Source organism: Manacus candei, unplaced genomic scaffold (genome assembly GCF_025592945.1).
Source record: "Manacus candei isolate 608988 ecotype Guabito, Panama unplaced genomic scaffold, ASM2559294v1 h1tg000047l, whole genome shotgun sequence".
Taxonomy (NCBI): Eukaryota; Metazoa; Chordata; class Aves; order Passeriformes; family Pipridae; genus Manacus; species Manacus candei.
Window position 1 is genome coordinate 7,566,640 of NW_026138095.1, and position 1,141,626 is coordinate 8,708,265.

The 1,141,626-nt window shown below is 48.9% G+C and overlaps 23 protein-coding genes, 3 long non-coding RNA genes and 2 other non-coding genes across 78 annotated transcripts in view; 13 read left to right on the forward strand and 15 right to left on the reverse strand.

Moving 5' to 3' along the window:
* The first annotated feature begins 6,975 nt into the window (after nucleotides 1-6,975).
* Nucleotides 6,976-12,637, forward strand: AANAT (aralkylamine N-acetyltransferase). Its single transcript, XM_051797890.1, has 4 exons — nucleotides 6,976-7,065; nucleotides 10,331-10,637; nucleotides 11,331-11,485; nucleotides 11,824-12,637. The coding sequence occupies exons 2-4, from the start codon at nucleotides 10,481-10,483 to the stop codon at nucleotides 12,127-12,129; spliced, it is 618 nt and encodes a 205-aa protein (XP_051653850.1). The 5' UTR covers nucleotides 6,976-7,065; nucleotides 10,331-10,480; the 3' UTR covers nucleotides 12,130-12,637.
* A 583-nt stretch (nucleotides 12,638-13,220) lies between these two features.
* Nucleotides 13,221-32,649, reverse strand: RHBDF2 (rhomboid 5 homolog 2). Its single transcript, XM_051797865.1, has 19 exons — nucleotides 32,550-32,649; nucleotides 23,055-23,172; nucleotides 21,693-21,842; nucleotides 21,481-21,587; nucleotides 20,992-21,184; nucleotides 20,705-20,917; nucleotides 20,008-20,136; nucleotides 19,530-19,663; nucleotides 19,103-19,315; nucleotides 18,830-18,941; nucleotides 18,423-18,497; nucleotides 17,899-18,060; nucleotides 17,644-17,744; nucleotides 17,113-17,176; nucleotides 16,893-16,987; nucleotides 16,588-16,663; nucleotides 16,023-16,123; nucleotides 15,644-15,797; nucleotides 13,221-15,023 (listed from the first exon to the last, which is right to left on the reverse strand). Exons 3-19 carry the CDS (start codon nucleotides 21,816-21,818, stop codon nucleotides 14,604-14,606), a joined length of 2,475 nt encoding a protein of 824 aa, XP_051653825.1. The 5' UTR covers nucleotides 21,819-21,842; nucleotides 23,055-23,172; nucleotides 32,550-32,649; the 3' UTR covers nucleotides 13,221-14,603.
* A 5,492-nt stretch (nucleotides 32,650-38,141) lies between these two features.
* CYGB (cytoglobin) lies at nucleotides 38,142-57,697 on the reverse strand. Of its 2 annotated transcripts, XM_051797891.1 has the most exons (4): nucleotides 57,107-57,697; nucleotides 47,179-47,410; nucleotides 46,516-46,644; nucleotides 38,142-38,589 (listed from the first exon to the last, which is right to left on the reverse strand). In XM_051797891.1, the coding sequence occupies exons 1-4, from the start codon at nucleotides 57,247-57,249 to the stop codon at nucleotides 38,527-38,529; spliced, it is 567 nt and encodes a 188-aa protein (XP_051653851.1). In that variant the 5' UTR covers nucleotides 57,250-57,697; the 3' UTR covers nucleotides 38,142-38,526. The 2 variants fall into 2 exon arrangements, with proteins under 2 accessions (XP_051653851.1, XP_051653852.1); XM_051797892.1 differs by lacking the exon at nucleotides 38,142-38,589 and having other exon boundaries at nucleotides 41,695-46,644; nucleotides 57,107-57,696.
* Nucleotides 57,698-83,105: 25,408 nt separating this feature from the next.
* On the forward strand, nucleotides 83,106-92,243 carry LOC127475772 (uncharacterized). Of its 7 annotated transcripts, XR_007906323.1 has the most exons (6): nucleotides 83,134-83,296; nucleotides 86,820-89,012; nucleotides 89,621-89,709; nucleotides 90,745-90,831; nucleotides 91,873-91,993; nucleotides 92,160-92,243. It is a non-coding gene; the product is annotated as an uncharacterized LOC127475772 (long non-coding RNA). The 7 variants fall into 7 exon arrangements; XR_007906325.1 differs by lacking the exons at nucleotides 83,134-83,296; nucleotides 86,820-89,012 and adding an exon at nucleotides 83,106-83,127; XR_007906324.1 differs by lacking the exon at nucleotides 86,820-89,012 and having other exon boundaries at nucleotides 83,152-83,296.
* LOC127475903 (small nucleolar RNA R38) lies at nucleotides 89,475-89,551 on the forward strand. Its single transcript, XR_007906376.1, has one exon. It is a non-coding gene; the product is annotated as a small nucleolar RNA R38 (small nucleolar RNA).
* A 1,167-nt stretch (nucleotides 92,244-93,410) lies between the features above and the next one.
* ST6GALNAC2 (ST6 N-acetylgalactosaminide alpha-2,6-sialyltransferase 2) lies at nucleotides 93,411-103,987 on the reverse strand. 2 transcript variants are annotated; one of them, XM_051797871.1, is made up of 10 exons: nucleotides 103,605-103,987; nucleotides 98,108-98,188; nucleotides 97,930-97,987; nucleotides 97,156-97,330; nucleotides 96,245-96,410; nucleotides 96,021-96,159; nucleotides 95,751-95,854; nucleotides 95,514-95,597; nucleotides 94,841-94,940; nucleotides 93,425-94,649 (listed from the first exon to the last, which is right to left on the reverse strand). In XM_051797871.1, exons 1-10 carry the CDS (start codon nucleotides 103,727-103,729, stop codon nucleotides 94,482-94,484), a joined length of 1,200 nt encoding a protein of 399 aa, XP_051653831.1. In that variant the 5' UTR covers nucleotides 103,730-103,987; the 3' UTR covers nucleotides 93,425-94,481. The 2 variants fall into 2 exon arrangements, with proteins under 2 accessions (XP_051653830.1, XP_051653831.1); XM_051797870.1 differs by lacking the exon at nucleotides 103,605-103,987 and having other exon boundaries at nucleotides 93,411-94,649; nucleotides 98,108-98,698.
* A 7,661-nt stretch (nucleotides 103,988-111,648) lies between these two features.
* On the reverse strand, nucleotides 111,649-122,598 carry ST6GALNAC1 (ST6 N-acetylgalactosaminide alpha-2,6-sialyltransferase 1). Of its 2 annotated transcripts, none has more exons than XM_051797866.1 (9): nucleotides 122,217-122,598; nucleotides 117,480-118,116; nucleotides 116,521-116,689; nucleotides 116,171-116,342; nucleotides 115,653-115,791; nucleotides 115,154-115,257; nucleotides 114,505-114,594; nucleotides 113,200-113,299; nucleotides 111,649-112,831 (listed from the first exon to the last, which is right to left on the reverse strand). In XM_051797866.1, exons 1-9 carry the CDS (start codon nucleotides 122,336-122,338, stop codon nucleotides 112,640-112,642), a joined length of 1,725 nt encoding a protein of 574 aa, XP_051653826.1. In that variant the 5' UTR covers nucleotides 122,339-122,598; the 3' UTR covers nucleotides 111,649-112,639. The 2 variants fall into 2 exon arrangements, with proteins under 2 accessions (XP_051653826.1, XP_051653827.1); XM_051797867.1 differs by having other exon boundaries at nucleotides 111,649-112,810; nucleotides 122,217-122,596.
* A 6,637-nt stretch (nucleotides 122,599-129,235) lies between these two features.
* LOC127475773 (uncharacterized) lies at nucleotides 129,236-136,293 on the reverse strand. 2 transcript variants are annotated; one of them, XR_007906330.1, is made up of 3 exons: nucleotides 136,253-136,293; nucleotides 133,061-136,076; nucleotides 129,236-129,336 (listed from the first exon to the last, which is right to left on the reverse strand). It is a non-coding gene; the product is annotated as an uncharacterized LOC127475773 (long non-coding RNA). The 2 variants fall into 2 exon arrangements; XR_007906331.1 differs by having other exon boundaries at nucleotides 136,229-136,293.
* A 1,544-nt stretch (nucleotides 136,294-137,837) lies between these two features.
* MXRA7 (matrix remodeling associated 7) lies at nucleotides 137,838-168,015 on the reverse strand. Of its 6 annotated transcripts, none has more exons than XM_051797883.1 (7): nucleotides 167,428-168,014; nucleotides 160,175-160,270; nucleotides 157,839-157,899; nucleotides 153,860-153,959; nucleotides 151,935-151,985; nucleotides 151,710-151,790; nucleotides 143,046-144,783 (listed from the first exon to the last, which is right to left on the reverse strand). In XM_051797883.1, the coding sequence occupies exons 1-6, from the start codon at nucleotides 167,929-167,931 to the stop codon at nucleotides 151,757-151,759; spliced, it is 846 nt and encodes a 281-aa protein (XP_051653843.1). In that variant the 5' UTR covers nucleotides 167,932-168,014; the 3' UTR covers nucleotides 143,046-144,783; nucleotides 151,710-151,756. The 6 variants fall into 6 exon arrangements, 5 of the variants coding, with proteins under 5 accessions (XP_051653842.1, XP_051653843.1, XP_051653845.1 ...); XR_007906316.1 differs by having other exon boundaries at nucleotides 144,767-144,783; nucleotides 151,935-151,972; XM_051797885.1 differs by lacking the exon at nucleotides 151,935-151,985.
* Nucleotides 168,016-174,227: 6,212 nt separating this feature from the next.
* Nucleotides 174,228-188,566, reverse strand: JMJD6 (jumonji domain containing 6, arginine demethylase and lysine hydroxylase). Its single transcript, XM_051797872.1, has 7 exons — nucleotides 188,311-188,566; nucleotides 187,171-187,559; nucleotides 184,026-184,312; nucleotides 182,563-182,698; nucleotides 182,307-182,445; nucleotides 181,533-181,660; nucleotides 174,228-179,939 (listed from the first exon to the last, which is right to left on the reverse strand). The coding sequence occupies exons 1-7, from the start codon at nucleotides 188,437-188,439 to the stop codon at nucleotides 179,903-179,905; spliced, it is 1,245 nt and encodes a 414-aa protein (XP_051653832.1). The 5' UTR covers nucleotides 188,440-188,566; the 3' UTR covers nucleotides 174,228-179,902.
* Nucleotides 188,567-188,895: 329 nt separating this feature from the next.
* METTL23 (methyltransferase like 23) lies at nucleotides 188,896-190,685 on the forward strand. Its single transcript, XM_051797886.1, has 5 exons — nucleotides 188,896-189,109; nucleotides 189,211-189,315; nucleotides 189,390-189,627; nucleotides 189,956-190,040; nucleotides 190,363-190,685. The coding sequence occupies exons 1-5, from the start codon at nucleotides 189,032-189,034 to the stop codon at nucleotides 190,562-190,564; spliced, it is 708 nt and encodes a 235-aa protein (XP_051653846.1). The 5' UTR covers nucleotides 188,896-189,031; the 3' UTR covers nucleotides 190,565-190,685.
* Nucleotides 190,686-191,459: 774 nt separating this feature from the next.
* SRSF2 (serine and arginine rich splicing factor 2) lies at nucleotides 191,460-195,308 on the reverse strand. Of its 7 annotated transcripts, XR_007906321.1 has the most exons (6): nucleotides 195,062-195,308; nucleotides 194,492-194,900; nucleotides 193,648-193,958; nucleotides 193,189-193,292; nucleotides 192,416-192,525; nucleotides 191,460-191,894 (listed from the first exon to the last, which is right to left on the reverse strand). XR_007906321.1 is itself a non-coding variant. In XM_051797889.1 (4 exons), the coding sequence occupies exons 2-3, from the start codon at nucleotides 194,851-194,853 to the stop codon at nucleotides 193,655-193,657; spliced, it is 666 nt and encodes a 221-aa protein (XP_051653849.1). In that variant the 5' UTR covers nucleotides 194,854-194,900; nucleotides 195,062-195,308; the 3' UTR covers nucleotides 191,460-193,292; nucleotides 193,648-193,654. The 7 variants fall into 7 exon arrangements, 2 of the variants coding, with proteins under 2 accessions (XP_051653849.1, XP_051653847.1); XR_007906319.1 differs by having other exon boundaries at nucleotides 191,460-192,525; XR_007906318.1 differs by lacking the exon at nucleotides 193,189-193,292 and having other exon boundaries at nucleotides 195,062-195,301.
* Nucleotides 195,309-197,798: 2,490 nt separating this feature from the next.
* MFSD11 (major facilitator superfamily domain containing 11) lies at nucleotides 197,799-215,544 on the forward strand. Of its 2 annotated transcripts, none has more exons than XM_051797534.1 (14): nucleotides 197,799-198,030; nucleotides 198,258-198,429; nucleotides 199,941-199,996; nucleotides 201,046-201,153; nucleotides 201,566-201,645; nucleotides 201,740-201,836; nucleotides 202,766-202,824; nucleotides 205,065-205,206; nucleotides 206,026-206,066; nucleotides 207,155-207,220; nucleotides 209,027-209,152; nucleotides 210,108-210,282; nucleotides 211,243-211,378; nucleotides 211,882-215,544. In XM_051797534.1, exons 2-14 carry the CDS (start codon nucleotides 198,334-198,336, stop codon nucleotides 212,047-212,049), a joined length of 1,350 nt encoding a protein of 449 aa, XP_051653494.1. In that variant the 5' UTR covers nucleotides 197,799-198,030; nucleotides 198,258-198,333; the 3' UTR covers nucleotides 212,050-215,544. The 2 variants fall into 2 exon arrangements, with proteins under 2 accessions (XP_051653494.1, XP_051653495.1); XM_051797535.1 differs by having other exon boundaries at nucleotides 197,830-197,875.
* A 22,881-nt stretch (nucleotides 215,545-238,425) lies between these two features.
* On the forward strand, nucleotides 238,426-300,746 carry MGAT5B (alpha-1,6-mannosylglycoprotein 6-beta-N-acetylglucosaminyltransferase B). Of its 2 annotated transcripts, none has more exons than XM_051797488.1 (17): nucleotides 238,426-238,742; nucleotides 245,074-245,186; nucleotides 259,852-259,996; nucleotides 271,295-271,407; nucleotides 272,375-272,448; nucleotides 273,903-274,073; nucleotides 274,903-275,067; nucleotides 275,726-275,895; nucleotides 284,964-285,095; nucleotides 285,985-286,118; nucleotides 286,821-286,957; nucleotides 289,187-289,342; nucleotides 289,983-290,129; nucleotides 291,645-291,761; nucleotides 298,205-298,279; nucleotides 298,724-298,998; nucleotides 300,123-300,746. In XM_051797488.1, the coding sequence occupies exons 1-17, from the start codon at nucleotides 238,675-238,677 to the stop codon at nucleotides 300,319-300,321; spliced, it is 2,391 nt and encodes a 796-aa protein (XP_051653448.1). In that variant the 5' UTR covers nucleotides 238,426-238,674; the 3' UTR covers nucleotides 300,322-300,746. The 2 variants fall into 2 exon arrangements, with proteins under 2 accessions (XP_051653448.1, XP_051653449.1); XM_051797489.1 differs by having other exon boundaries at nucleotides 286,821-286,951.
* Nucleotides 300,747-347,928: 47,182 nt separating this feature from the next.
* On the forward strand, nucleotides 347,929-350,298 carry LOC127475610 (uncharacterized). 2 transcript variants are annotated; one of them, XR_007906249.1, is made up of 3 exons: nucleotides 347,929-347,967; nucleotides 348,897-348,997; nucleotides 349,858-350,298. It is a non-coding gene; the product is annotated as an uncharacterized LOC127475610 (long non-coding RNA). The 2 variants fall into 2 exon arrangements; XR_007906248.1 differs by lacking the exon at nucleotides 347,929-347,967 and having other exon boundaries at nucleotides 348,678-348,997.
* LOC127475905 (small Cajal body-specific RNA 16) lies at nucleotides 349,048-349,226 on the forward strand. The gene has a single exon (XR_007906378.1). It is a non-coding gene; the product is annotated as a small Cajal body-specific RNA 16 (non-coding RNA).
* Nucleotides 350,299-361,891: 11,593 nt separating the features above from the next.
* SEC14L1 (SEC14 like lipid binding 1) lies at nucleotides 361,892-403,256 on the forward strand. Of its 4 annotated transcripts, none has more exons than XM_051797503.1 (16): nucleotides 361,892-362,047; nucleotides 364,155-364,245; nucleotides 385,408-385,557; nucleotides 385,650-385,781; nucleotides 387,832-387,960; nucleotides 388,217-388,451; nucleotides 389,179-389,288; nucleotides 390,031-390,220; nucleotides 393,293-393,381; nucleotides 394,180-394,250; nucleotides 395,808-395,979; nucleotides 396,297-396,431; nucleotides 398,156-398,290; nucleotides 398,781-399,032; nucleotides 399,961-400,139; nucleotides 400,664-403,256. In XM_051797503.1, the coding sequence occupies exons 2-16, from the start codon at nucleotides 364,183-364,185 to the stop codon at nucleotides 400,767-400,769; spliced, it is 2,148 nt and encodes a 715-aa protein (XP_051653463.1). In that variant the 5' UTR covers nucleotides 361,892-362,047; nucleotides 364,155-364,182; the 3' UTR covers nucleotides 400,770-403,256. The 4 variants fall into 4 exon arrangements, with proteins under 4 accessions (XP_051653463.1, XP_051653464.1, XP_051653466.1 ...); XM_051797504.1 differs by lacking the exon at nucleotides 361,892-362,047 and adding an exon at nucleotides 362,103-362,241; XM_051797506.1 differs by lacking the exon at nucleotides 361,892-362,047 and adding an exon at nucleotides 362,272-362,696.
* Nucleotides 389,385-902,099, reverse strand: SEPTIN9 (septin 9). Of its 6 annotated transcripts, XM_051797521.1 has the most exons (12): nucleotides 901,721-902,099; nucleotides 877,622-877,678; nucleotides 822,212-822,871; nucleotides 785,219-785,410; nucleotides 781,113-781,241; nucleotides 780,640-780,721; nucleotides 779,766-779,903; nucleotides 773,716-773,833; nucleotides 771,248-771,343; nucleotides 770,307-770,403; nucleotides 768,717-768,768; nucleotides 765,744-767,919 (listed from the first exon to the last, which is right to left on the reverse strand). In XM_051797521.1, the coding sequence occupies exons 1-12, from the start codon at nucleotides 901,740-901,742 to the stop codon at nucleotides 767,784-767,786; spliced, it is 1,779 nt and encodes a 592-aa protein (XP_051653481.1). In that variant the 5' UTR covers nucleotides 901,743-902,099; the 3' UTR covers nucleotides 765,744-767,783. The 6 variants fall into 6 exon arrangements, with proteins under 6 accessions (XP_051653480.1, XP_051653481.1, XP_051653484.1 ...); XM_051797520.1 differs by lacking the exons at nucleotides 765,744-767,919; nucleotides 877,622-877,678; nucleotides 901,721-902,099 and adding exons at nucleotides 389,385-389,706; nucleotides 863,911-864,007 and having other exon boundaries at nucleotides 768,716-768,768; XM_051797524.1 differs by lacking the exon at nucleotides 877,622-877,678.
* Nucleotides 420,188-421,250, forward strand: LOC127475597 (GTP-binding protein Rhes-like). Its single transcript, XM_051797566.1, has one exon. The coding sequence runs from the start codon at nucleotides 420,610-420,612 to the stop codon at nucleotides 421,234-421,236; it is 627 nt and encodes a 208-aa protein (XP_051653526.1). The 5' UTR covers nucleotides 420,188-420,609; the 3' UTR covers nucleotides 421,237-421,250.
* Nucleotides 432,331-531,578, reverse strand: TNRC6C (trinucleotide repeat containing adaptor 6C). Of its 14 annotated transcripts, none has more exons than XM_051797459.1 (24): nucleotides 530,853-531,576; nucleotides 511,535-511,634; nucleotides 510,923-510,944; nucleotides 488,283-488,609; nucleotides 468,140-470,731; nucleotides 460,775-460,984; nucleotides 459,402-459,568; nucleotides 458,643-458,747; nucleotides 458,119-458,199; nucleotides 457,439-457,496; nucleotides 457,082-457,227; nucleotides 451,744-451,917; nucleotides 450,348-450,494; nucleotides 449,821-449,943; nucleotides 448,576-448,659; nucleotides 448,051-448,282; nucleotides 446,198-446,365; nucleotides 444,869-445,060; nucleotides 444,584-444,727; nucleotides 441,681-441,797; nucleotides 439,154-439,348; nucleotides 437,745-437,815; nucleotides 436,878-437,017; nucleotides 432,331-435,546 (listed from the first exon to the last, which is right to left on the reverse strand). In XM_051797459.1, exons 2-24 carry the CDS (start codon nucleotides 511,595-511,597, stop codon nucleotides 435,186-435,188), a joined length of 5,919 nt encoding a protein of 1,972 aa, XP_051653419.1. In that variant the 5' UTR covers nucleotides 511,598-511,634; nucleotides 530,853-531,576; the 3' UTR covers nucleotides 432,331-435,185. The 14 variants fall into 14 exon arrangements, with proteins under 14 accessions (XP_051653419.1, XP_051653420.1, XP_051653421.1 ...); XM_051797460.1 differs by having other exon boundaries at nucleotides 460,775-460,981; nucleotides 530,853-531,575; XM_051797461.1 differs by having other exon boundaries at nucleotides 451,744-451,893; nucleotides 530,853-531,575.
* LOC127475583 (uncharacterized) lies at nucleotides 858,256-863,949 on the forward strand. Its single transcript, XM_051797546.1, has 2 exons — nucleotides 858,256-863,122; nucleotides 863,710-863,949. Exons 1-2 carry the CDS (start codon nucleotides 862,140-862,142, stop codon nucleotides 863,762-863,764), a joined length of 1,038 nt encoding a protein of 345 aa, XP_051653506.1. The 5' UTR covers nucleotides 858,256-862,139; the 3' UTR covers nucleotides 863,765-863,949.
* Nucleotides 902,100-929,585: 27,486 nt separating the features above from the next.
* On the reverse strand, nucleotides 929,586-950,253 carry CD7 (CD7 molecule). 4 transcript variants are annotated; one of them, XM_051797555.1, is made up of 11 exons: nucleotides 949,831-950,253; nucleotides 945,951-946,059; nucleotides 943,209-943,372; nucleotides 942,226-942,525; nucleotides 941,020-941,187; nucleotides 940,268-940,372; nucleotides 937,612-939,455; nucleotides 935,426-935,764; nucleotides 933,563-933,913; nucleotides 932,157-932,278; nucleotides 929,586-931,143 (listed from the first exon to the last, which is right to left on the reverse strand). In XM_051797555.1, exons 7-11 carry the CDS (start codon nucleotides 937,682-937,684, stop codon nucleotides 931,027-931,029), a joined length of 1,002 nt encoding a protein of 333 aa, XP_051653515.1. In that variant the 5' UTR covers nucleotides 937,685-939,455; nucleotides 940,268-940,372; nucleotides 941,020-941,187; nucleotides 942,226-942,525; nucleotides 943,209-943,372; nucleotides 945,951-946,059; nucleotides 949,831-950,253; the 3' UTR covers nucleotides 929,586-931,026. The 4 variants fall into 4 exon arrangements, with proteins under 4 accessions (XP_051653515.1, XP_051653514.1, XP_051653513.1 ...); XM_051797554.1 differs by lacking the exon at nucleotides 945,951-946,059 and having other exon boundaries at nucleotides 949,831-950,252; XM_051797553.1 differs by lacking the exon at nucleotides 949,831-950,253 and having other exon boundaries at nucleotides 945,951-947,034.
* A 9,954-nt stretch (nucleotides 950,254-960,207) lies between these two features.
* LOC127475557 (uncharacterized) lies at nucleotides 960,208-979,441 on the reverse strand. Its single transcript, XM_051797497.1, has 20 exons — nucleotides 979,361-979,441; nucleotides 967,379-967,509; nucleotides 966,823-966,902; nucleotides 966,505-966,630; nucleotides 966,280-966,359; nucleotides 966,042-966,162; nucleotides 965,636-965,725; nucleotides 965,136-965,240; nucleotides 964,755-964,920; nucleotides 964,195-964,289; nucleotides 963,591-963,740; nucleotides 963,256-963,410; nucleotides 962,762-962,897; nucleotides 962,543-962,677; nucleotides 962,160-962,336; nucleotides 961,739-961,894; nucleotides 961,199-961,300; nucleotides 960,824-960,926; nucleotides 960,494-960,553; nucleotides 960,208-960,407 (listed from the first exon to the last, which is right to left on the reverse strand). The coding sequence occupies exons 2-20, from the start codon at nucleotides 967,506-967,508 to the stop codon at nucleotides 960,271-960,273; spliced, it is 2,304 nt and encodes a 767-aa protein (XP_051653457.1). The 5' UTR covers nucleotide 967,509; nucleotides 979,361-979,441; the 3' UTR covers nucleotides 960,208-960,270.
* On the reverse strand, nucleotides 968,326-1,116,353 carry LOC127475593 (uncharacterized). Its single transcript, XM_051797563.1, has 6 exons — nucleotides 1,116,297-1,116,353; nucleotides 1,108,087-1,108,270; nucleotides 980,175-980,295; nucleotides 979,778-979,867; nucleotides 979,468-979,624; nucleotides 968,326-969,500 (listed from the first exon to the last, which is right to left on the reverse strand). The coding sequence occupies exons 2-6, from the start codon at nucleotides 1,108,179-1,108,181 to the stop codon at nucleotides 969,142-969,144; spliced, it is 822 nt and encodes a 273-aa protein (XP_051653523.1). The 5' UTR covers nucleotides 1,108,182-1,108,270; nucleotides 1,116,297-1,116,353; the 3' UTR covers nucleotides 968,326-969,141.
* Nucleotides 969,727-977,711, reverse strand: LOC127475556 (uncharacterized). Its single transcript, XM_051797496.1, has 19 exons — nucleotides 977,295-977,711; nucleotides 976,739-976,818; nucleotides 976,421-976,546; nucleotides 976,196-976,275; nucleotides 975,958-976,078; nucleotides 975,553-975,642; nucleotides 975,053-975,157; nucleotides 974,672-974,837; nucleotides 974,103-974,197; nucleotides 973,500-973,649; nucleotides 973,165-973,319; nucleotides 972,671-972,806; nucleotides 972,452-972,586; nucleotides 972,069-972,245; nucleotides 971,658-971,813; nucleotides 971,117-971,218; nucleotides 970,742-970,844; nucleotides 970,416-970,475; nucleotides 969,727-970,329 (listed from the first exon to the last, which is right to left on the reverse strand). The coding sequence occupies exons 1-19, from the start codon at nucleotides 977,422-977,424 to the stop codon at nucleotides 970,193-970,195; spliced, it is 2,304 nt and encodes a 767-aa protein (XP_051653456.1). The 5' UTR covers nucleotides 977,425-977,711; the 3' UTR covers nucleotides 969,727-970,192.
* LOC127475578 (urotensin-2 receptor-like) lies at nucleotides 1,007,767-1,012,176 on the forward strand. Of its 3 annotated transcripts, none has more exons than XM_051797539.1 (2): nucleotides 1,007,767-1,008,367; nucleotides 1,010,439-1,012,176. In XM_051797539.1, the coding sequence occupies exon 2, from the start codon at nucleotides 1,010,581-1,010,583 to the stop codon at nucleotides 1,011,727-1,011,729; it is 1,149 nt and encodes a 382-aa protein (XP_051653499.1). In that variant the 5' UTR covers nucleotides 1,007,767-1,008,367; nucleotides 1,010,439-1,010,580; the 3' UTR covers nucleotides 1,011,730-1,012,176. The 3 variants fall into 3 exon arrangements, with proteins under 3 accessions (XP_051653499.1, XP_051653500.1, XP_051653501.1); XM_051797540.1 differs by having other exon boundaries at nucleotides 1,008,153-1,008,367; nucleotides 1,010,444-1,012,176; XM_051797541.1 differs by lacking the exon at nucleotides 1,007,767-1,008,367 and adding an exon at nucleotides 1,008,376-1,009,484.
* Nucleotides 1,115,353-1,138,960, forward strand: LOC127475580 (urotensin-2 receptor-like). The gene is made up of 2 exons (XM_051797542.1): nucleotides 1,115,353-1,116,503; nucleotides 1,138,839-1,138,960. Exon 1 carries the CDS (start codon nucleotides 1,115,358-1,115,360, stop codon nucleotides 1,116,450-1,116,452), a length of 1,095 nt encoding a protein of 364 aa, XP_051653502.1. The 5' UTR covers nucleotides 1,115,353-1,115,357; the 3' UTR covers nucleotides 1,116,453-1,116,503; nucleotides 1,138,839-1,138,960.
* OGFOD3 (2-oxoglutarate and iron dependent oxygenase domain containing 3) overlaps nucleotides 1,137,129-1,141,626 on the reverse strand; it is a 35,194-nt gene continuing 30,696 nt past the window's right edge. The window contains exon 9 of the mRNA XM_051797552.1: nucleotides 1,137,129-1,139,020. Coding sequence (XP_051653512.1) covers nucleotides 1,138,884-1,139,020 — 137 coding nt within the window. The 3' untranslated portion in view covers nucleotides 1,137,129-1,138,883. The remainder of the gene's footprint in view (nucleotides 1,139,021-1,141,626) is intronic.

Here is a 1,141,626-nt window from a genome sequence, read left to right on the forward strand (position 1 = left end):
CGACCATCGACCCCAGGGGTGGGGGGCTGAGCTGTATCACCGACCCCAGGGATGAGGGAGCTGGGGGGGTGCTGTGCTATATCACCGGCCCCAGCGATGGGGGGCTGCGCTGCATCACCGACCATCATCCCCAGGGATGGGGGGGGGCTCCACTGTATCGTCCTCTGATCCCCAGGGATGGGGGGGCTGCATGATCCCCAGGGATGGGGGGGCTGCATCATCCCCAGGGGTGGGGGGGCTGCATCATCCTGTGATCCTGCATCGTCCTGGGATCCTGGGATCCCAAGGGATAGGGGAGCTCTGCTGCATCGTGCCCTGATCCCCAAGGATGGGGAGGCTGCACTGTATCATCCCTAGTGATGGGGGGGATCTGCTCTGCATCGTTCCCAGGGATAGGGGGGCTGTGCTGCATCACCCCACAGACCCCAGTGATGGGGGAGCCTCTGCACTGCATCATCCCCTGATCCCTGGGGATTGGAGGGCTGAACTGCATCAACCCCTGGCCCCAATGATGGGGGGGGGCTGCACTGTATCATTTCCCACTCCCCAATGATGGGGGGCTGCACAGCTTTATCCATCTCCCTAAGCACAGATGGGGGCCCATCCTGGCACTGGGCACTGCTCTTTGCTGGGAGCTGCTCTCCAGCTGACATCAAAGCCTGGTCTTGCTTTTTATGGCTCCTAGAAGCCCTCATTAGGGTGTGCAAATGAGCTGAATATTTGGCTTCACTGACTCTAAAGGTTTTTCTGACTTGTCTGCAAAGATTTTGTAAATAGAAAAGTTTTTTGAGCAGGTCCTGCTGCTCTAACAAGTGAATAACTAAAGGAATCTGAAGTAGCCTTCACTGCCTGTCCTCTATCCCAACATGTCCTGCTTCTTTGCTCTCTAGATCTCCCTGCTGGTGCAGTGCTGGCTGGAGTATCAAGGAAATGCCTGAAATCCTCAGCCTGACTTGTGCTGTTGCAGGAAAACTCACAGGAACAGCAGAGCAGTTATTTCCCTCTTGCCTTCTCCCTCCCTCCAAAGCCAGACTGCTCTGCCCCAGCTGGATCAACCCCTTCCACAGTCTCTCCTTTATCCAGCCAGGATAAAGGTCTGCCCATGCTCACCTCTGAAATTCTGGAACCCTCTCCTCAGGCCTGCTGGGATTTTCCAACCTTGCAAATGGCCCTAAACTCCTGGGAAGCAGCTGGGAAGAGGCTGGGGAAGAGGTTGTGTGTTGGTGTGGGATGCACTGGGAGCTCTGCCCGGCTCCTTGGCTGTCTGGAGCTGTGGGTGGCAGGGCAGCAGGATGCCCCAAGTGAGGTGAACTACAGACTATCCCTGTCCTGCCTCCAAATCAGGGAGCTGCAGGCAGTGAGGCACTCCAGCACCTGCCTTCCCACAGGCCAGCCCGACCACACCAGCATTTAGTCACTCCCTACACCATCACTTTAACCAGAAGGGCAGTGTGTTCATGGGATTCCTTGCTGGAGCATTTCTCGGCTTCAACCCCAGGGATAAGGAACAGAATAGAGCTAAAAGGGACCATTGGGTAGGAAAATAGTGGCATACCCTTGGGAAAAGGCAGTTTAAATATCCATTCAGTGCTTTTACAGCACTTTCCAGGGATGTGCTTCTGGGAACACAGACCTGTGTCCACAAGCCCTGACCTCTGTGAAGTGGACAGGGTGGAGGGTTGAAAGGCAGCACTCAGCACTTGCTGAGCACATAAGTGCCTCTGGCACAGGATTTCACCCTCTGACCATTGCTGTGCCGTAGGGGAGAGTGTGGAACATCTCCCCAGGGCCGTGGAACTGTGGACAAGGTATCCAGGCCACCTGGAGCTGTGGATAAGATACCAACCCCTCTCCCCCTGTAGCCAGGGAGAATTGTGCGTTTGTGGGAGCAGAATCAGGCCTTTGGAGGGGGGAGACGGTGCCCTTTGGCTCCATTTGAACTGGCACCATGTTCTTCTCGAGGTTTCAGAGCAGAGCTTTCTCCAGCACGGTGATGCTCCTCGTCGTCTCCTTAATGTACATTGCAACGGCCGCTAATAAAATATAGATACACGTAATGGGCACGACCGTGTGTGGAAATGGAAACTGTCCCTCTGCAGGGCAATTACGTGCTGCAGAGCAGTGCTGGGGGTTCAGGTAGCCACAAACAGCCACGCAAACAATCACATTATACAACTGGCTGGGCTCACGGCAGGGGGGTTATAACAGGGACAAGTCAGGGCTGTTTGCTCGTTAGCGGGAGTTGTGCCGGGTGTGTTTCTGCGCTGTGATCCCAGCTGGAGCTCTGATGTGCTTCCCTCGGGAAGTGGCACTGAAGGAGGACTCGGTGCTTCTTCAGGGAACAACAGCCCAGGGCCTGGGCTGCCACAGCACTGATGGGCTTTGGGTTTTGCAGTCCCCGGGTGTCAAAAAGAGCATCTCTCGCTCGACGTGCTGGGGGACCTCTGCAAGTCCCACCCAGCAAAACACTCAGGATGCCTGTGAAGTGACACATATCAAGCAGACCCATGCCCAGTTTAGGGACAATTCTTGCTATTTAGTCCGTCTTGGAAAGTGATGGCCTTCACTCTGCAGGAGAACATCCTCCCTGGAAGCAAAATGCCCGTGTGATCTAACCACCTTATGGCAGTTAGGTTAGATCACCAGTGTCTCCCTGTTGAGATACTGGTGCCCAGAGGGTGTCAGGATGCCAGGAGGGTGCCAGAATACCCAGAGGGTGCCAAGATGCCCAGCAGGTGCTGGGATGCCCATAGAATGCTGGGATACCCTGGATACCTATTATCTCCCTGTAGAGATACTGGTGAAAGGCAAGCCCTGTCCTTCCTCCTTGGGACCCCTCTGGCACTGGATGCATCTCTCACAGGGCATCTCGGCACAGGCCTTTCAGGCCTTAAGGGGCAGATGTTGGGATGCCAGCAGAGTACCTAGATGCCCGCAGGGTGCTGGGTTGCCTGCCAGGTACTGGAGATACCCACAGGATAGCAGGATGCGTGGCAGTTGGGTCGCCAGCAGGGTACCAGGATGTCTGCTGGGTGTCTGGGTACTGGATGCAGGGTACCTGGATGTCTGCCAGGTTCTGGGGTGCCCACAGGGTACTGGAATGGCCACTGGGTTGCCGTACTGTCCACCGGGGATTCCCGGAGGGTGCCAGGATGCCCCGAGGGTACCGGGATGCCCTCCCTGTGCCGGTCGCGGGCTGTGGCGGGGCTCTGGTGCCACCTCGTGGGCTGTCGCCTCCCGACGGCTCCGCTGTGGCGGGGGGAGCGGGCGGCACCGGCCCGTGGGTCCCCGGGGGCAGCAGCTCCGCTCGGAGCCCCGGGGCTGCAGCCGGGCTCTGTCCGCCGGGCTGGGGGGCTCCGAGCTCAGGGGCAGGTGAGCCCTCAACCCTCCTTTGCTCTGCTCCACAACCCCTCCTTGGCCAACCCTCCCAATATTTTCCTCTTTTGCTGCTTCCCTGATGCACAGGGTCCCTGTCCATTCCCTGCTGGGAAGAGCTGGTGCCTTCGGGAAAGGCAATTCAGTGCAAAGCTCGCTGCTAGGGTCACAGGGAATGCCTCCAGACCCTCCCACAGGGATAGCTGGGAGTTTATTACCATCAGGCAGACAAACAGCTCAGCAGGAATCCCTGAGTCCTGATCACATCAGGGAAAAGAAATACTAGCAAATGATGCAGCATATGGCAATCCTTCATCCTGTGTTAGTGAGCCCAGTAAACCTCCGGGGGCTGGGTGGGCAGGGAATGCTGCTCCCCTGGGAGAAGGGACACTGTTGGTGCCCAGTGCCCCATTTGAGGCCAGGCTGGATGAGGCTTGGAGCAACCTTGTCTAGTGGAAGGTGTCCCTGCCCATGGTAATAGGGTTGGAACAAGATGTTCTTGAAGGTTCCTTCCAACACAAGCCACTCTGTGATTCCATGATTCTATGATCCTGCATGGGATTACCCAGCCCTTCCCTCCTTGCTCGTGCTGCCCTGACCAAACACCGCTGGCTCTCCCCACAAATGGCTCAGAGCAGTGTCACCTTGTACATGTACAGCTCGATGTGACCATGATCCTCCTCTGCTCCCTCCTCTCATCCTCTTCACTGAAACCAAGACCTTACAAATCCCCTCAAGGGGCCGGTCCAGGCTCAGCCTTGCTCTCCAGGGTTTTTCTTCCCCGTAGGTGGCATCTGGTCTCCAGTCATCTCCAGGGCTCCCAGCAGCAGTGTGCCAGGGCTGGACCTGCACCAAGGGCAGGAGAGCTCCTGTGAGAAGCAGGAAAAACAATAATCACCAGGCTGCCTCTTCCTAAAGTCAGAACTGGATCTAAACTGCTTGGAGGTCTGGGACTGGAGGGTAGGGGCTCTCTGCAAAGCCCCTTCCCACCTGCCCAGCCCTCTCCTCCCAGAGTGGCTCCTGCAGCCCCTGGTGAACCCCATCCTCCTTCCTCCCAGAGAGTGTGACATGAGTGGCCCTGACCTAGTTATAAACCCCAGCCCTGCAGAGAGGAGGAGAGGAGGTTAATTGCCACCAGTGCTCTGCTCCAGGGAGGGGATGAAAGATATCCTGGCTGGGTCCTTGGCCCTGGCTCCTGCCTTTGGCTGAGATTGCCATGGCTGAGCAGACATGGTGAAACTGTCCCTCAAACTTGTTTGTTCTCTTTCCTCAAAGGCCTATGGAGAGGAGGAACAAGATACACCAGCCCTGAGAAGGCAGGTGTTTAAGTACTGCAGGTCTAAGCCAAAGTCTACAGCCTGTTTCTCCTGAATCCAAATAAGCTGTGAAGTAGCATCCTTTCATCCCTTCATCCCTTCCCCAGCTCCCCGTGACTGACTGAAGGGAACCAGCCCTGCACCCTCACAGAAGGGCATCAGCTGCACTGATGGGCCAAAAGGAATATGCCAGAGGAAAAGCACGTATAACATGTATTTGCATGTTATGTATATAATATATATATATATATATATATATTAACATTTCAGAGCACAGAGCACAAACAGCTCCTCTAGGGCCTATTTAGAGCCTGGGGCTGGGGGCTGGCCACCCTCCAGAGGAGCCTTGTATTGCTATTTTGGAAGAGCAGCACCTTCCAGGTTCCTAAGCCACATGGGATGTCCTGCTCCAGCAGAGGCTGGAGGCACGCTGGCTTCTCAGGACCTGCTGGTGAACTAAAACCACTCTTGACAGCATGAGAGGGAGCACTGGGGGATAAAAGCAGCAGGTAGGCAGCCTGGCAAGTGCTGAGGATACCGACTATGTCCAAAGAACCACATCCTGCTGGGAAGTTACAGCAACGACGAGCACCAGCACAAGTGATGGAAAGGCAGGAGACAAGGGAGAGTGAATTCAGAGCCCACAGCTGACCTTACAGTGATGCCAAACTGCAGAGCCCTGCTGCCACCGCTGCTGGGTCATTGCCAGGAGAAAAGCGTCACCCTCTTGGAAATGTAGGTCCCCATGGCTAAGCCAGGGGAAGGTGTTAAACAGGGATGTAAACAGTGTCCAGCATGGGAATTATGTAGTTATGTGAGTCTGGAAGAGAGACCTCTCTGATGGCGTCACACAGGGGAGGATCCTGATGCCATCTGTATCCCCTGAGACGGCAGACACTGCCCCTGAAAGCCAGGGCTGCAGCCGCCAAAAGCAGCTTAATCCCGCTGAGCGCCGGGATAATGGGGCACGGCCGGGATGGAGGCAGAGCGCGGCACAGCTGAGGAGCCTCCGAGCTGCCTGTGCGTGGCTTCATTGCCAGGCCCTGGCGGAGGGGGGGGCGAGTCGTGATTCATCTGCCTCCCACACGTCGCCCCTCGCTGCAAATCCTCCCCGGAGATAATTGCTGTCTTCCTGAGTGGGTACTCCAACAGAGGGACCAGCCCGGCTGCGGGGCCGCAGTGACAGCTCGGGGCTCTTTGAAGATGCTGAGAGAGCTGCTAAATATGTAAATCTCGGCACACTGCTGTGGCGCTCATTTAATGGAGTTGTTGACCCTCCGCAGCTGCGTGGGAGCAGGAAGAGGCAGACCCAACTAAAACTGTGGAATGCAGCATCCCTGCTTGACTATTCCAGCCACGGGCCAGCCCTCTGCTCTACCAGGCTCTTTTAATGGCTGAGAGCTGCTCTGAAATGCCATTTCTGAAGAGCAGAGAGCTGCTGGGTCATATTTCTGTTTTGATTCCATGAAAACAACTTAAAAGAGAGAGATAAGGGCATAGCCCCAGGTCACTTTGCCCATGGCTGGAAACTAAAGCAGGTCCTGAGCTGATCTGGGAATGTCCCCAGTGGAGCAAAGCCAGCTCTGCTTCCTGCTCCAGGCTTCTTTCAGGGCTGCATCTGGTTCACGATGATAACGATGGTTCCAACATTATGCTCACGCCTGGGATAATCCCCCTTTTATTACATGTGTCCTGATGGGGACAAACACTGCCTGTTCTGCCTGTCCAGTTTATTATGTAACAGCTCCCAGGGACTGAGGGTTGCATGGGAGGGAGATGCTTGGTTTTTGGAGTAAGCTCCTTGGGGAAGAAACCTTATATCTGACTCCACCATTCCACAAGGAGCCAGCTGATTCCCCTGAGAAACTCCCCAACACTCAAGCCCAAGCACTGATCACACCTGGCACAACCAGCAGCCTCCCCATCCTCCCCACAAAGAAAGCTCATCCATTCTGGGAGCCTTTAGCTTCCTACTGGCTGCCAGTGCTGTTGGAGAAGTCTGGATCAGGCACAGGACACTGTTCTTCTTTCCTGGCTAAGTCCCCTGCTCTCCCTGCAGAGCAGATCAATCAGCTAAATGCTTTATCCCTCTGCAGCCAGTCACGCCAGGGGGGGAAAAAAAAAGCCTAATGGGATCCTTGTGCTGGCCTGTCACCTTAAAGCCTCTCACCTCTCCCTGTCTTTCATCGGAGTTATAAACTCCTTAGGATGTCATCACGTGCTCCATAAATAACAAATATATATAAGCAGGGGATGCAGGGGATGCAGCAGCCAGAGGAGGGGAGGCAAAACCCCAGATCCTCCTCTTCTGCCAGCAGTGAGACAGCACCACCAGAGCCAGGCGGGCAGAGGAGCAGCGTGGGGTCCCTGTCGGGTAAGCACCCCCATTTCTGTCACATCCCTGGTGGCACTGACAGCCTTGGGGACAGCTGCTGGTCCCCTGGCCACTGTCACTTGCCTCTGTATCCCAGGATGGGGGGAATTGCCCTAGAGAGGAGGGAGGTTGCTGCATGGAGCTTAGCTTGCTGAGAGTGATTTTGGTGTAGGGAAGGGTGTGACTCTCATCCCAGCCCATGTCCCATCTCTACACTTCCAACACGTGCTACCAAAACTCAGCTGTAGGGACTCTTCTCACTGAAACCCTCTGTGTTTTGGGATGTGGGAAGAACTCAAGCTCTTTTGCACAGAATATTTGACTTCAGGACTAGGTGAATAACTCCTTACTATCAACTAACTTAGAAAATCCAGCTTCAAACCCAGGCAGACATTCATAACTTAATAAAAGGATGCTGTCAGGGGGGCACTGTGGACTTGCCTGTTAATTTACACGTGAGCATCTCTCTGGACCACGCAGATGGCCTGAGCTCTGGTGCAAAAAAACAAGGGTTGGGGGAGGAATTTACAGAGCAAGATCTTGGTTTGCTGCTATGACACACAAATGTGGGCTTATCTCAGGCAGGACTGGCAAGAAGTTACAGCACAAAATTCAGCCTGGGGTATAAGTGACTTGAACAAATACAGGAGGCTGTGTTGGAGCACTGGAACGCAGATGTCTTGAGCCAGGGAGAGAAATTTTCCTCATCACTCTGGCTCTCACTCTGTGGCTTGGGATGAGTTTCCTTCACTCTGCAGGTTGGATGCTCCCAGGTGTCCCAGCAGTGCTGGTGCTCCCATGGCAGTGCAGGGCCTGGGGTTGTCTCTGGGGATGGGGAGCATGGCTGGTTCCTCTGTGCTCTGCAGGTTCTGTGTACCCCCCTTCCCCAGAGGACCTTTGCACCTGCAGGGAGCTGAGAAGCAGAGCAAGAAATTAATTTCCAAGAAGCCAAACACAGTTATATCAGCCCTCTAGCTGTATAACCTGAGTTGCCAGGAATAAAGTGCCAGAGGGGAAAAAAATACAAGAAAAACAAGCTGAGGAGCAGCCTTTCCCCTTCACCAACTACTGCTCCAGGCTGTTGCTGGTTGGGGTCTCAGGAAATTTCTAAAATTAGCTGGAGGGATCTGATTGCCCCTTCCCAGTTATCTCTAAAGGGAATGGAGCAGCCACTTACACAAGAAGTCTTGAACCTCTCAGCTCTGTGCATGTCCCTGTAGAGACTTTCCATGATTCAGTTGTTCCCTTCATATGCTCTGGGATAAAGTCTTGCTCTTAGACAGTGAGCACTGAATGGTGTCTATTGGAGAGCAAACATCCTTGAGGAATCTGATCCAGTGGATGGTGTCCCTTCTTATTGCAGGGGGGGTTAACTAAATGACCTTTAAGGGTCCCTTCCAACACAAGCCGTTCTATGATTCCATAATCCAGCTCCATAATTCCCATGGCAGCTGAAATGCCAGCCCTGCCTGAGGCCATACTCAACTGACCTCTCTGCCCTGCCATCCCTGCACAGCCATCCCAGGCCTGATCCAGCAGCATCCCCAGAACTTGCCTCAGGCACTCAGCACCACCCAGGATCAAACCACCGTTGCATTTTCTAGGTCCCCCGAGCCTATTCTCTTGCCTGCTCTGGGATTTATCCATGTAGATGAGCCCCTAATCCAATTAGCAGGATGAGGAGTTCCAGAAGATTTGATAATAAACTCTACAAACACTACAACCCCCCCCCCCCCAGTACCCTACTCTCCCCTCCAGCTCACCCCTTTTACTTGCTTCCTGCAAGAGTATGAATCACTCATTTCCAGCACCAGTTCAGTCAGCCCTTATTTACTAAAATGAGCACTGGGAATGCTAAATAATTCTCATGCCAAGGAAACCCCCTTTCCCTAATGGATCTGATCCCCTAGATACACATCCACTGCCAAAACAGCAATTCACTGAAAATAAATCCCAACACCACGCTGTCTCACCGCAGACTGGATAAGACTGGCATTTCAAGCACCCAGCCCTCGGCACTTCAGGATGGAAAATTCCCAGCTTGCGCCAGTTCTGCCCTGCGCAATGTTTGTGCTGGTAATGCTTCTGTTTCCATAAATCCTATTAGCTGGAGGCAAGCCTATAATTAGCAGGGAAAGCCGGCACCTCTGAAACAATAATCAAAAATGACCTGGCTTTGCTCTGGCTTTGCTGCAAATTACTTGAATATTGGGCTGAGCAGGGGTGGATGGATGGATGGACGGGTCTGGGAGACATTCCCACTATTTCTGCCAGTGGAATGCATATGCTTAGTAAAGTTATTCACTCAGTTTTTGGTTCTCTCTGAGTTTACTAACTTGGTTCACTCACATGTGAAAGCAGAGGCAGACTGAAGCTCCAGACTGTGATCCAGGTTGAGGGATTTGTCTGTGCCGTGCAGGATGGGTGCTGCTGGATGAACTTGGGTGCTGGTGACCCTCTGGGGGTAACCCAGTGGTCTGGGGTCCTGTGTCACCGGTGGAGTGTCCTAGCATGGGCTGTGTCTGATGGGATCATGCTACCCAAAGCCTGGGGCAGGGGGGGAAGCCTGGGGGCACCTCACCAGGGGGACACCCGAGGCTCACAGCCTCAGGCACCCACTTGGTCCTGCCACGGACCCATATCTGTGAGTGTGGATCTGACCTGAGAGCCCAACAGAGGTTAAGCTGTGTCACTTATCTGCTGAGTGAGCTGGAGGAGGGCGTAGATCCTGTCAGGTCATGCTGTCTCGAGGAGGTGGCTCTGGGTGCCTCACGTGTGTCCATGCCAGGGCACCTCAGTGCACACTCAGTGGCCTGGCCCTGACCTCTTGTTCAGGCACAGCTGTGCTGCTACACAAACACGAGAGCATCATAGGGAGCTTATTTTTTGGAGCCTCTTAGCTTCCTGCAGCCCCATCCCACTCTGCCTGTCCCCAGGGCAGCAGCTGAACTTGCCCCAGGACCCTCCTATCTGATGCTGCCATGGACTGGGAGATGCTGGGCAGGATGCTCAGCTCCACACCTGCTCCAGCTCTAACAGTCCTAGCCCCTCTCCCTGCTCTATCCCACCATCTGGATCACGGGGCTTTTGTCCCCCTGGTCCCTGGGGTTTGCTCAGCCCACAGCCGGTGCCAGCCTCCCATTCCCCAGCTCACAGCGAGGCCAGGCAGGGTCACTGTGGGCGTGTATTTGCTGTATACACACACAAATACACATATGTGTAGGAAAAGCGGGACAAGCAGCCCAACCCTGTCTGTGATCCACAGGTATTTCTGGCATCTGAGAGTGCTGGAGGAGCTTGGCTGGAATAAAGGGCGCCCGTGCCGCTGGGTTTGGGAGCCGGCAGAGGCTGCCCCGAGCAGAGCAGCGGGAAGCAAGGCAGCAGCAGGAGGAAGAGGAGGAGGAGGAGGAGGAGGATGCCGGCGCTCAGCGCGTTGCCTTTCCTGAAGCCCGTTCACCTGAGGTCGCCCAGCAGGTCGCCCGGGGGCCAGCGCCGGCACACGCTGCCAGCCAGCGAGTTCCGCTGCCTCAGCCCCGAGGACGCCGTGAGCGTGTTCGAGATCGAGCGGGAAGGTAACGGGGTGCCCGCGGGAGCTCCGTCCGCTGGACACGACCCATCCCTTTCCTTCACCAGTCCCTCGTGGGAGGGATACAGCAGCCGTGACTTGTGGCCAGGCCACCACGGGCTCCCTAATGAGGTGGGGGAGCTTTGGGGGTGGGGATGGTAGGAGGTGATGCCCCGGGCTCAGTAGGACCAGGTGAGTGCAGAGCAGCTCTCCCAAAACAGTCCTGTAAGAGCCAGAGGGCAGGATAGGGGAGGGGGAAGTGGGAGGAAGGATATCGTGTTCTGTCTCCTATTGCATAGGGGCACTTTGAGATGCACTCCTTGCAACCTTCCCTCTGCCCCAGGCACTCCAGCTTCCCTCACCCAGACTCACCTGGCCCATTTCTCCCTCCTCTCCAAGGCCAAGGGCAGCTGGAGAGGTGCCAGGAGGGAGGGTTCAACTCAGCACTCACTGCTCTAGCTCTGGAATTAGCAGTGAGAGCAGAGAGCTGGTCACTGGGCTGTGGAGGCTGCCTCTGGAGGAGTTGCTCCCTGGAACCATCCATGTCCCCTAAAACTCCTTTAAACCTAGCAAACAGCAGGACACACGTCATCTCTCTCCATTACATCCTGCTTTCCCTCCCCTACAATGGTGTTGGGAGGTTTTCTGAGTCTGGGTGTCCTTGGTCCCCCTCACTGAGCTCACCATTGTCCCCCTCCAGCCTTTATATCCGTCTCTGGGGACTGTCCCCTCCACCTGGACGAGATCCGCCACTTTCTGAACCTGTGCCCGGAGCTGTCCCTCGGCTGGTTTGAGGAGGGGCGGCTCGTGGCATTCATCATTGGCTCCCTCTGGGATCAGGAGAGGCTCAGCCAGGTAAGACCCTGTTCTTCCCACCTTGTGCACTGGTAGAGGCACTGCCAGAGCTTGGGGATCAAGAGAAGCTCCCCGGTGTCCCGAGGCTACTCACCAAGTCTTCTCCCAGAACTAACTGCTACAGGGCTGCTCTGGTGAAAATGAACCTTCTCATTAATTAACTTGAACAACGCTGTTAAAAAAATCCGCCAAGTAATTCCCCTCAACATTCCTTTTAAAATTAAAAGGAGGGAGGCGAAGTGGGATGGCACAGGGACCCTTCTCCCTTTGGGGTCACGGGGGTGGGGAACCAGCCTGAAGCAGGATGGTCCCACTAACCCATGCCTCCCCCCTGGCAGGCAGCGCTGACCCTGCACAAGGCGCAGGGCACGGCCGTGCACATCCACGTGCTGGCCGTGCACCGCACCTTCCGGCAGCAGGGCAAGGGCTCCATCCTGATGTGGCGGTACCTGCAGTACCTGCGCTGCCTGCCCTTCGCCCGCCGGGCCCTGCTCATGTGCGAGGATTTCCTCGTGCCCTTCTACCAGAAGTGCGGGTTCGAGGCGCTGGGTCCCTGCGAGGTGACGGTGGGGGACCTGGCCTTCATCGAGATGCAGCACTCGGTGCGGGGACACGCCTTCGTGCGCAGGAACAGCGGCTGCTGAGCCCCCTCCGCTCCGTCCCGGCCTGGGAGAGAGGCTGGGGTGGGATAAGAGGCTGCAATCCCTCTCCATCCCCACCACATCCATCTTCCCCGGCTGGCCCTGGCTACAGCTACTCCCTCTGCCGCATCTGCCTTCCAGCCACATCAGCCCGGCCCCATCACATCCCTGCAGGGCTGGGCACAGGAATTCCTGTGCCTGATCCTGCTGGAAGCAGCTCTCTGGGCTCTGCTGGCGAGCCTGGGTGGGCTGCTGGGCCACGAACTCCGTGGAATGGAAAGGCTTTGCCCTGGTTTGCTGACACACCCAGCAGAGCCCCTATATCCATGTGCTCCCAGCCCTGCACCCCCTCCCACCACCACAAGTGGAGCACACCCTGTCCAAGCTCTTCCTGAGCAGCCCCCAGACCAGGCAGCTGCCCCCTCCGATCACAGACATATTTCCAGACCCCTTGGAGCACACCCCCAGACCAGGCAAGGGTCCTCACAGTCACCCCACCCCCCCAGACATCTTTCCAGACCTCTTGGAACAGCTGCATCTTGAGGAGCCTCCCCAGGGAGCCAGTCCAAACCATTCAGTCCTCCTTGTCCCAGACCCACAACTGGTCCAGGAGAAGCCTTCTGCAAACACCTCAGGCTGTTGGGAAGCAGCAAATAAAGATGTGGCAGTGTGATTTTCTATACAGCCCCTGTGTGTTCCTGTCCTTCTCTGACAATCACCCCGCCACGAGGCCGGAGGGGGGGCACCAGCTGACCCAAGGGGAGCTATCCAGCATCCTTTGGGGCACTTCAGCCTCAAGGGAGAAGGGGCAAATCCAGCCTCGGGTCATTCAGTAAAGAGTGAGATACAGGCAGGGGTGGGTCTGCCCATGGGCAGGGTCAGGAGGGTCCATGGATGCGGGTGTTTGACTTCTCCTTCTGCTCAAGACCCTCCAAATCCTGTCCCGTCCCAGGGAGGGGTTTGAGGAGCACACCAGGGCACAAGCCCCAAGCAGTGCCCACTCATCCTTCCTCCTTGCCACACCAACCATCACCAAAACACCCAGAGCCACCCAAAAGTGCCACATCCCCAGGCTCGAGAAGGGAGAAGAAGCCTTGTGTGTCTCATTAAATACAGGTAGAAATTTATTAAGGGGGGGGGAAAACCCACAGCTTTTAGAAAAAGTATCAAAAAGAGACAAATGAGGTGAAGTGTCTGTCTTTGGCTGGAGCAGCAACTGGAGGGACTGAGTAGGGCTGAAAACTGGCCCCGGGCGGAGGGAGGGATGCAGATGCCGCAGGCTCCTGGGATCACCTGGCCAGTGGTTGTGGAAAGGGAGCCAAGCTCCCAGCCCTTCAATACTCATCCCAGGACATCCTAACTGGGGGATTTCCACCTGCCCCCATTTAAAAGCACTGAGGCCTCCAGCACCAAAGCAACATATAACAGGGGAGACATCCTGGCACCAACCTGGGTCCAAACCAGCCCAGAGGGGTCACCTGGACCCCAGGAAGGACCTGCCTTCGTGCCATGGCTGATGGGAAGGCAGAGGAGATGCTGGCAGAGCAGCTCAGGGCTGGAGGCAGGAAAGGGGGAAGGCAACTGCCCCATCCTGCACTTCTCCATCTGACCAGCACTGTTTCAGGAAGGGAGAGTTACCTGGGTCTCTAGGCTTTGAAGAAGGGAAAAGAGTAACAGCAGGGACTCAAGGCAGAAGGTGGAAGCACCAACAGCTTCTTGAGAGGTCTGTGGGCTTCAGGAGCAGCCACACAACCCCCCCAGGGTGTTTTTCTCTGTGCCTGCCTACTTCACCATGGCACTACAAACATGGTCTGTGCCACTTCTCCCCTTCCAAAAAGGGAATTTCACTGAAATAAGGGGAAGATAAGGCCCCCTGTCTCAAGTCCTGCCTCCTCCATCCAGTGAGGAGTCAGGTGGGGAGGCACAAGCCTCCTTCAGGACCTCAGGGGGAACAAGACTGAAAAAATACCTTTGAAGCTCAGCTCTGAACATCTCAGAGCAATGACAGAGACTCCAGGGAGCCTGAAGTGGAGAAACCCTGGGCCTAAAGAGCTGTGGATAAAAGGAAGTGCCCCTGCAAAAAGGGGGTCGTGTTCACAGTATGAGCTGCAGCGCCCAGAGGCACCGAGCCGGGACAGGGCCCAGGCAGGCAGGGAGACCTCAGCAGCTTCACCCCTGGGCTGAGAGTCCAACCTGGCTGTGGATACACCAAAATTCCACATCCTTTGGCCCTTTCCCCATGCAGGAGTTGGTCCCCAAACCAGTTATGGCTTTTCAGCACCAGGAGGCAGCCCAAAGGGGTGCAAGGCAGGGCTGGCTCAGGCCTGCTCCCCGCTGCATCCCCAGCACTGAGCAGGACCCCAAACCCACCATCCCTGAGGATGAAGCTGTGCCCAGGGCCTGCCCCATCCTGGAGCAGCTGCTGCCGTCTCCCCCATGGAAAGCATCCTCTCCCAGCCCTGTCCCCGCTGGCAGGGTCAGTGCAGGACCTGCTCCAGCTCGTACTTCTCGCAGAACTTGCTGGTGAAGGGCAGGCAGGTGAGATACTCCACCCAGCGCCAGTTCACCGGGTAGGCATAGAGCCAGACCACCAGCGAGGCAAAGAGCCCCACGAAGACCAGCAGGGACACGATGATCATGGCCCTCTTGCGGTACTTGTCCATCGTGCCGAAGGTGATGTAGGGCAGGAAGGCGAAGGAGAGCAGGAGGCCACTGAGGAAGCCGAAGAGGTGGGCGATGTTGTCGATCCAGGGCAAGAGGCCGCAGATGAAGAGGAAGAGGACGATGCCAGAGAGGTTGAGGAAGGCTTTCCAGGGTTTCTCCAGCACTTGCCAGCTCTGGAAGAGCTCCACGAAGAGGCAGGCCAGGAGGCCGAACTGGGACCCGGCAGGGCCCACCTGCAGGGATGGGGGGAGTCATGGCAGACCCTGCACATGTCACCCTAGACACATCCCCATGTCCCCAGGGATCATCTCCTCCCCTTGCAAAAGTCATTTGGCTTCTGCATCCCTGTGCAGGCTCCTGTGTGGGGCTCAGGGGTGGGAGCCCTGGCACGAGAGGGAGAGGAAGGGAGCACATCAGGGCCGTTTTGGCAGAGCTGATATTTTCTGTGACTCAGCAGCCAGGAAGCATCACCTCCTCCCAGACCACAGCACCCCCCCAGCCCCATCCTGACGCACCCCCGGGAGGATTAGGGTGCTTGGCGTGATCTCATTTAAAGCCTGAGAGGGTTTGGCTGGCAGCAGATTAGCCATCTGCCTGCCCAGGGCCCCGGCACACACAGGGACACGTGGCGACGTGTGGCACACACGGCATGTGCGAACACCACACGTGGGGCAGAGGCACCGTCTCCCCCTGCCACCAGAGTGCCAGCCTCTCACCCTCCCTGCAGCAAAACCTGCCAGCGGATGAGAGCCCTGTGCTCCAACCCTCTCCCCAAATCCCTGCCAGGACAGGGATGGGGAAGGATGTCCTTTAGTCCCCAGGGAGCTGGGGACAGAGCCCCCCCAGGCCTCACCTCCGCCCTGTAGGGCAGGAAGATGGCACTGGCCAGATTTCCTGTGATGCCACTGAGGATGAAAATGATGGAGATGCGATGCCAGCCCGCCAGCTTCTCCAGGTCCCGCAGCACTGTCATCTGGAAGGTCACCGACACCAGGCAGTGGAGGATTCTGAGGGAGAGATCCTGTGTTAGAGGCCCCTGCCCAGCCCTCCCACCCACTGCCCCAGGGCACAAGACACCTTACAAAGCACCCTCCACAGATAGCACATGTCACCACGGTGTGGGAGTGCCCTTCCCTCTTCTCTCCCACCCCACCAGGGGTCCCAGACCATCCCAATGGACACTCCCATCCCCATTTCCCCCACCCCTGTGGGTGCAGGGGGCTGTGGCTCACCCGGCGTGCAGGAACAGGGACAGCCACAGGCGGTAGAACTGGTCAGGAACCTCTGGGTTGAGGAAGGGCAGGAGCCCACAGACCTCATCCAGGCAGTGCACCTGCAAAGGGAGAGGGTTGGGGTGGTGGTGAGGGGTCGGCTCCGACCCCAGAGCCACAGGGAGCAAAGGATGGATCACAGGGATGTGCAGCCAGTGATGCCATGTGCCAGCTGTGGGGGGACCCTGGGTGGTGTGGGGCACCCGCATTGCCCACATGCTGGAAAAGGAGCAGCTGAGCATCCCCAGTGCCCCAGGAGATGCTGAAGGGCTGTTTTCTTGCCCAGGATGTGCCTTTCCCAAGGACACCAGTGCTGCCCAGGTGAGGCTGGCTCAAGCCCTACATTTCCTCCTGCACCACACCAGCAGGAGCCCGACCAATAGCCAGGGCAAGCCCCTGTACTTTGCATCCCTCCTGCTCACACCCATCCCAACCGTGTCCCATTCCTGACAGGATACTCTGGCAGCAGCATGGCTGCTGGCATCGCATCCCACATCCACGGCCGTGCCTCCCTGGCCCTGCTCACCTGCGAGCAGAGCGTTGCCTCCTCGTGGAAGTAGCCGTGCATGAACTCGCAGTACTCCCGCGTCGTGATCTCGCAGCTGGCAGAGGGCAGGCAGGGGGCTCGCTCGGGGCAGGGCACACTCCCTGCTCCCCTGAGCATCCCCCTCTGCTCCCAGCAGCTGGTCCTGCTGCCTTCATGCTTCCCACCCCGCAAGGCTCCATAATCTCCCTCCCCACCCTGCCACAGTTCTGGACACTGATGGGACAACAAGAGGCAGGAGGGCAGAGGAGGGAGCCAGGCCGGGTGCCCCCATCGCTGTGACCCACCTGCCCTTGGTGCCGATGCAGCAGGGCCTGCCCTTGATCTCACAGTCCAGGTGGGCAAAGCCTGTGTGGTTGGTTTTGGTCTCGTAGGTGCAGATCTAGAAGCAGGAGGGGAAGGAGCCTTGGTCAGAGTCCAGCCTCAGGCTCTGCCTGCAGCCCCCTGCCTGCTCATTGCCTGCTGCCACCATGGAGTCACCAGCTCACGGTGGCACTGGGCTCTTACCGGCCACTTGGTGATGTCATCTGGCCACACGTGGGGTGGGTTGGATGCTGGCTCCTCGCACGTCCTGGTGGAAGCAGGTGGGTGAGTCAGGTGAGTTCCCCCAAGACATCCCTCCCTGCGGACTAGTAATGCCCTCAGACACACACACGCAGCCCTGGGACCTGCCCCTTTCCCTGGCTCGGGATGGATCCTGCCCTCCAAGGGGTGTCCTACAACAACCCACAGCAGCTCCTTCTGCAGGTGAACCCCACAGCACTCACCCCCACTGACGCCCTGCCCAGCATCACCCATCCCAGCAGAACAGGGACCAGCCAACACAACAGTGTCACCCATTGCTGCCTGCATCTAGGACAGACCCCACCCCAGTTTCCCTACTGATTCCTTCTTCCTTCTCACTCTCCTACAGTAAGAGCCCCTTGGACAAGAGGATTCAAGGCATCCAAACTGGAAAGGCAGCCCTGGGCAGCCCCTCTGCCATGTCCTGCACACAGCCAGGTGATTGTGCCACTTCCGCCCAGCTGTCACTTCTACCTGGGGTCCTGGTGACACACAGCTCCTGATGTCCTCTTCTCCCCCGAGCCCATGGCCGGTGCGTTGCTGCCCGGCCACTTGATGAACGTCGCCAGTGTCTCCTGTGGGAAGGATGGAGAGACTGAGGATGTGACAGGGAATGCACACTCTGACCCCACATGTACCGTGCCCCGGTGCTGTGCAGGGCAGAGATGTTTTCCCCCTTTTCCCCAGGGATCTCCAGCAGTTCCCACTGCCCCCGGCAGCGGCACGCACCGAACAGTCCTGCGGCAGGGTCTGGATGCAGCCCGAGTTGTCGTTCTGGACGCAGCAGCCGGAGCCGCGCTCCCGGTCCCGCTCGCGCTGGATGAGCCGCTCCACCTGCCCATCCTTCCGGATGCAGGGGGAGAACTTGGCTCCTAGGTGGATCAGGTCAATCTGGGAAGGAGATGCCGGTCTAGCGGATGCTCTGTCTGCACACCTCCCTTCCCTCCAGCTGCCCCCGGGGAGAGCTCAGCAGGGGCAGGGGGTCTCCACAGGCAGTAGACACAGGTCTCTGTTACCCCAATGGGGGGAAGGCAGGAGGGAAGGGGATGGGGTCTCTTCCGACCATCTCACTGTGATGCTGCAGGTCCCAGAGGGATGGGGACACTGAGGGACCAGAGCAGCAGGCTGGAATGACGTGGTCAAGCTCTCCCCCCCAGGGAGAGGAGCACCTCAGAGAATCCCCTCAGCTCAGGGCAAGAGGAGCAGAGGGCAGAGCCTGGAACCAAGGGGTAAGGGTCTGGCAGCGTCCTTACCGAGCTGGGCCCAATCCAGAAGTTTTCCTGCTGAATGTACTTGACACTCTCATAGACCCCCTTGTTCCTCAGTACCTGCCAAGAGAGGCCAGGATCAGCTCCCAGTGGGGAAACAGGAGGTATGGGGGTGCATCCCCCTCTCCCTCCACTCCTGAGAGGCTGAGCAGCCTCCTTCATCCAAGGGGAAGGGCTGCTGGGTCCCACCAGCAAGGTTGGAGGGAGAACAGCTCTGCTCCCACCACACATGCTGCTGCAACATGCTGCTGCTCATCCTCCTGCCCTGGCTATTTCCTGGAGCCTGTCAAACAGCAGGAGCCCCCCAGGATGCTCCCGCCTCTTGCAGGGAACGTGACACCCTGGGACACTGGTGGTCACAGTCCCCCCAGGAAGATGGCTCTTAAGCTTACCAAGTCTGTTGTCACGTGCTGGGCGAAGCCGATGGGGGCGATGCCGTAGGTGCCAATGACCAGCAAGGTGATGAGGATGTGCACAAAGGTGATCCAGTATGTGAAATACGGCCTGCAGGGGACAGGACCCAACATCTGAGCAGCTCAAGGACGGCTGGGCAAAGCGACACTGCAGCCCCCCAAGCCCTGGTCCCCATGCATTGAGGGGGACACACATCTGGGTTACAGCCAGGGTGTCCCGTGTCCATCCCCGTGCCCTCAGCTCCCCCTCACCGGTGGCTGTCGGTGATCTCCAGCTGTGACTGCACCATGCTGCTCAGGCTGCGGCGGTACGTCCTGTTCAGCCACTTGCCCACCACCCCCAGCCCGTAGTAGCGTTTCTTGCGGTCGAAGGCAAAGTGTTTCACCTTGGAGGCGATGCGCCTGCCTCGCCGGGGGGCCGCGCCCGCGCCGCCGGACACCGAGGCGAGCCGGGCACCCTCCCGCCTGCGGAGAGAGGAGAAACCCACCACAGCTGCCAAAAGGGACCAGCTGAGAAATACCCCGTGGCCGCAGGGATACCCTGGGATAACGGCTGGGAGCACCTCCTGGCTTCACCCTCCTAGGAGCACACTGAAGTGCCCGGTGCCCTGTGGCAGGGATGGCTGGGGACATTGGCCTGCCTGCAGCAGGGCAGCGCCTGCTGAGAGCTGGTACTCACGAGGTGGGCTGCTCCACCTCGGGGGACACCCTGGCATCCTCCCCCACATGGTGCATGCGTAAGTAGGTGGCTGATAGAGGTGGTGACTCGAAGACATCATCGGGCATGGAGTACGTCTCGTCGTGCATGTCCATCTGGAAGGAGAAGGGATATGTGTTCTTGGATGTGTGCCATGGGTCAGAAGCCTCCCCCTGACTGAGCATCCCCCAGGTCAGGGGGAGGGGGTGATCCCCACTGACATCTCATTAACTGCACATCACAGGGCGTGAAATGTTCCCGTGATGGTGACAGCACTCCCTGGCACCCCCAAGGAGCATCGCCAAGACTGGGGCACAGCAGCCACCAATGCCCCTGCTCATGGGGCAGGGTGAAGCATTGACACAGGGGTCCTTGTGAGAGCCCTGCTCCACATCCAGCCCCTGTTCAGGGGCACTGGGACAGCCCCCCACCCCGGTGGCCGGCATGGAACATCGCTTGCCTTACTGAAGAAGGATGAGTCCAGGGTATCAGCAGCATCCACCATGTCCTCATCCATGAAGCTGGGGTACACAAAGCTCCTCTTGTTGCTCCTCCGCTTGGGAGCCAGTGGCTCCAGGACAGAGCGTCCCTTTGGCAGGGGAAGCAAATGAGGGTAAGAAGCCAGAAGGCCTTCAGGTTTTGCAGCACCAAGGGGGTTTCTTGTAGCTTCCCTCCCCAAAGCCAAGGGGCAAGGATTAAATCCCAGTCAGCCACCATATTCTCCTGTGTGGGAAGGGCTAGCAGCAGGAGCTGGCAGCAGGTGCTGCCTTTCGCTTGTCAGAGCCAGCATTGGGCTATGGCCATGTTAGTCAGCATGACAAGTGACCTCTGAATCTGTCTTGTCTCAGTCCCACAACCCTGACCCCAAGGCTTGCCCAGGGCTCATCAGGAGCAAGAAGGCTGCTGGAGAAGCTTCCTGGCTCCTCAGCAGTGGAACGCAGAAGCTGCTTTTTTCTAAGATTGTCCAATTTTCACCAAAGCTCTTTTTAAGTGGAGCTCAGGTTAAAAACCACCAATCTCGCCTCTCAAACCCACCCTGGAGAGACAGCGGTGTCCACGTAAAGCCAACAGCCAGGAAGCAAAGGTGACGGGCAAGGGACAGAGCTGAAACCTGGTTCAGGAAGAAGATGATGCCCCGCCAGGCTCCCAAAACTCACACGGAGAAGGGCTGCAGCTGCCTTGAAGCTCATGTGGGCGACAGACTCCCTCTTCCTGCGGGGCAGGCGGGCGTGGCCGGAGCGGATGCTGTTGAAGGACGCCAAGGAGACAACGCCGGGGGTGAGCGGGGGCAGGACGTGGTGGGGCGTGTGGGGACGGTCGGTCTCGTCGGGGTGGCGGAAGGGACGGCCCCTGGCCAGAGGGTCCACGATCTGCAGGAGGGAAGAGGTGTCAGCGCTGGGAGAGCAAGGCTTGGGAGCAGGACCCCCCCTCTCCCGAGCTCTACCTTGGGCATCTTGGCAGGCTTGGGCGACTCAGTGCCTTGGAAGGAGGGCACCTCCTGGCTGGGCAGCTCCATGTCGCGATAGGCAGGCTTCAGCTTGCCATACCTCATGCTGCAGTGCAGCAGGCTCTTGCGTTGCCACTGCTGGCGCTTCCCCTCCCAGTCGCTGCTGACACCAAACCATTCCGCTGTGCCCCTGCACACAAGGTGGGCACACCTGTCACACAGTTGGTCCCCTCACTCCAACACCACCCTTCCACCCGGGCATCCCCTCTAGCAGGTGGTCTGGGTTGGGGTGTCTCAGCCCAGCCTGCAGCAGGGCAGTTTTGACCTGGCAGGGAGATGAAGGGAAGTGGGGGGAAGTCCTTCTCACATTCCCTTCTGAGACACGACTCTCCATTCCCATCCCAAGCCCTCTGCCAGTACCCACAACAACCTGACAGGGGCCCCTCCAAGTGACCCAGCCACTGCTGGAGCCCACCCTGCCCTCACTTGCGGATGCTCTGGGACAGGGAAGTCTGCCGGCGGAATCCGTGCTGGCGTTCCAGGCGCGGCTCCTGCAGGCTCTTGCTCTTTCGGTAGATGGGGACCTTGGAGGGCTGGAAGGCAGAGCAGGGTGTTAGGGACAGGGGGGCAGGGGGGGGTCCCCCAGGGACAGCAGCCCCTCAAACTCAGCATGGGACAGATGCAGCTCCATCACTCACCTCCCTGGGGGCACCATCCTCCTCCGCCTCCCGGGGCGGGATGACGATGGAGAGGTTGGGGGGCTTCTTGCTCTGCAGGCGGCTGCTGCTGGAGCGGCTGCCCCCGTTCTTGTCACCGGCTGACATCTCGGGCCGGCGGCGGTCGGCAGGCTGGGAGGGTGCAGGGAGGCAGTGAGAGGGGAAGAAATACCTCCCCAGGAGCTCATGTGGGGGTAAAAGCTGGGTCCCACTGGGAGTTGGAGCCTCACCAGTGGGATGTCACCAGACTCAGCCCCCTGTGCCACTGGCTGTGCTGGTGAGACCTTGCCACCGTCAGTCCAGCTGCTGCATCCCCAAAACCCAGGGGACAGACAACGCCTGAAAATACTCAATCCACATCCCCAGACGCACCACAGCTCCCACATGGACCCACCACGTGTTCGGGTGCCCCATGGGAGGGGAGATGCAGGACATTCCCCTCTGGCATGTGCACACACATGCCAGGCTGGGAGACTGAATCCTCCCTGGCACCACGTGCAAGGAGGGGGAAGCTTAACAGCCAAGAGGTGGTTAATTCCTCAAGCAATCCCCTCCCAAGGGTCCCTGCAGTTGGCTCTATCAGGCAGGACTTTGCAGGAAAAGTAATTCCATTCAAGCACAAGAGAGCGAGTCCCAGATCCTATTAGGGGCTATGGGGGTAATCAAAGGGAGGCACAGCCCCCTTTGATCTCTTCCTGTCCCCCCTGACCATGTGCCAGTGCACAGGGGACTCACACAGGTCTCAGAAGCATCCCTTGTCCCCACGGGACAGCCATGGCCACGGGGATGGTGTCCCCTGCTGTGCTTGCCCAGTGCCACTGGCTGCCAAATGCCAGCTCAATCCACAAACCTGGCTCCTCTACCTGATCCAAACAATCAGCCTCCCATGGCTCCACTCTCCTTAGGAAATGTCACTTGAGCAACCAGCTGAGTGACTGGGATCCCACCAGCCCCCTCTGCAACTGGATCCCATCGGCAGCCCGTTCCCAAAGCAAGAGTCAGGCACAGGGACACGTTTGCAGCTCCCCCAGCACTTGGACTCCTGAACACAACCCTCCCCTTTAAACTCCACCACAAGCAAAGCCTGGCTTTAGGAATGTGGGGTGCCCATGGGATCAGGTCCATGAGGATGTGGAAGTCCAGAACCAGCTCCCTGGGGATGGAGAAGCCTGGAGCTGGCGGCACCACTGGGAATTGCTGCCCTCCTGGGCCAGGTGGTGGCCTGCTGTCCCTGCGTTAAAAAGGGTGCTGGGCTCCTTCTCCAGCACCAAAGCTGGGAGCAACCAACTCCCAAATTTCCCCTGGGGACTCAGCCAGGGCTGGTTCCCGCCAGGGTTTCCTTACCTCATAAGAGGGATCCTGTGCAGTGTGTCTTGATGGCAAACGCCCACGGCAGCCTTGCTCTTCCTTCACCCTTCACGCACGGGAGCCCCAGGACACGGCTGAATTCCTCCCCCCTCGCCTGTGGGGAGAGAGGCTGCGATGAAAAGCCATGCATGGGAAAGCAGGAGAGGGCTGCAGGAGCATCCTGGGAGAGGGAGAGCTGAGCTCAGTGCTCCCTGGACCCTGGGGACAGGGCTGCAGGTGGCTGGACACCACGGACACGGATCAGCCTCTGGCACAGAGTGGCAGGAAGATGAAAAGCCCCCATTTACAGCAATGCTCTGTGGTAGGGAACAGCATTGGGCAGGCAGGGAGCTTTCCCCTGCCGCTGCCACACAAAGCTCTTGGGAAGCAAGACACCCAGGAAGAGCGGGCATGAAACACAAGTGCCGTGCTCACTGTTTCATAGCTGCTGAACTGGGAGAACGCCAGCCCCAGCAAACAAAACTTTCCGTCCTGCTGGTGAGCTGGAGACACTGTTTGTTTTCCTCCCAGGGCAGCCAGCAATGAGTCTGGGATGCCAGCTGCTCTGGAGAGCTGGGAATGGGAACACGCTGCCGTCAGAGCAATCCTTGGGACACCCTTATCCTCCTCCAGCTCCGGGGAATGGCTCTCAGTGGTGAGAGCCAGCAGAGCCAGAAGCACTGAAACCAGAGCCAGATTCTTACACAGCCCCACTCTTACACCCCTATCCCAAAACCCCACCCCAAATTGCCCCCATCACACCCCAGACAGCCCTTGGCCAGGCTTCCCAGCAGAGCAGGTTTGTAGCACGTTTAACATCCTGGTCTTGCTCCCCAGCAGCTCCCCAGGCAGGGGGGGTGCAGGGGCAGTCCTGGCCTGCCCCGAGGTGACGCAGCTCCCCGGGAGCTGGCACAGCCCGGCGGGCACCTGCCGTCCGGTCACGCGGCGCGGCTGGAGCGGCTTTCACGGCTCGGGGCATTAGGGCAACATTTGGCACTGGGCAAGAGGGGGGAGGAGGGCAGCAGCCCACGAGGGCTCAAGTCTCCTTTTCCACATGAGCTGCGGGCAGCAGCCACCCCCCCCCCAAGCACAGGCTCTGAGCCACAAGAAGTCTCACCCTGTGCCAGGCAGAGAAATCCCTCGGGGATGGTGGTGGGCAGGTGTTTTCCAGCTCCCCACGTGTTTGGTGCTGGCACCCAACCCTCCAGAGCTGGCATGCTCAGCAGGAGAACAGGCCAGCCAGTGCCTCCATCCAGAGCCAGCCTGCCATAAGCTTGTCTGTCTGGATCCCTATGGTCCTGGGCCCCTGTCACCCTCCCAGCCCCAGGATGGAGGGCTATGCCACCAGGAACACGGCTCCCTGCCTGGCAGACCTGGCAGCAGCAGTGCCACTGAAGGGCACAGCCTGGCTGTGAGTCCCCAGGGAGCCTCAGTCCAGTCCCTGGGTGCTCGGGGTGGACGTGGTGGCTCTGTCCTAGGGACAGAAAAGGGAAGTGAGAGGTGACGTGCTGAGCTGACACGGGGGGATGGCTGAGCAAACACCCTAACGCAGGGACAAGGCGGGTGACAGCAGTGGGGGGTGACAGACATGGGACCCAGCACCCACCAACATGTCCTGAGCTTGGTAGGAGCTGTGCTTTGTGCTAGAAGAAGGGTCCTGGGGCAGCACGATGCCACTTCAGGCTGGAAAAGATATCCATGCCCTGGGGATGCTGCCATTACCCACAGGAAGTGATAAATGGGCAGGGGGTTGAGGGGGGTCACCTAGTCTGGTCAATAAGAAGAAATCCCCCACCATCACCACCTTCCCTCCCAGAGCTCTTGCCCACTGAAGCTCACCAAAGCCTGACATCCAGCCACGATGCACAGAGCCCGTGCTCCAGCAGCAGCAGGGGGTGAAGCCCTCATGCCCCCTCAAGAGGGCAGGTGTGTTGGGGTCACTGGGGAGCAACTGGGATGAGGTTTTAGTCTTCAACCAGGCAAGGCACAAGGAAGGTGACCAGGACTGGCTCCCAGCCCCGGGGTGAATCACAGCAAATGCTGACCCAAGGAAGCACACCCAAGGAAGAAAGTGATGGAAAACATGATGTGGCTCGTACAAGGCGTCACCACAGGACACACTGGGATGGTCTGAGCAACACAAAGGGACCATGAGCAAGGCCAGGTGAGCAGAACTGGGACATTCAAGCACAACTGTTGTATGAGACACTGGAGACAACTCTGCAGAGCAGCTCTGGTCAGAGGGGGGTGTATGCAGCACAGGGTTCATAGATGCTTGGAGAAGGATTAGGGTCTCTCTCCCTGAGCCTGTTGGTGTGGGGGGAAGCAAGATTACCGGTGCTGGAATAACAGTGCATCAGGCTGGTGCAATTAAGCTCGAGGAGAAAGCAGCTCTGAGCCACCCAAGGGTGCAGGGACAGGAGTGGGACCCCCACAAGCACCCATCACACCCATCACTCAGAGCACGAGGAGCCCTTGCTCTTCCCTCTCCATCTCCACAGGGGAGTGAGAAAGGGGTCAGCAATACCACAAAGCCCCCAAACGCCCCCACAACCTGCACTGCCACTCACACCCAAGAGTCCATCAGGCAGAGCTGCTGCTGCTGCCCATAAATGATTCACAAGCACGTTAAAGACCTCTCTCAAGGCTGGAGCTGCGTTAAAAGGTGCTCCTACAGTTATTAAGAGCTCTGGATAGGAAACTCGATTGGTGTAATTGCTCTGAGCATTGAGCCCCTGTGGGCTGCCCAGAACCTTCCCCCATCCTGCTCCCTTTTGAAGAGCTTTGGACCATTTTCCAGTCTCAAGTTTCAGATCTGGAGAGAAGCAGCCCAGCATAAACAGCTCTTGAAATGAAAAAATATTACTGGGGGAAGTAAAAAGGAAAAATATTCCATCTTCTCCCCACGTGTTCCAGCCCTGTTGCAATGGACTCAGTCAGCAAAACACACAGGGTTTCACTCTGAGTCTCCAGAGAGGCCCTCTGTGCTTCAGGGGGTATTTTAAGCTGCCTTTTCCCTCATCCCTGAGCCACATGGTCAGCATGGACACCCACAGGGGCTTAAGTCCCCATCTCTGTGATGGCTGGGGCGGGAAGATGGGGAGTACAGGTGCCCAGTGGGTGCTGGGATCCCTTCCAGCCCCTGAGGTGTGCAGGCAGCCAGCACACACCTCGCCCACGCTGCCATCAGAACATCCTCTCCCATTATTCTGCGTCGGGCAGGACATTGGGCAACGGCAGCCGGTTTGCTGAGCCCGGGCGGGCTGGGAGCACGGCACGCCCCGGGAGGAAGGAAAGCGGCCGGGGAGATAGAGCGCGGCAGCGGGGGGGCTGTGCTGGACCCGCTGATAAGGGCAGAGCCCTGCCCGCGGGCAGGGGAGCGGGGCCGGGGCAGCTCAGCTGCTCTCACCATCGCACACGGCAGCCATCCCCCGGGCTGCCCTGCCGGGAGGGCTGGAGGGCTGGGAGGGCTGCAGTGCTGGGAGGGCTGGAGGGCTGGGAGTGCTGCAGTGCCGGGAGTGCGGTCCCGGACTCTCTGGCAGACCCGGGTGACGCCATCGTACTGGCATGGAGAGGGAAGGATTTGCCTGTGAAGTCTGGAAAGAGCCATGTGGAGGATTTCCCACGTCCTGGCCACAGCCCGTGTCCCACCCTCGTTAATTTTTACCAGTGCAACGACCCCCACCCACCCCAGCAGAGCGAGTGCCGGCACCCAAAGGCTTCCCAGCCCACAGCCCCGGTGAGCTGGGGTCCCTCTGTGCCACTGGCCACCCACCCCACACCTCCCCACTCCCATTCCCACCGTGACACACACCCTCACAGCAGAACAACCCAAAACAGGCGGCCCTGCACAAACCCACCCTCTGCTTCCCGCGGTGCAGACGCGCTGTTGGGGTGGTGGATGCTGCTGGAGGGGCCTTGGCTGCGCAGGGGGACCCTCAGCCTGCTGGTCCTTTCTTCAGGCAGGAGCCCAAGCCAAGTGAGGAACGAGCACGTGGAGGCTTTGAGTCACCCCAACGGCTTCGGGAAGAGCAAAGGGCGAAAGTCTCCACCAGCAGCGAGGGAAGCGCGGTGGCTCCACCAGGGAACGTGCAGAGGGGTCGGCTGCTCCTCAGCAGCACTGTGGGCAGGGGCACAGCACCCTCCAGACCCAAGGAAAGCTCTTTTCCAGGATCTGCAAAGATCAACCCTACCAGGATTGATTTAACTTGGTTTTATCTAAGAACTGATTAATTACTCAGAACTACTCTGATTCCTCATTAGCTTGGCTTAAGCACAGAGTGCACAGACGTGATGGTGCAAGTGCTTGAGGCCTGGCTGCACCTTCTGGAAGGGGCTGAGGGGTCACAGGTTGGTATTTACCCAGGGGAAGGGGTGCCTACAGGCCTCTGCCTGCCACCCCCACACTGCAGGTCATTACTGAGTTCATTTTCACTTCCCTTCTTAAAGCAAAATTCTTGGTGTGAAAGGACAATGGGGATGGGGGGGACGTTTCTCCCTCTGGTTCCACTGCAAAACACTAATTTTGTCAGCAGCTCTTGGTGCCAGGGCTCAGCCTGGGCTTGCAGACTTCTCCAGTCCCCCACTCCTATCTTGGAGCACACTGAGCCACACAAAGCAGCACTGGACTGACAAAAACTCCCCTTACTTGCAGTGTCCCCTCGCTGGGAGCTCTGAGCATCCCCATGCCATGTGGGATGCAACAGTGGGAGGTGGTGCTTAGCCCTGCACAGGAATTCAGCTCATCCCAGGGACAAGATGATCCCTGGGCTGGCAGCAGGACGAGCCCCCTTGGCTGCAGCTCCCTATCTCTGGGAACAGACTCCTTATCTCAACACAGCCATTTCAAGGCTCGTACAATGTGCTGCTCGCCCTGCCTGCCCCCATGCAAAGGGGGAGCCCTGGGTGGACACCTGCAGCTTCCTTCATTCCCCTTCCACAGCCAGCAGTTCCCTTGCCTCCCCCCTTCCCCGACAACCCCTCCCGCCCATCACTCCCTCCTCCCAACCACCAGCAGCCGAACGTGGGTGGGTCACTCCTCAGCTTCCTTCCTTTCACTCCTGATTACCACCAGGCCAGAAGCACCCAGGTCTCCACCCTGCAACAGAGAGCCCAGCTGGGAACAGCTCATCCCCATCCCACACGGTGCAAGCCTGGCACGGGGAATCCTACACTCACCAGTACCTATGGAATGTGATGCCCTCCCCACTGCAGCATCACCATGGACCTGTGCCAGCAACGCACTTTGCAGCTTCTCGGCTGCCAAGAGCTGGTGATGGGGTCTCCCCCACCATCCTCATGCTCCTCCTGCCTGCCATCCCATCCCATCCCATCCCTGGGATGGTACACCCACAGGGAAGCCACACAGTTTCAGTGCAGGGGCTGGAAACGCTGATTTTTAAGGAGCCACCCCCGTGTCCTCCCCAGGAGCACTTGGGACTGGGTGCCACCGAGTGCATGAGCTCACTTCACCCTGGTTATGGCATCACCTTTGGAAAAACCTTATGCCAGCAGCACAGTGCTGGCCCCAGCAAGACTTCCCTGCTTATGCCACGGAGGAGCTGAGGGACGGGCAGGACGCACCAACGCTGAGTGTCAGGGATTCACCCGGTGAGCACACCGTGCAGCCTTCGGGCTCACACGTAGCGGGAGGTCACTCCCAGCCCTGCCCTGGCGTTCCTGTAGGCCGGCAAATTACAGGGATAACTCTGTCAAACCCTCAGCACAAGCTGCAGCATGACACTCAGGGAGTGAAGCCATCCCCATGGCATGGGAGGGGGCACACTGGGCATCTCAGAGGCACCAGCCACATCTCCCCTACCCTGAACGGGTCCATGAGACCAGAGGAATACATCAGGAATTATTATTTTTAAGCAATAAAGAAATGAAACACAAGCTGACAGAGACTGCTAGAAGGAGGGCCCCCATTGTCCTGGGAGCTGCAGGAGCCCAAAAAGGAGGCTGTGGATGGGAGGGATGGTCCTGTGGGATGGCTGGGTGTGTGAGCATCCCACTGAGGAGTGACCACACACCACCCATCCGAGTGGGTCTCTGCAGGGCTGGACATGCAGCACAGAGACCATGTGCCCTCCACACTGGTGGATTTCTTCCTCCCATCCAATGGTAGCAGCCTGGGAAAGGCCAAGGAGCATCCCTGGGTACTGCCCTGCTCCCTCCCTGCCCGTGTCCCACTGCAGCCTCCAGCACCACATCGAGTGAGTCGGTTTGCTCCCACACTCTCCCCTCTTGGGGTATGGCCACAGCATCAACCCTGCTCTGGTGGCTGCACACCCCCCCCCCCCAGAGGTGACAAGCAGCGGTTTCACAGGACACCTTTGTGCTTTATGACTCATTTGTGGCATTTCAGAAGTGGGGAAACTGAGGCACCACAACACAGTAAGACTCCCCTGCCTTCCCACCCCCCCGCTGCACCACAGGCACGTAGCTGGTCCCTTCTCCATCAAAGTCCACACAGCTCCCCCAGATTTCAGTTCCTGGAGGACAAGGGTGGAGGGGGAAGCCCTCACATGGAAACCCCATACTCAATTTCCATAAATGGTGCAGGCTGCTCCCCTGCCATCCCAGAGCAGTTATTTGGGGGTTGCCCCTGCTCCATGCTCAGCTAACAAGACCAGCACCCCATGATACTAGCCCTCGGGGTGCAAGTCCCCAGGGATGAGGGGGACACAGGGATCCTGTGTGGTGGGCAAGCAGAGGGCAGGGTTGGTTTGGGGCCACCCAGCACATGGCCATTCCCAAGGCACTCTCCCTCAGTTCATTCTCCACCCTAAATGCCTCATTAAGAGAGCAACCACCAAACAACTGCCTTTTTGTTGCCTTTTTTTTCCTTAAGAAATGGGGATTAAGTGAGAAAAAGGGGTACCAGTGCCAAGGGTTTATTCCATACCCGCCAGCACACAAACAGCTTTCCATGCTCACTTAGAGGCCAGGAAATGACCATAAAACTCAAAGCACCACATGCTCCCAAATGACCACAACTCCTGGATCCTTGTAATTAAAAGGGACCATGCCCACTGGAGGCTTGTCACATTACCAGTCACCTCACAGCCCAGCAGGACAGTGGAAACCAGAAGTCATTAGATAAAAAGTTCCTCAAGAGGAGGAGAGTTCATGATCCCATCACTTGTGGGCTCATAGAGATTTAAGTAATTAATTTTCAGCCTTCACCAGTTGACTCCTTCGGTACCAAGCCCACACTCACTCCTCAGCCTCAGGTCCCTGCAGGGCTCCCAGTGCCCATGGGAAATGTGGAAATGCCTCAGGAGCCCTGTGTCAGCCTGGGCAGCTCTGCAACCCCCCCAGCCATCTGGTTCTCATCACCTGTCCCCTGCTTTCTTTGGCAATAAGCAATCTTCTGACTCTCGGCTCATCCCAGGGGCTGTTTTCAGGTCGAGAACAACCTAAGGGAAGGAATAAGGATGTGCTTGGGGGATCCCTCAGCTTCACTGCAAGACTTGAACAGGAGCAGTATCCAGGAACAAAACACAGACCCAGAGGACAGCCACGTGCTTGTCTTTCAGCCCAGCCCAGCCAAACACAGCCCAATTTCCCAGGTCCCACAGCACATCCCAAGGAATGCAGCCCACCCAAGAGAGACAATGCAGCCGGCCCCTTCCCCATTGGATTCACGCCCCTGTGCTTTGCATCCCCAGCCCCCTGAGCTGCTCTCCCAGCATCCACAGGCATCTATTGTTCCTGCTGCTGGCATCCCTGCTCCAGCAACACACGCAGAGCGCTCACACATGCCCCTGAGAGCAACACCAGGCTCAGCTCCATCTTAAACCAGGGCTCTGTTTCGGTGTCAAACACCACTGTGGTTTACCCTTTCTCACTTGCAGCACCTCCAGGTGCACCAGTGCAGCTGCAGCAGTGCCAGAGAAGCCCCCACCGGGGGAAGCAGTAGCTGGTCACCTCTTTCCAGCAAACAGGAGCAGGGCAGGCAGAAGCCGCCCTCCAAATGAGCAAGCAGCAAAAGGTGTCTATCACTCCATTAAATGCAAAGGAGCTGGGAGAGGCAGAGCCCTGGTGCAGCAGCTGGGAGTCCAGGGAGCCACGTGTGAAGCCAGTGGTGACTGGGGCAGAGGCAAAGGCAGCTTTGGTTTGCCCCAGACACAGCTGCAACTGAACCTTTCAGTTCGTTTTGGAGGTGGGACAATTCCAAGCTGGTTATTTCCCACCTGGGAAAAGGGAAGGAGCCAAAGGATGCTCCTTCAGAGGGCAGGAAGGAGGGAGCCAAGTGGGCAGCATCTCCCTGCTCAGGACGTCCACAGGACTGTGGTGGGGTGCATTTCCCAACCCTCCAGCTGGGCTGGAGGCTGAGAGTCCAGCACAGTGGACATACTTGTTCCACATACTCAGCGATATGATGAGAGTGACCATGCAGGGATTGGGAATGTGCAGGCAGGAGAAGGTCCCAGCTCCCCGTGGTGAGAGGGATGACGCCACACCGGGGAAGAAGGCGGACACTTCCTCTTGCCACAGGGACCCAGCAGTGGCCATGTAGCCTCTCAGGTCCCTTTCCCCCTGTGGAACATGGGCATGGGGAGCTGAGTGAGAGCTGCAGAGTCCCAGACCACGGTGGGCAAGCCTGGAAGAATGGCCTCTGCCCCATCCTGATGGCCTGGCAGCAAGGCAGGGCAGGATGGGGTAGCGCTCAGCCTCACCCCTCTGTCCCAAACCTGGAGGGCCAACAGCAAAAATCCAACTGGCTAAAACATCCGCACACAGCATCCCTCTGCTCCCGGCGGGATACACCTATGGATGGAGGATAACCACGTCCTTCTGCTCTGGCAGGGTTTTGTCTGCCTGCGAAGGGCTGGTGGCAGCACTCGCCACTCCAGGCAGCACGTGCGAGTCTTTAACCAAACCTCGAACCAGCTACAACAACAAAGCCCCGCCGGCACCGGAGGATGCTCGGGGGGAAGGGACCCGGCCCCCTCCCCTGCCCACCTGCCCTCGCCCGCGGCGTCGAGGCTGCTCGCCCGGGGAGGGGGAAAACCAGCAAACACAAACAAAACCACACGCCCGCCTGGTTATCGGGCCATCGGCGCCAGAAAGTAGGTTAGGGCTTTCCTCCCTTGCTTTGGCCGGGGATTGGGCAGGGTTTTTCCCCCCGGCTGGGTCACTCCGCCGGGACACGCACCCACTTCCCCCCGCGATGAAGAGGAGGAGGAAGAGCCCGGCCCCCGCCATCCGTCCGGAGGCAGCGGGCAGGGAGCGGGGCACGGCCGCAGCCCGGGCAGGGGGACCCCCGGCCGCGGCGAAGGGCCGGCGGTGGGCCGGGGCAGCGCCCACCCTGCACTGCCGGGGGCCGGGGCCGGGGCCGCGCCGGGCCGGGCGGGACGCGCGGGGCGGAGGAGGAAGCTGTCGGGACGCGGCGGTCACAAAGCGGCAACAACCGAAACGAGGCACCGGGACCCCCCGCCCCGCCCTGCCCTGCCCTGCCCTGCTCCGCTCCTCGGCCTCACTCACCTCGGCCCGGTGCCGGTGCTGAGCCCGGTCCCGATCCCAATCCCGGCCCCGGTCCCGCCGCCGCCTCCACCTGGGCCGGGCGGGGCTGGGGGCGGGCCCGTGGGCGGGGCCGGGGCGGGTCACGGGGCGGGGTCTCGGCCCCACGCGTGGGGCTCCCGTGGGCGCTCCGACCCGCCCGCCCCTCACCGGCCCCATCCCAGCGGGGTCCGCCACGGGGGGCTCAGCCCCTGCCGCCTCCCCCGGGCCCCTGCCCCGCGGAACCGGGCACGTGGAGCTGGGCACCGCCACCGCGGGACCGGCGCTGCCAGGGCCGGGCGCAGCTGGGACCGGGCGCTATCAGGACTGGCCACTGTTAGGATCAGGCTCTGTTAGGACCGGTCGCTATCGGGACTGCGCACTATCAGGACCGGCCACTATAAGGACTGATCACCAGTAGGACCACTCACAATCAGGACCGGCCAGTATTAGGATTGGTCAGTATTAGGGCTGGTCACCATTAGGACCGGTTACCATTAGGACCAATCACAATCAGAACCAGTCAGTATTAGGGCTGGTCACAATCAGGACCGGTCAATATTAGGATTGGTCAGTATTAGGGCTGGTCACCATTAGGACCGGTTACCATTAGGACCAGTCACAATCAGAACCGGTCAGTATTAGGGCTGGTCACCATCAGGACTGGCCACTATTAGGACCAGTCAACATCAAGACTGGTCAATATCAGGACCATTCAGTATTAAGACCAGTCAGTAATAGGATCAGTCACCATTAGGACTGGTCAGTATTAGGACCGGTTACCATTAGAACCAGTCAGTGTTAGGACTGGTCACCATTAGGACTGGTCACTCTTAGGATTGGTCACCATTCGGACCCACAGGCACGGCCCCCTGGCCCCAGTTCCAAGCACTGGGCACCCCGGGGTGCCGGGCAGCGTGGCGGGCACGGTGCAGGCTGGCACAGCCCCGAGGGCTCCGCAGGCCCAGGCACATCCCGGTGGCCAGGCCAGGTGCTGGTGACGCAGGCGGGGCTGGGGCAGTGGGCAGCGGCCACAGGGCCAGTCCTGTCGGCTTTTACAGTGACTCATCCAGGGGCTGGCAGAGCTGAGCCCCCCAGAGGCTGCCACTGCTCCACCACCACCATCGGCGTTGGGTCGCTCTTCTTCCACAACAGCCTCACATTCAGCTTCCTCCCATCCCGGGAGGAGGTTGGGTGCCAGCAGGATGCGGGGGGGAGGCTGAGGAGAGGCCTTTGCAGTTCCAAGGTATTGCTGAGTTCTCTATTCAGGACAATATGCCATGGATTTTGCCACACAATAAACTCCTGATTCACAAGTTGCAGCAGGTCTCAGGTGAGCACTGACTGAGTTTACAACCACGACCAGGAATTTTATGCCTCGCTATCCAAAATTGCAATTTTCCTTTATATTTCTCTGACCCGCAAACCCACTGTGCTAAAAGTGTCCTCAGGTCCAGCTTGGAATCTCTGATGCCTAGTAGGGCATTGAGGTTGTGCTCCCAGCACCACTCCACCTTCCACTTCCATGGCTCAGCAAATCTGCTCCCGGTTCCTGGCAGAAAAAAGGGTGGGGAAAGCTTTTGGTTCCTGCCAGTTCCTTTGAAGTTGTGATTTGAAGCGGGTGGAGAAAGGGAGAGCCCGGTAGGTGCCAGGATGGGTGTCTGGGCATGGACACCCCAACATGGGCTGTGCCACGGGGTGGGTGAGTGCTCCCCATCCGTGACTCAGGGGTGAGGGAAGGGTGAGGTGGCGGTGGCAAGTGGGGACCTGTGCCAAGATGCCAGGCATGGACTTCTCCCTGTGTTTGGGAAGGGACAGAACAACCTTTGGGTGAGACAAACAAAGGCTGACAAAAAACCATCACTGCCGTGGCCCTGCCTGCATCCTGCTCCAAGGCTGGTGTCCTGCGGGATGTGTCTTTCCAAGGAGGCAAAGCCCACAGAGGGAAAGAGAGGAGGGTGTCTGCCACCTGTGCCAGCCCTACCAAGCATTGGGCAATAAGGAAGCAAAAGAAATGGCTGAAAAAACCCCAAGGGAGCAACGACAGGGTGTTGCGTCACTGCTGGGGAGATGCTCAGCAGAGCCCTTCCCTCTGTGGAGCAAACCACCCACAGCCTGGCCAGGAATGTTCTGGCTGGCCTGCCTCCAAAGGAAAGCAGGGAGGGGACACAGTGCTGTGCACCCTGGTGTTGGGAGACCATCCTGTGCAGGATGGTGGGAGCCCCGGTATTGATGTGCCAGGCCCAGGGCTGGGACATCTCAGCAAGAGAGTTTCCTCCTCCTTATGCCGTGAAACCCCCCAGGGTGGGATCTGTCCCCAGCAGCCTGGGGCCAGGCAAGGTCCTGCTGCTCACTGCCCACCCAAGGCTCAAGGCAGGGGGCTGCTGCCAGGGCAGGTCCTGTCCTTGGGTATGGGGGCACATTGCAGGAGATCTGAGCAACATCAGGCTTCACCAGAAACCACAGCTGAGAAGGTTTCAGGGGATTTTAAAGAGGATTTTCAGGGGCCAGCTCAGCCCTGCTCCCCTCAGCCTTGGTATCCTGTAGCAGCAGATGAGCCTTACAGTCCCTTCCAATCCAAACCATTCCATGATTCTGTGATAATGCAGGGATGTCGAAGGAAGGCATTTGCTCCCATGGCAGCTGCAGTTTTTCCTGCCAAAGATGCTGGTATACAAACCTGGATGCCAGTGGGGCTGTGACATGTGACAACCCAGTTGTCCTGCTTTGGGAGAGCTGGCAGAGCCGGGAGGCTGCTCCCTGGGGAAAAGGAGCCCTGCATCCCATGAGTTTGACCTTCCCTCTCACCAGGCACCTCCAGCCCCGGCTGGGGGACACAGGTGAACAGTGTTATGGGATGTGCTGGATCTGGGTGTAACTGGGAAATGGCCTTTTGGGTGGGCCCCTGCCTGTGGAGGGGCTCCAGGAGCCTGGCATCAGCTCCAGTGACACAGGGGGACAAAAGATCCTGGTTTTCACAACCTCGGAGTTCTGGTGCTGTGAAAACCCCACACTGCCATCCCAAGGCTGCAGTCCAAAGTTTCCTTGTTTTTCCAACCGCTTCCTAGAATGTCCAGGTTCTCCAGGATTTTTCCTCATTGTTGGCTCTTTACGAGCCCCACATCCAGGTGTGAAATCCCCCCAGTTGCTCCCACACACAGACAGATGGGTTTGGTTTGTGTCCCCACATCCCCTCATCCCCTGGTCTCTCAGGACACAACCTGGGGGAAAAGTGGAGTGGACGCATCTTGCCCCAGCCCTCACCACCGGTTTGGCCCCCGCCGTGTCCCACTCTCACACTGTCTTACCTCCCCCAGGGTTACAAAATGCCCGTCCCCGCTGCCACCATCCCCCAGGCCCGCTAGGAGCCAGCAGAGCCCCTGGCAGGCTGTGCCAGCGCCGGGTGCTGCAGCTGGATCCTGCTGTGCTGCCGTTCCCGGTGTGAACGGCAGAGGCCAGGCCGTGGCCGCGCTCCGAGCGGGCTGGAAGCTGTTCCAGCAGCAGCAGAGTATGCTCAGCCTCTGCCATGGCTCAGCACTCCCTTCTCTTTCACCTCCATCCCACCAGTGTCTGCTGCCCCATCCCCGCTGGTGTCACAGCTGTCACCCCCACCCAGCCCCCGGGGGACACGGGACACCCTGGGACCATCTGGTTCTTGGTGCTTCACGCGAAGACGGGAGAATTTTTTCCTGTCATGCAAACTGGGAACTCAGGTCTGGTTCTGTGAGGGCAGAGCACGCGGAAAAGCCCCTCCAAGCCTTTCCCACTGGCATCACAGTGTTGGCAGCAACGGTGCCACCCAGCTGTGTGGCAGATGGAGCTTGTCATGTCATTCTCCCCTGCCTGTCCCTGCTACTCCTCTGCCCCAGCCATCGAGGGGCTGGGAGGTGGGGACCAGCATCCATCACCCACCAGTACGGTGCTCTGCAGCTGCCCTGAGCTTGGTCACCTTTGCAGACACAGGGATGCTCCTGCTCATCCCCGAGTCCACAGCCTGGGGAGCTGGGGGACCCCGATACCTGTCCTCAAAGGCACTGTCATCCTCAGAGCCTGACTGAGCCCCTCTCAGCACACAGACCCCTCCAGACACAGATATTAATGGGAAAATTTGTATTTTTACCCCTTTCAAGCACTGTTTCCTCCTGCTCTCCCACCCTCCCTCCCTCCTCAGCCAGCCTGCAGTGGGAAAGCATTAAGGAATAAAACAATATCAAATGTAATCAAAGGCAGGCTGGTGGGAGTTTGTCTTCTGAAGTTTCCTCTTCTTTTATTGCTTTCTCAAAGAATAAGCATTTGGGAGGACTCTAGAGTGATTTAGTGGAGCAGGAAAGGGCAGGAGGCTGAGAGCTGCCTCCTCCCTTTGATGGTCCAGCCTTGGGGATTTTCTGTCCGGTCAGATGATAAGGCTGGGAAGAGCTTGACTTGATGGGGACCTGCTTCACCCCCCAGCACTGGGGCTGGGGTCAGCAGGAGCTGCTGGGACAGGGCTGGGGCAGAGGATGCTGCTGTGGAGGGGAGGACGGACCGAAGTGGGCGAATTCACAGCAATTCAGAGGAAATGGTGACCTTTGAGAAGCAGTGTTCCTTGCCCACTGCTATTTATCCAGTATTCCCAGTGGCTCCTTCTGCCGAGCCTGACCCTGTGCTGGGCTCAGCAGATCCATGCCTGGCTGAGCAGATGCTGCAGTGTGGTGTTTACCAGCATTCAGCTTTACAGAGGTTCCCTGCCTGCCACCAGTGCCGAGCCAAGCTGTATCCAGCAGCTGGTCTGGTGTGCGAAACAGAGCTCCATCAGCCCTGGTCTCTCTTGGCTGGGGAAGAGCTGGGGCCAAGGATGCTTCAGCACCTCTCAATGCAGCATCCCAGGGCAGGTGGGGGCTTGGTGGAGAGCAAGGCTGGACTGCCAAAACAGGCGCTTCCCCAGCACACCATCACCAGCACCCACCTCTCTGCTGGTCCCATCTCTCCATAGGCACCCCAGTGCCTGCAGGCACAACACCTCTGCAGACACGCCAACCCTTCAGGCAGCCCTCTCTGTCATCACCCCAAACCCTCTGCCAGCCTCTGGTCCCAAAGTGAACCGTGACATGGGTGGGTTTTCACAGAGTGGGGGACAACCACTGTCTCACTGACCCCCTACCCAGCCATCATCATCAGGATTATTTTTAAATCAGGTTCCCAAAGCTGACAGTACCATTTCCAGGACCTGCTTCCTGCCTTTTGCACTCTCTCATCACCTCCAGAGCCAGTGCAGATGTCACTCAGTGCTCTGGCAGGCACAGGCCATGAGATGTAGGTAGATATAAAATAGATTATTAAATCCTGAGTAAAACCATAATCTGCTGTTAGTGATGCACAGCTCTTGGCAGAGAGATGGGCTTTCCTAAGTTTAAAATAAACCAATTTACCTTCCCATGCACTGCTGGGCTTTTTGTCCAGCCAATCCTCTACCAAGAAATCAATAAAAATAAGTGAAAGTATTTGTGGTTATTTACTGAAATACCTAAAGAAAGTAAATGAAAACCACCCTATTGCTTAGAAAAGTACCCTCAAACCAAATCCCTCTGCTATATAAACATAAACCAAAGCAATGTGGCAGAGCCTGATGATTATTTTATTTTAGGAGCTGTTTGAAACATCAGCCTTGAAAAAACAGCATCTGCGGGGCAGTTTTCTAAAGCCTTCCCTTAATGCAAATATACTTGTCAATTAATGAAAAGGGTGTTGTAATAAACAGCAGTAGATGTCCCACCTTTTTTGGGCTGGGAGTCCTCCCAGCAGCAAAGTCCTCGGGTGATCTCACGGTGTTTAGTGCAAATACGGGAATATTCAATGGGAATGTGCTTTTTGGTGGTTTGCTCCCCAAGGAGAGGGCAGTGGGGGGCTGGGAGTGTCCCCCCAGGCCAGTGCAAGCGGAGAGCAGAGGGGGTTCCTCTCCCTGCATGGTGCCGGCTGTCGGGGCTCAGGTGTCCGGGAGCACCTCGGTGCCTTCGGCGCTGCTTCCTCCACCAGCGCCCGAGGGATCCTGCAAAACCAGAGGGTGGTTGGGCTGGGCCGGGGGCTGCGGGCCATGGGCCCCACCAGCCGCAGTGTCCCTGTCACCGTGGGGCACGCGGGGCAAGCGTGGTTTGCCAGTCATCCCCCCTCCCTCGGGTCCCAGCCTTCCGCTCCAGGAGTCCTCCTCCTCCTCCTCCTGTTCCTCTCCCCCACCCTCCCTCTGCCCCCGGCTTTGCTCTTTCTCCCAAGAGTGCCTGGGAGAAGAGAAACCTGGCTGTAAATTAACCGGGAGGATTTTTCAGTCTGAGATGTGCACTTCTCCCCCTCCCGCTCCCCCCTCCCGCAGCGCTGTTATTTCATCTCTCGGCTGCCAAACTCCCGGGAATTAATCCCGGCCGGCGCTGACAGCGTTTACATTCGGCGCTGCTCAGATAAACCATATCAGCCGGCGCAGATGAAGAGGAGCCGGGCGCGGAAGGAAGGGCTGGCTCCTGCTCAGTGTCAGCCCCACCAGGCTGGGAGAATATTTTCCTGCCTTTTTTTTCCTTCTCCCTTTCCCTCTTCTCTCCTCTGAGCAAGGAGCCACCAAAACCACCGCACTGGTGAGGGTGGCCATGGGAGGGGGTGTGTGTGTGTCATACAGAGAAGCCTGGAGCTCCTGGCTCTTATCTTGGTGCAGATAAAGGAGAGGAAAAAGGGACATGTCCTTCAAGCTGGTGGGAGCCTGCAAGCTCTGTCTCTTGAGACTTCTCACCCTGTGCCACCCAGCACACACAGGAGCACTCCTCACCACCAGCTCCTGTGGGACGGGGTTTAATAGGTTTTAAAATAGATATATTAATAACTGTAGTGCAGTTTTTGTATGTGCTCTTTTTTAATCCCCCCTTGCAGTCGTATTTCTGCCTGTCCCTCACAGTGACCTCCTGGCTCTCCCCTCTGCTGTCATGGGGGGCCAGCAGGACATGGACACAGGGTGCAGATGTGCCACCTCTGATCCCACATTGGCACCAGGCTGGTAGAGCCATCGTTCCTCCAGCTTGTGGCAGGCACTGGGCAGGGAGCACTGGACCCTGTGGCCAGTGGTGTGGGGTGCAGGGTCTATCCCGGGGCTGGAGTATGAGAGACAGGCTGGGAGCACATCCCTTGCTATGCCTTCCCTATCAAATTCCTCTCTCCCTCCATCTCCCAGCCCATAAAACATCACTGGGCCCACAAAGGTGATTTCTCAGAGCTGGACCTCCACCAGCTCCCTTGGGCAAGGGATCCCTCCCTCCAGGCTAGGACGCTTGTTAACAAGGTTGTTTTAGCACTCCACGGGCACAGGGCAGCCAGAGGGTGTGAGCCCATCACCCTGGTGCCTGGGCCAATTTTCCAGAGGGCTGTGAGCCTCAGCCTGCCACCCTGCCTCCTTTTCCACCAGCACTTGCAGAGCACTGGCATGGCCACAGGGTCCAGGTCACGGCATGATCGTCACAGCCACCCTGACGTGATGGGATCTGGGGGTAAATATTAGTACGAAGCAAAGGGCTGTGTACATATTTTTTCCCTGCAAGGTAATGCTGAAATTCCCGGCTCCTTTTCAACAAGCTGTTGGAAAAACCAGCCCCGTGTCAGCGCCCTCCAGGCCACTGCTGGTCCTGGCTAGTCTCAGCTCAGCATGCAAAGGTCTAAGAGCTTCAGGTCCCCACTGCAGCCTCCCCACTCTGGAGCAGGCCAGTCCTTTTGCCCGTGGTTTCCAGGCCGATGTTTCCCATCTGGAGCACAGCAGCATGCAGGCTTTGCTGACTGTTTTCTTCCGCTTGGAAGTGTATACAGGATGTGGCAGAGACTCCAAGGATGGCTTATTAATCACATGAACAACACCAAGTGGTTTTTCCCCCCCCACAAAAAGAAGGCACAGCGGGAGAAGACAGATTGAACCAGGCAGTTATTCCTCTCCCCATGTGGGTTGGCCTCTGGTTTCCTCCTCCATGGCCATGGTTGGTGAAGCTGTAGGGAAAGAAATAGGTTCCCCTTGCATGGACACCCCAGTTGCTGTAGCATGAGGACCCCAGCTCAAGTGCCTGCCCATGCAAAATCTACTCCACCACATGCAGGGCTGGAGAGCATCCCCATTGCCCTCAGCCCAACAGGAGACAAGTCACCATCAGGCTCCCCATGACCCTGGGCAGCCTCCAAGACACCAATCTCTGCTCTCCTCCCTCTCAGAACTCAACGATTCCCCCCTCAGTCTCAGTCCTAAACTGGGATTACTCCCCTTAAAATTGCTTGTGGCCAGGTGCTGGTGCTTTCTGCCACCCTGGTGGGGTGGGCTTTCCCTTCCCTGAAAGCCTGTTCTGTTCTTGGAGTAAAGAGGAGCACGATAAACAGGATTGCTTGAATTTCTTTTCCAAGCCTTGTGTTCCAGGGAAATTAGGCTTATGGGATCATAGCACGCGTCTGTCTGTCTGTCCATCCATCCGTCCTCTGCCAACAACTTTGGAAAGGTTGGCCAGTGTCAACTGAATTTGACAGAGGTCTCATATACGTCATGGGCCTGTTTTGCAAACGAGGGAGCTGCAAAGACCCATGGGGGGAAACCACAACGTGACCCAACCGTGCTGGGATCCATCCCACTGCAACGCGATCCAACCACAGCGAGAGGCACCGGAGGAGCCACAAGGGACAGAGACATGGAAAATGGGGCTCCTGCTACTCAGGGAGCTGTTTGTTATTTTTACAGGCTGAGAACTATCTCATAGCCCTCAGTGGTTGTGGTCATTGCATCTCGTGGCCATCAGCGCACATTTTGGCCTGGCTGGGCTGGCAAAGGCACAGGAGCAGCTCCTGATCCAGGGAGAGACCCTGGAGGTTTGCACAACGTACCTGGAAGCCAAGTGAAGAGCCCAGAGGAGGAGCAGACCTTCCCCTTCTCACCTGCGCTGGTAAGATGCCTCCAGCCATCTCCCCCACCCTCGCTGCAGAGGACAGGGAAGGACACATCCCCTCCCTTTGCTGCTGCTTTCCAGCCACAAAGCTCCCTCACCATTCCCTCAGAGTTAGCAGGAACCCCCAGACCCGTCTGGCCAAGGGGCAGCCCCCCGACAACCCCCTCACCTTGCAGCCACCCCACCAGAAAGAAACCAAGCAGAGCTGGAGGGGGTTTGATTGATTTATCCACTGAAGATACAAGTTTCAGTTTAATAACACCATTTTGTCCGGTTACAAACATACTAAAAACCTACAAAAAGAAAAACAAGTTACACCCATCGTACACGGAACGGCCAAGTATAAAACCAGCACGGAAGCGCCGAGAAACACGAACAGGAACAGTATCTGCAGCAGGAACAGGAAAGACACGGAGTTACATCAGACCACGCCAGCTCATGTCTGTGGGTCACGCTGGGACTGGTTCAGACATACTAACAATTAGAGACAACTTCAGCTATGGAAAATAATTAGCGCCGCAGCCTGTCGGAGAGGTCAGACCCAAGTGGGTAGTTTTATCCCTCCCTTTCCCTAAGTTGGTCCAAGGTTAGCACATGGGTTTCCCTCCCATCCATCTGTCTGGTTTCACTGGTGCTGGGCCCAAGCAGCCCTCGCACCGACATCTCTGCACCAGGGCAGCTTCCCCACGGCAAGGGGCAGGGAAGGCTGAGCTCTGGCACCAGAGTCCAGCCAGACAAAATCTGGTCCCCACTGAAGTCACTGGGCACCCCCCACAGAGTGGGGAGACACTGGGATCCCCTTTACTGGGACAAAGTGGAGCGAAGTGGCAGGGATGCAAGAGGACTCCCGTGGGAGAGCCCGTGGCTCAGCTGCCTCAGGGATTTGTCTCACCACAAGAGAAGATGAGGGTGGTGGCACAAGGTCCCTAAGGGTTGTGGTGTTGCTGGGGTGTCTCTTCAGCTGTTCAGGTGCCTGTGGAGCTAAACCTGCCATGAATGTTGGCCACGGGGAGGGAGTGGATAGGGTGGACAGGATCTATGCCCCATTCCAACCCAACACTTCCTATTCCCTCCAGCGCTCAACTCCCTCTGACCAAACATTGAACTTGGGGTGGGGTGACAAAAGTTGGTTGATACGAGTGGGTGCCCCCAAAGAGAGCTAGGACAAGGTGCTTGGGGGGGAAAACCTGCCCCAGGGACACCAAATCTCCCCTCACTCAGCATCCATCTGCCTCTGGCAGGGGGCACAAAGGTTTTCCCATCCCAATCACAGGTCCAAGCCCAGCCCTGATGACAATGCCAATGCCAATGTGCTGGCTGAGCCAGGGGTTGGACAGGGCTGGGGGGACACAGGGATCCTCCCCAGGGCAGGAGAGAGAGCAGCATGTGCTGGCATCATGCCCTGAGCCCCAACTTCTTACCTGTGAATTTTGGGGGAAGGATTTTGCAAGTTGGTCCCTACCTGCCACCACCAAGGAGAGCAAAGCTGAACCTGAAGTGCCCTGAGCTCAGCCTAAGAGTGCCAGGAGGTGAAACATCAAGCCCCAGAGAGTAAGACCTGAAGGAAAGGAGGGATAAGGGGGTCCCCAGTCAGCTCTGGAGGGTTCAGGGATGGGGGGTGGATGGGGCTGGCAGTAACAGGGAACGACTGTGCCTGTGTGTGTGTGTGTGCTGGAGAGCCACGCACAGAGCCAGGACCCAGCCTCCCTTTCTGCTCTTCCACTCGGCATTTATCAGCCCTGTCACTCTGGAATGTTTTGGTTTTTTTTTTTCCTTTTTCTGTTCATTTTCATCTCTCCCCAGATGAGAATTTTCCCCGGTTTAAGCAATACCTCCTCTGCTGCGGGCGGCAAAGAGGGGGCGTTCGCTTTATCTCCATCTCCTCCCCCCCGGAGCTTTGCCCTGGCTGCCCTCCTGCTTCATGTTACTTCCTACGAAACTGGTAAAAATAAACATGTTTTTGTTTGCATCTATTGGACTGGCCTGCAATTTGGCTGATGGGGGGAGGGCGCTCCTCGAGGGACAGCAGCTGCACACATCTGGATTTGCTTTAGGAAAACGTTCCTGGAAAAAAACCTCAAGCCCAGCACACACACGCGTGGGCACACGAGGCCGTGGGTCAGTACTTTTTCTGGAGATGTAAAAAAAGAAAGGAGAAACCAAGTGGGAGGACCTCCCTGCTGCTCCCCCAAAACCAAGGCACTCGGGTGGGTCAGGTACAAACGTGGGGACTTTCCAGCCACCCCAAAGTGGCTTCCCTGTGGACTGGGAGCCCAGTTTTGGTCGTGGGAAGGGAAGGGCTTGCACTGCAAAAATAAAATTCCCACCTGGACGATATTAACCTTGAAGGTTAATGTGCAAATTTTGTCTGAAGATGAAACATCCCTCTACAGAAACACCCCTGGCCCAGCATCCGCAGAGCACAGGGAGTACATGAACTCATCAAAAACATGTGCTGCTGGCCTCAAGGTTTTGGCAGGAACCAGGGAAGCTGTGCTCGTGAGAGTCCTCTGATGTGCACACACACAAATATAATCTAACAGTCTTGTCCAAGCAATTGCTCTCCAGTCCTGCACTGGAGCAAAGTCAATGCTGAACAGGCTTTTCCCATCCATTCCCGACTTGGGCAGCAGCAGCTGCTTGAAGGATGCCTTCACTGACATGAGGGATGAGCAGTGGCTTTGACACTCTGATGGGAGCCAGAGGCAGCAGCTGCTGGCACCTTCACCAGTGCAGGCTGGCGGGCTGAATTTTGGGGGTGTTGGCTCTAAATGACAGCCCCCTCACGAGCAAAGGCAGCATCACCTGTCACCCTGTGCCTTCCTTTTTCAACCCCCTTGACCTCACACCCTGCCATGCCATGGACTGCTGCACCCTGAGCCATTACTTCCACCCAATGGACACCCAGGATGTGCCATCACTCCAGGTGCCATTGCTCCATGAGTTTTACTGTGGGATGTAGGAAGGAAAGAACTGCAAGGCCAGATTGGCTGTAATGACATTATCAAAGCCCTGGAGCTATTCTGGGACTAACTCTGCTCCTGTGGCTCTGCAGGAAGGCAAGGGAACACTGGGGAATGCAGCCAAGAGGTTTAGAGCCTTCTCCAAATCTACTTTGCCCAGAGCTGGGGCACTGGGTGACGGCACAAACTCCTGGCTGCATCCAACAGAGCCCTCCAAGGAGGGGCACATTCACCCAGACACACCTGCCCTGCTGCTCTGAGCAGCAGTCCTGGGGTTGCTCCCCAGCCATGGGCAGTGCTGACACCTTGGCACGATGGAAAGGGCAGGGCTGGGGTCCGTGTCCCCACGGCAGGGGGATGTCCCCAGGGTGGCCACGGGGATCCCAGTAGGAACCATGGGCTCTCTGCCTATCCAGCTGGCATCCAGGAGAGGAGCTGGTCTCTCTCAGGAAGCTGCCAGCTCTCCAGGACAAGTAGTGGAGTGGGGCCAGAGGAAATCTTGGAAGGGAACCCCCTTCCACTTCAACAGATAACATTGTCCTTAGTGCTAGAGCTCTAAAAATAAGAGACCTTTAGGTCTGGATGACAAGGATTCCAAAGCTTCCCAGCACATCTGACACATCCTCAACCCTTTGCCAATCAGTTCCCAGAAATCCTATAAATCCAACCACTCGTGGGCAGGAGGCAACGGGGCTGCTCCTCCTCCCTTTTCCTGTAACTGCAGGGGAAACTGAGGCACAAACCAAGCAGACTCACCCGGGGGCCCAGCAGGAGTTGGTGTTGGAGGCAGGATGAGTGCTGCGAGCCCTGCAACCACTTTTTGGGGGGTGAGGGAGAAGCCTTTGTCAGGCACAGACAGGAGCACTGCCGTCCCCAGGCAGGGGACACAGCTCCTGCATGGGCTGAGTTCTAACAGGCACTTTATTTGAAGGAACCCAGTTTCACCACGAGGGCAGGAATATGTAAATATACAACAAGTTATTTATTAATTTTAACAGAGAAGGGACCTTTCTTCACACCTAGAAATCCCTCCTGCTGTGTCCACACCATCTTTCCCCTCCTGGTCACAGCCCAAACCCCCCTTCTCACCGTGCAGGGCAGAGCTGGACAGACAGACCTACACACACCAGCTCCCAGGGCAATGGCACGACATGTGCCACCCAAGCTCATCCTCAGGGAGCTGAAGGGCAGTGGGTGGACTCACCAGCTCCCTACATATGACACAGGGATCCCACCTACACACCATGCTCCGAGCCACGAGGGGAGGCAGCCCAAAGGCATCCCCCTCCTTCCCCACTCTCTCACGCTGCAGGAGCACATCTCTCCCTCCCCCTCACTCCCTCCAGCCCCAGGAGGGTTTGCAGCAGCCAGCCAAGGAGAGGGACTGTGGGTGATGGGAGAGGTGACAGCTGCAGCCAGCCCAGAGTGCAGGGTGACTGCAGCCAGCCCAGAGTGCAGGGCGATGGGCACCGAGAGCGCTGTGGGCACAGCTGTCAGCTCTGCCACCCTGCCAGGGGACACACAAAGTGCAAAGCAAAGCGTTTTCGGTGCCAGCTGGGCAGCTGGACGTCTCCATAAGCACTGTGCCCCCCAAAGCCGGGCCTAACCCAGGGGCTTTGCATGGAAAATGAGGGTTGTGTTGTTCATCATCGAACGGGGCGGCAGCGCTTGTGCACGGGACTTTGAGATGGCGCAAGTGAGGTGCAGGATTTGGGAGGTGGTGGTGGACAGGCCAGGACAGTAAGATGGAGCCAACAACCAGTGCTCTCCCCTCACCCTCTGCATCCCCTTCCAGCGTCCCCTGCAACTGCTTCACCCCGACCCACCCACACCCTTCGTGGTTCTATAGGTTTTTTTGGCTTATTTCTTTTGTTTTTAAACCCCATGGAGATCAAATTGTGACTTGGCAGCTGACAGAGCTGGCCCTACCAGGCTCCCCAGACTGAGCAAAGATCTTGAGAAGAGACCAGAGTGAAGTCCTGGGGTGAGTGAAGCCCTCCCTGCCCCTCGCCTGGCCCCGCTGGCCGCTCACAGGGTGGCAGTGGGGTACTGAGCCCAGCCCACCTCCTTGTACGCCGCCGTCACGTGGGTGTAGATGAGGGTCTTCATCTTGGTCCAGGCACCGTGAGCCTCTGGGGTGAAGTCGTTGGGATATTCCTCAGCAATGACCTCCAGCAGGACACCAGTGAGTTTCTGGAAGGAGGAGGACAGCAAGGAGTTAATAACTCTGTAGGGAGAAGCTAACAGCACATTTTGCTTTTTCCTAGGGAAAGCCATTGAATCCTCCTGCTGATTTCTGGGAATGAGACCTTCTGTGGGACAGACGGATGTCCTGAAGGTCTGTTGACACTCTTGGGAACAGACAGGGCAGGTAACCAGAGACCAAGGCATGGTGGGGTGCCCCAGTTTGGGCACCTCAGATTACTTAGTCCTGACTATAATGCTTGATTTCTAAAAGAAGGGACATACAGCCACGAACACGCTGGTAGGGCTGCAAGCAGGACACAGGTAGGCAGGATTCCCTGGGCAGGGGAAGGTATTGGATGCTCCAGAGACTGTGTGTGGGAAGGGTGGTCTGCATGGGACAGTGTCACAGGAGCAACCCCCACATCCAGCCAAGCTCCTCTGGGCAAGAACAGGCAGCACCAGCTCCCCACAGCTCCCTCTCTCCCACCCTCTTCCTAATTTCTAAAGCACCCCAAAGATTACTTTGGTCCAACCCTTTACCTTAAAGTAGATGGGCTCCACTTTGTGCTTGAGGGCATGGGCTTTGCCCACCAGGGCCAGGACGGAGGAGACCTTTTCGGAGTCATTGAGGTTCTCCACCACAGTGTTGATGGCCCCCATGACCCGCCGGGCGTGCTTACGCAGCTGCAAGCTCCTCTCCATCTCCAGGGGGTCCTCCATGTGCTTGAACTGGCTGAAGTACTGCTTGGCCGAGGGGAAGTTCACAAAAAACCTTCAAGAAAGAATCGACATGAAACACCATCAGGAGGGCAGGAGCAGGCTGAGGGGTTAAAGCAAAGCACGGAGCGGTGGAGCCACCTCCTGCATCTGACACAGCCAGGGCTGGTTTTCCTGCTGAATTCCCCAGAATTCAGCTGCCTGAAAACCAGCAGGTTGGTGCCTTTCTCCCAAACCTTCCCCATCTGCTACATGGGCATCACAGCTGGGTATTCATCTACAAAGCAGAGGCAAGACTGAGTTCTTGATGCCCAGAGATTCCACCCAGGTGCCAGATGCTGTATTCATGCCCACATACATCAAAACATGCCTCAGAGAGCTGCAGATGAGCATGAAAACCTCTCTTTATCTCAGCCAGCCTCTCCCTGCCCCCCTTCCTCAGTCTCACAGCAGCTTCGTGGCCCCATGGGCTTTATTCCTGTATTGCCACCCCAAACAGTTTCCCCCTACTCAGGTTATCCTCAGCTTTCACAGATCAGTCTCCTGCTGCATCTCAGCCCTGAGCTCACATCTTGCTTATCTGTGCCAGGAGACATTTCCCCCAGCACAAGGACACCCCAAACCAGCCCCTCTGAGGGGGACTGGGGACTCTCTTTTCTACAAGATTAAATCAACCCCACCCAAATGCAGCTGAAAGAAGTTAAGGTGTGGTTGCAGCTGATGTGCTCCCCTGGAAGGTGGAGGGCTGGAGGCTGAAAGGGACAAGGTGACAGGGTGCAGGGATGCCAACACCACCCATGCCAGCAGTGCAGCTGGTCGCTCTCGACAGCTGGGGCTGACACTTGAGTCACATTAACCACCCCCTTCCACCCAATTTATGCAAAAGAAAACCACGTCAGTGTTTGCTTCCTGCTTTCACCCAGCTCTCTCCCTCCTACTGGGCTCTCCCTGCCTCCTGGACCAGAGGAGGATGCTCAGAAAGTGGCAGAGGGCTCCCAAGCTGTCCCCCATCATGCCTGGGTCCAGACAGACTCCCTCTCTAGCCCCCTTCCTAAGCACCATCCCAAACCATGTGAACCTGAACCCATCCCACTGCTTTTTCCAACCATCACTACTTCCCTCCAGAACCAGGTGGGATCCTCTTCCCCACTCACCACTCCATGAATAATCGCAATATTGAGTACCAGGCTCCTTACCACTCTGCTATCCTCCTTTTTCCCCCCCTCCCTTCCTTCCCCCGCTCCCTTGGCTTGTGAAAGCTTGGGGGCATTGCCAAGGAAGCAGAGTGAAGCAGTGCCTGGAGTGCACCACCGCTTCTGTTGCTTCCCAAGGCATCTGGGATTCATCAGATGGCCCAAAATAGGTATTGGAGGTGTGAAGAGTGTGTGGTGGAAAGGAGGGGGGGAGGAAGGAAGGTGGAAGGAAGGGGGAGACAAGGTGTTGCTTTTAAAACTCAGAAGGGACCCATGACAAAACTCCCCTTGTTTTTGTGCAGCCTCCTGCCCCTAGCAAAGCTCCTCCTGACACATCTGGTCCCTGCTGGGAGAAATCATTCCCAGGCCTGGCTGTCTCCAGCTCCTGTCACCACAGAGATGCTCAGCCAGGCTCTTTCAGCAGAAAGGGAACAGCAAGGGGGGGACTGACCCCTGCATTACCAGGAATCTCAGCATGTCCCTGCCAAGAGAAGAACCAAAGGAGCCACTGGGATCATCACCTCCACCTCTCCCCACTTTTGGCCAGATACGCCAGAGGCAAAGATTGATTAAACCCCCAAAAGTCCCCAACCTGGGTGAGACCAGGCCAGTGAAGGATGCAAATATTTGGTTTCCAACCTTTCCCCACTTCACAGACCTCAAAGTGATGCCCCCATGGGAGCTGAGCCCAGCAGCTTTCCCAAGGGACCTGCCATCAGGAAGGCACTGGTGCTGGAGGACATAAAACCAGCAAACCCTCAGCTCATGTGCTCCATCCTGGGTCTGCTGGCTGTCTTTGGTGGAGAACTGAAACAGAGGAGCCCAAGCCACCTTTCCTTCAAGTTGAAAAGCAAATCCATGGCCGGCCAGACCTGCAGCCACCTCTCCTTGGAGAGGAGCAGGCGCCTGAGGCAAGAACCTCTGGCCTCGGGCAAATGTTTGAGCTGTCGAAGCACGAAGAAGAGGGAGGGAGGCTCAGTCAGGGTTAGTTGTTAATAAACAGAGAAGATTAATTTAACACAAAGGTTAAATATAACTAGAGGAAAGGAAGGGGAAAAAAAAGTAAGAAATAAAATAACTCAAACAATGGCGAGTTAGAAGAGGTGTCAGTTGGGGTTTTTCCATCTACAGAACATTTTGAGAGTTCAAACATCGCAGGCTCTGCAATTTTGTTGGATCATTATGCATGTGTGTGTGTGGTTTGGGCTCTTTTTCTTCATCAGAGTCATTAAAAAGATGATATTTACCATTGCATATCACACAAAATGATGATTGATAGGAACCAGATGCCTGCATACCGATCTCATTAAATTTCTTTTTAAGCGATTCCATTCTGCACCCGCTAATTTGTACTCTGTGAGCTACATCTGGACCCAGTGGACAGGATGTCAGGATTGCTTTTCCTCTCTCTTTTGCCCTTTTAACAACTTTAAGGACACAATCATTCCCAGTAGCAGAGCCAAAGGAAATAATTAAGGTGCAAACCCACTGCAGTTACTGGAAACCTGTTTTCTGTTAGGGAGGAGATGCCACTTCTCCTCCCATCTCCCCCATCTTCCTCCCTCTCCCCAGACCATGAAGAGCAAACCCTGCATGGAGGAAATCTCCAAGCCCAGCCATCTCTTTCCCTCCCCAGCTAGACAGAGGATACACGGGTGCTATTCACTCAGTCCCCCCAAGCACCTACACCCTTAATGCTTCACTTACCCTGTTTGTAAACTGAGAGGGGAAAATGCTACTGAGCCCTCAGAGCTGCTGAGAGGCTTCAGCTGAACCCCCAGCCAGCACTTGGAGACTGTTTTTTTTCTAGATTTCCATAGAATCATTTAGGTTGGAAGAGGCCTTTAAGATCACCGAGCCCAACTCTCAACCCAGCACTGCCGAGCCCACCACCAAAACACGTCCCCAGGTGCCACAGCCACATATCTTTTAAATCCCTCCAGGGTTGGTGACTCAACCTATCGATGCTTTCATGTTTTCTCTCGCCTCGTCCCTCTACGTGGGAGAAGCTCTAAGGCAGCCTGGAGCCTCTCCCCGTCCCTTTTCAAACCTCTCCCTCTGCTCGGGTGCCTACAAAGCAGCTGATAATGGGTAGGCAGGTGGTGTGTGATGCTGCTATTTATTATGCCGAGGGCTGTCTCACCGCTTCGCCTGCACGTTCCCCCTGCTCCTCCCAGCCACCTGTAGTCTATCATCCATCTTCAGGCTGGGGCAAGGGTGCTCCCAGCGTTTGCAGCTCCCAGCCTCAGGTGAGAAAGGTCTCAGACGTGTCAGTGCCCCAGCCCAGCAAGACAGAAAAAGGGGAAGCATATAGGAGTGAGAAGGGGGTGGTGCCTGCTTGCTCCTGTGTCCTCTCTCTGAAAGCTCATAGACAGGTGGAGGTGGTGGTGGGCAACGTCTCCAGCTCTGGCACAGGAGGGCTGGAGGGAAAAGGGCCAAGCCCCCCATCCACACACTGATGCTAAATTCAACTTCTTCTGCAGCTGAGGGAGAAGAGCTGTAGCTGGCCTTCCTCCAGGTGAAGCCCACATCCCGCTGCACAGCCTTGGGAGCAGAATCCAGCACAACACTGAGCTGTGCTCAGAGGCTGTAATGCCCCCCTGCCCAAGGGCAGAGGGACCAGGACACCCCAGGGAGGCTGGGAGTGGACCCAGCAGCAAAGATGTCATCAAATACATTTGGACATGAGCTATCAACCCCCAGGGGCATGTCCTGCTCACTTGTGTGCACAACTCACACCTCCAAGTCCTCATGGCTGCTGTCTTCCCCTACCACTTATGTAGATTCAGCCCAAAGCTTCTTGGCTGCATGGACAAACCTTTAGGGCAGGGGTAAGGACAGCTTTCATCAGTAAATGAATTAATAGCTCCAAAGTGGCTTTCCCACACACCTCTGCCTTCCTACTTCCCTTGCAATCCCTGTTGCTCAGTGCTTTCATGCACAGCATCCTCCTCAGCCCCTCTACATTTGTGTCCCTGTCCCTCTCCACTGCTAAACCATTGTCCCTGCCCACTGGATGCAAGCAACACACCAGGATGGAACACATCAGGCTCCTCTACCCCACCACCAGCACCTCCCCCTGCACCCAGCATCCTTCCTACAGCCCTACGAGGCCCAGCAGGGTCTATGGGTGTCAGGAAACGATGTGAAAACAAGATTCTTGCCTCCCAGGCAAACACACAGTGAGGATGGAGCTTTCTGGAGCTGGGCTGCAAGTCCCTGACCCCCAGGGACTGCAGAGGGGTTTGGAGCTGGAAGAAACCCCCTGGCCGGGTAGAGAGGGGAGTGACAAAAACTCACAAGGATGTGGTTTGTGTGCTGGGCCCCGCCATCCGTCCAGCAAAACCGGGAACCTGTGTTTTGCCGGTGTCCACCACCACACGTCTACAGTCCGACGCTCCCACGGGGATTTCCAGCAGGCCCGGCTCAGCGCTCGCCCCCGGCGCCGTGCTCTAGCGGGATCGCCAGCCAGCCGGCACTCCGCGTTCCCCAGCCGCGCTCAGCGCCTGCCAGCCTGCCGAGGGCTGTCCTGACATTTCCCTGCCTTTAATGAGCCCTGAAACTCCGCAGGCGGGCGCTCGCCCAGCCGCGTCCGGGTGCAGCCCCGCTCCGCTGCTGCTGCAGCCTCATTACCGGAGCGGGCTGGCAGAGCCGAGACTTGGCCCTCGCCGCCTGCTCCGGAGGAGGGATTGTCAGGGCTGGTACCAACGCATCCAGCATGTCCTTAGCCACAGACAGGGAAACCTGTCCGGGGAAACCGCTCGTCCCCCGTGCCTTTGCTTCCCTTGGACAGGGACGTCCTCGCAGCTCTCGGCGGGTCAGGTGGGATCTTTCTACCCCCGTGTGGTTCACAAGCAATGCAAGGGCAGCCCTGGGACAGGGGACATGGGAAAGGCTCTTCTTGGGTCACCCTGAGAGCTGCTGACAGCCTTCAGGCTGTGTCTGGGGCAGGATGTGCCATAGGGATCTCCCCAAGGTGAGGCAGGTGAAAGGGCTGCGATCAGAGAGATGACACAGTCATAGGAAAAGGGGCTGTTTCAAGACTGACCTTATTAAACCCACACTCACCCCTTCAGCACTCATGGAAAGGCTGTTGGGTTGGGAAATGTTCCTCGTGCATGTCCTTGTCAGCAGAGCAGTGTCCTGCTGCTTTGTGGCTCTCCCTGTCTCTGGAAAAACATCTCCCCAGCTTGACCACAATGACTTGCGAGCATGGGACAAGCCATGGGACAGGGACATTGCTGCTGGTCCTTTCACTGGGCCCTTTTCAAAGCGAGATATTGCATCTCTCTGAGCTGCTCTGCTCTGAAATGTGCCCTTCAACAGCCAGGAATGGAGCCCTATAGACGCCTCCACAAAACACATGTTGGCTTTGGGGGAGCTGCAAAATCATTTCTTTAAATGCCATTTTTGCGTGGATTCAACCCATATTTTTTAGATTCAGCTAAAAAAAAAAAAAAAGTTTTCTGCATTGCCAGACCCATTACTCAGACTTTTTCCTATTTTAACCTAAAACTTCCAATAATGTCTGGCATCCAAGGACTGCTTTCATATTTCAAAGCTCTTTGCAAACTGTCTGAATCCAGGTGTGTTTGCTCAGGCTAAGCAGACCCAGACTGTCGAAATCCGGGGGCCTGATCCTGCACTGACAAACCTTTTGCTTTCCCTCCTGTACCTCCTGAGGGGGAAAGAGCACGTCAGAAGTGATGGAGAAGGTAACAACGTTGGAAATTCAGAAAGCTGATGGGTCTGGAGTGGAAATGCAGGGAACAGTGACAGAGAAGCCCTGTGGAGGTGGCACAGCCTGTGGTGGCTGTGGCAGGTTGCGTCGCCTGCTCTTGGTGCAGCGTTAACATTTGGTACAGATTTTCCTGGGATCTAATAGAAACTATTCCTGGGTTTTATCCCCCGATGGGATCCATAAAGTTTTGTGGTCCCACATCTGTGACCGTGGTACGTGTGTGTGGGTGTGGGAGCGAGTGTGCGTGTGCTGGTCAGGACAGGCTGCGGTTTTAGCCCTGGAGTCCTGGGCTTAGTCAGGGTCTGCAAAGGACTGAGGGTGCCAATCCCTCACTGATGCTCCCCCACGGGTGCTCCCAGCCTCTGTGTGCCACGGAGGGCTGAGCCACCTGGGTGTGTGCATCCCCCAGCCCAGTCTCAGAATGTGGGGTTACTGGCAATCAATCATTGGGAGGGAAAAGGGCGACCTTGGGGGGTGATGGCCACGTGCTGGGGGGGCTCCTGCACTGCACAGCGAGGGCTAATGCAGGTGCCAGAGGGGCTGAGGGCTGCCCTGCTCCCCTGGCACACTTGGGCTCCCCACTGTGAGCTCTGGAGCGAGGGGGGTTCAAGAAGGACTGATTCCTAAATTACAGATGGGGAAACTGAGGTACAGCAACGAGCCTGGGGACATGGGGAGGCTATGGGCGAGCTGCAGCCAAGGGCTCCCATCTGTGCCAGCCAGCATGCCCACTTGGGAGTGACCCAGCGAGTACACATGGCCCTGGATGAGCAGCTCCAGGCTCCAGCTGCAGCTCCAGAGCCAGCTCCAGCTCCAGCAAGGGTTAAGGCAGCTGTGAGAAGAAGCTGCAGAGGCCCCTGAGCTCCCAGGGAGGAAGATGAGCGAGGCAAGGAGACTGTGCTTCCTCCGGCTGGAGGCTCCCCGCTGAGGAAATTGTCAATTAGCGACATAGTTTTAACCACAGAGCGCAGATTCCCAGGATCCGGTGGCTGCTCAGCCGTATTCCCCATTATTTGTGTTTGTGTCCCCCAGGACCCCAGAGCCCTGTGAGATCAGGGACCCACCATGCTGGGGGCAGGACCCCAGGGGTTTGCTGTGGCTTCAAGCACTAACAGCAGCCACGGGGGATGGGAACACGATGCCCAGCTCTGAGCCTCAGTTTCCTCATTGGCAAAGCATGGAAGGGCTGGGGGTGGAGGGGTGGGATGCTGGTCGAGGCAGAGGGAGCTGGGCTGGGTTTCTGCAGGATGCCAGCACTGCAGCCCTGCTTTTTGCAGGGGCATTGCTGCCTCCCTGCCTCCACTCTTGGGGCACAGGATCAGACCCCAGATTAATGTCAACTTTTTATGTCCAGAAAAGTAATTCCTTGCCCTAAGCAGCTCTGAAGGGATGGAGAGGGGATGGAGCAGGAAAGCATGGAGAGACCCTCTGCCACCAGATAGAGTCAATTCCCTGGTCACAACACCAAGAACAGGAGTGCTGATAGATTTACATGCTTTCACTGCTCTGCACGTGGGGGTTGCACCAAATGGGGCACCACAGCCGTGCATCCCCCTCCCCTCTCCCTGACCACACCTGTGCACATCCCTTTCTGCCTCAGTTTCCCCAGCAAGGTGGGGAGGAACCCCGGCCCAGCACTGGTGAAGCAGGGAGGCTGACTGGGCAGCGCTCAGCCCCCAGCACGTCGTGTGGGTGCCCACCCAAAGTCTGCCGGCCAGGTCACCTCCCACCAACCCCCACCAGTGTCTGCCCACTGCCCCCTCCCCAGCCCCGACCTCTGGAGCTGCTGAATCATGTCTTGGGAAGTGGCTGCCGCTGCCCGTGCTCCCGGCGGCCTCCACGCATGACCCACTTCTCCCGGCAGCTGATGCCATCTGGGAAAGGCAGCCGGGAGAGCAGCAGCAGCCGCCGGTGCTCCAGCCCTGGCCAGGGCTGCCCTGCTTTTGCCCGGCACGTGCTTCCCCAGGCAGCTCAGGTGGAGCCTGTCGGAGCTCACGGGGGGAGTGGAGCTCAGGGCAGCAGCACGAAACCCTCGTTGGGGACAGGGTGTGTGACCAGGGGGACAGCTCAGCCACAGTGCACAGGGATGCAGGCAGGTGTGCTGCTCCAACCAGTGCTGCTGGAGAGGACGGCACCGCTTCCAAATTACATCACTGTCCCCGGGGACATGCACTGAAAGTCCAGACCTCACTTACAGCATCCAAGGGAAGCTCTGGCTGAGGGAGCAGGTGGCAGGTTTAGCTGGGATGTGCCAGGGCACGTGCCATGACTAAGGATGTAAAGGCTCCCAAGGAGCTGGGGTTCACCCTAGGAGGCAGCTCTGTCCTGCCCTGTTGTCACAGCAGGGGAAAACCTTCACCTCAGTGCCACAACTATGCCCGGAATAAAAGACCAACCAACTGGACAAAAAACTTCTACTGGGAAAGTTTGAGTCAGGGCCAGAGCTTGGCCACATGGTCCCTGCTGCCACAACTCCATGCCTCTCATGCCCAATGTCATTTTGGAATCTGCAAAGGGGTCTTGGTAGGAAAATCCCATTGCATTGCTGGTAGCAAGCCTGAAGGGAAATCAACTCTGCTTACCAGCATGACCAGGTAGGTTCCACTCCCTGCAGACCGTAGGGGCTTGGGGCATTAGCTCACAGGCTATTGGAAAACTTTGGAATGATTATCAGTAAACAGCAAATCCATCCAAGGAATTCTCCAAGCACCCAGAGTCCCCTACTGCAGAAGTGAAATGGGAAGGACACAACCCAGTCTCCCATTTCCAAATAGGGGTGCCTGGTGTTGGGTCAAGGTGGGAGCCTGACCAAGGACATCCCAGCATTACTGGTCCCTGGGATGAATGGTGGGAGCTTTGGCTCTCTGGACAGTATCTTTGCTGTTTAGCAAGAGGTCAATGTAGGCATCTTGTCTGCCCCTCTCCTCATCCTGCCTATCCTCTTTTCCCCTCTTAAATAAGGGAAACAGCCTGCTGGTGCTGCACCCCACTGACACCACAAAGTCACAGAGTCCATGTGACCCTGTGGGATTCCTGCTTGATGCTTTCCTGGGGTACCAGGACATGGTTGCACCTGCAGACAACACAGGAACCCCCACCTGCCTCTGCTCCCCACCTCAAGAGCATCTCCCTTGTTCTGGTTTCAGGTACAGACCTGAGACTCGGAGCTGCCCGTCTGTGCTGCACAGCCCCACGCCATCGAGCGATGCTCTGCACCCCGATCCCGAGACTGCAGGGTCCCTGTCCCCCCACAGCCCCCATCTCCTGCCTGTGCCCCCCACGCCCCCCTTCCACGGCCAACTTCAGTGCCCTCCTTCCCGCCGACGCTGCCGCCGGAGGGACAGATGGTGCCCTCGGAGACACACCTGCTTGGGTTTTATCTTGGCTCCCAACTTGCATTATTTCACCCGCCAGCCTGCTCCGTACCCGTGCCATCCGCACGCAGCTCACTGGGGGGGTGTAAAAACCCAGACCCCCAACCCACCCAAACCCGGCGCTGAGCTCCCCCCGCCTCCGCCGCCCCCCCAGCCCTGTCCACAGGGTAAGGTGACCTTTGCATGGAAGCAGCTTCCCCCAAAGTCCCCGGCAAGGCTGCCCCCTCTCCCCCCGCCGCCGCCACCCAGCTCAAAGGTGTGGGAATCCGAGGAGCGCTGTGAAACCCTCCCTGCTCTCCCAGGCAGTGAATACACCCAGCCAGCTCCCCACTCACTGTCATTCATCTCTGCTCAGTTCTATATATTGTTCTGCCTCTTCCTCAGCTATAAAGAGATTTAGTTGGATTTGCTGCTTCCTTTTTTTCGGTTTGTTTTTTAAATACCTGATGAGTATGGAGACCCCAACGTCCTCGCAGTTTGCATATACTCTGCTCCATATCTCTTGAATAACCTTTTTTTCTGCGTCTGAGATCTCTTCACTTCTTTCCCATCTCTCAATCTCCATTTCTCCCTGGACTTTCTCCATGAAAAACAGCCGGCAGGATCCTCCGGGAAGCCAGGAGGAGATAAAGAGAGATGTGTGTGAGCGGGTATATCCTGCGAGAGGAGACAAGGTGTTTGCTCGGCGGCCGTGCGGGTGCTGGCGGCTCTGCGATGTGTGGATGTGTGTGAGTGTGTGTGTGTGTGTGTGTGAGAGAGAGCTCGGCTGCCTGTCGGCGTGTTTATATGTGTAATTTAAAAAATATCCCGGAGGTATGATGCGTGCAGTCAGACCTCAGATCTCCCAGTGCTGTCCATGGCTGTAGTTAAGCTTCAGCTCGCCTCGGATGTGTGTGGCTGACTGATGAGGAACTGCCTAAAAGTAAAATATTCAAAGGCATTGCAAGACCAGCCTCTTCACCAATGTGTGAACGTGAGCTCACTTTCTCCCTCTCTCCTCCTCTCTCCCACTCCTCCCTCCTTCTCTTTTTTTTTTTTTTTCTCCACAGGGAGGGATGAGAGCGATGTTCTGGGCAACATCAGGACGGTGCTGGCGGGGGGAGGTAGGGCTGGAAGTTTTTTTTCCAGCCCTTTGTAAACAGCTCAGAGGAAATTCAGAATCCAAAGTGCTGAGTTAAAGTTAGCCCAACCTCTGGCTGCTCCAAGTTCTGCCTCGGTTCTCCTCTTTGCCCTCTCTGATTTTGAAGGAGGTGATGTTTGGAAGGACAGACCCACACTCCCCTCTGATTCTTGGGGCGAGAGGGGAACACAAGGCACTCCCACTGTGAGCATCTCTTTGCCCCCCAAAAGAGATTGTGGTCGGTCCCATAGGGACTTTTTCAATGCCGAGAATTTGCTCTCCCTTTTCGTGGCAGGACCCAACTGAAAGGGATCTGGAGTTAAGACACTTGTGAAATGAAGGTATTACTGTCATTCTGCGATTGCACTGCTCCTGGCAGTGCCTTGTCAGGGAACACCTCCACTCCAGGCTTCCCGCCGCCTTCGTGGGTGTGCTTTTGGGCTGGTTTTTACCCAAATGCCATCTCCAGCTCCTTGGCAATCCGGCATATTAAACCCGCAGCACAGTCCATTTGCACAGCGAGCAGGAAAATCCTACGGAGGCTTGTAATAACCGGCAGTCCCCCAGAGGGGGATCAGAGACAAGGGAAGCAGCGGGTGAGCGCAGCCGCCTCCCGCACCCGCTGCGCACCCTCGCAGGGCAGACAGGCAGACGGACGGACAGACGGGCTGCGGGTGTGCTCTGACACCCGAGCAGGCAGGCTGGGGGGTGGCTGAGCCCCTTGGGGATCTGGAGCTTTGTTCTTGCAGATCTGTCGAGGCTTTTTGCCTTGTATTTCTCCTCCAAACCATCCCCGGCCACCTCCCCGTTAGCAGCCGCCAGACTGGCGGTGTCAGCAAATTCGCTCTTGCAGAGCTAATGAGAGCTGGTGGAGAACACGCCGCCCGCAGATCCCCCACTGTGGATCCCCCCATGAATATGTGCTGGGACAGACCAGGAGCCCCAGGCACCCGTGAATCCCTCGGCTCAAGTACAAAGCTCAGCTGGGAGCTGCCAAAACCACCGGTGTGACAGCACAGCAGTGTGGCCAATCTGACCTGGCCAGAGGTCGGGAATTTTTTAATAACACCATCATCAGCTGCTGAATCATCAGATTTTCAACAAGTTTTTGGATTTGTCTTCTGCCCATTGGCCACTGGGATTAGTGTCCATGAGCCTCTGCTCAAACAGTAACTGCAGTGTCCCCAGGTGGTCACCATGCAGCAGAGAAACCCCTCTGGTCCAAGGATGGCATGGCCAAGCTTATTGCCTGCCCTTGAAGTGCAGGGGAAGAAGTGCTTTAGACTTACCTTAAACACAGAGAGACCCAGCTTAAAACCAGAGCAAAACAGCAATGCAGGGCAAGCACTTACAAAAAGGGGAAACGACCAAATTCTGACCAATATGAACAGTGGGGCAATAATCTAAGTGGAGCACTGCTTCTCACTGTGTGTTTAAAGAAAAGGACTCTTTGAAGCTTTTGTACCTGGTGTCCTCATCCACACTGGCACCTGGTTCCATGGTGAGCCTGGGCACAGTGGGTGCATTGCTTTGCTCCCTGGCACCAGGAGTTGAAGGGTCTCTGCTCAAGAGTCTCCATTTAGAAATATTAAAATATTAGAAAAATTAGAAAAGTAAGTGAGAAGTCCCCTAGCCTCTTCCAGATTTCTGCCTCCCTCTCTGGGGTCATCACTTCTGGCCCTGGCAGGAGCCCAGCCCTGTTCCCATGTGCCATCCTGCTCTGCAAAGAGGAGAGGGAGAGTAAAGTGGTGGTGATGCTCTGCTGCCTCAAAATCCCAAACGATCCCAGCAGCCCTTCACTTCTGTGTCTTGTCCCAGACGTGGGACATAAATCAGGGGAGGAGTGCAGGCACACTCTGTCACGTGCCTGCTGCCCGTTTCCATGGTTTCCCGCGAGTGTTGCTCTCAAGGGCTTGGGGTTAGGAGGTGACTTTATCCAGAAGGAGAAAGATGCTGCCTTGATACCACTGCAGCCTGCTGTCCCAGAAGGGATCTCAGCACAGTGTCTGCTGCCAAGGCAGGGAAGTCTGGGGCCATGGGGTTCAGGGTGGGGGACAGAGAACCTGGTGCCCATGGCCAGCAGGGAGGCTGGGTCAGCCTGGGTGCTCCGTATTGAAGAAATCGCTCCATCTCTCTCAGGTCCCAATTCATTTCAACACCCTGATCCCTCTTGCCTCACCAGTTGAGCATTGCAGCCCTCCTGCTTTCCACCTCCAACTCATATGGACCTGTCCCCACGATAAGGTGACACTGTGGTGCCCTGTCCCTCCTGAGCCTGAGTGCGTCTCCCAGAGCTTCTGCACAACAGGGAGAGATCAAAGCCATCCTCCACCCTGGCTGCAGAGGGTGGGGATGGATTTCCAGGCCCTCCAAGCCTCTGCTTGTGGTGTATCATGTTCCTGCGGGGTCTGTACCTGCCTGCCCACGGCTTCTCCCACTCCCCCTGTGCCCTCCCACATTGCCTCTCCTCCTCCCGTGTGCTGGGTGCAATGAGAAATGTACTTGGCTCCCGATCCTCGAGTGGGAGGTGAAGGCAAAAAATCCCAAGACTTCAGCTCCACAGCGTGTGGGATGTGGATGATGGCAGATCCCCACCCTTGACTCCTCCACTGTCTCTGAGGTGAAGGCAAACACCTGAAATCCAGACCCTCGGGGCTGAGCCCACCTTCTCTCATGCCTGGGTTCAGCCTCAAGATTTGGTTCCTGGAGAAAAGTGGGTGACTTCTTGTGTCCCCTGCAATGTCAGCTCCCTGGGACCTTTGGACACTCACCATTAGTTGGGGTGGCCCTGGGAAGACACCCTGTGAACTCCCTCAGGGAGCGCTTTGGGAAAGAACTGCAGGAGCTGCCCCAAGCCCTTATTGCAGGGATTCAGCAAGGATCCCTTCTCCAGGCCAGAACAGGAGCAGTTCTGGGATTTTAAGTGAAATAAGGCTGAAGGCAAGAGTGTGGTACATGCCACGTTGGGTGTTGCACCGTCATCCTCCTCCCAGAGGCACTCTGTGCTGCTTTGATATCTGACGTGGTGACATTGGACTTGTCACCCTGAACTTTGCTGAAGCAAAGCCCCTGTTTGCCAGCCTGGCTCACCCAGCAATGCCCTCAGCGTGCCATGCCTCTCTCTCCCTCTTCCTAATCCAGCCCTGCTGCCGACTGCAAAGTCCTGGCCTGAAAAGGAATAACAAGACCTTAGGAAACAGCTTTGCAGTGTTGCTACCCAGGGAGGGAAGGATTTAGCCTAAAGCCTGTACAAATACTCTGTGCTTATTGCAGGTTTCCTTCCCCCAGCTCCTCTGATCCCATGAGACCTGTGTGCAATCCTAATGCTCCAGCGCTGTGCTGGCAGTGCCGGTGGTCTGCGAGCCACTGTGGGATCAGGCTGGAGCACAACATACCCCCCTAACCAGGGGGTTAAAAGGGGCTACAGCCAGCAGGACCCCCCAGGTCCAGCTGGGGTTGCATTGCTGTCTGAATCTCCATCCCATGGTGAGCCCACATGGGATCCCAGTTTAATCAGGCAGTCTTTGCCCACGTTGCTGGAACGCTTGGTCACCAGTTTACTTGTAAAGATCGGCGGTGTCGAGAAATTGGGATTCCCCCAGTTCTATGTCCTCAACTCAGCTGGGAAGAGCTGAGACAGGGAAGTGATGATGTAGGGAGCTGCTGTCCCCTCCCAGCCCCAGGCAGCCCTGGGAAGTGATACCCAAGCTGCTGGTGCAGGGCAAAGCTGGGAGCAGACATTCCTCTGCTGATGGAATCCAGACTGCAGGCAGCACTGCCAGAGCTGTGGGGAATATACTTAAACCAAACCAGCCCAGACTGTCCTTCTAACATGGAAATAGGGTTTGTCTGCTCTGGGGTCCAAGTCCAACAATGCAACTTATGCAGAGACCGAGGTGTCACTGATGGAAACCCCCCAGTGGGTCCCTGCCCTGAGCCCAGCCCCCAGCTCCCAGAGGAGACCTCAACCCCTGCAGCCACTCTGACCTGCAGCTCACCACCCCCACATGTTGGAGGAGGATGGTGTGGGATGCTGGGGATGCTGGCCTGGGGACTGGCACAGCAGCAGCACTGGGGTGATGCCTGGAAAGGGAGCATGGGATGGAGACTCTTGGCAGCAGCAGACAGAGGAGAGGTAGTGGGTGCAATGGGGACAGCAAAACCTCCCCATGACCGTAATCCTTATGTCAGCTTTCCACCTCCTTCCCCAAAAAATCCCTACCAACCCACACAATCTAAAAATCCCCAAGGATTACAACATCCAGGGGAATAGGAAGCAGAGGAGCCTTGGGAGTGGGGCTGAATGCTGCTCGGTGCTCATAGGCAGGGCAGGGCATGGAGAGAAGCTGCCAAGGCAGTTCTGGAGAACACTTCAAACCCAGACCAACCTGTTCCTCGTCTGGGAATGTTGCAAAAACCCACAGTCCCGCACTGGGATTTGAGGAAACTGAAACCTTGTGATGCAACTGGGAGAGATGGAGCAAGAGACACTCAGGAAGCGGATGACAGATCCAGCACCACAGGGCTTCATGGACAAGGCATCAGCCAGCTGCTAAACTTCCTCAGACCCTGAACAGCCTCTAGTGTCACCACCTTCCCCTTCACCCCCTGTGCCCAGCTCTCCCCGCAGGAGTGTGGCCCCTGTCAGAGCCAGACCCTTCAGTGGTAACTGAGGATGACAGGGAAACAAGTTGACACTTCCAAACAGATTCTCTTTGCTGTTCTTTTCCTTCCTGAAGCTGATCTGAGCTTGGCAGGGATTGCTCAGGAAAGCCAGTAAGGTAATATATTCATGTCATCTCACATTTGGTGCCAGGACATGAAGTAAACACCATCAGGGACCTCGCTCTGATTCAAAGACAAGCCCTGATTCTTATTCCGGTCACATTATCCATGGTCCTTGTACAGCTTCATTGATTCATATCTTAAAAAGAAAAGCCTTCAAAATCCATTAAGTCTGCCCTGCCATTCCAGCCCTGCTCTCAAGGGCCAGGGCAAGAAGCATTAACTAATCTGCTCACATTACCTTGCCTTTGAACTGAGCACCTCTCGGCATCAATCAAGGGTGTTTGGAAGCGATACGCTGCCACACGGGGTGAGTTTTGGCTGCCAAGGTCACCAATTACCTCAGTGCCAAAGTCATTCAATTCCAGAAGATGTGTTTTGCATTGCAAAGGTCACCCAAGTGAGTGGAGGCATCAGCACTTAGGCACTGCCCCCTGCACCGGGTTCCCTTCTGCACCCAGGGTTCACGTGCCCACAGAGGGATGGTGGGGCAACCCAGGTGCCCTGTTTGGTTATGGAGGCTGTATGGATATAACAAGTCTCCAAAGCAGCAAGCTCATGGCCTCAGGCAGCACCTGGGATGCAAGAATGGGGACTCTGCTGGTGACAACTTGGCTGGGTCTCGGCAAGGGGAGAAGGGTTTACAAGCAGGATGTCCTCCCAGGGATTACGAAAGCCAGGCTGCCTATTGCCAGGGAAAAGAAGGTCCTTCCAGCCTCTTGGGCTTCAGCTCAGCCAGAAGCCGCTGTTTATTTGGCTTTGATGAGTTCACAGCATACCGAAACATGCTCCTGGGGGCCCAGTGTGCTCCAGAGAGGCTGGACAGGACATTGGGCTCGGCCACCCCACGCGCTCCCCGGTGCCTTGCATAAGGCAGCTCCGCACCCTCCCTCCGGCCTGACTTACACTCAGGAAGAAATTATTCACTCTTGCCTCCATCTGGCTGCAGGACACGCTTGGGATGTTTCTTCCACTACTCTCACAAAGGCTTCCCATCCTGCCGGTGCCAGTAACAAGGCCAGATCCGTCCCCTTTGCTCCCGGCTGACCCCCGAGTTCAGGAACAGAGACTGGATGGCCTTAGAGGAATTTGGTTTTACTTGACATTTCAAGTGCTGCTTGAGACTGTTGTTTTCAGGGCTTGGAGTACTTTGGGAGGACACGTCCACCAGGAGGGGATTAACCACAGCTGTCCCAGGCCCCTGCCATGGCTGGACTTGGGAGGGGGAATCTTTGGCCCTGGATGGATGGGGATGGAAAACCAGGCTTCCTGGAAAGCTCCATTTTGATTTCCTTCAGACCCAACCACTCACTGAACCTGGACCCATGTAGGTGGCTTGGATTCAGTTCTGGTTTCAAAACCCAGAGGGTTGTTTCAAAAACAGGGGGAAGCTGTTTTCCATCTGAGTGCTCAGCCTGGGGCTTTTCTCAGCTGTCCTGCTGCAGCCAACATCCATCCCATGTCACAGCCCCGAGGCCAAAATGGAGCAGGGGCATTGGGAGAAGCTGCAGGGTTGTGTGCACAGCCCCAAAGGGAGGCACGTCCCAACTTTGGTGAGCACCAGAGTTAGACCCCTGCGTGTCTCCACAGCTCAGAGCCCACTGCCCAGTGTCCACGTGGGGCAGGCAGTGCTGGGGGTGTAGGCAGAGAGCATTTACCAGAGGAACCTCATGGAAAAACCTCACCTGGGGACAAAACCCTACATGTGCCCAGGAAGCCACTGCCTGCAGCTCCCTGCTTTGCTCCAGGGCTCTTCTCCAGGTCAGGGCCATGACCACCATTAAGCTTTATATGTATGAGTGTCCACAGGTTTGCATGTGCACACAGGGCTGTCTACCCTCACCCTGTCTCTTCCAGAGGTGTTTTCCCAGTTGTCCTCTTTAACCTAAACCCACAAAGTCACTCCAGAAGACGTGTTCTGCATTGCAAAGTCTGTGCGAAGGCATTTCACTGCCTGTGGAAGTGATAGTGAAGGGAAAGGCTTCCCTGGCAAGACAATGGAATGGGCACGGAGATCTGGAGGAGACTGTAGGGCCAGTGCCATTCTGTGGAGAAAGGTGTGTGTGCTGCTGAGTGATGGGAGAGTGGGGAGGAGGAGGCAAACCCAGCCCGGGCGAGGGAAGGATGCAGACAAGGTCTTGGGATCAGCTGGCTGAGACATGTCCACAGGGAATTACAGGCAGGTCTGAGCCTGTCAGATTACTGGAGCCAGGAAGGGGGGAGCGGGTTGAGGCAGGTCTGGCAGGCAGAGGGATAGAGGAGCTGGAGGAAAAGAGAGGAACAGGGGGAAGGTGGGCAAAGCGGGGAGGGAGGCACATGGGAAAGGGGTGAGCAGAGGGGGGCACCCAGCCCTGGTGGTGTGGGGCTGGTGGGGGCAGGAAGACAGACTGGGGGTGCCATAGGGTGGGATGGGGTGGGAACGGGCTTGGTCCATGACACGTCACCCCCAGCACCCACCTGGCCAAGGTGTGGGGCCAGGACCAGCCAGGGCAGCTGCACATGCCAAAACCAATTAAGTGCTCAGTGGGTCACAGACCAACTGCTGGGGTCCCTCCCGTCCGAGGTCAGGGGAGAGCGTCCTCATTTGCTGCCTCTTAATTACATCTGATCCTGCCTTAAATCCTCCTAAAACCTTCCCTGAGAGCTTTCAGGTGGCTGCTGGGGAAAGGTGCCCACGAGCCAGGGGTGACAGGCCATCCAGGCACGGGTGGCAGCCCTGGGCTGAGCGGTGGCTCCGGGAGGGATGTGAGGGGCTGTTGGCACTGCGTGGTGATGGAGGAAGCGCCATGTGCACCACAATCCTGGTCCTCGGTCCACTGCTCCTGTTGCTGCGGCGCCGCTTCTGCAACAAAGTCGAACCGTAAGTCCTCTCCCGTCCCTTTCCTGTCCCCTCGGGGCCCTGGGGGTGGGGATGGGAGGGTGAGGGGTGGCCTTGGGGTGGAGGGTCTCTAAACTCAGCCAATGATCTATTCTTGGAAGTATTTGGGTTCCTTCTGGTTTCAGTTCTCTGGGTGACACCAGGAGACATTCCCTCGAGCTGGGCAGAGGGGAGCCCTCTGTGATGTGCTGTCACCTCCTCTCCAGTGCACCAGTGAAAGCAAGGAGGAAATGCAAGATTGGTCCTCCTGCCTTTCTGGTGCAAAGGGCCAGGGCTGAACTCTTGGGATGCTTTTACATTCACCAATCAAGGTGCATTTCCCAAATGGAGCAGTCCAGTCCCTGCCATCCATCCTGGCAAGCAGCCTGGATGCCTGTGTGTGCTCATGCCTCAGCCTGGGAGGAGACTGAGCAGTAATCTCAGCTGTGGGGACATCACCAGGCTACCAGTGACACTCAGCAGCACTCAGCTGGTGTAAAACAGCCCCAGGGAGATCCTGCTCCATCCTCGGGGTGTCAGGAGGTCGGACGAGTGTCTGGGTACGTAGGATGCTTGAGAGCATCGGCTGAACGTTGGCTCTCGGCAGTCAGCAGCCACCACCCCGCAGCCACGGCCCTGTTGCGCTGTGCTCCGTGTTCACACACACGCTCACACTCCTCCTGGCTCTGAGGCAATGGCAGGGAGCAGATGGGAAGGGACTTGCTGCAGTCCCACACCGAGGCAATGACAAAGCTGCGACAGGAGGGCAGGGTCACCTCCTGCTCGGTGCCTCCCCGCTGCGCCACGGGCACGGTGCCGGCGGCTGCGGCTTCCACTACCTGCAGCTCCCCCGTGCCTTTTGGGAGGGAGTTTTGTTCCCGTTCGGCTCTCGCTTGGCTTCAGCTCGGTGGCAGCAGGGCCGTGCTCTCGGCGAGGCCGGGCATCGCCCTCGCTTGCTGTGCAGCCGCCTGCTCCAACACCAGGCTCAGCCCCGGGGAGGTTTCCGCTGGAGACGCACAAATCTATTTACCGCTGGAGACTGGAGACATCTGAAAGTGTGGAGGTCAAATTGGCACTTAATGAGCCAATTAAGTCAGGGCAGGGAGAAACAAGACTCAAAGCAGGGAAGGCATCTCCTGGCCTGCATGCCCCCAGCCCTCCCCGTGCTACCTGCAGCACAGCACCGGAGGAATTCAACATTCATTAAGTGCCTGAGCAGATGTGGGGGGCTGTCTCTGGGCAGGGGGTATTAGGGTGGTTGGTAAGGCTGGCAGCCGGCAGGTCCTTCCCTTTGGAAGCTGCAGGACAATTGGGCAGCGCTGCCCACACATGGGGCAGGTACATAGCTGGGGGGACAGGTCACCTGGAGCAATGGCATGAAGGCACAGTGTGCAGACAGTGCAGTACCCTGGTCCTGGAAGGCATATCCAACTGCAGCACAAGCCCTGCCCATGGGAGCAGTGTGAGAGGGCAGCTTGTAAGCAGCAGGCAGTGGGAAAGCACAAATCCGTGCAGGAGGAGACAGGAAGGAGCCTGGAGCTGAAAAAACTGAGGTTGGGAGGGACACTGGTGCTGCCCTTCCTGCTCATGGCAGGATCATCACTCCTTCCACCACGTCTAAACTGGGGCCCTGCAGCCTGGTCAGTCCTAGCACCCATCTGGTTTCACCATGACCACCATCATCATCATCATCAATGCACGGCCAGCAAGACAGCAACACAGCCCACAGAGAAGCCACATGCCTCTGGATTAGTTCTTTCGGTGATTAATTGCTCTCACCATTAACTACCAGTGCCTATTAAGAGATTTTCTACTTGCTCTATTTTGGACATTCATCTACTTGCCTTGCTCTGTGCTGGCATCAATCAGAGCCATTCCAGTCTATACCAGGAGAAATTCTGTCTCCAGCCTTTCATATCCTGGAAAAAAGAAGTAGCAAAAGCAAGAGAAAAGTCCCCCAGGGACTGGGGAGAAGTGGTACAGGAGACCAAGGCAGAGTGGACCAAGGCTTCAGATGGAGATGATGGAGGGCAGGCAGCATTCTTAGGACTGGGAACAGACCTGTGGCACCAGAGCCCCAGTGCAGTTTTGATCCAATTGAGTTTTGGTGAGCTAGAGGACCAGGCTCAGTCTGGTCAGGCACTGGGACCCCACACAGTAACAAAGACCAGGATTTTCCATGTGTGCACTGCTGTGGATGACAGCTGAATTAAAGACATCCCTGACAAAACAGCACACAATGAAGAAAAAGTCAGGAGCCTGCATGTTCCACGGGATAAACCTGGCTCGGTGCAGGATCAACCCTCTGTCTGTGACGTCCCCGTGCGCGAAGCAGGGCGTGCGTCCTGGGCAAAGGACACAAATGAACAACACAGGCAAGATCAGATTATGTGAAATCCTCTGCTCACTTGACCTCCTTCACGTCCCTGTCTTCTATTTATATACCTTGGGGCTGCCAGGGATGGTGCAGGTTGTCCTTGGCCCACACTCACAGGGCTGGGGGGCTCGGCCAGGGGTCTGTGGGGTTAAGGTTGGCCCCTGGAGCTGGCTGCCATCATCTCCAGTGGAGAGGTTTGAAGAGTTTCCTCCTACCACCCCGGCCATGGGTTCTGTTATCCCCCACCTCGCTGGAGTTGAAAAGCAAACTGGAACACTACCCTGGACTAACATCCCATCAAGGGACAGGAAGGTCAAGAGGGACTCCTTGGGCTCTGGTGCTTGGATTACCTCAACGAGCAGTGATTTATCCTTTGTTGTATGTGATATTTAATGAGGAGGTCCTGGCCAGGGGCCAGGGCTGGTTATGGATGTCTGTTCTGTTTGCCTTTCTCATGTTCCTCCCCTCCTGTCCCTTCCTGGCTGGAGCTGCTCCTGGTTTTGGGGAGGTAGAAATGATGCTGGCATGGAACCCAGGGCTGGGGTTTGGTACCAATCCAGGCTGGAGGATGCAGGGCACTAAGCACCCAAGGGAGTACAGGAACACTCAAAGGAGCACAGGAGCACCCACAGGAGCCTACTGGGAAGGGTCACATCTGTGAGGGGAGATGTGCTCCACGAAGAGCTCTTGGAGATGGATCAGGCTTGGTGGGGCAGTGCTGGACCATGGCAAAGCAAAGGAGGCTCTTTGGAGAAGTGAAACATGTATTTGCCTTGCTGCTGTTTTCTTAGCCCATCCCAACAGGCTGGACATGAATTCCCCATGCCCCAGAGGGGTTATTTTCCTAGGACTGGGAGTCAGGGCCATGGAGAGAGGAAGCATTTAGTGCCTGTGGCGATCTCTCCCCCCATGAGAACACCTTTGTCACACCCCACACACGGTGCTGCCGGGCAAGAACAGACCCTCTGCACCCCAGGCTGGAGAAAACAGAGCCAGCAGTTTGGCATCATCTAGATTAACCTTCCAGCTTATTTCCCTCTGGAAAGCAGGACGTGACCTCCTCATTTCCAGCGCCCAGGCAGGGCTGGCAGCCGGCAGCGGTGGCACGCGGCTCTGCATCTCCAGGCTGGAGCAATCGGCGCGCAGCAGGCGGGCACAGACAAGTGTCAGCTGAATTTCTGTGAGACTTTAAATACATTAGCAAGGCCACAAACACCGCTCCGAAGTGCTGCAGGCACAGCCGAGCCGATAAATAACCCCCAAACCCACCGGCAGGAAAACACCCCTCCTCTTTCCGTGGGAGACGAGGCTCGGCATCGCCTTCCCCCCTCACGTCTGCACAGCAGCGGAGCAGATCTGCTCCCTCCCTTGCTGTGTTCAATCCAGTACCAGAAGGGTCAATTCTGTGCCACTTCTGCGGAGTCATTATCCTGTCGGTTATATAAATGTCTGGGCATGCACAAAAGGCAGTGCTGATACAGTGGCTCCGACACCAACTCTCTCCAACACCTGCTTTTCAGCTGGGGAGAGAGCTGAGCGCAAGAACATCTCGAGAGCTGTCACACAGAAGGCTGCTGTCTTTCAAGCTGAATGGAGGTCTAAATAGCTCTCACTTCTCCTTTAGAATCTCATTTCTAAATGCAATTAATACTGGCATATGCATAATGAGAGACTGACGAGTGAATACAGACTCCAGCAATAAAGAAGCCAGCCCCAAGTGCTATGTAAATATTACAAATCCTCTCTAGGAGCTGACCCGGGGAAGACAAGCTTTCTGATGATTAAACCCAAGTGACAATGCGACTGGATTCCTACATCTGTCACAATACTACCTGCTGATACATAATGAGCTACGCTAAAAGAACTCGTTCTTGCTGCTCTTCAGTGCAGATAAAATGTCTATTTGTAGAATGTAATTAATCTCTTCTTCAAAATCAGGAACCTTAGTGTCCTTGGTAACAACATGCCAGTGACTCAGAGAGCATCTCTGGTTTTTCCTCTGATTTTGGAGTGAGGTATTGAAAGTGACCCCAAATTCTAGCACTGCAAAGGAGCTGTGCTTCACAAGTGGAAAAGCCAGCTGGGTATCTGGAGGTGGGGATGGGTTTTACCCACCTCTCTGGGCTCTGCAGGGCTCCTTTGGCAGCCCAAGGAGGTCCCTGGACTTGTTTCAGTCACATTACCTACGATGAGACACGCTCTGTCCCAAGACCTGGTCCCCAACCCACAGAGCACAAATTCCCTTTTATCATGGGGTGTAACCAGGCAGAGCAAGGCCAAAATTACGGGATGAAGCTGCTCCCCCTTTTGCCTGGTTTCCCCAGCAGTAAGTGCTGTGTGATTGCTCTCTGTGTGTGCCCGTGCACACACGTGTGTCTGCTCCCCCAGATGGCTTTCAAGCCTGCTGGCTTATTTCAGCCAAGTTTGGCAGGGGATGGAAGTTCAAAGACATCCAGTCCCCACCAGGTAGTGAAGATGCAAAGCCATGCCCCCCAGCATGGCAGTGGGATGCAGGGAAGCGCTGCTGGCAGAGCCCCTGGTCCCTTTGAGAGTTTGCTTGGGCATCATCTGCTCCTCCAGCCACCCCACTCTGGGCTGGCTGAGATTCGTGCTGGAAAGGCAAAATCACTCCAAAGCACCAGGGACCATATCTGCTTTCTATGAATTTCAGTGGGAAGCAACCACTGCTGGATGTTGCTCACTGACCCAGTTCCAAAGCCCAGGGGAAGGATGGGCCGTGATACAGGGACAGCTGGTTGGAGAGAATGATGGAGAACTTTCATGATTTATTTATTTCCTAGCAGAAAAAAAAAAAAAAAAAAAGAAAAGAAAAGAAAAGAAAAAAAACATTGTTGGAGAAAATTAGCACATTCCAGGCTAAACTGTGCTGCAGAAATTCCTTGTGGGACTTGAGCTGAGGAACCTGGTCCCCCTGCAAGGGACATTTACCCTGCTGCTGCACACTGCTTTGGAGAGCTGTGGGGACATGGGGAAAGGGGGGGTTTGCTGTTACAGACTTATCACTTTCCTTTTGAAAGGGGCTGCAATTGGCACTGCTGCCCACAGCTCATCCCATCTCCTCTGTCCCCAGGCACTCCGAGGGAGAGGAAGAGACCAGGACTGAGGCCAAATCTGACTCAAACACCACGTGACACTACTTGGGAGTAAAAGCCAGGTGGGATGTAGCAGTTATCTGGGATGATGCATATTTGGGGAAACTATGGAAAGGAAGTGCTAGCTTGGGGTAAAAAGCCTGGTCACATTTTAATGATGTTTTTCTCTTGTTTCACCCAGGATTTCTAGGTCTTCCTGCCTACTGGTGAGCCTGTGAAGTCTCAAGAAAAGTGTCTTGCTCTAGGGAAAGGAAAGTAGAGCCTGGAACTGCCAGATTGGAAGGAAAAACCCCATTTTTCCAATTACTTTCAATAGGAGCTCAGTTCCCAGGTGAGGGCACATCCAGCTCTTTCTCTGTGGCCTCCCACCCACTGTCTGGATGCCAGGAGCATCTTGTAGGGACAGAAAAGGCAGCAGAGCCAGTGGTAATCCATCTGGGATGGGGTGCAGGTTTCCCAGAGAAGCTGTGGATGCTCTTCCAAGCCAAACAATTCTGTAGTTCTGTGTTGAATTTGTGTCTGACGTGGCTTTGTGTCCTGTTTGTTGACCCCAAGGAGTGAGGGCTGGCCCTGGGGTGTCCATCTGTGGCTCCAGAAAAGGTAGAGCAACTCACAGGCCTTGGCCCTGGGAGGGAACCTTTGGTGTCGAGGGTGAGGGGGCACATGTGTGGGTTTCTGGGGGCAAATTGAGGCCAGGGCTCATTCCTAATCCCCCTGGGGGTGCTGAATGCCCGGAGCAGCTCAGGGACTCGCCTTGCCCTGCCTCTCCTTTGGCAGATCCCCCCAGTCTTCTAGCCTTGTCTGTCCCAGCTCTGAGCATACAACTAATGATGATTCCTTCTCCTCCTGCAGCTCCCCCATGCCCTGCAGGCAGCACCCAGCCCATCCCAGCCTTGGCACACACCGAAACCCTCCGCAGACCAACCCAGGACACTGAACACTGACGAACCCACATCACCCAGCTGCCCTCCCACGGCTCAGGGAGAGCCAGGCTCTGGCTTAAACACTGGTGCAGGAAGGAACTTTGCCTGTCTAAGGCTGAGCCCTGGGTTGGGTTGTGTCCAGCAGCCCCAGCCCTAGCACAGCCCACGGGCACGGGGTGATCGGGGGCCCTGCCCCGCAGCTTTCCCATCGCTATAAAAACATTAATAAAAGATCAGTTTGCAGACACAGCTTGCTATAGATGACAGCATTAGAGGCGCATCTGTTTCTCCTAAGCACCAGTCTCATGCTGGGTTTATCTGGTCCATTTGTGGCAGGGAAAAGTTGCTTTCGGCGTTGGGAGATGTCTCGTGTCTGGGAGAAGTGGGGGGAGGGTGGGGGTGAGATATATTTTTGGCTCTATTTAGCCACAAAAATCTGGTATTAGAATAAAGAAAAATATTCCTGTTTTCTGTTTGCTGCCAAACTGAGGCAGAGGATTTCTTGTGCAAGCCTTCATCTGTTTCAGGACTCGGTGTCCTGTTGGAAAAATAAATGCTCTGATGGGAAAAGTCTATCTGATCAGTCATTGGGAATGGTGGGCTCACAAACATCAGCTTCAACTAACTGCAAAAGCAGTTCCCGAAGCTTTTGCCAGTAGATATTAGACAGAAGGAGATAGGTCTTGTTGTTTGTTTTTTTTTAATGAGTGGAGTAGTTACAAACTGAATCCTTTCTGTGGGCACAATTGTGCTGGCCTCACCAGCAGGGTTGGCGTGAATTTTCACTGGTAAATACACCCTGTTTGCACCCAAAACAGGCTGTTTGCTCCTTCTGAGAGCCAACCACTGCAGACAGCCACAGCAGGACACAGCATTGGAGGAAGGAGAGTGGCTGAGCAGTGATGGTGGGGAAGAAGCCTTGGATGCAGCTCCTCTCCAGGATGCTCCTGGCTGATGGCAGCACCTTCTCCCCATCCTGGGGCTGTAGGGTCACCTCCCTGCCATGGAGGTAAGGCCATAGATATCAACAAGAGCTCCCAGCAGCTTGATTCTCCACAGTGAGAATTTCACAAAAGTCTGTAGAGTTTTCCCTGTAGTTTTTTTCTCTGTTAAGTCTTTTAATTAAGCCTTTTAATTAAGCCTTTTCAACTTCAGCTCACGTTAAATAATTTTTTTCTTCTTTTTGGCAAAAGAAATATTACGATTGAGAAGAATAGAACTGCTTTTACCTGGAGCTGCCTTCATTTTATAGGAGATTAAAACCAAGATACAGAGTCAATAATGCCAGGGAGGGAGGTCGGGGGATGAATACAATACTGTGCTGAAGGCAGTGCAGAAGAGATTGGGAGCTGAAAAGACAAAAGCTTGCCAGGATTGAGCCTCAAAAGCAGAATCAGCTCTTCAGATGATACAAATCACCTGGATTCCCCTGACATGCTGGTATTGCTGTAGCATGGCTTTTAGGTATTGATTTCAGGGAAAATAAAGGTCAAGGGCTTAGCTGCAGAGGAGGCATCAGGGTGGAGGCTGTTCAGCTCTGGGTGGGCAGAGAGGAGCAACAAGGAGGATCTGCAAGGTCAGAAACAGGATGGAGAAGAGCCCCAAGAAATATGAGTGTATGCTGGAGCTATGAGAGCCCCAAAGATTAGGAGCAGAGCCTCGCTGAGGGGAGGCCACTGGAGCCCTAATCTGCAGGGTTAGCCCTGGCACAGTCATCCCGGGCTTAGGGAAGTCCAGATTTTAGTCTGGACCTTCCATCAATAACTCTGACCTTTCCCCCCATTTGGACAAGCACACAAAAACTCCCAGAAAGTACAAGGGGGCCAGATGGAAACGGTGCCTGCAAATGTCACGGTGCTGCCGGGAACAGGGTCAGTGCACTGCAAACCTGGGTGTGCAAACATCGCTTGCTAAATCAACTGCAGCACGGGGCTGCTGTAGATCTGGGGGATAAAGGTTTCCTGAGCCGTGGAAAGGCCAGCTCTCCGCCTGGGGACCTCCAGGAGGGTGGATTTCATGAGAAATGTTCTTTATTTACTCAGTCAGCCGCAGCCAGCAGCTGAGCTCAGAGCGGGCGAGCCTGCCTGTAGCCAGTGGCTGCGCAAGGCTTGCTGGCCATGACGAGGTGTTTGTGGTCTGCATGGAGATTTGGGATGGTCCCGGAAGGCCCCGGATGGGTGGGAGTGGGAATTTGCTTAACCTCGTTCGTTGTGTTCTCTCTGCCGGCCAAAACCACTCTCCATTTCACAAGAAACACAGAAGGGGTCGTGGCAGCCTCCACGGGGCAGGCAGGGTGTCACCAGCACTTCTCCGAAGGATGCTGAAGGTCTCCTGCAGGTCAGGAGGCTGATGGGCACGGTCACACCACTGTGGTCACATTGTTGTTATCCCACTGAGGAGATGCCGTTTGTTTGAGGAGGAAGGAAGGATTGTGACATCTCTGCTCTTCTTTCCATCTCTGCCCCCGCTAAAATACAGTGTAGGAAAAACAAAAAGGGAAATGAAAGGCGAGTGGGCTTCCCTCAGCTGGAGGGGTGGAGGTGGAGTGGGACCCACAGTCCCACACAGCCCTGGAGGAGGGGGCGAGGCTGGGGGGCTGGGCCCGGCTCCCCGGGGTTTATCTGACTGTCTGTTTTCGTCATTGAGAAGGGAAATGGACCACACAGCAGCAGAAAGTCCTGGAAATCTGCGAGGGAGACCGTTCCCAGCACCCTTCCCTCTGCCCTCGCCCCTGTATACAGTTGGCTGTGGAGGATGCATGGCTGTGTATTGCTCCAACTCAGTGAGATAATGCCTCGGAGTTCGATTCCTTCACAATTAAATTCCTAATCACAGCCAGCCAGTGCACTTTTCCAGCTCTGGCCCTCCTGTCTCAGTTGCACACGTGGCCTCTCTGACAGACCAAGTGGACCAGGGCTGGGGTCACCTCATCGTGACTGGCCTGGCTGCTCCATCCCCTTCACATCAGACCCTGCTGTCTCTCCTCTGCTCCCACTTCTGAAGCATCCTAAAAGCTGTGTGTGGCCTACAACTTTTCCTTTTCTCAAAGAAAGAAAAAAAAAATCCACCAAAAAACTAGAGTAGAAGCAAGGAGAGGAAATTGCTTCAAGTTTCTTAACTATCTCATGGAACAAAAATGCTTCATAAGGCTGTTCAGGGAAAGAGAGGGTCAAATGTCCCTCATTAACACTGATTTACTGAGAAGGCTGGGAAGTGGAAGAGGGAGACAGTCCAGCTGCCTGTCTCAGTGCACAAGGAGCCTGGTCTGGAATCCAGGCTGGGAGGTGAGGGCTGGACCCCCAACAGGAGACCGGGGTGGTGGGATTAGCAGCAGAAGGCACAGAGGGGTGCAGGCTGCTGGGCACCCGTGCTGGGCTGTCAGCATCCCTGAGCAGACCTGACCCTCACTAGCATGGCAGAGAGGCAGGGCAGAGCTCCCTCAGCTCGTGTAGCAGTTTGGAAATTTGGTGGCTTTCTGAAGAAAAAAGCAGAATTTGAGTCCATTCAACCCAATTAAAACTCCAGAGGAAGTGCAGAGAGGCAGGATGTAATTACCCGTGCTGGAATCCCAGTTCGGAACAGGAGGCAGAGCTCTCCGGATCAAATTAATCCCTGGTGTAACTCTGCCGAAGTTACACCGGGGCTATAATTGGCCTGAAACATTTTAACTATCTCATTTAATGTTATTCATGCTCTGCTGGAGATGAGAATGTTTATCCTAAATGAGAGACTCTAATGCTCTGTAGCAATAATAGAGTGTGAGGCTTATGCGGCTTCTCATTTACAAGGATGCTGGGGAGGCCAGATTGTCACAGAAGATGCAGCAGATCTGGATTCCCCAAATCTTTAACCATTTCCATGGCTCCAGTGGTGGCTGCTTGTCCCATTGTCCTTCCTCCAGTGTGCTCACCCTCCCCACGCCCAGGCTACTTTTCCATCTCTTGGAGATGATAGGAGCTTTTATTCCAGACCCAGCCAGAGGCAGGAGTAGGGGGAGATGTAAAGTGGTACAAGAGGGAATGGAAAGCACTGAGAGAGGCCCTCTACGATTAAAGCTTCTACAAATCAGCACAAATGAGATTTTCCAGTAACAGACTTGCCTCCCAGTGATGCTAAAAGACAGGATTTTCATCAATGAAGGCTGGCTCCCTGAGTAATTCCAGGGAAGCTGCCCCCAGGTTGCTGAGGAAGGAGCAGGGTCAGTGCTGCAGGTAGCTCAGCAAGCACAAGGAGCACCCACAGTCCCTGCTGCCAGCTGGACACCCCACGGACAGTGTTTCCAGCTGCCAGCCCTGGGTTATCCACCAGGCTCAGAGGATGATCCCAGGATCATTTGAACTCCCACGCCAGAGGAGATCTGAGCACGTTCCCCGCAGTGATGGGCAGCAAGGCACTGTCACCCTCCAGGAGGAACATCCCCCAGGAAGCAGGACCTGTCTTGTTCCCCTTCCCATGGCAGTGCCATTGGCCAGCCCAAGCACACATCCTGACACTTGGAAAGCAGAGCCTGCAGGTTACATTCCTCCCTGCCCCAGCTGTACTCTGGCTGGTGACACCCTGACAGGGATGGCATTGAGCCCCACACCTCCCCTGCACAGCCTGCATCCCCCCTGAGCCAGCCCTGGCAGGTACTGCTCGCTGTGGGCTCTGCATTGCCAGCACCAGGCGTTTGGAGGATTGTAGTTATCTGCCTCTAAATCACACTTCCAATCCCCAGGCTGTTTTTAAGCCAGACCCCTGGTCTTTCCCTCTGCTCTCCTGCCAGCAGAAACCGCAGGAATGGCAGATTTGTTTGTTCCAAAGCAATTTTTAATGCCCTGTAGCTTAGTAAAGGCTCAAGCATTACAATTCATTCCGTCTCTCTCTGCTCCACAGAGGATATTAGATCCTTCTCTTGATACTTCCTCACTCTTTGTAGATGTTACCCTAGTTTTAATTTTCAGGGCTTCCAGACTGCTTTTAACAATGCTGAGCTTTCAAGTTGCTTCCTTCAAACTTTCTCCAGCCATGCTTTCCCAGAGCATAAATAGCTTTGATTATTCCCAGATGTTTCTGGTTTTTTAACCCCAGAACAGTGTTGTGTAATGGCTTGGAAAGAAGACTGGCAGCAGGCATCCTGGGTTCTCTTTCCTGGTTCACCAAATCACTTCCCGAGCAGAACATCTATGGGATTTAGCTTAAAAAGAGGAATACTATTAGCAGCAGGTTATTTAGCTGTAGAGAACACGACTGGAGGTGGCTGAAATCCTCTTGCTGATAAAGATTACCCTCTGAAGGCATGGCTCATTTTCTTCACTCAGTTTCTCCTCATCCTCTGTGCTGAGACTTCCAAGCAGGATGACACATTGAGCAACAAACCCGCAGGGATGGCTTTGAGCAGGCACCCCTGAGGCTGCCAGGCAGCACTTGATGGAAAAGACATTGCTCACCTCCACGCCAAGCTAGACTCAAGCTGTGGTCATCCCTACCCACCAGCCACCCAGCCAACAGCAGTCCTGCTGGGGCCAAATTTTCCTTGGCCCAGGAGGATGTGTGCACATATCCTGACAGGCCAAAGTGTGGGGAGTGAGGAGTCTTACACAACTGCCTGACCTCCTAAAAAACCTCTACGGCCTTCCTGACTCCGGCAACCCTGCCACTCCCATATTTCAGCCATTGCATTGCTAAATACTCACAAAAAACATCCCCATTCCCACCAGAAGAGAGCCAGGGTGTATCCGATCTGGCAGGAGACCCGATTCTTTTCAACCATCCATAAATCTTCCCAGGATCACCCCAAACTCCCCATATTTCTTAGTGCCTCCACCCACCCTGCTGGATCCTTCCACTTCCCTTTCTCAGCCCAGTGCTCAGCTCTGCAAAGCCCAGGGTTACTGGGGCGGATGTGAATGCATCCCAGAGTGTCTGCCTCCCATGTGGGGAGGACCACACCTAGGCAGGGCAAGGAACAACAAAGAAGGAGGAAAACAAGATGGGAAAAGAAATAAAAGCATCAAGAGAGAATAGTTTTTCAGCAGAGGCACATCCCCATGACAGTGGTGTGGCACCCAGCCTCGCCAGCTTGTACCAGCTGCAGCTGGGAAAGCAGGTGAGATAATCCAGCAGCATTCAGCCCTTGCACAGCCAATCTGACCTGCTGAAGGAGGACCCTGTCCCAAGGAAAACATCCATGCCTCTGCATGGGACACAGGGGACACAGAGTGTCCCAAACACCCAGCTCCAGCACAGCTGGGCACAGTGTGGTGCTGAGCAGATGTGCCTTAGGCCAGCTCTGTGTGAGCTGGTTTGACCAGGGGTGCTCAGGAGAGCAGGGAGGAGGGAGGGGGAGGAGAATCAGCAAGACAAGCTGTGAGTGAAGAGTGTCAGTGCTTGGAAAGCGCAACCAATTTGCTTTTAGTACAGTTCATGCCTCTCCAACAGTGCCTAGAATAACAAATTCCTTCCACCCTCCAAGCCTGAATGCTGGAGGAAGCTGCTGAGAAACTTAATTGATTAGCTGGATGCGTGCACAGAAAAAAATTGCTCAGCATCAAGGAAATCACTGTCTTGACAGTTAATGCAGACACTGGTGGGAGATTAGATAGACCAGCTGCAGCTTTTTATCACACAGCCCCTTCTTTTAGTCTGGGAACAAGGCAAGGTCTGTTTTGATGGGGCGACCCATTTTGCAGCAGCATCGAGGGGCTGGAGCATTGGGGCTGTGCCCACTCTGTGCTCACCCAGGGCACACCCCGCTGGGCAGGGATGGCCCCATCCTCAATCCTGGCACCTTCAGCCAGTGGAGGGCAAGGAGACAAGTTTTGGGTTCCTGCATGTCTCACCCCCACCCTCCAGCCCCAGAGGTTCCTATCAGCCCTGGCAGTCCCTGAGCAGGAGGAAGAGATGCCCTGAGAGCAACTTCAGCATCCAGGGTGCAGTGGACAGAGCTGAGCACATCGGAGATGAGTTTCCAGATGCTTCACAGCATCCTCCCAAAGAAAGCTGTGTCCAGCTTCCCTAGTCCCTGCAGAGCATCTCCCCCCCTCCCAGCCCCTGCCTGGGCTTTCTGCTTTGCTCTCAGCATCTCCAGCTCTGCCCTGCCTGCCACAAGGTCACCACCTGCGACTCTGTCACCGCGCAGGACTGTTTTCCCCATTTGGCACAAGAAAACAGGAAGCCAAGGCCTGCAGGGGCTGTGAACCTGCCTGTCATGTTCTCTGACAGTATCAAAACCTTTTGCTGCTTGTGTTTTTCCCAAACTGTCACTGCTCGTCACACCCCTTGTTTAATCCTCTGATCCCGAAAGCTTTCCTGAGCCTTGTGCAAAACAAGCGGAAAGAGAGCGGTCTGTTCTCCAAAGGGATCAGACACCACCTCAAAAGCAACTAGACTGACAGTGTCAGAGCTCTCCAGAGCAGGCACAGGCAGAGCCAAGTGTGCATGTCTGTGCTCTGTGGCTGCCAGAGGTGGGAGGAAGCAGCCTGCCAACCCCCAGCTTCTGCCTCTCCCTCAAACTGCTCACCTCCTGCTTTTGGCTCAGGGAAGGATGAAAGGGAAATGAAAGGGCTCGGCCCTTCTGTTTGCTCTACGGATCAGAAGTGTTCTCCTGTCCCCCATTTCCCCTATTGCTGCAATTTGCTATTTGACCTGAGCAGCCCAGAGGAGTTTTAGTCAGAGTGCATTCCTAGCACAGCATCAGTTTTCTAGAGCAAAACGGAAACAGCTGCCAAAAAACAAATCTTCCCCTGATGCCTGGCACTTCTCATGGGTGGAACAAAACTTCTTGAAACCCCGGGGGGAAAACCACCAGAGCTCAGCTGCAGCAAACCCCATCCCACTCCAGCCTGTCCCCTCCAGGGATTTTGCAACATGAGAGGGCTCAGACAGAGACTAATGAACATCATGATTGCATCCATACGGCACTGCTTTGAGAGCTTTGAGTGAAAGAAGAGGTAAAGAGAGATCTGATCTTTAGCTGAAGGCAGTGCTGTGGGGAAGAGTGGACTCTGGCTGAACCCTCCAGCGTCCAAGTCCAGCTGTGCCCAGTGTCCTCCTACCTGCCCAGGCCTGTTGTGCCTATTGTAACTGAGGAGGGTAGAGGCAGGTAGATGGTGCTGGTACAGAACACATTAAGTTCACACATGGCTTGCTGTGAAAGAGCTTCTGAGGCTTGTCAGGGCTAAGTGAGGTTTGTTTCCAAGCACTGTGAGAAAGCCTGGTGCTATCAGAGTCAGGCTGGTGAGGAGATGTGTACACAGGGCTGAGCTGGCTCTCGGATTTCAGGTGGTGTGTGTGTCCATGGGATTGCTGCATGCTTGAATAGCAGAGCTGACAGATGTACGTAGCCCCTCTCCTCGTGAAGGTAAACATCTCCTCTGGGTATTAACCAAACGTGGGACTGAGCCTGCAATAGTCTCCCTGCCACGCTCATCAGCTTCTTCACAGATTGCTGTGGTTTGGTAGGGTTTGCATGGCAGGCTGCTTGGGAACAGGGAGATGCTCAGACAGCCAAAATGGAACTGGGAAAAGAGTTTCTGGAGGCTTGGGACTAGCTGAGACATGCAAACAGCATCAGAGCACATGGCTTCTTGGCCTCTCCTGCTGAAGGAGCAACACTTGCTCTGTATTCGCTCACGTCTTGAATGTGATAGATGGAATCAGGTCAGAAATATTGGTAACCCAGTTTCTTGGAGGGCTTATGCCAGCTGACACCTGGTTCTTGATGGTAACCAGATTCCACCCTCAGTCATGGTGCAGAAGGCAGCCTCCAGACAATATCAAGGCAATATGCTTTTTCTTGTTCACCCTGATTGAGACTGAGGTTTATCTTGAAAGCATCCACTGCAGTTCGTGCTCAGCAGTCTCAGTCTCACAGCAATGGGCCTGATGGAGGTTCAGCTTCACCTTCCCCATGATCACTTTAGCAGGATATGCAGGAACAGGCTCAGTCAGCAGCAGTACCAGCCATAACTCACACCATCTCAGTGGTTCACTCAAGTCAGGGCACTGTTCCTCCAACCGTGAGGGTTTTCAGGCATGAAGCATGTAGAGTTCACAGCTAGGACAGATGCAGCACCGATGTGCTAAAGCCTAAGGCAGTGACACCAGGTTAACCCCAGTTAAGATGCATTTAGGTTTTCTGTGAAGGTAACATGAAGTTCACATTGTGACACGCATCACCTCCTCGCTCACCGAGGTCCCGGGAGAGTGCCAGGAATGCTGCAGAGGGGCTGGAGCTACCGACTGCAGGCAAGTCATGACAGTGCTTTAGCTGGGAAGTTGGAGATGGCAGAAAAGCCTGATCCTTGAAAAAACAAGAGCTCCTTTGTGATGCAGCCTTTCAGGCCGGGTTTACACAGCAAGCTGGTCCCAGCAAGCCCAGCCTGCAGCTTCTCTTTCTGTTTTTCGGCCAGCTCAGGCCGTTCTGCTACAACCACACAAGCAAAGTCCATTGTCACAAACACCATCTGCTGAAGAGGAGGAAGGTTTCACACTGTGTCAGTCTCTTTTATCTCAGTGTAGGTTCTGCATAGGATCTGGCTGAAGTTAGAAAAGCAGAGGAGACCCCAGCAACAGCTTTTGCTGGTGCTGTCTGTGGGCAGTTATTGATTTGAGTAGAACAGGACTCCAGAGAGGCAGGACAGCACACAAGCAGCTGGTCCCTCACATCACTCTTCAGGCTTTGGTTGAAAATAGTATCAGAGTTTTCCCCCTCCCTCCCTCCAAACTACACAGAGCCCCAGGCAACAGGAGCAGCCCTGCTCAAGAGCTAACCCTTCCCTGGTTGGGCAGGAGCAGAGCAGGCAGGACTGGGCAGAAATTAGCCCTGACTGGGAACTGGGGAACGGGTGAGACCCCTGGCAAGTTGGTGGGGAGTACAATCCTCTGGTCCCCAGGGACCTGGTTCTCACGTGTTCCTCGTGGATGATCCCTCATTTTCCCAGCCCAAAGTCTCCCTTATGCTGAGCAGGATGCCCCCCCTCACCCATGAGAGCCCAAACAATTGCTGGTTCTCCTCCAGGACTGATGCTCCAGGGTTTGGGATCTGGGACACGGAGCATTAGATCTGGATGGAGGCTGGAGAGCAGCCACCAATCTCCAGCAGCCTGCAATGCCCAGGGCTTCAGATCAGTTCCCTCTCAGCCTGGAGCCAAACCAGGATACAGCTCCAGCTCTTCAACAGCAAAAAGCTGAATTAGTTGAAGTCATGCTGCCAGCTGTGTATTTGAACAGGAATTACATAGGGTTTCTGCTGTGGTAATGCAGCAGGTGCTGGCAGTTGTACTGAGACAGATGAGGAAGGAAAGGCAGCAAGCTGAGAACCGGGAGAGGTGCTCAGGGAAGAGAGGGGCTCCTGATTCCTGCCTTGCTCACGTGTAGGAAAGGTACCCCAGCAGTCAGCCAGCCCACAGAATCTTCCTCCTTTGAGCTCCCTGGCTCCTGCTGAGCTTTGACCATCATGAGACTTAGGTCTGGGAAAGAAAAACATCATTGGGAGCGAGCACTCAGAGCCACTGACTCCTGGCATAGGTGCCCTGGCCATGAACTGGGATGCTACAGCACAAGGCACTGGCCAAACACAGACACCAAGGGTGGTGCCTGTGCCAAAGTGCAGCCTCTTGGAGGAAGATGTTTGGGAAGTGCTTATGAATCTGGAGCCTCCCAAAGCATGCTAGGAGCTAGATCCTCTGGATGAATGAAACCCTGCCAAAAAACAAGATCTGTTTCTGCAAAGCTGAAACAGCAAACTTGTTTGTCTTTCCTCCTTCCCCTCCCAACCACGTTGTTTTAAACATTTACAGAGACCTTTATACTGTTTAAATAATGACTGGGGAGGAAGGGGGTTTGCTTCCAGTTTTTTTGCCAGCTGCTCCAAGTCAGCAGCGCTTCACATGCAACTTCGTGGCAAACCAGGTGCTGTGGTTTGTTGCAGTACCACCCACGCTGTCCTGGTCCCCCCTGCCTCACCTTGCCTGCCCACTTCATCCTCAGTCGTGCCCCCTCCAGCTGCTGGGGGAGGGGGTTACCCTGAGACCTGCTGTCTCAGGGAGCAGTTCCCTCCCCTCTGCAGTGTGTGGGCAAGTGGAACCCCTGGTTTGGTACATAAAGGAGTGCACGTCCAGCTCTCACCACACAGCCCCCCAAGCCCCCAGCAGCACTCCCCAGGTCGCAGAGCTCGCTCGCTGGTGCACACGGCGTGGTTTTCTCCCCCTGGCACCGGGAGGGAGGGGAGCTGGAGGAGGATGCCGGAGCAGCTGAGTTCTCCCATCCCTGAGCACAAGCGCTACGGAGGATTAGCCATCTCCCGCGGTGCGTGTTCTCCCGCCCACCTCCCTCGGCAGCGAGGAGATGACAGCTGAGGGAAGAGATGAGAGCACTCGAGACGTGCAGGGGGGAGATGGCTGGAGACAGACCGACCTTTCTGCAGCAGCAGCGCAGCAGGACGTGTGTTGGTAGTTCGATCAGAAGGGAAAGGCACGTGAGTCTTTCCCCTGCAGGCAGGTCTCCAGGAATCTGGGGGGTTTGCGCTGGGCTTGATTGAGTTTTATTTGCAACCTGTGGGGAAAAGAGAGTGAGGAAGGCTGTCAAGGAAAGCTGGAGGCTTTCTGCAGGATGTTTGGACTGAGGGAAAGGACAGAGAAGTGAGTACGAGCCATGCTGTGGAAGCAGGATGTGGGATAGAGAAAATGTTTATACAGTCAAGCACAGGGTAATCCATGGGAGGCTTTAGAGACCATAAAAGCCATCTGCAAGTGGATAGATCACATTCTAGAGGAAAACAGTGGTTTAAAACAACACTATGCTCACTCTTTGATCTGTTCTGAAGACATCACACCTGTGAGCCTGAAGAGAAGGGGAGGATAAGTAGAACCATAAGTTCTGCCTGCACAGTGAGAGAGTGGGGAGGAATTCTCCATTTATGGTCTCTTCCTGTACAAGAACTTGGGGCCACCAAGCAAAACAAGCAGGAGCCAGACACCGAACAAACGAAAGAAAGGAAGCTGGTCCCTCTCTTCTCCACAGGAGGGAATGACTGTTACAGGTTCAAAAGGGGACTGGGCAAGTTCATGGAAAAGAAAGTTACTGAAATCTCCATTCCAGAGAAAACCCATTAGCAGAGTGAGTGAAATGACCTCTGGCTCTCAAGTGTCACACCCCTCAAATGGTTGGTGGCAGGGAAGTTTCTGGGAGATGTACCATATGTAATAATGCTGCTCCTTCATTCCCTAGGCATTCATTTTGGACATCTCTTGGAAAAAATTACATTAGTCTTGGTGGCCCTTGATCTGATGCCCTGCAGCAGGGCTCCTTCAAGCAGATGTCACTGGGAGACTGTCCTCAACAAAGATAGCAGAAGGAATAACCAGTGGCCTTTAACCAGCTGCCCTCTGTCACTTTGTGAGGCCTCAGTTTACCACTTCAGATTTGGTCAAATTAGGCACTTGGCCTGCTTTCCCTCCACAAGGGCAAGAAAAATGCCCTGAAAGGTCCTGAAATAACGTGACCTTCCATCATTTAAACATGTTCTTTCTCATTAAGCAACGAAAGCAGCAGAGATGCTGTTCTCAAAAGCACCTCGAAACAATTATCCCCTTCCTCTGGAATAAACGATGGGAAGCAAGGGGTGAGCTGGAGATATGGCATTTGCAGTTCTCCATTTTCCATCTGCAGGAGGAGGAAATGTTGATTTGCATTGTGCTCCCGACACAACTGCTTGACCTCAGTGCAGTTTATGCTAATTACTTGCAAGAATATGCTTGTTTGCTCCGTGCCTGCCCAGCATATTTCTTGTATCTGAGCCTGATAGATGAAATATTGCTTACAAGACAGTGCAGGCTGGGTTGGCTGAACCAAGTGCTGGGTGGCCAAGTAATCCAAGCAAACAGAAACACTGTTTGTGATAAAAGAGGACCTGAGAAGTTTCTCATTAATATTGCCCAGATATTTTTATACCAGCTCACTCCCTTTCTGCTTACCATGCTGTAATCTCTCAGGCTGACACAGAAAATAGAGAGGATCCATCTCTTTGCCCAAAGCAAGGACAACTCTCCTTTCTGTGCTCATCTAACTTGGCCTAAAAGGAAATCTTTTTCCTGTCTCACTAGCTTTGCAGTGTTAAGGTTTTCCTTTTAGTTTTGAGGGCATTTTTGTAGCTGTACACACCTTCTATCTCCAGGTATGCTCTGAGGGTATATATTTTAGTTAAACATTCTCGTCCATGAAGAAACTGGATTCCTGCTGCTACTATTGCACCAGTGCATCTGTCTGGCCCCAGGATTTATCTGTGCACTCCCTGCCGCTGGAACATTTTGTGGTGGGCTCTCTGTTCCAATGGGCTCCTTCAAGGAACGGAGCTGGGAAAGCATTCTGGCTCACTCACACAAAGATGGTCACTTTGCCCAGCTGGGACACAGACCTGAAGGTGTCAAGTCATTGATCAACTTGACTCCATTCCCAACATGGTCTCCTCAAGCTGCTTCCTGTGTTGCAGTTGAAGACAGTAGCCTAGGACTGCTTTTTGTTGCACTGTACCCAAAATTCAGTTGAGAAAAAGGGGCAGAAGCAGGAGCAAGAGTTGAGTGGCTGAAGCTGCCATTTCTTTTGCATTACTGGGAGAAGGGGCAATCTTTTCTCTGCCTGCAGAATCCATGTCTTAGCCCTGCCTGTAGATCCTACCATGCTCCCAGAAAAGCCATCCCTTCGTTGCACAGATATTCTGTAAGGAAAAAGCTCTTTATTATTCAGTGCACAGGCTTTCAGATAGGCCCCAGTTACAGCAGAGCATTCCTGAGTCTGCTAAATTTCTACATAAGCATGCAAGACATGCTGAGGAGGAATGGGTTTAGGTTTAAACGTGTATTTAACATTAAATGAAGGCTTAAGAGCTTTGCTGCCGGGAGCAGGGAAGGATGTTTTGTTTGCAGTGTGCCTTGTCCTGTGTGGGAAGATGTTGCTTGTCTGCTGCTGAGGCTCCAAAGAGCCTGTCTGCCATTTCTTGGGACTGATTTGAAGCAGCAGACACCAGGATCTGAGACCTCGTGGCTGGCTTTTCTTAACAGTGCAGATCTTTTCTCTCAGAAGTCTGGTACCTGAAATACCAGCAAGGAATCTCCAGCCTTAGCCCAAGGGACTGTTCTTTGTGCACTGCTGTGCACCCACCATTTCTAACAGAGACAAACATCAGTGCAGCTGCCCCCTGCACCAGCCAGATGCAGTTGGTAATGGGGGAACTGGCTTTGTAATGGGATCAAATACCCTGTCTGCTTCCCCCCAGCCATGTGTCAAAGATAACCACAGCAGGGCACCCCTGAAAGCACAGATGGGTGGGACCTGGACAGGCAGAGGGGGAGATCAAGAGGAAATCAAACTGGTGTCAGTAAGCATGAAGAGTTTCTAAACCCTTGAGGGATTTACAGGCAACTAAGAAGGGAAATGGGTGGAAAACTGAAAGAAGATCTTGTCCTTCAATTCGAGCATGGGATCAAAGCCCAGCTGAAGTTGGAGCAGTTCTGTCATTGATTTCCATTTTTCTTTCCGTCCTTCCTTCCCCTATCATGTATTCTGCCCATTCTCCTATTATCTACTCTAGGGGTAACCAAACACCTCAGAGCAAAGCCCAGACTTCTTTAGAGAGGGTAATGCTGTAGCTTTGAAGGACAGATACTGAAGCACCTTGAGAAATCAGAAAGATGGGGCTTAACGTCTCATATGATTTGCTGGAGGAAGCAATGCCCCCCTCATCCTCTGTGGGGAAGTTGAGAGCAGCCCCCAAAAGCTCACATGTAGATCTCCATGCCCTTTTCACAGCTTTCCTTGCTTGCTCAACCTTTCAAAGACTGGAATAACAAAATCCCATAACTGATGGAGATTGGCCACAGGAAATCTATCTAAATTATGTCCAAATTGCCCTTGGGAGCAGCATTGCAGCTGCCTGAGGAAGGAGAATATGTTCAAACAGAACTGTCCAGACCAGACTAAACTTCCTTCACATCTCTAGGGAGGTTCACAGACCCTCAGAAGAACCACCATGGCCCACTGACCTCGGGGAGGCTCTGCCTTGTCCTGCAGCTCCCGCTGGTGAAGATTCCATGCCGGAGATCTGTGGGACATGATCGCCCTCTAAAGGGAAAAGCTGAGAAAACGTGATTAATTCCCACACGGGCGAAGCTGCAGAGAATTAGAAGAGCATTGGCATGGGCAAGGCAATGACGGTCTCTCTTCATCCAGAGTCTTTGTTCCGACTCCAACATATCCTTGGAAACATTATCCGTGCGCTACAGCCATGAATAATTGCAGCCAATCAACTCCTCACTTAGCTCATGCCGTTCTCCTGAGCTTTTAATTGTTGAGTCCATTAGTTACTTGGTACCTGGCAGAGCTTATCCATTTATAGGCACACACAGACTGTGGGCTGAGCAGCTTTCACCCGAAAATCAAGACGGTGGCAAATCCCTCAGCGCATCCAAGTCTACGTCTTCTCTCCCGGGATCTGAACTCTGCACAAGGGGGGATTTTAGTTGTTTTGTTTTTAAAAACTTACGTCCCTTGGGGACTTAAATGGCTAATTCTAGTTGTGATGGGTCATATTTGCTTATTTGGGAAGCTAAAAGCAGCCAGGCAGATTGCCAGCCCCATCTTCACAGAGCAAAGGCCGCTGCAACAAGGGCTGTGTTAATTATTGCTGTTCTCTATCATCATCTGCCTTCCTACCAGGCCAAACACTCGTGCCACAGGCTCCTGTGGGGCAGGAAGGCACGGAATCTCTTTTGTCCTCAAGCCAGAGCATAGGACTCACCAAAAGCTGCTTCCCCCAGGTCCTGCCCATCCGACCAGGGCAGCCTGTGAGGCTTTCTGCAGCTATCAGAGGGCACAGAGGGCTGGGGAACACCTCACAGTCAGCTGCTTAATTTGGAAGCAGCTTATTTTTAGCACCACCTTGGTATCTGTTTACAGCCTTCTTGGACCACTTAAAAAAAAAAGTTCCTTTTGCAGCCCGTTGACTTTTTAAGAGAGATTTAAGAAACAACATGGGCCATTCTGGAGAGTAAAGGACTTGTGAGTTGGGTTAAATCTGTGCTCTGGAATAAATTAAAAAAAAAAAAAAAATCAGGTTCTAAAATAGAAGCAAGGCCAGGAGGATCCAGGCACTAAAAATAAACTTGAAGTCACGCTGTCTTTTCCTGGGAACTCATTTGCCTTGCCTGGAGAAGGGGCTCCCAGAGCAGGCAGCAGCATGGAACCATCTCTGTGAGGGTGGGGAGGTCCTGCCACAGGTTGTCCAGAGAAGCTGTGGCTGCCCCATTCCTGGAAGTGTCCAAGGCCAGGTCGGATGGAGATTGGAGCAACCTGGGCTAGTGGAAGGTGTCCCTGCCCGTGGCAGGGGCGATGGATCTTTGAGGTCCCTTCTAACCCAAACCACTCTCTGATTCTGTGATCTCCCTGCTGTCAGAGGGGATCCAGGAGCAGAGAGACAACCCCTCAGCTCTCAGACATTTCAGAGGTGACTCTGGGCTTGTCACCTGTACTCAGATTTTGCTGCTTTCAGACTCCAGTTTGACTGCTTTCCATTCCCAATCACTGGAGCTTTTCTCCACAAGGGTGGATGTACCTCTGTGGCAAGAAAGTGATATTGGCAGTTCTTATTTTTCCTCCCCTTGGTTCTGTTCACACTGTGTTATTGTTCATATCTAATGTAAATAGGATCATATATAGTTTCACATGGAAGTTATAATTTCATTTATAGTTTCATATGTAAGCCAGACAGGATCCTGTGGATTTCATGACAGGTTTTCACAGAGAAGGACAATCATAGAACATCCTGGAAGCGTCGCTTATTCAAAGCACGGCACATACGTTTAGTAACTAATCTCTGACTAATCCCCGATCTCTGGCTAATTAGCCCCTTCCTCCACGAGCTAATGCTTGTTCAGCCTTTTGAAGCATTTAGCGTGCTAAGCACAATCACGCACATCTCCTTAGCGTGCCGGGGACGTGAAGAATTAATAAATAATTAATAAATGCCGTTAAGGAGCGGGATGGGGGGAGTCAATGGATCTCGGGGGAGCGGGACTACATTTCCCATCAGCCCTCGCGCCCCGAGAGGGGGAGCTGGACTACACCTCCCATGAGCCCCCGCGCGCGGCCCCGCCCTCCCCGCGGCGCACGGGAACAGCATGGCGGCACAGCTGTGTGCGGTGAGCGGGACCGGCCGCCATCCGGCGCCATCCGCGGGCACGGCGGCCCCGAAGGGCGCGGGGACGGCGGGAGGGTGTGCGGGGGACTCCCGTGCACCACCGGGACCGCTTGTAGGGCTGCTGCGAGGCCTTGATGGCTGCGGGGGGGGTGCGTAATGGTGCCCCCCACCCCGGGCGTGGTGGATGGAGGGAGCAAGGCCGGGCGCGCTGCGGGATCCTCAGCTCGCGGGGTTTGGCTCCGCTTGTACCGGCTCTTCCCCACAGCGCCTGTGGGAGGGTATTTTATAGCCAGCGGGTGTAGCTCAGCCTGAGCGCTGGCGCCGGGGGTGTCCGAGCTCCCCGGAGCGGTGGGTCAGGGCGGCCACGCGTGCCCGCGGGCGTCGGTGCTGCCCCGGCCGAGGAGCCACGAGGGCAAGAACAGGCCCGAGGTTTTGAGGCCCCGCGGTTTGTCTGTTCTGGGAGCTGAGCTAGTGATGATAAAGGTTATCCCTGTCTGAAACTGATCTTTTCCTCTGTGGAAGTATCACTCTGAGGCTCGGCGTTAAAGACGCAAAGGTAAAGGAATGGTTTGCTACATGAACTAACTCTGTCCTGTTCCTCCCTTTCAGAGCCTGGCACGATGTCAGGAAAGGATTAAAACACTCATCTGGCTGGGGACCTGATTTATCTACTGGACTGACAGCACAGCTGCACAATGGTGAGAAACATCAGCATTTCTCTTGCCATAGTCTTAATTTTCTACTCCTTTTGCGAGACTACGGAAATAAGACTCATTTTTCAGTGTCAGATGATATCCTTGTGTCTCTGGGGCTCCTGGGAGGGGATATCAAAGCCCAGTGGCTTGATTAATGTAATTAAGCCAGTCGAGGCTGTAGCTTTGTTGCAGCTGCCACTCGAGTGTGCTGCCCTTTGCTGCCATGGAGCATAAGCTGAAAGGCAGCACGGAATGAATGGGAATTTTACTGGTGTTGGTGCCCAGCAGAGCACCTGCTTGTCATCGTGATCAAAGATGAGCCAGAGCAGAAGGGATTAGAGGTAGGAGGGATTGGATGTCAGCCCATTATGGAGACACTTGACACAGCTCATCTCATAACTGTGTCTGTCACAGAAATAGACAGCAGTGAAAGAATAATTGCTCTGTTTGCCTTCCTGGAGGTGCCCTGGGAGAGTTTCAGGCTTGCATCAGGTTGCTGGGGGCGGGGATGTGCCCCAAAGGGTCATCCTAGAAAGGACACAATCTGAAGAATCCTTCCCCTGAGGGGATGTGTCTGTCTTAGGTCTGGTGAATGCATTTCTCAGGGTAAACTCACAGATTACATGCTGGATGGATGGATTATTCTTGTGTGCAAGGAGGGGGTTGGATTAAGATGTTTGTGGAGGAGGATGTCAGCTTGAAACAGCTTAAAAGGGTCCAAACTACCAATGTCTGAGAGCTGGTGGTTTTCTTTTCCTAAGCAGGGATTTAAATAACATCCACCTCCCAGACTTTCTTGTCTGCAAGTGAGACAGCCTACTGGCAATCATGCTCCTCTGTGTCTGAGGGACAGGATTCTGCTGTGCTGAGTTTGTGAGGCAAAAATTACTGTCTCTGAGTGGAGAATTTCTGTCTCTAATTCTTGCTCAGTGACCCAGGGCTGGGTTTTTTTTCGGAAGGGGTGGAAAGGAAATGAGTGGAGGACAGACTTTATTTAAAGTACTTTTGTTGACAGTTCTCACTGTAACTTGTATTTAGGAGGAAATGGTCCTGCAGAGTCCTGGGGCTGCTGTTGCCCAAACACAGCTTTGGCAAGAGGGCAGCTGCTAAGCTGGGCTTAAGCTGGTAAGAGAATTTTTCAGTATTGTGTGTTGCTTGTTTTAAATTCATTAATTATATGCCAGATGTGTAGGCAGCATGACTCATGTGCTGATCAGAGTACCTAATCTTTGGAGGCTTTACCAGGAGCAGTACCAGGAAGAGCACTGGCCATCAGCACGGTGGCACCTGGGTGTCTGTGCTGTGCGTGGCTCTGTGGGACTTGAGGGGGTCGTGTAGCCAAGGGCAAGGAGAGAAGCTGAGCCTGTGATGTGCTGTTATCCCTGTCTGACACTGCTGTGAGGAAAAAACTCCACTGAGGCTCATGTGCTTCTTCCCTTGGTGGGGTCTCCTTGCAAAGACTCCACGGACACAAGTGGCACTGGTGGGGCACTGTGCCCTGTCCTCCCACCCTGTGACAAGTGGCACCAGCACAAGTGCTGTCCCAGACCCAGCTCCCCACAGCCCAGGCATGGCTCTGGAGCTGAGCATGAGCTGCTGTTGTCATAGCACAGTTTAGAGCTGCAAAGAGCTTTTAAGTTCCTTTTAAGCAAACAGTGGCAGGTTGAAGGGCAAATAATAGATGCATTTTTTATCTTTGCTTGATGTACAGTCATTGAATACACAGGCTGTAACAGCACTTTGTCTCCAGGCAGCTGACAGCTGCATTCTGCTAAATGGTTTTACGCTTTATTTAACAGAATTCCTTTGCTGCAGAAGGTCAATAACAATTTCCGACGGGCTGAGCCGGCAAAGTTGATGACAGGGATTGTCTTAAGAAATCAAGGTTGATGTGTGAAAGGGGAGGGAAGGAATGGCCCCACAAACCACCAGTCACACTGGGTGCTCTGGCAATACAGCTGTGTTCCAAGCAGGATCAGCCACTGGGAAAAGCATGTGGGGCTTTTGGTTTCCAAGGAGTAAGGGGGGAAAAGGTGAAGAGGCAGCCTTATGATAAATGGGAAGATTAAAAGCTACTCAGTGCTTTGAGATTAGAGGGGCAGGAATTGTTTCAGAGCAGACTTCTTTAAGGAAACATTTACAGCCTTGCTCTGTGGTGTCTTCCAGCTCTAGAAGCAACAGAATAAAGATTGTTTTGGACTGAGTGTCACAGATGGCCACTGATAAGTGACTTGTGTAACCACAGGCTCCTCCTCGCTGCTCAGGGGTTGCTGCAACCACACCATAGGTAAGTTACCACTAAAGCCAAAGAGGATTTGGGTGCTGGTGCCTTTGGCTTGGGTGGGAGCAAGTTGTTCTCTCCTGAGATGTGTACTCTAGATTAAATAGTGCAAATCAGGAACTTCACAGCTGATGGTTGCTTTGTTTTGACACTGTCTTTTTTTTCCTGCTAGGATCTGACCTACAGGTGGCTGGATGAAAAAGTGATTCCCTGGTTTCTTCTGTTCCAGAATAAAATAAATTTAAATTATGGGAAACCTTGTGAGTGGAAGTTGGTTTTTGTTTAGTTATTTTTGTAAAGGTTGGACCCAATGCTCTTAAGAGGTCTTTTCCAACCTTAGCGATTCTGTGATTCTAGTTGGACAGAAATGGTTTTGTGCAGGTAGAAAGGATTTTAGATTGAAACATTTCCTGAAATTCAAGCAGTTGTGAGCTTACCCTTCCTAGCAAACCTGATACCCAAAGACTTCAGTGTGTGCACATGCTCAAAGTTGAAGAAAAGCAATTCCTGGGGACAAAATTACTTATGGCTAAGCCAGGTCTGGTGACAGAAACGGTTCTTGTGGTCTGCTTGGGAGCTCAGAGATAAGGGGGTGAGAGGCAGTAGTAGAATCATTAGGTTCATCTGATGGTAAGTCCTTAAAACTCCAGTGTTAGGCTCCACCCTGGGCTGGGAAACCTCCCTTTTTTGAGAAGGAAGATCCATGGTGTGGTTCTGATGTGCACAAACAGCTCTGCCCATGAGCTGGATGATTCCAGGCAGGATGCTGTCCTGGGACAGCACTTCCCTCTAAAAACCCTGCTCTTCCTGCCCTGTGTCTCAAGGTGCTGCTGATGTCACCTGAGGTTTGGCCAGAGCTGGTCTGAGGAGGTTTTGGAGCGTCTTGGGCAGGTGATGTGAGGATCAGGCTCATTCTTGTCATGAAAGAGGTTTTTGCTGAGTGCTTGGGAACACAAAACAGGCCTAACAGGCTGCTGTGGTACCAGTGTGAGGTGGCTCTGATGGGAACAAAGGTTAATTTGAGACGTGGGAACACAAGGTGGGCCCCAAGCTAGAGATTACATCTGAAGCAGGCTTGGAGCCTAACCTTCTGTAGCTGAACCAGCTGGAAACAGCCTGCGTGGGAGCTTGAGGGGGTTTGGAGGTTCCCTGGCTCATGGCCAGGGTATCTTTTGCCATCTCTGTACAGCAACCTCATACAGCAAATAGCATTCCAAGTGGAAAAGGGCCATGCTCTGAGCTACCAGGGCCTCCCTGCCAGCCCAGATCTTCGTGATTAAACCTGCCCCCATCCCCATCAGCCTCGGGGGCTGTTCCCCAGTCAAGGGTTCACTCTACTACCTGCTACTGCTCTGCTGCAGGAGGGAGGGAGGGTCTCACCCCCACCCACTTCATCAAAACAACAGAAACAGGCATTAAAGAAAACAACCATTCAACATTTATGTGATTACACAAAGTGGGGAAGTGTCTTGGGTTACAGTGCTCTGTATCCACCCTCCAGCTGGAGGAGTGTCCCCCGTGGGTCTCCCTGAGCAGAGCTGGTTCAGGACCTTCACCTCCCTGGGGCTTTAGGGAGGAAATTAAAGAGTGATGATCACTTTTGACTCACCTGGCATGGGACTGCCTCTCAAAGGGCACCACAGCCCTGGGTCCCTGTGCAAGAAAGGCCCAACAAACTCAGTGCCACACGTGTGGCTTCAGTCCAGTGTCACCTCCGGGCTGCTCAGGGGCCGGACACATTCCTGGTGTCCCAGCTGAGCTGAGCTGCTGTGACCCTACTCTTAGCTGATGGCTTTTAAAACCCTTCCTTGTCTGAAAACACCAGACCTAGAGAAGGGGTCAGTGACGGGGCACGCTGTGTGTCTGTCACAGGAGAGGGCAGCCACACCCCCTGTCTGTGCCACTGATCACAGAGACAAACAGATCCTTCTGGAAGGCAGCACACACCAACAGAGCTGGCTGCAGCTGGGGCTTTCTGCAGTCTAGGAGAGGTGCTCTCCAAACACACCACCACCTCATCAGCTGGACGATCTGGTCTCTAGTCCACAGATTCATCCTGCCCATTGTGCCACCACGGTGATGAGCACTTGAGCTGGAGCACGATGGCAAGGTGTTTTCCAGCAACTCCAGCATCCTCTTCCAGCACCATCCTGCCCCTCCTGGGCTCCACAGGGGCCACTGCTGCCCCGCAGCCATGTTCATGGGGCTGGCAGGTCACAGCCACGTGCTGTGGTGCTTCTTGATGCCCCAAAGGCCATGTTCAATCACACTGAGCCTTGAAACATTTCAGGAGATCCCTGAGGAAAGGCAACATTTCTCTACCAGCTTCAGCTTCCCCCTTACCCTCACACCACTGCCAGCTGCAGTGTGGCAGGTCTGCTCCACGGGCTGGCCAACCAGCTGGGGAGAGCCCTCGGGAGAGAGAAGGTGGCCCTCGGGAAAGAGAAGAGCCACAGGAGTCCTTGGACTTGCCCCTGTGGGCAACCTCCCGGCCTCACCGCTGGTAGAGGGTGATGATCCCGGCCCGGTGCAGGCTCCTCCACAGTGCTGCCTCCAGCATCATGTCATGGTTGGCATAAAACACCAGAGGTTTCTTCTCCACCTCGTAATAATGGTCTGAGAACTGCTCGTAGTTGGCAGTGATGAACCCGTAGGCACTGACCTGTGGGGAGGGACAGACAAAGGATAGGGTCAGAGCTCTACTTCAGGTGGTCCATTCACCACCACCACCCTTCCAGAGGGCATGTAGGACAGCCACCAGGACAGGCTGGTCCCCACCAGGAGCCCCACAGCAGCCAAAAGGGGGGGAAATCCCCTTGTCTCCAGCAGGAAGGTGATCCCGTGGCCTCTTACCTGGTCGCAGGTGTGGAGCGCGGTGAGGAGCATGAGGGCACCCGTGCTGGGCATGTAGAGGGAGCTGTACTGGGTGTTCAGGATCTCTGATCGCAGGAACCTGGCAGTGGACATGGCAGAGGTGGGGGGTCACAGCTGGCATGGCACCACAGCCCCCAGACCTGCACCCATCCAGCCCCCACCACGCACTGGGTGATGCCAGGCTCAGGTAAGGCAGGAGCACCGAGTGAAACACAGGACTGGGGTGGATTCTCTGGTGACTGCTACTAAGGCTGAGCTCATTTGCTGCAGGTTGGTAAAAGGCACCTCTCTGCTGTTTGGAATCACCCCAACCCAGATGCCTGCTTTCGTGAGAGGCAGGAAAAAACACTCCTGTTGGACCCTACCTCTGCTCCTGTTAGACTGGGACAAAATGTAATTTATTTTGGGGAATGGGAGCCAGGTGAGCACAGAGAGGTGTAGGAGGGGATGTGAGCTGTGCTGCAGTGAGCAGGAGCGGCAGGGCAGAGGTGCCTCAGCCTTGTCTGCAAACAGCAGGGCAGAGGTGGCTCCATTGTCTGGGGAGGACTGGGAACACACTTTGATGCTGAGCAGCCACTGGTCCATACTGGACAGAGCTCTGCTCCAGCCTGGAGCAGAGCTGAACAGCAGCCACCATCCTCATCATCCTCACCTTGCTGTCAGGTACTGCAAGAAATCAGGATGCAGCAACTTGAACTTCTCTGCAGATGCCTCCGGTCCAAAATACTTCTGTGGCCTGCAGCAGGGCAAGGAGAAGGGCAAAACTGTGTCACAGGAGTCCTGGAGCTACTTGGGGTTTGTCCCAGCAGGGACAGATATTGGGGTGAGGGCAGGCAAGTCATGCCTGCATCATTGGAGGTGCTGGGGGGCCTTTTGGGGGGCTACTCACTCATCCCCCTTGTCCGAGCCCTCGGCCACTGGGCTGCCCTGGATGGCCGATCTCAGCATGACGTAGTCCCGCACATCCGAGGGGATGAAGATGTACTTCAGGTCCTGCAGTGGGGGCACAGATGTGGCACTTGGAGGGGCTTAACAGGGCAGTGCCCATGCAGGCTGGCAAGGGCTGAGGGCTCCCGAGACAGGGAGAAGGTTTGGCGGGCAAGCCCAGCCTCAAGGGACAATTCGGGACCACGTGCCCAGCAAGCCCTCAGGGTGTCACCTTGGCCTGGGGGATCCGGGTGAAGCCGTACTCCTCGTAGGCGATGAGGGAGTTCTTCATGGTGTTCACCGTGAAGCCGTAGAAGGAGACCTTGGTGCCCACGTCCTCCTCGAAGCCTTTGATGACGGCGCCGTTGATCCTGCGGGAAAAGCGCAGGACACGTGTCCAGGGCTGGACCCTCCCCAGCACCCACAGCCCCAACCCTGCCCGGGACCCGCGCGCACCTGAAGACCAGGTCGTGTGCGTCGATGGCCTGGCCCTGCCGCGAGCCGTTGAGGATTCCACCGTTTCCCACCACGGCACAGCGGACACAGCCCCCGGGGAGGGCGGCCCTGTCGAAGAGGTGCCTGTTGGCGGAGGCGTTGAGGAGCCGGAGGGTGCTGCCCACCACTGGAATGGAGCAGGACGGGAGCGGTCAGTGAGGAAAAGGTGTGTCAGCCCACGTGAGCACAGAGCACATGCAGGAGCAGCACACTAAACTCACACCATCCCTGTGCAGGAGAGGGGCCTAAAGGTGGGATATGGGGACCCCCGGGCTCTCCCAGGCTTTGTGTCACCCTTTCCCAGCTCCCCTCGCCATGGTTCTAACCCTGCTCCAAACAGCAGCACTCAAGGCCGTGCAAGGCACAGGGTCACATCCAGACATCTCCAGCCCCAGCCTTGCTGATGCTGCTGCCTGTGCTGGCCATATCCTCTCCTCACAATATCTCTTTGCAATGGCCACCAGTTCACTCCCCCCTGCTGTCCCCAGCACTTCCCAGCCCAGGGACTGAAGCTGGTGGCTGACAGGGAGAGCAGAGCGTGGGTTTGGGGTGGGAAGGGAAACAATCTCCATCCACAACAATGGAGCGGGTTGTCCAAGCTCCTCCGGCCCCAGTTAATAATCATGCACACACTGGAGCTTTTATTCAGGGAAAATGTCACAAGATGCAGCAAGAGGCCTTTGCAAAGCCATGCCCTCCACCCCGTGCCCCAGTAGGTGGAGTGGGGAGAGATCAAGGTCCCTGGCTCCTTCTGCCTTCTCTGCCTGTCTCATGTCACCAGTCCCTTCTGCTGGGTCCCCGAGCCCCTTGAGCTGCCTCACATCCCCAAATCACCCCATCAGCTGTGGCCCCCATCCCAGCTGGGTCTGTACCTGCAAGGGACAAGCCTTGCCAGCCGTAGGGGACGTGTCGTGTCCTCAGCCTGTTCCAGGTCGCTGGGGTGAAGTGCTGGTCCCACATCAGCACAGGGGTGTCGAAGCGGAAGATCTCCCCAAACTTGGGGTCTGCCTTGGCTCTGGCCATCACTGAGTGCAGGCAGGTGCTGGGCTGGGAGAGAGGAGGACCCAGCTCAGCCTCCAGCCTGGGTCTGCCACCCCTCAGCAGGCACCAAGGAGAGGACAAACCCAGGGACAGAAACGCTCCTTGTCCATCACATGTTCTGCTGGGTCACCCAGGCAGGGCACTGCCCCGTGCCTTGGTTTGCTGCTGCAAAACACCCTGTGGCACCCAGCTCAGTGGGGCTGGGGGCAGCAGAGGTTACAGGGTCAGTTGAGGGTGTGAAAGATTCAGCACCTTCAGGTGTGGGTACCCCATTGAAGGGCTCTGCTGTATGAGAACAGTCCCAGCACCCAAGAATGGTCCCCCCAGAGCCTGGGTCCATCCTCATGAGTCTCCAGCCTGGTCTGGTGGACCGGGAGTCACAGGGTTGGAGGGAGTGGGTGATGCTAGCTCCAACTTTCACATTAGGGAATGGCAGTAGGGAGGCCTGGGGAGACCCATTTGTGTGGATGGAAAAGGTTGCTCTCCCCTGCAAACCCCTTCCAGAGGATGCTGCTCCTCCTTCAGCTTCCCCACACAGCCCTTCTACCGACAAAACCCAGCACAGAGGGACACCACAGACATAACTGTGCAGTGCTAATGATTACCTGCTGCCTGCTGGGCTCGGGCTCCTCCAGCTCCGCAGAAGGCTTGAAGGAATTCCCACTGGAGTGGGGGAAATATATGGCAGAGTTAAAAATCCATCACTTGGGCACTGGGGCACCCCACAGTGGGCATGGGGCTCCCAGCTCACGCCAGGATTGCTGGACACCTTTCCCTCCTTACCTCTCCGAGCTGCCTCCAGGGGCCCATCTGCGGTGTGGGGTCCCCGACGGGGCCAGGACCAGCGGCTCCGGCTGCAGCAGGCTGGGACGAGACAGTGGGGGCTCAGCTGAGGAGGTGACACTGAGCACCCCAACACCCCCACACCTGTGACAGCCATAGGGCAGGACCATGTCCCCTCCACTTGTCTCCCCTCCACCACTGCCTGCGCCCACCCATCCCTGTCTGTGTGTCCCTCTGCAAGGGGAAAACCACGGACGTGCAAAATACGGGGCTTTTGCAAAAAGCAGCTGCTGTCTCCTCATGGGTCCCACCTCCAGGAGCCCCACACACCAAAAATCACACCCAGCCCAGCCTGCAGCCTTGGGGGAATCCTGCTGAGACCACCCTGTCTCTTCCCACCGTCTCATCATTCCCGAGTCCAAGTTAGACAAGGCTGGGGAAAGCTGGACAGGCCAGCAGGACACTTTTAGTTGTTACACTTGGAGAAGCAATCAGCAGCCAGGGTCTGCAGGCTCTTGGGGTATATGGGACCTCATCTGCCATGGGGGCAGCTGGAGCACGCCCTCATCCTTCATTTAGCACTGGGAGACAAAGGCCAGGGCAGCCCACCCCGAGCAATCCGGGATACCCTGAGCCCCAAGGGGCCAGGAAGAGCTGACCCAGCCCCCCAGGGGGAACTGGGGCTGGGGGCAGCCTGGCAAGCAGGAGGTGGGAGCCCACCGGAGGGGAACAGGCTCCCATTCATCCCCGCACAGAAAGGCCCTTCAGAGCCCCCCGGCGCTGCCGCCAGCCCAGCCAGCAGGTGCTCAGCCCAGAAGGGAGGTATTGTGGAGGAGACAAGGGCCCCTTGTTATGGGATCTGTGCCTGGGAGCCCGGGGACAGGTAGAGGCAGGTGGGGAGCGGAGCTCTGCCTCCCCCCCGGCCCCCGCCGGCGCGACACTGCTGGGCAGGGCAGGCATTGGGTTTCTGTCCCTGCCACGGCCCCTGTCAACACCAACAGTGCCCACAGCCCTGCCCAGGAGTGGATCCAGACCTGTTTGCCACCCAAACCCTGCTCTGAGCCACCCTGGGGGTACAGCATGACATGGGGGTCTGGCACTGGGGGCTGGAGCATCTCCCCAGGTGAGGATGGGGAGGCAGTGCCCAGCAGGGTTTAGTCCAAGCTCCTTCCTTGCACCATCCCAGCATGGCCAGCTCCAGGCAGGGGATGCTGACGGGGAAGGTGTCTCTCTGTGCAGAAAGCTGAGCCCTGCCAGCAGGGCAGGGCAGCTTTTTAGATCAAGCCAGGGCATCTTGCCTTGGTGTCCCATGGAAAAGCAGGTCCTCAGCAGGAGCAGAGCCCTGTAAAGCCCCCACCACTCGAAACACAATGCTACAGCCCAGGGGTCAGCAGAGTGTGACCCCCACCTCTCCTTGCAGACAACCAGCTCATTCCTGAGGCTCATCCTGGGATCACCTGAGCTGACAGAGGAGGGAAGGAAAATCCCCAAGAGGGGTCCATCAAGGTGAGACTGAGCCATCCCAGGGAGATGCTGGAGCTGCAGCTTTCTGCAGAGCCTTTCTGGGGTATCCCTGCAAGGATCCAACTAACCCCAGTCTGACCAACCTTGCCTGTTCCCTTGGCTTGCAAAGGGGAGCACAGGGTCTGTGCACAGGAAGGTCAAAAACTGTACCAGACCTGGTGGTTACACTGAAGGCTGCTCTTTCATTCCAGGTACCAACAGCACACCCATCACAGCAAAGCTCACCCACACAAGTGTCTCACAGGAGCTACCAGGAGATCCCTGGATGCCAAGTCAGCTCAGCCAGGGCAAAGTGCCCTGGGATCCAGGGAGCTCACCCCAGCCCTGCCTGCTGCCTCCATCTCATGATGCAGGCAATCCCCAGCCCAGGTGCCTCACCAGCTGGAGCTTATCAACACTACCACCACCCAACCAACAGACCAACAGAAACCTCTCTGCTCCAAACCCAGAACAGGTTTGCACTGAACTCCCTGCATGCAAAGCCCCTGGGTTGGCCACACACTCGTTTCCTGGCTGCAGAAGTGCAGCTCCCCAGCAAATCCCAAAGTTGTTACCCTCACTCACACATCCAGGCTTGAGCTGCAGCCAAACAGCCTCTCCCAACCCCACCACCTCCCTATCCCTTCCTATCATGCTCACGAGGCTCAGCTGCACATCTCTGCCCACCCAGACCCTCCCCAGCTCTCCAAGTTCTCCCACTCTTGTTTCTTGGTACAGACAGACCCCTCCGTGGCTCACCCCAGTGCCTGCAGGACAAGGCAAAGCCCCGGACACTGGCAATGGGAGGGTGCTGTGCTACTTTCTGGGGTTCCAAGGATGCTGTGGGAGCTCTGAGGGGCTCAGTCCACATGTACCCAGGTGGGCACAGCCAGCCTGACAGGTTGGCTCCTGATGATGTTCCATGGAAGCTGGGACCCACCTCCACTCATGGCCAGAAACAGTGGGTGGCACTTGCTCCTCATTTCTTGCAGGACTTGTGCTGAACTGATAAACCAGTGCCAGCACCTCCCTGCACTCACATCCTAGCTGTGGGTGCTGGAGCCAGCTTCCCAGGAAAGCCACTGCCCAAACCCTGCCAGGAAGGGCGTGGGGCAGCTGGTCCCCCACCAGAAAGCAGATCAGTGGCATGAAGGGGAGCCAAGCGCTTTGACGTCACCCGCCAGGATGTGGTGAAGCACCTCGTGATGCTTGGTTGACTCAGAAGATGACAACGCTCCCCAGGACCAACAGATGCACAATGGGGCTCTGGGAAGGAGTGGCTCTGGCTGCCCCAGCACTGGCAGTGGCAGCAGAGCCAGCCAGGCTGGGTGCACTCCCTCACCATCTGACTATTCACAAACGTGACATTTTTGGTCCAAGGCCATCCTTCAATTCCGGAAGATAACACTGTGTGCGAGTGTTGTGAGCACACACACTGGCCTTATCTTCAGAAAACACTCCCAGGGCCCCACGTTTGAGGGAGCCAAAGTAACAACAAGAACCTGCTCTTGGAGGCATTTGCTCCATCCTGCTGTGAAGGGCTGAGCTCCAGGAAGCATCTTTCCCTGGTGTAGAGCTGGAGAAGCACAGAAAGGCTGGGCAGAGCTCAGTGCTCTTCCTGTTAGCCCTAACAATAAAGCCACAGGCAGAGCTGGCAGCTCACCAGTGAGGTTTGGGAGAGATGGACAGGCAGGGATTGTGAGTGGGATAGGGCTGTGCCCAGCCAAATCCTGGAGGCTCCAGGGATTCAGCTCCCTTCATCCTTGTGTGGCTGGCTCTGGGGGGACGAGGGCATTTCACCCATCTCCATAGGACCTCAGAGCTGCCACCAGCTCTGGGCTGAGCTGGAAGAGGACTTGGCACTGCTGTGGGTATCTGGTCCTGGGGTGATCTGGTGCTGGCAGCAACCACCATCCATCAGGGGATCAGCTTCCCTCTACCCCTCTTTGTCCTGTCCATCTGCATGGGGGCACTGCTCACACAAACCTCCCCACAAAATGTGGTCACCTGCACCCACACGTGAGCACCCTGACCCTCCCGTGCTGGCAGGCAGAGCGGGAGGTGAGTGCTCTGTGGTGGCACCTCAGCCTGTGGAACGCTGGCCATCCCGGTTCCACCTCCGGACTCGGCCCCACATCCGTTGGCAGAGCTGATTCCTCCAGTGCACAGTTCAGCCTGGACGAGCAGCAGTCATAGGGCATCATGTTTATAAACACAGGGAATCGGAGCCAACAGGACCCACTCATTTGGGTTTAGCTTTAGAGGTTGGATTGAAGCCAAGAGGAGAGTCCAGGAGAGATTTAGAGAGCAGGTCAGCTCTGTGTTACCTCACCCTGGGCTCCTCTCTGGGGCTGGATGAGCTGACCCTTGGTCCCATCAGTCATGGGGCTGGAGCCCAGGCTGGCTTTGCTGGGGAGGTGACCTGGAGCAGGTCCAGGCAGGGTTAGGAAGTGGCAGACTGACATGTGGTGGGGAGAACCCACTCCTGTCTTCCATCTCATGGCTTTCCTCCACACCCTGGTTTGGGGTTGAGCCATGGTTCCTGTGCCAAGGCACAGCTTGGTTTCCATTCCTAGCTCCAGAGTGGTGTCTGGGCACGTTCTGCTGCCCTCATGGGCCTCAGTTTCCCCTCTCATGGACATCAAGCTCTTTGTGGGGAGCTGCCCTGCACCCCGGCTGTGACATGCCCCCAGCACTGTGTGGTTCCAGCTGACACTGCACAGCCAAGGGTGGACACAGCCAACCTCTGCCCAAACTGCTGGGGATACTCCTGCTCCACAAGCCCAGCAGGGGAGGGAATCTCTGCCTTGGGCAAGATGGGATCGGGCAAAGAGAGCCCCCAGCTACCAGCTGGGGAAGAGGCAGCATCTGGACCCCAGGGCAGCCCATCCAGCTCCATCCCCAGCAACTCCCAGAGCAAATCTGTCTGCCCTCAGCTCACCCTGTGCAGGACCAGCTCCAGTCCTCACAGCAACCCCCATTCCCGGGCAGCACCCGGGCAGCTGGGCTCTGTCACACCGAGGGCACCCAAGAGCACCCAGGAGGAGGTGAGGGACACCCACAGCGCTCTCCTGGCACATCACCCGGTGCTGCGGGGCAGAGGGCGGCTGGTCCCGCAGCCCAAGCGCTGTGCAGGCTCCCTCACCCCCTGCCCACTCACCCACGCTCCCCGGGGCTCCCTGGGGAACCCCAGCACTCCATCCCTCGGCACCGCGGAGGCTCAGGAAGGGGCTCGGGGAGGTTGGAGGACGCAGGGAATGCAGACGAAGAGGGATTGCAAACTGCTGGAGTTTGGGAAACGCTGCAACCCTGAGAGTTTGCGAGCCGTGAGGCGCAGTCCGGGGATCCAGGGGGGCAGCCCGGGGGATCCGAAAGGGTTGGGGGGCAGCCGTGCCCTGCCCCTGCTATGGGGGGGTGGGTCCAGTGCAGCTCCATGGGGGCCAAACCTCCCCCAGGACAATCAGCTCGGATCTTCCATGAGCCCAGCGGGGACACGCGGGGCTCGCAGCGGGTTTCACAGAATCACAGAACCACAGAATATGCTGAGTTGGGAGGGACCCACAGGGATCACCGGGTCCAGCTCCCAGCCCTGCACCTGGGTTTGGTGGGCAGCTGAAGGGGGTGTGATCCTGCCCGGGGTGCGCAGGACCCTCAGCAGCCCCTGGACCCAGCAATGGTTTCTTTGCACTGTGATGGGCTGCACCCACGTGGGGACCCCTGCAGACCCCCACGGCCCCGGGGTCCCCCTCTGGGCACCCCTGGGCTCGGCTGGCGGCCGTGGGCAGGAGCCGGTGCTCGGGATTCCTCGGAGCGGGGCAGAGCCTGCCGCGAGCACATTTTCCAAAACACCCAACGACCGGGGGGCACAGCTGGAAGAACCCGCCCTAAGGGCTCACTCGGGCACCCCAATTCCCCATCCCAGAGCATGGCACCTCTTGCTGAATTTACACATCCCTGCCTCCCACCCCCCTCCCCATTCCCCGTCCCCCCGTACCTGGCTATGATCCTCTGGCTGGTGGGCGACTCCACCGTAGTGTAGTAGTGAGTGTAGAGGAGCAGAGAGGATGTTAAACCTGCCAGGAGCAAAAGGCAGAGCCTTTTCCAGTGTGGGGACCCCATCCCGAGCACTTCGACCGCTGGAGTCGCGCAGGCGAGCGGCAGCGTGGGAGCCGTCCCAGGCACAAAACTTCCCAGCCCCTCTCCTCTCCCCTCCCCTCCTCTCCTCTCCCAGCCCGGTGGGCGCGGACACCGCTATGTCCTGGCTCCGTCCTGCCCTGGGTGCCCAGCTGCACCTCGGAGCAGGCTGGGATATTCCTCCGGAGCGGTGGGAGGAAGGGTGTGAGCCGGAGGGAGGAGGCACCAGGCTGACTGGTTCAGACTTGCTGAGCAAAAAAAGCACTTTTGAGCTGCTTTTTCTCCGCGCTGGGGGATTAAACATTCACCCAGACCAGCAGGGAAATGCGATTTTTTTTTTTTTTGCCTCTTTTTCATGCCACCCACCCACAGCTCCCAAACACGGTTCTCCTTTCTGTAACTTTCCTGTGCGACTGAAAACACGTGCGTTCACCGCCGGCTGCTTCCCAAGCGGCAGCACCCACACCCCACGGTGCCACCCCCGAGCGAGTCCGCGGGTTATTTTATGCTTATCAGAAGCTCCAGGCTCTGAAGTCAAGCCGGGCTCCCACCCTGGGACGCACCCGCGCCCGGCCGCTCGCTGGTTAATCCGCCACGAGGGAGAAAATGTGGGGGGAAAGGGGAAAAGGGGGGAGAGTTCTGGGGTGCTGCCCCCGGCCCCGCTCGGGCTGAACGCATCGCTCACCCACACTGTGTGTTTGCAGCAAACAAAACCGTTCGGAGCTCTGTGGCAAGTTCGACAAAGAGTTTGGGCTGAGGGAAAGGCGAAACGTGTTTGGAGGGATTGGGAGGAAATTTGCATTAATTATTTTGGCGTTTACGGGAAGGACGTGCTTCAGTTTCTTTTTTGAAAGAATATTTCGATGGTTTTTATAGTTAAACTCTGAAAGAACCAGCCCTGAGAACTCAAGGATATGCATACCAAATGTTTGTTGCAGCGGGGGGGAAGGGACTCAGCAGGAAAACAAGCGTTTTCCATTGAACTGCAGGGATTTGGGGGGGGTTTGGGTTTTTAGGAAGTAACCAGACTCGGGGAACAGCAGGATGGGGAGTCCCATTGTGTCCGCGGCTCCCTGAGCACCCACATGTTGCTCCAGGTCGTCACACACCTCCAGCCTCTCCACAAATACCTGTTTTCATTATTCAGCCCCAAAACCCAGGACTAAACCCCATCCCTGCTCCTGAGTCCCACTGCACACCCCCAGGCTGGTGTACTCACAGCTGCATTTTCCCCGACACCCCTTTATCCCCCCAGATCCAACCACCCCCCACTCCCATTCCTGCCTGCCCAGACACGTTTCCAATGATGCTGCTTGTTCAAAGGAAGAATAAACACAAGAATAATTTTAATAAGAGCTTGTTTCAGTCTCCACTTGCTTCCATTATTGCAGGTCTCCCCATTGCCAGCCTTGGTCCTCTGGGAATTTTGGCTGTGTGGGAATGCACCGTGCTGACATCCATGAAGTGCCCAGCGTGCATCAATGGCAATGCAGGGGGCAGGTCTGTGCCCACAGCTGGCAGTGGTGGCACTGGGAGAGTGGGCACTGGACCTGGGACACCACAAGGGGATGGTGGCCAGGCTACTTTAAGGAAAACTTGCAGGGATCCATCCCTGCTGTCATGCAGGGACCGGGGGAGCCATGGCAGGAAGGTTGGCTGGGCACAGGGTGTCTTGGGGAAGGAGAGAGCAGGTAGGAAGCTGAAAGGACAGAACAGACCATCACCACTTGGACACACAGGGATGAAATCGAGCCTGAAGCTCAGCTGGAGCTAAAACTCCAAAAAGATGGGCGGGAAGAGGGGTTTACACGTGCCCTGGTAGCAAAGGGCAGCTCAGAGACATGGGGTGCACCAGTGGAAGGACTGGATGCGTTTTGCCTCTATCACTAAAGGTTGCTCCCAGCCCTCGGGAGTACTGGCATCATCTAGAGGACTCAGGCCAGCAGAGTGGGGTCAGGAGTCTGGGATCCTGCTCAGAGGTCCCCCCACCTGGAATCTGTCCTCACCTGGTGTGACTCAGGGTCTGCCTTGTTCACTCTCACCCACTGGATTCGCTCCCTGCGAGCTGGAGCTGTGGCTCACGTGCTCTTGACTCTGGCCCTTCATTAACTCCAGCTAATTATTACCAACTGCTCTCATAAGTCACAGGGGACATAGCAATTCCTGGCTGGAGATGGATGACCAATGGCCCAGAGGAAGTGACCTGCGGAAAGTCAGGAATTTGCCGTTCGGAAACATTTATGGCCCATTCATGTAAAATGCTGGTGGAGTGGCAGCTTCAAGGGCTGCAGGAACTGGTTTCTTCACATCGCTCCCATCCCTCTGTTTCCATGATATATGGGTTTCTACTGTTGGTTTTATTTTCAGCGGGGTGAAAATGAGATGCACAGTTCTTCATCTGCTCTACTTGTTTTGTGCTACAATGCATTTTGGACTATGCCCCAAAATTAAGTGGTGCTTAATTTAGAAGTTAAATAAGTGTGAAAAAACCTTTTAGGATGATAGTTGCCAAATAAAGATTAGGAAAAGAACATAAAAGAAATCACAATGAAAACCAGCAAGTATCATTTTTAGCCTGGGTTTTTTATTCCAGTGATTACTTCTTGGAAACAGAACCCAATCCCTCCACATGGCTTGAGAGTGTGAGAGGAGAATAAACACATTTTGCACCAGCTGGCTGTCGGCCACAGCTTGGTGGAGAAAAGTCTTGTGGTCTTTGCCACGGTGAACTGTCCAGCTGGGAGAAAGAGATCTCCAAAAAATCTCCTGGAGGATTTACATATCCAAATTTGCTCAGCGCGGGTCAGAGGTGCACTTAAGAAGGTGCCAAAAATCTGCTCATAAAACACGTCCCTGAAAATTCGAAGTCTGGACGCCGGGAGCAGGTTGCTGTGTCAGCCCTGCTGGAGAACGTGGGGCCATATGGCTGCCTGAGGAGGCACGGCCATCACATCATGAAAAATTCATCAGCAGATGTCCCGGGAGGCTGACGCAGGGGCCCCTTCCCGGCGGGGCGGGGAGGGCAGCGGGAGCACCTCGGCCAGACCTCCCCTCGCCAGGCTCCCTGCCTGGAGCACACAGGGTCACACACAGCACTGAGAACACACTGTGGATGCTCCCTGACACTCTCCCTGCTTGGATTCGTTGGTGCTACTGCAACCAAAGTCAGGAGGCGAGCGGGGAAGTGGCCACAGGGAGGATGCCTGGATGTGGGGTTGAGGGCAGGGCGGTGGCAGCGCTGGGCTGTGGGACCAGAGATGCTCAGGGCTGTGCTCAGCATCACCCCACGGCACCTGCAGCTCCAAGCAACAGGCTCTGCCCTTCTGCCCTGTGCACAACCCCACGCTGTGGGTGGGGAAAGGGGCTGGGGGTGCAGCTGTGCAGCCGAACTGAGCTGGGGTGCCCTTGTTCAGAGAAGGGCAACAAAGCTGGAGAAGGGGCTGGAGCACAAGTCTTGTGAGGAGCAGCTGAGGGAGCTGGGGTTGTTTAGCCTGGAGAAGAGGAGGCTCAGGGGGGTCCTTATCACTCCCTACAATTCCCTGAAAAGAGGTTGTAGCCAGGTGGGGGTCGGGCTCTGCTCCCAGGCAACAAGCAGCAGGATGAGAGGACATAACCTCAAGCTGTGCCAGGGGAGGTTTAGGTTGGACATGAGGAGGAATTTCTTCACATAAAGTCTGATTAGACATTGGAATGGGCTGCCCAGCGAGGTGGTGGAGGCACCGTCCCTGGAGGTGTTTTGAGAGAGACTAGTTGACATGGTATTGTCAGGTCACAGGTTGAACTCAATGATCTCAGATGCTGATCTTTGTGCCAGTGTGGCAGGATGTGGCCCATCAGGGAAACACAACCTTTAGTCCCCTCCTGCTCCTCCCCTTGTGGGGATGAGCCCTGGGCTGAGGTGCCAGGTCAGGACCTGGCAAGTGGTGGCAGGACTTGGCTTAGGTTGGCTCACGTTGGCTCCTCTTGGCGCTGCTGGGCCCAGCCCAGCTCTTATCACAGTGTCTGTGCATGGCAGAGCCCTTGGCCAGCCCTGGACCGCTGACCAGGGCCGAGATAAGCCAAACACACAGTTCAAAGGCCATCCCCTCTCTGCTGGCATGAGGCGACCTGTGAGGCTCTGGGCTATGCCCTGGAGGGGTGCAGAGCTGGAAAATTAGGGTGACAATGCAAACTGCTGCCTTCCCCCTTGCCAGCTCTGGACGAGGCAGAGCAGATGTGGTCTGATCCTGCCCTGTTCTTAGCAGGGCAATCAGTCCCCAAGGGCTTCCTAAAGCCATGTGGCCATGGGGACAGGCCAGGCTCCAACCCTAGAGCACACAGCTGGGGAGAGGGGACACCATATCTGAGTGTGGATGGGCACCAGCCCCTTATCCACCCACTTGTGTGGTCCCATCTGACACTGAATGGCTGCCATGGGAGGAATGGAGGGGGCGTTGGGATGTCCCCAGAGTGTTTTTCCAGGATTTACCACCCCAAGGGCTGGGTCAGCCCAAGCTGGGAAAGCCCTGCAGCACCCAAGCTCAGTCTGGTAGAGGAGCCTGGACTACCACAGCCCCTTGGCATGGGAAGCAGGGGCTGCTGTACCCCCCGGAGCTGTTTACCTGCAGGGCCCTGCCCCAGCACCTGGAGGGCTGACTGGCAGGTCAGCTGGTGCTTTTTGCACAACAAAGCCATGGGCTGCTCCTTTATCTTGTTCTCCCTCCCCTATTATCAATAGTTTTTCTGGTCCAACTGGATTTACCTGCTACCACATCCCCAAGAAAGGGAGAAGGTCCACACAGCGGGAGGTGAGGAGGGTGAACCCCCCACCCCTGCACACCCAAGGCCTGCCCCAAACCTCTCTGCAGTTGGGGAACATAAATAGCATCTGATAAGACACCAGCACAAGGCCTTTTGTGCTGACCTGGAGCAGGCACATGCCTCTGCTACACTCCCACAGCATCCAATCAACCACAGCAGCTCCAGAGTAATGAATCTGGAGGGAGCATCTGCTCCATGCCAGGAAGCTCTGGGTGCTCTGTGCCTCAGTTGCTTGCCTGGGAAGAGGAGAGACAGGAGTGATAGTCTGGATCATGGCACGAGGTTGCCTTGGAGCTGTGTGTGGCACACACAGTGGCTCCCTCTAGCACTTGCTTGGGTTTGGTCTTGGCTGCCAGCACTGGCAGGTACCTCAGACCCCAAGGTTTGTGTCTGTGAACACGCAGCAGGACGTGGTGGTGCCTGCTCCTGCTAGACAGGTGAGCAGTCACACTGGAAGAAGGAAGAGGTGGAAAGGAAGCAAAAGATTCGAAGCCCTGCCAGGAAGGTGACAGTGTGAGAGCTCCTGGGTGACAAGTGGCTTTGGTTCCTGCAACCTGGCAGGGAATATTTAGAGGCTGTGAACTCCTGGAGAACGCCAGGAGGAGTCAGGCACGGCTCTAATAACAACTCACGGTACTCACCAACAGCTTCTGAAAAAAGCAGGGCTGACACAAGAGCAGCTTCTGGACATGCTGAGACACAGTTGTGTATTCATTACCCAAATCAAACGTCTCTGTTTAAATCCTGCAGCCCCCGGAGCTCCTGGCTGTCAGCGGGGAATCCCCTGCTGGTCGCTGGCACTGGGTGAGGAGTCGCTGTGTCTGAGCACCCCGGGGGATGTCAGACCCAATCCCGCCGTCTGTCCCTCTGCCCGCGCTGCCTTCAGCTCCGTGTCGTGTTGCAGGAGCCGAGGCCACACCTTTACACACCTTGTGAGTGGCACTCACAGGTACCAAATCTCTGCTCCATGTCACCCTACATACCCCAGGGAGCCCCCGGGCCACAAATCCCGCGGGCAGGCGGGTGTTACAAAGCAGAGGACACTGGGGGACACTGGCGTGGTGCAGCGCGGGCAGCTGCAGGGCCGTGCATGGCACTAGGACACGATGCCAGACCTGGATGTACCAGCCTCGGCACCGTGCCGGCAGGTCCCTGAACAGCAGCTGCCACCTGGTGGCACAGGGACAATCCTGCTGCCCTGCCAGCCACAAGGGTGGGGACACTTGGGGTGGCCCTGCGCCCGGGCACTGGCTCCGTTGAGCTGCACTGAGCAGGCTGGGGCTACTCCGGCACAGTCCTGATTTTCCCCTGGGACACTCACCCAGCTGGGATCTCACCCAAGCCCCAGATCCTGGCTCTTGCCAAGGGTGCTCCAGCTGTATCTGCCCTGCACAGGTTTTGCTCCATTAGTTTGTGCCAGGACAGAAGCTGGCTGGGAAATGCCACCTCTGAGCCCCCTCAGCTTCCTGTGGCTGCTCTGGATCTGATGCCACAAGATCAAGTGGCTCTGGTGAGGCACAGCTGGACTTGTGCTGCAGGGCATGTGTCCTGGTGTGTGCCACACCTCAACCAGCCCACAGTGGGACAGGAGGTCTTGTTGCCAGGGGGGACAGGGGCAGAGCAAGGAGGTGAAGGGGACCACCAGGTCAGAGCGGCTTTCCTGGGATCAGAGATGATGTGACTTTGAGCTTGCTGGGAAACTCCAGAGCACAGCAAAGACCCTTCTCCAGCCAAAGTTATCCCTGATAACATCAAACTGTGATGACTGTGTTGAGAGGAAGGCCCGGAGGGAACAGATTCTGCTGGTGGGGAAAGCCTCCCGGGAAGTTTCCTTCCCTTGACTCTGGGAAGCCTCAGCACTGGGGAAAAGTGTGGGCTGGGGGCTGCCAGCCCATCCCCAAAGCCTCCTCACCCACGGGGGGATCCTTGTTCAGTGGGACTCAGCCCCATCCTGCTTCCCAGAGGAGAGGGAAACAAAAGAGGAGGAGGGGGAAGGGAAGGGTCTAAGAGAAACTTCTTCCAACTTGTCGGGAAGAGAAAAGCCCTATTCAGGCAGGAAGAATACCCGTGTGGAGCCGGTCACTAAGCAACCCGCAGCAATGTGGTAGGGCCTGAGGGACAGGCAAGGAACAAAAGTGTCTCACTGCCCACCCAGAGCCCCGGCAGGGAGAGCCTGCAGGGCCTGGGGACAGGGGACACGAGAGGTGCACAGCCTCCACGAGGGTCCAGAGCTCCTGGTGCAGGGGTTCCTCCTTGGTCAGCTCTGCAGGGTGACCAGCCTCCATCAGGCTTCCCCTTTGCTGCTCAGGAAGGATTTGAGGTCTGCTCCTGTGGCTCCCCATGGGCCTGGTGTTCACACAGGGCTACATCATTCCCAGCAGAGGCACAGTGCATTTTGGATAGCTCCCTGCTCCCACGGACACTGTGAGTGTTTGTGGGCAGAGCAGCTCAACGCAGGCTACACCCTCTCCCAGAGAAGCTGAATTCTGCATTTAGATTCAAAATGTGGGGGGCTGTCCTTTGCAAACAAGCTCAATGAGACATGATCAACTGCCTCTCGGCAGCACAAGGGAAAAGGGACAAAGGAAATCAAGCCTGACAAACCCTGCTGACAATCCCAGCTGAAATTCTTCCCTTGGGCTCCAGGGAGTCCCTGGAGACGCTGCTTCCCCATCTGAAATGCTGCAGAAATGGGAAAACACTCACAGACAGAGCAGGTCCAGAGACCAGCCAGTGTGCAGCTGGTTAACTCCAGGGAGATGCCCTGGACACTGGAAGTGGCTTTTTGTCTGCATAGTGTCACAGGGGGGAACATCCAGCCCTTCACACATTTGCCTTGAGCATCTGATACACTTGGAGAGGACAAACCTTCCTCAGAGAGGTGTTTGGCCAGCGCTGATCCCTGTCCTGCGACAGCCAGATGAACAAGTGGGGGATGCTCAGGTGTGTCCACACAAACTGCAGAGGTTCTAGAGATGGAGGTGATCTCAATAACCTTCAGCCCTGCCCTTCCCTGCCTTCGTTATCTGCTATGTCTCAGCCTTTAAAGCATCAGCTCTGGATGAACTAAATAACCACAACCCACAGGGCTACAGTGAGAGATCAGCTTGGCCAAAGTAGTGCCATTTATTTTATGTACAAAACCCCTTTGAGAAGGCCAACATGCTGCATGTGTCCTGCACACAGCACTGTGGGGGACAGGCACTCCAGCCAGCAGCAAGGAAGGGTAGCATCCATCCCTGGGCTTGGAGAGCTCCCACCTCCCCTGGCAGGAGGACAGACACAGTGCTCCGGGCACAGCTGGGAGCCAAGCATGACAAAGTCCAGCTAAGCAAGGACTTGGTACACCAGGACCATGCAAAAAAATTCACATTTTGTGCAGCCATGGGATCCCTGGAGCAAGAGGCACCAGGTACTGCATGTCTGCTGCACCATGGAGAGCAGTTACCTGCCCCTGAGCTGATGGCAGTGCTCCTTTGGAAGTGTCACAAGGCCACACTGGGAAGCAGAAGTGAGACTCATTCTCTCTTGAGTTAGTCACCTGGAAGTGTCCAGTCCATCCTTTTTATCTGCAGGGAGCAGAGTGAGAGCAGCACCTCCAGAATTAAAGTCAACCTGAGACAGGGCCTGTGTGTGCATCTCCATCCACTGGCTCCTGAGGGAGCTTGTTTAGACAATACCCAACTCCACAGTGGGCATCACTAATGGAGAGGATCCACCAGAACAGAAGGAGCTCCAGCCTGAGGAACACCTCCTTGCAAAGAGAGAAAACTTGGATTAAATAAAGGACACATATGCTGTCCAGATCCATCCTGGATTCTGTTCACCCAATACCTGTGCCTACAAAAACCAGCAGGAGTCTTGCAGCACAACCACAAGGATTTTGTTGGCACTCTGCATTTTCTTGTTCTTCTCTGGGTCTGCAGCATTCACACATTTGTGCAAGCATTGTGAAAGAATAGAGGTGCTGAGGGAGGGAAATGTCTGTGGGGATGAAATGTGCCTGGCAGCCCAGAACTAACCTTGGCTCTGGTGCTCCTCTTCTGTTCACAGTGAGGTGCTGAGATTTCCCAAGCAATGGCCCTTGCCTCACAATCAGGATCTCTGGTAAAGCTTTATGATATTCTCATTGTGAAGCTTTTTCCACACCTCCTTCTCCAGTTTGAAGTCATGGTTAGTGTAGAAAATCAGCCGCTTCCAGTCCTTGTCGTAGTAGTGATCCGAGTACTTCTCGTGCCCCTCTGTGATGTAGCCATAGGCACTCACCTGGGAAAGATGGAGAGCTCCCTGGGCAAGGGTACCAAGGGTGGAGGGAGCTAATTGAAACACAGGACACAGTTCCCAAACAGGGAAGGAGCACAGGACAGAGATGCCAGCTGGGGCTCCTCTGGTGACCCCGCATGGGGGCCCAGAAGGACCAGATTATGAGCACTGGCTCCTGCTGGCTCCTCTCACTGCCTCCCTGGGAGCTCACATGCTCTGGGTCACAGCAGGCCTCACAACCTCTATGTGAGCTATTTTAGGGCTGTTTCTCTTGTCTTCAATCTGCTCCTCCACAGCCCACATACTCTCAAGGCAGACAGTAGGCAGGGTTGTAGCCACCCCTGGTCTCCCCTGCCAGACAGTGCTGGGTGCAAGAATCACAGGGCCCTTACCTGGTCACAGAGGTGGAGGGCAGTCAGCAGCAGGAAGGCCCCTGTTGTGGGTCTGTACAGCCTCCAGTAGGGCTTTTCCAGATTTTTAGATTTTAAAAACCTGCAGCAGGAGAAAAGCAAGCACAGAGTGGTTGCTGGGTGTGGTGGTTCAAGCAGGGCACACCTTTCCCTCTGTAGCCTCTGTCACATCTTCCTTCCTTGCAGCAGGCTGTGGCCATATGAGGCCTTTCAGAGAAGCCATGGGTATGCCCAGAACTCCATCATCTGCACTGCAACCTAAGCACAGCTCTGCCCCAGCTGTATGGAAGTGGTAGTGGGGATTGAGGCAGTGGGGATAAAGAGGGGATGGATTAAAGGATCTAGTAGGTTAAAGCCCACTACTCTTAGGTCTGTCCTTTGCCTTGCATTGCTGAAGTGGCTTTGAAGCTCTGTGCTATACCCTACTCCCCATCTACATCTAAGAGTGAAACGAGACATAGGGAAGGTGCAGAGGAGGGTCACGAAACCTGCCAGGAGCTGCATAACCTGTGTTATGACAGGAGTTGTTCGGAAAGCAGGAGTCCACACCAGGAAAAAATAGCATTGAGTCCTCATGGCCTTGGAAAGGACCCAAATCAGAGGGGAGACGTCAGAACGAGCAGGGAGTGCTGGCCATCTGGCTCTCAGGGAAGGCAGAATGCAGCTCTCAAGGAGACTGAAGGGTAAAGGCAGCCAAAGCAGGCACAACAGGAGCTCCTGTTCCTACATCTCAGTCACGTGTGGCCCACAATGGGCAGATCTCAGTGACAGCAGGCTTGTGGACAGGATTGGAGAGGCACAGAAGAGCAGCCAGACCAGGCAATTTGGGTTCTGAAGAAGAGCCTATTATGGTGTTTGAGGGGACAAACAACCTCAGGGGTCTAGAAGGAATCTCTGGAGAGAAGGTCTGTTACAGAGCCTTTCTCCAAGGTTCTTGGCAATGGGGAATATGAAAGGTTGGTCCTGAACTAGATCAACTATTTTGGCACTTCAACAACACTCTTCCCACATTTAAAGTTGCCATTTGCCCAGGATCTCTTTTGGCTGCAGAAAGCCAAACTGTCTCCAGCTCACAAATTCTGGATGACTACCCACCACTAACATCCCACTGCAGCACCACAGAGAATTTCAGCTGAGTGCACACTGCTGAAGTTTAACCCCAGGCTGCTGGTGTGGCTGATCTGCAGTTACAAGGGAGCAGAGAGCTGGGAGGAGAGCCCAGAGACAGACAGAGATGGTGCCAGCCAGAAAAAACAAGCCCATTAGAGCACATAACCCCCAGCTCACCTGTTTTTCATGTATCTGAGGAAATCAGGGTGAACCACCAGGTATCTGTCCATTGTGAAATCTTTGTCAAATTTCTGCCGGGGCTTCTCCCTAAAGACAGGAATGGGGAGACTCAGGATGAGATCCTACAAAGGATCAGCACTTGGTGGTAAGAAAAGAACCACAAGCATTGTGAAATTATTCTGCAGCATTTCCCAGATTATGACAAAGCCTCCATAGCCTGTGTGCATTGCAGAGGAAGAGATCAGGGAGGAGAGGCAACAACAGGAGACAGGAATACCAAAAAGCACATGTTTGTATAGGCAAGAACTGGTGAAACCAGGCTTTCATCCATGAGCAGGACACCATGTACAAACACCAAACCAGACAGCAGCACGTGCTCATCCCAGAAGGCCACAAAACTTTCTCCAAGCTCTGGCCACACACCACTGCAATCAGCTACCTCTGGGAAGGAGGTGTATTGGATACAGCAGTGCTCAGAGCTGTGATGGAAATGAGATATTTCTCCAAACAGATATGCCAGGGGAGGGAGGCTTTAGCCTGGCTTTACCCTGGCCTGCCCCTCCTCAGGGCTGAGCACTGTGTAGAGGAAAAGGGCAAAACAGAGAGCTCCTCACTGCAGGCTGTAGAGGGGGCTAGTTTGTTTTACCCGCTGAGGTTCAAGAATCCTTTCCTGATGTTCTTGTTGAACAGAAGAGCCTCCAGCCACTCATAGTCTCTAGCACCCTCCAGGAAGTGAATGTATTTGACATGCTAAGAAAACAAATGAGCATTAATGAACAGCACTTTAAAACAACATTAAAGCAGACATATTCTTTAAAAACAAAATGCAAGCAGACATCTAGGCTCACTGAGTTTCTTGGGCACACATCTTCAGTCTGCAGCTTTCAACTAGCCCACAGAAGCAGAATGGAGATAACCTCTGATGTGCAACTACTTCTACATGCCAAAAGGCTGGGGTGGGACTGACACAGCTTGCCACTGTAAATACTCCCAGCCAAGGCAGTGCAGGTTCCCTCACTGAGGGAAATGCTGAAGTGCTGGCTCAGCCCCTTCACTCCTCACACATGGCAAGAACAGAACTGAAGGCCACAGACAAACAGCATCCCATCAAAGCTGTGCATTCATACAGCATGGACCTGACTTACTTTCTCCCGGGGGATGTTGCTGAACCCTCTGTGCCCCAAGATCTGAAGAGAGGAAACCAGGGAGTAGGCTGTGAATCCATAAAAGGAGGTTTTTGTTCCCACATCTTTTTCGTAACCTTTGATTACAGCCCCGCTCACCCTGAGCAAGGAAATGAGAGGAGCAGAGTTAGGTGACTGCTGCAAACCCTCATGTCCATGTTCCTAACAGGAAAAGGTAGTGTTAGTCTGGAGGAAGGGAGGACTAGGCCTGTTCTGAGCGGCACCCTGATGGGCAGGAGAGCCCCTGCTCTGCAGATGGCTCTTTGTGGCCCAGTTGTGAACACAGGCTGTGGGTGTTCAGGAACTTCGCCATTACTTTTTGACTTTTTGTCTCCTCCCACCATGAGTCATTTTGGCACTGGGGAATCAGTGCAATAGTAGAAGAGGTGAAGTGATGCAGCCACGATTGCCTGCTAGCCCAGCAAGTAGCTGTTAGGTTAAGGTAGCTGTGCATCTTCTGAGGAGGAAGCCTGCCTTACCGGAAGATATAGTCATGGGAGTCAATCTCCTGGCCCATCCCAGAGTTATTCAGTATTCCTCCATTCCCCACGACAGCACAGCTGATGCATGTTGGAACGCTGCTGTTACGGTTGGCCAGGAGCAGCTGCTGGTGGGGATTCGGGGGCAGCAGGGACATGACCTCCTTCACCACTGTGAAGCAAACATGGTGGAGAGTTATCAAGAGCCTTTGGGATGGACACAGTGAAATCACCACAGTTTCCACCAGGAGGTCCACCTAGCCTTTGACAGGGGGATGCTGCAAAGCTCTGGCATCATGTTCCTGTTGGGAGTCTGATGGTCCCATCCTGACAAGCCCTGAGGGACTCACGTGAATAATTCAGGTCCATGAAGCCATATGGGGGTATAAAATGCTCCAGGCGGTTCCATTCACTGTCATTGAAGTGTCTCTTGTCTGTGAAGATCGTGATGTTGGGCAGGAAGAGATCTCGCAGCCAGTCAGACTTGGCAGCTCTGGCCCTCACTGATTCAGAGCAGGTCTTGAAAAACAAAAAGAAAACAATAAGGACTGATGAGCAGAGATCAACCTGACTGAGTGCCAGTGCTTGTGTGCCTGTGTGTGACAGGGTCAGAGAGAAACACAGAAACTCCAGTGCAGCATCCCCATCACCGTGAACATGAAGCACAATTTCAGCACCACATCCATAACTACCTGGCAGGAAGTCGCCTACCACGGAGCCAGAATGACTCCAAGTCTCCAAGACTTTCCTCTTCAGAATAAGAGGCCTGTGATGCTTAAATGTTTTACTGGCTTTGGGCCTCATTAACTGATGCAAATTAATATCTGTAATAGGTCTAACCTGAACTTAGCAAATAAGGCTATAAGCAGTAATAATATGCTACAATAAGCAGTGTCCATTGGCAACCCACCTCACAAGGTCCTCAGGAAGCACCTTGGAACATGGGGGATTAGATCACCATTACCACTCCCTTTAAAGGTACCAAAAAAGGTACAACTTGTTCAATGTCATGAATTAATCACTGTGAAATGCACTGCTGGACAGGGAATCCAGTACAGGCTGACCTCCAAATGAACCTATGGAAACACATGAATTGCAGTAAGTTCCCATACTAAAGCACAACAGAGGACTGGCCAGGCTGAGTCATACAGGAGGTGTTCCTGTCTGGGTCCCACCAGCATCTGCAGTGAGCTGACCTACCAGCTCAAAAATCATCCTCAGCTGCAATGGGCACACATGCCCAGGGGACAGCAGACAAGGAGGTCAGTGGGGAGGCCTTCTTGGTGAACATTCACACCATCACACCTACCGATGCTGGAGAGGAGTTATCCAGCAGGTACTTGTCCTCGAAATCCCAGTGTGGCTCAGATGTGTAGTTAGCAGCGCTCAGTTTTGTCTTTTTTGTCACTGCAGCAGCCTGAGGAACAGGTCTTACAGTTTTCACTGATGCAGGAGGCTCTTTGGGTTTTGATTGGTCTTTGGATGTGTTGTTTTCACGAGCTCCCTTTACCCCAGAGGATGGTTTCACTGTTGCCTTCTCCTTGGCTTCCTGTGCCCTGGGAAGGGGTTTCACTGCCATCTTTTCCTTGGCTTCTTCCATCCCTGGAGTTGGTCTCACTGTTGTTTTCTCCTTGTTTCTCTGCACCACAGGGACTGTTTTCACTGTTGTCTTCTTGATTCCCTCCAACTGAGGTGGTGGTTTCACAACCATGTTCTCCTTGGCTTCCTTAACCCCAGTAAGCGGTTCCATCATTTTCTTCTCCTCCTCCTTTCCTTTCCACCTTGGTGTCTTCTCCACCACATCTTTTTTGAGCTTTGTGATGTCTCTCCCCAAAGTCACCTCTAAAAACCTCCTGGAGTTCCCATTATCAGAACACTTTAAACCCCGTTGCTCTTGGTTGTCCACTTGTTGCGTGTCTGGGGCACGTTGAAAAATGTTCAATTTCCTGAATGCAATCAAGGAAAAAGCAGACACATCACACACACTTTCCACTTAACACCGAACACCCTCCAGCCCATTTTTAGTGCTCTTGACTCTGAGCCTCTCTCTGTGCTTTAGAGCAATTTCATTTTGATCTTTGCCAAAGTGTTATTCAACTTCCTACGCCATTCTGGCCTGAATTCTGCTTATCTCCCCACTAAGCAAATCCCAGAGGTACACACTCCTCTTCTCAGCACTTGGCTCATGAAACATTCACACTGGCAGTCACTAGCAACCAGTACAGCACAGCTTTGCCCTGCACTGGGCAGGACCCCTGGCAAAGTCCCCAGAGCACTGTTGTTTTGGAGATCCTGAGCTCAGGACATGGCACACACCACGAAGGCAGCCATCTGGCTCTTTCCTCTGCCAGCAGAGCTCTGTGCTTCAGCAACAGAGCAGGAAGATCTTCCAGAACTCAGGAAGGGAAGTCTAAGAAGAAGTGAAACTCCCTCCTTTACCCTACATCATTTCTTGAGCATTTGGGCATTCTCTGCCACAAGGCACTACTTCCTCTCCTCCTCCTCACTCAGCTAATGCAATGGCATCACACAGCACTCGCCAGGTACACGTGTCTTAGGGCAGACACCCTGAACCATTAAAATGTAAAATCTCTACATTTTTAGCACTTGCCTGTAATATTGCAGCTGCCCTGTTGCCTGGTTCAGAGGCACAGGCAGGTACAAGGTTATCACAGGAGGACACATCTGCCAACAGCAGAAGAGCCACCTGCAACAAGACTGGGCTGAAACCCAGCAGAAAAACCAGGGCAGAAGTGGTGGGGTTTTGTCCCAAACATTCCTTCTTATCTGCACATGGCTGGAGGGTGGAACAGGAAAAAGGAAAGTGAAAAATTCCTGCAGCTGAGCTTTTATGTACAGCAAAGCTTTTTAGGATAAACCATCGTGGTTGTGGCAGTCTGATTTCACACTCATGTTCAGCCTTTGCTTCCAAGGTAATAAATGGGAAAAAAGCACTTCTTCAGATAACAGGCTGTAGATAACAGTTCAGTTGCTGCTGGAATTTGATGGATGCCACAACACTCTGATAGTGTTCAGGAAATTATTAGGTAAAAAGGCTTTTAACAGATGTTTTGTATCAGATAAATACAGGAACCTTTGCAATGAGAAAAGAGAGAGTTTGTAAAACATGGCCTGTCAGCTCCACTTCTCTCATAATCATTAGCCAGTTACAATCAAGAGTGTAGAATGTGCTTTTGTAGGGGGTTGACCCTGGATGGATGACAGGTACTCACTACAGCTGTTCTCTCACAGGTACTCACTACAGCTGTTCTCTCACTTCCCTCTGCAATTGGACAGAGGAGAGGAAAGAAAAGCAAAGGATTCATGAGTTAAGAGCTGGGAGAGGCACTTACTGATCACCATCACAGGCAACACAGACTCAAAATGGGGATATTAATTGGATTTATTACTAACAGGGTTAGAGCAAAAGAGCAGGAAGTAAAATAATCTTAAAAACACCTTCTCCCCGCCCCTCCTTCCTTCCATGTTCTCCCTCCTCCCCCCCAGAGGTGCAGAGGGACAGAAATGGGGCTCACGGTGAGTTGTTCCTGCCACTGCTCAGGGAGAGGAGTTGGAGTCCTGCCCCTGCTCCTGTGGGGTCCCTCCCACGGGAGAACAGTCCCTGATGGACCTCCGGTGTGAGTCCATCCCTCAGTTCTTCCCAACCTGCTGTCCCGTGGGTCACTCCTCCATGGGGTGCAGTGCTTCATGAATGAGCTGTACCAACGTGGGTCCCCCACAGGGGCCACGAGTCCTACACAGGAAAAACCTGCTCCAGCCTGGGTTTCCCTTTCCATGGGCTGCAGGTCCCTGCCAGGACCCTGCTCCATCCTGGGCCTGCCACGGGGTCACAGCATCCTTCCTTCATCGACCTGCTCCAGCGTGGGCTCCTCCATGGGCTGCAGGGGGGTCTCTGCACCCCAATGGGCTGTAGGGGCACAGCTGCCCCACCATGGGCTGCACCACGGGCTGCAGGAGCTGCCTGGAGCACCTCCTGCCCCTCTTGCACTGACCTTGGTGTCTACATTGTTATTCACATGTTTTCACCCGGCTCTTCCCTGGCTGGAATTTTTTCTGTGCAGCAACCTTCTGTTCTTAAATAGGTTATCCCAGAGGCGTTACTATCATTCCTAATTGGCTTGGCCTTGCCCAGCGGCAGGAAACCCACCCTGGAGCCAGCTGGCATTGGCTCCACCAGACAGGGGAAGCTTCCAGCAGCTTCTAACAGAAAGCCACCCCTGTAGCCCCACTGCTACTAAAACCCAGCCACAGAAACCCACTACAGCTTTCTATCCTTGCGTTGCTGTTCACTGCCCAGTAAGAGGAAAGATTTTATATGTACACTCTAAGTAAAGAGGTATTGGGTGAGGTAGCTCAGGCAGATCTTAAATCCCTTGATGAATGTCTGTTGTATTTTTAAGATGACGTTTAAAACTTTGAAATTAAAGGCCAGAAAACAAGTCAAACAGGGCGGTACGACAAATGAAACAGGGCAGTATGACAAACCATTCCCCACTCCATTTCTCCATGTGCTGTCTCACGAGGCCGATTCCACCCCAGCTCTATTACATTTGCCCACATGGCCAGACACTCGTGCCTACACAGGACCCTGCTCTCCTGCCCAGCATTTTAAATTCAGACAAATTGTCAAAGCAGTTCATCCAATTTCAGGCTCCAGAGTCCAGCTGGCAAACAACTGTAGAAGCTCAATGACACTTACTGTCATTTCCTCTCCTTTTACAAAGCCCAAGGACAAATAGAGGATAAAGCCACGAAAATGTTGCTTTGTGTATTTTATGTTACATATAAAGGTACAGAAATAGAACTGCCACACAGATAACCACAGGCAGCTCATACCTTGTTGTGTTTTATTTCAGTTGCAAAAATGGAGTAAATTCTTTTCAGGCATTTCCATTACCTGAAACTGTGGCAGAATTAAACAGCTTCAAGCAGCTGGGCATGGAGAGCCAGTTCTTGTCCCAGCTCTGCCACTGATGGGCTCTGGGATTGAGGACAACTCACTTCACTTCTCTACACCTCCTCCTTCTCTCCTTTTTCCCCCACTGCCTCCCTGGTGCAGATTCCAACCTCTACAAATTGATGGCTGCCCTCAAGGTGTGGTCTCAAGTTGCTAGAGCTGAGCTAAGCTCAAGTCACCTCCAGAAGAGATGCAGATGTTCCCAGCCTCACTCTTCCTGCCTGCCCCCACAGCATCAGCCCTGGGACATCCAGCTGAGAACAAACTCCATCAAGCTGAGCCAGATGAGCTCACTGGGAGAGCTAGGACCAGATGAGGGTGGTGGGGAGGCTGGGGAGTGGTGCTTCCTGTACACAGCACACTGCACCACAGAATCACAGAATCAACTAGATTGGAAAAGACCTCTGAGATCATCAAGTCCAACCTAAACCAACACATCCATGAGCCATGCTCCTTCTAGGAAAGGCTCAAGTGTCTGCAGGGCTAATACAAGGAACAGTGCTTCCTGCCAATGATGCTGCAGACACTTCACTGCAGTCTACACTGCAATTCCCTCCACATCCCTTCTTGTAGGATTTGCTTGACTATTTATTTAAAATATATATATATATGGATCACGTCTGCATGACACTGGTCTCCCAGTACGCAGCATATTTGTGTTAGGAATCAGCTGCTGGACTCGCTAGAAATTGGAAGGCATCCAACCCAATTCCCTGTCCAGCAATACAATCTAGATTAGGGCTGAATAAAGTCATTCGGGGAGCCACTGCAAAAGCAAATACTGTGCAGTGCTAAAGTGTGAAAGCAGGTAGTATTAGTAAAGTAAAGGGTGCTTTAAACAGCTACACAAGCAAACCTGAGAAACTAGGGAGCCAGCAGAAGTAGGTTTTTGATCTGTGGATCTTCCAACACTGTGCTCTGCCTGAATGTGGTCTGCTAAAGTAAAGTGGTCACCTAACTCAGATCAGCAGTGCAAGTTTTAGGGTGAAAAAGAGAGAGGCAGAGAAAGTCAGCGAGCACAAGTACTCTGCCCAGACAGTGCATATCAGGAGGAAGCAGGTCTCCTACCTGAAAATCCTTGTCTTCTCCAAGGAGCTGAAACTGGCAATGAACATGCAAAAGTATGTTACAACAATGAGGCAAATCACGGGTTTGGCAATTTTAAATATCCTTATCCTGGAAAACCGCATGGTGAGATGCCCGGGAGCGTCAGAGGCTCTGCTGCCACTGCCCAGAGGTGCTCACCAGGCACTGCTTTATCAAGGTGTGTTCAATGACTGGGCTGGTCTTCTCCCTGGATTTGCCTACAGGAGCGTGCACACCCTGTCTCACGAGATTCCCAGCCATGTTGCACATAGATTCAATTTCTCAGGCCAGATATCAGCTTTTTACTATTCCTGTGTATCACCATAAAACCATAAAAGGGTTTGGCGAAATAAACACTTGAAGAAAAGTACAAAGAACAGTGTTTACAGAGCCACTGTGCTGTCTGGTCTTTTATGTGGATCTGAATCATGGGTCATCTACCGTCATCCCCTGTGTCTCCTAGAACGTTTCCATCAACAATCCTAAACATCCACTGATCAGATTATGTGACTAATACATCTGTTCTAGAACAAGCAGCAATCACAGATATTGAGGCCATGTTGCTGAGAACACAGCTGTGATGGGCAGGGCACGTCTCCAGGATGAAGGACCAACCACCCCCTCCCTAAGATCCTGTTTTATGGTGAACTTGCCACCGGCTGCCTCGAGAGAGGAGCCCCAAAAAGAAGATACAAGGACTCCCTGAAACAACAGCTCAGCCTTGGCCATATTGATCACCATAACTGGTCTACTCTGGCCTCCAACTGGGAGGTCTGCAGACACACCATCTATAACGCTGCTGATGCCTTTGAGAACGCAGCAGGATCACCCCTGAGGAGAAAAGACAACACAGAAAGAATCGTGTCTTGCAGAATTTACCACCTAAAAGGACTCTTTCTGCTGTGCTTTTTGCAACCAGACGTGTCTATCTCGTATTGGCCTTTTTAGCCACCAGCGTGCTTGTAACAAATGTGGGTAGAGCCCTTCCCAAATCTTTTAACAAATAGTGGGAAAAGACCTTTTACTGCAAACAGTGGAAGTTTCCTCTGTTTTCCTTAATGAGATTGGTCTGGTAAGAAGGAAACCCTTCATCTCTGATCTGGCAGAAGCACCACTGGGAACAAGTGTGAATTATGGAAGTAGCCATCGTTACAATCAAAGAAGCTTTCATACCACTACTTGCCCAAGATTTTAGATATAACCATGAACATATATTCTTCATGCAGTAATTGCTTGCAGCTCCAATCCAGAAGCCATCCCTGCCCCCCAAAAGCTGATGGATAGGTACCCATCCATTTTACCTTGTGATTGCTTTGAAATAAATCAGAGTAAGAGTCATTGCAAATCCAGAACAGAGAAGTTTGTGTTATGAAAATCCCTGGTCTGTGTGGAATCAATTTGGGCAATCCAGAGTACATCACCCCAGCAGCAGAGGGAAAGATCTACAGAGATGAACGCCACAGCCAGAAAAATGCTTATCTTTATCAGGTAGTTTTACAGCAAGGGGCTGTTTTTAATTTCTAAATTGTTAAATATTAGCCCTGACTGTTCACAGGGAGGTGGCCTTAGTGCTCCTTATGCATAGGCTGCTTTTGCACAGCTCTTATAAAAAAGTCAAGCTCGGATATAAAAAAAGCTTTTGTTGATGGTATCAACAAAATCTCAGAAGCATGATACTGAATACACAGAGAACAGAAGGTGCCTGTTTTATGTCACAGGAAAACCAGTCAACAGGTTTCACAGCTACCTTGTACCCCTCCACACAGCACAGCAAAGAGCTGCAAGGACTCCTGTACAAAGCTCAGCAGTAGCTGACTTCCTTTATTGTCCGTACTTGCTGACAAGTTACTCTCTTTGGATTTATGTGCAAAGGATTGGTTATCAGAGGGCCTAGGAGAGAAAAAATGAAACAATAACATTGCTTTGAAAAGCCTTTGAAGAAATACAAGGGAGGTTGTTAGCTCAAGGCACAGCCCTGGCTCCATCTACCACAAAGCATTTCACTGTTGCTCAAACTGAGCCCAGGATTGAAGGAGAGATGTGTTGAACAACTACAGGCACTGAGAAAGGGCTCAGCCAAGGTATTGCCATATTCCTGGGCACTGCTCATGAGCTCCAGGAACTTTCTACAGAGGTGGGCTGCAAGGTGCAGCAGGCAAGTAGCAATTCTGTACCCACAAAATCTCCAACAGGACATTCTTACAGGAATAAGTATCAGTCCTGCACTCATATGCAGCACAAACAGCACTGGCTTCATTTTAGCCTTCCTCTCTCAAGTCCTATGCACCTTCAGGTATTCAGCTTGGAAGAAGCTGCTTGTGTGCAGCTACAAAACTTTTTCTGTTAATAGGATCTCAAGGAGAAATTCTGGAAGCAGCAAACACTTCCCTTCAACCTTCTCCATGTACCATTACTGCAAAACCAAGAGCCACAAGGGATAGCAAGACTCCTACAACCAGAAACAGATGGATTTCTTTGCTTTTAAGGAACTGCTCTGGTGATTGTGGAGAATATCCCTGTAGCACTCTGTGTTCAGGAAAGCTTGTGCTTGGGGGAATATCCAAATCTCTGGCAAGCACATTAGCCAAAAGCAGGCTTGCTATGCAAAACACACAGCTTTCCACCTTCTTGGTGTAAGAAAAGAAAACCTAAAAACCCCTCTCAGAGTACTGACTTCTACTTCCTTGGAGTATCATTTCATCATCCTCCACCTCCACTGCTGAAATCTGTCACAAGTGAGGCAGCCAGGCTGGTTAGCTCAAACATGAGGTCAGATTGGGAAATGGGGTTATACTGGAACTCTCCAGGGTGACCTGGTGAAAAGTGAGGCCAAGAACAAAGCTGGTCCCTTATAAAGCTCCATAAGTAAGATGCTTGGGGTACACAGGGCTCCCAGCCCACAGACAGGAAGATAATAAGCAAAGACTGCCCCTAACACAGGGACTGGCCTCTCAAGGGCCACAGGCTATGCCAGCCTCCTTTTCCAAACACATTTCTCTGGCATTTCTACCTGCAATCCCAGGAGATGCTACTTCTCTCATGGTGTAGAGACTCCAAACCCAGCACTGCTGCTCCATGTTCAGTTGCCCAGTTACCAACATCAGTGAGCACAACAGAAGCTCTTCTATTCTTCAGTGCTGTAAAAACAAGATGACTTTGTTTTAAAGCAAACTGCACCTGGGATCAGCAAGTGAAGGTGGTTATCTGTCAGCCCTTTTTTATCTCCAACAGTCCATTTAATTGCACATCCACTTAAGTACATCCTTGTTACATCCTGGAAATATAAAAGGCAGATTTGCCTGGTTTGGATTTTTTTTTTTTTGTTCATAAACAAACTTCATTGCTATTAGATCTTAAACTGTGTGTGTTGTGGGTGTCAGCTGCCATTTGAACTGTGCCATAAATTTATCTGTGGGCATGTTTTCCAGAGGGCTGTGTGGCAAATCTTGTTGACTTGCCTGTGCCCTGTGTGCTTTCCATTTTCCCATGTCTCTGGGTTATGGAACAGAACATCACGAGATGTATTTTAAGAACAGAGCTGTTCTACAAATTGATCCAGCCTTTGCTGCAGGGTAAACTTGTCTTTCAGTGATGGCTACACCATACCATAACCAGTACTTGACTGGAAGCCAGTGGAATAAAGAGCTGCTAAAGAAGCTTGGGGGTGTTTGGACCCGTTCACACTATTACTTGATAGAAGAACTGAGTGAGTTGTAAGTGGGAGAGAAAAAGAATGACATTGCCTTCAGCATGTGACTGCTCAATGGTCATGCCTGTGGGCTAGCAAAGGCTTAGCTTGGCAAGCTTAGTTTCTTGTTCTCCTCTCCCTGTTCAGCAGTCATCTCCAGAAGCCAAAGCTTTCAGGCTGGGAATCTGGGGAGGAAGAAATTACAAGAGCAAACTCTGCACAACTATTTGTCTTGCTTTCACCAAATAAAACCCAAGCTTCCCTTATTTCCACATTCACTTGTCGTTTTCCAGCTAGTCCTTTCCCTTCTGCACCAAACTTTCCCTCAAAAACACTGAACAGGCACTCAGAGACAACAGCATTTGTCGAGGCAAAGCCCCCATATCTTCCACTGTGGCACTTTCAAGAATACCCACAGTTTTGTCATGGAGCAAAGCCCCAGAAAACTGTGCCAGGAGCAGGGGAATGGCTTAGAGAGCCAACTTGCCTGTGTTCTCCAAGGGCTAAAATGCCCCAGGAGGGAAAGAGACAATGGATTTGACGGTGGAACACTTGAAAGCAGCTCCTCAGTGTCCACACAGCAAAGCAAAACTTGTTGGGTTTTCATTAGTGCTGATTTGTGGGCTTGGCATCCAGCCCCACCCAGTAATGCCCTTGTAAAAAACCTGCTTTGAATCTGTGTTGTGACAGCAGATGACATGGGTCCAACTTAGAATATTTCTCCCTCTCCCACACAGTAATGGGACCACGGGCAGGCTCCTCCAGCCAGCTCCTACACACCATGGAATGTCCTTGCCTGGAGCAATCACTGGGAGATGGAGTGTAAGTGCTCTTAATTTGACCATCTTACAGCCTCTGGTTGCTGGAACTTGTTTTAGTTCTTTCTGTAAACACAGTGAGGACTCAGCTTTTGAGCTGTTCCCCATGGCCACAGCTCTGGGTGATAATTAACCTCCCTGTACAGAGTGGAGCAGACCAACTCTGTCACCTCACAGCCTTTCTACTTCTTGAGCTCTTCGTCATTCACCTCACCCTGCTTAAGCTGCAACCCTGAAATGCTCTGGTCTCAGCATTCCTTCCTCACACACACAACACTGAGAAGACTAATGAGCCACCTCGTTTGAGAGAATTTAAAAAGCCACAGAAAAATACGCTCCCAGCAACAATGGCTGGAAACGTCAGCTGGAGTTACACAGGCTGGAAAGAACCAGGGGTCCTTTATCCAAATGCCTCCCTCAGCAGCCTTTTGTCTGTGCCATCCCAGCAGGAAGCTTAGCACAGCACCCCAGAGCTGACAGACAGACAGACAAACCGACACCACTTCAGGGCTGAGAAGGGTTGTGAAGTTTTTCCTCTCACCCCCTTTAAAATCTATTTGATGGAAAGGAAGAAAACATTCTGTTTCCTGACCAGGAATCTCTCAGACCTGGTCCCCCAAGGAGCAGGGCAGCACTGCAGATGGGTGAGGAGGTAATTTATTAGACTCATGGCTAGTTGCCCTCCCATAAGAAAAGCAGCCTCTACAGCTCCTCTCCCTGACAGCTGGCAGGAGTAGGAGCATTCCAGCACTCTCCTCTGCTGCAGAGAAAGAAACACAAAATCACAGAGCCCAAATTCCTCTCCATACCCCCCCGCAAAAAATGCAGGCATGTTATCTCAGCACGTCACATCTGGCAGCAAAATTCAGTCCTTGCACAGATATAAATTACATCTGTATGTGGGTCTACTACTTTCAGAGCCATAAGTGAAATATTTCTTGGTAAAGGTCTTTCCCATTTTCTTCGCACTGATTTAACATCAGAAACCATCCCTCTTGGCATCTCTGGCAGGACAAATGTACCATTTGGCATCCTTTGGGGTGAAAAGTGCTACAAGGAATGCAAGATGTAAGCCTGCTTCTTGAGTGGTATAAATCATCCTGTCCCTGTCTTACACTTGGAAAACGTGGCCTCACAGTGCCTTTCTCTCTGTTCCTGACAGGAGCATCGGAGAAGCACAGTCACATTTTTAGCTGCAAGAGTAGGACAGTCACAGGGTTCTGTGAGGAGCAAGATGGATTTACTACTGGAAATCTGATGCTTCTCTTCCCTTCTCTCTCTTTTGTCTATTGTCTTCTATGTATCAGTTCTTCTGCTTTATTTAGACATATAGAGGGTGCTACTTATCTCCATCCTCCTCCCATTAACTTGACAGAGACGTTTGCCAGCCACAGAGAGAAGGTAATTCTTTGTCACATCAGCTGCACAACACCCATCAACCTCGTACAGGGAAATCCCCAGGCAAAGCAACTGCTGGGCAGGAGAGCTGCACTGTGCCTTTGCACTGGAAATAGAGAGCCTTGTGCTCAGGAAGGGCGTTACATTCTCTCCTGATTCCCTGGAAACTGCTTGGCATCTCTTCAGTCTGGGTTTGTCTCACAGGCCTTGGATTTCCAGGATGCACAGTCTCAGCCAGAGCCAAGAGGATCAGCCAGCCTGTTCCTAATAGTTCTGCATGATGACACTCGTCATCTCCTCCCAGAGCTGCACTTCCTAAAGATGTGCCATGGAGAAGTCAGGCAGGACATACACCCAGCGTGTTTGTTGCTAACTCTGCAGCTTGTACCTCACGCTTTGTGTCCCCACCTTTAGTTATCAAATGACAGTGATCAGGCCTACAACAGAAACAGTCTAAGCTGTGCTGTTTACATACAATGTCAAATTCGAGGGGTGTCCAGCCCTTGTGTTAATCTCTGTTATTCTGCTATTGCAGCTCTCTCTGTAGTGGGCATTTGGCACTGAGACACTATCCGTTCATTTAGAATGAATTACACTGCAGGGCCACAGCAACAGAGGCTGGAAAAGTCACCCTGCAAGGTCACCTCGTGCAGTTCCAAGCTTCAGTGGTATCTGAACAAACCCTGTGACTGCAAGCAGGTGTTAGTTGGGTCCTGTCTACCTTTCAGTGCCTTTAATGTTTCCCTCCCTCTCTCTAAGCAATCTACACCACTGCATCACAGTTCACTGACCCCCATTTGCTTCACTCCACCTTGCAGCTTGCTCAATGTCCAAATTCATATTTACCCCTTAATATTGTAACCATAAGTAAACACAAGCTCAGACAACTAAAATAACACATTAAATGCACAAAACAATCAAGAGCAAGAGGACACATTGCTCTTTATTAAAATAAGAACTGTGGAAAGTTATTCTTCTGATTGTTTAATATCAGAATAATGTGTGCTATTCTGTGAAACCATATGGTAAAGGGTTCTCAGAATCCAAGAGAAATAAGAAGCCCTTTTGTAATTTACCCTAAAGCACTTGCAAATTACCTTACTGTGGGTCCTTCAGGGGATGCTGACAGGCAGTCCTGGCTGACAGGAGTATGAGGAGCCCTGCTACAGCATCGCACACTTTTCCAGACAGAAGGCCTCTGAAATAAACAGAAAGGAGACAATGCAGCAAAAGGCAGTTAATCACATCAGAATTTAACCAGGATGGTGCCAGCAGTCCTGCTTTTGCCCAGAACTCCAAGGATATCTTTTTGCTTTCAGCTTTATCTCTCTTTGCTTTCAGCTTTATCTACACACTGGTGGCTCCACCACAACATCCTCAGAGCCCTGATGGCTGAAGCCACCACACTCCAGCAACTCACAAGTCAAAGGTGGGCTATTTGTTTTGCCACTGCCAAAGTACTTCACTGTTGGTCAGGAGGTAGATCAATTAAAACCATTTTGATATCTCAAGTACCCCACGAACACATTAAAATAACTACACTTTTTCATGGATGGAAGTTCATATGTTCCCTAAAATACAATTTGACTTGAGAATTAGCTTTTTCTCCTATCTACAAAATGTGCATTGTCTCAAGATAAATAGGTGGCATTTTATTTGTGTAATTTTATGTGGTTTGCTGTCTAATTCATCCAGGAAAAACATTTCCTGCCTTGTCACATGGTTGATTAATCTTTAGGTTTTCTGTTATCCTGTAAAACATTTTATTGTCGAGGGATTGCAGCTAAATTGCAAGTCAGCTTCTCGAGGCCACTCCTTGAGGTGTAAAACACTGTATTCAGCCAGCCTCACGCTTCTCTTAATATCAGCATTTGACAAGGTCTGGCCTTAAAACTTCAAGTAAACCAGAGGCCTGCAATTCCATTTATGCGTAAATAATCAGTGCATGCTTCACTAAAAAGGACTGGGTGGTCACCAACACTACCAGGGTTTTCCTGCAGGCCAAACTGAGACGCATTCATGCCTGCAAGCACCAGTTTTATTAACCTGGTTTGACTCAAAGCAGTGTCCTGGCGATCGAATTTTGTTTCAACACTGCAACTGGCAAGTGGAATTCAAGCATGGAGAAGAGATGAGTAGAGCTGTCAAACAACAGACCACCCTTGCACCATCCCTTCCTCTGTGCACCTAAAGACAACTGTCAGCTAAGTGACCTGAGAAGCACCCAGCCAGCTCTTTCTCCAAAACTAGGTCCACATGGCTCTTTTTGTTGTAGTTTGTGCTCACAAAGAAGGGAAAAAAAAAACTCCTGTCCTCTGGTAGATTTGTTTAGAGGAGGAAAGGTTTGTACAAGGGGGTCTTGGATAACACTACGTGTTGTTAACCCCTAGGTTGTCAGGACAGAACCCTGCCATTACCATCACAACATGCTCTCCTCCCTTAGGACAACGTGGTGAATCAGTCCTGGGCTCCCAGATCCCACCCAACCCCAAGGGTCTGCACTCCTGTGCCCCCACAGACTGAGCCAGTCACTACAAGTGCAGAGGGCAGGATAAAACCCACCATATTTTCATACCATTAGCAAGAGAGCTTCTGCCTCATCTTTTGTTGCAGAAAGGTGAGCAGGGACATCAACCCCATCACCACAGGCTTGTCAGTATAAATACTACCAAACTGCCACACACAGTGCAGATCACTGATGGGTGCAGTATATCCATGTACAAACAAGGATAATCCACCCTTTAGTAAGAAACCATTTGCCACAAAAGGCCATAGGAGGAGCTGACTGTCTGGCAAAGACAGACCTTTGTCATGAAGGAGCCTGGGAACGGATGAGCCAAGACAGCAGTTCTGCTGGACACCAGGATAAAGGTACTGGATGCAGGTCCATCATCTTCTCTGCCTGTGCACTCAAACATTTTAAGAACAGGCTGCTCCAGTGTGTGTCCCCTACAGGGTCGCAGATCCTACCAGGAAACCTGTTCCAGTGTGGGCTCCTCTCTCCACAGGTCTGCAGGACCCTGCCAGGACCCTGCTCCAGCATGGGCTTCCCATGGATCACAGCCTCCTTCGGGCATCTGCCTGCTCCAGTGGGGATCTCCTCCACGGGCTGCAAGTGGATCTCTGCACTCCCACTGCCCTCCATGGGCTGCAGGGGCACAGCTGCCTCACCATGGTCTTCACCACAGGCTGCAAGGGAATTTCCACTCCAGTGCCTGGAGCACCTCTTCCCTTTCTACTCCACTCACCTTGGTATCTGCAGACCTGTTCCTCTCACACTGTCACTCCTCTCTTCTCTGCCTGCAATTACACCGGTGCAATAACTTTTTTCCTTCTTAAACATGTTATCCCAGAGTTGTCACTGCCATCACTGACTAGTTCAGCCGTGGCCAGTGGTGTGTCTGTCCTGGAGCTGGCTGGCCTTGGCTCTGCCAGACATGGGGGAAGCTTCCAGCATCTTCTCACAGAAGTTACCCCTGTAGAACCCACCCCCCCGCTACCAAAACCTGGCCACATAAACTCAATACAACCCATAAGGATCATCAAGTCCAACTCCTGGCCCTGCACAGGAACTACTTCAAAAATCCCACCATGTGCCTGGAATCTTTGTCCAAATGCTGCTTGAACTCTGGCAGGGTTGGGATCGTGACCACTTCCCTGAGGAGCCTGTTTCCCACCTCAGCTGTGCTGACAGCAGTTTCTAAAAAGCAAGGCAAAGGAGGTGTGTAGGACAGAGTGCAATTTCCTCAGGACATTTTAGGGAACCACCTCATCAACCCACTCACAGCACTGCCAATTTAACAGTGTGACTGTAGGGCTGTTGAATCTGTTGTGGTCTACACACAAAATGAGGCCCAATGCTCTTGGTTGTTCATGGGCAGCTTGAAAATAGCTGGAAGATAAACTTCCCCCCTAAAACCAAGTTTTCATTATGCCTCTGCTCCTATCTCAAGGTCACTGGGTTCACACACAGTGGTACTCCCCTTCTTCACTAAGGTCATCCAGCTCTATCCTGCCACAAGGACAGAGGATGAGACACAGGAATCCTTCACTGCAGGACAAAAACACAGCCCACAGAGGAGAAAGAACTGGCAAACCCAACCTAAAATTTTCGTGTGGTGCTGCCTGAAATAGAAGTCTTCTTGCTCATGCCAAAAGTCAAACTTCACCACTACAAAGTCGATTTAAGCGTGTGAGTGTGAAAACTTCAGCACAGTCTGAACAGAGAAAAGCTGAGGTTTCTATTTTCTCCATCCAGTTTCTGCTGGTCTTTCTACTGCTGCTGTGCAGGTAACACCCTGTGTAACTCATCCACCGGCTTCACAGCACGGTGGAAAAACAAACAGAACAAAGCGTGGAAGTGGAACAGACAATATCTATTCAGACCCATCAGAACTGAAGTGCATAAGCACATAGACAGATCTTTTAACAAAAAGCCAAAACAAACAGAAAGTTCAGAAATCAACAGGTGTGAGTCTCCCTCCCAGCCATTCTGACCATATCTTGGAAGTATCCAGAATCTGTAACTCTTCCCTTTTGTAAAAGACATAGCTCTAACTTTTAGTAAAGTGCCAGATGCTGGGACAAGCCTAAGCAGTCATTCCAGCTCTTTGCAAATCTGTTTCCCCAGGCAGTCTGGTTTATCCACCCAGTCACTTCACAAAGTCCCTCTTCACTCCAAAGGTCACAGTCATCTCCTTTGCCTCCTGGGCTATACTGTTTCTCCTCCAAAGTTAAACAGCTGGGTTTTTCAATGGTCCTTGCTGACATGAAAGGACACATTCCACATAAACAGTGACAGCTAAAGGGAATTCAGGGTGACAGGAGGGATTAAAAAGATCCTGTGCCTCGACTGGGACCTGAGTCCAAACAGGTTACAATAAGATAAGAAATTAAGGCATGAATCTGATGCTGCTACTCACCTGAAGTCAGAACTTGCTTCACATATGAAGCACTGGCATCCTCAGAGAGGATATCTCACTATACAGTGCTCTGAGCTGAACCAGCGATGTCACACAGGGGGGTTCTACCTGTACCCCACACACTAGCAGTGCTTGTCAGAAGCAGCCACTGCCAGCAGACTGCAGCTTTCTCCTCTGCTACCAGAATTTGGGGTATCTGGAAACGGAAAGAAGATGACACCAGTCCTCTGATGCTGGAAGGCACTACAGAGTCAAAGCGTCACCTTTCAGAAGAGTTACTGAACCAATAAGACCATCTTCACTTACTACAAACTAACCACTTCCAACACTCCTTTCCCACCCTCCCATTCCCTCAAAACCAGCATCCTGAGTTAATTTCTGCTTCCATCAATTATCAGTAGCAAAATTAGAACAAACTGAGTCATAGGCAGTGTTATAAACTGATTTCAGAATTTTACTTACAGCACGCAGGGTACTGGTTTCCTCCCTGACAAAAAGGCTATAACAGTGTTGACAATGAAAACAAATGACAGAGGCAACGATCCAAGACATCATCTCCTTTGTAAGGATTGCAGTTATATCTTTATGAGTTATAAAACAAGTCAATAAAATTCAAGACCATTAGAACAATGTCACACACATTACAGCAGGAAATACCTCCATCGAGCCAACAAATACTCATCCCACAGCTGAAAAAGAGCTCAGCTGTTGGGGGCTGGGGGATCAAGGGAAGTTTTAAGAAATGTTAAAAAAAAAAGTCCTGGTCCTGATCAGGAGGATTTGCTCAGAAAAATCTGAGTCATTAGCTAAGTTTAGCCAGTCTCAGGAATGCTGGAGAACAGGTGGATCACAACATACAGGATTCGTGAGAGATTTGAGAAGGAGAAAAGGACAGCACATCCTTAATCCTCCCTAAAGCAAACAGCACCCGAAATGTTCCCTCGGAGGTTTGCGGGCCCTCTCTGCTGTTAGTACAAAACAACAGCACCCTCCAGAGGAAAAACAGTGCTCGCTCTGCCTCTCCCACACCTCACCTTTTACGAACATGCAGTGTATGAGCTTTTTTCCAGCTGTGAGCGCTGTAGGCCTGTGTTTAGGTTAGCCTTGGGTAAGAAAACACGAGCCATTTTAAAAGAGTAGCAACAAAGAGCTCCAAAAAGAACCCTGCTTTCTACCGCCAGGCAGCACTCTCTCTCTCCAGAGTGTCAGTGTTCCTTGCACCAGGGCTGCAATCTCTTTACAGTTACAGAGAAGGAAAAATCGACCCCACTGGAGGTGACTCACCACACCTCACCTTTTGGATTTTACCTCGGGGAACAACTGGTTGAACTCACTGGTGGGGCAATGAGTCCCACATGACCCACACAGAGGAGGCTCCCAGCCCCCCCTGCCACGCTTGGCCCAGTCACACTGCCAGTTTTGGAGATGTGTTTGAGACTGCTTGTGATTCCCCAGAACGATGTCAGTTGGCTCTTTCATCTCTTTCTACAGCAGCACCCCCAACAACTTGGTTCAACACCTGAAAAATGTCTCAATCCCCACAGTAGGTTTGGCACCAGCCTCTGGTGGAAAACAAAATCAATTATCCGCTTTCTCTGAGACAAATTAACAGGAAACAAACTATGCAATATCTCATCTTAATTAGTGTGTTGTTCCCGGAGCAATTTAGCAGTTGACAAATGCAAACAGTACACACACCATTCCCAAAAGCTGAGCAGACCGTGACTCACTCGTTACAGCACAAACCTCAGTGACTGCATTCCAAACCTACTTTGGGAATTAAGAAAGTATTTCAGACAGGAGAATTTCCCCTTTAGGGGAAAAAAAAAAAAGTATCTCTCACAGCTATTCCAGAGGTGCTGGCTGGGATCCAGTAACTGGATACATTTGAACAGTAGCTCTATTCAAAGTTTAAAAAAACCCCAAACAAACCACAGGGACTTCCATGTTTTGCTCTGTTCCTGTCCCAGCACAAAGCCAGTTTCAAATCCACGGCACTGGTACTCCATCACCATCTATCTTTAGGAATTCTTACCATCCAGTGCTCCTTCCATAACTCATAATCTGAGCTGCTTCACTTGACATTTAGAAAAGGCTCACAAGAAGGATGACATTCCTGAGCTTTAGTCACATTATGAAAAAAGAACATAAAAAAAAAACCCAACTACCACTCAGTTGCCACAGCCAGAAGGTAGAAGACACCACTGTATATTTTCCAATACATCTGAGGTTATGTTGGTCAGAGAAATGCAAGTAGAAAAGGCTTCAGTAACAAGGGGTTTTTTTTTTATACAGTCCTTATGTTATATCAAAATGTGATTCACCAATAAAAATGGCAGCAAAGGTGAAGCTGCTTTCTTAAAACAGGAGCTGCTTGTGCCCCTCACTCACTACCCAAATTCCCTATAGGCACTAGATACCACAAGTTTCAGAACTAGTTATTTCACCACCTAGAGAAAATTATATTCTCTAAAATGGGTTGTTATCTATATGATTTTTAAACTTTGTTCCCACCATTCTTAGGGGAATAAATCCTGACTATTATAAATTAATTCCCTGCCTGGAAACAGTGACTAAGAGACATGAGGGACTGCAGAGCTGAGGCAGGAATGAGTGAGATGCTTTTCAGTGTTATAACTCCAAAGGTGATCTGGAAACTCCTGCTTGTTCTCCTCTCGAGGGTATTAAGTGAGGACTTTTGCCTTTGATTCATTCTGAGAAATACCCCCGAGGAATTTATTAAAAAATATTTGACATAGTTTGCAAAAAATCCCAGAACTCCCCCTGCACAGCACAGGAGGCAACATAAGATGGAAAATAAACTTGTAGGTGCAAAAAGATTTAATAAAGAACAGTACATAGATTTAATAAAGAACTTAAACCATCAGTGCACAGGCAGGTGGAGGTGGATGTTTGTCTTCCTGTCGAGTTGTCTGTCCCTGGGATGAGTTTTCCCACCTTTTGTAAACATAACTGATGTCGTCAGAACTTCTGATAACCTCCAGGACAAAGGATGCTGGATTGAAGGATTTACCTAAATAAAGGAAGATTATTATCACCCGAGTAAAACAAGCACTGGGCAAGATTACATCACCCAAATAAATATGCACTAGGTCGGTGGGGAATATACGTTAGATAGGTGGGGTTTTTTTATAAGGTGAATTTTACTGTATAGAAGAGGTAACTTTTTACCCTTTTTTGTGTTTCCTTCGTGGAAACCTCCACCTCGCACCTCGTGAAGAATAAACAGAATAAACAATGTACCCTTCAAGTCGAATTATCAATCCCCAGACTGATTTTTTTTCACCTTTTGTAAACAAAACTGAAGTTGCCAGATAACTTTTGGTAACTTCTACAACAGAAGCTGCTGAATGAAGAAAAGAGCTTTGTGTTTCAGGCAAGATCACATCACCCAAGCAAATATGTATTAGGCAGGCGGGCTCGTGTGAACTTTACTGCATAAAAGAGGTGAGTTTTCACCCCTTGGGCTGCCTGATTTGTGGAGGCGCAATGAGCGGGATGAACAGTGCGTCCTTTCCCAAACTAGGATGTGTGTCTGTGTTTAGCGAGCTCCTAAATTCGGGTGCCTCACAGAGCCCTCACAGAGCCCACACGAAGGCCCCCGAGCCGCCGCCATCGCTGTGAGGGCGGGAGCGGCCCCGCCCCCGACATGGCGGGTCAGGGAGGGCGGGCGGGGACAGCCCGGCCCTGCCGCACGGGGGCCCGGCGGGGACATGTGTGTGCTGTGGCGATCGTCCCTGCCTGCCGTGGCAACGGGGACTCCCCCAGTGCCACCATCCCCTCATGAGGACACACTCCAATGCCGCCGTCCCCTCGTGGGGACCCCCTCAGTGCCGCCGTCCCCTCGTGGGGACCCCTCAGTGCTGCCATCTCTTTATGAGGACCCTCCAGTGCTGCCGTCCCCTCATGGGGACCCTCCAGTGCCTCCATCCCCTCATGGCATCCCCCAGTAACATTATTCCCTCATGGGACCCCCCTAGTGCCACCGACCCCTCATGGGACCCTCAGTGCCACTGCTCCCTTGTAGGGACTCCCCAGTGCCACCAATCCCTCCTGGGGACCCCCCAGTGCCTCCATCCCCTCATGGGATCCCCCAGTGCCACCTTTCCCTTGTAGGGACTCCCCAGTGCCACCAACCCCTCATAGGGACTCCCCAGTGCCACCATCCCCTCGTGGAGACACCCCCAGTGCCTCCATCCCCTCATGGGATGCCCCAGTGCCACCATTCATTTTTGGGGACCCCCCAGTGCAGCCATCCCCTCATGGGACCCCCCAGTAACACTGTTCCCTCATGGGGACTCCCCAGTGCTACTGTCTCCTCATGGGACCCCCAGTGCTGCCATCCCCCCAGTGCTGCCATCCCCCCAGTGCCACTCTTGCCTTATGGAGACCCCTGAGTGCCTCCATCCCCTTGTGGAGACCCCCCAGTGCCACCCTCCCCTCATGGAGGGAGGGTGGAACTGGACGGTCTCTAAGGTCCCTCCAACCCAAACCATCTGTAATTCTATGACTCTGCGATTGCTGAAAGGACAATACCCACAAGGGGAAGATTCTGCTGCAGCAGCTGGTGAAATTTCCTGTATAAAGGGGAGACCCTGCCAGAGCAACTGGTGACATTTCCTGTATAAATATCGATGAGCCCAGCGGGTAAAGGAGCTCAGAAGCTGCCCAACCAAGTACCCCGGGATGTACCCCATGGCTGCAGGTCCCTCCGGGCAGCACCTCCCCACCGCCCTCACAGACTCACACGGACGTGTCCAGCAGGCTCCTCTTTATTACAGCCTTGACAATGCACATAGAGAAAATGTACCATACAAACCCCATGGGCTTCACATCTAGAAACCCTTTTGTTTCATGTCTTATGCAGAGGTTTTTTTTATTTCTCTTAATGTCTTTCTTAAATTCAAGCTAGTAAATAACAGAGCTTCACCACTGTCCTGTCATCAACAGCATCTAAACATTTTGGTGACACTGCTCAGAACTGCTATGGGCAGGACAGGCTGAATTCCAGCCTTGAATTCTGCCTTAAGCAGCGTTATCACTGCTGGTATAATGTGAAACTGAGGAGTTTGAGGAATTGTGTTTTTTTTAATCCCCAGAAATGTTCCTATTCAGAGAAGACACAAACATAACATAATCAATACAAAAATATTTTGGAAATAAACTGTAAAGTCTACAAGACAGAGACTGAAAATCAACTAAACCTTAACTCTCCTTTGGTTGCTTTCACAAAGAGCTTTGGAAAAGATCCTACTTTCAGTTTTGAACCAGGGAAAAGTCCCATATAAAAACGTTCTACATTTCTCCCTTTGCACAGCTTGACAAAGGAAATGATGTCCTAGGGACACAGCAAGCCAGCATGATGTTTCATATCATGGGACTGCTTTTCCCACTTAATTCATTCATGTTGGATAAGAAGAGGTAATTTTCAGACATTAAATTTAGATTAAGTCATGACTGGTAGGAAAACCATTTGATCTCATTATAAATAGGCCTTGACCTAAGTGAAACAATTAGAGGATAAAATAATTCTTAAAAGTCTAATAGTCTGTTTTTATAGAATATGCTGTAGTGGGAGATAGTGAACAGATAATGAGATATTAGGTTTCTCAGACTCAAAAGGATTACACAAAATAAAGCAAACCTAATCTTTTAAGAGATCATTCCCTAAAACTGGGTCAAAAAATGTTGCCTTCCTTTGTCAGCAGTTATTAAAACTGAGAAAATCCTTCCTGATAAGAAAGTATTTAACAGGATTTCATAGGAGAGATAAGTACACCAGAAAACATTTAGCTATAATTAGGAATGCTCACTGATTTACTCTATTCAAACCACCAAGTGCTGGTCAAGACTTGAAAATACTTGATAAATTCACAGAGATTTTCTAAGTATGTAGTTTCCCACACAATTTTATGTTAGAAGAGCAGTATCTGAGGTGGACACAATCATCCTTTATTAAAGTCAGCCACCTCTGTGTGCTCCTTTTACCAGTGCCAGGAGGAGAAGAGGTGTTTGTGTTTCCAGGCTGAAGTTTGCTTCTGCTTCCTCGGGCGTGAAGATGAGCTCAAGGAGGTCAGATGGAACCGGCTTGGATTTGTTTCAAAAAGCCAGCGTGAAGGAGGATGAAAGGTTCCTTCCCAGGAGATGAGAACGGCAACACACCCCTAATCAGAGCACTAATGCCTTGCCTTTGGCTATTTGCTTTCTAACTGGAGGATTGGAAGCCTCTCTGCCAAGAGAGTTTGTGCAGTTTCCATCTTTGGAGGTTTTTCAAGACCCAACAGGATAAACCCCTGAGTAACTCGCCTTGGTCTCATAACTGATGTTGCTTTGAGCAGGAGGCTGGACTACAGACCTCCTTAGAACCCTTCCAACCTCAGGTATTCTGTGGTTCGACTGTTTTCATCCATTATACCTCTAACATCTTTGGCTTTCTTCAGATATCAAACTGATATCTGAAACTAGGCTTGAAAGTTCATTTGCATAAAGCATGGCCAGAAAAACGTTGTTTAACTGCTTTATATGACTGCTTTAAAGAGTTTAACTGCTTTATATGACTGAGACATGTGACCCAGCCAGAAAAAGGTAAGAAATCTCTGTACGAGATGAAAATAATGTGAGAGCTCTTTAAAAAAAAAAAAAAAAAGAGAGATAAAAAAGGTGAGGAATTACAAGTCCTTTGAAATACATATCACCAGCCTGTATGTGTTTGCAAAACAAACTGGAACTGCAAAATAACTAACGAGACACGTTTAAAGCACTACAGCCTCTAGCATCCTGCATAATAAGGGCCAAAATAGCTTTTGGGCACATCCTCCCCTGGCTTGCAAGGTTATATATCGTACAGTCTAAGCTGCTCCTTCATGTCTCCTTCAGACATCTCTCCAAACGTGTCACTTTTTTCCTTCATCAGTGTGAAGATGGCAGCCAGCTGCTCTCTCTGAACCCTGTCAAGAAGAAAAGGAGAAGTAGGAGTAGCCGGTCCCCAGAAGGCACTTGGAGCAAGAACACCATGGTCAAATGAAACACAGAGCCAAATGCAGGTCACTGTACAAACCTTACTGGCTGCAGGAAATCTGCCCATGTGAGATAAGACAGAGAGAGCCTCTGGTTCTCCTTCCTCCCCTTTCCCATCTGCCCCATCATCCTGCACGTCTCTCTGCACTTCTTTCAATATGGAGATAAACCAGGCTGCTTTAACATCAGCTTTGGAGTTCCTTAAGGCTTATCTATGCTCACAGTTTCAAGATAACTTGAAACTCTGTTTCTCAAGATAACTTGACATGTGGAATTTCATAAGACCAGCATGTCCCAATTTAGCAGACTCCACAATGAACCTGGATTAAGATTCAACAGCAGTGTCCTTTTATTCTGTAATGAGAGTATGTAGATACAGAGTAATTCAGGAATAGCTATTAAATTCGAAATGCATATCCCACCTTAAAACTAGAGACCAGACTACCTCTCAGTGTGGACATGACTTTAATCAGCCAGTGGAAAATAAGATCACAGATAGGAATTTGCTTGGATTCGAGTTTGTCTGCCAGTGGTAAATGGTGAGATGGACCCAGGCAGCCAGTCCAGCAATGAGGTGACCCCAGTGTGGGCAGAGGCTGACCAGTGGACCACCCAGATTTCCTTAGTAGATGATTAACACCTGTTTCCCCATAGCAGAGAATATCTTGATTTTTCCCTACCCTGAAGCAGTTAAGCATTTTACACAAAGATTGATATCTGTGACAGGGCTTTATTTGTGGAAGCTTTATAGGAGGGCTTATACTGGTCATACACCTACTTGTCATCATTCAGGGATATAGGAGGGTGGGCAGCACAGGAGTGTCATTTGCTCACAAGTAGCTCATGAACTGATGTAACTGTCTACAAAATCCTCTTTTGGGTTAAAATGATTGTGCACATGGCTCCAGGCAGGGCTGGCTGTGGACTGGTACGTTCCCACTGCTGGACTCCTACCTGACTGAGGTCACATTGCTGTATTGCCCAACACATCTTGTACCCGACTCTCCTGTGTGAGATTAAAAGAACTAATGAGGTTGTGATGCTTTACAGCTGTAACAAGGGAGAAGCTTTCTATTACATTCTGTTACTTCAAGGCTTATTTTGCCTCTGCATGAGCGTGGGGCCAGAATTCAGTGACAGCTTAGAGCACAGATCTGCCACAATCCCAGCTCCTCCTGCTTGTTTAGCATCTTTAGACCTCCCGTGGGCTAGAAAGACAAAATCTGGCATTTGCTTCCACGTGGTCATCCTTTCAAGAGTCCTCCTTCCTGCCACAGCCAGCTTCCCACATCGGACTTTAAACCGTTTAATTAATCCATTTAAATACACGCCACTAGATAACCTGGGGTAGTCTTCCTGCAAGGCCAGTGTGGAGAAGCTATCAGCTGTTCCACTCACAGGAGAGGTAGTAATAACTATTGACAGGCAAACCCAGGACACACAGTCTTTACTTGGAAGGAAGGACAGCATCAACCCACGAGCAGCAACCAGCCCATGAACAAGATCAGTGGAAGGAGACAGGAGTGAGTAGAGGAACCTTTTTCATGTGCTGAACTCCTGCTCTGTGTTTTTCCCTCTCCTGGGCTAAGCCCCAGCAGAAGCAGAAACAACAGCCTGTCCTCTCAGCGCTGCTGAAGCAAACAGGGCAGGAAAAAAGCAGATCCTGGCTAAATCAAGCTTGTTTGCCAATTCTGTTGCAATTAAAATGCAATGGTCCTGAGGCCAAACATATCCCGATAATGATGTGGGATCTTTCAGTTATGAAAGCCTGGATTTGTCTGTCTCTTTTGTAATGTTTTGTGCTCACATGAAGAGCCGCCCTTTCCAGACGAGAGGAAGGGAAGCAGGGTCGTTAGTGATCAATATTTTATTTTAGATCACCGCTGGGCACCAGAGGGCACGTTGCCAGTCTGGTGTGGAGAAATTCGATACCCAGCCTGGCCTCCTGTGTCTGCAATGCGTGCCAGCTGGGAATGCTCCACGCAGGTCTGCATCCCCCACTCGTTATTTCACAGACATTAACACTGCTGAAAGCTCCCCAAAGGCCTGTTTCCTTGTCTCCAAAATCAGGATCACAGACGGTATTCGCTCTACTCTTTTTAAGCACAACATCAATGCATTTTGGCTCTCCCCTCTATCACGACTGTGCATTTGAAAAACAGAAAAAAGAGCCGTTACTGCTGTTACTCTGTGCTACATAACCTACAACAAAGGGACAGCAAAACAAAGATAAAGAGAGAAAAGAGCCTGGGAAGGAAGAGTAAGGCATCACAAACATGAAACTGTGTTCAAAGAGGAGCTTCTCCTGTCAAAGGCGACCTTGCAAAACAACTTTGTAGTGCTCCGGGTTGGTTTTGTTTGGGTTTTTTTAATGAGTTCAGATCAAACCTACCCCGTTCACAAGTAAAATCATCCTCTCTTCCCACAAGTGCTGCCCTTAGAACTACTTGGATTCGGGAAGTCAAACAGGATTTTACTTATTGCTGACAAAACAGATTAATTAAGGATTTTCAAAGTAGCCTAATTCTTCTTGATAGGCAATTGAATTTGCATACTTAGCTCCCCTGGGCTCTTTTTAGACATTTCAGTCCAAGTCTTTTGCAAGTAACTGGGGAGGTATGTTAGAGAACCCCATTTCAAGAACTGCTTGGCACCCACATCCACAGCAGCTGAAATCCTGGGCAGAGCTCGGCACTGGGAATTGCTTTGCAGACAAACAAGACCAGAATCCTGCTGCAACAGTGTTGCTCCAGCAGAAATGAGGTAATATCCCTGATTTTCCCCCTGATCTGACTCTATTGTTAAGGAAGCCAGTGGAATCATTTATGTGGTAAAAGGCATAGGGGGGCAGAGCATACCTGTAATCTAAAATCCAGATTTTCAACACAAATCTCTTGAGAAAGAAGTTACAAGCTGCTGGAGGCAGGGAGAACAAGCACAAACCAAATAAACTATTCAAAGGTTTATTGGACCAAACAAAGGCAATTTTTACAGATTCAAGCCACTAGAATTACAGTCCTTTGTATAAGAGCCACCATCAGATACAAAATGAACAAACAAAACAAACAAAAGTAAAAAATACCCAGACAGCCATTTGAGTTGAAGAAATAGGTTGGCTTGCTGCCACTAGCAAAAAATCTGGACTCAGCTATAGACTTTGCTGGATGTACATATTGCCATGTAACTGAAACACAACGTATATAAGGCATTCTTTGCATAGTTGGGTGCTCGGGACACAGTCAGCCAGCCAGCACCGAGGGGAGACAGCGGCTGTACCAGCGGGATGTTGAAGCAGAGGGTCCAGATGTGCCTAAATTCATATGCAAACCACTGAACACGCTTGCAGTTGTCGGCTGGGAAGGGGCAGCCCAGCCTCTTCTAAAGCTGAAGCCTCCTGCTGTTCTTTAAATGAGCCCTTTTACTGAGAGTCTGCCAACCCCGGGCGCTGGAAAGGACAACTGTGTACAAGGTTTCAAGTATTGTCTGCATAGGAATTAAAAAGGGAGGGAAAAAAAAAAAGCAGCCTGTTGGGTTTCTGATATGTTTGCAGCATTAGCCAAGAGGCTGTAGTGAAAGAGGAGCTTTGAAGGACACATCCCCACCCAGCCTGGTGTTTCTACAACACCACTAGAGGACTCAGACCCTCTTCTGTCTCTCACAAACTAGCTGGGTTTGATTTAAAACCTTCCATGTCTGAAGCAGGAATATGTGCCCAGCCAAAATAATCTGCTGTATGTGACAGTGCCAGGGGGCAATGCAGAACTCTGGCTCCCATGGACAAGCCACAGGGCTACCAAGAGAAGAGGGCACTGGAACAGCAGGCAGGCAGAGGAACGGGGAATGTGCCTCTCCCAGGACCCCCACTGTCTGATCCTGAGCCAGAGGAAACCCCTGATGCCACAGCTACCTCCTTGGGCCTCTCCTCTTGGGAACTGGAATAGGGAAAAGTGAGGATCCAGATATTTACAGCAGCCAAAGTGTGGTCTCCTAAACCTCTGCCACAAACAGAACAGCTAAACTATCAATCTTCAGCACTTCCCGAGTCTCCTGAACACCTACAGAATCAGGTCTCTGCTAAAATAACTACAGAAGCAAGATTTGAGTCAGTCCAGTCTGCCATACCTCATGTGGACCCCCCTTTGTCCCTCCACCCCTCAGAATAAAGCAGCTTTGTACAACATTTGAAATCACAGGGAGTTCCCACCCCCCAGAAATAAAGAGGAGTTTGGCCCCAGGACAAAACAACTTGAGAGTCTGGTACAAGATCCAGGCTGGTCTGGGAGAAGAGCTATGGTTTGTCCACCCCAGGAAAGGAACAACACAGATTTCATGGCCTAATACGTGGTAAGGAACACAATAGACTCGCTGCATATTTAGTGTTCACTTCGGGTTCTGTTTGGGGGAGAGGGAGGAAGGTTCATCCCAGCCCCCCAGACACAACTCAAGTCACTGCTTGGGCCCAGCCCCAGTCCATGGAGCCACACAACAGGATCTCCTCAAACTTGACACCATGGGAGTTTTTGAAGAACTCAACTTCAGACCAAGAGGGGATCCCAAGTTTTGAGGGTTTATGGATTTCTCTTATGGGCGTGTTTGGTTGGTTTTGGTATTTCTCTCAAGCCTTTAAGGATGCCAAGGGATGCCTTTAGGAGGAGGCTAGGGACAACTTCATATAGTCTTCAGGTCTGCAAAGAGAAACAGGGAGAGAAATCATTTCAGTCATTTCACCCCTCAGCTTGGTTCATTATTATTCACATAAACGAGCAGGTGGAACACTCAGTGTGTGTGTGTGTGTGTTGGGGGGAAGGCAAGGCAACTTCCCCCCTCAGGGCAGAACAAGGCACTGTTTGCAAACATCATGCTTCTAAGAAGGATTTTGCTTCAAAGTCACCTGCAGCAGGATAGTCGAAACCCAATCAGAAGTGTAAATCCTCTTGTTCTGGGACCAATCTAAGTTACAGCCCTTCTGACCTACTAATGAGAGCTGGAGAAGCCCAACTAATTGGAAGCTTTCATTAGCTGCCTCACCATCCTGTGCAGAGCCTCCCTGGGCTGCTGGCACCCTTGTCCAGCCCAGATTCCTCTTCCCACCTGCAGCCATACGAGCCAGGAACGAGTACTAGTTTCTCAAGGCAGTGTCGACCCTTCTCAATCTTCCCACGGATGTGTCTGTTCAAGGGAAGGAGGTAAAAACCCCAGACTCTCTGCAGGTCACAAGGCTTCCTTTTGTTGGGAAGCTCTCCCAGTATCCCAGGGAAGGAGGGTGAGATGATTAGATGTGTTTTATGTAGGGGGACATCCAGGCACTCCCTCAAGGTCTTGCAGCATGTTGTTGACAGAGCCAGGGCTAGAAAATGTGGTCTCAGCTTGAACCTTTCACTCTGCCCTTACTGCCCCAGTGTCTCTCATGGATCAATGCTCCACAACAGGGAACACCCAACAGAAGGCTGGGCAGCTGCCCACGGACAGAGACCTGCACTGAGGTGGAGGGAAGCTACAACACACATTACCTGGGCACTTACAAACACACACAGATGCACTCCAGCCTAATTCCTCCTGAATTCAATCGGGTTCATTGTCCATGACACCTGAACCTCATTTAAAAGTCGCCCACTCCTGCCATCCAGGAAGTAACAGCCTCATTTCTTCCTCTCTCCTTCTGCAAACCCTTCCCTTCTCCAGCAGCCTCGCCAGCACAGCCGGTGACCCGGATCCCGGGCGGGAGATGCCGGGTGAAGCATCACGCGGGACCGCGGTTACTCGAGCGACGCTGGGGAGGCTCAGTGGCCAGACCATTAGGACAAAGCAAGGAAATTCTCCGGGGTGGATAATCGCTCCGCAGGATCCGCGGTGCCGAGGACCGGATCATCCCGCTCAAGTCACGCGAGCATAATCAGATTTCACGTGTGAGGGCATAAGCTCGTTGCCACGGGGGCCCAGGAGGGGAGGGCCCCTCCAGCCCACCGCAGCTGGAGCAGGGAGGGATGGAGGATGTCAGAGCGTCTCAGTGGTAACCCCTCACAGGAATACTCACCTCCAGGACAGGGCCAGGCTGGCAGCTGGGGTGAGAAGACCTCAAAACAAGCATGGCCTTAATGGAGGATGTCCATCAGAGCCATAAATTCCCACCTGCACAACAGGGATACCCCTTTCTGCTCCTGGAGAAAGCTGTGAGGGGGATTAGACTAAAGAGCACAAGGCAGCCCCTCACTGGGACATTGGGGCCATATAACACCCCAGACTGAGAAGCTCTGGCATTGCTGCCACAGAACCTGAAAGTCTTAATTAACTTGGGATGGAGGCTCAGAGATTTGAGCCACTGCTTATCCTTGGCTCTTCTCTCCTTTCCGTTCTCCTTGGATCAGCATGCTTTCCCCCAGCAGCACATCAATCAAACCAGGTTAGGGTCTTCTTTTGCCAGAAGCTGTATCCTTTCTTCAGATATAGATTATCCAAATATCTGCTCTGGCCCAAGCTCAGGCCCAAGTCGCTGAATCATATGATCTGTCAGCTGGACATGGTTCTATGTAAGGAACAGCTGAAGAACAAGGAGCCCAGACAAAAGCAGGTCCTGGAATATGAGGGTGGCTCAGGGACTGAAGATCTCAAAGACCATACTTTTCCTGAAGCATGGAAACTGCAAGTCCTTCTGGTGGCATCAGAAGCATTCCCCACACTCCATCTCAGCCATGGAATTGGCACAGGGGTTCTTGCTTTTGAGAGCAGACCTCACTGACAAACTGGCATTCCCACATGCATTTATCTCTTGTGTGCAAACCTCTGCAGCAGATCAGGAAATCCTGTAGCCAATCCGTAACCTATAGCTTTCTAAAGGAGTCCTGAGTCACTCTGAGAAGATTCCATAGCATCTTGCTGTAACCACCTCTGGCATGTGCCCTTTTTAGAAGTTTCACTTAGAAAGCTGATTTTCAGAAGAATGGAGCATTCCCAACTCCTTTCCTTGGCTTAGCTTGTCAGGACCATCAGCTGTCTGAAATCCTGGCAATCTGGCTTCAGACTCTTCACACTCCAAACAAACTAGGACCGACCCTTGAGGATCAAGATCAAGTGAAGAAAGGCCCTGAGTGCTGGGCAGACCTGGCAATGGATGGTCAAGCTCTCCCCAGGCAGTTCTCTCCCATCTCACTGCTGGAGTTGGTCCCATCATCCCTGTCCCTGTTTCTTTACCATGGGGACAGCTACCATCTCATTTCTGGTAGTGACCATAACCCACTCTTCTCTAGGATGAAGATATCACAGGAAGAATAAGAGGAATGACATATTAAATCTAAGCTTTCTTGGTGGTCCCATAAGCAGAGACCAGTTCCTTCAGCCAATCAGTAAAACACAAAGAGAGGATTTAAATGCTGAACAGGGAGACAGTGCTTAGACAAGAGAAGAGCAGGAGAGTGAAAACTACCAAAAGGAGCTTCTATCAACACAAATCTGATATTCCTCCAGTGGGACAGAGAAGTTGAAAGGTGCATTTGACATTGGACAATACCTCAGGAACACCAGTGGGGGCTGCCAGAGCTGGTATGACCAGGGAGCACAAGTCACACAGCCATTAGGACAGGGGCTGTTGAGGAGTCAGTGGGGTCAGGGGCTGTGTCACCCCCCAAGCAGACCTTGCCCACCACCGTTTCAAGGCAGAAGCCTCCCACATTTCCCAGCCACAGCAGCAACAGCCAAGAAGGCCAGAGCACAGCCAGGAAGGTGGCTCAGGCTTCTGACCAGCTCAGCCAAGAGGCCATGACCATCTCCACAAATCGTGTGCCCATTCCCTTGCAACACTCCTGACCCCCCAGCCAACACCAGAGCAGTGGGAAAAGCCACGGATGGGCCAGCCTGCATTTTCCTCTGGTGTTTGTAATCCAGCTTGCTGCCTACCAGTTTGCTCCCAGCCTGGTGTGATATCCCGATTCCCCATAGCCCTCAGTCTCTCCTGGCTGCAGAGGAGCTGCAGGGGAGGCAGAGCCAGGCTCCCAGTGAATTAGCAGGCAGAGAACAGCCAGCTGCCCATGCTGCATGGGGTTAAGCAGAAGCAGATGAAGAAAAGTTGTGAGCGCTGGGTGAGGGAGACACAGAGAAGCAGCCACAAGCTACAACAATTCAGGACCTGAGCCAGAAGAAAACACCCAGGAGCTCCAGCAGAGTTGCTGTCTGAACTGAAATCTCATGCCAAGGCAGGGTCAGAGACTCTCACGCTGCAAAGCCTATGGGGGAGTTTGCAAAGGTTTCCTCTCTGGGACGGGAGGAGAAGAAGGGGAAGGGGCTTCCTGGCCTCCCTTTCCCTGGCTTTCCAAGGGAGGCATCCTGAGTTCCTCAGTTTTTAAAGCTGCTGGGGATTCATGACTCAGTCATGACTATAAATACGGCCAGAGCTCCAGTCCATTGACATCTCATAGGTCAGAGGACATTTTCCCTTGGGATATGGTGTAGGCAGAGAACAGCACCAGGCCACCAGCAGACTCCCTCCTCGTACAAGTGGAGCTTGGGACCTATGGAGGGAGTGTCAGAGCAGGGGGACCTCAGCAGGAATCCCCAAACACACAGTGCCCTTTCCTACAAGAGGCAGGTGGAAGGGAAAACCTCATGCACTGGGTGTTTTGTGGCTGAAAGCAGCCTTGCCTGTGGTGTGGCCATCCCCACGGCTGGTGGCTGCATGAAGCAGTGGCCAGCCTGACCTGCAGAGTCCCGCAGCCCTGGGCTCTGCAGTCCCTTGCTGCTCCCTTCCCCTTGCTGCTGCTCCTCTTCCCTCAGCCCGGGACGACTATCGTGCTGCAGAAGATGAGAAGCAAACAAATAATAAAACCCCAATAAAAGCCCAAACTTACCAGCTTCCCTCATCCATAAGAAGCACCATGCTGGACAGGACAGGACAGGACAACAAAGCCACTGGGTAGGGGGAAGGTTAGCAAAAGAGAAGGAAGGAGATAGAGGCCCAGATTTCATGCCATACAGAGAGGGGAGCAAGCAAGTGAGCCAGGGTTATGTGATGGCAATGCAGGGGGTGGACAGGGACAGATGCCAACAGACAGCTCTCCCCAAATGCAACCTCCTCCAGCCCTGTCCACCCACTTATTTTTGGAGGGCCAGTAGTGGAGATGTTTGAAATAGGTCGAAGTCTGTCAACACAGTCATTAAACCCCTGCAGCTGTTTCCTGCCCTTGTGAGCTCCAGTTGTCATCACCAGCATTGTCTCATTCAAAAATGAACTTCAGCACAGTTGTATCTCAAGTCACAGCTGCATCCCCACTTTGATCCAGGATGCCTGGCAGAGCAGGGAATGGTCTCTCCTCCACTCCCTAGAGCCAGGGTCTGCCCAGGGCACCCTGCCTTGCTGAAACTCCAGGATCCAAGCGCAGTTTTATTCAGTGCCTTGTAACCAAGAGGCACTCTGAAACCACCTGAGGAGGAGACAGGTGCTAAGCTACCACCAAGAAAAGGGATGAGAGTGAGATTTACAGCCATCCAATTCCCCTTGCATGAATCCAAACTTGCAGTAGAACCCTAGGCTTAAACCCAGTCTGTATTAAAGCAGTGTCACCTCAACCCATCCACGGCTGGCCAGGAAGTGAGAAGGGAGGACTGAGAGGCAGGAGGAGAGTTTGCTCCTAGAATGGGTCACCTGGCTGTGGGAACTGAGCCCATTAGCCAGGGAAACTGGGCAGCCATCCCTACCTTCTCCTTGGTCTTACAGAGGCTGACTGTGGTCTGGGGGAATCCCCTGCTCCATCCATGAGTGCCCTGCCAACAGCAGAGCGTGTCTGAGCAGTTTGGTGCCGTTCACTCAGACCCTGTTCAAGGGGTCTGTAACGGTGCCCTAGCCAAGGCCCCATGGGGCAACTTCTGGCTCTTCACTCCCACCTCTCCCTCAATCCCCGAAACTAGACAGAGGACAGAGAGGTGAGACCTTTCCACAGCCTGTCAGTTGGGATCTGCTCTCCTTGCTCCAGCCAACACACCTAGTCAATACTGACAAGGACAGAGCACAGATGGCTCAAACCCTCGGCATCACCGAGGCCAGCCAGGGCTTGGCTGGGACCTGCTCTGCCTCATGGAAAGAGTGAACTGAAAGCAGAGACCCAAGGGGATGGTTTCTCCTCATTGTTTTCTCTTTTACTATGAGTGGAGCCTTGTTGCAGCTGTCAATGCTCAGCAGAGCCCTGACCATACTCATTTCTAACTAAAAAAAAAACCCACTAACCTCTTTCAACCTTAAGGGAGGTTTCAAGAGCAGCTGGCAGTGACCATTCCAATCTATCCATGAGGCCCAGGCCCTGGCAGTGACCATTCCAATCTATTCATGAGGCCCAGGCCCTGAAGGCACACTGGAGAGCCTTTCCTCTTGCTCCCTCACCCACACGAGGTGCCCAGCCAGGACAGCAATACCCAACAGCCAGCACTTGGGGGCTGTGTCTCCCACCTACAACCTCAGCCCTGCCTGAGCAGGGGCAGCTGCACCACCACAACTCATATCTCCTGAACTAGAGCTTTGCACCATGGCAGCTACAGGATGGCCAAAAGCCTCAGGTGCAGAAGAGAAGGATTAGGGAAATACACTGTGCTGCCTTGACCAAGGGCTGCATCCTTCCCCTGCACTCTTCCCCTTCCTGCCCAGACTGTTTTTCTCCCCCAGGGGAGCAAAGGCTACGTGCTTCTGTTCTAGAAGTACTGGTGACCCACCAGGTGTGATCAAGCACAGTCACTACCCCAGCAGATGTATTTGCCAACTGGATTTACTATTCTCCTCCCTCACTGAGCACTCCCTTTATTTTTTAAGACCAGAAGCAGGAAATTGCATCACTCGGTAAAGGTCACATTCCTTCCCCTTTTAGTCCAGATTTAGCACCAGTTTGAAACCACAAGACTCAAGTGAATACCAGGGAGGACAACCACAACTTCTGCAGGGATGCAGGTTAGAACAGAAGTGGGTTTTTTGGTTAAATAGCCAAATCTATTGCGTGTCCATCCTCTCCTGTCTGAATCCTATAGCTCCTCCCAGAACAGAAAAGGAATACTTTCAATGGCATCTCCAAAAACAAAGAATCCCAAAATTCAGACTTGTGGTCTACTGATCAACACAAGTAGCCTCAAGGGAATCTGGGGGTACCACTTGCATTTTTGGAATGTTGCTTACAAGATGCTTCACGTGGGAACCTGTTGGTCCGTGGGAAAACTGGAGGAGTGGCAGGGCTAAAAGCAAACATTAAATCTTCAACTTTGGTAACACACCTTAGGACTTAACTGCCCACTCAGCAGCCCAAATTTTCTAAATCAGTAAAAAGAATTGTTTGTGGGATATCCAACTTCAGGCATCCAAGATGGAAGAGGTGATCATCCCAATGTGAGAGCCCTCATTTCCCCTGGAGTGCTCATGGAAAGTGAGATGGAAGCAGAGAGGAGCAGGCTCATTAATCTGTTATGAGGAGGGAAGGGGAGGGACATGGGGAGGGAGGTGGGACAGGCAACCAACTGCAGCTCAGGAACAAACCCTCCCCTGGAAAATAAGACCCAAAACAAAGCAAAAAAAAAAAAAATTGCAAACCAACACATGAGCAGATGTTACCAGTGGTACCACTACTTCTAAGTAGCAGCATTTCCTTACCAAAAAGATTTGCAAGAATGTTTGTGGCCGAGGACCTAAGGTACTTGCTACAGAGATGTGAGATCAGAGGTCAGCTCAATCCTGCAACATAAAGGCGGCAAACCTGGGTCACAGCAGGTCAGCAGCACAGTCGGGGTGCATGGAATGGGGGATAGGGATGGAAGGACAAGGAGAAGGATGCAGGACAAGGCTGAGCCACTGCGCTCAGCTCGCCCAGGAGCTTACCTGGCAGCAGCCCTGCCCCCTTGCACCGCCTGCGAGGCCTGCAATGAAAAGCTGCTGATGCCGCAGTGAAGATTTGAGGGGGGGAAAAGTAAGCCAGCAACAAAGCAAGACAAAAAAAAAATTCACACAGCTGCCTTAAAGAAATGAACAACACAAATATGGAAGAGAAGAAAACAAAGGAGCAGTAGGAAAAACACATCTGCCAATGGCCCTCGGTGTGGAAGGCTGTCGAGAGCCTCCAAGGGACCCGAAGCCCAGGCACTGTCCATCAGTTCTAGGTGCACTGTCCTGCCCTGGGAATGCTCCAAACAGACATGACCAGCGATGCCTGGGAGATGCTGTGTGCCCAGGACAGGTCCATCACCCCCTGGAGCCTGTTCCACAGTCCTGAGTACAAAACCCCCATCCCACTGCTGTCCATGGGCAATGTCCTCTCAGTGTCCCCAGGGGACAGCAGGGCCATTTGTTGCCACAGAGGAACCAGCCCAAGGACCTGCAGGTCTTCTGGCCCTGAAACCTGAGCAGCCATTGCTCAGCTGCTTTGGATGGAGCTGCTGGTGCAAAGAGTTTGAATTTGCCAGCTGCAGGTATGCTTTTCCATTGGTGTTTAGCAGGATCCTGAAAAGCAATTCCCACTGAGCCCCATGGGTATCTCTGACCTTCACTCAGTTCATTCCACCACCTCCCTCCCAGGTGAAAAATACAGTGACACTAACAGCCCTGCTCAGTGTTTTACAGGGTGAGGGCTTCAGGCACAACAAAGATATAACAAAAGAAAGAAAACAGACTTTTTTTCCTGATGTCAACAACACAGAATCATTTCTGCTGCTGGCCCCAGAGCAGGGCAGCTCTCTGGATTTACTCTGCCTACCACAATACCCTGCTCACACCACAGAGATAAACCTCAGCCAGCCCAGCTGCTGGCATCACAGAGATGATTCCCGAGGGCCTCGAGGCAAGGCAGGACATGCCTAAGCCAGGGGAGAGGTGTGATCCCTCATCTTTGCCTTCTCCACTGCTCTCAAGTTTCCTCTTGGTTTTTACACCAGGCCAGCTGTGGTGGTAGACCACGATATGACAGGCAAGGGGTGACAAATGCCCCTAAGTCATTCTGGGAGGTGCACACCACTGGGAGGAGAACTGAGTCCAACAGCCCTTGTTGAGCCACCACTGGGAAATCAGTTCCTTGGAGTTCACCCAAGAGGGAAGGGCTGTGAGCTGCAGACATCTGTAAGGGAGCAGCCTGCCACAGAGCCCTCAGCTGTGGGGTTATTCCCTTGTATAGGCTGGGAAATCTTGAGCCAGAAAGCTTGATTTCTGTAACAGGACAGGTTCTTCCTTTCTTCATACAGGGCTCAGGAGGACACTTCAGGAAAAAGTCTGACATGGGCAATCCTCCATCTCTACTGGGCCCACTACATGGCAAATCCTCACCACTTAGAGCTGAGGAGGCAGCCCTGGGTAGGGACACTTCCAGTATCAGCCCCATCTCAGGGAGCTCTAAAGCCTCACACTCACTGTCTGCTCCAGTATTTCTGAGCTGTGCCCATGTCCTTGGTTTGGAGAACACCCACAGGGCATAGGGAGGGGAAGTAGCTACAGATCAGGTCCTCAACAGATATATATCAACACAGTACTAACGGGATCAGGAGAACTACAGCAGTTGCACCAGCTGGAAAATTTGGTCTAAGCATCCAGAGAAGCTTGAACAGGTCCACAGTGTCTCCATCTCCTAAATCAGTGTGACTTCATTTGTTCTCTTGTCTTCCTGGGTGGGAGAGGTCTGGAACACTGGTGCTCTGAGACACTGAGCCTAAGACTACCAGGGCAGTATGGGGGGAGAGAGGTCTGAGCACACCCAGCTTGCTCCAAGGGCACGTCATTCTGGTGGGCTTGGGCAAGAAGAAAAAGGAAACTCAACTTACCTTTGTTCTTCCTCGAGTTCCTCTTTGGACATCATTGACTTGTACTGGTTTCCCCTCAGCTTTCCAGGACTGTATTTGAAAGAGAACGTCCCATCTGCAGCTGGAGGGGGGAGACAAAAAAGAGCAAGAGAGGTCTGTGAACCAGAGACCTCCCCAGAGCACAACCAACAGCGGTGGGGCTGTTCCCTCGAGATGCTCTCTGACCTCTGCTCCTGCAGCCCAAAGGCTGTGGCCACCCCAACACACTTCCTGAGTCGGCTCCAGTCTCCAGAAAGCCTGAGCAGAGCCAGGGAAGCAGTGTGGATTGCAGAGGAGAGCCAAGGTGCTGCTGGCCAGAGGATGGCAGGAGTCCCGGCTGCAGCCAGCACTGGCAACACTGAGGGCTGCTGCGAGCAAGCAGCCTGCTTGGAAGCAGATCCAAGTAAATCCTAAAGCACAGGAACCATATGCTATTGTTCTCCCTGGATTCAAAGCCTTGCAAGCCCATCTTGGCTTATCAAGACATGCTAATCCTGCCCTGATTAACTCCCGGCATTTTCCACTTCTCCTCTCCAGACTTGCATTCCTCCTCCCTCCCTCCCTCTCCTGTCCAGGGGCCCTTTCCCATGCTTGGGGCTCACGAATGGTGCCACGAAGAGCTGTCCCAGGCCACGTAGCCCAGCAGCTCCCTGCAGCCCTCGACAAAGCTTGTGAAGAAAGGAGATGCTGTATGGCAAATCCCAGGGCTGCAAACAGCACTGAGCCAGGGCAGCCCCAGGAGCACCAACACAGCTGGATCCAAGTCCCTCTGTCACCAGTCAAAAGACCTGAAGAGAAAACTACGGTTTCCTTCTCCAGGCCTGGTTGCTCTCCCACCCAGCTCGCCAGCCCCAACCCTGTGCTAATTAGAGCACCAAAGCTCACAGACTCTGAGCCAAAGCCGATCCTTTTCCAATCGGATTTTGCTCGAGCACTATTTGCTTTTAAAAACCTCTCCCCTGCTTTATCTTCCTACAGATGGGAGGAAGCAACAGGAGGGGAGGTCAATCCAAAAGGCGGCCCAGGAGCAGCGGCTGCTTTGGGTAGTCGCCTTTTCCAGTTATCCGTGGGCTGCTTATCTGGGAGCCTTTATCTCTCAAGGACTGCAGGACTCAGCTGCTTCACATCAAGCCATCCAGCATTGCTGTTTCCACATCCACCCAGAAGCATCTGCTGCTTCCCCCAACCCTCAGAGCCCTGGGGTGCACAAAAGGAAGATGTTATTGCATTATCTGCATTATGGCCCCTCAAAACTGCACATTATGCACAAACCAGATTTCGAGGATGATACATCCCAGTACCAGCAGGACTCCAAAAGTGGTGAAAGTCCCCTGATTTCTGTGGCAGGAGAGAAAGCTCTGACTTGTATATAACCCATGGACCCATCCTCTGCTCCCAGTCACTTAGGAAGCCCCTTCCAATCCTCTCTACTGCTATCATGGGCACCACATTCATGAAAGTTTTTCCTCCTCCACTTGCCCAAATGAAAAGTACCTCACAGCCCCTCTCCTCCCTTCCTCACCCAGAAGGATTCAGCATCAGCAGCTTCCCTTCTATTTTCCAATAAACACTGCCCTTAAGGATTTTTCTCCCTGTGTCTGAGATCAGCTGCTTGATTTAGGCATTTCTCCAACCCCAAGCTCGTGCACACATTCAGCTGCTGCCAGACCCAGGGGACTGCCATGTAAAAGGCAAGTCAGAGCCTCATTTCATAGATGAGGAAACCAGAGATCTCAGAAATGAGCAGTACTAACATCCACATTTCCTCACTTCTTTACAGCTCCATTTTCCTGGTCTTGGGGAGCTTCCCTGGGAAGTCCTGGTGGGTTACTGCTCAGGTACTGATCTGGAGTGTTTCTCTAATCCCAAAATGCCATCAGAGCTCTTGGGGGAACAACAGGCAAACCCTTTCCCTACCATCACCACAAATGTCCCAACACAGGCAGCCCAATGCTCTGGTGCCTGAGCCCCAAACATTCAGCTTGGCCATATCCCACTTCCCTCTGTGGGAAAACCCTCCCCATGGGCAGACAAACAAACCTGGCCAGCTGGAAACAAGCAGTAATGCTGCAGCTTATCAGCCCTCTGGATGGCCACAAAAGTGCATGGAAACAAAATTCAGCTGGCTGCTGCTTTGGGAGATATTAGGAGAAAGAAAAAAAAAAAAAAGAGGGTGTAACATCCTGTTCCTTACCCTGGTGCAGAGCAGGAGCTGTTTTGTTACCTTTGTATAGCTCGCCTGATTTCAAGGACAATTCAGATCGTTTCCCTCACATGGTATTCTGCCAAGTAAACTGAGATTTGGGGTTTTGCCTGGCCCCAAAAGGGCAGTTTAGTTGCCACCTCACCAGAAAATAATAAGGGAAGTGGGAGGCAGAGAAACTCCCCTTCTCCCTGCCCACACGGTGTGGTTAAGAAGGAGCCAGTTTGTGGCTTTGGAAACCTCTGGCTGTTTTCTGAGTTCAGGAACTTTCTATGCAGATCGAAAACAAACTTCAGGAAACACTCAGAATAAGGAGAGGCTGGGTTTTCATGTAGGCAGTGAAAACACTGCAGAAATAGGAGGTGACCTACTTACTCAGAGCATCTGTGAGTTCATATTAAAGAAAACATTTGTCTTTCATCTCTCTGCCCTCGCGTTGCCAGCGCTGTGACCCTGAGCTGGCAGGGTGAGAGCAGCCCCAAGAGTGCACCTCTCCCCCTGAACATGCTTGCTCTGTGTTCCACATGTGCTCCCTGCCAGCTCCCTGCCCCAAGTGGGGGGAAGGCTGCTCCAGTGGCTTTTGTCACCACGGCAGCATCCCAGGCTGGTCACAGGCTGCCTGCACGATCCCCACGCACCCAAGGGGAATCTCTGGCTCACCAGGCAGCAGCTCAGAGGCTTGAGCAGGGCCAAGCGACACGCTGGAGACAGTGAAGGAAGGAGTGAGGCTGATCCCAGCAAAGCCAGGGCAGTGCCAGTATTCCCAGCTGCATCCCTCTTGCCTCCACATCCAGCCCAGCCATCGCTTTGCCCAGTCCCGTTATAAAACACTTCAGAAATGGTGTGAATAATTCAGGAGGGGAGTTGGTTCCTGTCTGCAGGAGATGCTTGGGGAGGATACTGGGTTAGCCTGGACTCACAGCTAGGGACTGTCATCTCCTGATCCCAAGCCACAGCCACTTCAAGATCGTGCCCAGCAGTGCCAGAGCAGCCCTGAAACAGAGATGAACCCAGGGAGGCACAGCCCAGCAGAACAGCATTACTGAGCATCCATTTGGCAGGATAAATCCATCATTCCTCAAATCAGATCTCCTGCAGCCCTGTGTGGTAACCAGTGCTGCAAGGAAGCCTAACAGGGTGGAATAAGTGTATGTTGAGAACCCTGTCTCCAAAAGCGCTTCCCCCACCTTGCAGGAATGGCACCAGGATTAAAATTTGATTCTCTGTGGCATTAGGCATAATCCTCCCAAGCCAGGGGATTGCCACATAGCACCTTAAAACGGCCAAGCAGAAAGTGGGGCAGGGAAGGGGGAACACACCAAGCTCTCCTGCTGCCCCAGTTGGCCCCAACCAGGACTCCTGGGGACATCCCAGCACCTCCAGGGCTGCTCAGGAGAGCAAGAGTCCCCTTCAGACACACATTCTTGCTTGGGCACCATCTGTTTCATTTCCTTAGGAGTGCAGCAGTTGTCACCCCACTTAGTCAATTAATCATTTTCCAATCAACTAATTGGCTAATCAGTTAAACGTGGCTCTGACTAAAGCCCCTGGAGATTGTCCTGGATGGGAGCAAGGAGCTTTTGGGGCAGCTGCCTCACAAAGCTACCCCATGGCCAACAGCCCAAGAGCATTCCAGGAAGCAAACAGGGGTAGGAATTTCTTCTCCATTTCCTGGAGGAAGGAGACCATCTCCAAGCACTCAGGGCTTCAGACCTGTCCATACCCTCCCTGCAGGGTGCTGGCTTGCTTGGCACTCACCATCCTCATCCTCCGGCTCTCTCACCACCAGCTTCTCGTTTTCTGAGTCCACCTCTTCCTCCTGGAGGAGTTAAAAACAGAGCAGCCATGAGGAGAAGGTGCTGTGCTAAATAACTGTGCTTGCTTAAGGCACCAGAGCCCTCAGGGCTGGGAAGCAGAGCCCGGAGCGAGGGCTGGACACCCTTTTCCTGCTTCTTCCATGGAACAGGCCAAAAGGATGCTCACTAATGAGTGAGGTTTGTTAGTCTGCTTTCCTCTCACTAATCAGTCAGGGGGATCTGGCCCACCCAAAGGCTGCAGACTGCAAGTGCCTCCTCATAATTGAGGGGATATTAAGGTTTTCAGGAAGAACCTGCTAATCCCGGTGTCCCCAGGCACAGCCTTGTGCCTGAGCACCCTCCCAGGATGCACCCACTGTGCTCCCCACCCTGTCCAGGGACATGCAGGGGACTGAGCCACGGGGACTTCTGTGTGCCCCCAGGCCAGGCTTGCACAGACTGTCCCAGAGCTAGGAAGGGTCCCCAGCCAAAGCCACCTTGCAGCCACAGGCCAAGCAGCTGCTGCAAAGCACAGGAGCACTCGCCAGTCGGGACCAGTGGTCAAACCAGTGCTGGGGGTTTGTGCTGGGACCCCTCCAGGAGCCCTTCCAGCCTCACCTGGCAGGAACCCCCACAGACACCACAGGCTCCTGCCCATGGACCCCCAGCCTCTCGCTCCTCCAAGAGGTGCCCACACACACACACTGTGGTGGCAGCAGATCTCTGATCTCTGGAGCACAGAGAGGAGCAACAACAGCAGGTTTTGGGGTTTTTTTTTTAAACTCAAAGCAATTTTGGAAGTTTTGGGGTTGTCTCCTACAAGCTACTACAAGCTTTATCAAGCCCAGATTCATTTCCCTTGCAGAAAGGCATGCAAACTGCAAGCAGGGAGGGAGAGGAGCATTCCAGCTCTGGAGATAAGTCAAGGACACATGGCAGAGCCCCTGCATGTGTGAGTTCCTCCTGCAGAGCGCAGTGCCCCTGGCTCTAAACCCCTGTGAGCTGAGCCCAGAGTCACTAGCACTCTGGGGCACATGTCCTCCTGCATCCTCCCAGTGCATCCCATGGGCTGGCATGCAAAGGGCAAAGCACATGGGAGAGAGGGGACGGAGCATGGAGGGAGGCTGTTGAGCCACCACGTTATCAAGGGGCACATGGGAAAATTTGGGGTGAAGGAGACCCAAGGGAAACATGATCTAAGAAGGACCATGCACAGAGTCAAGAACTGGCTTTGGATGAGCTGCTGGAGCGTGGCCCCAGCCCAGAACTAGGTTAGTTTGTCATCGGGGAGGAATGTGCATTATTCACAGCCATTTGGCTTCTTCTTGCCACTCTGTTCCCCAGAAGGAGATGCCACCAAGACCCCCGCCCACTGCAGCCACTGCTATTTTGGGCCACACTTCCAAACATGGGCACTTCCCACTGGACACAGGGACTCTCCCCGAGGATGGCTGGGGAGGCACCCAAAGGAGCAGCCTCAGAGAGGGTGAAAGGAAGGAATGCTCAGCCCTGGTGACTCAGCCACAAGCCCAGGGCAGCAGTTCCCCAGCACATCCTTGTCTCCCTGTGAGCCAGGACACCCCCAGGGAGACCCTCCACAACCTGACACAAGAAGGGAGATTTTAGCCTGTTCCTTGCCTGGGCATTAGGAGCTGAGCATTTCTGAGCATTTAACAATGGAAGCAAGCAGGAAATTGGGTGCCAAAGCTCCAAGGAAGGAAAAAATACCTCTGCTCCAACACAGAGAAAGAAACATTTGATGGGAGCAGAGGGAGCAGCCAGGGAAGCCAGGCTGGCAGGGGACAGCAATGTGCCTTGGCTGTCTGGGAAGCCCCTGCTCGTGGCAGCCAGGAGCTCCCTACAGCACAACATTTTTCTGCTTGGATGGCTCAGAGGCAGGTGCCAGCACTTCCCTTCCCCCATGCCATGGCTCCAGCCTCAACATCCCTGTCCCCATGTCTTGCCAGGGCTGTTCATTCCTGCAGCCATTGCTGCCCCCCTGCCAGAGTCCCCCCAGCTGTCTCAGTGTGGCCCCACTTGCTGCTCCCCCCCGAGCAAGGCACTGCTCCCTCCACCTCTGAGAAACACATCTGCCCCTGGAGCACTTTTTCTCCCTGGTTTAAACAGGCAAAGCCATTAAAAGCCCACCCAACCTCCCTTGGGGGAGCACAGCAGGCAAGTTTAGCCCCCCTCTCCCCATGGCCACTGCTACCCTGGGACAATGTCCCACCCCTGCAGGGACACTGGCTCATTGTTTGCTGTGCCACCCTCCCCAGGCTGGATCTCCATCCCACGCACCTCTGCATGGCTGGGAAGTGTTGCATGGCCACACACATCCTCTGCTTGTCCTGTGTGCCCGAGGCTGGATCCAGGTGAGGCACCCAATGGTGGTATCTGGAAAAAGGCAAAAGGCTTGAGCACAAACACCCCTGAGCCCTCCTCGTGCTCAACCAACCAGCCCCAGCAGCATCAGCACACAGGGACAAGTCTCTGGATGCAGCCAGTAGACCATCTTGCCCCCATGCCCGAGCCTGTGCTGCCTCTGATCCATGTGCCAAGCCATGGCATGGCTGCTGGAGTGAGGAAGGAACACCAGGGATCTCCAGTGCCCCGCCCTGGAGCCAGGAGTTGGAGCTCATGAGCTGCTCTCTGTGGCAGCCCCAGCCTGCGGGACTGGGACCAGTTCAAGGAGCCATCAGTGAGGGGGAGCAGCTCTGCCAGTGCCAGGCTCAGCTGCCCGTGTGTCCTGGCATGGCTGGAGGCACCTTCCTGGGATGGTGATGCAGCAGATCAGGACTAGCAGGAGGGGAGAGGAGAAGAACAACACAGCGTGCTCAGATCATTAATGCTTTCAGGGCCTGCTCTGCCAGCTGCCTTCTCCATAATACCCCCTGGAAACCTTCCCATCCTCCTGCAATCCAGAGATGGGGCTTCCCAGCCCTCTCAGCCCCCCATCGGCTCTGGATGGCTTCGACCCCCATGCAAAGCCTGCCTTCCTCTGCCCAAACACTCCTCAGCTGAGCCTTTCCCTGCTGTGCCAGGAGGGCAGCTGTGGAGGAGGATCTGCGTGGGCAGGGAGCAGGGACATCGTGTTCATTGGCCTTGCACTGAAATCCCAGCACTGGGCTGGGAGCAGCCCCTGGGCTGGCTGGAGAGACGTTCTGCGGGGACAAAGCCCCACCTCGAGCCTGGCTGTGCCCACAGCCCCTGCTAGCCGGGGAGGAGGAGAGAACCCTCCCTGCCTGGAGCATCCCAGCACCTCCAGGGAGCCTGCCCCGAATTTCAGAGCTCCTCAGCCCTGCTGTGGCCCATGGGTGCTGCTGTCCCAGCTCCCTCACAGCCATGGGCAAGAGCAGCCAAGTCGGGGATTGCTGTGTCCCAGCCATGGAATACTCTGGGAGGGGGGGCAGCATCCAAAAAAGGAGGGGGAAGGCGTTAGGACAACACTGGGAGACTTGACAACCAAAGAGGACACCATGGCACTGCAGGCACTGCTCTTCTATAGAAGGCACAGCCCAGGGGGAATGCAGGAAGACCATTTCGAGTGGTGGGGAGTGAGGGAAGAGTGGATCAGGGCCAAATGGCAGCAGGAGCTGCTGGAGGAGACAGGACCTGAGTGCTCCAGCCAACAGCCCACAAGCCAACCTCTCTCCGCGGTGCACACCGACCACGAAAACCTCCCCGCGGAAAAAAAAAAAAAGGCGAGAAGCAGCTCTGCAGGGAGCCCGCGCCCGTCATTATCCGGGAGCATCTGGAGGAGGCTTGACACGGGCCGCCCGGTCCAGCTGCTGCGGCAAACAAAGATCTCATTGCCGCCGGCACCGGCGAGGGGACGCGATCGGCGGCAGCTGCCCGGCCCCGGGGCTGGGAACGCTCCCCGCCTGCTCCCAGGATGGACCCAGCCCGCTCCACAGCACATCCCGTGCCCGCTCGCTCTGAGTCACACCTCTGCACGGCTTGCCAGGGGCTCTGAAAAGCCCGGGGTTAAAATCCAGCAAGTCATCTACCTTAAATAACAAGGCAGCGATCCATCTCCCTCGGCCTTTGGCAGCTCTTGGCTGCAGAGCTGAAGCGTTTGTCGGATCATCACGAACGTGCTTTTGCCCTTTAGCTCATGGCCACGAGCGAGAGCTGAGTCTGTCAGAGGGGGCTTTGGACAAAAGCAGAGTGAGGACAAAACCTTCAGGGACATTCTGGACACAGACAGCACCAACCAGGACTACCTGAGTCTGCCAGGGAAAGATGGCTCAGATAGAGGAGCTTGGCATCAAGTCCCCAAAATCCCCCCTCATGGCTCTGCCACCACCAACCCCTCTCCCAGCCCCACAGGAGATGGAAGCCAAGCTCCCCATCACAGCATCATCTGGTTTTCAGCTCATTTCTGGCCATTTCCTCCCCACTTCCTCCATCCCTGGTGCAAACACCTCTGAGCAACACACTTCCTTCTCAGAAAACACATGAGGAGGCCACAGGGCTGGTGTGTCCCTCTCCCTTTCCTTAGTCAAAGGGAGAGCCCTGGCACCTATATGCAGGTCAGGGACCACAAAGTGCCCTGCTCCAGCTTCAGGAAAAGGGAAGATCCCAGACTCCAAAGCAAGAGAAAATTATCTTGGATTAAACTCCCGGGCCCTGTGTGTTGCCATTTATGGCTGCACTTTCTGCTCCAAGCCTGATGCAAGACATTGCAAGAGAGAAAGAAAGCAGACAGGAGAGAGCCAGCCAGAAAGAGAGAAGCCAGGAGAAAAGGGGAAGAAAGAAGCCTTTAAAAAAAGACTAAATAATAATGTTGGGCAGAGTTTAGCAAAGCAAAGCAGCTGCTGTGTCGGCAGCTCCCCTTCAGCCCACCACTGGGGCTCTTCATCCTCCCGCCAGCCAGAGAAGCAGCTGCTACAGAACAAGAGCAGTTTTCCAGCCCCTGGCAATGGTCCTGCCAGCTCCAGGGTGCCTGGCAGGGATGTGCCTCACATGCAGATGGCGCTTTGCAGGTCTGACCCCCCCCCCAAAGTGTGGGAGCATCTGCTCCTGCCAGTTCCCCTATCACGGTTACAGGCAAGGACAAGCCACGGAGTGGACAGAGCATTGCCAAAGCTCCAGGACCACCCAGCCCTCAGAGAGGGGTCAGGCAGTGCCAGATCTGATGGGAAAAACACTGGCATGTCCCATGGTGGGGTAAGGAGTTCCAGCTCAGCAGCACCCTCCCCTGCAGGCACCATCACATCCCGGTGTGGCTCCCCCGGGATCACACCCAGATGGCTCATCCACTGCTCTCCCCTCTTTGCTCTGGCCTCTGGCCAGCAATCACCACACACTGGGACATCCCTTGCTGCCCAGATCAGCCAGATGGCATCCTTGAGAGCAGGGGCAGGAAAACCCAGCCCTCACTTGGAAAGCCGACCTGGCAGCTGTTCACATGGATGGGCACTTCAGAAGGCAAAGAGTCCTTGTGGCCTCTGCTCCAGGAGTACAGAGGCTGACTCCAGGCTGACTCCCAGGCCTGTACCCAGCCCAGCAGGAACTGGGCAGCAGCCAGACCTTCTGGACCCTTGTAGGGGACACAACATAGAGCCCCAATGCCCCCATGCCCCACAGCATGTCCCAGCACCAGGCCTGTGCTCCAGCCCATGGCAGGACACGTGCACAGGCTCCCCAGGGGTGACACATGTCCTGTCTTGCTTCCCAATTTCCAGCCACTGCAAGAGATGATGCATTTGTCATCAGCACAAACTGCTCTGGGTGAGAGCTGAGCACATCTGAGCAATCAGGGTCTGGCTGGGGAGCCCCAAATTCCCTGGCAGGGGCCTGTGCCACTGCTAGGGCTGTGACAAAGGGTAGCACATTGCCACATCCCTTCCCAGCACACTGTGGGATGATGGAGCTCCTGCCCCAGCCCACTGGCAGTGCAGACACAGCCTACACAGCTGCCAATTAAAGCCAGACTTAATTAGACACCCTCTCCCCTCCGGCACAGGGAAGGCAGGAAGGAGGCATTAGAGGGGGAGATGCTGATTTTTTAAATGTAAAGAGGGTTCCTGCTGAGAGCTGGGTGGTTTGTGCTGCCTGGTGTGCCCAGAGGGCACTGGGAGCCCCCAGGATGGCACAGATTGGGAAGGTGGGGAGCACAGGGGAAAGGTGCCAGGAACTTGGCAGAAGAGACAGATGACACAGCCTTTGTGCCTTTGCTATCTGGGTGACAGCCCTGCAGCTGCCCTGCTCAGGCAGGGTTTGCATGTCCCCTCTCTCCTACTGTCACCCACTTGACCCTGCTCTGTTTGAAGCCCCCAGCTGCAGTTAACCCTTGGCAAACCAGCCAGGCTGCCGTGCCCAGCAGAGCCTGGCACTGCCTGCTCACCCTCCTCAGCTCCAGAACATTCTGGCCAGGATGGCATTCCAGAGGTGGCTCTGGAACACCACTGAACCCCCTGCCTTGTCCCTGCCACCTGCCATTTCCAGGACAGAAGTACTCATTAGAGAATTAAAGTTTCTGACTGTTTCTCACAAGGACCACGCTCTGCAGCTCCAGCGATGCTGCTGTTCCCACCCAACAGCTTTTCATTAGGGGATTGCTTTGACAGCACTGCCTCATCCGTTAACAAGCTGGGGATGGGGATGAGAACAGACAATGACAGACTAATTAACTTTATTTCAGTGATGGGAGCCAGCAGAGACAAGGGGAACCACTATCAGCAGTTAATGGAAACAAGGACTCCTTTCCCTGCTCTGCCACTGCTTCACTTTGTAGCCCTGGGCACGATGCTGAAATGGTCTGGTCACTACAGAGGGGCAGGGAAGCTTCAACCCACACTGATTTCACCAGCCTTGCAGGAGATGGGAGCAGGAGGGAGGCTGTGCCACACAGCTGCCCCAGCAGATACCAGTTTGCACTGGCAGGGAGAAGGGAAGGAGGGATGCAGAGGGATGCACGGCTCCAGCCAGTCATTAGAACACACCAAGGCTGCTCTCCCTGAGCAGGTTCATCCATCAGCATTTCAGTTGAGTGCTTAATGGCTGCGGTGAATCCAAACCAGCCTGGCACAGTACGTGCTGAGCAAACAGGAGGGAGAGAAAACAAGGAATGAAATTAAGGAAAGAAAATAAGGAAAGAAAGCTCTCCAAGTGCCGAGTGCAGCCCTCTGCTTGCTGATGTACTGAAGAGCCCTGAGCCTGCAGCAGCCCCCAGCCAACCTCAGCACAAGGTCTGGGAGCCTCATCTGCTGAGTCACATCAGGGGACCGCAGCCCTCAGCCAGCCAAGATGGGTTGGACAGGGCACAATTCCATCAGCAGCCGCATGCAAAGCACTCACAGCTCTGCCCAGGGCCAGTCCCACCCCTGCCTGTAATACCTGCTGGGCTTGGGCCTGGGTAGTGCTGGAGGAAGAGGATGAAGCAACTTTGAGGGAGCAAAAGCAGGAAACCCGGGGACACTCTGCAGAGCTGTGGATGGTCTCCTCCACTCTGCCCACGGGATCGGCCCCTGGATCAGCAGCTGGGCACACACGTGGGTGCTGCCTGCTGGAACCCACGTACTCCCTCCACTGTGCCACCCATCCCCGTGGGACAGCCAGCCTGGCCCAGCCTGCACCCAGCAGTCCTGGCAGCTGTGGGATCATGTGCAGGCCAGAGCTCCCAAACACTTACTCAGCAGTGAGAACCATCCCTCCCCCTTCCCACTGCTCCCTACCACCACCCAGACTGCGCACGTCTGCTCCCTGTCCTTCCCAAAGGGATGCTGCTCAGGTCCAGGGTGACTTGTCCTGCTTTGCTCCTACAGTGAGGTAATCATTTCCCAGGAGGAAAGCTCTCAGGGCTATTCCAGGACCCTCCTCAGCTCCAGTGCTCCCTTTGCTGTAAGAGGGGCTGAGGGCAGTGAGGAGACCCCCAATCCCCCAGAGCCCAGCCAGGCTTCTGGAGGACACAAGACTCCCTGTGCCTTGAGTAAGAACTCACTTCCAGCTGCACTAAACCCTGTTACTGCAGCTGTGCTGAGCGGGGATAAAGGAGCTGAGCCCCTCTCTGAAGGCAACAATCTTTGCTGCAGTCCCTGTTTGAAGCAATCGGGGACTGAAGGGCAGCCAGAGGGGAGGAAAACATTCCCAAGGCTTGAGCTAGTGAGGCAGCAGAGGAACTCGTGAGCTCTGGCAGCACTGGATACAGCCATCCATCCCAATGGGGGCTGCACTGAGCACAGAGCAGCCCAAGCTGGTGGCCAGCTTTGGTGCCGAGCTGGCCCAGCCAGGATCCAGCCAGCTAACGGTGGCTGAGGAGCTCTCCAGAGATCCTGGTACTCAAAGGCACCAATAAATCACACGACAGAGAACCAGATGTGCCTTCCAGGACACCAGGATGAGGGAGGGGGCTGCTCGAGAACAGTAGCCATGGCCAAGGGGTGCCAGGAAGGGGAGAGGGAGAGCTCCAAGGCACAGAAACTGCCAGGGGAGAAGAGGAGGAGCACAGGGAGGAAGAGCCAGGTCCCAGCCCCAGGAGCAGGTCAGGGCTCACTCCTGGGTGCTGCAGAACATCACAGTACAGAGCAAGAGGGAGGCTGCCCCCGGGACCTGCCCAAGGCCATCCAGTGAGTCAGTGGAGATGCTTTCCAAGGCTGTCTGCACACTGCCCAGCAGCCTGGATACAGTTGCTGAGGATTACAAATGCTGCTAATAATAGCCAGGAGGCTCCTGGGCCCCAGGCCTGAGCTCCCTGGCTGAAACACGCTGCTGCCACATGGATAAGGCATCTCTCCTGGATTCCTGGGCCACCCCACTACTCAGTTCCCCCCACTGGGGCAAGGGGCCACGGGGGAGGAAGCCACCAAGGCAGGGAGTTCAGGCACCTTGAGGTGTCACCGAGTCCCATCCAAGCTGGGCAAGAGCAGAACAAGATCTTTCCACAGACACTGGGTTGCCCTTTTATTTTTAAACAAGATCCGGTGCTGGAACAGGATTTACCATGCATTTATAGGCATCACTGCCCCCACCAGCCCCCCTAGTTCAGCCAGGGGTCAGACCTTGGGGCCAGCATCCTGCTGGGGCTTGGAGGGAGTGGGGCGGTCCCTTCCCTGGGGCAGGCAAGGACAGCCAGCCAGGGACAGCGTAAGGAAGCCGGCGCTGGCACGGGGACAGTTCCCTGTTACCCACAGAAAGGGGATAGAGACAGGAAGAATAAACACACGCACATTCCCCAGCACCTGGATAAGCCCCTGGGGGAAGGAAAAGACACTCAGGGGTTAGATGTGCAGACAGCAGACGCTCACACTCTCTTCCCTTAAATCTTCACTATCTGGATTATTTTTAGGAGCATTCCTTGGAGGGCGGGAGTGGGAAGGAGCCAGAAACCTCCTCCCCAAACCTCTGCCGTCCCCGGGGACAACTGTCTCGTCCCCACCCGAAGACAAAAACTCGGGTTTTGCCGGGACCTTTCCTGTTCTAGGGAAAAACCCCTCCCGTGTTGCTCCGGAGGTACGGGGAAGGGACACCGCCGGGGGTGGTGGGGAGGGGATGGAGGGGACACTGGCTGCGGGGACCACGGGGGAGGGTCCGCGGGGAGCCGGCCTTACCTTGCTCTCCGCATCCTCTCGGCGGCCGGGCTGCCGGGGCTCTGGAGGCGGCTGATGGGGCTCTGGGGGTGCCTGCCTGGGCTCTGGGGGAGCCTGCCTGGGCTCTGGGGGAGCCTGCCGGGGCTCTGGGGGAGCCTGCCGGGGCTCTGCCGGCGGCTGCCGGGGGATGCTCTCGGCCGCCACGGGGCTGGGCTCGGCCGTGGGGCCCGGCTCCGCCGCCGCCTCCCGCTGCTGGGCGACCGCCTCCTTCCCCTCCTCGCCCGCCCCGACCTCCTCCACCGGCACTCGGCTCCCCTCGTCCTCCGGCCCCTCTCCCGGTCCCGCTCCCGCCGCTTCGCCCCCGGGTCCGTCCTCCCGGGCGGGCTCCGCCGCGGGCTCCCGGGGCCGCTCCGCCGCCCGCTCGCCGCCGCCTCCCCGCAGCCTCACGAAGACGGAGGCGAGGACGATGGCCAGGACGGTGAAGAGCAGCGGGACGGCCAGGTACAAGTCCACGGCCAGGTCCATCCTGCCCTGCCGCCGGAGCCCGCCCGACCCGACTGCGCGGCCGCGGGGGGTGCGCGGGCAGCGCTGGGCCGGCGGCGGGGCTGGGCCGGCTCTCGGACGGCTTTGCCCGGCGTCATCCGCCCGGCCCTGCCCACCGCCCCGGCCCCCCCGGCCCTCCCGGCCCGGGCACCCACCTCCCGCACCGAGCCGCCGGCCAGAGACATCCCCGCCCGCCGGGGATGCGCCACCCACATCCACCCGCACCCAGGGGTGCGATTTGGGAAGGGGGGGACCGGCAGAGGAAGGCTCGAGGGGCAAGCTCGGCTCTGCCTGATGCGAGTGTCCAGCTTGGGACACGGGGATCTTTCATTAAACACTGCCCTACATTCACAAAATCATTCCCAGACCGGTCGTCAGGCTCTTGTATGGTGAAATCCTAGAATGATTTGGGTTGGAAAAGACCTCTGAGATCACCGTGTCCAGCCATTAACCCAGCACTGCCACGTTCACCACTAAACCATGTCCCCAAGTGCCACACCTTTTTGAACACTGCCAGGGATGGTGACTCCACCACTGCCCTGGGCAGCCTGTTCCAATGCCTGACTCCCTTTCAGTGAAGAATTTGTTCCTAATATCCAATCTAAACCTCCCCTGGCACAACCTGAAGACGTTTCTTCTTGTCCTGCCGCTTATTAACGGGTCCCCTTCATAACCATTGACTGGGAAGGTGTCTGTCTCCCGAGATGCTCCCTGTGGGCAGGCAGGCACCCACAGCTTGGTGAGCTCTGACAGGCTGGGGTGTCAGCTGGCCTCCGGGCACTGTTTAATGGTCATTTGCACCTTGTTAGCCCTTGGCTGGGTAGTGGAGGTGCTGGCAGGGCCAGGAAGGCTGTCCTGACTCCCCTGGGTGAGGAGCATCTGGCAGCACATCCATGCCAAGCTTTAGAGCATCGCACCACCTTCCCCAGGAGCTGCAATGGTATCAGTGGTTCAGCTGTGCCATAAACTGCTGTAACACCCACCAGGTAAGTGGGTGCTGAGAGCAGCTGGGCTGCCAGAGCCTCCCCCCCAGTACCTTGCTGTTGGGGGATCTGGAAAACAGGAGGCTCAAAATTCGGGATGTGCCCAAAACCTACCACAGGCTGGCAAGGAGACTGGCCAAGGGGTTGTCAGGTCCTTCCAGACTCTACCACCAAGGATTTCCTGCCTCTTGAGACTGCTGGGAGGATTAGCCAACCTTTTACAAAGCAGGCTGAAATTAGAAGGCCTAAGCTATTCCTGCCAGGGTAAAACCAGCACGGAGCTTTCTCCCAGCTGCATGCAAGGAGAGCAGACATGGGAATTCGCCCCCAAAGCTTCCTCCAGGGAAAAAACTTTGAAGATATCGCCAGAAGTGAAGCGGAGTTTTTTATTGACTGGCTATAGACAAAACACAAACAAAGATGGGATTAAATCCCCGGGGTGGGAGGAAGGAAGTGAAGCCATGATCCTCCCTGTGTTTGTCTTTATTGGTAATCCTATCAGGCAGGCAATCGTTTGCGTATGGATAATTATATTCTTAGTAACAACCAGCCACGGTACTTATCTCCCCTTGTCCCACAGAGCTTTGCATTTCCTGGGTCCTGATCACCAGAGCTGCTCCAGAGCTCGGCCAAAACACCCAGAGACTGGCAGCGTCACGGCACTGTTTGGTTCAGCAGGGTTTTTGATGTATATTAAATCCCTTCTCCCTGCTTGTCCAAATCCCAGCAGCCATGAAGGCACCATCCCAAGTCCAGCGCATCACTTGCTTTAGGAGGCTTCCCCTGAGCCCTGGAAATTGCTCATGGCTAGAGATTGGAACCAGGGTGGGGAAACTCCAAGGGGCAGGTCCTTGCTCCTGTGTTCATGAGGACAGTTTTGAGCACAAAGAGAGATTTTGAGCGAGACTGACAGAAACTGGCCACTGTGAGCTGCTGGTAGGGTGACTTGGGAGGTGTTTTGGCCTTACACACTGATGCACAGATTTCCAGCTGTCACAGTGCCCTCGATTACTGTGTCAACATCCAGGACACCTCCTGCTCTTTCTCCCTGGCAGTACAAATTTTCCATGGCTCTTGGTTGGAAGTCTGTTGGAGGGTGTTTGCCCGCTCAGGAATGCAGCAGCATGTGGCTTGCATTAACCCAGCATGGAGCACAGAGCACAGAGCACTTCATCAAGCACCCTCCCAAGCAGGATTTATCACTGCCTTAAAATAAGAGCTGTTACATCTTCTCCTGAGGTCGGGATCCCTGACAGGGGAATCAGCAGGAGCCTCAGAAATGCTCGTTAGTGGCTTCTGGACCTGCAGCGAAGGAGTTGCTGGAACCTGCTGCACTCACAGGAGCTGTGAGAACTGCAGGGTTTGGATGTATCTGAAAAACAACACTCCTGGTCTTGAGAGCAGCAAGGACACATCTGCCAGAACAGCTGCTCTGACAGAGCCAACCTCATGCAGTAACGAGGTGACAGGATCAGCAACATCCAGACCTGGAGTGAGAGCTTGACTGTCTTGCAGAATGTGACCTGACAGGGATGATCCCCCGGGCAGAAACTGGGCTCAGCAGATCCCGTGTGATGTCGACTTGGCTGCTCCACGGCTCTCCAGAGGGAACTGGGTGGAGTAAACTTGGCCTGGTCTGTGGCCAAGGCTCCCAGTGGGAGGCACAGAGGTATCCGTAGGGTTCCCCTATCAACTTACAAGGCACGATTAATGCCTCCCGCACGCTCCCGGACAGGAGGGGATGGATTCACATTCCAGGTCAGCCAGGCAGGCTCCCAGCCAGGGATCTCTGCCCTGGTCCTGCCCGCCGGCTCTGGAAGAGACCAGCAGGGAGTCTGCTGGCAAAGGGGGGCTCGGGCAGGGCGATCCCTTGGACACAGCACTCCCACCCCATCCCTATCCCCGTTCCAGGGTCGGGCTGAACCCGGAGCGGGGCAGCAGCATGAGCACGCTGCCCTCTCTTGGGAGGAGAACCGCCCTGCAGCGCCCGCCGGGCCGGGGACGGTCCCTGAGAGCTCCGGCCGGGCAGAGAATGGCTGGGAATGGTCCCCGAGAGCCCCGACCCCGCACAGAAGCGGCTTTCACAGGGCCCAGCTCCGGGCCACAGCCGTGGGAGCCAAGGGCTGGGAGCAGCTGAAGAGCTTTACCAACAAAGGGGGATTCAGAAGAGCTGCGGTGACAACTGCTCCGGGAAACATCCCCGGCCAGCGCTGCGCTGCAAATCCGCCTGCGAGAGGGGCTGAGCTGCGCTGGCTCCCAGGCACCGCTCCCGGGATCCGGGGATAACGTGCGGAGCAGCCGGGAGAGCCTCCCGAGGCACGGCAAAGACCTGAGTTACCACACTACACGTTCTCGGTCTCCGGCAGCCTGTGAGCTGCACAGGCACGCCTTGTTCCGAGGTGCTCTGCATCCCTCCCACCCAAAACAAGGAAGTCACCGGGCTCCAGTACCTCTCTCTCCACCCCAGCTGTAACCCAAGCATATCTCTATGTGATCCTGTGCAGTGGGGTGGACAGATACATGTTGGTTTCCAGTGTGGAAAGACACGATTCTGTGTTCTCCCAAGATCCTCCAAGAACCCATTTCCCCCTCACATAAAGCTTGAGCACAGACCAGTCTCATAACTGGTCCAAAACTCAGATTATTTCCACAAGCCCCAGTCATGCTCCCAGTCACTGATACCACTTTTTCCTTGCCAAGAACACAGCCCTCTCAGTGCTGATGCCAGAAATGAGATGCCATCCCAGGAAATGCCCCTGTACTCACTGTTCTGCAGCTGACACAGGCTCGGAGATCACTCACCCACCTGCCTGGCTGCTCCTTTGCCTTTTGACATCCGGCTGTGCTGGCTCTGGAGCTGCAGAGGTGCTCAGGTTCAGTCCTGGAGTGGCACAGCTCAGCTCACCAGGAGCTTCAAGCCAGCACAGAGGTGGGAATAGCTCCCACCAAATGGAATGATCCTACCCAAGAGCTCTCCTGCGAGTTCTTGTTTCTAGACTTTCCCCCTCAGCTTCTGTCACTACCCCCTCTTCTAGGTCACCCAGTACAGCTCTTCCATCATGTTAACACTCATTTTCCAGCCTAATCCCTGAACCAGGGCAGGGTCCAAGTTGTTGTTGTTGAGGGTCTTCAAAGTTTTGAACCAGCTGTACAACTGGCCTTGCCCCTGACAGCAGGTTGATACAAACCAATACTCCTGACAGTGAACCAAAGGCTCCTGGATACTGGCAGCCATTCCAGCCCCAGCTGCAGCGGAACAGCTGAGAGATGACACAGCCTTGGGTCTAAACAAGGCAGTGCTGCATCAGAAAAGCAATTCCAAAATTCTCCTCCAGCCCTGGTACGCCTTTCCCTGTCAGCACAGCTGGGACACAGCGGGACATGGCAGGACCAGCTGCTGCTGTTCCAGCTGCCCTAACCCTCCTCCTCCTCCTCCTCCTCCTCCTCCTCCTCCTCCTCCGGGCAGGATGCACAGATTTGCTGCAGTGGCAGCCCCCAGCTCCTTCTGTTCAACCAGAGCACTCACAGATAGAGGCATCACACAGGTGGGAGCCACCGGGTCTCAGACCAGGAGGGACATGGAATGATTATTTCCCTCTGAACAGATTCCCAATCAGCTCTACCTGCCTTGATTCACACTGCTCCAGAACCAGAGGGGGTGCAGCACCACAGAGGAGCCTTTGTGTGCCTTTAAGAAAAAAAACATGCTGCAAATGTTAGTTCGACCCCAGCCTTAAACATGCAGCTGCTTAGTGCTGTGCCTGACACTCCAGTAGGAACACAGCCCTGTCTGTGACTTGCTCTCCAACTGCCACAGAAGAAAAAGCAAGAGTTATTTACTTGTTCATCAAACTTGAGGAAAGGAGCAAGAACACTGGCAAGGTGCAGCATCAACAATCCAACCCTGCACTGTCGGCTCCCCAGCAGTAACTAAAATATCAGTATGTTGTCCTCCTTGTTGAAATGAGGTTGCAACTGCCACAATAAGAAAGATGTGCAGATAAATCAAGAGGAATAAAAATAATTTTTGCAAGGCCTGATTGCAAGGCCAACAGAGGCACTGAAGGAGGTACCAGCAGCACCTGCAAATTAGGAAGAACAACAGGATTATCTTGAAGCACCCAAAATTGCCTCTCTCAGGACTGGAAAGCAGGAGAGATCGGTTATAAAAGCATTTTGCAGGGGAGGTGAGCAGGGCATGCGGAGAGAGCTGTGAAGGGAGAAAAAACCCTGGTTTTATAGGTGACAGTAAACAAGAAGAATGTTTCCAGCAGTGTTTGGGAAGGGGAGGAGAGAGGTTTATGTTATGCGGAAATGAGCGAACTGCCTGTCTGCTGCCACAAAGCCATTTACTCTTTGAGGTGTTTCATTCTACAATGTATTGCTATAAATATTTCAAAAGCCTCCAGGCTGCTGTCCCACACTCTGTTCCAGCTGATTTACCTACAGTTACCAGCTTCAACAGATCTCACTGACAAAATATATACAAGATTTTCCACTTTCCCAGTCCTTGTTCCACCTCACAGCCAGGTTTGTTGAGGCAGCTTTGGCACACAAGGAGCACTCTCAGAGGCAGCTCTGCCCCCAACCCCCAGGGATGGGGAGGGAGTAGGTCAGCTCTGCTTGGAGTCCAGCCCTTCCAGAGCCTCTCTGCACTGTGTGGCTTATCTAGAATCATAGAATCATGGAATGGTTTGGGTTGGAAAAGACCTTGAAAACCATCTCATTCCAACCCCCCTGACATGGGCAGGGGCACCTTCCACTATCCCAGGTTGCTCAGAGCCCCATCCAACCTGTTTTTGAACACTTCCAGGGATGGGGCAGCCACAGCTTCTCTGGGCAATGTGCAGCAGGGCATCACCACCCTCACAGTCATGAATTTCATCCTAATATCTAATCTAAACCTACTCTCTTTGTTTGAAGCCATTCTCCCTCATCCTGTCACTCCAGGCCCTCGTAAATAGCTTCTCTCCGTCTTTCTCATAGCTCCCTTCAGGTACTGGAAGTCTGCATTTAGGTCACCCTGAAGCTTCTCTTCTCCAGGCTGAACAATCCCAATTCTCTCACCCTTTCCTCATGGAAGTGCTCCATCCCTCTTATCAACTTGGTGGCCCTCCAAAATCAACACACAACACCTGGAACATGAATCTCCCTCTCGCCACTGTGAGGTGGCACCAGAAATACAACACAAAAGCATCTTGTTATACAGACCTGGGAGGGCAGGGCAGGGGCAAAGAGCAGGTGGTACAGTCTGGTAACTTCCATGATATGAAAAGAAGTGACCAGTTGACAGGATAATGCAAAATAACTGATTTTATTTAAAATAAAAAGCAAAACCACAATCATCCGAACAAGACAAGTATCCCAGCTCTGCTGGATGGGTGATAAAAGCAGCTAAAGGGCAGTGGCAGGGCTTGGAGCTGACAGTGGGACTGTCACATGAATGGGTAACACTTTCCTCCCCCCCCCTTTGCAAGGGGGATGCCAAAAACCTCCTGGTACAATGAGCCCACACAGGCATTTCAGACTGGATTCAGCCAACAGTCTTGCTTCCCACCCCACGATGGCTGGGGATTCAGGGAGGAGAAGGGTCGGGGTCAATTATGAAAGAGGTTGCTGTCTTTCTTCTAAGCACTTGGAGAGGTTTAATGTAACTGAGAAGACAAACTGGAGCCAGTACACATGAGCTGGAAAGGGGAGGAAGGTCTGCCAGCGCTTCCTCAGCGTCACCTGCTCCCACAGCACTTGTGCAGGGAACAGGTGCTGGGACTGGAGCCTCTTGTTCACATCTGCGGGTCTGACCGAGCGTGTGTTTGTTTCCTCCTGAACTGTCACAGCCTGTGTCGGTCACCAGACCCAACAGCATGGTCAGAGCTCCCACATCCCTCCACCCTTCCCAGAGCAGGCAGGACAAAGGTCACAGTCCAAACCCAGCCCAAGGCTCCCAGCCCATCCCCAGGGGACAGGGCAGCCTCCTGAGGCCCAGGGCACTGAGGCAGAGCTGCTCTGGGGCTCAAGGAAATGAGGGGCCCACGGGGTCTGGGTGCTGGACCAGCTGCATCCAGGGGCTCTACAGGATACAAAAGCACAGGGTTTGGAACAACAGACATGGATGCCCCAAGAAGCACAAGCCTGGAGAAGTGAGAGCACAAACCCCACTGTCCCCAGTCAGCCTCCCACAAGCACGGAGCTAGGCACAAAGGGAGAACAGTTTTTAGCTTTGTTCCTCACTTATCCAGCCTGGAATGAGGGCCTGGGAAGCACCAGCTCACCCCCTTCCTGTAAGGCCAGCGAGGCTGACTCCCTGATGAGAGAGAATTTAATCTAGTCCTATTTAAAAACAAATCCTGCTCTAGCAGGACCTGCTGTTTAGAGCAGGCCATGAAACAGCAACAGTTCAACCCTGGTGAAAACAAAAAGCCTTGTTCTGTTACAGTTTATGTGCCACCAGCAATTCTGGAAGGGCCACCACAGAACACCACGTGGCCAGGAGAGCTGAACAACATCCCCAATGTTTTCCACTGTAAAGAGCTACCACGAGGCTCAGAAGTCTCAGGTTGCTCGGGATGAATGGAACACTTTTTGTGGGTGGATGACTTCAAAGCATCTCACACAGTAATTACAGTTCAGCCTCACAACACCCCTGTGAGGTAGGGATTTTCCTCACTGCTCAAAGGCAGAATCTCACCAACTTGGCCGAGACAAAAGCCGTAAGTGGAAGAACTGGAGATCCCAGAGTCCTGATTCCCAGGTAGCCTGAACAAATACTGTTTCACGGCAGGAAGCGCCCTGTGGAGCACTCAGGAGAGTGTTGCTGGTATCACAATGTCCTGCAGTCCATTGCAAATGCTGCTTTTCTGTGAGGGGTGTCAGACCAACACAGGCTTCATCTGAAACTGTGTTATTTCACACCATGGAAGAGTTCACAGGCGTGGAAGAATGCTCTGCACTCTGATCTTCCCACTGTGCTTCCAGAGGCAGACGTGTGGCTTTCCCAGCACAGGGCTCAGGTGTTCACACACATGTAAGATTTTAAGACTGCAGAACTGAATCACACATGCCAAATGCAACTGCATCTCACTGAGGTGCTGCCCAGCCACCACAGCGGGCAGGGGACAGCTCTCCAAGGACTCCCCTTGCTGTGGCAGAGCTGATCCTTGTGAGCCTTTGCTTCTCCAGGCCCCACATTCTTCCAAAAAGGCAGCAGCTGCAGCCTGCTCTGAGAAGACACACAAAGATTGTGCAGGCTCCCAGGCTGTTTTGCCCTGGCCAGAAACACCAGTAGTTTGAGAAATTGTTTTTTTTTTTTTAAATAAAGTAATTTTGTGGAACAATGTGCACAGTGCACAGAGCGGTGCTCGCTTATGCCTGGTCATCACAAAAAATTTGGGAATCTGGACAGCTCAAGTGTACCAAAAAAACTTCCCTCTCACCATTTCCCTGCCACCACACTGCTCCTACACAAACTGACTGGCACAGAAGAGTCAAAAACAGAGATCCTGACAAACATATTTAGGATTCCCTTATACAACAGGATATGGCCAGGTCTCCAAGAAGGGAGTGAGTGTTTAAATAGGAAAAGACAAGGCTAAAAAAGATCAGAAAACCCAGACAAGCATTGCTCCAAGTTCCATCAGACCCAACATGTGTAAGAAAGTCACAGCTGAGGCTGCCAATCTGCTCTTTAATCAGTGCCTGGGCATTATTACATGTTTACAACACACACGGCACTTCTGCTGTCAAGTTTCCTCTCCCAGTAAAGTGAGATCCTATAACCACCTCCTAGGGCTCAGGAGAGCACCCCTGGAAGAGCACCCAACTCAGACAGCTTCTGCCTGTGCTGTTCAGATTTCCTTGCAGCACACCTTGAGCCAGACAGACATGCCTGCTAAAAAACCAAAACCAGCAGCTCCAACAGATCCCTTGGGGACGAGAGCTTCACCAGGCATAATACAAATGCACCTACACAGACTGAAGCAACACACTGCATTTTCAAAAAGCATAGAACAACAATACATCCCCCTCCCAGTCCTTTAAAATTGGCACTGCAAGTTTCAGAAACATCTGAACCCACAACCTCAAAGAAAAGCCATTTAGGGATGTGAACTGCCCATGGCCCCAGAACTGCTGGGTATTTAAAGCCCAGCAACTGCTGTGATCATGTAAGTAAGAGTCAGACTTTGCCAGCAGTTGCCTTGTGCTAAATATTACACCTGCACACGAAGGATGGTAATTACTGGCAAATGCTGACTTTTCCCCCAGTTTTTGTTGTGCAAGAAACTCCAGGATTCTCCTGCTCTGAGTTTCCTGTCACGAGGTGCTAGTGCAGCTTTGTTACCTGTCATCATAACAGACACAGAGCAAAAGTGAATGGCCAGGTGCTGGTTAAGGTGTTGCACCTCAGGTGTGTGCATGGAGCACGCAGATTAAGACCACAAAAGATGCTTCAGGTTGGTGGTCACCTCCGCTGAAGATGCTTCAGTGCTGGAAGCATTCACACCACCCTCCATTCCTTGGCTGAACAGGGATCTGCTCTTGGAAGTAACATGAAAAAGGAAGGTGTGTGCCCAGTGGAAGCAAGGTCAGGTGACACAGGAAGAACAGAGATGCTGCTTGTCATTGTAGGGAGAAAATTTGTGTGGCCAAAGCTCAACGGGGTTTGAGGCTGCTGGAAATGTGGGGGGCAATAAAAAGTTTTTTCAAATACATTAATGGCAAAAGGCAATGGAGAAATAATATCAGCCCTTCCAGGATGGGGGTGGTCCCCTCCCAAATAGGGACATGGACAAGACAGAGGTGTTTAACACTTTCTTTGCCTCTGTCTTCAACACAGATGACGGACCAAGGGGGTCTCAGTGCCCTGAGCTGGAGGACCATGACTGTGAGAATGATCAACTCCCAGCTGATCCTGAAACTGTGTGGGATCTGCTGCTCCATCTGGATCCCTACAAATCTATGGGGCCTGATGGGATTCCTCAAGGAACTGCTGATGTCATCACAAAACCTTTCTCGATGATTTTTGAGCAGCCTTTGGAATATGGAGAGGTCTCAGCTGACTGGAAGCTGGTGAATGTTGTCCCAGAAACTACAGGCCTGTCAGTCTCACTTCAGTGCCTGGTAAAGTTATGGAGAAGATTATTCTGGGAGGTATTGAAAAACACCTGAAAGACAACACAGTCATTGGTCACAGCCAGCAGGGCTTCAGGAGAGGAAAGTCCTGTTTGTTGAACCTGATTTCCTTGTACGACAGGGTAACCCACCTAGCTGATCAAGGGAAGCATGTAGATGGAATCTTTTTGGACTTCAGCAAAGCTTTTGAGACCGTCTCTGCCAGGATCCTTCTGGACAAACTGTCCAGCCCACAGCTGGATAACTGTGTTACAGGATGGGTGAGCAATTGGCTCACTGGTTGGGCACAGAGGGGGACAGTGACTGGGGTGACATCAGGCTGGCATCAGTCACTACTGGGGTTCCACAGGGCTCCATTCTCAGCCCAGTGTTCTTCAGCATCTTCATTAATGACCTGGACACAGGACTCAAAAGAATACTGAGCAAGTTTGCTGATGACACCAGACTTTGACAAATTGGAGGGCTGGGCAATCACCAACCGAGTGAAGTCCAGCAAGGGGAAGTGTTGGATTCTGCACCTGGGACAGGGTAAACAACCCTGGCTGTGTGTATAGACTGGGGAATGAGAGGCTGGAAAGCAGTGCTGGGAAACAGCCCTGGGGGTCCTGGTGAGTGGCCAGTTGGCCATGAGTCAGCAGTGCCCTGGCAGCCAGGAGGGCCAATGCCCCCTGTCCTGGGGGCATCAGGCCCAGCATCACTGGCTGGGCCAGGGAGGGGATTGTTCTGCTTTGCTCTGCCCTGGGGCGGCCTCACCTGCAACATTGGGGCAGTTTGGGGAACACAACAGAAAAAAGATGTTAAGCTGTTAGAGAGCATCCAAAGGAGGGCCATGAGGATGGTGAAGGGACTGGAGGAGAAGCCTTATGAGAAGCAGCTGAGGTCACTTGGTTTGTTCAGCCTGGGGGAGACTGAGCGGAGACCTCACTGGGGTCTTCAACATCCTCTCGAGGGGCAGCAGAGAGGCAGGCACTGATCTCTTCACTCTTGTGACCAGTGACAGGATTCGAGGAAATGGCTGGAGCTGAGTCAGGGGAGGTTTAGGTTGGATATCACAACCAGGTTTTTCACCCAGAGGGTGGTTGAGCACTGGAACAGGCTCCCCAGGGAAGTGGTCACAGAACCAAGCCTGTCTGTGTTCAAGAAGCGTTTGGACAATGCTCTCAGGCACATGGTGTGACACTTGGGGTGTCCTGTGCTGGGCCAGGAGTTGGACTCGATGATCCTGATGGGTCCCTTCCAACTCAGCATATTCTGTGATTTTATGTGACCCAAAGTCGGAAGCACCAGCCCCGACAGCAACGTTCTCCTGCAGCAGGATAAGATCCAAAGACCCATTTTCCACAGCTCAGTTCTTGCAGAAGCTAATTTCTTTCTCCTTCTTCCCGAAATTCCGGTGCAAGATCCGCCGGACGTTCCCATTAGGCCAACAGGGCTGGTGTTCCTTTCCTCAAGTGTACAGGACAACATGTAAACATATGACAGTGTCAAAGCAAGGCAGGCTTTTATTTACCTGCTGGTTTTAAAAACAGTTCTTTAAAAACTGACCGTTGTCTTCCTTGCCAGTTGCGTGACCCATTAAACACTCGGCGTGTCCTTGCCCACAGCTGGGTTATAGTGCACTCACCCGGGGCGCAGGGGGGACAAAGCATTGCACAAGGACGTGGTGGGGCATTCCCCTACAAGCTACTCAGGAGCCAACCTTGGACAGCACATAACGAAGACAAGATGTCTGGATCGAGGAAGAGTGACAAAAACGTAAGGACTGTGAGAAACAGAAGCAGGAGGGGGTAGAACAGAGCTGGCTGGCTGCTAACGGAGCTTCGATCGGGTGGTGTTATCGCTCAGGGGTAGCTGCGGCCTCCGCAAGATTCCCTAATCCTGTCAAAAGAAGGTACAACTGCCTTTGAGCATTCCCCTCATATCAGGGCACGAGATCGCAGCATGCAGATTAATTTCAGGCTTATTTCTTTCTCCAGAACTGTGCAAGCAGGGTAAGGTTTCATGTTTGGAAGCGTTTCTATCAACTAATCCATCACACAGCTGGAACAGAACGCCCACCCACCCTCGCAATCAACACGCAGGAGGAAGAACAGTGAAACCCAGGAAGCAAATGTTCTAGACAAGGTGCTAATTTTTAATATTTAAGGTATTCAGTTTAAAATTTGAACTGCAAACAATTTAAAAATGCACAGGGTTTTCAGAAGAACAGATCTGCGTTTTTACAGGTTTTTTTCTAAACCAGGGTCTGCAGTAAGGTTTGTTCTCTCCTGCTGCTTGTTCCCTGCCTGGAGTCACACTGGCTGCTGAAATGGGATTTGACAATGTCGTAACAAACAAATTGTGAAAACCTCCAGGGCAAAACAAGCAGTCAGTACAGTTCTCCCCAACGTTTAATGATGCTCTGTACTTGTAATTCAATTGTATTCAGTTACGAGCAACTCCTGAAAACAAGAGAGCAGTACAGGAGCACACAGGACTTCAGGCAGGACCCTACACTGGGAATTCAGGCATAATGCTGGGAATATGGAATTCCTCAGGTAAATTACTGCTGCACACCACCTTTAGCAGGCCACACAGTAAGTCACCACAGCACTTGCATCCATGCCAAACCTGCAGCATCCAACAGCTCAGGAACTAGCCAGCACCCTACTGCAGGCAGGCAGCCAGTCCAGCAACCAAGCCGCAAGGAATTTGCTTAAGAATTTTGGCAAGCCTCTGCTACATGAGAAAAATGCTTCATTCAGCAGAGAATGTCTAAGTTCTTCCCTGCAGCATACCCCCAGATTCCCAGTGTCCCACTGTTTTCAACCTGGCAAGTCCAGAGAACTGCCTTCTTCAGCAACTTTACCCAAAGCATACCTATTCTTGGTTCTGCAATATTAATGTTCCCTCCTTCCAGACTGACTGAAACTTGCTTGTCATTTATTTATTAATTTGAAATATAAACACAGACATTTGGAATTTTGGATGAGTTTTGCCTTTAACACATAAAACAGTGGATCAAATTGAAATAATCAAGGCAACAATAAGAAAAACCGTACAACTACTTGAAGGTTTTCTGTTTGAACAAGGCAGGGAAATCTGACTCCTGCCTGACCATTCCTCATCTTTAACTGTTCACTATTCATTTGTGCTCTCTGAAGAGCACAGTTAAAACATTCCACCTCTCAGACCACTAAGCAAAAATAAAATCAAATCCTTACCTCTATTAAAACAGACAACTAGGAAAAGAAATAAACTGTTTATTAAATAAAACCCCTAGTTTTAAAAAATATCAAGAATATTAGTTTTCCATTTGAAGCAATTAAAATAACTCATGGAGGGAAGATAATACCACTGGCCAACTGCTTTATGTCCTGTAAGGAATCCCTTGCTCTCCGTCCCTCTGTCCTGAGGAATCACCTATCTGAAGTCTGCCAGCTCTGCCTCTGTCTTGTGCTTGTTTAAAAACAACAGATGCCATCTGGTCACCTGGAGGAGCTGCGCTCTTTGCTCACACAGTCGTCCTGGGAGGTTGTGTCCCCGTTCCCCATCATGCTGCACGTCCTCCGCTTTTTCCTCCGGTGCATCATCCCCTCTGTCTCGGAGCCAGAGTCACACTGAAGAGTGGAAAGATGAAACCAGAATTCAGAATTTGTGCTGTGGAATTCACCGTCAGAGCTGCCTCAGCAACCCCGAATAATCCACGTTCAAAGAAGGTGCTATTTGAGGTTAAACACGTGAAACAAATTTCAAATTAAGTGCTTAAAAAAATCGGGATCAGGAACGTTCTTAGATTTCATCACTGACTAAAGCTGACTGGGGCAAGACAATGTGAATGTGTTCCTTTTGGATCCTTGAAGGATCTCATCTTCCAAGAGCAGACTCAGAGGCTCCTGATAGATTTAGGTGCCTAGAAGAATCCCCTGTCATAACTGATCTGTTTTGGATCTTGTTCCTCCTCCCCATTTTTAGAACATTCATTTTGCAGCCATTTTACAAAGCATGGCTTAGCTAAATGAGTGACAGATTCATATATAATGCAGACACAGATCAAACAAACCAAATCCATTTAGCAACACAGAGAGACTTCAGCAAACAGAACCTGCTAAGACCACAGGCTCCTCCACAGTGTAGATTTGTTTAGGTGCTTTCCATTAATTTCTTCCATAAGACAGGAAAATTAGGATCAGGACACATGATCAGGTATGGAAAAAGCAATATAATTTCAGACTATGGATCACTTATTGCAGTAAAAAGCATTACCTCTGAATCAGAGTCTGAGGAGCTGGAACTTGAGGAACTGGAAGAATCACTCGAACTGTCGGAAGCAATACCAGTAGATTCCTGCAGGTCAACTGAATCAGCCAAGGCTGCCAAGTCAGGATGTTCCTGCTTTAGGATCCTAAACACAGTTGAAATTTCAGGGTTAGCCTTTGAACTGTAACACTGTGTGTAAATGGGTATTTTTAGGTTTTGTTTCAAATAGAGAACATGAAAAGAAAGCCACCAAACCTCTCACCTGTACCATTTCCGTGACAGTTTGGGTCTCCCTCTCACCGTCTTGTGCCACACCACGGGGAAGTTGGTACAGCTGGCAAAGTTTTGTGTGATGGCAATAGTCGTGTCAAGGTTGAGAACAACATGCCACCAGCCACCTAAAACACAACACCAATGACCACTGCTGGCTACATGGCAGAGAGCAAGTTCAAGAAACAGCCAAGAACACTTTTCCCATAGTGCAGGTAGAAACTGGACATTACTTCCCCCTACCCAGGCAAGTTTGCCACCACGTTACCTTTCCTCAGGCTAATTTCAGCTCTCACTCCAGTGCTTGACAGGTTTTGTTACAGAAGGCTGCTCCACACTCTGACCAAATTACCCAGCTCACAAAAAGATCTGACTTGACAGCAATACACTGGCTACTGATGGTTTATTTAACAGCAGGAGCCATTGTAACCCAGACAGCACAGAGGCCCTTTCTGTCCAGCTGGAGAGCACTTTCCACGCTGGTTTTGTAAGGTTCTTATGACTACAGACTAACCTTTCATTTAAAAATAGACGCAAAATCGTTTCCCCACACTGGATAAAAATAGACAGTGAAGTTCTTACAACCCACTTATAGTCTCATAAAAGACTAAGGGAACAGTTTAATGGAACCCGACAGCTACAAACTCTTAACAGAAGGTACACTGAGGAGTCACTAATAAGTGCCAAGACAATCACAAGGCACTCTTCACACGTGAAGTCAGCTGTATGTTAGAGACAAGCAATGTGGACAGAAGCTAAGGGCTGTTCTGCACTAAAATGAAGCAAGATTCAGAGCTTAGAATTTGGCACTGAGCTCACGTGTTCATCCACCACCACCTCCCCTCCCAGTTACAATGGGCACAGAGTGGGCAGCCACTCAAAGAGAAGGGCATCCTTAGGAGAGCTTTCTTTAGCTTTTGATTTCAAATGCAAGATGAAACATAACCACAGAGAGGCAGGTGGAAGGTGTCAAGTGCCTTTAAGTAGTTCATTTCCCACAGCTAAGAAAAATTCATATGCAGTCAAACTAACCAGGCTACAAAATTCAGTCATGAATTTGCTACAGTGTATGTGAACTCAAACATTTTTGTCTAACAGTTATTGGTACTCAAATACTTCTTATTTTATGCCCAGACAGTTTCCTGTTACTGCAATTTAGTACAGGATCACATTTCTGTGATGCTGCCACTCAAGTCCCACTTGTTTTGTCATCTGTACCACATGCAATCCCATGCCACAGGCCATACACATTTTGGGACATTCCAAAAATAACTGGATAGCCTCAAAACAAGCATTGCACTATGTATCCCTTTTGAAAGAGCTCAGGAGAGTTTATTTGTAAGAGATGGGCTGTATAAAAAAGCTGAAATACTCTCTTCACCTCTGTAACACATGAATACATTAAAAATACGCTTTTCTCTCCCAGATTTCCCTGCTGGAGAGATTTGTACACACCTGGCACAAAGACTGTCTCGCCTGGTTTCTGTAAGACTTCCAGGGGTTTGAATTCGGGGGGCCAGGTGGGAAGCTGTGTCCGAGGGTAGATGACGTTGAACCAAGTGATTGCCTCGTCCTGCTGGTTCCCTCCCTCTTCTCGAGTCACTTTGATGAGCTCTCTGGGAGTGCTGGTTGGGAACAGGCACCAACGCTTATGTCCCTGGACTAAGGCATTCCACGCACTGGTTCCCAAGGGATCGATGTGAATTCCTGTTCCAGATCGAGGTGGGCCCATCACAAACCATCTGCATGGGAATAAAGAAAGTCCTTTAGTCACAGAGCAAGCAAGTAGCTCCCTTCCTTCACGTTAGACAGTTAGAAATCAAAATAGTTACAATTCTTTCATTTACGTTCCTGATTTTGTTAGATTCACACTACAGCAAAAAGATACAACGGGAGTTTAACCTAAAAACCAACACGAATGACTGCAGGATAAGAAAGCAAAGATAAGTTTTTATATTTCATAGCTGCATTTTGGTTTAAACATTTCTTCAGTACAACATATAGTGATTTCAAGGGTAATGAATGCTGTTAGGTCACAACAGCCTGTGTTAGGATCTAGGCAGGGGGATTCTCCTACAGTTTTCTAAAATTTGCTGCTCAAGCAGATCCAGAACTGCAGAACAATGAGGAACAAACAGAAGGCAACACAAGGAACAGAACAAGTTACGCAACCCTGGCCTCTTTCTGTGCCTTCTGGTCACAACAGGCTTTTCATTCCAGCATTTGACTACATGGAGTTTGTTCCCCAGCGACCGTTCAGGATTTGTGGTGGATATTCCCATTTCCCACTTTTAAGGTTTATTTCTCCAAAAGAGGACTTTATCTACTCTATCTGTTCAACTGCAGCAGCACCTTCAGCTGCTCATTTCCCCTTAACGGAGCAGTAAGATCTACTCTAGAAAAAGCAGCGTGAGGTGACTTAACACCAGGCATCAAGAGATAAAAATGGCAATAAATGCTTGATTGGTAGCAGAGAGTATAGAAATTAGAGCAACAGCAGGATCCCTCCATGGTGTGGCTGACAGGCAGGTGATGCCCAGCAACGGGAGTGCAGAGGTTCAGAAAATATTGGAAATCAGCAAGTTCTCCATCTGCCCTTTCCAGTGCAGGTGTAAATCAAGCTGGTCGTCAAGGATCATTTGCCAGCACCAATTGTAGGACTGTAGGTTTGATTATCAAGCTGCTTTCTTCCTTCTTCACAAAGGAGCTGTAAACAAGCAGGTGTTTGTAATTTCTATTGTCAGCTCACTCTTCAGATTCATATTAGCCTTGGAAAGCTGGTTAAACCACAAGCAGAACAGTCAAGGCTTTCACTAAGAAGACAGAAAACATTAAACTCACGGAGATCTGACTGGCACAGACAGATGCACTGCTCAATACCATTTTCCTGACAATAACCTGAATCTACACATGCAGGTTTTAAAACCCTTATTTAGCAACACTGTCATTTACCAGCATCTTCCTACAGGCAATTAACTTACAATGAACAAAGCCCAATTTGCCACAAGACATCAAATTTACAGTTAAAAACTTCTTGTCTCCTAAATTCAATCTGAAAGCAAACCCCAACCCCTCTCCCCAAACTAAAAGAGCTGCTTCAGCCAATGGCTTCCAAAAATTACTGTCTTTATTTTAGAGAGGAACAACACCAATAAAAATGCTCTGAACAGCACCAATTCTTACTTTAAGGTCTACACACTATCACACACCTCTCAATTCAGAGGCCAACCTGTACAGGTCATATCCTCATCATATGATTTGTACCATTTCCTGTCAGATTTTCAATTATGCTCTGAAAGTTCTGGGCACTCTTCATCCATTTCTGTACCCAGATGAACCCTCTGATTCCAGAAGGCATCAGTGTGCTCTCTTGTGCACCACTCATCTCTCAAAAAAACACTAACAGCCTGAAACAAACCCACATTTTCCTGAACAAAGTACAAGAAATGTGAATACCAAGATCACAAAGAGGCTCAGCATGTGCATGTAGGTGGGGAGGGTGTGGGGGAGAGAGACACCAATATAAATGAATCACAACCAGATTATCTTGTTTACCTGTAACTTGGATAAATGATTCTCAGTCCTGTAAGTGTATTCAGCTTCTACTACAGATACTGTGCTTTTGTGTTCAATCACAGTAGTACGTTCTTAGAAGAGCTTTATAAAAAGCACCTGCTACAACACTGTAAAAACGCCCACTTCAGTGATCTTAAATGGAATTAAGCTCCTGCTTCACTCCTGCAAAAGCACAACTGGACTACAGACACGTGAGAGAGTGCAGAGGGAAGTACATTATTCATGACTTGTTCTGTTTTATTTAAATAAACCACATCAGAGCCTCGTGTCACTCAGAGGGCAAAAGGCATTGTCTGACAATTATAATGTTGCTGTAAAGACTTTAATTACTTAGGAGGGTTCAACTCACGCTCATACTGCTATAAAGTGTTGCATCAACATAGAGAGAAATGGCTTTTATATCTAACAGTGAAAATACAAGGTCGTTGCATTTGAATCCATGAATGAAGAGTTGTTTCAATCCTTTTCCAATCTGAAGAAAAAATAGAGTTGAAAAGACTACATGGATGTAAAATATTGTTCTCTCTCAAAATCATCTGAAGGAAAGCTAAGAACTAGTCCTACACTAGATCCTAATCTAGTTTAAGATCTTTACCTTAAAAGGACTGACTCGTAATTAAACAAAATTCCACACTGTACATAAGCCACTGGTGCAAAACCCAGGAGCCAGTCCTGAGGTACTTAAAATTTGAGAGCCAGAAGGCACACAGAGCAAGAAACCAATCTTCATATCTTTCAGTAACTATGTAGATTTTAAAAAATCTAAGAAGTGATGTAAACTGACTTAACAAAAAGGGTAAAAAAAAGGAAAAAACACCATAAACTTGTAGCAGCTCTGGTGGGAGAACAAGAATTTGTTACACACAAATCTTCTCTTCCTCTTGATTACAGATGTACACTCTTATTTTAAGAGACAAATTAAAGCTGTACTTTTTTTTAATTAATGTGAGACAATCACAGCTATTCAGGAATAGCCAAGGAGGTGAGAAATAGCCCTTTTTGTCTTGCTGCTCCTGCACTGTACCTGTAGGGTGGCCGCCGTTTCTCCCCTGCATACTGAAAGAGGTCATCCGTGAAGAATTTGGGTACTTTATAATCCTCCAGGAGTTTCCTGCGCTTGGGGTGCTCCCCATAACTGCTGTCAAAGATGTACAGGGGGCTGTCATCACGTGTGGTTTCCATGTACTCTATGTAGTACTTCATCTTCATCTTCACAGAGTAACCGTCATTGTCCTCCCCACACTTGAACTTCTGGTTCCTGTATTTGCGTTTCAGCCGCTCCAGCGTCCACTTCTCCTGGGCAGACCAGCCCACCTGGGCGTTCAGCAACACCACGGGCTTGTAAGGCTTTTCATAGCGCTCAACGAACTCCTCCACCGTCAGCTGAAGCGCATCTGCCCTCTCCACGTTATCCTGTGAGACCGGGGAGGGAAGCAGAACAGACATCAGGACAGGCTGACGTCCTAGGACCGCGCTTCCCAGTGGGGGAGTTTCACACACCGCGAGGGGACGGAGCTGCCTACGTGTTATTTTAAGCTCCCCGAGGCTGCAGCCCTGTTCCTCCTGGCCCGCTCCCCGCACACACCAGTGTCACGGGCAGCCCGAAGCCTTTGGCACTGCTCCCCATCGAGGCCACGCTGCCCTTTCGGCTGACACGTCCACTGCCGCATTCCACCCCCTGAGGACACAAGGGAGGACTCCAGGGAATTATATGGGTGCCCATCCCACCCCGGCGGGCCCGCACCTCCCCGCACCCCTCGCCACGTGGAGGGAGGAAAAAACCGTGGGTGCTGCTTGTCCTCCCCCTCCCGGACCCCCCCTCACAGCGGAGAGCCCCGCCAGCTCTGGGGCAACCTCGGCCTCGGGAAAGGGCCCCTTCCCTTCAGACTCCCCCTTCAGGCAACTCCAATCCTTTCATCCCCCCTTCCGCACCCTTCCCCTCTGACCCTCATTCTTCTCAGGCCACCCAGTCCCCCCTCAAGAGGGTCATTTCCCCTTCCCGTTCCCTTAGGACCTCCTTATTCCCCTCAGGACTCCCTCCAATTCCCTCACTCGTGTCCCCCCCAAGTCTCTTAGGCGCCCTCCGTTCCCTTCAGAACTCCTCCAGTCGTACCCCCCTCCCTATTCTCCCCCATCCCATTCCCACCGTTCTCTCCCCTCAGACCTTGCAGGCGGCGGGGCTCAGGGGGAAGGTCTCGCAGTAGTTGTGGCGGGTCCAGTCCAGCGAGTCCTTCAGCTCCGGGCGGGCACTGCGCTTCGCCTCGCGGATCCGCTTCTTGCTCTTGTGGTTCATGACGGCGGCGGCGGTGCTGGGGGCCGTCACCGCCCGCCGTCACCTTCCCCGGATCCCGATCCCGGTGCCGGCCCCGTTCCGGCCGCACCTTCCAGAAATTTCACCCGGTGCCGCCGCTGTGACCGCGGCCCCGCCCCTGCCGCGCTCCCATTGGCTGGTTGTGCCGCGGTTTCCGCCACGCCCCGACGCTGATTGGCCGGGGCCGGGGAAGCGGCGCCCCCGCGCCGCCATGTTGAGGAAGGGCAGCGCGGAGGGAGCGCGGGCGCCCTTGGCAGCCCCGGGGATCCCCCGCCGCCGCTGCTCCCCGTCCCGCGGCGGGCCCGCGCTCCGCCCTTCCTGCTCTGCTGACAGCGGCGGGCCGGCCGCGCATCACCCGGCTTCTTCCGCTCTCCTGGCCCCGACCCGCGGAGGCGCCCGCAGCGCCCCGGTGGGGCGGCGGTGCGGACGGGCGCGGCCTGGTGTGCCAGCGGTGCCCGGGGCAGGCGCCGCCATCGTCACCCGCAGCGGCGCTCCGCGTGACGTCACGGCGAAAGGAGGCGCCGATTGGCCGGCGCAGCCCGGCGCCCTCACGTGTCCGCCCGCCATTGGTTCCATGGCGGAGCCGCGGCGGCGCGCACGGCGGTACCGCTTCGAGGAGGGTCCGGCGGCGCTGGCCGTGCGTGTGCCCGAGGTACCGGGGACAGCCGGGGCACGCCGGGAATGCCGGGCATCCCCGGGAATAGCGGGGGTACCTGGGAACACCGGCCCAGCGCCCCGCCCCGTGTGTTGCAGGTGCTGGACTCGCAGTACGGGCTGTACGCGTGGCCCAGCGCCGTGGTCCTGGCGCAGTACGTGTGGGCGCAGCGGCGGAGCCTGCCCGGCAGGCGAGTGCTGGAGGTACGGCCCTGCCCGCACCCCGACACCTCGCGGGTGCCCGCGGGCCCGACCCCACGGACACGCTGTGGTTGCAGATCGGAGCCGGTGTGAGCCTGCCGGGCGTGGTGGCCGCCCGGTGCGGCGCGCAGGTGACCCTGTCGGACAGCGAGGAGCTGCCCTGCTGCCTGCAGAGCTGCCGCCGCAGCTGCCTCAGCAACCGCCTGCCACACGTGCCCGTCGTCGGGCTCACCTGGGGCCGCGTGTCGCCAGAGCTGCTCGCTCTTGCTCCTGTAGACATTATTTTAGGCTCAGATGTCTTTTTTGACCCCAAAGGTATGTTAATGCTCTCTCAGGTATCTTTGGGTTGTGACAAGTGGCGAGGAGATGGTGGCCAAGTAATGCTGGGAACACTGTGGAGGGATCAGGTGACACTGTGCTACTGACCTTGTTATTCTAGTTCTGAACTGTCAGAAATACAACTGAGGGGAAATAGAAAATGGAGTAATAACTAAGTGCTTCAGACCCTCTATCTCAGTTCTCCCATACAGATGTAATCTGCTTGCTTAAATTTTTAATTCCCATTTCATAGAACTGGACAGATTTCTCTGTACCTGAAATCCAGAGACTAACCCAGACTGCTTTATCTCCCCAAACTGCACAGACTTTGAAGATATTTTAACTACAATTTACTTCTTGCTGGAGAAGAATCCACATGCTCAGTTCTGGACTACTTATCAAGTCCGAAGGTAAAATCTTTTCCATATTTAGGACTCAAACCTTAATTCCTGTCTCAGCTTTTGACAAGTGTTAACTTCTCAGAGGCACCACTGCTCTGACTCAGAAAAGCTCCTTACTGTGCATGAGGCTGCTATTAGCCCAGTAAATCCTGGGGGTAGCAGGCAAAAGCAGCCAAACCTCCAAGTAATCCAAGAACCCTCAATTTGCTGTTGCCTAGAAAACTCTTACAAACCCATCTGTGCTGTACTGAAGTTTGGTGACAGCCTGTTAGTTATTGCAGCAGTTGTAACCTTGGGTTACATTTTCACGTGCTGTATATCCTCCCCTCAGTGCTGACTGGTCTATCGAGGCTCTGCTCTGCAAGTGGAACCTGAGGAGCATCCACGTTCCCCTACACTCCTTTGGTGCAGACAAGGAGCACTTGGCCAGCTCGTCTCTCCCAGGAAGGCACACAATTGAAATGATGATCATCTCACTGGCACAGTCAGAGGGCACTTCAGTTTATTCCACTTTAGGTTCCAGTACAAGGTGATACTCAGCTGTTCTGATCTGCAGAAAACAGTCCTGTTTACAGCAAACCTTGTGTGTATTTCTGGGAAGCAGTTAATTCTTAAAACATGCATTGTAAAAATAAAGCTGTTTGGTTTTTTCCAGCTATGGCTTATGAGAAATTTGTGCTCCTCCCCAAAGCCCATGAAATAGTTCAGAGACTCAATTCCATTGTGTCAAGCCACTACACAAAAACCTGGAAATCCATGAGATCCACCCTAAATCCACAACTTCAGCAATGGAAAGGTAACTGCACTCTTTCAAATTAAAGACCAGCCCCATAAGATCAGTTTTCCAGGACTGGGAATCCTGGAATCCACATACAAAAGCCAGCCCCTTTGTAAATGAGTGTGTGTAGACTGTGCTAACCTGGAACATACAAACTCCCCAGTTTGTAGAAAAGTACTTTTAATCCTCCACAAAAGCCATACTGCCAGCGTTCAGATGTTTCCATTCCCATTTAACATACATGCATAAAATTAACAAGGCATTACAATAACCCTTGACACAGGATGGTTGAAGTTACAATTCATTTGGTACCAAATCAAGAAAAATCATCACTGTAAGATCAGCCCCCATCAAGCAGCAGCCTGGGCAAGCACACAGCAATGCAATTAGTACTGCTCAGTGTGGACCTTCCCCAACACCCCAGGACCTGGCTGGGTCAGTGTTCACAGCCTGGTGTGCAACACTTGCCACACAACATCGGGTTAGTCACAATACTAATTTGAGTTTGCCCACAGTAATTTAAAAGCAACCCCGGTGGATAAAATTTATAAGCAGTAGAATGCATTCAGTTACTATATAGAAGTTAAACATAGACAGTATAATTGCAGAAATCTTTTCAAGCTAAAAATAAGCTGACCCAAGACATTAAGTTGAGAAAAGTTAACACAGAAAAATGTTTAATATTAACTACAGAGACAGTGGGTATAGTACAGAATATCTTAAGCAAAAGATACACCAATCAGTACTTACAAAGGAATGAACCATTTCTGTTCTTAACATTACATATCTCATATGTAAGTTCATATATGTAGGTTGGTACGTTTTACCATTCTGGAAATAATAAGGTGTGTATATCATCAGCTAGATGTGCTCACTGTATGCTCCATATTTTTTACGCAAGGCCCGGGTGACTGGAAGTGCAGTTGTCAGGCATTTTAATTAACTGGACAGCCATTTGTTTCTGCACGACAAGGCATCGTTACACAGGAGCAATCAGGAGACAACAGGAAACAGCCAAGCACTCTGCACTGCAACACGCCACCTTAACAGCTAACCAGCATTACTCAACTGCTACACAACTGCGCCTAGTGCACAAAAATACATAAGAGAAGAGATTAGAATTGAGTCTGATAAAACAATCCTTGCAAATATCAACTGTCACCTGAAAAGATTTCTACCAATTTTGAATTTGAAGATACTATTCTAATGCAAAGTTGTTTTTTTCTTTAAAAAAAAAAAAAAAGCATTTACAGTTAAGTTTCAAATTAAAGTTCTGTAGAATTTTATTTAAGGAATGAAAACAAAACTGAGAATACTTTCTGACAGTTAGCTACTCAGCATATAATGGCTGCATGATTCCTCAGTATGAAACTGGAGGCAGCAAGTTACCATCAGTTTTAATTTCCAATAGAAGTCAGCACTATATAAACAAAAATGAAGTTTTACCTCAAATATCCAAGCCAATAATGAAATCGGTAGTCGTTCACTTCACTAAATTACAAGAAATTTGAATAACAGCAACAAAATGGCACATAAAAATGTAAAATCTGCCACTTGAGGCGCAACTTAAACAAGTAAAAAGTTAGACAAAATGTTACAAAATAACCTTTTCAACAGCTGGTTGCTCGGCCCGGGTCTCTCCAATGGGCTGAAGACTCAAGCGATCTTTTCCCCCCAAAGGCGTCCTTTATGTGGGTTCTCATTTAGCTGAAGCATCTAGGTTTGAAGAAAAGAAAGTTCAGCCAGGTTTCTACCTTGTCTGTTTTGGGTGTGGATGACTTCAGGGATACTTCTAGTTGTGTTTCAACTGGCTTTGCCTAAGTTAATTTTTAAGTTTTAGGAATTTCCACAGTGTTCCACCTCCCCCCCCTTGTGTCGCTTTACTTCAGAGGCCAAATGTAAGGTTCTGTCAGAGTATTTAGTTACAAAGGAGAACAAGCACCAGGCTGTAGATCAAGCCACCATTAACTTCAATTCAGCCTGTTCAACAATCGATTATTAAAAGCTATATAAAAGTTAACAAAGCTAATACTTCTTCATAAAGACTTAACTGAACTCTTAAGTAGCATTCAAAACAGAAAACGTGACTAGTTTTGCTACAATTATCTAACTCCAGAGCTAGCTTAGGCCCTTTCCTTTTAAAAAACAGGACCAAACAGTTTGAAGGGTTAAAGACACACTATCCTTTCCCCACCCAGTGTATCCTTAGATGCCTCTTCCAAGATGTCGACCTGAGGAAAAACTAGTTTCCGTGGTTTTCTCGTTGCCAAGGAATTTGCCCCTTTTCTAGGACACTTATTACCTCCAGTCAGTACAACGGCCACTGAACCGATCTTCCGTTCTAAAAGGATAGTGTATCTTTAACAGTGTAAGACAAACCTGCTCCAACACACGCCCACAGAAACTGGTCCCTGGAGGATCAGCCAAATCAGTTAAAATCTGCAATACTGGCCAATATTCTTTTAGCAAACAGGAGACCGCAGCTTTAAAGGGGAAAATGCAGATGTTGGATAAATACAGTAAGAAATAGTCATTTGCATCATAGGTTGCGTCTCATACAATATTTTAATAAAACCAAGGCATTAATCTCGCAATAAAACATTTCCTCTGTAGAAAAAAAAAAAATATTTCCGTAGAAAACCCTTCAGTAATAACTTCCCTAAACCAATAACCAAAAAGCACTGCTCAGGAAAAAAAAAACCAAAACCAACAACTAACAGTGTGCCCCGTTAGGATTCACTTGGTTCAGGCTATTAATGCTCTAAGAACTACCCAACACCCCACCTAAGTGCTCTAATAAAGTAACATGCAACATGTGCTGATCCCGAGGTACATTACCATGTTCCTAGGAGGATACAGCTCCTTCTTCTTCCGGAGACTTGGGAGGGCTCTTAGATCTGGATCTAGAGTTGGATTCCCTCTTTGAAGCAGGGGGAGGGCTTCTAGATCTGGACCGGGATCTTGACCTGGACCGGGATCTGGAGACAGATGAGGACTTTGACTTGGATCTCCTGGCAGACCTGGACTTGGAGGTGGAACGAGACCGAGAGCGTGTACGAGACCGGGATTTGGATCGGCTGTAACGGGACCGACTGCGGGATCTAGAGCGGCTCCTGCTTCTAGATCGGCTGCGACGGCGTCTTCTAGGGCTAAAACATACCAGGAAGGGGAAGGAAAAAGAAAAAAAAAAAGACGCGTTAAAAGTTGCTCACGGGCAGCGCAGAATCCAGTGAGTGCCGCGGGACAGGGAGGGCGGGACAGGACGCACGTGGGCAAGAAAACGAGCATTACGAGGGCGCCATTGTTCAGAGCGAGTGGCCGGGGGCTAAATTTACTACAGGGCAAAAACCTTCCACTCCGAGGGGACCATATGTGCCTTCACTACTAAGCCCCTACTGCCCCCGCCCAACCCCGCCGCGAAACTCACTGGGAAAAGGCTAAAGAATCACAGAACCGGTCAGGTTGGCAGGGACCGCAGAGGGTCATCTGGTCTACACTCCCTGCTTAAGGAGGGTCATCCCGGAGCACATGATTATGTCGTGTACTCAGCTGCTCGAGTATCCCCAGTGCGGGAGACTCCACCACCTCTCTAGGCAACCAACACACAACCACGCGGCCCCCGCTACGCCCGCTAGGACCTAAGCCACGTCCCCCCATCTACTGCCGTAAGTTCGCTGCTCACCTGCGGCTGCGGCGGCCGTACCCGCTGCTGCTGTACCGGCGGGGCGGCGGCCCGCGGCGGCTGTGGTGCGAGTCGGGCGGGCGGCCGTACCGGGCCATCTGCACGCGGAGCTCCCGCCCGTCCAGCACCGCCCCGTCCATCGCGTCCATCGCGTCCTCCGCGTCCCGCTTGTCGTGGAAGCGCACGAAGGCGAAGCCGCGGCTCTCCTTGGTGTAGCGGTCCCGCGGGATGTAGACGTCGCCCACCCGGCCGTACTTCTCGAAGACCCTCCGCAGGGTGTCCGGCGAGGTGCGGTAGGTCAGGTTGTCCACCTTGAGGGACGTCATGCCCTCCACGTCGGGCGGCGGGCGGCCGTAACTCATGGCGGGCTGGAGCCCCTGAGGGGCGGCGGCGGCCGACGAGAATAAACCTGAGGGCGATGTGAGGGGTCAGCAGCCAGCGCGGCCCTGAGGGCGACGCGCCTCACGCCGCGGGGCGAGCGCCGAGGCGGCGGCGCGGCAGAGCCCAGAAACGAGGAGAACTACAGCGCATAGGGAAAAGCCCGCGGGGCCCGCAGGGAGCAGCACCAACCTCAGGGTCCGAGGGGCGGCCCGAGGCCGGAGCGAAGCGCCAGGAGCGGCCGCCCCGTCCCGTCCGCCGCGGCGAGGAAATGAGGGGGAACCGCCCGCGCGCGCGGCTTAACGCCACAAAATGGCCGGCGGGACCCCGGAAGGGAAACGCGGAACCGCCCCGCCCGCGACACCGCCGCCCCGACCCCGGAGCCCTTTTTATCCCTTTTCCCCGAGGTGGTCCCGCGGGGAGCGCAGGGAATCCGCCCCTAAATTAATAATTCGCCCCTGCGTTGGAAAGCGGCCCTGAAAACGGCGCCGCTGTGACCCGGAAGAGCTCCGGGGAGGCGGGGAGTTATTTTTTTTTGAACAATGTGTGTTGAAAACCGTAAGAAAAACAATAATAAAAAGAAAAGGAAATGAGAGCAGGGCTGTGCGCGTGTGGTGAGGGGGCAGAGGGGTGGGAAACCGCCGCAGCGGGGAAAAAAAAAAGCGATGGTGAAGGGAGTCGGTTGTGGCGCGGGCGGGAGGGGACGGTTTAAAATGGCGGACGGGGAGAGCTGTGAGGGCAGAGTTATGAGGGGCGGCGGCGGGTCGGGGCTCGGCTTCATGAGAGGAGTCGGTTCAGGGCGCTTGTCCGGCGCTCTGTGAGGGCAGTTCTCCTGGGACAGCTGCTGTGGGAGCTCCGTGCCCTGTCTGCTCCCGCTCCGCTGTGCTCCGGTGGCCGCCGTGAGGGACCAGGCGGCCCGGTGCGGGCTCTCCGCGGGCTCTTCTTCACCTCCTGCCGGCAGCGGTGCCCCGTGAAGCCTCCTCGGTCCCTCCAGCTCTGGATGTGCCTCGATGGATACGCAGCTTATCGGTGCATGTGGGAGCTGAGCGAGGAAACATTAAAATCCTCCGTACCCCAGCCTGCTCTGCAAACTCGTGCTGTGGCAGCATGCGCCGGAATTGGAGCAAAGGAGAAATCTTGCACACCCCTTGTGTAAGGATGACAAGCAGGTTCCCTCAGTTTTGCCCGGGGAATTCTGTGAAAGCTGTTCCCCTGCCTCAAAAGTTGTTGCTATGTCACTTAAAGCACTGAATAAAATGCCCAAACCCCATGTATGAACTGCAATACCTAGTTCTCATCGCACAACAGTGTTAAAAGTTTCTAGCCATCTGTTTCATGATACTATGTTAAAAAAAGAGTAAAGAAACAAGACCGTTTCCTTCTGATTTGTTCAGTCACAGTATTTGATATGAGAAAGCAATTTCAGTATTAGAATTTAAAGTCTTAGTCTTACTGTAACTGTGTTTAATCTTATTTTGCACTGAAGAAGTATAAAAGTAAGCAGTGACGTCAATGCAAAACCAGAAACAGCTGTTTGTTTCCTGCTAAATGACTTAAGAAATCAAATAAACTAGTTTTAGTTTCGCATTTTGTATTGCTTCACGCTTGTTCCCTTTTTTTCCCGCAGAGACTTCTGCTTAAAAACCCTTTTTCAAATTAGAAATTTGAAGTTTACCTTTACAGTAATTGTCTTATAATGACAGCGGAAGTTTCCTGCGTCCCTTTCTCTCGGTTCTTGTACTGCCTGGGCACTGCTGAGCCATGGACAGCTCGTTGTCCACCAGGACCCCCCACTCCATCTCCACAGAGCTGCTTTTCCAGCTGGTCAGCCCTGGCCTGTGCTGGAGTCTGGGGTTATTCCTTCCCAGGTGCAGGACCCTGCACTTGCCTTTGTTGAACTTCAGACAGTTCTTCTCTGCCCACCTATCCCACCTGTCAGGGTGTCCCCTTTCAAATTTTCAAGTTTAAAGCTCTGCCAATGAGCCCTGCTAACTCCTGGGCTAAGATCCCTTTTCCCCTTTGAGGCCTCTGTTTGTTTAAACTTTTTACTGCAGACAGCAGAGGTAAAATGTCATTTGCTTCAATCAATTCTGCATTTCCCTCCCCTGTCTTTTTGGCCAGCACTAAAGTGTAGCTGATTTAGCTGAACACTCCAATCCTGACCTGGGGGCCCCACAGAATGGACAGAAGATGTTAAGAGGAAAAAGCAACCATTCGGTTGGTCTGATCCTCTGCCAGTTCAGCTGATGTGCTAACAGAGATCGTCACAACCTAAAGATCAATTGATCTTAAATGTATTGTTTAGAAATACTGTGAAGTAAAAGATTAAGGGTGTCACTTCCATCCCCGCAATTGTTCAAGGCCAGGTTGGATGGGGCTTGGAACAACCTGGTCTAGTGGAAGGTGTTCCTGCCCCATGGCAGGGGGATGGAACAAGATGGGCTTTAAGGTCCCTTGCAACCCAAACCAGTCTGTGATTCCAGGATTCCATAATTCTATGTAATTGCTAAACCCAAAAGCTTTTCCTTGAGACAAAGCAGGGAAAGATTATGAAGACTCCTGAGTAACTGAGACAAGGAAAGGCAGAAGCAACAGCACCAAGTATGTGTGTTGGTGGCACTGAACTCCGTAGTTTCTCCAAGGTGGGATTCATTTGCCCTTTGGAAATGACTTTGTGTGTTTGAGTTCAGCTAAATAAAGTTTTCTTCGACAACTTTCTAAGCCCTTTTTTTTTTTCTTTTTAACCTTGCCAGATCTCATTTAGTGGATAGAGATCACAATTCTTAAAAACGTAGCACAAATGTTTTTATTTTAAGAACCGGGAGGTTTTCACCATTTTAAGTAGGGGAAAAAAAAAAAAAGTGTTTTCATAAAACTGCATTTCCCATAGTGCACAAGGGCTCTCAGGGCCGGGTCAGCTGATCGAGAGGGTGAAATGTGCTTTATTTCCTGTCCGGTGCATGGAAATGACTCGTGTGTGCCAATGGCTCATCTTCCCTTCGTCAGGTGATTGAAGGGCCGTGGACCAGATTCTGATTTCAACAATGGCAAGAAGCTGAGTTGATTGACCTGCTCGATATTGGGAAAACCGCTTCGTGTGTGGGAAGATGATGTCATGAAATAACACGCTGCAGGCAGCTCTGTTAACTTAATGGGAACAGGTAGAGGGAATCTTGGTCTTTACATTTTGTACTAGACCTTTCTGGTTTTTTTATTTCCAAGTTACCAATTTTGCAGTACATTATTTAAGTTACTAGATTTCTTAATTAATTGAAGGTTATTTTCTAGCAGCTAAGAAGTAGTCCCAAGTAATCATAATTTTCAAACATTTTTTTAATTCTTTTTGCCTTTTTTTTTGTTGTTTTTTTGTTGGTTTTTTTTTTAACAGAGGTTAAGAGGAAACTTTTAAAAGAAAAAAAAAGTTTTTCCAGACTGAAGCTGAGGACTTGGTGAGAAAACACAAAATGTCTTCTGAAGGAAAAAAACTTTTCAACATCATCATTTTGGGAGTCTCGTTTATGTTTATATTCACTGCTTTCCAGACATGTGGAAATATTGCGGTAGGTGTGAATTTCTAAATGTGCTGCGTTTCTCTTACAGTTATTTATCCTGTCTTGTCTTTTGTCTACTGTAATCTTGTTTTACTTGTGATTTTCTAATGTGGGAGATACTTTGGCATTTTGTCTTCCTTTGGTTTAGTATTAAGTAGATTAACTTGGTTAACCAAATAATTAAGCAGCTTTTTTCTTTAAGACAGCATAGCTACACATATAACTGTGCCAGAGTGCTTGGAAAACAGAAAATTAATCTTATCAAATGTTTGAACTTTTAACATAGTGTCTGCTTTGACACTTGCAATATTGAACAGTTGAATTACATTGAATCTTCCATAGTCTATATTCCATATTCTGTATAGTCCCTTTCAAGATATTTGCCTAAGTTATTATTAACCGCACAATTATCAACTGTTTTTTCCTAATCTAACATATTTTTCTGTTCTGACAAATTTGATATTGAGGGGGAGTATGGGGATAACACCTGACAAATAGTCAGACTTGCACAATTGCTAAACTGCCAAGTCACCTTCTAGCTGAAGAAGTCATTTACTGTTTTAGTATCCTGTATCTTTGTCTGCAGAAGCAAAATTGAGCATAACATAATCCAAATTTACTGTTACTACTTAAATTTTTAGACTCCTGCTACTAAGAGACATAGATAGCCCTTTAACTTCCTGAGTGTTGACATTGCTTTCAGTTCTGTGCCTGAAGGCAGTTAGATTTCAACATCCTTCTTGAGCCTCCAGGTCTTACAGCTCTTTTCTTTCGTGGAAGGAGAATCCTTTCTGGGTTCAGACACATAAATGTCCTTCACTACAATATAAATAGCTACTTAGGATGGTTTTGGTAAGTCATAGTGCAGTGTGATACTGTGTGTGAGCACATAAGTACAGCCCAGTGATCTTAGGAGTTCTGTGATGAATTCAGCACCTCACTGAATTGGACTTTGTGATCATGCAATCATGTAGTTTATTGTCATAAAAGTCTTTAGAAGTTACTTTCAACCAGATCTGCCTGCCAGTCCGGCTAATTACATGGTCTCATGATCACTAAAGCTGATTCAAGGGGAAAAAAAAAAAGGAACAGAGAAATAACGTGAAGACAGAAAGAATGGAAACTCTGACTGGTTAGGTCAACATAAGAGTATTTTGAAACTTCTCCTTTTCCCCTCCACTTGTTAAATTAAGATAGTCATACATATGACTATCATACCTAAGAGAGGTCTTTAGTGAAACAGCAGTTCTGTGAAGTATTTTAAGGTCTCTGAAATAACAATTTAATAGTAAAGTACTAATTACTGCTTCACACAGAGATGTTTCCCTGCCAAATATCTCCTGCATCTTTGTTGTGGAGGTGGTGTGAGTTGTAGCTAACATTTTAAATTCTTTTAAGTACTTTGTAGAGTCTATTAATGATTAAGTCTGACGTTTGTTACTGACTTCAAACTGATGCAAGTGTTCTCAAACTACAAGACAGATTCTGACATATTACAGCGTATGGTTTTCTCCTCACAGCAAACTGTTATCACAAATTTAAACAACACGGACTTCCATGGCAGTGGCTACACAAGGTAATTTACACAGATTGTAAATTATTACTTATTACTTTGCTCCTTGCAGGGTGAAGCTGGTTACAGTTTCATCCAGTAGAGATACACTCTCAAGAGATCGAAGTGTTCTGCTGACTTCGCAATTTATTGACATACTTAAAGCACTTTAAATAAAACAGGCTTCTCACAGCCCCTGCTCTGAATTATTTCTAGCTGAACTACATATCTGGTTTGCATGTTTTCTTTGTAGAGAGAAAAACCACCATCATCTCATTCTCGGCATTTTGTCTTAGGAGACGAAGAAGCTGGAAGTTTAAAAATAAAAAAACCTGCTAACTCAGGCCTTGGTTGTTTGCCCTTGTACACCTCTGTGTGTTTGTGTAGAACAGGTGGTGTGGATCAGCTCCCAGGGAACACTGCAATGTAAATGTGGAAGGAGCAGTCAGAGAGACAGAAGCAAAGCCACAAAAAGCCATTCTCTTTGTTGCACTGGCACAGCCAAACTTACCAAGCGTGATCAGGAGCCTCTTGTATGCCAAATTAATTCTGTCATGTAGAAAAACCTGATTGCTGCTTTGAAGGGTTTGCTGTCTTAGTTTAAACTGAAAATACAACTGGCACAAAATACATCTATAGCATTTCTGTGATGTATTTGGCAGAAAATGAAAACCTCACTCCTGGACAAGTGAGGCTCTGGAACATTCTCCTCTAGAAGTACAGGGTAGAAAATACAGTAGCTGTTGTGAAGGCAGTTTGACAAATGCATGTTTTAAATTACCAGACATGCTTGCCTGCAATAGTTTGGGACTCTATTCAGCAATCCAGGAAACACTGTGCACTCCTGTATTCCCATATGGAGTATGGTGGGTGAAGGGAACAGAAGAAAGGGAGGAAATGTTTGGCCATGGAAGTTTTATGGAGTTACTTGAGTTGTGTATGTGCTTAACTGGATATTTTGAAATCCACTGATCACTCTTAAATCAGTTGCAGTGATTTAATGCAGTTGCAGTGATTAATTTAAATACTTTATATTTTAAGTGCTTAATCATCTTTGTTGTTTATTTATGCAGCATGTCCATTATTTATGGAGTATTATCTGCATCAAATCTTATATCACCTTCAGTGGTTGCAATAGTAGGACCTCAATTCTGCATGGTTATTAGTGGCATATTTTATAGGTAAGTATTAATTTTGAATTTTTAGCTGCTTCCTTTGAAATATTTAATTTTTTTCTCACACCTAGTGCTACTGTGCCATACATGAAATTGTACTGGCTAAGAAAAGCATCTCACAGAGATACTGTAGATCTGTAACTGCAGAGTACTTCAGCCTACTGGAAACAGCACATTTTTTTCCACAGCACTTCCAGACTTTGCAGACTGTGGAGTTCAGGTTGTGGTCTCAGATTAATGACTACATAAAAAAACCTCCACGTGCTTAGTAGGGTAAGATTTTTCACATACAACCTAACCTGTTTTCCAGTGTCTCTTAGGAGAGAGTGGTTGATTTAGAAGCAGATCAGTGTCTGATTGTTAAAGTGCACTGTCCACTTTAAGTCTGTATTCAATAAACTGATTTGTTCTATTCTAGCCTATACATTGCAGTCTTTATCCAACCTACTACATGGGCTTTCTACACTGCTTCTGTTTTTATTGGCATTGCAGCTGCTGGTAAGCACTGTTCTTATTCTGCTATGTTTTATGATATTTGAATATACCTCTAAAATATTTTTATTTCCTGAGCAATATATTCTGTCTATTCCAGTCCTCTGGACAGCACAGGGAAATTGCTTGACTGTAAATTCTGATGAAAACACCATTGGAAGGAACAGTGGAGTGTTTTGGGCACTTCTACAGTCCAGGTAAGGTTTATTTATTAATCTTATTTTTTTTTTGGTTGTGTACACATTCTACTTTTTACCTCTTTTTGTAAGTGGGAGACTGCATCCAAAAATACTCCAGTGGTACCTTGCAGTCAGTGAACTGAGCACTTCTATTGCTATTGTGCATTACAGAGCAGTGAATGAAAGCTGGATATTGGAAGTCTCTGCTCTTGAGGTGCTGAAAAGATCCCTTTCTGTTAGGAGAGCATTTGACATCTGTAACAGCAGTCCTGTTGATTGGGGAGAGCTGTGTTAATTTGTGTCAGCTGTGTTAATTTGGTCCTGAGCAGCCTCACCTGGCACCTCCACCACACCCTTCCCATGGGCTCAGGAGCCCTATTTAAACTCAGCCTTGGGGTTTGGGCTCTTCGGGAGCTGGGATGGACAAGTGGGGGGTCTTCAGCTCAGTTGTACTCAAGCCTATGCCTTGGTGAGACTAAAGAGGATTGGTTTGAAACAGATAAAATGCTTCTTTGTGCAATGGGTGATTACACTTCTGGAGCTGGCTGCCACAGGAGGGTGTAGAGTTGGGTGGTGTCAGCAAGATCAAAAAGGAATCAAGCAAATTCGTGGGAGACAGGTCCACAAGTGGTTCCTGAAGAGGGATCCCTTTTACCCACCCCACTGTGATACAGCAGTTTTGGAAATTGGGAAGCAACAAGGGAAATGGATTGCAGGAATGCTTAAGCTGGTGAGCCTGCACTAGATGGCATTGCTAATGCTGCTGTGGGCACAGAATCCTGGATTATAAAACACCAGCCTGAACCAGTGGCATGCTGGTTCTGTTCCTTAAGTTTTCTCTTCCAGAGTTAACATATTGGTATGTTATCAGAGTAGCAATTTCCACAAACCCAACCTTAATCTTACTACAAAAAAATGCACCTCTTGGTTGTTCTTTTTGTTCACAGCTTGTTTTTTGGAAACCTCTATATATACTTTGCCTGGCAAGGAAAAACTCACATATCAGGTGAGTACTGCTTGTTGATGTGGGAAGCCATCCTTCAAAATATGGTAGCATGAATAAACAGATGAAATGATGATCTAGAAAGTGGCACAAAGCTTGTACAATAGCAGACATTTCTTTCCCTCAGTTTATTGCTAGATAGTCTCTTTTTGGAGTATGATTTTGATTCAGTGTTTCTGGGCACTCACAGCCCTTGTACGATGTATGTTGTTTTCCTGCCTGAAATGCACTTTGAGTACCTTCTTTTAGGGTATTGTGTATGGAATTCTTCAGAAGGCAAGTTGAGGATAAGATTTTTGCACAATAGCCACTCTGGGATTTTCCCTGTGCAGGCACACTTAGGCCAAAACACACCTATTTGGGAAGAAAGCTATTCTGGCTGTATGTTTAATATTATACATGCTATCCCATTCTAAAGGAAGTTCCTTGTGTAGGGTGTCCTTCTAAATCATATATTGGAGATTGATTAACCTATGAAATAAAGGCAAACCATCCCAGTTTGCTTCATTGTGCTGGCACAAAGCAGTGAGGGAAGACAGAGGCTGAGAATGGGCTGCTGCTGTCTAAACTGGCAGCATTGCTGGCAGAGGGAATAAAGAACTCTTCCTTACTTGGCATAGTTTATGAAGACTAACTTCCTAATGGGATTGTAATTAATACTCTAGTTTTTCCATTTGTTATTGTGCTAGACTGGTAAAGAGCAATAATTGGGGAACAGAGGTCTTAAGTAATACTGTTAAGAAGCTGGACAGTGGTTGAGACTCAGTGTTTTTAAAGTGAAGATTTCTGACAACTGTTTAAACCAGGCAGGGTATGTGTGGGTATTCACTAAGAAAATTGCAGTGGTGAAAATAGAGCAAAGGCTAAGATTTTAATTACCAAAGATGAGCACTTTTAGGAAAACAGTGTTCTGTAAACAAGGAACTTTGATTGTCCTGTTCTATAATGACTGAGAATTTTCCTTATTGTAGTCCTAAAGTAAAATATCTACTAGAATGGTCAATTCTTTTAACCTTTAACAGATGAGGATGCTTCTGCTCTAGTCAATCATCAAAATGTTGGCTTTAAAATTATGTTTATTAGGCTTCAGAAATACTGCCCTGTTGAGATGAACAGTCCACTTCTTTCTTATGTTAGATCCATCTTTTCAAGTTCCCCTGAAAAGTAGCACAGTAGCGCAGCAAAGGTTAATTTTACAGGTCATCTTCTGCATTCCTTCACCTTTAGGACAAAGGTTTAACTGTTATTGAAAGTATTGGAAACACTTTGAACCTGGAGGCTCTGAAATTCTGTGCATTTTTCATTCCATTGCTCTTGCTAACCACAGAATAGGGCAATTAACTACAAAGCAGTTCTGCTGTTACATTTTCCTCCATCTTTAAATGTCTAGAGATTCCTCTTTATTGAAAAAATTGATATCAAAAGTTTTAATAGCATTTAAAAATCAATTCTTCCTTTTACTACCTATATACAAATACTACAGACTGTTCAAGGTGTGAAGCACTTCCTCTTTTTGATCTGTAATCACACACAAGTTATTTTTTGATCAATTTTGCATTTGCCACTAAGCTAAAGGGGAAATAAATACAAGCACAGGCAATATCTTCAGAGCCATATAGTGGTTAAATCACAAGTATTTGCTGTTTCTTGGATTTTTCCCCCTGCTTAATATTGGTAAATGGGAGTAACTTCTGTATTAAATGTGCCTGTGCCAAACAAGTTGGCTGGTGCAGCAGAGCTGGTGCACAGGGCAGCACTTGCCTCCCTGCAGCTGCTGTGGCAGTTGCTGAGGTTTTGGTGGCTTTAAGGCCTTTGTAGTTTCAAAGCCCACCAGTTTATGATATCACGGGGCTGCTATTTCTGATGCTGGTAAAGAGCTTTTTTTGAGAGATCTGAAGGGCTTTAGGTTGTTTATGTCCACTCTGAATGATGTAAGTCTTCAAAGATGTGCTTTCTTCTGCTAATAATTGATGCACTTCCTTTAATTGGCTCCTGCCTGGTCGTAGCCTTTGCGTGGCAGAAAATGAGGGACACTTTAATATGCTGATGCTTTATTAGCATCATAAAACTGAGACAGCAGTTTGCCAGCAGCTGGGTACCTTTTGCTGCCCGTTGAAGGTGAGTTAGAAAATGGCTGTGTTTTAAACACTGTAGTATGTCTGTGTTAGTTGTTTGAAGGTAGCTGAATTGGTTTGATTTGCTTTCTGCACATCTGGTTACGACTCCTGTTTGTTTCCCCACAGAGAGCGATCGCAGAACTGTCTTCATTGCTCTGACTGTTATCAGTCTTGTGGGCACAGTTCTGTTCTTTCTGATTAGGAAACAAGAGGACACAAAAGCTCCAGGGGATGAAGATTCTACTAATGAAATCCTGGGGGAGAGCTCGTAAGTGCTTACGGCAATAACATGTTGTCACAGCTCCTTGTCTGTGCTCCTGCTCTGCAGTGGGACACTGTGCAATGACTTCCCCCTCTGTGCTGGAGACATGAATGTTATCAACAACCTGTAGAATGTACAGATTTATTAGAAAAGTGTCTGTTCTTTAACAAGTCAGAATTATTTTTCTTTAGATGGCATATTCTCAAGGGTGGAGTGCAGTACTGCACGTTAAGTTTCTCCTTTAATAAGTAAGTGCCTTGGGAAAGATACCTTTCACTTCTCAACTGATTATTATTAAACATTTATCTGCCTTTCATAGTTTGTCTTGCCCTCATCAGCCCATTTTAAAGTCTGGAATAAACAGAAATTACTCCTTTTTTTATGGGTTCTTTGACAAACTGGAACATGTTTTTCCTGTCTTCTCTAAATATATACATACCACCCTAATAAATACATTAAAAATGACAAGTACGCAGACAGATCCTGTGGAGTTTTGCCTGAGGCATCAGCTTAAATATTTTGCTTTATTTAAAGAACAAGGCAAAAGTTAGAAAAACATCAGTAAGCATGCCCATGGAAAAAAATGTTGGAAGCTAAAAATGCTCAGAAGGAAGATTCTGTTAAGCAGGCATTCAGTAGTGCAGAAAGCAAATAAATTTTGTGGTTAGTAGTTTAGATCTCAGACACTTTTAAGGATATATTGGTGTATTCCAGTGCTGGGCTAGAAAATGTACAGAAGGTTTAAAAAAATGAAGGTGCCTTCCAGCATAGAAGTACTGTGTGGTTATTCTTTCTCCATTTTGACCAAGTCATTTGTTTACCCAGGTCTGCACAAAACAAAATGATGAGAGCAGTGGCTGCCTTCAGTAAGTACATTTCCACATAAAATACTGGCATCTACTTCCCAGCTGTCCATGGTTATGCTGATAATGTGGTCATGGACAAATCACTTGGAACAAAAATTTGTGAACAGGTAACGTTTTGAGAGTGGATCTCAGTTATTCTTCTTTGAATATGGACTTTCAGGGATGGTCTGCTTGGAAAAAGGACTTCCAGATGGCAGTGGGTTCCAGCCCAGGGATGACAGGTCACACAGGGACACAGGACTGAGTTCTGAGCCTGACAGAAATTCAGATGTCTCTGTGAGCATCTTGGGAATTTGAACCTATCCAAAATGGAGCTTGGAAGTGGAAAAGCTTGGGAACCACTGAACTAATGTGGGGAAATTAGTGTGGATGTGGGGTTGGTGTGAACTGGCTCCCTGCACTTCAGCAAAGCCTCTTTTCAGGTGACCATGTGACAAACAAAGCAAAAAAAGTGAGGTGACTTCACATCAATCATGTACTGGTATAGTCCAGGAAAGATCTGAAGTATTCCTTTGATGTAGTTTCAGATCCAAACTGCTTTTCAACAGCTTCCTTCTATAGACAAACACAAAAAGAACAGATCACCACAGGGAAAGCCACTGTGTGAAAGATTAAAAAATAAAAACCAACAAACATAACAAGATAAAAAGTTACAGGTTGTTTTATTTTGTCACAGATTGATACCAGTTAACGATTTAGAACTAGAGCATCTGTAGTTTCCTTTGAAGTTTGATGTGTTCTGCCTGTGACTGTTAAGTTTGTTTGGAGAATGTGGGGACGTTCACTGAGGATTTATTTCAGGAGACAATTGCTGTGAGCTGGGAGAGAATACAGAAATACAATGAGCAGAAAATTGCCTGTTAATTGGAAACTGTATCTTCTCTTTAATGTTTCCCCAACTGCATTTCTTACAAAAATGACTTTTGGATGACACATTTCTTCTAGATGGCGTGTCAGAGTTGGTTTATAATGTACAGTTTATATAATTTTAACCTATCTTTGTTTTAAGCAAAGAGCAAAAGAAAGTGTAGATTATCTTAGTAGTATTATCAGAAGTTAATCTAATTTCCATTATTGTTTCTTTACAGAGAAATCTATTACACTGAGCTTCACCAAAGAGATGATGCTTCTCAGTGTCACAACAGCCTACACAGGTATGAAGCCATCAGTGTGTCATGGTTGGAATTTTAGGGAAAATTTACATAGCTGGCTTTTATGTGATTTGATATTACACTACCAGTAGTTCATAGATTGTTTAATACAATTGTATTAAAATAATGTTTGTACATCACACCTTCATTAAGATGTGGGAGATTGCTGATGGCCTTCATTTTAGTCTTGGTTTTATTGGGAACATGCTTAGCCATTTTCAGCCATTTTTGTAATTAGTATTTGGTGTGGCAAGGGTCTTCCTTCTTTTTAGTAACTTTTAGTTAAACTTGGTCTGCTGTTATTAGACCAAGGTATGAGTTGTAAATGAAAAATGAAGTTATTTTTGCCATAAACTAAAGCAATTCTTCTGCAAAAATGCCATCAAATGTTCAAAAATGTTTCTGAGATCCTTGAATAGATTTTTGTGGTGTTTCTGGCTCCTTATTTGGCTTCAGGTATGGTTTTGTTCACGATCAAATTAAGTTTTTGGAGGAATAAATGTGTTTTCAGAACCTCATCTCTGAGTCACCATTATGAAAAATTGTCAGATCTTGTAGGTAAAAACAAAAACTTAGATGTGAACAAACCAAACAGTGCCCAAACATCTGCTGAAGTTTCCAGTCAGCTCCTGGAGGAGAAATAGCAACAGCAGCTCTGGAGTTGGGTCGCTCCAACCACTAATCTGAGTTACAAGTTACTTCACACAGTTGTGTTAAACCAGATTAACCCACTGGAATTCCTCTTGGGTGTTTAGTGCAGTGGGAGTGTGGAGCAGGATGACAAAGGAAGGGAGTCAGTCAGGTTTTCCTGGACTATTCTGCAATTCAATTCTACAGGTGGCATAAAAATAAATCACTCCAGATTGGGAAAAAATGGCTGCTGCCATCTGGTGGCTCAATATTGCCACTTTTTGTAGCAAAATACAAAATCCCATAAGGCCAGCAAAGGCTTTTATTCCAGAACTGATGGTTGGGTTCAGGCTGCTTCAAGCCCACCCGAATTTTGAAGCCGTGCAGTTCATCTGCTGCGTTGGGTGGCCTGGAAATGCAGACCAGGAGGTGCTGGGCCATCATTTTGCTGTAGCAAAAGGCAAAGGAGATAAATGAGAAACAGTTTTATTTTGAGCTGTTTTGCTCTGTTTAGGCAGAACACTTTGCATTGTTTTAAATACATTTCTTTTATTAAGGAGCTGGTATTTTTATACTGATGGTTGCTTATAGTTGTGTTAGTTGGACTCTGCTGTGTCACCCTCCCTCACATTAATGGCAATAGAAAGAAGAAAGGATTTTAAACAAATAGCAGTAGTTCTTTCTCAGTTTAAATTCATTATGTATGTGTAGAAAAGTCAATTTTAAGAATCTTAGCATCTTGTTAGTTTTTAGGGATGCAGGGTCTTTCTTAGGAATGTCAACTTGGGGGGAAAAAATCTTATACTGAAATTGTGCTTTATCTCTTCAGTTACCTGAAGTGTTATTTCACATGGCACTTCTCATTTGGATGAAATTCCAAAGTTCTTGAAAAGTAGAAATATAAACTGTTTATAGGGATTGTGTCAACAGCACTGGCTACTGAACCTGAATGACACCAATTAGTGCAACTGTTTTTTCTAATGTGGTTTTTGTAAACTGGCATTGGAGAATATAATAATCACATAGTTTAAAATTTCCTGTTTGCTTCTATTACACAGACTTCATTTGAGTTTATTATTTGAAAGATACCTGAGGGGGAAAAGAGCCTTTAGACATAAAGAATATTTTCATGACTTTCGTAATAGTTCATCTGTCAATTCTGTTTTGTTTCCTTCACAGGTTTGGAATTAACATTCTTTTCTGGAGTGTATGGAACATGCATTGGTGCTGTGAATAGATTTGGCAGTGAACAGAAAAGCCTAATTGGTCTCTCTGGTATTTTTATCGGTGTTGGAGAAATCTTGGGTGAGTCTAAATTTGCCACCTTTTGACAAAAAAAAAGGATTAGAGTGATGTAATTGTTCAAAATGGGTTTTTTGTATTTAACTGAATAGTGTATTTCAAGCTTCCAGCAATGATTATGTGAACAAAAAATGAAATAGGAGAAATGTAATTGGCAATGTGGTTCCTTATTGCACTGTGAATTATACCTTGCACTGTGTAAAGTGGGTGTAGACCAGCATGTGAAATACTGCTGCCTATGAATCCTAACATTCTGCATTCTGTTTGGATTGGTGTGGAGAAATACACAAGACTCAAAATGCAAGGAACAATAGGCTGCAGTGTTATTAGGGAGCTGACACCATTTTGCTATTTAAATGTTGTTTTTAAATAGTATTATGTTTACATTTTTATTACTTGAGCGATGTAGTAACTTCTAATTTTTTTAATGAATTGCTGCACTAAGGATTTCTTTGTTTTAAAAAAATGAACTTGTGTTAAATAAGATGTGATATTTAAATAAAATTGGATACAGGGAAGGTTCATCAAGTAAAGATTTCTCTTTTTTTCTGTAAATTCAAGAACTATGGTGTTTAACAAAAAACCCACTGCCTGTTCATCAGCAGCTTAGGTCCACAGAGTTGCAGGCTTTTGCAATTAGGAGCTGAGCACAAGGTTGTCCATTTTCACTTAGTACTGTTGCAGTACTGGAGTAAAGTACTTGTTAAAAGGTGAAGTGTTCTCATCAGCAACCATCTGATAAATCTCCTGCCCCCATTTCTCAGACACCTGTAACAACCCTGAGCTCATCTCATGTGGCAAACAGGGCTGGGAGATCCTTGGGGCCGTTTTCATGTTTGATCTTTCAGTTATCCAGTATGGGCATGTTTATAATTCCAGCTGTGAGTATTTAAAGTTTCGCTCTGTTCTTTAAATCTCCAGTTCTGATTCAGTTATCCAATCTTTTCTGCTCCTGCAGGTGGAGGAATCTTTGGTTTGCTGAGCAAGAACAGTCGCTTTGGCAGGAACCCAGTGGTGATGCTGGGCATCCTTGTCCACTTCATAGCCTTTTATTTAATTTTTTTCAACACGCCAAATGATGCCCCTATTGCTCCCATGGAAGGAACAGATCAAGTTGCTTATATGATTCCAAGGTATGTGAGCTTTCTCCTTTGGCTGGTTGTATATAAACAGCTTGTTTCTCCACAGAAAATCCCTTGAAGTTGTTTTTCCGTGTAGTGACTAACTCCACAGGAAAAGCTTTCAGGAAATTGGCTTTTATTAAAGATAGGCATTCTACCAGTCTGCACCAAATTTAGGAACTTAAATAGCATAAGAATAAAAAGCCTGAGGATGACTGGCAGCAGTTCTGTCACTTGACAGCTGATGTTTGAGGTGTAGCACAATAGTGAGACCAGCAACTATTGTGGTAGGTGTTAAGAAGTCAGTCTATCTTGGGCTCAGTTCTTCTACATCAGGGAGCTCCAGCCTTGCACTGTTGCACCCATTTCCAAAGTCTTTCAATGCTTATTACCAAATTCTTATTGAACTAACTGAAGCCATGCTATGCCTGTCTCTTATAATAATTGGGGAAGAATATGGGGAACTTTATTATCTCAGCTGTCTTTTGGGGGTTATTCTTGCCAATTTGTGTGAAAATACGTTTTCAGTTTGTGCAGACCCAGTGACTAACTTGGAATTCTAAGCATTTGTGCCTGTGCAGATGACTGGTCTTAACTGGGGTATTTTTCTGCAAAATGAATTGGTATTTCTCTAATATTCCTGCAGCTCAAGAATTCACCACGTGTCTCAGCTTTTAATCACTGCTCTGTGGGGTTTGTGGCTCCAAGCACCAAAATCAGTTCTTTTCCTGATTCTCATTCAGGGTGAATTGACTTTAGGTAACAGTAACAGAAGTCTTAGCATTCCAGAAAGTAAAAGCTGATGAAACTATTCTTTTTGCCAAGCCAGGCATTCCCAGTTCTTTTCCGGTGAAATTAAAAGTTTGATACCTTTCCATTCTCAAGTTCCAAATACATCTGCCAAAAATAGTTTATAGATGTGTGAGCTGTTTGAACAAATGGCTTTTAAACTGGATTCACTTTCTCCTTCAGCAAAGAGGTGGCCATGCTCTGCAGCTTCCTGCTGGGGCTGGGGGACAGCTGCTTCAACACCCAGCTCCTCAGTATTTTAGGATTCCTGTATTCAGAAGACAGTGCTCCTGCCTTTGCCATCTTTAAGTTTGTTCAGGTAATAATTAACAAGCTTTCGAAATGTTTTGAACTGTTGGGATGTTACTGAAATTCTGAGTTGGCCTTTTTAACGAGCTGAGAAAAATGATGTTTCTGCAAATTATTTCATCCTGAATTTTGGTGTAAAGTAGTTTGTGATGCTGGAAACAGTTTCCTGGACTGTGATCTTAAAGCTTTGGCTATGTTGTTTCTAGACAAACTGGTTTGAAATACCAGAGAGCTGCACTTGCAATGCTCCAAGCACTTTTGAGTTTGGTGTTCACTTTCTACAGTGAACACTGTTTAAATAACAAGTGAAAACTAAATCTGTTGTGTATCACATCAAGACATATGTTGAGGTATAATGAAGCCTTAAGATTGCCTATCTCCTACAGCAGGCTTCTACTGAGAGCTGCATATTAAACTCCTGTCAGTTTGATAATCCTCATGTAGTAACATCAGCCTGGAAATCTCCACTGATAATCTTTTTTACTTGGTGTTTTTTTTTTTTTTTCCTCCCAGTCCATCTGTGCTGCAGTTGCCTATTTCTACAGCAACTACTTCCTTCTGCAGTGGCAGCTCCTGATCATGGTGATGGTGGGATTCTTTGGAACAATTACCTTCTTCGCAGTGGAGTGGGAAGCAGCAGCAGCCCTGGCTGCCCGTGGCTCAGACTACAGCAGCATTTGATCCTGATAACCAGGGCTGGTCTGACTTAAGGAACAGCACAGGCATGTTTTTTGGGAAGTGATGTGAAAAGGTGGAAAAGGTCAAGCTGCTGCAGAAGTTGAGATGGAGGAAGCTGCTGCTAAATCACCATCAGTCCAACTGGATGTGAAACAGGAGGGGAAAAAATGCCAAATTTGAAAGGCTTTTTTTTTTTCTTGCTTTACTCAACCAAGCATGGTGTAAATGTTCTTAAAAACCTGATATTAGCATTGGAAGGAGATGTATAGATCTGTGTATTGAACCATTCTGCTCTGAGATGTACCTTTCAGAATGTAATTGCCTTATTTCACTCTACCATGCACTACTGGATTAGTTTTGTTTTTTGCCCCCTAAATTATTTTTCCTATACACTAGTTCTGCAGACACATGAGTTCTGGTATTGAATGAGTGATGTTTTTATAAGGTAGATTATATCACAGATTGTCTGCACAACTGAGAAATCAATTTGGCATTGACTTTTTCAACAATTAGATATGCTCAAGTATTTCCATGGGAAATGTTGCCTTTTTTTGTATCACTCAGCTTCTTGTTTCCCAACAATTTGTTTATTAATCTCTTTCATGTGCCTAAGTTTTCAGTTCAGTTTTCAGTTCAGCTTTTTGTTTGTTTGTTTTTTCTTTTGTTTCATGCTTTTTCGTTTTTGTTTGGTTTTTTTTTTTTTTTGTAAGAAAATGAATCAGGTTATAGTGTGACATGAAAGATTTTTACAAGAATTTAAAGATATTACCTTTAGCCATCTTAAGGATGGGATCCCAAGGCCTGTGAATTATTGATAATTGAAAACAGCCTTGTGGCTCAGTATCTCAGAATTGAACTGTGTTGGGAAAGGTGCTGAAACTTCCTCAGGGCTGTGCAATATGAAGGACCACAATCCATGGCTTCCCTCACAGACTCCCAAACAGTTCTTTTGAGTTCAGTGGAGTTTTTATCATAAAATGATGAAAATCTGTGATGGGAGCATTGTCTGAGGTAACTTCAAAAAGTACAAATAGACTCAGAATGTGAATGGTCAGAATAATCTTGCAGTGTTTATTCTACTGCATAGGCTGAAAACACCTGAAATGCTTGTCCTAAGTTGCTTTATTCAGTGTATTTTGGGAAGATTGTACTGTAATCTTACTCCACCAAATATGAAAACAAGGTTACTAGCATAGTAACTAAATTTTAATCCAAATATATGTTTATAGTTAATAAAACAGGCAGTGAATGCAGCTCACCTTGACTTTGTCTGCATGGCTCTGTAGTACTTGCAGTGATGTTTCTGTCTGGTGGGCAATAAGATGCACCTGAGAGCAGGGATGGAACACTGAGAAGGTGTTTTTTAGACACTCCATGTAGCTATTTTTAGAAAAGTACCACTCACCAACCTTTTTTTATGCACAGTCAGGATGTTAATGTCTTTAAAGACAAGTTAAAGTTGACTCATTATGTGTCAGTAGCTCCCCTGTGTCATAACTAGGTAGGTGTACCCAAGGTTAAACTTGGTGAGGGAGAGTGGCATCTCCTGTGACATTTGCTGTCACTTTTGCTCTCAAAGAGCAGTGACACAACTCCTGTGAAGCACAGAGTTGTGAAGCACAGCAAAACAGCCCGGGGGCATCATTTTACAGGGCTACACAAAGGGATTTTTAAATTCACTGCAGGTTTTTTGCTGTGAGATCAGTAAGGTGTTAATGGGAGGACGAGAGGGCACCTGAACATCCAGCAAGCAAAAGAAATCTTTGAGGACAGGCAGGAGAGAAAGCCTTTGTGTGTTCCTGGGAGATTTAATGAATGATGTAAAAGAGAATGAGACAGGGCACACATTGGAGCGAGGGGTTGCTGAAGCCATTCCAATTTGTCAGGCAAACTGAAAAGGCATTCAGGATTGAATCAATATCTGATTAATGTGACCAGCAGCACGGTGAAGCCTCTCTCTCACCCACTCCTGTTATCCTGTAACTTGAAGAGTACTATTTTTAATATACTGAGCACTATAAAGGTATAGATGATAGGATGCTGCCAGTGATTAAAACTCTCTTGTTGCTACATGTTTATATTTTCTCCAAAGTACCAAACAGGATAAATAGGGTCTTTTTCAGATAGGGAATTACTGACTTTTTTTTTTTCCCCTCCAAATGCTTTCTGGGACCTGTTTTTTCCTTGTATATCAACGAGAGCAGAAAGACTTGAAAGTTCACAAGGGGCAGTTTTGTCTTACAGTGTATTTGGGGAAAAAATGATTCTTGGGTCTTGTGGTGATGAGTAATTAAATGCTTTTAAAATAATGTCATTTAATTGTAAGTAGGTTATGGCTCTCATGAGGTTGCTTTTTGAATTGATTCCTTTTAATTATGAACTTCTGTGATGCTCATTTGCCATATAAATTATATGGACTATTTTATTAGAAATTAAAAAATTGCTAAGTTATTGTGGTTTCAAAAACCATTTTGAAGTTAACTTAAAGGGATAGTAATGAACTAGGAATGTGGGGTTTTAGTACCTTTGTGAATCTGATGCTTTACTTTTTTTTCCCTGTTCCTTTTCTCCTTTCTGGCCTGACTCAGTGTCAGGCAATGTTGGAAGGCTGCTCAGAACTATTTATTGGGTCATTAAAGGGAAGTATTGTTTTGTGATAAGTTTTACAAGAAATCATGAAATTCTTAAAACTGTATCATGGATAACTGTTCTTTTTTACTATTAACTTTATTGCTTTTGACATTTGATCTGAAGAGACAGGTTTCAGTTACTCAAGCTGCTGCTGATGTGACTGCTTTTCACTTATTCATGTTTCTTTGGTTTGTCAAGAGGTGAAAAATCCTCTCATATACACAGTTGTTAGTTGGGTTGAAATCTTTGGTGCAGCAATATAAAGAAAAGGAATGCTGACATCCATTTATGATTCCATCTCTGAATCTGCTTATCAGCATTTACCAACCATGAGGCTGCACCCCCTTCATTTCACCTCAGTGGCCTTTTAATGTTAATCTGAATTGGGAGCTTACTGTTAAATTAAGTGGAATTTGAAAATAGTTTTTTTTCTGTATCTGTGGTATTGTGGGTTTGTTTTATATTAGTGATTTTATCTTTTTAAGCAAAATGACACATTTGTTTGGGTTTACTGAAAAGACCTCTTTCCTCCCCCCCTCCCCATTCTTTTGGGTTGTTACTAAGGTTTAATATCTTGACATGTCACAGCCACAAGTTTTACAAACAAATGCTAAAGAGGAAATGAAAACTGATATTCTTGACATGGAGTGCCAAAGAAGCTGCTAAAAAATTAGTCTTTCATGAATGTCATATAAACATATCTATATTTTTCTTTTGCCAGTTGAGTTTCATTTGTGATACATGAATGTATTGAGAAAGAATTTCTACAACCGTAGACCTTCTGTGTGTTAATTTCATTATGCACAATCAATGTTGTCAAGTTGAGATAAGGAAGAGAATGATTTATAAAATGTCATTTATAAATAATTCTAGTCTGTAATTTTTGTGCAGATTGTGCTAAACTCAACAGGGATATAAAAAAAACCCCAAACCTACAGAACAACCAAAACCCTCCCAAAACCCCTAAGCTTTACCAAGGTCCCTGTCTTAGCAGAAACCCTCCTGTGGTACAGTTATTAAAAACTTTTAAAAAAGCCTTCTGTGGGTAAGTTTGTAGAATTTTTGTGACCATTTTAAAGTATACTGGAGGGAGAACCTCCTGGTGGTGTTTGGTGTAACTTTTTATGAAAAATGAAGTGTAGAAACCCATAAGTCAGTTAACCAGACAGATAAAGTCCCACTAGACTTTTTTTAATTCCACAGGTTTGCTTCAGGTGGGGAATAATGTGGTTCCCTGGAGTCCAATCTAAGTGACAGAGGTGCCCTGGCAGCTGGCTCCTGAGGAGTAGGGGTGTATAAAGAGAACCCCAAGGTTTGTGTTTTAGGACAAAGATTAATTGTTTGCTGTTAGTGTAAACAGGAAACATGATGTTCCACATGGTGCTGGGAGACACAGTATCCAACTTGGACTCAATTCGTGCAAGTGTGTTAGTTAAGTGCAATTTGTGTTAGTTAAGACAGGACTTTACAATCACAACCATTAATTTTTCTAGGAAAACGTGTTCTCAGGGACTTTGTCCACAGCACTGTTCTCCTTGGAAGTCTTCCAGCCCCACTAATGCAAACTGAGTGGCAGCAGCAGTTGGTACCATGTTCTCCTTGATCCCTGGCTAACGTGCAGGTAGAAATATTAAAAGATGGGAAAATTTAGATGGAGCTGAAATTGGGAAGTTTGCTGCTTAACAAGGTCCTTGCCCTTCTGGATATGACCAGGCTGGTTCAGAAGTGAGGTTGAGACTCCTGTAGTTTTCATGGATGAATTCAGAAAGGTGCCTTGATAAGTTTGACTCCAGAGGTTGTACCACAGAGAAGCACTAATGGGAGAGGGGGGAAAATATCCTTGAAGTGCAGTAGAGAGCAAATCTGGCAGTGAGAATTAGTCTCAGTGGGCACATGAAGAGGGTGCTTTGCTCAATTGAGTTTGGGCAGTGGCTCAATTTCTATTTAGTTCATAGTGTCTCTGTTAAGTTGGTTATTTCAGCTGGTGAGTGTGTTCCCCCAAGCCCTCTTTTTGTTTACATTTTGACACTGGCCAGAACTCCAAATGATTGAAACTTTTTTACCTTAATAAAAGGTGTCTTTGGGTTCGAATTGGTGGTAATGGTGAGCGGGCTCACACAGTGATTATCCCTAATGAAAACGCTGTTTTCAACCGATTGTACTGACTTTCTTTTCATGGTCACAGCCATGCAAATAAAAGTGAATTACAGACATTGTTTTTGTTAATAGGCTTGTTAAGCTGTCGGAATTGCTCCTGTCAGTGTTTTAAACGGTTATGCCAGAGGCTTTGGAAAAGAGAGACAGAGTCTGAACTGATGGCTCTTGTTAGTGCTTTATAAGGGCCTGCTTAGGAAAAGGGAAATGTTCGGTTTAGTGCTAAGTAGCCCTTAGGAACCGCTTAATTCTAGTCGTGGTGTAGACTAATTAAGTGTCTCAGGGAAATCAGGGTGGCTGCTTCAGCCTGTTTCCTTTCTCTGTTTGAAAGCCCATCTTAAGAAAACTTATTCTGCTGTTGAGAGGAGAATGTTTCTAATCTTAGTTTGGGATTTTTGGGGGGTTTCTTTTCCACTATCCTTTCCCATGATTTCAGTTATTTTTTTTTTTTCTTAACTCAAGAGTTTTTTGTCTGAAAGGCTCCACAATATGAATCAAAGCCGTGGAGTGCTTGGGTCCTGTTTGTCTAAAATTAAATGCAGATGTGGAGGGCCATTGTCCAGGCAGACACTGCGAGGCTAAAAGTCAGGATTGAGTCCAGGCTTTATCCTGTGATTGAAGGGCATGGAGGGAGCAGCAGGGAACAGCTTTGCTGCCTCTCCTTTGTCTGGATAATACATGAAAGAATGCGATTGCAGAGGTGAGAATGCTGAGGGAAGGTAACAAGGAGGCCAGTACAGACTAATTCTTCCTGCCGCACTTTTTCCCTCGAGATTCGGTAATTTGCAGATTTGTCAAATTCCACTGTGGTTCTGCTGGTGTGATCTTTGGATGGCCTTGGCATTCTGATTTCTGAGAGAAAGAATCTGTATTCAACACCTGACTGTACAGTCCTTTATGTGAACAAATAGAAAAGAACCTTGCAGGTTAACTTTTGCTGCACGCAGCCCTTTAAATCTTGGATAAAAGGACATTTAGGAGTTTGCACTTCAAAGTTAATCATGAAGGGGGAAAAAATAGAAGGTTTATGCCTTAAGTAAAAAAAAAAAAATTAGTCATTCTGTCATATGAAAGGGAAATTGCTATTTAAGGTCACTTAGTGAAATTAGCTTCAATTAAGCATCTTTAGTAAATGTAGTGGTGACTGCTTATTGTCAGAGCCACTCATCTTGTAATGCCTGACCTGCAGAGTTTGTGATTATTAATCTGTGTAAAAAACGCAGAACACCTAAAAGTCAACAGCCAATTACACAGATAATAACCTGTTTAAAAGAGCTTCACCACCATACATCATTATTTGTTTTGTGCTCACAAAAGTGTAACTGTGGCAGAGAGCATTTGCTTCACAGCTCCAGAGCTGAGTGATGGGGCTAAGGCAGTATTTCCTCTGCAGCAGGATCTGTGCTGAGCTCCTCTGCCACGGCACTGAGTGTTGGGTGCTGAAGGCAGGGGCAGTGGAAAGAAAGAATCAGAAGCTCCTGGGGTGTCTTTGCCCTGTTCCCACAGCGTGACTGATGGAGGGAAGCACAGGTGGAGGACAGCAGTGAGTGCTCAGCCTTTTCCCTTGCTGAGATTTCTATAAATGCTCACCTAAAACTTGCAGGCCAAACTTCTAAAATTGCCTTTCTTTCCCACTGTATGTATTTCTGTAAAATAGGAAGTAAAATATCCCACCTATATAGGGGATTAAATGATCACTGTCATGTATTCCCGGGCTCAGCTTGACACAGGGCAAACCCAACACTGCTTCCCTTTTGGTGTGTTCTCTGTGTGCAGGTGACCCAGCCATGGAAATATCTCCCCTTCCTCCCCTCAGGGCTGGGATTCAACAGCCACTTGTGCTGTAATTGGAAGTTCTGGCGAAAATAGGGCATGAGTGAGCCTGAAAAATGAGTGTTCCAGCGTTCACATTCATCTGCTGCCCTTACCTCATTGCAGAGTGAAATAGAGCAGCAATCACAGGCACATCTCAATGACATTTATGAATAATTATAATCATTATACTTTGTAAGAGCTTAATTCTGTGAAGCCTCAGATGTGTTGGTAAGACATGAAGTGCTGCCCTTCTGCAGAGGGTGGCAGAGGACAGGGCTCAGTGTGGGACAGCACTTTGCCCAGGCTCTGTGCTTTTATGCCAGTGCTGCTGTGATTTGACACACACATTAAAAAAAAAAAAAAAAAAGACTGTAGGGGAAGAAAAAGGGCATTATGCACACTGGCTTTCATTTCATGCAGACAGCAATTGGATTTAGAGTTTGCTAGCGGGTAAAAAAAAAATATTTATGTTGTTCTGCAGCAAACAAACCACCAATTGCAGGGACTGGGAGGGAAGGAGGGTTTGAAATGCTGCTTCATGTTGAAGATTTCATGCTTCTGGGATAAAACACCTTTGTGCTGGGGGAGATCCTGGCATGTTGTGTAATGCTGTTACTAAAGGTCCTTGTTTGGGTGCTGTGACCTTGCTGGGGATGGCACTGCTTTGCCTTGCAGGGTTGTCAGTTCTGCTGCTCCTGGACGTTGAGCAGCTCAGTCTGCCTTGATAACCAGTGAGTCTGCTATGGATGGAGCTCCAGGCTCAGGGGTGCATTCCTGGGACTCTCACAAGGCCATGGACAACCAGACCTTGATTTTTACTCACCATGAGCATTTTCCTTTCAGCAGGCAGGAGAAGTATTGTTTGGCTTTCATGACTGGGCTGTGGAAAGGGTTCCCAGGGCATAAACTCTTCTGCTTGGGCAGCTTTAGACACCCTGCCCTAAACTCTGGGGAACAAATATATATTATACGGGTCTCACTTTGCTTTCCAACACCAGCTCATCCCCACTGTGGGTCTGAATTCCCTGCAGGATCAAAGCCAAAGATTTCAGCCTGTGAGGGAGCCAAAGGCTGTAGCAACATGTGGCCAGGTGGGAAGCAGAGGTGAGTGATTAAATATACAGAAGGAAAACAAGGGATTATTTTTCATATTCAAGCAACTGGGAGTTTCAATATGATGATGTGTTGATAGGCAGCAAGGGATCAGCAAAGCTCAGGTTCTGCTTGTCTGTGAAGATGAACCTGTGAGCCAGCCTTGTGCAGAGCACAGAAAGAGCTCTCTGTGTCTCTTCACTGGCTTTTGAACTCACAGCATGTCGTGGCGTGGTTTGGTTTTGCTCTGTGTGAACATGTGTCACTTCATTTTAAGGGGAATGAAAGGTCACGTTGCTCCATTAAAAATTAAACTTCTTTTCAGATGGTGATGAAGCCTTAAGGTGGCAGGTGCTTAGGCTGGGGAATAGAGGAGTGTGAATACCCTGGTTAGTTCTAAACGGCTGAAAGTGCAGTTTTGTGGTCAATATATTCCTGAGGGGAAATATTTAGCAAGAATGATAATGTTCCTGAGTCACTGACCAAAACCCTCAAGTGTACTTGTTTTGTTTCTGGTGGAATTAAAGGCTTAGGATATCGATAATACTTAGATGTGGAAACTGGTCAATATTTTCTACTGGGAAGTACTGCTGTAGAATATTTGATTTGTTTTTCCCTCTATTAATATATTCTTCCTCTCCAAAAAAACTTCGTGCAGGAGATAAATATTGCAAAACAGGAGAATTTCGAAGCGGAAAGCCTAAGGCAACAGGCAGCCTCAGTGGAGGAGCTGAGATTAGCTGCTGGTTGCTCCCAGCTAATCCAGTTTGCAAATCCCCGGCCGGCACTGCTTTCCTGAGGGAGCCGCTTGCAGCTGTAAACAGCCCCGGGCTCTCCAACCCAAACCCTCTCCCCATCCAGGCTCTGGCTGTCCTTGATGTGGCTGCAGAGGGTGCTCTCTGCTCGCCTGGCGCCTGTTCCGTCCTCTCCTGCTCTCCACGGAGCCTCCCCAAAGTGCCCTTTGGATCTTGTTCCCACCACCAGCAAACTGGCTTTCAATTAAATCCAGCTCAGGTCAGCTTTTGACAAGCAGCCTCCCTTGTAACTCGAGGAGGTCACCAGCCAGCAGATTCTTGAAACGCATCTTAAAAAGACAAAGGCTTGGGCTGGGAGCCAAGACCATTTTCTTTCTTTCTTTTTCTTTCTCTGCCTTCCTTCTCTGTAGCAAGTCCTTTGGCAGAGCTGTGGCTCGGCTGGGAGGTCATGCAGACCAAGAGCATAATGTTAATTAGGTGTTGTACCTGCAGCACTTCCAGCTTGTAAAACCCTGATAGAGACCCAGTTGTCATAATTAATGACCACAGAAATAGCAGAAGGGCTCTCAGACCTTGTGCTGGTGGATTTGAGCCAATTTCTAAGTACTAGAAACCAGGAAGAGATCTGAGTGAGGGCAGGTTGTCCTGTGTGTTTGCAAAGGGTGTCTTGCATCCACCTGAAGCTGCCAGAACATGATGCTTTGTGGTTCAGGAGTTGGGAGTTTGGGAGCATAGAGCTGCTCCCAAATAAGTGCTGCTCTGATGGTGCTTCTGCAGTTACCCCCATGTCAATAATTATAACTGTTCTTCATTAAGGAGTTGTTTGACGTGCTGCAGCACAGATGGAAGATCTTTTTAGCTTATAATTGAGTCCTCTGTAGCATCTTTTGTACAGAGCAAAAGGAAAGGAGTGAAGTGATGATGTTGTTTGCTTTGAGGCACTGAATGTGAGCAGCCCTGTTGCCCTGCTGTCACAGGACATAAAGCAGGCATTGCTGATGGGGTGGGACAGGTCCCCTGTGATGAGCAAACCAGCAAGTGTAGCTGCATCAGCACCCAGGTGTAAAGGTAAATCCTGGCTCCATCTGAGAGTTAGCAGGAGCCACTGTCCCTGCTTGGATGGCTGCAGGGTCAGCTCCAGTGGGAAATCAAGAGAGGAAGTGGGAGAAGTGTGGGGCTGACCTCTCCACTGGGAAGGGCTGGATTTTGGAGCAAATGCTTGTAGCTGTGGAGGAGGGAGTCTTGGAAGGGGGAAGTGTAAGAAGAACACAGGAAAGGAGGGGGAGATGATGTGGTGCTGATGGGAAATTCACAGCCAGCTGGTGGACAGGATGCTGGTCTGGTCGGGCATTTGAGGGTGAGGCTCATCCTGGGAAATTCCTCTGCTCTTTGTGCTGTGGCAGCTTCATCCTGTTGGTTCAGGAAGGTAAGAGCCTCCAAGTATTATCCTCTGAGGATATTGTGTGGAATGGGAGGCACCCTGTGATGGTTTTGCAGTTAAGGGAATCATCAGAAGCCTGGCTGGGGAGGGTGTTGCGTGTGACCTCCATAGCCCCTTCACCCTCCAGTGTGATGGCACAGCCAGCCTTGGAGCAAAGGGGTTACAGGGTCTGTGCTGGGCTTGGCTGCAGGAGGTGAGATCCCACCCACCTGCCCTGTTTTGGGGATGTGTCACAGCTGGGAGGTGGGAATTAATCCTGTCCCTGTGGCTGCTGGCTGACCACGGACACGGCACCTCTGGGATCTCCTGACCTCTTTTGCAAAGCACTTGCAGCTGAGTGGGTGGGAACAAGCAGCTGCAAAGAGCCCGAGGGGAGTGGAGAAGCCTCTTCTCTCTGGCTACAGTGGGCAATAAAGTCCTGAGTGTGGCAGCATCTCCTCCCCAAGGCATCATATTCCACCCACCAGGCAGGACCTGTAGCTGGGGCAGCCCTGGCTGGGGTTTAGCTGAGCACTCAGCACTCATGTCATCCCTGCTGGGCTGGCTTGTAGCAGTTCATTCCTCTGTTGGGCACATCCAGCTCCTGACCTGCATTTGGTTCCCTCTTATGTGGAGGAGAGACAATTCCAGCCTCTGTAATTAATGGCTCTGTTCTTCCAGGGTCTTGGGTGAAGCATAGACACAGGAAATTGGACAGGCTAAGTGGTGCCTGTGCTTGAATTCTGGCTGCAAAGGCAGAGCTCAGCCAGCTGAGATGAATTGTGGCTGAGTTGCTGAATTCATTTTTCATCTTTGGGTCTGAAGGCAGACACAAGAATAGCTCCTGTACAGCCTGGGCTGTAATTTAGCACAGCCCTCTGGCCGTGGCCTCATTTGTTGCAAATATCCCACGTGCTGATGGAGAGCCAAGGCTTGTTGGGCTGTATCCCTGGGGATTATCTGTGCTGGGGTGTTGCAATGGCATTCAGGGACCAGACAGTCTGACACCACTCCCGAGGCTGACAGGGTTACGAGATAAGGGGTTAATTCTCATGGAGCAATCAGGCTGCTAAAAGGCAGCACAACTGCTCTGATCTGGCACTTGTTAATCCCACAGCTCACCCTGGACAGTGGTTCTGAGGTGCTGTCAGGCTCCCAGGCACAGTGATGGTGTGCACTGCATCCATCTTTTCAGAAAAAGGCAATTTATTTCACTTGTAGTGAAGCATAAGATGAACCATGCAGCAGGGAGACTCCTGTTCCTCTACCCCTGTGCTCACTTAGCTCCCTGCTTTCCTCTCTCTCCTTTACTTTCCCTGCTTCTTGTCTGCCTCTCCCTTTGCTGCATCTCATTTCTCCTCACTCCCCCCTTCCCCTGTAGCTCCTGCTTGGCAGGGAGCTGTGCTCACCTCTGTCTCCAGGGTTCAGCAGTGTCATCTCAGGCCACGTCCATGTGTGATATGGGTCAGGCAGTCTAGTGAGCTGAGCTTTGGATTTCTAATCCTGGCTCCTTTGCTGGCCTTAGACAGGTGCCTTAGGGCAGGTCTTGGCTTCCTCACCTACTGGATGGGATTGTTGCTAAAACAGCCCACATCTGGGGCAGCATGAAGTGTTCTTGGTGGATCAGGTCCAGGGGGAAGCAGGTGAAAATGAATTACTCAGACTTGCTGGCCAGCAACACGTCGCTTCAGTTCGCTCTTCCCTGGGCTGGGAGCCATCCCTGCAGGAACAGCCCTGCTTTGGGCTGTATATGGGCACACTGGGGGCCAGGTAGGGCTTCCAGATATGACACCTGGCTTCAGGAAGCCCAAATAAGCTGCCTTGCACCCAGGAGGGCAGTGTGTGTCTATGTCCCCTCTGCCTGAAGGACAACTGGGAGCAGGTGGTGCTGCTGGAAGCACTCAGTTCTTTTTGGAGGCTGTCAGGTAAGCTCCTTGCACTCATCTCTTCTGCAGAAGCTGAGCCAAGAGACTGGCCTGCCAGTCAGATCCAGCTCTCCAGTACTTCCCTGTGGGTGTTTAAACCAACCTTTCACCTTACCAGGACATGTTTGGAGGAGCTGCCTGTTCCCCAGCCTTGGGAAGAGCTGGGGGCTGTGCCTTGTTGTAAGAGCAGCCAAGAGGAGTTTGGCCCTGGGGAAAGGCTGTGGTGGTGCTGGGGACACACCACCTCTACCCACAGGTTCTCCTGACGTGGGTGCCTTGCTATTAAGGGGCTTACATTTACTGTTGTTGGCAAATAAGGACATTTTGGAAGTTGGATGGGCAAGGAGTGCAGCAGCTTCCCATTGCATTGGTGAAACTGCCAGCTGTGAGGGAAGGAGCAGATCTGCTGGAGTTCCCTGAGGAGAGGAGGAAGGATGCTGAGTGCTTTCAGACAAGGTGGGTTTAAACCTGTGCACATGTGAGAGGGAAAGTGCATTTTTCAAGAGTCACTTTTCCTGGCATTGCAGTTCATCTTGTTAATAAATCTCTTGTAACACCTCCCTGCAGAGCCCCTCAAGGAACTGGCTAAGCAGGAGAAAGTGGAGATCCACGAAAAGCCTCCTAATCCATTATCAGCAAATGCAATCAGACTCTCCATCTGCTATCACAGGCCCCTGCAGCCTCACAACTGGGAGCCACAGCCTCCCACTGCCTCCTGCACAGATGCTTGGTCACCACGTGCCTTCACTGCCTCTCTCTGGATTCAGCCTGGTGTCATCTCAGATTAGTGGGTTTGTGTTCAGAGTCTGTGTCTGCTCTCGAGAAGAGCCAGGTAAAGCTGACAGGATGAAGCAAGCACACACACCCTGGCTGAAAAGCAAGCACTGAGTGGTTTACAGAGCCACGTTAAATTGAGTGCTGTGTGCTCTGGTATGGAAATAAGAGCCCTGTCTTGGCCAGGATTGCTCTGGAGAGTGTCTGCAGGTGGAGGAGAGAGAGAGAAGCTCTTGTGATGAGTATTTATTAATGACATGAGTGGGAGTGCTTGGTTTCCCTCCCCCTCCCTCTGTGTGAATCATGGAATCACAGAATGGTTTGGTTTGGAAAGGACCTTAAAGATCATCTCGTTCCAACCCCCTGCCATGGGCAGGGACACCTTCCACTAGGCCAGGCTGTTCAGGGCCCCATCCAGCCTTGCCTTGAACATGTTGACCTCAGACCTGTTCAGAGCTGGAACACTGTCAGTGTCTGGGAGCCCTGGGGTGTGTGGCTCCAGCATGTCAGGTCTGCAGATGATCCCTAAGGGGACAGTCCTGCCTTGGAAGAACTCACAGCCTAACTGAGGACCCTAATTCGCAGGGAGGGCACCAAGATGTGGCCTGACTTCTTGGTGGCACCTGAGCATGGAGCTGAGATTTGCAGGCAGGGCTGTGGTATGGTCCTACAGGACCACCTTTTCCTACTCTCCTGCTCCTCAGATCGGTCATCAAAGAATCCCAGAGTGCCTGGGGGTGGAAGGGACCTCTGGATGTCATCTGGTCCAACCCCCTGCTCAAGCAGGACCACCAGGCTGACCAGGTCTATTCCAGTTGGCTTTTGGATATCTCCAAGGATGAAAACCCACCGCCTCCCTCCTCCTCAGGGGATGAGCCCACTCCATGAACAGCACAGCAGGCCTGCTCAGAGGGCTGACCCCCCTTTGTGCCCCAGCTGGTGACCCTCATTTGCCTTGGTGGCAGTGCTGGAGCAGCAGTGGGATGGTGGGATGGAGACCTGTCAGCAAAGCACCGGGTGTGCAGCCACGTGCCCACCTTCCAGTCTGTTCCAACCCTGTTGTGTTCTCCCCACCAGCCACATGTTAACGTTTGGGGACCCACTAGCAGTTCCTACTTTTCTTCTTTTTTTCCCTGTTTCCCTTGAAATACTCATTATCCAGGATAAAAATCTGTCCCAGGTAATTTCAGGATTCAACTGCACAAAAAGGAGAAAAAGAGCCAAAGTAACAGCAGGTAAAGAATGGTTTAATTTAGTAACTAATTTTCTATAAAGTAATTATTTCTTTAAAAACCCAGGATTTGCTCAAGGTATCCCAATTACTTTTTTCATTATGACTACAGAATGAAGTGCTCATTTAATTAGTAAACATTTGGCATGCCTTTAAATACGTTTTTAATTACATTAAGGGGACACTGTCAAGGTGTCTTTCATCAATTTTAATAGACCTGGATTTCTTTTTTTCCCCCCTCACAGTCAGATGCAACTCTTTGGGTTTGATTGGCTGCTCTAGACAAAAACTGGAGAAGCCATTTCCATGGAAAAGATTAAAAAGAGAGGCTCATTTGTAGGTTTGGAGCTGAGCTGTGGTCTCCCTGCCTCCTGTTTCTCAACTTGCTGGCAGCAGGGCTTGTAGCCTCCTTTGCAGCTCTCCTGCCCCGAGGGTGACCCTGTGCTACAAACCCAGTGCCAAACCAGCAGCTTTTGCCCCAGGAATCCCCCTGTGTTGCTCCCAAGCCCTCCCTGGTGCAGCAGATTCCTGTCCTACAGCCTTACAGCTCGCAGCTGCTCCCAGGAGTAGCTCTCCTAATAAATCACTAGTGCTCTAACTGAGCCTGATGCAAACTCCTGGAGGAAATTCGGTTCTGGATGAGTCCCCAGGTGCCTCCTTGCCTTCATATCCACAGCATGCTCCTTCCCTGGGCTGTGGGATGTTGCTGGCAGAGGCCAAACTTGATTAACCTGCCAGTGATGGGGTGCTGCTCGTCCCCTGCCCAGCGAGCTGGACACCCCCGTGGGGTCAGTAGATGATGAATGAGGCTCAGAGCAGCAGCCCAAGCGTGGCAGAGGCTGTTTGTCTGTGTCCCCCCCTTTCTGCCTCACAGGGGCTGGAGTTTCTGGTCCCTTTTTAGGGAGGATTCTCTAATTGAAATGGATGGATGTTGCTGCAGGCAGAGGCAGCCAGGCTTGAGCAAAAGCTTCCCTGGGTGTCCCCAAAGGGAAAGAAAACAGCAAAACCCAGAGTGTGGTGGTGTGTGACACAGGGGCCAGTCCTTTCTGCCCCCTCTGAGCCGTGTCTCTGCTCTGCTCCCCAAACCTTTTACAGGCTGAACAAGCAGACTGAGGCGCCTCCTGTTTAATTTCTGCTTGTGTTTCAGACATCCTCGCTCTGCTCTGAGGAGAGGGAACTGCAGGGAATGAAAATATCCAGTGTCTTATCTTTAATATCGTTGACTTTCTGCTCTGCTGGGAGCTGGCAGGCTTCCCTGTGGCCACATCCTCCTCCAGTATGCTCTGAGCATCTCTTCTAGGTTTCCTCCAATTTTTCCCGTACTCCCATCTTTTCTCCTCCACTCTATCCACCACCTGCCCCTTCCTCCTTCTGCTCTGCTGGCTCCCCACAGGCCTTTGCCTTTCCTGCAGTGACCATCACCCCTTCCCTCTGTGGCTTTGAGTCAAGGCACTGAGTCTTCCTGACCCTAAAACAGATAGAGATGTGGAGCAAGGGGGAGGTGTGTGGGTGGCTCGTGTCCCTCCACAGCCTTGGGGAACACCAGGAAGGAAGGATCCTGCCTGGCACACCTTGAGCTGTGCAGCAGAGGAGCCATGGTCTTTCATCCAACCCCCCTTGCTGGAAGGAATTCCTGCACAGCTTGTCCACCCACCTTCCCTAAAGGGAAGCAATGTCCCTTCCTGCATCCCACCTCTGCTCCAGTTTCCAGGGAGACAGCCACTGGGAAAGCAGTGGAAGTGCTGGAGCTGGCAGGAATGCACAGCCCACCACCAGCTAGTGGGTACCTCAAGCATCCTCTCTGCCCCAGCCTGTATCCCACCCATCAGGGGACAGAGGGACCCCTGGGACCAGCTCCTGCATTCCTGTGGGATAACTTTCTGCACAGAGGGAATGGTGCTGTGGGAGCTGAGCCTGTCCCAGGTCCCTCCCTGGGGCCATTGACCCTCTTTGCTTTGTGAGATCAAGGCTGGGGAGTGCTGTGAGGTGGTGGGTGCAGGAGCAGGGTCATGGTGGGAGTCAGTGTCCCCTGGAGGTACTGGGGGATGGATGCTGGGATGGAGGAGCACAAACCAGCCTTGGGAACATTGCTGCCCTGATGCAGGTCCGTGCCCTGTCCCCAGGGCCATGGAGAGCTGAGGTCCCCCAGGTGTAACTTGCCCTCCAGCTTCCCCCACCCACCACCGATGGAGATTTCTGGAAGGGAGTGAGTTGTGAATAACCACGATCGCAGCTTTGCAAGACTTCCATAAAATATGAATGCACGAGAGCATCTGCATAAATTATTCAAGATAATCAGCACGGGGGATATTTCCCCGGCAATTTCGTGCGGGCTCCTGGAGCTTGATTGTCCCACCCGCGGGGTGTGTGCAACCCCCCCGCAGCAGAAAGGGAAGGTCCTGAGCACCCCAGGTCTCCCAGCTCCTCCCCTCGCTCTCCTCAGATTGCCCATTGCTCTCCCTCCTGCCTCGATGTGCTTTCCCCCAGCTCCCAGCGCTATTAACACCTCTAATTAGAGCTGCTTATTGATGTACTGCTGTTTATCTAAGTGCAGCTGATCAAGGCAGGGAAGCCTCCGAGCCCGAGTGAAATCGCACCTCCCTGCAGCCTGCACGCCCAGCACGGCGCTTCCCGGGTCTGAGGGAACAAGGAGAAAAGCATCCAGACAGGAAAAAACCGTGCAGAACAAGCGTGTGCTGCCTGCCTGGTCTCTGTGCGAGAGACTCCAGGTACTGGCATTTTCCTCTCTGGTCCTCACTGAGCGTGCTGTGTGTACAGCACCCCTCGGGAGAAGGGTGTCCCTTGTGTCCTGTGGCCAGTGTTGCCCTATCAGGAATGCCTTGTGTCAGGAAAACCCCGTTGGAGCAGTGGGCGATCCAAGGAGAAGACGTTTTCTTCTTCCGAAACACCCTCCCAGTGGGGTCACCCAGAGAGTGGACCCAGCATCTGTGGAGGGAGGGATGAGTGGGTGGGTGGGTTTTTGCTTGCTGCAGGACACCCATGAGCACAGGGAGAGTGTGGGTTTGAGCACTGGGGCAGGATCCAAACCCCTGAAATCAGCTTGACACAAGGTTTTACCCCCAAAACTGGGGGTGCTGGGGGCCATGATCCTGCTCTCTCCTCCCAGTGCAGGTCCTTGGAGGGGCCTGTGTGTTTGAATTCCGTAATGCCACCCCCTCTTTGAAAGCAATTCCTGGTGCCAAGGCAGTGCTCCAAGGATGTTGCTGCTACTGGTGTAAGGAGAAAAAGGAAGGATTAACAGAGCACTGTGAAAACACATGCTTGGACTCTGCCTCCTGCCAGCAGCTGGGCAAGAGGCTGTGCAGTGACCTTTGTGTGCTGAGGTGGCTGTCCTGATCTCTTCACCTTGTTCTGAACCCAGCATCTCCTCCTGGACCACAAGAACTGACAGAAGGGTGACACTTGGCTGCAGGACCAAGCACCTGGGGGCTGAAGGAGTCAGGATGTTGGCTCTGCCTAAGCCCCCTGGCACCTCTAACCATCAGAGGTCCCATCCCAGGGATGAGATAGAGAGGGTGATGTGCTCCAGAAGTGTTTCCCTTCCCCCGTGCCATTGGGTTTTATTAATTCCTCACTTGGTGAAGTCTCTATTAATAATGGCTCTAGGATATGGCTGGGAAGCTGGGTAATGAGATTCTCTACCTGCTGTTCCTGGGCTGCTGTGATTGTGTTTGGAGGACAAAATTCTAGGTGGATTAATTAAAATGGAAAACAAAAGGAAAGAAAAAAAAGAGAGTTGTTTGAATTATTTACTAGTTTCCAGGAGACAAAGCAGTAATTGCAAGTGTCTTATTGCAGGTGTTTGGAGGGGGGATGCTCCCTCCTCCAGGCAAGGAGCAAAGTCTGGTTATTTACTGGTGTTGGAAGAGATTTATCAATCCTCAGGAAGGCCAAGTGCAGCTCTGATTGCTCCTCAGTTTGCTAATTCTGATTTTCTCCACTTTGGAAATTCAGAAGAGAAGGGCTCCAAGACAGCTTTGATGTGGGTAAATGTGGGAACAAGCTCTGCCAGCAGCGTGCTCTTCCCTCCTGAGTAAGGAAATATAGAGGTAAAAATGTAAACCCTCCTGCCCCGAGGAACTGCCTGTTCTTGTTTGACTTTCCATCCCTGCCAGGGCCCCTCTGGATCACGCAAATGCCTTGTGGTGTCACTTTTTGGATGCCTGTCATTCCAGGGGGATGCTGAGCCTGAGGCAAGGGCAGGACTGGGACAAGTGCCCTCTGAGGCTGGCTGAGGTCTCCTCCCTAATGGACACATCTGTGTCCCTAATCCATGGCTGGATCTGACCCCAGGGAAACCCACCGTGTGCTGTGTCACAGCTGTCCCACCTACTGGGACCCCGTGTTCCAGCCATGCTCTGGGAAGAAGGGTTGGTATAAAATCAGCTGTTAAAAATCCTGTCTTCCTTCACAGACCCTCTTAGCTGATGGATCAGCAGCATTTTAGGGAATTGCTCCGTGCTTTTACTGTTCTTTTACTCAAGTGCTTCTACCCTTGATTGCCTCCGTCTGTCTCCTTTCATCCAAGGGCCTCGGGAGTCACCTAATTGATTTCAAAGGGAACAGGACTTACTTAAAATTGAGTTTTGCATTCCTCTCTTTCTCTGTGACAGAGCACCTGGTGGCTCCATCCTCAGCTCCTGCAGCAGTTCACCTTCACTGGCTTGTCTGTGGGAGAAGAACAATAGAAAAAAAAAGAAAAATGAAGGAAAAAGGTACAAAAAAATTCTGTTCAGCATTATAGGGTGTGATCAATATTCCTTTGTCTCCATACTCAAATCCTATTCAGATCCTGCTGAGGAGAAACAAGCAGAGCTGTCTCATTGGAGATGAGAAATTAATCTCCAAAACAAGTAAAGATTTAGGGCAGCGTAATTGCTTTAAGGTTTGCTACTTAAGACTATTCAGACTTTAAATTTTTAACCCAAGGACCTCAGTCCTTGGCAATGGAGATGATGCGAGATGAGGAGCAGAGACACCTTGTCATCCTGGGGAGAGCCCCTGGTGACACGGTGTGCCCTGGGATGGGGACCCTCAGGGTCCCTCATGGCCCAGTGGTGGTGGGGGACGTGAGAGGGCTGGATGCTGCCTGTCCCCAGGGGCATCAGCAGTGAGTGGAGCAGGTGAAGAAGGGTGGGGTGGGACGAGTAGGTGCTCTCCAGGAGATGGGGACCGGCCCTAATGTCAGCAAAGCACCTTTGCAAAACCCCTTCCCCTTCCCTGCTGGATGGAGGGCAGAATTAAATCCCAATCTTTTCCACTGTTGTGGTTTTACAGTGTTTATATGGGAAGGGAGCACATTAGCGGTGAGGTAGATCATTATGTGCTTATATTATCAGCAGTAAAGCAAAGTTGCTTTGAATTCCTAATTCCACCATTGTCTGACACATTTCTTTGTGAGTTTCCTATTCATCTGTACTTTTTTTCCCTGGGTCTCCACTAATAGAAATTGCTTTGTTGTTAAACTCAATTTCACTCTTGACTGGATTGAAATATGCTTATTTCCCTTCTAAAATAATAATAATAAAAATCTAAAATTATTTCCACTCATTGTATGTGAAAAGCAAACATTTTTCTTCATCTGGCCTCTCAGGTCTGAATGTCTGAGGGTTTCAGAGGTTTATTTTTTAACAATCTAATTGCATGATCTCAACCCGTAGCTGGGAGGGTTTCCATTTGTTGTTTCATGAATTTGCATAAGTCAGGACAATATAGGATTTCCTGGGTGATTTTTGAAGTCTTTTGACGGAGGTGGGGCTGCAAAATGAGCCCACAGAGCCCTGGCTGCCAGCTGGTCTGTGCCACCTCTCAGTTATAACGAGGTGGGCTCTATACCCTCCCTGGCTCCTTCCCTGGGGACAGCCAAGGTGAGAGGAATGGGAGCTGCCATGGGGCATCCCAGCGTTGCATTCCCTCAGCCAAGGCAGAGCTGGTGGAGAGCTGGAGCTTTGCTAGCCAAGGACCAAGAGAAGGAGCTGGATGGGTTTGTGGAGCGTGAGATGAAGATGTGTGGCTCCCATCGTGTGCTTGTGTGTCAGCAGGAGAAGGGCTTTGCCTGGGGTACGCCAGAGTTTGGGGGGAGCTGAGACAGCTTCTCTCCCCTCTGATGGGATGCAAGGGATGGGGTGGGGGACACACAGACCCTCAGCTCCCCGTGGGCTGTGGCTGCTGGGCTCAGGGACACCCTGCACGTGGGGCTGAGGCAGCAAACTCCTTACAGACCCCACCAGGAAGGGCTGTGAGTGCCATGCAACAGAGGCGACTCTCCTGCAGTAATTAAAAGGCTGGAGAGTTCTCACTCTTCTGACCCCTGACATGATTTTCTTTAATTACAGCTGAAGCTTGACATGTCTTCTCCCTCTTAATTTGGCTAATGGTGGTGCAAGCCTTCCTCCAGCATCCCACTGCTGACTGTGGTGACTCCCAGCTCTGGTGCTTCCCAGACATGTTGCAGGGGGTATAAATGCCAGGCTCCCTTTGGGATGCTGATAGGAGCCCTGTGCCCCGTGTGCATGTGGGAGCCTGTCAGGGGGGTTATAACCTCTCCCTTCTTCCCAGCCCTGTGGTCCAGCACTTTTCATCTTGAGCTCAAACACGTCTCCACACCATGCACGGTGATGCCACCAGGTCAGTGAGCTTGTTCAGCTGAGGGACACAGGGGATATAAAATCCATCCAGTGGGGTGGATGGGGGAGCACCGGGACACTCTCGGTCTGGGGAGGCAGTTGCAGGAGCTCAGAATAACGTGGTAACAAGCCTGGAAGGCTCCTCCAGCCGGATTTTCTTGCCCTTTCGATGCTAATTCAATGGCTGAGCAACGGAGTGTCCTCCTGGGACTGCGCCAGGCTGGGAACTGCTGCTCAGCTGAGTGTGACAGCGAGGCAGAGAGGGAGGTAAACCTGAACTGGCAGCTCTGAGAAGTCTGCCCGGCAAAGGGACAGATCCAGCCCTCGGGGCTGACTCCTTCCCTGATTTTTTTCCCCGCTGCCCTTCCCTGTGGGGGCTCGCTGGGGGGTTTGCCTCAAATAACCTCACCCAGAGGGAGAAAGGATGCTCTCTTCCCTTCAGGAGGAACGGCTCAGCATCTCCCACCCTGCCCTTTACCCCGGGCTTGGTCCCTTCTTTGTTCCCTGTTCCCTGCCTGGACTGAGCTGGGCAGAGCTGCCCACGGAGGGAGCTGTTATCCCCGAGGGGGTCAGGAGTTCCCCCCCTTAATGCACTGCAGCAATACAAATGCATCTCCGTTCTCTGCTGCACAGATCTTCCTCTCTCTTTAATTTTTAATTGCTGCTCTTGTTTCCTCTGAGCATCTCCCTTTGCAGCAGGGCAGCCAGGAGCCCTTTCTGACTGATAGAGCTGGTTCAGGCTCTCCTTTCACCTTTTGTGTTTTCTTCTTGGTGAAGCCAGGGTGGTCAGTGGGTTTAATTAACACGGTAAGAAAAATGCATCAGTTTCTTTAACCAAGAAGAGAAAGGGAAATTCAGCTTCCTTGCTGCTCTCACATCGTCCCACTGGGAGCTGAGGAGTATTTTCCTTTGCTCTAAGTAAATTAGCAGCTAATGGAAGCGAAGGATTCACAGTGCTGACAGGCTTGCAAGGGCAAGAGCTTCCCAAATTCCCCATGAGAGGCTGTGCTGACATGGCCCTGTGCTGATGGGAGCTGTAGAGTCCCATGTTTGACACCTGACCTGGCTGTGCACCTCCAGCAGGTACCTGAGCACTGGAACTGTGTGTCCTGTGCTGTGCTGCCAGCACCATGGGCTGCAGCATCTGTGGTGACCTGAGGGCTGGAACACTCCTCCTGCTCCCCAAGTGCCACGGACAATCCGGTGAGCTCCGAGAATCCAGCCTGGCTTCTGAGGGCTGCAACGAGCCTCTAACCCTGTATCCAGGGGATGCTGCTGGCTCTGACCTTCAGGCAGTGCAGAGGTGCTGTACATCACCACTGCCCCCCCAGCTGCTGTCCCAGGGAAGGAGGGGGTAGAGATCAGTTCTGCTTGGGGTTACCTTGCACCCTGCTGACACCTCAGCTATGCAGACAGCCCTGGGGACTAGGGAATAGCCCCAGGGACCAGAAAACAGCCCCAGGGACCAGAGGAGTGCCCTGGGGATCCTCACAGTGGGTAAAACACTCCTCAGTGTAGTGCCAAGTGCCCTTTCACCACTGCCTTTTAGCATCTTCTGGAGGCTGCCGTCGCAGGGACTCCGAGCCCATGGATGAGTCTTCACTACCTGCTGGTTCAGTGCCCTGGCAGCAGCAAGGCCATTTGTCTGCTTGCTGCTGGAGATGCCCCATCAGCCACAGTCCCTCCTGGTTTCTCTTGGTCCCTTTCTGCAGTCTTGGAGAGCTCCTGATTATCCCGTGCATGGGGGTGCAAAGGTGGCTTCAGGACACTGCCACCCCTCCCTGCCCTTTGCTCGGTGCTCTCTCCAAACCCCAACCTATGAGCAAATTTAGGGCTGTTTTTGCTGCCCCTGGGAACAGGCAGAAAGCAGGGGTGGAGCAGGGCTGCCTGTACCAGCCCTCCAGTGCCTGTGGGAGCCCCCAGCACAGCCAAAAGTGGTTGGTGATGCTCAGCAGTGAGGGAGGTCTGTACCAGGCTTGGAGCTTTTCTGCCTCGTTGCTACAGAGATGGGCAGAGGCGTGAATGCAGTAATTGAGGGTGAGCCAGTGACGGAGAGAACTTGCTCTGTATCAATAAAGAGCTCCTTGTCCCCAGCAGTGTCGCTCGAGGGGCACGGAGAAGTTGTGGTGACTAAGTGATCTTATGCCCAGAGCATTTGGGCATTGCAGCTCCTGCAATCAAATTATATCTCTTACCTCAAGGGCAAGATTGTGTGCGAGGAGAACTTAAGGAAGTGGCTTGTCGTAGCACATTACAGTTGGTGGTTTGCTGTGATTCTTCCCCTCCAGGATCATTATTTTTCCATGAAGACCAAGTACCTTGAGGCTTGAGAGGAGGCTCCAAGAAGAAACTTGGACAGATCCATCCCCCAGGCTTTGGAAAGCACTGAAGAAGTGCTCCCCAGCTGGACTCCCAGGCTGGAGTGGGGAGTCTCTGGAGGGTCCCAGGATGACTTTGGAGCCCTGGCACATGGGCATCACTCACCAAAAGCCAACATAAATCCTGTCAGTGTGGTTTGTCTGGAGGTGCCCACAGCTGAGCAGCGATGAGTGTCTGTCTGTGCCCTTTGCAGGACTATGATATTTTAAGCTTTATTTCTGATGGGTTACAGCCCACCCTGCATTCATAACCTCTTTTCTCCAGCTGTGGTGATCTAAACCTTTGTGTTCTGCCCAGCAATGTCTCCTTGGGGAGCTCTGGGACTCATGGTAACACGGCTACTCAAGATCAGTTGAAAATTTCCCCAGGTCTTCTGCTGGGCCAGTGGTGCAGGGTGAGTCCTGGCTGCCAGCAGTGCTCTGGTGTCAGAGCTGGAACTCTTGCCTGCCCCAGTTACAGGCAGTGCTGGAGCCCGTACTGGAGATGCTCCAGGTCTACCTCTGGCTGGGCAGGGGCTCTAACTGGTGGAACACTGGTTTCTTTTGTACCAGCTGGCTGCTGAGCTGGTTCTCTCCATTCCCTGCTGCTGCTGAATTTGGAATAACAAACATGTGTGTGTGTAGTGTGTGTGTGTGTGTGTTGTGTTTGTGTGCGTAGTATAACTTCAGCATATTGATTTTTGGGGCCATTGCTTCTCAGTTGCTGAAGAAGATAATTCACTGCTTTATTACCATCCTTGGATTTTAGATTTATCCCTCTAAACAGACAGTGAGCTGGTAGTTAATTAAGCTTTTGTTTCAAGCAGCAGCACAGGGAAAGGACTGTCTGCTGCAGCACTTCTCCTCAGGGACAAGGGCCCTGAGGGTGCAGTAAATGCCACATTCCCATCCATGGGTGAGGAATCCTGCATGGGTGATTCTGGCAGGAGTCAGGAGCAGCAGAGGTAACTCTGCCTGGCTCCCTGGCCAGCATTGCAAGTGCCATTGCTCCCTGCTGGCCCCAGCACCCTGCCAGGATGTGCCTGGAGATTGCCAACAGCATATTTCTGTATTTTACTTTTTTTTTGGTTATGTTACTTTATTTGATATTGTTTCCTGGCTGATGCTGCAGGAGGCACCTGGAGGAAGCCAAGGTAGCTGACATGCTTTCTGCTGCCCAAGAAACAGCCCTCAGGGGGCCGTTTCCAGCCCAGGATCAGCCCTGGAGGGAGGAATGGGGAGACACCATTTCCTCCATGGTCCCTTCTCCCCCTCAACATCACTCGCCCCTAAATCTTAAAAAAATCTGTGTGTAGTACTTGCCACAGCCCAGCCTTTTCCTGCAATTGGCCTTGGGGAAGAGATGCTGGTTGGCACGATCCAGAACCTGTGGGATGCACAGAATGCCCTTGGCATTATCCTTAAGGAGGTGAGTGGGGGGATCTCACCCCACACAATTCATCCCACGCTGGAACTCTGGTAGCCCCCTGCTCTGCATTCCCTGGGATGGGATGATATTTTTTCCTCTCAGCCTCTTGGGAAGGTGCAGCTGGCTCCTGGTACACTGGAGGAAGCGATTTGGCTGCTCCATTGACCACTCCATGCAGTGTGTTTATGTGCATTTGGAAGGTTTCCAGCCCCATTGAGCTGAGCTGATCTCAGAATGAAGGGCTCTGCCTCCTGCTGCCAGCTGGAGCTGGGCTCTTGAGGGCAGCAAGTAAGGAAACACCAGGTTTTAGGTGATTTACAGCTCAGATGGGGACTAGCAGTGTCCTGTCAGAGCAGCAGGAGCTGGAAAGCAGGGGAGCAATCAGAAGCAAGGAGATCAGAGGTGGCAGGATCCCCACAGCCCTTCATCAGCCTGCTGCTCCTCTTCTTGCCCAATGACCAGGTGAAGAAAACCAGGTGGTTTTTGCAGAGAAGGCCAGATGCTCCCAACTGCACCTAAAATGGCAAGGACTGAACACACCAGCTGGATCTGTCCATGCAGTGGTTGCATCCATTAGGTCCACACAGGATGGGCTTCAGAGAAGGGTGTCCTTGCTAAGAGGTTGGGCTGCCCATACTGAAGCTCAGGGAGAGCTGACCCGAGGGTTTGGATTTGGCTGGCTGCTGTTCCTGATCAACATTTCCTGCCAGTCCTCAGCCTGTCTGCCTCAGCCCACTGTTATCCTGCTCAGACCCAGTGTGGCAATGTGGGGGAACACAGAAATCCTTCTGTATTTATGAAGCCCTAAAGAATACAGTTTTGCTTCTCACTTCTGCTTGAAAAAAAATTCGCTGTTTCATGAGGAGAAAGTGCTGTTTTGTGGTACATTTCCAGCTGTGGCTGATGATGTTGAAGCATATGCTCCCCAGAGCCCTGATGACCAAAGCCTCCCCTGGTTTCCATCAGGGAGAAGGAAGCAGTGTGAGTGTCTGGGATCCCTATGGAAATCAGAGCACGAAGGCAGCATTTCCCCTTCATCAGCCTCATGGGAAAACACTAGGATTGTGGACAAGCAAAGGAACCCATGGTTAGTTTACATGAAGGGGATTGTTGGAGACGGGAGGGTGTTGAAATTGCTCAGCACTTGGGGGGTAGATTGCTGAGCCATTCCAGGCAGGTGGAGCTGGAGAGGAATGTTTCTTGCCCTGGGAAGAACGGATGGAGAAGTGCTGGGAAAGACCACGGGAGGAGAGTGTCTGCAATAGGGAAGGCAAAGGGGCAGCTTTCCCTCAGTGTCAGCCTGTGCTTTGTGGTGGTGGGCAGAGAGGGACAGCCAGCCATGGGGTCAGCATGGCATGAGGGGGCCCTGTTGGCACCACAGCCCCCCCAGACCACAGCCTTCCCCCTGGTCCTGTCCTGGAGTGTGGCCAGATGAGCACACCAGGAGCCGTGTCCTCCTCCCAGCTTTCTGCAATCCTGTGCTCCCCCCAGGGTGCTGCATCCCCTCCCTCACCCCTGGTGAGGGGGACGTCTCTATAAGCTCTGGGCACATTCGGCTCCTTTAAGTCCCAAGCTTTGGGAGGCTTTTTGTGCCTGTCACCTTTCACGGGAGAGCTGGGAACACCTCTGCTGAGCTCAGCAGCTGCTCCTCCCGCCTCAGCTCTCACGGCCCCTTTGTCTTTCCCAAGGACACCACCCTGGTCCTTTTGGCAGCAACCAGGAGTGTCTGGGGACTTTGGGATGCCACATCATGGACTGTGATTGTTGCCCCCCGGAAAGAAAAAGAGGGTGATGGGGCTGCAAAGCCGCAGGGTGATGCTGTCAGAGCCAGAGTCCAGAACCCCCATTCCTAAGAAAAGAGGTTTGCCCCGCTCCTAAAGCCTACAAAAGCAAACAGGACCCGCGGGAGTGGCATTTCTGGGTTGACTCCCCTACCCCATTTTGCCAAAAAGGGCCATCCCCACCTCCCGAGGTCCCCACGCCGGGGGTCACCCGCACCGGGATGCGGCCGAAAACCGGCCATCCTCCCCCCAGAACGCCATCCCCTCTCCTCGGGGGGCTGCCGCACCCCCTCCCCGGGCACCCCCCGGCCCGGGCACCCCCTCCGCGGGGCCGGGTTGCCGCTAGATGGCACGCGGCGCCCGGCGGAGGCTCCGCGGGGCGGTGCGGGGCGGTGCGGGGCGGAGCGGAGCCGCTGCGCGGGGCTGCGCGGAGCGGAGCGGCCCGGCCATGGGCTCGGCCGGCCCCGGGCAGGGGCAGGGGTAGGGCGGGCGGGGAGGTGCCCCCCACCCGCACCCCGCCATGCGCCCCCGCGGAGCCCCGCGCTCCGCCCGCTGAGCCCCTCGGAGCGTGTCGGGGGGGTGCGGGGGCCGCCCTCCGCTCCCCGCAACTTTGAACGATGATCACAGTCAACGCGGATGGGAAGATAATGGTCAGAAGATGCCTCGTCACCTTGAGACCCTTTAGGTAAAGTTGGTGTGTTTCCTCCTCTCCCTTGCTCCCGCCTCGCCCGGCTCCTGCGGCTGGGAAGCGGGTGGCGGATCGTGGGGGGCTGCGGCTGGACGGGGGGTGTTTGTGTGGGTTGGGCGCAGAGGAGGATGTCAGGGATCCGGGCGGGTTTGCCTGCGGGTCAACCTGCGGGTCCTGCAGCTCTGGCAGGCTGGCGGCCCCCGGTTCACCCCTCCCGCCGGTGTCTTTGGGGTTATCACCGGGCTGTTCGCCGCTGCCTTCTTTGATACCGTCCTCAGAGGTGTTGGCGCTCGGGGGTTTTGGTTCCTCTGGTTTAAACCTGCTGGTGCCGACGAGGATTTTAAAACCCACCCTGAACAGGCAGCGATATCCAGGTCGATATCCAAACCTGAAACCCTCCGGCTCCAGCACACCCGTTACCGACCCATTGCTTTTCTCCCCTTGGTGTAACTCCTCGTGTTTGCCGTCATGCATTCGCTTCCGCTCTCCAGTCCTTGCTCTCCAGCTTTCTTGCTTCACTGTAGATGCTCTTGGGTTACTCCCAGGCTGGAGACACATGGGAGACGCTGGTAGTTGCTGGGTTTTTCTATGGAGAGAGGCACCAAAAACCCACAGAGGGGCTGGTGCCGTGGGACGAAGCTCAAGGTGGGGTCAGCCCAGCCCAGCGGTTGCCCGCGCTCCCCGCTGTGTTTGAAGGTCTGGGATCACTGGAGGGATCTGGTCGCTGCCTTTTTCCTTAGCCCAGGCTACCGCCCGGAGCTTCAGGGAGGACAGGCTGTGCCTCTCTTTTGCGCTCTGGAGGTGCTGACTGCCTGTCCCCGGGAGCTGCCTGGCTCTGCAGTGCTTGCCCGGAGGGATTCCTGCTGCTGGATCCCGCAGCAGTGCCCTGGGACTGGGGAACTTGGCCAAGGGGATGTCAGAAAGTGGTGGCAGAGGCGTGAGGGTCCCCACAGCTCAGGTTTGCTCTGAGTGTGGAGTGGGGAACGATTGTGAGAGAGATGGGAAGGACACACATGCCCGGGGCTCTTCACTTGGCTATTTGCTTTCCTAACTGGGTTTGAAGTCCATAATGAAGAAGTGACTGGCCTAAGCATCCCTGTCCCCTGTCCCCTGGACATCACCCCTGGAGCAGGGGAACCCATCTTCAGCAGAGACCTGGAATCACGATGGGGGAGCACAGGGAGCGTGTCACAAGGTGATCAGAAGGTCCCACTGGAGATGAGGATGTGTGTGATGAGAGTTCTGTGGTGGCTGGAGGGTCCCTGGTGTCTGTAGCAGTGTGGAGGACCTGCACCATCCTGTCTGTGTGACCTGGGCTGGCTTCTACTCTCAAACCATTACAGACCAGTATCAGTTCCATGGGAACCAGCAGAGTTGCCTTTGTTAAAAATCAGGCTTTCTCTCTGTAAGAGGAGAAATTCTCAGGACCATCTCTTTGCTGTCCCACAATGTCCAGGACCTCTGCACCTCCTCCATGCTGCTGTCATGCTGAGTGTGACACTCCCCCCCCCATGCCACAGTCCTGTGTCACCTTGCTCCCAGCCCAGCATGGGCAAGTGTTGGCACTACCCCGCTCCAGCAGTAAACTGGCACAAATCAGCACCCCCTGCCCTAAAATCAGCACCCACGTTCTCAGCTGGTGTGGATCACCTACAGGAGTGGGAGTAGATTGTGACAATCAGGATGTAAATCGGTTCCTTGTTGCTGGCTGGGCAAAGCCTGGCTGCTCCAGGGAATCCCGGGGTGCGATCCCCTGCCTGGTGTAGACTCCTGGCAGCCCTGCTGTCGTCAAACAGCGAACAGGAAACCTGATCCTTTGCACCAAAACATTTCATTAACCACCCTCCAGACACGCTTAGCAAAGCAGTGCAAAGCCCTGAGCTGCGAGAGCTCCTGCAGCAGAGGGGAAGGGAAGGGAGGGCACATCTCTCCGTGCGTGTTTCGTGGTGCCACATTTAGTCACGAATTCACTGTGGAGCCCTGGTCCAGCTCGCCCAGCTCTTGGTTTTGTAGAACTTGGGGAGTTCAGGCAAGTTTGCCAGCTGGAAACCAAAGCTGGGCTTTCCATGTGATATAACATTGATCAGTGAGAGAGTTCACTCTGGTCCCCTTTGTGGAAGACGATGCCCATGGCTGAGCATCAGTTCAGCAGTGCTGTGATGCTGCTGGGCTCTGAGCAAAAACAGGTTTGCAGGAGAAGGATCATCTTTTATTAACTTGACTGCTGCTGCTTGTAGGAATGGTGGCTCAGCCTCTGGGCTTAAGAGACTTGGGTGTTGAAAACTTGTTTAATAAAAGATGTTACCTGTTCTCCGTAGCCCTTGTTTTCCCCTGTGCATCTGTGTAATATTCTTCCTGTGGGTCCCAGCAGGGTGATGCAGCACTGTGGACACAGTCCCAGTGTCACAGCCCCATCCTACTGGGTGCTGCTGGCCTTCCTCCCCCCACTGCCTCCCAACTCAGCGCTCAGACCCTCCTGGTCACGTCCAGCTTTCAGTTCCATGGGCCAGAATCTGCCACGACTGGGCATCACTTCCAATTTTCACTAAAGGCTCAGGGAATTTGGCTTCCTTCTCTTTTGGCACCAAGCCAGAGCCCAGAACTGTGAACATTTCAGTTTGGGGAGGATGTGGAGAGGGACTTGGCACCAGAACTGTGCTGGGAGATGAATTAAACGTGACGTGGGATGACAGGCAAAGCCAGCATGCAGGATAGATGTTACTGTTCACTGGAGCTCCATAGTCTTCAGGGAGTCAGACTTGATTTTGGGGCAGAGGACCCAGTGCCTTTGGACAATTTGGAATATCTAGGGACTGGTATGTTTTACCTGCTTCATGGTATTTTTCTGCATATAGAGACTGCTCAGATAAGGCTCGGCCAAGCATCTTTAATCATCTGGAGAAGATCAACAGAAGTAAAAGAGATGGAGTCCTCAGGCTGAGAGTCCACATCTGCACCCTCCATGCTCCCTGGAGCACTGCTGCTGGGCTCAATCCACTTCTCTCCCAAACACAGCAATTCCAGTTAGGCTCTTATCCCTCTTTTTTTTTTTTTTCTAGGGAGAAAGCATCTTGCATCTCCCCTACTCTCTGTGTAATCCAGTCAAAATGAAAAAGGTTTTGTTTCCTAGTGAGCTAATAGAGCACCTTTATACCTTTTCCCTCCCTTCCCCTTTTTGTTTTCTCCCTCTTTTGCTTCCCTTCCCCTCTTTCTTTTTGCTTGGTGTTTAACCATCACTCCTTGCCAGAGTATAATTACGAAGATTAAAAAGCGTAAACAAGGTCTTGCATAATGATGAAGATGTTGTCAGTAGGAGGGGTGAGAGCAAAGAACAAGATCAGATCAGAGCACTTAGTCAGGTGATGCTGTGTTAAAATGTCCCTTGGGGGAGGGGGCAGCTGGCAGCAGGAGGGGGCCTTGGGTGGGTTTTGTGCCACGATGTGCTCCCAGGGAGGACCCTCGGTCGCAGGGCATTGCTGGGCTTTGACCTCCTTCAGCTTGTTTCTTCTCCACTGTGCTGTTGTCCTGTCCTGCCAGGGAAGTGCCATGGCAGACAGTGGCCCCCCTCTGCTTCTCTAAGGACAAATTCAGCCCTCCAAAGCCAAGCTGGGTGCTGCAAACCCCTCCACTGTGTTCCTGAGAGCCTTTTCCAGACCCAGCACTGTGCTGTGTGGCTGGGAACAGGGTGTGATAATGGGAATGCACTAATGTCCCCAGATCACCCCCTCTCCAAGCTATTTATGGGACACCACGTTGCTTTGCAGCATCAGGGATGCTCTGCTGCCTCCACAATCACCTCCGTGCTGGAGCTGGACCACGGCTCTCTGGAAATCCTGCTCTGAGGTCTGCTTTGGGATCAGGGCTGAGGTCCATGGGCATCTCTGTGTGCAGGTGCTGCAGCTCAATGGTTTATCAGCATCTGCTGGGGAGGGGATGGCTGTGCTCCACTAGTTACTGCTTGTAGGGCACTCCAGCCATGCCTGTAGCCAGGCCTTTAGGGATGGGAGTCCGGATTAGCAGAGACTTACATAGCTTTTTTAAACTGCTTTCCACCCTTCCAGGGCAGGCTCATTCTGAAGTGAAAGGGACCTGAGCTGCTTCACTCCTGGAGTGCCTGCACAGGGGTGTCAGGCAGTTTTAGTGATGCCCTTGAGCATCCCCTCTCCCAGGTGGGTCAGATCTCCCGGCCTGGCTGTCAGGGAGTGTTTGTGTTGGTGCTGAGTGTGCTGCTGTCAGAGCTTGTTAATGCTGACGAGCCCAGGGTGTTGCTTTTCCTCCTGATTAGGTGAGAAGGGGGTGGGGAGCTGCACAGTGCTGCTCCCCCAGAGCCATGGCCAGGTGCCCCTTATCTGCTGGGGATGGGGCAGGGCTGGTCCATGGGAGCAGGGGGATGGACCAGGGTCAGGTGCCTGTCTGCTGTGAGCAAGGCTGATCCTCCTCAGAGCAGGCAGAGGAAACCCTTTGTTCTTGCACTGCAACTTGCAACTGTGTGTATTGTCTGTTCAACAGCAGCGTGGGAGCTGGTGGGATGGAGGTAGGGAGCTCCTGGGGTCCTGCGGGGGTGCCATGTCCTGCCCAGGAGTCTTTCCAGGCAAGGAAAGCCTGGCAATGCTGTGCTGGGACAGTAGGGAGCTGCCCTGGGAGCTCCTCCAGTAGATCTCCCTGAGGAATCCCAGTCCTTCTTGAGCTGCTTGACCCTGTACTTCAGCTCTTCACAACATCTCCTGTCACTAACAAGGGCTTTGAAGGAGGTCACTTTATTTGCCAGCCCTTTTCAGCGGCAGATAATTGCCATGCTGGTGTGTTGTAGCTCAGAGTTGGTGGCTGGTTCCTAATCCTCTGCCTTTTAACTATGTAGTAATGCTTAGATGGGGGGGTCCTTTGCAAGCTGTTCTCTGGAAAAGCCTGGTTTGGGTGTTGAGTGGCTGTGCTGTGGGTCTGTGTGCACAGCTCCCGAGCCCTGTGGATAATCCTGTGAGCTTGTAAAGGAGAGTTGCTGGTTCCTGCCCTCCATGGTTTGCTTCCCTCTGGCTCAGGGATGCTGGGAGGAAGCAATGTCAAGTGACCACCCCTAAGGTCTTCCTCAGCTCCCTGTTTCACATGTGATTTATTTATCAGACGACAAACCTGTTTTTTCACAAGGCTGCCTGGCAGATATCTTTTTTCCTTCACCTTCTTAAAATTTTCCCTGGGTTTGCTGGGATCCCTGGTACACCATGGCTCTGGAAGCTGTTGTACGTGGCACTTGGCAGTGGCTCTGCCAGGGCTTTTCCTGTGTGTCCATTGGAGGATCCTGCACCTCCACGGAGTCTCGGAGATGACGGCAGCACCTCTGAGCACTGGAAGGAGGCCAGGCATCCATCCCTTGGCACAGTGTGCTCTGCTTTATGCTCCCTGGTGCACAATAACCCTCCTGCTGGCACAGAACTCTTGCCATCAGCCTTTTCACTCCCCGAAAAGTGACGTGCAGGGTGACATCCTGACTGGTGTGTCCCTGTGGGAGCTGCTTTCCTGGCAGCCTGGATGAACAAAGCAGTGATGGGATGGTCCCAGGCCATGAACAAAGCAGTGATGGGATGGTCCCAGGCCATGTGTGTGCTGCCAGTGCAGGTCCCTCCTCATCTCCCTGCTGCCAGTGCAGGTCCCTCCTCATCTGCCCGTGCTGCACAGGCTGTGCCAGACACAATGGCAAATGCCGGTGGCCTAGTTACAGGGGAACAAAAGATCTTACTTAAAAAAAAAAGGGTTTGGTTTTTTTTTTTTTTTTAGATCCTGTGGGAGGAAGGGAAGGTATAAGGCCTTTCTTTACTCTGGACTCTCCCAGGAGGAACATGGGTATTGTTCATTGTGGTGGTTCCTGCGGTCGAGGTTCTTGGGCTGGATCTAGTGGAGCATCTTGGTCTGGCAGTCGTGGTCTGGCTCAGCTTTCCCACTGAAGATGCAAGTCCTCCAGTCCCCCTTCAGGGCCTGCCTGTCAGAGCAGGCTGCAGGGATTTCAGAGGGTGTTCTCAGGCAGAACCTGCCTGCTCAGTGCCAGGGTTTTGGCAGAAGCCCCCTGGGGCTCTTGTGAAGCACGGGTGGGTCTGGCCATGGTTGGGGTGAGGTGCTGGTGTGCTCTCGTGGGACTGGGGCTGCAGAGATGCTCCTTGCCTGTGCTGAGTGGAGTGACCCATGGGGATGGAGCAGTTGGGAAGTTGGGATGGTCCCAAAGACCCCAAAACAAAGCGGCTCCTGCAGAGGGGTTACCCCAGGTGCGGAGGGTGGTGGAGCTGGCCCAGGAGTGAGCTGGTTCCTCATCACACCTCCAGCTCTACTTTCTCTCCCACAGGATTTTCGTGCTGGGCATTGGATTTTTTACCCTGTGCTTCCTGATGACTTCTCTGGGAGGGCAGTTCTCTGCCAAACGCCTGGGGGACTCGCCCTTCACCATCCGGACCGAAGGTGAGTGCAGCTCCACGTCCATCCTGTCCCATGGGATGCTCCATGTGCTCCGTGTCTCTAACTGGCTAAGGCAAGTCCTGCTTTGTTAGAAAGCTCAAAATTTCAGTGTAAAACCAATTTTTTCCCTTTATTCTGTGGATTTGGCAAGCAAAGTATTGCTTCCAGATAAATTGCTGCACATTTGGCTGTTGCTGTGTTTCTTATTGGGGGAGGTATGGCTCATTCATGGTCTCACACACTGTTTTTGAACACAAAGCATCCTCTCTCCTGTCTCTGGAGGAAGGATGCCAGATTGGAGGAGAGTTGTATTCTTTGTCCTCAGGACTTGGCAGGTGCAACCTGAGAGGTTTTTTTCTAGCTCTTTAACACTGGGTTCAGCCTTTCCTGTGACACTGATACATAGGGACTGGCTGTCCCACAGGGTGATGTAGCTGTGCCCAGCAGGGCAAACAGCTACATGGGGTGAGCAACCCCCAGAGCAGAGCGGGACCAAGGCCTCAGGACATGCACAAGGCAGGAGCTGTCTAATGTCAGTACAGACCCCTCTCTGTCACCTGTGAAAGGTGGCTGTTGGGGGAGGCTCTGGTGGCTGGAAAAGCCAACTATCACACCCATGGAAAAAGTCAGGAAGGATGATGTGCACTGGGCAGCCTTACTGGTGCACTGGGAAATGGGGAGTCAGAGCCCACGGGAAACTGGGGAAGCTCCATCCTTGGGGACTCTGAGAACACTTCTGGCTGACGGGAGGCTGTGGGCAGGTCTGACCCCCTCTGTTTGGAGCAGGAGGTCAGGGAAGCGACCCCAGAGGTCCCTCCTGGCTGGGGGAGTGCGGAGATCACGTGGATGAGGGTGGGAATGCACGTCGAAGTCAGGGGGATGGGAACAGAAGTGGATATGCTGCTTATTAGTGCTGTGAAGTCTCAAAAGGTCTTTTTGAATAACAAACTGGCATTTAATTAACACGTGTTGTGGATCCCAAGGAAACCCAAGAAATATTCCTGGTGGTTACTGCTGCTGTTAGATGCACAGTGCTGGGCTGAGGGTGAGCTCAGAGCAGGAGGTTAATTTTGCTGGGCTGATCAGCCCTTGGTGTGGGGAGATCAGGCTGATATTCTCACAAACATGGACAGGTTCAGGGCTGATGGCTTTGGAGGAGTTCTGGGTGTGTGGCCTCATGTTTGCCATGCCCAGGCTTAAGTATCTTTTGGGACTGGGCTCCTGGTGGGGAAGGAGCCTGATCCCTGCTGCTGTTCCCTGCTCCACCTGGACTCATCGAAGCACAGGGTTTATGGGCCCTTCTGAGCATTATTCATTAACTGCTGGATGTTGCAGGGAAGCTGGCAGCATCCTCTCCCAGGCACTCTGAGGTGGGCTGCTCTACCAGCAGAGCTGGTGTCTTTAGCAGGGTAGGCTTTTGGCTAGTGAGTGTCAGGTCCTGTGGTCCTTCCTGGGGCTGATCCCAGCTTTTGTGGCTGTTTGTGCTGCTTGTTGTTTCCACATGTCCTGCCAAGCTCAGCATTGATGCTGTGCAGGGGAAGCTGACCCTGTGCTTCAGTGCCTGCAGGGCTGGGGTGGCTGCACAGTATCAGGAGGTGTCAAAAAATCACTTGCTTAAAAATTGTTTGCATCCAAGAGATCCTTTGTGTTGTGGGTAAATGCTAAAGCTCACGGTCCAGTTTAGGCTGGGGCTGTTCCTGTTTCTCCCTGGGTGTCCTGACCAGCCCAACCCTGAACCTCAGATATTGCAATCCAAGGGGAAACATGAAAATACCCCCGCCCTGCCAAGGGCTTTCTTGGCTTCTCAGCTGTGCGAGCAGCCAGTCATAACCAAAATAAAGATAGATGTGAGGCAGGAGCATGAAAAGGAGAAATGGATAATGTCACAGTCCAAAAGTTAATCCCATTTAAAATTTGATTTTTGTATGTGAATCCCTTTCTTGGCAGTTGTCTCCAAAAGCCAAGTTTCTCGGTGTGTGCCAGAAATCATTCCTCAGATGGATTCTCTGCTTGGTGATTCGATGCAGCAGAGGCTTTGCATCTTGACAATAAATAAAAAAAAACCTTCTGAAATGCAAGTTATTTTATCCTAATCCGCTGCTGTCAAGTAAACACAGACAAAGGTTCCTTTGTTTTGAAATGGCCACCCAGAGAATTTGTTCTGCAAACAAAGATGTAGATAAAAAAGAGAACAGATAGGTCTGTAAATTTTGAACGTGGGAGATGTTTCGGGAAGGGCTCTAGACTCACGAGATTGAGTTGTTTGTGCCCTCTTCTCTCCTGCTCTTTAGAATTTAAGATGTTCGGTGTTTCTTTTTTTTTCCCAAGCATCTTTCTTGGGGTTGTTTTACTACCAGAGTTAAGGGGCAGGGGGCTGATCCTGAAAAAGTACCAGAATCTGCAGTCCTGGTGCTGACAGTGCAGCCAGGAGGGATTTGGCAGTGGTCCCCCAGGCTGGATTTGGTAGGGATACACATCCTGGTGGTGGAGTTTGCTGCTGCAGGGGATTAGCAGAGGAAAACAGGTTATTAAGTGTTAAAACACCATTAGATGTGGCTGGAAGAGTGCCTGGAACGGCTGTAGCTTGTTCAAAAAATCAAAAGCCTCTGGATTCCTCTTGCTGTTGGTTCCTGTGTGGTTGGGTATGAGGTGCTGGAGGGATTTGCTGCAGACCCAGGGGATGTGTAGGATGGGTCCTGATATCCCGGATCGGCTGGAGTTGAGCTCTGCCCTCCTGCTGGGCTTCTGATTCTTGCCAGAGGGGTCTGGTTTGATTTCAGCTGACCTTGGTGGTGCTTTGGTACAAGGGCTTTGAGTGGTTCATATAGATGGAGGTGTTTGGGGTCTGTGAGAACTGCAGCAGCAGTTCTCATGCTGAGGTCCTTGAATCCCGATGCCTTTGGGGAGTGGTGGTTTGCTGAGCGACTGGAGTTGTGTGTTTACTGTCTTTCTAACCTGTTTTCAAGTGTTTCCTGCTTCTCAGCTCGAGAACTCAGCACCTGGCCTTTTCCACCCCAAAACAAGCTTCCCAGCAGCATCTCCAGCTGTTTTCCTGTCGGTGACCACAGCTGGGCTCCTGCACTGTGTTTCCTCAACTGCCTTGGAAAAGGGATCAGTGGGGATGGGATGAAGGAAGGACAGGGGTGGTGGAGAGCTGATTTTAGAGCATAAACTGGAAAATACAAGACAGCAGGGGTGAAGCACATCCTCTGCAAGGCTGTTGCACCTTTTCCTGGGTTGCCAAGATGTCTTTTGGGGTTTGTTCTCCTCGGGGCTGCAGGATATGGACCCTGATGGGATAATAAACAGCTTGTGGACTGGGACAGGGGGTTTCCCAGTGCTACACCACTGGGACTTTCTGCAGCAGGGCAAAGGTAACTTGACCTGGAGTCTGTCTGGGGGTGGCCAGTGCAGCAGAGAACAACTGCTGAGAACATCTGCTGCAAAAACCTCTGAGACTTGATCATTCGTATTCCTTTTTTAGGGAATAAAAAAAAGGCATCTGGGAAAGTTGTGGAGAAAGCCTACTAGGGAAGCCCCCCTTACTGGCTTGGGGTATCTTGTCCTGCATGCAGACCGTGGAGGAAACTGAGCACTGCGGCTTCCTTGGGGTGTCAGAGTGGCTCTGGTTTGCCATGTTGGGCTATCAAGGGAGGTCCAGAGACAGCAGCCAAGGCATGTTGTGCTGGAAATGGTGTTTAACATCACCTGGCAGAAGTCCTGCCCTGTTCTCCCCAAACCCAGCTCCCCTCCTGTATTCCAGCTGCTGGAGTGCTCTGCCTCTCCTGCAGCTGATGCTTGCTCCAGTTCCTGGAATCTCACCTGCCTGAAGCGATTTCTTCCATCAGGGAGTGCAGAAGAGGTGAGAGGGAGATGGTTCAGGGCTGTGCAGCACAGCTGAGTGCTTTGTTGTTTGTGCCTTTTGTTTCTCTCCAGAGCAGGGATGTTGGTGGAGGGGTGGGAACTGTGCTGCAGAAGATAATGTTGGAAGTTGCTCAGGGTTTTGTAGGGCATCATCACTTTTTCAGAGCTGTAGGACTGTGAAGCAACAGGATCTTGTGTTATTTCAATCCCTTGAATTGCTCCCTGTGGAGCAAAGCAAAGAGGCCAAATAGAAACACAAGAACCTACATGATCTCCTCAGAGGGGTCCTTTGCTCCTGCTCCTGTCTCTGCTGCTTTTCCTTGTACTCCAGCAGCATCCCAACTGGGTTAGCATGCCCAGGTAACGTTGCCATTTGTTCTCACAGGAGATGCAGAAAGGTCAAGCTTGCATTTGCCAGTGCTTGGAGTGAGCTTGAAAAACTCCCTGTCCTCCCTCACAGTCAGCTGTGCTGGGAGAGGAGGAAGAGGAGGAGGAGGAGGTCTGTGTCCATGATCCTGACCTGCTGTGTATCCTCTCATCATGAGGGATGACAGCAGAGGAGGGGACAGCTTGGTTGGGCTCTGTCCTGGCTGCAGTGAGATGCTGCTCGGCCTGAAGGAGGTTTAAAGCAAAACACAGATGTGTTCACCCTCCCATCCCAGTTCCCTCTCTCTTGGGAGAGATAATTTCAGGACCCATTTGCAAACTCGGGTCACTGCCATCTGTGACAGATCCCAGTCTGCTTCTCTCCAGAGCACGTATTTCTTCTGACAGGAGCTTGAGTGGGGCAAAATACCCAAAAGTTGCTTTGTGGCTTTGAGAATCCCTTTTCTTACCTGACCTGGCTGGAGAGAGCACCCGGGAGCGAGGGCTCCGACTGCTCCTTCCTCGAGACATGGTGCACAGATGTGTAATTCCAGGGATGCTCCTGTTCCCTTTGCTTTCAAAAAACCATGTGAGTTATAAATTTATCTTGCTACCTTTAATGCACAGCGAAGGTGACAGGAGAACCAGTTGTGAAGACTCCTGTGAGCCAGTGACAGTGACGGGGGGCGCAGGCAGAGGAGGGAGGGAGCTGGGCAGACTCTGCTCAGCAAATCCGGTGCTAATTATTCCCAGTTTCTCCCTGAGTGAGTTATAACCCTCTCCCGGGCTGCTTGTGTCGTGTTTTGACGTTGTCTGCTGATCAGCCCTGGGTAACTGCAGCGGCTTGTGAGCAGCTTGTCAGGATCAGTGGAAGCTGGAGCGTGTCTCGCCGGATGGCGCTGGATGCTGGTCCAGGCAGGGGGATGAGGCTTCTCTCAGGATCTGAATCCAGAATTTGCTTGTGCAAAACTCTCTCTGAAGGCAGCAGGGGTTTTCCCTCTCTGATCACCTCTTCCTGCAGTGCCTGTGGGGCTGTTATCCAGGTCCCTGTGGAGAGGGTGTGGGTCAGTGGGTGTGTGGCACCTCCTTGGCACCAACTGGGACATTCAGGTCTTGCATGTCCCCAGTGCTTTATTTTTTCCTGCTGTATCCAGAGCTGGATTAGAGTCTCCTGTGGGTGCCAGCCAGGGGGAACCCATGGGGAGGAGTGTGCTGGGCAGCTCTTCAGTGCCTGGGGCTCATTTCCAGCCTTGCTGCATCCATCCCTTCCAAAGCCGCTCCAAGCTGCCTTGGAGGCTGGAGCAGCCAGCTGATGCTATGACAAGTTGGCTGGTTGGTGCAAGTGGAGTGGTTGGTTCTGGGAGGATCTCCTTGGTGAGAAGCTGTGCTGGGGGCTGATGGGCTTTTGATTTTTCCTGGGGAAGTGGGGGTAACTCTGGCAGCTCCCGCTGCTCGGGACTGTTCTCCCCCTTCCTTATTGTCCAAGTACTGCTGGGGAGAAGGGGGTTAATGGAGAACCCAGATGCAGGGTGAGGGCTTTCTGCCTCAGGCATTGCCTTTTGCCAGCTCCTGCTGGATGCTTGGTTGCTCCAAGAGCCCTTTTAAGTGGGTAACACAGCACCCGTGAGTGCCATTGGCTCCACTGTGTTGGGGTTGCACCCCCATGGCCAACACCAGGATGTCCTTAACCTGCAATTTTTTGGGAGCAGACCATTGTTTTGTTTGGGTGGAGAAAGTGGGGGTTGATAAAAAGTATGTGTCCTCTCCTGCTTGTGCCCCCCATCAGAACGTGCACTGTGCTCCCATCCCCTGCCCACACTTGGAAAGGGACTTACAGGTGGAAGTGCAGAACTTTACTGCTCTTATTAAATTGCTGTTGCAGGCAGGGGAATGAGTGCTGTTAAAATAAGGAAAGTAAAGGCATCTACAGGGTTCCACATCACACTGGGGGTTACTGCCCACTTCTGTGGGAATATGCTGGGGGAGGAAAGTGCATATTGAGGGGGGTAAAAAGAAGTGTCAGGGCTCCTGTTTCAGTGGTTAAGACTGAATCCACTCTGTGAACATTTCTCTTACTGAAGAAGTGGCTATTTGGTAGAATTGCTGCTCAGAATTTGATGCCTGCAGGCTTAAAGAGAAGAAAAAAATTATGCCACCAAACCTATGGGAAGATGGGAGTGTAAATTCCTGAGTCTGGGGGAGCAGAGGTGAAGACGTCGGTGCAGGGATGTGCACTGACCCCTTCCCTGCTGTCCCCACACTGGAGGAGGCAGGAACAGCATCCTGCTGCCCTGGCACTCTGTTATCTCCGTAAGCAACGACTCCCAGGGAATGATTAAATCAATTAATTGATTTTCTATAGCTCATAAGGAAGTCAAATGGCATTTTCATCAATGCATGATGAGCCAACACCCCACCATGGCCAGGAGGAATGTTAATGGCTCTTTATGCTTTTATTACCCCTTTTCACTCCTAAATCAAAATTCATCTGGAGCCTGGGAGGCAGCAGGTACTTCAGAAAATAAAACTAGCACAGTGGGAACCATAGCAGCCTCTGTAAAAGCTGGGTTTTCCCATTGATTTATTTGTTTCTCTGGCTTAAATGGGAGTCCAGGGCCTGGTTCAGTTCGAGCAGAGATTAGCTGAGGCTCATCCTGCAGGGTCTGCTTGGGGCTGCTGCCCCACTCTGCTGCTGCCAGAAGGATCCAGCCACTGGGCTCTGTGGAGGTTGATGGGTTTGGAGGAAGGGGATGATTTATTAGCCCCTGGAAGCAGGGTGGCAGGATGCCCAGCACTGGATGGCCCAGGATGGCCAATATTTTTGGCTGAAGGAGAAATGGTAATCATTTTGGAAATGTTAAATGAGTGAGTTCTGCTGTTTCTGAAGCAGAAGGTTTTTGGGACAGCTGTAAATGTGGCTGTGGGCTCGAGTGCTGGATGTGCAGAGCTGGAGGAGCGATGCTGGTGCTGAACTTCCTGAAACCTTCCTCTGGCTGCTTTTGGGGTGTGCAAATGCTGGTTCAAATCCTTCCTTTCAAGCAATTCTTGAGGCACTGGCTCCTGATAGTACAGTTTTCTCTGGATCAGCAATGAGGGCTGTTAGGAGGAGAACCAGTTGAGTTAGTGCTGATGCCCTTGTAGAGAAGCCTCTCTCATAAAGACCAACAACCCAAATGAAAGTTGGTCCCTGTCCTGTGGGACCCAGTGTGTGCTGCTCCTCACCTGGAATTGGGGGTCCCAGCTGCAAAACCGGGGTCTGGTTTTGCCTCTGGTGTGCCAACAGCATCCAGTGTGGGGTCCAGCTGTGCCCAGGAGCTCCTGTGTCCCCTGGGATCTGCTCCAGCAGCTGCCCTTGATCCATCCCTGTTCTGGAGCCCTTGTGTTTTAGGAAGCAATTTAAAATCGATGTTAATCTTGTAATTTGGAAGCCTCTCCTGCAGTGTGAGGTGTTTGAAGCGCTGCAGAAAAGCTTAAAATGCAATTTAAAATAGTGCTGGCTGGCAATAGAGAAGAAACTAAAAATTCCCTGCTGCTACTTTTTAAAAAGAGAAAGTTAGGGGGGGATGAAAAGGGAGAAAAAAATGGGCTAAAAAAACCCCCAACCATTAAATAAAAGCTGAACTGCAGCTTGTGCTGGGGTTGTGTGTATTCATCTCCTCTTCCTCAACTCCTCTAACCCATCTCCTGGGGCTGCTGGGGAGAGGAGGAAATGGTCCTGTGGACTGTCCCCATGTCCCAGAGGGAACACCAGGTCTACTGATGTGTGTGGGGAGGTAAGAAGTAGTAAAAGCTGGGGGAAACAGCCCTGTGCTCTCCTTTGCAGCAATGAAACACTCCTGGGTGGGAGTGTAAGTGTCTGTTTGTATTGCTCAGCTTTGTGCCTTTTCTTATTTGTATGGAAATAGGGAGAGAAAGTGTTTGGGTGGAGATAGAGCTGCAGGCTTCTCCTGCGGGTGTTTCCTTTCAGATGTGGGAACAATGGGAGCTAGTTGGGGTAGAGAAGCATCAGGAACCCCTTTTGCAGGCTCAGCTTGGGGTCCCACAACTGAAGGGCTGCCCCGATGGAGGAACAAGACCCCAGACCCAGCAGGGTTGGTACAGGAACACTGGGCTGGCACCCCTCTCCACACTCTGTGCAGGCTTGAAGAAGGCTGGTAGGACCTTGGATGGAGGCTGAGGTGTGTTCAGGACCTCTCTGTGGTTTCCTCTAACCAACCTCCTCCACGAGACCTTGTGGGGTATCGTCCTCCTGGGCAGCATCCATAGCAGTTTTATGGCAGATGTGGGTGGATTTGCTGGTGGCAGTAACTGGCTGGGAGCCCCCTGAGGGGTACAACCACGCAGTGGGACCTTGCCCATCCCTGGAGCAGCTTCCCCTAAGGGATGGAAATGGAAAGTGGCCATCACTGCCAGCCTGAGCCTGGCCTTGGGCTTTTGTGCTTCCAGTTAGTGCTGGGTCTCTGGGCTGTGATTGTAATGGATTATGTGTCAGGGTTAGCCCTTGGCTAGTTGGCTGTTTGGTCTTTTAATCTGCTTGAATTGAAATCAATAGTGAAAGTAAATAGGGGAACGTGAGAGGGGCAGAGAATTGAAAGGCTGGGGCTTTGCTCCCTGGGAATGTGCTGGGGTGGGTGCCCTCATGGGAGGATGGGCTGGGAACAGCCCTGGGTGCCACCACCTGAGGAGCTGGGCAGTGAGGTCTGGGCCTGGCTGCACCACGTTGGGGGATCCTCCAGTTTCTTCTCCAATAAATCCTGCAAGATAACATTGTCCTTTTGAGGGGTTTAAGTAACCTGGAGTTGTTCTTTAAAGGAGGAAACCAGAGCCAAGCAAACGATGCTTTAGATGGAAATTATTTCAGCCGCTATTTTCAATGGATGTGAGTAACATCTGACCACCTCTGAGCAAATTCCCTTCTTGGACCAGAGCATTTGGAGATGGCCAGGCAGGGATATGCCTGATTGTCTGAGAAGGGAGGGAACCAGCAGCAAACCAGCCATGATATGGACAGTGGGGATACAGCGTGGAATTGCATTTTAAATGTCAGGGAGATGCTTTGGGTGCTGTTCACATGTGTCTGTGAAGATGTGGGTCAAGGCTGTGCCTTGATCTCCCTGCAGTACATTGGTGATGGTTAAGGGAGGCTTTTTCTGTCCTTGAAATGGCTTGGATTTGGGTGGAAATGTTGTTCTTTCCCATCTTCTCAGTGTGAATGCTGAGCATTGTGAGCCTCCCTGGAGCAGGATGGGGCTGAGTGACCCAGGGACAGGGAGCTGCCAACAAGGTCCAGCAGCTCTGCAGGGTGAGGAGGTGTGAATCAGTCCAAGTGGCTAAAGGGAACATGCCCCCAAAGTGCCATTTTTGTTCTCCTGAGGGGTTTTAACTCCTTTTGAAAACCTCAGCCCAAGCATCCAAGAGCCCCACACAGGTGTGACAGGGTGACATCCTACACTCTCCATCCCTGCTTGTGGAGATAGCTTCCCAGTGTGAGCAGTGGGGGGATGGTGTGGGGAGGTTGCTCAGGATCCCAAATCACACTGTCTCAGACAGGAAACTCCTTCCCATTTGTTCCTTCCTCTGTAGCACAACCTGGACTTTGCCAGCGTCGCTTCACATCATCCCCACTGGTCCCAGCCCTGCACTGGGCTGTCCAGCGGGGAGTCCCTGTGCCAGAGATGCTCCATGAAATGGTGCTTTCTCAGCTGCTCCCTGTTCCTGCAGTCACAGAATCACTGTGTGATTCTGTAAGTTGGAAGGGACCCACAAGGGTCATTGAATCCTTGAGGCATCTGGCACTGAACTTCACCCTCGCATTCAGGTCGGCACATGCAGCAAAACTCCCCCGCACACTCACCCTGGCTCCCGTTCCTGGAGGTTCCAGTGGCAGGGGGGTAACGCTTGCCCACGGCTGTGTTCACTCCAAGAAGGTATTTTAAAGAGAAGTGCATCATTAGTGAATTCCCTTGGGTTTCAACCCATCCAAATTTGAGCATATTGGCTGTTGACTATTCTGCTGGTTTCACAAAGATAGTATTCGTTTTTCCAGGAGACATCACCCTTAGGGGATGCTTCCCTTTTTTCCCCTGATTTCATCCAATTACTTAGCTGTATGCTCTTCTGAAGCACCATAAATAATTCTCCTCCCTCTGCTGTGTTTACCAGCATGTCTCATGAAATCCGGTAAGATATGATTGATTGCAATCATTATTTCCTAGTGCTGCTATGAAAACCTCTGTCAGTTCAGTGATTGCCTTGAAAGCGTGGCTGCCACTCAGAAAACTGTCAAAACCCTGTCACACTTTAGCAAACTCCAATTAATCTGTCGATCGGGTTTACTTGTATTTTCTTTCCCATCACTGCTGATTATCAAGGGAAATCAGAATATTTTTTCCTTAGTAATTAGCAGCTTGGTTGAAGGAAGTGGTTTGCAGGACTATTTTTCTGGGGTTTCATGCTGTTGAGTCAGGTTTGGGTTTGTCCTGGCTGCCTGCAGTGCTGTTTGTAACTCTCTTTTGGGCATCTTCATCACTGGCTTCAGGGAGAAGCTGGGGGTCCTGGCTGGGCTTGCTTCCATCCTCTGAATCCCCATCGATGGCTCAGGCAGCTGAGCAGCCCTTTGGCAGATGTCTGGCTCTCTGCTTCAGGTTAACAAATTAATCCTGGCTCTTGCATTTTTAAAAGGGTCGCTTCAGCACTTTTCCTCCTTTCTTTAGCTTTTAATGAGACACACTTTCCAAGAGATGTAATAATCATTGCCAAAAATGTCAGGTCGTTGTTAGCCTCCTTAAGCTGCTGGAACAACAACAACAACAACAAAAACCAGGAACAGAAAGGGAGAGGTGTTGATGAGGAAAAGGTTCGACTTCATCTCTGAGTGCCGGGGGAGGGCTGGGGGAGCTGTGCCCTGTCACAGCTCTGCTGTTCTGGCAGGGTGCCCTGAAAGATAACGCAGGGAAGGCTGGGAATTTTTTTTTTTTTTAATTACTATTTTTACTTAGTATTCGTGTTTTTTTTTATTTATTGGAGAAGGAATATCTCGTCTCAGTGTTGACAGCAAAGCTCAGAGCTTTGCTGTTGAGAAGCATCCTGGAATCGCTCGAAACCAGCTGGGAAACTGGAGGGTGGCAGTGACATGAGGGGAGATCTCAGGGAAATCTCAGGGAAGGCAGTGGGAGCGCTGGGGGGGCCAGGCTGGTGGCGGGGGCTCAGCTGTGGGGCTGGAGCTTGTGGCTCCACTTGCTGCTGGCTTCTCTGGGATCCGAGGGGAAATGGTTTTCTTCCCCAGTGGGAATATCCTCGTTCCTCATTAGTGATTTGGGAACAGAAGTGTGTTCTTAGCTGTGCTTCTGTGGTGAGGACTCGGAGCAGGCATCCTTGCCTGGATTGCCTGGAGTGTGGCCTGAGCAGAAGGAAATCTCCATCCTCTGGTGATCCCTAAGGAGCTTAGTCTGGGCAGTGGGGACTTGGCACTGAGCACCCTGGGGTGCCTGGCACAAACATCAGTTCACTGCTGCCTGCTAGAAACATGAGCTCTGTGCCTCAGTTTCCCTGTCCCCCTGCCCAGGCCAGCACTGGGCTCCCTTGGTGGGGCTGGAGAGGCTCCTGGGACCCATCCCAAACCCCTCAGGACCCCCCAGGTCTCTTCCTGCAGGGGCCAGCTCTGCCCAGGCTTTTAGAGCAGCCCTTTAAAATTCAAATGAGCTGCACCACTAAACAAGCCTCTGTAATTCACCAAATGCAGCCTGGCTACTGATTGGGGCGACAGCTCAGTGTGAGCTGCAAGAGCAGCTCTTGGTCATCTCCGTTGCCTTCCCAGGCATGATCCTTGTGTCCTCCAGCAAACCATCACAGCCTGACCCCCCCAAACAAGCTGGGATCCAAATCCTTGTGCCAGGGGTACTGCTCTGTCCATGGAAACCCAATGTTGTGGTTTCAACCTTTCTGGCCAGCTGTAGGGGCTTTGTCAGGTCCCTTTCCTGACCTCCAGCTTCACCCACTGGCACAGGAGAATCCAAGAAGGATGAGCAATCTCCGTCCCACTCAAAAACTGAGTTCAGGGTCTCAGCTCTGGCCTGCTGGCCATGCTGGCATGTCAGAGCAGGAGCAAATTCCGAGTGGAAATCCCCATTTGGGGGGTGGTCAGTCCTGGGGTGGGCAGAGGGTGCTGAACAGAGCCTGGCTGTGGGAGGGATGTCACTGGAGTAGGTTCAGTCTGTGGGCAAATAAGTAATGTGTATTTTCTGACCTGAGCCCATCTTGGAGCTTTTCTGTTTTCCTTGGCTGTGCCTTTGCCTGATTTGCTCAGCTGTGTTTGGGGTGGCTTCTGTCAAAATGGAGCTCCGAGGTCTCCAAGTTTCCACATTTTCCCCCCCATAGCATCTTTTAATTGCCAGTTCATTACTGCTGCTGCTCTTCAGTGGGACAGGCTGTGACTTGTATCTCACCCAGGGGACGAGGAGACCTTCCTGGTGGGATATGGACCAAGGTGGCTCCTGTATTCCCAGACCCACCCAGGGAGGTCTGGGCACCCACCAGTTCAAGTAGAAGCCACAGGACTGCAGGGATGTTTGGGGAAGAGCCCAGTTTCCGTCTCCATGAATGGTTGAGGTGTTTTTTTTGTTTGGTTTGTTTTTGTTTTTTTTTCTTTTTTGAGGAATTGCTTTTGCTCTCAATGTTTCTTCCATTTTGTTAGATAGCGTCAGGAAAAATAATGTGTTGCTGATAATCTCAGCCAAGCGTGGGAGACAGCCCTAGGTGAGGTCTGGCTGGCCCGGTGGCAGCTTCTTGGAGGGGTTAAGGGTTGGCTCCTAACCCTGTGTTCACGTGCCGTGCTCGGACAGCGGCACAGCCGCGGTGATCCGACGCTTTCCCGGCGCCTGCCGGGGTGAGAACTGGGGTGTGTGGGTGCTGGAGCCCCCAGTTAGCTGCAGTGCCAGTGCAGCCTTCTTCCATCAGAGCTGGAAACCAACCCCTGCCTCCAGCACCACAGCATCTGGAGCTGGAGTCAGTGGGTGAATTACTGGGGGAGTGGGGATGGAGCCAGGGCTGTGGCTCTGCAGCAGCTCCATCCCAAAACAGCCATACACCGCTCTTGTCCCAAACCCAAACCATCCAGGCCTTGCGTTCAAGCCTTTGTGCTATTTGGCGTGCTCAGCAGCTTGAGTCAGCTCCTGTGGTGAGGAGAAAACCGTGCCAGGGCACACAGTGCCACTGGGATGCCCATCCCACCACCTGAGCTGGATGCAGGGGGCTGTGCCAGGGTGGGGCATCCCGGGGATGTGCCAGGCACAGCCACGCTCTGGCTTTGCAAGGCTGGTTGTGCCTCTGTTTGGGGATGCAGGAGGTGTTCCCAAGTGCCAGTAGTCACCCGATAGCCACCCAGGGTGTCCGGCAGGCGCTCGCCTTCCCCGCGCTGCCCGCCCGGCTCCTGCTGCTCCCTAAATTAAATATGTGCTGCCTCTTGAAAAGCACATGTGAGTGGCAAAGTGGAGATAAGCTAAACGGGAGAGGTTCAGGGGATTATGCACTGATTAAGTTATTACCAACGTGAAATGAGCCGCTCTGAGATGAAACAGGAGCTTTATTTTCTGTTCCCTGGCTCCAGGCTCAGGCTGCCTGTCACTAGATGGCAAAATCAAACTGGGAGCCAGGGGCTCCTGTGTATCCCCAGTGCTTTCAATGCAGCAGCAGGTCAGTGCAGTACAAACCCATAGGACCCAGAGTGTGAAATAGGGCTGGGAATTGGGGGCCTGCCCTGCTGGGGGGGGGGGGTTTGCTGAGATGCAGCATTTGAGACAGAGCTATTTCCAGTGCTGGACCACCCACCCCACAGCACATTTGGGTAGGAAATAAATTCTTCTCTGTAACAGGAAAATCCGGTGCTGCTGCGAGGATGTGTTGGGGGACGACCACCTATTTGCTCAGTTTGCCATGTTTTTCCTTAAGCATCCCCTGCAGGCTGCTGTCAAAGGCAGGATGCTGGGCTGGGTGGGTCTTGGAGAGTGAAAAATAGAAGTGAAAAATTAAGGGCTGTTTGGTTAATGCTTGGGAATAAAGTTAGTTTCTCATAACCCCTTGGGACAGGCTGGATAATTGAGTTCATACCTGGAGAGGCAGGTGAGGAGGCTGGATCCAGGGCTGGTATAACTGCTGGCTCTCAGGAGCTGGAGCAGCCCAGCTGGATTTGGGCACAGAGAGGGATTCACCTGCTTGGGCAGGATGATGGACTTGTGGGTCTGTTGGCAGAGCTGGGGGGGGGGATACTGGGGACAGCAGAGCACTGGTGTGGTTCATACACCACCGAGCCCACCTGTGGGGCTGGAGAGCACAAGACCACGGGCAGCTCTGGGGCTGAAGCTGTGGGGAGGGGGATTTTCTGGGTGGGACACAGCAGAGCTCAGTTGTCACCATGTCTCACTTGCTCTTTGTGTGCCTGCAGTGATGGGCACGCTGGAGTCCCGGGGGGTGCTGCGGAGGATGAGCGACATGCTGGAGATGCTGATGAAGAGGATGGACATCCTGGCCAGGCTGGAGAACAGCACTGACTTCCACAAAGGGGATGAAGCACGATTCCCTCTGGACAGGTCAGTTGGCTGATGCCCCGTGCAGACCCTGTGGAGCAAAACACCCCGGTGTGCTGAGCTGTTGTGTGGGGAGGGTGGAGCCCGCCAGGACAAGGGGCTTGGACAGATCTTGTGTAGTCTTGTTGTTTGCCACTTCTGGAACCCTTTTCCTTTGGGATTTCTGAATTTACTGTGAATTTTTTTGAGGTTTCTAGAAGCATCTGTCCTGACTGCTGGTGTTGCAGTGTGGGAGGGTGCTATGCTGTGGTGGAGCTGAAGGTGGGACTCGCTGAGGGCTGGAGCAGCAGCTGGTACATGGGCTGTGTTCCCTCTGTCATTAAATCCGGAGCGAGCTCGGGACACTTTCTTTGTGCCCATACTCCTCAGGCAGCTGTGGAACTGATTGTTACTTGAAATCCAGGGCTGAGATGTTTAGCTTTGGAGTTGAGCTAGGCTTAAAATGTGCAAAAGGGCATATAATGGTGCTCTGGCTCCCCGTGATGCACATCTCGGCCGGTAGCTTGAGAGATGTGCATCAGACCTTCCCGTCGTGACATGCTGGTTTGCTAAAGAGTCACTTCCCTGTGCTTTGGGAGCCTTTAAACATTTATTGATACTAATTTGAGTGTCATGCCGAGACCTGCAAAGATGGTGACTGGAAGGGCGGTGGAGCAGAAATGAAAAAGCTGAGGTGGGCAGCACTGGGGACAAACTGCAGTGTGGAAAAGATGCCAGCGTGGGTTTTGTTCAGGTGGAGTCACGGGCGGCACATGAGAGGTGGATGGCAGGGGTGTGACATGCCGTGGTCACTGCTGCCCCCTGTTACGTGCCACCAGTGCAGGAGCTGTGGTGCATCCCGATGGCTCCCACCTGGCATTCCCACCTCCACCTCCTGCTGTCTCTGTGCTCCGCAGTCCGCGGGGCTTCCTGTGCCTCCCTTTCCCCATCACCATTTCCCTTCCTCTCCCTCGCTTTCCTAACGAGTCTCTTTTGCGCCTGTAGTGGAAAATAGAGTAAGTGAGCCTGTAATTAGGGGCTGAGCTCTGCCATGCTGCCTGCACACCTGAGTTAGAGCTGCACAGGCAGCCGTGCAGCGCCTGGTCTTGCCTTTTATGTAGCGTCATTTCAGCCACTGAAAAAAACATGATTTACCTTGGTAATGGCAGGCGCTGGGGATTTTGTCGTTACGAGTCTGGCTGGTACCCAAGTGTACAAAATCACCAGTAATCCTGGACAGGAACAACCAGGGCTATTGCAGCCAGCCACTGCGAGGTGCCTGCTCACATTTAATGTTTTTCTTGGCCGATCTTGTGTTAAAAGAAGCAGTAACTTCAGGTGGTGGTAATTTCTGTACGTCAGCAGCCAAAAGATAAACTTGAAAGCGTTTCTGTGGACTGGCAACAGTTGGTGGCAACGGGGATTTGGTGTTTCAGATCTGCCATGTGGCTGGTGACTCCAAGGCCATCACTTGGGGAGACTAGAGAGGGTGGGAGCTTATGGACCCACATCAAAACAGCCTCGAGTTTTGTGTGTGTGCTCAGATGGGCCTGAGTGGTTGAGATTAACACGTCTTAGTTTTCAGGAATAAAAAATCAGAGATCGGTTTATCACCTTTTGCTCTTTATAAATCACCTTTTGCTTTTTATAAATCAGTTGAATTCAAGTCCCTTCACTTGATCCTGCATCTGAACAGATCTGTCACCTCTCCTTTTTCTCCTGTGGCCTCTGAGGATCAGATTCTGGGGTCATGGGGCAGAGCATCTCCAGGTGAAGCAACAACTGAGGTGGGGTTTCTTGTGGGTGGGTTCTTGCTGTGACAGTCTGTAAAGCACTGGCAGCATTTGCAAACACTTGTGAAGCCTTTCCCAAGCACTTCCCTCCTTCCCTGCAGCCCTGGGTTGGTCTGTGCTCGGAGGAGGTGTGTTGGAAGTGTTGCAGCTTTGCTGGGTTTGAGCGGTTCCATCTCTGCTGCTGCTCGTGCTCCCTCAGCCTTAGTGTCCTTTCTTAGCTTGTCCCAGTCCCTGCTACCCTTTGCAGGGTACATGAGGCAGCTGAAAGGGTGTAGAGCCAATACACCCTGTCTGCCACCCTGCTCTGAGCAGAGCCTGGCTCCATGCTGACCCTGCTGGATGCTCTCCAGAGCTGAGTGGAGCATCCCAGGGGGAATCAAATAGCATCTGGTGCGAAACCTGGGCTGAGACCCTGTGGAATGGTGATGCTGAGGTCCCTGTTCCTTTGGGGGTAACCTGGAAACCCCCTGTGCTGAGGAGGAATGGGCACCTCCAACCACCCTGGGCACCAGCAGTGCCTCCTGGGCCCAGACCAGCCCCGCGGGGGTGCCCGGGTGCTGTTCCTCATTAGGACCCCGGGATTCCACCCAGGGTTTCTCTCCCTCCCTCCCTCCCTCTCTCTGTCTCTTTGATCACCAGTGACCGACTTGAAGCTGTCAGCAAAAGATAATACAATTAAAGGGTGCTAATTTCAAAGGGATTTTAGTCTTCAAAGCGCCTCTGGTGTGCGCGGGGGCCGCCTTGGTGTCCTTCCCGCTCAGCAAAGCCGCGAGCGGGGGCTTCGTGGTTCCACTTGCCCAAAAGTGGATTAATTCTTGTTTTTACAAAGCGCTCTCCTGCTTAGTGCTGGATCTCCAGCAAAATCAGAAGGGCTTGGTTTTGCAGAGCCCCGGCTGAGAGGAAGGAGGTGAAGGCTTTGGTGGGCTTTGTGGAGTAGTCTGTGAGTGCTGTACCACTCCAGTGGGGGGCTGGGGTGGCTTTACCCCCTGGAAAGTGCAAGGAGGAATTTAAATATACAGGGTGGAATTAATGACCTGCCTTGGAAAGCCTGCCAGCTGCCAGGGCAGGCAGCTTCATGTGGCTGAACGTCTCTCCAAGAGCTTTTTTGCTCCGTGGGGGCTGTCTGATTGAATACCACACAGGTGCCCGCCAGCCTCTTGAAATGCTTCAGATAAAACTCTTGGAAAACCCCAAATGTCCAACATCCTCCTTAGAAGAGCTGCCCTGGGGTTTTGTGGGATGTCACGCTGGGATAAGGACATGGGCTGCACTTGTGAACCCCAGGTGTTGGCTGGATCCCTTCTCCAGCCCTGCCTGTGCTTCCTGCTGCCTGCACCCTGCCTTCACCCTGCCCGTGTTGGGAAGGGAAGCGATGGATTCCCTAACGAGGGTGAGCAGCCTGCCAGTCAGCTGCAGAAAAATCAATACTGCTGTTAATTGAATACAACAGTTGTAAATCATCAGAGGGGAAGGAAATTAGGAGTACTTATGGAAGCCTCCTGGAGAGCTGTTTACTGGGCAGGGGAGATATTAGTTTGCAGTGGAAGTGTTGATCTCTCGATGGAAGGTGCTTGGGAAGGGAGGAAGGTGAGCAGGGGGTCTGAACTGGCTGAGCCAAGCTGGAACCATAACCTGACAGTTTTGGGGCTCAGAGAAGCCCTTTTCCAAGAGTTAGGCTGTGCCTGCCCACCTCATCCCACAAGGATATGGCAGAGGGAGAGGCTGAGATCTGCAGTGTTGCCATCCCTGGTCATCCCTCTTCCCCATGTACTGGTTAGCCTGCAAAGGGTGTTATTTGCTAACGACTGATTAATCTTCAAGCTTAATTACTGCCAAGGCTCAGTTAATTTCCACACACTTTAAGTATTTGTTCTTGTAATCATTACATGACTCCATATTCCCCCAGTAATTAAAAGTCTTGCAATATGACACTAAATGGATGATGTTCCTGCATCCTGCCAGCCTGGCTCTATTAATTCCTGAATTGTTGCCATTGGTAAGCTGGCTGGAGTGAAATCACTGCCAAATGCCATGATCCCTGCCTACCCAGGTGAGCCTGGAGTGGTCTGAGACCCCTCTGTGCATCTTCTCCCCATCTTCTCAGCACACTGTGGGGCTCAATGAGGGCATTGGCAAGGGGAGATGGTGCTGCAGGGTGTGAAAGCTGTTTGGAGCAGCCCATGGGGAAAGTAAGACCTGTCCTGTGATGAAAGTCCAACTTTGCTGGGTGTTTGTTCTGCTGAGCAGAGCTTAGCTATAGGGGCAGCATCAGGGGTGCATCAAGAGATAGGAACTATCCTCCCTGGCCCTTGCTTTCCTCAGGTTCCACAACCTATTTCATCCTGGCAGAGGCTGTTTCTTTCCAGCTCCTGAGGGAGACTCCAGCCTGGTCCTGGATGGTTTCAGTGTTAGCTTGGAGGGGGGTGGGAACAGCTCAAGGGGTCGCTGCGGGTCTGGGGTACCCATCAGGGTCAGGAGAGGACATACATGGGGAAATTCATGCCTGGGCAGCTGAGATAAATTGCTTTTCTCTCTAAGGCAGAGTGGAGAGGTGGCTGTGTGCCATTAGCATGGGAATCAGGGTTCATCCATGTGCTCCCACCTTTCCCGAGGGGCTGTGGCCTCATGGAAAAGCCCCACAGCCAGAGGGTGATGGGCATCACCAGCACAGTGAGGGAATAGGTGCCCAGGTCACTCACACCCTTCCTGCTCCCAGGCTTGTACCCCCACCAGCACTTCCAGCTCGATTTGCTGATCCTAATTCTGTGATAGGCTTTGCTTGTTGTGCCTTTTCCATGCCAAAGCATTGACACATCAGGGGCTGCTTTATCACAGGGCTTGCAAATGAGGCTTCTTGATGCATTAACACCTGGAGGCAAAGAGCAGTTGGTTGTGTTGTCTCAGGTGGCTTGTACAGGGACAGCCCTGGGCCCCAGTCTCATCAGGACAGTGCTGAGGGACTGGTGATGTGGGGTGGGGAGGAGTGTGGCACCAGTGTGCCTTTTCCCGGGCTCTATGTGCTTTACCCTACAAGGAAAACCAGATCCCGTTAACCCTCCACCAGGTGTCCCTGATTTCAGAGCAGCTGGGAGCAAGCAGCCCTCTCCAGAGGGATGGGCTTGGGGTTGTCCCAGCTAGGGGGCATGGACAGGATGGAGAGGGGTGTCTGGGGAGGCTGCAGTGCTGACAGTGGAAACACAGCCTGCCAAAATAACCCTGCTAAAATTAAACAGAGCGTGACCATGAAGCAGCTGGCGAAGGAGATGTGAGGCTGAGGGCTGTGTCTTGCCCAGGGGATCTCCTGCCCCAGGGATAGTGATCAAAACTGGTGGGTTTGGTCTAACTTTCGGGCAGATCTCTTTTAGTCAAGGCTGTGAGACTGGCAATGCCTTCCCAGCTCACTGGAGGTAGTTTCTCACAGCCTACATCAGGCTACTCAGGCCTGTAGATAAATACGTCTGATTTATGTCCCAACAAAGTGACAATCCCGTAACCCTCCTTTTCATGATCCCTTGTATTCCCATCAATAAACCCACTGCTGTCCAGGCATGTGGCTCAGTTTGGTTTTGCTCTGGGAGTCAGGAGGAAAACGAAGATTTGGGCTTGTGGCTTCAGCTTTGTGTTCTGCTTGGGAAGGATCTGTGATCACTTTGTGACATTCATAAAATATTTTAGCTAATTATGTTGGTTATACTTTGCTGGCAATTTCTCCCTGTGTTGGTGAGCTACAGGGTTTGCTTGGAAAGTTGGATTTCATCTTTTTTTTTTCATGGAATTTATTGCCAGCTCGCTAAAATGTCAGTGTCCTCCCCTGGGGTGTGCAGCTGTGGGCTTTGGGTTAGCTCTGGTCTGCTTCTATATGGAAGTATTTGTGTGAGAAACATCACCCACCACAATCAACTGAAATGAAAATAAATGGAAGTACTTCAGTGAGTTAAACGCTCTGGTATTTATTAAGTGATTTATTATGGAACTTGGTGTTGGAGCAGTTCAGGCAGGGCTCTGCCTATGCATCATCTGGTATTTGCTTTAAATGAGTTTCCAAGGAACTCTCCCATCCCAAATCACATTCTCTGGGATATTTTCCCTGTGAGCACAAACATGGCCAGAGCGAACTCAGGTCCTTTTTCAGGTGTTTGTAGAGGGGAAATTGAGCTGTTTAACTCAACCTTGAGCTGGAAAACGTTGCATTATACAGAGACCCCAGAAATTACACTGGAAGCAAACTCTGTTCTCTGACTTTTTACAGATATTTTAATTTCACTTTTAATTTTTCATCCAGTTGACTGGCTGGAGCTGCCTGTGAAGACTAAACCCAGTTCTCAGTGATACAGACATGTGGCTCTTGGGGAGGTTGCAAAGCCAGGGTCTGCATCCCTGTCCTCGTTTGATGTCAGGAAAGGCACTGAGGATCTGAGCAACCTGGCAGAGCCCACCCCAGTGAGGGGGGAAAACAGTGAGTCCTGTGCCTCAGCCCCACCACTTTTCTTCCCCTAATGTTACCATAAATTTCTACCAGGCTGATGGCAACCATGGCTTTGGGCTTTTGCTCTGCTCCCTGGGGGTCTGAGCCTTTCCCAAGTGGAGTAGGGAAAGCAGGTGCTGCCCTCCCCACGTGGACCACCAGCTCAAACCAAGGCAGGGCTGTTTATCCAAGCTTAGGGAAATAGCTTCAGCACTGGAGTGATGAGGATTAAAACCAGGATTACGAGTCCAAAAGACACAGACCACGCAGCAGAGCCTCCTGAGCAGGGCACCTGCCCAGCCACTGCTGCCTCTCTCACCCCACCCTTCCTTGGGTCCTTGGTGTCAGGGGACTGTGACCCAAATTTTCAGGCATCAGCCACCCAGTAACCCCCGTGTCTGTGTCCTGCTCTCTCCCACGTGGGCAGCCCTGGCCCCTGGACTTTTGGATGCAAACCACCTCAGAGAAGATGTGGAGATGTACACAAGGGCATGGATCTGCCCAAAAAGTTTTACTTCCTGCATTGATGAGATTTACTTGGATTCTCTTAGTTCAGGGGAACAAAGCTCTTAATTTCTCCATCTTCTTGGAGATTTAAATCACTTTTTTTTAGTTATCCAGCACTTGTGTGAGGCCTTTTCCCCACATCCCTGTGACCTTTCCTTGGCTTGTCCCCCACAGGCTGTTGGATGAGTCTGAGCTCATCCCATCTGCATGGATGAATGGATGGGCAGAGGAGCCTGAGCCCTCAGGGCTGGAGATGCCCTTGGGGTTCATTTTTCTGGGAGGTATCCCAGCTGTTTTAATGAGCAATGCCTGAAAAGCTAAAGGAACCAGGAAGATGGGAAAGGCCCTTTTTCCACAGCTGGGAGGGGTTTTCCATCAGTGCTGCCTCTGAGATTTCAGCTCTCTGTCCTGGACAGTGGGGTTGGATATCAGTGGGTGATTTGTGTCCTCAGAGCAGGGAAGCAGTGAGAACTCAGCACCAGCCCTGGGCACCCTCCCCTGCCACTTTCTGCTCTGCTTTGGGTCTCTGGGCAAAAAACTTTAACACATTTAGGGAGGCAAATGGCAGTGCAGGCCTTGTAATGAGCAAGTTGAAATCCTTTGGTAAACTGCTCTGTGTGAATGGTGAATTTGTCGATGTATTATCTTCAGAACATCTGCTTTTCTCCATCTGTATTGGTCTTCCCAAAGCCGTGGTTTTCACCAGTTAATAGCAAGAAATATCGGATGAGCAAGCAAATATGTTTAGGGCTTGTATTATGAAGACAACACACAAATAGAAAGAGATTCATCTTTTCATAATGCCACTTTTATAAAAGGCAATAAAAATACAGTGGCTTGTAAGGGGATAAACAGGCTCAATCCGAGCTGGTGCTGTGGGGTTGGGGACAAGAGACAAAGTGAAGGCAACCAAATTAATGCATAAAAAAGTGGAGGAAAACTCAACCTCCGGCTATATTATATGGCAAATGATCTGCCAGTGGGGAAAGATACATCTTAATAGCAGTTTTTGAAACGAGATGAATACTGTATACAGAGCATTATAAGGCGCAGTGTGATCTGAATCTTAATCAACACGGGGAAATATAAATCCGAAAATAATAAAGACGAAATCAATATTGATGGTTAGGAGTAAAAGTGCTGTATTTGCTGTGGTAAATGGTTTTAAGGTCCCAGGTTAAAAATTGTTCTAGAAAAGCCGTGGTAATTTAGTGTAGTTTCAGCAGCTGGCACGGCGCCAGCGCGTTTCGGTGGCATTTAAAGTGTCGCTGTGGAAAAATTTAAAGAGCGGGAGAGGGGGAAAAAAGCAAAAAAATCTGCTCCCTGGGCAGTGGTGGTGCTGGAAGTGAGGAGTTCTTTCCGCTGGCCATTGTTGGATGGAACCACCTGCTGGGATATTCCCCCTCTGCTTAGCTATGACTGAACAGAACAAACCACTTTTCTTGTCCTTTCCAGTGTCTCCAGTTACTAAGAACAAGGCATCACATTCCTAAGAGGCACAGGAAAACTTTTTTATGTTTGAGATTTTGCTTTAAATGTCTCGTTTCCTTGTCCTTGTGACAGATCCCTGTGCTCATGGGTGATGTAACTTATGCTTAACCTGCTTGTCACCTCCTTACTACGTTACACGAAATTTGTTGCTTGAGTGATGGCCTTGTTACCCAGCAGGTACAAACACGAGGCCTGTCAGTGCTCCTGATGTGGGAGCTCTTCACCCCAACCATGAAATCCCTCGCTCAAAGTCACGGGGATTTGGAGAAAGCAAGTTTGGCAAGTAAGGGTGATGAGCGTGCAAGTGCTGGGAGATTTTGAAGAGACATTTTCTGCCTTCTGCCTTTTTCCATCTTCTTTATTTACGTGCCAGGAGCCATGGTGGACTTTTTTAGAGTCACTGTGCAGTAACCCTCCGTGTTTTTTGGGGAAAGCCCTGCAGAGCCCATGCAAAGCAACCGTCTTGTCTGGGAGAACTGGAGGTGCCAACTGTGATGCTCAGACATACATTTTACATCTAAGGGCTCTGAGGTGAAACCTTTGTTTTTGGGCAGCAGCTGTAGCTTTACAAGAGCTGGGCAAGCTGTCATAGCTGCTGGGCCAGAACTATCACCCGGTGGAAACCAGCACCAGAGCTGTCTGGCTGTGAGGCTGGGCCTGGAAGAAAGCCTTTTATTTAGGATAATGATCCTGATTTTTGTTTGAGCGTGTTTGTGGGTGCTGGAGGTCATCAGAGAGGAGGTAAGGACCGAGGTTGCTGTTGACTTTTGAGATTCACCTAATTACTTGGGTGTTGGGGAGCAGGTTTGGACACAAGTTAGAATTGGGATAGCTTCTGGGAAGAGGCAGAAGCTGAATTGTGGGCTAATCTGGGTGCTCTGAAGTGTGGGAGCAGCGCTGCTGTGCCCGTGGTCATACCCTCTTGTTACCATGAGTGTTGGAGAAACCTGGGGAGCATCTTCTTCACCAAGCCAACACCCCTCTCCTGTTGGAAGCAGGAGTTTGGGCTCACTGGCTCTAAATTCACTGCATCCATACAACATTTGCTCCTAAATTGCCCCCCCCCAGCTGTTTACCGAGTGCCTTTGCATCACTTGCAGGGTCTGACAGCAGCTTGCTGGTGGGAAAAGGGTTGCAGAAATGGGGGTTTGCAAGCTTTCAGGCCTGCCTGAACCACACTGCCCTCAGAGCCGGATAATTTTGTCTCCTCAGAGCCGTGCTGACAAGCACAGCTTATCACAGGTTATTTTTGTGCCCATATTTTCCCAGGGCCTCAGGAGCAACCTCCCTGCTGCAGTGGTTACAGCGGGATACCTGGGGTTTATTCTCTGCAAAGGTTGGAAGTGACTCGGGGGCAATGGTGTCCTCTGCATTTAATTATTATTTCTTAAAAGCCCAGGATGGGTGGCTCCCAGTGGAGTTGTGCAGCCTGAATATTGATGGTCGTAAACCATGCCAGAAGGAAAAATGTGGGCTGCTCACTGCTGGCAAATGGACTTTAAATCAACAACCGAAGCAGTGTCGGTTCATAAAACCAGGATTTTTTTAGCCTTGAGGACAGAGGTACTTTAAATCCCAGCCTTCGGGTTCACTGATCTGCTGGAGAACAAACATAAAACTCCACCACGGAGGACCTGACATCAGCACATATTTTTTTGTGCCACAAGCATTCAAGGTAGCCCTTTTGGTTTTTGCTCACTGCATATGACATTTCCTTGTATTATAATGATCTCGGCGGCAGCAGGAGGGAAAACTTATGACCCAAATGCTGCAGGAGGGGAAATTATTTACTGTGATAACCACGCTTGTCGAGACGTGGTGGCTGTTTGTGATGGAAGTGGCAGGAGAGCTCACTCCTTGTCAAGCCTGGCAGAACACCACTGCTGATGGATTGAGTTCTCTTTGCCCTTTTACATGTTGCACCAGGTTTTAATTGACACCCAGCCTCTTTACAGAGCTCTGTCAGTTCAGTCTACACAGTGTGTTATGTAGATGAGTTTAATGGGGCTGTTTACCCAGGACAGTATTGACTGCCAGGTTTAATTCCATAGAGGCACGTGCAGCTGTTCAGACTGGTGGAATCTGGTCACAAGCCTTGGTGGGAAGGTGTCTGTGGGCTTTGCTTGGGCTGTGATCCCCAGCTCAGCCCCAGCTCCTGCAGTGCTGCCCTGGCACCCTGTCCCTGCCCTTGCCATTGCTCCTTGATGGGCTCCTGGAAATCCACTCACCTGAATCATGGAATCATTAAGGTTGGAAAAGACCTCTAATACTATCAAGTTCAACCATTAATCCGGCGCTACCAAGCTCACTGTTAAACTATGTCCCTAAGAATGTCTGCATGTTTTTGGGACACTTGCATGGATGGTGATTCCACCACTTCCCTCGGCAGCCTGTTCCAATGCCTGACCATGCTTTAAGTGAAGAGATTTTTCCTGATATCCATTCTAAACCTCCCCTGGTGCAACTTGAGGCTGCTTCCTCCTGTCCTAGTTCTTGTTACATGGGAGAAAAAACTGACTCCCACCTTTGGTGGATGGGCTGACTCAGGACATCCATGTGTCCCCTGCGTTTTTGCATCAGTCTGCTCCAGGCCCACGAGCTTCCTCAGCCCTCCTCGGTTTTACCTTCTCTTCTCTGTACTTTCACTCTTTTCCTCCTTTCTTTTTTTCCCAGCACGGCTTCCTACGTGCTCTGCAAAGCCAATAATCTCAGCAGAGGGTTTTCAAACACAGCGCATCCGAAATAGGAAAAACAATTATTTTTTTTTTCCCCCAGCCTGTTTAATGTTTCCCCACATAAAATGCACGGGCACATCCGTGTTTATCAGCACGCTGTGAAGAACGGCACAGTTTATATATAAATGCTGATTTGCATACATTTTAAATCAAACCTCTTGGAAGGCAGAGTGACTTCTTCTTCGCCTGTTATACGCTGGACCAGCAGTTCCCATGTTGCATCCTGGAACTGAGTTCAACCTGCTGGCGGCTTCCCAGGGCTTGAATTTTGCTCTGAGTGTCACCACCGTGAGACCTTAAGTTTTCAGGGTCAGTTTGGTTTCCTCCCCAGGTTCCAGCCAGCAGCGGGGTTGATGGAGAGGATCCAGGCTATAGCTCAGAACGTCTCGGACATCGCAATAAAAGTCGATCAGATTCTCCGGAACAGCCTCCTCAACGGGAAAGGTGAGTGTCCCTGGGGCTCCCCGTGCTCCAAACCTCTTATGTGTTTTGCTGCTGCAACAGGAAGATCCAGCCAAGCCTACTATGAAAAATTTGGTAAAAGTGCCAGGAATGGATGCGGATATCTGAGTTTACCTTCCTTGGGAAACTCGTGCCTGCAGGGGAGAGGAGCGGTGACAAATCTGAATGGCTGTCAGGTAGAAATGCCAGGGAATTAAATGCAAAATTAAAGGTGAGGAGCGGTGCCAGCACAAACACCTGGGCAGAAAAATGTGGTGGTTTGGATCCAAACTCCCGGGGACTGATGGGATTCTGCACCAGAAGAGATGTTCCCATCCCACTCTGGCACTGCTGGGAGGGCAGCTGGGTTATCCAGATGTTTCTCCACGTGGCTGCATGGTTCCTGGGCTTTAGGTGGAAGATCTTTCCATTGCCTCTTCCACCTCAAGCTTTTTCAGCTATGGGCAAAGGAGGGGCTTGTAGGAGGGGTGGCGGCTTTTATTAACCCAACCACAGAGGGAGGAAAGATCCTATTACCTTTTTAGGCACTTTATACCTTTTTCTAGAGCTGACTCTGGGATCTGAGTCTTCTTTCAGCAGCTCAGCAGGACAATTTTTGTTGCAAGTTTACAGCATAAAGGCTGTTGAATGCATCCTTAGATCCTGCTCACAGGATAGGTGGGACTTGGGGTCTGGACCAGGCTGAGGGCAACAGGGAGGTGCTGTAAATGGACCTGCTGAGATTTAGGAAAGGGGAACACTCTCTCAGCATGGAAGCAGGGTGGATTTCCTCTGTTTCCTCCCTGTATCTTGGTGTCCTGCTCCACTCAGTGGGATGGGACTGGCAGCTGGGTGCTGATTACCATGCTTGGGGGCTGCCAGACCCATCCCCTCCCCTCCCCTCACAGCATTTCTGTCTGCCTCACTGGCACATCCTGGCTCTCCCCATGCCCAGTTTTTCTCTCTGCAGTGATGGAAGGCAGGAGGGACCAGTGTGAGGTGCCCAGGGACCCCAAGTACCCTGACTGTGCTGGGAAGGTGGAGGTGAGTCGGGGATCTGTGTCTGGGAGAGGGTCTTGACCTGCAATGGAAACTGCTGGGAGGGGCACAAAGCAACAGCCCCTGGGGTTAAACTGGGAAGGACAGTGGGAAGGGGTTAGGGTTTCTAGAATAAAACTGGTTACTTTAATGTGGGAAAGGTGCAGGAGGAGGAGCAGAGCCAAAGATGTGGAAAGCAAAGCAGGGCTTTGGTATAAAGGAGAAGACACAAGGAAGGTGTCCAATCTTCTCTGGGAGCCTTTGATAGAGAAATGTAACTCTTTCTCCCCCCAAAATAAAGCTTGTTCCTTTAGTTTGAGTCATGCAAACCACTGAGGTCACAGTACCCAGAGGTGTTCAGGCAGCAGCAGAATCAGCTCTGTGAGACCACCTCTACCTGCAGCCCTCCCTGCCTGGAGTTTCTGTGTTTAAGGCCAGAAGCACAGTGAGGAGGAAGCACTGTCACATTGTCTCTAAATACCTGGAATGTTCCCTGGTGTCTGGGGAATAACCTCAGCACTGCACAGAGCAGCATCTCGTTCAGGTGGCCAGGACCTCCATCTCAAGTAGGATGTCCTGCCTGACCCAACCTGCTCTTTACAACCTGAATGCAGCCTGGCATTTGGCCCAGACCATGATGGCTTTGTCAGAGAGCATATTTACATGAACTAATTAAAAGCATCTCCCTTTTCCCTCCCCTTCCCAACCTCCTGCTTCAAGCTCAGCCTTCTGCAGGGCTGAGTCTCGCTGAAAAGATGTTGAAGGGTATATGAAAATGACATGGGAGGGGACTGTATTTTTCTCTTCCCCTGGTGCTAGGCATCCTCTCCTTCCACAATTTCAGTAAATTCAGAATGTAATGTAGTTGTGGAAGGCTGTAATCCCATCTCCTCTCCTGATGATTGCTGTGCTTTACATATTGGGCGCAGCGACCTGTCTGAGTAGATTTGTTTTTGTAGTTGAATTAGGAAAGGGCTGGCAAGAGCTGTTGTGGGAGATGATAAATCGCTGCTCTGGTCTCTGGTTCTTCTCCTCCATGTGAAATCATCCTTGGGGACTGCAGCAGATCTGTCTCTATGCCCCGCTGTGCCCAGGGCAATGAAATCAGCAGCTCCCTTTGCTCCTCAGCCAAGCTAGCAGGAAGAAATCCCTGTGGTATATCATTTCTTGGGGATTAATGGCTGTGCCCCCAGGGAAGGCGTGTGTTGGTGCTGGAATCAGTGCTAGAAATCCACGGAGCCCCCAGCAAACCTTTCTGGCTGTTCCTCTGCCCTGTGTGCCTTGGAGGCACCGGGGGGGGGGAGTCAACACTGACACTGAGACACGGGTGCGGGGTTTGCAGCCCTTTGTCCACCCTCTGCCCTTCATTTCCATCTCCCAGGTAAAGGGGATGGAGAACAGAGGTTTCCCACAGCAGGGGCAGCTGGCAGGGCCCCATGTGTTTCTTTGCTCCCTTGCAGTGGATGAGGGCCAGGTGGACCTCTGACCCCTGCTATGCGTTTTTTGGCGTGGACGGCACCGAGTGCTCGTTCCTCATCTACCTCAGCGAGGTCGAGTGGTTCTGCCCTCCCCTGCCCTGGAGAAACCAGACGGCGGCTGCGCCTTCGCCCCCACCGCGGCCCCCGGTGCAGGTAAGGTGGGGACAGCCTGTGTTCTGCCACTCTGGGAGGGTCTGGGGGGAGACATCAGCTGGAAATAGATGTTCCCAGAGCAGCAGTGTTAGCAGGGCTGTGATGCCTCTTGTGGGTTTTCACAGGAGCACAGGATGGTTTGGGTTGGATGGGACCTTTAAAGGTCATCTAGTCCAACCCCCTGCCATGGGCAGGGACACTTTCCACTAGGCCAGGTTGCTCCAAGCCCTGTCCAACTTGGCCTTGAATGTTTCCAGGGATGGCACATCTACCACCTCTCTGGGAAACTCGTGCCAGTGTTTTATCACCTTCATTGTAAAAAATTTCTTCCTTAAATCTAGTCTGAATTGACCCTCATTTAGTTTAAAGCCACCACCCCTTGTCCTGTCACAATAGGCAGGCCCTGCTAAAAAGTCTGTCCCCATCTTTCTTATAAGCCCCCTTTAAGTATTGAAAAGGCTCAAGAAAGTCTTCCTGGACCCTTCTCTTCTCCAGGCTGAACAACTCCAACTCTCTCAGCTTGTCCTCACAGCAGAGATGCTTCATCCCTCTGATCATTTTTGTGTCCTCTACACCCACCCCAACATGTCCATGTCTTTACTGAGGAATCTGGGATATTATGAGATGCTCTGGGTGCAATGAGACCTTTGGGTTTTCCTGCATGAAGCGGAGGAGCTGTGGTGGCTCTGGGGAGTGCTGTCCATGCAGGAAGGACCCACAGCACCTGAGCTGCGATGGACGAACCTCCCTCAGCCCCTGGGGCAGCCCGGGGGCTCCTCTCGTGGCCGCTTTCCCTACACTCACAGTGCAGAGCATGTTCCTTTCCTAGGCAGCTTTCCGGAGCGACCTGGCTCACCTCCTGGAGCTGATTGGCACGGGCAAGGAGTCCCTGAGCTTCATGAAGAAGAGGATCCGGCACTTGGCCCAGCAGTGGCTGCGGGCGGCCCGGCGCCTCGAGCAGAAGCTGAAGGGGCGGCAAAGGGACCAGAAACACGTACGAGCAAATTGCACGGCGGGGGCTCGTGGTGTGGAGATGGGAAAGCTGGGCCCTTGGGAGCACAGAGAAGTGGAGGCAGCTGGGCTGTGAATGAGCTGGAAGGAAAATTCATTTATGGAAGCACGTAGGCCTGTGGGGTCGGTCTGTTGCCCGTGGATGTGGCTCCACGTGAATTCGGGATGTGGCAGGACTGGTGTTGCTGAACAAGGGGGTGGATTTTGGAGTTGGGTCCTGGTGGATGGGAGAAAATGTCCAGCTGGCAGCCAGCCATCAGCAGGGGGCAGGAGTCTGGCACGTCTCCTCTGAGGACATGCTGAGGTTGCTGGCCCTGCCGTTGGTGTATTTGTGGTGCCCTTCCCTTCCGTCCCTGTGTGCTGGGAGATCTCCCTCTGCTCTGTGGTTCAGACTGTGATGTAATCAGGAATGTGAGCGTGGTCCCAGGACACAGAGCACTAGACAAGGGGAGCTGGCAAACTCTGACCATTTGGTCTTTGCTAATTGGACACACTTCACTTGCCTTCATCCCTCTCTGATTTCCCTGCATAATTACAGTGTGCGAAGGACCCGGAGGGACTCAGGGACCATAAGTTGTTTTGGACTGGAAAACCCAAATTGGCCCTTTCCCTGGGGCTGACCCCTCTCCTTGTCTCTCCAGATCTTGATCCATATTGGCTTCCTGACGGAGGAGTCGGGGGATGTTTTCAGCCCACGGGTGCTGAAGGGGGGCCCGCTGGGCGAGATGGTGCAGTGGGCTGACATCCTGGCTGCCCTCTTCCTCCTGGGACACAGCCTGAGAGTCACAGTCTCCCTGAAGGAGCTGCAGAGGTGGGTGCTGGGTTCTGTGGGTGCTTGGGCCCCCCCTAAGAGGGTCTGCCCCCTGCATGTGTGTGGGTTGCATCGAGGTCTGATGTGAAAGCACAAGGTCAGAACAGGTTGCATGTGGCTTTTCCCTGACCTGCATCTCGGGCCAGGCTGGTGCTGTACTGGTGCAGGCGTTGGGTGGGTGCAGATCACCAGCATCATGGAATAGATTTCATCCTTTCTGCATCCCAAGAAAGTGGGAAGGACTGGTGTGAAGTGATGCTTTGCATGGGACTGCTGTGGGCATGCCTCGGGCAGGCACTGTGGTCCTGGCACTGGATCTGAGTGGAATGATCCCCTGCTGCCAGCATGCAGCATCCTGTGTGCTGCCTTCCTGGCATCCTGTCCCCTGACACCTGCCTGGAGCTGGGCATGGGAAAGGCTCCCTCTGGCCCATCATTCCCCAGGGATGCTCTCTGTGGGGCTGGTGGCCCTGTGGCTGCAGGATGCAGGTGTCCTGCAGTCGCTGGCTCTTCCCACTGTACATAACTGCACTCAACCCCCATGGCTTTGCTGGTGTTGTTTGAGCAGTGACTGCTCTCTTCCTTCCTTCCTTTCTTTCTTTCTTTTTTTCCCTCCCTCCCTTCCTGCTCTGCCACAAGGCATGCAGCTGGTGTGGCTGCCAAATAGAACCTGCATCCCTTGCAGGTGGGTGGCAGCGCCCGGGGAGTCTCTCCTCAGGAGCTGCTGGGGGTGGTTTGGAGACCTGCAGGGGAATTTGCTGCTTCTGGAGGCACTTCCCACAGATGGATGGGCTTTTTGTGATGTGGGATATGGGGACCGATATTAGATGGAAAAAGTAAGAGGGCGAAGCCAACCACATGCCACGTTCCTCTCTGCTGATGCAGTTTTGTTATTACCAGGCTGACACTGCTGCCTCTTGTAGCCTCACAAGGTTTCCTTGCCATCCTGAGTGGAGGGCAAGTGCCAGGGAAAATACAAATTAGATGGGTTATAAATCAAAAAGAGCCTGAAGCTGCCTCAGGGACTGGCCAGGCTCTGGGACACGCTAAGCCAGCATCGGCCACGTAATGAGCCGTGCTGAAAAGGGAGTGAAAAAACCCAACAATCCTGGAGAAAAAAACAGCACAAAAAAAACCCCCAACCCAGCCCCTGTGGCATTCAGAATTAATGAACGGAATTAGCTCCTGACTAATTAACTCAAAAAATAATCCTGGTCCTAATGCAAGAGGCAGCAGCTCCTCAAAGAGGCGTGCACGTGTCACAGCGATCCGCGAGGTGTGCTGAGCTCAGCTGATGTGCTAAATAACACCCGTGCACTCAGGGATGAAAGAAGTGAGTGGCTGGGAGGGTTCTGTTGTTGTTGTGTGGTTCTTGCTTGTGTTTTTTAATGAAGAGCCTTATGGTTTTTGTTGAAGGAGGGGAAGGAGCTGGTGAGTCTTACGGGGGATTTTGCAGTGTCCGTTTCCCTCCGTGAGTGCCTGGAGAGCTGCGTTGCTGCCTGTAGTATTTTGCCTTTCTCAGAAGCGTGGGAGCTTCAACGTCAGTTGGCAGTGATGAGATCTCTTCTGACGTGGATTTGGATGTGTCCCCTGGGATGCCTGGGAACGGCAGCTCTATCTCTTCCCCTTTGTAGCTGAGATGGGAAGTGAGTGAGCTGGGCTGGGACTGCACACTTTGTCCTCTGTGTCCCAGTGATAGATGCTGTCCCCACCTCCCCAAGAGCGTGTCCTGTGCCTGGCTTTGATGACATTTTAAATGCTGGACACTCATGTCAAGTGCCCACTTTCATATTGATGGGGCTGGGGCCAGTGGAGGCAGGATCTGGGGCTGTAGCCAGGTCCCCTCTGTCCCAGACTGGGCCCAGCACTCACTGGGACCCTCCTGCAGCCCACCAAGAGATGGGTTAATATGGGTGTCAGAAGGGGGGCAGAGGTTCTGCCCAAGGGGGGACTGAGTGGTGCCAGCAATCCTGCTCAGTGCCTGCAGATCTCTCAGCAATGTCCCTGCTCTCGGGCTGGTGGCTCTAAGGAGTGTTGGGAAAAGCTTTTGCCTGACCAGGAGCAAGTGGGAGGCTTAGCAGAACAAGTGTAATTAATCCTGAGTCATGCTAATAGTTAATCTTGGGCTCTTTGTTAAAGCCTGGAGGGGACTTTACCTGTAGCCACAGCTTTTGGCAGGGGTTATTTGATGCTCAAGTGGCTGGAGTTTTGCCTTGCTGTGGACTGGGGCTGAATTTGTCCTCTCCCATCCCAAGTGTCTCTTGCTGAGCTTGTAGCAGCACAGGCACCAGTGTTGGGATGGGTTCAGGGATATTTTGCTCCAGAAATGTGCAGTGTTGAATCCACTTTCTGTGTATTTTTTCTTTGGCAACTCCTGCTCCTTTCATGCCTGGGAGCTGTAGCTGCTCTGGCCCAGCACAGCCTTTGCTGGCACTCATAAATTATTCAGCATGGATTAACCTCTCTGCTGGTTTGTTTTTTCGTCTGTTCAAATTTCGGAGCTGATTTTTCTGTGAGTATTGATCATTGGCAAGGGATCACTGGAAGGTTTTGCCTGCATACACTTCAGTGGTTATCTGAGAGCTGTTCATTATTAGCATCTGTATTGATTGCAATGCAGCAGTGCCTGGAGGGGGTGGTCAGGATTGGGTCTGGAATGCTCGGGATTGGGAAAACCAGGAGGAAAAATAAGGCCCTGGTCAAAAAAGGTGGTGATGGAGGACTGGGGATGAAAACAGGCTGTGAGTGTGACTGGGCCTTAAGATCTGTGAATTCTGCTGCTATGTCCTACCAGGGGCTAATTTTTCTCCTGTAGTTGAACTAAGTTCAGGTATTTGTCTTCTTTTGCATTTCTCAGTGAATTTATTAGATGCTTCTGATGCGTCTTGAGAGGCAAGGGGTGAAACACAGGCTTATCTGGTCCCTTCCAACCCAAACCACTCTGTGACTCCACGTGCAGCTCCCTGGGAGGAAGGCAAACTGTTGAGCTGGAACAGGGAGCCAGGAGCTGTTTTCCATCTGAGATTTGTGCTGGGTTGGGAGCCAGCAGCATTTTGAGCCCTGTCTTGAAGCAGGGCGGGAAGAAACATCCAAATTCTGAATGCAGACACTTTATTCTTGCTGAAGACACCTTGTCTTGTGTTGGTAGCTCAGAAGTGCTTTCAGGGAGGTGAGAATCCAGGCCGGTGTTCGTGTGTGCTGCTTGGTAGGGGAGGAGTGGGAAGTGCCTGAAAGCCCTGAGCTGGGTTGATAATGAGGCAGCTCATGAGTAGATGTTGGAAAATTACAAGCAGCACTTTGGAGCAATGGCTGTGCTGGCACAAAAGCTGCAATAAGCCAAGGCTTTTCCTCTGGAGCACCCGTGCCATGGGGTCAGGCATGAAGGATGTGCTCAGCCTTTGCCCCCAGGAGAGGGGGCACTACGGGCAGTGCTGGGACCTCCAGCTCCTACCCCCATCCTCAGGTCATGGCAATGGACATCTTGGCATCTCCAGCTGCTTTTGCAGGGCTAAAGGAGAGGCTTGGGCAGACAGGGCTGTGGTACTGCTGGAACCACAGGAGTGCTGATCTCAGTGACACTGAAAGGTGCTTTTTGCAATGGTCCCCTTGAAATTAACTGCTCATAAGGCAGGACAGAAAGTCGAAGAAAATGGGATTTGATGCCTCGTGGGGTCAGGGCTTTACAAAGTGTTCCTGGAGCTTAATTGCTCCTGTCTCTAGTTCTGAACTCCTAATACCTTCCCTGGCAAGACACTTGGTTTTCAGCACGTGCTTGTATCCTGTGCTGGCAGCCTTTTCCCTGCCCAGCAGTAGCTGTGGCTTGGGTGACAAGCCACACACCCTCCCTGTGCTGGGGTGGTGTGTATGGGCTGCATTAGGACTGGCACCATGGTGGTACAAGGCTCAGCTCCTGCTGCCACCACTCCACCTGGCACACAGTTAGAGCTCCCATTTTCCTGTGCTCTCCACGCTCACCGAGGTGTGTTCACGCTGCGGAAAGAGCCATTCAGATGGAAACCCGATGTCCAGACAAATACATTTCTAATTATTTCCTGGCAGATAAAAGCCATCTTTCTGTCTTGCATCTGTTCACATGAAAACCTGCGCCGTGCCCGGGCTCCTGGCCTCACCTCCCCTCGCCAGCTGGCAAACACAGTCCTGCCGTTGTGTGGGAGAGACAGGAATTGCTTGTGAAGACAGCCAGAAGTGACCAGTTGCATGTGATCCTGATGGAACTGCATGGCATGACTGTGGGATTCATCAGCTCTGCACCAGTGGGCAGGAACCTTCAGCCTTTAGTGGAGCATCAGGTGCTCCTGGTACTTGAGAGCGAGTGTTTCTGGAAGCTGATGGGGCTACTGGGTTGTTCTTTTTCTGGCCAGGCATTGATGTTCTTGCTGGGACATGGCTGTATAAGGGCTGTTGTGGGCTTTGGAAAGGCTGGATTTTTGGTTACAGGGCTCAGGAGGAGCTGAAATGATGCTCATGATTGTGGGTACTCGACAGCTGCAACCCCTTGCAAAGACAGAGATGATGAAGACTGAACTGAGAGGTTACACGGGCGCTGGACACAACACTGTGTGTGTTTGAGCTTCCTTGGCTTCTCCAGTCTGTAATTTAATCAGGACATGTTTCCAGCAGATATATCTGGTGGGCTGGAAGGGACCTTGAAGCTCATCTTGCTCCACCCTCCTGCCATGGACAGGGACACCTTCCTCTAGACCAGGTTGCCCCCAGCCCAATCCAACCTGTCCTTGACACTTCCAGGGATGAGGCAGCCACAGCTTCTCTGGGAAACTTGTGCCAGTGCCTCACCACCCTCACAGGGAAGAATTTCTTCCTTTTTTTTAGCTCTGGAGCAGCTGGGACAGCAGGAGACAGCCTGTCTGTCACAGGGTCTGCCCAGGCACCACGAGCACCTGTGTTCAGTTTCTGCTGCTCTCTGAAGAAGCCCAAGTATTTATTTCTCCTTTCCTAGGAAGTTACTTCATTATTTGCTGAATCTCTGACCAGAAAAAAAAAAGTTTGCTCTGGCACCCTCTTGTGCATCTCCAGGCCTTGGAAATAAAGCAATGGATTGCTGAACTTCCCCCCTGGGGTGGGTAGGGCTGTGTCATACAAGATCAATGATGGGCTAGAGAAACAGTCCAGACACACCTTGCAAAAGTGAAACCATTGCAGGTGCCTTAAAAATCATGCTGAAATTGCTTGAAAAATCCTTGCTTCTGGCAAGTGTTTATTCTAGCAGGGGGAAGAGCTGGGAGCAGAGGGCAGGCAGTAGGATGTTCATCTTGTGGGCTTAGGTTTGCGCTTTAAATTGGTTGTGATGGGATTGTCACAGACCCCCATGAACTGCACGGGCTCAGCTCTGGCACCTTTCACCCCTGGATAACAGCCCTGTGCTTGCTGGGCTCTTGCAGACATGGAGAAGGTGAGTGAGCAGCGAGGACAGGAGTTCTCCTCCATTCCCCCCTCTGTCTTGCTGATGGCAGCAGATGTGGGCAGAGGAGATGCAATTAAATATAATACAGGATATTGGCCCAGGCTGCCAGGAGATGCCCATGAGATCCATTTAGTGCTGGACTTTGCAGCACCAGGAGTGATAAAGCGTGAAAGAAACGTTGGGTTAATTTGAAAATAGGTCAATGGGATGTAAAGATAACCCCGCAGTCATCTGATTTCTGAGCGCCCGCACCGCGCCCGGGGAGGGAACGGTCCCCTGGTTTGATTAAAGTACCTATAAGAGGAAAATAGCAGGACAAGAAGCTGCTGTAGATTTATTCTGGAGTAGGCACAGCTGGTGGAGGCAGCTGGCGGAGAGGCGAGCTCGGCTCTTGCATCCACTGGATTGAAGCAGCTTCGGCTGCGCCCTCCCAAAGAGGAGCGATGTCCTAATCCGAGATGTCGGGATGGGACTGGATCACCATCTGGGGCTCTGGAGGTGCTGAGCCCAGGCATGAGCTGGTCAGCACCCTTGGCTGCTCTGGGAGGGGAGGTTTCTCCAGGAGCTGGGATCAAGTGACTTCCAAAAACAGGTCTCTGGGCTGCGCCGGCTGAGGAAGCGGCATTTGCGCTCATCAATTTTATTTGCGTAATTTCAAGCGCCATTAATAGTACATGGCATGAGGAAAAATCAGGGAAATTGCACTCCAACCATGAGTGAAATTGGGTTTAGTAGAAAATTAGTTGACTTAACTGGCAAATGATGAAAGCTTGAATAAAAAATGTTTAAATAAGGAGGAAGGAGAAAAAAAAAATCCCCCCCCTGCTGCCATCTCAGAGGTGCAGCCTGGATTTGCATGACTGGAATATTAAAATCAGTGGTTATAAAGTGTTCGGGGAGGATAAGGGGCATAAATGGAGAGATGCTCTGCTCAAAGACACTGGTCCTGCTTTTAGAGCTATTCCTGCCACGCAGTCAAGGCACTGGGAGTATAGATGGATGTGGCAAGTCCCGAGCACCTGGAGATGGGATGTGTGGCAGATTGCAGTGAGGAAAGGAGCTGGGGGAGCCAGACTTGCTCCACCTAATTGGTGGAAAGTTTTTTGGAGGCTTCAGAATTAATTATGCTAATTGCTGTCTCCCACAGCCCCTCATGAAGCTTGGTTAGGGCTTTCTTAAATTAGAGATTATTTTGTAATGCAGTGGCTCGTGTGACACGTACCAGCTGGAGGATGGGGTGTGCTGCAAGGAAAATGTAATGGTTTGGGGATTTTCACTTAAATACAAGATTTAGAGATTGGCTGAGTTGCTTCACCACAGTTGCCATGTTGGTGTAAATCACTGTTTGGCTGATGACTGAGGAAAAAGCAGCATGTGTGTGAGCAAATCTGATGTTTAGAATTGCATCTCTGTAAAACCTTGGGGTTTTTTACTGGCTTAAAAATTCCCCTTCAGCCTCCCCAGGAGGGTGTCTCCTCGTTGCCCTATTTATCGTAGCGAGGTGGCTGTGGGAGGTGAGAGCCTTTCTATTCCTGCCATCTTCCCAATCGGTCCTGTCGTGTAAAATTGTGCATAAAAGTGACAAAACTGTGACCTGTTCCCCCCGCGGCCGCCCCGGCTGGGCTGCCCTGAGCTCATGCTGATATTCCTTGTGACAAGAGCAATGAAGCAGCTGCAAAAGCAGCTCTCTGCCTTAAATTGGAATGCTGGGTTTTTCCTGGCTTCGTTATTCCACATTTACACACTTTCTGGGTGTCACGGTCAGAAGTTTGGGATGACCCTTCACCGATCTGAGGTTGGGATGGGGCTGGAAGAAGGATGTTGGTGCTCAGCGCTCAAGGGCTTGCAAGCCATGTAGAATCATGGAATAGTTTGAATTGGAAGGGGCTTTTTAAAGGTCTTCTGGTCCAATCTTCTGCAATGAATAGGGGCATCTTCCACTAGATCAGGTTCAGAAGAAGAGAGAGATACAGCCAGGAGCAGACCAAGAGCCCTTCATTAGTATCTCTTCTGGCCAACCCACTTCTGGCTCCCTGTGACGCCTTCTGATATTGGTGAAGAGTATGAGAGACTGGAGAGCAAATGCTTGTGATAACTGTATGCCTTGGCTGTTCCCCAGGTGGAAGAGCCATTGATTTCCTCTGGAAGCAGCCATGGGCTTGATAGATTAAATGCTGAAGGACTAGGGAAGGGATGAGGACTTTATGGAAGTGCTCATCAGAGGATGGACCCTTGGGCTGTGGGTTCATTTGAGCTTCAGCTGAGCAAGAAATAAAACCCAGGTAGGACTGGAAAGAGGATTCTCATGTTCAGAAGGGAAAATGCAGCGAAAGTACAAGAAACAGTAACAGAGCTCACGTAAGAGGGAAAGATTCAAAGCCTGGGAGTTTAAGACCTGGCCAGAACTTTTATTCCTAAAAGAAGTAAAAATACTTACAGGCACGGTTGGGATAAATTCCCATCTCCAAATAGGTGCTAGGAGTAAATGAAGAGCCCAGAAGAAAACAAAGACAGACGTCTTGGCAGGCAGGAGTGAAGGGTGAGATTTCACAGTGTCTGAGCTCAGACTTGCAAAATAAAACAGGAATTCCTCAGCCCTGCTGGAAGGACTGAGAACGAAATGGGACAACTGCGTGGTGAGAGTGAGACAGCCTGGGTGGACCAGACCAGCTCAGCGGTTTGGTTTTCCATGAGGGTGTTGCTGTTGCTTTTTGGGTGTTTGTGGGGTTATGAGGGTGAGGAATTATTATCTTTAGGAGGAAAAAAATTATAGAGCTTTAAAACTGAGGAGCGAAGCATTTGTATTTCTGAACAAACTGGCACTTGGAAATCACAAGTACATGTAACTAGGATTTTTGAGAAACCTGCTGAAGCTGGAAGGTGTCACGGGTTTTTTTCTGAGAAGGAGGAAATGTGGTCCAGACAAGCAGATGGGCTGCCAGTCTGACATCAGTGGTAGACTTAGAGGAACAGCTTTGGAGAGAGGGATTCATTGGTTCAGAGAGGTAATTGAAAATGGAAGGAGACACACCACAGGTTTACCAGCCTTGTATCTTGCTGGATTAATCACATCTCACCCTGGCAGCGAGGTAACTGATGGTCTTGATAAAGAGATTGCAGTCGAGTTTATCTGGGTTTTCATCCACTGGAGGAGGGAAGAGGGGCTGAGTATGGCTGTTGTAAGGAACTGTTAGGGAATTTTAGGCTAAAGTGGGAGCCTCGCAGGCAGAGAGGAGAGGAAAGATGTGGTTTTACAAGTCTGTCACTGATGTGATTGCAATGAAACCAAATGAAATCTGGTGTCTTCAACAAGAGACATTCAAGGGAGTGTGTGTGGTGACTGAGATGGTGGTGAGCCCTGTCTGGGATTGCTGTGCAGAAGCCTCACAGTCCATGTGGGAGGAGAAGGAACTCAGCTGGAGCAGGTGCAAAGATGGAGAGGGACCAGGACTCCCCAGATCTTTGGCCCAGGAAATAAAAACTGGGGAGAGGAGAACCATCTGCATCCCCCTCCATCAAAGAGGGAGCTGGTTGGTGGCTCCTGTTCAATGCCTGGCAGGGAAATGAGTGTTTGTGTTTCAGGGCTTTCATGGTGCTGGGCCCTGATCCCTCCTGCTTCTCCCCAGTCACTTAGGGGTGCCTCCAGGACGGGGAAACTGCCCCTTGACCAGTCCTTTACCTTTCGACCTGATTTACACCGACTACCATGGGCTCCAACAGATGAAGCAGCACATGGGGCTCTCCTTTAAGAAATACAGGTAAGCAAAGCCTCTGCCTGCTCTTATTCTCCATTTCATTAATTAGCAAGCACAGACTGATGGTAGTGACCTCGAGGGATAGCCCTCCCCATCCAAGGAGCCAGACCCTTTGATTTTACCTTTGATTTTTGCCTGGCTGGTGCCTTGCTGTGTCCCCTGCTGCCGTGGCACGAGGCATTCTGCTCACTCTGGATGGAGCCTCACGTGTTCAATATAAAACCTCGTTAAAAGAGACTGAACTGGGAAGAGACCAGCTCCTGCATGTGCCTGGGGGGTGTGTGTGCTTCCAGTTCCATGCCTGCAGCCAGGGGTGGGCACACCTCGGAGGGAAGTGTAAGCCTTGTGGATTTGTAAGGAGCCCTGTCCATGGCTCCTTCAGCATCAAGACAAATGTCATCATCCCCTGGTACATCACCAGCCAGGAAAATATGCGATTTAATTTAGTGCTGATAGTCCTGCTATTTATTATGGTTTTTTCCCATCTCTTCCACTATCCTACACAATTTTATTAGAGAGAAAAATGACAAGCTGCGTTATTGCTTTTATTATAAATGCATTTGCTCTCACATTCAGCTTGTTTTGCTCTCCCCTTGCTTGTTGTTCCCCTTCTCTCCTCAGTCTTGTGCTGGTAGTGCCTGCCTCAGCATTCCCAGGATATTGGGAAAAGCATTAATAAGTCTTCAGGAGATTCATCGTTCTCACAACTGCCGGGGAGTGGAGAGTCCTGCCAGGCGAAATTGCTCCTTGCAGGAAGGAGCAGTGGGCTGGGGAGGGCTCTTCGTGATGCCCTGGGGTGCAGACAAGGGACGAGCTGCCTGGGGACACCAGGTGTCCCTGGAAGCTGGGACTCTCTCACGGTGAGGTCCTGGGGTCCTGTTTGCTCTCCCAGGTGCCGCGTCCGGGTCATCGACACCTTTGGGACGGAGCCGGCCTACAACCACGAGGAGTACGCGACGCTGCGCGGCTACCGCACCAACTGGGGCTACTGGAACCTCCAGCCCACCCAGTTCATGACCATGTTCCGTGAGTGGGGCACAGGGGCACGGCGGGGTGGTTTGGGGGTCTCACAGGTACCACAGAGGCAGGTCTGACCTCCTCCAGCAGGTGATGCACGGGCAGTGTCGTCCCCCCCTGGCTCTGCTCCTGCTTCCTCCTGTCTGCAAGGAGCTCCCAAGTCTGCTTGGCCACCTCTTGGGCTACAGAAATGATTCGAGGAGAGAGACCAGGCTCCTTCCACCATGATGGGTTGCTGGCTCCAGCACAGTCAGGGCACAGCCAGCAGCTTCCAGCTCCAGGGAAGGGAAGCGTGAGGTGGTTTTGGTTGCAAAGCCTGGTTTGATTTCAGCTGGGATGCTAAAGGTGAGAGGCAGCTCAGTGATCTAGATTTGCCTGCGGCATAGTCAGGAGATGTGCTTGTCTGAAAGGAGTCCAGTGACCCATTGGCTGCTGGATGAATCAAGTGTTGCTTTTTCCTGGCTGGATAAAGCCCCTTTGGCAGCCTTAAAAATGCCTCACTTTGTAAAGAGCCACTTGAGTGGCTTCTAAAGCCTGGATTTCATGAGCTGCTTGGATGGGAATTCATGCCATTTTTCCTCCAAGCTCCAGCAAGGCTCTGGAGCTGGGCTCATCCCAGTCCCTGTGCTGCAGTGTGGCTGCATCCTCAACCCCGGGAGGTGCCAAAAAGCATCTGTCCAGCCACGTGTCTTCTCCCCTTGGTGCCCACAGCTCACACCCCTGACAACTCCTTCATGGGCTTCGTGTCAGAGGAGCTCAACCAGACAGAGAAGCAGCTCATCAAGTCCAACAAAGTGAGCAGCATGGCAGTGGTGTACGGGAAGGAGGCCAGCATCTGGAAGGTGGGTGTCCTTGGGATGGTGGGGAGAGCCCAGGCAGGCAGGGGTAGCTGCAGGCACAGCTCAGAGGCAGCAACAGCAGCAGCCTCTGGCTTTTCTCAGTGTGTTTGTAGAGGACCATCCTTGTCCCGTTCCTACAGGAGTGATGTGACACATCCAATGCCTCTGAGCAAACAGGGAGAGGCTGGTGAGACGCCATTCCCTGCTCTCTGCTCTGGGTGATGCTTGCTCCCAGCAGGCTGCTGAGGCTGAGGATTTCAAATCAATGATTTTATGTAATTAATTACAATGATTGCCGTTAATTAATTGCAATGATTGCTGTGCTGTGATGGGGATGGTTTGTCTCTGCTTTCAAGCACCCCATGAAAAGGGATTGTGCTCCCTCCGTCTGCCTGTGCCTGTAACACCTGGGGGAGAGGGTGGGTGACTGTATGGGGACAGCACCCACAACAACCCCCAAAACATCCCCCCTGCATCTCCTGCAGGGGCTGTGTGTGCTCCCCCCTGTCTTACCCAGAGCTAGCAAGCTTCTTTTCCTTCCAAGGCTTTAAAAAGGAGCTAATTCTCACTGTCTCTTGATTTATTTCTGTTTTTCCCCTTCATGCACTGCCTGGGGCTGCTGCAGTTGCAGGTACTGTACCTCACCAGCTGCTGCTGGGCTTTACCTCTGCGTGTCTTCTCGGGAGAGAAAAGGTTTTGCCGGAGTCGACTTTGCCTTGACGTGGGCTTGGTCCTCTGGAGCTGCCAGGACTGATGGGGGTTGATGCAGTGGGGGCTGTATCTCCTCCCTTTCCCCATCTTTCCTGATCAGCAGCCGCTAATTAGCAGGGATGCCTGCGGTGGGCCAGGATCCAGCCACACCGTCTCCTCTTCGCTGTCTCCCTAAAAGACCTGCTGAAACCCACTAAATCTCATTTTAGGGAAACTGTAATATCTTATCTTATTTTTCTACCATTCCCCCGCATTTTCCTATCCAGAAGTCGCATTTGAGCTCAGTTAGGTTAATTTAGGAAGGCACTAAAGAGAGTTAAAACCTCAGAATGGACATTTCCCTCCACCCTGGGTGCTACAAGCATTTGCTCCTTTTAGTCAGAATTCACAAACAACATCAGTTTCCACAAAACTGCATATTTGGAGTCATTTATTACTGTGTGAAGGAGCTGAGGCTGGTCCTTGCTGGTGGCTGTTCCTTGGGGCCAGGCTGCCTTTGCTTTGCTTCACATCTTGTGCCGCCCCATGGAAAAAAATAAGGGGTTGGAGGGGTTTTTCCTTAGTTTGAGTGATTTTGTGGTCTAGGAAGGCAAAGAACACCTCCATCTTCTGGAGTCATTTACCAGCCTTGGACCAAACGCTGTCTTCCAGAGCAGGATGTTTTTGACATTTAGAAACATTTCATTAAACTGCCTTTCCTATATTTCTCATTTCCTACCCCTCTGAACTTCTCGCCTCCGGCTTGCAATAGGAGCTGAAGTTTTAATAAGGTGAGAAAGGCTTGGTTTTAGCCTTGGAGAAGTCCAGGGATACATGGCTGAGGGCAGAAATATGGCGTTCAGGGAGGATTTAAGGCAACATACCCAGTTTTCCCCAATTCCCCATTTATAACTCCTTATTCCCTCCCGGTCTCTGCTCTTTCGGGGCCCATTGCAGCACTGGAACAAGCTGAAAATGCAGTGTCCAAAGGCTGGTCCCTCTGTGGTTTTTTTCAACCAGAAAAAGTTCTGCAATAGAGAAATTGCTAAAAGGAAAGGTTGCTTTGCAGAGCAAAAGCAGGAAAGCCTCCAAAAGAAGAGAATTGATGACCCCCTTCATTTTCCAGGTAGTGAAACAGGATTAAACCTGAGCAAGAAAATCCTGGGGACTTGTTACTTGGAATAAGAGGCTATTAGCAAGGTCTGGTCGTTGCAAAGTTTCCTCTGAATCTGCTGAAGTCTTTAATTCAGCAGCTCCAGAGTGGAAGTTGCCCCTGGAGGCGGCAGGGAAGGCAGGAGCTCGAGGTGTCGATGGTCAGGGTGATGGATCCTGCAGTCGTCCTGGCTCTCTGGGAGCTTAGGGGGGGCCAGCATGTGTTTACAAGGAATGAAGAGGGCAGGGTGTGGATTTTGCACTGCTGTGGGTTTACCTGAAGCATCACAGGTGCTCTGGAACAGCAGTGTGAGAGCTAAATCTCCCCCCACAACTCTGGTGGAATAGGTCAGGCCCATCTTCTGGTGCAGTTCACAGCTCTGCCTTCCTCCCCAGGGCAAGGAGAAGTTCCTGGCCATTCTCAACAAGTACATGGAGATCCATGGCACCGTTTATTACGAGACACAGCGGCCGCCCGAGGTCCCGGCGTTTGTGAAGAACCACGGGCTGCTCCCACAGCACGAGTTCCAGCAGCTGCTGAGGAAGGCCAAGGTGGGGGAGAGTCATCCCAGGACCCTGTCCCTCCTTACCTGCCTTCCAGCCTTGTAGCTGGGCTAATTAGCTGTGAGCCTCTCAGCCAGGATAATTAGCCAGGAACCGAGCAGAACACATCCTTCCAGATCAAGATGTGTCTGATGAGTTTCTCCTTGCAGACTTGTCCGCAGGCGGAGCACAAAGTTTCCCCATTAATTCATTTATTGCTAAATGGGGTGTTGGGTTTTTTTTTCCCCCCACCATATAGCTGTGATAAAAATAAACGGGATTCTCAGAGGGAACGTGTGGGTGCAGGCTCATCCCGGTCGCCTTCAGCTGGTGCCTGGGGGAAATATTCTTGGTTCACCAGCCCAAGCAGCTTTGGCAAAGGAATATTGCTCCATACAGAGGCAGTGTGGTGGTTGTGACCTCCATGGGGGAACTTGCAGCTCCTGGACACCCCCATGCCCCGTGTACAGCTAAGCTGTAGAGCAGGGGGAGTTTTAAGCACATCTGAGCTGTGGGATGTTGAACTCCCTTAGAGGCTTGCTGTGCCAGGAGCAGGGCAGCAGAGAGGGATGCTGGTGGGTTATTTGGGAGACTTCCCTGTGAGGCTGGCCACATCCGCTCACCAGCACGTGGTTTTTCTCCCTTGCAGCTCTTCATTGGCTTTGGGTTCCCCTACGAGGGTCCTGCCCCGCTGGAGGCCATCGCCAACGGCTGCGTTTTCCTGCAGGCGCGGTTCAACCCCCCGCACAGCTCCCTCAACCACGAGTTCTTCCGCGGGAAGCCGACGTCCAGAGAGGCAAGTGTGGCAGCAGGAGAGTGGATGGGATGGGATGGATGGATGGATGGAGCCAGCCTGGGGAAGAGCAGTTGCTAAACTGAGATTTTTCTTTTTTTTTGGGTTTTTTTTGATGAGATTTCCTCCACACGCACACGTGGATACCTGCAGGTTGGGTCCCCTCTCCTGTCGCCACATCATCTCCATCTAGAGCTCTTGGATGCAAGGGGCTGTGCTCTGGGTTTGGGGTTTCCAAGGAGAAGGTGGCGCAGGAGCCTTCTGCAGACCACAAACCCCAGTTCCTTCCCCACCAGCCCAGATCCACACACCCCCCACACACTGCTCCCAAACCAGGGTGATGCTCCCCTGTTCATCCCTTTGTCCACGTGGAGGGACAGCAAGACCTCCATGTTTTTGCAGGGGTATGAAATCCCTCCCAGGCTTGCTCGTCCCTGGGAATTCAATCTAAGTAGAGCAGGAACTCTTTAAAAGTTAAAGGCTTGAGAAAATTGCCTCTTTTATTATTAATAAAGTGGATAAAGCAGTGCGGTGCTCAGGGAGCAAGCTGGGGGACCAGGCAGCTCAGCCCTGCCACAGCCCTGCTTGGCAGCACCATCATGGGGTGGGGGGCACTGGGCTGTCCTGGCCCCCCACGTCTGCCCTGTGAACCCCCTGAATTAGCTGCTGGTGTTATCACCCATCCCAGTGGGTGCTGTGGTTGTGCTTCAGCCTGGAGCTGGGATGGCAGGCGGGGGTGAGGGCTGTGAAATGCCTCAGGGTGTTTGTGTGCCAGAGGGGAAGGAGGAGATCAGTCTGTTGGGAATGAAATGAGAAAGGACAGAAAGCTGGAGAATAAAACACAGAGCATGCCCTGCTCTCCTCCTCCAGCTGCCAGGGGTTCAGGCCCCTCTGCCATATTTCGTGGTGCCCCCAAAATACCTCCTCTGATCAGCAACTTCTCTCTTCCCTTCCCAGAGGAGATCAGGGCACTGGCTTCCTCGCAGCCATGTGGGGCTGAAACAAAAGAGGTAGATCCCCAAAAGCGCCTGGGTGGCTGGCTGTGGGGTACCAGTGTGAGGGCTGCCTGTGGCATCAGGGCAATGCAGTTTCCAGCACTGCTTTCTCCCAGTGCCAGACTTTCCCAGCCTTCAGTGGCAATGGATTTTCTCTCTGCCTTGTTTCTGGAGCTGGCAAACCTGGGAGACATGGTGCCTTCACACACCTTTCCTGCTTTGGTCTGGTTTTGCCATCCAGACCCACAAATGGCTCAGGTCTTAAATTGTGCTTGTATTATGGAGATATTCAGGGCTGTGGAGGGATTTCAGTGTTGTTGGGAATTTTAGCACATCAGCCTGAGGACAGGGGGCAGCTAGGTTCAGAGGAAACCTTTTTCCAGCACCTCCCTGTGTACAAGGAATTAAAACTCGTTGTGTCCATGCCTGAGCCTGCTGCTCCTCTGCCATCACGGCTGTGAATGGGACTGAGCAGCTGTTCCAGGAGGGATTGCAAAATCCTGCTGACACTGCTGTGTTTTAGGTGTCCTCCCAACACCCATACGCTGAAGACTTCATTGGGAAGCCACATGTGTGGACTGTTGACTACAATAACTCTGAGGAGTTTGAAGCTGCTGTCAAGACCATCATGAGGACCCAGGTACGGCTCAGGGTGGGTGTTGGGGTGATCTCCCTGCTGCTGGGTTTGGACAGCAGCAGCAGTTGCTGCTGCCTGGCTCTCCCTCTCAGGCATTAATTGCTTTTCCTTCCTTGCTTCTCCTTTGGAATTATTTGCACGTGCAAGGCAGAAATCCTCCTCTCCTGCAGCCCCGGGGGGACACGTGCTCCCACTTTGCTTTGGTAGTGAGTATTGTAGGCAATTCCCTGGGGCAGAGCTGTGCCTTTGAGGGATCCTCTGGGCAGAGCTGGAGCAAGGGGAAGCTGAAATAAGGCAGATGAGGTTTGGGAGCAGGAGGCTGAGATTGCTGGAGATGTGCAGCAGTGCTGGGATCTGGCGTGATTCAAAGAAAAACCCAGAAAGCATCTCCCTGCAAGCATCCAGAGATCTGCAGACCCCTGTGCCTGCCAGTCCCCCATTTCACTGTTGATCATTAGTGTTCAGATGGAGCAAATCAGTAGGAATAACTTCATGAGTTGCCTCTGTGAAGGATGAAGGGATGTAGGGAAGGGGGGGACATGAGGACCCTCGGGGAAGGCAGCACTCCCGCTGCGCCCGCTCTGGAAACGCTCCCTCATGAATATTTACCTCCTGCCCTGTGGCAGGAGCCTTTCAAGTTGTCCAAATTATTAAAGTCAATTTTCCTGCAGGGGAGAAAAGTGCTGATAGCCATTTTGCTTGCAATTTGCTTCGCCTGGGATGAGCCCTCCCCTTGTGAGGACATAATGTGCTGTGAAACCAGGGCTCTGCGTGGGGCTGTGGGGGCTCAGGATTCACAGTGCCGGGTGGGCTGTGGAGGGGACAGGGGTGATGCTGGTCAGAGAGGTGACACCCAAGCTTTTCCCTGCGTTAGAGGCTGCAGAAGTCGGTGTCTGTGACAGTTTGGGGGCTACATTCAGCTGCTGTGGCCATGCCATCAGCCTGGGTCTCTCACCTCGTCGCAGGCGGTCGCCGCAGCTCTTCACCTCGCGCTCGTTTTCTCTGTGGATTTGCAAAGACAGAACAAACCTAACTTAGGAAAAACAGTTGTTGTTTTGCGCATTCATCCCCGTATCTCGATTAGAATTAAATTAAAAATAATTACATCCCTGCTGCTGTGCTGCTGGGCCAGCTGTCAGCGCTTGACCCTCCACCATCTGGGCTGGAGACGGCCCCGAAGCAAAGGCAGCGCTGTGGGCGGGCGGCCGAGAGCTGTTTTGGGGAGAGGGAAGGAGATTTTCAACCTTTCCAGAAAAGAAGAAAGAGAATAGTGAAGCCTGGTGCTGCCATGCTATTAAAATAATTAAAGAATGATTGGAGAATTAAGGAGACTGGGGGGAAAAGGGCTGTGCTGGCTCCTGAGCAGCTGCGCCGCGATGTCGACTGGATGTGCGCCAGGTCATTTAGGTGCCTAATGATAATGTCTGGTTAAAAATAAAGGAAGTAGGAAGGATTTTAGGGAAGGATTTGGTGGTGTGATGGGAAGAGCTGGTGTGGGGACCCACTGGGTCCATCACCTGGCACTTGCCAGAACGTGCCATGCCCATCCCTCTTTAGCCCAAGACAAGCTCCTGTCTCAGCTCTTCTCCCCATTCCCACTCTGGGACCAAGGACCCCCACCTCTCAGTCCCTTCCCACAAAGCATCCCAGATCCTGGAATTACCATCAACAGCTGAAAGTTGAAGTCCTAAATTTACCTCAAATGAATAAATCCAGTTGCTGACATCCCCCTTGCACTGTGACACACAGTCACTCTGGAGGGGAGTGATTCCTTCCCTCCAAGAAATTAATCCCACAACTCACCTCTTTGGGGTTTTTAAAGACGTTGTATAAATCCTCCCAAAGCAGAGCAGGGAGTGAGTGTGAATAACTTACAGGAACCTCTTCCCCCCCCTTCCTTTTTATCTCTTAAATAGAAAGGTCTGCTTTATTAGAGATGCTGTCAAGGCAATTAAGCCTAAAAATTGACCTACCTTATGGGTTTAAAAGCCTTATTATGGGCTTTGGCTCCAGGAATCCCTGGGTATCTTGTTTTTAAAATACTGTTTGTTACAGCAGGAATTGAAAACAAGGGCATTAGCAGGAGGAACAGCAGAAAGCTGGTGGCTGGACAGTTTAGTGTTGTTGTTTTTCCAACCAGGTACTGGAACTTGGAGAAATTATTTTACTGATTCCTTATTCCCCCCTCCCCCGAAGGTTTTGTTCCTCTGGGGTTTTGTTATTGGAATATCTAACAAATTTGTCTGTGTTTCCGAATAACCACCATCAATTTATTTTTTTTTCTGTCAAAACATTTCATTTCAAAATTACTGGAATGAAATACTATGGTTTTGTTTCCCATCTGCCTGCCTTTGTTTGGAAATACCCTGCCAATTTATTGAAAGGAATGCTCGTATCCAAAATGATGCATTTCCCTTTGCTTCACCAACTCAGACAGATTGAACCTGAAACACAACATTTTTTCCCCTCCTTGACGGGTGGAAACATTGGAAACTGAAAACTGACCTGAAATTGATTTTATTTAGTATTTTTTTTGTTGTTGCATGACTGAAAAATCACTTATCCCACAGCTGTGGTTTTGCATCTTCCAGGCCAAAACTCAGCAAAACATTTTTGGGGGTTATGGGATGTTGTGGGAAGCTGTGAGATGCTCTGCCATCAGCTTTTCCTGGTGGCACTCGTGCTGGGTGCTGGGAACCAGAGTGCCAGGGACTGGGAACCAGGATGCTGAGTGCTGGGAACCACTTTGGGAGCTGATTTCATGAACCTGGTGGTAATTCTGATACAGCCAAGCTGACAGCAAGCTCCTGGTTTGGTTCTGGGGGGGATTTGCTGATGCTCAGCAATATTTTAGTGTTACCTGAGGCTGCCTCAGGCTGCCTGTGGCTCTGCAGCCAGGTCACTGCTGGCAGGGCTGTACAGCACCCCACTTTATACTGCTGACACCCAGGGCTGCAGCTCGGGGTGGAATGTGCCATCCCACAGCTCCAGCCCTGCCCCAGCTCCTTCCAGGCTGACAGAGCTTCCTGTGGTGTGTTTGTGCAAACAGAGCAGTTGGGATGCAGCTGGAATCCTTCACCAACCTAGTTTTGCCTGAAAAAAACTTCTTCCTTCTGGAGAGGGAGCTGAATCACAGCTCGGACGTGGCTTGGGTTTGCAATATGTGGTTTTTTCCCCCCAGAAAAGCCCTTGTGTGCCCCTCTCTTGTCCTTTTGGAGGTGGCACCTGCTCAGGGTCACCCTGCAACTGCTGGGGAAGGCTTTTGGCAAGCTGTGCCTCTGCCTTTCATCCCACTTGGAGCAGTTCTGGGTTTCCCTGGCGGCTTGCATCCCTGACCTATTTATAAGGAAAACTGAAACCGTGGAAGCACCAAACCCCTCTGTGTCAGAGATCAAATCCTGGCACAGTGACACGGGGCAAAGAGACAAGTTGTGTCCCCCTGGGAAAGGTGATGCTGGGAGGTTTTCCCAGTGATGGATCATGGCCATTATCCAGGGGTTACAGGCTGGAGAAGGAGAGAGGTTTGCAAGCACCACCATTTTCTGGGCCTTCAGCTTTTTCCATTGTCAAAAACAGTCCTCGCACAAGCAATTTAATAGACCCAATATTCTGGTGTAGTGAAGGGAGAAGGCTTCATTATATTAAAGTCAAACATACAGGACTATAATGGAAAATTATACATTTCAGACTATGCCTGAAAGAGCGGTGCATTAAACATCACAGTGAAAATAGCTGGTTAAAATGTTCCAGCCTGCTGTTACGTGCCAGCAGAGAATTGCATTATTTTTCTACTTATTTGTCTGATGACGTTTGGATTTTTTTTCCCCCCTTTCCCTTTTGAGTGAGGGAGACTTACTGCTCTCTTCCTGCTGGGAACTAGAAAACCAGGGCTCTCGTGGTGGTATCCCCATGGGACACCAGTAACTCCCTGTTTGGCTCATGGAGAGTGCTGGGGCTGGAAAGTTCTGGCTCTGTGTTCCTCACCTGGGGGAAAGGGTGGCAAAGTCCATCTTCACCAACCCCTCCACCCTCTCCCGTGGCGTCCTGTGCATCGTTCTGCCAGGCAGTGGTCTCCACCTCAGAATCCCTCTCTTCCCAGGGCTCTGGGGACATCCTGAGCTCGCAACACAGGGAATACCATTAAGGATGTGGCTGTCAAGAGGAGGCCAAGCCCGTCAGATTTTAATTAAACAATTATCTTCTCAAAATTGGCATTTTCTATCAGCCCTGGATGCACGAGCTGAATCCTAATGAGACCAGGAGAGGGGAGTAGGGGGGAGTGAGAGGCTTTGGGGGACCCCCTGAGGGGGAGAGAAGCTGGAGGAGCAGGGGCTGCAGAGGGCTCTGCCCACAGCCTCCTGATGCCCTTGTACCCCACAGGGCCATGGGAGTCTGTGGGCAGATGGGATTGCACGTGGAGCATCACCTCTGCAGGCGCAAGGAGGTTTTCTGCCTCCATCCTGCAGTCATGTTCTGCATCCCACTGGGTACCACAGTGGAGTTTTGGGGGAATTAGGCTGATTTTTGGAGTTCTGTCTACTCTATGCCTGGCAAAACGGAGTCCTGGGAAAAGCCCCCCGGTATTGCAGCCATGAAGGCAGTGCTGAGATGAGACTGAGCACTGGTGATGCTGAGCAAGGGGTGGTTTGTCTCTCCCAAATTGGTGCCAGGCAGCATCGAGCCCCCAGCCTGGTTCTGTGCAACTGAGATGGGCGGTTCTGCTTTGGTTGTTTCTTTTTTTTTGAGGACTCTGCCCCAGTTAACTGAGAGCCCATCAGGAATTCAGAGGCAGGATTGGTGCCTGTCACTGTGTCAGCTCTGATTAGCATGCACATCTGTAATTAGGCAGAGCAGCTGTGATTTCCAGCATGGCTGAGATCTCAGGTGGGATATTTATGGCAGGGAGATGCTTAGAGGGTTCTCAGCAGACTGAGCCTTTGAGCTTGGGTTTGACAGGTACTTCAAAAGGAAATAGCTATTTTGGAGGTGCAGAGCTCAGAAAATAGAAGCAGCAGTGTTTTCTGGATTAATTATCTTTGGGGTGGTTTTGCTTATAATCCTTTTGCATGAATCCTTTTGCAGAGATAGCAGAGGAAAGGGGGTCACAGGACCAGCTCCTTCCATGCCCCAACATCCTTCTGCTCATGTAACACCTCTGGGAAAATAAGGGAGCGTGGCAAAATACATCTTCCCAGGGCAGAAAGTTTCTTAAAAATTAATTTGTTCCAGAGGGAAGTGGGGCATCAGTGACAAACAGCCCTTGTGGAAATGCTCTTCCCATGGGGAAAATCACTCTGGACCTTGGGACAATGGACACGTACCAGCCCTGCTGAGGGCAGCGAGCACGGCTGCCTGCTCCTGCCTGCTCCTACCTGCTCCTGCCTGCTCCCCCTGGAGCCTGTGCCACTGCAGTGCCAGGGACATGCTCGTTTGGGGGATGAGAAGGGTGTTTGCCATGCCAGGATCCAAGGGTGACTCTCAGGACAGGGAGATGTCGGGAGGTGCGTGCGGGCAGAGTCTCCCGAAGACCAGCAGTGTTTCGTAACCCACACTAAAAATACTCCGTGGTTTAAGCACTGGTGACTCTGTAAATAGCATTTATCAACGTGGAGGTGCAGCAACAGCACTGACATCCATGTGGGCATCAATGTTTGCTCCATCCCAGTGTGCAGCCTGCTGCTGCCTCCCTGCCCCATCCCAGCCCATGCCAGCAGGGACTGGCAGAGATGTGGCTTCCACCCCATCACAGCCACTGGTGCTGGGCAGCAAACCCTCAGCAGCGTGGCACTGGGAAAAGAGAGATGTTTTTCCAGGTATTGTTCACAGCCAGTCCCAGCCCTGGGCTTTTCCCTGGCCAGTTTTGTGGGTTGGAGTGCCAGGGCAGTGAAGCCTGGGCTTTTCTCTCTGAGCAGGCCAAGCCGTATTGAGGTCAGAGGAACAGGGGATGCTAAACCAGACCTGAGGCATCACTGGGATCACTGTTGCTCTGGATTAACTTGGCATCTTGACCAGTCCTGCCTACTCCCCAGTATTTTAGAATTCCTCCCCCCTTGCCCCCAGTGCTGAGTGTTTCTTGGGCTGAAACAGTTCATACTTAAGTTCAACGTGACCTATAGCATGGAACCTGATTTGATTTGATATGATTTTGTAACTTACCTAAAGTGGAGAAAAGGGAGACTAAAATGGAACAGAGGGATTTCACTTTCACCGCTACACAGGCTGAACCCAAAGTACTCCTTCTCCCTCTTTCTCTAGCGCTTTGTGGCTTGTGAGGTTTTTCCAGCCCTAGGATTCTTCCCTGCTTGCTTTGGTGGACAGACATGAGCCGTGGGCTTCAGTGGGTGGGAGAGCCATGCCCAGAGCACTGCTATGCTGGGCCACTGGGCTCAGGGGAAGGGCAAGGCTGTCCCTGCTTGCTGCCTGTGTTCTGCTCTTCCCCTTCACAGGTGGACCCTTACCTGCCTTACGAGTACACCTGCGAGGGGATGCTGGAGCGGATCCACGCCTACATTCAGCACCAGGTTGGGGGAGGATCCCTGTCCTTTGCTGGGGAACCATCTCTGTTCTCCTGGCCAACCTTCCCTCTTCTCCCTGGGGAACATCCCTGCCCTCCCATGGACATTGTGCAGCCAGTGCCCTAATTGCAGAAAGCACCCAGGAGATGGGGCTGGCGGAGGTTTGCTGTGAACCAAAGATGCTGGGGGTTGGTGGAGGATCCCTGGGGGTGCTAGGGCTGGGTCAAGGCCTTTCTGCTGCAGAGAATAAGGCAGCACTGGGAGAAGAGGTGACCAATGTGTTTATCCCCCACAGCAGGAGATGCCATCTATGCACGCAGGTGACCTCAACCTGATGAGCAAACTCATCATCCCAAGTGTCCTCCTGTCCTGCCAGCAGGCTCCCTTCCCCTTCCTTAACATCTCTCCCTGTCCCTCAGCTCGCTGACCCGTTGTCTTCTCTCCCACTAGGATTTCTGCACCACGTCATCTCCTCCTCTGCCTCCCAAGACCAAGAGTCCTGCTATGCAAAGCCCTCCGAGCCCGCTGGTGCTGTCCCCCAACGCCACTCACCTGGTGTGGTCGCCCAGGGCCAGCCGGGACCCCCAGGCCTGGCCCCCCGTGGGCTCCCTGCAGGTGTGGGTGTCAGAGCCCCGGCACACGTGCACCGAGACGTGCCGGCGGCACGGGCTGGTCTGCGAGCCCACCTTCTTCAGGTTCCTCAACAAGGAGGAGGTGTTTCTCCAGTGAGTTGTGACCTTCTCAGTGAATTTGGGGAAGGGGCCAACAGCCAGACAATGTTCCCTTTGCTCCCTCCCATTTTCCTCATGTGCCCCCTGATGAAATCCCTGCCTTTGTGCCCAAGGCAGTGCAGGCAGGGAATTGCCTGTCCAGCTTCATGCAGTGACAGCCTTTCCAGGCACGGTTCCGCCTCTCTCCCACCCTGTTCCTCTCCCCCTCCTCTGTGCTCTCTGCCGTGCTCTGTGCCTTTCTCTCATTTTTAATGTGTCTCTCTGTAAAACTGCATTTTGAACACACAGCAGTAAAGTTTTAATAGAGTATAAATCTGCCACCAGGCTCCGTGCTGCTCTGTGGGCAATTAAAATGCGAGCCTTGCCCGTGCTGTCACACTGGTCAGGCAGGCACTGTGTGTCCCACTGACAGTTTGATATGATAAATTAGAGCTGGGGCTTGGGTTTCACTCTCTCCCCTCCTTGTCCTCCTCCAGAACTTAAAATGAGCTGGCTCAGGGACTGATCAGTTGAGAGGGGTTGGTGGGAGGGCGATGCCAGTGCTGCTGCTCCATCTGCATCTGGGAGGGGGGGGGGATGTTGAGGTCTGCACTGGGAATTTTTGCTGCTCCTCGGGGCATTTGCTGATGCCCAGCCCAGTTTTCTGGCTAATCCCAGCTAGCAGGGCACATGTGGGCATCCACTGAGCTCATGTCCATTCCAGGGAATGTTAGCTGCTGTAGGAGGTGTCCATGGAGAGTGGACTGACCTGCTGGTCAGCGAGGGGCTATAAAAGAATTGTAGAATATCCCGAGTTGGAGGGGACCCACAAAGATCAGTGAGTCCAACTCCTAAGATTTCTGTGGGTTTTTATGGGTGATCCTGAGCCACCCATTGCCCATGCAAGGGTTGGGGTGATGTCTGGGCTGCAGGGTTGAGCCGCAGGGTTCATTCCCTTCCTGTGTGGTGTGTTGGGCTGGTGACAAGCACTCAGTTTAGCCAAGGGGTGCCAAGCATAGATCAGCAAAGATCTGCCCCCACGCTTCACCAAGGAACCTCCCTGGGAGGGACAAAACCCCTTCAGTGAACCCCCAGGCAGGCTCCTCACTGAACTGACCCTCCTTTGTCCTCGCTCCCAGGCTCAGCATCACCTGCGACAGCACCGAGTACGAGATGAACCATCTGTACCCCGCGGTGGCCGAGAACGTCCACGAGTGCTACCTCCAGAAGGAGCCTCTGCTCTTCAGCTGCGCCGGCTACAACACCAAGTACCGGCGCCTCTGCCCCTGCCGTGACTTCCAGCAAGGACAAGTGGCTCTGTGCAGGGACTGTTTGTGATGGGGGGTGTCCCCTCCGCGTTTGTGACGCGCGACGTGCACCGAGTGGCTTTTTCTCAAAGCTCTGCAGCGGCCGAGGAGGTGGGACAGGTCCCTCCCGGGGCTCTCTGACTCTGGGCGTTGTTTCATCCACCAGCCAACTGTGAATGACCATGTCCTGAACTTTGGTTTCATTTTTCTTCCCGAGGAGCATCGTCCGACCGCATCCGAACCCACCTGGACCTGGTGGCGCTGGGATGGAGTGGTAGGGAGAGAGAGGGGCTGGAGACACCCTTCCCTTCCCTCTGGCAATGGGACAAGCCACCAGCAGACTGCAGTTTCAGGGTTTTCATCCTCTTCAAGCATCCTGAGTTGTTTTATTTATTGATTTTTTTTTTTTAACCCTCCCCCTGACAAGTGGTAAATTAAAGGGGAAGCAACACCCAGCCCTTCTGTGGGAGTTCTTGGGCAGAGGTGTGTTGGGGGGGCACAGGGGGGCTGCTGGTGCCTGCCATGGATGTGGAGCTGGGGAAGGACAAAGCCCGAGGAGAGCAGCTGGGTTGGATGGACATGGTGCCCTCAGGAGGAACCAGGAGGGACTGGGTGGCTCCCAGGCTTTCCCTGGGGAGTGAGGGGTGGGATGGGCTCCTGGGAAGGATGCTGATTGCTGGGGTGGTGTTCCCAGCAGGGCAGAGGTGCCTAAAGTGAGTCCCCCAGCCCCTCAGGCTGCTCTTCACCCATGCACAGAGCTGTACATCCCTCCAGGGATGACTGGAGGTGGTGGAGGGGGCATAGGGGCTGCTCGGGGTTTGAATGAGCAGGCAGGGAGGAGGATGTGCTGCAGCAGCCAAAAGGAATTACCAGTGGGCAGCAGCCAAGGGGAGAGGGAGCAGCTCAGCAGCTGCAAAAGCAACATCATGACTGTGTGCTCCAGATGTTGCCACCACAGGAAACTCCAAGTGATCATCTTCCATGAGTTGTCTTCACTTCTTCAGCTTTCCTTACTGCCATTCCTCTCACTTTGGGGGAGATTTCCCTGCTGCCAACGTTTCCCCTCCCAGCACATCCTCTGCCTGGGGTTGGCACTGGCTGGGGTGACCTGGTTTGTTTTTGTAGGGTTGCTCAACAGAGCAGGGTGTTGCTGTTAAGGTTGGTGCTCAGCCCTCCTGTTTTGTTCCATGGTGAGACTTCTGCATCCTGTAAAACATGTGGCACGAAAGTTATGGGCTGGAAACTCCCTCCCAGCCCTTCCCTGCATGGGAGAGCTCCTGGCCCAGCTGGGGAGGGAGGCTGATGGGGTGGCATCATGTTCTGGCACTGTCACTGCAGGGTCCCAGGCCCTGGCAGGCTTGTCCCCCATGGCTTGTGGTGGCTGATGGAGAGCAGTGGCACAGATGAGTGCACAAGGTCTTCCCCTGTGATCCAGATGCTCTCTGGAGCTGGGCCAGGCAGCCCTGGCACCTCCAGCATGTCCTCTGCGTGGCAGGTTTTGGGAGAAAGTCCCATTCCTTCAGCTGTGCTACAGCATCAGGCAGAGCCCCACTCCCCTCACCATCTCCCTGCTCTGTCCCCGGGAAGGGTGACACCACAGAGTGCTCGTGTCCTCTGGGCATCCCGACATCTGAGCCTGCAAGCCTGGCCCAAATCCTGTGCTGGGTGAGGCAGGAGGTGGAGACACTGCCATTATCCCAGAGCAGTTTATCATCCTCAGCTCCAAACTGCGTGGGCAGCCTCCATCCTGCCTGTGACGCCAGCCAGGGGGAAGGATTGATTAAGTAATTTCTGTGTCTTGCAGCCAGCGTGTGTCTAAATAAAAGCAGAACAAACCTCTCTTAGCAGAGCTGAGCAACAGCACCTTTCTAGGCACCTTTCATCTCAGCCTCAAAGCATCCCTGGCACAGAGTCCTGCAGCACCCACCCCTCCTGCTGCGAGTGCTGGGTGGGCAGGAGCCAGCCTGGGGGGCTTTGCCAGCAGGAGCCACCAACAATTTGCCTCCCAGGGTTGTAAAGGCCAATAAAACCTGGTTTTATAGGGGATCTGAGCAAGTTTTAGAGACCAAGAGGCTCGGGATGCCTCTGGAGGCAGCGCCTGCTACACTTGAGCTCCCCTGGCAGATTTTTCCACCGTTTCTGCTCAGCTGCCTTTAAAATAGCCTTCACCTTTTGGCAGCCCAGCACTGCCTCCCACTGCAGAGAGTCCCAATTATCCCCTGGCAGGAGCATTTTTCTCCAAGCTGAAATAAAAGGCGGCTGGTTCACCTTCACTGCTGCCGTGGGGAATAATGATCTGTCTGGAACCTTGTTGGATCTCAAGTCAGCCTGTAAATTTGGGTGATGGGGCTCAGTAAAGCTTTGGGATTGAGTGTCATGTCTCTGCCCCATCAGTGGGCACCCAGTCCTGGGCACCTTTTCCTGGGGAAAAGCCTCTCTTGTTGGTCTGTCAGTGATGGCTCATGGATTCTGGATGTCACAGGGACTGGAGTGTGGGTGCTGGGGGCAGCCCCTCCTGCCTCATCCCACGTGGACCCCCAGCTGGGAGCAGGGGGATGCCTTGGTCCCTAAAATCCCCTGTAGGGGCAAGGTGGAGGCTGGGCTGTTTTGGGAATGCCAGTGCTGGGTGATAACATCAGCTTTGGGTGCAGAATTGCCACCAAAATGTTACACGGGGGTAGGTGTGTCAGGGCTGTGGGGCATTATTGGGTAATTATTGTTGTAAAAGAGAAGGGACTTTGTCACTTGGAAATACTTCTCTCTGCCTGTTTCTGGCCCTGGCTGTGCCTGAGCAATCACTGGAGCATCCCACTGCCTTCCCAAGCTCTTGCCCAGCAGGTCTCCAGCACTTGCCCTGGTCTCTGTGGCCAGGACACATTTCCATTTGGAAGGGAGGCCTGAGGATACAAACATTAAATTCACAATTTATTAAGTAGGAGCATGAAAGAAACTTAAGGGGAAGCAGAGTAACTGCCATTTGAAAGCAATTCTAATTCCCACAGCTAATTGCAAGGAATAAATCCCCAGCTGGGAGGGGAGGGAAAAGAGGGAAACAGTGTCAAAGCTACAAATAAACCCAAACAATTAAAAATCAAATGAGGAGCTGTCAGCTGCACCCTCCAGTGCTGGTGGATGGGACAGTTTGTTGAACAGCCAGTGTGTGGGGAGCCCCTGGGGTCTCCTTGGGGTGTGGGTTGGACCTTTTGATGGCATCTCTGGTGGCATCCAGGCAGCAGAGCCCTCTAAAGATTTGCAGGGGTTTTTTTCCTAACCTGTTTTCTGGCAGCTGTGAAACCAGGACAAGCGTGTCAAAAGAATGATATTGTTCTGGAAATCCATTTTCCTTACCTAGAAATGGAGCCAGGGGCAATTTTTGTTTCTGAGCCTCGCTCTTCTTAGTAATTCCACTCAGAACTTTCTTTCTGGAGTTGGTTGGGTTTTTTTTTTCCCTCCTGTTTTTTAGTGTTGATGGCATCAAAACCTTCCCTTGCCAGTGGAGCAGGGGAGTCTGGTGGGAGGGCGGGTGTCCCCTCCCAGCATCCTGCTGCCAGTTGAGCACCTCTCCCTGCACCGGCATCCTCCCCTGTGGAGCCAGCCCGGAGCAGCAATCTGGGCTGTAAATCGCAGCCGGGGGAGGTAATAGCGCTGCTCGGCTCTTATCTGGGGCTTTATTAGGAAATCGTTAAAGTGGCTTTTCCCTCCTGATCCTCTGCTTATCAGCAGCCGGGTGAAATGGCGAATCGCATCCCCGGTGTGGACAGTCCAGGCAGGAGAAACCCATTTATTTCCCCTAACGGGTTTATCGGTAGATCAAGGAGCTGCTGAAGATGTAAGCACCGGCGGTTATTTCCCCAGGTGATGGATCTAGCTGCCACACAGCCTCCCGGAGCCAAAGCCTGCTGCCTGACAGGAAAGTCTGATGGACCCGTGCTCAGGACTGCTGGCTCATGTGTTTCAAGGTCTTGCTTAATTGAGTCCTGTCTCCCTGGTGTCACACTTTTTTCCTTTTTTTTTTTTTTAATATTATTTTTTCCCCCTTTAGAAAGACTTCCCAAAATAAACTAATGCATTTAATCTCCTGTCCCTTTCCCTCATCTCTTCCTCCCTTTGGCGAAGCCAGAATTGAAAAATCTATCCTCAGACTTATTGAGTGAAAAGAGCAGTAAAATCTTTTGCCTTTTTTTCTTTCTTTTTCTTTTCACTTCTTTTTTTTTTTGTTTGATTGTTTGTTTTGTCTGATAGCAGAGACTTGAATTGGGGGTGAAACTGCCTTTCAGAGCTGTGGGGCTGAGCATTCCCTTTTTTATCAGTGGTGCCCAGTTACACTCATTGTGGCTCGTTAGTGGAAAACCATTAAAACTCCGGATCGATATTTTCTCGGGAGAGATAAGGCCCATTCAATGTTATACCTCGGGCAGGCAGGGAAATACCAACGAGCCATCCACAAACCCCAGCAGAACTGCTGAGGGTGCAGCTTCTCCCACCAGTGCCTGGAGCAGGGGGACAGGATGGGACATCCCCCAGGCCAGGGATTGTGGAAGCTGAACCAGGACCCAGCCCTCAGCATCCAGGTCTTCTGGAAAGGGGGGAGAAATTAAAGCTTGGGAGGATGGGGAGAGGGCACAGTGTTCTGGGGGGATTAGGTGCCTCTGTGGGGCGTGGCCTCTACCCAGGACCCCTCGGCACAGGTGCCACTTGCAAAGGACCTCAGGAGGGCAAAAATAGATGAATAAAGTGCCCATTCCCAACACCTGGGTGCTGGCTACGGAATGCTGGAGGAAAGGGGCTGGTGGGGTGTTCAGCCCACCTCCTCACCATCTCTCACAGGGCTCCTACCACTTCTCCCCCTCTGGAACTCGGATCCCTGTAGAGAGACCAGTTAGAAGCAGGACAGAGGTTTGATTTCAGTGTTAGAATGAGCTGCCAGAGGTATCAGCTTTTCCTCTAAATATAAACCAGAAAACAGGAAATAATGATCTGTCCTAATTTAGTTCCTTTCATCTAAGGATTCAAAGCATCTCACAGCATCACTAAGAAACAAGGGAAGGCTTCGCAACCTGCATGGAAATGCAGCCACTTCAGAGGTTTGTGTGCAGCTTTTTGCTGAAGGTTGCGTTGCAACCCCTCACTCACCAGCCCCAATTCCTTCCCAAAGTCCCCCAATTTCCTGTCACTGAGACCAGGACCTGGGAAGTCAGCCTGGGAATGGGTGATGTTCTTGCAGCCTGACACCGTGCACAGCTGGCTCAGCGCCGCCGAGCGTGGAGGAGTGTTTATTTAATCAATTAATTGAATTAATTAATTTTCAGGAGAGTGTTGAGAAAAATAATAGGAAGTGCCAGCAGCTCTGCCAGCTGCCTGGCTGTGCAGCAGTGGGAGCAGGGGTATGTATGATCCATACACGTGGCTCAGGGGAACACAGCGAACCTGGCCATGCAGTGCTGAGGCAAATGTGAATCAGAGAATCATGGAATGGTTTGGGTTGGAAGGGATCTTTAAAGCTCATCTAGTCATGGGCAGGGATACCTTCCACTAGACCAGGTTGCTCCAAGCCCTGTCCAACCTGGCCTTGAATGTTTCCAGGGATGGGGCAGCCACAGCTGCTCTCCATCACCAGCCCCTTGGTGCATCAGCTCCAGTGCAGCTGCAAGGAAGATGTTCTTTGGCTGTCCCCAGGCTCTTGCAACATTTCTGTTCCTCTTGCAAAGACTCATTCAGGTTTGGCCATGAGGTCTAAGCCCCCTTGGTTCCTGTCCCCACACTTTGCCATCTCTGCATCTGGGTCAAACCAGGAGTGGTGACTGGGTGCTGAAGTGGAGCCCAGCTGGCTGTCACTGGCACTGGCAGTGCCATTGCAATCTGTGTCATCACACAGCAGTGACAGTTATCTGCCCTTCCAGCTGTGCCCAGGTGTGGCCAGGCAGGAACTGGGCTTGGGAGCAAGAAGTTCATAAAAGAAATGTGGGAGGCAACGGATTTCCACACTTGATTAACTCAACAAATTAATCCCAATTAGAAGCTGTAATTGGGATTATAATGGTTAATCATCTTTCCCTCCAAGCCATAACTGCACTATCTGTCTTAACTGTGTTATAGAAGGGGAGGACGTGGAGTGACGTGTCCCTGACACTGGAGCTGCCACCCGGACACAGCCTGGGGGGGATTGGAGTGGGTCTGGTCCCCCAGCATGCTGCTCCCCAGGATGGGGGACAGGTGAGGGGACACCACTCTGTGACCCAGTGACCCCCTGTGCCTGGGCTGCATCATCACCACTTTTCCAAGAACACTGTGAATTCGGCTGCTTGTGCTCCTGTTTGAGGGGTCTCCTACCAGAAAACTGAACTGCAGGGAAATTTCGTGGACTTCTCCACTGCTGTTTTATGCTAAAAAGAGCATGACTGAAAACATCTATTTGTTCTTCTTTTCCTGAGCGCATTAACTAAGCAGCATCCTCCTGTGACAGGTTGGTGTCAGCAGGAATGTGGAGCAGTTCTTTCCTCCTGCTCCACTCTTGATCACATTTGTTGTCCTACTGGTGCCACTGGGCTCTGAACCCCATGGGTTCCAGTGGCAGTTTAGGACTCTGTCCAGCCCTGGCTCCAAATTGTCCCTGCTTCCTCTCCTGCTCCCTAAAGCCCACCCAGCAAAGCCCCAACACCTCTTTCCTGCACCCCTCTTCAGCTCCTGGAAGCTTCCATCCGGGCTGTTACCTTGGGGAATTTGCTTCTGGAGCCATGGGATGAGAATCATGCCCAGAAGCTGTGACACACACCCCCCCTCGTCCCAGGCACTGGGAAAGGTGCTGTCAGTGCAATTTGGCTGTGGGTCCTTTCCTGCCCTACTGGCCAGGGGGCTGAAAGATGAACTCTTGGACAGGCTTTGCCCCAAGAGCTGGCTCCCAGCATGGCCCCAGAGGAAATACTGGATTCCCAGTGTCCAGGATGCATCAAAGCAGTCGGGCAAAGCTCTATTAAACACCCCAGAGAGGACAAACTCCCTGGCAAAATCACTACTGCCAATATTTAGCAGCGCAGAAAATACGGGATTATGCTTCTTACATTTGGCTCAGCGTTATCCAAAGCCACAGAGCAGTTGTGCTCCGCAGATCCCGGGGTCATCTTCCATGAAAGCCTGTTCTGCTGCAGAGGGAGGGCCATGCTGTTGGCATCCTCCTCCTCCGGCCGCCCCGGCACAGCCGGTGCCTTCACACCTGCCCACCTCCCGCTTCTCCACCTCCCACCAGGGGCCCCATGGGCTTTGTGGCTGCTATTTCCGTTGGGTGTTTTTGTTGTGAGCGTTGTCGAACACGAGAAATAAAAAATCCCCAGGCCCCCGGTGGTATTTTTAGTCCCGTATCGGTGACGAGCTCAGAACCGTCAGCAGGACGGTAAATTAAAATAAATCTGCATCTGCCCTGCGTCGTTTTTTTTTTACAAAGCTTGTCTCCCTCTGCTACCAGGGGGGTGGTTTTACAGCCCTCGGTTTGGGAGAGCGCCAAGTACCTGCCAGGCAGCCCCAGTACAGCAGTGGGAAACTGGCAGGGGTGGGGTGAGGGGGGGCAGAGGGAAGAAAGTGGGATTGTGGTTGAGTTTGCAGAGAGCTGGTGCCTCATCTGGCTGCTCACCCACGGGTGCTGTGCTGTCTGTGCAGGGGGAGCGAGCTGCACTGGTTGTACTGGTTTGCTTGGCAGAACTGATTGGGGAAATTGGGCAAGCTGCTGGGACTGGGGGGATGCCCTCAAACAGGGGGGAGCTGCTGTGGAACCCCTGAGCAGCACCCCACCACCCCGGATGGGGAGGGAGAAGACTTATTGCCATGGAGACTGATGAGAGAGTTGGAAACTGGCTGCCATAGAAACCACTTTGGGAGTCTATGGGGGCATCCCACCAGGCTGGTACCCGGGTTGTGGGGTTGGTGATCCATGTGGCATGGGATGGCTGGGACAGTTGGATGTTCCAGAGCAGGGTTGAGCCCCACTGCATCCCCCAAATGGGCTATCAGGGGCCAAACTGGAGTAACACATCCCCAAACCGAGCAGCCCAAGCTGGAGTAGTGTGGGCAGGTGGGGGAAGAGCCGATGGATGTTTCTGGCTCTCGGCCACACAACCTGCCAACACTCAGGGCTGTGAATTGAGCAGAAACACGAACACTAAAGCAGCTGAGGGTGGAATTGTAGCACGAGACACATTTCCCGAGAGAAGTTATACAGAGGCAGACAGGGAAAAGCAGGAGTGGGATGAGGGGCCAGCAGGAGCAGCAGGAGGGATGGGGGATGCTCTTGGCTTGGCAGCAGTGAGGTGATGTGAACAGCACTGATCAGTTCTTCCTCCCCACCCAGTAAAGCATCTTCTGTTTGGGTTTTGTGTTTGTTTTGCTTCCTAAATCACAACTTTGGGAAAACAGGAGAGGCCTCATCACCTCTGGGCTGAGCCTCTCCTTTGCAAGAGGGAGGTGTCCTCAGTGGGGACCGAGGTGGCTTTTGTCACCCTTCCCATGGGCCATGTTCACTGTGCCTCACAGCAGTTTTAAACACCCCAGGATGCTTCTGGCCCTTCCACCTTTGGCACGGGCCTGACTAGCATACATGGGCTGGCAGGGTCTGAGGGTCACCTGCCCAACACCCACAGCACAGAAGCAGCAGCTCTGTGTCCCCTCCACACCTTTCCCCCACATTCAGCAGCATCTCCCCACCAGCAGCTGGCAGAGGGATCCTCCATGTGCAGGTGATGAGCACCTCGAACGAGCTGGTAATTCTCCAACCGCCCACCTGCCTATTTTATGAGCACAAAACCACTCACTGACATTTCCAGTCATTATTTTCTGCTCTGAAGCTGCCAGAGCTGCTGAAGCCAGGTCAGATGTGACACTGGCTGTGTCCCCTTGCTCCAGGGAAGGAAAAGCTGCCCCAAAGTAGGACATCCTCCCACCTCAGACATGGTCTGCTGGGCCAGAGAATGCTCTGGCTGTGAATTCCAACACTGACCACCTCCACCTGTGATGGGATCAATTCATGGCAAAGGGATGGGAGCACCTGAGACCTGGGAGAGAAGATGAAGGTTCCTCACAGCTGTGGTCTTAAAAGCATTTTCTGCCCTTGTTCCCTATTCCCAGCAGTCTGGACACAGTAGCCTGGGGCCAACCTGGTCTCTGGTGAGCCCACCCCATGGAGCAGAGAGGGTGGGAGCACTTGAAGCCTACGAAGGGTTGTCAGAGGTTGGATTTGGGCTGTGCTGCTGCAGGGGGGGGGTGTCTGGGATGTCCTGGAGCTTGGCTGCAGGAGGAGGGACTGTTGGGGGTCCTGAGGCTCCTCAGTGAGTTGATATCCCCACCCCTGTGCCCTGTGGGGAGGGGTGGGGTGGTGTTGGCAGTAACATGGGTGATGGTGTGGGGGCTCTCAGGGGTCTCCTGGGTCTCAGGAGCCAGGCTGAGCTGGGCAGGGCTTGTGGCCAGGACCCAAAGGTTTGGGGGGTAGTTCCTTCTGTAGATTGAAGAGCTGTGCCCCCCCAAGTGCTGGGCTGGTGCCCAAGAGCTCAGTTTCCCCTTGCTGGGGCTGAACTCAGCTCTCATGCTAACTGCAACCTCAGGATGCCCTTTAATTTTTAATGCTTCAATAAAACAGTAATTACAAACACTGGAATTGGTGTTTTTTAAGCAGAAAGTATTAACTTCATGGGGTTTAATTATTCAACAGAAATTAATGGAAGTGGGGCTGGATCCTGCTGGCTGTCTTGGCTTTTCCTAGCAGGGCTGGTACCCATCTGCTTTGCAGGGAGGAGGGCTGGGGGTAGGATGAAGCCCATCAACTGGTGCCTCAGGGCTATCCAGGGATGACTGGGTGCTTTAGAAGCCAGGGCAGAGGTGTGTGTGTGTGTGGGACCAACAAACTGGGCTGGGTCAGGGAGAGGAGAGGTCTGGGGGGCAGAAGGACTGCCTGCCTAAATGGCTTTTTCTCTGATCCCTGCAGATTTCCAGCCTGAACACTGTAGGATCCCAGCTGTGGAACAGCTCTCTGGGAGGTCAGTGACTGCTGGGGTCTGAGTGATGCCACTGGAGTCTGTGCATTAACCACAGTGGGGAAGCTGAGACAGGAGGTGACTCAGGAAGTGGTGTGACCCTGTGGTTGCCCCCTTGTGCCCCCCACCCAGCACCTGTACCCATCCCCTGGCTGGGAGGGAACTCCAGAGCTCCAAGTCTGTGTTTTCTGCAGTTCTCTGCAGCCTGAATTGTGTTCCCTGGGAAGGTTTCAGGCTTTTAATTACTCTGCTCAGGCACAGTGTAGTTCTGAAGCACCTTTGCTGGGGAATGGTCTGCTGAGACCCAGGGAGCTCCCAGGGCTGCTTAAATAGAGCAAAACTGTTGGTGTTTTGGAAAAGCTTGTGGATTTGGGCTGGCTGATGTTGGACCCCCTCTCTGCACAGGGTAGCAGTGGGGCTGGGAAAACCTTGATGGAGGAGAGCAAGGGATGGGGAAACAGGGGGATAAAATACTCCTTGCGAGGAGGGAATTGAGGCTCAGTGGACTGTCATGCTGAGATGGAACCTGTTGGGGTTCTCCAGTTCCTTGCACCCACATATGAGACCTAAGTTCTTTTCCCACATCCACAAATCCCCTTCTCCTCATAGGCACCAGCCTGTCCCCTCATCCTGTCCCGAGCAGCATATCTGTATGGTGATGGACTTCAGGGGCTGGCATCAGATGAGGTCTCAGGGAACCATGTTTGCTAGAAAAGCAGGTCATTCTTGTTAATATTAGTAGTCAACTGTCATAGCTTCATCAGTAAATAAACCTGTGGGATGGTAAGAAAACAGTGAGAGTGAGGGCTCCTGGCGAGATGGAAGTGAAATGGCTGTTTGTCAGGGCTGGGGGAATGAGCTGAAGGGAGTGGAGGAGGTGAGGGCTGGTGGGGGGAGTAAGGTGGGGATGATGGCTCTGCTGATGAGGTACTGGGGGTGGGGAAGGAACGTGGAGTCATTTGCAAGGGAAATGAAATTATCATCTGCTGTCCTCGCACCGCGGAGCCTGATGAGCTGTGCGGGGAGGGGGCCGGGGTGGGTGGCCCTGGGAGTCCCTGGTGTGGGAGCAGGTCCTGTACCCCTGTAGCCCTCGAGGGGTCTGGGGTGATCTGCTGCCCATGGGATGGGCTTCTTATCTCCTTTGCCACCGCTCTCCTCACTGGAGTCTCATCTTGCTCCGTTCAGGCTGTATTTGGGGAAGGTCACAGCAGGGAAGGTTGGTCAGTGACTCCTGGAATAGGAGTGGTGGGAGAAGGGGAGGAGATGATGCTGAACAAGATGAGATTTCTACTGAAGCAGGTGAATCCTGGTGTGGTGATGCCCAGGGCACTTGTGCTGTGATGTTGCTGTCACACAGACTCATGTCCCCAAATGGGTCTCCCCTGCATGTGCTGGTAATGTGGGGGACTTTAGCCTATGGGGGGGCAGCAGGAACATCCCTTGGGGCACAGAGCAGTGCCCCCAGCCTGTGCTAAGGGCAGGGTATAACCAGCTTCAGCCCTGTGCTGGGGGTGCCCCTCTTCTGTAATGCAAATGTTTTCTCATTCCCATCCCATAAATAGGGCATCAGTGGTTCATGGATAGGAACACAACTCCCCGGTCTCTGTTTCTCAGGGTGATGTCTGCTGGACTGGGAATAGAAGGGAATTTGGCTTAAAGGGGCATTGGTGAGGGAAGGGGTGATTTAACTGCCTCAGTTAATAAGTTGTGGCAGGGCTGGTCTGGGTGAGAGACCCGCCGGCTCCACAGAGAGAGTTCACAGCTCTGTCACCAATCATCTGGGGCGTTTTATTTAGGTCTAACTTTGATTTAACTCCAGTAGATTATAAAGGCAAAAAGTCATTCCAAGGCACTTTACTCAGAGGGGAAAAAAAAAAAGGCCAAAACAGAGTAGTTTGATGTTGTCAAAATGATTTTCCACTCCTTCAAAATAATCTCACAAAACTAACGCAGATTTTACAAGGCACTGAGGCTTTCAAAGAGCTGCCTGTCGGTGCAGGAGATGGGTCTGTAAAATATATATTATTTTTTTCCCCTTAGTAGTTTCACAGAACCTGTGCCTTGCCTCGTTCCTGTGGGATCTGTATGGGCGCGATGCTTTGTGGGAAAACAGGATCCAGCCTCACAGCTCATCCCAGAGCTGTAAAGCTGCTGTGATGCTCCCAGGAATGAAGTGAGATACTCTGAGGAGAGGCTGCAGCGTGTCCTCATGTGCATGAGGAATGGAAACCCCCAGGTCTGACAGCAGCACCCCGTCCCAGCCACCTTGCAGAACAGCCTGTCCTTTGTTTTTTGGGAAGCTCAGGGTGACGTGGGGTGCGGGTGGAAGAGAGTAGAGGGTGAAAAATCATTGGTGATCTTGTGCCCTGGAGCTGCCTGGAGTGGCAGGGAGAGCTGTAAGCTTTAATTTAAGAGAGGATTGTTAGCAGGGTGATGGAGAGGCCAGTGCCAGGGTAATTGCTGCTTCCTTGTTTATTTAGTTAATTAGTTGGGTCCTAGAGAAGAAGGAAAAGGCAACCCTGTGCTGTGTTTCCAGAGAACAAGCAGGGCTGGCTGGCACTGTGCTCCCAGCTGATGGACCTGTGCTGGCCACTTGCTTGGCTCACCACAGTTGTCTCTGTTTTCAAGAGCTAATGATGATTGTGAATTAATCTGGCTGCTCATCCCAGAGTCCTACAGCTGCACAGGCTGGATGGAGGTGGGGAGAGCTATGGGAGCAATTCCTACAGCTCCCAGCTAAACAGCCCAGCTTGAACAGGAGACATGAAGTCTGTAGGTGCATGGGAAAAAAGTACAGCTGTAGGAACATGTTAAAGAAGGGTGGTGATGGCTTTGGGTGCACCCCAGCCTGCCAGGGCTCTGTGTGTTGCTCGTCCACCTTGGCCATGCCCTGCTCATGAGAATCTGAGTTTCTTGGCAGGAGATGGAGCCCAGGAGCACCAAGGGGACTTCTGACAAGAGCATGGAGTGGCAGGACAAGAGGTGATGGCTTCACACTAACAGAGCACAGGGTTAGATGGAATATTAGGAACGAATTCTCAGTGAGGATGGTGAGCCACTGGCACAGGTTGCTCAGAGAAGCTGTGGCTGCCTCATCCCTGGAAGTGTTCAAGGCCGGGCTGGATGGGGCTTGGAGCAACCTGGGATAGTGAAGGGTGTCCCTGCCCATGGCAGGGAACAAGACGATCTCTAAGGTCCCTTCCAACCCAAACCATTCTGTGATTCTATGATATGATTCTGCCTTTAGCAAATGAAGATGCATGGATGTTTCCAAAGGAGGCTGCTGTAGGCAGGTGCAAAGTGGGCAGTTACCTTCCAAAAATGGGGAGGTGAGGAGAGAGAAAGGGAAAAATAAGGCAGATGAAAGCAGGGACTTTGCTGAAAGTGCCTTCTATTTATGATCGCACAAGGTCAACAATAATCCCCACAGCTACGAGCACATAAAAATTGATTCTTTCCTGAAGAGATTGATGGATTCGTGGTCAAGGCATATTCCCTGATCTTGCTGCCTTTGACATGGCTGGCTGGAATTTATGGAAACAGTGTTGTTCCTCTGTGGAGGACTAAATAGCTTCTCAAAAAGCGACCGCTTTCATTTCAGACCTGAGGTCCTGGGAAGTTGCTGTAAATAAGGGAAATGCTTCCTCCAGCTGCTGGGCTGTATTTCCAGAGGTGAGGAGCTGCCTGCTGTGGGTCAAGACTCTTCATCCTGCCCCAAAACTTGGTGTGAGGTGAGCAGGGTGATGCTCACCCCACAGTATACACACCTCTGCTCCTGCACAAGATGTCCCCTCATCACCTCGGAGAGGTGAGGTTTATGGAGGTCATGTCCCACCCAAGCCCAGTGCAGGGGTGTGAGAGCAGACCCCGTGAGGATAAAGGCTCTTTCAGTTTGTCACAATGGCAGAGAAGAAGGGACAAGCATTTCTAAAGCCTCCTGCTCCTTCCCCAACAGTTCCCAAACAAGCTCATCTCACCACTCAGATGTCAGGTGGAAATCTCCTTCGCTTTTTCATTTTAAAAATACCCAGCTTCAAAGCCTCAGTGTTTGAAACCACTTTGTTTTCCACAAGTGGCAGGAAGCTCCCAAACAAAGCCCATTTATTTTTCACGGCTTCATTCCCTCAGCTATTAAATCCTGGGCACTACTGAATTCCTGAGGAGTTTGCTGGGGCCTGTGCACACACAGCACACACAGCTGTAACATCCCTGTGAGTAGTTTGTGTTCTGCACCTCTTGTGTGGTGAACAAGCAGCTTTAGGTGTGCTCAGAAGGCGTTTCTGTGAGTCCTCCTGCACAACTTCATTGTGTTGAGTGCATTACATAAACTGCTGCCACACAAAGGGATCCAGGCACTGGAGAAGCAGCAGGTTTGGGAGGTCAGGCAGGGATGGGCTGGTGGGGATGTGCAAGGGGAATCAATGCCAGGCTTTTTAACAACCACGTGTGTATTGAACAAAGCTTTTTAAAAGCTTTTCAGGCAGCAGTGGGCACACCCTGTGTAATGTGATGGGGTTTGTCATGCCCAAAATAGGGATACGTGGAAGTGCTGGCTGCCATGCTCAGAGAGTGCTTGGTGTGTGGGTGGGGGTTCTCCAAACTGAGGTGTGAGGTTGGATTGTGGCTCCTGGCTCAGGCCACACAGCCCGTGGTCCTGCACTGCCTCCCCTGCTGAGGGCTCTGCCATGGCCATGGAGGCAGGAGGGTCCCAGTGGGATTCCTTCCTCTCTGGTGTCCACCCTGCCTCCGGACACCCCCTTGTGTGGCTGAAGAGAGATGTATCCCACTGCTCTGCCACCACAGGCAGCAAATAGGGTCAGCTGGAAAGGAGCAGAGGAGCTCACGACCAGGAGAGGTGAAAATGAAGCAGCCCGAGCACGGGCAGGAAAGTTGTGTTCAGAAGTGTTGCTGGGGAATGTCCTGTTGCTTTGTGTCGCTGACAGTGCTGGAGCAGTGCCACTCACCTGCCAGCTCAGGGTGGGATCCCTGGCTCTGTGCATCTGGAGCTCCATGTGCTGGGTGGGAGCAGTCTCCGTGATGTCCCCCAAGCTGCCCTGGAGCAAGGGTCCCTCCCTGTGCCCAAGGACCCTGCAAACACGTTTTCAGGTGGAGGGAAAGACAGGCAGTTGTCTTGATCCCCTCCTTGACCCAAATTTCAGCCTCTTTGGAGCACTGCTGAGCTTCCTCTGCGAGGGCTGTGCAGACACTTGCTCTCCACTCGCACGCAAACACTTGCTTGGAGGCTGTTGCCTTTTTGCAAGCTTTCCCAGCTGGAACACGCTGCTGTGGGGTTTGTTGTTGCTTCCTCCTTGCAGTGGTGCTGAGCAGTCCCTGTAGAACATCCCTCACAGAGGGATCACCTCCTCCACACAGCCGGCTGCCCGTTGGCTTCGTGCTCTTGGGACCCGCTGGGAGGGTGGGAAGCACAAACCAGGATCACAAAGCAGCACTGAGAGGGAAATGCCAGGGAGCCCTGGCCAGCCTTGGGCATTAAAATGCCATGGTTTTTCATCCCCTGGTATCCCCCCGCAGCGCCTCAGCTCATAACAAACCCTTCTGCTGCTGAGCAGCAATCCCACACAAATCCTTCGGTATAAAGCTGCTTCCCAGAGGGGTTTTAATAAACATTGGATGAAGTCTGGTGATGTCTGCTCTAGTTCCCTGTGCAGACCAGCACCAAAGAACCCTGTATTTTCACCTGCCCTCAGGGAGCAGCTCTGGCAGTGGTGAGCAGAGGTCCCCAGCGTGGTTCTGTGCCCCCTGCCAGGCTGACAAACCAGCACGTGCTCCCAATTTAACCTCATCCTCCTTCCTACAGGCGAGTAAACAGGAAAGCTGCTTTCCTCTTCACCTCCAGCCCCGGCTCCCTGGGCTCCTGCTGCCAGATGGCAGCGAGCAAAGGCTTCTCTGCCCGTCCCTCCTGCCGGCGTGTCACGGCCGCGCCGCCCCGACGAGGAGAAGCTGCTTCCCAACCATCTCCCCAGTGCTTTGCACCATCTGCAGCAGGAGCCCACGGGGCTCCAGGCACTGCCTGAACGAGCAGCATCCTTCCCAAGTGTAAAACTGGAAGCAAGGGGAGCTGGATCAGAGGCGACGGCTGCGTTTGAACTTTGCTGCCTTCCCTGCGTGCAGCCAGGGTGGATCTCCACAGTATCTCTTCTTTTCTCCATCTCCCTTTGCTTTTTTCCAGTGTCTTTTGGCGGGTGTTAAAAGCAGCCTGGCCTTGGAAGGCACGCTGCATGTAGCTTTTATAGGTGGCTGTAAGTTACCTGCTGGAGGAGCCCCAACATGGATGTTTGCTGCCTGCAAATGCTCTTTTGCTCATTTTTTTTTTTTTGTGGCTGTTGCAGCTCCACGGTGTTTTGATCGACCAGGGAAAGCTCAGCCTTGGCCAAAGAGCAGCCACGAGCCCTTCTGGGGAAGGGAAGGGGGCACAGGGGGGTCCTGCTCATCCCCTTCCCCTCAGGGCTGAGCCCCACAACCATTCCCAGCTCTGGGAATGCTCGTGTGCACTGTCACCCTGAGCCACATCAGGCTGGGAACACCCAGGCTGGGGGAATCTGTATCCCCCTTGGCTTATTTCCAGAAGGAAATAATCCAATTTCCCCCCTGTTTTTTTTCTATTTGCTTTAGTTTTGAACAGTTTTTTTTTCCAACTGGGAAATGGGGGAAAGCATCCTGCTGTGTGAGTGGCCAACTAATGGACTGCAGAGTAGGGAATGCTCAGGAAATACGCTGTATAATGTGTGACAACTCAGGGCTTCCATTTCTGGAGCTCAGCTCTTGGTCTGTGAGCAGCAATGGGACCAGTCCCTGTGCTGCAGAGAGGATGGGGGGCTCTTCCCTGCTGTTCTCCCAGTTTTAAATGAAAGCTGGGATGCTACAGGAGGCAGTGATGGTGCCCATGGCTCTGTGCAAAGTGCTGGTTAGGCAGCTCCCACAGGATCCCCAGCTTGAGGGCTGGGACACATCACAGGAAGAAAAACAAAATCGTGCCTGTGTCAAAAGCAAGAGCTGAATCTGCTCCCCTGATTTCCCAGGTGGGATCCCTGCCAGTGTTTAAAAAGGATAAATGAGACGACCTGGATAATTACAGGCTTGTCAGCTCCACTTCGATCCCGGGCAAACTGATGGAGTGGCTGATGTGGGGATTGATTAATAAAGAATTAGAAGAGAACAACACCAGTAAATGAAAGGGAAGGCACGAGTGTCTATCAACAGGTTAAAGGCAGGAAGTTTTGCAGAAGAAGATTTTGGGGGCAAAGCTGGCTGTTTTGGAAAAAAAACAGAGCTGAAACCAGAGTGACCAGCCCAGCAGGGCACAGGATTTTGTGCCACCCAGCTGGATGTCACCGTGGGGGACTAGTTTCCTGTGCCTGTTGTCCCTGTCCCACCCCAGCTTCAAGCTGTGCCCCTCTGGACAAACAAAGTCCCATCCAGCATCCCATTGGAGTCACATTCTCCTGGCCATGCATGGACCAAGCACAGAGCTGCTGTGAGGTAACCAGAGGACAGAAAACACCAGGATAACGTGTTCCTGCCCTGCTCATTCCAGCACTGCGTATCCCCCCACCTTCTTTTGGCCTCCTTGCTGCCAGGAAGGGATGTCAGCATCCGTGCAGGATCCATCCCAGTGCTGGCTGCAGTGCTTGCCTCCTTTTCCAGTTGCCATAGCAACAGACAAAGGCCTCTAAAGCATCGCAGTGGGGTGCGTGTCTAGGTCATGCTGGGGAGCAGGCAACCATTTTATAGTGATAATAAATTCAGGGAATTGGGAATTTGGCCGAAGTAGCACGCAAGGAAAGGACTTGAAAAGGCAGAATGGAGATAAATGAATGAAAATAATTTTATGACAAATGGCCATACGCTGTGCCTGACCTAACTGAAATCCTTCTCCGGAGTTCAGGCAAAAGGGTCCGGGAACACAGATTGTAAGGAGTTATTTGTCCCCGAAGCCTGGAGACAGAAAGGCAAAGGCAGCACCTGAAAGTGCTTAGGGACTATTGGATTTCAAAAAAACCTTCATTATCTTCAGTCCCTGCGCTGTCTGGCTGTGAATTACTGCTGGCCAAAGATTTGCCATCTCCCCATTTGCATGACAGGAACCGGAGAGGCACCAAATCATCGGAGAGGAGAGCTGGCCAAGCAGAGCCAGCCCTCTGTAGGTCACTGAGCATCTGCTGGCAATGTCTGCACGGGGCATGGAGCTGGATGGCTCAGTGGAACTCTACAGATCCCTGAAGGTCTCCCAAAGCAGCACAGGGCTGGGGGGTCTGAGAGGTCCCCCGGGATCTTGGGGAGCTCCTGGGTCAGCTGGTGTTGGCAGAAGGTTGATTTCTGGAGCTCTCACCCACGTGTTCATACTTGGCTGATCCTCCTGTGCATTGTGGGGTGGAGATGCTCTCCTGCTCCAACCCGAGATGCTGCTTGGGTTCTCCCCACCACCCTGGCACACTTCCTCCATTTCCTGCCAGACCCATGTGCTATGCAGCATCTTTCTTGCTTGTTTTCCCCTGCCTGGTGAAGCAAAAGCAAACTCTTTGCCAAGTTGCTCTTTGCTAACAGAGCCCATCCCCTCGGTGCTCACACCAGCTTTAACACATCCAGCTCCTACAGCAAGAGTGTGGCAGCAGGAAACGTGGGCAGTTGGTGTGGGAGATGGTGGCAGGTCACTGACTAGAGCTGGCACTCAGGACAGCAGTGTCCTTGCACACTCCAGTGAGGATGAGGGGGCTGAAAAATGGGAGGAATCAGGTGTATTAGGCAATCTCTGTGTTTTCCCAGCCCTCAGAGCACTAAGGAGGGAGGCTGCTGGGTGATGCAGCCCTCTGTTCTCCCCCAGCCCCGCACTGCTGGCATGGCACAGCAAGCTCCATGAAGCCCAAGCAGGCATCCCCCTCCTCAAACCCTTCTCCATCCTTCCCCTAATTGAGATTTGAAATGCATTTTATCTCACCGTGTCCTCTTGGCTTCAAGAAGCAGAATTTCTCATGCTGATTTAATCACCTTGTTATGTCAAACAAGTTCAAGTTATTATGAGGATGGCTAATAGGTGCCAATTTATACCTCCTGGCAGCACAAGGTCTGTGCTTTGCCTTAGCACTTCTTTTTTGGCAAGACAAAGAAAGATTTGAGCTTGTGCTTCGTACTGCAAACAAGGTTCAGCTGGGACCTGGGATATTTGGTGCTGGTGTTTTTGCTTTCAGCTGCTGCCCAGTTTGGTTTAGTGAGGCAATGGTAAGAGCTGGGAAATTACTGAGCTGGGATGTGGCCAGAGCTCAAGCCAGGCAGGCACCAAAATCTGCAGCAGCTCTTCCCTGCTGCCACCTCCTCAAGCAGGGAAGCAGCTGTGGGGTGGGGGCTGCTCCCTCCTGGGACTGAGCCCTTTCCAAGGCTCTCACCACTCCCAGAAAACAGATTTCCACTTGTGTGTTCCAGTGGAAGGGATTAGACTTTCCCTGTCCTTCTGTAGTCCCATCCACAGCCCTGGCTACAGGGCACCTTTCCCTGTGCTGGCTTGAGGCATCTCCTCTCTTTTCTGGGGGCAGGAGGATGATGGGGAGAAGGGTTGGAAAAGACCTCTAAGATCATTGAGTCCAACTGTTAACCCAGCAGATGCTCAGCTCCTGGAGCCAACATGGCTGTTGGCATGTGGGTGCTTCTCCCAGGGGAGGCAGCAGCATATTTAGCATCTCTTTCTCTGGGAGGGCTCAGAGGGAGCCCTGGGTGACAAGCTCACTCTGCCAATGCTCTTCTTGGGTGGAGCAATTGATGCCAAGACACAAGGATGGGTAAGATATGTGTAGGAGAGCTGGAGGGACCCCAGCTTCTGAAGCAGATGTGACCAGGGAGGCCCAGCCCTGGGGTCTCACCGCTGGCTGATGGTTGTAGATGCCCCTCTGAAGCCTCCTGCCTCTTCCAAGCAGATGGTGGTAGCTATTCCCAACCAAGCCAAAACATAGGGCATCTCACGCTGCTCACACTCAAGCCCTTTCCTTGGAATGGGATTAGGGAAGGGGAATGTTTGCTCTATTTAAGGTTATGCTTTGTTCCAGAAAGCTTCTCCAACTGCACAGAGTGCCTGACACTATTTTGAGGTCCCTTTCCTTCCCTGCCATCCCCAGAGGCTCCTTGCTGAGCACTGGAATAGAAAAAATACAGATTATTGCTACATCTTACTGAGCTTCTCTCTTTCATACGAAAGAAAGATGCTCTGGCTTGCTCAGGAGTGGGGGTGTGCTTTGGAAGAGAGTCAAAGCCAGACATGCCAGGAAGGAATTGGATTTTTTTCCTCAGTGTCTTCCCAGGATGCTGCCATAGCCAGTGGGAAGGTGTCCCACCATGTCCCTGCGTGCCCTCTGGGCTGCCCCAGCTCCTGCTAAAATCCCAAAGCCTCTCTTCAGACATCTCTCCATCTGCTCCCAAAGGACGACGCGACCCCAAGAGCAGCGGGAAGGACCATGGGAGCCTGGCATGGAGGAGTGTGGAGCCCTCGCTGCTCCACAGTAGTGGGGAACCCACAGGTGGTGAGTTCCTATGAAACTTGCATGTCCTATCCATAAAAAACTTGGGAAGGGGCGGATTTGCTGGCTGCAGGGAGTCAGGACCCCATGTCTCCACTCTGTGGCTCTGCATCATCCATGGTTTCCTGAATGTTGTGGGTTGTGCATCAAAATGGAGCATCAACCATCACCCTGCTTCTTTCCCAGTACCCCTGACTCTCCTCAAATCCCAGTTTTCTTTCTTTGATGTGTACAGCCAGGAACAACTGTGGGATAAGTGTCTTTCCAAGCATGTGGCATTGGATGGAGCCAGGACTGGGAAGGATTGAATGACCCTGGGCAGCTCTTGGCACTTGTAATTTAGGGTTTTTAATCCATGGGAACTCAGCACCATCCTGAGAGCCACAGGATGGGTAAGACCTGGCAGGTCCCCTATCACTGTCCCACCATGTCCCACCACCTCCCACTGCATCCCTTGGAGTGCCAGAGCTGCCTCCCACCCTTCCCTGACCCTTCCCAAGGGAGGGAAGGAGTTTAAAGCTGAAGACTTCAGAGACGATTTATTTCAGCCACTTATTTCAATGATAATTTAAATTAGCAGAGCAGAAAGCTTGGTTTGAATGATCCACTTTAATCTTGTTTCTCATTTGTAGGTTTTATTTACCTTGCTAACTTGATTCTTCTTTGTTGGTAACCTGCAACCTGCAGGTTTTATTCTTCTACAACTCTTCTATTTTGCTAAACAGAAGAAAACACTTTATGTGTGTGAGGTTACTTAGGCAATTATGTAGCTTAATGCACATTTATAGCAATTCTTTGTGTTTGCATTTTATTATGTTATAATATAGGGAATGATGCATTTCTTTTTTATGAGATGATTATTAATTTTGGACTCACAATGTGTGCCATGGTCTATTTGGATGGAAATTGGTTTTCAATTTAAGATGCCCAAAAACAACATCAAAAATGGGTTTTATTAGTTAAATAGAACTATTTAAAATGTGCTAGCTACAGATGAAAAAATTAGCTTATCTGAGCATGCATTTAAAACTGATTTCCTAAAGAGATAAGCACTATCTGCTAGGAGGGAGCTGAGTGCTTTGGTCCCAGTTTTCATATTCTTAATGGGTTTAAAATTAATATATTACTTTAGTTTTATTCACAGGCAGGAAAGGGCAAATGAGCTTTTCCATTTTTCCTCATCCCAAGTTCCTTGGGTTTGCAATGACTAAATTAGTGGGAAATGTTGATGCAGGAGGTATTTATTTTGCAGAGAGGCTTTTATTTTGCCTGCAGTTTCGGAGGGTGATAATGCTGGTTGGTGGTGAATCCATGCCTTGATCCACTAAAACTTCAGTGGTTTTAGAGCTTCTTTATAGAGCTGACAGCAACCATGTGCTGCTTCGTGTTTTTATACAAGCTACTAAAATTACTGTAGGTTACATCTCAACAATAAACTTGATTTTTAATAAAAAAGTGTACTTAAGGTAAAGAGAAACTGCTCTAAAACTAGAAACACTCCAAAAATAAAGGTGGAAACCCAACGTGGCAGAGCAGGCAGGGAGCACTTCAGCCCCTAATCTTTCCAGACACAGAAATTATTACTATTATTTGCCTTGCCACAGCACAGAGTCCAGTCCATAACTTCTCTTTCTCCTTCCCAGGAAGGGGAATTTTTCCCCATTTGCAGGTCAGAGCCGACAGTAATTGCCCACCACTGCCTGGCTGGGGTTTTCACTTTAACAATCCCACACAAAATAAATGGCCTCGTGTTGTTATCAGCAGTTTTCTGCACACCAGGTCTGGTGGGTTATATTATCTCATAGAAAAGAATTCAGTGTGTTGAACACAAAGAGAGGCAGGGCCACCTTAATAAAGATAATGGATTATTTGAATCATGCTAATAAAAATCCCCCCTGTGTGGGTGAAATCTCTCCTTTTTGGAGAGGCTGGAGCTGTTTTCAGGGCACATCCTGTAGCTTTGCCCCTAAAGACAGCGATGCTGGAAGGAAGCTCCCAGGGCTGTGGCTCCTTCTGGCCCCCTGGGTGTGGGGGAATTATTTGGCATTTCCAGGGATGTGACTCCTGTGAACTCAGGGGTGCCAGAGGACCAGCCCCCGTCCCCATCACAACCTGGGGATGTTTTGGGACCTCCTTGTGGGTCTGGCTGCAGATGCACCATCTGCCTCCATCCCTGGGCATCGCTCCCACTGCAAAAAAATTTAATAATGAAAAAAAAGGCAGAAGAAGGAAAACAGGAAAACAAGGCACTTCAGTGCTCTCAGTTCTGCGGCGACTGGCAGCAGTTTAATGTGTATATATCACTAGTGCTGTTTTATGAGCTTCAGTCCTACTGGCATAATTTTTTTAAAATCCCTTTTCCAGTGTAATTGCTGTTTGTTTTGTCATTTCTCAGTGGACAATTACAGTTCAAAAACAAGAGTGCCTTTGAAGATTGCAGGCGGCGTGCGCGGGCTTCATTAACACACTATTAATACTCCATCGAAGCACACTTGAACTCCACCTGCCTGGGGCCTGGGACACGAAAATCTGGCTTTGCAAAGCGATGATTATTTGATCTATTTAAAATACTCCCAGTATTACTCTGGTCTCCTGGATACATCTCAACGTCAGCAGTTGGGGAGGCTGAAATATCTCCCGCAGGTTTGTTCCGTTACTCGATCATTCAGAAAAACTCACTGCAAAGGATAAGCCTTATTTATTTCTTTTTCTGCAGAAGAGAAAGGGAGAGGCAAAACCCGACTCGGGCTTGACACAGGATGGGGTGCTTTACCTGTGCCAATATTGGGATTAAAGTAATAGGAAGAATAGAAAGAGATTTTGGTTCAAACAAGCATTTCTCCAGCCAAAAGCAGCTGGGGTCACCCCACTGAGCCTGTCAGACAATGCCTTTAGGAGTGTATTGGAAGACTTTCCAAGCCCTGAAGCTGCAGTGATGTCAAGAGTGGGAAGATTTGTTAAAAAAAAACCAAAACAAACATGGAGAGAAAATAAGAAAGTTTCCTGGCTAGCTCAGTTTTAAATTCTTACTGTAAGGGAACGTTTGCCCTGGCAAATCGGGTTAATTGCTCATTAGGAATGTTCTTCCTTAATTAATATTATTTCTTGTTCATGAATAAGCCTGTTTGCTGGGAACTGGTGCTCAGGGCTGTTGCCAGATCCATGCCCTGCCCCTGATGCAGCTCCCAGCAGGGCTAGGGGAGCATCCACCACACCGAGCTCTGGCCTCAACTGGGAGCTCGGAGCTCGACAATCAATTGGCGAAAAGATGCAAATGTGGCTCTGGACTTGTGTCCCAGGACAAAGAGCTTTTCCCAAAGGGAAGGAAGGGCTTTTCTTGCTGCTGTGCAAATAGGGTAAATGTCCCTGGAACAGGAAGGTGTCTGCTCGAGGCTGTTGGAGCAGTGGTGGAGGGACCAAGCCCTGCAGTGGGAGCGGGGTAGTGATGGGCTGTGTTCCTGGGAGATGCTGGGCTGGGATGGTCTGGCTGTGCCAGACCTCCAGGAGAGCTTGGGCATAATGGAGTGGTTCAGTGCACGTGTAGGTACAAGATTCTGGCCACTTTTCTGCGATTTCCAACACGCTCCTATTGCAAAGTGCAACCCTGGAGCCCCAGCACTGCCCTCCTTCACCGCTCAGCATCGCTGGGCAGCGCGAGGAGGTTGCAGTGGGTGATAAAGAGGCTGGATGGAAAAGGAGAAGGGAAAAGGGAGCTGCTTGAAACAGCTGCCATTAAGCCATTCTTTAAAACCTAAAAAAACTTCCTCCAGTCAACCTGACGAGGCTTAAGAGACTGTGTCTAGCAGGGAGGCGAGCAGCCCTGGAATTACGGCGCAGTAATTGCTTGGTACTTACAGTCCAGGTCTAGAAGATCTCCAAGTAATAACTCATTGGAAGGATATTGAGCTCGCATCACAAAGAGGAAATATGGTCTCCAAACAGGCAGCTAATGGCATGCAATTTATCCTGTGGCAAATCACCCACGTTCATTACTCTCTGCAGCACAGCCAGAAAGGGAAATACAAAATTAGCTGAAGGAGAGAGAGAAGGAGGGAAGGACACATTTCCTTCCAGCATTTCTGCAAGGTGGCTCCTGAAATCTGTGCAGCAGCTATTTGCACCCAGGGCTGCTGCCAACACAACCCAGCCAGGAAAAATCACTTTATGTGCATCTTCCTCCCTGGAGACAAGAAAAATATTTTCCGCTATATTTTCACACTATTCAGAGTTCTTGTTGAGAAAAGCCTTAGCATTCATCAAGGAAAACCTAGGACTGGTGGAAGTTGTATTGTTCTTGCTCATCTTTGCCAGTGCCACAGCTCCAGGGGTGAACAAAGACCAGATACTCTTTTATGCCCTTCCAGCTCCTGAGTGTCACCATGCTGAGGCTGGGAATGCCTTACAGCTTCCTCTGCTTTATAGTTTCCTTCCTCCCTGCTTCTTTTGCTCTTTTCCAGGTATTTCTGGTTGAGGAAATGTCTTGCTGGCTGCCCCTGGCTTTTCCTGAGGGATGAGTAATGTTTTCCAACCAGTGATGTGGGTGCCTGGCAGGGGGACTGGCCAGTAGGAGATGCAGGGTGAGCCCAGGCAAGGAACACCCCAACTGAGCACCCCCAGAAAATCTCTCTATCCATCATCCTTGGGAGAAGAGACCAACTCCCACCTGGCTACAACCTCCTTTCAGGTAGTTGGAGAGAGCTTTGAGATTAAATGTAGCAAAACTCACTGGCTGGTGCCAAAAAATCCTCCTTTGTGCCACCAGCTGTTGTTGAAACTCCTGAAGGACTGACCCCTGCCCAACACTTGCAGAGGATCCATCCCCCAGCAGCAGCCCCCGGGCACTGCTGAGCATTGTCAGGTTGCACACACTGAAAGAAAAAAAGTGCTAATTTTAGTTTCCTTGCAAAGCAGAGCAAGTGCTTTCACCAATTAATTACCCTTCATCTTAGAGTTACACAGGAAGATTGGGGAAAAAAACTATAGAGCTTCTTAACACCTAATTTGCCTTCTCTAGGTGATCAGAGGGACAAAGTGAGTTGGGGTATGTTTGACTGAGGCTGCTGTGAATTTTGCCTCCTGTTTTCTGATGGCTAGGAGGAAGTTATAAAACTCTGACATAACCTTGATTTCTTGGGAGGGGATGCTTTGTTTCAAAAAGAACCTTTTCCTTCCCACATGACTGTGAGAATGATCTAGAAACAATGTGAAATCTTATTTCCAGTTAGTCATAGACAAAACACATCCAAGTCATCATTTCATGCTTGGAAATTTGTCACTTTAATGTGACTGGAGATCCCGATGCAGTTCTGAGCTGTCGCCAACCGGTGCCAGGGCCAAACCACTGCTGGGACTTTCCTGCTGCAGTGGCTCAGCCCTCTATTCCATCTAACTGTGTGCCTGGAAAAGAAATCAACAGCTCAGAGCACAGAGGGGAGACACCTTTTTCTTCCCTTGCTTGCCCACCATCTATTTTGGAAGGTGCTCTGCTCCTCTCCAGTGAGGTGGCTCAGCAGCACTGCTGCTATTTTCTGCTTCTCATCCTGTTTTCTCAGATTCCCAAACAACTGCCATTGCCTTCCCCTTGGACTGGTGCATTTTGGTGATGGATAGATGTCCTTGGAGTCCAGAGATGGGAATTAATTTGAGATGCATTTCGGTGATGGACAGATACATTTTGGTGATGGACAGATGTCCTCAGAGTCTAGAGATGGGAATTAATTTAAGATGCACTTTGGTGATGGACAGATACATTTTGGTAATGGACAGATGTCCTCAGAGTCCAGAATTAATAAATTAGGGTAAATTTGGGGGCAATTTCAACAGTCTGTTCCTGGAGACCTTCCTAGCAAGGCTGGCTGCTGGCAGGAGTCCTGCCTGGCTCAAGCCACCACCAGCTGTGGGTGTGAAGCACGAGCCACGTTGCCCCAAAGGCTTCACCACCCCACAGCAGAGACCTTCAAATTTCATTCCAATTCAAAGATTCCTGCGACAACTTTTAATTCTCTAGGGATCAGCAAGGGGTGATGTCTCAGCCTTGGTGGGGGGGCAGTGGGACAGCCCAGCCCCTGGGGACTGCCAGGGAAGGCAGAAGGATGCTGGTACCTGTGGTGGCTGTGTCTCCCCATCCCAGGAGAGCCAGGCTGGATTCACAACGGGAGCAGTAATTTGCAGAGTGTGTGCCAAGCCAGGAACATTAAGGATAAATCACTCATAACTGGGAAGACGATAATAACAGAAGCCTCTGGGGAAATCTGTACCGCTGAACAGCAGCTTTTATTAGTTTTTTCTTTTTCACTTGAAGTCACTTAACGAACCCTCATGTTGAAATCTTCAGAAAGGCTCACCTTAGGGGGTATCGGGAAATATTGATAAATAGTGCTTGGCACTTCTGAGGCTCTCAGAGAGTGGCACTGACATTGTCAGAGCAGATGGACTGGATGCCTCCGTGTTCTCCCACCCTCCATGGCTCTTCCTACCTGCCAGGTGCAGGCATGGTCCAGCAAGAGGTCAGCATCCCCCAGCCCAGCACTCACACCCCTTGCTGGAGCCTGATCCTCAGGGAAGGGGCTGTTAGCTCAGCAGGAAGATGCATTTAATCCCAAACTTTCCCAAGTAGCTATATATTAGCTGTAAAACAGCTTCCACACTTTATTTGCTGGTAATTTACAGCCCACACTGTGAGACAGTGTAATATTTGCAAGCAATTAAACAGAGGATGACTCAACAACAGCCACCTCGGGTCAGATTTTCGAGTGTTCATCGTTCATAATTAAGAAGGGATTTGGGAAGCAGTGGCTGCTGCCCCACTTCCCAGCACTGCTCTGTCCCTGGCAGCTCCTGCCAGCAGGCCTTGGGGGCTCTGGGCAGATTTGCTGATGGAGGGAGAGAAGGTATTTATTAAAGATGGGAGAAATGGTCCCAAGGAGCTCTAAGCAAAGATACCTGACAGTCAGAACAAGGGAGGTTTTTGGATGGGGTCTGGGGTGGTCCCAGCCAAGCCTTGCTGGCTGCAGCCCCTCGCCTAGTGCACGAGGGGGACTAATGCAGAGGGAGGATTCCGTGACATCCCTCAGGCTGCTGCCCTATTCCAGCAGCCTGGCACCTCCAACCCTTCCACTCCGTGCCTCCCATCCCAGACTCCCCAGCCAGCTCGGCTGCAGGCGGTGCAGAAAAGCAAGGAGGATTTCTTAAGCTTGGCTAAACCCCCAGCAGAGACCGTGTGTGCAGACTCCTGGATTTTCCAAGCCTTTCATGGGTGAAATCGGGATGCTCCGGCACGAGGCAGGACCGGGAGCTGGCTCTGCCCTCCTACCAGCTGGGGCTCTGCTGCCAGAGCTCATCACTGTCTGCTCTTCCCAGGAGATACAAAGAGGAAGTGTTTGACTTGGCTTTCACATCTCTGAGCAGAGATCCTCGCTGTGCTTTGGGCGTGTGACGTGTCACTGCCGGCGCTGTGACAGCAGGGCCGGGGGGTACGAGCTGGGAAACTGAGGCACAGCACTGGAGGGGTACCTTGGCTGAGCCAGCAGGGCCAGTGGCTGTGCCAGCAGCATTCCTGGATGTCACCAGGCTGGGGACAGCCCAAACCTCCCAGCACAAGGCAGTTTGCCTGTTGGGTTTCCTGCTGGCTGGGTGGGGTGACCCTGGACTGCTCTCCTCTCCCACCCAAGGGATATTGCACCTTCCCCTCCTTTTCACCACGTCCCCCTGACTCTTTGTTCCTTCAAATAGCTCCATTTGCTCCTCTGCTGCTCATTCTCTGTGTTAACCTTGCTCCAGAAAATGACTCTATTTACCATCTGCTTTTTCTCATCACCTCTGGCAGCGGCCAAGCAACACCCTGGGAAGAGATGGGGGGCTGGAAAGGGAAGAAATGGGAGGGCACTGATATGGAAGTGGCAGCCCAGGGGGGCACCTGGCCTACAGGGAAGGGTCTCTGGGCAGATAAGGGTTAATGGCCCTTCCTGACTCTGAGGGAAAGGGAGAAAGGTGGTTGGCATCTCCTTTCTTTTTTTAGGGAGAGAGAGGCCAAAGTCAGGTGGTGCATGTGGGCAGTGCAGGGCTGAGGGCAGCCCCAGCTGGGCAAGGCTTGCTGCCCCATGGATTTCCTCCTTTGGCCCATGGCTTTTCCACCTGCCCCAAGTTTCAGAGGAGTTTTGATGCTGCTGAAGGCATCCTGGTGCCTTCAATCCAGAGCTACTTCTGACCCCAGAGCTCTGAGGCTGTGGCACAGGTCTGTCTCTGGAAAAAGATTGGAGAGTCAGGGGTTACATCCACTTCTTGTCTCAGGTGGGAGCTGCCTTCCCTCTTCTTGGCAGCTGAAATTGCCCTCTAGTGTGTGCTGGCTCCAAGCCAGGCTGCCAGGGGCTAAAACTGGAGCTGGGTTGGGAGCAGGGATGGGATGGTGAGAGCAGCCACCTCATCTCTGCCACAGGATGGGCAGGGGGACTTGAATCCAGCAGGACCCTGGAACTGGCTGTAGCTGGTGGAGAAAGGAGGGGCAGCCTTTGGAAATGGGGTTAATAACTAAAGAAACAGCCTTGTTGAATCTTTGGAAGGGGGAAATCTTTTCTCACTCTCCAGGGACAGCTAGCAGGGGTGGGATCCTCATCCCTTGGCTGGCAGGGGCCTGGGTACCCCAAGGAACAAGATCCCCTGGACCTGGTGGGCAGACAGCAGTGCTGGGTGAGACAAGGCTCCTGCTCATGACTCAGGTACACAGGAGAAAGCAAATATGGACAGAAGTAAACCTACCCTGCTCTGCCTCGTGGCCCCTGCTGTAAATAAACAGCATTTCACAGCCAGGGATAAAATGCTGGAATAAATCACAACAGCCACGAGAGCAGGTACAGCTCCCTGGCCACAGTGGGTGGGCAGGGACATCATTGCTGGCAGGGCTCAGCTGATTTGTCACCCCTCGAGGTGACCTTGTGCCCTTCCCCTCCTGGGCATCCCTGCTTTCCAGACAGCCCCTGCTCCTTGGCACCTTGCCCAGCAACTTCCAATGATTAAAGGAAACCTCAGTGCTGGTCTATATAAGAGATGCTGATTTAACAGTTTTGCCATAAACCATTGTTCATTGTCTGGGTTTCACTGGATAACCTGGGCCCTGTTGAAGAAGTGCTATTTCTTCAGCAGTCAGCTGTATTTTAATAAGTTACATTACTGGTAAAACACCCCCAGAGAAAATCCAAGCATTGTTCTATTCATCAGCCACGGCAAGTTCAGAGTAAAAATATTCCAAGGTGAGGTAATGTGCTGTGACACTGTGCAAGTTAATTTATAAAAGAATTAACTGCGTTTAGAAGAGAGGATGAAACTCCATTCTCCAGCCAGCCAGGATTGGAGTGGCCCTAAAATGAAATGTACTGGTAGAAATAACAATTCTTCCTTAAAAGATGGGTTGTTTTGGGGGTGGGTTTTTTGTTGTTGTTGGGGGGCTTTTTTGTTGTTTTATTTGGTTTGGTTTGGTGGGTTTTTTTGGTTTTTTGTTTGTTTGTTTTTAAAGTTCAGGTGCTAAAAGTGCAATGAGTAGAACCAGAATTTAGGTGGAAGGGCAGTTCCTTGGGCTGGTCAAGCCAGGGAGCTTTTGGTTTTGGGTAATTCCCATCAGCTGGAGCACTGCTACACGTCTGGCTGGTAATTAATTAATGTTAATGAGAGCTCTGGGATGGTAGAGGACACCAAAGGCTTTCCTGGGCTATGGCTTCTCTGCAGAGCTGCCCCAGGAGCTCAGCAGCACCAGGTCTCTGGAGCTTCAGACCTCTCCCAGCCACAGTTCACAGGTATTTGGCCACCACGGGCATCCTGTGTGCTGTGAGGTTCCCAGTGGGGAGGGGGCAGAAGCACTGCTGTGTGTCCTCTGCCAGCAAAGGGTGCTGCAAGCTGGGGGTGCCAGCTGTAAAAGGCCTGGCATGCAGTTATCCTGAGATTTCCATGCTGGTTTCTGTGGCTGTGCTTCCCTGGGTGCCTTCAGGACGTGGGATCTCTTATGGGAAAGTCCTGGCACCTCCCTGGGCTCCTCTCCCCTCCCCAGTGCAGGTCCTGCTCAGTGCAGCCAGAGGTCTGGACACATCCCATGGTGAATCCGTGATGCCTGGGTGGGGACACACAAGTGATGCTCCCCCTGGCCTGGGTCTGGCTGCAGGGATGCCCTGGGTCTGGCTGCAGGGATGCCCTGGGTCTGGCTGCAGGGATGCCCTGGTCCTGCACACCTGAGCTCCCCCTGGCAATGACTGATGGAGCCAGGGATGACCCTCCAGAGCTTTTATTCCAGTGAATGTTTGCAAATTAGTCCCCCTTATCTGGCAGCTTTTGCCTCTGCTTTGCAAAAGCAGTGAGGACTCTCTATTCTGGAGCTATTTTTCAACATAATGATTTATAATAGATGAAGAAAATGAAACTGCTGGAGGAAGAGAGGCCCAGGCTGGGCGCTCGGATGGCCTAATGAAGTCCCATCCAAGTTCCCATTTGTTGTCAGCTATTAATTCTCCCTCTGATTCAGTCCCCAAATTACTTTCCCTAGAACTGAATCTAAATATGAAAATCAATTAAGAAGGGAACAAGTAGCTACATCTGGGAGAGGAGGCAAATATAATGACAAATCACCTGGTTCCTTTCGAGCATGCAAATTAACATTTAGAGTGTATTTTGAGGAAGGGGAGCTGGGAAATGCTGCTTCACAGAAACTGCTAGATCAATTTTCCGAGCCCGAGTGCTAGAGATTCTTCAAAGTTACTGAGGGCTCTGTCTTGGGATAAAAATATAAAAAAGACAAGAAATCAATGCTGATAATTAATTTAGCAGAATCTATTCGTTCTTTCTCCTTCCAGTCAATGCAAAGAGAAAATCATACAGGAGCTGAATTTTACATTTCCACAGAGATTGTGCTGGGACAAAATGAATAAACGCTCATAAATTAGTTCAAAAGCTCTGCAACATTGTTGGAGTGGGGCTTTTTAATTAACTGGAGGAATTTGTCATCACTTTCCCCCCTGCCCTTGTGAGGGAGAGCGACTGCCATCCAACGTGCTTGGGCAGCCCAGCCCTCCCGAGGTGATGCAGCTACAGACCAGAATGTGGAAGAGCTTTAAGCTGGAAAACATCAGTTCCCCAGCCTCTTTTTTAAGGGAGTGTTTTTTGTTTTAGGTCACCTGGTGCTCAGTTTGATGTGCAGCCAATGCATTGCAAAGTCCAGCCTCCACACTGGGAGCTCGTGTCCCAACCAGGATCCTTCATGTGTCCTGCAAACAGGAGCTGATTGGGAGTTTGTGGGATTAATCTCCTGGGAACAGACTTCTTAGTAGGGCTTGTTGTGACAGGATAAGGGAGGATGTTTTTAAATTAAGAGGGTCGATTCAGACTAGATAGAAAAATATTTTATTAAGAGGATGATGATGAGGCTTTGGCATGGGTTCCCTCAGAGAGGTGGTAGATGCCTCATCCCTGGAAACACTCAAGGCCAGGTTGGATGGGGCTGTGAGCAACCTAGTTCAGAGGAACATGTCCCTGCCCATGGCTGGGGGGTTGGACTAGAGGAACTTTGAGGTCTCTTCCAGCCCAAACCATTCTGTGATTCTATAGATACCTTGAGGTTTTGTAGGGTTCCTAAATAGTTTAGGGGGGTTGCAGGGTTAGTAAACAGTTTAGAGGGATTGCAGGGTTTCCCCCAGGTGCTGGGCTGGGATCCTGGAGCAGGGGTGAGGGGCAGAGCAGCAGCACACCCTTTGCTCCGTCTATCACAGCCAGAGAGGAGCTGGCTCTTAATTATTCAAAACTCATCTTCCCTCCCATTAGCAACAAATAGGAAGAGGATGGATTTTGGTAATGAATCCCCAGTAGAGTACTTCAGTTTAAAGCAAAACGTGTCCAGTTAAATGTATCCTGCGGAAATGGATTTGATTGCTCTAATCCTCCAACTTCAGTTTGGTGGGAGCTGTGGCATATTGCCAGACAGAAGGGCTGTGCAAAAATGTGAAAGATGGAAAATAAGAGGGGGGAAATGGTCCTGGGCAGGTTTTGCCTTTGTTCTCAGCTTCACCAGTGATGGGCAGGCTGTGGGATGAGGGGATTTGGGGACACACGGCTGCAGCATCTGCTGGGGTCTGCCTGGCTCCCTCCTCCTGCCAAGCAGGGTTTGCCTGCAGAGCTGCCTGTGCTCTGGGAAAGGGAAAGGTCTGGTTTGATTTTTCAAACCTGTTTAGTGTGCTGTGGCCCAAACCATGCCTGGCTGAGAGGAGGGACGTGTTGGTGCAATGCCGACGTGGACGAGCCCAAGGTGCTCGTGGAAAAGGGGCTGTGTAAAAACCAGGACTGGTGAGAGGGGTTTGCTGCTGGTTTTGTGGGCATTTGGCCCTTGCTCCATCCGCAAATTGTTCATGAACTGATTGATTTCCATGAAAATATCCTATATTTCTTGATTAATGTATGTGAGACTCAGCCAAGGGTGGGGGGGTTGCTGTCTTGGGGGGGTTTGTGGCCCATCCCAGGCAGCAACTTCCCCAGGAACCCCAAGAGCTGGAATGGGGACCTATACCTCTAATAAATCCAGGTTTTGCCCAATGTCCAGGGACAGAAACATGGGATTTTTCTCATGTACATACAAAACTTGTTGTTTTCATAACAGTTTGTGTATGAGCTGGGGGGGAAAAAAAATCAACCCTGCTGTGCCAGGCAGCTGAATCTGCTCAGTATTGGGAAGGAGAAAACGTGCACCTGGTGCTTTAGAGTAAGGGATGGCTTCTGGGACAGGAAGGGCAGCCGAGGAAAGGTTCATTTATTATCCTTGTCATGGCTTTTATCAGCAAAGCTCTATTATAGGCATTTTTCTCTTTCTTCTTGCTCATTGTCTTTCCTTAGGAGTGGCCAGGCTGTTCCTCATTACCTGGTCGGGTAATGAGGGTGCAGGGTGCAAACCCTGCTAGTCAGAGCTGGAGGATGGGCTCTGGGGCATGTCCCAACCCTCATCCCAGAACAAACCCCATCCCCAGTTCGGCAGGAGCCAAATGAGCCTCCCAGGACTGGTCCAGGTGCCCTCTGGTCCCGATTCACTCGGTGCAAACCCACACGAGCTCCAGGGCTGTGTTTGGCAGCAGAGTTGAGCTGTTATTTTCCCTCCCTCTCTCATTAACAAATAAATCTCTCGGTGGAGGAGGTTTGTGTGATGGATATTGGCCATGATCCGAGTAGGGCAGGTGATCATGTTCAATTACTTCATTACGAGGCTCATCCCGGTGACGCTGGGCCCGGCAGGTTGGAGCTCCAGCAGGATCAGATGCTGCTTCCTCTGGTGGAGTGGCTGGTCCAGCCCTGTCCCCCATCCTCAGGGCTTCTGAGCAGCATCTGTCCTTGTCACAGGCCTGGACCACACGGCAGCTGCTTGAAATGAAGGAATTTCTGTTTTCTTTGTCTTAAAAATACATAAATGATCTATTGGAACAGAGGATGATCAAGTGTTAAGCTTTTTATTGGATGGTTGGGTTGCTGTGTCTGTGTTTGGAGGTTTTGTGAGTTCCTGCCCCCAGTTTGATTAGCATCAAACCCCAGCACGTTTGTCGTGGGGAAGGAGAACATCAACTGACATTTTTAGGCCAGGGCCAAATTCATCACTTGTCAGGCAGCTCTGCAGCAGTGTCTGTGCATTCGCAGGGGAAGATGGAAGGGATGCTCCCAGCCCAGGTCCAGCAGGGAAACAAACCAGTCCCACACCACCTACTGTGTTCCCTGTCCCGTCTGCCACTGTCCCTTGGTCTGCTTTGTGTTCCAGCACATCTGGCCCAAGCCCAGCTGCTTTTTGGGCTGTCTGTCCTGCCTTCTGCTTGGGTTTAACTCGGCAAATGGAGCTCCAGGCTGGAATGCTGTGACCACTTCTATGTGTGTCTGTAGGGAGGGGGTTGTCCTGCATCTTACCCAGAAATTCCCCTTTCTCCCACTATAAATAGTGTGTGAGTGTGTGTGTGTATAGATATGTATAGACATATAGACAGATTTGCAAGTTGATATCCAATCATGCAGCGCTGGGTTAACACCTGGTCTCAATGATCTTCAAGATCTTTTCCAACCTTGATGATTCTGTGCTTCCATGATTACATATATATATATTCATGTAAATAAAATAGGCAGATTTGCAAGTTGATATGCAATCATACAATGCTGGGTTAATGGTTGCACTCGATGACCTTAAAGGTCTATTCCAACCTAAAGGATTCTGTTCTTCCATGCGCTGTGAGAAGGAGAAGTGTGATTTTTGCAGCTGGGGAAACTGAGGCACGAGCTACCTGGCTTGTACCTGGAGCCAGTGGGTGAAAAAATTAATGTTCCTCACATTTATTCAGTTATCCCAGTGAAGGAAAGGCCTCCCCTGGAGTTCAGCTCTGCACAGCAAACTGCACACAGGTGGGCACAGAGCATCACTTTATTTCCCAGGTACGCTGCTTTGTCCAATATTATATGAAAAATGAGATCTGAATTGGAATCTTGTGGGGGTAAAAGGTACCAGTGTGCATTGGGATTAGGGTTTTAGTTTCGTTGGTTTTGCTTCTCCCTTTATTTCCACGAGGAGTGACAGCAATAGCATCTTGGCTGCAAAGGCAGAGCTTGCTTGGAGAAAATCCAGGCTGGTTTGACACTCTGTTGCCCTGAATGACAAGAATAAAATTAAAAAGGGAAAAAAAAAAAAAAAAAAAAAAAAAAAGGAAAAAAATGGAAGGGAAGAAATTCCAGCAGCCACTGCTCCTGCTCTGGCATTGCTAATCCAATAGCTGAAGGTTTATTTGTACTGACTAAGCTGGAGTGAGCAACTTAATTCCCTTTTAATTCTCCTCAGAAGGCTTCAAAAAGCCTAATAGCTGTTTTCCCACATGCTGTTAACTCCGAGGCAGCCCCCGGCCTTCCCAGGCTCCGTGGATTTTGTGGTGGTGGCTGGATTTTTGTCAGCCCTTCCCAATAACGGGTGGGATTGGAGCCTGGAGCAGGACTGATGGAGGTGCTGAAGATGGAGGTGTTATTTCCTGGTGCTTTATGCATTATTCAGGCAGTGACAGCAGGGCTGCCCCGACGGCTCTGGCAGGGGTGGCCTGGCTCTGTGCCATGGGGTCACCCTGAAATTTGTCAGCCAGGGCTTGGCCAAATGTGTCTTTTAGAACCTCCCCTGGCCCCTGTGGCTCCAAAAGTGTCTCGGGGGGTTAATGCACTGCAAATCCCACTTAGGATTTACAGTGTTTCTGTGAGCATCTCCAGGCCTGCTGTGGATGTGGCAAAGCTGCTCAGTGCTGGTTTTCCCTGGCAGACTGAGCCCTGCACCAACACCTCCCATCCCTGCACATGCTGCCTAAAATCTTGGGAAATATGGCAGAGCATCCCCCCTCCCTCTGCCCTGAGCTGCATTAGGTTATTCCAGACCAGCAAACCAGCCTCCATCCGACCCCCGTGGGTGCAAGGCAACCCTTACCTGTAAGAACACCTTCACCAAATAGACCATTGAAAAATAAATATCAAACCAAAAAATTAAAATCAAACCGAACCCAAAGAAAAAAAAAATAACCCTCCAAAACCTGAAATCTTTTAATCAGTGTGGACTTTCAAGGACATTTCTGGATATAGGCCCTGCAGAGAAGAGGCTGCTCCTTTGTAGCCTCCTGAGTCCTGTAAGATATTTGGAAGGACAGAAATGGAATTGGAAATTGCACTTTCTGTGTTTGAGGGATGGGGTGTGTAGCAGCTGAGTGTCAGGACTGGGAACAGCGAGGACAGAGGGAGACCCCACATATGCACTGAGGAAGGTTGGCAGGAGAATGGGAGTTTTACCCTCCTGTAGTATTTCATACCTGTGAACCTCCAGCCCACAACTAGAGACAGTTGAGATTTTGATGCAAAGCACTTTTTTTTTTTTACTAGAAAATGGTAATTTCAGGTGATATTTGCTGGGTTGGTCTTGATGGATTTTGCTGGAGGGAATTATTTCAAACTCTGCCTGAGTCCTCCACTGGTGTTGGGAAACTGCATCTTGTCAGGAGGTTGCAGCTGATGTGTCATAATTCAATGAGCACAAAATCAAATTGCTCTGCTTGGTAACATCCTTATTCCTCATTTTCCATGAAAATGAGACATATTTGTTATGTGTCAGTGCTGTAAGTGAGCCCAGCTTGCTGGAGAGGGGAGCTGGTCCCATGTGGACAGTGCAGTTGGGGGGCAGCAGGAAAGCTCCTGGTCTGGATCTCTGGAGAGGGAGGATATGGATTCAGCTCAGAGGAGCCAGGTCAGGGGCTGCCCTCTGCCCTGAGAGCATCCCGTTCTGGCTTGGTGCTGTGATGTGGCTCATCTCCAGTGAGGAAGCCAAAACAATCCTTCGTGCAAAGGGCAAAATCTGTTGCAACAGGAAAGCAAAGGAACTGTCAAGTCTTGGCTGCTTTTGGGAGGATGTCAAACAGTTGAGGTGGGAAGGAGTGGATGCTTTTAGGGGGATGTTAAACAGCTGATGCATTATTGCTGGTGACAGAGTTTTGGGGACAGTGTAGAGCCCAGGCTTGGGGGACAGCTGATCCCACAGCTCCCTCCATGCCAGCCTGCAGGATGGTCCTTGGAAAAGCTGCCTCCTGCCCCTCCTTGCACACCAGCAAGGTGTTTGTAGCACATCCTTCAAAGAAGCTGCCCTATTTCTTTCCCTTGCTCTTTTCACATGCTGTTTATCACCTAAAGAGGAGCAGTTCCCTGCTGGATGGAGGATGCTGCCTGCTTAGGGCCAGGAATGGGGAATTGGCACTCCTGAACCCTTGGTCACAAGGTTCAAAGGTCTCTCCTGCACCTCCCGAGGAGCCAGTGGTGAAGGGGAGACCTCTGAACCAATGCCTGGCGGTGGCAGGTCACACTAAGTGTCTCCAAACCTCGCAGAAAGGGGTACCGTGGGGTGCCCACATCCAAGTATCCTTCTTTTCTTTCCCAGCTCTGCTGCCGGGATCAGCCCTTCCCAAGCAAAGCCCCAGCTCCAGTCTTCACTGACATCTAGTGGCAGTGCTGACGCTTAGAGCTGGCAGGGGTTGCTTCTTGAAGCCAAAATGAGCCTTCTTGCAGGTTCCCATCCTGGGTGGGATCCCACTTCCCTGGGAAAAGCACACACCGTGTAAGGGACCTTGGAAACAGCGTCCCTGCCACCACTTTGGCTCTGCAGGTGAGGACACTGAGGTGGGAAGGGGGTGAGTGGCTTTGACCCTTATAGCTGCCTTATTCAGTCCTCTTATCTTAAGATTAGGGGAAAAGGATGGGGGGAGGATCCTCATCCTCCCTTGTGCTAAGGGGAAAAGGAGTGATGTGCTTGCTAATCTGAGGCACTCAGCAGGAGCCATAAATACTCCAGGGTGAAAAGGCTGTTTATGTATAAGGTCCAGGGTTAAAAGACTTGCTCCAGGGGTTTTTAAATATAACAGCAAACCTTTGCTGGCTGCAGGTTACCCGATCTGTCACCCTTCTCCACACTGCTCAGCAGCAGGGAGCACGGCTGCCCTCCTGAGCAAGGGAGGGTTTGGAACATGCTGCTGGAGGCATCAGTCATGAGGGCTTCTCACATCTTTCCCACCTTAAGGAATGGAAAGATTTGGCAGGATGGGTCAGCTTTGATCTGCTCAAATTGAGTTAGAAACTGTAAAATGGGGGAGGGTGGGAAGAAGTAGCAGGAGAGGCACCTGTGAAGAGTTGAGGGTGCTGAGGCAAAGGGGCTGGGATGTGCCCAGCTCCACAGATTCCCCTCAGTGGAGGTGGGTGACACCCCACCAGGTCTTGTAACTCCACCAAGGACAATGGATGGTGTTGCTCTGCACCCACAAACCCAGTTTGTAAAACCTCAGCTGGTGCAGCCACCCAGTGCCACCCACCCTCAGAACTCCCACGGGTGGAGGGGCTGGAGCTGGCCCTTGCTGCCTGGACTAATTTATCTTCTCCGCCAAAAAAAATGACAATCGATTAACTTTGTTGCCATGCAAACACAGTTTTATGGGCTTCTTATAATCTACACTGTTCTGGATTTCCCTCCCAAAGTGCCACAGAGCTCAGCAAAGCCTCCACACTGCTGGGAATCGCTTATACAGGAACACATTATTTGATAAGAATCTCCCTGGGTTTTTTTTCTTCCCCCTGAACATCCTTATCACTGCCCTGGTGTTGTGTGTGCAGGCAGGAAAGCGGCTCCTTCCCATTCATCTGCTGGAGATTGGGTCGATTCACTGCCCTCTGAGGACCATCAGAGCACAATGGTCCAGCCATCCCTTTTCTGCAGAACCAGAGAGAAAATCAGCAGCTCAAAAGCCCCATTCCCAGCTCCACAGAGGGGGGAGCAGAGCAAGGGCAGCCTGACCCAGCTCCAAGGGGGAAAGTGGAGCTCCTGAAGAGCTGGACCCTTCTTCAGGCCCAGGCCCCTGATCTACACGTGGTACCTAATTTTAATCGGATTTGTTGATTTTCAAGTAAATTAACTCCTGGGCAGATTTTGAAGCCAAGAGGCTCTGCTAAAAAATTTCTGCACCAAGAGGAAAAGGTTTACCAAGGAGGCAGGAGCCAACAGCAGCTGGCAGGCGTGGATCCCCACTGCTCAGCACAGCCAGAGCCTGGCATCGTGCAGCCCAAGGTGTTCAAGGCTCGGAGCTAAATGCTTTTTTAATGGGATAACATAGCCATGATATTTATTTGAGGATCATGTTTTGCATGCAGGATGGGGTTTTTTCCACTATTACTCTTTTTTTTTTTTTTCCCTTACCACCAGGAAGAGGAAAATAAAAGCCTGTAATCTCCAGCTGGCAGACACTGAGGAGATAAGCTTCAGGTGCCTCCTGACGCTCACCGAGGAGTTTTGTTCTCCCACCTTATCTCCACCTCCAGGTCACATCATCCTGGGGCTCAGCACAGTTCCTGGGGGGAGTGCAGAGCGCTGCTGTCCCATCCCTGCTCCGGACAGGGTGTCTGAGGGTGGGCTGTGATCCCAAACCATGCAGACAGCAGCGTGTTTCTCAATGATAACCCTTCTCCCAGCTGGTGCAGCTCAGCCGCCACACGCAGACCCTGCTCCTGGACCACAAACCCATCCTGGCACAAGCATCCCTGGAAGGCCTTGATAATCAGGAAGAAACCAATTTTCCCCACCTCCTCAGGTATTGTAGCTTCCAGTGCTAATTATTGTGTGTTTTAATTCATCCATAACTGATACGATCTTCAAAGCTTAAACGTCTTGCTCTAACGCTTCCAAATTTTTATTCTTTTTTTCCTTTGAACTCCTGCAAAGGAGCCTCTGGGACCCTGCAGCTCTTGCTTTATGTTTGCTTTTAATCAGCTTGCTTTCCTTCCCAGAAACAAAGACAAATAATGCTGCCACGGTTTCTCCTTGGAAATTTCTTCACATTGACAAGAAGAGGGGGGGAAAGCATGACTTGTTAACAGCTGAATTTCCTGATGTCTTTCCTCCTTTTTGCCTGGTTTGCTGCCAGACAAACGACTCTCTTAATTTAGTTGAGAAGTTGAAGGGCACCCATATAATTCAGGAGTGGTCCAGCCAGCTGCAGGCCTGGGGAACCACGGTGAGCAAGTGTGATGGGGTGTCACATCCCACCTGACACTGTGGCATCACCAGGCCAGGGAATCTGGTCCTTGTGGCAGAACACCACACCAGGAGCATGGCAAGAGTGGCACTGGTCCTGTGTGATGAAACCTGGGTCACTGGGGCAGTGAAATAACTCTGGAAGGTGGCAGGAGGTTGGTTTGTGCTGCTCCAACACAGAGATGACAATGTGGGTTGAGGTGGTTCTTGGAGAGGGGGGAAGCATTTGTAGTGGCCATGGGTGCCATTCCTTTTTATTCCTTTATTCCTTCAAACTCCTGCAAGGGAGTGTCTCAGACCCCACAGCTCTCGCTTTATGTTTGCTTTTAATCAGCTTGCTTTCCTTCCCCAAAACAAAGACAAATAATGCTTCCATGGTTTACCCTTGGAAATTTCTCCACATTGAGAAGAAGAGAGAGGGAAAGCAGCATCTCAGGAAATGCTGAGTTTCCTGGGCATTATTCCAGAAGATGGATTTGTTGGCCAAAAGCTCAAGTCCTGCCCCTGTAGAGGACCCTGACATGAGGACTGTGCTGTGCAGATGCAGACACAGGGAGATGTTGGAGGTGGCTGTCCTGGCAGTGGTGACAGGGCTCAGAAACCACAGCACAGCCCCTGTGCCTGTACAGGATGGCCAGGACACAACCCATGCCAGGAGGTCATTTGCAGGGCCCCTTCTCTCTCTCCTTCCAAAGAAGCCAAGTAGAACATTTTGGGTCATTTTTCTGCTTTTCTCATACTTGCTCCCTGCTGGAGCTGATTTATCCCTGCAGCTTGCAGAGCTACATCCAAGAGGGACATGTTTTGCCTTCGTAGTACATGAGATTGCTATAAATTATTGTCTGCTTTGTGTCAGCCAGAGCCTGACACGGCCCATAAAACCTTCTGGCCGTGTTACTGCACTTGAACCTGGCACCAGGCTGCTGCTGGTGAGCTGGCCCAGACCCAAAGGAAGGGGTTGCCAGCTTCAAGGATGTATTGTTCTCCACAGTGACACCCCCAGCCTTGTTCCTGAAGTCACACATGGACTTTATGAGTCCATGGAGCCCTCAGAAGAAAGAGCTCTGCCCTTGCTGTCACTTGTGTCTCTGGATAGCCACTGCTTGCTCCAGGTTTACAGGGGAAGGTGCAGAGGATGGTGCCAGGCTCTTTGCAGTGGTGTCCAACAACACGACAAGGAGAAATGGCCATAAACTAAAACACAAGTTCCACCTCAACACGAGGAAGAACTTTCCATGGAGGTGGCAGAGCACTGGAACAGCTGCCCAGGGGATGGTGTGGAGTCTCCCTATCTAGAGACATTCCAAAGCCACCTGGACACTTTCCTGTGTCACCTGCTTGGGGTGACCCTGCCTTGGCAGGGGGTGGGGGGGTCTGGATGATCTCCAGAGGTCCCTTCCAACCCTGACTACTCTGGGATTCTGATTCTGCACCATGGCCACCCCTCCCCTGAGAACAGGTGGGCAAAGCACCTCACAGCATGTGTTAGTGAGATTTGCAGATGGAGTAATAATAATAATAATAGTAGTAGTGGTCATAATAACACTAATAGTAGTAGTAATATCATATTCCTTAAGCATAGAACCAGTGAGGTTAAAACTCAGCATTCTCAAGGCAAGATTGCTGCATGTTCACAATATTATCTGTAAGTGATATGCATGGGAGGGCAGTGGGAAGCAAAGGGGGCCTCGTGAGAGCCACAAAAGCTGGACTTTTAATTTAAAACTACCTTTTCCTGTTTGAGTGTCTCTCCTGACAGTCCATTTTTTATTTCCCCTATGCAGCAGTGATCAGCAGGTAGCAAGGGAGAAAGGAAACCGATGGTCTCTGCCTGATTTCAGTGCTGTAAATTACAGATATATATGGAACAAAAGAGTGCTGCGATATTAATTTCTGTGGTTGAAAATCACAGACCCTCTACTTTAATTTACTGCTAAATAATAAATGACTTTGTGAGATACTCGGCAAAGATAAAGATGCCTCGGTAAATCAAACAGCTCATAAGCACTTATGGATCAGTCTGTCTTGTATGTGTACTTAAGTGGTTTATATTGTTCTCAGAAAGCAGAAATAAGCAGGCGTTTAACTGATGCTATCTGCCAAAATAAAGGATGAACTCGTGAATCAAATGGCTTCCTGCAAATCCTCATTTGCATTTGCAGAATAGAATGAAAAGTGGTGCTTTAGGGATCCTGAAACGTTTAGAATACAAGCTTAAAATGTGTCCCGCAGGGGGCCGTCATGGAGAGCAGCAGGTAGGTTTGTATAGGGTTTGTATAAGGTTTGTATAGGGTTTATCCACAGCTCAGCAGGAGGAGGAACGGAGTGTATGGATAAGCCTGGAAGATGACAGGTCTCTCCTCATCCTGCCTCTGCAAAAACACCCCGAGAGCATCCATTATCATGGCACTTCACGATAAATTGTGCAAAGGTGAGACAAGGATGACACTGGGAACCCGGATCTGCCATGGAGAGCCAGACCCCTGGCTGGTCCTGCCTCAGTTTCCCTCTTGGCATGCCCAAGAGGGAAACTGCCTTCCCAGGCTGCCATACAGGTCTGTCTCCTGGCTCTACATGTGATTTTTCTCTCCTCCCTAGGTCCTCTTGTGCTGGACAGCAGTAAAAAAGCCACTAATTCCATCTGCAGGGAAGTCAGGAGCTCTTGGGTGGCCGTAAGTAAGGTGGGTGTTGGGCTCTGGGAGCACAGCTCCGGTTCCAGGAAGGTGACTTCCTCAGCGTGCCAGGCTCCAGCTATTTGCAAAGGCAAGTTAGAGTCCAAAGGACGCAATTAGAGTCTGAAGTGAAAATAAGATATGGATGTGGCCGATTTTGACATTTATAGCACATGTTTGTTATGCAAATTGGCCAGACTCTATAGGAATGCAACAGAAGGAGATTGCAAAGGGCACCAACTCATCCGAGGCACCGCTGCTGGAAGCGTCTCTTGCATGACTGTGGCCGTGTTAAACAGTTTGTCGGGGTGGTGGGGAGGCAGCCAGGGGCACAGGGGCTCTGTGAGTGGTGGCAGTGCCTGGCTGGGGATGGGGGACATTTAGGGATGTGGGTTTGACAGAGTAAGAGGGTGTCAGAGCAAGCAGACATCAGTGTTGGCCCCCAGGGTGCAAATACAGAGGCATTTCCTTGGGATAATTTCAGCAGCCAGAGCTCCTGGCCTCACTTTCAAGGGTACAGGGAGCTCCTGTGTGGAAAAACAAGTGCTTTGGGGTATTTCAGAGTGTGGCTGCCTGAGCACAGAATACAAGGGACTGCCACAGTCCTTTAAGGGTTGACATCTGTCTCTGCACTGCCCAGCCTTCCTCCTGCTTACACATGGCTTCGCTCTTAAAGATGCTTATTTACCCCCAAAGTGCAGGCACACTAAACTGGGCAGTTTGGGGAGGACTCTCCAACCCACTTTGGGATGTGTTTTTGCTCTGTGGAGAGGTCTGAGGATGCTGTTGTGCAGCACAGAGGAGCTCAGGGCTGGGCACAGTTAGTCTGTGCCTCAGAAGGCAGTCCAGCTCCATGACACAGTGCCTGCTGCTGTCTGCTGGAGAGGACAAACAACACCTGGTACAGCTGGAATGAGGGAAGCACAGCCCTACGGAACTGGGTCTGGCAGAAATTCTGCCACAGCGAGTTATTCTTCCAAAAAAAGCCCCCGGTAGGTGGGAGGCAGCAGAGTGGATGTGCTGCAATCAGCAGATGTCTGGCCACCACAGTGCTCCTCTGCAGGCCACTGGCTCTCAGATTTATCATCTTCGGAGTGGAGGACACCAGCCCAGCTGGCTCCATCTGAATCATGCACACCAACTGCCCAGCTGGCAGGCTGATAGGACAGAAACCTCCAGCTGGGGACAGTGATGAGTGCCTGAGAGAGAAAACATCTTTCCCCAGCACAGCTGGATTTGGTCGAGGATATTTCTCTACAAGCAAGTGGGTTTGAATAACAATCCATTAGATACACAAACCTCTGCAACCTCTGCTGACAGCGGGGGATTGGGGGCAGAGGAGACGCTGATGGGAGTAATTCTAGATACAACTGAGCTCTGTGGAGTAAGAAATTTTCACTTTGTTTTTTTAGGCTAAGCCAGAGATCCCTGAGCTTTCAGCTCAGACACTCCACGGCACCGCGGCGGGAGGGACGTGTGCTCTGCCAGTGCCTTGGGCTCAGGTGTGCAGGTGACATGACCAGCCATGGCACTCTCCACCACACGTGGGACATTTGCATTTTGATCTCTGGTGGATGTGTTTTCCAAGTGTGACATGGGCCGGGGTAGTATCACTCAGTCCTCCAAGGCAGCAGGAACTGGAGTACATCGATGGTCCCATTCTCTACAAGAAGGACAATGAAGTGCTGGAGTGTGTCCAGAGAAGGGCAACAGAGCTGGGGAAGGGTCTGGAGCACATGTCTGATGAGGAGCAGCTGAGGGCCCATCAGGACTCACAGCGCCGTGTCCTGCCACGTTCCACCCCACAGCAGCGACTCCAAACACGGGTGGATCCAACCCCAGCACGACCAGGCTCCCAGAGCCACAAGCTATTGAGTTCTGCTAATGCTGTTGAAAGATGGGGCAGCTCCAATTTGCCCAGAGCTGCTTGGTCGTAACGTGGCACGGCGGGGACGGGCTGTTCCCGAAACCACTTGTGACAGTGAAAGCATTTTGCCGGAGCGCAGCGAGAGAAAAACAAATTACTGTGGTATAAACGAGAAAATCCATCATCGGCGGGAAGAGGAGAAGAATTGGTTTAAGGATCCACGTAGGAGACTGTGACAGTAATCACACAACAGCCCTTTAAATGTCAAGGGGGGCGAGCATGGTTTAATAGCAACCGAAACGCTGCCGAGCCGGGCGACGTGTAACAAAGCAGACGGATGGATAGATCCACCTATTATCTGCTCCCTGGAGAAAGAGAAGAGGGAGATAATTCAGGTCTGTGCTTGATCTACTGTGTAAATCTCAGAGAGGTAATGTTTTCTTTCATCAAAAAGGGAAAAAAAAAAAAAAAAGGAACGTTGTTTGTTTTCTCAGCGCTGTCCCTGCCGTCAGCCAGACAGCCCGGGCTCAGCTGTACAAAGGAGATACACAACGTTTACAGCTGGCCACAGCCTGGGCAGTGCTGCACCCACGAGGAATGAAATCCTGGGGGTGTGTGGCAGCCAGTCAGGCAGTTTGTGGGCCTGTGGCTTGGTTCAGCAGTGCTGTGACAAAGAGGAGACAGAAGACAGCGTGCGAGGGGGCCAGGGCAAAGGGAGCAGCAGGCTGGACCGTCTGCAGCATCGGCATGAAATGCTTTTGCCTTCCCAAGTGAAATTCAGGGAAGGGTGTGAAATGCTTTTGCTCTGCACACACGTGCCCCTGTGCTGCTCCAAGGGAATCGGTGGCTCTCCCTGTCCACAGTGGGGTGTCTGGGTGCTTCTTCCACCTCCCTGCCAGCCTGGTGATAGATAATGTTTTGAGGGTCTCAGAGCCCCTCTAATTCAGTTGGAAAAGCCCATCTCTTTTGTGAGAGTGTCAGCACAGCCTGGCTGGCTCATCTAGCCCTTCAAGGAGCCTCAGGTGACCACAGCACGTTTGGCTCCAGGGTCCAGCCTCAGGCTGCAGGGCTCTTCCCCCGTGCTCTGGGCACCTCCTGGCACCATTAAAAGATCCGCTGCAGTCATGGTTGGATGTGGTGATCTTGGAGGTCTTTTCCAAACTGGACGATTCTATGAATCTGAAAGGAAAAAGAACACTGAGCAGTACTGCTTCCAGTGGGAAACCAGCAACACGTGAAAACCTGGGCTGTGCTGGCAGAGAAAATATCCCTCAGATTGTGAGCACTGGTCAGGGGGCAGCAGGGAAGGGCTTCGTGCTCTCAAAAGCACAAGAGCAGGTTTTGCAAAGCCAGCTCCTCAGATCTGAGCCTATTTGTGTTTTCATTCATCTCTTTGCATCACAATTCTTTGTGCAAAACGGGGATCGTGACCTCTGCTTTCACAGGGACTGGAAAGATGTTACTTAGTATTTGTAGAACATTCCAGCTGTGTATTTACAATCACCAGAAGAAAAATCACAAGGAAATGGAATAGTTTAGTATTCAGAGCAGGCTCTGAGCAGTGCAGGCACCGATTCCTGGGGAACCAGAGCATTGAATTACCTGCTCAGCTGGCACAGTGTGGGGCTGGGCTGGTGGGACAAACCTTGTCCCTGTGTCATTCCATCCCCTTCTTCGGATGTGCCAGCACTGAGAGGCCACACTAAGGTTTAATGGGCCACCCGAAAATGAGTGTTTGCTTGTGCTGTGGTGCTTGGCTTCACCAGCTGCTCCTCCCATCCAGGTTTTGCATGATTTAGACCTGTATGTATATTTTATAAAAGGTCTGCTAAAATGTCTTATTGCAGAAATAAACCAAGCTCTGGCTCATTTTTAATGAGCGATCAGGGAGCAAGTTATTGTTGGAGAGGTTTTCTTCTGCCGGGCTGTTTATACTGAAATGTCTTGGAGGTAAATTTTTGATTAAATTTCATGAGTGAGGTACCTGTATTAGTGCTGAAAGCCTTTTGCTTAGCCAGGAGTGGGGTTGTCAGAGCCACGGAAAGAGCAGCACAACTCAACATAAACAGGCGGGCTTGAAAACCATCAATAGAAAATTAGATCTAAAATACTGATTTACTGTGTATTGACTCCCCTGCAGCTTCAGCTCCAGCAAGAGCATCCTCTGAACCTTCTGTGTGCAGAGATTTTGCCTACTGGGGACATATAATCACAGAATTATGGAACGATTTGGGTTGGGAGTTTACCCTGCCATGGGCAGAGACACCTTCCACTATCCCAGGTTGCTCCAAGCCCCATCCAACCTGGCCTTGGACACTTCCAGGGATGGGGCAGCCACAGCTTCTCAGGGCAACGTGTGCCAGGACCTCACCACCCTCACTGTTAAAAGGTTCTTCCTTATATCTAGTCTGAATCTCTCCTCTTTTAGCTTAAAACTCTTCAATTTTGTCCTGTCACCGCCTGCCTCTGTAAAGAGTCACTCTCCATCTTTTTACAATTCGCCTTTAGGCACTGGAAGATGCTCTGAGGTCTCGCTGGACCCTTCTCCAGGCTGAACACCCGCAGTTCTACCAGAGCAGAGGGGCTGCATCCCTCGGAGCATCTGCAAGGCTGCATCCCTCGGAGCATCTGCAAGGCTGCATCCCTCGGAGCATCTGCAAGGCTGCATCCCTTGGAGCATCTGCAAGGCTGCATCCCTTGGAGCATCTCCGTGCCCTCCTCTGGACCAGCAGCTCCAAAACCAAACGGAGCGACACAGGGCTCTGTTCTCTGCCTCCCCCGAGCCGCTCCCGGCAGTGCTCCCCGCGTTCCCTGCCTGCCCCAGCCCCGGGCTCGTTCCCGGCCGTTCCCGGGGGATCGCCAGCGGATCCCGGCCCCCGGCCCGGCTGCAGTGCCGGCTCCCGCCGCGCGGGGGCGCTGTCTCTGGCGGGCCGCGCCCCCCGCGCCGCTCTGGCCCGCGGGCCCCTCTCGGTGGGTTTCCGGGCCGGGTTTCCGGGCCGCGCTTCCGGCCGCGTGGCGGGCGGGGGGTACAAGGGGGTGTGGGATGTGGGAGGCCGGGGGCGGGATATGGGGACGGGGGGGACCCAGGGGGGTATGAGGGCGCTGGGGGACGGTGGAGGGGCTGGCGGAGGAAGAGTATGGCGGAGGAAGAGTATGGCGGGCTGGAGCGCTGGGAGGGTGCCGGGAGGACAGTGAAGGGCTGGGGGCAGTGTAGGGTTCTGGAGGGCAGGCTGGGGGGGAGGAAGGGTTGGCGGGCTTGGGGACGGTGTGGGGGGCTGGAGCGCTAAGGGGGTGTGAGGGGGCTTGAGATGCTGTGGGAGGAGGGCGTGAAATAATGAGGGGCAGGATATGGGGCTGGGGGAGGCAGGTATTGGGGGGCTGGAGCGCTACGGGAGTGCAGGGGGAGCTTGGGATGCGGTGATGGGGTAGTGAAGGCCTGGGGGCCAGGGTATGGGGTGCAGGAGGGCCTTCAATGGGGGATTGGGAGAGGCAGGGTTTGGAGACTGGAACACTGGAGGGGTGCGGGGGGGCTTGGGATGCAGTGTCGGGGGGTGGTGAGGTACTGGGGGCCAGGATATGGGGCTGGGGGAGGCAGGTATTGGGGGCTGGAATGCTGGGGGGGATGCAGGGGTGCGGTGCTTGGGATTCAGTGGGGAGGTGGTGAGGTACTGGGGGGCAGCATATGGGGTTCTGGGGGAAGCTGCAGTGTAGAGGGGTCAGTAGGAGGGCTGGGGTTCTGTGCAAGGACAGCCCTGGGCTGTGGTTCCTCCCTGGGGGAGGTGTCGGAGCCCACAGCAGGGTGTGGGTGTGGGGCAGGAGCACAGAGTGAGGGGGCTTGAGGTGGTGGGGGTGAGCTGTGCAGTGGGGAGGGGGCTGCAGGGTGTTCTCCAGGACCAACAGCCAGACTGGACTGTTGTTTTTTCCTGAGAATTTCACAGAAGTTTTTCTGTCACAGGATTTCCTGCCGGGGCCTCCGAGAAGCCACAGCCCCTGATGGTGACATGGGCGGGTGTGTTGGCACTTGGTGCTGCCATTCCTGAGGGGAGGGAGGGCCAGGTGAGTCGGGTGAGCCCCGTGTGTCCCTCCTGGGCAGGGGCAGGGGGTCTGTGGGCTGGGGAAGGGCTGCTGGGTGGTGGGGCCAGCAGGCCCAGCCTCGTCCCAGCCAGTCTGACCCGTGCCCGAGATCAGCTCCCAGGTGGGCTCCGTGCTGGGGCTCACCTGTGCAGTAACAGGTGTGAGCATTCATGAAGCATTTTGATGGTCATGTATGATACTGCATACAACATCTGCACCCCCTTATCCAGGGAAACACAGGATTTAGATTCTTTAGTGGATGCTGAGTCTTGTTTCGAAAATCACGTAGCAAAATCAAACTGATACTCTCTCAGGTGTGGAAAACAGAACTTGGGTGTGTTTGTCCAGACTTTTTTTTTTTTTTCACCTGATTTATCACTAGATAGTATTTGAGTTCCAAAACTTTGTTCCCCACTCAGTAGGAAATAGTGATAAGGTGGTTTCTGTACTTGAGCAAATGGAAGGCTTTGTTGAAGTTGTGTACTTTGCTCTCTTGTTACTTGTTTGGTTTCTCTCCTGCAGTTGGGGGGATTCAGCTGGGGTCAGCTCAGGGGAAGGGGAGAGGAGAAGGCCTGTGCTGGGAACCTGGCACCAGAGTGATCATTGCTTTGGCAAAAATTCCTTGCCAAAAATAAAACGTGCTTTTCCTGCTTCTTGTTGCTGTCAGATGGGTGATCTGGCTCTGGTGAGCTGTTGGGAAGTGTTCATGGTAGAGATGCTACTGGGAAGGATTTTGTGGAGAGCTGAGGGTGGGATAATGCTTCAGTTAACACTGATCCAGAGGAGATGGGTCTGTGTAGGACAAAGGTCTCTGGCTGAACATCCTGGTTGTTTCTTTTCAGGTGGCTGGACCAGGAGATGGTTCTGCAGGATGGTGAGAGCTGCCCTTGTAGTTTAATTTTACCTGTATGGTCTTTTAGGAGGAATGGTTTGGATTGGAAGGGACCTGAAAGATCATGTAGTTCCAACCCCCCTTCTGTGGGCAGGGACACCTTCCACTATTCCAGGTTGCTCCAAGCCCTGTCCAACCTGGCCTTGGGCACTTCCAGAGATGGGGCAGCCACAGTTGCTCTGGGCAACCTGTGCCAGGGCCTCTCCACCCTCTCAGTAAAGATTTTTTTCCTAACATTCAATCTTACCCTGCCCTCTGTCAGTTTGAAGCCATTCCTGTTGTCCTGTCACTCCAGGCTCTTGTAAAAAGTCCCTCTCCAGCTTTCCTGTAGTTACAGAAAGCAGATTTACCTAACTAGACAGTAAACATAAATAAAATCCATTTCTCAAAACTGACTTTCTTCCTTTCTTCATATTTAATATTGTCTACTGTGCATGAACGAAGTAGAAGGATGCTTAACATGCTGCAGGTGTGTGTGCAGGCAGGCACAGAGCTGCTGCTGCACTGACACCTGTAGTCACACTCTGGAGGAGTGCAGTGCCTCAGTCCTGCTCTGGGGAGCTGTAGGGGGAATTGGATCCTGCATTGAATTCGGGAGTGCTGCAGGATTTGGGAGCATCTCCGTGTGCCAAGCTCCCACCTCCACTAGAGGGTGTGGAGCTCCGCAGAATCCTTGGCTTTCACTGCAACTGGAAAAGCAGGAGACTTTTTTTCCTTTAATGGGATGCACAGACAGGAGGCCGTGGTGGGATTACATCCCTGCTCTGTGCCTCAGCAGCAGCCCATGCTGCTGGTGCATTATACAATTCCCAGCTGGGCTCTCTGGGTGCTCTGTGGGACAAGGCCAGCCCTGGACAGCCAGGAATTGCTCGTAGGCAGTGTCTGTGAGCAGGGGGAGGCAGGTCAGCCGTGGGTTTGATCAGTTAGTGCCCACCTCCAGCGTGGGTACCTGGGAGAGGCTGCTCAGAGGGATAACTTGCACATGCCAAGTTCCCTTTCCTTCCACCTGGGGACAGGTCCTAGCTCTGGGGCAGGGAGGCCACCGGGACCACCAGTGCCCTGAGCCTGCCTGTGAGATTCTCCATCCAAGGGGGTTGTTGCCAACGGGGTGATCTGGCTGAATGGGCACTGGTGTGAATTAACCCGAGGTCAAAGCTGAGCCATTTGGAGAGGGCAGTGCCAGCAGGGGAGGAAAGCAGGGCTTGTGGAGCTGTGCAGGGATGGTGTTTTCTCTGCACACTGGTCCCTGCTCATCCCTCTCCATGCCTGGTTTTTGCTGTGCCTGACAGTGTCCTGCAAGGCAGAGCAGGAAGAAAAGCCCCCCGGGGCCGTGGTGGGTGGTGCAGCAGTGGTGCTCAGCACTTGCATCCTGGTGTGCTCATCCACGGCCAAGAGTGACTGTGGGAGGTAGGTCAGGGACTGACCGTGTCCTCCGGTGCCAGATCCTGGTACAAAGCCAGCTGTGGAGCCCCAGCCAGGGTCATAACCCAGCCAAGCAAATCCTCCATCAGCTGAGCATGAAATGGATATTTATGTGTGCAGCTCAAAAATAACAAGGAAGGAGGCAGAGGTGTTTGCATGGGCACTTGTGTTTTACCTGAACTGCAGGCAGGCCAAATCCCAAGCACTGGGGCCAGGCTGGGATCCAGTCAGACCCTGTGGAAAGGGAGCAGGTTCCCTGTGGGCAGGGCAGATGCCTGGGCTGCAGCAGGCAGCTGCCAAAGTAGGGCAAGTTGGTGAGCAATGGGGAAGAAAACCTCTTTATCCTTCAGAGCACGTCCCAGCGAGTGCCTTGCTGTGGCTGTGGCCTCTCCCCTCCCTCTAAGCCCTCAGCCCCTGTAACCACGAGGCCACAGTGCTCCTTTACTGGGTCAGTCCTTGAAAGCTGGCCAGGAACCAGCCCCACGCTGGGAGCCCAGCCCTGCTGCGAGGCTGCCTTCTGCTCTCCCCTCTCTGCTCCTGGTTTATGCTGAGGCTGGAAGAGCTGAGAGGTCTGTGCCTGGCTGGACCTTGAGCTGGGGCAGGAATTGGTTCACAGTGTCAGTGTGTTATGCAAAGGGTTGAACTTTGCATTGTCAGAAGAGGAGATGTCTGTACTTTAGCTCTGATCTGTGCAGGAATTGTGAGTGTGCAGAATTGGGGCTGTGGCCACTTCTGCAGGGTAAACAGCCAGAGAACTGCCTGGTTTCCACCTTTCCTCTCCCTCCATCACCTGCTGAGGTGGCTCTGACAGCTCTCTTAGAGTGTGACATCTGGGAATAGTGCTGGCAACCAGCAGTCCAGCCCAGATCCTTCCAGTCAGCATCACTCAGCTTTAGTGAAGGTTCACCTCTGCTAAGAGGCTGCTTTTATCTGCTCCCTCGGGAGCTGTTTTTAGGTCTGGCTGTAGCACTGCTCTTCCTTCAGCAGCAGATAAATTCCTGTGGTCTCTGCTGAAGGGAGAGCACAGGCTGCAGGAAGGTCACATCTGCTGTCTCACTGCCCTGACCCTGGGGAAGGACAAGGCTGAGCTGGGCACAGCCTGAGTGTCCCCTGGGCTCTCAGCTCCCACCAGAGCCAGGATTGCTTGGCAGTTCCTGTCAATCACTGTGATGACGAAGGGAGGGGGCAATCAAAGAAACCTTAAGAATATATATATTTTTAAGCCATAGCTAAGAAATCTGCCATGGCTTCAAGTTGAACCTTTCAGCCAGAGGTGAGCAGGCTTAATTTGACAGCTATTTCTTAAATATTTTAAAAGCTGCCTGGAATAAACTGAATGCTTCCGAGTAGTGACCTAAATTCCACTTGCTGTAAATTTCATTAGAAAGTGGATTTGTGTGCCTGCCAGGCCGCTTTGCAGCTTCATTGATCTGCCCAAACCATGTGCTGTGCAAGTGCCTTCCTCAGCAGATTTTTAAAGAACTCACTGCTGCATGCTGCTAGCCCGGAATGTGGCTTGTTTTCTTCCTTTTTTCTCCCCTCTTCCTCTTTTTTTTTTTTTTCCTTCCTGGTGCAAATGCATCATCTGTTTACTAATCACGTTGCATCATTAGCTGCACGGAGTCATCCCACCGGCTGTGTGGGCACAGATATAGCAGCTGGCAAGGAAAATGTCACTCTCTTCAGCTCGCTTGATGTGCTTTGCTCTCAGATCCCCATCCCACGCTGTGGAGGCCAAAGACTTTTGCAACCCTGGGGGCTGCCTGCAGCTCTCTGCTCTCCAGCAACGTCACCTGTGGTTCTGACACCCCCTCGAAGAAGCCTCCCTTCCCTTCTGCTGTCCCCAAAGCGCTGTCTATCCCTGTGCAACCACGGCTTTGGATCTTGTGGAGAGGTGTGATGGTAGCACAGATGGCAGAGACTGAGACTTACTAGGGAAAAAATGCCTGGAGAGATGTGGGAACGCCAGACCTGTGGATGCAGGAGCAACATGTATCTCCCCAAGCCTGAGCAGGGTCACTCAGGTGATGTCAAGTTCCCTTCCTGTAGCATGTTTGCAGCCCACCTGCCCGGGGTTAAAGGTAGTGTGGGAGGGCTCCATGTAGCACCCTGGGGACACAGGGACTGTGCAAACCTACAGCTGCTCCCGTGCTGTCAGACACAGAGCAATTGTCTGGGTGGGATGAGGAGAAAGCAATGTGTCTGTAGTCCTGTAGCTGGGTACTCAGCCCTGCTGGACCCATTGGGAAACCTGGGCTGTCCCTGTGCCCCTGGCACTTCTGCCACTTGTTCTGCGTGGAGCTGGTGCTCCTGTGGGGACCTCCAGCCTGGGGACAGGCCACGTATCAGCATGAAACCCATGCTTTTGAAGCCCCTGTCCTGCATCCTTATGAGGAGGGGGCTCTGTTGGGCTGAGTTTTGGCAAGATATTGGCAAAGCAGATTCCAAGGAACAGCAGCCTTTCTGCTGCCTCCCCTTCCCCTTCGGCTGCCAGCACAGGTGATGCCTAGTGCTGGGACCCTGGCTGTCCTCTGTGCTGGGAGAGGTGCTGCTCCACCTCTGGCCTAGGACTGTGATTTATTTTGGCAAGTTAAGCTGAACAAAGAGGCCACAGCCCAGAGCAGCAGAGTGGGCTGTCTTGGGGACAGGGCCTTGCTGGCTGCCAGAACGAGACTGGAGCTAAATTAATTTCCCATAAATCTGAAATGCTCTGCTGGTTTCCCAGCCTCTCAGCATCTCTGCTGGAGTTGCCTGTTATTTATTTCCCTGAGGTCTGAGGAGATGTACAATAAGTTTTGCCAAGGTGATGAGCCGGGTCCGTTTCCTTCCTGCTGCCAAAACTCTAAGCTTTTCCTTACTCCGGCCCCTGATGGGAGGTTTCTCTCCTGGCACTAAGTGGCTTCACCTGTCCCCAAGCCTTGTCTGTCTCAGTTGCAGGAAAGACAGGGAGGAAGGAGAGCTGGAGGCAGGAGGTCTCCTGGCTCTCCCCTGGTTTGGTTTTGGGCAGTGTGGGTGGTTCAGCCACTTCGAGGGGAGGCTCTGCAAGCTCACCTTGGCAGGTGAGCAGAGGCACTGGGGACTATGCCAGCCTGGACATGACTGGGTGCTGGGATGGCACTGGGAGCTTTCCCTGCCCAGCATGGGGAGGCTGGAGCAAGTGCAGCTCCACTTCTCAGTGCCAAGGAAAGGGCTGGTCAGGGTGTAGCTGCCAGGGAAGCCGGATTTAAATATTGGGAGCATCACCAAAGCAGCTATTTCTCTCTGCAACCCATGATGGGGTTAAGTGAAAAATGAAATTTCTCTCTATCTCCTTCCTTGTGCTTTCTCATCTCCGCCAACGGAGTGAAGATGGGAGAGGATTTTTTTCCTATATTTAGCTTTGGAGAAATTGCTATAACTAATCGGCTTTAGGATTCTGGGTTCTCTCTTTTATTTTATCTTTTCCTGTCGCTAAGACCTTGTCATGTGGCTGTGGGCTGCGGCTCGCTGGCTGTCTCTGTTTGCTGGGCTTTCATGGAGTCAATTAATAACCCATAAAAATAACACCTCCAGCTGTTCCACTTGCAGCTGCTGGGCTGGAGTCTAATTACGGGGCCTTGGATCCCAAATCCTGCTTTGCATGTAAAAGTGCCAGTGAATAGGAAGAGGCAGAGGAGATGGCAGTGCAAAAAAAGAATGAGGTTTGGGGTCTATTTTTAGCCTTTTCAAGCCAAATGTAAAAAGACCCTTAGGCTGCTTGTGTCCTGCTGAATCTGATCACATGCACAATATTGTTCCCATGGCACAGCACAGCAGCCAGGGTGGGTTGGGGCTTATTTTTGGCAGTTAGCTTGCCTACATTTAAGCCTCCTTCTGGGTTAGTTTGAGCAGTGCCGTGCTGTGGTTTACATCCACGTACTAATGGCTTTTTTGCAATCACCTCTGGTTCTCTTTGTGTTGCTGGATGTGGCCACAGCAGTGATGGGAAGGCACACAGCTGTTCACTCAGTGCATCTCACAGTGGTGGTAAAGGGGTGCCCAGGCTCCCTCAAAAAGTCCTTTCCTACTGATTGAGATATAAAATTCATTTAGCTGGGGCTCTGGTGGATAGGCAATGGTCTCTCTCTCATGTCATTCTGTCTATTGTGCACCCTCCTCTGCTTCCTGAGCTGGATGTGATCTCTGGGTGAACCTGCTGGTTTCTGGAGCCTGGGGTCTTGCTGCTGATGGGCAGGTGCTGCCTTGACCCTCCCCACTGCCATATTCACCTGCCTCTTGCCTCCTCCTGGATGCTCAAGATTCCTCCCCTTTCTTGCTCCCCACAGAAGTGGCTCAGGCGCACAGGGGGTCTTGGGGAGGGGGCACAAACAAAGCACTGGGCTTGTCTCCAGTCTCTGTCCAGGCAGTTGTTCTGGGGCATATTGGCCCTTTCCATCACTGGGCTCTTGTTTAATTCAGACTCAGCCTGGCTGTGACCAAAAGCAAATCAAACAGCTGTTCATTAGCTAATGTCAAATACTTAGTGGTCACACATTAGTCTGTAGCCACCAGCTGGAAACCACAACTGCAAATAGGCTTCCTGTGCTGGAGACCATCCCCCTGGTCAAACCAAGTTATTTTGAGACTGATATTGGAACCTGCCCTCAGAAAAAACTCCGACACCTCCCACTTGCACTGGGGTTGCAGAACCAGTGCTTGACTCAAAAGGCAACTCCGCCTCTTTCCTGTCTGCTCAGGCTCCCCCTGACAGCTACCAGAGCCAGGAGGTGTTAAACATCTCACCTCTCATCCCTAGGGAGATGGAGCCAAACTCCCAGGTTGTGTCCCTTCAGTGGAGCTCTGCTACCAGTTCACTTACCCAGGGACAGAGCATGCTATCAATCTGTTCAGCCTTGCCTAGCAAAGAGATTGCAAACGTGGCTTTCCGTCACGCGGTACATTAGCCAAATTAATTCCAGGACAGACAGCCAGTGGTGCTCGAGGCCGAGACAGATTAATGCTGCAGCCGTGTCAAAATCAGCAGAGCTGCTGCCTGCAACGTGCCAGCTCCCTGGGCACAGCCAGCCTTCTGCTCAGCCATGCCCTCTGCCTCACACCTCTCCGGAGCGCTGAACCCGCTGGAACCAGTGACACAGACAATTCAATCGGAAGGAACATCTGTCTCTGAGCTGCGCTCCCATTCAGGCCGCCGCCGCCGCCGCGAGTGGGTGACATTTTTCATGCGTCTTGCTGGCTTTCTTTAATCCCCCAAACACAGGCTCGCCTGTGGAGGCACAAGGAATGTTCCTCCCCCATGAGAAGGGAAAAGAAATTAGCCAGCAGATTGAGCGTGTACAGCAAATAATGAGATTGCCTTGGATACAGGGCCGGAATTCATGCAAAGAATGATGCTGATCAGAGAAGATAAGCAGCGTTTTTAGGGGCTGCAAACAGCATCATGAAACTCGTGTTTCTCAAGTTCTAAAACATGCTTGGATGAAAGCTGCCAGCACAGGCCTGATCCACAGACAGTGTGATTTCAAAAATAAACCCTGAAATAGCTATACTGGTAGTAATTTTGGTGTGCAAGTGCCTCATAATGCCTCATTTTCCTCCAGGCACAGGAATAAGCTGAACAGATACAGGCACTGTGATGCTGGCGGAGCAGCAGCCACAAAGGAGGCTTGTCCTGATGGAGCCCCACTGAAGGGTGCTGTGTTTGCCCACAGGGTGCAGAGCCAGCACTGGTGGAGTCAGTGTGTCCTTTAAAAAGAGCTGGATTTGTGCAATACTTTTAATAATAAGTAGTTATTTCTTATTATTCCTCTCGTATTAAAAAAAAAAAATAGTAATTATCAACATGTTAGAGGCAAACAGGGACAAAGTCTCTACCTGGAGAGTGACCCAACAGCTTGACTCAGTGCTTGTTGAAGTAGCTGAGAGTATTTGTACTGTCAGACTCATTAAAAGGAGGGATGGTAAACAGCCTTTGCTTTTATTTTTATAGGAAATTTACTCCTCGTTGCATTTGCTGAGCCTCTTGGCTGAGACTGCTGTTTTTCTAAGGATTGACTGATCAGATCCTGGCAGTCCTTTAAGTCACTTGAAGGGACGACTGGAAACGGGCTCTTCCCTATGAGGTAGGTACCAGGAAGCTCCCAGGCAGTGGCACATAGACACAGGGCTGTGTCCAAAGGCAATTAGAAAAGCTGGGCGTTCCCAACAGGCCAATGAACCCTTCCTTGCTCACAACTCCAGCTCCCTGTATTATGAGCTTGGCATCTTCAACAACGATAAAATTCCCCAGCAAATAAGTTATCATCCAAGTGTTTTTCCCTTTAGACTGGAAAAAAGGTCACGGAGGGAGAGGGGAATTCCATTTGGTATTTTGCCCCTCCAGTGTCTGAGGGATAAAATAATCATGTGGAAGCCCCATGGGGTGTCTCCCCCTCCTCGTGCTCCCCTGAGAAGACGGTGCCATCAGCCTTTTAGGTGTTACAAATATCCAGCACGGGATTGGAATGTGTGTTGGAATATCTGCTCCAGCTCCTCATGCTTTAATTATTTCTGTACGAGCAGCCCCCCCTGCACCACCTGCTCACTTTTGTTTTGGCACCGCACGGCTCGTGAGCAGGGACACTGAACTCCAGGCAGGGAGCCTTGGATGGTTACAGGCTTTGCAGGGAGGGCGTGTGGCTAAGGGCTGGGATGTGTGCCACACGCTCATCCTGATTCATCTATTTCATGAATCAGGACTTGGGGCCTATTTGCTACCGTCTGTCTGCGTAACCTTTGCTATGTCAACGGTGCCTGTGCTCTGATGTCAGCTGCTGGACTCCGAGCGCTGGCAGCTGGTGTCCCTGGCCAGCTCCCAGCCTACAATTCAATTTTCCTACCAGTCACTTGAGAAGAGAGGAAAAAACATGTTTTCTGGCTGTTTGTGGCATCAAAACATAAAGGGCTTCAGTTTACAAGGTCATTTAAGGCTTTTCTACAGCGGGACACATGGGAAAGTACAGATAAATCGAGCAGTGGTATAAAGTTAATAGATCTTCACTTATGGGGCACTGAACTACAGCAAACTAAGGCTGGTTTAATTCTGAATAAAAATCTCAGCACAAGAGTTTAACACCTTCTAGGTATCGTACATTAACATCCCCTCTCTGAACAGAGGCCAGCCTGGAGATATTTTCACCCTTTTCCCAATCTTGCGAATAGTGGAAAATTACCACAGAGCTAAAAGGCAGGAGTGTTTGGGAATAAGGGAACCACCCATGAAGAGAAGAGCTCTGGTCTCCTTTCTTATACTGACTTGCTGCATGACTTTTTCTACAGCATTTTGTGAGCCTCAATATTTATACCTGCATATTGGGATTATTAGTGTCTTCCCTGCCATTACAAAGGCCTTTAAGATCTTCAGAGGAATTTCTCCTCCTGTGTATCGTTTTCCCAGTATGGGCTGTCCAGAGAGCATTCAAAAATATGTAAAGCTGTCACAGATGAGCACAGTCAGGTCTGTGTCTAGAGGGCTGAACTTGGGTGTCACAGTCAGTTTTAAGAGTAAAGGAGTGAAGGAATTCACACCTCCTCACATCCCGCACCACCAGGTTCTGTCTCCCTAGACTGACAAGGGAAAGAAAAAATGGTGACACCTGGTGAAGTACCCGTGATGCATTAAATAATAACTCTGTGTAAACCAGAATCAATGTCCCCAGGGCACAGCTCTGTCCCATTAGCTGTTTGTCAGTCATCATGCTTATTTTAGCTGGGAATGGTATAATTTGGGACCTTTTTCATGGTTTTAAAGGTTCAGGAAGGAGGTATTTATTTCAGTGTAGCCAGTGGTACATAAAAAATTCCGCCAACTCAGATGGGATTGATTTGTTAGGGAATGGCTCTTGAAGCCTTCAGTTTGCCTGAGCTCAAACTCTCACCCCTTTTCCACATATTTTAATAAACATACGGCATAGCAGCAAGATCTTGAATGAACACGTTCTCTCTTGTCAACAAGTGCTGACATTCTCTTTTCTTTACTACAACAGCTCTGAAGATCAGACCTGCTGGACAGTATGAAGGCAGATTTGCTTCACTTTTCTTCACTCCCTGGGACGCAAACAAAAGAAACCAGAGCAAGTTCCTGCCTGCTGAAATTCCAGGGGCTTGAACTACATTCCAGCACAACCGAGAGGCATTTTGAATCTTTTCTTGGTATATGTCAGCCCTGCACTGCTCCCAGGCAACTGCACTTTAAGTTAGATATTATTAATTTTAAAGGTTTGACTACCAATAGTTCTCATTAATTTCCATGGCAACATTGCCTGAAACAAGATAACAATTGCTTTGGGTTGTATAACCAAAGTTCCTAACGTGAAGGAATGCAAACCAGGAAAAGTGCTCAGATGGAGGGAACTGACTGACCTTGCATAACCTCCCTAGGGCCAAACTTCCCTTCCTATCTAGCAATCTGCATTCCTAGTTTGCTGAAAATATTGAACAGTTTGCACTTTCAGTCTGTGTCCTCCGGGCTTCAGTCTCCCGCATGCCTCACAGCTTTCCTGAAACATTTCACCCACACGTTTATTCTTTATATTCCTGCTAACGACGCATGGCTAGAGCTTTCATATGAGATGTAGCAGGGATATAAATGATAATAGAAAATTTTAAAACCATATTACTTTCCTTTTCTTTGTCTGTCTTGCTAAGATTATTGTTTCTGCAGAAAACAGCTGAGACACTTACCATGATTGATTTAGACATTAAATTGTGGACTTATGTGCTTTTACTCTATCAATAAACACCAAATATCTTTAAAAGTCCAAATAAAGCTTTTCTGGTTACATGGCCATTTGGTTAAGGAGAATAGTGGCAGTCAGTAAGAACTAAAACGTTTCCCAGAATCTAAAGAGAGAAGTGTTATGAACAAAGAGGAATCTGAGTGGGCGTAAATTCCTCGCCCTGCTATGCCAGTAGGATTATATCTCAGGCTTTCAGAGCAGGAAAAGGATGTTATAGGCATAATGGCAGGGAATATCAATCAGATAACTACAGCTAATTACAGCATTACTAGATTAACTAGTTAAGTTCAGCTACATGAAGGCAACTGGCCAAGTGCCACAACAGAAACAGGATTCAGAGGAACAATTTCTCAACACATTAAACAAGTTTTTGTAAGGACTAGTTTCAGATCAGGCAATAGACTGTGCTTGGCTAACTTTAATAGACACAAGGTTTGTGTAAGAACAGTAGCTGAAACCCTTGTTAATAGTAATTAAAAATTCAGCTTTCCTAAAGAAAGAATTGCACCTAAAGGCCAGGATAATGACTCTGAATTTTAGTAGATTTATTTTCAGAGGGAGTGAGCCATTAATAAAAGATGTTTTGGGTAAACAAAACACATTGATACTGCTGTTGAAGGGAGCAGAGGCACGGGCCCCTAACTTTGAAGTCCTTATTTTAACACAGTTTATGATACTCTGGTACTGTACAAAACATTACTATGTGTACCACGTCCTGCTCCCTGTGTCCTCCTGCACTCAGGGGGTGTGTGTGGCTGTGTGTGTGAGGAGGTGTGAGAGGTCCTCTGTTGAGACCCCACCTGCAGAGCTGCCTCCAGCTCTGGGGTCCCAGCACGGGAAGGACATGGAGGTGTTGGAGCGAGTCCTGAGGAGGCACCAAGATGATCAGAGGGATGGAGCAGCTTTGCTGTGAGGAAAAGCTGGGAGAGTTGGGATTGTTCAGCCTAGAGGAGAGAAGGCTTCGGGGTGACCTAATCGCAGCCTTCTAGTATAGGATCATAGAATCACAGAATACGCTGAGTTGGAAGGGACCCATCAGGATCATCGAGTCCATCTCCTGGCCCCACACAGGACACCCCAACAACCCCACCATGTGCCTGAGAGCATTGTCCAAAAGCTTCTTGAACTGAGACAGGCTTGGTGCTGTGACTAGTGCCCTGGGGACCCTGTTCCAGCGCTCAACGACCGTCTAGGTGAGAAACCTGTTCCTGATATCCAACCTAAACCTCCCCTGACAGCTTCACGCTGTACCTGAAGGGAGCCCACAAGAAACATGGAAGGAGACTATTTACCAGGGCACGTAGTGACAGGACAAGGGGGAATGGCTTCACACTGACAGAGAGCAGGGTTAGATTGGATATTGGGAAGCTTTTCCCAGTGAGGGTGCTGAGCCAGGCTGGGAGGGCTGGGGGTGTTCAGCCTGGGGAAGGGAAGGCTCCGCGGAGACCTCAGAGCCTCTCCCAGCGCCTAAAGGCGTCTCGTAAAAAGACGGAGAGCGACTTTTTACAAGGGCAGATAGCGACAGGGCAAAACGGAACTGTGTTAAGCCGAAAGAGGAGAGATTTAGGTTATTTGCGAGGAAGAAATTTTTAACAATGAGCGTGGTGAGGCAGTGGCTGGGCGATCCCTGGAAGCGCTCAAGGCCAGGCTGGAGGGGGCATGGAGCAACCCGGTTTAGCGGAAGGCGTCCCTGCCCGTGGCAGGGGGTGGAACAGGGTGAGTTTTAAACCCCTTTCACCGCCAGACCACCATACGATTCCAGGGCCGGCTGTGCCCTCACGCTCTCGGCCAGCGCCGCGCATGCGCGCCGCCGCTCCCGCCCCAGCCCCCCCGCCTCCCGGCAGCGCGCAGGCGCGCGGGCCGCCCCCGCCCGGCACCGCGAACGACGGGCGGCGGATCCCGCGCCCCCCCCGGCGCTCCCGCCCCGGCGGCATGAGGGGACAGCGCGGCCGGACCGAGCGAGCGGTAAGCGCGGCGCGGAGCCTGCCCAGCGCGCACCCTGCCCTGCCCTGCCCTGCCCTGCCCTCAGCCCCGCCGCCGCCGCCGTGCCCCCGCGGCAAGTTTCCCATTGTCCGCCCCGCTGCCTGCCGGCTCCTCTCAGCGCTGCCCGCGGCGAGCCCCCGGGAGCGGCCGGCGCTGCCCGTGGCGGGCGGCGGGTGGTGGGTGGTGGTCGCGGTGGGGATGCTGATGGTGGTGATGATGGTGGTGGTGGTGGTGGGGCGGGGGGTCGCGGTCCTCGGGCGGGTCACGGCGGCGCCGCCGCGGCCGCTGCGCTCCCGGGCCCTGGACGGATCCCCCCGGGACAGCGCGGGGATGTCACAGGTGTCCCCCCATCCCGTCCTGTCCCCTCCCGGAGTGTCCTGGATCCCGCAGGGGCTGTCACAGGTGCTCCCCCCCCCCCCCAGTCCCTTCTTGTCCCCTCTCGGGGTGTCCCGCATCCCGCGGGGCATGTCACTGGTGTCCCCCCTCATCCTTTCCTGTCTCCTCCCGGCGTGTCCCGCATCCGCCGCATCCCTCGGGGACGACGCGAGGCTGTCACAGGTGTCCCTCTCATCCCTTCCTGTCCCTTCCCAGGCTGTTCCGCATTCTCCGGGGCACCGCGGGGCTGTCACAGGTCTGTCCCCCCCCTCCCTTCCCATCCCCTCGCTGCGTGTCCCGCATCCCTCCTATCCCCCTGGAGCAGCGCGGGGCGGTCACAGATGTCCCTCCATCCCTTCCCGGGGTGTTCCGCATGCCCCGGGACACCGCGGGGCTGTCACAGGTGTCCCCCCATCGCTTCCCGGCGTGTCCCGCATCCCTCCGGAGCCGCGCGGGGCTGTCACAGAGGTCCCCTCCATCCCGTCCCGGAGTGTCCCGTATCCCCCCGGGACACCGCGGCTCTGTCAGAGGTGTCCCCCCATCCCTTCGCGGGGTGTCCCGGCTGCGCCGCGGCGGGAGGAAACGCGGAGTTTCTTTGTTGTGTAACTCTTTTTTTTGTACGAGGATTAACAGAGGGCTCGCGGCTGTTTGTGCTGATTCAGGTGGGGTTTTTTTTGTAAAACGCAGGGCAGTCATGGGTAAATTGCGCTCTGGAATGGGATGTCGGAGAACTTTCCCGCGGCTCCGGGGGTTGTTTGTTGGCTCCTGCCGTGTCCGAGGAGCCGCCGAGCCCCGCTCCGGGGCCGGTGTCGCTCCCGCGGCGCTGCAGGAACGTGAGAGCGCGTTAAGGACAGAAAAGTAAAACGAACTCACTCTAACAAACCCATTTCTCTCCAAAATGACGCTGGCTCGCAGCCCGCGGCTCATCTGCGGGTGCTGCTGCCAGGATTTTTCAATAAACGTAATTGCAGTCGAGAGAGTTCGGGTCAAGCCGGGGAAAGCACACACGAAGCCTTTGGAATAACTCCTCACTGTGTTGCCAGTGACATTTTTTCTGGCCGTATAGTGGAATTTTTGCAGTTTCGTCCAATTTGGTTTTTTTCCCCAGCTCTCTCTTAAGTTTCTCTCCCGGAAGTTTTAATTAATTGTGTTTGGCGATTATGAAGGAGTGCTTTGTATCGCTGTGCTGTAGTGATCCGGTTTTTTCTCTCTTTCTGAAAACAAGAATTTTTACCATTTATTTCTTAACCTCTTTTTGTGTTTTCTGTACTTACTTATTTATTTTTTTTTTAAAACCCAGTCCCAGTTCGGCATGAGCTCTGAGCAGGGCAGCCCACATGCAGTGCTGGGAGACTGGGAAATGCTTCTGTGCCTGTCGCTGGGATGTGTCAGTGTTTGGTTCTCAGCAGCACAGGAAGTCTCACCATCCTGACAAAAGAGTCATAAACCACGTTAAAGATTCGTTACTAAAAGTGGCCTGAAAATGTGCTAATTTTATGTCGTGCTTGGAAGAAATGATAAGTCATTTCTGACAAATATATATATATAGAGAGAGCTTTTCAAGGCCCCCTTGGGTCTTAAAAAAAGTCGTCAAGGAATTGTGAAGGGTTTCCTGTGGAATTGCTCGCGGGGTACCACGCACGGAGTAATTGTCTGAGGAAATTGAAAATGGCTTCCTACGTTTGACAGATGGTTTTAAAAATTTCTTTTTCAGGTTTGAGTTGGCCTCACTAACTGCAGCGATGGTGCAGAAGTACCAGTCCCCCGTACGGGTGTATAAACACCCTTTTGAGTTAATTATGGCTGTGAGTATTAATTTTTGCTGTAATTTTCTTCTTGACAGTCCCTTCTGTTGCTGAGTACTTACTCAGCTCCATTTTGTAGACAGAACATACAAAGCAGGAGCAATATGCCAAATATGAGATGTATGTGTTTTGATGGCTGCTTCTCTGCCCAGAGTGTTTTTTTTTTTAGGTAACGTTCTCTGATTTTCCTGAATTTTAGATATAACTTACAAATGAAATTTGGAGATGATAATTTACAGATGTATTTGAAAGTTAGAGCAAAAGTAGGCTCGAGGTATGCTGCCCAGTTGAGTACTGGGAGCAAACTCTTCTAGAATGGGAGAAAGTGTCATGTACATTGATTAAAAGATTGTTGTGGTTGTGTCTTCATCAGGGTAGAGTTTACAGGGCTCAAGAGCACAAAGAAAGCCATGAAAGCAAGGATAAGCCTGAGTGAAAAAAGAGAAAGGACACTGGTGATACTTTCAGGGAAGGAAAGAAAAAAGCTTCTAGGGAGGTCAGAGAGAGATGAACAAAAAGCCTTTTGGGTGCATAGTTGCTAATTTGTGTGATAATGTTACACTAGTGATTTTAAAAAAAAAAAAAGAAATCCTAATTAGGTTCCTTCTTCTTTCTCCCTCTCCCTTTCTCCCTCCCTCTTTTTTAAAAAAAAAAAAAAAACAAAACCCAGAAAGGAAGTAGGTATTTGACATTTTAAAGTCTGTTCAGCTGTGGGGCTCTCATTAGTTACAAAGAGCAGTTAAGGAACTTGTCCCTGATAAAAACAGTTAAAACTAATCCTAACCTAAATAATAATTGTTTTATTTCACTTGCTGAAAATACTACGTCTGATGGCCTCAGAGGAGAGTTTTAAAAGTGCTCCTAGTGTAAATATTTGGATAGATCACATGGTTTGGAGTGCAGAGTTCCTTGCAGAAGTGATCCTTTGCAGTCTCAGGGCACGAAAAAAAGGATTAGGTCACTCTACAGGGAATACTTCCATTTCTTTTTATCTTATTCCTAAAGCTGCCTCCAGTATTACACATGTAGGTCTTGCTCTTGCAAACACTTCAAGGCAGAGAGTGGTTATTTTCCTGAGCACAGAAGAATCAGACTGTGATGTGTTTAAGGTCTTTTAGGACCTTATTACACTGACAGCTGGGCTTCAGGTGGTTTCTAATTTAAATTTGATGGTGTATGTAACTTCAGCCTTCAGTGGAGTTCTACTGGCTCTGATATCAATCAGCCAAAATGAGTTTCTTGGACGAAATTCTCTGGCTGTTTGCTGGACTGATAAATCTTCACCTCCCTGTCGAATTGAAGGCAAAAAATTCTTCCCTTGAGTTATTTCTTCAAAGATATTTTAAGTCAAAGTGCTGATATCAGGATTTTTCCCAACTCTTTATTGGGTGTAATTAGAAACACTTCTGACTATTAATATGAACTGTGAGTTCTCAAGCTGTTCTGTGTCTTGGAGGTAATATTTGAAAAATAATCTTTACCAAATATTAGGTCTTCCTTACTTTAAGGCTTTTCTTTGGAGAGAAAGAGGCTGTGCTGCATATGCAGTTAGGATAAGACAGTAGTTGAAAAATTAAAAGTGAACTAAGAGGAGAAGAATGTTTATAAAAAGAAACAGCTGAACAAGATCCTTTCTGGGACTGGATGAGCGATAACACACATGATTTATTTAGTCTGTGTCAGGGCAGTGAGTTATCACTTGAACTCGTTCAGAATGTGAGCACTGGATGAACATCCTCCTCCTGCCATGTCGCTTCTGATTCTTAAAACTTGTAAAATTCCTGGAGGTGATCCATCAAAACTGTCCATGCATTTTGTGAAGGGTGTGGAGGAGTTGCCTCCATGAGCCAAATTCTGTAAGGAGTATAAACAGTATATGTTAGCTTGATGCTTTGTTACTGTTTTGTTACTGTCTTCCCTCGGTGGAATAGTGATTGCATGAGTTGATGAAGTATTTCTGGAAGGAATATTCGTGTCAAATTTTGTGCTCACTAAAGTGGAAGCACTACGTTGCATATTCTCAACAAAGAAGTGCTATAATGTTGTTTTAACAGTGCCACCAGCTCTTCTGAAAGGAGGTGCGTGGCCTGGCATATACCAAACTTGAATTTAAAGCACCCAACAATGACTTAACATATTTTATTTGATTCTTCTCTTCCCCTCTCTTTTATTTGCACCCAGCCTTTGAGAGAAGAACGTGTCCTCAAAGAGAGGTTTAAACCCACACACCAGAGATACTCACCTGTCACCAGTAAAAAGCCCTTTGGAGAAACCTTTGTTTGGTGAATGTGGCAGCAGGGTTTTGTGTGCTGAGTTATCTAACAAAAATCACTGTTTCTAGCCTGGCTCTTGTTGCGTGGGATCTCATCTTCATCTTAAGGTGCTGAGTACTTTTAAAAATGTTGTTTGGCAAATTGTCCTCCTTTTCCTGGGTTTTCTGTGGAACTGAAGGAGTAATTCACTCTGTAGAGTGGTAATGAAGTTCACCAGTGTCAGTGAAGTGATGTGAACTTCACTGTAAAGATTTCCTGGAGGATACGTGTTCCAGTTACAAAGTGGAACTCATTAAGTGAAACTTAATATTTAACCTTCAGATAGAGAAATCAGCATTAAATTCTTCTTTTCTGCCAGCAACCAAATGAATGCCACTTGCAGAGTGGGTCATTTAGACTACAAAATTCCTATTTGCCCACTTTTCCTTTCCTGGGTTTTCAAGAGGTACTTGAGGGAGAATGGAGCACAATCAGCATTCCATTCATGCAGCTCTAGTGTGTTTTGAGAGAACTTTGTTCTCTCTGTGAAGTGTGAGTGCAGCTCTATATTGAGACAAAAAACTGAATTTAATTCCACTTTGATCTAAGCCAAGATTGACAAGACAAGTGCTTTGCAGACAATTATGACATAAAGACTTTTAAAATAGACACAGTTAAAATTCTTTTCCTAACTCCAATTGATGTTGAAAATAAGTTCCTCTGTTAATGCTCCTCCACTGAAATCCAAAGCTCATCTGTTGAACCCTAATATAGCTCTATGGCAATGTCCTTCAAGGCACAACTCCTTCTCTCCCAGGTCTGGGAGGGTATTGGGGAGGTTCTGTGGTTGGTAGAGGTCAGGAGATCCATTGCTGAAAGCTTCTTGCCTGCTTCATCATTAAGGGCCAGCTGTGTAAAATCTAGTATGAGCTACTTCCCGTGGAGATTTCCTTTTACTGGCAAATTGTGTGGTTCCAGATAACATCTAAGATGCAAATCTTGTAAGGAAACTGTGTTCTGAACTTGAAAAGACTGAAGAATCACAGGCCAGAAATTACCGTGTTTTAGTCTGCCACACCTAACACAGGCACGATGATTTCACCAAACATTTTCCAGAGCTGACCTGATGATTTTTGGCTGTTCTGTGGCGTATCTGCCATAATTAACTTCTTGAAATCTCTGTGTGTTAGTGTGCATCTATATATTTTTAAAAAGCACCCAGGGCCAACAGCTTGCACAGCTGTTCATCAGACTGAATAGAATCTCGCCTGGCTTTTCCTCCTGTTCCTGCTGGAGTTTACGTAATGCTGGAAGCAGCTGAAATGTGGAAAAATGGCTGTTTACTTAGACTCACTTGTCAAGTTACCAAGGTTAAATATACTGGAGAAAAACTGAGAAGCTGCTTTTATAAAACTTCTAAAGATTACAGATTCAATTTTTTTATATTAGCTTAAAGAGATTTAAATTTAAAGTAATAATACAGGGACTTTGCTGAGTAAGTAGTTCTTAATATTAAAAGGCAGTTAAGAACTTGAATCTTCCTTACCACACGAGGCTAAAATTAACTTCGGAGATTCGCAGCTCATTTTCAGTCTGACATACTTTAGATAATTCCCCTTGAGTTTAATTTCCAAAGTAAATTTAAATAATGAATAATCAGCTGCAATGGCATTCCAAGGGTGGAATGCAAATGGAAAATAAATAAGATTTTGGAAAAAACACACATTGAATCGAACCATTGACCAGAGGGATTTTTTTTTTTTTTTCAGTTTCTGGAAGCTCTGTGAAAAATTTATTGCTCTTCAGCCCATTTAGAAAAAGACCTATATACAGCCACAAATTACTTAGTTTCAGAAATAAATGTGAATAAAAAAATCCATCTCAACATTTTTCCTTTGTTCTGATGGAATATCTAAAGTATCTCAAGCATGAATCTTTCCTACTAAGTATAATGTGTAGTGCCTTTCATTATATTATCATTTTAATGGTTCAGATTTGCTGCTTTTGGACAGCAGGCTGCCTAGCTTTCTTTGTTTTTATAGATCTGAAAAAGCAGTTTTTAAGGTCTAGCTCATGAATTAAAGTATCCCTAAATTACAGGTGAGTAGTAAGATTGTAGATGGGATAAAGACACTTCAGCAATAAAGTAGATTAGAAAAAAAATTATCTATTTTTACAGATTGACAAATCAAAGTATAATCCCTTGATCTAGATTGTAATGAGCTTCCTGATCAGGCAGTACATTATATTGTCATTATAAAAGTTATTACTTTAAAAAGTAATTTAACCCCCCCCAAACTGCATCAAGTGCCACACCTGCACACAGATCCTTGCAATTTTTATTCCCTCCAGTCTCATTTTCTTTTTCCTGGAAAAAATGCATTCCCCACACATCATGTGAAGAGGGGCTGAGAGGCTGGTGAGGAAACGGAAGCTCTTCTCCAAGTGCTTTTGAAAGCACAAAGTAGGCTTTAAATGTACTATATATCCTATATATATCCTCTAAAGAATATATAGGATTTGTCTTGGGTGCTTAAACCCCAGGGAAGGGAACAGCCTGAGCGTCCAGTCCCAAAACTGCTCGGCTGTTTTCCCTTCTGTTCTAGAACTCCCAGGCTCTCGTCCACTCTGCTTCCTGCCTTTGTTGAAAACTCGGGTTTATTTGCTATTGGAAATGTGTTGGTAAAACTGCAGTGGAGCAGAGCCTCGTGTGGAATTTCTGGTTTTATATGAAGTGCCTGCAGTTTCGCTGCTGGTTTGCGTCGTTGGTGCTCTCCCGTGTCAGCACACACTGTAAAGAACAAATGACTCTTTGGCCACTTGTTTGGGTCGAGCTGTGGGTAACAAACAAATGTGAGAGTTCACTTGAGCACTGGGGAAAAATATTGACTTAGCAGCCTGCTAACTGTGCCCTTCTCGTGTTATTTCATGGCTTGCTTAGATATTTCCATGGCTGACTGTTTCCTGTTTTGGGTTTTTTTGTTTGTTTTTTCTCTCTGGGCAAACACATGACCTGACTGTGGCTGACAGCTGCAGTTCTCTTGTTCCCCAAACCCTTTTAGTCAGTTTTTTACAAGTCTTTTACACTTTAAAAGCTAAACCACCACTACTGTCACACTCTGAAAGGTGTCAGTAGAAGAGAAATGTGTATCAAAACACTTCTTGTTGCTTTGTTCTGAAAGCACTCCAAGCTTTTTACCCTTTGCAGGTGTTTTAGCTCTGGTGTGAAGTGCTGCTGCTCAGCCAGGTGATGTTTCCTTTGAGTTAAAACTCTTAAACAGGTGGGAGTGTGGCAGGAAAGAAGTGGTTTCACATTTTGGAGGGTCCTGGATGCTCATGGTACTACATCTGATCTGAAAAAGGTGTAACTTCATGCCCACGGTCTAACACGTGGTTAGCCTTTAAGAAGCATGTATAAAAGCCTTCAAAACCCTGTGGGAAAGAGAGATGGTTATTTTTTCAGTGTTAATTAAAAAAACCATATTCAGTGAGAAGCCAGGGGTGGCCTAGAGCTCAGAATGAGGTGTTTCCATATGGCATGGCCAGCTATGTGCACCTCCAGCGGGGACAGTCTGTGCTGCCTGTTCTGTGGAGCTCTTACACAGAGGAATATCTCCACTGCTGTGCTTTTAGGAAACAAGCACTTCACGAAAAAGGGAGTGGAAGGAGATCCTGAGGGACTGGAGGCCGCCCCTGAGCACTTCCCATAGACCACCTTCAGTCAGAATCCAGAGTTTGGAATGCAGAATTGAGGGAGTGTTCATTGTAACCAGGATTACTCTTGCTTTGCACACAGTTTGGATTCAGCGTGTTTCTGGGGGGAAGGCTGGCGGGGTAATCTTTAAACTGTTGCATTCTGAATGTAGAATGAATCTTCTGAGAATATGCAAGGAAATCTGTTAATTAGCTCAAGTTGAAATTAATTACAGGTTAGTCTTAAATGATCTATTTTCTTTTCTCCCAAGTGAATTCGTCTTCCAGTTTTTCGTGTAGTTTAAAATTAGCCTGTATGTATTCTAAATTGAGAACTAGGCTGTTAAGCTGAGTTATTAACTTTTTATCTCGTTTTTGTGATATAGTTAAGACAGGTCGGGTTAGCAGCTCATGTAAAATGTTAAGTTAGGCCTGTTACAGGTAATTTAATAATTTGGCCTTCTCACAGTCAATCTGCAGCTGGTTTCAGTCAGTGGTGGTTGAGGTCAGAGCCATGCCAAGGACCCACACTGGTGGAAGATCTGGTGGCAAGGTGGTGGGAATCTTGTGTTGGAAGAACCATCTGGCATTATCTGGGTTCCACCTCAGCGTGGGGCAGCACTGCCAAAAGACTTACAAGCAAGCAGTGAGCCATCAAAATTTCCCTGGAGTTCTTGGCTTTCCTCTGCATTGCTTTTGCCCGAGTAATGCTGATTTCAGCCCGCTCCACAGAGGTTTTCAGCCTGTGGTTCACGGGCTCTCTGTTCTAAGGGTCAGAGAAACATCACCAAGTATGTGGTTTCCCATTATAGCTCAGCTGGTGTTCCAGGTTGCTGCTCTTGCTTTTTTGCAAAGGCAGGTTCATCAGTTAGGGAGACAGGCTGGTCAGAAGCTGTCCTGGAGGAAAGGAAGATAAATAAACCTTGCTGGCCCCATTGCTGAGCACCCCTGTGGGAGCAGGTGCTCATCCCCCCTGTGCTGTGGGTGAGCTTATGGCAGCTGGCCCCAAGAAAGAGCGAGTCAGCAGGGCATTTGTCAGGACACGTTGGGCTGTGGGAGCCCTTGATTCCATGGGGAAATAATTAGGGATCTGCAGTCTGAAAAATGCAGAAGTGGGGCTGCTCTAACGGTAAGTGAAGGGGCCATTAGAAACCTGATTCAGCAGCCTTCAGGTATTATTTAGCAGTGCAAAGTACTTGCAAATTGTGCTTAATGGCTCGGAGTTGTGGGTTCTGAGAGTTCCTTTGGCATGGAGGGGCATCTGTCCTCACCTTAGAAAAATGAAAATTAAAAATTTATATTTTGTAAATTCTAACAGGGCCACGTGCGAGCAGACTGGCTGTTTTGCTTTGTATTCACGTATAAAACTTCATATTTGAGCATTCTCTATCTTGGATTCCTCTTGGGTTTTACTTTATGATAATTAGGTTTGAGTTCTATATATCAGCAAATTTGAAAATAAAAATATCACAGGGCTGTTGGAACCTGCCAGGTTTAACTCTGGTGACCACAGAGGGATTGTGGGAGGGAAGCTACCCTTTTGTATTAAAAATGAATTTTTATTTACACTGTTTTAATTCTTAATTATATATGTATGTGCTCTCTTAAAGTAGCATTTCAAGGCTTTGTCATGGTCAGATTTGTGAAGCTAAATATCAAAATCCATAGGGTTATGGATTACATGTGGGATAATTACAGCAGTTTTCATTCTGACATTATTTATATTCTCAAAACTTGACTGTAGATGCCTTTGGAAATATATGCAGATCAATTTGTGTAGCAGTTGAAAGCTACATTGCAAACCTCAACATTTCAGCCTCTCTGATAACTTTCTGCCTCGCCTACTGCTGCTGTAATATTGGATCATATCACTTTGGTAATAATAGATCTCATTCTGTGAAAATGAATATTTCCCTGCTGATGGTCAGGATGGTGACGTGCCATTCCTAGTTGTTTGTGCCACAGCAGAAGGGAATGGTTTCCTGAGGAGAGCACTTCCTTTCTGGAGTGCTTTGTGTCTCTCCATTCAGTGTAAAATGGGAATGCCAGGGACACTCAGTCCAGCTCAGGAACATCAGTCAGCAGAACCTCTTCCAGAGGATGTGTTTTTCCTGGCTGTTTCATTCAGTGTGTAAATTATACTACATGATTTGCAAAACTGTCTGTGCTGTGCAATTCATTGGCTTGTAGATAAATTCTTCATTACTGAATTCACGGCTCTCTGAAATTACTTATTTCTATTGAAGTGTTTCATGGTCTGTGTGGTGCAGCCACTGATGTTGTAATGAACAGGATTTAAAGCAATTTCTCTTGAACTTGTTTGTTCCTTGTTGGCTAAACCTATTCATGCTTTTGTTTGCCTTTCTTTGCTGTAAAGGAGGGTAAGGAACAAAGAATTGATTGTCTCTAATCTATGATTTTAATAGCATTTTAGAAAAGAATTAAACAACTCTAGACTGTTCTTTTTCAACTGACTTATGTTTGAAGGGAGGTGATATCTTTGTATTTTGTTGGGAAGCAGATCCAGGGGTGCAGAAGCTGTACAACCTTACCCTGCCAGTGGTATTACCTGGTTATTGAGACCTGAGAGATGTATTTGGTTATGGGGAAGGGGGTTGTGTTTGTCTCTTAACAGGGACCACAGAACTGAATTGCCCCATAAGACCTCTCTCACTGGAGTGCTGTGTTTCTGGCAGAGGCTAAGGGCAGTATCTGCCTCTAGGGGAGAGGATAAGAGTGAGATAAACATATGGTAACACTCTCTTAGGATACTCTCATCCTCCAGCAATGTGTCTTGACAGCCCTTCTGGTCCCGAGTGTGCCGTTGTCTGTAATAACACTGCATGTGCTGGATTTCTTGTGCCTCCCAATTCCTTTCTGGAACCAAGTGAGCTCTGTCATGTCACCCTGACACCCTGTGCTTCATGACATGCTCTGTCAAGTGATAGATCCCTTCTCTAGAGCCTGGCTCTGGCTCAGCCTCCCTCCTCCTTCTCGTGTTGGAAGAGGCAGTAAAACCAAACTCGGTTCTCTGTGCTGCCTGCCCTGGTAGGTATGTCAGTTTTTAAATACTCATTTTCGTGGTGTTGAGTCTGTTCAGTAGTTTATGATGTCATGTAAGGAACCCCTGCTTTGTACTGTTGATCTTCCACCATCAGTTTTTAACCTTTCTGAGGATCTCTGATACATCAGACATGGATATAAGGTAAAGAAATTTTTTTTGTTCCACTTCACTTCCCAGCTTAAGAGCTAAATAGCCTGTGGGCTCCAAACCCTATCATGCTGCATTTTGATGGCATTCCATTGACATTAGTGAATGGTCAAGTTTTAATTGGTGTACTTAAAAAAAATTTAATTGGTTTGCTTAATAGAGTATGGCTGCTTTCTGTCTGGAAGGTAATATCTTGCTGGTCCAAAAGCCAAACTGAGACCTTTACATTAATTGAGCCGTGCTGTTTATCTTGAATTATGTCCTTCTGGCAAAGCTCAATGTACTGATTATGGTCTTGGAAGAGTGAAATCACCAGTGCAGGGCTTAGAGGCCAACTGCCTCTGGGCCAAATGAAAACCTGGTGGGTGAAGTCTGAGGCAATGAAGTCAAACCTGTTTCACTGAACCGTCATGGGGAGGGGGGGATCTGACTGGAGATCAGGAGACTTTGTTTTTTGTGGTAGTACAAGTCTTTACAGACACTGGTTTAATGAGGAATTCTGAGCCCATACTGTAGCAGTGCTGTAGTCATCCTTTCCTCCTCCACTCCTAAATTAAATTTTGTCTGCACAGTAATAATTTTATTTAAAATAGCCTAACATATTCCAGATGTTAAACATGTTTTAACAGACCTTCTTATTGAAAGTGTCTCTGATTCTAAGACCAAACAAGTGACGAATACTAATTATAGGGCTCATAAAAGTGAGACTTGAGCGTGGTACAATAGAGCAGTAGGGAATATTTGACTGTTCTAAAAATAGATCCTCAGTGGACACAGTGGGATTGCAGCTGAATTTTAAAGTAAAACTTTGGTTCCTCTTCAGAGGAACCAGACATGCAATTTTGTTAACTGGAAAAGGAAAGGGGAAGCCAAGTTCCAAATTCTGCTTTCACTGTGACAGCACCCTGTGCCTTTGAGATGCCTGTTGGCAGCACAGAACTTAGCTGTGATTGTTCAACTGCTGTAAGACAAGTAATGGTTATTTACAATAAGTGGGGAGACAAGCTTTATGGTTTACAGTCGTTTTTATGTGTGCCTCTTAAAAAATTTAAAGAAAGATATGTCCCTGTGTTATGTAAAGGTTTGTGTATTGCCAGCGTTGCAGGGAAATAGGAAGTGCTTGGGAATAGCTCACATTCCCCAGTAATCACATGTCAGTCTCCAGGCATTTAAGCTTTCACTGGCCTGTGGCCAGCCTGTGCTGTGATGCTCTTTTGGAGGTCAGCCTCTTCTCCATAGTACTTTAACCTTGAGCCAAAACAGTCGTGTCCTGTGCAATTGGGGTCAGAAGCCAAGTTTCCTATCATAGGAACTCCTGAAGTTGACTCTTAATTGCAGGGCACGTTCTGTCAAACACAGTGTTGTGCTGGGAGCTGTGTGGCTTCTGGGCCAGGCTGATTTCCATCTGTCCTGCTTGGGACACGGGCAAGGCAGACTTTTTTTTTTTCTCTTTTCTGAACATGGAGTGGTTTTGCAAATGCATTTAATATAAACAAGCTACAGTGAAATTGCAGGTCCATCTGATACTGCTGTTGCCCCCACTGGGTCAGGTACGGTCTGTGTATACTGAAGGGCAGCTTGGAGCAGCAGGGCTGCAAAGTCTGTCCTTGATATTCCACCTTCAGCCTAGACCAGAGCAATGTAAGTTGCTTTCTTTCTAACCAGCAATTTGATCTTGGTCTCAGTCATAAGCCAGCCTAACCTGAGTGATCAGGCTTTCCCAGCTTACTCCAAAGGAAAGGAAGATTAAAATTATTTTATTTGCATTTATTATTTATTTGCATTGGTTGGGGTTTCTGTCCTTAATCTTTTGGGGTTTTTTGAGGAAGGAGTAGTACTTGCCCAACTTCTCTATTCCAGCTTCTCATTTTAGAGATTTGTGTCTCAGGATTGTGCAAAGCCTGCAATTGAAGTTAGGCTTGCTCACTCTTTAGTGGAGTGGCACTGTGCTTTGGGCTCTTTTGGGCTGTCTGGGCTTCCCAAAGGGAGGAAGAGAATTAATGATTCTCTGTGAGTGCCTGGGAGGCAAAGCAGGTTTAACTCCAAAACTCCTACACAAGCTGTCCACTTTCTCCTCATACCCCGCCCTGGTCATTAATGTGTTGTCTGAGGATGGACATTCAGGCTCCCAGACAAGAATTGTGTCAAGTGTGACACAGTTCCACCTGTGCAGGTTTATTTAGGCAAACCACAGGTGACTCAGATCTGTTTTAAAGAAACCACTCTTCAAATTAAAGTCCCGTTGAGGCATGCCTGTGGTTATTGAAGATCCTCCTTTTACAGATAAAACATGTCTTCAGGTCAGCTCCTTTATCCCCAAACTGTTCTGCCTGCTGAGCCGGTGCATCTTTTACCACCAGAAATCTGAAAGAAGCTGCATTAAATCAGTGAAGATGTAGTTTTTATGTGGAAGAACATGGCATCTCTGCGTGTAGCAAAGTGGTTCTCAGATGGTTAAGAGCCAGTTCCCTTCCTGTTTCATTGCATGCAACATAAGCCCCTGTAATTTTGACGGTAAAGCTTCTCTGTGACCACTTTTCTGACATAAAAAACTCCCAGATGTTGAATAGGAAGGGTACACTGAGGGGGGTAAAGTACTGATCTGTGTAGAAAGAGCCTGTGTGGGTGGCTTGACTGGTCCCATCCCTCCTGAGAGCTGAGGTTTCTGTCTGGCTGTTTTTTCCTGGTGCAGGAAGGAGGCCCTTGGCTCGCTCGGGTGGGTTGGTGGCCGCACTTACGTAACTCGACAGCCAATTACCAGTAAAATTCCACTTACCTAGAAGATTGCTTCATAGCCTGTTTTGGATCTCCTGCTTTATTTATAAGGCCTAAATTATTTTAATGAAATATTAAAGTATTAGAGTAACTTTATTCATGCTTGAAAACACTGGATACCAAGGCTGAGATTCACCAGCTCTGGAGCCAATACATTTATGCTCCAATATAGATGCAGTTTGCTGCAGACCTTGCAGTCCCCCAATAACACTTTCCTCCTGCTTTTTGGTGGACTGGGCAGTGCTGGGTTAATGGTTGGACTGAATGGCCTTAATAGTACTTTGCAGCCTGAGTGAGTCAGTGATTCTGTGCCCGAGTTCATTACACCTCAGAGGGACTCAGGGCCCAGGTGACCAGAACTGGCCTGCAGGGTAGCTTTTAGGGCTGTTTAAAACACCAGGTTATGCATTTGATCTGGATTTGGAACTTTCTTAGAGCCAATAGTGATCAACACTGTAACCATGGAAATGCTGCCTGAGCTACAGAGATGGACAGAAATGCCAGTATTTGTGTGTTAGTGTGGTTACATTCACTTGGAAGTGCTTTGTAGCAGTTCAACACATGAAAGGTCCCGTTGTCAGAAATCCAGGCTGGTGTGTGATGTGCCGTGTAAAACAGCACTTTAACTGGGAGCTATCAAACACACGGTTTCCTTTATAATACCATTTCATGATGTTTGTGATTGTCCATGTGTATAAACTATTGTTATGCCCCAAATTTAACAGGAAGTTATTCCTTTTACACTGCAGAAGACTTGGAAGAGATTAAATAGGTGTGAAGTAGCCTGGACTGTGTCTGCAGAGCTGTGTGGAGATAAAGCTCTGTTATGTGTAACAGGGCTTTGCTCCTTGTCAGAAGCCACAGGGAGTCTGTTCTGAAGGGTTGTTTTTGCTTCCCCATGTACATCCCTCACGTGCTTTGGATGAGTAGTGGTAAGTGCTGTCTGGAGCCAGAGGCCAACAAAAAATTCTCTAAATTTTAATGGTCTCAGCTGGAGTAACTTACTGAAGCTAAAGCACAAGAGTAACTTCTCTACCGTTTCCTGACTCCATAGAGATTTTCAGTTCACTGAATCAAAGCCCTTCATGTAAGATTACGAAGTAGTTATTCAATTTGGGTTTAGTCTTTGTGCTGGGTTATTTTGTAGTGGTTGTGAGGAACGTCCTCATTGTTCTCAGGCACTTTGTTTCAGGAATTTGCAGAATGGATGTGGAGATGGGAGGTTTTCTTGCTGTGTTTCTAGGATTTGAGCAGCAAATTGCTGTGCCTGCTTGGTATGACAGGCCTGTTAACCTATTTGGTAGAACAAATAGGTATTGTTTATTCAGTGGTGAGTCCATAAGATGATTTTAACAGGTAGAGTCTATTTGAAATGTGCAAGAAACTTAACTGGATATTTACTTAACTGGAAAGTACTGTGGGCTTCTAATACAGCTAAATGTAAAAATGAGCAGAATAGTCTTACCCTCTTCTTCATATGAAGTGTTAAGATCTGAAGCTTTATATAGTTAAACCAGGGGGGAATTTGAATGTATTGGAATAAATCTCTTCCTCTTTCTGTGTGGACTTTTGCAAGGTTGTAGTGGGTCATTTGTAGCAGTGTAGGGTCTGAAATCCTTTCCAGTGAAACCTGATTAAATCAAGAGAACCCCTTTAAACAAGTGTAAGCATCAAAAGAAGACAAGGAGGGGCAGGGATTATGCTCTTCTGTGCACCTGATAAAACCTTTTCTTCCATGCAGGACTCCTGAGTGACAGAGGAGCCATCAGGGGCAGGAATTTAATGGCTTTGGTTAATGCCAGGGAAAAAATGGTTTCTTGTCCACCTCTGCTTATAGATGGTTTCATTTTCTTGAGCTCCTGGTTTCCTGGAGAATTTCTCAGGAATTTTCATTTCCTTTCCACAGAAGGAGAGGCAAGTTGAGGAAGCTCAATTTACTGGCTGTTAAGCCCCTTAAGGCTCTCAGATGCTTTTCTCGAGGCAAGGATACTGTGAAGAGCAAGTCATTGTAGCACTTCATGCTCCAGCAAGGCCCAGTGAAGCCCTGGTGGTGTTAATGGAATGGTTTCTCTGGTGACCTTCAGTGTTTGTAGGTGTCTGGGCTGCTCAGAGCACAGGTTATTTAACAGCTGTGAGTGTTCCAAGCACAGGGAATGCTTGGAGACTGTGCAGGATCCATTAATGTCTGTAAGGCCAGGACTGATTCAGTGACAGTCTCTCCTGAGTCAGTTGAGCCATGGATTTTCTGATTATGAGAGACTGGGCAGTAAATTTGAGCACTCCTTCAGTGCAGTACCATAAATACAGCGTTTTAGGAATCTGAATGTCATGCTGCAGTACGTTTTTGAAGCATTGACAACTTTTCTTTCCAGATACTCTACTTGAAGGCTCTGATCACTGCACTGGAGAACAGCTGAGGTCATTTCTCCAGCTTGCTTTGCTTACTGTTGGAGAAATTAATTAGCCTTCAGTTAGAATTCATGAACAGCACCTGTGCAGAGTAGATTCTTGTTAGCACTTGTCTCGTAATTTGTATAATAAAGTGTTTTTGTGTAGTCTCTTGGGAAAAAAAAAACAACAACAAAAAATAGAACTTCAGGGACTAAAAAACTAATTGTAATTACAGTTCAAGGATTTGATGCATAATTATATAAAACTTTCATAGCCCCCTTTTTGAAAATTTTAGACCAACTCCATTGTTTATGAACTTTAAGGAGTGAATGTATTCCTGCAAAGTAGAAGCATTTGTGCCATTTTGGGCAATTACTGGGGAATGCTTTGCTTTGGAAGACTGTATGTGAACAGTGCTGTAAACTGACACTCTAAATGCACTAATGATCATTTAATTAGAAAGTCCAAGGTCAGTAGCACTTTCTACACTTGTGTAGTCAACAGGAAATTTTAGCTTCTAAAATAAAGCAGAACGTTTGTCTTACTGATAGTGGCTTGTCCTATTGATTTTTTAATTTTTTTTCAGTGTGACTTACAGAAGGGTTATTTATTTTATCTTGGATACACTTAATAGTCACCATTAATACTTAAATGGCCAAATATCATCTCATACCACGGAACAACAGAGGGTGAAGACAATATATCCTGTTCCTGAGTGACTTGTACCACTGTGGGGCAAAATGCTTTGCCTTAATTTTTATGATCCTTGAAGTAGCTCTCTTTCAGGTGAAGGATTATAATTTTTAATTTGGAGGGCTTCCACACAAGGTATTTCCTGATGTACTTTCTGATTGCTTAATCCAGTTCAGTGATAAGTTGTTATGCAAACATTTTGTTTGTTGATCTTGCTGTGACAGCCAGCAGGTTCATCATTGGTGAGCCTTGCTGGAAAACCTTTGGAGGAGTGTATTGTGTTCTAGTTCTAATTTGAACACTTTTAAACACTTTTTAAAGGTAGAAATTGCAATAGAAGGCTTAAACTTCCCCCCCCTTTTTAAAGTAAGGCATTGTGTTCTCTACATGGTCGAGAAAAGTAGTAGGGAAGGAAGGTCTCTTGCAGGTAAGGTCCACTTCTGCACACACCAATTGTGCAGTGGGTTATCATCCCAGTACTCTGTAAGTCTGACTAGTGATACCTTGATGGCATAAACTGGGCCAGAATTTACAGAGAAATCAAAAATAAGGATGGTTAAACTGCCTCTCATTTGTCTAGGGCCAGAAACGGTGCATATAGGAAATTTTTGTGTTTCAGGTGATACACAACCATTCACTGACAGGTCTGACCCTGCATGTCTCGTGCTGGTGGGTTGTCTGTAGTCCCCACAAACCTCATCTGTAACTAAAGCATTCTTGGCCTTTTCCAGAGAGAGAGTTCTAGAACTGAGTGGCTGCTGAGCAGCCCTTGTTTCCCAGTGATAGGAGAATAACTTCTCTCTTTGTAAATGAGAACGTTTAATGAAGTGAAAACGCAGTGGAGAGAAAAACCATTTAAGCCTCCTTTGAGCAAGGGCTGCTGTGGAGCTGCAGTGCTGGGAAAAGGTCACTGCAAAAAGCAAAGTGTAACTGTGCTGCTGGGACTGGCTGGGTACCATGAACGTGTCCTTGGAAGGCTGTTCCTCCTCCCAGAACTGGCTTCAGAGGAGGGTTTCTTTCCAGAGAGCTGACTCCCTCTATATTCAACATGTTTGTTCTTTCCCAAGCTGCAGTCTGGTTCACGTTCCTGTTGCTGGTGCCTGGGAGTGTTACCTTACCAAAAAAACCCCCTATTTCTAGAGCTTTTTGAGGTATATCCGCTCTAACCATCTGTTTTCTTCCACACCCCCCCCTCGAGCTGATCACTGCCGTGTGAGCTCACATCCCTCAGACACTGGCAGCGAGATCACACTGCTTTGTGCAAGCATAATGATTTTTAAATGGATGGATGGATTATAAGGAGAGAGGTAGGGAGCTCTGAACAGCACTGTTTGGGGCATGAGGAGGTGTCTGCTGGTCCGTGAGAGTTAATCCAGAATTGTTCCCTTCCAAATGCAGCTGCCAAGAATCTGAAACCTCTTGGTTGCCCTCCCATGAACCAGTGCTTTTCCTATTGATCTGCAGTGCTCTAATGCAGGGGGAGGAAGGGATGTAGTGGAGGAATGCAGGAATGATCAAGCTGCTGGAATGCAGCCTGTCGGGCCAGGGCAGCATCCTGCTGGAGCGACCCTTCTTGTTTCTTGTGTGTTTATGAATAATTCAGGAGTCCCACGTACTGGAAGTGTATAGGATTAGTGCCCACACGTAGGCAGGTGCTGCAGGCAGGAATTAAAGTTGGGATGTGGCACACATCGAGTGCTGCAGACTAGACTGGATTGCCAGGATGAATCTGCTCGTGGGTTCTCTTGAGGTGCCCTTGGAGAATGTTGTGCTGCTCTTGGAAGGTCACTGTTCCAGCCAGTTTGATCAGAAAACATGAAAAAAAAAGAAATAAAGCATCTTAAGAGCTTGATTCATGCAATTAAGGTGTATAAAGCACTCAATATGCTTCATTTTTCAAATGGTGACTGAAATTCCTGCTTATTCACTGCTTATTTTCAGTTACAATTTCTCTTTGGAGGATTCAGCTACTAGAACAGCAGAGCATCAGATTGCTTGCAAGATTTCTTTTTTTTTTCTTCTTTTCAGTACAGAAGGTAGTTTTGAGTCATCTAATGGAAATATCAAACAGTCCCTATCCCTGAAGGCAGGAGACTGGGAATATATTAATCTGGCCAGAGCAGCTGAGTAATTTATTTGCATAAATGACTGACTTTTCCCACTGAAGGGCTGAACACATGCCTGTTATCAAGGTATTTTATTAGCCCTGGGCATGGTTTGAGAAGCAAAAAGCCAGAAGTCTTTGGTCCTCAGCAAGAGTGGTTTGGGGTCATACCTAGATGCTGTTTTAAAGGTGATATGTTGAAAGGAACTTGTTATTCCTGATAGTAGAATTCCAAAATCTGAGGGCAGCAGCAGCAGCAAGTACAATTCCCTTGGCTATGAAAAACAACTGCAGTGGGTTTAAAATAGTCTGACTTCTGAAATGCTTTCATGTCTTTAAACACAGCTGAAATACTAGCAAGGATAAAAGTGGAATAAATCCTGTTATTTCGACTCTCCTCCGAGCATGAGTTGCTAAGGGAAGCAGTTGGAAAGAAGCTTTATTACAGTGCTGTTTTGGTTGAAATTATGCCTGTCAGTGCTCTTGCTGTTAACGTGCATTAAGAAAGTTAAATTTGCAGTTCAAGCTGCTTCACCAGACTGTGTTTTTCTTGATGCAGCTTCGAATATATCAGAGTATGCAAATGTTCCAGAGGCTGGTGGGACGCTGTAAAAAGTACATTATTGGGGAACTGCAGAATTGCAGGCTTAAAATCATCTTTTAACAGATCTGCACCCAGGTGTCTCTCTCTCAGCCAAAGAGGTGTTGCAGCTTCTCATGTCAAGCCCAGCAGCAGCTGTGGAGGTTTTGAGGGTGAACACATCTGGGCTTTTTACTTGTGCTCCACAGCAGAATCTGCACACACCATGTGTGTCACATGTGACAGGAGAAAATGGTCCTTGCAACACCATTCTTGGGTGCATTGAGTCCTACAGCAACAGCTTTTCATTCTTGCATGGAGTCCTTCAGGGTCTGCTGCAGCTTCTTTGCTTTTGAGGAACTAATTGTGTTTGGGATCCTGAGACAAAGGTGTGGACTATCTAATGATTTTATTTGTAAAGAGAGACCCGGTTTAACCACAACTCTATCATACAGAGAATTTGCAGCATTTTACAAGATACTGTGCTTTATCAGACTGCTGGAGGAACATTGGATAACGCAGTTCAGTTATTTCCTGTCTGCAAAGCTGCATTTGAGGCAAAACTTCTGGTTCAAAACACTTCAGCAACACAGGAAAATCCCTTCAGTTCTGTTAGAAAATAAAAGCAGTGTTTGATCTTCCTTTAATCTTCTCGTGCTCTTTTAATAGCCACAGTCTTGACCATGCATGTGCTGCCCTGACTCACGTGTCTCTTGCTGTGTTGTACCCCAAATTACAGGTTTTTTTTCCTGGGCTGTGCTGGTCCATGGTGAAGGAGGATCTATCAGTGTCCTGTAGTCTTTAGCAGCGTTTCCCTGCCCTCTCAGCACTGTCTGACACATGTGGAAGACACAACTATGCTCGAATCAGATGGAATATTTTGATGTGGCCGTGGTTCACTCTAATCACTTTTTATTCAAACCATGAATTATTCTGAGAAATGATGCATTACAAGAACATATTGCCAATGGTACATAAAAAAAAAAACAAACCACAGGACTAATTTAAGAGCTCAATAAAATTGACTGTGAACAGCTTTCAATACTCTGTGTGCATGTTCTTTAGGGAGGAAGAATCCTGTGTCGCTGTTAATCTCTTTGGAACCTTCAAGTAGTTTGCTGTAAGCAGTTCAGCTTGCCAGCTTTTGGCAGATAATTATTTTGTTCTCTTCCAAATTGAACACATTCAGTTCAGTCTTCCCATTCAGAACAACAAATTCTTCTTGGGCATTTCTTTGTTCACAGTTCAGTAAACGCTCAGGAGCAGGTAATGTTCTGATTTGCAAGCGTTCACAGGGCAAATGGGAAGTGTTTTGAGAACTAAGGTGGGAAAAACATCAATATGTGCAATGAAGGAGACTTGCAAAAGGGCTTGGCATAGAGGAGGCTGTTCAGATGGAGAAAATTCACTGTCATCTTAATGTAAAAAATACTTTGAAAATAGTGAGAAAAATGTTAAATATGTACTGCCCCTGCTCTCCTGTCTATAAAAAATGGTTATAACATGAGGTCCTCAAATAAAACAAAATAAAAGTATTAAATGAAGCAGTCTGAAAACGAGAAATACTTCTCAGTTTTGTTTCTTCTGGAAATCTTTTCTTTTTCTGACTTAGGACAACATTTAACTGCAGTTGTTGCAGTGAAAATAGGGGTTAATTTAGGAAGAATGCTGAGACTTGTTCAGTGAGAGGGCTGAGGTACTAAAATGTACAGCCTTCTGTCCAGAACAAGAGCCTTATAAAAGAAATAAGAAATTTCTTTGCCATACTAATAGGACCAAAGAAGGAAGAAACTTCTTATACCATGTTAATAGGAGCCATCCTCCCTTTGTGCTGGAGCTGTGAAAGACTTTTCCCCCCACTGCTGGCTCTTGTGTTCCAACACTAATGCTCTGTTACTTCTATTGTGCAGCCATCCCAGAGCCCAGAAATTATTGCTGTTCTTCCTTTAAACAAAACCAGCTGTGCACAGATGAACTCCTGAAGAAGGGACCGTGTGTCCCCCTGCCCTGGTTGTGCTTCTGGGGCCTTACAGAGGAGCTTTATGAACTCGGGACGGTCATGCTGCAAAAATGGATTAAAAATATGCACGAGGGAAAAAAGCCGGCACTGTTTTAGTGCCTTGCCCCGCTGTCACCATAGTAACACTGCCTTCAAACTGGGGTTGAACACTGGTAATAAACTGAAGTATTTTAATTGTTCTAAAGGGAGAATTAAGAGACCTTTTCTCCTCCAGGCCCACCATTGCATACTTTGTGCAGCTGCTGCTTATTTTGTTCCACACCCTCTCCCTGTTGGTGCTGCAGCCCAGCTGTATTCAGAGCAGTTAAAATCATCTATAAGGACAGGGTGGATATTTTAGCTCTCTTAAAGAGTTGTTTTGTGATGTTCTCTGAGGTTTACTTTATTTAATCTTTCTTCTGCATTGGGACACCTTGCAAAATCCTTTTCACCAAAGCCAGTGAGGTTCTGATAACAGCAAAACTGAAGTAATTGGGGATGTGGAAAGCAGGCTAAAGAATTAGTTACTTAAGAAAAAAAAAGGCAAAGAGAAGCAGAACTGTTGTAGTGACTATGAAAGAAAAGGAAAAAAATAACAGTTGTGTTGTTTTATATAGCCACAGTGGTTCTAAAACTAAAATTCAACGAGTTTATTAATGGGGATATCACCCATTTTCCTCTTACCTGTTTTACTGATCCCAGATTCTTTACTATCCTGTCTGAGTGTTTCTGCTTTAATGCCATCTTCTCTCTGTGTGTCAAGTATTTAGGAGATAACTTATTCAAATGACTTCATTCTTTCACCAGAATCAAAGCTGTTGCTAGCTCTGCATTATTGCAAAAACTTTACATTTTCAGGAGTGTGAAAGGGCCTCATTGTATTGCAAAGACTGACTGACTGTTGTTGGACAAAGCTGTGAGCTGATAAACTGCAGTGAAATCATTATGAACACTCTGCACAGGGAGCTCGAGAGCTCTGTTAGCTTAAGAAATAGCATTTGAAATGTTTTTATGAGACCTTTGGGAGCTGTAAGAAAATCCCTCTGGACAGCTTGGTGAAACACCGGTAATTAGCATGTGGGGGGTTTTTTTAATCCTACACATAATTGTTTTGTCCTGTGGTATTTTAGAACTAGAGGGTCTTATTTTCCTGTTACTGCTGACAAGAGGGTTGTCGCTGCACAAAACGAACAACTGCCTTTTTCAGAGGGAGGGGAGAAATGAGATATTCTGTGCGTTTTAAAAATCGTTTTACTGGAAAGGAGTGTATTAATAAATGCATTGCTTGGAATACACTGTGACTCTCAGCTGGAATGTGGACTCAGTGAAGCTCAGCCCCTTCCACGGACGCTCTGAAGGACATTGAGCCTCCAACTGCTGGTGACATCAGCGAAGGAATTCTGCGTGCGCCCTCGGGGATGAATTGTGATGGTCGTTTGCTTTCTTCTCTTTCCATCTGTGTAGGCATATGAAAGAAGGTTTCCTACGTGTCCTCTGATCCCTATGTTTGTAGCCAGTGACACTGTAAATGAGTACAAGAGTGAGGATGAAGCCATCCATGTGATCGAGCGGCGCTGTAAGCTGGACATCGACGCACCGCGGCTCCTGAAAAAGGTGATGAGCTTTTCAGTACCCATTTTATACTTCTGGATGGATCCTTTCACATGCATGTTGTATCTTAACACAGTTTACCTTCTCTTCCTCAGATTGCAGGAGTGGATTATGTCTACTTTGTCCAGAAGAACTCTTTGAACAGACGAGAGAGGACTTTGCATATAGAAGCCTACAATGAAACCTTCTCTAATAGAGTCATCATTAACGAGCACTGCTCTTACACAGTGAGTAACAGGCTCTTGGTGGTGCCACAGATGGAGCTAGATTAGATTTCAGGACTCACACAAACAGAAGTTGGGTTGTTCTTGGCTTTTGCCTTGCAAGAAAAAATAACCAGCACACTGCCATGAGTGATAATTGTTGTCAGAGTTAAATGTGACACACTTGCTCGAAGAACTGAGACACGTTTGGCACCCTCTTGCTTGAGCATCTTCTCAGAGAGCAGAACACAACACAATTTGCTGTGTTTGACAGCTCTGTTTAGGCAAATCTGTGGTCTGTAACAGCAGTGTGGGACTTGGTGAGGCTGATGACACCCTGACAGAACTGTCAAAGCAAAGTTCAGCAGAGCTTGTTTGCCTTCTGCTCAGCTCAGGCAGAAGTTCATCGAGTCAGTTATGTTTTAACCTATTTTTTTTGTTGTTCTTGGTCTTTAGTGCAGATGTTTTCTGATCCAGAGGAGTCTGGTGGCATGCCTGCTGCTCTGCTCTGGTCATGGTTTATTTCTGAATGGCTTAGCCTATGCCCATAGGCACTTAAAGCACAGGCTATAGCAATAGAACTTCAAATTGCTGTTAAAGGTCAGATCAAAGCTAACAAATGTAACTAATTTATCTCTATTGTAGCATTCCTTTTATGTACAGGTCATAACACTTTCTGTTGTGTACAGACCTGTGGTTAAAAGATAACTGGATGTCAAACCCACTTGACGCTATTATCTGATTTTTTTTTATTTTTATTTCTGCCATTATTTCCAAGGCAAGTTTAAAAACACTTTTCCCCTGCAGTTTTGCTGTGACAGCTCTGTTTAAACAGGGGAAATGCTGTACAGAAAAGTGCATGTGGTAAATATGTACAAAACACAACATTTCTTGCCCTGGATTTACTCAATTAAGGAATTACTTAGGTAAATACAAAACCAGATTTTTAATGGAAGAATAAATTGTTTCTAAAAGTTCATTCTTATTAAAGGTAATTGATAATTGAATTTACGAAAATACAGGAAGATTCTTACATGATGTTATTATTATTTGTACTTAGTTAGTCTGTACAGGCTATTCTTGTACCTCCTGTTCCCTAAAGCAGAAGAAGCAAAAGAAGGGAAGGTTTTTTTTTCTGTAGTTGTCTCCTTATAAAGTGTTGATAGTGTTCCAAGTCAATTTTAGCATGTTTTGAGGGGGAAGGGAACCCTAAGGCATCAGGACAGTTGCATGCTCAGAAATCCAGCATTTGTGTAAGGATGAGTTCAGAGCCCAGCCCTGAAATGGCTTAAACAAGTCTGTTTTAGCTGAAGAGAGTTTAGAAAATAAAAATATCAGCATCAATCATAGAATTTAGGTTGGAAAAAACCTTTAAGATCAAGTCCAACTCTAAGTACCAACATATCCATTTCAGGATGATCTCAGCAAACCAAGAGATGAGCTGAGAGGAGAGGTGGGAGTGCTCTAGGACAGAGTATTCAGCTACATGAGAAGTGTACACTTCTTTCTGTGGCCTCATCACGGGAGAAAAAAACCTAAAATAGTTTTCATTCTACGAAATACTGAGGTACCTCGTAGGTCAACGAGCAGCAGTGCATTGCAGGGTGTCTGCTGGGGACAGCAGTGCCTGGAGGTGCTCCCACTGCACTTGCTGCAGGGCTCAGCCTGGCTGAGCTGGCCCTGGGCTGTCAGTCACAGCAGGGAGTTCACTGGGGAGGCTTTTACCCTCTTGCACAGATAACACTGCAGTCCCAGCCCTTATCTAGAATGAGACAGGGTGTAAAATATGCCAGTCCTCTGGCTCTTGGCTGCTGCACTAGTGTTTCTCCACCCTCCTCTTTTGTGTTCATTAAAAAAAAAAAAAGAGCCATGGCACCCTAGGAGGGCTCCTCAGATTTTTGTCCTTCAGTGTTGCCTCTTCCCAGTAGTGTTTTGCAAGGGAAGGAAGACACTGCAGGTTCCTCTTGAATGTTATTTGACTGTGTGAACCTGTAAAACAAGAAACATTTCAAATAGTGTGAAGAGAAAAAAACCCTAAATGGGTAACTGAGCTGTATGATCTTTTAACTTGCAGGTCCATCCTGACAATGAAGACTGGACCTGTTTTGAACAGTCAGCAAGTCTGGATATCAAATCTTTTTTTGGTTTTGAAAGCACAGTGGAAAAGATTGCCATGAAGCAATACACCAGCAATATTAAAAAGGTGAGCCTGCAGTTGGGAAGGAGGTGCCTGGCTCCAAGTTACCAAAAGACAATGAGGCTGCTGCTAAGTAACAGGCTGCTCTGCTCAGAAAGCTGGGCTGCTTCCTCTTTAGCCTGGGGCAGTGTGTCTGTGTAGGGCTGTGTTTCAAGTGGAATCTTTACAGAGATCTGGCCACTTTATAGGTGTTCAGCCCAACCCTTTCTGTGTCTTAGGTGAGTGGTTTTTTAGTAGCTGAAGTAAATTTTCTTTTTTGAAGGGAAAAGAAATAATAGAATACTACCTGAAGCAGCTGGAGGAAGAAGGAATAACTTTTGTTCCTCGCTGGACTCCTCCTGTCACATGTAAATCAGAGAGCAGCACATCCCACACAAGGAGACCAGTCTCACCTGCTATTAATATACCAGAGTCTGCCACAAAGGAGGGCTTGAACAACAAGGAGATCCTCAACACCTCCAGCAGCCCCTCGGAGCCCACTGCAGGAACACCAGATGGTATGGTGGTCTGAGGTGTTTGACTGGGGTTCTTGGTACTGTAGAGCCTCTCAGCACTGTGCAGCTTCTTGTGGGCAGCTGGAAAAACTCCATGTTGGCTCTTTGTTTGGTGACATGTAATGTTAAAGTGCAGGCTTGCCAAGCAGTGACATGTGGGATAGCTCAGGGAGCTGTTACAGGCTGATCTAGTAAATGGAGATCAGGTACGAGCAGAAAAACTCTTCACTGCTCATTAGGTTGCAAATGAACAGCCTGCTCCTTGCCCTGAAATTCAGGGATGGGTATAAGTGTAGGAATAATGGGTAGGAAACAGCTGAAGCTTCCCTGGACACGGTCTTCTGCTGTGTCTGCCTTCCCCCTGTTAATAAGGGAATTTGGGAAAATTCTTGCACTGAGAGATCAAAGCTTCACTGAGTAATTCCTATAAACAGCAATCCCTGTGGTGCTCTGGATTGATGAGTCTGAATAGACTGGCAAAATGCTTTTGAAAATGTCTCCTTTTGCTCCTTTCCTTAGCTTGCAGAAGGAGAATTTATCTTCTTGATTAAGATGACTGTGTGTGTTGCCTTGCTCATCCTTGCATTGATTCGAAGAACCTTTATTCAATTCTGACTGCGCAGAACGCAGCAGCCGCTTCTGTGCCTGAGAGAGCAGCACAGCAGATCACTTGGTGCTTTGCCTGGGTCAGCCCAGGGCCACTCTAATCCCCTGCACCATCTCTCTTTAGACAAACTAGACGCAGACTACATCAAGAGGTACCTGGGGGACCTGACCCCGATGCAGGAGAGCTGCCTCATCCGGCTGAGGCAGTGGCTGCAGGAGACGCACAAAGGCAAAGTAAGTGACTGGTGAGCTCTCGTGGCTCAGAGCGTGTGATGTACAAAGTGGGCCTGATGAAACAACCTGCCACCCCCCCAGTGCCTGACTGTGCCTGTTAAGTGGCCCTCCATGATCAAAAACTAAATTAAAGCAGTGACTGCAGAAGGAGTTTGTTGTGACTGTCCAGCTGACTTTGCTGGCTGAGGGGCTTGAATAATCAGCGTGAAACCTCTCAGAATGTCAGTTAAACTGTCACAGGGCAATATCAGCAGTTTTTTAAGTCTTCCTGGTTTCTACAATAACCTTATTTTTGTATTTGTTTGCTTTGGCCAAACATCACAGTCTCAAATACTGAAAGGGAAGCAGTGGGGCCAGTTAAATCACTGATAGCAGCAAGGCTGGGTTTTTTCCAGTAGCTTGTGATTTGCATGTGTGTCTCAGCTTCCTCTTACTTGACAATGAAATACAGTCTGTGTTCTGTCCTGATTTATTTAAATTGGACTGACTTGGTATGGTCACACAGGTGGAAATGATTACATTAGAGTTCATGAAATTTTTATCTCCTTTATGAAGGTACCTGCAGTCCCTGACAGGGCTCATGACTGTTTCAAACAAAGGCTGATTTCCTTGAGTACCTTCCAGTGCTACACACCCTCCTCCTGCTCTGATGCAGGGCTGCACGTTTTTCAGCTTCTATTGTTTGTTTTTCTGTTCTTGTTTCAAACCTTGAGTACAAAACTGGGTTTGGTTTTGTGGACAGATCCCAAAGGATGAGCACATTTTGAGATTCCTGCGTGCCCGGGACTTCAACATCGATAAAGCAAGAGAGATCCTTTGCCAGTCTCTGACGTGGCGTAAGCAGCACCAGGTGGACTATATTCTGGACACCTGGAACCCTCCACAAGTACTCCAGGATTACTATGCAGGAGGCTGGCATCACCATGACAAAGGTATGGATATTGCACAGCCTCTCTGTGTTCTGAATCAAAGGTGACAGTTGTCCCTCTGGTTAGCTAGAGGGGACTGGGAAGATGGTTAGAACTTCTCAGTTGTTCTGTAATAGACACTTAAATTCATAGAATCACAGAAGGGTTTAGGTTGGAAGGGACCTTAAAATAATCTTGTTCCATCCCTCTGCCATGTGCAGGGGCAACTTCACTAGACCAGAGATTGCTCAGAGCCCTGTCCAACATCCCTGGCCTTGAACACTTCCAGGGATGGGACATCCACAGCTTCTCTGGGCAACCTGTTGCAGGGACGTTGCCAGCTCCCAGGAGCTGCTGGAGGCAGACTCCAAGATCATAGGCTTTCTGACTAATACCCACATGTTTAAGTCTGCTTTGCCAGGAGCTTAAAAAAAGCGATTAATTGTGCTTCTGTAGCACTCTGAGATGCTTAAAAGGGTGTTAGGCAAATGCTGAGTGTGCTCTTTCAGTGATTAAAAGATGTTTGCAAATAAGTACATCTTTGTAATCAATTTATTTCTGATGTTGTTTAAGTCTGCTGATGGCATAAATGATTATTTATTTGGCATTACAGTCAGCTTAATGATGAGAAGTGGAATGTTGCAAAAACATCAAATAGAGCAGGTTTATTTAAGAAGAGAAGGAGCTTTGGCTGAATTCCCTTTGCATGGTGAGCCACGGCCAGATCTTTGCAGCACAGAGGACTGTGCCTGACACACTCCCTGTCCCTCTGCTTTATCATGTGCACTGATCTGGTTGCTAATACATACATAGGAATGAAACATGCTGGAATTTGTGGCTTGAGGCAAGCTGGGCTCTTCAGATAAGGAAATGATCTCTCGCTGTGAGCAGATCTGTGTTCTGATTGAGTCTTTTCCCACTAGGCACCATTGTTTCTGCTTGGCTCTTCCTGTTACAGGCAGTGTATGACACAGGACAGGATGCTGCCAGCTGTAGTGGCCAGGAGACAGGGAGGATGCAGCAGAAGTTTAATCAGAGCCTGGCTCTTCCCTGCTGCTTTGGGTTTGACAGACCTCAGACTGAGAAACTGGAAAATGAGAATGTGCTTGTAAAGATTGTAGGGGAAAAAACCCCTGTGAATAAGTCCTCCCTTTCACCCAGTTCCTTGTCCTTACTTTGCAAAGACTCCCTCTGTCAATAGCACATAAACTGGGTCCTGCCAGTGAGCAGGAAGGTACAGAATGCATCAAAAGGTTGTTTAATGTTCTTCTGAGAAGTTCTTCAGTCTTGTGGTGAACTTCATGCCCCCTCCCTTCCCCTCCAGTGCCTTTGATCTCTCCTGCAGCATGCCCACAAGAAGAGCGTGGCTTTGTCAATAATGGAAACACAGTTTCAGAACTGAGCAATTCTCTGTAATTTAAAATTTTACAGTGGTAGGTTCTTTTTTTAAACCCCCTTTTCTAGTGTTGCTCCTTTTCTCCTACATATACTAAATGTGCCAAACTTAAGCTGGCTGAGTGCTTATGGCTTTCAGTGCTAAAGCAAAAGCAGAGTGATTGTGAAGCATGTTGTCTGGAATGAGCTATCAGAGCTGAAGAAAAAAACGTTATTATTTTGGCTTGCAATTAGCACAGTTTTCTGTACATCTGAGTGGCTTTTATTTTGACAGGAATGCTTCAATCTAATGTCTTTTTAAAATCACAGAGCTCTAATGGAGTATAAAATGCACAGTAATAATACAGCACTGTCAGCTGAGACTCTCCTTCATGTGTCATTTGGGTGGACCAGGGTTACTAAGCTGTTAGTTTGGGTTTGGATGTGCATGTCTATCCATGAGGGAGGGAGGGAGGGAGACCTGCTATGAAGCTTAATAGCAGTTTTTGTTTAGTGTTTCCAAAGTGAAACAGTCCATTCCAAGATAAGTGTGTGCTGATGTTAAAATAACATTTTCTTTTAATCCACCTGATAAAACACAAAATACTGTGAACTTGCATGGGGGTGCTGTCTTTGCCAAATTAATAACTTGCCTTGACTCTGCAGTTTTGGTTGGTTGTTGGTTTTTTTTTTTTAATAGTGTATCTCTACAGTTTCTTTCCTTGTGTCCCAGAAGACTTGATGATAATTTGATACCCCTCTTGCAGGCTGTTGCACAGACAACAGGACTTAAGGGAGACTTTCATGTAGAAAGCTTTCTTTTTTTCTTCTTTCTGTGTTCTAGCATATTCACTTTTATAAGTTGCTGATTATTTAGCCTGTGTGTTAGAACAGATGAAGCAAAGCTTAAAAAGTGCATCACAGGTTTGAGAGGAGGCTGGGACCTGTTTTGGACAACTGGCTCCTGTTAGGAAGTGCCAGAAATGCAAGCTTCGATTCTCAAATTCAGCTAACACAGTTATTTAGCTCAATGCCTTAGCATCCTGCCAGTGCCAGGCTGCCCAAGTGTGCAGCCAGATGACTGTGGAAAGGCAGGACTCTAGTGCAGAGGGTCCAGCTGAGCTGATCTCAGGAGCAGAGTCTGTTCTCACCAGGCTTAACCTGCATAAGCCAGGCTGTGTGCCAGTTCCGCAGGGTGACAGAGCTCGGAGTGTGGCTCCAGCAAACACTGCAGAAGGCAAAGCTCTGGGTTAACACTTCCTTTCATTAATTCCCAGTATTGCAGCATGTGTGATAGAGGCCTTACAGCCTCCACTGCAGCTCTGCAGTTACAGGAAACACTTGAGTTCATTAGGGTGTCCTGGAAGCTAATAATAGTCCTGTGTCATTAATTGTGTGTACCAAGATCTTGTGTAGACCGAGGTACTTGAAGTCCTTTAAGGTCAAGGAGCTGTTTTTGCATCAGGATGTCTTTGCAAACTTTTGCATCAGAAAACCTTTAACCTCCCAATTCGAGTTTGCAGCTCATTTACAGATAATCTGTTGGTGAAGCTGCACAGGGTCCAGGTTCTGTTGCCGCCTGCTCCAGGTTATTCCTCTTCCAGAGGAGTTTTAACTGATTGTGGTTTGTTTCTGTTTGAAGTTTTAGCCTAAAACTAGCTCACTCAAACTGTCTCTTGCTGTGAGGTGAGGGTCACTGTGGTGGTTTGTCTCTCTGTGCAGACGGTCGCCCGCTGTACGTGCTGAGGTTGGGACAGATGGACACCAAAGGTTTAGTGCGAGCTCTGGGGGAAGAGGCCCTGCTTCGATACGTGAGTATTTCTGGAGCCTGCTACTTGTTAACAGGGTGATATTTTCATTTAGAAGTTTCCTCTGCCGGAGCATTCATCGCTCTGGGTATTTTGATGTACTCTCCAGCCGTCTGTTTTTGGTTTGAATACATCTGAAAGCTCCTGGTAGCTGTTCCTTCTGCCTTCTTTCCAACTGCAAACTGAAAGGCGTAGTCTTGGCAGCTCCTGGAGTTACTGGTTGGCGTTTTCACGGATTCTTCCGCACTCGTGCAGGGCTTCAAGCACAGCTCTGCGTTTGCACAGAAGAGAAAACGCCACAAATTTTGTCAAGCCTGTACTCCAAGGAGAAGAATAATTTTAAGAAAAAGTGCTTGCTTGTAGTTCTGCCTTTTCTAAAGGCATCGCTCAGACTCTGCTGTTGTGGGTCGGCTCAGTTTCCAGGCAGAAAGCTGGCAGAATTCCAGGCTTGCACTAACTTTTTTTGACTCCTAATAATGACAGTCACAGCCATAGCAACTGTGTTAGAAGCAGGGACTGGATTTTCATGTTTCTCTTCCAGTGACATTTCCAGGCAGACAGTAAATTTTGTTTGCCCTAGTTCTGTTTCAGGGTTTACTTTCTGTGATTTCAAAAGGGGCTTTAATTTCTGAGTAACTAGGGGTAATCATAGAGATTCCTAGTTTGTTCTTTGTGGTAAAAAAAAAGTTTATGCTGGTTTGATCTTGTAGTTTTAATTAGTCTTTGGATATAAACATATTTTTCTTTATCCTGCCTACTGACTTTGAGACTCTTCTCTAAACCACACACTTTCTTGTACAGGTTCTTTCAATAAATGAAGAAGGACTGAGGCGATGTGAGGAGAATACAAAAGTATTTGGCAGGCCAATAAGGTAAAATAACAAGTGGATCTGCTCTTTGGGAGTTACCTGCTTTCATGGTGTGCCTGTGGGGATTGCTGGGCAGTGGAACAAGCGGAGGGTGGGCTGTGTCTCATGTGCAGGTACAAGCACAGGTACAGTTAAGTGAAGCCTCCCCAGTGAGTGACAGAGGGAATGTGCCTGGGGCAGCCTGAGGGAAGCACACCTGCCCCAGCAGCCTCAGTCTCATACTCCTGATGGTTCTACTTGAGGCTGCTGTGCTTCTCTCTTCTGCTATTGGATCTCTGCAAAGCAGTGCAGCCTAACTCCCATTTCTGTTTTGGAGAGGATTTTATAGACAGGCATTGGTACAGGCTATCAAAAAGTCAGGCCATGATAATACCATGGATTTCACGTGTTGCTTTCATGTCACTTCTTCATCCATGGTCTGTACCAAGGCTCGTTGCACTCAGTTCTTGTTTGCACTCTCCATTTTTCATAAGTGGCTTCTCAGCTCTCGATCCAAGGTGAGGTCATGAGGCTCCTGTGAAGCCTGGGGTCTAGTTTTCCAGGTACTGGCACGACTTCAGGTGAAATTCAGTCACAGACTTGGTTTTGCTGTCCCATCCTTCAGTCATTGTAGGGTCACTTATGAAATTGTTAACTGAAAAGTGGATTTATGGGTGTGGAACGAATGCAGGACCATCCCTGAAAAGATCTCACGTTTCTTGGCCTCTCTTCAATTTCTACCTCCTTCCCTTAATCTGTAAGGTCCAGGGATGTGTGGTATGTCTGCTTATCTTTTCCCTGGTACAGAACTTGCTGTCCTGGCTGTCAGTGGGAGGTCACGTCCCAGGAATAGGTTTCATGTGTGTAACTGAAATTGTGCTGCCTGCTGGATGTTCATTTGTAGCCATAATCCTAAAGGGCTGCATATTAAACATTTAAAGTGAAACAAAGAAGGGTTTGGTGTTTCATAGAAACCTTATGCATAATGTAATGGCTGCTGGCTGGTGCAGCACAGCTGTAAATCTTGAATTCCTGCCCAGGGCGAGACCTGAACTTGGAAAGTAACTGAAACATGTGCTCATGCTCAGTATTAGTATTAAGAACATACTTCTCCCTGTAGAAGAAACTTCCCTCCCTGAGATCTGACAACAGAATTAGCTTTGACATGTATTGGCACTGTTACTGCAGCATTGTTAGCAGGAAATCTGCCCTGTGAATGTCAAATTGCCTCGTGGCAGCAGCATGGCCACTTAATTGATCTCCCAGTAAAAGCACTGGTTCAATGTTTGGGCTGGCTGTTGACAGGATTTTTTTTTTTTACTTGATATGAACCTTTACCTTGTGTCTGAAATATCTGTGGGGGAATCTGCATGATTTGCAAAGTGATCATTGCATGCTCTTAAGGCAGACCTTAAACTGGAGTGTCTGCAGGTGCCACAAAGCAAGGAGGTGAAACAGGAGAAACCAAAACGTGCAGTGGGCTCCACACATCTCAGTGTGTTGGGCACTTGCATAAGAAAGGAGAATTTTGATGCTATTGAGATTTTTCTATTTTTTTTTTCTTGTCTTTCTCAAATTCAGCTCCTGGACATGTCTAGTAGATCTGGAAGGCTTGAACATGAGGCATTTATGGAGACCTGGTGTCAAGGCCTTGCTGAGAATCATTGAGGTGGTTGAAGCCAATTATCCTGAGACTTTGGGTCGTCTTCTTATCCTAAGAGCACCTCGAGTATTCCCAGTTCTCTGGACACTGGTATGTTTGTAATTCAAGGTATTACTCAGCTGTCTCAGTACACTGCTACACTTGTTGTTTGTAAAAGCACTTTACAGATCAGGTTTTATGAGCAGGAAATGTTGCCATTTGGAAACATGTCTTTTTCAGGATTCCTGCAGTGGATTAAAAAACACCACCTCAGAACTTGCTCACGTAGTGGGTTATTTGGCTTCTTTGTAGTGTGAACTTTGTGTAAAACCAGGATGGTAACACTCAGTGTGATCAAACTGACTCCTTCAGAATTGACTTGAGAAAAATGGGAGAGCCTGATCTATTCTGTTTTTCTTTGTTTGCAGGTTAGTCCATTCATTGATGACAACACTAGAAAGAAATTCCTTATTTATGCTGGAAATGACTACCAGGGTCCTGGGGGACTGTTGGATTACATCGATAAAGAAATTATCCCTGATTTCCTTGGTGGAGAGTGCATGGTATGAATATAAACTGCATATACAGCAGCTTATCTGTGGGGTTTTTTTATATTTTTCCACTCCTCTAAGCAAAGAAGCCTCTAAGCACAGAGGGATTCCTAGTGTGGTTTGGAGATGGGGGCTGTGATGTAGGACTCCAGGCTTAGTGGTGTTTTGTGGATCCACTTCAAAAAGAGAAGTACAGTGCTTCTCTACAGTGAGTATCAAATAGCTTATCAAAATAGCCAAGCACAGTTCAAAGCCAGAGTCTGTTACCTGACAGGTTCAAGCAGACAAGGTTACACAGCTCTGAGCAAGAGCTGTCACCATCAGCTGATCAAAAGAACCTGTGTGACCTAAAAGAGCTGATACCAAAAGGAACCGAAGGAAACGTGAGGCACATCTGCTAACAGGGCTCAACAAACATCCCTGTCTCTTCACACAGTGGTGTGCATTGACCCCCAGCAAAGCAGAAAAATCATTTTACTGCAAGATGCTGTAATTTCTAAGTCCCTTGTCACATGCCTTAATAGCTGTTTCCTGCCCAGACTCTGGGTATCAGTTGAATCTGGTGTTGTAACATCTCGATGATACTGTCAGGTCTGTTTTCCCTTTAATGTTTTTGACAACACAGGCTCACTGGTGGATTATTTTTTTCTGGAACCTCCATCATAGTAACACTTAAGTTATTTTTTTTACCTGAACTCAGCTGTGTTAAAATAGAATCTCAGGCTTGTGTTTTAAGCCCCTGTACACTCTCTAGATTAATTTCTGTACCGTTCTTGAAAATACATCTATGTCTGTTCTAATACAGTCTCAGATGATAATGAAGTACACTTAGATGTGTTGGGGTAGAGCACGTGTTTATCTTCAGTGGGCTGCTTTTTGCTGCAGCAGTAGCTCTCAGTGTTATCTAATTTGGAGCTGGAAGCTGGCAAAATCCACTGCTTAAGTAAGCAAAAATGAATGTTACCAGAAAGCAAATTGCTACAATACTTCCTGCCAGTTACAGGCAGTGGCAGAATCTCTCTGTTCTTCTTTGCTTCTGGGTAGTTGAACAAAAGTGACTTTCCTGAGAACCTTTCAGTTCTCTGTTGTAATTCAGTTACCAAACACTTCCACTGCCCCAGACACTTCTGTGGAACCTTCTCCTGATCAAAGAGTTGTCTGACTCCATTGCTAGAGGCTTCTTAAAAAAGAAGGTTGCTTAGGGAAGTTGTGTAATCACTTCCAGTACTGGGCTGTCAGACAGTTGTAACTTCAAAACTGTTACCTTCCTGGCTACAATGTCCTTTCACCTGCTCAGAAACTCACTGTATCTCCCAGTATCCATCCTTAAATTTAGCTACCCCGGTTCTTTCAGGTCTCTGTAGGCTCTGTTTTTCCAGACTGAGTCACCACTGCCACTTTCCTCAGGGTTCTGAAGTGGCTCACATCTTCCTTCAGTGTAAGGTGGTCTGAGTGATAACTGCAGCATTGGCACAGCCCTTTTCCGTGGTGCTGGCTGTTGTGTTTGTACAAGAGCTGTTCCTCTGGTGTCCTGTTCTGCAAACACCTAAGCCAGGTCATTGTGAAAGAATTTATGTATGTATAATGTACAAGCTGTAAAATTACTTTCCCACTGTTTGCATCTCATTCTTCAGACCATTGCTGAGTGTGAGGTTTTGTTTCTGAAACGGGAGGCAGGGAGCGTGACAGGGAGGGAATGGTCACAGGAGATAATTTTTATGGCTGTTTGTTTTTAGTGTGAAGTCCCAGAGGGTGGGCTGGTTCCCAAGTCCCTCTACCGGACAGCAGAAGAGTTGGAAAACGAAGACATAAAGCTTTGGACTGAAACAATCTACCAGTCTGCAAGTGTCTTCAAAGGAGCTCCACATGAGGTACGGCTGCAGCCTGACCTTTGCTTTCATCTCAGCTGCTGCTCTGGACTCTGTCTGGTGGACTGAGGGTGGTTTAGAGCTCACTTATTTAGTTGCTGTGCTTCCACCTTGCTCTTCTATAGTTGTACTGCATAATGATGCTTTAGTTGCTGAAGTTTGTGACCATTCCTGGCGTCATCTTGTTGCCGTTTTGAGAATATCACCAGTTTTCATTCTATTCAGAGCCCTTTTCTTCTAAGCAAAGCAAACAATATTCTCAGAACCTGCTTGAGAGCTTCTTAAAGTCATGTGTTATAATAAAGACACCCCAGCAGGAGGGAATTTGTATCTGAATGCCTCTTTTCAACTATTAAAAAGCCTTGACTTTTTAACAGTGGAAACTAAACCCCGCAACAAAAAGCTCTGTCCTTTGTTCTTTTTTTTTTTTCTGGTAGGAGTTTACCTTTATTGAGCAAATAGCTGTTGTCTAATATGACTTTTCCTGTCCCAGGTTCTCATTCAGATCGTGGATGCCTCATCTGTGATCACGTGGGATTTTGACGTGTGCAAGGGCGACATCGTTTTTAACATCTTCCATTCCAAAAGGGCCCCACAGCCCCCCAAGAAGGACTCTCTGGGAGCCCACAGCATTACATCTCCTGGTGGGAACAACGTCCAGTTGATAGACAAAGTCTGGCAGTTGGGGCGTGACTACAGCATGGTGGAGTCTCCCCTGATCTGCAAGGAAGGGGAGAGTGTGCAGGTGAGGCACCAGATCCTCGTGTGGGAGCAGATGGAGCCCAGCTCCAAAACTGCCTCTTCCCATTCACAGTGGCTGATGACAGAGTGGTGATTCAGTCCCGGGCTGTCTGCTCGCTTTTTGGCCAACATTTCAGCTCATGTTCCAGGCTGGATGCTGCAGGGAGCAGGGACTGGATTTATGTGGGATCTGCTGGGAGGGGAGGTTGCATCAGTCCAACAGTGACTGAGGTTGATCAGGAAGGAACATAGAGAAGCCACCTAGAATGAAGTGCACATCCAGAAAGCAGCAAAACACGCTTTGTGCTATAATTCTGACTATTATTTTCTGAGACAAACAGTCTGTATCTGAAGAATATCATAGTGCCTTCCCTCAGTAGTGAGGGAAGTCTGGAAATTAAGGCTGAACTTCTGTGTGATTGTCTCTCTTAACAGCCACTGTAAGGCTGTGGCCAAAGTTCCTGAAACTTTTTTTATGCCATTTTCAACCTGTCTTTTAATTAACAAGTTTGATATTCTGTGCAGTGTATTTACAGTCACACTCTGCCACTGCTTTTCCTTTTGACTTGAAACAGGAGTCGGGCAGGTTGTGAAAAAGGAGCTCCTTAAGTCACCTGGTTGGAGGTGTTAAACTGGAAATATGGGCAGTGACCTCTTGCACTGCACTCTCCATGAGGCAGGAGCCTTGAGTGCCCTTTTCACTGTCTCGAAGGACAGCTGTTAATGAAAACAAATGGAAAAAGTGGACATTGTTTTAAACCAGAACTTTGTCCTTTCAGTAACCCCTGGACACTCTCAAAAAGCCAGAGGAGCTGTTTGTTGGTGTTCTGTCCCGACTTTGATGAACACGTTCTGTGGGAAGTCAATTTTCAAATTTTTCAAATCTTTATTAACAAAGTTAATGTTTAATTTTTTGCTGTGTCTCTTTCCAGGGCTCCCACGTGACCAGGTGGCCTGGTTTCTATATTCTGCAGTGGAAGTTCCACAACATGCCTGCCTGTGCTACAACCAACCTGCCTCGTGTGGATGATGTATTGGCATCTCTACAGGTGTCCTCTCACAAATGTAAAGTGATGTACTATACAGAAGTGATAGGATCTGAAGATTTCAGGTATGTCCGGCCAGGGTCAACCAGCATCAAACCTTTTTGATACTTAGATGATCAAGCCAGTGTCAAGTTCACTTAAATATAAGTAAATTGTGAGGGCCTTAAAAAAAGGAATCAACCAGTATCGGCACTGAGGGCAACTAATGTATAAAAAGGGGTTAATTAGTTATCTTGTGGTAATCATCACTGGCCACTTCACTCTGCTTTGAAAGCCCTGGGTGAGTTGTTGGGCTTGGCAGGTAGAAATGGGTACAGTTCAGAATGGAATTGAGTCAGTTCTGTTGCCTACCCGTTGATAAACTTGACTGAAAATATTTCCCAGTCTCTTTGAACAGCATCTGGTTTTTGTAAGGCTTGCAGTGTCCTCATTATTTTATGTGTCGAGGCAGAAAAGCTTTTGAGTATCTTGCACCAAAACTCTTACTTGCTTTTTATTTAATGTGCAAATAAATACAATATAGATACAGAGCAGAAATCAAAATCTTTGCATGTTCTGAGGCTTAAAACTGCTTTCTTTTTGATTGCAGGGGATCTATGACCAGCCTTGAATCAAGCCACAGTGGATTCTCCCAGCTCAGTGCTGCCACCACCTCCTCTAGCCAGTCCCATTCCAGCTCCATGATTTCCAGGTAGTGCCACAACAGCTGAAAAGCAAATGGATGTGATGGCTGGACCCTCGCCCGTGGCAGCTGACTGCAATACAGCATATTCAACTGGCAATTGTGCAAAAAAACCCCCACCCCACAAAAGCCTTTTATAGATAGTAAAGTAGCTGTTTGAATTTTACACTTAGTGGGTTTGGTCTTTGTTAGATCCAACAGCTTGTCTCTTTAACTTTAACCCTTTTTCCTAACTCAGCCATAAATATTTTTGCAAGTGTGCTTGCACAAATCCTAACTCTGAACACAAGGGCTCTTATTGAAAAGGAAAAACAACCAGTGCATCAGTTAAGAATATTTTTTTTTAACTGTGTAGATGTTTAAAAGCAAAAAAAAAAAAAAAAGAGAAAAACCCTACCAAAAATGCTCCGTAGTGCATTAGAGATCAACTGCAATTCTCCTGTCAGGACATTCCTTGCCATCCTGAGAAATCCCCTGTGATCTTCCAGTGCTGCAAACTGTTCTCCCATTGCCACCATTGATGTCCAGGACAAAGAACAGCAGTTGCTGGATACTTGACTTTGTGAGTCCATTTTTTTCAAAGCGTGCCCACAGAGCTGTGGCCAGGCTGTAAACACTAAATATACCTTTTGTATGAGCACATTTTTTTGGGGAAATCTGAGCTCTGGGTCTTGATGGGTTAAAAGCAATTCATTCTTTTCCTTGGATTTGTGCTTGAAGCACTGCAGAGAGAGAGGCAGAGAGCAGGCTCTCCCTCACTGTGCCACGCTGGGCTGATCCAGAGCTGCTCTGAGGATTTGTTCCCAGCTCTGTGCTGGAGCTTCACTCTGCTTCCTTAGTGCATTCCAAGTGAGTTGATTTTACTGAGATTCTGTTCTTACCAGGAATTTATGCAGAGCTTTAGCTGGCTGCCTGAATCACTCTGAAGGAGGTATGGCTTAACATCCTTCCTGTTCACTTCTCACTCCCTCGGGCCTCCTGTCCTTCCCTGTCAGAAACAGAACACTTCACTTCTGAGCAGCACAAGCTTTAGTGTGGGCAGGGAGCACAGGGCTCTTCCCTCTGGGGGACACAGGAGAAGATCTCTAAGCATTTTCTGGATTGTTTTCACTATTGCCACTGCCACTGTGGGTTTTGTCCCTGTCTGCCCAGGCCCGGGTTGAACTCTTGTTAAAGTCCATTCAGGTGTTCTTGCACCTTGAGCCCTCTCTCCACGCACAGTGAAAGGCTCCAAAGGCTGAAGTGCTGAGCAAAGGGCTGTCAGACAACTACAAACCACAACTGGCAGTGGAGCAGAGAAGATTTAGGTCTGAAATGCAGCAGGATTTGCACAGTTAGACACTGCTTGGTCTTTCCTCACCCTCTTAGAGCTAAATTGTCCATCCAGGCACAAGGAGCTTCTGTGCTGCAGTCCCTGCTAGGAAGGCTCTGTCCTGGGGAGCAGCACTGCTGGGGGTAGGTGGTAGAGGAGCTTGCACTTAGAAAGCAGAACTCACTCGAGGTCCTGGACCCCCTACCTGAGGAAAGCTGGTTCTGAACTCAGAATATTTTAAGTTTTTTATGCCTGCAGAGCTCCTGAGAGGCAGGTTACTGACCTCTGACAGCACCTGTCCTGCCAGGCCAGTTCTGGCTGTGGGATGTGGCAGAGCTGAAAGTATTTTAGTAACAGATTTAGAGGTGCTGAGCGACCAGTCTCCTTAAACTGAACCAAACTGGTTTATTTTGGCGGGTTTTAAGGACTTATAAATTGAAGATGGAGGTTGGACTGTTACTTAGGCTGCCAAAGTGGGCAGCTGTGTGAGACAGGCCACTGCTTTGGTGTGAAGCAGCTCCCACCCAGTGTCTGCAGAACAGCCATTCCACTGCCACTTACCAGGCTGTAAGGGCTGAAGGTGGTCCCCTTTCTCTCTCTCTCTCTGTCTCTCTCTCTCTCTCTCTCAGATGGCGATTTTGCTGACAACTGTAAAGAATCTGCTTCATTCAACACTCCACATCTGTCCAGAGGTGTCTGGCTTTGTAGACCTTTTTGAGTTGCAGTCCCTTTTCAAGTCTGAAGATCTGTGTTTTGTTTTTCACTTGAGCTGGCTCAAAAGTGGCACTTTGGGTTTTTCCTGCTGTTGATCTTAACACATCTTTTAGAGCTCAAAGCACATGACAGCACAAACAGCTGGGAAGATAAAATAATAGTTAATCTTCCTCTAAGCAAAGTGCTGTGGCAATATGACTTGATCACTGCAGTCTGACTAATTAATTTCCCCTACACTGGTCTTTCTTTATGTGATATTACTGCTCTTCTTCCTTCTCTCAGCCAGTAACTCTTCTGTTGGCACTTTTCCTGTTATCAGTGTCCTTCTGCACTTCACTATCTCTCCTCATGAACTGCATATCAAATTCTGTAAATGTTTTGTATACATAATACCTCATTCTTGGTAATAAAATACAGATAGTCTTTAAAAGATTTTTTTATCGTTATCAATAAATGTGAACTGTTTGGAAAAAAGGGGTCAATCTCTTTATTTCATTTCTCTACTGCAAAGCTTCCAGGTTATTTTATGTGCTGAATTCAGGTCTGCAAGATCTGCTCTGGGGCAGTGCTGTTGTGGGGGATGCAGGAGACTCTTCAGCTCTGCCACTGGGGAGAAGTTCAGGCAAAGCAGTTTGTTTTGGAGAGTAGAAACCTGAGCTGCACAAGGTACAGGAAATGTGGGTGAGAACTGGGTGTTCTCAGTGCAGGCACAGCTACCCAAGCCATGAATCTGCCTCATTTTCTCTCATTCAAGAATAATGCTGCTCTCATTCAAGAATAATGCTCAAGAATAGAGCCGCCCATGCAGGGGTTTGATCCTCTCCATTTCCAGGGGTGAGTGAGCCTTAGGACACCTGACACCTTGGGCAGGAGACTGAGACAATCACATTTGGGAAATTAGGATTTTTAATTAGCAGAAGTAGACTAAGCTTTAGCTATTTTTAAAACAGGAGCCAATAAATGTCAGGCTGTGGTTTTTCTAACCCCTGGAGTCAGAGCAGCGGCTGAAACATGTTTATGGGCGGTCTTCAAAATTTTACCCAAGCTGTGAAGTTTCTAAAATAAGAATCTTTTAAACTATGGTCTGTGGAGGTCTGTCAGCAAGACCAGATGGCTGCCTGACCTACTTTAAGTTTTAACATGTGGCCAGTATTTTTATGCCAGCACATAATTATACTGGACCAGCTTTCTGCTGTGCTGGACCTTACTGAGTGCAACAGCCCTTGACAAGGAGTCCTACAAGGAGGTGGCTTTGCTGCTCAGCTGGGCTGTGCCCTGGGAGATGGGGGGAGCTGCCTTGCCTGGCCAGTGCTCCTCTGAAATGGGAATGAAATAAAACTGAGCCTCTGACCTTACTTGAGCTGGGAAGGTGACAATGGTGTGGGCCAGGGCTGCTCTGCTGTGCAGCTCCCCTGGGAGAGGTGTTAAATCTGGTCGAAATGTATTTTGGGCTTTGGTGTTTGTTTTTTGCTTGCTAGTTGGTTTTTTGTTTGGTTGAGGTTTTTTTGTTTTGTTTGTTTGGTTTTGGGGTTTTGTTGTTGTTGTTTGTTTTTTTTTAAGACAAAGCAAAATTCCTGGCAGAAATGTCATCTGTTTTTTTCCACCTGCCTCCCCTGCCAGCCCTCCCTGCTCCCTGCAAAGCCAAGGGCTCCCTGTTGTCCAGGTGTAAGACCCTGTTGTCCTTCCACTTTCAAACCCAGCTTGCCAATGCACCCATAAATTCTCAGCCATCCAAGGTGAAGGGTCCTGAACTGCCATTTCCAAGTCTCCCCATGCATCCCTCCTGGCAGAGCAGGAGCTGGTGGTGGCTCACTGTCCAGTGGCACTGCCCAAACAGCAGCACGTGCAGGAGCAGCCAGGACTGTTTTCTCTTCCACTGCCTTGCAGGGTTGGCTAATTCTGTACGTGGTGTAGGCAGGCAAGTTAAAATGATGCTGGAAAAAAGGCTCCTGTCATTGCAGGCAGTGCAGGATGCACGTGGAGCCCTTGCCTGTGCCACGAGTACCCAGGGTGTGCTGGCACCATCCTACATCAGGGGAAGGTGCAAGGCCAGCACAGCACCCTGGAAAGCTGCTTCCCAGGGCAGGGGCTGCTTAAATCCACCAGGAGAGACAAATCCTCAGCCTGAAGCCCTAGGTTTTGTTTGTCTTGCCAGTCATCATCACCCAGCACAATTCAGGCTCTAAAAAAAATTCACCTTTTTTTTTCTGAAGGGGAGGAAAGCACTTATTTTATTTTGCAAACTCATGCTGGTGTGAGGAGTTTGGACGCTGGGGAATAATGTCAGAATTTTGCAGCTTGTTGTTTCTCTTTTATTCCCTCCCCTGTGGACGTTGCTGAATCCATCCCACTTCATGCCATCAGCCTTGGTGCCCTGGGGGGCACGTGGCAGCTGCCAAGGGGAGCAGGGGAGGGACTCTGGTTTTGGGGCTTGAGCCAGGTCTGGTTTAGCCAGACCCAGCCTCATGCCCAGAGTGGGCTACAGAAACAGGGGTAAGAGGGGTAGAGATGGGCCTCCCCCAACCTTTCTCCTGGCCTAATAAACCCACAAATAGATAGATCTCGGGCTTTTCTGGTGCTGATGGAGTCTTCCCTTGTGCCGTGGGGTGACCTGAATGGGGCAGCTCCCCCTGGCATGGGCAGCCTGAGGGGAGTCCTGGCTCCCAACACCCCACAAGTATTGTGGGATGCTGCTGTACCCCAGCACTGCCCCACACCTGAGGGCTTTGAATTGTTTGAAAACAAAAGGGAGAATGAAGGAAGAGGAGAAGGGGAAAGAGGAGGAGAAGGGGAAAGAGGAGGAGAAGAAAGAGGGAAAGAAGAAAAGAAAAAAGGAGTTAATGATACACTTCATCCTGTCACTACCCAGCACCAAAAAAGCTGCAGGGCAGCCCCAGCCACTAGCTTTGCCTCCCACCCCATGGTTTACACACACCCACGTCCTAAAGGGATGTTGTGCAGGAAACGTCCAGCCGGTGGTTGAAGAGCAAGTGCAGGGGGGCTCTGTGTGACCCCCCAGTCTGGGCTGTGCTGGGAAGATCCGCAGCCTGGCTGGGGGTCTCTCGGTTGCCGGACCCCAAACCCTGCCCTGTGTGGAGTCCAGGGCTCGCCCTGCCATCACCCCCCAGCCCAGTGTTCCCCCGTGACCCCTTGGACCACCCATGGGGGTCACCAGACCCCCACGGCTGCCGGCCCAGGGGTGAGCAGGGCGATGCTGAGCCCGTGTAGGGGGGACCCAGCCCTGCAGGCAGCCCCTTGTACCCCCGAACACCCCTCTGTCACCTCTGTCACCTCTGTCACTGGGGGGCACCGGCGGGGGAGTCAGGCACAAACCCACCCCACCAAACCCGGGCTGTAGAACCAACGGACCGGGGGCACAGGGCTGGGGGAGACCCCTGGATTGGGGGGTCCGGGGCCGTGCTGGTGCCCGGGGACGGGGCAGGGACACGGGTGGCGGCGGCACCGCCGGTCCCCGCACAAACCCCACTAGATGGTGCCAGCGGCCCGCGCTCGGCCCGGGCTGGGACACTGCTCCTGCTGCCAGGGAAGGGGACACTGACCCCACTGTGCCCGTCCCCACTGCTCCCACTGCTCCCACTGCTCCTGCTGCCAGGGAAGGGGCACACTGACCCCACTGTGCCCGTCCCCACTGCTCCCACTGCCAGGGAAGGGGGTACACTGACCCCACTGTGCCCGTCCCCACTGCTCCTGCTGCCAGGGAAGGGGGTACACTGACCCCACTGTGCCCGTCCCCACTGCTCCCACTGCCAGGGAAGGGGGTACACTGACCCCACTGTGCCCGTCCCCACTGCTCCTGCTGCCAGGGAAGGGGGCACACTGACCCCACTGTGCCCGTCCCCACTGCTCCCACTGTTCCCACTGCTCCTATTCTCCCACTGCCAGGGGCTCGCCACTGGTCCATACTGGGAGCCGCCAACAGGGCAGGGGAGCCCCGTGTGGCCCCCCAGAAGGGAGCAGCCACCTCTCCAGCTCCCAGACCCATGGGGCAGCCGGGCTGGGTCACCCCCGGGTCCCCCCAGACCCTCACCCTGAGCCCCATCCAAGAGGATGCTCCCCCCATCCTCCAGGCATCATCCTGCCTCTTGGATTGCTCTCCCACTACGGAGAATTTTCCTAAACAGTCACCATCCCCCAGGAGTCCTGAGAAAGTTAATCAACACCGGAGACGACCCTTGAGGAGCTGCTGGGAGAAACCCTGCAGAAGTGAAAAAATATTCTGCTTACTTCTTGGCCCTGGTAAGAATCAGCCCATGAGCTGCAATGGGCTGTATCCGAACACTGAAGTTTAATTATGAGCAGGATTCCACCAGGGAAAGGGAGGTGGAGAGAGGAACAGCCTGGTGAAAAAGATGGGAACTGAAAATGCAAGTTCTCCCAAAAAAAGAGCCTTGAAGGGATGGCAAACCAAACTGTTTCTCACGTATTTTTGCCTTTGCATAGTTCTTTATAATATTATAACATGGTACCTCTTCTTGGAGGTGCTGAAATAGCAGCAAAGTGGCTGGAGGACCCTCAGGTCCAAAACGTGTGTGCCAGAGCAGGGAGGGCAGGACTTGCCCCTCTCCCCATGGCTGGCACTGGCACTGCCAGGTCATGGCAGGGGTTTTTCCAGCCCTGGGGAGTGATGGGCAGTACATCCCTCCTTAAAGCTTCTGCCATTCCCTCCAGCCTGGAGAGGCCAAACAGCTCCAGCCACATCCCCAGTGGAATCCCAGAGCCCACCTGCTGTGGTGTGCAGGACATGGGCTGCTGCAAATACAGCCTGTTCATGGATTGCTCCTGCTCCAGGGGATTTCCCTGAAATTCCTCATGAGTTGGTGATGGATATTTTGTAACAGCTCCCAGAAACCTTCTCCCATCACAGCTTGTGCCAGCAGAGCACCACAAGTCTGGTTCACACCCCGGCTGTGTGTGCAACCTCTGCCAGGCTGCACCTGCACTCCCAAAACTCCTTGCCCAGGGGTGAGGGCTGCCCAGGGACACACCAGGCTGTGGCAATGCCATCTGGCCACCATCATCAGCCCAAGCCTATGTGCCCACCCTGGGCTCAGCACCCCTGTATGGGGCTGAGGGGTGGGTGGCCCTGCAGGACCCCAGCACCCATCGACACCCAGAGCAGAGCCAAGCACAGCAGCCAGAAGGTTTTTCTTGCTGGACATGGGGCACTTCAGGGGTGAAATACCCGAGGCAGCTCTGGCCCCACAGAGGGGCCAGTTGCAGCTGGGGGCCTCTGCAGGGCAACCTCCTCCACACAGTTTTCCCTAAAAACTCTATTTCCTGAGCAAGGGACGGGCCTGTCTCCCCACTGCCCATTCCATCAACCCCTCTGCAGCAGCCTTGTCTGCATCCCTCCCCCAAGAGCAGCCAGGACACACTTGCATGATGACACTGATGCTCTGAGCCAGCCCTGGGCAGCCACAGACCCGGGTGTTTGTTCATCCTTCACAAGAATTAAACAGGAAAAGAAGCAGGAAAGCATGATGTGAGCTCTCCCCAGGGAGGGCTGGAGCTGCCCAGCACTGGCAGGGACATCACCCAGGGCAAGGTCGCTGGGCCCTTGCAGTCCACCCAGCAACTCTGCTCTGCTCACCCCAACAGAGCTGCAGCACCCAGGGCCCTGCAGGACCCTCAGTATCCGAGGGCTGAGGCTGCCTGAGCAATTCTCTTTGAAGATATTTGATGCTCTGCTGCTGCAGAGAGGAGGGAACCTGCTCTCCATCTGCCTCTCCGACCCTCCTGGGCCCTGGATGCTGCTGGGGGGAACTGCAAAGGACTGACAAGGAGGAACGGCAAAGCCCATCCCGTGGGACAAGGAGAGCTCTCTGGACCTAAGGAGCAGCTTTTCCCACCTGGAATGAGGCAGGATCTTGGCAAGGGGTGGCTGGTGCTGCTGCCCAGGACTCAGTGGGATGTTGGGGCTGGAGCTCCAACCCCCAGACACAGCCCAAGTGGTGGCCCCGTGGCTGGCACTCAGTGAGAACAGAGAACACAGACCCATCCCATGCTGAGACCAGTGGAGCACTGGTGTGAAGGCAGATACACCAGACTGGCCCAGTCACCCCTCCTGGCACTGTGCTGATTGTCCTGCAGGATGTCCCACAGTGGGACACTCAGCAGTCACATCTCCAGGTCCTTCCCCTGGGGGACACGGAGCAGTGACATCAATCTGTGCAAACAGATATCCAAAACCCCACTGAACCACAGCCCCACCCCATATGGGACACACCGCTGCTGGGAGCCATGGAGGGGGATCCCAGAGCACACCACTGGATCCCAGAGGACGTGATACCAGCAATGCTGGGTCTTTGCCTCCTGAAACAGAAGAACAAATGTGTTCAGGCTCAAAGGCTGCGATGCTGTTCCATGTTTGTTTTGCTTTGCCCTTTGAGGTGCCCTGGCTGGGGGCAGGGAGGCACCTGTGGGTGTGAGTTAGAGCTGTGGATCTGAAATAACATCCCTGGGAATGGTGCTGGATCACTCCTGGAGGAGCAGGGCTCTGCCCTGGGGTCCAGGGGCTGACATGGGATGGGGACCAGCTGCTGGGACTTGCACAGAGCCTGGCACAGGACCTGGTGTGGAACTGCTGGAGAAGGAGGGTGAGTGTTAATTAGTGAAGGGCTGGGAGACAGGGCATGAATCAGATCAGTGGATAACACAGAGCACCAGGTTTTTGGAAAGCTGCTGTCTCTCTGTGTCATGTTGGGGAGCTGGTGGTGCCTGCAGCTGCCCCAGAGCTCTCGGTGGAGAACAGCCAGGAGACACCATCATCTGCTCCTCCAGCCCAGTGTCACCAATCCATCCCCAGGGATGGACCCCTTGTCTAAGAAACCAGTCCAAGGAGCCCACTGGGGATGAAGAGAAAGGCTGTGGGGACCTGGAGTGACGTCTGGCACACACATACCAACCTCCCCAGGAGAATGTGAAGACCCTGGGGATGGAGCAGGCAGGGCCTCAGAGCTCTGAGTCAGGCCACAGACGTCACAAGTTGATGGCCCCTGCAGTGCTGGCAGCCCCTGAGAGCCCCCACAGCAAGCCAGAGATGCTGCTGAGTCAGTGCTCACTGGGAGAGGCTGGGGGACAGCCTCTGGCAGGGACCTGGAGAGCTCAGACACGGCCAGGGAAAGCAGAGCAAGGAGCAGAGCTACCACCTTCATCCCACGAGTTTCAGGGTCCTGGTTCAGGGAGGGCAAAGTCATAAATTTCAGCTGTCTGTGGTTTGCAGCTCCATAGAAAGTGCTACCAAAAGAAAGTGTTTTCAGCCCAGCAGAGGGACACCAGAGCTGACCCAGTGCCAAACTGCAGCAGGGGTGCTTGTGGGGCGAGTTTAACCCTCCTGACAGTGAGAGTGCTTTTCCTGCAGCCCCTCTCTGCAAGGTTTCTTAATGCCTTTAAAGTGCAGGGTCCCAGGGGCTTGGGCAGCCCTGTCAGCCTCAGAGCAGCATCCCTCCCTGGGCAGAACACCCCTCTCCAGCCCTGCATCCCACACTGCCTTCCCTGTGCTGGGAGGGGAGAAGGTGAGTTTACAAAGTGCCTATATCTGCCCCACATATAAGAATACATATATGGGGGGGGGGGGAAATGGGGGCTTTAAACAAGCCAGGATGGTGCAGGCAGCAGCGAGATGTGGCTGGAAGCTTGCAGGAGGAGATCCCTGCATCCCACCCTCAGCAGGGAGCCTTGTCCTGCCTCTGCTCAGCACTGGCACCAACACTCTCACGTGTGCAAATCACCCCCCCCTCATTCACAGGTGAGCACAGCCCTGAAAGACCCTTTTATCCGAGTCCACCTGAAGTCAGGATCAGATGCCAGCCCTTGAGATGCGTCTCACCACGCATCTGTGCCCCTCCCCAACACCAGGGCACACATCCTGTGCCATCTGGAGCGTGACACGGTGGCAGCAAATCCAATTTATGAGCCAGAGGATTGCCAAACACATCTGGCTTTGTCAGGTCACCCCGCACCGCTGGCGCTCGTCATATGGATCCAGGACAAACCCCCGCCTTTGTTTGCTCCTGTTTGGGCATCAGGAGCGTCCTGGGCACTGCAGGATGGCAGCTCGGGAGCGTTAGCTCACCGTAGGGTGAGTTTGTCTTCATGCTAAACCCTTCCTGGAGATGTCAGCTGCCAGAACGTGTCATTTCTGCTCCACGGCGCTGCCTTGGCGCTTCATGGATGTGACAGAGTGACAAGCAGCAGCACCCTTGAAGGAAGGGCTCGGTCTGGATGGCTCTTCTCTGACTAACAAGTGTGAGCCGGGCTGGGCTGAGCCAGTCACTCAGGGTGACCACTCTGCGGGGGCCAGGGGTGTCCGTGGTGGTGGGGACACGTCGTGAGCTGTGCTGGAACAGCCTCGGTCACTGGGAGGTGCTCCCGAATCCCAAAGCAAGGCTGGGGCTGTCCCAGCTCCGTGTCAGAGCGGGGATGCTGCCTGCCCGCCCCCGGGCTCCGGTGAGTCACAGCACATCGCCCTGGGAAATGGGGCGGCACTGGAGGGAACTGGGTTGCTGCTGTCTGTGCAGTGGGCAGGCTGGAATGGCAGAGTCAGCTCTGGGAAAGCAAACCGGGGGGGTTTCTGCCTGTTGTTAGTGCACTCATGAGGGTCCTTCTCCCCATCCATACCAGGAAAATCCTTCACCAGTGTGAGCCCGCAGAAACCGACAGCCACTGCCACAGCCCCTCTTCGTAGAATCACGGGATGGTTTGAGCTGGAAGGGAGCTTAAACCTCACCTTGTTCCAACCCCCTGCCATGGGCAAGGAAGCTTCCACTAGGCCAGGTTGCTCAGAGGGACCAGGTTACTCAGAGGTTACTCCTGCCATTCGCCTCTCTGATCCTCTCTGAGCCAGAGCAGGTTTCCCAGTGGTGCCGGTGCTGAGTGGGGATCAGAGCAGGGGACCAGTGCAGTGCTGCTCCAGCAGCCCAGCCCTGCTGTCCCCAGAAGGCTGAGGCAGTGGGGATGCTGGGAGGCACTGGGGAGTGTCAATGGGGGGCAGGGGGAATGTTGGGGAGCAATGGGGTCTGACCCCAGCTGGCAGCCCTTGGGGACATCTGCTGCAATCCAGGGGACAGCTGGCCATTTGCAGCTTTGCACTTCTATTTCCACCTTCAGAGAAGCTGCTCTGTGAGCCAGGAATGCAGCAGTGCTTTGCCCTCCTTGCCTCAGTTCATCTCATAAAAACAAATCTCACCTCTGTCCCCTTTGCAGCAGCTCCTGCAGAGGGTTTAGCAGCCAGAGGGATGGAGGCAAGGAGCTGGAGGCGTGGGCTGAAGGCTGGGACATTTCCCTTCCCACATGCCTGCTGTGAGACCAGGAGGAACTTGGCCAGGGTCAGCACAAGGAGCCACATCCATCAGCTCCGGGTAAATACAGACGATTGTTTGGAGAGCTGCTGGAAAGGAGAGGAGGGAAGCACATGAGCACCCACACAGGTCACTGCACAAGGAAAATGGAGGCAGTGGGAGGGCCTGGCTGACCCACAGGGCGAGCACAGCCCTGTCTGGGAGACGTGAGGATGTGCTCAGGTCCTGGTGTCAGATCAACATCCCCTCCCCTCCTGATGCCACTGGAGCCACACTGGCCTTGACAGAAATGAGACCCGAATTTGAGCATAAAGCAGCTACATGGGTTATCTTATCACTGCCAGCTCCTCTCTGCTTCACACTAATGCCAGAGGAGGCTGACGGAAGTGCACATCATTCCCCATCTTCAGAGCCATGGAAGAGCCACAAAGCACTGCTCAGGCACTTGGGAAGAGCTCTGATGCCAGGAGACACCACAGCTCAGAGCCCTGCAAGGAGGGGAGCCCTGAGCCCCCCATTCTCCCACAAAGCCCCCAGGTCTGCAATGTCCCCTGCCCTCCAGTCCCCTCTGACAAATGTGATTTTTGGTCATCTTTTAGTCCCAGAGCATCACCTCACACCAACCTGGTCAGTGGCCCATGGTAGGGGGCTGGGACAAGATGATCTCTTAAGCCCCTTCCAGCCCAAACCATTCTATGATTCCATGATTCCACGATCCCTCCTCCTGGCTCAGTTGGCAGCCTGCCCTGCTGGGGATAGTCCCCAGTGTCCCTGCTCACAGAACATGCTCTTGCCTGCTTACCCACCCTGAGAGGGGACTTTCCTCGTTTGCAGCTGGTTTACAGGTGCCTTGAGTGTTCTGCAAACCAGAGACATGGCACTGCTCATCCTTCAGGGCAGGGAGGGCCCCATGACAGCAGCCAGGGAAGGTGCCTCCTCATGGCTCGCCAACACCACTTTGATTCCTTCCAAGCAAAAATTTGGGGAAACCAGGAGAGCTGAAGGGCTGTGCTGGGGACACCAAGAGAGCTCAAGGGCCAGAAGCTGGGAGACAGCACAGAGCTGGGCACACGGGGGCTCAGCAGGAGGGTGCCCCTGGGCACAGCCAGGGCTGGCTGCTGCTGATAGTCCCCGACAGGAAATATGTCCCGAGCAGGAGATGCCCTGACAGGCGTCGGCTGCGCCGGAGCCCCCGGCAGAGTCTGAGGAGCCGAGACAGCGACTGTGCTGTCAGGAGCTCTTATGGTGACAGTGCCTTTGGAGAGGGGGTGGTGGGGCATGGGGACAGTGCTTCCTCCTCTGAAACCAAGAGGGGCAGGGGGAGAGGTTTTGGGGGCAAGCCAGACCAAAATGCTGAGACTCAGCAGCTGAAGGCTGCAGCCAAGGAGCTGCCAGCCCGGGTCAGCTGTCCCCCAGGGCAGGAGACATGCAGCCCACACTGTGGGACCTGGCACATTCAGAGGGAACATCGGGCTCCCTTGGAAAATGAATGAAAAGCTCATTTTTTTTGACCTTGCTTTTGGCTAGACCCGTCCTTTGCTCCTGCCCTGAAAAAGAAGGAGCATTTTGACCATGGACATGTCTACAGCAATAATCAGCTCAGATCCAGGACAACGCTGAGGTCACTTCTGCCCCAAGATGTGAAGGTTAATTTGGTTATTTAAGGATAAGGAGTCACTGGGGAAAGGGTAGGGGACCGTGGCATGAAAGCCCAAGGAGTCAAGGCCATGCAGAGAGTGGGGAAGGGCTCCTCATGGGCAGTGACAGGTGGCCCCAGGCAGGCAGAGCACTGGGGGATGTTTACAACATGACATTTTCATGCACTCTGGAAAGAAAAAAAAAAACCACCCCAGTTGGTTTTCAGGGCAAGAGCGTCACGTCTGCCTGCCTTTGCACTGGGCATGGCACAGAGCACTGCTCCCAGCAGGACACGGGTCAGGGGAGCCTTGGCTGCCAGCTCTGCTCCGGGCAGGAGCTCAGCCTGGCTGCTGGGAGCAGAGATGTGATGATGGCTGCAGTGTCCCCTGGCAGCCTCAGTGACAGCCTGGGAGAGAGGAGCCATGGCTGAGCCCAGGCTGGGTGGGTGAAGACCCCCTTCTGTGGTCCTGTGTCCCCATTCTGGGGTCTTGGGCATCTCCTGCCAGCACCAGACCCTGCTGCACCAGACCCTGTGCTAACACTGCGGATCCACTGAAGATCCCATCTCCTTCTGACACTGTCATGAGAAGCCACATATCCACTCCCAGCCCCACAAACCCCTTCAGGCATCCCTCGAGGGTGCCAGGCTCTCTCTGAATTTAGAGTAGCTCTTCACATTTAAATTTCCTGGACAACGGCAGGGCTCTATGCTGTACTTCAGAGGTGTTCTTACCTAATTTGACATTTTTCTCCTGGAAATCCCTTGCCTGTGCCTTCTAGGACGTGTATCACTCATGCAGAGATGCACTGCCAGGTGCACCCCTGCAGTCCTGCCCTGGTTAATGCCACTACACTTTGTACCACCAGGACCACTGCAGCCTGCTGCAGAGGGGCTGGGCTGGAGCCCTGCTCCCCCATTGCACCTCAGGGCTGCAGGACACACATCTGAGACCTCAGCATCACACATTTCATCTCCTGATGACCCGAGAGCTCTGCTGTGTCACCCTGTGTCACCCAAGGAAACGCCGTGTCGGTGGCCCAAAGAGACACAAGCTCTTTGCTCCAGCCAATAATCCCAGCCAGGGCAAGATAAGAGATATTACAGAAACTCCTCTGAGCCTGAGAACAGCTGCACTAAATCCCTTTAGTCCTCAGCAAGACATTTGTTTACGAGCAGGCTGGGTTCTGTTACCCGAGGGTGTCTGGTACAGGCTGTCCGTGGCTCCCTGCCCACCCCCCGCAGCACCAGCACGGGTCCCTCAGCCCCCTCGGCCCCCTCAGCCTGTGGCAGGAAATGGGGCTGGGGCCAAGGTGGGTTTTGAGACCCCAGATGACCTCTTTGACCTGGAAGAGGTGGGTTGTGTGGAGCAGGGATGAGGTGGGGAGTGCCTGTGCCAGAGTCGGCTTCCAGTGCCCCTGTGCCTAAACTGGGTGCCACAGCCGTGACCCCAGGGCTGAGCTTCCTTGCTGATGGCAGCACAGGTGACACTGGTTTCCATGAGCCTGGCTGTGACTTGGATCAGCAGGACATGCCATGAGGATGCCCTCGGTTCCCCTGAAGTGACTGGTGATGCCAGCAGGGATCTCCTCCCATACCTCCTTCACTGGCACTGGAGGATCCCAAATCCAGCACCACTCTCCTCCTCTCTCCCCACTGACACCCAGCCCTCACCAACTCCTGCCTCTACCCCCATCTGGCACTGGGGGTCACCAGGCAGCAGGGCAGGAGCCGGGGTGGGTGTGACCCTCTCCAGGGCCTGTCACCTCCATATGGCCCCCAAACAGGGCTGAGCCACAGGCTGTCCCCCCTCGGAGTGGCACGTTCCCCATGGTGGCCCCACCAGCTCCGGGAACAGGATCCATATGGTGACAGGCTGTTCCAGACAGGCACAGAGCCCCACGGATGGCTGATCCATCTATGCATCCGGGAGGGCTGCAGCTCCCCTCTAAAGTGGGGGCGGAAGCCACAGCGGTTCAGGTTTCTCCTCTCACCTGTCGCTAAATCAAAGGCCATTTGGATTTAATCTCTGAGAGAGGCAGGTTTAACCCTCTCTGGTGCAGCTGGGTGTCCCCACGCCGGGGTGAGGACCTGCCTCCCTGACCCTGGTACAGGCAGCAGGGGCAGACAGGCAGCTCACTGCCAGCCCTCTCTTCCCCTCTCTTGCTTTCGACTGGTCTCCCACCCAGGGCTCATTCCGGGTGGGAGAAGCAATGAGTCACACCCCCCACTGCCTGTGGTGATGGACAGCAGCTGGGGACACACCAGGCAGTGCAGATGCTGTCACTGGGGTTCCTCATTACTGCCCATTTCCTTCTCACCACCTCAGCTGGAACACAGAAAACCCTGCTGGAAATGCACCTGCTCTGACGTCCACCATGAATTTATCCATGGGCAGAAACAGGAGGCAGGGGCACAAGCAGGTGGCATGGGGTGGGAGCATCCTGCAGGCACAGGCTGCCCTCACTGCCACTGTGTCCTGCTATGGGGTGCAAAGGCACAGGGTGCTGGGGCAGCAGGCACCCCATTGCAGGAGTCAGTGCTGTATCAGCTCCAACAGCTTCCAGAAGCTGGCCCAGAGTCATGGGAATGTGTCACCCTGCTGCAAACTGCTCACCACCACATTTATAATGATGCTTCACTGCCTGTGAGCAATGGGCAAGGCCCAGGGCTCCCATTTACCCCGTGTGTGACCCGTGGTGCTGATCTGGGGCACCGTGTCCAGGGCTGGAGCAGTGCCCAGCACCAGCTGCTCCTGCACTGTGCCTGGGAATGCTGGAGCCACCGCTCCCTCTGACCTGTGACAGCCGAGCACTGAGATCTGAGCTCCCCAAAACCACGTCCAGACACAGCACAGGCTGTTCCTGCAGTGTGCAAATCATCTTGCTCACATCTTGGAGCTGCAGCAGAGCCGTGCCTGGCAGTGGAGCTGGGCAGCACTCGGGCAGTGGAAAGGGTCTGTTGTGCTTTTTTGGCTTCCCCCTCACACGGTCACTGTCAGACACCAAACATAAGCTCGAGAGTGAAATACAAATGTACGTTTTCAAAAGATGCTGCGAATCTTGTCAGGACACTGAGGCCTTTTTTGGCAGAACTCTACTCACACCCCTCCATCAGAGGAGCTCTGTGGGCTGGTTCAGGGACAGAAGAGGCTCCAGAGTGTCCCACATTCCTGCTTGCAATCAGCAGTGTGAGGGGAGCAGAGCCCAGGGTTTCTCCTGTATTAAGTGCTGTTGGCTTTGTCCAGGAGCAGGGGTCCAGCCCCCTCCTCTGCCCTTGCCCCCATGTCTCCCTGGTCCCTTCATCTGCAGGTTCCCCCCAGTTCTCCCCTGCCAGCACATGGTGGGAAGCAGCAGCTCACATGCCATTTTCCATCATTCTGACCCAAACTGCCCTCTCCTGATGGCCAAGGGCTGCCCAACCTGCCGGGGCTTTGCTCAGGCAGGGACTGGCTGGTGTTCCAAGCTTGGCTTATGGCTGTGCCTTAGCCTTGACACTGACTGGGACCCTGGGGACCATCCCACACCTTCCCCCAGGGTGTCCCAGTGCTCCGTGGCTGTTGGCCCTGCACAGGGTTGGCTTTGGGGAAGGATGAGCACCCTGACACACCCTTTGCTCCACATGTGCCTGTGAATGCTGGATGTTCACAGGCCGAGACTCCACCTGCCCCAAACCCACCCCTGGCTCACTTGTGCTCCCTCCCAGCTCCTGCCCATCACTGCTGATTCCTCTCATCCTTTCTCCCAGTGCCTGCCCTCCTCCCTGCCCTGCTCAGGGCTCTTTTCCCTCCCTGCTGCCTCCCTCCCTCCCTCATTCCCTCCCTCCCTGGGGCGTCATGGTCCTCTCTCCCAAGGGCACAGAGCTGGCAGAGGTTTTGCCCCCGATATGCTCCAGTCCCCACGGGTGCAGCGTGTGCCCTCAGCAGCAGGATCCAACAGTGCACCTGGATTACGAAATCCCACAGGGATCCTGCTCCCTCCTGCAGCACTGCAAAAGCCACGAGCCACCTCAGCTCCACTGGCCATCCCAATGGGTCCCACTGCTCATCTCACAGGATGCAGAGTTCTTCTGCAGGACTCATCCACAGCTGTCCCCATCTCCAAGTGCCCATAAAGGCTCTGTGAGTCTTTCCCTGGGGGAAACACAGACTTGGAATAATTATTTTTTTTTATAATACCTGACCCAAACTGGTCAGCCTTGAAAAATACAGCATTTAGGGACATCACTGTGGGCACAAAGGGCTGCAGTGGAAAACAAGTTGCTGTGTTCATCCTTCCCTGTCTCTTCCCTTCCCTGCACGCAGTCCCCCCCACCCTTTGCTTTCTCTGCTGTCAGGGGCCATAAGCTCATGAGGAACGAGCTATCCATGCAAAAGGCCTTTGGAAATATTCATTGCTCATCTCCTAACAAGATTATCCTGAAATCCTCCACTGCTCTGAGGGAGATTTAAAACCTTTCAGGCTCTCGGTAACCATAGCAGCACAGATGTGAGAACTGAAGGGAGACAAGTGATGTGAAAAATCATTGGGGATGCAGAGACTGGCTCTGTGTGACTGTGTGTGACTGCAGTGCCACATCTCTTTGTCTCACACAGCCTGGGCTGGCCCTTTGTCCTGCCCACACCACACAGGACACTTCCACTCTTTGCAGAAATGACCCAGACCAAGGACAGTGCTCGTGACATGACCCAGTCTTGGCTCCCACAGCACCAGGGTCACCTTCCCAGCCAGAGTCTGGAGTTTGGGAAACCCTCCATGGATGGCATTGCTGCTTGGCATTTGCCAGCGTGTCCATCAGCTCATGGCTCCTTCACTGTGGGGTGCTGGTGGAGGGTTTAGAGCCAGGATGGGGTGTTTGGAGCCTGGGGTGCCCAAATCCCTCCTGCCACGGGGGTCCAGCATCATTTCTGCACCTGTGAGAGAGACCCTGGGTGTTGTGAGGTTGGACAGATCCATGTTTTGAGGCCCTTTGGAATGAAATGCTGGGAAAAGGAGCAGCAGCAAGGGCATCACAAAGTCCCCCAGCACATCCTGAGAGCATGTGGAGTTTTGCTATAGCAGCTGGGAGGAACCACAGGAAAACCCTTTCATCTCCTCCCTCGAAAACCCCTGTCACTACGTCTATCTAAGCACAAAGAAGCATTGACCAAATTCTTTTCTATTAAAAAAAAAAATCAAAAAAGGTTTTGGCTTTAAACAGCTTCCAAAAGCTGGGGTAAGATTACTTGTCCTGCCCTGCTTCCTCAGCACGTTTGGGTCATTTCCACTGATGCCAACGGCACAACCAGGCAACAAAGTGTGATCCCTCCTTCGTTCATGTGCTTACACCCAGCACCTCTGCTCATCCACCCCTTCTCCTGGTCTTCAGCCTGCTGAGGTCCTACAGCTGTGCCATCACATCTTCTGCATCCTCAGCTCCTTCTCACAGCTCAGCCCTTGGCATCACCTTTGGGCTCTCCCCATGGCTCAGGAAATCTTACCAGAAAGAGCTTCATGTTGGGAAGCAAAGGAGCATCACCAGATGACACCACGGGGTACTGGAGACCAACCCTTTGCCAGTCTTATTAGGGACCAACCTTTCCCTTCTCCAAGGGCAGGCTGAGAACAGGATAGGACTCTGCTCACCTTGATACAATCTTGTCTCTCCTAATAGTAAGACCAGCTAAGAAAAGCTGAACATGGCTGAAATGTAACAATAATTTGAGGATTAAGAGGGAGGAATAATTCTTGTGAAAAAGGCTTTTGAAATCAACAAATTTCAGCCAGATCAATAAATCATAACCAATACATTCAGCCAGAACTAAATGCTGGAACTGGGACTTGGATATGGAAAGGAGACCAGCTGCATTAAAGTTTTAAGAAACCAGACACCCCCAAATTTATGATAAAAGCTTATTTTAACTTTTGAGCGAGCTCCCTTTGTATTTGCACTTTGCATAAATCAGCTTCTGAAACAACTCAAGCACGGAATGGAAGGTGGCTGCTGAGGAAACACACCCAGGTGGGGCAGCCTGCACCTCTAAAGCAACCCCACTGCTGAGTCAGGGCCAGCATCCCTCCCCACGTCTGCCGGCACCTGCTCCTGGAGACCGTGGTGCATCGTTTTCAGGGAGGTTTTATTTTCCCCTCTGGTTAAATATTTCATAAAAACCGGGGGATAACTGACAGCTGAGTGTGGAGGTTATGACGGACGGGAGAGCTTATTTTTCCCCCTCAAGTCAAATATTTCATTGCTTCACTGAAGGCTTGGGCACATTTGCAGCAACGCCGTCTGCAAACGAGTCCCCAGCCCCAGGTAAGCGCAATAAACGCTGTGGGTGCCGCTGTCCAGCCCCTGACATGCCTGGCCTTGAGCCACCCAATGGGTAGGGATCAGCCACTGATTGTCCCCGCTGCCAGCAAGCCCAGGAATGCCACGGAGCACCCGTTAATCTCCAGGCAGGACAGCAGTGCTGGACGGCTGCGGTGCTGCAGCTCCTGGTGCTCCCGGCAGCGGCGGTGGTGCAGCGCAGCGCGCTCAGCTCCAGGGCTGCAGTGGCTTTCCAGGGCTGAACTCCGCGGATTGGCCCGGAGCACCCCGCTCTCCTCCCTCCCTGCCCTCCCTCCTCCAGCACCCACAACCCACTGGAGATTGGACAGCTTGGTGCCACATGGCAGAGAGGAACCAGGATAAAAAAAAAATTGAGCCGGACTTGTGGATTGTAGAGCGTGCGGGGAGAAGTTTGCGGAGCGGTGACACCAGGCTCCTCTGGCTGCACTGAGTCGCTGCAGGGGAGGACGGACAGACGGAGGGACACCGGGGCTGCAGCCACCCAGGGACACCTGTGGGGTGAGTGCCAGCTGCGGAGCATCCTGTCCCCTCTGCGCCAGCCATGTCCCTGGCGGTGAAGGAGAAGAACCACGTCCGGTTGGTCTTCTTGGGAGCTGCCGGCGTGGGCAAGACATCCCTCATCCGCCGCTTCCTGATGGACACCTTCGAGCCCAAGCACCGGCGCACGGTGGAGGAGCTGCACAGCAAGGAGTACGAGGTGTGCGGGGCCACGGTCAAGGTGGAAATCCTGGACACCAGCGGCAGCTACTCCTTCCCGGCCATGAGGAAGCTCTCGATCCAGAACAGCGACGCCTTCGCCCTGGTCTACGCCGTGGATGACGCCGAGTCCTTCGAGAGCGTGAAGAGCCTGCGGGAGGAGATCCTGGAGGTGAGGGAGGACAAGTTCCCCCCCATCGTGGTGGTCGGCAACAAGGCGGAGAGCGGCGGCGAGCGGCAGGTGCCGGTGGAGGACGCCCTGTCGCTGGTGGAGCTGGACTGGAACAGCCGCTTCGTGGAGACGTCGGCCAAGGACAACGAGAACGTCCTGGAGGTGTTCAGGGAGCTGCTGCAGCAAGCCAACCTGCCCAGCCGGCTCAGCCCTGCGCTCTGCAAGAGGAGGGAGACCCTGCCCAAGGAGCAGGCGCTCAGGCCGCCCATGAACAAGACCAACAGCTGCTCCGTGTGCTGAGCCGGCCGCCCCGGGGCCGGGAGGAAGGCGCCGGCAGCAGCGGCACCGGCTGGAAACTCAGGTGGGCTGGGTGGGGAGAGGCACTGCCTCGGCCAAAACTAACCCTGCTGCCTCCCACCCCTTCCTCCCTCTTCCCCACCCAGCCCACCGGGAGCGGAGAGGGTTGGAGGTGATGAGGAGGGAGCTGGAAGGGATGCTGGTTGCCAGGACAGTGCGGGGAGAGGGTGAATTCCCAAAAAAGGCAGGAGGCTTACCTGGGAAACGGCCATCAGCAGCCAGAGTGCTGGGTGGGAGCAGACAGGCACAGACAGCGGGGCTCTGGCCATGGGATTGGAAGGCAGATCTGGGGACCTGCAGCTGCATCACCCCCACCGGTGCCGCTCTCCCGGGGAGCCCTCAGGCCCTGGGTCACCTCAGCCCAAGCACTCACACCTCCAAGCTCCCGGCACGGCCACGGCAACCACGGCAGATCCAGTGTCCAAAGTAGTTCTGAGTTTGTACCTGGCGTAGAGCATGAGATAGGGCAGTCTGTGCATCAGTTTGATTTTCTCTATTCTCTTTTTGTTTGTTTGTTTTTTAAGCATTCCCAATAAACACGTTGTTGCGAAGTGGAGCTGGAAATTGTCTCGGTTTCTTTCTCCTGTCTTTCAAGTGCTGCAGTGCCAGATATCAGTTTTATGCCCTTATCACTCATTTTGCTTTCCCTCCTCCATGCTCCATCCCTATCTGGAGTGTCCTGGCACTGGAGGAGCCTCCCCAGCTCTCCAGCCTCCCCCGGCAGTGTCAGGACATTGTATTATGATTTTGCTGCTAATTGAACCACACTTCAATTTTTCACCAAGCAGGAGAAACTAACAATAGAACACCTTCTCACCTCTGGGTACAGAAAACAACCAGCCATTAAAGGACAGCTGATCCACTGGAATAAAAACACAAACACGTTAAAAGGAGATAATAAATGGTGCAGGGGAAGGCACAGAAGGGCCCTGTTTGCTGTGCTTGAGTGTGTGCTGCACCGATTTACTCTCCCCTCACACGGCCCATCCTTGCTGTAACGAGCACTTAACCTGCCCAGCAGCCACACACACACCAGTTTTCATAAATATTAAAACTCAGTGGATTAAAGAGTCAACCCCCCTAGTCCAGACCCAAGGGAGATGGGCAGTTTGGGGTGCCCAGCTCTCAGAAGCCCAGCCCTACAGGACGGTGTGCCCCTGCTTAGTTGGGCAGGCACCCAATGCTCCCAGGGGAGAAGGTGCCAGCAGGGAAAGCCCAGCCTTTCCACGGGCATCACTTGCTGGGGCACCCTGTTACCACATCCCCCTTGGCACTGCTGCGATGACAGTGACCTCCAGGCAGCCAAAATCCTTCTCCTGCAGTCTGGAGTCTGATGTGGGATGAGGCTGGGAGGCAGGCAGTGGTGGGAGACAGGTAGCAGAGGGGACAGGCAGGTGGCTGCTGGGGCTTCAGGTTGCCCTCACCTCTCTCTGTCTCTCTGCCACATACTTTGTGCTGCCACCGCCACGCTCTGTGAGGGTGTGTGGCCATCCCTGGTCCAGCACCCTGGGGACACACAGAGCTGCTCAGGATAGAGCCCCTTCCTGGGGAAAACAGGGCTCCTGCCTGCAGGGAATGGAATATAAAGGCAGTTCACTTTGGGCAGCTGACCCAATGTGGTGCCCACAGCAGGGATGGGTGGGAAGGATGCAGCCACAGGGATGCTGCACTGTAGTGGTACCCACCAGCCAGGACACCTGGCATGGCTGGACAGGGACAGGGCTGTCCTGCCAGCCCTGACCACACTCAGCCCTGGCCAGGGATGCCTTGGACTAACTCTCTCACTAACGAGCTGGCCCTGCAGGAGTCCCACACTTTCCAGAGAGGGTTTGTGTTTGGATGGGGTTATGCAGAATCAGGAGGACCAGGCCCTTTGTTTTACAGTATTATGCTAAAAGAAGAAGAAAACCTCTTTGCATTGTAAAATGAGGACACTGGGATGAGCAAAGCTGGCTGCCAGCCCCCTCCCCTGCAGATCCATGATATGGACTGGAAAGAGCTCCTGACATCTGGGGGGCCCAGCAGCCTCCCCAGGCTCAGGCTGGCAGAGCTTCCATAGGGACAGGCTCCCCTCTGTCCCACTGCTGCCTTCCCTGGGCAGACCAGTAACCCCGGGGGGCTCCAGGACCCCCCACTCCCAGCCAGTCCGGACCCACGACCTGACCGAGATGCTGCAGCTGCAACGGATGCAGAAACCAAGATGCTGGAGGTGCAGAAGATGCTGGAGCTGCAGAAGGAGGTGGAAGAGGTGCAGAGGGAGGTGCAGGAGGTGCAGAGGGAAACGCTGGAGGTGCAGGAGCTTCCGACGCAGATGCTGGACCCTCTCCACGGGCCCAACTCCTGCCCCCGCAGTTCTGGGCTCCAGCAAAGAGCGGAGCCATTGGAGGAGCTCTCCAGCAGCACTTGCCCCTCGCCCAATGCCCGCCAGCCTTGTAGAGCCCCCTCCCGCCGGCTCCCGGCCCTGCCAGCCGCGGGGTCCCCTCCCAGGGCCGCCCCCAGCCCCGCTCCCCCCGGCCAAGCAGGGCAGGGGCTCGGGATCCGTGGGGATGCAGGACAGGGATGCAGTCGGGGTGCAGGGCAGCGCTCCACAGCCCTTCAGCCCCCACCTGCAGAGCCCCTCCCTGGGCACTGCAGGTTTGGGATTGTTTTGCATCACTCCCATGAAATGCTGTGGCAAGGACAGCTTTGCCAGGGTTGCAGACAATCACCTCGCTGGGACTTTGGGATCAGCCAGCTCTGGCTGTGCAGGGACACGGAATGGAGCTGGGGTTGGCAAGCGTTTGCCATGCAGGGGCTCTGGCAGGACGAGAGCCTTTAAATGCCTTCTCCCCACGGCTCTGTGCAGGAGGCAGGGCAGGGGAGGGCAGGCGGGAGCCTCAGCCCTGCCAGAGAGGCAGCGGTGCTGTGCTGCAGGGAGGCTGTGGAACAGCTGCAACATCGAAATGCACCCAAAGCAATGCCTGGTGCCTGTCCCAGAGAGTGATCTGTGCCAGGCACAGCCTTGCTGGAGCCCTGTCCCAGTCTCCACCCGTGCCTACCACTGTGCTGGGGCTCCAGCAGCGCTTCCCTCCCCCAGAGCAGGGCAAGAGGTGACCCCAATGCAAGTGTGCCAAGCTGGGTTAAAAATAGGCAGGTCTGATGCCTCATGGCCTGAGATGGGGTGTGTGCAAGCTGTGTTCAGCCTCTGCTGAAGCAGCAAAATGCAGGTGAGGGTGGTCCCGGGGTGTCTGCTTCGCACAGGGGTGGTAAAGCCTCGCTGAGGGCTGGAGCCAGCGTGTCTGGCGGGTGTGCCTCTGTACAATGGGGGGTGGTGAAGGGCTAAACACCTGCAGCTCATTTTCTTCCAACAAATGGCAACAGCTGAAATGGCTTTTCCTCCCCAGACAGCAGTCACAGGTACAGAACACGGCGCAGCTGCAGCCCCGTCCGGGGATGTGGCAGACGGAGCCTGCACACACAGCTTGGCTACAGCTGTCCCTGCAAACATCACCCAGGCACACACCTAATGAGATGAGCAAAATTTGCCCTTCCTTCTGCTTCCCTTGCCAGGAGGAGAGGGCAGCTGGGGCAGGTGCTTTGTGCTGGGGCTTCAGGGGAAGAGCAGGATCCATTCGAACACCCGTCCAGGTTTGCCCCAGCTCAGCTCTGCCCTGAAGCACTTGGTTGTCCAGAGGAGCTGACTGTATCCCCGGGTTCCTACAGCCCCTGTGGGTCAGGGGAGCAGCAGATGACAGTCCTCTGTCCTCCTGAGCAGCTGCTCAAAGCCTCCAGCACACAGGAGACCCAGAGTGTGGAGGGGAGAGTGCCCATGATGGTGGCCCAGGGCAGTCAGGGCTGCTGGGGGCTGAGGGCTGTTGTCTCCATTGGCTGATGCAATATCTGAGGCACAGGATCCAGGGAAAACCATCCCTCAGTCTCCAGGCACGACATGGCTGTCCCCACTGTGGCATCCCAGGCAGCAGCAGTGGTTGCTCTTCTGATCCCATTTCTGGGGCTGAAGGGGTTTCCTCACCTGGCCCTCTCGGCTGTGGTTTAGGGTGGAGTTGGTTTTCCATAGGGGGGCTTCCCCTGGCACCGGGAAGGGAGATGTTCTGCAGGGCATGAGAGTGGGACAAGGACACAGGGCCCTGCCCCTGTGGGGTCACTGTGGGCCAGTTGCTCTCCCTGCACTGGGCTGCTCTGGAAATCCCAGCCCCTCCGAAGCAGTGAGGGCTGTGCCAGGACACACAGGGCTCTCCAGAGGTCTCTGATGCTGTTTTTCCACAAAAAAACCATCACAGTGAACTTGCAGAACCAAGGGCTGCTTTTTCCATTCTCAAAACACCAGAAAGATCTGGAACAACATCTCATTCTAACTTCTTTCCCTTCCCCCAGCTGGACCCATTTCACTCCAGACTCGCCTCCAGCGCAGACAAGAGCCCTGTCCCCACGCTCACCCGTGTCACCCCCCCCCGGGAGAGAGAGAGAGAGAGCTCCGTGTGATCCCTCCCGTTCTGTTCCACATCATGTAGCACATCCCATCAAACCGCCGCGAGACGCTCCCGCTTAATTTGTGTACACAAACAATCAGGGGGAAGGGAGCTGCCGCCGCACCAGTGACAGCCGCGGGGAGGGCGCAGCTGCCGCCCGGGATGTGCCTAATTGGCATCGGCTGCCGCAGTTTGCTCAGCCCTGATTGATGCGCGGCCCTGGCACGGGCACTCGCGCCAAGGGCACCCGACGAGAGAGCAAAACACTTTAAACCGAAGAAGCGGCACTTACTCGTCGAGGGGGATAATTAAGGGTATTTGTGTTTAGGGCCTTTTTGGCGAAGCACCGGGGAAACGAGGCGGGCTAAGTGCTTCTGGGAAGAGCAAACCTGCGGCCCCCGCATCACATGAGCCCCATTAGGGCTCTCCCAGGGGGTTGGCGTTCAGGGAATCGTGGAAGTGTTTAGGCTGGAAAAGACCTGGGAGGTCACCGGGTTCCCCCTGCCAGGGCAGCGCCCTCCCGGCGTTCAGTGCTTTTCAGTGCAGGAAAGGAGGCTGGAGCCAGGTGGGGTTTGGTCTCCTCTCCCAGGTAACAAGCGACAGGACAAGAGGAAACGGCCCCAAGTCGTGCCGGGGAGGTTTAGGATGGATATTGGCTAAAATTTCTTCTCCCAAAGGGTCGCCAAGCCCCGGCACAGCTGCCCAGGGCAGTGGTGGAGTCGCCATCACTGGAAGGATTTAAAAGCTGTGTAGATGTGGCACCTGGGGACATGGGTTAGTGGTGGGCTCGGCAGTGCTGGGTTGACAGTTGGATTCAATGATTTTAGAGGTTTCTCCCAACCTTAATGATTCCATGACAGCCCATGCACCGGCCCCAGGAGCGGGGGCTCCCGGCTCGCCTCGCTCACCTACAGTTCACTCTCCGTTCGCGATGGATCCGCGCAGTGCGGCCCCACAGCACCCCCCGCGCTGCCGTTTGCACCCCTATGGCAGAGCAGCACCCAGAAATCCTCCGGGACACAAACCCTGGCTGGAATCGCTTCCAAGAAGGGAAGTTTTTAAAGGATCCTTTTTAAAGGGGCTCGGAGCGGCTCCCCGGCACCACCGTGTGGAGACACGGGGAATTGCAGCCGCGGGCACGGGCAGGGCTGAGCCCCGGGGAGGCGCTGACCGCTGACCCTGTGACCACTGACCCTGTGACCACTGACCCTGTGACCACTGACCACTGACCCTGTGACCACTGACCACTGACCCTGTGACCACTGACCCTGTGACCGCTGACCACTGACCCTGTGACCACCGACCCTATGACCACTGACCCTGTGACCACTGACCGCTGACCCTGTGACCACTGACCCTGTGACCACTGACCGCTGACCCTGTGACCACTGACCTTGTGACCACTGACCCTGTGACCACTGACCCTGTGACCGCTGACCCTGTGACCACTGACCACTGACCCTGTGACCACTGACCCTGTGACCACTGACCACCAACCCTGTGACCGCTGACCACTGACCCTGTGACCACTGACCTTGTGACCACTGACAACCGACCCTGTGACCGCTGACCCCTGTGACCACCAACCCCTGTGACCACTGACCCCTGTGACCATTGACCCCTCTGACCACCGACCCCTGTGACCACCAGCCCCTGTGACCACCAGCCCACCCTGCAGCAAGCTCAGTTCATTCCCTGGACAGAGCAGGTTGCAGGAGCTCAGGGATCCACAGGCTGCAGGACTCTCAGCGTTTGCAAAGAGGATTTACAGTCCTTTGCCTTTCAGTTGACAGCTCAATGCACAGAGAGCAGCGAACTGAGCTTGGCCTGTTACAAAGGCCTTTCCTCCTAGCCTTGTTGAAGGTCCAGGTAAAAGGAGACTTCAATCAATTCCCTCCAGACTCGCTTCAGAAATTTCCCTTTCTCATCTAAAGACAGTGCCCAGAGTGGGCTCCAATGTCCTGGAACACCTGGAGTCTATAAAACAGATTAAAAAAAAAAAAAATCAGTGTTTGAACTATAAGGGGATAAAGATCACTGTCTCTACTGGGAGATGTCTGTACTAGAGGATGACTCAATCCCTCACCTATGTATTGGGTCATGTTATGTTTGGATACTCCCCTCTTCCTTCTGCCCCCCTATTTAGGGACAGAAGCAAAAATTCCTTACATTGTCTTAAATTTCATCTTTTGAGGGTTTAGTGTTTCGTGCTTAACCTCCACTAAATAACAAACAAATACTGTCCTGCTGCAGAAAAAGTTTTAAGCTTTATTATGCATCAATCCCAGTTTTAATCTTTAATGGTCTGTGATTAAAAACAGCACCAAGGGGTGTCTGAGGCCCCTTCCTGGGCTGGAATTGCTGGTTCTGAGTGCCCAATTTCATGTCTTGTGTTTCAGAAAAGTCCCAGGATAAGGTATTTTTCAAAGGAAGATACTGGGGAAATCTTGAAACTGCTCCCACCTGTGCTCCCTGCCAGGTGATTGTGTGACCCACAATTCACAAACCAAGAGGCAGCAAAAGCTTAAAAAGCAGTTCAGGGTGACAGCAACAGAACATGCAGTAACTGCTGGTGAGAAAGAAATAAAGGATATTAGACCAACCCAGTTAGTTGGACACAGCTTTAGGACCACCCCCCTCCGTGCTTAATTTTGCATAGTGATGCTACAGAAAAATCCACATCCATCACTGAGCCAGAGCCAGTGGGGAAAAACATTTGTTGATTTTTTTTTTTGGTTGGTTTTGTTTTGGTTTTGTTTGTTTGTTTGTTTTTAAATTTGAGCCATTTTTAGCTATTTCAGAAATCCCCTGCGAATCAGAGATCCCTGTACACTTCCAGCCCTGTCCCTGGGCTCTCCACCCTCCTCACACCAGCCACACCCCACCTTGGATGCTGCAGGTCTCCCCATCCTGGTAATTTATTGGAAACTGTTCAGCTATAAAAGAATCACAAGGTAATCAGAGTTCTCTGCAATCTTCCTATGAGCTCTTCCTTCTGAATTCATGATTCTCCCAGAAAAGAGAGGCTGCTTAGCTGTGGGGACTAATGCCTGTCCCCTCCTATGTCTTTCAGATATTTTGTGCTCGTGCTCAAATATCCCACTGGGATTATAGTTCTAATTAGGCAACTTACAGACTTCACACAGGCAGAAGCTGCCATTCCTCACCTGCAGAATAATCATCTCCTCTGCCTTTATCAGAAGTTTCCTGTCATCTGTAGGGAGGGAAGAGATGGGAAAGAGACAGACAAGCGACAGGAAAAGGCAGAAAAAGTGGATCCCTCTTGAAATCAGATAAAATAATGAAAAGATGTGTTTTTTTCTGCTCGTGTGAGATACAGACAGTAAAACATACTTCCTGAATACTGCAGCCAAAACAAGGAGACCTACTGCAAAAATGGAAAGAGAATCTGCTCCTTTCCACCACCATCAGTAACATAGAGAGATCTGCAGCCTGCTTGAATACATGTTTTTGGTATAAATTAAGAAATCCAGAAAAATTATGAAGTGGGCAAAGGATCCAGGAGACAGAACAACAGAAAAATTACAGAGTAATCTGCCACAGTTTTGAATATTATCACAACCATTCCCTGAACAAAATGAACATTTAAAACAATAAATATTAACTCAGGACAGAGGCACTGATGGGGACACCCACACACTTCTCCCCAGGAGTGAGCACCTCACAGGTAGGTCAAGGCAAACCACTTTTACCAATAGCCATATTTATTGAAAGCAAAGCAATCTTCCAGCTTTTTGTGTTTTATAACATTGTTTTAATAACCCTGAAATCATGACTTGCACTGGGACCACGTTTTCATCAAGAGAAAATTTACAAGCAACTCGTTTCCAATGCATGGGACAGTAAAAACCAAACACCAGGGGCACACACACAGAGGACAAAGTGTCATAGTCACGTCTAATGAAACACCTTCATCAGAGAGAAGGAAACAGTGGGAGCATGAGGGGTTAAAATGGTCATCTGATGGTCAGCTGGACTGTCTCTGCAGAGGCTGGACTGGTGCTGGAGGATGGAGTCTGGCAACTTGCAGCAATAGTTAACCTGAGCGATTGGTGTATCCGCTGGAGGAAGACACCTAGACCCCACTAGAACATGGGCACGTTAGTCCGTCCTCCCTCAGGAAAGCTACAGTGTGGATGAGTGTTGGAGGCGCCTCTCCCGAATTCCAAGAGCACATTTCTGGAAGAGACCCCTCGGGAAGGAGGGGGATGTGAGAGGACAGAAGCCGGGCTGCTCCCGCGGCCGTTAAGGTTTCACGGGCACGTCGCCGCCTCGGGAGCGGCACAAGGACCTGGGTGAGACAGTCCAGGAGACCTGCAGGGAGCTGACACGTCCTGGGCATCTCCTTCTGATCCTGCCAAGTGAGCCACAGACACCTGCAGACATTTGGGGAGCTGCCGTTTCCCTCGGGGCGCTGCGGAAGGCGGCAGACACCGGGCATCCGTGCAGTTCACACCAAGAGTTCCTTTGAGCTCCACATCCCATTTTTCAAGAACTCCCCTTCCCTGAAACTGGCTCTGCAGGACTTGAGATTGTACATTCAGCATCAATACAGTGAGACAGGGGCACAGCTGGCACCGGGCAGCGGGGACTCAGCAGCAGTTCGTGGACAGCATCAGAGGATCCGTCACCACGGCAGCCTTGGATCTGCTTGGATCTGCTCCACACTGTAGCTGCCCACAACCCAAATCCTAAAGGGTTTTCCAATTCCATTTCCAGACTCTTCCAACTCCAATAATTCTTAACATATACAGATATCCATATACAATTATTTTTTTTTTTTAATTAAAAAGCTCCTTCACATACACAATCATATATTGAATTAGCAAGAACAATAATATATTTCTGGAGCAGAAAAAGCGAAAACATCTGCTCTGCCAGTGCCACCCACAAACTAGACAAGGAACTAAGAAGAAGTTTGACAGTTTCAGATCACTTAGGAAACAGAAATTCTCTTGGCCTTAAGACAGGGAGCCATGCAGTGAAGGTGCCATGGAGGGTACAGCAAATGCAATATACAGAAAAACCACAAATTGTTAAAAATGTTTTCTTGTAAAGGTTCTGGAGCCACAGGGTGAATCCTGATCATCAGGAGCTTTCTTTACAATTTGAGAAATACTGAATAGCACTGAAGCAGAATGACACTGAAAATAAAGAGCTATGCCAACAGTAAATGATTTGATTTTGGTTAAAAGCTGTATTCCCTTTAATATACCAGGGGGATGCTAAATATTAAGAGAGCATTTGATTTACAAAAAGCCATCACTGCCAACCCCATGGAAGACTGAAACATCCAACTTCATAAGGGACTTTGATGTCTTGTCAACAAAACCTAAAGACACCAGAACCAAAAAGTTTTCCTTGCCAAGCTAAAAATGCCCAACAAAATGCAAACCAAACAAAGAACCAAGGAAGGAAAAGAGAAGGAAACTCTCTTCCAAGAGTTACATTAGAAACGACTGGAAGAGTTAAAAAATAGGGAGGTGAGAAGGAGAACAGTAAAAAAGAGCTGTTCAACTTTGGGGCCAGATCAATAAAATTGGCAGAACAGGCTGCACACAGGGTTTTTTATCTGTTTCAATAACAGAAGTTACCCCCAAAGCTAAATTTGGGTATTTTAAACTCTATCATACCCACCAGCAAACTGCAACTCTGAAGTTGCTGGGGACCCCCCTGCCCCACGGGTCTTCCTTACGGAATTATGGTTTATGGACAATCCCAGTGACAGCACAGGTGGTTGTTCAGCACTGGGAACCATTTTCTTATTAATCCAGCTGTGCCTGATAGTTCTTTCCTTCTCAAATGGACTGGGGGAATGAGTTTCACCAATACAAACTCGCACCCACCGAGACCCAGGGCCAGCCCTGCTGTACAGCACATTCAGCACCAGCTGCCCCAGTGCCACCAAGGGTCAGGAACTGGTTTGGTGGAGGTGGGAGGAGAACATACACTCAAGTTCAGATGAGGGAGGTGGAGCAAGGTTGGGATCTCCCCAGGAATCCTGGTCCCTTCATCTCCTGTGCCTCAGGTTGGCATGGGTGGGGTAGCGGGATCGTGGAGTGGTTACCCACTGCAAACACCTTCCTCAAGTCAAACCCTGAAAGGCCAAACATGAAAACATTTTGGTGTTCCTACCCTATTGCTCAGCTCAAAAATTTTACTGGCAATTTAAGAGACATCCAGGTCCAGAAACTGGGAGGCTCTGGAATGATGGAGCAGGAGAGTCATCTCCAGCCTCGCGGCCTTCGCAGGGCTGACGGGTCACCTACGTTACTGAAGGCATGGAAAAATGATAAAAACAGAATTTTAACATAAAAATGGTCACTGCTGGTTCTGCAGTGCTTTTGGATGTGATGTGCAAAGCGTTCATGGAACAAGCTCATGAGTGTGTCACCAACAAGCAGAGGGAGCGACCACAGGAGGGGTTTTCCTGGCTTAAAAGTCATCCTCGTTCAAAGTGAAAGAGTTAAACTTCTTCATGAAATACCTTTACAGATTTAACAATAGATATACTTTTAGTATCCCCTGCATAAAAGAAAAATACACATTATTTCAACAGCCAAGAAAAAACTGCAATTTATTAAGTTTCAAAGAATCTTCGTACTCTTGAAAGCAACTTTCGGTGCATGTTCTTTAACAATCACATTCTATGAGGAGAATAAACATTAAAAGCCACAATTGTTGGTTTTCTTTTTAATCTCAGAGTTACAGACATCTTTAATTCAAAAGGAAAAGGCAAAAAAAAAAAGAAAAAAAAAGAAAAAAAAAAAGCCCCAAAACAAAACCCACCCACCCCCCTAACCCGCCAACAGAAATTTTCATTCCCAATTTGAAAATATCAGGAGTTTTTCTACAACTCAATGCTAAACTTCAGCATGGAAAATTGTATGTAAACACGCACATACACACATACATATTTTATATAAGTGTGTGTGTGTATATATATATAAAATATATATGTAACAGGCGTGTAATGGCAATGAGATGCAATTACTCTGAGGAAAGGTTATTCAGCTAAATACACTACTAAAACTTGAGGAAAAAAAAAACAAGTCTTGAACCCAGTTTGTGCATAGTTCATGATCCTCTATAAAACCAGCTTTTGTTAATTTGCAATCTTGCAGGACCCTTTAAATCTGATAAAACCATTAAAAAGCTAATCTTCCAAAAAAAAAAAAAAATGTAATGCACAAGTTTCCTGATCCAAGCAGGCAGGGAGCACAATGTTCATATAATTTTTAAAACATACTTGAAGTGTATGTTATTCCATTGTCTTTCTTCCTTTCAAAACAATCAAAAACATTGATCTTTTTTTTTTAAACATAAAGCGATTTTTTAATATATAAAGCACTCTTCAAACATCTATTTCTTTTGAGTCCATTATTTGGTAAATATGTAACTGCTACACATTAGATTAGGTATTTTCTTCTTTCTTACTGTCTTTTTTTTTATTTTATTTTGTTTTTTAATAATATCTTCAGTGCTAGGAGTTGGGTTTTTAAAAATACATGAAATGGTGTGGAGTTGCTCCTCGGGAAACCCGGCTTTCCTGAGACATCTTCCACCATGTGCAAGATAGTGATCACAAAGTTTTCGCCACTTTGACGAAGAGGAGGAAAACAACAACAAAAAATAGTACACAGCAATGGCCAAAGAAAAGGATAATACAACAACACTGTTCAATCCCAGAGCTCTGAAGTAGCATATCTTCATTCTGAAAATAGTTTTCTTTACGATGGAAGTCTTTTTTTTTTCCTTTTTTTTTTGTGTTTTTTTTTTTTTTTTTTGTAATTCCTTTTTTTATTTTAAAGTTTGAAGGAGAGAAAAAAAAGGTCTGTAAACAGGTGGGAGCCAAAACTCCTGGCTCCTCCAAAAGCAGTCAAAACTTATGTCCAAGTGCTTGTTTCTGTTCCTGCTTGCAAGGGAACTATCAACTCTTTACAATTATCTATGGCCACAGTTCAACAAGAGTATTTTTTTTTTTTAAACTTTATATCCCGAATGGAAAAATGGTGCAATACTCCGGTAATAATTTTCTTGCATTAGTCCACAATAAAAAGCCGCTAAAGGTAGATATACATATTATTCTCCAGAGATACACACTGTAATTTTTAAAATGCAATAAGAGTCCTTGAGTAAACATTTACACGTGAATTGTCGCCGGCCCCTTCTATCAGTTTCTTTCCTTTTTTTTTTTTCTTTCTTTTTTTTTTTCCTTTTTTTTGTCCTTTTTTTTTTTTTTTTTTTACCATTACAGGATTAGCTACAAGAAGGGCTGCGGACACTCAGTGCAAAGTTAGAAGCTAATAACAATTAAAACATTTGACCAATGAGCAAATAAAAAGCATATACTGAATCAAAAGGAAAAAACTTCACACGTTGAGTTAAACCACACGTGGGCACACACACTCACACACACACACACAGGCACACTCACATCTGTCCCAACAAAAACATAGAGTCTGAACTTTTAAAAAAAAAAATTCTTAGAGCCTGTTTTTTGTGTACTGATGCTGACCTGGAAGTGTAATAATTCAACTCAGAAAGTGTTCACATTTTGTTATTGGCCTGCTGGATTCAAGTATTTGCATGTTGATATGGTTTGTTGCCTTTTTTTTTTTAATTTTTTTTTTGTTTCTTTGTTGATTTTTTTTTTTGCTTTTTTTTTTTAATATATTTTTGGGATTAAAAAAAATGACATGAAAAAGTAATGAAACAAGGGCAATGTGCATAGGCAGATCCATGGGAGTAGTGGACACAGAGATACCCCAACCCTGCCCTCCCTCCCCCCCACTCAACCTGTACAGTCCATAGTTCCCAACTTGGATTCGTCACTTTTCTGTACCAATGGTAAATATCACACTTCACCCTTTCTGATTATTGGGTCCGCCTCTGTAATGTGCATAATAGTCACAGGCTCATTTAAATAGGCTTTCATTTCCCCTTCCCACCCCCCCTAAGTTGATAAAATAACCCTTTCCAGCCCAAATTCTGAAAAGTGCCCTTCATGATAGACCTATCCTAAGCAGCTTTTATACTTGGTTTTGAAAAAAAAAAAAAAAAATCACCATACAAACATAAAAAGACAACATAAAACAAAAAAGCCATGAAAAAAAAAAAAACCAAAACAAAACAATAAAACCTGTCATTAGCATGTGACACTGACCAAAAGGAGCCCATACTGTTTCAGGAACAGTTCACAAGGACTTCTGCAGTTTCGGATTCGATATTGGACAGAGGTACTAAGGAGGGCTGCCAGTCTCATGGGTTAAAGCTGGATTCTTCATCGAGCCCGGGACTGGAAAGGGTTACAATTTTTTTTTTATTTTTTTTTTTTTAAATTTTTTTTTTTTCCTTTAGTGCTGATGATTGTTATTTCCATTTTGTTTTCTCTCCCGTTTCCTAGATGGACTCCCCGCTGAGAAGATCCCCCGGGAGGAGAGTATTCAGAGGCGTGGGGCTCCCGATGACTCTGCCGTCGTCGGCGCTGGGGGGGCCCCAAAGGCTGCTGGAGTACTGGGGGACCCCCCCCCACAGCAGGTCGCTGCTGCCCTTGCCCCCCAGGCAGGGGGGGTTCCAGTGGCCGGTGTCGGGGCGCACCAGCCCGTGGGAGCTGCCGGAGGAGCCCAGGCGGGTCTGGGTGGATCCAGTGTTGGACTGCCAGCTGGAGGTGGGCGGCAGCGCCTGGCCCTGCGCCAGGAAACGGTTCACTTCTTCCTCACCAGCAAACTCGGCCAGGATGGTAGTGTTTCCCAGGACACACCTGAGGGCACAGACAAAAAAGGCGGAACGATGTGAGGCGAGGGGTGCAAAGGGCACTGCTGGGAATACCCGAGGTGGATGTCCTGTGAGGAAAGGCTGGGAGAATTGGGGTTGTTCAGCCTGGAGAAGAGAAGGCTTTGGGGTGACCTGATTGCTGCCTTCCAGTACCTGAAGTAGCTACAAGAAACGTGGAGAGAGACTATTTACAAGGGCCTGGAGTGACAGGAAAAGGGGAATGGTTTTTTCTATCTCACAGATTAGATATTAGGGAAAAATTCTGCCCTGTGAGGGATAAAGCACTGGCACAGGTTGCCCAGAGAAGCTGTGGCTGCCCCATCCCTGGAAGTGACCACAGCCAGCTTGGATGGGGCTTGGAGCAACCTGGTCTAGTGGAAGGTGTCCCTGTCCATGGCAGGGGGTGGAATAAGATGGTCTTTAAGGTTCCTTCCAACCCAGGCAATTCTGTGATTCTGTGACACAGGTCCATCTAACTCCAAGCTGAAATTGAGGTGTAGATTTATACCACACCCACTCATTTTGACCAATCCCCGCCTCTTGGACAAAGCCTTCTCTGTCCTGTTTTCTATCCACCTTTCTGCATCAACAGGCAAACACCCAAAGCCATATGTGTGGAGATCACCTCCTTCAACTGGGACTCTCTTTAGGTATTAGGATAAAAGCCCACAGCCAACTGCTGCTTCTGCTACCTCAATACTTTCATTATACTCATGCTATAACCTCTTCATAAAGAAAACTGCTTTCCAACACTAAGCACCCAAGTATTCTCCTGAAACATCAGTCTCTGCATTCTTCATCCTCCCTGATTCACTGATTTCATCCCTCAGATTCTCCCCTCCCACTTTTATGCCAATTAATCCCATGGGTTTAAAAACTCCTAAACCCCACATTTTGTTGTCACACACTTCTCTCATAACTCCTTTAAAAAAGGTGACCACCATGAACACATTCTTAATTTATCATTGTTATGTCCTTTCTGTTGCTCTCCAAAGCTAAAACCTTGTTTGTCCCTCCCTCCGAGCTTCTTTTGGAATCCTTATCACATCTTACAAACTCTTTGCAGCCTTACCGGTGACAAATCCTAACTGAAAACATTATTAATGGTGAATAAAGTTTTGTAATGACCTCTTACTCAGCAGTACATGAGTATCTATCCCCCAGCTAATTTTTCTCTATCTCATTCAGGTAATTTTAAAAATCAGATTAAAGTAACTAGTGATCTGAGTTCTGACTCCTGGCAAATAAATGCCTAAGAAATTAGTTTCTGAGATAAATGTGACTTAATAACCAAAGAAAAAGAGAGCAGAAACATACATGTGCAGAGACTTTTGGGCCTTGGCTGCTTCCTCCTTGGAACTGTATCGGACCACAGCATTCCCTTGTGTCAGGTTCAAGTGGAATGTTATGAGAGGGCCGTGTTGCAAACACAGTGTCCGCAGTGTGGAACCATCAATCTGGGGAGAGAAGGGGGCAAAGGTGGTCTGTGCTGCTGTGATGTTACTTAAAATGCTTGTTAAGCAAGTTTTAAAAGCTAAAGAGTGAGTACAAGTGAAAGGAAAAAAAAAGAAGAATTTAATTACAGACTTAGCACTCTCTGCACTGAGGGAGACATCCTGTCTTTTCTTAAGACCTCCCTATAGTCCAGTGCACAAAATTTCCCAGTTTAGGTCATATAAATTATATTTATCATTGAAAGTCCATAGAAGTTGAGAAAGAAGTCAAAGGAAAAACACATTGTTCATAAACATAACTTAATTTTCCCCAAGATCAGTTTGGATGTTTGCATTCAAGGCTCTGTGGTTTATATTCTTCCTTCTCAATGACACTGTGTGAAGGACAAGTAGAGGATTTAACAGACTTGTGAGAACCACCAAAAAAACCCACAGGAAAAGCAGATTTTACATTTCTGTGCCTGCTTTAAAGCACCATTCACCTCCAAACTTACACATACACAAATGGTGCCCACCGAATGACTAATTACAGCCTTAAAAGTTTATACTCGATTTGACAGCACTTTGAAAACCTAATAAATTCCCTGAAGAAGACACCTGTAATAAATGCAGACTAATTATTCTTCCTTCAAATAATTCAAATAACCAAGGTTGCTAAAATGTTGTTCTTATAATCCCTTAAATGTACCAGCTCTTTTTCCCTAACCAGTTAAGCACAATTCCAAGTTACCTGGGGGGTGAGGTTCCGAAGAACCAGCCAGCTGCTTGTTCTCCCTGAGCTGTCAGTGCTCCATGCAGAACCTGCAAGAAAATTCCACAAAAAAAAAATAAAAAAGCACTGATCATGGTCTGGAGAGCATATTACAAGCAAATTTATCTGGAATCACAACACCCTAGCAAGCCTTTCTGCTACTGAAAACAAATCCTATGGCTATTTCCTCACACCTTGATTTACTGTCTCCTCTGGAATGAAAGGTTGCTGAAGGAAAACCTGCTCTTTTTACATTTAAAAGGTCTGTGGCTTTTTCCACACTCCCAGAGTAACTATCAGGAAACTGGCAGATGCAGGTATGACACTGCAGCAAACTGCATCTCCAGGATACATTAGAATTAATCTGGAAGGCACATTTTAAAAGCAATTCTGATGTCCAAGCTCAGGCTGCTGCCTGCTAATAAAGATTTTATAGCACTGCAGCACTCTGCTATCTTGCCAATGACAGATTAATGTATATGACTTATTCAAAACAGGTATTTCTGCACTGACAATGTCCTGATTGAAGATACAAGGACATAACCAACAAAACCTGCTCTTCCAACCTCAGCCTGGTGTTTTACAGCTTGGAGTTTTGCTTTAAGAAACTGTCCAAGCTTGGTATTTATGAGTGGCATTTGAGAAACCACAGTGGATCCTGTGGTCACACATGTGACCACACTCAGGTTGAAGAGAATCTGGGCAGCAGCAACATCTGCCCCTACAGGTGGGGCTCTGGTGAAGGAAACAGATCCAAAATTAATACCAAAAAATAGAGAAAAACATTTACTTCTCAGCTTAGTGAAAGTAGATTAATAAAATAGTCAGCTTTATCAAATAGGTGTAATACTTGCATATATATCTATATTTATACAGATATCTATATAGAGAGCCAAATATACATATATACATATATATATATACAGCCATGGTTTCTCATATTTGCATTTAAGCAAAACAACATCTAAAAAAAGAGTCTGTGTGAAAAAAATTAAGGCATTCCCTGCAATGCCATTAGGTCCTAAATGCTTCACATCCATGCTCCAAATATGTATCCCATATTAAATTCCCTGAGCTGATATTGAAGCCTTGCAGGGAGTTCTAGATCATACCATAAAATTAGGAAGGCATTTTTAGAAAATAAGGAAATGGGGAAAAAATCCCAGTTGGAGAGAAAATAATTTGGCAATTCCTGTATAGAATTACTCATTTAATGAGTAATTACATGAAAGACAGCAGCTTCATTCACAACTTAGCCAAAGTGAAATAAATAGACATGAGATTAATCCCCAAAACAGACACAACTCTGCTGGCATTGAACCTCCAGATTCTGGAGCCCAATACAGAGAATAAAAGCAGATGTAGTAAAGCAGAGAAGCTGTGGGTACCAGAGGAGTAAGAGCTGGTCCAGCCCAGGGGACTGGCTCCCCACGTGGATGATGGCTTGGTGTTGGTTAAGCCTGGAGGGGGTCTCGTCGGAGCCGTAGTGTTTCTGGGTACCTTCCAGAGTTCGTGGGACAGAGAGGCTTGGGTGTGAGAGATCGGGCCAGAGGACCACGTGGACTTGATGTCTGACAGTTTACCTGCAGCAGGAAAAAAATATATTTGTGTATTCTTAATTTTAAACCCAGTAGGAAGGGTATCATTGCTATGTTCCTCCAGCTTTTCAGGAGGAAAACAACAACAACCTTCTGTACCATCCAGTGCTATCAATCCTATATCCTTTGAACCTACCAGTGTTTACATTTTCAAACAATTTCGTATTTAATGAACCTCACACTACCTGCTACACACACAGTTCCCTCTTTAAAATCTCCTACTTCTTCTCTTTCTTTTTAAAGATGATACATGAAAAAAAGGCCAAAAAATGGACTTAGCTATTTAAAATGTAATTGCACCAAAATTATAATGAAACACTTCAAGATTGTCTCTCTCAAAGGTTTAATAGGACTTAAACTTTTTTTTTAACAACTCATTTTATCTAACAAAGAAACCAGTATATCCATATGTTCTCCTGACATATTATTAAAATTCTAAAGATCAAAGACCAATAAAAACTTTATTTCTTAATATTCAAAGTAACTAATACTCTTCTTTCCAAGTATCTTTGAGGAAAATGAAGTCTGCAGAAGTTCAAATCATACCACAACCTGTCACTGTAACTTTTTGCTGTTCAGTTTGTTATTTCTCTAATCAGTTTTTAAACTCTGACTACTGTTCCTGCCAAATCAGAGTTCAATAAAAACCCACAAAACCAACAATAGCAAATACAGTTTAGCATTTAGAGATGCAGACAAAATTGATTTAAAATACAGGTACCAAAATAAACCTCTTTATTCACCTTTAGACTTACACCTCCCTGCCTTTGCTCCTTGTACCAACACATGTTGTGCAATTAGAGCCCAATTTCCTTGTCACAGCACAGTCCTGGTGTCACCAACACTGGCAGCACGTGTGGGACTGGAATGGACTGAAAGGGACACATCCTGCATCTTCTGCCACAGCAAATGATGTTGTGACTATGCTGCCTTAATGCTTTAAAGCTGATTGCAGAGAGTAAGAAAATACTTGGTCTGACAAAGTCTAAGATGCAAAAATCTTGTGAGTTTTTACAAGACTAGATTTGAACTGGCAGATTTAAGTTTATACTGGATCAGTGCTTTGCATCAAGGCAGCCAATGAGGGTTTTTTTTATCAGTCCTAAAGCCAAATTTACCTGTTGCCAAGTCACAGCCTCAGTTATATACACACACACTCTCCCCAGATTGCCTCCATTTATCTAAATCATTTAACTCAATGATTTTATATTGAATCATAACAATTCAAGTGAAAGGGCAACCACCCTCCCATCTTCTCGCAAACTGTAGCAACAAAACCAATTTGACAATGATGATGAGGACATGAATGAGTGTAAAATGGTGTGAGGGAAGGGGGCAAGTCTGAGTTGGAGAACTCAGAGTAGCCCATCCTGTGACGTGGCACACGACACATGCACATCACCACAGACCAGATGTTGCTATGTCACTACTTCTCATGGGGGTAACACAAACAGTAGATGACACTGCAAAAATATAAGAAGCAAATAAAGCAGAAATGCATGGCAGATAAAGAAAAGCAAGCCATTCCTTTCTTTTCCTTTCACTGGAGGAAAAACGTTCCAAACAACCCCTTTTCGTTTCGCATTCTGCAGTATGACCTGGAGGCTGCACCTTCCTTCATCCAGAGAAGTGTTTTCAGTGGTTAGATGTGAAAATGCTAATCCAATCCATACAACAGCCCCAACACATTTTTATAATGGGACAAACTGGATATTTAGGTAGATAGTTTGCAAGCAAAGTTGCCATGTTTTGCAGAGATACACTCCAGAATTCAGAGCTCATTAAAAAGAACGGGGCAGTTATTTAGTCCACTTACAAGCTCAGTCATACAGGGCAGCATCAGGCTTTGGCTTGGCTATTAAAAGACATTTAAGAGCCCCAAGAAACCCAACCCCTCCAGAGACATGCAAAGTTAAGTCCTGGAGGTACTACTAAAGCTTTTCCTGAGCTGAAGATGTTTCACTTTTAAGAGTGAGTTTAGTAACAAAATTTTCACATCAGCTCTTACTGAAAGTGTCTAGCAGGGGTGTTCCTGCTGAGGTCCTAGACAACATTCCTCCTCAGAGATCTTGATGCCAATACAGAGTGACAGCACATGGCACCAAATGGAATAACCACATTTTTCCTGAGCACAATTCCAGGCACACCCTCCAGCACTCCCCGCTGAAGGGCTGCCGGGAGAGCTGCCCACCGAGCCCAGCACTGAGAACACGCTTCTGTCTCTGGCAGCAGGTGCTGTAACCACTGGGAAAGCACCTCCTAGGGCCTTTTGCTGAGAATGCAGAAGGATGTGGAAGTAGAAAGGCCAGTTCCGTACCTGCAATGCTAGGTGCAGATGCAATGCTGCTGAAAGAGCTACTGTAGCCGGAGGCACTAAGCGGCCAGGCACTCGATGAAGGCAGCGTGGCATTCTGAGATGATGTTGGGGATGACCCTGCAGAACCAGCAGAGAAGCAACTAAGAAAGATGGGCATAATGATGTTTGGTGTGACATAAGCAAATCTGTTATGTGCAAATACAAACCATGCAAAGGCATTTCTCCTTAATCAGCCTGGTCTCTGAAGGCTAGGGATGAAATGTTATCGAAGGTGTGTTACAGTGAAGCAGAAGTCTTTGGTAGAAAAGAGAAGAAAGCTGGCACAGTAGCAGTTGGAGTACTGCCTGTGAGGGAGGCAAATTCTGCGTTTCCTTTAAGATATGTGACTCAAAAAAATTAGTGTTAAACTGTTTAGTCTCAAGGAACAGGCCTCATTTATCAAGGTCCTCTGCCAGCTGACTTAGGTAATGGCAACTGTAGATGAGCAGAGATGCATATGATAAACTAACCTCTTACCATGGGTGATCTGTCCTAAATTACTCAAGGTAAGTACTTTCCCTACATCCTAATGCCCACAAACATCTTTAAATTTTTGCAGACTTTCAGTAAAGTAAGGATATATTTTAGCAATCTCTTCTTCAACTGATAACATAAATGAAATAGCCTGAAACTACCTCAGTAAATCATTTACAATCTGAGGAGCTATCTAAGAATACATTTCCTTGCTGGCAGCAAATGAAAGAAACTGAACATAAAATAAAAAAAATCTTCATTACAAAGACCAGAAGAGCTGGAAGTATTCTCTCCAGCCACCAACAAAATCAAATGTGTATCCTGGGTGACTTATCATTCCTGTCACACGTAGATGGACTGTGATACTGAAACATCTTTAACTGACTAATAAAAATAGGTGAGTTCTTTAGAAAAGAGCACTGTACTGAGGGAGAAGGGAGGAAGTAAAAGGACAAACTCATCCCTCACAGCTCAATAAAAAACAAAGGCTGTCTGTTCAACTGGAACAGCAACCCACCAAACTTCACCTTCACCACACTCCTTGCACTCCCTAGGACACCAATACAGACATCAAGTTTGAAGCAAAATAACTCTGTATCAGGCCTTCTCTGGAAATAATCTATTCCCTAGGCAGGAGTGATGGAATTATAGCAGATTCAAAAGCCTACAGAGCTGACACTGGTCCTGTTTCCTTGTGGCTATGTCTCTCAGCTCACAGTAGCTGACCCTGCAAAGCTTCATTAGCAAACAGGGCAAAGCAAAAACCAACCCAAAAGCTTGGGTTTTGCCTGTTTCCAAGGGCACACCACAGCCTAACCCTCTAAATGGGGATCAGCTCTGTCAATACAATCTGTGTGCTTTAGGCTGCAGTGTTCAAAGACAGGCTCTTCCCATGAAAGCCACAGTCTCATATGGATGGGCACTGACAGCAACAAGCAATTTTACCAAAGAGCAAACCCCCTATACGGGTTTATATGAGCACAAAGAAACAGATTCTGAACTATATTTTTATTAAGATTATATGGTCAAATGAAAAAGCTAATGAGGAAAGGAAGCACAGGTGGACCCCAACAGTCCCTGCTCTGCAGAAGGCTTGAGTTCCTTAGGGCCTCTTTACTTCTGCAAAGACCATCTCTGCTGACCCTCTCCAAGAAGCAAATTATTTCTTCTACCACCAGATTATACACTAGCAGAGCCAGTGTTCCTTCTCTAAAACAGGAAGGCCTGTATTAGGTATCCTCTGACTTACAGGTACAGCTCTGTAGGTGTAGGCTTTTGGCCTGAAGAGAGTATTTCTTGGGTGAACCCTATTTGAGCTGTCACTGAATTACATCTTTGTACTTCTTGTAACTTCAAACTCTGCCTGCCCCTTGAAACACACTTGGGTCATTGAAAGTTAATTCAACATTATTCATGCACAAAAATACTCTGTCCTTCAGCATAAATAAAGATTGCTTCCTGGCAAGAGAGCACTCAAATGGCTGGAGGCAATGAAACCCCTGCCTCCTTTCCCTCATGTTTCACATCCCTCGCTGAATTAACAAGCCCAGAGCTGGACACTCATTTCAAGGATAGTTCTGATTTACAATCTGTGCTGATACCACAGATGTAACTATTAGAACAAAATCCACATTTTTAATCCTGACAGATCCTTCTGGACAACCTGATTGTGCTATTTCTGTGCCTATTACAGTGCTCTAATAGAGTGTAGATGACTTGGCTATTTCAGCACCCTGATCACAATTAAACCAAGCCACCTTTCCTTTTGATCCACTTCCAGTACATCTAGCTAACAAGTCCCAATGCTTGATTGTTTTATAGAATTCTCTTTTTATTCTGAAGTAAGCACTGCCAAGACAAAAGGAATGGAAATGACACTGGGAAATAGCAGTTTACTAGTCAATTCCCCTAATTTTTTCTTTTCTTTTATGGTTTTGGGGATAAAACAGCTCTAATTTATTTTGCTGATTGATCTTCTAACAAAGCTACAATTAATTAGTGTGCCAGAAGCCTGCTGCCTCAGCAACAACTGTGGAACTTTTGTACTGTGTCTTCTTAGCATTTCACAGTGTAAGTAGGAGGGTGGGCAGTGTGGAGAGCAAAATCTCATTCAAAACCAAGTGTTACAGGTTAGGAAAAACTTCCAGTGACCACAGAAGTTTAAATTACATCTCAAACAGAAAAATATTTACGTTCCCATGGAAAACAAGAAACTTCTTAATCCCATATTTAAAACAAGTATTTCTGGATATTCAGTGAAAGTTCTGAGCAGAAGCATTATTAGATTAGGAGTACATGCAAAAATATGCTGCATCTGTAACAAATGAGGTCAACATTTTTTGAGAGAAGAAGAAAGAATGTACAGATGTGAGAGTAACTTGTGTGTTTACCTCCACTCTTGAGGAGATAGCGATTAACATCCTGTATCGTGGTGTTTATGGTAGGCCCAGTTGGAACACTTCCAGGAGTAACATCGGGGTCATTTTCAGGATCAATATTCTGCAGTCCTTTCCATGGCACTCCTGGATGAAACTCTGTTCCAAATACAACAGAAAAGAGGAGGGTGTAAGGTCACAATTCTGTGCATTCCCCGTGCATCAGAAGGATGCAATAAATCAATCTAACAGTACATTTTAAGGACATCAGTTCAACACCAAGGCTTTGTGTTTTCTTACCTGGTGGCCAGTTTATGCTGGAGCCATTGGAAATCTTATCACTATCGGATTTGGCACGTGACCAGCTGTGAGGAACAGCTACGGGTGGGCTGGCAGGAGACTCACTGTTCTGAATCAGATCATACCGGCCATAGGAGTCATCAATGGAGGACTTTCCTGGAGGACCAATACTTAAACCTCCAGGTATAGCACCTGCAAGGAATGACATGGAAAGGTTTCTCTTAGGAGCAGGACTAATTTGGGGTATGGAGTTTCATCAGTCCCTATATTTTGTTATTTTCTTTTTTTTTTTAATTATTTTTGGTATTACAAAGGTAAAAAGAAAACTAAAACACAAGCACAGTAAGTCAGGCTTAAGAGCCTCTGAAGCCTTACTAGGGACTACAGCTGTGAGATGAGTTGCTGGTACAATCTAGACTCAAGTTAAAGAAATTTGCACTAAATTCCTGCCAAAAAGACACTTCAGTAATTCAAATCATTACACTGATGGTAAATAGGAACTTGCTGTGACAGCATACTGAGGAATAGCAGTGTAGGCAACCCCTTATCTCATCCTTCCCAAGGCATTCATTGCTGATGGGATGGATGACTTGAAATTGTTCTCGTGTTCCTACAAACTATCAAACAACAATTTGGCATAAGCAGTGCAGCTACTTTCACAATAAAAAACTTGTCATAGAAGGAATAATTCATGCTGCTCATAACAAAACCCAGGATACATTAAAGTTAACAGAGCCCCATGTTCCAACAGAATAAACTTAGGACAGGAAATAAAGGAATGACTGACTCAGGATACTGGAGGTGTCAGGGATTAAAGGTGTGCAAACAGATTAGCAATCACTTCGGGAAAAATAAGAAGTCTGTGCTCCTAATTCCAGGGTGGGTGGAATCCAAAGGCAATCCATCATGCCTTTGTACAGTACTGGCTGGGAAAGGTTGATGATATTGGAAAAATTGTGGGAGAAAGCCCATGTAAAGTTTTTTAGGACTGAAGGTATACAGGTCTGGAATAAGGGGGAGGTTGTGGGACTTGTTTTGCCGACACTAAAGGGTTGTTTTATTTGAACTCCATGTTCTCAACAACAAAATTCAACAAATGAAAAAACCATTTCTACACTGCATGTAGGAAGTGAGAGCTGCAGGCACTTCAGTGCACTGCTGAATGTGACTGCAGAAATCATCTGTAAAATCTCATGAGCTCACAAGGCATTTGGTACCAACCATTTACGAGCACTTACACAAGAAAGTAACATGAGAAAAGTTATTACAATTACACCGTGGCTCAAATCCCAAAAAACCAGACTGCCACAGGGATTACAGGGGACATACCGTGCTTGCTGGAGTTCTGGTCAAGAGAAGAAGCAGCACTAGACAGATTATCCATTGAGTTGGGGTGTGTCCACTGAGGAAGGCGAGACTGGGACTGAGAAGTGTCCTTCACTGACAAACCACCAGTAATGTCCATGTTATTTACATTCATGTTCGGGTTCAGTCCAGCTGAGGGGAAAGAGGTCATTAGATAGCCATCATATAATTAAAAGAGGTGTTTAAAAACCCAGCTACAGGAATTACTGAACACCCATGTGTGTATTTGTGTCACTTACAACCTGCTGTCAAGAACTTTTGATTTTATGAGAACACCAAAACATCTCCCCTGAATTCAGAAAATGTTAAAACTTTGCTGAAAAAGGGAGGGAAAAAAAGGTGTAGGGATAATATATTAAAGCTGTGTTTCTACTTACAGTCTCCTCACTTGTCTCAGGAAAGGCATTCCAGAAGAATGCACTGGAATGTTATGTTTAAACCAGTGAAGAGTTTGCAGCATTCCATGGCTACGCCAAAATATTCCCAATGTCTCCCCAGCACACCCTCATGATGTCTGCCACCTCATTTTGCTAACAACATTTTAAAAATCCCAAACAAAGCAACCAATTAAAGGCCAAACAGTGGTTGTTCATCAGAGTGGGTATTTTACTAGTTGGGCTTGTATTTTGTACACACAGAACAGACTCCCTCAGACTGTTATTTAGGGAATAATTTTGACATGCTCCTGTGACACGAATCTGGGTCTTTTTTGATATATAATCCTGAATGTTAGCAGATCACAGGAAGCTGAGAAATCATAAGAACCTCTTAGACTTAGGCCTTTAATTCACAAATTCTTTTGCCTTCTGATGCTCCCTGCCATAACAGCTCACCACAGCAGTCAGAATTACCTTCTTAACTGCTGCATGGCAGATAAAGCTTGGCAATTCTATTGTACCCAGCATAAAGAGAGTCACAAAGAGATTAAATTAATTCCTTTATGTCATAAAGGAAGTCTGTAGCATACATCAAACAATCACACAGGTCTGAAAGGTTGCTCTGTTCTGCCTGTCTCCAGGCCCAATCGATTATTTTGACATCAATCATATTTGACAGATCTATGTCTAATCTACCAGAGAATGGCTGCTGAAGAAGATTTTAGGAACTTCCCAGATAATTCATTCCAATACTCTACTTTGCTTAAAGCAACCAAGTGATCCTTAATGTTTAGCTAGTTCTCCTTTTAGGCAACAAAAGTTTATTACCTCTTGCATTAGCCACATGCAAGAAAACTTATTCACAGCTCTTTTACATTTTTGAAGATTCTTGCATGTCTCTTAAATCCTCTTTAGACTATAGTGAGCAGAGGATTTCATTTTTTCCTTAGCAGTTGTGTTTTTGAAACATCTAATCACCTCCCCTACACTCTGATCCATTTATTTCTTGGAATACACTGACGAAAACTGATGCCTTACCAGTGCTGATTACAGTGGAAAGATGACTTTCCACGACTTTCCCAGATGATATTCGTGTTTATCAATATGACATTTGTGTATTTTACAACATGATGCTGTTAATTTACACTTAGTTCATAAACAGCAACATAAGTGAATAGTTGATCAGGCAAATTTTGTCTTCTGGTTATTTGTAGGCAGAACACAGGTAGCAAATACAGCTACCACAAACTTTAAACACAGCCAAAACACAGGCATGTAGTGCCACGATTTTGTTTTGGCATTTCAGTGTTATTTAATAAACATATATATTTATGTATTTATGTTTGTTACACTGTGGAGCAAAATATTTAGATGCTGAGTTAAGGAAATAAGACTCCCTCTGTGTTTTCCAAGTGGACCTGCTGCAGGGAGGACACTCACCAAGAGGGTAAGGAGCAAAGGTGTTCGGTGAAGACTGTTGCTCTTTGGTCTGCAGGTCAGGTAGGCCGGGAGCCTGGGGATGGGGTGAAAAGCTATCCATGGCTGATTTGCCTGCAGAGGGGTGCAAAGATAGATGTGGAGGGGGAGGCTGCTGCTTCATAAGCAGGGCCTGGGCCAGCTGGCGCTGGTGCTGCTGGATCTGCTGCTGCATGTTATTGATTGTACGTGCAACCTGCAGGAGAGAGAATCAATAAATGCTCAATGGAACAAAAAGACACCAGACTTCTTTCTCTGCAGTGAAATAACACAATGGATCTCTTTACAAATAAGAATTGACTGTATTAAGGGGTGAAGAGCTTTCCTCCAATAACGCTGTGAAACAGCTTTAACACTCAGCACCCTTTGCTGTCACGCACTGCATTCCTGTTTTAAGGATGCTTTAGCTGCTTTGCTATAATGTCATTTGGTCTTTTTAAGCTATTGAAACCAAAGTAATACAGAGATTGGGCTGGCAGGCAAACATACTTGCTGCTCCTGTTGTCTCATGGGTCCGGAAACATTACGCTGAGCCTGTAACATCTGCTGCTGGATTTGTAAACGTTGGTACGCCTGCAGAGACAAGGGAGAGGTCAGAGCCCCAACACACACAACAGGCTGAACATGCTTGCTAGAGCTGCTCTGGTACATCATGAAATAGAAAAGACAAACACTGGAGTTCTCTGAAAACAGTCAATGAAGCAAAAGTAACAACCTTGTCACAAATGTATTTTATAATTTATTTATTTTAGTCCAGTGTTCATTTTTGTGGTTTGTTTTTTTTTTTCCCCAGTTCTGACAACACTGTAGTTAAATCGCTTTTGCTGCTTTATTCCTGAAAAAAATCCACTATTTTAAAATGGTTAGCTTGGCAGCAAACTGACATGCAAGGTGTTTCTCTGAAACACATGAATTCAAAATCCAAAGGAAATTCCGTACAGATATTTTTCAAGCAGCTGGGTACTGTTAAATTATTATGACAATAACGCTGTGCTCCTCAAAACCTAACGAGAAATGAATAGTATCAAACACTGTTACTAACAGAACAGTTCCTCTAGCACATTGACAGCAGCAACTAAGCTAGTTTGTCATCCTCAATTCTATGTTTAACCCTGGCAAATACTGACTTTGCAGTATCTCTTTTTAAAATAATCTTAAAATCCAATTCAACATTTTCATATGCACACACACATATATATATATACAAAATTTTCACACAACAGCAAAAGAACATGTTTGCAAAAAATAAGTAGTTCTTATCATATGGTATTTTTAATATATCATTAATTAAAGGAAATTTGCCCTACACTTTATGTTTTAATGAGGCAAATGAAGGAAGTTCTGCAGGTAACTCAGGTGACCAGCACTGCCAAGATTTCTCTGGTTCTGTTGTGACACACCCCTCAGCTGGTCAGTCAGTGGTCTATATTGACATGTAACACACACATCAGTGCTGTTTTAGAATACACTGTTACTCACAGCAGTAGGAAGACAACCGACTTTTAGTTCCACTGATCAGTTGTAAAGGATAATTATTCCACAAATGACTATTTATAAAGCCTGAGGCAAAAAATATGATTCTGTTTCTTTGAAAAGAAACTCTGCCAAAGAAATCAGGATCTGATTGTTTTGAAGATCTGTCACGTCATTTAAAAATTTAGATAGCAGTTCCCCATTTTATCTTCATGCCTTCAATTCTGATTTAGAGCTTATCTGCCATGTCTTTTAACTTACCAGCTGCAGCTGATAGAGCTGGTTCAACATCGTCATATGCTGAGGATTATTAATTGGCGAGGTTAACTGTGCAGGGCTGAGACCAATGTTTTTTGCTGCAAACTGCAAAAGCTGTGCTTGAACCTAAGGAAGAGCAGTGTATTAAACATTGTATGTTCGCTTTTAACAGTGACAACTGTGTGAGCCATTCATAAGAGCCACAAAACTTCAGCTGGAATATATTACTGTTACCTGAAATGGTACTGTGAACTATCCAAAAATTAGCAAGGTTATCTTAATAACCACACTCAAAAGTTCATTTACAGAAAAAGAGATGAGAACAAACTGCTTAGAAACACCCACTGTTTGCAAAAAGGAACTCAATGATGTGCCCTCACAAGTAATGTACATAATGTGAGACCATCTCAGCCATGCAACATGTAAATAGATAACAGGGACACAGCCAGGCAGCAGTGGCTGCAAACCTCAGGAGAGGAGAGCATGGAAGAGTTCTAGGCAAAGGGAAAACTTATGAGTGGAAATCTAACCTGAGGGGATAGAAACTGAGGCACTTGAGCACGAAGACTAGGCTGGGATGAATTAAGAGGTTGCACTGGCGGTTGCTGCGGCTGTTGCATGGTCCTGGCTTGTGCTGCTCCGCTATTGCCAAACATACCCAGATTGCCACTCGGTATCTGCAGCAGGACAAGAATGGCACTGGCATGTAAAGACATCACTCAACACATAACCTGGATGTTACTTGTCTGTGCAGTCTCTATTCTCAGTGGTTATGACAGGCACGAATAAAGAAAGCAGCACGTACAGACTGTGTTGACAACCGGGTTTAGAATCGGGCACGGCAAGGATTGCCACGTACCCAACATCCCAAACCCCCAAAACTTTGTACAGATGCCTGAACAAAAGGCAGCTGAAGTTGAACATGGCTTTTATAAAGATGCATAGCCCTGGAGGGTCAAGAGATGAACAATGCAAAGTACCTGCCCAAAATGTTTGTATCTGTGCAGCAAGGGAGAATGGAGGCATTAAACTCACAGCAACCCCAACCTCAAGTTAGGTAAGCAGTTTTTGTACTTGATCATTTTACAAAGCTCCTGAAAATGGACATGCTGTTAGTGCAGGCTCTCTTTCAGAAAGATGTGCTTAATGGGCTGGAAGTACTGGACAAGCATTGCCTTTAAAAAACTAACTTTAAAAGAATATACATAAGAAGAGCCACCCTAGAATGACAGACAGCATTTTTCTGTGTTGTTTTTACTTTTGCTAGAACTTCAATTTGATGGCAAAAATAACCTTTTCATAATCAACAGCCTTTACAGCCTCTCAGTCTTATGGTGTTTATCAGTATTCCAACCCATCTCCTTTCCTTTTCTTTCCCTTTCAGCATGTTCTACCCAAGGGCCAAAACACCCCCTTGCCTCAATGCTCCATCTGACCTGGGTGCTGGAAGTCCAGCTTCTTTCTTGCCACCTGCAAAACTATGAGCTGCCTTGATACTTAAAGCAGGAACAAAAAAGCCCCCCTCACTTCTCCCCGTCTCATCACTGAATAATTAAGCCTGCCAGGAAAAATGAACTAGAGCAATGTCTCTGCCTCTGAGTGTGACAATTTGCAATGCCTCAAAAAAAGGGATTTCCATCCATCAAAGCAGAGCCACGCCAGGGTCCAGGGATATAAATTCACAACACTACAGATTCTTCTTAATAGAAGTGTGTCATTAACAGGCTAATTACAACTGAGCGGTTGTTTTATGTCCTGTAAGGTGAAACGTTTACACAGCAGGTAGTTCCTCCACTGATATTTCACGTGAACAAAGATGTTGCACTTTCAGTTTAAACCCGTTTTCCCTGGGGAAGTGACGGACGGGCTCTAGCAGCTAATCCAAGAGAGCTGAAATTCACCTTGGATCTCCCCTGACAGCCTTACCTGTCTAGAAGAATTCAAGTTTTGCATGCCCAGCCCTGAGGCAATCCCGCCCAGGGTCTGATTAGGGAGTGCACTGTTTGAAAGGGGGAGCTTCAGGCTTGGTGAAGGCAAAAATGGTGAAGTAGTGGGCTCTTCCACTAGGCCGCCATCCTGATTGGAGAAAGAAAGGGTGAGCTGTGTGCGGTGCCAGGAGCCGACAGCGCACAAAACAGTGTCCCATGGAGACAGAAAAGGGCATGGATGAATAAAAATATATATATAAAAAAAAAGGTATGAATAACAGGGAATGAGAAGCATGGAGTGAAGGGAGAAGAAAGAGAGAAACAGCATTAAGGTACTGTTTTTCTTAACTCGGTTGCTCTTAATCCCCAAATGCACAATCACCCTCACCCACCTCTCCAGAGGAAAGGAGGGATTCTAGCAGCCGACTGCAGAGCTATCATGTGGCCATTGCCTTCTCCCCACTTGGATTATCTCCTCTTTTCTCCACCAGATTGAAAGGTGCAAAGGGAAGAGAGCCAGCACATTTCAGGGAAGTCCTCTGTCTGTTTGGAAGACTCTCAGCAGCGGAGTGCAGACATCAGACATACCGCTTTAGCCAACCCAAAACTTGGGAGAGGCCAGATCAGCTTATTTAACATCAGTCTGGATTTGGTTCCACATCATAGCTCTGCTCTTAAAAAAGCATTTTTGCACTAATCCCCTTTCCTAACTGAGACACATGAGCCTCTTTTAATATTCACATAGCGCTGAGTTATTAATACCCACTATGAAACATTACCCTGCACCCAATGAACACAAACCACTTAAACCCAATAATGACAATATCGTCTGTGCAGCCTTCCTGAACATCCCCAGGAGGAGGCAGGTTTTAGCAAGGCAGGAGGAGCCCCCTCTGAGAACTGGGCTGCAAGGAACCAAGGCTGAGCGTGGCTATGATGCACAGGAGGCAGCCCCCATGGGGGGCAAACAGCAAGGCAGAAAATAAAATAAATTACAGAATCCCCAATCAAACAGGTAGATATCTCACTCGTATTACAGTGGGGCACCGAGTTCTATCTCAAACTGTGCTTTGATGTCTGGGGAGCCTGCGGCAAGCATGATCAAATAACACTGTGTACAAAGTAGGGCTCCGAAAAAACAGGCAGAGGGAAAAATCTCTAATTTGCAATGCGCTGGACTGGGGTTTTTCAGGGGATGTGTTCATTGCAAGGAAAGGCTTTCTGAACAGGTGAGGAGCCTGGTTATTTCAACCTATAAATTCAATGCCCCAGAGGACTGTGAGGTATTGATAAACCTCCTTTGTTCAAAAAGCAGCCCCGTCTGCGAACCAGATACCCAAATAAATGACCTAATGCAGCAAGCATGCTCAGTGAATTTTATGTTCTAAGTTAATGCTGAAAAATGCATTTTCAACAGCTCTCCTTTGATGCAAAGGAAAAGTTTCTTTACTATGAGGCAAAGTGACACTTGACATGTTATCTGACTATCCTGAGGGGGACACTGACATTTTCTAATGATATCCCCAAGGCCTTTCAGCTTGAGATATTTTACATTCTACTGGACATCAGTCACACTCCACAAACAACTGCAGCTTGCATGACAGTAACAGGTTCAAGGATTTCTCTTCAGATCACAGACATATGTTTACAATTCTACCCTTCCCCCTTTAAAGTGAAAATAATTTCAAGCTTGGTGTGTGCTCTCTCCTTTAGATGCCATTGTTTCCTATGTGAACAGACCTACTGACCATGAAAGAGAAATGCAATCCCTCCCTGCCCCCCAAATTTATTCAAGTCTTGTCTCACTGACGTTATTTTTTCTCAGTTTTGAAACAGGCAGTGCCAGGGATGGTGGAGGAGAAGCCACACTGGAGACTCAGGCATTTAATTTCTAGACCAGGCAGACTCCTTCACAAGGGTGTTCCTTTTGCAGCAAATGGCTTTTGTTCAAGTTTATGACACTCTGTTCACATTCATTTGGTTCTCTTTTATTTAAATTGCTGCACAAATCTGTGCTCTGTAACTGAACTGAAATCAATTCATTTAACATAAAGTATTTTAGTTGGTCAACTTAAAATCATTCCCAACCCAGACCAGGGGACACCTTTACTGCTCACAGTGGTTTGTAATCCATTATTTTTCAGGCTCCTTTACATAATATTTGTTTCCTGAAGAGCAATCTTTTCTACCTAACTTTTCCTCTTCAGCGATTTACTTACAAAATTAATGTTACATTTCTCCCTCAGGCTAATCAATTAAGCAAATCCTCCACATTGGAATCATCACATTATGCTCAACACAGCACTGCTTTTAACTTTTTTGGAGGGACTTGACACACCTGTAAAATCCTACTGCAGGGTTTGCTACTACAGCAATCCAACACAAAACACCACACTGGTGCTTTTTAGGACTTTGGAAAGTCTCTCAAAATACTCTCAAGTACCAAATGTGTCAGAATGGAAGTGGTGTTACTCTAAGGTTTTTTCAGCCCTTTGAGATATAGATTATTTAGCAGACACTTTGACAGTCACCTCCCAACAACTGCCACTTCATGAATCAAAATGCCCCAAACAGAGAGCAAGGCTCATGAATTTTGTCAGAGGTCTTTATGCTAAGTCAGTAACAGAAATAGGGGGTAGAAAATACACACTGACTTCTTAAAAAAAAAAAAAAAGTTTAAAAAAACCCCTTTTCTAAAAGAGGAAGGTAAAGTAATAAAATCTCATCTCAAAATAGGTTCTCTTCAAATCAGACAGGAGTAAGGTAGAGCCAAAAGAAACTTGGAGGAAATGCAATACTCAAAAGAAATACTCATTATACAGGGGAAGATGAAAGTGGTTTCAAAGTCTGCAAGTTCAAAAAAGGAACAGCCATCAAATCATAGGAAGCAGAGATGAAGGAAAGAAGAATTTTAAGTCAAGCTTAAAATTCTGGCAATTATTATCTAATTGCCAGGCCTTAAAAAGCGTTTCTGCATAATAACAAAATATCCTGTTTATTGCCCCAATGACAAAAAACAGTCACAGTCACCAGAGATTACTGGGATCAGAATGTGAAGGATGAGGTTGGAAAAAACCAACAAATATGATGTTTCAATTAGAAACAAGAAAAATGTCTAGTCATAAGACTTTTACAGTTAAGAGGCATCAAGACTTGTAGACCTGGATCTCTCAGTAGTAGAAAGGAAGAGCTCATCAATGAATAAGACAGTAGAGAAAAGGAGACTTCATTTGTAAGGTGAGAATTTCAGAGTCTCCTGTGTGCTCAAGAATCTGGGAGAAAGTTTGGAAGCAGCATCAGGGCAAAGTATAAGATAATGTGGTTGAGGTCATGCATCAGGGCTGCATCTTTATTTCTTCCAAGCCACTGGATTTTCTCCCTTCTCATGTTATGCTCCTACAGGTCAAGATAACACCCTGAGAAATAAAACAATTAACAAAGCACCAAGTGCCAAAGATTGACTCAGTGTGACACGAAATAAAGAGCACCTGCAGCAAGCACTGAGGAACAAGAGAAAGCAAACATTCAAAGGTGATGGTGAGTTGTACAGATCACTACTGATTCAGGGAGAAGAGGGAGTTCAGAGGGTCCAGAAGCAAATGTCAGGGGTGGAAATTCTCCCTCCTCAAATGCATAAGGTTAAAAAAAAGTTAAGTGCTGGCTTTACCTGTCAGAGAAAAGGTAGGGAAAAAATGATGGAGTCTCAATGCAGGTGAGCTGAGAGAATCAGTGAGAGTGTGGTAGCAATGAGCACACAAACCCAACCTAAAACTTCATGAAGAGGAACCTTGCAGAACTCACTGAAGACTCTGCAGAGCCAATAAAAGGATAATGACTTGCTAAGGCAGTAAGTAAAACAGGGAAAGTTGGCTGGAATGCTCTGTCCAGCTGTGCTGAGAGCTTGTTCCTCACAAGGATGATCTGAGCAGGAAAGGAAACAGCTCCAGACTCATGCTCTGGAATACTACCACAAAGGGCAGAAAGCCTTTGGGGAAGAGGAGTTGCTCTATTAGCATGAGCTGCAGAACTAGAAAGAATTTCTTTGGAGAAAAAAAATCTGTTCTTCAAGTAGGAACTATATTTATTTAATTCACTTAACAAGTTGCTCAACACTGTGATAGCTAACAAATACAGTGTGGGATTATTTCCTTTTGTTATAGCAAAGTCACTGTGACAGATTATGCCTAGACTGATAGATTTTACTTGCTGTATGAATATTAATGATTTTAGTACTCCCTTCTCAATAGTTGTGTTTAACATATGTTTCCATAATTATGCATCATGCTGCACATAATGCACCTCTCTCTCTGGCAATAATTTTACTGCTGAAGATATTGTTATCCAAGAAAAGGGAAGGTTAACTGGCATGCATGCATGCATCTCTTGGCCTTCAATTAACATATTCATTTAAGTTTGCCATAGCTAAGAATGAACTTTATATGACTAGGTATCATTTCTGCCTCACATCCTGTACACAGCTTATGCAAAATGAATTGGTTTCAGCACAGTTTGTGAAAAGCACCAATTTATGTGTTCAGAATCTACCACCACCCATCTGTATGAACCTCTGGATAACCTGTGACACACAGACCTGGCATGTGAGATTGTTCTTTCCTTATCAATAATTTTCAGGGGAGTTCTGGGGTGATTTAGTGGGACTTTGCATCAGATTGTAAACCTCATTTTGTACTGAACATCTGGCAGCACTTTTCTCCATATTCTTTTCTTTAGTCACTTTGAATTTTGGACACCACAAACTTGTGGAGCCTTCTCTATAGTCATTAAATGGTGCTGTGAAATATGTCATATGTGACCAGAGAAAGGGAAGCTCATTGGAGAAGCTATTTCTGACTGTGCGTGTCTGCTCTGAGACTTAACAAAAATACCTCAGCTTCTCTTTCCTATTTAGGTACTGAACTTTCACTGAAATCTATAAGAAGCTCAAAACTGAAAGAGGAATTAGGAGCCTAATTTGTGAAGATTTTGGCCTTAGTCCTGCCTGATTGTTAATATGGGCAAGGGTAAGGGTCACTGACTGTCTGGACCCTCACAGAGTGAAAGGATTTCTGTGCTTCGTTTCTTTGGTGTTTTCCACTTCTAGTTTCATTGTATTACTGATTCCTTGATAAGTTTTCAAGTGTAAAACCGGTGATGACCATTGTTTATTTCTACGTGGGAGTCAAATCCCTGGTCCTTCACGCAAGGACCGAATTATTCCCCGTGAGATTAAATAAAGACCAGAAAAGGAATAAAGCCATATCCATCACACTTCTCTCTATGCCTTCTACACAGTGCACACCTGGACTTGTGTATGACATTCCTATTTCTGAGCTCACCTTGTCAAGGAAGGTGGGGCGGTCCATGGAAGACTCTTTGGAGATTGGTGGTGGGCGGCAGCCAAGGGGTTTGGTGACCATTCCATTATAGTCGGTCACTCCCATTCCACGCTTGTCCATTTCCACCTTCTTTTCCAGCAGAGCACCTGCACAGAAAAGGAAATTATATTGGAAAAGGTGACACAGAGACAGTATAAAGTTGCCAACAGTAGTTCTGAGAAGTACATCTTGCTTGCAAAGGCAAAAGCAAGAAAATAAATATTAGCCAATTGATCTGGATGTAATGAAACTCTCGGAATCATGAAAGGTTCCTCTGTTGCTTTAAAGACAAAAAAAATTACTTACACAGATACTTACTCATGGCCTGATCGAGATTCATACTGTTGCTCTTCAAGGCCTCTTCCGCTGGCTCTCTCTGTCAAAAAATATGAATTATGTTAAGAAAAAAGGTAATTGCACTCATAGGATTTCTAAGCAACCTGAGAAAACAGATAAATCTCTTAAACACTGGATCTAATATTTACTCTGCAGCCTAAATAATGTCTGTGTGTATTTTTTTTTCTCCTTTGGGCGATTCTCACAACTCAGTTGTTTCAGTTTGCCAAGTACCAGCTCTACGACGTCAAACCACACTGCTCTGTTTAAACTCTTCCCTTTTCCTACAGACAACTTAAATATCACAATGATTTTTCTCTTAAAAAAAAAAAAATCCAGCTATACTCTCATTTTACCTGTTTAATAAGAAAAGGGGAACAGGAGTGGAATTATTACTGCAGTTCAAAGCAATAACTGTTGTCATAAAACTCTGAACATCAAAATATTATAAATGCCATCACACAAAGTGTATCCTCCAGTTGATTTCAGAGCACTTCACTAGTTTACAGCAGATTTCTGAAGTCAAAGTGCAGGTAACAGAGCTGCTTCCTGACCTGAAGAAGAGACTGAAGGTCTTTTTGTACCTACAGTCTGAAACAAATCAAGCCAGAACTATAAACTACCAGGGCTAAGTCAGAGGTGTCTGTCTGAGCACTACTCACAGGGAAGCCCATGTCTGTGAGCTGTTTTATCAGACGGTTCATGATCCAGGCCTCATCCTGCTTGCTAGATGTCTTCATGCCCTTAGTAAATAAATGGGACACTGCATTAATGGGCTGGTTTCCACCTTCAAACTAGTGAGATGTACATAGAAGAAATGGTAAGTGTTTTTTATTAATAACACATGCTACTGAAAGATGTATTAGTACATTAATTCAGAAAGTATTGAAGAACCCTCCGAGCAACGCGACTACGATTCTCTTCCCCCAAAAGTGTAACAAATTTTATCTCAGCTGAATAAAGTTCAGTGTACTATTTAATATTTGATTTGTCGACCACTGAATTAAAACCACCTTCGAATTTACATATTTCATTTTAATCCTTGGCAGAAAAACGTAATGAAATAAAGCCGAAATAGTACAACACTTCCTGAAAAACATTCCCAAAAACAAGTTTGCGACCTTGAAGTTAAGAATGTTACTCAGTGTATTTTCTTAAAAACAAACAAGAGCGTCTAGATAAACACCTTTAAAAGATCTCTGTGCAGCTTTTCTATCACAAAATCCTTAAGAAGTCTCTTCCTTTCAGTTCTCCAGAAAGTACCAAGGGACAAGCGCGGATTTGTTTTGGGCTGCGGACAGTACAAGAAACAACCATACTTGATCAAATCACCGGCCTAACTGTTGGCTAATGGAACAACAAACAAAGTGGCTAAATGCATTCCCAATTCCTTTAAGTTACAGCCTGGCCTTGTCCTGAAATAAAGATTGTGCAATGGGAAACTTCCTCACACAATTTTCTACGTTCTCGGTTGAGTGCAGCATTAATACAAGTTCGCTTTGTTCTCACACACACACACACCCCAACAGTTATCTGCTGGTTCCTCACAAACAGAAAACAGTTGGTTTTGTTAAACAAATCCATCACAAACTACTGCTTTCCCACCACCATGGGAAGTGACTGAAAGCCCCCTTAACACCTTTTTTTCTTTCTGTTAATACATTTTCATTTTAGAATACATGGAAGCTTAGAAAACTTAAAAAAACAAAGGCAACAGCAACAAAACTCCCAAAGCATCTGACATGCTTAAATTCAAAGATCTCCCATTTCCCCCTGGAAACAAGGTAGGCTGTACTTGAACCACTGTAGTGGCAAGCTGTGCTTGGGTTCAGGTGTCAGAGATCTAATTTCAGGTGTAATGCAACAGCAAACTTGTGACAACTTATTCTACAAATGTTAATACTAAATCCACTCTTCCTAGAGAGTGTCTTTATTTTTGTTTTACCTTTTGAAGTCCTTTCTTCGGGGCATTCCCCCAGGAATTACAGGAGGAGCTGCTCTCTTGTGAAGCAGTATTATTCCACATATCTCCTTCTTCATCTTCCCACTGACTAGTACTGAGATTCACTTCATCCCCACCACTGCCCCAGCCTTCTTGCATAGATTTTGAAGCTGGAGGGAAAGAGGGAGAAGAAAAATTCTTAATTTTGCAGAAATATCCTTTTGTGCCATATTCATTGTGCTAACAGGAGTATTTCCAAGAGACACAGAGGTTTATCAAATAGTTTAACTGGCATTAAATGATAAGGACACCTTCTCTGAAGCTAGCAAAAAAGAAAAGTTCTCTAAATACTTAGAGAAGAAAAAAAATCCAGCAACCACAAGTCCTGCTTTCCCCCAGAACAAGCAAGATCTGTGGTCATGGCCACTCCAGTCTCCTAGGAACAGGGAACCAAACTATGACCACACACTTGTTAAGTACTATTTTGCTTTCAACGAATCTCACCATTTTAGCTGCCACATTCTTCCAACGAACAAACCCAAATTTCGAGGTCATTAACGGTCAGAAACTCACTCCCATCTCGGAAGAATGGAGTCTGAAAGGAGCTGCAGGGAACCTCATCACCTATTCAGTGATGAGGTTGTGTCCCTGCAGTCCATTTTATTCTGTTTACTCTGTTTAAAGCTGGGATTACTCATCTTAAGACCTCTCGCTTCTCCTTTTATGTGTTCTGAGCCTTCTATCTCTCCCTCAATAGGGTATTTTGCAGGAGTGAACTTCAGGCAACTCCCACAGCCAAAACAGAAGCCAAAAGCAATCACTGTAGCCTTCAGGGCATTCAGAGATAAAGGATTTTTATCAAATAACATGAGTTAGGAATCATGAAGCAGGAAGTAGTTCGGGATGTTCCCGAACCTGTGAACAATTGTAACAGCTGAAGAAAATACCCACTCCCTCAAGGATGACCCAACAGTGAGGTTATGACCCAACAGTGAGGTTATAACTAGCTGCTCTCAGGTGTTGCTTTTCTTACCAGAATCAGTCCTACTTTGGCTGAACTCTGCTGCTTCTCATCCCAATTACACTTCTTTAGGCATCTAGTCATGTTCTTCTGCATCTCTACCATACTGCTTTCCAAGTACACAAAATTACTCTCCTTTAAATTTACTGGACTGATGCACTATATTCATATTTTTGGATTAATTTAGTACCTGGAGTATCGACAGTTAGAGGCAGCTTTGAGAACGAAATTGAGACAGCCTCTGATTTCAGCACACAGAAAACCAGAAGCTCTGTTTAAAAACTGCTGGCAGAAACAAACCCACTTTCCCCGTCCTCTCCCCCAACCTCTGAGTGTGTGACACCCACGTGTGTACCTGGTTTGCACAGTGCTGGGGCAGCAGCTGGAGTGTTTGTTCTTCCATATGTCCCTGCTGGCTCGGCAGGATTCTCTCCCCACCCGGTCCCACTGCTGGGGGGTTTCCCCCACGCCGAAGTGCCATTATCAACTGCAGCAGAAGGGGACGAGGGCTCTCCCCAAGAAGCTTCGGTCTTTGTGTGGACAGCAGGCATCTCTCCCCAGCCTGCTGGAGCAAGGGAAGGAGAACACTGATGAGAGGAAAAACTCCTTTTGTCACTCATTTCAAAGGTGGACATTTCACTAAAGAGTTTTTCTGCAAAGGACGTGAACCAGTAAGCACACGCAGTGATTCTAATTAAATGTATTAAAAAAAAAAAATCCCTTAGATGCGATCCCAAAAGTCTTTTTCTTAATTGAATACTAACACCAGGTGGCCAGGGCAGAAAGTGGGTTTTTTCCACAGCCAGGAGCAGCCAGGTGAGCAGCACACCTGATCCCAAGGAGCAGCTGCTTCAAACGTGACTTCTCAGAGCGGCTTAAACAGGGCTCAGGGAGCACAGGCAGCAGGGCCAGAGTCCAGGAGACCCAACCCGAGCCAGGCCTTGATTCACTAAAAGATTTAAACCTATTTTAATTCCTTTTAACTATTTACAAATTATAAAATCTCTTTTCTTGTGCCCTGTGAGATGCTATTTGTTTGTTATTCCGGCTCATGGTTGACTGTGCTCCCTACATACCCCTTCAACACTGAGCCTCTACATTGTAATAAATATAATTTTTTAGGGGAACTAGACAAGACTGCAATCAGGATCCACAGTCAAGCCATGAGGAACAGCAGGTAGAAGTCACTGTTTTCCTAAAGAGTATTGCATTAACTCACTGAAAGACGTAAGCTACTGTGCAGAAACAGCCTTAGTCTGGCTTGGCTTGAATGTAATGAGCTTACATCCATATGACACCATTTCAGCCCTGAAGTTGAATGTGGCAGGAACAGCCATGCAGCTTCTGAGGCCTACAGAGCAACCCTGACCAACACAGCAAAAGGGTAAATTGAATTTACAACTATCATTACCAGAGCTTTTTCTGAAGAGAGAACTTGGATCACAGATGGAGTTCGAGGTACTTTCTAAATATATACAAAAGAGATGCATAACAAGCAAGAAACCAAGAACAGATACCTGATATTAACCTATTTTTCCACAATTATAAAAAATTGCATCCCATTACACGACAACTGAGGTCTCAACAAGTATTACAGAATTCAGTCTGCTTAAAACTTCCCCTGGTAATTAGGCTGCTAATTCAGGAACTTGTTCTCTTTTAACTGGAGACAAATATTATTAAGACAGGTATTTTATAACTGAAGAACTAAATGCCTACTTTGCCTCGGCAGTATTCCTTTTTTGCTCCCCAGTGCTCTATAAAAATATTCTGGAAAGGTTTCAGAGAGCAGGAACATTTTCTCCACAAACTGACACTCAGAATAGATAGACAATGGCAAGGAAATCACCACAAAAGAACTATATCTAAGAATACCTCAAAATAATTTGAACTAACCATTTCACTAAGCAACAAGTCTTTGCAGAACTCACTGATTTCCACAGAATTTCTGTTACCAGAAACTGGAGCAACATTCACTGCCAATAACAACTCAAATGTTGGCCAGCAGAGAAAAAAAAATTCCTTTCAAATAGATGTGCTCAGATCTGTCCATGGCTCCAGTGTTCCCATATTAGATATTTATTTTAGGTTCTATTCCTTGAAGCCACTGCAGCTCTCTCAGACACTGATCAAAGTGCAGATGGCACAAAACCATGGTGACATGTTCAGGAACAAACAGCTTAATAAAACTCCTTCACTACCAGCAAGATTCACTCTGTTTTAAAGCATACTCCTGAAACAACCCAAAATGTCACTGTTTCATTAAAGTGATTTCTATTTGAAGCAAAAAAACACTGTGGTTTAGGCTCTATCAATGTTATTTTAAGGTGTGTAAAGAAGATAAACTGGCAGATCCACAGATGTATCTAAATGAACCTCTGCTTAACACGACAGCTTCCCTGGTGCTGCACCTGAAATACTCATTTCAAGGTTTCTGCTTGTATCTTCAAGCCAACTTTATTTGAGGCAAGTTTTATTTGAATTTCTGCCTCACTACTCAGGAGGCAACTGGAAGACAACTGCGTGTATTTAATCATATTGGCAGCTGAAAAAGATTAACTGCAGGCAAATGAAATAGAAACAAAACATCTCTACAGCACCAACCAGACTACAAGCAGAGACAGTGCAGAATACTAATATTTCCTTGAGTTCATGCAAACTATACTGGAAAGTCTACCTAATTCATTTATGAAATCAACCTTAAAACACAATTCATATATTAAAAAGCCAAAGTGTGCTACATTATAGAATAAAAGCCTCAAAAGAACCGTTCCTGCTGTTGCTTTTTACTATAAATTCAACAACATCGATTAAAGGCCACAGGTCTGTAACATCCAAGTTATTTTAAGTGCTTTTGAATTCACTGAGCAGTAAATAATACAGGATTACAAATAATGGAGGAACCAGCCTTTACTAAATGAGGGTAATGCAAATACATAAAAGCAAACTAAACAAACCAACAAAAAGGTTTCAAAACTATCTTACCAGATCAAATTAAGTGGAGGAAATTAGTAAATAAAACGTGAAGGCTGCTGGAGAAACCACCTGTGCACTGCAAGAATGAACCTGTATGTAATTCTGAACTGCAAACCTGTTTCCTCTCTGTGTAAGTACCTGCTGTCCCAACGTTACTATCTCTGTGCTACCTTTTTATGACTCCATATGATTCTGTTTTAGAAACTCTGAAGGTGAATGTAGTTACATTTTTGAATGAATGATGCAAAACCCTACGTGGCCTCAAAACCTGAACCTGGCTAACATTTTCCAACAATTCTGCTTGGAGAAAACTTAATAACTTCTTTATGAAAATAATATGCTTTAGGCTTTCTCAAGGAAAAGCTCCTTAAAACCACCCCAGATCTGCACGAGTGTTGTTTTGCAACAGAATGAGCTCCATTAAAGGCTTCTTTGGCAAGAAAGTGAGGTTTTAGTACTGAAGTTTTTAAACACTGTTAGAATTGCAAGAAACAAAAAGATCACAGTGAGTAATAAACATGGACACATTGGCAGAGCTTTGTTTTATAGAAATAAAAACATAATTAACATTGGGCCACAGCCAACAGGAAATCCTCAAGGGAAAGTGAAATGTTAACTAAGCTGTGGCAGGATGCAGTTGTTTTCCCTCAAAATAACCCTATAGCCATTTGGATGGCAGAAATTGTTTTCCTTGAAGTTGTTGGTCCGTGATAAAGAGCAGATACATGACTACAACACAGGCAAACCAAAATATTAGGACCTTATGTAGATAAAAAAAGAAGAAATCAGGTAGAAAAGAGATTGTTTACTAATTAGACACTAGTTGTTAATAGAAGAAATTAAGCTATAAGGTGTGCATGTACAACGGAGGGGTTCATATATATAAAAATAAACATATATATTTAAGAGCCACTTATAACCCTTAACTTTTCAAATCTTCATTTTCTTGAAGGGATTCCAGTTCATGCAGTGGAACTCCACGATTTCTTGTACCTCTCAGCATTCAGGAAGCTTTAATTTGGGTTTCAGCAGTGAGATCACTCTTGTGTGAAAATCAAGGGCAAGGTCTCTCATCATCACCTGGCTGCTCCCCAAAAACCTGGCTGTTCATGGGCTGAGCTCCCACAACAGGGTTTTAGGTTTTCATGAGCATCCTAACTGAGCCCAAAGCTGAGCTGGTTTCAAATGCATTCTGATGGAAGTTCAAAGTAAGGAAAACACATCCCTTGCACCCTGCATTTCACATCAATCACAGGCAATGGCTGTCAGTTACCACTGAGACAGTGGCACATGATTACAAAAGGAACAGAGATGTCTGGAGCTTTCAGATCGTAGGCCTGGGTAAGATTTTTAAAACTTAACCTTATTGCTGTCTAGGAATCACAAAGACCTTAATTTTTGACCTAACCCCCCCACAGGGAAGCCTATGTCATCTTTTGCTTTTTCTTTCCTCAGCTGGAGGACGGGTGGTTGGAACCCTGCCAGGCTCTCACAGCCTAATGGGAACAGGAAAGCATCAAGCCCACTCCTCAGCACTTGGAGGAAGGATCTGGTGCTGTTTGGGATCCAAAAATCTCTTTTAATCATTCCTGTTTGAAAAACCTCTTCTCGCTTCTTATTTCCCTTGTATCAAAGCCACACAAAATAAAAGTGCTGGGAAGAATTATGCAAAAGTAATTTAGATTAAAATCAAATCTAACTCAAACCCACCAGCTTCCTGCTCATCTTCCTAAGTAACTCACTGGAGGTTTGGGACTAAGCTCCTAGAACCAGAAAGGACTACATCTATCACATCATCTATCCCCTTCCCCCTCTTTTTATTTCTTCTTTTCTAATAGAAGAAGAAACTCCTTAGAGCATTCTGCATTTTCATCAAGTGTGTACCAACATCTGCTTCCCATCAATAGCTTTTAAGTTCTGTGTTCAAAGAATCTGGAGAACTTCTGGGGATGGGTGACAACTTGAATAACAAGACTGTAACTTGGCCTCTACTTCTAAACTAAAAAAGCATAAACTTCAACCCTAAAAGGGACTGCTAATCCTTTGTGAACCCCTAACTAGTGCTGTACAGCAAAATTAAAATCCACTTTCTTGCTTTCAGGATGTATGACTGTGACATCTTACAGCTGCACCACCTTCCCTACTTACAGAGGAACAGAATCCATGATTCCTTATTCACTCTACTCCCTGAATGTGACTGGCAAAGCACTTCATGACCCATGCAGATGAGAAAATGCCCATGGTAACTACACAGTCCAAGTGTTGCAAGATTTTAGACAAGCACTTAACTGTGCCCTATGGCACAGCCTCTCATGGCACGATCATGTTTTGCACAGAAATACTGTCCATGGAAAAAAACTGTTGCTGGATGAAATTTGGTTGTGCATTACTGAAGTCTATTTGTTACAGGATTCCTGTCTGCCTTACTGCAGAGGCTGGAAAAGCAAAGCCAAGTGGAGAGGGAACTGGAGTAGGAAAAACTATGGTTAAACAGCACGACTCCAGGCTGCAGGTCCCCGTCTGTGTGGGAGGGAAGACACTCACTACTTGCTTCCCATCTTTTAGCTGTCCCAGATGGGAGATGATTTGTAGATGTTTTAAGTCTGTGTAATTTCCACACAGACCAAGAGGATATTGCTCTGCAGCTGCCCTGCCACTGGGGAAACTGGGCCCCCTGCACTCCGGATGGGAAGTTAATGGGATCACTTGAAACTGCAGTTTTTGCTCTCTGAGTAAGATAAGCACAAGGCTGGTCCTTCTTGGGCACAGCCACCAGTAAACATGGGCAGAACACCTCGAGGCTCAGGGGACTGCTCCTCGCTTCCATTTGCAGATTAGACAATAATCCTTCAAAATATTCCCTTATTTGGCCTTTATACCTGTACCTCTGTATACAGTTCTAAGTATATGGAACAAAAATACACAACAAAAGGCCTAATTTATTCCTGGAGCAGCTTGACCTCAATTTTAATATCAGAACTGTATTTTGAATTGTTCTCACTACTGCTTATTTAATACTTCCTTGCATGCTGACTTCAGTGTATTCTGAGAGCTGGCTTTGCTTATCTTAAAACATTAAAAAAATATATTTTTCTTAGAATCTTTCCAATTCACATTTTACAAGATGCCCAACACTGTACCTTTAACCTGGTCATGAGGCAACTTGAGCAGGAGGTTACAGATTCATAAGCAGTTCTCCAAGTGTATAAACATATTGCTTCAATGAAACCCCTCCTTTGCTACTGTCCATTCTCCAGAGGAATCACTGCAGATTAACACCAAATTTTAAACTCCCTTTTCAAAATCTGAAAGACTCAGAACTGTAAGATTTCCTCTGCAAAGTGTTAAGATTATTTAATAGCATTAACAATGCATTGCTGTGTATGAACTGTTTTACATGCACCAAGGTAATCCTACAAAAATCACCCTAATGAAAAACAAAATCTCACTTAAACCAATCAAAATTCACCTCCATGACAGCTCCACTACAATTCAGAAATCTGAATTCTTGTTCCATGGGTAAAGTTTTAAATATGGATGAAATAAGTTTAAAGAAAATTAATTATCAATCATGTATGTTGAACTGACCAAGTACAAAGCTATTTAAAGATTTCTCCTTCGGGAGTACATATTATTTTATTAAATTTTTTATTAAAATAACATGTGTTCCAATAACATGTGCCTCAACTGTTGAAATATTTGACCAGAGTGGGGAACACAAGACTATTTTTACACAGTCATTAGAGTAAATTTGAATTATTTCACAACATCAAAGAGAAAACTGTTGGAAATGAGAGAACAAATCCCACTTGGAAAAAAACGTGGTAAAAAAGAGAGTACTTAGTCGTGACCAAGATGGAACAAAAACCTGGAAACAAAAATCAGATGAAGAATTTGTAACAGCACTGCAAGATTAGATTAGTCTTGGAGAGGTCTGTGGTCATGATACAGATCAGGGCTGCTGGTGTTAACTTTTATTTAAATACCTCCTTCTTAAGCATTTTTCTCATTTTTACGCATTTTAATTCCTTGCTGATTGTCCACAAGAGTACCTGTCTTTGATTAGAAAAATTCCTAGATGTCTAAAAACTTTTCTTTGGAGCACAGCCGAAGCTAGAATAACCTTTCCCAGCCACCCTGAATATTAACATGTTTAGCCAATCCTGTTTTACGAGAATCACACAAAATCCAGGGTACTGCCCATGCCCTGAGGTAGGGAGAAGAACCATTCCTTCATAACAGACAACAGAGAAACAGCAAAAACCTGAATTCATGCAACTGTTAACAAACATGTGTTGCCAAGAGATATGGTTTGCAGCAAAGAAACAGGTGCAGACTATCTAAACATGAACAGAGTCCATCCAACAGGAACAGGAGACAAATAAGAGAAGAAAGGTTTGCCAAAAGACGCCAAATTAAAAGTAATTGGGGAAGAGATGCCAAAATAAATATGGGTCCACCATCCAAGAACCTTCCAGGTTATTGACCAGGCACTGTTTCAAGCCTTTCTTACATTCACTTGGACTATGGAAATTTGTGTTGGGCCCTGTAAGTTCTGTCCTCAAGATGAGACGTTAAAACAGCCTCAGAGTAAAGAAATAAACATATTCTACGACATAAATACAGGATTTCTACCTTTGACGCGCCAACCTCGCACTGACAGGACAGACAGCATTCAGTTAAGTGGCACTGGTATAAAGTACTTGGTAAAACTATAAAATCACTTATAAAACTATTTTCATACCTGGGCCAAGCAGCGGGGACCGGTTCGGCTGGGCACTTGGCTGGTGCGATGGCTGAGGTTCAACCATGTTGGTGTTGATAATGGTGCTAGTGGTGGTGGTGTTGGTTGTGGTACTGCTCTGAATTATAGGATTATTTCTATCCCACATGTTTACAGTCTTGTTGTTGTTGTAATTTGGGTCGCCCCAAGCTGAGGTACCGTCATCGATTTCCATCTTGCGGCGAATGGACGGTGGCGATGGCTCTTCCCAGCCAGTTGCCTCACAGTTCTCTTTTTGTTTGGCTGGCACTGGCCCACCAACCCACCCTGACCCCGTCTGTTTTACAGAAGCAGCTCCTCCCCAGTTACTCACATTGTTGTCCTGGGGTTTATTAGCCCAATTTTGTTGGGGGCCTGGCTTTAAAGATTCCCCCCAACTTGTACCTGTATTAGCCTTGCTGTTTGTGCCATTTCCCCACCCACTGGTCCCAGACCTCGCGGAATCATTCCAGCCAGACCCCGATCTATTGTCAGAATCCCATCCAGATCCATTCTTCTTCCCATCACCCAAGTGTCCAGGAACAGATGATGAATCTGTCCAGTCTCCACCTCCTGAAGTCCAGCTTGGATTTGATTTCTGACCATCTCCCCAGTTTTGAGATTTGGGTTTCTGAGGTTCACCCCAGGTAGGTGATTTGTCCTCCTGATTTGCGGTCCCACTCCAAGCGTGGCCGCTTTTGGCAGCAGCAGCATTATTAACAGTAGTAGAGCTTGCTGACTCTCCCCACCCCCCCGGGCCATTTGGTGCTTTGTTGTTATTGTCTCCCCAACCTGTGTTTGTTGGAACAGCTGCCGGTGGAGAGTTGACCCACCCAGATACTGAAGAGGTATTTGTACTGTTCATGATGGACCCATCGTTCTTCCCCCCTGAGTTTGAAGATTGAGTAGCTGCACAACCCCAGGCCTCTGTTCCATTGTCATTCTTCCGTTCAGACCTTGGGGACTCTTCAAATTCCCAGGCAGTGTTTTGCTTTACAGGGGTCTGTCCCCACCCCGTATTGGACAGGACCCTGGGGTCAAGGTCATTTCTTGGCAACTGAACTTGCCCTTGGTCTATCATCCCTTTGTCTCTCCTCCTGCCCTCTCCAGCCCCCTCCCTCCCAGTACTGCCTTCATTTTGACTCCCACCGCTGTCGTTGCTTCCTTCACTAGCCGTGGTGCCAGATGCTGCAGCTTTGGCCCAAGAGTTCATTTGTTCATTGCCCTGCTGCATGGCAGGGTTCGGACTGGTAACACTAGAGCTATCCCACCCTGTTGATCCTTTCCCATTGATGTCGCTATTGGAATGCTGGTTTGGGGGCTTGCCCCACTCCCCGTTGACACCGTTGCTGGTGTTACGGTTGGGGTGGCCCCAAGCTCCAGAATGCACACCACCAACACCGCTGCTGCCACCGCCCCTGCCCCACGCCAGGACCCCGGGACCGGACGGAGGCCCCGAATCCCACGCGTTCGCTCCGTTTCCTTCCTTCTGCACAGCACTGCTGGATCCATTTTGTTTAGCACTTAATGCTGAGTTCACAGTGTCTCCATTCCCCTGACTGAACCCAGAATTGCTGTTTCCTGTGGCAGGATTACCTGGGGACATCCCCCACACTGAACTGCCCATTCCTTCACCACTGCCCCCGCTGACTTGAGAAACCGATGTTCCGTTAGCACCAGGAAGGCCTTGCAGGTGGGGCGGGATGATGGCCCCCATGCCAACAGCCATCCCCCAGTTCGGCAGTCCGTTTGTCTGCATTGCATTGATAGGGTTTGGTGAAGAGTTCATGGGGTTAGTGTTATTTGGTCCATCAGTGTTAAGGTTCTGAGGTTGTACGCTGAAAGACACATTCTGAGAAGTGGACGTTTGTGGTTCTGTGCTCTCTTGCGGCAGCAAGTTTCCCCAGGCACCCAAGGTGCCTGTTGGGTTCCCATTCTGGTTGCCCATATTCTGACCTATGGCACTGACTGGACTGCAAATACTGGAAGGGTTGCCTGCTCCCACAGTTCCTTCATGTCCAAGTACAGGCCAGGCAGCTGGATTGGCATTAGGGTTAAGGTTAAGATTAATGCCAGCATTCGAGTTGGAAGCACCCCAGCAGTTCTGACTTCTACCGTCTCCCATCATGTTGTCCATCTTTCCATCCCCACCACTGGCAGAGCAGTGAGCTAGGCCAGAGCTGGAGCCCGCAGCCACCCCCCACACCCTGGCCGAGCTGCCGTTGCCGTTTGCTCCACCAGCTCCAAGGGCACTCTGGTTAGAAGTGCTTTGGACGAGTGCTCCGTTGGCGCCATTATTGCCATTAGTTTTCTTTGTATGTCCAGTGAAGTTGCCTTGGGCACTCCCTGTAGCCATGCTACTGTTCTCTGAGCCACAGTTGGAGGCAGAGTCAGTGTCTGTAGTACATTCTGAGGCAGACTCAGTCTCAGCTCCGGTTATGGAAGGCCACGCTTCCTTGTCAGTCCTGTCTATTATCACTTTATCCCAGCTGCAGTTGCCTTCACTCCTGAAAGCGGGCTGCTGTCCCCAGTGGGAATTCTCATAATGGTCTCCCAATCCACTGTGGCTGAGATCTGAAAGGATCCAAGGTTAAAAATGAGTCCAGTGTTCAAGCCCTGCAAAACCCCTCTATTAAGTACTGTCTTACATCACTAGTTACAACACTACATTCTGCTGAAATCTAGAGAACATTCTCTAACACAATGCAGCGATTTTCCCCACCACAATAGAGCATGATGCTCATATTAATTTGTTTCTCTTTTCAATCTGGAAAAACTCTCAATTAAAATAATGAAACAATCCCATTTTAGAACAGAGGAAGTGTTTCATAGCCCTCAGTGTACCAGTAAAAATAATAAGCAGGCAAGAAAATAAGGCGAGCAAATACACTAATCCATGTGAAGAATCTAAAAAGCAAATCTGGAAAAAACACAGACAAGTATCTAGCAGACTCTTGCCATTTATTTTGACTCAATTCTCGTTCTTTAGGGAAACACAAAGAAAAAGTATCCGATAAAAAAAATGTAAAAATGTCTGCCTGCCATGAGCTATTATTACATACACGCACTCCCATATCACATTTAACATACTACATTCATACTGCATTTAGGTTTTCCACCCTTCCTTTAAATAAAGAACAAATATAGACAAGGACCTTTATTGTTAGGTGCCAATTATTTTATATTTTATACCACTATTTTACATTTCAGCAGAGAACTTGGGCATCTCTAAATAAGAGACAGTTTTGTCAAGAAACTTACCTCTCAAAGGTTTTACATGTGGTTTAAACATTCCTTTGCACTTGTACACATAGTCCTATTTCTCCCCAACCCAGTGAAAAGCGATGCTGTGCTGGACAGATATCCCAAAAAGCCTTTTCAGCACTGTCACATCCTCACAGATGCTAATTCAAAAAATTAAACAAAAGCTTTTGAGTATCTACTTGCTCGCTAGGGTATGAAGCTAAACTGGGAGGCACAACACATCTCATGCTAAGACCTCAAGCTTTGGTCAAGTTTTTGCATTTACTTTCCATCCCCATTGCCCTCTACAAGATTATTCCTCTTAGTTTCTTTTGATGGGAATTTGATAGCAAGTAATTCAACCTGATCCAAGGGATCCATACTGGAGACAATCTCCAGAGGAGTTCCTCTCAACTGGTTGCATATACCAATGTACCAGTTGTTTTTACTTGCTGTAAATCTGCCAAAACCTGACTTTCATTCTTCGTTATTTGAATTAAATTCATATTTTTGGTGGGGAAGATGGACATTATAAATCTCCCAAACAAGCTTTTACCAGCAGATACCTAATATGTATTAAATCACAAACATTTTGGTGTCATCAGCTCTTCCAATTAAAGGTGTTCTGATACTGCAAAAAATTTTTCCAAGTTTAGAAAAAGTTCTCTCTCTGTTTGACAAAGTCTTATTCACACATTTCACCTGTAGCTTTTCAAGAGAGGGGGGGTGATAATTTGGTAGTCTTATGAAGAATCAGCAGGATGAAGAAATAACACGCTAAACCAAGTCATGTTGCTGCTTTTTTTTTAAAATTTAAATAAATTGAAGCAAAAGAAAGTATTTTAGAGAAAGGAAGGGAAAACAGTCTTAGCTCTTTGCCCTTCTACTCATGATGCCAGGAAAAGCCTAACATTTCACAGAAAGAGTTAAATAATCATAGAATATAGAATGGTTTGGGTTTGAAGGGACCTTAAAGATCATCTCGTTCTAACCCCCTGCCATGGGCAGGGACACCTTCCACTAGCCCAGGTTGCTCCAAGCCCTGTCCTATCTAGCCTTGGACACTTCCAGGGATGAGGCAGCCACAGCTTCTCTGGGCAACCTGTGCCAGGGCCTCACCACCCTCACAGGGTGATTAACCTCTTCCATAATAATCAACAAGCGTATGACAAATCCAAAAGAGAATGTGAAAGGAGCCACTTGGATTTACCTCCATTCCCTCCCCGACATGCAATGGCTGGAAAGCAAGGAAGCATGGTGGTATTCCTGGATACAGCCAACTGGTTACAGCACAGAGCTAAGGGAGCAGGTTGAACACTTACCTGATAATCTAGATTTGCTACACAGGTGTTAAATGAAGACCAGAATCCCAGATAAGACATGGAAGAGGAAGGCAGTCTGTGAAATGACTTAAAAAGGGTCAGCAGGGTCAGAGAAATGAGCCGAGGAACGCTCTCAGCAGAGCAGGAATGAACAAAGGGAAAAAAGCAGTGGCAGGCCAGGCCAGAAGATAAGAAGTTGAGCCAACCAAGGAATCAGATAAGAGGAGTTATGGGAGATTTTTTTCAACCCTGTGGGTGGTGCGATTCAACACTGCGTTTGAGACATGACGGGGGATTTAAAAGTGGCTTGAAATACATTGTTCCAACAAAAGGTCTTGTAAAAGCCAAAACCTGAGCTCCACATGCTGGTGCTGGGAGAAGGACGGCGCTGCCCGAGGAGAGCTGTGCAGGGCAGGCCTGGGAGGGAGGATCAAGAGCACCAAGCAAGACGTCTCCATGCTCACAAAAATGGCACCACGACCGAGAAGACAAGATAAAAGTGAGTTGCTGCTTTAATAGTTTCCTTTCTCCTCTCCCTCAAAGATGGTGGTTAAAGCAATGCTCGAGTTTGAGAGCGCTAAGGAGACTGAAAATAAAGGGAAGAGGTGGGATGGAAGAGGAAGATGAACAAAACAGCTTAGAAAGATGGCTGAGAGTTGGGAGCAAAATAATTCATTAAATAAGAGACCAGATTTTGAGGAGTCGTATGAGAAACAAGATGAAAAGAAAACTATGAGGGGGGAGAACTATAAAAAGCAAGAGATGTCCATATTAAGAGTAGGAAATGGCCAAGCACACCTACTCCAGACAGCATCCCACCAAGAAAAGCAGCACTCAAACCCCTGGGCTTCCCAAGGGTTTGCTAATCCATAGTTACTCCCTTTCCTGTACCATCAACGTTGCTCTTCCTGAGGTTCAGATTTATGCCCTCACCAATAACCACGGACTAATCTGAAAGTGGTGACTTTGACAGGGATTACAATAATTCCGTGCAGGGGACATGAAATCAGCAATCCCTCTATGGAGCAGCAGGTACCTGTGCTGGGCCTTCCCTGCTCCAGGGGCAGTGGGATCACTCTGGTACTTTCCACAAGTCACTGATTCACAAAATAGAGCAAAAACGTGCAATAGACTCACAGTGTCCAAATATTTACTGGAGCAACTGGTTTTAACACCAAAGGCTGCTGCTATAAAGCTTGTCAGAAACAGGACAGATGAAGAGAATGAAAAAAAATATTCACAAAATAAACAGAAAGCTGCAAAAACTGTGACTTTGCTGCCAGACAAACAGAAGAGTTTGAGCACAGATCCTGAAGAGAGCAGTTTTTATATTCTTGTCTCTAGAAGCAGATAGCCAAAAGACGCTTTTCCATTTTCTTTACACTGAAAGGAATTCGCTCCTGTGAATCAAACAACTGGTAGCACAGTCCTGCTTAATACAGAAGGACTTTAAACATTTGGGAAAAACAATGAAAGCAAAATAATTTATATGATTAAATCTAGAGATCCTTTTTTGCTTGCTTGGAGTTTTCATTTTTTAACACAAATATTTCCTTTCAACTTTCTAGGAAACCAACTCTTCATAGAAATTCCCAACATTTTCTTTCATTTTTTAAGTTGTTAAAACTGAAACGGGAAACCCATTTTGAAAATTTTTAAGAATCAGTTCCTCTTTATTTATGCAAAGATCTGGAATAAAAGCACTGAGCCCACCAGAAGCATTTCTATCCCTCCTCTGTGAGCTGAGCAAAGATTGTAAACAAGGCACAAGGAACAGGAACCACAGGTATTCTGTGTTAGCAAATCCCAGTGCAGGTACACCACAAAGTGAAACTGATTTTTAAATTCATACTTTGTGTTTTAAAAAAGTATTTATGTATCTTCTATATAATACAGTTTCCTTGATTAACAACATTGTTTCAGCAATCAGGAAGGAAATATTAATTTGAGGATAACGGGTCGAATTTGTTTTTAACAAGCATATAAATTCTGTACAGCAACAATCATAGATGTGACCTGAAAAACGTACAGCTTTGATCACTATTACCAATAAGCATGAGGGGGTTGTTTTGGGTTGGTTTTCTTTAAATAATATCCTTAATGGGGTGAGAAGAGTTTGCTGGTGTTATCACATACTTAGCCCACATACCTGACCAACTTCAATTTAGTAGTTATTAAAACAGAAAACGTTTTTGGCTGTGTTTGATAACAAATAATTAGTTGCAAAATCAGTTTAGTGTTTACAAGATTACAAATGCCAAATATGAGTGAAATAGGAGAAGCTGTTGCATGCATTTCTTAGAAAAGCAAAATACTTTGCCTGCACAAACAATTCACCTAAAACTTCCATCCTCCCCTGAAAATGTCGTTTAGAATAATATTTCTTTCAATTTTTCATTCAGCTGAATTAGAAGTAACTGTATCTTTGTAACTTCCACCACAGTAATTAGTTCAAATGCTGCACAGTAAAACCCTGCATCCCTGACCAGAACACAACATTCAGTTGATTTTGGAACCAAAGCAGGGGGAGGGTGTTAAATGGCAAAGCCCAGGATGAACTTTTAATGGAATATTATTAATACGTTTTGCTCACCCAATTTTAAATCAGAACTAACAGTGGCTCCCTCTCTTATTACTAGTTTTATTTTTCAGCCCATGTTAGTCACATAACAACAACCAGACCCATTGGCTCGCCCTGTGCTGCCCAAAGGACAGATGACAGACAATGTTCCCTGCTCTGACATGCAGAACAGAATAAAATCCCAAAGGCCAGTGATAGTCCCACTGGGGATTTTCCTTGGCACACAAAGGTTAGTGATTCTGAGTAGGCAGATGAGGAAAAAAGGGCAAATTACCTTCTCCCCCCAAAAAGGAATAGTTTTCAATTCAACATGAGCAAATCTTTAAAAGACTGTAACTCAGTTTTTTAAATCTAAATTAAATAGGAATCACTGGGAACATTTTAAGTGCTAAACGAAACGTAGCCTAATTTCATAAAGAAAATATGACATAAGCATCTATTCTGAAGTACAAAATATAATAAAGTAGAAAACCTGGGCATTGTAGTGCTAATATTTCAGGTTAGCTGCTGCATCCAGCTGTAGGCACAGAGAGAGATTTGAAAACTGGCATCTCTGTGAAGCCCCTACAAAGCTCACTCACAACAAGTCTCATGGATCGAGGAAGCTGAAATCTTGCACAGCGTACATAACGTGGCAAGACAGAAGAGAGATGGAGGCATTGAATAAAGCAGCTTTATTTATTTTAAAACTAAACCATAGCTAAGCCCACACGGGGGAAGCCTGTTATCCCCCTTTTCATTTTCTGCACTACGACATTCAAACGTAGCTGCTTTCCTCTGGTGCTGAAAAGCTTTCAAATGCATTAAGAAAACAAGCAAAAATAAACAGCATTTCCCGTTATTAGTAGAGATTCCACTAAATGCTACCTCTCCAGCACAAAAGCAGCAGTAGAAAACACCAAAATCATTGCATTTTTCTGCTCAGTGCAACATATCTTTACAAGCAGTTTGCTGCGAAGACGCCATTTTATCAAACCTGAAACGCAGCCAAAAGCTCAGGACGCTGTGCTGCTGCTCTCTCGCTGAAATGTTATGTAATAAATTGATTTAACAGAAGCAGATGCTATTTTCTCAGGGTTAGGGTTACTTTCCCTCTTTTTTTGGCTCTAAAAAGGGCTGATGGGTAATAAAATACCTGAAGGAAGGAGCCGCCCAACCATCCTAGGAGACGCTACATTGTGTGCAGAGCTGTTCCTACTCCTGCCTCTACGTTCTCCAGGGCTCCCGGCTTCAATATGTCGGCTGTGTACAGTGTAAGCCTCATCCTGTAGAGCTGCCAAGAAAATCTCTCTGTGCAAGCGTGCGCCCAGACAACCTGCGAGCTCGGCTGGGCCTCGGCTGCACTGGCTATGGAAATGCCCTTTCCACGCACAGCCCTCCTCCCCCTTCCCCTCGCTCCGCTCCTGAGCTCTAGGTGAAGGTATCAACAGAGCAGGATTTTTAAGCTTTGATTATCTAATTGCAGCTGACACTAAACCGATCTTCCTTCCTCTTTAAATTCTTTCAACTGTCACAAAACATTTTCACTTCAGGACCCAGCTACAATTAGCGCCCGTAGCTGCTTCTCTGACGCTTTTGAAAGTCAGCCAAGACAAGACGCGGGTGCTGCCGAACGCCTGCCCCAGCTCCTTCCCGGAGTCCTCCTCCTGCCCCAGCTCCTTCCCGGAGTCCTCCTCCTGCCCCAGCTCCTGTCTAGAGTCCTCCTCCTGCCTGGAGTCCTCCTCCTGTCCAGCTCCTGCCTTCTGCCCCAGGTCTTGCCTGGCATGCTCCTCCCTGCCCCAATGGCAGCTCCTGCCTCCTGCCCATCATCTTCCTCCCTGTCCCAGCCACATCCCCCTGCCTCCTTCCCATTGCCCTCCTCCCTTCTCCAGCTCCTGCCTCCTTGCCCAGTGTCCTCCTCCCTGCCCCAATGGCAGCTCCTTCCTCCTACCCACCATCCTCCTCCCTGCCCCAGCTCCTGCCCGCCGCCCTCCTCCCTGCCCCAGCAGCAGCTCCCAAGTCCCAGATGTACACTGGATCGCTGCCAAGCCCTTAATGACTTCCCTGCCTCTATCTAAACCAGCTCTAAGTGGCAAACACGAGCGCATTAATCAGCGGCGTGGTTGTTTATAGAGGCAGGGAAGGGAAGAGCCGCCCGAACAATGCGGCAGGAGCCGGGCGCTGGCTGCGCCTGCACAGCCGGGACCAACCATCTTGGAACACCCGCAGTGGGAGCCCCGGAGCTCTTCAAGGCACAGGAACACAAGCAGGGCGAGCACAAAGGGGGTCAGCCTAATGCTTTTAAGGGACTAAGGATCATCACAAATTCTCAGCTGGAGAACAAATTCATGGAGAACTTGTATTGGTGCATACACACGAATTGCAAAGGCTGATTTACGCAAACTTCCAGTATGTCCAAAACACTCCTTTTATGATTATTCCCCTTCCTACCTGCCCCAAATACACATCGATGGTGCAGTGAGTAGAGCACGTTTTAAATTTGCTGTTTCAGTTCGTGTCAGGTGCCCATCGGAGCGGTTTGGCCCCTCTGTGCTGGATCTCACAGCCCATGGCTCTTTAAGGGTTTGGTTGCGTTCTCAGGGTCGCTGCCACTTCACCAGCAAAGCACAATCACTGCTGCTATTCTTGGCTCGAGAACTGCTCCACTGAAGTACTCCTGAAAATAGTTGGGTTTCCTTCTGAAGACATTTTATTCTCTGTTTCTTTGCAATAGTCTCTGAATACTGGTCGGGTTCAACCTCATTTGAGAAACAACAGATGAATGAAAACCAAATCTGTTTGGCTTTGTTTCTATTCAGAAAACTATTTCAAATGCATTCAGGAACTAAGCTGGAGAGTCAATTCTGCAGTAACTTTTTTAAGCGAAACTACTGTTGTGGTTCATTACAGTCCTTTGACACCAGCTATACACACTGAAATTTCCATTAGTTAAAATATGTCAAAACTGGATGAGAACATCGGATACACTCCCATGTTCCTTGTATTCTTCTTATTAATAATACAAACTTCCTGCAATCAACTTCGATTTATGGAGGTAGGTATTTGTCACGGGCACCTATTGAAGTGGACTGTTTTTACCAGTCACGAGTACACAGAAAGGCAATGAAGAACCCCAGGAAAGGTCAGAGCCTACTAAAAAGTTTGGGAGCAAAATGAAGCACAGCTTCCACTCCAACCGTGCTGGCAGAGCACGGCTGTTCCCTTCTATGTGTCCCATCTTGGAGCAACTCTGATGGGGCTCATGCCTGATAAATTTGAAATTCATAAGTACTGATGCCTGCAGACTAAAAAGAGGGGATTTCAGAGGTGATGCAGCCCACTCACCTGGTCTAAGGAATTATTCCTGAGACATACTAGGTGACACTAGCCAACTCACCACAGAAGGCCTCCAGCAATGGAGTCTGCACATTCCCAAGTGCTCTATCTCACTTCTCAAGACAGTTTTCATACCAGCATGTTTTTCCTAATGTCTACCCTTAATCTTCCTTGTTGAAATTTAAGCCTATTATTTCTTATCTGATCCATCACAGACGTACAGAACATATCATTTTCTTCCTTGCAGCAGTCATTTAGGTATCTCTGCATTTATAATTCCAGTCTTCCTTTGGCTCAGGAGCTCCAATTCCTTTATGCTTTGCAAGGTTTTTTTTTCCAAGATCTCTACTCATTCCTGTTGCATTCCTCTGCTTCTTCCAGCTGGTTCACATCCTTCTAAAGGCGCAGTACCCCAAACTGGACTCAATATTCAGAGGCCTTATCCCATGTGCCCCATGGGAAGCACTGTCCATATCCCTCAGTGGTGTCTGTCCTCTTTTCAACAGTGTGACAGTCTAGTTTACCCTGTGACCAGATCCATTTCTGCAGCATGATACTCACATACCTGTATTTGGGTACAGAGCTGTTCTGGCCCAAAAAAAGAGCCTTTTTATTTTCTTTATTTCTTATCCAATTACACAACTGTGTCACCACTGTTCCATACTGTTTGTCCTCCTGTGGCCTTGGGCTCTTCTCCAGCTGGAATCAATCAAAAATTTAATGCAGGCTGTTGTTTACAGCTGAAAGCCTGACTCAAATATCAGAGAGTACAAATTTGCACTCTTGCTCAAAATGTTCTCATTCTGACAGTAAGGACCAACAGCTACTCCCTGTCTACACCTTCCTGAGCAGCTGTGACACTTACAACAGCTTCATCTTATACTTCCCACTTATTTACACCACCACACATCCAGCACAACGAAGTCTTCTGAGCCACTATCAGAGGCTGCACCAAGTTGGCTTCCAGGACATTTTGCACTGCTGACAGGGAAGAACCCTCCCTGGGCACAACCTGCTCTCCACAGACCCATGTTGACTCTGCAAAGTCTCTCTTGCAAAGTTCCAAATGCACAGAAAAAACGCTTTGAGTACTTTTCTAGGATCACTCTAGCAATTACTCTGACTGATCTTTCAGTTCCTCATTTCTCACCTTTAAACATCGGTTGTTTTATTTTCTGTTTTCTAGTTCTCATACTCTGAAAGTGATCACATTGCTCCAACCCATCCTCTATATAGTCTACTATGAATGTTGTTATTTCCAGATAACTGGAAACTTTATTTATTTAAGTACTCTTAACTTGCTTGAGCCTTAGTTCTAAGTCAACCACTAGTTTACAGATGAAGGGAAAAGGCATTTAAAAAATTCTAGTGGTTCTCTCTGCTGAACATCGACCAGTTTCAGTGGCCTTCCCTTTACTGAACTGACTTGTGAAATTGTTACATTTTTTCATTAATTCTTTGGTTTTTTCCTAACAGCTACAAATTTGGAGTTTTGTTTGTTTCTTGTACTATCAGACCTGTTTCCTGAGCTGTACAAATTCAGCTTTCCAATAATTTCCACATGACTTTACACCCTTTCTGCTCTTCCCAAGGGTCAAACTCTCTTATTATTCCCTGGTCAATTATTATTCCCTAGAAAGGTGGTTGCTTTCTGCCTTTTCCTTCTCCACTGTCAGAGGTCCATCCTGTTACTTCATCTCTTCACATGCTTCATCAGAAAACTGCCACCTGCACATTGGAACACCTTTGCCAGGCTCTGTCCTGGCCTTTCTTTCCTCACAGACACTTGGGCAGTTCCTGTCCCTGGATATCGCTGCAGCCCACAGTGAAGCTGGAGGAGGGATGCAGCTCTGGACCTTCTAAACCAAAAGCAGCCACCTTTGAGTCATCAGGCTTTTGCACAGCCCCACTCTTTGAAAGTGAGGACAGCAAAAACTACAAAGGCACCTCCTCAGTTAGTTATCCTTTCACCCATTTCTATTTTTCCTTCTCCCGGTGAAAAATTCTAATCACTGTCAAAGAGATTTGAAGCAGCAGATTTATTTTGCACGCTCTGCTGCCTGATGTCAGATAACACACACAATACAGAAAAATTCATTCCAGAGATTAGTTTACTGATGAGTTTTTACCATTATTTTTCATTCATAATGCCCGTATTTGGGCTACACAGAGCTTGCCTCTTCTCTATATTCAAGGCATTATATAGAATCTTTGAAAACTTAGATGGGAGACAAAACCCTCCACAAGCTGAGAATAACATTCCACAACTTTCCCATCACTGCATTTCAGGAAATGTTCATCACTCGGGAGCATATCCAGACAGATCCCATCTCCATGTTAATTTCTACATTTACGTCCTTGTATGATGTTTTCATTTCCTTTTGTCTAAATATATACCTGGCTCTAGTGACCTTTGGGAACACTGCCTGATTTCCAGGGACACAAACCAGACAACAAGCACTACCAAAAGCTAAACAAAGCTAAACACCATGAGAAGACAGAAACATAATCACCTCTTACACCTGAACATCCCTTTACAGCACTAAGTATTGGCAAAAAAAAAATCTCCCCATGTTTTTAAACAAATCCCACCAGTAGGAAAACTTTCACACAGCCACTCAGCAGAAATGGGTGTGTAGTGAAGAGCTGTAGAGGGACCTGCTCTGCAAATCGTGGCCAACACCTCGACAAGTGGTGTAAGAACTGCAAGCTGTGAGGAGCTTCAGTGCAGAATGGCATGGTGTGTGTGCTTCACACAGCCACCTTCCAGGGAAACAGCATAAACAGCCAATTCCTGTGTTTCCAAACAAACATCACCATGCTTGTTCATCCGACACCAACAGCCATGGGGCACAATGAGGCACATCAGGTATTATGGAGAACACTTTTCTTTTAAAGTGTATTTTCTATAGAAAGTGTGAAATTATATACATAGAAAGTGTGCAAACAAGATGAATAAATATTATCTAATCCCTGATTTCTACTTTACAGTGTTTTGTGTTTTAACTGTTTAACACATGAAAAGCTCTGCTTATGGGAGATCCAGAATAAATCAATTTCTATATTTTCTGGTTTTAATTGTGTAACTTTCCAACTAAAGGCAAAAAGACAGTATTGTTTTGCCAACAGAGAGATGCTGCTAATGGAATTACAGAATATGGGCTCAAAGAGATGAAGTTCAGCAAATCATTTCCATAAAGGGTGTTCTCACGTGCTTTGTTTGTTAAGGCTCAGCCTGTTTGCAATGCCTCCAGGAGATCAAGCTAAATCTTATTTCAGACTTTTGAAATTAAACTTTATTAATGTATTTCAGAACTGCTCTTGCATGAACATGCCTTACCTACAGCCATCACAAATCACAGTAGGCAGAACTGTTCAAGCTGAATTGTTCAAAATTGAGTTTAGCAGGAAGGTCCTACGACTTTGCTGGATCTGATGAAACAACTGTATGCCAAAGCTTATCAGTGTTTTCCAACTATATTGACTGGGTTTAGAAGAAATGATATTTCACCCTAAAACCTTTCTCCAATTTTGACTTTACAACCATATAAAATTACCCTATCAGAAGGAATTCTGAAGCAACCCACAGTTAAAGGACTGGAGGTCTGGAATGAGTATTGCCAGACATGAATTTAACAGTAAGCAGGACTTTTTAATCTTGCTTCCTAAAAAAGTTATCAAAACCAGAATTAATACAAACATATTATAGGAGTTATCCTGATACACAACTCCACAAAGCAACTTCCAGCCCACAACAACCACTCATGTGCACATATCATGCCATGAGCAGGAATATGCAAACTTCAGCTAAAGAAATCTTCAAACATGAAATAAAACTTCCAGCTCCACAGAAAAGAAGAATAAAGCTCAGCAAAGAATCTGGCCTCAGCACACAAGAGGAAAATAAATATCTGTAACTGCTGTCCAATTCTCACTTCCCAGAAAGCAACAGACAGAACAAATTAAAAGCCTAACTCTTGAGTTTCCACAATGCTGATGTTTTCTCCTTCCAATTACTACAGGAATTACTTGTTCTCGTTTCTTTTTAGACTTTGAAAACTTATGATATGGATCTGCTCCACAAAACACTCTAGTTGCCAATAAAAAGAGGGACAGAAGTTCCTTCCCAATTCCTGCAGGACATGGTACATTGGTTTTGAGTTGATGGATGGTGGTTCCACATCACTGAATTGCAGGAAAATCAAAGGCATCTTGGAGAAGAACTGATGACTTCTTTTGATCTCTGTTCTTACCATTATCAAACACACAGTGGTTGCCTGGAGACTTTTATACAAACTTCTTGATTTGTAAAGAAACAAAGAAGTCTGTATTTACTTGTTGTTTTTAATCTCCCATGGAAGCTTTCAGAAATTACCTTTTTAATTCTTTTAGATCACGTGGCAAAAGATCCATTCCATTGATTCAACTAATGCTTCACAATAAGGGGAGGTAACTATTCACCATGTTTTTTGGAGTTAGTGACAAAGTGGGAACAGAAAAAAAGCCCCATTTTTAACAATAACAAACCTGACTAGATACTAGAATGCTGCTCATAAATTAGAGATACAGCTTCCCTTCGGTGTAATCCTGAAAAGGATTACAGAGGGGGAATGTCAAGAACAAGCTTTGTAGCTCAAGGCAGAAGCTCCAGACAAGTAAGTATTCTACTCTAAAGTACTCAGAAAACAGTTTCACAATATTTAACAATGAGTAGAAGACTGTTTTCAAGGGATAAGATTTCTAAAATGTTCCATGCAATTTAAAATGCTTTAATTTCTTCGTTTAACAGTTTATCTAGTTAATGTTTTAGGCATTACCTTAAGAGAGAAACAAAAAATCCTTACTCTCACCCACTTCACTGATATTTCCAGGTGATAAACCCGACAGAGAATATATTAGTGGCCATCAATTCCCACTTGCCTTACACTGGCAGAACATCCTTTTTAATTCACGACATTGCAGTTAAGTTCTGATCAGTGTTTTGGATAGTAGATAACAGAGACTGTGCTGATAATAAAGAGATAAAACAGTGTGATTTTTAGAGTGAAGAGGCTGGCAATGCCTCTCTAACAGCCTTCCTTGTATCCAGGTAGATATAAATAGGGCCTGGAAGGAACGTGTTGCACAATTACAAATTAACTATTAGGGGATATGAGCCTACAAAAAGAAATGCTACAGACAGGAATTTACATCAAGCATCTTCTGGATCCTGGCTCTTTGATTTACACCAGCTCATCCACAGAAAGAAGTTATTTTTGTTCATGATGAGTATAAAGAAGCCTCACATGGAGCCTTGCTTGGGCAGAATCCAGCTCAGGCCTAAGGGGCTCTGGTCAGGCAATCAGGGCACCAGAGAGGGAGGGAGCCCTGGGCATGGATTCTTTACTGACTGCCTTTAGCCTTTGAGATGTCTAATAATGGTCAGGAATAATGTCCACTCTCCCACAACACAGGTGCTCTTCAGGCAGACAAAGTCTTGTTTAGATGTGGATCAGGTACCAACACTGAGTCTTCTGGACAAGTCAAATTTATCTTGTTCCTTCCCTTCACTTCCCCCAGAGAACCTTTACCTGAAAAGTCTCTTTAGTAAATGAAATACCCAGGGAACCAGAAACAGACATTTAAAGGAAAACAGTTCCTACTGATGCTAAGAGGAAGAAGGCAAAAATCTTCCTACTGATAAAGCATTGCTCAGTTGGAATCCTCCTGTTTAAAATTTATTTTCATATTCACAAAAATGTGATTAGTTTAAATTAAATTTCATGGAAAATTCATGAAAATTCACTTAAATGCTGGATGTTTACAGCATATAGAATCCCCAGATTTTTTCTAATGCTAACAATCACTCAGATCCTAACAGCTGAGAAGAAAAGGCTTTGGCCTTCCCTCCATACTCTTCCTACTTCTTTTCTCTTTATGCTCATCAAGGTGAAGACAAAGCCCATATGAGAGATTGGGTGAGACTGTTGATATATGTATCTCATGGCTACAGAGGTCTCTCAGGAGTGAGATACTTGTCTCCCAGCCTCCCAAAGAAGCCAGGCACACAGCTGTCATCACTATAAACTGAGCTGGACATTTATTTTTTCCTCCCGTAGCCATCTGCAGTCAGTAAATGAACTGATGCTCCACCTGCTGGAAAGAACTACACGAGTTCCAGAATTCAGAGAGTTCTTCCTATGGGGAAGATGCAATCCTTTAAGACTCAAAAAAACCACCTCTTCAGTCAGCAGACAAAAAATTAGCCAAGGATTTAGCTTGTCTAAGGTTCTATTCCCTGAACTAAGAACTTTGTGCGGATCTTCTGATGCCTCTGAAAGCTTCTGCCTTTACAGAATAAACAACCACCAGAACACTGTGACTCTGTGCACAAATTGCTTTAAATTAAAACTGCAGGTTTAGATTAGAGGTCAGAAAGAAATTCTTCCCTGTGGGGGATAAAGCACTGGCACACGTTTCCCAGAGGAGCTGTGGCTGCCCCATCCCTGGAAGTGTTCAAGGTCAGGTTATCCAGGGCTTGGAGCAACCTGGGATAGAGGAAAGTATCCCTGCCCACAGCAGGGAGTGGAACAAGATGAGCTTTAAGATCCCTTCCAACCCAAACCATTCTGTCATTCTGTGATTATAAGTAACACTTTTGCTAAGAGTCTGATCTTGGTTAATTTGTTTGGTGCAATATGGAATATAATATGAAGCTGAAAAGGTGCTGCACTCCTCTTCCTCTCATTTGTACTAGCTTTTACTGCACTCTGAATTTTTCCAATGGTAACAGAAAAGTAGCAAAAGAATAAAAAAAACAAACTAATTCAACAGTGCAAAACATCTGCTGAAGGTTGCCAGGCTGACTAACTACCTACCTACAGCAGGTTAAAATAGGAATCAGGAAAAGAAGTCTAAAGCCTCAAGGTAGAAATGCATCTGGCAAGATCAAAGTCAGACAGCTCGTACCACACTCTTACAAGTGAAGTTCCTTTATGAATTATGTTATGATTTACAGTGGACTTTGTTTCATGATTTACAGTGTGTTTCTTTAAACTCAAACACAGATGCTTCAGATATATTTATAATGATGCTTGGAAGAAATCTCACTCTGACCCTCAGGCAGCCTGAGCCACTTGAGTTGGTCAGTCTGTCTCTGCCACATAAATAATGACCAGAGGGACAGCTCTGATCTCTGCTCTCTGTGACCAGGGACAGGACCCAAGGGAATGGCTGGAGCTGTGTCAGGGCAGGGGTAGGTTGGATCTCAGGAAAAGGTTCTTCCCCCAGAGGGTGGTTGGGCACTGACCAGGCTCCCCAGGGCAGTGGGCACAGCACCAAGGCTGCCAGAGCTCCAGGAGTGTTTGGACAACGCTCTCGGGGACATGGGGTGTCCCATGCAGGGCCAAGAGTTGGACTCGATAATCCCTGTGGGTCTGTTCCAACCCAGGATATGCTATGATTCTAAAGTTCTGAAAATAAAATAATAAACATATACAACACAGAACATTAATCTGACAGTTAACAAACATCTCCAAATGCAAAAGAAGCCAAAAATGTCAGAACCATCCCTGCTGAACCAGGATTTGCAAGGAAGATGAGGATGCTGCTCTAACTGGTGGGAACTGATTGCTTTCCATTCCACTAAAGCCAAATACTTGAGAATGCAGAAGTAGAACCTCCTCCCTCCCTAAAACAGGAACATTTTGAGTAAATAAACAATTGTTTTATTTTGTCTATTCAGTTTTGTGTTCCTGGGGAGAAGCTGAATAATATTTTCAAATCCATCTTGATAACCACAGAAGCTGTAATTTCTGAGAGATTATTTTCTTATCTAACTAAAACTTCTAAGGACACCACCAAAGAATTTGCTCTGTTGGAGTTCAGCTCAGCAGCAAAAATAGTGAAAGATTCAGTAATGCCCAAAGGGAAAAACTGCAGACAGTTCAGATCTGAAGTATGTGATGTTTGACAGCATTTAATGAGTGATAATGAGCAACACTTCCGATCATACAGAAATCACTAATATTCAAGATATCAAAAAACTCCTTATGACTTAGTCCAGATAACTTTTTTAAGCCCAAATAACTATATCAGAACACTCCCTGCCTTCCCTAACACCACACACACACAGCAGTGATGGAAAAGGGGATGTGCACCATTTACTGACTGAGTTCATCTCCACTGGAAAACTTACATGATCTCTAGCACAGAAGGGCAAGTAAGAAGAGAGTTCCTTATTTTCTCATTCATTAGCAGCTTCAGGAAAATAAAGGCAGCTAAGAGACTTACTCCTCCATATCCTGTTTCCAATAGCCAAAGGAAGGTTGGTGTGCCTGATACTCCACCTGCAAAGCTGCCTCCAGCTCTGGGCCTCCAAATTAACAAGGATGTGGAGCTGCTGTGGTTCCCAGAGAAGCTGTGGCTGCCCCATCCCTGGAAGTGTCCAAAGACGGGGCTTGGAGCAACCTGGTCTAGTGGAAGGTGTCCCTGCCCATGGCAGGAGGTTGAAATTGGAAGTTCCCAAAGGTCCCTCCCAACCTAAACCATTCTGTGATTCTCTGATCTGCAAAGGACAGAATGAAGTGGTAGAAAGGCCAAAGACACTCAACTGCTTTTCCCAAAGTATTATTTTCCTAATGTGAAAATAACAACTGAGAGCATAAGTAAGTAAATAAAGGTATAAAAGCAACATAACAGGACATAAGCAAAGTTCCTATTCCTTATTTACAAATATGCAAAACGCTCTTTAAAGAGCATTTTAAAACCGTCAAAATTACAGATGAAAACTTGGAAACACCTGAATTAACAATGCTTCTGTAAGAATGACCACTAAATAAATATTTAGATAAATATTTTGATTCATATCAGAGAAAGAGGGGAGGAGGGAAAAACAAACAAACTGAAGAAAGACCCCACAGCTCTGAGCACCTGAATAAGCAAGAAAACCTTTTAGAAGTGGATGCTAGAAATTACGTACCCCATAATAAGATGAGTAGCAGCACAAGCTTTGCTTTAAAATCTGTGGTTTAAGACAATCCTTAACATTCCTCATCTTTTTTATGCCACCTGTGCCAGAGCTGGGTTTGGAGTGATGCCTTAAGCCCCTAATGGTTTTTTATATTTTTCTAATATTTGTAAGACTTGTAAGTTTTATGAGTAGATTTTAAGAGCAGCATCCCTCCCTCCTTTGTCCCTTGTCCCTTATCCCTTTCCCTCTAGCACCCTTGTTTACACATTCCTTAACCCTCTTACCCCATTCTATGCTCCCTATATCAATCCTACTCCCGAATCCAATAGAAATGTTTAGCCTTTTGTCAAGGCAAGGCCTAGATTGTTGGCAGAACAGCATATCAGGGCCTAAACCACAGAACATGGTCAAAAACTGGGTAACTATGTACCCTTTGTGCTCTGATGGTGATGAAGGTGGGATGAACAGGGGGTCCCAAAATGCACCCCAGACCCATTTTAAGGGGGTGGACCCGGGGTGGACCAGAGTAAAGGCCACAGGGTGGACACATCTGGGATTGGATGGATGGTATCATAAAATGTAACATCTCAGGCACGGCCGTCGCGCGTCCTGTAACATCTTAACCTTGGCAAAATAAACCCTCTCTTATCTCACCCCTAATTAACTCCGGAGATTTTTTCCAGCACCAAAACTCCACGGCAACAGGAGCCTTACCTGGTTGGGTCTTACTGGGATGCTGCTGTCCCCCCGCTCCCTGCTGCGGAGGAGGACTGGCCCCCGCTGGCGCCGCGCCTGGCGCGGGGCTGGTGCCGCTCAGGGTCCCGGCGGGCAGTGGCTGCCCCCGCTTTAGGAGCTGCTTCTGTTCTTGCTGGCGGAAGCGTGGAGGCACCTCTCGAGGCAGGTATCGGGACGCAGCCGGCTGCTGCCCATTCGCAGACGCGCGCTTGCCATTGCTGCTGTTGGTAATAGTGCTGGTGGAAGTACTGGTACCGGTACCGGCAGGTTGGGGCTGGCTTAAACTGGTCTTAATAGGTTCTGGCACTGCATTTTTTTAAAAACAAACAAACAAACAAACAATTAATTGTTTTAGTATCAGAGAGGTTGGGGGTTGTGGGGGTTTCTTTTACTGTGAATGAGCAAATGGATAATATTTCTTAGTCCCGCAGTTGGCGAAACGTGTTTTCTGCTTAAGCAAAACGTGGCCCAGGACAGGATTTGAACCTTTTATTCCTTACTGCAGCACATCCTCCCTCCTGTTTTAAACCACACAGAGGACAAGAGAGAGCTGGGACAATTCAGGATTGAACAGGAGGGTCAGTTAAGTTGTTTTTTCAGTTCAGCAGTTTTGCAGGTTTGGATGCAAGCTTGCCAATATTAACATCAAACCCCGTGGCCTACAGCCACGAAAACAAACATTTTCAGGTTTCTAATGAGCTCCCCAAAAACAAATGAAAATATCTGATATACCGGTTTATTCAACACTCACAGAAACTTTAATTTTCTTGTGGTCTTTATACAAACCTTCACATCAAGCACTTCAGGACACCCCAGGTGTACATCTGATATGCCCCACACTGACCCTGCCTGCAATAAACCAGCCAGGCCACCCTGGAAAACTGATCAACTTCCACAGCAGCAGCAGTGAGCAGGCACCAGGGGAATGCTGAGGGTGGTCAAAGCAAGCAGGGACTTGGCCAAGCAAAAATATGCCAAGTTTGACAGAACCATCAACATTCTGCTTCTGCAAATTGTTTATTTTGGAAGCCTAAACAATTTCACCTATGCTTATGTCTGCGACAAAAGAGGAACTCTGAATATAAAAAAAAAATTTAAAGCACCAGTAATACCTGAAGAGCAGAGAATAAACCTTCATTGCCTTTTCAAAACATATCACCAGCTTTGGAAACAGTTTATCCATACTCTGACAATGAAAAAAGTAGTTTAAAAGTGTCATGGAATGCAGAATAATTATTTTCAAATATCAAATTTGCATATTCAACATGTACGTGAAAACTGTCCTGTTTCCACAATATAAATAAATCTGTTGTCCACATGACAGAAAATATTTTTTAATTTTAATGGGTGCTTTTTAACTCCTCCTCCTACTGCTACTACTGTTACAGCAGTGTAAGCATTTACCTACTAAAGCCATCAATTATCACAAAGATGCAAACATTTAGAAACACAGAGACCTGAAATACTCGGTGGTTCTGCAAAGGATGAAGCTGCAACTCCTTTACCACAAGGTTCATCAAGAGCATTCCAGATGCAGCTGATGGACCAAAAATAATGCACCATTCCAGCAAGGAAGGTTCTCCAAGCCTGCTGACAGACCAGGCACACAAACCCTTGTGCCAAGAGATGAGAAGGAATGCCAGGGAAGAGGAGGGAAAGGACTAGAGAATGGAAACCACTGACTGGCACGATGCCAGCGGAGTCGGGATTTGTCTGGCCCTGAGATTTCATAAGGAATAACAATTAATTGGAAACATATTTCAGAGAGCAAGGCAGGCTGCTTTTTAAAAAGCATTATACTCTCCGTACTGTGTATATATAAATCACATCTGATACTTCCAAATAGGTGTGCATATAGAGATATATATAAAACCCATCACTAATGCAAGTCATAGAATACACATTTTCCACTTTAATGTAAATTCACAAAGCTGTTTGATCAAAAAGGTGTGGCCAGAGAAACCCAATTTCAGCGTTAGAGACAATGTTTCCCTCTATATATCTGAATCCCATATGAGAGAAAAGAACAAAGAAAATCAAAATATCACTGTATCTTGGAATAAAAATATTTCTGCGTATATGTTAGTTTTTCTCTCATCAATAGAGAAAAGCATATTTTATTTTGTACATCAAAAATCTTTTTAAAAGAGTAGTTAAATGAAAGCTCTTGCAAGAATAGTGTGTCTACAAATCATGGCAGCTGGCAAATAATCATTTAATTACACCACTGACAGGGAATAAAGCAAAAAGAGTGAACAACATCACAGTAATGGGCTTGAGCTCCAAATTCCACCTTCATACCGGGCTAGAATTTAGACTTCAAATACAGCAATAACATTTGGGGAATATATGTTACAAAGACAATATTACTGTATTCTGTAGTCACCTCAGCAATGTTTAAACAGCAATTTTCAGTTGATATGCACTGTGAGAAATACCAACTGTTAAAGTGTCTGCCCTGCATGTCTCATGTGCTATTTGCTCCAACAACACCTTTTTAAACCCTTTGGCCACTCTCCTTCCCAAAAGGCTACACTCCAAGACGAGGGCTGTCCCTTGCAGAACACACAGTGCACAAAGACACATTTCAGCTCACTGCAGGGTACAAAAGCAGAGCAGAGGGAGCCTCTCCCAGGCAGTGCCTCAGTCAGCAGAGCTGCCCCAGCACTGATGCTCCGTGAGCTCTGCGTTTAATCAGCCCCAAGGGCCGACCTGCCAATCCATGGAGAGCCCCTTCCAGCCCCGGAGGAGCAGCCTGTCCACCCTTTCACCTGAAAGTAATCCACTGTCACAGCTAATGGCATGTGGGCAGCTGTTGGGAATCCAGGAATTAACACGGAGCTTTTACAGCTAAATTTGCCTGAATGCTAAAACTGTTGTTTAAAATGTATGGGGGAATGGATTTGATACTGAGTGATTTCAGGGCTGAAGCAAAAACATTTAAGCAGAAAGCCTCTTGCAAAAATACAATTAAAGGCATAAATAAAAGCCTTGAGATTGCTCGCTCCTAAGATGTTTGTGATGGGTATCTGCTTACTCTCCATTCCGAGCTGAACATACACTAAACAATGAGCTTGCCTGTAATAATTATCAGTACTTAATGGTATCTAAACTTCTTAATCCAATTTCACCCAAACAAATCCAATAATTACTCCATATGCTTTTTGATGATTACAATCTCGGGAATCCCAACTGCATAAAAAAAAGTGTTACGAGCAATTGTAGGTGGATTTTATTAATATAATGAATAGGATCAGTCTAACAGATTTCAATTACAACAATAGCTTTTAAGTACATTTCTATGACATAAGGAAAGAACATGCATAAATGAAAGAAACCGGTTAAGCCACATAATACTGATTTATGGCAGCTTTTTCCTTTCATTCACCTCATTAACATTTCTCTATATTTCAGAATCCCCCACTCCAGCCCTATAAAACTTGCATTTCCAAAGCCTTCGAGTACCAGACATTCCAGAAGAGAAACAGTTAAACCCAGAAATGCATTCTTGGCTGCTACTGTGACAGGATTTATTTACAGCTTCTATTAAACACAGCAGCTCCATTACAAAGTGCTGGATGTGAGGAGAATTTTTGATTATACAATGCCAATGCCTCACTGCGTTAAACATATCATGCCAGTGTATTATTTTTTTTTTCCTTCAGCAATTCGTTCAGGTCATTGTTTGATGGGTTTATGAATTCATTACAGGAAACAGATGGATCCCATAATTCAGAGCTATTCTCCCAGCCAATCATATGGGCAATTTTTTTCCTCATCTTGCTCCCCCCTCCAAATCAACCTTAATGAAGCCACTTCCCTCCATGGCCAATTCCCTGCACATACACACTGCAGAGACAACGGCTGCTGCTTGAAGCACCCTCCAAACACTAAAGGCTTTCCAAATAAAGCTGAACAGGAGCACACTCACACAGACACCCCCTCGGAGCTCACACCGAGCGCCAGGAACTTACCCAAGTCGGGCGAAGGCAGCCACGAAATACAGGATTATAGTGGCCCAAAATAGACATCCTCATTAGCAAGAAATCCGTTTTTATTTGCTGACAAAAGTCTCTTTCGGAAAAAAAATTGTTGCCCCCCCCACTCCAACCTACTTTCAAAGGCTGAATTTTCATTTAACAAATTACCTCCTTTGTCTCCTAAGCGCTGGGATTTGTTATCCACAGTGACATCTACTGGTAACAGCAAAGGTGCTCAGAAACTATTGCATAAAAGCTGACTTTAATGTTTTTGTACAAAAATTGGTAATTTTCTGTCTGGATCATCCCTTCCCCCAAGCTCACAAACTTCTCCTGAAAAACACCTGCAGAAAATTTACAGTCTAAAGCCAAGAGAAACCCAAAAACTCGTTTTCCACAGTACTCAGAATGGCTTTTATAATGTAACCAGAAGCTGCTGTTCGACATCAAAGCCCACTTTCAGGGATAAAAGTAAAAATACATTTGTTACTGTGGCTTTAGAACTTTATCACGTTTATTTAAAGAAATTACTCAGTTTTATTGGATAAATGATATTGTCAGGAATTGGTACGCTCAGAACAAATGAAGTCTTTACCTGGTTTACCTTCATTTCCCCCTTACTTTGACCTCCCAAATGACCACAGTGCATCTTCTCCTGCCTCCTCTTCCACAGGTTTCCTCTCCACTTCCTTCTCTTGACTTTTGCAACGTTTCCTTCCTCCTTCCTTAGCCTTTCATCATCACAGTTCTAAAACCTCTTCTATAACCCACCTCTCCTGATAGCCTTCTCACTTCTACCAAGTTGGACCTTCTACACAGAACTTGAATTTGATTTTGCCAGGAAATTTGAAGTCAGACTAGAAATTAACAGGAAGCTGCGAAGTTCACTGAAAACCTCTAAATGACTTATTAGGATTTCTCAGCTACCTTCAACAAGAGGTTTTACCTTCTTAAGTACTGGCTTTATGCAAAGGTCTGAAATAGGCACTGAGGACTTCATCCACCACCCATCTCTGTTTTCACTCCAGAGCCATATATCCACAAATCCAGCTGACCCTGACTCCTACCCTGACACTCATTTGTTCCTCCCTCCCCCCAGACCCTGTCATCTGCTTCAGTTCAAACAAGTTCTGCCTCTTTTCTCACATTTCCCACCCGTGTCCCACCACTGAAAGCTCTCTCTCTATAACTTAACTGTGTCATGGTTTCTGAAATGACATTTGTACTTGATATTGTCATAAGCAAATTGGGGAAATGTGAGCAAAATGTAAAATTGGTTGAAATGTTCCCTGGGAGAATCAATGGTTTGCTGTCAAAACAGCAGTGTGTTTCAGAACAGATTCCATGGGGACTGGAGCCGAGCCTACACTATTCAATATTTTTGTTAACAAGTGGATGAGGAACTGGAGGATATCCTTATTAAACCTGCAAATGACACCAAGAGGGGGCAAAGAAGATGGGGGTGGTCAGATCACTGTGTGATGGGATCAGAACTGAGCAATGATGAGCTGGAGAAGTGATGTGACAAAACACTGCAATTGAATAAGAGAAGTCACATTATTAGGCACGAAGAATTAAATGCAGAACAGCAAACTCACCCCACAGCAGTTCTGCAGAAAAAGAAGCAATGCTTTAGCAGATCACAATGGAATAAATGGAATAAATACCCAGCTCTGAGGCTCAGAGTAACCCATCTACTTCACTACAGCACTGTCTGTACCCATCTCTCTTCAAGGAAGAGCTGGACTACCTGGAAAGAGTACAAAGGACACAGGAATCTGGAAATGGGAACTACCACAGCAGACAGAGACAAGGAAGATGTTCAGTCTAGAAGACACTGGGTACACAAAGCAAGAAAAAAAGAGAAGAAAAAAAAACACAAAGGAAAAGGAGGAAATATTTTGCTCCATCCCACAGTGAATAAGACAGGACTTGCTGGGTTTAAACAGCAGTCAGGGAGGCTTAGATTTACATTTCTAACAATAAGGATGATTAGGGATTATCTGCAGACATGATACAGGTTTGGTGATCTTGTCTCAGGGCAAGAGGATGGAGTAGATGACCTCTCAAGAACCTTAAGAGCATCATTTTCTACCACCATACATGTCAAATGGAGCTCCAAATCCATCTTACTCAGTTCTCCTTCCCTCAGCCATGACAAAGAGATCATTTTTCTCCCAGGTTGATAGTCCCAGCACTCCCTCCAGCTTCAGTTGGTTTTTAAATAAGTTTCAGATGTGGTCTTTCTTCACCAGCCCCACTTGTCTGGACCTTCCCCATGTCGTTCTTGATTAATGTCAAGTTGGAATTGTATCAATCCTGAGTGACATTTTATCTCTTCACCACAATAGTGACTCCTCTGTGTAAGCCCAGCACAGCCCACCCTGCAGCAGAACTTCTGAGCAGCAAAGAGTATGAACCCAACTCTATTGACACAACTCTGTATTCACAAATTCAACTTTTCTCTTAAGAGGTGGAGAAGCTCCTAATAAAAACACAGATTCTTGCATGCTTCAGAGCTCAGACACGAGATTTTGTTTCCCTTTCTGGAACAGCATCTACATTTTTTTCTTTCAAATCTGTCAGCGGAGAGGGTGACAAATACCTCTTTTGAGAGAAAGACACAAAACCTGTTTTGGGTGACTCAACACGTATTTTTAAAAGTTTTCTTCAATCCCATTCTACATTATTCAGGTTGGTTTCACATGCACCAGTCTTGTGACGAATATTTACACTTTTAACAGCTTTAATATTTTCCTCGCTGCTTTCCTCCATGTTAGCACTGATTATAATTTTAATTTCAAATTCACAATTAATTAGCTGTGCCATTAAAAATGGTACAGCTAATTAGGTTGATAGGTTGTCATCAACAATAGATTGATAATCCAAAGCAAATATGATGCTCTTCCACTGCAAGCCAAGCTCTCTCATGTTTATTGAAGGCTCTGAGTGCACACACATGGGGTTTGCCGTCATCTAATTGATGAACAGGAATTGGATCATATACATCAGGCCTCAAACTCGGCAGTCCAAGCTAGGAATCAGGATTCTGGGTAATGAACAGTTAGATTAGCATAGCTGCATTCCTTCAGGACGTGAACTGATAACAGATGGTAACTTTCAAGACTTAACAATTCATCTGTTTTCTTTCAAGCGACAGTTCTCCAACGTGAAGGGATGTGAAGGCGCCTCTATGAATTCATGTAACTCGAATACCAGCATTAATCATGTACATCTCTCCACACACAGGCTCGTCCAAACACTCACCCCTTGTAAAGCAACAAATAAAGAAATGAATACATCCAGCTAAAAGCTGCTCCCTAAACTACATCTGCCCTGAAGCCTCTGACATCTCAGCACAGGCGTATTTCCTTTAACATGTCATCACACATTTAACTTTGAACTCCAGACTCCCTGTAAACTCAATTCCCACCCCCAGAGCATGACAATACATTAGAAAGCCACCTTGTCTATTATAAAAGGAAAATAATGAAGCTATTAGAAGTTTTTAATCACTCGTATTAATAACATTAAGAAACAACAGCACTAAGAACTGTCTAAAAAGGACGGGAGGGAGATAAGAGTCACTGCTGAGACAAATTAGCTTGTGCAGGAAATTACTACTGTAAAATTTAAGTGAGAGGGCAGCTCTGAATGAAGACAGGGATTCTCAGCAAGCACTTAGAAACATCTGCAGAGTCTTTTCAGGTTTCTGATATAAGACTTTCCAATAAAGAGTGTTCGGGCCTCTTCAGAGAGAGAGAATTCACATCTTGTATTCCCTCCCAGAGTATTTAGAAATATCTGAACTCCTCTAATTTTACAGAGACCCACTATGGGAAAAATATTAAGTTCTATCCCACCAACAGGACATGAGAACCCCACAAACACAATGCCAACAATTCAGTCACACAGTAAAGGATCACAGCATTTACATGTCAAGAGCCAGTCAGGGGCATGTGTTCCCTCCTTCACCTCTGCTCTCACCCTCCAAACCCTTCCTGGGTGTTGCTCCAGGCAATGAACCCCATCAGTATCTACACAATAAAGGAGTCAGAGAAGACAGGAAACAGTTTAAAGTTAAATTACCCAAAACCAACACTATCATCACCACAAGTACTAGTGGGAAAATTCAAGCATATAATAACAGATTAAATAACTTCATACAGAGTCACAGAAGTAGTCTGGGAAGAACCAGGAACTGAATCCTTCAATTTTAAGCTGACTGTGTGCATTTAATCTCATTAGATAATGTTTTACACACAGTTTTCATATGAAAAAGAATTTTTTTAAAAAAAAAATTACAAATGGTGCAGCCACCACAGTGGATATGTTCCTTTTTCTTCCTTCCACAGATCAGTTCCAGGCATGGACTGAACAGTAAATATTCTTTACAACAGAAACCCAGTCACTAAACCATTCACACCAACAGATAAATACAAAAATTCACAGTACATTCATAAGTAATTGAAAATTGGGATAATCTCAGTGTCCACTGGTTTACTGTATACAAGAGCCTGAAATTTCCTTCAAACCTTCAACACTGATGGATCTATAGGTACAGCCCCACTCTTCAGCTGGGGCTCGAGGAGAGTTAATCACAGTGTAAATACTTCCACTTTCATAAACATACATGGTTGGGTAGTGTAAAGAGATCCCCCATATATCCACCATTTCCATCCTGGATTGTTTCTAAAGAAATCTATTCAGCAGCACACCGATTGTATCACACTTGGAATATGTGCTGTACCCATGGTCTCTGCACCCAAGGCAGATGCTCCCGGAGTTTCAGGGTCTCCCAGGGTACAGTCAGCACTGGCATCCCACCCAGGATAACTGGGAATACCAAGCACTCATACTGCCTTGGGTACAAACTCTTCTTCCACTTTGACATTTGAGCCAGAAAAAAGATAAGGACTCTGGTTGGTTTGTTGTTTTTTTTTTTGAATGCCTGGAAATTGCCACTGTGTGTTTATGGATCAATGTCTTAACGTGTGGCCAGAGGGATCAATGTGTCCAGGACACATGTGACCTACTGGGTGTGCAGGCAGCTGGCACGTGTGCCCAAGATCAATGCCCCGGGAAAGCCTCAGGCCCAGAGAGTGGATACACACCACTGCACCACGCTGGGTCCAGCAGCCTGGACACATCACAGTCGCTATACACACACACATTTCCCTTCTGGAAAGCAGAAATACAGCTTCTCCAGGCATTGTGTTTATGTTCTGGGGTGGATGCAGGGCGAGCAGGCTGTTATTTAACTCCTCTCAGACGTGCCTATGAAAGCGCGGTGCCGACCGCTCACAGACGACGAGTCTGCTGGTGGGACATGAAGTGTAATGTTTCCTGACACTGGCTGTGCTGCTGGAATCATGGCACTGGGCACACATGTCACACTGACTGCAGCCCTGTGTAAACACAAAGCCTCGGCTCTCCTGTCGTGTACATTTATGGTACCAAACGAACGTTTTAGGTGGAATCTCAAAATAGTAATGATTTTGTGGGCAACCACTGAAAGGCCTCTGTAGTTTTGGCATAACCCTTCCAGTTTTCACAATGCATCTCAAAAGAAGACTTAATATGTTTATACTACAGCTCTAAAGACAGTGATCTCAGCAATCATTTTAAATCAGTCAACATGAAAAGCTGAAGCAGAGCAAACACAGTGCCCAGCACGGACCAGCTTCCCCACTCCTGGGCAGTGTGGATATATTCCAAGATTCAGGGAGCATCACCCCAAGAAACCATGCACAGAGCCAACTCCATGAAAGCTAAACCTGAAATATTTTGGCCTTAGATGTCAAAGTCTGAATCCTTATTGGGATAACTAAAGATCATTTGTATTTCACAAAATTATTCTGAGAATCGATGCTTTGAGCAAGACAGGTTCTTAAAAAGATGTAAAAAACCAGAGGGACATCGTTACCAATTTAGGAGGCTGTACAAAAAAAAAAAAAATTCACAGATTTTCAATCATAAAAACCTCTTTGGGGTTCTACATCTTACTTTGGATGCAGTTCCCACTACTGCAAAGACAAGCAGTCCCATGGAAATGTCATTCTTCTGCTTCAGAAATGAGTAGCTGTGAAAAACCTGAAGCTCAAAATGAAGAACAATCCCTTACTCGGGTAAACCCAATTAAATTAAAGTTGTGCTCTAGAGATAAAAAAAAAAAATCAAAAAAACAAGTTTTTAAGTCTGCATAAATATCTGGGGGGGAGTTGGTGGAAGAAAATACACTGAACTTAAAAATTCTATTTCAATTCTTTTAATACTTGCTCTTGAATCTAAGCATGACATGTTATATGCAATAGTGTTTTTCTGAATGAGCTTCTCAGTGATGGTCTATTTATTGGAAGGTTTTTCTTTTGAACTAAGAGTTTGTCTACCTGACAGCCAAACCTGCAGAATCTGAAGCAAAGCCTTCATTTCAGATTCAACACCGAATCTGAAGCAAACTCTTCATTAATTCAGCTGAAGCTGAACAGATTTTTTTTGTGTCTCCAGTGCCATCGTGCATTAATGCCACATACAAAAAACAGGATTTAAGTTATTCAGAAACGAAGAAAACAGTCCTAGCAGTTTAGAGAGCTTCTGATTCTTCAGGAATATTTCCTTAATGGAACCAAACTAAAATTCAACGGGGTTTTAGCAATCGTTTCACTGCAGCTGAGATGGAGCCAAGAAAGACCAAACACCAAACCGAGTTTGGTTTGTTTTGCCCACTCTGACCCCACCCTTTGGTGAGCGGGGCAGAGCTGCACAGGGCTGGCACTGCCTGGCCATTCCCGAGGAAGCTCTTCCCAGGATTCCAACACCTGACCGTGTTTCCAGCCCGGTGTCAGGTGGGGTTGTTGTCGCAGTGACAGCTCTGGTGATCGGGCTGTCACCATAGCAACTTTCACCAAGAACTCACAATGCACCCAAACGAACTCCGAGCTAAATTAACTTATTGCATGTCACCAGTGAGAAATGACTGTTCAGAGGTAATTTTCTGTACTAATATGTAATAGAGTTAACTCTCTAAATTGAATTAAATTAATTAAATGCCACTCCCAGTAAATCAGATTCTATTACATGAATGTTAAAAGAAATTAAAGATGTTTTAATAAAGATTACTAATAATAACTTAATATTATTACTTCATTTTAATTCAAAAATTCTGCTCAGTTTATTTTAGACACATGTCTTCCCCTCACTAGGAAGGAATACCTAATTACTTCAAATGCATTACACACAGTTACTTCATAGAAATGTGCTTAGACTGAGCTAATAGAAGTAACACCAGCATTTTAAGGAGAAATACAGCTTGGCTTAATATGTGTCACCCTAAAATTCTTTCTCTGCAAATACTTTGGGTAAATTCCCACATCTTCAATGACTGTGTCCAGCTTACAAAGAGTTTTATTTCTGTTTTTTGCAGAAAGAAAGGAAAATGTTTTACAGTAAGTCCAACTGCAAACAAAGAGGAAAACACCATGTCTGTCTAGGCAGGGTACGAAAATAAGAGCTCTTTAATGGCTTTACAGATCTACTAAAAAAAACATTAGTAAGTTTGATTTTTTTAAAGTAGTTGGAGTAGGATAGCCAGGGGAGGCAAATCCAAGATGCTCCCAGTTCCTCACATAAATAAAAAGTTATTGTATTAATGTGATAGTGTTAATGCTGTCCCCGACCCTGACTTTAACTTGTATTACAGACTCATCAAGACACTTCAGGTAGAAACGGGCCCTATCTAACATTAACCACTTTTCAGAAATACAACCCACATTACTTTTTTAGTTTTCAGAAAGAAACTCCGTTAGTGCTGAGGAGGGAGCTGGTGACAGCAGAGGGAGCACATGGCACTGTCACATCTGCCACTGGCCACAGTGACGTCAGTTCTGGGAACACCCAGAGGAAAGGCAGCACTTCCATTAAAATAATACAGTAAATAAGGATTAAAACATCTCAAGCAAATGTGAAAAGCAAGGGTGCATTAACACAGCAACAACCCCGGGGGTGGAACAAGCTGAGCTTCAACATCCCGACTACATCCCAGGTATCAGTAAAACGGGATTATGGATTTAAGTGTTCATTGTTGCTGTGCATCTAAGTTATTATCCAGAGATTTTAAGTTAGAATTAGGGCTTTTTTAGGGTCTTAGTAGACACAATAAGGCACCAAATCATGAAGTGATCTTTTCTGGGAAGGAAGAGCATAACAACTGAGAAGGCTGAAGATGACCTCCTATTTCAGTTCCCACAGTGACCACTGGACAAGACTAGAAATAACTATACAACAAACAAAGAAATAATAATTATTACTCTTGGAAGCTGGCAGCAAAATATGGAAGTTATAGCAAGACAGGAATTATGATGAAGCCTATTAGAAACGTGGCACTGAACACATTATTTTTAATATCAAGTTCCTTCCATAGAACACCAGGTTGGAAGGGATCTCAGTGATCATCTGGTCCAACCTTTTTTCTTCCTGTTTCTCTCTGGAGACTTTTTCCTTTTGAGAAGAAAGTCACTCCTCGGATGCCTGATGTTCACAGGTACACCTGAAAAGACCTGACAATGAGGCAGCACAGGACAGCCTGTCACCTCCAGCACTGCAGGAAGTGCTCTCATGGTTTGCCAACCAGGCATAAACAACTGCAGTGGAAACTGTTGGGAAACTAAAGCAAGTAAAACAGTTAAATGTATACTTCAAAGAACAACCTGCACAGGGAAAAATGTTAGTGAGCAAAGAGGAGAAACAGGGAGAGTGTGAAGAAGAAACTCTGTATTATTAAATCTACATCCTCACAGAATTAGAGAAGTTATCTAAAACTTGGGAGTTCCTTAAAGCAAGTCCAGTTCAGGGATAGGTAACTGAAGGAGAATAAGCAGCACTGCTACGGAACAGCCCAGATTACAGAGCTGTGCAATGGGGTGAGCTTGACAGGCACAGAAAACAACCTTTGGTTTTACTTGTGAAAAGCAGCAGATTATCCTTACACAGTTAACTCAACAGTATTTAATAATCCTTCAATTAGCATGCTAGTTTTGGCTGGGACAGAGTTAATTTTTGGCTGGGATAGAGTTAATTTTTTTCACAGTAGCTGGCATGGGGCTGTGGTTTGGGTTTGTGCTGGAAGCAGGGCTGATAACCCAGGTGTTTTCACTATTGCTGAGCAGGGCTCACAGACAGCCAAGGCCTTTCCTGCTCCTCACCCCACAGCGACAGGGAGGAGAAGGGGGGGCACAAGGAGCTGAAGGGGACACAGCCAGGACAGCTGACCCCAGCTGACCTGAGGGATATTCCAGACCAGATGGCATTGTGCTCAGCATATAAAGCTGGGGAAGAAGAAGACACAGGGGGACATTTGCAGCAGTGGTGTTTGTTTTCCCAAGTCACTGCTACGTGTGATGGAGCCCTGCTGTCCTGGGGATGGCTGAACACCTGCCTGCCATGGCAAGCGGGGAATGAATTCCTTGTTTTGCTTTGCCTGTGTGTGTGTGTGACTTTTGCTCTACTTAAACTGTCTTTATTTCAACCCACGGGTTTTCTCACTTTTACTCTTCCAGTTCTCTCCACATCCCGCTGGGGGAGGGTGAGCAAGCGGCTGCTTGGGGCTGAGCTGCTGCTGGGGTTAAACCACAACATACAGATACTGCACTTAAAAAATAACTCTGGACCAACTGGAAGGCCTTCCAAAGAAGAGAAACATAAGTTATTATGGTTTGGAAAACAGCTTGAAAACACTAGCACAAGGAAAATCTGAATGGGCTGTTAAGTGAAAAACACAAAAAGGTCCCTGCAGAGGAGGGGAAATCTGCCCTCCACACATTGGGCAAAGCAGCCAAGAAAGAAGGGGCTGAAGTTACAGGAAAAACTGTTCAGGCCTGTACAAAGATGACTTTCCAATAATAATCAATACATCTTTCAAGAACTTTTGCTGGGCCTGTCAGAATGGGGAGAGGGCTAAGATAATCCCTTCCTGCTCATCTAAAGGGATATATATAGTCCTGTGATAATAAGACCTCGATGTGGCATTTGAATTTTAAACAGACTTGAGGAATTGTCAGTTCTGCAGCTTAGTAACTCATGTGCTTTAGAGCAGAAGTTCATGAGAGCCTGTCTGGCCTTGGAAAGGTGAAAAGTCTGGCTCCACAGACTGCTGAAAAAAAGACAGCAACAGCAGCCAAATCAGGAATGATGCCAGAAACATTCAGGGCATCCTGAAAACAGGAGGACGGATCTCCAGGAGACAGAGAACACAGAGAACCACTTCTGTTAACATGGGAAGAGGCAACTGAGAGCCTGAATCTGGCCTCAAGTTCAGCTGTTCCCCTTGGGCAAACAGTAAGAACAGTTGACACGCTCAGGGCAGCTGAGGAGCGTCTGAAGTATTAAATGTGGTGTTAAATGCAGTCCCACAAGACAGCTTAGCACGAGCCACTGCTGCCATCCCACGGCGCCAGGGCAGGATGCCTAAAGGGAAAATCACCTCCTCTCGTGGTGATCTTGGACCTACAATCAATCCCATGAGCAAACCACCTCTCTGGATGCTGATGCACACTGTACTGCCTGAGCCAGGTCAGGAATTACCTGAAGGATCACATGCACAGCACACACCTGACCAGGAGTGTGAGAGCTGCTTAAACACACTTTTTAAGTAGTCCTGTAGGATTTGTAAAGTATGGGCTACAATCTACAAGAACTTGAGAAAAACATTAAAATTATCTAGCAAAACACAGGGAAGTCTGGGTTCTCAGAGTAGAGGAATGTAACACCAGAATACAAGGTCCCTCAGGCCAAAGGCTTCACACACAGTGTAAAAGAATCAAACTCATGTTTTTGTTCCCTTTGTTTTCCCAAGATAACCCTCTTCAGTATTTGTACAGTAACTACCCCCCAAGAGCATGTATTAGAGTTACAGTTCAAAGCTGATTTCATCCTTCTCAAGGAAGGGATCGAGAAACGTTAGAAACCCAGCACATATCTCAAAACAATCATTACCAAAGTGAGCTAATACATTCCCTGATGAACCCCTCCTCCAGCTCACAGTTCGCAGATCTTATCAATATTATATTTATATGCATTACAAGCCTCCTCCACATAGCAAGATGATAATCTAATAATGGAAAGTGGTCAGCACACTGCAGATAAATCAAAGCTCATAGGTCATTTTTCCATGGGAAACTGTGAGCTGCCTTCTCCAGGAAAACTTAAAGTGAGCCAGGCCTCAAGGCAGACAAGAAAGTACCTTCATGGACGTACTTCTTTAAAAGAAGAGAAAAAGTGAACGACAGACTTCAGTTTAGAAAGCAAAGGGAGGAGCACACTGATAAACACATGAGCTGTGTTATAAAGCCACTCCCAAGAAAACAAATCTCAGACTTTTTTGGGTGGGTAAGAAAGTGAAGAGATGTGGGGTGGGTGTCTGTTGTGATCAGTAGATACAGAAGTGGAATGTTAAAATGGAAAAATACATCTGGTCTCTAGTGCTGGGGCATATAGGCTCTGATGGACAGTAAGTGTCAGACAACACTCTATTTACAACTGGAAAACAGTTATAAGCAGACTGACAGAAGAACAGAATATATGCCAATGCCTGAGCTGCTGTGATGTCAGAAGTGCAACAGTTTGATGTTTCACAAACACACTGCACTGGGGAATGCCCAGCACTGCAAAAGCAGCACAGCACTGGGGATGAAAGAGCCCACTGTGGGCAGATAAATAACCATAACCCAGCGTGCAGTCTGACCCTAACCACCACTGCTAGCATTGTGTAGCTGTGCTAGAATTTAAATTCTAGAATATCCAGTTGTCAACAATTGTATTGGCAGTTTTGTTGTTCAGAAAGCAAACCAGGGATTTACCTGGGAATGCTTCCCACCAAAGGGCACCCTGACAATTAGGTCTAGATGAGAAAAGCCAAACTGGTGTTACCTAATCTGTGCTTACTCTCTCTTCACAGAGTATTCGTGTAGAGATAATATCCCAGACTTGAAATGTATCTGACAATGGACAATGTAAAGGGAAATCTGATGAAAGCATGTTAGTCCTACTGCCCAGGTTATCAACCCTTACAACATTTAGAGCATTTGAAAAATGCTTTTAATTAACTGTGTCTAGTGTTGGAAAGCTCTCATTTTCATCTAGTTTTAAAACTAACTATATACAGGTCAGGCTGCTGCCATCCTCAATCTGATAAGCCCAGATCATTTCCTAATTGAGGAAACTGAGAAAAGGTAAAGCGTGTGGAAGACCAGAGCAATATTCTGCCTGTATTTATATTATAAGAACATCCCTACATTTGCATGATGGCAAACTACCACAGACCATCTCTAAGGAAAATAAAAGCTTGTATTCCCTGATGAGGAATGTGCAAAGCTCACAAGGCAACCACTGACCAGGACTGGACCAGCAGAAAGGAAGCAGCAACAACTCCAGGAAAAGACTGTGAAGCACCTCTTTGGGGGCAGGTGTCCTGTAAATCCAGCTCAGGACAGGAACACATTAGGAAGAATGTATCTCTTGGGTTCTCCTTATTTTCAAACAACCCTGGAGAATTTTGTGTTTGCTTGTTTTTCTTTTTTTCCTAAAAACCTGAACTAATTACTTTGGTGCCTCGTTGTCTGAAGAAAGGATTTATTTGAAAGCTAAAGAGTCTAAAGCTCCACAGGAGCTACAGAAGACTTAAACCTTCAGAGCTGCCAGTACTTGGTTACAGGGCTCTGGGTGTCCAGCCCTGACAAACCCCTCTCCTGCAAAAAGACACCAATTCTCAAAGCAGATCTCTAGCTGGACACCTTTGAAGACCAACATGGACAGTGCTACAACCCCAAATATAGTTTACCACAGGTTATCCACACACTTACTCACTACCTTAATTTTTTTCCTTTACTTCATACTGGCAATGCTGAAGATACCACATAATGCTGCTTACACTTGTGAGAGCAAAAACCCTATTAAATACCACTGAAGTACTGCCACCACGAGAACTCAATGGCTTGTCACAGCCATCCCAACTGAAAAAGATAAGCAGGAAACCAAAGTTTTTTCCTGTACTAGTTAACTCCAAGCCTCCCAGCTCATCCTTCTTGCTTTGTCTCCCTGACTATGCAAATTGCTCCTCCTGTCTGCTCTAATCTTTTGCATTTTCTACTCCCTTTCACCCAGTATTATGGCAGGGACTCACAAATTACCTCCATACTCAGTTCTTTGCAGGCTATAAAACGGTAATTACTCCTCTATCAGAGAAGTTGATATCTCAGTCGGTTTTATGAACAAACTCATGTTTGTTTAAAGATACTTATAATAGCAAAACATCACCATGATAACGTTTATCAAAAAGAAAACATTTTTGTGTTATTAAGCCTTAATGTATGGCCACAGGTTATCATTAAGTTATCAAGTGACTGCATATTAAGATCTAATTGAAGAACTTACTGCAGTGCTCCCCCTCCTTCTGCAATGATGATTTATGGCACATTTTGTCACTACAATGTGCAGCAGTTCAGTACAAACACAGCACTTAACTAACAAGATGGCAGAGGCAGATATTCAAGCATAAGCTATAAATACTCAAATGAGTCAGAGGTTGTAAATCTGTTGAAAATCATACCTGATTTGTAGGCTGGAACACATTTTCTAATCTTATGGAAAAAGCCTCTGCTGGTTCCTACAATAATACGACACAAACCAGAAAAACTCAAGACTTTACTTTTTAAAAAAGACTAATTGTGTTACACACGTAATTCCACCTAAAATACCAACGAAATTCTCTAAAAAGTTTCATTTTCCCCTATTTTCTATGGAACTACCATTAAACATCAGTCACATCTACCACAGCCAGAAAGAACACATTATCAGTGTACACAAACTGCATTTCTGTATGAGGAGAATGGAGGTTACAGGAAGGTGATTCACATCCAAATGAGCCCAACAGAGAACATTCAAACAGCCCATTTGGGGAGGGTAAGTAAAGAATCAATTTAAAACTATGCAACCATCTACATGGCTAATTTGGAAATGGAAATGCCTGCCTTTTAAGACAGGTATGCCACTATTCCTGTCATTTAAATAGAAATGCCAGAGCAGGGGATGTTATTTCAGATATATTCACCCATTCTTTTTTCCCTTTAACTCCCCTTTATAATACAGTTGACCATGGTGCTCCAGGTAAAATATACAGCAATGCTTGTGGGATAAAAAATGCTATGCAAATTTCAAAGCTAACCTGAAGAAAGTATGCCAACATTTGCAACATCACAGTGGTCTACCAAGCAACCACATAGTGCTAAGTGCTTTCTGTTCTTTTAAGTCCCTCAAAATAAAACATATTAAAGCCTAAACCTTGCTGAAATAACCTCCCAGTCTGCAGGCAACCTTCCTGATTAAAATCATGACACACGGCCCAGACAGCCTGGGAGGGGGAAAACTCCAGAACAGACCATGGGTGGAAAGGAACAATGCTCAAGATTCACTGTACCCCTTTAACAGAGGGTGGGCAGTGCTGGATGAGCTGCTGAATCCCAGGATTACTGCAGCTACTCCAGCTTCTGCAATCCTGCTTCACAAGCAGTGAGCTGAAGTTCCCATTTTCCCCTTGGAAAGCCCACACCTCTCTTCCTGGTCCCATGCCATGAACATGCCAAAGACTGACCTCCAAGGATCATGAAGGTCCAAGAGGCAGACTGGCCACCTCTGCTTTTACAGAAATATTGTCCAGATTAAGATTTCCAATCAAATATTGGTTTCCTACTTTAAACTAAAAGTGGTATAGACTCAACTCTCTGTTTGCAGATTCAACACTTACCTTCACCAGAGGTGATGCTGGAGACCTGGGTGGATACTTTGCCTTTCAATTACCATGGTGGATGTTTGAGTAACAACCCACTTAAACTATTTTATATCAGCACTTCAACTTTGCTTTAGACAAAGTGTATTCAGCTGGGGTGTGAGTAAAGCAGCCAAGGAACTGATCACCTGTGTGCCAACTACACCTGCAGCAGGATGGCTGGAAGAGAAGCAGGCAGCAAAACACACTGACCTCATACTATTTATCATGAGCACAGCTCCCCTAAAGTCCCCTATAGTTATTAAATAACAGCCATTTCCCATACTAGTGACTATTTACCATACAGAACAGAACTCTTATTGGTACTTACAGCTGAATGTTTTCATTACAAAAGCCTTTATACACCAAGTTTCTTTATCAAGTGCATATAAACTGGCATGAGTTTACACATGTAAAATAAACACTAATAGCCAGTGCTCAATAGTCCTGTTCTCAAAAAATTACCATAAAAGAACAGTAACTGGATGTGCAATAAAAACCTGCTCATTTCACCTCATCTAATTCTGCAGCGCTCCTCTTCAGCTGAACAGGAAGACTACTTTCATTTGTTCTCAAGTAATTGAGAAACATTTCAGCTACTTATCAGCTCTTCAATCTTTCTTCCTTTCACACATTCCCTAGAATTGTTGCCAACGGGGTATTTATAAAAGATTCAGCCTCACAAAAATACTTTGGCAAACAACATTGCAGGAAAAAAAAAATAGAAAATGAAGGAGTTGTTATGTAGAGAAGATTTAAAGGGTTGGATCGTTGTTTAAACAGCAAAAAATAATGTGTTTAAATAGATGCAAGAGCTGTGTGAGGGAGCACTTCCTACCCCTGGACCAGTAACTCCAGCAGCAGCCACATACCTTTCCTCTGTGGGTGGAAATGTGTGTTTATCTTGGAAGGGGTTTGTGCTCCACATCACAAATGGAAACATTCAGCTCGGGCTGAGGCCTCAGGGCAATACTGAACTGACAACACACCACACACACACCCCCACAGGAAACCTCCTTCCTCCTTACTAGTTTCTCTTTCCTGAGGCCTCACCAGAGACTGAACATGCAACAGCCCCATCTCAGCTTACAGAGATCAGAGTGTACAAAGCAAACGAGCTCATTATTAGATGGGACACATCTCCACGTCTGCCTTTGTGCTGGACAAATAAATGCAAACCTTACTATTACTTGCTATTAATTATTAATCTTACTACTAATTAAGAAGAATTAAAAAGCACCTTGATAAGAGCACAGGCTTCCAGCACATCCCCAAAGGGTAAACCCTCCCTTGCTATCAACTCCCAAGCTCAGCCCTTCCAATCCACTTCAACAAAGTGTCTTTTCCTTCACAAACACTGCTGAGAGGGAACAAGGAACAATATAAACACACTGTCTCCAGTCAGCCGAAAAACAAACTGAAAAACCCTTCAATATCCCACTTCCAGTTGTGTGGTTTATTTTCTCCAACTGGTGCAAGCATTTCTCACTGCTATGGCAACCCAGTTGCAGAAGTGAATGACACATGCATAAAATGAAGCAATTTTCTTTTAAGTTACCACAAGCAGCTACATTAAGTCATATTTATATCTCACCCACCAAAATCTACACTTTGCAAAATGTTCAGTTTCAGCCCAGTTTTAATCTCTGATTTAATACATCCTGCCCACTGCCATGTGATACCTGATGCAGTCCACTCAGTGTTACTGTGTCATCCTGTCTTTACAACTAATTTAATTACTGTGTCCCAGATAGGAAATAAATTAATTAAATTCAATGATAATCCCTGTGGTTGCCTTTTAGTTGTAGCAGCATTTGTCACTCAACCTTGAAAATGTATCCAAATAAAATAGTTGGTGCAGCACTGCAATAAAGTTTACGGTCAACTTTGAATATCTGAGGAAAAAAGGTTCAGTCAACTTTTTCCTCTCTTTAATTTTGTATTAATATTTTCCGTATTTTAGGAAATTCCTGCTACCTATCGTAAACTTGTGCACATCCCTCCTACAGACAAATGTAAGAACTGTACCATGAAGTGGAAAAGCATTCCCACAGAGCAACCTTAAAAGAAATGAGTAGTTGCCAGACAAAGGAAATTCAAAGAAGGGTCACTTAAAGGACTGTAAATAACCCCTGGCCATTGCCCTGAGGATGAACAGGAGGTTTTGTTTCTCTGCAGGACAGATCAACTCCTTCCAAGGACGCTGAACTACAAAAAGGTGCATCACTGCTTCTGACAGATGAAGCAATAAATGCCAAAACTACTTAATCTCTAAGATAACTACCTTTATTCACTGCTGTCTTCTTCCCAATTCATATTTTATAGCAGGAGCACAGGATGATTAAATACGAGGAGAGAGCACCAAAAATACTTGAAAGAAACAAACTCCCAAGCACACCTGAAAAACTGGAGTTATTATCTAAAAACTTAAACTTGGCAGTTTCGAGCAATTAAAAGCAAAGCTGTCACAACAAGAGACAGAAATAGTAACATCCCACAGAGGCAAAGCAGAAGGCACTGAGTCTCACTAGTAACAGAAATGAAGAGCCACTGCATTAGCACGTGAAAATGGAAGCAGTTACTCTGACAGCAAAAACATCTGCCACTGAATTGTGATATTAAAAAGTCATTATAATCCATTATAGAACAGAGAAATCTTTTCGCACAGAAATGAGCTGATACAGGGAACAAAACATGCAATACTGCAGAAACAGAAACATTATATTTAGCTAGAAATCGCTCTCATGCATCTTAATTCCAAAGGTTTTTCATGTGCCTAAGACTTGGTGGGATTTAGCTACTTTTGCTGCCTTCTGGAAGCAAAATCCACTGTTATAAACTGCATGAGATCTCACAGGGCAGATGCAACAGAATTCAAACTTCCTGAATTCACACTTTCTACACAGGAACAACTTGGAAAGAAAAGGACAGAGTTTCAATAAATTACTTGTTACAGTGTCTTCATCACGTAGTCAGGTCTTTATTTTTCTGAATTCAGTATTACTGAGGCAATACTTAATTTCTGCTGTATAAATACATGAAAAGTGTTTGAAACATAAGTTGTTTAGTCAATCCCTTATGTTAGGCTTGGCTCTTCTCTAATTCCCAGTCTTTGGGAATCTGGGAAGCTCCACTTGCCTGTCACCTAATTACCCAGCAATAAATAACAGTGCATATTAACTGGTTCAGAACTGTTCCACAGCCTGAGTTTTGTGTGCTGCCAAAAGGACAGACCAGACAAAAAGATTTCTCCCAGGGCACCTGGGAGCTCAGTGCCCACAAAGGGGGATCCAGTCCTTACCTCTGCTGCTCCTGGGACTGTGCTGCAAACCAGCCCCAGTCTCTGCCCAAGCAGAAAACCCACCCAAGAAAGAAAAATGGGCAGTGGTGCCAGTGGGGGGGAATAGTTTTTAGTAAGTTCAATGAACTGAGTTTGCCCACTAAATTGAGTTGAATTGTGCATGCAGAGGCAGAGTGGCCATTAGTTGCCTTTGAAACAGATAAATAACTAACAACTAAATGGAGAACTACATCTGTCCTGAGACCAGAGAAAAAAAGAGGACAAATGCTGTGTCACATTTCACAGAAAATTAATCCATATATTCTTGTCAAAAAGCTGCTATAGGATACACAGCAATATAAGCAAAAGCTGAGAAACCCAACATATAGTCAGATCCTCCAACAAAACTTTAGGAACAGAACTATCCTAGTAAGATATACTCTCCCCAATAAACAGACAGAAAGAATGAAAAGCAGAAGCACTCCTTTTTTAAACAAGCTCATAAAAATATCAAACAGTTCACAAAGAATAAACATGAATTTACCTTTGGTTTTTTGTTCAGCAGCCTGAAAGAAGAAAAGAACAAAACAAATCAACTATTTGTCAATACTCAAAATTATACCTAATAATTATAGGGCTGCAGGCCTAACTTTGTGCAGGAAGTCCTGACACAAATCAGGCATTAGTTCCAGTTAAGAACTGGAGAATGTTAATTCAACTCCACGAATTAGAAATGTAAGAATGGCTACCTCTGTCTGATTGATGCCAAAAGCAGATGCCAAAGAGACAGTATAAAGTATGGCAAGGGGTATGGCAGTGACCCCATCTACCCATCTAGTGTTCTCTCTCTTGAGAAACAGAGGCTTTCTGAACCAAACATTATGTCTGTGAACTTTTTAACACTCAGCAGAAGTAACTTCTGTGAACTTGTCCACCATCCCTTGAATCCACACACACACTATTGGCTTAGACACAAAACCTGTGAAGTTTTTATCTGTTTGGAACCTACCCACTTTTTTTATGATGCCTAATTTTTATACTGGAAAAGACAGTGATCGATTCCTTTTTAAAATCAAAACAAACAGTGTAATCCATTGACACCTGCAGGTTACTCTTTGGAGTAAAGGGCTCATTTACAACAGGAACACCAACAAACCTTTTTCTGAGCACCTTCCTTCTTTTTCTTTTCTTCCTGCTTTTTCTTTTTCTTTTCTTCCATCAAATGTTCCTCTTCTTGTGTTTCTTGTTCTTTCTCCCTGATAAGAACAAAGGTTGGGAAGAGATTTACAATAAGACCAAGTTTATCTAGAAAGGTGAACAATCCACACTTTTATTGCCAACTTTCTACATCTCATGTCTAATAAAGGCTGCTTCTAATGCTGCAATAAAAGTACTAAAAAAAAAGCTGTTCCAAAATTGAAACTAACAACAAATAAACCAGTAGGCGATGAAAATTCAGAAAGGATAGACTGTATTTGGAACCTCTTTCCACAATCATTCACAAGTACTACTTAATATTAAGCATATTCTAGGAAAAGAAACTTTAAAACTGAAAAAAAAGGAATAACCCTAGGTAATTAGTGCAAGTTTTGCTGGCTTTCAACAGCTGTGATTCACAATATACTTTAAAGATCATGAATGAGTACATTATTTTTGAATTACTTTTCTTTTTTTGATCAAACATGTGCTGTATTAATTTCTCATACACATCAATTTTGTTCTCTAGACTTGTACACTAAGATCCGGAAGAAATCCAATCATCATATTTTGTGTTCATCCTATAAATTCTAGCTGAATCATTTGCATTAATACAAAATAGGACTGTTCCAGTAGCATCTTGATTAAAATTTAACCTGAATTGTCCCAAATCGAGAAGAAAACCTATTTGAAAGCTTCTTATCTCTGCTATGTCCATCACTGTAATAAATGGTTATAGCAGTGACCCTCCCTAACATCCTTCCCAATAAATACCAATGCAAATAATTCATTTACTTCTCTATAACTATTTTATCATCCTTGACAGCTCTTCAGGTCCTGATCATTCATCAGCCTTACAGATCTTCTGAGAAGGCTGATTCTGATGGGTTGAAGCCATTACTATCACTATTATTAGATTCAGTGTCTTCCAATTACTCCCCAAGACCACTTCTAGCCTAATTCACTACTGCTTTACATTTAACTTGCCAAAGCCTACAGCCCCCCCTTTTTTTTGTTTAGATTTTTTTCTGTCGTTGTTAAAAAAGGTTTTTTTAGTTGCAAAGCTCTCTGCTTAATTGTTTAATCACAACAGGTCTGTGTGTGTCTCAGCCCTTTGGCTGAAGGACATTTCACACATCGTGTTTTCAAACATTCCCCCTGAAACATTTTGAATTTAACTGTTTCTTTCATTTCCCTTTTAACAAATTTGCCTATTCCTACATAGTTTGGCTTTTTATAAAAAAGGAACATTGTAATAAATTTGAGATTTCAGCTGCTGAAGGGTGTTTGCCTGAAAATACTGACTTTGGCCACTGAAGATGCTTTAATGCTTACACAGATCCTGCATGGAGCTCCAGACTAAATCAAAGCAGATTCCCCCCCTTTCCTTGTGTTACCCAAACCAGTAAACACTACACTCAGCATTCCACAGGTCTAAACTTAGGTGATAGTGCCCTTTTAGACACTTCACAGCACCCAAATTATGTGCAGAAGTGAGATATATGGGCAAGACCCAGGGCCTGGAATAGCAGCTGGAGGTCAGGCACACCTGGGAGTGCCTGGTGCACCACTGGAGGGGTCAGGACATCTGAAATGGCATTAGATATCTGTACTTCAAATACTGAATCACTTCCTGTCATGGCCAAAATTTCATCACCTGCATGACTGCTCAGCTTTATTCCAGTTCCAAAGGGCCACCCCTTTCAGAGCTCACACTGTAAATCAAGGTTTGAGAAACGTTTGCTCCCAGGAGTTGCAGGTGGGCGTTTGCAACACATGTTAAATTGCACTTAAGAAAAAGGTACTTAAAACTGTACTTTTAAATGGCTTCTTCTAGGGCTCTGCAGAAAGTGATAACTTACATTGCCAAAAGAAACTGAGTTGAAACCATAATAAGAGCCTTTATTCCTCTAAGCTCTGGAGGAGAACTGAAGTCCCCAGGATCTCAGGAACTACAAAGAAACAACATCCAGTCCCTTCATTTTCAGGGCTCCCTACCCAAGTCACACCAGACTCTACAAAGCCTGTGTTCCAGTGAACTCTCCCAAACTGTCAGACTATTGCCAGGGGAAGTTCAAGCCTTTTTTTGGTTGTTTTTTTTTTTTTAAAGCAGGTGAATGAGACAAGTCAGTGCAAAATGAGAAACTTTTTGGCTTCCTCTTGTTAGTACTTAAGAAAACCCACGGCATTACAGCAATTCCACAACACCACAATTACACTTCAAACCCCTTCAATACTCAGGGTAGTATTTAAAAACAAAACCAAAAAAGCCCCCACAAAAACAAACCACCACCACTTTGCTTTATATGCAGAGTCTTCTTTAAGCTACAAAAGTATTCATTTTCTTGTTAGGCCTCTTTTTTTAATATCAAGTTCCTTCCATAGAACACCAGGTTGGAAGGGATCTCAGTGATCACCTGGTCCGACCTTTCTTGGCCAAAGCACCTTGTCCAGCCAAACCTCAAGTGTCCAACACTGGGGATCAACTTTCATCACTGCCAAAGTCTCAATCCTCATGCTGGACTCCGCTATGAACTTTGGTTTCCAGGTAATACAAATCAAAGAAGAGCAAACGTTTTGCTCCCTTAAAAATATGAGACATTTTATAATCATATTATCACATCAATTACAACATCTGAGGTAGAAGGGCCACTCTGCCCCAAAACCTGGGTTTTGGTTGTGGGGTTTTTTCACTCCTGATATTAAAATAGCCTCAGATTAGCTCAGAAAATGATATACTATAATTTTTAATGGAGTTCAATTTTCAAAACTGATTTACATAATGACACTTCTGAACACATGTGCTTTAAATATGCTTAAAATAGAAATGAAGCTCCAAGCGGCCCCTCAGATGGCAACTCTTGCTGTCACTAGTCAGAAATTAGTCATCTAAGAGCAAAACAAAAGGAAAACAATAAAAACATTGCTATATAAAGTTCGATTACGTTGTCAGAGGCACGTGTTGCAGCTTTACTTCCTGAGAGACAGTTTAATCTTTATTACAGGAAATACTCTAAAACATTTATGAACACAAAGCTCGTGTTTTAAACCAGGAGTGTCTCAGAATATCCTTGTAGGAGTTTGCCTTTTTAATATATATGGATTGGATGTATCAGAAGCGTGGGGGATTTTCATGAGCAAAGGGGTTTACCACAGAATCAAGTGTTGTTTTCACAGGTTGCAAACAGCTTATTAAATCCAAGCCTAAACCAAGGTTATCTTTAAAGTGCATGTGCTTAAGAGCTCTCAGAACAGGAAAATGAGAGGAACTGCAGGTCATGGTGAGAACAACCTGAGGACTGTGGCTCTGGTCTTTCAGTGCCTGTTGCAGAAAGGCTTATTAATCCCCTTTAAAAAAATAACAACTCTCAGATGATTTATTTCTTAGATTAAGTAAGAACTTGAGTTTTCTAGTTGGTATCAGGCATTGGATTGCTTCCACAGCTGGTACTTTGAATTAGAGCTAACGTGACATTCTGACAGCATTTTGCAGTACACCTGTAGGGAATATTGTGTTCTTAAACAAACTCCAAGTAGAGTGTATTTGTATTATTACCCATACAGTGTTTTGGAGTTCAAAAGTTCCTGCAGTAATTGAGGACAAAACAGAGACCTGTCTCTCCTGTTCCATGTGACACTGCTCCAAACCCCAACAGCCTAATGAATTTTGTTGTATCTGTAAGATGCTGAAGGTTTATTTAACAACACAGGAAAGCTACCTCTTCAGCACAGAATTATTAATCTTGGTCTACAGATGCCTTTGTCTGGTTTAAACCCCATATCTTAATTCCAGAATACCTTTTGTACCTTAAATTCATATTCTGCTGGAATAACCTCTCTTGACAGTTGTGAAACTTGCTATTACTGACAGAAATCCTACAAACTGCTCAAGTAGTATTCTCATTTTGACTTCCCTCACCATAAAACAGGCCCTCCTGCATTCCTGTGCAGGTGTTTTTCCCAGCAGTGAGGATGGGAGAAAAAAGAAATGAAAAAAAAAAAGAAAATCTTTAAAGTAGAATTGTAAGGAACTCGCAAATAATCACCCAAAGGCAGTTACCAGTGGAGGCTTTTTGGAAGGAATTAATAGATGCATGCAAGAGGGTCTGGACAGCACAGACAAGAAACACAAAGTAATCACAAGTTCTCAAAATCTGGTATCACACATTTTCAAATAGAGATGAAGAAAATTAGTATTTAGAAAGTTCTTCAGGATCTGATTCCAAATGGTAAGAAAGAAGTGGCTGAGATAACAAAGGGAGAAAACAGCTTGAAGAGTGGTGATGAAAAGGGGTGTAAAATTGGGGAAAAAAAAGAGCAGCAAACTCTGGAAAGGCAGGTTTCAATTCATTCAGGGCAACTGAAAAATACTGTCCCACAGGATGAGGCAGGTGTTGTTTCTTGGAAATCACCAAGAATCTAAACAATGCAGATCTCCACATGTGTAGGAGGAATACTACATAAAGCAAGAAGTCACAACAGCAGCAGCAGTCCTTGTTTTCATGACTTCTAGAAGGGATAAACTAAAACTCCACATTTTCCTATTGCTGGTTTTGTCTCATCTTTACACAGCCTAGCTCTGTGACCTTTCTAGAGTAAATACTGGTGAAGGCAAGGAGCTGGTGTGACGTTGAAGTGCCAGCTTTGTTCCCCTGATATCAGGCTCAGTCATTAATCAAGGAGAGTCAAGCTGGTCCCTAATTACAAGCTCTCCAATCACCTCAAAAAGAAAGCAGCATGCAAAACTAGGTCAAATAAATAAGAAGGAATATGAAAAAAAACCCCAGCACAAACACATGGGGGACAAATTGAGGATGGCCAACAAAATATTAGCACCGTGCATATAAAAAGCAACAATAAATCAACCTTAAAGCGCTTCATTAATAAGCAAGAAGAAATATTAGTTTTGATTCTCAGTGGGAAAGGGGGACTAGTGACAGATGACCCTACGAGGGCTGAAGTGACAGTACTTTTCTTTCTGCTTTAGCCCTCTCTAAAGAGGTCAGCTGGGAACAGATGGCCAACAACCGCCTGCGCTGGTGCTGAGCCCCCAGATGACAGCACTCCTCTTCTCCCAGGGATTTCGTGGGGCTCTTCCCTGAGGAGGGAGGCTTTGCTCCAGGGGCAGCAAAGCACCAACAGCCAAGTTGCTCCTGCCCCCAGCATCTCCACCACCACCACTGCCATGTTCCATTCTGGCTCCCTCCCCAAAAAGGACTGGCGAACACGGCTCCAAGCAAGAAGCTCAAGATGTATTTAAGTTCCTTCTCCTAAAATTTGGGAAGAAGGAATGATCTGGCTTCTCTGGAAAACTTCATGAACTAGCAGGGAAGAAAAGGAGATGGAGCTAAACATTTTGCTACCACTCCAAATAGGAAATCAGACCAGCAAAAATAAGAACAGCTTAAAAAGTCCCGAGAGAAACGAGATGTTCCTCCACTGGCTGGGCCTGCTGTCATTTACCACAGGACCAACTGTGTCTAAGTCATTTAAGCATGAGCAGAAGGTGGGTAACACTGTGGAAGAGCAGCAAATGACAAAGACTGCATATAATTTACAGGGGAAGAGAGAAAAACATCATCAAGAATTTTGGCCGGGGGGGGGGGGGAGTGATTTTTTTCCTGTGGCACAGTCACAGGTATTTTTGAAAAGGATGAAAGGGAGGCAACAAAACTAATTTACTGACTTTTCAACCAATGTGCAAAGTTTTGTTAATAAGAACATGGTTCCTTTATAATTTAATAGTTTTAAGAACAAGGTACATAAACTTACAATAAAACACCCACAAACCCCCTCCAACGAGGCAGGGAATCAATGGATTTTTGTTGCAGTATGACACATGGCCAGCAGCAAAATTTTTACTAACCACTTTGCTGCTGGAAAAATGTGTGCACTTACTTAGTTTCCAGAATATGTCAAGCCATGGGGTTGCCAAACAATTAAGGAGGGACAGTATGGAGAACAACATGATAAACCCAAGATGCAGAAAAAAAGCAGAGTAATTCAGTGAGGAAAAGTGCAGGGTACCATGTTTGGTAGGAATAATCTTAAATAAATAAAGCATAGGGAACAACTGGCTGAACACCAGTTTTGGGGAGGAAAAAAGCAGGTGTTAGAGCGGATCTCACTGCAAAGGCAAAGCAACAATGTCACAGATGGTCAGAAATTCATCAGCTGCTGTGCTGTGTCCAGTTTGGGTCTATCTTCAGCAACAGAAATACAGGTCAGCTGGAGAGTCAATAAAATAGCACCAAGGATCAGAGATCAAAAAAGCACAGGCTCTTGGAAAAAACTTCAGACTTGGATTCAATTAATCTAAAGAGATGGCAACCCCGTTATTCAAGTAGGTGTTAAAGACAGAGGTAGAGGAGCACAGAGTAAAATCTTTCTACTTTAGCTGTGGTAAGTAGCACCGACTTTAAATTGCAACAAAGAAGATTTGGATTAGGCATAAGGAAAAATCCTCCTCACCAAAGCATTTAAAAAACCCCAACATTATAAGAGATACCAAATCTTTATAAATATACAGTTGGAGGAGAAAAGAGGAAAACCACAAAAAGAAAGGTTTATTTTTATGAAGTAACACTGATACAAGGCCACACCGTGTCCTGGACACAAAGACAATCAGTCTGGAAACTGGAGGCCTCTACCCATTCACAAAGTAAAATCCTACAATATCCCTTCAAGGGAATTAATGGGGGAAAGCCCTCAGTCACACCACTGTGGAGAAGACAAGTCTGTGGAGGAGTTATATGTACAGGTGTGATCACAGAGCTTGAAACTAAACCCTGTAATTTCAAGGTCTGGGTGCAAAATTATTTCCTATGGGGAGTCCTAAATGAAGTTTGAGAAGGGTTTTTGTTTGACCTCAATTTATGATTTAGTAATCCCACATTTTGGGGCCTCTCACTGTCAAATTATGTCCCTGCCCTACACTTGTCCCTCCTTAATACATGATTTGCTTTAACAGGGGATTCCTTCCTCTGAAACATCAGAATATCACCCACTGCCAACAGCTGTGGGCCTGGGACTTTGATGCCCCCAGTTTCTTGTCAACTTATCTCGAAGAATGTAACATAAAACTTATCTCCTAAACAAGGACAGCAGCCTGATTCCTATAGTCACTCAGAAATTCCACCAAATTAGGAATTTGTGCAGGAGCAGAGTGCAGATGCCATTCAAAAAACACTCAATAAACACAGCATCAGTTGAGAACGTGGTGTGAAAAGCAACATATTCAATTAAAGTATCTTACTAAAACTACAGGCAGGTTTTAGGTTGCCCGAAAGACTGAATTAATAAATCCTGCTCTTACAGCCTGTAAAATACAAATTCCACGACCAGAAGAAAAAAGAGCACCTGTGTTCCACACCCTGTCTCCAGGCTGCATCTCCAGCAGCAGCACATGGAGTTCCTAATATGCCATTTTGGATTGCTGGGCGAAGAGCAGTAAAATCCTGGCAGGACTCCGAGCAGAGGAGAGTGCCAGGTACTGTTTGCCTGCAGGACCTGGGCTCCTCCTGGAAGTTCACCCACTGTTAACTTATTGTGACCCTACTTTATGTACGTGTAGGGTAAACAACCACTGCAGTAGATTAGATTAGAACAAAAATAAAGCAGACTAGGCAGTTATTATCATGCAATTCAAGGCACACTGACCTGGCCGTGTTTCAGCTTCTACTGGTTGACTACCAGTCACTAGAGGTGGGGGGAAATCCCAGAGTAGAAACACAGTCTTTATAAACTAAGGATGCAGATGAACTATGAGTCAGGAGTTTGAAGAGTCCATGTTTAAGCACTTGCCCAAGTCCCAGTGAATGTTTGTTGGGTTTGGAGGTTTTGTTTTTCACCTACAGGCTTCCTTTTGTTTCCATTTAACACTCCAATTTCTCCTGGACTGTAGCAGAGAGGGACAGTGTATTACTGAGAGTACTGGAGTACAAATGGGAATGTTTAAGATGAAGTATGTTACATCTTCATGACTAAGTACTGCAGACCACAGGAGTGGATCTGCAGAGCAAAACTATTGGTGCAGAGGATTTCACTGCCACACTGCCCCTGTTTCAGGTGGAGACCAGCTCCAGTCTGCTCCCATGTACACCACCCTCACCTGCAGCAGGAAAGCATTAACTGCACCCTCGGAACTCATCGTCCAATGCCATTACACTTAAAAGGAATCTAATAGCTGCAGTCCAAGACACATGATGCCAATCAAACATGGAACTCCCCTCCAAACCAACAGGCTCGTGTAGATGATCCTACAGGGTGCAAAGCTGCCCTCACACAGGTACATCCCCTCTCCTGGGAAGGTGTTGCTCCACAGTGCAGGACTATTAGTGCCCATGCAACCTCCACTCTGGGGCAACTTAAGGAGTTAGTAGGTAAATGTGGGCATGGGCTAAAACACTCTTCACCAAACCTCACCCTCATATACATGTCAGACATGAACCACATCAGAATTTGCTCCCTCAGCCTGCTGACAATACCCCAGCAGACTTCAAGTATCCCACTGTGTGCACCACTCAGGCTATGCAAGATCCAAGAGAAAAAAACCCCACACCCCCAGAAAAAGCTACCATTTAATTCACCACTCAAAGCAGGCAACAAACAACACAAAACATGCTATGAAAAACAACTCTCCTCCCCCAGCAAACACGGACCAATTGGAAAATTAAGCTACACACTGTGAAGAGTGCAGATAACCAGATTTACTTTCCTAGTGCTGCCTCCCTCTCTGGCCTGATGATAGTTACCAGCAGTTGATCTGGCATCTGCTCCAGGGCTCGTCCCCAATCTTCCTGGGACATAATGCACAAAGGAAAACAGCTTTGGAATCCAGCAGCTCAGCAAGAGCACAGCATTTGTCTCTCCAGATACTGTTTGCTATTTTGGTTTCTGCAAATACTTCAGTAGATGAGAGCCCTGTGCCAACAGAGGCAAACCCACACTGACCGACTGCCCAACTGAGTTATCTCCCATTAACTGACCCAGAAGCAACCTATGGACAAGTTTGTGTCCCAAATTATTTGGATGAGCTTGAAGGAGATGTCAGAGGAGCACTGCTTCCTGAGGCAGCTGCACGGGGATATTGCAATGTAGGAGGCTGGGAAATAGGAACAGGAACAGCAGCTCCACAGGATGCTTTGCCAGGCAGCACAGCCACTGGGCTCTGAGAGCTGACCACTCCCAGGGCCAGAGGCTGGTGGAGCATCCCCTGTCCCATCCCCTGTCCAGCAGTAACGGGCTCAGGAGGGACAACATGTGCTGCAGGTAGGCAGGGCAGGAGCACCAAACCTTCCCAGCCCTCCAGAAAACACAGCTACACCTCCACAATTCTTCATTAAAAAAATGGCAAGTCTGCACAACTAAAATCATGCACTCTTTTGCCTGTAAGGATTTAGCACCCCTAGTTCTCCTTTCCCCCTTCCATAGTGATATGTGATACATACATATTTCTGAGCCCAATCACTTTGGTAGCAGCAGGAGGTGAAAGCACAGTGCCAGAGCTAAAGATGAGGTTGGTGCTCTCACACAAGTGGGGGCTGGACAACACAACCCAGAGCATCAAAAAGCAGGAAACAGAATTTACATTGATGACAGGTATGTTTATGGTGCTACTCTTGTGCTTGTTCTGGGAATAAGGTGGTGCCAACACACCTTCAGCTAAAGGCACCCAACCACAGTCACACACATCCACTGTGTGTCCACATTCATGAGTGGCTCCAGTGTCATTAAACAGGTCCAGGAAGATGAGGTCTGGAAGCAATACCTCTCCTTTAGGCAGAATTCCTGCCACAGGCACAGCAGAAAAATGCATTGACACTTCCCTGATTCCTACCCACAGGCAGGGAAGCTGTACCAGGGAAGACTAAGAATAACACCAGCACACACCAGCACCACAGTGAGGGGCAGCAGGTACCAGACACACACGTGTCACTCGACTTATACACTGACCTGCCCATCTGAGATGACCTCCTGAGTCCCCTCCAGCCCCAGTTTACCACGATATTGAAGTCATTTCATCAATGTGTGGCAGAAGCCTGCAGAAACCAGTCTCTAGGAAGGCTGCATCCCATACAGGGAATGGGCCTCTGCTATCCCACCACTGAGATCTCCAAGTGTCACCTCAGAAAGCACAAGTGGTGGGAGGGGCAGGACCTGCAGTCCTGGATGGGGGAATCAAAGGACAGCAGCCTCACAGGGAAGGTGTCTCAAGATACAGAATTAGAAAAAAATGAGGCCATGCTGTAGAGCCCAGAATGGAGCACTGCACAGTGCAGCACAGTGAAAGTGGTGAGTGGCATAATCCAGGTGAAGAACAAGATAGATGCTCTCTCTCCACACCACAACCATCCTGCCTTGGGAAGCTGGAGTTCCACTACATGGACGTGTGTCACCTCATTGTACCTGCTCCCACTAAGACATATTGGGTGAATGCACAGCTCCTGACACAACAAGGAAAAATAGGATGAAAAAGGGAAAACTGATGTTAACAGAACTCCCTGGTCTTAGAAACCAAAAGGGAAATACATTTAAAGCAAATATGAAGGTGCAAATCTTAAGATTTTATAAAACATTCTTTTAAAACTTTTATACACAAACCCATAATTTCCTTCTTCTGCATTTTTAAATTTGCTGAGTGAGCTCATTGAGCATTCAAGCTGTTGTCTTCAAGTTTTCCAAATACCATTCTATTTAAAGGCACTGTGAATAGGGAATTCAATTTATCAAATGAATGAAAGAAGAATTCTTAGCAGGAACCCTGGTGAGCTAATCAAGAGTCACAATAAAATGTCAGGGGTCCTGGAATTCTCTGCAGGAGGTTAACACCAAATTTGATCCGAGTCAAGGAAGACAAAACACACTATAGACTAATAAACTGTACTAAAAGTCGTGCACTGCAAATACGTGAAAGTTTAAACACAAATGAAGAAAATCTACTTGTTTGTGCACTTTTTACACATTTGGTGTTTAACCACAAAAAAAAAAAATCAATGCACTGCTCACCATGATCATTTCATTCAACTTAAAGACAACACATTCTGAAGCTATTCAATACATTTTGAAGCTATTTAGTTTTTGTTTCACTGTCTCTTCAGCTGCAATGCTGTTTTGAAAATTACTAAAGCAACATAACTCAAGAGATAAGAAACCCTTACATTACACTGTACCTATCCTTGGGCTGGAAACTGTGTCCACAAAATTCAGAAAAAGATTTATCATCCAAAGTTAAGCAAACAGCATGATCCAAGGCAGCACCTTTCCCCCCACAAATCTATCAGAGCTTAAAAGAGTAGCTCTGCAGTGCTGAAAAGGTAACCCTTAAAACTTGATGAACTCGATGGAAATAAACTTCTCTGTTCCTCTACTTGGCTTTCAATAGTAAAAGCATAAATTAGAATATCAGATCCACCATCAGAATGGGCCCTCATCCATTTTTCAACTTAGCAAATGAATAGCAGCTCCACAGGGGAGGAGAGACAGGGTCAGGGAAGAGATGGGGAAAGGAAATAGCCGTAAATGATCTTCCAGGACAGGAAAACTAGTTGCAGTAAATACCACTTTGGAAATCAATTTATGGTCAATTACGATCTTAGTAATAACTATTTTATGCCTTCATTTAGTGCATGAAACGCCCAGGGGAGCAAATATTCTCAGAAATATATCCAGTATGTCTCCAAGTATGTTATCTGATCAGGAGATGCAGACAGAATTCCAGAAAGAGCAGCTCTTGCTCGTCTAGATGCTGATGGAGGGACTGGGGATGGGGGGAAGATGGAATCATGGTTTCAGTGCAGTTGACTATCAGAGAGTTCCAATATCACCCAGATAAAACAGACTATATCTATCAGTCTGGGTTATTTGCTTCAAAAGCAATGGGGTTTGTTATCACTGCAGTACTTCCCCCAGAAATCTGTGAAGAACATTTCATTTTCACAAACGTAAGAAAAAAAATTAAAGTCGAGGGTCTTTTTTCAAGCAAATCATTACATAAACATCCCTCCACTAACCCAACTATTGCTTTATTCAATTACTACATGTAAGTGGGGTACCAGAGTATAAAGAATGACATCTCTAGATAATGTACTGCTGGTGTGTAATGATACTTAATTGGACCATCCTCTTCTAAAGTGAGGGACTTCTGTGAGTTTGATTAGAAGAACAGAAATAGTAAAAATTACACATTCACCAAGCTCCAGTAAGTCCCATATAATAAATCTTTCTCCTCTGTATTTATACAGAGACTCTGTTCCTCAGCAGCAGCAATTCTATTATTGTGACAGACCAAATTTGAGTTCCACACCCAGATCAGACAGTTATATTTTATTGTGATCATACTAGAACACATTAAATAGCATTTACTTTGCTACCACCATGCTCTCCTCCTTCCTTATCAGAAGATGCTGCATCTTCCACATTAATTTATTTTCAAAAGGCTGAAGATAAACATACACCTCATTATAGTTCACATCAGCAAAGAGAAAACAAATAATTTCACAGGCAGGAAGATGGAGAGGTACGTTATGAGCAGATGTGATCAGCACTCTTATGCCTACAGGTTATTTTTAACTAACTGCAGTTTTTTTCAGCATCACAGAACAGGAAGGAGGTACAGAACTGGGCACTTAGAGCATTCCAGCCGTGACCCCATAAGGAGATAAGGATGATTAGATTTGCAGAGATGGAGTATCTTTTGTAAGAGACACACTTTCAAGTGTAGCATCCATTTCAAGGCTGACATCGTGGAGAAAATTCAGACAACTCAAACACTAGAAGCAATTCTCCTGTGTTAAGTAAGCTTGTGCACTTGTTAAATGCAGTTGATTAAAAATATTGAGAGAAGAAGAAAATTGAAATGTACAGACAGACAGTAGAGGGATAACAAGGAATCCTGCTCCAGACTGGCTTTGGTAATACACTTGTGTAAAGAGTCCTACTTGATTTACACACATCCCATTAGGCTATGCCTGCAAGTGCTACTACAGTTTTTAACTTCACATTTCATATACAATATCATCCTCAAGACTACTGTGAACATACACTGAGTTCAAGCAAAAAAACCACATACAACCTCAAAGACCACCTTCCTTGGTCTGCCAGTGACCTTGCAGGAACACAGGAAAATGGCAGTCACACATTATGCATCTGTACTGCTGATTTTTTTTTTCCTTGGCATTCTCCCTGAACTGCCTTTTTTTTTTTCCTAGAATGGTTTGTGTTAAAGCACTGGGCTGATGCTCTTTTGTTTACCAGTAACCAGCTACTGTTTAAAAACAAGGCTCTCCATTGTCAGCACCAATGAATGACGGGAGCATCAGCCATCAAAACACTTTGGAATTCTGAAGAGCTAAAAGACCTGAGAGTCCAGGGCTAGAGCAGCACTGAAATTGGAGTGACACAACACAGATATCTGGCTGAGCCTAAAATAGACTTGGCAGAAGTCATCCTGGACTAACAATCGATCTGTGAACATACTGACCACCCAGAATGTATCCAAGCCACTGCCAGTGCTCCCTTATCCCTCAACCAAAACAAAAACCTCTCCCATTTCCCACCGGGAAGTCTCGGAAATGTAGTATGAGAGACAAAACTGTAAACTTCATGCAGACAGAACACAGTAAAGGAAAAAAGGAGTAGGAAAGAAAACAGCACAGCTAAAAAAAAAAAACCAGCTAATGCCAATCTAGGGGATTCCTCTTGGCCAAGACCATAACAAAGGCAGCATCCACTATCCCTTTGGAAAGTCATAGGAAAACATGCACAGACCTCATGAACAAGAAGCTGGGGAGAGGCAGGCGGGGGGGGGGCGAGGAAGAATGGATCTGCCTCTGGAAAACACCCATGGGCAGCCACTGAACACTTCACAGCCCAGGGTGGCTGTTTTCCTTGGGTGGAAGGGGGGTGGGTGTTATCTTTTCCTAAATGAGCCTATAGCTGGTAGCTGCATGATAACTATTTTGAGACATATAAACATATTTTTCTCTGGGGTTTAATTACCACAAAGGATGCCAACCGATTTGACAAGTCAATTTTTCTCTCAAATAAAAAAATACCCAAAAACCCCAACCTCATTCTCTAGCAATTCAGAGCTTAAAAGCAGCCCAAACATCCAAGGGATAAATATTAGCTATTTTTTAATATAAACCAATAAGCAATTGTTAACATTTCTCATAATTGAGCTTATAAACATAGAATTTCCTGACTGCAATCTAAGTAAATGTATATCTACCTTACAATTTTTTTTAAATGGCTGTACATTTCAAACCCCAGAAAAAGCAGGCTGCAGATAGCTGTTTATTACAAATGACTTCCACCTCCTCCACAGCCCTCAAAGGCAAACTATAAAGCTGTGTGCAAAGCCAGACAATCTGGGCACCCAGCCATAAACCATCACTGCTGCAGCACAGATAACTGTTCTCGCTCTCAGCCATCCTTGGCTGCAAACCCACGGGGAAGAGCTCCAGAAAGCAAGAGCTCGGTACCGTCAGGGCTTCGAATATTTTATGAGCTTGAATTACAACTACGTTCAAGACCTCAGTGCCGAAAAATTACAGTGCTGATTCACACCCAGGGCTGAGACCAAAACTCACTCAGGCTTGCTTGGTACCCTGAGCCATGAGATGTAAGAACAGCCCGTTATTTTCCAGCTGTCTTCAAGTGACAGAAGCCTTTTCACTGGGATGAAGAGGGAGATATGTTACACTTTAAAAAAAAGACAAAGGAATCAGATGCATGTTTTCAAGTACTGCTGTGTTTTCTTCCAGCGATACCATCTTTGATACAACCTCAAGGAGCACTGTGGCTATTCTGTGCAAGCACAGGCAGTTTTGTTATGATCAAATTCAGATATTTTTATCCTGTGCGGGAGATTTTAAAACATATTAGTGACAGGAAGCTGCACAAATAAAGTTTCAGAAAACACAGTTGTAACTGTGTGAGTGAAGCCACAGTGAAGTTAACCACGATTAAGTAATTTTAGAAGTTAACTATCATTAAGAAATGATAAAATAACTGTAAGTACGTCTACTTTGGGAATTTAAGAGGTACAACTAAGCCATGCTTTTGGCAGACAGTTTTCAAAAATAGCACAGATTCCTAAAGGAAGATCAAATAATACTTTGATTCCTCTGCTTTCATACATTAAGAATAACCATCTTTCATTTCACCAATAGCATTTGCCAGTGAAGAGACTGCACAGAGCACATAGATCATTTAGTAATGCAATTTACTGTCACTCCTAGATCATCTCCCCATTCAATAAAGTATACTTCTCCTCTAAACACTATTTGCCCTGGCTGATATCTTCATAATACAGCTGAAAACCTCAAGCCATTATCACTAGAAGGCATCAGCTGATCCTAAATTGGCTAGACTGCAGCGTCACAGGCATTTAAGAGGTTTCCTTATCATTCATCTTTAATACTGAGGGATCGACACACTCCTACCTGCAGCTTCCAGGCCAAAGGGAAACCTTCTAATGGTATTACCATTATCTTGTAATCTCAATTTTAAACAATTAAAACAATAGCACTTTTGTGTTGCAGGTCTCTACTGTGACCAAAGATGATACATTTTCCATCAGTTCTCATGTTCAAAGTCTTCCATAAAGCACTGATTAATTTTTTTTTTTAAAAGCAGCAATATGCACCCTGCATTTAAGCTGCTGAACCTTCAAAGAGAAGCAGCAGTGTAACAAGGCACTGAGATTTAAGTCATCACCAGAGACTATTTGCTTTACTTAAGGAAGGTTTGGCCATTTCATTCTAAATCTGCACTTCTGGTGTAGTCAATACGCTCTGGCAATTCTTTCCAAATGAAAGCCTCTTTTTACTGAAGCAAGGGATGGCTCCACCCCTGACCTCCTCCTTCAGCTTGTTTTGGAAAGGGGCCAGATGACAGCATTTGGAAAAGCGCATGTTTATCTCGGCGAGGCCAGCTGCTAAGTTAACATATTACCCGTTCCCACATACACTGCTCTTGGTTAAGTCTTCACAGCTAAAACTGAAAGTAAACGCTGCCCTTGGGCTTTTAATAACCTGAACACGAAAGAGAAAAGGAGTCTCCACGGCATGGAGCACCTGAACGGGCTGGAGAAGTGTAGGTTAGTTTGAATTAACAGCAGGCAGTTAATCTGTAAATAAATTTCATGGTCTTTCTGAATGAAAAACAGAAGGTTTTATTACTAGACTAATTTAAAGGTAAGCTTCCTATAAGGTTGCCACTCAGCAACAGTTTGCTCCAAGACACAAGGTGATTATAAGCCCCTGGTTGACAAAACCTTGATCTTGTTTTATAGTTACTCCAGCTCGGCAAGGTATGGAACGTGGGGGCTTTGAGAACTTCAACAAAGAATCTTCAGGTTAAAAGTAGTATGTTATTTCTCATATTAAGGGAATTTTGTTTATAATTTTCAAAGTCTTAAAAAGCTCATTGAAAGGAAAAAGTATAGAATTACCCTCCTTCCCTTAAACATCAGTGAAAGATCACAATTCACCAAAATGCAGAGCTTGTTATTTTAACAGGAAAGACAAACCCTGGAATAACAAAAAAAGAAATTAAGCCAGACAGGTGGGGTTTTCATGGATCCCAGCAAGGTCCATCAGGCTTTGCAATGGCAGGGAAGGCAAACCTCATCCACTCACAGGGGGTCAGATTTCGGGAGATGCCAGGTCTGAAGGTGAACCTCCAGGTCCCCAAGTGGTTCTTCAGCCAAGGGCAGTGTCCCAGAGCAAATTCCACTATCCTCTGTACCAGCCTGGAAACGGCACGGCCCAAGGCTGCCCACAGGGACATTCCCGGGCACTGGGAATGATGCCCTGCACCACTGACAGCCGAGTTACAAAATAATCCCAGCGCTGTAAAACACATGTACGAGCACACACAAACCACTCGTATGTAACACACTGCTCGGGTCCAGTCAGCTCTTAGCCTGATGGATACAGATCCCTAAATTTGTCAACATGGCAATCCACCCAGAGAACAACAAAAATATTTCCTGAATATATCCTACAGCAATCCAGACGAGCCCCCACTAAAAAGGTTTGCCTGCCTTGTTTCTTTCATTACTATAAACAAAACCTTTAGACACAACTACAAAATATTGCCTAAAATAACACGCATCCCCTCTTGCCCTGGAGCAAGTCCTGGCTCCAGCACAGTTTTCCCGATGCCAGCACCTGCTCTCCAGGGGCTGGACTGAAATGAACCTTCCTCATCTCCCCAGCTCCGTGCCAGGCGGATCCCTTTAAGTCAGAAAGGATCCGTTCTCCTTTGAAGATAAGGACAAAGCGACGCAAGGCATTATTACAGTACTGCTGGTGCCCTTCAGCACTCATTTTCCCTAAAAAAAAGTTCAAAACAATCTGATTTACTACAGCTTTCTTCACAGACTGAGTCACGGGCTCGGAAGCAGCAAAGGTGACCCAACACCCGAGGATAACACAGCTTCTGTATCTCACCCAAAAAGCAACAATCTCACCCAAAAAGCAGCATCAGTGTTACCAATGACAGACCGAGCCTGCCACAGGCTGGAGCAGTTTTCTCACTGGCGTACGCAGGGCTGGCACTGCTGCTTTCATGTTCTGGAAAGGATTCCAGAAGCCAGAGCAGGAACGCCAGTGCATCCGGGGGCTGGGTCCTCAGCACACCATTTTGAGCTCACAGATAACACACTGGAGCGGCCAGACCGATATCCCAGGGATTTCTGAATTTGAGGAACCGCGATGGTGGAAAGCTGTGTGATGTGCTTTAAGCACAGGTTGCACCCGCTGCAAATCACCTACTATTTCCTTGGAAAACACAGGGGGAAGCAAGTGAGAATCTGCGTGTAGCTTCCCACCACTTTCTTGAAAATTATTATTAAAAAAATGTAATATCCGAGAGGAAACCGCGTTTAAATTCTCAGCCGTAGGTGAAGGCGAAAAAAACCCACCCACCGCATGGGATTAGGGCAGGATTTGGAAGCCATGCCTTCCTCCCCCAGTGCATCCAGCAGCAGTGCAGACGTTCTCCTGCTCCTCCACTCTGGCATTGTCCTCAGGTCCACGGCACCACCGACACCCACCTGATTTAAAGCTCTGCACCATCGACCAGCCCACTAACAGCGGGATTTATTGGAATTTTAATTACCTTAACCGGCCTAATGTCCAAAGCAAATTTCTGTATATAAATTAGCATAATTCGCCAGATACATCCATATGCAAACGAGAGGGAAAATATGCAACAGACACGGGAATGACGTACCGAAGATTATTTCTAAATTTAAACTGGCTGTTAGAATAATTGAATAAATCTCTTCTCGCACTTACACTGGAGTTGTAGCAGAAAATAAACTACCCACAAAGACCAGCAGCATTACATTTAATGAAAAAACAGGGAGAAAAAACCCAACTGAGTTCAATAAATCCCATAATTGAACCTTCAACTAATTACATATTAAGAAGATTAACCTTTGACACAAACTTGTGATACAAACAAAGAAGCCTCAAACAATTAATAAACTTCCAGTGTTTCAAGATTTCTCAGGTTAACAACTGAGCCCTCCCCGTTTTCCTCCCATTCTGCGTCGCAGTTAAAGGAATAAACTCTGTTTCATATTCTCTCTGCCCCTGGACATTTCAGGTTTAGAGGAACCTCTCTCTCTGAATACTCAGGAGAAAATTACTGCGGACCCCCACAGCCTCATTCCTTGGGGGGAAAGAGGAAAAAAAAACCCTTAATCCAGATATTCTAACTTTTAAGAGAAAGCTGCTACGAAGGACAAAGCTGGAGCTCATCTGCTCGCCCACAGAGCAAGCACTGCTGGCCATGCCCTCAATTTTCCAGCCCTGGGATCATTTCCAACACGCTCTGCGATGATTTTCACACGTGTAAGTTCTAAACCAAGAGCACACACGGTCATGCCTTGCAGCAGAACCTGCTATCGGGTCGTGTCTGAGTGGCACAACATGCTTACAAATGGTATTTCAAATCGCTGTTTGGTGAAAAACAGCGACTGCAACAGGGAAAAGGGACAGAGAATGGGATACAGAATTAATTCTAGCATTATTTAAAAAATCCGCAAGTAGTTCACAGGAAAAAAAAAAAAACGTAAAAAAACAAATGCATTTTGAAGTGTTTCCGGGTGGTATTTGCTTCACTGACTAATAAGCGGTTTACAAAAATATAATAATCTGGTTTAGACTTGTGAGAAAAGGAGGAATGCAGTAGTTTAGCAGGTCTCTTCCCTGCTAACTTCTACCATGCCCGGATTCAGAGAGGCTCTTACCCCTTCTTACCTTTTAGTCTTTTCTTTATGGGGCTCTTTGGCAGCTTTCGATTCAGTCTTGCTGTAAGGAAACAAGTGAGTATTTTGTCTACCGTGTAGGGGTCTTTCTGACGTGTTCCTTTCTTTTTTTTAATGCTTCTTTTTTAAATTTTTTTATAAGTGTACCCGTAATTTCACGAATCTGAATACGAAAAAAATCTCACACGGCCAAAAAAAACTTAAGTTTTTTTTGTTGTTGTCGTTTGTTTACCCCCCTCAGAAAAAAAAAGTCTGCCACACAGGAGATGAAAAAAAAAAACAAAACACCAACAGATCAACAGGAAAACACTATCCAAGTAGAAAAGCAAAGAGCTTCAGTGTTATCCAGCCCAGAGGAGAAGTGCAGCAAAAGCAGGTCCAATTCCAAAACAAGCTTTTGACTTCCAGTGAAGCAAAAATAAAAACCAAAAAAAAAAATATATATAACCAAGACCAAGAAACCAAGACAAAATACACGTTCAAGTCCCCAGCTAAATTTTTGCACGAGTGTGTCTTAAATACAAGTTTGCTTTTAAGTGTTGCAGCAAAACCCACGAAAAGCCAGGATTTGGAGTTAATCGGGATGAGTTCTCGTGTTGTGTGTGCCTTGATGGGTTCTCAGTCCACATGGAGGAGCATCTGAGGGCTTTTTCAAAAAGTGCAAATCAAAAATGAGAAACCGGGATCCAGCGGAAAAAAAAAAAAAAAAAAAAGAGAGAGAGAGAGAGAGTTTTTAAGATGGATCCCCCCTTCAAAATAAAAGAGGGAGAGGAGGGGGAGAGAGAAAAATTAAAACACCACGGCGGAGCCACCGGGGGGGACGCGGAGTCTCACATGGGGCTGCGGGCGGGAGGAGGATCCCGCCGGGAGCTCCGGGGGGGCGGAGGATCCAGCGCTGTCTCTGCCAGGGGAGGAGGGTCCGCGGCTCCGCAGGGACCCCGCGGGCGATCCGGGCCGGGAGGAGGATCCGGCGGCCGCTCCCGCAGGAAGGAGCGAGCGCGGGGAGGGGGATCCGGGGAGGAGGATCCAGCAAAAAAGTCTTTCGCGGAGGGAGGAGGGAGCGGGGGAAACCCGACAGTCTGTGCTCGCAGCGGGATCCGCGGGCGGGCGCGGGGCGGGGGATCCCGCGGCTCTCTCCGTGTCCTCCGCAGGGATCCGGCGGGGATCCGGGTGGGCGGCGGGAGCAGCTGGGACCCGGGGGGGGGTCGGCGGGGAGGCGGCGGCGCGTCCCCGGGGAGCCGCAGCAGCGCCTCGGGCAGGGTCGGTCGGTCCGCCGGGCCGTTGGGGGCGGGGGGCGCAGCGCCTCTTCGCCGTCTCCTCCCGCGCTCGCTCTCGCCTCCGTCCGCTCGCAGGGCAAGGCGGTGCCGGGGAGGGGGGCTGTAGGGGTGCTCAGTGCTGGCGGGCCGGTCCCCCGCTCCTCCGCGCCGCCGCCGCCGCCGCCGCCGGTGCCGGTGCCGCCCTGGGGAGCAGAGGAGCCGCTGCCGCCGCTGCCGCCGCCGCCGCGGCCATTTTGTCGCTGACTGACAGAGCCCCGCCAGGCAGCGCGAGACCGCGGGGCGGCTCCGCGCGCGCGCCCCCTCCCGCGCTGCCCGCGAACAGGAAGTGCCGCGCTCACCGCCCCCCCCCCCCCCCAGCCCGGCCGCGCGGGCCACGTGACGCGGAGGGGAGCGGGGGAGGCCCCGCCCTTCCCCGACATGCAAATGAGCGCGGCGGCCGCAGCCAAACAGCGGCGAGGCCACGCCCACTGCCCCGCGCGCGCGCCCTCCCGCCACTGCCCCGCGCGCGCGCGCCCGCAGGAGGAGGGGGGGGGGGGAAGGGGGAGAAGGGGGGAAGCCGTGACACCCCCCCCAAAAAAGGGGTGTGGAGGGGCTTCAGCCCCCACCCCGTGCCAGTGGGTGTCGGTGCATTCGGAGCGTTCGCACACACGCAGCCCCACCCACCGTGAACCCCCGCGGGAGAGGGGAGGGGGGGGACGGCAGAGCTGTGACCCCTCCGAAAGGGTTTAGAGGGGCTTCGCCCCCCACCCTCCCAAAGGCTTGTAGAGGGGTTTTGCCCTCCCACCCGTGCGAATGGGTGTCGGTGCATTCACACCCACAGACAGACACGCACCCCGTGAACCCCCGCGGAGGAGGAGAAACGGGAGAGATGTGCCCCCCACCCCCGAAAGAGATGCAGAGTGACTTCACACACACACCCCCGAAAGGGTTATAGAGGGGCTTCACCCCCGCCCCGTGCGAATGGGTATCGGTGCATTCGATGCATTCACACCCCACCCCGCGGGAGGGGGGAAACAGGAGATCTGTGCCAGCCCCGAAAGGGTTGTAGAGGGGCTGTGCCCCCCTCAAAGGAGTGCAGAGGGGCTGTGCCCCCACCGCGAAAGGATTGTAGAGGGGCTAATGCCCCCCAAAGGGGTGTAGAGGGGCTTCGCCCCCCCCCCGTGCACATGGGTGGCGGTGCATCCCCCGCGAACGCCGTCGGGGCGTTCACCCGTCCCTCCTAAACACCCGTGGGGCGAGGGGGGACGGGAGAGCTGTGTCCCCCCGCCAGAGGCGGCCACAGGGGCTTCAAACATACACACGAACCCCGTGCGAACGACCGTCGGTGCATTCACATGCCCTCTCACACACCCCACACCCCCGCAAATCTCTGGGGTGGAGGGGGACGGGAGATCTGTGCCCCCCCCCCGAAGGGGACAGACGGGCTTCACCCGCAGACCCCCGTGCAGACGGCATTTGGTGCTTTTCTGCTTTTCACCCTCCCTCGAAAAGCCCCACCGGGGTTAGGGGGGGCAAAACAGCTTGTGCCCCCCACCCTCAAAGGGGTGCAGGGAGGCTTCACACGCACCCTGCAAACAGCCACGGGTGCGTTCACCCCTCTCCTTGCACACCCCACACTGGAGCTCCATTCCGTGGGGATGGGAAGGGGCTGCCCCGGGGGGGAGGAGAGGGGAAACGGGGGGGGGGTGAAACGTGGTCCTGCTGCACCCCGAGGTGCCAACAGCCCCCTCTCGCCCTTTCCAGCATCCCTTGCCTTAAACACACATCCCTCTGGCTCTACCTGTACCCTGGCATGTCCATGGCTGTGCGTGTGCCAGCAGATACACCGAGGTGTGGGTGTGCACCTGGGCTACACTCTGGGCGTATCTACAGATACCTCAGCCCTCCACGATGCCCCCCTGCACGGCTCTGCTGGGCTGTTGGCCCTCGCAGGGGATCCCCATCCTACCCAGGTGCCTCCAAAAATAATTCCAGTATTTCAAATGAAGCCCTGGCTAAGCAAACCGGGGGAACCCCCCCGGGGAATTGTGCACCTCGGAGAGGGGAGATGGAAATGTCAGGTTTCAGAGTGGTTGGTTTGCCTCCCGCAATAACCACGTTAACTGTTTGTTTGAGGAGAGAATCAGGATTTGGTCTCAAAATAACACGGGGAAGAGTGGAATGCAAAAATGAGTCATTTTTGCTAAAAATTGTTGTGTCTGGGTCTTTCAGCAGATCCTTTCTGGTTCTCTCTCCTCTCCTGCTTCCTCTCCCCCTTCTGCAGCAAACGTTTTGGGAACTGCAGGGAAATCCAGAGCCTGGATCTTTATTTGCTCAGGCCGTTCCACTTAAATCTGGATTGAACGTGGGTTACAGAGCAGGGCTGTTACTGCTGGCAGCGGGATCGCACCCACCGCAGGGTGTAGGGAGTAAGAGAAGTACAGCCCCAGCACGATTCCTGTTGGGATTTGTGATGCCAGCCCCAAAGCCACCCTGTGCCAGCCCCTGGGCAAGCGGCACCAGGAGCCCGGAGCCCCTTGACCACTGGAGGGAGCCCATATTGTGCCAGAATGCAACAGAAATACTACGGGGAAGACAAAAAATACTAAAATATGAAATATCAAATCATTGCAGTCAGAACAATGTGTCTTCTCCAGGTCAGACCGTGATCTATAGCCATGCAAAATGTTATAAAAATCAGATTTAAATGTCCCATTGTACTTCATTGGCACAAAGAAAGGAAAAATTATTAAGAAAAAGGAGCTTTTTTTTTTCCCCCACCACGTTTTGAATATCAGTCTGACACCTTTCAACAGGAGTGAATTCATGCACCACGATGGTGGCAGACCTGGCTTGGAGGGAAAATGCCCTTGTGCCATCCCAAGAGCTGGCACAGCTCCAGCTCGGTCTCCTTGCTTAAATGTAGGTCAGCACCCATGGACTCCTTCCCACACCTACCCTGGAGCCACAGCAGCTCCCACAGTGCTGCTTTCAAAAGAGATTTTTGCTCTCCTGATAAACCAACCACCCCAAAGAAGCAGAGCAGGAGAAGCCACATGTCCTGCATAGGGGACAAGCATCCTCATCCTCACCACGTACATAAAGAGGCTGCCCTGCACCAAAAACTCTGCTTGGCAATCAAGCAGAGGAATGTTCCTGGTCCCTTAAATTATGTGTTGTGAACGTGGAAATATTTGTAATTCAAAACACGCTTTTAACACACAAATATTTCTGGCTCCGCAGAGTGATGCCAAGTTGCTGGAGACCCTGAAATGTCAAAATGGAATAAAACTGAAAGTGATTTGTGTACTAATCTGTTTTCTTGGCCTTGGCAAAATTACCATCAAAAAGCATGATGTAACGGCAGCCACACAGACATGGGGATCTGTGTTTGATACCTGTGTTCTAAAATACCATCCTTAACAGGTAAAAATGTGTTCTAGTAAACCTTATGCTGTCTTACCTGAGTTGTTTTACCAGTAAATACAGGGCTTTATCCAATGGGAGTTTTATTTCCCCCCCCTTGTTTTGTTCTCCCGCTGAGGTTTTGCCCTCCCACTCCCCTTGGGAGCTCACAGAGATCCTGGAAGCTCGCACAGATCCTGGGTGCATTTGCACCCCCAGCACCACGGGCTGAGGCTTTGTAGGAGCTGGTGACTGCTGTCACCACGTACACTTGTCCTCAGTAGCCCCCTTGGCCTGAGCTGACAGGACCCTGGTGGGGCACGGGCTTCTCCTTGAGCTGTGCTTCCCAGCCACTGCTGCCTTTGAACCTTCTCCTTCCCCCCAGCACTCAGGTAGTCTTTTCTTGTCACACATGAGTAAGAGCAGATGTGAGCTGGTGTGAAGGGGAGGAAAAGGGACATAGGATGCCAGCAGTTCAGCGCTCACAGAGCAGGAGGAATTCCTGTGCTTGCACTGCTGCCTTGTAAACTTCCAATTTCCCAGTCTGCCTGTGTCTTGGGGGAAGGGCTGTGACCAAAATGTTCACAGGGTGCTGGGCATGCTGAATGGATGGGTATGAGCACAAAGAGGCAGGCACTCACACAGATACAGCCTTTTCTGTGCCGGGAGTGAGTGACAAAGCTAGGCTAAGTAGAGCTCTTCACACATTGAGGGCTGTGTTGGGGTGGCTCAACCACAGCAAGGCAAAATATTCCTCCACTGTAGACTTGACACCTCTTGCTTATTTTCCTGTCATCCAACCGAGTACAGAAGTGGGTCAAAATAGTCACCAAGCACCTCTTACCAAGCGATAATGAGCACACACAAAGCTGATCTCAAAGCCTTGAGGAGAATCCACTCCCTGACGCTGAACAGGATTTCCCAGAGCCCACACAAGGTGAAGCTACACCTCCAAGGCCCTCCCTTGTCTGAGCTGATTCTCAGAGGCAGAGTGGGCAGGATCACACTGGGAAGCCAGGATCAAGGATAGCAAGGGCTTTTCCAAGGAAGTTATGGATGTATGAGATGTTTGCATGGAGTTCATTCCCTCTGAAGGATGCAAACATCCTTTCTGGCCACCCTACCAATGAACTGTGTCTTTAGGGTGAACACTTAAATAGAATCGTGGAATCACAGAATCATAGAATTTTTAAGTTTGGAAAAGACCACTAAGATCTTTGAGTCCAACCATTAATGAACTGTACTTAACTTACACATCATTTTTTAATGGAAAAACTTGCTTTAATAACTTACGTTTCCCTCCCCGCACTTTCATCCTACTTGCTGGGACCATACCCTGCTGTGAGACACCCACACTGGGGTGGTTGTACCCAGCTATGAAGTGCCCTTTCTGTGGCACTGACTCAAAGCAGAAAAGGCTCCTGAAAACCTGGTACCCCGGGTTCCTCCTGATCTCTGGCACAGACATTTCACATCAGCAAAACCACCATGACGAGCATCATCACAGGAGGCTGACAGCTCACCTCTCACCCCCAGGTTGGATGAGCTGGTTCCCCTTTTTTGTGTAACAACCAAACACTTCAAACACTTGCCCAGAAAACACAACATCTGGATTCAATTCAGTTCCCAACCTGAGAGTCTCTAACCTGTATTTCCCACGAGAGAGATGTAGCACGATGCTAAACAGTGATCTGGGAAGGGGGAAAACAAGGTATTTTTTATTCCTGCTCTCCAAGCAGAGCTATTGTACAAACAAGAACACAAGTGTCCTGAGGCCAAAAAGCAAGCAAGAAGCACATGACTCCCTATCCCACTTGCCACAGCACACAGCAGTGGTGATAACATGTTCTGCTTATTATCAATAGCTGTTTAACAATAAATACATAATCTGCCCTGAACAGAGTGGGCAGAGCCCAGGACTTGCTTACCCTATAGCTTACTTTGGGGGAGAGGAAACAATGGTTTAAAGGCTGTAACCTGTAAATGCCCACTTTGAGTTGAGTCCATAGGCTGGAGAAGTGTGCAGAGATGCAAATTTCCTGCTGTGCTTCTGGGAGTAAAAAGTATTGCCATTTATCAGTTTCTCTTCCTCTGTTTTCCACCTGAACGGTCATCATTTATTGGTAGGAGGGGGCTGGAACAAGCAGAGGGAAGATACAGACTGTTCCAGTGGCACAGACAGTGCTCATCATCTGGGCACAGTTGCAGATGTTGGAGAAAACCCACTGCTGAGTGTGCAAACCCCCAGGGAAATACTGGAGTTGTCACCTCTGGCACTGGCAAGCTCACAGGGGCACCAAGCCAAGTGTCCATAATAAGAATACTGCAGCAGAAAGGGAAAAATCCCTGATTGCCCAACATTTCAATGAGCTGGGAGGAAGGTGCCAGCACTTCTTTGCTGAAAACACCTTTCAGAAAAGGTTTTTCTGAGTCTCCCTCAGCTTGTTGATTTTTGCCTTCACCCCTCGCAAAACCTCAGGCATGTATGGGAAGCACTGGAGCTGTTTTCGTGATGTGCTCAGAACTCAAGATGGTTTTGGTTTTCCTGTTTGCAAGCCTCTTATCCCAATGGAATAAAGCAGAATTGGAGGCAGGCCACAAAAAGGTTAATTTGCTGTGTATACCAGTTTGACCTTTTTTTTTGACGTGGACAGCTCAAACAGCTGCACCCAAGAAACGCCCAAGGCAGGAAAATTCTTCTGAAACAAGTGGCAGGGAGGAGAATACCTTCTAGCACCCCACCAGCTTTCAGAGCAGCAGTGCAAGAACTTGCAAACACTTGAGTAAAAAAATAAACCCCAGTCCTCAGGCCAGGCACTGCTCCCACACCACCTCCACAGTGCCCGTGGCAACCCAATACCATCTCCTTAGGACAAACAACAGCCTTTGGTGGGGTTTTGCAGCAGGGCTTTATAATATATGTCAGACATCTAATGCTGGGAGCTCTTCAGGGCAAAGGAGGCAGAATGGCAAATGCTTACAGTTACAGCCAGCAACTTCAATGTTCAAGGTAAAAATCAGTTATTATGGGTGAGACGAAAACAAGATTCTTGGGCAGTTTTCATGAGACCAGGTGGTGGATTCAATGGTAAAAGAGTTTTTCCCAATGTCCTGGCTAATCATCATGGGAATAATTTGAGCTCTCTAAAAACCTCCCATATTTTCAGAGAGCCATAACATCCATTTCTTTCTTTCTTTGATTATGCTGGGGATCGTGGCTGCTGCCTTCCATCTCCTTGGTGGCTGACAGCTTTCTGAAGGGGATTGATGCCAATATAACATACATTTATTGCCTGCCTTGGGATCTTTGGGTGAAAAGCTCTGATGTGATGACTGCTATTCTTCACAGACCTACCAGGTATCAACACTTCGTGTTGGATTGTACCTAGGGCAGCTTCTGTATTCCTGACAGAGCTGATATGACTTATCCCTGGGGTGAGGAGGTGGGAGAGAAAGAATTGCTTGTGACAGATACTAGTCATGTAGCTTAATGAAGTTTTGCAAGGTGTTCAGAGACAGCAGGATGGGGTCAAATCAGGGAAGGTCATGCCTCTGGAAGCTGCAATCCTGAGTCAAGATCTGGCTGCTCCCCAGAGCCTGTCACTCTGCTCCCAACCCGGCTGGTGGAGCCGCTCGGATTGCAAAGAATTTATTGACACCCACCCACCATCCCTAAAGTTTTATGGCAATATAGATCTATTAGAAACCCATTTTGCAGAGGTATTAAAATAATGAAGGTGAGAATAAAGAGAGCAGCATGCTCCTTGGAAAACCCACTGATCATAATATACTGCTTTAAAGAAAGTTATCGTGCAGTCCTCTTAAAGGAACTTACCAATTAGTCATTGTATCAGACATGGGAGAATTGTTCCCTGAAGAGGATTTTAAGAGGAAAGCCATTGACCAAGTGATGAATTTATCACTAGGGGTTGCATGGCTCCATGGATTAAGATGAGATAGCACAGAGTCCTTGGAGAGCAGACTGGTGGCCCCGGAGAGTTTTGGGAAGTCAGAGGCATCGGTGCAGGTTGAAATGACCAGGCTGCTCCCAGGCAGGGTGACAGCAGGTCAGGGAGGAGACATGACACCAGTGGGGTGGATCAGAGCTCCTGCAAGTCCAGTGAGCTCAGGGCACCATGCAGACAGTCCCACAGCTGCCTGTACCTGGGGTGGTGTTGGCTTGGGATTTCCACCTCATGCTCTCCTTTCCCCATGGCTTTCCAGGCCACCATAATGTTCTGTGTGAAAGGAAAGTGCTACGGATTTTCTGATACAGATGCCCCACTGAAAACAGGGACATCAGAGCTGATGTCAAACAGGCTTTGTCAGGGTCTGAGTAGGGAGATTTGTCCATCCTTGCAGCCGAGCTGTGGAATGCCCTGGGGCAAGCCAGCTGACAGCAAAAGTACAAAAATCTGTCATCCACTGAGGCCAGTGGGAAGTGTAAAGCTACACTTTTATACCCTGCAAGTGCTCTTGTTTTCTGCTCTGCTCACACTCCCTTGGCTACCCAGCACACATGTTGAATGGATCAATGTGCCAATAGTCTCCCCCCATCCCAGATAAAATCCTCCTTCCGTGTTGGCTACGAGGATTAATTTTTTTCTCATGTGGTTTTTCGTCATTTCTCCTGCAGGCACTGGGAGAATACAGGATTTTCCCACAGGAACCTGCTGTGTCCGTGCTGGTCCTCTCCTGCTGAAGGGGCCAAGTGATCTGGCCCCTGGAGGATGTTCCTTTCCCCTCTGCAATGTGCTGGAGGGTGCACAGGTATGCCTGTCCTACTTGGCTCAGATAACTGAACTTGGGCAGAGGAAGGAGCCACTGGAAAATGCCTTTTCTCTGTGGACAATCATCATGTGGTAAAGACACATCTAGACAGGATAAGCACACATGAGACCGTTTCCATCTGAGCAGTCTGGGGAAGGCAGCACAAAAGAAAGAGGGGTTTAATAGGAGAAGGTTGTGAACGTTGTCTGGACTTGGGAGAAATCACAGTATTTCCATGAAATTGGAATAAACTTGCAAAACGCCTTGTTTTGATCCCAATCATCCCTGGAGGTATTTAAAAGCTGTGTAGCTGTGGTGCTGGGGGACATGGTCTAGAGGTGGTTTTGGCAGTGGTGTGTTAATGGTCGGACCTGATGATCTTAAAGGTCTTTTCCAAACTAAATAATTCTATGATCCTATAAATCTCAATGCAAAGGTGTTTTGTGAGCCCAAAGCTGCCCTTCTCTATTGCTGCATGGCTGAAAGGGGCTCCTGGGGTGACCATGGCAGTCACCCCCTGCCCACACCTCACTTGGCTCAGCTGAGAAGCTCAGCAAAGCCCTGACAAATTGCCAGGGTCTCCTGAGATAAATAATCGCAAACAAAAATATTTGTGTTTACTGTGGGGATTTGTCTGTGCATAATTATGCATTAGTCATTACGAGGACTACAGGAGAGTTTTACACATGTAAATATGTTCAGTTAATTAGACAGGACTGCTTTTGGTTTGTTTCTTCTCTGCAGTCTGATCCTGAAGTCATCAAACACTCCTGGATCACGAGTCGAGTCGGGTTGAACAAGATACGTGAGGAAAACAGCTCTTTCCCTCCTCGTGATGCAGCTCTGGGTATCAATATATATTCCTTTAAAACACTTCTTGTAGCTTTTCTGTTACAGCCTCAAGGTACTTCACACAATGCAGCACAACCTTCACACTGTTCTCTCATGTACGTGTTTCAAGGGGAGATCAGATGGATTTCTCAGGCAATACAATGTAAGACATTATTTTCTTCTGAAACATTTTTAAGTGCAGCAGCTTTTAGTAATCTTCTAGCATCTTCTCCTATGTATGACAAAGTCTATTAGTGTCATTTGCATGAGAAGTACACAATAAATCATTCATGCACAGTTTAGTACAGGTTAAGTGTAACAGCCTAACTGTGATTTTCTATAAGAAAATCAGAGCAGCTCATCAGCTGGTGTAAATCAGCAATGCTCCATCAAAGCCACTGAGTCACACCAAATAATCACTTGGCACAGGGGAAAGATTCAGGCAAAAAAGCAGCAGGGAAGAGCACGATTCCTGCTACACTGGAAGGACTTCCTTTTGAGTGCTTCTCCCCTAAAAACCTTTCCAAAGAAAATCCACGGGCTGTGGGGCCAGCACAGCCTGGCTGGTCCAAGGCTCTGCTGTGTTTCGCTGCTGGCCCTGGACTCTGCTGTGGGCAGGCTCCTGGAGGGTGGGGAGTGTTCTGGAGAGCCAGCCCAGAGCAGGGCCAGGGAGCTCTGTGGGAAACCTTGGGCTTGCCCCAACCCTGAGACTGGGAGAAGGATCAAATTCCCTGAGAACCTGCAGCTGTCATTTAGGCAAAAGCCTTAAACAGCAGCGAAACTCATTCCCAACTTCTCTATTGTGTGAGGGTTGAACTAGATGAGGTTTAAGGTCCCTTCCAACCCAAACCATCCTGTGATTCTCTGATTTAAGACAGTCTGTAGTCTATTTATCCATCTCCATTTCACAGGTTGGTTGTTCTCCATGTTTGGACCACCAACCCCATTTGTAATAGGAGGAGGTGTTTCCTGCCCCTGGTGCAGCACAGCAAAACCCTCTTGGGAGATGCCCCTCTTCAGTTGGCACCCAGCCCGGTCCCTTTTCTCTGGAAGGGAAAGGGAATTCCTTTGCAGTGATGTGGAATTTGTCACCGGCTCTGGAAAAGGGCCATGTGGGCACGAGGGGAGCTTAGAGGAGCGAAGGAGTCCCTGGAGGGGGGAGGTTAAGGCCTTGCACTGGAAAAAAATCCTTCACCAGCACTGGTAACTTATTGCCTGGCTGCGGGCACAGGCACTGAGCAGTTCAGCTTTGCCGACGCAGGAGGTGAACACAAGCACGGGTTTGCTCCAAGATGAAGACCTTTCTCCTCCCCTCCTCCTGTTTTTCCTCTCTGTTTTTCGGTCTGGTTCTCGTTCTCACTGCGGCGGCCTGTGGGACAGAGGCTCATTGTTCCCAGTGCTCAGGAAACACGCCGCAGGACTGATCTTATTAGAGCTGGGGCCGTGCCCGGGCCAGCCGGGGAGGAGCCGCCGGCACATCCTCCTGGGGGGCACAGCACGGCGGGCACGTCCTGGGGGAAACGGTGTGGAAGCAGAGGCAGAGGCAGCCCTTGTCACCTCCACTGCCCTGGGTCATGGTGGGCACTCAGGCTTAATTTTTGGCTGCAGTTTCAGGGCTTTGCTTGTGCTCAAGTGCCTTTGAATCGAGCACTGGGTAGCTCAAGTTGAACAGAAAAAAATAAAGGTGAAAACGCAGAATGCTGAGTCCAGGACCTCAGGGGCTCTGCCAGGAGTGGCAGTGCTGTGATGGCAAGGGATAAGCATAAACAGCTCACTGATTTTGAACCTCATTTGCCAAAAAAAAATCATGCTCATGCAGTCATGCTGCCTCTTCCTTCCCACTGTCCCCCTCTCGTTCTGGAACACAACATTTACTGTGCTCGACAGAGAAGTGATGAAGATGTTTAGATCCTACAAATTTTGATGCAGGGGGTAAAAAAGACTAGAGCAGGGTCTCCACAAAGTACAGAGTGACTCCCTGACTGTGCTCCTGGTTGGACTGACAGCCAGCCAGGCTGATGGAAATGCATCTTCTGAATGCTCAGGTATCAAAAGAAAGTTCAACAATCCCAGACTGCTTATTTGTTACTTATAAAGAACATAATTTTGAAGGCACAGGCTAAATAAGAATTAATTGTGTTAAAAATTCAGGTTAACGAACGCTGTAAGAAGTTGTCTTAAGGGAAATAAAAGGGAACAAAAAAAAAAGTCTCGGGCACTAATGATTAGAGCAAAACCCTGATGTTAGGAGGACTTTGTCTCAGCGGAAGCAAGTTACTCATCTCTTCCAGAAGATACATGCATGCATTGCAAAATGTTTATTTTGTACTCTCTGAAGTGGTTAATCTACATGCAAAGCAATGAAAAGGTGCCTTATTAGGCTAATTGCTAATAAAAAAAAAAAAAGAAAGAAAGAAAAAAAAAAAAACCCACCAGAACTACTGTGAGCAAATATTTAAAAACAGATGCAGAAGGCTGTGAAAACAAACACAATCTCGTTTCTCCATGAAGTTTTCCCACCAGAAATCAGGCAGTTCAAAGAGACGTCCGGTTAATGCGGTACCTCCAGGCTCCCGGCGCTGGAGCTGTTCATTAGCCGCTTCGTAATTCTGTGATGCAGAACTGGATTAATGGAAAGGTGACTGGGAAGCCACCGAGGGACCTGCTAATGATACTGCTTCGTCCTCAGAGAAGTCCTCTCTAGCCTTGCCCACGTGTTGGCAAAACACACACCATCAGGATACAATGCCACATTATCACAAGAAAACACTTTGGAGAGGGGAAGAAGATGTCACCGCCCGGGTGGTGCTGGGAGCTGGCGAAACCCAAGATGGAAAAATAATTGCATGCATGTTTTTTAATACAACAGGATTCCCCCAAGCTCATTAAAGCAGATGGAAGTTTTAAGACCTGTATTACTTTAAAAATTAATTTACAGCTGTGGGGCTTGGTGGCCCAGAGAACATTAAAATGATAAATCCGGAAAGGTGAAGTGAGCAGAAAGGAGGATTACTTTGGTCACACAACATGGCCCCGTGCAGCTGGGAAGGGGAGATGGTACCGTTTTGTTGCTGCCTGGTGGTTACCTCTGCTGTGCCATTTCTGGGCTTAACCCAGATTTTAAAATGTTGTAACAAACCATTAAATTTTCCTTCCAAATGATGTGTAATCCAGAAGCAGTCTTGGTGCCTCTCTGCCTCATTAGATACTGGCTGATGTGGCGAGGGAGGTGATATGACCCAGCATCTGCGCTCTGGGCTGCAGGAGAGCCCTGTCCAGGATGGACATCCACACCAGTTCATGGCACTGGCTCGTGACACCAGCTCATTCCACCTTGCAGGGCCCTGCCGTGCTCCCCCCTGCTCCAGCCGGATGGCCCCAGCAATGCCCTAATTCCCGTGCCTGTCTGAAACCACTGCAGCGTGGCGGCGTGCCCGGGGGCTGGACGGGGGGGCAGGCACTTGTACAACTCCCAGTGTGCTGAGTCAGTGCCAGGCAGGGAATCCTTCACCCTGCACAACCATCACCCTCAGCTGGGACGTCCCTGCCTGCGGGAAGGGTCACGGATGGAGTGGTGGGACAAAGCAAAGGCAGCTCCTCCGAGCCCCGTGGAGATGGACCATCATTTTGCTGTCTGATTCCAAGTACGGGGTGAGTTAGGTACTGCAGAACAAAGGCTGGAGGCAGGTTGTGTTCAGCTCACACCAGCTACCTCGGGTTGCCGGGAAGAAAGGAGCCCTTTGTTTGGGAACGGCAGCTACTCCCACCAAGCCACGCACGGGGCTCTGCGCGTGCAAACCCCCGCGTTACGTACAGCACTGGTTTGGCACAAAATGGTACCTGTTCCCCCCCTCCATGTAACCTGTTCCCTCGCTCCGTGCTTCCCCCTTACCCTCACGGGTGTGTGCAGGGCACAGCGAGCACTTCCCAGTTCTCCAAAGCTTTGAGTGTGTGGCCAGGGGTGAAATCACATCCCAGGAATGCGCCGCTTTGCACAGCCCTGCAGAGCCCACCTCTGTGTGCCAAACACACCTGGTGTGACCTGAGGTGCTGCCTGCCCCGCCTGCACTACAGCCACCAAAATATGGCTCACAGCCAGCCCACACCAACACAGATCTGGATCTCCAATGCCAGGCTCGGTGCTGGCCCTGGGAATCACAGCCACAGATGTGGCTGGGCTCATGTGCATCCCCATCTCCAGCATCACCTTGCTGCTGTACCAGGGATTTCCTATGTAAAGGCGGTTTCCCCCTGCAGAGAGTGTTACTGGGATCACATGCACTCTGACACCCAAAGCCACAACAGACCCCGTTATCTGGGGGGCAAGGGGCAGCCCTCGCTCAGACCCTCTTCCCGCAGCCTCTCTGCTGCTGCGTTTATTATAACATGCTCCTCGTTTCCTCCTCTCACCCAACAAATTAACTTTAACAGTAAATTAACTTTATTCTGTCGCTGGTCAGCCTGTGAAGTGGGAGAGGGGTGGATTTTCCCCCCGGCCGTTCCGGGAGGCCCCGCGCCTGGCCAGCAGCGCCGTGACTCACAGGCTTTCAGGCTGCCTATTGAAGGGCCCGGAGCCCGAACAAAGCCCCCATTCACTCCCGGGCTCTGCTGGGTTTTTCTTTGAGCCCTCACTGCTTTATTTTTATTCTTTCCCAAACATTGTTGGCTAATTTCATTGACAAAATTCATAACTTGGGGTTGGAGAGCTCGCTCTATTCAGCTGCGAGCGCTGGGGGGTTTTGTTTTTCTTTTCAGTGCTGCCCATCTTGCCTCATTCTCTGCATCGTCCTGAAGCCAGTTTCCAGCCTGTGCTGTGCTAAGGGATGGAGCAAAGGGTCACAGCCCTGCACACAGAGTTTAGGTGCTCCTCAGTTTTTGGATGGAGAAGAAAAAGCACCACGATAAGATCAGAACCCGAAGCAAGAGAGCGATGCTGGGGTCAGCACAGATAGGACTGAAATCCTGCACTACAGACCTGAGTGACCTCTTGAAATACACAGAAGACATTTAAAAATACAAGCCTGTTTAACTTTTATATCTGCAATACTCTGCATCGAGTCCAGTTAATTGCAGCTCTTTAAAAACATCTGCATTTCATAAAGGACTAACTTTTCTTCCCCTCAGGCTGCCCCTCCTGAGACATCCCTCTCCAGGCTGCTGGGTTACACAGTAATTACAACCCACAAGTACCTGACATCACCACCAAGTGCAGTGCATTATGGTTTCAAAAACAAGAGAAACAATATTGCTCAAGATGGGCCTGAGCCAAAATCCCAGCTCCAAACACCATCATTTTTTCTGGTGGAGTTGAGAGCCAAAGCCCTGCAGGGCAGCCAGGGCCCCTGTGGAAGTGTCACAGGCACAGAATGCAGGAGTCACTTTGTGCTTTGGTAGCACAGAGGACATTTCTCCTCCCTGCTGACCTGGAGGGGTTTAAATACGTGCAAGCAGAGAGCAGCGATGCCGTGCCATGAGAAAAGAGCTCACACAAAAACTGTGCTGGAGGTTAGAACCAGCATTAGCCAGAGCCAGCCTCTGCCCCAGAAACAGCTCTGACCTTCTGTGTCCCAGGGGAGACCTCCAGCCCCACTGCCACCTCTGCCCCAGAGCCACAGTCCCCTTGTCCTGTCCAGCCTAAGGCACACGAGGGACCCGGTGCCAGAATTTGCTAGACCATCATTTTGGGAAGGGATGCAGGCTGGACCCAAAGCAACTCCAGTGGTGAGAGCAGGCAGCACCCTGGGGAACCTGCCTGGGCTGTCAGCACCAGCCCTGCACCAGCACAGGCAAATGCCTAAGGGAAGCTGGTCTGGGGAAGGCACTAATGTCAGTGCAAAATGCTGTGGCTTTGTTGCCTCCCTTCCCCCTGGAATGAGGTGGGATCTGCCTGGAAAGAACATCTAACAACATGTTGTATAGATACATACAAACATACACACATAATATACACACATCATTTGGTTTATGGCCACCAAAGTGCACTCAGCTGGTACCTAAAGCAAAGTCCTTAATGGTGTTTTATGCAGTAAATCCCTTTTCTCCTCCTCTCCAGCAGCAGAGGCTGGCTCTAGGGTGAGAGCAGGGCTGGAGTATCAGCCCCCTGACCTGTGGGAATACCACCCATGACCCACAGCCTTCCTGCTTTGCTAAGCTCTAGAGGCCAGGTCTCTTTTCTTGTTCATTTATTGGCTTGTTTCCCTGCAGAGAGGCAGTGGTTAGAGGAGAAAGAGTGTGTTTTTCGGTCCACAGAGCAAGCAATTTACTTTTTGAGGTTGTTTGCCAAAACCACATTCCTGCTTCAGCTTCCAGTCCAAGCAGAGGGGAGGCTGAGATCAGAAAGGAGAGTTGTGGGCTGATTTTGCTCAGTCGCTTGTGCTCTCTTTGCCTTGTGTGAGAGCTGAGCTCACTCAAGGCTTGAGGCATCCTCTGCACCTTCACATCTGAACAACAAGCAGGAAAAGCAAAAACCACAGGATTTCCTCTGCAGTCAGCAATACCCAATAAATTCACAGCAAGAGCAAGCCTTTAAAAGAAAAAAATAAAAATAAAAATCCCCCAAACCAAACATTTTTATCCTTTCCTGGTCTAATTGGGGAATAAACTTAACATCTAATTTTAAGGATGAAGTGAAAAGGAAAGGGATAAAAGCAAGTCTAGCCGAGCTCTGCACCCAGCCGTGATCACAGGCAGCAGGCTGGGTCTGCATCTCCTGAGGAACCAGTAGCTCTGTCAGGCTCCAAGTCAGTGGGGCTGTGACAGGAGTCAGGCCCTTTGCTCTCCAGCACAGCTGGTGGGAGCTGGGTGCCTGTCACCACCAGAACCTCCAAAGCTTGGAAAATGATGTGCAGCCCCATCTGGGAACTGCTGTGTGCTGGGAAGGGCTGGAGCGGGGTGAGCACTGGGGGTGTGGGGCTGAGCTCCATCTCCCTTACCCTGGGTGCAGCTCCACTCAGCTTAATGGGGTGATTCCTGGGTGATAACTCATGCACTGTCCCTTGAACCCAAAGTAACCCTAATAGTGCCTTGGATGGCCATCAGATGATTTTGCATGTGTGAAAGGATGCTCTGATAATGCAGAGAGATATGTGCTGCTGCCTTGCAACCCTAGGGAGCCAGGCTGGGGCTGGGAAGCCTGGCTGGGGGTGGGAAGCCTGGTTGGAAATGTAGGGCCTGACCCCTCTTCCCTTTCTCCACACTCTGGCTGCCTCCACCCTCCTGCTGGCTCAGGGCCATCTCTCTGTCTGGGTGTGCACAGTCGATGATGCTGGAGTGCCCCTCACTATGACTGCTTAGCATGGCCAAAAAGGCTGAAAGCTGGACTATTACACACTCAGCTTTCCCTCAGCACTCTCACTTCTTCCCAAAGCCCCACCAGTTTCTGAGCATCACAAAGTTCTCCCAGCCAAAGCAGACTGGGAAATGCCTGGTGCCCATAAGAGGGACCGTGGGATCAGGGGGATGCTCCTGGGGTGCCTTGGACTTGCTGCAGCTGGACAGGTCACCTGGGGCTCTCCGGGGGCTGTGTGGGTGCCCTGCCCTGTTTCCCAGGTCCTGTGGGTTTGGTGCCAGTGACACAATCCCCAGGGAGAAGTGACACAACCCCAGAGTGTGGGGACCTTGCTGACAGCCAACCTCCCCTTGCAGCTCCCCCTCAGCTTTGCACTCCTCCCAAAGGCAGGCTGCAATTCTTCAAATGGGAGTGATGCCTTAAGGAAAGATGAGAAGTCTGGGCTTTCTTATCTTTAAAGAGCAGTTTGCAAAAAAAAAAAAAAAAAAAAAACAACCACAAAATCTACTTTTGAAACCTGCTTCTGCTTTCCTCACTTTCGCTTCCACAAATCCTCCCAAACACACACCTCTGCCACCTCCAGAGCAGCCTGGCCATGGACCTGAGCACCCCGGGGTGATGGTCACCCTTTTGTATTCAGGTGTTATACCACATGAAGAACAGTTAAATGTATATTGGTGCTGCTCCTAGAAAGGTTTTCCATGTACATGATAGCTCTGGGTCCTGCAGGGAGGTGGTGCAAAGCTCCATGGGATGAGCAGGGGCCTGGCACCCTGGTGCATCCTCTGAAAGAGCTGGTGGCCCCTTTTCACCAGCAGTGCTGGGAATTATTAATAAATTAAGTCTCTTGACTAATTTTTTTCTCTCCCTATTGCCCTTCTCACTTCTATAGTTCTTACATGCTGTGTGTTTGGTTTGGTGTCAGGACCCCAAGACACAAACCTCTCCTCCTACACAGGGTGCACAGACACCCACGGGTTGCACCAGCTGTTGTCCAGCCAGGAGCATCCCAGAAAAGCCTGGTGATGCAGGGGGAAAGCCATGGTGCTCCTCACACCCTCTCAGAAAGACAAAATGCCATCCTTCTCCTGGGCACTAAACCACCATCATCTCACGCTCCCCACTTAACACACAGTTTCCCAGTGCCCAGCTGGGGGTTCCCCCTCGTTTCCACAGTGACACGGGGACAGGGGGCACAGCTCAGTTTGGCAGGCTGGCGTGTCTTTAGGGCAAATACATCCTTCAGTGGGAAGAAAAAGGATTTGCCTGAAAAGGATTTGTCTTTCTACAAGCAGAAAAGAGATATTTATAAAAAAAACAGGCTTATAATATACCAGAATACCTTCCTCCCTCACCAAAGGTCAAACTTAGATCCAATTTCAGTCAGGAGGGAGACGTCTGTCAGACAAGCACTAATCACTATTTAGTATTCATATTCACCTATTAGAAGCTCCATGCTGTAAACATGTCTATGAATTAACAAGGCATCTGGCCTCTCTTATACAATATGAGCAGCTTGGATCATAAAGTGTCTGCAGAAAATAAAAAGTGCCTTCCATCTGTCTCTCCCAAATATCACTGCTATCACCAAAGCAAACAGACCGGCTCTTCCAAAGCACCGCCGTCCCCCTCCCCCAGAACGTGTTAGTCAAACAAAAACAAGCATTTCACGGAGAGCACTTGACAGATCTGAAACGACTCGGAGGAGCCAGGCGCAAATTAAGAACTGGGGGGAAATTAGCTGAAAGATAACTGGGAAAAAAAAAAAGCTTCCTAATAACAAAGTCTCTTCTTAGCCCTCTGAGTAATTATCCACAGCGCTGGCGCTGCCAACGCTGGGGAAGGTCAGTGCTACCCAGTGGAGGATCCACGGACACGCCAGGACCTGTGCCAGGGCAGAGCCACTGTGGGAATTGCTGTCCCCAGGTTTTACACCTTGGCAGCTTGCAGTGGAGAAGGATATGGCATGATCGTGGTGCCCCTTGGAAGGGCCAGAGACCCACCTCAGTCCTGTTGGGTGGAAAAAGCAAACCCTGGGTGAAGGCCACGTGCCTGACTGCCAGGGGACAGCTCAGCTCCAGTGATGCCACCACAGCAGACTGACTGGAAGTCCTATCCCAGCTCCATGGGCTGTGTGTTCCTTCCAAATCAGAGCAATTAGTCTCATCACTCTGCTGTCTATGTGGAACACATGAGAGATAAAGGTGGATAATTTGTGCCTGTTCCCAATCCACGGGGAGATGGGACAATTCCAGAGGAGCTGTGTCAGTGCAGGACATCCAAGCAGGCTGCTGCCACAAACATGGAATTGGAGCTGCCCTGATGGCTGTGGGAGAGAAGGGCTGGAGCAGCCCCTGTGATGGTCCTGGCTGGGTTAGTGAGGGCCAGGAGGACCAGCCAGAGGCACCAGTGTCACAGCTGGGGCAGGAAACCTTCCATCCCCATAATATCCAGCCACTCTCTTTGTCTTCATGTTCCCCACTGCCTTTCCTCCTCTGGTTTCCAAGTCCACTCCAGATTTCAGCTCTGGTGCTTCCCAAGTAAACCCAGCTGCTGGCAAATGGGGTGGCTTTCTGCTGTCTTGGCTCCTGCCAAGGACTGGATGGGCCTCAGTGTGAAGGCAGGACCTGGAGCAGGGAGATCATCACTTGTGGGGACAGCTGCTCACCCAAGAGGCTCCTGGGTCCCCAGGACAGCACTCATGCCCTGGTTAAAGCTGGTGGCCTTAAACCAACTCAGGCTCCTCTGTCTCAAGGGAAGGGAGGGTCTGCTCTAAACCCTGGCTTTGTTTTCCGAAGATAAATTTAAACCAAGGGGAAGGAAGAATGAGGTTCATAAATCAGGCAGGCCTGAAAATGAGGCATGAAAAATGAATGAATGGAGCACGTGTGTGAGCACTGCTGCCTCGACCTGCTCCACTGGCACAGCCCACCCGTGGCTGGGATCCCCCAGCCCAGCCCTCCCTGTGGCCCCCAGCTCACCACCACTGCTCCAGGCAGACCTGTGGGCTCTCTGGAACTGTTGCCTCTTCCCCAGTTCCCATCCACACAGAAAACACCCCACTTGGCTTTAAGCTTGAGCTGACAGGGGTATGATGGGCTGGGTGGGCTCCAATCTGTGTGCTCAGCAATGCCAGGCTCTGCCTCGCTCCTCTTCCCATTCCAGGCTTCATGTTTTTAAACTCTTTGGATTGCACGAGATGTTTAAGCATAAATAGAGGGGAGCAGAGGGAAGTCATGGCTTTCTGGAAGCAGTTCTCACGTCCCCCACACACGTGGATGACAGAAAGAAGAAAACTAGGAGGTTTCCAGACCTCCCAGCTGCAGACATCTGATGAGTTGGCTGTATCCAGTGAGCCTCTCTCAGCTCCCTCCCTGGCCAAATAGCTGTTCCTAGAATAGTGATGCAGAGCAGTCTGTCTCCTCCAAATCATCCCCTGGGAGAGCATCTCTCTGGGAAAGGGGCTTGCTGATGAACTCAGGCATTGGGAAGGGATCTGCACCTCTGCCATAAGGCTTTGGTGCACTGGGCCCACAATGTGCACACCTAATTTGGGTCAAAACCCTCACAGTTTGCAGGTCCAGGTGCACTGGGGGTTGTGTGCACAAATACTTGCACTTTGCAAGGCAAAAATGCCCCAGCCCAGCCCAACCCAACCCAACGTGGCTGCAGCTGCTGTGCTGGGACGTGACAAAGCAGGTTCTCAAAATACCCACCTGTGTCATTTGCCAGGCAAATAATTATTCAAAGAAACAACTGAACCCAGGGCTTGGGAAGAAATGGTGGGAGAGTGGCCATTGGATGAGGCAGCCCAGAGTAGCTGGTAAGGAGTTGGAGGAGGTGGGAAGGAGGGAGAAAGAGGAATAAAGATGGGGAAATTTGGTTTTGGCTTCCTGTAGGATGACCTTAAGTGATCCCATCTGGGGAACCAGGTGACTGGAGAAAGGTCTCACTGAGCATCACCATGCAGAACATCACCAGAATCCTTCATTGCATCCTTCCACCGGGGAAAAAGCTTCTGAAATATAAGTGTTGTCCTTGCCGTGGGGGTTTACCTGCCTCTGTTATACCACATTAACCACTTGCACTGCTGCCAAAATCTGACACAGAAGATTCCCAGCCAGCTCCAGGGCCAGGACAACAGCTATCCAGTCCCACAGGACCCCAGGACAGGAGCAGCTGCTTTTCACAGCTCCAGGACCCGAGGCTGCCCTCAGCCACACTGCTGCCTGACCCCAGTCCCAGGCCACCAAAATCAATAGGGAATTTGTCACTGGGCCCAGCAGGGACAGGATCAGGCTCTGCATGCACAAGGAAACCCTTCGAGCATGAAAGCTAATTTAAGGGGAGCTCATCTCCTTGTGTTCAGAGACATGGAGCAAGGAAAAAGCATGACAGATTTTGATGCATTTTAACTGAATTATTGTCCACTGAGGATTGAGCCAAGACCACAAACATTATTTCACTTTCTAGCAAGGCTGCAGTGATGAATATGGGTTTCAAAGGAGAAAAGCTGGGTGGTTCTTATTTCTAATCTTGAGCCATTCCTCCTCCTCTGAAGGCTAAACACCTCAGTACATGGGTGCTCAAACAAAGACTCCCATTCCTTTGCAAGGCATATGGCTCTGCAGGTAAATGCAACAAAGCTTAAACCACACATATCAAAATGCAACAGAATTTCACACTCAGGCTCTGTTAAAAATATTCTGTTTAATTGATTTTTTAAAAAAATCTATTATGCTGCTCTAGGCACGGCTATTGATCTGCAGTGTTGGAGAAGTAATGAAGAAGCCTTCAAATCAATAAGGCCAAAGTATATCTCAAACTGTATCTGCTCCACCAGCACAACAGGGATGTGGCCAGTGAAATTCCCTCGTCGGGGCCGGGAGTGTGAACAAGCCTGTTCTGATGACTGCGGAGATTTATTTCTATTGGCATAAACATAACTAATGAAACCTCGACGACTCTTCACTTCCGTGAAAGCTGATAATATATCGTGGTGCTCACAATGAAATGAGCAAGAACACATTTGCAAAGGAGGAGGGAAAAAAAAAAAACAAACCACCAACTCCCTCAACCGTGAGCTGTATTTTCTTCTTGGTGCCCTTGATTCTCCTCCACCCCCTTCCCCCAGCCTGGGTAATATTTCTTCTTGGAGCTCTCGTATGGTTTTTAACAAGGCTTTTGTAAGTCTCCAAGGCTGGAGTTTTAGGTTTTCTTTTATCCCTGGCTGTCAGGATGGAGTAGGTAGGCAGCTAAAATCACAGGCTGATAATATTGTTTGGGGCTAACAGCCTTATCTTATCTTGTTCGTATTATTCATATTACCTTAGATAAGCCACCTGGGGCCGAACACAAGCAAGATCCAGGGAAGTGACCTCATTACAGTTCAGGTGCCTATTTACTGTAATAAGAACAGCTGGACTAACACAGCCACACTTTGAACTTGGCTGGCACTTTCCATCTGAGGCTTTGACTCCATCCCTTTCACACTTCACAGCACAGAGGAATGGAGGAGCTGGAGTTAATCAGCACCGCCACTTTTCCTCCAAAAGGCCTGGGATTACAGTGGGTTTTGCCCACTGGACATGGAAGGGTTTTGGAAGGGTGAGCACCGAGCTGAACCCCCAGGCTGCATCCCCAGAGATGGGGTTGTTTTGCTAAAGATCCCCTGTTGATGGTGAAGAGCTGCTCAAAATGCAATCAGCACTTCATTTCCCAACCATAGCTCATGTTGGAGAGATCTGTCAGTTCTGCATTTCTAACCCAAACAGCCAAAGCCAATGATCCAGCACAGCTTTGGCCCTGCACAAGGATTTGCTCCTGTCCAGCTCCGGCACTGAGAAATTCAGGCAGGTTTGCATCAGCAGAGCTGTGTCCAGGTGAGAGATCCCACTGCCCAAATTACCCAGGAGCCAGTGGGTGGGACTGGCAGTGGTGGCACCTCTGGGGGCAGCCCCAGCAGCACTCACTGCTCGGTGCCACACTGGTTCCAGTTGAGGACCGTGACAGTCACTGAGCACTTCAGTTGGTTTCAACCGGCAAATTAATCTAATTTTTTTTTCTTCTTTTTAAAAAGGAATCTCCGAAGTTTAAAAATATGGTAATGCAATTAGTGGCTTTGGCAGGCTAATGAAGCCACTTTAAACCCTTGCAAAAATACCATTAAAAGAGAATGCTTAAGAGCCTCTTCAAACTTCCCAAAATGAGAAGTACGTTCATATTCAGAAGATGCCAATCTAGTCTCCTTTCTCCGAGGTTCAAGATTAATTAGGGACTTGTTTAGTGCATGAATGAGGAAACAAATGAACTCTTGGATCACAGAGCACTGGAACCAATTTTTTTAATCATTTTTTTTCTTTACAATTACATTCCTATCAAGAAAGTCTTCATTAGACTTTCTGTCACGGGGCTGCATCATGTCAGGTAACTATTACAAGTGCTTGGCTTTCACCCAAAGACTGAACAATATGAGTTTTCTGAGAAATAAATATATGTGATGTATATTTAGCGCTGTATTTTCTCATTAAAGTGTTATTGCATTTTCCTAATAAATACATAAAACCTTTCCTCCAAGACTCCCTCAAAACAAATTATTTAGAAAAGACCAACAGTATCTTCCCTTTTCCAAAATCAACCTGGGTATTTAGAGATTGCCTTTAAGAAATACATTAATGCCTGATATAAGAGGCACCATAAACAGAGGGAGACAACTAAGATAAGGAATAACAGTTGGGAAGAGAAAAAATATGTTTGAGACTAATTGTTAAAAGAATGGGGTTTGCATATTTAGTGAAGAGAAAGTTAAAAATAAACTGGTCTTTTTTTTTTTTTTCAATGAGTTACAACCTGGCCTGAAGATTGGAGGGACTGGTTTGCCTAATCCCACCTGAAAAGCGATGCAGACTTGCATCAAAACTGTGCCAAAATTCAGGCCTTTTCTGCTCCAGCCCTGCTTCTGCTCACAGTGAAGGTCAGCTGAGAGAACTCACTCTTCATTGCACCCTTACCCACACACGAGGTTTGTTTTGATGTTGAAAATGTCTCCAGGAAGAAAATAAAGCACTAAAATAGATTAATTTGCAGCAAGGTGCTGCTGTAGTCATGCGAAGAAAGGGAACCAAAACTCCAGCCAGGCTGAGTTGCAAAGACACAGACACACACAGTGGTGAGAGCAAATGCCAAAGACACTGTTTTTCCGCTGCTGGTTATAAGCTTTTACTTATTGAAAAGTTTAATTGCAGTTAGGTGAGCTGCACCCAAAATGCAGGTTGCAAAATCCGTGGTGTCAGGAGCTCTCTGGGAATGAGAGGTGGCCTTGGCTCAAAGAGCATCATGCCCACATATGGCTCTCATTTTCCTTCTACAGGTGATGAGGAGGACGAAGATCCCCCCATCGCCCAAAGCTCGTGCCTCAGGCTGGGTAAGGAGCGGGTAATAAGTACCATGACTGGCAGATCTACTTAGTGCTTTCCATTAGTACCCATTTATCATTATCCAGACCTCTACCAGGGTGCACAGATAATGTTTTCCTAAGTGGAAAGGCAAGGGTATAATTTTCATAGCTGATTTGTTCATTTCTACCTCGCTTCTGTCCTTGGAGCAATTGCAGACCGGATCTGCACTTCCCAGGACACCCTGCTATGGGCATTTATAAATGAAGGAGCACATCACCTCTTGACCAGCCTCCCTAACCTCATTTCTGCCCGACAGCCTAATAAAGTCCATGCAATAGATACTCCTGATGGAGGGGTCAGGCTGCAACACGGATTGCACTCATTACTTCCTAACACAAGCAAAATTTGAAGATATATAGGGAGGAGGGGATTTTGCTCAAAGGCCATAAGCACCTGCAGTCTCTTTTCAGAGTAACCATGGGCAAGCACAGATTTTTTTTTTCCTCTTACAGAGTCCACAACACATCCCTAAAAATACAGCAGCAGGTGAATCCATGGGCACCTGAACAGTGGAGAAGGTGCCCCTTTACACAAGTTCTACCACCACCAAACCTCCAGCTCGTACCCTTTGCTGCAGGAAACCCTGAGCTGGCTGAAAGACCAGAAGTCTTTGTTTCAAAATCTCTGCTTACACTATTGCTACATTAATCCAAGTGATTGGATGGGTCCAGTTGCTCGTCTGTTACATTGGATGAACAGGTCCTGGGTCCTGTAGTGCCTGACTGTGCTGTGTTGTCTCCAGTTGGGCACTTCAGTCACTGATAGGACAGTTAATGGTAATAATTTATAGCTCTGTAATCTGTAGTCCCAGGATGCCAATAATGTGGGAATACAAACCTCTGAATGCTCTGATAAGAATGCAGAATAACATCCTGCTTGCCTGAATGTTGCCTTTGCAGAGTCCTTGGCACCTCAGTGAGGCCTGAAGCAGCTGTGGGATTCCAGAGATCTCACAGACTTCTGTGTGTTTGGGGGGTTTTCATATTCCTTTTCCCAACCTTCCTAGTGCTAGTGATGCTCTTTTTATGTAAGGAGAAAGTGCTTTTGTCAGACTCCCATCTTTCCCTGCCACATGCTATACGCTTACCCAGGGAAGTGGTGGAGTCACAATCCCTGGAAGGATTAAAAAGATGTATAGATGTGGCACAGGGGGACATGGGCTAGTGGTGGCCTTGGCAGTGCTGGGTTAATGGTTGGGCTTGATGATACGAAAGATCCTTTCCAACCTAAATGATTCTATGATTATCTCTGGAGATCCACATCCCAATGGCTCTTAAGTCACTAGAGGAACTAATTTATTGGACTTAAACCGATTGCTGGGGGTTGGACTGTCTCCACAGTAAAACTGGCAGGTTGCAGCCTCTGCCCAGGAAATCCCAGGTATCAGGATCTATTATTTTCCAGAACTGACTATTAGAGGCTGTATGAGGAAATCTGCCACCCTTAGCCAATGTTATTAGGCTGTAATGAAGACCATAGATTCAGATTTGCATGTCTTACCTGCCGGGTAGTTGCTCTATAGGTCTCTGTGTTAAGGTAGAGACCAGGTTCTGCATTTCTACTTGTGTTCCAACATGTCTTAACAGAGGGCAGAGAGGGGGAAATTCACCCCAAAATGCCAGTGTGCCCAATATCTCCTCAGAAAGGACATTGCAGCTTTCACCTTTCACATGAGTGCGCTGAGTCTGGTACTAGCAAGGGATGCTGGTGCTAGAACAGAGACATTTAATTGGAAGGACAGCCAAAGTTTTCAAAGGAAGAGAAGAAAAAGGTGCAGGATGTTGATGGAACAGTTATGGGATAATAAAGGACTCTGCCAGCTGCCAGTGAGATGTGCAGAGCCCTTGCACAGGTCTCAGCAAGCCGCGCTCCAGCAGCCGCTCGGTCACGGATCGCTTATTTGCATCAAAATAAAGAAATACTGGATTGAAAGAAAAGAAGGGGCATGCAAATCTGCCATTCTTCTTGTCCCATTATAACCCTGGGAGCCTTGAATCAAATTCTGTGCAACTCTGGAGATGTTTCGCTTTCTTACGAGCCCAAGTTTTGCGTCTCAGATCCCTCCTTGTCATAAAATATCTGTTTGCATTAAGTAACTGTTTACCTTGTTCCAGCAATAACATTGTAAATCGAAAAAGGATTTAAGAAAAGCTGATATTCCCAGTGAGGCTGTGTTATTGCAGGAGTCTGGAGATCAGTCTAACTCTAAAGACCAGGCAAAGGTGGGGTTTTTTCCAGTGCAGATGCATTTTCCTCAGTGCTTTGTGACCACAGCTTTATTCTGAGCTGCCTGGATGGGCAAAGTCGGCGCACGCCCCGAGCGAGCCTCGCCAGAATGAAAGGCTGCATTGTCAAAAACAAGACCCAGTGAAGAGGAACTTTGCATTGAAGGTGTCAAACATCAATCACCAAAGGGCATGTGCCCAGAATAACCCTGAAGGAGACATCTCTGTTTTGTGCACAGCACCTATTGTCAGTCTCCTGGAGCCTTCCAGTGCGGCTTTTTCTTGAGCAAAACCTGGGCTGCCTGACTTTGTCCTTAAAATCTTGGCTCCTGCCTGCTTCAGTGGGAAAATTGCCTATCTACTGCCACGTTTTGCTGGGTCTCACAGTGTTTGATCACACCGGGTATTGGCAGAGCTGCTGCAGGTCTGAGCAATGTCAGAGTTTCAACCCTGAGCAGCGGCCAGAGAACTGCAAGTCCTGGAAGTGGAGCGTGGAAGGAGAATTTGCAAACTGCTCTGTGGCTTTTACTCTTTGCAGTTCAGGAATACAGAGGAACATCTACAACTGGACTCTAAATAACCAGGTTAAGTACCCTCTGCAAATAGACAAAACCTGCTGCCCTGATCCCTGCTGCTCTCATAGCTTTTTAATAGCTTCTGCAATAAAAAACAGTGAGTCCCAAAGGAGAGCTCTCCGTTTACTCAGAAAGATGTTGCTAAATTCCTATACACAACATATTCCACTGCTGGAATACGTGCCTCTTCCCTAGCAGCTCTCCTTCCTGCCAGCCAGGTAAAGGCAAGGCATAGAATTATCTGTATAATCTGATTTGGAAGGTTAACTTCCCTGGATCATAAATAAGCAGGGATTTATGACCGTAAAGGTGCGCTACCTAAGGCTTCAAGAGAAAAGCAGCACACACACATCTCCCTTCTCCCCGACTTCTAAAAAAGGGAAAGAAGGATGCCGAGATCCAGAAAATTACCGTGGCGTAATGGAAGATCCTCAGATAGACTTGGTTTAATTATACAGTTCTATCATTTCCTGAGCGCTCCCCATCCCATTAGGAAATTACAGCAGTAACTCAGTTAATAGATTTGCACTGTGCAAACAGCCACCAGGGCTGCAGGCTCCTGGCTCCCTGCTCCTGGCTCCCAGCTCCTGGCTCCCTGCTCCCAAATCCTGGCTCCCAGCATGGCGTGTGCACAGCAACTCCTGAGCACACGGCTGGTGGGGACTGAGGGTCCTCTCCTGCCACAGAGAGGGGGTTTTCTTGCTCAAAGGAACACCCAGTGTCCCTCTTTGGAGATGCAAAGAAAACCCCATGGCTCATACTGGAGGGAGCCCTGTGATCTGGGGAACACCCTGGGGCTGCAGGGTCCACAGGGCGGGTCAGAGCTGGGCACAAGATTTGTTGTACAATGACAGGAGATAAAGGCTATTAAAGCAAAATGTCAGTCACCCAGAGGAAAAAAAAAATAATTTTTTGCATTTTTTTTTCTGATGAAGGCACAGACGTGCCCGGTTGGAGTGCAGGGACAGAGGCCGTGCCTCTGCTCCAGTGCACACCCTGTGAGGCACAATAGCAGAAGAACTACAGAGGGAAGGAAGGCGTTAAATCAGGCACCAAATCTCTTCAAACACCACGTTTTCTGTTCAGCCTTTCAGCATTTCACTCATCTTTGGCAGTGGAGGTGACCTGGTCATTTTTCCCTTTTTACTCCTCACCACCACTTTCCATGGCATTTTCATGAATTAACGCAGCGGTGTGGTTTTGTGCTTTACAGATGGGGGGGAAAAAAGAAAACCCTTTCCCTATTTAAATAGAGACATGTGGCAGCTGACATTTCTTGAAAACACTTTGACTCATATTAAGCTTTGTAAGTCCTTTTATTATCTTTAAAGACTAGTTAAAGGCATGTCTACGGTAGCAGGCAAAATGGAGGTGGAGGGGCACGGAGATGTTTCTGGCTCCAGGCTCCATCCCCAGCCAGCTCCAGAGCTACTACTGGGACACCCATCACCTGCTCCTGCCTGGAGCAAAGAGGGCTTGTGGGTACAGCAGTTGAAAAAATGACAAGTCTTATTGTCCCCTTTCTGTTGAGCTATGACAAAGGGGACTGGGGAGGGAAGCAAGACCAGGAAAGTGAGGGTGGAGGCAGAGGCAGTTCTCTGTGCAGAGGATTTCTGTTTGCTTGCTGCCTTTTAGGCTGCTCTTCCCTCCAACTCCAAGCTGCCAGCTGTGATCCCAAGTGGCACAGGCACCCACTCACTGCATAGCCAAGGTGATGCCCACAGGGCACCTTCCCTCAGTGGGTTCCTGCTTCCCAGCACTGCTGAGAGGTGCTGGGGGTGCTCTGCTCCCTGTTGCTGCCTCTCCAGACCTGTCCCTGGTCACAGCAGCTGGTGTTGAGGCCCCTGGATCCGACCCCAGTTTAATTCCCAAGTTCTGAGCAGCATTGCAAGGCTCATCCTGGATGCACTAATGGATCCAGCACCCCTGTTGCCCACCAAAACATCCCCTGTGCTGAAAAACATCTGTAACTTCCCTAAACGTTCACTGGACTCCAAAAAGCCACTAAATACATTATTATGAGAGACATACAATACGAGGAGTATAAAACCGCTTCCAAAGGTGGTGACAACACTGGTGCCCAAGCAGGGGTTGGGTGGGCTCAGCCCTGCCCAGAGGGTGAAGGTCTGTGTCCCCCCAGCCTCCCCACAGTCACACAGGCAGTGCTGTGCTGCCAGAAGATGAACCTTGGCACAGCCTCATGTCAACCACTCACACTCACCCTCTGAAGCCAAGCAGGATGTGGGACAGCAGCTCTGCTCTGCCTCTGCCCACACTGGGCAGCACTGCCCAGTTCCCTCCACTGGACCTCTCCTGACCTCCACCATTGTTTTATTATGTTTATTAAGGTTGCCCAGAGAAGATGTGGATGCTCCATTCCTTGAGGTGTTCAAGACCAGGCTGGATGGGACTTGAAGCAACACTGTCTAGTGGAAGGTGTCCCTGCCCATGGCAGGGGGCTGAACGAGATGATCTTGAAGGTCTCTTCCAACCCAAATCATTCTGGGATTTCTATGATTCAATTCCAAAACCCTGAAACCCCATTTCACATCTAACCCTTACAGATGTGCTCCCCAGGGCAAGGCTACAGTGAACCCAGGGGACCCACTGGCCCAAGAAAAGGGATGTTCAAAAGGTTGCAGGTTAAATAAGAGGAGAAGTCTGAGGAACACACATCAAGCAAAGGGGAAGCAACGAGGGGAAGGGGATGACAGAAGTGCTGCTGGGATGGGCAGGAAAGAGCTGCTCAGCTCAGCTCTGATGGATGTGTTTCATAGAAAGGAGAGAGCAGCAGTGCCAAAGTGTGGGTGGTGCCTCATTGCACCTACTCATGTAATGAAAATATCACTGCTAAGCCACACACATCCACATTGCACTAACCTGACCACAAGTGAAGGAAATAAGGCATTTTTGCATATTATTGTTTTATAAAAAAAAATTAAATAATAATTTTAAAAATTAGGTTTCTGTCACCCTGCATCTGTTCTCCCTCCCTCCTTCTGTGCCAGACTCCTGCTGCTCTCATGGGCAATCCTCCTGCCTGGCAGGGTACAGAAATCTGTAAACTGTAGCCCTGAGGCCACAAATAAGGTTTGGTGGGGATGGTGGGAGGTCCCAGGCTGGGGGTGTCATGGTGGGAGCCAGAAGCAGGATGGCAGCCCTGTGGGCAGTGGTCAGGTCTGCCCCTATGGCTGAGAGGACAGTGCATGTAAGGGACTTCCCAAACAGAGCTGGGTGGAGTCCAGCTGTAACAAGACCCAGTGATACAACCCCCAAAATGCTGCCCAAGGGCTTTCCCTGGGATGAAGGGTCCCTTCCTGGGGGTGGTGGGTGGAAGGTGCTGCTGTCCCACCTCCAGCACCCACAGCAGAGCAGCTCCAGCCTCATCTAATCCCCACACCCAAAGGCTTTACCCTAAAGTTCTGGCTTTACCCTTCCCTTCCACACAGCAAACCTTCATGTGCACTTCAAGTCAGGCTTTGGTCCAGGGAGGTGGCTGCAGACCCCCCCTGACCCCACACCCCCTCCTCTGGAGGCGAACGACGCTGCTCAGGCTGAGGAAAACCTTTACCACGGGGCTCTTCCAATCAAAGCTCCCCATAACCAGCCCCATGGGTTTTGCAATGGCGTGGCAGCCCCAGAGCCAGTGCCAGCTAAAATCTCTTTTGTCAGACGCTGACCTAGTTTATGGGCAGGATGTTCGAGGCGACCCCAGCTCCTCGCACGCCCTGCGCGGTTCCGAGCGCACTGCTGGCATCAACGGCGGCACAAAATGATGAAAGGACACAGATTTCAGCACGAGTTTTCCAAGGGGAACCAATTAAAAATAAAAGAATCAGCAAAACTGTTCAAAGCGTCGTGAAAAATGACTGGGCAATGTCCTTTTAAGAAAAGATCTCACCTTCCTCGTGCGCTGGATCCTCGGGCAGCCTACCCAGCCTGTTTAAATGGGCATCAGAGAGACGTACAATTAAAATTTAGCTTGGGCCAGGCTGCTACTAAACTGAGTGGCACCAGGGCTGCCACAGCAGGGAGGAAATGTGGCAGGGCTGGCTGGTGATGTCCATCCCTGCTGTGGATACCACGGAGCTCCTTTCTCCCAGGGGAATTCCCCAGCAAGCAGTGAGTGCCTGGGGAAAAAAGTCTGAGCCTCAGCATCTCCTCCCCGCTTAAAGTGCATGAGGGTTAGTGCAGATCTAGGCCCAGCAAACAGGGTTTATTCCAGCATGGGTTTTGTCTCTGTCTGGGTATGGCTTTGGAGGTCCTGCCTGCCCTCCCTCCAGCTCTGCTCTACTGGAGCAGTTATTAATTGGTACACGTGCACAACCTATAATTGTTATGTCTCTGCAGTGTTAAACATACACAGAGCATCCACCACAGAGAGGTAAGTCAAGATCAAGTTAAAGTTGTTCAGGAGGTTTCCCAAATAGAACATTTGTGCACAGCACTGGCACCCTGTCTTGGGGAAGAGGCTCCTCTTTGTCCCAGAACATGCTCTGCCCCCTCAGCTCTAGCTGAGGGTGTCTCAAATCTGGGGCTGGAGGGTCAACCCCATCTATAGCTTGGGAAAGATGAGGTGGGATTTACCCAAGCAAGGACAGACATTTTTCCATAGCTTCTCCATGGAGGGCCAAGCCAACCTCCCCACTGGACTAATGACGCAGCCAGAGCTCCGCAGAGACAGACCTGGACACAGCTACTGAGTTGTCCCCCCAGTGCCAGCTACCAGGGTGGCTCATTGGCAGTGTGGCATCATCCTCAGTACCCCCTGGTACTCTAGTCAGCTGTGACTGTCACCCAGAGCACACCAGCAGCGTGTCCCAAAGCCACTGGGAAGCAGTCAGGGCTCCTCGTCCCCCCAGCACTGCGGGATGTGCTGTGAGCCAGGCTTCACCCCCTCCCTGTAATTAGCCACTTCTGTGATCACTAAATTCACCACCAGGACATGCCTCTGGGGGTTTTTTTTGTGGCAAACCCCTTCTAATCCCCATCTGGCTCAGGCCAGGAGGTTGGGATTTCAGGAATGGTTTTTAAATTGCTGTGGAGCCGCCTGTGCCCCATCAGAGCTCCTGCAGGTCTGTGCCCAGCCTGCGGTGCCGTGCCCTGGGCAGCGGCTTCGGGTCCCAGCTGGAGCTCAGGGGAGCCCAGCCTGAAGAGACTAAAGCAAATATCTGCAGGGAAATGGCAATTATAACCTCTCCCAGCAGCAGCTCTTTCCTGAGAGGTCCTGACTGCCAGCAGTGCCCTGCCTTTGGCTTTGTGGAGGCTGTGGGCATGTCCTGCCCGCCTTCCGAGGAACGATCAGCCTCCAAAGCTGCAGGAACCTGTGGCTTAGGAGCTGTGCCAGGCAGCAGCCATAAAAAAGGCCAGAGAGGAAAATTAGAGCTTGTCTTTTATGTCCTTCTAAGGAATTTGCCATAGGCAAAGGGCTTAAGAAATTATTTTATGTGGCTGCTTTGGTTAAAAATTAAAAGCAGTTCAGCTTTTTATTATTTATTTATTGTTATTATTGTTATGTTATTATTTTATACTATATATTATTTTTTATTTTATTTTATATGGAATTGGAAGAGGGGCACCTATCCTGTGCCAACCCTGGGGACTGTGGTCTGCACCTGCCTTTGGGGACCACCGTTCACCTATCCAGGTCTGTGAGGTCCTCGTGGACAAGCATGATGGGATGTACTGTCATGAAGGGGAGCTCGTGACATCCCTTCCTGCTGGAAAAGTTGGTATTCAGCAGCTTCCAGGGCATGGATTTATACCTCAGGATTTATACCTTATACAAGGATATAAAACCTTATAAACGGATTTATACCTCAACCTCAAGACACCACCAGGATGCAGGAGCCTGGTGGGCTGGGCTGTGGGACAAAGCCATGGAGACACGGCTGCTTAAGAGCCTGTGGGAAGCTCAAGCAGAGTGTGAACCCCCCCAGGCCTCCCCCTTGCTCCACCACGAATGTCTCCTGCAGTGGGGGAGCTGCCAAGCCTCAGGGGGAGGGGGTTATGCAGCCTGTTGCTTCGAGGTGAACACCAAAAGTCAAAGGCTTTTGTCATAAATCTCAGTTTTCAGTCAGTTCAGTGAAGCTGACAGCTCCTGACGGTTCCTGCTCTTGGTTTCTGCCTTAGGGGGTGGGATTTGTTTTGAAATTTGGAGCAAAAATAGCACAACAGCTCTCGAGAAGGCACATGGTGAAGAAGAGGTCATTTTAACAACACAAAAATACTTCCAGCCATTTAAAACCAAATGTTTCTTGCATGCTTGTGGCTTGGAAGAGCAACAGGCAGCTGCACGGGCACCTCTGCACAGCACATGCAGTACAGACCATTCCCCCCCCTCATCTGTGTAAAATCAGATCTGACAAATCTAAAGCAAGAGAAAATCAAGACATGACTATGAAGGACAATATCAGGCCAAGCCTGTTAAATTATCTCCCCCCTTTCTGTCATGTCTCATTTGCTACTGAGCTGTCAGCTCCCACCCCCATCAGCCAGCTTCCATCACCCTCCCATTACATTTTCCATCTCCTGGTTTCTCTCTGAGCCAAACCAGAGGGACTCTCCTTAAATGCCTGCAGAGTCACCCTGTCTCTTCTCTTTTAATTTCCTTACATTTTCCTTGCTCAGGACACCTCCAAAGATGTGGTCCAGGTTGCTTCCCACACCTTCCCAAGCCGCACGATGCTGCTGTGTCAGGGGAGGAGAGACAATCCCCCTTTCTCCTGCCCTGGCCATACCCACACTGCTCCCCAAATGCTAATTGCAGCAGCCCTCTAGATTCATCTCTGCCACCCCCTCCCAGGCTGAGGACACCAGCAATGCCATCTCACACCTCCCCAGGCATTAATCAAAGGGCACAGGAAGGTTTTGATTTATGGTGTGTCCCGGCCTCCAGCAGTGAATACCAGCACACACCGGGGAGCTGCAGGAGAGCCAGGGCTGGGGAGGGCAGTGAGGGGATGCTCACTGTGCCACTTCTTCCTCACCTTCCTCCTCTGCTGATGCTCTGCACCCCAGGGCCTGGTCCAGACCCTGTGCTGGTTCCCTCACTCCCCTTTCTCCTCCTCCTACAGCACAAAACCAGACCTGGTGGCAGCTGTGGAGGAGCAGGGATGTGGGGAGGAAAGAAATGACAGGAGGAAAAATAACCCAAACCACCCTCTGGTTACACAGGAGTGGGGATGGCTCTTCCATGGGGGACCTCCCCCACTGCACCTCAGCAGGGAAAATGAAATAAAAGCCTTGTACAGCTCAGCTTTAATTTGCCCTGAGCACGATCACATCTACACATCCTCTGCACCCTCCTGCCCCTCTTCCCGCGGTCCCATCCAGTCCCGACTGAGCCTCAAGGTCGGCATCTCTCCGGATTTCCTACGTGCAGGGACAGGCAATTCTCAGCAAAGCAAAACCCTGGGGGGGTTTTTACACCCTGCGGCTTCAAATCAGCAAGAGCTGCAGCCTGTTCGAAATGTAAATGTGCTGGAAAACAAGCTTCAGGTGGGTTTCAGAAGCAAAACCCCTGCATACGATAGCGATCACGTTGCTTAATGTTAATTTCTTATCTCACCTCTCCAAAGTCCTTTGCAAGGATTTTATCCTGTTAGAGGAAATCCATCCCCCTGATTTTCCCAGGCTTATAGAAAAGCAAAGAAAAGTATTGATCCTAATGAGATAACACTGACAAGAAAATGGCAAGAGCCAGTTCTGTCTATTTAAAACTAACTCTATTTTTGACTGGTGGGAAAAATACATGATTATCAATTATCCATGCAGATGGGATATGTCCAGCCTAGATATCCAATCTCCTTTTCATGGTAGCCTTCAAATCCAGCTACCTTTGCATTTTTTTTGTGTGTTTTTCTCAGTGTGTTTTGTCCTTTAAAAAATTAAAATACAAAAAAAAAACCCCTCCCAAACTGAAAATGGTCTCCTGCACAAAGCAAATCCCAGAACCACCAGCGGTTTCATATTAAAAGAACATTTGGTGGCATTTTAATCTCTGAAGGTAATGTAGATATTTGTCATTTCTGATCTCCCCTTTCTGCAACTGTCCACAGATGACGAGATCCGTGAAATTGCTACTGCCAGGGAGTGAAATGAGAATTAACCTCGTGCCCATCAGCTGCCTCAGCACCACCCTTTCCACGCCAGCCTTGACCAGGGCCATCAGAGAGGTGGCTCTTGGGGCTGCTCTGCCACTCACCCCGTGCTGTCTGACACACCACGGCCCCATCTTTCTGGATAATAAACTCCCCCGTGTTAACAGATTGCTTTAAATCCAACACTTTCTTTCCCATTCTCATTTGCTTTGCCTTTCATGCTGCTTTCTCATGTATAAAAGGGGAACTGGGGGGGAAAAAAAAGGGAAGAAAAGACACATGAACACCTGAAAATGCTTTTCATATACCTGCTGCTGCTACCACTCGGTGCTGAATCTGAATAGAAGCGAATGGGAGGGAGATGGGGAAGGATGAATAACATTTCATGCCCTGTAGTCAAACATAATTTCAGGCAGGAGACGAGCAGGGACTGGTACGGTGGCTCATCCCGGCAGAGAGCTAATGTGCACTTCAGAGCCCGCTCTTTGAAGGCTGGGGTCTAATTTCCAGCCTGCAATTACTGCACTGGAAATAATTCCTCAGAAAATGGGGTCACTTTTTGGGGGTGGGGTAGGGTTAGATAAAGGGGAGGGTCAGAGTCCTGGTGGGGGGGAGATCCTCTGGGCTTGGGGGTTGGTAGATGTGGCAGCGTGGGCAGCCCAGGGCTGGCAGGCACTGCTGCTGATCTCTTGAGGAAGGACAGGTTTCAAGTGACTTAGGAGCTGGGACACGGCACTTCTGAGTCCTCCTTTTCCTGCTGTCAGCTGGAGCATCTGCCTCTGCTCAGTGCCAGTGACTGCTGGGGATTGTCCTTGGTGTCCTACAGCCAAGACTTTCACATAGGCCTGTGTTTCAGACTCAGAACTTGTGGCCTGATTTTCCAAACCTCCCAAAAGCCCATGTTTCTCCTTCCATCAGAGGTGTTGGCCAGGAGCTCAGTGGTTAGAGACTACATGGACAGTGTCTGATTTTCAGCAGCACTGCAAGGACAGAAGTGTTGCTGTTACACACAGAGCTGCTCTGCTCGAGTTTCAACAAGGCAATGCTCTTGCTTGGAGGCTTTGCCTTTGCTTCTCCCAGCTTGGAGCTCCAGTCCCATAAAACAATATTCATTATGGGCCAGATTTGCCAAAAATAAAACCACAGCATGGTGAGTGCTTTTGACAGCTGAGCCTCTTTTTGTGGTATCTGACAGAACTGGTGCTCTCTGGGCAGGGGCAGACGTGGGAAGGCTCTGCCTTTTTGCCTTCCCCATGATAAGTCTGCCAAAAGCAGAATAAAGCAAAATGACAAAGGACATATGGTGTCCCTCAGCAGGGCTGGGGACCCTGCTGGTTGCCCAGCTCAGATTTAAGCCCAAATAAGTGTCTCCAGATGGGATTTGCTGCAATTCTGCTCTGACCCAAACTGACCACACTCTACAGCTCAGACTTGCAAAGGTTTTAGAGCACCTAAACATGCAAACAGGCACCTGGCAAAGATTTTCAAAAGCAGCTAAGAAGATTAGATGTCCAAGTCCCATTGGGCTCTGAGAATTAGGCATGTAACCTGCTTAGGCGCTTTTGGAAATTCTTTCTGGGATTTAATTGTTTGGGTTGAAACTTTCAGCAGCGAGTGTGTGCCCCTCCAACTGTCCCACCACCACCTCCAGCCTCTGCAGCCCAGCTGGTTTTGGGGGGGAGAATGGGGAGAATTATGTTGGTAGGAAATTTTTTGACAATTTTTCATGCTTTGCAGGAGACTCTTGAAATTCAGAGCATGGTGGCCAAGGCCTTACATCAGCCACGTGCTTTTCACTGTCCTGATGGGAAGCTGCACAAAGGTGAGGCAGGAGGCAGGGCTGCCCTACCTGGGTGCTAGAGAATGCCTTGATGCAGAGATAGGGAAAGAGCCAGGGAGGAGAGGACTGAGACTGGCAGGGTGGATGGGGAAAAGGAGGAAGGGGAGGTAGGTCAGGGAAGGGAGGAATCAGCCTGAGGTGCCCAAGGGGCAGGAACTGGGATGGGAGAGGAGATGCAGCACATGGGACGAGCTGGGGAGGTGACACATTCCAACCAGGCTGATGGGGTCAAGCTGGAAAGGGTCAAGAGAGCAGGGAAGTGGCACTGTAGCTTATGCCCATTAAATCCTGTAAGCCTTCCTCGGCCTGGAAGGGAGCCCAGGGTTCCTGACCAGAGCCAGAGCTCACTGCCAGCAGGGCTGTGCAGCAAAGCCCCAGAGCAGCCCCCAGCACTGCTCCTCGTGAGCCTGTGCCACCCCTGGTGTCACCTCTTCATCCCAGTTTCCCACCTCTGCCACCCATGGGAACCCAAAGGACGGGAGACATGACAGCCCAGACAATTCTGAATTATAAAGCACTGCAAAACCCAAAAGGTCCTTATGAATAAGCAACCTGCAAAACAAATTGCTCTCCTCTCTCTGCCTAATGCTTCAGCAGCTGCCAGCAGGCAGGGTGTGTGTGCCAGGAGCTGGGGCACCAGTTCAGGTCTGGGCTGAGTCCCTGTTAATTCAGAGACTCAACTCCATGCTTAGGACAAGGCTCTTGGCCCCTCTCTGCCTGTCAGAAGGATAAATACCTCTTCCCACACGAGAGATGTGCTGCAAATTAGATAGGCTGGAAGGTGTGCAGACAGCACAGCAGGTACATAAGAACAACAATACCTCCAGTGCTTTATCACAATCAGATAAGGTCGTCGGAGCCAGGACAGGAGAGGGCAGTTGCAGAGCCTGTGTGCAGCTCCCAGAGGTCTGGGATGGTGTGCAGGTTGTAACTGGTGGTCCCAAAACAGAAGTGCCTGAGCTTTGGCCAGCATGAACCTGCAGCAGGGACTCTCCTGGAGTGTGTTGCTCCAACCTAAGAATGGCTAAAATGGGTTGAGTTTTATAGTTGAAACTTTGGAGCGTTGTGGGCAGTGAGGAATTTGGTTCAACCTGGGGATAATGCCTTGGCTTCATCTCCCTGTTCCAATTTTCTTCAGGAGACTGCAAATAACAAACATGGGTGGGCTCAGCTGAGCCTGCACAACAGGCAGGTGATGATGTGTCTCCACAGGGTGTGAACAATGGGCAGGTGATGCTGCACCTCCCTCAGAAGTGCACAACAGGCAGGTGATGGTGTAGCTCCATCAGGACAACACCTTTGCAAGCACTGCAATGTTGGTGGGGAAGGGGAGCACATATGGGAGCCACCCTGCACATCTATTTGCCTACAGAAGGCCCTGGGGAGAAGGAACACCACTCTCCTGGCTTTTTTATATCCCTGCTTTTCTTTGGGCCTCTGGTCAGGGTTCACCCTCAGCTCTCCTTGCCCTCCAGTCCAGCCCAAACAAACCCACCACTTTCCTCCTGCCTTTCTGCAGAGCCTCACTTGAACTGTCATACTCAGAGTGAATTTATCCGTCTCCACTCTGAGAGCTGCTTACAGTTCATTAAATATATTAAAGGTGTTAATGACTTTTTAAAAAAGACCCAAACTGTCTGATGTTTTTCCAGCTCATTTCCTGCTGCTATCTCCCCAAATCCGGTGGGCAGTAATGACATGTCTGAGGCAGAAAATGGGATTATGATGAACAGAGTGAACAGTGCTGATATGTGGACAACATTAAACATTTCCAGATTCTTTGCTTTACCTTTCCTTTCTGCAAGTATCTGTATAAGCACATCCTCCTTGCACTGAGCTGAGCTGTGGCCTCCTGAAGTAAGCCAGAGGAGAGATGGGTAAATCTTTATGCAAACAGTAATTTTGCCAGGAAATCACTGTTTATCTGACCAAAAGCAACATGTTGGATAAAGCCACATTTTTTCCCCCTCTGTAAAATGCTGCTGGGGTGGTCATGGCTTGTCCTTCCACAGACAGATACTGCAAACACAATACAAGAGAAAGGGACCATCCAGAACTGCATCTTCTGGATCTGGAATGTTTTGTATTTTAATAAGCAAAAGCAAGGAGTGGTGGAAGAAAAGGCAAAGTCCTGGCTCTATTTGGCCAGGGAAAAGTCAAGAGATTGGGTGATTCATTTAAAGTTCCCCAGCAAAATGAGGGATTCGACCTAAATCTTCCAAGTTGTTGGAATTAAATTTCAAGCTGTGTAACTTTTGCTCCAAAGACACTTCAGAAAAAAAATTGGTACTTTCCAGAGGGGGAAAATAGTACTGCCCACCTTCATTTAGTGAGCCTGTATTTTAGTGTATTTTGCAAAGCCTGGAAGGAAGCACCTTCCTGACAATTATGGCACTGAGAGAAGAAGAGGATTTTTCTGGAGTTGTGTTTTTCCCTGTGAAATGTGTGTCTGGATGAGGGAGAAAATTATAGAAAACAGCTGGGAGTTTAGCAGAAAAATGTATTGTCTATGGTGAGCATATGATTATCAAAGGTTCATAACTCAGACAAATCAAACCCAATTTCTTTCAGAACAGTGAGAAGCACTTCTCAACAGTAGCTCTTCCCAGGCCAGATTTCATCTTTTGGAAATGACATCCTGCGAGTACTTCTCATATAACAATAATAAAAAAAAGGTTTCTTATACTATCTTGCCTGCTGCAGCCAACCAAACTGCCCTTGCCCAAAATTCCAATTATTCAGCTTTGTAGAGACACCCAAACCTGCAGAACTTCAGCTTGCCCAAGAGATGAATGCGTGGAAAAATTATGTGGAAATTCAGACACGGGGCTTGGGGGGAGCCACATTCCCTGTCTGGCCATTCCCAGCTCCCTTCAGGCTCCTGCACTTGTTCCAGCTCATGGTTATGACTTTCAGCTCTTTAGAGAGACAATCATTAAAACCAACATATCATGTGTTTGGCACTGGGCATGTTTGAATTGTGACCCGTTTGCCTTCCAGGGACCAGCACAACAAACAGCAGCAAATGGAGAAACTGGGTAATAAAGAGAGAACTGGTGGTGCTGCAGTGTGGGACAGTGGGGATCCAACTGCACTGTCCACCTTCTCCAGGGTGAGGAAAAGGGCTAGGAAAATTGGCACAGAGGCTCTTCCCTGGGGCCAGTCTTCCCCACCACTGCAGTCCCATGCTGCCCAGGTTATTTTCCCTGCCCACTCCATATCCTTTAGCTTTACTGGAGTTTAGAGGGACACCAAGGAAGACCAGGCTCAGCCCTGAGCCAGCCTAGGACCGATGGCCAGCCCTGGGCAGGAGGAGCAGCAGCTTCACCCCATATTTAGTGGTGACTGCCAAGTAATTTCAAAGCTCAAGAATCACAGGCATGGACCTAAAACTGCACCAGAGCTGGTGAAAACACCGCCTTGATTCCCAGCAAGGAGAAACCACCAGATTTCCCATTGCTCCAGCAGCCAAAGTTCTTTTCAATACATTGACCACACGTGTGCACTGGGAAGGGTGCACTGTGCAACGTGCCCTGAACATCATCCTGTGCTCCCACAAGGACCACAGAGGGAAATAAAGGCTGGGAGAGCTCGGCTGAGCCATCCAAGGGTAGGAGCACAAGTGATGCTGCTGCTCCCCAGGCTGGTACGTGCTGCACCCTCCACTGGCATGTCAGACCCCATCCTGCAGTGAGAACCAGGCTGGTCTCAGCCCTTAACACGTTTGTTCAGCCAAGCCATTCCTGGGAGAAAAATTAAACAAATACTCCAAGGTTTGCTACATCAGGCAAATAAATGACGTGCTGAAATTAAACAAAAATAAGAGATGTTTCTCCCTGCTTTCTTCATCTTCCCCTCTTCCCCTCCCCACGAATCCAACCAAGATTACAGATTTAAAAAGCACTTTCTCTTAAATGTGGGAGGAAGATTGCCTGAGCTCTCATGCGTTCACTGCTATATTGTATTGTTGCTGCTTTTAACATGTTTCGCTCGGTTAAATAGTAACTGATGACAGCTACACACTTAAATCCTTTGGTGTTTTTATCACGGATTTTATATATATCTCTTATAAAGAACAGCACACTGCAAGGCCTCTTACCATATCAAAAACAACAAAAAAGCACCCTATTTTTGTGTAAGGTATCAAAGCAATAACGCGTGCCCGTGCAGCAGAGCCAGCCTATCAGACGTTTATCGGGTTTTATTGGCCTTGGGCAACTCTGCACATGACGGTCTTTAGAGTGACATGGAATTTATTAAACTTTTCCACAGCCTGACAGTCTTCTCCCAGCTCGTCCCCACCCCCAAGCTCTTTTCTTTTGAAAAAATGATTTCTGCCAATCTTGTGCTTTTAACATTTTTTTCTTCTCTCTTTTTTTTTCCCCCCTCCTTTCTCTCTCTCTCCCTCTTTTTTTTTTTTTTTTTTTTAATCGCTGCTTTCTGGAGTATGACTCCTCAAGCATCTGTTTAAAGAACACCATTAAGGTCCCACTGTAACAACGACAACAACAAGAAAAAAAAACCACAGAGAGAGAAGCAGAGCAGCAGCCGCGCAGCCCATTACTGCCTGGTTCAGCCTTATTGCACTACATTACTCGATATGACAAGCTCTGCATACATATCACACACACACCAAGGGTTTTTTTCCTTTTCCTGGATAGCCTAATTTAGGCTTTGTGTGGTGCCCTGTAATAAATTTCATCTTTCAGACAATAGCCCGTCGCCTTCAGCTGCCTGTCCCTTCTTAGCCCAGCGCCAGTAAAGCATCGCCTTCACTTGCCACTTCCCATCAGGGGAGTGGATCCTCCTGGTGATGCCAGCCCGTGCTGACAGGGTTAAGGTGCTGTCGGGGTTTCCATCAGGCTGCAGTGCCCTCCCTCTTTTCCCTGTCACCCCAAATTCCTGTCTTTTCAGCTCTTTGCATATTGGCTGCAAACATCTCCAGCAGCCCGAGCCTCTGGCTGTGTGTGTGTGTCACACATGTGCAGCGGGCAGTAGTGTCTGCACACACCAGTTCCACTTTATGTGTATGTTTACAAGCTTATTTGTTCCCATCTCCCTTCCTGGAGCAGGAAGGGAGAACACCCAAAATTTGGCTGCAGGCTGGAAACAACCTCAGATGGTTTGCAGGCTCTGCTCAGCTGGTGGGTTGGTGCTTCTGCTCTCCTGCTCTTTCCTATTCTGCTTCTGACCCACTACTTGGCTCCTACCTTGAGCTGCATCCACCTCTGGGGCCCCCAACATAAGGAGGACATGGAGCTGCTGGAGCAAGTCCAGAGGAGGCTGCAGAGATACTCCAAGGGCTGGAGCACCTCTGCTATGGAGACAGGCTGGGAGAGCTGAAGCTCTTCAGCCTGTAGAAAAGAAGGCTCCAGGGAGACCTTAGAGCCCCTTCTGGTGCCTAAAGGGGTTCCAAGAGAGCTGGAGAGGGACTTTGAACAAGGGCCTGGAGTGACAGGACAAGGGGGGATTCCTTTAAATTGAAAACACTGCTTACCTCCTCTTAAATCTCACACTCAGTCTCTGGCATTATCATCATCTCCCCGTGTTAGTTATTACCCCTTATGACCAGCAATATGCTAACTGCAGCACAGCTCTCTGTAGGTCCTGCCCTAATCAGATGGCAATCTAATTTCTAAATATTGTCATTAGAAATAAGTACATTCCCTTAGCAGAGTGCACTGCACACACTACCCTTGCACCTCACATCTCCAGCTGCCGGGAAAGGAACCCCGCTCAGGGCTGTGTCTGGATGCTGACATCTTCCCTAAAAGAGGTTTCCCCACCCTGCCTCTCTCAAGGGAGTTCCTTAGCACTGCCTGTGCAACCAACCCAGTTGATGGCAGGGAGAGAGCAGGGTACAAGGTGGTGTTTCCACTGAAAAACACTGAGAAAACAGTTTGCTCATCCAGGAGGCTGCAAGAGTCACAGCCTGAGCTCAGGCTTGATGCTCAGACACCAGGACCAGGCTGCTTCCACTACTTGTCATAGGAATTCACTATGGACAGTTTCTCTGCAATTTGCCATCAGGCCCCAAGCTCAGGGAGCCCTGGGGACACAGGTCAGCATGGCAGGTACTGCACCCTGTCAGCTCAGTGTGCTCATGATACCTGTCACTGATTTTCCTTACTGGCCCCTGGATGAGGACTGTTGCTGGCCCTAAGCCCCAGGATGACTGGGGATGTGGGTATGGGAGACTGATGCTACCTGGGGAAAACAGCAGAAATTATACCAACATCCTTTTTCGTGTAACAGCCCTGCTGGTTTCCAAGGGCAGATTCTGCCTCCCCCCACTCCAGACATACAGAAGTATCTACATCTGTGCTCATCAGCACAGCTGCCTTTAGGAAAATGAGCACTTTTAAAGCACAATCCATCTGACCTATTTTCTGACATGCACCTTAGCATGAACTGAACTGTGCACTAGCACTGCCTGGCAGCTGCACAGGAAGTCTGGATGGAAAGCTCAGCTCAAGATCTGGGTGTCATTACCTGGGAATACATCTCAGTTCCTACACAGAAGCCACTGCCAAAATTTTATTTACTACATTCATGCTCTTCCACTAAAACCCAGCTGTCTCACCTTGCAACCCCTCACTCGCCTGCTTCTCATGAGAGATGAAGGTGATGCTTAAGGACAAAGCACACCTTGAGGGTGGCTGGCCAAGATGAAAAAGAGAGAGCTGAGAGAGAAAATAGATGATGGTGTGCAAGCCTAGAGCCACAGAGGTGTTCACCTCATATGATGTCATCCCTGTGCTGGTGTTGCAAGTCCAGAACACGAATCTAAAAAGAAACATGGCCCTTTAGCTCACCTAAAGCAGTAATTCCCAAATAAATGCTCCAGATATGAAGACCACAGCCCCCTTTGATTCAAAAAGCAAATGCATAAGTGACAGCAAGTGACAACCCAGAGCTGCAGAATCTGCATGAAACCATAAAGCAGAAGATGCTCCTGAGAGCTCATCTTCCTGCAGAAGGAAACATACAGCGCTCAACTGGGTAGCTGAGCAAAAAGAGAAATCCATAAAGTAGCATCATTAGGATGTAAATAAGTCCAAGGAGCCAGCACATCGCTGTCTAGCAGCAGTTTCAAATGAAGATCTCACATTTTTCACTAAGCTACAAGCCAAAAGTGATAAGATAGAAAATACACCCCCCGCCTCCCGTATTTGTGCCATTTCCATGGATTCCTGAGTTTGACAGTTGCAAGCAGAGAAACAACCCTTCCTGGCAGGAAAGTGAGCGCTGCTCCCTGGCAGGCCATAATGACACTTTGCAGTGGCCATGTCACATGGATGCTTTCCTGCCCGGGCCAGTCCCTGTCTATGCAGTGCCGTGATTTTTCTCACAGTGTCACATTTCCATGATTAAAATAGGCACTAATGGAACAACCACACTTTTAGTACAGCAGGTTTATGTCTGAAATGCTTTAATCGAACGGAAAGGAGCTGAGGATGCTTCTGGGTGAGATCTGTGGGTGCTTTGGGCGCTCTGGGGGCCCTGAGATTGGGAGCACAGCCTTGCAGAGCCCCTACGTGCCCCCTCCAGCACTGCAGAGCCACATCTGATCACAGAGAAGATCCTGTGCCTGTACATTCTGACTGAATGCCTGTGTTATCCCCAGACCAGTGTTTGCTGGAGGATGGGATCTTCCCACCAAGCCCCAGGCCCACCTCTCTGTCCTGGTGGGGTGTGAGCAGACACATCGTTCAAGCACAGGGACAACACCTGTCAGTCTGGACAGGCACCAAGTGGAGAGGGCGCAGAGCCTGCAAGGAAGGGCAGGTTTGCCTGGAGAAGGATTGTTCAAGGCCTCTTCCTTTACTGAGGGGTTTCAAATGAGGTTTGCAAATGGCACATACAGGAGCAGCTGAAGGGGCTGGTTCTACCTGCACTGGGTAGTTCTGTTTTGGAGCTCTTCGCCCAAAGATGCTGCACGTGCTGAGACACTGAACCATTTTAGAGGAGATGGGATGTTTAATGAAACCTGAACCCATGGATCGAGGTGGATCAAGGAGAAGGGAATTAACAGCTACACTGCAGTCACCTGGCACTGGCAATGAGTGGGAATGAGCTGGATTTGACTCACCAATGGATCCTAAGGAAGTGAAGGATCCCCACTAGATCCTCCAGGAAGTCTCAGCCCAAATCACAGATGAGATCTACCCCAGCTTTCCCCACCTCCTGCCTGCAGTCATACCCCATGGAGGTGGGAGATCCTTGCCCCTGTTGACCCTCCTGCAATGTGCCAGCCTCCTGCCAGAAGTCAGAGTATCAGAGACTGAACTGCCTTGATATTTAACAGATCTCTCTCCACTATGCATTTCTGTTATTAAATAAAGAAATAAACCAGCATCGCTTTGCCCTGGAGAAGCTTTCAATAAGATGGATAAATATATATAATTAGCCAAGGAGAGAGCAAACTCCAGTGAATACAATACACCCTGTGAGACAACCCTCCATTAAAAGCCTCCTTGTTTAAACTTCAATATTTTAGCAATAGTGACAAAGAAACATAGAGAAAAGCACTTATTTTTCACTTTTTATTTAATCCCGTCGAAGGGGTTGATCAGATAATTCCCTGCCAATTTCTCATGCCTTGGATATCCCATCCCCTCTCTAAAAATTCGGGTTTCTGCCAGTTTTCCTTTCTAAGCTAGAGCCTAAAAATCTCTAACACATATTTCCTCCTTGTGCAATCTGCAAGGTGTCTCCTAGACCTTCTTGTTTTACTGGGCTGTCCTGGAGGATGCACAGTAGAGGAGGCCATGGGGCTGCATCCCTAAGGCACAGCACCCTACCAAGAGCTGTGGCACAGGATCAGTGACATTAACACAGGGGAGCACAAGGCTGTCAGGAGGGACCTGGCCAACTACCTGCCCTGGCTGACAGCCCATATGATGCTCTCAGGCACATGGGGTGACTCTTGGGGATGGTGAGGGTTGGACTCAATGATCCTTGTGGGTCCCTTTCAACTCAATATATTCTGTCATTCTGTGTGAGAGAGAGAGATAGATATACATTTATGTACCCATTTTGCTGATCTGCTTTTCCAGCTTGGCCAGCTGCCACCAAAACAGCCCTGTTAAGCAGAGCAGGGGGGAAAAAAAATCCCCACTCAAGGAGCCATCGTGGTGCTGTGCTGAGCCTCGGCGGCACAGCAGCACGCCCGGGAAGGAGCCGCTCGACACACTCCCTATAAACCCTCTGTTCTCCGACCTAGAAAACGGGAAGAGCCCACTGCAAAAGGGAAACCAAGGGGTGAGAGCGGGAGGGGGGTTTGGCTTTTTGCATTGTTTCCTTCGGAGACGAGATCTGGACTGACTGCAAACATCCGTGCGCTGCGCTCCCGGGGGAACGCGACGCTGAGCTGATTCCTCCTGCCCTGGTAAACAGAGCTGCTGATGCAACCTCCAGCTCCCTGTGCTGCAGAGGCCCCAGCCAAGGCTGTGTCATTACCAGCAGCAGCCCCGTTTTCAGAGCTGTTGCACTGAGCAGATCCAGAATATTTCCCCAGGGAAGAGGCAGTCATTCATTTCCACTGTCTGCTAATTTAAAAATGTGAATCTCCGTTCAATTCTGCGTGCCAGAACTCAGCCCTCGACATTTAGACCAGTGTGAAATTTAAATACAGATGATAGCAGTGTTCTCAGGGCACAGTGAGGGGATCAGTTGGTGGAAATGATGCTGCAAAGCCCAAGGTAAAAGAAGGGGATTGGAAATGTATTCGCTCAGTCCAAATAAAACGTGGTATCTGTGGGCCAAGCTCGAGATCCAAATCAGATATAAAGAACGTGGACCCTTCCAGAGAAAAAGGAGGAAGAAAATCAGGGATTCAAAGGTCCAAGGACTCTAGGTTTAAAAAATGTGTGGGTTTTTTGAGTCTAACAGAACAGTCCTGCCACTTTTTTAGAGGACAGGCCACAGGTAAGGCTCATGTCTGTGAAGTCTCAACACACACAGCCCTAATCAACCCCTTCTTGCCCAGTTCTGGATCTGCTGTACACAGAGAAAAAGGCAATTTCTGACATTTTAAGATCTCTATATAATCTCTAAGTGGATTAAAATGACCCTAATGAAACAGAAGGATAAAGCCAAATACTCAGTATTTGTCCAAATCCAAATATTGGATCAACTACAGTCCAGAATCAGTGCCCATCCTCTTTTATCTTAGTCTTTATTGAGTTAAAAGTGAACCAAATATGGCATAAAACACTAAGCCCTTATTAGCTGGATTTCTGGTTTAATTTAGTTTACATTCTGAAGGATTTTCATGAAGTTGCACTGAAAATACTGCCATTTCCACCATGGTTTATCATTGTTATACTACCTCACAATTACCTGTCATTACAATCAAATTTATATCAGGACAAGAAAATGATTCCTCAGAAATTAAACAGCACTCCCTGGTGGGATAATTCCTTCTCCTGAACTTTCCAATAATGAAAACTGTAAGTAAATTTGCTGTAATTCAGACCACAAAAGACCTCCACTGTTAAACCAAATCCTTACGTTTTTGCTAGGACAATGACTTGACGTTCAGCAGAAAATTCCCAAAGGCACCTAAAGCTGTAAGTGGGTTCCTAGACAGGGTTACAACATCCCTAAGGAAGTCAGGCTCAAACATCAGACAGCTGAGGTATTTCTGCAAATTCCTCCAAAGCTTATGGAATTAATGGCCTTTTGCAACTTTAGGCAAATAAATACCTCTGAAAACCTGCCTGTGCATGTCGTCAGCTGTAACTGGAGTCCCAGGTGTGGGGTTTTCCTGGACACACCTCCAGGGCTGGCTCTCAAGTGTAGATGGATGCATGGACAGCCTGGCCTGAGGCTCATGGTCAGCTGGGTGCCCAGCACTCTCAGGTCACACTTGGTCAAATAAGACACAGCCAGTGAGACCCAGAAAGTTTCAGTGGGGAACTCCCCTCATGGCATTACTAGCAGCTTATGACCTCTGTAATTTCCCCCTGCTGAAATGAATGTAATCCATGATTCTCTAATGGCCATTTTCCTGCAGGGATTTTGCAGTGGACTGAACACTGGATAAACACCTAAATGGTGTTTACCTTCAGAGAGAGATTCATGTCACGAGCTTTAAAAGTTACATGCTTGATTTCAACCTGGACTCGAAACCTTCCTTTAAAACCAAGAGAAACAAGAATTCCTCTGGAGTAATGGCTTTGATTTATCTCTGACTGGGATGAATTGCCCTGTTCCTACCAGTGACTAAAGGTAGGCTACAGAACCAGCTCACCTTAATGCCAAGTTGCTAAGTCAAGGCAGATGGATGCAGACTAAGGAGTCAAAATGCAGCCTGGAATGAGTCTACAAAGAGTGGTTTTAGCACAGACAGCTCCTGGACAAAGAACCTGTCTGGCCCTCCACTTAGGAGCCTACATTTTTTGTTCTTTGGGTGTACCAAAGGTGCTCTACTGAGCTATTCTACCTTGAAAACCTGAGTCCCAGAGGTCTGAGAGGTTTTAGCTATCTTAACATGTGGGTTTATGAGATGTTATTTATCAGATACTTGAACATGCAGCTGTGGGAATACAGCCTCTCTGGCCAGACACTCTGCTGGCCAGCCAGATCCCTGCCTCATCCCTTCCCTGGCTTCACCTGGCACAGGGGCAGATCACTGGGGGACATGAGGTCATGCACAAAATGCAGAGACAGGCAGTCCTCCTGTGGGATTGAACTGCTGCTGCCCAAATGCCTCTGTGTCTGCATGAGGTGGGGATGAAGAATGGGTGAACTGACCTCCAGAAAGGCAGAGGAAACTATTTTCAACTCTGAGCATCAGGGTATTTCCAAGGACAGAAGGTCCCACCCAGCTCAGAGCACTGGGTTGACTTGGGCTCTGTGCTTATTTTCGAGGAGCACTGAAAGAGGTTCCCTTTGGCAGCCTCTCCTGCCAGCCCCAGGTTTGGGGGTTCTCCCCCTTGGTTCAGACCCTGACACTGTTGTGGTTGCCAAGGCTTTGTCACACCTGCTTTGCAGCACCATGATGTAGATGTGCATACACACAACCATGGCCCCACATGTCCACCTATCTCCATCAGTCCTCCCCTCCCTACACCTCTGCTTCCCTCACTGCCACTGCAGGCAGCTGCAAGATGAACCCAGTTGTGGCCCCAGAAGACTTTTAGGAAGAAAGGTCAAGGACTACCCAGAGTTTCACAATTTTTTCCTCCAGAACAGAACTACTTGCACTGAAAACAAAGCTCCTCTGCATGGGAACCAATTTGGGGGAGTCCAGACCTAGAGCAAACCAGAAACTGAGACTCACTGCAAAACCCACCACTTCTGCTTCAGATGCTCAGCACACATCCCTGCCCTGGCTTTCTCTGACAGAAACACAGAACAAACAACATATTGAAAACAATTGAAAGAAAAGAAAACCAAACCCTAACCCCTGCCAAAACAAGACACTCTATCACACACACTTCTTCCCCTAGAGAGATGACGGACCAAAAAAAACCTGTGTGAGAACTGCTGGTCACACTGCTCAGGGTGTTGCAGGAAGAGGCTCTGATGGCCTGTGCTGAATGATCCTGCAGCTTCTGTGCTGAGCCAACACATCAGGATCTTGTCCATCTCTGTACTTGTGTGCAGGGACACTGCTTATACATCCATCCATAGCACAGCCTATTTATGGCACATCATCCAGACACTCTGGTGTCACGAGTTGGATCCCCCCTCACAGAGGGACAGGGTGCCCAGGGAGGGATATGATCTCTCAGCATCCCAGTGACTCCTTTGGGCTCCACCTGCACGCTGGGGCAGGAGCAGACCCTTATCTGACAGGGCAGAATTAGAGCAAACCTCACAATCCCCAGCACAGCAAAGAAGGTCACACCAAGCGTTTTGGGTCAGGCCAATTTACACCTCAGCCTTTGAACCTTCCGCAGCAGCTGGGTGGGGCAGGAGTGTGGGTGTGTGGCTGTGTCACACCAGCAGCCCCAGGGCAGCCCCAAAGCACGGGGAGAGCTGTCAGGGAAAAGAGGAGATCAGATAACCACAGCAAGGGCTCCACCAGCCCCATAATCCACCTGCCTTTCATCCCTCATTGGCAGCGTGCAGTTGCCTGCCACTGCACTGGCACAAAGCCTCCATCCCGAGCCTCCTTCCCTCCTCATCCTCAAGCAGGACCATCTCAGCAGGTTTCACAGCCACAGAGTGGTGGGCACCCAAGTTCTGAGTGGCTTCACATGTGTTGGAGATGCACCACCACAGGGGACCTGTACAGCACCTGTACCCCCGTCCTGCTGTGCCCCCACTGCCACCAACTGAGCACCTCCTCCAGCCCCACCAAGCCCTTGCAGCATCAGTGCACCCTAAATAACACCAACACCACCAATAAGGTTGCCCCAGTGAGGTGGACATGTCTTGGGGAGGGGGGATGCCTCTGTGACCCCCCACCCTAATGTGGCTACAGCTCTGGAGTGCCAGGGAAACACCAAAAACCCCACCGGGAGAGATGGTCCAAGGAGTCTGTATCCTTTGTGGTCTTATCTCCTCTTCAGTTATGGAGCTGAGATGCCCTGGGTACCCAGGTCCTCTTCCAGGCCTCCCTGGGTGCTGTTAACCCCCCTGCCCACCCCAGGGCTGCAGCCAAGTCCTGGCAGCCACCAGCATGGGAAATGTATGTCCTGTGGACAACGTTCAACTCCCTGCTGCTCGGTCCCATCAGGTGCTCCCTGGTTTCTGTCTCACAAGAGAGGGTGACTACCAGCCCCTGATTTACCTTCTCTATGCCTTTTACTACCTCTGTTTTTATGTGCATGGATCATATCCCCTCATATTTATCTCATCTTCAAAATAAATATTCCCCTTCATCCTTCAGTCTCTGCTCATCTGCAAGTCTTTCAGTGTCTCCAATAATTTTTGTTACCTATCTCTTGACCCCTTCTGTTCCTGCTGTATCTTTTTGAGATGGATTGACTGGAATTGAACACGCTGTTCCAGGCAGGACCACAGCAATGATTTATGTGTTGGCATTATAATACTCTCAGCAATATTTTTAATCCCGTTCTCCCTCAAATTTTCTTTGCTTGTCTGGTGGTGTCTGTACACAGAGAGCAGAGATTTGCACATAGGTGTGGAGAATAGAGATTTGCACATGATGTCTTTGTTGATGCTGCTCTCCTCTTCCCAAACATTTACTAATTTAGACCTCATCACATTCCCAGTGCTCCTTCCCACCTGCAGCACATTTTACATTCATCTCCTCTGCTCACCAGCACACTGCCCTGCCCTCCAGCTTCATTACAGAAAACCCTTGTGAGATTTTCCACCTCCTTTCTTGACCAAGCCAAAGATTCCTCAGGCACTTGCAAGTTTTGCTGTTCTTCTGTTCACCTTTTTTCCCCCACCTCATGAACAAATATATTATGTAGCACTGTGTCCCATTCACATCCCCTTGACATCCTGCTGGTATAACTTCAGCAAAATTCTTTTTCCTGTTGGCTTTCAGATGATTTCTCCTCCCAGCAGCAGCAGCCCCTTCTCCCAGTGTTCCCTGGGCCTTCAGCCCAGCTTGCACAAAGGACATTGATATTTCCCCTGGAGAGCCCACAAAGTGGAGGCTGGAAGGTTTTCCTTCCTCCCAGGGATAAAAGATTTGAGACAGAACAAAGACAAAGCATGGGAAAGAGGATGGGAAACACTAACCTGGGACCCTGGACTTGTGTTCCAGCTTCCCTGGAGAACACTACCACAGCAATAAAGCACAGGGGAAAGGATCACAACCATCTGGGGCTAAATAAATCCATTCTCCAAGGAAAGTCCTTCAATGCAACCACCTATCACATCTCTGAGTCCAGGCACGGGCAGCAGATGCATGTCCACACCACAGCCCGTTATCCTGCCAGCAAAGGGGTCCCTGTTCCTGCTGGGCAAAGCTGGGAGCAGAACTGGCTGCTGGAGACACATCTCCACGCCAAGCTCTCTGCATTTTTCCAAGAATTGAAAATGTGTTTCCCCCCTCACCAGACATGTTTCTATTCAAATCAGCATCAGCCATTCTGCAAGATATTTGCCTTCCTGCATTTATTTTCCAATAACAAAGCTGTCCTCAGCTCTTTAGAGCTGGTATTTTTATTTTATTTAGTTAATATTTTTAAACATTACTACTGCTATAATAAATGTTAACTATTTGTGCAGAGCTCTCAGTGCCTTGGCAGGGGCCTTTATATGTGCAAAATAACAGCAAATCATACTAAATAATAATAATAAATTATTATGGTTGATTACAAGGGAATGTGCTACATTTTTATAAGCTCTAGACCACCTACAGCTCACAAAATATAATGGGAAACATTAAGCCTTTAACTGGTTTTATACATTCCCTTCCCCCGCTTCCACTCCCCATGTTCTGTAATAGATTTACAAACAGTGTAAGGGGTGTGTGGGGGGGAAATCTTCCCTTATAAGAATAGCATCAAAATTCTCCTCAGCTTTCCAGCTGCTGAGTGTTTCTGAAGCCTTCAGTGAAATGCAATTAGTATCTTTTACCGCCTGCCTTCTGGGGATACTGACATTATTATCTTATTGCAGTTTCACCTTGACATGCAGATCACAAGGCAGCGAGCTGGATTCTGTCTGGAGACGCCTTGAATTGTGGCATTGCCCCAGCTGGCTCAGCGAGTTGAGAGAAGAGAAGGAGGAAAAAAGGAGAGAAGAGCCATTTTCTAATCCTGTGGATCTCAGCTTTTTTTTTTTTTTTTAAAAAAAAGCACAAATAAATACAGGAAATGGGAGCCGTGGGGGGAAAAGTGTGTCCCCCCTTAGCTCCAAGGAGGACAGGGGTGGCCAAGGGGGGATCTGTTCTGTGCCAGCCTGGAGCTGCCAGAGCAGGTCTGGGCTTCCAGCAGGACCCGCTCCCCTCCCCTCCATCTCCCAGCAGGTTTCAATTCCATATGGACACAATCCCAGATCTCTGTATTTCGCTGCACAAGGGAAAAGAAAAAAAGAAGAAAAAGAGAGGAGGAAACCCCCCATCATCAGAATGACTTTACATCTTCTCAGAAATGATCAGAGGGGCACATGTGCCCCTCTGTGTCTGCACAGGTAAGTTTGGCCCTGTGCAATGCTGAGCCATCCGATGGGAAAGCTGCAGCCACACAAATCTCTCCTCTGAGGCTTTTTGTGGTTGGCAAAACGCAACATTAACCTTCAGACTGTACTGCCTGAAAGAACAAGCTTTCCTCTTTTTCCTAGGCAGCATTTCTCCAGCCCCCAGAGCAGCTTCAGGGAAGCCCTGAGCCTGTGTCTCCCCATCCCTACAGCATCTGGGGTGGGGAGTGGCAGCTTGAAACCTGCCTTGGAGACAGTGAGATGGGTGAAATGGGGGGCATTTTGGAGCCCACTGCCATGTGCACGGGCTCATCTTAAGCAACACAAAACCTGGAGCCAAAGCATTCCAGTGACTTCCAGTATTCTTGAATTAAACCAATCACCGTGCTGTTAATTCCACTGAAGACTGATGTATCCATTATCACAGCTGGGAAGCAATATTTAGCTGGGATGCACAAAATGGATGGAAGGAACCTGGGTGGTTTCACCTCCCACAGGTCTGATGTGATGTGATGACCCTCGTGTTTGTCAGAGGAGCCACAGCTGGAGACACAGTTCAGGTGCAAGACCTACACTGGAGCTGCAGAAACTGTGTTGTTACAAATGGAATCAGCAGAAAATCCAACCTGTCCTCTGCCTTTCTTCAGCCCATTCTTCTCTCTTATTACTCTTAATTAATACTAATTCTCTGCATTCAACTCTAATGGCCTCATACCCCTGAGAAACCATTATGTGATAATGTTCATGTATTCAGATCTCTCTACCCTGAAGAGGGATGAGACCAGGCCTGGAAGGATTCCCACCCAGGGACATCCCTCCAGAATTGCCTTTCTCATCTGTGAGTTCTGGTCTTTTTAATTCCAGTGGGAAGCTTTTAATTCCCGTGCTCCATCCCTCTAATCATCCTGGTGGCCCCTCCTCTGGACTTGCAGGGAGGGTTGGAACTAGCTGGTCTCTTAAGGTCCCTCCCAACCCAAACCATTCTGTGATTCTATAAAATGGGAAAAGCACCATTTCCTGGTACTTGGTTACTTCCAGTTCCCTTCCCACCAAAACCCACCATACCCAGAGAGGTGGAAAAACAGGACAGACAAACACTCAGAACCTTTCCAACCTCCCACTGCCCCACCTGCTGATGTTAGATTGGCACTGCAAAACCCAGCCCACTGGTGTGTCTGCTCAATGCAGCAGCATCACATCCATTTCAAAATTACACCTCTTCTTCAGGATAGATCATTAAAAACCAAACCTCAAGTCATATAAATCTCAACTGAACCAAAATGGAACTCCCTGTCACTGCCAAAGTCCACAGTGCCTCTCTGGAGAGGACCTGAGAGAACCCAGGTACCAGGCAGGATATTTGGTGTCCTAATGCACTGTTTCAGAAACACTTTCAAGACCAGGTTTGTAAGCACCCAAGCATCACCCCAGCTCCCTTTTCTTATCTCATGATGGTTGCTGCCAAATAATCACGATAGCCCAATCTATAACACTCTCATTTTTCCATACAAGTGGGTCTGGGACTGTAAAAGAAGTGCCATGCAGGGAAATCTCACTGTCTCTTGGAATGTTTGTTGGTTTTTTTCGTTTAAAAATATTTGGAAAGAAAGGACAGTCAAATGAAGAAACAAATACTAAATAAACCTCCTTGTTTCTCTGATGCTAGACTGGCACGGGCAGCTTGTACGAATTAGTGATTCCAGAGAGCAACTGGCTAATTTCCAAGGGAATAGGGAGAGAAGGAAGAGAGGAACAGCAGTAATTTATAGCTTAGCCTGTTTGTATTTTCTCTTTACAGCTCTCATCTGGATTGCAGAATGCAAATTATTTATTGTATTTCATTGGCAAACCCTTTCATTGCTCTGGTATGTGAAATTCCTGGTACCTTCCAAAATCCCAGTTTTGCAGCTAAGGGGCTGCACCCCTCATGGTCTTGCTTCAAAAGGTGAGTGCCCCTCCAAAACCAGAGTGGGCACCTTCATCTTTACACCACCACAGCACAGACCCCATCTCTCAAAGGCACCATCACACAGATCTCCTGAACTATTGTTTTCCCCTCTTGTTGTGATCATCATGTGAATGCAACACGAATGTAAAAGGACACAGCTGGTAGTTGAGACTGTTACTTTCAAGATTCCAGAAGAGGATCAAATGAAGGAGAAAATTAAATTAAAAAAGCAGCACTTAATTATGTAGGCTGCTTTTGTACTGGCTCCTTCCTCTATGTAGCAGTTTCCACCTGAAAATCTTTAAGTGCTTTAGAGCTGATAATTAAATCTCGGAACTACTGCAGAGAAGGATGCAAGGGAAAGCATATGCAGTTCACTTGATCTTGTCTGTTTGATTATATATTAACTTTGCATCTCTCCAGACCTCTGCTCTGCCAGGACACTCCTTGCAAGCTAACTTAAGGTCTGTGCAAATGCTTATGATGATGTTCCTCAGTGGTGGAGTCTGCTAAAAGGGGGGCTTGGACACTGGATGAGGTGGGAGCAGGGATGTGTGGATGGTCGTCCTGGACACCCAGCCCCATGTGCTGGGGCTGGGGAAAGTGTCTTGGGGCAACCACAGTGCCAGGGATCTCCCTTCTATGGGCATCCCACCTGCACCAGCAGAAAAGTGCTACTCCTCCAGCATTTACTGTGTTCCATGGAGACTGAACCTTTGTGGTTGCAAAACCTGTCAGGGCAATTTCAGCTTGGAAAATCATATCACCTCCCTTACTCCATTTGGGGTGTTGGAAACCAGCAGCTGGATCAGAGTACCAAAATGGGGACCACCAAGAGCCAAGTTCACCCCCCATCAAAGCAATTCATGTGGGATGATCCTCAGAAATGCCCATAATCACATAGACACAGGACTTGGTAACACCCCTGTTCCAGCACACAAGCTGCTCACACCTGAGCCTCTCACCTTTGAGCTGAGCACCTCATGGGGCCAAACACTTCACATCAGGGAGGACTCCTCTATCAGGGCGGATCTCACCCCTGTCAGCAGCCCTGGAGCTGGGATCCACCCTGCCAGGACAGCCCTTTTGGCATAACAGCAGCACCCAGGCTCTGTGTCATCACCCCATTGCTTCAGAACAGACTGGCTGGGTGGCATCAGAGAAGCTGCTGAAGAGCAGCTTCAGCATAATGTGGTTTAAGATGTTATTTTCGGAGAGCAATGAAAGCACAGGGCGATGCTCATCTGGCAATCAGAGGCATTAGCAGGAGTTCTGGCAGTGGATCCCAGAGATGACGAAAATGAAAACGTCCTTGAAAGCATAATCAGAAATTTGGTTGGCACAGGTGCTGTTGCAACACCCAGACAGCTGTGAAAGAGGGGGATCTTCTGGGAAAGTGCAGTTTCATGGCATGAGAAAGGCCAGCTCATGTTTTCAGCCTCCTGATGTGAAATCATGATTGTCTCTCCTGGGTTGCTGCTCATGCAGGAGCCTCTTGGGAGGCTGAGACAGAGAGGACACCAAGGTACCTGCCTCTCCTGCTGCCTTGGGTCAGGTGGTGCTCTGCAGCTCCCTGAGAGCTGGGGAATCAGCAGGGCTGGTGCCTGAGCTCACAGAGGACATGGCACAAAGTGGAGAGGAGGGAGAAAGACACCAGCAAGTGACCCACTGCACAGTGTGGGTGTGATAACACCCTGGCTGCAGGATCCCTGCCCACGATTCAGCAGCTGAAAGGATGCACTGCACTAGCCCCAGTATTCTCTAACAGCAAGGAAATACTTCAGGAGTCAACAGATACTTGACATTTTTAATGGCCCAGGAAGGTTCTGTGGTTTTACATTTTGTTTTGGATACCAAAGGCCTGATTTTTTTTTTCCTATTTATTCCAAGTAAAGCAGGAGTAACCCAGCAGGATCAGCTGAGCTGGTCAGGAAGGTGCTTCTCTGTGCCATAAAAGTGCTCATACTGAGGCAAAAGCCAACGTTGCAATTTTGTGTGTAAAACAAAATGTAAAAAACCAAAATATAAAACTAGAGGGGAGAGAAAAGAGCAATTAGTATTGCAAATGAGAGTCTCTGTAAGCTTTTTAAACATGACTGTAATATATTTAAAATCTGATCGTAGAGAAAAAAAATCTGGAGTGGGCTAAGAATGTCAGAACAGATGTTGTTCCTCCTCCCTTCAGAGAAAAGTTTTGCCAACCGTTTTGACATAAATTTTGCTGAGCTCAGTGTAATTCTGTAAAAAAACTCCAGGTGGATTGAAACAACCTTTTTCCCTGGAAGCTGTTCCAACAGCTGAGCTCCCTGAAGGAGCCCTGGCCAGGGACATAGCCCAGGAGCACTGGGGATGTGGGGCAGAGGGACAGCAGCTTCTCTGCTCAGAGCACCTGGGGCAGTCCTTATAGGACTACAGGAACATTTTTCCCAGATCTACCCTGACAACTTTAAGTTTGGGGGTTTTCAGTTGTTTTTTTGTTTGGTTGGGGGTTTTTTTTCCCCTGCCCTCAAACACAATTTTTGTGTTCAGGATCAGCTGGAGGGACACATCAGCCTCCTGGATGCTTTGCAGTCAGAGGAACTCTGTCCATGCCTGGGGAACAAGATCAGGAGACTAAGCCTGGCCTCCAGCAGCCCTGCAGGGATCATGCCTGTTGTGCTGTGTCCTCCTCCTCCACGCAGCCCCACGGATGCAACTGAGCTCCCCACACCCTGCTGGGACTGGGCTGCCATGGAGAGAAGCAGGAGAAGAGGCAACTCGGCCCTGCTGGTGCCAGCAAGGAGGGTCTCAAAAAGCAAGAGCCCATCAGGATAAAGCTTTGCAGCATTTGGGTTGGAAGAGAGAGGGAGGGGACTAAGGATGTGTGTAACACAGAGAATTTAACTCCCAGGTGGAGACTCAGTTCAGTTGCACCTTCACCCTGACAGTGAGGTACAAAATCCCTCCTGCAGCAGTGTCCTGCAACCACATTCACCTCACTGATGGATGGAGGAGGAGGGGACCTGCAGACCTGCCGGGCTCACACGAGGAACCACAGCCCTGGGTCTCTGCTCTCTGCTTTCAGGGTCATCCCTGTGTTTCCACTAAGGTGAGCACCCAGCAAAGCCCAGGGCACTTCCCCCAGGTGAGCTGGGAATCAAACCTCAGGCTCCCTCATCCCAAGCAGGAAAGCTGTCCACGAACTGGTTATAGAGATGGCCCTGGCTGAATCTTTTCAAAGGCAGGTTATCCATCTGCCTTCCCAGGAGGGGTTTCTGCTGGAGGGTCTGGAGCTGGTGCAGGTGTTGTCCTGCAGCCTAGCCAGATGTGATTCCAGAGAAAGCAGATTTCGGTGTGCCCAGGGGGGTCCTGCTACATGGGTGACTCCCTGAACAGGGTGGCCCAGATTCTCGGGCAGGCCTCCTGTGTCTTGGTGATAATATTTGCACCATTTGGGTTTGAGCTGATAAGACAATCCATGATTTTAAGCACTCATGACTGCCAGCAAATATAGGAAATAGGTAGGGCTTATTTGCCAGAGCATTCAGCATTTACTACAGAGGTTTCACTCTTTCTCCACCCAAGATACCTCAGGAAGAAAAACATAGATAGCGTAGATTTAATCATTCCCATGCTTAAAGACAATATGGTTTTTAATGCCCAGCAGTACCACCTTGGGAGGCATTTTAATGCCAATTACAGCTTCCATTCTGCGGCACAGCCCCAAAGTCCCCCTTTTCCCATCACAGCCCCGATGCAAAGAGCCAAGGAGCCCATCTGAGCAGGGCCAGCCCTGAAATTTCCCCTTCTCCAATGAGACCAGCCCCTATTGTGCTCCCAGACTCTCTTGTGATGTAAAAGGGCGATAGATAAAAATAACTCCGACTCCATTGTCCTGCTATTTATACACTGAAAAGTCAACAGCATAAAGGCGACCAGCCCCGGGGCTGAGCGAGAGTTGATGACCCTGTTCCGCCCGCTTGTCCTTGTAGGTGCCATGGGGGGAGGACCGTGGGGCAGAGGAAATCAGGCTGTTTGAAGATAAAGAGGCTTTTCAAAAGCCCAAAGGGCAGTTCAGCGTGTAGCTCGCAGGGTAAAGGGGCCCATTTGGGCCATTGTGTTCCCAGTGCCAAGCAAGTCCATAACAAAGGCTGGAGTCAGCCCTTGGTGGGGGGCTGTGTTTGAGAAGGACCCGAGCTATCAGCTCCAGAGCACGGGTCTTCGGGGGGGACAATGAATAGAAAATCTCCATCCGAAGAGACAGATGGGTCTGAATACAGATGCAAAGCGACCCTCACCGCAAGGCCATCAAAGAAACCACTCTTTCCAGACCCAAAGTCTGTAAGATAATGGGGCTTTTCAGGGACATAAAAACTGAATTTCCTCCTTGTCATGCATTAGCCACAGGAAACAAAACTGATCTGCCAAACCTAGCTTTGTAAAATGCCCCTGATTTACTAAGCAACAATTTTATACGATCATTTTGGCACGGAAACGACCTTATTCGGTGGGTTTAGTGCGGCAAAAGGCACGTGAAGCTGGTAAAGCATCAGTGTCTGGGCATCCCCTTAGCCTGGCTGGGAGTTACCCAGCCCTTGGTTCTGCAAAACAACCCTACAGAGCATCATCCTGAGAGACGAAGTGACCAGCCAGGTGTATCTGCGGGATTCACCGGCAAGAACACATCACCAAAGTGAGAATTAGGCAGGAAAATTCATTTTCAGAAAGGGAAAATATGTTCAGCTGATACAAATACCGTTCAGAAGGAAGGGATGAGCGCTGCTCATTTACTTTGAAATTCTCCATTAACTGCTGCACGCTAATTATCCACCTTTCTGTTTTGGGGCTTTTGGTTTTTGTTTAATTTTTTTTTTTCCCTGCACTGGAAAATTTTGTTCATCTTAAAGCCAAATAAATGCCAAGAAAATCCTGCCACCCACTACATTTATGATCAAAATAACAATTTCTTTTGATAAGTTCCAGCAGTTACAATGAGCCAGAGAAAATGTATTCAGTGAAGATCACTCACTGCTGAATACTTTCCCCACTTCTTCCCTCAAATCGGTGATGTCTTTCTTTTTAAACTTGTATAAGCAGGGTACTTTTTAATAGGGTAATTTGTACTACAAACTCCCGAAAAAATGTTTTGATTTTATTTTATTGTGATTCCAAAAGCCCCAGTTTTGAAACACATACAGATAAAAGTGCTTTGAGGATTTTATTTCTGTGCTTCCAAATTGCTCACCAGAGAGCCAAAAGTCACTCTTTGCCTCTCAATCAAGGTCTGGGTAAAATTTACACCCTTGCACAGATAATCAGAGTTGTCAAGTTGTTCCATAAATGGCAGGAAGACCTGTGATAATATTTTCCAAAATACTGACATTACATGCTCTAGATTCTGCAGAGCTTTATGAAGGATTTAAGCACAAATTTATCTGTAAAAGAGGAAAGTTTTACTCTATTTCTGAGCAAAGTGGACTGGAATAGAGCAGCATTTGTTGCTCTAAGAAGGTCCCAACCAAAATGGTGAAAAGCTGAGTTATTTGGGCTGAGGACAGAGCTCCATCCCCCTGCTCTCCTCCAGTATGGCCAGGCCAGGCTGCTCCTACAAAACACTTTGTCACCCTGTTGTCACTTCACACCTCTCATCCTACCAGTCTTCATTTGTCTGCCTCACCCATTTGGTCCCTCCTGACATAAAGCAGGATGGATGTCAGAGGGAAGGGCTTTCTCTGTAGCTATTTGTTCACAGCATTTATTGAAGGCACCTAATTTGGGGTCCTTACCCCAGTGCAAACAGCCATACAAAGCCACCCTGAGCTTCCAGGTCTAGGGGAAAACATTTGGGATGCTGGATGGTTGAAACATCAGGATCCCAAGTGCGTACAAGGACCACCATTTCCAGAGCTACACCCTGAGTTTTGACTTCCTCCATTTGGAGTCATCCCAGGAGAAAAGGAGTTTGGTTTTTGGAGATGCAGAGCAACCTCCACCCCACTGATGGGAGTATCATGAGGTTCTGGAGCCCAGGCCACCAGTGTCCCAACTGGGGGACCCCATGCTGAGTCCTGATCCTGCCCAGCAAGTAAAAGTGGGAACAGGTCTTGCTCTCACAGGGGGCACAATGGAGGGAGGATGCCTCACCGAGGGAAATCAACCATTAATGGCCCCAGACACCACAAAATTTTTCCACCCTTGGCAGGTAACCTGAAACTAGAGTCCCAAACTGAACTTGAAGAGGCAGAAACATGGATTATGCATCTGAAATGTCACAAGCCCTGTCTTCCAACATCATGTCAGCACCCCCAATTCTATCACCAAGCACCTCAAATTTTGGCAAGATTATAACTTTGCTTCTTGTAGCCATTCTCTATAGGAATAACCAAACTGGATCAAAGAAAGTGCCTCGTTTAGTCTTCAAATGCATTCCCTTTCCACTCCCACAGGGATCCTTTCAACTCTGTCACGACCCAACCCTAATCCCCTGCATGTGGCCTTTGGGAAAGTTATTCTGAAAACATTATCAGCCCTCTGGAAACACAAAATGCAGTATCTCAACCTGACATTCATCTTACCTAATACCTAATACTCATCATAGGAGATGATGATGGAGTTGGACCTAGGGCTCCTAACTGGAGGCTAGAGGAGAAGTTGCTGGGCAAGTAATTAAGTATAAAGTGGCAAAAGCCATCCCAACTGATCTCAGTACTTTTCAAAGACCAAAATGGGTCTTTCCCCCTTATTAGACACCCATCTGTGTCACCCAGCTCTAATTAAGCATCTGCTCTCCAAGAGGCTAACAAGTTCTTTTGCTGATAATCCCAACCAGCTTGGCAGCATTATTTATAACACACAGCCCCTGCTCCGGTCTGAGTCGCTTCATTGTTAGAATAAGATGTAACTATATCATTATTTTAGGAGACATATAAAATATAATCCAATTATATGGTGGATACGTGGAATTCCCAGTGATTTCAGAGCACGCTGCTTTATTCAGGAGGGGGGAAAAGATTTAAAGAGACAGGTTGTCAGTGGGCATCAAAGGATTTGGGATGATATTTAGGATAACAGTTTATAGACATGGAGCAAATCCTATTATAATGCCACATGGCCATCAGGCTGTCACAGTGGCAGGTACAGTCTGAGCAAAGATGCCAGCCAGGAGCGTGGTCATCTGAGAGATGCTGCACATTGTAGTCTGTGTGTCCTGTGTCTGGTGGGGAATTGGCAGGTTTTGTGTGTATCAGCAGCAGAAGTATCTCGACAGCCTCTGTGTTACCCTCTGCTCTGTGGTGTCCTCACTGCCAGCTGGATCCAGGTTATGGAGCACCCTGATCCTAGAGGAGCATGATCCTTAGAGAGTTTGAGTTTACCCTGCAATCCCTCAAGGACAGGGCAGGGAAAGAATACAGCCTGAGGAGTGAAAATGGGCATTTGCCAAAGCATTTGCTCCAGATCCCTGACCTGTGCAGGACCCCACTGACTGCCTGTCAGGCAACCTCAGCTCGGTCCAGACTTCTCTTTGCAAAGGGGCCAAGGCAAATACTGTGACAAGGAGCCTCTCCATGGGCTTCACCCAGCTTTGGTTTGGGCCCAGCAGCCCCAGGAGAAATGGAGAGGAGAGCTGTGAGGATGGCAGTGCCCAAGGAGCCAGCTGTGCTCAGAAACCACTCAGAGCACAAGCGTGTTTGGGGCTTTTTTGCACATGACTCACGGTCAACACAACTCCAAGGCTTGTGAAAGTGCAAAACTGATCCCTTGCCCAGATACCACGGGAACTCTCAAGTGCCAGAAGATATGAGCTCAGAAAATAGAGTGGATGGATGGACATACCACACCACAGTGCCAGCCTGGGCCAGGAGCTGCTGGGGGAACTGCAAAATTCAGGGCAGCGTTTGCCAGAGCTGCTGTGGCTGAGCAGGGACTCACAGCCCCAGTGCTGCTGCACTCAAGGTGCTGTGGGGGAACATGAACCATCTCCAGCACCTCCCTCAGCCTCCAGTCAAACAACATGTTCAGCAAAGAAAAGCCATTTCAGCCTCCCTTTGCTTTTTTTTCCTCTTTTTTCGCTCTTTTTCCTCAGCAGCACTCACAAGTTTACACTTTTGCCTACTGACAGCTGACCCCCCACAGCAGGACCCATTTCTGCTCTCAATCCACCTCTCTACACCTGACAGCTGTATTTTGGGTCCTTGACAGCATGTGGGACCCTGCCAGGGTGGCACCCATGTCACCAGAGAGGTGACACACACTGAGATGCCACCCCACTGTGGAGGAGGAAGATTAAAGGAATTTAAAAAAATAAATTTGCTGAACAGGAGATACTTTCTTTGTGTGCAGAACCCAGGGAGCTGAGAGAACTAGCAGCAGGAATACAAAAGAACCCTGGATAGTTTATAAAACAAAGGAGATTCATTGAAGTCTCAAAAATCCAGCCCAGTAGCCTTGAAATTAAATCCAGCTTTGCTGCTGTCAGCTTGTAAGGAGAGTGAGGATGCCTGCAAGTTACCAGCAGTGACAAGATTTTTTTTTTCCTCTTCTGTTTTTTAAATACATGTTAATCCAAGCAGAGCAATGGCAGTAACACCCACAGCATCCTCCCCTGGGGAAGTCCCGGGAGTAATTTCCACCTTGTAAGTCTGCCTCCCACTAGGAGCTCCACAAAGGGAGACAAAGACCTAATGCTTAGGTCGTGCAGCCCCCGAGCTTCAGAGGTTTTTGGGGCCCTGCAGGGCCATCGAGAGTAAATGAGGTGCAGCCATGTGCCAGCAAGGTCCAGCTCGAGCCTCAGCGACAGGAACATTCCCGCAGCAGCCAGATGGGCGCAATAAAAGGCTCATTAATGGGGATCGTTGGACCTCAATTTCAGATGGCTGGATGAAACCTCCTCTCTAAGTATCATTATTATGGTGCTCTCAATCAAGTCAAGCAGCTTTATGACAAAATCAAAAGTTGTGATCCAAGCAGGAGAGGGGTGGGCTAAGCAGCCTGTTTATTTTGCTTTGGGTTCACGGCGAGGACCCAGCAAGCTGCCAGGACACAAGAGTGATGTTCACATCCCTTGAGCAGCTGGGGACAGCTTTAAATGTCATCTCAGCCCTCTGCCCTCTCAACCCCAAACCTCTCTGGGTCCACAGTGGGATTACACAGATACCAGTATGCTGGTCTGTGGCTCAGAAACAAGGGGGGAAAAAAATCTCATAGAATCATTAAGGTTGGAAAGGACCTCTAAGATCACTGAGTCCAAGCATTAACCCAGCACTGACAAGTCCACCACCATGTCTCTAAGCATCACATCCACATGTCTTTTAAAATCCCTTTGGGAACAGTGACTCCACCACTTCTCTGGGCAGCCTGTTCCAGTGCCTGACCAGCGTTTTGGTAAAGAAAGGTTTCCTACTCTCCAATCTAAACCTCCCCTGGTGGTTTCCTCTTGCTTTGTCCCTTTTCCATGGCAGAGGAGATTGACTTCTGCCTACAATCTCCTTTCAGGGCACTGCAGAGAGTGAGAAGGTCCCTCCTGAGCCTCCTTTTCTCCAGGCTGAGGCCCCTCCAGCTCCTTCAGCTGCTCCTCATCAGACTTGTGCTCCTAGAGATGGGATCCCTCTGCCCATATCCAAAACACTGCTCACTGGATTTACATACCAGGATCATCTGCACTTGTGATGAGCTCAACACGAAAACATCATTTGGAAGGTGTCACGTGTTCAGTACAGCTCCCTGTACCATTTTCCTCATTAGATACAAGATATTAAAGTAAAGGCCCTTCACAGTCAGGGCTGGACATGTGTAAGACAAGAGATGGAAAGACATGGAAGGGCTGGTGAGAGCCACTGGCCAAAGCCAGCCAGTCCCCATCCAGGGATATGAATAGCACCATCCCAGCCATCTGCTGGGATCTTCCTACAGAGCACTTCATGCTGCATTTGCTCACCAAAACTTCTTCCAGATACCTTTTTCCATCAAAATCCTTTTAATTGAGTTGCCCTCCCCTGTCTCCACAGTATCTGCAATTTTCCCATTCCATGTGTGGCAGTTTTGCTCCATTGAGCTCCACAGTGTTCAGAGGCCACCAGAGAGAGCTGCTGCACACGGGGGAAACTCCCAGCTCCCACCTGTAATCCCAGTCACTCATTCCTTGGCCAAAGGCCTGATCCTTCTGCTTGTCCTTGATATGTAAGGCACCCCCAAAAATGGAGGAGCAGGATGGTTGACCAGTAGGCTGGGGGAGGAGGGTAACTCAGCCAGGCTGGTGTCCTGCTGGGATGGCAAAGCCCACCATCCACCACCCCTGACTCACAGCTGCGGGTCAGCAACACTGCATGGCACTCGAGGACCTTTGGATTTGGGGACATGACTTTCATTTCTGATGTGCATCTCAAACCATGGATTTCTGGGCTCCCCTGCCAGCACATCTCTGCCCTCATCTCCTCTCCAAGGTGGAAAGCTGAGCTGTGGGGCTGCAGAGCTGCTGCTGACTGGCAGGGAGGGAAAGAGATCAGAAGATCATTCTCTGAAGAATTAAGATCCTAATCTGCCTTAAGCTGCTCAGCACTGCCACGGGCCCTCCTGAGGCAGCATCTCATCTCATCCCATCGGCAAGGACAAGCAGATGAGGCAGAGGGAGGCGTAGCCTGGCATGGGATTCACAGCCACAAAACACAGTCTGGCAACATAAAGATCAAGCCTCAATTAGACTTTGTCCTTCATTATGTAGTTTGCTGTTGCCTCGGCTCATTAAAAGCCAGCTGCAGGTAGGAGGAAGCATCAGAGGGATTATCCAAACCGCAGCTGTGTGAGGAGATTTGATATCTCTCAGCAGCATCAGGCACAAGAGCCAAAGTCTCTTCCTCCTCCTTGCAAAAGCTGCCCATCCCCTCGAGCTCTGTGAGGACATGAGGATCCTGCTTCCATTGCAGCATCACCTGGGAGCAGGAGCAGCCAGAGCCTCTTCCCAAACCCACATCTCTTCTCTTTTGATGGCATTTATTGCACCAAGGAGACACCACTGCTCAGAGCAAGGCTGAGCCCTGGGGCTTTTGAAAATCCCGAGGCACAGGCAGACAAGGAGAAAATGGGTCTGATCATGAGCCTCTGGCTAAGCACCCCATCATGCTGACAAAGACATTCTGGTGAGGAACAGGGGTGGTATTTCTATGCTGGCCCCAAGAAACAAAGAAGCCTTGCAGGGTATCACCAATGCTGCAGGAAGGCACACGGGACATCCCCGCCCCGTGGACACTGATGCTGTGTGGGTTTTGTGCTTCCTTCAGGGCAGTTTCATCCCAACCAGATTCCTCAGCTGTCACTGCAGAAATTTACTCCTGGCACTGGGCAGGAGGGGAATATCTATAAGCTGGGCAAGAGGAGGTGGCAGAGGGCTGTTCTGCAAGTCTGCCATGTGCTCCTCTTGCAGCGAGTGGAGGCTCAAAGCTTTAAAACTCCATGATATTCTCCTTCATTACTTCCACCTGGGAGCCATACCCTACCACTGCAGCCTGGCTGCTCTGGGGGACCTTTCCAGCTGACTGCAGCTGTTCCTCCTCCAGCACTTTGCTTTTAGTTCCATGCAATAGAGCAGTTTGACTGCTCACAACCTCTTGGCTTTGGGATGCTGCTGCAGGGTGCCAGTGGGAAAGGCACGTTCCCAAAATACACTGAAATCAAAACCACACAATCCCTGCTGTGCAGTGAAGAGGAAGAAGGGAGTCAGGGAACAAATATTTGTCTGGCTACCCTGCTTTCTAGCACAGAGAATCTGAAGAGGCAAACCCCCAGCTTTCCAGTAAAACTCAGCCCACTGATGCTGCCCACACCCTGGGATTGCAGCTTGGTACCTTCCCAGTGTTAGGTCTGGTTTTCTTTTGAAGAAGCCAACAGAACAAGGGGAAGGAGGTGGTTTCAAAGCATACAAAGCCAAACTGCTGAGCAGTAAATCAGCCAACACCTTCCTTGCTGCTCCAGGACACTGAAAGTTGTGCCAACTGCTTTTTCTCTCAGCACTGTTGGTTTTACAGCCCTGTCCAGAAGTCCCAGGACTGTCTCACCGTGTGTGTTGGGTCACATCTGGATCACAGGACAGAGGGCTGTGCTTGAAGACCGGCCAAGACGGGTCCCAAGGTGGTGGTCACCTGGTGAACATACATTATCCCACTGGCACAGGAAAGTAATTCCTCCAGGAGGAGGACTAATGGAGCCTGATTTCCTATGCGTCATGTCTCATTGCCTGGCATTTTATCCCAGGCAGATTGTGGGTTCAACCCCTCAGCAGACACTAAAGAATCCAGAGGGGAGACAGATGTGAATGTCCTGACCACAGCAGAAGCTTCTGAGACCATCCTTTCCCAGCCATCAGTCACTGCACTTAGAGAAACCTTAGTCAGGAACAGATTCTCTGGTGCCTAATATTTAATAATGTGGCTGTATTTTCTGCTTGGGTTTAAGATCTCCTTCCCCAGCTGGGTCCTCTGATGTTTCACACCACCAGAACCCACCCTGCAGCCCTGCTCAGTGGAGTCTTCTACTGTTCAAGTCTCTTTCCTCTACCTGCTCACCAACTTTTATGAAATGTGTTGTTAAAATCACTGAGATCCAACTCCTTCAATCAGATCCCAGTGGAGCAAACCCCTGAGCTGAGCAGGGAGTAGGTCAGGCTTGACAACCAGTCAAGCTGAGCACAGGGAGTGAATCACCTAAGCCACACTTCCGTAGGAGCCAGTCTGAGAATAACATAGAAAAGCTACAGAAATGGGATCTCTAGGATTTTGTAGGGTAAAACAAGTGTAAAGATGTGAATCCTTGCTCATACTCTCATGACACACTGACCATCATTCCCCACCATCCCTCATCCCTCCCAGCCATGGCCAATCTGCTTTGCCAAATGCTGGCACCAACCAAGGAAATTTCGACGTCTTGTGGCAAGCTCCAGCTCAAGGAGCAGCTTGTTTTCCACTGCCCAGAGCCTTCAGATTTAAATATGGCCTGAGGTTTGAAAAAAGAGCCCTTGTTTTTCATGGAAAGCCTCATCCATCTCAACAAACACCACTCCACAGCATGGTGCTTCCTACAACCTGCCCTGTGCTGGCCAGGTGCTAAATAAAAATGAGAAAAGGAGTATTGTAAGAGGGAGGCAGCATCACTGGGCTTTTCCTTCACTTGTTTCATGTCCAAGGCAGAGAGATGGAAATACACTCAAGATTTTGATTGCCCCAGCCCTAAGAAACATAAAGCTCCTTACAAAAGCACCTACTCAGTCTGCCAAAACAGCAATGGATGATACAGATAAATCCTCTAGAGTGAAGGAGAAGGGCAAAATCCCAGATCCCTGCCCAGAGCAGCACTCCCAGACACCTCTGGAAGGGTCTGCTCACAGCCAGCAGCCTCACTTGGGCTGAGGGAGAGGGGAGGAGACCTGCACAGTGCAGGGCTGGAGGCACTCTGTGCTCCATGCCGTGGTAAACAGGGCAAAAATGATAAACAGGGAAAGCCTTGCAGAGCTTCCCTCCTGTACCAAAGCCCTTGCAGCAGGAATGCTCTCTGCTCTCCTCTCACAGCACAGCTGCTGGGAGAGGAAAAGATGCAGCATGAGTGTGAATGATGCGGGCACACACCTCCCAGGCAAGCTCGGGGCATCCACACTGGCACTCCCGGAGCTGGCAGAAGGGTCTGCAACCCCAGCCACCGCTGCAGGAGAGAGCCCAGCGCTCCTCCTGGCAGCAGCAGGAGCCACGGCTGCATGAGCCAAGCAGCAGAGATGCTAATTGGGTCTAAGCGAAGGGGGGAGGGAGAGAAGGGAAGAAAGGGAGAGGGAAAAAAAACCCCCTAAACCCCTGACTCAATGGGAAAACACTACAATCCAACGCAGGCAGGATGAAACCAGCCCAGTACAACATTGTCCGGTTAAACTCGCGGCCCCGTATTATTCCCAGCTCGCATTAAGTAGCTCTGTAGTGTTAGTGCTGTTCTTGAAAGATAACTTCACCTTTCACCCCTTAAGCTCCGAGACACTCCTAAAAGTACCACCATGTTATTACGAACAGAAGAGCAGTGTTAATGCTGAAATGCTCTATCCCCTTCTCCTCCCTCTTTGTCACCGCTGGATTTTAAAGCACAGCGTTATTAAAAAAGAATATATATGCTGGGGATGCAACATCCCCTTTCAGCAGCAATCCCTGCGTGTGGAGAGACCCCCTTGGGTTTGCACAGCGAGTGCTGCTTTTCCAGCCTCCTCTGCTGTCTCTCCTGGGCATTTCCTGCCCTCTGTTTCTCCAAGCCACCAGGTTTCTGTTCTATCCTTGTCCCCTCTGCAGGGCAGGGAAGGATGCTGGTGTGTCCCTTGGAGGGCAAGGACCCAAGAAAGTCAAATCATCTTCGCACACTTGAAAATATCCGAACAAACAATTAAAAATGCCTCAAAGCCGAAGTGCTTTAAAGCTGTTGAGGCACAGCCGGGGTGAGGAGCTGGTGCTGAGGGAGCCAGTATTGCTCACTGGGCTGGCAGAGCTACACATGGTCTCCATTCCGGCATTTCCCAAATGCCAGGAGGAACCTCTCCTCTCCCTTCCCATCCTCCCTCCTTCAGGCACATCATCATCAGCTGCCTCAGCTCTTCTTCCCAGGATCTGCTGGTTTATGTTTGTGTTGCCTTCCTCAGACTGTAAAGTCTTTGGGGGCAGGAACGCGCCGTAATCTGTGTTTGTCAAGTGCCATGTAAACGGCTGGCTAAATGTGTTTGTTTTCAACCGCTTATTTGTTTTTCAAAGGGGTAGTTACAGGAAAGTACACAGCGGAATAAGTAATTGGTGTGTGGAGCAGAGCTGGGAGAGGATGGGAGAAGCTGCTGTGTCCCTGTGGAGAGAGGCAGATGGCACCAGGATGGTTTCCCTCCCCCTTTCTCCCCGGTTTCACACTCAGGGAGGGCTGGGTACAACTCCAAAGATACAAAAGATATCCCAAAGGACAAACCAAGCCCTTCCTTGGTCAAATTCTGAGGATGCCAGGGCAGGTCACCAAGGCGTGCCCCACACCAGCCTCCCACCGGGCGTTGTCCCTGCAGGCTCACCCCTGCACTGCTCTGAATCGATGTGAATTTACACGTTGAGGGCACCTATTTTTCTGCCTTCTCCTTGACAGCCATGCCCTGTGTCCTTCTTCCCCAGGCTGAATCCAGCCCCTCCCGCCTGGCTCGTACAGCTAATGAACCTGTATTCGCTTCCACCGCAGCATCTGCGGGGCTTTGAGCGTGGAACTGAGACGAGACCATCAGAAAACAGCCTGATTAAAAGGTACTTTGGGGAGGGGGCACTTTGCCTGAGGGTGACAACGTCTCTTACACTTGAAATGAAATATATATCTATGTTGAAGAGTGGGAAAGAAAAGAGGAAAAACTTTGGCCCCTGCGGAGGTTTAGAAGCCCTTAGGCTGTTGGCCACTGGATTCATGTACACTGCGCTTTAGTGCTTTAAAAAGTGCCTAAAAAAGCAAGATACCACTACCCGGTGGACTGTAAAATATCCTATCACCAGCCAGCCATACACAGCGAGGATGTCATGCCATGGGGTTAGCAGCAGTATCATATGCAAGGTAAAGATGCTTCATTGCATATATTAAAGGCAGCCCGAGCCCTAAATGCACCCTAAAGAAGATGGATCTCCTCGGGAGCCTGAGATCTATTCATCACAATCTGATTCCTAAGTGTCAATTAATCTTACAGCTTGTGTGTTGTTCCCCAGCCCTGACACATCTCTCACTGTCCCCGACTTGGAAGAGTAATGGGAGACAGTGTTTGAGTATATAAAAGATAATTAATAGAAAACATCCTCCCTTTAAAAAACAACCACCAAACCAAGCTTTTAGTGTAATATGCCTTTCCACCAGCATCCATTTCCACAGATCCAACTAGCAGCTACTGTCATTTAGGGAATGTTAATTGCTCCACAGGAAACAGCGTTTTAAAAGGGTGAGAAGGATCCTGGTAAAGTATTCGGTTAATACAAAAGAAACGGTGATTTTTTTAAATGCCCATTGTTCACCTCTCAGCACAGAGTTCCTCCTTGGCTCTTGCTCTGACATTTCATAAAGCCACAGAGCCCCTGGCACGGTGAGATGTAATGCAATGAGATAATGTTATTTTACTTCTGACATAACTTGGAGGAACATAAAGCACGTGGATGGGGCTCGGCAGAGCCTGTTGCTCGCAGGGAGCCGTCCCAGGGTACTGATACAGCAGGAGGATGAGGGGATGGAGCTGGGTTTGGATTGAAAGGCACTGATGGGGGTAAATCAGGAAGGGGACTCCCAGATCAATATTGGAGCATGGCAAGCAAAAAGGCCAGGGAATGGGGAAAAAACATTCCCTTCCTGTGTTTGAGGATGGAAAGGCTCCCCAGGGTAAAGGGGTTTAGTGAAAGGTATTTCCTTGTGAATAGTAAGGTTTGGGTGGAGCTGAGGTGACTGGAATTCCTGCATGGATTTTTCAAAAGCATCCAACATGGGAATTGGACAGGATCCTTCTTGCTCCAGGAAAAACTGCTGGGAAAGCCAGAGAGGGGGCACCTGGATGGGTGAGTGCCCAGCTGAACGTGGAAGTGGCTTTGCAGGAACCAATTTCCTGGGAAGAAGAGTGGAAGAGCTACACTGACACTCTAGGTACTAACCAAGAAGCTAAATGTCTCTGCTCTGCCTCTCATGGGAGCTGCAAAATATCCAAATTTGGCAGTGTCAGCCCAGGATGTATTCTGTCCCTTTACCCCCAGACAGATCTGTTTGGGCTGGAATGCTGTGGCTGGGAGCACAGTTCTGGTGCTGGAGGCAGCAGGGATGGAGCTCCAGCTCTCGGCTGCATCCTGACATCTGGAACTCTTCAAACACCAAATCTAGTCAAAATCTAGGCAGAGAGCCCTGGCAGCTACAGTGTGGTGCAGGCCATGGAGAATGGGGTTAGCAGAAAAGAGCAGCTTTGCTTTTAGTTGCTTTTCTAACAGTACTATAATTCTTGCCCAGAGGGGGGTCAGGGAGAGTTCCCAGGGGTTTGTCCTTCCCTCGTGGTCTCCTGAAACAGTAAAACCTTAAAAGCTTAAAAAAGCCTGAAACAAAAGCAAGAGGCCCATGGAAAGGCACTTTCCTGAGTACATCCATCAGGTCTTCTGGGATCCTTTGACCTCTTTTGGCTTCGGCTGTTTTTGCTGAGTGTTCCTGGGGTGCTGATTCCCGAACTCCCATTGAGGGTTATGGAAATGATACACATGATCAGGGAGAGATCAGAGCACTGCACCCACTGAGCCTGCCAGAACACCTTCCCAGGCTGGAACAGCTTCCCAGACAACACATATAACACAGAGCAAGTGGATCACCCCAGTCACTGGGACAGCAAAGGCAGGTGGCCCTTTCCTACCTTCACCAACAGGGAAAAATGCCTACAGGGTCTGTCTTGCACAGTAAACCACTACAGCATCACCCTGCTATGAACAACAGATAAAACTCCCTGTGTTCCAAAGGTGGGAGATACAGTCATAAGTTTGGAAGTGAAGGCAGTAGCTGTCAGATCTATTCAGGTTTCATCAGCCTGCATAAACAGGCTGTGAATTTTGTAATTACAGGTTCCCCCTTAGGATTTTGGCACATCTAATCCTAGCCCAACCTTGGAAAGTGAAGAAGGTATAGAAATGAAACCTAATAAAACCTAAATATTATCTCCCATATTCTGAGGCTCAGCGAAGGTTTGATTTACATTTCTAGCAAAGATTCTTGCATCTGAAGCAATGGCTTGTATATTGTATTTGTCTAAGATTATAGGTACTTTATGGCATTTACTAGATCTTGTAAATATTCTGTAAAGTGCTATCGACAGAACAATTATGGTAGAGGAATAACAGTTTTGAGTCTACTCCTTTTGGAAAGAAAAAAATGGATTTTGTCCTTTGCTACTGCAAATGATCTGCAACTCGGTGATGCTTAACAGCACATATTAGAAGAGTACTGTCAAATTAAGCCCCCCTGGCTAGTATTTCCAAAACCTGGCCTCCAAGTTACGCTCCTGGGAAAGGGGACAGGGTCTTGGAGACTCCAGGCTATGGCAGCATTTTGGAAAAACTGGCTCTCCTGCAGACGAGAGCAGCAAACCTCACCCTACTTGTTCATAACCAAATATGCTCTCTGACAGCAGAGATAAGACCTCTGGCTACACCCCTGGAAATGATCTCACTCTCCACTTTCACTTGCAGCCTTTCCCTGCTGCTTTGTCCAACATAAGCAGCCGGGGCAGAGTTTTGGGGGCAGCAAAATGAGAAACTGTTGTTTTCTCCCTGGAGAACCACCCCCCTCTCCAGCCTGTCCGGGGCTGGGGCAGCCTGGGAGCCGAGGGAAGAGGCAGCTGTGGGCAGCGGGCTCTTGTCCCCGCGCTGTGCTGTGCCACTGATTGGTGGTGGCGAGGGATGATGTTCGCATCCTATTTTTAGTGCAGCCTGCAGCGCTCAGCCGGGCTGCGGGAACAATGCCACGCTGGACGCTCATGCTCAGAGACGGTAAAATCCCACACTCAACAACCCCGCCGGAGTAAACAGCACCTCCTCTGAAGAAAAAAAAAAATAAGACCTTCCTGCCTTTGGGGAGCCTCCTCAAGTCTCTGCGGGCGAACACAAAGGGTGTGATTGCTCACAGAGGTTTTAGGTGTTTGCCCATCCCCGGTTTCTCCCCTGGCAGAGCCGGGAAGCAGCACACAAACCCTGCAGCCTCCAGCCCGGCTCGCCCTGCGAGCTGACAGAGATCTCCCTCAGGACCGGCCTCGGCGTGGCGTCAGAGCAGTGCGGAGAACAGAGAGCAAGGCACGGGGACACACCAGACATGGCACCAGCTGCTCTGCTCCCTCCCCGGGACAAGGAGTCGGGGGGCACTGTCCTGCCCAAAGCATCCCTGGCCAGCTCAGGCATCCCTGGGAGCAGCTCCTGCTGCAGCTGCTGTGTGTGTCTGTGCAGGCAGAAATCCAGCACCCACGATTGCAATTGCCATATTGGTCTGCCCCTGCAGACCCTGGCTGCCAGCCTGACCCCAAATCTGTGCTGGGTAGGGGCTGAGGTGTCTCATCCCCCACATGCCAGCCCCACAGGCACCAGGAACCTTTGTTGTGCATCACTTCTCTCTCTTCAGACCAAAGGGGCTGGATGGGGCTTGGAGGACAGAAACATGACCTCCCCTTTCCACAACTTCCTCGCTGTGAGTTAAATAACTGAATTTCAGTGCTTTCCTGATTCATAAAATGAAGATCTAAACTCCATCACTCCTGAAGAGGAGGTGGGAGGCAATGAGAGGAACTCTTCAAGAGGACAGAGCACAGCCACAGTCTCATGTCCAATCCATGGAGAATGAGGGTAGCTCTAGGCACTTGGGATTACGTTGCCCATCCCATCCCTGCAGCACTGGACCCTTTGCAGGCAGGATGGTCAGAAACCACAGCCCAGTGACACTGGAACTCCCACCTTCCTCACCCTGTGCACTGTGGAGGTCTCAGCAGACCCTTGGTGAAGCCCAGACACTGGTGCTGTGCAAAGCATCTGCCCTCCTGGTCACCAATGACTCGGGGGATGATCCCACTACCAAAGGGGTCTCTGTCCCAGCCCTGGCTCTTACCCCAACTGGTTTGAAGCATTGAACCCACCCGATGTTTCCTTCCTGGGGGAAGCAGCAGAGACACATATGAATGAAGCAAAATGCAACCACAGAAAACAGGAGAAAAAGCTCTTTCCAGGCAACTGGCAACACATGCAAATAGTTTGGAAATGGTCACACAGGGGTCAGTGGTGTTGGTGCTGCCACAATGTGCCTGAGACAGAAGCAAGGCTGGGGAGGGTGGTTTTTAGGGCATCACCAGGCTAGAAATGCACCCTCTGAAGACCTTTCCCACCATCAGAATCACAATACATGGGAACCCCCAACAGCTGCTACAGCCCCGCTGGGGATGGCTGGAGCCAGGAGAGGACATCTGCCCATGGCCTGAAGCTGGAGAGGAGCTGGTTCACCATCACTCCCAGCCAAACCAAATCCCAAGTGAGCCTTTCTAACAATCTGAAGTTGGGAAATGCTGTTCCTTTGTTTTACTGGATCATATTTTGCTTTGTGTTTCTCCATCCTCTCGATCTGTCTCCAGGCTCCCTGGTTTCAGGCCAGGTCTGTCCACAGTTCTCCAAGGCACACACAGATTGAACGGTGAGCTGGAGCCAAGCGAGGACTAATGAATCATTTTCTGCCTGGTTCATGCAACATGAAGGGCCAAGCAGTGACCTGGTTGGGGCCAGCACATGGAGCTGGCCCAGCCTGCTGTCCCTCACCCAGCATCCCCACCAGGAGCAGCTCCAGTGACATCCCATGGACACGTGCTGCAGTGTCCAGAGGCAGGACATCCAGCTGGAACACAAGGGACTGAACAGAAAGAAGCAGCTGTGGGGTATCGTGCAGAGCTCTGCTCAGCTGTGTCCTTCACACTTCTCCTTCAGTACCAGCAGCAGGGGTGTTGATCTCACTCTAGAGGATTGGTGAGCACAGTGATATCATGGACTGGCCACATAAACCCTCACAAAGCCCTGGGGGAAGCAGAACACTCTGGTTTGCTCTCATGACCTTACACACGGGCCTTGCATGCACCCCAGTCCATGTCCTCCCAGTGCAGAAGGGGTCAGGAAGTGGGGAACAAATCCTGAGGCTGAGTTCCTACAGGGTGGTATTATCTGCTGATGCAAAGAACTCAGTGCTGTTTCCTCCCTTGCTCCCTTCCAGACAGCAGCCAGGACATTAGTTAAGAGCAGCTTGGAGTTTAGAAATAGAAACTACTGTGAAAATCCCCTCAAAACACCCCAAGGGTTATTTAATTATCCAGTTGCACTGCGGCATCTCGCTGGCTGGAGGTCTCCCCTCTAGCACAGAGGATCCCCAAGATCTGAGGGTGCACCTGGAGAAGCATTTCTGACACAGCAGAGAAGCTCTGCTGAGGGCTGGAGGTGAACAGGGTCGTGTCCAACCCCAACCTGTTGTGGCTGAGCTTCCTTCAACCTTCCTCTGAGATCCACCCATGGAAAACAGTCTCCAGTTCTGCACTGGGAAGCTCAGCCCTTCCAGAATATCATACCCACATGAGTCATATTCACAGGCACAGGGCAAGCAATAATATTTTACCACCTAATCCCACTTAGCTCTTGGCTCACCTTTTGTTCTGCCCTTCTGGCACAGTAGGAAATTCTGCATATTCTATGAGTAGTTTGGGCAATCAGTCATTCCTTGTGATGCTGTTTTGCTGGGAGCATGGAGATATGAGCACCTGGTAAGTTTTATGACATTTAAACCAGTGTAAATAGCAAACACCTCCGCTTAAATCAGAGATTAACTCCAGATTCCTCTGCTTTAATGATAAATATTTTGATTCAGTGAGAACAAACTAATGCACTTCTTTGAGTTGGCACTTCTACATTAGGGACACAATGCCTGCATTTGGCAGTGGCCAGAGAGGAAAGCTTAGAGATATGAATCTGTCTGCCTGTTCCTCTTAATAACTCAATATAAATGGATTAAAAAAAGAAACTCCGATAGTTTGGACAGAACAGAGATGCATATTAATGTAAAGACCCAAAAGCCTCATTAAGCTTGGGGTTGTATAGGGTCAGGAGTTGGACTCAATGATCCTTGTGGGTCCCTTCTAGCTCAGGATATTCTCTGAGTCTATGAAAATCAATTTGTGATATACAGTAAATGATCAAGTGTTTGCAGCCTGGATATTTCTCACTAAGAGATTTTGTAACTTGAGCAGAAGCTGTGAGCTTGGCAGAGGAGTTAATTGGTAGATACTTGGGGGTAAGGATTGAATCAGTGTAGGTGAGTCCAGACCACACAACAACCTATATGGATGGGCAGCTGCCTGTACACTCATTTACTGCACCCAGAATGTGGGCAGAAATACCTGAAGGTGAGCAGCAACTGAGCTCATCTCCCACTGCATTGCACTGAGCCCTGGCACAAAGCTCCTCAGTGACAAGGCTCTGCTCTACAGCACCAGGGGCATAAGAGGGATGTTTTGCATTAAAACTGAAATTTAAGCAGCAGGATAAAAAAAAAAAAAAAAAAGAAAACATAGGAGAAGTGAAAATCCAGTGGATTGGGTCACCCACTGCTGGTGACATTTCAGAGTGAGGGTAAAACCGGGGGAAAACACCAATGGAAGGAGAACTCAGCCTCTCCTGGGAAGCCCCACAAAACACAGCACTGAAGTGGAAATGGAGCCAAGACATGAAACACTCACTGAATTCCCAGTTTATCAGGCTTCCAGCATCTCCCCTTGAAAACGTATTAGAAAATACTACAGTTTTTGGAAGAAAACCAAACCAAACCAAACCCAGAAAAAGACTCTCAAATTAAAAAAAAAAACGAATTTGAAATCCATATGGACCTTTCTCCCCTCTCTGGCACAGCCAGGTTTGTCACAGCATTTGGGACATCAGCACCACCAAAATTTCCACGGGAACCCCCCCTGTCCAAATCGCCCCAGACTGCTGTGTGTCCAGGGATATTTATGCAAACCAGGAGGCATGGCAGGATTTCACAGCAGGAGGACAAATTCATTTTGTAAAAGGTATTTATATAGTTCAATAGGTGTGTGCAGTGCTTTAGAGGTATAAAATGTGAGATCCCTGCCCTAAGGGGCTTATAATCTAATAACATATACTAGGTAAATTAAAACATACATCACGGTGGGGATGAATGCCCAGCCCAGCCTAGACGGGAGGGCAGTTGAGCCATATGACAAGGCAGAACTCAATTTTCATTTTAGATTTGTAGTTTGCCTTTAAACAGCCGGCATTCCCTAACCCCCAAGCGAGGGAGAAATTTATCAGCATTACATCTGGGGGGAGGGAGTGCTCCAACACAGGATCATTTATTAATTGTTATTTATTATCTGTTAAACAAGGACAGTGCGTGCAGCAATAGCATTCCTTTTTCTGGATTAATTGTTGCTGTGTGATTCCTGGGTTTTATATTTTTAGCAGCCCTGTTCTAGCCTAACCCACTGAAAAGGGGGGAAAATGGAACAGGCACTCACACAATTAATGTAATGAGAGTAATTAATTTGAAAATAATACCCAGGGGGTGGGAGGGTTAAGGCTTTCTTTTTAAAGAAATAAAAGTCGAACCAAAGCTCCCACGTCCCTCAGGACTCGGTGCTACACTGACTGCACTCGTTATGTTCGCATTTGAATACTCATTCGAGCACATTTCTCATGCTGTTATTTCACCACTTCCTCAGCCTTGCATAATAGATGCAGTCATTGCCACTAAAGAGCCGGCGTTTACCCGCAGAGGTGAGGAAGGAGAGCAGAAAGCAGGCAGGAGACAGAAATACAGCTCTGCACACCAGGTCTCTCCTTGGGGCTTGCTCACTCCCCACAAAATAAAAATAAAGAAAATCAGAACCAAAGAGCCAAAACATGTGGGAGAGTCTCTGGGGTCCCCCTCCCTCTGCACCAGGCAGGTAGATGGAGCTTGGCACCATCCTCCCTCCTCTTCCTCCTGCACATCACCCCACCGGCCCTGCAGCTGCCCAGAACCCACCTAACTCGCTCAGGGATGTGTTTGATTTCATTTCACGTGGCCATTTCTTGCTCTAAAGTCAGGGAAACAATCCCCAGAGGTAACTGTGGACCTGGCACAGGCAATGTCCAGGTAGCAGAGGAGGCTACACGGTCCCAACAGCAGCACAGGGGTGGACAGGAGGGTGCTCACCCTGCTAAATCTAGGGGTGTCTGGGGGAAGGAGGTGTCTCATGGAGGTAAAACACAAGGGAAACTCCACGATGCACCTTCCCAATACCACAGAGACTTGTTGGTAATCTGTGCCAATCCTAAGGAATCTGAGAGAGTCTTTTGATTCTTGTGCATCTGCAACAAGCAGCAGATACGTGGGAGAGCCTGGAAATATGGGTTGGGTGACGGGGACAAGAAATTGCAGGATGCTGGTGGCATCAGCTGTGGCTGCTTCTCAGAGCCCAGAGGGCACAACACTCATCACCATCAATGCCAGGTTAGCTCTGAGGTGCTGCCTTTCACCAGCAGCCTGACAAATGAACCCTCAGCTGGCTGCTGGTAGCGGGCAAGAAACCCTGCAAAAAGGTCTGGCTCATAGTTTTGTATTGCCACACATTTGCAAGAGGAAATTCAGGGCTGAAACTCTTTACTTGGTGTTTCTGACAGGTTTTCAGAAGGGAAGAGGGACAGGTCTGATGCCTGTCTCTGAGGGTAAATTTCTGTGCCTACCACAGACCAAGTACCACAAGCAGGAAAGGACAAAACCCAACATGGAAGTCAGTGACTCACCAGAGACCAGAGAGTCAAACTTCTCAGAGGTCATCTGAACCTCCAAGTAATTTGAGTTTTCTTTAAGGTTTGAAATTTGACAAAGGTACAGATCTTGGTCCCAGTCGTAGCACAGCACAGTCTCACCCAAACCAGACCTGACTGCAACTAATATTTGAAAACCTTATTTTGTGAGTGCGCACTGAGTTATGTCAAATAATAAAGCAAAAGTCCCTGAAGGCTTTGCTGCGTGTGAGCACATCCACAGCAAAAGAAATACATTTTCATGGAATCTACAGTAATTGCATTGGTCACGCAGGCTTGATAGAACCGAGAAGGGTTTCTATCTTCATTTGGGGCAGCTTGTGAAGGACAGCCTGGGATGCGTGTGGAGCTGGAAGTGTCTCCAGGGAGTTGGGGTCTCCTTCAGTTTGGTGTCTTGATGACAGAGCAAAGAACTGTGGTAGCACAGAAGATGTTCCAAAATGGAAATTTTAGCTTTCTCACCAGGTCCAGCATGGATTTCATGCGGGATTTCCAAAAAGCTGCTGGATCACATTGTATCTGGTTTTCCAATTAGCAGAATATTGGCATTTCTCTAAATAAGAGGGAAAGGGAATGAAGAGAACATGATGGGGAATTAAAGTTTCCAAACAGAAGCAGAAGGAACACCACAGGAATTTATGAACTCGGCAGCAAAGCCTTGACTCCCACACAACGCAGGAACCCGCACGTGGCACGATCAGAACCACGGCGGTTTGGTCAACAGGTGTTTGCTTTTGGTAAACTTAATTCCACTGTGAGAGCTGCCACAGCCCATCTCCTCACCACCACACTGGGGACCAGTGAAGGGCGACCATCTATTTTGTAATAACAAACCCCTTCAAGTGAATTTAAAATCGCACCACGGCGGCAGGGGGGAGGCAGCAAACAGCTGGGGAGGCTGCCTGTGCCCCTGCAGTGCCAGCCCTGGGTGGAATGCACACTGCAGAAGGGCAGCTGGGCCCTTGACATCTCCTTCTGGGGGTCCAGAAACCCCCATGGGCACCTCTCTGCCCTTCCCCGTGGCTGGGGGTAGCCCGTAATCAGCGGGATGACCCCTCATCCCAACATTTTGCAGGGGCAAAAGTGGACCAGTAAAAGGATGCTGAGCCCTGTGTGCATCCCTATCAGGGTGGGGATGCACCACCTTTACACAGGGAGGTGAGGTGGGGGGCTGTTCCTCCATCCCCACTCCTTAGCAGCTCGGTGCTGCGTTTTGTTCGGGCTTTAACTTTTTTTTTTCTTTCTTTTTTTTTTTTTTTTTTTAATTTTTTCCCCTGCGGTGTTCGTTAGCAGAAGTGACATTTCTGCGGACGGGCAGGCGATGACGGCAGCTAATGGCTCCCGGGCCCTCTCTCCGGTTTCCTTAGCAACTGCGGGAAGGGAAAACAGAACCTGTCAGATGGAAAATGTCAATTATAGCGGATGCGGAGGGGAGAGATGCTGCGAGCAGAGGAGGCGTGCGGCGGCGGGGAGGGGGGAGCGGCGCGGGGCTGAGCGATGCTGGGCAGGGTGGGGGTGCCCGGCAGCGCCGTCCCGGCATCAGCGCCGGGATGACAACATCCAGCAGCAGGCGCGGGCTGTCGGGTGGAGGATCGCGCTGTTCCACGGGCGATTTTGTCACACAGAGCCCGTTCTCGTGGCCCACTGGCTGAGTGACACCCCCCCACCCCCTCCTCAGCCGGACCAGACTGCCCTGCGGTAGATGAAAGCAGCGGGAAAGATATAAATCAGATTAACTACTAAATAAATAAGAGGGAGGAATAAATAAAAGGCGCAGGCGAGCTGTGCCCGCGTTTTGCCCGTGGATCCTCACCCCCGTGGTGGGTGCGGGGCGGATCAATGCCAGAGGAGAAGCGCTCTGCTAAAACGATGGGGAAGGAGCCGCTGACGCAGTGTTAATATTAATCAAAGCCAGTCGTCCCCTCGCGCTGCCAGTGAGACAAAAGCAGGCGGTGCCGGCAACAAGGGCTGGGCAGCACTGCCCGGGCGGGGATGCCCTGGATGGGGAAGGGGCTGCACGCAGGATGTGGGTGCCCAGGGCTGTACAGCCCCCCTGCTGCGGAGGGTTTGCCCAGCCAGAGTCGCCGCCAGCCCAGCTGGCACCAGGCTGGGGATGTGACATGGTGCTGCACTGCCAGTCAAAACGGCAGTGGGAGGCTACAAGGAGGCTGAAATCAGGGCTGCCCTCTGCAGCAAAACCCGGGGTGGCACAAAGTCAGCCCATCCCCATCCTTGCAGCAGCACTAGTAGCATTGGGACCGTGAGCCTTGTGTCACATCCATCTGCCTCAGGAACGTTTTACGTGCTTTTTCTTAAAGCAGCTTCCCATCTCCACCTTACTGACAACTCCAAAACACACCCGGTTTTAAAACTGAAAGGGGAAAAGGCAAAGCAGCAGCGACCCCAGCCTCTGCACACAAACCAAATCCGTTTGCCAGCCCTTTGCACACAGACAGCTCTTGCTGCAGCGGGAAGGGCGCCCTAAGGACGCCGGGGTTGTTGTTCGGTCACCTTGTGCTGACACCTACTTGCCCGTTCAAAGTCTTCTTAACAGGGAGAGTGCTAAATCAGCCTTTACTCTCTTCACTTAACCATCATCCAGGCCTCCTTGTCATGCTGTGACATGGGGGATTCGGACTTTCCTTGTCTTGACTGACACTGATATCCTGCCGGGAGGGAGCCAGCCGGCTGCTCCTGCACCATGAATGCTAAAGCAAGTGGAATAAAAGAGGGGAACAACTACCTTGGGAGAGTGGTCACCTGCAGTTAACTGAAAGAATGAGTTTTATTCTGCTTTATTCCATATTTTTTTGTTGTTTACTTGCATGGATCAGGGAGCCTGGGGCTCAGGAGCTCTGCTTTTCTCTTTCCTTAGGAAACAAGTGCCTCACCTTGCTGGTCACTTAACCCGCTCAGTTTCTGAGCTCTCCCTTTGTCAGATAGTGCTTGCCCATCTCTGCAAAGCCCTACAACATCCCGAGGGAAGAGGAAATACCAGACCCTGCTTCATTTTCCTCATCCTTTCCCTCTATAAACGGCAAAAGCAGCAAATGTGAGGCACAGACCAGAGGTACCTGAGCTGGTGCTCCAGTGAGGCACCCTAACACTGAAACCCAAAAACTTGTCTGGACCCCAGATTGCAGAACTGTCCCTCTTATCCTCAAAGACCCATCTCCAAGCAAAGTCCATAATCTCACTCCTCTCTCTTGTCTTCTGGGCCCAAAACCACTTCAGAGCAGATAATTTCTTAATAATCAGCATGGTAAGGCTGTTTCACCTCTCTGTTCACTCTGTTTCCATCTGTTTTCTGCTCTAAGTGTTTAATTGCAACAGTAGGCTCCTGTAAGGCTGAAATAGCCACCCCACAAAAGGGGTCCAACCGAGGAGTGGGAGCATCTTTGCTGGAGCCAGGACAGCTCCGGGAGCTGTCACACAGGTTCACTTCTCCTGCGCTTTCCCTTCTCACGCTCACGGGTTATTTTTACATTTTCTCTTATGTAACCAGGTCAGGATCTGCTCTGGTTTCCACTTCTGTCTGAAGCCAAAGGGAAAAAAACCACTATGAGTTCAAGTAATGGATTTCCGAGTGATTGCTTTTCCAAGTGTCACCCCAGGACTCTGCCAGGGCACCTGGGTGGGAAAAACTCCAGCTTCTGGGGAGCCCTGGGGACTCCACCCATGGGGAATAACCTGCATGGTATGAGCAGCGCAGCACGACAACTCCAAACTGGCTTTAACCAGCCTCTAGTTACACCACTCCTGTGTACACTGAGTTTCTGACCCTTTTCTGTGCCTTACACAAAAGCATCCATGAACCAGAGCTCCTTGGCTGTGTTACAGTCACAGAGCCTGGGTGGTGTTCAGTGGGCACTGGTCCCTGCCATGGACATACCCAGCACCTCTCCCACCAATCCCAGCACATGTTGCACATGGAGGTGCCATCCCATGCCTTCTGGGTGGGAGCAGGACACAGAGCCGAGGCAAAGGGCACATTTACACTTCAGGGAGGAGATTTTCCAGCCCGGCAGACCTTGTACTCAGCTTCCCACAACAGCATTTCCAAACGACTTTGCTTAAAAACTTGGTGCTGTCGATAAAGCAGCAACACTCAATCCCATCCACCCACCCATCAACCCTCTGCCCCTCGTTTCACCTCCCTTCAGGAACGGAGCTGAACACCTTCCCCAGCCAGAGCAGGACCCCTGGTCCTGCCAGCCCTCGCGTGGGCTGCAGGGCTGTAAATATCAATTGTTCTAACCCCGTTAGAGCCTAATAGGCTCAGCAATATCTACTGAGGAAAGGGCCTGACCCCGCTCGTCAGCAGTCATGACATGGAACAGCTATAGCATGTTCAGGGTATGCAAAAGGCTTAAATGCACATTTAATGGTTGTCAGGCAGCAGTTCCTATTAATATAAAGACAGTCACATCCCAGGGCTATGGAAAAAGAGCTGAAAAGCACGGAAGAAAAATGAATTTATTTCAATGGATGTTTTCATGATCAAGAAACGACTCAAATAGCTAAAGCTGCTCTGTTCCTGACATGCTGTGAGATTGAGACTTGGATAATTAGTAGAAAAGTTTCCCTGCCCATGTGACTCAGATTTTCAATTATTGACATTTGAGTTCATTATCATTTATGCACTTTCTTTATTTGTGTTTTGCCCAGGAAAAAGCAGCGCAACTCAGGCAGATAATTTGTTGTTGCTTCGCATATCTGTTTTCCAACATTAAATTTTTATGTCTTCTCCATCAAAACCAACTGAACTAGCAGTCCTCTCAGCACCCTAATACCATAATATAAATAACTACAACCTCTTCCCGCAAAACATTAACCCCTCAGTATGCCTGTAATTCCCCCTTCTCACAAATTTAAAATGAATTCTCTGAAAATATTTACCACTATTTCAAGACTTTGGTAGAAATCTCCCTCATTCCACTGTGTAACACATAAATTTTAGGCAAAGCCGAAGCTGACATTATCATCTTTCAGCAGTGAACTGCTTTGTGCAGGAGTGGCAGTTCATCCTCTCTCCTATCATGGTTAGGACAGAGCTTTTGTAAAGCTCTGTAATGCACCAATTTGCCTCTCCTTGCAGACTGTACAATTTTACTAATCTCTAAATTGATAAATTATGTACATGAAGGCAGAGCAAAACCCTTCACACGGACGCCAGAAATTATTTCCATGTCACACGGAGTTTCCCTTTCCCCCGTTTTTTTTCTTTTTTTCCTGCCTTTTATGTTGTCATCCTCATTTGAACAACCTTCCCAAGACTTGAAAAGGTCAGTGCCCTTGTATTTGGGCTGCAGGATTAGAGGTGACGAGCTGTGTTGAAAGACATAATTGAGCCCGGGCAGCTCGAGAGATTTCAGCCTGCCCGGGGTATGGGCAGCCCTGGCCCTTTGAAGGATCTAAAAGGTGTTCGTGGTGGGAATGATGCTGGAATTTCAAAAAGCTGCAGGCGAGCTCAAAAGGTAATTAATATAGACTAATTGGTCTCAAGGCCCTGGGTAGTGGCTCTGTGTGCAGTCCTCCTTTTCTTTGTCCTTCTGAGGATCCCACTCAGCCGCTCGGGTGGTTGCAGGCAGAGAACAGGCAGGGACAGGCAGGTGCCGTTGCTGCAGCCGGTGCTGGAGACAAAAGGCTGCAAGTCTGCCTGGCTGCCTAGTGGGGAGCCCTGCTATAAGCCAAAATGCAATGCTGATGCAAAAAAATCCCCAGCTCAACCTGATCGGGAGCATCAAATCCCTCCACCAACCTTGGGATGACTTGGTGGCCCCAGCTGGGGTTCCTCCAGTACCTGCCCCCATCAGCAGGAGATACGGCCTCTCTTTGCTCTTCTGAATGTAAAAACAGTTTTTAAAGTCAGTTAGGAACAAACTTGGCTGATTTCTATGTTAATTGCACATTTCTGTCCCTGGAAATATTCAAGGCCAGTTTGGATGGGGTTTGGAACAACCTGGTCTAGTGGAAGGTGTCCCTGCCCATGGCACGGGGGGTAGGAACTAGATGGTCTACAAAATCCCTTCCATCCCAAACCATTCCACAATTCTAATTCTGAAAAGTGGACGTGTTGCATTCCCTACACCAACACTGCCCTTTTTCCTGTACTTTTGCTGCGTTAACATCCCTTTCAGGCATGAGTAGGCAGGGGCCATGCCTGGAGCAGCATCTCCCAGCTGGGATCTGCAAGCCCTCAGAAAGCAACCCCAGACATAACTGCAAAGAACAAACAGCCATTTAAAACCCAGGTGTGTGCTTTCTCATGCTTGAGGCTCAGGAGCAAATAAAACGAGGGGAAACCACAACAATAAACCAGTATTGTGGTTTAGCCTGATATTCATTTCAGCAGAGGAAAATCCTTGCAGCAGCACAGCTCAAACGGACTGACAGCAGGGTTTTTGGTGAATGGGCATTAGGTGAAGGAGAATGGGAAGCACCAACCCCCAGAAGTCAGTTTTTAATGTCTCTGAGAGCAAAGCAGCAGCTGACTTCAGTGGAAGAAGACAATGAAAAAAGGTCCATTGTTTCTGTTTACACCACCACAGTCAGTGGGTCCTGCTCAGCAGCCATATGTGGGAAGAGAAAGTGGGAGAAAAGGAGTTTTCCACCTCTTTGGCTGAAGCTGCCCCATCCTTCCCTCACTCAACCCATCAACAGAGAAGACCCCGAGATACCGAGCACAGCCGGAGGAATACAACCCCTGAAAACAGTCCACACAATTGGGCAGATTCCCTTTCATTTTTTTAATTATCCCCTTTTCCACATCACCCAGCCCTCCCTCCTTTCTCATCACACTCTTCACTACACACTGTCTACTTAGCAAAATAAATGGCTGCACTCCCAGCACAGAGGGATGTAACGGCTGCTCGCCTTGCTAATGGTCTCTCCTTGCAGTGCAGCAGCCATGGGGTTAAATACATCTTGGCAGCTCCAGAAGCAAAGGTAGATAGACAGATAAAGTACAGTCAGGGCAGCAAGGATGTCTCCAACCTGGAAAGCTTTCATGGCAGTGACCTCTTAGTGCTCTGGGCCACCCACAAGGTACTCAAAGGGCCAAATCATGTCATGGTGGTGTTTGCCCTCTTAATTCTGACCCTTGGAATAAAAGCAGGACCACAAATACTCCTTGGATATCTTAAATTTTTTCGTGCTGATTCAAACACTAAGTTGAACAGCTCTTGAAACCATGGCCACTGCCATAGCTGCCCTGGCTCCCTGTGGTGGGGAAAAGACACTCTTGTGAACTGAAAAACCAGGGAAAAAGCAGTGGGTTGCAGGAGTTGTGAGTGGGACACAGCCACGTGCAAGTGGGGTGCAGGAAAAACCCCCAAACTCTGCCCTGGGGCTTTGGTACCTGCAAGCTCTGCTCCCAGTGCCTGTCCCTGCTCTGCACCCAGGCTGCAGGAGAAGGGAACCCTGGGCAGCCTCTGGGCACACACATCTGTCCAGCCTGGCCGAGGGAGCCTGGGACAGCTGGCAAAACTAAAACATAAAATCTGTGCAGGGTTTTACTGGGTTATGTTTATGATTATGATAAGGTGCCCTCCTCAACTGAGCACTAACTCCCTATCCATTCTAAGGGTTAGGCTTTCCTGCCTGGGTCACCACAGTTCCTTATAAAGCGCAGTTGCTTGTTGTTACACTTCCATTTTATTTTTATTTTTATTTGACTGCAACCTGCCCTACATAAATTTTCTGGAAGCCAGACTACAGTCAAGCAAACTGGAGTTTGCTCCCTTAATTTGTCTGTTTGAGTGACAGCTCTGGGAAGTGGTGTCTGATAGCAAGGATGCTGTTGGAAGGCTGGGTGTCCTGGACCCCTTCCCAAGCCTGGCACTGCCCAGATGGATGACCCTGGGCTGAGCCCTAAGACTTCCCATATCATCCTACAAGGTAAGAGTGTTAAACTCTGTGAGTGCATAGTGAGGTTTAAATAAAGTGGAAAAGCACTTCTCAGTACAAACCATTTTAAACAAAACCCACAATAATAACAACCTGGTTACAGCATGAAGGAGCCTGGGAGAGGGACAGTGACACACAGCAGTGGCAGGACAGCTAAGAGAGCTCACCAGGATCACCCACATCTAAGCCTGGCTTTGTCACTGATCCAGCTTCAGGTGAGACCTGAGCTCCTCATGTTACTGGGGAAAAATGTCCTAACAAGCACTGCCCAAGCTTACCATGCAGCCCAGGAAAAGGTTTTCCAAGCAGCAACATGGGGGAAAAAAAGACTTGAACGCAGCTGAAAACATTTCCTTGCTGCTCCTGTGGCCAGTGAGGTCTCTTGTCCTTTGATTTGAAGATAAAAGCACCTTTCAGGGGCATGAGGAGTGACATGGCTCCTGCACAGGCGGCTGCCCCAGCCAAGTTGTTGCTCTGGCACCTCTCACATCTGGTGTGATCTCCAGTGACTGCAACTATGGAAGGGAAGGGATGCCACCCCATGCCATGCCTTGGGGTGCCCCAGCCCTCAGGGCTCCTTTGTCCCAAGGACCCCAATCCTGCCTGAGTCTCCCGGCAGCGCCGTTATCCCAAGGTCCCCAATTACGGATGTTTCATATCTGTGTTCTTCTCCTGTATCCTTAAGATAAACATGTCCTTCACTGTAGTCATCTACTCCATCATACACTCCTATCAAATGAGCCTTGCTAGCTCGTAAATTACTGTGCAAACCATTCCAAACAATAAAGGCAATTTTACTTACTGAACCATTAAATTTACATACTTAAATTAGACTCAACCAGACGTTGAGAGGGGACGTCTCGCGGCCAGACAAACAATGAATTTAGGGAAAGAGCTGCCGTGTACTTCCCCACCTCTCACATGAAATTAATGAGGTGCTTCAATTTAATCATCATTAAAATTACATCTTTATTTAGTTACTTAGCAGAGTTTGACTCACTGCGTGGCGTGGAACATGAGGTAATGCCTCTGACATCAACCCTTCCCCAGAGGGAAGGCAGGGAGCGGGTCCATCTCCCCAAAATGCTTTTACACCCCTCTGCAGCCAGAGTGGGTATGCCTGCCAAGATCTTAAGTTGTTCTCCAGGGCTTATTTTTAGGGTAAAACAGTGAGGGAAGAGAAACAGCAAGTCAGAGTAAATTGAGAAAATAAGATCTGGGATTAGTGTAGGATGGGTTTGAGACAGGCAGACAGAAAGTCACATTATTCTTCAGGCAGTACCAACAAATGGGAAGCTCCCACAGCATCATCAAAGTTCAGTGCACGTGGCATGGAGACACTCATCAGAAAAGCAAGAGTTTGAAACAAAAGCACAGTGAAATGAAGACAAAGAGACAAGAAACACGCCTGCTCTCGTGTGCATGTGCAATTTGCTTTGCATTTGCTCCCCTCCACACATAATTGACTCATCTCAGGATGCTCCCGGGCAGTCGTGGGGGAAGGCTGGAGCAGAGGACTCTGGGCACAGTGGGCAGTGCTGTGGGGCAGTCACAGGGTGTTACAGACCAGGCCTGGTTGTCACCTTTCCCAATTTCCCCCCAGGGGTGCAGTACACAGCTCTACCCAAGACAGTGCACATCCTGAGACAAAGGTGAGAGCTCACAGCCCATAAACCCCACTGAGAGGGGGCTACTACAGCCACCAGCACTCACTTTGCTACCAGAAAGTTACCAACAACTACAGGGATTTGTGGGAACAGCAGCAAAGCCTGTGAGGGTCTGTGGGGACAGAAGGAGGGATCAAACTGGGGGGACAGGCTGCTTGTTTAGGAAGGTCCAGCACCCTGTAATATTGAAGAGTCTCTGTAATATTGAAGAGTCATGTAAGAAAGCAGAATAAAGAGATTACAGAGCTCTGTGGCATTGTTTTAAAGGAAATCAGTCCCTACTGTACTGGGGATAACATATGTATGGAGTAAGAGATGGAAAGTTTTCCATGCAGAGCTCTGCATAAAAGTAGGAGGAAGGAAGAGATGCTCCAGCCCAGAGACATAGGTACCTGTGGTTTACACAAGGGCACTCAGGATGTCAACTGCCTAGTGAAGTCTTCCTCAAAATCAGCAATGGGCTACAAAAACACAGACCTTTTTGTTACTCAAAAATATTTCCATTCCAACAGACTAATTCTCTGCTCCCCCAGTTCAGCCTTGTAGCTCAGTGATCTCAGTGACCTCCTCTGGTTTGATGCTGATGAGAATGAGCAAGATTAGACCTTACTGAGTTACATCTGAAGACATGAAACACTGGGAATCCCTCTGCCCCCATGGATCCCCACAGCTCTGCGTGGATGGAGCACGTCCACATTATTTCCATCAGAAAGTCTTTGCCTCTCTTTGACTCCTGCAGCAAAGGGAGGTGAGCTCCCAACAAGCCCATGCCATGGATAGTGCTAACTGGGGGAATGGCAGAAACAGGGCTGATCTGTTAGGGTTGCAAATACTGACTGTGTGTTCAGCTGTTACCTGCAGGCTCTTTTTTCCCTCTGATCCCTGCACAAGCCCTGTACTGGCAGGTGTTATGTGCCACCCTGCACCTTGGTGAGCAGTTAGACCTCAGCTCAGCCAGTGACCCCAAAACCATAGTTCAAGCAGGATGTAAGGGGTTTTGTTTGACATCCCTTTTGGGGTAGCATCTTTCTTCAGACAGGGAGGATTATATTAGTTATGTATAGCAGAAGTTATGTATAGCACTTGCCTCTGAAATCTCACTGCATTAAAAAAAAAAAAAAAAAGAAAAAGAAAAATAATAAGCCCACAAAAGAGTAAACATCAAACTGCCAACTGCTTTTTACCTTCTGTAAATCAAAATACACTCTGGAAGTAAAAACTCCCAAATTACACCAGGCGAGATGAAACATTAACCCACCAAGAGTGGGGATGGCAGTAGCAGGGATGCACAGACTAGAGCCAAAGCTACAGTTTGTCTACATTAAAAATGCAACATCAGCAGAGGTGTCTGAAAGAGTCATTTATCAACTCCTGGATTAGAGAGACATCTTAAAGTAAGTGCACCATTTATACGCACATATGCACAAATTGTCTGCTGAGGAGAGAGAGGAGAGCTGCAGTCTTTGTGCCTTGGAAGGTTCTCTCTAGTCCTCTGGGTAAATGTAGGGCCAGAATGACATTAGGCATGGAAAATAGGAACCTTGCTCATGGTAACAGGGGGTACAATTCATGTGAGCAGCCGGGATGGAAAGTAATCTAATGCTGCAATTTCAGAGAAACAATATAGAGTCGCTCACATACATCATGATTAATGGCTGGATACCATAGTGTGAAAACCATTTAAAAAATGGCATTTTTGTCACTGACAATGTTACACATATAGTAAAGGTCATACATGATAAGAGCATTATCCATATTTCTTCTGCAAACATGCTTAACCTTGTAGAGCACAATTCCCTGGAAGATTGGTGATCCATCTCCAGCTGCAAACTGCGCTCTTCAGAACCTGAGAAGGCCAATTTTGCATTTATATCCTTCACATCCACACACACACACACACGGGCTCTGGGAAGCCTGCACGCCTTCCCAAGCAGAAAAGGATGGAAGTGTTTTACAGCATCACCCTCTCAGGGCTCTCCTCCCTCCACCTTGTCTCCATCTGTCACCTCACACTGGAGCTGTTGTTGGTTTCCCTGCTGAAGCCGTGATGGGACCACAGTTGCCTGTAAACCCCCTCTCTAAAGTCTCCTTGAGGAGCCCCTTTGGCACCCTCTGGCCACAGGTAGGCCCCAGCAGTGGGTCTGCACCCAGCAGTGGGACTTGTCTCTGCTACCTGGCAGTGCTCAGCTGTAGGAAGGGGGTAGTTTCTTGACCAGCTGTTTGTGCAGAGAAATCTCACCCCGTTCAAGGATGACCACCTTGGAGAAAACGTGAGATGAGTCCACAGACTAGACATTTACCTTCTTGAGAGCTGCATTCAGAACACACAGATCCCTGTCAAAGGGCTGGCTCAGCCTATAGAAGAGACCAAGGCTCACCAGGTGACCCAATTTGGATCAAATCCAGTCCAACCACGGCCACCAACTCAGACTCCACACACCTTCCAGAGCCCATATGTCTTGCCAGAATTGTTCAAGTTGCATCTACAACTTGCATTGGATTCCAGACTCTGTGAAACCCATGAGCACAGATGCCTATGAACCACACAGCAACCCTGCCTTGCAGATCTGGAAGCTTAGGTTAGGCTGATATTTGGAGAAGCAACAAGGTTCACAATATAGTTTGCAACACATTGTGTGACCCTCTGGAAAGCCCCCAGAAAGTGGCACTAAACTGATTAGATACCATTGTCTGGTGGTTGACACACAGTGGCAAGGAGAACTTTTTCAATATGCAGTCACATAGCCAGAATCATGGAATCACAGAATGGTTTGGGCTGGAAGGGACCTTAAAGATCATCTTATTCCAACCCTACCACAGGCAGAGACACCTCCCACTGGACCAGGTTGCTCCAAGCCCCCTCCAACTTGACCTTATTTACCTGAGCATTTCTACCTACCCATGCTTGTGTGAGCATTCTCTGCTCAATCACACCATGCTCTGTTCACCTGCCTCTCAGGGTCCTTTTCCTGCTGGTACTGAGCTTGTCCTGATTAACCTCAGTTCTGGCTGCAATTCAGAGTTGTACTCTGCACTAACAAGCCCAGCACAAGGTCTTAAAGGCATTGTATGAAAATTTCATTATTTCTACAGCAAATAGACCCTTTCATGAAACAAACATTTGCATAGTGAGATCCAGTGTAGAGCTTGTTCCACCAGGTTAGACACTACTTTAAGCACCTCTGTGATGCCTCACCTGGGACAGGGACTAGGTACCAGGACATGGGCTGTGCTCACTGATGCTGCTACCCTTAAGCAGGGAACAAACATGAAAATAAGCCAAAGCAACCACTGAGGCAGGCTAAGCAGCAATGCAGTGCCTCTGCATGCTGGATTTCTGCTAACATAATTATCAGTACAAGAAGTGCAGGGACATCCTAAACCTTGCTGGAGCAGGGTGAGCTGGAGCTCAGAGGCTGCAGACAAGATCTCCCCCCATCTCCAGCTCCCTGCTCCCCAGCAGATCTGCCCTCCCTTGGAGAGGAGAGCATGATCTCACTCCAGAGGAATTTCCTCTGTGGGAGACGCTGGAAAACGCTATAGGAGGAGATGGGAGCTCAGTGCCTTGTGACCACCCCCCAGAGCAGGGAGCCTCACCCCCCAGCCGGCTGCCAGATGGGGCTGGAGCACCCCAACACTGAGCACAGGACCCCACATTCAGGGGGTAGCCACATCAGAGAGAGCAAATTCCAGCCTGTGATTTGTGCATTGCTTGGAAAAGTGTGACCCCAGATCCCCCTACCAGTCCCACATGTCCCCAGCAGCTAGTGGGGGGTCAGCCCCTCACGTTGCTCTTGGCATGAGAAGCCCAAGGAAATGGCTCTGGGAAGGGAGGATGCCTGTGAGGAGGGATGGAGGGGATGGAGGGGACATTTCCATGCTGGCATTTGCAGCTTGTCAGATCAGCTTGTGCTTTCTTATGTGAACAGCACAGCGAAGGCTTCCCACTGCGCTCAGGGTGGGAAAGCTTTTCCCCAGAGTGGTTTGCAAAGACTGGCTGGACCAAATTATTCTTCTCATCATGAATGCCTCTCTCTGAGCCACCTTACCCATGCAGATACTCAAATGTTATTAATATGAATGAATGCATCTTGTCTCGGGGTGTCTCATGGTAGAAGCCATTTCAGAAACACTGGGAGGGTGGAGGGAAGGAGGGAATACAATTGAGCAGCCCCGGTTGCATTGTCCTATTCCTCAGATGACAATTTCTCTCTCCCAAGAGCACCACAGACTAGAGGCACTCACAGATTATACATCATTCAGTCTTTTGCTTTGCAAAATTAGCTTTCTTAGCAAGGAAACAAAGGATTTGCTGTATTGGATCAGGCTACCAACATGTCTGCTGTTGCTGCATCCAAGCTCTGGCACTTAAGAAACACGGCAGCTCTCCTTCCTCTGCTGTGCTGGCCAAGTCCCTGCCTGGGGAGCTGCATGCGCAGTCAGAGATTGCTTCCAGATTGCCACAGAAATTCATCTGATGCTCAGTAGCAGGTAGTTTAACTTCTCTCCTAATTTTGTCTTCTTACAGACCCACAAACGGCCAACATTATTTAGTCCTTTTAAAAACTCAGCCAGAACGTTTATCTCAATAAGTGCCTTCGGCACTGCCCTCCATAAAGCCAACTGTGTACCACATAAAAGGAGGGTTTCTTTTTACTCTTTCAGAATTTACTGCCCTGGACGGTTTCACTTTACAGCTGTTAATACAATGAAAGCTTTTGTGAGGAGGGGACGATGTTGGGGAATGGGGCAGGAGCGAGCAGAAGACAAAGATAACAGTCTGTGGTTAATGCACAGGCTTCACATGCCCAGCCCGACCGGGAGACCATAACTCATAACACATTTAATGGCACAGGCGAGGAGAGGGAGCGCTGAGCATTCCCCAGAGGTTCACACACAGCCCGTCCCCACCGGCGGGTGATGGAGCACGGCGGGTACCACCGGGCTGTGCAGCGACGGGGAAGGCAGCAGCGGCTTTTAATCCTTCCCCTCTTATGCAAAAGAGGGACGACGGGGGTTGTTGCCCGGGCAGAGCCTGCCGTGCTCCCCATGGAGCCACGGAGAAGGGTTCATAGCCGGGGAGGAATATTAAAGGCGATACAGAGCCCTGTGTCTGCAAACACAGGCTGAGCAACCTGGGAAATGCCAGGTCTGACACACGCCAGCAACAGCCTCTTTTCTTTTGACCTTTAACTCCTCCTGGCCCAAACCAGAGCACACAAGTCACGTCCCTGTGTTTTACAAAGCCTCGGATCAAACACGTAGCCAAAGGCACGGAGAGGAGGTTTCTGTCGGGACGAACCCTGCGCTGCCGCCGGGGTGAGCAGACGCGGGCTGTGCAGCAGCAGCTCTGCCTTCTCATCATATGAATGCTGGCACCGAGGTGGCACTGAGAAACCACCCTCCTCCTCCACAGACCCGCTTCAAGGGGTCCCTGTCTGCGACGTTTGCAATTAGAGAAGGAAACCATCCCAGCTGCATGCAGATGGGAAAACTCAGCAGCTCAAACACCCACAAATGCAGCCTCTACAGGAAAAGCAGCGTCCTGGCTCTGCACAATTGCTGCCCGTCCCCATCCAAAAGGCAGGGCAGCTGTTTAGGACTGGGTGAGATCACATGTGCACACACAGCACTGTGTCATACAACTCCACATGGACAGACACACAAACCCATGAAGGGAAACCTCCCTGAGCCCTTGGGCTGCATCTGTGCCCGGGTGTGTGGTGACACACGCTGCATGAGCATGTCTGGGTCTCCAGGCACACAGGGTCATATGTATTTTCCATCAGCTCCATCCTCCCTACAAGCCTCGAGTTAACTGCTGAGAGTGCTCTCTGCCATCTTTTGTGAGCTGAGAACCAGGAACGCTGCATAAATCATTATTCTTGCTAATTACCAGGAAACATCAAACAAGACAAGCATTTTACTCCTCATCACTGAATTTTGTTATGCTAATTAGAGTTGTATAAGCTGTTGCTATTAAACCTGGAGAGTCAGAAAAACATTTGCATTAATACCCACAAAGCTGCATCAAAACCTAGTTATTAGTATTTCAATGAGGTTCAGGTTACAGGGAAGCTGCTGCCATTTCAGGGGCTGGTTTGTTGTTTTTAAATCCTGCTGTGAGAGAAAATATAAATAAATGCAGGGTGAGGCCTCATGCAGACAATACTTCTTTTATATGGGGAATTAAAAAAAATAAGGAAACTTTGATCACAAGCAGATATAGAAGGGAGGGGGAGAGGGGAGGCACAGCAGTGGAGAGATTTTGGTGCACTGTACACAGGGCTGCTCAGCCAGGGGCTGCACTAACTGTGCATGCCGGGCTGGGAATTACTCTTTGGATTTCTGAGTCCCTGCTGCTCCCAGACACTTTGCTTGATCTGGGTGGTTTGGGTTTGACTCTCTGAAATGCAGCTGGAAGAGGAGCTGTGTTGTTTGCTGGTTCCTGCTTGCCTGTGGAATTGCTGCCTCCCTGGAAATCACCCATTCAAAGTCCTCCTTCCCCTGCACCTTGTGCATCACACTGAAACCCGGGGGGTTCACAGGAGGGGTGGGGGACAGGATTTCTGGTTACCAAAATGCAGGCACCAAGCCACGTGTCTAAACCATCGTGGGGAACTGACTCTGCAACAAGAATTGGCAATTCCTTCTTTTTAGTGCCAATCACAGCAGCCGAGCGTTTCATCTGAGGATCTCACAGCGATTCAGAAAGGCAAATTATTCCCCCGTGTGCCCCTCTACTACAACAATTATCACCACTGGATGCATCAAATACACCTGAAAAATTTTAGGGGAGTCCATACAGGTGGCTTGTGAGCAAGGGAAGGGGTACTTTAACCCCTGAGCTCTGAATGCTGGAGCATCATTTTGGTGAGCTATTCACAAAGGCACACTCACAGGGATGGTTTCCATCACGTGGAGGTGCTGGTATTGAGCCCACACTAATTGGTGTGGCAGCAAACTTTGTCCTGCACAGGGAGGCCGTGGGCTTCATCCATTAGCAGGTTCTCCAGCCCCTTGGCTCAAACCACAAGACTCCCTTTTCCTGGCATTTATTCCTCAGTAAAGAGCAAACCCTATTGACAGCTGGGTGCACCTTAAAGAACACAACATCTGAGTTGTCTCTATAACCCACAGTGCTGTTCTATTGATGGGGCTACAACTTATCTGTTTTTAGCAGACCATTTGTCAGATTCCTGGAGAGGAAGAGCCATTCACTCTCTCACTGTATATTTCTATCAAAGAAATAAAAAAATAAAAAAAAAAGGAAAGAAAAGTATGTCTTCCATTTTCTCTTGCTGGTAGGAAATGCAGGTGAATTGAGCAGTGATGTGAAGGAAGCAGCGTTCCAGTAATGATGAATTATGGTGGCAGTGCTGTGTGCTCCATCATTTTGCTGATGTGGAGGAATGTGGATGCACAGCACATGCCATCCAACACCTCCCTGCACCAGCCCTGAGCTGTGGGATGCTCTGGGTGAGGTACCCAGCCTGGGGCCACACCCTCTCCCCCAGCACCAGACCCCATTGCATGCTTGCTGTGCACCCTCAGCATCAGCCTTTCCAACTTTGGGGAGCTTTGGGTGCTTCTCTCCAGCCCAAATTCCCTCCACATGCATCCAGGAAAACAAACCACAGCACTTCAGCCTCTGGAAGATGATGCTAAGGTCTCAATCCCTCTATCTCAATCAGGATCAGCGTCAGAAAAAGAGCCAAACACAAGCCAGGTGCCCCCATCCCACAGTGCTCCTCTGACGCTGCATCCTCACTAATCACAGGCAGATTAAAAAAAAATCCACGTCAGCCACGCTACAGTAAAGAGAACTCTAAGAAGGATGAGGAAAATGAAGACACTGTGAAATGCAATAGATGTCAACTTCTACTTATTTTTTAATTTCATCTCTTACAAGCTTTTTGGAAGCTAACATGATTAAGTTCTTCACACAATTTATTAGCATCGTGTTGGAAATCCAGCAGTATATTACACTGTCTGAGTAATCCAATTAGTAAAATGTATTTATTTAACCAGAATATTAGCTGCACACAATCCCAAATGAAGTAAAGTCCCTGATCCTGGGGTTCCTCTCACTTCTTGGAATTCATTTACCAGCTACAGGAAGGCTTACTCTAATGAAATAAATATCAGCCTTATGTTTTTGGAATAATACAAGAAAACCAATCTTGCTGCTCAGCTAACTGCTGCCTTCTTTTTTTTTTTTTTTCCAGTTGATACTGATGGCACACAGCTTTCACAGCAGCATGAAGGTTTTTCTTGCTCTTCTACCTTCCTCTCACCCTAAACCCAAGAACATCTCCAAACCCCATAAGCCCACCTGCATTCCCTTTCTTTACAACTACCAAATCACTCCCAAAAGTCAGAACTTTTTTTTTTTTTTCATTCACAACCCACATGCAAAAGTGAACCTTGTAGCCTCTTTGCCCTGATTGGAAAGAGCTTTGAAATAAAACCACTGTGGGAAGCGAGGGCTCTACAGCACTTTTTTCCCTCCTAATGAAGGAGCTGAGTGACAGCCCCCGAGGCAGGAGGTCTGACACCACCTCAGCAGCATCCCTGCCGTGCTCACGTGCTGGCCTGACTCACTGTGAGCTACAGGGGCTGTGCTGGGAGTGCTGACTGATGGGTGACAGTTTTGGGGTATTTTAGTGATTGTCTTAAGGGTTTTTTTTTCCCTCCCTTTAATTTTGTTATTACCTTGAATGCTCCCCACCTAGAGCTCCTGGCCACAACCTGGCTGTCACCACCGGGGTGGCTCTCCCAGCCTGTGGCATCTCACCAAGGAGAGGTAAGTGGTGCCACTCAGCTGCCAGCAGTAGAAGGAGAAAGGCTCAGTCCTGCTGGGACCCGCTGCCTCTGCAGCTTCCCCCAGGGAATGGCTTGCTGTTGACCGATGGTATTTTTCCAAAGCTGCTACCCTAATTTATCTTCATTAATTGGCTTAATTAATTATTTTCCCCTGTGAGCAGCAGCGGGAGATTCAGTCACGAGCAACAGCAAGGAGGTGGTGCAGTGAGCTGAGTCCTCGGCCCTGCCCCAGGTGCTGCCCAGTGACCCCAGTGCTGTGGGCAGCTTTTGGCACCTTTCCTGGCTTTGGATTTGGGCCCAAGGGAGCTGCAGACACTCATCTTCTCCCACCTAGACAGGGTGTGGAAATAAAAACCTTGGGGTAATGCACCATCCCTGGATTTGCACCCCAGGAACCAAAAATCTGGGATTTTGGGGTCTGTACATGCCATATGCCAGCAGGGAAAGGCACAGAGAGGATGGATTTGCTTTGCTTGCTCGTAACCTGTTTTTCTCACACCTCATGAAGCATGACCACATTCTCCATCTCCCAGTGCTGCTGCTGCAGCAGCACCAATGAGATAACTCTGAAAGCCACAGTGGCAAAGTCGGATGGAGAAGGAAGGGACTAACGGCCAGAGTTAATAATAGACATCATTTGCAATGTGCCTCCAAAAAAATTAACGTCCTGAGGCAAAAGAGCTAATTTTGTGTTTCCTTTCAGATGCTCTGCTGAGTGCTGGAGGAGGGGAGGTGTCTGAACCAGAGACTTGCTTGGGCTCAGTGTGAGAGCCCGTGTGATGCTCATTCACATGCAGAGAATTTGAGAGAGATCCTCCCATTAATGCAAACAGGAATTACCCATGTAATCTTGGGATTAACGGAGCCCAAGGAATTATTTACATTTCCTAAATGAGGGAAACTGTATCAAGTGGGTAAGGCAGAGACAGGGAGCTGAAGAGGGGAGAGCGACTCGATATCTGTGTCTGCAGGAACCAGTAACATTGGCTTTCATGAGAATGGGTTCATCTGGGGTTGCACAAAATATCTGGTGTCTTTGGACCAAAGCTGGTCCAAAGCTGAGGTGCAAAGCAGACAGACTGATGCCATCCTCAGGCTCAGACCCCACATCTGTGTCTGCTGATGTTCCCTGCATCACAGGGTGCACCTCCTTATTCTCCACCAATGATTACAGCAGCAGCAGGAATAATTAAGGCCAGTTTCTTACTTTCTTATTTAATCTCTCTTGCAATGTCTCTCACATAACAATGCAGTGCCCAGTGTGGCTGCTGGGTGAGGACATGGACCTGCTGCCTCCCGGGTCACACAGAGCATCCCTTTCATCACCTTCACCATCAAGATCTGAAATAGCTCTAAAATTGCTCTCAAACCACCCAGAGCATTCACCACAACATGCTTTTCAGTCTTTACACCTCAAAAGCCACAGTCAGAGGCAACAGAACCCTCAGAGCCCCATCTTCTCCCAAATGCTACAATACTCATCATAATCACAGCAACAACAGTTGCAATAACCCTCCATCCTTCACACACCAGACGAGTCAGACTCCATTTCCAAACTAAGACATCTCATGTGCTATTCTCCCTCCCCTCCAGACTAATAGCTGACAATGTATGCCTTCCACATTAATGATAAGGGTTCAAGGGGAAAGAGACTGCTCTCCTGTTTCGCTGACATTACACTCTCCTATGTACCCACCAACATACCCTAAGGCAACAGAACTAGTAATAGGTTCCTCTAACTGCCTCCTGCATCAAATTTGACATCGGGTGCTTTCTTCTCCTTTCCCATCGCTCACCTTATAACTCTGTCATCATCATTGATTTTGACTTAAGGAGAGAAAGAAACCACCCCCTAACCCTCTCCCCCTGCTCGTGCAGTACCAGGGTGGTGAAGCACAGCTGCTACGGGGACCTGGAGCAGGGAAGAGGCAGCCAAGGGGACTGTTTTTCCCCAGTCTCAGTGGTGGAGGGACTGATGCAGCACGCCAGGAGCATTTGCTGCACCCAGCAGAATAGGTCTGCAGCCCCAGGACACCAGCACTGCCTGTGGGGATGCTTCCCAGACTCCAGGCCAGCACTGTTCAGGTCTCAGTGGCTTTTTGCACTGGGCTCATCTTTCCATTGAGGTCAGGATTACTTAATTTTTAGGCAGCACTCCTTTCTCCTCCTTCTTTCTTCCTCAGAAAAGGCAGCTGGAGTGATTTCTATCTACCTCTGGACTGTGTCACTCCACATAGTGAACTCCCCTTTACTACCTCCCCAAATCCTCTGCATCTCCACCTGCAGTAGAGGTGATGCCTGGGCCCAGCAAGCCCTTGGACTGGCAGTGGAAGGGGCGAGTGGTGGATTCACAGAGAGGCAAAGGACCCTTCCTAGCGGCGATCCTGGGGACGGTGACAGGTGTGTCCCATGGGACAACAGACAACAATTTCAGCTCAATTCAGTTCTCAGACAACCAAGACTCTCAGAGAAGAGGGCCAAGCTCCAGTGCCAGCACCGGCTGCTTCCCAGCATGACGCTGCCAGAGAAACCTCGGTCCCACTGCCAGCGCTCGTCTTTTGGAGCCGCAGCCCAAGATCTGCCTTCCAGGGGCTATAACCGTGCTGGAAGGGGAAGCAACCTGTCAAAATCCCCCAGCATGAGGCAACCCTTCTTTCTGCAGCCCTTCCTGGGCGATCCAGGCGAGCAGCTGGCTCCTCTGTCTAGTTTCTTCAGATACACAGAAGTGAATCCCCAGAGTGCGGCTGACCCACAGCTGGTGTTTTCTTTGATTTATGTCAGAGCCTATTTATGTCCTCTGCTTAAAACAATCCAGTTCATGTCAGCAGTAAATGAAACTGTGTACCATCCAGCAGCTGTTTGGCTGCTACCTGAAATGAGTTTCACTCCAGTTCTTATCATGGAGAAATGCTTTTAATCATCAAAACTGCCACAGCCGCCTTGGAGCAGTGATGGAGCAGTGATTGTAACAGGGGAAGGCACGTTGCAACCTAGGGCCATGGAAGGAGACCTGGAATTGCTGGTGATTTTCTCTTCCAGGGTGGCAGCCACTTTGGACACAGTGACACCTGTAAATGAGGGTCTTTGGCTGCAGAGACCAGTTTGCTGCAGATCTGGGCACTGGTGAGGTTTAACTGGGGCTGAAAGGGCCAGGTTGGGTGGACCCAGGTGCCAGATGGCCTTTGGGATTCTCATTGTGTCTCACTGGAGGTCCAAGCAGGCTCCTTAGAGCAAAAACACCAGCAGTCACCAAAACATGCTTATTTTAAAGATTCTGCTGCTGATATTGTCAATAGAGCCAACAGGGAAAAAATCCAGATGAGATGGACTCTGAATATGTGCTGCAGCCATTACGCCCTGACAAGTCTCCTAACGAAGGATTTAACTAACGAGGCTGTTGGCAATGAGCAGGGATGCTGCTCGAGAAGCAAGGAATATCTGCCCAAAGCTATTCTGAATTCATTAAGGAGGACGGCAAGAGCTGGGCTGCTCCACTCGGGGACACAGCGTGAGGCCACATAACCTGCTCGTCCCACCAAAAACTAATGATCACAGCTTGACTGGTGACTATCAGACACTCACAACATGCTGCTTGCAAACAAGCTGCAGACCAAAAGCAATTGGAAGGAATTATTTGGGAAATAATTGTAAATAATGAATGAATGGAGAAAACTGCAATCTGTTTACAGATAACTCGCCCGCAGAAAAGAGCTGAATTTGCCGAGTAGATGATTCACTATTGATTATTTCCCCAGCTCTAGCTGTAACCTTATAAAGCATTAATTAAGACAAGTCTTCATAGTTCAGCATATTCTAATCTGTCACAGCTCAGCAGTGCCCTCCTGGAAGGAAACCTGGAGATTCACACCCTGCTGCTGGTTCCTGCCTGAGTGGTGAGGAGGTGGGGGACCCTGAGCAGAGCCCAGTGCCACTCCAAAACCCAGTGACTGATGCAAATATCTCAGCAGGCTGTGAGTTGGGACTGATGAGCACCTGGGTATGGCAGGGAAAGGCTGGATCTCACCTGGCTGCTGGCTGGATTTCAAATGGGGCAGCTGCCTCTTGGGATAAACCCTTTAAAGACAACCAAGGCAATCTGGCTAACCCCATGGTCAGCTGCCCTCAAACGACCTGTGGCCAAGTCTGCCCCTGTAGCAATACAGAAATATGCCCCAAAGTGGCACTGTGCAAGTGCCCCCTGTGCCATCCAGCCCTTCAGGGGGGGTCTGCACTGCACCCCCAGCTTCAGCTCAGGCCACCCGAGCACAGAACCCCCAGGGTTGTAATCAAGAAAAAGGAACCTGTGTGTCCTTGCATTTTTACCAAGTGACTACAACTGCACCCATCCCTAAATCTGCCCTAAATGGCATGCACATGGAAATGCAAACACACTGGCAGGGACTGGCACCCCTGGGCACGTCCTGCTGACACGAGCACAGCTTCAGCCTGTGCTGACGGCGTGTTATGAGCCAGCCTCCAGCTAACGAGACACAGGATTGTGCCTGGGTAATGCACAGACATGAAAATCCAGCAGAGCAATCTAATCCAGCACAGCAAGGTTTCTGATTCAAATCCCAGAGGAATATGGCTCGGGAAGCTGAGGGAAAGGGGCAAGCTGTGGCTCTCCAGCTGTGCTCCCCAAGGTGGACCTGCAGCCTCATCTTCTTGACAGAGCCTCTGAGCCCCCTCCCTACCCCCTGTCCCTCCAGGGCTGCTGGCCCAGCACTTGGCAGGCAGACACGTGCTTGCTTTCCCCACATCTTGGAGAAACGAGGATGTGATAACGTGGCACCTAACTGAAGTTAAAATACTCTGTCTTTCAACCAGCTGATTAGCTCAGCATTGCCCAAAGCATGTTTGCATCATTTCTGGATGTCTTGGAATAGAGGGAGAGCACGTCAGCACCTGCTTTTAGCAAGCCCAGCACATGACTGATTTTTATTCTCATAGCTTTGTTTCAGAAAGAAAAGCTCAGGTAGTAAAGTTCTAACAGCAATGAAATCCAGGAGACCAGTAACTGATCTTTCTATCCCGTTTCCCTGTCCACTGTGAACTACCATAAATTTTCCCGAGAGTTTTCCTCAGTTCCCACAGGAATGATTTACCAGAAGAGCCATCAGACCCTTTCTCACCACTCAGCACTATTTGGTGTGGTGCTCACTTGACATCACATCATGGCCAAGCCATGACCAGCTCCATGGGCCACACAGCCTTAATTTCTCCTAATTTATGCACAAAGATTAAAAGCAATATTCCAGTAAAAGCCCATTTCCCCCCCATCAGATGCAATCAGCAACAAGCTGTGTCTCACAGGGCTGAGCTTCAAGGTAAAGTTACACTTGACCACTAACCAAGGAAAGATAGCAGGAGAGGAATTAAATATTCAACCAAAATATAGCATAATCAGTTGAACTTTAGCAGCATGTCTAGATTTTTAATGATTTCAATGTTTCCACAGATTGTTTTGGGCATGTAAGGAAAACTATTTCATATCCTCTTTGCAAGAAAGCCTTGTCAAGGTTGCAAACATTCAAAATAACCATTTGAAGGACACATGGCACAACATCCGATTTCTCCTAATCTGGGTGTTCAATCTTAACTCTTCAAGGTGACCACAAGGAAACAGTGGGGTGGGCTGAGGGGTCTGCTCTGGTTTTGGCTGAGCCATGACCATGCCAGACCAGCCCATCTCCCCTCGAGCAGGTCCCAAATGACTGCACAGCTCATCATCAGACACGCAAGCAAACATTTCTCATGGATATTTTCCGAAGCAAAATCCCTACCTGCTCTTGACTCCTTCAAGGGCAGTTTTCTGGTTAGGGCTTAGCTGATGGTTTATCCTTTGCTGAAAGACACAAAAAACAAAGAACAAATGCTTGTCAAACAGAAGTTCAGTTAGAGAGGACGAGATGCTCCTGTATGTGGAGAAAAGACACATTTTGTGCTTAATTTCAATACTCTTTCATTCATTTCATTCTCTCCTTTCATTCATTGCATGCCATACACACTTAAAGACTTGCAAAATTCTCCCCACCCAGTTTATTTTATTTTTCCATTCATCAAACTCTTCTCTCTCCATGAGCAAATGCATTGCTAATTAGGACAGAGGAACAGATTAAGTTCAAATGAGCAGGTCTCCTTGTTGGTGCTGTTGCTTTCCCTGCCCCTCTGCAGCCCAAAAATCAATGCAAATCTTTCGGGGAATTGAAACACATTTTCATTAACATGGATATAATGAGCTCCTGAAAGAAGATTTATCAGAATTAGAAACTGTGTGAGGAAAGGGGATTGAGACGATGAGAGACACAGAACAGCTTTGGCAAAACGGGAGGTGCTAAAAACACGTGTACATTATCCAACCTCTGCGTTTCCTGGCCAAGCCTGCTTTGCCTGGGGAAGGGCAGAAACACTGGAAACTGGTCTGTGTGTCCTCTCAGCTACAGAGACTTCCAGTGAATGTCCAGGTAGTGCAGACGGGCTTAGGAGAGTTTATGGTGATGTAAAATGACCCTGCATCTAGTTGTCTTTGTTTAAAGGAGTTTCAAGGGAACCTGCAGAATAAAACTTACAAAAGCTTAACCGAGCTCACACTATGATTTACTGGCCCCACTTCTCAAACTGAGTACTACAGCCAGATTTGGTGCCATCATTTGGGAGGGACTCTGTGGGAAGAAGTCACTGTGCACATGTCCCAGGCATGGGACATGTCCAGGAAAACCACTCCTACTTCTGGCTGAGGACCCTTGTCACCAGCCCCTCAACACGCTGAGGAACATGTCAGTGGTTAGTACAACCAGCCCTAGTGCCAAAGGGAGATATCTAGACCTTAACCCCTGCATGTAACAAATACTTTGGCATGGGATAGAGCTTTTTGCACCAGATGGACCCCCTGGTCTCTCGGTAAATCCAGTTCTTAGGCTTTGCCACAAAGAGGCTTAAAATTAATTAGCAGACTTTTTTTTTTTTTTAAAGAGTTCTGTGTATAAGAAGTGTGTAAGAAAGGGCATTCATTAGGAGCTTTTCAGTGCTTAGAGACCAAGATGAGGATTTGTAAGAGAGTTCCTTTTATAACTGGCAATTCCAAACTGTTAAAGGCCCGGAGATGAAAACATTCCCTACTTTTCCAGTAAGACAGTCAAGAAGGGGAAGGTTTTCTGATTTTCTGAAGGTGGCCACTTTTACCAAAAGCATCTCTCCCCTTTCCAGAGAGTTGACACCCAGCAGCACCAGGCAGGCATGACAAGAACCAATGTAAGGTGTGCCATGGAGGAGGAGTTTCCAAGGAGCAAATCACCACAACCTTCAGCTCCTGAGAGCTGAAACATCTGCTGCTGACCCTGGACAACTCCTGAGATTGCTCTGCAACAGCACCCACCATAACTGCTTTAAAAACACAGGCAGATGGCAAGAAATCTGCCTAGTTAAGCATATCACTCAAAAATATTATTCAAATGCTTGCTCCCATATTGATTCATTCCTTGACCTTGACAAAGTTGTTTTCAAAAGAGTAAGGGTTGGTGAGGCTTTGGTCAGAGTGGGGTTTTAAATAGGGACCTGCAGTTGCCTTCCCCCACAACAACATTTCCAGGAACTGCACTTTTTCCTCCCGAAAATAATCCCACGCAAGGTGCATGGAGGTCCCTGAAACCCTGCCAGCACTGCTCACCTTCCAGAGCATTTGCCCTCACCCCAACCTCACCAGGAGCCAACCAGAACCACAACCCACCCACAACCTTAATTCGCATTAATTTTTTAAAAAGTGTTTCACAATTCACATCTATTTGCTAATAACTTTGAAGAAAAGCAGATAAAGCCCTCAGGAGGGCACATCCACAAGTTAAGGTTGTTCATCCACTTCACAGGGTAAGAGAAGACCTGCCAGTGCTGGAAGTGAAGCACCACAATGCCCTTTAAAGTTATTTACTGTCTCAGCCCTGTGCTACCTCCCAGGAGTTTATAGTGCCCACCAGCACTATAGGAAGAGGAGGAGATGCATTAAAAACCACAAACAAGCAGTCCTGTTTGTTGCATGGTGGCCCTGCTTGGTCTTCTTCACTGTAAGGGTTTCCAGAGAAGGCTGGTGCTGCCAGGCTGCTGCACCGCAGGGACAGCAGCATTTCTCCAGGAATTAAAATACAACTTTGTGCTACATTAGCAGTATTGTCCCTGGAACCTTTAGTCTTTAATAACTTCTACAATTATTCATTGATTTACAAGCCCCTGGTGATCAAACCCAAACTAAATTAAAGAAGTTTTTCTTTGTCATAAACCCACCCTGCACGTACACAGCAATAAAGCAAAATCCCTGATTTTGCTAGAAAACATTCTAAACTCAGTCTTGCCATTATTATGTGCTTTTCCACTCTGCTTTACTACTCGGTATTTCTGGGGAAATTTCCTTTGGAAAGAGGCTCTTGTCAGTGTTTTGCTGATGGTGTTTTGGATCAGCTCTGAGCAGTGTTGAGCGGCACCGTGTTTAAAGCTCTGTCAGTCTGCCCACTCAGCCATGCTCTCTCCTGTCTAGCTGCTCATGCAGTACCAAAAAATGAAAAATTTAAGGAGAGTTAGACTAGTTTAGAATTTGAAATGTTATTTCAAAATGCTGAAAGTACAGGCAAACCTGAGCCAAAAAGGACATAATTGGTAAAAGAAGAAATCATCTGAGGCTGGTAAAGTGATCTGCAAACCTCCTCTTGCTATCCCAGGTTAGGTCTGAGATGACAGAGAAATTTAAATCTTATCCTTTAAAATATTAGAAAGGGAAACCATGTCTTTACAGGACTTGAGATTGCATTGAGATTTGTAAAGAGATGTTCACATGAAAAAGCTAGGCTCCCAGGACAGAAATCATTCCTCATTTCTACTGCCAAGCCCCTTGGAAAAATATTGGGGAATGCCTAGAGCAACCTGCATAATCAATATTACTCCACTGACCCAGCTCTTACTTTCAATTTTCTATTCTATCCCAATAAAGGTGGATTTCCTGCACAATAGACTGAGGATATCAGAGATGAGGGTATTTGTAAGGAAAGCACAAAGAAGATAATATTACCAGGCTAGGCTACATTCAGCTCTAACTGTTCAAGTATTAAATCCATTTTTCACCATCAAGAGTGTTATCCAACAGCAGGAGAAATACAACAGGAGAAAATATTCTCAAGTGAAGGAATTGATGGCCGAAGCCTTAAAGTTTGGTAAAATGCTTTTCCACTTCATGTCCTACAAGCTGTCAGCACTAGGATGGAAAACCACAAAGCAGTAATTGCAAAGGACACTTCTTCTTTCTTACACTGTCTCTGTCTGTAAGGGAAGAGGATGGCAAGTTAATTAATTATCTCCAGCATCAGTTTACTTGAAGATCTTTTTTTCCAGCAGCGCATCAAAGGAGACTGATAGAAGCCTTGATTAGAGGGATAATGAAGGAAATCTCTAATAGATTATATCATTTCTTGCCCATCTGCAGCCATTCTCAAACTGGCTGCTTCACAGGGCTGGGAGTCACGTCTGGAAAATATCACAGGCATGTAAATCCACTTCCGATGCAAAATTTATGGAAAAATTCGAGTAATTGCATGTTTACCATATTTCTGTCAAAGGTCTGGAAAAAAGATATCAGAACATCTGACTTGCTATAGAGCAGAGATTTTTCCATGTGTCCTGTTAGGGTCTCTGACTCCGTGGGGATAAATCTGTATTTTGAAGTCACATCAGACGCGGATAGAGAAAATTTATTAGATAATACAGAGCAGGAGGAGAGCAGAGATGCAGGAGGAAAGCATACACTGATGTGTGGGTAAGACAGACAGTTTGATGTCTACCTTGTTATCTATCCTCAGAAGCCTTTTACCAACAATGACCATTAGCAGGGGTCATTGGCGAGGTGATTTATCTGATTTTTTTCCTCTTTCTAATCTTGCCTGCTTTCACCTGCAACACAACATCTCGCCCAGTCCTTGCTTCGGACCAACAGGAGCCTCTGGAGGGCAAAGTGGGTTCCCACTGCAGAGAAGGAAACTTTGGTACTGCTGAGTCCCAGCTCTCCATGCCTGTCACACCAGTGCCTCACAGTTTGCCTCTGCATTGGAATTCCCTCGGGGATTTCTGTGCCATTTCCCTCTTCCCCAGCCTGTGCACACGCTGCCAGATCTAATAGCGAGGAGAAATGAAGTGTCAGGTTCTGATGCACCGCCACACTGTGCTGATTTCTATCTTGCACAGATAAACCCCAAGCCATTCCCAAAAGTCCCAGTGGCACGTTTAAGCAATCTATTTCTTTTAAGATGAGACTGAAGATTCTCCCTGGTTGCTGTTTGATGCTTAATAAAGCATTGGTGGCACTAGTTGCACTGGCTTTTGGATGCTCAGGCACCAACATCTCCGGTGAGAGTTTGGACAAACCACTGTGCTAACAAAGGGATTATGAGTTTCAGCAAAGAACCACAGAGGAAGACCATCATCACCATGTCACCCAGCAAACCCACCCTGCTCCCTCACACGCATCTCCAAGCTCTTGTCCTGGCCAACAGGTGACACAGAGAGATGCTCCAGCCCTTGCCCTGGGTCTCTCCTGTCTCTCACAGCCATCAAGGGCGAAAGTAAACGGTGCCATGCAAGTGAGCAGAAGTAACAGCAGAGAGGGAGCAGGAAGTGTTTTATGGGGTTAAACATCCCAGTCTGAAGTAAAGCAATTTCCTTCGGTCTCCTGCCATTTCCTTGTGGGGGCTTATCATCTCCAGCTGGGACAATATAAAGGCCCATTTAATCGAGATCCATTTAACACTGAATCACGCTAACAAGATTACTTAGCCAGGGCTAATTCTGCATTTGCTGAAGTGCAGTATCCAGGGTGAGTAATCTCTGTGTGCTGGTGGCAGGTTCAGAGACAGGTTAGCCACTGGCTTAGCATCACAGACAAAACGTGGAAAGTACATGGGGGACCATGACAATGAAATTGCAGCCTGTTTAGCCCATTGGGCTCTTTCCCTTCCCCTGCTCAGTGTTATTTGTGATCAGTGCAGCAAGGGTTTCCTCATTACCCCATAGGGTCCTAAAAGAGGAATTATTTTCTTTGTCCTCACAAGCAGCTGAGCAGGCAATACAGCAAAATCCTCTTCAGTCATTATCTGTTAAGTGCATGGCATCCTTTTGTGAGTTAAATGACACAGTATTTCTTGCATGGGGCTGAATTCAAAAGGTTTTGCCTTCCATCAGGAGATAACTCAAGATTTGAGTGCTAATTGAATACATTTATATGCACACAAGTGATAGACATTCATACAATTTCTTAAAGTAGATTCTCACTATTCAGTCATTTAAAAATATAGCACTAAGGGCTCTATTATTTATGATTATTAAATCACAAATCTGAGTAGCAAAATACTTCACTCAGGGAAAGTGTGAAGAGGCTGTTTCAGAGGAAAAATCTCTTTTCCAGAACTTAGAGAACATCATCGCAGGAGGATGCTGATAACCAATATTGTTTTACAGCTCAGGCTCTCCAAGTGACTTACTCAGGTAAATGGATTAATCCTAATCACCCCTTCAAATGTTCCCAAATCCCCCAAGGAGTCAGAGCTAAGGTTGACGTGTTCTGGGGAACTATTCACTTTTTTGTACAGATTGACTCATTCTGCCGTCACTGTGGGGTCTGGGACAGCCCCACAGTCATTCCACCCCTGGCTTTGAGAAGATGAGCCTTGTTGTCACTTCTGGGGGGATTCATCTCACCTGGTGTCAGAGGTCCACAAGGCAAGTATCTACACTTGAGTTAGTCTCTTAAATGTGTAAGTGGAGAGAAATTGCAGTGATTTGTCTGACCTATTTTAGGCAACCACCTCAAGATGAGAGCAATTGCCTGCTGGAGGTGCCCATTTCTCTCCATTGACGGTAAATGAGGTCTGAGTGCTCAGTGAGACCTGGGTGCCATCAGGTGAGATGGATCCTATCCACAGTAATTGCAGCCTTTCAAAAAGAGAGTCACTGTTGGTTTTTTCTCCCCCCCTTTTTTTTTCCTTAGGGAGTTTATTTTAACCATTTGAGGAGTTTCATTTCTGTCTAGTGTCTTTTGGTCTTTTTCCCCCCTTTGGCAGCCAGTCCTCAAGCTATGGCAACCAGGCTGTTAAAGGGAAGAGATGGTAGTGGGAGAGCCCTCTGCATTTCCTTCCATGGAACAGAGCAGGGCTTATGGCTTTATTTTGTAACCCAGCCCAGAGCATCTTTTGGTGCTCCAAGGGCTCAGAGATCCAACTCAAGGGTGAGTGAAACCCATCTCCACAGACTGGGTGCAAGCTCTTCTGGAGTGGGCACTAGTGTGAAGGACACAAGTTATATTAAGTCAGAAGAACAAGACCAGAGATGACAAGATGACCTCCAAAGGTCCCTTCCAACTCCATGAAACAACACCAGTTGTTTCATGATTGTATGAAAAAGGAAAAGCTCTCCAGGGCACTATCTTCACACCAGATACAGAGATCCCCACGCTCAGGGTGCTGGTAGGGACAACCAGGACCTTTGCTCCTGGAAACACCCAGCCCCTCAGCACTGCTGGAAAGGCACCTCCAGGAAGTTTTAGGATATAAAAAAAATCATCTAGGCACCTGGGGGCCTTTAGGGTACAGCAGGACCTGGGCAAAAATCTTCAGTGCAATAATTTATACTCAGATCTCTAAGCCCCCTTGAATCCAGCCCACATCCCATTCTCAAAAAAGGGACATTCAGAAAACTAAACACCCCTTGGACAGGGGCTCTCAGCCCCCCATATGCACAAGCATGGAGGCATGTGAAGCTGCTTCATGTGCCTGACACAGACCAATTCCAGGAGGAGATGAAACGCTGACATCAGAGCTGGAACCAAGCCCTGTGAGATTCTGGCCAAGTGCTGAGGTCACCTGTGAAACTGGGATTTCTGCTGGGATTTTTGACTCTGGTTTTTATTGCAGTCCAGAGCTCAGACCAGACATATGCACCCCTTCCTTCCTCCCTCCCACTACACACAGGTACCAAACCATGCCCCTGGTATCTGCACACCAGGAGGGCAGTTTGCTGGTCAGCTCCACTCAGGGAATTCCTATATTTGACATCCACCACCTCAGTGCCTAGAATATTACCAACAGATTTTGAAGTTCTGTTAGAGAAACAGGCAGGTGTGAGGAGAAACATGCCTGTCCAAGGCTTGTTTCCTTGAGAAACAAAGTTCTCAGTCAAAACACTCAGAAACTTTCCAGCTGCTCTCGTGACTTCATCCTCAACACCTGAAAGCACCAAAATCTTAAAAGGGGAATTAAAATCTACCTCAAAAATATGTTCAAGTCATACTGGAAATTCAAGGGACTCCCTCTACCAAGTGCTCAGGGTGTCTCCAACTACAGAAAACCAAAATGCATCCTACTCATATTCCTTCGAAGACCAGTCAGCTGGCCAAGGGGTTGGATTGCACACAGACAGCCCTGTGACCTGGACACCATGGAAGGAGCTGAGAATCTAGAATGTAACTTCATTTCCAAGAAAAAATTTCCAAGCACTTTCTAGTTTTAATCTTACCTAAAACAAATACACGCATATATCTCTGGTAAAGGAATGGACTGGCACGTGGCAAATTTAAAGCCCAAAGCTCCCTTTCCTCAGCTGCCTTTTCTGAACCTCTCAAAACCAACCTGCTGGCTCCATTACTTGTCATCTTGTTTTGATATCGTGCCATCATCTCCTAATTGCTGGGGCACAAGGGTTTGAAAGACATGAAGTCCTGCCTGCACGTGTGCTGAGAGCTTTCCACAGTGTGACAACCATCTCTCCACGTCTCCCTGCTGGCTGGGCAGCAGTGCCTGACCACATTTATGGCAACCACAGAGGCAAAGCGTCTCACTCCCAGCCACAGGACCAACCAGACTCCCCGGGAACCATTATTAACTTGGCTTTAATTACAAACTAATTTCCTCCTGCATAGCCAGCAATTTCAAGCTCTGCGGAAAGTACAAGGAAACAACAACATGCCATTTGCCAGGAAAAAGAAGCATAAACAAACAGGCAAAATCCAGAGCTTCTATGGAGAGGGGTGTATTTAAATACTCCAAATGCAACTACCTGAGAAATTTTCCTCCGTCTAAGCAGAAAGTTTGTTTTGTTTTTTTTTTTTTTTTTTAACTTTCCAACTAAATATTTCATTTTTAAGGCCATCCAATTTTACTCAGTTATAGGGAATACCTAGTAGTTCTTTGTAATAGGAACTGCCTGCACCTAAAATATGCACAGGCTACCACCCCTCTGTAATAAGTTGCTGCTGTAGGTTGCTCTTCAGCTCCAGCACTGCTGAAACTGTACTTAGCAGCTGACAGACAGCAACTGAGAGCTGGAGGAGCATGAAGGCTTGTTAGCAGCAAGATTTTCCCAGCTGAGGCTCAGACACGCACTGATTGGCAATTCAGATCATGGAGTCTGTCCCGGTGGAGCCTCCATATGTTTCTTCCCCTGGAGGAACGATGAATGTCAATTCACCCCTTGGGGTGCGTCAGGCGAAAATCCTCCCGAGGGTGAAACGAGAGCTGACAGCCACCAGCCACAGGTGCCCAGACCAACTTTCATGCACTGGCCAATTTTGCAGAGAGGCAGGCAAAAAGGAAGCTGTGTTTGGTGCATCTCCGTGCACAGCACCGGGGTGTATGTTCCGCCCTCAGAATTAGCTACATGGGAACGTAAATAAAGGTATCACATACCATGAAACAGGAAAAATTAATGTTTGTGCTGGTGACTCATCAGCACGCCTGGGATTTCCCCAGAGTTCGTGGCAACACCCTGGCAGTGCAGTCTGTGGCAGTCCCAGTGAATTGGCAGCTCCATCCCGTTCTATCCCGTTCATCCAAACCCATCAGGATACATTTTGCTCCCTTATGTCCACTCCTCATATCAACCACTTTCTCAGAGCGTTCTGCCAGCGGCTCTTGACGGGCTTTCCAGAACTTAATTAAGCTTCAAGACACCTCAGTGAAGTTGACTAATGTAATTAAGTGAATCTTGCAGACGAGCAGCTGAGGAGATCAAACAGCAGCATCATGGAGGAACTGTCACCCAGTGGCAAAACAGGCCAAAGGGCCCAGAGACCCCATCCCTGACACCTCACAAAAATCACTGCCTTTCCTTTTCAATATCTCTAGTTGATTATGCCATGATTTTCTCCTAGAAAAGACAGTTTGTGCCATTGTCTTAACAAGAAAAGCAGTTTCTTTCACCAAAAAAGAATCGAGGTAGAGCTGCTGTCTCTAGAAGTGCCACACATGGGTGTTTATTGCAAGTATCAAGAACAATCAGGAGTCTCCAATTATAATTATATTAAACTGGGGTCCCAGTTTATGTATAATATCCCTGGAAATATTCAAGGCCAGGTTCGATGGGGCCCTGAGGAACCTGGTCTGGTGGAAGGTGTCCCTGCCCAAAGCATGGGAGCTACAATGAGATGGTCTTTAAGGTCCCTTCCAAACCAAACCATTTTCTGATTCTAAGATAATTCTGTGTGCACATGTAATGATATATTTCATTATTAATTAAGGTGACAGGAAGCTATAGTCCAGTGTCTTCTTTCAAATACACCTTCTGAAATTACAATAATTATATAGATTGTATTTAAATCATTCTAAGATTATCTAGGTGTCTCCTAAAAACAGTCTCTCATGAGATTTCTTTCTTTAATTTTGAAGTAAGCTGGAAGAATGATTAAAAGAAAAGCCTGAATCTTGTTATGACCTGAAGTGTGACTTGTGTCATAAGTTTACAAGGGTTCTTATGGACTAGAAGATGAACACACGTCTAAATCCCTCCATGACTGAAGCCTTACTAAGCCAGACAATTCACTTGGAGCTTTTTCCTGGAAGTTGATGTCTAGAATGACATATTAGGGTGTACTTCACTAGAATGAAGCATTAGGATGCAAAAGGAATAAAATGGAAAATTTCCCAGCTTGGACTTGAGCTGGATCTGTGATAACCTTCCTACAGGGACTCTCCTTCAAAAGAGCCTTTCCCAGGGAGTTCAGCATATTCTCAATGCCTAAAGAGCTCCCACAAAGGGCTTTTTCCATCCATGCCCATATCCAAACGAGGTTATATTGCAATGTGCTAAGCATTGTGGCCACTCAGCACGTAGGAGGCTCAGCCCTTAGAGGCAGAGGTTCCAACATCATCTCCCATCCCACAGTGTGGAGCAGCACTCGAGAAGAAATCCCTCCTGTAACAGTTGTCAATCAGCTTTTGACACGTGCAGGGCTGTTGCTTGGCTCTGCCCTTGCCCTCCTAACACAGCACTGGGACTGTCAGGGAGCACCCAGAGGCCACAGACTCAGGCAGTTCACACCACTGACTTCTCTTCCCACCCAGGCTCTGGTGACAGCATCACCTGACACCCTTCCTGAGTCTGCCAGAGGGGACAAAACCCACACAACTGAGGGAGAATTCATGTGACACCAGTTCCCTTTAAAACTGTTGTTTCCCAGTGCTGGGACTCTATGGAGAACTATGAAGTGATGGCAGCTCCTGGGACCTAAGCCACGCTGATTTTTTTTTTCTGCTTTGCCTCATCTGTTTCTTTATACTTCTCCGTGTCCCGAGTGACTCTGACACAGGAATTCCTGCTTTTCATTTTTCTGCTGTACAAGATGTCAGCAGATAACAATCCATGCTTCACTGGTGCCATTCTATAATTGAAAGAGCCAGCAATACATCAGGCTCGGAGTCTGCAAACCTCATCAATAAGTACTCTATTACTTGGGCATAATTTTCCACCACCCCCTGGATGAGACTTAACAGGCAGTAGGGTGATATCATTGAAACCACACTTCACTGCAAACTGTTTAAGGTAATGTCTGCTAAACTATAGTCTATTGTCACAAATTAGTTTCTCAGACAACCAGTATCTAGCGAAAAATATACTTAATATGCAAAGCTGTCTGTTTAGATCTATCTGTTTTGCAGTGAAGCTACCTCAGGGAAAAGAGAACTGTAGCCCAAAAATAATGGCACAGGTTTCTTTCCAAGTTGACATAAGTAGATCTACACCTTGCCACAGAAACAAATTTTTCCTGTGTCACCAAGAGGGATTTTTTTTTTTTTTTTGCTTGACTTATCCCGCATTTTCAGTGTGTGAGAGAGACCTTCACAGTTTCTGCAGCCTTACAGATTGTGTGAGGGCAGTGTGAAGCTTGCTTGGCCTCTCTTTTTAGATTTAATTCTCTGAGCTTTTCCGTAGCACGTTGAGAATCAGCTTCCTGGTCCATTTCAACAAAATCCTATCAAGTCCCAAGAGTTTCCCCTTTAAATAAATACCAGGGGCTCGAGTTTTAATTACTTTCTGCAGAATCCCCTTATCAGCTGTAGCTTTGACAGGCACAGGCTACACGTTATCTGGAAACACAACTGAGATCTCTAACTCCTTCCATGTCTTTAGCCCTTGAAGATTGTCTCATACCTATTACATATCATGCCCAGAAGCACTGCCAGAGTGCAGGCTCTGATACCTGGATAGGCAGCTCTTTGCCTCCACAGCTTCTTATCCCAGAGGATCCTTACACCCTTCCCTTGTTGCTGGCACAAATAAATTGCTGCTGCTGAAGTTGTGCTGGCTATCTACCTGCACTCCAGGCACCTCCCAAACCTGTTATTTCTTGCACAGAACATAATTTTCATTCTTCTTCGGTCCATAAGCTTTGGGGCTCTGCAAACTTCCCTGCCCTTGGTATCTACAGCAGGAAGTCACCTGTGCAGGTGGTGAACCATCAAAGGCCTGTGGAAGGCAGAAGTAGAGCAGCTGGGGAAGCAGAGCCTTTTTGAGGTTCAGTGCACCCATGACTACTCTTTGTTTCCAAGAGTAATTGTAAGAACTGGTTTAAATTTTTAAAAAGAAAAGCTAGTAGTTGTTTAAAGTTTGCATAAAGGTAATTTTGAGATCTGGATGGAAGTTCAGGTCCTTTAATACATTTTCTCAACTGGATCAACCACCCAGCAGTCTAGGAACAGCTTCATAAAACCCTGAGGGAATGTCTTTCACCCCAATTCCTCCAAAATCTGCTGCTGCACTGCAAGCATAATGACTTACTGAAAGACCTTCATTACAGATTTATTGGAATGCCTTCTCATTTTTATCCTTGTAACCCCCAGTGAGAAGAATTGCCCTGCCCAGCGAGAACAATGTTTGGCTCTTCCACCTCCCACACTGTTCCCTCCATCCCTCACCTGCACAGCTGGTGTCATGTGTGATTTTTCAGCCTCCAGAAATCACTGGAGATAAGAGCTGTAATCTAAAGCACCTATATGTATGATCAGCTATTTTCAAAGGGCTCCATTCCTGACCAGGACAATGCCTAAACTCTGACTGCAGTGCACACTTGCTGCCTTTATGCATGGCAGAGCTGTACCTGCCCCAGAGGGCACCCACCTACTGCCTTTTTACCATATTAATAGTCCTGCTCTCCTTCAGTTCACCTTTGTGCCAGAAATGAGGTAGCCAAACTTCACTGCACCGAGAACAAAAGCAGGCAGCAGACCAGCCTCAAAGCAAAAGTAGACATAAACCCCCATTAAACCTCATGGTTCAACACATAAACAGAGCAAAGGGAGGACCTCCCAGAGTCCTGTGCATGAATCCAATAACCATCCATAACTACCCCTAAGGATAGTTTCTAAAGAGGGGAGAGCAATAAAAGCACTTCCCCTCTTCATTACACAACTCCAGCAATAACTATGATGAATGGCAACGAACAACTGGGTTTCATTGCTGGATTTCCAGGCTGTGGTGTCCAACAATAGGAGCATAATAAAGACAGATGGCAGTGGATTAACTCTTCTTGCAGTGCTGGTTGTTCAACCGTGCTCATCCCCAACTCCGGTGCAGGCACAGCCTCACAACAGCCCCATCCCTGCCCAGCAGCAGGGAAATATTCCTTATTTTTGTGCAGTGTTAGGTCAGGCACGATGCAAACCAGAGGGTTTGCTCAGACCAGAGAGTGGAGCTGAACAATATACCCCAATTCTGGTGCTGTGCTTTGCTTTTAAACACAACTGCTAAATACACAGAAAACTCAAAAGAAATCGAAGTGGATTTTCCGTGGAATATTTCTGCTCTTTTTCAACTATTAACCCTACTAATTCCTTGACTTGTTTTTAATTTATAAATCTCAAAAAAAACCCAAAACCCAAACCAAAACCACACCATGAAATTGTTGCTGCTTTGATGCAAAAGAGATTGGTTTTTAAAAGTTGCTATATTTTCCCTGCCAGTTTTACCCATTTAAAACCATAGAATCATTTGGCTTGGAGATCTTAAGGATCATAGAGTCCAACTATTAATTAGCACAAATAAGAGAGAAAATACATATATATATATGTAATATATATAAAAAATATATATTTAATTATATATAAAAATATATAATGAAATACACATTATATATATAGATTATATATTATAATATATATATTTTCAATATGTACTTATTTAATTATAATAATATAATAGATAATAGTAAAATAGTATATTTTGCATTATTTTTTTGGTATGCTGAGTGTAGTCCTAATAGGTGTGCATTGGTTAAGATTCCCAGGAAATTTTGGGTCAGTTCAAACAACAGAGAAGAAATAGGGTCTAGGAGGGCCGAGGAAGGAGGAGAGCTGGGTTGTGCCCACAGCTCTTACAGCACTTTGCTGTGTGTAAATGTATAAGATTCACTCTAATATTCAGCATTAAACAGGTGCCTGCGCTGCCAAAATTAGCAGGGGAGGGGTCTCACCACAGCTAATTAATTGAGTTTGCAAAGTGTTTGGAGACCTTCAGATGGAAGGTGCTAAACAAAGTGAAAATTATCATTATTTCTGCTTAAGTGAAAATGCCAAGCAACACTATTTCAATCATTCACTGCAAATCCGGGTCCTTCTGCTGTTTGTAAGTCCACTGTAACCCGACTTAATTCCTGCAGATGTATTTGTTATTCAGGAGCACTCACTGGGTTGAATAATTTTCAGAGGGAGTTTTTGGGAAACATGTTTGATTTGCCTATTCATGATCTGTTACTCCGGATGTGTGATGGGCTACACAAAGCAGCGTGTTGCTGTTTCCACTCACTGCCTGAATGGCAGAAAGTTTATTAGATGGAAGAATAATGAATAACCAATTATGAGTACTCTTGTTTTCATGTGAAAACAGATGAGCCTGTGAAAAGCAGTGTCTCCCCCCACTTTCTTGCCAACAGATCCTCACTGAGAATAATGTTTTCCAACACAGAAAAGCAAGCAGACTCTTGATTCAGCCAAATATCTGGTCATTCACAAACTCTAGTTTTACTGTCTTACCAGAATCACCTATATCTCTGTCTGAAATAGGGAGGTGGCTGCTCTGGGGTTGACCTGTTGCTTTTACGAGGACAAAACAATTAAAAAATGAACTTCTTTGTTTTTATGGTGTGTGTTAATCAGTCACATGGCACTTTGGGTTTTGTGATCTCTCCTGGGGCACCAGCAATTTCACCCTATGGTATAGGATAACTCCTGCTCCATGGGGGCTTCTCCAGAATATCTCATCTTGTCAAATCATTTTAATCTACGGGACTTCTGCAAGCCCATATGTGCCACCTCTCTGCTCTGGTACAAACCTCAAACACCCTGACAGGGAGTCATGCCAAAGTCTGATTGCATCAACCACCCCAAACTCACATCCCCCTGCAGCTCTGCTTCCTGCTGAAAGATGGAAAACTCAAATTTACACAGACCCACTTCCCCGTTTCACTTTTTTGCTGACCGTGTGACTCCCGGTTGCATGTAATTATTTTGGTATGCTGGTGTTAATGATGTGTCCAGTTCACTTAGCCTGTTCATCAGTATTGCTGGTCATTTGCTGTTTCTTTGTTTCTTGCCTCCCAAAAGGTCACTACATCATCAGCAAAACCAAGCACAATTCATCCATTATTTATCAAGCCAGGTTTGCTGCTCACCTGTCCCTGATTTCAAGGCCACGCTCCATCCTACACCTCAAACCTACACTCACCTTCCAGCCCATGCTTGTGCCATGGAGCACCTACTGGCATAAATCATCTATTAAACAGAAATTTTTAACTGTAAAAGCAATGCTTGTCGTGGTGCAGACAGGGATTTGGCATCATTTTAAACATCCTGCCTTTCTCAACCTCAGGCCCCTGGTCTCACTCCTGCTTTGCCTCCTATTGACTGAAAAATGGTTTATAAGTAAATCTATGCAATAAAAGACCTGCCTTGTGCTATTTGGCCTGAGCTGTGGTTTGCTTTAACCCTCCATCAGTGAGGGCTGCCTACATTTGTTACTTCCCCAGCCTAACCAGTTGCTGAGTGCTCCCCACGGCTTCCTGCAAGCAGCCCAACTGTGTTACTGACACCTGCCTCTGGAGCAATATCATGGAATAACATCCCTGAGGGAAACTTACAGATATTGTGAGATGCCCTGTGAAAAATCAGGGATGCTCATCACAACTCTGCCCCAGCACCTTCCCAAAGTGAGTGCCCCCTGTGCCAGTGCTGCCCCTGTGTGAGGCACTTGCAGCCTCACAGGCTCCCAGAGAGGTTGGGGTACAGGCAGTGTATAATGTTATCAAAGCTTCATCTGCCTCCAGGGAGTCTTTTAAATCTCAGCCCCTGAGAAGAGCAATAACCTTCAAAAAAAAACCACACGGGACTTATTACAAAAGGGAAACCCTAACCTACAAATAAAGGCAATAAAGAGGCAGACCTCTGCATCTAACAGCCTCAGAACAAGGGGAGATGTCCTGATGAGCTGCCAAGGGGTAAAGACGGTGTCAGCCTTCCCTGGTGTGGAGGAGGACCGTGGCTGTGCTGGGGAAGAGCCACTGAGCACTGCTGAGGTCACCCCAGGGCAGCTCAGCTCTCCTCTAACCTGCCCCTGGGGTTTGGCTGATGGCATTTATCATATCTATTGCTCAGACTGAAAGCCAAGCCAGAAGAAGGAACCGTGCTCCAGCAGGAGGGAAGAGGGGAGGAGAGCAATGCCATAGCCACTCTGCTCCCCCCTATTTGTCCTGGTTATCAGACTGGAAAAGATCACCAATTACCCTCTTCCCAACCACCACCGCTCCTGCCAACAAAAGATGAAAAGCACATTTATTTCTCTTAAGTGAGATCTTTTTGTGACACATAAGGACCCTTGTATACATGACAATTACTTGTAAAAAATGTCTCTCTGTCTACAGCACATCTGTAAATGGATTTAAGCCCATATAAAGGATGTAAAAATGGCAATAACCGCCCCAGTGCAGCTCCCTGGAAGCTCTCAATGGTGTTTTTTTCACATATATAAAAGCCAACACAGAACAAAAAGGCCTGTCAGCAAAGACAGGTAGGCTCGCCCTTCCACACCTAACTAGGGAAACTTAATTTTATTTATTTTTATTGACAATTTCAACAACTATTTCTCAATCATAAAACTAAAAAGCACAGGCTCAGCTAGTCGGCCCATCGTTTCTATTTAGCTTTTTATTTGTGCGAGGAACTCTTTGGAGATGCAATATCTTGTTTGCAGAGACACCCTAGTGGCAACACGACATTACTCAAACCACCAAATGAGGCTCGTGCAGACATTGGAGCCTTCTCCTCTGGCACCTCCAGCAGTTAATGGATCTCACCCTGCAGCTTGGGGCTCCTCTGCTCCCCACATCTCCCCAGCCTCCCCCACCGTTACCACCAGCTCCTGGCTTTGACATTTAGGGAGGATGAGAAAAGCTTCATTTAAAAACAAATGCTGTCATTGCCTAGCAGGTGATTATTGACCATTGCATCTTATTATTATTTTTACCATACACTTTTTAGAAGATGCCCCCCGCGGTTCTGCCTTGCTGACCATCACAAACGACACCACAAGGTGCTGTGGGATTTGTCTGTGCCTGAATTACAGACACGACACAACATCCTTCCCTGGCCCAGGGGTTTCTAAGGGCCAGGTTTGCACAAGTAGTAAGGAGCCAAAGGATGCACGGAGGAATGAGAGGAATCCACTGGGATTTGCCAGCCAAGCGATCTGGCTCCCAAATCCCAGCTGAGTCCTTTGGAGCTGGGCACCTAACGCTCAAATCTATTGGATAACTTTGGCTTTGGGCACCACGGTCTTGTTGCAAGGCCAGTGATGTGCTTGGTCCCTTGGACTCTCAGCAAGGCCAGTGACCTGTGTGGGGTGCAGCAGTGACCCCACTGCGTGTGGTCAAGGGCACAAGGGTCCCTTCTTAATCTACACACTAAGAGCAGAGCAGAGGGGCTCCCTGTCCCGGGCCAAGCAGATCAAATCCTTTGCCTCAGGTGTGGCCAGCTACCATCCATAATTTAAAGCCTGGGACACGCAGGCTTGCAGGGATACATTGCTTTCGGGCAAGGCTTGTATTCACTTCCCAGAGCGAGTCCCTTTGGCCCCGGCGGATAATGAAATCAGTGTCATGCTACCTTGGCGTCTGTGCCTTCACATGGAAGCGAGACAGACTCAGCTCCTATTTGCACTCTTACCCCAACAACAGCACAGGGTGTCAGGTGTCTGCGAGCTAAAGGCTTCCCTCTCTGTGGCACGATATTAAAAGCATATGCAATGAGACTGCACCTTCTGTTCACACTCTGTCAGTAATCCTGTGCAGGCAGGTTCGCTGTTAACCTTCCTAATGGAAAGTCTGTTCAATGGCTTGCTGGCTTTGCCTCAGTTCAGTATTATCTGCAAAGATGCAGACTGTTGATTTGTGGGCATCTTCTAAAGTGAGAGCTGCAGAGGCTCAAAAGGAATGATGCAGCCTGGAGCTGCAGAAGGAAGGTGATTCTTTTTGCCCAAACACAGGCCAAGTCAGTCACATATAATTCCTACAGAAGAAATAACTTGCTTTAGCTGGTTTGGGGAGAGGGGAAAAAAGAACTTGTCTCAGCGTAATTACAAATTTACTTCTTTCTCTTTCCTCTCTCGCCATCCCTGCCCCTCACCCCCTGATAAAATGAGGGTAAAAAGCCCTGCAAATGGCAATATCCAATATTCATTAGTGGCTTGTGAGAGAGACAGGGAGACACAACTCATTACTGGGTTCTTCACCTTTACCCTTGACAATGGTTATTTACATAATAACCTGACCCTTAGGTTACTCTTCATTAACAAACACATGTGCAAACATAGAAGCAGCTGGCTACAACTCATAAATATATATTGTTAACCTTGGCTTAGAAGACTTACTTTCACTTACTAAAGAAAAAAAAAAAGAGAAAAGGAGACACTATTTTGCATAGCCATTATGTTGTAACCCCAGTAAATGGTACAATGAGCCAGAGGCTCAGCACAAAGCTGGAGTGCTTGAGCTTGCAGGACACGGCACCATGGCTAGGGTAGCTCTCCACACCTGCTCTCTGGTGGATTTGCAAACCAACCCCTGGGTTATCCCTGTATAGAACATCTTCCTCTGCCCTGTGGAGATTGTCCCAGTTGGGGGATAAAGCAGAGACCATTCGTTTGGGAGGGGAGTCACAGAATCATAGAATCAACCAGATTGGAAAAGACCTCTGAGATCATCGAGTCCAACCCTTGATCCAACACCACCGTAGTTACCAGACCATGGCACTGATGCCACATCCAGTCTCTTCTTAAAAACCTCCAGGGACAGTGAATCCACCCCCTCCCTGAGCAGCCCATTCCAAGGTCTGATCACTCTCTCCATAAAAAATTTCTTCCTAATATCCAACCTAAACCTCCCCTGGCACAGTTTAAGACCATGCCCTCTTGTCCTACTGCTGGTTCCTGGGAGAAGAGCCCGACCCCCACCTGGCTACACCCTCCTGTCAGGAGAGTGATGAGGTGTCCCCTGAGCCTCCTCTTCTCCAGGCTACACAACCTCAGCTCCCTCAGAGTCAGTTCATCCCTTACCATATTCTCAAACACAGACCCAATGACTTTCATTCAGCTAGAAGCTTGTGTTTTCCAGAAAATACTTGAGTGGCCACACATCAGACAGTCACCCACAGAAAGACAAGGCACCATCAACACCACATATGGAGAGCAGCTTTCAGTTTGGCCATGGCTTCATACATATCCAACCAGAGGGGGTCACACAACTTGTCCCTTTTCTAAATGGCCCTGGCTGCAAGCAGGTAGGCCTGGTGTTCAGGTTCTACCAGTAAGCCAAGAATCAAACACTTATGAAAGTGGGGGTTTTGTTTGTTTTAAACAGTAGATGCTGCTCAAAGAACCACAGCTCACCATCCTGCACATGAAAATGGTGCAGCAGATTTGTGGGATCATGAATGTTCATCATCAGCTCCTGGCAGAGGCTATCTGGGATCCAACACAGAGATCTTCTGGGATACCACCACCACCAGCTCTCTGCAGATGCAGGATGGACTTCCTGGGCCCCAGTGGGATCACCCTGTGCTTTAGCTCCTCTCAGCTATGATGGTTGCTCTCTTCAAGCCTTGCCCTTTCCCAGCCTAGATGGCAGAAGGAGGCACTTTGGAGGTTGTGAGCAAAGAAAGCAGCAGCCCTGGGTCTGCCTCAAATTTGACATTTGGGAAACAAAGGAATTGCTTAATGAGAACTTAAATGAGGATAAGATGCAATTGAAACAGAGCAATACCTAGTGTTTACAGAGTACAAATGTTAATTGTGTTTACGAAAGCTGAAATTTGAAAAATCTCGCAAGAAAGCCAAACCCTGCTGTTCCAGGCAGTCTGTATTACCCAGCACAAATCACTCAGAAGCCTTTTTACCTATTCACTCAGTATTTCCAAACCAATTACTAGCTTACAGTTTGCAAAGCAGGCTGACACTTGGGGTTTCAGGCAGGGACTTCCTTCAGTCCCACTACCAATCCAACTATGTTTTAATTTAGTGAAGAGGGAAAGCATATAATTTTTTAGCTCCAGGGAAGCCAGAGGCAATCACAAATATCCCTTGAGCTGAGTCAAATTCTTCAGTTTAAAGAAGCAGCCCATTCTATTGCAATAATTGGACTTTAGTGTCCCTTTCGTTTAAAGAAACAATAGCTGATCTGGAGAGCTGATGGCTTGGACACAGGGCACTTCACCTCTGGGACTCGAGTCACAGACCTGACTATAATTGGATGAACCCAGAATAGCAAGTGCCTCACTTGCACAAAAATAATAATAATAATAATAATAATAAAGCAGATCAACACACCAGAGATGCCCCCACAGCTGGGTGTTTGTCAGCATTCAGCATCTGGATGATGCTACACCCAGACAGATGTCAGAGAAATACAAACTTCAGGTTGATGAAGAAGAGATGGATGAAGGTTTGGAGTTTTGGGTAGGGCAAGAGCTGCCACGAGTAAGTCTGGACACTTAAAATCACACCCCTCTTAACCACTTAAACCCCTCTGCACCACTTCAGAGCTGAAAGGAAAACATCTCCAGCTGGAAGGATTGGCCAAGAGAGATATCCTTGGAGACTAAATGAGCAGATGGGAACTACTGTTCTACGAAAAGGCTGAGAATACTTATTAGAGCAGAAACTGGAGAAATTAAGCTTCTCACAATATCAGAGCGATGGCTGAACTTCAGAGTGAAGGATTCATTGCAGCATCCCACCAAGGAATGGTGAGATGAGCCCCTCAACACCACCACACCACACCTTCTGCAGAAGAAGGGGCTTTAATTGCTCCAGGAGCAGCGATTAGAGAGGCCTCGTCCCATCCCCGCTGGCGCGCCGGGGAATGGGGAGTTGCAGCACCTTGGGAAGGGATGGCAGCTCTCCCCAGTGTGCACCAACAAACCACGCTTCCCCCTGCGCCCAGCAAATGTCAGCCCAATATTAGATATGGCAGTGGCACTTATAAATCCAAGTTAGAAAATGCCATCATGTATTTTTAATCCAATCGCCTCGTCACCGCATAATAAAATGAAAGGATTGCCGAGTTTGACTGACATTTGTAAGTAGCATGTGAAAGGGGCTAATAGAGGGAGAAAATTAACTGCATTTATCATCTTAACTACATTCATATTACACTCACGATCCAATTGTTTAAAAATTGGGCTTTTAGAGCAGGTCCTTTTGAAAGTTTAAGCATTCCAAACAACCGCGATTTATTCTCAGAACAAACATTACCTTAAAAAAGATTTATTCTGTAGCCTTCGTGAATTGTAAAAGGGATGGACTTTGTTCCGTGGCTTTCTGGTAAGTACAGTCAGCACCAAAGCCAGTCAAAACACAGGATTTGTGTTCTACACCGAGTGCTGATGTTTAGAAAAAAAAAGTGCAATTGGGACCTATTTAATGTTTGAAAAAACCCTACAAAATATTCCCTCTGAAACAGCCCTTCATTTAACAAAATTTTCAAAAACATTCAAATTTTGAGGTGAGATTTCTTTACAAATTTTGTTTTATCATTTTTCTGTTGTAATTTTACACTGTTGCTTAGCATTCAAGTAGTTGCAGCAAGTGGTGTGTTTCAAGGGCATATTACAACGTAAGACTTGAAACCCTGCAGGATTGTTGCTTTTGAATTGCTCAGGTCATCTGTTTCTCAGCCCTGATTGAAATATATTATCTAATTCATAGCAATTCCTACTTGTGATGTAACAAAAACATAACTGAAAGAAAACAACATGAAAATACAGGAGAATGAAAGTACTTGCCAAACTTGCCATAGTACAGCTGAACAAACCTGACCTAGAGATGTAGGTATTTTAAGTAGTACTAAGTATCACTATCCCATAAATGGCTAAACAATGAACAGACATTAACAAAATTCCTAGTTTTAGGCCATCTGGTGATAACTCAGAGGTTGTTCAGTGCACTGTCATGACATAAATATATATTAAAAAATTCTGTGGCTCTGTGGAAGTAATCACAAAATGTCACCATTTTCTAAAAGAATGTTTTGTTTCACGTTATTTTTGCACACTATTTCCACTGAACACTGAAAGTGATATTTCTAAAAAAAACCCCGTTTTTTAACTCTAGTTTGTGATTATACCAAAACAATCCAAACTTGAAATTAAGGAAAAAAAGTTTCCCCGTGATTTATTGCTGGTGTTAGTGCAATGATCCCCCAGCCTATGTCGGGCTCCGTGTGCAGCTGTAGGACCTGCAGTCCCGCTCCAGCCCAGCCACAGCACGAACTTAGAGAAAATCTCCCACTTCCACACAAAATTTCCACTTCTGGGGTCCTGCCTGCTGTTCTCCCACTTCCAGTCCCTAGGGCAGTTTCCTTCTCAATTAGTTTTTATAATTCTTTTTGATCCCAGGATGACCTGAGAATTTATTCTGCTTCTGAGATGTCTCCTCTGCACCCTGGCAGCAGGAGACAGTGTCAGGAACCAAAGTTTCCCTGCCTGCTCTACTAATATGAACTCCAGGGAGGTGGGGGTTGATGCTCTCCAGGAGCAAATCTGGCAGATCTGCAATTTCCATCAGCTGACAGTCAGATGCACCTTGACATGGATCCAGATGCCTGAGGACAGGTCACAGACTGTTCTGCAAAACTTTGGTGGTCTCACCAGTGCAACGACACCTGGGTGTCTGGAAACAAAATGTTCCAGGAGATACATCATGGCTGGGACAGGGTCACCCACCTAGTCCTCTCCTTCGACACTGTGATGTCCACTTGCCTCCCCCCTTGATGTCCATCTCCCCCCTGATGTCCACCTCCTCTCTGATGTCCACCTCCTCTCTGACATCTGCCTTCCCTGTGATGCTGTGAGTCTTCCTCTACAGCCAGCACCCTCCTTGCTCACAGAGATGTGGAGCACAGGAATACACTAAAGGGTGTCAAGACAGTTTGGAGGAGGGCAAATCCTAAGAAACATTCAGGAAATAAGCCACTGGGCTCAAGACCGCAGCTCTACAGGCACCATGAGATCTGCAGGTCCCTCGTCAGGCAGGGGGTGGCCCTTCCTGCTGGAGAAGGTGGCAAAGAGCCACTTCATTCTCCTGCTCGTTGCTGGTGGAAAACCAAATCCCAGAGGCAGCCTGTTGCCTCTCTTCCCAGCCTGACCACCTTCTCTCACCCAGCTGCCGAGGGGGAAGGCTCCCCTTTGCCCTCTCCCTCCACCCCTGTCCCAAACAGTGATTTTGCAGCTTTTCATTCACGCTTTGAGGGACGGCTCTGTTTTCTAATTAAGCTCTCGGCGCACACGCGGGCGATAGTGGAAGTGTGCAATTAGCCCTGAGTCATCGCTCGCATTCCTCTCCCTCCCAGCCGCGCCGTCCTCCAGCGATAGAGACGTCGCTGGCAAGGCAAAGCGTTTCAGACCGGCTTGCTGGGAGGAGTCACTGACCCACTCAGTAATTACTCATGCTAACAGCTTAACTAACATGCAAATTCCTCTGCTGACTGACAGGTAAACAGTGAGCTGGCCTGCCTGGGTCTGGGGGGAGCGGAGGGGGCGGAGTGACATAGATGTAAAAGCCTGTGTCAAATTCCAGATCTAACGTGGCTTCAAAGTGCGACATGATTCATTAGCCTTATTTCATGCCCAGGATAACAAAGTTGTGGTTGCTGTGTTAATTGAGGAGGGAGGAACAGGAGGGACTTGCTGGCACAGCAGCTCCTGGGCCACCCTGCAGCACCCAGGCTCCTGTCACAGGGATGTTTGGCACCTCAGCTGGCAGCTGCATGGGGGTTCTCTGGCTTTGAAGGAAAGGGACCACCCCATCTTCTGCCCTGATGGATCCAAGCTATATGCTGAAGAGTCTGGAAGATGCTCCAGAGGCTGCTTCTCCTCCAGCATCCTCCACTCCTCCCTGCAGCCAGGATCACTGCAGCTCCCATCAACAGCAACTGCTACTCTGCTGCTCAAGCAAGCTGCTTGAAAGCAGCAAAAACAGAAGGCTGGAGCAGGTTTTGAGCAAAAAGTCTCCAGCTCTTGTCATATCAGCCCTTGCAGCTCAGCTCCCTGTGTCCATCAGTTCCCCCCTCACTCTCTCTTCTAACATTCCAGACACACTGGCCAGCCCCACACTTGTTAAATGAGCCCAGCTCTGAGTTAGGCAGCACTAGGGCTTATGGTGGAGGAGGTGGAAGGGAGGAAATTGCAAACCTGAATTTAAGTCATGTTTTGGAGTGATCTAACACAGCCACTAAGCCCAACAGTTCCCTCATTTCCTGCTCCTCGAAGAGTCTCTGCCCTGAGGTTTGTTGACACTGGCTCATGTCCAAGGACCTGAAGAAATTGCACAAATCCTCTCGTGCCCCAATGCAACACAACCTCTGAAGGCCAACAGGGTTGGGAAGGAGTCATGACAAGGGATAGCACTCCGATCAGCACCCCTAAAACATGGGGGGAACCCAGAGCATGACAGGACCTCACACACCAGTACCCAGCAGTGGTTCCTGGCTGCCCAGCACCAGCTCAGGTCAGAGCAGGAGGATTTTATTATTGCTGACATTGTGCAGGGGATGGAGACAGCAGGGACTGGGTGCTGTGGAGCTGGGTGGGTGCAGTGACAGAGCCAAAGGCTGCTTTTCCCCAGGAGCCAACCTCAACCTTCTCACCCACACTGTGAGCTCAGGATTTAGCAGAAGAAAGAGAAAGGGCTGCACAGCTCAGTGCGCCCCATTTCCCAGCCCAGTGAGATCCTGAGCTCTCTGACAAACTCTGCAAATTGTTCAAATGAGTTAAAAAAGGCGAAAACATCCAAGAACAGGAGAGCACTAAAGCAATCCCAAACTTCACCTCCTGCCAGCAGGGGAAAGGGGCACCCAAGCAGCAGCCACTGGGGTGGAGCCAGGCAAGGAGCAAGCATCCCCCCTCCAGGCTTTGGAGGAGCTCTCCAGAGGGACAGTGGGCTTGGGGGCTGCATGGCACTGCCACAACCATCAGCCTCCTCTGTCATCACTGGAGGGATTTAAAAGATGCGTGGATGTGGCACCTGAGAACATGGGATAGTGGGGGGTTTGGCAGTGCTGAGTTAGCAGCTGGACTTGATCTTATGGGGTTTTTCCCACCTAAACTGTGATTCTGTGATCTGCCAGCCCAGTGCCAGGAGCTCCCAACGCTGAACTAGATCATCCCTCCCTACATCCTTCTCTCTGTGTATTTATTTCTTTCAAGTGGCTGTCAAAAACATCTGTCACATGCAGCAATTCGGGGGGGATGGGGAGCGAGCTGCCCCACTCTCAAGGCTCCTTGCCTCAACCACCACCTTCATTTTAATTTTATTTATTTATTTATTTTGGTTCAAACCTCCGGCGTCAGCGCTCTGCGCAGAGCCTGCTTACAGCTCCAAAAAGCACCTCTATTATTCTCAGGCCATTTGGTAGCAGTTGCCATGGAGATCAAAAGCAAAATGGCATGCAAATCAACACGGCCCCGCGCTCGATAACAACGGGAAAAGGGCAGCAGGATAAAAAAAAAAAAAAAAAAAAAAGCCAACAAAACCCAAAAACCCAACACAGCCAAAAAAACCCCACTTGAAATGCTTCAACCTGCATTGCTGGTTCTGATTAGATCTAGAAGGCAGGAAAAATACCCTAATGGGTTACACCAAAGGACTCGAAAATATAACTCAGCTGTGGCCTGTGTGATGGTGTCAGTGTAAACCCCTCCATACACACACATGCCCACGCACACACACATATTAAAGTGGAGCAAATACTTTATGATGACAAATTTATGCAGTAATTTTCCCCTCTCCCCTTTTTTTCCCCATACTATCCCTACGCAGCCGCCAGGTTCCCGGTGTTTATCAGCAATCTGCGGCACTGCTGGATTGCAACCGAATCCCTTCCCAATTCCCAGCTCCCCTTTATTCCCCCTCTCCTCTCCGGGAACGGGTGACACGAGCTGCGATTCCAAGCCATGCCACTGGGTGCTGGGCAGCCTGCAAGGAGGAGCTGCCTCTGCAAGTTCACTTCTGCCCAGCTGGAAAGTTCACTGCCAGCAATTTCCCACTGCTCGGGAGCCCGTGGAAAACAAGCCCCACACAGCCCAAGCAAATGCTCCAAATGTTAAAAACTAGCACCGACAGCCTGTTTTATTCACAACTTCTACCCTGAGGTGTCGCAAGCAGCAAGATAAATGCAGGGGTGTGAACGTCAGCGTTCAGAAACCAGATTTTTGGGTGCCCTGGGGCTGGCTACCTTCTGATGTGGGCTATGACATCCCCGGCAGCCCCTCACTCTGCAGGACCCCAGCCCGGCCGCTGCACTGGGGGAGGATGCTCGTTTAACAAGCAGCTCGTCAGTATTTAGTTTTCTCCTCATTGTTATGGGCAAACTCGTGCCTTCACACAAATCAACCCTGCTTTGAAGACAGAATTACTCATTTTTCACAGGCCTGCCCACAGTATTACAACTACGCTACTTAGTGCCTCAGAAATATGAATGAATTTATTATGTGCCACAACAGGCAGTATTCACACTGCAGCCCTTATTTGTACAGAGAGAGAACAAAGACTTGGCAGAGAAAAGCATCAGGGATTCGGGATAAGGATACTCATTTTTTTTTCCCCAGGTATGTAGTAGCATTAGACAGCAGTGCATGTGCCCAAGGGACATGTCCTGTCACCTTCATCCCCAAACCAGAGCCCAGCAATCCAAGCCAAATAAAAGGGAACACATAAATGAGTGCCCGTCAGTGAAGAGTATGGACAAGGGATATCAAATATGTCATATGAATTTTGATTTTCCAAAGGCTTCAAACTTTGATTAGCCAACGCTTTTCCACAAAAGTCAGTTCCTGCTGTCTTCCAGGAACCTTTTCTAAAGAATTTTGGGTGTTTTTCGACAAAGGACCTCACAGACTGCTGGATATGACCAAGCTCCAGCAAAGCAACTTGCTAAGGAAGGGTTTGATTCCTCCTATTTAACTGTGAGATTTGTCTTCTGGAAGAAAACAGTGCCAAGGAGAGGGAAGGATTATAGTCACATTAGATCCTAGAACAGAGACTGAAACCAAAACAAGAGGAGAGGACGTGCCCTCAGCTCAAGGGAGAATTTCCACCTATAAAGGGCCACGGGCACGTGTTGCCCAGGGGACACAGTCACATTTCCTTTGAGTTGTCTAAACTTTCCCAAATACCATAAATTCTCATTTTGCTTTAGCAAGCTCTTTATCAAATCCACATGCTCCTCTGGGCTGTGGAAACTATCCGGGGACAAGTCGAACATGGAAAAGTTGCTGCCTTGAAGGCTCGTTGTTCGATTGCCTTTTTTTTTTTTTTTTTATTAATACTGTTTTTATTTAAAGTCAGACTCACTCCTAGCAGGATTCAGACTCAGGCTCTTTCAAACTCTCCCCCCATCCTGCCTTTGGGCCGTTCATTTTCAGGTTGTTCAAGCTTTTACAAGGCACAAGTTTTTTCCAAGCAGCACGTTTAGCTGAGAACACCTGAACGGAGCAATTCAGAACTGTTTCTAATGCAAAAATCCCTTTTGTCTTCTCTTACAGGACCCAGGGACCTTCAAGGTCATCTTGTTCCACCCCCCCCTGCCATGGGCAGGGACACCTTCCACTAGACCAGGTTGCTCCAAGCCCTGTCCAAGCTGGCTTTAAACACTTCCAGGAAAAGTATTTCTGGGGAAAAGCTTATAACCTTAGTCATGCTTTCCTCCACTTTGAAGTGCCCCAGTGCCATGAAGCTCTGCCTGTACCAGGTCCATGTACAGATTTGCCTCCTTGTACCACCCACCCAAGACCCTTCCCACCTCCTCAAGGGCATTTTTAAACCCAGGCTAAGCCTGCACTTGCCACTGCCTTTGCATTACTGAAGGAGCTAATTGGGAACCATCTCCTTTGCCTCCCCAGCCCCTTGCTGAAGTGCAGCAGCGAGTGGAACGCACACCTTCCTAATTACGTTTATTCACAGAAATCAAAAGGAGAGGGAAGCAGTTGAGTAAAGGTCACATTAATAATACAGGCTGAAAGAAAGTCTGTGGGTATATATTTTTCATTAGAGACACATTTGACTGAAGGGGACGGTTCATTTTTGGAGTGACAGTGTTTCTCTGAGAAGCCATCAATACCGCTGGAGAAATTCAGCTATTTTTCTTGTCACGGCTTGCTGTCTGATGGAAACCTGCTTCTTTACCAAGAAATGTCAATACCACTGTATGCACTCAAGCTTCTTACATGGCCAAGGTATCAGAGAAGAGGAATTTCTGCCTCCATCACAGCTATAAAATTTATGCCAGCCTCTACTTCTGCATCCAGTGGGATGCCCATGCCCAGCCCCAGTGTGCCCAGGGCTGCTGTAGCTCCAGCAAGAGCCTTCAGTGGATAACACTACCACTTTGTTGGATCACTGCCATCAAAATAATCACCTGAAGATAACCTTTCAATATGTCAGATCCATGCACAAACACCAGAACCTTCAACTTTGTTGTCACCTTCGAGACCAACCAGCCCTGTAAACCAACCTCACCACAACGCACCCAGAGCGCCAGGTGAACTGGGGTACAAAAGGGCCCTGAAGCTCCATTTTTGTAAGCACAAAACGGCAAGAAGATGAGATTTAAGAACCTCTTTATTGGATTTGGGTGGCTGATAACGCCAGCAGAAATGCAGTGACCAGCTCAGCAACATCCCATCCAAAAATCCCATGTCACGCACTGAGTTTTCCCAGGCATCTCAAACATGCAGCTCCCTGAATATCTTGTTTTTCTGTTTATTCCCGGTTTTTTCCCAAAGCACCTTTTCTTCAAGCCCACTGTGCAGCACTCCTCAGGACCAGTTCAAAGCTGGGTGACCCTGAACTGGTGGGGAGGTGCCCAAGCATCACAAGAGGTGCCAAAAAGCTTCTAGGAGCTGCTTAAGGCAGCGGCTCCAGCAGGCAGGCAGCTCTGTCACAGCTGTCTGAACAATACGTTTGCCAATTAAGTTAATATACTCAAATCCCTCCTATCCACCAGAAAGGGCAGAGCAAATCCAGGTGAGAGAGAGAGTGGAGTCTTACAAGTCTCCTATGTATCACACGGCAGAAGAACAAAGGAATAGGAAAAGAACACATGAGAAAAACCTGTGAAATCCACTATTAACTATCACGAGGTATCAGGGGGCTCGTTTATACCTTGACCTGCTGCTCTGCAAGGAGGGCTGGGGCAGGTACATCCAGGAGTGGTTGCATGGTATGGTTCCCTGTAAGGAACTTTTGGGAACTGCTCTGCAGCTAAAAATCCCCCATGGACCCACCTGACCCTGCTGGGGCCTGGGTCTACAAGGAGCTGAGCTCCCCAGCTTGGGTGCTGGCAGTGTTGTGGAGGCTGTGGGTAGGAAACCAGTCTTTAGGAGTAAAAGTTGTTCCTGAAGCCCCCCAAAAGGTAACTATTAGAGAGAAACTAGCCCCTAGAGTAAAATATTTTGGAATGGAGGAGCAGTAACTAAATTCCTTTGCTTTTTCCAGCTACCTCTGTTAGTCTAAAAAACAAAAAAAACTCAACAAAACAAAACTGAAAAAGCACTTAAAACAAAAAAAAAAAAGGGGAAATTGTGCTTGTTCTTATATACCATGCCTCTGTCACAGGCTGTATTGGGTTTGGGTGATACCTCCAGACCCCACTGAGGCAGCTCCAAGAGCCTCTTGCTTCTCATGAGTGTTCTCCATGCCCAGGGCTGTGTGGGGGTGGCTGGGGTTCCCACCACAGCTGGTTTTAGCACAGGATGGTGATGTTCCTGCTGTCCCCCAGTGAAGGAGGCAACGTCTTTCTGGAGCTACTTGGTGAGAAGCCACCGAGGGGGAGCAGCTGCCTGGGGACACCTGGTGCCATTCACTGCCCTGCAGAGACAGGGACCTCCCTTGGGTGGAAAAATAAGAGCTGTACAAACATGACCCACCTGCAGAGAAAGGCTGAATGAGCTGGGTTTTGGTCTGCAAAAGGCTGAGAGGGGATGGGATAATCCAGGCTCTATAATGAAGCCAGCAGGCAATTGTTTCCTGTGTCCTTAGGGGCATCACAAAGCCATCAGCTTAATTTGCAGGAAGGACTTAAAGGAATTAAAATATATATATAGTACAGATTTTCACCTATATATTAAATATATATGTACTTAGTGTCTTTTCACCTGTATATATTAACTGTATAATTAATAAACATAAAGTACTTTAATACCTCTGTATGAATAATAAATACATTTCATAAATGTATAATTAATGCACCTTCACATGCATGCACATGTACATATAAAGGAAACCCCTTTCTGTCTGGTGGCTCTGACTAAGTCCCAGAACCTGCTGTGGGTTGGAACTGTGGGATTTGCTGCTTTGAAGGTTTTTAAGAGCAGGTGGGACAAGAGCCTCTCTTGAGAAGCATCTCTGAAGGACCAGTTTTCTGCTTATGCAAATTGCAGAGCTCTGTCCCATTCCAGCTTGCAGTCCAGACTTCCTTTTTTAAGTTTAAAAGCTGTTCTTAAAAGAAAAAAAAAAGCAAAACACCTCAGCAGAGGGTAGCAGTGCCAAGTACCATCTGCAACCAGGTCATCAGGGTTGTACTGGGCAGGGCAAACACCCACCTCAGGTATAATGGGGAAAGAAACAGTGACCCAGGGAGACATCAGAGACCACATCAGGGGGAAAAAGTTCTCCTGGAGAGGGCCTTCTGCCAAGGGCACGTAGGGATAAGATAGGGGATGATGGTTTCACACTGACAGAGGGAAGGTTTTTGCATATTAGGAAGAAATTCTTCCCTGTGAGGGTGGGGAGGACCTGGTACAGGTTGCCCAGAGAAGCTGTGGCTGCTCCATCCCTGCAAGTGTCCAAGGCCAGGTTGGACGGGGCTTGGAGCAACCTGGGCTAGGGGAAGGTGTCCCTGAATGGGGAGTGGAACAAGATGAGCTTTAAGGTCCCTCCCAACCTAAACCACCTATGATTCTATGATCTACGGTTGCGGAGCAGCACTGGACATATTCCCTTCCCCAGGCTTCTCTGCAGGGCGAGGAGGAGGAAAATAAGGATGCTGGGCAGATACAACTTTACATCCCTCCAAGGCAGGACCCAATCCAGCCACAGGGCAGGGAAGAGCCAGTGACAGATGCACCAACAGGGAAGGGATCACCAGCAGCCAGTGAACCCCAAGCAGAGAATACTTTGTGGGCAGGAGTGGGACCAGGTATGGGCTGGGAGCAGAGAAAAGTGCTGCCCTGGACTGGAATGACCCTGTAGTCCCAAGAAGGGCAGAGGGAACCGAGAGGCAGCAGCTCTGCTTCGGGGTAAAACTAGTCTGCCTCCCTTCCTAAACAACGGGCAAAGGACCTACTGAAGACTGTCAGTGGCTGATGGGTGACTAAAACAGAGAACAAGATACAGTAAATAATGGCAGCAAAACACTTCCACACGGGGACGGGGTGGCCGGGGGGGCGGGGAGAGGAAATTTCAGTAAAATATCTGCAACCTATTGGAAAACTGAAGTGAAATGAATCAGGAGGATGGTTAAAGCTTGGGACTCATACATAACAGCAGAAGGTCTCCTATTTATCAAGAGATGTGACCGATTTGCTGCATGAAGCAGGGACATCTGTCAACTCTATGAGCTGCAATTAGCTGCTACTCTGCTACCCAAAAGAGGTCACTGAAACCTACAGGTTCTCCCTTTCCAAGGCAAAAACTCCCGGGCTCCACATTTCCATTAACAGCAATTGCAAGTTTGGTCTTCAACAAGATTGAATGATCTGGAGGAGCAATGGTCTTTGTGGGTCCTGCAATTTGTCTTGTGGAATACCAATTACAGTCATTTTAGAAACGTGACACAGCCCCAGCAGCTCAAGGATGCCGGGCTCTGCCGGAGGGGTCTGTGCTGGGCACCGGGGGGTGTGCAGGACTAGCGGCAGATTTTTTTTAATTTACCTTTTATTAATTAGTCTTAAGGCTTACAGCACAACTGTAGAGAGCAGGTGCTGTGGGAGGCTCTGTGCACAGCTCTAACCCATCCCCTGTGCTGGCCATAGATCCACCTGCCCCAGCATGTCCCTGATCTCTGGGGATATTCCCTGTCATCCCAGGTCCCATCCCTGGCTTTGCAACTGAAACAGCATCTGGAGCTTTATTTTCTGATCATATATTGAGGTCCCCTTTCCTCAGCATCACAGACAGCTTCTGTGCCACAACCTGAGAGCAAATCTCTGGCAAATAATTCACAGGAGGGGTTTCACTTCTGCTTGGGAGCAGCCTGCAAACCACAGTTTTCTCAAGCTGAGCTAAATTTCCCCCCTAATAAATTATGCAAATATTTCACAGCCTGGCAGCAGTTCACAAACTACATGTTGCAGCATTCTGAGTGTACACAGGGGCCCCGAGATGTTTCCCTGCCTGACACCCGGGAGCTGCTTTCCTGTGCTGGTATTTGTGATCAGACTTTACCCCTCACTTCCTGCAGTCGTTCTGAAGGAGTAGAGGACTTTTGCTGCCTCCCTGCACAAAGCTGGTGGGGAGAATTATCAGCAAGGGGACCTCAAAGGGACCCAAAAACAGGCAAAGGGAATTCTGTCCTGTTTTGAACTGCTAATTCATCGAATCACAGACTGGTTTGGGTTGGAAAGGAACTTTAAAGTACATCTAGTTCAACTCCCTGCCACGGGCAGAGACACCTTCACTAGACCAAGTTGCTTCAAGCACTGTCCTGCTCGGACTTGAACACTTCCAAGGATGGGGCAGCCACAGCTTCTCTGGGCAACCTGTGCCAGGGCCTCCCCACCCTCACAGGGAAGAATTGTTTTTCTCTGCTCCTTCCTTTCTCACCATGTTTTCCTGCCTTTCACTCCTTTTGGATGGACATTGGGTTCCTGCCCCACGTGCAGATAGGACTGCATCATCTCCTTTCTCTTTTTCAGGTTACCCAAAAATCATCCTTACTCTTTACCTGCCTTCCTCAGGCGTCTCCTACTGCAGCATTAGGATGCTCCTAATTGCAGCAGGGGATGAAGTCATAAGCAGACCACAGAGGGAGGGGAAGGAGATGGGAGATAAACAGGGCTCTCAGCTCCTGTGCTGCATCAGGTGGTGCAAACAGATGCGCTGGGGCTGCTGCAGAGCCTGTCCCCTCCTCCCACTCACATCAACCCAGCCTGTGTCTGCACCACCTTTTAAAAGCAGCTCTCGCTCACTCACCACAAATCTTCACAGCACACATCAGTTATATCAAATTAATTCAATTGAATTAATAACAGTAATTAATTCATGCATATTAGCATAACATCATGCATCATAGATGGAGGCTAATAAATGCAATACTGATTTTCTTAATCGACTTCTTCAGCTGCCATGTGTCTTAGTCAAAGGGAAGCTGTGGGGTCTTCCTCTCTTTTCCATATGCAGACAAGAGAAAAAAACCAACCAACAAACCACCTTAGAGACCCAAAAGTATTTCTGATTCAGACTGTACTTCTGCAACAACAACAGAAGCAAGCACTGGGTTTGTGCTCTCAATTCCCTGCAACCCAGCCAGGTCACAGGCTGCAATCTGGGGCTATTTAAAGGTCACCCTGCAAGTGTAAGGCTCTATAACAGACACTGCCCCAAAAGCAGGGAAAGGAGCAACAGTGGCCAACGACCACTGTAATAATCATATATCTGAATATTATTTTCTCCCCTCACACACGGTTATTAAGAGACGATGCAGGTCTTAAAGCTAGAACCTTTTGCTCTGGGAAAATTATATGTGACACTTTACATACGGATTAGATAATTAATGTATGTCCTGATTTCTTCCACCATAACATAAAAAGGGCGAGAGCAGCGCTATAATTCCAGATAATTAAGGAGTGATGGAGTTACAGTGGCCTCCACGGCGGTGGGAGTGCTGCCCGCTGTCATTAGTGTGGGAGAAGCCCTCTCTATTCTTCACACCCTGCTGCAGTCTGTGCCCTCCTCCCCAGGGGCCATCCAGCCGTGGCCCCTGCTGTCCCTGGCCACCAAACCCTGCCCTGTCCCTCTCCTGCCATCTGAAGATGCTGGGAGGAGACAGGACCCTGAACTCGCAGAAGCCAAACTGCAAAAACGCGCTCCAAGAAAGCACTGAGCAGGTTTGTGCTTCAGCAGATGAGCCCATCCCCGTGGAGTCTGGGCAGCTCTTGCACTGCTGGGCACGTGGGGCTCGGATTGAGGGCAGCCAGTTGTGGCAGACACACTGAGCCACCTTGGCACTGCTTCCAAACCTCGGGTGTGCCCAGCAAAGAGCTCCGCAAGTTCATCTCCTGCTGAAGGAGCGGAGGGCATCAGGAAGGACAAGCACAAACCTGGGCTTGCTACACCAACTAAATGGGTGCTACGCCAGTGCTAAAGTGAAGTGCAAGCTCCTCAAAATGGTCCTGTAGGGTCCCTGGTCTGGCAGAGGGCAGGTGTCACCCACGTCCCTCGGTGGGGCTGCAGGACCCAGCACACCTGCACTGGCACTGGGGTTCAGGTGTGTCTATAGCACTGGGGGACAGAGACTTTAGAGACACAGCAAAACAGGGCACATTCCTCCCAGCAGCAATACGTGTCTCATGCTTGCACTGAGCCGAATTTGCATGAAGCCCAAACTAGTTTTTTCCAGCGAGGTAGGCGAGACACACTCATTTAATGTAAAGAAAATGCATGTTGGTGCATGGGGACAGAGTATCTTTTGAAATCCCTGCAGGACCTCCCTGCCTGCTGTGATCAAACATTAAAATCTAGAGCTGTCACTAAGCAAAACAAACACAAACTGTCTGTGCTTTCATCTGCACAGCATCCTGCCCCACGACGTGCCCCCGCTACCCCTGAGGGCTTCAGCACACGAGGACCACGCCAGGTTGGGGGGAGAGCAACAGCATCCAAGGCCCTCCACAGTGTGACAGTAACGTGCTCTGAACAACCAGGTGTTTCTCTGCTTGATCTTTTAGCAGGAAGCTGCTGGCCTGGTTTTAGCTTGGTGCAGCCTTTGGTGTGTCCCTTGCCCCAGGTGGGTGCAGCCCTTGTTTCCTGCTGTCCCCAAGGAGCCAGCAAACATAAGCAACTAAGGGAGCAAGACAGGCTGAGAGGTGTGGGCACACAGGGCAGTGTCCCCCTGCGCTTGTCACATCTGTGTGTGTCAAACCTCCCTCTTCCTGTGCAGCTGAGCTCTGTTCCCAGAATAAAACAAAACAAAAAAAAAACTAGAGGGGGGGAGGAAAAAAAGAAAAAACACCCACCCCAACTGCAGAGCTTTCAGACAGGCTCCTCTCATTAACTGGGGCTTGAGCACGAACGTGCTGAGGAGTGGAAAGCGCGGGCTGCAGGTGAATAATTTCCTCTTTCGGGCTCCTCGCTCGATCTCTCCCGCTGCAGCCTTTGTTTACCCGCGCGGCTGCTCCTCCATCACATCACTCAGCGCGTCTCAAGTGCTCGCTGCTCTCCCTCCCTGCTCCCCGGCATCTCGGCAATCTTGTATTTAAAACACTAATAATAATCAAGACGTGCTATTTTTCCTCCTCCTGCAGGATCTCCCGCGGCTGTGAAGGTCTCAAACGTTTGACCGCGAGCCTGATAAATGCTTGCCTTCAGCGGTGCACTTTCTTGTACCACCTTTGAAATATGTATGCACATGCTATGCAGTGTGGATGCATATCAATGCCATATCTACCTTTGCATATTAAATCATCGCCACATCTTCCCTGGCAGTAAAATATGCAGAGCATATGCTAAAGACAGCATCTTCCCTGCCTAAGCACAGCAGCCCTCCCCCTGAGCACTCCCCCCCCCCCCAGCACAGGCTCTGATCCCAGGTATTTCAGCCCCTCTCTTTTGTTCTTCTCCTAGGAGAGGTATTTATTTTTATTTCCTCCCCCCACATTGCTTTCATGGTTATAAGGACTTCTGTTACTGCCTGCTTACAAATATATTCCAGCTAGAGCTGTACCCTATCTTCTCTCCCCCATCAGAGGGAAGACAAATAAGAGAGAATATGGAAAACTACCTGAAACAACAAGCCAGTGGGAGCACGGGATTGCATTCCCTGTATTTACCCTCTCTCATTACACAATCCTGCAATCAGGGATTTCAGAGGAACCTGAAGCTCTGCCATTACTGCTGCCCCATCTCGTGTTTTTACACCTGAGCAGTCAAACCTGGCTGACATCAGATTTGAGTCACAAAAAAGGGAATGAGGTGTTTCTGATGGAGGGTGGGAATACTTGCTTTGATGATCATTGGGATAAAAGCCAGAAATAAGAATGATCTTTTGTGGGGCATAAGCCAGCTGCTAGGTGCTAGGGTTAGGCAGAAACCTCTTGTCAAGATCTGCTCCTTGGAAGGAGCCTTGGTCCTACTCTTGGCAGCTGTGGGTCTGTGCTACACAGAGACTCCAGAGCCTCTCCCAGGATGGGGCTTCCCATTCTGCTGGTTTAATAAAAATGCTAAAATTTACAATAGGGTTACCCAAATTCATACACAAAACATGTGCTCACTTCCTGTTTGGAGTAACAGTGGTGGTTTGCCCAAAATAATCCCTTGGGCACCTAGATAATCCTACATAGGGGTGTCAGACCTGGAAGCAGGAAATATGCACACACCATAGAAGCAAATGGGGCGAGTGGCTGCTGTAATATTACAGGTGTAGTAAAACAAATTATTGTTATTATTAATAACAGCAACAGCCCAGATACCCAAACCAACAAATCCTCCAGCCCACGCCCTGCCAGTCCCTGGGGCCAGGCAGGCAGCCAGCTGTCATCACTCTGCTCTCACCAAAGCTCTCTGGGGTCATGGAGCAGTGGCAGAGGGACCAGCTGCCCTGAACCACACACATCTCTGCAAACCCTCCTCTACTTCCCTCGCTCAGCAAACTAGGCCAAGGTTTCACATTCTCTTGTCACACTGGTGATGCTGTGCCATCCTACAGCAGGGCTGGTTGATTTTCAACCCTCCTGCTTTCTCGCCTGCTAATTTTCCTCTCCTACCTGTGGGCTTCTGTGCTTCTCTGGCATTCCTCTTCCAGACTAACTTGTCTCTCTCCTCCTCCCCCCACCTTTCACTCACCCTAATTTTGCAGATTTCAGAAAAGAAGTGAGGAAAGCTGTCACTGTTAAAGGGAGCTCTAATAGAGCAGAACAGCACGAGCCCTTTTGTTTCTCTACAAGATGTCAAAAGGAGAAGGATTAGTGAGAACCATTCTCTCCTCATCTCTCAAGTGACTGCTTTCTCCTGTGGGTACTGATCCACTCACCTTTCCCTGCTCTCCAGCAGAAGCCCCTGCACCACACCTGCAGGGACAACCTGAACCAGCTCCATCACCCCAGAAAGGAGAGGAGGCATCATGCTCTGTGGTCCCACCTCTTATCCCCATCACGCAGAGCAACGTTGGAGTGATGAGCTGTGCAAGGCATCAGCCTCTCAAACAGCTGCTGGATCAACCCTCATCCTATACTACTGATATTCTCCCTAAATCAAAAGCAGGATGTGATACATGGGCCAAGAGGGGCTATTTGGTATAAGGGCTCCCTCCTGGCTGTCACCACTGTAATTTTCCAGGAAGAGAGGGACCAGGCTGGTTATGTCACTGTGTCACCAGGCTCATTTCTACCCACAGCTGCCTTCTTTTCAATTACCACCTGCCCCAGGTCAAAAAGAGCTTGACCCCTTTCACCCAGAGAGAGCTGCTCTGCTTTGGCCTGTGGCAGATGAAGAAATCCTTCAGCACAGATTAACAGCATAGGAAGCACTTTCTCTCCTATTCTTCTCTAGAAAGCAAAGTCCTGTTAAAGTCTTTCAAGAGATCAATTAACACCCAGAAGGGCTCAAGCCTGAAGCCCCCAAGTTCTCCAGTGGCACTATGTGTCCTACAGAAACCACAACATGAAATGAAATCCCCCTGACATCCACCTGGAGCCTCGATCCTCAGCTCTGGCACAACTCAGATCAACCAGTGCAGGACTTGGAGCTTCTGGAGTGAGTCCAGAGGAGTCCATGAAGATACTCTGGGGGCTGGAGCATCTCTGCTCTGGAGACAGGCTGGGAGAGCTGGAGTTGTTCAACCTGGAGAGGAGAAGGCTACAGGGAGACCTTAGAGCCCCTCCAGTGCCTAAAGGGGATCTGAGAGAGCTGGAGAGGGACTGTGGACAAGGGATGGAGGGACAGGACAAGTGGGGATGGCTCTAACTGGAAGAAGGCACAGTTAGATTGGCTATTAGGAAGAAATTCTTCCCTGGGAGGGTGGAGAGGCCCTGGCACAGGTTGCCCAGAGCAGCTGTGGCTGCCCCATCCCTGGAAGTGTCCAAGGCCAGGTTGGACAGGGCTTGGAGCAACCTGGGCTAGTGGAAGGTGTCCCTGCCCATGGCAGGGGGTTGGAATGAGATGATCTTTAGGGTCTTTTCCAACCCAACCCATTCTGTGATTCCATGACCCTCAGTGTTGCTCACCAAGCCAGGTGTCCCTGAGCTGTGGGGTCATTGCCAGGCTCATGGCAGATGATGGTGATGTCAAGCTGAACCAAGGCCAGGAAAAATACAATTAGGTACATTTTAAAGCCAAGGTGTGATGCCACCTATTAATTTGCTGGAACTTCACCACACACAGCTAACTGGGGTACCCTGGTGTGCTTGAGAGCAGCAACAGCCTACTGGCAGCTGACTTTTGGCTCCATCAAGGACAGGGCAACCATCAGCCAAATCTGTGCTGCTGGCACAGAGCTTCAGAAAATCAAGTCTAGGGACCAGCAGAGATGAGAAACAGACTCTTCACAGCACTGCTGCTAAAATTTTGGGAGGAGATGAGCCAACTGCATACATCTGTGCCTCTTTAGAGAGGAATAAATTAAGAATAATTATAGAAGAAAACACAAGTAATTGAAAGTAGAAAATCTCTGCCAGTGTGGCCAGTGATCATCATCTCCTGTGACACCACGAGGATGGTGATCACACAGAGGGCTGTCCCTTGGCACAGGCTGGGCCATGAGAGCAGCATTTTGGCCTGAGCATCACCTGCACAGCCAGGACTGTCCTGCTGCAGCAGCAGGTCACAACCTGTGGCATGTGAGGGTGCTGTGTGCAATCCCATGGTGGGCTCCATCCCTCTCCTGCCTGTTGCTGTGGCTCTCTGCAGCCAGGTCTGCCTGCCCTCACTCCCCAACCACCCTGCAAGGTCTGTGCATCAGATTTGTGCCCGTTGCACAGGGAGAGAGATTTTTCATTAGCTCTGGTGTTCCTCTCCATCTTTCAGGATGAATCATGGCTGGTTTAAGCACACAGCAAAGATTTATGCAGTAATAGATGTGGGGAATAGCTGTGGCTCCGGGGTCTCAGAACAATAATACATAATTCAGAAATTAATACAGGGTAGCAAAGACAATGGGGTTTGAAATGAACATTATCGGCCACAGCAAAAGGAAAACTCCACAGGCTCATCGTGTGCAGATGCTTCCACGATCCACACACCCAATTATAACTTTAGCTCTTACAAAGGGAACTGACTTAAACCATTAAATCTTTATTATTTTTTTTCCCCGTGGTGGGAGGGGGAGTGGGAGTGCAGATTCCTTAAAGATAGAGAGTTTAAATTAAGCTTTAAAACTGTGACTGAGCAAGATTTAATACTGACAATTAGCCTGGACAAACAGTTAATCGTCCTGCAGGCATAATTTATATATTCTCTGTGCAACAGGGAGAGAATGTCAGCACATTGCACTGCAAATTAGTGCAATAAAAGAATCTCATAACCTCTAACAGCTCGGCTGTCTGACAAAGAGAGATCATTCCTCCACTCCCCATGCTGTTGCCTAGCCACACTCACATCACCCCGGGCTGCTGCTCTTGCCTGTTAGACCTTATTTTCCAGCTATATCCCACTGCCTGGACCTTCCTGCCAGGTGGAGAGTTCTGCCAGATCCCCTGGGATGAGCCAGGTTGGACGTTTGGTGAGAAGAAGGTAAAAATATAAAAAAGCATCTTACAGGACGTGGTGGTAATTCCAGTCCTGAATTAGAAAAGCAATTAAACACATGCCTAAGAGTGAGGATGGGCCTGGGCAGCAGTTTGGGGCTTGGCTGAGCAAAGCCAGGCTAAGCCCTGCTCAAAAACTGTCAGCTTTTCGTGGTGGGCATCAGCCAGCTTGAATGTGAGCTGGGGTGGTGGTGAGGAGCTTGTGTTCTTCCAGGTCAGGTATTTCAGATAAAATACTCAATTGAGACCAACCAACAGCACAACATCTTTTTCCAAAAAAACATTGCCAGCATTTAGGCCATTGTGATGAGCAATAACCCCCCCCCCCCATAATGATCTTTCTGGATATTTTTATTTGGTAAGGACACAAGGCTTGGAACACTTTTTAGCAGACCATGGCTATATCTCATTCTTTATAGTCTCATGTTAAATCCCCTTTAGAGAAAGTTAAATATTCACTCAATTTTCCCAGTAAGTCCAATGGCTATCGCTGCAACCCATATGTCATATCACAACAGAAAGAAAGTAGGAACTCATAATGAAGAAGAAAAGAAAAAAAACCCTTTTAACAATATAGTCCATATCCAATATTATTATTTCAAGAGTATTATTTCAGTGGAGGCTTTCATAATGACTTACTGACCTAAACTATTAAAAACCATCCCCATGTCTGCAGTGGAACAGATGAAGTACTCCAGAAATAGCTACAATTCAGTGATACATACATTATACACTCTGCAAATTTGTTGAGGAACTTTCATAAGAGGGCTATAGAAAATTAAATTAATTATTAATAAAAATCAGCAATATCTTTTCCCTCATCTCCTCCTAATACCATACAGGTGGCCTGTGCTGCTCTATTCTTCCACACAGAATTCTTTTCCCTGCTAAAATTCTTTTGCCTTTCTGTGCTAAAGGAGCCTGTGGGAGGCTGCTGTATGTAAAGAATTTGTTTTAAGAAAGGCAAAATGTTAGATCCCTCAAAATCAGCTACTAACCAGTGGGAGACACTGAGATATTGGAAAAAGAAAATAAAAAATCTTGTCTTATTCAAGAATATCTTTATTTCCCGTGAAATTAAATTTGCATTTCTTTTGGGGTAAGGAAGAAAAAGAAAGCGGGGAATTAAAGTCCAGGGAAAGCCAGTGCAGGGATAAAATATAAAAACTCTACTGGGACTGCCAGCTCTTAGGCACAGCAGGAAACTCAATAGAGATTTACTTAAAATAGGTTAACAAGGCAGTTTGCCATCATCTTCCTTTAGCACTAGAGGACTCTGCTTTCGAAGGACACAATTAAAGAAGGAAGGATCAGGACTTGGCTGTGCATTTCCAACTCCAGCATTTCCTTCCGCTGCAGTTGGAGCAAATAAATGTCTTTCTGCTTCATTTCAGCTCTCAAAGACATGGAGATAACAGACAAGTGGGGTAAACCTGCACAGGCCTGTGCTCCACATTGATCTGGTCCAGCATCTACCTGCCTCCTAAAGACCTGAGGATGCTTATTTGGGACCCACATACAAATACAGACCACAGTCCTCACCATAGGTTTCAAATCCAGCCCACTTTCTCATCCCTCAGTTCTCTCTCAGTGCCAAGCTGCTAAAAACCCAACATCACCAGTTATCTGCCAATGTCCTCCCAGAGAAAACTTTTGGGGAGGCAAATAAAGGACCCAGACTGATCACCAGGCAGCAGGACATGTTAGAAGTACAAAAGTACCAACGCTATGACATCTGTTCCATGCAAGACGACCTGTTTGCATAAAATGCTCAAAGCACAGCAGGTTTCCAATGCCATTTCTCTAAAGATTCACCCAAAGTACACACACCTAAATGCACACATACCCCCAGATGTCAGCTCAGCTGTATGAAAAACATGCTAAAATGCATTTCTAATACAGAATTTTAACAAAGCATAGGTGGAGACAAAAAAACAGCCACACAAAACACTTCTTGAGAAGTTATTACTACTTTTTAGTGCCACGGTGAGGTGTTTTTTTTAATGCAATCAAAATCCTGATATTACTGTGAGCTCAGCCCAAGACACTGACATCAGGTCTTTGTGCTGAGGACTTGTTGATACCAACACTTGTTTGCATTTGTTTCAATCTTTGGCCTCCCAGCAAATGAAAACACCAAATATTTTTCAGAAATATATTACATGGCTTTGTAAGGTCACTTGCTTCCTCCCCCCAGCTCAGCCACCATCCCCCCTGGGATCACAGGCTTCTCCATTGGCAGGGCAGGCTCAATCCTCACGGGCAGGCAGAGCCCTGCCTGGCAGCCTGGCCACAGCACTGCCTTCACCTTGCCCATGCCAGGGCACACTGGGCAAGGAGAAGTCCCCAAAACAGCCCTGATGACTTGCAACAAGGGCAATACAGGAGGATATGGAGTCTTTCAGTGTCTCTGCTGCTGAAGTGTGGGAGGGGGCAACTGAGTTCAGGAATGTCCATGCAATGAGAGCAATTCCCTTAGTCCAGTGCTGCCATCCCACTTCATCCATGCAGACCATCCCTGCCCCTGGGCAGGAGGACTTGGGTCACTGGACCACCAAACTGCAAGAGCAAATGCTGATGAGGATGAGGGTGCTGGCAGAGCTCCTACAAGGACACAGCTCCTCTAACACCTGCCTGGTGGAGGTGCCCACTTGTTGCCAAAGGCAAAACAGCCACTTCCACATAGAGCTAGAACTGCATGACCAAGTCCAAGACACCGCAGAAGAGGCAGAGAGCGTGGCTGACGTGGCCCCTGCACCTCTGACCAGCTGAGCTGAGGCCAGGAACACATCTGGGGACAGGCCAGAGCTCCAGCCCACACAGCTGGATTTGTAAACAGCTCAGGGGCAGAGCGTGACCCACAGCGTGACCTCAGCTGGGGGATCACAGCATCCTTTTGGCTAAAAACAAACAGTTCTGGTATGTCAACAAAACTGCAACCCAACGGGAACAAACAGCCCCGCAGCAACCACCAGCCTGTGAGACACTGGATGTCAGCTCTGCTGGGTCCCACAGCCTCACCTGCATCACAGACTGCCTGCCTGCTCACAGGAGAAGCAAAAATGGGGAGTTTTCTGTTAGAAAAACTGTCACTGAAAATTATTACTGATTTATTTCTCATGAAAAGATGGCATTTTGTAAAGGCTTCTGCTCAGGAACAACCCAAAATGTCAGTGGAACGCATTGAGTTCTCTTATTTACAATAATTTAGTGTTACTTTGTCTGTTGTGCCTAGAGTGAGCCTACCAAAATAGTAGGTGAAATGCTACTTTTTAATTTACTATTTTTTTAAGCAATGGCACCTATGAAATACTGATCAAAACAACTTATTGTCTTCTGCAAAGAATAACACCTTCTGTAACAGACATCTGCCAGTTTGATATGTCATGAAATAAAACAGAGAGATATGGGAGATATATAATAAAAGCCTAAGGCAATCAAATCGAATATTCAGAATTCCAAAATTTAATTTTCGATTTTGAAACAAATTTCTCAGAATTGAATAATTCTGGGGAGTTTAATAAAAAGAAATAGGGTTTTCACTGAATAAGTGAATGGAGTTACATGTGGAAATAGCTCCATTTCTAGTAAGATACAAAGTCACAGCTTCAGCAAGAGTCAAGTTAAGCATTAATTGAGTTTTGCTTTGTCAGAATGGAAGACAAACTTTTTTCACAGCAGTTTTGAAACAGCCAAGCTGCCACTTCTGGCAAACACCTAAGCAAGAGATTCCACTATCAGCAAAATCAGCAGCTCCAGCTTGGTGCACATGGGGTTTTCCCAAACTGGGGGAACCTCAGGGGGGGAAAAGGGGGCTGAACAGAGACCTTATTACAGTTCCCTGACAGGAGGTGGTGGACAGGTGGGAATCGAGCTCTTCTCTCAGGTAACAAGGCAAGAGGAAGCAGCCCCTATTTGCAGCAGGGAACTTTTAGACTGGATATTAGGAAAAAAATTTTTCACCAGAAAGGTCACCCAACCCTGGCACAGCTGCCCAGGGCAGTGGTGGAGTCACCATCATGTTTGACTTGGTGGTCTTAAAGGTCTTTTCCAACCTAAACGACTCTACGATCACATAGCTAAAAGCACTTGATTATCACCTGCTAACAAGTGAATCGAAGGCCTGGGGAGCACCGACTCTCCCAGGATGGATGCTAATTAAGTCCAGAAGCACAGCCTGGATGTGCAAAGTGGCTTGCACAGAAGGAAGTGTCTTTCACACCTAGTCGCTGTGCATTATAAATCTGCTCCAACAAAATTATCCCTTGATCATTCGTTTTTGTTGAAAGAGGTTTCACATTAGTCATCCCAAAAATGGAAGTCATGAATGGTCTTTTTATCCACTTAATGAGGGTGGTAATCACTTTATTCCAATGGGTACAGTCTGCAGTCCACATACACAGTTTATAGTACTAAAAAGATCCTTCTCACAGTTCCAACTTCCAGTGTTGGTTTAACGAGCTCCAGAAAAGGCAAATCACTTTTCAGAAAGACTGGGCTGTTTTAAACACCTTTGCTTTTCCTATTGTTCATGGCAGGTCTCTACAGGTTTAAAATTAAAATCCGTTGTATAAACACACTTGGCATTCTTGAAACCTCCTGTTGGTTTATTGTGAAGTATTTTACTGCAAAAATGCTCTTCAGTGGTCCCAAACTGTGACACCAAAGAGCAGACAGACCTCAGAAGAAGGCTGAGCTCCCCTTTGTGTTCCCACACTACCAGTAGTAAATCAAATATATTCTGAATGGTTTTATTTGGCATTTGGATCCATTTTAGGGCAGGATTTTTATTTTGCTCCACAAGACTGTTGGTCTTTCAAGAGGTATAGAAGGGTGAGAGTGTACACAGATTAACGACACGGAATTTGCAAGGAGCTCTAACAGAGGAGAGGGAAATAGGTCACATTTTTAGGCTTACTAACATTAAAGGTGCCCCTTTAAGGAGTTAGTGCTAATGAGCCAGCAAATTATTGCAATGGAGCCAAAACTAGCCTTCTGGTTCTGCAGATCTGGAGAACCAATCTGGAGGTGCCCAAGTGGAAAATGATGTGGTTTGTGGAGGTCAGTATTTCAGGTCAGTGTTTGTGAGGGCTGCCTGCAACTGCCGGGGCTGCCCACAAATATATCACAGCTGAAGTCACTCATAGCAAGCGGCTGCGACCTTTGCAGAGATTACAGAGCAGCTGCAATTGCAAGGAAATAGGCTGGGAAATGGGCTGGGAACAGCAGCGAGGTTTATACAGGGCTCTGGCAGAACCACGGGGCCCTTCCAGCAAACGTTAGCCTGCCCAGGTTCAAGGTGGAGTGGACACCATCCCCCCTGAAGGCTGTTACCCCCACAGGCAAACCAGCAAACATACAGGGAGAGGGAAAAATGAGATGTCACATGAAAGGGCTTTTCCTGGATGAGCATCTCTAAGGGCAGAGCTGGGAATGGAGCCTCCTGCCAGAATAAAGGCACTGGAGGCAGTGTTGCTTTGCAAGCTCCAGTCTGATTTGCTTCTCATTAGAGCACATACATCTCAGTGTTTTTACTCATTAGTGTTTTACATCCCTCAGAAAATCCATATTTTGCACTAGCTGTCTCAGTGTTTAGTCTCTTACATTTTCCTGCCTGAGTTTTCTGCCTGTTCCCCATCTTGTTAATTCCCTTCTCTATTTTCCCATCTGCCCTGATTCATGAAGCACCTCTGAATGTAGCAAAACCTGCCAGAAGGGAGGCAGGCAAAAGCAAGACAGCTCTTAACAGCAAGGCAACTCAATGAATGGCTTAGAGTCATAGAATCACTCAATGGTTTGGGTTGGAAGGGATTTTTAAAAGTCACCTAGTCTACCATCTGCCATGGGCAGGGACACCTTCCACTAGCCCAGGCTGCTCCAAGTCCTGTCCAACCTGGCCTTGGACACTCCCAGGGATGGGTCAGCCACAGCTTCTCTGGGCAACCTGTGCCAGGGCCTCCCCACCCTAATTCTACAATCTTTTTCCTAATATCTGAGGGCTGGAGGGAAGGAAACAACTTATTTCATCTCAGCTGCAGGATCACACCTGCAAATTGAGACCTTCTGCACTGGGCACAGGGACAGTTCTCCCAGGTCCACCTCAAGCTCTCTAAAACATATTTCAGAGTTATCTTAACAAAAGAGGAGCAAGGAGAAGCTCCTCCTTCCCAAGTGCAGGAGTCCACTGAACATTTGCATTACTTCTTACAAAAAGGGATGCGGGGGGGATGTGTTAAAATGGAAACTGAGATACAATTAATTATCTGTTAACTGAAATGAAGGACCTTTTGCTCTCAATATCCAACCCAGTTTAATTATAGGTGTCTGGAGCTGGGGAGCCTGAGTGTTCACAGGTGGGGTAGGAGGTGGTAATAGGCAGCCTGTCCCCCCCAGTCCTGCCTCCAACCTCTCACTGTACCTGTTTCTGATATGTGCAATAAGCATGAAGAAGGGCTTTGGATTACAAAGAGAGACCTCCCCCTCACCTTGTAATTACCAAATTAACACATTCTAATGGGTGAAGTACTCCAGCAGCAGACTATGATTAATGCACAAGTCCAATTAGCCGCAGATTCTTTCCCTCTAATTTTAGCCCACTTAAATAGCATGAGACAATCTGTAATGTCTCTGGGGTGAACCTCCCCTCTACACGGGCTCCCTCCTCTGCCATTTAATGAAATCTCTGGTGCTTAATGCGAGAGGCAGCTCAACTCTGCCACTCTGCTGGAAACCTGGCGCAGCAACGGGGGAAAGCTGAGTCCGTGAGAGACAAAAACATCAGCTGATGGCAGCTTATCTGTTTCACACCAGGTGGAGAGGCGGGGGTAGCTATGGAGAGACCACATTTAAGCTCCCCAAGAGTGCTGCTGATGTCCCCAAACCTTACACCCACGAGGAGCCTCGCTGGCAGCAACCTGAATATATCTAAAAATGACTACACAGTCACAAGGGTTCCCAATCTGGACCCTATCTAAACATAAGTCCATTATTCCAACAACACCATAGATATATCAACTGTTAAAGCTCTAATTTCTTTAACAAAATACTTGGATTCTTTTCCCTTCAAAGAAAAGTAGGAAAAAATCCTCAGAAATGCCCTTTGTTGAGCCCCATTTTCTATGTAAAAGAGGATTCTAGTTGGCCCCATGGTGATTTCACTGGTTTGATAGAGAAGGAACCCAGGGACTGAGGAAGAGGAGAAGGCACATCAACAAGAAGCTCAAAATACTGTGGGTGGCCTGACTCAGCCCAGGTAAAAAAAAGGAAAAATGGCTCTTTGTGCCAAAGCTGGAGGAAACTCAACCCAATGCTGGGTGAGGAAACAACCTTTTAATAAGAGCCTTTGCCCAGTGGGGAAGTCTTAGGAAGGTGGGACACCAGTGCACCCCCACATCTGGCAAGTGAACACAGCCCTCTGAGGAGCAGCCCTGGGAATCCTGGGCAGAAGGCAGTGGATGCTCCCAGAGGAACAGTCCAAGTGGCTGCTTGGAGAGGATCCCCTGGCTCCCTTGTCCAGTCAGGGAAGCACAAACAGCAGCTGCTGCTAAGAGCCTGGCAAATGGCTAAAGGCACACTCATCAGGGGGAATGGCTTCACACGGACAGAGAGTAGGTTTAGATTGGATATTAGGAAGAAATTCCTCCCTGTGAGGGTGGGGAGGCCCTGGCACAGGTTGCCCAGAGAAGCTGTGGCTGCCCCATCCCTGGGAGTGTTCAAGGCCAGGTTGGACAGGGCTTGGAGCAACCTGGGATAGGGGAAGGTGTCCCTGCCCATGGCAGGGGGTGGAACAAGATGATCTTTAAGGTCCTTTCCAATCCAAACCATTCTAGGATTTGTTGAACTAACTGCTCCTCCTAAGCCATTTCTTAACAAAACAGGTCTCCACTGCCTGGGAAAGACCAGTACCTGTGCAATGAGCAGTGGCACAAACTTTCTGAGCTATTGGCAATATCCTTCCAGCTTCTCATACTCAAGGAATTTCACTCTCCCAACTCACACACCTCTCCAGGTTATGAATGGTAAAATGAACAGGTTTCTACAAGGGTAACAGCCATATGAACAGTTAGGCTGCACGTCACTGATGTTCCCCAGCCAGCTGGGGGGCTTATTTTTGCATGATGTTCTCCAACAACAAAATTTGAGTGGAAAAGAACAACCTAAAATTCCCACCAACCCTGTGGACGCTCAGACATATACAGTGACCCTGAACTGGGGGATCCATAACATTTGAAGCTGGTTTATGAACTTCACCTCCTCTGACAGGGAAAGGAGGACAAGGCTTCTGCAGAAGGAAAATGCAAGTGACACTTGACAAGGTCACCCAAAAAGTGAACTGCTGCTTCAATTGCACTCCTGGTGCCCTCTCCACCCAGCTTAGGACAAAACTCTCTTGCCACCATGAACAGACCCATCAGTGTCTCCTGCAGCAACCTTTTTAATTTTATTAAAACATAACCTCTTACTTTCATTAATAAAATCCACTGCAGTAGCAGCAGCAGGTTCTTTACTGAGCCACTCTCAGCACTGCCCTTTTTGGCCATCACTTCCTTTTTCTAAGATGTAAAAAAATCTAATAAAGCTTTCTAAGAAGATGATGTTGTGTACAAAATATTAATGCTGCTTATCCCTAAATTGATATTTCTTTGAAGACTTCTAATAAAGCCCAGTTCCTCCAGAGCCTTAACCATGACAAACGTCAATAAATGTTATGAGTCCCTGAGGCTGAATTTTAAAGGAGCATTAAAGATTAAAGAATGCACAGGTCAATTACTGAAACAAGCAAATGACTTTAGGAGTAATTACATATAATTTTGCCTTGTTTATTTTGCATTAGTTATAAGTGTCCATAATCCTGTGTCCCCCCCCAGGGTCTCTTATGATTTGGGTTGAAAAATTCCTTCATCTCTCATTTGATTTTAAGCGCGGTTGCTGGGGCCAAAAAGTGGTTTTAAAAATGATTTTCTGGTGCCATATATATGTGCACACACACACACTTATACACACACACACACTTTCCCTCTGGTATCTCATCCATCCAGCACGAGTTCCTGCCTGTCCAAAGCTCCCTGGAGCCACATCCCTGTGCCCCAACTGGCACAGCCCATTTAGCTGCAGGAGGACAGTTCTCCTTTGCAATACCTCCATAAATGGCTAAAGCTGCTAAGTGGCATTTTAAAAATCTCTGTTATTCATCTGGTACCTCCACATAAAATGAGCTGATGAGAGAGAGCTCAGATCCCGAGGTGCTCTCCCATCCCTGGGCACCTCAGCTCCTCCACCCCCTCCTGGCTCTGTGCACACACATCTCACTGCACTGTTTTAACATTAACTGAAGTTTTAATGCACTGAAACCCTGGGGCTGCTGAGGAAAACCTTCACCTGCCCATGCCAGGGGTTACCATCATCTCCCTTAGCACTTGCCCAGGTACCAACCATTGGCCAACCCAAGGCTCACCCAGGGGCAGGATGGGCCCCTGGAATGCACAGGGATACTGGAAGGGGAAGGCACTGTGGAAGGGGACCCATCAGGACATCAGAAGTGCTTGCGTAGGGCTTTCACCCACTTTTCATTTCTCCTGTGTTCTCAGATGGCACTAGATTAGCAAAGTATTTACATAGCCCTTATGAAGTACATTTGATGTTCAGGGCAGAGTCAGCATCTCTCATGTGGCTGTTCTGCCTCTAATGTCATTTTATAGTGTGCCTGCTTATAACAAGGGTAATAAAATAAATTTGGGAGGGGAGGCGGAGGCTGAGGGACACATTATGGAGGAATCTGGACCTCTCTGCAGCCAGCAGGAAGAGGAAGCTCAGTAATGGACATGTCATAATCTTTCTGTGCCAGTTAATATATGTCCAGCGTTACACTGATGTTTTATTGCACTCCACACATTCAGCAGAAGCCCATTTCTTTTAAGTGATTTTGATAAGCTGATTGATGCAGTCCCTGTTTTTCTCATATGTGTGTGTTTGTAAGAACCCGTCTGCCTGATGCCATGGGCTTCTATCTAATAAAGGACCTATAATGTACTTATTTTCCTCGACCATGACTTTCCTCCACTTTTGCCTGCAATTTACTACTTTAGAGAAATTTAATCTGCTGCTGAAATTCACTGTATTATTAATGGAGAGTCAGTGCACAGCCTCACTGTAATTAAACTACGCACCAAGGAAAAAAAAAAAATCTCAACCCACCCAGTGCTCAAACAGCATCAAGGGTTCCACTGGAACTGTGTGGAGCCAAGAAATGTAAAGCCATTGCAGGACAGCTTTCCTGGTTACAGAGCTCTTTGCTGGTTTTTGCAGACCCAAGATGGCACACAGATTCCCAGCCTTCACAGCTTCCAGGGGATTAAATAAAACTCCTCCCTGCAGGTGTCATAGGGGGCAAATTCTGTGCTGAAAGAGGGACAGGGTCCCTCCTTTTGGTTAACAAAACACCTCAGCCCTTCCCACGTAAGTTTTGGAAAACGCTGCCCCAGGAGGGTGCAAAGGGAAGAAGAATAATGTAAATGGGCAAATTCACACTGTAGGAATTTACTGATGTCCTGAATGATCCCAATGCAACCCGTACTACAGGAATGTCTTAAGCTGTAGGCAGATCAGACAAGACAGGAGCACTCTGCTTTGCTGGGACCAGCACCTCCAGACACAGGGCTTGCACAAATGGCTGCAGTGACCTCCAGAATCACTTTTCCAGGCTTGTCCTTAGCCCTGAGTCAGGGATAATACTCATTGCCTCTGTCCAGAGATGCTGAGACTCAAGGATTCAGCAGATGTAAAAGCAGGGCACAAAGCACCCCTTTAGCAGGCAGAGATAGACTGTCCCTTAGACTCCAGCCTAACCCAGGGAAGGACTTCACCTGTATCTCATGTTCCTGTGCAGCACAGGCAAAACTGAGATAAAGTGATGCCAAACTGCCTGAAAACTGGGAACCTGAGAGGGGCTCCTCTAATCTCGTTCAGATCTCAGCAAACCAAAGACCAGCAGTGAACCCCTCGGAGAGGCTGGGCCGGTGCCTCGGGGTGTCACACCCAGGAACAGCTGAGCTGTGATGGCAAGTGCACAGTGCCAGGTCATGGACCACGGCCACGGGCAGCAGGGGAGGGTTCCCTTTTGATCTTGACACGTTAGCTGCTGCTGGGATGAAAAAGGCAGGATGTGACATGTTTTTTTTGGGACTGATGGGACTCAGAATTCCCAGAAGATCACCAGGCCACTGTTTGAAGCTCTCTCACTTTAAAGCAGTCAGAGAAAACAGGGCTGCACCAACTTTTTTTTTAAGTTTGTTTTTTTTTGTTGTTTTTTTTTTTGGGGGGGGTGTCTCTTTTCATTTGTCAAACCTCCGTAGCAGGATTAAGCTATAAAGAGAATATTTGGCAGGAGACATGCAGAGGCAAGAGAGGTAGGGACAGCATTTCTTGGGAAGAATGGGAACGGCGTGGAATGCAGAAGGAAAACAATGCAATGTTATCTCTGCTGGTTTGTTCTCTTGACTTTGCACTCCCTCCTAACACACCTGTGAAAACACCAGCTGGGCAGCCAAGAGCACAGATTTGCAATGAATACACTGGTGGGAAGGGCTGACCAAGAGCAGAGAACAAAAGAAAGGAAAGAAATGCTGGTAATTGCTTTTATGCAAGAGTTCCAAAGTGCTGACAGAAAGTGCCAGTGTTGCAAACCTGAGAAACACTTGAAATTCCCAGGAAAATAGTACCTCTCCTGCCTCATTTTATGCAACTCGCTAAGCAATTTACGTACAATGTAAATCAAAAGTTGGAAGGGTAACAATTTAGGGGTTTGAATAAAACTATGCTCAAGTCATCAGCAAAGGAGTTGCTGATGCACCACTTTCAGAGTCATGTACGTGCTCATGAATACTCAGAGCACCCCAAATCTCAGTTAAAAATAAGACAGAAAGCTCATGCATGCTTGGCAAGGACAAAACCTCCACTGATTTCAGTTGTTCAGTGCTGGTACCTCTCTGTGAAGATTGCAAAATACATTCTTCTCCAACTATGAAAAGCTGCAATTACAGGTGGGTTCCTCAACAGAGAGTAAGAGTTGCATTCCCAGCAGCAGGGTCACCCCTCCCCTGGCAGGGCTCGGGCTCTGCTGTATGAGGGGGACAGACAGGAGATTTTCAGAGACATCAGACATCACAGTATTCTGACTTTTGTTGGGTTTCTTTATTTCTTAATGGGTAGACAAAGATTTACTGCCCTTCAAGTTTCCTGAAAGGCAGTTGAACTGTTTTGCCCCAACTAAAGGAAACCCACACATCTGATAAGAGTTGAAATAGAGTTTGTACAACTGCAGGCTAAGATTTTATACTCAAAATTGGGAACTGTTCCCCACTCTTAATATTACCTTGTTCCTACCAGCTCTGCCCACAAGACACTGCTGCCTGCAGTGTGCAGATACTAAGGACAAGATATTTTGCAAGTTTGTTTTTTTTTTTTAGCAGAAGGTTCACCGATGTGATCTTAAAAACGTAGACAGTGGCAGTGGACACATAGAGAGGAGGAACGCAAGAAATAACCCAAAAGCTGAAAGAGTCTCTGCATCACTTCCAGAGAGAATTTCAGTTCCCTACCTGGAAGTAGGTGAAAGCTGAAAGGGTAAATATATATATTAAAAAAAAAAAAATCCTCATTTGTCTCCCCTAGGGTTGAAAAGAAAAGGAAATATGATGACTGAAAGCAGCCTCTTGACTTGGTAGTGCAGCTTCTTATTGGTATTTATTTGCCAGCCTCTAGTCCCTACGTTTCCTTCACTCATTTGGGAAGGTTTTGTACAGTGTATTTGTGAAGGATGATTGACTACAGGGAGTCTTTGTTGTACTATCTGCTGTAATTATTTTAATTCAAACACATTCCCTTATAGGACTGACATCATAAACGCTGTTTTCTATAACAAATAGCTGTCAAGGCTGTCAAGCAGATCTGCTTACTGTTTTATATCATTACGATATTTAATTTCAACTCTGCGTTCTTTGTCAAATGTTCTCAAGATTTCCTTTCCCCAGCAGCAGATCAGACAGACGCCTTCGGTTTCCAACAGATCATTCTTTAGGGTGAGGTCAGGAAAAAAACCAGAGGGAATGTGCAGGAAGATGCTCACATCCCAATGGGAACTCATGGCCAGCCTTAACTTTCCAACAGTGCATTGCTGTATGTGGGGTGTTATTAACCACCAAGCTGGTTGGGTTTTATGACATGCTCAGACTCAAACCTTCTCAATAACAAGATCACAGGGAAGCCTTTCTATTATCAGGTTATAAACAGGACCAGGAACTGATAGAAACAGGCAGCACTTAATTCCCAGCTTCTTCTTGTGTTTCTCATTGATCTGACTTCCAGCCTTCCTTGTTAAATGAAAAGCTGTGGTTCAAAAATAAACACTTCATAGTCCTCAAAGGAGAAAGACAGTGACACGGACCAGAGCCACCACCACACAGCACAGAGTGATCTGCTTAGAAAAAGGCAGGTTTCTGTGCCTGTTGCTCCCAGCAGCTGCTCTGCCCTGACCCCCAAACTCTCCTGGACAGTACCTGCTCTATTTGAGCCACCTCTGAGCTTGTTCCTGCCATGACAACCTGATCCAAGGAGCCCCAGACACTGTGTTTTGATCACGGTGCACTGAAATGCAAATTATATTGCAAAAGACAGAGTGTGGAGCTGCTCCATTTCAGGAGTTTTGGAACTGGATGTCTTCTCCTTGGTAAGCACACCAAGTGTTTTACCCTGTCCATCTAAGGGGGGACAGGAGTCACCAAATGGAAATGCAAAGCAAATCCAACCTTGCCCTCATTGCAGACAGACACACTGAACCCATGTTTCTGTGGGCTGACACATCTGAAACAGGGGTTTGGTTCTTGTGTGTTCTGCCAAGTCATGTTCATGGGCTCCTAGAAAACACACCTGAAAGGAGGTTTCTACAGGCCACTTTGGTGTATCATTGCCCTTTACAGGTGCTGGTCCACCCAGAGGAGGTCACAAATGCCCATCCATCTGCTCCCAGCTTTTCAGGGTAAGAGGAGAATAGAGCAGCAGAGAGTTCCTGGGGTGCAGGATCAGCCCAGAGGGAAGGAAGATGCCTGAACAGAGTGTGTTTCAGAGGGGGCTGAGCACAGCCCTCTCTGCCCACATCAGGCCGCCCAAACACCAGAGAACTCAAGACTCTCCCAGTTGCTCTTCAGCTCTGCTGGGAAAGGTCCCTACATGTCCTGAGGGTTCCCAGTTCTCCAAGGCTCCTTCTTGCTGACTATTCCTACCACATATAGTACAAATCAATCTTAATTCTAGGTTATTGAATGAATCAAAATTAATGAGAAGAGAAAGGCAGGCATGGCTTGACCACTCTTTCCATGGCAGAATAAGACTTGCCTACACAAACACCAGGGCACACGGCCATGACACAACCCAAACCCCCTGCTCCCTTCAAAGGGCTCATCATCAGCACAGCAAATATGTCATTTGCTCAACTGCTGAAACGTGGGGCTGCAGCCAGTTAGGAGCCCTGCCCATGCTCTGCTATTTGGAGCTTATCATTTAATTAAAAAATAACACACGGGTTTGGGGGACCAAGCCAATGATATACACCGAGCTGTCTCCTCTCCCTCTCCCGTCTCTCTCCAGCCCTCCCTGCCTGCCTGTGTAGGTGTATAACACTGTAACCTTGCTTTCTGACACACAAGTGCTATAAACCGTCAATAAATTTTACTGACTTTCCCGTGACCTTCACGAGGACTGGACGAGTCGCATCTCACACCAAAGATGGAGCTGTAAATATTTTATCTGTGCAGTAAACACAGTGCCGACAGCAGCAACTCACTCACGTCCCGGGGACTGCTCTGTGAGCGTTCCCGCTGCGCCGGGATGGAGATTTATCTGCTGCTTCAAGAAGAGCCTGGGCACAAAGGCAGAGCAGCTCACAGAGAGCTATCTTATTTCCAGCAGTTTCATGTCACCGGCAGCGGCTGCTGCCTCATTACGGAGCAATTCCCCGGCTCCGTGAGAAAGGCAGGGAACAGAAGCCAGGCTGGCAGGAAGGCAGAAGTGCTAACTGCTCCTTCAGTGAGGCCCTGAGCCAGCAAAGCCCTAAAACATGCTGGAGTTTGACAACATGAGATGTTCTCCGGCTGCTGCGGGGTTTATGGCACCTGGGGTTTGTTCTTTTACAGACTCTGGGGATAAGGTTTGGGGGGAGGTTTGTGAGATGATCATTAATTCATGTTTCCCTCAGCCATGTAGGTCTCTTACAAGTTCAAGAGCATTCACACACAGCCAGATTTCTCACTGTCGCAGGTAAGCACAAGCTGACCTGTTACCAACAGGAAATTGGACTGTCCTCACCCTGTGTTGGGGATTGTGGTCCTGGTACACTCTGAGCTCTGGTGGCTGCTCTCCAGAAGAAGGTGGCCAAGTTCTATTTAGCCCTGAGGATCACAGCAACTGGAGCCACTGACCTGTAGTGACCAGCCATTCATGAGAAACCATCTTGTCTTACCAGGGATTTCTGTTAAGGAAACAAAAAAACCTCCTTTCTGCTAAGCCCGAGGTCTGCGGAGGCGAGGAGAAGGAGGGCAGTGAGCCTGTCACCAATCAACTCCCCAACAAGGGTGAAAAGTGGCTCACAAGGTACACAACACAGCTCCTTGCACCCTGCTTGGGGTTTAAATCTGCCCCATGGAACAGTCAGTTCTGTCTCGTTTTAAATACTCTGTGCACCCAAGGACACACTCCTTTAAGGCGTTACCACCTCAAAGGGTAAGCAATTCAGCATCATGAGGTTACTCCTCAAAAAGCCCAAAGCTCCTCAAGATCTTTGTTTCCCCTCATCACCACGTGCCCTCCGAGCCTCTGCCACACACCCCCACCCTCCTGCTCACCACCCACCCTCGGCGGGCTCGCATCAACCTGGACGCGCTGTTATTCTGTAATATTTCTTAAGGCAAAACCACGTCTACAAGACAATCCCCAAGGATATATCCCTTTGTTTTCCAGCACGCGCTGCCAGGAGACATGCACGTGAAATGCCTGCTGCTATAATTGAGCCAAGAACAAGCAAGCCTCCGAGGGTTTCACTGACAGCCTCCTCACAGGCTTCCCTGGCTCCATCACTCCTGCTGCTGGCAAGGGATGGGACTACTGGGAAACCTGCCTGAGGGATATGAGGGTAAGAGGGCTACTGGCCTGGCTCCCATCTCTCTGCTGTCTGTCCTCAGATATCCTTCCTGATCCTGCTGGCTGCATCTGGTCCTAAATCTTCAGCTTTCTCCCCAAGTGAAACAGCCCAGCTTGCCCTGGCACGGCCTGCTGCCTTGGATCATCCTCATCTCTTCCCTGTGGAAAGGGGGAATTAGAATCCCTCCTACTAAGTAGAGCCTCATTGCAGCTCCCCCAGTAGCTTCAGAGGGCAGGGACAGCCCAAACTGACCTGCTGTGGCACGAGGCAGCAGCCTGGTCTGGGTCATTTGCCCACCCAGAGACCCCCGTGAACACACTCACAAAGGCACGGCGCTCACACAAACCCAGGCTGCTCAGTTTGCAAAGGGTGAGCTCGTGAGAGTAAAGGGTTAGTTTTGTCTGGCAAAGGCTCCCAACCACCACCACCCCCCTCCCGATTTATTTCTGCAATTGTAATTAAGGCCCTGACAAAGTGGTTTAGCTGCCTGAGTCTTTTGTTCAATTTATTGATTAGCTATTTCTCAGAAGTTCATTACCATCCAGAGGCTGGGAATTGGGAATTGGGTCTATGTGGTTTTTCAAGGCTTCATCTCTGCTTCAGATGATTAAATGCAGCCACAACACATCCATCCTGCATTGAACAGCTCTGCCCAAGGTCAAACATTCATGCAAAACAGGAGTGCATATCTGCATGTCTAAATATCATCTGCATGAATTTCCAAGAGGATGTTTTTAAAGCTTTCCCAGCAAGTAGGAAAAAAAAAAAGTATTTATGGAGGTAAGGCAGGTCATATCTTAATGCTCTTAATACAATATCCTTTAATTATAAACTAATATATTAAAAAAACCCCTCAAGATCCACTCCCTCGAAGGAGGAATGGGGGAGGTGGGAAATTGTTATTGGCACAAATTGGCAGCTCCTGCTCAGGAGCTGAATGACAGGGTGGACAATTCTGCAAGACAGAAACACGGAAGAAATACTGGATACCACCATCCATCTTATACTGGGGGAAACAAAGGACTCCAGCACACAATGCTGTCCATCAGCAATCTTCATTAAGTTCACTATTTATCACAAGCACAACATACAGCACCCCCCAACCTGCTGTCTTTCCTTGAAAGATTTTCTAGGCAAATGAGATGCAGCAGGTTTCATCCAGATTTCCACAGAGCATTTGTCATTAGCTAAGCTTGAGAAGACAGGATTTAGTAGAATCTGTGACATGGGTGAAAGTCTCAACAGAAGCTGAAGGGCACAGCACCAGGAGGAAGGCAATTATTGATGGAGATGCAAAACAGCTCTTCTTGTTCAATATTTTTTGGGGTATTGACCACGGCATAAGAAAAATAAACACATACTGAGGAAAGGTACAGAGGGACACCAGGGCAGGTGCCAGCAGGAACAGCACAGGTCAAACAAGGAGAGCTCAGGATCAGGGTCAGAGCTGGGAAAGTGCCCAGGCAGTGTGCCCAGGTGGTTAGGAAAGCCAATGGTATCTTATCTTGTGCCATCAATCACTTGGCCAGCAGGACCATGGCAGTGACTGTCCCCCTATGCTGGGCACTGGTGAGGCTGCACCTCAAAACCTGCTTTTAGTTTTGGGCCCCTCACGACAAGGAGGACATTGAGGTGTTGGACTGTGTCCAGAGAAGGGCAACAGAGCTGGGAAAGGGGCTGGAGCACAAGTCTCAGGACTGTGCTACCCTTTCCTCAGCCTCCTGTATCCAAGGGACACAATCTCCCTTCTCCTCCTGGCACTTGTTCTCCCATCTCCCAGGGTCAAGAACAGACACAGAGAAGATGCACTGGGGGATAAACAAGAATTTCTGCTGCTTACTGGGAATTTCACCACTTGGAGGACAAAAACGATGCCTGAACTCATCAGACAGCATTTCCAGTATAGAAAGGTACATCTGGCAACTCTAAACACTTCTGAACAAGGTCACGGCAACCTTCAAGGAGAAGAGACACAGGCTACAGAGTAGCCTGGAGGGAGCAGAAAGGCTGTTCTACAGGGGAGCTTAAACCAGTTTAAAGTGTTGCAGCCATTGAAGTGAAGGCTGAGGACAGAAGACACTGCTAATAAACACACTGAGGGTGTAAACCTTTGGTGAGGCAGAGTTATTCAAGCTAAGGTGCAATGCTGTGTGCCATTAGAAGGACATGGAGATAAATACAGCTCCAGTGTAGAGGGGACATGAAATAATTACACATCTGGACCCCATGAAGCTCTCCTGTGCAGTGACAGGGAAGCCCAGCAGCCTATGCCATTCTGAAATATTAACAATATTTTTTTCCTGAAACACTAAAAAGTTTGAGCTTGGCATACACCTGGGATAAAGTTTTGAACCATGTTGGGCCTGCAGCACCATCCAGCTCTTCAACACCTGACACAGCCTCCTTTTCTTTCGTGTTAACAAGGAAGGTCCCTGCTTCACTGTTCCCTTCATATCTGCTTTGCCTTTCACAGACCAACTCTGTGCCGTGGTGAGAGGCACTGAAAAAAAAACCAATCCCACCGAAAAAAAACAAGAAAACTTTACTCACTCACTTCACTAAGAGAGAAGGAGAAGTAGTAAAACCCTTAAAAAAAGTTGTAGGAGTTGCCAGAGAAACCACTGCTCATCTCAGCACACTGCTCTTTGATACCACACTCTCCCTTTTTTGAGCTCCTCTCAGTACAAGAAGCCTTTAAAAAAAAAAATAAATTCATTTTCACCTCAAGGACAGGAGCTGAGTAGTTTACTCAGTTTCTTTTTCAGAAAAAGATGCATTGTTTTCTTCTCTGACAATTGTATTTCTCCAAAATAAATACCATTTATATTCAGACAAGACCATTTCCTGCTCCCCTTTTGAGTCAGCACCTGTGTGTGTAGCACCGCAATTATTTCCGCAGTGACACACTCGTCACCGTGGTTGCTCTGTGTTGGGTGCCAGCTGGAGCACCAGGAAACTAAGCAGGCTTTTATGTAGGGAAAAGGTGCTGGTTATTGGTAATGAGTAAGGAGAAAGCAGGGAGGGGTTGCTTTTCCCCCTCTACCTCCTACATCCTCCCGTCTGAAGATTTTTGTCTCCAATTTTCTCCCCTTGCCTTGGGGTCCCTTTCAAGGGATGTAATTGATATAGTCACTGAAAATAATGGAATTTATAGCCCAGGCTCAACACTATAAATTTAGCTATTATGTTCCTGATGGGAAAATGAAGAACAAAATGAATTGAGACAGAATATTTGTCTTAATAATTGTCTCTTTTCTATGCCGTATGTGTTTAATATGTCTGTGCGTACGTACGTGTGAATATATACATACACATAACTATATTTAGCAAAGGGGCTTTTTGTTTGGGATTTTTTTTTTTCCTTCTTAAATGACCACATCAGCACATATCCATGGCCAGGCAAGCACATTAAGAAGCCAGAGCAACAAGGTGAATTTCCCATACTGGAGCTGTTTGATGGAGGAAGAGCCGAACTTTGCATAATCCAGACACCGTAACAACCAATTGCTCCACGCTGCAGAAAGTACACGGCTCCTTCTTGGGGCTTTTGGCTGTTTCTCAGATTTATTTCATTTTTAGCCAGCAAAGTCAGAGCTGAGCCAGCACTTCTCTGCTCAAAGCCATATCCCTGAGACTCTGATAATGTTTCCCAGGGAAACCTTCCCTCTTCTCCACTCCTCCCTCCCCATCCCTGCTCCAGCTTGGGCTGGTTTGTGTTGGGATAGCCCAACATCATCCCCATCCCGCTGGAAACGCACCACCAAAGAGAAAAAAGTTCATGTCCAGGCTGTGATCATTTGTCATTTAGATAGAGTCTATGATATGAACCATGGCAAACACTGTAATGACTAATTTCAAACATTTATTACAACACTTGAGAGACTTGAAAGCTCTCCCTGCTCTTGATTTTAATAAATGCAGTCTTGAAGCAGCCGCTTATCAAAGTGACACAAATTGTGTGGTAAATAGATTATGGCACAGCTGAAATACTGGAAAATGAGATCAGAAATGCTACTATCTCCCATTTAAGGCTTTGTGAGATGCTCCGATCAAGCGGATTCCAGAAAAGTGGCACGGGCAGGGCCGGTGGAAGTGGGAAGAAGCCAAAATGCCAGGGGATCAACGCAGGGCCAGCCGGCTGCTTATCATCCCCCCATTTGCATACGTACAATTTCTTGCTCATTAACGAGTTTGTACACCAAAGGGCTGGGGAAGAGATACCAACAGCCCTTGAAGTCGGCATTTTAGTGCCAAACCAAGATATAAGACTGGTTTCATCTGGAAAGGAGTTATTATCACACCAGCAGCAAGACTTCCTCATGCTGTTCCCTGCTCCTCGATCCCATTGTCTTCACGGAATAAGCACAACTTGCCACAGTACTGAGAAGGGAAATATTTTGACTTCCTGTCAAATTACATATAGATTTCTACATGCAGACAAACTAAAAGCTGAATTAGCGTTTGTTTTCATAAAGTTCTAAAAAAAAAAATGGAGGCAAGAACTTCATTTTTGGAATACGCTTTGACCAAGAAAATTGGTGAAAGTCTGGAAAACAGTTTTGTTTTCAAAAAGTATTCCCAAAGGGCACAGAGAAGGGAAGTGTGACTAGCCACATTTTTCAGCCAGCCACACAGGAACTCTGTAGGCCAGCTGGTAGAGGAACATAAAACAAGAGACATGAAAATTATCTTGCAAATGTAAGAACTTTCTCACCAAAAATAGGTTTCATTTATAGAATCAGCTCTTGCCAATTGTTTTTAAGGTACAAAGAGTACCTTATTAGGTATCTGGTATTATGGGATTTTTCACTCAATAGCAAACATCACGAGTCAGGTTATTTTTATATTTATAGCTCTCCTCTACTGAAGCTACCAGGCCAAATGGCATGGGAAGGACACACATCCAGCTTCAGTGAAATAGGAATTTCGGGGTTCAGCTCAACTCAAGACAAATGTCACAGTTATCCTCGAGGTCACCCACAACAGCACAGACACTCATGGGGCAGGATATTCACCCCAACCCAAAGCTCCTTCAAACTAAACTTTGAAGATCCCTCTGGTCACTGGGTGTTGAACTGGTTGCAGAGTTAAATATAGGGACAGTACTGGCCACAGCAGCCACCTGGGCTCTAAATTTGGATATCTAACCTGGAAGTTTTAAATTCAATGGAGAGAATACCCCCCCCCAGCTGTGTTAATTTTGGAGGATCTTTACCTAAATCCCCTGGGCAATGCTTCTTTCCCTCTTTATAGCTCATTCCTTTGAAAAGGCTGCAAGTTTTGAATATGCAAAGCAGGAATATTCCCTATCAGATATTCTTTTGCTTTATTCATATGATTGAAACTCTTGCTATGGTTCTTGCAAATCCAAGGAAATGTGTTTACAGTCTCATCAACTGAAAAGAATTGGATTCCCACATTGCAGTTCAGGGGATTTTCTGGGGTTTCTATCAAACACAGCAACTCTGAAGGCGGCGACTTTAATAAGTGTCTGTATTGCAGTTTCTTATTAGAATACACAATTAAAACCAAGAGAGGAAGAAAATACACATGCTTTCTATCTCCCTTCAGGAGGAACTCCAGAAATCTGTGCAGTGAGGGAAAACAAGTTCATCCCAACCACCCTAAGTTCTCTCCTATATTTCTTTTGCTTGATGTTTGGTAACTTTTTATCCCTAGCCCTGAAAAACCTCTCTGGTTATGCACACTAAGATATAGAAGATGCTGTCAGAAGGGATGGGAGCTCTGCAGCAGCACCCCTGCACCTTCCCTGGCACCCCTGCACCTTCCCTGGCACCCCAATCACTGCTCATACCAAGAGCAAAGCCAAAAGGGGAGAGGAGCACTCTCTTGCTCTCCAGACCCCCTAGACCAGTGTTACAAACACCTTCCTGGGGGATAGTTAATACCCAAAGCAGCTTCTTGGAGCACACAGATTCCTCATCCAGAGCATTTCCCCTCTGCTGCCGCACCATCAGGAGCAAGAGACGAGTTAGAGACTTGGCTGCTGTGGGGCACAAACCATCAGCTTTCCCCAGAACTGAGAGAAGTTTTCTGACAAAATAGAAGCAGTTGGTGGCATCTAGCATGGATGAGGCACATGTGGCACAGGACTGGGCAGCTGAGCCCATTTAACACATTCCACCTTCTGGCAGTGCCTCCCCTTCTCCACTGACTGTGGACAGTGAGCTCTGGACTCACTGCTCTGATGATCTGGCAGGAGGATCTGGCACTGTGAAGCTGGATAAGCACTAGTGATCACATACACCTCGCCTACATGAGACAGTTTAAAATGCAGCTAATAGCATCTGGCCCAGAACAACCTCATTTTTCCCCTATGCACAATTCCTTTGGCCAACAAACCTACTTGTTTCATTCCTAATCAATATCCCTAAGTGAGATAACACACATTCAGTGGGGATGGCTTGGAAAAACGCAAACCATAGAACTAAATAGAGACCAAATTGGCACTATAAAAACCCTAAGAGGATGCTGAGTTTCGCTTCCAGTTGCCTCACAGCAGACAGTGAGAACCCCACACTCTCCTCCCAGTACAGCACTGGGGGCTCTTGTTCAACCCTGACATCCATGCTTTGGGTCCTATGGTCTTATATAGGATTTTCACGCTCAGTCAAGGCACTTTAGGCACCCCAGTAGTACCACCCCCCCAAACACACATCATTACTCTGTCAGCTCTCCTCTATTTCTGCTTTATAGCCTGTAAACAGATCCAGGGGTATTTTTGTGACAGAAACCCACAACTGTTGTTGTGTGACAGAGGAGCTGCTCTCAGACAAGTGTAACAGCCCAAAACGTAGTTTCAGTGGCTTTCATCTATAAAGCTCGAGCTGCCTTCAGGTGGCAGGTAACTGTCACCCCTTCAGAGCAGGGGACCACAGCAGGCAGAGGTGTTTGCATCAGGAAGGGCAGAGCTGGAGCTCAGGTTTCCCAGCTCTCTGTGCAACCACCTCCCATCTGCTTTTCATTTTCTCTCTTCTCAAGTCATAAACAGAAGGAGCTTTTTTTGACAGGTATTTCAAGCTCTTGCTGGGTTCATTTTTTTTTCCATTTAAGGAGTCACTGGCAACAATTCACCCAGCTCTAATTCAAAGGAGTGAGTTTGTGACTCACTACCCACTGCCTCTGTGCTGCTGGAGAGCCCCAGCCCAACACTGCCCATGACAGGGTGGGCTTCTGAGCACAGGCAGCGACCCTGGCAGGAAAGACGTTGGGATAAGGAGAGAGATGCTCACACTGAGATGTAGCCATGGCAACATGCTTTTGCAGAGCAGGAGGCATATCTGCCAAGGCTCAGAGATTTGCCATTTGATCGCATGGATTTCCATGCTCTGGATGCGATCACATCACACAAAATCCAGGTCAGGCTCGATGCCTTGAATAATTCTCTACCCTCAGGGGCACAGAACTGATGTAGGAAGCTGCGTCTCGTGGAGGATGTGGTAGGATTAAATAGATTATCTTTTTGGCCAAAAATAAAGGTGAGCTGTGCAAAAGAGGAGACACCCAGTTCTGCCTTTATTGCCCAGGAGGCAGCGGGGAAGTGGCAGAACCTCAGGGCTGTGCGTGGAAATCTGCATTTCCTGGGGAGGAGACAAAGCAAAAGTCTCTAGAACCAGGGTGGAATCCTTCTTGCTAAAACTCCCACCCCCTCCTCCCCTTCACCTTGTCACTGTTCTCCAAATATAGGAGTAACCACGTTTCCAAACTCAGAGCAGTCACAGCATCAGTTTCCAATTTTTTGCCCGGGGTTGCCTCTGAACAACCCACCTGGGCTGGGCAGGCATTTGTCAAACCATGGGTTCAGACCTTCCCCTGGCCCCCAGCAATCAGGTGCAGCCACGGATGTGACAGACCCCGTAGCCCAGTGCCCATCCAGCAGCAATTCTGCTTTGGAGAACCAGCATCCCCACCCTGCACCCCTCTGCAAACACAGGGACTAGCAAAAGAGCAGAGCCAGGAGGTGCCAGAGGAACCTGCACCAGCACAGGTGGCAAGGAAAATGCGAAGCCCTAAGGGGCAAAGGCAAGGAGAAAGAGAGAAACCACAAACCCTTCAGGGCTTAAGGAGATTGGTGGTAAAGCCTGGGATGAAAATATTTTCTCTGGGGTTCTGCCACTGAGCCAGACCTGCAGACTGGCAAGGGCTGTATTTGCTCCGATATGTGCCTGTGCAAATCACAAAAGCCAGGTCTGAAGCCCAGAAAGAACAGGCAGCTTGAGAGCAAACAGCACAGAACAAACGAAGGATGTGCCAAATGTTTTGATTTGAGCAAGTCTGCAAGAGCTGCTGTGAACTCCACACACCTCTCTGGGTCGGTGGGGAGAGGAGATGGGGAAGGAACAGCCAGAGTTCTGTGTCACATTGCTCAGCCTCCTTTGTTTTGGTGCAGTCTCCATCACCTGACCACAGGACAGGGATAGCAGGAGCCACAGCCCCACGGAGCAGCTTTACCCAGGCTGTGACCATGTGTGCACTCAGCTCTCCATAGTGGGGAGGGAGGTTCTAGAGATATATGAAACTTAGATAGAAATAGGAGTCTCATCTGAGTCAGAACTTAGTGATGCTTAGAAAAAAAAAAAAAAAAGAACCAAAGGTTTATTTCACATTTGGAAGATATTTTTCTCCCTTTTTTCTTTTTTAATACTAGCAAGCCTGTAAACCCTAGAAATTAAGGTGTTCTTCACCTGGCATTTTTGAAGGAGTGTTGCCTTCCCTCAGCAGCTCCAGGGCTTTGACCTTTCTAAAACAACAGGTCCTGAGACCTTGAAAAGAAAAGCCAGCAAGGCAGAGCTTGTCCTCCATTAGAGCAGGAACAGGGAGGGAGGGGGGAACTTATCCCAGTGATATGAGTCTTCTGGAGAAGTTTAATTCACTCCCTTGTCAGGTCCTTTCCGCCTTGCCCTCCCCACTCCTCTCTGAACCAGCCTTCCTGTCCCTTGCTTTTCACCTCTGCAGGCTTGAGCATGAGATAAACATGCCCTAATTATTTTCCTCTTGCACAGCTGAGCCCTGCAGCCCTTCATTTCCTTACCTGAATGCTCTCGCTTCAAGTGGGTTATATATGACAAAGCCTTCCGAGTATATTTGTTGTGCAGCAGAACTCGGGTGTCACACAAGCAACTCAAAACCCTCTTTTCCCCAGCACAGACTAATAAGGGACATGAATTACTCAGACTTCTTACAGTCTGAGGGCCAAAAGACTAAGGCAGGGAAGAAATAAGGTCACAGATCCTCTTGCCTTCAGACAAATAGCCCGGATACCTCCCTGGTTGATAGAGATTAAAAACTGCCTTCTGTTTTGTCCTCAGGTTTACAGGGGGACACCAAGAGCTTGGTGGCATTCCAACTGCCTTAACAGAAGCATAATGTCCTCCAGCTCAGCAGGCATCTTGTTGGCAGCTTCTGCAGAGGGCAGAGAGCAGTGGGAACAGCCACTGCACTGCCTGTCCCATGGGGTGATCCTTAGAGAGGCTGCTCCTGCTCTGGGCACAGGCAAATCAAGGGAAGCTGGTGCTTTTGCTGCACTCACTACACCCTTCCCTGCACACTTGTAAAAGTGAGGAGACCCAAAGCCTCCCATCACAACTGCTGCTCTCTTGTACCAAGCACAGACCCCCCCAGTACAGAGCTCCCACACATAGACTCCATCCCTGCTTTCACCTACAAAGACCAAGTGCAGGATGTAGACAGGAAGGGGCACTGAAGGTCAGCAGACATCCAAACCTTGCTTTATTCAACTAAAGTGTAGCAGCAAAAACCATCCCCTAGAATACCCACTTGAACACAGGTCTTAGAAATGCTTCTACATCATAGAATCATGGAATGGTTTGGGTGGGAAGGGACCCTAAAGGTCATCCAGTCCCCTGCCATGAGCTTCCCCTAGACCAGGCTGCTCAGAGACCTGTCCAACCTGGCCTTGAGCACTTCCAGGGATGGGATGGGGCAGCCACAGCTTCTCTGGTCACCCTGTATCAACATCAGGTATAGAGCAGAAAAAGATAGGACACATTGGTCAGCACAAAGTAACCCTCTTTCAAATTATTCTGGCCCTCAGGAACCCTCCATAGGAGGTAACTACCTTGCCTGTACCACACATGAACATGGAAACCTCTCACAGGTGATTCCCCAAGTCCTCCCTTTCCTTATGGAGTCCTTTTTTAGGGTGACTTCTTCATGAGGAAAGAAAATCCCAAAAATCATGGAGGCTGCAAAGCTCCTGCATTAATGATGCCAATAATGGTGGTATCACACCAGGGATGTTACCAACAGATAAAATCTGTGACACAGACCAAGTGACAGAGGCCACCATGGCTTTTGGCCATCAGGTAACTCTACCATAGTCCTTGGTCTGGGTCCCCACTAGTATAGAGCTGTGCTGGCAGGATGGCTGTGGGGCCATGAACTCCCCACTGTGGGAGGGAGGTTATTATCAGCTGGCCCCACAGCCCAGCTTGACATTTATCTGCTCCCCATCCTGTAACAGCAGCGTGGAGATCTGTCATCCCCCAGCTCTGCTTCCAGAACTCCCTTTCCATAGCCTGTTTCTCCCAATTCCATGTGGATTTTACAGTGTGGCTTGTAAGATCAAAAAGGTTGGCTGGGCTTTGCCCCAGCCCCCCCCCCTGCTTTGAACTTCTAATTATTTTGCTAATTCTGAGCCTAGTGCTAAGATGCTCTGAGCACACCTAAAACCTTCCCCACAAAAATCAAGCTGCAAAACATCTCCCAGGATCTAATCCCCAGTGAGAAATACTCTAACCTTTCCCAGCAACCACGAGCAGAGCTTGTCTAGTCATTTGCAATTAAGCTCCTGAGCTAATGAAGCTGCTTAAAAAAACCCAAAAAAACCAACAAAAAACCCACAAAAATAGCAAAAAAAAAAAAAGGCAAAAAAGAAAAAGAAAAAGCCCAACAACCTCAGGTCAGTCTAATTAAGAAATGTTGTACCTTGCAGTCCCAATGTATCTTGTGGCAAACAGCTGTGCATGCTTTCAGCTTTGACAGCAGAAAAGGTGTGATTATTTATTTATTACATGAATGCAGGGAAGCTTCAGGAGTATGAGACTGTGCTGTGAGGGAGCTGAAGTAGAGAGAAAAGAAATGACATTCAGCTGGAACCTGTAATTATAAGAGGGGATGTTGACCATAGAAAAATGCAATTGTGTAATGAATACTTATGCATTAGCTTTTCTTTGAGATTAAAAGTACACAATCAAATCAAGGCCAAAGTGGAGCTTGCCCTCAAGGAAAGGCAGTTTGGAAGACAAATGTAATTATGCCACTGTCATTTACAGTGCTACAGAAACCGGCCGAGGAAACTTCACGGGGAAGAAAGTCTTAGAGAAAAAACTATTTGGAAAAAATTTTGCTCCTGATTTGAATCTCTCTGTTCCCTCAACAAGGGAATAGATCTTTCCTGCTATCTACGGGCTCACATACACAGAATCTCACCAGCCAACTCCTGCTCCCAGTGTGCCTTACTGATCTTAGATCTGCAACCAACCATCTTCCCTCTGCTTTTCTTTTGATGGAGTAACATTTGTGCAGCAAGAACTGGATCTGATCTTCAAGAGCAAAATTGTAATTAAGTGCCTAGTCAGAAAAAAACCCAAATACTAATTTTAGAGACTGGTACAACACACTATTTTCCTTACATTTTCCTATCCCTCTGCTTGTCTCTGCACTGTGTTAGCCCACAGCCCCTCTGCCCTGCATGACAGGATCCCAAAATTCCCAAGCATCCATCAAGCCATTGGTATGTGACACTGGTGCCCGGAACACTGATTCACTGAGCTTCATTGCTCTCTACTCAACAAGAAGAAATGACAAGGTGTTAAGCAACAGAAGTTGTAGTTAAGCCTATCCTTCTTTTTTAGCCAATTAGATCATTTTTACTATCTGCAGAAGACACCAAGGTTAGAGGGTAGCTGCCAGCACTGCTCGGGCACAGCTCATCTTGATTGGTTATTAAAATTCTGCTTGTTAGCTGGTGAGGAGAGACACATCCAAAATGACCTCACGTTGCTGAGAAACCCACTGAATTATCTCCATGGCTGAATGGAGCATTGGCACAGCCTCTCCTCCAAAAAAAAAAAAAAAAATCCACAAAAAAAAATACCAAAGAAACCCAAAAATCAAATCATCTCAGGAAAAACTTCAAATCTTTTCTGGATTATATTACAGATTATCCACAGCCATGGGAATGGAGGGGCACTGTTGTGTTCACAGCTACAGCTTTCCATGGGTAAATCCCAGGTCCTCAGCCCCAGGCTCAGATTGCAGAGGACCAGCACTGCCTGGCTGAGCAAGGGCTTCACTGCAGTGCCCAGCTCAAGTGATCCTCCCCAAAACAGCCAGCACACCCCACCCTGGAACAACATAACCATGAGGACAGGCTGACACACCATCCACCTGCACTCCAAGAGTGGGAAAAAGCCTCACAGCACACTTCTGCTAATCATAACCTTCAACCCTGAGCTACCCCACAGACTGAGAGCTCAACAAAACCCCTAAAGTTACCAATCAGTGAGGATGCACAAAGGGACTCGAGCAGGAGGGTGGGGAGAAATTATAGGGAGAAGACAGACACCCCAAACCAGCATATGGGGATTGAGGGATGGAGGGAAAAATGGAATTCAGACAGAAGAGATGCAGTCAAGTGTGGGAAAAGGGAGGGAAGAGTGGGGGAAATAAAAGATCTCAAGAGCATCCACTTAAGCTTTGAATTGCCTGGCTTTGTCTCTGCCTCACACAATGGAAATGTACAGTAGCAACAGACAGATGCTGAGAGCTGGTTTGCTTCTCATCTGCAATTCCAAACACCCTGTCAGGAACAAATATTTGAAAAGACATCTATCCAACCATTAATGTATCTAGTGAGGCAATTTTTTTTTCTTTTTTTTTTTTTTTTAAAGAAAAATAATTCTACATTCATCACAAAGATGATCATGCAGAGAGATGCCAACAGAAGCACCGGAGGGATAAGCAAAGTTACAGGTCTCTCTTTAGGGCTGAAGACAGCTCGCTATTGAGCTGAGAAGGTGCAGCTGGTTGAGTATTTGCAGTACAGGGAAAGGGGAAAAAAAAATAATCAGACAGCTGTATTTTTAACTGATCATGTGCTTGCTTCTGTTTCGTAAGATTTATTCCCTCATTAATCACTGCCCTCCCTTCATTCATGTTAAATATAAAAATGATTAGGAAAGATCCTCATCATGGTTAAAAAAATAATTAGCTGCTACATCATGTTGCACACATTCAGACAGAAAGGAGTGATTAAATTAGGAATATTAAAACCCCATTAATCTGTGTTCAACTTAAGCTCTGCTTGTTCATCTCACTGTGGCACTTATTATTTCTGACACTGAAAGATATTTGAATTACTAGCTGAAACAAGGTCACTATCAGAAAGATGTCAGGTCAGCAATTAGTCAAAGGTGGGAGAAGCTACCAGAACTGAGCTGTGCTTGACATGCCACAAATGCATCGAGAAGCCTTCCCCTCCCAGTGTAACCTGGATGAGCAGGTCAGCGCCGGGACCCCAGTGACACACGGGTCTGGATCAGCCCTGCACTGCCTGCTTGCCTGTACCCAGCCCTGACAAACCCTCTGTGCAACATCTGAACTCCTTAAGGTTGCCCCAAATTGCTGTGGCCCAGACTTTCAGGGGAAAGGCTGGGGCAAAGGGTTCAGCGTGGAACCCACGCCCGGAGCTGTGCATCTTCCCCGGGCTGGCCAGGGCTCACCAGGGGCAAATGCCAACCTCCACCACAGCAGGGGCCAGCAGGGTTGTAGATGGAAGGACAGAGTCAACGCCAAAAGAATGGAGCTTTAAGTCTAAACCAACAGCACTGATTTTAACAGCACCCACTACCGTGTTCACCACTTGCACTAATGCCTGCGGGCAGGAGCAGGTACTGGTCGCCTAACAAAGCATCCAGGATGTTTTCTCCCTTTCAAGAAGCTAAAACCTCACTTCTTTTTTGACTCACAAAGCAAAAACCACCAAGCCTGGCATAAGAGAGATCATGACAGATACAACAGAAAGACCCTGAAAGAGTTATTTTCTCTAGGGAAATGAGCGTGAGCACACAAGCATCTGATTGCAGTGAGAAAAGGTGGCCACAGATCCGTGTGTTTCATGGGCTTAGACTTAAAGTGTGGTCTGGAGGGAAGGCACAGAACTGGCATTCACTGTGTTGTCTTCACCATTTGCTTGTCATTGCCAAGGAGGGAACATTACACAAGCAAAATCCCCCATGTGCAGTTGGCACCAGCCTCAGGGTGAGGGTCTCCAGTGCTTCCACTGTCCCACTCAAAGAGCAAGGAACCATGTTTGCTCACTGCCCAGGACAGGGCAGTCCACATCTATCACAGAACCACGACAGCCATAATTGCCAATTTTACCTCCAGCTTTGAAAATGAAAACAAAATAATTACTTTTTTTTAACGGAACTACCAGATAAGCTTTTTGGAGAGCCCCAGCAGTGTTGTGTGGGGACCTTTAGACTACAACAGGAGGTTTGTTGTTGCTGCAGGCCCTGTTCACCACTTCCACCATGCTGAGCAGAACCCTTTGAGATTTGTTACTGGGAGCCAGGCATTACCCACCACCACACACAGATAAGGGAGGATGCAAGCACAGGAGGACAAAAAGGAAGCTGACAAGTCAGTCACGTCTCACAGATGAGTTCCTAAGCTGTTTTTTCAAGCCACAGGTGGACTCAGGTGCTTGGTGGTTGATACCTTTGATATGTTTGCTACGCTTGCCCTCATTAAGGGGGGAAAAAAAAAAAGCAGACAGACATTTTCATCCACAGATCTCCCAAAGTCTTTCCTAAGCACAGTGTTCCAGTGTACAAACTATTTACTCTATACTTCATTCAGCACTGACAAAACCACCTCTGAGCCTCTTTAAAAGGGAAACAGATAATAAACCAGCTAACAAGCCTGCACTCTAATTGACAACACAGGAAGGAGGGAAAGATGCTGTGTCTTCTTGTAACCACAGGAAGAACTTTAGGGAAGCAGGATATAATTAATCGAGTTGGGATTTCACCGAGATCCCCTGGTCTTATGAAAAATGCCATAAGGCATTTAACGACCACAGGTGGGGAGAATCTTCAGTTTACATCTCATTTGAAACCGAGCACGCAGAATATAAAGTGATCCAATGCCACCACCCCCAAACCCTACATAAATTATGCTCTCCACTTTTCCATTTGCCTTTGGACGTCCCACAGAGCTCCCTCTACGAGCTGTGGGACCTGTTTTTGAAATTGGGGAAAACAGAACTGCTCCTTGTGACCATTCCAGTGACTGCCCAGCAAAAAAATTAGCTGAATATGGACCTCTCTGCCATTTTGCTGCTACTTCATTTTAGAAGAATCAACTGGGATGGGTGAAGGGGGGAGGGAAGTCAAACAACAAAAATATTGTAGCTAAAATATTTATTTACTATCAACACCTCAGGATGTGTTTGGTTCAGGCAGCAGCCACAACACAGCAGCAAGACACCCTGACTTCACCCACAACTTTCAGCTAGACACAGAAGCAGCTCCCTGTTGCCCTTGAAGGTGAGCCATTGACTTCACCAAGAAAAGAACTGAACCAGCAAAGAACTTTCAAACCCCTCCCTACTAATAGTAGCATTGGCACCACGGGGCAGCTGAGTATTTAGCAGTATTTAGTATTGTCTTTTGCTTCATTTGAAATGACTTTTATGCTCACCTACATGAAAACAAAATCATACATGGCTGTTACACACCCATAGCCACCCTCTGACATTGGCACCAGGGGGTTTTATTTAGAGAACTAAGGAAGACCAGGAGCAAACCCTGGGAACTCCCATGGCAGGCAGTGGCTGGTGGGCTGGGTGGCCAGGAGAAAGAGAGGTTTACTTGGGGACTGACCCTACTGTGCCAATCTGTCCCTACCCTGTGACCAATACAGTCTTGTTGACAGAGCCATAGCTATGGTTAAAGTGTATTTTCATCCTAAATGCTTTTGGAAGTGAGAGATCAGGACAAAGGGAACTCTGCAGCTTTAAGTGTTCATCTGGGACCTCTGTATTTGGTAGTTTGGGCATTATGTTGTGTGCACATCATTGCTCCTTTTGCATGATTAACTAAAAAAAAAAAAAAATCCTAAAGACCAATAACTAGGAAGAGTAAGAACACATCCAAATAAGAGGAGTTATTTTGTCCACCAGGAAGCGAGCAAACGCTCCCCTGCCCCAAGTACTGTGGAATTAAGACACTCATAAATCCCTGCCCAGCAAGCCCTGGAGAAATAAAAGAGGCTTTAAATATAATCTAACCTACCACTTCATAGAGCAAGGGGAGTGAGCAGAACAGAGGGTAAGCAGAGATCAGCAGAGGAAAGGACAAACATAATTGCTGGAGTCAAACAGAGGAAATTGCAGGTAAATACCAGCTGGATGCAATTCCAAAAACTCCCCCAAAGCCTGAGGTGGCTCCAGGGTAACACCCAGCTCACAGCAACTGCAGGGACATGCAATGAAGGAAGGGGACTGATGACACTGGGGTCAAGCAGAGCTGTAAAAGGCATCCCCAAATGCAGGACAGCTCGTTAATCAGAGCTGTGCCATTGAGATTCCATTGCTGGATGGGCTTTTACACAGCTTTGACACTTCAAAACGGTGTTAGGAAATGCAGAGCTTGCCAGCTCTTCAGGACTCCAGCCAGCACAGTGAGTGGCAACTGCAGTACCTCTTCCAACTTGCTGGCACAACATTTTGCCACACATTCACACGTGTGTCCCGTGGCAGAGACCTGGAGGAGAGGGGGCTCAAAATGACAGATCTGGCAGAGAACTGTGCAGAGCTGGACTCACAAAAGGAAAAATAACAAAATAAATTAAAAAATCCACCAGCAGCTGCACCAGCTCATCCTTTTGCTTCCCAGTCCAGGTCTGTACCAACAGTGGTGCTTCCCATGGCCTCTGGGCAGCATTCACTGTCTCAGCAGCTCAGGGAGGGTATTTTCAGGGCAGGGAAGGGCAATTCAAGAGCAGTTATGTTGCAAGAACTTCATGTTGTCAGGGAAACAGCTTACTTGGTAATGGAAGCATCATTCTGGGGCTATTTTGTTCTCTTCATTGGTTTTGTATCCCCACAGCTTCAGCTAACTAAATCAAGCCCCAGAGCACAAGCCATGGGATATAAAGCAAAATGCAGCCCAGCAAGCAAGAAAGTGAGGGTGCACACCAGTGCCAAGGCAGTAGGGAAGGGTGAGCAAGGTTTTGCCTTTAATACCTGGTGAACTGCCTAACATTGCTATTAAATGCATCCTCATTAAGCAACAAATAAAACCAGGCTGTGTTTCTAATGGATGAGCTACCAGCTGCCAAATCCAGCTCCCTACAACCAAGTCAGTCTCATGCCTTCTTCTCTTGCCAATCCATCACCCCTGAGGGAAGGGAAAGGGCCTTTGGGAGCCCTCCCAGCACCCCTCCATTTCTGTTGCCCCGTGCTAACAAAGCCACCAGCACATCCACACTCCTCTGAATGCCCTTCTCCTGTTTCATCATCATGCCATGAGCTGTTATGGTGGCAAAGACCACAGTGAAAGTGGAGAGCGAGTCTTGCAGCACTGGAATGAGGGAGCAAACAGCACCTGCTGCCTGGGGCAGGATTTAATTGGGTGCCCAGGGTGCTGTGCAACACAGAGGAGTCTGCACACACCTCATGAGTTCAGTACAGACCCGGGGCACCACATGAGAGAGAGAGAGAGAGAGACAGTATTTATTTTCCATTCATTGAAGACAGAAAACAGAAGGAACTCAGCACTGAGCTTCACTGAAGGATGACCCACTGTTCTGCTGGGAGTTACCTGGGCTGGGACCTGCAGAGTGAACATTGGAAGACAAGATGAAGCAGCATCTTCATCTCACTGAGCAGAGCTTGCTTAATTTCCTCTGCTTTCAGAGACTAAAAAGTATAATTCCTGCATTTCTCCCAGCTCCCAGTCTGATCCCTGTAAAGCTTCACTGGGCTGTAAGGAGCACCTCACAGGGATATCCCACAACACAAAAACCAGCCAGCCCCTTGGTCATCTGAGTGCTTCAAAGCTCCTTGTGGGCATGTAGGTTGGCATGGATTAAGCCCAGCTGGCAAATAAGTACCACACAGCCCCTTGCTCACTTCCCCCTGGCTCCATGGGGAGGAGATTTGGAAAAAAAAGATAAACCTTGGCAGCTGAGATAAGGATGGTTTAATAATTGAAACAAAACAAAATATAGTTATAATATTAATGATAATAATAGCAACAAAAATAGTAATGAAAAGGAGGGAGAGAGAGGAATAAAATCCAAGAGAAACAGTTGCTGCACAACAGAGTTTTTTTCACCTCCCAGCCAGTACCTGAGCAGTGACTGGGAGCTCCCAGACAACTCCTCCCCAGTTCCTATACTGGGCATAACTTTCCATGGTGTGGAATATTCCTTTGGCCAGTTTGGGTCAGTTGTCTTGGCCATGCTCCCTCACAGCTTTTTGTGCAGCTCCTCACTGGCACTGCATAGAACACTGAAAAGTCCTTGATTTAGGGTAAACACTACCTAGCAACAACTAAAACATCAGTGTGTTATCAACACTATTCTCACGCTAAATTCAAAACACAACATTGCACCAGCTACTAAGAATAAAATCAACTTTATTCCAGCTGAAACCAGGACATGTGACCAAGCAGTGATATAAAAAAACTACCTAAGAAGGCAAGAAAACAGGTAAAATTCACCAATGCTTCCTGACATTTTCCTTGGTGGAGAACATCTCCCAGCTAACATGATGCACACCAGAAGGAAAGCTAATCCTACAGGGGGTCCCTTCAAAAGCAAACTCTAGAAGTGATGGGTGCTGCTGGCCCCATTCCCAGTACAGGGGCCGAGTGGTGAAACTGCTGCAGTCAGAAACTTTCGGTTTTAATGATTCTGAAATTGTCAGTCTGGGGGTTGTTTAAACTGCAGTTACTTTTCACATGGGTCAAGATCTGGGGGATTTCCAGAGCGTTTCATTTGAGGCTTCTCTAATCAAACAAGTCATGGAAAGTTTTACAAGTTCATCTTGTCCCTCCTACACATGTGGGTAAATGAACCTGTAGTGGTATTTGGCCCGATTTAGCCCCAAACCGCCCCTACCAGGCCCTGTCCCCCTCTGACCCTGCAAAGAGGGAGCAGGATGTGACCCAGTGCAGCAGCAGGGCTGGAAGAGCTGGGTGTCTGCAAGCATTGGCACAGGGTTGTGTTATCCACCATCCCCAGATGCTTTCAAGTCACCAAATTGCTCCAGTTTCCTTGGATGGAGGAGGAGGAGACAGGCAGGGACCGACACAGGAGAAAGTTTTGAGTTTTCTTGTTACTTTTAAGTGATATAAAATAATCTGTCATGGCTGATTTCAACTCAATCAGCTCCTCCAGTGAAGTAACTCTCAACACCAGGGGGTTGTTACAGCCATCCTTTTGAATTTGGGGCAGCTCGGGAGCTTGTCATTACCAAGGCAAGGAAGCTTTGGTGTTTCCATCCCCCAGGCACACCCCAGAGGGCTCAGGGAAGGAGCCAGGTGTGCAGGGGTGACCACATCCTGGGCTGCAGAGCCCCAGCAGCATCACTCGGAGCTGTGACAACAGGAAGGGAAGGGGGGCAGAGGGCCAAGCCACACCATCACCACAGCATGGGGCAGGGAGAGGATGGAGAATGAGTTATCACAACATAGAATCACAGAGTGGTTTGGGTTGGAAGCAACCTTTACACCTCATCTAGTCCAACCCCCCTGCCATGGGCAGAGACACCTTCCACTGGAGCAGGTTGCTCAGGAACACATCCAACCTGAATATTTCCAGGGATGGAGAATCCACAACTTCTCTGGGCAACCTGTGCCAGTGTTATAAAGAGTTCTAAAGCCTCTCCAAGGAAAAGCCACCTTTCTGGGTCCTTTCAACCCCAGCACAGGTAGGCTCAGAGCACTCCTCACCAACTCTGGTCCTTCATGAAATCGTATATGTGAAATTTGTGCTGCTGCTGTGGCCCAAGTTCCCTACCTGGGCTCCCACCAGTGTCCCAGCAAAGCCCAAACAGAGCAAATCTGTCCTGCCACGACAGCAAAGTCACTTCTTCTCCCTGATGCATTTTATTACCCAACAGAAGGGAACCCGTATTTTTGGAAACTGAATTACGGTTTCTTGAATATTAAAAGAAAAAGTTATTCCCTTTGCCAAGCTGCATTAATAACACCCCTAGTTTACAGCTCTCAGGGAGGGAACAGACTAAATTTTCTCGTGGTGGCTTTCGGTCCTTGAGTTAAGACCCAGAGGGTTGATCTGCTGCTCAAGGAGGCTGCATCAAACACCCAGAGAGAAGGCAGCCAGCACTGGGAAATTGTCAGGTTTTTATAGGGAGGACTTCTGTCTGGAGGACAACTTTTGAACCAGTGGCATCAGGATGCTGCCACCCAAAGACTCTGATCACAGAAATAACTTTTAAAGAAACAAGTACACAAAGAGAAAAAAATCCCCATTTTATCTTCCCAATGTAATTTTCATTTTTACCAAGAGAAAACGGTCTTTTGTCTTTGCTTGCTGCAAGAGCTTTGACCATGCAAACGTGTGGTATAAACAGGATGTTTCTTGCAACAAGGACCAAAAAAATCCCCAGACATACAAATATTTGAACGGCGTGTCCTAACCTAAATCATCTTCCAGATTTTCAACTTGATTTCAAGAATCTCATACCCCTGTCATCTGACAGAGCAGGAGACTCACTGCATCTTAGGAAGGAAATTGGGCCTTCGTACAGAGGTATTTATTGTTTTTTTCCCCTCTTTTTTTTAGCCTTTTTTTTTTTCCTGAGGCCCGAATTTCTTAAATCACGACTTTTATTAAACCCCAGCATGGTGCAGATCACAGCCATAATTCTTTTTCCCCCACCTTCCCACCACAAATCCATTCAAAGTGAGTGACATTTGCAAAGTGTATTTTCACGGCCCTCCGTAATCCCTTCAGAATATTAAGACTGCATTACTTTGTCTTTGGTTACATTAACTTCAATTTTCCTTATGAGTAAGTATTTGGCTAAAAATTAATATAGTGAAGTTGAAAAGAATCTTATGATAGGAAAAAGACTAATTTCATCTCTGGCTGCTCAGATACCAGAGTACACTGGGGTTAATGTAATTAACTTACAATTTTAGCCTAGGTTGTGTACATACACTGAATCTCCCTGCTGGAAACAAGATTAGATTTTATTACACTATATATCCTGGTTATCTTCACCATGCCTCCAATATTACTTCCCTCAATGACTTCAAGGCTCTCTGCTGCAATGAAAATGCAGAACCATCTGGTATTGAGCCCATGCAGTTTATTTAAGGATTTAATTAAATGCTCTAAATGGAGAGCTTCTTTGAATTAACATTTTAAATGTGACTTATTGCAGGTTTAATATTGTCTTAATGCCAACCTGGGAAACTCCATAGCCAAGTTGTTGACGTTTAAATTGAATTCATTTGGGTGGCTCCAGGGGGACTCATTAATTAATCTAAACAACTAATGGGGATTGGTTCTGACTTTTGATGAAGATTATTTACAGAGACAATTTGCAGTGAATAAAGAGTCACAGTAGGCAAATGTTTAATTGAATTTAAAAAAAAAAAAAAAGGACATCTCATTGTGTTCAATATCAAGGATGCATCTTCCCAGTAAGCTTTGAAATACCAAGAAAGGGACGATTGCTTGAAGCTTCCTGGCTGCACACTAATAACAAAGAGAATGGGTAATTACATTTGCCTGTCTAATTTGCAGCTTGTAAAAGGACAACAGGTCTGTCTGCCTTACAGTACACAGAGAGAGACCCTAACAGGAAATATTCTGTTTAACGAAGACCAAGTCGCCCCACTCACTTTTACTCCTGTGCCAGAAAAATGGCATTTTCCAGCCAATCACTGCTGGAAAAACATAGTCAACTCCTCTCCCTTACATTTGTAAAAACCCAGAATGAGCTCAGCGGAGCCGCTTTAATTTACAACAGCTTAACCTCTAACATCCAATTTTCTTTTATTCTTTGATTACATCAACTTTGGAATCAGTTATTTGCACCTCCGAGCACACCACCAGCCCTGTGAGCACTAACAGCTGGTTATGTGGCTCGTCTTCACTAAGCCACAGCACCAAAACAGTACCTGCTTCCCCAGGTATCTGCACTCATTAAGGCAAATCGTCCTTTAGCATTTTTCCTCTGTTATTATCATTATCCCACCTCATCTTGAAGTTTCCGGTAACAGAGGTTGCCAAAGCAAGAAAACACAGTGGATTAAACGCTGTGCATGCTTGGATTGCCGGGGAAACACAGCTCCTGCCCTGCCACCCTGGCTCCTGAGGGCACCAACACCTCTAAATACCTGTGATTTCAGTCAAATTCTTGAAGAGCAGTTTGTGTTTAACACAAAGCAGGTGTGGAACTGGCAAACAACCCAAGACAGCACAGCAGACCAAGAGTGAGACAGAGGTAGATCACAGGGTGAAGATGTCAACAGCAGGTTGGGGCTCTCCCGTCTGATGCACTCTCTCCTATGTGATATCTGTTCTTGCTTGTTATAGGTTGTCCTTAACTTAAAGCCCAATTGATTTCAGACTTAAAAGCACAGCACTGAAGGGCAGGAGGAGGTGAAGGACAGCAGGAAAAAGCAGAATGTTGAGAAGAAAATACAACATCAAATGCCACAAGTGCTACTAACTTCTAATCTGGCCATTAACCATGCAGAAGACTTGGATGGAGAAATTATCCAGCTCCTTAAACACTCACATAATTGGGAAACACACCAGCTACCAAAGATACCCAGTGGGGGCTGGAGCAGCACACACAGACTGTCTCTCCCACAAAGGGGTGACAGTTACTTGGGAGACTCATCTCTCTTGGTCTGCTTTAACCCAGACATGAAGGACCAGAAGTGAAGGACCTCGGCTGTGGTCAGGTCTCTCAGGGAGCCTCACTGACTCTGAAAGCCTCCAGGTTTTTTCAATGGCAGTGGCCATTGAACAGTACTGATTTTGTCACCCACACAAGTCAATCCAATGTTTTGAGCTCCACTGTGCTGTGTCCAGCTGCAGCAACCAACTGCACAAAGAATTATTTTGCCTGGAAAAGACCTCTAAGACCTTCAAGTCCAGTTGTTAACCCAGCACTGCACAGTCCATCACTGAACCACGTCCCCAGGCGCCCTCCCTTTTCCCTCCACTGGTGTATGACAGGAGTCCTGCTCCACACTAGCACTGCCCAGCTGGTTAAACCACCTCTGAAGGCTGTTATTGGGGGCGCAGACAAGACAAACCCCTTGTGAACACACTTCACCTCAGGAAAGGCTGAACCCAGGCTGGGCTCAAGGGGCTGAATAGGATTGTCCAAGGCAAAGCCACCGTGTTCCCCACATGCCCCAGCCTGTGCTGCCAGAGCCCAAGGCTAATCACTCTCCTCTGGTGTCCCTATGTCAGGTTTGCATTTTATTTGCAATAATACCACAACCTGTCTTGCCTAAATGCAAGAGGTTCCAAACTTCTTTTCTTTCCAAGGCTGGACACATTCTGCATGCTAATTTGGGAGGCAATTGAGGGGGAGGGTACATTAAGGAACCACACGTAGCCATTAAGCCAGGGAGACTAAAGCATCCTGCCTGGATCAGCACTGCTGGAGACTGTCTAGAGCATTGCCAGCTGCTCTCAGATACCTACAGTGGAGCTCTTTTATGCAAACACCTCCAGTAACAGCTTTTGTGGATCTGACAGACAGAGTGGTTAAAAATTAGGCATTCAGTGGGTATCCAGTGGAGAGACATTGTAAGGCACATCTGAAGAGGGGAGTCACACTCAGAAAGGAAATTCTGAATTGTCTGAAGGGGAAAGGCTGCTCAGGCAGGCAGGATGGATCCCCACAGCAAATCAAGCTGTGCTGTATCACCCATGTCATCCCTCCCCATCTTCCCAGGGATCCAGCTCCCATAGATGTGGATTCACAGACAGAAGACAGCCACATCCCAAAAGGAAGCAACCAAGGCAGACATTTCCTGCAAATGGGAGGATGGAGGGATATGGTGTTTTTCCCACCAACTCTCAAAATTTCCTACAGAACCTCTTCTGCCTATTTTTTTTTTTTAAATCACCAGCTCGCTCAGGGCTCTCTCAAGGCAGCCAGGCTTTTTAATGTATTTTATTTTCCCCAGGATTGCTCGCTCTCAGTGTGAAAAGTGTCAGTTATTTTGGGAAACCTGAAATCAAGTGGGCGAGCGATGGAATTATTCATGAGGACACCACCAGGAGGAAGGTTACCTCCTTCACCCTGATGGGAGGCCAAGAGCTCAGCCATTGTTTCAGGCTCAAAATTAAAAGGCAAAAGTTTGTGCCCCCTTGAACCTGGACAAGGCATTAAGAGCTGAAATTATAGGGAAAGGCACAGCTGGTCCATCACTGGAGTAGAGAGGGGAGCTATAGCAACACTTGAGGCTCCTTCTGGCCCTGTGCAGCCAAGTCTTCGGTAAAAATCAAGCACACACTGCAATATCCATTAGGTTTGAGTATCCACAAGGGTATAAAGCTGGTGTTTGCTTAGTCTGCAGGGCTGTGTCTTGCTTTAAATGCCTGCCCTCCCTTCCCAGAGCAGGCACCCTCCCATTTCGCCCCTGGGGACTGAGATTTTTCTCATGGTGATGGTGAGGGAGAAGTATTGCTTAGAGTAATTCTTGCCTTCTAAAGCTTCTCTTAGACATGATGCTACTTTTCTACTTGGAGCAACAATTCTGTCTGTGAAAATGGCACATCCTACAGGGAACCTCCTCAATAAAGGACGCTCAGTTTGACACACACACAGGACGGAGGCCAAAGCTTCAATAAGCGACCTTTCTTTCCAAGGCCTCTAAGAAAACAGTCCTTCAGCAGCACTGACTCACCTTAACTCTTTCCATACACCAAAGTTACACAGAGAGCCATTAAACCACCATTTCTGCTTTACAACTCTGTCAAACAGAGGGCTTGGCTCAGTCAGTGGCAGCAAAGACAATGAACAGCAGAATCACCCACCCAGCACAGACTGCTGGCTGCAGGGGGTCACTGGAGTAAAGCAAACAATCTCTGAGCAAACAAGGCTGAGGGTTTGTGTTATCTGCGTTTTGTTGTTTGGGGTTTTTTTAACCAAAGTCCTGGAGCTGCCGGGGCGATCCTTCCCTCAGTAATGATTTCTGATATTCACTGCATTTTCTTTTGAAACATCTTGTTGCTGTAGGGAACACCAGATGCTCTGGCTGTGCTGCTGTTGCCTAGGGACAGCCTTCAGATACCTTGTTTGATTTTTCTACTTCATTTATCATCAAATCAAAATATCTTATCCAAACTTCAGCGAACTCCTGTGGGCTTTGGTACCAACAATTAAAAGCATCTGCTAAAGAGTAACCACGTTGTTCCTCTCCAAGGTGAGAACAAAATAGCCAGGATGGGGAGCTGACAGATTTGGGACTGACATTTAGGTTACTACAAGACACATATCTAAATAATTTACACATACATTTCATATTTTATGTGTATAAATATATCAAGAACATATACACACACATAAAAACTTCTTAAAACCCCTAAAATCTCTTCCAGTGATGCTATAAGAAGCCCTGATATGCAACCTATTTTAACTGAAGGCTGGTCAAACACAAATGCATGGTAGAAACAAATTTTGAAGGAAGAGCTAAAGGGCCTTCCAGGGAAGAAGAGCTGATTCAAATCAGCAAACCAAATTTAGAAGCAAGGTGATAGAAACTAGTACATGAAAATGCATTTTCTCTCTTACTCTCATTTACACTCCTCTGTTATAAATAAGGTTGTTTTAAGAAAAAAAAAAATTAAAGTGGTTATGTTGAAACGTTGGATGGCAAAGCCATCACCTTTGTCAACGTTTGGATTAAAATGTGCCTTTCCACATCCTACATGGAATAGAAACAGTGAAACTGGAACACTTAAATATTTACAAGGGGGTTTTATTTGTTTTTAAATACTTGTCCCACTGCAGACAGAACCAACAGACCACACAGAGTGTCATAAAACGCCACTTCTTTGCTCCCTTATGAAAAAGGAGCAGAAACATGTGCGTTACCAGAGATCTGCAAGTGCAGAACAGACAAGATTTACACCCCCAGAAGCAAACATCAGACCAAGATGCCCACATCCATTTCCATATATCGCATCAAAAAGCTACATGAAGATCCTGTCACAAAGTATGACCTTAAACCTGAGTTTCAAGAAAGTCAAGCCTGCATTTTTCATCTGAGATCCACATCAAAAACCCCAGTCTGGCTACCTCAGTCATACTTCATCTCAGCAATGACAAAGACCAATTTTTGGCAACCAGGAGGCACACACCTTTTTCTGTAAAACATAAAACATCAATGCAATCACTAAGAAGTATGATGTAGCCTTGGAATAAACAAAGCTAAAAGACTGATCTTCTCACTGTCACCAAGATCTTGATTATCTTTCGTATTAAATTCACAGGCAGAATTTTCCATGCCCTGGAAAAAAATATATTAAAAGCCTGAATTCATATTGTTCCTGAATTTTATACCTGTTTGTGTGCTGTGTAGTGTAAATATTGTTGGAACAAAGAGTTTCTAGTAACTCCAATGCAGAAGAGATCAGAAATGATGAAATAAAAGTTTCCAGTTCCTCAGTGCTGACATAGATATAAAGCAAAAGACAGTCAGCCCATTCTTGGGGGACTAAGTGGTTGGAAACACACAGAAAAAGCCTTAAAAAATACAATAAAACATTATTTTCCTGTCTAAACTTTCTCTTAAAAAAAAAAAAAAAAAGAGAGAGACTGAAAAATGTGAGTTATCTGCCACCTCCTGTAGCAAGAATTGGGACTATTTTTCTAAAATTTTTTCAAATCTGACATTTCATCAAAACTTGAGCAGCTGTTAAAAGCTAAGGATGCTCTGCAGTTCTGAAGCCTCTGTTTGCCCCAAAAGGTTCCTCCTCTCCCCTGTGCTCCCAATATCTCTATTTTAGAGCTGCAAACACAGACAGAAAGAGCCTTTTTCCCCCTGAAAGCCCCCTGTCAGGTAACGACAGAGCAGAGCCTGCAGCTGCAGAGAAGCTGCCCCATCTCTGCTAGAAAATCCCGGAATAGCCAGAGGAGACAGCGGGAAGGCTCCAGAAAAGTCGTGGGGAATGGAGTCAGCTACAGCAACAATATCTCTGTAAATCGTTCTCCCGGTGAAAAGTCAGTGTGGTGCTAAAAACCACAGAGTTTTGCATTGTTACCTAGAGCATGAAATAACGTCCCCGTTGAGGGCGGCAGGCTCGTAAAGCACAACGGAGAGTCATGAATGGGATTGCCAAAGGTGCCTGAGTGCTTTTCAATAAGGCTGAACTCCTAAATTATTGAGGTGCTGTGGAAAAAATCCCACTTCATAGAAGTAATTCCACAAGGTATCAGTATCCCCTCAGTCCTTGCGGACTCGGTGGTTACGGAATAAACACCCTAAAAAAAACATCAACCGTTAAATTATTGTGTGATTGCTGATGCCAGAGGACAACTTCAGGAGGGTGGCCAAACTCTCCTCACTTAATTCTTCATTTTGCCTTTGAAGATATCAACAAGCTGCTCCAGAGTCAGCTCAGCTTCCTCAGAGTTTCTGTAATGCTTATGTTGTTGGACATGTTCCTTAGGCAGAGCAAGGAAAACTGCTAAGACAACACGAGGGAGGCTTAAAAAAACCCTAAAAAGTGTATCCAAAAAATTGTTCCTACAGTGTGAACTTATTTTTATTCACTCTGCATGCGGATGGACACCTCTGCCGTGGGCAGACACAAAGGTTTGCACAGGGGTTTTCCCCTTGATCTCCTGGCAAATAAAGTTTAACACGATGGAAGATATCTGCTGGCTGTTTGTGTTCAGAATATCTAACAGGGAGGGAATTACTACATGCCAAGTGAGACACCTTAAATACCAGATTAAGATACAAGTAGCAAAAACTCCGAATTGGATACCGGAGCGTAAGAGATAGGGCTGGCTCGGCTCTGCCTTGGCCGAAAGGTGGGAAATTCAGCCCAGAAAGTTCTGCTTCATTCACGCAAGAATTGGTAAAACCAGGTCTGTGCTTACGTTGTTTGGTAACTCAATTATCACCCACTCCCTTTTCAGCCTTCTGTGCTCAACTACCCAGGGCAGAGGATTAAGGGAGAGGGAACATGCAAAGTGGAAAGTCATCGGCATTTCTTTCTGGAGAAGACAGCTGAAAAGCTGGGAAGGCAGAATTAGAAAGAAGCAGCTCTGAGACACAAAGCATTCCAAGACAAATGCCCATTACCCAGCACAATGTGCTACTACTTTCTTAGCAACACGAGCGTCACTTGAATTAATTTTCTGAAAGAAAACAGACTGTCTCAACAGCAGCCTGATGGTCTCAGCAATTCGCTTTACAATTACTCACTAAACTACCTTGATTTAATTATTCAAGAAGAATCTCACTGCCGCTGATAACTACTTAATTAAAAACACAACTTTAGAGCAATAAGAGAGTCACATTATATTGCATTTGAAATAGATTTCTTGCTGTAAACATGCGCAGTTCATTTTAACCAGCTTAATGTGCCAATATATTTAGAGTTCCCAAGGATTTTAAGAATGGCTCGAGCAACAGTCATCTTCCAGGGGCTGCAAACAACACTCATAAGCTTGTTCTCGCTTGGAGCAATTCCACTAAGATCAAATTAAGAAAAGCATCACTGCAACACACTGTAGGGCATAAAACATGATGCTCAAAAGAGTCCAAAGCTAAGAGATGAGTTCTTACCTTCCCTCTAGTCCTTCTCCGCTGTTCCAAAGCACCACCACTCTGCCTCTTCTCCTGTCCTCTCACTGCCCTGAGAGCTCCACAGGTGAAGGTATAAAACCCTGATTGGGGCCACTCTCTCCCCTCCCATCCAGGCTTCACCAGCTGAGGATCTGTCCTGGTCTCAGCTGTGATAAATGCCGGTGATTTCACCCCTCTCCCTTCTGCTGTGATCCACCTGTGCTCCCTGGTTACAGAAAAATGGTGGAAAACTTGTGGTTGCTCTGCAAAAGCAGCCTTGGCCCCAACAACTCCTCAGTACTACCTTGGGTTCAAAGCACTGACAGGGCATGAACATCTGGTGTCCAGACTGGCTTCTGTGCCTAAACCTCAGCCCTGAAAGTCCCCAGGATCTTCTCCAACAGCCTGTGTGCATGGAGGGGACATCCAGCCACTCCTTCTGTGACCCCAATGTCAGCATGGTGGGAGCAGCATCCTCCACACTGGGGATCTCTGACTGAGGGCAACTGTCTGAAAGCAATTCCCATTTTACATGAATTTAGCATTTTAATGGGTATCAAGTGTTGGTATCATTAGATCCTCGCAAGAGTCAAGAGCAGTCTTTGAAAATTGGGTGGTTTTTAACCTGTGACAGAAAGAGTTGTGAGTTAATTGGCTCACTTACTACTGGAATAGAGATGGATGCAGCTTTTGGGGGAAAGAGCTGTTAGTTGCCTGTGGTCAGAGGGACCAGGTACAAGCAGGGGTGACTACAGACAACAAACAGCATGACTCATGTGGTGCTTTCTGAGAGCACCTGCTGGATTTACACGGTGCCAAGGGTGATAGGAAAGCCTCCCAAATTACCAACATGCCATCTCCCATTTAGTTATTTAAAACATCTCTCCTTCCCCCCAGCTAAGAGGAACCGACTCCTTTGGTTTGAATGCATTTTCAGTACAGCTGAAACTATATGTATTTATATACGAAAAAATTAAATGACTGCCTTCTTGAATATTATCTTCCTGGTTTATTGTGTGCCCTCTCTCCTCTTCTCTTCCCAGAGAGACCAACCATCACATGAAAATGCTTTTCATCATCTGCAAAATTTGATGCCCAAAATAGCCCCACGGTTGCCCTAGCAACAAGCATTTATTCCCCCTCCCCCCAGCATGCCCCCCTTTGCATATTGCTGCATATTTCTATCATCTCTTTCCAGGCACAGTTCATAAACACGGCTGCATAATAAAGAATGTTATCACCAATGACTTACAGCCCAGCTGCTGCAAATAAGATATGAAGTGGCAAGGAAATACAATTTCATGCAGCTAGGACAACAGATTGATTGGGTGCCCTTCAAATTTGATGCCACTTCTTTAAGTCTGTCCAAATTCAAAAAAAAAAAAAAAAAGTTAGTTTCCCCACCTCCCCATCTTTCCATGGTAGCAACAGACAATAAAAGTGGGAGATAATTCACTAGGACACTCATTATGTCTGCAGCAACCTTGCCCTGAGAGATTGACAATTTAAAGAGATGCGCTTCTTTTCCCTGCCACCTCCTCTACTTTTTCCCCAGCCACCCTCCTTCATCAAAAGTCTTATTCCTCCAGTTTGGTTGCCTTTTTAATTCAATTATCTTCCCTTTCAAATTATTATTTCATTTCAGATTACTAGCCAGAAGGTTGTTACTGATAGAGACAATCAGCCCCCTGAATGTCATTACCACCACCTCCAAAATTTTATCCTTGTTTTTGTTTAGTTTTGGTGGAACAATAGGAAAAGCCTCCGTCCCACGGCACCTCCATCAAAGAACACCCTATCAAGGACAAGAAGAGGTGGGCTTGTAAATTCTTCTTCACTCCTGTCATTTCTGATGGGTTGACTTTCAAGGATATGGAGATCTGCTTTGGAGGCTGATCTGAACTTGCAGAGACCACCTTGTGATCTCGTGGTACACCGGTGTGTGACACAGTGCAACGAGGACCAACTGCTGCCAGACAGGCTGTGCTGATGGACACAGATGCTCCTGCTTACAGGAGAGAGAGAACATCTCTGGGTGCAGTCAGAGACAACCCCCCAGGCAGGGTTTCTCTTCCACATTCACCTCTCCTTTCTGTCCTCTGCCTCCCCTCTCCTTTACAGAATTCTTTGCCCTTGTGTGTTGTACACAGAAGGCTTGTGGTGCTTGTCTCTGAGACACTATTCTTTCCTTCCTCCCCCTCAGGTGCAAACTCTGTTCCCCATGTCATCCCACATGGGCTTTTCCTCTGCATGGAGAGGGTGCATGGAGCAGTGCTGACAAGTGGGGGGTTATTCTTTAATGGGGGTCTTGGCTCTGATCTCAGACACAGCAATTGTCATGGGAAGAGTAAGACACAATGGGTGCACAGAGACCTCACTGCTTGGAAATAAGCAGCGAAAGAAAATGTGGTTTATTCCCATTTAACAAAGAGAATAGAGAGGCCCATCATACGTGTTGTGCAGCCTCTGGCTCCAAATTATCCCTAGAATTAGTTAACGCTAATCAATCTCAATCAAATCAACCACAGAGGAGGAAATCACTTCTTGCAGAAGCTTTTCTCTCAGTGCTCAACAGCAGCAACAACCGCTCCAAAATTCTCCCAGAGAGCCCTGAACTAACTCATGTGCAGATGGAGACAACACGAAGGTTGAGGTCTCTGCAGCATCTCCAGCAAGCATTTCTCACAGGCAGAGAGAAGCTGCCAGCTCTCTGCCTGCAACCAGCTCTCCCTGCTCAAGAGCCCAGAGATACAGAGATGGGTTTCTCCTTCATTTTTTTCACGGATTTTGTTGTTTGTTTGTTTGTTTGTTTTCACAGAAAGGGTTGTAAAGCATTTGAATGGACTGCACAGAGGAGTGGTGGAATCACCATTCCTGAAAGTGTTCAAAAACTGTGTGGCTATGGCAGTGGAGGACACAGTTTAGTGGTGAACATGGAGGTGTTACTGGGTTGACTGTTGGACCTGATGATCTTAAAGGTCTTGTCCAACCTTAACAATTCTGTGATTCACCAGACTATATTCAGTGTGTGACCTGCAAGATCCTGTTGCCCCTCAGTTCCCCCTTTCCCATCAGTACATTGCAATAATTGCTCCAGAACAAGGTTTCAAATACAAACAGCTCTGATTTGTGCACTGAGCTGGATCTGAATCCTGGCAGCTTGCACTCACTGCCCCTCAGGATGTTGTGATGCTTAAATGTGTAGGACATTTGCCAGCTCTTCAGACGGAAAACATGAAAGCAGCTCAGAAAAGGATTATTACTATTATTAAAATGAGAGATGAGGTTTTAAACCCAAAACTGCGCATCAGGAAAGTTAAAACCATTTTCCATCTTGAAATATGTTCAGTGATGGAAGAGTGAAGTCAGCATTAAAGCAGCATTCATGGGTCACACAGAAGAGTGTGTTTAGAAATGGTGGTGGAAGAGAGCACAGCAAATTTGGTGGATTTTTGTATCTTTTAAAGTACAGATGAAGAAAAGCAGAAAATGTGTAATATGAGGAGGAAAGATTTTTTACAAACTAATTTCTACCACCTCCTTTGAGGCATGAACAGTTCTTTAATCTAAGAAGGGTCATTTCTCTGTCACTTTTCTGCCCTAAGTGGAGGCCAAGTTCAAGAGAACTGTGTTTCTTTTAATTTCCTTTGGATACAAGTACTTGGATATGGAATCCCATTTATCTTTCTTGACTCAAGTAAATAAATTGAAAAAAAAACAACTTAGTGTGTCCTATAAATACCCCATAATATACTAGATCCAACATCACTTTTTTTTTTTGCACCTAAAACCTTAAACCCTCCTGACACCATAAAACATCAGCGTCCCCCATCCCATGATTGTTTCCCATAATCTAGGAGAACATTAAAGAGAGAAAAATTGTGCTGAAAAATGACATCTTATCTATTTCCTTCCTTCCTGCCACCACTCTGTGTTTTTGTCATTGCAGGTCAGACACCTGCTCCCCACATTATAATCTGGGGAGGTGATAAATGCTCCTTGGCAGTGATTACCAGTGGCCCCATTCACTGGGTGTCAATCTGGAAACAGGCATCTTCCCTCAGCTGCCATTCTTTGTCCTGCCAACAAGGCCCAAAAGGAGGGGAAAAGGCAAAAAAAAAAAAAAAAAAGAGCTGACAATTTTTCTCTCCCTTCTCCTTGTCCCTGGAGGGGAGAGACACTGCCAGGATGCTGCAGAAACGGGGATGATGCAATCTTACATTCTTACAAACTCTTATGAGACTGGGGCATAAGGAGGTTAATTTGCATGAGGTGGGAATCTCCTGGGTTTGACCATGACCTCCACGTGACTGTGGATATATTTAACATGGCAAGACAGATAGGCTGAGAGCCAAATTGCAACACAACCTGGCAAAGCCCAATTTAATCATAGTTGCACCAGTGACAGGCAAGCCCCTGATTGACTGACCTTTCCTGCTGCTGGACTGTATCACATCCTCATTTAGGCAGACCTTGGGCCACCCCAGCAGGGTTGAATGGGTCAAGGAAGAAGAGTTTCATTTGGCCCATCACAGCAGACTATGGCTGTATCTGCTTCCAAAGGAGTGGCTGCAGCACATGCATTGAACATTCCCTTTGGATCAGGCACAGCTCTGGATTCTACACATTTCAGTCTTGCCACGGGCCTTCATCCTTCCTTTTGGAACTCCTTTTGGTGTCTGCATCTGTCAGTGGTTGTTGCAATGTGTGCTACACCACCTGGACTCTACACCCTGCCCATCCCCTGGAATGTTTATGTCCAGTCTGAAAACACACAGTATTTTACAAGCAAACCTGGAGGTACTTGGAGAGCCTCTTAGCACGTAGAGGAAGCTCCAACACTGCAACATGCAGGAACTCAGGAGTGCTGATGGCCACCCCTGTTCACAACCACCCCTCTGCCCTCAAGCTGGAGATGGGCACTGGCATTTCCACATGCATTTGCTTTGGACAGCAAGCAAGTAGGGAATGGCATCACATCCTTGAGCACAGGGTGAGTGGAGCCTCTGCTGGGCCAACAAACTTCCAGAGCATCCTTTTTGTGTTTGAACCAGTGAAGTGGGAGTGAAGCCCTTAACAGAGCACCTCATGGTTCCCCAAATCACTCCATCACTTCACAGGAGGGGAGGACACATCCCAGGAACTGGCTTCCAAGTTGGCAATCACACTGTGGCTCTGCAGTGCAATTATTCCTAAATATTTATACACACTCACCCCCTTTGTTCTGCTTTTATGTGACATAAAGGGGAATTTTGGCTCTGTTCTCTCTTCCTCACCTGGATTTGCTCTGCCCTTTCTGCTGGATACAAGGGATTTGATTGAATTAACTTAATTGGCCAATGTATTGTTCAGACAGCTGTGACAGAAACGACTTCGTGCATTAGTCAGGAGGTTAAGTGGCTCATGGTAGCTCCCAACACCTTTTTTGCTGCCAGACACCTCTGTACTGACTCTGAGTCCCTGGGTTTTGAGGCAGGTTTAGAGGGCAGGTAGATCTGCTGTGTTGTACAGCACATTTGGGTACCAAGAGGCCACACAGTCAGACATGCCCATGCCTCTGGCTCCTTGCCATGCTCCAGGCCATTGGCCGTGTCAGCTGCATTGGAAACTGTGTCTACATGGCATGTTTCTTGAAAACAGGGAAACTGAATGTCTGGAAAAGACACAAGCAAACCAATGTTTCCACCTAGTCTTTATCTCACATGCTGTGGTTAAACTTGGCCTGCCCTGCAGACCTCAGAGCCTCACAAGGAAGGCTGTGTGTGCCCATGCCCTGCTCTGCTGGTACCTTCACCCCACTCACCCTTGCAGCCTGAGTTCCTCCCATGTATTTTGATATTGGTGGGACCACATTCCCGTGGATGCCTCCATGGGAACAGAGCAAGAAACATCTCCAGACAGACATCCAAGTCTCCAGACAGTCATCCAGGTCTCCAGACAGGATGAGTTGTTCGTAGGCACACCTTCCTCTCTCCCCTCTGACTCTGCAGTAGCTGAGATGATGAGACTCATAACTTCAGTGCCTCAGCTAAGAGCCTGAAAGGGACTACTTGTCAGCAGTTCTTCCCCTTCTCCCTTGAACCACTGCCTGTTACTCATTACATTTTGCACCAACCACACAATTTTACAGACTGAAAATTCAAGATATGCATGGGGTCATCTATAACAGTGTTAATACTTTGGCCTCCTTTGAATTCCTGCAACTAGAAGAAAAGCCAAGAAGAGGTAGGTCAGCAGCACAGGGCAGCAGGAGAACCTGATGGCCAGGGATGCCACAAGACAGGTCAGGACATAAAATGGGAGAGACACATTTCACTCTTGTTCTCATGGGCTGCACCACTCAGGACAGAGCCAGGCCCAGCTCCCTGTGCTGTGTGTGCAGTGTATGTGTATCCCCTGCTACAGCAATGGGAAACAGGCTGTCACCTTCTGTCCCTGGCAGCAGCAATGGCCACACTACAGGGGTGATGGGCACTTCCAGCACATGGGTAGGGCACACAGCCCTTTGGAATGTAATTGCTGCCTCTACCACAGCTCAGGATTAAAGTGTCTCCCCTGCTCACAGCCCCCAGTGCTTGCAGCCTTCACTGCTCTCCAACATTCTCCAGTCACTGGCTCCTGATGTAAAACCAGGAGTCTACAGCTGTGACCTGGGCAGGTTGATGTGTCCATGCAAACCTGACTAATTCAATGACTGAAGCCCCACAGATCTGCAGTGCCTTTGGGGGTGCAAAGAGAGACAGCAGCAGTAACCCAGATGTTACCTGGGAAGTGGCTCTGTCCCAGCCATCACCTTCCCAGGATGCTGCCAGCACTCAGACGAGACTGAACTGCCCTCTCAGGCGTGGAGGAGGTCACCTCTAGATGACTGGAAAGGTAAGGTGCGGGAGAAGCTCCTATTTACCACTTCCCTGCACCCTGAGCATCCTCTGGCCAGGCAGTGGTCCTTTGCCCAGGGGGGCAGGACGGCCCTTCCCCAGCACCACGGGCACTCAAAAAACACATTTAAACCTTACCCTCTGCATACACAGGCACAGAGAGAATGGCAAATTTTCATAACCATTCTGATTTCCGCTAACTGAAGCCCGTGTAAATCTCTATTTTTTATGAATCTCACTTACATTTTGTGCCTGACTCGCGCATAAAACTTCCCCAGATTTACACAAGCCAACTCCATAAGTCATCCCCTTCCCAATCGGGCCCTATATCTTGATGACCTTTAAGAAACCAATGACTGCTTTCCTGTTGTTATCCATAATTGGAAAAGCACTGGAGATAAGAAAATTTATAGCAATGAGTGATCTACCTGCGAGAGACAATAAAGAACGCCGGGCGGTGAAAGAACGGGGAAGAAAAATCCCACACACGGGTGTACACACAGCTCAGGCTGAACCCTCCCTGTCTTTACTGAATACCTCCCAACTTCCTGAGCCCTTTATTCCCCTGGCCATGCAGCCTCCACCCTATGGGTCAGATGCATCCCTGCATTTGAGTTTTCTTGGAATTTACTTGCAAATCTTGAGGTTTAATGGGAATGAAGCATCCTGTAGGAGTGGGTTCGTTCCTGGAGTGGATAATCCCATTACTCAACACAGCCCTCTAGGAAAGCAAGCCAGGACTGCTGTTGTTTGTACTGCTACAGGTACAACACACAGGGAGGTGGGCAGGGTAGACCTCAATGCTCCTCACATACACACATCATTTTGGGATTAATCATGGAGCTGTTAATCACCTCACCATCTTCCACAGAGATCTCTGCCTGCAGGAATCATTTCGCACGACAGGATCACTGAACTGCTCCTGGGCATCAGAGGCCCCATTCCCAGACTGAACCTTATTTTGTTTCAGAACAAAGGCAGAAGCTCACGTGCTGCCACATCCCTTCTCTGGGACTGAACTGACAGATTGGGGTGCAGCACTCCTGTTTGTAAGAAATGGGAATTGTTTGTGAGGCAGCAGTCCTGATCTTGTTTGGACCCAAGAAATCCAGGACATTTTGAGACTCAAAAAGGGAAATGGTTCCAGTCACATCTACATTCAAGTCAAAGTAACCCTGATGACTTTATTGTCTCTAGGAACCAAGGAGGTCCTGAAATGAAAACAAGCATTTTCTAGACCAAGGATGAGGAAACAGCCACCTGCAGTGTTGAAAGGGCTGAGTGTCTAAGGTGTGCAAAGCAATGAGATGAAAATCTGTATGCAAATAACTTTTCCAGCTTTACTGTAAAGGTTGCCTTCAACCTTCCTGCAAGAGCAGGAGACTCCCATGAAAGGCAGCCAGGATTCAGGGACACTTCAGGGGACAAAAGTCCCCTCACTCCGGGGTCAGATGTAGCACACATGCAGGTGGCCCTCAGGAAGTTACTCATCCCTTTCAATTCTCCATGTCAAGTGGCAATGAAGGAGCAACACTCAGTCCCTCCAGCAGGAGAATTTTCAGACAGTTGGGTGAAAGTTGCTAAATCAGTAAAAAGGTGGTTTTCAGAACCACTGCTGTCACTTGAGACATGCATCTTCTGCACCCAGTTTGGTTGCTGCACAAGTGTATCTACTGCCCTGGCTTCAAATGCATCCCAGCCACAGGTCTGTGCCTTAGCTCAGCTTTCTTATTTGCAGCCAGCAAGATTACACAGAACTATCTGTAATAAGTAACTCCTGGGAGAGAAGTGAAAGCAGTAGGAGCAAGCTGCTCAGAACCAGAAAAGAAAAATCCCAGCAAAACAACAGATGACAAATTCCTGGCAGGGGCTGGGATGAGGAAAGGCAAACAGAAAGGAGCTGTTGACTTTGAGGAAACCCTGGCAGCCCTCCCCTACCAGCTCTCAGCCCTCACAAATAAAGATCTCTTGCAGCTTCAGCAAAGGTCACTGGGGTCTGTGTGCAGCCCAAGGCTGCTCCAGATGCACCCAGTTTGCAGTTTTTGAGCTGGCTCCTGGTGAGCTCTGCCTAAGATTTTTTGGGGAGTGAGGTGGTGGCTGAATACCCTCCCTCCTCCCCCCTTGCTGGGGTCTCCTCCAGCTGCTCCCCTCCAGTTCTGCTGAATTCAGCCTGTGCAGAGGACATCTGTATTTTTGGATTATTCATTATGAATTGATTAGTTCATCCCACAGTCACCCTGATCATATTCTTCCTATGTACTAACATCTCAATGAATGAGCAGTCAAGTAGAAAATGAATGCATTAGTGCCTGATTGTATTACTAAGCTCTTGTATATGCTAACAAATGCAGCAGGGCCTAATTCAGCCCAGTAACAAACAGGTAGTTACAGAGTTAAGCAGCACAAGTGTCCAAACAAGAGTAAAACATCAAAAAACTCTTAATATCTTTTGTGCTTAACATTCAAATTAGCTTTGGACAGGAGTGCTTGTTTGAGGAGAATTCTTTTGTCTGGGTATAGAGACATTTTCCTGTTAGTATTTTCACAATGATGACACCAAATTAGCCACTTTCGTCCCTGCCAGAGTAGAATTGATTACAAACCACCTAGTTAATTAAAAAAACAGCTTGCATTCAGACCTGCTTTTAAGTAGAAACTAAGCTCAGAAAATTATTTTCTGTAAGTCCACTGGAAGAGCTATTTGCAATAAAATATGCCAGATAAAGTTCTCTGCTGAGAACAGAGAAATGCCATTTTTTTTTTCCCTTCCTTTTTTTTTATTTTTAATCATACACTGTGTGAGATAATTTCCTATTTCCATCCACAGCACCTCCAATTGTATACACAAAAAAGAAAAGCTCGGAGAAAGCACACTAAGCTCAAAAGGAACGGGCACATTTTCTAAGCAGGTTGGCCAGTCAGGAACTTTGTCCTTGTACAGTGACTTATGCATGATGCAGAGAATAGCAGCTCTCTGGATCACAATGTGATCATCAAAACTTTATGAGTAATAGATGAAAAAGCCTGGAAAATCTTCAGACAGACCAAGCCCTAGGTTTGTCTCCCTTGTTCACAGCAGACCAGTGCTGCTGCAGTCACACAGGGCTGTGTAGTCCCAGCACACCCACTGCTGTGGCATTTTGGGGGGCACCGAGCACACAGACCTGCTCAGGCTCCTCAAATTCACAAGGATATTTGCTCAGGGAGCTTTTCATATGGATTTCCAGACAGGCTCAGGTTGTGCAGGCAACCAGCACCCTCACAGGTTCCACATTATTCCTCCTATCAGCTGCTTACTATTCAAACATAACATGTTTGAATGGGCAGTATTAAAAAAATAATAGTTTTTCCTTCTTAGGAAAAAAAGAATCAGCTACAACACCAAAGACACTGCAATAGCTGTCAGAACAAGGTGTGGACAGCACCTCCCTCCACAAAAACGTGGGCACTGACCCCCCCAGAGCCCATCAAGGTGACAATTGGGAAGAGCATCAGCTGTGTCCAACATGACCTGAACAGAGCAAGCTGACTCTGCTGTGAGGTTGCATTTCTCAGGCAGCCTTGCTGGCTCATGGGCTTGTACAAAAATCCCTAAGAAATCCCTCCTGGATTTTACTCCTCTTGATGTTTTTCCTAAAAGGGACAGCAATGTGCAGCAGGGGTGCAGAGAGGCCCTGGGCAGGGCTGGCTACCCCTTTAGAACTCTTTCAGATAATTGCACTGCAGAGGCCTCTGGTGCAAATCCAGATCTGACAGTGATGCTGGACAGCTGATCTGTGGGACTGTGAACCATAGCTGGGCCAGCAACCAGCCCTGCAGAACCAACCCTCCTCATCCTCACCCCCCTGTGCTCCTTGTACAAAACCCAAGCAGTGCCACGAGCCACACGTGCACGGCATTCCTCTGCCACTGACCCAATGCCAAATCCCTTCTGAGAGCAGACGCCTCCAGCAGGGGGAATTTGGCTGCTCCTTTGACTCAGAGATGGGCAGCTCTCCCAGAAGTCAGCTGAGGGAGATTTTAATTTCCCATCTCTGCTGAGTCTCTAATGGACTGGACTTGGCCTGACTGTGTGAAGAGACCCAGACCCTGTGACCAAAGACCTGTCCTCCCATGAACAGCAGGACATTGTGGAACTGAGTGCTCAAAACCACTAAGTAGAGTCTAAATTAGAACCTGGAAGAGGTGCCTATAACAACCTGAGTGCAGAAGACTGACTCATCCCCTTGTTTTCCCCAAGTGCAGACTGTAGATGTTTGGCAATAGACCAAAGAAAATGACAGTATAAACTGCCAGATCCCAGCAAATCTCCTCTTTTGCTGCCTCTGTTTTTCATTTCCAAGAGGCAGAGTTGGCTTTGTTGCTATCCCATAGAGCAAGTCTCATTCTCAGCTCTAAGTCTGGCTCCCCCATCTTCTTAATAGGCAAAGTGACAGAGGGATTGGTCTCAGACATTAAAAACTCTCTCCAAGAGTCAATCAGTCCTATACAAACCTTTGGGGTCTCCTCAATCAGTAGAAAGACAAGTGGGCTTTGCATCATGCCCCTGGGGAGCACGGTTAAGGACTGCTGAAGTCCTGCTGTGAGGTCCCACGTGGGAGTCCTGCTGGCTGCACCCAGCTTGAAGGGAAAGTTCAGCACTTGAAGTCCTCCACAGGTGAGAGAGTCCTAACAGAGGCATGAGAGCAAAGGCTGCCAGAAAGGCTGTATTCTGTGTGTGGAAGAGATGTGCAGGTTTAAAAAATGCATAGTAATAGTCTGACTTAAGTGCAAGTGAAAACTGCTGGGCTCTGACTTGCAAGAGAGCTCTGCAGGAACAGCGAGAGAGGCCACAGTGCAGACTCCTCTGAGGATATAAAGATGAAAGAATTGCCCCAGGAAAGGTCTCCAGAGCTGCTGCCTCCTCGCTGCCTGGGGCAGAACTACTCCTGAAAGCAGGGTGTTAGCCCAGGGCAGCAGAAGAGTCAGAACACACCCTCGTTGCCTGCAGCATCTGTTAGTCCTGCTGTAGGGCCAGCAGAAATCGTGGGTTTGCAGTGTGGGCATGTTTCCACTAAGAACCTCAGTGAGACCATTCACTCTTTTTATACAGCCCACCAAAGAGCCATTTAATGATAATGATCAAACTTGGTTTCATCTTGGAAACCTTTAATAGGCTCCTGTATATTATTGAGGTTTTAATGGAGCCAGGAGAAAAACAGCAAAAGCAACACAGACAGTGTGAAGACACTGGTTTTCTTTTCTGAACTGAGAATAAACCACTATTTTGAATTCTTCCCTCAGTATTTTCTGTACTTCCCATTCACTCAGAGAAGTTTGTGCTTATTATTTCAGATTTTTCATCACATCTTTTTTCCTTTTTTTTTTTTCCCCTTTTTTCTACAACCATTGAGGCAAAAGAATATAAGAAAAAAATAAAAAAGAACTGGTGATGACCACATTAGCCATTCTCCAAGGACTGACTGTTCTTCAAAAGTCTGACCTCTTGCTCTTTCACTTACAAGGACAAAGGGCTTGAGAAGGCAGCACACACAAGCCCTGGGCAGAGAGCAGGACACAGCTCATGAGCTGTGTGACAAGTGACAGCATTTGGTGGGACATGTTTGGAAGAATCATCTGGTCTTTCCAAAGCTGGACACATACTAGAGGTGGATCAGAACAGTTCATTTGCCTTCCCTTGAAAGACATCATTCTCCCTTTCTGGTTGAGGAGGGTGACAAGACAGGGGGATCTCCAGGCCTCTGAACACTAACACAGAGAAGGGAAGTAGAAGATGGAGCCCTCCAAGTTCCCCTCAACATAAGCAGACAAGGACATCAGCAATGGTTTGCCCATCTTAGCAATATTTTGCTGGCTCAGAGGCAAACAACAGGACCTACCTGGTAACTCAATAGTCCCAAGACTTGTCCTGTACAAAACAGGATAAGCTTCTCCATAGAAAATGATCTTTTTGACATTAGCTACGTGTTCCTGAGCCAGAGGAAAAAACTCTCTCAAGAACAGTGATAAAACCTTTCCAACTGCTGGGAACGACTAGGTTATCAGATGTTTATGGTAATCAAAAGAAGATAGTGATTATATTCAACCCCAGTGGGTTAGCTTGGATATCAGGCAACATGGGCACAAGTACTCATGATTATGAGCTCCTGGACTAATAAAGCCAATTAGATATAAACAGAAGCATCAGTAGCGAATGAAACTAGGACCTCTGTTCCCAAACACAACTCCACCAGCTGAGTGTTTTGATCTATCGAAGCAAAACTGCTTTAGATAAACAAATTTGACAACCACATGTTTTACTCAACACGTGCAACTGAGCAGATTTCTAGTTTCGCCCCATGCCTCCCACAAAAGAAGAAGTCATGAGGCTTTTACTCTTGCAAGTGAAACACTAAGTTTGGGAGGCAAACTGCCTCGGAGGAAACCCTTACAGTGATTTGAAGTTAGGTTTTATATCACATGAAGTGGCAGTGAGATGGATTGTTTATAACATAAGGAGAGCCTTGTCTTGCTTCACTAGGGAACTACACACAGAAGACAGGTTGCAGGAATTGGCCAAGCAGTTCAGAAGAGGAATGTATTGCACCAGGGTCATGCTCCCAGCTCATGTAGGAGCCATTTCCCAGCTCTCCAGCATCTGCCTGAACTGACCCACAGCCTTCAAATATGGTGCTTTCTGCTCCTCCCTGTACAAGGGCATATCCAACAGAGGCTGGGAGCTGGGAAGATGGGGCCAACAGCTTGGGGTGGGGAAAGGAGGACACAGGTCTTTGGGGTTTTGGGGGGGTGGTCGTTATTTGGTTTTATTTTTTTTTTCTGTTTTTTGAGGAGCTGTAGTGTCATCTTGTTTTATTTTCTGGCACTGCAGGCTGCTGGCAGGATGACTTGGTTGCCAGGGAAACTGCTGGGAAAGTGCACAGGGCTGCTGCCCGCATCTGGGCACCAGAAACACCGGCTGCCAGCAAGGATGCCCACTGCTTCTGGCTTTGCTGTGCCAGCCCAGGGTGGAAGGAGTAGGAACAGCAGCAACACTGCTCAGATTAGAGGCTGATCCAGGGCTCTGAGCCAGAGAGAGCGAGCCCTGCACCAGGGTCGGGATGGACAGCTGGCCCTCACCTGCCAGCAAGGACAGGGTTAGCCCAGTGCCTAAGGGAGGCTCTATTTTTATTATATTTTATTTTTAAATCACTACCATTAGAAGAATTGTTATGGTTGGCAATTTGCAATAATCAATTTGAAATCACGGTTTGATTAGTTAATGCATTTTCTGCTGCTCTCTCCTCTTAATTTGATTGGGGAGAGAGGGGGGCATTTTATTTTCTGCTTTGTGACTCTGCTACAGCTCCAGCAGTACGTGCATGTGGTGACACATCCCTGCTCCTCACCAGTCCCCTGGGGCTGTGCCAGGTTCCAGCAGCACTGTGTGCCCTGTGGCACGTCCCAGCCAGGCTGGGTATCCCCTTCCCTCTCCAGGCAGCCAAAAGGACCATCCTTCCTCACATTCCCCTTGGGCTCAGCCAGTGCCTTCTGCCTCTCCAGCTTGGCACAAAGGGCTGCGGGCAGGTAGGTGGTCAGGTGAGCTCTGGAGCACAAAAAGAAGCTGAACATCAGCCTCTGAAATATCTGTAATACACGATAATATCCAAAATAAACTCCAGGCAGGCCCTGATCTTCACACTTGCGTGTAATACATGGCTGTGCTGGAGGTTTTCACTTCAATGCCTACACATCATTCCCACCACCAGCAGACAGAGTAACAAAGCTGGAGGAGCACTCACAGGAAGGAAAAGAAGGAAATGCATTTCCCTCTCTCTTTCATGACAAATTCAGGCTCCAAATATCTTGTTAAAATTCATATTTTTCCATGCCAAACGTGCCAACCTGCTAAGGCAGTGTAGCTCAGTCCATGCAGGCTGTTCATGGGTGTACCCACACTAACTCCCCTTTCCAGGACATCCCATGGTCTTGCTGGGATTCTACACCGAGTTGTGTCTTGGGTTGGCTACACGAGCACTAAGATCCAGTCTCAGGAAAGGTCAAAACTGGGGCTGCAAAGCACCCAACAGCTGTGACTCCAAGAGCCAAAAGGAAATTCAGAAGAACTATGGCTTGCAAGGACCTGGAGAGCCTCACAGCTTCGGGAAGAGCTGTGATAGTCACTTTGAAAAGGCCTTTCCACCTTTAAAATGACACCACTGTGACACAAGGTACCTCTCCCACCCCCTCCAAACCAAGTCATCTCTGAAAAAAGAGCAACTTCTGTTTTGACAGAAGAAATGAAGTGCAAACCAAGGTCCTTTGGACTTGGCATGTCCCAAATTGTAGAGGGGGGAACCTCAGAATGGGCAGGGGACACTTTCAGTCCTGTGAAAGTGTAAGAGATGCTGGGCTGAGTCTGTGTTTGGCAGAGTTATAAACCCCGGATCAGACTGATGGACAGAGTGATTAGCAGAGAACCAGGGAGAATATTTCCATCCATTACCTTTTACTACACCACCACCAAGGTGACTCAGGCATTGCCAGAGCCCAGAGAATCCCAGATTGCTCCTCTCCATAGCAAACACTGTAACTTCCAAGAAGTCAGCTGGGGCCACCCAGCTCGGTGCTATTTTTCTCTCCCCATCACTCACACTGTCTCTTGTAGCTCTTCATTGCTGATCCTTCCTTTCCCTTCCTGCTCACACTATTCCTGTACTAGGCAGCTTCCTCCACCCACCTCTCCCTACCCCCAAATCTCTGTATTTGATGCTCTGTTCCCATCTCCTCAGTTATTCTCAGCACTGTGTACCAAAGTTACACCAGGCAGAAAGGCTGCTGACACTCTCCTCTGCTGCCCTAAGTGAGCAAGTTTATCTACGTGCCTTTAAAGGGGGAGGAAAAACCCAACAAATCCATCTTTTAAAAGACTTTATACATCCCACCTGCTCGTAGAGCATCCTTGGGAGAAATCTGGATTGCTGTGACTGACATTACCTGGTGCAGTAATTAGAAGCTGTATTTACAGCCTTGCTACCATTTTAATGCTATTTTGCATCTGTTGTACTCTCACTTAGAGAGTAAATGTAGTGGGGAACATCTGTTTTCAACTGCCAGCTCAGGCGATGTTCCCCGGCCAGTGATTTCCCCTCTGCTGCAATGGGCTGTAATTATTTCAATTACCATTGCAGGGACATCTCCCTGCAGCAACAGGTACCAGCCCTGGCCCAGGTTTTTGAGCAGAGTGGAGGTTTTAGGTGACCTCACTGGCAGTTTAACTTAACACACCCCCACGATCCCTCTCACGCCAGGGCTGTGCTCTTGCTTTCCCTCCAAACCCAAAAAAACCCAACAAATGGGGTTGGTCATTTCACAAAAAGTGATGAAGATAAAGAAAAGACATTTACCTCCTTCACCTCTATCTATAGCACCAAAGATGTACCCTGGGATGCCTGGAGGCCCAGGTTGAAGGATCATGATATGTATCACTGACTTTGAACCTGTACAGGATTTGCTGTTGCAACTGAGTGCACACAAGATGATGGGACCTGATGAGATTCATCCCAGGGTGTGGAGAGAGTTGGCTGATGTTATTGTGAGCCCTCTCACAGCTGTCTGTCAATGGACCTGGGAACCTGGAGAGCCCCAGTCAACTGGAAGCTGGCAAATGTTATTCCAATTTTCAAAAAGGGCAGGAATGAAAACAATGGTAATTATAGGCCTGTCAGTCTCACATCAGTGACTGGTGAAGTTGTGGAGAAGATCATTCCTGGAATTTTGGAAAAACACTTGAAAGACAATGCAGTCATTGGACAAAGCCAACATCTGTTGATGAAAGGACAGTCATGCATGGCACTACCAGGTACCCAGGCTGGAGGCTAATGCTGTGTCCTTTATATTCTCCTCTTCTTCTCTACAGTTCCCAGAACATCCTTCAGCCTATTCCAGTAACTTGTCTGGGTTAGAAAAATGGTATAAGTGCAACTGAAAAGCATTTCAGATCACTGCACTGCTACAGTTGTGGACACAATCCTCCTCTTTCTGGCTTCAGCTGTTTCAAGTAGTCCTGAATCAAGCTAAACTAGCACAAGGGCATCTTCTTGCCCAGGGTAGAGAAGTGTAGTCATACTGGGACTGGTTTTCTCAAAGCAGAGCTCAGATGTGCTGGTGAGACAGTGAGAGAGCTGGGTGGCAACTGCAGCTGGGGGAAGCAGAGGAGGTGGCAGTCTAAGGTTGCACTCTCAGCAGGGTGGTGGTGTCACAGATCAGAAAGGTTATTATGGATCTTAAATGACAGGCTTAGGCTGTGTTTGGAAACCTAGATCCTTCTCCAGCACCTGCCCCAGCTGGCAATGGATCTTTTCCACCCCTCACTTCTGTGACAGCCTGGCTCGAGCTGCCTTTGTCAGCCCTGTAACACAACATACTGAGTGAGGAAATCTGGCTGCAAAGGGCTCGGTGGCCAACTCGAGTTTCTAAGCAGATGTGAAGTGACCTTTCTGCAGCCTTAGGACTTGCTTTCCAGACTGTCTTCCAGACAGTCTGCAGGCAGACCCTATCCCAGTTTAGATTCCCTACCTTGGTCCACCTTTCCTAGTCACACTAAGCAGCTCTGGGCTGGTGCTGCCTCCCCATCTCTGCACACCAGCACTGAGCTCTCCAGACAATTCTACACCACAAATAACTATTACTAAATAGCAGCAGCTTGAAAATGCACCAGGAAAACCACTCTGCTCCGTGGTACATCTGAGGAGAGCCAGGGTTATGCAGGTTTTCTGTACCGTAAAGCCAACAGAAGGTTCTTAGCTTATTTAGGTCAATTAACTACAGCTTTCAAATTAAGTTCTCATCTCATTTTACAGACAAGCTGTAAGCAAAGCGTAAAAAGAGGGTCAGCTGAGGAGAGCACAGCACAGGGTTTCTAGACTGTTAAGTAATTTAAACCCAAAGGGTAAAACCAAAAATGAGATCAAAGAAGAGCCCAGGGACCACCTAACAACGTCTGCTGCTTCAGCCACTTGTTTTCTTTTGCTCTGTGCACCAAACTTCAGCCCAGAAAAAGAGAGGCAGAAAAAGAAGTAGAAAAAGAGGCAGTATGAAGAGCTGTGCAGAGGAAGCCATTTGTGGTTGTACACACCACATTTTATTGGTCTCACGGAGCTGGGAATGACGGTCCATATTCTTGAGTGCCATCTACTGGCATTTTTATCTCTTTGCTGTAAATTAAAGCCAACCCCAGTGTTAAAAGAGCAGTCAGGTTGCAATCAAGCACTTGAAAAATGCCAGAATCCAGACTGCACAGATAACCCAAGCCCAGTCCCCTTGTATAGGTGCATCACAACACACAGAGTAATAATATGAGCAGGGACCACTTTTTTTTCTGCAGGAAAAGGCCCCTTTCGTACACCAGATGGATAGTGCTCCCTTAATGAGCAGCTATTCAATATTTTTCTTTATCCTCATCATTCAATATGTAGTCCTGTGTCCTGGGTATGGCATGCTATTGAAGTCCTGGGCTAAATAATGAGCTATTAATTTTCTCCTGGGCTTTCACAGCATTTATTATCATAGCATCTGAGTGGTTTGCAAATATTAATTTGCCTTAGAGCAACTCTGTGAGGAGGGGTAAAATTATTCTCATATAGATGGGGAACTGAGGTACATCCAGTTTAAAATGAGAAGGGTACCCTCAATTTGAGATGAGAAAAGGAGCCATTTCTCAGAGCTGTACAGGTCAAAACTTTCAGAGTTTAGGGCACCACATCAACAGCCTCCACCTTTAGCTCTGAGTCCCCAGCTTTCCCCACCCCATGTGCCAGTTGGGAGTTCATTTGAGATAAAGCAGCAGTGCTGGGGCTCATTTGAGATAAAGCTTCTCCACATCTTATCTGAGACTGCTGCAGGCACCCAGGCCACCTCACTGATCCAGAGAGTCCCTCAGGAGCAACCCTTCCCTCCCAGATGGGTCACCCCACACCACAGACCTCAGAGACAGCCTAAATAACTGCTCCAGCGTGGGGCAGTCAAAATTACACACCTACTGTGGTTCTTCCCAAAGACCAGCTCTTCCTCATAACACAGCCCACCACAGAACATTTCCTCACACACCTCTGGCAAGCTGAAGGCTTGGGTTGGAAGACCAGAAATCAGAGCAAAAACATGCCAAAGGAGGAGAGAGCAGGCACATCACAGGCAGACTGGGATCCTGCCACCAAATAGTCCCTGTTGATTTGGAATAGCCCCTAAATACAGCACTAGGAAAGACAGCAAAAAGCTCATCCATATTCCCTGTACAAAGGGTACAGACAAAAAGGTGTTCTCCCACCTCCAAACCCAGTGGGCAGCACGAGCCAGCCCATGTGGGCAGTGACACCAACTCTAGACCAAGAGAATGGTGCCAGGACATGCAGTCAGACTGTCACAGCAGCTCTCTGAGCTTCAGAAGATACAAAATACACCCAAGACACAGTCAGCAAATCATGGATGAGGGCAGGGAAAGGATAAATCCCTCCTTGACACCTATTGCTCCCCATGCAGCCCTGACATCAATCAGCTGTAGCCTCCAAAGCCACTCAGGAAAGGAAGAGCTCAGTCAGTGACTGCCCACGAGTGTGGAGCTCAGAATGAGCTGCTTCACATCCTCACAGCCTTTTCTGCAGAGGAAGGGCTTCAGTTCCCCTGCTGCAGGGTTGGTGCATCCCATCAACCCAGTGCTCAGTAAAACCAGCCATTCACTCTGCCCTGACAGGGGGGTTCCAGCCCCTGATCACTATTTTCATTCTGCTCTGCACACCCAGAAGAATCACAAGACCATTTTAGGGATCAGAAGTCAATATCTTGTGTTGTTTCCAGAGAAACAACATTTGTTGTGTCCTTTTATATCATGACAATATTATATTTTCTTTTTACTTTTCATCCTTTCCAGTCATTTACTCCTCCTAAGATCTTATTTGTGCTTTTGATCAGACCCATACACCAAGATGATGCCCTTAAGGAGCTGGTTGTAACAGTGCCCAGGTCCTCTTCCTGGGCTGAATTAATTAATTTACACCCCTGGGAATAAAATGGATTTTTTTTTCCCAGCAATATCTACAATTACTCCCCGTTTTCAGTGGTAAAAGAAGGGGAGAATGAGGCTTTGAAATGCAAAGTCATATGTGCAAATCATTTCCAGCAGCAAAAGCTTCAACCACATGATGTGATCCCAGGTGAGGCAGCATCTTACCTGTGAGGGAAAGACCTCTTCCTCTTCTGCACCAGCCTGCCCACACTGAGCCATCCAGGCTCATCCTTGCCCTGGGTCCCTGGAGATCAGCGATGGCTCTGTTGGAGGAAAAGCACAGGAAGGTTCAATCAGGGACCAAATCACCCTGTGCCTTCCCAAAGCACAGCAGCATCCCATAAACCCAGCCCCAGGACTCATGTTCCCCTTGCAGGGCTCTCTCTGATCAAACCCCATCAGCCCCACTGCCCAGGTCTTCTGTTTTTCCAGACTTCCATCTCTGAGCTCTAATCCACAAGGCTCTTACATCCCCAGGGTGAATCACAGCAGCAGGAAAACCTGCCATGGGGTCTGCCTGTGGGTTTTCAGTCTAATTTCCTGATTTGAGATTCTTCAGCCCAACTTTCTCTTGTATTGTTACATTTAGGATTGTTTGCTTTTTTTTTTTCCTTGAGTGTATAAACACAGACAAAATCTATCCCAAGCTGGCAGCAGGGGATATATTTTCTCTCACCTAACACTGAAAATATTGTTTCTTGATAGGAGAAGAGAGGAGGAAAAGCCTGGTGTGGTCTAATAACTTCTGCTAGGTGGCAACCAGTGCCAGATTGACCCCAAAGAGCTCCCTGTAGGTAAAGAGCTCCCTTAGATAAAATGCTTTTCCAGGCCTTGCCTTGCACAGGAGCTGAACCACCTCCTCTCCCTACAGCCCACACAGACAAGAGGTAACAGCACTCTTAGAAATGGCCAAATTAGTCAAAAGCATTACACTGCAGCTTTGATAATCTCCAAATGTGAATACTGCTGATTAGCCACACATACTGTCCCTTTCCCCCCTCACCTTGACTTTTCAGTTCCTCTCATTCCCTCCTTCCTGTGCTCCCTGTCATGTCTATCTCACAATCCTTTCTCCATTATCCTGACTTTTCCCCTGCAGCCATGGATGGTTTTGAGGGTTCCTACCTAATTTCTGCCTGTGCTTCCCATCTCTCCCACTACTGTCCTTTCCCAGTTACACCAACACCTTCCTCCTGTGCTTTCCTGGGCATTGGAATCTTTTCCCACCACCCCAGCCAGCTGAAGCACATCTACCAAGCAGGGAAGAGCTGCCAAAGGCAGAGGCCATCAAAAAAACACGAACACAAAACTCACCAAACTGGATATAGGTGACTCCCACCAGTTTGGTTAACTTTATTTAGGGTTACAGACATGCTGACTCTCACTAGGTTTGGCCAGTGGCAAATAGACCTCCAGAAAGCATGTCCTGCACAAACACTGCCCAGGGAGCTCAGATAACTCTGGCTGTTAAAATCTGGGGTTTTCTGGTGCAGTCAGTGCTGAGCAAATATCCCAGAGCCTCCCTTCCCCTCCCGCCTCAAGGCTTGAAGAAGGAATCTTTTCAGGATTCCTATGATTTGCCACGGAGGTGGAGGAACTTTTCTACACCAAGTGAGCTGCTGGAACCATCCTGCCCAGGTGCTGGGAGGTGAGAGACACAAGCTGCAGCACTGTCTGCCTCAGTTTCCCTCTCTCAAGACATACAAACAATCACAGCCACTCTTTCAAGGGGCTGCCACGTCCTCAGGTACAGAGCATCCTTCTCCACACCAAGCTCCAACCTCGAGTGGAACGACTTAAAACTCAAGTTCTCCTCCTCGGACAAACTCCCTGCACAACCCCAAGGTTGAACTCTGTAGAAAAGAGTTAATTAATCTCTCTTGCTGCGGCCTAATTCTCTTTTCAACATGTGGCTGTCACTTCCCTGTCATCACAGCTGATTTACAATGGGGTTTAATTAAATCCTCCGTACATTATTCAGCATTCTCTGAAGACAACACCAAAGCAGCCAAGGGTATTTAAAATGTCACCTGCTGAGACGTATCATCTCCTCCTAAATAAATATGACAGTGATCAAACTTTGGCTAATTACAGTGACTTCGTTATTTGTTTGTATGTTTTAATATTTAATTGCTTTCATGTTCATCCAATTACAAAGCAACAGCAAATAGAAATTAACTTTTTATCAGCGTGTTCCCAGCCCAGCTAATCAGCACTTCAAAGGCCAGACACAATAGGAGGCCATCCAACCTGAGAGTGCTTTACAATATATTCTCTGCTGAATGGACCGTTCTATTAAATTAAGGGAGAATTGTGTTTGTCAGTGTATTCCCAGCTCCCACCCGGATTCCCTTTATGTGGCCATTTATGGGCCTTGTTGTAGCATCCTTGCAGCAGGATAGTAAATTGTTTGTATTGCTCCTGCTCTGTTTGCTCTGTTGCTGCCTGGGGTGACAGTGGGCGGCTCCACATCAGCAAAAAAATACTGGGAAATCACTTCCCTTTGGAAGCTGGAGCTGTGGAGCAGAGGGAAGCACAGGTCTTGCTCCCTCACACGTAGGGAGCAGAGGCAGCATCACACAAAAAGTGTCCTGTCTGAAGTTAAACCTGACTTTTATTCCCCCCTAACCTGAACTTTCCAGAGCAGTCACGGAAGATGGAGCGTTCACAAGCCATAAGTTTAATTTCATCCTCATTCCCATCTGCTTTTTGCAATTAGGCTCAGCTTGGCAACGGGAACAGGTCCCTGGACTCCCATCCTTGCTGACTCTCTGGGAGATCTATGCCCATTTTAGCAATGACCAAGGGAAACCAGCAAGAAAAGCCTGAGGAGTCACAATTGACAGAAACAGGATTATTTCTGTCAGTGCAACAACCTCGCCAGTGACCAGGAAACTATTTATATTGTTAGAAACCCAAGGAAGAAAACAAAAGGTTGAGTGTGGCTGCTTTCCCCCTGCAGATCTCCCAGCAGAAGAGGAAGCTTCCTGCAGACAAAGTGATTTAGGGGCAGAGAAAACAGAGAAATCACACATATGCCAAAGAGCAGAGCAGAAATACCACCAGAGGAGCACACACATAAACGGCCCACGTTCAAGAACTGCTCTGCATTGTGTTGGTCCTGCATTTCCTTGCATTGCCCCATTATTATTGCTCCAAAAAGCCAAGATTTTTCAGTCATGACAGTGAAATTCTAGACAAGAGAGCAGGATTTGTGCTGTAAATGTGATTTTAGAAAGTGGTCTACACAGTGATAATAAAGTACAACCTCCTTGTTTTAAATATTCAAACAAAAAAACCTTTGCCTCTACAGTCCCAGGCAGAGAGCTCTCCCTTGCAATCACACCAAAATTGTCATGTTATGGCCCAGCCCTGTCTTGTTGTGTTTTGGAGTTTATCAGAAGTCTTTCACACAAAGAAAATAAAGAAAAAAAACACTTGCACAGCTGAAAATTAGGCACACTGGGAGGTTTCTTGCCACACATGTCACTCTCTTAGTGGGTTGTACTCAACCCTCCAAGAGCCAAGCACAACCACAGATCCTGCACACAGAGGCTGGGAGATGCCACAGCCACTGTCACATCTTGAATTTACCTCATTACCCAGATTTATTACAGCAAGACCTCACATGAAAAAAAAAAAATTGGATATAAGATTTATTTCTCCAAACTCCACCATGGCAAAAAGATATTTTTGTTCCTGGAGCACCAGGAGATCTGATACCCAGAGAGGTTTCTTTCTGCAAAGGGTGCTGTGACAGCATCATATTGAAATTCTCATATTGTAAAAAAAAAAAAAAAAGTACATTTACGAGATGGATTTATTTTTTCTTTAAAATACACAAAACCAACCTCTGTTTTCTCCCCAGAGAAACAACTCTACGTCTAATTTTAGGCTTCTCTCATAAAATATTAAATCTACAAAGAAATATGTTTGAAATACTTTGATTTTATTGAAATTAAATATTTAATTTGACTCAAAATTTTTTTTCAGATTTTTTTTTTAAATCTTTGAGACTGGCTTCATTTGAGAAACCAAGACTTGCAGAGTTTTTTTGTGCAAACAGGAGATCTGCTTTTTGCTGTCTCCAGTAAGGACTCATTCACCACACTGACTTGCTAGAGGTTTTGTTAATTTTTCTCCTCCAGAGTTATATGGTTCATTAAAAAGATACAGAAATGTTGAGTTCACATCAAGAAGGAAGCTGAAATAACTTTGATGGGGTCCTTTGAAACAGCTGAGCAAGGATGAGGGAGAGATTTGGGGTTGGGAGGAAGAAAACTGAGGGAAAAATGCAGAAATATGCATATGAAGAAAAACAGATACTTTCCACTTTGATGAAAGAGCTGAACATTTTGAAGTTTATGCACAAAGACTTCAGCAAACTCGGCTGCCAGTGACATGAGACAGGAAGAAAATAAAAAAACCACCAAACTTTGTTAAAAAGGTCTGTTTGGCATCACAGAAAAGTAACTTTTTTTTTTACAAAACTGAGAGAATGCGAGGAAATGGTCAAAGGGCTTAAAAATGCTTAATTCCAGGCAAACTCCTGAGGTATGGACCTTTCAATAAGGAAGTTAAAAAGAAGAAAATTAACTGATTTTCCTGGCCATTACCAACGACACCCAAAACAACACTCCCATCCCACAGGAGTGTTGGGGTAGAGGCTTGAGGCACCCCCAGTGGCCCTGCTGGTGTGGGGTTTTATATTAAAAAAAATTAATCAGTTCAAAATCCTGTTTAGTATCACTTCCATATCCTTTGACCTAAGAGAAAAAAAAAAAAAGTTGGAAAAAGTCCTGAAGTCATGATTCTGTCACTTCCAACGTGCAATTTATTTTCCTCCCTCAGCTCGCAGTGAATTTGGATCCTGAAGCTCAAATGAGCTGCGTTTGTCCAACTCCAGCCAAAGCACAAACCCAAGGCTCAGCTACCAAAACCAGCCTGGGCCAAATCAAAGGTTTCAGCTGGCACAGCCTGTTCTCTTTGTAACTTGCTGATTTTTGGAATTATGATTTACCATCCTCATCCGGGCCAAGAACGATACCGATATTGTTATTATTTCTGTATCTAAATCTTGAACGTTTTCCAGGATGGCAAATCTATCTCCTACTCAGCTTTACTGCTTAGTTTTTGCATTTTTCAGCTCTGTGATATATGGGGTGACTGAGTCCAGGGCATATCTGCAGACTTCTGAAGCTGTCATGTCATCAAAACTCAAGAAATAACTCCATGCTGGGGACAGCACAAAGAATCCAGTCTCCCCACAGCTTCCCATTTCTCTGGCCCCAGGTTCTTACTACAGAGCTGTTAAGTTTTACATCAGTCATTTCATAGGAAAATGCCAGATCCCAGAGTCAGAAAATTACAGGAGAACCTGAACTTTCATTCCCTAAAGCCAAGTTGGATAGGGCCTGGAGCAATCTGGTCTAGCAGACCATGTCCCTGCCCATGGGACCTTCAAAGTCCCTTTCAGCCCACAGCACTCTGTGACTCTATGAAGAACCAAGTTTCTTTATAAGCCACGTGGCTGCTGAGGAGTATTTCAAAAGGCAACAGTGAAGACTGAAAATTCATGAGGAAAAAAACCCCCAAATCTATGATGGTGGGAAAAAACCAACCCAACGGAACACCCCACAAATTAAATGCCAAGAGCTGTTTTGGTCATCACTGTTGAAGTGTTTATTATGGGTGCTCCTGAGGGATTATCCCAGGACATTTGGGATGGGAACTGGGTCTGATAACCATTGGCCCCACAGTGGGAAGGAGCAGCCCAAGGCAAGGTGGCCCTGGACACGTTGAAAACGGGGCTGTGGAGCCAAAGCTGCCCAACAGTGTCCTTCAATCTAGCACAGAGAGGGAGAAATGTATAAACTAACTCTGACTTGCTTCTACTGTGTTTCCATCCCCCTTTGAATCCTGTTCATGTCTCTTAATCAAGCCAACAGAGTAAAGTTTGAAAACTGGCTTTGTCCAGTTGCAAGAGCCCAGGAAAGTTTTTCAGATCCTTTCAGCCTGACATGTGTGGGCATCTTTCTGCTACACACACCTCTGGCTGCCCAGAAACTGCTGCTCCAGCCTATCCTTCATCTGTCATCTGCTTCAGAAAAGGGGGTCTCTGCCTCCCTCTGCCTCTTGGCAGACTCAGGAGCTGCCCAGTTGTCTCCAAGGGGATCCATCATGTCTTCTAGGACAAGCCAATCTTCTGGATAAAGGCAAGGGTACGTTTGGATCACTGTAAAAAACTATTAATAAAAACATTCTGTGCAAGACACATCACAAGGGCCAGATCCTGGGAGATGTAAACGACCACTGGAGATATTCCAGAACCATCTGGACACAATCCCGTGCAAAGCAGGGAGGTTGGACCAGATGACCCCACCAGTGCTCCCCTTCCAACCTGAACCGTCCTGTGACTCTGATCTCAGCAGCAACTGCACACGAGGTAAAGCTCAAAGGAGACTCAAGAACATGGGCACCTCCAGGTAGCACCCAGCCCCTGCAGCACCAGGATCTAAGGGTGCCCTGTGCCAGGCCAAAGCTTTGGCAGAAGCAAATGATCGTGGAAAACCACAGGCAGGAACAGACTGACTTCCAACACCCACAAAATTATATATATATAAAAAAATAAAAATCAAAGCCAGCAGCTTGCACACAAGCATTGCATTTGCAATTCTGATTCTCTAATAGGAAACAGCTCCCAGCTGGGGGAGGGGTAGACAGGAAATATTACAGCAACGTTATTTTGTTACACTAATTACCAATAATGGCACATACTAGGCTACCAACCACAGTCAATTCATTTTGAAAGCTATATAATAATGTTTAGGATAAGGAATTAATTTTTATAGCCACTGAAGCAGATTTACTTGTACTGTAATGCAGATTTATTACAAATTAAATTTCCTAACTCCAGAAGTTGTCTTGGAGAGGCTCAGCCAGACCTGAGGGGAGACATACCCTGCCACAGGGAAGGAATTTTGGCAGCATTAAGGCTCACAACTTCAGGTCAAAGAGTGCCCAGACCATTATTAGCCTTTTAGCACACACACATGTTTGGATATACCCACCACCATGGGCAAATTCAGCCCCACAGAGTGCACATAAGGAGGACCCAGCAGATGATTTTTACTGAGTCAACTGACTGTGAAAGGGTGGGGTTTAGGATTTTTTTATTGTATTGTTTTAAAAGGTAAAATTTCAGTACTACAGATTTTTTTTTTCCACTGTAGAGAGCTCCATGAAAGATTCATAAAGCAAAAACTTTGAAGCATAATCAAGAAGATGCACTCGTTAATTTACAGAAGCATCTCTGGTGTCAGTTATTGACTATGAAGTCACTCAGATTGTCTCTTCCACTTCCATGCAGGAACAGATCTGCTGGACTCAGACTGTGCACACAGAGCTGAGAGCAGGGCTGGATCTAGACAGGAGACCACAACTGGGAGAGTCCTTAGCAGAGTTTCAAACATTCCACAATAGGGACTAAATTTGATCATTTCTAACTGAAATGCTGTTTACGAAGTGATCTGGATAATTTCAATTTCTTCACTCTTGCTCATAAGCATCCATTACTACAGCCATCACTATCCGGCCAGGAAATGTCCAAGACCTTTTCCTTCAGGTGCATAAACTGGGCTGATCTTAAAAGAGTTTTCCCCAGAACCTCAGGCTCTGGAGGTCTGGTTGGTTGTAGGTAGAAGGATGAGGGCAGGAACCAAAGGGACAGCTGGGCTGAGCTCTGCATCCTCCAGAAAGGGAGAGGATGCATCCCCTCTGTACCGAGGGAAGGAACAGCCACTGTTCATCCGAGCACTTGGGACCCTCAGAGCAAACACAGAAAATGGTGGGAGCAGAGACTTGGCTTTTGGGATCCATCTCTTTTGGGTGTGCAAGGAAGTTTTTGGTTTCCCACAGGGAGCCTAGGCTGGGGCAGATAAGGAGCTCCACATCTGTATGCCCCACACCAGGGGACTTCTGATGGAACTCTGCAATGGAACCTTCGTCCCTAACAAAACTCCGTGGAAAATGTTTCTGATATCTAGCCAGCCCTGAAAAATATCCAGAAAAACACCCACAGATGGACACCCACCAGGATGCCTTTCAGGGACCGGACAAGGACCAGGCTGTGTGCAGCTCCTCATCTGCATCTTGGAAAAGGGGCCCCAGCCTGCTAATCCAGCACTTGACACTGCTACTCTCTTAAAAAAAAAAAAAAGCCTAAGTCTTCCAACAGCTTCAGTGACAACTGGCAGTTCAGCACAGCAGCCAAGGCAGCAGGAGGGGCTTGCAGTGGTTTTTAAACATCGTCTCTGCACCATCTGATCTATGCAGGCACCAAACAAAAACCTACTCGAATTCCTTAGGAGGAAGAACAACCGAGCTGGAGTTGCTCCAATTCCCCTCCTGGCTCGAAGCAGCTCCTGGCCACGTCTCCAGAGGCCTCAGGCGCAGACGCTCACACACAACATCGCAAAGAGAATTTGTCTGATACTGTTTGCATGTTGCTTTTTTGTTTAATGACACTTCTAGAGATCCCACCGCATTAAGTTTCATCCTGGGAGGGAGATGCAGAGGGAGGAGACTCATTAGCTTATCCCCGACGCCTGGCGAGGAGGAGAAGGGAGGAGGGGTTTCCTATGCTAATTCTGCACAAGCTGATCTCCCACCGATGCTTTCCTGTGCTCCAGGATAAATGAGACTTTCCTAATTCTTTCCCCGCTGCAAATAAACAGACAGGGAGCCTGCACCATGCAGCTTGCACTGCCCTATTCATCACCGTGTCCCAACTGTAGGTAGCAGTGATTACAGCTCATTATTGGCAATTACCACCGCTGAGCTGGTAGGTGTTTTTCCCCCAATAACTTTCAGCGGCTCCAAAGCTCTTTGAGGGTTTCTCTTTGAAGAACGGCTGAAGTAAATCAGTCCCTCTCTGCCCAGTAGTGAGATCTTCCTTCCGAAAGCTGTAGCCATCAGATATCATAGTGCAGTCACAAAAAATAACTGGAAAAAAAATTGCCAACCCTACGAGCCGATAGGATCAGCAGTGTGCCAGGTCTGCCCTCTCAGCACGGCTGGTTGGCAGGGAATGTATCTGCTTGGAATGACTCTTCTTTCTCCCTCTTACTCCTCAAAAAGCTTCTCCTGTGAGCAAGCGTTCATCCTCCTGCCCCTCCTCCAAACACATAATTCAATTCACACAAAACCCCCACACAACAGAAAAGCACATGTACAGTCGGTGCTTCTCCCGCATATAAAGTAACACGGCAGAGGACTGAGGGATGGACCCTTTGAGAAATTCATATGCCAGCCTTCCCACTATAGCAATTTCATTCTGTCTTTGTAATTGTCTGATATTACATTGTTCCCTGCCAGAAGATTAATTAGCTAGTCTTACCCTCCAACATACCATCCCTCTGCAACCCTCAAGGAAGCTGGAGTGGTGCCAAGTCGCACGGATTTGCTATTCTGGCTGGCAGCTGCTACTGTCGCTGCAAAAAAAAAAAAAGAAAAAAAAAGAAAAAAAAAAAAGGGCAAAAAAAAAAAGCCTCCTTTTGTCCCCGAACAGCAGTTGCTGTGCCAACTGACCCCCATGTCCCCGGTCTTCCCAAAGCCATTGCCAAGGAGGTGGCCAAGTTTCAACGCCACGGGTTGGGCAGGGAGGCGAAATAAAAGGGTGGAAGGAAATAGAAATTTAAAAAAAAAATTAAAAAAAAAAATAGAGCAAAAAACGCCGCCACACACACCCAACCCTGAGCGCCCCCCACACCTCAGCCCTCTGCCTGGCATAATTACTCACGCTCGTTAAGCATGGCTGCATTGCGTATGCGAGTCACGCGGGACACGCGTGCCGGGCTGCGGGAGCGCCGGTGCCGCGCTCCTGTCTAGCGGTGGGAAGGGCGTGGGTGACACAACATCCCACATCCCAGCCCAGAGCCACCCTCACACCCTGGCCCACGAGCAGCCCGTGCCCCCGAGGATCGGGCAGGAGCATGGGGGGAACCACCACCCTGACCAGGGCTGGGAGCCGCAGCCAGTCTTGGCAAGGAGCCCGGCCCGGCGCTGCGGTGGATCTGCTGCTTTTGTTCCCTTCTCCATCTTTCATCCTCACACACGCTCTGGATCTCTCCGTCTTACCTTAAATGTGGGGCCCACAGATGGGATCTGTGAAAGCGTGTACACACATACCCATGGTCACCACCCCATTGACAAATGAGTTATGAGGGCACGTGGGGTTTCCTTCTCCTCAGGGTTTTTGTAGAGGGGAGAAGAGTTCAAAGATGGGGAGGTAGAAACCTTAAAATAATAGTCACCCATCTAAACTCCAATGCACACCACAAAACCAATGCTTTGGCAAGCACATCACCTGTCTTTCCAGAAAGCCCTCAAGAGGTCCTATTCCACTAAAATCACCACAGCAGCTCCTGTTTGCTGGTTCATTTGGTGTTTTGCCCCACTAACGCTGCAAGGCTGCCCTGGCTGGCTCTCCAGCCACGTCCCCATCAGGGCTGTGGCACAGGGTAACGCAGAGGATTTCAGCAGAGGACACACCACAAGCGCCAACAGGTTGTGTTTAAGGTGAAAAATGGAAAGAAAAGGAGACCAGAAGCCCTACAACACTAACAAGCACATCTACAAGCAGCGAGGGGTGTACTGGACTCTGTACAGCCCAATGTGGTTCAGCCCCAGAACCGAGACCCTGGGACAGACCAAACCCAACTGCTTTGCTTCCCGTCCCTCACCAAGCTCAAAAAAAAAAAAAAAAAAAAAGCCGATTTGTGGGTTTTTTAATATTATTTTTTTTAATTTGGGGAGCTGTTGCAGCAGATCCCCTTTCCTCACAAGCACACACAAGCCAGCTGGATGGGGACTGGCACGGGGGACACGGGGCTGCCTTTGCTGGGCACGAGAAGCTGGTTGGAAATCGCCCGTTACAGGGCTGTGGGAAACGAGCCCATATTGTCACGGGGGCTAATTAAGCTCCTCCACTAAGACAGCGGATCTAGACTGTCTCAGCACCCGCCTTTGCTGGCAGCCCCCCTCCTCGGGTGCTACGGAAACGGGAATTAAGCGGTGATGAATGCAGTATTAATTAATTAAGAGAAGATGCACACGAAGGGGGTGGGAGGCAGGGGGTCTTTGGCGCTGTGGAAATTACCCAAGGCGGGGCCGCCGTAAATTTGGGATTTTTTTTATTGTTTCTGCTCAAGAGAAGGCGCCGGGAGGGACCCACACACCCGGGTGGTGGGAGTGACCCGCTGGCACCGCACCCACCCGTCCTCCATCACCGGGACACGGGGGGGAAAGGAGGATATCTCAAAAACATGAGGAGGGAGCGGAAGAGGCGCCCGCGGCTCCGCGCCGCCATCTTCTCCCACTGAGGAGGCCGAACACAAAATCAATTTTGCACACTCCGAAATGGCTGTTCAGGAAGGTTTTCCTGCTCTGGAGAGGTTAATGGGGAAGCTCAACGCAGCTGACGCCAGGGGGATGCTACTTTTCAGTTTGCATATCAAGATTGTTTACACACATGATTAGCTAATATATTAAGCTTCTTACACACACACACACACACACAAAAAAAAAAAGATGGCAAAGCACATTGTTTAGCTTTGATTTGCATTCCTCATCCACTTTCTCCTTCACAATATACCACCCCGAGAAGAGGAAGGACTTGGCCATCGATGCCAAGTGCTGGGTTTTGGAGAAGGGAAACAAATGGTTAAAACCCCATAAATGACTGCAATGCCCCACACGATTTGGCACATCCAGCCTCCCCACCACAGGTAAATTCAAGTCCCAATCATGCAAACCCCTGGGGCAGCTCAGCCTGCTTAGAGGTGAATTTTGGGTGGGCACTCAGAAGCCCAGGCTGGCCAGACTCTGACCTCTGTGGGAAGGACCTCCATGGGAAGCCCACTTTGCCAAGCCTGGCTTGGCCAGTGGCATCAGGGTGCTGGGGACAGGTGAGTTGTGGGCTGCAGAGCCCACATGCAGTGGGAAGTGCTCAGCACTGCGGCTTTTCCCCTCTGCATGACTCCCTGCTCCTTGGGCTGGTTGTGATTTCCAGAGTCTCTTCTCTATCTCAAGGCTGGACACAACCACCCTTGAGATAACAATCTCTGTTTCACCACCAGTGGGGGCAGAGAAATTCAACTGCAGAACCCCTTGGGACTTCCCTGGGCTAACAGGACAGGTACTGTCATTCCCTGCTCCAGACATGTTCTGGGCATCTCCAGGACACCCTTGTCAGATATCTCACATCTGGACCTGATTGTTTTCTAACTCCTCCCATCACACACACTGCTGGGAACATAAATCAAGGGTATCCTGTGCTTCAAACAGCTCCATAGATTCATCCCTGGCTTTGGCCCTTGGGCTCTGAACATTCCTGCCTACCAGGCTATGCCAGTGGTTAACTAAGCCACCAAACAGGCTTCACTCAGAACTTCTCCTCCCCACAGACTTCCTCCTGAATGAGGGGCTGGGAAGTGTTTTACAGGATCCCTTTTAAACGTCAGGCTGCACACTCAGGACCTTGCATTATTTCTCCAACCTGAAGTCTACACTGCAGGCTCGACACCTACATCTCTGCCTCTTGGACCAGCTTTGTGGGAATCATCCAAATACAATTCCCTTGTGCATTTCCAAATACACTGGCAAAGCTCTTCCAACTCACCATCATTCTCTTCTGACATGATTTTAAAACCACACTTCTTTGCTCCTTTTTTTCCCCCCTGCTACAGGGATAATCCCTCCATAACCAGACATCACAGCAGCCACTACACTGTCAAAACAGCTGCTATTCTTTCCCTCAACTTCCTCCCCAACTCTCACCACCCAGGGTGTGTTATTTATATAACATCTCTTAACACTGACTTTTTCAACACAACTTTTTCTTTAATTACTTGCATTTAAAATAAAAATGCCAACCTCTGCGAGCGACTGCCCTCATTACAGTATCAGTCCTCCAACTAATTAATATCTGTTAGCTTTGGCTTATACACCAGGATGCCTAAATCCAAAATACACAAGGCTGCCAAGTTACTTTGCAAACAGAAGCACTTGCCTTGAAGAAAGAATCACGTTATCCAAATTGCTTCTGTGCAATCTTACCATAACCCTTACTTTCAAGGTCTTACAAGAAAAAAGAAAAGCTCATCCAGCTCAAAAGAGATTGCTATGAAACCAGAAAGGAAGCCTAGAGGAAAGCAAAGAGAAAGAGAAATAGGTCTCCAAAAGAGAGAGAAACACCATTTTTCTACCCATTTTCTTGTACTCACACAGGTCACACGGGAAAGATTGAGCCTGTTTAAGAATGAAAACTCCCAGCAGCTCCCAGGCAGGCTCTTGCAAGGCACACACACACTTCTCCAGCCCGTAGAGAAAGAAAGAGAGCTGAGTACAACTGATCTCAATCACACCAGTAATCACCTTCCCTTATGGAGTTATGTTGCTGCAGTGCATGTCAGAGGAGCTTGTACAGGTGACAACAAAGCCAGAAGTCTCAGGAGTGCTTATGCAGCATGGTGACAGATAAAGGAGCCACCCCAGGGGGTACATAAGAACTGGCAGGGTGGAAAGGTGGGCACAGCACTCCTGTGAGCCCCCCCAGCAGTGCCTGAGTGTCAGAGCATCCAGCACACCCGAAGGCAGCAGGTTCAGAACTGATTAAAAACGGAAAAGCCTTATGTAAACTTAATGCATAATTAACCTGAGAAACGCACTCGCAGAAGACATTATTGAGGTCATGAAAGCATTAGAGCCACAAAAACAACTCCAGCAGCATATGAAGGATGAGAACATCCACTGTTAAATTATTTGAATGCTCATCTAATGCAAGGGATAAAACGTGCTGTATCCTAACCAGGACAAGCCTCCCCTCCAGGCAGATTAGAGCAGGTTTCTTATATCCTACTCCAAAGAATTTGATGCTGAAGGCCAGAAAGGAGGGCATGGGCTGGACAAGACCCTCTCTGAGATTTTCTGTCTATGTCAGGTCTCTAGCAGAGATTACAGGAGGGATTCCAGCCCTACTCTCTGTGTGTCCGTGAGTGGGACACAGAGGTCTGCACCAGTCACCCTTGGCTGCCTTTGCACTTGAGGCAACCAGCCTGTACAGGAATGATTCATCTCACCCCAAGTGCAATCAGGGGGATTGTCCTTGTGAGAGATGCCTGTCCCAGGATGGTCCAGCCCCACAGATGCCCCAGGCAGCACATGCAGATGGGAGATGCCCTGGGGTGCTCACCAAGCTGTGCTTGTGACACATTCCTGAAACCAGTGGGTTGTTGGGCTTTGGGTACTTTTAAGCCTTTACAAGTCTGGGTAGGGATGGATAGAAGTGTCCCCTCTCCATTTTCACCTCCTGCCTTTTCCTTTGCCCCTTCCCTGCCTCAACATCACTGTCACAGTTCCACAGTGCAGAGGCACCTTTCAGACCCACCCAGTTCTCCTGAATGGTGATTGGGGCTCCGAGGCCCCAGTGATCTTCCTGATGCCAATTAAAATCAAAGGAAGGCCTCCCACTTGTCAAGGTCCATAAGCAAACACCCACAGGCATTGCCCTCCCCTACTTTCCTGGCTTCTTTACACCCATAGCAGCTGTTCTACATCTCCCACTTTTAAAATCCTATGTTGATTTAAGGTCTCTCTTGCCAAAATCCAGCAAAACAGACTTCATGAAACATTTCATAGACACTAGGAGCTGCCTTTCCCCAGGCTGACCCCTGTCTCAGAAGATCATGATGCAAATACTTGTGGCTCCTTTTGGAGAAAGCCAGTGGCTGTACTGGCAGCCCTGCACATCCAGCTCTGTTCCCAAACATCCCACGTGCATAGCACCTGCTGGGATCTCTACAGTGCCCCAGAGGGGTTTGTGGCAATGAACTCACGTGGGATGAGCCCTCATGTCCTCATCTGCCCTTGGACAATAGCTCTGATGCTTCCAGCACACACAAAAACCAGGGGCATTGCCAGCAGCCTTGCAGGGCAGTGCCAGGTCCTGTGGTCCTCTTCCAAACAATCCAAAACAATAAAACAGAATTTCTAAATAGTTAATTTTACTGCTAATTTAATGATATTTTCATAAAATAAGCTTGGACTCCTTGTATTTGCAGAAATCAAATATTTTAAGGATGCCAGGCTTCACTTGCTGAAGTGCCCCTCTGCCCCTTCCAGGGCTAGAAAGGCTCCCCTGGGGAGGAGGGATGCTCTCAGACCACCAGACTCCAGGAGAAATGCAAACACCAACTGTCATGAGTCCTGATAAATACAGCAGCAGAAATGACAACACAGACCATGTCTGGGGCCAGGTGAAAATCAAGACTAATCCAAACTCAACTCATCCCACCACATGGCACAGAGTCCTGTCTGCTTCAACAGGACAAGGCAGGTGGAACCCTGGAGTCCTCTGCTTCCCCCAAAGGGGTCAAGGATGGGATTACTCCAGCTACTCAGTGTAATTAAACCCTCAGCCCCATGAGTAGGGCAGGGATACCAGCAAGGTGATGGACCACACGTGGGAAGGAGGCATGAAAGGGGGATTTGGCAGTGAAAGCCCCAGCTCATAGACCTGCAGTGATTATGAAAGGCAGGGCATATCCTTAAAAGCTTCCAGAAAAGCCAGGTTTCCATCTGTTGCCTTTAATGCTTGGAGTCTGCACTTTCACTGCAGGAAATGAAAGCCTGGAGCAACCTGGTCCTTCAAACTGGCAAGCTGTGCAGAATCCTGTAAAAGCAGGGCACTCATCACACATTTCAGCCTTGTTTCCTTCATCCATGTTTCCTTCATCCTCTTGCACGAGGCCCCTCATTACATTTAAAGAGGGTTTGTGGGATAGCCATCATCCAGTTATCCTTTGCAAACTCCTTGGAAGAGCCTTGACAAGTACAACATCCTATATCCCTCTGTTGTACTGAAAGGGAAAACTGACTGCTGGTGGCTGTGCAGGACCTCTGAGATGCAGTTCCCTCACCTATCCAGCGATAAAGCAACCCTTCCTCAGCTCACAGAGGTTCTATAACTCTTACCTGGCATTTGCAACATTCCTTGGCAACCCCTGGCAAAGCCATTAGCACCAGAGGGGATGTGAGGCCACACTGCCACCTCTCTCTGTCCATACACAGCTCACTCAACATGAGAAACTGAAAATGAAACTTAACTTTTATTTCCTTTATGTTGCTTTTGAAATGACATCTTGCACACTTGCTGGACAGGGGAGGTGACACTGCCACCAGATCACCATGAATATCTGATTCCCTGGAGGGACATGGCTTCAATGTTGGGTTTTTTTAAAAATAATATTGCAACGACACTTGAAGACATTTTTCCTTGTTCGCATGGAGAAAAACTTGCAATCTCAGGTTTACTAACAACATGGGTCATGTCATTCATTTTTAGAACCTTGGAAACAATCAAGAGAAAAAGTAGTATTTCACATTTTGAGTATAGCTCAAGGTGGCCTCATACAGAAGGACCCATTTCCCAGATCCCTGGGCATTCCAGGTCTGGGAAACTGAGCCTTAGTAACTCCCCCTGAGATGGTGTGTCACCCAGCCCCTGTTGGGCCCTCCTTGCTCCAGGGTGGTTTCAGCACTTTTAACCCTCATAGCTGGAAACCTCTTTAGATCTCCAGTCATTTCCCTGGTTTCCACTCTGGTGTATTCCTTGGGTCAGGATCAATATCTTCCTCTCACAGACCTTTTGATCCACCTGCACATCATCCCTGACTGCTGCTGAAACCCCTAAACACCCTACTGGGAAAAACCCATCCCTCTCCAGGGCCCCAGCCCTGCATGACTGTTCAGCTCATCTCTACAGGGGTGCACGACTGCCCAAGCAAAACAACATCCCAACCCTCGTGAGCTTCCAGAAATCAACTGCTCCTGACTTAAACAAACACAAGGAGTACAGAAGACTCATACAAATAGCAAACACCCATTTTCCTGTCTCAGCATCAGCACCCCAGGCTGCTCCTCAGGTTCAGATCAGCTCCCTCTAACCATCACTTTTTCCCTCCTTTCTTTCTGAGCACGTGGAGCTTGCCTGACTTGGGCCAGGATCTCTCCTCTGTGTAAAAGAGGATCACTGCTCAGGCAAACTCCCATCAAATGGGAACCTGCTGATCCACTGGGTCCTTCTTGCCCCATCAGAGGGTCTTAAACTCACCAAGATCAAGGACTCTTTCAAGGCTTGCCCCTGAAATCCAGGAGGAAGCTGCAGATATACTATGAGAACTTAGGAAGAAAAACATTACAGCATCTAAAGGTACTTTAAATGATTTAGATACAAACTTGCCTGTAATAAGACATCTATTTTGGTTAATCTCTTAGTTGCAAATCTTGAAACTCTTGAACCTGCCTCAGGCTACTGTCAGCAGCACTTCATTTAACACTGCTTATTGGGAATAACTGCTGTTTCCCCACTGTAACCTCCAAACCTCTTAAGTCTCTCTTATTGCTCTGCCCAAATATACTTGCCTTCAGGATACACAGGGTTTTGTCTTGCTAAGAACTGGTAAGATGATTTGAACAAGCTGAATCAGAGGAGAACATTTCCCAGGCGAAGCGGCCAAGACTCAAAACACCATCCCCGCAGTACTTCGGGAGTGATTCTGCTTTTTAAGTGTTTACTTGGGTTATGAAATGGAACAGCTGCACTTTGATCACTGCTCAGGAGCAGAGGAGTCCAAGGGATGGGGGTGTTCATCCTCCAGGAAAGCCACTTGGGGCCAACTGCTCCTGCCTGCACCAGGGGGAGGGGGATGAGACCACCTCCCCTCACACACCTGTGGCTGTGGAGACCATTGCCACCCCTCCCTGCCCATGTTCAGAGCTCTCTGAGGAGACTGGTGTTCTAAAAATCAACCACATTTTTATTTTAAGGAGTTGCAGAGCCATGGTGGGCACCGAGCTGTGAGGTGTCCAGGCCATCAGCCCTGATGCTCCCCCCATCCCAGCTCAGCAGGCTTGATTTTAAACACAACCATTTGGATTGAAGACAGTTGGACCCTGAACATACACAGCAGTAGCTGCATTGATGAGCTGACACAGCCTCAGCCCCAAAAACTGGGCAATGCAGCAGCCCTGGAGCAGAGGTGATGACCCTCCCTGTCCTGCTGACAGAGGGAGCAGCATTAAGCAACTGCCCATTCTGTTCCCAAGCACAAGCAGCTGCAGCAGAGCAAACAGAGGCACAAGAGCCCTCCAAGCACATCTTTTAGATAGGGCACTTCACCATAACACAGGATTTTCCAGTCCTGAGTCTGCAGCAACCAGTCATCACTGCAGGCTTGCAGAGCCCACCAACAGCACAACTTCTGTTACCACCTTCTTGTAGCTCACTGGGAAAAGTTTTGGTCACTAAGTAGTTTACCTCACATGGTACAGGACAGAGAAATGGTTGACCAGGACCCCACAGAAAAGGAACAGGACTCACACTACACTGACTCAGAGCATGCACAGACCTGAGCTGGGATCAGTTGCTATTCCCACCAATATGCCTGAGAAAGTACTCTAGCATTAGGGGATCACAGCTCATAGGGACAGCTTAGAGACACTCTCTCACATCCTTCCTCACCAAGTTTTACACAGAAATTTTGATAGAAAAAACCCCCAAACCCCACTATGAAATATGTGTATATAAGCTGTGCTTAAATAACAATATATCTGTGCAGGCTCTGGCTGCTAAAAGGCCCTTTCTGCTGTGTACATCCACCCCAGTTTAGTAGGAATGAAACTACCAGTTAATCCAGTCTCTGCCAAACCATAACTGGCACAACAAGGATCAGCTTGCTGACTGCAAAGCCACATTGGTATCAAACTCAGAGCACTCAGCTTTGGCACACCACAGTCCTTGGAAAGCTGCAGAGATGGAAATTGCATCTTTCCAGCCACTGCTCAAAGCCTCTGCTTCGCTGCATCTCCCTGTGCTTTAGAGCTCTGGAGCTAACCCTCAGTCTGAGCTCAGGCTGCAGACAACAAGTGTTCCACCAGACAGAAAACAAACAATTTTTCCCCCTTGCCCCTAAATATCCCACTTTGCATAATCAAAACCAAATACACAAACCCCACTTCATCCCTGCTCGAGGCAGAGCACACACAGGGATGTACCTGCACATCTCTGGGCTTTTGGAGAGCACGTGAAATTACATTTATACTTAAAGCAGAATAAAAACTCATTGAACCAACCTCTTCCTTCATGGCAGCTCCAGCTCTCACAGAAGTTGCCAGCAGGACAGAACCATCTCAGGAGCTCTGGGTCAGACCAGTCTCACACATCCTGGCTCAAGGCAACACTTCCTCCCCCACTCCCATCACTCCTAAGAGCAAACAGCTGCTGCTTTTAAGCCCTCCGGAGGGTTTAGGAGTGGAGCACCTGCACCAGCAGCTGATGGCACTTACTGCTCTTCAATTAAGCTAATTTTGCACCAGCAGGGAGACAACTGTGCAACTGTTCATCAGGCCACCCCGTTCCCCTGGTCCTTGCACTGTGACAGTAACATGCAGCAGGTACTAAAGGTGCCTCAGACAGCAGGAGCAGGGAAGCATCAGAGTGTCCCTGCAAGCACAGGAGGAGTCCCTGCACCCCTTACCATGGCACAGCTCCTCTTTCTGTGCCCTGTTTCCAGCAAATGTCACACAGCTCGGTGTGCCCACGTTGCTCCAATGCCGACATTTGTGATCTAGCACACTGGCCTGGCTGACAATAGCAAAAAAACCTTTTAAAATCAGCTTTCTCCTGTAGCAAGAAGCACTGAGAGCGTGGTGTGCTCTGAAAAAGATAACAGAGATGCCAGATTGAGGCAGGGTAGGTCCAAGACCAGAGCTTCCAAACCAGTGGGAAACATCTCAGCTATGGCTGCTGGCATGACCTCAAATCTGCCTGTTCCTCCTTCACACCAGACTGCAGAAGTGCTCAGGAAAGGAAACATCAGGCATCCCTGTCATCTTCTTTCCTCCACAGGGCTGAAATTGGGTTTTGTGTCTACTTCTGCATGTGCCAGAGGAGAAAATCTGTTGCAGCCAGAGCGCAGGGGGACACGGAGGGTGCCAGCGGGACAGGGATTTCTTTTGGGGCACAGAAGGCACCTCCAAGATGCCACCCCTTGGGTTATTTTCACCCAGAAATGAGTCCCTCAGAGGCAGCTAAGCTCAGCACCCATAAATCTTTATAGTGAGGCAGATGGTCATTAGAGATGCTCCTTCCAAATCCTTTGTATCTTCATCCACCAGCTTTCTCCACTGGATAAGATCCCTTGCATTCTGGAGACTTTCAGAAGTCACTTTCAGACATTTCAGCTTGCTCAATAATTTCTTTCCTTATTAAATATTGTTAATGATAAGGTTTTAGACTCTCAGCCATATATCCACTTTTTTGTTCTAGCATAACTTTCAATCTATCTTCCCTCTTCCTTCCACTCAAGTCTTTAAAAAAAAATTACTGGAACAAAAAGGAAAGCACCAAATAATTGAAAAGAGCTGCTAAAACAGAAAGGAAGGAAAGCTAGAGGGAGTTATGATGATTGAAAAGTACAATAAAGTTGGAGGAAAGGAGGAAAAATTCTAATTTTTAATGAAATGGGTGGTGAGGTGTCACCAGCACATGGCAGCAGATCCCTTTGGCAAGGGCTGTTTTCCCACCCCAGGCCCTCCATAGGCCAACACCCCACTTCACTTCCCTTGTTTGAACTAGAGATGCTTTTTTCTCCTCTCTATTTATCCTCATGCTAAATCTTTTCAGCTGGTGCTTTCAAAGCCTAACCAATAAAATGCTGAAAGCAATAAAACTGTTTGTGGGAAAAAGTTTTGCGAACAGACAAAGCATAAAAATGATGCTTTAACAAAAGCTACGAGCAGAAAAGGAGAGGTTGGAGTTGAAAAGCTCATGCAGATGAAGCTTGAATGGTCTATTCTCACCATCATAATGAGCACATACATGATTAATGAAAATATTTATCCTCCTAACCCACTGCAGTGAGTTAATATTTAATCCAAAGTCCACGTGAAAGCCCAACCTCTCCTGGTTCCTCACCTGCCTCCTTGTTTCCTTGGAAATCTCTGAACTCTGCAAACTGACCTGAGATCTGGCTCTTTGGGGCTGATCTGAGAACCACGCTGGCCTTTTCTGGCTTTCTGCATAAGTACCACACCTTTTGATCCCGAAGCTGCCGTCACTTGGGACCTACAAGGTTTCTTAGATAATCCCAGAGAGTCAGTGCTTTGTAACACGTCTCACTTTGATATTCAAGGCAAAGCCGGACAGCCCACACATGAAAAGACATCCTTCCCTTTCTTCCCAGGCTTAATTTCATCTGCAAATTAAACATATCGGGATGGATATTTATAGAGGAATGCCCTGATCCTCCCGGGAGGGCCGGGGAGTCTCCAATGTGTAATTTTGCTTTAGGAATATGATTTTAATCTTGACTTTCTTCTGAGGCTGGTGGCAGGAGAGGAGAAGGGCAGGGAAGGGGGAATGCTGGTGGCAAGGCTCACTGAGCACTCCTCTGCTCTCACACAGTTTAAGCCTTGGGCTAATGCAGTGTAAGATGGTGGGGATGTACAGAAGGGACTAAGGTTCTTCCTGCTTCCCTGTCTTTGCAAAGCTATCTCAGGACATGGTCCTTCAGAGGTGAAAATTTGTAGTTTTAAAAAAATGGGGTCTGTAAACTTTGCCAGCAAACATGTTCAGCTGTGGCTTGCCTAAAAAAAAAAAAAAAAAAAGCCAACAGGCCTGCTGTAAAAATGGTGCACAGATTAAAATAACTGCTAAGCCCTGGATTCTGATGGTCCTTTGTGACAAGGAGCTCACATAGAGTCATCCATTTCCCTGTATATCAGCCCTCCATCCCACACTCACACTGTGGGTAATTGCCAACACTAAATAAAACTACAAAACCTGAACTGTTTTGGCTTATGTCATTTCCAGATATGCCCTGGAGCAGAGGATAAAGGATTTTTATTTTGTTTTCCAGCTAAATATTTTCTTCTTTTTACCTTCTTGTTAAAGAATGACTCAATGCTGTTCTCTTGCCCAGCAACACTCACTTAAACCTCCATTGTGCTGCACACACACGTGTCTGCAACAAATTTTGGTGCTGGGAACCCCACTAAGGGGGCCTGGCTTGGCATATTTAGTCATTAGTACAGGTTGTGATGATGATGTTGTGTTGTGCTGCTGTTTGTAAGAGCTTGGTTGGGATGCTCAAGCCCATCACTGCCAACCCCCAGGCACGTGGTGCCATCCTTGCAGGTTATTCCTGATGGGAAGAGTTCAGGGGAGGGAAACTTCCAGGAAAGATGGTTTCAGTAGTATTAAGAAAAGGGACTTTGGTACATTACTGCATGCTATGAGATATGTCTTTAAGCTTCAGTAAACTTTTGGAGCCCCTGGGAAGCTGGTAATGTGCCTTTGAAGGAAGCATGACTTATGAAATTGCAGTTTTTAGCTTAGCTGGGTAATGTTAATGAGAAAATATCGTGGGCTGTGGGTGGAAGTCTCCTGAATCCCATAAGTTAGGAATAAATTATTCTGTTTTCCTAAATGAAGCAGTGCAGTGCAATGCTGCTCCTAAATCAGGCTGATGGTGAGAGTTATTTATTAATTTGTACAGGACCAGACACGAGCTCAGGCAAATAAATACAGACTAGACTGCAGCAAAGAATTACAAACTTGTACTTGCTGTGGGCAAGGAAAGATTTTGCTGGGGTTTTGAGAAGGAGCAGGTGGGTTTGGACCAGCACCCTGTGTGACAGAGGTGGCATGAGGAGTTGGCACAGGGGTGGAGGTAGAGGGACAAATCCTCCTTTCTGCCTGAGATGCAGCAAAGATGATCAAAAAACCCCAGGCTTTCAACTGCAGTGCAGCAGCTTCTCAGTAATTAAAGCTTGAGATCACCAGCTCTGCCTGTGCCTGCTGCAGCCCAGCTTGCACATCAAAGGGAGATGTTTCCTATGGGGACAGGTCCCACAGCACCGGATTCAGGTTTTGATGGGCACTCTGGGCTGGTGTGTGAGAGTGATGGCCCAGGAAAGCCCCTTAACAGCAGCTCATACTGAGCAGGTGATGACACAGCCCCCTGGGGTACCCAGGCTCGTCGTGGTGCCCCGTGTTCTGGGCAGCACAGGCTCATCCAAAGGGACCATCCCTGGAGCAGGGGGTGGCCCTTTGGGGCAGAGAGGGCTCCCAGCTCTGAGGGCTTGGGCTCTGCAGGTACCACACAGCCTCAGCTTCCCCTCCTGCCAGCACCTGGCCTCCTACCCAGAGAGGATTTATTCCTCCCTGAACAGGTCTCCAATGACGTTATTAATCAGGGAGATGGACGAGTACAACACACTTTATTGTGCACTGTGGATGAGTGATAAGTCTGGGCGCCGATGCCTGGGATAGCAATCAGGGGAGGGTGAGTGAAAGGAAGAGGAGGAAAGAGCAGCATTGTGGGTAAATATGTGCACTTCTGGTGGTGATTACCCTCCAAGTAATTAGTTTTTAAATCAGGCAGACGTTTCGGGAACTACTCACTATGAGCTGCTTTAATTATTTATACTCCCTTTTATTCTTATTATTTATAGTCATCCTCTCTGGATGGGGATGCTCTTTGGAACCTGAACCACCTCCAGCCCACCCTGGCCAAGCAGCCATCTCCAGTGCTGCCAGGCACCCCGAGAGCCTGGGGGGTCCCCCTCTCCCTCCCAGAGCCAGGCAAAGGGGAGTGAGAGCCCATCACTGCTGCGGAAAGCCCTGCTCGGATCGGTAATTAAACTCTCACTCATCTTCATTTCCCTCATTTGTTAAAGTGAGGCCACTCAATAAGCCATTAGTGCAAGGCCCTTTCTGTCAGCTACGGCATCGTTAGGCACATTCCCCTTGGAGACAGCTGGGGAGGGTGCAGGCAGGGGGAGCAGCCCCTTGCCTGCCTCCTCCTCTGCCCAAACCCTCCCCATCCACCCCTCCGAGGTCACTCCTGCCCTGTGGCCAGGGCTCTAGGGAGTGAGGGGGAATTTTGCAACGGCAAACCCTTCCCCCAGCTGGGATTTTTCCCACAGCACCACACAAACCCCTGTTCCATCAGAACATCTGCTGTTGTTGCTCTCTCTTCACCAACCCCACCTCTCCGGAGCTTCCCAACATCTGGAAACCATTCCCAGCACCATTCCCACGAAGGGACCTCCGACCCACTGAGCCCCTCCTCTGGGCTAAACAAAGGCTGCCCTTATTGCTGAGCTGGGGAATTTTGCCTGCCTTCCCCTTGCTCCAGGCAACTTTCTCAATCCATCATCAGGAGAGCATCTGCCTGGGGAGCCCCGGAGCATCCTCTGCTTCATCTTCCTCCATGGACACACTCAGATGTCAGCATCTGCCCGGGGAGCCCTGGAGCATCCTCTGCCCCATCTCCCTCTACGAGCACATGCTCAGATGCTGGCACTGAGGAAAGCTGCAAGAAAACCCAAGATCCCAGCATAAGAAAAACCACAATACAGGGAAAAGCTGCTGTAGATTCACCCAGGAGAAAAGCCCATGGTCCATGTGTGTAATTATTACAACTACATGTTGATTTCCCCTCCCAAGACTTTCTCCCCCATGGAGTCATTTGGCAACAAGCCATGAGAGTGAGGGGAATTTCAGGTGAAGCAACCATGGAACTGCTGTGCAGCACAAAAATAAAAGAGTAATGCTAGGGATGTGTTTAGCATTGGGACAAAGTGGGGCCCATCAGCAAGCTTCACCACACACCTCAGTGGATTCCATGTGAGACAAGACAATTCACTGCACCAAAACCCAGGTGAGAGCAAAAAAGCAGAGGAAAAATGTACACAAGCCTGTCCTGTGCTCTACACCCTCACAGGAACCCAACCTGAGTGCTGTCCTCTTGGGTCTGTTTTCATCCAGGTCCAGCATCGCAGAATCCCGGAGGGGCTGAGGTTGGAAAGGATCTCTGGAGGTCACTCACTCCAGCCCCTGCTCAAGCAGGGCCACTCTGAGCTGGTCACTCAGGACCACGCCCAGGTGGCTTCCCAGTTCAGCTACTTGGGGGGAAAAATACAACAAACATGTCAGATGCAGATTAAACCACCAGAATGGACAGTGTCTTGTCTGTAACACCAGAGAGAAACATGGTTTTAAGGAAGGGGAGCCCTCCAAGTGAAGCCAACTTCCAAGGGCATCCCAAAGCCAACCCTGCAGTCACGAAGGGTTTTGAAGACCATCTGCCTGTGGAGCCAAAGCCACATCTGTGTGAAAGACAAGCTGCTGCCTGCCCTTGAACTCGGTGCAACCCACTTCTTCATAAAAATACCAGCAAGCACAGTGGAAACAGCTTCCCGTGGGAGCAGAGGGAAGGGATCCACCTGCCTCCCTCAGGATCATGCTGGCTTCATCCCCAGGGCACTCATCACCAGCAGCTCCAGTGTGTTTTAGAGTACCTGGGGCAGGTATCCAAGGTGGGAAGAGTAAAGGGAGTTAGGAATAACTAACCTTCACCCCAAAGAGGGCAGAGGACAGCAGCTCTAGGACTTGACTCTCCCATAACTCCCAGCCCCACAGGGTCCATACAACAACCATCACACCGTGGGCTGGGAACAGACATTTCCAAACAAACCTCCTTCTATTTGCTTTCGAAACATTTATTTTGGGAAATACATATTAAACACTATTATTTATACAAAAATGGACTAAATTTTCGTAATGCTTATAACCCCCAAAAGGCCATTTTAATAGATCTGGATGAAGGGTTTTTTTATTGTATTATTTTTTTTTTCTTCAAAAAAAAAAAAAAGTCAGGTTACAAAGGAGAAAGCAGCGTGTCTTGCTTTGCCCAGCTTCAACTAGAGGAAAAAAAAAAGTTCAAGATGACATTTGCAGAAGTGCCTCACACAAAGAGATTTTTCTCCCCTTTCAGTCTTTTTTAACACTTGAAATATATATATATTTTTTCAGTTAATACACTTTTTTTTTGTTGGTTTTGCTAAAATATAGCAAGTCAGCAAGTAGAGAGTTGCTGTACCCCAACAGCTCCGTGGTGCTGTTGTGGTGGGGGAGGAATACGAGAGAAGGGCAGAATGGATTCTCACAATGCACCCCCCTGCCCACGCCTCTTTGGGAGGACATGTGTGGGGAGCCCCTGCAAACCCTGTACAACGTCATCTGGGCATCCCCACCGAGGTGAGAACAACCTCCTCCTTCCTCCTGGTCACCTGTGCCGAGGAAGGTTCTGTCCCCCGTGGAGACCACGGGGCTTTGCACGCGCCTTCCAGTGCTAGAGGATGGGACATGCTGCCATTTTAGTGTGTGCCCCCCAAAAATGGGTGATTTGCAGAAAGTTTTATCCCTTAGAGAGGATATGGAGATTGGTGGAGTGGAGAACAGAGAGGGAAGCGGAGCTGGGGCGGGGGCAGGACTGCAGAGCTCTGCTTCAGGACCATCCTCTCGTGTGTCACGGTGCTACCTCACCCTTGCAGGGACTTATTTACTGGAGATACACTGGAAGAGGAGGTGCTGGGGGGCAGAGCAGGGGGAGGCATCGGGCACAGCACCCACAAACACAACCCCAGCCCTCCCCAGGGTGGAGGGCTCGGTCTGCACGTGCACAGACCCCCTGCACAAGGACCAGCAAAACACAGGAGTGTGTTACACGGACACATGTCACACAGGGGAACCAGAAAATAAAAAATGATTGAAAAATGCCCAACAGCCTCCTCTGACGTAGGGAAAAAAGCCCAAGAATCACATGGGTAAGACAGGACAACCCTCCACCTCCCACCACCGCTTTGTGGAGACGTTCCACTCTCAGCCCCCTTTGGACAAACACACTCCCAGCCTTCAGCACACAAAAATCCCACCCAAGTGAATGAAAAATAAATACACAAGTGTTCTCAGGACATCAGCCACATCTGTGGTCCAAGGGAGAGGGAACAGGAGTCCCTACAAAGGTCTGCAGCCTTTTGCAGGCTGCACAGACAAGGCAGACCCTCCTTCCCCTCTCCCACACTATTGCAAGGTCACAGTCTGAAAAGGCACTTCTCCCAAAGCAGGTCGCTCTGCCTGGCAGGGGGTCGGTGACAGGCAAGGTGACACCTAAACACTCCCAGTTTATTGCATGTAGATGGGGTACAAGGGTTGGGTTGGGGGCTGGCAGGTCCTGGAGGGCTGCAGAGGGCTCGGAGGAGGCGGCAGGAGACAAGGATGGCACTGTCTTGCTCTCTTCGTCCCACCCGTACCTTGCTTCCGAAGGCTACATTCACCTGGAGAAACCCTTTTGCCTTCAACGGACGGAGAGGAGCCTCTGCACGGAGGGGCAGGCAGGGCTCCTGGGGGCACCCCAAATCCTGCTGGCCCCGTGGATCTGCTCCCCTGGGTTCAGCTGCCGGGCCAGAGCTGGGGGTAAGCGAGAGCTCGACCTCCACGGAGGGACAGGCCCCAGCCCAGGAACGCTGGGCCGGGGGCCGAGAAGCAAATTCATGGCACAAAGCGGGGGGCGAGCGGCCGCCCCGCTCCACACCTGGTTATTTGGTCAGTTAACATGGCAGGGGGTGGGGGACCGGGGGAAGGGGGACAGTGGCAGAGGATTTATATAAAAATAAAGGGGGGAGAGGGGAGAAATAGCGAGCGTGAGCGAGCAAGGTCCTGGCTACGGAGCGAGACGGTTACATTTCGTTAGCCACCAGCTCTTTGTCGGTCACGCCGTTGGAGAGCGAGCCCTGGCCCTCGTTCAGCCTCTTGACCCTGTAGGCTTCGAAGTGGATGTTGCTGGTAATATCCTTGATGTTCTGCATATGTGTCCTGTAGGAAAGGGAGAGGGGAGCAGTCACATCTTGCTGGGAGCAGCTCAGCTGCCCAGCCTTCACCTCTGCACTCCAACTCCTGCACACCCCAAATACTGCTCCAAACAGCCCCAAATGTCCCACCCTGCTTTGCTGGTTAACGGTGTCTTTAGGGAAGTAAAGGCAAGAAGGGGCAGCCAGGGTCAGAAGGCTTCACTGGTGCTGCAGAACACCCATCTGGGGAGATCCCGGTCCTGCAAGTCCTGGGATCAGGTTTTGTAGTCCCACCCAACTACCTGTCAGCAACAGCTCAGGCGTGCAGAGTTTAAGAGCCAAATTTAGGAGGAGCTCAATAACCCTTCTAGCAAGCCAAGGGAGCTCAGCTTCCCCCTCCCCTGCAGCAGGGACACCTCTTTGAAGGGGGAGCAGCCATCACCCAGACCCTGCAACGACACCCTGATGGAGGGTGATGTCTTTGGGACTGGTGAGGGATCACTAAGGCCAAAAGCTGCTTGGCAAGCATGCTGGAGCCACACTGCACACTGCCAGCAAAGCTGGAGTGTCCCAACCCATCCACTGCTCCTCTCCTCCCTTAACTCAGCACTGTAGCTGAGAAAAGCCCCCTGGAGTCCCATTCATGGAGATCACCCCTTGCAGAGGGGCTGCAGTGTGGCAGCAGGCTGGGAGGGGATGGGGGGAAGGGATGGATGGAGGAGCAGAGCAAAGCAGCTGCTTCAAGCTGGGCTGGGCTCTCCCCTTTCTTTGGATGCCACCTGGTGACTGAAGACTACTGGGAGAAGGCAGAGTCCCACTGACCTGATGAGGAGGTCCCGCAGGTAGGCGAACTCACAGTGTGTCGTGTTCTCCACTGGCAAGAGGGGAGAGAAACCCATCAGTGTGCACCCATGGCATGGGGACAGCAATCCCTCAGGGTAAGCAGGACCCTGGGGGGCTTCACCAGCATCTGGAGGGCTCAGACAGGGTCTTACATCCTGGGGCTACAGGATGCAGGACCCAGCAGTCCCCTTTGCTGCTGTGAAGCTGGTAACAGGTACCTGCCCCAGCTCAGCATGACCAACTGGCTGGTGAGGTCTGACTGAGCATCCACAGTCCCTTCCCACTGTGTTCCAACAACAAAACCAAAAGCAGTGTCCTTTGGGACCCCCTTGGGCCCCAAACAAGGCAGGGGAAGGGGCAAGGTGAGCTCTGCAGTGAGCACCAGGCCTGTCTCCACAGAAGTGCTGGCCATGAGCATCCTGCAGCATTCTGGGCACGCTGGTGACAGCTGCCTGGGCTGCTGGTGTTGTGGAAGGAAACAATCTCTTGGTGACAGAGGCTATTGCTGTTGGAACAGGGCTTGGAGCCTGTTTGCAAGAGGGAAAAGTCAAAGGGTGTTGCTCCACCACAATTGGTCTAACAGCTCATATTTTGCCCCTAAATTTACTCAATTTAGAGGATGAATTCCGTTTTTGAATTATTTTTTTTTTTTAACCCAAACAGGCTTGTACATAGAATCACAGAATCCTTTGAGTTGGAAATGACCTCTAAAAATCACTGAGTCCAACCACTAAACATCATCAGGAATGGCAAAACAACAAATAACAGTGTTCTGCAAAGGCTGCCTATGGCTGTGGCTGTGTCCTTGAGGTCTCCCTGTGCTGAAGGGAGATACCACAAGCAGAAGGTGAGGGGTTTAATGAATCCCATTAAACCCAGAACTTCCAAAGACACAGCACAAGAGGGCAGCAGAGCTTTAAAATACACTGATTTTCCTGGCAGCTTTGTTAAACCATCCCTCAACACAGGATTCCTATAAAAAAGACTCATAAATGAGGGGAACCAAACGAATGTGAAATGAAGGGGAGGAAGATGAGAGGGGTGGTACTGGAGATGTGCCAGCTGGCTGCCAGAAACCAAGGACAAGGAAATGTGTAGATGTGCTGGAGCCAGGAGCTTTCATCTAGCCTTTAAACCATCACTGTAAAATGGGGGAGAAAAAAGGAAGATGCTGATGGGAAATGGAAGAGGGAAGAGATCCCACAAGGGCACCAACCAAAGGCATGGTGGAGGGTACAGATGCCAGGGGAAGGCTCTAGCAGGAGCTTGTGTGCCCTAAAATCCTGCCATCAGGTAGGATTTAACTGTGTAAAACTGTTTAACTGTGTGAAAAGCACAAACCAGGCCATAAGACCACCAGAAGTGTCCCCTTCAGCACTCAGCAGCCCCCTGAGCCACACAAAGGCCACACTGGCCAAGGTGTTTCCAGTCCTCAAACACCAGGGAATTTATCTTCTTTGGAGGGGCAGGGAAGCACTAAATACACTTCTACTGCTGGTTTTGGACCTCACTGCCTCCTGTCAGGGCAGGGAGATGGGCTCTGGGGGTAGGAAATCAAGAATAAGGTACCTTCAATGGTGCCCCACTTGGTCTTCCTTCCAAGGATTCTTCTTCCATTAACCTGGTATTCCTGGTCACTGCCCACCACTGCAAATGGGATCATTTCCTGATCAAAGGAAAAAAACAAGGTCATGTTTTCCTCCTGAAAACTGGTCAGGAAACCAAACTGGTGAGCAAAGTCCTACATCAAGCTGTTTTCAGGAGAGTATCACGGGATGAGCTGGTCTGTCCCTGATATTCCTGAGCAGTGTTGCTCGCCAAGGTCTGCAGGCAGCCCAGGACCTGGGCAGCAGTATCTCTTGTGCAAGTGCCCAGTCCAAAACCAGTCTAAACCCAGTCCAAAACCAGTCTAGACCAGCCCCTCACTGGCAGGTGCCAATACACAACCAGAGCAAAGGTATCAAGATGCTTCCCTGGGAATTGCCCCCAGCATCTGGCAACCCGTGGCCAGATTTCTGGTCAGTCATTTCCTGATCCAAGGTGGTATCTTTGAATTTAAGAGCCCCTTGAAGATTTTTTTCTTGCTTGAATTTGTCCAAACCACTTTACTGAGCCAAAAAATTCCCAGCTATTTCCTGTGGCCTGGAATTGGCAGCCACAGAGCAGGGCAGACTAGGGGGAAATTCCCTCCTGGTGCTGGGAAGGTTGCTGCCCTAGCCAGGGATGGGCAGGCACCATGCACCCCCCTGCTTGCAGACTACTGAGGAATTCCTTGGAGGAATGGAGATGGGGAAAGGAGTATGGACAGAAGAGGACACCTTCCCCAGGAGCCTTTGTCACCCTCTTTCTGTCCCTGCTCTGAGCTCTGGAAGGATCCTTGGTTCTGGCCAGACCCCGTGGACAGGGCACAGCAGCCTTGGAAATAAAACAAGAGGCCCTTTGGCAGGGACTCCCCCAGGACATCACCAGCCCCCAGAGCTGCAGGGCCCATCCAAGCCCATCACACCAACCCGGAATTTCTCGTTCACTAGCCGATCTTCAGAGTCCTCATCAAACTCCTTCTGAGGGTACACGTCGATCCCGTTGGCCAGAAGATCAGCCATTATCTAGGAGGGAAGAGCAGAGGAACATGTGAAGGGGATGCAGGCAGAGGAGCTGCACTGTCAGCACAGCAGCTGCTCACAGCCCACCCGAGAGGCTCTCTGAGCAACATCCACCAGTCACAGCAAAGTCCAGCAGCAGCTCTTCCCTTTCCATCCTAAACATTGCCCACCTGGGGGAGAGACACCTGTGTTTACCTGCCACACACCCACCAAGTGCTCACCCTGGAATCTCTGCAAGAACCTGGTGCCAAGACACAACTCAGGCTGAGAGTGAGATGAAGTTACATGAGCTGGGCGTTGTTTTGGGATTGAAAAAGACAACATGACATTACAAGCTGCCCGAGCAATGGGGAATGCAGCTGCCAGGCTTGTAACCCAAAGTTAAAAAGCTGATTTCTGGTGTTTGTTTATGCTCCTTGGAAAAGGAGTTTGATCCGAGGGGACAAGGACACAGCTTAGAAGAGTGGCCTCTAAGGACTTTGCCTCTGTGCAAAGCAAAGAAATGCTGAAATCTGAGTCCTGGGTGGAGGCTCAGCTCATGGGGAGCTCAGAGGATTAGCCTTCTCCTACAACACTGCAAACTCCAAGTCAGCCTCTGCACCCACTTCCATTGCTTCCTATGGCTATAAACTCCTCCACATCAGTCCTACATTGCAAGCTGGGAAAGGAAGTGGATCCAGCCCAGGGAAATCCCCCATCCAAACCCACACACTGTGTTTAGGGGAATGACCCAACAAAGCCAACTCCACAAGGCACCAGAGTCCCTCATTCAGTGCAGCACTGGCATCAACCTGCAGCCAGGCTGGTGCTTCATCACTCCCTGCCGACCCCAAACTGAACCCAGAACAGCTCTCTGAACCAGCTACACCCCCAGATGCAGACAGGGCTCTGCTTTTTGGAAGCACAGACACAGGCACACTGGAGTGAAGGGAAAAGGTCCCAGCCTGTGCCCACCCAGTCTCATTTCCTGCTCTCTCATCTCCACCAGTGAATCTGCAGCCAGGAGCATAAGGAGAGTGAGCAAACACACCACGTGGCTACGTGTTCTCCCTCCATCTGGAAGGATTTGGGGGGTCTGGTTATAATCAGGAATGTAATCAGAGATGGGACGAGCTCATCCTGCACCGAGCTGGTGCAGAGCAGGCGAGTCATGTGCTCCCTACCCACGGTGTTCCACTACACAGGGATGGCAGCAGCAGCCCAGAGTGTCCAGGTGACATTTTAAGTCCAAGACTGACTGACTTTGTAGTCCCAGAGTCACCCACAGACACGTGGATATGGGCACTGGTAACCTCTGAATGGAGCCTTCAGTCTGCAAGAGCCACTGCAGAGAGCAGATGTGGCACTGTGGACTCAGCCCTCCGTGTTCCCACACCAGCTCCTCACAGATCCCATGCAAACAGGCTGACATGCCAATTGAGCCCAGCCTGGATTACCTTTCAACTCCATTTCCAGCTATCCTCTAGCCAAGGAAACTGCTTGCAGAGTTCGAAGTTTGGATTCAGCTCTCAAAACCAGACTGGATATTTCAGTGCCTGATCCTGCTCACCAAGAACTGGGAAGACACTGGTGTGGGAAGGAGTGGCTCACCCTCTTCTGCACAGAAGCATGGAACAATGCCTGGCTAAGGTGTTGTCCTCTCTATAACTAATGGACTCTAAAACTGCCTTTTTGGCAAGACCCATTTCCCTTCACTTCCCTGCAGTTCAGACTCATGGACCAAGGAGCTTGGTGGTTTGCTTACTTCTGTAGGGAATGCTGAGGCCATCACACCTGCAGCCACATCCATCAGCTACACCAACGGATTTACAGTCCCTTACCAAACCCCAAAATGGGGTATTTCCACCTCTTGGAAGCCTCAGGGGTACACGGAGCAAAGCTCATGCCTTGCTGCGGATTTGAACAGCCTCTCCTTGGCTCCCACCACCAGCTCCTGACCAAAGGAATTTCATACCTTGCTTCCCTCTTAAATCTTGCCCAGCTGAGCTCAGCAAACCCACACATTTTTTTGCCTGGTCCCTGTATCAGCGCACGATGCCGCACGGGGAGGTTTTCACTCCCAAAATAACAGAAACCATCCCGAAAATAACAACAACAACAACACAGGAGGCAGGAGGAGCAGGCCTGGAGACTTAGGGCTCCACACTTATCCTGCACTGACAAAGATCCAAGAGAAACACAAGGAACCGCTTGGAGCGCAGGCCTTTCCTCCGGCCACGTGGGATCGCTCGGAGCTGCAGCCCGAGGAATGCGCCGGGCTCCCGGCCAGGAGCTCGCCTGCCCAGCCCTGCCGGGGGAGCCAGGAGGGGGAGAGGGGCAGGAGGGGACGGAGACAAGAGATGGGAGCCCGGGGATAAGAGCCACCGACCCCTTACCCGCTGCTTGAAGTAGTCCCTCTCCTCCAGCGTTAACGTGTCAGCCTTTGCGATCACAGGGACGATGTTGACCACTTTGCTCAGGCGCTTCATGAACTCGATGTCCAGCGGTCGGAGCCTGGAAAACACAGCAGGAAAAAGAAAAAAAGGGATTCGAACACCCTCAGCGAGGTGGGAGCTGCTGCGATCCCCTGGCAGAGAGCGGCATTCAAAGATCAGACAGAGGGGGAATCACTTCCTTTCAGATAGGACATATAAAGACATTTTCTTAAAAGCACGGAGATCATTTGCAAGCACTTAAAACATTTCCCTTTCAAAGCACCTGCTATCGCCTGTGAACCTTCACAAAGGCCCGTGAAGTGGCAGAGGGCTTTTATCTCTGCAGGGCTGCTCAGCCACAGAGGACTGCGGGAACTTGCCCAAAGCTACACATGTCCTTGGTGAAGCCGGGATGAGAGCACGGGCAATGCTGGCTGCAGGGCCAGCCCACTGCCATGTACAAATCAAAACCTCCTCCAGCTCTGTCCAAGCTGTCACCAACCATCCAGGGACAGCACAACACGAAAATGGCCACAGGTGACTATTCCTGCTCACACTCCCCCCTGTGCTGAGCACCAGTCCACTGCTGTGCATGAGCCAGGACTGCATCTCACACCATCAGTTGGGATTAGAAAAAGCTCTGTGAATTCTCCAGGGCTTCAGGGAGCAAAGAAGAGATACTGCTTGCTCCAGAGGGCAAAAATGTCAGAAAATCTCTACAACAAAAGTCTCTGTAGAGGAAAACTGAAAAGACTGCATAACCTCAGTGATTAGTGCCTTGGGAAATCCCTCTCTGCTGAAAGCTCCTGCTGACAACACTGACACGGTCTCTGGTGCCACACTTCTCCACATCCAGGTGTTTTTACTGCTGGGGGTTCCCAAACAAGCTAGAGGAAAGCCCTTCTTGGGGCACCTTCAATTGCTGCAGGAACCCCTCAGTGGCTCTGGAGGTGATGGGGACACACACATATGCAGGACAGTGGAGCAGATGTTGCCTTGAAAAAGGAAACCTGGAGGTCCCAGGGTCCAGGAACACCTTTGGGATAGGAGCCTGATTGAAATAAGCACTCATTGAAAGCACACTGAAGGGGCAGGAAGGTCAATGTCAGTGTCCCAGAAGCAAAGGGACACTTCTGTCACTCACACATCCCCAAGACCTCCAGAGCTGGCATGTGCCAGCAGGACACGAGCCCAATTCATCTTTGGGGCAAAGAGAGGTGAAGTCACCTTTTGGAGGAGCCATGGGCATCAGTGGCAGAGTTGGGACCAAGAATGAGACCTCAACTCATGGCAACAGGGAAGAAACCAAAATAAATGGGACAGTGATTTAAAAGGCTCAGGTGCAAGCAGGCATCCAGCAGGAGCCCTCTGGGGGAAAACACAGAGTGGAGCACTCAGGGAGAACATGGCCAAGAGAGCCCCTACTGCCAACACACTCAAGCAAACCCCACCACAGTCTTCTCAGGCCCTACAAAGGGCTCGGAGACCCCTGCAAACCCAGAAAGAGCCACAGGAATGCAGAAGGGAAGGGATTGATCCCACTCCTCAGCAGTCACCAGGCAGCATTCCCATCCCATGGGATCACCCCTGCTTGGCTCCAGTGCCAAGGGAGGGATGTCCAGGAGAGACCCACTCAGCTCACGCTGATCTGAAAACAGCAGCTCAAGGCTGCTCCAGAACAGCCAGTGCTGGTGACCCAGTGAACTCCTCCCTGGTCAAACCCACTCCTCTCCCAGGGATCAGGCTGGACTGTGCCAGGTGGACCCTGTCCCTGCACACTAATGAGACACATAGCCCAGAGCACATCATTAGCACATGGACAAACAAGGTCCCAGCACAAACTCAAGAGTCACAGATCACCCTGGGCCCCAGGAAAGAAAGATTTTGGCTATTAAAGAAAAAAAGAACAGAAAAAAACTACAAGGAACCCCCCATGGACACATCTAAGCTGACTTGCTGCTGGCAAACATTGTTTGGAGCTCTGCATAATGTATTTCCCAGACCTCCAAGGAAGTAATGCAGTTATGCTCCTTTCCCAGTAGAATTCTTTCCCCTCCTCTCTCTTTGCTATTTTCCAAACAATTTTTTCCCTCTAAAAGCTTCTTCCCTACTGAGTCTGTGTTCCTGCCTCTTTCATCAGCTTTTCCTTTAAAGACCAGGATGCATATGTAGCGAATGCAGATGAATTCACAATCAGGCAATCAACTGAACTTCAGCTCAAACTACATGGTAAAAGCCCAGTTACCCTCAGACCCCTCACAGATACCCAGAGGATGAGGATGCCAGAGAACAGGAGGCAGAGCCAGAGCCAGCCCACTTCCCTGCTGTGTCCACCCCATCCACACAGGCACAGTGACCATGTCCATCTGCACCCAAAGCCAGAAGAGCCCAAGGCACCTTTGACACAACTTTGTGCTCTGATGGGCTCCTGCAAGTGCCTCGTCCATGGGAGGTCACCTCCCTGCACCATCCTGGAGAACATCAAGGGACTCCCCAGAGGAACAAACTATCTGTTATTTAGGGTATTTTGCAACTTTCTAGATATTCTACCAATTTCTGATGGGTAGCCCCCAAAAAACCTTAATTATTTAAAAGAAAGTTAATCTTTTCACTAACAACAAGACCTGTCACTAGACATCATGTTCATGTGAAGACATCAAAGGAGAAAATATGGCTTGATGATGACAAGCTATCTGTTCCAAGCAGATCACAGAAGGGAGGGTAGAGCTCAAGAAAAAAAACATAACCTGTTTTCTTCCCCTTCCCCAAATGGTCTTTGATATTATTAACTTGCAACTAGCCATATACATGCTTTGGGCTTTGCTGGGAGGGGTGGAGGAGCCCTAAGGGGAGCAGATGGGCTGGAGCAGGAGGTGCAGGACGGACTCCAGCCCAACCCAGACAGGGCTGGTTGCTCCCTCATCCCCTCTTGCTATGGGGATGGGAAAAGCTGTGCAGCTGGGCACACACTGTCATGGCTGGGCACATCTTCTCAAGGCTGGACACACGCTGTGGTGGCTGGACACACGTTATTTCTGCCTTGCCCTCAGCCACTGCACACAGACAGGGTCTAAGCAGAGGCTCATTCCTGCTGGTTCCCCTGAAATGCTATTACAGGAATCAAAATTCACAGCGAGCTGCAAAGTTATTTCCTTTTGGTTGTGCCCCAGATCAAACTCACAGCAAGAATTTGAGCCCTGTGTTAAGCAAACACCGGTGAGAACCCAACAGCCGCCCAACCCCATCACCTGCTGGAGGGAGCTGGTGGGCACCTGAGAGGGGCAGCCAGCAGGGAAAGCAGCACTTGGGGCAGTCCCTCAGCCAACAGCCCTAGTACAGGCAGCAGAGGGGCTGCTGAGGCCAGGCAGTGTTCCAGAGCCCCATTTCCGAGTTGAACAGAGCTTTGCAGGGGTCAGAGCAGAGATATTTATTGGGTGGCAGAGTCAGGGTTGTGCAGCTGCAGCTGAAAGCCCCTGCCAGCACCATACTCAGTCTTCACAGGAATGGTTATATGGGAGTGTTACAAGAAGGACAGGCTGTGTGCAAACTAGATGGGCTGCAAAGCCTGGCCTGAACTCCCTTGCAAACTTCCTTGCACAGCAGAAACTTCTCCTCTGATTAACCCTTGAGCTGCTCAGATGGGAGGGCCAGACTGAAACAGAGCTGAGCAATCCTCTGCTCTGGCCTCTGAATCTCTGTACCTGGTTAACTTTGCTTTTTATCCTCTCTCTCACCTTTTTATTTAAGTAAAAAGTAAGCTCTCCCCCAATGACAGGCTTAACCCAGCTGCCTGCAGCACCCAGGGGATGGGATGCTGAATTCTGTGCTGAATTCTGTGCTGTGCCCATCCACATCAGCAGGGAAGGGCAGATGGACACGAGTCACTGCTGCTTTGGCTTGTGAAGGCAGCAGCTCCCCTAAGAACTATCCCAGGAGGGGTGGCACCAAAATTCCCAGGATGGCAAGTGGAGCATGCAGATGGCATCATGTGGGCATGGTGGGGTTCTCTGGAGTTGGGTGTCCCCAGTGCAGGTCTCTGCAGCTCCACCAGCCACTGCCCTTGCCAGCCATCCTCCCCATCATCTCCCAGAGAAGCTGGAGGCACCACTGCAAGGACCTTGATGGCCTTGCCATACCCTCCTGCAAGGAACCACAGATCACCTGCCTCAGCCAGGGCACAAACCTGCACTCAGCCTTGTATGACAACCCCAGGACGTGAGTTCCCAAGCAGGATCTGCTGCTACTGGCGCTGCCACAGCAGCTCTACCCCAAAGTAGAGGTGGCCACATCATCTTTTCAGGGGCACCACTGGGGACAGTCCATCCATGGTGACAAGAAACATAACTTGGGCTTCACAGGAGAGCAGAAAAGAAGCCTGCTCGAGCTCTCTGAGAAGCAAAATTTCCCACTGACTTCTCCCTCCCGGTGGGGTTTGCCCCCTTCACTCATTTCCTCTGGTTCCCTCCATCCCATGGCAGGAGGGGGCGTGTGAGCTGGTGACAGTGGGGCAGGACAGAGCAGACCCTGAGCCACGGCCGGAGCGAGCGTCAGGCTGCGGGGAAAGAGGATCAGCACAGGGCTCAGCAACAACAGCCCCCAGCTGCTGGGCCTGCTCGGATATTGGAAACACATGTTTGCTGGAGAGAAAGAAAAAAAGCAGCTGAATATCCACACAATTGCTGTGAGCCGGCGGGTGAGAGAAACCAGAGCGCGCAGCTGGAGAGGCTCCGGTGGGGGACACGGGGATGGGGCTCCACATCCTGCGCTACCCAGGCACCCAAAATTTCCAACCTCTGTGCAGGTCAAACACCCGCAGGGTCTAAGGATTGGGTGGGTTTTTTTAAGAGTGGAACAGCCCCAAGCAATGAGGGAAAGCTGGAGTGCAGCTCACGCTGCAGTGGCCGGGCCTGCCGAGGCAGGGTCTGTAGATCTGGGCTGAGATAAGCGGGACCAACACGGTGGACTGACCTAAAAATGTCATCTCCCTTTGAAACCTTTTCTGCTTTATTGTATTAAACCATAAACGTTTTGTCAGCCCCTCTGCTCCCAATCAGTTACCCAAGAGGAGCATAACTGGCCCATGCAGTCATTTTATTCCAGTGAAAGATGCATTTTTGGTCTACCCACTGACAGAAGCAAAACAAAGTATTTTCTATTAGAATAAATCTCCACATGGGGAAGTGGAAAAGGCTGACATGAATACAGTGCTTGAGGCTTAAATTTACTTTTGAAAACAGACCCAAAAACATCCCCATGCAGACAGAGCCAGAAGTAGGAGGAATTGACACAAATCAAAAGGAAACTTAGGTCTCGGTTTACATTGTGATACTTTTTTCAAGCCACATTTTTCAAGACACTTTAAGCGCCCCAGATTTTCATGGTGGGCTGTGTGCCTAAGAGAAAAAAAAAAGGAAAAAAAGAAAAAGTAAAAAAAAAAAAGTAAAAAAAAAAAAAGTAGAGCGAGATCTGGGCCTTTGATGCTGTCACTTGAGAAGTGCCAGAGCCAGGAGAGCTCTGGGCTGAATAAACAGCATCCCACTTGCAGACCAGTCAAACAACCTACAAAATACCCTTACAGGGTGAGGGTGTTTGCTCCCTTAGAAGCACAAGGAAAACTGGCTTCTCCCCTTACAATGTCAGGGGCACAGCAAGAAAAAATTAACATTCTGCTTGCAAAGGCAGCACCTCCAACCAATCTGAGAGCTGGTGTCCACTCTTGGCAGAGTAAGCCAGGTGAGCACAGCAAAGCAAGCAGCTCCCTTGGAGCTCAGAGAGGCTTTGATGGCCCTATGGAAGAGGAAACATCACTTTTTTCTGGGGTATAGCAGCTCTGCTGTGTTATTGCAAGGGCTCCAGATGCCACAGCCCTGAGAAGGACAGCTTCACGCTGTCCTCAGGCTCCTCAAGTCCCCAGGAAACACAGGAGGATCCCAGGCAGAACTGTGAGCTGCCCCAGACCAAAGGCAGGAGAGGGAAGCCCAAGGGGGTGACAGGGACAGGGGGGTACATACGAGTGGCCCGTGGCTGGGATGAAATATATACAGCAGTGAACCCGCGTGTCAGGGATCCGCTTCTTCCGGTTAATGTTGGTTTCCTCCTGCAGGTACTTCTCGTACTGGTCGTTGATGAACTTCATGATGGGCTGCCAGCTGCAGAGAGAGAGAGGAACACGGGATGATGGGGTTGTGTGAGGGACCTGGACCACCCTGACCCTCCCACCTGGCCTGTGTGAAGCAGAACCCTCCAAGGCAGGGACACTCAGCATCTTAGAGAATCCCACAAACCTCATGTGTTCACTGCTTAGCAACTCCATGCACTGATGAAGGGGATTTACTGGCTGGTTGAGACAAGCAAGTGCCTAAAAAGTGCTCCCTTCTCTCCTCCTGGACCTGGCTGAGGGGCAGGACATGGCTGGGAGCACACCTTGGCTCCTTGCATGGTGTCATAGCACAGGAGCAAGAGCAGAATCAAACCCCACAAACCCAGCTCATCCCGTGGTGAGGAGAAGGTACCTGCCACTGCCCAGCCCTGTCCAGCCCCGGGGGCCATCCCACAGAGCCAGTCACTGTCCCAGGGATTCCAGGGACAGTTCAGCCTTCAGAGCCACATGAGCGAGGTCCGGGGACTGGCCCTGCTGGCACACAGCTGCTCCTGGCCACAAACAAAGGTTGTCTCATGCCCGGAACAGCAGGATGTTTGTGGGCTCTCACAGGGCCCAGGGTCAGCCCCGGGGCACATGGCACCGCGCTGCCACCACAACAACCCTCCTCCCTGCTCCCCACGGAGCATGGGTGGCACAGGACCAGGCTACAGCCCTCAGCACCAGGTCAGGATGGGCCGGGGCTCACCCGCCTTCCCTCTGCCCTGGTCCCCATGGCAGCTCACCAGTTCTCATTGTTGATGTGGTCTCCAAACCCCGGGGTGTCGATGACCGTCAGCTTCATGCGAACCCCCTTCTCTTCAATCTCTGAAAGGGAAAGGAAAGCTGCCACGTGAGGCAAGCCCGCCCTCCCAAAATCAGCTGCAGGGCTGGAGCTTGCTCCCAGAGGAGAAAAGTACCTCCACAGCTTCTCACAGCCACAAATCAGCACTCCAAAGGAGCCCCACATCCGCCCTGAAATGCCATCCCCACGGCCACCTCATTTGCTCCCTTTCCAACAATATTAAGCTAATGATGATGAATAAAGAAAAAAATAGATGTTTTCTCATCCCTGCAAACATCACAAGACGGTAAAAGCCCCTTCAGAGAGATGAGGGTGGAGGTTTAGTGCAGGACAATAACCTCTGTGAGCCCCCAGAGATACAAGGCGGAACAGGACCAAGAGCCAAAGCACCAGGTGGGACCTGCAGAGCCTCACCGTGAGTGATGGATTTGATTTCAATGGTCTTGGGGATCCGCTCCTCAGAAGTGGGCTGTACAGATTTCCGGCTGATTTTGGATTTGAAGAGGGTGTTGATTAATGTGGATTTCCCCAAGCCGCTCTGACCTGGAAAAGAGCAGGATAACCCACGGTCAGCACTCACTTGTTTCCAGGCTGTTCTGTGAGGGGCCAGGGAACGGGGATGCTGACAGACTCAGCTTGCACCGGATCTGCCAGAGGGAGGGAAGAGGTGCAGCTGCTCCCCTGCAGCTCCCCCGGCTCAGGGAACTCATGTCCAGCCGGGCAGGAAAATTCTGCAGGCAGCAAACTCCTTCCCTGGCTCGCTGGGAGTGAGCAGGTCAAGAGCTGGTTGCCTGCATCCAGGCGAAATCACAGCAAACCCAAGGACAGGCAGACACTACTGGGGATGTTTGGAGGGCTGCAGTGACACTTGGCAGCCCTGAAGAAGGGCATGGGAACCAGGGAATCCCAGGAAGGAGCATCTTGACAAACCTGTGCCTTTACTCTCTTGCACTGTCCTCTGTCAGGCTCCACAGGGAAGCCTTTGGAGCAGCTTGGCAAGCCCTCAGCTGGACAGGACTAACAACAGCAACAATCTTACAAACCTCAGCCCTGACCCATCTGCTGCTCCTGCCCTGGCGGACTTGCTGTTGCAATCGGACCAGCTGGCTGCACAGATCCCTTCAAGCAGGTCTACGCCAGGAGCTTCTCTGAATCCCACAAACATCATCCCAGGAAGCACATGAGACTCCACAGCTTCCGAAAAAACAGCTTTTAGAGACAAGCATTTTCATGCTTCATCTCCCAGAGCTGAGGCCAGTCTGCAGAGAATGGACACCGGCAGCTCTTGACTCTCCAGATCAACTGTCCCATGAGCTCAGAGAACAATTTTTCCACAGCAAAGAAAACAGACCAACTCCTCTAAATCCAGGAAGCAGCTGGCTCCTGCTTCAGAGCAGATATTCTGTGCCCCCTACAACCACTGCAGAGCTCCTGCACACACTGTGAGGACCCCTCCAGCCCTGTTCTGCCAAGATATGCTGCAGCCAACTATTGTGGCATTGCCACTGGCATGTCCCTTGTCCCACACAGTGTCCCTAAGCAGAGTCAGCAAGGGTTTCACCCATGTTCTCCAGGCTGCCAAAGACAACTGTAGGGCCAACCAATGCATGAGCACTGGGTATCACCTCCTGGCATCACTTCACTCTCTGATCAAACACCAATTTAAAGCTGACTTTACAATGTTACCAATGGCCTGGCTGCAATCCAAAGCAGGAAAACTCTGTCATGGTTGGGTTCTAAGAGAAACACATGGACCAAGCTGGGGACAAGTGCTCCTAGTCCTCTGCTGTCTAAAACACAGGGCCAAGCACAAAGAGGTCTGGAGCTGGGCACACAGAGAGCCAAAGCAAAGGCCCTGCTGCACCACTGCTCATCATTACATGGAGCACCTGGGGAGAGGTGAAAGTAGGGTGACACCCTGCCAGAGCTCCGGGCAGTGGGTCTCTACATTTGTGCCTGCCCAAACTGCTGGAGCTGCACTGCCTGGAAAGGGATCAGAGGTGAGAGCCATCAGCTGCCATGGATGCAAAGTCCCCATCTGAACTGTGGCCGCAGGCTGACCTTGCTGGGAGATGATGGGGCTGCACCCAGGGACCCGATGGCCGTGGTGCAGGTGGCTGAGCACAGGGCAGACTCCCTTCCAACACCCCTGGTTTGCAGCTCACTGCCTTTCCCAGAGCTGAAATCCAGCAGGGAAAACTCAGCTGAGCCTGGCCACCTCTCCTCTCCTTCCAGCTGCTTTGCACCAAAAACTGAACACAGAAGATGTGCTTTGGGTTTGTTTGTTTTTAAGCTTAGACATTTTTCTCATCTCTGCAGCCTTAAGCAGACACAGGGCTAAGCCAACCTCAACCCACAGCCCCCTGTCAGAGCTCTGTTTGGGCTGGTGAAACCCTTTTGAACAGGGACCTTGGTACGCTGGGCAGAGGATTTTCACAAAGCCCCATCACAAGGACATGGTGAGGAGTGACACCTCCATGGCAGTGATGCTCAATTCCTACTTCCTGCACAGGAGAAGTCACCTCCCACTCCCTCCCTTCCTCTCCAGCCTGTAAAACAGGGATTGTAACAATTGCAAGGCAAGGACTCACAGCTCAGACTGGATGGGAATAACGGAGCTAAACTCATCCCTAGCAGCCTGACCATCCCTGGAGAAGCACAGCAGGGTGAGGGCTGGCTGCTACCTCCCAGCCTCAGCCCAGCACCCCCTTCCCAAGGGACACCCTGCGAGGTGCTGCTCCTCCCGTGGCCCTCCTGCATCTTCTGGGAGGGCCAGAGCTCGACTTGTTTATGCTGCCACGAATTCCCCAGCCTGTAAACAGTCAGCCCAGTGCCTGCCAAGGGGAGAACAATGTTTTCCAGCACTGCAGCACGGGCGTTCATACCACACACAGAGCTGCCAAAGCATAGCCAGGCCCGGTCCTGAACATCCCTCCACATCTGCACAGCAGAAAGCTGAGCCTGCTCCTGGAAAGATGGGAGCCTCCTCTGGCAGGGAAATGTGGGCTCAGCTCAAGCAATTTTACTTGCAGGCTCTCAGGACCAGTGCAGTGATCCCCTCTGCCTTGGGAATGCTGCTCCACTAGCAGTGAAGGGCTGGATTTGTTAAAACACCTCTCAAGGACTGGTTCTGTGGTGACCAGGCTTGCTGTGATCACACAGCCTGGTGAGCCCTCCCTATAGAGGGAATGAAAATATAAAAATGGGAAAGGCAGAGCATCAGCAGAGCTTGCTGGGAAGCTACAGTGCACTGATATCTTTAACAGAATTAGCAAACTCAGGATCAGGCTCTTCCATAATCCCAGGGAGACCCCCAGGGGACACATCACAGGCATCCCTGCATGAATGGGAGCCTTATAAAGCTCCTCCCAGGAGGATGAGGGATGGTGAGGCTCCATCACCATGCCACTGGTCATGGCCTGGGCTTTACTCTCCTCATCCCCCTGCAGCTCACATGAGAGATTCAGACAGGGAGAACTGGCATCTGCCCAGCCCAGCCCCAGGGAGCACTGCCCAGCTCACAAAAGCTGATCCACAGGACCAAGCCAGATACAAATAGCTGGAAAAAAGCAGAAAAGGCTCATTTCTTTTCCCTTTTCCTCCTTGCCTGATGTCCCACAGTGCCTGCCCAGCTCTCCAGCACACCCAGCATTTTGCTGGCAGGCGGCTGGTACCATCCCTGGCTCCAGGAGCCCAGGGGCTGCTGGAGTGCAGATCCCAGAGCTGAAGCTGCAGCCAGAGCAGTGTGGCCTCTGGCTGAAATAAAGTTCCTTCATCCCATCCACCCTGTAGCCTGGGAAAGCTAAAGAACAGGAGTTCGTAGGCAGCAGGATTTGGACAGACAAGTCCCCAGCACGCCCTCCCTGCATGTGGGCACCCTGTGGGACACTTTCATCCCCCCTGTGCCACCCTGCAGATCCCCAAAGGAGCCACCAGCAGCAGAAGCCTCTCAAGCTGAACAACCCAGTTATGCAAACCCCTCCTGCTGGTCTTTATTCCCACCAGTGAATCACTGCTTTTGGTATTTTTTCCCTCATATTTGTAGCATGGCTGCCTGAATACAAGAAAACTCATGAGCAGGGATTTGACCCAAATTGCTGGAAATACCAGCAAAGATGAGGGCTCTGGTATACCAGCAGCAGTGCAGCCCCTGAGCCCTTAAAACACCCTCTGACTGCTCAAACCAGTGCTGGGCTCCCAGGAGAACTGGCAAGGGAGCTCCTGTGAGTCCTGACACCCTTCAGGGTGTTCCCCTCCTGGATGTGCCCATGGGTAGCACACCCCAAGATGCAGGAAGATGCACAGGACTGTGGAGCACATCACACTGACAGCTTTAACGACAGCTGAACTCAAGCCAGCTCCTTGGGAGCAGAGTTTGCTGACTCCAAAGGCAGGGACCCCAGCGCTGAGCCCGAGTCGCTGCTCCCGAGGAGACTCCGGGGAGGACAAACATCACTGTGGAACAATAAAAACAACTGGCCGAGCACGTTTCCAGCAGCTGGTGCAGGGGGAGAACTCACCCACGACCATGATGTTGAACTCGAACCCCTGCTTCATGGCTTTCCGTCTCAGCTGCTCCAGGATGGCGTCTATCCCCACGTAGCCGAAGTCCGCAGCCGGTTTCTCCGGCCGCGTCGGCGCCGCCGGCTTGGGGCCGGCATCCCGTGGAGTGTCTGTCATGCTGGGTGCGTGGCTGGGAACTGCCTCTGGACCTGGGGAAGCAAAGAGAGGCTGGTCAGATGGGCAGGCAGTGCCAAACACGCTGTGTGCTGCTCCTGGTAGGGAATCAAAGGAGCTGCCTGCTGGATCTGAAGCGGGAATAAAGCACGTGGAGAGAGCGGAGACTCAGGGCACCAAAAGGCCGAGAGGGAGGAGGTATGTGGGAACTTCCTTCACCTGAAATTACACTCAGTTTGGGACTTCCCTTCTTAACTCACTGGATTCACCTTGATTCCTGCCCACTTCACCAAAGCTGCCACAGCAGAGGAATGTAAGGGGGTGTAAGCACACCAGGTCCCACAGAGGCCCATCTGTTGCTGTGGAGCAGGACCCAGCACCCGGAAAGTCTCAGCCCACAGGTGGGAGTTTGTTTACTGAGTGACAAAGCAGCCCTGCACCGCAGCCCTGTGCCCGGGCACTGCCACTATAGGCTGGCAGACCTTCTTACCCAGCCTGCCAGCTCCTCCATACCACAGGAACTACAGTACTATGCAGACTGCTGGTGTGAATGCCCCATGGCCACGTTTTGGGGAACTGGATAGCTTTGCAGACACAGAGAAATCCTTGGCACCTACTGACACGTGCTCTCCTGGAGCTCCAGCTGACACAGATCAGAGGCTGCCACCCAGGCTTGCAAAAAACCCAACACATTTGCATCAAAGTGGGTCGTGCCAGACAACACCCACACAGACATGGAGCTCTTGTGATCTTGCTCTAATTCTGTCAATATTTACCCCAGACACCCAAGCCCTTTGGTGTCACACAGAGACAGGGTGCTTGTCTCCCCTGCAAGACGCTCCAGATTAGCAAAGCCCTTCAGAAGAAGCAAATGTACAACTACTGCCTCAGTCAACAGCTTTGTAACAAAAACCAGGGAACCATCCACTTCCCCAGGCAGGAGCATCAGCCTGCAGGAAGGACTAACTGCCCCATGTGCTCCAGGATGATGCAGTCTGCTCCCACCCAGCCCCAGCTGCTCCATGTCACCCACAGTGGATACAGCAAATATCCTGAAGGCAGCATATGCAGAAGGTCAGCCTGGTCCCTGTAAGCTCCTGGAGGCATCAGCCACGCACAGCATGATCCTCTGATCCAGGCATGGAGAGGGAGGTTACAGGAAAACACACTTCTAAGAGCCCTTAGCACCCCAGCCTGTTGCTGCTCAGTGCCTGGGTGCCTACAACCACCATCCTAAGCGAGCATTTTATTGTTGTTCAGCTCTTTGCAATGCTTATTTATTTTCTTTTCATCATTTATTATTATTAATAAAAACATTACTATTTGCAAAGGACTTATTGCAAAGTCCTCTCCCCTCCAGAAAGCAATACAGCTCTCAGTTCATCTCACCAAGGTTATTTCTGGTCTCCCACAATGTGCTGCCTGGTCTTCTCTCCCTCCCTCTCTCTATGGGAGTGAGGCTGGGCCAAAGGGACTCCTCCAAACACATGCCCAGTATCCCTTCTCCTCTGGTGACAGGCTGGAGCCACGTCAGACCAGAGCCTGCTGGGTTCTTTGAGGCAGAACCACTCTCTTTCTGCGAGCACAGCCAGTTTCCACACGCTCAATAGAGGCCGAGGAGAAAAAAATTATGTAAAAAAACAAGAAAAAGCAAATCTAGAACTAATCCCAAAGACTGTTGGGGCATTTTGAACAATTTTTTCCAACCCTCAATCCCGAGCTGTGCAGCTGACTGTTACTCATGGAGCTGCTAGAGAGCAAACACGCTGTTGCTGACACACACGGGAGCATCTCGCTCCTCCCAGGGACACTGCACAGCTGGAAACGTGCTGCCACGCTGCCCCTTGCAATGCCAACCAGCCCAGTGTGCCAAGGGATCTCAACACAAATCCCAAATTAGCTCTGTTCCAAAACGGCAAGGCCAAGAGTAGGAAAAAAAAAAATAAATTCCTACATAACACCAGAAAAACAAAATGACAACTAAATCATGTGGAAAATATGCTGCCACAAGCAACAACGCTGGGTTATGCAACGGGTGTAACTCCTCCAGGCACCTCTTCTGTGCAACAAGTGCCCTGGCCCCGTGGGATGGGACAGCAAACTGGGACACTAGTGCAGGTAAGGTGCAGCAGCATGCACAGAGAAATAAAGAAATTAAACAGAGAAGAAAGCCACCATCCACTTGTGACAAAGGCCAGGGGCATCTCCAGCACCTCCTGGCTGCTCAAGCTCCACTAAGGAGCCAGCAGCGTGCAGAGGGGCTGACCCAGCAAACCTGTCCCCAGCATGGGGAGCAGGCACTATGTGCTGCCTCACCACGTTGCCTTCAGTGGGAGAGGGGGGACTCAGGGCTTCACAACCAGACAAAGCCACAGGAAGCCCGGGGCAGTGGCAGGCAGGACCTTGTCACATGGAACGTGCAGGCGTGGCTGCCCTGGATGTGCTGGAGCAGCACCACCAGCAGTGCAGCCCACGCTGCTTCCATTTATCTGCTGGGAAAAGGTGATCTAAAGCACCTGGCACCTGGGAAAAATACAATAAAAGTCAATATATTGCACCTAGGAGCATCTACAGGACAGCATGGACACAAAGACACCAGTGTCCCAGCAGCACCAGCAGACAGGCTCCCAAGGGAAACACCACAACCCAAACCTGCAATTTTTTCTTCAGCTTCCCAGCACTGAGCTGGTGTTTTCTTAGCAAGGACTCCAGTATCCCACTTGGGTCCAAGGGGGTTGTGCCAGCAGAGGCAGCATGCAGGGCCACTCTGCAGCACAGACACATAGGGATGCTGTGCTGGGTGGCAGGGAGCACTCCCCAGGGTCACTCGTCTCAAATAGAAAGACCCTAGAAATAAATTGGAGCAGAGCTGTGCATGTCTGGGACACATCATGGGCAGATCCTGGACTTGTCTGACCCACTGTGCTCTCTGTGGTGCCAAATCTGTGGTGCTGTCAGAGCCACTATCACTGAGCTGACCCTTATGGAGCACTGCAAAGAGGGATGGGTTAATAAACACCCAATTACTGTCTGAAATTCCTGATGGCCACTGAGTCCCTGGAAAAGCAGGATTAGACCTCACATGCCATTGCTCCACCAGTGTCACTGTAACCTGGCTGTTGTCCCTCCCACAAGGGGACACTGCTCTGCTGATAGGGCAGAGAGCCCAGAGCCTGCAGCTCTCTCCTGCTCAAGTGCTCCTGGATAAACACAAAGCACATGGGATGATGTGCTTGTGCCATATTTAGACCTTTTCTGCCAGGAAAACCCTCTCCACGTGGGCACCAAGATGGTCAGGGCAGCACTGCACCAAGCACAGACAGAGCCAGAGCTCCAGCTCAGGCACGGGCTGACTCAGGACAGCTGCTCCAAAGTTGATTTTGCCAAAGACTCCAGGCTGTTGCACTATAATTGATGCATGTCAGGCACGAGCCAAACCCAACATCTGTGAAGCAGCAGATGAAAGGCACCCCATGGGGAGGGAAGCCTCTGGGAATCCCCCGGGGACCCTCCTGCTCCTTCAGCCAGCTGGACTCTGTGCATGGGATGGGCTTGGCGAGGGGCTGCAGCAAACTGAGGGCTCAGAGATGCTGTGCTGATGCCACACGGCTGCCACAGCCCAGGGCACTGCGGGCAGGGGATGCAAGGACAGCCATGGGCTCACCTGAAACCCGGAACCTGGGCTGGCAATCGTCGCTGAGGATCTGGGAAAGGGATATGTAAGAGACTGGTGTCTCCACTGCAGATACACAAAGGTCAGAGAACCCTCGCAGAGCCTGCACTGGGACCCCAGGTCCTGGCTAGACCCAGCAGCTCCATGCTCTGCTCCAGCAATGCACAGGGAGCAGGATTGTGGTGATCTGGGAGAGCAAAGCTGATCCTGGAGTGGGGCTGGTCATAGACCTGGTGCTCAGTGGCTGCACAGAACAACTGGAAAGAGGCCAGGAGGCTGCACCTCTGCCATGGTTGCCTGTCAACAAATCCAAACCATTGGCAAACTACACAGATGCACATGCAATCAACAGCAAAATGCTAATGCTTGCAGGGTAATTCCAAGAAGCACCCCTCAGGAGCACCAAGCACTGGCCACCTTTTGGTGATGGTGTAACCAGTTTTGCAGAGCTACAAGCACCCAGAAGACCAGGACACTGTGGTGGGGATAGCTCCCCTTTCCTCCACACAGCAGACACTAGAAACACCATGGGCTTATGGATTTATGCAAAGATAGAGAGAAGATGCAGAGCAGTGAACAGTGCTGTATCAGGGTGTGAAAGCAAAATCACCTCCTGGGCAGCTGAGCATCCACAGAAGTTTTCAAGGGAGCAATGTGGACAAACTAACCTTTTGATTTTTGGGAGCAGCTATCTTAGAAAATTGTGCCTGTAGGGAGTAACAGAGACATTTTTAGATCTAAGGAGTGAATTTATAGCTCCTGGTTAAGCACAGCTGGCCGGCAGGACTGCAGCACGCGCAGCCTCCAGGGCCTCTCCCCTTGGCACACTGAGCCAGAGACCACAAGCTATGGAAACCAATCCAACCTGCGGAGGAGGTGGCAAAGCCACAGCTCTCCCTTCCGAGGGGACAGGAGGAGTCGGGAGGGAGGGAGCAAAGCCAGGACTGGATGCAAACCCAGCATGGCCCAGGCAATACTGCTTTTCTCATCTGCCCAGTCATTGCCACCATGGGATCCCCTAGTGCTGAACGTGGCAGGTCCATGCTGGCCCCACAGGGATGCGTGGGTATCAGGGAATGTGAAGCACAGCTTGGTCTGAAACTTGGGGAGGGGCATTCAGCACCCCAGAAGTGGGCTCAGCCAGGCACACAGAGCAACTGCTGCAGACCCTGTAACTAAGGGACTTTGCTATTATTCAATTGCAATCAGCTGCACCTGGCTGGCACTGCCAGGCCCGAGCTGGAATCTGTCCCTTGCATCCCTCGGCATCAGGCTGCAATTTCAGGCTGGCCAGCAGCCCAGGCCCACCTACCAACCAGTTATGTTTCCTTCTCAGCTTGCATTTCCACCTGGGTGCCAACAAACACAACCCAGAAATAGCAGAGTATGCTTAACTACGCTCCATTAGACCAAATCCACCCAAGAGCTGTCAGAGAGGTGGCCAGGTGCCTCCTGAGCACACGAGATGCTCCGGCTTGAAGCCTTTTACTCAGGTGGGGAATAAATCCATTTTCAGTGAAAAAGGAGACAGTGATTCTTGCTCTGGAGTGAGCACTTCCATAGGTGACCAGGCACGGCCACAGGCACAAGCTAGGGGCACACATCACGAGCAGGTCCAACTGTCCCCGCTTGCCACGTGCGCTTTTCTGTCCTCACTCACTGTGCTTCCCCTCCTCACTCACTGTGTGCTTCCCCTCCTCACTCACTGTGTGCTTCCCCTCCCTGCTCCGGAAGCGGCTCCTCTGCAGCTCACCCCTCCTGGCTCTTTTATTTACGAGAGATGGATGCTTCAGGGCTCCCAATCGCTGCTTCCCTTCCAATCTTAACCCCCCAGCTGCTGCAGGCTCTGGTTGCTGGCATTTTTGGGCTGGGATGCAGCGAGTTCATCCCAGAGGTCAAACTGTGGTGCCAACTCCACGACCTCAAACAGTTGCCTATGAGCTCCTGTGCCCCCCCCAGATCTGGCATGAGGATGACCCACCACCCTGCCCCAGCTTGGACACGTGCAGCCCTGGCAGCGCAAACAGCAGTCCTACATCCTCATTTCTCCAACCACGTGAGACAGCAGCTCTAAACCACTTGTAGAAACCTGCAAGGAGTTGTTGTTAGACTGTTCTCCTCCATGTTTAAAAAGAAGATGATCATGAACAACCCCAAGTCTTGGCTCAGGTATGTAGATATCTCTGTTCACACAGCCCAAATAATCTCCCTCCGTAAGCAGCTTCCCCTGGAGCTGGAGCAAGAGCTGACCCCAGAGCAGCCCTTCCTCACTGGGGACAGCCCCATCACAGAGGAACCCTCCTGCACACAGATGCCAGCAAAAGCTGCTCCATCAACCAGCCCCTCACACCAAACTCCAGCAGCCAACACAGTCCTTGCCCCCTCAGACAGGCTCAGATCCCTTGCCCAGAGGGATCTGAAGACACCCTCAAAACTGATTCCCTGAGAGGTCTGAGGATGGGACCTCCTCCCAAGCCCTGTCCGCCCACCCTGGATGATGGTGCTCAGCACAGGAGGGACATGGAGACCCTTCCCAGTCCCTGGCCAAGAGAAGGTGCTCTTCACCCCTGTCACCACTGCTCTGCAGAGCTCTGTGCTGTGAAAACAAAGAGGCAGGTAGCGCTCCCCAAACTCAGCTTGTACAGAAAACCCTGCAGGAGGAATGAGTCCACGCTGCGTGTGCCCAGGGCTGCCGAGCCTCACAGCGGGGCTGGTGCCTGTGTCCCACGAGGCACAGACTGCAGCTAAGGCAAAAAAGGGAGCAAGCCAGAGGGATTCACATCCTGGGGGACTGCAGTTTAGCTTTCCTTCTTTTTTTCTCCTCCTTTCCGTTCCCCCCCCCCTTTCTTTAATTTTCCTTTTTTTTTTTTTTTTTTTCTTTTCTCTTTTTTCTTGGTTTTGTTCTTTGAAGGGTAGAGGGGTTTTTTAATTTCTTTTTTGTTGTTCTTGTTTTCTTTCTTTCACTAAAGGCAGCTGCGCCCCAGACGCCCCGCGAGCCCGTTTGCGGGGGGCAGCAGCCGCAGCCGGAGCAGGGCGGGCAGGAGCCCGGACCCTCGGCGGGCAGGGCAGGGGGCGAGGGGGTCCCCCCCCGGGATGGGCAGGGGGTGCTCCCCCGGCCACAGCCGCTATTCATCCCGGACAATGCCGGCAGCGCGGCCAGGCGGTGCCGAACAACGGCCCCTCCTGCGGGGCACAGGGGCGAGAGGGGCAGGAGGGGGCTCGTCCCCGAGCCCCCCGCAGCCCCCGGGTACCCCTGCCCCGGGGGGGATCCCGTGCCCCGGGCGGGACCCTCCGCACCGCGCTCCGGTGCTCCCCGTGGGGACGGCGGGACCCCCACCCCGCGCTCTCAGGCGCTGCCCCAGAATAATTCACCCCCCAAAAAGCGCTTCCCCCCCCCCCGCCATAATCCCCCCTCCGCTGCCCCCCGGCCCCGCGAAGCCCCCGCCCCCGGGCACCGGCGACTCACCCGCGGCGGCGGCGGCTCCGGCAGCCGGCGGCTCCCGCCTCCTCCCGCGCTGCCCTCCGCCTCCTCCCCCATCGCCCTTCCTCCTCCTCCTCCTCCTCCCCCATCACCCTGCCTCCTCCCCCTGCAGCCCGGCCCGGGGGGGGATGGAGCCTCTTCCCGGGAAGTTGCTTCGCCCCCGGGCGGTTTCCATCCCCCCTCGCCGCTTCCAGCCCGGCCCGGCCCGGCCCAGGGGGGCCCGCAAAGGGTGAGAGGAAGAGGAGTTTGGGGGCACGTCCCACCCCATGGGAACCCGAGGCCACTCCCGAGTTCGCGCAGGAGATGCGGGGGTAATTCCACGGGGAAAGAGAAAGGCAGCCCCACCCCGAGAAGAGCCCAGTGCACCCCGCTGCTCCAGGGATAAGGGGCAAGGTCCCGTCCCCATCAAAGAGCCCAGGGAAACCTGCCTTTTGCTTTTGAGCATCCTGAAATTGTGCCGGCAGAGCCCCAAAGCAGTCTCGGGTGGGTGTGAGCACTGGGAGCATGGGCTCACTTTGCAGCTGGTTGAAAATCCCCGGGCTGCACATCTGTCGGGGAGGAGACAGCAACTTACACCCACGGGCATGGTTGCTCTCTAAACTGATGTCAGTTAAGCTAAATAAAGCTATTAGCTGTCTCCACAAGCCCCTTCTGCCTTACACCTTGATCCCAGAGCTTCCCCACCCCTCTCTCTCTCCCAGGAGCAAAGGGAAGGGCCTGGCCACAGGAAGGAAGCCACGATGTGCATGGGGTCAGGCAGGTTGGGCTGCACCACCTGGCCCTGGCACGTGATGTCCCAGCCACCTGGTGTGGGGCAAAACCCCCTTGGTGATGTTCAGCAGTGATGGCAACACACCCAGGGGCAGCAGGCAGGGAGAGCCCTGTAACAGACACACTGTCCTGGCTGCAGGGCCAGGAGTAGAAGGGGCTTTTTCTCCCATCACAGCCAAGATGAAGCCAACCTGCCTCTTTTGGACTCCTAGTTCTGACACATTACTTTAACCTACCCTATGACCTCGGGGTACTTTTCCCCCCAGCTCCCTCCAGTTCTCAGATGTGCATTCCCAGATTAAGGCCTGCGGGTGACAAAAGGGTTAAGACAGATTTGCACATTTGCAGTCTTCAACACCCAAAGGACACCATTTCCCACGAACAGCCCCTAGTACTTATCCTTCCTTTTTGACCTATTAACAACATCACCAGCCTCTGTCAGACTCCTGCTCTTGATGCAAAACCTTCCACCAGTGGCACCACTGCCCACTCTCCTGCCCGTGGCTCTAGCGTGGCTGTCACCTTCCTTCACCACTTCCTGACCACCAGCAGTGGAGGATCTTCCTCCACACAGGGCAGCTGCCACACCCCAGGCTGGCAGCATCCCCTCCCTGCCATGCTGGGCTGGCAGCATCCCCTCCCGTGATGCCCAGCAAGGCTGGCACGGGCTGCCCTGCAAACGATTTGTGCTCAAGGGAGCAAGACTCTCATCCCTCCACATCAGCAAGTGCCACAAACACCAATTTCTGAGAAACTTCCACCCAGCACCCAGGCAGGAAACCCTCAATCTGCTTACCCTGCAGCTGCGCGCAGCTTTCTGCCGGATTACACCACTTTTTATGACTTATTAAAGCTTTAACCCCTATCAATGGGCATTAGTGTTTTAATCTCCCTAATCTCCCAGAAAATCCAACGTTAGATTCTAAACTGGGCTTGCCCAAAGAGCAGCTGGGTCTGTTTGCAAGTCACTCCAGCCTTGCTTTAGCTGGAAAAAGGCAGGAAAAGGCTGCGCCGTGCTCGCTTGGGTGCTGTGCTTGCATGAAGAGATAAGGAAGGATCTCAGGTGCATGTGGGCTTTGCACATATAATCTACTCTACATGTCCCTGCCATTAAGTTAACCACATCTGTAAGGTTGTGCTGGTGATAACAGTCCAGTACGGGGTTCACTTGCCCAAACCAAGATCAGCAGAAGGGGGGTGAACACGGCGTGCTCAGCCACATGAACCAACACCTCGCTCCTTGGTGTATTTTTCACATTGAAACCATGGCCATGTTTTAGTCTTGCCCGTGAGGGAAAAAAAAACAACCATAGAAAAGTTCCCCCCATGGTCACTGAAGCCCTGCAAAGACACTTCATAGAATCACAGAAGGGTTTGAGTTGGAAGGGACACTAAAAATAATCTCATTCCGACCTCCCTGCCATGGGCAGGGGCACCTTCCACTAGATCAGGTTGCTCCAAGCCCTATTCAACCTGGCCTTGGACACTTTGAGGGCTGGGGCAGCCACAGCTTCCCTGGGCAGCCTGTGCCAGGGCCTCCCCACCCTCACAGGGAAGAAATTGGGGCAGGATGGGAACTCAACACTATGTACAAGCTTTTCTCAGATTAATTAGTAGAAAATATTTTGTTTCAACTCGTATCTCATCTCTCCCAGGAGCAAATGGAGGCGGGGGAGCAAGCAGCTCAGAAGGACATTAGAGTGGCATTCTTGGCCTCAGAGCAAGTACACAGGACTTTGGGAGCTGTGCTGCTCCTCATGATGGCTCTTGGGTGACTTTGGAGTGTTTGCACAGAAGAGGCACTCACAGGGTGACAAACAGCCTCCTCTGGGATTTGTTCTTACAGGAGCATCTCTCTATCCCTTGAGGGAGAGCAGGGCCCTGCCATACTTCTCCCTCTGCTCATTTCTGGCTCTGCACACAGGCAGGACCCATCAGTGGAGGAAGAGGCCTTACCCCTCCAGTGCAGATGAACAGGAGAGGGATTCAGTGACTCGCCCAGGGTCACGCAGAAATCTTACAACAGAGCCAAGGACTGGATCCAAATCCCCTGACCAAGAGTTTTAAAATCTCAAACTCATTTTTCTTCTCTTTAAAACAGTAATGATCAGTTAGGAGCAGTTCTAGAGAAGGCCTCTTGCTGTTGTAAGTCATACCAAGGGATTTGAACTACAGATCCAGGTCTTAGTCATACAACTAATGAGAAGTATTAAGGAAGACTCCTGCCTGCCTTATGCAGTCCAATCTGTGCTACTTTATGGGACATCTTTGCAGGTGAAAGCAGGTCCCCATGTCACAGCCACACAGCACAGAGCAGAAGGGACAAGCCCCCACATTAGTGCAGGGCTGGCAGGGCTCACTGGACAAGGTGGTCCAGCACTGATGCTCAGGAAAGGGTGAGAGGCAGCAGGAGGAACAGCAAGGATTTCAACAGTACCTGAGTTTTGGAGAAAATCCCAACCACAGTCCTTTGCACCAGAAAACCAGTTGTCCAACTCTAAGAAAATATCAAATCCCTTGAGCAGAGGATGAACAGGACATATTCTCTTGCAGGAATGCTGAAGGGACATTTCCAATTTTACTGCACCCCAGCCCCCAGTTAAAAATGCACTGTTAGGGCTTAGTAAATAATTTTTATTGTTTTAATATTGCAGCAATGCTGACTACCTGCAAGTCCCCAATGACTTTGACAGACAGCTGGAAATCCTGCCAGCTATATTTATAATCTCAGATCAATAGCAGAACGAAAAGCACATCCAGAGACCTTGGTAAAGCACCAGGAAGCTCAGTGGAAGGCAGCATGACCGAGAAAAGGACATGGGCTTGCAGATCACAAGACTAAAATTTAATTTTTTTAGCACTGAAAGAGCCACCATCACTTCTAGCAGGAGCAGAAAGGATCCCACACTGCCAGGAACATCTAAAACCAACTTCAATGCTTTTCTAAGAGCCTGAGTGCAGGTCTGCAGGTGTTACCACCCAGGGAGGGTTCTGGCAGGCAGCCACACCATGGTCCCTTCAGCATGTGCAGGGTAACTCTCCAGAAGACCTCTAAGACCTACAGATCAATGACATTTCCTCCCCTCTGGCTGTATGGAACTCTCAAGTCTATAGATGATGCTGGAGTTTTTTTCTTTCAAGCTACCTGGCTTTTGGCATTGAGCAGCTTCTCTGAGCAGCCCATGTCAGAGAAACACCTCTGCAGGCATCCCACTGCTTCCTTCATGAAAGGAGCTCTTGGGTGGCTTAAATCTCCCTAGCAGAGAGGGCAGTGGAGCAGCAGGTAACATGGGGTGCAGGTGCTGCTGGGAGCATCACAGGACCCTCCAGAGCAGGGACATCCTGAGCCAGCACAGGGAGCAACCACCAACCCCTCCACGCCAGGGCCAGGAGCAGGAGCCAAACCCACCACCATCACTGCACCACTGTCCTGTTGAACTCACGGTACACTCGGCACCAGGGCTGTCCCAGCTTCCACCACACCAGAAACCAGAGGCTCCTCCAGCTGGACACCTCCAGACCGCTCCCATTCTCCAGGAAGGAAGGAAGGAATTATTTCACACACTGTCATCAGCTGGCACATGCAGCTGGCACAGTGTCCTTGGAGTGACTCACTCGCTCCCTGGGGAGGCCGTGCCTCGATTCCCGGTGTCGCATCCCAGCTGAGTCCCTGCAGGAGCCTCCCTTCCTCCGGCACATTCCCTCTGCAGAGGATCTGCAGCGTCTGCTCACTTGAGCAGGGAAGGCAGGAGACTCCTTGCCACGCTTGAGCAATCCACCATTTTCCAGAAGGGAACAGGCTTTCCTAGGAAGCCACTCCGGAGTCACAAATATTTGGAAAAAGCAAGAAAGAAACCCATTCTTCCCAACATCTTTTCCCCTTGCAGGGGGCACTGGTCTGGGTACTGCCATGCCAGTTCAGACAGACATAAAGCACACTCAGCATTTTCCAGGCACTCCCCCTGGTCTCAGCTCTGAGCACAGGTTTTGCTCAGCAGGGACTGGTCTGCCTTGGCACTGAAATGCTGCTGCTCAAGTCCCCAGGACAGCTCTGCAGATGGCACAGCTCAGCCATGGCCAAGGAAAGGCACTTGGCTCTTTCGGCTCTGCCTCTTCCTTAGGAGCAATTCCCATCCTTCCTCCTCAGGGGCATGATCTACTCCCCAGACACCTCCACAGACTATCACAAAGAACAAATTACCCCAGAAAAGAGTAAAACAAACTTCTCTGTCTCTCACCCTGCCAGCAACCCCAGAGCCCCACTCCACAAACCCCTGCATCCTGCCCTGCAGAGAGAAGGGAAGCAGATGGAGCCTCCATGTGTCCCACACTCCAAGGGGCACCTCACAGAGCCCCAGCATTCTCCAACGCTGCCTCTGTTCCTCTCACCACCAGCAGCATGGTCAAAGTGGACCCAGCAGCAGGGGCAGAGGACGAGTTTGGTGAAAATAAACGACAGGGAGTGAAAAATTCAACTGCCTGAGGACACCCCAAACATGCTCAAGTTGTTTAAACTCTATTTCACCCCAAAGGAGTATCTCCTCTCTAGATGGGGAGATGCCCAGGCAGTGACATCCCTGGAGGTCATGGCATCCACCTGGTACAAACTAGGCTGCAAAGTAGGTACTGGAGTGTCCTAAGGGTCCCTGCAGGCCTTCTGAACACACATGCTCATCGCCAGCAGTATGATGGGTAGGCGTCTGTGCAAGCTGCACACAATGGGCCTTTCTCCATCCTTTGTCTGCTGCCCCTTTTTAAACCTATAAATTCCGTTTGGACGTAAAGAAGAAAGAATTTAGGGCATCCTAACCTTGAAAAGAAGGAAAACTCCATTCAAGCTGCCAAGCTGCCAGGCTGTCTCCTGCAGCTTAATTAACAGCAACCCATCCCCAGCAAGCCACTGCAGTGCCAGCTGTCTCCTCGGATGGAGGTGCCTTGCTAGGAATAATAGTGCTTTGTGTTTTGATGGGAAAAGGTCAGGAGGATAGCGGGGCGGAGGAGGACGGGTGGGAGGGAAATGCGTTGCTTCCCTGCAGTTCCCGACGCTGTGAGCGAGTCCCACTCAGTCCCCATCTGCTCCTGGGCTCAGAGCTGGGAGATGGCAACACCCCTCCAACAGCCCCGGGGCGATCACGTCCTGACAGCAGAGAGAGGGACACAGGGAGAATTCAGGCCTGTGGCCTGCACTCCCACTGCTGCCTGAGGGCCTGGGGAGCTCCTCCTGATGCCACTTTGACATGATCCAGGCTCCCTGTGGGGAAATCCCTGCTCTGCTCTTATCAGGAGCCTCCCTGATAACAGCACAGGATCCGAGCTGCAGGGAGCCTGCACTGGGTGCCCCTGCCAGCTCTTCCAGGCCACCAGAAAGAGACACTCCCTGCTGCCATTTGGCTTTTGCATAAATAAGCAAGCCAAGCCAAGGCTCAGAGCAATGTGGGTGAATCCAAGGTGATGCAGCAACGCAGCACAGGGGAGGGAAACAAGGCAAAATGGGCCCAAGACCTGTATGTGCAGCATGAGATGCCACAGCCCCCAGCCCACAGGGCACAGTCATGAAATCCCCTTCATTTCTGCTTGGCCACAGCAGATCAGAGCCCAGCACCAAGTACTAAACCAAGATTCTTTGGATCCTGAGCATGGGAGCCGAGGGCTCCCAGGAGACAGACAGGCTCTCTGCCTGCCATTGCCCTGCTGCTGGCTGGTTATTCAGCCCTCCAGCTCCCCTGGCAAAAGGAAGGTCCTGGCCCAACCCAGTGCCAGCACAGGGCTGGGCATTGGTGTCCTGGGGAGCACCACTGACACGGTCACTGCTCTCTAAGGAGCACACAGGCAGCTCTCACACTCTGCCAGCTGGCCCTGCCTCTGCACTCACTGCCACTTTTTCCCCCTCCTCGTTCCACCTGTGTCCTTTTGTGCCATCCAAGCAGCCTGGGGCTGCCCCAGCATGGAGAGGGCTCTGCTCCCAGTGTAGGACTGGGGCACATCTCCCCTTCCACTCTTTTAGGGGAGATAAATAATGCCAAAGAAACACAAAAGAAAGCAGCATTAGGGCAGGTCCCTGTCCCACATACATGTCCCCTACTCAGGCACCAAGGCTTTGCACTTCATCCCCTGGCTGTGCAAGGGGAGGACACAGCCCACAGTTCCCCCACCTCCACCCAAAGCCGCCCCAGGAAAAGATCCCTGTTGCTTAGCAAAGGGCCATTCATCCCCAGAACTGTGTGGGATGACAAAGGGTTAACCCGCTGCAGCTGGGCCAGAAATACATCCAGGACAAAGAGAGACTTCATGTCACCCGCATCCGCCCAGCACTGAGAAAAAGGAGCCTTAATCCGATTCCCAAAGAAAATGTGGCTTTTACAGCCCCGCCTGACCAGGGCCCTCCAGCAAGTTTTGCATCCACGGCAAGAGTTAACCTAGTTTGAGAAGAGGCCAGAAAATGGGAAGAGAAATCACTTTTCCACAAGCTTGTGAGAAGGGAGAGCTGGGTGGAGGCGGCTGGACCCAGGCAGCTTTCCTGCAGCAGGATCAGGGGGACAAGGATGTCTTATCTTGGCAAAGTCTGATGGCCCAAAAGCACTCCCAGAGCAGCCAGACCTCAGCCATGGTTTTCACAGGACTTATCAGGGACTGGAGAAAGCAGCACTGCTCAATTCCCACCGAGCATTCCCTGCCACAGTGATCACCAATGGTATGGTGAGGGACCTGTGAGCACCCCAACACTGCCTGGCATTTTGGGGAGCACGCCCCAGGATGACAAGGGTGAGCCAGCATAAGCCAGAGATCTTCAGGGTGTTAATGGCAGAGCTCTGCCTCCTCCCTGCCAGGATAGGAACAAAGCCAGGGATGCTGCTGGGAAGCAGATAGTGCTCACATCCACTACAAAGGCCATTGAATGGTCTTTGCCTTGGTCTCCCAGCTGACACTCGGGCACACATCCCACAGTGCAGTGTCCTACCCCATGTTACAGGATGGTCCCCACAGCTATGTCCCTGCAGCAAATAGGGTTTGTCAGCCTGGCCCCTCTGCCCCGGATCCTGTTACCTTGATATGCCCACTCTCCTCGGGATTTTTGGACAGGCACTTCTAGGATGCCACTGAGCTGTATTTGCAAGATTAACTCTCTCACTCCAGTTTTGGTGGTTATTTTTTAACAAAGGATGTAGCTTTACCATACCCTTCCCCTCAAAGCACCAATCAAATTTCAGGGATAAATTCAATAAGGCACAGTTGTATCCAGCCATAAGGTCACAGCACCCAGCAGGCATAACCCCAGGAGAGCAGGGCTTCCCTTTCCCAGGCCAGCCTTTCCCACACAGCAGAGCAAAGCCCAGACACGTTATCCAAGGATCAACAGCTCCAGCACAGGTTTCACCCAGCCCCAGCACAGCTTCGACAGGGCTGGATGCAGCGTCAGGGCCATACGGAAATCACAGCATTCAAAACCACAGGCTATAAAAATTCCACCGTGCTCAGAGAGGGGAAGTCTGGATTCCCTCTGGAGAGGCGTCCAGGAACCACCACTGCTGGGTTATTAGCTACCAAGCCATTAGACCCTGCCACATCTGCATACCTCGAGCTACGGCCAGCACACACCAGTGAGAATGTACGTGCTGAATGGCTGTGAGGTCAAACACATTCAAACACCACCATCGAGCTACCCACGAGCCCCACAGGTATTCTGATCTCAACATGGAAATTCATGGATAGCAACTACAATAGCACAGAAGGGGTCACAGCTCGCAGGGCTGTCGCAGTCTCCTCTCTGTGCTCCAAACTTATTTTATCTCAACACGTACTTGTGCACTCAGAATGCCCTTACATCAGGGCACACATGCTGGACAGCTGTACTCCTGGATGCTGTATCCTACAATCTGGAATCACACCTGGATGAGGGGATGGTGCTTACGGCTTCACGTGTAACCGCAACTCTTACTCTTTTGCAATTTTACAGGGTGGTGCCTGAGCCACTACTTGTCTGAAAACCAAAGCTCAACCCAGCACTGCCTGCACATACAAATCTGCCACCCACCAGCCCAGGCCCACTTATCTCCCAGGGGAATTCAGTCAAACCAACCAACAGCCATGAGTACCAGGGAACCCAGGAGGCTCAGCCAGCACACCTCCAACTGCAGTATGAAATCCCTTTCCACCCCAGAGCTACATCCCAGTCTGCTCCATCTGCCGCACCCACCATGCACGGCAGCAGGAATTCAATAAAATTAAGCAACTTTAACCCAAAACTTGCCTGGCGCTCGGGTAGGTTGTCCCTGCACTGCTCTGGTCTGTGTGTTCCTGCAAGTTAACCCTTTAAAGCAGCAGGAGCAAGCCCAGTGTGCTGTGCAGGGCACACAGCAGCTCAGCTCACACAGGGCTGCATGTCCGTGGCTCCAAAGAGGGGTTTGGGGGCAAGATGGGGTAACCTGTGATTTGTGGAAGGGCTGTCTGACTATAAATTCTTCAAGAAACCCCTGTTTAAAGAGGTGGGTATATGCTGGAAGTCACAGCACAGGGCAGTAATACCAGCCCCATTGGAGCCCTGCTGCTCCCCCAGCCCTGACCTGCTCTGGCAGAGTCGAGATTGTGTCAGCCCTGAATATGTCAGCCCAGATCCATCCCGGATGCTCCTTCCCTAAATGAAGTGTGGTCACACCAGGATGGATATAAAAAGCCTGGCCTGAAATCCTCTTTCCTGCACGGAGGCTGCCTGTAGACAGGAGCAGCACGGGCAGGAGCGGGACCCCGGCTGATTCCAAGGAGTGCAAAGGTGCCCAGTGACAGTGAGACACTGGGATACAGGGGGAAAGAGTGATTCCTGGAGGCACAGACTGACACGGCCCGGGCTGCTGTGCCCAGCACCTCCAACCTCTGCTGGAATAAGGCAAGCAGTAAAACCCCAGTGCTTGGCAAGTCACCTACACAAAACGTGTCACAGTCCCTGGGCAAACAGCCCTCGGGAGCAGCGAGGGGAGAATGCAGCAGGGCCGTTCAAATCATGAAAAAAGCAAAATAAAGGGAGGACAAAACCAGTGTGGGGTTCCCAGCTGGCCGGTTAGCAGAGCTCCAGTGCCGTGACACCGCACGGGACAAACTGCGGGAGGGGACCGCGGGGACGGCACATCCACGTGGGGACGGCACATCCAGGCGGGGACGGCACATCCAGGCGGGACCGAGCGCAGGGTGACCCGGCTGCCGCCCCCGGAGCCCCGTCCCCAGCCCCGCCGCCGCTTCTTCTCCTCCCACCGCGGGGCTGGGAGAGCCCCTGCATCCCCCTCGGATCCCCCATCGCCAGGACCCCCCATCCCTATCCCCGAGCACTCACCGGCGGCTGCAGCTCCAGTGCGGGGCCTGGACCGGGGGGCGGGAGGGGCTTGGCCGGGGCTGGTTCAAAAGAGCCAATTAAAGAGAGGGGGAGGCGAGTCCCACTTCAGTGGGCTGTGCCACGCGTGGGGACAGCGAGCAGCTGGTACCCCCCACACCCCGCTCTCGGGGCCGGGGGTCCCGCGGGCAGGAGCCCGAACATTCCCCCCCAAGGAAGGGATCAGCCGGGCATCCCCATGTGTCCTGTCCTCACGGTGTCCCCAACCCGGTGTTGTCTCTGTCCCCACGGTGTCTACATTCCAATGACATCCCCATGCGCCCCCTCCCCACGCTGTCTCCATCCCTGCAGTGTCCTCATCCCTTTGATGTCCCCATCCCTGTGGCATCCTCACACCCCTGCCCTTTTTGGGGGGCTGGGGTGTCCCCAGGGCTCTGGGTGACACCCCACAGTGCATGCCCCTGCACGGGGGGGGACGTTTGCACTGGGCACAGTTTGCAGCTCAGATTTTGGGGCTGCTGCAAGTGCTGGGGCAGGCTGGGTTAGAGGAGGGGAGAGCAGGAGAGAGGAGGTTGCTTTTGGGAAGCACTTCCCACACAGGCACTGAGAGCTACAGAAAAGGGTTGGGGAGAGGAGCCCTGCGCCCACTAAAGCACACAAGGATGCTCAGAAGATGGTTTTTCCCCAGTGCTCATAGGACAAGGGGCCATTAAACAGCAGGAGGTTCCTTTCCCACATCAGTTCACAACCAGCTTCCAGAGCAGAAAGCAAGGAGGCAAACATGGACTGCCAGACCTCTCTTACGTCACCAGACGCACTCCTCATGATGCCACAGAAATGCATTTGCCAAAAGTAATGTAAGAACATCTCCAGGGCAATCAGCAAAGCCCACACAGCCACACATCTGCCAGGCTGGCGAGGCTGCAGCAGCCCCTTCCCACCACCTGTGCATTTGGAACCCACACCTGGCCCCTCCAGGTGGGGCAGGGCTCCCAAACTCAGCACAGACCTCACCACAGGCAGCACTCTCACCCTTGCCTGGCATCACCAGCAACCAGGGTCTCTTTTCACCGCAGGGCTGTGGGAGCTGGGCGAGGACACTGCCTGCACCACGGTCCCAGCCTGCTGAGAGCTGCCACCCCAGGGAGCCCCCACTGCCTGGACCATGTCAGGGTTGCTGCCACCCCATTTCACCCCCAGGACCTGTCACCAGCCACTGTGACTCCCCTCTCCTGCTCTCTGCCTGCTCCAACCCTGGTGGCTGAGGCTCAGCCCCACGGAGCAAAATTCCACAGCGAGCCCGAGCGGGTGGCAGAGCTGGCTCTGCCTCCTCCCTTAGCACAGGCCCTGACAAATCACTCTGCTGTGACTGTGCCTGCATCATGTCCCTGGTATTTTCCCCCCTGTTAAGCCACTGCTCTCTTTTTCCTCTCCTTACTCTTCAAACCCCCATGTACTCATCGCATGGCCACGCTCCAGCTTGCCCACTCCACAACTCCCCACTGGCACGGCTCTGGAGACCCCAGCACAGCCCTTGCCACAGCTTTTTATTCCTCAAGGCTGGGTAGAGCTCAAGCAGAGACTTACTCAGCCAAGGATGACGAGGAGTACAATGCACGCTGCCCGGCGCCTGCGAGAGCCAAGGATGCTTCAGCACCTATTTCAGCTGCCTCCCCAGCGAGTCTCCCCCTCAACTTCTGAAAAGTTTTGCTCAATTCCCTTCGAAAAGGTCTCACAAAGCAGATCCCTCCTGGCTCTCTGCCTCCCTCACCACTAGACATGAAAAGCACTCCAGTTTCTCCCCGGGTTACGCGGGTAAAAGCCTCCAACATCAAAGGCACCACACAAGAGTTCTCATCCCCCCACCCCGTCCCTCCCAGGCAGCAGTGTTGGGGCTGCCCTCCCTTGAAAGCTCAGCAGCCTCGGTGGTTGAGGCGCCAACTGTGCTCAAAACACAGTTTTGATTTGTTTTCTGGTGGGTTTTTTTTTTAAAAAAAAAACTCAGCCACGAATTGGGGGACCAGGGGGCAAATCTGAGCCGGGCTCTCCTTTGGGGGCAAGGCAAACAGTGCAGTGCCAGTGGGGGTTTGCTCGCTGTCTGGCGTGTGGTCACCCGAGAAAAAGGGGAGCAGAAATATTCCTTGTGCCAGTCCTGTCTGCTCGTTGCCCAACTCTAAAGGAAGCCACTAAGTGTCCTGAAGCAAAACCACAAGCACCCTCCGAGTGAGCAGATTCCCATGGGTTTCTCAGCAGCCTCTGCAACTCCTTTCCTCCGTTAGCAAAACAGAAACAACATTTCCCCTCCTTTGCAAAGCACTTTGATATCTGCACAGCAAAGCAGGGCGAGGGAGGGGTGTTTACTTTCCTGGAAACAGGGAGCAGCATTTACACCCAAAACAACAAGGCCTCAGCACAAAATTCCGGGGGAGAGGGAGCAGTTGCAGATGCAGCAGGAATAGCCGTGGATCCAGAAAATGAGGAGGGCTAGAAAATAGCTTCAAACACCGCAGGGATTTCAAAAAGTCCTAGGACCACATGGTTTCTTGGCCCATTTAAGAGTGTTCCTCATCCCTTCATCCCACACAGACGTTGTTCCTGCCAGATCACCGCCTGCCCCGGAATGTTAGGTTCGTTTTATTGCTGGAACATGGAAACAACCTTCGTTTGCAGGGGGGAGGTGGGAGGGCTCTGCTGTTTAACACTTGGCTGCGCTCACGCTGTGATTAATATCACCCCATGCACAGATACCAGATGTTCTTGGGGCAGGCTGGAGCGTATCCTAAATTGCACCAAGATGGAATTTTTGGGCAATTTTCAGGGAGTGCTGAGGGCAGGCACTAATGGGAGAGCAGAGATTTACGCAGATATGCAAGAAAAGAGAAGCCTGTGGGGTTATGGCACCAGTCATAACCCCTGGGCCAGCTGCAATACCATGGGCTGCACTTATAACCAACACCTTGTCATTTTGGGGGCAATTACTCCAATTCCTGATCTTTAGCGAGCCACAGACACACTAAATCTGATTTCCACATGCTCCATACTCCTGCCTCTGCTGATTCCCTGGAGCTTTGGTTCCAGGACAGAATTGCTGCCTCAGGAACAGCAAACACTGGTAAGAGGTTGGACCTCTCCATGCTGCTTCCCCAGGGTGCCATTGCAAGTCCACTCCAAAGCAACCCCCTTAACCAAGTGCCTCACTCCATCAGCAGCTTCCCCCCGCCCCTATGGGGAGGAGTGCCTGGGGTCACCTACATGGGTGTCCATTTAATTAGAACCAAATCTTGTTGTGCTGGAGATGGAGTCATTCCAGCTTTCTGGAGGCCACGCACTGCCCTGCTGACCTTGATCAGGGCCACTTCTGGCTCACTGCTGGGTGCAGAGCGATGGGGGCATCAGCTCATGGCAAGTGTAGCTGAGACCAGAGTCCTGTACCCTCTCCAACATGACACAACTCAAGACTTTCTCTGGGGAGCACCTCACTGTCCCAAGCAGCCATGGAGCAGCAAAGTCTCTCTGGATCTCACTGTGGCTCTGCGATCACAGAGGGACTCAACCAGCAAATACTGAGGTCCAAGTAAGGAAAGAATCTGCTGGAGTACCTGCAGCATGGTAGAACTGTGTGATGGCCACTATGAGATTTCAGAGATCTCTCTGCACGGTTCCTTCCTGCTGATCCCAAACGTAGGCCATGGTTGATTCCTTGAAAAACTAATTCAAACAGTACCTGAACCTGCTGGTTTTCTCTCTTCTTTGCCCAGGTTTGGGAGCTTTCCCAAACCAGCTTTCCCAAACTATAGAGGTAGCCAGGCTGTGGTTCACATACCACTTCAATAGCCCTGGGTGCTGCTGATTACATGTGTGGTGGCAATCACCAGGGCTTGTACCACAGGACACCAACTGGAGAACAGAAAGGAAAGAGTGTCCAGGGCAGAAAAAAAGTGCTGGCTGTGTCTTCTGCTGTAGGCATTAAAAGAAGCAATGAAAAAGAGCATTTCCCCTCCCTGAAACTCCATAGACATGCTTGCTTGCTGACAGGGAAAACCAGGGACTGTGTCCGTCTGTCTGGGCAGGACCTGCAGCGACTCTGGGCGTGAGAAACCCCACATTCTGCATCCCACGGGGCTGCCTTTGTGCTTCTACTGAAATGACAGGGTCTGGTTGGCACCTAAAGCCTGATTTGAGGGTTCATCAGGGCAGGAAGGAATGGTAATTTCCCTGCAGGCTCCCAGCTACGGCTATAAAGGACTTCACCCAAGCAAAGTCTCCCTCTGTCTCTCCTTCATTTTTTCCCACCATGGAATTGTGTTGTGCATACAAAACCATCGCTGAGTTGTGAATTTACACCCAGAAACCAAAAGTAAAAGATCTCTGTTATTCACTGCTTTCAGCAAAGGTTAAATCCTACCAAATACATCAGCTTTTGTGGACAGGACAAGCGTTTGGCAGCCAGCAGGAAGGAACAGGAACGTGGGAATTCCTCCTACGACTTGGCAACAGACTCTTCCCCCAGCACGTGAGCCTTCTGGGGTCTGCTCAGCCCCTGCCAAGCTAAGAAAGCCCCTCATTAAAGCACTCAGTAATCTCACAGGACATCCTGTAGCTCAAGGAGGAGTTTAAATGAGGGGCTGGATGGATTCAAGGTGCCTAATAGTCAGAGAGAAATAGGAAAGGTGGGGCAGCAGACCTGGAGCTGTGATGTCCTGACCTGCTCTTTGGGGAAACACCTCTTGTCCTACTGAACACAGAAGGTGTTTACAGCAAATCAGCTACTGAATCAGTCATGCTAAGCTGTAACATGATGTCTGTCTGCCATGGGCTCCATCACGGCATGAAAGAAGCTGTGCTAATATTTCCAAGTTCCTCCCCCTGTACCCAGGAGGTATTAGAGGGGTATCCTGCCTCTTCCTCCCTCACCCCAACTACTCCCATCATCCCACATCTTGGGGTTTGGTGCTCTTTCAGCATCAGGGTGGTGGGGCAGTGCTGTGTTCAGAAACACAGAAGAGCCGAGACATACATCCTAAATGGTATTTGGGCACCTAATTCCAATGAGGCTGTAATGGTCCCTAAGAGATTGCAGGACAGAATCGATATTTGAGAGATGCTTAGGGGCAGGCCTGCACCACAATCACACCAAGTGTGGAAATGAAGCACTCAGCACGTGCACCCAGGTCCCCATCACCACCCCATTACTACATGGACAGAGACCAGCACTCAGACTGAGAGCAGGGTGTCCACACACCCCTGATGGAGGCCAGGCAGGCAGACACTGCATTTGCTGGGGAAGGGGAGAGACCTAAATTAGTAGCTGCTGTTGCTGCTAAAAAAACTCTCAAAGCCACTCATTGGGAGCCACCACACACTGGGGAGAGTCACCTTTAATAAGGCAGAGCTTGGCTTTATGTGTGAGTGAAAGGAACCTAACACTGTAACAGCAGGTCATACTTTCCAGTCCAATGGCAGGAGATGCTTCCGTGGGATATATTCAGAGCAACTCCCTGAACCCAAATCCGCAGGACACAAAGGGTCCTTCCAGCCCTGTCTCCCTTTCCTACAGCCACATCTCAACATGGCCAGCACAGAGTGGAGGCCAAGCTGATCCCCATCACCCCACGGAACCAGAACAGCCCCGTTGCCTCCCACACACCAACTCAGAGAAACCAGAACAGCCCCATCACCCCTCAGAGCCTCCTCCCCGGGCTGTGATCTGCAGATAAAGGCAGAGGCTTTGCTCTGTGACACTCTGTGCCTCTTAAAGGTCACGGGGCCCCAGTGAGGTTTGAGGTTTTCAGTTCTGCAGGATACAGTTCTCATGTCTGACACCCTCTTGAAGCTGAGAGCAGAGAGTGCTGCTGACTTCAGCATGTTCTTGGGGTCCCAGGTCCCTCCACAACCCTGGAAGTACTCTTGGGGATCTATCAACCATCAGTCACATTTTTGGTCCTGAAGAAAAAGCATTACTGGAGGCTCCAAGGCCCCAGATCCAGAGTTTGGGACCATTCAAGCAAAGGCTGTGGTGCAAATTTATTAAAAAATAAATGAAGAGCAATGAGGAAACCAGCTGTGCCCTCTTGAGGCAAAGGCTGGGTGCTGGATTCATCCCTTGAGGGATGGAGGCAGGTCCAGTGCAGACCTCCTCTATCAGATGGAGATGGATGTCCCTGCCCTTCCCATCCCAATCCATCCCCTTCCTGAGCAGTGAACACCACATCAGGGCAAGGCAGGACCTCAGAGTCTCACAGAGACTTGCTAAAACTCGAACTGTCCATTCATTTCAGATTTAGGACGAGCTTTAAGGAAGATTTAAGACAAACTTTGCCCCCCTACAGACCTGTGGACAAGCAAGGCAAGCACTGCCCTCTGCCCTGCAATGAGCCCTTTCCAAACCTCTTCCCAAACCTTTCTGTGCCCCTCCCATTGCTGCAGCCCCAGGGCTCCCCATCCCTCTGCGGGAGCCGTGGGAAAGGTGGGAAAGGAGGGCACTTCCCATGTGGGGATGCACTGGCCCACAGTCACATGGAGGGAAGGGCTGGGAGTGGGAGGCCGAGGATCAGCCAGCAAGAATAATAAAAATAAATCAACCATGCAGTGATTACACAGCGGCATCGCTCCTTCCTGCAGACCCACATTTCCACCACAGCTGCTCAGCACAAGCTGAGGAAGCTGAACCATCTGATGGGCTCCAGGACACTTCTGGGGAAGGATGTTTCCTTTTCCAATGAGTTCCCCCCATTCCCCCAGTCCACCTGAAGCTCTGTGGACCCAAGGATGTTGAGTGTGGGTATCTGCTTCACCAGCTGATGGGGTGAACAGTGTAAAAGCAGCCTCCAACCCAGCACCATTTGGGACAGCAAAGCCTTTCTACATACATTCCCTGTCCCCCATTCTGTGTGACCATCCCCCTGGACCCTGTACAGTGTGGCAGCCACGTAGGCAAACGGGGAGGACTCCAAGTCAACTAACTGTAGTTCTGATCCCAAACAGCCCAGTATCTGCCCCTCCAGTCCTGCAGCCTCCATGCAGCCTGGTGCAGCCCACCCCTCCTCTCCTGCCTCCCAATACCCTGCAACAGCAGCCCCAGGGCTGGCTCACACTCCCTCAGCTTCGCCAGCCCCAGCCTGTTGTCTGAGAGCTGTGGGCACTGCTGATGGATTAGGGGGCTGCAGACACAGCTTTCAGCCAGCTGTAACTCCTTCTGGGATTCAAATCAGCCTCATCTTCCCCTCCCCAAAGTTTGCTGGTCAAAGCCTTCATGGGAAAAGCACCCCATGGAAAACAAACAGCTCAGCCAAATCCAGAGCCCCAAGGGCAGCACTTCTCAGGGTTTAGGGGGGTTATGTGCCATGGGGAAAGGTGGGCACCAGCAATCTGACCTCCCCATGCCCAGATCCGCCTGCTGAGGATGGAACTTACCCCTCTGGATCCACGCTGCTGCAGATCTGCCTGGGCTCCCACCATCCCACACGGAACAGCGCAGGAAAGGAAGGGGTCAAAGCGGAAAGCCTGGGAGGAGGGTGTTTGGAGCACAGCATAATGCTCCATTCATGGTGCACCCGCCCAAAGAGCACCCACATGCTCTGCTCCTGCTCCTGGAGCTGGAACACGCCTCCCAAAGGGACTCAGGTCCCAGCACTGGTGTAATTTTTCTTCCACTAGGAGCAATTTTATGATTCTTAGTGACTGTTGGAGGAAGCAGGAATGAGCTCGGAACAGCCCAAGCTCTGAACTGTACCCTGCTTGTTCTGCCCACAGCCCTGCAGCCCCCATCTCATTCCTCCACTGCACCTACAGACCCCCAGCCACATGGCTCAGGTATTTTTTACTCAACTGATAACATTCTGAACAAAATTACCCAAATCTCCACGCTCCAGCCAACAAACTGGGGTTTGGAGAAGTTTCCCATAACAGGGCAGTAACCCCCAGGTAGTTGAATAATATCTGCAGATGTGACTCCCACCCGAGAGCTCCAGCGAGGACCACCCTGCCCGCAGGTCCACTGCCCTCCCCCCTCATGCCTGCCCTTCCCCACGCTCCCCCCCCCACATGCTCCCATTTCTCTTCCACCCTTGTCCATCCATCCCGGATGTACAGCCAGCTGCTATTCCCTGCCTGGCCAGGTAGATGGTGCTCAGCCAGCACCAAGTGGGAATTCATCAGAGCTGGAAGAATTAAGTTGCCTCTGATTAAGTCAGTAACTCAATGTGTTTTTTGCTGACAGATGCAGAAAGCCCCGTTCCAGCCCCAAACAAATGGGACCAACTCAGATCCATCTATCCTAGACATTCACCTTTCACTTCAGGCTGGAAGGTGGTGGATAAACTGATACAAACACTTTGTCATAACCAGATCCCATTTTCTGCTGGAAACTCACTCTGCTGACACTTTGCCCCTCACCTTTGACCAGTTCTCCCCACACATTTCCCACAAAACTAAAACACAGCAAAGCCCTGAGGAGCAGGAAACAATTTGCCCATTTTTTCCCCCTCTATAAAGTCAGGGGGATGAGGGACTGGGGGGGCCCCTCATCCTGCTGGGCACAGGCAGCAGTGGGGGGTGGTCTGGGCTTTCCATCCCATCACCCCCGGGTCACCCTCCTCTGCCGGGCCGGATGTAGGATGTCTAATATTTCTCCAGTTCTGTTTTAACACTCACACCATCTTGGGAGCAGGAAGCTTAAGCCATTTCCTGCAAGGCATTGCTCTGCCCTTCAAATATTTTCAGTCTCGGTGCAAGCTGTTTTAAAACCGGGCCTGGCAGCTGGAAGTGCAAAATCAGAGGAGGGGCTTGTCCAGGGAAAATTCAGTTTGTGAAACCCATCCAGGCCCCGCTGCCACAGAGCAGCAAAACAAATATTGCTGCAGACAATGAAAGGGAGCAATTAATTCTGCATGTCTAAAAAATGAGAAGGAGAAGCAGAAACTCAAAACAATGTTCTCTGTGTCCCTCCCAAGGGACACAACACTGTTACCCAGCAGAAAGCCACAACCATGTCCCCCTTGTCTCTGCAGCCATGATTTGAAGCTTTCCCAGCTTTGCTCTTTCATTGCAGCCCAAGTCACAGCTTTGGTTTGCTTGCTCTTCAAACGACTGTCCTATATACAATCTGCCCCACACATGGGCTGAAATAACCCCAAAGAGACCCTTTCCACTCGTCCAAGTAGCGGAGAAGCCAAATGCTCTTTCCCTGAAGCTCCACAGAGCAATTCTGGGCAGTGCCAGGGCAGAGCTGGAAACCCCACAGACCCTGGTCAGAGGAGCTCAGCCCCATCCTCACATAACCCTCAGCAAGGGGGGAGACAGATGGATGGCAGCCCACCCCCTGCTGCTGTCCCTGGCTGCTCCAGCCCACGCTGGTTATCTCCTCTCAGCTCTTCCCCAGGTGACACACACACTTGTGACCTTATTACAGGGAAACAAAGCCATGCCCCAGGGCCCACGCAAAGGGCTCTGCTTCCCCCAGCTCCCACCCACAGAGCTGCTCCTTCCCAAGACTTTTCTGCCCAGGAACCGAAGACACAAAGCCAAGAGGAAACCCCAGAGCTCCTCCAGGGCCCTGCAGGAACCCTTCACCTCCCAACCTCAGGGCATGCACTCCTGGGCTGTAAATAAACTTTTATTTACTACACAAAGTAGGGCAAGGAGGACCATTTCCCCGAGGGATGGTGGGAGGAACATCAGTGTTGTGGCAGGATCTCAGATTTTATCTGACTCCACAAAGCAATTCCTGGAGACCTCAGTAGGAGCCATGCAGGGCATGACAACATCTCTCCAGTGGCCACATCCCACCCAAATCCTGATTGTTCCATCATTTCCAGGTCTAACAGGAATCTCTTTCGGGGGCAGGTCTTTGCCCAGCCACCCTATGCCCAGGACTGCCAGGTTTGGAGAGAACTGGGCTGGAGCAAATTCACCTCCTGCATCCCACACAGCAACATGCAACCAAGGTCCAGCCTCTGCAGATGCACCAGGATGGATTTACTGCTGCCCACCAGGACCACTCATGCCACTGCATTATCAAGGTCTCTGCCCATCTCAGAGCACTGAACTACCTAAAGCCAGGGCATCATCCTCAGCAGTCAACTGCATCCTCTTGTCTTCCCCGAGGCCACCAAAATGGGTGGACAGGGGATCTCAGGGGTGGTGTGACCCCAGGGAGGGCCTCAGCAGCCTATGAACTCGGCCTCCCACTTCCACCCCATTTATCTGCCTGCTGGGATGCAGGAGGAAGCAAGTTCAGCCAGAGTTTGTCTAAACAATTATGTTTTATCAGAAAAGCTGTTCACATCTACTCCTTTTTCCCAGGACATATCTGGACAACTCCAAGGTAATCTCCATTCTCCATGCTATCTGCACCACATGGAAGCAGGGGAAGAGGACATGAGGCAAAGAGCATCCAAACACCCCACCAGTGCCTGCTCTACCTCCCTCAGTGCCAGCAGCCTCCAGTCAGGAGGCAACATCCATCCCATATCTGCTCCCTGGGACACATCCAAAGTTTGCCTTCCAAATCCTTTTTTTCCTCTCCAAACTATGGGTTTTTCAAATTTAGGGGAAAGCAGGGTAGAGTGGAGAAAGTTTTGATACAGAAACCATCTGATACCCTCCCTCTTCTCCTGGACAGATGAGGATCTCTCTCTCTCTGTAGAGCCACTCCAGTGACCTGGGCAGAGCAGCTTCTCCCACCCTGCACGATCCCACTGCACCTCTGTGACCAAGTCCAGCAATTTCCTTATCACCAGCTGAACCTGGATGAAGAAAGGACCCGACACAAGGACCGAAACCCAGGCATCTTGCCACGTTCACCAGCTCCTTGTTACAAAAGGAGAAAGTGGAGTGGGTACTGGGATTCCTCCAGGACAGTGAACAAGTGGACAGCAAAGACGGGAACACAACCAGGCTCTCCTGCCATACAAATTTTTGCCAGCTTCTCAGTGTTTTTCTGGCTCTTGGTCCAATGGACTCATTTCCACTACAGATGGGGGTTGCCAGTGAATGCCCTCAGTGCATCTTGCATGTGATGGGGCATGAGCTGCACATTCGTAGCTTCAGAGACTGTAACCAGGGACTCATCCTGTACCTCCATGCACCAGAGCTGCAGAGGAGGATTTAGATCACACCACGTTGGTGCATCAGTAGAAAGCTGATGCTTTCTACCAGCAGCCTCCCATATCAGAGCAAACAAAAATGAGTAAACATGAAGAAATTCCCCTCCAGAATCAAAACACACAGGGGAAGAAAACACAGGCGGGGGCTCCAGTCCAACTGGGTAGGGCAATTCCTGTGATGTCCCTCCAGATCTACCTATCCCACATGCAATACACCCCAGGTGTATTCATGCTGGAGTTGAAAGCAATGCCCTACAATTTAAGACTCGTGAGCTACCACACAGCTGTAACTGAGAAAGCTCCTTACAAGAGCTTATGTATCATTAACTTTTATCACTGCCCTCTCCTCCAAGGAACCATATCCTTTCGGATTCCCATCTAATCTTCTTTCTCAGATCTCCCCAAACTGAGCGTTTTTTTGAAAGAAGGAAGGAATGTCTGTCCTAGTCCATGTGCAGCAAGAGAGGAGGAAAGGGGAGAAGGCAGAACTGCCATAAAAAGTTAAAGCACTCTCGATAAGCATCAAAGACAGTCTGACCCACGAACTTAAATAAACAATAAAACAACCTGACCCAAGGGGAGCAGGTTTGCTGGGGGGCTGTCAAGCACTGTTGATAACAAGGGATTAGTGGCTGGCACAGTTCTGTTCTGCTGCAAGATCCCTTTTCACCTCCATCTCTGATTCTGGGAATAATACAGGAGGGTAAAGTTTTTCTCACCCAAACAGAGACATCTCCAGCAAACCAATCCCATAAGCTCTCCTTACGTTCAGCAGAGAAAAATAAACCCTTCGAGGACATAATTTCCACCAGCTTGAGGCAGACATCCAGATGATTAGCTCAAGTGCAGACATCTCAGACAAGACAGGGTGAATGCCATGGACGGATGAAGCCATGTGCATGGGATCCACTGGGAGTATTCCCTGCAAAAGTCTTGCTCATAGATGGATGAAGATTGAATACACAGAAAGACAAAAGGACGTGCTCAGTTTCCACTAAATATTTTTGTACCCCTCAGAAACACAAGCCAGGGACTATGCTAAAGCTGCACCATGGAAAGCCTCTGCAGAGCCAGAACTCAGAGAACACCCAGGGGCTGGTAAGACCCCCCCAACTCAGACACCGTCTCAAGGGTTGAAAAGCTAAACATAAATCCAAGGTTATGCTAATATTTGCTAGGGCACCATCAACCTTTGAAACTTCAAGGTGTTGCAAGATGCTTTGTTTCAGCCATTTTTCATTGATGTTGTACAAATTGCCTTCGCTATGCAAAAACCAACCCACTGCTTCCACACAGAAGAAACCGCAGTACAAGCCAAGCAACCCCAAATCCCCACGCTGACACTCCTGGGCTGGCACAGCAACCTTAGATGGCTTTTCTAAAATTATTTGCTTTCCATAAATGCATAAACATCTGCAAAGTTCTGTTGTTTGCAAAATGTTTTGGACCAGGCCCTTCGGTGCAGCTTTGTCCCTCAGCATGTCCGGTGCTCTCTTCATGCCAAAACAAACCAGAACCACTCAAGAGGGTAAAAATATTGATGTGTGTGACCCTACAGAAACCCAGGGAACTTTTTGTGCAGAGACCCATTCAGAAGAGCAATGAAAAAAGCAACCCAAATGTAACCAACCCAAAGGCTGGTTGGTTACATCCACATCCCTCCTTTAAAACCTGTAACAGATGTAAGAAAAATTGGGCCCAAAGAAGTCTGAGCACAGGCTGCAATCCAAGACCAGCTGCTTTTTCCATTTATAGCCACGTTCACTTCAGCTTCATCACGGCATCTTGGACAATGCAAAAGTGTCTCTGTGTCTGTTTGTTTGCTGGAGGAGTCAAGAACACAACTGGCTTGCTGTCAACTTGTCCTTTTCGCTCACGACAACGTTTGATCTTCTCAAAACAAAGTTATCTCTCTCTAATCTCAATTCAGTTCCTCGAGTCCTCTGACACAGTTTATGGAGTTGGCACTGCACCCAGCCTATGGTGTCCCTTCAACTGATGGCCAACAGAAACATCTCTGACAGGGACAGAGGTCTAGAAATAGCTTAAAAGAAAATGATTTCTTAATTACAGAAGGTTCATCACCATTGCCATCACTTCCCTCCCCCAGCAGACAGCAGAGCAGTCACAAAATGAGCGGCCAGGCCTTACTGAGGGAGATCAAAGCAAACTCTTTGTTTTATCTTGGTCAAGATAACGGATTTTATTTGCCTTATCAGCCTCTAGGATGATTAACCTAAATGTGAGAAATCTTGGAGATGCCAAAGGAGCTGGTGGGTGGGGAGCATGTTCCCCAGCACGACTGCCATGGGCTCCAGACATGCAAATACCACAAGATAAACAGAGAAACTCTTGGGTCTGGTTCCTGCACAACACCCTCAGCCAGGGCTGTATCTCCTGCCTTTCAGCACCACTTAGACGAACACAAACCCCACAGCAGGTGGGAACACTCACCCCTGTTTCTCAGCCAGCAAAGGCACCTCTGCCCAGGGGCTGCCCTGGTTTGCAGGCACAGAGGTGCAGAGCCAGAGGGTCCTGAGGCTGCACAGGGCTCACACCCCAAGCACAGACCCCACGAGCCTGCAGCCAGCCAGCACTCCAGATGCAGTGCACTTGGTCACCTTCTGCCTGGAACAGGAGGCTTTGACCTCCACAGAGACATGTTCATCCACAGATGCTTCCTGCAACGTTTGGGAGGAGATGATGTGGATTCCCCAACCTCACCCACAGCCCCAACCCACCTGTGGAAGAGGCCTGCCAGGTCACCAAGCCCACGGCCAGGATGACTCTGCAGCTCAGCAAAGAATCACAGACTGGTTTGGAAGGGACCTTATGGACCATCCAGTCTCACCCCCTGCCATGGGCAGGGACACCTTCCACTATCCCAGGTTGCTGCAAACTCCATCCAAGCTGGCCTTGAACACTTCTAGGGATGGGGCAGCCACAGCTTCTCTGGGCAACTTGTTCCCATGCCTCATCACCGGCACAGTGGAGAATTTCTTCCCAATATCCCATCTAACTCTAACCTCTGGCAGTGGGAATCCATTCCCCCCTCTCCTGTCACTCCAGGCCCTTGTCCACAGTCTCTTCTCCAGCTCTCTTGGAACCCTTTTAGGCACTCTCAGGTCTCCACTTAACCATCTCTTCTCCAGGCTGAATGCCCCCAGCTCTCCCAGCCTATCCCAGAGCAGAGGGGCTCCAGCCCTTGAAGCATCTTTGTGGCTTCCTCTGGACCTGCTCCAGCAGATCCACATCCTTCTTATGTTGGGATCCCCAGAGTTGGATGCAGCATCCACAGTTTCACCCTCTCCTGGTCTTAAATGACGCATGGCAGGGAAGGGAAGTGGGAACCGTAATGTTTCCTATGGGAAACTATTCCTCTGCATAATGAAGCTGAACTGGGGAGATCACTGCTTTTCCTTTGGGCCCTCAGGGACTTCTAAAAAGGCAAAGCAATTCTCCTGGCTGGCTGTACTGGAGCCTGGAGGCGGGCAGGCTCACTGCCCAGGGTGGAGCATCCATGTGGGACCATGACAGTATCCACATAAACTGTGCCCACACAAAGCAGGGGACACGTGAATGCCAATGTGACCAGAGATGAACATAATGAGCTTGGGAACAACATTCCTGGGAGGCAAGGATGTGCAGCACAAGCACCACCACAACTACATCACCTGGCCTCCTTCCTGGCATCAGAATACACCCCAAAAATGAGGGTGCTCCCTGCACAGCCAGGGACAGAGCACATGGTGGGAGGGGGGAGCAGGCAGAGCCAGGCCCCCCCTCTCCCCGTGCAGGCAGGAGGCCACGCACGTGGCGTCCTGGATCAGGCAGAGCCTCCTTGATGGGACATGATCATCTCCCCCACACGTGCTCCCGCTCCTTCCTTCCAAGTCGCTGGCGCTGCAGGTCTAGATTTTTCCAGATTATCTCATTTTTGGCACCTGAGTTCAAAAACTGGGACTCTGCCTTTCCCACTCAGCCCCTCCATTTGGTATCTCGGTCTGCATGCGCTTTCCCATTAAAAATAATAACAAGAACAAAAAAAGACTACCAGTAATCTAGCCCAAATCTGTCAGCTGGTTTTAAGGAAACATTTCCCTACAGCTTTAATCTCTTTGTACAGCTAAAGAGCAGTGCAGCTCTGGGAGCTGGAAATGGTGACTCACTGCATCTCCACTCAGCTCTTCATCCCAGGAAGCTTCTCACTGTGTTAATAGTTGTCCAAATCCCTCTAACCCAGCTCCAGCCCAGCAGACCCACACTTGGTGTCACTCTTGGAGGACAGCACAGAAGAAAAGTCACCCCAGGGCTTGCTGGGTGTCCATGGTAGGATGGAGGCTCAAGGCTGGGGGGCCTCTGGGCTGCATCCCCCACCACAGCTTCCTAGCACAGAGCAACGGGCCCCTGGCTTACACTAGGATCTCAGTAGGTATCAAAGTTTCCCTCTGGTGTTTTTTTTTATTTAATTACTTTTTTATTGCTTTAATTTTAGCTCAACTCTAAGGGAGTTCTTTTCATAAGGGTTCAAGCTGGAAAAAAGAGTGAAACAGCTGAATTACTTCACTATCCTGATATCACCCTGCTTGTTCTGCAGCAAAAATAAGAAGGGGGGCCCTGCTGCCTTTTAAGAGGTACCTGGCACCTTGTGTAGCTGTCCCAAAGTGCAGCATCAGGCAGTGATGGGACAAAGATTCCAACCAAGTTGAAAGCTCAGAGATGGTTCAGACTGTTCTGCACATCCCACAGCTATTGCAGAGGAAGGTCACGTCCCTGCTTTAGGTGAATGTTCCTGTTATTCATTGTATCTGCCCTGATCTATCTTAACAAGCTCCAGAGCATCCAGAGAGGACCACTGGGCAGGAGCAGGCAGCAGTGCTGTGGGGCAGAGCCTGCCTTGCTGGCTGCGTGCTGTCCTCAAGGCCTGGGCACCCACAGCAGCTTGTGTGGAGATAAATAGGATCACCAGATCAAACCAGCTTTCACTTCTCATCTAGGATTTCTTCCAATCCATCACCTGAGATCCCAGAACCAAGCCTTCATCTCAAATACAAACAGGTTCAGATGTGGGAGGAGCTGAGACAGACTGTTAAACCAAAATAGAAAACATTAACCTTTCTGGGACCAACGATGCCTTCCCCCCTCTCCAAGCCTGACCAGCACCACGTTGCAAGGCATGAGGAACAACAGAAGACCAGGACATTCAGCCACACAATGTCAGCACCAGTGACAGGAGGCACCAGTGGAAGGGGATGCTGAGGCAGGAGGACGTGGGAGGATCAGCCACGATAGACTCAACATGGTTCTTCCTGAGGGTTTGCCCGTCCCTCAGCCAGCTCAGAGGATCCCTCAGGATCTCTCCTTTACGAAGGACTGGTGGATGTCTCTGGATGAAGCACTGCTGTTCCCACAATGATTCCCTGTTCCTCTCCTTACAGGGAGGTACCAGCTCCTGCCACACTGGCACAGGCACCACACACCCTGCTCAGACCTGCCCTGCCAGCACAGGAGAGGAACATCCTCGTCTGCCAGCTCCATCCTGGGCCAGTGCCCCGGGACTGGGAGGGAACTGCTGCCCACGGCAGGAGCTCGGCAGAGGTCACCACCACCCACGGGCAGTCATATTTGGATATTAAGATTTGGTAAGTCCTACATAGCAAAGGCAGCCTCCCACAGTGCCTGAGGCTGCGGGTTCAGAAACAGCCCTTCCCTTCACCTTGTTATGTCTGTTTTTAGTTGCCTGTGCCTCTTTCTGCCCTCTGTGTGTTCTGCCCCTGCCCACACCCACTGCACAGCCCAGCTCAGATTTCTCTGGACAACTCCAGCTATAGCAATCCACATCTCCTGGTCATCCCATCACCTTTCCTTGTCCCAGCTGGGAGCACCAGCCAATTCAGAGACACGAACTCCAGCTTTGCCCAGGATGCCAGTGCAGTGGGACATCACACTGTGATGGGCATCATGTCCCACCTCCCTGTCACCAATGGCCCAACTCAACGTTACAGCAGCAGAAGCGAAGCCAGTGCTCTCCTGGGAGTGCAGGACAGCACAGTGACTCAGAGAGGGAGAACAGGGACAGGGAAAAATATTTTTTGCCCCATCTAGACATCTCCTGCCCTCCTCCCACCTTGGGAACCACAGCTCCAGAGCAGGCTCAGCCCACACCAGCAGCCACACCACCTTAATGAAGTTCAGGGCTATAATTACTCCTTTCCTTTGTGGTTTGTTCTGAACTGCCAAGCTCTCTGTGACTGCTCTTCTCCTCCAACCCGCCTCTTCCTGCACAACATGCTCTCCTGCATACCTTCAGCAACGGGACAAGGGGTTAAGGGCAAGGCAGCTGAGCCTGACAGCTGGGAAAGGCAAGTCCCAGCACAGCATTGAGGGCAGCTGGAGGCAGCTGCCTGCACCCCCTGCTCAGCTGTTTACATTGGACAGCAACTGAGCAACAGGACTGAGGGGCATCCACTGCCATGGGAGCACCTCTTGGGTGACCCAAACACCAGGAGAAGGACTTACCATGTGCTGTCTCTGCTGCAGACATCAGAGAGCCAGCATTTTCACTCTGGGGGTTGTGGTGGGGCCAGAGCTGCAGTGGAGCTGGTGAGCACTGGCAACATGCCTGCACTCATCCATGGGATGTGCTGAGGGTCCCTGTGCAGCCTCCCCAAATCTCTCTGTGTGCTTACACCAGCGACAAGGAGAGATGCCATCCACCCACCCAGCATCACCTCAGGGTGGGTTTTGTGGACCACAATGGGAGGAGCACCCCACAATGGGGTCCTGTGTGAAAGCAAACCCAGGCAACCTCAAGTGATGGCAATGGAGGAGGTGGAGATAAGGAAGGGGACAATTGCTCTGGCAGTGACTCTGGTCTGTGGATTCATGCTGACACAGAGGGAAAAGAAGACAAGAGCCCTCACAACCCACAACTTCATCTCCTGGCTCTTCATGGCAGTGGAGTTGGAACTAGATGATCTTTAAGGTCCCTGCCAAGCCAAACCATTCTGTGATTCTGTGACTTTTGGAGACATTTGGACTGAAAGCCCCTTTTGTACCAGGACCAAGGCTGGCTCATGCTGCAAGGCAGACTCCAGACAGCTGGGCTCATGGGTAACACTCATCCCAGCAGCTGTTCTCCCTCTCCCCCTGCCCAAGGCAGCTGGAGGATTCAGCAGCTTTAGATGGTCTTCTGCTCTTAAAGTGCCCAGCCATCCTCAGTTCAAAGCCTGGGAAGCTCAGAGCAGCCCAGACCCAGTAGGACAAGGCTGAGCACCCACCCATGGGGGAAGATGGGCCTCCTGGGCACCACACACATGGCAGCTGGGGACAAAAAAGGGAGGCTCAGCCAAACCCTATCCTTGGGCTGGGGCTCAGAGCCCAGCCATGCCCAGCTGGAGATGGACTGACCTGTAACCTGCTGGAGGTGTTGACGCACTCTTTAAAACCCAACTCAGAAAAGCCACGCCTAAGCCACACACAGTGAGAGAAACCCACTTGAGTCCTGTGGGTTTGATATCAGCTCCACTGCTGATTCCTGATTTGATTTCAGACCCTGCCCACACCGAAACTTGCCCTCTCCACAGACCCTGTACTGCCCTCTGACTGCAGGGCTGCACCCAGGGAGAGGGGATGGAGCAGGACAGAGGACCAACCCATGGTGGGGTGAGACAAGGGCACACGGCCCAGCTCTGGGGCCAGGCACAGACCTCCCAGGTCCTGGGAGGGACCACATCATCCACAGCCCCCGGGGAAATGCACAGGGTGGGGAGGGGAGGTGGTGCCTTGCATCCCTCACAGGAGAGAGCTCGTGGGTGATGGGGAATGTAAAAGTAATTAACAGGTCAGAAGAGGAAAAAAAAAAAATCTCCTAAACATTCGGGAGAATAAATGACGGCTGGCGGGGGAGGGAAGATGGCTTTAATACGGGATTAATTGAAAACAAGATAGAGCTAATATAAGCCAGGGCTCCAGTTTAATAGTGGCTCTGGTCCATGATGTTATTAGACTTCGGCTCCAAGGTCAATAAAACCCTGACTCCTGCTAATGAAGAGGCGGTTTCTGCCCCACAACCATAAGCAACAACACTATAAACAACAAGCCATCCCAACAATGCTTCCACAGCCCCTGCCCCTCCTGCACCCCAGAGCCTTTCCAGGATGCTGGGTGGGTGGGTCTGCACACAGGGCCTGAGCTGGCAGAACTGTCTTTTTCTGCAAGCACCCGGGCTCTTAGCATTTTCTCTTTTCTTTCCTTATAGGCTTGATGGCATTTCTTATTCAAACTGACAGCTCTTTCAGCCAGGATAAACCCCAGGATAACAGCTATGCATGCAGACACATCTGAGCACAGATCCAAGAGCAGCCTCGAAAGGCATCACCAGCAGAGCTGACAGAGCAGCACACAGTGCTTGGCAGCTCTGCATGGGGACCTGTGGCAGGTACCAGCCAGGGTCTCACCCCAGCAGCTGCCCAGAGCTCTACTCACCTTCTTCTCTCTTTGGTGGGCTCTCCATCGGCACCGGCTGCAGCTTTGGCTCTGCCTGGGGAGGCTGGGCGGGCAGGGGAGGCTCTGAGCTCTCTACCTGCCGTGCTGGTGGGGCTGAGACCTCAGCAGCCTTTGCTACCTGGATTTCCACGCGCTTGGTGGCCGTGTCAGGCGCGGGAGCGCTGGCTGTCTCAGCTCTTCGCTGCGGCATCTCCGGGATCTTTGATGCCGGCGCCTCCACCCTCCGGAGACCCGGCTCCTGGGGCTTGCCGAGGGTGATCTCAGTCCTCCTTGGGGTGGGCTCGGGGGGTTTGTGACCCAGCACATCTGCTCGTTTGAGGCCAAACCTTGACAACCCTGAGGTGGAGTTCTCCACCTGCTTGGATGAGATGTCAATGGAGATTTCTGTTCTTCTGGACACTGGCTCGGGCAGTTTGGGTCCAGAGAGCTCCACTCTCCTCAGAGGGGGCTTGGGTGATCTTTGGACTGTGGGTTCTGCATGTCGGGCGGATGGCTCCGAGTTCCTGGCGCCAAGTTCCTGAAACTTCTGCGTGGAGCTGGACACGGTGGACCTGAGGAGGGTGTTCGGGGCCCGTCTTTGTGGGGTGGAGGAATTCGAAGACTGATCTACCTCCTCGACCTCAAAAGATCTTTTCAGAGCTGAAAAACATGAAAAGGAGTTCAGAATTTAGTTACCATCCACCTGAGCACCTCCAGAGACACTTACAGACACCGTGCAAGTCTCATAACTCCACTTCTGCTCCTTCATCTGAGGGTTCACAACCCATTTAAGCAGGTGGGTACTGAGGGCCACGCTCTTCACACAATTTATAAACCCTGAAACAAGTTATAAACATTGGAACCAGGGCCAGGAAATTCAACCCCAAAGCAGAAACTCTGCCCTCCATCCCACCCACGCCCCACAAATGCTCAGAGGGGAGCAGAGGGTCCCATTATAGTATGGCAGAGGGGAGCAGAGCACTGGATTTGGGGGCAGCCAGAAATCCAACTCCCAGTGCCTCCCTTTCCCTCTCACATCCAAAGGATGCACAGGTAAACACAGGCTTCCCACCGCCAGCAAAATCCAAGTTGGGACCAGGAAAACAATCCCAGAAGAGCACCAAATCCACATAAATGCAGCAAGAAAACTGAAGGTGGTAGCCACAGAAGCTCATAACCTTAAAAACAAACCTGGAGGCTATGTGAGCCAAAGACTGAAGTGCTTTGAATACATGGATGTGAGACCCCAATACAAGGGGCAAACTGGGCCCATCAGACCCCTGGGCTCTGCACAGGCCCCAGCCAGATGGAAATAAAAGGCTGAACTCCACAAGAAAGGAGGGAATGCAGAGAACCACTGCTGGACCTCCATCCAAACACCATGAGTGCCCCACAGCACCCAGTCAGGCACAGGGTCAGGGCAGGATGAGGCACAGCCCTGGGGTCCCAAAGGAGTCTCCACGAGGTGAGGCTGAGCCAGCATGCTGATGGCCTTGGCATGATGACAGCCAGGCTGCTAATGAGCAGCACGAGCATCCTTAATGAGTCCACTCATGCTCTCCATCAAAAGGATAGCAACAGTGAGATTTAGCCTCTAAAAACCTGGCCTTGAGATCCCACAGGATGCCACAATCCAGGGGAGAGACGGGAGCACAGCCTTCCCTCGTCCCAGGATGTCCACCCACCCCTGGGGTGGAGCTGGAGCAGGGCCACCATGCAGGAAGCATCTCTGCTCTGACCCCCAGGGCAGGGCCTGGGGACGTGGGGACCCTCCATGCCTCGGACACATCCGTTCTCTGGAGAGGAGCCATCTGTCCCGGCTGGGACCAGCCGGTGGGACGAGGGGGGCCGTCCACGTGGCAGCCACCCCGGCTCTGCTGTGCCACGGGCTGTGAACACAGCTGCTGACACCAGGCAGATGCAGCCACCCCTGTCCTGCCAGCAGGGGCTGGGGACAGCCATGGTCACGTCCCGTGGCAGCAGCACAGGGAGTCCCAAAGGAGATGGTGAGGAAAATGGGAAAACGGAGCTGGAGCTTGTGTGTCAGACAAGCCACACGATGGGGGGGCTCACAGGGGTTAAAGTGTGAGGATACAGCTTTGGGCTGCTTTGCCTTTCTTATGGGAAACCAAAAATTGCTCAGTATGAATGTCAGGCTGCAAAACCAGCCTGGGTGGGCACTGCAGAGCCTGGGACTGAGAGCCTTGGACAAAGAGCCTCCTCAGGATGCTGTGTATCAGTGACCCAGCAAAAGCCTCTCTGTGCTCAGGGACAGACATGGGCAGGCACACACACACACTCACACACACACACACACACACACACACACAGACACACAGACACAGACACACACAGACACAGACACAGACACACACACACACACACACAGACACACACACAGACACACACACAGACACACACACACACACACACACACACACACACACACGTGTCCCCCTGCTGTGGTTCAGACCCTGGCAAGGGAACTGCTGGGAAGTGATGGGTGTCTGGAATGCGCTCCCAAGGAGGGGGTCCCAGCTGGCATGGGCAGGGAGGGATGCACAGAGCGATTCAATCTCTGTGTTAACCTGATGGGAACAGCATCACTGCTGCTTTATGGCTACGGAGAGAGGAAAGCACAAAGCATGACATATATCTTCCACCTTCTAAAGCCCAGGAAGGGTCCCATGAAGGGCACCACAAAATGGTCTATCCTGCATCTCAGAAATATTTAGACATGGGTGGAAGGAGGGAGGGAGGCAGTAAAGAAAACTAAAGATGCTTTTTCTCCAATTTATCTGCTCTGTTGTTTGACTTCCACGGAGCTCTCCCAGCCATGTCATCACCTGCTTGCAGAGGTGAAATGCTCTCTGCAGCAGTTCCTGCCCTGCTGTCAGTGCTTGGCACAGCTTGTGCTTTGCAGGTCTGTGCCCAAGTCTCAGTTCTCAGCACCCCCAGAATAATTAATCTAAAAAAAGTCCCACACTTGAAAGCTTTATCAATGTGTTTAAACTCTCAGGTCTCCAAGACTGGGCTGGAGCTCAGAGTCTCCAGCACAGGCTTTGCTATAGTTTTTCTTCTCCATCACATACTTAATCCAGAAACTAACATTTTAGCTATTTTTTTTCCCAAAAATCCCAAGTTTAAAACAATGCACCGACCAAGCCCAGTTTGCATTTTGCAGGAAAACAAAGAGAGCGGAAGGGACGACCCGACGGGGAGCCTTTCCCAGCCTTGAGCAAAGCTGGGTGGGCAAGAGCAGCAGAGGACACGGCCCAGCCAGGCACTGCCAGCTCCCTGATGGATGGGATCACAGTTCTGTCCATGTCAGGCTCTTAAAACCTGCTCACCACTCCTCCAGCCAGCCGACTCAGTCTCCATCTACTCCTACAGCCCTATAACCTCCTGACAGATGTGTCTTGAGCAACAGTTTGAGAGTAAATGCTCTCAAGGAACTCGACAGCAAAAGAAACACTGGCAAGCACTTTTCCTTAATGGACATTGCCTTGGAGATTTCTCAGTATCAAGTGGTTCAGGGACTTCTTTTTGACCCACTAATGATCTCTGGATACAAACAGCCCTGCTGACCTCCAGGGTTCATTGCATGAACTGTGTCCATCATCTCCGCTCCTCTGAGTTCCACTGCCACTTCCTAAAGAAATGGCAGGTCACTCAATGGCAATACTGACCCACATGGCCTTTTCTTTTGACTTCAAACCCCTCAAACTGCCCCAAGCCCGTGGTAAACCTGCCCAATGTCACAGCATGGTCTTTCTGGAGCACAGCCAGCCCTTTCCCTTATCGAAGGGTTGGACTGAATAAAACACCCAAAAATGGCTTTTTTCCAGGTCTTTCTGGGCCCTGTTGCAGAAAAGAGAAAAAGGTCAAAGCCCAGACACAAAGGGGTTCAAAAAGCCTAAGGGAGAACTGCAAAACCACGATTACAGCTGCAGGAGACCTGAGCCATCCAGATAACACTTCCCATGTCAGTGCTGCACTCCCAATGGGCAATAAGTGGGTACTGAAGGGCTGGGCAAGGAACTGCCACCCCAAAGAAGGGTTAGAAATGGCTCAGCAGTTTCTGACAGCATAAACATGAGGACCCCCAGGTCCCAGTGGCACTTCCTCTCCAGCAGTGCCACTGACTTGCCTGGGGACAACCTGAGAGCTTTCCCACCCATGGCTCTCTGCAGGGTGTGGTGTCCATCTCGTGCCTCTGGTTACACAAGGATTTCAGTGCCCAGCTTGTCCTGCTGGCACATTTGGCCATTGTGGTCCGGAGAAGGTCAAACATCCCAGGCACGAGAAAGGAGAAGGACTGAGAGAAACAGGGTTTGTGTTTCCACCTCTGAGACAGAGACCCACTGCCATAACCATGATCCTTAGGAATGTCACCTTCAGCAACAGTGGGAGGGACCAAGCATGGCTGTAGTTCCCCTGCTCTGCATCACCTCTCTCCTCCTTGCAAGAGAAGAGGGACCTCAGGAAGCAAAACAACTCTCAAAAAGAGAGAAAAAAAATGTATAAATAGCCTGTCCTGCCCAGAGCCAGGAAAGGAAAGTAAACAGCCTTTGCTCCAGATGACCCTCCTCCCGGACTTCCTGCAGGGAAGTGTCCATATTCCTCACAACAGGAGCCGAAGACAAGGCAGTGCTGAGGGTCTCTCACCCCGTTCCCACCCGTGTGGTGATGCAGTCCCACACCAGCAGTCATGGCTGATGCTCCAGGTCCCCGTGGGTCCCTATATCCCTGACAGCCCAGGCCAAGCTGTCCCTGCCCCGAGCAGGGTCCGGGCTGGCCATGCTGCAGGGTTATCCCCACTATCATATTTTCCAGGGGATTTTTGGTACTAGCAGGGCTTCCCCAGACCCACCAGCAGCAGGGAAAGCAGTGGAGGTGACGAGCATCACCCTTCCTTCTCTTCCTCTGGAAGTGCAGGTCCATGGGGCCCAAGCACAGAACGGCACAACCATTGGCACACGCTTCCTTTTAACCGATTCCAAACCAACTCCTGTATCTCTGGCTCATTGTTGAAGGTGGTGGTTCCCCTCACACAGCAGGGAGAACCCAAAATCCCCTAAAATGAGATTTCCAAGAGCTTCCTGTCAGATGCAACCTCTGCCACTGCCAGCCTCCACCCACCACCATCATGTCTGGGCTGGGTTCTGCTCACTGTGGTGTCCCTTCGGGGACCAGACCTTGCAAACCTCTCAAGGTCCTGGAGTTGTGCTCGGCATTGTGCAGCCATGGCTCTGCTCTGCAGGGCCAATTCTAAAAATACCACTGTTAATCCTGTTGGATGAGGGAGCCACTGGCTCTGCTGGCTGTACACAACGGCACCTGCTCCTGAAATCCCCCAGTCTTGACCCAAACATGGTCCCTGCCAGACAGGCACTTTGGGGCAAGAAATGTGTGCCTTCATCCCTGGCTCAGACACTCCCCCCCCAGCAAGCACAGAGCCTGAGAATGAGCAGAACATTTCTTTCTCTTTCTGTTTCATGCAGCAGTGCTGGGGATGGCTGCACAGTGTGGTCACTGTGTCCTCCCGGCCACCCCATGGCCAGGCACCAGCAGGTCGCACGCCATCAGTTAAAAACGCTCTTTAGGGACCTTGTAAATTGGGAAGAGAGGGCAGAGGTCTGGTTCAAACCCCAGGAGCTCATACAACAGTCAAGATCCTTCTAGAGAAGTCACAAGCGAGTGGTATGGCTGGGGACTCCCGTCTACACGCTGCTCTCCCAGAAGATGAGTCTCTCCTTGGGGGTCCTGGCCAAGCCAAGGGTTCCCATGAAGGGCTCTGGCTTCCACCCAAGGGCTCCACATCTCCTGGTGGGAAACACTGGAGTACACAGCATGCTGCCACCATGGTTCATCCCGTTCTGCAGCCTGGCTCTGGGCACCAATGAGGAAACATCTGGAACATCTGCTCCTTCTTTCTTTCCTTTTTTAAACAGAATATCCCAGTAACAGTGCAGGGGATGCTTTATACAAGGAAACCTCTATGCAGAGAGCTCAGGAGGAGACCAAAATAAACAACAAGAGATGCTGACTCCTCCGGGACCTGCTTCCCAACTGGAGCCTCCGGCTCTGTCGCAGCCGCAGCGCCCAACTGCTTCCCATTAAACATCCTCTGCCCCTCACGTGGTCTCTGTAACCCAGGGGTTACATTTGCTTGCTTGCTTAAGCACAGAAAGCCTTCCTTGGGTTTTTTGACACATAAGAGCCTTATGGGACCGGGGCCGGCGGGCGCCCCGTTATTTCCCACAGTACAATGGCACCGTTTGAGAGCGCGGACTTTCCCCAAACTGCTACCAGATGGTCACCTCCTGTTCCCGGGGAGGAAAGGGGGGAGGCTGCAGGGCTCATCTTTCAAGGAACCCTTGGAAACCCAACACAGCATTAACTGCTCATGGCCCTTAAAGCTTCCCAGCCCCCTGTCACCAGGCAGCAGGATGCTCGCGGAGGTTTTCTGGCCCAAGCTGAGTGCAAAGGGTGTGTTCACCCACATTACCACGGGGACACCTGGGTTTGGATTATCCAAACCTACCATCCACGATGCTGCTGAATAGCTGCCACCATCCATAACAGAGGTGGATGCAGTTGAGTGAACTAAGGGCTCAGTTATAGGGACAAGTAAGTTGTTCTTCATATACCTATTGAGTATATCCACTGTATACTAAACCTGAAGGTCCCACAGCAGAAGGGAAGGGAGTTGCACCCCTTCAGAGAAGGATATCTCTACTCCATCCTCAACAACAAGGTGCTCCCAACTCCACCAAGCCCCTCAGTGGGATCAAAAACACAGGGTTGAGATGGGAAATCACTGGCAAGTGTGGGCAGCAAGTGATGCTACACATGCTGGTGGGATTTTGTGAGTACACTGACAACTTCATGACAGCCCAAGAAACTCTGATCCTCCCTCTTACATCTGGAGAAATGAAGGAAGGAAACTTTATAAGCACCTTTCCCAAGGTTTTCTGGTCATTCAATATTAGAGAGAAGTCAGGGCTGCTGGATCCCCTCCCTGTCCTTGTGCCAGGAGGCTTCACACCTTTCTTTTACCAATAAACCAACCCTGCTACAATAAGTACATATAAACACATAATATTTATAAACAACAACAATCTGCTGTTGTAGCATGACTTTCACGCTATGCTGGGTCAGTTTATGAATGGTTTATGCACAAATAAATCCTTTTTCTGACTTCACAGATAGCATTCAAAAGAAGTTGCAATAGATTGCATGGTCTGACATGAATCACATGTAGAAGACAACACAGGCAACGTGCTGTCAATATGCAGGGCCTTCCTGAACTGTGCAAACAGAACCAAGGGGTGAGTCAGAGTGGAAATTTGGGAATAAATGCAAGTTCAGGTCTCTGAGATCAAACCAAAGTTTTTCAAGCAGCATTTCTCTCACTCACAATAAAACAGCACAAGGCCCATGCAGCAAACCTCTCATCTCCCAGAAATGAACATGCAAAAGCAAAGTCAGGACTAAGAATAGAAAAAAAACATAAAATCCACACTCAGATTAATTCAAAATCCCAGCCTTCCAGTCCCTATAATGCAGTTCTCAAAAGATTTTAGCTGGATTCTCTATTACACTTTGGTTTATATAACCATTAGTCCTCAGCAAAATGTTTCCAGATCAAACCAGTATATTTTACATCCCTTATATTCATTTCATACTTGTACAGAAAATTACATCAAACACAGGGTATCCAGCCCAGCAGATTGCATTACTGGCTCTGCCACAGGTTCACTCCAGCTTCTGTCTCCGGTCTGTGCTCCAGTTTCCTTTCATAAGGGGAGGAAGAAAGAGAGAAATAAATCTTTTCTGTGCCTCCCAAGGGACTGCTGATTTGGTTTGGTTCAGTTATATTTCTAAAATGCCTTAAAATGATTACCCAGAGACAAAAGTATGATACAGATGGTCTTGCAGACCCCAGACTGCTGTGTGCTGATGCCACAGATGCCACCCTCCCCGAGTCATGACTGCCAGCACCCACACAGGGGACATGGAGAGTGACTCAGGTGAGGGACCAGCCTCAGTGTAGGGACTGGGTGACTAAATCATTTAAGTCTTCGCTTGAGAAGATGCTTTGATGGGTAGTGTTGCAACATGCTGGTTAAAAAGCTACAGAAAAGGGTAAATTAGGAAGAGAGGCTAAAGAAGGGACCCAGAAGCCCTTCAGCCCCCCAGCACTGCCCATGCTGCCTGCTCCCCTAGCCTGCACTCCCCACTGACTGCTGGTGTCACTGCAGCCAGCTCTGATGACTCTGTTGGAGGGGACACCCAGCAGTTGTCCAAATGTCCTGAAGGCTGGCAGAGAGCAGAAACCTCTTCCTCTCTCCTCCCTGGTAAACTAAACACGCTTTAAAAAAAAAAAAATCCATCCTTTTTTACATTTCCCCATATTTGCACTTCCAGTGACCAAGATGAAAGAAAGACTCAAGTCCCAAGCCCAGTCCTCACCATACTCCTTGCCTCCCAAACCAGTCCAGCAGACCAGTGCCAATACCCTCACCACTAACCCTTACCACAACTCCCAGGGCTGGGACATGCTGGAGGGCACCCAACTCACCAGGAGTGAGGGGCTGCACAATTTTGTGATGTTTACTCAAAGTGCCACCTCTTCTGCCAGGAGGGCAGCACAGACCAGTGTGGTCACAGTATCCCCTGCCCTGCAACCCACGAGAGGCTGCCTGACACTGGCAGTGCCTACACCCAGGCAACAGGTTGGCACCCTGTTAACCCAAATTGCCCTAACTTGGGTGCCAGCAACAGGGTACCACTGCAGCACTGGAAGGATGCAGGGGGACAGTCCTCCCATGACACCTCAGCTTTTGGCTGAGATGCAAACCAGCCAAGAGCCAGCTTGGATGGACACTGCACATGGGCCACCACTCTGAATGTGTCCCCAGGAGACCCAAGGGCTGAGCTCCATCCAGCAACCTCAGAGAAGCAATCAGGGTAAAAGCCTGAGTCACAGCCATCAGGAGATGAGAGCTTTTTAAAGTTGAAGGCAACAACAAACCCCTTCTTGCCCAAGGGATCCTCCTTACCAGCATTATTCGAGGCAGAGGAGGAATCAGAAGGGCTCTCCTGCACCCAGGAGGGTTCTCCCTGCACAAGCACCAGCATGGCAGGTGGGTGCAAACTGCTGATGCCTCCATCAGAGAGGTGCCAGAACCAAATAATACCCTTGCAGGTATGAAATGAGAGGTGGCCAGGACATAACCTTATCCTCATGCTGAAGGGGACAGCTCACCCCATCCCACAAAGAGTTGTCCTGATGGGCCCCGACCCCCACCAAACAGGCCCAGCCCCATCAGGAACTGGACTCAGACCCATTGACTCATTTTACAGGCTTGAAACAAGATCAACCAGGGTTTAGGATCACTTGGCTTGTTGCCTCCACATCCCACTCTGAAGACCAGGAAAGTGCCAGAGCTCACTACAGCAGGAGGAGCCTGGGAGGTTGGGAGAGCCTGTGCAATGGTCCTGCCTTAAATATCAAAGTCAGAAACATGAATATCTGGAGTGATTATGGGCTCTGAAGTCTCCATTACTGTGTTTGGATTTATGACAAGTCCCAGTCCAGGCTTTTGTGGCTGCTGTCTGGGTCCTGGGAAAATGGGCTGAGTAGCTCCCTGCAAGGAAGGGCAGCAAACCAGAAATTAAACCAGCACCCTGTGGAAGGCCACAGGAAACCCAGAGTTGCCAGGACCTTCATTTAGCCTCAAGGTTGCCTGCATGTATTGGCCAAGAGACAAAGCCATGGTCACCCAAATCTGCTAGGCATGACCCAACGTGTTCTAGAGGTGCTTCCTACTCACTCCACTGCCCTAAACCACCAAGAGGCAATCAGCAAAGAATAAAGCATCTTAGGTGATTCCCTTAATAAGGAAAAGATGTTACCAAGGTCCCAGAGACTGGTGAGTACTTGAAGAGCCAGAGTGGTGTACGTGCTCCAAGCCTTGACTCACCTCCAAGCACCAGCACTGCACTTGCACAACCAAAGTAGCTGCCCTGGATCCAGTTTTAAGTCTCATCCTCTCTCTGTCCCTTCCCTCCCAGACAATTCTGAAAGGTTTCTTTATGATTAGCACAATTAGCTCACTTTGCCAAAGACTGACCCCAAATGGAAAGCTCACCTGTACCAGCCAACACTGGAAGCTCTCCACGCTGTCGCAGAGCCAAGGACACTCTGCTCTGTGCTGCAGTGGTTGCCCATCCCCAAGGACACACAGACCAGCCCTCCTTGCATGAGAAAACTACAAACAACAGTAGAACAATTCTACATCCTGACCGGGGCCAGAGGCTATCCCCAGAGTCCACTCACGTGGACAGAGAGATCCACATCCTGCTCTTCCCTCTCCCACTCTCTCACCATCTTTTTATTCCCAATGAATTTAATATACTTGGGGAAAAACCCAACCCACAACAGCAGATCTCCACTGCTGTAACCAGGCAGATGTGGGTTTTTGACTCTGTGGCTTGAAGGCCAGTTCTGCAGGGTAAGATACAACTTCTGCTGGGGAAGACACAAATCCTCCCTTCCCACAGCCACCTTCCCCTGGCTCCTTCCTCTCCTACCACATGATGATTTGGCAGAAAACTCCCATGCATTCCATCTCTTGTCTCAGACTGAAAAATGTAGATAAGAAGAATGGAAAAAGAAAGAAAACTCTCTGAAGTGGCTGTAAAGTTCAACTGTGAGCATATCAGAGGTGACTTCGCTGTCTCAGAGCAGCAGCTACATCAATCAGTGGCTCTTCCTCTGCCCACCATCGGAGCCGGTGACGAAGAGCTCCAGGAGAGACCAGTTTCAGTATGACTGTTTGGGGGACAGCCCAGGAAATCCAACAATTGACATTCAGGAGCTTTGCTTCGCTCCTAGAGCTGAGACGATCCAAGATGTAATAATCGGAAAGATCTTTTTGCATTTCCTTTTCCAGGCATTGACCGTGGGCACACGTGGGACCGTTAGTCACACACTCAGCCTCCCAGCCCAGAGCAGCGCTCATCCTGCAGACCTCTAGGCTGGGCTTAAGGGAGAGACCTCGAATTCAAGTGAGGCGCTTACACAAACACGAGGCACGTCCCACCTCCAGGGCTTTTCACCGCATTGAATTCAAGCCCCGTCACCCACACAACGCTGCGACCGTCCTGCTGGCACGTTCCTGCTAATATTAGCAGCAGGGCTGAGTCCCAGTATCCGCAGCACGCGGCAGCAGCTGCTCCCCACGGCAGCAGGCATGCGGGATGCACCGCAGCCACGTGTCCCAGAGACATCCCGGGCATTTGCTCAAGGAAATTTTAAGGACGAGTCCCTGAGTTTCACGCATGTAGAAAAGCCTATTTATAAAGCAGCCCCCTGCTGAAAACGACCTGGGTGATGGTTTTCTGATGACCCTTAAAACCGGGACATAACATAGCATGAGTTTGTACCTCATGAGACAAAGTCTGTTGCTGAAATACTAAAAATACCCCACATTAGGTGGTGAGAGAAGTACATGTCTGTAGGGAAAGTGTGCAATAGTATAAAAGAATAAATAAAACAGCCAGGGAAGCCTTCCAATCAGCAGTGCCGTGTCCTGGCAGGGCTGGAGGCTCCCTGTCCTCAGTGCTCAGCTCAACAGCACTGCAGAGGCTCGCCCACCAGCCAGCACATGTTCCCTGAGAGAGCTGGGCAACGGGGAGATCAGGGACTAAGCACCATCAACAAATGCTGTCCCACTGTTTCTGCCAGAGCAAAGCTGCCAGCCTGTTTCCCCACCAGGATCTAGCTCCAGACACCACACTGAACTCCTGGGCACCCTCCTGCCTCTCCATGCACTTACTCAGCACTTCCACCACGCACAGCTTACACCCACTATGACAGTTTGTGTTTCAACATTGCAAGGAAATGAATCTGGTGTTGACTGACAGTGCTGGCAAAGGCAAGAAGTGCTCAGCATCCCTGCTGCCAACTCACCACCAGCAACTGCCAGCAAAGGCACACCTCAGTTATCCCCGGGACTCTGCTCAGCAGCAGCCACATCCCACTGGGATGAGGGGCTGGAGCAGATCTCTTCTGTCTCACTACCAGGCAGTAGATACTGAGTACACAGTGCTTTACACCTTCAGCAGGAAGACAAGTACCACACTGTGGAATTATCTCTGGGCATTCTCCCAAACAACCAAAGCTGGGAACAGGAACATCCACCCCCTCTGCAGACACTGACACTCCCATATCACCCAACCTGAACTGGGTGAGGGTGGTTTAGGGTGTACACAATGTTAACACACTGCACAAGCATCCCACCACCTGGGCTGATTTACCACTGCAGTTTGCCTTCCCTGCAGCTCAGGGGTCCGTGCCTGAGGCACCAGGGAGCTGAGGAATCTGCCCTCTGAGGCAGAGGTGAGCTTGGGAAGCACTGCTGCAACCACGGCTGAACCAGCCGTGCTTCTGAAAACCTGCCAAAATCTATAAACCCAGGGGCAGAACTATTATGCTCTCTAAATCCTGGAAAACCACAGACCTAATGATGCTCTCCCCCATTAGAGATGAGGAAGTTCTTGTCAGTCAAATAAGCGAGATTAGGATCATAGAATGGTTTAGGTTGGAAGGCACCCTACAAATCATCTATCTCCAACTTCCTTGCCATGGGTAGGGACAGCTTAGCCTAGACAAGGTTGCTTACAGCCTCATCCAATCTGGCCTTGAACACTTCCAGGGATGGGACATCCACACTTTCTCTGGACAGAAGTCTCTGAACTTTCCTAGTGCCCTCCCCACAGGACCTGCTGGTCAGTGCAAGGTGGGCACATGAACTGCTGCCTGGATGCAGCCATCCCCATCACAACATCGGGCTCAAGAGGAAGAACACACTCTGCTCTGCTGTCTTTTCTTTGCACACATTGCTTTGATTTGGAAACTAAACTGGAACTGAGTACCTCATACTGCTTCCCTCTCCCAAGGGACCCTCACATCTCCTCGGGCCCACAGGGACTGGCAGCTCCACAGCTGAGGTTGCAACTGCCTGGCTGCCACAATACAGCAGGGACAAGAAACCTATGGACCCTATGCCAGGGAGGGATGCTGTGAGGAAAACAGGCAGGGATGCTACAAGGAAAACAGGCAGGAACAGCCAGGGTGACTGGGGAGGGCAGGCAGTGTATGACTGGCAAGAACAAAGGCAGCTTTGGCTGATCTGGTGTTTCTGCTCCACGGTATTTTTGGCTGATCTTTCCTGCTTGGCCAGGGGCTGCCCCGGGTTGAGATACCCACCCAGCAAACAAGGACACTGCATCTCCTGCCCTACAGGCTAGACATTAATTGCCGTATTCTTGGGAAGCGGCAGTGCAACACAGAGCTAATTAAATTGTGAAACAGTAGCCCGGATCCCTGCTCAAGGGCAAGGCCAGACCTTTTGGCTGCAGATGCACAGAGCTTTCCCCAGCCTTTGCCTCTGCACAGGCAGAAACTATAAAGTGCTCCGTGGACTGAAAAAAACCGGCACTGCGGAGCGGCTCGGTGCCACCGAGGAGCACACACAGCCGGCACAAGCAGCCCCCGGGGCCCGCAGCAGAGCCTTTATCATACCCAAGTAGGGAATTACTCATTCTTCAGAGATTTAAATGCAACTGGGGCAGGCGCGAGGAAAGCTGTAATTACATCAGCGCTCGGAGCCCTGCGGTGGGGAAGCTCACGCGTCCCCCAAGGACAGCTACAAAGGCGCCGTTGAACCCCAAGTGCCAAACAGATGGTGTATTCGGGTCGATCTTTGTGTCCCAACACTTGTTAGTCCCAGTCTTCCGAAGGGACGTGACTTCCCTCAGCCTCCTGCTATGCCCTCCACTCCCAACTTCAGCTGGAGAAAGCCCGGCGGCTGGGAATAGAGGACACGAACGTGTCTAAACCCTACGACGAGGACTGCAGAGCCCCCAGCTTTGCCACCCGTTTCCTGCCTGACCTGGAAGAGGAACCCTTGTGCTCTCAGCTTCCTCAGCTACCCAGCAGGAAAAACACCACGGCGCTCCTTCCCGAAGGAAAGGCTGGATTCTCCAGGAGGCGGTGAAGGCGGCTCAGCCTATAGCCGTGTACGCGCAGCCCCTGGATAAGCTTTCACCGCGGCCCCCAGATCTCCGCTATTTCTTGTGGGCTTTTTTTTTTTTTTTTTTTTTCTAGAAACCGCTGCACAAAGCTCAGCTTGGGTCGCTGCCAGGACGTGCGAGTGCACAGGGACGGAGCTGCTCTTCCAAAACTCTGCTCGGGAAGATGAGCTCCCCCGAGCCGATCTCTCAACGCCTGCCTCAGACACAACCCCCCAGCCCTCTTCTGCCTGTCTCTGACTCCCAGACCCATCTGGCAGCAGCACGCTTCCCGCTAGCTTTTTTTTTTTTTTGCCTGAAAAAGCCAGAATAGCAGGCAAGAGGCACAGACCCGGGGAGAAGCCATCCCACCAAGGGGATCCTCCATCAGAGAGCAAGGCAACGCTCCGGGCGACTGGAGCTCTGCCACGGGACAACTGCAGAGCTCTCTAGGGCGGGCAGCTCCCGCTATGGCAACATGTAAAACTTCGGATGGTTACCCACATCCCAGCTACTCCAGGGCTGTGTTTGTATCCCAAAGCTGGGAGTCGACAGAAGGGCCGGTGCCTAGGTTTTTTCAGACTTTCAGTCTCGTCAGGCGGGTGTTTTCAGCTGAAAAGACTGTACAAATCAACTCGGGAAAGGCAGGAAGGGAGAAAACATCCCGTAAGCCCCTGCCTTGGCAGATACCACCGAGCGCAGCCGCTCCCAGGGATGACGCCCCCGTTACTTCCAGCCCTCCCCACCCGCGGGGTGACACCCGGGGCTGCCGGGGGGAGAGGCAGCAGCCCTGCCCCGGCAGAGCCGAGCCGAGCTCACCCCGCTCCGCCGCCGCGGCAGCTCCTCCCGGTTCAGCCCCAAAAGCAGCTTCCCCGCGCGCCGGGGCTCCCCATCCCCGGGGCCACCCACCTTCGAAGTCGGAGATGATGCCCTCCAGGTGGGCGCTGACGGCCGGGTCGGTCATGGCGGGGCGCGGGGCGCTGCCCCCCGGCTCCGCGGGTGCGCAGCAGCGGCCGCCGCCTGCGGCCCGAGCGAATGGCGGAGGGCGAGCGGCTGCGGCCGCCCCCCGCCCCGCCGGGCAGCGAGCCATGCCCCCGGCCCGGCCCAGCCCAGCCCGGCCCGGCCCGGCCCCTCGCCGCGCACTGGCTGCTCCCCACGCCCGTCACGCCGCCCGCCCCTCCGCTGCCCGGCGGGCGGGACCCCCGCACCGCCCCGCACCTCCGCGGAGTGTCGGAGGGTGGAAGGGGCACCCCAGGCGGGAGCCGGGCACCGCCCGCCCGCGGGCGAACAGCACCGCGCGGGTTCCAGCGCGTCCCGCACCCCCTGCCCGGGAGCGGCGCGGCAGAAAGGATGGGCTGAACGCCCGAACCCCGCGCCCGCCGCACCCCTCTGTGCCCCCCCCGCCTGGTAAGGGGTAACAGCTTGGGATAACAACGCAGCGCTGCCCCAGGAAGCGGGTGGAACCAGCTCACACGGGTGGGTCAAGCCGCCGGTGCTCTCCAGCACCGATAACCCTTTTGCTCCCCGGTCTGCCCTTCTTTGGAAAGGGGCAACTCGGCCACCTCCCATCTTATAACTTCTCAAAATCAAACCAGCACTAGAACCAATTGCACTAATCCATCACTGCCAAATCCGAGCAGCCAGCTCTGAAAAACCATCACTGTAGCAGCAGAAGGGGCTGCATAACTTGTCCCGAAGCTGAGTGCCGCTGGGCGTGACTGCGGTGAGCCCAGGACTGCGCTTTCAATGCTGCCGCAGCTCCCTCCCCTCCAACCAGACACAGCGAGGCAAAGCCCCAGCTTTAGGCATTGACACCAATCCCTTCCGCGGCACTGCTGCCTCCTCCCCACCTCTCACACACTCTCAGTTTGAGCACCTCTCTCCTCGCTATCTGATGTTTCTCCCTTCCCGTGTTGATTCAGATCCTGCCCTCTTGACCCTCTTTTATCCTCCCCACCCTGTGTTTTAATAGCATCATTTTAAAGTGATGATACCCACTGAAATGTGTCCGGGCACATCAACAGGAAAAGAAAAATTAATGGGTTGGGCTTTTAGTCCACTTTGGGTGAACCATAAAGAAAAATCATGCAAAGCAGTAGTACTGTTACCAGCTGTCACTGCAGATAGTACGTGCTTCATCACTGATGTCACACTTTAAATTTCACATCGTCAAAGTCTGCAAACACCACAGATTCCCCAAGACTGTACATGAACCACAAAATGAAACCAACAGTACCAATTTCCCAGACTCAATAAACTCTAGGTTTTCCATGCTGTTAATAGCTTGAGATTATAATCCAAGGAAAGGCATTACCTGAAAACATGAGAACTGCTTAAACAGTCTTGAGAACGCACCTTTAAAATAGAGGTGTGGTGTTTCAAGGTAGACACAGTGGTTTTCCTCCCCTTTGACAGACAGCAGCACTCAGCTCTTTCATTTCTTGCTCTCCTGGTGATGTCAACCAACATATTATAGCAGCACAGGGAGGAACAGGCTCTGCACCTCTGTGCATCACAAGATGGAAATGGAAATGCCTCCCCATCCAGTGTCTGTAAAGCTCCTTGGCATCTTCCCTGCCTGAACACCATTACCTGTTCCCGACGCCTTGGAGGAGAACAGGAATGAAGGTGGACCTCTGGCTCCTGTGACACTGAGCTCAGCCCCAGGGGCTGGGTCCCTGCTGTCCCCACCACGGGGAGCAGTGGTAGCTGCCACATCACACAGGATGATCCCCCATCGCTGGCACTGATTTTTGAAAGAAAGCGTCTTATTTTTCCCTCCGCAAGCGCTCATATGCAGGTCACGTCCGCAATCCATTTCCAACAGGTAAAAATGTAATTGTCAATAATTAACTTTGTTACTGACCGAGAAAAAAAAGCCACTTTGTTAAAAACTAGGAATGACTCCCTCAGTGGAAGAGCAGAACACAGATTAACCTTTTGCAAAGGATGTTAAGCATCCTAACTCCCCCTGTTCACCCTCATCACAAGGCTGTAGAACAGGTTTAAAGTAGGAAAAAAATGAACTAAGTAAGAGAAGCTAAAAATAATTATTGTAAAAAAGACTTTTAAAAAGCAATAGGGTCATTCTGAGGAAGGACCAAGCACATCTTTTGATGTTCAGAGTCTTGCAAATCCCATAAGATTCAGTATCAGACCCACTGCCTGGAGTTTGGTGGCCCCTCCCTGAACTAGGGCACACAAGAACTGGTGTGACACTGTAATGGGGGCTCTGTTTTTGAGGTCAACTGGAGGCAAGAAGAAATAAACCACTAGAAAAACCCCCTCTATTTCTTGATGGATTGTGAGTAGTGAGCGTCACGATGACGTCTGCCGGTCTCATGGAGCTGGTGAAGGAGCTCAAAGCACTTCAGCAAAAAGAGTTTGAGGCAGTTTGGTTTAGTCTCAGTTCCTCGGGTCACTCCGTGTTTCCCAAGCAAAGACAATGTTATCATCCTGGATCTAATAAAAGTTTAGCAAATCAATGGGCCTCGAAGAGAGCCCCAAGAAGTGTGAAATAAAATATCCGGACTATAAGTAGGAGTTCCTTTTCATTAAAACCAGCTGGTTAATATTGCACCCATGTGTACCTAAGGCACTGAGAGGGGGGGAGAAAAACGGAAAATTACAGCAACTAAAGAATAACAAGAATATCCAGAGCTCTAATAGTAAATATTTAAAGCAGGAAGGTATGTAAACAGCTCACCCTACAGCACATAAGCCAAGCGCCTGCTGGTAGAGGAGGAGCAAGCTTTCCTCCAGGGAGACAAGCCCATCCTTCTCTCTCTTGGAGACTTTCTTGCCCTTTTATCTGATTTAGCCATGTCAGAGGCATGGCTTTACAAGACCAAAACAAATCATCCACTTGTCCAATCTGCGCATAACCAAACACCATTTCATCTGGTTTTCTACCTGCATGTTCAACTCCAAAGCTTATATTTAGCTCAATGCTTCTTCTAGAAAGACAGGCAACCCTGGGAAGCTGAGCACTCATCCCAGAGGGATCTGCCTCCTCCCCCGGAATTTGTTTTTGGGGTTCCCCATCAGCATAGCACAAGCGTGTGTCGTATTCATCCAAATGCAGTTTCGGCACAGCCTCTGCTTTGCCCTTTTCTGGTAGATCAAGGAGGTTCAGGACCCTGAGCCTTCTCCTGGTGAAAGATCTCCCACACTGATCACATCACCTACACTCCCTTTGATAAAGCAATCAGGTTCTGCTCCTTCTGTCCTTGTGTCAAGTATTTCCTTCAGTCATTTATCTGGCTTTTCTGCTCCTTTTTCCCTACATTTCACAAGTGTTAGTCATTGGATTTTAACTTTTATCTTAAAAGAGAAGGAACTCACTTCTTAAAAGAGAGATCACATCTCCTGTCATTCGCTGCTCCCCTTTCTCACACAGCTGATGGTCTCACTCACTGCTTTTACTGTATCAGAGGCCTCACCTCAAGCTCCTGGTTGGATGAGACCTTTGGGATACTCTATACAGCAACTGCTGTCCAAGACAAAATCCCTGTTCTGCAAACCCTCCTGGCTGGAGGAGGGTTTTAGGTAAATGACTTTCCTTACTGTTTTACATTACAATGGAAATATTTCTTTTTCCTTTCTACCATAGGCCACTGTGAGCACTGACTGCCCTGCCTTCTCTTCTTCACCATCACTATGCTCTTCAGATGAGCAACAAACTTCCTGCAAAGTTGTTTTGTTGGCCTGGAAGGGATTTCCTGCCCTGAAAAGGCAGTCTGTAAAATCTGCTGATCACTCAGTTATAGATACCAAGCTAAAATTAGATTAGTGCCATGATATTGGCAGATGCAAGAAACCTTGACCCTTGTCCCCTGGGTACTGTATTACCCCTGGGCTCTCCTGCCCTCCAGGCAGTGAGATGCCTCAAGGGCTTCTCCAGATCCCAACAGACCACAAGGCAGAGTAGACCTAGAAAATCACTTCAAGGAGAAAAATCACAAGAGAGAAAAAAACCCAAAGAAACAGCAGGTATCGCTGTTAGAAGATCCCTTATCAAGACAGGCTAAGGCAGAAAAGGGACTTTCCTATCCAAACACTTTTTAAACAGCACTGTACAGTTTCCTTGCAGGCTGCTAAGAATGCAGTTTTTCAGGCAGATTTTCTTCCTCCCACAAGTCTAAGTTTTTCTGAACTCTCACAGCTCTTATCGGTCTCACGATCTGCTGCAGTCATGAGCATCAGGCTGGGTTAGAATGGGGCCATGAGTCATTGTGGCTACCTGAGCCTTAAATTATCTCCTACACAAAACCAGGTAATTCACTCATAGGATCTTCCCCTTCCTCTTCCTATTTTAATTAGAAAACAAAACTCTTTATTGATTCTGGCCTCTTCTATAAAACACTTTGACCAAGACTCACTGACCAAAACTACTACATAGGAGCAGCTAAATATTATTATTAACCACTTGATGTTTCTTTTGAGAGTCCAAATATCTTTTCTTGCTGCTGATCACAGATGAACCATCCTTCCCAGCCTTTACAGGAAGGTTCAGTGAGTGGGTGGAGGCACTTGAGACACCAACCCCATCATCCCCACAGCATCACTGCCAGCTCAAGCACAGGGCAGCACTGGCAGCACCAACTCAGAGTAACAGGTAGAAACAGACACATAATAACCCAGACGAGGCAGATTTTGAAGGTGAAGGAATGGTGAGTCACAGCTCTTCTCTCTAAGCCAAAAAAAAAGGCTGTTGCCATAACCTTCCCTTCCACTCCTCTGCTCCCTGCAGCTGCTCAGTTCCTGGGCTGTTTCTACCCCGAACCCATTTCTGCTTCCAAACCCACCAGGAAGAGGTACAGTCATCTCCATATCACTGAGGCACATAACAGGCATCACTCACAAACAGGGAGCTGGCAAGTAATAAGACCAGAGCTGGCTGTGGCAGGGAGCAGTGCTGAACCCAGTCCCCAGATCCTTGGGAAGTGCTGGTGTTACCAGCTGGGGACGAGGGGACTCCGGAAGGAAAACCAGAGACACAGTTCCCATCACGTCCACCCATAGTTTCATGTGGATGACAGCATGAATCCAGCCCTGATTACGCAGAAATTGTCATGAAAAAAGGTTCTTTCCCAAGACTCAGGCTCTTCCTGCTTCCAAAGGAGTAGGAAATACAAGGAAGACAGACGCACTTCAGTGCTAGTCACACTTCCCTTCCTTTGCAAGGAAACTCAGATCATGGGAAAAGTTAAAATGATTCAAAATAGGATTGCTGATTTGAGATTTCTGGATAGTTAACTGATTTTTTTTTTCTGTAAACGCAGACAGATCTCATCCCTTAATGCCACAGAGCTACACAGCCCCCATCACCAACACAGAGCCAGAGTTCTGTGCTGAAAGGATCAGGTAACTCTGAAGACCAGATAACAGAAAAAGGATGAAATCTGGAAGAATGATGGAAGATCAGTACCTAAAGGGCTTTTAATAGAGGCTTTGCTCATGAAAAGAGCATCAACACAAAGGACCTCGCTGCACCAGTGGGTCCCAGCACGACCACGAGCCACCGACGCCACACAGTCAAAGAGAGAGCAGTCCTAAAATGTATTAAATGAGACACTTCCAGCAGCAAAGCAGAAATCACTAGTGCTCCATCTTGACTCATCCTGGCTGCCCAGCATCACTCACACACCACGTGAAGGTGGAGAGGGGATGGGGCTGCCCGAAGCATCGCCCGCAGATGTGCCACAGGGGAGAGCTGCTGCAGGCAAAGATCACTGTTGCCAGGGGAACAAAACAAAAAAAACCCAATCCCAACCCAAACATGGGTATGGTATAAACAGATCAATAAGAGAGGAAATGAGAAGAAGATTTTACCAGCTACTGATAGGAGATATAAAGGGACTGATGTGAAATCAAGGGTGCAAAAAGGCAAACAGATTTCCATTTCTAGGAAATTAAATACGACCAGGGGAAGGAGATGGTCCCTGAGCCTACAGTTTCTCAGATATCCAGTGCACAAACAGGGGACACAGCAAACTTGGTGTTCTGGAACAACCTTGGAGCTGAAATGCCCCACAGGAGCTGGGCGGGTGGAGAAACAACTACAGACACTACAGACACTATGCTCCTGCAGTCCCTTCTCCCCACCTCCAGCAGGGACACGGCTGTGAAGATTAAGGCTTAACTTCATCTCAGGCTTAACTCCACGAAATCAGTGTGCAGAGTAGATACTGGCTTGTTCTTGAACAGGAGAAGGGGATGCATCACATGTCATTACACTGAGCAAGGCAAGGGGAGGACCAACATCCATCCTCTCACCCTGCTAACCTGAAAACAGAGTTGAGTCTGTCCTGCACCCCATGTGTGCTCATCCTCGATGGGCAACACCTCCACTGCCTCCCTGGGCCTCCAATGAGGTCACTTTGGGCTCCACAAGTGCTCGAGTGGGATTCAAACCAGGCACCTGGTCCCACTGCTTGCCAGCAGGAAGGATGCTGTAGGTCAGCACTCCCCATGCTGGGCTCCAACGGCACATGGCTGGGCTGGGGGGCACAGCTCTGCCCCCCACCAACACTCTCCTGTGCACTCCAAACCTCATCAACTCCAAAGAGCAATTAGGCTGTTTACCTGGTGATCTGTAAGCACAGGCTGAGCTCACTGTGCCCCCCAGTCTCATGCCATGGCTGGAGCCCAGCTTGAAGCACTTCACACGGAGACAGTGATTTTGGCTATTGTGTGTGCTGAGAACCTGGAAAGGGAAATGCTGTCCTGAGCCCAGGCCAGGAGCATTGTCCCAGCCACCCTGGTGCTCCCAGGAGGGCTGTGGTGTCCCCAGCACACTGGTGGAACAGGCTGGCAGCCCACGTGCCTGGGAAGGGAAAAAGGAAGGGAAGGGAAGCACAACTCCCTGGTGTTGATTAAACAGCAGGGGACACTTGCAGGGGAAGGAAACAGAAAGAAGATCAGGAACTGCATCTGCCTGAACCTCAGGCAGTTAAAACAAACTCAGTCTCAAGCCCTCGCTCTTCTCATTGAGTTTCAGGTCAGACGTTCCTAAGAACCTGGGAAGTGCAGTTCAGAATCCAAGCAGAAAACTGACTTAATTACTTTAATTATTTTTAAAATTAATTATTAATTACGGCATTTTAATATTAAGGCCAAACAGGCACGAAACTCAGCATCACATGACAGCACAGATGTTTTAATAGAAACAAGAGGCTTCAGGAACCTTGCTCATCCTCTGATGAGTTTAACACACACAGGGCCCAGCACGTTTCCATTGGAATACCTTCCCATGTGGCTGAGGGTACATCTGACTCCAGAAGGAACTGCAGTGCCTGGGCCTCAAGGCAGGGAACACCTTCTCCCCATTTTCATAAGTGTTTGCACACTTATGGTAGTTGCAGGGGGGGAAAGAGCAGGAGATGGTCAGTCAGAACACTGGACCCCTTGGATAGAGACCATTTCCAGCACTGTAAACTTCCCAGCAGTCCCTAATTAGGAAGCATTTGCAGGAATAAATAAACCAGCAGTGCTACAGGCATGCACTCCACTTCCAGATGTGCGTGTCTCATTTTCACGTGGTGTCCAAGGCAGGGCTGGAAACTCCATCCCCGCACAGCAAGGGGAGGAGGCAGGCACAGCACAGGCTCCCCACCCCGAGCCCACCCCCTCAGCAGCCCCGCGGGTACAAATCTTACACCATCCTGCCTCCCCCCACACATCCCAGCTGCCCTGGGCACTGTCCCTCACCCTTCCAGTGTTCCTCATCCCTCTCCCATCAGACAGGGCCACCGGACCCCCACAGGACCCTCCCATCCCCGCTGCAGAGCAGGGCGTGAGCTGGGAAATGGGCTGTTACAGCCCCTGCCTCTGCTGCTCTCTCAGCCGCCCGCTCACGACCTTTTCAACCCAAAACTTTCCAGTCATAAATATACCAGCTTATGGCAGGAAACTTGCTTTTCTTATACTTCTGCCTCCTTCTTAGAGAGCCATTTCCAGCAGCTCGTGCTCCCTGCACCAGCCCCCGGTTGTTTCTCCCTGCTCCTCCGAGATATTTCAGGCATGCATTAAAATCTGCTGCAGCACAAAGACCCTAAAAGTCCCTGTAAAGGCTCAGGAAGCACCAGGAGCTGCAGGTCAGGCCTCAGGAGCAGATGTACCTCCTGATCTCCCTGCTTACATCAAAGGTTTTATTATTATTATTTCTTTTTGACATAAACCAGTTTGATAAGAACAATTCCCAGATGGAGCTGCAGCCCCACACCCACTCAGTTTCCTCTGGGCAGCATGGACACAGTGTGGGAGCTCACTGCACCATGGGAGGAGGACATAAGGGCAGGAGGAAAGGAAGGAGAGGAAGAATGAACACAATTTTCCTTTCCTTTTAAAGGCTTTGGCAGATGCCAGTGAAAGGAGCAGCAGGGATGCCAAGGTGTGGCAACGAGAACCGAGCACCACCAGTGGCTTCCCTTTGCTCCAGCTCCACCACGCAGGGATGGGAAGGGTGCACAAGTGGACAAGCATCACTGCCAAGGTCCATGGGCTCTGTGCTCTCACCTCCAGGCAGATGGGAATTTGGAGTCACCCTGCAATGGTCTGGCCAGGGGAACCATGCTGTCAGCTCCGGTATCGCTGCTGCTTGGGAGAGCTCGGCAGGTCTAACATGGACATGCATAAAATTAGGCAAGATTGGTGCTGTCAAACTGCTGGGCTCAGGGAGTGCAAATGGGAAAGAGATGGGCCAGCCTGGCCCCACGGAGGGAGCAGCTGCCTTCAGCAAGGGCAAAGTCTGCCTTGGCTCTTACACCTCATTAAACTGTCCGCTTGAAAAGTCTATTACAACCCTGTCAGGCTCACACCAGAGACACATTGAAGGTAACCCCCTCTAACCAGATCCCAGTATAATCCAGCAGACTCCAGAGACCAAGTGAGCTGAGCTGTGCACTGCCAAAGCAACAACCCTAAGCTGTGGATTCTGGGGATCGACCCCAATAACAGGAGGCAGCCTGGGAGATCAGACTCCAGCTGCCTTTCCTGCTGGAAAAGCAGGGCAAAGGGGATAGCAAAGTCCCCTCTAACCATCTTTCTGACTAGTACCACCCTCTGCTCCCCAGTCCATCTCTTACACACCCAGCCCTGACAACACAGACTCAGCGTTTTCTGCAGATGCAGAAGTTGCAGAGCTGATTTAAAGATCTGGACTAAAAAAAAGGAAAAAAAATCCTGATTCAACATTTTTGGGGGAATTTCCTTGAGCTTCTTCTCCCTTTCCTGTGTTCAGCCACTGCTGCCTGTCCCAGCTCCTGCTCATGCACAGCCATGCCTGTGGGCTCCCTGCCACAGGGCTCTTGTTCCTGCTGAGATTAAATCATTTCTGCAGGAGAGACCTGACACTGTCACCAGCACTCTTGGGCTCAACCCTGCCTGCTAGAAGAGACTGTCAACACCCAAGCATCATCCCAAGCAGGACAACACTTGGGTTTCCCCCCTCCACATCTGCCCCAGTGCAGCTTTCCAAGAGCCATCCCTTGGCACAAGCCAGAGCCGGCACACGCGGCTGGGTGAGGCTGGAGAGTTCAGCCTCCACAAACAAAAGAGGGTTGGGAAGGAAAAAAAGAAAAAAGTCAGCTTGGAGATGTGCTGCAAGCAGGCCAAAAGCAGGGCCCATCCAGTGTTTCCCTAAATGGGAAAGAGGCCCATGAGCACACTGGGGGCAGAGCACCAGCCACGGAGAGAGAGGGCACCAAGCCAGGAGGGAGAGGGGGAGATTTCTAGCAAGCAATACAAGGGGGGAGAAATTCCCCACTGGCAAATCCCCAACAAATGGAGCAGCAAAACCCTGGGGATGGGCTGAGTTTGGGGATCCCAGAATAGGGCAAAACTCAGAGGCACTTGGGCAACGCCTGCATTGCCACCAGCCACAGGGCACAGCCCTTCCTGGAGAAGTTGTACAGAGCATTTTGGTGCAGGGTATTGGGCAATTAGCTCTGACACTCGTGTTTCTAGATGAGGACAGCAGAGTTGAAATGTCCTGAAGGAGCAGAGCTGGCCCTGCTCCCCTACAGTGACAGCCAGGGCTGGGCTATCTCTGCCCTCAGGCAGCCCATCCTGTTTGTGCCCATAACACCTGTGGCCAAGCCCAGCAGGGGAATGGGAACAGAGCAAATTCCCGTTTCCAAGGAGATGTGGTCACTGCCATTACATCAAGCCACATAGAGATCATAAGGTGCTCATCTGCCATCTCCAGACTGCAGGCACCACTTGCCACCCCATCATCCACACTGCTCTCTGGTGAGCTCAGCCTCACTCTGCTGACTTTTGTTAATACTTCATCTTTCCAAGTCTAGAATAACCACATCAGGTCAGGGAGTATTGGACTAGATGTTCCACTAGCAGAATTAAACAGTCCCTGTTTATGAGAAGTTAAAATAAGGTAGGAACTAAATCTGAAATGTTTTTCCTTATAAAGGAATGGCAGGAGGAAAGTGCTGCGTGCATTAAGCATCAGCCTTTCTCGTTCAGCAGGGACTGGCAGTGTCTATAAGCTCAAGGGATGTTGTTATTCCCACACAAGTAAGCACAGATAGACCAACACAGCCATGTTTACCTTAACACAAAGGAACAAGCTACCAGACCTGAGCTCTGTCCCTACATACCTTCTTTCTCCCCACACCTCCAGAAAAAAAACCCTTGCAGCACAGAACCCCCAGTTTGGTTGGTTTAACAACCAGACAGCATTCCTGAGAGTCAAATAAAACTGCCCTGCTGCCTCAATCCAGCACCAGGGTTGCTGGGGAGCACTATCCTGCAAAAACACGTGCCTTCATGTGTCAGCAAGACCCTCCTAACAAGAAGGCCCTTAATCAATCTGCAGACACACGGTGGTGCCATCACCTCCAGCCACAGATCTGCACATCCCTACCAGGGGCATCCCATCTGCAGCTCTGCTCCACTACTGTAGGTGGTTTCCAAACAAACCTTCTCCACAGCGCTTGCTTGTAACTTGGGAGAGCATTTCCTGCCAGCTGGAGGCTCGACAGCAATTCCTGCACTGCAGAGAAATGCTAACAGCCCAGAGAAGCTCCAGTTGCCTGCTCAGAGCCAGGGATGGTGACCTGACCCAGAAGCAGGGCTGGGCTGTCCCCGTTGTCACCATCCCCTGCACAGCCCGGGCGCTCACTGATGTCTGCAAGCACAATGCTCTCGTGCAGCTCTGGTGAGCCAGGCATGGTGGAAGCAACTAGAGGCCAATTTGCACATAAACAGCCAATTAGTTGCAGAAAGAGATGCCCACTTGGTCGCTTGCCAGTCTGTAGACAGATTTAAGACATGCGGGAATTGAATCTCCGGTCCAGATATCACTGTGGCCAAATAGGCCACCTCCTCTACTGGCCTCTGGGAGAGCCTCTGGCAGCACAATAAAAGGAGTATTTAGCAAAGCTACAGACTTGCTTGAAAAAGCTTGAGGACGATGAGCCATTTTGCAGCCAAGCTTCGTATAAACACATTGATAATGCTGTTAGCATCGGGCCGGGGATGAATAGGGCTGCATGGCAACAGCAGGCTCCTCTGTCTGCCTCAAGAAAGCCCCTTTCTTGCAACCCACATGTTTAACCCATGATCTGTGTCTGCTGCCAGCCGCAGTCATACCAAAATCTGCTCACCTCATCTATCTTCTGTATATCCACGGATTTAGGTGAGGTGGGAGCGCAGGCAGAAATGCAGGGCTCGCTCACAAACTCACACTGTTCTGTGCTGTCCTGCTCTTCAGCAAAACCTCCTTCCCATCTTCATTAAACACCTTCACCAGTGTTCAGTACAGAGGTGGAGGCCAGTGGTGTGGAGCAGCCACAGTACCCTCATGTCAGAGGTGGCAAAAAGCTTCAGTGTCCATGGCTATGATGAGGCTCATCTGAAACCAACTCTTAGACAAGAAGACCCATTTCTGTACAGTCATGGAATCATTGAATGGTTTGGGTTGGAAGGGACCTTTAAAGCCATCTAGTCCAACCCTCTGCATCGAGCAGGGACATCTTCAACTAGGTAATGTTGCTCTGAGACCTGCCCAACCTATCCAAGGTACATGTCTGCATCCCGCTGCCTCTCAGGGCACAGAGGCTGGGGGACAATCTAGCACCAAAAATCAATGTCACCAATTGCTCACAGAGACCCTCTTGCCTCATGTCCCCTCTGCACCTCTCAGAGAGGGGCTGTGCCAGCACTGTCAACAGGAAACAGTCTCACCAACCACACCATTAGCTGAGATGTGAACACACCAGCAACAGGATCAGAGTGTCCTCGGTCTTCTGAGGACAACATTAGGTTTGGGACACTTGGATTCACCTTCAGTCATGTTGGTGCAGTCCCAGAATAAAGCCTGGGTGCTCATCCCTAACGGATCTGCCTTGATTTGGCTGTCACTCTGATTTGTGTCGCTCAGCAGCTTTGCTGAGCGCTCGAGGAAACGCAGGTTTGTGCAGCTCCCGGTCCCCGGGCTCAGCCAACCGTGCAGTGACTACAGTCAGCTCCACAACTGCACAGGGACTGACAGAAACACTCGTCCTGGCAGAGGAGGAGACGTCAGCAGAAGTCAAACTCCTGTAAATGCACTTGTGAAGACACTTCACTGAGTTTAAAGTGAAGTTCAACCTTTCCTCCTCAGCTACTGCTGCCACCTTGCATCACTCAGACCTGCTGACCAGCCACAACCTGCCACAGATTTCCATGGTCATTCCTGTATAGTCATAAACATTTTATTAAAACTATGGAGCAAGCACTCCACAGCATAATGAATATTCATGCTGCCTTCCACAGCGATGAACTGGAATCCCAGCACAGTACAAGCTCTGCAAAGTCTTCTCTACCCGCTTGAAAGGCACAGAAGTGTGGGAGTTGAACAAGGATCAGTATTATCCACTAAACCACAGGATGAGCTTTGCAGGAACTGGCAGGTTGGATTGATTCCAGTTGCTAAAGAAGGCAAATAGTGCAGCCCAGCTCTCACATGCCAGATGTGTGGAGCATCTGCAGATTTGAGAATGTGAAGACACCCCGTCCCCATCCCAAGAACCAGGCAGTCTCCCTCACACAGCCCCAGCAATGCCTGTTCCTCAGAGGCAGAGTGGCACTATCAAACAATTCTTTATTTTCCTGAATTAGGCATTAAAAAGCATTTTGAAGACAGTGCATTCCTTTTACATCTTGCAGGCTTCTGGCTGATAGAGAGAAGAGCTGGCAAAACTCAAGGAAGGCTGAAAAAGGAATAAAACAAAATAAATCCCTCATCTTAGAAGGAAACAGGCACAGCCTCTGAGAAAGGAATAAAGTAAAATAAACCCCTCATAAGGAATCAGCCACAGCCTCTACCCACCACGGAACAGCCAGGGAAGGTCTGACTGGAACTACACTAAGCAGCAGAAGGATGGTTAGTGGGGATGAAATGGGCATATTCCAGGGAGAAACCAATCCAGACACAGTTCTAGGTATCCCACACCATCTAGGACTCCCAGAAAAGTTTCCCATCCCAAAGACAAGGATCTCTTTGCATCTCATCACCACTCCTGATCTTTTACATGACGATAACTCTGTTTTTCAACCATATCCAAAGACAGACTGCATGTCTGTATCTTTCTGCTATCACAAGGGCTTCCCCAGCCCATACCAGTCACACAAGAATGAATTTCCAGCCCCAGCAATTAGACCTGTTCAGCATTTACAGGATGTACTTGGTCTCTGTTTCCCTTCAGTGATTCTCCTGAGGGAGCTGTACAGCTCTCCTGGAGCAGCATTGGAAGATCCCACAGGAACAGCCACATCATCACCCAACAAGCTATCCAGAACTCAATTATGAGCAGAACAAAATCTCTCAGCCTGGCAATGAAAGGGCCCCACTATGTGTTAACTGTGCTTTTGCTTCCTTCCCCTCTGACCTTCACACCCAGAGCTGGGAGCTCCTCAAGCCAAGCCCACTGACAGAGAGCACTGTCCCATCTTGAGAGCCAAGAAAAGCCCCTGTGGATTAGAGCCTGTTGCTCCATGTGTTGTCAGAAGAACACAGGGCGTCAGAAATCACTCCAAGGGCCAGGGACTGTCATGTATGACCCAGATTTATTGCTACTCTCCTTCCTCAGGGCCCCTGGAAATCTTAAAGTGCCCTGGCTCCAGGGCAAGCCCGTGAACTGCAACTCCTCAAAGCCCACGTCCTGCTGCTCTCTCCACTTTCCCGCTCCACCCAGCCCCAGAAGCTCCCAGAGGTGTGGCATCCTCCTTTGCCTGCCAGTACGGAGATAAACCTCAACTCCTACGCCTTCCTCAGGAGAAAAACCTGATTGTGGTGCAGCAGGAGTGCAGGTCCAGTTCCTGCAGCATCCTGAGTGGATGGAAAGTCACATCTGCAAGAGGGGACTAGGAAGGCATAAGGAGGTGAGAGACTCAGGTGCAGGCACACAGGCAAGTCCAAACTCCTGAGGATGACCTTCCCTGGGCAGGTACCCCAGCCCTGCTGGCCTTCTGCTGTGTCTGAATGAGTTCCCAACAACTCCTTCAGCAGCAGCAGGCGCTGGGCTGACCCAGAGCCACATCACACACCCCACAGCCGGATCCTCATGGCCTTGCTCTGCCCGAGGGGGCTCCCATCCCTTCCCAATGTCACGGGGCAGCTGAAGCTTCTGGGGCAGCTCTGCCTCTTGCAAGGGACTGTCAGCAATTTGCAGATTGCATGTCCTGGCCTCATCCATAAAAGAAGGATGTTTATATAACCCGAGGAAAACGCCAAGCGCAGCAGGATTGCCAGGGAATACACTTTCAGCTGCGGGAGCTGGTGGAGCCCCAACAGCCTGTGTCAGTCGAGAATCTGCCTTTAACTCTTAATACTAAAAGGGCAACTTCCTATTCAATGGAAAATAGCAGAGTCCTCGCAACATAAGATGTTCCTGTTCACAACAGATGCAGCTGATGAGCACTGTATTAAATCCAAGCGGCCACTTCCAGCGCTTCCTGAGAGTCCAGCTCCCCACAGGGCAAATTCTGCATCTCTGCTGGAAAACACCAGGTTTGGTGATTGTTGTTTTGTTTTGGAAAACAGTTTCTTTTCCAAGCCAGGAAAAGGACTGAAAACCAGCCTGGCTTTATTGTCCATGCAATACCAGGGAGAGGGCTATGAGGGGAATATTTTTGATGGGTTATTTGGATGATGGATTTAACACACCTGCTTTTAAAAAAAAAATAAATCTAATTTGCAAGCACCAGTCTGCCTTGGAAAGCAGTTCCTGACATTAATTCACTTTTCTAACAAGAAGAAAACTTAAAGCATCCAAAAGGCAATGCAGAGCAAGTCAGGGACCTGGGAGCCAAGATCTAAAGGAACTGGAGGGAAACTTGTGACAGCTACGTGGAGCCAAGGACCTCAGCCAGGTAGAGGTGGGAACGGCAGAGGTACATGGGGTTTGGATGGACATGATGCCTCCACACCTCATGCATCATCTTACCATCCTCACACATATTACCACACTCTACACATCCCCAGACACTGCTGACCTACACAGTTTAATGCAGTTCCTTTTTAATGTTTAAGCAGAGAAGGAAGCATGAGAGAGACAGTTCAATTAACTCAAACGGCTTCTCCCAGATGGCCAGAGGCAATTAGGGAACAGTCCTGCTTCTGCTGGTCCTTCCCAGCTGCACGAGACTGTGCATCAGCTCCTAAAGGGATGCAGGGATTGTTGGAGCTGGGGGAAGGAGCAACCTGAATTTCAACCCAAAACACAACATGAACTCCTGCTAACGTTCAGGCAACCTCCTCCCCCTCAAGCTATCCTTGGGTTTGCACCGGATTTTAAGCCAGAAGCAGTGAAATTTGACAGGAAAAGCTTACACTTCGGATGCACTTGTATGTCAACAGCTAGAAGTTTTTTTTTCATGGGAAAATCTGTCAGCAGAGTGTCCTGAGCACAACCAAGGTGCCTTTGAACAGTATGTCTGACACAGAACCGGATTTCCCATGATTTATGTTGTGCAACACTTGCTGCTGCCAGGGCAGCACAGAGGGGCTCCCACCAGACACAGGGGACTGACAGCCACCAAAACAACCTGCAGCCTTGAGCAATAGGGAATTTTTCAAAGAAAAAGGAGCACATTGCTCAGGTTTGATGGATACTTAGGGCTGTAGGATGAATCATTTCAATGTAGAAAAATGGGGGCCACGGTATCGGCCTGTTGTTTAGATTCACATCACTCTGCGAGTAACAAGCAGCAAAATAAACCTCCTCTTGCTCTCACAGAATCACAGAATGGTTTGGGCTGGAAAAAATCATCTCCTTCCCACCTCCCTGCCATGGGCAGGGACACCTTCCACTAGATGAGGCTGCTCAGATCTCCATCTAACCTGGCCTTGAACACTGCCAGGGATGGGGCATGCACAGGGTCTGGCAAATGAGCAAATCTTGGGCAAATAGGCAAGTCTGAGCTTTCCCAGAGACAGAGCAGGGCCCAGGTCTCTGCTGGCCTGCAATAGGAAACAGCACAAGCAGTGAGAGGAGGGGGAGGAAGGCGTAGAGCCAAGAAAGGGAGAGCTCAGGTTGAGTCCCACCCCTCCTGCTCAAAGCCCTCCTGATACCCCTCCTGCTGCCTTTCTGTTTTCTTTTCTCCAAAATAAGCCACCTTTTCCTCCCACAGGTCTCCAGCACTGCCATCATCCCTGCAGCTGCTTCACAGCCCTTTAGCTCCTACGAGCAAACCACCTCCACATCATTCACTGTCACACATCCCCTTCCTCCACCCCTCGGTCCCCTGTGCCCCTGGCTGTCACCTTCTTGCCTCTGTATGGGGAAAGATGAAGTTTCCTCTCCAGCTGCAGACAAAGGGCTGCCCTCTGAGTAGCCTCAAGATGGCAAGGGAGCTGTGGAGCTGCGACAGAGGTGAGTGCAGGGCACCAAAGGTGGGTCTTAACCAACCTGGGGAACAACTATGAGAAAAAGGTTAGTTTTAGCACCCCAGCTGCTGTACAGCCCTGGGTGCACGTGTGTGTCCACAGCAAGCCATGTGTCCAAGACCAATGCCATGACATACCTCTTGCCATGTCATTTTGGGGCAAGGCTGGGAGCAGGCATTAAAACCACGCAACTCTGCAAGTTCTCAGGGCTTCACATGAGATTCAGCAACATCCCCCGTGGTCTCACAGCACAGCCAGCAAAAAGCCTGAGTACAGGGCCCAGTACCACCAGTCTGCTGGTACAAACTGATGAGCAAAGGGGAGAGAACCCCAAAGCACAACCTTCAATTTAACAGGCCACTCCAGTGGGTGTCCCAAGGGGTGAAGTGGTACAAGAACAGGAATCAGGAACAGCCTTTCTGGATGGAAACACTGCCTACAGCACTCAGCTCTTGCTGCAGAGGGAGTGGGGAGGGAAGGGTTTCCTGGGCCGTGGCCAATACTGCTGTTTATGGAGGATATGCCTTCCCCAGGGTGTGTTTCAATGGAGAGCACGACACACACAATTTCACAGTTCACTTTCTCTCTCCACCCACCAGGAACTCCATATTTTCTGGAAAAAAACCCCACCCCACAGCAACCAACCACAGCTGTTTCCAACAGGGCTCCCTTCCCTGGAGAGCAGCTGTCAATACAGATGTCAACCAGGGCTTTTTAGGCAGCTAGAATCAGGTTTGACCACTTGAATGGAGCAAAAAAAAATGCAAGAGAGGGAAGAAATGGGAAATATTTTAGGTGCTGAAGTCCATCTCTTCATGGCCCAACAGCTCATCTGCTCTCAAGGTTGCCTGCTTTGCCTCCATCTTGACAAATCTGTGAACACTTAAACGTGAGCCCTCCTGGTGAGCGTTTCTGGAGTGGCAGCTCCAGCCTTGTCACTCCACAGAGCCAAGAGAAGCCACAGGGAGAAGGAGAACAATTAAGCAAAACTGCTTCAGGATTGGGAAGGGGAATCAGGGAGGCAGTCTGAGGGAAATGGTAGGTCCACACCAGAACATCATCTCCAGGGGGGAGAAAGGGCAAAGTTTAAAGACTTCAGCAGAAGACAGCAGGGAAGGATGAACAGAGGGGAGTCAGATGGCTCTCACTGATGAGTAGGGTAGAGAAGAGACACGTCAGCTGGTGTTCAGTGGTGTTCTAGCTGTGAACATGGCACTGGCAGCACCAGCATCCCTCTGGAGGAAGTTGTGCCTGCACTTGCAATGACTGAGGAATGGACACTGTCACCTGAGAAAAATTCCCATGTTTTGCTCTTTTGCCCACACGCCCCAGCAGAGACAGATCCAGTAAGAATGATTTGTGCCTCCAGCCTGATGTCCAGCTCCACCCCATCCCCACATCTCAGATTAGCACCAGCCACTGCCCCCACCCCTCAGGGAGCCTCATCCCAGCCCTGCGGGGGGGTGCCGGCATCTCAAAGGGTCAGATTCCCGGCTTTATCGTGGCAAATCCCTCACAGCTGTCCAGCAGCGGATCCCGAAGTGCCAATGAAAAGCGGAAAGCATCTACCTCATTTTCCATATAGGAAGTGAGAGCACACGTGTTAAATGATTTACGCAAGGATACAGAGAGATTTAGTGGAAGAGCAGGAAAAGGACTCCGACAGCTCTGCTTTTAACTGCCACGAGATACTCCCTCCTGCTGCAACTCAAATCCTGACTAGTAAATAAAAGCTGTGCCAAAGAACAGATATGCTTCGGAGTGGGGCACCCTGATGTTTTTAGCAACCCAGTGAGAAATACCCATCTACTTTACTGAATAAAACCCCTCCATATAAGCACATAAATCAGAATTTACTCTCCCCGGCTGTAAGCCTCAGCAGTCGTTTACTTTTTACAGCCAGACACAACCTTTGGGAGGTGAAATTCAAGCGGGCTGCTGGCGGGTGCAGGGAGATCCCGGGGCAGGGGACGAGCGATGTGGATGCGGGCAAGGAGGCGGGCAGGGACTAGCGCAGGGGGAGGCCTGAAGGAGGTAGGGCAGGGGGCTCGGGGGAGGGATTGCGGGTAAGATTGCGGGCAGACAGACCCCGCAGCCCCCCGAGGCTCCGCACACCTCCCCCTGACGGTCCCGTCCCGGCCGCTCCCGCTTCCCGAGGCTGTGGCTGGGCAGGGAACGCGGCAGCGCCCACCTCGTCTCAGCATCCCCGCAGCCCCGCACCGCCCACCTCGTCTCCCCATCCCCGCAGCCCCGCACCGCCCTTCCCCGTGGCCGCGCATCCCCGTCCCGCAGCAGGGACCGGGGTCCCACCCCCGCCTGGTCCGTGGCTCCCCGCTCCCAGCCCCGGAGCATCCCTGGGGATGGGGATGAGTCACCGGCAGTGACGGACTCGTGAGTCAAAGAGACGAAGAACAAAGCCTCTGGGGATGGTGACATCCGCCCTTCGCCCACTGGAAACCAGTGACCAGGACTGCCGGGATACAGCTGCTGAAGTGCAGGATGACCCCAGAGGGGTCTCAGTCACCTGGCCCCAGCAGGTACAGCTCTCAGAGAGGCATTCAGGTGCTTAGTGAAGCCAACCAAGATGTTTCTTATGCAGGGATCGCCCTCACAAATGTGCTAAAAAAGCAGCAAAGGGTTTCTGGACATTCTTTACAGGGAATAGGTTTGCAAAGGTCAGGTGAAGCAGCTAAAAAAAGCTTCTTCTCTCTCCTTTACACATGGTGTAGTCAAGGAAACAGGTCTCCGGATTGGAAGGTGGGAGAACTGAGGCTGATCACTTGTGCAGCCCCAGGCAATCGACTCTTTACAAGTCATCTTGTAAAGTGACATTTACAACGTCTGTCCAAGTCATCAGGATTTGCCTCCAGTTACACTCATGGCAATCATCACCCAAAACCTCTGACCAGAGCTGGGGGTCCCTGCTTTTCAGCTTCCTAGGTGTCCTTCAAAGCAACCATTCCCACCAATTCAGGATTTTAACTCTTTCCATTTGTCCCTCTGAACTACCCAGATGGATTCAAACACACATCATCAGAGATGTTCAGCCAACCGGAGTCCCTCCATCCCATGTGTGCTGGACTCCCTGACACTGCCAGGGATCAGGCACCCAGAAAACACTCTGCACCTATCAAGGACGTGTCCCCCAGCCCCCAAACCCTCCATGCCAGCCTCTCTCCTCATCAGCAAGGCCTAAGACACCAAAGTTCCTCCTTCATCACCATGACTAAGACATTGAAGCCATAATTCTGGAAAGAAAAAGCATCTGAAACTAATAAAGAACCCATATCCTGCACCCTTGGGAAGAAAAGGAGAAAGTGTTACATACATGTAGGCAGTGCCAGCTGGCAGAGGGGGGGCTGCCAGTGTCTACAGATGCTGGCCCAGTTTGGGAAGCTGTGAAGGGAGAGCCCAGCACTGGGGGAGTCATGGAGAGTCTCATTTCAGAATATATGGACCAATTCCTTCATTAGCAGCCACACCAGAGGATGCCCACACTTCTGTGCCTTGACCCCACTTCTCCAAACCTGATGGGATTTTGAAGAATCAACATTTCAACACAACAAAAGCACCGAAATATGAGTCTTTCTCAGCTCCAATGTGTTGGAGATTAAACTTAGTTTGTCTTGATGATATGGTTAAATTTTCCAGACCAGCCAGCCAGTAATGAAATGCAAAAATGCTTTTATTTCCACAGCCTCAGGCTACACCATGGTCAAAGCTGCAACCTGGAGATGCTGCAGAGGTAATGGCAGGCTCCCCCCAATTCCTACAATCCAGCAATCACACTTAGCACCCACTAAACTGGTTCTACTGGAAACCAGAATTGGCTTCAAGGACAACTACTTCAGTTTATAATTATGTAATCACAAAATTAATGCAGAACTGCTTATGTAGCACCAACTTTACATGGACCAGGCCATGGGAAAAAAAAAAATTAAAAAAATCTTCATTTTATACAAGACAGACATTTTTTACAGTGAGAACAATCAATCACTGGAACAAGCTCCCCAGGGACATGGTAGAGTCCCCATTGCTGGAGGTTTCGAAGATGTGATTGAGCACTGTGCCAGATAACCTCATCTAGGTTCCCTTTCCCACAAAAGGCTGGACTAGGGTACCTTTTGGCATCATTTCCAACCTGGGCTATGATTCTATGAAAAAGTACACCTTCTGATTTATTGTGTGATTATTTGCTTGTAAAGCTAATCCATTTTATTCACCTGTAAAACCATGCCCATTCTCCCCCTGAGCCACAATCCAGAGCTGTTTATAAGTCTCTAACAACACTCTTGGCATCAGTATCCCAAAACTCTTTTGAACCTTACACTGAAGGGTTATTTCACTTCACCTGCACTCAAACAACAGCTCCATCCAGCAGCACGGGCTCACAGTCATTCTGTGGCAGGGATGCAGCACCTGGGTGCCAGCACAGGATGAATCAGTATAACAACACCAGCCTGAAATGCTAGAGGAGAGAGCATAAAGACTCCTACTCAGCCACAGGGAAATTACTTTTCAGTGTTGGTGCTTAGGAAGGGAGAAGCTGCCCTTGCAAACACAAGCTGTTGGGAAGAAGCAGTGGTATAGGCCAAAAACTCCATTAGAAAGGGGTCATTGTCCATGGACATTGGTGAAGCACAAACACAAAGGATGCTGTCTCCATCAGCAGCCACCAAGCTGTCCAGAGCAGCCACCAAGCACTCATAACCCACATGGAACAGCTTCAGATCCCACACCCCCCTGTTTTAGGGACTCAGGACACCCTTTGCTGCAGTGTCAGGACAGCTGAGTTTCCAGCTGCACTGCTGAGCTCCCCATGCAGGTGGGCACTGCTGCAACCCCCTTCACCATCAGGGAGCTTCAGCACAGAGACCCAAACACCAGGTCCTTACCCAAAATCAAAGGGGAATGGGAGCACAGTTGCCTTTTCCTCACGATTTACAGAAAATACGAGGCAGAACAAGAAATTTCACCTACATTTTCTCAGGTATAAGACTGCTCCTAAAATGGGACTTGCTACCTACCAGGACCTTCCCTGCTGCCCACGTGATGCCAGGATTTGGTCACAGAGCCCAGAGCCCAATTACAGCACTGACAGCACGAGGCATCACTGCTCTCTAACAAATTACTCTGTCCATTAGTTACAGCTGCAAGTACTGTGTGGAAAAGCCAACAGGACACAGATATTGTGCTTCTGAGATCATTAAGGGAACACAAGACATGTGTTGACCCAGACATACTTCCCTAACTACGTACTTGTTCCTACTCAGCATTATGGTATGCTGGACCTTGGAAGAGCCCTGACTTGCATGAGAAACGTCCTCCCTCACCCCAGCAGCATGGGAATCACTTTGCTGGGAGGCTCTGAGCAAAGCACAAAGCAGGAGGGCAGGAAGCAAAGGAGCTCCTGCCCCAGGGTTGGCCAAGTCCAGCACAGCAGTGTCGAGGAGCGTTACCTGTGCTGTCAGGCCAGAGATGAGTTGTGCCCCACAGCAGGACCATATTTAGCAGAGATGAGCAGAATTTGCAGCAGATTTAAGAGCAGACATCAGGAAATGGATAATGCTTCATACCTTGACATGCCTCAGACAACTGGGGGAATGCATCCCCAGGCCAGGCAGGAGCTGGCAGCCAAGAGCGGGCTGGGAGCAGCACGGAGCAAACTGTGGACACGGTGTCTGCAGAGGCAGCTCCACAGCCTCACCAACCCCAGACCCTTCCCTGAGAGAGGGACTGCATGGAGCTACTGCTAAATAGGCCAAAACCCACAGCCACAACAGGTTACTGCAGAACACCTGGGGGGAAGGTAAATGCTTCAACAAGAAACTTGGCTGAAAAAAAAGGTTTCAGGGAGTTTTACAGGGCATCAAATACTGCAGCGAGACATGGGGGTCAGCACCAGATAGGGACATGAACAGGACAGTGACAGCAGAAGGGAGGGCTACAGAGAGACCATCAGCCACCAACAGGACAGACAGAAAGGTGACCCTGAGTGCCAGGGCTGGGTGAACACAGTGGGATCTGACAGGAGGTGGAATCATCCAGACTGTAAATGCACGACTTGGTGCCCCATGTGAGTGTGTGACATGCTGCAAGCCAGAGAAGGAGAAACATGTCTGATAAACAAGGTGTATAGCTGTGAGAAGACCACTAAAAAGAAACATGTTAGGCTTTTACCTGCCACTTCCTAGGAATAACAAGGACACCAAGAAACCTGAGACATAAAAGACAGCAAGAGAGATCAGAAGAAATCCCTCTGCATATTAAAGATTAACTTCTGCTTAAAAAGTAATGAAGAAACAACTGTATTCCCTCACAGCAACCCTTCATATCTCCAGCAATCACATACAGGGTCCCTACTTTCCTTTCCTGTTGCTCAGTCCGGGCACGTAGTGCTTTCTGGGTGGTTCTGAGGACACCAAAGATGCCCTGTCATGCCTGCCCAGCCCATGCAACAGGGGTTGTGTCCCTGCTGCTCAGTATGATGTATAAACCCACGTTAAACTAAGAATATCACACATAAACGTAGCCATAGTGGATGCAGAGAGTGATCACCAACGGGTCAGTGAGCAGTTCATCCCTCTTTCTGTACACCTGTAGCCCTTCCCAGCTGCCAGGCTCTGCCCAACATGTGCCACTCACTGCAGTCAGGTGTCACAGTCACCCATTCATCACCATTTGTTAACTCTTAAAATGACTTCTCCCAGTGCAATTTCAAAGGTGACACTAATAATTTCCTTGGGACATCAGATCTCCCTTTGCCATCCTTTCACCCCAACCATCACAGCAATCAAACCCCAGCAGCTCAGGGAGCTGCAGACCCTTTTCTTTTAAGAAGAGGTAAAGAGGCCCCGCGGCGTTCACAATTAAGGCTTTGTAGAGAGATCCGGGCTCGGCAAAAGAGCCATCTGCTAGGGAAAGACAGGAGAGCCATCTCCAGGCCACTGCCACCAGCGCAACCTGGCACTGCAGGGAGGAGGAGGATGTGAGGAGCACCCAGAGCACAGCTCCCCAGCCCTGAAACGAGCGGAGAGGCATACCTAGAAACAAATTAATTTAGAGCTAATGCTTTTCACGCAGTATTAACTTTTAGAAATGCGTGAGAAATGGTTTAACTGGATTAAAAGAGACTAACAGGTTCTGTGAGATTGTGTTTGTTATAGGGCACCCACAGGTGCTGAGACTGGCATCTTGGTACAGACCAAGGAAGACTCTTCCCTGCCCCAGAGCTGGCAGTGAACCAGGCACAGACCCACAGCATCATCTCGCACCTTCAACGCCTTCCCCTGAAGCACAGGGTGTTTGTCATCACCTAAAAGAGCATTCTGAGTCAAGGATTTCCCCTGTGCAGGAAAGCCTGAGCTCTCCCTGGGCAGAGGAGACCCCTCGGGACATGCCCAGCTCCAGCAGCTGTGGGAAAGCAGTCCTCAAAGAAGAGGCCAGGCCCAGTTCCCACCCACCCTGGAGTGCCCTCGCCCCATCCGGCAGCCCCACACTCGGATCAGGAGTCAGCTCATCCCACCCACAGCCGAGGATTAATTAAAAGCATGTTTAGGGCCAGAGCAGTGACTGGGACGAGGCCCCCAGCACAGCACAGATCTGCTTTCATCTGAGTCATCTCTGTCACCAAAGCCAGGGCCCAGCTGTCCCCCTGCCTGTGCTGGGGCAGGCTGAGCTCTGCTCCCTGCTCCTCTCCTCCACCAGTGTGGCAGTGCCAGAGCCCACAGCCCTGTGGGACACTTGGAACACATTAGCTGGCACAGCTGCTCCCATGCTAGCAGCAGCAGGACCATGAATCCATGCTATGACATGGATCTGGGAGTCAACAGACTGGTGGTCTGGTGATATTAGAATCATGGAACCATTTAGGTTAGAAGAAACACCTAAAATTATCGCATCCAACCATTGCCATTTTTGTGCCCAGAATCTCCTGGAGAACAGTTTTCCCACATGTGGTTTATCATTCCCTCCACTGCCCTGGCCAAGCAGCTTTCCCTGCCTGCTCTGAATCCTTCAAGCAGGGACCTGTGGAGCAGATCCGAGACCAGCCCTTCAGCCCACCTATCCCCCCATCCCGTATTTCATGCTGGATCCACCCATCAGGAACACCACTGGGATGGCCTGCATGGCTCTAGGGCCCCATACAGCATCCAACCCACCCGTGTGTGGAGGAGGGCAGAGCAGTCGTGTTCATCATCCCACACCGAGCCCCCAGGCACAACCACCTTAGGTGGAGGCACACACCACACTTGTGTACACCTGGTCCAGGCCACCAAGCACAGCCACATGCCCTCCCTGCTGCCTGCCCCTCTGTATCCCTGCCTGCCTCCCTGCCCACGGCTCAGCCACCCACAGAAAAGCCAGTTCCAGCAGAGGTCACTGAAACATGTACACACTTGGACATCAGCATTTTGCAAACACTGCTCCTGGGCACTAGCAAGAGCTCCTGCATCTTTGCTCAAGGACTCTCAGGGTCTTCCTGCCCCCAGGTTCGAGGGCTCTGTGCTCCTTGCAGCAGCTGAGCAGTGTGTGCAGCCTGAAGCCTCAAAGAAACCCACCTTTTACGGTCTTTCAGAACAAAAAGCCCTGGATCACATCACTAGGGAGTCCCCTCTCTCACCAGTGACCCTTTGCAGAGCCCCCCTCCACCTCTGTGTGGAGGAAGGGGACCCAGCGTTGCACCGAGGATGGGAAAGGCCAAACCACAGTAGGACCAAACTGCCCCTCCTCTCCCCCACATCCCTGCCCACTGGCAGAGGCTCTCCAGTCCAAAGCCCCAGGCTGCAGAAACACCCACCAGGCTCTGAGTTACGAGCAGCTCTCAGGAATGCTTTGAAGTGGCTCAAACCAGAGGAGAAAGCACAAGCAAGAGGGATGAGAAGGTGCCGTCCACACTCTGAAGAAGCAGTGGGGAATGAAGGGTGGTCCTGCAGGTAAGTCCTTATCCAGGGGCACTGGGTGCTCTCAGTACATCCCTGACTGGGGCACAGTGGATCTGGTATGGGCCAGCCATGGGAGCAGCCTTCCCTGGCCACAGCTTCGCTCCACCCTGGCTTGAGCGTTTCCTCTCATCCCTGTGGTTTCCCTCCCAGCTCCAATGCCCAGCAGTCGGCTGGGAACGCCCAGGAGAAGAGGTCTGGAGCCTCTCTGGGGCTGCTGTGCCAGAGGAGGGTGAGCTGTGCCGTGCCATGGGGCTGGGAGAAGGGATACCCATCGGCTCTGCCAATTCGGGCACAGACACCCCCTCCCTGGCTTTCCCTCTCTTATCCTGGTCATCCTGCTCATGCATGCTGAGGGTGAGCCCTGTGGGTGACACCACACCGCCTGTCCCCTCTCTCCCCGCTGCTGGAAGCAAACAGTCACAGTCACAGCCATTCCCGAAACAGCTCACTGCTTCCCGAAGGCTCAGCGTACCTGGGAGCAGTTCTTGGAATCACTCAGACATGCACCACTGGGCGGGATTTGCAGGGAAACTGGGGAATTAAATGGAGTTATTCATTCCTCTGCTTCCCCCTTCCAGCCTCCCCCCCACTCATGGCCAGCAAGGTGAAGCCCACGCCACTGCCCTGGCGTAACACGGGGACCAGCCACGGAACACGCAGGCAGCTCCTGCCCAGCCAGGCAGGATGGGAGGGTAAAACCCGAGGGAAGACACTTTGGCAAGCAGGAAAAGCTCCACCACCACACGCACACACACACACACACACACTCAGGAGCCAACCTTCAGAGCAGAACCGCGTCTCCATGCCAAGAGCTCGGCTATTTTCCTCCCTCTTCCCGGCTCGCAGCTCTGAGCTAACAGGCTCAGCATTCATCCCCCCGCGCCGTGCGGCACATGGGAGCAGAGGGGGGGAGAGGGAGAGAGAGACTCAAATGAAATCCAGACCTAGAAAGCAGTTTCTTTTTCCCCCCTGGCTCCCCCTTCGCCCCCCTCGGCTTCTGCTGGAATCACCGTCTGTCTCGAGGGCTCAGGAGGATGGGGGAGAAAAAAAAAAAAAAAGGAAAGAAATACAGAAGGGAAGCATTGCAAAAAAAAAAAAAAAAAAAAAGGAAATAAATAAAGGAATCGGCTGAAATCCACCCGGAGCAGGGCTGTTCCTCCTCTTAAAGTGCAGAAGCTGCTGGAAAGGTAGGAGGGCAGAGGCAGAATATAACATATGAAAAGATCAATAGCCTACCTGAAATCCGGTCCCTCTCCATTACTACGGGATATATTTAGCATCCGCGTGTCACGGCCGTCCCTTTTTTCGGTGGCGTCCCCTTCTTTCCCCCACTCTCCCTCCCTCCTTGCCTTGCCTCCTCCTCCTCCTCTTCCAAAAAAAGCTCTTTGTCTGGTCTAATTTCTTCAATCTGTTGCAATCATGAATGCATCCAAATTACCACATTTCCATGTGCTGATCATATGTTTGTGCTCCAAACTGAAGTAGCTTTGTCTCTTTGAAATGAAAAAGAAGAGTAAGAGAGAAAGAGAAAGGAGGAAGAAGAAAGAAAAAGGGGGTACATGACCCGAAAAATCCTGTAACTCCCTGGAATACTCCACCAGGCACAGGAAAACTGGAAATCCCGAGTCCTCTGTAAAACAGTCTTAAAGCTACAGCATGCGAGTGTCCAGGGGAATGCTCCAGCCTCCACAGCTCCCTCTTAATATCCACCAGGAGATGCTTAAGGAACTTGGCTCCTCACAATAACAGAGCGAAACACTCATCCAGCTTCTCAAATCTCTCCCCGCTTCCCCAGTCTTATTTTCCTGCTATTTCCTCTATCCCCTCCTCCTTCCTTGGCTCCAGCATTCTAAAAGAGCGCAGATCCTGCACGTTCCCCCACCCTGCCAGGTCTGAAGTTTCGATTCATGCATAAACTATTCGGCTGATGAAGGCTGACTTCATTCCAATAGCAGCATCACGGGCTGCTGCTGCTACCAGGCAGGACCCGAGCTCCGCACATGTTTTACTCGCCCCGTGCAGCCCTCGCAGAGCTCTGCCGCCGGCCCTGGCACTCAGCCCCTGCTTCGCCTCCCTCCCCACGGCAAGGCGGCGATCGGGAGGACTTCTGCAGCCTGCCAAAAGCGATAGTGAAAGTCTCTGCCCCGGACAGAAGCTCTTGGTCTTCTCCTTGGTCCCGCAGTGGAGCGAAGGTGGGGTTCGAGAGCAGTTTTCCTTCCCCGCGGTGCCCGGGCAGGGCACAGGGTGCAGAGGGAGCAGGGCAGCCCTGCAGAGCCCGGGGCTGGATCCTCCTCTGGGACGGAGGGATGTGTGGCTGCAGCAGTGAGCTGGCCCGCTTGGAAACTTCCCCTTGGCTGGTGGCCCGGGCAGGCAGCAGGGACGCTGTGTGAGCACCTCCAACGAGGCACTGCCCACTGCCCACACCACCCTGCACGGCCCTCCTGTGCCATCCAGCGCCCATCCCTGCTGACAGCGTGGAGCCTGAGCCACCCAGCCAGATGTGAGGGCACAGCCTCCACCCCCAGAGCTGGCAAAGAAGCCATCTATCCCACATCCCCAAGGCAGGGGGGCAGATGCCAGGAGGGAAGGTACAGCTGCTCCACAGGCCAGGTAAGATCAGCATGGTACATGTGACACTTTTTGCCCCAAAACACTCACAGTTCACATGGAAAAACCCAAGTGTGATAGATGTGACAGAGCCTGGCACTCCTCTCATAACCAGGGCAGAAGGACAGATTGTTTCCCAGCTGGATGAATAAACTTCCAAGGGAAGACTCCAGGCATTACAGGCAGTGCTGGGACTTTTGGACAGCCCGGACCCACATTATATTATATACCTTATAATACACATTATATTGGTTTTCAGTATTGTGGATTTCTCCTGTTCAGCAGCTGATGGAATATCACTGTCCCCAAAACAGAGGGAGGAACACAGCCAGCACCCAGCCATGGGGTCAGGCCCTCCAGCCAACAGCAACCACTGCACATCCCAACAGACAGCAGGGAGCTGGTGGGAGGCAGCCCCAGGACAGTCCAGTCCTTTGGGAAGTGTCTCCCTAATCCCCAGTGTGTTATTCCCTGGGCAAGACGGTTTAGATTCCTTCTCAGATTCCTGTTCATCCACTGTTTGCTATTAAAGCTCTTCACGTTCCTGCTGCCAGAGCCCAAGGCATTAGAGGGGACAATAAGCAATGTTTTCCCATTAAAAGGCTAAACCCACGTTTCCTGCCTGAGATGTAGAAGGTGCAGAACACAAAGCAAGGACATAGGGCAGCTGCACAGCCCCATACAGCACAAAACCCACTGCACTGCCTCCACCAAGCAGCCTTATTGCCAAGCTCCTTAGGCTGGAGAGGAAGGGAAAAACTCAGGGGAAGCATGGAGAAAGGAAGAAGGTGAATGGAAAGGAAGAAGGGATGGGGGCAGCACACATTTCAGCCTCCAGACTTTAACCCATCAACACCCAGATGATTAGGAGAGATAAAGTAAAGACACCATTTCTTGCAGGGCAGATCACCAGGAGGCACTCAGGGAAGTGAATCCAAACTACGATTAATGAAAATTGAACTTCAAATTCATAAAACCTCCAGGTAGATCCTGTCATTCAGACTTGAAGTACTCACGCAAATTTTCATGGATTCACTTTAAAGGTGCAGTCATGTGTCTCCGTTTGAAGCAGAATTCACAAAGCTTCTGTTTGAAGCAGAATTCTCCCAGGCAAACACTGGGGTGCCTGTGTTTGAGAGAGGGGTACCCTGTGCTGGTGATGCCAGCATTGGGGTTTGCTTCCTCCAAAGGTACAGTTTCACGTACACACATGTCACAGGGCTGGGGATCCCCCACCTTCTGTAGCTTTTGAGAAGCTCATCACATGCCTGTTTGGTGGTCTGTTCACTGTACAAATATATATAGAGAAAGATAACACATATTCTGTTTTCTAATACTATTGCTCAAGGGTTGGGGGGGAAGTCAAGCACACCCAGAATTTAGGAAAGGGACAGAGAAGTCTCTCCCCTGGTTAGGGCTGCCTTCTTGGAGTTCAGGGCCGACTTTTGGGAAAGCAATGAGGAGAGGGAAGAGGTCGAAGCAACTTTAAGGAAACCACTATTATCTGCTGCAAAAATAAACCCAATTTCCATTTGCAAACAAGAATCTGAAACAAAGCAGGAGCCTGGCTCCACTGCCACCCCGTGCTCACGGAGGCTGGCACAGGGGTGCACACGCTTTCCCTCCCAGGTTTGGACATTCCCACAGTGACAGCCAGCAGGAAGCACTGCCAGGTGCAGAGAAAGCAAGGAAGGAAATCACAAAAAAAAAAAAAAGAAAGTAAACCAAGCCCTGCTCCAGGCTCAGTTTGAATTTTCTTTCTCTCACACCTCTCCGAGGCTCACCCAGCAACGCCCAAGCCCTTTGCCAAGCCACAACCTGCTTGTTGTGCATGAACACGTAGCTAAGCAGGGCCCATGGATGTGGCACAGATCCCAGGACAGCAGTGGGCAGCCAGGAGGGGCTTTAGGACTGTTGACACTGTCCCCAGCCACAGCAGTGGCCACTGTGGTACAGAGGCAGATCTTATTTGCAATTCCTTGTCTGCCTCTCTAGTTTTATGCTGGGCTTACATTCCTGTGCCATTTGATCCAATAGAAGAGTTATTTTCTTTCCTACCTAGTTCAGCCATGCAGTCCCACAGGCACAGCCAGCCACCTCCACCAGGGTTTAGCAAACCAGCCAGGTACCACCTTGTAACCCCAGAGCTGAGCTGGGAAGGGTGAGTGCTGCAAGCCCATGCAGGGATCAGAGGTTCAGACTGCACTGACAAAGGTGTCAGGAAGCAGCCAGAGCAGCCAAAGACCTCCAGGGCCTGGAGAGGCAGGAAAAATGGGGATTCAACTGGTTCTTTCACAAGCTCAGCTATCTGCAGTGCTGGCAAGCTGGGAGGAGAGCACAGAGGGGGGGACAGTGCAGCAGAGTGGAGCATTCCTAAATCAAATTATGTTCAGTGAAGCATTTTCACATGAGGAAATACAGGTCCCAACTCAAACAGTGCAATCAAGTGTTACTCCATTATATTCCCTCTATGCCATTTACCCCCAGGCTGGACCCAGCCAGCAGATGACAGTCTCTGAGCCTCCATGGACTGTTTGCTCCAAGAACCTTTCATTTACATTTATATGAGCCTTGGGGATGGGGAAGAAAGAGAACTCTGGCTAAAATTCTCCTTTTCATTTGAAAAGAAGTTAAAACCTTCTTTTAGAAGTTAGATCCTCCTCTTTCCAAGGGAGGTACTTACCCTCTGAATGCTGCCACCCTGCTCTTTGCCAGGTGTTTCTTTGCCTCCCCACTCCATGCCCCTCTCCCAGCTGGGCAGACATGGAGCTGCCCTGCCCTGGGCTGAAGCTCTCAGCTGCTCCACATGTGCTGCCAAGCACTATTTTGCCACTCCCTGGCTATTTCTTATGAAAACCTGTATTTGTTCAACACCGGAACACAGATCACACAGATCCTCCCAAGTTGCTACCTTTCCCAAGCCAGAGACCATGCCCAGCACACAAAGCTCATCACCACCCAGAGCACGTGTGGCAGTTGCAGCAGAGGATGTCTAAGAGAGCAGCAGCACATCCTCCCTCCTGTCCCAATCCCACACAGCCTGAGATGACACCTACAGAGTGTCCCTGTGTCCTGTCCCATGCTGTGGAAGGATATATCTTTAAGGACAGTCCCTGTCCGAGCTCTCCTCTGTGCTGGCTCTCAACCTCTCTGCCTGAAAGCTTCAAACTGCCAGAAATCCCTTGCATATCCTCCCCAGGCTCTCTGCTCACACTTTAACACTCAGGTGTTGAAGTATTAACAGCAGCTGGCAGGCCAGAGCAAGAGGCAAGGCAGGACTGGACCCTCACCCTCCCAGGAGAGCACAGGGAGTTTTGGATAAATATTAACTCCTCCACAATTCCCTGGTTATGTTTTCCTTCCTGGACTCCTCCTTACCATCAGTCTTGCCCTCTCGACACTCTATCTTCCACAACTCACTCCCTGAGACCCCAAAACAGGGGGTTACTCCATACCTGAAGGACTGTGGTCATTCCCCACCAAGCAGTTGCTGGGGGGAGGCAGGGTTCCATTGGGCACTGCTGTATTTGTTGCTCTGCTATGCTCTGGGCCCAGCCTGGAGCACTGTGTCCAGCTCTGGGGTCCCCAATATAAGGAGGTGTCCTTGCTGGAGCAAGCCCAGAGGAGACCATGAAAATGCTCTGAGGGCTGGAGCCCCTCTGCTCTGGTCAGGCTCAGAGCTGGGGTTGTTCCCCTTGGAGAAAAGAAGGCTCCCAGGAGACCTTAGAGACCCTTCTGGTACCCAAAGGGGCTCCAAGAAGATTGGAGAGGGACTTTGGAACAAGAACGTGGAGTGACAGGACAAGGGGGAATGGTTTCACACTGACAGAGGGCAGGGTTAGATTAGGTATCAGGCACAGGTTGCCCAGGGAAGTGTTCAAGGCCAGATTAGATGGGGTTCAAGCCCAGGCTGCATGTGACTCTGGGCAATCTGATCTAATCAAAAAGCTGCACAATTTCTGGGCACTTTACACACAGGCAGCACAGGAGAGTGGGATGCAGCACTCAGCTCCTCGGGCATGGAGGGGAGACCTCATGCAACGACAAACCTGCTGAGATGGTTGTTTCACCTTCTCAACATGTGGATTTTCAAAGTATTTCTGTCTATTGGGAAAGCCACAGGAAGGGTTGGATTTCACCATGTTATTGTACTGCAACACAGAGAGATGTTGCCTTGGTAGGATGAAGCAACAAGACACCACCATCATCTTACCTTGCCTTAAGTTCCCCTTGCTGGAGAAAGAATGATCCACTGAAGGAAAGAAAATACCCCAGAACTGTGCAGCAGACCATATTTTCATTTAGCAGCAGAATCATCCAGGCCTGGACATTTCTCTGAACATCCTAAAACCCTTTTGGCCAGAAATAAAACTACAAAAAAAAAAAATAAACCAAGGAGGGACTACTCCATTAGGTTGGTCAATCAGGAATATCCCTTGCTACTGGTGCTTTTTTTGGAGCTCACTCAGTGGTTTCCCAGCCACCAAAATTTCGGTAGAGAGACTTCACACTTTGCAGGCCCTCCCTGAACATCTACAGTGCCTTATCCACTAATCCTACTGCAGAGTTGCTTTCCAAACAAGCCATCCCTGCAACAGAGGGCATGCCTCTCCTGCAGTCCTAGACACCAGATAAATATAGCAAGGAGTAAATCCGTTCTCTCTGCCTAAGGTACAATTAGGGGGTTGGTAAACACCGGCCACCACTGGAGGCACTGGCCTTGGAGGCTCAGAGGATGCCTGTGGTGGGCAGCCAGGGCTCAGGAATTGGTCTCTGCCCATGTGGTGAGGGACACCAGGCTTTGAGGGGGAAGAGGGAAAGCTGAGCAGCCACGAGCTGGCCTGCCAATGTGCCCAACAGCAATTTGCAAACTGACGTTTCAGCAACAAAAAGATGAAGAAAATAAACACCAGGAAGAGACACATGTAACTGAGAGAAATGTGACCACACACAGCTTCTTAGGTAACCAACACTCATGAGTGAGCACATACACACCAGGCCAGGGCTCACCAGCCCTTCTTCCTCCTTTCATTCATTTTCCCCCATTCCTGAGGAGAATGGTAGATGCTGTACCCTGCACACTCACACTTCCATAGCTGTCCCATTCCTCCAGTGCCCTGGCTGGAAGTGTGTCCTTTCACTGCCACCAGCCCCAGGAGGGTTCCCTCCACCTGCCCCATCAGCTCCTGCACAGGCACCTTGAGTCATCCACATCCCACCACAGCTGTGCCCTCACAGGCTGGCACAGATGATAATGAATGTATTTCTTTCCTAGCACACTGTTTTACTCTAGAAGACTTGAGACTTTTTTCCTCTATCCTTCAGAATGGGATGAGACAAACAAATGAGACAAAACCACAGTCCACTGCCATTCTGCTTCCCTGCTCTCTGCTGCAGGCTGATGTGAGGCTCTCTTTGAGAGGGCACTAGAAGCTTCCTGCAGAGATGTCTGGTCCTGAGGTGATAAATGACCTTGCTCAAGGACTGCTGCTCCTGCCCTGGAGGAGCCACACTCTGCACTTCTACATCTCCTTTCCTCGGGGGAACCCTGTGGGTCTCCTCAGCACTCATCAACAAGTCTGCATCACGCTCCAGTGAGGAAAACTGTTATCTCAAAACACAGACAGCAGCTGAAGCCCCAAAAGTTACTGAGCATTAATGCCCTGGTCACTCCTGAACCACTGATTTGTATCTTACATTTTGGTTTCCTCACACCAGAGCCCACAGTGCCAGGTGCCGTAGGAAGAAAGCACCAAGAGATCTGCCTCCTCACTCTGACTTTCAGTAGCCTTTTAGGATTAAAAATATTATACTTGAAACTGGAGATGAATCGCGGATGTTGTAAAGGAACAGGACAAGCAGAACATCCCCCCACCAGCACAAGCCCACGGCACCCATCACTATTCCTTAATTTCTCAGCTGTGCACCCGGGTGCCCACGCTCCCTCAGTCACTGTGAGTAACACACAGCTCTGCTGGCAGCACGTGGGAGCCCCACAGGACTGTCCCAGGCAGCTCAGAGTCCACGTGTCAATGTTACACAAGCACCTCCCTGCGTGTGTCCGTGCAGGAATCCAGGCACCTGAACTGGGAGCAGCCTTTCTGCTTTAACAGCGTGTTGCCTGGAGCTGGAATCACCTACAGAGCTGTGCTGCTGCAGAAGGGACTCTCCAAGCTTTCCTGTGACCAAGTTTCACCCTCTGCTGCTTTGGCCTCCGGATAAGAAAGGCCATGTGTGATGAAGAGGACACGTGTCAAGTGAGGGTTTGTCACCAGGGAGCTCGTGTGCATGGGGACACTTTGGCACGGAGACCAGAACAGCTGGAGTGACCAGTTTGGTGCTTAAAACAAAGGGGAATAGAGGCTACCCAAAGAAATTCGTATGACCTCATCTAAGGACACATCCAGAGCAATGAGGTTGCAACCACAACCTCCAGTTAACCCCTCAGCTGCTTCACCACAGTGAAAGCACTTCTGTGCTAAAAACACAGAATCTTTGGACAGTTAAAGTTGGAAAAGAACTACAAGATCATTGAGTTCAACTATTAACCCAGCACTGCTGTGTTCACCACTAAACCACGTCCTCGACTGCCACATCCACACAACTTTTGAGCACTTCCAGGGACGATGGCGATTCCACCACTTCCTTGGGCAGCCTGTTCCAGCGCCTGACCACACGTTCAGTGAAGAAATTTTTCCTAATATGTAATCTAAACCACCCCTGGCACAACTTGGGGCCATTTCATCACACATCAAAGAGACGTTGACATCACACTGCAAAGAGATGATGTGAATCTCCCCAGCCTCCAGCTGGACCAGAAGTGCTGCACGCACAGCCTGGATCCCGCTGGATGCCAGCGGGGAGCTACAAACAGATGGAGGATAAGCTGCAGGTCTGGATCAAGGTTTACAGGAGGGGGTCCCAACCTCAGCCTCCTCAGATAACACGAAGACACGTGGAGGGCTGTGCTGTGAGTGGGGGTGCCCGTGTCTGAGCTGCAGATGTGTGGCAGTTCTGACAGCTCTTCCCTGAGGAAAAACCCCTCACACACCTAATGGTTTTTATAGCACTCCGAATTAGCTTATGTAACAGCCATCATGCACGCTCCACTGGAGAGCCCCTGGCTTTTGACATTTCTTTTGTTTATTTCCACTGTTCTGGTTAACCCACAACTTCACATAAATGAATTTTTAGAGTTAGTCTCTTACAGACTCCAGGCATAACAAGAGGAGTTGGTCCTCAGGGCAAAGTACTAAATCAAGTGAGGGAAACAGCAAGATCTATTGCCATATCTACCGTGAATTTGGAGCATCCCAAATTAGTGAATGCTGCTGATATCCTGCTGTCCTTGTTAAAGTGATAATGTCAATTTAGGCTGTGCCCATCCACCTGGCCACTCATCTTTCCATTGTGCCCAAGGGGAAAGATCCCCAGATTCACAGGCAATGCTCAAGGCACAGCTTTCAGCTGCTCTCTTTCCCCCAGCTATGAAATGGGAACATCAATAACTGTTAAAAGGCAAAATGCAAGGCTTGACCAGGGAAAACCAAATTAAGACAAGAACTATCTGTGCCTATCTTGTTGATATTGTAATGTAAGACTATAATCTCTCCACTCTTATTAATCCCAGGTACCAGCTCCTGCAGAGACCTCCTGGGTGCCCTGGGCAGCATGGCAGTGCAGTGATATTGTGGTCAATGGGGTCCTAGAGCTTGTGCCCTGAGCAGAAGGCCACAGGCTCACACCACAACCAGCACCTTTGAATCACCTCACTCCTCCTGCATCTCCAGCCCACACTGGTCCACCCACTGTGGCTTCTGGCCCATCTACCACCATTATAAAGGGTGAACAAGGGGCTTGAGCTGGTGCAAACAATGTCTGGGATGGGAGTGCCTCTGCTTTATACCCAAGAGAAGTATTTAGACAATACAAGACAAACTGTCCCAGCGAAGGTTTCATGATATCAGCCAGTGCCCCTTTCTAACATAACCCAGATAACTGGCCTTGAGCTTCGTGCCTCTCCAAAATTACGCCCTACCCTTCCAAAAAGCACTGAGACAAGTTGTGGTTGATCCTCAGCCAGCTGCTGATGATGCAGAAGTGGGGCTGCTGGTGCTCTTGCTTTTTGGATGGAAAAGCCAAGCCTGCCCTGGACCGCAGCTGGTCCTGGCAGCCTGCCCCTGCTCTGCTCCGGCCGGCTCCAGGCAGCCACACAGCCAGACAAAGGCTGAAACAGGAAAGCTGAGGCACCTGCTCCCCTCCCAACCCTTTGGGACCTCTCGTGAACAAAGCACCTGACCCACAGACAGCACTGGTGCAGGAGCAGCGCTGCTGAAACACAACTGGGAGGCATCGTCCTCCCTGCGATCACCTACGCAGAAAAAAATATGCTGTTTTAGCCAAATTAGTAAACTCTACCTTTTAAAAGGACCCTCTCCTGTATTATCCCTGCCAAGGAAGTTCCTTCCTCTTAGCAAAAAGTGAATTGTAGGCTGGAAACAAATCAAAGTACAGAGCACAGCTGGCTGCCCGAGAGGAACACGATGCCGATTTCTTCCACTCCAGCTGCTCTGGGCTGTTTTCTGGCTGAGTGGGGAACACACCACTGCTCCGGATGGCAAGTGTCAGCAAATACTTCTCTCCTTCAAATTCATCAAGTACAGCTGAAGGAAACCGAAGTGGGAGTAACTTCCCTGACACACCATTCTTAACTTGTGTGGTTAACACGCTGGAGGGATGGGATGCCATCCAGAGGGATGTGGACAGGCTGGAGAGGTGGGCTCATGTGAACCTCACAAAGTTCAGTGGGGCCAAGGGCAACATCCTGCACCTGGGTCAGGGCAATCCCAAGCACAAATACAGGCTGGGCAGAGAATGGATCAGGACTGTCCCTGGGGAGAAGGACTTGGGGATGTTGGTGGATCAGAAGCTCAACATGAGCCAGCAATGTGCACTGTCAGGCAAAAAAGCCAAACCTGTCCTGGGCTACAGGACAACAATTGCGACCAGCAAGTCAAGGGAGGGGATTCTGTCCCTCTGTTCAACTCTCCTGAGACCCCACTTGCAGTGCTGCCTCCAGCTCTGGGGCCCTCAACACAAGAAGAATGTGAAGCTGCTGGAGCAAGTCCAGAGGTGGTCATGGAAATGCTCCAAGGGCTGGAGCCCCTCTGCTCTGGGACAGGCTGGGAGAGCTGGGGTTGTTCAGCCTAGAGAAGAAAAGGCTCCAGGGAGACCTGAGAGCCCCTTCCAGTGCCTAAAGGGGCTCCAAGAGAGCTGGAGAGGGACTTCTGAATCCCACCTCACTGGCTTACCTGGGACTACGCGCCAGGCTCGTACAAAACAAAAACCACAGCTCCAAAGCCCTGGAATTGTTGCTCACCGAGCACTTTTGGATGCCAATGCTATATAACCACTTTCAAATGGACAAGAAAGTTTGAGTCACAGAATGAGGTTTCCAAGAGAGGCCAACATTAATTCTCCAGGTTCCTGCCCTTACTATGTGCCCCAAGGCAATACATGGATGAAGCTACCTAGACCCCAAGAGCTGGTGGCTATGGAAATGCACGTCATCCTTTTCTTTGTTTAGGGTGGCAAAGAGCCCAAAGCAACCAAGACCCCTCTGCAACGCTTCACTTGCAACCACTGCTCTGTCATCCCAACCCCAATTTATCTTTTACAGGAATAAAAGCTTCTGAGTGCAAGGCCAGATGTGCAGAGGGGAAAATCTGGACCTGAAACAAGGGGAAATTGAACTGCAGTTATATGGAGTCATAAATATTTACTGCAATGTAAACCAAAGGACTGAACTGCTCATTTGATTTTTAACTTGAAAAAAAAAGATTAAAATTTACAAGGTCTCTCACCAGAAAAGTGGAAAAGTATATAATTAGAGACTAAAGAAAACAAGCTTGAACAAATGTGCTGTGCCTGTCAATTTAGATTCTCTACACCCCAGTTCCCTTTGGAGCTGCACCAATTCCCCCTTCTGTCCTCAGACGTATGTATATGGAAACACACAGTGCCAGGGCTGAGATAGCAGCTTTGTTTTTGCATATGCAGAAGATAAACACACACTACAGCTCAAAACTACCAGCTCTGCGCTGGTGGCCGACTTCTGAAGCATCAGCTTTAAAATGCAGCTCAGTTCTTCTGCCCTGACCTCTTGCTGCCATGGAGCTTCAGCACTCACACAACACTGTGACTCCCCAGTAATTATCACCCAATGCATTTTTCCTGCCACTTGACACCAGTTTGGGGTGCTCTGACCACAGTTACATCCTCCCAGTGGCACATCACAACGTGAGGGTTGGAGGTGGTGACGGTGCATGGCTGTGGAGCTTCAGATGCAAAGCAGGAGAGTGTCACAGTGTGCCATGTCCCCTGTCACCCTCATCTGTGCCACAGCATAAATACCTGTCCCTATGCCAGTCACTAGCATTAGATGGGGGCAATGCAGGCAGTGACACAGCTCCCAGGGCATTTAAGTGCACACTTAACCAGACATCCATGACTAATTCCCATTCCACATGTGCTGATGCCTCAATCCAGCAAAGCACTCCAGGAAGGCATCCCGAGGGTGGCTTTCTGCTCCCACCCACGCCGAGGGAAAAGCTGAAAACGGCTGTTTTGATAAGTACATCTGGGAGCTGAGACAGGATATGAGGGCTGAGAAGATGAATTGAAAAAGCAAATCGAGCCCAGAGGGAGAAACTGAGTGACAGAGAGACCAATGGGGTGGGAGCAGATAAACCCTGAACCAAGTGTGGCCACAGCAGGGTTACAAGCAGGCAAGGAGGGTTGTTGGGGGGACAGGCAACAACCAGCAGAGACAACTGCCAGCATCCTGGAGAAAATGATGAGACAAGGGGAGGTCACACAGGTTGCAACTAGATGGTCTTTAAGGTCCTTTCCAACCCAAACCATTCTAGGATTCTGTGATCTCAGAGAAGAAAACACATGGGAAGATTTCAATGGCAACAAAGCACCTGCTAATAAAGAACAGTGTCTGTGATGTACAAAGCACCTCAATATGGGTTACATGTTTCCCACAGGGCTTTGAACTGAGGAGCAGCACAAGCTCATTGGAGGGCTAACACAGCCAGCAAAACGTGCTACCAGAAACAAAAGCCCAGGAGTGGGCTGTCTCAGCTTCCCTCTGAGTATTTTAGAGGAGAACAGTGACATTTTCTACTTGCAGGGTCAGGCCAATGCAGACAACCACCAGGGACGTGTCTCTGTCCCTGGGCAGCCCCAAGTCCCACACAAACAAGCAGAGCACACGGCCTCGGGTACTCACAAGCACCAAGAAATCTGCTACTGTTTTCCTGAGGCTGGAAAACACCTTTTTCAAGAAAAACAAACCCTCCCACCTGCTTCCTTCTGAACCAGAAACAGCTTCCAGAACATTAAGCTGTAATTAGGACTGTAAATTTAGTCACAAGCACTTATAATCCATAAATCTCCACATCCAATAAAATATAATAGCTAAGGAGAGTCCAAAAGAGCTACTAATGATTAAAGCTGCCTTTCAACCTCAGGCCACTCCTGCTTGCTGCTGCCCTGTGTTAGACCCCTTGAATTGAAGTGGGGCTTGCTAATTATTGTCTCTGGAGCTGTTATGAAGTAAGGAATTAATAATTTATTTTATATTGTTCTCCCTTTTCACAGTTTGGTGGGGCTTTTTAAAAAGACATATTTTACTCGTACTCTTTTCTCTCTCCAGCACAGAGAGCTCTTAATTTATCAGCAGCCAGCTTTGCCTCTCAAACCATGACAGGAGGCTGGATTTCTGAGTGTTATCCACCTGCTTTCACTCAATTATTTAAATGCTTTTTTTTTATTTAATAAGGAAGTTTCAAAGAGAGAAAAAGTCACACAACTTACTTGGACTCGTCTGGTCGCTGAGCCTCCGAAGTCTCCCGCTGGAGGTCCGGCTGATTCCTAAAGCAAGAAGAAGGTTTCAATAGGGAGTTTATGTGAATATGGTACATGAATCTACCTCCCTGCTATGACTCCACATCTGGAAAGGCATATTTTCTTTTAGGAATCTGCCCTGCACAACCACCTCTGTGATCCAAGGAGTGTTATGTGTTATTTTAAACAGAAAAACACCTGAGGAGAGACCTCCACCTTTCCCTGAAGATGTCAAACATTATTATTCAAATGTAGCAAACCCACAAATGTACTTAGGGTTTCCAGAAACACCAGAGGGAACTTTTGAAATCATAAGTGGGACACACACATTCACCTCTTGCTCCAGGATATTTTATCCTAGAGACAAGTGCAGCACTTCCAGAGACAGGTTTCCTTGAAGGGAGAGGAAAGTAGAGCAATTTAAGGACATGCACTGGCAGAGACTACTCACTAGATTGCACCCAGCATCCTGAGAACATATTGTTTATGAGAACCCTGTCATGGGGTCAGACCAGCTGGAACATGAGATGCACCTCCATTCCCATACCCATTTCAGAAAGTCATCAGAAACTCCCAAGTGCCTCCCAGACTCCAGACAAGCCACAGGGACCTACTGACTACAACAACATTTCTAGTCCATCAGCAACATTAAACATAATTTCTCTGCTGCCCTAGCTACCTGTTTGTAAAAATGGTGATTGACAGTACACTTGCTTCCCAGGTGGGCTGAAAAACTCAGCAAGAACCAGAATTCCCCTTGAAGCTGAAACTGTACATTGATCACTGCCTCAGTTTCTCCTTTTCTTACCACAATAAAAGCAGTGAACCACCTCAGGTGGGATGATATATCCTGAAATCACCCCAAATGCTATGATGTCCTGGTATGGGGATTCTCAGAAAGTCTGACAGCTGCCCAGTCTCTGGTGGGACCTGCTGCAGGAAAAACAGCTCCAGGATGGTATCTGTCATCTCAGACACCAGATGCTGGAGCTGTCAAGCCACAGAAGCTCCTCAGCTCATTATAAACCCTCCTTCAGCACATAAAAATATTGAATCAGGATTTCTACCCTACAAAGAGGTAAAAAACTCCCAGGATTTTGGGATGATGTTGCTGTTCAATTATATTACTTAAACTACCTTCTCACCATCTACCAGATCTGCTGGACAATAAGCAAAGGGCTTAGAACAACACCAGTTTAAGCTGCAGAATAACCCCAAACTGTGATTTGTAACATAGTCACAACCTTACAAACCTTGTCAGCTGGAAGACTGCACCATACAGGATAAAAATTTGTTAAGAATAAATACACAGAGAAAAAAGGCAGGAAAACTTTCAAACCAGTAAGCCCTGGGAGGGAGGGAGGGAAGGAAAAAGGGCTGCCTGGCAACTTGAAGTGGAAAAAGCATCTCATGCTCAGAACCCTCTGCTTATATATATATATATATATATATATATATGTATGTATTTGTGTGTGTTTGCTCTTCCCTTTCCTTTTCTAATATAAAAAGCCTCTGTGCCTGCAACATTATGTGGCTGAACCACAGGGCTGGTCCTGGGAAACAGCACCGCAGAGAGAACCCATGGCCAGCACCACCCAGAGCCACCCCCAAAGAGCCAAAAATAGAGCCAGGACTGTCCACCCACATCTGTGAACACCCAGTTTGCCTTCTATGAGAGCTTTACCTGCATTGCAGCAGGACAGACTGCTGCTGCACCCGGTCTGTAATTCCCTGACTGACAGAGAGAGAAGAGCTGAAGTTTATAGGAACTTGTGCATTACAACCAGCATTGCAAATTCTAAACATATTTTTTCCATTAAACCCAGTCCTCGAATGTTTTTCTTAATTATTTCCTCCTCTCTAAATGTCTACTGCTTTTTTGGACACTAGCAGGAACGAGAAGGCACATTTCCTCTGCCCAGATTTCTAAATGGCACTTCTTGAGACAGGCTGCAAGAGCAGCTTTGTCCTGGCTCAGCTCCACACAGAGAGCAAACACCTCTCTGTTGCCTGGGTGCAGACAAGGTGCAGTGTTGAAATCTGGCTTTTAGGACTGCTCAAAAACCAGAGAAAAATCGTCCCTTATGGGTGGCACGCTGAGGAACGCAGATATGCAGCCACGCTGAGCTGGTTAAACACAGCCTTTTAGGTTCAAAGACTTCATTCAGTCTGCAGCAAAGCAGGACGGAAGCTGAACCAGGAGCTTACAAGCTTGGACAGGACTGCACATAGGAAATAGGCTTTATTCCCTCTAGCAACGACTCCAGTGGAAAAACACACATAGGACTTGGAGCATCCAACACAGCACAGCCATCAGAGCATCCATGCCCTGGCTGAGCCTGTGGCTTGTATGCAAACATTTCTGAGAATTTGTTTATATGCCCTGTCTCACAGGTTTTCTCTGGGGCCCTGGAATTACTATTCACACCCTTTTTAAATGGGTAGACAAGCTCAATTGATTTGCTGTGTGTTGGAGGCAGCATTAGAAGGAAGTTTTTCTGGCAGCTTTTTCTCCACTGCCTGTTAACAACATTAATAATACATGATAATGCTGTTAATTCCCTTTCAGACAAAGAGAAAATAAGGACCAAACACGAAATTCACCCAGGCTGCCTAATACCTTAACAGAGAGTCTGGGAAAAGGGAATGCTACGGAGTCCAAGCCAAGTTTGCTATCTGTGATGTCCCACTGCCTTTCCATCAAGGGAAGATCCAGATACAGTCCTGGAAAGCAGATAAACAGCAGGGAAAGCTGGCAGCCTGGCAAGGCAAGAAGAGAAGATCTGTCAAAAAAATAAAATAAGTAATGAGAAAGCAACAGCTAAAAATATGCTGCTGTGAACACAGTGCCAGGAAGCCGGTGGAGTGGGCAGGACCAGAGAGCATCGGCGTGCCGAGCGTGTTCTGGGGTTACCTCTATTTATAGCCTGGAAGCAGGAGGCTGAGCCCCACATTTGAGCTGCAGGGCTGTGAAACAAAAATCAAAGGTTTCCACCCCAGACACAGTGTCTATGAGCCTTCCCTCTTAACGCTGTTCAAATGCCCTCAAGCCACGCTGTAAATTTATTGTAGCGCGCCGGACGAAGAAACATAATGCATTATGCTTTATTTAGCTGAAATTAGGAATCCTCTTCCCCTTGTTCCCAGCAGAACGACTTGAAAACAGAAAAGTCTGACAGTTAAAGTCAGTCAGTCCAAGAAGGGCTCATTCAACCCAGCGGATGTGCCTCAGCAGGACAAAGTTCTGACGCTTGCCCAGCTCAGCCTCACCTTGGCTCGCTCGCTGAGTAATATTTTTTCATGTTTTATAATCAATGACTAATTTCCTCCAGATCCACAGGCCGGGACCACGTGGCACAGCGGAAAGGCAGCAGTGCTCAAGGACACTGGGCTTCACTGGGATCTCCTTCACAACTGCCAAAGTCAAGAGTTGTTCCGTGTCGTGGCAGCGCAAGCAGAATCCCAGCCAGGCTCACGTTTAAATCACTCCCTCCAGACAATACTGGGACAAATGTTCTACTCTATTGTGCTTCTTGCAGCTATTGATATAAGACATGATGGATGTAAGTCATCCCAGTATTGAAACAGAAGCATCTTCTAGATGTTTACCTGGATGCAGACGTGGTTCAGAGCAGCAGGGGGAATGAATGCAGCCTCTTTAGAGAAACCGTCCATGCTACAGAGTGACTTTTTTAGCTGACTTGGCTGAATCTAAAGCCAACTAGGGAACTGCCAGACATGTTCACCTCAGTCAACATGTACATTCCCCAAAACAGAGCTTTTGCATGATACATCCCAAACTTTATGGATGCATTTAACAGTAATGAGACAGACCACTTGGGACTGCTTCTCTCCTCACAGTAAGTGATCCATGCTGCTACACTCATGTGATGTAAAATTGAAGAGAACAAATGAGCAATTCCCATTATCAACAGAAACCATGCTGTGAGGACAAACAATAGAGGATGCAACTCAGGAACTCACTCTCTCTACACAGTCCAGTAAAAACAAAAAGCAAGCAAACAAGAGAACCCAAATCAAACAAAGGTGGTGATAGAAAGGGATGGGCCAAACCCAGCAGGAGCCATCCCACACTGTGCTGGAGTCAGCAAAGCGGCACCAGCTCATCTGAGCAGCCAGTATGACCCTTGCTTCTGTTACATGTATTTACTAACAGGTCTGAGATAGATAATTCAGCTTCCTTCTTCACCCAGCAGGGTGTCCAGACAGCACTGGAGACATCTCCATCTAAGACTGGTTTCCCCTGGGTATATCCACACTCCTGACTCCCCAGAGCTCTTTCCTGGGGTGTACAGCTATGGATCATGCCACAGAGCTATCTCTGGACTTCACCTTTGGCACTTCTCAGCAGAACAACCCTTCAGACGTGTCTACAGCCCCTGCACAACACCAGCAGCTTTTAAAGCAAAGGCTGACAGAACTGGTTCCCTCCAGGGCAGGAGCAGCAGCCCAAGCACTGCACACACCCAGTCCTGACTCCTGTACCCTATCCTGCCCTTTGCCATCTCCTCAGGCCATCCTGCTGTCAGCTAGGCAGGATATAAAGGACAGCAAGGATGTCACTTTGCCCTGCACAGGAACCAGTGCCAACTGTTGGGACAGGGTTTTCCACTCCCTGTTAGGATGTGTAACATCTATCACAACACCTTTAGGGTGTGAAATGTCTCACTGTATCCACTTCACAGGTACTATCCAGACAGTGGGCAGGAGAATTGCCTTCACTGACAGCTGTATTTCATCCCTCTTCATCCAGGCAAGCTCTAAAAGCTCCTAAAATAAATTGGCTGGAGAAGATCTCATCAGTAACATGGCCTGGAGCTGTTAACAGGAGGAAGACCCACACAGGGTTTGATCCACGCAGCACAACAACTATGTCTGTGGCTTCTCCAACACACCAGACCAGCTGCTGGAGCCTGAGCTGCTGACACAGGACATCCTGGCACATGGAGCTGTGGTGTCACTGGAGGCAGCTGGGGATAGAGGGGCTCGGGGAAGCTGAGGACCACAAGGGAGGGACATCTGTTTGTAGAGTAGCAAAGGAAGAAGAATCTCTATTGCTTCGAGCCCGAGTCCAATGAACCACACAATTACAAATTTCACTTCCCTTAACTTGAAATCCACTTGCAACATTAACCTCAAAAGGAATATGGTTAAAAAAAAAAAAAAGGGAAAAAAAAATCATGTTCATTTCCAATACTAATCAGAAACATGCACTGAAGAATAAGAGACACTTTTCCAGATTCTGTGTAACAGAAACTCTTTACAAAGAAGCTGAGCACAGCTAGGAAAAAAGAAACCAACCAAAACCAACATTGAACCCATGTGCATGGTTTCCTTCTGGATCAAATATCTCTGGCAGCAAACTGAGCTTTCACCAGGATGGAGGGATGCTGATGGAATGAAGGGATGCTGCTGCCAAGGGGCACTGGTTACAGACTCAGGAGTGGAACCACCACCTTCTCCAACACAACCATCACCATGTGGGCACATCAACAAACTGTGTGTGTCTGGGTCAAAGGCTAAGCATAGAAAGACAGCCTAAAACACCACTGGCCTGAGGTGGGAGCTGGATATCACCAGGCTGGGGCCAAACAACACTGCTAATCAGCACAGTGCTATTAACACATAGAAAGAACCTGGCCCGAGGCTGGATGTCAGATAACCCTCAAGGAAACCACAGGAAAATTGGCATTGGCAGGATGCATGTATTCCTACCACAACACTAGGCTTTCTGGCAGGTGCCAAACATGTTCTAACACTAAAGAAATGTTACAAAAGCTTGTGCTAATCATAAAGGGCAACAAGAATTAAGCCTCAGTTTTTCCAGTGTTAGAAAGGTTTCCCCAAGCCCAGCAGTGGACTGGCCACAGCAAAGGGCTATGTTAGGTAGAAGGACCAGTCCTGTACAAGGTGATAGAAGATGACAGGGCACCCAGCACTTTAACCTTTGCTCAACTTTAGGCTTTGATTCAAATTCTTCACTCAAATTAAACTGCCGTAATTCTCAGGAACTCAATTGCTGCATCCACAGAGCTTAAAGCCAGAAAATTGTCTTGGCTGACCCACAAAACCCACACCACACATTTTTATACGGTCATCACAAATTCAAGCTCGTGTTTGAACAAAGTCTTGGCTTTTCAGAGGTGTTCAATCTCAACTTCAAGATTAAAACACTGGAGTGATCTCAAGTGCTTTGGCAAATTGCTCAAGAGCTAAAATGGCCTTCAAACAGTGCAGGGACTGCGCCTTTCCCCATGAATTTATTCAGAGGTGAGTAAACTCAGTCCTCAGACATTCATTTCATAGAAATAACAAGATCATTTCATCACTCCTTGTGATCCTCTGTTCTTTACTGCCCACAAATTCCTCGCAGCTGATAGTCATTCAGAGATACACTGGACAACCATGAAAGCACCAAAAAAAAAATTAGCACAAGCAGTTTTTCATGTGAAAAAGCATGTTAGTCATCATCTGTGATCCTTCTGCTTGGAGTGCTCCAGTAATCCGGGCGGGCAGCAGCAAAGATGCCACGTCACCACACCAACACATCGGGTGACTTGTGCAAATGCATATTTATAACACAAGTATCCTCACAAATTGGAAGGGACTGGAAAAACAGGCCTTTTGTATGTGTTGTCAGCTTTACTGGCTTATGGGATTCTTTTACTTAGCAGCAGGAGGGGAAGGGAAAAGGATTTGCACAGGAACAGAAGACTGCTCTTGTGGAGCTCTGCTGGTTGGGAATGGATCTGGTAACCGCTGTCAAGCCTAAAATTCCTTTCAGTTCACTGTTGAAGTTAACCAGATTTCCAGAGAGGTCTTGTCCCTCTAAATTTACCCTGTCTGCACCACACTCTACACTTGCTCACACTTCTTATCTGTGGAAATCCAAGAGAAGCAGGACACAGGAACTGGAATTCAACAAACAGTTGCCTTGTGGCATTTTCTCTAAACAAGGGGGTTTTGCAGGAGGATGTCACAAGAGCAGCTTGGATCTGGTCTCATTTGTTTCTGCAGAACCTGAAGCATCCCAGCAAAGATGGGAAGGAGAGAACAGACCTGAACACACCCAAGCTGCAGCCTTGCTCAAAGAAGGAAATAATCAAACTCTTACATTAACCAGCTGCCACAAGAGCTTCGGCAAGCTAGAAATGTGTTAGTTAATAATTAACATTAATAACACAAGAGTCCTCAGGAGCCTGAATGGACAGGGGATAAGGCCCAGAGTACTATGGAAACAAAGAGCAAAACAAACAATCACCACTCATTCTTTGCCTTCCAAAACCCCCAAGCATTTACAGCTTCCAGACCCACAAGTGCACCTCACTTTCTCGGGTTCGTCTGGCAATGGCCATGGATTAGCTGGAGAAAACCACTGTCAGATTTGAAGGAGGGGAAAGGAATTTTAAAACTGCAGTGTGGTATTTCCATATGGATCAAATACTCCCAGGCTGCCCTGCAGCTCTGCTCCCCACTCCCACAGGCCTGTAACGCTCTGGCTGTGACCACGCAGGAGAAGTCCCGGTGCAAACTTCCCAGCCCAGCATCTGGCTCCCTGCTGCACTCCAACACTGCATGCAGCTTTAGCAGCAATGTGGTAATTCAGGTTAAAAATCCATTCCTTGCCATCTTCTTATAACCTCAGTGCAATCCACATCTTATTCCCCAGCTCCAGCGTTTGCTCAGTGTCCACATGCTGCGCTTCCCTGCTCTCATTTCACACACAGAACTCCCAAACTTATGTTTCAGAGGGTCCCTCTGGCAACAGACACCACTGGATTTATCATGGGAGCCCTGTGAGCCTGGGGCTGCCATGAGGATGTAATACAGACCCCTTCTGTTTGCCAGGCTCTGGAAGGCAAATGTTGATTTTTCCCAGAGAGGGATGGGGGTGTATAATGGAGAGAAGCTGAGAACAAAGAGGCAGCGACGCAGTAGCCAAAGGGCAGCAGTTGACAAAGGGCAGAGGTCAAGGGCTCTCCTGAGCCTGAGTGATCCACTGGGATGACCCACTAGGATAACACACTGGGATAGTCCACAGCTTGTCAGAAGTGTGAAAGCACCTGGACTGAACAGGACACCCAGAGGAGACCTGTCCACTTTGGACTGCCCAGCCTCAGTGAGCTCCTCCTCATCACAGCTGGAGGAAATAAAGGGCAGCCTTTGCTTTTGAGACCAGTGTCTCACTCTGAAGAAACTGCAAGTCCAAGTCTCACTCCAGACTTGGACCAAGTGTCCTTTTCCTTCACACCATATGAGAGATGCTCCACTGCAGCCACGTAACATCCAGATGAAGGAACCAGCAGTAGGTAAAGAAGCAGCTAAGGGGACATAGACATGAAACCTCTTCCTAGCCAGAAATTCAGATGAATATTCGGGGTCAAGACTCACAAACTCTTTGGCCACTTGATGGAGAAGAGAATTGTGGAAGGGCATTAAGCTCAAGCAGAAAATAGTTTACACACTTTTCTCTGTGTAAACAAAATCCAACAAATATATATATTCTAAATATACTTTAGGCTCCAAATGCTACCTGGAGCCCTTTCACCTGAGCATCCCTAGTGCAGCAGCAGCCTGAGCACAAACACTTTGCACCACATACATACAGCTCACACATGTATCATGTGGCTGAGAGTATCACCCCTGTGATACTCTGGTATTACACAGGATTGCCCTGAAGTCAGAAAGCCCAAGCTCCAGGCTATGGTTCAGAAAGCAGCTCCCTGCACAGCCCTGTGCAAGAAACTTAAGCTCACAATCGCAGTTTCTCCCTCGGGACATCACACTTCCACTTCCTAACGTTTATCTTTGACCCCAACCCCAGTTGCACCTTGTCTCTCTGCTCATCCAAGGCTAATCCTGCCCTAGGAAGATGCTGAGGTGGCTGGGCAGGGAGGATCAGCTCAGCTGGAATAGGGGAGTCAGGAACTGCTCAGCTACCATCAGGCTCTAACATGACTTGCTGCACGTAACTTTCCTCCTCCACATATTCCTTGCTCTGCCTGGAAAATGAGGTGTCAAGCACTTCCCCTGGTTATAGGAGCTGGAGGGATATATTATTTAATGTTTTTACATTTTAGCTGCACCATAAAGAATGACTCAGGCACTATCTATAGATGCCTGAGATAATGTCCACTGTCCCTAAACAGGAGGGAAAGGAAGTTACAGTATAAGACTACAATGAAGCCCTTCACTCACACAATTGAGGGTTTTCTCCTGTTAATTCTACCCCAGAAGTAGCTAAGGCAACCCAGTTTCATAAACTAGTAGCATTCTTTGGTGTTTTTCCTCATATCTTACAATTATATTTAATAATGGCTGCAGCAGGGAAGTTGAAACAGAGGAGAAATTCAGCCAAATTTGAGGACATATTGGAGTGCCTAATGCTGCAGATCAGCTTACACTAGAGTTTGCAGAAGTGCCTCTACAAACTGCACTATAACTCCATTTGTATCTTAAGAGCTGCTGTACCTCAGAGTTCCCTCTTCCATCCCCAAGATAGACAGCCACAGAAAACCCAACCATGGTCCCAAAAACAGCTACACAAGTGGCTTAAGGTTCTGTCTGTGAGGGGTCAGTGAACTCCAAGTTTAAATTTCCTGTGTGTGTTCCCCTCTCCCCCAGTCTCTCTCCTTTAAAGGCATTTAATGCAGGACCAGGTTCTCACAAGTCCCCATTGCCCATGCTGTGCCCTAGAATGTATTTGCTGTGTCCTGCTGCTGCACATCAGAGGAGCAAGGTACCAGCACAAAAGCACTAAGTTCATTTAAAAACAAGATGTAGAATCAATACTTAAGTGCCAGTGTCATATTGGGTTATCCTTTTAAAATCTTTGTAAGGGATAAAAGGCAGGCACTGATTTTTTTCTCCCTGGTGACCAGCAGCAAGACATGAGGCAACAGCATGAAGCTGTGTCAGAGGAGGTTAGGTTGGGTATCAGGGATTCCCTCAGAGGGAATTTGGGCACTGAACAGGCTCCCCAGGGCAGTGGTCACGGCCCCAAGCCTGATAGAGCTCAAGGAGTGTTTGGTCAATGCTTTCAGGCACATTGTGGGATCTTTGGGGCTGTCCTGTGCAGGGCCAGGAGTTGGATTACAGTAGTGCCTGTGGGTCCCTTCCAACTCAGGATATTTTATGATTCTATGAAAAAATAATTCTAAACCAAACACCTACATTTCTGCCAAGCCATGTTCTGCAACAGTCAGCCCTACAGCAGGGCAGCAGGAAAATTAAAGATTAGGTTCATTTAAATAAAGCCCAGATGTAAGAACCATCTCTTGATGCTACTCTGTGGTTACACATGCCTTTCTCCAGGTACCAAGCAGACCCAATGCAACTTGTTCCTCTAATGGGCTTCTCCAGCTGCCAAGCAAGGGAAAAGTAAAGCACCTGGCACCACCAAACAGCTCAGCCCTGGCAAAAGGCAGAGTGAAATCACTCCTGGCACAGGTGAGAACCATTCCACGTCATGGAGCAGTGCCTGCAGCCTCTGAGGAAGCCTTTCTCTCTATAAAGAGGGCTCACACAGGGAGACACAAAGCCTATTCTGTGGGTCTGGCTGAAAGGCAGCTTTGTACAGGGCCCATGGCACGCTCGGTGTAACGGAGCTGGGCAGTGGAGCTCTGGGTCCCACCCAGAGCCCCTCCCTCCAGTCACTCACCCCAATGACACAGATGTTCAGTCTCCACTATGCAAATCCTCCCCACAAAAAAAGGCAGTGGCTGCCTTTGAGTAACCCAAACCTCCGTGCACTGACCCTGGCACTGCCCAGAGCTTGAGCTGTGCCAAGCAGTGGCACGAAGGAGGACTCCCAGCAGGGTGAAGCTTATGAACATGCACCTCATGTCATACAAAATGAACCACACAGTGACCTGCCCCAGCTAGACCTGGCAGGTTTCTCACTGTGTGGGGGCTCAGGTCACTGATGGTGCCCTCATTACACGAGCTGAGCTTTCACAAATGGCACCTTCTGCTGTCAGAGGACTCCAACACCTCTTGTCCAGAGGGGATCCATGGCACTGCCACATCAATCCAGCCCAAACCTACCCCAACCCTTTATATCCTTGGCAGGAGCAGCACACAGGCAGGATACTCCCTGCCGTGTCCAGGGCTGTGGGACTGACACAGGGCCAAGGGACGATGCTCTGGGGGGTGTCAAAATTCCAGCCTTATCTCCAGAGGCTGAGATCATGAGTAGAAAACGTTTCTGTGTTGTCTCAGCAAGCTTCCTGCTGGCACCTCTCTTCCTCTCCACAAAAGCACCTCTCTGTGAACAGTTCTGGAGCCAGAGAAGAATGTTCACTGGTAGAGGTTAAATGTATTTACCATTTCTGAGACCCCAGATCTGTGACAGTGGCTGTCCTCAGCATGACCCAGCTGCTCCTCAACCACCTGTGTCCTGAGCAGGTCAGGGGAAGCAGGCCCATCTGCAGGAGAGATGCTGCTGCCACTTCTTTTGGGAACAGCTGGCACACCAAGCATTCACCACACTGCTGCTCACTGCTGCAAGCTGGCAGCCACCTGCTCTAGTGCCTGAAGGAAAGATTCCCACTACCTAGGATTATAACCAGATCTCCAAGGGATTGGACTCCTCACTCCAGATAGCTGGAAGCCCTGGGGCAGCACCCCACTGTCTGCACAGCTACCCCCCATACCCAACAGGAGATGGGCTCTGCAGCAGTGAGTCACATCCCCAGATGGAGCTGGAAAATAGGGTGATTCATCTGGTAGCCCCTGGCTGGAGAGAGGCTGCAGGGACCAGCTCTGATTTAGAGATGCTTTTAGATGGTTCAACTCAGGCAAAATTAAATTCTGCCTTGTTTTTTTCCAGGTCTCAGTCCTCTGTAATAGAGGATATTAGCTCCCTCTTAGCTTTAAGATCAATGTCTGAAAGACAGCTGCTAGAATAGGAAGCACTTTGGTTATCTGCACAGACAAGGGGCAGGAGTCATGGCACCTGATTATGCCCCAGGCTGGCCACAAAATCCAAGGAAGCAGCTTGTTCCTCTGCAACTCAGTTTCCTTGGCAATAATTCATGTCTTTGAGAGATGAGAGGGCCACATTTATCCACCAACTAAATCCCCTGGAGGAACCCCAAACCCCTCTTTTGTAGGCTCTGCCCAGGTGATACAAGCACAGAGCAAGGTCACTGCCAGGCAGACTTGTGGTCCAAGAGAAGGTGACAGAGAGGGATAAGTGAGGGACACAAAGTGACAGGAGAGGGAACTGTCACCCCTCATGCCCTAAGTTCCTTGTGAATAAACAAAGCACTGACCTCCAGGGCTCTTGGGCATCTGTCACCATCACTCTATTCCATAAGAAAGTGAAATTAAAAAAAACCCGCAGCTGAAACAGTGCTTAATCCTGCAAAGATTATGATGACATGATTTGAAAAGCAGAGGAGGCTGTTAAGCCCCCAAAGCAGACATCTCTACTTGCTTTATGGTCTTATTTTGCCCATAATCTATAGGCAACAGGGCTGGGATGCTTCCAGGATGTTTTGAGGGACTATGTCAAGGCAGTTTTTAATCCAAAGCCTGACCTCCCAGCTGTGTTTTGACCCAAGGACACATCATGCATTAACCATTAGAAATGGGAAAGAGAGGTTTTTAAAGATAAAGATGATCCCAAGTACAGATGAAATTTTACAGAATATTAGAATTCAAATTAATCCTGATATGCTGAAAATGGACAACAAACAAAAAAACTCACATAGGATGCAGTGTGACCCAGCAGGTTTTAATTTACACACCAGACTCAAGTAAGTGGTTGCAAGAGGCTCCTATAAAAGACTAATATCCCACATGGGCTGAACTGCCAGGTTGTATCATCATCAACTAGAGGAACAGGTCAGGGTGGTGAGTACCCCAGGCAGGTGCTTGCAGAAGGTGAGATGCAGCTGACTGCAGACTGAGGTGTGGAAGGCAGTCCAGGGCTGTGTTAGTGAGGGCAGCAGCACCAGGCTCACCCCAAAGGGACAATCTCTGTTAGAGCTGTTCCCTTTCCAAACCCCTAATGCTGTGCACTGGATCCCCAGTGTGAGGAGCCTCCAGGTGCCAGGCAGAGCAGCCCCAGTCCAAGGGTTTGTTTGCACTTCCCCAGCTTGTCTATCCGGAGTTCTGCCATCCCCTTATGTTTTCCTCCTGTATAATCATCCAAGACAAACTGGCTACCTGAAAGCAGCCAGGCAGGCTGCCCACACACAGCCAGCACTGCTCCCTCAAATCTGCCTCAGCCCACCCCATCCTGCAGCCCTGCAAGTGCCAAAGGAGTGGCACAGCCTCATGGAAACGCCCCAACATCCTCCTCCCAGCAGGGTTAACGAGGCCCTGCAGGCTCTGTGCATAAGCCACGATTTTGCCTTGGGTCTGTGAGTACCTTGGAATGGGCCAGGGTGCCACACACCACCTGCTCCAGCTCCACGTGACAGCCAGGTATTTGCTCGGAGAGAAATGCAAACAAACCCACCCTGGAAAGCTCCCTGCTCTCCTAGAAATTCAAACAAGGTCATCTCCAGGTGGAAAGCAGGAGAGCATGAACAGTCCTGGGTAAAGCCACCGCCCCAGTGCCTGTTTGGGCAGCCCTGGCAGCCCACAGCCAGCAGAGAGGAGGGGGTGAGGAGAGAGGAGCAAAGCCCCAGCTCATCAATCCCTGTGGACACCTCTGCCAGCACAGCTCCTGTTTTCCCATCCACTGACCCACGCTCCTGTGTACACCTGAGCAGCAGGAAACACTTCTCACCCCTGTATGCCTCTCAGTAGCAGCCTGTCCATCAGATGGAGGGGCTCTGGACACAGAAATACCTCCCCAGGGCTAGGAATGAGGACATTGTTTATTTTTACTCAGGACTAAGGTCAGGTTTTGCTCCTAAGGCTTGCCAGAAGCTGTGTGACTATGCCCTGTACTGACCTTCCAGCTCCCTGGTTTCCAGTGTCCACCAACCCTTCTCCTGTGTTACAACCTCTGCCAACAGCAGACCAAAATCATCCACTAAGGAAGAGGCACAGACTGTGAAAGGGTTTAATGCAAAAACCTGCAATAATAAGCACCCAGCACATGGCCATGGGAAGCTCTTCTGGCTCATATCCATTCCCAGGGGTTCCCATACTTATATTCAGGGTCCAAATGACAGGAAAGGCTCGGTAAGATCTGAACATTAATCCAGGCACATATTATGAAACATATTTTTACAATTCCCTCTGCACCACAGCTCAAACACAGGACTCTTGCTTTTCCCATGATGATCTCTAAAAACTTCAGAAAGACAAACACACAAAAAAACCCCACAGAGCCACAGACATCCTCCTCCTCCCTTCTCCCTACCACGTGCACTGTCCAAAAGGCCTGAAGTACATTTTAAAACACTGACACGTGATGCTGATTTCCTGGAGAGCGGCTAGTCCATGAAGGACCATGTGGGGCAGAGCAGCTCTGCAACAGAGGAAGGGCTGAAACCTCCACAGATGGATCAAACTCTCCAGGGCTGAGCTCATCCTTCCCCCAGATTAACTCATTGCTCCCAACATTAACTGCAGGAATCAGCTGGCAGACTATTCCACATCACTGCTGGGAGGTTTATCTGACAAAACCCCGCTCTGGGAAATAACTCACAGCCTCTTGCTCCAGCTGCCAAGCAGGATGGGGGGACCACCCAAGCCATGACATCCCCAACAAGCCACAGCACCAACAGCCTTTCAGTGCTCAGATGTGGGACTGACAACTGAGGCATCTCACTTGTCAGAACAGCAATTTGGGAAAGCATTTACAGATGCAGATGTAGCTGAATGACAATTAACGTCAAAGGGTAATTAGCTGCAGTAATGTCAGTCCTTCAGGCTGTGTCTGAGCTGTTCAGTAAACACTCAACAGCTCTGAGAGTCATAATTTACCTGCTTTAAAAAAAAGGATTAAAAAAGAGGCACTTGAAAACTCATAGTGTGGTGGTTTTGGTACAGCTTGGGCACAACTCAAAGTCATATTTCTAAATATTATAACCAATTTATTGAAACATGCTGTCCAACACGTGAAGAGAAGATGCCAAAGGGGAAAAAAAAAAAAAGGTGGGTTGTTGTTTTCTTTTTGACAAGGCTGCAAGAGCACATTATGAAGGTCTGAATTTAAGGATTTCAAGGTGCTTCTACCAATGACCTTAGATAAGGGCAATGCAGCACACATGACTCCTTTTATCACCAGAACACTGAAAATCACAGGAAGTCAGAGAGGTTGAAAACCTTCCCTAAAGCACAGCAAAGGATGAGAAGGATTACAGCATTTCAGGATTGGACTGGCAACATCATTGACTTTCAGTGCTTCAAATTAAATTCTATGCGGGCAAAGAATTACGTTCCTCATTCCTACTGATTAAAAGTTATCTAGATTTTGCTTTTAAGTTTAAAAATTAATTGAAAGTCATCTCGGAAGGAAGATGGAAATTGAAAATTAGGAGAGCAAAGCATCTGGAGTGTGCTGGTCTCTGATTTCCCCACCACCACCACAGACGTAGGAGCTCCCACTGGGGTGGTGGGTGACACTTGCTCTTCTGCAGCCCAAACTGTGCCTTTCCTGCAGGCAGAACAGAGCCTCCAGCCTGCTTAACTCAGTGGAACAACCCCCCTGCCACCTCCCATGTGCAAGTCCCTTGTCCTGACTTGTAACACTCCAAGATCTGTTATTCTTCTCAGCAACTTCTACAGTACGTGCCCAGGCACTTACAGCTCAGCCCCTGAGTCATTCCACAGCTCCCAGCAATGGCTGAGGGCATCTTGTCCTTGTCTCCTTTGTTTGTTCTGTCCATTATACAAAGCTAGAGGCAATCCCCATTTCCCTGGATTACATCAAAACAAAGCAAACATGCACCCGGGGGGATCAGGACCAGCTCCCTCCCCAGGCACGTGTGCTCAGAGATTCCCTGGCATCACCAGCACAGCCTGCGAGGATGGGACGTGACTGTGGATGAGCTGAGGGAACAACGAGTGTCAGGGACCCTCTGTGTCCCCAGCAGCTGCTTTGGGCTCAGCCCCATGAGGCCTCAGGGGGGGCTGCTGAGTGCCAAGCTCTTCCCTTCCCAAAGGGAACCATTCTATCCCTCAGCAAGCACTCTCTCCCCCGGGAGCTGGAGCCCAAGCTCCATTATTCCCTCAGTCCCCAGAATAGCAATACTCCCACACCAGGAAATTATGGATTTTCTTGAGCATTACCGTGACCTTTTTAATTTCCATTCTGCCTTTAGCTGTCTCCTCCCCTACACTCCTTCTCTAAACAAATCTCAAAGCTGTACAAAGTGTTTCCTGTAAATAATACTCATCTGGCATGGACAAAGGAAAGAAAAAGAAAAAAAAGAAACCCTTTTGCTGCTAGTTCCAGCTTGCAGTCATCCCTCCAGTTTAACTTCCATCTGCTTGACCCAGGAGCATTGAAGGCAGCACAGTGTTTGGGGTAAATGGAGGGAACAGTTACGTGCCCTGGGTGTCAGAATTGAACTTGAAATTAAAAGTTTGGGTCATGGAAGTAACAACTTATAATGTGCTTCAGATTGCTGCAGTGCAATGATCAATGTTGAAGCTCAGGCAAGAACTTCCCAACCAGCCCCTTCCTGCCCAGCACAGTCAGCTGTTCTCACAAATGTCACAACCATGGACAAAAAAATTTCCTTTTCCAGGCTCTGGTACCATCCCACATGGATGCTGGCATCTGCTCTAGGGATATCTGAATCCCTCTGAGCCCTGTGAGAGGCTCACCTGAGCAATGAGTGACACAGCAGGAAGCAGATTCCCAGGCAGCCACGAATCCCCCTCTCAAACACAAACCCTTTAAAGGGTGCCTTGAGCTGTCCTTGTCACCAGTAAGTCACTGCAGGCCACTGTGGGAACAGGCTGACTCACCAGTGACTGTTCCACCTCTCCCACCACACCACTGCTTGCAGCACTGCAGTTTCCACAGGGAGAGAGGGCTTCACAAGCACAGCTACTTTTTCTGAGGATACCAGGACCAGGCAGGAAGGGGAACTCCCTGGTGTGGTGTTAAGCACACTGGCATGGCCAGCTGGCATCACCCTGAGGGACAGGCAAGTCTTACCCTCTCCTGCAGGAAACCTCTGCTTGCCTTTTGTAAGCTCCCTGACAGGTTGAATCTTCACAAATTGCTGCAATACAAAGCCCTCTCCTCTTCCACAGACGTTTCCCTGGATTTGGATCACACCTTATGCTGCAAAACTCAAGACACCCCTTGTCTAAGAGGTACAGGTTGGCCCCAGCACCAGTGTTGCTCTGGGGAGGGATGCCCCTGCAGCAGTGGGCAGGGAGTTATTCCCTGCAGCATCTCCCCATTCCACGTGCCACCACCTCTCCTTGCTCACCCCAGGTGGGCATGGGAAGATGCTGGGTGTTCTGGAGAAGCAGATCATCACCCCATTGCACCCCCACAGGGCTTTTCATTATGTTCCACATGTCTGCATGTGTTGCGGTTTCTTATTTGTTTTTCTCCACAGGCTGGATTTCCTTGCTTCTCCAAACTATTTTCTAGCAGATGTTGCGATGTTTTTCTACCTGGAACAAAGCTCTACCACTGCCCACACACACCACCAAGCCTGGCAATAGCAGAACACCCAACCAAACTCATCTCGCTGATCTGGCCACCCCAGCACAGCACGACGCTGTTATAGGAGGGTTTTTTTTCATAGCAAGGATCCATCAATCACCACAAGCCATCAGAAACATGTGATGGCAGATTGCATTTACATTTATAGCAATACATTCTGTCAGCAAGTGAGTGAAATAAAACAATTGTGTCTTTTGATTGGACTTCTCACGGTCCCACCTCAGTTTTTGCAGCAAGGAAGCACTGAGGTAAGTTTGCCAGGACTGATGCCAACAGCCATCAACAACTCTCGATGTCTGCTATGACACAGAAACAGACTGTGAGGCCCTGAAGGCAGCTGAGAACAGTCTGTCTGAGGATCAAGGTGCTTTCATCCAACAGAGACTCCAACAACGTACAGCACTCAAGAAAATTACAGGCTTTACTATCACAAGAGAGGACAGGCACATTAGAAATCTAATTTTCTAAAGAATGCAACTTTTTCCATTTTAAAAGCAATCAGAAGAATTGTTAAAGGTTTTTATGCATTAACCACACAGTGCAGACCTGGGTGATGCTGCCTCTTGGCCACAGTGTTGGTTTGGGAGCTCAGTCTGTGACACTGCCTTGCTCATGTAGCCATTGTCTCTGCCCCCCATCACACACCAATCATCAAGAAATTCAGAGATGTGGGGTGGGAAGGACACGCCTGCTTCTACCTATACCCTTTGTCCACACTCTGAGCTGTAGCAACATTCAGAGATGCCCCAAGAGTGGGTACCTTTGTCCAGAGTGTGGACAAAGGGTGTAGGTAGAACAATCCTGAGACAGCAGCCAGGGGGAACATCAAAGGTCCTGTCCAACCATGTGTGCAGCAATGGGGAAGAGACTCAGGCAGAGACAGAGCAGGGAATAGCATGGTGTGATTGGTAAGTGGTAGAAAAATAAATAAATGAAGGGAGTTGGGGAAGAAAACCCACCTGACAGAATATGTGAATGTGAGCAGGCACCACTGCTGCTCTTTGCTGGTTAAAAATGTAAGAGACAGGTATGGACTAGTTGGAGATGCAGTTTTCCAAACAGTGAGCAAGTGTTTGCTGTGCAGGAACAGCATTTTATTTGTTCTTTTCTCTGAGGGGCCATGGACATTTGGTATCAACCAGCTTTCACGTGGATGTGAATGATGCAGATCATTCCTGGCAGCTGACCCAGCCAACCTGCAGAGCTTTCAGCATCCTGAAAATAATGCAAAGCCCTTTGTCTGTGCACCAGCCTCCTGCTGCTCTTGGATTATCAAGAAACAATTTCATTTCATAGTCCTTGTTTTCCTTCCTGTGATTTCAGTAACACAGGGTAACACAACACCAACACAAACCCATATCACAAAAACCTTCCATGGCCTCAGGCAAGGGACTGGAGTTCCTGGAGCAGCTCACTCCAGGGTGGCAATGCCAGCACCACCATCCCTCCTCTTGCCTCTACTCCTGGGCTCCAAAACTCTCTCCTCATGCTTTTTTTCCCTTTCACATCCCCCCTTGCTCACACTGATTCTACTGATGCTTCAGCTCAGCTCTAACACCAATGGGAAGGAAAAAAAAAACTCAGGGCAGGCTTCACTGCCCCGCTCGAGCTCAGAGTCCTGGCAGAGGGAGGACCAGGGATGGATGGCAGCAAAAGAGCTGAAATGGCATCCTCTGAGCAAGGTGAGAACAGGAGCCGGTTTTAAACAAAACATCCACCCAGCACAGACACTGTTGCCTCTAATAAGAACAATCATGAGCTCAGTAACCAACACAGTGGCTGCTCCTCCACCTATAACTCTGGTGATAGCTCATTCCTACCAAGCAGAGAAGACACAGGATGAAATGGAAACCCTGTCACTCCTGCACTTCTGCAAAAGCCTTCCCAAAGGCTGATGCCTTTCCTTACTACACTGTCTGTTTGTAGGAGCCCTGCCCAGCTGTGACAGGGGCTGCTGCACCTCGTCATAAACCAGGTTGTTGCTGCAAAACCACAAAGTCCTTTGGTCTCAGTACACAGGGGCCAAAACTTGCAACAGAGACACCACAGATGTGCTTTGGCACATCAGGCACAGGCAGGGCTGTGTCACAGAGATAACAGGTGGAAGTGGGGCCACAGGACAGGTCATTCTCCTGAGCCAGTGGAGGTGTTGCTTGCACTGAATTCAGGATTTGAGCAACAGGTTTGAACAGCTGCAGACTGAGGATCCAGCTTCTTGGGGCTGATTGCAAATCCTCACTCTACAATTTTTTTTCTTTTGTGTGATATCTTGTTGGCCCAGCAATACAGGTTTTGGGGAGTAAGAGCTAGCTGAGAGTTTGAGCTGAAAAACAATAGCTTTTTTTATTTTTTTTATATTTCAAAACAAGCTATTTCGAATTTCTGTTCCAAATGACAATCTAAAATTAAATGAATGTTTTTGTTGGATCCAAGCAATATTTTTTCCTTGATACTGCAGTTTGGCCAGTGAACTGCATAAAAAAATTAATAAAAAAAAACCCCAGCCTGAACAACTCTGTTCATTTTTCCACAGCTCAGACACAGACAGTGCCAGTGCAGTGACAAGAGATGAGGTCTGGTTCAGGAGCAAACAATGGGCTCTGCAGACACCAGGTCATCTCTGCCCCACCCAAAAGCTTTTATGGCAGAGAGGTTAAAAGTCATTGAGGGAATCACACTGGACCTCTCTTGTATTATCAGCCTGAAAAAGATCCAGCCTCAGTTGTTCCAGCCCATCTCAGACCAGCTGCAGCCAGAGATGGACTGAGGCCCCTCCAACAGACAGCACTGGTCCAGTCACAGCCCTTGAGGGTTATTTAGGGGTGGCCACATCCATCTACTGCTGCTCCACTGAGCTTTGATGAACCTCACTCGCTGTGGTGCATGTCCCTGTGCTGTCACAGCTGCACATCAGCCCTTGCTCACCCCCAGCAGGAGCTCACTTGCTTTTCTTCACTCACTGGATGTGCTGGGGCACAACAGGAGCCCCTTGGTGGGATACCAACCCCATTTGCCTCCCAACACCTGTAGCTGCTGCTGCCTTGGACCAGAGATGCAGGTACTCAGCATCTGCAGGAGCCACGTGGTGTTGGCTCGAAGGCAACACAGAGGGTCTGAGACAGGAGGGGACCTTGGGACACCACAAACCAACCATCAGAGGACAGGGCTCTTTCCCCAGAGCTTCCTAGACTAGACAGAACCCCAGAATAGTTTGGGTTGGAAGGGACCTCAAAGACCATCTAATTCCAACCCCTGCCATGGACAGGGACACCTTCCACTAGACCAGGTTAGTCAGAGCCCCATCCAACCTGGCCTTGAACACTTCCAGGGATGAGGCAGACACAAATTCTCTAGATAGCACCAGCAACTCCAATTTGACTTACATTCTATTGTCCATGTTTTACAGGGAATCATTTTATGAGTCATGATATCGGAAAAAAATTGTTCCCAAATCCTCCTGCAATGATGGAATCACAGTTCTCACTGTTACTCCTGCAGTTTTTCCTATAGCTTTAGCTCATATATGAGGAGTTATTCCTCCCTAAGTACCTAAGCAATAAATCAGGAGTCTGCAGTTCAGGTAGTTATCTGTAACCACTATGGATAACTCTGGAGGTACTGTAATTCCAGTGATCCTTATTTCAGTGCACGCCAACGTCTTACATAAACCTGTAACTGTCCTTGGCCAAAACCATTTGCACCATCCTTGAAAATACCTATAAATCATCCTGTCATTTATCACAAATCCTGTCTATTGCTTCTTTGGCCATGCAATTGGGCTTGAGTAATGGAAAATGAGAACCAAAAAAAAAAAAAAAAATCCTTAAAAAAATAGTATTCCAGGACAAGTTCGCCTTCAGCATCTGAAATAACAGACATCCCCAAGGCAAACGTGTAAAAGCTGGCTTCAACAGAAGTTATTGCTCATTTCTAACTCACTGTGCAAAATTCCCTGTTTCATGCTCTCCCCTCCTCCTCCTGCTGCTGCCAGAAGCTCCAGGAACACAAAGCACTGCCGGGCTGAGCCGCACGTGCCCGGGGCTACGGCACAAAGGTCTGAGCCTCTCTGCTCCTAAGGGGTGAAGCATCCGAAGGTAAACCCTTCATCCCAACCCCAGCTACACTGGCTTGTACTCAGAAGTCACAGCAGATGGGTAATGATTTCCCCTGAAGTACTTTAGAGAAAGTGAATCTTGCCTGGGGTGGGGAACAGCCTGATAACAGGAGAGCACTGCAGCAGCCTGGCTGTGCTCACAGAGGAGGATGGAGCTGGAGCTCCAGCCCTTTGAAGTCAAGCAAGACCCTCCAGCTGGGTTCAGCAGGACTCAGTCCACAAAACAGATCCAGAATATACCAGAAAAGGGCAAACAAGGTCAGGGAGAAATGCTCCCAAGCCCCAAAAATTGTTTACAAGATGCTTTTTTCCCTTTGTCATAATTTTCAGGAGTTTCTGAGGCAGGCACTTTGTTTCCAGCCTGTCAGGGGCTGTCAGCATGAGCCTTTGCAGCTGAGAAGTCACTTTGTCACCTCGCTAGCTTCTCTGGCAGCAGGAAGCCCGGAGGCCCTGCAGCACCCTGTACATCTCATGTCTTGCAGAAGCAATCGGGATTCCCAGCGAAATTCCCTAAAGCGAGTGACCATCGATGGGCCCTGATCTGTGAACCCCCCAGAGAGATGGGCCAAGGAGGGCTGGCTCCACCCCACGCAGAGGTGGCAGCTCTCCAAGGTGGCCTCCATCCAGCACCTTCTGCTCTGTGAATCACTGACAGGAATAGCCCCAGCACAGCAGGAACAGCAGCACCAAAAGTGAAGCCTTAGCAAAGCAGAGCTGCCTGTGTTTCCTGCAAGGTGTGAGGTGTTGTAAGAAGTGCAGTTAATTCTGTTGCTTCCATGTAGCATATTCTGAGCATTGCAATTCTTCTGTTCTTTTCACTTAAGTAATAAGCTGCACTGCACACCCAGGGAAATCTCAAAGCAATGTTTCCAAAACACAACCACAGTCCCTTTGAACTACAGGTACTGGCCAGATGTCAGCCAACCTCAGTTGTAACAAGTGAAGGAGGATTTGGGCACCAACCAGAGACTTGTCAGGGGCTTTGCAGCACCTCAGCTCCACTCTAGCACAGCCCATCCAAAGCAAGCAAAGAAACAAAGGACCACTTGGCCTCATCTGCAAGGAGTCACAATATCAGGTCACAGTGCTGACAGCTTTTTTGTATGACAGCCAGTTATCTCCAGACCTGTTCTTGCACTGCTCCTGTCTGCCCCAGCCACCATGTGCCCCTCAGGAGGCCAGAACAAATAGCAGGTTTCCCTACACACATGCACAACCATTAATAGCCAGTTTAATCCATTACGACATGCTAATAATCATGCTCAGGGTTTCTTGGGTTCCCAGCATAAAAGCCATAATAAAACCTCCCTGGCAGCCCATTTAGCAACACTAATGAGAGAAGAAAAAATGTGCAAGAGAGAAACATTACTAATTAATTTTAACAATAAGCAGGCAGCAGCATCACAGAGGGAATTTTCTGAGTCAAGACAAACCCCCAGCTCCTGTGGCTCATGAGTTCAGGCAGAGTCCTGTTGGCCATGATGTGGCTCGAGTGACTGGCAGCACAGCAACTGCCACCAGCACCCCTATAGAGCAGCCAGAGCCGTGGCTGAGGGCATTAGGAGGAGGCTGGCATGCTGACACCACATCCCCACAGTGGCCAGGGCAAAGCCAGGGCAGAACTTGGCTCAGAGAGCACAGAGAGAGCAAAGTCCTGCAGCTGGAGGAGCTGCCAGAGGCACCTGAGCTTTACAGGGTGAGCAGGGGACCTTTAACAGGAGACAAGTCCACTCTGTTGTGCACCAGCCACTTCTTGGGGCCACCAGCAGGATTCCACAGAGTGCTCTGAGGAATGACCCCAGTCATGGTTGCTCATTCCTCTTAGCCAGGGGGGAAGGAGCCTACATGAGCAGAGGGCACGATGTCCTCACCCCACAGGGCAAGACTGGGAAAACCAGGATGGGGAGAAGGGAGAGGAGAGCCCCCCACCATTATGGGATCCCAGCTCTTACATCCCGTTTGGAAACCCCTCCAGCCCTGAGTGCAGGCAGTGCCACACACACCACCACTGCCCTGCTCCGATTTCACACTTCCACTGGGCACTGGATCTCTCCCTGTGCTGGCACAGGTGCCTCCTGATAACGAGCTCCGTGTCACCAGTGCCGGGTTCCGCCTGGAACGAGCCGCCTCCCTGCATTTGCTTTGCTTTTTAAGCCTTTTCCACCGATCAAGAGGGTCTGTTTATACACAGTGAAACAGCTGCTCATCCTCCACGGAGCGCTCGGGGGCAGAAGGGTTTGTGCAAGTGGTACTTTTGGTTTTGGTTGTTTTATTTGTTTTTTTTTTTCCCCAGTACAGACACAAAGGGAGAGAGGTGAGAGGAGAGAGAGAGGCTCACCTGAATACGAGGATTTCTTCATGCCGTCGCTCCGAGCTGTGACATGGGAGCAGGAGCGGGGCCGGCGGGGCTGAGCGGTCCCTGGGGTGCCACGATCCTTTTGTGGGCAGGGACGGGGAGGGGACGCGCACACCGCCACCCCATCCGAGCGCCTGGCTCCGGTCGGGGGGCAGCCCCAGCGCTCCCAGGGATTAGCACACACCTTTCCGAGTGGGTTGTGGGCTGTTCCAACTCTCCTGGCACTGGCAGGGGTAGAGCAGGGCTCAGCCTCCGCAGCGGCTGCACCTTACCCCCTCGGAAAACAAATACTCCCCGGGGTTTATCCCTGCCAGCTCCCAGCCCTGGAAATCCAGGTGTATTTAGCCGGTGCAGCAAAGGGAAGGGGTGGAATTTCACGCCTCTGTCCCGGCGCACCCCATGGATTTGTCTCAGCCCTTGGCTGCCCGAGCGGCTCAGGTCAGCGCTGCTCTCCACTCTCTGGTTCAAAGGGCGCTGCTGACCCGTGGAAGCGCCTCTTTCCTCTCCAAAGCCGCACGAACGGGACTCAGTTAAGGCTGTAAGCCGAGCAAAACGCCTGTGCAGGCTTACACCACGGGGAGAGCTACGTGTGAGTCCTTACTCACTGCTGCGGGGATGCAGAGCCACGTACCCCATAACCAGCTCCCCGGGGCATCTCCCCAGGTGTGGGGAAGAGGAGGCTTCACACTTTGCTATTCCTGATGTGCCTGGAGGGCAGACACGCTCTGATCGCTCCCCTGCGAGGCACAGGTTGGGCAATTAATTACGCAAATGCAATCAGCCGGTGGCACTGCAAACGCAGACAGGAAGAAAGTCATAGCTAGTCTTAATTTGTTCTGAGAGCACAAAGAGGTGCGGGAGCCTGAACTGCTGGAGGAAGGACCAGGCTGTTCCCTGCAAAGATTTCCACAGCCCCTCAGGTGGGTCACCTACACACAAAGGTGTGCAGCACAAGTCCTGTTCACCTGAGAACATTCCACCTCAAAGGCATGGCTTCCATAGCAAGAGCTCTCCGCTTGGTTTTAGACTATTCCACAATAGGAAAAAAAAAGTGCTCTCATCCCCAGCCCTAACCCTGGCATTGCTTGGGAACAGAGAAAGGCACTAGATGAGCTGGATTAAGAGGATGCAGTGCTATTGGCACTTCTTACCACTGCTCAGCCACAGATTATCCCCTCTGTAACAGATCTGAAAAAAAGGATTGTCTGAGTGTCTCAGGCTTTAGTACAAAAGTTGTGTAGTTGCCTGAAGTCAATGAGGAATTCAGTGCTAAGCAGCCAGACTTTGCACTGAACAGCTCGGGAACACTCACACGTTTCCAGATTTGTAGCAACAACAACTCTACCCACTGCTGCATGACAGTGCTAGATAATTTTAGCACTGGGGTTATCCAGTGGGGAGATGTTCATAAGCTCTGTCATTAGGAAAACTTCCATCAAGAAGTCTTTTGAATCACCAAAGCTTTGTTGCTTAATCAAACACACATCTAAGGCCACAGTAACAGTATATTACTCTTTCCACATTAGTCACAATTTGTGGAGGAGAAACAATAGCACAATGACTTGCCCCACCTCACACACCAAGTAAGGGCAAAGTCAGGAGCAGAACCCACTCCTAGTCACTGATCCCTGTGCTTGGCTCCTGCCTGCACCTCTCTGATGAGCAATACTGCTTAATACTCAGCAATCACAGGGATACACCTTAAAGAAGTTCAAAAGGCAGCTTTCCCTTGTTGTCACTTACAGAGATATGAGCTCGTGTGCCTGATTTCAGTGTGCAGTTACACATGCACATGTCTGGTTCTGTGTTTGTGTGTGATTACATGTGCAGAGGGTGCCTGTGCCATCATCATGGAGCCACCAGTGAGCAGCATGTTATGAGCAGTGTGTTTGGAGCCACGGCTGGGACACGGCCATCTGATCAGCTCCACTGCACAAACACAAACAGCAAATTGTGGAGCAGGCGTCCTGCTGCAGGGCCAAACAAACACGATGAGACAAACTGGCTGAGGGGATATTTTCTGAAATACTCTCTGACAAAGAATCCTTTTCTTTGCCTGTCCGGCCTCAGAATTACCCGGAGAATCAGTCGCTTGGCTCAGAAGGGCAGGTTAATGTTTAATACAAAGTAGAGCCCACAGGCTTCCAATAGGTAAGTAATTTAGAGCTTCCCACACCCCCTTCCCGCCCCACTCTTTCGTAAGTTAGTGAGGGAATTTATTGTTCCTGAAAGCAAGGGATTTGGGCTGCTGGCTCAGCCTGGCTGCAGCACTGGCAGGCACCACACAAGCCTCAGGTCTTGCCAGAACAGCTCAGATATGACCTGGCACCCACCACAGACCAGCCCTGAACTTCCCCCCCTGCCCAACACATCCCACCCTGGCATCCCTTGGCGCCAGCACAGTGCTGGCCACTTTTCAGAGAGGCTGTGTCAGCCTCACTTGTCTCTGCCTCAGGATGCCCAATTCCACACTCACAGCAGTGACCTTTCCTGAGGGATGAGCACGGGCAGGCAGCAGCACTGAGCAGATGCTGATGAGCCCAGCAGCACCCACAGCCACTGAGGCTGCAGATGTTGCACCTCCTGCAGCAGCTGCTGAGCCTGACCCAGCCGTGGTGCCCTCAGCAGCTGGTTCTCCCTGGCTCAGCTTGCAACACATGTGCTGTAGTTGTTATAGTTTCATGGCAGGCACGAAAAGCATTTGCTGCAAGTGGCCTGTGCTGTCTCTCCCCAGCAGCATCCTCCAGGGAATCACATTCCCCAGCACGTGGGCGTTCCTGCATGGAGGAACACAATCTCCCAAACTAAACATAATAGAGTGATCAGAGGAGTGAGAGACAAGCACCACCAGCTCCATAGTGTGGGCTGAGGCAGGGAGCCAGAGGCCCAGGAAAGGGTCAAGGGGAAGGAGAGATGGTAGAGGCAACAGCACCCAGTAATGCACCCTGGAGTGAGGAGGAAAGTATGGAAATAAGGAAAGGATGAGCCCCTGGGGGGAAAAAACCTGATCTCAAGGACTTGCACGAAGCTTGACATTAGAGAATACTGAGCTGTGTCACTGCACCTCTGACTGACTCATTCAACTTCTCAGACCAAGCTTCTCTTGCAAAAGGGGAGGAAGACTGAGTTTTCCCAGGGAGACATATGGTGAGGTTCAGTGCTGCCCTGGGGCTCCAAGGCACTGCCTGGTAGGCAAAAGTGGCTGTTGTGGGAGAGAGCAGGATTCCCTGTGTGACCAGCAACCAGGAGATGCAGGAATTTACACTGCAAACACCTGCCCACATGCAGCAGAGCAGACCTGAGCCTCCTCCTTGGGAACAGCATCTCTGGCTGATATAGGGGTAGGAACTCAGGTGTCAGAGCTATAAATCCCCCCATCTCCCTTCTCCAGCTCTGTGGATCCTCCAAGCTCCTATTTCCTGACCAATTGCTCTTTTGTGGCTGCAGTGTTGGAGAGACAATGCAGCGTTTTCCACCTTGCTTTGCACCAGCAGTTGATGGCCCAGCATTGGGAGGCAGCTGCCAAACTGAGTAGGAGGTAAATGGTGACACTGCACCCCAGCCATGGGGTTCCCTGCAAATCCCAGCACGGAAAGCCCCTGGATTCAAGGAAAAGGAAGCAGGAGGAGACCCCACAGAAGAGACTTTGTGGCTTTTGGCCAAGACAGGGCTGCCCTCCCTGTCCAGAGCCTGCAGCTGCCCTGGCAGGCACCAAGGGGGCTTTGGGCACTGCTGTGTGTGCAACAGCACCTGACTCACCCAGGTACTGTGGGGAGTACAACACTGAGCCAGCAGGAAAGGGCCAGGGGTTCAGTCATCCCACTGGACCCCCTCACTGCCACTGGAGGAGCTCCGTGCCAGGGGGCTGGCTGCTGATGGCACACATCAGGGCAGAGTTCAGCCCAAGCTCTGTGCCCTTTGCAGTGCACAATTCCCATTGTCAGTGCCCAGGACAGCAAGATGCTTGTGAGGAAGGACAAAAGCTCAGCAACCAGCACTGGAGGCAGGCACAATCTGCTTCTTTCTGCCACCTTCTTGAAGAAATTAAAATATTACAGCACCTCTGATAGCTCTCCCTTTCCCCTGCAGCCTTAACAGAGCACTCACACAATGTACTGCTTGTGCCAGTCAGTTAATCCATACAATGCACTGGTTACTTATATTCATCATTATCCTCAGTTATAAAGAAAGCAAATGCATATTTTCATTTTTAACAGCTCTGACAAAGGGTTGTCCAAACTGGGATTAAAACTCAGGGCTGTCTAACTTGTTACTGCCTAACTTTGCAGCTGCAGGAATGTTGGGTCTGCCAGCTCTGAGCTCAGTGGAGCCTTATAAAAACATACCTGCCCAGATCTTGGAGAGGGAGATAGAAGTCAGTTTGATGATCAAAGTTCCTCATAGCATTCCTGGATCATACAGGCTTTGTACAGAACAGCATGAAGAGGTCTGGAGGACTGATTGGCAGTGACCTGGAACTGCTTCTCCCAGCACTAGAGGATAATTCAGTGGAATTCACATCCAAGGAGCCTCCAAGCCCTGACTTCATCAGTAGGCACATACAAATCATGCAGCAGCCTGGCTCTCAAGCTTGCAATTACAAAATAAGGGGTTTATGAAATGCATTTGGGGTGACCTGTTATTCATGAGCACCAAAACCACTGAACCGTGGGGACGGGGCATGAGAGGAACTCAGGTCCTCAGGGATGGGGAATCTTCTGCTTGAAACCATACCTGAGACCTCAAATCTGTGTAACTTTACAAGGCCTGTTGGCCTGTCCTCAGTGCCACTGGGGACAGTGGGTCCACTCTTAGTCCCTGTGTACCCACAATTCCAATGCAAACCTTCCTGCCAAACCCAGGATGACCAAACACAAGGAACAGCAGTGGCATAAGGCATCACCACTGCTAGAACTTGCCATACTCAGGTCCTGAGCCACTTTCTTCTTGCCAGTGGCCAGGGTTTCATGCAGCTCTGCCCTCCCTGCTCCACAGTAGGAAAACACAGATGTTCAGCCTCTCAGCTCCAAGCCACAATGCTCAGATGCAGGAGGCAGGGCAGCTCTTGAACTAAAGCCTCATACATTCACACACTGCTTTTTCCAGGGTCTGATTCACTTGGTTAGGACACAGCACAGCCAGACTCTCTCTGTGGTCTAAAGTGCACATGGTTAAGAGGTAAACAATTCAGCAGTGTATTTCCTAACTCCTTTCCCTGTGATTCCATCTGACAACGAAGCACCAAAAACCCACAGCATTGCATCATCATCATCATCTATGGTCCTAATGGTCATGCTGCTCTTTGGGCTGATGGTTATGGTAAGGAAGCAAATAATGAAGCAATTATTTGTATCAAATCCGTAGGTTTTGTTCTTTTCTTCTGCCTTAATTATGAGGAACCAGGAAGAATGTCCAATTACTCAAGGCAGAATTTCATTAGCAAACAAGAGAACATCTGCTCAACCACAAGGTACATCAGATGGCCATTTTCATAGAATAGCCTCTCCCACAGTTAGGGGAGGGAATACATCAGCCTGAAATTAAAGTTGAAGAGTGCATTAAGAGACAACAAAATAAAAATTAAAGGCAGTAGTCAATGCCCATTCAATAGAAGGAAAATCCCTGAATGTAAGGGAAGTCTGAATGAAAGGTCATAAGTGTTTTCCATTCTCAGTAGCCCCAGTTTCTAAAAACAAAACTCTTCAAGGTGCCTCATGAGCTGACCCACATGAATACATCCCCCACCCCCTCTAAGAATCATTGTAAAATCCTTGAGCTGCTTTCAGAAATGCCAGCTAAGCACTTCTCAATCTAACTGCAAGTTTGAAAAACAAAAGCAGGTCAAAGTCAAACTCTCAAACCCCTCAAAGCTTAATCCAGTTTTTACAAATACAGAACCCTGTTTTATGGCTTTTATGGTCCCAGTTTGAGTTGAAACTACAGGAATTAAGCAACAACCATAGCTTTTTGTCACTCATGTCCTTCTCAAGTGGCACAGAAGAAATCTGGATCTTACTTGCCACCAAGTGAGGGTGTCACTAGTTTTTATCCAAGCATCATACCTCACCCAGGGCAGGGGCTTTCCCCAGCACCTGCCCTTTGCCAAGCTCGATCACCAGGTCTGTTTTCACAAGTGCAAATTACAGAAGTCAATATGCATCCCTAGGGAAGGAGAAAAGGCAGAACAGAGGCACAGAGCTCTGAGAAGCCAGGCTTACTGATCCTGCACTGGAGGGAGGTACAGAAAGTGTGGGACTAAACTGCTGCCAGGGAGAGGGACCACACACCAGCTATTCTGACCTCCTCAGCAGCACCAACTAGTCTGGCTGCAAACTTGAGCAAGTGCCAGCAAACATCCAGGCACGACTGTTTGGCTGCTGTTGTACCTGCTTGTGTGTAGAGACATCCTTGGGTAGGCAGGGAACAGTACAGTCATGCTTCAAGCTATGCTTAACTGTCTGCCTGCCATGATTTCTAAATCCACCCCTGAATGCAGCTCCCAGCCCTGCAAGAGTGATTCAGAGCATATTCTTACATGCATGACCTTACATGTTTGATTCCCATGTCTGGAAGCAAGAGGCACAAGGTGCCCCTTCCCCTGACAGGGGGAAAGGCAGACCCAAATGCAGAGGGGGCTCTGCCTGTCTCTTGGAGGGAAAACACTGGACTGGAGCCATGAGGCCTGCTAGAACTGGAAAAGGGGAGCAAGGAACTGGAAAAAAGAATCGACAGTAAAAGAGCCCACTGAAAATGTGGATAAAGGAAAACCACTGAAGGATCAACCAGAGTCTGCCTATAATCACTAGCAAAGCAATTACAGAATTAGGGATGATTTATAACAGACTGAAGAGCTGGATACTTGGCCTGTGCAATGGAAAAGCTGTAAGGAGGGAATTCTGTGTGCTGGCACCGGGCTCAGGAGCCACAAGTGATGCAGCCTCAGCAGTTCTGTCCTATACAGAGCAAACTGAGCAGCATTTGGATGTCTTTGCTCCTACCTCGCAGCTTCCAGCTATAATTTGGTCCAGCCATTGGTTCCAAGTTTTAAAAATCAAAACAAACAAAATTTATTTATGCAGAATGTTGAAAATCTATGAGGCGTGATTAATAATAGCCACTGTTTCCTTAACAGTGCAACATGGAGCAGCTTCTACCCAGCACTGCCAGACCTTCTGGGAGGAAATTACTACTATTCAACTTTACAGGTGGGAAAATTGAGACTTTACAGGGCTACACAAAGCAGCTGGTTTAACCCAACTCTAGAGTTACAGTCCTGGACTTTTATTATAGATAAAACTCTCAGTATTCCTGGAAACTGGGGCAGGTTGATCTATGATACGCTGTCACCCAGCATTAGCCATCACTTGTGTGTCTGCCTTGCTTGCTAAGGACATGATTCCACTGTTACTACTTTCTTTCTTCTTACACTGGCACAGCTTTCTCATTTTTTCTTTAATTTCCATCTATATAATTTACTCAGAAATTTAAAAGGATGATTTTGCCATCAACTAGCAGCAACTAAAATACCTGCCCAAGACTTAGAGTAGTGGAGGCACCAGCCTGTCAAAACCAAACATTTCCCATCAAGCCACACATGAACAAGCCCCAAGCCTAGAAGTCCATGATTTCCAAATTAGCTGGGTACAAATACCTTTGGAAAGCTCCAGGGGATTTAATCACTGACAGTGGAAGGAACAAATCTAAAAGACAGAGGAGTTTCAACAGGCAGCAGTTTTAAGAGTAAAAAAAAAAAATCAGCTTCATTTGAAGCTCAGCAGTGCCAGTAACAAAGCAGCCAGGGCTGCCTTCACACCCAGCTCAGAGTGATCAATCAACGTGAATCATCCCTTGGGAGAGACGAGCAAAGAGGTGATTTAAACACTGAAACATGCCTGCTGCTGTTCAGCAGGTACCAGCATGACTGGGCTGACATACCCACCTCAGAGGGACTTAAAACAGGCTGGGAAGGGAGGTAGAGAGGGTGGAGGAACAGATCTCAGAGCCACGTTCCTGCACAGACCCTCTGAGCTCCCACAAAGAACAGTCCCAGTGTTGCTGCTGGGGAAGCACCTTAGAGCTGGAATATATATTTTTGCCTTATATATTTGCCTAAAGTATCACAAGCATTACAAACTGTGGCTGTTTTTTCAGCACTGAGACACTCTCACGGTGCAGGCAGGACAAGTGGTGAAGAGAATAAATAAAGTCACACACCGTGCAAAGTTACTTTTCTCCTTACTGAGGGAGAGACATGGAGAGCATTAAGGGCAACTGAGCAAACAGAGCTAAAGTCTGAGTCCAGTTCTGTACAAACTGGCAAAGTGATGCAGGGAAAGCATGCCCTGAGAACAGAGGACCCTGGTCTCAGCCCAGACCCTCAGCCCTGCCAAGACAAGCCAAGCAGCATCAGAGGCTGCTGCCTGCTGCCAGTGTTTTGGGGGGCTTTAAGGAGTCAGCTGGGGCATGAATGGTTTCCTAACAGAAATGATTCAGAGTCTGGAGCGGTTTCAGGAGGAGCTTGCTGAGCTGGCTGGTGCCAGGAGCTATGCGAATGTAGCAGCAAGGAATGCTTCCTCCCTCCTCATCCCCCCGCGCCTCCCGGCTGCTCCCGGGACGGGGCTGCGCTGAGCGAGTCGGAAAAAGGGGGTTGTCATCCAGAAACCCCAGGGGGGATCTGGCCTCCATCTCCACACAGCCTGCAAAGGGAAACTCCACGGAGTAGCTGGAGAAATGGTCACCTGCTGACAGGGTCGTGGCTCGAATAAACCCTCATCTCACCCGTGGCCAAAGGAAAACAGCTCTGCTCTGAGGAGGAAGGAAAACCAGGAACTATAAAAGGGATATTACGAGCCCTAATGCAAAAGCTTTCCTGCTGTTGCTACATTTAATAACTCATATTCCCAGGAGGAACGGGGCCAAACACTCCCTGTCATGACTAAAACCAGCAGCACCAGCCTGACCCCATGGAAGGTTCCCATCCACTGCAAGCTCCCTCTCCCCTCCCTGGCTGCCATCCTGGCACAGCTGCTGCCTTCACCCCACTGTGGATTAATTTTTGCTCAGGTCATTGTTCCTGTCTTGCCCATGGATCAGGTGCTGCCCCACAGACAGTTGCACTGACATGGTCCCTGCTCAGCATTGTAGTCACTGTCCACAACAAGGAAAGAGCTTTAACCTCTTTAACTCTGCACCCAGCACCATATGCAACTCCTTTTCGGATGAGTTGTTCTGTGTGTATTAAAGTCAACCACAAACATCACCTTTTTGCCTTCATTTCCTCCCCCCCATAAGACCGAAAGTGTAGAAAGTTGCTAGAGATGGATCCACTGGGAATGGCCTTTAGCCATCATATTTCTAAACAGAGCACATCAGTATTCTGATGATGAACACTGTCTTGGTGTGGAGAAAAGCAGTGGAAAGAGAGAGTTTAACTACACTGCTCAGAGATGCAGCTTCAGAATACCTCACATTTCAATATTTACTCACTGATCTGAGCCCTGGTGGACTCAGTTCTCCTACTTCCCCCTTCAGGCAAGTCATGAAAAGAAAAAGAAAATGAGTGTGTTAGGTAAATAGTTCTTCCTGAAGCATTCATCAAATTCTGATCTCCTCAGCCATCTGCTGTATCAAACACCTCAAGTCTTCCTTGTGCTGGTTGGTCTTTGGGGCCACACGAGTTTTCCCAAGGAGTCAGACCTAAGGTTGTTCATTTTGACACAAAATATAGGCTTTTGTGCAAAATTTTAGCAGTCACAAGATGGAGCTATTCCTGAAAATATTTCCTTTTCTATAGGTTTTTATATCATGAAGAAATATTGGGAAGCCAGCCAGCAGTGTGATGCATGTCTTTACAGAGGCTGAACTTAAATCAGTCTGATCACTGTCTGCAAATCTCTGTTCAGAGTCATTCTCCAGACGTTGCTTCCAAGTGATGCACAAGCAAAAGAACACACAGTATAAACATATTGCTGCTTCCATTAAAGTCAAAGCATTTTAAAAATAATTGCTACTAGCAGCATATGACCAGTGCCTCACAGGCCACCATTCTGATTCAAGGCCACTAATACCCACACAGCCTCTCAGCAACTCTGTGCTAACCTATTCCTGCAGGTTTTGGAGGAGCAATTTTGTGTTGCTGCTGAGCCATGCCCATCTCATTGACACTTGTACTTATCTAACCACAAAAGCAGGTTGGCCAATGACAAATTATGCTGTTTATACAATTAACAGTTCTGGATGAGCCTATCTCTTCCAAGAAACCATGAGCACTTACGAAGCTGTCTTTTTACAGTGAGGAAGAAAGCCAATGCAAAAGTGGAGCATGTGGTTGCCAGTTATAATTGAAATCATTTTAATAATTCATGCCTCATTACCTTGCCACATGGCAGTTCAAAGACCATCTCCTAATCCTTTAACCCTTCTCTCCTGCGTCCTTTGGTTTGGTTTCTTAGTTTAATCAGTGAAGAAACAAAATGGGGAACGCTCATCAGCACTTGCCCATGGGGACAAAACCCAAGGGGGGCTGGTGAGTCTAAGATCTTAATCCCCTTCCTCCTGGCTCCCTAGTTTTCCTGATTTGATCTGTCACTTCCAGCTGAAACAATAAAGAAATTAGTAAACTATCTATTATATATCCCAAACTGTTGGCTGAAGCTGGAATTGCTTTATGGTATGTCTGTGTACAGCACCACTAAGGGCAAGGGGGGCTCTTGTTATTTAGTAGCTTTATATGGCCAGGTAAGACTTGATGGGAGCTGCAGATTTCCCATTGTGTCCTTTATCCTCACTAAGGATTTTTCCAGCTTTGAGTTGTCCTCTAGGTATTCAGTCCTACAGCTGTGCCCTTTCTCCTTAGGCAGAATTACATTTTATAAATCATAGGACCAGAGTGTTACATTTTTTAATGTTTTTGTTCTTGTTGTCACCTTAGTCATTGCAGGAGAGAACATCTGATATCTATTTACTGTTCCTGTGCTATGCAGGGAGCTTGCAAACAATAAAGTAAGACCTAAAATTATTTATGGTTGCAAGTACAGTCCTGTTCACTTATGAAAAAGAAATAACCTTGTAAAAACACATTTATTTTAAGCACAGTGTATATTTACACACAGGAAGGGTCCTTCCTTCACAAGTTTAACTTAGGTGGATGAGGGAAACCAAAGCACACACATGGAGACATGCACCAACATGTGCACAAGAGTAGTGTGAGCATGAGATTTCAACACCAGAAATGCCAACAGCAGCAAAGACTGTCACTCATAACTCATTACTCAATATGTTCCAGCAAGCAGATACACAGAGCTATAGGTGAACCAACTGGCAGCCTAGTGAGGGCTCTAACAGGAGGAACACCCCAATATCTATGCTCCAAATCCCATCTGCCTCTCCACACAGGGAAGGCTTCAGAAGAGCTGATGGCACGGAAGGGGACAGTGCCCTCAGACTCCAGCAGAAGGAAACTCATGTGCCCACTGATTTTGAGTTGGTGCACCACTCTTGGCACTACATGGGCAGCAAGAGCTTTCTGTGCTGGCACCTTTTGTTTGGGAGGAATCTTCATCCATATGGAATTTTGGGAGTTGGACAGCTAGTAAGTGAACAGCTGCCACAGGGCAGTCCTGCACAGGGTCACCTTGGGGCATGTTTCAAATATGTACAGAAGTCAAGGCTCAGGTGATGGGAACACACCCAGCTCTAGTGACATTAGAAGGGAAGATTTATCTGATTTTTTTTAAGCCCCTCACAAAGGCTTCTCTGTTGAGCAAAGAGAGCTGTTCCCACGTTCCCTGCACCAGGTGGAGGGAGATTGGTTTGTCTGCTCTCTATGAAGTGCTTATCAGAGGAGCTGCTGTGCATGTGGATGGTCTGGGTTTGAGTGGGTGGGGAGCCCCCCGTGCCTTTTCCCAGGCTGGATGAATGCCTAGCAAGGAAAGGGATCTTTACAGGGAATTTATTAGGCAGCCTGAGCAGCACTCCAGAAGCTGCATGCTACCTTTGAAGCCCTAAAGTAAGATCTATTGACATCTCTCTCTACCTGCAGGGTGAGGACAAAGGTGATCAAGCACAGGTTTCTTTCATGGATAAGCCCTGAGCCAAAGCACTCTCTCTTCATTTAACAGGGGAAAGAGAACAATCAGTGTGACTCATGGCAGAGCTGTGTTGGTGATGTGCTGCCCACAGGCAGGATGCTCAGCTGATGAGGCCATTTCAGCCTTTATATCCCATCCAATATGTCATGCTGCTCTTAAATGTTGCAGAACCAAGATGTCCAGGTGGGTATGTGCCCTCAGAATACTAACAAGAATTCTTAATTCCCCTTTTCTATCACTACTCACGTTAACAAGCAGTGCCCAGTGACAAAAATGTTAAGGTTTTCAAGCACCATCAAATTGGATTTTCCAGTTTGTAAGAGAGGAAAAGTAAAGGTCACAGTGATCATTACAGCTGTCTTCTTATTCAAAGCAGAGTGCTTTAGAGAAGAGTTTGGCCTCACTTCTAATCAGCATTCACAACTGAAGAGCTTGGGGCTCTTCTGGTCTGGGCAAAGGGCCAGAGAGTGATGCTGAACAGAAAAAGTAAGCAAAGTCCATTCTGATTTCACTGAGCAAACCAGGTGAAATACAAAAATAAGTCAATTAAAGCACAAAGCTCTAATTCAGTTTTAAAACATTCTTTCCCTGTAACAACATTAGCAATTAGTTACAGCACAACAGGCGAGACACTGATCTTGATGGTGTTTTGGGAGAATACAAATGATGCCTTGGAACTGCTGCCAACACATAGCATAACTCTGACAAAGGATCAAAACAGAGCTCGATCACAGAAGGAATTGGAGCAGAAGTCCATCTCTTGATTTACAGGAAGATGCCACAGCCGTGTTCTGGACTGCTCTGAAAGATTACCTGCTCCCAAATTCATCCTCTAAGAGCTGACCTCCTCACAATTCCCAGTCACACTGCACCCTTCAGCTTTCATCCAGCCTTTCATAGCTGAATCTCCTCCAGCTCTTCCCTTCCAAAACCATGTTAAAGTCTTTTAAGGGATCCCAAGCATTATCCAGCTGAACACAAAGGAGGAAAGCTGACCATGTCTCTCCTCCCTCTCTGGCTATCCCATCCAGCCACACTGCCAACTTCCAACACATCCCGACCGTATATTTAGTCTGCAGTGATTTGCTCTGCGTTGTCTCGTGCGGGTTCCAAGCGCAGGAATTACATATCCAGCGAGGCATCCGGCACTCTGCGGAACCCCGGAGCGCTGGAGAGTCAACTCCCGACGCCGCTGCCAGAGGCTGGGGGAGCGCGGGGTCCAGAGCAGCACCGCGACTCGGAGGAGCCAAACGGCAGCTCCCAGAGACAATCCCAAATCCCTGTCTGTCTGGACTGACAGCGTGTGGAGTAGGGTGAGAGTTGCCATTAGGCTTGTTCAGGGAAGGGGTCAATGCTGCGAGCACTGAGTGAGGGTCCTTGGCAGTCCTACGTGCTGCTTCCAAAAGTCAACGCCCCAGACAGGGCACAGTCATGGGCACTTTGTGGGAGAGAGGCTGAGGCATAGTGGAGTCACCACAGCATCCTTGAAGGGGCAAAAAAAACAACACCCCTAAGTGGCAAAAAAAAAAAAATCCATTTCCAACTCAGGCTCCTTCACTGCCTTTAGTTTATGAGAAAAGATTAGGTTGGGGCATGAAGTTGGACAGAAAATGGTTGAAGGCAAATGGCTGTCAGACACCTTCTCCCAAGGAACCCAAAGCTCCTAAAGGAGCCAGAGCTTGTCTGTAACTGAACATCTGACATATTTCCAAAAGACCTCCTGGGCCAAGCTCTGTCACCAACCTGAGCCTGGAGCTAAACCTGTCAGACCAAAGCCCAGCAGTCCTGAGCAACCAGGACCGTGCAGGTATGCACTGAGGCACTCAAGACCAGCCCAGGGAGATGTGAGAGGATGGCAGACAGGGTGGTGGTGGAGCAGCAGTGGTGGCACTCACCTCCTGGGTACTCCATGGCAGCAGATCAGATTTAACTAACACAGAGCTGAGCATAAGTCACTTCCCAAGAAGTGGTGATTCAGGAGCTGTTTAGACTGATCCTAGCTGTTTAGACTCCTCCTTCCAAGCTGGAGTTACAAATGGGGTGGAGCTCAGAGGCAGAAACATCACTGTCCCCAATTCCTAAGATTTAAACCCCTGAACCAGCACACTGTGGTTAAGTCTGGCTTGGGGAGAGAAAGATCAGGAACAGGATGTGCTTATCCTGAAGATAGCTCTTCTCTCAGCACTAATTCATACACTATCAGAAATCTTAATCCCTGCCTGGGGTAGAAACAGCTTCTTTTTCTGTTTTCATCAAGCATTTAGTAGTGGTGCAGTCAGCAACAGGAATTCAGGCATTTCTGCACCACTGGTGCAGAATATGTGCTGTGGGAATGACTAGGACCCAACAGAGACATGGGAACTGCTTGGATCCCTGAAAATACATGAGGGAAGGGGCCTTCACAAGGTTTTTGGTGATGTCAGTGAACTCTGTAACAGTTGCTGTTGGTCAAATGAAATGGTTTTGTGTTTTTCCAGGCAGGTCTGCTCACGGTGTGCCCACTCAGCTCCAGACCCTCCCTGGCACAGGACCACGACACCGAGCAGGAGCAAGGATAACCCCGCCACTGCAGAGAAAACATGGTTATTTTGTCTCTGGAGCACGTTCCCCTACGAGCCTGTTCACCCTCAAACACAGACAAATTCCTGAGGAAACATCACCCTCTTGTGTCCAAGTTGAAGCGAGCAAGAAACGCTACAGAAGTGAAAAATAAAGGCAACCACATCGCCGCAGCTGCACGGTGGTCATTGGGCTCATTATTCAATTTATACAAGTGGTCTCCAGGCTGTGGGACAAGGGGTTTAGAGGGGAGGGGTGGAGGACCTACCCTCCAGAAGCTGAGGGATGTGCATTACTGTTATTTATGAGATTTAAGCAGGAAGACTCTCAGTCTCACTGGAAAATATTTAAGAGTCTACAAGTTGCAAACGGTGAAAAAGCACTGATTCCATGCAAGCACAAGTCAGATAACATGAAAATTAATTAACCTTGCTGGCCTAGCACTGAGAGATTTTTCACAGGTGACACTTGCTCCTGGCACAAGAACACCCAGCCTGAAGAACAAGTGCAGGAAGGGATCAATACAGAGAAATTAAATACTCATAGGTCTGCTGTGACCAATGCTCTGCCATGAACAGTTAAACTATTACCAAAATCTATCAGCTTGGTGTGTCACCTGCCCAGGACAATTCTGGGCACTAACTATGATAGGAGCTCTTCAGGTAAGAATTTCCACGTCTTCCAACGTGTTTGGCTGCCCCCTTTGGTTTAGTCTGCTCGCTTGCAGCCAGGGTAAAAGCATTTCCCTCTGTCCCACCTAGGATAGCTTGCTCATTCCAGAAATGCACAAGGTGCCATCTCCCCTTTCACTTCCCACTGGCCCATTTCTGTCCATCTCCTGCAACCACTTACAAAGCCACAAACACACAAGTAATTTAGCTTGAGGGGGGAAAAAAAGTGATAAATAGCAATAAAATAGCCAACTGCAGACAGGAAATCTACAATGTGTTTGTCATGTATATTTAATCAAAATGTTAATATGCATTAAATGGTATTTGAGAATTTCAGATGTATTTAATACAGCAGGATTTGCATATCTACCACTGAGTTTTTAATCCTTGATAAATGTGTAGAATAATCAATTATTCAATGAACATACAAGAGTTGGCTGATTAAATCTCAATTATAAAGGCAATTCTTACCCGCTCTATTTATTATGACTGTTCTCCCAGCATTGCCTAATTAAGCCATATTTGATTATGGGGTGAAAAACATTTATTGCAGATATTGTGGCTCTGTAATTGATGCATATCTGTGGCCTGGCTGTTAAGCCCTAATAAATACATTTTAAACAGCTAATTATTTAATTAACAACACTCTCTTCCAAGCTCAGTGTAAAGCATGCTGCAGCCCTTCCATGAAAGCCCTAATAGAAATTAAACCACTGGAAGCTGCTGCAATGTTTTCATCCCTCTCTCCACGTGCCAGTGGTGCTGGGATGCTCCCAGCTCTGCTGCCAATAATTTGAAAAGAGGCTCCACTGCATGGATTGGGATCCACCATTCCAAACTTGCATCTGCAGTGACATCTGACCTGGTGGTTTGTTACAGTCCAGGGAGGAGAACAGGCTGTAGCAGGGGATGCTGTGGTTTCCTCTGTAGGACACATCCAGCTCCTTTTATTTATCACTTTACCTTGTGCTGGCAGCATCCTGCTGCTCCAGGTGGCTTTAGAAGCAGCCTTAGTGGTGCCCTCCTCCCTTGAAAACAACTGAAGGTCAGCAAGACAAGGCCTGCCTAAAGCAGAGTTATTCTTACACATTTAGTCACATTTTTTGAACTCTAGTTTCTCGCCCGTTTCTTGAAAGTTTGACAAAACATTCCAGGTCAAGATATTTCCAGGTACTCCTTGGCCCATGGCACTACAGGCAGCTGTGTGCTGGTCCCCACCTCCAGCTGACAGAACAAGAGAGGCAAAAGCTCAAGGAACCTCTGTAACTGTTCCACAGCAGGAACCCTTTTACAGAAGCACCTGAAGTTTGGTTTCAGCTCTCAGTGCAGCAACTTGAAATGTTGCTCAAAAATTAGGAGCACCACAGTCTGCTCAAGATTTGTTTCTTTTACCCCAGCTATGAGAATTGAAATCCTCTTTCCTACTGAGAATCCTGATACCAGAAAAGCTGCCACAAAAAGAAAATGGAAAGGGAAGGATCTGGATAAGCTCTTTCTGCATATGCACAGCATCACCTCCCAAATATACACATAGGGTAAACAGATAAGGGGGTTCAATGACACTGCTGAAGCTCAGCTGCTCTGTGACTTTCCTGCAGGGTTTGAAGATGTGCAGTTTAAGTTACCAAGCTGCTGTCTTTGTGGCTGTGGTTTAAAATGAGCATTGCCCTAAGTTTTCATTTTCTTCAGATCGAAACAGGTTGGACTGCTCTAACTACCCAACATTAAAGCACTTGCCCTGCTCATATTTTTTTAATCTGTTTGCTAAACTGAAGTAAGATTTGATAATGCAAACCCAGGGGGATGTAATTGCAGCAGGCTCCAGTATGAGAAGATGAGGTTAGAAAGTTTTTTTTCTAAGAACTAAGGAAACAACCCCAAAGCTCCTCAGAGAGCCCACAAAGCAAACCTGCTGCCTTTCCCAGACAAGATTCCTCATAGCAAGGGATCTTGGAAAAGAGCATAATTTAATTATCCATCTGTTTCCTATCAGAGAATTATCTGCTTCAGGTTTTTCTTCCCCTAGAAGCCAGAAATGGTTCTACCCAACTCAGTCCAGAGGAAGCTGTGCATGAGTCACTCAAAGACACTGTTCCAGCCCCGCTGGTGCCTCTTGGTCTCCTTTGTGCCACAAAGGGGAGCACAAGAGGTAACAACACTTGGAGCCCCTTGTAAATATGGATGCTGTGACTGTTTCTCTCCATGTCCAATATCCTGGTTTGTCTGCTAGCAAGTGATCCTCTTCAGGAACTCTGTATGGTCTTTTAAAAGGGCCAAAAGTAATTTTGACCCCAAAAAACACTTCACAGAGTTTTAAGGTCCAATTTCCATGAACCAGTATCTGGCATATCTTCTCCCTCCAGCTATAACGAACCTCAGAGTAACAACTCTGCTCCTCCTCTCTCCTCAGCTGGCCAGGCTGATAAACTGGACCCATAAATTCCCCCCACAGTGCCCTAAGTACAGTCATCTTCTCAATTTTGGGGCCATCTGTTGACTGTCCCTAAATCCAGGTTTTATGGCAGCCAATTGCACACTGGCCTTGCAGAGGATGGGAAACACTCATGGTGTCAGTCAGTGCAGGTGCCAGTCAGGTGCTTTGAAGCCTTTGAAAAATCAGGCACTGCAACAAATCAAACCAAACAAGTGCTGAATACTCATGGTTTAAAACTCAGCTCAAACTAGCTCACAATATTGCCCGTGTTAAAGTGTCTCAAAGATTTACTCAGAGGTGAATACTCCCATATTTTTATCCTTGGTGAGCTTATGTGGAAGCTATTCCACACTGGGGTTAAATGCAGACCTTTTGGGGTAAGGCAAATATTGAAAAGAAATACAGCTACCTGCATCCTCTCCCCATGGCTGATGGGGAGACAGCAGGGGTTTCACTGGAGTGGCTTCATCTGTTTTCAGCTATGAGCTTATTTTTCCTGGGAGGAAGAGTCAAAGCTAAAGATCTATCATTAGGACTTATCTTCAAAAGAATTTTAATGAAGCAGAAATCCTAAATGTAGAAAACTAAAGAGGCTTCTGTTTTATCCTCAATGTCGAAGTCCTGTAGGCAACATGAAAGTCACTGAAATATCTCTAAGCCTGAATAATACAAAATGTACAGATGAGAATCTTCCTCTGATGAATATTTGATAGGAATAGTCTCAGCATGGAATGTGGAGAGCACCTTCCATCTCACACATGTCTGTGTGTATATGCAGAAAGCTCTAGAGTTTGAGACATTACCTAAGAGCCTAAAATCAAGAGATTTTGACATGCAAAAGCTTCTGTTGACAACTCTCAGCTTCTGTTTTCCTTTCCCAGCCAGGGAGCACAGACTCCTCCTCACTGTGATGTTACTGGTGAGTGGTTCAGTCTGTCTCTTGTCCCTGTTCCCCTATCAAACCTCTCCACACGATGTACTTGCATGTTCTATCTTAAGAAAACATCACTCCTAAAGCAGTTTATTAAGCACAAATTGCACAGCAACAAAATCTCTCTCACAGTAGCTCTTTTGTATTGTTGTATCAGCTCAACACAAGATTTACTGGCAGCCCCTCTCCTTGGGCAGCAGCACCTCCAGACCCCTGACCTGGGGCCAAACCCCACTGCTGACAACACTCAAGAGAAACAGAGCAGGTTTATCTGACACCCCTGGTGACAGGCTGCATTTTGAACACGGCTCAGTATCAGCTCAGACAAGTTACAAGGAAATCAAACTCTAGCACAGACTATGAATGATGCCTCCCAGCAGGAATCTTCAGGAACAGATCAGGCAACCACTTCACTCCTGGGCTAGGCCTGCACACAGAAAATTGGGGTTTGTGCTAGAGTTGTGCAAGTCTTTTGTAGCCCTACACCTGTCAGCTCTGGCCTTCTTTGCTGGCCCTAGCCCATTACTCTGCTTTAGCATCCTTGATGATGCCTCTTCCCACACTTTAGGAACATTCTGTGTCTTTTTCCATTCTCTTAAAAGGACATATTTTTAGCAAGACAAAGGGTTCCCTCCCTCATTAATTGGGATGCCTGGAGGTGTGGCAAGTAGTGTCTGAATCCAAGCATAGGAACAGGTATTAATAAAAACCTTTACACTATTACACACCACTATGTGATCACAGGTTTTCCTGTTAATTATTGATGCCAACACCTACTGTAATAATCATCATTTAAAGTCTTTTAAACATGCTTTCACAGATATAAAAATAGCAAAAAGTAAAACCATTTCAGACCACAGAGTACAGACTACAGATTTCCTTCTAATAGACTCTAGTATTTCCTTTTCCCGCAGCTGCAAAGAATCTCAGAGTAACAACCTCCCTCTTCCTTTCTCCTCAACTGGCCAGGCTTTTTGACTGTGTTAAAAGTAACTTTAACCACAATCTGTTGTAGTGAATTGAAACATCTCAGAGCTTATACTTATTGTTCTTGTGGTTCTTGAAGACATATCCTGTTTTGATGCAAAGGAAACAAGTAACAACACGAAAACAGGGAGGAAAAAAACCAAAGAATAAAAATGCAGCTTCCATTTGTTACAAACTAAACTTGTTCCTGAGGAAATACGTTGCCAGCACAAATAGCAAGGGAAAACATCACAATGCAGAGTCAAGTTTATCAGGCTCTTCATGTCCCTGCCTTTTAGGCTAAAGTGTTGTAGTATAGATGAAAAGAGTACAGTTATCCTGGGGGCTTGATTTAGACCCTGTTAGACAGAGGGCAGTCCCAGAGACAGAAGTTCTGTGTCTGGGAGTGGGTGGCAGCTGATCCTCAAGGTGCAAGTCACTGTGTCTAAGACAGCAACTAAGCCACAGCAGAGCTACAAGGGCTGTAACAGCACCTCCCTCAGTCACTGGCTTGGCTGAGAACACTTCTAGAGTGAGCACAAAGCCCTTTCAGAGCCAGGTTGGATGCTGGATGTGCTGGAGACAATGGAAACATACAGCACCTTCTTCCAAAAAACACTGCACCTTACCCAGAGCAGGGTAACACCTTCACTCCCTGCCCTCTCCAGGCATCCCAAGGGATGCAGCTATGAACTTCTCCCACTCTTTCCAGTGTGCCCTTACATTGACAATTACCACAATTAACTCAGCTTCAAAAATTTACTGTATACCTAACCACAGATCTCATGTTTCACACATTTAACACGCAGAGCCAGGTTGTTTTCCTGAGACCAAGCCCATACTGAGCTACAGCAATGGTGCTTCATGCCCCTCCTCACCAGGTTCTGCTTCACAATCACCTCCCTCAAGCACACAAAAAACCAGCTGCTTTCTCTCAGTATTTCTAACCTAGACCTAGGACCTGCAATTGGTAGAAGAACATACAAAAACCAACCAAGAAAAAACAGTACAGACCTAGATAACATGTTTGTACAACTTCTATAACACAGCTTTATCCCAAAGAAGAATAACACATTACTTACCCAAAAATCCTGAGTACTGGCTCAGCCAAACCAACCTCCTCTTCTTCTGCTCCTCTCTTTTATATCATGACTCCCTGAGTGCCTGAGGAAGTCTCAGCTGCACCTCATTACCTGGCCATCTAATCTGCAGGGAACCTTAAAAGGGGAATTAGTTTCCTGCCTCCTGCTGATGTGAAATGGCCTCTATACCCAGCTGTGTAATGTAAGAAAATTAGAGTCACTTAAAGAGGAATATACATACAACTGAGCACACTTAAAATTTACTAGGAAAAACTTACTGCTAACAGCAAGGAACCTTTCAACCAGCAAAGGACATTTCAGGACTGATAATGTATTGTCCAAGCAGATTCAAGTAATCCATGCATTGTTCCACATTTGATTCAGGCTGAGAACTATTCCAAGAACGTTTGCCATATGAGCATTTTAGCATGAAATTTGGGATGGTCCACCAACTGGGCCACTACCAGGTGGTGGAATTCAGTAGCAGCTCAGGGTGCCTGGTGCAGACTGTGGGCAAGAGGAGTCCAGGGCTGGCAGGCAGAAACCACAGCAGATCAATGCACAAATGTAGCTGCACAAAGGAAATAGTGAAGCTTTTAATGAACTGAGTAGTGGGAGACATTTTCCATTTCAAATTACTGGTCTCTTGAGTCTTGGGTTCCCACCTGAAGTGCCCAGTACTGTAGTGAATATCCTCATTTTTCCTATAAACCTTCAAGTGTAATTGTTGAACATCACTGAACCTAGCAGACAGATAGCTATGTTTGTAGGAATGTGATTTTTCCCATCCAGCAGTTTTCAATAATTAAAATAATGATTAAATAAAATAATTTTAAAAAACACCTAAAACCAACACCAACACCCCCACCACTCCACCATATAAATACTTGTCTATTCTCTGTCTTTTACTCAGCTTCTTTGTTAATACTCCAGACTGGTGGTTCCCTGTTTGCACTTTGTCCCTGCCAGGCTGGGAGTTCCTGATTCCACGTGGTGCAGGGTGCACCCACAGAGCAGTTGAGGCACAGGGCTTTAGCCCAGCAGGCTCAGGCACTGATCACAACACAGCTGGGGCACACCAGAGCTCAGTGCATCCCAGGAGCCAGTGGGTTTGTTCAGGATCTACACAGATGCCAACCCTTGTGAAAGGCAGTGCTGCTGCATCAGGAGTTGAGCATTGTTAGCTGATGTTTCTCCATGGCCTCCACACTGTGATACCTGAGATACCCAAACAAGCCCTAACACGACAATCACAAAGTGATCTAAGTGTGGGCAGAGTATCTGAGCCCAGAAGGAAGTTGGGGCTGCAAGAGCCTGACTACTGCCCATGTTTGAATTAGCAACACAGAGGAGAGATGCACAAGTAGAGATGCCCAAATAAAGTCACACAGTGAGCGAGCTGAAAGGCTCAGTGGGTATGTCAGTGGTCATAAATATCACATGGCAAATCTCCACTCTAATGTCAGAGAGGTTCTACTTGAGATAAATAAACCACATCACAAGATAAAATCCCAGATCGTATCATTTGTGACTGACAAAGCAACGTCACTGCTTGATCATGTCTTTTGGTGACAGAGATGTTGCAGTCACCAGCCACTTGTGTGCCCCTGGCACATGCCAAAAATTCTGCTGAAAAAACCAAGCAGGTCTGGTGTAAAATCAGGAGGTACTTTCTCTTATGTCTTTTTGCTAGAAAGTAGATGAGGTCAAAGATTAAAAATCAAACCCTTTAAACGTGAAGTGATGACAGTGGTGCCAGCTCATCACTGAACAGGTTTGATTGTCTTGTTACCCTCCTATATTTCATCCCACATAGCAACAGAATAGAAATATGAGGGATGTGTTTATGTTGGTGGTCTTGTGTGATACACAGGAATGAAAACTGCTTTACTGCTAGACTCAGTGGCCTTGGTCCAGGAGCATCAGCTACCCAGGGCCTCAGCTTCTCTTCTTTAAACTGGAAAAAGCAGAAGATGGAGTTAATAAGTGAAGACATGATGGTTGGAGCAGATCAAGCCCTTTTCACATACCAACCATTGCCAGTGGGGCTGCAGCTCTGCCCTGACTGCAGGAGCTCTGGGAGCTGAGCGTGGCCATGGAAAGCCTGTGAGGCACATCCATGTGTTCACAGGATGAACAGACATCGTGTCTGACCACTGTGCCTGACATGCTGGCACCAAACCACTCTGCTGGGCTGGGGACAGCAAGGACCTGTCCCCACCCAGTCAACAAATGGCCACAGGTGGCTGTGACACAGAGCACACTGTGGGAGAGGGACAGTGAGGGACACAGGGACACCGAGGGACACAGGGACAGTGAGGGACACAGGTATTGTGAGGAACACAGGGACAGTGAGGGACACAGGGACACCAAGGGACACAGGCATAGTGAGGGACACAGGTATTGTGAGGAACACAGGGACACCAAGGGACACAGGGACAGTGAGGGACACAGGGACAGTGAGGGACACAGGGACACAGGGACAGTGAGGGACCGCAGGCACTGAGCAGTGACAGCTCAGGGAAGGACAGGGCTGTGTTCGGTGGGCTGATGTTCTGCAGCAGAGGTGCCACAGCCCTGCTGAGCACTCAGGAGCCACAGGCTCCTGCCAGAACGTGATCATGAGTCCCTCTCTCAGGATGGGGATGGGCCAGACCGCAGAGCAGCCCCTCTGCAGCTCTTACACAAAACCACAGGTAACACCCCGAGCCCCCCTGCAGCAGCCGGACCTCTCTGTCTTCACCACAAAACCACAATTGTTTTTCATCGTTTTTCTTGAAACACAAGAGCTGCCTAAGAGAAGCAAGAGGCAGAAAGCATCTCGTTAAAGAATGTATTTATTTTTGTTATGATTATTTCTGCCTCTCTTTTTCCTCCGCCTAAGTGGTGCCCTCAGGTCTGAGCATCAGGGCTTGCCATGGGATAAAGAGCACTGGAAGCAGAGCCCATCTCTGCCTCCAGCCAAGAAACACTCAGACAATTTGCAAACTCACCATGACCATCACGGTGGGATTTACTAACAAAAGAACCAGGAGGACAACAGTTGTCCTTTCAGTGATGGATCCCTCCTGGTTCACCTAATCCTGAACAAGTTTAAAAGTTGCAAACCCTCAGTTTGGGCTGTTCATTTGAGTTTCTCTGTGAGCTGTAAACCTGTTAGGAACTCTCCTCTATTTCCTGTTTTGGCTAGGACAGAAATATAATTGTCTATTTCTGCATACAAAATCTTTATTTACAAAACAACCTTTGCAAGGAGGGAGCACATGGCTCTCCGTGTGTGCTCTCTGTGGAAGGCCTGTTTTTAATTTTAGCCTGGACAGTCATTAGGAACTGTAGTTTCTTTACCTGCAGTGTGTATGCTTTTCTTTTTTGAAACCTTAAACTGTTTGGGGTTTTTTTTAATGAAGTAAAGAGTTTTGAGTCCAAAAGCTGTTAAGAGTTTAGTCACCGACTGCCATCACTTTCAGGAGACTCTCTACAAAAGTTTCCAATATGAGCATTACAGTGCATGAGAGAGTAACAGAGGAATTCACAGGGATGTTACAGAGTTTTAAAAATAATCTTATTTCTCAGAAATCAGGGACATTTGTGCAAAATGCCATCTCTATATACCTTAAATGTCACTCACCCAGAAGCTCGCTGTCAAATTGTGTCTCTGGTTAGAGATAACACAATGCAGATGCAAACCACAAGCATGAGCTGGTCTTAGTGGTTTCTCAAAAGACTTGTCTCAGAGTTGTAAGGCAATACACGTAGAGAAAGAGACCCCAGAACACAAAGCTCTCTTTTTTTTTTTCCTGTCATAACAGAGCAGACTAAAAAATTCTGCCATCTGAGGATGAAATTATTTTTAATATTGGTAAAGCTTTACTTGTACAGGAAGCCCCAGAATAAGCTTTTACAACTTGTATGAGAAAAGACTTGTAATTTAGCCCTCCACATCTTATCAGAATTGTGGATGCAAAACTGGCTCCTGAGCCCCAGAGCTCGGCCAGATTCCTTAAGAAACACACTTTATTCCTGGGAATGTTCAAAAGCCATGTGGACGTGGCACTTGGGGACATGGTTTAGTGGTGATGGGTTAAGAGTTGGACTCGATGTTCTTGGGGGTCTTCTCTAACCTTAGTGATTCTGTGATTCTGTGCAGCTTTCCACTGTGTTAAGAGAAGATGGACCAAAGGTCTCAGGGTGTCATGAACTGCTGAGAGGAATGAGCTTAAAGGCTTTCCCAGAGAGTTACTAATTATCAGTAGTCACTCACAGAAGGAATGAGGGAGTAGCTTCCACTTGGCATTTGCAACGTTTAGATATTATTCCCATTACAGTCAGAAGCATAAGGGTGTAGCAGACCATTTCTAATATCTCAGGTGGAAATCTCTGGGGAGATGGGCATGTTCTCTGGGGAGAGCTTCAGACATATGCCAGTCAGTTGTTGCAGTCAAATACCACCCAAAAGCAAAATAATTGTTTTTGTGAAGTAGATACACAGGAATTAGCACCATCCAGAGAGTTCATTCAGCCCTACTAGCAATTATTTATACAGAGTGGAGTCACCTCCCATCCTCAAGCTGGACAGATAATCTACTTGTATGAGAAAGATGATGACAACACTTTAAAATTTTAATGTTAGGACAAAGTGATTTATTCCCTCTGGTCAATATTTAGACTGGTTGTTCTATTTTGATTTCTTAAATGAAAAAATTATGTGAGACTATTATATAGTCTCTCTCTGAGACTATTATATACACTATATAGCTCTGGCTATACAAGAATTAAGAGCAGTAATCTGTTCCCAGTGATTTACTTAGAAGTAAATTATAAAACCTGTTGAGACTTTAAATGGAATTTAGAAGATTTCTTGCATGTTGAACATAGCCAGTGTCCAGTTGTTAGTGAAGGATTTGAAACAGTGTTAATAACCATGCAAAACAACATAAATACTGTTACATTTAAATGTCAAGCAGTAAAAGAATTCACTAACTAGTGCAGAAGCAAGCATATTAACCAAATATGTCAGATTAAAGAAATGGCACCAGTGAGGCATTTTCAGCACCTCGGAGCTCTAAACTGTGAGAAAACCAAATCTGTGAACTACCAGAAAAAAACCCTGCATGTTTTCAACTTGACTGTGAGCTGACTGCTAATATGATATTGCAAGTTGAGTGTTTTTAAAACATTCAAAAAGAAACTAAATGTTTTGGAAAACAAGTGCTTGCAAAAGCTTGCATGCTGGGAATGGAAATAGTTTCTTTACTAACACGGAGACCATGAGAAATCACCAGTCAGTGGCTTGTCTTCACCAGAACCAGCAGTGCTGGACATATTTTGGTTATGTCCTCCAGATTATATTAACAGAATGTCTCCTGCAGGAGTTATTGGGTGGAAGAATGGTCACAGGCAGCAATCAGCACCAGACAGGTGGGAGGAACTGATTCCAAACAATGCTCCCAGCAAAGGCTTCAGACATACATCAGGTGGCATTCACAACTGCCACAAACATTGGTTTGCAGGATAGTCACTGGAAACATTCCTATAATATATCACAAGCCTCAAGAGGAGAACCTACTTCTACCCTTTATACCATCCTCCTGCAAAATGTTCTGTGGGTCAGCTTGGCTTATCAGCCTCCTTGGCATCTGAGTTCAGCTCATCCTTGTCAGACACACCTTAGTCAAGAGGTTAAAATGCTTTACTCAGTTAAATTTCCCTGATTCTATGGGCTCCCTCAGCACTAATCTATTTACATGTGCTGGCTGATTTCTCCAGTTCTGCAAATAACCAAAAATTATTTCTGATGAGCCCTCCCCTTCCCAAGCACTCAGCCCAGGCCACTCCATCCAGACCCGGCCCCTGAGTCACTTCACACATGACTTGTACCTTGCCAGTTAGGTTTTCCCAGCTTCTGACACACTGTCCTTGCCTTGCTCCATCCCTGTTCCATAAACTCTGATACTGGAGCTGCAGCTCTGCTCCCCATCTGAGGCTGCTTTGCTCCCAGATGCAATTCCTGTCATTTATCCCATTAATGGGGTGGGGACCTCATTAATACCCCGATACCATTCCCATCACTGTGGGTCCTGTCCCAGCCTCAGAGCCTTACCCTGCACTTCCCACCTCTCCTTGGAAATTACTTTATTTCCCTCTTGAGTGCAGGGACAGGAAACAGAAAAACAGCAAAGGCAACACAATAAGCCCAGAGCAATTCTATCTGCAGCTCTGGGCATGAAAAATTCAGTCTGGCTGCCTTCCAGGGAAGCCCTGAGACCACACTGCATCTTCAGCCCTCTCTGACCCTCTCCAGCAGCCAAATACCCAACCCTTGCCTTGGCACTCGAGCTAATTTCCCCAGCAGTTCATTCACCACTGCTTGGGTTAATTGTGGTGCTGATTGTCTACCCCTGCACACTTACAGTCCATCACACATCTCACTTTGTGTCCTTTTCCTCAGCGAGGTGTTACTTCTTTTTTTAAATTTATTTACACCAAGCCAAAGAAACCACCTCCACTACTGTTTCCTTTCACAGCTTGTTTTTTTTTATTTCACAATTGTGGTCCTGTTTGCACGGTGGTGTTGCTACAGAAAGCTGATCTTGAATGTCACTTTGCTCATTGTGAACCTCTGTGTGTTGCCCCTCAGAGGTTTTACCCTTTTCCACTAAACCTGCATCTTTTTCCAAAAATGAAATGAAAAGTGGTTGACTATAGGATTATGAGCACTTTGGTTCCTGGATTGGCACCTAATTTGTTAGTTCTTCCCCAGCTCTTCACCCACCCCTGAGCTGGGCTTGCCCAGGGACAAAGTCAGAATTGGTCACAGCACCAAGCCTACCAGAGTTCAAGAAGTGTTTGGACAACGTTCTCAGACACATGGAATAGTCATTGTCTGGAGTGTTCCTTGGTATTTTCTTTGTTGATTAGTTTTAAAAAGAAAAACCCCACATGTAGGTTGTGTGATTAAAGTGGAAAACACCTATTATGTTGTTTATTGTGGTGCTGTTAGGAGCAATTTATACTGTACTGTGCAAGAAGCCTTTGAATCCTTATTTAAAACAAACAAACAAACAAACCAAACCAAACAGCAAAACACTGAAAGAAACAGTCCATTCAATAACCAGCATTTATTTGCAAGATTCATGACATAGTTTTTAATATAGGTATAAAAATAGGAAGCAAGTGTACATCAGAAAAACAATTTTATTCAGGTATGACCATGTGAAGATGGCACCTCTTTGTTCAAAAGTGAACCCGTTCCCACCCCAGCCACCCCAGTGAGCAGATTTCCCTCTCAGGTCTGGTGCACAGCATTTCATGAGTAATATCTGGAGGGAAATGGGCTCTCCTGAGGGGCAGGACTGGATTGGCAAGCTGGGATCTTGGCAGAGCTCAGCTCTGGATAGGAAGGATCCCTGTGCCTGGCTCCGCTCCAGCTACTCACTCATCACGGGCAAACTGATGCTAATCCCTCAAAAAAATAAACAAACACATCAATAGGGAAAAACTCCAGCCTCAGCATGTCCTGAGAAACCACAAACCAGCCCCATCAATCCTGCCCTGTAACAGAGCAATTCGACATCCCTCAGCTCTGCAAAACCAAACACCCTCAGCTGAGCTCCCTAAGCTGTTACTAAACCAAATCTTGAGATTTGTTCTAACCAAATCTAGCTTCCACCTGATTGATGTGAGTTTTGATAAATCCCTGCTTTGATAAGATGGATTTTCAGATCAGACCCACCCACGCCCACATTGGAATGCAGGCATTGGCTTTATCCCAGATTATTTCACCTTGTGTTGGAAAGTGTGGAGTCACTGACCTGGAGAAATGTATTCTGCTGGGTGGCCCTAAGACATGTGGAGTTGGAGACATCACCAGTCCATCACAAACATTTCTGCTGTCCCAAGAAGCCACCATGCCCCAAGTCTGGTCACTTTGCTTGTCAACCAAGTCATGCTGGTATCTCTGACAAAGGCAGTAAGTTAAAATCTAGACTTGATTGCATTCTCGTGGGACTGTTATGACCTTGGTAAGCCCACACATATCCAGCACTTCACCTGTGATGCACCCTGCCACATTTCTGAAGTCTCCTCAGCTCAGAACACATTTCCCTGCTGTAACTTTTGAGTAGTTTGAAGCTCCCTGAGCTCCTGGGCAGACCCACGAGGATTCATGAGAGAACTGTAATCCTTGCATAAGTGGATCCAGTACAACTTATTGAACAGACTCTTCTGAGCACTTACCAAAGCTCAGAACCAGACCTCTCCATCCATCCCACCTTCCCTGAAAGGGTTATTTATCAAAGAAATGAGCCCATATGATGCATCACTGAACTGCAGACACGTGTACAGGGTGCCTGCATTTTGCTATATTTTCTATACATTACCAAAAAAAAAAAAAAAAAAAAAAGAAGAGAAAAGTAAAAAGCAGAAAAAAGCTTTGGAAATTAGTTTTTTTCTTTCCACTGAAAAAGGTGGGTGACAGCACTTTCAGTTCAACTACTGCATCAGATTGTTGAAGCAGCTCTCAGAGAGACCTGTACAGTTGATGTTGATGGTCCCAGCTTAAGCTTCACTGCCCCTGGAGTAGGTGTTGGTTCTGACCAGTGTGTTCCGTCTAGAACTGTAAGACATATCTTCATAAACTACATTTGGGGGGTTTTTTTGGAAGTATTTCTTTATCTGCAAACCAAGGAAAACAGCCATTCAGAACAGAACCTGGAAAAGGACCCCACCAGAGGAGTCAATTTTCATCTCAGGAGTCCATCTACATCTTTAGAAGTCTATCTCTTGGAAGAGGAGATGTACTTTTAAAATTCCTTTCACAACACAGTGGGGTTTTGGAGGACCAAGTGGAAATTTTCAGCCTATTTATTTAACTTTCTATTGTCAGTTTGACACCATTTCACCCATAGTTCCTTCAGGAGTTGGATGTAACTGCAGCTCCTGCAGAAATAAGGCTCATTCTTAGTCTGCTACTGGTGACATGAGAGACCAGTTCCCACAGGGCCACTGAGCTTTGACAGAATGATGCTGCACTACTGGTTTTTAGCAGTGCTGAAGCCACATGTGGAGGGACAAGACAGGAGCCTGTGAATCATACACTGTTAATTTTCAGTAATCTTTATGGAGCAGAATCTATCAGAGACAAATAATTTCTGGGTACTTTCTGCAGTATATGAATATAAATAATCCTAGTAAAGGAAAAAAAATTAGGATTTTTTTTTTTCTAGAATGGGGCAAAATTTTTCTCCTGGTGCTGCTTTCAGACATCAGGCTATTTATAACTTTCTGTTGCCCTTGTGTCCCCCTCCAAACATTCCCTCACATCTCTTACAAGGTTACTGTGTACAGCTCCAGTCCCAATTCACATAAAGTTTTTAAATAAAGGACATTGAGGTACTTTGTCCAGGGAGGTACATACAACACATGGCTGTATTGTTGACCATGTGGCTCACTTGAGCTTTGTTATCAAAAGGCAAACAATTTACAAAGAGTTTAGTTACAGAAACATAAAACACTGTGTTTACTGCAAGAGTTTACCGCTGGGAGACATTAAACAAAGGCAAATAAGAAACAATAGGAAGCCACAGTTCCTAAGGTTTATCAAAAGTTTGCTTCACTCAGCCACTGTTTATAAATAATTTGCTCAACCTGGACACAGTTTTGCTTTGGCATGGTGAGAGCATACTTACATTGACACGGTACAAGGTGCAGCACACCAGTGCACAAAACAGCAGTGCCACCACGGTGAGGAGGGAATAGATGACCCAGGAGCTACCACTGCATGCCTTCTGGGAGTATGCCTGCTCCCCTTCTGCATCGAAAATTATATTATTAGTATTATTAAGAGGTAGAATTTTCTTTTTATTCTGAAAAAAATTGTTTACAGGTCAAGAAAAAAATCAGATATCAACAGCCACACAGCCACATTTTTTATTCCATTAGTATTCTCAGTGGCATCCCCTGGGCTCTTCCAGAGGCTGGTGATGACTGCAGGTGGCATGTGAAGGGTCAGCAAGGAGCACTCTACAAAGGCAAAAGCTGCCACACCACTGAGTAGAAGTAGGACCACACACTCGTGATGGGAAGAGAAAATGCTTTACTCTGAGGGCTCAGAAGGAATTGTCCAACAGCCAGTTTGTGAGCGGCACAGACAGAAGCAGGAGGGTTCTGTGATTTGCCACACTCCCCTGAGCAGAACAGTGCTAGTGGAAAGGGTTCCAGCTCTCTAAAACCTCAGTTGATCCATATCTGAGTAACATAATCACCCTGCTGCTTTGATGTGCTGCTGTCATCCTCCCCAGCTCACTTTGCTGAGCTGTCACCCCAGTTATGTGTGGCAGCACCATGAGACCACAGTCGTCTTTGCAGACTGCAGGTAGATCCTGGGCAGCTCTTAGGGCATTTGGGAACCTTATTTTACAAAGACCTCAGCAAAGCCCAGTGCCCAGGGTTGAACTGCACCAGTAAGATCAAAATCAAGCACTGGATTTCTGGTTCTGTCTTCAGCTTAGCAAATGGTGACAGCACCATCCTGCAGAAAAATAAAACCCCTCTTTGGAGCACACACAGTGCTCAGTGTGTAATAATGGTCTGTGGGGCTTGAAGTACATGCCTGAGGACTTGTTCTGCGCTCCCCAGTGTGACCTATTTTTAAACAGAAAGACTTGCTGTCTGGAATTGTTTCTAAAAGACATTGATGTCACATTAAGATCAAAGAACTGTTGCTAAAAATACTTATTCGTATCCTAAAATTGACAGATTATTCAGGCACACACTGAAATGTTTGTTATCTTATTTCGATATTTTTTAATTCTTTTTTAAGATGCAGGATTATAACAAGTTTTCTCTTCTGAAATGCCCTCTGGTTGGTTGTACAAGGTACATAGAAACACAGTGGCTGTGTTTCTATCTCCAAGCATAACAGGACACTGATGAGGCTGAGCCCACTCTCCAAACTCTCCCAGGTACTGGATGAGCTCTACCCAGGGATTAGTGCTTTACCTGCCCTCACTAGATTTCTGCAAGCTTCTTGCCCACCTTTTGCATTACAACATGCCTATAGTTAGCCATGATTAAACAAGCAAGAGGAACATACCTTTAACCAGCAGCATGGTGCCACTTGCTGAGAGGAGACGGGTGTTTTTCCCATGTTTCACCTCCTCAGCACAGACATAGTTATCACTGTCGTTCTCCTGTAGGTCGTGTAGAGTTATCACCATTTGCTTCCCTTCCCTCGAATACTCCAAGCGCTCAGCAAAGGCAGCTGGAATCCTTGTAGCACTCTGATTTGACACATACAGAACACTTTCAGGCTGCACATGAGTCCTGAGCAAGTAGATCCCTTCGTCCCCACGTGAGCTGCTCATCACACAGGTGATGCTGACAGACTGGCCTTGCTGAGGGCTGGCATAGAGCGGTGACTGCTTCAAAGCCCCACCAGTTTTAGCTAAAGACAAGAGAGATTAATGGCTGTCACGTAATTATCAGGGTGCATTTTAACCAGGGAGCAGATGCAGAGGTCACAGACAGAAAGAACAGGCCGCAGAAATTTAGATAAAATGAATTTTTTAACAGGCTACCTTTACACGTGCCTTGAGAAGAAGGATATATTTTAGCACACCCTGGCATGTTTTCCTGCCTCAGGATCTGAAAGTAGGACTGACCAACAGGTTTACCTGGTTGTAAAGGGTCTGTACCTACCTAAAAAATACATATACTGATCCCTTCTAAGGGAATACAGCCTCTTCAGCATGTCCTTGGACATGGATCACTGACTGCTTTCTCCAGTGAGATGAAGACATAGGAGGATCTGGGGAATATTGGTCTGGATCAACTCATACAATGTGAGTCCCATCAATGTTGAAAATTATGTTCAAAAAGTGATTATTAATGGTTTGCTGTCCAGCTGGGAAGACATTCCACTGAATTCCTCTGAGGACAGACCTTGTTCCTTTTAAAATTATCATTAATGTGGGTGAGGGAATGAAGACAGAATGTATCATGGTTGTCAAAGGAAAGTGGCAAGCATTTTAGAGAAGAGGGTCAGAATCAAAAAGAGAGATAAAGTAACTTATAAAATAATTTGAAGAAACAGTACACAATAAACAAGATGGAATTCATTTGAGAAAACAGCCAAGGAGTTTGAAAAGAGAAGCCTAAGGAAGAACATGATAGTTTCTCATGGATATAAATTACAATTGCTGATCCAGCCATCAATTAGATTTCACATGCCTTGGGGACAGGAAAGGAAGAAAACTCTAAATTTTGGTAAAGATATTTCTCATTAGATGGTCTCATCAGAAGGATGGGTACATAGAGGAATAAGCTGCCAAAGAACAGAGGGGACTCAAACCCTCTTCTAATGCAAAAGAAAATAAAGACAGAAAAATTGTTCCCCCAACCACAAAAATCTGCCAAAGGGAGCACTTGTGCCCATTCATCAACTATTAAGAACAGAAAAAAGCCTGTACCCACTCATGCCCAACTTGCAGACCCTGCCTAGCACCAGCTCCCAATAAGTACCAATATGTCATTTAAGATGAAATAGTAAAAAAGCCCCAGAGATTTGCAAAAACTGTTATTAAAAAAAAAAGTCTCATTGCTCTGCTAGTTATTCGTAAAGATTTCACAGATTGATTTGGAAAAAGAGCTCTAGATCATCACTGTTTCCAAACTGCTGCAGCTACCTATGACTAATAGGTGAAAACCTGTAGGTAGAATTGAATCAGTCACAAATTGATGTTCTAGGGTGGATGGGGTTTTTTTGGTACTGTACTATCTAATGCTCTTTCTTCAATATTTCAGGGCCCACACTTTCCTTCAAATCTGTTCATCACCTGAGCAGACATGAGTACAGTTCTTTCAGACTCTCCCTCCCATTGTTCTTGCTTCCAATCTTTGATTTAAAATACAGGTCTATATTCAATAATTCATGACATAAAAGGTGGAATTGCAATACCTTTCACCACTACTATGGTTCTCCTCCCATCCAGTATTTTGTGATGGTCATTGACTGTAACATACTCAATGCATAGGTAGATATTGGAGTCAGATTCCTGCACATTGTGCAAAGTTGTCCTGTAATTCCTTCCTTCCCTTGAACACTCGGTGCGACCAGTCAAATCAGGAGAGATATTTGGAGGATTGTCCTTGGGAAAATATATCATATTGACTGTCTTTCTGCTACTTTTCAAGTGCATTCCCAGGTGCTCTCCTAAACCACTGATTGAGCAAGTTATGCTGATGGAGTCTCCTTCCCAAACACTGAGAACGTCTGTTGACTGCTCATTTTCTCCACCTAAAGATAAGAAATGCAATTGAGATGGTAATACCAGAGTTCTTATTGATCTTTTAATATCAAAGTAGTTTTCAGAACCAACAACTCTGTCAACAGAACCGCTCTGTAGGACTGGACCTTAGTCTTGCTATGCTGTGTATGTCATCTCTTGGCTGCCCTGGACCCTGTAGTGCCTTTCATGCCCATTGAACTGTTCAACTCAGCACCTTCCCAAAGCTTAAAAGGCCTTGGCAAAAAAGTGTCTCCTGTCACTCGTGCAAAAAATTTAGTTTGCTCGGTTTAGATTCTCAGAATGATCCTATTAGTTCTCAAAATACAAGCTTCACTGAACTCAGCCTGACAGTTGGAGCTGTTTGAGGGTCTAAATCTGGAATTCAAAGGTAAGAAAAAAATGACAGAGAATGGAGGAAAAAATACACCTTTTTTTTTTTTTCTTTTTAAAGAAAGGAGCATTTAGCAACACTAGGAAACTGGATAATACAGCCTCTCGGGAAGAGGACTGCAGAGGGTGTAACTCCAATCTATAGTAAGAAACAAAGGTACCAAAATGTGTAATGAGACATCTTTGAGTTCTCTGATTACCTCAGGATCAAAAGAAACTGAACAGTAAATATTTGTGTAATGAATAGCAAGAAACAAAGGGATCAAATGGGAAACACCAGAAAGAAATTACATCAGAAGCAAGGAAAGAAAAATTAAATAGAGAGTACTGCGTGTCTAGGACAAACACAGTTTAGAAAAGGTTGAATTGTTCAATGTTGAGAAGCAAATTAAGGATCCATACATACTTAGGACAATTTACTTTAATAAAGAAACAAACATAGAACTCAAACACAGAAAGTCCAGATTGTTGGAATATAGATACAGTAGGTCACTCCAGCTGACCAGACATGGGCATGTTCCTCCTACAACACTTAGAGAAGGAATTAAGGCAACCCAGGAGTCATGAGCAATTATCTCCCAAAGCAGCAGAGAAATGGGGTGAGGGATAAGGCTGGAGAAGTGCAGAGCACTCAGCCTTTACCATCAGGAAAGGAAAGCCCATCAACCTAAAAATCAGTACTTCCAAACTGACCCAGTTTAAACTTTTCTGTGACCTAAGACCTCACAAAGTTAATGACAAGCAGAAGCAGCCCATCACTCATATTCTCCAGAGATCAAGGTAGAAGCTCAGGAGTTAAATTATATTTGCAGAAATCAGCATTGACTCCTAAATAACCACTAACTAAAGAACTTTCTCACCAGTTTCACTGCACCTTCCTTTCAGACACACTGATTTATAGATAATATGTTTTTCTCAAGTCACCATCCTTTCCATTGTCAATGGTGATGGGGAAAAATGAGTGACTGTTTGGAGACTTTTTCTTTCCTCAGCCTGTTCCCCTCAGAAATTCACACTGTTTACCCTAAGTGTGCCTCCAGCTTGTAGTCTTAATAACCACAGCAACATTCAGCAGTGGATATTTCTGGTAAGGCTTTATTCCACCTTCAATAAAAATGCCCCTAGTAAATATAAATATTCATTTCTGTCAGTAGTGGACTCCCCCATCATCCTTAAAAATACAGATACAGTTGATCTGAAATTACTGGGAAAACACTTGTACAGAGAATGATTGCTTTGTAGAAAAGTTAAGATCATAACAATTTTTCTTTTCTTCCCCTACAAGTTCCTTTTTTAATTTCAGAGATTTTTTTTTTCCCCCAAAGTTCCACCTGCTTTCACTAATAGTGAATCTGGTAGGAAGCTGTTTGAGAAAATAGACTGAAGTAGGAGGGGGATTGAACACAATGAAGCAAGAAAGAGGAAGGAAAACACTGAACTGGAAGAGCATGTACATCATACCTACCAGTCTGGGCAGGGAAGCACGGGAGGAGCAGCAGACAGAGGGATGCAGTTGGGAGACAGGACATCCACAGCATTTTCAAAGGTCTCTTTAGTTGCTCTCTACAATCTGACTGATGAGTTAAAGACCTGAGGAAAGGGCTGATGCCCCAAGCTGGCCTGTTGCCTTTCAGCTACATCAGCTCTCTACTACAAGAAGCCAGTAGGATGCTGCTTTTGCTTTTCTATTCCAGTGAATGTGACAGAGAGGTGTATCTTGATGTTGACTTCACACTATAACCGCCCCTGGTTTCCTGCTACTGAGCAACTCCCAGCCCTGAGGGTAGGAGTAGAAAGTTGTCTATGGTGAGCACCCACCTTCCCTTTGAAGACAACTGAGAATAGAGACACTCACTCAAATTTGCCCTTCACAGCACCCAAGCCAGGCAGTTGTCCTTCAGTTGTGGCCTCACTGGAAATGTGGCTGCCTGGTACAATCAGTTCAGCCTGTCACTGTTCCCACAGGCTTAGATTGGTGGCTGCAAATGCAAAAGTCTTGGCTTTGTAAGGAGCAAGGAGATGAGAGATGCTCTGTTACTTCAGCTAAACCTTCAGTTATTATACCAGCCCTGCACACAAACCAGCAGCTTGGATCTGCATCTTGGCAATGACAACGGGAATAAATTCCCAAGCTGCAGCACAGGACGTACCTCCCACGGGCCCCTGGCTTCACATTTAACAACCTTTCTGTGTGTCTGCAGTGCACAAGAGCTGAAAAGCACCAGCAAAGGGGAACCAGCTACAGCTCACATGTAGCTCCTGCTCCCTCCCCAAGAGGATGAAAAGCTCTTCTTCTGGGCACTGCTCTCTGTGGGAATACAAAAGGGAAGGGAGTGTTCCCCAAGAATTTCCTGAATGCTTGAAAGCTCAGAAATTTCATCAATTATTGTAAAGGAAAGAGAGTTCAGGCAGGTTGTGAAATGAGCTTTCAATTAGCCCCACAAAGGCTCACTGCTGGCTAGAAAAGCAGATGCCAGAAGACATCTCTTACTCCCTGTCTTTGCTTTTGCCATATGTAAGAAATGAATGATGACAATAATACTGGATTGTGAGTTTGGGAATGATGGGATGGTGATGCTTTGTCAAGGAGATTAACAGACCAAATAACAATACCATCAATACAGGGCTACCAAGGAATAGCCAGATCTTAAGGAGCTGTTTTATTGTCACTAGTATAGTAACACAAATTGAAGATTAAAATCAGTCAAAAGAAGTTGCAGCTACAAAATTATGGCATTTGGTGAGTCAGGCATCTTAGTATTGTTAGTCCTTTTTTTATTTCATCAGATGATCTTCCAACCCAAACCATTCCATAATTCTGTGAATAAAAATATTTGCCTATCTATGTATGTTGCAAAACACAAAGCACTTGCTGAGGACAAACCCAGTAGACATCTCCAGGAAGCAGAGCACACAGCTGGAGATAATTCAGCTGGTTTAAGGCTGTGCTGCTGAGTCAGCCACACACCTTGTGATAGCTCCTCAGCCAAGCACCAGCAGAGAATGGGAGATCCAGGGTGCTGCTTGTGCTGCTCGTGCTGCTCGTGAAGGCCTGGAGCTGGACAATTGTGGAAATTACAGTCTTTGGTGAACATGTGGATGTGGTGAAGGTGCATTTGTGAAAACCAGACCATTTGTGAATATGGGACCAGGAGGTCTCATGGAACATCAGGCTCTGTTGCTTCAGCTGGTTGCTGTACATCAGGACAGAGGAAGATGCTGCTGGCATAGGGATCTTCTCACTCGTAGATAGTTTTCAAGCCTTTGTGAGGCTCTCTTCATCTGAAGCCTGTCTGTTTATTCTGAGAGCTGCAGAATTGAAAGAAAAATATCTGTGAGGCCAAAAAGGGCACAGGCCAGTTTCAGTGAGAATTGTAATCCAAATGCCTGTATTGGAAAAGACCTCCAAGATCATTGAGTCCAACCTTTAACATTCTAGAGACAACTTAACAGCAAAAGATCTGATGGAATGCTATGACAGTCTTAGGGAAACAACAGGGAAAAAGTACCAGCATTGGCAAGGACTTCTTTAGAGGAACTAAAACTAACAGACTTGCAGGTGTTTTTTCCCAATTTAGGTTTATCTGCAATTATTGATCAGCTCACTGCTACCCATCTCAGACAGACCCACAGGCCTTGTGTTTCTCCACAAATCCCCACCAGGAATGGTAGGTGGGATGCTTTGCCATATGACAGCACAGTTGCATCCCAAGTCCTAGTCTGTATTGGAGTCCAAATATTTCTGGAGTAAGAGGTGGTTTAATATTATCTTGAAGAACTCTGGTCTCTGTGTTGGGAGGGAGGAGGGAAGAGCAGAGGGTAATACAGAGGAAGGCTGGTGTTTCCAGACTTTATTCACATGATTCCCTATTCACTCCACAGAACCTATCCCAGCTATTTCCACCCAGGGAACTGGATCCCCCAGAGGGAAGGCTGAGCCCTGCCATTGCTTCCTCCTCACTTCAGGAGGGAGCAGTGAGGAGATTTATTCTGTGCTTATTTTTCATAACAAACCCATCCAGACAACATAATGGAGATGAGATCCAGGAAGAAAACCCTGTATGTTTTTCTCACTGCCAGGTGTGGAACCCACAGGAAACCAACAATTTGTCAGACAGTACCTTGAATAATCCGATGCCGCCGATAGCAATATGCAGTGACCGTTCCTGCACAAAGCACAAGGAGCAGCAGGAATGTGACAGAGATGATGATGTCGCTCCTTCTACCTGGAGAGTAGAAGAAAATAAAGAGAAGCCCAGTGAATCAAACAGGTATGCCAAGCCATGAGCCTCCTTCATAAGCACCACCCTGAGGAACTGAACCTGGTGCATGAGCAGTGTGCCCCAAAACAGCTGATAAAGAGAGAGGGAACCTTTGAATGAGAGAGCAAACAGCCTCTGGCTCAGGATACCTTAATAAAGGTACCTGTAACAATGCTGACTTCATCAGCATTCAAACTTAAGTCTTGACTCCCCACCACAACAGATATCATGAATGTTTTCCTCTTCCAAAAAACCCCAAACCAAGAGGTGTGAGAGCCATCCTTAATGATGGGTTCAAAGGCCATTAAGGACATCCATTTTCACTGGTTTTTAAAGACCTGTTTGTCCATCACTAAGGAAGACAACAGGGATCTCCATTGTGAAAGAAATTTGAATATAAAACTAACTTTAGGTGACTTAATATGGAGGCAAAGTCTCATTTATCCCTGACCACCAAGGGGAATTCTTGGGAACTGGCTGCATGCTCATCACGTACCACCTTCCCTCAGCACCCCTGTATCCATTGCTCCATGTAAAACTCTGTTCACATCAAGCTCTCTGGGCAAAACACTCTCAAAGCAAAGAGAAAACAAACTTGTGGAGAGATTAACCTGGAATTTCCTCACCAAGGATACCAGCTGGTGCTTTTCTAGTTTCTGCACCTGACATTTCAGTGTGGCACTTCAGTGTAAGATTGGACTCCCAGATATTTGTTTCTGCTTCACAGCAAAGTTTATTCTCCTCAGGACTGATGCTACCTCTCCCATTTGCTGAGAAAGCTGAAAGATAAAAGAAGTTTTGATTATAAATACAGATCAAGATCTTCAATCAAGGGTTCAAAAGGTTGAAGAGGTTCATAGGTTAAACAAGTGGGTGATGTAGCACAGAAGGGTGGGGATTGCCATGACTGCTACAAGTTGGGGATGTTTCATTCCCCAGCTGTTCAAATCAACTACTGACATTTAGATTTTCTCCTCACTAAAGCTGATGAACTGTTCTGTGAGCCAATAGTGGAAATACTCACGTTACAAGAAGGCAAAGAAGGTCTCCCATGTAATTAAGAATATCAAAACATTGGTAAAAAGCTTAGCATTACCTTGATGTAATTAAAATCCATTTTAATAACAATTAGGACACAATTTTGCAGTTCCCTTTTTGCATAGGAACCAAAGAGGGGGAACAAGCAAGACCAGCAGCTGTGTAGATCTCAGAGACCCCAGAGTGCATCTCCCACTGACCCTGCATCCCACTGGGATTATATAATTTAGTCCTCTTCCAAGAGAACCTTGAGAACTCCTTCCTGCCTACACATCCCAGACTCAGCACCTCCACCCGTTACCCTCTCAAGGGACACAGGCACCCATGGCTACAGTGACTTCCAGTTTTCACCAGGGAGGTTTCAGTGTCACCCAAACTTTTCACAGGATTAACAGCATGTAGATATTTTGGTGAGCAAAAACACAGGAGAGTAAAAGCCAAATTGTACTGATGGAAGCAGGTAGGATTCATACATTACAAATTGACACAGAATTTGACCATGAGAATTGATGTTCAAACAAAAAAAAAAGGCCAGAAAAAAAAAGCCTGTATAAATCAGAATAATATGTGTTTATCTGAATCTAGTGCAGTTTTAAGCAGTGTCTGACCTGAGAGAATTCAATTCGTTTTCTGAATTATTTTTTTTAAGAGAAGAAACTCATTCTGTCAAGTTAGTTTACTCATGAACATCACTGTCTGCACAAATGTATAACAGTTCACTTTCATCACCAGAAATATGTTTCCCATCTGTTGATAACCAGCTCCCCAGCAGATCATACCTGTAGAATTCAGGATGGCACACGAGTGTCCAATTCCCCCTGTTTTTACCCAGACGATGCCATAAATTCCTTCAGGAGAAGTATTTCCTTGCTGAAAGCACACAAGGATGAGTGTTTTCCTGGTCACCAAGTCAATTTTTCCCTTGTTTTCTGTTTTAGCCATTTTTACAAATCTTTCAAATCTGCCTGATTCACATTCACTGATTGCACAGTCTTTACAGTAGTAGACTGTCACATTTGTTTTGCCAGAGGAAGAGTTATGTGTCCTCTCAGTAGGGTGACCACTGGCCATGGCAATATCTAAAGGAGAAAACAAAGAAAAAGTATTTTCTACCAGTTTACTCCACAGGTTTAGTGTTAGAGAATGGGATGAGTTTGGGTGGACAGGTCCAGTCAGGGCTTAGGAGACATTGTCTGCCAATGAGCAAATTTTACACAGTATTGGGGCCAGTCCACAAGATAATCTGGGGGCAGAAATAGGATATCATTTCCTTACTGCTGTAACTGTTTTAAACAAGGAAGTTGGCACCTTGGGAAGTCAACTGAAAGGCTTTTCTCTTGCTGAGCTCAGATGTATCATCTGTTCTTGTTTCCTTTCCTTCCCAAGGCCTTGGCACAATCCTTTCAGGTGTCTCTCCAGCAGACTGCCAGATCCCAAGACCAGTGAAGTTCACAGCTGCCAGACTGCACACACTGGGTGCAGTGTGCAGGTTTACTCATCCAGACTCTCTCAGGGAAAAACCAGTCCATCAGGAGAGGACTCGCCTCATCTGACATCAGACAGACCCAAAGAGTCACCCCTCCCAAAACAGGGCATTGGGACAGGTCAAACAAACCCACCTTCACCTTAATTTCTTTTCTCACCCTAGAGCTTTTTTGGTTTTAGCTTTAACTGGGCACAGCTGAGCTTTCTAAGAACAGCTAAAAGTTTTTTAGCTACTGATGTGCAGGGAAAAGCACTGAGGTCATACAAGGAGACTCACTTGGACAGGGAGCTGCAACAGCCAGGAGCAGGAAACACAACCCCACGAGGTGGGGAGAGTCCATCTGGCTGCCCTGGGTGCTCAGTTCCAGTGGTGCTGGATGTTCTCTGAGATCCTCTGTGGTCCCAGGTCAGGCTCACCAGGCTCCTCCCTTAGTCATCTTCCTGTTGGGACATTAAATGCAGTGTTTAGCATCCATGATCTCTTATTATCTTTCTCCAGACAAAAAGAAATCAGCTGCCAGGCCAAGTGCTGTAAGGCTGCTCCTGGCCAAGACATCTGGAATGGAAGGAATGGAAGGCAAAGGAACACTCCTGCTGCTCAGCTCTCACTACAATGGCTTTTGCAAGTGCCAAACTCACACCCCTTTCCACCTCTGGCTCAATCACAGCAGCAGGAGACTCGTGGTCCTTCTGTAGGGAAAGGGCAATCCCTCCTGAGCCTGTTGGGCAGCAGGCTCCATGTCCAGGTCCTTCAGGCTCCTCAAACAGTGGCCCTGCACACATCCCTCAGCAGTACATGCAACAAATAACAGCCTGACTCGCTGTCGCTTGGAAAACACACCAAAAAATTAGATAAGAAAGATATTTTGTGCTGAATGAGTGTTTCACTTGACGTAAGATGAAATATTTACTGTCAAATTGAACTCTGTTTTTAGTTTAGAAGTCTGACAGGAAATACCAGTTCAAATCAAATGAACAAACGAAAACTTGGTATTTCCTTCCAAAAAAATCTCCTGGCTTTAGTCAGAAATTCATTCTCAGTCGTTTCAATGAAACTGTGAATGACTTTGTGAAATATGTTTTAGTAAAATACAAGTTTCACTTTCCAAATAAGAAAAAAGAAAATTGAAAAAAAATTAAAACTATCAGCCTGGCTCTGGAAAACAGAACCTGCTTTGCTCTTGGGAGCTTTTCATTAGAAGCTTTCATTAAACAACTGTCACCACCTGAGAAGTACCTTGAGGAAATTTCCAAATTAATTATACATTAATTCCTAATTATGCAGTAATTCTTCATCAGAACTTAATAAATGCTTGTCTCTCATGGTCTGTGCTAATCTAGAGCTGCTGAGAGTTCCACCCCAAAACCAGATGACACAGGAGAAACAAAACCCTCAAGGCAAGCCCATTCCAGCTGCCAACAGGCACAGGAACCAGCTGCAAAAGTTCCCCCGGAATAAAACCCGGGACACCTCTGCAGTGCCTCAGGCTGCTGACACCCACACATGGGATGTGCCGGACCGGTCCTGGCTCTGCTCCACACACACCTTCCGAGGCGAGATCCGTCCACTTCCACTTCACACCACACGAGGGACCAGTGATTCCACCTTACACACACAGCTCCTGCTCCCCTCTACAGTCCTGCAAGGATTTCCTCTTGCTCCACCAACCCATTGATGCAACAGCATCACTTCCAGCAGTGTCCTCTCTCAAAGTTAACTCTTAACTGACCTGAACAGTTAAGAGACCTGAATATTCTCACACATTTTTTTGTGCTTATTCCTACTCCAGCACAAGTTAAACAGTTCACTGCCCTTCCAGTGTGTGTTTTCAGGCTTTCTGACCTCTGCCTCTGGCACAGCTTCAGCAGGGCCCCCCCAAGGTGACCAGAGCAGAGCTGTGGTGGGGGGTCACCCCAATCCCAGCCACGGGGGCTGGCAGAGCAGGGCTGCTGCCCCAGGGTTTGGATGTGCTTCCCTCTCCAGCCAACCATTAAGCACAGTCATGGACCCACAAAATCCAGTGCTGTTCTCCAGCTGTAAACAGTGCAATACGTTTTCTAAAAGATTTATTTGGTACCCTAAAGATCCCACAGAGAATGCTTAAGTTTCACTCAGTTTGGAGAAAATAATGCTACTGAAGGAAGTAAGGCTGCAACAGAATAAGCCCCAAAGAACTTCAGAAGATCCTACAGATTTTGTTTTCTACTCTAAGTCCTTTCACAGAAAAGGAACAGTATTTACAGAAGAAATAATTTTTCTATCACTTTCTGTACCAGTTTCACTCTTTGATCTCCTGAATACCACTCTCAACAAGCCTTTACAGGAAGAAAAACAACAAAATGAAATCATGGGAAGGGATGAAACAGCTCTTTCCTGAGTGAGCCTATGACTGCAGTTTGTTTTTACAGCTCCAACAAGGCAGTGCAGAGAAAGCAACCAGCAGGACATTGTGGCTGAGCTGAGAAATCTCTGCAAAAATCCTGAATGTAAAGCACACTTTGGCTTCCCACCAACTGCTCTGAAAAGAAATTCCACAGTAACCATTAGAAAACACTACTAATTTTTTTTATGCTTGCAGCACATTAGGAAGAGCAGAATGAATGAACTGTTCCACTGATTTAACTTCTTTTATTTCAAAACCTCTGTCCTTATTTACTAATGTTCTGTGGTTTTGGTTCTGTTTTGTTTCATTCTGAACCCAGAGCCACCAGGCTGGGGGTTTTTGTTGCTTGATGAAGCTGTTGGGTTTCTGCACTCACACAATCAGTGCAGAGCTGCGTGGAAGTTGCCAGCCAGGGCTACAGAGGTGGAGTTATTTAGTGAGAAAGATCACAAGCACCAGTAACACACATTCTTCCTTATGGAGAAAATGTGCAGCACACTAAACACTTCCCTCCTGCCACAGCCATTTCAGTGCCCATTTCTAAATGTCTACTTAAAAACCAGGAAGCAAGAATTAGTAAGAGAACAGACTGACTGTAAGACAGGACCCTGTAAAGAAGAAGACAGTGTGAGTACCTCAAAAGCTGCTTTGCCTGAGGAAGCTTTCCTGCCTCTTCCATTCCCTTCTCCGAGTGCCTGAGCAGTTCTTTCCAACTCCCAGTCATTCAGCTCCTCTTCCAGAGCCCTGCACAGGAGATGCAGAAGCCACTTGGATCCCAGAGACGAAGGCACACTAGGGGCTCCTCCTTCTTTATAATGCAACTAGGTTTCATAATGGATTTTCGCTTTCGCTTCTGGACTGAGGTCAGCAGTGTCACTGAGCAACGCAACAAGGCAAGTCCAAGCTGCTGCATGGGATTCTGCAGTTGGAAAGCATGGAAAAAAAACCACACCTCGTAAAAAACTTGCCAGGAACCTGCTTGTGGTTAAACCTGAGCGGAAACCCTGTCCCTCTGGGCGTTGCAACAGCAATGTAAAAGACTGGATTTGAGATCTGCTCCTGAGTCTGGTGCTGCAGGGGGGCCCAGAGCAGGAGAATCTGAGGTGCTGAGCTTGGTTTGCTCCCTGGCAGGGATCAGTGCTGAAGGATACCCTGCTAGAACACACCCCAGGGCAGCAGCAGCACTTCTGCTCTTTGACTGAAGTTGTGTCCATCACATAACTTGCCACGAGCCACTGGGACCAGAGGGAGGGTAGAGGTGAACCAAAGGAACTCCCAATGAGCTATTCTATGATAAACTCAGCTGACTCTGGCACCACAGGACAGGGGGAGGAAAAGTTCAGTGCCCATAAGCACTGGGGACAGATGAGGGTAAAATCTGCTGCCTTCTTATCTCTGTTTTGGGTGGGGTTTTTTAGGGTGGCAAGGAGGCAAGTCAAGCTATCCAAGTTGATTTTAACCATCAGCAAAGCAGTACAAGGTTACAGCCAAGAAAGTGACCTGGAGAGTGGCTGACCCTCTCCTTTCCCCTCTTCCCTATAAGCCCAGGTAGATCCACAGAGCCATAAGCTCTTTTCCTTGACTTGACTGTTGTCCTCAGCATCCATAACAAGCTTTTCTCTTCCCTCAGCATTGCCCTGCAGTTCACAGTCGCCCTGTGCAAGGTGTCCCACAGCCAGTCACAAGCAGCACTCCCAGGCTGCCATAAACTTTATCTGGATCTAAAAATAGCAATGTTTTCTCCGAGTACATAGTCCACTCTTTCACCAAAACACTTCTTCATTACACCTTGTCCCTAGTTTTATCATGTGACCCACAGACCAAAAGGTTTGCAAACTGTGCTCCAAGAAGAAACCAGTGCTCCTGGAAGGATTAAAGTGCTTGGTTTATCCTAAATGCTGCAGCACCTGGTCCCTTGTCGTGGAAGAGATGGAGGCTGAGCCTGGGCAGACACAATTTCAGGGGTTTATTTAGCAGATATCATACAGAAGTGCTCAGTTTCAATTTAATCACAGTGCTGCAAAACCACAGTGCCCCTCCAGTGAATTTGGGTGGTTTGGTTTGCTCTTACAGTCCCAGTTCAAGGCAGCAGCTTCTGTGTTAGAAAAATGCTCCAATGCGGGGACATTTGTCTGCCATCACACTTTCCTGTTCCAGGCTCAGGACATTAAACTTGAGACATTTACTTAAAAAGAAACCCAAACCACACCACACCACCACCACCACTAAACCCAAACAAGCCAACAAAAAAACCCACAGCAAAACCCCTTGTTTCCCTTAGCTTGTGCCCTTCCTGCCCTGGCCTGGAAGGGTCACCTCCAGCATGCAAACAAGGCTTCCACATCTCTGGGGGAGAAGTTAAAGATTGACATCAGTTCCAGGGATAAAGCACGAGGTAAATGCAGCCACTCTCACAGTAGGTCCCAGGTCTGCAATTTTTTTCCTTACATTCTTCCCCCCTGGCTCTTGGGCACAGTCTTTAACAGTGACTTCACAGCGACCTTATGATCAAAAAAACCCAACTGTGTGCCCGTCACAAATGGTCCTGAGTGCTAATTCACAGATTCTGACAGTGACCCCTGGCAGCAAAGGTCTCACTGGTTGCTGCTGGTTGGGCTGAGTTGCTCAGCCAGGACTGGCTTAACATATTTTAATGTCCGATGCAAATTATAACAAGAAAACAAGCTGTAGCTAAGGAGTGTAGCAGCAAAAATGTACCTTGGGTTTTTTTGGATCTCCAGAGGATTGCTTGGTTTGAGGAATTGCTAACAGGACTAAACCCCTCACTCAAATTCAGCCCAGCTAAACAGCAGCTGTCCTAGTGCAAGCTGTCAGCACAAAAGATATCAATATTCTGAGAATCTGACCCAAAACTTTGATTTTTCTTTCGTCTTAATCATTTTTTACAGGAAGAGTTAGTTTCCAAGCACAGAATTTGGTAATACCCAACCACAGGAGCTGTTTCAGATTAGCCTCTTCCTCAGCACCCCAGCATTGAGTTCCCCAGACACTGTATTCATGTGATTTTTCCATTTTCACTGTTCCCTGTGAGTGGTGCCCAATTCCTCAAATGCCTGCTTTCTGCAAGCATAGAGCAGAAGTCCAGGGGAAACGTCTGCTGCCTAATCTAGAATTTCTAGGAACAGGCAAAGAACTTCAGTACTTAAAAACTCCTTTGAGAAGTTTATTTTACTTTGTACAGTTAGAGCTTGCACCGCATCCTTTGATGGTAAATTAAGTATGTGTTAAATAGAAAAAAATATGAGTTATTTATGCCTTCAGCAAGGATTTTCCCCTTCTCCTACTTACCCAAAAATATGCTTGAGGAATTTACTTATTCATCAACTAAATTGTGTTTATATTGCAATAGTCCTAGAAACTCTACTCCTGAACGAGGCTTCATTTTGACTTTCAAGAGTGAAAACCTCCAACATGGACTTTCTCCTATAGCCAAGGAATCTTATACTTTGATCCACCCTGACAGCACAAACCCCCTTTCATTGAATACAGAAATACCCAGAATAGTAACATTAACCAGAAACTCAACATGAGAAATGAACCAGAAGACATGAGATGAAAATCAAATGCTGTGATCACAGAAGAACCTAGAGTTTTTCTTAGCTATATGCATGACTACAAGAAGTGGTTTGGGCTTCTATTCCTTTCTGCTTCAAGCAACTGTTACCTTTTTTTTTAATATATGTCTTATTTCATGTTCCAGGAAATTGAAAGCAATAGGGTAGCTCAGGGATCTATCCCAAGTCTCAGAATTAACAGTCAATGTCCCATTATACCTTTGGTCTCAGTATGTTTTCTCACTGGTTTTGGCTTCAAAGCCTCACTTATCTACAACACCTCTGTTTTCACATTTGTGAGGTATTCCCCTGCCAATCTGGTACACCAAGAAAACAGACCATGAAGTAATTTATGGCTGAAAGATAAAAATTGTAACTATAACGGCTTATGATTACAATTGGTCTTTCATGACAAAAAATGATCTTTATTGCCAAGTAATTCACCAGTCAGGCACAAATTAAAGCAGGATCCAAAGCCTTCCGTGAAAGGAAACTAAAACAAATTCTCAGAACTATTCTTGCTTAATATCAAAACTAGCTGTTACACTTTTTCCTTTAATAATAGTAAACAAGTATCATAAAAGAGAAACTGCAATTTAAATCCAGACTGTGATCCCCATTTTTTTTTTATTACTCTTTGAAAAAAACACCGTGGTGACCTTAAACAAATCTTTGTTTCTCCACTGCTAAACAGGATATAAGGAATTGTTTTTTCCTGAAACGTGAGCTGTCTGAGACCGTAAGACAAAGCACATAAAGTTACACAGGTTTTGGTTTCCAAATCTCTCTTGCCTGCAGTACCACCACTTTCATGTTCGTGATGGACTCCCTGGTTAATCTGTTATTTATGTCAATAAAATAGTGCATGATGTAATTTATGGCTGTGATATAATGAGAATCATAAGTTTTTTATGACAACGAACGCAGTGACAACAGTTACCTTTATTGCCAAGCAGTTCACTGGTTAAACATCCACATAGCACCAGACAGCTGCTCACACAAGGAAAGGTAGAGCTTTTCTCAGGCACAGATCTTCAAGATTCACCAGATTCAGTTCCCTGAGGTTTCCATATCACCATAGGAGCAATCTGGTTGCTCAGTTCAGGGCTGCAGCTTCTGTATTAGAGAAATGCTCCAGTGCCAGGACATTTGGCTACCATTACACTCATGTTGGAGGCTCAGGGCATTAAAGACCTATTACATGGTTAAGAACCCATGTAATAATCACACACCCAAAGTTGAATTAACATCACTCCTTGGTACATTTTTACATCTGCTTTCCCCCTGCCTACCCTGAGCTTTAGTCCAGGCTGCCACCTTCTCTCTGAGTGCTTGGCTCAGGCTTTTCTAGCTTCTACCCCGTCCCCCCTCCCTTCAGGTCAAAAACCAGCAGAGCATGTCCCAAAGGCAGTTGGAGGAAATTGCGCCTTCTGCAAGTGGATGCTGGAAAATTACAGATATTTTAGGGCAGCCAGCAGCATCCCATTGATAGGCCAAGCACGTGGCCTCCTCCAGCAGCTCCCTCTGGCCAGGGATCCCCACTGCATGGCAGATATGGTACCTAGGGTTTCTGACTGGCAGACAAATGTCTACCCCTTGTCTAAGGTTTCCTTTAAGGTAACATCTCAGTGTATGATCCTCACACACATACCTTGGTGGTGACATAAATTTACACATTTTAAGTGTTAATGGATTATTTCCCTTCTCCTCCCCCTAAGGAAGCCCTGGTTTGACATCTTAAAAACCCCAGTGGCATATTGAGATATACAGTGGGCTGTAAAACACCTCCTCAGCTGAAAAACTGATTTTGTATTAAAATACTTTGACTGGCAGCCCTCTGACTTCATTATAACAACAAAAATCATACACCGTGTCTTGCATTAGTTAATCATCTGTAGATTTAAAAAACTAGATCCTCTGAGCAGCCTGTCAATGGAGACATACAGCTTCCTTCAAAAACACCTTAAAGAAATCTGATATTTCCCTGACCATCTTGTCCTAAAACACAGGTATATTTAGAGGGGGCTTAATGCCCTTTGGGATAAGCTACACCTGCTTGCAGATTTGCCCCACAGCCAGCAAGTCCACAAGGAGTGCACTGGAGTCCCAAGCAGCCATCCTGCTCCTTCACAGTGCGTTCAGATGGACTCACAGACAGACAGACAGACAGACAGCCTACCCATCAGCACATGAGCCAAGCTCACGGGCATCAGGCCCTGCACCTTGCCCTAGAGGTGGAAATCACAATCCACAGTCCAAGGTCGGGGCCGAACTGACACCGTGACAGGCAGCAGATGACATGGGACTGATAAGGGGGTACCAGGCACCTCAGGGGTTACAGCCCAGCCCACAGCAGCTCTGACTCCCTGGGGCAAGGAGCTCTAGAAAATCCCACTGAATCTTATCTTCTTCTCCCCTCACTCAGACTATTTTTCTTCTCAGTGTTTGCTTTTTGCTGCAACATGAGCACTCAGCTAACCTGCAAGTTTGCTTTCGAGTTCAGGGCTGCAGTGGCAATTTATGGACTGGGTTGTTGCCACATCATCCGAGTATGGGGACAGGAGCTCTTCCCTCCTGCCCAGCACCAGCAGTGGGTTTGCTGCAGAAGCTGTGTCTTGGCCCTCCCAACTCATCCCTCACCAACCTGGAGGCTGCACCTCTGCCTGCCCAGTTCTATGATTCTTTCCACACCCAGCCTTGTTCCTGCTCACCATGTGACTTCCATGAATCTGCTCGCTCTGCCAAGAGGAAAATTTAATCTCTTTGCTTCCTCTTGTAGCCTACGACAGCCAACAGTCTAATTTGAGCACATCTTGAAAAAGTCACTGCTGAGGAACATTTGCAACCAGCCCCACCCTCCTTCCCATATTTATTGTATTCTGATCTGCATAGACAAGGTTTAGTTGAGTGCACGTGTTGTTCTCTTTGCTTTACCACTGTCTCCCGACCAGACGTGATCCATGCAGCCACAATAAAGCTGAATCCCAGATAACTAACACAGGAATGATTTAAACCCAAGTGTATTGCTGCCACACAAAAGCAGCCTACAGGTCATTTTTCATTGTCTTGGCAAGCCGGGCTCACACATTTGGAACCAAAACTGAAAGCACTGCCAGCCTGAGTCACAAGCAGTCTGTGGGAGTAAGAGACTCTCATTAAGCAATGAGCAAATTATTTCAGCTCTCCAAAACAGAGGCTTATACAATGTGAGACAGGTTGTGGCACAGGAGGAGGCAGTTCCTAATGACTGATGCCCCAACTTCAGGTGTGGTAGTTTGAGCCACAATCTCAACCTATGACATCAGGTTTATTTGTTCTTAGAACCCCGTCGCCTGGAATCCATAGGAGACTGGATCTCACCAAAAGATTCACAGATTTGAGAAAACAGGGGTGCAATCCTTCCAGCCCCAGCACCACAAGGATTAATTCACCTTCTGCCAGCTAAATTTACTGTTTGTTTGCACATCCTTGCCCTGTCAGAGGCCAAGCTGCCTGCAGTAGAAGGATGAGATTTTCCTTTTGCAAAGGAAATGCTCAAGTAGAGCAAAAGCAACTGTAAGCTGTCAACCTTTCCCCATCTTTTATGCCTCTGAAGATGAACTGCAGCAACAGCTCTGCTTACTCCAGGCTTGGCAACAACAGCCCTGGCCACATGTTTTTGGTTTTGTTCCCTTCCACCAGTACAGAGGGTGGAAAAATACAGCTGTGTTCCCTTGGGAACATTTATTGGACAGCTGTGGCTTGGCAGCCTGGAAAATTCATACACTCGAAATATAAACATACATCCATAAGCAAACATACAACATGTGAGAAGCCCACAGGCCTAAAAGCCAAGACCACTAAAAGGCACATCCCAGCTCCTAGGTGGTCACACAATGTGATCTGGAGCAACCTGTCCCTCCCATATTCCAGTTTACCCTCTGTTAAAGCACAGACACCTCTGGGCTCCAGAGGAGAGCCTGAGAAAGTTGCATCCAAGATAGTTACTAAGTGCTACAGCCTGCTTCTAGGTCTGTGTGCCTGACAAATGCTCCACTGCCTACTCAGTCACCTTCTTTCTAGAAGCCAAGCAACTTGTTCACACTTATGTCTCCATCCATAGAACGCAGATTCCATGGGTTTGGACATTTCTGTCTCAAACTGATGGAACTGCAAAGCAAGACTACTTAGGCAGACACAAACAGTTGTGTTATTGCTCTAAAGGGAAGAGCACAACTGCATATTTGAAAGACAATAACCTATCTGACATATGCCTTGGTATCTCAGAGCAGCTCATGTGCCTTCTGAGGAGTTTAAATCCAGGTATTGCCCAGAGAATAACAAAATCCCAAAGGCAAAAAACATTTTAGGAAAAACCTTTGCCAGATACACTTCTAGGTCTGGTGGCTAATACACAAGACTTTTCCACGAACAAGATATGACTTCTGGATTCACCAGCTCTGACCAGGGATTAAGATTCACCCATTGCAGTACAGCCATTTTTCGGGGGGGAAGGGGGTTCAAGAGGGACTGTTGCCTGCCCTAAGAGATCCCTCCAGAGGTCCCTAGAGAAAACACCTGTTCCTCAACCTCCATTAGCAAAAGCCATGTGGGGACATGTCCTTCAGAGTTCTCACATGACTCAGACTTTGCATCTGACTCTACTGCTCTTAATTGGGCGATTTATAAGAACAGGGTTTGTTTGTAATGTGAATGTTATTCTCAGAGGAAATTACTTCAGCCCTGGCACAACAGACTGGGGATTTTGTGCTTCTTATCTAATCCCATCTCACACCAGAGCCCAGTGACCCAGGGAACCCTTCCACTTCTCTAAGATTTAATTAAGAAATTAAGAACCAGTTGATCTTTCATTTTGCACGTATATGTTCCAAAGGATAAATATACACCAGGTTTCATGTTATAGACATCTGACCTCTTGACACCATTGGGCCTGTTTTCTGCTTCCCTACCTTACAGAGTTCATCAGACCAGGAATCTGGAGATTTTGAACCCTTTTTCCTTCTCCAAAAGGGATGTTCGATCACAGGCCTGTGACTTTATTATTATTTACTACACACTGAGGAGATAGAAGCTGTTAATCTCACTGCAGGCCAAGCCCCTTGATGGCTGTGGCAGATGGGGAATACCACCAACACTGTAAGGATCTTGTGCAACTTCTCCAGCACAGTGCCCCTGCAGACACTGTCTGCAGCAAGGCTCTTTGGCCCACTACTTCAGTCAAGGCAATAAAACCAAGAAGAAATTCCCTTTGCAGCTCTGTGTTTCCCCCTCTGCTGTGCTCACCCCTGGCTCTCCCACCTGGACTAAACTGGTGGTGAGGTCTCCATTCCAGCTGTGGAGCAACTTCAGCTCGTGGTGCAAAAGGATCTGGGAATGGCTGTGCAGATGGCAACATCATCTACGAAACATCAGTGGATTTTGTGGTTTGCAACAAAGGCTTCCTCATCTGAGCACAGCTTCTCTTTCCTGACCAACACAAATAAAAGTTTCACCTATTTATTGAAACAAATTCTAGGTCTCCACTACTGAAGTCTGACTCTTGCCTAGGGCACAGTTCTGTTAATTTTCCCAACTCCATTTGACATAACTGGTGCTTTCTGAGGACCCAAAACAGTTCCTCCAACACTGACTTTCAAGTCTTCTGAACTTTGCCTCTGTAGAGATGTTTTTCTTCCATAAGGCACAGTCAGATGGTGGCAGGCTACAGGCCAGTCCCTCAGGATACTCACTTACCAATGCACCACATGTTTTCATCATTGCTGTCATGCTTGCTAACACTTTGCAGCTGAAGTCCTGTCAGTTGTGCAACACAGAAGAGATCTGTTTCAGAGAGAAACATGATTTCAGGTGGTACAAACCTGGCAACTCACAGCTTCATTATTCCCCAAGGATGCTTATCCAGCAGGGACTGTGCAACTTAAATTGGAGGACAAAGTGAAGCCTTTCAGATTTTCATTCCTGCTCTAGAAGTAGACATATACCTACAACACTCTTTAGGGTTTTTTTCCTCTATTAACATGGCAATAAATTCATTATCCAGATGCACAGGCATGAAGGCACAAGCAGGAGAGGAGTTTTTCCTTCAGGGAACTGAAGTGAGGAAGTGTGAGCAATCAGTTCAGTGTCTGACCGTCACAGCAGTGAGCTCACAATCAACTGCTAACTCTTCAAGACAGAGAATCAGGATTATGGTACATATGCCAAAAGCATAGCTCAGTTCTTCCTGCACTTTTCACAGACTCACAGAATCATTTAGGTTGGAAAAGACCTCCAAGATCACTGGGTCCGTCCTTTGACCGATCCCCCCCTTGTCAACCAGCCCAGAGCACTGAGTGCCATGTCCAGTAATTTTTTGGATACCTCCAGGGATGGGAACTCCACCACCTCCCTGGGCAGCCCCTTCCAACACCTGACAGCCATTTCAGTGATGAAAGTCTTCCTGATGTCCAAACTGAACATCCCCTGGCACGGCTTGAGGTCATCTCCTCTTGTCCTACGAAAGTGAAACAGAACATTAGAAGTATTAGGAAGGAAACACAGATCAAAACAACTAAACCTACAAAACATCCACATCCCATTAGCTCATGCTAATCTCCACCCCAGCTCTGTTTTTTTAGGTTTCAAATCCCTTTGTGCTCCAGCTGAGCCAAAAGACCTCTGAACAACATAAGTCAGTGAGGTTCAGGCTCCACCACCTGAAAGACCTGGCACCACCACACATTCTTCCTTCCACTGGATCCGTTGTCCCAGGGTCATTTAAGACCATACTGATTCAAACTGGCCTTCTCAGATCTTTGCGTTTTAAAAACTGCTTCAAAGCCCAGGCAAGTCACCCCCATGCCCAGGGAGGTGACAGGAGGACAAAGCTGCAGGTCCCACTGCTGGAGGTGAAGGATGTGCAGTTTGCAGTCAGGCATCAGTAACACTCCCCAAAAGGTCACATCACAAATTGCCACCACCAAAGGGGAATGTCCTCCTGCAGCTTTTGCAGAGAGTGTAGAGATTTACTCAGCATTATTTCCTTTGCCTCATAAGTTACACAGTGCCTTTTATCAACTTTCTATCTTAGTGAATGTTTGCAAAGCTGAGTCTGACTCAAAGGAGTCAGGTCAGTGATCAGTCACACGCAGCCACAGCCACCACCATGGAAGAACAGTTGAAGTAATGGGTCTATTCCAGACCTCTCTTTCCTATGAGTAGTTTTCTAAATAGTTTTCTGAGTACCTTGCAGACTCCTGGAACACAATAGCATTAAACTCTGACCTGTTATCCCAGGATGAAAATGTCCAAATATCTGCCATAAAACCTTGAACTCAGCTTATGACTAGACCTGTCACAACAACATAAGATGCTGGAGAAAAATAAAAGTCTAAACTACAAGTCTAGTTTATTAGGAACAAAATCATTACATGATGAGAGGAGCTGCTAATTTACATTAAGGTGTTTAGTAGACAGGCAAGGGAAAAAAGGGGGCTGGAACAACTACTCCTAGACCTACACAGTTCATAGAATCACTGTGTTCCTACTTGCAGCTTGTTGTTTTAGCATCACTCTCTAGCATCTGCTTTCCTGCAAGACTGGAGAAGCCTAGAGGGCAAAGCAGTCAGGATCCATTAGTGGGGTTATTTTTTATGATTAAAATCTGGTGTCTTTCCTCATAGAAAACAATTAAATGCATCAGACTCATCTCGGTGCAGGTCACTGCCAGGCAAGTGGCCAAGCCCTGTGGTCACAGCTGGCAAGGACGGGGCACAGGCTGCACCAGGGTGGCAGAGGGAGCCACGGCAGAGCTGCTGGGCACCCCCTGCCCTGCAAAGCCATGCCTGGGTACCCTGCCATCTTACACAGGTCGCTTACTCAGTCACACACCCTTTGGCAGAGGGTCAGGAATGTATCCCCAGGGGCTGGCAAAAGAATAAATCCCTATATTGCAAAATTTGTGTCAACTAGAACCATCTGCAGTCTTACAAGGTCTTCAGAGCTCAAACATCGCAGCCTGTGGGTCTGTGTTTCTCATCTTGACCAGAAACATCCTTTTTCCGAGACCAAATTAACCCCACAATGTGTCCTGATCACTAATGTGGAGCAGACACTGCAGATGCCTGTGGCTGCCTGCAGCATTTGGGTACCCACATCCCCAGCCAGACCACAGCAATAAGATACTCACCAAAGGTGAGGCCCAAGTCAAATTTGCCCTGGTGATTGATAACATCAGGTGAAGGCATGAAAAGGAAAGGCAGGGCGGGTAACACCGTCTAGCAGAGAAAAACTGGGATCACATTCAGCTGTGTTTGTTTCCTTGCATGATTTTTTTTAATTTTCAGCTAGAACAAAATTAAATAGTTCAGTGTCTGTTTCCTGCAGAGTAAGATAATATAATTTATAAAAGCCAACAATAACTTTCCCCAAGAGCCTAGGATGTGTGTACAATGCGTGACATTCACAGAAAAGCTTTTAAATTGATTGTTTTGGAGAAAGGAAAGGCAAAGCTTGTTTTTTCCCAGGCAGTAGGTGCCGTTCACAATATTCTGTCATGACGGGAAGTGTTCTTTTACTCTAAATAGGAGCAGCAACACTTCAAAAGCTGGGAAGCCAGTTAGCTGAAGGACTGCTGTAAGGGGAGAATAACCCCTCTCCCCTCAGAGCCACCAGAGCTGCTGACAAAGCCCCTCCAGATGGGAGCATTTCTAGTCTTTGCAGAGACAGCCCAGAGCCTAAGAATCATAAACATGCTCATATACCAGGTCCAAACACCTAATTCAAGCAGAGCAGGAGGAAAGCTGTGGCTTTGGACTTCAGCCATCACTAGAAACCTGCTTTCAAACCCTCCCAGCCCATTCTTTCCCCACCCCAGGGCATCAGGGCTGCTGCAGCCCAACCACATCCAGCTTCTTCCTGAAGTCAGGCAGCAACTCCCAAGCCACAAGCCATTTATTCCAGCAGTGCTGGTATTGCTGTCAGAGAAATTCAGATCATCTTCCTGGAAAACTCGAGGGGTTGTGCCAGGCTGGTTCTCCAACATCCAGATAATGGATTGACACTTCCAGTGTTAAATATTTCAGACACACACTGTACTGGGAAACACACACAGAAGCCATGTCCACTTGCCAGATCCAAAACAGCTACTCAAAAGCTTATTCCCAGGTAGAGATGTCCTTCCCTCTTCCTCAGCTTTCCATGACTTTTTTCCACCTCCCACTCCCAGACAAGGGCAAAACATCACTCTCACTCTGCTTGTGCTTTCATTTACACCAATCCAAGCACTGACTTCTTCCTGCAGTTCCTACTGTAGGAAGGATTTGAAGCAGGGCTGGGTAAGCTGTAAGACCATTTATAGATGATGCAAAGATTGAATTTAAAAAAATAATTATGTATGCAGATATTAATCAATTATTTGAGCTGAGAGAAGACCCAACCACCTAAACTCCAACACAACTGATCTCCAGAGCAGGCAATAGCTGCTCAGGGCAAGGGTTGTGTTCCCTTTGCCTTACACAGCAGCTTTCCCGGGCAAGCACAGGAGAGAAAAAACAGATCAGCCCTCAGCTACGGATTTGAATTTGACCCAGTGATTGGGACAGTGATAAGGGAAAATGTTAGGTTGCTATTGATGAGGGAAATGTTAAGTTGTAATGGGCACAGTTTAATAAGTGCAATTTCCCGGTTCGTGTGCTGGTGCTAAGCACTTCCTGGTTATCATGAATATGTAAAACACGTACAATGAATATTTATAAGCTAACTGTATAAAAGGCAAGCTGTGAGGGAAGAGTAGAGCGCGTGTTTTAGGCGGAGTTGTCCTCTGCGCGTTCGGCACCAAAATAAACAGATACTGGCTTAATGGCACGTGTGGCTATTGGGTTTTACTATCGCCTTTTTTCTCGGCATCAACAGAAACAGCCCTTTGCTGGCCTGACACTTCTGCCTCTCCTAGCAGAACAGGGCTGGGATTTTGCATCCTCTCCTGCAGTTCCGTGCCAGTCCCAGCGTCAGCCACTTGATGGCCGTCCTACTCTGCCGGATGACTTCTGGCTGCACACTCGCTCTGTGAAAAAGGCCATGTGCCTTTAAACAGGAGGAAAAACGCACACCCCTCTTTAAATGCTCCGATGGGGTCTTTAACAGCCAATGAAGGGAAACTGTAGTGGGAGTTACCGGCTGTAACTGCCAATAACTGAAGAAATCATCTGCCAGTGTGTGTTCAGGACCTCAAGATAAAGGGAACTGAGATAAAGGTTGCCTAAGCCCCTGGAGACAGAAGAGACTACCAGGACCTGTGAACCCACAGTCCTGTTTAGAGGGTTGGGACCACCCAGCCCAAATCCCAGGGGACTTCCCAAATCCCGGGGGCAGCCCAGCCACCTCACTGCCAAGCTTTCTGGGTGGGGACTTCAGAAGTGGAGGAAGGAAAGGGACAGGAGGTAGAGGGGGTTTGCAGCCCAACATTGATCCAGTGTCCTGCTCTGCCCAGTTTCCTGATCTCCGTTAAAGGTGGAGCCACTTGTGCCCGGGTGTTCACACCAGCTAAAAACCATCCAAATTGTCTGATCTAGGACACATTCTTCCCTAGTGTGCTCTGAGACCCCAGATCCATGTGCAAAGCCCATCTTCTGGCTCACCCTGGGTGCTGCATTCCCCTGGGTCTCCATGAACCACAGAGTATCAACCCACCTTCCTTCTCCATGTTCAGGGCAGCACAAATTCCCCAGGTAACACCTCAGCCCGCAGCAGGGAAACTTGAACTCAAGAACTCTTCTTACGGGCTCTGCACAGTCTCACAGACCTGTGGTGGGACAATCTGGGGTCTGGCAATGTCTCTGGGGGAGCTCCTGGTCCTGTGGCAGCTGCAGCACAGGGATTGCTGCTGTGCCACCTCCAGGGGTGCTGGGCCTGGGAGGACACAGGGGTCACGGAGTTGGGCACTGTGTGGGGACACAGGGATAACTTCGGCTGCCCAGGCTGGAGAAGAGAAGGTTTTGGGGTGACCTTCCAGTCCCTAAAAGAGGCTTCAAGGGAGCTGGAGACAGATTTTGGACGAGGGCCCGGAGTGACAAGGGGGAATATCTTCACACCGGCAAAGGGCAGAGTGACATCGGGAGTGGCCCTGAAATGCGGTGAGAACGCTCGGGCAGCAGCCTGTCCTTTAGCCAAGGTGGCTTCTCCCAGGGAAAGCCCCAGCCAGGGCTCAGCTTGTCCCACAAGCCTGGGGCCAGGGGTGCTGAGGGGGGAGCATCCCGCTGCCTGCGGGACAGCCCAGGAAGGACATGGTCGGCTCGGCACACTCAGCACCGCGCAGCTGAAGGACACCAGGGCTTTGGGCACGTTGTTCCAGCTTTATTCAGCCCCAGTCCTTTAGCCAAGGCAAGCTGCACCTCTGCTGGGCTCACGGCCAGCAGCAGCGCAGTGCTCGTAGGAGGCCTCTTGGTCGTTGCTGCACGAAAGGACTCCTCAGAACGGAGGCTGTCCGAGCTGCCAGGGAGCTGACAGAGATGTCCCAGTCTTTTTCCAAGGGCTGAAGTGCTGTGATGGAAAGAAACAGAGCCCAGATAAAACCCCCTGTCTGCAGAGAGCCTCTGGATTCCCAAGAGACCGCGCTCGCCACTCACCGCTCAGGATGTCAGCCTGACTCTCCGTGGTCTGCTCCCTCAGGCGCCGTGTGATGAGTCCTGGGCACAGAGCTCCATTAGCCCCTGCTCCCCAGCCTGCTCCCAAGAGCAGGGCCCCCAGTCCTACCCTCCTCCCCCTCAGCAGGGCTGAGCCCAGGAGCCCCAGAAGCTCAGAGCAGTGGGACTGAGCAAGGCGGCCACCAAGCCCCGCTGCATGGGCAGGGCTGGCAGAGGGAGGCAAGGCCCTGTGCAGGGTGGCCGGGCATTGCTGGGGCAGCAGCAGCACAGGGGCCAGGCTGCCCCAGAGGCACCGCAGGGGCTGGCACTCACCGATGAACCTGACGGCCGCCAGGCGCACGTTGGCCTGAGGGTCCTGCAGGTAGGGCAGGCTCTGGTGGATAAAGTCTTCAGCCCTGCTCCTGCTGTTCTGAAGCTGCAGAGAGAACAAGGCATGTCTCTCCAGGGCTGTCACTGGGGCAGTTGGCTGGAGCAGTGCCTCCTGCCAGCACCTCCTTGGACGGAGAGGCCTCCCCTCCTGCTGGCTACAGGGAGGGGACAGGGGCCTGCAGAAGAGCCCCTGGGGCTCTGTTCCTGAGGGCAGCAACAGGGATGCAGCTCCAGGCTCTGCCCAGCTGCAGAGTCCCCAGCCCAGATATGGGATGGGGGCAGCCCTCCCCCAGTCCAGGCTCCACAGCTTGTCCTTACCAAGCACGCTCCAAGCTCCCACAGCCGCTCTCTCTGCAGCAGGTGCTTGAGCGTCTTCCACTTCAGCAGCTCGGCGGCAGCAAGAAGGGCTTCCCTGGAGGCCTGCAGGACAGCATGAGCTCAGGGATGGCCCAGGGGCCTGGGCAAGGAGGCCTCTTGCCTTTGTTCCTGGGGGATCCTGCCTTTAGGAACCTGGGACATGCCCTAGCCCAAATGTCTGGGAGGCTTTTGGAGACAGCCCTGGGGGACAGGCATGGAGGTTCAAAGGCCTGGTCTCTGACACAGCCTGTGAGGATGCCCCTGTTCAGGCCGTGGTGGTCAGGGGCTGCTGCCGAGCCCTGCAGGAGCAGGCAGGGAAGGTGTTGCAAAGGGCCGTGCCAGCTTCTCTGCCCCTGCTGGCGCTGGCTCCGCACGGACCTTCCCACGGGCTGTGCTGGGGGAGCGCTGCCCGCTGCCAGCAGCCCCTGCCCCGATGCCCAGGAGCCCTGGGGGCATCAGCCCAGCCCTCTGTGTGTCAGGGCTCAGCCTTCAAACCTGTACCTTGGCCACGCTGGGGACCTGGTCGCTCATACGAAAGAGGAGAGGCACCAGTGCTCGCCACACCTCCTTCCTCATCCTCTTCTCATCCCTGCCGACCACCAACTGCAGCAGCTCTGCGAACATGCAGATGGACAGCTCTCGCAGCTCGCTGCACTCCTGGCAGGAAGCAGGAAAAGTGAGCTTTGCAAACAGCAGCTCCCTGCCCACAGTGAAGAGGGCCCTGATCATGGCTGCGGGGAGGGCAGCGACTCCGGCCTCACATCCCAGAAGAAGCAGCACTGGGCTGCACGGCCCAGAAGCCATCCCAGGAGAGCCCAGGGGAGCAGAGCTGGCTCCAAGTGCTGCTCGCAGGGCTGGGCTGCAGGGCAGCTGTCATTGCCCAGTGCCCATCTGAGGGGCTCAGGCTCCACATCAGCCTTACCGAGTCAAAGAGGGGCAGGAGCCTCCCCACAAGCTGCACAGCGATGAAGCTGGCCTTGCTCTTCTTCAGCTGATGCAGAGCGTTTCGCAAGGCCAGCAGGGTCTTTATCTTGGCGTCTTCGCTGCCAACTTGCAGGATCTTCATCATGCCCGGCAGGAAGAGTTCAATGTTTCTGGCCTGTAGAGAGAAGAGAATGTCCATTGGGTGAAGAGTGCTGTGCCTGAAAAGCTCCCCAGGCAGCCACCCCAGCCCCACCATGGCAGGGAGGGCGTTTGGAGCAGTCACCCCACATTCTGAGTCCCAGGCCAGGCCAAGCCACTGCTTTCCACACAGCCTCAGCCCCCGTTTGCCGACAGGGCTGCCCCTCACACCGCCCTGCTCACCATCTCGGTTCTCTGTGACAGCCCAACGAGCCCTTCCAGCAGCAGCCTGGCCGTCCTCACATTTGGACAGCCCTGATGGCTCTCGAGGTCGGGCTCGTCAGCCAACTCCTCCAACTCAGCCTTCCTGGAGGACGACTGCAGGAGCAAACAGAGCCGTGAGGGGCCGGCAGAGCCTGCAGGGCTGGCGGGAGGGGACCAGGGCCTTTAGTGGTCACTCACAGCCATGGGCTGGGTGCGGGGGCCTTCTGCGGAGCAGCGGAAGCACTGTGTGCACAGCAGGTTGGCAAAGTCCTCCAAGATCTTGGCCAGCGTCTCCGGCATGGAGGACATCAGCTCCCACAGCTCCGGCGCAGTGCTGGAAGGCAGAGAAGGCAGAGCACTGTCAGCAGGGTTGCCTCAGCCACAGGGCTGTGGCCTGGAGCAGCCCCCCAGAACCCACCCCATGGAGCCCTGGTTGCGCGTCCCCGGGGGCCCTTCCCGCGGGCAGGACGGGGCTGAGGGCGTGTTCCCCGTGGGGCTGGAGCACCGGGCTGGCTCTGGGCTGGCTGGGCCAGCTTTGGCTGCTGTGAAGCAGGGCTGGAAAGCCTGGGGGGATGGAGGGCCTGACTCTGCAGGCTGTCCTGCAGCGTTCCTTGACTCTGGCAGCTGGAGAGTCTCAGGGTCCCTCTCCCCACAGGGAACAAGCCCACCCTCAAGGCCATCAGGGCCAGTACCTGTCTCCTTGAAGAGCCGCCTTGCACAGGAGGATGACCACTGTGGTGGGGTACAGGTTGGTCATCAGGCGAAGCAGTGACTCCGCTTTCTCCCACGCTGCCTGTGTGCTGCAGTATGGCAGGCTCTCAAGGATGCTGCTGACTATCTTGGGCCCCTGCAGGGAATACAGGTGAGGATGGCACTGCCCCCGGAGTGCAGCCATGTCCTCAGTTGCCCTTCCCGTTCCTCTCTGCTGCCTTGAGGTGGCTTGGGGGGTCCAAGTCACCTGTGCTTGGGAGGGAGGGATGCAAGGAGGAACAAGGTCCAAGAGGGCTGAAGGGCACAGGCCACTTACGTCCGTCAGCCAGACATCCGGGTCTTCCAAGGCCACATCCAGCAGGCTGCTGGGCACCTGCTGGTCAAGGATACTGGCATCTCCAAACGCCTCGAGGGCCACGAGGATGATGTCTGTCCTCTCGTGGGACTGCAGGTATTTTCCAAAGGTCTATGGCAGCAAGGAAGGAAGACGTGTCACGCTGAGTGCCCTGATGGTGCTGCTTGGTTGAGCAGCTCGAGCGGCCCTGGCCAGACGTGCCCACCACTGCTGACAGCAGTGCCCACAGCAAAGCTGGCAGCAGTGCCTGCAGTCCCTGCATGGCAGAAGATGAGCAGAGAGGGCCCTCTTGCTGGGGGAGGAGGGCTCATGGGCACAGGCTGCTGGCCCCACTGAGAACCAGGGACTTGCTGGTGGCCAGGAGCACCAGAGATCCTGCTGGGGCTGAAGCTGTTGCTGGGCCACTGGAATGTAGCCCTTGTGCTGTCCCTGCTCAAGGACGGCGGGAACCCTCCCCCCAGGGAGCTGAGTGCACGCCAGCCCCACTGCTGTGGGGTCCTTTGGCTCACACCAGTGCCCTGCTGGTGCCACGGACAGGAGTCCCAGCAAGGGCGCAGCTCCTTACCTTGGCACAGTCCCTGGGGCTCAGAGAACACAGCGCGGAGGTGGTCACGGCTTCCCGGTGGACTTGGTCTGCTCTGTCCTTTAGCCTGGATTCAACTAAACACCAGGGCAAACACACAAGAGTCAGGAAGGCAGAGCAGCTTTGCCAGCAAGCTCACCAAACCACCCTGGCATCTGCTGGCAAGGGGGCAGGACAGGAGCAGTCCAGGATTTTGGGAGGGCATCAGGAACAGCTTCTGACTACAGGCACTGGAGGGACCAGCCAGGGTGGGGGATTTGCTCTTCCCCACCAGGGAAGACGTGGCTTTGGGACAGGGAAGTCAAGAGGGCCTTTGGCTGTGGGGCCCACAAACCAGCGGGCTGCAAAATCCTGAAAGGAAGGGGAGGAAGGAGAGCAGCAGCAAACAGATCCTGGCCTTGAGCAGAGCGCTCAGGCTCTGCAGCAAAGTGGCAGCTGGGAAGCTCTGGGAAGCAGCTGGGAGGGGCAGAGGGGGTCAGGAAGCAGATCTCTCAGGAGATAGAGCAGATGAAGCCCACCGCTGCTCTGCCTTTTTTACTTACAGATGAACTCAGCCAGGGCAAAAAGAGCATGGAAAGCTGCATAGCATGTCGGCTCCTCAGAGAACCGGAAAAGGATGAGACGCCCCAGCAGCTTTCCTAGAAGCGGGAGCTGGATCTCCCCAGAGCAGACAGGTCCAGCAGTGCCTCTTCTGACTTTGGCATTGGCCTGGATGAGGGAGGCATGAGCAGAAGGGCTGAGGGCACAAAGGTGGTGCCAAAGCCCCCTTCCCGAGAGTCTGCCCAGGGCTGGATTCCTGGAGAGACCAGGCTTTGCAGAGCCCTGCGTCCCCGTCTCTCAGAGTAGCCATGTGGGCAGCAGCCCTGGCCTGGAGAGCAGCAGGGATGGGGGCATGGCCTGGCTAGAGGGGGGCTGGTCCTTACCTGCAGAGTGGAATAGTCTGACAGCACACAGGTCAGCACATCGATCCTTGCCATGGCCCTCTCCCTCACAGCCTCTCTCTCGGATCTGGTGAAGTCCAGCAGCAGCTGGGACAAGAGAAGCAGCGGGTGAGCCCTGGGAGCAGACTCCAACACCAGCAGCAGCACAGCTCCACTCCTGGGCCGTACTCGCCCCATCCCTCAAGGCTTCCTCTCCCCTCCAGCAAAGCCTGCAGAGGGGTGTCTGCCCCAGGTCAGGCACAAAGGCCCCAGAGCCAACCTCATGGCCAAGGAGGAGGGCAGGTGCCACCCTCTGCAGCCCCTGTGCTCCACGAGAGCCAGGGGCCAGCCCCTGCTTCCCCACAGGAGGTGGGCACCCGTCCCACAGGGCACTCTGCCTGTTCAGCACTGCTCTGGGCACCACTCAGCCAGGAGCGGGCAAACCCTCCCCTCCAGGCTGAGGAACAGCCCTGGGACTTCCCCCCTTTTTGCTTGTGCCAGACCTCCAAGATGCCCTGCAGCTCCTCGCTGACTTGAGAGGCAGGAAAGCTGAGCACCATTGTCCTCAGCATGCTGTCCATGGAGTTCAGGGTCTGCAAGGAACACAGAGAGCAGTGGCAGTCATTCTGCTGTTCCTCCCAGCCCCAGGAGAGCCATCTGAACCCCCCGTGCCACAGGAGGAGGAGGAGGAGGATGCCCACACTTCCCGAGAGAGACATGGGCATAGACAATCTGCGGGGGCAGAGCAGCCTGTGGCACGGGATGCAGCCAGGCCCACGGGAAGGGGACAGAGGCACGAGGGGGGGAAGTACCCTGCCCTGCCTGGGATCCCTGCTCCTGTGGCAGCATGGGATAGCCAGGGAGCAGGCCAGAGGGGCTGGAGGCCCCTGGAGCTCAGCCAGCATTTACCTTGATGTAGAGGGCAAGGTCCCCTTTTGGCATTTCCTTCTCTGCAGGCAGCCAGAAGACACTCGAGAAACACGCGTGGAGGAGGCTTTTGGCTTTGCCCTCCAGCGCTGTGTCCACCAAGCTGCAGGGAGAGGGCAGGACACTGGTTGCACACGGGTGCTGGGAGCAGCCCCTTGATGACTCATGCGGGTGGCATCGGACCTCTGGGCCAGGGGGCCCACGACAGATGGGCAGGTACCTCAATTTCTCCAGAGCCAGCATGGAAAGATGCCGAAGGTCTGTGCGTAGGTGCTCCCTTGGCTCTTCTTCCAGCAGCGCCTGCAGAGCACAACCGGGATGGCACCTGCTGGCAGCTGCCAGCACCCAGGGCCTCCAGTCCTTGACCCGCCCCAGCGCTGTCTGCACAGGCCGCCTGAGCCAGGGGGCTTTGCTCCCTTCACCACATTGCCCAGAGTGCCCTCACCTTGATGTTCTCTGCCAGCTGGTACATGTCGCAGAACAGATCCAGGCCCTGGGTCAGGCCGTGGCTCAAGGCGCTTCTGCACAGCACGGAGATGCTCCGGAGAAATGTGGCCTTGTCTCTCTCCTCCTGCCAGCCGGGGGACAGAGACACAAACACAGATTGTGAGTGGGCGGACACAGCCAGCGGGACCGCAGCACAGGGGGTGCAGTGCCCTGCGGGAGAAGCAGCCCTGCCCTGCCAGCACCCCTCCAGCAGTCCGGTAGCACAGCCCCTGCCAGCAGACAGCAGCACAGCCACCCTCCAGTTGGCCGCAGTTACCTTGTTGGGGCTGGTGACAAAGGCCAGGATGGCATCGACAGCTTCCTGCTCCTCCTTGTAAATGGGCAACCAGCTGGCATCTAAGGGGGGAAAGAGCAGGGAGAGCTGCAGAGGGTCCAGCGAGAGGAGGGAGCAAAGGATATCTGCCCTCCACCCAGCTCTCTGCCCACTGCCTTGGCATGGCCTTCCCTTGCAGTTCCTGGCTGGAGGGTGCCTGGCAGAGGAGCTGCCATGCCCAGGAAAGCCCCAGTGACCCGGGCTGAGGAAGGCAATGGCTGACAGGCAGGAAAGGCCCAGCCTCCCACAGCACGGCTGCCTCCTGCCAGCCCAGCTGGCCCTCTCTGCCCACACCCCAGAGCCCCTCTGCCCTGTCCTTCTTTGGGAGAGGCTGTGCTGGGGCCATGCTCCAGTCCTGAGCATTCCCAGCTTTCAGGCAACATCATGGCTGACCCCAGGACCCCCACTGTCAGCTGGCCAGGAAAGTGGGATCCCGGTGTGCTACAGGGTGTGCTGGTGGGCCCCAGCCCTGCCCAGCCCCACAAGGCCCCTCACTCACCGAGCTTGAGGGGCTGCATGGTGGTCACCTCGTAGGAGGACGGAAGCTGCAGACCTGGAGAGCGGCTCTCCTGGGAAGAGCTGTCTTCCATCCAGGCCTGCCTGGGGCAGGCGGGGGGTCTCCTCTCCATCCTGTGAATTAAAGAACACAGGGGAGCCTGCCTACGGAGGGCGTCCGAATGGTGGAGTCGAACACCCCCAGAAAAAATGCCGCGGCCAAATCGCCTCAGGCAAAGCGCCTCAGGCAAAAGGCCTCAGCAAAAGGCCTCAGCCAAAAGGCCAAGGCAAAGTGCCTCAGCCCAAAGGCCAAGGCAAAAGGCTTCAGCCAAAAGGCCTCGGCAAAGTGCCTCAGCCAAAAGGCCTCAGCAAAGTGCCTCAGCCAAAAGGCCAAGGCAAAAGGCCTCAGCCAAAAGGCCTCAGCAAAGTGCCTCAGCCAAAAGGCCAAGGCAAAAGGCTTCAGCCAAAAGGCCTCAGCAAAGTGCCGCAGCCCAAAGGCCTCAGCAAAGTGCCGCAGCCAAAAGGCCTCAGCAAAGTGCCTCAGGCAAAGCACCTCAGCCAAAAGGCCTCGGCCCAAATGCCTCAGGCAAAAACGCTTTGGCAAAACGCCTCAGCGAAACTCTGCGTTCCCACGGGGCCACCTGGGGTCGTGGACAAGACGTGGACTGCAGCCGGGGGCTTCTCGCCAGCACTGCACTCCTCGCCTATCCGGTCGCCGTCCTGACGGACACTGACCCACCGTGGGCCACGGTCGTGCTGAGCTCACCTGCTGCAGTGGGTGTCACAAAGGGCCCCTCTGTGACCCGCTACCGGCCGCTAGCAACAGGTCCCAGTGCTTGTTGACATGGCACCTGCCCCCAGCAACGGGTCCCAGGGAGCCACCACGCAGGCAGGAACAGGCAGGGTGTCCCTGGGGACACAGGCCTGCCTCAGCCCTTGGCACTCAGCTGCCCTCAGGGTATCTCCAGGCCCCACTTTACTCTCATGTCTCCTTGGGACATCCCAAGGAGCCCCATGTTCAGACAGCCCTGCGTGCCCCCAGGACACCCCTTTCCTGTCCCCACACTGCAGAGTCTGGCCTCTGAGCAGTTCAGTCACATTAAATGCATAACATTTGCTCAAGCTTAACAGAAACCATGGCTTTTGTCACCTTTTCTCTTTCTCCCACTGACCAGCAAGAGCTTTGCCCCACTCAACAGCTCTTCCAGCACCGGGCTGCTCAGGAGCCCTCCCAAGGCCTTCGCCGCACCCCAGGCCCCTGCACAGCACCCTGAGCTGCCCCAGGGGTGGCTGAGTGGCCCTGCCAGGCTGGCGGAGTCCTGGGGGGGCTTAGGGCTGAGGGGGGGAGGATGGCACCCAGGGGGATCCAGTTGGAAGGGCTGGGATCCTCAGCGTGCCGGGAGCTGTCGTCTTCTGGCACAGCCCAGCTGAGCAACCGCATTGGTCCATCTGAGGGGTCAGGAGCTGTAGTCCTGCTGTTCTTGCCTCAGTTCTGTGTCTCTTCTACAAAATCAGACCAAAGAAGCCCCCAGAAGCCCAAAGGGCCCTGGAACAGCCCCTCTCTGACAGCCCTAGAGGTGCCCTGGAGCCACTGCCCAGTGTGACCTCGCTCAGGCACCTTCAGAGCCCCGCTCTGCCCTGGGGGGTTGGTGTGGGCGTCCGCGCTGCCTGGGGACAGTCAGTGGGGACAACTGGCAGTCCAGGAAAGACGTGGGCAAGGCTATCTTGGCAAAGAGTCCCCCCACTTTGAATTTCCATCCCATCCCCTCAGGACTTGTTCATTTTCCCTTCCGGGCCCTCCAGGCCTAGAGCCCTCCTCAGAACCACAAGTCCTCTCTGAACCCTCTCTTGTGCTGGGGCTGCCTCAGCCTGGGCCATTTGCCCCCTCAGCACCCTAAGGCACCTTTTGATGTGCTCCAGAGGCCACAGTTTGTCCCCTGGTCCCCACAGTACCCCTCCTCCATCCACCTCCTCGCACCCTCCCTTGGCCCTCGATGGACACAAAAGCCCATGGTTTTCTCTTCTGCAGCCAGGAGAGGCCTCTTGGCCACAGTCCCACCACAGGACTCCTCCACCTGCCCTGCAGTTGTCTTCAGGCCAGATCATACAATCACAGAACCATTCAGGTTGGCCAAGACGTGCAAAATCATCGAGTCCCAACCTGCACCCATCCCCACCTTGTCCACTAGAGCAGAGCACTGAGGGAGTGCCACGTCCAGTACCAGAGATGAAATTTGGAGTCTACCAAGGAAACGTGGGACTCTGCAGCTACAATTCAAGGACTTGCTGCTGTGCCACCTCCGGGGGTGCTGAGCCTGGGAGGACACAGGGGAACCGGAGTCGGGCACTGTGTGGGGACACAGGGATAACTGTGGCTGCCCAGGCTGGAGAAGAGAAGGTTTTGGGGTGACCTTCCAGCCCCTTCCAGTGCCTAAAAGAGGCTTCAGGGGAGCTGGAGACGGATTTTGGACGAGGGCCCGGAGTGACAAGGGGGAATATCTTCACACCGGCAAAGGGCAGAGTGACATCGGGAGTGGCCCTGAAATGGGGCGAGAACGCTCGGGCAGCAGCCTGTCCTTTAGCCAAGGCGGCTTCTCCCAGGGAAAGCCCCAGCCAGGGCTCAGCTTGTCCCACAAGCCTGGGGCCAGGGGTGTTGAGGGGGGAGCGTCCCGCTGCCTGCGGGACAGCCCAGGAAGGACACGGTCGGCTCGGCACACTCAGCACCGCGCAGCTGAAGGACACCAGGGCTTTGGGCACGTTGTTCCAGCTTTATTCAGCCCCAGTCCTTTAGCCAAGGCAAGCTGCACCTCTGCCGGGCTCACGGCCAGCAGCAGCGCAGTGCTCGTAGGAGGCCTCTTGGTCGTTGCTGCACGAAAGGACTCCTCAGAACGGAGGCTGTCCGAGCTGCCAGGGAGCTGACAGAGATGTCCCAGTCTTTTTCCAAGGGCTGAAGTGCTGTGATGGAAAGAAACAGAGCCCAGATAAAACCCCCAGTCTGCAGAGAGCCTCTGGATTCCCGACAGACCGCGCTCCCCACTCACCGCTCAGGATGTCAGCCTGACTGTCCGTGGTCTGCTCCCTCAGGCGCCGTGTGATGAGTCCTGGGCACAGAGCTCCATTAGCCCCTGCTCCCCAGCCTGCTCCCAACAGCCCCCAGTCCTACCCTCCTCCCCCTCAGCAGGGCTGAGCCCAGGAGCCCCCAGAAGCTCAGGGCAGTGGGACTGAGCAAGGTGGCCACCAAGCCCCGCTGCGTGGGCAGGGCTGGCAGAGGGAGGCAAGGCCCTGCCCGGGGTGGCCGGGCATTGCTGGGGCAGCAGCAGCACAGGGGCCAGGCTGCCCCAGAGGCACCGCAGGGGCTGGCACTCACCGATGAACCTGACGGCCGCCAGGCGCACGTTGGCCTGAGGGTCCTGCAGGTAGGGCAGGCTCTGGTGGATAAAGTCTTCAGCCCTGCTCCTGCTGTTCTGAAGCTGCAGAGAGAACAAGGCATGTCTCTCCAGGGCTGTCACTGGGGCAGTTGGCTGGAGCAGTGCCTCCTGCCAGCACCTCCTTGGACGGAGAGGCCTCCCCTCCTGCTGGCTACAGGGAGGGGACAGGGGCCTGCAGAAGAGCCCCTGGGGCTCTGTTCCTGAGGGCAGCAACAGGGATGCAGCTCCAGGCTCTGCCCAGCTGCAGAGTCCCCAGCCCAGATATGGGATGGGGGCAGCCCTCCCCCAGTCCAGGCTCCACAGCTTGTCCTTACCAAGCACGCTCCAAGCTCCCACAACCGCTCTCTCTGCAGCAGGTGCTTGAGCGTCTTCCACTTCAGCAGCTCGGCGGCAGCAAGAAGGGCTTCCCTGGAGGCCTGCAGGACAGCATGAGCTCAGGGATGGCCCAGGGGCCTGGGCAAGGAGGCCTCTTGCCTTTGTTCCTGGGGGATCCTGCCTTTAGGAACCTGGGACATGCCCTAGCCCAAATGTCTGGCAGGCTTTTGGAGACAGCCCTGGGGGAACAGGCATGGAGGTTCAAAGGCCTGGTCTCTGACACAGCCTGTGAGGATGCCCCTGCTCAGGCCGTGGTGGTCAGGGGCTGCTGCCGAGCCCTGCAGGAGCAGGCAGGGCAGGTGTTGCAAAGGGCCGTGCCAGCTTCTCTGCCCCTGCTGGCGCTGGCTCTGCACAGACCTTCCCACGAGCTGTGCTGGGGGAGCGCTGCCCGCTGCCAGCAGCCCCTGCCCCGATGCCCAGGAGCCCTGGGGGCATCAGCCCAGCCCTCTGTGTGTCAGGGCTCAGCCTTCAAACCTGTACCTTGGCCACGCTGGGGACCTGGTCGCTCATACGAAAGAGGAGAGGCACCAGTGCTCGCCACACCTCCTTCCTCATCCTCTTCTCATCCCTGCCGACCACCAACTGCAGCAGCTCTGTGAACATGCAGATGGACAGCTCTCGCAGCTCGCTGCACTCCTGGCAGGAAGCAGGAAAAGTGAGCTTTGCAAACAGCAGCTCCCTGCCCACAGTGAAGAGGGCCCTGATCATGGCTGCGGGGAGGGCAGCGGCTCCGGCCTCACATCCCAGAAGCAGCAGCACTGGGCTGCACGGCCCAGAAGCCATCCCAGGAGAGCAGAGCTGGCTCCAAGTGCTGCTCGCAGGGCTGGGTTGCAGGGCAGCTGTCATTGCCCAGTGCCCATCTGAGGGGCTCAGGCTCCACATCAGCCTTACCGAGTCAAAGAGGGGCAGGAGCCTCCCCACAAGCTGCACAGCGATGAAGCTGGCCTTGCTCTTCTTCAGCTGATGCAGAGCGTTTCGCAAGGCCAGCAGGATCTTCATCTGGGCGTCTTCGCTGCCAACTTGCAGGATCTTCATCATGCCCGGCAGGAAGAGTTCAATGTTTCTGGCCTGTAGAGAGAAGAGAATGTCCATTGGGTGAAGAGTGCTGTGCCTGGAAAGCTCCCCAGGCAGCCACCCCCGCCCCACCATGGCAGGGAGGGTGTTTGGAGCAGTCACCCCACATTCTGAGTCCCAGGCCAGGCCAAGCCACTGCTTTCCACACAGCCTCAGCCCCCGTTTGCCGACAGGGCTGCCCCTCACACCGCCCTGCTCACCATCTCGGTTCTCTGTGACAGCCCAACGAGCCCTTCCAGCAGCAGCCTGGCCGTCCTCACATTTGGACAGCCCTGATGGCTCTCGAGGTCGGGCTCGTCAGCCAACTCCTCCAACTCAGCCTTCCTGGAGGACGACTGCAGGAGCAAACAGAGCCGTGAGGGGCCGGCAGAGCCTGCAGGGCTGGCGGGAGGGGACCAGGGCCTTTAGTGGTCACTCACAGCCATGGGCTGGGTGCGGGGGCCTTCTGCGGAGCAGCGGAAGCACTGTGTGCACAGCAGGTTGGCAAAGTCCTCCAAGATCTTGGCCAGCGTCTCCGGCATGGAGGACATCAGCTCCCACAGCTCCGGCGCAGTGCTGGAAGGCAGAGAAGGCAGAGCACTGTCAGCAGGGTTGCCTCAGCCACAGGGCTGTGGCCTGGAGCAGCCCCCCAGAACCCACCCCTTGGAGCCCTGGCTGCGCGTCCCCGGGGGCCCTTCCCGCGGGCAGGACGGGGCTGAGGGCGTGTTCCCCGTGGGGCTGGAGCACCGGGCTGGCTCTGGGCTGGCTGGGCCAGCTTTGGCTGCTGTGAAGCAGGGCTGGAAAGCCTGGGGGGATGGAGGGCCTGACTCTGCAGGCTGTCCTGCAGCGTTCCTTGACTCTGGCAGCTGGAGAGTCGCAGGGTCCCTCTCCCCACAGGGAACAAGCCCACCCTCAAGGCCATCAGGGCCAGTACCTGTCTCCTTGAAGAGCCGCCTTGCACAGGAGGATGACCACTGTGGTGGGGTACAGGTTGGTCATCAGGCGAAGCAGTGACTCCGCTTTCTCCCACGCTGCCTGTGTGCTGCAGTATGGCAGGCTCTCAAGGATGCTGCTGACTATCTTGGGCCCCTGCAGGGAATACAGGTGAGGATGGCACTGCCCCCGGAGTGCAGCCATGTCCTCAGTTGCCCTTCCCGTTCCTCTCTGCTGCCTTGAGGTGGCTTGGGGGGCCCAAGTCACCTGTGCTTGGGAGGGAGGGATGCAGGGAGGAACAAGGCCCAAGAGGGCTGAAGGGCACAGGCCACTTACGTCCGTCAGCCAGACATCCGGGTCTTCCAAGGCCACATCCAGCAGGCTGCTGGGCACCTGCTGGTCGAGGATACTGGCATCTCCAAACGCCTCGAGGGCCACAAGGATGATGTCTGTCCTCTCGTGGGACTGCAGGTATTTTCCAAAGGTCTATGGCAGCAAGGAAGGAAGACGTGTCACGCTGAGTGCCCTGATGGTGCTGCTTGGCTGAGCAGCTCGAGTGGCCCTGGCCAGACGTGCCCACCACTGCTGACAGCAGTGCCCACAGCAAAGTTGGCAGTAGTGCCTGCAGTCCCTGCATGGCAGAAGATGAGCAGAGAGGGCCCTCTTGCTGGGGGAGGAGGGCTCATGGACACAGGCTGCTGGCAGCATGAGAACCATGGACTTGCTGGTGGCCAAAAGCACCAGAGATCCTGCTGGGGCTGAAGCTGCTGCTGGGCCACTGGAATGCAGCCCTCGTGCTGTCCCTGCTCAAGGACGGCGGGAACCCTCCCCCCAGGGAGCTCAGTGCACGCCAGCCCCACTGCTGTGGGGTCCTTTGGCTCACACCAGTGCCCTGCTGGTGCCACGGACAGGAGTCCCAGCAAGGGCACAGCTCCTTACCTTGGCACAGTCCCTGGGGCTCAGAGAACACAGCGCGGAGGTGGTCACGGCTTCCCGGTGGACTTGGTCTGCTCTGTCCTTTAGCCTGGATTCAACTAAACACCAGGGCAAACACACAAGAGTCAGGAAGGCAGAGCAGCTTTGCCAGCAAGCTCACCAAACCACCCTGGCATCTGCTGGCAAGGGGGCAGGACAGGAGCAGTCCAGGATTTCGGGAGGGCATCAGGAACAGCTTCTGGTTACAGGCACTGGAGGGACCAGCCAGGGTGGGGGATCTGCTCTTCCCCACCAGGGAAGACGTGGCTTTGGGACAGGGAAGTCAAGAGGGCCTTTGGCTGTGGGGCCCACAAACCAGCGGGCTGCAAAATCCTGAAAGGAAGGGGAGGAAGGAGAGCAGCAGCAAACAGATCCTGGCCTTGAGCAGAGCGCTCAGGCTCTGCAGCAAAGTGGCAGCTGGGAAGCTCTGGGAAGCAGCTGGGAGGGGCAGAGGGGGTCAGGAAGCAGATCTCTCAGGAGATGTCTGTGTGTAGAGCAATGAAGCCCACCGCTGCTCCACCTTTTTTACTTACAGATGAACTCAGCCAGGGCAAAAAGAGCATGGAAAGCTGCATAGCATGTCGGCTCCTCAGAGAACCGGAAAAGGATGAGACGTCCCAGCAGCTTTCCTAGAAGTGGGAGCTGGATCTCCCCAGAGCAGACAGGTCCAGCAGTGCCTCTTCTGACTTTGGCATTGGCCTGGATGAGGGAGGCATGAGCAGAAGGGCTGAGGGCACAAGGGTGGTGCCAAAGCCCCCCTCCCGAGAGTCTGCCCAGGGCTGGATTCCTGGAGAGACCAGGCTTTGCAGAGCCCTGCGTCCCCGTCTCTCAGAGCAGCCATGTGGGCAGCAGCCCTGGCCTGGAGAGCAGCAGGGATGGGGGCATGGCCTGGCTGGAGGGGGCCTGGTCCTTACCTGCAGAGTGGAATAGTCTGACAGCACACAGGTCAGCACATCGATCCTTGCCATGGCCCTCTCCCTCACAGCCTCTCTCTCGGATCTGGTGAAGTCCAGCAGCAGCTGGGACAAGAGAAGCAGCGGGTGAGCCCTGGGAGCAGACTCCAACACCAGCAGCAGCACAGCTCCACTCCTGGGCCGTACTCGCCCCATCCCTCAAGGCTTCCTCTCCCCTCCAGCAAAGCCTGCAGAGGGGTGTCTGCCCCAGGTCAGGCACAAAGGCCCCAGAGCCAACCTCATGGCCAAGGAGGAGGGCAGGTGCCACCCTCTGCAGCCCCTGTGCTCCACGAGAGCCTGAGGCCAGCCCCTGCTTCCCCACAGGAGGTAGGCACCCGTCCCACAGGGCACTCTGCCTGTTCAGCACTGCTCTGGGCACCACTCAGCCAGGAGCGGGCAAACCCTCCCCTCCAGGCTGAGGAACAGCCCTGGGACTTCCCCCCTTTTTGCTTGTGCCAGACCTCCAAGATGCCCTGCAGCTCCTCGCTGACTTGAGAGGCAGGAAAGCTGAGCACCACTGTCCTCAGCATGCTGTCCATGGAGTTCAGGGTCTGCAAGGAACACAGAGAGCAGTGGCAGTCATTCTGCTGTTCCTCCCAGCCCCAGGAGAGCCATCTGAACCCCCTGTGCCACAGGAGGAGGAGGAGGAGGATGCCCACACTTCCCGGGAGAGACATGGGCATAGACAATCTGCGAGGGCAGAGCAGCCTGTGGCACGGGATGCAGCCAGGCCCACGGGAAGGGGACAGAGGCAAGAGGGGGGAAGTACCCTGCCCTGCCTGGGATCCCTGCTCCTGTGGCAGCATGGGATAGCCAGGGAGCAGGCCAGAGGGGCTGCAGGCCTCTGGAGCTCAGCCAGCACTTACCTTGATGTAGAGGGTAAGGTCCCCTTTTGGCATTTCCTTCTCTGCAGGCAGCCAGAAGACACTCGAGAAACACGCGTGGAGGAGGTTTTTGGCTTTGCCCTCCAGCGCTGTGTCCACCAAGCTGCAGGGAGAGGGCAGGACACGGGTTGCACACGGGTGCTGGGAGCAGCCCCTTGATGACTCATGCAGGTGGCATTGGACCTCTGGGCCAGGGGGCCCACGACAGATGGGCAGGTACCTCAATTTCTCCAGAGCCAGCATGGAAAGATGCCGAAGGTCTGTGCGCAGGTGCTCCCTTGGCTCTTCTTCCAGCAGCGCCTGCAGAGAACAACCGGGATGGCACCTGCTGGCAGCTGCCAGCACCCAGGGCCTCCAGTCCCTGACCCGTCCCAGCGCTGTCCGCACAGGCCGCCTGAGCCAGGGGGCTTTGCTCCCTTCACCACATTGCCCAGAGTGCCCTCACCTTGATGTTCTCTGCCAGCTGGTACATGTCGCAGAACAGATCCAGGCCCTGGGTCAGGCCGTGGCTCAAGGCGCTTCTGCACAGCACAGAGATGCTCCGGAGAAATGTGGCCTTGTCTCTCTCCTCCTGCCAGCCGGGGGACAGAGACACAAACACGGATTGTGAGTGGGCGGACACAGCCAGCGGGACCGCAGCACAGGGGGTGCAGTGCCCTGCGGGAGAAGCAGCCCTGCCCTGCCAGCAGCCCTTCAGCAGCCCGGCAGCACAGCCCCTGCCAGCAGACAGCAGCACAGCCACCCTCCAGTTGGCCGCAGTTACCTTGTTGGGGCTGGTGACAAACGCCAGGATGGCATCGACAGCTTCCTGCTCCTCCTTGTAGATGGGCAACCAGCTGGCATCTAAGGGGGAAAAGAGCAGGGAGAGTTGCAGAGGGTCCAGCGAGAGGAGGGAGCAAAGGATATCTGCCCTCCACCCAGCTCTCTGCCCACTGCCTTGGCATGGCCTTCCCTTGCAGCTCCTGGCTGGAGGGTGCCTGGCCGAGGAGCTGCCATGCCCGGGAAAGCCCCAGTGACCCGGGCTGAGGAAGGCAATGGCTGACAGGCAGGAAAGGCCCAGCCTCCCACAGCACGGCTGCCTCCTGCCAGCCCAGCTGGCCCTCTCTGCCCACACCCCAGAGCCCCTCTGCCCTGTCCTTCTTTGGGAGAGGCTGTGCTGGGGCCATGCTCCAGTCCTGAGCATTCCCAGATTTCAGGCAACATCATGGCTGACCCCAGGACCCCCACTGTCAGCTGGCCAGGAAAGTGGGATCCCGGTGTGCTACAGGGTGTGCTGGTGGGCCCCAGCCCTGCCCAGCCCCACAAGGCCCCTCACTCACCGAGCTTGAGGGGCTGCATGGTGGTCACCTCGTAGGAGGACGGAAGCTGCAGACCTGGAGAGCGGCTCTCCTGGGAAGAGCTGTCTTCCATCCAGGCCTGCCTGGGGCAGGCGGGGGGTCTCCTCTCCATCCTGTGAATTAAAGAACACAGGGGAGCCTGCCTACGGAGGGCGTCCGAATGGTGGAGTCGAACACCCCCAGAAAAAATGCCGCGGCCAAATCGCCTCAGGCAAAGTGCCTCAGGCAAAAGGCCTCAGCAAAAGGCCTCAGCCAAAAGGCCTCGGCAAAGTGCCTCAGCCAAAAGGCCAAGGCAAAATGCCTCAGCCAAAAGGCCTCAGCAAAGTGCCTCAGCCAAAAGGCCAAGGCAAAAGGCTTCAGCCAAAAGGCCTCAGCAAAGTGCCTCAGCCAAAAGGCCAAGGCAAAAGGCCTCAGCCAAAAGGCCTCAGCAAAGTGCCTCAGCCAAAAGGCCAAGGCAAAAGGCTTCAGCCAAAAGGCCTCAGCAAAGTGCCGCAGCACAAAGGCCTCGGCAAAGTGCCTCAGCCCAAAGGCCTCAGCAAAGTGCCTCAGCCCAAAGGCCTCAGCAAAGTGCCTCAGGCAAAGCACCTCAGCCAAAAGGCCTCGGCCCAAATGCCTCAGGCAAAAACGCTTTGGCAAAACGCCTCAGCGAAACTCCGCGTTCCCACGGGGCCACCTGGGGTCGTGGACAAGACGTGGACTGCAGTCGGGGGCTTCTCGCCAGCACTGCACTCCTCGCCTATCCGGTCACCGTCCTGACGGACACTGACCCACCGTGGGCCACGGTCGTGCTGAGCACACCTGCTGCAGTGGGTGTCACAAAGGGCCCCTCTGTGACCCGCTACCGGCCGCTAGCAACAGGTCCCAGTGCTTGTTGACATGGCACCTGCCCCCAGCAACGGGTCCCAGGGAGCCACCACGCAGGCTGGAACAGGCAGGGTGTCCCTGGGGACACAGGCCTGCCTCAGCCCTTGGCACTCAGCTGCCCTCAGGGTATCTCCAGGCCCCACTTTACTCTCATGTCTCCTTGGGACATCCCAAGGAGCCCCATGTTCAGACAGCCCTGCGTGCCCCCAGGACACCCCTTTCCTGTCCCCACACTGCAGAGTCTGGCCTCTGAGCAGTTCAGTCACATTAAATGCATAACATTTGCTCAAGCTTAACAGAAACCATGGCTTTTGTCACCTTTTCTCTTTCTCCCACTGACCAGCAAGAGCTTTGCCCCACTCAACAGCTCTTCCAGCACTGGGCTGCTCAGGAGCCCTCCCAAGGCCTTCACCACACCCTAGGTCCCTGCACAGCACCCTGAGCTGCCCCAGGGGTGGCTGAGCGGCCCTGCCAGGCTGGCGGAGTCCTGGGGGGGCTTAGGGCTGAGGGGGGGAGGATGGCACCCAGGGGGATCCAGTTGGAAGGGCCGGGATCCTCAGCGTGCCGGGAGCTGTCGTCTTCTGGCACAGCCCAGCTGAGCAACCGCATTGGTCCATCTGAGGGGTCAGGAGCTGTAGTCCTGCTGTTCTTGCCTCAGTTCTGTGTCTCTTCTACAAAATCAGACCAAAGAAGCCCCCAGAAGCCCAAAGGGCCCTGGAACAGCCCCTCTCTGACAGCTCCAGAGGTGCCCTGGAGTTGCTGCCCAGTGTGACCTCGCTCAGGCACCTTCAGAGTCCCGCTCTGCCCTGGGGGCCTGGTGTGGGCATCCGCGCTGCCTGGGGACAGTCAGTGGGGACAACTGGCAGTCCAGGAAAGACGTGGGCAAGGCTATCTTGGCAAAGAGTCCCCCCACTTTGAATTTCCATCCCATCCCCTCAGGACTTGTTCATTTTCCCTTCTGGGCCCTCCAGGCCTAGAGCTCTCCTCAGACCCACAAGTCCTCTCTGAACCCTCTCTTGTGCTGGGGCTGCCTCAGCCTGGGCCATTTGCCCCCTCAGCACCCTAAGGCACCTTTTGATGTGCTCTACAGGCCACAGTTTGTCCCCTGGTCCCCACAGTACCCCTCCATCCTCCTCCTCGCACCCTCCCTTGGCCCTCGATGGACACAAAAGCCCACGGTTTACTCTTCTGCAGCCAGGAGAGGCCTCTTGGCCACAGTCCCACCACAGGACTCCTCCACCTGCCCTGCAGTTGTCTTCAGGCCAGATCATACAATCACAGAACCATTTAGGTTGGCCAAGACCTGCAAAATCATCGAGTCCCAACTTGCACCCATCCCCACCTTGTCCACTAGAGCAGAGCACTGAGGGAGTGCCACGTCCAGTCTTGTCTTGGATACCTCCAGGAATGGGGATTCCACCACCTCTCCGGGCAGCCCCTTCCAATGCCTGACAACCATTTCCATCAAGAAAAGCTTCCTCATGATCACACACAAAGCCTCCTGAGGCCTTCAGTGCACCCCAGGCCCCGCAGCAGAACCCCTCCTCTCCCCCCGAGTGAGTAACAGCTCTCAGACATCCCCCTTTTTGCTTGTGCCAGACCTCCAAGATGCCCTGCAGCTCCTCGCTGACTTGAGAGGCAGGAAAGCTGAGCACCACTGTCCTCAGCATGCTGTCCATGGAGTTCAGGGTCTGCAAGGAACACAGAGAGCAGTGGCAGTCATTCTGCTGTTCCTCCCAGCCCCAGGAGAGCCATCTGAACCCCCCGTGCCACAGGAGGAGGATGCCCACACTTCCCGAGAGAGACATGGGCATAGACAATCTGCGGGGGCAGAGCAGCCTGTGGCACGGGATGCAGCCAGGCCCACGGGAAGGGGACAGAGGCACGAGGGGGGGAAGTACCCTGCCCTGCCTGGGATCCCTGCTCCTGTGGCAGCATGGGATAGCCAGGGAGCAGGCCAGAGGGGCTGCAGGCCCCTGGAGCTCAGCCAGCACTTACCTTGATGTAGAGGGCAAGGTCCCCTTTTGGCATTTCCTTCTCTGCAGGCAGCCAGAAGACACTCGAGAAACACGCGTGGAGGAGGCTTTTGGCTTTGCCCTCCAGCGCTGTGTCCACCAAGCTGCAGGGAGAGGGCAGGACACGGGTTGCACACGGGTGCTGGGAGCAGCCCCTTGATGACTCGTGCGGGTGGCATCGGACCTCTGGGCCAGGGGGCCCATGAGGGATGGGTGAAACCCGCCCCTGGAATGCCACATGTTCCTTCATCTTCATTTTCTCTGCCAGATTATTTATATGGTAGAAGACATCCAAGCCCTGGTACAAAACAGACAGGTCTATGCAGGGAGGTGACCAGTAGAGTTTTCTGGATGCTCTGGCTGCCCTGTGAGCCAAGCCAGCTCACAGGGCAGTTGCAGACCAGGCTGAATGTGTGCGAGCACCTGTATCTCGCTCAGAGTGACCACAGGGTTTGACACACACCCCCCTGCTTTTCGTGTCCAAATTCCCAGCCAACCTGGCTGGAAAATCCCTTTTCAGACACACCACTTCAGGCAGCAGCAACTCTCAAGGGTGGCTCTGGCTGGGAACATGCCCTTTGCTCTGCAATGCCCTTCCCCTGCAGGGCAAGCACAAGCAGAGTGCTGGACATTTAAAGCTCCCACAAAGCCCCAGAGTCACCCACCCACACAAATGGCAGGCCTGGCACTACAGTGTGGGAGCAAACAGACTTCCCTTGGGCTTTACCACTGCTCTCAGCCCCCTTGGTCAGGGACAGGGGGTCCCTGCCCTGGAGGGACCTTTTTTTCATGCAAGGGTTTTAAAAAATTAACAAAAAATAATAAAGTAAAAAAGAATGGAGAAGACAAAGCTCTTTGGCCTATCAGCCCTTCTCAATCCCATAGCAGTCTGCTCCTGGAGAGGTTGGATATTTATTAAGTAATGACCTCAACTGCATCACCAAGTGCTGCTCCACTGCACAAGGCCAGATCAGGCTGTACAGCTGATTTACTCCAGGAGAGGTTGGGCAGCATAACCTGTGGTACCTCTGCATAAGAACATTAGAATCACAGGCAGTAATTCAGGGGTCAGAAAAGCCACAGCACACTAAATTCAGGGCCTCCACCCAGAGATGGGGGAGCACTTCCAGGAGAAAATATTATTACTGCTACCACTTTACTAAACTCATAAAAAACAATTACTGTTGGAGTTGAAAAATAATGAAGTAGATAAATCATTTACAGGGTGTCTGCAAAGTGAAGAGGGGGAGAGGGCCTGTTAAAAACCCTGTCAACTGTGACTGCTCTGAAGCAGCCCCCAGAGCCTGCAGCAGCCTTCAGTCAGGTCTACATTATTTAATTGGTTTCAAGTGATTTTCTGGACTGTTAATCACCATGAGGTAATTAAAAACCCAGGCAGCATGTTGAGTGCTATGGCACACCAGAGATGTTAAACCCCTGAGAGTTCCTGTAATAGTAATGGCTGTTCCCCTCATTTGGAGTGTGAAACACCCTGACAAGAGATGTCTGCAAGTGTGTGAAGCAGAGGGGATGGAGGGCAAGTGGCCACCAAAAGTGTGCTGAGGAGACAAGATGAAATATTCATGCACATTCTGAAAAACATCTACTATTCATGAAAATACAGATTTTTAAAAGCCATGAATTTTGGAAGGGACAGAAGTTCTCATTCTTACAGGCATAAGGTGTCTTATTAAAAAGAGGAGGAAAAAAACGGAAAAATGAAGTTTTGTTTCACAGTTTGAGTTTTTTAAGTCCTCACTAAATGATTTGTGGTTTCCAAGTTCCTCATGGTTTAATGTATCTTTTTCTCATTTCTCAGGAACCAGCTAAAATGTTTAATAAAGCCCAGCCATGCTTTCACCCCTGTGCGCCCAGTGGGGTAAGATAACTTCATCATTCCAACAGTCTTTTTGATAAGTTTTCAAAATTACTGGTTTTTGCTCACAAAGCCCAAACTGATGCCAATGCATGCAGAGAGACATGCACTTAAAGATACTGATGGCATCAATACTCATGCCCTCTCCCAGGAGTTTGGTGTTATATCTACCTGGTTTGTTTTTTCCCCCATAAGCCATTCCCAAGTGGTTCCCAAGCAGTTTGAAACACACTGCTCAGGAAGTCTCAATCACAAGTCCCACATGGTCTCAAATGAAGGATTACCCCTCGTTTCATCTTGTTACAGGGCCTTCTTGCTGGGATCCTGGTCACAGCCAAGGACCCTACATGATACTTGTAATATGTGTATCACCAAAACTTAAACCACATGTTACATGTATGACTCAAACCAGGCAAAACTACCATTTAATTCCAGAGGAGACGCCCAGTCCAGAGACTCCACCCATCCCAGATGAGCATACTGAAGTCCTAGCCTAGCCCTTGCAGCATCCCCCTCAAGCTGTGCTGCTCTGGAAACAGAAAGCTGCCAAGAGAGTTGTTGTGTACCTGCTGGATCAGTGTTAAGAGGCAGAACTGTGGTGACCAGTGAAGATGGGATAGAGATTGCAAGCTCTGCTGGATACTGGAGAATATCTCTTCCCTGGAAAGGCACCATCAAAGCAGCTTCATCTGCTTAAAGACCTTCTGCAACACGATCCTAAAACCACAATACTTCATCCCATGGCTTTCTGCTGCTTCCCTTTTTTTGGCTTAACTTTCATTTTTATCCCATTGCCAATACAGCAAAGCCTTGGCAGCACGGATTTGTCAGAGTTCTCAGAGAAGTGCTGATGGTTGTTTAAAGGACCTCATCTAGCAGATGTAGCTGACATTGGTGTAAGGAACTAACACAGAGCACACAGTCAGCTCAAGCTGCTCTTCCACTTTGTACAGTGACTTTGAGAGGATGAAGGTGGAAACTAGATTGTTTCATCACTCCCCTGGCTGCAGCTGAGGTTCACAGTAATGCAATCACTCCTTTGGCAGCTCGGGAGGCAGGAGGAATATTTCCACAGGAAACAGCAATTTTAAAATAGTAGCATACTTCCAAATCAAGGGGCTTCAGGGAGGAACTGCCACCTCTGCTGAACATCACCACCACTACCTCGTGTCCCCAAGGGTTCTGCTCTCCAGCAAGGGCAGCAAGGGCATCTGGCTCATGGGCCTCATCTTCATCTCTGACATCCTCCTTCTGGTAAAGGAGAAGTCAAAGAAGCCTTCCAGCTCCTTCAGGTACAGAGCTTGCCTCATGCTTCTTATTCCCCCTGTCCCCATCAGTGACCTGCAGGACAGTAGGACAGATCAGGTAGGTGAGAGAGGCTGCAACTCTGACCATAGAGAAAATCCCAGAACCACTTCCAAACACCACGGTCCTAAAATGCAGAGAGCCCGCCTAGTGTGACAGTTTTGAGGGATTATCTTTAAACCAGCAGGCTTTTGGCTCAGTAGAGCATCACTCACTATAGTTCAGGGGGAATACACCTATGAGCACACACTCGAGGAGGAGCACATCAACATTTGTGAAACTGCAGCCTGTGACAGTTTGAATATAGGGTTGATATGGACTGAGACCCAAATACCCCTCCTGTGTTTTCCCTCTCCAGCTCCACAACTCACTCCTGATCCAAGACATCTTATCCATGCACATGTCCACCACAGGCAGCAAGTCAACAACAGAGCCAAAAACTGCCGAAGCACATCCAGACCCACGTGTTTCAGTCACCAACTGCAACAGTGAAGCATCTCCCACTAAGCAACAGCTCTGCTTGCACATTTAAACACCACAGAAAACTGAAAAATGTTTTGGCATCCCCCAAAACCTATTACATCCAAAAGAAACAGGACTCTCCTTGCTTTCCAGGGAAAACAGGAGGTGAAATTAGAAGCGGCCATTAGACGAAACGTGAGTCGCGCTGCTCTAACCAGCTTTGGCTTTATCTGCACTTCCCCAGCCTGAGGAGTCATGCTTTGAACTGAAGAATTCCGTTTTTGGTGATTAGATTATCACTGGGGAGAAAAAGTTTTGTTTGTGCAGTTGTTCTGTTGCCTTGTTGTGCAATCCAAAGGTTTTCCCACTGGCTTTCAAGGTAAACACTTCCCACACCGAGCTGAATGGGATTCAGTTTGTGCTGCTTTGGATTTTAGAGCTTGAGCAATTTTCCTCACTTCCCCTGTTCCCCTCAACGACTGACATTTTGGCAGTCACAGGTAGAAAACCCACACTCAGAGCAGGGTGTAACATAAAGCAAACGCTTGTCTCCACAGACCAGCTGTCTGGCTCAGCCAGGGAAGATGCCACTCATTTCTGCGGCAGCACTGGTGGCAGCTGGGACTGCAGAGCCTTCCCAAAGCTCACACTGAGCACTTCCAGCTTGCAATAGAGCTGGGCTGGACTGGGAGGATCCTGCCCAGGGGCTTCAGAGAGGTTTCTTGACCTTGCATTTATTGCTGCCTCTGCTGCCTTTCATGAGCAAAGTAAGGATAATGTGTCTGTTGACAATTGTAACTCCTGACCTTACTGTGAGAAGAGTGTGTGTTGAACACTTAAATGAGATCCCTGAAGACTGTGCTCAAGACCAGAGCACACTGTTGGGCTGCTGCAGAAGCAGTACAACCTCAGTGCACTAAAGACATCTTGGTATCATTGTCAGCTCAGCACAAAGACCACCAGCCTCAAGAGACTCGTCCCTCAGAGATGTTCTCCCCATGGGCAGCTCAAGGGAGCTTCTCTCCCAGCCCAGACTCCCTCTGGCTGCACAGAGGCTGCTATCTGATGGGTTTAAACAACTTTTTTTGCCCTAGGTCACAAAAGGAAATTATGGCAGAGTCAGATTTAAAGTTCTCACCTGTTAACAAAGAAATTTAAACTTTGTTATAGAAACCTGGAGACCTTTCAGAGATGAACAGCATAGAATCCAAGGTGGTGTTTAGTTTTACATTACCAATGTAAATGTATCCTATGATGTACTCCTGATATTGGGCTTCTTTTGTTGAGGGTTTTGGGGAAAATACACCCTCAGTCTGGTTGTCCCGATTCTTTTGTTGAAACTTTTCCAACTTCAGGTATTTCTGAGCATAACATTATTATTAAATTATGCAGTCTGACCTCAAACAAGTGCAAGGGAATATTTCAGATTTATGGAGGTAAATTAAAGGGGAGAAAAAACAACAAGCAAAGGAGAGACTGTTCCACAGGAGATGAAGTTCTGCCACCTCCTCTGTTTTGAGAGACCTTTGACAACCACACAGGCAGATAAAAAAGAGAACTGGGCTGTATCCCCATCTCTGAGCAATGCCTATGCACAGGTGGACATGGGGCAGGGAGATGTTCCCTGCTAAAGCACTGATTTTTCAAAGCACACAAAATAAGGCAAGTTGTTGTCAACAATACTGTCCCTATTCAATGTGCCAGAAGGAAAACTCATCCCGTGGGACACTGGAGTTAGGTAGATGGACTTGGCCTTCCTCCAAATCCCCCAGGCAGGCTAATGCAAAGCCTTTCCAATCAGTGTTTGCAAGCAAAAAAGTTTTACAGTAACTGTCACAGCAGACCATGGGCCCTGTACAGAGGTTGTGACTGCCTTGAGCCAGGAAGGAAAGGAGGAATCCATGCTGCTGATTCCCAAACACAGCACTTCAATGTCATAGTGAATTCCTGAAGAGCTGACCAACAAGGGAGCCTTCATCCCTGTGCTTAGCCCTTCTAAGCTTAACCATAGCATCACCCTGAAATGCAGGGGAAGCACCTGTGTTTGCAATTCTTTCTCGTGTAGCATCATGTCTGTACTGAATCATGTAAAAGAAAAAAGAATAAAAATAATTCAACATATCAGTCATGAGAGATCAAAATCACCGCCTTGCATTATGACTTTGTAAACATTAATCTGCAAATCTTCTGTAAGAAATGAGGTAATTACTACCTCAAAGAAAGATTTTAAAAACTACTCTTTATCAGATCACTTTCAAAAACATAATAATAAAAGAATCACAACTTCAGTCCTTAGCAAGCAAACATAAGCAAACATAACAGCAAACCCAGGCAATGCAGGCAGAATAACTGCTTCACTTCCTAGAATCTGTTCCTATTTTCTGTTTGGCTTTAGTTCAACTGTGTGCAACCACAGAGGAAAGACTCTCCCAGCAGTCTCCCCCCCGTTTGACCTTACTGACAGCCAGCATCTCACTAATCATGTACCTTTTTAGTGCCATGTCCAAGCTCAAACCTCTCCCTAAGCTTTCATGGTTGTAACCACAAAAAGAGCCAATGGAGCAGCTCAGTCAATGCATCAGCAGGGACACAAACAACGTGAAGGACCTAAATACAGGTGACAGCTGTCTCAGAGTTCCACAAATCAAAATCACAGCCAATGAAGAGGTGGCTGCAGCTGACACCTGCTCAGCCCACGTCTGGTGAGTGATAGACAGTTGTTTATCCACAGCATGTTTCCTCTGGAGCAAAGCTGAGGCTTTACAAGAAACAGTTGTGGAGACCAACTCATTTTCTTAACAGCATAGCATTTGAAAGATTTGTCTCATCCTCGATTCAGAGTCTAGGGAAAAAGGAGATTAAGAAATGGGCAGGAAATTACTGAAAGCACAAACGGCACAATGCAACGCCCCCATGAGGGACAGGAATACAAAACAAACACTTTAAGGGAAATCACAATGAATAGGAAGGACATTCAAGTGAAAAAATGGGATGACATGCTCAGAGGATAGAGTAATGAACCCAAAAGGATAACACATCCCATGTTCTCAGGATTGAACACTTTCTGGTTGATCACCCTAATTCATCTGGCCATCAGGGTTTCTATAAAAGGCAAGAATGCATCTGATCTCTCTCAAAACTTAGGCAGCTGCCCAGGTTGATGACTCAAACACGGGCACAAAACCACCAAAGGATTTTAAACACATACAACCTCAGGGCTGCACACACCCTTGTAGAAGTACTTTTAATGGAAGAGGAACATTTCAAACACCCCAAATCTTGAGTGGTCCTCAAAAATGTTTCAACAATTGCAGTTGATGTATATTAAACACAGATATTTTTATCTTCTCCAGCCAAGTACAGTGTCCCCTCCATGATAAATGCAATTCATTTTTACATTAAAACTATTTTAATAACTTGCACTCATCCTTATAATCATTACAGTTACAGGTAAGGATTGCTGTACTTCAATGTAAAAGATCCCAAAGCCTTGCAATTAATTTTGTATTTTTATTCTCCAGTAGACTTTTCCTTCAGGCCTACAGAAATACTTCAGTAGTTCCCAGAATGTGAAAATTATTCTTACAGCACTCTGCTAATGTAACCACTTGCTTTACAGTATCACAGCTGAATGGCTTCCTCCTGGCTGGTGCACACACTCCTACCTATGTGCTGATTCATTCAGGAATGGTAATGCCATGACTCAGGGAGATGTTGAGTCACCAGTGATGCCAGACCTGTCCCCACAGCCCAGCTCATCCTTAACTCAGCAGCAGGAGCAAACACACTCATCCAGTAGCTGCTGCAAAAGGAGTGGGGCCAAACATGCCTCCCTCAGGACATCCCTCCAAAAGGAGCCACTGTGCCCTTGCAGTAGCAGAGAAACCAAAGAGAAACAGGGCACTGGGGCTGAGGAACAGCTCCATGCAGGGGAAGGATCTGGTTGCTCTGCAGAGAGCAAGGAAAGGAGAGATTACCTGTAGCCTTAATAGTTCCTCAGGAAAGGCACCCTATTTGCAGCTATCACCATTACTGCCTCCACATTGCAGGGAGTGCCTTCTCCTGCCTTCTGCTCTCAGCCTTGACCATCTCAGGGCCACATGGCAGTTACAGTTGTTAAGAATCCCAAGACTCCTGTTGGGACAGGATTCCAGGTCTCTCCCTCTCATTGAGGAGTCACCCAAGATCAGAGCACAGCCCAGAGGGAACACCACCACAGCTGAGATAAGGAGATGACTCAAGCCCTGGCAGAGACCCAGTTCCTTCCTCCAGAAATCAGCAGATACAGGAAGAGCCTCAGACAGTGGCAGTCATACAATCTGGACCTTTCTTCCCTTTCTCTTTGGCAGCTCTTGGGAAGATTCACAGCCCATTTGGCTCACTGCAGCCTTTATCCCAAAGTTCAATCATAGCAAGAGCTGCAGAGAGGATATTAGAGTCTGCTTTTCTTTCCCTCTGGGGATGAGCAGTGCTGCTGTGGGGATTCTCCTCAGCTGGGAGAAGACTCCAAGTCTTCAGTACCTACAAGGCTGCTACATAACCTCAGGCAACAGCCAAGGACTTGTGCCAGGGAAGAAAAATCTAAGTAGCCCTCACCTTCCTGGGGAAGGGAAATGCAAACCTGTAAAGATTATTCACTGAGCAGACTGCATTTCTCTTTGCTGGGAAAATCCACTTCATTTTTCACTGGATTTTACTTATTGCTGCAAGTTTCATACTGAATCTCACATCTTAAATCCATTTTATAGCACCCACCCTGTTCCCCAGTGACTCTGCCCCAGCTTAGCTGCCAAACAAGGCAGCCACCCCTCAAGCAATGTCCTCCACATGAAAATCATCACCTGTATGGGTCAGAGCCAGGGACAGAGATTTTGGGGGGGTGGTAGATATGGGAACAGCTACGTCAGGACTGAGGTATGAATCACCACCCCAGGGAGACACAAGTCCCACCATTCCTTGTGGCTCAGCTGCCCCCCAGGCACGTATTTCCAGCTTGATGTTTTTAAAACATAGAACTTGCTGCTTCCCCAGTCAGGTGTCAAGCACTCCTCCTCTATCTGTGCATCAGCTCATGGATGAAGCCTGAAGGACTGGCTCCAACTCGACCTATGGCTTCCACAAAGGCCATTTAAGGGAGCTGAATCCCTTCCAAGAAGGCTTACAAAAGGATTAGCTGAGCTGGAAGCTGAACACGGACCTCAGAGTCTCAGCTTGGTGCCTCATTCACAACATCAGCCTCTCACTTTCTCTGCAGACACAGTAAGAATAGTCTCCATTAAATAAAAAAATTAATAGTAATAAAAAGAGAGCATCTGAATGCAGAACTAACCCCCAAGGATCTGTGTATGGATCACTCCTTTGCCATTGTCAGCTCACTCTCTAACAACAGTTAAGAAATTTTCATCAGTCAAATCAAACCTATTTTAACAGAAAGAAACATTGACAATGCTGCATGGGAAAATATGCCTCATTTCACCACTGCACAGAGCCACACAAATTGCTCCCCACTGAAAGAGAAAAAACAGTCTCTCCTGAACAAGTGTTGCCTATAAAATAAAATAAAATTCAGAAAACTTTGTCCCCCTCCCTGGTGCTGTATTAATTAATAGAAGAGGCTGCAAGAGTGGCAGGGTCAGAGTAACAGAACACCATTCATACCAAAAGCCCTGAAACTGAGATCAGGCAAGGTAGGGCTACTGAATGGAATAAACCCAAATTGGCAGAGGCATTAACCAAATCAGCCACCTTCATCTCTGTATATTTAGGAATATCACAGAATCACAGAATGGTTTGGGTTGGAAGGGACCTTAAAGGTCATCTTGTTCCAACCCCCCTGCCATGGGCAGGGACACCTTCCACCAGCCCAGGTTGCTCCAAGCCCTGTCCAACCTGGCCTTGACACTTCCAGGGATGGGGCAGCCACAGCTTCTCTGGGCAACCTGTGCCAGGGCCTCCCCACCCTCACAGGGAGGAATGGGGAAATTAATATCTTGGTGCTTTCAGTTTGCTGCTTCAAATTCCCCATCTCACAAAGCAAAACTGGTTATAACATGCTGGCAAGGCTTTTTAAAACAGCAGAAGATCTACCAAAGGGGGAAAGAAAAAAAAAAAGAAGGAAAAAAAACCCAACCAAACAAACAAAAACCAGTGTAAATCCTGACCTTGGAAGAGGTGGCAGAGATGAAAAAAGAACTGACTGAGCCACAACTGTGACTAACAGGTCCACCACTATAAAGGATGATTTTTTTCACTGCTGCTGCCTTTCATACTTCAGAGGAAAAAATCTAATGGCAGCATTTTGATACCAGGCAGGTTTATACTGAAAGGAATGAGGAAATTATAGCTGCTCAAGCAAGTACCACTGCTGGGCATGTGCTGATAACACAGAAAAGCCTGAAAAAAACCCCAAAAAAAACAGAACAAAAAAACCCCCAAACTCCAAAGCCTCCCACCCCCACATTCCACTCCCTACTACACTTTTCTGCCCTGTTGGATTAAGCTTTCCCAGCTTAGGAAGGGAATTACTCAGTCAAATGTGCCAGGATTCACAGAGCCAGAGATGAGCTCCAGATGGGGAAAGCTTTCCAAACTCTGTGTTTTGGAGCTCTGAGAAGGCTGTGATTGCTCCCTTCTCCATGGATGCTACACCCAGTGCCCAAAGAGTTCTGGCTCTGGGCACTGCTGATCACCCTGGGATGGCAAGAACATGGCAGGGAAGTGATGCAAGAACATGGCAGGGAAGTGATATGTGATGTGATACAGGGCAGAGGGTACTGACCATGCAGCACCCCTGGGGCTGCTCTCATTTACAGCCACATGGTTCTTCACAACCAGAAGCAAAACATGCACGGGATCTGCAATAGGAAAATGCAGCATCTTCTCCAAAAGCTACTCATGGAGTGAAGAATCATAGCTCAGCTCCTGCCTGCAGAGATAAGGATGTCACAGCCCCCGAGCAAATCCCTGCTCAGGTAAAGGCCAGCACTGGCCCGTGGAAGCTGTTGATGAGTCAGGACACAGCACAGACCTGCAAGGACCTGGCAGACAGCTCTGACCAAGACAAAGCCCACTTGGGGGAGACAGAGGCCATCTCCAGCAAGCAGATCTGTTTGGGGGACTGCTGCAGTGGGAACACCATGCCACCAACTGCTGTTGTAAATACATCAGTCTCAGTCCTCAGAACAGCTCCAACTTGGTCCCGGCAGCCTCCTCTGAGCAGCTGCTCTGGGAGGCAGGAATGTCCCAGGGACCCTTAAACTGTCACCTACTCATGCATTTATCAACTAGCACAGCCTTTCACTTCAAACATACTTTTCCATACCTCTCCTTCACTCCTTGCCACACGCATAAGCAGCTCCCAGCCCTCCTTCCAGACTCTGCTGCACAGGTGGAATAAACTCAGGAAAGCTTCTCTAATCCCCTCAGGGGAGATGGCCACGCTTCACCCTCCCTGCACCTGCTCAAATTTCAGATTATCACTCTAAATAGTCAGCTCTTATTCCCAAAATCATTTAAGATACAGCTGCAGCCTGCAGCTAAACCCCCAGCATAATATTAAAAAAAAAATCTTCTCAGAACGAGAGAGACATCCCCTCTTCAAGAGCTCGCCCCATAAGAGGCAGAACAAGGAATACCTCCAGGTCCTTCACCCTGAAAAGGTTTCAGTGAGACAGTTCAGGGTTCAGAGATTTCCATTTCCCATCCTAATTCTACAGTCAGGAGAGATGAGGGCTGGCTTTGCAGTAATCCTCCTCTCCTCTCTGTGCATCTAAATGAACTATGAAATTGGAAAGGAGGGAGTCTGAGCATCTTCACCTGTGCCTGGCTCCTGAGCCAGCCTTGCAGCCACCTCAGCAGCAGGAACAGCTGCCCCACATGATGCTCAGCCTCTCCCCAGCTACTCCTTGTTCTGCCAGCCTAAGTGTCATGAGAAACTGGGGGTGGGCGAGGAAAGAAAAAAATTAAATCAGGGCAGAACCCAACCTCCTCATCTCCTTCCCTGGTCTCCATTAGAGCATTAAACTCAAATCCCAATGGCTGGTACCAAAGCTGACATGTCTGCAAGGGATAAGCAAGGAAAGACCAGTGCCCTTGCAACCTAACGTGGTGGTTTTGGAGAGGACAAATGTACCATATGAGAAACCCCGTGAGGTGCTGCTCTCAGGACTGATGCAAGTTAGTCTGGACTCCTGTTTTGCAAGACTATTGAGAGAGATGATGAAATCTGATTTCTGAACTTCTTGCCATGAGGCCAGGAGGATGCACATCATTTAGTGGCATATAGTGACTGCCCTCTGATATTCCCACTTGCACTGACACCCACGAAAAGCCTTTGGGAAGGTCCTGGGGCTGCTCTCGAGGGCACAGTCAGCACTTGGCCGGGCCTGCATGACCACAGCCTCTCAGATCTCCTGCCTTCCCAGTCCCTGGGCAAGCAGGACAACACCTTCAGAAGGAAAAGACAAACTGCTTCATTCTCAGATTGCAAACACAGATATAAGTCTTGGCTGTTTCCAAAACATGAACACAGAGACAGGAGATACGTTTGAGTGAGCTGAGCAACCCAGAGGCTTAAAATTTTTGTCAGACAATTCTTCATAAGTTGCTGCTCTGAGCAACAGTAGGTCCAACAGCTGTTAGTGCCCTAAACCAAGAAATTATAAGGGGAAAAATTTTAGGTCTCATTTTTTAACTTCTTTCTCTTCTGACGGGACCCTGGAGAGTACAAACTTTTGTCATTTCTCCACGTTCCCTTGGGTCAGTGCAGAGATGCTTTTCCTATAGGAGCCAGGCAAAACCTCACTCGATCATGGTCTCATCTTTGCTTCAAAGAGAAAAGTAGCTGGACAGAGCCCAGCACAGCAGAGTGGGCAGAGAGCCCATTCAGCTCCTATCTCTAAAATCACCAGATCCACAGAGCAGACCAGAGACTCGGAGCACCTGGATTCAGGGAGCTGTTCCCAGAAGTGAGGCCCTCACAGATGTCTGCTGTACTGGGACAGGTGATGCCTCAGGGAATTGAATGTGGTGCACACTGAAAACTAGCTATGAGAACTGGGAAAGAGAATCCCTAGTGGGAAAAGGGAACACGCCTGCAGCTCTGAATTCAACACCAGGGGACTGGATTGCTGCTGCAGACTGGCTCTGACCACAGGCTACAGCTGTTTTAATCCCTTCACAGCCCTCCAGTGAAACCGTCTGCAGCATCTTCAGATGTACCAGCTGCCTCCTGCCCCATCCCACCCTGCCAGGCTGCTTCCAGAGAGCACACAGAGCTCAGGCATTTGTCCAGCAGGACTGAGACACACAACCAGTCCTCAGAATACATGGAGGTGCAGAAGAGCCACGCTCCTTGCACGAAAGTGGCTCCATTTGGTCATGAGCCGGATGATGATTTCCTCCTAAAAAGATCTGCCTGGGGATCCAACCACAGTCCTGCTGCCCCCAGTGCTGCCAGGCAGAAGGATATGGGGAACCATGGGAAAGGTATCTCACCCAAATCCCTCCAGTTTCAGAGTTCATTGCTCCATTCCCTCACTCCATCAACAGACAATACCTGTAGCCACAGATTCCACATCCATTAAACCAGTTCCCATAGAGTGCAACACCAACATTGCTGTGGGTTACCAAAGGCTGCCCCATACACTGGTCTACTCCCAAGTATGCCATCCCAGATATTTCACCTCCCAACATCCAAATGGGCAGCTCACAGCTCCAGCCTTTCAGGTGTGATCGATCAGTCGGGCTCCAGGCACAGGGAAAAGAGCAAAGCTGTGTTTGACAGCAGTTGTATTTGTTTCTCCACACATAAAAATATGATTAAGACTGTTAAATAAACCAATTTATTTTTATGGGATCATTTCCCTAATGCTGAGAAATCCACTAACCTCGCCAATACAATTCCCACTGGGAAGCAGGAGGCAGAAGCTGGTGCTGAGTGAAATTAAAGCTTCACTACATTGCACAGGGTAAAAGGAAGAACATTAATTTTCTTGTAGGTACTGATTTTCTTTAGATTAGGGAAATGCTTGCACATACTCATCAGTTAAAACTGAGCAGAAGAGAGAGTAGATAACCTTTATGAGGAAAATGATCACTCAGCCCCAAAAAGGAATTTAAACCAGGAAAAAAATGTCTGAGTAAAGACATTTAAAATTACTTTCTACTCCAAACTAGAATGGAAAGCTGGGCTGCTGAGGTCTCTCATGAACTGAAAAATGAGACATTAAGGAGCCCCAGATGAGAGAGGTTGGAACTGAAGGTTTCTTTTCAATAGAATCACAGTATTTTGCTAAATACTAACACCCTTTGGCTTCAGGTGAAGAAAAGTTTTAAAAAGCTCTTGTCTCCATAAGTATTTACCATGGAAAATATCAGTGGAAGCACATTTTTTTTATTTACAGAAGTTTCTTTACTTTAACATTACTAATTTCTTTTATTATGGGGCTTTGGAGAAGGTATATGAATTGATGATTAACTCAGCAGGAGGGCTCTGAGCTGTGAAATCTCAGAGCCAGAAAGCAGCACTTGAACAGGGTGGTTGTGTGATCTTTACATCATCTGTAGGTAGGAATTACAACAAGAAGACAAGCTGAGATGTGTGAACTGCTCTGCTCAAGGGATTTAAGTGTAACCACAGGAAGGATTTCAGGCTGAGGGAATATCAACAGCACAGTTGGTAGCAGAGAGTTGGTAGATAACACTAGTGGGACAAGTACTGGTCTTTGTGAAGTCAAAGTCTTATTAAGCACACTTTTGGCTCATCAACGTTTTGGCTCTTTTTTAGCCAACTTTACTGGAAAGAGATGACAAAAAGAGAGATACCTGTGTGCAGGCAAACAGGAGAGAAGTTGAACGACATGCTGACAGCCAAGCACCCGTTATGTTCCCCTCATGGACAGTGTGTTACTCCCCATCTATAAATAATGCAACAGAACCGTCTGCAAAGAATTCGCCCGGGGTTATTCTGTTCCTCGGCCACACAGGACTGAGCCCAGGGCTCGTTAACCCCTGCAATGTGGGAAGGGCAAGCACTGCCAGCCACTGCCTCGTCATGACTAAAGGAGAGGTGGCAGGAGGATTTGGGCAAATTATGCTTCCAGCAGCTGGGAGCTTGGGCTGATAAACAACATCAGAGCAGAGCAACGCTGAGCTGCAGGTCAAAGGGGCAGGGTAGCTACTAATTTATGATGCATGAGCTGTTATTGCCAAAGTATCACATTGTTCAGCCTGTCTATTTTTTCCCCCATGGGAAGCCTGCCCATCACAGCTCCAGGTGCTGAGCAGCTCCAGGGCAGTGCTGGGACACATCCACCCTGTCCCAGTCTGCTGCTGTGTTGTTCCATCACTCCACACTGCATCAAATCCAACAGCTCCTCACCCCAAGGGACTGCTCCAAGGGGGTCTTTTCCTTTCAATCTCCCCTCTCCTGCAGTTCCCCTCTTGTTTCTTTACATAAAGCCCCCAGACCCCTCCTTGCTCAGTGCTCTGCAGCCCCATGGAACCACTGCAATGCCACACTGAGCACATGAGCCTGCTCAGGGACCAGAGGCAGCATAATCACATCAGTGCAGGTCTGCACCCAAATTAACTGGTTGTAAGGAGCTGCAGGGCTAATTGGCACCACACTGCACTGGTGTTCCTGTGCTGCTTCAGAGACTGGAGCCTGGCACAGTCAGTGCAAACACCAGTTTGCTCAGAGCTCCCTCCTGCTGCTCATCACTAAAGGGAGCCATGCCAAGGGGCAGAGGTGCATCTGACAGACACCTCTGTAAGAAATAACACAAGATTCCCCTTCCACCCACCATCAGGAACAGCCCAGGACACACCCACAGGTCCAGCTGGTTCAGACAGGGTTTTTTCTCCTTCCCTTGGTTCTCAATCTAGAAGCACAAGGTGGGTCTATGCAAACATGTAACCCCAACACCAGCTCCAAGGTCCCACACTAAACCTGTGTCTGTACAGCTTATACTCAGCCACAGGAGCAGCACCATTTCAAGGTTTCACCAGCATCTAGGAGGGCTTTAATAACCATTAAAGATACCAATAAACATTTGAGCAACTTTAGTAACCTTCAGAGAAGCCAGCAGACATTTGAGCAACTTTCTGAACTGGAGCAATCCAAAGAACCCACCAGATTTTCTCCTTCCCCTGTCACTCCTCACTCTGTAACTACATGGTTCTTATTCACTCTCATCTCTTACCATGCTCTTCTACAAGCCACTGGGTGCTATGTGCCATCTGCCAAGGCACCAGATTTTTGCTGCTACTGCAGATGTCACAGACATGGGGACCATTAGATTGGCAGAGGGACAGGAACAGCAGTTCCTGGCAAGGTTAAGTCTCAAAGCAGTCCACAAAAATTCAGAAAGCTCCCCAAAGATGCACACAAAGGAGAGGCCTTGGTGGCTCAGACATCGTGCTGCCCAGTTACTACATACCCACCCATCCCAGAGCACTTAGAATTTGCTCACCAGGAGCTCAGGGAATGTGGACACAGGCAGAAAAGGAGCAGTGACAGAGATGAAGAAGTCTGGCACAAAGCAAGGGTTGTGCAAGATGAGAGATAAACAGGTGAGGTGGGAATCTGACACATGAGAGAGGAAAGAGTGATACAGATGAAAGCTTTTGAGAAATGCTGCCTGCCAGGTGCTGGCACACACCAGCAGAAACCACATCAAAACTCATCAAGTGTTGACAAGAGGCTTTGTCAAGGAGTGCTGACCAGGGACAGCAGAGGTATTTTTGTACAACGTGCTGCCAGTTTGGAGAGTGAAGGCAGAAGCTCTTGTCAGAATGGGAGAAAACCTGTTACCTTACACTCCTCCCCCAATGTATTTTGAAGTCTTGAAAACTTATCCTGATGAAAAAGGTCTGTGTTTTTCAGCAGTGAGTTATAGCTCCAGAGAACATCCAGTGCAGCTCTTGGGAAAGGTTCCCAGAGTGGAATTTCTGAAAGTTTACTAGTTACTTTGGCAAATTATTCACATAGGATGCTCTTGAAGGAAAAAGACACAAGTCTATCCACGTTTCTTGTTCCAGCTTCATCTGGCTGGAAGGAGGGGAGAGCATTAGCTCCAGTTTAGGAGGGGATGGGTTTTCACCAAGCTCTTTCACCCACTCTACTCAGGAGGAGTCACAGGAGCCTTCCCCATCTCACACCTTACAGATTTGGAGGAAGCTGACCCAGCAGTGGCACAGCAGATTTGCTGTCAGACCAAGTGCATGAACAGTGTGCCAGCTTTAAATCCCAAAGCTCAGGCACCCCTGACACAACCAACATCATCTGCTTCATCACAGTCTGAGCCACGACATCAGGAGATGAAGTAGATCAGATTTTATACCATTACTGCCTGTACCCTCTAGTAGTTCAAACACCAAACCCAGTTTTAATTTATTATAGGAATAAGGCTCTTCTGTTACTTCTGCTCCCCCTAACCTGACTGCCACTGGTACAAACATGAAACACAGTAAGATCTCTCATCAGGAATAACAAAACTTACAGCTTTTTCATGATCATGCTCCTTTTTTATGCCTCTGGGACCTGCCAGGTTTCAGCAGCCCCTCAAGCCACAGCCACCCCCCCACCTGGCTTGCCCAGCTAAAGCTGATGCCACTCCTCCATAGCCCAACCCTCTGATTACAGCTGCATCCTGCATCCCACCTCCCCTTGCAGCTGACAGGCATTAGCCCCTCAGGATCCCTGAGCTTAAACACACCAAATTGCATTAACAGACCCTAGGGGGATTTATTTTCTAGACTCGTGTGAAAAATTTACAGAAAAAGCTTCTAAGGATGTGAGAGACACAGAAACACTCAGATTGATGACAAGATCTATAATCACATGGAGCTGTGAAACAAGCAGCTTGGAACAGCAAGAGCCTGGCCACAACCAGCCCTTGCAGGGGAGAATATGTTCTGTACAATTGAAAGATTATTATTATTTTTCTTCCTATTCATTGTTCCTTTTCTTTCTAAAACCCTCCAGATAACACCAGGGGTGATGTATTAAGAGGTGCAGATGTCAAAGAATGCTCCCTGGTACATTTAACAGCTCCTTTATTCCTTCTGAAAAGGACCTGGGATCAGCAGTCCAGACTTGATATCCTCAAATGGTTTTTTAAAAGCAACATTTCCAGTCCAAGTACTCTTAACTCACTGCAATGCACCAAGTCTTAAAACATACATTTCTTTCTATAGTGACTTAAAGGCCAGAAAATCAGTGAAATAAAAGAAATACCCCAGACTCTGATCTCTCCTCCTGTATGAGCTTATTTCAAGGATGTCAGAACTGTATTCACACAAAAGCTATCCAGAAGTCCAGGGATGAAATAGCTTCAGCATTAACTATGAAGTGGTGTCTCCTGCTTAAAGCTCTCTGTGTAGTGAATGACTAGAAAGTAGTGAATGTTCTGCCAGTTTTTCAAAGAAGGTTTCAGTGATGAGCTGAGGGACTACAGAGCAGTGAGGATGATGAATTAGGAGAAACTGGAGTAAGGAAGAGAATGAACAGACACTTGAACAACCATACTGGGTAAAAGGCAGCTCAGGATTTCAAAAGAAAAGCTCTGCCTCAGGAAGAGATTGGAGCTCTCTGAAGGAGCCCAAGAATGTGTGGAAAGGGTGCAGTTTGCTTGGACTATCAGAAAGCAGTCAGCAAGGCCCTTCAACAAGAGCAGGGGTCATCATACAAATAAGTAATTGGTTAACAGATAAGAAATAAAGTGGGAATAAATGGTCAATTTTCAGAGAAGACAATCACCTGTGGTGTCCAGCCATCCAGTGCCTTCATAAATGAGCAGGGAAAAAAAGGAGTGAAGGGGAAAATTACAAAGTTTGTTGATAACGTGAAGTGATTCTGGGGAGTAACAATGAAGCTGGACTGAAAAATTAGACTTGTTTGCTTCTTGATCCCGATATTCTCTCAGCCTCCTCCTTAGGTCTGGACAGGCAGCAGGGCACCAGCAGTAAGTGCTCCTCTGTGCTTACAGAGCTCATGACAGCCTTTTCAAATGTAACTAAAGTGAAGTGAGGTAATTAAAGCAGCCAAGTGGGTCCCTGCCCTGTGTGCCCCGGGCTGGCTGTGGGGCTGCCGAGGCACAGACATGGCAAGGAGCAGCTCCTGAGAAAGTCTAGCAGTGAGGCAAGTGAGTTTGAAGGGGAAATGCTTGATACTGATGGCCAGAGGTGGCACAGGTAGCAAAGGCAAAGATCTGCCCTTCCCTTCTGCCCAAGTGAAGTGCTGTCAGCTCCCATTGCTTTCAGTGCACAGCTGAGTGATTTCTATTTGCCACGCTGCAAGGAGAAGGCTCTGCCAGATGCTGCACTGGCACAGAGTCCTGGACCAACATTCCCATTAGGTAATGTCCCAAGGGGACAGGAGCTCAGACACAGCCACCAAGAGCCTCTTTGCTAAAAGCTGTGGGATATCTAACTGCAGTCATTACCTAACTGAGTCATGCACTGCTAATTCAGGCTGGCAAAAGTAGCTTCAAGCCACTAAGATCCTTGAATGTTTTGCTTGCAGTTAACACTGGAGGTGTTTAAAGGCTCACAGCAACGATGGGCTGTGCAAACAAACATCATCTCATGTAGTAGGTGCCCAGCCTCTCCCATTTGTGTTGGACACAGACAACTTGCAAAGTGGTAACTGTTTAAAGGCCCCCTGGCAGCCCCAGCCCCGAGAGCTGGTCTGTGTTCCTCACCTTCAGCACTCTAGCCTGGAGAACCATATTATTTCAAAACAGCCTGCTAAAGACAGTGCTGGCTTTTTAGCCCTCCTAAAAATAGTGCTGGCAACGTGGGAATAGCTAGGGTGTGGGCTACCAAGGAATCGTGGGGATTTGGGTAGCAGGGGTGGGACAGGCTCCCCTCAGCCAGGTGCTCAGGCAGGGACTGTGACCAGTCTGAAGCTCTCAGAGCCCAGAAGGTGAGTGGGAAACCTGCCTGCAGCTCCAAGCACACACTTCAGAGGCAATGTTCCCGCCCTGTTCACACGTGGAGCAGCCTCACAGTGAAGGCAGAGTGGCTTTGAGCACAGCCATGGCGTGTAAGCATGTGAAATGAAGCACAATCACGTGGCCAAAAACTGCATCCACATCCTCATGGGAATCCAGAGGTGACATGCTCAGGGTCTGGAGACACAGAAGAAGAGAACTTCAAACTACTGCTGATTTCTGCAGTGAGTGGGTGGTTTTTTTATCTTTTGGTGTGTGTTTTCATTGATACAGGTGTCTCTATATTTTGACACAGTCTGGAAGGCAGGGGATGCTGCTCCCTTGGGCTCTCCAATAAAACAGCCTTACCTTTGACACCGCTTCCAAAAAGTGAACTCACCTCCTCTTCAGCAGTATGCAGCATCCAAAGGCCATGGCACACTGCAAAGGCAGTTCCCAGCCCACTGGGAACAGTCTGTTTCAAACATAAAGATTTTACAAGACCTCCAAGTGCACAGCACTGGTACAATAAGAATGTGGTATTTTACACTGCAGCTTCACGGTAACTTTTTTATGCAGCACCTTTTTGTGGCTGCTGCCATAAGCTTTTCAGCTGCTGCTGGGAAATCAGCAGAGATAACAAAATATTTGTAGTCAGTTTGATCCAGGCAAGATGCTGTGTCCACATGCAGAGTTTAGGTGAGGTGAGGGTATTTTTGAAGAGTACTAAGTACTCCAGAAATAAGAGGGAGATGATCTCATCGTGCCTGGGGGCACTGTCACAGCAGTTCAGTGTGGCTGAGTACAGGAAGGGAGATGGGTGGGAGCAGCACAGCTGGGCCAGGACAGACGTTTCCCTTGGTGCAACCAGCAGCCTCAGCCACCACAGTGATGCAAACGTGATAAATTGAGTTCCAGCAGACCAGTCAGTCTGACAGAGGCAGAAAGACATTGCTTGGGCTGCAAATGGGCAGCTTACCTCCCATCATGGGCTTCCCTGCACACCTCTCAGAGCACCCCCTTCTCTCACCAGTGATGGGGTGCAGCCCTCAGCAACCACAACCCCATCTCGGTCCCCACCGTGTGCTGTGTGTGCAGCCCTTTCCCATGGAGTGGGACAGCACTCAGCTACAAAAAAAGCTTCCATTAACCTAAGTGTTACTTAGGATCAAACCAAGCCAAAGCAAAGCATTTTGAGACAATCAAACATATTTTCCAACTGTGGAACCAGGCATCTGCTCAGTCTTCCTACTGCTTTCGGCCAGGGAATTAAGGCCCTTATTCTCCATTTGAACCATTTCCAGGAAAATTTCCCTCTGACACAAAATGCCAACGGCCACATCCTTTGGAAGCAGAGTTTATGATATGCAGGAGAGAGCAATGGTGAGAGGGGACCAGAGGAGTGCTGAACCCAGGGACAAGAGAAATGAAAGAAAGGAAGAAACCACTGCCTGGGAGGAACAGGTGAAGTGCCACATCCACTGCTCATTTTACCCAACGTCCTCCAGCCCATTCTTACATAAAAAAAAGCCAATAGAGGAACAAACACCACACAACCATCTCCCCTGTGCCCTGCAGGGCCCATCACTGCTGCCCAGACCTTGTCCTGGTGACACAGGTTCCTGCAAAGAGGGACTGTCTCACCGGCACAGGTGACACATCTGCTCCCTTTTCCTCATCCAAGGAAACAACTCATGGAGGGCTTTATTTAAAAACTGGCACATGTTTTTGAGTCTTTTAACTACCACCTGTCATTTCTGGCAGTGCTTTTAGCTCCAAGTCTTTCTTTTGCAAGTACCCTGCACAGAGTTGTTCCCACCTGCCTCAGCAGGGACCTCACAGCAGTGTGGGCACAGGGTACAGAGCTGAGGAGGTACATGTACAAATCCCTGAGGAGAGATACTCAGCTGCTGGACTTTGAGGAGAAGCTAGAGTTCACCTCACTCAGATCATCCAGCCAGTGGGTAACCCAGCCTGTCCTGCAGGCCTCTCAAACCACAGGTTTGTCCTCAGTGCCACCACTGCAACCATTACTGGATGGCAGGAACATCTACATCTACTTGGCCTTGAGAAGAGAAGAGAAGAATGAGAGGGGACCTCATCCATGTGTGTCAGCATCTGCAGGGAGGGGGCAGAGGATGGACCAGGCTCTGCTTGGGGGGCCCAGCAATGGGACAAGAGGAACAGGCAGGAACTGATGCCCAGGAAGTTCCACCTGGACATGAGGAAGAACTTTTTCCCTGTACAGTGACCCAGCACTGAACAGACTGACCAGAGAGGGTGTGGAGACTCCCTCACTGGAGATATTCCCGGACTGTCTGGACACAATCCTGTGCCATGTGCTCTGGGATGTCCCTGCTTGAACAGGGAGGTGGGACCAGATGCCCCACTGAGGTCCCTTCCAGCCTCACTCACTCTGTGATTCTGTGTGACTGTGGTGGCCCTGCACACCACAGACTGAACCACTGGGACAAATCCCTTGGGCCAGGGGACAGGCAGCAGGTTCAGCTGGGGCTGCCCATAGCATGGAGCACCCACACTGTACTCCCTATGCCAGACTGGGAATGGCTTACAGAGAGCAGCACAGCCTCTGCCCCTGCTTGGTGACCCCCAAAATTCTGCTCTGCTCCCACACTGCTAGGAGGGGCTGAACGCTTCTGGTCAAGAGATGCCCTGAAAGACTCAAGGGAAAACAGTGCAGAGGAGAAAGGGGCTGACACAGCATCATGAGGACCCTGGCTCAGAGTTTGGTGACACTGCCACAAGGGGGGAAAAAAGCACTTTACTGTCTCCTTTACTGTGTTCTCAGCAAAATGAAGACAGGCACTAGAAGTCAGCACTGAGCCATCACCAGTAAGAATGGAAGTTACTCATCAGAATAAGCAAGAAAATGTATTATGTGGGAGTATAATGCATTACAGAAAAGCAGCTTTTTAAAGGAGAATTTGAATTATCATTTGATGCTTCAGAGAGGTGACCCACACCAGCACCAGCTGTCACCATCCCCAGGTCCTTCCAGCTCTACTCCAACATGTACAGGATGGCAAATGCCAGCACGGAGTCCACAGTGGTATAAACTCTGTGCAATGACATTTCCTGCTCTTTACATGCTGCCAGACAACCTTTCCCACTTCATCTTGTGTCTCTTGTGAGGGTGTTTTGAAAGCTCCAGTAGAAATCCTCACTGCCAGGTAGAGGCAGCAAGAGCTGGGGCTGTGTGCTGCCCTCTGTGCTGAGAAAACACACATCAGCAGCAGGAGCTTTAGCTGGAAATATTGGGACACTGATTTTTTTTTCCCTACAAGTCTTCTGGCCCCAGAACACTTCTGTAAATCTTCTAATTCCCAGCTATCAGGAATTAGGCTGAGAGATATGAAATAATCTCCCAGGAGGGAAGAGGGCAGCTGGAGAGGAGGAGAGGATGCCTGAGGACATTGAACCAAAGTGAAAAGCAGCAGCGTGGTCAACACCAGGCAGATTAGAGCATGGAAGTGCTGCACAGGGTATATGGGGTAGAAAACAATAGCAAAGAAGCTTTTGCCTCTAGTCTAGCAACAGGTTTTGGCCTATGGAAGTTGTGAGTTTCAGTTTGGCTGTACTCCCAATGGCTTTTCTAATGGTGATTTGCAGGATTTCCAGGAAAACACTGCTGTGACTTTATTTTGCTAATCTTTAATGCTTTTCAATAAAGAGAATTCAAATGATCATCTGTCTGTGACCCCTACCCCATTACTCACAAGATACTGACAAAAAGATGATCAGGTTTTAACTGACACAGAGGAAAATGTGACATAGTACCCAGGCCAAATCCTCCTCCATGCCAAAGAGGTTCTCCCAAAAGGGAGAGGGATCATTTGTGAGAAGGAAGCTCTTCTCACACTGGGAGGGAAGGGATGACCTCTTCTGCCTCCCACAGCCTGCCTGCCTTCCCCTGAGTAATCACAGTCTCTGCAGCTCTTCCAGAAACTGAAAAGGAGGTCGGGAGGTCAGAGGATAAAGAAGCTCAAATAGCACATCTCAGACGTTGCTAATAAAAATGTAAATAGGGCTTTGCACACTGAGGGGGTAACTGTCTTCACAAAATTGTGGAGGATCTGGCAAGATGGTTTGATTTAAAAGTTTTAATGAGGCACCTGTGCAAATGACATCTTGGCTGCACTCTATTAGTGCAAAAGGCTGCCAGCAAAGTCACCATCTTATGTGAATTAGCAGCACCCAGCTATAAGCACTGCCAAAAGAGCTTTAGCCCTGCCCAAACCTCTCCAAAAAGCACCTGAGGCTAAGACAGGGTTACAGCAGCACAGGCCATCACAGGCAGGATCCACTCTGCCACCACAGACAACAGCCCCTGGCTGGGGGAATGACTGTGACAAACCCACAAGCAGACATACTGCTCACTGATGGGAGATATAAAACCTCTCACAGCTAATCATGATTTTCTATACTTGTACGAAGCACAGGCTCATTAGCAAAGGTTTCCAGCGTCCTTATTTCTGGCCTCTGCAGTTTTCTGTACCCCAAAAAGCACAGGGTTTTACCTGTAAATCCCAGGGAGTCAGAGCATGAGTCCTCTGCCCTTTCCCACCCAAGCTCCTGGGCAGCAGTGGGGAACAGCTGGGTTGCTTTTCCTGCCCTGGACAGTGACATTAGTAGGACCAGAAACATCACAGACATGGTAGCTGACAACCTGAGACAGAACCTCTCCATGCCCTTTCAGCATCACCCCTTGAAATGTCCATGCAAATCCTACTGGCAGGGGGAAAGCAGAGCAGCTCTAAATCCCGGATCTGTGTAAGGGACCCTGGATGAGGGAAAACAAACTGGAGATTTCAGCCCCCCGAGTCTCCCTCTCACACAAAGCAGCCAAGAGCAAAGCCATACAGACTCCAGGAGGACAACTGAAGTCTCATATTGCAAAGGAAAAAAAAAGCAAAAAGCAGGAAGAAAGGAGACCAAAATGCCAAAAAACCCTCAGTGAAGTCTCCAAATGCGTTGACCGTGTATGGTGGCTCTTTCACCACTGGGGACAGGCAGCAGGAAGAGTGAAGAAAGCAACTGGGGACCAGCTGGGAGTTCGGATATCACATCTGCATGTGTCCAAGACTGAGTGCTGAAACAGAGGGACTTAAATTCAACTTTCCTAGGAACAAGAGGCAACCAACAAGAGACTGCCATGTCCTGCACAGTGAGTCACAGGCACCTCACCAACGCTCTTCCTCAGGAGCTGCTGCCATCTGAGTGTGTTCCTGGCTGCCTGTGCAGCTCTGGGAGAACCTGAGCTCACTGTGATGCTGCAAATGTTTGGTCCTCTCTGGGCTGATCCCAGATTCAGAGCAGCTTCTCATAATCTCATTTGAATTTCTGTGTGACCACGGTAACATGTGCATGGATGCTATACCATGACTACTTGTGGGTATTAAAGGGGCCCTGCTATGGAGGTGAGTAAACCAAGATAGGCAAATGGAAATCACATCTTCTCCTGAGCCTGCACATGTTTCTAGACCTGATCCAGACCAGGAATGCAGACACATTCATGAGATTTTTTTCCTTTCATCAATTTTGGCTGCATTTGTACGTGCTTTTCCCTACATAGAGGGAGCAGCATTTATTAGATTTTTTTTTTTAAATGTGATACCTAGACAAACATATATCCAGCTTGGAGTAGAAGGGAGCCCATGGCTGTTGGCAAACCTGGACTCAAAACTGCCCCAGCAAAGGTGGAACATGGCAAAGGGCCCTGAACAGACCTGGGAAGGCAGCAAACTGGTGGGGTGCACAGCTGGCAGCACACACAGCTCCATTCAAGATACACAAGAAATTTTACAGTTTCCCTGAGGTTTGAATCAGTTACCAAACACTCAAATTCACATAGCACTGGCATAAATCCTCACATCAAAAGGGAGAAGGGGTCTCTTTTGCCCTGTATTTAATAGAATAATTATGGTTATTGCCTTTGCAGTAACTTCAGAAGGCCCCTATGCAGAACTCAAGCCCTGTAGCAGTGGATGTTGTTTGAATGATTAAACAGACCTGTTTCATATCTCAGAGGGCTCCTATCTTCATCCAATATTGACTGTGCTGTTCCTAGTCCTGTTACAGGCTGCCAGTCCTGTCTGTAGCTCTAATATCATCAGACAAACGTGGAAAACCCTGAAACTCAGAGCACTGGGAGATGAGTGAGCACAACTCTCTGTTCTACAGATGAGGAAAATAAGGGGAACAGAAGCAGCAAAACTACAACCACCAACAACCCTCTGAGCCAGGGCTGTGAACCTGACACTGCTCCAGACACCTCCTCTAATGACTGCAGCAGGACACAGACCATATAGGAGTCCAGCTTCCCCCAACAGTAGCCTCGTGGGCACCGAGATTTCCTGATAAATCAGATCACTAGTTTAATGTTTTTCAAAAGGTTTTAATGCCACAAAAGGAAGTATCAAGTTGGGATCAACTAGTCCAGAAAACTGATGGATTGAGCAGAAGCCTTCCCCCATCCCACTACTCCTTCCTTTCCCTGGGGTGAGTCAACACCGACCCAAATGGCACTTCAGTGACAGAGGAGTGACAGGAGTGTGGCAGTTCCAGTGTGAGTGCCTGGAGAGAGACCTGCACACACCTACCACGTGCTGGAGATGCTGAGCAGAGGCACCCACATGCCCAGTCAGCATCACTGCACCCACCCATGGCCTGTGCCCGTGTGCCATTTGAGCCACATGCAGGCAGTAGTAAAGGGATTCAAGGACCAGCACCAGGTTGTCCCTGCTCTGCCTGGGAGGAGGACACTGCCACATCAGTGACCTTCCCAGTGGGAGCAAATAAAGCACTTTGCCAATGGCTTTGCTCTTGATGCTTACCCAGGGACTGCTCCTGCTCTCTGGAGTCACTGACAATGGGAAGCTCAGACCTGCTCACAAAGCAGCCCAAGGAGCAGCTCCCATTTCATGCTTTTCTAAAGATTTCTAGGGGCCAAGCACAAAATGAAGATTTAGAGCAAATCTTCAGAGCAAAACACATGTGTGTGAGGGTGTTTGGGCTGGGGTTTCCTCAGCCAGCCCTTGTTAGAGCTGCTAACGTAAAATCCATTTTCATTGCAAAATCAAGCCTCTACATGAGGATCTGCTCCTAAGCCAAGCCCTCACCCCACTCAAAAGCCTGTTACTGAGCAGGGCCCTGCTTTGCCCACCAGCTGCCCCTCTGTGGAGACAGCCACAGCTAGAGCTCACCAAGCTGTCCAGCTGCTACCACAGCCACCCCAAGCAGCTTGAGCAAAACTGGGGGCCCACTGCAGGAGGACAAGATGTACCTGAGAGCATACAGCCAGCAAAGTGTAAGAGTTTGAAAACATGGAAGAAATCAGACAAGTATCCAGGGAAAAAGTTAGAGGAGCAAACAGTTTTTAGGAAGAGCGATGCAGGATGGATGTGCCAGGGCCAGCTGGCATGCCAGGTGCTGTTGCCTCCCAGGAGCCCCATGCTGGGAAGCATCACTAATCCAGTGGGTGCCCAGTGCAAACCAGTGAAGCAAGTAGGAGGCCTGACAGGCATCTCCCACACACCTGTGTCCAGCAGGACATATCTGGGAGAGGTTGGTGCTCCTCACTTCCCACAGGACAGTTCCCTGCAGTCTCTAGAGGTAAAGCAGGGAACTAGGGAAGAACAATCCCATGAAGTGCAAGCAACCAGCACAACGTTCAGCTGCTCACAAAATAATCCACAGTCGAGCTTCAGCATTTCCCAGCACCAGCCCCTTCCTCACACGGTGTTGTTTTGAGGTGCTGGGTTGATCTCGCTCTGTCTTCACCCTCCTTGAGGATCCCTGGGGAAGGGCAACCAACCAAACCCCAAACAAGCCGGGCAACATCTCGTTACTGCCAGCCTGAAATATCTCAGATGCTGCCATGCACAATCCCACCGCTCAGATTCGTCCCTTAATACGCCATCCAACCCAAATAAACTTTGGCTTCACTTTGGAACTGATCTCCAAATCAAGGAGCTCTGCCGTTTCCCTGGGCAGCCGACCCTCCCGCAGGAATTTAACCCTCCCCAGCCCACTCGCCTTCCCCAGACACGATGGTTTTGCCCAGGCAGCGTTGGGAATTTGCCCTTTCCGGAGCGATGTAAGGAGGAGCGGGATGGCTTTTCCTATCCCCGGTCCCGGGATGAAACAACCTGCACGTCTCTCCCCCCCAGCTGGCTCCCAGCCAGGCACGGGGGAACCGGCTGAACAAGCCCCGGCTGTCAAAATGCTGCTGCTTTAAACAGGCTCTCCACTGGCTGCAGCCAAAGCCACGCTATGCCGAACGTCACCGAGGAACAGAAATAGCCGACACGAGTGGAGGGAGGGGAATGTGAGTATTAAGAGCGCACAGATTTCAAACATACTTGGCTGGGCAGCACACGCTCCCTTCCTGCCGCTGCCTCTCCAGCTGCGACGGAGCGCCGGGATCTCTCGCTGTCTGCCCGGGAGGAAGGATTCTCTTCTTTCTTCTTTCCCTTTTTCTTTCCTGAAGTTTCAGCTTTGATACTACTAGATTGATTTTTGTTTTGGTTTTTTTTTTTTTCCTCGTAGGAAACTTCATCTGCTGGATTTAAAAGCAAGGTTTGAGCAGGAGGAATTCATTTCTGTTTACAGCTGTAAATGTGCATGGTACTCCTGTGTGATGATATCGTAGAGGGAAAGGCAGTATTGGCTGGGAGAACTGCTTAGACCATAAGATGCTTGAATGGCTGCTTGGAATAACAAGCTCTCTATTGTGTGTGCATGTGTGTGAGTGTGTGTGTGTTCATGTACGAGTGCAGCAACGGCAGCAACTATGAAACAAAGCAAGGTTTCCCCATTTGGCTGAATGTTCCTCCTCTAAGAGTGAGGACTTGCCTAGCTGTGGGCTCTGCCTGGAGAGGGGTGAAGGTCTGAATTGCATTAACGCTGTAGGAATTTTATGAATGAAGCAAAAGGCAGGTTCAGCGGGAGAGGAGCAGAGCAGGGAGATGCAGTGGGCTCAGCTCTCTCCAGCAGGAGCTGTCACAGCACCAGCATGGCACAAATGTGCTGCAAGTGCCCAAAACTCAGCAAGCAGACAGCACTGAGCCATGGAAACATGCTCCTGAAAACGAGCTATCACCAACACAGAGCCCACAGAGCCTGTGACCAGCTCCAGGCTCAGCTGGAGCATCCCATGCAGAGCCATTTGCTTCTGACCGAGTGTGCTGGTGATCTTGTGGCAGAGGAGCAGGCAGAGCTCCTGGAGCATCCACGTCTCCATGCATGAGGCTTTTGCTGCCAGCACAGCTCGTACATGAACACTGATAAAGTGAACGAGTTGCTGCATGGACAGACTGGCTACACATCCCCAACACCAAGCAGGAGGGGAGTGCACAGCACAGCAGGGGAGGGACGAGGCAGATTTGGGTTTGCAAGGTCCAAGAAAGCTGAGATGCTGGTGAAGCTGCTGGGGACCAGCCCAGAAGAGCCCTGTCCTGAAGGAGCACTGACCACTGCAGAATCACTCTTCATCTCTCCCCCTTGGATGTGTGTGCTCAAGGGACTGGGGTGGCAGATGGGCTCTGTGTATTTCTCTTTTTTTTTTTGCAGCTCTATCCCAACTGCTAAGTGAGGAAAAACCTCCATCTGTACTGGGTTGTCCTTTTTTATACAGAGTTTTTGCATGACATCTCCATAGCTCCCATCATCCTCAGCAGGTGGTAACAGGGAGAAGGTGAGGGCAAGTCAAAGAGGATGAAAATTGTCCATCCTCAAGTGCCACAGAGGTCACTGTCAGGGTGACACAAGGGCAGCAGAGGAGGGCCTGGAACTGTCATTCTCCTGCCAATGAGCTACTGAGGGGAAAAAGGCAAAGGAGTCAGAGTTGGTGTAGAGACAAAGGGACACAAAACTTACTGGGAAAAGCTGCAAATTCCCAGGACACAAGCAACCAAGAGCTCCACATACAACGAGTGGCTGCCTGCCTAGCACACTGCAGAGCAATCTCACACCTCCCTGCTCAAGGCTGTTTAGGCAGCTTCACAGACAGGTCTCTCTGACATAGGTATGTGACAGAGAGCATGAAAAACCCTGTGTTTACAGCCATATAAAACCCACAGTGAAACCTGCACCTTGCTTTATAGATAGAAAGTGCCTTTCTCTCCATCACTCAAATACCATTTGAAGCTGCAGGTCAGGACAGAGGAGGAGCTTCTCATTCAAGGGAAGTTGCTCTCTAGAAACACTGCAGGAATGCTGGACAGGGCTTTGAGTGCATCACTAACACAGAACAGACAACTGGACTGCAAATGGTAAATCCAAAGTTTGTTTTCCCTTTTTTGGGGATCTTTCACTCCTTCAGAGTTAAAAATGTAGCAAAGAGGTTTAAGCAATCATGCTCTCTAAGTCATTGTTAGGAATTTAGGAAGGATGCTTTTTTCCTCCAATCTCAAGCTGAATTTAAGGATTGCAGTAAGCAGTTCCAGTGATACACACAACCTCTGAGATGTCACACCTCACAGCTGGGCTCTTATAATGACAGAATAAGCCTTACACAAGTAGCCTCAGTGCCAAAGACAGGTACAGGCAGGCAGTGCAGATATGTACTCAGGGGACAGGTAACTCTAAGGGATCATTTGTGTTGCTCTGGCAGATTTCTAATATGTTGGTTTTGATGTCTTTCCTCTAGAGCAGAATGCAGATTGTCCTCAGATGGCACCCCACTAAGAAATGGTTTACCATCTCCCAGCAGCCGCGTTTCTCGGAACAAGAAGAACCCCTTCAGATCCCTGTGGCATGAGAAAAGCCTCTGGCTTTTAAACCCCGGGAGGATGTCTCTAACTGACGAGCTGGAGAGCCACTTTTCTGCCACCCCCTACATGGTGACAGACACAGGTGAGGACAGCCTGTTCAGAATCCGGTCCAACGCCTCTGGCAATGCCACCAGGGATGGGATGTCAGCCACCGGTTCCATGGAGGACATGATTGCCATCTGCACCATCGGGACGATCCTCTCCCTCATGTGTGTGATTGGGGTGACAGGCAACGTCTACACCTTGCTGGTGATGTGCCATTACCTGCGCTCTTCCGCTTCCATGTACATTTACATCATCAACCTCGCGCTGGCCGACCTGCTCTACCTTCTCACCATCCCCTTCATCGTCGGGACCTACTTCATTCAGAAATGGTACTTTGGGGACATTGGCTGTCGCATCCTGTTCAGCCTGGACTTCCTCACCATGCATGCCAGCATCTTCACCCTCACAGTCATGAGCACAGAGCGCTACTTTGCTGTGCTGAAGCCCCTGGACACGGTGAAGAGGTCCAAGAGTTACCGCAAGGCCATCGCTGTTGTGATCTGGCTGGTGTCACTGCTGCTCACTCTCCCGATGCTCATCATGATCCAGCTGGTGCAAAGGGACAACAAAAGCATCTGCCTGCCCACCTGGAGCAAGCTGTCCTACAAAGTCTATCTCACCATCCTTTTTGGTACCAGCATCGTGGGCCCAGGGGTGATCATTGGCTACCTTTACATCAGACTGGCTAAAATATACTGGGTGTCACAAACAGCCTCCTTCAAACAGACCAAGAGGCTGCCCAACCAGAAGGTGCTCTATTTAATCTTCACCATAGTGCTGGTGTTCTGGGCTTGCTTCTTGCCCTTCTGGATATGGCAGCTCCTCTTCCAGTATTACGAATCCTTCCCTTTATCTCCCAAGGTGATGAAGAACATTAATTACTTGACAACCTGCCTGACCTACAGCAACAGCTGCATCAACCCCTTCCTCTACACCCTGCTCACCAAAAACTACCGGGAGTACCTGAAGAACAGGCAGAGGTCCCTCAGCAGCAACAGCGGGTACTTCCAGAGGAGGAATCGGTTCCAGAGGATTTCAGGGAGATCCCTGTCCACGAGCAGCCAGCACTGCACAGAGACATATGTCCTTGCTCACGCCCCTTTGGGAAACAGCAGTGCCTGAAGGTAAAAAAAAAAAAAAAAATCTATCTCCAAGAACAATCAATATTGATTCCAATGTTGCTTTGATTTAAAGTGTACACCATAAAGGTGAAGCCTTGGCAGACCTGTGATGTGCACACATTTAGTCCAGAGGCTGTGCCGTATGTCTGTTCTCATTTTCTCCAGTGCCACTGATTTGATGCCAGCAGCATTCAGCTGAACATCTATCTAAATAGCCTTTCACTTTTTATCTTTATATTTTATAGTGTACGTCTCCTCAAGTAGCCATCTAATGAAAGCCTATAACAGGGCCATGATTTTTAATGGTATCAGCTGTCTCACAGCAATTGAAATTATGTTATCCTATGAATGGCTGTATTTTCCTCCTTTTTTTTTTCTCTCTAGCAGTGATGCTAAATTTGTAGTTGTATGAGGACTGAAAACAATGAAATAAAGAGAAAACAGCTGATGTTTGTGACACACAATCCGGTTTGCATTTGGGGTAGGATTTGGACAACGTAGATGGGGCATAACCAGGAGTGCTTGTCCTGGTTTTGGTCATACTCACATTTATTCTGCACTTCTGTGTATGCACTGGTGACTCTCCATTCACCCAGGTGTCTGCAGTGGAGTTACACCACAGTTCATGTTAGCAAGACAGGCTTTCCATGACAGTACCACAGTCAGGGAACACTCAGCACCCCATAATAGGCTGACCCCAAACACATGAGCACCAGTGTGAGGCAGCACCATCTGCCCCAGACAAGGACATCCACCCTCTGACCTCCTCCAGGGAGGAGCTGGGAACATCTGATGCTGTTATTCTCAGAGCACTCATTGACAAGTCACAACATCCAGCCTGAGGCACCTGACCTACATCACCAAGTCCAGGAGGAAAGGACAGAGGGAGAGGAGGGAGGGTGAGCAGATGTGATTTCCAGTGGGCAAAGCTATGCCCACTGGAGTGCCTGATATTCTCAGTTATAGAAGTGCTGGTTCCCTGTGAGTGAGACAACTTGTTTCCTTCACAGGAGACAATTTTGTTTTTCTGCTACAAACAGCAAATGCAGTCCTGCCTACACCAAGAACACGTTGCCTGTCCTGGCCTTCACCAATGATGAGGCGTCATCAGTATAAATATATCATCTGTGATGTCTGGCATGTCTCCAGTGAGTCTAAAAGTACCTTCCCTGGGGTGCTGCCAGTGTCCATACAGCACTCCTGTGCTTGCATCAGCCCTGCTACCCCATTAGCAAGGATACAGTGCTGCAATGCCAACACAACTCTGACCAAGGCACAGAATTAGAAGCAAATTAATGCTCAGGAGTGAACTCAGAGCTGCGGCGTGGTGCCATTTGGCAGAGAGCTCTGCTGAGACCCAAACTGAAGTCAGGCTTTAACCATCTCTTCCCCTGCTCACGGGGCCAGGAAAGCTCTGTGTCCAGCCTCCCTCGGGGATATGTTTGGAAAAGTGACTGTTCTGTCATGTGTGAGCTGAAAGTTTGTTAAGAACGGGGAAGATGCCACATCACAAGAGAGGATTCTTGTGCAGAGAGCTTTAACACTGAGCTGTTGCAGAAACTGGAAGACCCTTGCTGTGTTCCCAACCTTCTCCACTCACACCATCCACAGTGGTCCTGTGGGTGGGGCACCTTACCCACACCCTGCTTGTGTGCCAGCAAGTCTTACTTCAGGATTAGCCCCTTCCCGATTTCAGAAGGGCAGAAATACCATTATATCTGACTATTTCCTCTGCTGACAGTACTTGTTAGTTTTCAGACTAGTTTCAGACTTAGTTTCCTCAGGTTGGAGGCACATTAGTCCAGTAAAGCATCTTTTACCCCACTGTAAGGAAGAGGGAGCCCATGGACTGAGGTGAAAACACTTACTACAAAATCATAAAGGCTGGAAAAGACCTCTAAGATCAAATCCAACTGTGCCACATCCACACATGTTTTGAACACTTCCAGGGATGGTGATTCCACCACTTCCTTGGGCAGCCTGTTCCAAAGTCTGACCACCCTTTCAGTGAAAATTTTTTCCTATTATCTGATCTAAATTCCCAAACTCATTTTTCACTTATATAGCCAGGTGTTTATCATGAGTAAAGTTTAGCCTCCTTTTACTTTTTTTTCTTTTTTTAATTAGCAATTTAAACTTCTCCTTGCTCAGGAAGAACCAGACCTGCTCAAGACAAGCTCAGGATGAGCAGTTTCCATGGCTGTGAATGAAAGCTACTGTGGGCTCCACCTTTAGAAAGCACAGTCCATCTTTTCTAAGATCAGACAGTCAAAATGAAAGGGTGGTTTGCAAATCTCAGCTGACTCAGGTGTTACACACCAAAGCAGACAGTGCAGAAGCTACAAAGGGCACAGGAGAAGATCTCAGTCTGACCCCTTCACCCTCAGCAGCTCTGCACTGATTCACTTCTCCAAACCCACCCCAACCAACCCATCTCACAGTAAATAGTTGCAGAACACCTGCCATGGCTCTGTCAGGGCAGGGGGCACCCTGAAGGCACCATGAGCAGCGTGCTGGGGGTGTGAGGCCATGCCAGAGGTCCCACCATGCCAGGGAGGGGAGCTGGGGCTCCTTGCCTTGCTGGGACAACAGCTGGGGCTCCCTGCTTTGCTGGGACAACAGTGGGGCTCCCTGCTTTGCTGGGACAACAGTGGGGCTCCCTGCTTTGCTGGGACAACAGTGGGGCTCCCTGCTTTGCTGGGACAACAGCTGGGGCTCCCTGCTTTGCTGGGACAACAGCTGGGGCTCCCTGCTTTGCTGGGAGGACATGCAGCCTCAGCTCTGGGCTACACAGTCTTGTTTCTCATTTGAAGCTTGTGCTGTCTCTCGGCAAGGGCTTGCGGTGAGTTTGTCAGATCAGCACAACAGAGCCAAGAGAAAGGGCACCCACGAGTCAGGGCAGGGTTGTGGGTGATGTTTCCATCAACACAGGGTCATCTTCAAACAGTGAGATGTTTCATTCAAGTCTTTCTATTTCCACCCCAGGCTGGAATTGTTTTTTGCTCTTTCAAACACTCTCATCCACCACCACTGAGCTCAGACAGCAATAAGGGAATATTATTCCAAGTCTGCAGGTAAAAGCAAGGCTCTGAGCACTTCCCAAGCAGTGTGAGTCCCAGCTCTCCATCCCAAACTAACCTTATGGGGCATCAGCCACACTCAGATACCAAACACCAGAGAGCTGCTCTCTGCCTGAAACCAAACAGCAAATGAACCACAAGAGCCTGCTGAATATAAAGGGGGGAACCAGAGCAGCCAGTGAGAGATGAAGAAGGAACTGCCTCCTCCAAGACGTAGATTAATTGTGTGTTCAATGATAGCTATAAAAATATTATGCCCTATTTATTCCTCCTTGTAGAAACCTATCATCAGTCAAAGACCCAAGAGCAGACTTTTGCATAAATAAAATTTGAAATTGGTGTGAAAGAGAACTGTGTGAACATGTGGCCATGTGCTTGCACACCTCAGATCTGCACCCTATTTCCTAGTTCTTTCTTCTCTGTGGACTGAGACCAGGGGCTTTTTCATCATTCTGAAGCTTTAAGTCCCCTGTCTCCAGGGTATTTGGTGCCCCAGACTGGAATCACCAGCTGAACTGCCGGTAACAGAAGTTAAAACACCAATTTTTGGGCTAATTTAAGACAGAGAGCATTTACCAATGTCTCAATACTCAAAGAAAGTACAGCTGTAACTACACCAGGGTGTCCAAAAGAGGGCCAGGGCAAAGATTCTGTTCCCAGCTGTGCTCCTACCTGCTCAGAAAGGCCAGGTACCCACTCTGGTGGCTGAAACAGGCAGCAAACTACAGCTGGGGCCAGGCAATGTTTTCAGCTGGATATTGGCTTTGCCAGAAAGGGATGATGTCTATGTTTACCCAAACTATTTGCAAATCCACCCAGGAATTTAAGAATCCTTCTGGAAATTCTCTTATTTTTTTCCTTTTCCCAAATACTGAATTGCCTCATTTCAGCCTTTAGGAGGCAAAACAGCACAATTTGTCAAGTTTTACTCATCAGTTTGCTGACACTTAATTTTAAAAAGCCTTTTTCCATTTTGTTCAAACCACAGGACTCTTACAGAAGTCCCGTGGTCCAAGTAGCACAGCAGAGAGCAGCTGGTCACCACACTGTGCATCCTCTGTCCAGGACAGGGTGGGTACCCACACTGGGGAGTGGTGCAGCACCCACCCCTGCCCAATTCCCATGTGCCAGGTCACAGCAATCACAGACCTTCCTCCTCTCCTGATGGAGTCTGATTTAAGCTGGTCAACAACCCCATGTCCAGTTTGAGCCCCCTCCTTGTTCCTGGTGGGTGCAGGGGCACAAGGGGAGGTGGTTTTGGGCCACCCCTTTCTCGTGTGTGGGTGTCCCACCTTGCTCCCTGTGAGACAATGAGTCCAGGAGCTCTTCAGCTGCCTCTAACCAGGCAGAAAAACCTTGGCACATGCTCCCAGAGAGGATCCAGGCAATAAATACATCCACATGCACAGCTTTGGTTCACTTACAGCTCCAGATGGGCAAGGCCGGCTGGGTGAGGAGATGGGATTTAAGGAACACTTTAGCTGGGCAGAAAGAGCAAAACTGGTTTAAGTCAGCCCAGCCACTTCTGCTCTAAAAATTGAGACATTTTCCTCAGTTTATCACCTCTCCTACTACTGAAGTACATCACAGACTGTCACATGCTATGACCAGAGCTCCTTCACTTCACTTAGTGTGTGCTCCAAGCAGCTCTCAACCAAAACTGCTACAAGTTGGAAAACTATGGGGTAAAAAGCCCATAAACCCAACATGTGTGTGACTCCCACAAGGCTCCTCAAGCAGCTTTAATGCCAAACTGCAGCTGCTGGCTAAATGCTGTAAACATTTCAAGAGAAAGTTCAGCTCAATTTTACTCTGCTTTCTAGGAGCAAACACCCCATCAACGTCCTTAGAGATGAGGGAATCCACCAGTCAGAATGTCAGTGTTCTGTTTGCACACTGAAGTCTTGCAACTAATTCTAGTCTTCCCCAATGTTTATCACCTGTAAAGCCATCTGTCTGCCAGGAAAGCACATGTTTTTGCCAAAAGAGAAAGTGCAAATATCATAAATTTAGTTTCAAAGACCAAATCGCTCAAGTGTGCATAATTTAAACTGTTATTAGGTTTAATTACATGTCAAGTAGTTGCTGTTACTAGTTCAAAGCTGTCTACAAAGATGATAATATAGCACATTAAGAGCAAATATAAGACAAAAATCAGTGAAATAACCTGCCTCAATGATAGAGTGAAACATCCACTGGCACAGGACCAGACAGGACAGGATTTACCACAGCAGCTCTGACTGTTACTACTGTCCCTGGCCAATTCTGGCATCACCCATTTCACAAACATCCTGGAACTCCCATAACAGGGTTAATTCTTTGGCACCAACTGCAGTTCCAGCCACAAAACAACCAAGATCTGTTTGTTTGCCAAAGGCAGCACAAGGGGTGCTCCCACCAATGGACAGGTCCTCAAAATAAATTAATCCTTGTGGAAAACAAAGGCAAATGCCAGGAGTGAAGTGTGGTAAAGTAATTCTTTGAGCCCTTATGGATGTGAGAATCAAGTATCATGACACAGATTTCTAATTCTTAATCACTATGCCTCAAAAAGAAAACAAAACTTAAAAAGGGGGGAGATTTTATCCACAGCCCAGTGGCAACAGGTACCCACATGCTTTGGGAACCAATCTAGCAACCCTCCTTCCAGGGTTTTCTTTTCCATATTGAATTTGGTGCACGAATCTGAGCACATTGGGCAGAAAAAGTGTACTTTGGCTTTTTCTGTGTTTGCGCTTATTTGAAACACTACAGGAAACACAGGCAGCCAGCCTCCTGCTGATTACTTGTTTAGTTTATGGCTTACTGCTCAAAGGAGAGTGTAACATAATTAATTCATTAACTGCAAGCATTCTACAAACAGAATTGCTGCATGCAGAATGTTCGTGCGGGTCGGTGAGTCGCCAGTTTTCTCTGATATCCTCAGAGGAAAATTTCTGTTCTGTATCCAGAACAGGGACTGGAGAGACCTCAGCTCCGAGGTACAACCATGGCAGGAAAGCACAGGGTGCCATCAGCCCTGCAGGAGCTGACCCAGCTGCCCTCCCAGGACCCCTTCTCTGGGGGGGCAGAGCTTCACCACTCCAGCCAGTCCACCTGGGAGATGCTGGACCCGACTTCAAATGGGAGAAACATCTCCACTGAAGTCAAGGGAGGCAAAAATACTCTTGGAAACACTTGGCAAAACCTGGAGAGCAGTGAGGCAGGAGGAGAGCAGCAGGTGGTCCCACTTGGCACTGGATGGAGTGTGCAGGTAGCACATGGAAAGGAAAGTCTGACTGTGAGGAATATGGACCAAACCACACAGGGAGCCCAGGACTGGCACATTCAGGCTGAGATTTCTGGAAGAGATACACATCTAATTTTCCACAAAGTCTGCCTATCCTATGTTTTCAACTGAGGTTATGAATTTCTTATTTCATGCAAACTGAGCTTACCAAGGAAAACTGTAAGGTCAAGTCTCTAAACAATAAAAATAATTCATTTCCACTGGAGTCAATGCAGTCGTATCAATTCACACTAAAAAAACCCCCAAACTCAAAACCAGAACAGCCCAAACATTTCTGACCTTTGACTCCAGAAAACATGCATTTCAGCACATTATAACAGTCAAGGTATCAAATGATCTCATGAATGATGAAGGATTCCATTTACTAGGACCTGCAGTATTCAAAGACAAGATCTACTCCATCATGCTTGAAACAGTGCAAAACAAAGGGACATGAGGTAGAATGTCCAAAGCTTTCCAAGTCCTTGGAGCATCAGAAAATGGTTCATTTCCTCTCTTTATGGGCAGCCTGTGCTGAACCTTCCTGTGCTGTTCTACCCTCTCCTCCAAGGCTGGGTTTCAGTTCAGCAGCTTTGGCCATCTGGCTTAATTAGAACATCATCATGTCCCCAGCTTCTTTTTGATGGACCAAAAATAGTAAAAGCAGCTTCCCTTTTGGCATCAATCAGTGCTAACTGGTGGGTTGATTACAATTTACTTTAGCTAATTAAAGAAGAAAACATCTTTGTAAGCTGCTGGGGCTTGACTTGCTTTCTGCTGTCTAAAACTTCTTCCTCAGTTTGAAATCTGTTTGAAACAGAATAAACCTAATGCTGCCCCACTTCTGCACTGCAGCAAGGAAGGAGCTTTAATTTATGCTATCCTTGAATAATGGATGGAGCTAAAACTTCTCTAAAAGAAAGCAACAGGCACCAAAGCACCCAGCAGCAGGACCAGTCACGGGATTTTGGACACTCAGTGTTCATACAGACAGCACTGAAGTTGTTCTTTACAGTTCCCTTTGCCCAGGGAGGTTGGGCATGTCTCTGCCCAGTTGGGAGAGGGCTCCATCCCATCCATGCAGCTGCCACACTCAGACTCCCTGTCCAGGTTATAGGAAAAATTGACTGTAATGCACAAAGCAGCTCTACACTCAACCTGAAAGCTCTTTCTCCCATTCTACAGGAACACCAGACTGGTAAAATCCCTGATTGAAAAGAGAAACCCACAGGCTTTCAAACTCAGGTTTGCAGTGCTTGAGTATTACCTGACAAGTTTTAAGAATCACAGATACCTAATTTAAACATTTGCTTGGAAGAAACCTCCTCAGAGGTGGGGAAAAGCAAAAGCCCAGCCTACATCCCCACATCTGAAGAACAAAACACCTTTCCCAGGAGCAGGAGGTGGTCACTGTGCCCTCCCCACACCAGGAAATCCACATATCCCCATGGAATGGAGGGGAGCAGTGGGGATGTGCTGAAGGCACTTGGCTGAAGTTGAAGACAACTTAGTGGAACTGGCTCTAACACAGACTTCCATGTGAACCCAGGCCAGTCAGTTCATTTTGCTGTGTTTGAGATTCTCATCACTAACTTGCCTTTTCTTTCCCCCAACTTTGTCCCTCCTCCCTCTTTAGGACACAAACTCCCCAGGACACCGAGTACCTCTTGCAAAGCCCAAGCAGATATTCAGTACAGTGACCAACGACTCCAAAAGCAGCTGTGATACAAACAACAAATTTCAGCTGCTAATGGTAAAAGCACGGGTATTTACTACAGAAAAGCTTTAACCTTGTTCAAAGCTGGTGCTGTGGAGTTAGATATCCATACCTGGATAGCACCCACCATCCATGTTCCTGAGTGAGGAAGGGACAGGACACATCTTAGCAGGAGAAACCTCACTCTGTGCATGTTTACCACCTCTGTGAGATGGCTCTGCCCTGCCTCAGCCAGGTTGTGCAGCTGCCTCCAGGGTCAGTGCAGCAAATATCCTTTGGTTGTGTGTTTTTGTTTTTTTTTTTTTGCAGTAATAAAGCAGCCTTTCTGCCCTGCTGTGAAAAGAATGGATCTCTCTGGAAATGTGCTTATGGAAGAGCTGCACTGGCATATCTAGAGCTTCCCTGAATGGTCAGGTAAATCCATCACTGACATGTAAAAATGCTGCCCACATGGATTAGCTATCAGTCTGCAGGAAAACAGCCTCATGTCAGATGACCTCAGGATTGGTTAAATGCAGTTGTTTCTCCTTAGATAAGCAAGCAAAATGTGCAGCCTGGGGAGCTTGAGGCATCCACAGCACTACCCAGAGCTGCACTGACACCCACTGCAGCTGCCCACAGCCCATCTGAGCCAACAAGCCACACCTGAAAATTGCCTTTGAAGGGTTTAGAAACTGTAGAAACAACCTTTCACGAGGCTTCTCTGTACGAGGCTGAGAGCTTCTCTGTGTGTTACTTCCTCCTGTTGCTCAGCAAATGGCAGAATATCTGGGAACATGAGGGCAGGCAAACCTTGCATGCCTGGGGAACAGAGCAATGAGATGGTGTGCATGGAGGAAAGGAGCCTTGCAGCTTTGGGTAACAGTCAGGGATGGAGAAGGGCTGTGGACATGTGCCTCCTGGGGATTAGCAAACTCCTCCAGAACAGCTCATATCTCAAATTGCTCAGCTCTGAACAGGGGGAACAGTGTGGCAGGGTGTCCCCTCTGGCTCTCCTGTGGGGAGGTGAGCTCCAGTGCCAGGTCTGGACCTTGAATAAGTACTGCTGCATTCCTGTCAATAAAGGAAAGCTCACAACATTTGTTTTCCTCACTGAAGTCCTCTGAGATCAATGCATGAAACAGCACTACACTTTATACCTCTTGGATCTTCTCTTTAGCATAAACTAACACACAGCTCTGTGTTCTCTTTATTTCTGAGCAAAGTAACTTCCCAGAAGAGAGGACATCTGCCAGATTGATTAGAAAAGGGAGCAAGAAACCTTGGGGTACAAGCAGGGGGACCTGAGAGCTCTGCCCAAGGCCACGTGAGCCAAAATATATCCCTGGCAAGGTGCATGATAGCTTCATCCCCCAGAGATTTAGCATCTCCTTGCTGTGGGACCTGGGTGAGCCTAAGGAAAAGCCTGCTCTCCCGGGAGGTGAGCTGAAATGGGAACATTTCTCAGCATGCTGCCGCTCCCAACAACACTGAGTTATCCTTGGCAAGTCTCCCCCAAGCTGAAGTGATGTTTATAAGGCTGCTCTTTTAAATGGAAGAGAAATATACCCAAGCTCAATTAAATGGCAGACATTTCTTTGGAGTGAAGTTTGGCAGGGGATGCAGAACAGGATTGTTCTGGCACTGTACAAGGCAGCTTCACTCTTGTGGAGGTTTCTCTGTCTACATTTTATTTATTTATGTACCTCTTGTGAACGTGTAGCTCTCATTCAGGGCTCTGCAGAGCTTGCATGGCATAGGGTGAAAGAGACTCATGATGCCTAGTGATGAGGGAACCCAAAACTGTGTATGGACAGCAGAGTAACCACGCAGGAGAGCAGATGCAAATCAGTATGTGGTCATGTCAGCATGAAAGTGTTTGGAAGAACAACTGGGCAGTCCTTTTGTGCAGGACAGAGGTAGATGAGTGGGGTGTTCAAGGCTGTGCACATGAGCAAAAGCACCACGTTCTTCCTACCCTGCTTTGTTAACATTCCTAACGGATCAGCTGCAAAGATAACAGAGCTGTCTTTCAGTCCTGGAAAGAACAAGTGTATTCTTTGGATAAAGGGTCATGGGAGACAATCAAGAGCCACCAGCACTGACTTTCATCCAAGGAATTTTCCAAGACCTTCCCAGAGATCTGTATCACATCTGCTTAGCATCATCCCCACAGCCTCTAAGCACCTCCTGTGCCAAGCCAGGGGAACACAAGAGCCTGGTAACAACAGCACCTAAAAGCCCCACAGGGAGGAATAATTTGCCCTTCATTTCTGTAACAGAAAGCTGTATTGGGCTGCAGTGAATTTCTATGTTCTCTGAGCCCACTTCATTGGAAAATCCTCAGCAGCAGCAGCGTGTCAGGAGCACTGGTACCACTGGCAAGCCCAGCTCAAGGCACAGCACAGAGCAAGCAGGGGACAAGGGCCTGGCTCTGCACTCATCAGGTGGGGAAAGCAGCACTTGCAAGCACTTTACTACATCTATAATGCACAAATGGATGCAAAGACTGCCCAGATCCAATGTGGCCCAGCAGCCCAGACTCTTAGCCAGAGACCCCATCCCAGCTTCAAGCAGGTGACCTCAGTGTCCACGCCCTCCTACACCTGTAGCTGCACCACATCCCTCTCCTCCATCCTGGGAGGGATTTGCCTCTCAATAGGGTCTAGACCTAATAGGGACTCCACACATACAGCATCACACCAGAGTCACAGCATCAACATGTCTGATCCTTCCATTTGATCCATAATTTCATGGATAGCACAGAGGCTACAGAAAGTGTGGCAGGTCCTGCAGACCAGCATTGCAGAGCTCACACCCCCTCTGTAACTAGCAGGGCCTGAGTGCTATTAGTCAGTACCTGACAGCAACTGAAAATGAGTATAATTGGCACTGTAAGGTATGTGGTTATCCTACAGGAAATTGTACCTTGCTGGACTAAGCCACAATCAAAGAGCTTCATATAACTCTGCAGCTCAATGCACTGAGGCCCTACAGAACACCACTGTTTGAAGCACTATAAATATGGGACCAGGTCAAAGGCCCCTGCAGCTGGGGAAGAGCACCCTGCTGACCTTCACTGCTCCTGTAGGACTGTGCACTCCTGCTGCATCGAGCCCTTGCCCACAATCTGCAGCACAGGGATCCATCTCTCAGAGCCCCAGCTCACTGGGATGAAATCAATGCTGTCCATTCTGACAAGAGAGACAGGCAAGGAAAACAGGGGATGGAACACAGAGGGAACAAATATTTTTTTTCCCCTTTGTTTTATCTCTTGACTACTGGCATTTTCTGTCACAATCCCCATGGCATTCGATACATTAGAAATTAAAGAAGATACCATAGAGAAACAGCAGGTGTGCATGGGTGGGAAAGCTTTCAAATAAGCACTTTAAAATCAATTATTAGAGAACAATGTTTTATCTGATGCTACTTAGGATAATGGCACATTAACAGCTGGCAGGACTGACAGTGCCTTCTCTGCTCACACAGGCACAACAGAAATATGTGCTCTATCTCATAGCCACGCTGGGTGCAAAATGCATTTCTCTGAGGATTTTCATTCACCCTCAAAGCACTTTGAAAATGCAGAGATGTCTTTGTCCCATTACACACCCAGCTCCTCCCTCACCGCTGCAGTTTGAGCAAAAATGCTGGGTACATCCTCAAAAGCTCCTTTTTTTGCAGTCTCACACACATTCACTTATCTGCCTAATTCCCAGTCCCTTGCTCTTCTCATCAAACCAAAGTATTTACCTGCACAGGGTTGCCTCAAAAGATAGCAGACCTACCACGTGTGTAAGACATGGAAGCACATTCCTAGTCTGAAAAATCTTACTGTGGTAGTTCAAAAAATGCTGTAAATCAACCTCTAATTTTACAACCTATTAAATAACTCCAAGCTTTTTCAGCAGGGCCCACAGAAAAAGGAAGGGGATTGGTTTCCACTTCCCTGAGCAGCTGCATTTACATGAAGAGTGGCCTTCAAAACTTTCACCAGCCAGTCAAGTCCCTGTTAGCACTTTGAGGACACACTCAGCCTTCCCACAGAGCCAGGGCTGTGGCATCAGGCTCAGATACCCACCAGCAGCACTGGGCTAGACATATGGGGAATTGAGTCCTCTCTGCTGTCAGCAGAACCAGCTGGCTCCAGGACACTAGGGTGGGGAAAGCATCCAGGTCCTGCCTTTTTTGAGGACTGAGTAACAAATTACCATTTCAAGTGTCAAGAGACGCTTTGGCTGTTGGTGCTACGACAGCACTGACAGCAGATTAAGTAGGCAGATGTTTAGAAATCAAGACCATATACATCAGGCAAGAAAGGAATCTGCATCCTTCCCCAGAGGAATGGATATTATCATCACTAATTGCTTAGCTAGGAGTCATCCTGGAACGTCACGTTTTGTGGAAACATTACCTTGGCATGCAACACAGGCCTTTTCAGAAGAGCTTGGTAGCATAAACTTTCTCACAAATGGACACTTTTCTGCCTTATGAAGTCACCAGGGTTTTTAATTTCTCTGCCCAAGACAGAGCACAGACTGAAATCCCTGTAGAGTGTGAGGAGGAGGGCTTGGCCCAGCAGTGAAACCCATTCTCACACAGCGCCCACTCCAGAGAGGGCTCTTGGTTTCATCTCATCTTCCACAAGCAGCAAAATTTATTCCAGGTTTCTGTTTTCTTTCTTTTTTTTTTTTTCTTCTAAATGATCCTAAGTCTCCAAAGGGACTGTGCATTTCTGTTCCAATCAGCAGCAACTCTAGTGGCTTTTGGGCTGTGAAAAGCAGAGTGAAAAAGCAGACAGTGGTGGGAGAGACAACACACAGACATCCCAGTGCCAGCACTGATGTCACGCTGAATAGACATTTCAAAGAATTAAGTGTCTCAGTATCATTTGCTCCCAGAAGCAGCAGCTATCCAAAGAACTCCAGCATGATTTGCACTCAGGAATTCTGATCTCCGTGTGCCCAAGTGGAACAAAGTCCAGTTTGTATCTCACGTTGCAGGGACAGGATGGTTAAAATCTCCTGGACTTTTGGTGCTCAGCTGCTTTATGGCAATTGAAAAATCATCCTTACTGGCTTAAATATGAAAATCCCCCTCCCCAGGAGGTGACCTGAATCGAGGGACAGGACTTGATAAGGTGACCCTGAATGGGCCCCCCCTGCACCTCTACAGAGGGTCAGGTCTGCTCAGGTTCCCTCCTTCCCTCCTCTGCAGGGACGTGGTCTGCTGGCAGTGAGGTGCTGGCACATCTGAGCTCACCAGCAAAGGGCAGGGACGTGCTACAGGCTCAGCAGAAAGGAAAAATATCAAAAGGCAGAAGCAAGTGGCACTAGGAGATGCCGAGCCTGCCTCACCTTCCATCTGTCAGAGCCCACCCCAGCAGAAATAGGGATATGCTGCAGGGAGCAGGGATGGAGCCAGGGCCATTCTGACATCTGTCTGAGCCCTCCAGCATCGTGCCCCAGCCCATGCAGTGACCAGTGCAGCTGAGCAGGAGCTGTCTCAGCAGAGAGAGCCCTGATGCCCCTGCTGTGGAAAGGGCTGGTTTCCAGCAGCAGGACCCTGAGCACACTGAGGAGCAGGGGGGCAAAGTGCTGCTCACACTGGGTGGGCACACAGGCACCACACTGCACTTGCATGAGCTGCTGCCAGCATTCCTGATGCCAGCAGGATGGCACACTGCAGAGCCTGGCATTGCTTTTCTCCACCACGAGAGCTGGTTTTAATTGATGAAGTGAGACCACTGACAGGGCTGGGAATGCTGGGAGAAAGCATCCTGCAGGATAAGAGCACTCTTACTCCTGCTATTCCACAGCTTTACTAGTGCATAATCCTTGTTATGCTCAGCAGGCAAAACTCAACCTGTGCTGACTGCAGGCAAGAGACATCTGAATCACATCCTGCAAATTAAACTTGGAACAAAGGGCTCTGTACCAATCTGCCTGTGACCTGGCCTGGGATATTCAGTAGGCACACACCTCATACCAAGTGTACTAAAAGCATGTGCCACTGGTCTCTTGATCAAGTGCCACAGGTTGGGAATAGGTAAATGGCTAAAATCATAATCTGAAAGGGAAGCCAGGAAAATCTTATGGCCAAAACCAAAATCATGAATGAGTGTATCCTGGAGAAACCTTTGTCAGGAAGACCAGGATCCCTATTGTGTGGCTGCCTCAGCCAAACCCACACATCTGGTCATCCTAAAGTAACTCTCTCTTTGCCTCACTTCATGGATGCAAAGGACTTAGAAAGCACACACTGCTTAACATGAACAAGAGCAGATAAAGAATGAGCTGAGACACCCACAGATCCAGCCTGAAGCATCAGATGGGAGGGAGAAAGGTGCCATTGTCCAGTATGGCTGTGCCAGTGCTTCCAACAGCACAGCCATCATAAACACCTCATACCAGCTTTAAATACAAGAGACAGACACCCCACCCCCACAAGCTACAGTACATAAATACAACCAGTGGCATCCATACCCTTTTATCCAGTATTTATTAAAAATCAGCTTTTCCTTTGCTAGTCCCAGTTGAAACAGATCAAACTGATGCACAGGAATGAATAACTCTGGAAAAGATCAAAACATAAAGAGAAATCATCACCAGTGTTTCTCACTATAACCTCAGCTGGCTGTAGGATTCACTTCCCTTGGATAGATGAAATTGTACCTTACGCTGAAGCACTAAAGCCACAGGCACACTTTTCCCTCTCATGATCCTCCTTAAACCAATTCATCTGCACTGTGAAACAGAAGTCAACAAACTCATTAAACTACCAGCATAATGTATTTGCCCCACAACACTTTTTGCCCCTCAGTTAATGAGTGTGGGGAGAGAAAAAAGGACAAATATGGAAACAGTTTGCAGGCACCACTGTGGAGACAGCAATCACCTTCATGCTCTGGGCAACTGATGTATTAACGGTGTATTAGAAGTGACAAGTTCCAAGAATTCGTGCAATGGAGACCGTCCTCATCTGCCACAATAAAACAGAGCAGGAAAGTATCTGTCATGATGCTATTAACTGGTTCCTGAACCCAATAAAATTGTTCATCCTGTGACATGGCTTTTTTGCATCCAGAGGAGATGTGTGGGCATCAAAGCAGTGTTAAATAACCAATCAGAGAGTGCAAGGTGGCCATAGCCATGTGTCAGAGTGAAGCAAACACAATAATTTCTCTTGTCTATTTTCCCTCTTCCCCTTCCATGATTTACAAAAGGCCCAGCTATCATTTACTCATCTGGATGCATTTCAAGCAGGTATTTCTTCAGGGAACGCTCTGATTTTTATCGCTCAGTTTGGAGTGGACACCAGTGTCAGCTGGGATTTCTACAGGTCCCCAACCAGATGAAACGCCACCACAGACCTGGATTTCTGATGAAAATTTTCACACTCGCAAATTGACACCTTTGCTCCCTGCAAATAATCACTCACAGCAACTTTTCCTAAAGGCATTCCTGTCCGTAAACACATTAGCTCCATTATTTAGGGATTGGACCACAAACAAGGTCACAAAAAACAGCAGAAGCAAATGCAACATTTAATTTGACAAATATTTACCAAAAAACAGCACCCAGGCTCTGTGTCAGCCACCCCACAGAAGTTATACTCCTTGCATCCGTGTCTAATTTAGAAAGCCTGAATGAAAGGAAATCATCAATATTCTTTTGGGGAAACTAAATTTACCTCGAGTAAGATGTAGCTTATTGCAACCAGCCACCAAAAGCCCTGCCAAACTCCCAAGCAGTTTGTCTTAAAGACAAATGTTGCCAGCTGTAGGCTATGGAAGTGCATGTTTAATAAATGTTGACCCATCAGTAAGTCCCTGGCAGCAGCTTGAAGGGAAAGTGTGGCAGGTTTTGAAAGGCACAGCTCTGAGGGAGCTCACAGAATTTACTTGTGACAGATGAACAGGGAGAAGCCTCTCAAAGGGTAGTCTGGGAAAATTGGTTTATATAATTATAGAGATTTATGTCTCTTACAGTTCCAGGAGGTTCACTGCTCTCCTGGAGCGCTCGGCACACAGGAGCCAACAGAGGAGAAATGTAACGTCATCTTTGGATGGAGACTGCATGATCCATACCCACGAGGTAAATAAGGGGACCAGCTGCAATGTTTGGTTAGGATGGAACAAAGCAATCCCTCCCTTGGAGGAGGCAGAGGTGGCAGAAGAGCCTCACTACAGCAAAATCACCCTGGTGAGCAGAAAAAGCCATCGGAGCTGGGACGCTGTGACCACGTTTTGAGCAGACAGGAGCAGCTCGTTATCAAGGGCACCAAGTCTGCCAAGACTTCTCATTTACAGTGCACATTTATGTGGTTAGTGTGCAATGATTTTCATGGTTGGAATGTATTAAAGACTGTGTGTTGAGGTCTCCTTCAGGGGGAGGGTGTCCAGAGTCAACGTCTACAGCTATAAACCACAGGAGTCCTTGCCACAGCCCTGAATTTCCCCAGTGTTGTATAACATTAAATTCATCACTTAAATAGCACCCTTACTGACATTTCAACGAACCAAATACAGGAAAAATAAATGTCAAAGCCCATCTATGTTTTTTGGTGTACACAGAGGGCAAAAATAATGACTCCATAGAGATGTAAATCAAGGATTTTTAAAACCAGATCTGTCATTGCCCTAGCAGGCTTACAACAGGACACTGTGAGCCACCAGCTCCCACAGTTTTCTGTCAAGTCTCAGATGTAAAGTGATTATTTTAAACACTCTGAAATCCCTGTACCATTGGAAATCTTCATCTTATTTTTTAAAAAAATTGATACCGCTCAGTTTCTAGCCCTTCAGTTTGCACAGATTAGCTCACAGATGTGACAAAGATGCCAAAGAGAACCCCAGGTCCATTCTTTCATGCCATTCTGTGATACCTAAGCCAGTCCCAAACAGAATTGTGGCTGAGCTCAAGGCTAATGCTCCTGCTCCCCAGCACCCATGGATTCAGTGCCAGCCCTCAGCTCCTGACTTGGCACACACGTGCTGAGAAAGCCTTGCACCAAATAGAAGGGCAGGATAAAAGAAGAAGGTATAAAATAAAGAACAAAGTAAAAAGGCCATTTGGGGTCTTCCTGATCCAGCATTTCCTCAGTCAGAGAGCAAATGCCTGGAGAAAGGACCACCATAGAGAACCCAAATCAGAACCGTGTGATGGGTGGCTCACAGGCTGCAAGGAATTTGAGAAGTTGGCTTTTGACTGCACTTACATGAGAAGTATAACATACAGGTACATAACTTTGATTGAATAACCCTTTGAATTTAATGCCTGAGCTCCAGGCCAGGGCAGCAGCCCCTTCCCAGGACAGGAAGGCTTGCTGTGCTGCAGCCCTTGCTCCACAAGGCAGGGGACTGGAAAGGCTTCACCTCAGCACACTGCTGAGGTTTTCTCTAACTGGAAACGTTCCTTCTGTTATTCTGAACAGTCTGTCCACACTTCACAGCGTAAACTGCTTTAGGAATTATAGCCCTGGAATGTAAACCCAGGCCGGGTTGGCTGCTCACCCTGGCTGCTCCTCACAGCCTCTCTGCCAAGGGATATCTGGTGTCAGCAATTGAAAGAGGGACAGAAGCGTAAAAAAGCAAACACCCTGCTCCAGCAGCCATCCAGGCTGCTAACCAGGACTGTTTGCTTTGTGCCACAAGAAAGGGTTGGACAGAACCCCCATTTTGGACTGTCGACAGCCAAAACCAGCACACAGACAAAGCACATCCTCCAGCATTTCTCTGTGATATACACTCCCTCCCCTCAGGTTTCCACTCCACTTCTGGATTTTACCCCAACACCATAGAACTGAGCCTCTTGAAATGGCTTCTCCATCTGCCAGCACTGAGGTGGAAAGCAAGCAAGGTTGTTTTGGGTGAGAAACTCCCAGAACTGCCTCTCTGAGCGGGTTTGGGGAAGGTTCCCCAGGAGCCAAGAGCAGGGCAGTGCATGGACCACATACCTGCCCCAGCCTCAGCAGCAGGAACAAGCAAGATACGTGTCAATCCATCCCAAACACAGCCAGTGCATGGGAGTGCAGCCAAGTGAAGCAGTCTGACCCAAGGCCTGGCCTCCAGATGTTCCCAGATAAGATGAACAGTTTGGCACTGCTGATTTTCCCTCCCCTCTGCTAACTCCTAACTTATCAAGATTCAAGAGGGCTAAAGTTCATGCACATTAATAAGGTTCAAAGACAGTGATCTACTCCATATTAAGGCAAAAAACCCCAAAGCATAACCCAACTAAATCATGCTAAAGGGTTGCATTCCTCAGCCCCTGTGATGGCCCCTGTTTTATCAACATACCAGCCAGAAAAGAGTTTTTGGCCTCAGATGACTTGCAATAATTATGTATTGACAGCAGTACTTAAGGACATATCTTTTCTATTGCTCCCTGTACTTTTAACATTAAACTCTCTACTACCATATTTTACACCAACAGGGTTTACAGGGCAAAAGCTAAACACGTTAAAAAGGTTTCATCACATAAAATTACATCTTAAGCTCTAAAGAGAACAAATGAGAGACTGGGTGAAGGCAGATGCCAGAGTGATGAAGCCAATACTGGAACTCTTTATCTCCACAGAAAAATGACCGAGTAGCTGCTCATTTGATGTGTAGCAATTAAGGGCTAATTTACACAGTGCCACTTAGTGACAAGTATAATTATGTTCTACTCAGGGTACACATCAGATAATAATTGCCTCCAGCTGAGCTGGAGGTTATAACCCACTAAAAGGGACTTTAATGATAGGACCAAACATGGATTTCAGCTGGAAAGTTTATGACTGACCAGAAGATCCCAGGAGTTGCTCACAGCTTTTTTAGGAAAACTGCAAATAGGAGACTGCAATAATTGCAATGATCTATGTACAGATCTATAACAAAGATAAGAAGGAACAAAAGAAATTGGGAGATTTCTAGGACAGATCATACAGGAATTTGTTCAGTTTGCAGAGTTCTGGTGCCTAAAGCTTTAAAAAAAAAAAAAGACTCTGCAGTGTCTTATCTGGCTATTGCCACTCTAAAAGACATCAGCTACTACTCCCAGGATGCTGCTGGAATTAACTTTTAATATCATAATAATATAGCCCCAGAGCACAGAAACCAGGCCCACAGCCTGGTTTTTACCACTTACATAAACAATAAAACCTCATGGTAGGCTGTTGACAGACTTGGGATCTTCCATAGAGCAGAAGTGCTCAGGTACACCCTACAACCCTCAGTGGCCATGGCTCTGAATGTACCTCCAAACCTTCTCAATAAGAAGGAAGAATTACAAATCATACTGGTAATAAAGCCATCACAATGCCTTTTGAGCACGTACTCAGTGTTTCTCTCCCCTGACTCCATGGGTCTTTCCAGCCCTCAGCTGAGAAGTGCAAAGGGAAGGGGCAAGGGGTGAGGGTGTGGGAGCAGGAGATGTGGTTGTAGCAGCATCATCAACAGAAGGTTGTTGTTCAGTTGGGTTTCAGAAGGTTTTGGGACACTGGCTGGTGCCCTAATAACATAACTTAAAGCTAAGTGGGCCCTAGGCCACACACAGAGATCTGGGAGTTAAAAGAAAGGCCAACAATATTTCCAAAGGGGCTAAAGCCAAATCTACCCCTTCCCCCAGAACCTACAGCTGACCTCATTTACCATCAACACATAACATCCAGAGACATGAATATTCACGGTGAACCCAAAGCAAGCTGATGTGCTGTGCAGAGCCTGAACTGCAATGCTGGGACACTTGAATTCACAGAGGTACCAGAATCCATCCAGTTGCAACCCAGGGTGAGCACAAGCTCCTCTCAGAGCAGTACACAGAATTTCAAACTCATGGCTCAGGCTCACCCTCAGCAGATCCTCCACCCCAAGAATCCAGCCAACATACTCATCTGTAAGCACGCAGATATTAAACTCCTGTGATCTGGGGTGTACTTCTGTTGGCAGCTGGGTTGCACTGAGCAGCAAGGAGCACGAAAATAAAGCAGCACAGGTCATAAAAACTGAGCTCAGGAACATTTTGTGCAGTAAACTAACGAGCCTTGTGGCTTCTGGTAGATTTTATCGGCCTCTTCAGGGGAAGAGCAGTAGTACTACAGTTCTGATTAACTGCCATGACATGCCTGAAATGAGCAGTGTAAAAATGCAGAGTGGGATGTCAACTCAATGGAGCAATCAAAGTCACTTTAAATGAAAGCTCAAGGCATCTTCTCACACTTATTTATCTTCCTCCTCTGATGATGATGACAGATGGCACGACTCAGATTTTACCTCCCCTGTTAGTTCCCGTTTCTAATCAGAAAAGGAGTCTCAAACAAATTCATTAAGCAGGTGAGGCAGCTCAAGAGTTTACCCTGAATAGTTACACCCACTCCTGACTCACTGTGCCCCTGTGTCACAAGCCACACCATGGAAGAGAATCAACTCAACATGCCCTGGGGCTGTAACTCCTCGTTCACTGCCCACACACACAGCAGGGTCCCTGTCCAGGACTGGGGCTCTCCCAGCTCTCACCTCTGGGTGATAGCTCCAGGCAGGTGGCCAGTCTCACTCTGCAGGCAAGATCTGGCTAAGCCAGAACAGTCAGAACTTGTGTCTCAGCCCCTGGTCCTCCAGAGCACCTGGATGTCATAGCAGTCCTTGGGGAAATTCCCTAAGGATACAGTGGGTCCTGTACCAGGAGACTTCACCTGGCACTTGAGCTTCACTTGTCCTTGCAAGGCAAGTCTGCTAAGGTTATCCTGGGGTAAGAGATTCCTCTGTGATGATCAACATGATTTTGGGAGGAGTCCAGTGTCTATCATTAGGCCACAACTGGCTTAGCAAGGCTGGATATAATGTCCTGTGACCCTTTGTACGCTGTTCCCACTGTAAAAATAACTTCATGTGGGATCATGCTTCCAGGAAGGAGCACTGGTAACACACAAGCTCACACAGTCCTGTCCCCAGGCTCAGAGGGGATGAACATCCTATTCCTGCTGTTCACCACCCTGTCTGCCATCTCTGCTTCCCTCACCCACTGGATTCTCTCTCTCCTATTGGCTCAAAGCAGGATTCCTGGAAGGGGTAACAGGGCTCCCCAGGCCACCTCTGGTTGGTCTCCCTTTCCACACCTCCCTGACACCACCACAGCAGCCTTCCCTCAGCCTCGTGTCCCCAGCCAAACTCTCCAGCACACACCATCCCAGCTTTTATGCCAACTCTTGCCTGATTTGGGAGTTAGCAGCACACGAGTGTAGGCTCTGGGATGGGTATGTTTGCTCATACAGACATATCCAGACAAAGTACCTTGTTAACTGTGTTGATAATGTACTAAAAGTCCTCCTGTCTCCACAGAGCTTTGGTAATCAACGCCTTGCACTTCCCAAGCTTCACAGAAAGCATTTCTAATTAACCTCTTCTTTTTTCCTGTTGCATGATGCAAAACCCAACTGTTATTCTAGCCCAGGAATACCTATTAAGCCATCTCAGTCAAATCAGGGCAGAAGCAATTTAAAAGACAATTACAGGCAGGAGATGTGAACTCAGTTCTCCTTTACTTCAGACAGAGCACTGAAGAATAAAATGCCTCAAATCCCAGGCACTATGCCAAGGGTAAGCAGCACCTGAAAACTTCTCCCTGCACAACTCAGCCCACAGCACAACTCAGAAGGCCTTGAATTGGAGAGGATAGAGCAAAACTACTAAAAAAAAAATCCAATAATCTAGGAATGATTGCTCTTATAATTGTTTTTTTTCCCAAGGTTTACAGTGAAAGCCTCGAGTTCTTCACGCTTTAATCTCACTAACTAAAATATTTCCTTGTTCGCCCTTGAACATCCATCTGGCATTTAGGAACACCTAATGAGTTAAGGCAGAATGGCTGAGTGTGCTGAGCACCATCTCAGGTCAATGGGAAGCACAAGGAGGCTGCTGATGGAGGGCAGCACTCGGAATACAGCAGGGTCTGTTGGGGCTGGAGAAAGTGCCAGCCTGCAAAAGATTTGTCTGCCTATAAATCTTATGCTATCCCACTATGAGCTCTGAGGAGGAACGTGTGTGACCTGCAGGATGGACACAAATCCCTTCTCTTTGAGTGGATGTGGCAGTGAAGCTATTCCCACACCCAGGAGGATGTGCCACAGCAGAGATCTGCAGCAGGCAAGAAAACACACAGTACCCTCAGATAAAGTACAAAATAAGAATATATACCAGCAGTGGTTAGCAGCAGTATCAATAGTGGCTCAAAGTCATGTAGAGAAACCCTCAGAGCAAACCAATACAGTCAGCCAGTAAAAGCACTAACATTTGAGATCAAAAAAAGAGCCAGCATGCTCAGCGAACATCACACCACCAGCTGCAGGGCATTTTATCTCAACCCTTGTTCCAACTGTACTAAAAAAAGATATATTTTTTAGTAATTCTGCTTCTTTTAATTTCTTCAAAATAGCATGTTTGTTTTCAAAGTAAACTGTCAGGCCAACAGCACTCCACAAACAAGGGTAAAGCTTGATATTGCTCCACAAAGAAAAAGGCCATGCTCATGGCTTGCTGTGCTCACTGCTGGTGTTTGCTGATGCTTCCACGGTCTTAACAGAGTATGAAAAGATCCAGCACATCCTCGAGTCATACATATTGTCTTCTTTTATGTCTTATAAAGGGGGAACGTTTTATTCAAGAGCAATTTGGGAGTTAAAGAAAATATGGCCCTGGTATCGAAAGTTGTTAATCACACAGTGCACAGTGAAAGGTGCAGTGAAGGAAACACAGAAAATAAGCAGAAAAAGTGAGTCTGCATTGGCTGGCACAGGATGGGGTTTGTCCTCCTGTGCCACAGGTTTTCTTGGCCATTCCTCAGAGCCTTCCTCCCGCTCTGAAAACAGTCCATGCTTTGCATATTCCAGTCTACCAGGGGAAGAGAACAAATCCAAACACCTGAAAACAAGAGCAGCGGCCCAAAGAACAATAAAGGCACCGGAAATATGTACCCAAACAAGAGCCACAGTCCACTCCTGACACTGAGGACATCCCCACAGCCAGAGCACCTGAGAAAAACCACACTACTGAGGTCTCTGTGCTTCCAGAGCAAACCTTTGTTGTTCTGTTTTCCAGCTGCCAAAGAAATCCACGGCGGGCGACGGCACAGACACAGGAAAGTGAAGCAGCTTCTCCTCATTCACTCAACAGGGCAGTGGCAAAGCTGAAATGTGTCCAGACGTGTCCCAGTCCAACTCCCCAGGTACTGAGCCACATGTTCAACCTAGTGCCAGATGACCACCAGGGACAGCCAGCACAGGATGTGCCCTCACTGGGAAGGGAAGCAGCATCGAGCGGTAAAAGGGCTTAATATTTCATTATCACATCATTCCCCACCATTGCTGATGTTAAACTAATCCCTGTCTGTCCAGATCAGCTAAGCTCATCGTCTTGATAAATTAGGTCAGCAATAGCCTGAATTTCAAAAGCAAAAAAAAAAAAAAATCTGATTGAATTTTGAAAGTTCCTGCCATGGCTGATTGCTCCGTGAATTATTCATCCCCAGCAGCAGCTCTGCATTGCTCAACACATTCCTATAGTCAGGAAAGCACTTCACCAGCAGAGCAGGGCAAAATAAGCCAAATTCCCCGCAAAATACAGTGGCAGGGCACACCCTGACCCGCTGTAAATCACCCTGCACAGAGCTGCATCCCTGCCCACCCACCTGCCTTCGCCTTGTTCACAAAGCACAGAGGCATTTGCCTTTGAAGATTTGGCCTCAGTGTTGAAAACAGCTCAAAAATTCCACCGGGACATCACTTTTTTTTCATCCTGCCAAGAGCAGATTGCTGCAGCAGCCATTGATAAAGTGATTCAGAGCCTCTGTGAGCAACAGTAGAAAAATGAAGCAGCAAAACCTCAGCTATTCCAAAATCTGAAGAAGCCGCTGCAAAGACCAATGTCAATTCGTTTACTACAAGATTTTAAATGCCTCCTAATAAACTGATAGCAGAGATTATCTTTTTACCTTATATAAAGGAATTAAGTTTAATGTAGGTGGGTAGGCAATCCCCTGCTCCAAAATGAATGTACCTCTATCACAGAGAAATCTGAAAATGTGCCCTAAAATAGTGGAAAATTATCCCTTTTGAATAACACTGACCTGGTGGCTTTGGAGCTGTGCATCTTTTGCTTTAAGTATTAAACTATCCTCTGGCTTAAACCCCACAAGTTTTAAGATAAAAGATGTTCTCAAAGATATGTTTAATTGTTATGAGATGGAAGACAGAGATTCTGGATGAGAGATAAGCCTGTATAGAGACAGAAGCTGTTTTCTAGTTCTGGGACAATTAACTGTGCTATTGGTCTGTCTCTGGTAATAGATCACAAGTATTTTCATACACGAGTTCAAATAACACACAGAAAAAAAGCCACAAAGTCACATTGCCAAAACACATCTTAAATAACCCACCAAAAAAGTGGCCACAAACCACCAAAATGCATCAAACATTAAGCAGCCTGTGGTCTTCAGAATGCCAGGGTGAGACAGGCTGTTTATGATGGCTTTTCAAGAGAAATTTTGGGGGGTTTGCATGGCATTCCTGACACAGCCACAGAAGGTTGGCTTGGTTATTAGTGCTTGGTTATTAGTGATCGTGATTTGGGAAGCCATTTCATTAAACTCCCTGTGAGATGGCTGTCTTGATAAGGGTGTAAGTGATGTAAAACACTCAGAGTTGTTACTAGCTCAAAGGCAGAGAGGGCAGACAAAAAGCTGCATACAGCAGAAGTTGGTTTCAGCAGCTGCAGCCCAGAACTCTCCTCGTGAGGTCAAGGAATAGCAGGAAGAGACATAGAAAAAAGAAAGAGGGAGAAAATGGTAAAAATTGCTGAAAATTAGCATCTCTGGATTAAAAATTCATCATTTTTGAGCTGAGAGCCATTTCCTAGGGTAAGGAAGGCAGAGAAGGGAGGTGGTGTCAGGGTCAGGACTCAGGGACATGTGGCAATGAGGAGGAGCACAGTGGAGGCATCTCACACCTTGAGTTAAACATCAGAGTGGTGGCCCTTCAACTGATCCTCAGGGCACCTCTCACACCAAAGCAAACCCTCCTGAGTGTAAAACTGCAGCATATCTAGGGTGGGACACAGCAGGAAAGCCAATACACGTGTGATACATGGAACACACACGTCACCACCCGTGCCAGCATTACCCCACCCGTGCACAGCGTGCAACACACTCAGTCATTCTGTAACACAGAGGGGAAAGGAGGGTAAGTCCTTGTCAGAAAGATAATTCATAGGAAAACAGCAGGATCCAGCTTCAAAGAAGGCTGGTGAGTCAGCCTCAGCAGCAAGCTGGTGGCTCTGGGGAGCCTCTGTACTGCTTCACCCCTGAGCCATCAGCAGTGATTGCAGTTGGGAGGAGCAGAACTGGGTTGGCATCACGGTGCTGACCTTTGCAAAATTGTGATGCAGACAAAGAGCTGAGGGAACAGTTCGTGCCTTCACCCACTGTTTCCAGCCCTTACACAGCTCCACAGCAGGAACTTGGTACCCAGCCCACGAGCACATAAGAGGGCTCTGCTGTCACTGGGAAGGACTCATGTTACTCTAATTCTTCTGTGTGGAGAAGAGATGGAAAGTACAATTCCGTTTTCCTGAAATGATCCTCCCTCTCCATACTTGCATGGTATCTGTGGCATGTGGGCACCACACCAGCTCTAACAGCATCAAGGATACAGACACTCTGACTTTGGGAGCCTTTCCCTCCTCCTGGTAAATCGATCCCAGCTCGACCTGCTGGTAACAGTCAGCAGGCACAGACACACCCAGCACTGAGGGGGGGTGGTTGGGACAGACAGGGAACACCAGACACAGACTGCTTCCAACAGCCCGGATGCAGCAGCAGACACCGGATGCTGTCCCATCCCTTCACATTTTTACTTCTTTCATACCTGGAATTTCTCAACAAAGCCAGAAGAAGGAAAGCAGCAGTCCAGGGATCCCTCTGCTGCTTAGACCTACCATGGTGTGCTCCTCCTGCTTAAATGAGCATCCCCTTTGGAAATTCAGGCTTCGTTAAGAGCAGCAGACAGTATGCAATCATTTCTCCTGTTTTGACATGGATGCTCAGTAACAAATGTACTGTCATGTGCTGTATGCCTTGGCTCTGTTTTCAGTCCTCATCTCCAAGTTTAATACTCTCTGGAATTCGTAAAGCCAGAAAAATATCGCTCCACTTATGTCTGACTGAGGACAGGGGTAGCTGAGCTCTCCCAGAAGTGACCAAGCACCATGGGATCAGGCAGACCCAGTGGCAGGGCCAGCAGAGAGGCTGAGTCAGAGCTACAGCAAAAACATGACTGACTTGAGAGAGAAAAAGACCAAGATTAAAACGCAGAAAACATGAGACAGTCAGAGAAGGAGGCCAAGGAGGATACAAAGAAGACCATGCCCTAAAAAGTTACCAGATATAAGGGTCCCTTACTCTGTGACCAACACTCTCAGGACATTTTTCAGAAGTGGCTGCAGCCCACAAAGGGGTTGTGGCTCTCCCTGACAAACAGAGTGTGTGGAGTGAGCCATCTGCCAGGAAGATAAAACCACAAGAAGTCACAATGAAAAGGTGTGAGAATTCCAGTCAGTTTGTCAACTCTGAAGCTCTGTTTCCTCAGCCCTGTTCTCCTGGCATGTCTCCATGAAGACCCCATGGATACAGCAGGAATAGAGTTGGTCCTGTACATTTACAGCTGCCTTTTACTTCATATTTACAGCTATCTTTCTAATTCCACTAATCCCATGGAGACTGTGAAGATGACAGCTAAGCTGTACAATAAGTTTCTGCTGCAGAACTCGACACAGACAACTCTGAACTGCCAGTCTGCACTGAGATGAGTCTCTGGGACATATTAATATTTAGAGTAACAAAAAACCCAACCAAACTCCCCACAAAAAAATCCAAACAAACAAACACACACACACCAGTATTAATCCATCCTTATTGGCTGCTTTGTGATTCATTAAGGTTACAGTTAAACACCTGCAAGCAAAAAGGAGTTGACAAAATTAATCTCTCAGTTTCTCTTCATGACAATGTCACCCAAGTAGCTGCACCTAACTCAGTTCAGAGATGCAGTTGGCTGCAAGGAGGACCAGCTGGTTGAGCTGCCTGGCTGGTATGTGGATGGAGACACCTGAAGTATTCACTCCTATGTTTTATTCTCTCCAATGTAAAGTTCAAGGAAAAACAATTAAAAATTGCTCCTGTTGCCAGTGTGGGCTCTAGTTCCAAGGGAAGCTCCTCACCTGCCTCCCTCCATACTAAAAGAACATCATGCCTTTTTTCCCCTTCAGTCTCCAGAGGTGCTGCAAAAGCACACAGTCTCTTGAGTCACAGCCTGGTTTTATGAACTGCCAAATAGGTGAAAAACCTTCAGCTCAGACCTTTGTGCTCTCAACATGGAAGATCAGCCTCTTAAAAGAGACCACACCAGTGACAATAAAACCTGTGGCACCTTGCTGAATCTCAGTCAGTACATGACAAGTCCAAATCTTCTCATATCATCAGGAATCCTGCCCCAAGCACACTACACCCAAGGGCTCAGACCAAGCTCAGCTCTGAGACTCTTCTCCCCCAAACACTGCCCCTGTTGCTGGCTGCACTAACACAGGGCTTGTGCTGGCCCCTCATGTGCTATTTCTTATCCAGCAGCCACTCCTTTTCCAGCCCAGGCTCTCTGAGGTAGCAAGGTTTCATATTTATTCATAAAGGCAAATCATATTTCCCAGAGTGGAGCAGGTGTTCCCATGGAAACAATTCAGACACATTTATATGAATGGACAATTTTGCAAACTACAGAAAAATCCTTGACATAGTCACAGCTGAGGGCAGACTCAGGGACTAAACAAAAGTTCTTAAACCTCTGTAACAGCTGTGGGGAGATGAATAGCCATGCAGCAACAGCAGGCAGATACAATGGAGTTGGAATTTCCACTAATGCTGACTTGGAGCAGTGGGATACAGCAGACAAGAGTAACATAAGCAGAGGGTGCCTGGAGAATTTCTTTGCCAATAGTTTCCTCTACAGCTGATACCAGGTTTTGGACCAGTACAAATGGCAGTGAAATCTCCCCCAACATGAACCTACACTCCCCCAACAAGAGGTTCTCCATCACCATGAGCACTTGCACCAAGCACCAGGGGACTTCAGAGAGCTGGCTTTCATCATGGGCTTGCACAATTCTCATGAGGGACCAAACAGGTGAGTGAAGCACAGGCCAACAAGGTGTCAGAGTGCTTAGGTCTGCTTCAACAGAAACAGGCACTGAGGCTGAGGAGAGCCAGTGTGTGTTCATCAGTGCTCGTGGCTTGGTCACTGCACGAGTGTTTACTGGGGACAGAAGGAACAGGACAGTGGTCTCAGTGCTGATGTCTGGTGGCTTTCAGGAGTGTTAGCTGCCAACAAACCACACATCTCTGAGGTAATAACCACATTTCTAAGGTATCTATCAGTTTTTCTGCCACTTTAAAATGAGCATGCAGTCTTCGGAGGTCCCCCAGTGTGAGTCGCCCAACCCTGATTTAGCTATCCAGAGGAAGGAGGCAGCCTGTCTTCACAGGCTCCAGAGTACCCCAGCTGTCCCATGAAAAGCCAATCTGGCTTTATAATGCTGGATTAGATTGGGTGAATCTCCCCCAGCTCTCAGTAGAGCAGATACTGCTGATCCCTATGGGTGTAAAGGGCAGGAGAGCCACAAGCAAGTCCACACAAACTGCTCAGAGACACACAGACCAGCTTTCCACAGTGTGACACAGCCCCATTCCCCTCTGCCACGGGCTCCACAAGGACTCAGTGCTGGAGAAGAGGCAGTAAAGGCCATTCTTGGCTGAGGCTGCTGAACAAGCAGACTCTGCTCTGCTCTCATCCTACAGCTCCAGCTGTAACTCCCTGGAGCTTGCGTGGCCACCACCATCACACACATGGCCCTGCCAGCCAGGACACAGCTGCCATGAGAGGGTTCACCAGGCATATCCACAGATCATGTTCCCAGTTCCCAGCTAACCCCATTCAAAATCCCTCATACTTTAAGAAGCTCCTGCAGCAGCTAGGAGGATGGGCTCCAGAGCCTGGCTGTAATCAGACTTCAGCTCAGTCTGCCAGCTGTTTTCCTCCTTTCATTGATATGTTTTACTGGGCAGTGAACAATGAGACTGTTACTTCCTTCAGCTGGGATTTCAACAGCAACTCTGCAAATGCCATCTTACAAAACAGTTTCAAAGCAACACATTGCCAAGGTTATCAGATTTGGACAGAACTTGCCAAATAACACATGCAGGGGTTGGAGATGTGATTGCTCTAAGCAGCAAAAACAAGTTTCAATCCTTCAACAGGAAGGAAAAGTCTTTCCTATGAGAGATAATTCCTTTATTTGCATATCAACTAAGGATCTTTTGACATTCACTTTAAAGCTGCTCTAGAAAACTCTTTTTGCTGTAAAAAGTTTGAGCTGGTCACACTCCAAACTGCACAAAGAGCAGGCTATGTCTGCAATGCCAGTCAGCACTAACCAGCAGGGATCCAAGCTCAGGTTTTCCATATGTGCTCCTACACTGGTTGCTCCAATTTACAAACCAGAAGTTATTTCCTGAACTCCTTTAAATTATATCCAAGTGTCAGAGCTACTTGAAGTTATACATATGCATCATCAAATTCTAAATTGCTCACTGCAACAAAGAAAAACTCATCATACAGATTTTTGGCCAAAGTAACTGCTCCTATGGGTTTGCAAACATACCATAAGTCACAAAATCTACCAAACATGGGGCAAATTTGCACTCTGGATTAGTTCCAGCCTCACTCATAGCACTGAATTGGTTGTGGTTGCATCAGTGGAAAACCACTTACATAAACATGGAGAGCAAAGAATTCCCAAATACTTTTGATCTGAGAGCTCATCAGAACTTGCCACAGGCCACCGTGTGCTGCAAGCACCAGGCAGGTTTGCAGCCCCCTTACCACAATGCCCAAAACCACTCAGGGTCAGCAGTTTGGAAACCATTTGTTTGTACCAGAAAACCTTTTTCTCCTTGAAATCAGGGTGAGATGAGCTGTTGGTAGCTTGCAGTGGCCGATGGTTAAGTTTGGTGCTCGCCCCCACTGCAGGGCACCAAGGGCTGCTGGATCTCCTCTCCCTGGGGCTGCTGGCCTGTGTAAGTGCTTTGCCTGACCCATTTTCCACCCATGTTCTGTACAGCTGTTATTTGCCACTAGATCAGCCCTTCGTGCAAGTGTTCCTAATTTGCGAGGAGGAAAATTGGAATTAACCAAAGGCTTTAATATACAGTGATAATCATTATCAGAATGCATCAGCTAATAAGCAACCCTCCAGTGATGGGTTTGATCTGCGACTCCCAAAGAGTTTGCCAACTTAGAATTCTGAATTTGAATTGATTGCTCTTTGCATATACCCAGAGACTCCTTTGACTCCACAGCTGCTGAAGTATAACCATCTCTCATCTCCAACACTGCTGAGAGTTTCAAGGAAGCAGGGCTTGAAGGGTTCTTTACAGGTGAGGTACTGTCACCTGCTGAGGAGGGGCAATGGAAGGAACCCCTGCAGCCACACCAGAGCCCAGCTTGCTGCTTGAGGACCAGGAATCATGAGTCACATTTATTTAAAGGAAAAGGGACAAAGACATCACTCAGCACAACTGGAGCTAAAGCAGATGAATTTATGCCTGTGGTAAATCCAGTCTATACATACAATCTGCTAAATTGCTCATCAAACTGCAGGATAGATTTCTTTAGCTCATGCCCACCAGATGCAGGGAGTGGAGACTCAAGGTCCACTCCTAGAAGAGAGGTCTGGGACTCCTCTCTCTGCTCCTTTGGGACACTACCTCAGAGGCTGTTTGCAATGGCTGTTCCCTGAAAACTTGAGCACTAAATGGTCTTTAAAGTTTTTGCCAGGTTCCATTTCACAGACTTGGGCTGCTCTGCTGCCACCTGTACAGCACACAGATGTTTCTACAGCTGCAAGGACTGTCAAAAGATCCTTTTACTAAATAGCACCAAGCCCAAGGACTTTAAAGGATTCATCAAGCGGATTTAACCATTCTCTTCCTCTGACTATTTTATTCCTGCAGTGGGAGATAGACAGTAGTTACTGCACAGGGCTACACAGGCAACCTGGTCTATGCTAATCATGGATTTACTTCATGCTCAATATATGATCTCAGCTACACCAGTCTGCAGTTTATCTCTCCCCAGCAGAAGGCAGGAATCCATAATACGCATAAAACTATTTATTATGGGCATTTGTGTAACAATAGAGTCAGGAGGCATTGTTGTGTTCAGGCACTGCTCAGTGAGACTGAGCTGGGGGCAGTGGCTGCCCTAAGGGAATTCCTAATCAGGGAGGAGGAGAAAAGAAGGCACAGTGTGCCCAAGAGGGGAAGGGCAGCACTGCCACTTGAGATGGCAAAGGACATTGTGACAGGGTGGGAGGTGAATCTATCCCATCCCTGGCAGCCCAAGGCCAGGCTGGGTGGGGCTCTGAGCAGCCTGGTCTGGTGAAAGGTGTCCCTGCCCATGGTGGGGAGGTTGGAACGAGACAATCTTTGAGGTCCCTCAAACCCAAACCATTCTGTGATTCCATGAAGGTACTCCCCAAGCTTAGAGATCCTTCACTGTTGAACACAAGACATTCACATACAAATGAAAAGGCAAATGCAGTGTCTTCTGATATACTATGTTGGAAGGTTTTTTCACTATTTGTTAGAAAGCATGCAAATAGCCTCTTGCTGCGATCAAACTCCCTTAATTCTGCCCCCCAACCCAGAGCTCCCTTACTCAGCTTTTGTCTAAAACACCCAGAGTGAGGCAGTGATAACTGCAGCAGGTTGCAGCAGTTGGAAACAGTGACACTACCCCACTGATCCCTCAGGCTGCTCCTCACCAACACCACAGCAAACAGGAGCCAAACAGCATCCCTGATCCCAAACAAGCCAGACCTACAGGGTGCACAAGAAATTCATGCACTTGCTTTTGTTTCTCTCGAGTTTCTTGCACTGGCTCTGCAGGGTTTGTGAGAGCCCTCTGACCTGCCTGTGCAGCCACTTAGCTCCCAGGTGGGGGCAGATCCTGGGAAAACACCTTTATGTAATCCAGTCTCATGAACAACTTGGTAGAAGAAAAATATCTCGGGGGGGAAAAAAATAAAAAAGAAACAAACAACAATACAAATGATGAAACGACTGACGTGACTCCAATCCCAAAACCAGCGAGATCTCAGGGGGTGGAACACAGAGATTAAAAGCTTTGCCCTGCAGACAGTATTTAAAACAGGGGTGGTTTTCTTCCAAATTGGTTCACTTGTCCAGAACTTTTGGACTATTCCACTTGATAGGCCAGTTCTTCCACTCAGTCACATCCCTGGGGGAAGTCATAACCCTCTGTCTGCACTTTCCCCATTTGCTTCCCTGGGAACAGTATCAGCTACAAATCCAGATTTACAGCTTGGCAAAGAGAAGAGAGCTAAGGAAAGCAGAGAAGGAACAACTCAGTCAAACAAGATATGGCTGTGACCAGCAGCAGAAGTGCCAAGGGAAACACTGGAGGAGGGGAGAGAGGTTTGAACGGGCTCTGCTCAAGGATGTGCTGATGTGCAAGGCTTTGGTAGCACCAGAAAAAACAAACACACAGCCAGTGAATTTCTGGAGTGTCACCACTGCAATATCCCCTTCTAGGAAGAAACATGACATTTTAGGGTGTGTGACCCACATACAGTCCTGCAGCACAAAGCAGTGGTTTAGTCTTGGGAAGTTCCATTGGTTTTGGTGCTTTCCCCAAGCCATTCTGGCTGGTCATCCCTCAGTGGGGCTTCCAGCATTACAGTCTCCTCTTTCCTTGCTACCCCACAAAAGCAGCAGTGATGGGAAAACCAGTCTCCCCTGCTCTGAAGGAACACAAAATGTCTGCAGCCATTGCTCAGTAAAGCTTGTAAAAAAAAATAAAAAAAAAATATATATATATATTTCAGAGAACAATGTTCTCCCGTGAGTTCTATAGCTGAGTCAGGAAATTGTACTTACATTTGTTTCCCACTGGCATCTTTTTCCCTGCAAAAACCAACAGCATTTCCTACCAGCTCTATTCCTTTGACACTCCCCTGTAACATCACCAAGGAAAGCACTTCATGTTTTACAGTCAGCCCCACACTCTGACACACAGCACAGCTCCACAGCACTGTTGGTATTTTGCCACCAAGGCACCACCTAAGGCAGACAGAACTGCCCACTTTCAAAATCCAAAGAGCCTACAGAGTGTCTTCCTGCAACTGGGTGGACATGTACAACAAAAACACATTTTTGACTGCACAAGGCAGTTATATCTAACATTTTTAAAATACATCTATTCTTTTTCATTTCTTTCAATATTTTTCCTCCTGAATTTCTGCTGTGAGGGACATGATATCTCAGCCTGACACTCCAGTTCTAGATCAGTTAAAACATCTGAAGCTACTCTTTTGGGTAATGCACCTCAGTTCTGGTTTCTGCCTGAGTAATGAGCAGCACAGGTAGGTCTGTATTCATCCTGCTCAGACATCCAAGCTACAGCACTTAGCTTTGGACCACAGTCACTGGGATTCACCCCAGGAAAACCAGGGTTGACCAGGGATAAATTAAATCTTGGGGTGATTGAAGTGTCCTCTGGAAGTGCTTGTCTCTCCCTTCCTTGACAAGATACCAAGCAAGAGTTTCAAATGCTGAGATTACATGGAATAAGTCCAGGCTGCCATGGATGTTTGGACCCCAGGTGAGATGGATCCAGCACCTTCTGGTCAATGACTTTGGTTGCCACACTTCACAAAGTTAAGGTGAAAAAAAAATTTTGACATTTTTACATAGGAATGGTGGAGGAGGCCATGGGCACATTTCATCTTGTTTAGCAGCACAATTCAAACCTCATCCCTGGCTTATGCAAAATGGCTGGAAAGGCTTCCTGACCCCAGTTGACTTCTCTTGATTAACAGCCTCTGTCACTTTTATTTTGGTTACTCTGAACACAGTTGCTATTCTGTGCTCTGATGTAACATCACCAAGATCCAAGGAATCAAACCAGCCCGGGAAGTGGTGTGCACTATAAAAAAAATTACCAGTTTAAGACTTGCCAGATGAAGAGAAAAGGCTGAAAAAACACTTTGGTGGCACTTTGAAGAGTGGGGATGAACAGTGTCATAACTCATGACATAACCCAAACTCCAGACAGGACAGAATTAGCTCACCACGAGTCCAAATTAAACCTCCTCTGTAACAACCCCTGATGTGCCACAGGCTGGAGGTGCCAGGGAGGCAGCAGCCCGTGCTCACCAGCCCCTCAGCACTGGCAGCCACAGCCTCTTCTCTCTCAAAACAGCTCTCAGAGAGAGCATTCCCACACAACATGGAGATAGAACACAAAGATAAGATGTGACATTGGACCAGATCCCAGCTATCTCCTCAGCTCTGTGATTATAAATCCCAGAGGATATTTATCATGTTGGAAAACGAATCACATCTGAAATTAGGTAATGGGTTTTCCCCAGGGAATAAAAGCCTCCTCCCTTTCCTGTACCACACAAGCATTCAAAAGCTGGGCAGAGCCAGAGCTCTGCAAAATGACAGGCTGAAATGGGGACACCCTGTGTGGACACAGAGTTCCATGGCTATCCCTATGGAAGTACTCCAGTTGTGGAGGGCAATGGTTCTGGAGCAGCCTGTGCAGACCCAGAGCTTCCCCCCAGTGTGGGACACTCCACTGCCACAGCCAGGACGTGGGCACAGCAGGCTCAGCTGGCATGTGCCATCCCAGGCTGATGGACACGGCAGCACGGGCGTCAACCGGGCGTCAGGGCTGAGAAGGAACACAGGAAATTAAAAGGAAAACAGAGTGGGTTGAGTTAATCCAGAACATTTCAGGTGGAGAGGGAAGCTCGAGCCAAGCTAAACCATATTTGCATTCCTGCAGAACAAGTTAGGTACAGGGCATTGAGACCAAAGACAACTAATAAAAGATAATTATTCCGGAGACTGGCTAAAACATAACCACCTGTGCCCCAGCTCTGAGGGAGCACAGCCTTCCAAACTAATCTTCAATGGAGTGCTAGCGGTTTGGCCTCGGACCCAGCCTCTCCTGTCCAAGTTCTGATGAATCAGAGACAACTCACAGCCAAGCCAGCCAACTCCCAAAACCCTTCTGACATGCTACCATTCCAGGAGGCGAGCAGGCCGAGTGCAACAATGTGTTTTGGGGATTTCAGGTGGATTCTTTCCAACTGTTTAATTACAAGAGGAACTGACGGCGAGGGAATTTCATTTTCACTGAAGCAGGAAGGTCTCAGTGAGCATGCTAAGCAAGGACACCTTACAGGGACAGCCTGACAAGCAATATTCCTTGGGCATTTTGCTTCAATCCCCATCTTCTACCTACCTGTTGCTTTCTACCCTTCCTGCTTTCTACTCCTTGCCTTGCTCTTCCTTTAAGTGACTCTTCAGGTGTCTCCTTCACTCCACTTTGTAGCTCAGATTTAATGAGGTTGTTTCTGCTCTGCAGTAACTTCCTGCAGCACTGCTCTAAGTCAATCCCACAGCAGACAGAAGAGCCCTGACCACAGAGATGCTGTTATTGAATCCTTCTCAACAAGAAAGCTGAGAGGCTGTGCCCCTTCCTCACCTACCCTGGGGACACCTTTCATCTTTGTATGTCTTTGACCCTTAAAACTGTATCTCAGAGGGGTGGTCTTAGAGCAGCACAACCTTACAATGCTCATCCACCTCAGAGCTGCATTTGGCCTGCACAGCCCAGATTATGGACAAGAGCCTGTCCCCACCAGCTACTCTCCACCCACAGACCCTCTCCTTCTTCCCTTTCCTATGCAGAATTCAGCCCCTCCTTTGCAACAACACGGTCAGCACTCCCATCCCTCCCAAAAAAACCAGGGAGGGCTTTGGCACAAGCCCCCCACCTTTCCTGATGCCTTCTCCCCACAAGCAGCTGGCAGGCAGGTCCCAGCCTTTCCTTTAAGCAAAGTACCACACAGTCATTTTCTTTGGAGCCCAGGCTTATTTTTGCAAAGGCCTTGGCCCTTGAGTGCATCTCTATGCCAGGCTATTTAAGAGCCTGGCATTTTCCCTGCCCAAGTGACCTGCTGTCTCTTGGTTCATCTCCCAAAGCCCAGCTTGGGACCCCCCCCCTTCACACATTCTGTTCAATTTAGCAGTTTGCTTAGTAAGTTTTATGGTCATCACCTTGACCTGACTCGTCACAGCTCACAGCACTTTATCACTCACTGCTGCACAAGTGACATGAGCCAGCTATGCAGGAGAGTATTTAACCAAGTAACTGGAGCCATGTCCTCAGCATGGCCAGCCTGGCACAGAAAAGAGTGTTTTCCTTGGTAGCAAATACCTGGCAGGCAAATCAGTTGCCATCTTACAGCCCTGTCTGGCCTCACTTACTATCAGAAGCATCTGCTTTGTGCAAAACTGTCAGAACACGACCCTGTGCACTCCCCATTCCTGCCCTTTTTGTCTCATTTACATCACAGACTCACATGGTATACAGATTTATACTTTTTGCATTACTTTATGTCTGACAGCACATCCTTTGCATCACCAGCAGGCTCCACCATCTGAAGTACATAACCACTTTCATGGACCATTTCTTGGTAAACACTATGAACAAAGTACAGAGCAGGTTCTTCAGTCTATTCCTGTCTAGTTTTTCTTGCCCACAGATGCCAAGCACTTTAGAAGCCAGCAATACAAAGCAGTCAGCAGGCTTTTATGGCTGGGGCCAATAAAACAAACCGAAAAGAAAAGATGCAAAGTGACCTGCAGATTTTCAGAGCCTGAGAAGTCCTGTGTTCTGCATGAGGCACCAAGAGGTTTGCTATTAAATGCTACAGTAACTAGACTGTGAGGCAGGAACACGGCTGGAGTCATCTTCTGCCCTCACTTCTGTGCTCTGTAGCTTTCCCTGGTGACTCCCCAGCATCCTTGATTCAGAGCTCCCCAGTAAATCCACAGATTGTAGGGCTCAGATCCAATGCAATTCCTGAACTCCAGGTGACTAATAAACACTGTTTAAAAGGCAGTTCTGACCCTCTCCTTCATGTATTGTGTCTTCCCCATGTTCCCATCTCCTCTTGATCTGCTAGACCCGACCTCAGTTGCTTTGGAGGAAGTTTCAGCCTCCTGCAACTCGTGATCCAGCTGCTTGTTATATCCACTCCATTATTAATGCCTTTGCTTTTTTGGGCCTGGCAAATCTTTCTATTCCTCATTATTTTTATTTTTTTCCATTTCATTTCCCTGGAGGTTGATGTATTCCTCCCCCTCCCCTGTGAGGATCCTATCCCAATACACAGGGCTACTGGTTGAAGAAGTCAAAACACACCCTTTTTCTTACAGTACTGAGGGTGTTTCCCAGTATTTATGGGTATTTTTTTCCTCCTAGGAGGTGCACAAATACAGAAAAGATAAACATGTTGTGCTCCTCAAGGGAGGAAATCCATCACAGTTCAGAAAACATGGAAGCATATCTCTCCACAGAATTGTTACCCAATTGTTAATTAGACTTAATGTTTATAATCACTCAGTGCTTGTTGAAGGGCCCTATTAACTCACCAGAGAATAATTACACCGAGTCACCTTCATATTTCTCATTTAACGTTTTCCAAGAGATAACCAAAGAAATTAGGAAAAAGCCAATTACAAAGGACAATAAGTGAGCTGGAGACAGACAACTGAGTTGGTGACAGGCAGGGACTGCAGAAACACATCCAGAGATATCAGATGTCTTCCTGCTCAGGGAGGGCTGAGAAAGGTCTGGGAGCAGGGCTGAAGTGTCAGCTCCCACTGCCAAGGACACAGAACAGTTGTGTCCATTCAGCCTGGGGACACAGGCACTGTTCTCCCTGCACACGTGGAATGTGCACATGGGCATCTCCAGGAAGTGCTGGGGCAGGTGTGAGATGATGTCAGCCTGGTCAAACTGGCCCAGTTCTCTGCACACAGGAGTTTATGCCAGTTCCTCTTAGAACAGTTATGAACAGGCACAAAGCCACAGCAGCAGTAAAGATAAATGACAGAAGTGAGTTATTAAACCTGTCCCTGACCAGCAACCTCGAGCTCTCAAATGAAATGGTTGATGCCAAAAGGTCTTTTCTGGAAATAGACCCAATCCAAAAGTCAAAGATCTCTTGTTCTTCCATTGTTTCTGTCTGGGCTGGTTCATGGCTTTAACACACACGAGGCTGTGGAGGGATGTCTAGCTCAGGCCTCGAATTCTGTCTTATTGCTTATAGTACCCAACTTAAAATTATCTAAAAAAAAGAAAAAAAAAAAAAAACCAAATAAAAACCCCCAACAAAAACCAGGAACCCCAAACAGGAACCCCAAACAGGAACCCCAAACAGGAACCCCAAACAGGAACCCCAAACAGGAACCCCAAACAGGAACCCCAAACAGGAACCCCAAACAGGAACCCCAAACAGGAACCCCAAACAGGAACCCCAAACAGGAACCCCAAACAGGAACCCCAAACAGGAACCCCAAACAGGAACCCCAAACAGGAACCCCAAACAGGAACCCCAAACAGGAACCCCAAACAGGAACCCCAAACAGGAACCCCAAACAGGAACCCCAAACAGGAACCCCAAACAAAATAAACACAACAAACCAAACAAAAACCTCACACAAAAAAACCACAACACCTTGCCATAACAATATAACATCTTTGGGTGCTGCAGGCTCTCAGCACCACGTAAAACACTTCCTTGCTTTTTTCTGCAGGCAGATCTTCAGCTGCTGCTCAAGTCCAAGGTCTTTTTTTAAGCGATTTTTTTCCCCAACTCTGTGTTAGCAGCATCACACAAGAAGTGAGATGGTGACACCAATCCTGACAGGGATGCACTGAATTTCTGCACATGTAAAAAGTGGGTGATAACTGAAAGGAGGTCAAAGAATGGAAGGCTCAAAGTCAAGCACCAGGAGAGAGACACTCACATTTTGTGTGTCTATATAAATATAGTCAATTTGACCGTAACAAGCAGGTCCCAAGTGGAGCATTTCACAGGCTCCAACTTGTGCAATAGAAACCAGACTGCTGCAGGGCTTTTTAGGTTTTTTTCCCCTCATTATCTGAATTCCCTGACAGCACAGAGAGGCAGGAGGAGTGGGCAGCATCCCAAACACACAGAGATCAGAGGATGTTACACCTGGCAAACTCAGGCTTCCCCTAACAGTTGTCAGTGATTTATTTAAATGCCATCGAGGTGCAATAATGTTGTCTTGCCTGCCCAGCTAATGCTTCTCTGGTATCTGGCATCGTGGAGGCCTTTTCCAACCTTAATGATTCTATGATCCCAAATCTGGACAGTAGTGTTTGTTTGGATAGCTGAGGATACACTGCCCAAAAAAGGTAGTGATCCCTCATAACATAGCAAAATAATCATCCAGGAAAACAACAGAGAGGGAAAAGAAAAAAAATCCCTTATCTTACAATTTCAGATTCCATATTTTGATCAGTCTGACATAGGGTCAACATTTCTGCCTGTCCAATGATACTTTTTCTAGAAGTTCCTATAGCTGTCTCTTCTTCCAGTTATCTGTATTCATTCTTTAACAAGCAATTCCTTCCATGAGAAATAAATATCCAGCAGCATCATGGACAATAGCTGCAGTTTTTCTACAGATGGAAAGACTTGTGTAGCACAACTGTCTCTTCCTATACCAGATTCAATTTCAACAACAACTTTATCCAAAGCATTTTAAACTTCTTAAAAGGAACAGGAAGGATGTGAATGACTAAAAAGAAACAACATTTACCTTTATTCCTGCCTATTATGTACTAACAAAGTGTAGTCCACAAATTCCTCTACTTCTTTTGTATCCTGACCTCACATGCCCCTTCAAACCAAGAAGCCAGGTTTTCTCTCTGAGCAGTGAGTTTCTCATGTAAACCAAAGAGCCACTAAATGCCACTGATTTTCTTCACTACCTGTAGATGAATCCCAAGCTCTTCTCCACCAAGGCAAACCCCTTCACAAAGTGCCACCCTGGGACAAAGCAGGTCCCCCCCAGCCCTCCCTGCAGGCTCACAGCCTGTGGAGCTCACGTTGTCTTTCTTAGATTTCTGATTTGTACAATCAAAAGTGTTGATGCCTGGCCTGGGATTTCTTTCCTCTCCTGCTCCTGCCCCTACATCTCATTATTTTGTCTGCATTATAAAAGCATCCATTAGGAAGGAGTCGTTAATGCACTCCCTGTCTCTTTTTGAATTAAATCACTGATAAACTCTATTCTTTAATTTCACCTTAGTAGAGTTGGTGGCTGAGCACCATAAATGCCTAAGAAGGAAATAAGCTGCTGCAGTTCAGTGTTAACAGCAGTTATCAGACACAATAGGCCTTCTCTGTTTGGATAGAAAGGGCAGTGAATGGCTTTAATGCCTCTGCTAAAGAACCAGCATAACAGGAGCTTACATAATTCATTTAAAGAGGGAAGAATACATAAAACTCCAGCCTCAACACCAGCTCACCTCAGTCTCTCAGTCTGATGTGATAATTATCATGATATTCTGGGCTTAGAGCCATTCAAGACACATTCACCAAATACAATCAAGAAATTGAATTATTTGCTCTGTCATATTCCTTCTCATAACCAAGCTTACTCACACACCTGCAACATGGGGTTCCTTCCTCTGCACACATCTTTGGGTAATTCTGAGCAGCAAAGCATCAGCAATGGCAGAATGTTTCCCATAACCTCCAGTATTTCAAAGGTTTATAGCTCAGCTGGTTCTGGGCAGTGCATGAACCATCTCCACCTCTCCAGGTTGTGCTCTTTGTGTAAAAGAACCTTCCCTTCAGCATTTGCTAACCCAGGTCAGGCTGAAGCACCTTAGAATCTCTGACTGTTATAGCAGATGACAAATGAGATGCTACTTTTTCTGAAACAACTGCTCACCCCAAGTGTGGGCAGTTCCCCAGTGAGGGACCATCATCATCTGGGAACACAGAACAGCTGCATTTTTGTACATTTTGCCTCTGCAATCCCCAATTATTTCTAAGCAAAAGATTAGGAGGGACTCGAAAGAAAACAAAATCTACTTGTCCCTTACCCCAGATGGTACAACAAACTCCTGTCTGAACAATTTGCAGTTCAGAAAACCACCCTGCAAAAGCCATTTAACAAGTCAAATGTCTGTATGTCCAGCTGGTGGGAGGAAAGCTTTACAAACCTCTGATTTCCCCTCCAGTGGCACCTGCTGTTTGTCAGCACATTATCAGGGCCAGTGCATTAGGGAACCATATGGCACAGGGAAGGCACTGCTGGAATGATTCATACTGCATTAATAAAGTAGCTGCCCATCCATGGGGGCTTGGTCACACAGAAGCTGTTGAACTCGAGAAAATGGGATGTTTTTTATAAAGCTGTGCAACATTTGCTGGGACTTCTTGGCAATAATCATCAATTTTTACATTAAGGAATAAATCTTCAGCATTTAACTAAATGAAGATATCACAGAGTTGTCTCCAGGGGTTCCATTCTCAAGCAGAAGACAGACTTGCAAAGAAACATAATGAAGAGTGAAGCCAGATGGTATTGCTGAATTTCAGAAAGATCAGTCAAGAAACATGACTTGGCCCTAGTCCTGGTATCTTCCAGAGTCTGGGACTATCCACAATTGGACTTTCCCTTTCCATTGCAAAATGAGGTCAGATGTGAGGTCCAGAGCCAAACCTCTCAGAGGCTCAAGGCAGGGAGAGCACAACCATTCCTGGTCCTGCTCTCTCCCTCTGGAGGAACACTTTGGGACTGGAAGGGGACACAGTGTTTCTGTTACATTTTATCACATGTACTTTAAACAGGAAATGGGGAGAAACCCCTTCTTCACCCCTGGATTTGACTGTCAGTGGTGGGATACAGGCAGAGAAAGGACAGTGTCACACCTGGACCTCTTGCAAGGGTCACCTGAGCACTGGGCAGACAGAACAAACCTCCCACATGTCAAGCACCACCACATCAGATGTGGCTCAGGTCACCACCCAGGACACTCCTCACAACCTCCCTCAGCAAGCTGAGTCCCCAGCCAGTGCTGCCTTCCAAAAAGGGCAAGGAGATGCCCAAAGTCCCCACGTGGTTTGTCCCCACCTTACACCCCCTGGGTGCCAGCAAGGTGAGAATGAGATGGGGCTGAAAAAAAGCTGACCAAGGATTAGAGACCTTGGGGGGAGCAGATATACCCAGAGCAAAAGGCAACAGCAAGGCATTTATAGCTGGGATCCTCAGACAAGCAGGGTTGGTCTCTGCTCAGACACTTGCCAACTGATTTTAACTGGGATATCTGCTCAGCCTCTGTGTGCCTTGGAGCATCTTGTGCTTGGCTGGTGATTTCACACACAGAGACCTGGTACAGAAGCACTTGGGCTTGGGAAGCAGATGAAGTGTTTACACTGCTGAGCCAAGGCAGGAGAGGGATTAAAAAACAACACTTAAAAATGGCTAATCTGAGCAAAGCCCATTTATATGCAGAATCCACAACTCCCTCCAGAGATTCATTAGAGAAGGAGAGGAAATTTGCTTCTGTTTGTTTGTAAAGGCAGACTTATTACTGGCTGTGAAAAAATTAGCACTTGTCAGCATTTCCCTAGATAATGAATATAGTTGTTGCAGACCAAGTCTGGTTTAAAGGGCACTGAGCAGTTCACAGGGAGAAAAGGACAAGCCAAGATTCGGGCTGGCCCTAATTTTGTTTCGAAAGGGACCACAGGCCACTGCAAGACATTTCCACCACTATTAAAGGGAGCTTGCATCATCTGCATTTTGTTTGTTTTCCAGCCGAAATAGGCTTAAACTGTGACTCCTGGAGTTCACAGAAAGAAAGGGCCAAATAACACCACCCAGCACTTAACCCATAGTTATTTTCCTCAAAGGAGGCCCGGGGGAGGAATTACTCGTTAATGTTTTTTTGACCATTTGGAAAACATAAATGAGCCATTTAATAAGAAATGCTTCCTGTCCACCGTCTCATCATTATCAAATGCCTCACTGTCATTAGATCAGCTTGACTAATGGGATCTTAAATTCTAATTAGGGCCTCTAAATGTGACTTTCACACAACATAATCATAAAATAAATGCTAGTCAAAAAGACATGAAAGTGCTTTCCACTGGGAAGTGCAATTCTTTCCAAAGTTACGTCAGACAAAACTTTCAGAAGGAAATGGTGTCTTTCTGGTTCCTCCAGCCCTCAAAAAAATTCTGTATTTCTTCTCTGAAGCAGAAACTCTCCACTGTTGCTATTTCTGTGTCAGTGTGGCCCAGGTAGTTCGATTGCATCCTATTTAAAATTCCAGAGAACTTGGTTGGGACCTGAGGCAGTGCAATGGTGTGACTGCACTTTCCCATGACAATCCAGGCTGCTCAGTTGTTCCAATCAACTCATCAAGATATTGAGGACTCTAAGCTCCAGTGCAGAAACCTTTCAGTGGTCAAAGGTCCAGGCAGAGAACCAGCAAAGAGGGGTGAACTTTGCATCCCTGAAACACCTGCAGATAGACTCTAAACGGGGATGGGTCTCTCTTCACAACAGGGCCAGGAAGCTTCTCCCAAAAAGGACATTATTTCCTATTTCCAGGTGTGCATCTGATCTGTTACTCTCTGGACCCATAGAGGGCCATACTGCAGTTACAGGACACTGTGCCAATAGATCAGGACTTTTGGAACTTGCATGAATTATCCCACTTACCAACGTGTGCAGAGTTTTTGCTCGGCTGGTTCTGACTGGGTGCTAATAAACCTTATAAATAATTGTGTTCCTGATCAGAGGAGTTTCCAGCAGTACAATTACCTGGGAGAAGCCAATAAAGGCCATGGCTACAATGCAGTAATGAATTTGTAAATTAAAGTTTCCTTTGCCCTTGAGTCAGAGCAATTAGCATTGCACAGGCCTCTTTCAGAGCAGTGATGGGAGACTTCTCAAAAGCCACTTACTGTGGACACAGTCAGCAGCTGACACTTAGGAGTCCATTGTGAGCCACAAACAGAGGGTCAGACAAACTCAAGCAACTGCCAGGCTGAGGAAGTGATGCCTTGGTTAACCTGGTTGCCAGGCTCTGACAAAAGCATCAATTTAACACCCTCAAAGACCTGTGAGCAAGGACAAGTTGGGAAATGCTGCACAGCAGAGCTGTGAGCGAGGAGGGCTCAGCAGGGGCAGTGCAGAACAGCCCAAATCCCAGCACTTTCCTGCTGTTACTGCACACTTCAGGGCCCTCTTTTCACATATATCTCAGTGAAACTGTATTGGTGTCACCTCTAGCTTTGAATGTGCCCATATTTCACCATTAGCACAAGAACTGACAAGACAAGTCCTATCCTGGCAGCCTAATTCATGAGTTTATATAAAGATCTGACAACATCCTCCTCTGTGCTCAGCAACAGTTGCCAATAAAGGCATCCTGATTGACTCCCATCCAGTCTGCTTTCCCTTTATTTCTTTCACAGTCTACATAATTTTTTTTTTACACAAACACAGGACCTTGTTCTGGGGCATTTATTGTGCTGCTACCCATCCAGTTTTCCTACAGTGAGGGCAAAGGGGCAAACTGAGTATGAAACACCACAGACACTGAGATTCTCGTAAACCAGAGAGGAACTATTGTACCAACAAAAAGCACTGAACAACAGGAAGTGTTCTATATATGTATATACACATATATGTATATACATACACACACAAACACATATATATATATTCCACCTTGATCCCCTTCCAGAGTAGGATCACTACTGTCACTGGAGACAGCCAAGTCAACATCAGGGTCATCTGAGAGCAGGGGTTGCATGAGCCCAGCTAGAAAACAAGACTGGCTGAAAAAGCCCTCCTGTCACCACCATTATGCCCCCAAATGAAATGCCTTCCAACCCCACATGGCAAAGAATTTGTCTCCATGTGAGGCTCCTGCACAGTAGTAGATACCACAGATGCTCAAGCACATGCCTGAGGCTGTAGAGACACAGATCTGGGGAGGGAGATGAAGCTGGAGAAGTTCAAATAAGAACTGCAAATACTCCTATGCTCAGAGAGGAGAAAACCAGAGGAAAAACTCAAACATAGACTGGAATAGCAACACTGAAACTCTGCAAAAGGCAGAAGGTCTGAACTTCAGAGATGCAAAATAAACAAATAAATAAATTGCAATGGCAGAATCAACTCGACATGAAGAATGTTATTAAAACAAACACCTGCAGACCTGGATAGAAAGTAAGAAAGAAAAATTAGCTTAATTCCTGACAGGATCCAATCCCTCCTGGACAGTAAGGGGAGAGCAGATGACCAGGGAGCACACTGAGGTTTTCCATTCTGATAGTATTCAGCATCATACAAGGGCTACAGGAAAGGAGTGCTCATATATACTGGAATATAGATTCAAGATGAGGATCTGCAGTTACACTTCAGGCTGTCCAGAGCACTGGTGATCAGCCCTGAACCTGTTCATTGGCAATAGCAGATAGGACTGAACAGATAGAACAGAGAGTGCCTGCAGAGCTTTGACAGAAACTGCATCCTCTGCCTGTGCTAAACCACAAAATTCCACCTGATAACCACCACAGATACCGGGATTACTGCACAGAAAGGTGTAGTGAAATCAATTGCTTTAAGGTTAGAAATACAACAGTTACTCCTTAGTTTTTCTTTGCTGATAAACTTCATTATGCCTTTTTGACAGATTTTTTGGGAAGACCAGCACCTTGAAAAAAAAACAAAACCAGGAAAAACATAGATCCATTGTTTCAGTTTTGATGTGCAAAAAGCCTCAAAAGTCAAATCCTTCCCATTGCAACACCATCCAAAACACACCTCCAACATCCAGCATCATTTCCCAAGTTCTGCATAACAAAAGCAGTTAATGTAAGGGCTCCACTGATGCAACAAGCTTCACTCAGTCATTTTACAGTGCAAAAGGACCGCAGTGAAAACATTTTACCTCTAAGGGTCAGCAGGATGTGTGAACAGGGATTTTTCCTGAAAGACCTTGCCGTGGTGACACAAAAGCTTCACACTCATGCTGTGGAGTCTGAACTACTGCAGGGTGAAAAACATACAGTCTTGAAAATGAGTCAACTCTGGGATGTGAACAAAGAAGGAAAGAAGGAGAAAGCACAACTTCTGAGACTGGAGTGGCTGGCCATTGGAGCGTTGAAGCTTTAATTAATGGTCTTTTCCTGGCAGAACTGAAGAGAGAAAAAAATAGCTGTAGCACAGCAGGGGCACAGTCCTTTGCAAGTCTGCACTTCTGATTACCATACAATAGCCAGGAATAATTGCAAAGTTCCCACATTTATTATAACCTTGGGAAACACTCACCTTGCTGTGCTACTTTACAGCACACTGCTCAGAGCACTGTGCTCTGTCAGCATTAGCAGCAGAACTTGAAAGCTAATCTTGTCAGTTTGATCTCCCTCGTGATTGGAGATGGTTTTCTGTCATGGTAAGAGCCAAGAGTTGTTCCCCAAAATTCTAGGGAAGTCAGCACTGTTGGAGAATTCATAATTGGTGAGGACAAGGCACAGCTTCAAATGTGGGGGGCTTTTCCCTCAAATGGGCAATGAACACAACACAGCAAGGATATACCATGGGGGGGATAATGCTTTCAGAATCATTTCCAGGCCTTTTATTGTACAAGTGGTGCCTGATTGAAGTTGATGCAGATTAGGACTCACCAACCTTTTTATGCCTCAGCACGAAATAGTTGCCAAGAAATATATTTATAGTGACACCCAGTAACTGCAATCTATGTCCAAAAGGGTCCTTATCTCCCTTTGAACTCAAAAATGACAAAAATGAGTACTGCAGTGGCATAGTAATCGATTCAGAGTTTTATCTATTCCTTGTCCCCCATCTCACACCCAAATTATTAGTAATGACTCATTGGGATGTCCCAAAAGGGTATCAGATCAAGTGCTGGATGCTGATAGTTGAAATAAAAGTCACCTCTGCAAGAGCCCTAAGGCTGAAGGAATAAGGCTAAACTAATAAGAGAGATATTAATAAAATAAGCAATTCTCCCCTCAGCTGGCATCAACCTTATTCCACCTAACACCAGGACACAGCACAGATATGAAAAGATTTATTAAATCCCCTCACAGTCTCTGCAGGTTAAGGAAATATTTCTACCAAATACAGAACCTTTCACATGTTCTTTAAAGGTTATCTTCTCTTTCATCCTTTCCAAGCAACAAGTACAACATAGGGTTTATAAATAGTTAATAAACCATCCCATTTGATCCTTGGCAGCAAAGCATTTCCTAAAATTTATTTTTCCCCTCTAAAAAGTGTTGCCCATCTGATATGTTTTCTAACATCAGGGAGCAGAAAAAGAGGAACATTTTGGCTGTGTTGCTTTGGCTTTTGAAATAAGGACATTTAGCTCACTTTTCAACATGTCCACGTGTTCAGCTTCACAACAGCCTTTGTAGGAAGGTTCTTTTGTACCTTCATGGCATTAACTAGTTCTTTTTCAACCTTTTCTAGTCAAAGGTAAAAAAAAAAAAAAAAATCTATCTTTTCATCCACTTTTTTATACTTCAGAGTGCTGATAAATGTGGGATGCAACATTTAAAGATCAGTTCACAGTCTGTGTTACAAAAACAGAACGTTCTGGAAGAAAAGTCCATCAAACACGTTCAGTGAAAGAAAAAAAAAAGCCACAAAGATGAACATTGAGCAAGTTTTCCCACTGAGTTACTTTCCAACTTCTTGAAATAAAAACAAAATGCTCACTTTTTAAGAAGTGATGCTTCCAAGCAGGTGACTTGTGAGTTATCTTCCCTACAGCAGCAGACAACAGGATCCCCCAGGAGCTGGAACTCCATTTTTAGAGTCAGATCAACACACCTCAAGCCTTCAATACTTCTAATTCAGACTGAGTCAGAGGAGGAGGAAGAAAGGTGCATTTAAAGAAAGCTGCTAAGGTCACTCGAGGTTGGTTGTTGGTGGAATTGTTTGTTCACTAAGCACACGTCCCACTCATATCCAAGAAAACTTCCAACACTAATAAACACGGGGCTATGTAAGAGCATTCACAGAATGAGGCTGTTTGTGCTCTCAAAACCAGCTGTATTTCAGCTGGGCTTTTCAAGACAGCTGAAGAAAGCTCAGAGCCCAAATCCCATGGGGGCAACCCTGGTGAACACAGGCTCTTTGAACCAGCCTCCATTTCTCACAACAACATAAAACCATTCCAGGCTCAGGTGCTTGCAAGAAAAACTCCATCTTTTTGTCCCCGTTCAGAAAGATTCCTGAAATGCTGCAAAGTGCACAGGGGGGGTCAGTTCTGCTTCCTCACAGTGAAACCAAACACCAAGCCAGGCTCCCTTTGTGCCTGGCAGGAGGAGGGGGTGCAGTGAGGGCCACGGGTTGTTCAGTGCTCCCAGGGCCCAAAACCTAATCCCCTGTCTAATAAAGTTCAGGATTTAGCAACCAGGATATATATTGAGATACAAGGGCTTTTCCCCCCACCACTTTTCACCCACACAAGATTCCCCACATAAGCCCTGTAAGTGCTGCCCAAAATGGCAACACATGCTCTGCAATTATCATTAGAGTTAATTAAAGCCTCTATGCAGTAGGCAGCTTGAATTGCTGTTTACACTCAAGTCTCTGAACATGCTGCAGGTAATTGAAAGAAAAGCATCAACCCAATAGTCTCGATTTTCTTATTGGCAAGGGCTTGATAATTTGATTTTGGTCATCGAATGTTTCTAAAAATAAAGAATTTATTTCCTCTGAAGGCCTGAATCCTCCCTTTGGCACGCTCCACTGAGGTATTTTCATGTTTCTGGTGCCCTTACTGGACTGAATCTTAGAAGTCCTAAGAGAATTGGGTCAAAAAGGAGATGATCTACCAAAAAAAAATCACTGAATTAACTCTTCTGAATTAACCCTTCTCTCAGTCATGTTGATAAGCTTTATGCAGATGCCATGCTGCCCAAATTATTTGTTTTTGTGCCTCCCTTTCCCAAAGAAGTACTGTTGTATTTCTTGCCTCCTGGCAAAGTGGCACAACAATTAAAATTGCACCCACGTTTTGCTACCAGCACTGGAAACCTGAGCCAGTCCTGCAAAAACACCCAAGGTCAGTGGGCTGGCAGTGAACCTCTGCTGGCTCCTCTGCATTTCAACACACACTCTTTGAAGGCTGATGATGCCAGTGTGCTACTGAGCACGGAGCTATTTTTGTGCTGGATGTGGTCCTGTCAAAAGGGAACAACAGTCACTCAGCAAACCCCTCTGACTCCATCAAAACTGATCTCTCCTGGACATCCTTCCTGCCATAACCTCCTCAAAATTCAAGCATGCAAGTATACAAGGAAACCACACCCTTCACCTGAACCCCAAGGGGTTCAGAGGCAGCTGTAACTAAAACCAGAGAAGATCTGGGTTTAGATCTGTAATGCTGATCCACCTTCTGAAGAGATTAAGAGCAGTAACAAAGAAGGATCTTGGCATGCACTTATAACACCCTCTCACCTTCTCCTGAAGGTTTCTGTGCCAGAGCACCCACAAAACCAGAGCTCTGCAGTGCTCATGGAGAGGTTAAGCACTGCTCTGGAGGCAGAGAGGCAGACTGGGGGCTTGGCAGAAGGGCTGGAGCTCGAGGGTGTGGGAAACCATCAGGAAAAGCATCAGGAAGTGTGAAAACAGGTCACAACATAGAGCAACCTGGCTAGAAGGGTCTGGACAAGTCATCCTGGGCCATCCCAAGCACACAAGTTCCTCTGAGAGCCTCACAGCTCTCCCCTCACCAAACCCCAGCAGTGACCTACCCCTTTAGAAGGGTACAGCTGAGGAGTAAACACACAAAACTCACCCAGATTTTTCAACTTGAAAAAGAAGGAGGAAAAAACCTCTGCATTAACTCTGCCTCAGCCATTAAGAAAGATGTTCTCCATGTCCCTGTTAATTTCCTCCTCAGCCACAAAGCTGATTTTTCCAAGAAGCTACAGGGAGTGACATAAAAACAAATTAATCTGTGAAAAGCGCAGATGAAACATTACCTGGAAACGGGAAAGCACTCCTCCAGGAAGATCAAACCCCCAAATGCTGCTGAAAACCAAATGGGTTTTAATGAATCACAGATCTTAGGTCAGCAATAGATAATCAGAGAGATTAGTGTAAACCTGATTAGATCAAAGTCTCTGAACATGGTTTAGAGACCACCACACCTGGGCACGGTCACTGAAACCTGAAGGCTGAATTCTGTGTTAAGAGCAATCTTTTTTTTGTGTGTGCCTTTAATCAGAGGAGGAAGAAAAGCTGTTTGAAAAGTGCTTTGACAGGTGCAAGGAAGATAAGCTGGAGGCAGATCACAAAGACAACAGTGTTTGATAAAGAGGAGACTGGGGATTATCACCACAAATATGCATAAGCTCCATTCTGTATAGTAGAGCGTGTCATTATTAATACTACTACTCATCCCTCTTAAAGCATTTTAAGCTTTCAAGTGCTACACAAACACTAATCACTAAGCAAAGGTGCCAAAGAATCCTTTCCATATCCTGCTGATTGCACAGACTGAAAGGACAATAAGTACAATGTGTACAATGGCAAACACGGGCCTGAACAATCACCATAGTTAATAATATTACAAAAAAGATTGTGGTCTAAAGGGAAAGATATTAGTGTGCATCCATTAGGAAACTGCTCTTACCTAGTGCTGGGAGGGTGAATAGCACCCTTGGAAGGAAAACTGATGCTGCTGGGAGGGAGCTGGAGCACAGAGGGGAAATGGGAACATTCCATCTACAACAACATCTACAGGAGACAAGGACAAAAATCTCCTCAAAGGAGGAGACCTGGGAGAAGTTTTCAGATGTACTGGGGAGCAAAAGGTGAAGCTAGGACAAGGATTCTGGAGCAAAAGTAATGTCATTAAATCAGCCAAGAAGGAAGGTGATGGATCTGAACAGTTTCACTTTATCAGAAACGGGAAAATCAAATCAGCGACTGGCAATCGGAAGGGCTGAGCAGGACATGGGCTCATTCCTTGGCAGTAGGAATGAGGAACTAATTACATTAATTTTAGGTAATGATGGGAAACTGTTGCCAAATTTGGTGAATACTGGTTAGAAAGCTCACATGAATTAATCCTTTCTAGTCCTTGAATACTCGGGCTGCCCAGCAGCGCTTTCTGCAGAAGTGCTCAAACAGAATTCATAAAAAGGCAAAGCCTGTAATTGTACAGAGTCATCCTTCTCATGGCAACACAGAGAATAACAGGAATTCCCACTGCAGTTAATCACTGCAGCTGCTGATCCCCTCCCAGGAAGGGCTGCAGGATCCCACCAACCTCTTCAGGGGCACCCTGTGGTTTTAGGTGTGAGTGCTCTGCATCGAGGTGAGCTCTGCCCTAAGCACCCACCTGCAACTACTGCAAGTAAAAATGCTTCTTCATCATAAACCATCTCTCCTACTATGAGGGTACCATAAACCTCAGCTTTCTAGCCTCAGCTTTTAGTCAACTCTAAACAGAAAACCTAATTATTGACAAACATGTCCCTATTTGTGATGCAGGAAGAACAGAGAGAGACTGCTCCGTTCCTAAAACAGAAGCTGTACGAGCTGCTGGGAAGGTGCAGAACAAACTCAAGTGCACTTTTCAGGCAAATCCTGTACATCCCATTCACATCCCTCCAGTAAGGGCTGTGTTGTCTCCAAGGCAACAGGGAGGCAGAGCCTGAGCACCGGGTTAAACAAAATTATCTCATTAACATTTGTTTCCTTGTTTCATCCGTTAATGCAGAAGATGCTGCAGATACCACAAAGATCCTCTGATCTGTTCTAATGGGGAAACACAGCAAACAGTGAAGAGGTCCCAAACTTTTCTTCTTTGAAGCTCTGGCAAAGCATCTTGGCCTGCAGAGAAGGGAGATAAATGCTTTCTGCATTAAAAATGCAGAAAACACAATTCACCTTAGGGCATCAAGATTTTTATACCTATTTGGTGATTCTCAGTACTTTTTACTTTTAAATACTCACACGGTCTATTTAATTAGTTTGACTTGTAAAAATTATCTGAGGTTAAGGGCCTTCAACGTGTCCTGTCTCAGGGACACCCAAATGAGTAAAGCTTAATGAGAGTTGTATCCGTGGCTCCTTCTGAAAATTTTGACCATTTTTCCCCCCCCCTTTTCAGCTGAACAAACTAAGCAGGATCCTAACAAGAGCAGGGAGAAGAAAAGAACTGATGGATGACAGAGAAAAATAACTCTTTGGAGATGCTGAAGTCTCACCCTGCCAGGTTTCCATCCCCATCCCATGAATGGACAAACACTGATTTCTCCAAACACCACATTTGAGTTTCAACTGCCAGAAATCAGGTTTTATTTACTGATGAAGAATCTCCAACTGACATTTTCCTCATTCACGTTGCTGGGGGAGGTTTTTTTGTGAAATTTTTGCTCCAGAGTCCAACACACATCAGTGTCACTGGGAACACTCACAAGATCACCCACAGGACCTGATTGTGCTTCAGCTCCTTTTCCCACATCTCACTTGAAATAAACACAGGGCAGAACTGCTTGTGCTGTGAAAGAAAGTCAAAATACCCCAGGCAGCTGCCTCTCTATTCACTCTGTAGAAAACTTGGTCAAAGGCCACCACATTTTACCAAATGAGTATTTCTTATTTTTCTATTTTATCTCCTTCGCTCAAGTGTTTGATCCTAATTGCTGTTTCTGGTAATTCACTGCTTGTAGTTTTCACTCTTAAATCTGATAATATTTCCCAAATCCCTTCTCATCAGATAGCTGCCATCTACACACTGTGGTGTGTCTTCTCTGGGATTGCAGAAATACTTTCTCCTTCCACAAAAGCCCAACATTTCTTAGCAACAGACAGCAATACCACCAAATTCCTCCAGTGCCCTTGGATATGTTTTGGATGTTTAAAATTCAAGAGAACAGCTGTCAAGTGAGATGATAATTGTGCTGTCAGCGCACCCAAGGAGAATTAGTGAAATTACCCTCCAAAGAATGTATGCTACATAATCTTGTAAGTAAAAAGAAAAAAAAAATAGGTTTCCTTATCACATAGAACTGGAGAGGTCTGAAATAAGAAACATTCATCTGAAATCAATGCTTTCTGAAAGATGTAGTGAACCAAGTGCACTGCTGGAAGCTAAGATAAAAGAGACACAGAAGAGGCCAGCTGAGGCCATGGCAGCACAGTGGCATCACTTCCAGACTCCAGAGCATTTGAGAAAGATTTCAGGCAGCAACTGCACTGTTGTGACCCTCCAAAGAGCTCGTGGCATTGAAAATCCCTACATGTTACATTAATGTCCCTTCCTTCAGTATGGCATTGCAGAGACATCTCAAGAACCTCCACATTTACTAAGCTGAGAACTGGGTACTGTCAGATTCTCATTCCATTTTTTTTTTGATCCAAGTTACTCGGTACAAAGTCATCCTGGCCCAAAAAAGGTGATACCATGCTCAGGTGACACCATAGCACAAAAGGAATCCAAACCCCTCTGTTGCCTCTGAAAGCTTCAGGACTGATCTCTCCAGCAAAATATCAAAGGAAACTTCCACTTTTAGGAAAATCCCAAAAAGCTGTAGCAGAGATGAGCAGGGAATTCCTAAACTCCTACAAGGTAGACACAGAAATGAGCCAGAGTTACAGAAATAAGACAAGGGTCACAGCACCTCATTAAAAGATAAACTGCTCAAATAGGCAAACATTTTACAACACAGTCCAGCTTCAAGTTATTTACCAGCTCCAACCGGAAAAAATCAACAGCAATTTTCACATTTCGCAGAAAACCTCAATCAAGCAGAAATGAGAAAAACATAAACATTGGGAAATGACTTGTGAAATGGCTGCATTTGTCCTGTGGCTTTTCCAACAGCATTTGTACAGAGCCAAATGCTCCCACTGCCCGCCCAGGATCAAAGACTCCCAGGCCCCAGGGCAGCTTTCAGACTGAAACATTCCTCATTATTCTTCATAATGCAAAGGCAGAAATCAAGCTCTACCTTCCAGATATTAAACAGTCATTAATTGTTATTTCTGCTGCATTTCTATTGCTTCCACTCCCATTGAAACCACTGACCTGAGGAAAGACTTTGTCTCTCCCTCACAACTACTTGATGACAGGATAAGAACTAACTAGAGGCTTTGCAAGCTTACATGTTTCCATGTTTTCCCCAAGATTCACAAAGACTCGGGAAATAACATAAAAAGGTCTCATGCATGCTTGATACAGGGACTTGAAAATGGAGAGAAACACCAGTTTGCATCAATGGGCACATGGACTGACCCTTGGGACAAGGGGACCCAACTGCAAATTAATAACTGGAGCCAGGAGGAAAAGCAGCAAAGCCAGACAGAAGTGTTTGTTCTGGTTAAACCCAACTATAAACAAAACACACCTGGATCAGTGTTAGAAGGAGCAGCTGCCTTCAGAATTTCAGGGGGGGGAAAAGGAATTCTTTATCCAAAAGATTTTGGCAGGTGAAAGCCAATGTTAAAATGACACGTTGAAAAGTAGAGTCAGAACAAGTCCAAATGTCACTGTCCTTATTTAGACAAAATTTCCATCACATTCAGAGAGTTTTCTCCCAGTTAGACACCTGTTTGTAGCTCAATATCAGAGTTTTCATTTCTAACAATGAAAATAAGGTCATGTCCATTTTTCAGCAGAGCTGCCTTCTACGAGGAAGTCGGATTTTAATCCAGTTGTTTGGTTGGTTTTTTTTTCTCCACACAAAATGCCTACACTTAGTTGAAATAGTGTGGTTTCTCATCATGGTTTTTGGAAGAACTCATCACTTTCTGCTGGAGAAAGGATGAGGAGGGAAAAAAAAAAATAAAAGAAATTACCATTTTCCAATTGCAGCTCATGGTTAGGTCAGAGACTCCACACTCAAGGGGTGCAGAAAAAAAGGGCAGATGCCAGAGAGTCATTCCCAAAGACAACTCTACCTCAAGCTTCTCTAATTGCTGACTCTCTGCTTCATTCTCCAACTCCTCTTTGGAGAAGCAACTTACTCCACCACTGCTCTAAAGCTGGTATTTACTATTCTATATCCACCCTGTGGTACCAGCAGCAGCAAATTAGAATGTACAACGTGTCAACAATTGACCTGAAGCCTCCTAAGCGAATATCTCAGCTGAATTGCTAACAAGATCTCTCTGTTTCTCCAAAATGTTATTCTTTAGTCACTTATCAGGGCCATTTTCCTCATCAAAGTTTCCAGCAATGCAGCTCTGCTGCTCTGCAAAGACAAGGTGTGATGCTACACCATGAATGAGTCAAGCTGCTCTTATATCAGCTCAGTTGTCTGTTGCCAGTATCTTCTGCTGCCTTATGATTTATTTTTGTTTTCCCCATCAGGGCTTTTCATTCAGTAGAAATTTATTTCAGCTAATACTTTGCACTTTCAGATTTTGAAGAATGGAAATTATTTCACCTCTGCAAGACTGATCTTTTACCAAAAGCACCTTGTAGACAAAAGACAGAGGAAAAAAGTGACAGATAAATAAAATAGCAAGGACAAGGAAAATAGGTCCGTGGGTGTAGCTTATTCTCAAGTAAAAAATCCTTTAAAACTCAGTCAGATTAATTATCCCACTGTATTCATCAATGACTTTCCATTCATTTTTACAGGCTTCCTGTAGAAAACAGCTGCTATAGAAACCTGTAGAAAGAAAGCACACAGTTTTAACATGCCCCTTTTTCCTGCCACTGGCATGGAATAAGAGAAAGGAGGATAGAGAGGTCAGACCACAAGAATACTGTGGTAAAGCAGCTGCTCAGAGTCATCCCAGGAAGGCAAACAAATGAACAGACATATTCAGACAAGTGGGAGCCCAGGAGATCTGCTGAAATGCCTACACAAATTAGACACTTCTAAACCCAAAAGGTACTTTTCACCTTTGGAGGTGGCTCACATCCCCCTGTCTCCAGCAGACCCACATGTTAGGGAAAGGTTGAAGAGCAGCTTGAGGCATAATCCAGCCCCCCACCAGAGAAAGGGATAAAACCAAATCAGTACCCCAATGTGACTGGAGTGTGCTGATGGTCATACACCAGCATGGGAAAAAAATCAGCCTACAGATCTAGATTCTCTTTTAGCCAGAGATATGTAGCTTTTGAAGTTTATCCTACAGAAAGGAAAATGTTTCTCTAATTTATCTGACTGTTTCTGCACAAAGATTACATTTGGTTTTCTTAAAATCATCATTCCACTTCGATTTTCCTCTTCCTTATTGATGCTCACAATGTCCCAGCAGGTGGAATTGCAAACCAAGCTTGTGGCCTCTCATCTACATGACTACCTGGCCAGGGAAAAGCAATCTTGGAAGATTTTATTGTTCCTGTCCCTTATCAGTGGAAAGCAGGTGCAAGAACAGCATCAGTGATCACAGAGGGACCTGCATTTTGGAAAACCTCTGCTCTCACAGCATAATTGATAACCCTTATGGCTCAGATTTGGTTACTGAGACTGCTTGAACACATTCAGGGTGTTTCAGACACATAAAAGCAGAAAATGTAAATATGTGAGTCCATCTGCGCATCTGTGGATGTTCATATATGTATATATATTTTTTTTCCTCTGGAAATTTCTAGACTGAGCATCAGATCTAAACATAGAATTGGGAATTTCATTTGTGTTAACTAACCCATAATGCTAAGAAATGTACTTATGACTGCCTGAAGTATATGTGGAAGATTAACAGCCCTGCAAGAGGGTTGCAAGAGCTGGGGAACTACTTTTACCAAGAGTCCTGGAGAAGTCCTACCCTAAAAGCCATCAGAGACCTGCCACCCCAAAACTTGCTGAGAACAGGCAGGGTGAAGTACCAGAGGGAGATAAGAAGAGTTGGCTCTCACAGGGGCCTTTCCCCAGTACCTGATGAGACACAGAAGCATTCCAGAGGACAGCTCTGCACTTTTAAGAAGGTGCTGCCATAGGTTTTCCCCAAGCTCAAAACCAGAGACATTTTCTTCCTAACATCTCTTTTTTAAAATAATTACTGTTTGTAAATGTTCTTTGCCATCTCATCCAGCAGGAAATACCGACAGCAAAGAAGTTCCCTACTTATGCAGGAGAAGCTGGTGGTATTAAAAAGTACATGGCACAAGTCTGAATCTTCACAAGCCCTCCCTGTCAGATGGATCTTGGTTTCCCATCAATAAATCCAAAGTGCAGTTTTCTCAAATCAGTCTCTCTTCCTCCCTTTCCCTCCTCCCCTTTGCAAATTTGGAGAAGGAACCACAGGCTGCTGGTACAGTCCTTAGCAAGGAAAAGAGATACTTATGTAAAATAAACAAGTCACCACCAACATCTTTCTGTAATATATCCCAAAGGTCCCCCTGTCAGACATCCTCAAATACACACCCAGTCCTGTTCCTTGGGAGTTGGAGGCACAATTCATTTGAACAAATACACAAAAATCAGAGCAGTCTTTCATCCTCACCTCATGCCCAATTCCTTTTCCCACATGATTTGCATTTCCTGTGTTTTGCCCCATTAGCATTTTATCGTGGAGCACAGAGAGAGCTTGTGAGCAGCTGGAGCCAGACAAAAACCCTGTGCATTCCAGCCAGGGAGGATGGATTGCACTTCAGCATAAGGGATTGCACAACCACAGTATGATTACATCTAAATACCCATCACATTATTACAAGTGTACTTCGACTGTCCAGAGGTTCTCCAGCTGACTGGGAGCACAGAGATCTGCACATCACAGGGCAGAGGGCAGGAACCATGTGGCACTTAAAGCACCTGCTGCTGTAGAGCTGCAGAACAAAGGGAGGAAGAAACACCCATCACCTTTATTGTTATTCCCTGGTAGCCACATAATGATCCTGTTCACTAATGAGCAGACAATTGAACCTCAGTAATGCACAGCCTGACACTTCAAATACCACCTCCCAGCAAGGAGCCTCCAGAGATTGCACATGAAACTTATATTTGAAGATAAAGGGGGGGGGGAACTATGCAGTGAAAAACTGCAGGAAATCCAGAAAAGAGAAGGAAGAGAGACTGAAGACCTGACAGGAGAACAAACAAAAATACCTGGCAGAGCCAAGGAGGAGGTTTGAAAAGGAAAGTGGAGTATTTAGATGGCAGAGAGGCTTAATGAAATAAATGTTCCTTCTGGGAGCACGAGCTTTAGCCTGATCAGAAAACACACTTTGCCCACAGCTTCATTAAAACTAGAACTGAGCTTTTAGAGGAATAAAATAAATCACAAAATTTGTCAGGAAACCAACAGAGCAACAAACTACTACTATTTGTTTTCCAGTCCCAGCTGACTTTCTTTCCAGAGCATCTCCAGAGAAAACTCCTCATCCTATTCAAGTCAAGAAGACCATTCCAATACACATCACAAGGCCCTTTGGGCATTCAGCTTTGAGGAGCCAGGTGATCTCCAAGGTAAAGCTCAGAGCTACTTGTTACATCTGTAAACTACTGTCATGAGGAAAATAAGGAAGTTTTGTTCTGGGAATAAACAGGATCAATTTTGCAGTGATGAACCTCAGCTGGAAGAAAGCAGTTAAGTGTTATTTTTTTCTAATGAAAGAAGAGAGTCACTCAATGGAAGAGTACCACAGGAATGGAAAGCAAAAACAAGTGTCCTCCACACCCTCGTGTTAATCTAATGGCAAAAGGTTTAGGAAAATATTACAACATACATAGAAAAAAAGGACACTGAAAAAAAAAAAACCTCCACTGCAGATTAAGCAATGTACAAGAACGAATACACCAAAAATGTCAGAAACTCCAGTATTAACCAACTTTGTAAAAACTTGCAAGCTCTTGCAGGATTAATGAGCTGTTCCATTCATGGAAGAACTCAACCCCAAATTCAAAGCAGTTTGCAGACCCCATAAAATCCAACCAACACAACAGAATCATATGAAGTTACCCCCAGACTTCCTTTTTAATATGCTCAGGTGGCTCTCAACACATTCCAATATCTGGTGGCACAAGATCTGTATCTGTGCCACCAGAAATACATATATATTTATTAAACAAATTTATGATAGAGTGACTTAATCAACATTATACTCTAAACCTTTGTAAGAAATATCACCCAAGTTCCACATATTTATCCTTCTCCCTGCAGAATATGGAGCAAATAGGACCTGCAAAGCATATCTTAAATACTAACCAACTTAAGTACTGTGGACCAAAGGCAGAGACCCAAGTGACAGCCTGTATTGTCTTTGTTTTGCTTCACACCATATTTTGTTGCCCAAGACTGAAACCAAAGAGAGCCACAGACTCAGGAGGAGGAGCAACACCTGGGGAGAGGCTTCCAGAGGATCTGAAGGGACAGTGAAGGGAGGAGCAGAGCCCTGGGATAAGTAACAGCTGAATGAATGGAGCTGAGCTTCCCTTCTTCATCCTCCCTCCTTAAAACCAGCTGAGGGAGGGATTCAGACACAGCCCATCTTTGGGGCACGAGGAGGTTTGGTGCTTGTTGGTCAGTACCTAAACACAGCAAAAGCAACAATTCTAGTTTTATTTCAGATCCTCTTACCAAGGAGAAATGTGTGCTCATCCTAATAGTCCCAACATCTCGCCCTTCAGGTTATTTCATGCACAAAACTGCTCCCAAGAGCTGGGCTTCTTTTTCCCTTTCATTATTGCTGGGCTCCTCAGGAACACCAGGCTGCTGGCAGCACTTTGTTTTGTTGTGAAGAGAAAGCACCACATCGTTTATTCCAGAAGAGCAAAACACCATCACACAGAGGCATTTATTTTTTTTTAGCCACAATAGCTGCCCACAAAGCTGTCAGAAGCAACCTTTTGTCTCCCTGTTCACCTGCACCAGGAAATGATGAAGTGGTGAACTTGCTGCAATAAATAGACCATCACCCACCTCTCTGCAGCTGAGAAATCCACCCCATGTGCAGCCTGTTGGCCCCCAGCCTGGCCTGATGAACAGCAACCCAGGGCTGCAGGTGCCTCACACCCTGGTTCATCAGGCACATCCAGGTTGAACTCCTGCTGCACACTGGAGAGGGCATTAGCTGACATCAGCTGTGACACTCCCAGCTGAGTCTCTGTCTCCTGATCGAGCCTCTTCCGCTCTGAACAGCCCAGCTATTAAGAATCAGAAGGCACACTAATTGTTAAGGGTCCAATCAGCAGGAAATTTCATTAGTTGCATAGATACAGGTTGTGCTCTTTACAGAGGCCAGGAGGGGGGAAAAAATTCCCCAGGATTATTTAAGGAATATCTAAATGTTCCACAGGCACCTCTCTGAGTGGCCTTTCTGACCACACTCTGTGATTCACAGACATTAAGATCATTAATTCCTTCCCAAAAAGGCTTCCCATAAATAGATAGCGTAGGAATTTGGGATCATTAATTAAAGGTTTTCCCTGAGAAGCTCCAAGAGGAGCCTTTGAGCACCTGATTGCTTCTGCACAGGAGCGGGGGAGAGGAAAAGTAGGGGTTTAGGTGATGAATACCTCCACAGGGGATATGGCCAGTGGGTAAAGTCTGTTTGCAAGTGAGCAGAGATGCAGCCAGGAGACCTTGTGTCCTGGGGCTCCTGGGATTTTGGGTACAGAACCTCTGGTTGAGGGACTCCAGGTCCCCGTTTCTTTCATTTCTAAAAGCTAAATATAATTTTCTGCATTTATAAATTTTGCTAAAATCCAAAAGAGGTTTAAACTTAAGGGGATGTATCTTTCCTAAAGCCTTTGTCTCATATGTTTTGTAGAGTATTTGGAAGCATTTCCTACTCCTACAAGAACTGGCCCTTTGGAACCAGGTAAGAAATCCTCTAACAAGTCAAACTCTTCTGCTCTTCCACATCTCTTATTTCATATGCATTAAATAATATTTTATGCATTTCATCTCCTTATTCCTGTTCTCTGAGCGAGGAATGGGGCTTCAGTAATCCTTTTGAATTTTAGTTTCATTTAACTCTCCTACTCTGCTTAAGGGCTGGTGGGGTCACTTGGAGCTTTTAACCTCTCCCTCCTTCTTCCAGTCTCACATGGACAGGTACTATTCCCAAACTTGCATTTTCTTACTCTCCCCCAGCCCATCACTCAGACTCACAGAGCAGCTCCCTGTTAACCTGCCCTTATTTCTGTTACTGATATAAGTGAAACATCCACAATTTTACTTGGTCTGTGCCCAGGAGCTGCTGCTGGATCCATTTCTACAGAGATGCTCAACATGCTGTGAGATCCCTGGTGGAAGTTCTTGCTCCTTCCCCAACTGCTTTAAAGCTGCACTGCAAAACATTCACGGGCAGGGAGCAGCCCAAAAGTTTGGAAGGCATCTGCTTGCCCTTGACCATTCTGACTGTTGCCACTGGAAAGTCCATTAGTATAATTTTGCAAAGCTTTTTAAAAGCACATCAAGGCACTCTATAAGGAGATAGGTCATTTTAGGCTCTGAAGGTTTTTATTACCCATAAGCTGCTCAAGTAATAAAGCCACACTAGTCCCTTAAAGGAGTTTAAATCATGAAAATTTAACAAGAGAAGAAAGGAAGCCAATTTGAATTATTGGAGTTGCTTTTTCCTTTCAGTTTGCTATTCACAGACCTGGGGTTGGAGGCCCCAGCATCTGAAGTCATGCTCAGACTGACTTTAGGCATGGAATTCAGCACAACTAACAAACCAGACTGTCACTGGGAAATCCAGACCTTGGGACTGGATTGCATTTAACAATTTTTTTTAAAGGTAGTAAAAACTGAAGCATAGCAAGGCAAATTCTCTGTGTAAATAGCTCCTTTGAAGTCAAAGCCAATTTATAAGAAAAAGAAATATGGCTCATTGTTCTCTCTAATTCATGTTTTCATCCTTTACTGTCCCCAGACTTAGACTAATTATTCTCTCCAGCAGGTTGTCAAAAACCTTCCTATTTCCTCTTGCAATTACTGTTGTACATTTTGATAACTATCTTTTCTGAGCAAATCAGAGGCCCTGAGCTATTCATGCCCTGACACCTTGCAAATTCCATGTGGGAACAGGATGCATTTTTCTGAGAATAACAAAGTTCTCAGCAAGCAGCACCATGGCAGTGAGCTCCAAGGAAGGTGCTCCATGCACCAAGTGATGCTGCACCTCATCTCTAAGGGCCATTAAAAGTACAGACCATCAGCAGCTAAAGCAGGTGGAGATGGTCATTGACCTCTAGCTCAGAGTTAAGACCTAAGAGCAAAGCTTGGGACTGTAGTACCATTGTCCTCAATTTGTGTTGCAAACAATCCTAAGTATCTGCTGGGAAATGGATTTAACTCTTTTCTGGTGGGAAAGAGAAGCCAAGTGGGGCGGGGTCCCTGGTCCCACCATGACTTCATGGATGTGCATATGCCATTACCATCCATGAGCAACTCAGTTCCTCAAGGACAGGTTAAGCCAACAGGATGAAATTCCTTCCCATCCTACCAACAGCCTGTTCTCCAGCAAACACTGCTTTGGGGCCATGCAGAAAGTGCCACACCATTTCCCCTGGGCTTTACAGTTCTGCATCTGCAAAGTTCTGACTGAGGAAGGGGATTGGTGAAAGGAATTCCTGTTTTCAGCAGGTTATTACATTACTCGGGCATAGAGGTGCCAACATTATTGCAGCACGCTGGAATTTTTAGCTCTCCTGCTGAGCTCTACCCTGGCTGGGTTTTGTGTTACTTTTGAGTTTAAGAGCAGAGCCTTGCCCAGAGAAAGGGTCTGACTTACCCAAAAACTTCCCAAGTGATCAGAGGCAAAGGGGAGAGTAGAGGACAGCTCAAAAAAAAAGGGTGAAAGCCCTTCCAGTGAAAAGAAGAAATAATCAGCGAGTTACACACAAAGAGAACCAAACACACACCACAGCTTTCCTCAACTTTTCTTCATTTTTGTTCATTAGAGAGATTTTCACTCTGAAGCAGTAATTACTATAACAATCAGACACTGTTCTGTCCTTGACCAGGGCAAATGACATCTGGACATGAAAGGTGTGTCTTGACACAGCTAACAGTTTGCAGGTAGCACAGCCTGATTACTTGGGTTAGTCTCACAGGCCCTTCTCCAGGTCACACACTGGATAAGGAGTGTGTTATCACCCTCCCCTCAGCATCAGGGAACTGGGGACCCACCAACAGGACTGGGGATGGAGAGCTCCAGGTCCTTCCCAGGGGGTGCTGTGTAAACACAGATGAGAGAGGGAGCCAATAACTCCCTCTGCCCCAGGAATAACTTCAGGTCACCACAGTTCCTCCAGTGGGCTGAGCCAGAGGGACAGAAGCAGCCTGCTGTGCCATGGGGATGCAGTGGGAGCCCATGGAGGAAGCTCCAAGCCTGGCTGAAAGCTGCAGGCCATGCTACATCCCACCACACTCACTATTCCATTAACTGCCTGCTGCCCTGGGAGCACAGCACAGAACACAAAGTTTCACCAACAACAGAGGAGCTTTCCAACTCAAAATGAAGAGTACTTAAGCTCTACATTAGAACTAAAGATGCCTTTATCTCACAAAACATAAATACTTTGTGTGCTTGCTAGGAGTTCCCACCCCTGCCATCTACCCTGTGTTTGTACTGCTGCCAATTATTTATGTTCAGTTTTTGCTGTTGAAAAACCCCAGACAAACATAATTCTCCCCACAATGTTTGACCTGCTTCAAAAACAGGACAGGAAAGCAGTCGATGGACCTGGTGTGCTCATTCCCTTCACACTGGGGCTGCTGTTCCCACACTAACTCTGGTTGCTCCCTGATTGCATCATTTGTTTATTTTGGGAGTGCTGCAGCCCCCAGCCAGAGCCTCGTGTGGTGGTGTAAGGCTGATGGGCATAACATCACCAGAGCCAAGGAATGAGCAGGGGTGAGCCCTCTGCACCACCCAAAAACACCTCAGCACTGAGACCTCCCAGAGGTTCCAGTGGATAAAGGGAGCTGCAGCCCTGTACTGCTAAATAACAGAGTCAAGGACTGAGCCCTAATGCCAAATTAGGGCTCAAGCCCCTGCTGCTTGGGACTATCCCCTCCTATGGGATATTTGTTTTGGAGAGACCCACATCAAAATACCCAAAAAGGTACCTGAATGTGAAACAACAGATCTGTAGCCAGCTGTTCATGCAAAAACAAACACACTGAAGCACACCCGTGGCTGCTGGAGATGGGTGATGCTCAAGGGCAAGAGGCACAAGCCAGGAGCACAGACATGGTTTTGGTACCTAGTGCAGCAGCACCTTCTGCTCAGGCTTTGACCAACTCCCTTCACCACTTTGCTCTCCGAAGGTAAAGTGGAGAAAATGAAACACTTCCTTTCTCACACAGGGAAACCATCAGGAAAAATGTAACTATTATTACAAGGCTGAATACTACAAAGTTTGAAAGCCTATAATTATTTTTAAAAAGCTCATTTTTTGAGTCTAAAATGGGATTTCAAAAGTATTAGTGTATAAAAGAAAAGAGCCCTTGTGTGTCATTATTTTAATCCACTTCCCAGCTCAAGGTGATGCCAACATCCCTCCTGAAAGCAGTGCCCTGACACACAGCAGTTCCTGCTGCTACAAGGCTCTGTAAGCCCTTGGGTAGGTCACACTCATCATGTGCTGGTCAGTGCAAGCATACACACAAATGGCAATTTTTGCTTGCCAAAAGGCTGGTGAAAGATGGAAATACATGCAAATAAAACAGATTGCCACGTAAGCTTTCATGGAAGTGTCAACCCCAAAGCTTTTGAAAACAAGCTGATAAAAATCAAGAGATTCAGTCCAAGGGAACACCCCTCAGGTGGTCACTCACAGACCACAAATAATCATCAGCACAGCCCAAGGAGAGCAGGTTCCAAAAGCAGCTTCTCCACAGGTCTCTGGCAGAATTCCAGGGGAAAAGTTGGCAGTTGGCTTGCCTTGCCAAGCCTTAGTCAGTGCTGTGAACCCCCTTCATCTTCAGGAACACAAAGGTCACCCAAACACTCTTTCATAAAGTAAGTGCAAAGTGCCAAGCCCTAAACTGTGACATAATTCATTTCATTAGGTGGAATGTATTTACTTTGGGGGAGCAGTGTGTTGTGTTTCTTCTGAATAAGGGAAAAATTAATCCAAATTAAAAAAATAGAGAAAATGCAACAAGTCCTCCTTTAAAGTTAATTGACTGATGTGATCACCTCAGAATGTTACACCTCAGCCTAAAAGGGGACCTTTCTAGAGAAAGAGTCATTTTAATTAAAGGATATTAATTCCACTATTCTCATTTAATGCCCTTTTTCTTTTTTACCCCTAAGAAATGCATTTCAGTTTCGAAGGAACAGCTGAGTGACAGCCTTTGTTTAACCTTTCCCACCCAGGCCATTGGTGACTGTGCCTTGGAGAGGAGCTTGCTGACCAGCAGCTGCTTGGGAGGTCATATGAAGATGACAAATTTGGTCTTACCAAACATCTTTTACACCTGGTCCACAGACACCTTTCCTAGAATCAAGCATGGCTGATTTCAGTGGCTGCAAAAATAACCCCTGATTCTTCCTGTCCCTGTTTTGAGTCTGGTCCTGCCCATACACGTGTCTGATGAGGGATGGGAGATCCCATGGAAAACCTCCCTGATCATTCCTGGGGCAGGGATTAAAGCAGATCAAATAGTCATCTCTGCAAACTAGATAAACCAATATCAGAATTTGGAGTATTTGGGGAGGAGAATGAAAAAAAGGTAGAGATTAGTGACAGGTAACAAATAGAAATGATCAGCAGGTCATTTCCTCTCCTCTCCCCAAAGTGCAGTTTACAGCCTTCTTTTCAGGCATCTCTAATGCAAGAAGAATTTCACTAAGGAACCAGCAGTTTGTCTCAAAGCTCATCTAACTCATCAACTGGCCCAAGTGCCTGATGTCAGATGAACTGTGGCAATTTTTGCGTGTTGAGCACAACTCTGAAGAGCTCTGTGCCAACCAGCCAGGCAAACTGAACGAGAAGAAAAGCAGTGTGCAAGAAACCTCCCATCTGCCAGGGGCTTCCAGGCCCACAAGGACACACAGGAAGCTGCTTTGCTGCTGCAGAGTTTAAAACAGGAGGGCACCTGCTGTGGGTGGTGTTCCAGAAACAATGGCATTCTGTGGCTGTGGTTTGTGAGCCAAGAGTGTGAGTCACACCTCGGTCACACCTCACCTGGCTGAGGGCTCTCAGCATCAATCCTCCCCCTGCTCATGTCCTGCTTAATAGAAGTGTCTGTCCAAAAGTAGAGATAGCACAGAGAGCATCATTCTTACTAAAGGACAGCTACTGCCTTTGACAGATGCATTCCACCAGAGCAACAGTGAATCACAGAGAAGCCTTTTAAAGGTAAGTAGAACTGCCACCCCCCTCACCACCTCCAAAATTCAGGGAAAACAAAGGACCAAAGAACATTTAATTCCTTAAAAGCACTCCACCATACAGCTGCTGTAGAGCAAGGATTATTTTTTTTCTTCAAAGCAGAAACTTCTAGGAAAGATGGACATTGAAAGACATTTTAGAATTGTTTTCATAGGAAAAAAAAAAAGATATCCAGACTTGGAAGAGCTGCTGATTTAAGTTCAGATGTAATTTTATGTCACTTCAATTTAGTCTTTGTAAGTAGCTCTACTTGATTGATTTTTACTTCTTTCTGAGTGCAAGCAGTCAGCTCACAGGTCAGCAGACACAGGTAGTGTGGCATCAAGGGCTGGTGTTGACAGGGGTGGAGGCAGCAATTAAGGACTTTAATTTGCTATACATAAACAAAAACAAGTATTGCTGAGAAAATACATCACTGCTATATTTTTTCAATATTATCTTGCTTTCCTGTGCTAATACCCACACCACTCAGCCTCCATGTGGTGCTTCCCTAGCAGAGTGTGACATGCTGGTGGGATGCCTTGAACAGATAAAGGCCTCTCCACAGCTTGTACTGACTGAAGCTGCACAAGAGACACTGGAGATAAGCAGTTCTGAGTCCAGTGGGCAGGGAACTGTTCAGAGAGTGGAGCAAAAACATGCCTGAATTCCCAGAGGGCCACGAATGGTCACAAATCGAAGCAGAGTTGAGTTACATTTTCAGCCACAGCAAAGAAGTGACTTTGAGCAAAAGCACAAAACAAACTAAAAAACCCCACATTTACAGCAAAGCCATTTGGGAAGAAAAAAACCAAACTTCTCAGCTGCTCCTCCAGTGCTTGAGAGCACTTAAAATCCTGCCCAAACATTCCAGAGACCCTCAGAAATCCCAAAAGCCTGAATGGAAACAACATCCCCAAACCCACGACTGAAAGCTCTTCCACTGCATGAACCAACACCTGCCAGAAGGAAAGGGATTTCCTGCAGAGAGGAGAGAACCACCACAACTTTGGGGTTGTGAGGAGCTAAAGCACAGCTATGGGGCTACAGGAAAAAAAAAAGAGCAAAGGAAAGAAGTAGTTTCTGGCAGAGCAGCAGCCTCTCCCTCCACACCAGCAGTCTGCACTCACTGAGACACAGGCAGACTGTGGAATTCCTCCTGGCTGCCCCACTCCAGCCTAAGCCACCCAGTTTAAGTAGGTTTTAAGGCCAAAAAGGTGGTGTTTTCATGGCAACATAACTACTAGGCAATAGCAATCTTGCTGTTAAATCCTAGTGGAGTAATGGCAGCTGGAGAGGATTTCCTCTGCTGCTTTGTCAGTAAAACACCAGTTTCCAGTAATATAGGGGTTTTAAGACAGATTTTGCCATTCTGCAGAGTAAAGACCCTGTTTTTATCACTGTCAAAGATAAACCTGCAGAGCAACTGTTCTTTGAGATGTAGCACAAAGACATGACTTTCAGAAGAATTAAAGTAACACTCATTTGGCAACCCCAGCATCACATTCCTTCCTACCTGTGAGCTTCCTTCTCCCAACCCCATGCTCATTCCTTCCAGCCACATCCTTTGTTCTTGCCATCACTGAAGTCAATGTTATTAACTTGAAGACTAAAGCAGGGTACATTTTAAGCCCAAACTCCCCAAAACAGAGTCCCTGTCTTAGTTCCAGCATTGACAGTAATGATGAAGGTGAGTTTACCCTGCACAGAAAATAGTCCATAATAAGGCTTGGGAATTTCAAGGCTTCAAATCAACCCTATAAATAATACATTAAGTAAGAGTATTAATTCCTAAGTTAAGATAGGAGGAAATTGCACCCTGTTCATATAACACACATGGCCACAAAGAAAAGTGGCAATACTTACAGGTAATAAAACACACTCACAATTTAGAAACAGCTGCACAAACCACTATTGGAACTGTTTCTCTCAAAGTATTTTTCCTTCTATGGAAATAATTTTGCCTCTGATGGTGATGTCTCTCTACTAGACAATTGCATTTCAAGGCTTCATGAGCTGAGAGAGGCACCAGCCCTTCTCCCTCACCCACTGCAGCAGCCAGAGCCCCTCTACAGGGTAGAAAAGGGCTGGTTTTCACTCCACAAAACAGAGGTGACTTCAGGGGGCACAAGCCCCAAGAAGAAGGCCCAGAGAAATGTCAGAAGTACTAGCAATTTTGGGGAAAACTCAGAGGCCTGTGACGTGTGTTGGGTGGGAGATAAGCAGAGACAACATGGAGCAACCTTGGATGCCCAGGTGAGAAGATCCCAGAAATTCACAGTATTAAGCTCAACACAGCCCAGGAGCCCATTCTCCCACAGGAACATGGCAGCATATTTTGGAAGTTTGTACCACATCCAGCCTCCAGAATGCCTGTGGACACTCAGCACTTTTTAGGGAAAATAACCTTGACATTCAGCAAACCACCTCAGTGATGGGAATGCCCTCCCAGGCTCCCAGCACAGATTCATCTCCCCCTCTCCCCCAGTCAAAGATTTTTCTCATCACCCCATTTCTCCTGAGTTAACAATGACACTCAGTGGTCAGGAGGATTCCCTGCAGTCTATACTCATGCTCCAGCATCCAACAGTTAATATTCATTATATACTGCACACAGCAAATGTCCTCTCTGAGTTTCAGGATCCTAAGGCAGGGCTTAAGCTATACAGAAAGATCAGGAAGGAAAGGCTTAAGAAAAAGGTGAAACCATAACCTCTTTTCCAATTTGTGCAGTGACCTGGGAAAAATTTTCCATTGATCCAAATCCAGGCTATTAAAAAAAAAATAAAGCAGACCAGGAGGCAGAAGCAGCTCTAGATCAAATTATTAAATAGAGAACATGTAGTCAGAGCAAGTCACACTGCTGCCAAAGAGATCCAAACCACAAACTAAAGAGTGAGGTACTTATAATGGGAAACTTTTGTCTATTCTCCTCTCCCACCCCCAAGGATGGATGCAAAACAACTGCACAAAGTACAGCTCAAAACTCTGCCTCTGGAGCTTGGTCCTCTTGCTTTCTTGACACAATAGAATTTCTCCTGTGTTTTAGTTCTGATAAGTCACAGTGTGATGGATAACCAGGAGAGGATCAAAAGAAAATGCTATTGTGCGTGGACATGATGAATAATTAGAGTCCATTTCCAAACAGCATTTAATCAGCAGATTTGAAGGACTCCTGTGTCTCCAGCATTTGTTGGATGCCTTTCAGTTTTGACCTAGACACAATATAGCTTTCAATGAATTAAATGTTTGATTTACAGTGTTCCTGTGCTAAAAGAAAAACAAGCAATTAGATATCACACTTCAGCCACTGTAACATTTTGTATATCCTAGATTCTCTTTCTTAGTAATTATCCCCTTCCCTACAGTGTTGTGCTTATTATTTTCCAGGAAACAGTCTGACACTTCTTTCAATATATCTGGACTGTAACTTAGGCAAATGCACAAAAAGCAGGAATTATTCTTTCAAATTATTTTACAATGTAAAGCCAGACAATTAATCTTAAGTGTATTCATACACTGGCAGAACCCTAAGGCACATATTTTACTCTTTTTAACAATAATAATTCTGTTCTTTTAAGATTGTTCGCTTCTCTAGAACATTAATGTGCCACAAAGAAAAAGCATTTCCACCTCATTTATTTGCAAAGGGAATTCATTTCAATCTTAGACAGGGTTCTGTTTTTTCTCTTACCATTGTGGCTTAACTGTTTTCCATCATTCCACTGAGAGCATCAGTAAGATCTACCTTATTATTAAACATTATTACAGCTGCCAATTCAAGCACTGAAGAGACAGGAAATGCAAGAATTCACATTTGGCTCCCAGCATGTATACATTAAGATAGTAACTCTATAATAAGATCTGCCTCCGAGTTCTCTGAATTTTTTATGCTCAGAACTGCACCCACTGAGCATAATTTAGGCTCCCTAAAGGCACCCCTGGCAATGCCAGCATCCTACAGGCACCTTCAGGGACTAACCTGACTGCACTCAGCAGTTGGGAATGTCCACCATGGACTACTGCTGCAGGAACATCAGCAAACAAGACACCAGAATATCAAACAGAGCCCTTAAAATAAGGAACTGAAAAGCATTTGGAAAAGCCATCCTTTAAGCAACTTCCTCAGCATCTCCTCAGAAGTCAGTATAATTTGGAGGGGAACTGAACCAGCACAGGGGCTCCCTGCAATGAAGCACCCCGAGGTCACTGTGCAGGGACATCCCATGTGCCATCTAGCCCATGGTAAGAGCTGCAGAACACTCAAATACATTTAAGGACAGAATTTTAGAGGCTAAGGTTGAAGAAGTCTCCTCTGGGTTGCACATACTCAGAATGAACAAGCCCAGTTCAGCACTGAAGAGCAGATTGCAATGCCCTCACAGCCTTTCTTAGCTACAGGCATTTCATAATTAGCTCCATGTCTTTAAGATGAACAGCAGCACAGAAATTAGCACCCTTCAGCCTTGCCCTTCCTCCTTGTTTATCATTCTAATGATGGAAGGGTAAATTAAAATGCTCCAGACAGAGGATGCTACCTCCCATAAAACACTAATCAGATTCACTGACAAAAAAAAAAATTGAATTCTGATTATTAAATAGACATTTAAATTACAACTCAGAGGGACTCCAGCTGCCAAAATAAGAGAACTCAATTTTGCAAAGCTCTGACACAATAACATAAATCCCTGCCAGATTAATCAGCTTGGGAAGCCAGCGAAGTGACCCAAAGTGTGACTGACACCCCCAGAACTCAGCTCCCCTTGTAAGACTCCTGCAGGACTGGCACCAGTCAGGAATTAAACTTAGAGAGGAGCTCAGCTTTTAACAAACATTCACTGGTGGAATGCCCTGCCCATAAACCCACTGCCTCAGTGACACAGGACATATCAGCCAAGAAAGTCACTTTATTTACATGGCAAGTGCTGAGCATTTAATTAAGTTGCAAGACCATCCTATGCAGTAATTACAGGCTACTTGCCAGCTAATTATTTCTTCCCTTTCCCCATCCTCAAGCCTGCAGCTGCTACATAACAGTGATCACACTCTGACTTTATTCAAACAACCTACAATAAACACACAGTTAACCAAGAAGTCCAGTTAGTAAATAATAGCTGCTATAAATATTAATAGCAGCTATATTTGCATATTGCTGGGAAAATTATTTACTTACTAAGACCTAGGGGGCTGTTGGAAAGCAAATGAAGGTTTGTCAGAGATTAAACTCATTACAGGACTTCCTTAGCCAAGGTAACCCAGCAAATAGTTGCCTCAAGCTCCAAAACCTCCTGTGCAGGTATTCCATGATGTGCCAGACCTTGGGGAACCCACACCTCAGCCAGGTGATTACAACAGAAAAACCCAACTTTCAGAACAATACAAGAAGGAATGCTCCTAAATCTCCTGATCTCTTCCCCCACCAGCCCTGATGCACAACAGAGTTTTTATCCAAAGCCCAAGCACCACATGGAGTCATATAACCAGGATGAGGGGGGAAATTCTCTCCAATGCCACCTTTTTCAGAGGCCAAATTCATGCCCTGAAAATATATCAATTTTAACCCCCTCCCTTCTAAATTATTTTTGGAAACTGCACTTTGGGATCTTGCGTCACATCCGAGAGAAAATAAAGGATAAGCAGAAAATAAGAGATCATCAAAATAGGAACTCTAAGTGCTGAAGAGGTAAGAAAGGCATATTTTGTAACAGGATAATAAAAAGAATTTATTCCTGACATTTTAACTGGAGAAAACAAAGCACTTCACAACAGTGATAAACATTATAATTCTGTTTACAGCAAAGAGACTGAGGCACAGCAAAGAATTTATCCAAAATCCCACAAGGCAGTAACAGCACCAAGAATTGCATCAACCTCCCAGCAGCGACTCCAGTGCTCCCACCCAACCCTGCCTCATCCAAGGACATCAAACAGCTGAGAGGTGACTAGAAAAACTGAAACAGTGGGAATGAGGAGGAATAAAAGGGAGATTTGTATTGTTCAGTTACCCTGCATGACACTGAGCTCTGCCAGCTTTAAATAACTGCAGTAGGTACGTCTTCATCAGAGTTATTCAGAACGAGGTGAATCAAGCCCAAGAAGTGCCTTTTTCCTGCCCTCCTTTTCAGTGCAAGTTACCTGAGCAGTCCCACTGACGCACACACTGACCCTGCAAGTGCTGCAACTTCAGGGGCTGAGTTTTGTGCCAGACCTCTGTGTTTTTCCCTGGGCTATAACTACACCAAGACAATGACTACAGCTCTCAGAGTCACCCCTATTGAGACAGAACTGGGCAAGGATTTGTCCAAACTCTAACTCTTAGATGTCCATATTAGATACAAAAGGTATCCTCTTCGTATGAAAAGTCTCGTTGCTATAGATGGAAAAAAATATCCTATTTTTCTGGTTTCTATCAACCAAGGTCTCTTTTTAAAGTAAAGTGTTGAAAAGAGACACTTTTCAGCCAAATGCTACAAAAGCTCATATTTGGCAAAGAACATCCTGCTCTTAGTTCTCTGAGAAGCTACAAGGGGTCGGGGATATGGATTGTCTTTAAAAGTAAAAACATCCAGTACTCCATCAGAAATCAACAGCCCACATTCAGGTAAGTGCCACGTGTTGTCACTCCACAGCGAGGTACTGGGAAGGTAAGTGGGACAGAGATGGGCTGGAGGTGGCACTCACTGCAGGTTCAGAGCACATCCAGGCAGGTACACTAACTTGTCTGAGGTCCAGAGCATGGTCTTGGTTACAAAAAAAAAAAAAAAAAATCAACTTCTCCATAGGCAACAATCTGTCCTTCAGTCTCTTCAGTGCAGCAATGTGGCCATTTAAAGAAAAATAAATTATATATATATATATATATATATATATATAAATGCAGGACCATCTAAGCATTAAAAGCTCTTTGTTTTGACACACAAACACAAAGCTGTGTGGAGCAGCGCAAGCTTACACCTATCCAAAATCCCACACCCCCAAAGCACCCTCGGGCAGGTCAGGGGTGTCCTGCCAGCCAATGTCACTGAGGAGTCAAACACTGACACCCTCACAAACAAGTGACTCATCTCCCAGGCATTGCTCAGCTCCAGTTGCTCCAACATCATCACCACAGAGCCTGCCAGAACATGTGAACTGGCTCCATACAAAGATGATTTCAAGACATTTCTGAACCATCCAAGACTGCTTGCACACCCAGAAGCTCAGTGAAGTATCACTTTACTTCTTCCTTGGGATCACACTGATTAAACTGTCTAATCCCACTCAAGGGAAAAGCTGTTCACACAAGTGGTTCCAGCTGTGGCAACTGCCCAGATGATTATTTCACTGGGGCACTGAGACCATCTGGAAGCTGAAGATGTGGCCCAGGCTGACCCAAATTTGGCAGCAGGTCCAGCTGCCACAAACCTTCCCCAGCTCAGCTTCCTCGAGACACTGGCAGCGTCCCCACGTGATGGTTTTGTCACGTCCAGGTCTGGGCTGATCATTCCTGGACACCCTTCCCCTGTCACACAAACTTTATGCCAGGTTTTTTGTAATTTGTAGGAAAACAATCTCTAGTGGGATTGCAAGGATTTGAGGCAACAAGTACAATTCAGTGAGGAAGCAAACATGGGCACAGCTTTATGGCCAGAACAGTGACAGCTTTTGCTGTGGAACAACCATTAAGCCCAGAAAGAGTTAATTACAGCTGAACTTCCTCACTGCCTCAAACCTGTAAAGTAAATAACAGACTTTGTGCACTGAGGCATCTCCTGTTACCAGCCTGGAGGGGATTTATATCCTTGAGTTAAGCCATAAGAGGACATGCTTATGTAACAGAACAGTGTACATGGCCCCAAAGGGCTCCAGGCACTGCTCTAATGCTTCATAAACTTCCAGACTATGGGGCACTTAGTATTTACACTCCCCCACTCACTACTTCCAAGACTTCCTGAGATTTTAGCATAGCACTGTTGCATTGTCATTAAAAAAATCCAAATGTCATTTCATGCCATGTTGGCAGGTGACTTCATTACTTTGTCCAAACTAAAAAGCAATAACGTGTCATGTTCCTGTTCATTGCCTTTGTCATCTATATGAAGTTTCTTTTGTTAAATAAGGGCTGAAAACCACAGCAATCCAGAAGTGGCTGCAGGGCCAACCTCACAGCCACCTGATGTGCCCTCGTTGCCCTGGGATGTTTTATCATTTCACTGATTCAGACAAGCAGAAAGCACAAGGCGTAGCTGCTGCAGCACCTCAGGCTCCAAAAACCTGCAGCTCCTCCTGGGCAAAGTGCTCCTGGCTGCTGATCCACCAGTGCTGGCTCCCAGAGCACCCACCAAAACATCTCACACAACGTCTTCTTGAGGTTAAGATGGACTGAATTTGGAAACAATGTGCTTTCAAATGAATCTGTGTAGCCCAGTAAAACATTGATGTTATTAGGGCAGCTGCATAACAGACCAAGAACCTCGATTTTAACATTGATGGGGGTCAAGCTTCAGGGTATTTTACCTCTGCAACTGTTCAGTCTTTGACCTCTGAACCCAGTTTTCTCTCTAAATCCCACAACTCTTGTGCTACACAGAGATACATGACCGAAAGAACAGATCTGGAGACCTTGTCTTGGCTGTCATCCAGCAAGGGATGAACAAGGGGCACCTGCTCTGCCTCAAGCATCCCCCCTGCCCTTGGCTGTCCCAGGGCCAGGTTCAGCAGCATCCACGTGGCAGCAAGCCCAGATCAGCTCCACATTTAAACCCACATCAGTCATCTGGGGAAGGATCTCCAAGGGCTAAATGTCATGATGAAAAAGTCTCTGGTATTCATCCAAAACCAAAACAAATCGGTCTCACTCAAGCCAGGACACCTCACCCTTGAATTCCCTCCAGGCAAGATCAGCAGCAGATGACACAGTGTCATGCCTTATAAATGTCACAGAGCAGGGCCAAAACTGCTCCTGCCTTCACTGAGGGCAGAGAGGCTGTTGTGCTCATCTGCCCTGGCCTCCCGTGTTACACAAGCCAGGGAGCTCACCAGGAGTCACTCCAGGTGAAAACTGTCAGGAATTATCCCTTTGCTACTCCAAAAAGCTTATTTTTCCAAGCTGCTTTCCTTTGGAAAAGGTTGCTTTATTCATACCAATTAAGCATTCTTTTTTGCATCCCTCTGGAGTTTCAAAAACCAGAATTTAATGCTGATGGGAGAGAGGAGAAAGAGTCAGGATTTTTTAATCGTGTCTTGGCTAAAGAGCCCAAAAAATGAACTGCTAGAACACCTGTGGCTTTAGGATATTCCTCTGCAGTTGGAGGGTTGTAGTTGGAGTGGCACAGCTGAAGAAGGCAACCTGCAGTCTGTCTGGGCAAGCAGGAACAGATCAACAAGCCAGGGTGGAACCCCATCATGTGATGGGACAATCCACTTCCAGACACTGGAGAAGAACTGGATGACCTCAGCAGACCCTTCCAACTTTCCCCACGCTGTGAAATCCTTTCTGCTGCTCTTCAGGTGCTCTCCAGCTGACCTGAGACCCCTCTCCAGGCATCTCTTACTGGCACTGGCATCAAACTAGTAGGATGGATTAAGGTTCCTGTTCCCTGGCAACTTCAAATTAAAGTCCTCTTAGCGTGTTAATTAAAAAAGGTGATATGTGTTTTTAAATGAAAACCACAGGGAAATTGTGCAGGGTATTTTTTTTTTAAGGTCTGAAGCCAGTCAAAATTACATCCTTTATAAATGCACATGACTCATTCAGGCATCTTTGTTGAAACAGTGGATTTCTTTCCACTAATTTAATAGCTGAATGAGTTTATCATAAAAAAAAAAACAAACCGCCATCATTGATATTCACACAGAGAAACAGAGAGATTTCACAAAGTCTACTTGCATCTGACATTTCTCACAGCTTCAAACGACAAGTACTCATTCCATGGGACTGTTTGTTCCTGGAAAATGCAGCCCCAGCTCAACTTCATCTATCAGTTCGTCTAGAACAAACATTTTGTACTTGCAAACAACATCCTAATTGGCTAAATGAAAAAAGCAGAACATTCACTCCACATAATTGATGGGGATGCATTTTCTGTGCCTCCTGCCACATTTCCAAGGATATACAGTAGGATGAGGGAAAAAAAATACTTGAATAAATCCCACGTGTCAGAACTCCACAAAGTAGTCACAGTTTTCATGCCTGGATCTTCACCCAGGTACTGATGAAACCTGACTTTTCTTCTGGCATGAGCAGAGTAGGTGTCTAGACGGACCCAGGCTGTGAATCAGAGCACTGTCACTGGGCTCGTGGGACTCTCCAAACTGAGTTAGGATTTAATGCACATCTTTGACTTCACGCCTGCTCCTTAACCCTTCAACATTTTTGTCATGCAAGCCACAGCATGACGCACATTTCTGTATTAAAACTCCAAATCTCTTCAGCGCTCCAGGCAAGCCTCTGAAAATTTGCTTGAATTCAAAATTTTCAGCCTGCGAATGAGTTTCCAGTGATGAGGGCAAAAATCATCCTCTCATCACACCAGAATTTCTAGGTAGCTCCTATTTACTCACAGCTCCCAGCAGAAGTCAAAGATGTTTGAATAAGGGGGGTTTTTTTAAGGATTGGCAGAAGGTACCAAAGTGTCATTACTAAGCAGCAAAATTAATTAAAGTTCAACAGGCTGGAAAATAATTTTAGACTTCCAGTGCAAAAATGTTAATTCCCAAAAGATGTCATTTCTCAGTCCTGTCCTGGCTTCTTTGCACCAAAATGATCAAGGGTGGAAGTATTTACAGTACACACTTCAAAGTGAAAAGAAATGCTGAGGAGGAGTCCCAAGCAGTCAAGCACATGAACCAAGAGATCCCATTCAAAATGGGTCTAACAATGGGAGACACCTCATTCTGCCAAAGTTAGTGACAACTCATGCAACTGAGAGAACCCTCAATTTTAGTTTAAAGTTATTCAGTGCAAAAAGAAAGCCTTTTCACAGCCCAAGTTACACAACTATTATGTTTTCAGACAAAAAAATTGCATTAAAATTAGACTTCCCTGCCTGGAAGTGTTTTCTCTTCCTTGCCTCATCTTTTCAGCAGACCTTGGGATGCTTCATTGGACTGGGACAGGTCAAGAGGTTTTCTCCATCACCACCTGCCACTTGCCACTCCCTGGCCTATGCAGGACACCAACTGAGACACAAAGTTATTCCCAGAGCTCCCAATCCCTGGGGCAGCACCACTGATGGAAGTGTCCTTGGGGCCAACTCCTCCATCTGACAGAGCAACTGGAGGTGGTTTAATGGAACCAGACAGGGACAGGGCCATGTGGAGCCTTCTCTCTTCTTCCCTCCACATTTCACCTTGGTTTTTGTCTCTGCCACACACCCAATTCCCAGATTAATTATGCAAGACTGACACAGAGCCCTCTTTTTCTGACACTCTCATCACTTTTTTATATACATATATAAAGCACTCTCCAACTTTCTCCCCCCCTCTGGTATGCCAAACACTCATATAATTTATTAATCCCTTCAAAGTACAGCCTCCAAGAGCCTATTCTTGTGTTTATGTTGAAGCACCAAAGCTGCCAAACCCACAGAGCACCAGTGTCCAAACTAGCAGCTATTTTGGCAGTGTACAGAGCTACATGTGATGTATCCAGCACAACAGCAAAAGCTCCAGCAGCTTTTTCTGATCTTTTTGGAATGGAACAGGAGGTATTTTTCTTAAGTGCAAAGCATTTAATATTGTAACAGCTGCTAAACTCATTAAACCAGCCCAGACAATGATCACATCATTATCATAATTCCATTTAAAGCACTTGCCTCCTGTAAGAGGACCCACACAACACAATCATTAGAGCTTTTTTCTGGCATTTAGCATCCTTATTTGTTGTGAGGGCGAGAAGTGAATTGAAGCTTCCTCATTTTTCTTTGATTAAGACCTCAATTAGGAAATCAATGACTTATTGAGGCTGCCACAATATTTCAATGTCCCCATTTTTCCACTGAAGATCACAAAAACTTCACTGGACTTCAAAAGGTGAGCAAATTGGACCTCCTCGCTTGTGAGCAAGCAGCAACAACATGCACTTTACTAATCACCTCCATCCTGTTCAGAATAAAATTCATGAATCTGATGAGCTGTGGGTGTTTTGCAAGTGCAGTAAGAGAATACTCACGTGGTTTCTATGGAATGCAAATGCAACACCTGAGAAGAGATAATCCCTTGCCACATCTCAAACCTGCAGGAAGGCAGAATATTCCCTAAAGAGCAGCATGGAAAAGAAACTCATTGTGAAAATCCCATTATACAGCCCTAAGCTGGAGTGCCAGGAATTCACCCCCAGTGCTGCTGCCCTCGTATCCCACCCAGCTCCTGCAGGGAAGAAGTTGCTGTGCAGGTGATGAGAGAGAAAGATCTTTTCTGACAGTCTGACAGCAGACTAAAACCACCCAAATCTGAAAAATGACTGCCAGAGAACAGGCTGCTGATCAGATATCCAGCATCAGCTGAACCTTGAATTCATTTCCGACCTAAAAAGACACTAAGTAGCATTTTTTTCCATTAAGGACAGTGTGCTCACATTTTAAAGCTGCCAGGTGAAGGATATCAGTGGATAACTCCATGTCAATGGGAAAAGTAGCTTTCCACAAACCACTGCCTTGCCCAACCATTCTCTGTTTCCTGTGATTCATCAAGTGAAACTGCAAGGCAGAAGGTTTTAAACACAGATGTGGCAATAAATACTTTCTACCCACAACTGTGTAATTAAACTGGGGAAGGGTCTGTCCCAGCATGATATGGTCAAGAGTCAGTAAGGAGCCAACACTGCCCGTGCCCACATCTCCCCCTCTCTGATGGTGTCTGTGCAGTGATCTTTTTCTCTCTTACTCTTGAAGATCCACACAAGAAAAGCAGTATCAGCTAGATGCCATTTCCTCAGGATCCTACAGCAGTAAATCCAGAAACAGCATGAGCTTTATCAATAGAAGATCTCCCAATTTTCAATCTTCTTGATTTGTCTCACACTAGTGATTTTTCTTTCCTCTCACACAAGAGTCAGGGCAAGAATTAAAGGCTACAGCCAGAGATAACATGGTTCACATCAGTTCACATCATCCCTGACAGAGGAAAAGCTGACAAGCTGTCCTGCACATCACTGTAACACATCCCATGAGCTGCAGGAAGGCACGTGGGCAAATGGTTTTGAATGTCATCAGGAGCTGGAGCAAGCCTTAATCACATGTACATGGCTACATTTCTCTGATTTCAGGCTGTGGAGCAGGCTGACACAGAAGATCCAAGAAATAGCATGGAAAGGAATGCAATTAGTGAGCTGGAGAGGCACTGGGAGCAGCATGAGTGAAGGGCTAAGGAAGAAATGCAGTCCTAAAACCAGGAGAAAACACTAAGCAAAGAAACAAACCAAATCTATACTGTTAGAGTAAACAAGTACTTCAAATGTTGCCAAAAGTCATAAACCACAATCCCAGAATGGTTTGGGTTGGAGGGGACCTTAAAGATCATCCCCTTCCACCCCCCTGCCATGGGCAGGGACACCTTTCACTAGACCAGGCTTCTCCAAGCCCTGTCCAACCTGGCCCTGGACATTTCCAGGGATGGGGATCTCCATTTGCAATGGTCCTGCAGCTCCTGTGTCAGGGTTCTCCTTCCCACCCACCAGAGAATCCAAAGGGGAGCGAGTCCCTGCCTTGTGCCTTCTGCTGCAGCAAACTCCTCCTCAAGTTTTCCCACAGCTGGGGGAATTCCTAACACCTCCATCCTTTGTAGATACCTGCAAGCCTGGTAAAATCATGGACTCACACCTTTTTCCCCCCCCTCCATGGGTCCTATAACTGGGTTTTCCTCAATTGCTGTTTATATTTACAAACTTGAGATTTCTCAAGTTTATTTGCTTCAGCTGAAATTGGCCAAGGAACTCAAAATTAAGGGGGGGAACTGTCAGAAAAGCTGATGTGCACAGAGCAGGTGATCATAAGAGGTTAACTTTCTTATAAAAAACGGCTAAAATGTGCCATTTTTCTGGCCATTGTGAGAACGTGTTATTTCGAGGAGGAGATACACGATTAATGATCAGAACACTTTGATATTGTACATTCTGGTTCTTTTCCTTCTGGGCTGCAAGTCTGGATAGCTTCAGACAGAGAAAGTGAAAACTGTGATAACAAGTAATCTGTCCTGGGTGTGCTGCTTCCTGCCCGTGCCAGCAGCTGGGAGCATCTGCTGCCAGAGAAATTCTTTTATTAATTTTTTTTGTTATGAATCAGACTCTCTAAGCTCTTTCCAGAATACACAGATTTCTATTTTGCAACACCTCTCACTGAGGAGTCTTCTCCCCCTCCCATCCCTCCATTCCAGCTGTAAATTTGAAGGCTGTTTAGTTATAGTGGGACTGTCAGCAACAGGGAAACACAGGCTGTGCTGGATCATCTGCAACTTAAAAGGACCAGAAAAAAGAATTACTGCTACCTCTCTATTCCCTCTACTAAGATATTTTTGTACTAAAATCATGATAAAAACAAGAATTATACTGAAAGCAGCTCAGGCACCAGAGAAATGTGGGAGTTTGTTGCCTCATTACGACTAGATGAACATTTATACAGCAACCATGATATGCATCAGTGTCAGCAGCAACAGGGGGACTTTTAAGGGAATCAGGACTTGCTGCAAAAGAAATTATGTTGTCTTAGATGAGGAACATGGAAAGGGTTTGCAGGGCATTTTACAGGTGTATCCCCACACCTTGGTGCTCCTGCTTGGCTCTGTCCTACCCTAAATGAGGTTAGTTGGTCTTCACCCAGAGCCTGAAGTTTCCCAGGGGAAAAGCACTTGCCCCAGAATTGCACAGAGAGATTCTGGGTTTTCTGCACAGAAAAAGGGATGGAATGCTTTTCCTCCAGGTGCAGAGTGAATTTTAATGCAGGGGTGAAGTGCTGAGCTGGGTAACTCCTGCTGGCTTCCCTTCAAGATCCTTCCAGAATGGATTAATTTTTAAAAGATGTTTCTCTCCCTGAAGAGCAGTCTAAAAGGAGTGGAAGAGAGGAAAGAAGATGAATTAAAAGAACCTGAGGCACAGCTCCTGCTCTCCACAGGAACAGCTCTGCAGTGGATGGAGGCCATCAGTGTCCTCAGGGATGGAAAGCAAAGCTGGCCCCGTGGCAAATTCCATGGGCTCTTTGCACAAATCTCAAAGCACTCAGAAAAGCAGAGTTTCAGCAAAATATGTGCTTATTGGGCTTTGGTATTTATACAATTCCTTTCTCTGGCCAGAGAGAGAATCTTGTCTTAATAGTATCCCATTGGAGCTCCTCAAAACACAACACACACTCACTGACATTGAACTGACAATCTAATCATGTAGCAAAGGAAAACAGCTGCTTCTCACCAGGTATTGGGGATTGCTGACAATCCTCACTATTAGCCTTAAATTGTTGATGACTGAACTGAAATGCCTATTTAAACGAGGAATTTTTGAATGTCAATGCTGCACATTTTTCTGATTAATTTAGCCCTTTAAATTTGGACTAGCTAAAAACCACACACTTTCAGACTTAATCAGCTTCTACTGGTTCTCCTGAACTGGTGGGAGATTGAAAAAAAAAACTAAAAATAAAAAATCCAATGTTTTAATTTCCCTAAAGAGAGTTTTACTTTGAAATTTTGGTCTCAGTATCATGATTTCTTGATCATGATCAAGAAATTTCATCAGATGAAAATGATTTTGTGCAAACTAATTACTCTGAAAAATTCACGTGGAAAGCTCAGGTGGAAATTCGAGCTGCAAAGATACTTATATTTTTCTAAGCAAACATTTCCTCACAGAAAACAGATTCTCCAGTGAATTTTCAGAATGATTTTCAAAATCTTTCAAGTCTGCCACCTAAAAACAAGAACACCAAAACCTCTAGACAGTTTTTTTTTTTTTTACATTTGGGCATTGATTCACACAGACAAGTAGTGGTATATACCAAACTTATTGATCCTGTCACTATATTAAAAGCTGCTACACGGCAAAAAGACTAATCCAGGCAAGTCTGAAGTGTGAATTGCAAGTAAACTGAACGAGATTTCCTCACAAGAACCAAGTGGTTAAATCTACTCCTCTACTTAACAAAAATCAGATTAAAACCAACAACACTGCAGTATAATTTCTGTCTTCATTCACATTCTTTATCTGACCAGCACAGAGACAATTTAACTCATTTCCCAGGAATCTTGCTGCCTGGCATGGGAATACAAGAAGTCATTTAGATTCTTTCAGCTGTTCAAAAGAGAACATGTCCATCAAAAACATAGTCCATTAGGTCAGAGAGAGAATTGGATTTAAGAGATAATTGTTGTATTGGTGTTATGCTTGTAAGTATTCCCACCACAAACAGCAGTCCTTTAAACAAACAGTGAGGATTACAGGTGTCATTGCAGTTATTCTCACAGTGAATTTCATGCTGTAGCACGTCCTAATGAAGGATTAATGAGCACAAGCAACCATAGGGTGCCACCTTGCCCCAAGCCCACCCAATGTCCTCAGACAGACCTGGCCCAGTCTATCCCAAAACCCGAAATTTAATTCTTGGCCTCATCTGCACTAGAAAAGCTTTGCCACTGCTGTTTTCAATACCCAGCAATCTCCAGCCCTGCAGAGACAGCACATGGCTGTAAGTGATGACTTAGACCAGGGTGTCAAATAAAACCATCAGCCTCACAAAATTACTTTTGCCACTGCAGCCACAGGGAGGGTTCTGGGATCCCCTGCACTTCCAACTCCCAAGAGATGCACTTACACCAAATTTCACTCCCAGTAAAGTTGGCAAGCTCCTGGCATGACTTCTTTATCCCTTTTCAAGATTTCCTACCAGAGCAACCCTACCTGCCCTCAGCACACCCACCTCCAGTCCCACCTCTGCAGAGGCTGTGGCTGTGCTGCTGGCAGGGACCTTTCTCTGCCAGGTTCTCTCACTACTCCACCATGATAAAAGGAGAACCAAAAATGAGAAATTAAGCAATGCTTTGTTGCTTTTCCCAATTACTGTGATAAATGCCAGAGGGGAGAGATTAAAAACAAATATCCACGTTCCATCACAACACATCCTCCTCCCTCTCCCCAGAAGTCTCCACTTGGATGATCACGTAATATTTCTTGACCCTGATGTCTAGAAATAACACCTAACATCCATTTCCAGAATATCTGTATAAATTCCAAGTACAGCACACATGCACCCATCAAAGACAGAGAATTAAAAACATATGCATATAATTTGAAGCAAATGAAAGATCTTGACACCCTCAGCTGTGTCAGTGGTGGCGACCAGGTACCAGTCTATGTATTTATGTGCAGCAATAGTGCAGAGCTCTCTGCACTCAGACCTTCAAAACCATTAGCACAGGCTTTTATCCACAAAAATGTGCATTGTGCTTCTTTAAAAAAAAAAATCCCGAGAAGCTATAAACTAAAATGGATCACATTTCTCAGCAACTGACACCCTCTTTTGCTGACAGGGCTAAAACAATCAGTGCTAACACTTTGTTTCTGAAACACAGCTTCTATTGTCATCACAGTTTGACTCACCAGCACAGAGTATCAGCCTGTAGTTGGCAGTTTTAATTTCCTGCTGGTGCAAACACAGGGCCCTGTTCCAAGCCCACAACTTGTCTACCAGTGCAACACGTGAAGTGTCATAAATTTACATTTCAATTAAATAAATAGTCCATGTTCTCTGCTCTCAAGAGCAATGTGATAACCCTGAGTGAAGTCCTCAGTTTTATCACGACGAAATGCAAAGTAAAATCCAACATGGTGATGTTACAAATTTCATTTTATTGCTCTCTTTTCACAATATATGTCAGACAGAAGAAACCTGGAGAAAACTGGGATGGTTGCTAAACTGCTGCATCAACACATTTATTCACATGCTGCTGCCACTGGTGCAATAATACTGCAGGTCTTGTGTTTTAATTGCAACAAAGAAAGTGCCTCAAATTCATCAGCCTGGTAGAACTAACTTGCCAGGAGCTTTTCCCTACACTAATCAGGAATCAACACCATTTCTCCACAAGAGTAGCTCACAGTGCTAAAGGTTAATTTTTAAAGCAATTGGTTAAATGATTAGAAATTATATGTTAACATCATCAACCTGACACCTCAAAGCCTGGTCTAATTAGCACAGAGAGCAGGCAGAGGGCCAGGGTGGGCAAGATCACCTCCTGATGAACAGAGAGGAGGGACCAGATTTCTGCAACAGTGAGATGCTCAAGTTTCTTTTATACTTCCAGACATTATCTGGCTTGAGATCTACCTTGAGCTTTGACAGAATCCTCATGGACTGCAATACAAATGGGTTTGCATGAAGCTTTCTACGTCACCTAGAAGCTGGGGGTTTGTAACCAGCCCCCCAGGAAAGCTTTCTGCTGTGCTAAAGCAGATATTTCCCTATTGGTGCTGTTAGGAGGCTTTTCTTGCCTTTAAATTGCAGGATGAAAACAAGATCTGTGCAAGAGAGGCTCTCAGGTTCCAGCTCTGTACACCACACAACACTTGGCAGTCCTTGGTTGTGGTGACAAGGTCCCCAAACCGTATGGTGGGGCAGGAACAACAGATTAGAGACAGGCTCTTCAGTCTCTAGTCTGGCCTTTGGTGACATGACCCTGTGAGAAAACCTCCTCTTCTCTCTCTCTCAATATTGTTTTCTGAGAAACAAATAACATCACTGCAGAAGAAGAAATACTCGTGCTCATGTATCAAAAGGCAGAGCACTGAGATGAGGCACTTTTCACACTGCCATGCAACCCACAACTCCTCTGTGCCTACAGCTGCTTGGAAACATCACTCCAGCAACCCAGAAAGCACAAAGCACCACCACCAGTCAATGTTCTCTCTGATGATCTGTACAAGTCTGGAAACATCTGGTAGGTTGAGCTTTTTAATCAGGATATCCTCTGGAGAGCTGTGAGCGAAGGAGGTGGGATGGGATTACCCCTTCAAACACCAAGAAAATGAAGATGTTGTTCCTCCACCTTTTTTTTTTTACCTCCCACAGGTCTGTCTAAGATTTTGAGCAGTTAAAGAGGTAAACATTTTGTCCTCCAGGGAGGATGAGGTGATATTGAACCAGCAAAAGGCTTTGCCTTTTCTGTAGATTGATTCTGCCTATTGATTTTCAGAAGTTAAAATCCATTTCCCTGGAGGCCTGTTCACAGGCTAATTAGAACCACTTTCTCCCTCAGTTAAAGCTGCCAGGGAATGGCCATCGTGTCTGAGAAGCCACGTGGGAGATGCTTTTTTACATATATTGAACTCATAATCAGCTGCACTGCCTTGGTTTATCCACCTGTTTCTGCTGTTTAAAAATGCAGCAGACACAGCACTCAAGTGCCATTGCATGTGCTGCCATCAAATCAGCTCCAGAATCATTTCTCATCCTCTGGAAGATCCTCTTCCATCACAGTCACACTGGGGTTTGACACAGAAATGGAGCAGATCTGCACTCCTGCAGGAACACCCTGGGTGCTGGTGCCCGAGCACTGCAGCACATAAAAACAAAGTCTGTTCAGCAGTGGCTGTAAGGAAAAAAACAGGAGCAAAAGAGGAAGGAGGGACCCCTTTATATTGACAGCAGTGTCATGAGAAGACAGGCATGTGAGAGACGAGGAGACTCCTGGAATTTCAGAAAGGATTTTGTACTCCAGAAGACGTGTCAGTCATTGCAGGGAGGAAGAGGAACACAGAGTGCTAGAGGAAGAAAGCCAAATCCAAAGGGCCACGAGAGAAGTGGTATCTCCTTAACATTTATGGTTATTGCTTCTTTTCCTTTCTAATCCTTCTCTCCCAAAAAAGTTTGGCTTTTGCTGGGTTGTTTGCTAATAGACCCCTGTAACAAGGAGCCTTGAAGAGAACTGTGAGACTTAACAGCTTAATTTAATACCTGAGGGGCAATTTTCAGAGAAGGAGGTTAAAGACTGCAAGTCCTGTATTAAAAAAAAACCTCCTGTCAGCTCAGATTGGATTTGGTCTTCAGCATGGACTCCAAGAGAGGTGAGACTCTGCACCCTTAAAAACACATCTCCCTCCCTTGTCTTCCACAAAAAACAACCAAAAGCAATTTCAAACCACCTTTTTTATCATTATTATTTTCTTCCAAACCAAAATTCTTTCTCAAAGCATTCTGAGCATCAAAGAACATCACAACCAGACAGGCTGGTTCCAAAGTTTTTCCTACAGACTTCTTATGCCCATTAGCTCTGGAAACCTCTGCAGTGATGGAGTGTTGACTCCCAAGACCTGAAGTCTAAGATTCTCCAACTCAGACCACCACAGAGCTCCATCATCTAAGAACAAGCAACTGCAAATTACAGCTTCACTGTTTTGGGGCAGTTTGCCACAAAACCTTAGCAAGGTTTTATGTAGCTTTTTACTGCATTGATTAAAATTTGCAAATGCCCATGTTTCAAGGTTTAAACACTAACATTTCTAGGATTCAGAAAGTCACAGTAAGGCTCTAGTGCATGAAACGTTCATACCTTAGCTAAAATAATCTTAATTTTAACTAATTATAAGAACTTAACTGGTTATCTCAAATCACTTTGCTCCATAAAATCATGGTTGTGCCATAAAAATATTTATATACTGAAGCTACTAGACAGTGGCTGACTTTTTTAATGCCCAGACGTTTTTCCATCAGAAAGATGTGGTTTTAGTAAAAGAAATATTTTTATATGGAAAGCAGCAATTGAAAGGATACTAAAAACTATATTCTTAATAAATTAACCTTCATGGAAAACTGAATTGACTTCTGTTTTTAATCTGAGAACATAAGCACTCCCTTGGGGAAAAGGGAAGCAACTTAAATGGTGAAAGGAGACAAAATCCAGGGAAGGAAAATGGAAAACTCAAAACTTGCAGAGTGGCACTGGAAATTTATAGCAGGCTTTTGTTCAGGAACTGCTCTGGGGAGTGCAGAAGGGGGAAGTATTTGGTCCAAGCTTACAGAGTGTGTCAGAGGCTCAAACCCTGGGAGGGCTCCTCTCCACTGGCAACAGCCACCAGGAGGAATCAGCTTCAGAACAGCAAAGGTCTGGAGCCAGAAGTGGTTTCTCTTGCTCAGTGCAGGGCTGTTGCACATCAAAACCTGTGCTCACAGTGGCATCACTCACATTCCCCTAGCTCTAAACACTCACCTGTGCAAGCTGGGGGACTGAGTTCAAGGTGGTTTCAAACCCCAAAATGAAAAGTGAGGGGACAAAGTGCACTGATACCAAACTTCTAGCCCACGTGGACTCCTTAATGCTCAGAGGCAGCAACACAGAAAATATTCAGACCTGGGCTGCAGTTTCTCCTCACTTCTTTCTCTGAGGGTTCATTTATGCTGGATTTCATCACTGCACTTGGATAACGAGGAGCCAAGCCTTTGGCTCCACTCTAGACTGCACTGCTAAGATTGTTGGTGAGAACAGTCTGCTTCAGGGCAGGGGGGGACCTTGAAAAGCACCAGAACACAGAACACCTCCACGAGCTGCTGCTGTTTATCCCCTCTCATGGGCTCCAGAACATACTGGCTCAGTCAACAAGAGGGTGTTACAAGCAACAAGCTTTTCCTGTCAGCCCTGACATCTTTGTGGTCTCTGTAACCCAAGCTCAGCCCTCCCTCACTTCTAGAACAAGATTGCAAGAGGGACAGGACAAATGTGTTCCTAAATACCCCTTAACTAATATTAAAATTCAACCTTGTGAGGTCAAAGTCACTCCCAGTGAGAATAAATCAGCCAGATTTCCCTGATTTGCCAGCCAGGGAATTAGAGGACAGTTCTTGTTTGTACACAGCAAAACAGCAGAGCACAACTATTGAACCACAGGCACTTTTTCCAAGGCAAAACCACACTGATTTCTACATGATGATGATTCTGCCATTCATGGGAGCTCACTCATCCCACATTCCCACGTGGCAGTGCTGGGAATAGCTGTAAATCTTGATACCTGTCCCAGAAATTACTACACTTGACAAAGTGCACACTGAAGTGAAAGGATATCATATTTTTCCTCTTTTTCTTAGGATTGTTTTCTGGTTTATCCCTTCCAGGACCAAGTTTCAACAAATCCAAGCACTTCTGACAGTGCAATAGCTCATTTTCCAACCCTGCCCTCAGATTCTTGATGAAGGTTTCTTTACAAGCTCTGTCCTCCCAGCATCTCAAGTTTAAAGAATTTGAATGGAGATGTTCAAATGTACAGCTTTTGGAAGGGGATGGAGGGAAAGAAAAACCAAGGGCTATCTGCTCTACCATTTCCTTTCATTCAGAGACACTGCAACACATAATGAATTTTGAGTATCAGTAACATTGCATAATCCAGCCACCCACTACCAGGCTGCCTAGCACAAATTTGGCATACATTTTTTCCCCTTGCCAAAGTGTTCCTGCAGCAGGCCCCTTAATTGGCAGAAATGCTGCTGCTATCCTGGCTGTAGAACACATCTGAGGGGAACACTTTGTTCCACTGTGTCAAATTTGTACTCAGCAAACTCTTCCTTCCTGCTCATGGTGTTCCCTACTCTGGAAAAAGCCACTGACACCAGAGCATGCCCAACCTTGTTCCTGGCTCATCCATCATCCAGTGCCACAACTCCACCACACCACCTTTTGTTGAGAGTCTTGAACAAGCATCAGAGCCCTGTTGATGGAATCACCTGTCCTGAAATATCTCAATGGGCAGCATGAAACAAGCTCAGCACAGGACTTGTGTCACACAGAGGGACAGGAGCTGCATTTGGAGGCTGATCTCCAGCCCAGACTTGGGTTTATTCACAACTGCAACACCTGTGTCGTTCTTCTGCCCCAGTTCCCTCAATACCAACTGCAAATAACAAAAATTCCTGTCAAAGGGGCTTCTGGACAGAATTAATGCAGAGTTTGCTCTAATTTTTTCCTTCCCCTCAGCCCATCAGGCCTGGACACTGATGTAACAACCTACTCTACTCCTTATCACAGAGTGGTTTGGGATGGAAGATCATCTCAATCCAACCCCCCTGCCAGGGGCAGGGACACCTTCCACCAGAGCAGGTTGCTCCAAGCCCTGTCCAACCCTTTGTCCAGGAGGAGACCACGAGAGACAGTAACAAAAGCTTTCCTGAAATCCAAAAACATCACACTAACTGGCTTCCCTTGATCAACCAGGTGGGTTACCTTGTCATAAAAGGAAATAAGTCCCCCATGAGGACAAGGGCAGTTGACTTGGAAGTGTCCTTTAGATGAATAATTAGACACAGTGACTAAAAAGGCTGCAGGACATGTTTTGAACCCAGACTTCTCCAAGGGACAGAATCAGGATTGGGGTTTTTTTTAACTTATGAGAAGTACCCAATAATCCCATTGATGCTCATTATTCCTCCAACAAAGCTAGAAGGCAAAAACTTAAATACCTCAGTCCTAGTACCAGGCTGCAGGCCTTTGAAATACCCAGCAGGAAAGCACAAAGTACCCCACTCCCAAACTCAGAGCTCTTCCACAAGACCAAAAAATTGCATTGAAATGAAAGCAACAGATGTTCATTGCCACAGAAAAAATGTAATTACACAAGTTATAACATTACCATTGATTATATCTAACTTTGGCTTAAAATCATTAACTTTTTACAGCTTGCTTTGTGGGTAAGCACTTTCTATTCCACATGATGTCCTTCTAAATACAAAAGCACTCCCAAGTGAATTTAGCCTAATGAGAGAAGTCTGCAGTGACACTTATCATCCATTTATCTTTTGAAAAGAAACAACATAAGTACATTCCCCATACTCACAAGTTTGCTTCAAGCTTCTTTTCTGGAGTGAACTTAATCCCAGGCCACTTCCATTAGCTTCAGCTTTGGTGGTTTTATGTAGGGCTTGGTTGTTCTCTGGGGATTGGCTTGAGATCCACCACCTGCTTGCACCAGAGAGCCATGGGACAGCAATTAGCTCAGAATTAAGGTCAGCTGGGCTCACAAACCAACAAGTGACTCAAAGGGTGAAGGGGCCACATCAATTCAATGTATCCACAGGGACAGTGCCTCGAGGTGATTGATTATCAGTGATTAATTTGTGTGATGAGCTGGCACAGGCAAATGCCAGATCTGTCCTTCCCTCTCTCGATGGCAGAGAAGGGAGAGACCTTCCTGCTTGATGCATAAATATATATATATAATAAATATATATATATAGTTTTCCTACTGCATCATCACCCCATTTTCTGAGCCTGGCAGAACACAAACAGCCAGCCTAAGGTCTTTAAGCCAAAAACCTACTGAGGATGCAGAACTGTGTTTGGTGTCTACAGTAGTCAAATATTTTAACACCCCCATCATTTTACATGTGTACCAATGGGTGAAGAGTACACTTGTGGCTGCTCCTGATTCTACCACCCAGACTGGATTTTGCCCAGAGACATCTAAACTGAATTTCTAGTAAGATGGCTTTTCTTACTTTTTAATATACAGCAAAAAAAAAAAAAAAAAATCTTGCTCTTAGGAATAGCAAGTTTGCATTTCTCTGTTGAGAAATAACATGATCAAGAGAGCAAATAACACCAAACTGAATACCCAGCCTTGCTATTCCTAGTCATTAGGAGGGAAAAAAAAAAAAAAAAAAAGGAGATGCAGTAACTTTAAAGGAAGCACAGAGCCATTCTGCCAAACAAATGTCTTGACTTTAAAAATTAGAATAATTACTACTCCTCTCTTACCTTTTGATGAAGTCTCAAGTGAGCTTCACATCTAAATTGTCCTATAAATATAACATGGCTTGAGCTCAGACAAGCACCTCAGGAAAACACTGCAAGGGAAGTGCTTGAACTTAGTTTCATTATATAGCACCGAGGATAAATTGGGTTGATTGGTTCCTGAATGAAACCAAATGAGCTGAAATAATGCATTTAAGGTGTCACCAGCTCCAGAAATTAAAGGTGAAGACCCTGAAAATCGGTGAGCCTGATTCCTAAAAGTGAGGTGGAGTAAAGTAAGCAGAAGAATGGAAAGTAAAACTTGAACTATCCTGATGCTGAAACTCTCCTGTGGTGCAACAAGTAACCAAGTTATAGGTACTTTAAAATAGTAGCAAAGCACGAATGTACTTATTCTTAATAAGTTTCAGCTCATTTCTGGGTTGTGTGGAGTTTGGAGACATTTCTTGTGAGAGCAAATGCATCAGAGCTTAGTAACTACTGAAACAACATGAAAGAATTATTGAAGAAGTGTTCATATACACAACAGAGGCTGCTGGAAAACCCTTAATTCTGTCTCTACCAAACTTTTGACCTGGGAGCTCTTAGAATTTGTGTAAAACGGATTTTTTTCTACTCTATTTCTTAAAAAATATGTATACATAAAAAATGAGGGGAGAATAATTAGGCATATCCCAGGGACTCCCATATCATCTGTTGGCAGGACCCAGCCCCTCCATCCCAACCCAGGGAAGCCCAGGGTTAATCCCATCTCTGAAGACAGTCATCAGCTGTCATCCTCACCCCTGTCTGCCAGCCAGGGAACAGGGCAGGCTCCTCTCCAGATGGTTTTGCAGCTGTTTATGGGCAAGTGCTGAAACAGGGATTCCAGAGTCCTGGATGAGGAGCCAGATACTGGAGGTGAATGTGCCTTGGGAGCTGCAGACCCTTTTTGGGAACTGTTGGCTTAGGCACTTATGCTACCCCATAAGACCTCGCTGCCCTATTCCAACTGCACATTTCAGTTCCTAATTATCCCCCTCATTCCTCCTGCTCTTACTCCAGCCCTGGCTTCCCCCTCCTTTCTGTTGGGGGCACCAGAGGAGCACCAAGAGCCCAGCACTGCAGGTGCTCCTGGGAGTGGGGTGGTTGGGGGACATTCCCAGGAGGGTGTCTCAGCCCTAGTCCTGCCCTGGCCTTCCTGCAGTGTATGACAGGGGTGCCTGATGTGGTGGAGCCCAGTGAGAGTGAGTGGGTGCAGAAACAGAGATGCACCTCCTGCATCACCAGATATCTTGCCCAGATCCTGCCTGGCCAAAGCAACTCTTTAATTAGCCTGTTTTTCCATGAAGGAAATAGCTTCCAAGGCAAAACACAATCAAAAGCAAACTCCCAGCATGGCAAAATCTGGAAAGCACCCCCACAAGCCAAAACCCAGATCTCATGGGAAGTGCTGAGCTGTCCTCAGTCCTCAGGGAGCACAGGACTGCTGTGCAAGCCTGTCACTGTAAGGGTGACCAGTGACATCTGCATTTCAGTGCCCTGCTTGGCTACACTCTGCAAGCCTTTCCATCTGCTCATTATCAGAGTAGGCAGCAGCAGCACATTCAGCTAATTCAGCTTGGACTTGTCCCCCTCCCCCCCCAGGTCTATAACACAGCTCTAAACTTGCAGCACAAACTTATATTACAGATGGAATGCACAAAACCCTGTTTCCCTCCCTGGCAGCAGCAACTTTGAATGTTTCTTAAATCAGAAGCATCAAATCCTCTCAGCTTTAGGGGGGCTTTGATTCTCTTTCACAGAGTTTCTGAAGATAAAGCAATAGAAGATATCCTGCCAGAGCCAAACAGCTTCAGACTGCACAAAGACAGACAGGGTTTCCATCAGCCTACCTGGATTGCCTGGCTGGATAAAGCCTGAGTAAACCCCTCAACCTCACAGGGTAAAACTTAATAAATTTGCACATTTTGTGATGGTTAAAAAGCAACTCCCCCCAGTGTGAACGGCTGGAAGCATTAATGTGAACTAATACAAAAGTAGTCAAATACATTATAATGATTGCCACTCAGTCAGCAGGAGCTGTGTAACATAAATAAGGAACACATTAAATCTGTTCCAAATAATTGGCACGATGTGTTTATATAGGGCTAGAGTTGCATATTAAAACACACCTGATTTATTCTTCATAAGCAATGAGTATTTACTACATCTGTGATAGCTGTATAGATTCAGATGTCATTTTTTAAAATGATTAATTGGTATTTAATTAGCATGCATTACCATACCAGTTATATACAGCCTAGTTGGGAATGCAAATATAATTCTAATAATTACATAACTGGTTATGCTTTCAAGAGCCTACTACATAATGCAGTGCAGATAGCTTCCCTTGGCAGAGAAACACAGACAGAGTAACATTTAAAAAATGGCTAAATCCTCTTTTCAAAATGGAATTTGATCTAAATCAAGAATTCTTAGGCTTTCTGGTGCTCCAGTACAAACTTTATGTGCTGCTGCCTTTTCCAAACCTCCTGGGCACTTCTGTTCCTGCTCATGGGTTGTTGGTGCTGCACCTCAGGCTGATCCCACGAGGATCCAAGGCAGGATTCCTCCCCCAAGCACTCCTGTCAGTGCTGTCCAGATGGGCACGTGCAGCCTGGGGCAGGTGGGACCATCCCTCCCACCCCGGGCTCAAACACTTCCTTGGGCATTTGCCTTTCTGCTCACTCCCCTCTGGGTCTGGGTCACAGCAATGGCCATGAAGAGCTGGGATCCCTGCAGCAGATCTAACTGTGACAGCACAGAACAGGGGGGTTCACAGCTGACAGCCCAAGCAGGAGGAACTAACACCAGCCAGGACATGCTGCTGACAAGATCACTGTGATAATGTTTGACCCCTTTCCTCCCCTGTCAGCGGCAGCTCCTTTTTCAGCCACTTTCTGCGATAAATACACAAACCTGCACCCAGGGGGAGCTTGCCTGATGAGCCTGAGCGCTGAACAAGGAGCTGGGAGCTGCAGAGGGGCACTGGAGGGTTGCACTCTGCATTTGTTTTACAGCTTGGACCCTCAAAACTGTTCCAGTGCCTAAATCCCAGTGATTTTAAATCAAATTTGTGACCCTACATCTCTAAGTCCTTTTAAAAGAATAAGATGTAGGTTTTTTAAAGCACATGCAGCAGCTTAGACAGACTTTTGCCTTGGCATCTTTCTAGGAGTAATGGAATTCCCTCTCTGAGGACTATCATCACAGGGTTTGAAGAGGCTCTTTCCTTCACCGAGAGGCCTTTCTTTCACTACTTGCAAAGCAGAAGCTTCTTTCAAAAGCTGAATTGATATGTGAGGCTCTGGAGATGTGTCTTTGAATCTCAGCTGAGTAGCAGTGCTGTGACACCTCAAGGGCTGAGCAGAGGTGGCATCTCCAGCCAACATGCCCTCACAACTGCCAGACACGAGTCAACATCTCAGCACTTCCCTGGGACACGAACATTCCCACAGTCTCCTTCCCTCCAGTGGTGTGCTAATTCAAAGTGTCAGTGCAGAGAACAACCCTGGGGCCATGGGCAACATGAAGATTAGGAGAATCGAGTAATAACAGCCAGTGCTTGCATTCATCACTTTACCAGTATCTAAGAAAAGTCTTGAAAGCCCACCCTGAATCCCAGTGGGTCTGTCAGATACTCTCCTACCTTCTTTCAATTCCATATTCCCAACAGGGAGATGATTCTGAACAGGTTAAGAAGGGGTGGGGGGAACAAAGAGCTCTTTGGGAAGTGAAGAACAACACATTTTCTGCTCTTTCTCCCACCTGGGGAAGATGCTCCAACCCACAGCTCATCAGCCTGAATCCTGAAAGAGAAAAGCTGATTATACCCCATAGCAGAGAACCTGTCTTTTACCTGTCTCTCATCCACACTAGCTGGGGTACAATGTAGGGCTCTTTTTCAGCAGGCAAATCTCCCCTGGTGCTGACAGGTGAAAGTGCTGGTGTCCCCACACATCCACCCTCTGAGCTCTGAGGAAGGCAGAGAAATCCCGGCCCCTTTTCTGCACTTCAGCAGAAAAATCCACCCCCTAATTGGTGGCTGTGATGAAAACCCATCAGGTCCAACTCTTTACTCCAACACCACCTCCAATCCTTTCTTTCCAAAGTCCCACACCTCACACACACAGGCTGGTTTGGCAGACCTCGAGATACTTCTATTTCTACCTGTTGCTCAGGGTACAGGAACTCTCCTGCAACACTTGGTAAGACTAAGCAACCATCCTGCAATTCTCTTAACGAGATGAATGCACTTGCTGTGTCCCTACCAGAAGCTACAAACACAAATTTCTGTACATTAGGCCAAAGACACACAACCTCCTCTCACCCTCCGTGCTGCTGGGTGTGAGTTTGCAGCTCCGTGAGAGGAGGAGGGTCCCGGAGCCGCAGGTCTCAGCGTGCCCCACAGCATCCTACAGCTGCAGTTCATGGGGGAAAAAAGGCTGCATTTGTCACCCTGATAAAAACAAGCCCGAGATGCGGCATTTTCCCTGAGTTCAGTGACTCCCCGTGCAGAGCTTCCCCTCTCCCGAGCAGCCCTTTTATCCGGATCGCTTCGCCTCCCACCAGCAGGAACAAAAAGCCCGAAGCTATTCAGCTGCACTGACCAGACTCCCCTCCCCGGACTCTGCGAGAGTGATGTTTATCTTTCATTTCTCCTGTTGAGCCCAGTGCAGGAAAATCCTTCTGAAGATAAATCCCCTCTTTTTCAAAGGTTGAATTTTAAAGGCAGCAGTTTGTAGCTGATGATTTGCTGATCGCTGGTGAGGAATAATAAAGCCTTTGGTTTATAAACAGCTGTGCCTGTATCATCTGGTCTCTCTTTTTGTCATGCCTTGTTTTGGACCTTGAAGGGGTCACTAAGTGCTCAAAAGAACCTTTTGATTGTGCCTGTCCAATGCAGCCACACATCTCCATGTCATCACTGAGAGTCATCACTGAGTCAGTGCCTGACCATCACAGGCAGCAGCAGATTTACTGAGGGAAGGGTGACAGAGGGTTGGAAAGCTCTTTATGGGCTCCACACTAGCACTGTACCAGTCACCCAAATGGGAAAACGGGGGTTTCACCCTATTGTGGCACAGCTGACTCTGCAAATCCCAACTTACCCTTAGAGTTTTGTTCCTCACATCAAACCCACTGCCTGGGGAAGGGTACATCAACAAAGTGTCTCTCCTGGACCTGTCTCAACAACAGCAGGACCACCAATGCTCCCTTACCAATCCCAGGTCATTTTATATTCAAAGGAAGCATTAACACTGCATGCTTTGACAGCAAATACTTACAACTTATTGCAGACAGTTAAAGCAAAGGCACAAATTCCCACCAGGAAGCAAGGAATAGTTTTCACGGCTGTGAAGCTTTGTGGAGCCAGGAACATGCCCACTGCAATGTGAGCTGATCATATGGCCCAGCAGATTTTGACTTTCTCTTTGCCGTGTGTCACGTCCTTCAGAGCTTTCGTGCCAACTGCCAGGAGACAAGAAAAACACACTGTTATTAGGGGAAAATCAAATATTCCATTTTCTGGGCAAACTGTAGGGGCCTGAGCTCTGGCCTGTCTTCAGTAATAAAAGTATCAGCGTTTTTACATAAATATTCTGATCTAGCCCCAGCCTGATTAGCAAAGAATTGCAAATGTACCTGGCTCTCCACAGCCTGCAGGGAAAAAGCTGTGCTCCTAATGCTTAGTTCTTAAGGCTTTGAGTTTCTGGACACTGATTTTCTGATTGTCTACAAGTCGCTGTGAGTTTAATAAATTAGTCCAAAACCCCCTCCAATAAACAAACAAACATATCCCTGTGTTTTACCGTTCCCCTCCAGTGCTCCTGTTTATCCTCATCATCCATGGTGAGGGTACAGTGAGTGACATGCAGGAGAGAGATCCTGGGGACAAAGCTCTCTGTGTCAGTGTGACCCAGGAGCTGTCAGGAGCTGGTGGCACATGGCCATGGCACTGTGCAGCTTCTCCAGGCACAGTCCAAACAAACCCCTCTGCCCCCCCAGGGGCTCAAGCAGCACAGCCCTGCCCTGGCCCTGGGTGGGAAAAGGACTGTTCTGAAGGTGATTTCAGGACTGGAAGTGGAACACACAGAGTAAACCCTCTGCTCCACTTGGTCAAGGCTTCTAAAATCAAGTTTATTGCAAATCTAAAGAGGGACAAATTCTGATCCAAAGGCAATGGAAAAACCAGAACAAAGAGGACTTCACTGCTCTCACCAAAGCCCATGTAGGTACCCACACAGCTGGAGTTTCCACCAGTCAAAATCCCCTTTCAGCAGCAACATCTGACATTGATAGACTCTGACACATACCCTCACATAATTAAGCCAGAGCAGGATTAGAAAGAAAATATGACAAATGTTTCTCAGCTTCCCCAGAGGCACCAGAATCTGGAGGCAAAAGTCAGCTTATGGATAAAACTGGTAGTGATGAGATTCCCTGCCTGGTGCTGCCAGGTTGGGGTACAGTCTCCTTTTCTGCAGAACATCCAGACCTGCACCAAGTAACTCTCTGAGGAGCTCAGGAGGAAGAAACCTCTAAGAGAAGGCAGATAATGAGGAGAGGAATGAGTAAGCAGGGGCTTTGAGTCCCACACAGAGCTATCACCCTCACCCCAAGAACTGTGCCAGGAGTCAAAGCAGTGCTGGAGAACTCTCAGTGCTGCTCTGTGATGCACCAAGTGTGGTTGCTGCTGGAAGAGGTTTAAATAATCTACCTTTAAAAGGATGCTGTGCTGCCAACCTCTAAGGCAGAGTCACTGCTCAGTTCAAACACCCCCAAAGCTGGACCCAGCTCTGTTCTTGTTTGGTTTTTAGTCACTGGCTTTCTCCAAAGCCCATTGAAATGTTCCTGCTGACTCAAGTGAGCTCTGACCCAGACACCAAGCATGAGGCTTGACTGGGAATTGTTTCTTTGGCAAAACAGATTCCTTGGGCTTCCATCCTTTTATCACATCTGTCAATTTTATATAATTCTTATAAAACCAGTATGAAAAAACATCCCTTCTATTAATCGTTCCTCCAAAATCAGCGCAGGAGTTTCCCTCTCCACTATGAAGGATGCACCATCCTTGCAGCTCCTCTCACAGTTGCTCTTATGAAATGCAGATTGTTCACCTGAAGGTAATTTCTCTGTGTGGACAAAGAAATATAACAAAAGTCAGGAAATAAAAGAGGCTTTCCAGTATCTTTATTAACAACAGGTTGAGTTGAGGGAATCAGTGTGCTGTAGGTTTTGCATACTCCAAGTGGAATTTAACCTGCAGAATGAGACAATCCCTCTTTGAGGGAGAAATTAGCAGATACAAATGCTGTAATTTTTCCAGTAGAATAGGACTAAAAGCCTTCCCACCTTGAACAAAAACAAACCAAGTACCAAAAGCAACACTGCACTGCGCATGCGACTTCCAGAGCTTCTTCAGCGAGATAAAAGGTAAGTCAGAGTGCCAAATCAAACCTGCTGCTCTCCCTGGCTCTACCCTGTGCTCTGTGGCCCAGATCTCTGCCAGCTGTTTGGCACCATCACTTCAGTGCACAATCTGTGCAGATGCCCTGTTGTATAACAACAAAACTCTCCCTGGAGCCAAGATGGTCTCCTGAGCACTTTTATGCATGGTGAAGGAAGAGGATTCTTTTTTTTTTCAGTGTACAGTCTGTCTTTCAGGGGAGAGACAGAGTTCAAATCAAAGTGTAATAGTGGTTTGAGTTTCCACAGGAAATGACTTGGGGTTATTAAGATGTATTTTTTTCCATTGTAAAACGATCTCAAATGCTTTAACACAAGGAGAGGGACCTAAAAATCCTGCCAGAGCCCGTACTGCTGAAAGTCACTGTAATAGCACACAATTTACATTCTTCCCCTACTGCAAAAAACAAGGACAAAGCCTTTGATCTCCCCATCTTTTCACGTTGCCACTGCAGTGTCTGCCAGGTGTAATCTGCAGCACTGAAGGTCTCGGGCTTACTGCAGCACTCCAAGGATGCTTTGATGACTTTGGATGGAGGAGAGGTGAGGAGCAGATTTTCTGGACTCGTATCTATAACACTGGTGCTTGAAATGACATGGAATTGGACTCAGCAACCCACATGGTGCCCTCCTCTAGCCAGGCTGCAGCTGTCTCCAAAAGGAGATCCCCTGCGGGTGCAAATCCCTGCGGCGCCTCCGCCCTCTCGCTGCCGGTGCCTCTGCTCTTCCCACACGGCACCAGGGACCACAGAGCAACGCACCTGCTCATGAGCACTGTGATTAAGAGGTACGAGGACAAGCCCCTCCTATGTTCTTTATATCTGGGATGGCTTTTAAAAACCCACTCGACCACATTCCTGAAATAGTGCTGACTGAAACCTGTCCCACAGCCCTCTGTAGAGAGTCTCTCCAGTGACTCCTCCAGGACCAGGACACTTGCCTTTCAAACATCTGGGTGGGGAGAGAGAGCTCTAACCTTAAAATAAAGTATACCTGTAAATTTAAATTTAAGGGCACGTTCAACTCTACCTATAAACACAGATGTTAACAACACCCTTTCAGAAGTGGGGGATTGAATTTGCTTTTGCTCATAGCTTTGTAGCTCAGGAGTGACCCCACTGCAATCGGTGTGCAAAGTCCATGATTTTAGATAATCCTTTGCACCTGAGTGACAATTCTGGTTCAGAAACAATTTCAAAGAGAGATGAAGCCCTGCGTGTATCGCAGAGCACAAACGTAGTTCTGATGAGATTTGATTGCCAAGCTGCAGGGGTTATATATTAGTGTGCTGGTAACTTGAGAAAAGGATCTGTATGGTGCCCACTATCGAGTTAGCAACGCAGCCAGATCAGTCTCTGGGTGTCCCATGGGATATTGTGCTGCAGTTGCTTTCGATACCTCTTTGTCATCCACTTCCACTGCAATGCTACATTCCATTTCCAGGCTCTGCACTAACAGATGGTAACTTCAAGCCTCTAAGTTTAGGATTAAGAAATGAATGTATGGATCTCATCTGACAGCACGTGCTTGGGATCTAACAAACCTCCCCCTTGGGCTTCTCCAGAGACATCCCTCTCTGCCCTTCTCACGTGGATGCTGTATCAAGACCCCTCCGAACTTGGCAAAAGCAAAATACCTTCCTGATGCTTTGGCAAGAGATCAGTTAAGTTTTTCCACTTCCTGCTGAGTAGGAATCCGATGGGAAGAGAGTCATCCACATGGTGATTTTTTGGGGCTCTCAAACCATGACAACAGGGCACAAGAACATCTCAGGAAACATCAGTGCTCAGCTGGCCAGGAAGAACTAGTACAACTAAAGTCCATCTCACCCAAAGGTTGGACCTGTGCTCCATGGCATCGCTACACTCACAGCTGACATCAAGGACACAAAGGTGGCATTTCACATATTCCCCACCCTGAATTCAAAATTCACTCTCAACAATAATATTCCACCCAAAAGGTACTTCAGGAGGACAACAGGTTACAGAGATGGTCCCTAAGCTTCCAAACACTCACTGCCTACCTTTTACCCAGCCAGCACTTAGTTTTGAAGCCTGAATGGAGCAATGAGAGCTGCCTTTCAATTTGCCAAGGCAACAGCCTTCGGCTGCCCACCATATATACTGTGACCTTCACAGCCAGACAAAGCAGTACCAGCTATTCACTGGGATAAACAAGGGGTTTATAAAAAACAGACATTGGACATGGCTGCTCAAACAGCCCTCACCACGTAGACTGCTACTATCTGCTTCCTAACATGAAGACAGTTTTGTTAGGAAATTTTAAAATTAGGCATTGAGCACCTGGGAAAAAAACCAACTATTCAAAGAGAAATAAAATGCCAAATGGAGTCATTTTTTAAGATGGCCGGGTATGGTTTTGTGCATTAGCACAAATGCCCCTGGAGGAGAAATTCTGAACAAGAAGTACATGTGCAAAGAGTTGCCCAGAGAAGCTGTGGCTGCCCCATCCCTGGAAGTGTCCAAGGCCAGATTGGAAGGGGCTTGGAGCAACTTGGGCTAGTGGAAGGTGTCCCTGTCCATGGCAGGGGGTGGAACAAGATGAGCTTTATGGTTCCTTCCAACCCAAACCATTCTGTGATTCTATTAGTCTATGATTCTACATTATTAATCATTTTCATATGAATACTTTTTGGAATATTACAAGAAAAACACATGGGGAATAACAGACTTTGAGGTTCATAAAAGACAGTTTGATCCTTGATGACTTGGCTTTGTGTGCAATAAGTCCCCGAGGACTTATTCTGACAGTAATTCTGCACTGAGCTCCCTACTCTTGTTTGATTAAAATACATCCTCCTGCACTTGCAGTCCTTACTTAGACATCTGGAGAAATGGAAAATTCACCGCTCCTTGTGGTAGCTCGTCACCCACACTGCTGAAAGATGTGTTCCTTGTGTACACAGACAAATGGGAAACATCACTGTTCCACACTCCTGCATCCCCCCCTTTTTAACTCTGATTGATCACGGCTCTCACACGCTCCAGGCCCAAGTCCACCCGCTACTGAGTGCTCTGCTAATGCTTGTGGGTGTGCAGAAGAGACTCAGTGCATGGTGAGAGCACAGGGCTGGAGGGGAGAAGTGTCTCTTGCTCAGAGAACAGGTTCTGCTGTGCTGCAGAATGACTTCAGGCAGCAAATGATTTTTTAAGGGTTTAACAGGAGTAAGTTCCCATGGATACATGTGTGTATCCTACATGTTCAAGGAAACAAGTGTGTCACGGACTCACTAATGCCTCATGTTGCTCAATTAAACATTTTTGTGCTGGAAGGAAAAAAGGGAAGTTGAAGTCAGTCATTTACTAAACAGATGAAGTAACTCTCTGTCCAGTAGAACCTATTGCTCTGCTTACCTGTACCATCTCGTGTGATCACCCAAAACAAATCAGGTAACAGAACAGATGACAAAAGTATCTGTTCCGGCTTTTTTTGCCTTTTGTCCTGGCCACTAAACGAAGACATACAAAACCAGTGAGAGAACAGCTTCAAAATAAACAGGAGACAGGACTGCAAAAGTTGCATGCAACCTAATTCTCAGAGCTGATCTATTTATGCCAAACCCGGATCTTACTTGAAGTCTGTGGCAGTCAATCCCCTTGACTGCCATGCAGGCAGGATTTGGCCCTCATAAAGTATCCTCCTGCATTCCCAGCTGCTTGGTCCAGCTGCCACAGAGGAATGCAGGGCTGCTGAGGGCACTGGCATGGGATGGAGTTCAAACTTCCAGTGAAAAAAAAAAACTCCACCTCAGCGCTTGGATTTAAACTTCGTTGGTGCGATGGCTGAATCTGACAAAGTAAACCCCTGCCTGACAATAATTGAATTTAGATTCTTCTCCCTCACCAGCATTCAAATCGTGTTTGAGCCAGTTCTTTATTGAATATAGCTTTAAGCATTTGGAGAGAGACACAAACATCGATGAAGGAAAGCAGAGTTATATGTATGTGTGTGTGTTCATTTCACAGCAAATTACAAACAAGTACTCAAAACAGTATTTTTACGGGGCTGAATCCTGCTTCTACAAGTCAAGAAAGACTTTCACCACTTCATAGCATGCCCCAGAGAATTAGTTGACAGTTTGCACAAAAGCACTTTGAGTAGGGATTAAAACAAGCAAATAAACACATGGCACTCATTTTAGCACTCTGGTTTAAACAGAAATGTTTGCAGGCTTAAAAGCCAGTTAATTCCTATTGGAAATCAATGGGAGCTGAGGAAATACAGCACTCTGGTAGTCTTGAAAAGCTGTGCCTTGACTGTGGATTGCACTGATCTCTGCTTTCTCTAAAATAAGATTGAAATGTAAGGTGCTTATCGATTTTTAACTGTCCCCAGATTTCCAACCTAAGGGGAAAAGTTGTCTCCGTGAACCTCATTCATCCCACTCTGTGCTTCCCCCTCTTCAGGAGAATCAGCCGTCACTGACGCTCGATTTTAAATCTTACTACAGCATCGCCACGCTTTTCAGAGCAAGATTCAAAAGAGGAGCTATTGCCACGGCGAGAAGAGGCTGTTCCAGCCCCGGCTCCGCATCCACCTCCCTCTCAGCCTCTCCGGGCGCATCTGGAGCGCCGTGCGCCGGGCACCTGCCGCTGCCTCTGGCTCTCCCTGTTGGCCGCTGACATTTCTTTTGCCTGATGACTTGAAAGCAAAGCAACCGAGCCCCGTCGCCAGCGATGCCACCGGGGGAAGAAGGCAAAGCCAGATTCCAGCGGAGCGGCCAGGAAAACTTTTGCGGGCGCTCCCGCAGCGCGCCGCTGCTCCGCGGGGCTCGTTCCGCGGGGCGCTCCGGACCCGCTCCCGGCTCCGCCAGCCCCGTTCCCGGCTCGGGTCCCCGGCGGGGCTGAGCGCGGGGAGGAGGGCACCTGCCCCGGGCCCGGAGGGCACCTGCCCGCCCGCTCCGCGCCCCACGGGGTGCGGGGGTCCCGCCGCCGGTGCGGGGCAGCCCCGGGGCGCGGGGGCGGCCCTTCCCCGGGGCACGGCCCTGCCTCCCGCGGGGCGGAGCGGCCGCCGGCGGGGCCGGAGCGGCGGGGCCGGAGCGGCTGTGCCGGGGCCGCCGCCGCCGCCCATGGAGCCCAACGGGACGGCGGCGGCGGGGGCGGGCAACGCCTCGGCGGGCGGCGGGGCTGCGCCCGCGGGCGGCCCGCTGCTCATCCCCTCGGCCTTCGGGACGGTGCTGTCGGTGATGTACGTGGCCGGGGTGGCCGGCAATGTCTACACGCTGGTGGTGATGTGCCACTCGGCGCGCTGCGCCGCCCCCATGTACAGCTCCATCGTCAGCCTGGCCCTGGCCGACCTGCTCTACCTCTCCACCATCCCCTTCATCGTCTGCACCTACCTGGCGCAGGACTGGTACTTCGGGGACCTGGGGTGCCGCATCCTGCTCAGCCTGGACCTGCTCACCATGCACGCCAGCATCTTCACCCTCACCCTCATGTGCACCGAGCGCTACCTGGCCGTGACCCGGCCCCTGGACACCCTGAAGCGGTCGCGCGGCTATCGGAAGGTCACGGCGGGGGCGGTCTGGTCGGTGTCGCTGCTGCTCACTCTGCCCATGATGCTGATGGTCACCCTGACCGAGGGGGGCAAGGCGGAGGGCAAGGTGAAGAGGATGTGTGCGCCCACCTGGAGCGTGGATGCCTACAGGACCTACCTGACGGTGCTCTTCAGCACCAGCATCATGGCCCCGGGCATCATCATCGGCTTCCTCTACACACGCCTGGCCAGGACCTACCTGGAGTCCCAGAGAAACCCCCCCCACAAGGAGAAGAGCAAGAGGTCCCCCCGGCAGAAGGTCCTCATCATGATTTTCAGCATCGTGCTGGTCTTCTGGGCCTGCTTCCTGCCCTTTTGGATCTGGCAGCTGGTGCGGCTCTACAGCAGCTCCCTGCAGCTCACCACCCAAACCCAGAAGTGCATTAACTACCTGGTGACCTGCCTGACCTACAGCAACAGCTGCATCAACCCCTTCCTCTACACCCTGCTCACCAAAAACTACCGGGAGTACCTGCGCAACCGGCACCGCAACTTCTACAGGTTCACGTCGTCCTTCCGCAAGCGGGGCTCCAACCTGCAGTGCTCCTGGGGACGGTCCATGTCCTCCAGCAACCAGTACGACTACAGCTCGGAGGCCCTGGGCATGGCCACGCTGAAGGACAAGTGAGGAGGAGGAGGTGCTCCGGACACACCGGGACCAGCAGAGCGTCTGGCCAAGGTAGGGCTTCGGGACACCTTAGCCCTGAAGGGGCCTCAAAACTTGTTTCTGGCTCGCTCTCTCTCTAGTGAGGGGCAAGAAGTTGCCTGAACCCAAGTACTATGAGATGAGCCTGAATTCCCATCTGGCTTAGGGCTGTTGGAGGGGTCCTGCTGGGAGCCAGCAGCCGTTTGGGACAAACCCTGCAGGGTTTTGGGTGCAGAAGGTGAGGTGGATACTTTGTTCAGTTCTGACACAAACTCTTTCCACGCTTTGCTGAGTTCTGCCTGGATCCAGCTCCACACACCATTTCTCCTGTGTGGTTTCTCAGTGCTGTCTTCAGGCTACAGCTGGGTCAGAGCTGCAGAAGTCTGAAATTGGCCCAGTATTGCTTCAATTTAGCTGCAAGCCTTGGGTTTGCCTTGTGTGTTACCACTGTCTATTTCTGGAGTGTAAAAAGAGACCTTTAAGCCCCCTTTCCTATTTTCTGTTGCATTACGGTGCACTACAGTTTCATCAAGCTTAAAGTCTCTATTTTAAAATTCATTGCAGCAGCACTTCCAACTCCAAGCATTCAAAAACCACAAGGTAAGCTGTCAGAAGCCACAGGATTACCTAAAAAAACCCCTTGTAATTTTTAAAGGTTTCCACCTAAGGTGATTTGAATTTGCCACTGATTTTTTTTTTTTTTAAGTTGGTCCCTTTCTTAAAAGTCAGCAGGGCTTGAAAAACCTGAACGTTTACCTTGGAAAGAAAGAAAAAATGTCTTCTAATCCTATCACTCAAAGACCTGAGGCTAAAATAAAAATGACTGAATCCTTTATCAGGAAACTCATCATAAAAGAGACAATTTTTTTTCATGACATTTGATAAAAAGCATTTTGCCTCAATGTATTCTACTCATTTTCTCCCTACTTGGCATCTCACAGTAAACCTTCACCACAGATGCCTGTAAGCATTTAAACAATTGTAAAATGTCAGTTTATAAAATAAATGCTGATTATAGATGGACCATCATCAGGCTTCCCCTCGCCTGGTCCCTTCACCCGGCTCAGGGGGTTGTATTTGTCAGGGCAGAAGCTGCTGTTCCCAGCTGTGGGGATGAAGTTTGGTTCAATATTCCTCTTCCTTGTGCTGGGACAGACTCTGGGGATAAGTAAAGCATGATATGAGTTGCATAAACTATTGTCAGCAGCCAGTGATGCCCGGGGACTTGTGAAGCAGCAGCAGTGTAAGGAACTGTCATTCCCACTTTTTTATTACACACTCCAGCCCCCATCTGCCTGAGCAGAGTCCCACTCCAGCCCTGCAGGGCCACTGCAATCCCGTGTCCTTGGATGATCCTCTCGTGTCCCACACCAAACTTTGGGGTGTGTTTGTGCCAAAGCAGAGACACAAAGCACCAACAGCACAGCAGGGACTGGGAGCAGAGAACACGGCACAGGGACACGCTGGGTTTTATGCACCCAACCAACAGAAAAATGGACCCTGCGGGGCAAGGTGGGATGCAGAGTGAGGAAGCACATTCCTGTGCCTGGCACCAGGCATTCTTCTTAGGGGTGCAGTTGTTGGGATGCTTTTTGGGGACAGGGGAATAAGTAACTCACCTGCTCATACTACTTTTAGCCCCAGGACTGTCTTTGAAACACTGGGGGCCACTTTGTCGTGTTCCAGTATTGCACTGACTACCAAGCTGGGCAGCTTAAATAGACCTAACAGTGCCCATTCCTTATAAAACAGGGGGACTAGCACACAGTTCATGCTGGGAATTTTTCAGAAAATAGTGACTTTTTAAATTATTCATTCTAAAGTCACTGTTACTTTTCCTTCGGTTCCCATTTCCAAGGCTGGAAGTCACTCCCATATAAGAATAACAAAGATAAGGCTGAGCTCAGGAGGTGGTGTGGGAAGGCTGGAGTACATGCATCTTCTGTGGGGTGTGTTGGGCTGTCCTGCTCCCAGGGAGATGTCCTGGCAGAGCCAAGCATGGCTGCATCCCTTCCAGGTGTTGCACGTGCCATTTGGATTCTTGACACAGAGCTGATGTCCCTTGATGTCTCTTGCTTGGCCCGAGGAGAAGATCCTTGGGAGGCCACTCACAGCATTAGGAGGCTGATAAAGGATGGGGAATTACCATGTACAGAATAGTTGCAAGGCACAGGGTATCTCTCTTAACAGGTATGTCAGGGGAAGCAGATGATGGAAGAGCTGGATAGGTATCAGAAAGTTTTAAAGGAATGTGCTTTCTGCTTTAAAAAAAAAAAAAAGTTAAAAACCCATCCAGCCTGAAAACATTATTAACAAGGAGAAGCTGAAAAGGAATTCTGCATAGAAAAGAAGAGATAAAAATGCAGATCAGATGAGGTCTGCAGTTGTAACCTCATGTGGGCATAAGCAAACAGAAGGGGTTGATTTGGGGGACACGTCCCAAGACACCTCCTCAGCCCCCAGAAAGGATTCTGTTACTCTGCTCAGTGCTGTGAACAGTGTGTCGTGGATGTGCCTTCTGTGCCACGTGGTTAGAGCATCAAACATCAAAGGGTTCATGGAGGAGCATGAAAGGCAAAATACTGGATATTTCAAAAAAAGTGTGCCCAGCAGGTCAGAGAAGGTGGTTTTCCCCCTCCATTCTGCTCTGGTGAGACCCCACCTGAAGAGCTGCCTCCAGTTCTGGAGTCCCCAACAGCAGAAGGATGTGGAGCCACTGGAGCAGGTCCAGAGGAGGCCACAGAGGTGCTCCAAGGGCTGGAGCCCCTCTGCTCTGGATCCAGGCTGGGAGAGCTGGGGGTGTTCAGCCTGGAGAGGAAAAGACTCCAAGGAGACCTGAGAGCCCCTTCCAGTGCCTAAAGGGGCTCCAGGAGAGCTGGAGAGGGACTGTGGACAAGGGCTTGGAGTGACTGGACAAGTGGGGATGGCTTTAACTGAAAGAAGGCACAGTTAGATTGGATATTGGGATTAAATTCTTCCTGGTGAGGGTGGAGAGGCCCTGGCACAGGTTGCCCAGAGAAGCTGTGGCTGCCCCATCCCTGGAAGTGTCCAAGGCCAGGCTGGACGGGGCTTGGAGCAACCTGGGCTAGTGGAAGGTGTCCCTGCCCATGGCAGGGGGTGGAACAAGATGAGCTTTGAGGTTCCTTCCAACCCAGACCAGGCTGTGAGTCCATGATATTTGTCTCTCACCGTGTTTTTCAGCCAGTGTGTTTCATCCTGGCCCCATCCCAGCCCTGCTCCTCTCTCCCATCAGGCTCTGATAAACCCTTCCAAGGTTACTCTGTCCAGAGAACCAGTCCACTGGATGATGCCCACAGAGCACGTCACTGGGGCTGAGGGGAGCCTGTTTAACACACAGAACTGGCCAGCAGCCCCAGGATGCTGCTGTGTGTGATGAATGATGACTCTGCAGCAGCACAGGGAGCAGGCACAGTTCAGACCTTCACAAACACGACTCCTCAGGAGCCTCTTGTACTCCTGGGGATCAGAGCTCAATTTAAAAGATGAATTACATAAACAACATCCCTCTTATTGTCCCATCAGACCAGTGAAACTGCCAGAAGTCAGTAGGTTTGATCCACTTCATAAATATCCTGCAAGAGCAGATGTTCTAACTGAGTTCCTCTCTGTAACTGGGCAATTCTTGTCTGTTCTTGGTGTGCTCATGTTTTGGGAATGAGGAGACAGTCTTCATGTATCTTCCTTTAAGAACAAAACCAAATTAATCTGGTAGCTCGCTTTGGAAAGGGATTGCTGCTGCCTGTCTGGAGCACAGAGTCCTGTCTGGGGCTGACACAAAGCTACAGGGGTAGTTTTACCTGCTGTGTTTTACCTGTACCCAGAGAATTGTGGGGAGGGTGTTGGTTTAGCTTTGGGATCTCAGCATTCCTAAGCACATTTCCCTGTGTGCAGGCCCTGCAAACCTGCTGTAAGGCAGCTCAGGCAATTTCCCACATGAGGGAGAGGAGTTACCTGTCCTCAGCACTGAAAAGGATGAGTCAGGATTCCCAAAATCATGAGATTAGAAACATCTTCTGTCCACAACCACAGAGGTCACAGAAGTGTATAGAAATTGAGATAAACACATAACCAGAATCTGGATGGTGAGACTTGGCAAATTCTTTGTATTTTTGTCCCACTTCAGGTAAATCTGAATCATCTCAGGCCAGGACTGAGTTACAGGGTCAGTTGGGCTGTAACTGCACAACACATGGAGAGTTCCTTGAAAACAATTTGACTTTGGCTATTCTACATTCCAGGAAATCAACCTCTGTGTAACCTGGGATCATTTGTCATACCCAAATCATTGTAATCCTGTGGTTCTTAATGCTTTGGGGGTTTTTATTACAAATGTAAGGTTGCTGCAGGTTCAGTGACACAGCTGCTTCTTCAGCAACATGGGAGATGGGAGTTTTAGCAAAGGCAACAGCCTATTTCCTGATGGGACAGAGGCTGTCACTGCAAAACTCCCTACATGCTTTGCAGGAAAGAAAATAGTTTAATCACTAGAAAATATTTTCCAACACCCTTTAGGATTTAGGGATTTATAACAAAAAAAGGAAGCCCACCTAAACTGTGAAAGAAAAGCAGTTTCATCTTGAGTGTTCTCTCTTTCTTTGATCTCAGGTGGTATCTGCTGCTGCAATGGCAATTTTTCCACTTTCACTTGAAAAGCCAAAAGTCCTTTGTGGGACAAGTGAGAATCCATCTGAACCTTATGGAATTGTTGCAGCCTTTACCTTCAGTCACACATTTTCTTATCATCTTTCTCCTCACTTTTTAAAACCAAATTGGCAATCAATGCTCAAAAGCATGCTCAATCATAAATCTGAGCAAATAATTAACTTTTTCACACTCCTGTTTTAGCAGGCAATTTTGGTGTTGAGTGTGTGACTAAATACCAGGGAAACCAGTGAAAGAAAGGGCACTTCATGAGCATTTTGTACCTTCGGCTACCAGCAAGATGCACAACTTGCTGCCATTGCATTAACCAAGGAGAATGAGCAGGATGACTGAGTGAATAATGTATTATAAACTATTCATAATCACCGGTGTGATGAGAGGAGAAAGTGCAGAAACCTCACATCAGAGCCCAGCCCTCAAACCGTGGGAACAGATAATGCAGAACCCGAGAAACCCTCAGGGCAGCCCCAGAAAGTCAGGCAGCTTTGCTGGGAAGTTTGTCTGAGGAGAGGACTCCCGGCTTTCTCGTCGCATTCCGGAGTCCCTCTGGTGGCAGCAGCGATCTCCCATCCCCAGGTGTCGGGAGGACAATTTGCTTTTTAGTTCAGGCTTTAAAACACAACAGTTGCACAGAATCAGGACACAACCTGACTACATAAGAGCATTTAATAGCTTTAAAGTGGAATGTTGCCGCAACTCCTGGAGGGGAAAAGAGTGTTGAGAAGAGAAAAGCTACTTCCAAGCACTAACTTCCCTCTCCCACGTTTCTTCCTATGCCAAACCCAGACTAACTTGATTCCTGTCATTTTGCACAGCATCCTCCCAGCCAGCACCCACACAGACACCCAGAGCTGGTGATTAACTACAGTTTAGCCCAGCTGGGGCTTTTTGCCTTATAATATTGGGGTTTGCTGCTAGTTTCAAGATTTTCTGTGGAATAGAGAGACTCAGAGTTAATTGCTGTGGCTTAGAAGAAATATATTGCTTTGTCTTCAAAATAGTAGCCACAGCTCCACAGGATATAAGTACCCTTTAAAGTTATTGTTATTATCATTATACAAGTTTTTTGCCCTTGTTTGGGAATGTGTCTAAAGCTCAGCAGAGAGAAAGGATGTGTCAGTTGGTGGCAAAGTGTTGGGTGGGGTTGGATGGCTCAGACTGAGCTTTGTGAAAGCAGACGGAGCAAAATCGCTGCCACTCACTCAGCCAAAACCTCTGGGATGCAACAAGTTTCTGTCAGACACCCAACACTGGAAAAAAGTTATTAGTACATTAATATTATATTAGATATTGGTATATTTAAATCCCAAACGGGTCATATTTCAAAAGGGGTTTTTTAAATCATAAATATTTCTGCTCAGGAATGCAGCTTTCTGCTCACACTGAGTTTCTGGTTGGCATATATCACCTTTGGGGGAGATTAATTTCATTTTAGAAGGTTTCAAATGGTTAAAACTGGGTTTTGTGATCTGTGGTCCCAGCTAGAGCCATCTTGTCCCCAAAGAAAAAGTTCCCAATGGAATATACCATAGCAAAACTGTAACATTTTCCTTTAGTTCCCCACCCAAGAAAGGGACAATTAAGAGAGGAAAGGGAGAAATGAATCCTGTAGAAGTCTTCTGGCATTTGGGCTCTACTTTTCTGGTTCTCTCCATTTATAATTTAAATTTTAATTTAAATGGAACACTTTGGTAAGCACCAGGAATGCCTCTACAGTGAGAAATGAGGTGCAGAGTTAAGAAGCATTCGTTGAATTTATTAGGGAAGGCTGAACTTCAATACTGTGGAAGATCCCACCCAAACCCCTCCATCAAAATACAAGTAGTAAATAAGTTCGTGCAAAATCAAAGCACCAGTGATATCAGCTGTGCTTGGCAGAGGAAACAGTTCTAAAACCAAAGTGGGGCTAGTGCTGGAGAAGTAAAATGTGCCAAGTTTGTCCCAGCTTGTTTTGGCCAGTCTCTGTTAGTCTTTCCTTGTGCATTCCTGTTAGGATCTTGAATTCAGCTCCTGAATCCTTAACTAGAACCAAACATGATTTCATCCAAACAAAGCAAGGGAGATTCCTGAAGCTAAATGTGGTGTGTCCATAAACACAGCCTGTTAGAGACAGTCACCCCTTCAGCTGTGTGCTCCTGCAAACCAGGGATGTCCATCACATTCACAGCAAATTCACAACCCCTTCATGCCTGTTGTTTTCTTAAAAATCAGCCTGGCATTTGAGAAGCACAGGGCTGGTTCTTGCATGGAGCCTCCTGGAAAAAGGCACCACAATTACTTCTGGGGGTACACTGAACCCATCTTCCAAATATCTGAAAGAGTGGGGAAGGTAAACTAACTGTAATGTACAAATGCTGAACGAGGAAAGGCAGCAGCAGCCCTGAAGACACTCATGGAGAGGACACCTAAACCTCCAGAGAGATGCAGGTCCCACCAGACAAGCTGTGCCCAGGCAGCCCCATCCCTGTGCCAAGCTCCCACAGCACCCTCCCTTTGGAGAGCATGGGCTGGCAGCCAGCTCCCAGCATGACACTCCTCAAAATCCCAGTAACCCCCAGCTTTAAACTGAGTTTCTGCTTTTTCTTTGTAACAGATTTTGTGGTTTTTCCTTTCATTTAACACCACAGAAGGGAATATCTTATGGAAATGGCTTTATTATAAAATCAGCTGGAGCCCTGGTTACCTCAGGCCAGCACATTTTGAAAACAGCTTTCTGCCCCTGGGCAGTGTCCAGAGTAAGGACTGGTAGCAGGAACACACAGGGAGTCTGCAGCCCCCACCTGCCCTGTGGTCACTGTGGTTACCTGATCCCACTCAAGGGATCAGTTTATCTCCCTTCACATCACCTGCTGGTGAGGCCACTCATCCTGAAAGCACTGACACTGCTGATAACTCAGGCAAGGCTTAGAGCAGGACAGTGAATAAAATCCAGGAGAGATTTACCAGGGGGTTGGTGCTGGAGATGCCTGTTGAGGCAGTGCTCCTGCTGGAGCTGAAGAGAAGATTGACTGAAATGGGGGGAGCTCAGAAGTCCTGGATTCTCCTAGAAAATGACCTCAGGGAAGGCACTTCTTGTGCTGCTGTTCACTGAGTGCCTAGAAAACAGTGACATTATTTCCACTGTCTGTATATGGGTGTTTTAGGAGGTCACTGATTTGTGTGACAGGTTTTGAAATCCTTGGATGAGAGATGCTGTGGATGGAAGGGAAAATGTCTCCTTGCAGGGATAACTCAGGGTTCAGGTTAGCTATTCATGGTTGGACAGAGGAAATGTCTGTGCCCCAGAACTTCTCTGGATTTGATTTATGGAGCTGGTCAGTGAAGATGATGGTTCACCCCCAGCCATGGCAGCTGAAATCAGCCTCCTGATAAAAGCATCATCATTTCAGTGCATCGGTACCCCCTCTAAAACCTTCCTCGGGTGAGAAACAATAGCAGCAGATACAGTAGGGAAGCAAAATCTTTCTTCTTTACCTCCTGGGAGCCTCTTCCTCCCCACATTACAGGCTGGGAGCACTGGGGTCAGGGGAGATAAAAGGCAGAGCCTGTGCCTCAGGCTGCTCTAACAGCAGGTTATCCATGCAGAGGAGGCTGAACAGAAAGAATTATCCCAACACTCATTACCAACTGCTAAACACAACAGAACTTCCCTGTCATTTTGTTGTTGGCATCTTTTTAGAATGATTAAATCTGTCGAGGAACCTCCGCCTGCCTGAGGCACAGCACAATCAATTCCCAACAACAGAAGCAGAGGAAATAAACACCGAGTAACTTTGCTTGGCTGCTTCGATGTGTTTGTTTGTTTTAATACAAAGGCGAGTTTATTGTGGCAAACATCTCTCAGACTTCAAAGCTCTGCCTCAGTCTTTGCAAGCAACTTCTCTTAAGCTGGATGAGAAAGTGAAGCCCCACAGCCTGCAGTGCCCAGTGGCAGAAGAAAAGCTCCTTGTAGATCTGGTTTAAATGGTGGGGGAACCACAGTGAAGGGATGGGGACAGGGCTGGAGCATCACTTGGGCTTTTATCTCCATCCATATAAATGAGTATTTTCTCTCCTGGGCATTGTGTGCTCTGGGTATTCACTATCTATGTCTGTTATTCAGGAAAAAAAAGTAAGAAGTTTTGGGTTCAGCCCAATGAAAGGCAAGAAAAAAAAACTTTAAATCTATAACTCTGTGGTGTGGGGAAATTGTTTGTGTCCCCCCAGTTCTGGTTCTTGTGTTCACAGTCCCAGAGGGGCCCATGGGAGCAGGACAAGAGGGGCCTCAGGCATGGGGAGAAAGGAATCAACAGCTACCTGCAAAATGGTGAAATAATTAACGTGTCACACTGAATTACTCATTAATGAGAGCACAGAGAAATGGCTTTAGGCTGAGAGCAGCCTGAGGAAGGCAATGCTACATCAGCTCCACGCTGACCCTGGTAATAAGGGTTTACACCTGGTGTGGAAGTAGGAGGGGGAGGAGAGATGGGCACCCGAGGGGTTCTGGGGGAAAACATGTGCCCAGGCACTTTTAGCTGCCCAAGATTTAGGGTTTCCTAAAATCTCACCTCCTATGAGGATGTCGGTGCTGAACCAGCCTTGGTGACAGCCACGTGCCCATTCCAGGTGCAGCCAAGCCCCAGCCCGGCTTCCTTGCAGGTGCTCCTCCCTTCTTGCCCTATTTACTGTGCTCACAGGCAAAACCAGTCACTCCAGGAGCCTCCAAACTCCACTGCAAGCACTAAACCCACCTGCAGGGCGAGGAGTTACAGAGGCAGCAGGAGTGGGGTGTCCCTGCCCCTCTGGCAGTGTCAGGGCACAGAATGAAACAGAAAAGCTCACTGGCAGGAGCACATTAGCTTAGAACTCAAAAAAAAAAAAAAAAAATCATCAAAACAACATCTAAATGGACATTTCTGTCTCCTGTCACATTCTCCAGTAAATGGTAAATGTTTATCTCAGGAGAGCTCCAAGGCATGTGTTTGAGACTCAGTCTGTGGAGGGTCTAGGTACAGTTACAGACCTTATCCCAGAGTCTGCCTGAGCAATGTGCATTCCCATCACTCACTAAAGATGGAATCTCCTGCCTGTGTTGGAAAGAGCTTGAACAGAAAGATCATGGATCAAAAATGACTGTTTAGGTTATTTGTGCAGTAAAAATATGTGTTTGTTTTTAGCATATTGCTGTCTTTGCCATTCTTATTTTAATCTTGTCTTTTTTTCCCTGTCCCTGCATGTTCAGCCCTTTCTTTGTGTTACGTTTCCTTCTCAGCAACAATCCACAGCCTCTCCCAGGACTCTGCTCCACCCTCCCTTTGCTCCACAGCTAAAACCACCACCCATCACACTCTGATACCCTGGGAGAGTTTCAAGGCTTTGGGGAAATTTCTTACCTCCTGCATTTCAGAGCTGTTTCAGGTTGCCCACACAGAAGGCAGAAGCCTCTACTGATTCCCACAACCTGATCAGAAAGCTGGCACGTTCCTGCAAGTGGGACTGCTATAAGCAAATCCTTCCACTCCATTAGACAAGTTCTGTGTGACAGCCAGGAATATGATTTAGCTTTACTCCACCTTCCACTCCTCTGTCCCCTCAGTGAAGCTGGTACATCTCGTTTCACAGCCTTCTAGTTTTAAAGGATTAAGTCATTTTACTTTATAGTGCTGGGGTTTTTGGGGGTTTTTTTTCCAATCAAAAGTAATTATTTCGTGTCCTGATCAGGTTCCCTGCCCACCTCCAGGCAGCTGAACTGATGCAGTTGATGAGCCGTGAAAAGAAGTGTCTGTGAAACATCTTCAAATGTGTTTTAAAAATCATGGGCGAAAAGCTTCGATACACCTGAGCTCGTTCTTGTTTAACAGACCAGTCAAACCAAGACCTATAAATGGCTGAATTCACAATCCCAACAACTTCTACCCCGCTGCAGCTGGAAATATCTTGTGTTCTCAGAGGGTCTGGGCTTTGCCTTCTGCTTTCCCCTTTCTGGTCAGTGAGTAAGGTGGTGGCTTCCCCACCTAGACTTGCCCATTAGCCCCCAGGGAGGCTCTGTGAGGCTTTGCGAGGCAGAACAACCATCAGGAACCTTGACATCCTTGCCAGAGCACCCATGAAAATGTAGTCCTGCAGCTCTGACCCACACTGATGATTGTGATGGATCTTCAGTCTGGAAGGGACGACACAGTTACAGGCTCAGCATGGGGGAGTTTTCCTTGGACCTGTGGGGGGTTTTCCTGTTCAGTTTTCAATTATTTGACTCACACCTGATGCACTTCACTCCCACCTTAACAGCTGGTGGGTTCAAAGGCTGCAGTTGGTGAGGGCAATGCCTGGAATGGATGGTAATTATGTACTGAGCTCATTATAATTGTTCAGTTATTGAATAATTTGGAAAGGCGAGCGGGAGGAATATTTGGTTAATTAAGAGCTCGTTTAATCGCTGCTAAATTTAGCCTTCCAGAACAGTGCTCACCTTCCCCACATTTGGAAACCTTTGCCTACCTGCACTGCCAGGGGAAGCAGGAACACTCTGCTCCTCACCTCGTGGTGTCATGGCTTTGTTCCCTGCCAGCTCTGCCCCTCCACATTTGGCTTCACGTTCATTAAGATCCCTCTGAAGCTGCCATCAGTCTCCAACAGGATGTTTAATTAGAAACAGCTCACCTGGAAGTGCTCAGGTACTTTTGGGGCCAAAATCTTATCCAGTTTAAAAAATTGACCGAACAGCAAAGCCTGAGCATGTAACAGAGCTCAGAAAGTGTGAGCAGAAAATCCTTAGAGCCCTCAACAATTTTCTGTTGCTGCTGGTCTAACACAGTTGCTGTGCACGTGTTTCTTCTGTTTGAGGTTTTGGAAAATTTAAAGCTTAGAGAGCAGGTTTAGCACCCAGGGGATGCTTTCTGGAGCTTGGACTGATTTCCAGAGGCTCTGGGGAGTCTTCAAGACAGTGCTCAAGAAAAAAAAATAAGTGTTTACAGCTTAATGCCATGTCTCTACTATTGTCCCAAGAATGTCAAATATCCATATGCAAATTCAGGGAGGCTTGTAACTGAGGACTTTTGGGGAGAGTTTTGAGGGAAGGACTTAAGGGGGAGGTAGCATTTGACTCAAGACGAGCACAACTTTATTTAAAACAACGACTTAGTGGATTTAAAATAATTCTTTTGCTTTGGGCTTGTTGCTTAAGTGCTTTTATCCTTTGCCTTAGATTATTTTAATACATTAGAGTCCTCATGTACAGTCAGTGGGATGTGGCAACCAGCTGGCACATGCTCATGAAAAGGGGACCCTCCTCCCAGCAGGAAAGCCAAGGGCAGATGTTCAGAAAGAAGAAAAAAGAAAAAGCAAAGCCCCTTTGCACTCCCAAGTGACAAATGGTTTAAAGACTCCAAGAGGTCACTGCTCCTCCACTCCTGTCTGTCAGAGGAAGGAAGGAAGAGTCTGTTCTGAACCTCATCCTTCATAATACACTTCAGAACAAAGTAAACTTATTTTTTTCTATTAGGGAGAAGATACTAGAACAAGCCAGATCTCGCATGTCTGGCAACATACCAGTGTTTTGCAAAGGTATCCATGAACAACTTCTATTTTGCTTTCAGTTCAAATGCTGCAAAAAAAAAAAGGAAAATAATTTTTAAACGAGTTTTTCAGAGCAGACTCCATAAGGTCAATGCTGCAGAAGAGAAAAGTCATCAGAGCAGGTTGATTTTAAAACCTGACAACCTCGACAGCCTCCTTGCAGCAGCACGGAGCCACATCAGTTGTGCTGTTACCCATGGTTACAAAATTGTTGAATGAAATGAAATGGAATCCAAACCTGTCAAGAGTTGTAGCTCTCACAGAGGCAGGACAAATGATGTGGAATGGTAACTCCTCGAGTACTCCACTGGGGCCTCAACTGAATATTTTGTCAAACTGCTCTAAATTAACAGAGCTCATCTGTTCTGAGTCTGGGATGCTGAGGAGATGAGGAAGCTCCTGGTGGGATCTGGTTGATTGTAAAAAAATCCCTTTTTCTTAACAAGAGGACAAGGCATAAGGCAGGTCCTCAAGAGACCCTGTGATTTCAAGTAGAAAAGTGTTACAGGATATTCTCTCTTTGCCCCAAAGGAAAAAGAATCAAGGTGAAGTCTGGGTTAGAATTAGTGTTTTCTCTTCAATCAGTCATTTCTTCTAAATTAATAAGGCAGAGACAGCTGCTTTAGCAAAACAATTAAACAGTACATCAATAAAGCAGCTGCTTTGCACCAGGCAAGTGACTTCCCAGTGGGCATCTCCCAGGTTTCTGTGGATGTTGGGCACTGAGGCAGCCACAGACTCCTCTGTTCCCCTAAGTTCTCTGCTGGATTTTGGGGGTACTGTGCTGGGAGGAGGATGACAGCAATGCTGTCAGGATCCTTTCTTCCTGCTAAGTGTCCCTGTCAAAGCATCTTTCCGTGGCACACCAGGGCAGCATGAATTCCCATCAGCCTCCTTTCCTTACCCAAGAAGGGACAAAAAGTCAACAACTACAGAGCCCTGTCAGCAAAGAATGGCTGGAGAAGGGCTGCAGACTGATCTCAACTCTCAGTACTGTGTGAGATGTCTCTACAAAGCTATTCCAGTCTCTGCTGGTGAAGGGTTCCCACCCTCTGCCAAAGTCCCTGAGCCAGCAGTGAGTTTACCTTTCCCCATCCTGTTTATCCACGTGATATCAATTCTTATCAAGTATCATTTGGGATGTCAGACCTTGTTCAGCACTCAGTGTTACCCACATTTAGCATCTGCTCCTTCTCAGCACCTCCACAGCAGCAGGAGGTCTCACCCTTCCCACCACCTGCAATGTCCTGCCGAGTCCCACAGAAAATCCCAAATAATATCTCCCAATCCCCCCATAGGGTCTCTTCCGCTGCCACCACCTCCTGGAGTCTCCAGATGTGTCCTCCCCATCCCAGCTGTCACTGGCTTTTGTATTGACAGCCAGAGCAAACCCTCCAGCCCTCACCAGACCCCCAACCTGCTCCTGGGGTGGTCCCCAGGCCGAGGGGATGGGGCCGAGGGACGGGAGGGTTTTCTTGGCTGGAGCGGGTGCAGACAGAATTCTTGTAAGCATCAGTTTTACTGTCTCTTCCCAACATAAACTGGACAAATTGATGGAGTCCTGGCCCCGAGGATAAACACCACCTCCAGTGTTTAGAGTAACTGTCTCTGGAGAGGAGCCGTGCGGCTGAGCCGGGAGCACCCCCGGGCACCGGAGGGGTCTGGTGGCACCGCCCTGGCAGGAGCCTTCCCTTGCCCTCAGATATCCCCAGGGAGGATAAAGACTAGAAAAAGTCTGCAGTTCAACCTGAACCTTATTTTGCAGGGTTACAGAGGAGTAGCAATCAGCACCTGAGGCTCCTGCAGAAATCCCTGCCTGGGCTGGCTGAAGTGCCCAGCACAGTAGTTCCAATAGACCAGTGTTGCAAAATACTCAGTTTTATGGAGTTTTCATACTTCAGATTAGTTTCAGCTTTTTAGCTGTTTAGGAATGGTAAATCCTCATGTGGTTAGGAAGCATTCCTGGCTATTATCTCTAAAAAGAACTTTAATATTTACAGTCAGGCTAGTACTTCTGGAGGAGACTGAGATTAGATAAGCTCATTAAGTCAAGCATTCTTTCCACACCTGCGTTCTTCCCAACAAAATGGTAATTCTGCAATTTCAAGGCTGTTAATTTAGAGACAGATTTTATTTGTCAGGCTGATGCAAACCTGAACCCCTGGCACGCTCCATGACTAAAGCTGGCTCAGATGTACACAGGCTGTCCTCCCCTTTCAGGGCCTTGAACACAACTGGAAAATCCCCGTCTCCTCAGTGACACAGCCTGGTGCAGCTGGACTGCTCAGAATGCATTCAGCAAGCGTGGCATCAGTATTAGAAAACTAAAATCATATTTATTTCACAGATTTGGAGTATCCTAGTCCTATTCCCACCTTTGTCTCCTCTGCAGTACAAACAAGCCCTCATCTGCACTTGGGAAGTAGCTGTGGGTGTCTGGAGCAAGCAGTGACTGAGTCTTCTTCCAGCTGCACATCCAGCCCCTACACATCCATCCAAGCTGGAAGGAAATAAAACCAAGGTCATTAACCCTGTCCAGCTGATGGGCAGGGGAGAGGCAGACAATAACAATGGTTTTAAAGTTAATTGACCCGCTGGCTTATTCACTGCATTTCATTCATTAAAAACAAGGTTTTAAGGCTCAAAGATTTCTGGTTCTTTTGCCATTCTGTCAAATGGTCTAACAAGAGGCTGTTGCTGTTCCTAATGACCTTGCCCTGTTTGTAACTTTATTGCCTTGGAAGTGCACCCACAATTACAAAACCATTACACCTCCCACTCCAGGGTCAGGCCATCAAACACCTTCCCTTCTGCCTCGCCCAGATCCTGCAAATCACAAAGCCTGACCAGAGGACAGAATCATTAATTTAGCCCTGAGCATCTCAGAAATGTCTCCCTGTACAACTCAGCTATGGAGAGGCTTTTGATTGCTGCCCTTCCGTGCATGCTTTATGGCTGAAGTGTTTAATCTAAGGAGAATGATTAGGAGCACAAGTTCTCCAAAGCCTATGTGAAAATTTAGCAACAGAGTCAAAAGGTGTTTAACTTCTATTGAAAGTGATAATTTTTGCAGGATGCTGGAGTTCACTGCCTCACAGCCATCTGGAGGTGCTAAAAGCATAGAGAAAACAAAGCCCAGAGGTCTCAAGTTCCAGTTGTTGAGGGGAAAAGGCTCAGAGGCAGCAGCTGAGATGATGGAAGACTTCAAGGCACTAATAAATGTGACAGGAGTGAGTCTTCATCTCTTCATCCCGAGCTGTGCTTTCAGCTGGGCACTCTGAGGTGGGAGCAGCCTTCCTGAGAAATCCACAGGCATTTATTCTGTGCTGCTGCTGAGGCAGAGAGGTGCCTGCTTGTGCTTGAATGGAGCAAGATCTCCATCAAAATGTGTAACTGGAAAGGGAAAATGAGCAGGGACAGGACTGGGTTTCCAGATACTGTTTGATCATGGAAAAGCAGAGTAGAACCTCAGTGGAGAGTACTGAAGAACAGGTGCATATTTCCTACACCCCAACTAAAGGATTAACAAATCAGTAAAACTCTGTTCTTTTTTAAGAGTTCCAAAAAACCCAAATCTTTCAAACCTTTTTTTTCCACCCCGAAGAGAAACTTTCTGTAGGTGTCTTTATATTTATTAATTCAGTTTTAATGTCATCTTGGATTATTTCTTATTTACAGGTCTAAATTCTGCCTAGTTTCAGAAAAAGTAAAATAAATGCTATACATATATCACCTGATGGCCAGGACAAGTAGCTGAAGTAAATGGTACTGAGGAAGAGGTCCTGTTGAAAGTTTTATGGAAGGTTTTACCAGCAAGACCTTTGCTGCCTCAAAACTCTCAGTTTGCAGCTCTTTGTCTGATCTTCTAATGAAGCAATTCAGCAGAGTGAGGAGGAGGAGAAAATGTCAATTTAAATTGACACAGACTTGTCAGTGTGGGAGAAATCTCCTGCAGCTGCTCCCTGCCTAACACAGTCTGAAATTTAACTTCCCCCTCTGCTTGATTTACTTCTGTTGTATTTCTGCTTCCACACCAGTAAAACATAGATTATTTTGATCATATTCGTCCCTGTGGAAAGGAATGACTCCCAAATTAATTTCTTATTTTCCTTTAAAATAAAGAAACCAATAAGAAAACACACATTTATGGGCCCTAGTGGAGTCGAAATCATCCCTTCTCTCACTGCTTTTGTGTTGAGAAGTGCAAAGACTATAAACGGGCTCAAGGTTTGTTACTTCACAGCAGCCTTTTAAGTTCTGAATCACCTGGTAAAATGTGGCCTTCTTTTTATGAGGTTATTCAGTGAATCACAATTAAAGCCCTATTATGCAGGGAGGACTCCCAGAACATGTCTCCTCCTTACTAATATAAATCAGAAATAAACACATTTGTCTGCTAGAGGGAATGGAAGGAACCACCATCCAGAGCCAAGGCATGCAGGATGACTCCATTAGGACCTGCCTTTGTTTATTCCCCCAAGATTTAATGGTCTGGCTGGCAAGTTAATATGCTGAGGAGGTCACCTCCAAGGTAGGAATCCACCCAGAGACCTTCCCCTGGCAGTGAAAAGCACTCTCAAAGGAAAACAGTAGGATTTTTTTCTGTGGAGTCAGCAGCAAAGTGTCCAGGCACCTACATAAACAGCTTAAAATAATTGTATAAACTGAGGAAAGAGAAAGAGACAAGTCTTCAAGGTGTCTGTCCAGAAAAATCAAGCCTCAGGAACCTAGTTGGTGCTTTTTTTTGGTTGTTAATAAAAGAATAGGAAGGGTATCCATGTCTAAAATGAGGTTTTTTTTAACACTGAAGGCCTGTTATAAGAAATTCCCAGAAATAAGTAACATGAGCTCCACAAATCTCAGCTTCTCTCTATAAATAGAATATTAAATAGAATATTTCTTTCAAAAAGAGGTGCTGTGGTTTCAGGCACGTGCTCTTGCTGTGCTTCACATCACTGAGCTTCAGCTTCAAGTCTCAGGTGAAGGTCTCAGTGCAGTTCATTATGAACAATAAATCTGACATGGCAACTCATGGATTCCACCAGCCCAGATCCCTTGGGCAGCCTCTGGATTATCCAGCACTAAACCCAGCTGTTTGGATAGTTTTCCTTTGTTTAGATGCACCTAAAGGTTACAAAAACAAAGGGGATGGTACTTCCAAGCTGCTTTATTGATTCCACAGTAAGAACTATTCAAGCAAGGCATTTCTTGTTAGTCCCAAGCTCTGACCTGCTTTCTGTAGCTTCTGTTTCAGAATTCCTTGCTCACTGTCCACGAGGTATCATGAAAGACAAGAGTGCTCAACAACAGACCCCTACCTTGCCATTATTTCAGCTTTACAGGAAAACAGGCAGGATGGAAAGAATCATCTCTGAAATAAAGGGTGGTGGTTCAAATATGGACAGTGCCTGTAATGGAAGAAAAATAAGAGGGTAGCTGGAAAAAAATGAATGCCGAATAATGAGAAATCTTAAAAATTGAGTTAGGAATTCTTCTTAAAGATTAATGCCCCACGTGGGCTAAAAGGGTCAGAGGAAAAAGCCAGCTCCTCTTCAGTCCCAGCAAGGCAGGCAATGGATAAAGAATGGACTGTTACACCCTGTTCAGTTCTTGCTACACGTAAAAGTTGAGCTGTGTTTGGAGGGAAGTGAGATATGAAATGAGGGACTGGAGGGGAGCTGATGCACACAAAGATGTGCACTTTGGAAAAAGGATAGTTATTTTCTTTGCACAGTCCAGCCTGAAGTCACCAACACTCATGTGGAAGATAAAAAATGCCCACCCAGATACTTTGGGGATAAATTAAAGATCAGTAAAAGAGAGATGACTGGCAGGTTTCAGCAAACATGATCTAAAATTAGCTTTCAGCTTCCTAAGAATGTTTACAAAAAACAAGATAAGGCAAGAGATGTTACAGCTCTTGCTGGTGTTTTAGAAGGAGCAACAGGCACTCACCAGAGGATTCCCCACCACTCCAGGCCTGAGTCTGAGCTGGGTTTCCCAGGATGACTGATCTGCCTTCCTGAATGAGGCTGAGACCATCCCTGTGCCAGAGCCATCTGTGGTTCAGAGAGGAAATAACTCTTCTGCTGCTCTTGGAATGTTTTTGCTTGGATTTCCACACCAGAGACTCAAAAAGGAGAGACAGGAGTTGGGATATATTTTTCTTTTTTTTTTTTTTTTTTTCCTTGAAGGAGGGAGGTTGGTTGTATTTATTCCTCCCCACTCAGAGAGCTCTGACCTCCAGCAGCATCTCCTGGGTTAATTCCTAGAATTTGGACAAAAGTATTGCACAAAGCTCCACATGAGCATGTCAGAGAGAACCAATTCTCCTGTAAACACTGTGCAAGGATATCTGGATGTGGGAGGAACATGAGGAACTATTACATTAAAAACAATGTCATCTTCATTTACCAGGGAAAGGAAAGCTATTAAAGGAGACATTCAAGGGTACTGAGAATTGCAATTGAAGAAACAAAACCAGATTTCCTTGACAGCACAGTCATCATCAATGCCATTTCAGCTACATTTATTTTAATGTGCACATCATTATGTGCTACAGCCTCAGAAAGCACCTGGCTGAGATGCTGACCTTAAAAATAAGTAAGACAGGAAGCTAAATTTCTGCTCTAAATCCAAATTAAAATCTTTTTGTAAATAGATTACCCTTGTAAACATTTCTGGATTGACATTCATTAAGATGGAGCACAGTTTATTCCAGGGGGACAATCAATATTCAGGAAAATCTCAATGTAAATGTACCTTTCCAAACCTTCAGGGGAATTAAAACCTGTGATTCCACAGCTGCCTGCACAATGAAAATGTTATACCTGAGAAATGCCAGGAAGTTCCTAGAATGCTACAGTAATGCAGGGTAGGTTTACACTGAAAACATCATCCAGTCACATACCTGTTCATTTTTCAGAAGTTCCTGATATTCTGCAAAACCTTTGAATGGAAATTAGTTTTAGAAGCAGCACCACTCCACAGAAGTCCTCAGGAGACTTCAGTCAGTCCTGTTGTAGGGATTCAAATCTGGCTTGCTCTCCTGCTGTATTTTCCATTTCACCCTGAGACTTTTCACACCAGCAGCCTTTCCCCTTCCTTACAAATAATTTCCTTTTAAAGTACAAATCAACATTCCCAAATACTGTAATTTTACCATCAGGACTCAGCCCCAGTTCACACTGCACAAGTGCTGACCTTTCTCTAACCACGAGGGCTCTTTGAAAAAGGTCCTCACACAACTGGGAACCATCAAGCCACATTCTGCCATCACCATGTGTTTAATTAAGAGCACTTCTCTGCAGTAGCTTGGCATCAGATCTGTGCCACTTGAACAGAACAAATCCTGTCCTGGGCCTAATCTGAGTTCTAAGAACCAGAGTCCTGCAGTTCCCAGTAGCAAAGGGCAGCTGAACCACAGAGAGGACAGAAGGAAATTCAGGTATTTCAAATGCAGAATTATCTGTCAAGAACCAGGAAGAGAGACCCTTAATAAAAAGGTATTCAGGGTATTTCAGGGGCCTAAAATAAATTAAGCCAAACTGATTTCTAATGATCAGTGAATTCTGCAACTTCCACTCTGCCCCAGGAACATCAGCCTTTCTGCAATTACTGGTTTCCTGCTGCAGGCTGCATTCAGAAACTTTTAGATTGCATTTTACTTCCTCATTTGCCATTTAAATTCTTCCAAGATCTAGATATTGCTTTTTGTAGTCCAGATATTGAAGCTTCAGACAGAAGAATCTCAGTGGGACTAAAACATACAGCATATGGAATTACTGTGCTTCTTTTCCACAGAAATTCTCATAGCGGGTGCAGCAGACAATTATCCAGCAAATTCAGGTGACAGGTTTGCTCATCATATTGACCAGATTACTGAAGCTTAAAGACTCCCAAAGACAAATACCAGCTTGACTTTGTTTCTGAATGTCACTCAGGTCCCAGCAGGAGAGATGCACCAGCTGTGGGAGATACCAGGATCTGCCAAAGATGAAACCCCGAGATGAGATGAGACTTCCCCCAGGGTCTGAGATGACCTTGCAGAGCAGGATTTTACAGAGGGCAGCTCCAAAAGTGCCCCTCAAAGCCTGCATGACAGCCAGGAGTGAGCAGCAAACACCTGGCCAAGTGGCACAGCAATTCCAGTGCCAGGGCTGCAATAACCTTATAGTGAAGTAAGGATTTTGGAACGTGGGTTGAATCCCAGTGTGAATCACACAGCTCCATTCATATTTAGATTCCACTGCTGTCGGGTGTTGTTCTGGAAAAGGCACATTTGAATCCCAAAGCAATGTGAGCAATCAAGTTTCAATCCAGTAAAGCAGTTGCTGGTGATCTTGGTCTGCCTTCACAGAGACTTAAAACCTGGGTGTAATTCAAATTTCTTGGAATAAATAGGCTTTGAGGCAAGGATTTCAATAGGAAACGCAATTGACTTTATTGTTTCTTTGCATCCAGCATTTTTAACAACCCTTCCTTGTTAGCACAGACAAGGAAGCCTTTTTCAGGTTTGAGAACAAAGAAATCAAATGACAGAGGCCTAACCTTGCTGGTGTGCCCAGTGAGAGCACTCACAAGGCCAGGTGTCCTGTCACCATTCCCCTTTATACTGATCTGCAGGGTAATCCCCCCAATACTTACTATTTCCATAAAAAGGTAGATTAAGGAATCAAAACTGTATGAATAGAATTTTTTTTAAAAAAAATTAAAAATCAAAGCACATTCCCAGATTTTCAGTGTTTCATAGAAATTATACATCCTAGGAATATAACAGATCAACATTTGCTTCAGAATTTGACTGAGAAAAAAAATTAGGTTTTCCTACAGTTTATTTATCAATTCCCTGACCCACAACAGAAATCTTTGACTACAGGAAGAAACCAAGGTAGTTGGCAAGATTACACTTTGTTCCTTTATCTGCACTGCAAATCACACAACTCCTCTTCTTTGAAGCCCCTGCAGTTTATTATCCAGGGAATACCAGTGGTCCTAGTCAACAGAAAAAAAGTCTTCACACTAAACTGAAAAGAGAAGTCCAAAAATAGCTACTGAGAGACTTTCTGAAACAGATAAAACATTGCTTTGGACACAATTCAACTGCAGGTGGACACCAGTTTCCCTCAGAGCCCACAGGCTCAGGAGGTTTTGAGATCCAGCCCTGCAGGCAGCAAGTCAGGCTTTGCAGGACTGAGTCTAAGGAGGCCAGGATGAGCCTATGGCAAATCTCAACAAAACTATGTCTTTTTTCTCAGCTGTTCCCCTCCCAACCCACTGCCCTTCCTGGGCACTGGGTAAGGATGAATTCTTAGATGAATCCAGAGGATTGATTACCTCTGCCCAGCTCTCCTTTTGAATTTTGATTCAATGCACAGGGTTACATGGTCAAGCCATCTCCATGAACAGCTCTTAATAACCCTAATACAGAGGTTCCAACCAGGAGACTGATCCTTTTCAGGGAGATCCAAAGGAAACAAGGCGAGCTGGGAATGCTGCATTCTGATCAAAGGGATCTAGTGCAGTGACATTCCCTGCACAAAGCATTTGCAATCCAAAAGCAATGGGCTTTCTGGCCAGAGAATTGTATTGCTGACCTTGTATTAACTAGTCCCTGTTTGTAGCAAAAAATAGTAGTAGTTCAGTTAAAACAGAAGTTCAAGTAAGTCCCAGTAGCCAAACCCCAGGTGTACTGCCCACTAATGCCCATGCTCAGGAGAATCCATTCCTCTCAACAGGAAGTGTGTTCAAAATAACACTCACCTTGCTCAATTAACTTAGGTTAAACTTTCTACATCACATGAGTAACTGAAAAGGCTAAAGAATTAAACAGGTAACAGCAGCATGGGGAGACATATCAAGGCATGGCCCAAAAGATGGTTTGTATCTTTTAAACTGAAGAATTTTTTAAAAAATAGTACTAAAAAAAAAAAGAATGAAGAGCCCACTCAAGAACTCTTTGGGACAGAACAAACCATTTTCAGAATGCATCAAATCTGAGATGGTCCTTACGGAAAAGGTCACATGAAAACAAAGTGTATTATAATCCATTGACACAGCTGGGCAATTCTGATTGAATGTGGGGGTAAAACAAGAGATGTCATCTCCCTTTTTCCTCTCCTCTTGCAGGGCTTCTCTCCTTCCACTTGCCCTCGTGCTCCATCCCCAGAGGAGTCACCCCAGGACTGGGTCCCCGATGCCGTGCTCCGGGTTGCAGGTGAAAGAGATGGTGATGGCAAAGCGAGTGCCCCAGAGAACCTTCTCCACACGGTGAAGGTTCTCCGACCCAGAGGTGAAAAAGGAAACCCGGCCTGTAAAGACAGATATTTAATCAGTGACATGGAGTTTGCCTCTCAGCTCTCTCCACACAAGTTTAGCTGTTGTCTCAGTACCTGAGAGCCCCCACAGGTCATCACACAAACTGTTGTGAGCTTATGCTGCACTCTGACAGCTTTATGTACTGTTTAAAACATACATTAATCCTTTGTGCTGCGAAGCTGGAGATGTAATTCCACTGTATCTCATAGTTTATAAAAGGCAGGAGGAAGCCAAAAGCATCTGAAGCCAGTTTTTAGTTGCCTGAATTAAAAAAGCGCAGCTCTAGTGACTGCCATCAAAGTGTATTGATTTCCTCCCTGCTCCCCCTTCTAGTCTGGGCTCTAATTTTAGACCAAAGAAGGAGGAAGTACTAAAGTCTTCAAAAAGTCTTCAGTGACAAAATGCTCAGCAGGTTTACAAGCACCTGTGGCAGTTTCTCAGCATTGTACCAAGTATTTGCTATTGCTTTCTGTGCCTGCTCTGATCACTCACTGTTCAGGCAGGTTACAGAGTCGTGTATCAGTCATGTACAAATTCACTTTCCTTAGAAAGAGCCACTCCATCAGTGCATTGCCTTGAGAATTGTTTAAGAAATGCAAGTGCTTCCTGCTGTGCCCCATCCTGCCCAAGCTCTGACCATCACCACCTGTCTCGGGGCTCTCCAAGGTGAAATGCAGTGACTCTGATGTGACAGCAGAGGTACATTGGCATCCCCCTGGATGAGACAGCAGAATGGAGCCCTCTGCACTTCCACATTATTAAACTCTTCTGAGAACAAACAAGTTTGATGTTTAGCAGCTGGCTCCGAACTGACGCGACTCCACGGGACGGCTCCGGTTCTCCTGAGGAACCAAGGAATGCTCACCTGCACAGCTGCTTTATCCCAAGAGCTTGTGTTGTCCCTACTCGGGCTTTTTTCCCACTGTTCAAATTAAAGTTCCTTTCAAAGGTTATCAAAGGGAACTCCTGTTGCCAATCTAACTGTGCCTGGGATGCAATCGGGCAAAATGAAACACTTAGATGCCTATTTAGAGTCTGCACAAGATAAACTTACCCCATCCAACCCTTACCCCATCTCCACTGTAAGAATGGGCATGTAGCTGGTTTGCTCTTTTATAAGTGATCCAAAAGATCCAGAAGTTCCTTTGCTTGCACACTCCTAAGCAGGACACGTGGGAGACTGGGACAGAGCCAGGCTGGCTTTGTGGAGCTCAGTTTACCCACTAATCTCTGAATTCAGTCTTTGGGAGTAGCCCCTGAGTCCCTTTCACACTGGGTTCCAGCTCACATCTAATCCTCATGCAGTTCAGAGTCTTTCACAGCTGCCAAGCACAAGTCATATCATACTCTTCTGTTCCTGTGGCTGCACATCAGTAATGGGTAAAGCTTTACATATGTAAAGAGCAGAGTCATTCATATGCACAGCTCATTTCCACCCTGGTGTCCTGCTTTTCTGGATGAAAGGCTAAATGAAGGCAACTTGCTCCTACCCTACAAGTGTTGCAATGAGTGCTGCCCTCAAGGATTTCATACAAAGTCCCTGCCTCATAATTTTTTTTTCCTTTTAAACCTTATTTCAACATCATCAAAGTACTTTGATATCAATCCCTCACCTACTCACCCAAAGCTTTGCCTTAAACTGACTTTCAAGCTGTTTTGTTTGATCTCTTTCTAGAAGTTGTAGTAATTCAGAGTGGGATGAGGTTCACTGTATTGTTTAAGCCAGTTAAACTGGATTTTTGCCTACACAGAAGGTCTTTTAAGTCCTTTCTTTAATAAATATGTCTTCATATATATAGTATCTTACAGCTCCTTGTGTATCTGGTCCCATATCCATCAGCTGGGGTCTCTGGGTCACTGAACAAGGCTACAGTCAGTTTTCAAAGATGCTTTGTCCTCACTTGGGAAAAATTTCTTTTAACCTTAATTTCTTTGCAGTTTTTGAAGCAAAAGCACACTTTCTCCATGGTACATTATTTTTAAGAGTATAAATGTTCAAAGCAAGGGTAAAGAATGTTAATTCCCATCCCATCCAACAAAACCTTCCAGGGGTATCTGACAGTAATATCTTTATCCAGAGACTCATGGGGAAAAGACATGAGAGAAAATAAAGCTGTGCCATTAGTAAGAGATCTCTATTTGACAACACCACCTGAATCTACAGCTTGTTTTCTCTTCCTTTCCATGTTTTTTATACTTTCCAGCATTAAATGCTAGAAAGTGTTCAGGGTGGAGTTTGGCCAAGGCTCAGCTGAGGAGCTGCTGTTCCTTGCAGGCTGCAGAAAGTGTTCTTGTGGTGCAGCTGTTCCCCTTCCCGGGTCATGGATACACCTCCAGCTCTGCTTCTGGACTGGGATTAGTCCAGAGCTCCAGCTCCAGGTGGAGCTGCTTCCCAGTCCCTCTTTTCCATGGCCCTCAGGCATCCACACAAGTTTTAAAATACTGAAGAGTAAGCAAAGGATAAATTGTATTTGGGATGAAAAAACTACTGTCATGGGAAATTCGTTGGAATGTGCCACCCTGTGACAGTGACCAAGGACTGGGAACTCCCCACAAGCTCTTACAGGAGGCAAGACTTTAATTGAATCAGTGCTCACCA

Bases quoted from the DNA above. Each gene is read 5' to 3' on its own strand.
- AANAT (XM_051797890.1), top strand. From the start codon at position 10,481: ATGCCGGCGCTCAGCGCGTTGCCTTTCCTGAAGCCCGTTCACCTGAGG. The intron at 10,638-11,330 runs GTAACGGGGTGC...GTCCCCCTCCAG, and splicing joins GTTCGAGATCGAGCGGGAAG to CCTTTATATCCGTCTCTGGG. The intron at 11,486-11,823 runs GTAAGACCCTGT...CCCCCCTGGCAG, and splicing joins ATCAGGAGAGGCTCAGCCAG to GCAGCGCTGACCCTGCACAA.
- RHBDF2 (XM_051797865.1), bottom strand. From the start codon at position 21,818: ATGTCAGCCGGTGACAAGAACGGGGGCAGCCGCTCCAGCAGCAGCCGC. The intron at 20,137-20,704 runs GTGAGTTTTGGG...CCCCTGCCAAAG, and splicing joins CAGCTGCAGCCCTTCTCCGT to GGACGCTCTGTCCTGGAGCC. The intron at 19,316-19,529 runs GTGAGTACCAGC...CTCTCTCCGCAG, and splicing joins GAGGTGGAGCAGCCCACCTC to GCGGGAGGGTGCCCGGCTCG.
- CYGB (XM_051797891.1), bottom strand. From the start codon at position 57,249: ATGGAGAAAGTCCAGGGAGAAATGGAGATTGAGAGATGGGAAAGAAGT. The intron at 47,411-57,106 runs GTATTTAAAAAA...TCTTTCTTGAAG, and splicing joins GGGGTCTCCATACTCATCAG to GTTTTTTGTGAACTTCCCCT. The intron at 46,645-47,178 runs GTAAAGGGTTGG...TCCTCCTTCCAG, and splicing joins TGGAGCCCATCTACTTTAAG to AAACTCACTGGTGTCCTGCT.
- ST6GALNAC2 (XM_051797870.1), bottom strand. From the start codon at position 98,517: ATGATGAGACGGTGGGAAGAGACAGGGTGGTCTCAGCAGGATTCCCCC. The intron at 97,988-98,107 runs GTAAGGAGGGAA...CCCCCACTCCAG, and splicing joins CCTGGAGGCAGCTCGGAGAG to TGGGAATTCCTTCAAGCCTT. The intron at 96,411-97,155 runs GTACAGACCCAG...GCTCCATTCCAG, and splicing joins GCAAGGCTTGTCCCTTGCAG to TGGTGGGCAGCACCCTCCGG.
- ST6GALNAC1 (XM_051797866.1), bottom strand. From the start codon at position 122,338: ATGCGGTTTTCCAGGATAAGGATATTTAAAATTGCCAAACCCGTGATT. The intron at 116,343-116,520 runs GTGAGTCCCTCA...TTTGCTTCACAG, and splicing joins CATGGACCTGAATTATTCAC to TGGTGAAGGAGGTCATGTCC. The intron at 113,300-114,504 runs GTGAGCTGGGGG...CTCCTGCTGCAG, and splicing joins CTCAGATACATGAAAAACAG to GTTTTTAAAATCTAAAAATC.
- MXRA7 (XM_051797881.1), bottom strand. From the start codon at position 167,931: ATGGACCTGGCCGTGGACTTGTACCTGGCCGTCCCGCTGCTCTTCACC. The intron at 160,271-167,427 runs GTAAGGCCGGCT...GCCTTTTTCCAG, and splicing joins GAGAGGATGCGGAGAGCAAG to ATACCACCATTGGGTGCCTC. The intron at 151,973-153,859 runs GTAAGTTGAGTT...TTTTCATTGCAG, and splicing joins GAACTCGAGGAAGAACAAAG to GCCTCGCAGGCGGTGCAAGG.
- JMJD6 (XM_051797872.1), bottom strand. From the start codon at position 188,439: ATGAACCACAAGAGCAAGAAGCGGATCCGCGAGGCGAAGCGCAGTGCC. The intron at 184,313-187,170 runs GTACAGTGCAGG...ATTCCCATGCAG, and splicing joins AAACGGCGGCCACCCTACAG to ATGGTTTGTGATGGGCCCAC. The intron at 182,699-184,025 runs GTGTGTACAAAT...GTTGTGTTTTAG, and splicing joins CGAGACAGTCTTTGTGCCAG to GTGGCTGGTGGCATGTTGTT.
- METTL23 (XM_051797886.1), top strand. From the start codon at position 189,032: ATGGCGGAGCCGCGGCGGCGCGCACGGCGGTACCGCTTCGAGGAGGGT. The intron at 189,110-189,210 runs GTACCGGGGACA...CGTGTGTTGCAG, and splicing joins TGGCCGTGCGTGTGCCCGAG to GTGCTGGACTCGCAGTACGG. The intron at 189,316-189,389 runs GTACGGCCCTGC...CTGTGGTTGCAG, and splicing joins CCGGCAGGCGAGTGCTGGAG to ATCGGAGCCGGTGTGAGCCT.
- SRSF2 (XM_051797889.1), bottom strand. From the start codon at position 194,853: ATGAGTTACGGCCGCCCGCCGCCCGACGTGGAGGGCATGACGTCCCTC. The intron at 193,959-194,491 runs GTGAGCAGCGAA...GGTATGTTTTAG, and splicing joins TACGGCCGCCGCAGCCGCAG to CCCTAGAAGACGCCGTCGCA.
- MFSD11 (XM_051797534.1), top strand. From the start codon at position 198,334: ATGTCTTCTGAAGGAAAAAAACTTTTCAACATCATCATTTTGGGAGTC. The intron at 201,154-201,565 runs GTAAGTATTAAT...GTTCTATTCTAG, and splicing joins ATTAGTGGCATATTTTATAG to CCTATACATTGCAGTCTTTA. The intron at 202,825-205,064 runs GTGAGTACTGCT...GTTTCCCCACAG, and splicing joins AGGAAAAACTCACATATCAG to AGAGCGATCGCAGAACTGTC.
- MGAT5B (XM_051797488.1), top strand. From the start codon at position 238,675: ATGATCACAGTCAACGCGGATGGGAAGATAATGGTCAGAAGATGCCTC. The intron at 275,068-275,725 runs GTACGAGCAAAT...TTGTCTCTCCAG, and splicing joins GGCAAAGGGACCAGAAACAC to ATCTTGATCCATATTGGCTT. The intron at 275,896-284,963 runs GTGGGTGCTGGG...GCTTCTCCCCAG, and splicing joins TCCCTGAAGGAGCTGCAGAG to TCACTTAGGGGTGCCTCCAG.
- SEC14L1 (XM_051797503.1), top strand. From the start codon at position 364,183: ATGGTGCAGAAGTACCAGTCCCCCGTACGGGTGTATAAACACCCTTTT. The intron at 364,246-385,407 runs GTGAGTATTAAT...CCATCTGTGTAG, and splicing joins CTTTTGAGTTAATTATGGCT to GCATATGAAAGAAGGTTTCC. The intron at 385,558-385,649 runs GTGATGAGCTTT...TCTCTTCCTCAG, and splicing joins CACCGCGGCTCCTGAAAAAG to ATTGCAGGAGTGGATTATGT.
- LOC127475597 (XM_051797566.1), top strand. From the start codon at position 420,610: ATGTCCCTGGCGGTGAAGGAGAAGAACCACGTCCGGTTGGTCTTCTTG.
- TNRC6C (XM_051797459.1), bottom strand. From the start codon at position 511,597: ATGGAAGAAAAGAAAAAGAAAAAGCAGGAAGAAAAGAAAAAGAAGGAA. The intron at 446,366-448,050 runs GTGAGTGTCCTC...CTTTCCCCTCAG, and splicing joins CTTTGCTCCTTACCCTCTTG to CTGGACTGAACCCGAACATG. The intron at 441,798-444,583 runs GTAAACACACAA...CTGGTTCTGCAG, and splicing joins CTATCTCCTCAAGAGTGGAG to GGTCATCCCCAACATCATCT.
- LOC127475583 (XM_051797546.1), top strand. From the start codon at position 862,140: ATGTGGTTTATCATTCCCTCCACTGCCCTGGCCAAGCAGCTTTCCCTG. The intron at 863,123-863,709 runs GTAAGTCCTTAT...TCCCCCTTCCAG, and splicing joins AATGAAGGGTGGTCCTGCAG to CCTCCCCCCCACTCATGGCC.
- SEPTIN9 (XM_051797520.1), bottom strand. From the start codon at position 864,004: ATGAATGCTGAGCCTGTTAGCTCAGAGCTGCGAGCCGGGAAGAGGGAG. The intron at 785,411-822,211 runs GTGAGTAGAGCT...TTGCTTCCCCAG, and splicing joins CCCACCAAAGAGAGAAGAAG to GTCCAGAGGCAGTTCCCAGC. The intron at 770,404-771,247 runs GTTGGTGTGATG...TCCTTTGATCAG, and splicing joins TAGTGAACGAGAAATTCCGG to GAAATGATCCCATTTGCAGT.
- CD7 (XM_051797555.1), bottom strand. From the start codon at position 937,684: ATGCTGTGGATGTCCTGTCTCCCAACTGCATCCCTCTGTCTGCTGCTC. The intron at 933,914-935,425 runs GTATTGCAATTC...TCTTGTCTTTAG, and splicing joins AACCATAGTAGTGGTGAAAG to CTAAAACTGGTGGGGCTTTG. The intron at 931,144-932,156 runs GTAAGTATGCTC...CTTGGTTTGCAG, and splicing joins GCACCTTGTACCGTGTCAAT to ATAAAGAAATACTTCCAAAA.
- LOC127475557 (XM_051797497.1), bottom strand. From the start codon at position 967,508: ATGGAGAGGAGACCCCCCGCCTGCCCCAGGCAGGCCTGGATGGAAGAC. The intron at 963,741-964,194 runs GTAAGGAGCTGC...TTGCTGCCATAG, and splicing joins GCCCCAGGGACTGTGCCAAG to ACCTTTGGAAAATACCTGCA. The intron at 961,895-962,159 runs GTAAGGCTGATG...GCTTCCTGCCAG, and splicing joins TCCTGCCCCTCTTTGACTCG to GAGTGCAGCGAGCTGCGAGA.
- LOC127475556 (XM_051797496.1), bottom strand. From the start codon at position 977,424: ATGGAGAGGAGACCCCCCGCCTGCCCCAGGCAGGCCTGGATGGAAGAC. The intron at 971,814-972,068 runs GTAAGGCTGATG...GCTTCCTGCCAG, and splicing joins TCCTGCCCCTCTTTGACTCG to GAGTGCAGCGAGCTGCGAGA. The intron at 970,845-971,116 runs GTAAGGACAAGC...TTCTCTCTGCAG, and splicing joins GGGAGCTTGGAGCGTGCTTG to CTTCAGAACAGCAGGAGCAG.
- LOC127475578 (XM_051797539.1), top strand. From the start codon at position 1,010,581: ATGTCTCTAACTGACGAGCTGGAGAGCCACTTTTCTGCCACCCCCTAC.
- LOC127475593 (XM_051797563.1), bottom strand. From the start codon at position 1,108,181: ATGTTCCTGGCTCCACAAAGCTTCACAGCCGTGAAAACTATTCCTTGC. The intron at 980,296-1,108,086 runs GTAAGTATTTGC...CTCTCCCTGCAG, and splicing joins TTAACTGTCTGCAATAAGTT to CTTGGTGGACACAGCGCTGG. The intron at 979,868-980,174 runs GTAAGTGCTGGC...TGTTCCTTGCAG, and splicing joins ACCTTGCCCTCTACATCAAG to ACCCTGAACTCCATGGACAG.
- LOC127475580 (XM_051797542.1), top strand. From the start codon at position 1,115,358: ATGGAGCCCAACGGGACGGCGGCGGCGGGGGCGGGCAACGCCTCGGCG.